The sequence below is a fragment of the Stigmatopora nigra genome, chromosome 2, assembly GCF_051989575.1.
Source record: "Stigmatopora nigra isolate UIUO_SnigA chromosome 2, RoL_Snig_1.1, whole genome shotgun sequence".
Taxonomy (NCBI): Eukaryota; Metazoa; Chordata; class Actinopteri; order Syngnathiformes; family Syngnathidae; genus Stigmatopora; species Stigmatopora nigra.
In genome coordinates this window covers 12,156,144-13,273,857 of record NC_135509.1, presented here as the reverse complement: position 1 = coordinate 13,273,857, position 1,117,714 = coordinate 12,156,144, and the positions used below count along the sequence as shown (strand labels likewise).

General features: G+C 40.4%; 106 protein-coding genes, 5 long non-coding RNA genes, 1 other non-coding gene and 1 pseudogene across 215 annotated transcripts; 56 read left to right on the top strand and 57 right to left on the bottom strand.

The window, feature by feature from the left end:
• Positions 1-1,560: 1,560 nt before the first annotated feature.
• On the bottom strand, positions 1,561-8,212 carry LOC144188921 (kinesin-like protein KIF23). Its single transcript, XM_077710718.1, has 23 exons — positions 8,068-8,212; positions 7,792-7,855; positions 7,558-7,686; positions 6,722-6,827; positions 6,408-6,544; positions 6,233-6,342; positions 5,985-6,155; positions 5,827-5,871; positions 5,495-5,607; positions 5,162-5,283; positions 4,977-5,073; positions 4,832-4,911; positions 4,633-4,752; positions 4,254-4,413; positions 3,863-4,024; positions 3,608-3,774; positions 3,348-3,521; positions 3,049-3,255; positions 2,575-2,808; positions 2,410-2,498; positions 2,274-2,343; positions 1,960-2,030; positions 1,561-1,897 (listed from the first exon to the last, which is right to left on the bottom strand). The coding sequence occupies exons 1-23, from the start codon at positions 8,079-8,081 to the stop codon at positions 1,882-1,884; spliced, it is 2,658 nt and encodes an 885-aa protein (XP_077566844.1). The 5' UTR covers positions 8,082-8,212; the 3' UTR covers positions 1,561-1,881.
• On the bottom strand, positions 5,360-5,456 carry LOC144193460 (Z30 small nucleolar RNA). Its single transcript, XR_013325771.1, has one exon. It is a non-coding gene; the product is annotated as a Z30 small nucleolar RNA (small nucleolar RNA).
• Positions 8,213-8,329: 117 nt separating the features above from the next.
• On the top strand, positions 8,330-12,113 carry LOC144188937 (DNA damage-binding protein 2-like). Of its 2 annotated transcripts, XM_077710719.1 has the most exons (11): positions 8,330-8,513; positions 8,571-8,735; positions 8,803-8,891; positions 9,117-9,308; positions 9,761-9,927; positions 10,304-10,403; positions 10,503-10,680; positions 10,977-11,122; positions 11,241-11,396; positions 11,651-11,696; positions 11,783-12,113. In XM_077710719.1, the coding sequence occupies exons 2-11, from the start codon at positions 8,591-8,593 to the stop codon at positions 11,992-11,994; spliced, it is 1,431 nt and encodes a 476-aa protein (XP_077566845.1). In that variant the 5' UTR covers positions 8,330-8,513; positions 8,571-8,590; the 3' UTR covers positions 11,995-12,113. The 2 variants fall into 2 exon arrangements, with proteins under 2 accessions (XP_077566845.1, XP_077566846.1); XM_077710720.1 differs by lacking the exon at positions 9,761-9,927 and adding an exon at positions 9,388-9,533 and having other exon boundaries at positions 8,350-8,735.
• A 407-nt stretch (positions 12,114-12,520) lies between these two features.
• Positions 12,521-16,287, top strand: LOC144188963 (zinc-binding protein A33-like). The gene is made up of 6 exons (XM_077710721.1): positions 12,521-13,226; positions 13,970-14,065; positions 14,145-14,375; positions 14,739-14,761; positions 14,883-15,001; positions 15,412-16,287. The coding sequence occupies exons 1-6, from the start codon at positions 12,834-12,836 to the stop codon at positions 15,966-15,968; spliced, it is 1,419 nt and encodes a 472-aa protein (XP_077566847.1). The 5' UTR covers positions 12,521-12,833; the 3' UTR covers positions 15,969-16,287.
• Positions 16,288-16,836: 549 nt separating this feature from the next.
• LOC144193322 (chitinase domain-containing protein 1-like) lies at positions 16,837-20,233 on the top strand. The gene is made up of 11 exons (XM_077712148.1): positions 16,837-17,215; positions 17,898-18,053; positions 18,151-18,328; positions 18,390-18,496; positions 18,769-18,830; positions 18,935-19,024; positions 19,110-19,211; positions 19,320-19,469; positions 19,533-19,613; positions 19,690-19,732; positions 19,943-20,233. The coding sequence occupies exons 1-11, from the start codon at positions 17,102-17,104 to the stop codon at positions 20,039-20,041; spliced, it is 1,182 nt and encodes a 393-aa protein (XP_077568274.1). The 5' UTR covers positions 16,837-17,101; the 3' UTR covers positions 20,042-20,233.
• A 147-nt stretch (positions 20,234-20,380) lies between these two features.
• LOC144193323 (glutamine amidotransferase-like class 1 domain-containing protein 1) lies at positions 20,381-22,078 on the bottom strand. The gene is made up of 7 exons (XM_077712149.1): positions 21,914-22,078; positions 21,732-21,808; positions 21,443-21,548; positions 21,244-21,351; positions 21,049-21,140; positions 20,877-20,970; positions 20,381-20,787 (listed from the first exon to the last, which is right to left on the bottom strand). The coding sequence occupies exons 1-7, from the start codon at positions 21,960-21,962 to the stop codon at positions 20,672-20,674; spliced, it is 642 nt and encodes a 213-aa protein (XP_077568275.1). The 5' UTR covers positions 21,963-22,078; the 3' UTR covers positions 20,381-20,671.
• A 282-nt stretch (positions 22,079-22,360) lies between these two features.
• Positions 22,361-25,676, bottom strand: LOC144184711 (CD151 antigen-like). Its single transcript, XM_077710423.1, has 8 exons — positions 25,438-25,676; positions 24,640-24,724; positions 24,292-24,483; positions 23,795-23,869; positions 23,075-23,179; positions 22,842-22,997; positions 22,676-22,762; positions 22,361-22,601 (listed from the first exon to the last, which is right to left on the bottom strand). Exons 2-8 carry the CDS (start codon positions 24,721-24,723, stop codon positions 22,542-22,544), a joined length of 759 nt encoding a protein of 252 aa, XP_077566549.1. The 5' UTR covers position 24,724; positions 25,438-25,676; the 3' UTR covers positions 22,361-22,541.
• Positions 25,677-27,763: 2,087 nt separating this feature from the next.
• cracr2b (calcium release activated channel regulator 2B) lies at positions 27,764-31,546 on the bottom strand. Of its 2 annotated transcripts, none has more exons than XM_077710532.1 (11): positions 31,463-31,546; positions 30,454-30,581; positions 30,106-30,370; positions 29,926-30,037; positions 29,708-29,855; positions 29,488-29,634; positions 29,319-29,409; positions 29,033-29,128; positions 28,775-28,962; positions 28,409-28,480; positions 27,764-28,221 (listed from the first exon to the last, which is right to left on the bottom strand). In XM_077710532.1, the coding sequence occupies exons 3-11, from the start codon at positions 30,358-30,360 to the stop codon at positions 28,071-28,073; spliced, it is 1,260 nt and encodes a 419-aa protein (XP_077566658.1). In that variant the 5' UTR covers positions 30,361-30,370; positions 30,454-30,581; positions 31,463-31,546; the 3' UTR covers positions 27,764-28,070. The 2 variants fall into 2 exon arrangements, with proteins under 2 accessions (XP_077566658.1, XP_077566659.1); XM_077710533.1 differs by having other exon boundaries at positions 31,467-31,531.
• Positions 31,547-32,501: 955 nt separating this feature from the next.
• On the top strand, positions 32,502-34,133 carry tmem138 (transmembrane protein 138). Its single transcript, XM_077710226.1, has 4 exons — positions 32,502-32,700; positions 33,015-33,186; positions 33,283-33,358; positions 33,431-34,133. The coding sequence occupies exons 1-4, from the start codon at positions 32,573-32,575 to the stop codon at positions 33,541-33,543; spliced, it is 489 nt and encodes a 162-aa protein (XP_077566352.1). The 5' UTR covers positions 32,502-32,572; the 3' UTR covers positions 33,544-34,133.
• Positions 34,134-34,411: 278 nt separating this feature from the next.
• On the bottom strand, positions 34,412-36,076 carry tmem258 (transmembrane protein 258). The gene is made up of 4 exons (XM_077710228.1): positions 35,876-36,076; positions 35,529-35,638; positions 34,627-34,755; positions 34,412-34,545 (listed from the first exon to the last, which is right to left on the bottom strand). The coding sequence occupies exons 1-3, from the start codon at positions 35,876-35,878 to the stop codon at positions 34,629-34,631; spliced, it is 240 nt and encodes a 79-aa protein (XP_077566354.1). The 5' UTR covers positions 35,879-36,076; the 3' UTR covers positions 34,412-34,545; positions 34,627-34,628.
• A 592-nt stretch (positions 36,077-36,668) lies between these two features.
• On the bottom strand, positions 36,669-87,410 carry myrf (myelin regulatory factor). Of its 6 annotated transcripts, none has more exons than XM_077710836.1 (27): positions 86,595-87,410; positions 66,304-66,425; positions 45,082-45,172; positions 44,690-44,950; positions 44,130-44,191; positions 43,569-43,791; positions 43,390-43,490; positions 43,143-43,257; positions 42,442-42,637; positions 42,275-42,360; positions 42,064-42,174; positions 41,877-41,982; positions 41,377-41,577; positions 41,118-41,226; positions 40,867-40,976; positions 40,583-40,743; positions 40,418-40,490; positions 40,260-40,342; positions 39,816-39,884; positions 39,362-39,429; positions 39,204-39,278; positions 38,886-39,116; positions 38,690-38,783; positions 38,512-38,574; positions 38,242-38,347; positions 38,070-38,144; positions 36,669-37,981 (listed from the first exon to the last, which is right to left on the bottom strand). In XM_077710836.1, the coding sequence occupies exons 2-27, from the start codon at positions 66,371-66,373 to the stop codon at positions 37,901-37,903; spliced, it is 3,021 nt and encodes a 1,006-aa protein (XP_077566962.1). In that variant the 5' UTR covers positions 66,374-66,425; positions 86,595-87,410; the 3' UTR covers positions 36,669-37,900. The 6 variants fall into 6 exon arrangements, with proteins under 6 accessions (XP_077566962.1, XP_077566957.1, XP_077566959.1 ...); XM_077710831.1 differs by lacking the exons at positions 66,304-66,425; positions 86,595-87,410 and adding exons at positions 39,614-39,700; positions 52,773-53,109; XM_077710833.1 differs by lacking the exons at positions 66,304-66,425; positions 86,595-87,410 and adding exons at positions 39,614-39,700; positions 52,773-53,109 and having other exon boundaries at positions 43,411-43,490.
• eps8l2 (EPS8 signaling adaptor L2) lies at positions 56,497-71,473 on the top strand. Of its 2 annotated transcripts, none has more exons than XM_077710837.1 (21): positions 56,497-56,717; positions 59,463-59,513; positions 59,907-59,953; positions 63,235-63,299; positions 63,911-64,072; positions 64,190-64,339; positions 64,417-64,496; positions 64,560-64,666; positions 65,025-65,095; positions 65,200-65,326; positions 66,186-66,274; positions 66,354-66,428; positions 66,667-66,815; positions 66,899-67,085; positions 67,169-67,203; positions 67,299-67,404; positions 67,724-67,843; positions 68,094-68,169; positions 68,242-68,413; positions 68,496-68,628; positions 69,323-71,473. In XM_077710837.1, the coding sequence occupies exons 2-21, from the start codon at positions 59,479-59,481 to the stop codon at positions 69,398-69,400; spliced, it is 2,064 nt and encodes a 687-aa protein (XP_077566963.1). In that variant the 5' UTR covers positions 56,497-56,717; positions 59,463-59,478; the 3' UTR covers positions 69,401-71,473. The 2 variants fall into 2 exon arrangements, with proteins under 2 accessions (XP_077566963.1, XP_077566964.1); XM_077710838.1 differs by lacking the exon at positions 56,497-56,717 and adding an exon at positions 58,763-58,787.
• On the top strand, positions 72,488-73,704 carry lrrc10b (leucine rich repeat containing 10B). Its single transcript, XM_077710844.1, has one exon. It carries the CDS (start codon positions 72,488-72,490, stop codon positions 73,637-73,639), a length of 1,152 nt encoding a protein of 383 aa, XP_077566970.1. The 3' UTR covers positions 73,640-73,704.
• Positions 87,411-87,554: 144 nt separating the features above from the next.
• syt7a (synaptotagmin VIIa) lies at positions 87,555-146,507 on the bottom strand. Of its 5 annotated transcripts, XM_077710840.1 has the most exons (14): positions 146,340-146,507; positions 146,145-146,218; positions 145,107-145,365; positions 118,216-118,319; positions 112,371-112,450; positions 111,078-111,212; positions 107,422-107,517; positions 104,107-104,517; positions 92,408-92,510; positions 91,669-91,936; positions 91,344-91,513; positions 90,993-91,107; positions 90,302-90,501; positions 87,555-89,511 (listed from the first exon to the last, which is right to left on the bottom strand). In XM_077710840.1, exons 3-14 carry the CDS (start codon positions 145,138-145,140, stop codon positions 89,407-89,409), a joined length of 1,821 nt encoding a protein of 606 aa, XP_077566966.1. In that variant the 5' UTR covers positions 145,141-145,365; positions 146,145-146,218; positions 146,340-146,507; the 3' UTR covers positions 87,555-89,406. The 5 variants fall into 5 exon arrangements, with proteins under 5 accessions (XP_077566966.1, XP_077566969.1, XP_077566967.1 ...); XM_077710843.1 differs by lacking the exon at positions 104,107-104,517; XM_077710841.1 differs by lacking the exon at positions 111,078-111,212.
• A 3,778-nt stretch (positions 146,508-150,285) lies between these two features.
• On the bottom strand, positions 150,286-163,838 carry slc25a22a (solute carrier family 25 member 22a). Of its 2 annotated transcripts, none has more exons than XM_077744742.1 (11): positions 163,604-163,838; positions 157,491-157,693; positions 157,284-157,409; positions 157,139-157,194; positions 156,167-156,257; positions 155,630-155,684; positions 155,177-155,237; positions 154,814-154,958; positions 154,581-154,735; positions 154,431-154,506; positions 150,286-154,343 (listed from the first exon to the last, which is right to left on the bottom strand). In XM_077744742.1, the coding sequence occupies exons 2-11, from the start codon at positions 157,508-157,510 to the stop codon at positions 154,190-154,192; spliced, it is 939 nt and encodes a 312-aa protein (XP_077600868.1). In that variant the 5' UTR covers positions 157,511-157,693; positions 163,604-163,838; the 3' UTR covers positions 150,286-154,189. The 2 variants fall into 2 exon arrangements, with proteins under 2 accessions (XP_077600868.1, XP_077600878.1); XM_077744752.1 differs by lacking the exon at positions 163,604-163,838 and adding an exon at positions 161,060-161,138.
• Positions 163,839-164,097: 259 nt separating this feature from the next.
• Positions 164,098-170,945, bottom strand: pidd1 (p53-induced death domain protein 1). Of its 2 annotated transcripts, none has more exons than XM_077712203.1 (16): positions 170,771-170,945; positions 169,967-170,560; positions 169,056-169,469; positions 168,830-168,982; positions 168,674-168,725; positions 168,379-168,580; positions 168,164-168,316; positions 167,893-168,066; positions 167,491-167,638; positions 166,854-166,989; positions 166,609-166,759; positions 166,351-166,474; positions 166,095-166,210; positions 165,868-165,975; positions 165,411-165,607; positions 164,098-164,656 (listed from the first exon to the last, which is right to left on the bottom strand). In XM_077712203.1, the coding sequence occupies exons 2-16, from the start codon at positions 170,484-170,486 to the stop codon at positions 164,440-164,442; spliced, it is 2,865 nt and encodes a 954-aa protein (XP_077568329.1). In that variant the 5' UTR covers positions 170,487-170,560; positions 170,771-170,945; the 3' UTR covers positions 164,098-164,439. The 2 variants fall into 2 exon arrangements, with proteins under 2 accessions (XP_077568329.1, XP_077568330.1); XM_077712204.1 differs by having other exon boundaries at positions 170,790-170,929.
• A 2,068-nt stretch (positions 170,946-173,013) lies between these two features.
• Positions 173,014-178,947, top strand: pnpla2 (patatin-like phospholipase domain containing 2). The gene is made up of 9 exons (XM_077740866.1): positions 173,014-173,531; positions 174,155-174,387; positions 174,621-174,686; positions 175,854-176,063; positions 176,148-176,208; positions 176,589-176,792; positions 176,927-177,059; positions 177,176-177,298; positions 177,751-178,947. The coding sequence occupies exons 1-9, from the start codon at positions 173,345-173,347 to the stop codon at positions 178,112-178,114; spliced, it is 1,581 nt and encodes a 526-aa protein (XP_077596992.1). The 5' UTR covers positions 173,014-173,344; the 3' UTR covers positions 178,115-178,947.
• Positions 178,948-179,769: 822 nt separating this feature from the next.
• LOC144212727 (protein phosphatase 1 regulatory subunit 12A) lies at positions 179,770-192,143 on the top strand. Its single transcript, XM_077740833.1, has 25 exons — positions 179,770-180,205; positions 183,154-183,284; positions 183,402-183,520; positions 183,971-184,127; positions 184,212-184,356; positions 184,447-184,521; positions 184,639-184,718; positions 186,901-187,109; positions 187,195-187,304; positions 187,389-187,583; positions 187,653-187,735; positions 187,807-187,896; positions 187,991-188,092; positions 188,414-188,518; positions 188,596-188,686; positions 189,152-189,289; positions 189,374-189,476; positions 189,562-189,665; positions 189,761-189,820; positions 189,907-189,929; positions 190,001-190,049; positions 190,133-190,237; positions 190,685-190,735; positions 190,911-190,961; positions 191,248-192,143. Exons 1-25 carry the CDS (start codon positions 179,930-179,932, stop codon positions 191,332-191,334), a joined length of 2,739 nt encoding a protein of 912 aa, XP_077596959.1. The 5' UTR covers positions 179,770-179,929; the 3' UTR covers positions 191,335-192,143.
• Positions 192,144-192,206: 63 nt separating this feature from the next.
• Positions 192,207-197,011, top strand: pgghg (protein-glucosylgalactosylhydroxylysine glucosidase). Of its 2 annotated transcripts, XM_077740845.1 has the most exons (15): positions 192,207-192,753; positions 193,460-193,508; positions 193,670-193,928; positions 194,134-194,344; positions 194,410-194,845; positions 194,922-195,041; positions 195,159-195,290; positions 195,365-195,476; positions 195,558-195,630; positions 195,693-195,829; positions 195,913-196,046; positions 196,142-196,237; positions 196,297-196,394; positions 196,461-196,684; positions 196,787-197,011. In XM_077740845.1, the coding sequence occupies exons 3-15, from the start codon at positions 193,691-193,693 to the stop codon at positions 196,861-196,863; spliced, it is 2,088 nt and encodes a 695-aa protein (XP_077596971.1). In that variant the 5' UTR covers positions 192,207-192,753; positions 193,460-193,508; positions 193,670-193,690; the 3' UTR covers positions 196,864-197,011. The 2 variants fall into 2 exon arrangements, with proteins under 2 accessions (XP_077596971.1, XP_077596979.1); XM_077740853.1 differs by lacking the exon at positions 192,207-192,753 and having other exon boundaries at positions 193,248-193,508.
• Positions 197,012-197,492: 481 nt separating this feature from the next.
• Positions 197,493-203,912, top strand: incenp (inner centromere protein). Of its 2 annotated transcripts, XM_077712158.1 has the most exons (21): positions 197,493-197,665; positions 198,417-198,564; positions 198,688-198,798; positions 198,895-199,592; positions 199,667-199,706; positions 199,923-199,989; positions 200,129-200,255; positions 200,321-200,354; positions 200,458-200,536; positions 200,652-200,792; positions 201,068-201,085; positions 201,431-201,540; positions 201,608-201,728; positions 201,802-201,912; positions 202,079-202,236; positions 202,477-202,579; positions 202,767-202,832; positions 203,000-203,035; positions 203,142-203,201; positions 203,308-203,461; positions 203,587-203,912. In XM_077712158.1, exons 2-21 carry the CDS (start codon positions 198,425-198,427, stop codon positions 203,757-203,759), a joined length of 2,547 nt encoding a protein of 848 aa, XP_077568284.1. In that variant the 5' UTR covers positions 197,493-197,665; positions 198,417-198,424; the 3' UTR covers positions 203,760-203,912. The 2 variants fall into 2 exon arrangements, with proteins under 2 accessions (XP_077568284.1, XP_077568285.1); XM_077712159.1 differs by lacking the exon at positions 201,068-201,085.
• Positions 203,913-204,257: 345 nt separating this feature from the next.
• Positions 204,258-206,314, top strand: fth1b (ferritin, heavy polypeptide 1b). Of its 3 annotated transcripts, none has more exons than XM_077744150.1 (5): positions 204,258-204,401; positions 205,001-205,114; positions 205,187-205,333; positions 205,534-205,659; positions 205,817-206,314. In XM_077744150.1, the coding sequence occupies exons 2-5, from the start codon at positions 205,013-205,015 to the stop codon at positions 205,973-205,975; spliced, it is 534 nt and encodes a 177-aa protein (XP_077600276.1). In that variant the 5' UTR covers positions 204,258-204,401; positions 205,001-205,012; the 3' UTR covers positions 205,976-206,314. The 3 variants fall into 3 exon arrangements, with proteins under 3 accessions (XP_077600276.1, XP_077600291.1, XP_077600283.1); XM_077744165.1 differs by lacking the exon at positions 204,258-204,401 and adding an exon at positions 204,491-204,832; XM_077744157.1 differs by lacking the exon at positions 204,258-204,401 and adding an exon at positions 204,492-204,915.
• Positions 206,315-206,393: 79 nt separating this feature from the next.
• On the bottom strand, positions 206,394-210,681 carry best1 (bestrophin 1). The gene is made up of 9 exons (XM_077744126.1): positions 210,033-210,681; positions 209,391-209,485; positions 209,048-209,281; positions 208,656-208,810; positions 208,490-208,567; positions 208,142-208,294; positions 208,001-208,081; positions 207,758-207,909; positions 206,394-207,656 (listed from the first exon to the last, which is right to left on the bottom strand). The coding sequence occupies exons 1-9, from the start codon at positions 210,182-210,184 to the stop codon at positions 206,615-206,617; spliced, it is 2,142 nt and encodes a 713-aa protein (XP_077600252.1). The 5' UTR covers positions 210,185-210,681; the 3' UTR covers positions 206,394-206,614.
• rab3il1 (RAB3A interacting protein (rabin3)-like 1) lies at positions 210,497-217,196 on the top strand. Of its 4 annotated transcripts, none has more exons than XM_077744145.1 (12): positions 210,497-210,796; positions 211,395-211,612; positions 213,133-213,316; positions 213,407-213,502; positions 213,705-213,782; positions 213,922-214,035; positions 214,473-214,601; positions 214,685-214,797; positions 215,472-215,495; positions 215,792-215,891; positions 215,976-216,042; positions 216,125-217,196. In XM_077744145.1, exons 2-12 carry the CDS (start codon positions 211,434-211,436, stop codon positions 216,208-216,210), a joined length of 1,170 nt encoding a protein of 389 aa, XP_077600271.1. In that variant the 5' UTR covers positions 210,497-210,796; positions 211,395-211,433; the 3' UTR covers positions 216,211-217,196. The 4 variants fall into 4 exon arrangements, with proteins under 4 accessions (XP_077600271.1, XP_077600264.1, XP_077600270.1 ...); XM_077744138.1 differs by having other exon boundaries at positions 210,501-210,796; positions 213,922-214,146; XM_077744144.1 differs by lacking the exon at positions 215,472-215,495 and having other exon boundaries at positions 210,504-210,796; positions 213,922-214,146.
• Positions 217,197-217,293: 97 nt separating this feature from the next.
• Positions 217,294-221,643, bottom strand: epx (eosinophil peroxidase). The gene is given in 16 exon segments (XM_077735392.1): positions 217,294-217,362; positions 217,464-217,564; positions 217,654-217,737; positions 217,842-218,006; positions 218,074-218,285; positions 218,350-218,587; positions 218,654-218,824; positions 218,918-219,176; positions 219,561-219,721; positions 219,787-220,411; positions 220,514-220,643; positions 220,761-220,893; positions 220,976-221,151; positions 221,229-221,319; positions 221,436-221,496; positions 221,558-221,643. Coding segments are annotated over 16 exon segments (2,694 nt in total). The 5' UTR covers positions 221,576-221,643.
• A 903-nt stretch (positions 221,644-222,546) lies between these two features.
• On the bottom strand, positions 222,547-231,682 carry hps5 (HPS5 biogenesis of lysosomal organelles complex 2 subunit 2). The gene is made up of 23 exons (XM_077710426.1): positions 231,624-231,682; positions 230,306-230,413; positions 229,139-229,249; positions 228,965-229,029; positions 228,677-228,869; positions 228,365-228,495; positions 228,072-228,290; positions 227,922-227,993; positions 227,672-227,760; positions 227,419-227,597; positions 227,186-227,344; positions 226,625-226,784; positions 226,352-226,469; positions 225,992-226,138; positions 225,858-225,926; positions 225,047-225,534; positions 224,854-224,974; positions 224,214-224,363; positions 224,018-224,137; positions 223,694-223,807; positions 223,305-223,411; positions 222,959-223,232; positions 222,547-222,886 (listed from the first exon to the last, which is right to left on the bottom strand). Exons 2-23 carry the CDS (start codon positions 230,411-230,413, stop codon positions 222,826-222,828), a joined length of 3,255 nt encoding a protein of 1,084 aa, XP_077566552.1. The 5' UTR covers positions 231,624-231,682; the 3' UTR covers positions 222,547-222,825.
• An 83-nt stretch (positions 231,683-231,765) lies between these two features.
• Positions 231,766-235,901, bottom strand: gtf2h1 (general transcription factor IIH, polypeptide 1). The gene is made up of 15 exons (XM_077710424.1): positions 235,668-235,901; positions 235,194-235,363; positions 234,929-235,121; positions 234,608-234,773; positions 234,426-234,519; positions 234,197-234,346; positions 234,009-234,088; positions 233,722-233,855; positions 233,557-233,638; positions 233,376-233,464; positions 233,170-233,287; positions 232,978-233,068; positions 232,773-232,888; positions 232,525-232,617; positions 231,766-232,405 (listed from the first exon to the last, which is right to left on the bottom strand). Exons 2-15 carry the CDS (start codon positions 235,345-235,347, stop codon positions 232,319-232,321), a joined length of 1,647 nt encoding a protein of 548 aa, XP_077566550.1. The 5' UTR covers positions 235,348-235,363; positions 235,668-235,901; the 3' UTR covers positions 231,766-232,318.
• Positions 235,902-236,867: 966 nt separating this feature from the next.
• Positions 236,868-254,024, bottom strand: LOC144211353 (uncharacterized). Its single transcript, XM_077738522.1, has 42 exons — positions 253,942-254,024; positions 253,586-253,624; positions 253,242-253,521; positions 253,035-253,149; positions 252,850-252,922; positions 252,528-252,625; positions 252,249-252,459; positions 252,050-252,178; positions 251,786-251,903; positions 251,566-251,704; positions 251,383-251,484; positions 251,243-251,312; positions 250,998-251,135; positions 250,761-250,925; positions 250,521-250,615; positions 250,289-250,415; positions 249,960-250,215; positions 249,696-249,745; positions 249,518-249,618; positions 249,034-249,185; positions 248,809-248,947; positions 248,445-248,552; positions 248,056-248,229; positions 247,750-247,989; positions 247,500-247,656; positions 247,145-247,273; positions 246,908-247,058; positions 246,779-246,822; positions 246,465-246,656; positions 240,451-246,345; positions 240,083-240,321; positions 239,799-239,970; positions 239,463-239,707; positions 239,159-239,342; positions 238,892-239,093; positions 238,637-238,815; positions 238,253-238,322; positions 238,021-238,160; positions 237,909-237,940; positions 237,657-237,822; positions 237,434-237,557; positions 236,868-237,358 (listed from the first exon to the last, which is right to left on the bottom strand). The coding sequence occupies exons 1-42, from the start codon at positions 254,018-254,020 to the stop codon at positions 237,175-237,177; spliced, it is 11,703 nt and encodes a 3,900-aa protein (XP_077594648.1). The 5' UTR covers positions 254,021-254,024; the 3' UTR covers positions 236,868-237,174.
• Positions 254,025-255,559: 1,535 nt separating this feature from the next.
• muc2.1 (mucin 2.1) lies at positions 255,560-274,992 on the bottom strand. Its single transcript, XM_077738535.1, has 47 exons — positions 274,905-274,992; positions 274,563-274,818; positions 274,369-274,483; positions 273,984-274,074; positions 273,790-273,920; positions 273,485-273,701; positions 273,115-273,240; positions 272,922-273,036; positions 272,696-272,846; positions 272,488-272,601; positions 272,335-272,404; positions 272,105-272,242; positions 271,790-271,954; positions 271,593-271,687; positions 271,183-271,309; positions 270,783-271,038; positions 270,640-270,692; positions 270,459-270,562; positions 270,222-270,373; positions 270,002-270,140; positions 269,706-269,816; positions 269,439-269,618; positions 269,029-269,268; positions 268,792-268,948; positions 268,273-268,401; positions 267,798-268,022; positions 265,521-265,919; positions 262,842-263,087; positions 260,013-260,150; positions 259,770-259,924; positions 259,467-259,641; positions 259,121-259,368; positions 258,733-258,916; positions 258,440-258,650; positions 258,198-258,373; positions 258,011-258,080; positions 257,597-257,697; positions 257,476-257,507; positions 257,233-257,410; positions 257,027-257,131; positions 256,891-256,931; positions 256,691-256,813; positions 256,389-256,487; positions 256,167-256,295; positions 256,053-256,092; positions 255,846-255,969; positions 255,560-255,764 (listed from the first exon to the last, which is right to left on the bottom strand). The coding sequence occupies exons 1-47, from the start codon at positions 274,990-274,992 to the stop codon at positions 255,560-255,562; spliced, it is 6,924 nt and encodes a 2,307-aa protein (XP_077594661.1).
• Positions 274,993-276,988: 1,996 nt separating this feature from the next.
• Positions 276,989-280,765, top strand: saal1 (serum amyloid A-like 1). The gene is made up of 13 exons (XM_077710306.1): positions 276,989-277,145; positions 277,498-277,694; positions 277,780-277,878; positions 278,097-278,180; positions 278,275-278,354; positions 278,428-278,487; positions 278,562-278,677; positions 278,835-278,997; positions 279,236-279,318; positions 279,435-279,620; positions 279,732-279,889; positions 279,951-280,043; positions 280,419-280,765. Exons 1-13 carry the CDS (start codon positions 277,142-277,144, stop codon positions 280,494-280,496), a joined length of 1,401 nt encoding a protein of 466 aa, XP_077566432.1. The 5' UTR covers positions 276,989-277,141; the 3' UTR covers positions 280,497-280,765.
• A 3,954-nt stretch (positions 280,766-284,719) lies between these two features.
• On the top strand, positions 284,720-289,361 carry tph1a (tryptophan hydroxylase 1 (tryptophan 5-monooxygenase) a). Of its 3 annotated transcripts, none has more exons than XM_077736179.1 (11): positions 284,720-284,931; positions 286,538-286,669; positions 286,830-287,013; positions 287,082-287,182; positions 287,245-287,312; positions 287,385-287,581; positions 287,657-287,792; positions 287,866-287,992; positions 288,069-288,164; positions 288,238-288,371; positions 288,462-289,361. In XM_077736179.1, exons 1-11 carry the CDS (start codon positions 284,842-284,844, stop codon positions 288,634-288,636), a joined length of 1,440 nt encoding a protein of 479 aa, XP_077592305.1. In that variant the 5' UTR covers positions 284,720-284,841; the 3' UTR covers positions 288,637-289,361. The 3 variants fall into 3 exon arrangements, with proteins under 3 accessions (XP_077592305.1, XP_077592313.1, XP_077592321.1); XM_077736187.1 differs by lacking the exon at positions 284,720-284,931 and adding an exon at positions 285,336-285,492; XM_077736195.1 differs by lacking the exon at positions 284,720-284,931 and adding an exon at positions 285,769-285,822.
• Positions 289,362-289,387: 26 nt separating this feature from the next.
• On the top strand, positions 289,388-299,346 carry sergef (secretion regulating guanine nucleotide exchange factor). Its single transcript, XM_077736203.1, has 11 exons — positions 289,388-289,560; positions 289,799-289,937; positions 290,443-290,595; positions 290,778-290,872; positions 291,036-291,096; positions 291,159-291,272; positions 291,359-291,421; positions 291,890-292,048; positions 292,109-292,260; positions 294,080-294,116; positions 297,025-299,346. The coding sequence occupies exons 1-11, from the start codon at positions 289,519-289,521 to the stop codon at positions 297,192-297,194; spliced, it is 1,185 nt and encodes a 394-aa protein (XP_077592329.1). The 5' UTR covers positions 289,388-289,518; the 3' UTR covers positions 297,195-299,346.
• On the bottom strand, positions 297,854-311,243 carry kcnc1b (potassium voltage-gated channel, Shaw-related subfamily, member 1b). 3 transcript variants are annotated; one of them, XM_077736157.1, is made up of 4 exons: positions 309,831-311,233; positions 304,285-305,200; positions 303,206-303,379; positions 297,854-300,102 (listed from the first exon to the last, which is right to left on the bottom strand). In XM_077736157.1, exons 1-4 carry the CDS (start codon positions 310,392-310,394, stop codon positions 299,993-299,995), a joined length of 1,764 nt encoding a protein of 587 aa, XP_077592283.1. In that variant the 5' UTR covers positions 310,395-311,233; the 3' UTR covers positions 297,854-299,992. The 3 variants fall into 3 exon arrangements, with proteins under 3 accessions (XP_077592283.1, XP_077592277.1, XP_077592292.1); XM_077736151.1 differs by lacking the exon at positions 297,854-300,102 and adding an exon at positions 300,557-302,277 and having other exon boundaries at positions 309,831-311,234; XM_077736166.1 differs by lacking the exons at positions 297,854-300,102; positions 303,206-303,379 and adding an exon at positions 300,557-302,302 and having other exon boundaries at positions 304,307-305,200; positions 309,831-311,243.
• Positions 311,244-312,427: 1,184 nt separating this feature from the next.
• On the top strand, positions 312,428-320,302 carry LOC144181739 (CD81 antigen-like). Its single transcript, XM_077710206.1, has 8 exons — positions 312,428-312,622; positions 313,846-313,960; positions 318,673-318,770; positions 318,876-318,950; positions 319,019-319,132; positions 319,369-319,467; positions 319,665-319,748; positions 319,825-320,302. Exons 1-8 carry the CDS (start codon positions 312,557-312,559, stop codon positions 319,885-319,887), a joined length of 714 nt encoding a protein of 237 aa, XP_077566332.1. The 5' UTR covers positions 312,428-312,556; the 3' UTR covers positions 319,888-320,302.
• Positions 320,303-324,088: 3,786 nt separating this feature from the next.
• On the top strand, positions 324,089-343,567 carry LOC144181111 (plakophilin-3-like). Of its 2 annotated transcripts, XM_077709425.1 has the most exons (14): positions 324,089-324,256; positions 326,080-326,257; positions 329,834-329,922; positions 330,990-331,615; positions 332,602-332,725; positions 332,811-333,015; positions 333,664-333,838; positions 334,139-334,256; positions 334,553-334,714; positions 334,863-335,045; positions 335,135-335,288; positions 335,879-336,074; positions 336,195-336,282; positions 342,705-343,567. In XM_077709425.1, exons 1-14 carry the CDS (start codon positions 324,254-324,256, stop codon positions 342,744-342,746), a joined length of 2,343 nt encoding a protein of 780 aa, XP_077565551.1. In that variant the 5' UTR covers positions 324,089-324,253; the 3' UTR covers positions 342,747-343,567. The 2 variants fall into 2 exon arrangements, with proteins under 2 accessions (XP_077565551.1, XP_077565544.1); XM_077709418.1 differs by lacking the exon at positions 324,089-324,256 and having other exon boundaries at positions 325,953-326,257.
• On the bottom strand, positions 340,594-346,845 carry sigirr (single immunoglobulin and toll-interleukin 1 receptor (TIR) domain). Of its 3 annotated transcripts, none has more exons than XR_013324624.1 (12): positions 346,626-346,845; positions 345,929-346,198; positions 345,611-345,815; positions 345,420-345,547; positions 345,208-345,348; positions 344,976-345,119; positions 344,723-344,825; positions 344,497-344,647; positions 344,254-344,431; positions 343,859-344,062; positions 341,915-342,149; positions 340,594-341,616 (listed from the first exon to the last, which is right to left on the bottom strand). XR_013324624.1 is itself a non-coding variant. In XM_077709437.1 (11 exons), exons 1-10 carry the CDS (start codon positions 346,693-346,695, stop codon positions 343,890-343,892), a joined length of 1,563 nt encoding a protein of 520 aa, XP_077565563.1. In that variant the 5' UTR covers positions 346,696-346,845; the 3' UTR covers positions 343,551-343,792; positions 343,859-343,889. The 3 variants fall into 3 exon arrangements, 1 of the variants encoding a protein (XP_077565563.1); XR_013324625.1 differs by having other exon boundaries at positions 340,594-341,867; positions 342,056-342,149; XM_077709437.1 differs by lacking the exons at positions 340,594-341,616; positions 341,915-342,149 and adding an exon at positions 343,551-343,792.
• Positions 346,846-347,448: 603 nt separating this feature from the next.
• LOC144214856 (anoctamin-9) lies at positions 347,449-357,913 on the bottom strand. Its single transcript, XM_077743566.1, has 25 exons — positions 357,771-357,913; positions 357,486-357,623; positions 355,926-356,009; positions 355,419-355,541; positions 355,205-355,341; positions 354,663-354,712; positions 354,531-354,589; positions 353,965-354,044; positions 352,940-353,074; positions 352,777-352,870; positions 352,648-352,708; positions 352,184-352,266; positions 351,976-352,080; positions 351,648-351,812; positions 351,544-351,580; positions 350,839-350,950; positions 350,700-350,757; positions 350,520-350,617; positions 350,225-350,421; positions 350,002-350,154; positions 349,150-349,297; positions 348,946-349,068; positions 348,755-348,848; positions 348,573-348,685; positions 347,449-347,938 (listed from the first exon to the last, which is right to left on the bottom strand). The coding sequence occupies exons 2-25, from the start codon at positions 357,513-357,515 to the stop codon at positions 347,917-347,919; spliced, it is 2,361 nt and encodes a 786-aa protein (XP_077599692.1). The 5' UTR covers positions 357,516-357,623; positions 357,771-357,913; the 3' UTR covers positions 347,449-347,916.
• Positions 357,914-360,014: 2,101 nt separating this feature from the next.
• On the top strand, positions 360,015-373,236 carry ano5a (anoctamin 5a). Of its 2 annotated transcripts, none has more exons than XM_077743465.1 (20): positions 360,015-360,248; positions 361,541-361,602; positions 365,047-365,148; positions 365,753-365,824; positions 365,910-366,194; positions 366,323-366,442; positions 366,523-366,638; positions 366,720-366,854; positions 366,933-367,038; positions 367,137-367,197; positions 367,973-368,124; positions 368,726-368,803; positions 368,986-369,208; positions 369,301-369,479; positions 370,110-370,207; positions 370,276-370,406; positions 370,899-371,104; positions 371,182-371,381; positions 371,469-371,574; positions 372,088-373,236. In XM_077743465.1, exons 1-20 carry the CDS (start codon positions 360,179-360,181, stop codon positions 372,280-372,282), a joined length of 2,697 nt encoding a protein of 898 aa, XP_077599591.1. In that variant the 5' UTR covers positions 360,015-360,178; the 3' UTR covers positions 372,283-373,236. The 2 variants fall into 2 exon arrangements, with proteins under 2 accessions (XP_077599591.1, XP_077599582.1); XM_077743456.1 differs by lacking the exon at positions 368,726-368,803 and adding an exon at positions 368,300-368,380.
• Positions 373,237-374,293: 1,057 nt separating this feature from the next.
• slc17a6a (solute carrier family 17 member 6a) lies at positions 374,294-383,538 on the top strand. Its single transcript, XM_077743479.1, has 12 exons — positions 374,294-374,834; positions 375,777-376,032; positions 376,113-376,231; positions 378,258-378,372; positions 379,424-379,511; positions 379,642-379,728; positions 380,289-380,431; positions 380,516-380,665; positions 380,971-381,103; positions 381,268-381,378; positions 381,581-381,708; positions 381,951-383,538. Exons 1-12 carry the CDS (start codon positions 374,746-374,748, stop codon positions 382,278-382,280), a joined length of 1,749 nt encoding a protein of 582 aa, XP_077599605.1. The 5' UTR covers positions 374,294-374,745; the 3' UTR covers positions 382,281-383,538.
• Positions 383,539-388,949: 5,411 nt separating this feature from the next.
• Positions 388,950-390,474, bottom strand: fancf (FA complementation group F). The gene has a single exon (XM_077743491.1). The coding sequence runs from the start codon at positions 390,096-390,098 to the stop codon at positions 389,064-389,066; it is 1,035 nt and encodes a 344-aa protein (XP_077599617.1). The 5' UTR covers positions 390,099-390,474; the 3' UTR covers positions 388,950-389,063.
• On the top strand, positions 389,880-404,398 carry gas2a (growth arrest-specific 2a). Of its 5 annotated transcripts, none has more exons than XM_077743520.1 (9): positions 389,880-390,252; positions 391,115-391,251; positions 394,330-394,503; positions 396,214-396,338; positions 398,951-399,092; positions 400,381-400,444; positions 400,591-400,801; positions 400,881-400,988; positions 404,041-404,398. In XM_077743520.1, exons 3-9 carry the CDS (start codon positions 394,386-394,388, stop codon positions 404,269-404,271), a joined length of 999 nt encoding a protein of 332 aa, XP_077599646.1. In that variant the 5' UTR covers positions 389,880-390,252; positions 391,115-391,251; positions 394,330-394,385; the 3' UTR covers positions 404,272-404,398. The 5 variants fall into 5 exon arrangements, with proteins under 5 accessions (XP_077599646.1, XP_077599654.1, XP_077599638.1 ...); XM_077743502.1 differs by having other exon boundaries at positions 389,888-390,252; positions 394,369-394,503; XM_077743528.1 differs by lacking the exon at positions 391,115-391,251.
• Positions 404,399-405,355: 957 nt separating this feature from the next.
• Positions 405,356-408,320, bottom strand: svip (small VCP interacting protein). 2 transcript variants are annotated; one of them, XM_077743556.1, is made up of 6 exons: positions 408,097-408,320; positions 407,751-407,814; positions 407,608-407,658; positions 406,843-406,889; positions 406,342-406,455; positions 405,356-406,160 (listed from the first exon to the last, which is right to left on the bottom strand). In XM_077743556.1, the coding sequence occupies exons 1-5, from the start codon at positions 408,117-408,119 to the stop codon at positions 406,374-406,376; spliced, it is 267 nt and encodes an 88-aa protein (XP_077599682.1). In that variant the 5' UTR covers positions 408,120-408,320; the 3' UTR covers positions 405,356-406,160; positions 406,342-406,373. The 2 variants fall into 2 exon arrangements, with proteins under 2 accessions (XP_077599682.1, XP_077599674.1); XM_077743548.1 differs by lacking the exon at positions 406,843-406,889 and having other exon boundaries at positions 408,097-408,221.
• A 2,779-nt stretch (positions 408,321-411,099) lies between these two features.
• On the top strand, positions 411,100-432,932 carry ano3 (anoctamin 3). 2 transcript variants are annotated; one of them, XM_077743433.1, is made up of 25 exons: positions 411,100-411,272; positions 420,820-421,026; positions 421,637-421,764; positions 421,876-422,031; positions 422,215-422,315; positions 422,398-422,442; positions 424,030-424,164; positions 424,259-424,365; positions 425,513-425,568; positions 425,649-425,770; positions 426,821-426,955; positions 427,153-427,249; positions 427,589-427,649; positions 428,535-428,617; positions 428,739-428,879; positions 429,277-429,441; positions 429,612-429,648; positions 429,726-429,837; positions 430,518-430,575; positions 430,787-430,884; positions 431,022-431,179; positions 431,257-431,409; positions 431,736-431,886; positions 431,954-432,143; positions 432,209-432,932. In XM_077743433.1, exons 1-25 carry the CDS (start codon positions 411,122-411,124, stop codon positions 432,389-432,391), a joined length of 3,030 nt encoding a protein of 1,009 aa, XP_077599559.1. In that variant the 5' UTR covers positions 411,100-411,121; the 3' UTR covers positions 432,392-432,932. The 2 variants fall into 2 exon arrangements, with proteins under 2 accessions (XP_077599559.1, XP_077599568.1); XM_077743442.1 differs by lacking the exon at positions 411,100-411,272 and adding an exon at positions 413,576-413,831.
• A 9,291-nt stretch (positions 432,933-442,223) lies between these two features.
• Positions 442,224-443,361, top strand: fibina (fin bud initiation factor a). Its single transcript, XM_077710332.1, has one exon. The coding sequence runs from the start codon at positions 442,275-442,277 to the stop codon at positions 442,896-442,898; it is 624 nt and encodes a 207-aa protein (XP_077566458.1). The 5' UTR covers positions 442,224-442,274; the 3' UTR covers positions 442,899-443,361.
• A 2,724-nt stretch (positions 443,362-446,085) lies between these two features.
• tmem276a (transmembrane protein 276a) lies at positions 446,086-448,913 on the bottom strand. Its single transcript, XM_077710827.1, has 4 exons — positions 448,292-448,913; positions 447,914-448,027; positions 447,667-447,804; positions 446,086-446,566 (listed from the first exon to the last, which is right to left on the bottom strand). Exons 1-4 carry the CDS (start codon positions 448,701-448,703, stop codon positions 446,319-446,321), a joined length of 912 nt encoding a protein of 303 aa, XP_077566953.1. The 5' UTR covers positions 448,704-448,913; the 3' UTR covers positions 446,086-446,318.
• On the top strand, positions 446,936-452,290 carry spi1a (Spi-1 proto-oncogene a). 2 transcript variants are annotated; one of them, XM_077710829.1, is made up of 5 exons: positions 446,936-447,230; positions 450,643-450,736; positions 450,796-450,965; positions 451,540-451,705; positions 451,780-452,290. In XM_077710829.1, exons 1-5 carry the CDS (start codon positions 447,225-447,227, stop codon positions 452,088-452,090), a joined length of 747 nt encoding a protein of 248 aa, XP_077566955.1. In that variant the 5' UTR covers positions 446,936-447,224; the 3' UTR covers positions 452,091-452,290. The 2 variants fall into 2 exon arrangements, with proteins under 2 accessions (XP_077566955.1, XP_077566954.1); XM_077710828.1 differs by lacking the exon at positions 446,936-447,230 and adding an exon at positions 450,399-450,505.
• A 549-nt stretch (positions 452,291-452,839) lies between these two features.
• LOC144181860 (protein regulator of cytokinesis 1-like) lies at positions 452,840-457,110 on the top strand. The gene is made up of 14 exons (XM_077710215.1): positions 452,840-452,993; positions 453,190-453,322; positions 453,393-453,515; positions 454,056-454,289; positions 454,358-454,528; positions 454,599-454,748; positions 454,816-454,963; positions 455,070-455,206; positions 455,289-455,384; positions 455,464-455,610; positions 455,684-455,794; positions 456,040-456,147; positions 456,508-456,669; positions 456,874-457,110. The coding sequence occupies exons 1-14, from the start codon at positions 452,983-452,985 to the stop codon at positions 456,943-456,945; spliced, it is 1,803 nt and encodes a 600-aa protein (XP_077566341.1). The 5' UTR covers positions 452,840-452,982; the 3' UTR covers positions 456,946-457,110.
• Positions 457,111-457,556: 446 nt separating this feature from the next.
• LOC144215535 (uncharacterized) lies at positions 457,557-461,035 on the bottom strand. Its single transcript, XM_077744549.1, has 6 exons — positions 460,825-461,035; positions 460,614-460,741; positions 459,465-460,064; positions 458,121-458,279; positions 457,911-458,012; positions 457,557-457,811 (listed from the first exon to the last, which is right to left on the bottom strand). Exons 2-6 carry the CDS (start codon positions 460,737-460,739, stop codon positions 457,677-457,679), a joined length of 1,122 nt encoding a protein of 373 aa, XP_077600675.1. The 5' UTR covers positions 460,740-460,741; positions 460,825-461,035; the 3' UTR covers positions 457,557-457,676.
• An 870-nt stretch (positions 461,036-461,905) lies between these two features.
• Positions 461,906-469,953, bottom strand: clpxb (caseinolytic mitochondrial matrix peptidase chaperone subunit Xb). 2 transcript variants are annotated; one of them, XM_077744528.1, is made up of 15 exons: positions 469,569-469,953; positions 469,085-469,162; positions 468,107-468,267; positions 467,921-468,035; positions 467,392-467,546; positions 467,158-467,317; positions 466,839-466,880; positions 465,787-465,963; positions 465,009-465,173; positions 464,852-464,940; positions 464,395-464,559; positions 464,014-464,313; positions 463,853-463,945; positions 463,660-463,766; positions 461,906-462,995 (listed from the first exon to the last, which is right to left on the bottom strand). In XM_077744528.1, exons 2-15 carry the CDS (start codon positions 469,137-469,139, stop codon positions 462,905-462,907), a joined length of 1,875 nt encoding a protein of 624 aa, XP_077600654.1. In that variant the 5' UTR covers positions 469,140-469,162; positions 469,569-469,953; the 3' UTR covers positions 461,906-462,904. The 2 variants fall into 2 exon arrangements, with proteins under 2 accessions (XP_077600654.1, XP_077600663.1); XM_077744537.1 differs by lacking the exon at positions 466,839-466,880 and having other exon boundaries at positions 469,569-469,952.
• A 410-nt stretch (positions 469,954-470,363) lies between these two features.
• On the bottom strand, positions 470,364-476,011 carry LOC144210664 (uncharacterized). Its single transcript, XR_013329426.1, has 7 exons — positions 474,278-476,011; positions 473,964-474,089; positions 473,706-473,853; positions 472,427-472,531; positions 472,289-472,357; positions 471,302-471,381; positions 470,364-471,232 (listed from the first exon to the last, which is right to left on the bottom strand). It is a non-coding gene; the product is annotated as an uncharacterized LOC144210664 (long non-coding RNA).
• cyp19a1b (cytochrome P450, family 19, subfamily A, polypeptide 1b) lies at positions 471,124-475,220 on the top strand. Its single transcript, XM_077737425.1, has 10 exons — positions 471,124-471,368; positions 472,241-472,389; positions 472,450-472,600; positions 472,669-472,823; positions 472,893-473,069; positions 473,142-473,256; positions 473,341-473,455; positions 473,719-473,881; positions 473,980-474,221; positions 474,317-475,220. The coding sequence occupies exons 2-10, from the start codon at positions 472,254-472,256 to the stop codon at positions 474,638-474,640; spliced, it is 1,578 nt and encodes a 525-aa protein (XP_077593551.1). The 5' UTR covers positions 471,124-471,368; positions 472,241-472,253; the 3' UTR covers positions 474,641-475,220.
• Positions 476,012-476,090: 79 nt separating the features above from the next.
• On the bottom strand, positions 476,091-483,778 carry ap4e1 (adaptor related protein complex 4 subunit epsilon 1). The gene is made up of 21 exons (XM_077712080.1): positions 483,464-483,778; positions 482,906-482,977; positions 482,694-482,817; positions 482,250-482,323; positions 482,047-482,168; positions 481,767-481,926; positions 481,523-481,689; positions 481,371-481,444; positions 481,174-481,296; positions 480,984-481,093; positions 480,771-480,910; positions 480,148-480,260; positions 479,940-480,058; positions 479,375-479,677; positions 479,193-479,304; positions 478,966-479,104; positions 478,020-478,254; positions 477,435-477,899; positions 476,705-476,898; positions 476,472-476,632; positions 476,091-476,385 (listed from the first exon to the last, which is right to left on the bottom strand). The coding sequence occupies exons 1-21, from the start codon at positions 483,602-483,604 to the stop codon at positions 476,225-476,227; spliced, it is 3,309 nt and encodes a 1,102-aa protein (XP_077568206.1). The 5' UTR covers positions 483,605-483,778; the 3' UTR covers positions 476,091-476,224.
• A 569-nt stretch (positions 483,779-484,347) lies between these two features.
• Positions 484,348-489,134, bottom strand: gnb5a (guanine nucleotide binding protein (G protein), beta 5a). Its single transcript, XM_077712143.1, has 11 exons — positions 488,842-489,134; positions 487,750-487,886; positions 487,265-487,306; positions 486,887-486,963; positions 486,168-486,300; positions 485,941-486,084; positions 485,752-485,843; positions 485,626-485,674; positions 485,429-485,525; positions 485,187-485,353; positions 484,348-485,097 (listed from the first exon to the last, which is right to left on the bottom strand). Exons 1-11 carry the CDS (start codon positions 488,975-488,977, stop codon positions 485,086-485,088), a joined length of 1,086 nt encoding a protein of 361 aa, XP_077568269.1. The 5' UTR covers positions 488,978-489,134; the 3' UTR covers positions 484,348-485,085.
• Positions 489,135-489,298: 164 nt separating this feature from the next.
• On the bottom strand, positions 489,299-502,085 carry myo5c (myosin VC). The gene is made up of 40 exons (XM_077712144.1): positions 501,756-502,085; positions 501,461-501,571; positions 501,218-501,389; positions 501,010-501,154; positions 500,777-500,933; positions 500,567-500,710; positions 500,050-500,131; positions 499,863-499,970; positions 499,681-499,787; positions 499,312-499,577; positions 499,147-499,228; positions 498,941-499,081; positions 498,740-498,862; positions 498,248-498,331; positions 498,006-498,137; positions 497,839-497,936; positions 497,681-497,767; positions 497,498-497,609; positions 497,207-497,418; positions 496,969-497,134; positions 496,742-496,888; positions 496,512-496,676; positions 495,755-495,848; positions 495,547-495,610; positions 495,207-495,481; positions 495,055-495,118; positions 494,901-494,981; positions 494,284-494,464; positions 494,123-494,216; positions 493,978-494,041; positions 493,730-493,898; positions 493,579-493,663; positions 493,399-493,494; positions 493,186-493,340; positions 492,533-492,622; positions 492,317-492,467; positions 491,302-491,587; positions 491,027-491,201; positions 490,339-490,419; positions 489,299-490,262 (listed from the first exon to the last, which is right to left on the bottom strand). The coding sequence occupies exons 1-40, from the start codon at positions 501,780-501,782 to the stop codon at positions 490,110-490,112; spliced, it is 5,226 nt and encodes a 1,741-aa protein (XP_077568270.1). The 5' UTR covers positions 501,783-502,085; the 3' UTR covers positions 489,299-490,109.
• Positions 502,086-502,829: 744 nt separating this feature from the next.
• Positions 502,830-515,822, bottom strand: LOC144193316 (unconventional myosin-Va-like). Its single transcript, XM_077712141.1, has 40 exons — positions 515,594-515,822; positions 515,154-515,264; positions 514,523-514,694; positions 514,231-514,375; positions 513,993-514,149; positions 513,726-513,869; positions 513,540-513,621; positions 513,348-513,455; positions 513,165-513,271; positions 512,822-513,087; positions 512,658-512,739; positions 512,450-512,590; positions 511,978-512,103; positions 511,590-511,673; positions 511,217-511,345; positions 510,965-511,062; positions 510,498-510,584; positions 510,311-510,419; positions 510,025-510,236; positions 509,780-509,936; positions 509,438-509,677; positions 508,539-508,787; positions 507,996-508,089; positions 507,782-507,924; positions 507,611-507,715; positions 507,257-507,388; positions 507,125-507,178; positions 506,817-507,044; positions 506,675-506,742; positions 506,533-506,607; positions 506,269-506,455; positions 506,035-506,128; positions 505,675-505,812; positions 505,454-505,608; positions 505,100-505,189; positions 504,861-505,011; positions 504,508-504,790; positions 503,786-503,960; positions 503,630-503,710; positions 502,830-503,544 (listed from the first exon to the last, which is right to left on the bottom strand). Exons 1-40 carry the CDS (start codon positions 515,618-515,620, stop codon positions 503,392-503,394), a joined length of 5,439 nt encoding a protein of 1,812 aa, XP_077568267.1. The 5' UTR covers positions 515,621-515,822; the 3' UTR covers positions 502,830-503,391.
• Positions 515,823-516,606: 784 nt separating this feature from the next.
• LOC144181091 (cAMP-regulated phosphoprotein 19-like) lies at positions 516,607-517,847 on the bottom strand. The gene is made up of 3 exons (XM_077709386.1): positions 517,681-517,847; positions 517,297-517,419; positions 516,607-517,158 (listed from the first exon to the last, which is right to left on the bottom strand). The coding sequence occupies exons 1-3, from the start codon at positions 517,726-517,728 to the stop codon at positions 516,988-516,990; spliced, it is 342 nt and encodes a 113-aa protein (XP_077565512.1). The 5' UTR covers positions 517,729-517,847; the 3' UTR covers positions 516,607-516,987.
• Positions 517,848-518,266: 419 nt separating this feature from the next.
• On the bottom strand, positions 518,267-519,916 carry rsl24d1 (ribosomal L24 domain containing 1). Its single transcript, XM_077710073.1, has 6 exons — positions 519,748-519,916; positions 519,018-519,131; positions 518,876-518,948; positions 518,736-518,799; positions 518,571-518,656; positions 518,267-518,491 (listed from the first exon to the last, which is right to left on the bottom strand). The coding sequence occupies exons 1-6, from the start codon at positions 519,826-519,828 to the stop codon at positions 518,415-518,417; spliced, it is 495 nt and encodes a 164-aa protein (XP_077566199.1). The 5' UTR covers positions 519,829-519,916; the 3' UTR covers positions 518,267-518,414.
• Positions 519,917-520,238: 322 nt separating this feature from the next.
• On the bottom strand, positions 520,239-532,463 carry LOC144211917 (protogenin B-like). Its single transcript, XM_077739486.1, has 19 exons — positions 532,264-532,463; positions 530,279-530,578; positions 528,239-528,383; positions 528,017-528,150; positions 527,641-527,937; positions 527,410-527,569; positions 527,077-527,324; positions 526,824-526,988; positions 526,213-526,518; positions 525,441-525,626; positions 524,120-524,215; positions 523,855-524,041; positions 523,593-523,720; positions 523,237-523,407; positions 522,977-523,159; positions 522,702-522,825; positions 522,499-522,625; positions 522,204-522,311; positions 520,239-522,062 (listed from the first exon to the last, which is right to left on the bottom strand). Exons 2-19 carry the CDS (start codon positions 530,418-530,420, stop codon positions 521,751-521,753), a joined length of 3,219 nt encoding a protein of 1,072 aa, XP_077595612.1. The 5' UTR covers positions 530,421-530,578; positions 532,264-532,463; the 3' UTR covers positions 520,239-521,750.
• On the top strand, positions 531,418-537,861 carry ighmbp2 (immunoglobulin mu DNA binding protein 2). The gene is made up of 16 exons (XM_077739499.1): positions 531,418-531,805; positions 532,016-532,098; positions 532,301-532,470; positions 532,543-532,738; positions 532,831-532,928; positions 533,018-533,181; positions 533,265-533,465; positions 533,815-533,962; positions 534,034-534,208; positions 534,281-534,463; positions 534,530-534,648; positions 534,983-535,077; positions 535,175-535,298; positions 535,368-536,228; positions 536,673-536,872; positions 537,629-537,861. The coding sequence occupies exons 2-16, from the start codon at positions 532,022-532,024 to the stop codon at positions 537,824-537,826; spliced, it is 3,009 nt and encodes a 1,002-aa protein (XP_077595625.1). The 5' UTR covers positions 531,418-531,805; positions 532,016-532,021; the 3' UTR covers positions 537,827-537,861.
• LOC144211951 (uncharacterized) lies at positions 534,251-535,050 on the bottom strand. 2 transcript variants are annotated; one of them, XR_013329686.1, is made up of 3 exons: positions 534,846-535,050; positions 534,527-534,687; positions 534,251-534,356 (listed from the first exon to the last, which is right to left on the bottom strand). It is a non-coding gene; the product is annotated as an uncharacterized LOC144211951 (long non-coding RNA). The 2 variants fall into 2 exon arrangements; XR_013329690.1 differs by having other exon boundaries at positions 534,257-534,439.
• A 177-nt stretch (positions 537,862-538,038) lies between the features above and the next one.
• Positions 538,039-544,516, bottom strand: rapsn (receptor-associated protein of the synapse, 43kD). Its single transcript, XM_077739523.1, has 9 exons — positions 544,198-544,516; positions 542,874-544,094; positions 542,280-542,618; positions 541,131-541,289; positions 540,465-540,563; positions 540,257-540,379; positions 539,547-539,600; positions 539,273-539,472; positions 538,039-539,205 (listed from the first exon to the last, which is right to left on the bottom strand). Exons 2-9 carry the CDS (start codon positions 543,096-543,098, stop codon positions 539,133-539,135), a joined length of 1,272 nt encoding a protein of 423 aa, XP_077595649.1. The 5' UTR covers positions 543,099-544,094; positions 544,198-544,516; the 3' UTR covers positions 538,039-539,132.
• Positions 544,517-544,791: 275 nt separating this feature from the next.
• kbtbd4 (kelch repeat and BTB (POZ) domain containing 4) lies at positions 544,792-548,478 on the bottom strand. The gene is made up of 4 exons (XM_077739511.1): positions 548,336-548,478; positions 547,170-547,773; positions 546,957-547,063; positions 544,792-546,490 (listed from the first exon to the last, which is right to left on the bottom strand). The coding sequence occupies exons 2-4, from the start codon at positions 547,762-547,764 to the stop codon at positions 545,630-545,632; spliced, it is 1,563 nt and encodes a 520-aa protein (XP_077595637.1). The 5' UTR covers positions 547,765-547,773; positions 548,336-548,478; the 3' UTR covers positions 544,792-545,629.
• A 255-nt stretch (positions 548,479-548,733) lies between these two features.
• Positions 548,734-560,793, bottom strand: rfx7b (regulatory factor X7b). 2 transcript variants are annotated; one of them, XM_077744926.1, is made up of 9 exons: positions 560,306-560,793; positions 558,181-558,214; positions 556,994-557,079; positions 556,386-556,508; positions 556,033-556,149; positions 555,728-555,812; positions 555,444-555,654; positions 554,667-554,962; positions 548,734-554,583 (listed from the first exon to the last, which is right to left on the bottom strand). In XM_077744926.1, exons 1-9 carry the CDS (start codon positions 560,431-560,433, stop codon positions 551,353-551,355), a joined length of 4,311 nt encoding a protein of 1,436 aa, XP_077601052.1. In that variant the 5' UTR covers positions 560,434-560,793; the 3' UTR covers positions 548,734-551,352. The 2 variants fall into 2 exon arrangements, with proteins under 2 accessions (XP_077601052.1, XP_077601061.1); XM_077744935.1 differs by lacking the exons at positions 556,994-557,079; positions 558,181-558,214; positions 560,306-560,793 and adding an exon at positions 556,600-556,985.
• Positions 560,794-567,319: 6,526 nt separating this feature from the next.
• Positions 567,320-575,696, top strand: LOC144191886 (transcription factor 12-like). The gene is made up of 12 exons (XM_077710932.1): positions 567,320-567,504; positions 569,625-569,721; positions 570,153-570,295; positions 570,361-570,484; positions 570,715-570,785; positions 571,158-571,254; positions 571,351-571,424; positions 572,256-572,426; positions 573,064-573,181; positions 573,266-573,416; positions 573,822-574,051; positions 574,118-575,696. The coding sequence occupies exons 1-12, from the start codon at positions 567,436-567,438 to the stop codon at positions 574,258-574,260; spliced, it is 1,488 nt and encodes a 495-aa protein (XP_077567058.1). The 5' UTR covers positions 567,320-567,435; the 3' UTR covers positions 574,261-575,696.
• Positions 575,697-576,466: 770 nt separating this feature from the next.
• Positions 576,467-584,984, top strand: LOC144210322 (cingulin-like protein 1). Of its 3 annotated transcripts, none has more exons than XM_077736956.1 (19): positions 576,467-576,569; positions 577,888-578,704; positions 578,877-578,941; positions 579,705-579,810; positions 579,885-579,980; positions 580,051-580,199; positions 580,285-580,426; positions 580,504-580,716; positions 580,959-581,165; positions 581,263-581,367; positions 581,464-581,616; positions 581,688-581,858; positions 582,009-582,161; positions 582,574-582,663; positions 583,347-583,430; positions 583,775-583,899; positions 583,967-584,075; positions 584,139-584,302; positions 584,567-584,984. In XM_077736956.1, the coding sequence occupies exons 2-19, from the start codon at positions 577,916-577,918 to the stop codon at positions 584,640-584,642; spliced, it is 2,997 nt and encodes a 998-aa protein (XP_077593082.1). In that variant the 5' UTR covers positions 576,467-576,569; positions 577,888-577,915; the 3' UTR covers positions 584,643-584,984. The 3 variants fall into 3 exon arrangements, with proteins under 3 accessions (XP_077593082.1, XP_077593066.1, XP_077593074.1); XM_077736940.1 differs by having other exon boundaries at positions 578,850-578,941; XM_077736948.1 differs by having other exon boundaries at positions 576,529-576,658; positions 578,850-578,941.
• A 513-nt stretch (positions 584,985-585,497) lies between these two features.
• On the top strand, positions 585,498-589,240 carry aqp9a (aquaporin 9a). Its single transcript, XM_077736966.1, has 6 exons — positions 585,498-585,670; positions 585,913-586,039; positions 586,701-586,838; positions 587,052-587,170; positions 587,804-588,021; positions 588,407-589,240. The coding sequence occupies exons 1-6, from the start codon at positions 585,515-585,517 to the stop codon at positions 588,621-588,623; spliced, it is 975 nt and encodes a 324-aa protein (XP_077593092.1). The 5' UTR covers positions 585,498-585,514; the 3' UTR covers positions 588,624-589,240.
• Positions 589,241-590,288: 1,048 nt separating this feature from the next.
• LOC144210319 (disintegrin and metalloproteinase domain-containing protein 10-like) lies at positions 590,289-602,973 on the bottom strand. The gene is made up of 16 exons (XM_077736930.1): positions 602,801-602,973; positions 600,349-600,499; positions 598,788-598,906; positions 597,512-597,670; positions 596,933-597,033; positions 596,312-596,461; positions 595,835-595,927; positions 595,546-595,729; positions 594,961-595,124; positions 594,651-594,834; positions 593,919-594,069; positions 593,668-593,851; positions 593,475-593,583; positions 593,171-593,391; positions 592,793-592,919; positions 590,289-592,411 (listed from the first exon to the last, which is right to left on the bottom strand). The coding sequence occupies exons 1-16, from the start codon at positions 602,865-602,867 to the stop codon at positions 592,224-592,226; spliced, it is 2,352 nt and encodes a 783-aa protein (XP_077593056.1). The 5' UTR covers positions 602,868-602,973; the 3' UTR covers positions 590,289-592,223.
• Positions 602,974-604,229: 1,256 nt separating this feature from the next.
• Positions 604,230-609,020, bottom strand: fan1 (FANCD2 and FANCI associated nuclease 1). The gene is made up of 13 exons (XM_077740888.1): positions 607,646-609,020; positions 607,433-607,573; positions 607,024-607,225; positions 606,705-606,938; positions 606,495-606,626; positions 606,071-606,179; positions 605,890-606,009; positions 605,646-605,810; positions 605,207-605,363; positions 604,989-605,092; positions 604,715-604,909; positions 604,494-604,622; positions 604,230-604,425 (listed from the first exon to the last, which is right to left on the bottom strand). Exons 1-13 carry the CDS (start codon positions 608,718-608,720, stop codon positions 604,288-604,290), a joined length of 2,901 nt encoding a protein of 966 aa, XP_077597014.1. The 5' UTR covers positions 608,721-609,020; the 3' UTR covers positions 604,230-604,287.
• Positions 609,021-609,563: 543 nt separating this feature from the next.
• apba2a (amyloid beta (A4) precursor protein-binding, family A, member 2a) lies at positions 609,564-616,744 on the top strand. Of its 4 annotated transcripts, none has more exons than XM_077740908.1 (12): positions 609,564-609,735; positions 610,869-611,997; positions 612,077-612,181; positions 612,574-612,613; positions 612,703-612,848; positions 612,975-613,061; positions 613,135-613,320; positions 613,593-613,772; positions 614,218-614,430; positions 614,685-614,804; positions 615,219-615,359; positions 616,091-616,744. In XM_077740908.1, exons 2-12 carry the CDS (start codon positions 611,044-611,046, stop codon positions 616,160-616,162), a joined length of 2,244 nt encoding a protein of 747 aa, XP_077597034.1. In that variant the 5' UTR covers positions 609,564-609,735; positions 610,869-611,043; the 3' UTR covers positions 616,163-616,744. The 4 variants fall into 4 exon arrangements, with proteins under 4 accessions (XP_077597034.1, XP_077597051.1, XP_077597026.1 ...); XM_077740925.1 differs by having other exon boundaries at positions 610,854-611,997; positions 612,709-612,848; XM_077740900.1 differs by having other exon boundaries at positions 610,854-611,997.
• Positions 616,745-617,075: 331 nt separating this feature from the next.
• Positions 617,076-619,368, bottom strand: duoxa (dual oxidase maturation factor). The gene is made up of 8 exons (XM_077735380.1): positions 619,276-619,368; positions 619,054-619,208; positions 618,916-618,973; positions 618,129-618,263; positions 617,845-618,052; positions 617,554-617,768; positions 617,173-617,360; positions 617,076-617,087 (listed from the first exon to the last, which is right to left on the bottom strand). Exons 2-8 carry the CDS (start codon positions 619,198-619,200, stop codon positions 617,076-617,078), a joined length of 963 nt encoding a protein of 320 aa, XP_077591506.1. The 5' UTR covers positions 619,201-619,208; positions 619,276-619,368.
• Positions 617,142-631,173, top strand: duox (dual oxidase). The gene is made up of 36 exons (XM_077740877.1): positions 617,142-617,226; positions 617,307-617,391; positions 619,078-619,501; positions 620,184-620,271; positions 620,350-620,433; positions 621,036-621,200; positions 621,552-621,739; positions 621,853-622,054; positions 622,259-622,425; positions 622,624-622,687; positions 623,275-623,368; positions 623,447-623,537; positions 623,957-624,059; positions 624,145-624,317; positions 624,387-624,562; positions 624,701-624,819; positions 625,056-625,193; positions 625,340-625,453; positions 625,531-625,733; positions 625,812-625,985; positions 626,658-626,883; positions 626,963-627,056; positions 627,132-627,307; positions 627,383-627,452; positions 627,563-627,601; positions 627,697-627,875; positions 627,953-628,183; positions 628,259-628,358; positions 629,022-629,071; positions 629,156-629,283; positions 629,349-629,502; positions 629,610-629,842; positions 630,004-630,162; positions 630,239-630,394; positions 630,492-630,620; positions 630,886-631,173. The coding sequence occupies exons 3-36, from the start codon at positions 619,439-619,441 to the stop codon at positions 631,006-631,008; spliced, it is 4,653 nt and encodes a 1,550-aa protein (XP_077597003.1). The 5' UTR covers positions 617,142-617,226; positions 617,307-617,391; positions 619,078-619,438; the 3' UTR covers positions 631,009-631,173.
• A 425-nt stretch (positions 631,174-631,598) lies between these two features.
• tjp1b (tight junction protein 1b) lies at positions 631,599-680,991 on the top strand. Of its 14 annotated transcripts, none has more exons than XM_077740144.1 (31): positions 631,599-632,107; positions 633,245-633,347; positions 646,720-646,861; positions 665,120-665,176; positions 665,624-665,748; positions 665,853-665,955; positions 666,104-666,419; positions 667,003-667,106; positions 667,653-667,821; positions 667,895-668,039; positions 668,333-668,344; positions 668,984-669,117; positions 669,518-669,623; positions 670,191-670,341; positions 670,833-670,941; positions 671,018-671,237; positions 671,826-672,010; positions 672,105-672,200; positions 672,384-672,466; positions 672,545-672,755; positions 672,845-672,945; positions 673,443-673,793; positions 674,587-674,799; positions 675,814-676,638; positions 676,821-676,912; positions 676,988-677,206; positions 677,304-677,440; positions 677,638-678,097; positions 678,176-678,393; positions 678,644-678,787; positions 679,436-680,991. In XM_077740144.1, exons 1-31 carry the CDS (start codon positions 631,660-631,662, stop codon positions 679,528-679,530), a joined length of 5,874 nt encoding a protein of 1,957 aa, XP_077596270.1. In that variant the 5' UTR covers positions 631,599-631,659; the 3' UTR covers positions 679,531-680,991. The 14 variants fall into 14 exon arrangements, with proteins under 14 accessions (XP_077596270.1, XP_077596307.1, XP_077596297.1 ...); XM_077740181.1 differs by having other exon boundaries at positions 667,000-667,106; positions 678,644-678,727; XM_077740171.1 differs by having other exon boundaries at positions 667,000-667,106; positions 678,644-678,748.
• A 906-nt stretch (positions 680,992-681,897) lies between these two features.
• LOC144193222 (uncharacterized) lies at positions 681,898-682,977 on the top strand. The gene is made up of 3 exons (XR_013325684.1): positions 681,898-682,430; positions 682,720-682,784; positions 682,841-682,977. It is a non-coding gene; the product is annotated as an uncharacterized LOC144193222 (long non-coding RNA).
• A 352-nt stretch (positions 682,978-683,329) lies between these two features.
• Positions 683,330-689,016, bottom strand: LOC144191143 (long-chain fatty acid transport protein 2-like). Of its 4 annotated transcripts, none has more exons than XR_013325000.1 (13): positions 688,496-689,016; positions 688,121-688,330; positions 687,797-687,955; positions 687,177-687,301; positions 686,902-687,096; positions 686,724-686,814; positions 686,353-686,551; positions 686,193-686,290; positions 685,566-685,696; positions 685,171-685,407; positions 683,697-684,601; positions 683,520-683,596; positions 683,330-683,436 (listed from the first exon to the last, which is right to left on the bottom strand). XR_013325000.1 is itself a non-coding variant. In XM_077710880.1 (10 exons), exons 1-10 carry the CDS (start codon positions 688,980-688,982, stop codon positions 685,231-685,233), a joined length of 1,872 nt encoding a protein of 623 aa, XP_077567006.1. In that variant the 5' UTR covers positions 688,983-689,016; the 3' UTR covers positions 684,905-685,230. The 4 variants fall into 4 exon arrangements, 1 of the variants encoding a protein (XP_077567006.1); XR_013324999.1 differs by having other exon boundaries at positions 684,390-684,601; XR_013325001.1 differs by having other exon boundaries at positions 684,528-684,601.
• Positions 689,017-689,549: 533 nt separating this feature from the next.
• LOC144190074 (long-chain fatty acid transport protein 2-like) lies at positions 689,550-694,351 on the bottom strand. Its single transcript, XM_077710808.1, has 10 exons — positions 693,797-694,351; positions 692,726-692,935; positions 692,479-692,634; positions 691,653-691,777; positions 691,347-691,541; positions 691,181-691,271; positions 690,779-690,977; positions 690,593-690,690; positions 689,939-690,069; positions 689,550-689,839 (listed from the first exon to the last, which is right to left on the bottom strand). The coding sequence occupies exons 1-10, from the start codon at positions 694,251-694,253 to the stop codon at positions 689,663-689,665; spliced, it is 1,839 nt and encodes a 612-aa protein (XP_077566934.1). The 5' UTR covers positions 694,254-694,351; the 3' UTR covers positions 689,550-689,662.
• Positions 694,352-694,772: 421 nt separating this feature from the next.
• cep152 (centrosomal protein 152) lies at positions 694,773-704,372 on the bottom strand. 5 transcript variants are annotated; one of them, XM_077710724.1, is made up of 28 exons: positions 703,841-704,372; positions 703,206-703,303; positions 701,833-701,945; positions 701,691-701,751; positions 701,303-701,605; positions 701,084-701,207; positions 700,839-700,979; positions 700,484-700,623; positions 700,134-700,334; positions 699,670-699,781; positions 699,500-699,591; positions 699,266-699,429; positions 698,977-699,160; positions 698,739-698,819; positions 698,552-698,658; positions 698,311-698,439; positions 698,147-698,237; positions 697,878-698,051; positions 697,551-697,802; positions 697,341-697,472; positions 696,656-697,258; positions 696,461-696,536; positions 696,146-696,307; positions 696,027-696,084; positions 695,873-695,943; positions 695,619-695,775; positions 695,399-695,502; positions 694,773-695,336 (listed from the first exon to the last, which is right to left on the bottom strand). In XM_077710724.1, the coding sequence occupies exons 1-28, from the start codon at positions 703,860-703,862 to the stop codon at positions 694,819-694,821; spliced, it is 4,470 nt and encodes a 1,489-aa protein (XP_077566850.1). In that variant the 5' UTR covers positions 703,863-704,372; the 3' UTR covers positions 694,773-694,818. The 5 variants fall into 5 exon arrangements, with proteins under 5 accessions (XP_077566850.1, XP_077566853.1, XP_077566852.1 ...); XM_077710727.1 differs by having other exon boundaries at positions 696,146-696,304; XM_077710726.1 differs by having other exon boundaries at positions 697,878-698,048.
• galk2 (galactokinase 2) lies at positions 704,178-707,461 on the top strand. Its single transcript, XM_077710730.1, has 10 exons — positions 704,178-704,730; positions 704,806-704,894; positions 705,162-705,285; positions 705,365-705,458; positions 705,546-705,692; positions 705,781-705,879; positions 705,986-706,138; positions 706,272-706,482; positions 706,550-706,751; positions 707,185-707,461. The coding sequence occupies exons 1-10, from the start codon at positions 704,681-704,683 to the stop codon at positions 707,390-707,392; spliced, it is 1,377 nt and encodes a 458-aa protein (XP_077566856.1). The 5' UTR covers positions 704,178-704,680; the 3' UTR covers positions 707,393-707,461.
• Positions 707,462-708,154: 693 nt separating this feature from the next.
• nop10 (NOP10 ribonucleoprotein homolog (yeast)) lies at positions 708,155-709,049 on the top strand. The gene is made up of 2 exons (XM_077710335.1): positions 708,155-708,337; positions 708,547-709,049. The coding sequence occupies exons 1-2, from the start codon at positions 708,284-708,286 to the stop codon at positions 708,685-708,687; spliced, it is 195 nt and encodes a 64-aa protein (XP_077566461.1). The 5' UTR covers positions 708,155-708,283; the 3' UTR covers positions 708,688-709,049.
• A 232-nt stretch (positions 709,050-709,281) lies between these two features.
• sqor (sulfide quinone oxidoreductase) lies at positions 709,282-712,599 on the top strand. The gene is made up of 10 exons (XM_077709672.1): positions 709,282-709,400; positions 709,640-709,823; positions 709,948-710,118; positions 710,263-710,316; positions 710,575-710,769; positions 710,847-711,056; positions 711,171-711,354; positions 711,611-711,678; positions 711,794-711,972; positions 712,064-712,599. The coding sequence occupies exons 2-10, from the start codon at positions 709,641-709,643 to the stop codon at positions 712,119-712,121; spliced, it is 1,302 nt and encodes a 433-aa protein (XP_077565798.1). The 5' UTR covers positions 709,282-709,400; position 709,640; the 3' UTR covers positions 712,122-712,599.
• A 265-nt stretch (positions 712,600-712,864) lies between these two features.
• Positions 712,865-717,510, top strand: LOC144186290 (CTD small phosphatase-like protein 2-A). Of its 2 annotated transcripts, none has more exons than XM_077710539.1 (13): positions 712,865-713,092; positions 714,249-714,454; positions 714,528-714,666; positions 714,735-714,881; positions 715,091-715,318; positions 715,406-715,502; positions 715,581-715,692; positions 715,783-715,869; positions 715,951-716,013; positions 716,079-716,158; positions 716,230-716,356; positions 716,437-716,532; positions 716,614-717,510. In XM_077710539.1, the coding sequence occupies exons 2-13, from the start codon at positions 714,275-714,277 to the stop codon at positions 716,677-716,679; spliced, it is 1,422 nt and encodes a 473-aa protein (XP_077566665.1). In that variant the 5' UTR covers positions 712,865-713,092; positions 714,249-714,274; the 3' UTR covers positions 716,680-717,510. The 2 variants fall into 2 exon arrangements, with proteins under 2 accessions (XP_077566665.1, XP_077566666.1); XM_077710540.1 differs by lacking the exon at positions 712,865-713,092 and adding an exon at positions 713,146-713,301.
• Positions 717,511-717,541: 31 nt separating this feature from the next.
• parp16 (poly (ADP-ribose) polymerase family, member 16) lies at positions 717,542-722,981 on the bottom strand. Its single transcript, XM_077710541.1, has 7 exons — positions 722,821-722,981; positions 721,479-721,675; positions 721,197-721,334; positions 720,922-721,128; positions 720,152-720,323; positions 719,942-720,086; positions 717,542-719,223 (listed from the first exon to the last, which is right to left on the bottom strand). The coding sequence occupies exons 2-7, from the start codon at positions 721,665-721,667 to the stop codon at positions 719,088-719,090; spliced, it is 987 nt and encodes a 328-aa protein (XP_077566667.1). The 5' UTR covers positions 721,668-721,675; positions 722,821-722,981; the 3' UTR covers positions 717,542-719,087.
• A 689-nt stretch (positions 722,982-723,670) lies between these two features.
• scamp5a (secretory carrier membrane protein 5a) lies at positions 723,671-728,259 on the top strand. Its single transcript, XM_077737882.1, has 7 exons — positions 723,671-723,840; positions 724,882-724,957; positions 725,030-725,149; positions 725,828-725,984; positions 726,063-726,164; positions 726,239-726,356; positions 726,421-728,259. The coding sequence occupies exons 2-7, from the start codon at positions 724,951-724,953 to the stop codon at positions 726,607-726,609; spliced, it is 693 nt and encodes a 230-aa protein (XP_077594008.1). The 5' UTR covers positions 723,671-723,840; positions 724,882-724,950; the 3' UTR covers positions 726,610-728,259.
• Positions 727,274-734,522, bottom strand: LOC144210906 (ubiquitin-conjugating enzyme E2 Q2-like). Of its 2 annotated transcripts, none has more exons than XM_077737871.1 (13): positions 734,028-734,522; positions 732,417-732,521; positions 732,223-732,345; positions 732,084-732,140; positions 731,844-731,993; positions 731,689-731,773; positions 731,105-731,165; positions 730,940-731,030; positions 730,795-730,853; positions 730,647-730,695; positions 730,472-730,567; positions 729,979-730,045; positions 727,274-729,908 (listed from the first exon to the last, which is right to left on the bottom strand). In XM_077737871.1, the coding sequence occupies exons 1-13, from the start codon at positions 734,184-734,186 to the stop codon at positions 729,877-729,879; spliced, it is 1,134 nt and encodes a 377-aa protein (XP_077593997.1). In that variant the 5' UTR covers positions 734,187-734,522; the 3' UTR covers positions 727,274-729,876. The 2 variants fall into 2 exon arrangements, with proteins under 2 accessions (XP_077593997.1, XP_077593989.1); XM_077737863.1 differs by having other exon boundaries at positions 731,844-731,996; positions 734,028-734,514.
• A 673-nt stretch (positions 734,523-735,195) lies between these two features.
• LOC144210897 (UDP-glucuronosyltransferase 2C1 pseudogene) lies at positions 735,196-737,126 on the bottom strand (annotated as a pseudogene). The gene is made up of 2 exons (XR_013329481.1): positions 736,971-737,126; positions 735,196-736,835 (listed from the first exon to the last, which is right to left on the bottom strand). The product of XR_013329481.1 is annotated as a UDP-glucuronosyltransferase 2C1 pseudogene (transcript).
• A 1,691-nt stretch (positions 737,127-738,817) lies between these two features.
• LOC144188458 (neuroplastin-like) lies at positions 738,818-747,529 on the top strand. Of its 4 annotated transcripts, XR_013324941.1 has the most exons (10): positions 738,818-739,141; positions 741,334-741,681; positions 742,699-742,873; positions 742,963-743,057; positions 744,088-744,221; positions 744,403-744,676; positions 745,742-745,762; positions 746,225-746,246; positions 746,411-746,490; positions 746,643-747,529. XR_013324941.1 is itself a non-coding variant. In XM_077710684.1 (9 exons), the coding sequence occupies exons 1-8, from the start codon at positions 739,051-739,053 to the stop codon at positions 746,469-746,471; spliced, it is 1,188 nt and encodes a 395-aa protein (XP_077566810.1). In that variant the 5' UTR covers positions 738,818-739,050; the 3' UTR covers positions 746,472-746,490; positions 746,643-747,529. The 4 variants fall into 4 exon arrangements, 3 of the variants coding, with proteins under 3 accessions (XP_077566810.1, XP_077566809.1, XP_077566811.1); XM_077710684.1 differs by lacking the exon at positions 745,742-745,762 and having other exon boundaries at positions 746,237-746,246; XM_077710683.1 differs by lacking the exon at positions 745,742-745,762.
• Positions 747,530-749,212: 1,683 nt separating this feature from the next.
• LOC144214117 (potassium/sodium hyperpolarization-activated cyclic nucleotide-gated channel 3-like) lies at positions 749,213-763,223 on the top strand. Of its 2 annotated transcripts, XM_077742719.1 has the most exons (10): positions 749,213-750,274; positions 753,584-753,851; positions 753,906-754,007; positions 754,170-754,331; positions 754,720-754,938; positions 756,492-756,638; positions 757,359-757,599; positions 758,881-759,045; positions 759,269-762,603; positions 762,669-763,223. In XM_077742719.1, exons 1-9 carry the CDS (start codon positions 749,610-749,612, stop codon positions 760,723-760,725), a joined length of 3,426 nt encoding a protein of 1,141 aa, XP_077598845.1. In that variant the 5' UTR covers positions 749,213-749,609; the 3' UTR covers positions 760,726-762,603; positions 762,669-763,223. The 2 variants fall into 2 exon arrangements, with proteins under 2 accessions (XP_077598845.1, XP_077598844.1); XM_077742718.1 differs by having other exon boundaries at positions 749,216-750,274; positions 753,584-754,007.
• LOC144214143 (pyruvate kinase PKM-like) lies at positions 763,021-771,406 on the bottom strand. The gene is made up of 11 exons (XM_077742720.1): positions 771,305-771,406; positions 769,433-769,605; positions 769,213-769,304; positions 767,285-767,416; positions 767,013-767,199; positions 766,663-766,933; positions 765,956-766,106; positions 765,735-765,887; positions 764,417-764,583; positions 763,449-763,630; positions 763,021-763,367 (listed from the first exon to the last, which is right to left on the bottom strand). Exons 2-11 carry the CDS (start codon positions 769,575-769,577, stop codon positions 763,261-763,263), a joined length of 1,587 nt encoding a protein of 528 aa, XP_077598846.1. The 5' UTR covers positions 769,578-769,605; positions 771,305-771,406; the 3' UTR covers positions 763,021-763,260.
• A 1,551-nt stretch (positions 771,407-772,957) lies between these two features.
• Positions 772,958-777,983, top strand: LOC144185173 (protein mono-ADP-ribosyltransferase PARP6-like). Its single transcript, XM_077710461.1, is given in 22 exon segments — positions 772,958-773,437; positions 773,512-773,560; positions 773,781-773,849; positions 773,945-774,042; positions 774,188-774,248; positions 774,329-774,419; positions 774,485-774,551; positions 774,615-774,764; positions 774,832-774,973; positions 775,066-775,398; positions 775,473-775,565; positions 775,645-775,770; positions 775,876-775,941; positions 776,013-776,080; positions 776,558-776,606; positions 776,738-776,850; positions 776,934-777,006; positions 777,147-777,216; positions 777,285-777,364; positions 777,433-777,490; positions 777,571-777,655; positions 777,738-777,983. Coding segments are annotated over 21 exon segments (2,016 nt in total). The 5' UTR covers positions 772,958-773,437; positions 773,512-773,557; the 3' UTR covers positions 777,859-777,983.
• Positions 777,984-778,240: 257 nt separating this feature from the next.
• LOC144185189 (ribonuclease P protein subunit p25-like protein) lies at positions 778,241-780,568 on the top strand. Its single transcript, XM_077710462.1, has one exon. It carries the CDS (start codon positions 779,412-779,414, stop codon positions 779,973-779,975), a length of 564 nt encoding a protein of 187 aa, XP_077566588.1. The 5' UTR covers positions 778,241-779,411; the 3' UTR covers positions 779,976-780,568.
• Positions 780,569-781,139: 571 nt separating this feature from the next.
• cox5aa (cytochrome c oxidase subunit 5Aa) lies at positions 781,140-783,273 on the top strand. Its single transcript, XM_077710463.1, has 5 exons — positions 781,140-781,304; positions 782,026-782,142; positions 782,520-782,641; positions 782,711-782,824; positions 782,903-783,273. Exons 1-4 carry the CDS (start codon positions 781,232-781,234, stop codon positions 782,822-782,824), a joined length of 426 nt encoding a protein of 141 aa, XP_077566589.1. The 5' UTR covers positions 781,140-781,231; the 3' UTR covers positions 782,903-783,273.
• Positions 783,274-783,818: 545 nt separating this feature from the next.
• On the top strand, positions 783,819-794,859 carry LOC144189803 (AT-rich interactive domain-containing protein 3B-like). Of its 5 annotated transcripts, none has more exons than XM_077710791.1 (9): positions 783,824-784,177; positions 785,023-785,574; positions 790,101-790,172; positions 790,254-790,326; positions 791,458-791,641; positions 792,308-792,558; positions 792,634-792,918; positions 793,445-793,534; positions 794,100-794,859. In XM_077710791.1, exons 1-9 carry the CDS (start codon positions 784,151-784,153, stop codon positions 794,237-794,239), a joined length of 1,674 nt encoding a protein of 557 aa, XP_077566917.1. In that variant the 5' UTR covers positions 783,824-784,150; the 3' UTR covers positions 794,240-794,859. The 5 variants fall into 5 exon arrangements, with proteins under 5 accessions (XP_077566914.1, XP_077566917.1, XP_077566916.1 ...); XM_077710790.1 differs by lacking the exon at positions 783,824-784,177 and adding an exon at positions 784,225-784,428 and having other exon boundaries at positions 785,023-785,397; positions 785,476-785,574; positions 792,308-792,918; XM_077710789.1 differs by lacking the exon at positions 783,824-784,177 and adding an exon at positions 784,232-784,428.
• A 22-nt stretch (positions 794,860-794,881) lies between these two features.
• LOC144189787 (uncharacterized) lies at positions 794,882-799,856 on the top strand. Its single transcript, XM_077710786.1, has 5 exons — positions 794,882-796,548; positions 796,621-797,522; positions 798,111-798,267; positions 798,837-798,997; positions 799,077-799,856. The coding sequence occupies exons 1-5, from the start codon at positions 796,404-796,406 to the stop codon at positions 799,251-799,253; spliced, it is 1,542 nt and encodes a 513-aa protein (XP_077566912.1). The 5' UTR covers positions 794,882-796,403; the 3' UTR covers positions 799,254-799,856.
• Positions 799,857-800,034: 178 nt separating this feature from the next.
• edc3 (enhancer of mRNA decapping 3 homolog (S. cerevisiae)) lies at positions 800,035-803,528 on the top strand. Its single transcript, XM_077712183.1, has 6 exons — positions 800,035-800,545; positions 800,613-800,830; positions 800,921-801,265; positions 801,353-801,506; positions 801,624-801,841; positions 801,913-803,528. Exons 1-6 carry the CDS (start codon positions 800,382-800,384, stop codon positions 802,245-802,247), a joined length of 1,434 nt encoding a protein of 477 aa, XP_077568309.1. The 5' UTR covers positions 800,035-800,381; the 3' UTR covers positions 802,248-803,528.
• Positions 803,529-804,104: 576 nt separating this feature from the next.
• LOC144214594 (tyrosine-protein kinase CSK-like) lies at positions 804,105-809,362 on the top strand. Of its 3 annotated transcripts, none has more exons than XM_077743139.1 (13): positions 804,105-804,114; positions 805,620-805,695; positions 805,833-805,946; positions 806,036-806,142; positions 806,598-806,817; positions 806,956-807,049; positions 807,134-807,199; positions 807,311-807,410; positions 808,124-808,214; positions 808,289-808,362; positions 808,437-808,632; positions 808,733-808,819; positions 809,156-809,362. In XM_077743139.1, exons 2-13 carry the CDS (start codon positions 805,687-805,689, stop codon positions 809,348-809,350), a joined length of 1,353 nt encoding a protein of 450 aa, XP_077599265.1. In that variant the 5' UTR covers positions 804,105-804,114; positions 805,620-805,686; the 3' UTR covers positions 809,351-809,362. The 3 variants fall into 3 exon arrangements, with proteins under 3 accessions (XP_077599265.1, XP_077599273.1, XP_077599255.1); XM_077743147.1 differs by having other exon boundaries at positions 804,105-804,125; XM_077743129.1 differs by having other exon boundaries at positions 804,105-804,396.
• A 570-nt stretch (positions 809,363-809,932) lies between these two features.
• Positions 809,933-813,519, top strand: mapda (N6-Methyl-AMP deaminase). 4 transcript variants are annotated; one of them, XM_077743175.1, is made up of 11 exons: positions 809,933-809,999; positions 810,599-810,724; positions 810,817-810,947; positions 811,315-811,375; positions 811,447-811,534; positions 811,746-811,827; positions 811,899-812,025; positions 812,168-812,248; positions 812,351-812,489; positions 812,800-812,900; positions 813,105-813,519. In XM_077743175.1, the coding sequence occupies exons 2-11, from the start codon at positions 810,680-810,682 to the stop codon at positions 813,297-813,299; spliced, it is 1,050 nt and encodes a 349-aa protein (XP_077599301.1). In that variant the 5' UTR covers positions 809,933-809,999; positions 810,599-810,679; the 3' UTR covers positions 813,300-813,519. The 4 variants fall into 4 exon arrangements, with proteins under 4 accessions (XP_077599301.1, XP_077599284.1, XP_077599309.1 ...); XM_077743158.1 differs by lacking the exon at positions 809,933-809,999 and adding an exon at positions 810,009-810,138; XM_077743183.1 differs by lacking the exon at positions 809,933-809,999 and adding an exon at positions 810,278-810,378.
• Positions 813,419-821,037, bottom strand: nat10 (N-acetyltransferase 10). Its single transcript, XM_077743117.1, has 29 exons — positions 820,900-821,037; positions 820,422-820,542; positions 820,260-820,351; positions 820,015-820,186; positions 819,807-819,929; positions 819,009-819,070; positions 818,830-818,944; positions 818,637-818,744; positions 817,997-818,130; positions 817,791-817,884; positions 817,615-817,713; positions 817,410-817,546; positions 817,019-817,143; positions 816,804-816,954; positions 816,632-816,728; positions 816,178-816,294; positions 816,000-816,101; positions 815,846-815,920; positions 815,655-815,771; positions 815,430-815,563; positions 815,305-815,353; positions 815,089-815,179; positions 814,907-815,014; positions 814,664-814,836; positions 814,364-814,483; positions 814,139-814,237; positions 813,942-814,015; positions 813,788-813,868; positions 813,419-813,693 (listed from the first exon to the last, which is right to left on the bottom strand). The coding sequence occupies exons 2-29, from the start codon at positions 820,533-820,535 to the stop codon at positions 813,549-813,551; spliced, it is 3,108 nt and encodes a 1,035-aa protein (XP_077599243.1). The 5' UTR covers positions 820,536-820,542; positions 820,900-821,037; the 3' UTR covers positions 813,419-813,548.
• A 219-nt stretch (positions 821,038-821,256) lies between these two features.
• Positions 821,257-827,533, bottom strand: caprin1b (cell cycle associated protein 1b). The gene is made up of 18 exons (XM_077709604.1): positions 827,353-827,533; positions 826,614-826,778; positions 826,000-826,062; positions 825,750-825,836; positions 825,408-825,646; positions 825,254-825,336; positions 824,464-824,664; positions 824,323-824,375; positions 824,159-824,242; positions 823,876-824,052; positions 823,682-823,790; positions 823,510-823,571; positions 823,361-823,450; positions 822,947-823,093; positions 822,695-822,848; positions 822,385-822,561; positions 821,903-822,009; positions 821,257-821,801 (listed from the first exon to the last, which is right to left on the bottom strand). The coding sequence occupies exons 2-18, from the start codon at positions 826,776-826,778 to the stop codon at positions 821,715-821,717; spliced, it is 2,085 nt and encodes a 694-aa protein (XP_077565730.1). The 5' UTR covers positions 827,353-827,533; the 3' UTR covers positions 821,257-821,714.
• A 2,387-nt stretch (positions 827,534-829,920) lies between these two features.
• Positions 829,921-833,596, top strand: lmo2 (LIM domain only 2 (rhombotin-like 1)). The gene is made up of 3 exons (XM_077709617.1): positions 829,921-830,269; positions 831,294-831,509; positions 832,197-833,596. Exons 1-3 carry the CDS (start codon positions 830,229-830,231, stop codon positions 832,420-832,422), a joined length of 483 nt encoding a protein of 160 aa, XP_077565743.1. The 5' UTR covers positions 829,921-830,228; the 3' UTR covers positions 832,423-833,596.
• A 6,575-nt stretch (positions 833,597-840,171) lies between these two features.
• LOC144181202 (uncharacterized) lies at positions 840,172-860,131 on the bottom strand. Its single transcript, XR_013324631.1, has 3 exons — positions 859,780-860,131; positions 857,295-857,366; positions 840,172-840,306 (listed from the first exon to the last, which is right to left on the bottom strand). It is a non-coding gene; the product is annotated as an uncharacterized LOC144181202 (long non-coding RNA).
• LOC144181196 (homeobox protein aristaless-like 4) lies at positions 845,925-860,966 on the top strand. The gene is made up of 4 exons (XM_077709561.1): positions 845,925-846,559; positions 853,638-853,948; positions 857,901-858,029; positions 858,506-860,966. Exons 1-4 carry the CDS (start codon positions 846,217-846,219, stop codon positions 858,824-858,826), a joined length of 1,104 nt encoding a protein of 367 aa, XP_077565687.1. The 5' UTR covers positions 845,925-846,216; the 3' UTR covers positions 858,827-860,966.
• Positions 860,967-863,011: 2,045 nt separating this feature from the next.
• Positions 863,012-871,999, bottom strand: LOC144215550 (tetraspanin-18-like). Of its 3 annotated transcripts, XM_077744583.1 has the most exons (11): positions 871,726-871,999; positions 871,568-871,620; positions 871,058-871,217; positions 868,103-868,249; positions 866,986-867,066; positions 865,705-865,899; positions 864,898-864,972; positions 864,709-864,804; positions 864,441-864,548; positions 863,950-864,033; positions 863,012-863,608 (listed from the first exon to the last, which is right to left on the bottom strand). In XM_077744583.1, the coding sequence occupies exons 4-11, from the start codon at positions 868,196-868,198 to the stop codon at positions 863,555-863,557; spliced, it is 789 nt and encodes a 262-aa protein (XP_077600709.1). In that variant the 5' UTR covers positions 868,199-868,249; positions 871,058-871,217; positions 871,568-871,620; positions 871,726-871,999; the 3' UTR covers positions 863,012-863,554. The 3 variants fall into 3 exon arrangements, with proteins under 3 accessions (XP_077600709.1, XP_077600716.1, XP_077600700.1); XM_077744590.1 differs by lacking the exons at positions 871,058-871,217; positions 871,568-871,620; positions 871,726-871,999 and adding an exon at positions 869,551-869,695; XM_077744574.1 differs by lacking the exons at positions 871,058-871,217; positions 871,568-871,620; positions 871,726-871,999 and adding an exon at positions 869,342-869,530.
• Positions 872,000-877,315: 5,316 nt separating this feature from the next.
• Positions 877,316-891,115, top strand: LOC144215577 (tetraspanin-18B-like). Its single transcript, XM_077744615.1, has 9 exons — positions 877,316-877,558; positions 886,897-886,979; positions 888,360-888,458; positions 888,568-888,762; positions 889,150-889,227; positions 889,319-889,414; positions 889,766-889,912; positions 890,179-890,262; positions 890,459-891,115. The coding sequence occupies exons 2-9, from the start codon at positions 886,977-886,979 to the stop codon at positions 890,510-890,512; spliced, it is 756 nt and encodes a 251-aa protein (XP_077600741.1). The 5' UTR covers positions 877,316-877,558; positions 886,897-886,976; the 3' UTR covers positions 890,513-891,115.
• A 706-nt stretch (positions 891,116-891,821) lies between these two features.
• LOC144215569 (CD82 antigen-like) lies at positions 891,822-901,644 on the bottom strand. The gene is made up of 9 exons (XM_077744603.1): positions 901,483-901,644; positions 898,705-898,777; positions 897,656-897,728; positions 895,891-896,015; positions 895,004-895,078; positions 893,707-893,805; positions 893,378-893,551; positions 892,959-893,042; positions 891,822-892,839 (listed from the first exon to the last, which is right to left on the bottom strand). Exons 2-9 carry the CDS (start codon positions 898,765-898,767, stop codon positions 892,762-892,764), a joined length of 771 nt encoding a protein of 256 aa, XP_077600729.1. The 5' UTR covers positions 898,768-898,777; positions 901,483-901,644; the 3' UTR covers positions 891,822-892,761.
• A 568-nt stretch (positions 901,645-902,212) lies between these two features.
• tp53i11b (tumor protein p53 inducible protein 11b) lies at positions 902,213-918,505 on the bottom strand. The gene is made up of 7 exons (XM_077710671.1): positions 918,345-918,505; positions 908,105-908,244; positions 906,364-906,422; positions 906,167-906,215; positions 905,801-905,897; positions 904,535-904,636; positions 902,213-904,261 (listed from the first exon to the last, which is right to left on the bottom strand). Exons 2-7 carry the CDS (start codon positions 908,231-908,233, stop codon positions 904,128-904,130), a joined length of 570 nt encoding a protein of 189 aa, XP_077566797.1. The 5' UTR covers positions 908,234-908,244; positions 918,345-918,505; the 3' UTR covers positions 902,213-904,127.
• A 7,910-nt stretch (positions 918,506-926,415) lies between these two features.
• Positions 926,416-931,285, bottom strand: LOC144193242 (tripartite motif-containing protein 14). Its single transcript, XM_077712001.1, has 7 exons — positions 930,557-931,285; positions 929,100-929,890; positions 928,657-928,752; positions 928,308-928,556; positions 928,206-928,228; positions 927,577-927,728; positions 926,416-927,392 (listed from the first exon to the last, which is right to left on the bottom strand). The coding sequence occupies exons 1-7, from the start codon at positions 930,855-930,857 to the stop codon at positions 926,845-926,847; spliced, it is 2,160 nt and encodes a 719-aa protein (XP_077568127.1). The 5' UTR covers positions 930,858-931,285; the 3' UTR covers positions 926,416-926,844.
• A 540-nt stretch (positions 931,286-931,825) lies between these two features.
• Positions 931,826-940,290, bottom strand: LOC144193243 (LHFPL tetraspan subfamily member 3 protein-like). The gene is made up of 4 exons (XM_077712002.1): positions 939,411-940,290; positions 933,748-933,984; positions 933,491-933,521; positions 931,826-932,691 (listed from the first exon to the last, which is right to left on the bottom strand). Exons 1-3 carry the CDS (start codon positions 939,853-939,855, stop codon positions 933,505-933,507), a joined length of 699 nt encoding a protein of 232 aa, XP_077568128.1. The 5' UTR covers positions 939,856-940,290; the 3' UTR covers positions 931,826-932,691; positions 933,491-933,504.
• A 69-nt stretch (positions 940,291-940,359) lies between these two features.
• On the top strand, positions 940,360-1,016,798 carry reln (reelin). 5 transcript variants are annotated; one of them, XM_077712000.1, is made up of 66 exons: positions 940,360-940,435; positions 943,056-943,181; positions 968,265-968,372; positions 979,272-979,410; positions 984,968-985,038; positions 989,071-989,103; positions 989,192-989,270; positions 989,346-989,442; positions 989,517-989,568; positions 990,654-990,759; positions 990,857-991,097; positions 991,194-991,339; positions 992,863-993,014; positions 993,089-993,204; positions 993,672-993,880; positions 994,057-994,185; positions 994,255-994,364; positions 994,506-994,572; positions 994,796-995,029; positions 995,714-995,875; positions 996,517-996,753; positions 996,842-997,034; positions 997,509-997,621; positions 998,433-998,570; positions 998,648-998,834; positions 999,140-999,345; positions 999,423-999,594; positions 999,674-999,880; positions 999,975-1,000,210; positions 1,000,662-1,000,819; positions 1,000,905-1,001,112; positions 1,001,199-1,001,275; positions 1,001,458-1,001,616; positions 1,001,694-1,001,888; positions 1,002,772-1,003,045; positions 1,003,120-1,003,260; positions 1,003,336-1,003,513; positions 1,003,584-1,003,668; positions 1,003,741-1,003,923; positions 1,004,044-1,004,212; positions 1,004,316-1,004,421; positions 1,004,526-1,004,752; positions 1,004,828-1,005,051; positions 1,005,397-1,005,547; positions 1,005,635-1,005,893; positions 1,005,973-1,006,222; positions 1,006,311-1,006,479; positions 1,006,663-1,006,803; positions 1,006,962-1,007,139; positions 1,007,441-1,007,634; positions 1,007,708-1,007,958; positions 1,008,055-1,008,209; positions 1,008,381-1,008,595; positions 1,008,797-1,008,974; positions 1,009,069-1,009,244; positions 1,009,325-1,009,431; positions 1,009,508-1,009,750; positions 1,009,811-1,009,986; positions 1,010,075-1,010,148; positions 1,010,225-1,010,386; positions 1,010,490-1,010,647; positions 1,010,854-1,011,079; positions 1,011,315-1,011,512; positions 1,011,856-1,011,954; positions 1,013,213-1,013,339; positions 1,015,523-1,015,533. In XM_077712000.1, exons 4-65 carry the CDS (start codon positions 979,277-979,279, stop codon positions 1,013,331-1,013,333), a joined length of 10,092 nt encoding a protein of 3,363 aa, XP_077568126.1. In that variant the 5' UTR covers positions 940,360-940,435; positions 943,056-943,181; positions 968,265-968,372; positions 979,272-979,276; the 3' UTR covers positions 1,013,334-1,013,339; positions 1,015,523-1,015,533. The 5 variants fall into 5 exon arrangements, with proteins under 5 accessions (XP_077568126.1, XP_077568122.1, XP_077568120.1 ...); XM_077711996.1 differs by lacking the exons at positions 940,360-940,435; positions 943,056-943,181 and adding an exon at positions 956,872-957,348 and having other exon boundaries at positions 1,010,854-1,011,073; XM_077711994.1 differs by lacking the exons at positions 940,360-940,435; positions 943,056-943,181 and adding an exon at positions 956,872-957,348.
• A 551-nt stretch (positions 1,016,799-1,017,349) lies between these two features.
• Positions 1,017,350-1,017,724, bottom strand: bncr (bouncer). The gene has a single exon (XM_077735366.1). It carries the CDS (start codon positions 1,017,722-1,017,724, stop codon positions 1,017,350-1,017,352), a length of 375 nt encoding a protein of 124 aa, XP_077591492.1.
• Positions 1,017,725-1,019,268: 1,544 nt separating this feature from the next.
• LOC144185259 (protein Bouncer-like) lies at positions 1,019,269-1,020,373 on the bottom strand. Its single transcript, XM_077710466.1, has 2 exons — positions 1,020,209-1,020,373; positions 1,019,269-1,019,937 (listed from the first exon to the last, which is right to left on the bottom strand). Exons 1-2 carry the CDS (start codon positions 1,020,229-1,020,231, stop codon positions 1,019,478-1,019,480), a joined length of 483 nt encoding a protein of 160 aa, XP_077566592.1. The 5' UTR covers positions 1,020,232-1,020,373; the 3' UTR covers positions 1,019,269-1,019,477.
• A 703-nt stretch (positions 1,020,374-1,021,076) lies between these two features.
• pik3c2g (phosphatidylinositol-4-phosphate 3-kinase catalytic subunit type 2 gamma) lies at positions 1,021,077-1,031,087 on the top strand. Its single transcript, XM_077711554.1, has 33 exons — positions 1,021,077-1,021,211; positions 1,021,841-1,022,275; positions 1,022,363-1,022,442; positions 1,022,972-1,023,129; positions 1,023,232-1,023,346; positions 1,023,415-1,023,526; positions 1,024,172-1,024,242; positions 1,024,370-1,024,433; positions 1,024,521-1,024,646; positions 1,024,762-1,024,792; positions 1,024,874-1,025,057; positions 1,025,129-1,025,251; positions 1,025,437-1,025,565; positions 1,025,663-1,025,777; positions 1,025,850-1,025,983; positions 1,026,064-1,026,252; positions 1,026,319-1,026,412; positions 1,026,481-1,026,575; positions 1,026,838-1,027,018; positions 1,027,086-1,027,193; positions 1,027,267-1,027,359; positions 1,027,506-1,027,635; positions 1,027,764-1,027,900; positions 1,027,974-1,028,143; positions 1,028,213-1,028,369; positions 1,028,636-1,028,745; positions 1,028,825-1,028,993; positions 1,029,189-1,029,307; positions 1,029,387-1,029,483; positions 1,029,555-1,029,618; positions 1,029,817-1,029,902; positions 1,029,975-1,030,100; positions 1,030,420-1,031,087. The coding sequence occupies exons 2-33, from the start codon at positions 1,021,883-1,021,885 to the stop codon at positions 1,030,570-1,030,572; spliced, it is 4,113 nt and encodes a 1,370-aa protein (XP_077567680.1). The 5' UTR covers positions 1,021,077-1,021,211; positions 1,021,841-1,021,882; the 3' UTR covers positions 1,030,573-1,031,087.
• Positions 1,031,088-1,031,576: 489 nt separating this feature from the next.
• Positions 1,031,577-1,048,747, bottom strand: LOC144192570 (1-phosphatidylinositol 4,5-bisphosphate phosphodiesterase zeta-1-like). Of its 5 annotated transcripts, none has more exons than XM_077711622.1 (14): positions 1,048,384-1,048,747; positions 1,048,175-1,048,278; positions 1,038,028-1,038,102; positions 1,036,944-1,037,139; positions 1,036,666-1,036,867; positions 1,035,766-1,035,910; positions 1,035,468-1,035,620; positions 1,034,239-1,034,436; positions 1,033,927-1,034,083; positions 1,033,657-1,033,773; positions 1,032,932-1,033,104; positions 1,032,601-1,032,727; positions 1,032,162-1,032,311; positions 1,031,577-1,032,084 (listed from the first exon to the last, which is right to left on the bottom strand). In XM_077711622.1, exons 3-14 carry the CDS (start codon positions 1,038,055-1,038,057, stop codon positions 1,032,002-1,032,004), a joined length of 1,731 nt encoding a protein of 576 aa, XP_077567748.1. In that variant the 5' UTR covers positions 1,038,058-1,038,102; positions 1,048,175-1,048,278; positions 1,048,384-1,048,747; the 3' UTR covers positions 1,031,577-1,032,001. The 5 variants fall into 5 exon arrangements, with proteins under 5 accessions (XP_077567748.1, XP_077567746.1, XP_077567747.1 ...); XM_077711620.1 differs by lacking the exons at positions 1,048,175-1,048,278; positions 1,048,384-1,048,747 and adding exons at positions 1,038,200-1,038,233; positions 1,039,076-1,039,426; XM_077711621.1 differs by lacking the exon at positions 1,048,384-1,048,747 and having other exon boundaries at positions 1,048,175-1,048,382.
• LOC144192643 (uncharacterized) lies at positions 1,035,344-1,042,316 on the top strand. Its single transcript, XR_013325292.1, has 2 exons — positions 1,035,344-1,035,647; positions 1,041,944-1,042,316. It is a non-coding gene; the product is annotated as an uncharacterized LOC144192643 (long non-coding RNA).
• On the top strand, positions 1,048,251-1,094,597 carry LOC144192459 (pleckstrin homology domain-containing family A member 5-like). 14 transcript variants are annotated; one of them, XM_077711568.1, is made up of 29 exons: positions 1,048,251-1,048,549; positions 1,048,623-1,048,699; positions 1,050,718-1,050,775; positions 1,073,603-1,073,686; positions 1,078,776-1,078,896; positions 1,079,000-1,079,104; positions 1,080,075-1,080,147; positions 1,081,117-1,081,217; positions 1,081,977-1,082,092; positions 1,083,118-1,083,597; positions 1,084,024-1,084,504; positions 1,084,683-1,084,766; positions 1,085,349-1,085,468; positions 1,086,061-1,086,114; positions 1,086,494-1,086,574; positions 1,087,617-1,087,673; positions 1,087,777-1,087,857; positions 1,088,252-1,088,401; positions 1,088,492-1,088,593; positions 1,088,718-1,088,870; positions 1,089,383-1,089,529; positions 1,090,028-1,090,142; positions 1,090,452-1,090,567; positions 1,091,569-1,091,775; positions 1,091,858-1,092,019; positions 1,092,164-1,092,297; positions 1,092,443-1,092,582; positions 1,093,475-1,093,556; positions 1,093,741-1,094,597. In XM_077711568.1, the coding sequence occupies exons 1-29, from the start codon at positions 1,048,455-1,048,457 to the stop codon at positions 1,093,796-1,093,798; spliced, it is 3,834 nt and encodes a 1,277-aa protein (XP_077567694.1). In that variant the 5' UTR covers positions 1,048,251-1,048,454; the 3' UTR covers positions 1,093,799-1,094,597. The 14 variants fall into 14 exon arrangements, with proteins under 14 accessions (XP_077567694.1, XP_077567712.1, XP_077567688.1 ...); XM_077711586.1 differs by having other exon boundaries at positions 1,048,252-1,048,549; positions 1,093,475-1,093,574; XM_077711562.1 differs by having other exon boundaries at positions 1,048,252-1,048,549; positions 1,083,115-1,083,597.
• A 739-nt stretch (positions 1,094,598-1,095,336) lies between these two features.
• On the top strand, positions 1,095,337-1,106,261 carry LOC144192627 (zinc finger protein aebp2-like). Its single transcript, XM_077711624.1, has 9 exons — positions 1,095,337-1,095,931; positions 1,096,119-1,096,329; positions 1,096,799-1,096,906; positions 1,097,003-1,097,189; positions 1,097,775-1,097,899; positions 1,101,524-1,101,591; positions 1,104,623-1,104,736; positions 1,105,200-1,105,229; positions 1,105,592-1,106,261. Exons 1-9 carry the CDS (start codon positions 1,095,414-1,095,416, stop codon positions 1,105,620-1,105,622), a joined length of 1,392 nt encoding a protein of 463 aa, XP_077567750.1. The 5' UTR covers positions 1,095,337-1,095,413; the 3' UTR covers positions 1,105,623-1,106,261.
• The last annotated feature ends 11,453 nt before the right edge of the window (positions 1,106,262-1,117,714 follow it).

The following is a 1,117,714-nucleotide window of genomic DNA, read 5'->3' as shown; positions in this document are numbered from 1 at the left end:
GACTGTCTGTCAGCCCACATCTCCAGCTTCCTATCTTTTGTCGAACATTTGGCTGGCAGGCAGCCACAGCATTGACATATGACAATGTAGACAGACACCACTCAACCAAAGCTTGACTCCCATGTCCTATTTGCACGCTTGCCACTAATTGACTTTCATTGTCAGGGTTTCTTATCTCCACCACAGACAGTGTCATCATGAATTTTAGTGCACTTGTGGTTCATGCCCCAGCTAGTCTTTTTAAATTACCATTCATTAGGCAGTTAAAATACTAGGAAAGCACTTACAATGACCACACAGCAAAGTTCTGCTTTTCTAGTTGATCATTAGTGGTGCCTTGAGATGTGGGTTTAATCTGTTCTTTGACCAAACTCCATCTAAACACTAATCTTAAACTGTTCTTTCCTATTGAAATTAATGGAGATACAGAAAAACAATGAACAAATAGTATGTGATATGACACTTAAGTAAGCTAAAGGGAATTAAACAGAATAACAGTCAATGCACCAATTGACGGACGCAATGCTGGCCCATCTCCAATAGCTAGGGGTAGTAGGTGATTAAAACTATTGACTTCATGTCATTGCTCCTTGCAGAGGAAAAAGAATCTAGTTTGAGTATAATTCCAAACTGAAAACATACATGGTGTACACCTCAAGTGTGCACTAACGTCAAAGCAAAAACTACATTAATATATCAGTTTAAAAAACAACAACTCAAACATCACCCAAATCTCAGGAGACCCTGCAAAAATGTTTGTCGAAATTGGACAAATTATAAAACACATTTTTTTTCAGTAGCTCGAAATATCTCGCATTTGCTCATCGCAGATATAAGTGCACAGATTGCAGTAATCCTCAAGAGTCTCTTTGAAAACTCGTAAGGTTGATTGGAGGCCCAAACATAATGGTGTCTCTATGATACTCATGCCTCTTGGCATCAAGGGTTTGCGACTATAATAGTGCGGTACAAACCTGGTCAAAAAGCAAAGCACTTGGCGTGAATTTAATGGCCAGTGGTTGCTCTGGGCTCTTGACCTTCTCTGCGAGGCTTCGTGTTAGTCACTCTTCAACGCTTTCCAGTTGAAACTCAGCCAGATGAGATTTTAACTGTTTGTCTACAACAGGGGTGGCCAAGTCCGGTCGTCGAGAGCCCCTATCCAGTCTGTTTTCCATATCTCTCTCTCATCTAACACAACTGAATCAAATGATCAACTCATCAAGCTGTCCAGAAGCTTGATGCCGATCCAGAATATTTGATTCAGGCGAGTTGGTGGAGGGAGACATGGAAAACAGACTGGATTGTGGCTCTCGAGGACCAGACTTGGCCACCCCCGATTTACAGGTTTGTCTCATGTGTTCTCCCACATTAGTGTAGAAATCATATAGAACTATTGTGTAAAATATTTAATGTTTGCAAGGTTCAAATGGGAATTTTCCCAGTGTTGCTTGCTAATCCAAGTTTTCTGAACCCTGTCCAGCTTTAACTGTGTTGTCCTGTGCTACCACTCAGTGGCAATTCAGCACACTGCATGAGATCCACACAAAAAAGACAAAGGGATTCCTAAGAAATTTTATTCCCAAGAAGTGGGAAGTGAAAGGTTGCAATAAAGAAAAGGGAACTTCTTATATTGCACAAACTAAAAAAGGGTATAAGAACACACCACAGAAATCCAAAACTATCAGAAATTCTGTTGGCTCAAAGAACACATCAAATGTTTTATAAACATCTTTGGAAGTGTAGAGTACACTTGCATATTATATAAAGTGTCATATTCGAATAGATAAACATGGAAAGAGAAAAAAAACTGTTTGGAATATTGCACAAAGGTTTATACCAAAGAAAGGGAATACATGTCCGTGGACAAACCACTTGACATTTTCAGGGTTTTCTGCGCCTGGAAATCAAACAGAATGATTAGAATAGGAACGTTAGTAAGTAGAACACAGGGCATCTTACTTGGTGACACAATGATGCTCAACACCAGGTCCCAAAGTGGAGCCAGCCCTCATCTCCATAGCAACAGCACACTGTAATGAAATCCTTCTGTGAAATCCCTAATGTACAAGCAGCATTCGACATACTGATCTCTATTTACTGGCTCTAAATACTGCCCGAAATTTCTATGCAGGGTTCATCCATTTTTAGATTCAAAAATTATCCTTATAAATGCATTTCATCTCCTACATAATATAGTATTTATATTTTTTTGGTGCCTCAATTTGAGCAAACGAAGTATCTATTCCATTTTTTTCGGATCTTAATCATCCTACCCTTTTCTCTACATCGGTCGAGGTAGCTTTTTGGTTTCCACCATCTCCCTCTGAAGATTTTCTCTTGCGACTATAGAAAAAGAAACATGGTGTTAAAAAAAATATATATAATACATTACCGTTAAAGTGTCAATACCCTTCGATCGTTGTGAGGTGCTGCTTCAATGTCTCAATGTCAGTGAATTGTACTGCCTGTCCTCCTCCTCTGGTCTTCAACACGTCACCCTTGAACATACACATATGTAAGCCAGCGACCTCCACAAGGTGATCAAAATTAAGAGAATTCTTCAAGTGTCCAAACCTTAATAAGTTGTGTCTGTACTTCACCATCGGAGGCAACTTCCTGATGAGTAAGTACGTATCGGTCGCACTTGGAAAGCACCTTCTCACTGGGGGTGGAAACTTTGATGGCGTTTGGAATGATAGCCTGCATCACCGTTCCCAAGTCCAGGTTGGTGGAGGGCTTGTGGTCCACCCACTTCTCTCCGCCAGCTGAACGGGACCGTCGGTGCAAGGGTCGAACTGGCGTGGAAGTCTAAGTTAAAGCATGAACAGAGCAAAAGTGTTAAAAGTTTCAGTTGTTTTCTTATAGGAAGACTCACCCTATTTACTGTGTTTAACACGCACCCAAATTTGGCTTCAGTTTTTTGGTACAAAATGAGGTACGTTATACTCGAATAAATAATGTAGTTCTATAAACCTACAAATACGCATAAAACAAATCAATTTAACTGATTAGCCGCCATTGAGGATAATCACAATCTTAATAGCCTACCGTTGGTGAGGGTGAGGCAGATCTCTTTGCGGGAACGGGTACAGGCTCTTCCTTGGGAGGCGGTTTGTACGGTGTCTGGCGGGGTGGCGGCTCAGGGCGACTTGGGGTCTTGCCTTCTGTCAGAATGGCTTTGAGCTGCTTCAGTTTCTCGTCTTTCACCCACAATTTGTTCTGCATCTCCTGTTGCATTGCGTTCACACGTCGCGCCTGCGTTGCACAAGGAAAGCTCCACATGAGTAACGAATTGCATGGCCCTCACAAAAAGAGGCAAAAATATTTTGAAAGGGAGTGATACGCACACATTCTTTTTCCCACTTGTGTTGCGTATCTGTGACGGCCCCTTGCATGCGCTGCTCCATTCGTCTTTTGTCAGATTGCTCCCTGTGCAACCTCTGCTCTCTGGTCTCCAACTCTTGTTGCAGACTACGTTTGTCGTCCTCGTACACTTGAGCTGTTTTTTGAAGAATGTCAATCTAAAAAGGAGCATGAGGGATGTGGTTTAGTAAAGGCCATAAGAGAAGCCAGATCTAAACGGTTGGAGCCCGGAAAATGAACTCACTTTATGTTCGAGCATCCTTGCTTTTTTGTCCAGTCGGTCAATCTCTGCTTTGTTGTCTTGGATCTTTCTGTCTTTTTCCAAGAGCTTGTTGTTCTGTTCTTGAATATAATTCACTTTGGAATTAATATTGCTGTCGAGGTTTTGTAGGAGTGATGTCATGGTGCTTGCTGAAAGACCAAGAGAAGGAAATGAACAAAGATTGTTCTGCATTAAAAAAAACTGCGTATGGATTGAGCTCAAAACATGAGCAGGCACCTGATTTGTTGTAATCCTCTAACATGGTTTGCCTGATTCTGTGTCTGTTCTGCAGCGCCTCAATCAACCTCGGCAAGGTGGTATCATCGTGAGCATCTGTTACCTCGGCAGTAGGGACAGGAGGAAGGCTGTGCATCGCAAGGTTCAAAACTGACGGGATATCTGGAAAAAACACCTTAAATGAGCATTTTCTGAGGTGCAGCACTTTTCAAACAACATGATTTAATTTGATCTAAACATTGACTATATACTATATATCTGGTAATGTCAACTAAACTGGTGTATAATCAAACAGTTTTGTAAAGCAAGACTTTAGTTTAAGGCATCTGCATAAGATACCTTTCCCCAGCGGGTTTGCTTAATCTGGTTTTAGCTCCATTTACAAAATTACCCATGTCCATTGGACCACCACGCTCCTCCAATCTGCGAGAAAGTTCATCTTTGAAAGCCTGGTTTCTCTGTCGACGGCCCGGAGTAAAACCACAGATTGGTCTGTCTATTGGCCGGGCTACTTCCACTTCCTGTGTCATCTCTGCAAAGCGCATCACCAGCTGGAGGAAAATAAATAAACAATGTCATGTTAGACTACTAATACTACAACAACACCTTGTCCCATGAGAAACTGATAATAGAATAACATTTAGGGCAAATAAAAGGTTCCTTTAATATTAAAGTGTAAATATTTAAAATAGCGATAAATAGTTATCTTATATAAGTATTTTTTTGTCAAATAATATAAGCAATAAGACAATATTCAATGTTCAGCTGACCAAAGTTTCTTCATAATCTTCAGCCTTTGGGTTGACGCAGACAATCATCTTGACTTTGCCTTCTCCATCAAAATAGTTTTTAAATAAGTGGGTGACTTTGGAGTCTCTGTATGGAACCATCTAGGAGGAAAAACAAAGTCGTTCACATTGTGGAAAATAAAAAGCTAAAGTTGAGTAATCGGAATCCACTTCAACCGACCCGGTTTGTGCCACACATCTGATTTTCTCGGAGGATCTCGATACACGTCCTCAGGGTGAGAAGAGACTGATTAATGTTTCCTGCAAAGCAACACAAGCAGCTAAGGGAAAATGAAGGAAAATCTGTAACAGCTCTGAAATCTTACCAGCTTCACGTATACGAGACCCCTCGGCTCCCGTCCTTCCAGTTCGCTCGCTCCCTGCCAAGTCCACCAAACACAGCTGACTGATGGTCATCTGGTTCTTTTCATTCAGAGACAAAGAGGGGACCAACCGTCAGTTGTATAGTGCAAATCCGCACAAGTCACAGTTTAGATTATCTTTAGCTCACAGGGAGGATGGTGTCCCCATCTGCATCAAGAGGGGCCTGTGCCAGCTTGATGGTGAAAACACTGTGGGAGCGGCTGGACTCTCGGTTTAGCCGAGTGTTTGCCACCTTCCTTTTTTTCTGACCTGGAAAGCCATCAAACAGCAGTGAGATTTTCAACACACTACATGTTATAAATCAATATTGAAACTCCCGCGTAGACTGCTCAGAGAGAAGATTAACCACAGTCACTTCTTGGTCAGAGTCGACCCGAAGACCAACAATACCAAGTCAGTATTATCTAAGCTCATCAACGCAGAAACATTCGTCCTTTCCGTTACAATTTCGACTACTCACCTTTCCAGAATACTTGAAATGCCTCCTCTGCAGATTTGACTTCGACCTCCATACATCCGGCCACATACATGTTGTGGTTTTGGTCCTCTCGGAGAATTTTGGACTGGGGCGGTCTACATTTAGGAGAGAGGGAAGGGACTTGTCACAAAAAAAGGATTACATGCTTTTGTTCTTATGGGAAAACGAGTAAGAGAGACAACAATGCTGTTTTTAGGCAGATTTGCTGTAACAGACAGCAAGCAGCAGGCAACTGGCAGAAAGGATGCCATTGCTGGATATGTATTAATTGCTTTTTTTCAATTGCACCATACATTCATTCACTAGTCACATACATGAACTCTGTGTTCTGACGAACTGGTGTGCGTCCGCCATTCCACCTAGTTGGGAGAAAATACAAAATTTCACATTCAGGTACATTTGTGTAATCTCCTTTAAGTATGGGAATATGTTGTTGCCATGCCAAACTAATAGTGATTTTTTTAGAACTCACTTGGGCTTGACTGCCTCTTCCGTGTTTTCCTCTAGAAGATCATAGATGTAATTGTTGTAGATTTCAATGTAGGATACAAAGACGGTGTAGCTGCAGTCATCATCCACGTCGTCGGCCTTGCAGGCCTCTCCGTTCTTAATCATGTCTGCAATTTCAGGGTCGAGCTTCTGTCTGAAGACGAAGTAGCAATTCCAAGTTAAAAATCAGTTACATAGAAGCCAGTTAAAGTAAATGGCAAGTACGTGTACCTGCTTGAGGGCAATTTGGGAAGCCCCGCATTATCTCGCCTTTGACGGTCCAAAAGGGCATCGACGTCATTCTGCACCATGATGCCATTTCTGTCATCTGACTTAAAAACCTGTGAGAACCGGAGGATTAATGCTATATAATCAAGTACCAAAGAAGTTTCAGTGCAGCCCTTACATATCTTTTGGCCTGGAAAGGCCCAATGCTGTTGAAGAGCATGTCAAGAGAGCGTGGCAGAAGCCCACCCAGGCCTGGGGAGCCAGTCATGGTGAAAGTCTTCCCACTTCCCGTTACTCCATATGTAAAGAGCAGGCCTGAAATAGGCAACAGAAACATAAGCCCTTTAACATTACATGGTACTGTTGCAGGATATGATGTAAGAAAGAAAATAGTGTGAACCTATTCTGTAGTATTGTAATATAGTGCCCCCCCCCCCAAAAAAAAAACACTAGAATGTGACTTATCTGAACATAGCAAGCAAGTACTCTTACCATTTCTCCCATGGATGAGGTCATCGACAAGAGGTTTGGCAACACTTTCAAAGAGCTCAATTTGAGATACTAATACTCCAAAGACTTTTTTGAAGGAGTACTGCATCTGTGAAGAAGAAAAACATATGTAAGTTAAGAAAAGGTTAAAAAAAATAATGATAAAATGATCTTAAATTTTCTTTGAAAATTTCTAATGTTTCCCTGTTTAAAAGAAACCCCTTAAAAGATCTATTGCAACAGATATTTGGCATCCCCCCAAAAATAATTAGTTTTCATTTGAACCTTTTGGTGACGTATTGCAAATTTTGGAAGACGGATAGCAAAAGTTTGAAAGAGTCAGACACAGATGATAAGAACCTTCCACATAAGGGGAAGGAAATTCCTTGTTCGAGATACTGCACGGTTGTGGCTTTGAAATCAAGATTGGGGAAATATAATACAACATAGACATTTGCTTTCACAAAGTCTAGGCAGTTCATACTAAGGGTTGAACATAGTTGAACATAGTTATAGATTCTGATCCTCTGAAAAATGTGATCAGGGCCGATTTCCGATCACAAAATCAGATCTGGGACATCTCTCATTTTAAATCTGGACTCTACTAAGTTGGCCTAAAAAAAAAAGTCAGATCTTTCAAATGAGGTTAACCTTTAAAAAAATGGAATACCCATAAGAAAAAGTAGTAATGCCCCCTCCTAAATAAAACAAACTTAAAATCTTACTACCATGATGGTAAACATTCGTGTCTTTCAAAGGACTGTGATGATGATGCTGATCTCTTGATTCAGCTTTAATGTTCCTCACTGTCAAAATGTTTGCAGAGTACTATAGTTCACCTCTTTGTATTCTCCATTTCGGGTGGTTTTGAAGCCTTCGGGTGCATGCATTTGGATGGTGCTGCTGCTTATCACTTCGATGCAACATTCCTCGTCTTCTCCACCGAGGGGTCGTACACGACAGTAAACCTGAATGGGGGGGAGGGTGTAATAGTATTCGTCAAACGCTCATCCATGCTGCGCATCTTGGCATCCTAACGTTATTTTAGCGTTTATTAAACATTTAACACTCACACCAACTGGATCTTTCTGGCTGCTTTGTTTCTTGGGAGGGGGTCGACGAGGAGCTTTGCCTTTCCTGAAGAAAAAAAGATCCACATGGAAACATACGGTATTGTTATTGAGCAGTTTGGAAACAAAGTCAAACGCCGGAGAGCCCAGCGACTAAACGTTTCAACCTAAACTAGCAAAGGTTTAAGAAGATCCTAGAAAATGAAAACACCGCGTAATAAGATCGCATTTGTCTGTGGTAATAAATAGCAAATTTCGCATAGGATCGCCTTTACTTACGCTTGTTTTGTCATTTTGCCTTGGCACCTTGAGTTTAACACTCCTGTTGCAGATTTTCTCTCCCTCGCGTGAATTCAAACCAGCCAACCAGATTCATTGCATTAGGTCACTTGTCTCTGCTTCCGGATCACATCACCAATGAATTTCTTCCAAAATAAATGACAACAGAATGTCTATTTGTCAATTTTTGCACAAACAGTTTGATTTCTTATTTAAATCAGATTTCATTTGAGCCATAATGACAATTGAAAATAAATGCGATTCATAAGAAATTTATTTGAAAGTGTCTGTCACCGGAACGTCAAACAGTGCTCTCTACCGGGCAATTACTAATGTTACATGAGTTACAAAACAGGCACGTTTTGAAGTCACGTGTGTTATGCATTACATTGTGTGGTCCATGTGTCATATTTGGAGCTGATCCCCTGCCATTTTATAAATTAAAGGTGAGCTATCAGTGTCTAGATACGTGTACGACCTTTATTTACAATCCTGTTGTCAAGCTGTACTTTGAGCGTTTGCGATGAAACCCAAACCTTCAAAGTCAGCTGGTCGCGAGCCTAAAAAGGCTCAGGTGAAGAAAAGTGATGGCAGGGAGAAGAAGCCGAGTGGTGCTACATTGAAAACTCAACTGCGGGACAAGAAAGAAGCAAAGGCACCCCAAAAAGGTGTGTCAACTGTAGATGATGACCGTGATGGTGTCTGATTTTGCATGATCTTCTCTTAAATCCACAGAAATTCAAAGAAAAGTTGTGCATGGAAGTATACTCCACTACATCTACAAGAATACTCTTGGACAAAGTGTCCATACCCAGATGAGACAGGTAAGGGTGTCCATCCATTTTCCATCTATTAGGCTAGAGTACCAAAAGTTTGAGGTCCACTCTTTCTCGTTTGGTGTTTTTGCTGCTTTTATGTCTTCATGATTTGATGATCCCATTCACTCTAGTTTGCTTTTTTACTTTGTACTCAAGTAAAAGTAGTCATCCAAAAAAAATCCTCAATTCTCTGGCCAGTTGTATTAAGACTCTGTTTTTGTTCACTTTCAGTGTCTCCAGGAGCCTTTTGTCCGCTCGCTGAATTTGTACAAACATCGCGCATCAAACGCTCCCTTCGATCGCAGAATCACTTGCCTGGAATGGCATCCCACTCATCCCACCACACTGGCGGTGGCATCCAAGGGCGGTGACATTGAGCTGTGGGACTACACACTCTGTGGCCAGAAAACCTTCATCCAAGGGGTAAGCTAGCACAGGGAGGTTTTTTTAAATTTATTTGTAACGCATTTGTTGAATAGCCAATTGCTGGTTCTCTGTTTAGATGGGTCCTGGATACTCAGTTACAGATATGATGTTTAACCCATTCAACCACACTCAGCTGTTCATATCATCTATGAGGGGTACAGTAACCCTGCGAGATTTCAGTGGAACCTCTTTGAAAGTGTTTGCCTCCACGGCAACACTAACGTAAGACTGGGGTCAGCTTTTGTCATCTTGGGTACCGATCGGAAGGTTAACAACAGGGTTGAAGATCTAAAATAAATAAATAAATAGTTCATCAGTCTTCTTCTAAAGGGGCCTTTTTAGTGTTATTATACAATTTCACCTTCATATCAAAAAGACATGCACCTGATAATTGTAGCATGTAATGTTGCGCGCCCAATGATAGGCCTGCTTTCTTGTTCTGCGCGTAGATGGGCGCCGGAGCCTTCATTGGAGGGATAAAGTTTTCTCCTACGGATCCAACCAGCGTGTTTGTAGCCTCTGGTGAAGGTACACTGACCCTGCAGAGCTTTGAGGGCCACACAGCTTCCATTCTGTCACAAACTGAAGATTGCGGCCATTATCACCACAACGTATGGTGAGAAAAGTGTGGAGAAGACTGATGAACTATGCCCAACATTTTTTGCAGCGCTTTTAAAGAGGCATTAGTCATCACTTTCTGGTTCAAACTGAAAAACAATCAAGAGCACAATTTTTTAAATGCATGCATGTGCATTTTTCTTGGCTTAGTACAAAACGATTTTTTGGGATAGTGCAAAATAGCCTAAAAAGACAAAATAAAGTAGCTTGAAAAATTACATTTTGGGCACTTTTGACACAAATTATTGTGGAAACCTGCTTAAATGGCATGGGAAATTGTTTTTAAAAATCCATGTGAATCAAATACAACTTTAGTACCACTTTAAGAACTTAGTTTAAGTGTTTGAAAACACATCTGTAGTCTTATTTTTCAGTTTCTGGTACTGCTGTGTCGACGTTTCCACTAGCAGACAGATGCTTGTGACCGGAGACAATGTTGGAATGCTCCTACTGGCTGGTTTGGACGGGCAAAAGGTGTGTGGCTGTTTTTTTTTATTGCAAATATTAACAATGATTATGCGTTGGCATACATAAATATACTTAAATCCTTTTGGTTTCCTTTTAATATAACAGATTTTTAATAGTAAGTTACACAAAGCCAAAGTGACTCACGCCGAGTTCAACCCACGTTGTGATTGGCTGCTTGCAACGGCTTCAGTGGACCACACGGTAAAGCTGTGGGATCTGAGGAACATGAAGGACAAGAACAGCTTTCTTCATGATTTGCCTCACGAAAAGGCCGTCAACGCAGGTACATGTTTTTGTAGCGCACAAGTACATTTTGGGGTTGCTAATTCCTATTTCAGCGCTTGTTTGGTACCAGATCAGAACAAAATGAAACCTCAGAATTGGGAAGCAAAAAAACAGCAAAAGTCAAAATATCAATATTACAGAAAATTTTAAAAAGTGCCATTTGAGAGGCAGGATGCTACTGCAGTACTACTTGATTGCCAGAATACATTTCAATAAGTTTAAATGACTTAAACATACTGCTTTGGTGTATTGCAGATTGATCCTCATACATTGTTTTCTGTTGTATCTTTGCAGCCTATTTTCATCCAGCGGACTGCTCCAAATTGCTAACAACTGACCAGTACGACCAAATCCGTGTATATTCATCCTCTGATTGGTCTAAACCACAGAATATCATTCGGCATCCGCACAGGCAATTTCAGCACATCACATCAATCAAGGTTGGTGACTGTTGGGGAGTGTTTAAGAAGAATTTTCACAGGTGTTGGCAAAATATGTCTGACACGAGTCAAGAACAATAATTAACAAGCCAAACGTGTTATGTCAACCTATCCACAGGCAACATGGCATCCTTTCCATGACCTCATTATTGTGGGTCGTTACCCTGACGACAAATTTCAATATGGCGATGAGAGAACGATCGACATCTACGATTCCAACACAGCAGAACTTAAGGCTCAGGTGCACAATTCTACTATCGAAGGAATCAAATCTGTGAGTACAACCAATCGCAGCATACGGAATGAATAATAAAGTTATCAAATCCAAACTTTATTGTAAACAAACAAGTAAATATGTAAATATATGTTGTTGTTTTTTTTAATTGAGATGACGACAATGATAAAGAAAATACAATTATTTTGCTATTAAAAGGCCTTTGTTTTGTCTTAGTCTTTAATTACTGATCATTATTTTTTGGTGGTCCAGAAGGCCAAATCGTAATTTTCATAAATGTGAATGTTTTTCAGATCAACAAATTTAATCCAAAGGGAGATGTGATTGCCTCTGGAATGGGTAAGATGATGATGAAGAAGGGGAAATTTCCCACTGCTTCTTCAATTTCAATGAAAAAAATAAAAACATACTGTATTTGTCCCCAGGTTATACTGTAGTCATTTGGGACCAAGATAACTCAATGCTAGATGAAGAGCATATGCCCCAAGCAGAAACATTTTCCTCGACTATTGGTCCAGTGCAGAGACCTTCCAGGAGAAGGAGAACGGATGCGGACCAAAGCAAACTCAAGAAGAAGCTGCTTTCAGGGCAACAATCAGAGACTACGACCAAGACAAAACGCACGAGAAAGAATTGACTAGAGCTTGTGAATATCTCGATATATTTTTGTTATATGTCTTACTTAAAAGGAGCTGTTAAAGCATTTTACAAATATTGTTATTTTCTACCAAAATATAATAAAGTTTATGTTTACAACTGTTTTCTTTCATTAGTTACCTGAAAATGGGAAAAATGTTAATCAGTCTAAAAACATACTCATTTGCAATGCAAGTAACACATTTTCACGACTATAACTCGCACCCTCAATGAATGACACATTAAAAAAAATCCATATATAAAGCGCACTGGATTATAAGGCGCCCTGTCTATGTTGGAGAAAATTTAAGACTTGAGTGCGCCTTATAGTCGTGATAATACGGTATATAAAAAAAGAAAACACTTAGTTGTATGAACTAAAAACAAAAGGTGAATGGTCAAGATGTTATGATTAAAACTTTTTTCCGTTAGTGTTATCTGAGTCATAGTCTTTTCATAATGAAGGGGAGAAAACACTAGGGAGTTTCCTCTCAATAATGAAATGTTGGCAGCAAACCTAATGGAACATTTCACGTGTTGGAATGTTCCATGTTTGGAAATGTTTGAGTTACTGTAACTTTTCGGTTACACTGTAATTTCCTCAAACTTCCCATTTAAAAGTTGACGGATTAAAAGGGTGTTTCTGACTAGAGCACGGTGGAGCGTTGTGGAAAACAGACAAACAAAACGTTGAATAATTGCTTTTCCTGTATATCAATGTAACCAGTTTTACATGTTTGCCTGCATTGGGCGCATGTGCAATGAAACGGAAAAGTTCAGAGTAAACGGAGAGGAGCGAGAAATTGCACTTAGCTCACATGACTGGCTTGCGTTAAGAAGATGGCAACACACACCATCATCTCCCGGGAGGACCTCATCTGTCCGCAGTGCACGGAAATCTACTGCTTCCCCGTTGTCCTCCCGTGCGGACATAACGTTTGCAAAGTTTGCCTGCAGAAATTCTGGGAATGGAAAGGAAGTCAAGAGTGTCCCGTGTGTAAGGCCGTGTCCTCCCCCAAAAGGCCTCCCATCAATTTAGCACTGAAGATCGCAGCGGACAAATACCACCAGGAGAAGGCCAAGATGAGCGCAGATCGTTGCAGTCTTCACGAGGAGAAGCTCAGTGTTTACTGTCAGAATGACGAGCAGCCAATTTGTCTTGTCTGCCAAATGTCCAAACAGCATAAAATCCACGAGTGTTGCCCATTAGGTGAGGCTGCCAGGAAAAGGAAGGTATGAATGTTAATTTTCTCTGTGGCAAACATTGTGCCATCATGATGACACAAAATTTCATCATTAATTAGAATTTGGATTCATTGTGCTGTTCACAGTATATCTTAAGATATTCAAGTAACGTCCAGACTAAGATGAATAAGTGTTTCGGTAATACATTTTGTGCATGATCAACCAATTCCCTCTTGGACATTATTTTTTACTGAGTTAAATTAGAGATGGAATTTTAGATGCTAACCAATGAAAAAATACATACCGCTCACCAATGTTCCCTCTAAGATGCGCTTGTGCATTTGTGCACTACTCGTCTTCTCTGCGCAGCAGCAATCATATGGCGCGCAGTAAATAAAATCCAAACTTTCTATTTTTAATTTTAATTGTATTTTTTTCTCCCATGATGGCACCGTTTATGCGGCAGCCACTGGCAGTAGTTCTATCCACCCTTATGTTTGTTTTGTTTTGTTTTACAGCAGGTTTTACATGAAAGATTAGAGGGAACATTGACATTGTTTATCAAATAAGACTACTGGAATTGTTTAGAATGCTGAAATTTAGGATAAACATTCAAATTCACCTGAAAAGAATCTATCTGAAAAACAATTAGAGTTTCAGACATGAGGTCATAATATAATATAAAATTGCCAAACAGTTTTTACAAACGTTACAGTAAGATTGAAGTCAAGTGAAGCTCACCAATACCTCCGACTTTGTATGATAATTCCATGTTAATCCCCACATGCCAGGAAGATATCACGGCTAGGCTGGAGTTTCTGAAGAAGAAGCTGCAGACTTTGGACAAGACGAGGGAGAGCTGGGAAAGAACCAGAACTTTTATACAGGTTCAATTACACACAATGTTTGAAGATTAGACCAACGCAGATGACAGGGGTTCCTAATTCACCTTTGATCACATTGCAGAGGCAAGCAGATGAAAACAACAGAGCCATCAGGGAGGAGTTCCAGAGGTTGCACACATTTCTTTTGGAGGAGGAAAGCTCCAGACTTAAGTTGCTGGCACAGGAGGTGGAAGTGAAGGTCAAAGTGATGAGCCTCAAGCTGCAATCCATGGAGACGCAGATAAGGAGTCTCTCCGATGTCATCAATGACACGGAGAAGAGACTGGAAGGAGACGATTTGTCCTTTTTGCTGGTATGTTCAACATGCTCAAGTTTTGTCTTTAACTCGTTGATGTACAACATATTATACTTACTATATTCATTGCTTCCAAGGCGTCACGTGGGTCAAAAATCATCCATTCATTTGTTGTTTGTACCGCTTATCCTCACAAAGTTTGGGTTGTTAATCTGCAAGTATAAAAAGGCAAAATAAGAAAAAAATTAATTAAGAATATATAATGATTTCAAACAAGTTATTGAAGAATACCCTGAATATTGAAATCATTTTTTTACAGCGCGGAGAAATTCCAAATAAAACTCTATTGACCAATGTTTTGCATCAAAGGGTTAAAAGTCTTCAGAAAAAACCTTATGTTTCCTTGCTTTTACTCCGCAGGACTACAAAGATACCCAAAAGAAGTAAGCGCATGCAATACTACAAATCAACACAGTACTACTTTTTTAAATGATTGTGCTCAACTTGTCATACTGTTTCATTTGGTTGGTTTGTTAGTTTGTTTTCCTTTGCTTACAAATTTAGGCTCAAGTGCAACGTCAAAGAACCAGAAATAATCAGAGACATCCTGATCAACTCTGCCACTCATCTGGCATCTCTTAAATTTCATGTTTGGAAGAAGATGAAGCACCTTGTCAATTATGGTTAGTAAAAAAAAACAACAACAAAGAAATACCACAATGTTACTTAACACACAAATTTACTAACTGAAAGTAGTGCATTCACCAATGAATTGCAAACAGTGACTACACAGGTTAATATTGTTATTTCCACTAACTAGTGGAAGTAGAGCATTTAAATCACTGGTTTTAGTAGAAGGCCATTTTTACAAGAACGACTGGAGGTGAATGTCCATTCTCAGTAACAAAAATGATATTGAACAAAGAAATATCCCATAGAACCCCATACAAGAAAATTCATTTGTTATATTCCATTTAAATCCTTCATTCAATTAAAACATACTTTCTACCAAGCTACTACAAAAACAACGAAATGCATGGATGCATACAGTGCAGTCCTTTTGAAAGTCACATCTCACCTCCCGTTCTTCCAGTTCCCATCACGCTAGATCCAAACACAGCCCAGGCCAACTTAGAGCTGTCTGAGGAACTGAGCTGCATGAAGTACAGCAGTCAGCGTGCACTCCCGGACAACCCCGAACGCTGCACGGGTGGCGTCTGCGTGCTGGCAGCGGGTGGATTCGTGTCTGGGAAACACAGCTGGACAGTGGACGTGAGTCGGGGTAAAGATTGGTACATCGGAGCGGTCCGGGAGTCCATCCAAAGGAAGGGTGCCATGCCCCTCAAGCCATCTGAGGGGGTCTGGATCATTGGTGGGATGATAGGCGACGTGCTGTGGGCTCAGACTTCACCTCGCACCAAACTGGAATGGAAGCAGAAGGCCAAAAAGATTAGAGTAGAGTTGGACTACGACAAGGGGAAGGTGGCGTTTGTCAACGCCGCAGATTCGAAGAGCATTTTCATATTTAAAGACAAGTTTACGGAAAGGATATTTCCCTATTTTTCGGTTGGGATTCACGAAGAGGGCAGTGGCTCCTTCCCCCTCACTTTATGTTCTAAGAATATCACGGTCAACATCTCAGACAAGTGAGGGCTAAAGCTCATCCTCGGTCCGTCCATCCATATGATATGTAGTTGAAGTGCAATAAAGAGAAACATTACAAAGTGAGATGTATAGCCTGTTTAGGTATGAAGTTATAGGATGTGTTGAAACAAATGTTAGAATGTAGGAAGTTTACATAATGTGTGAATGTGAGAATACAAGTTTCGGAAAAAAGTATCATCCTTGTCAGCAGGTCGTTAAGTTGCTTCAAGTGTCGCAATGTTGCAAATCGTGCCAGACTTGTTCCTGGAATCTTCATGTCAAAGTTTTTTTTCTTTTTTTTCTTGTCTTCTAATGTCAATATAAATGTGCCAAGAAACAATAAAATATTTTATGATTATTATCATTATGGAAGATGTAGAATGGAAACATTAAACTGTTTTGTTTTTCTTCTATAAATTGACTCTCTATTGCCATTTTGCGGTCCAATTTTCGCGGCTTCACTACATTGCAGATTTTTTTCTGAGGACATTTTATTATCAATTTAAAATATTTGTTTGAAAGTTTTGAAAGTTCATAAAAATATGAAAATCCACGCTGAAACTTGCTAGCAGTAGCAACTTAACTGTCTTCCGCTTGCTACTAGAAATCAGTACTGAAGAATTTGTAAAATTCTTCTTATTATATTTTTTTAAGTTAACATTTATTTTTAAAATCCACGCTGAAACTCGTAACCAGAAGCCACTCTTGCTATTAGGATTCAGCACTGAGTAATTTTTCTTATGTTATTTTAATATGGGTAATTCGCGGTTTTTAGATTATCACGGACATGTCTGGTCCACATTAATTGCGATATTTGAGGGATTAATAACCCCCCCCCCCCCAACGCGCAACCCCAACGCCTTTTATTTTGAAAATTCCCCAACACGGAAAGAGCAAGTTATATTGACATCGTAGAGACACGTTGTCAATCAAGCGCACGCAATAGACATCAAATCATTTAATTTATTTGTATTATAATTGCTGTTCATTGTTCGATCTCCATTAGGCTCGCTTTTTTGGCTCATCCGTCGACTGTAATTGAAATGTTTTGTTATGGTTGTTGTTTACGCGGCGACGGTGATCCGCCACAGTTGAACTAGCTCAAATTATTTCCTGGATGTAGAATTGCAATTAGTTGTATGAAAATGGAAAGGATGTTTTTGACGTTTGTTATTGTGTGGTGCTCCTGCTGCTATCCTTTGGTCATCGGGACACTCTCCAAAAAAGATCCGAAGAGGTTGCCGAAAAATGTGGTGAGCAACATTTCTTTGAATACAAAATAGTATTATTCTTTACAACGCAATTCCATTCTGTATCTACCAATTTAGATAGCCCAAATTTTCTACTATCTGATCTTGGCTAAAATACTAAAATCCAATCATACAAACATCACCTAGTACACGATGGATAAGCAAGTGTTGTAACCGTCAGTTACTGGCAACAAATTTGTTTTCACCTAAACATCTTTTTGCAGCAGTTATGTCCATTTTTTTTTTGATTAGCCATTGAATGAATCTTATTAAAAGAAATCTTATGGTTACCTTGCAAGTCTTAAGGTCGGATATACTTAGAAAAAAAATAAGTCTAGGACTTCATGTTGAACTAATTCGTATTATTGCTGATATTGTACATATATATCAATACAACCGTGAACAATTTCAATTACACTCAATATGACAAGCTATTTTTGTACTCCCACCATAATACTATGCATCTTAATTATTTGCATATTTTAATTATTAGCAAATGTATATGATTTATTTCCACCTCGTTTTGAGTATCCAAATGGATTCACACATTTCCAGTTAAGTTTCACTGTTATTTTCTAAAACTAAAATTCAGATTTGCCCTATATGCACTAAACTCGGTCTTTTTTTTATTTTTATTTTTTAACATTTTTTGTTTTTATTTTTAATCTTTTACATTTATTCACAGCTTGATGTCCAGCCACCCCCAGCATCAGAGTCTGTGTCGGAGAGAGAACTGGTGGTTACAGCAGTTCATTGGAAGGATGTGGTGATGGAGGAGAAAAGATATTGGGATGAAATCCAGAAGAATTTTAAAGGAGCAGTGCTTGGTTATGTCACACCAGTAAGGAAACTCTATCCACACTACTTCCATTCGTCATCTACCATTAAAATATCTCTTTACTTAAGCAAATAAAACCTATTATTATTTTGTTTTATAGTGGAATTCCCATGGTTACGACATTGCCAAGCTGTTTGGCCCCAAACTTAGCTCAGTGTCTCCGGTGTGGCTTCAACTTCGTCGGCGAGGGCGTGAACGCTTCGATATCACAGGCCTCCACGACCATGACGAAGGCTGGGTCAAAGCGGTGCGCACATCCAACCAAAAAGTCAGACTTGGTAAGTATGGCTGGCCTTGTTGTGTTTGTCCAGGTGAAGACTCAATTGTGGTTGTGGTCAGTCCCCAGGCTGCTGTTTGATGATTGGTCCTATCAGGACTATTTGAGCGTGCTGTCCAGTGAAGATGAGATCGAAGAGCTGGGAAGTGTGTTGGTTAAGGTTGCACAGGTAGGTAAACTAGTGCTGAGTGTTTTTCCATTTTTTTCCCAACGCACTACAAAATTGTCTGATAATGATCAATGGCTAATTGGATGGTGCGCCACCTCAATCTAATAGACTAAAAAGTGCCATTCTTTGCCACTGACTTTTTTTTTTTTAGCTTTGAACTTAGCCATGGTGCTCCTGTTTCTTTTATTGCACTTCTGGTGTGAATTGTTGACAGTTGCCCCAATAATTTTGTCATATGGTATATTTGTCCATTTGGTTGTCTGATGCTGCAGTCGGAAAAATTTGATGGTTACACCTTGGAGCTATGGAGCCAGCTGGGAGGCCAGAAAAGAAAGTGAGCCCTTTTTGGAACTTTTTGGAAGCATTTTGGAACTCTTGAAGTGCGACGAAAAATTCCCCCAATTTGCTGTCGCATAAAACGTTGTGTTTATCCCAAAGGGAGTTGGTCCACCTAATAACACACACGTGCGAAACGCTGAAGGCTAATCAATTAGACTGCATCCTCGTCATTCCTCCCCCTGTGAAAAAGTGAGTTGAAGGCAGTAAAACATGTCAAGCAGACAATTTTGTCAATGACAATCTTGACTGCATATGGAATGTCTGTTGTATTCAGCACAGGAGAGCCCGGAATGTTTGGCAGAGAGGAGTTTGAGCAACTCGCCCCAGTAGTGGATGCCTTCAGCCTCATGACGTATGACTACTCCAGTGGTTTAAAGTAAGGCCAAACATAATTTTAGCTTTTTTGAGTCAGTGAAAACCTGCGGCACAAATTAAGAGACCAAATGATGCATTTAAGAGTGTTTTTTGTGTGTGTGTTTGTCAGACCAGGCCCGAATTCTCCTATTCCCTGGCTGAATGAATGTATCCTCCAGCTGGCCCCCAGCACAAAGTGGAGGTCTAAGATACTACTTGGGGTTAATTTCTATGGAGTGGACTTTGGAAACCAGCAAACAGAGCCTGTCATTGGAAGCCAGTGAGCAACATGCAATCGCCCTACATTTGCATTTGGATTGAGTTAAGTGTTGAACTCCTGCAGGTACATTGAGATGTTACGGGAACACAAGCCAAAAATCGTCTGGGATGACTTGGCCGCTGAGCACTTTTTCACCTACAAGAAGTAAATATGCCTTTATTTACTCTTGACTTGAATTGCACCATTCTAGTTGGAACTGATTTGGCCCTCTCCATTGCAGATCCAATACAGTTAAACACGTGGTGTACTATCCATCATTGAAGGTACAATTCTATTTAAATGTACTGTTGCCTTTGACACTTGTTGGTTGCTAAATTTATGCTTTTATTTAACTCGCTTGCTGCTATTGATAGTTCCAATCTATTTTAACTTGGGTTAGACATTTATCGCTGTCAATAGCAGCGAAGTGAGTTAAGAAGGTCCAATATGCAATTTACAAATCTGATAAAATGAATGTTCTTTTGATTTTCCAGTCATTGTTTATGAGGATTGCCTTGGCTAAGAAATTTGGAATCGGCATCTCCATTTGGGAATTGGGACAAGGGCTGGACTACTTCTATGACCTTCTTTGAGCCATCAGCACATGGACGCTTAATTCCTATTTCTCATTTTGTTGCACTAAAAGCCAAGTTGCTGTATGCTTTGGAAGCACAAATGACTTGAATTCTAAAATGAGCAGCTGAAGAGATGTATTGTTCATTGTGACAAAGAAAATTTACTTTTGGTGTTTTTAAGTCATTAATAAATACACCTTGGGTAGTTCAGTCATGTGTGTTGCAGTAAAAAGAAACATGTTAAGCATAAGCAGTTAAGCGGTGTATATAGTCAGCCCAAATATATATTTTTATATCTGCACTCTCAAATACTTTTTCTCTTGGATCACATTCACACACACAATGCATAAACCAATATATTTTCTCTTTGAAGCTCTTTTATGCACAATAATTATACTTTCGAGATCAGTTTTATATATAAATATACAATGAACAAAACTTCATTACAAACTACAAAATTGTAATTTTGGTGTTCCGTTTAGCTGGAACTTATCAACTTGACTGGCTGACGTGTTTTTATGTCATGTAATTAATTTATTTGCCAAAATTTAATGACTGACTGAACTGAGTAACAAGCTTGATTCAGAGAATTAAAAAAAAATCTACCATATAGCAAAAAAAAATTGAAAAAAAGTGACATAGCTGAGCTTACTTAGCATTAGAGAGCAGAATTAGATTGTTGAGAGCGAGCCAGGTGGACTGTGCATTCTGTCCAGTTATGAGGTGTCTGTCAATGACAACATGAACGGTGTCCTTCTGGCTTGCTGTGAAACACAAAATGTCAATTGGAAAGGTTTCCAAATTATCTATACAAACTATCAACACAGTATTAGTATGACGCATTTGTACTGACCGGTGTAGGAGCCTCCGCTATCCTTCACAAAGTCCTCCACGATCAAAGGCAGGTTGGCAAAGTCCGGCCTCCGCACCAGTTCAAACACGGATGGCTTCAGAGATGGATGACATGTAAAGACTCCAACCTAGATTTGGATGTGAGGCCTGGCCCCTGTGTGTATTGAACATACCCCTGTCAGACTATATCCGTCGAAGATCCACCTGTTTCCCTCCATAGCACAACACAGCGCTGACACTCCTTCTCCGACGGCACACACAGGCTCTGCATGCAAAAACACTCAAATCATTGGCTATCAGCGATAGGATAGACGTTAGTTGGACGTCTATTGCCATCGATTGCGGTACACATTGATGAAAAGTCTCACTCTGCTTGGAGATGAAGTGTGAGAGGATTCGGTGCAATGAGCCGCTATGTGCCAGGTCGTTGGGTGCTCCTGGGCAATCGGGAATGAGCAGAGACTGGTAGCGAGCTCCTGTGTCCATGAATGAATAAAAAAAGGGCCATGACGATACAGTAGGTAAAGCAAACAGGAGGACTGATCAGTGACGTTGAGTGATTCTCACCATCGATGGATTCAAGTTTGGCAGGGCTGGCGTAAGGTTTTAGGTTGAAGTCCTGCACCCATCTGGAAGTGGTGTCATCCACCCCAGCAAAATCTACTGGCTTCCCCTTTTGGGAAATAGGGTTCAAGAGTTCTCATGTGTTGGAAAATACTTGGTCTTGTCCTCAGAAATGAAGGCAAGAACATGCAAAAGGGAATCCAATTATTTATTATTGGATGTCAGTCTCCTTGAGTCCATTTTTTTTTTTGGGAAAGTCCACAGTAAAACAAACGAAAAAAAACAATCTTACCCCCGGCGTTGCTGTTTGGAGGTTAAATAATGAGGAGCAAAGAGTAAAGCATTGCTGGAAAGACTTCGCCGAAACTCCTAGAACCAGTGAAGAAAGCACAGTTAAAAAAGCATCCATGCAAGTGCAATGAGACAAAGTGGAAAATACAAAATATTGTAACACAAATGGTTTGTAGATCACACCTTGAGGAGAGGCACTCAAAACAATCAAACACGTCGGCTTGGCAGACATGCTCTTATTTTTCCAAGATATCTTCAGATATGTATTGTTAACAAAATAGAAATTCAGATGTGTTCGCCAACCACTAAGAGGAAGCACCGCTTGAAGGAGGAACAAGTCAGCTGACAACAACATCCGCTGGGAAGCTTTTCAAAGGAAAAGCACTGACATGTGCACTATTATGTATTGCTTATTGTTTTGACTTGGGAGCATGGCCACATTTGACACATTTGATTTGGGGAAAGATGGGCAAGGTCAAATGTATTGACAGTACTACTATGAAAAAAAAATTCTATTGGCAACCATATACTTTTTATTGTTCTTTTATGCTAAGAAGTGGAAGAATTTTTCTTCAACAAAACTGTGACACACCAACAACAGCAGTGTAATACTTGTGTACATAACCACACCAAGCTCATTTTTTTCTGCATTATCCTTGTCATAAATAAGAAGACATAAGTTTGCAGAGTGAAGTGCTGCCCAGCAGCATAACAGCAGTTTGAGTATGTAAAATGTCAACGTCCAAACTTGTAAATTCACGGCACTTCAGTCTCAAAGCGCTCATCCAGTAAACACTCATAAAGTCCAACATTAGTACGGCTCATCTTTCAGATTTTGATGAAGGCAGCAAGTAAACATCATCCCAAATAGCTGAAACAACAAATCAAATAAAAGTATTAATATAAGATTGACCATTTTCACTACAATTACTTTTGAATGGTCACCTGTAAAAATGCAATCCCAATTCCGAACGCACCAACAACATACAACTGACTGAGAACGAACTCCTCCAATTTCACCACGCAACCTCCCTTGAAGCACAGCAAGAATTTTAGAATACTATTACGAATACTGCACATGAATTGGTTTCAATCGGACACCGGTACCCACCTCCACCATGTAAATGTTGGAGGGATGGTCTCTGAGGCCGCAAAGGCTGCCGGGAGTTTTACAGCAGCTGTCTGGAACAAGCTGTGAATCTTGTGTGGCCTGAATCCAAATGCTGTCTTTCCAGTCGGAGGAGCTGTTACTGCCACAGCAGTGGAACTAATAGGGAAGAATCCAACCTGATGAGTTCTATATTAACAAAACTCAAACCGTGTGAAAGTAGTGGAAATGCACACCTCCTGTTGAAGCTTGTCTACAGCATTTGTGATGCTTTCCTCCCCATCTTGTTGATATTTCTGCTGCATGGTCGTCTTCAGGTTCTCCCTCAGCCCCTCATCCAACTGTGAAGTAGAATAATTTGACACAAGCGCATAAGTATTTCCACTCTTACTTCTTTGAAGCCTATACAGTTTAAGATGGGTATTAATCTTATTGATTTTGTTAACAATTTGTTCTTGTTGATTTTAACACGAGTGGATTTTATATCAACCCAAAACTGAGCCTATTTCTGTACAGGTGCAGCTCAATTATTGCATCATTCAAAAAAAACTTTCAAAGCAACTAACACATTTCCAGAAACAAATGCATACTTTTAGTAACTTTTATGTGAGAAGGCACTTGGATTGTTTTAAATTTAATTATCCAATTTCTCAAAAATGATATTTAAGTTCATTGAGATGCACCTGTAAAGTCTAAGAAGTGGCAGCAGATTACCTGGTGGCAGAAGGGGAAACACTGACGCAAGAAAAGGGGGAAGAGAGAAGTAAGGTGTGAGAAGATAGACATAAAATGCAGGTGAAGGATGTACAGGGAATTCTTTCCAATTACAAACAACAACAAAAAACCTGAATTCGACAAGTTTTACATGTTGAGATTTGTAAGTGAAACTGAGCTCATTTGCTACAGATGTCAGTACTTGGAACAAAAACAAAGTAGGAGTGAAACAAAAAAAATACCTCTTTGTAGGTAATAAATGCCAAGACACCGGCAACGATTTCCAGCAGAAATACCGCCAGCAACAGGACCAAATACTGCAAGTGATGTACAGAATAACAAAAACAAAACATAAAACAACTGTAAATCCAAACTAAAACTAAAGTGAGCTGTTGACGGCTTGCCTTGAAAATGCAGTTTTGTAGTTATTTGAATGTCAAATCCTTTGAAGCTACAGAGCAAATTGTTTGTATGTTGGAACTGAAATAAGGTCACTGTGCTCATGACGCGAGTTTCTTTATTTACACAGCACATATCCTCCAACTGAGACGGAATGCCCGCTGCACACAGACGTTTTTGATGGTACTCATTCCTCGGACATTAACTGCACTCTAAAAGTAACTGTTGAGGACGCTGACAACGTGACCCGGACTGTCATGATGCAGTAACACAGTGTGGGCGTCCCAGTGTGTTACTGCATGCAACTAAATATGAATTTAAGATTTTTTGTTGGCCTCACCACAATCAACAGATTCTTCATCTCCAACATCGTAGCGCAACATCCGATGATGGCGGTGATGATCACGACCGCTCCGGCAGCAATCAGCACGTAAGCGGCTATGGAGTAGAAGCTGGAATTTAACAGATTGATGTAGTCACTCTTCTCCACCAGGGTCCACACGCCCACAGCTAGAACTGCACCCCCTGCGAGCTGAAAGAACATCCATTCCACTCCATTAATTGAACATGTTAGAAATATCGTGTGCACTCAATATTATATCTGCATCATCCAAATATGCTATGCCCGGTGTAAAAATAAGTGGTTTGTTATTATTGAAAATATGACGAGACAATTTTTGTATCTTACCCAAAAGAGGATGTTAAATATAAATAGAAGATACTTCAGACAAATGATTCCACAGGCATTGGTGTTTTCCCTCGGTCTTTCCATTCTGTAAAAATATATAGTATATTCAGTCCATATTAAACTCATTAATATATAAAAATACAGTATATCAAGTAGCGACTTATTTATTACCAACATAATGAAAAATTTGATATTTAATGACCTTAAACATAGCAATAACATAAAGAAGAAAGCTAAAATTAATTAATTTATTTATTTCTAATGTTCCAAAAAGGCCTATTTTGCATCTGTACTGTATTATCTGTTGTATGACATAAAGTAGCATACAATTAATTATAATATAACACTATCAGAAGCACTGTTGGCTCATCTGTGCATGATTTAGGATTGAGTATATTTGAATAAAAAGGCTTCCCAAATGTGGAAAGACTGAGCAAGAGCAGCTCACATATGAAATCAAATATGTTTTGGGCAAAGATACTTTACAGCTTGTGTCGCATGACATGAAGCAAAAAATATACTCCAGCGCATAGAGGAGCTTTAGCTCAGCCTAAAATAACTTTTTACTGGACGATATGATTTTTTTCAGGCAAAAAAAAAAATAATAATAATTATAATAATTAAATGAACCACTTCACTCATCAGAATATTTACAACTACAGAAATAAACAAATATGTATTGTTCCTGCCATACAAGCAAGTACAAATGTCTGACTGACAACCAAGTCAAAGTTATTTTTAACTATGATATCATGGAAAATGTGTGCCCCCTTTCAAAAGAGGCCAAAACTGTCCTACCTGATTTGAGATGTTAATTCCTGTGGCAATGTCTTTCAAGATTGGCGTGCCGAGATGGATGTCCTTCTTCGTGGTGGAGGTTGTCTGCAGTACTTTCCATACCGTGACCTCTCGGAGCCACTTTCCCACCCGAAAAACACTTCCCAAAGTGCATGGCTGCCCCCCACTGGCCTCCCCAACCAAGGAGGGAGAGGCTTCAGCAAATGCCAAAAATTCTATGAAAACTGGGGTCAGCGAGACCCCAATTGTATGTGTTTACAAACAAAAAAAATAGAATTCAATAGAAACCTAACTTTGAGTCAACAGAAGTCTACAACTGTGGACAGAATTATTACGTACATCTGGACTTCATGTTTGAGTTTCAGTGTTATTTTAACCTTTAACTTGACCTTAAATAAAACATCCTCATCTTTGGAACTAGAGGTCAACAAATGGTTGCAGCTAAATTTGCACCCATTTTCAAACATTGGTATTTTGCTTTGATTACAAACAGCAGCTACTCTTTTTTGCAGCATTTGTTGTCAGGGAAAGTGTGTTGTCACATTTTCGATCAAGTTGATCAATTAACTTCCTGGAATTAGAAGTATAATCAGAATTAAATAGATGTATTGAAGGTAATGAGAGCTATAGCTAGTATGTTTGCAGGTTGTTTATCATGGCATTAAATATAATACGTGTAGGTAAGTACAAATCCAATTGAAAAAAGTGTTCCATACTCAGCCATTTGAGTCATCAGCTGCTCTATGTTCTCCCCAGTTTTGGCACTGCACTCGTAAAATGAGGCCTTGTGGTGCTGTGTACAGAGTTAAAAGGTATTTCCCAAATTCTGCCTTTATTTTCAAAGGATGATTTGCATCTTACCTCTGCCAACGACTGTCCATCTTTTCTTGACACTTCCCTACAGTGAGTGTCAGCCAGGTCCAACTTGTTTCCGAGCAGCATGAGCATAACACCATCGCGCATCTTCTCCTAGGGACAGAACCTATACGTTATGCACTCTAGTGGAGTATTTCCCAATTTTTATAGCGTGTTCAGCCGTTCACATCTGCAAAAATCTTACTGAAGATCACCAAATGGAAAATGACCCCCTAAAAAATGAACGCTGAAATAACAGTGTTTTTTTTATTTCATTTATTCACATTAGTAAATGTGGACTTGTTTCTATGAGTACAAATGCTAGAGGCTTGAATTTCCTGCATGAGTGGTATCTGGCTGTCACAGTATTATCAGGACACATAGATGGTAGAACAAAGATATAATATTTTGAATAAAAACATTTTGGAGCACTTGTCTTAAGCGAAATGTGGTTTGTTGTCATTCAATGTGTGATATTTATACAAACAACAAAACACACATTTCAACAATTCTGATGACTTAACATGCACCTACTCACCTCCACCGAGTTCACCCATTCTCTCACAGTGCTAAAAGAGTACAGGCATGTAATGTCGTAAACCACCAGGATGGCATTAGCTTTGCGGTAGTATTGCTCAGCAATGCAATGAAATCTGAAATACATGACGAAGAACAAAGTTGGCGCAAAGTCGGGACAAAAGACCAAAGGACTGACCTTTCCTGACCGGCGGTGTCCCAAAGCTGCAGCGTGATGGAGGTGGAGCCCATATAGATGGTCTTCATCTGGAAGTCTACACCTAGCAGTAAACAATCTCATAAAACAAGCAATTTGTGAAAGGCTGGTTAAAGCTTACCAGTAGTGGCCCTCTTAGAGCTGCAAAAATGTCCTGTGCAGTAGTGCTGGATGAGGGAGCTTTTACCCACCCCTGAGTTGCCAAGGAAGATCACCTTAAACATACGCTGAAGATTCACAAAAGTGCAAATTGAATCTGACTTTTGTTTTGGACACGAGGAAGAAATCTGAGTTTGCTGAGCTACTCTCTGCGTTTGTGAATGAATTACAGCATCTTCCCTACCTGTCCAGAACTCTCACAACTGACTCTTTGCAAGGTCTTTGAATTTATAGCTCTTTTCACTGTGTACTGGTCCGGCTCATCGTGCGAGCTTCAGTGAAGATCACACACAGTTAGTGGTTTCTATCTCAGTGGGCCACGAGGCCAGCGTCCACATTAAAAAACAACTTGCTCACACAAACCTTTCCTCAGACTTGTGATGGGTAAAGTAGTGCTCAATCTCTTCCATATTTGGACTCTGAAAGGGGTTTGGTGGAAAGTTGTTAGTGGACAACCTCCCCATCATAACTCAATTCATTTTTAACTCTTTCAATGCCAAGCCTCCCAGATAAAACAGATATAACGTCCATTACCGCCAATGGGAGTGAATGAGTTAATAAAAAAAGTGGAATCCAGCACTCATTATGAAACATTTATTCTGCTGTGCACATACGCTTCTATAAGGAATGCTAATGCAATAATAAATGATGCATCACAAACAAGTGGCATTTTAAGGAAGCGATCAGTAGTACACAGTTGTTTTTCAGCTAAGTAGTAGCTGTTATATAATAAATAGTTTGGCAGAATAACCTTAAAAACACAGAATAAATGTCTTTGGAGCACTTGCTGTCAGTCCCTTAAGCATATTAAACAATGGCAGAGTTCAAGGGTGTAAATTGATGCCCTATGGATTGAAGGATTGATAAAGTTGTTCCCACACATGTTTTAGGGAGGATAATTGTGATGTGTCCATGAACTGTACAAGTCTTCACTGAGGTCATAGTTTAGTGGCAGAGGAGGAAGCGTGCAAGGATGACTAACCCTCTTCTTGGTCAGCTGGGCATCTTTCTCGTCTCGCAAACTTTTATTCATGTCCCTGCAGAGAATAAGGTTTTATGTGGTTTTTTTTTTTAATAATAAATGCAATGGATTGAAATGAGTTTTTTGGTGATATGAATAAATGAGATTGAGGTAGACATGGATGCATCATGACATTTGTTATAGTACAATGTTTCTAGTAAATTTGAGTTTTGTTACAATTGGCTACTTTGCAATTGACTTACCTCAACAGACTGAGTTGTCTCAAGAGACTATCCTTCTCTTTCTGTATGTTTCTTGAAACTTTAATCACATCTCTATGGTGAATTCATACAGATAAGAATGTTATATTAATAATAAAAATACAACAGTCATTTCTCAAGTGTTGGATGTCCTGCCACCTGTGATCATATTTTCTTCATTTCTTAACACTAGCAAACGGTTTGAACAAAACATATTTCAATGTTATTATGACAAAAATAATTTCTTCAAATTCAATTTGTGGCATTAACCTCTTATCATGTAAGTGACAACAGAATGCTATGTAAAAGGGCTAAGATTAGGTCCAAAATGTACCAAAGAGATACTAAATGAATGAGTGTATCACTTACTGCTGTCTGGCCATTTGTTCTTGGGCAGCACTGAGCTGCAGCTGGGCCAGCTGAACCATAGCAGCCTGCAGTTGCTCCTTGCTATTCTCTGCCTGCTCTTGCAGTTGGATATTGAGGCTACGTAGCTCCTGGTTCTGTTCCTTTATGTTTGACTGCTCACAAATCAGCTGCTGCACTCTGCTCTCCAGCTTAAATGCAAAGAAAATTTCCACCAAGTGCTACAATCTCATGGAAATCAAAAGGACCATCAGGACACACCTGTTTCTGTCTGCTCAAGGTTATCTCCAACTCTTGGTCCCGCATCTTTAACTCCTCTTCAATTTGAATGCCTCTCTGCGTGTGTCTGATACTCTCCTGTATTCCGACAAATATTCAATTGGTAAAAGTAGTGTTGCAAATTCATCGGTAAGAATTTTTAAAATGCTTTACTATAATATAATTAAATTGCTTTTGTTCTTTTTGGCTTCTTGGCACTTAACCAACTGTACATGGGCCAAAAATATGTCAATAAAGCTTCTGCTGCATCGCGCATAATAAGCTGTACCTGCGCAAGTCGTTTTTCTCGTTCTTCCCGGATTTGGTTTTCCATTTCTTCACACATAGACCGAACAACTTGATCGTGTTCACTTTCCCGCCTAAAGTGCAAACATTGAAGGGAATATAAAACCCGGCTCACTGTTGACGGCCACAAAATTCAATTGTTTGTGTGGTACCTGCGCAAAGCTTGTTCCAGGCTGTCTCTCTCTTTAATGGAGTCTTGTAGATGTGTGACGGCGTGGAGAAGAATGTTTTCCAAAAGCCTGAGCAGCTCTGGCCGCTCTCTCTGCAGCTCACACCAGAGAGACGACAGCTCCTGTTGACTGACACGCGGCAGCAAAAAAAAAAAAGTGGCACTTCACGATAGTTCTTTTCTTCTAAAAGTTGCATTGTTACCTATCAGAGAGCTTGTCAGCACCAAGATCATTTAGTATGTCATTAAGTCTCATTGTAGTAGCATTTTCTGACTGGTACATCTGGTTTGAGCTTTCATTGGCAAGTTCTTGGCTTTGTTCAGCCGTCTCATTTTCCCCCATAAGCTCACCTGCACCACAATTAGTTGACAGTTATAATAAAGGATGACTTTTTAAGTAAAGTGCGGTAAGTTTCCGTACCAAGTCCTGTGCTGAACTCAAGTGGTGTAAGAAAGCCATTGCTCTTGCGGTCCAAACTCTCAAATACGGTCTCCAGTTGTTCGGGCGATAGGGGCAATTCCATCTGTAGCCTCTGAGAAAAAGGATATGAACATTTCAGATAAGGAGTTCATTTCTATTCTGAAAAAACTATTTGCTCACCTGCATGTCCCTTTTCGTGATAAAACCTTTCCCCTCTTTGTCGCACAACACAAACAGTTGCTTGGCTTTCCCCATGGTTTCGGCCGGTGGGCTTGCTATTGCTGTCTTTCTTGGACTGGGACACCCAAGAGGACTACGGGTCCTGCCCAGTCTGGGGCTCCCCAGTGATAGACTCTTAAGCCGAGGGCTTAAGGGTACAGCCTCGCCACTGCCTTGACCTTCCAGCACCTCCCCATCATTTAGCCACTGAGACATTTTTTTTTAGCTGCGTTTAAAGAGGCAAATGAATACATAGAAACAAATGCATCTGAACATGTAGTAGTTCTGTTTATTGACATTATCACTCACCTTTTTGCTGCAGGGTTGTGGGAAGTCAGCTCACGGATCCACCCTTGTCAAACAAGAAAAAACAAACTCTGCTGCGACTGAATGTATAATCTCCAGCTGCTCTGTGAATTTTTTTTCTCAACTTAGGTCTGCACAGGAAACATGACTTTGTGTTATGTTACAGTCAAAATACTCACTGGTGTAAGTAACTCCTTCAGTATTGGGCTGGTATTGAGAGTAAATCTAACCAATTTCTATGACCTAAGGCAACATTTTTGCATGGCTAAAGTCTAGGAACAAAAAAATGACTCAAACCCCAGGATGTAGAATATAAAGCAAGGAACAGGATGCAGTCATTTGTGTACATTTGTGTGCCCAGCACTTGACAGTCAAGAGAGAGGAGATGCAAATACACTGTTTGTACACATTTGCATGGTTATGAACTTAAAGCTACCACAATTGCAGGCAAATACTTTTTTCCAAAATGATTATATTACATATTTTAAATATGTCATACTAATGCCAGGTATTCCTTTCAGTGTTTAACTCTTGCATTGATATATTCAAAACTTCAAATGCAGTATTTGGCTTAATATAACGACACAAAAAGCCTCTCCAAACTGTGGTGTTAACATATGTGTAAAGATAAACATTAAGACTACTGATAGTATTCTAGGAGATGATCTATGAAACCTTCGTAACTTCCTCCTGACAAAAGTGATAAGATGAATTCCAGCGTGGAAAACTAGCAACAGTATATGGAGAATTTGATGTTTAAAATACCTACCCAGGAAAGGCAAATAAACTTAGTCCTATGTTAAACGAACTGTGTTGTTTTGTCAGATAAAGGGAAAGCAGGAGAAAAGAACAAGAACTCTGCAGTATTTTAAATTAGTCATTAAAAAATATGTTTAAATACGCTATATTTGTGGAACAGAAAAGGACTAATAATTAGCGTAGGATCGATTTCTCAATGCATAATCACGAATAGTCGTTTAAGACATGATGTAAAAGTAAGAAATTGTCATACCTACACCGAACTAGACGCAGGTGTCCAATACTTGACTACCTTCGATCACTTTTTAAAATTCTGGAAAGTAGTACTGCCAGTAGCCAATAGATGGCAGTAGCTAATCTTTGCCACCGCTCCAACGTTTACCGTAAAACCAAAACTAAAGAGCAGCAAAAATATTTTACAACCATGAATATCTTGAATATACGTTTTTTCATTTTATTACATTTGAAAATGGATATTTTATTCCTAAATATTTAACCATATTCCTTTAAATAACACGATTGACTTATTGGCAAACTATTAGATGAACCCTTGCATTGTTAGTGACGGTAAAATGTTCGGTTGCCATGGAAGACACGGAAATGCGACGTGAAGTGCTGCTGAAAGGCGTTTTGGCGCTGTGAGAGTACGTTGTTTTAAAGTCAATCTGGATCCCGATTTTTTCCCTCCCCTTTCCGTCTTTCCAACTTTCCCTTTTCAGTCTTTTCACGTATTATGTTTCATCTTCACATCATCAAGATCGGTAAGAAATTCCTTTTGATTTCTTGCGTACATTAGCGAAGTCGGACAATAACAATACAATAGTACGAGTTTAGAATTCCATGATGATAAAACTAAATCTGAGCAACAATGCCAATTTAACGATTTGAGGCAGAGATGAAAACGAGTAGTATTTGTAGTTTGAGCCACTATACGTAACATAATCTGTTTCAAAACCCCATCACACATTTACAATGTTACATCAATCTATATGCGCTTAATATCCAAGTTCATGCAAACCCCCGCTATCTTGTGATACAGCAACACTAACCTCTTTTTATCCACTTCTTTGTGCTTCCTTGCAGACATATCAGCTTTAGATGATCTACTGTGAAATATCCAATCATGCCAAGTACTTTCAGTGTCTGCACTGATTTCTTGGACTTCAAATTTTCATCAGCTAACATCATTTATTTGAGAACACCATGTTTCTGGATAGAGACAGAGTATTTTTGGAAGTGCAGTTTTTAATACTTCCTTACGGTGTGAATGAAGTTTTACAGTATCCAGAAGTGATATGCAGTCCCAAACACCAGCATAAAAAAATTGTTCTTTATAGATGTTTGAAAACATTGCTGTATTGAGATGCTGCAGACTGCCAACTATTCGCTGGTGCTGCTGATCCAGCTCACACTTTTGGCTTTTGACCTTTTTGTCAATTCCTTCAGCGAACTACTGAGAGGAGCAGCTTTTGTCCAGCTGGTGCTCTTCATGTAAGTACTACCTGCCCTGTAGATGCAGCCAATCGCCAGTGTGCACACACACAACAAAGACATAATATTGACGTTGTAATTCATTATTGAATGTTAAATAGCTTCCTTTTCAGGACCTATTTAAAAAAAAAAAGAAACATCACATAATTACCACAAAACAATGTTCTCTTTTACTCAATACAATACTCACGTCTCTTCCTTTTTGTTTGATTGCGTAGTGTCTCATTTTCTACATTTCTGTACTTCGCAGACCTTAAAAGGTTTCGCAAGTGTTCTGTCAGTATTTTGTTAGTTATTAATGCTTGTATTTGCAGCATCCAGGACATCGCCATCTTATTCAACATGATCATCATCCTGTTGATGATGTTCAACACATACGTGTTCCAGGTGGGCTTGGTCTCCCTGCTGCTAGAACGCTTTAGAGCGCTGCTGTTTTTTTCCACTCTCTACTTGACCCTTAGCATCTGCCTGCACAGCTGGGTGATGGTAAGTAAGCATGTGAACTCTGTACCGATGCTTCAAGCATGCCACCAGTGTCTTGGAGTAGAAACTCCATTCATTAAGTTGCCTTTTGTTGTCTAGAATCTAAGATGGAAAGCACCTAATCGCTTTGTTTGGACAGATGGCCTTGTAGTACTCTTTGTTTTCCAAAGAATAGGTAATTTGTCAAAATTTTACAATTTCAAATGTGTTCTTTTTGTGCGTTCAACAAGTATTGTCTATTTTACAGTGGCAGTGTTGTATTACTACTTGTATAAGCGCACGGCAGAGTACATGGGGGACCCTCGACTCTACACAGACTCTCTTTGGCTACGTGAGGCCTTTGCCAGAGCTCGACAGTAGACCACAAAAAGCCTGAGAGCAGTGATTTGCATTTGCTATCAAGCCAATAGGATCCCGCTGTTGATGAAGATTTGGCATATGTAACAGCTTCTGTTTTACATCCAAGACTTAAAGTGGTTTTACATTTTTTTTCTTGCCTCATTGGAACTTCTAGGAATACCTTTATGTCTAGTTTAATGCTCAAAGATACAGAAGAAAAAATAGCAATTATAACACTCATCCATCCTTATAAAAGAAGGCCTAGAGGGCAGCTGGCTTTAAAGTTTCCACTGGTACGTAACACAAGTGTGGCATATTTAATTAATCAGGATTGAGTCTGGTAATCTGTTATATGTGGCCTTTGTATTGCAAGTAGGAGACTAGCTAAATCAAAATGATGTTACGATGCATTTTCTCAGTTTTAGACTGCCGCTAGGATTTATTTATCACCTATACACAATATCACTTGTCTCCATGCCTAGTGTGCATTTATGTTTACATAATGTCAGTGTTGATTTTTAGAGTGAATCCACTCATCTTTAAGGGTGGAGGATCTTTTCATTTGTGTTCCTGTTTTCCCTTTTCTTTTTTATTAAATAATCCTTCTCTAATCCCATGTGTAATCCATCACCGAGTATAACCGTGAAGACAAGGTGAAACAGACGGCTCTATTTTTAACACAAAGATTAATCAGGATTTAGGTGCCACAAGTGCAACAAACCATAAATAGGCGTCTGAATGTCACAAAAATAAACCCTGCTGTCGCAGGTCAAGTTGTTGTTTTGGACTTGTTTGGATTAGTTTTTTAACGTACTTGGATTAGTGTAGTAGACCTTGTTTTAAATAGAATAGTGGTAAAGTTGGTTAACCTCCAATTAAAGAGCAGAAGTTGTACAAAGCCCCCTTTTATTTGAAAACAGTTCAAATTGTCAGTGCAGTCAAATTTAACTAAAAAAATCCATTTGCTGTGTTTATGTTGTTGTCTGTCCCACTGGAATGCATCCTGAAATTTTAATTAGCCACCTGAAAAGACAGTACAGCCAATTTAGCAGCTACCAAAACACCAATTTCTCACAGAAAACCAGTTTCCAAATCATCCTTTACCTTCATACATATATGCCAACCCAGAGTAGCAAGAAGAGCACACCGAAGCCCATAAAAAGTGCAGCCACCAAGGAGATAAGCAGCTCTTTGTAGATGTCTCTGGTGTATTTGGTTGAAGTCACCTCATAGCTGATATGTAATGTCAAGGTGGAACTCTTTTTCTTTGACATCTGCATATATTCATTCATTTTCTGAACCACAATAGGGATGCAAGGGGTGCTGGAGCTTATCCCAGCTGACTTTGGACCACAGACCTGAATCGGTTACCAGCCAATCGCAGGGCACCAGGAGACGGACAACCATTCACGCTCACACTCATACCTAGGGGCAATTTAGAATGTCCAATCAGCCTACCGTGCATGCATTTGGTATGTGGGAGGAAACTGGAGTACCGGAGAAAACCCTCGCATGCCCAGGGTTGATCAACCTGGATTTGAACCCAGATACCCAGAGCTGTGAGGCCGGCACACTAACCACTCAAACCACCGGGGTATGGATATGTTACAAAAATTTGTTGTACAACTGTTATAGTATTTGTACAATGATGGTTACAGATTTCTGTTTTACCTCAATGTATTGAAACTAATGCAAAACATACGTAATTAAAAATTTAAAGGTCCCATAAATCCAATGGATACAATGTTGGATTTGCCAGATATAACACTTGTAACACTTGTTAACGCTTGTAATAACATAATGGACATAATTGTCAAGTTTTGGTGATTTTTTTTCCCTTTCATTGGGTGTCACACGATTCTATGGTTTTGATGTGGCAACCCCTGAGGTGATAAATCGAATGTCCAAAACCATAGACATTTCATTCAAATGTAATGATCCGGTTTTGAGGAAATACCGAGGTAATACCGAGGTAATATGTCTCCAAAGAGTAGGTAAAAGGATACACGAAGAACCAAGCGGTAAAGAACATGCCGATAGCCAGCAAGACCACTGTCAGATGGGGGAACACAGCCGGGTTGACCGGGCTGGTGTATCTGGTCATCGCCTCGAGATCCTGCAAGGAGATAACAGGCATAGAGTAAGGGTCATTCCCTTTATGCACGTTAATTCATACATTTTGTAACATTTCAGCAAAATCGTTTGCATTCACACATTGCTTAGAACTGCTTCGGAATTGGACGCGAGAGCCTTGCACTTTGTTCAAACAATGACAGATTTAGGGAATAACTACGTGCCTTGGTGTTATGATGCTCACTCATACACGTGAAAAGATTAAAAGTGAAAATCATACCATTGCGAATGAAGATATGCCACTCTATATGGTCCAGGATAATAAGGCCACGTACTGACTCGTTTTCGAATCTTTTCCGGGTTCGGGTGACGTGGTACGACACTATATCCGCACTTTAGTCTTGCAGGTTTCAGAGAAAAATAGATCTAATTGGCATTATTCTAATATGTATATTATACATGATTACAATATTTAATTCTTAAAACTGTGGTAATCACCGAAATGATAAAAATTGGATCGTCAACAGTGACCATGTCACGTGTTAACGTGTTAGTGATGTAGCAAGTGCTTTTACGGAGTTTCAAAATAAAAGTCAGGGGGGGGGGGACATCTACCAGTTTCTTGACTGCCACCTGCTGGCCAAAATAAAGAGAAACACTTCTTGCGCCACAAATCATATATATTTATTTGCTTTTACAGTATTACAGCATATTGTTGACATAAAAGCAATGGAAAGAGTGACAAAAGTGGGCTCAACAGTGATAGTATTTAAGTTTTCAAGTTAGTGATATAGTATCTTGACTTCATATGGAGTAATGTAAAGAATGGTTTCATCATCCGCACAAAAAAAAGGATTTTAAAAACAATATAATAACACAAGTGTTTTAAACACAATGCTTCCATGCGATTACATATAATGAGTACTTAAAGCAAATAGAAAGAGTAAGAGCATGTCATTATTTATATACAGTGTGTATGTATGAATATATATATATATATATATATATATATATATATATATATATATATATATATATATATATATATATATATATATATATATATATATATATATATATATATATATATACATGGTGCGAAAAGTGCTACAGTGGTTTCATTGATGCTAGTTGGTGCATTATAAATAAGCAAGACAACCACACATGCCATACGTTAAGGAAAATAGTTGCTCTGAGTATTCGTATTATTTAGTAAATAGAACATTTTCTTTTTCTCCGATGGCTGCTTCTCCTCTGAGATAATGAATTTGCCAAAAATGTGTGGACAATACATTTCAAAACACAACATTGGAAATAACACAAGAACTTTTTTTTTTTCAAATCAGAAAATATTATAACCAACATTATATCACACATCAAAATTGTTACAAGATGATACAGAATAAACATTGTAGGGTAAGAGGAAACTATTTTAAACATTTGTGGAGTTTGAAACTAAACAAAAAATTGCAGATCAAAATATGTCAATGTTTTTTAGGGAAAAGCAACTTTTTTTCGTGCATTACTTGCTTAGGCAATATTCAGTGTGAGCTTTCCAGTGTTTTTTTGAGGGTGACATTTTGTCAGTGTTCGACATATTACAATATGATTCTTTATAGAAATTCCAGTTTTTATCCATTTGTTAATCCAGTTTTATCACATGTAATTCTATACATGTCTTGGTTCCTTCAATACAGGATACAAGAATAACGAATATGTTTGTGCAGTAACGTATACTTTTTCAGTTTAATGTAGAATTGGAATATTCTAAATCTGCCATTATTTTAAAAGGTTTCTCAATTATATGTGCAGTATTCTCACAAATTGCAGTGTGGACTGTTTGAGGTAAAAAGAAGGTACATATACAAGCATACATAACCGTACCATTTAACTCCTCAGTGTACAAATCTATAAATGTTTTGAGGCAAAGATATTTTCAGTGTATAGAAAGTCAACAAAAATGTGTATAGTGTCGTCCAGAATAGTCTGGTGCGCAGTGGGATGTTTGTGATCAGTAATTTGCACTCAAACCTCAGAAGCATCATTTCACGCTGGCATTAAACGATGGTTCAACATAGTCATCAATTGATCTCAAACATTTCCTGACACAAACAACAGCAAAAATAGATGTCAACATTAGCGAGACAACACCAAATTCAGTGATATATAGTTTTCCATGACTTTTCTTTGAGAATAATGTACAATATCGAGACAAAATGCATATTAAAAAGCACAGCAACCCAACAGGTCGATGTGGCTCACTATAGGGCTCGAAGGGGCGGGTGGGCATCCTCTCTCTCACATTTTACATGCAGCTGCTCTTAATGACAAAGTGGTAGTCGGAGAATGATGACTTATCTGCCTCAGTGGTACAGCTAATTCCATTCTGAGTACAAAACAAGAGAAATAAAAACACTGAACACTTCATGTAAATATAAAAAATATCAATAAATGACTGTTTGCAGCATACTTACAGAAGAGGACACACGGAAGTGATAGCTGATGTCTTGGAAGGACAACAAAGGCAGTGACCAGAAGTGATGAGTGCCCTTAATAAAGAAAGTTAACAATCAGCCAACAACGCCCAAAGAAATTTTAACCTGAGTTTAAATGTGACAGGATTTTTTTTTTGAGAAGCGGTTTTACTTGTGTTGATGGTCTCTGTCCACTGTGCAGCACGGTTTCAGTGTGATTGGAACATAAACGTCCTTTAGTGGCCTTACATTGCTGGACCCATACGTTGTCAGTAGCCCTGCAATCACACAATAAATAGGCTTCAATATATTCCAGTGCATGGGTGTATATTATATAATCCAAATTGGTCATTATAAAATACATTAAGTATAGTTAGTTGTTAATTTTTGATCTATTTAGGCCTGCAGCATTTAAGTATGGTAGTGTCTGTTATGTACTCACATCATATGCAAAGTAAGCTGTGATAACGATGAATTTGTGCTTCCACGAAGGGATATTGTGTAGCTAGAGGAGAGAGCGAGAAAAAGGAGTAACAGTAATATAGAAACCTGTATTTATCGTGGCAAAACACAAATAGGAAGAGCTTAAGTCAACTGGAATGTAACACTACAATGTGCACCTGCAGCTCTTGAGGGTTTTACAATGCTGTGTTGAGATTTGTTGATCCGTCTCCACTATATGAAGACTAGTCAGAGATGGAATTGATCTTCCTCCTGGAAAAATGAGCAGTTTATTCCAGTACAAAGCATTGTTTGTTCACATGGTGCTACAGTGTGCTCGAATGCCAGTAAACATAGGCATATTTGTGATATTACCTTTTAAATATACACTGCGTTGCCTGCGAGGCACTGGCTGCTGTCCGCCGGGCAGACGGTTGACAACTCCCGCCCCGTCCGTGTCTGCTGACGCAGGCCTTTTGGACTTGGAAAGGTATAACGGAGCAGATGTGTGACTGAGTCGGTTTCTGTTGCGGCCATCCTTGTCCATTATCCTGGACTTGGCCTTCTTATTAATGGTGCCTGGTGTTGGAACCAAGTTGTCTGGAGCTACAGAACACATAACATGATTCATTCATCTGACCCGTGAGTGTTTTTCATATCATTGGTGCTATTTTTAGAGAAAAACTTTCGGACCTGTTGCAGAATGGTTGTTATTTAATGTCAGGGTGGTGGATGATTGGTTGTTCAAGACTGTAGTTGAACAGCAAGCTGTCAAACAGGATGGCACTCATATCTCAGTAAAAGTCATCTCAAAAACTAGATGTACTAACTACTTAAAATAAGTATTTTACCTGGTGCAGGCGTTGTGGAAAGTGGAACAAATTGGCTCTTGCGTGAGGATTCCAATGCAGCTTTTGACCTACACAAGCACATTATACAATACACTGTAACTGTCAAACACATGAAACCACACTTGTGTTCATAAAGACAACGTGTTTTGAGACAAGGTTGAAAGAACCATGTAGTCAAATATCAACGTTAAAGCAATGTTTAGAAAGTCAAAGAAGGAAGAGTGAAGAGAGGGGTGCAGGACTGCATCATACCATGAACATGCAGGCGGACAGAAAGTGACAGTGGCAGTGAAGGTGGGCATCCAAGAGATGTAGAGAGCACATGGGTAGGAAACAAAGCTACAGCGGAGTGACACAGATCACATAGAAAGAAATTTGGAAGAAAGAGGTAACCTAACAGTGTTCAAATGAAACATTTTACTGCTGACGTATGTTTCTGAAACGCATGACACACCCATCTTTATCCGGGACGTCTCCTCTATGATGAAGAGTCAATACGTACAGGATGGACATGGATAAGACACTGCAGGTGGGAGAAATTGTGATTCAGTGCATTTCATTCATTGTGTTTAGTACGTTTTCATAAGAATGCAATTCAGTCATTAACAACTATGTCCAATCTATTTGAACTGAGAGGGTTACCAGTGATCATTACCTAACTGACAATGAACCAATCATTACAAAGCGGCACTCGTTTGTTTGAACAACATTGCTTTTAATTGATTAAAAATAAACACTTATAACAATTCTTCTGTATAGCGGCCAGAAACATAAATGCTCTTTTAAAAGGCCTAAAACTGTGTTCGTTTTACCTTGGATTACTCTAGTGAGTAAATGTCCAATTTTAACCTTCTACTATACACCATAAGTGGGAAAATTCTTTTTGAATATTACTTACCTGAAGGCCATGACGATGACAAGGGCCAGGATGCTCCCCTGCAGAAACTTTTGACTTATACACCCTTGATCTGGAAGTGGGCTCTGTCAAAAATGACACAAAAGTTAAAAATCTTCCCTTAAATACAAAGCCATTGTCGCATTGGTTTCCCAACAGACCTTGCTTCCAGGCTTGACTGTCTTCTTTTTGAGGGGCCCACTTCCTGTCCTGCTAAAATAACTTCCTGACTGGCTGCAGAAAATGGCACAACGTATATGATGAGATCTTAAATCTTAATTGAAAACAATGTACTTAAGTCCTGCATTCACATTTGCATTTCCTACCTGACCGTGCCACCACTCACGGTGCTCTTCATGCTGTCGAAACGTCGCAGTTTCGCCAATTTCCGGCTCCAGCGCTCCAGTTCGTCTATTCGGGTCTCGAGGTTGTCTGTCAGCTTGCAAAGCTCCTTCACCGCTCCCACGTTCTCCATGAAGATGCGCTCCTTTTCAGGAAGGAAATGAGCGATATTACAGTTTAAGGAAGTAATACATACTACTTCTAACTTGGAGATGTGATCAACACTCCAGCACAAATACGACTATAGGCAGGTTTTTGTTGTAATTACCTTGTTGACAACTAAAAGGTTAGGAATGGTTTCGCCGTTTGCACACACAACATCTCCTCCCTCCTTGACGGCCTCTGGTAAGATTTGTTGGACCTCTTGAGCAATCACTCCTGGAGGAAAATACGTTGGAATAATATGGAAATGAAAAATAAACGTCCAATACATACTCATGTGGCAAAGACAGGATTATTAGGATTGTGGATACAATATACAGAAAGGGATGAAATGAGATGAGTCACAATGTTTGTTACCCGTATCCGCAGTGTTTTCAATGCCGACTGTGGCCGCAAACTCGGGCTTGTATTGATAATGGACCAGCCTCATCTGAGAAATCCGTTTCAAATTGTCTGTGGTGTCCACCTACATGCACATGAAAAAGAAAAAAAAACAAGCAGATGCAGATGGGATGAAAACACATGAAATGGTTCAAAGAAGGCGTGATTCATGCTGACAAGGAAGGAATGACGGATCAACACACGCACACAATACACAATACACAAACATCCTGACCTCTTGTACATTCTCTTTGGCTCGGATGTCAGACGGATGCACAAGGGAGCCCATGATCTTGACATTACCGTGGACAACAAGGGCTTCGTCAGGCCGGTCTGTATTGATGCCGACTCTCCCATGATGGTAGACCGAGTCAGGTAACTGGCCACGTTGCCACAGCACATCTGAGTCGCTTTCAAACTGTCCTGGGTTAGATGCCTGTGATCCACAATTGTGGTAGACGAACAAAGAAGCTGCCGTTGAGTTTTTTTACACAAGAAGTTAAGGTCAGTGGACAAAAGTATTGGGACACGCCTCATCATTAAATCTTGTATTTGCCATTTGCGATTTATCAAATCATCACAAGATTTAATTCCTCACTCGGACGGGATAGTAACGATATCACAGTCAAACCAAGGAGGAAAATCAAATGGAAGGAATTATTAGAAAATGGCATGCAGAAAAAAAGGAGACGTCCCATTCACAGCTGATAAGATTGCTGTAGGAGGCAGACAGACATGGCTGGACGTTACCCTGACGATGATCCTCTCAGACACATGAGCAGCCACAGTGTGGGTCTGACTGTGGGACTGAGCATGAAGCGCCACAACCAGCATGAAGTACCTGTAAACACAAAAAAAAAATGCATTTCTACCTCAATCTAGTGGAGCCCTTTAGGGAAGTGATCTGAAATGCGATGCAGACCTCTGGTCGGGATTTGGTTTGCCTTTCTTTCGCATGTTGTTCGCTGTGGTTTCACTGAAGTGGAGGCGCCCCACTGTCACTTTTGTGACCTGCTCTGGGGGCAAGGTCACCCTTTTGGGGAGGCAAAAGTCACAGAAACACAAATACGCGATGAATAAAGTTAATCTGATCTAAAAACGTCCATGATGACAGTTCTCGAGACTCAACTTACAAGACGGGCTTGAAAGGTCTCTTGCTTCGATCCGATTGTGACTGCTCCACACTGATGGACTGGTTCATGGCCTCCACCTTGCGGTCCAAAAAAAGGGAAGCAAATCACTAAATAAATACAATGAGATCTCTTTTGAACAGATGTCCGCCATCACCACAGTCCCTCACTTTTACACCGTTGAGTTTGAGATAGAAACAGTCAATGGGTTGAAGACCTTCACTTGTCTTGATATACTTGGGATCTCCCAGCATCCCAACATACACAGTCACTTGGAAGTGGTTTTTCTTCTGGCAGACAAAAGCGTCATCGGACAAGGAGAAGTTGAAGCCTTTGTCGGCATCAACTCGGTAGGTTGGCATCGGACTAAAGACAAGATTAGATCAGAGGAACGTGTGAAAAAAACTCCAGCAACGAAATTGGACATTTTCATTAACTGTAGAATCTCATGAATATATTTTACTTCACTCTCTATTCTCTCTCCCTCTTTTATTTCTTGTTTTTAATATGGCCGAATTTCTATGCAACATCTTTTCCAGGTGTTGTCCACGACTTAAATGATCATTTCTACTTATTCGTGGCCATTTTCACCATTGCAAAAGTGTCTGTCAGAGTATGTGTGCTCAAATTTCTTCCTTCACGCTCCTCCTCCCTCTTCACGATGTCTTTCTTAATCGAAACCCTGGCTTGGAGCACTCCCCCGCTCGGCTCACCTCTGAGGAATTTATAGAACTCTGCGGTTCAGCTATGCCAATTCTGTAGTTGAATTATCTTCTCAAACAATGATCCCTCCTTTCCATTTTTGGCTGCTAATGCTCTCAGTATTATTTTCCCCTTCAAATAATGATTTGGCAGCATGAATTTCACCCACAGCTCTTTGCCGTTTGCATCATAAAGTGACGTCCACTTGTTCTGCTGGTGAGGTTGCCACTTAATGCACTGATAGTTTGGGTCCATGTATCCATTTTCTGCATCCTGCATCAAACCTGTCATTAAAAAAAAATCACACAATGTCAGGATCATGGGATTAATGCATAAAACAACTTTATAATGTCCAAACTGTACTGTTTTGCTCTGTAGGTAGAAGAGGCGAGGATAAAAGAAAGATGCCTGCCTACCTGGTTCTTGTTTGATGATACCTGTGAGGATTTGGGAATTAAGAGTGCTGTTGGGTGACTCAGAATGCTTCCTCTTTTTGGCCTGGTGAACAGGAATTACGCTGTTGAAAGAAAATGGAGGAAAAATGACACGATTCCTCGCAAGAGTTTGCCAAAAAAAGAATAGCATTTTCACTTACTCCTGCCCCTGTGGATGCTGGAGCAGTTGGTGAAGCATTTGTGTCTGTTGCAGGTCTCCACCCGCGCTTGTGGCGGGACCAATGGGATACTGTGATATAATTGGCTCAGGCTTCAGGTACATGTCCCGGTGCATGCCGGGATAGTGGCCGTGTTGGGGAAGAGGTGGCGTAGGAGTCATGTGACACATGTTTTCTGGTGTCATGGTTCTGATCATGTGTGGGTCTAAAATAGACATCGGCATGTTTACCTAATCATAATAAAGAAACTAGTACTCACTTTGCTTCTATGGTAAAAAAAAAACATTCTAAGAACACGTGTTGAATTATTTGCTGATCGATATTCATCTGGTCGTCTGTAGTCTTGTTTTCAATCCCATAAAATGATGAGTGACATCATATTGATTTTAGTGTGACCCCAATGCACTTTATTATTGTCCTCACTTTTAGTGACTGGGAATGAAAAATATCGATTGTACTTTTTGATTTCATCTGCAATTTCCAGAACACCAACTGTGCACTGTATACAATATACAGTAGTGTGTTCAACAAACACATACTTACCATTCACCTGTTGAGGAGAATATGGCTCTGAGCTGGAGTCTGGCGGAGACTCGGGGAGAGTTCTAAAAAAAAGCAAAGAAAAAAAAACAGTAGATTAATTTGGAACACTGATATTTTTTTGTTTTTAAAGTGGTTCTTCAAAATAGATCCTTAACCCTACTCACGGCGATACTTCATTCATTTTCTTAACCACTTATACTCACATCTATGAGCAATTTAGAATGTTCAACCAGCCTACCCTGCATGTTTTTGGGATGTGGGAGGAAACCGGAGTACTCAGAGAAAAACACACAAGCCCAGGAGAACATGCAAACTCCACATAGTAATGACCGAGCCGGGATCAAATCCTCGACCCCAGAACTGCGAGACCGATGCTCTAGCCACTTGCCCGGCGGGCCACGACGGCAATATTTTTCCAATGGGAAAATCTGGCAGTGAACACCAGCTCGAACTGGGACATGCTGGCAGTTACATGCTGTTCAAATGGATTGGAGCTCTATCTCTCGAAAATAAAATGTACAAAAAACTTTAAACTAAACTTTAAGTTACAATACACTCACCCAGGAGCGTAATGGCCTCTGTGCTCGGGTTTGACGTGGGCCTGCTGCTGGTGCTGGCCCAGGCAGGAGTAGCTGTGGCGCAGGCTCAAAGATGGACCAGGAGCGTACGCGTTGGGGCAGTTTGAGGGTACGGGTGGAGGTGCTCCTTGGCGGAGGGGAATCGGAGGGCTCACGCCACACGCCAACCCCCCAGTGGAGGACACTCCCGCCTGTGGAGATGAGTAATTTGGTCCAGGGGTGCTGTGGACCTCTGAGAAACAGCTGGGAGACCAAAGAGGAAAAAGGGGGTATTAGGCTTATCAGAGAAAACAAATTCCTTTGTAACGACATGATCTGCATGGCTAGTTTGTGTTGTTTTGACGTTGCTGCGCAGGCGTTCAGTCCCTACTGACATGTCTGTGCTATCGTCCTCCTTGCTGATGTACTCTTCCAGGATACTGGTGTCGATGTTGGCTGTATCCAGAGAACTGGTAATATCATGGCCTAGAGAAAAGGGGAAGGGGGTCACAGACAAGAGATAGAGAGCATCTGGGAATTAGTCAAAGGAATCTTTTAGCAAATGCGCACACTATGACATGGCATCCAGTTTCAAGACAATCTTCCCGCGTGTCGTAATGAGCAGTTTGTATCTCTTATTTTTTCTCCTTATCGCAACTAACTTAATTTGATGACATTTTCCATGTACTGTATTTGAGAAAAAGGATAAACACCAACAGCAAAATGTATGATTTGCGTACTGGAAAAGAGGAGTTACTTTCTGTCAAAGTATTTTAGTGCAAGTCTCCCCTTCTCATTCACAGCAAACTGTTAATCTTGGAAAATAGTTCTAACACAATTCAATATATTTTACATCATAAAGACGCCTAGACATTCCCAATCAATGTGCTGTGGGAGATCATTGGGTGCAATGATCTATGAGTGCCTATGACAGTTAGTGACAAGTAGAGCAACAATTGAACGAATTTAGACTTGACCATGTTGTTATTTTGAGTCTATTTTTTAAAATCATGATTCCTAGTGGAGTGCGGAGATTTTTTTCAAATGTAAAATGCCTCAATAAAGGTTGGAAAGCCAATCATGCCGTGTTTCTTGAGCGTGGGGCCTTTCTTTTTCACCCTTTGTGAGCCAAAGCCTCTTAAATCCTCAGCACATGACCTCCCCAATAGCTTTGTTTGTGCATGCAAAAACGGGCACAACATCGAATGCCCACACAAAGACATGAGAAAAAAATGTGGAAGCGGCTCTACTAAGCAGGCAAACACAAGGTTGCGTCTGTACAATTTGTAAAACTGCTACTTAATCTATTTTAATTATCCTGGGATGTGTATAAGCAAATAGAGGAATTCAGCATGAGCACTGAAATGAATCAAACGTGAAACAAATACAAAAATGACATTGTGATGCCTAATGATGTGTTTGTTATTAACGGGTTTGACTGGCAGACTATGTTTGCTGATAGCATTTTCTTCCAGTAGCAAACACAAGAAAAATGAGATTTAGTGATTCAATTAACCAGCGAGCTTAATTCTGTAATGCTATCTGTACTGTATGCATATGGGCAACACTAGCTGTGCAGTTACTTGAAAGCGATGAATGCCAAATTATGCTGTATAAATATACACCATTATTCTCCGCGTTATACGTCTATGAGCTTAAGTACGCTTCCATCAGAGTTAGTTTTATTACAAGATATTGATGACATTTAATTTGTCCTTTAATTAATAGATACAGTAATAATTGTGGAAGGATAAGGTGAATTAGAGTATATATTTAGGTCAAAATGGAGTGGAAGGACCTACACGAGCAGACAATCTCAAGTGCATTTTTATTTGACTTGAGTTAGAAATTGATTGGAATTTATGAGTCATTTACAAAAAAAAAATCCAAATTTCCACCTTCCGCCCTATTCAAATGCATTTCTCCTAACTAAAAACAACAATGAAAATCAAAGTAATGATGCCACAGCAAAGTTCAAACCACCACATAAAGTATTCAAGGCAGAAACCAGGCCCCACGTTCTTAACCAGATTAGGGTCTCTCTGAATTTTATTGTGTCACATCAATCTTCACATTGCAATGTCAGGCCCTCTGGAACCTTTACCATGTTTACACTCTAGTGGCTGGATAGAAGCAGATGGTAAATGTCTCCCAATACGTGCCAGTGCAGCTGCCGAAAAGCAGGATGGTTCCCCTGAAATAAGATCCAGATGTGCACCCCACCCACAACAGCCGTAAATCTAAACTGGCAGGTCTGATAACGAAATGCTACAGGGAGAAGGGAGGCTCGATAGATGGCGGGTCGGCAGAAGGGGGGCGAGGCGCACAAAATATACAGTATGTTGGACATCCCAGTGTAGAATGAAAGAGAAATTCAACAAAACTATATAACAACGTAAGGAGTTTGTGATGTCAAAGACCTCAAGTCCAGCGTGCAAGTATAAGATTAACAAAATGGCTTTAAAGAGTGTTGTTAAACTGCAAAACACTCATCCAGTGGTGAAAAATGAGGAGGAATTGGCAAGTCATCCAAATTGATAAAGCATTGCTTGACTTGGATTCTGTTCCATGAGAATATATTGTAATATTGTAACATCATTTTTGCTCCAATTTCTCCAACTACAGCAACATTGCTGGGAAAGAACTCCAATTTATCCCCATCCTGTAATTGACCTTTTCCACACATAATAGGGAACATTTCTAGGAATATTTTTTTATGTTTTGATAAATGTACTTACTGTACCAAATAAAAAACATTTTTCTACACTGCAATACAAAAAAACATAAATAAATAAAAAGAAAATTATGAGAAAATGTGGTTCTAATTCCACTATTGATGTATAGTGACAGCCAGAAAAAGTAAGTATAACACATTTGCATTTCCACCTCTTATCAGAGAAATAAACTGAAAGAAAACTATGGCCGACTTCCAGTGAGGCAGCTGTAAAAACGATATGTCCATAAACTTAGATGAGATCATCATTAAATCCTTAAGAAGTGTACTTTCCTTGACCTTTTTGTGCGAGGTGTTGTGATTTTTCAAAAGGTAAAACATGTGGCTTGGCGAACTAAAAAAAATGGGAAATACTGATTTCCATCTCTATCACGCAGATAGTCAAGTTTAAAAGATGTCATGGTGGACACAAGTTTATCTGAGTTCAGTCCAGCTGTGTCCAGCAGAAACAGTGGAATCATTGTCAGAATCGAGCTGGTCTTTTCACAGATGGTTTGGGGGGGTTTGATTGTATATGTGGGTAAATGTGTGCATGTGTTGGGGTAGTTTTTCAAAATTAGACTATCAGCAGAACATGAATCTAGAATAAACTCAATCAAAAAGAAGCCCATGCATGACCAGCAATTAGATCACAGGTGCACATTCAATTGCCATTTTTTAGTACTATATTTTGCTTAAGCTCTAAAAGAAAATGGCCCTGACGTCATACAATTTGGACATTTAAATTGCTACCACGTATGTTAAAAGCACTCAAGAAGTCACTTCAACGAGCATAAAAGGCTAATATTTGTTGTATCTTTGACTTTCAAACTTTTTTTGTGTTGTTTGCAGGTGCTTATATCTTGACACTTCCACAATAACGTCTTTAAACATACACATTCAACTCGTATGACTACCGAATTAGTGGATACAAACCTTTACAACAGCCAACATTTTCCAGATCATGCCATTTATTAACAGAGATCTACAATAAATTCCTACCGCACCAGGTTCAATATCTACTTGTTTAAGATGTCTATTTCCCCTATGAGAGTCATACATTTGATTTTTTTTCCATCGGAAGTCTTATTATCTTTTCCACATTTTTCAATATACATTGGTCAAGGATAGAAAATTGATTCTCTATAGTCACATTGCTCTCCAATACAAAGGGAGTCTTTTATAACCACTACGATTCTACACAATGGACAAGATAAAGCCCCTCAATCAAAGTACCTGCACGTAGCCAAAGCATGTTGACGTCCTTGAGATGGAAACACCTTGAAAAAGACGAGAAAAGCAATTCCAGGCTATTTTTTTACATGTTTCATCAGTGGCACTGGGCGACCTTCTACCGCAGACCTGAGAGTCACACATCAACTCAGTGAGTGTGTATGTGTGAAGCTGTGTGTGTGCGGGCCTATGCGCAAAACATAGGTTGTGTAGGTACGTGCGTGTGAATGGCTCGGGGTGTTATAATGAGGATTATTTCCCAGTCATGAGAAAGGGCTGTACCAGGCTACCACACACAGCCCTCGTCGCTCACAAGCACTGGTCGCACTGGTGGACCGGGCTCAGGAGATTAGAGTAGTGACAGGGCTGGGAGCACGACACGCAGCCAGATTTAAAAGAAATGAGACGGCCACTTTCAGGGCTAGAGGGATTGGCTGGAGAAAGACAAAAGACACAAGAATGACGGGGAACAAATTGAAAGACGCTTGGCTGGACGACCATATAAAACTACCTTGTTCTGAATGTGTTTAACATTTGAAAAATCAACAAAAAAGTACTAGTTGGTGTTCACTGTTAAACAGAAATACAGTCACACTTACTGAATTATCATCACTTTTAGCAGGATTGGGCAGGAATTAAAGAACTTGAGGAAGCGGTCAAAGTAGAAGAATTCAGTTTAACTGCGGATTTGGATGTAACATTTCCACCTTTTACTTTCAAGTTTTCAGATAAAGCCTGGTTACATTTTCCCCAAATGCGGGGAATATATATAGTATTCATTTATGTGTGGAAGGTGGCTGTGTCAGAACAGGTTGGGACTGATTAGACAATGCAATTTCTGTCCCGCTTTAGTTCAATTTTTCCCTCTATGCTATAATACTGGTCCTTATAATATAAAACTGCAGAAATGTTCCAATTTAATTAAAAACAAAAAGAAGAAACTAAATACTAATAAAATTCCGAGACAAGGAAAACCTGAACAAGACACAAGTGTTTCAGGGAAACTAACTGAGTGAGACAAAAGGAGTGGAGCTGACATTGTACCGAGACGAAACCGTATAGTGCGCTTAATTTGAAAAACCAAGTATAAAACTAAGTGACCACAGAGAAAATATAAGGACATATGTTCATGCTAAAAGTCTAAACATTCACATACTACAATAGATGTAGTTGAGGATGATTGCTGGCTCTAATGGTGAAGGTGAGGGACGACAATGAAAAGTCATACACACACGTGAGCACGCCTGGCTGCACTCAAACAATACATTCCTCTCAAAGCAAATCACCTTCGGACCTGTAAATCAAAAAAAAGGGTGGCTGTTGTATACGGCTTTCAGAGAGCTTTTCCAAAAGGGCCTTCTGGTCGCATGATTCACTAACTTGTTGGGAGTATCGGGGGTCTTAAAAGGAATTCTGATATAGAGACATGAGTAATGAACTGTGCTTATTTTGCCACAAGGGAATATAGAATAAGACTGGGATATACCCACCACTCTAACTGTTAGTGCTGCTTTGACTCTTAGTCAATCAATTGGCCTCAAGTTAAACAGTATCTCTACCATGACAATGGTGTTGAGAGAATGTATTTTTTCTCCACCAACTGTCAAGGATTTCATTCAAAAAATTGGCACATTCCTGATTATGGGCAGAGGCATGAATGGATGGACGAGGACTTGGTAGAAGTATTAATTCTGCTCACTATTCTGAGGTTTATGTCTTATTTGCAAATCACACAAATTTCAATGTCACTCAGAAATAGATGGATATTGTATTTTCAGGTTGCCTATTTCTTTTCAAATTGATATTGAAATCCTCTATTATATAGTGAAAATTCCAGCATTGTACAGTAATCTACATTTTAAACGACTCCATATACACATACTTTTCTCAAAACAGATTCGCAACTAAACTGAATGACACATAACTTCAATGAAATTGTGTTAAATTAAAGGTGCAGTATAAGTTAGCCATCAAAAGCACTGCTTGACTTCTGTGACAACCTTACAAGAGACACAATGTTATTTTTCCAATCAATTGTTCAGTTGACTTAGGAGGGATGGTCACTTAAGATGAATCAACACAGCAGCAATAACTGTCACTAACCTTTTTATGCGCATGTGTGTGAGCAACTGTTTATTGTCTGAGTCAGAGATGAGAAGGTCAAGTTATGGTAGTGGTGCTGCGGTTGTGCGGTCGGTGTGTCTGTGTGTGTGGTGGTGGGGGGCAGTGGGAATTCGTTTGGCTTTCTTCCAACGGGCGAGTCTCTCACCACTGTGAGTCTGCTCTGTCTCACCTCCTCACCCTGTCTGCTCACTGTTACTCTAATGGAGTCTTTTGAGGAGAAACACACCGATCTCACCTCATTGTGTTTTAACAACCATCACGGCTATGCCAGGAATGTAGGCTGTGCATTAGTGTGATGTATACATATTTTGGTAATCCTATTAAAGCATAGCTTACGAGTGAGATCCATCACTGTGATGGTTGATTATGCTCCTAAATAATAATGGTGAAAACAATCAGCAGGACAGAAATCTGAAAATCGCTACATTGAAATATATCTATATATTTATATACATCTTCATTTAGTTAAAGTAGAATTACAATTTTAATTCATATAGCCAAACAACAATACTGCAAGGACCTATGTGCAAATTCCATAGGAATGCTTCAGTGCATCGTGGTTAAGCTCAATGACATAATCACCCCAGTATTGCTTTTGTTCACAAAATTTCGCCCTAATGTCCATTGAGAAGCAGGGTCATCACCTGTCATTGAAATTGACATTAGTTATAGTCGATTATTTCAGGTAAATATTGAATTCCGCAAAACTTAATCCAAGAAAAATATCAAAGGCTTGCTGTTTTACAGTTTTTATCTTAAAAATCTTTAAAGACATCTGACACAGTGCAGCTCAAAGCATCAAAAACAAGCACCTATTTACTTTTCATGGCCAAGCTGACATTTTAGCGCAAGTGAGTGTGGCTGACATAAAGCCAGAGAGAGAACATCTCTCTTACTCCCAAAGCAAGAATGTAAACACGCTAAATTCCTGCCAAAATGGCACGGAATCGCTGACAGTCCAGGATGGTTGTATACAATAACAACGTGTTTAATACAGAATTTGCACAGTTAATTGATTATCCCCAGTCTTTATGTGCACTTGAAATATGTGAGACATTTGACAATGATGTCTAATTGATAAATTGTGATTTCATCTACGCATATAAGTATATATTAATTTCCCAAACCAATCACAAGGGTCATGGGGGGTGCTGGAGCCTATCCCAGGCAATAGGCGGAGGACACGCTGAATTGCATGACAGCCAATTGCGACCATTCACATTCTCACTTAGCCTTATGGACAATTTAGAGTGTTCAACCCAGCTCCAAAGCATGTTTTTGCAATGTGGAAGGAAACTGGCGTACCTGGGGGAAAAATTATGCAGGTAAAGGAAACTGGAAACTAGAATCCTCCAAAATTCTCCGGCGGATGTACTAACTATTCGACTTATACCCGCACATACTACATAGAGTATAGTATGTGTATGTTTGCAAGTATATAAATAGGCACCACACTGCCCCCTTTAAATATCCAAACTACTCATCCATCTCCCAAATTTCTGCGCCCCATAGAGCCTTTGCAAAACAGAACATTTTTCTTCTTCACCTGACTTCCAACACCCATGCAACCCCCAGCCTCCCCAAAAAAATACTTTAACCTCATCTGCTACCCATCACTAGCACTTATGCAGCTGTACCCTTTAACCCTACATCTTGCTTGCATTTTGAGTTAAAAGGATGGATAACAATAAAGTCAGTTGCTTAAGCAGACAGGTACATTGGTCATCTTTAACAAGTAGAAAAATGGGTCACCTCCTAATAATTTTGAGGCATTTCTTTTAGACTACTTCTTCATTAACTCTACCATTGACGGCATTATACGTCCAATCCATTTTGACTAGGCTGACTTGTGACGAATCACTGCCAGCCTTGAAATGGAAAAGGATGAGCATTGAGAATCAGTCCTCTCACTTTTAATGATTTGGACGTCTGCCGAGGTCATTGGGAGAGAAAAAGTGCATGTATAACATTTATTATTTATATGTATTGCGTATTTATGGAAGAGAGACATCTTACCTTCAAAAAATCTCTGTAAGGCTTCAGTTTCATCTACCACGTCCATCCTAGCGGGTCCCACATAAAAAATCCATTAAATATCCCCCCTACTCCGAACGACAGTTATTCGGAAGGGGGAAACTTTCACGGGTGCATAACAAAACACAGTCGTTTGACTACAGAAAAAAAAAGATATATGATGTATCCAATCTTGCATGCAGAGAGCGTCTTTCTCGCGTTCGATTGCGCGAAATGACAAGTCGCAACTCAGGATTGCTTTCTCAAACAATTCCACAAGTTTTGTGGGGAAGCATTTTCGTAAATCAGGCTTGGCAAGCCATTGCCAACACGTCGCAGTGTCAAAAAAGAGCGGCGATTGTGCGTCAAATCTGTCAAAGGATGCGCGTTAAAGGTCATTCAAAGCGAGGAAAGTTGGATTCTTCCCCGCCTTGTGCCGCTCCCTCTCGGCCAGGATGTGCGCAATGGGCAAGCAAGGGGTCGGAGGAGAAGAGTGGAGCAGGTGAGGGATGGGCTGCATGCTCATCTATGGATGCAATTGGAAGCACTGGAGCCGGATAAATGCACCATTTGGCTTTTGATTCAATTTTTTGGAAGTTTCACTATACTACAGTGTCGAAAAAAAATAGTATTACATTTTCAAGGATTCAAGATTTGGATTCAAGCATTTTACATTTACAAAATAAGCGCGTTGGCCTCACGGCTCTGGGGTCCTGGGTTCAAATCCAGGTCACGTCCACCTGTTTGCATGTTCTCCCTGGGCCTGCGTGGGTTTCCTCCGGGTACTCCGGATTCCTCCCACATTTCAAAATGCATTGTAGGGTGATTGGACACTGAGTTGCCCTTGGGTATGGGTGTGAGAGTGCATGGTTGCCCATCTCCTTGTGCCCTGCGCAGGCATTGGAACAAGCTGCAAAATCCACACATCAAGATCAGAATCCATCAGGAATTGAACCGTCGATTTCATAATTGTGAGGCAGATGTGCGAACCACTGGATCACTGTGCCACCTTTTTTTTTCTTTAAGTTCCCATCTTTGTCGGTTACTCATATAGTGTTTGGGTGTAACGTAGTACCAGGTTGGTGACCCCTATTGAAGACAAACAAGTATTTAAACTTCCAAACCACCCCATTCCCAATTAGTTTTCCTTTCCAGATTTATATAGCAAACCTTTAACACACAAACAAGCAAATATGTTGTCATTCTTTGAAAAGCATTTCAATCGAAAAGTTCTTAGTTGAATAATGCATTTCATACTAATCCTATAAACCACTTGACTGTATAAATCTTTGGAACCACACATCCTTACATCATATCTGGAGGAGGAAGCGCGTGTACTAAACTTTATACTGTCACTACAAATTACGTTTCACTTGGAAAAAATGCATCAAATTTACTGCCGATAAGACAAGTTTTCTATTAAAAACCATACAACATCATTCTTTTGGTATAGTATGATGATTGAAAACACATCTGCAGAGCCTCCACATCTTACATCAACAGGAGTGTTTTCCGTTAGGAGGGGAGGACTTGAGCCAATGATCCATTTCTCTCCCTCTTATCAGCTTCACCCCCACCCCCATAACAATGCCACTGTGTGCAGCCCCCGCAGCATGGGCGCCCACCTCCCCTTTGCCACATGTGAGATGTTGTTGTGTTGTCTTGTCCCCCCACAGCTGGACCATCTCCCTCTTCACCCCCTTCACCCCCTGTGCTTTTCCTCCATTCAAGACAAACAACGCCTCCCTTCTTGCGGCCACACTACGTAGATTGTTTGAGAGGACAAGCGAGACAGAGAGCCAGATAGATGCTGAGGGGGGACAATGAAACAGCTGGCTATGTTAAGGCAGTTCATTTTACTATTCTATATACGCACCTCGCTCTTCCAATCGTGTACCGTATATCAGCGTACATGCGTACTTTTTCTGACAATTTTTTTCTGTCATACTGAAATAACAATACTACGTAGAAGAAAAATTGACCTGGAATGGTAAACACATTTGTTAAAAGCTAAAGTCAGTAAGCTAGTGAATCATGTTTTTGTGTTTTACTAGGTCAGTATACTAGTGAAATCATGTTTTCCTAGGTATACTCAGAAAATGTTATCATGGTCAAATTTCGAAACTTAAGGTTTTAATGGATTAAATAACTACAAGATAACCGGACATACAATAAAAACTGGGGAAAATTAACATTTCAAAACGAAAACGGGGAGACGCACACCGACGAAAAGGCATAAACATAACAATACACAGAAAATACTCGAATTGCCAACGCACACAAATATGGGGTCGGAATACACAGATAGGAGTTGATGATAATAACAAACACCTTGGTCACACAATGGAAGGAGAGCCAGAAAAGACACGTTAGGTGATACTCATTAACAATCACGTGGACAGGACAAAATATGACAATTTCAGGCAAAACAAGGTCAATCCATGAACATATTCTGTCCTCTCTTAAAACAAACGTGATCATTGTGACCTCAATTTAAATCCGTGTGGTTAGCGTCTCTTGGTTTGTTCTTCCCTTTTGTTTCTTTTCCAGAATAAGATTGAATTATTGATCAGAGTGTTATTCATTGAAGTGATACTGTATACCCAAGTGTAATTCTGCCGCATGCCTCCTTGGATTCCTCAGAAGATACAGAAGATTCAAGGATAATAAAAGAGGCAGACGTAAAGTATATAGGATATGTAGGTGTGCATTTATTATGTTCTATAATTCCCCATTATAGCAGCTATTTTAAGTCATAATGTCGAAGAGCAAATTAAGTATTGTGCTGAGAATTATGTAATGAAAATTACTGTAACCCCCTGAACTTTATCTGGTTTTCCCATACACATTAACTTTAGAGTAGATGAACGTTTATGATCTATGATTATGAGCAAACAATTTCCAACAGAGGGCGCAGACGTTCTGATAAAGACTAAACAGGTTGGAATTCAAGGCCTAAATACATTATGATCTTAAAGGTGACATGGTATATAAAAGACATCAAGATTTTAACCCTTCTCGAGATGACTAAATCGTTAATTAAAAAGCACTACGTATAGTTGATAACTTCTGCCTCGTAACTAAGTGGAAGATAACTTTTATGAATCACATTGTTATTTCTTGTCAATTTTTAAACCAGACATTCTTCAAACAGGCGATTCATCAGCGCTGACAACTTTGGTTAATGATCAAACCCCATCGTAAGGTTTCCGGAGTAACAGGCATCAAAACAATTCACATCGAATGGATTGAGCAACACTCAAGTGCGTGGGTCAAATTTTTGTTTGCTTTTATCACACAGATCTCCTTTAAATGGCCCCTCATAGCTTACTTTCTATGCTCTCAGTGCATGCAAAAAATAGTAATGAAATAATTATGACTCAGATTGAACATTGGTAGAAGGAATTGAAACGTGTCTTATCGAGAGCACACCCTTCGGACATATTCTTTACATTCCAACCTGCACTGATAAAATACCTCATCCTTAATTCAAGCTGCTAAAATGAATATCACAATCACAAAACTGCCTTTGTATTTTGTCTAAAGAAATTTCTGTATAAGCTAAATGTAACAGGTAAGCCAGTTGCATCACACCTCACCATCCAAACTCTATGGCCGGCTCACCTACACAGTGACCACCCCGCCCTCACTCAAGTGCTAAACGAGCTCCTCCCCTCAGGTATTGAATTACCTGGGAGGCATCTGTCACTCACCTGCTCCCACATTCCCTCCCCGGCGACTGCTCCTGGGAACTAACAACATTATGTGTGTGCGCATGTGTGTGTGGTGTTAAAGCAGCCACTGGACCATTTGCACCATCGGGATTAAAAAGCTCTACTTCGATTTACCTTGGTGATGTTTTGCGTTTGCTGATCGGTAGCAGGTTGATGCTCTCGTCCCCCTCCCCCATGGTGGTCACCTTAAGCATCCTGTGCAGAAAACTCCAGCGTAAGTTCATTTCTTTATCCCTCTATACTATATTATTATAGGTTACACTACTAGACTGTACTACTGTTAATTAACTGTTTAGATTTCTAATCAAATACCTACTTTCTGCTCTGCAACAACAACAGCTCTGATCAGATTCCAATCCATTTTTACTGGGAGGGTTGGCAGCAAATGATCATGTTTTCATGTTGTCCAATTAATTTGTACTGACATTGCCAGGTTTTCCTGTTTAAAATGAATTGGGATATTTTACTGACAACAGTAGAAATGACGCAAAGGATTCCATCTTTTTGTTTGAAACTGACTGTTTGATTAACAATATTCAGCTTCCAATTTGCATGTTTTACAACTTGTAGATGCAGGTATATCTTACATATAATCTTGCATAATCTTAAAGACCAAAGTCTAGCAAAGAGAAGAACAATTCCTGTTCAATACTATAATGTGATACACTAACACAACTAAATGATCCCAGCATAAAGCAGTACATGAGTGAAAAAGTTAAATGCTATTTTGATGACATTCAATTCCCATCATGCTCTTCTCACACTGATCCAATTGTTACATTTAACAGATTAGCCGACAGTGGCGCATTAAAATATAAAACTAGATAACTTATCTGGGGAAAATGCTTGGTCATGTAATATGGGTGAAGTCCACATTGCCCAAGTTTTTATATTTTTTTTCCAGAGACTTTATATAGCCAGTACTGCAAACACTCTATTACTTCCTGTATATTATAACGCTTCAATACATTAATTAGTCAATTGTTGTGATACCATGGTAACAACCTATACTTTTGTGTAGTCAAACTTATTGCATAAGGTCATGTCAGACTTACTAATCGGTAAACAGTACAACAGCCTGAATTATTTAAGTCATGTCATAGACTGGCCGCGGATGAGCAGTGTCGTCTTTCTGCTAATAGATCTTTATTTAATGTAATAGTTTCCTTTCAGCGTTTCCCAACGTTTAGGCAGCTACTACAAAAAGTAGGAAGGTAATACTGTTTTGTCTTGATTAACTCATCTGAATAAAAACATGTTTTACTTATTTATACAAAAAGCAAGAGGTGGTTACAGAGCATAATTGAATGATATTTAAAACAAAAATGCATGTACATTTTTTTTGTCTGTCATTATGTTGGGAGTTGGTAGTTTAATCCATGATTGATTTAAGGATTTTGAGATTAATCAAAAAAAATAGTGGCATTGTTTGATGCCGTTTTCATAAAATCACCACTCTTGTGTTAATTATATTATGGTTGCAGTGGTTATCACAGATCATAATGATAATAATAATAATAGTAAAAAAATGGATGCTTCAAAGATACTTTACACCTAGAGCACAGATTAAAACAGATGTTTATGTAGTGTCTGTAAAGCTATAAATTACCACTAAGAGAATTAACATTAGAATAACTGTCCATCAAATCAGCCTAACACATTGAAAACTACAGTTTGTACAATGCCGCGATAACAACAACAAGAGAGATACTAGCATAGACACCAAATGCAACAAGAAAGGACTCGCCTCACTGAATATTTGGCAGGACTCTAAATTTTCAACTGTCTAACCTCATTCCAGACATGAATATCATAACATTCAGTCAAGGCTAGAAACTTTGGAAAAAGGCCATAACAGGAACGCAACCTGTACCTGGGAGCAAGGAACAGTACAGTGATCCTTTTTTAAACTGAAAAAAATGCAGCTATTGTGGTACTAATCCCATATCATATTTGATTAATAAAATACCTTTAAAGTTTAAATAGACATCTGCTTTTGTTAAATTAAATTTGAGATTTAAGGGGAGTAGTGCAGTGGGCCTCTTTACAAAGGCTGACTGACGCTGAGGCTGCCCTTCTCCACCTTCACCTCCTCCCTCAAAACTGGCTCTGTGCCAAAGGAAGGAACAAAAGCGCAAAGAGCAAAAGAGCAGATAAGAACTAAAAGAGGAGGCATTGTGTTGGTCTACTTTAAAGTATTTAGGACCATTTTTCTTTTGTAAAAAAGTTTTCCCTTGACATGGATTAACTATGGAACGTTTGGAAAAATGTTGCTTTTGGCAGGGTATGTTTATCTACTATACATGTAATCTGTTGAAAGAAGCAATCATCGCAATGCACTACAAATCGTTGTGTATATACATATATACTTTTGTTTACATCAATAACTGGATCAGTTTCATGACATGACTTATCTCTTGAAATGAGAAAATTGAATTTACCAGGCAAGAATTGCAGCAATTAAACAATATCAATAATAATGTCACACACAACAATTTGTAGTGTATATATATTTATATATTTAGATAGTATGCATGATTACTGTTTACTGTTTCAATTGTTAATGTAGGTGGTTGCTGTCAAGTTAGCAGTTAACCGTCCTTCATCTGTAACGTGAGCTCAGGCAGTCTGATTGTTAAGACTATTTGTAGACATTCACCTCTATATTGTAGTGTAGTTTTTGCGAACCATCATGTGATGGTAAACCAACAAGAGAAGAGGCTCATTCACACACCCCTGACCGCCCTCCCAGTTAAAATGGATTGGAGTCGTTTTGCGGTCTGGCAGCGAAAGAGTAAAGTTAAGATGGACTAGTGACTATAGTATGTTATAGCGATTGGTTAATGATAATGGCAATTCTGGGTGAACCCATAACCAATCACCACTGCCATAGGACGGAATGCAGGCGTACCTAATTGACTTGCGATTACTTCATGTCAACTTTGCCTTTTTTTCTCAGGTTGATGTCTTAAGCCATGAATGTCTTGGGATCTCCAAGCAAGCCAGCCAAGTGAGTGAACTGCACATTCCTCCTTCTCCCTTTACTATTTACCTTTCCCTACCTTTGCTCGTTATCGCAGGTGACTGTCACAGTGGCCACAGAATTGCTTAGCCAGTATGCGGAAGGTGGTGTGGGTCATGGACCTCGGGCACAGAGGGACTCTGTTGAGAATTATTTGCTCTGCCCCAACTTTCCTACGGTTCCCCCTCCTCCTCCTCTTCCTTTTCCACTCTCTCTCCTGTTCCATATGGTCCAAATCTCAGGCTAATCTATCGGGCACTTTCTCCCAATCGCTCCTGCTTGGTTGGCTTTTGACTTATGAAGAAATAAAAGAGTGGGACTTTTAGTCGGAGACAAAATGAAAGGAATGCAGCGTAATCCCATCTCTACCTGTCATTGCAGTGGGGTGGCGCGATCGGAGAGCAGGATCAGCGCAAAGGCCCTCTTTGGTAAGTCAAGGCCACCTTTACTTACCATTTTATGCTTAGGTATGTCTGATCTATTAATACAATCTTGGACTTGAAATATTTCGGAGAGAACAGAAATGAATGAAATTGTAAAATGTCATCATTTGAATGGAAATATAGGTGAATACAGGATTATGGGTTGTCAAATAAGACCATTTGCGTTTAGGTTCATTATTAGTTGTAACTCAAATCCTTGAATTCAGATTTCCATTGCATTTTTCATGAACTTGCTAGAACAGGTTTTATTTCGCAAGCGATTTATTCATGGCAACTTTATAATGTTTGCCTTTACTTGTCTTTCAACCTGTAATCAAAGACTACTAAATCCAATAATTTTTCCAAATTCCAAACAGTTGTCTACACCCTTTCTATTCAAAGGCAAATTTGGCATCGATGTCAAACAAGTTTGGGACAATGTCTTTATCTAAAAAGTTAATCGGCATACACGTTGGTCATAAATTCTATATTTTTATCATTAATTCGAAGTAAATAACATATTATTGCTTGTGAAAAGAAGGTAAAATGAGAAGAGAGAAGATAACAAAAACATTGGGCTTCTCGGGAAAAATGTGAACACGTGACTTTATCTGCCAAACTACTGCTAGCTATGTTTTTAGTTCATTTCCAAGACAGTACACTTATCTGAAAAATTTCCCTGCTAGAAAATAATTAATGAAAAAAATCTCATTATCAAACACACAAGTCTTAGTGAGTCATTTGAACATAAGTGGATGGTCCAGGGTGTGCCCATTTATAAATTCTGCTTGGAACAGGGTGGGGATACCCAAGTTCTGCAGGTGAATAAAAGCTTCATTGAGAAGGAAGGAAAAGACCAGGCAGACTGCCTCCTTCTCATGTCTGGTGCAGCCTAGGAAGCCGCAGACTTGAGGAAATACCAACGAATGTGCTGCTCGTAATGAGGAAATCTTCTATTCTAAATTCAACAATTTTGCACAACTGTAACAAAACTGGCGTTGGATGTTTTTCCTCAACACTTCTGGCTTCACACCTTGCGATCTGACACTTTTGTCCAAAACTCCACAGCATGTGGCAGCTTGTGGTTTTTTTTTCTTGTGAAATGACTCAAGTACGTGAGGTGACTGCAGGCTGTGTTGTTCTACTTTGGGCTGGCCTCAGTCTGTGTGACAGATGGTCATCGCAGTGTTGTGGGCAGCATGAGAGCTGCTTGTGTGTCCTGGCTAATCAGGTGATGGGTTGCTGTTGCATATCATCACCAACAACAACAACAGTTGGGAACGGCATGTTGCCCCTGAATACATGCATGTTCCAATTTCTTTGCGTTGTATGCAAAACTTGACACGCTCATGCAAATGTGCCTTTATCAGCACCTTTTGGACAGAGCAGTGACACACCACACAAATACAAAATTACATGCACCACCTGGTCGAAATACAACATTATGTTACAGTAATTTTTTACTCTTCAGTACATTTCATCTCTCATAACATCTTTTATAATCGAAATAATCCTTGCACTGCTAAAAGTTGGACTATAAATTGTATGTAAGTATCACTGTATGAGTGACATGGCCAAACACGCCTAGTATGTAGAATCACTATTGAAGTGGGTCTCATACCCACTTCAAGCAAACATCACTCATTGTGAACCTATGACATGCATTTTCATCTCGTTAGACAAAAAAGGCCATTACCAAAGACACATTGACATCTTGTCATGAGTAAAAATAATGTTTGTGAACAAAATATATATATATATATATATCATTGTAAAAGTAACAAACAAACACTAAATTTTATGAGCTCAACCTAACACTAACAACCAAACTATAAGCTTTGACTTTTCGAGTTGACATAAAATCAAATCACAAGCTTATTTGACTTTAGTTAATGTCCACCAAGTGAAATTGATCCACACCCAATTCATGTTGACAGTCTGCCATCCAACCACCACTGTTTATCCCGGGCATCGATTCTCACTACTCAGTTCATCCGACTGCTAAATGGCTCTCATTGGGTACCGTGGTGGTCCGGTGAATTGTATGCCATAAACGGCATTAATAAGACATGTTGGCCGGCAGGCTCCACTTTCAAGCAGACACTTGATGCCTTTTTTTTTTGTACCACGCTGGAGCCAAGCAGGAAGCAATGAGCCGAGAGGGATTGGCAGAGAGGCAAATGCTGGCGTCATTCACACAAGCTATCCCTTTTCAAAGTAACACTTGACTTTAAAAAGCTTCCTGGCAAAGGAGGGACACATAACATATTCAGTCAACTCATAGACAAACTCAATCCATTTTGTGTTGCATTCAACACAGTGAAATGTGTCACACGTAGAGGGACAAGTGCTTTTAATTTGCGATTGGCATCTAAAGTGTTTGTTCTGCTGGGCGTGGTAAGATGACATATGGTATTGTTAGTGTGATAAAAACATGCCCCTATTTAATAACAGCATAATGGTTACCCGCGTGTAATTCATTACGTAAATACTGTGTGAGCAGGCGCGATGTTTGAAATTTATCGTAAAAAAAAACAGCAGGAATGTACAGTCCATTTGAGGCCTGTTTAATAGCTCTTTGGCTGCCACGGACAGCAATATGATGTTCAATTCATTTGAACTGGGAGTTAAAATAGATTTAGTCGAAGGGGAATTCTATCACTGTCAACACAATCAAATGTATGGGGCATAATTGTAAAAAATTAAAAAAAATCTCACATTTCAAGCTTATGATTGGACATCTATCATCATTAATGACAAATAATTAGAGTTTATAGTCTCATTTAGTGATAACGATGTGGAAGTTTGTATCTTATTGTGTTTATATTTAGCAAGCATCTGCGAACTTTGATCTTAAGGTTTGGTTGCTTTTATGGCGCATTAAACGTACGTAACCCCTGCCAACGTGATATAAAGTGACAGAAAGCACTTGAGTTTAAAAAGTAGGATTAATAATTAACTTTAGGTTGTGTTTTCACCTTTCCTTCAGATGTTAACCATGTATAAAATTATGATGAAGTAAAAAGTATTTGGCCCAACATTAAACTCTGAGTACATGAATCTATTTTGGCTTTTCTAGTTTGCTTTGACCTCAATCCTTACACACCACAGTATATATAAATATTAACAGGCTAGGTGCTCTTCCTTATTGCCCTGTTGGTGTGATCGATCGTTTCAAATTCTGTTCACTCCTGCTCCGATTAGTGTATCATGTGGGTCTCAGGCGAGTGTTTTACTACTATTACTGCGAGAGAGATGTTTTCAAAATGTGTTTCTTTTTCTTTCAGAGCAACGGAAAAAATATTCCAACTCCAACTACATCATGCATGAAACGTCACAATATCATGTTGAGGTAAGACAGCGTTTGGAAATGTTGGATTGAATTGTACTTGAACTATTTTCCCCAAATAACACGGTATCGCTTGATATTTGTTATCAATTAGTATATACTATCATCTTGCTTATACAATAGAAGTCAGTGTGCTGAAATGAACCCATGTCACTAACCTTAAAATTCAGTTTTTTTTTTCTGAGACAATTATAACATCAAGTACTACATAGGGGTAATAAATGACAAATGTCTGCCAAATTGCTATGTAAAGTGCTCCAGGCAAATGAAAAGAGTAGGGAATTCAACCTGAGTCTTGACAGTTTTATGACAAAGGGGAAAAGTCTTCGAATGTTATTACCGATGGGTATCAGTCACTTTCTAGCCTATCTATGGTTGCTGTAAAATAAAAGCAAACTCCAAGCAATAAGCTTCAAACCCAAATATTGAGTGGATTATTGTTATTTTTTCAGAGGTTGAAGTAGTCAATCGTCAATACGTTCATCGTATTTAGAATTGTTTCATCGTTTTGTCCATTAAGCCATTCATTTATTTAGCTCATGTGTGAAATCCGGAGATATTTTTCATTCTTTGGCTTGCCTTAAATGTATCGAATTGCTCTCCCAATTCCTCAGCATCTGTCAACCTTCATCATGGACAAAACCGAGTCAATCGCCACCGTGGACGATGCCATCAAGAAACTTGTCCTTCTGGATTCAAAAGACAAGATTTGGACTCAAGAAATGCTCCTGCAAGTCACTGATAAAGCACTCCGACTCCTGGACTGTGATACACAGGTATTCCCTCCCCACCGAATGACTGCAATAATACAAGTTGTTATAACAAGTCATTAATGGTTCATTTGAGATCCCTTTTATTTCTCCTTCTGATAAATGTAAATTATTTCTCTGCAGGAGGAGCTGGAAAACTTCCCCCTAACCACAATCCATCTGTCTCAAGCTGTGCTAAACCAAACACGCTACCCGTCGGTCCTTCTGCTGGTGTGTCAGGACAAGGATCAGCCCCGGCCGGACATCCACTTTTTCCACTGTGACGAAGTGGAGGTGGGTCACGGATTGCAGTAAATTGACGTGCTTGTATCTACAATACTCAAATATTTGCTTCATATCTCCACATTCAGGCGGAATTAGTTCATGCCGACATAGACAGTGCACTTGGAGATAACAAATATGGAAAGAAATCAAGGCCTCAGACACTCAAGTAAGAGACGTACATACACCCATAATGTTCAGCCAAGGCACTGATTTCCTCTTGCTTTCTTAGAATCAACCAAGAGAAAATGAAGCGCCAAAGAGAGACAATCCTACCCCATTCCTCGACCAAGCCTGCACCTTTTGCAAAGGGACGTGTTGCTGCCCCCATCCCACAAGGTGAAAATAACGTAACACGAGGATATCAAGCCTCATCTTTTTATATTTATAGCTCAATGGTTCTTAACCTTGCTGGAGCTACTGAACTTCACCAGTTTCATATGCGCATTCATGAAACCCCACCAGTTTCATATCGGCATTTTTTTTGGCTGAAACAAGCAGCACCTGACTACAATCCACTGATTCCATTCATATTTTACCTATTAAGGTCCCATAATACTGTCCTGTGGGTGGAAATTGGCCCTTGGGGCGCAAGTTTTTAGAATAATTAGTATATCATCCTAGCCATGCTTTGTCACTAATTAAAGGGATCTTAGTTTTTCTCATCTGTTTTTATTTGCTTGTTTTTTTTGTACAGAAAGGCGAGTCTCTGGACCCAGTGACCCAGAGTCGCATGAAAGGTTGGCCCAGCGCATTGAGAAGGACGTGGTAAGTGTTTTCCTTCCCCTTCAAGGTGGACATTTCATTCTGAGCCCTTTCAAAATGAAATAGTGTATGATACAGTAGCTGTATCCAAAATGTTCCTCTTGCAGCAAATCCTCAACTGTGCCCTGGACGATATTGAGATTTTTGTGGCGAGGGTTCAAAAGGCAGCTGAGGCCTTTTCCCAACTCTGCCAACGCAACAAGAGTAAGAAGAATAAGAAGAAAGGACCAGCAGGTCTGTCGCCCTTTCTTCTTCTGTGGCAGCCATCATCAAGTGACAATATGTTGAATATTGCTCACGCTGCCCTGTTTGTATCTCTTTGTGTCCTCCAGCCATGTACGTGGTGGTAAACACCAATAGTACGCCAGTATCGTCTTTCACAAGAAGTCAATACTCAGATTTTACTACAGTGGTATTATTATTATTATTAACATAATGACTTTATTTTACATTCCACTGATGGAGACAGATGCCCAATTCATTTTACCTCTCAGGCTAATTGAATTGGACATCTTGATATCACTGTCAAAGATGGAACAAAGTAATAATAATGCCATAATGTGTTGGGTGATTCTGTCATATTTTTTTCCAATCTTTAATTGTCTCATTTCCGCATGCCTGATCAGTAAAGATTTGGATTTCTAATTTTTCACTATAGCGTGAAAAGATGTGTGCTGTTACTTACTACACATGCAGATCTTCTGACAGTCATTTTTTCTCATTTCCAAAAATCTGTTTCCTCAACTCTGAAACACCGTGAATGTAGATTTTATGATTACTCTGGGTATCAAATACTGCTAACAGCATGATGTCACTCTCTAGAAGTACTAGATCATTACTACAAGTCACAAATATGATGGGTTTCATGTTGAGAAACCCATTACGAAACATCATGCGGGTTTATGCGACCAAGAACAAGAATATTCAATTTGGTGAAATCTATTCATTTATACTACAAGTCATATGGTTTAGGAGAGATGGTAACTCAGTGTTAAGTACATGCTGTGTCCTTCAAGTAGCTCGACCTCTGTCCAAAGCATGAGAAGTTGCTGGTATGAATGTAAATGAATGTGTCTTTTGTGCTCTTTCGCAGAGGGCATGCTAACCCTGCGAGCAAAGCCCCCCTCTGAAGAAGAGTTCATCGATAGCCTCCAGAAACTGAAGCTGGCTTTCAACCTCTTGGTGAGTGTATCTCAAATCATTTAGCCTACCTTCTCTCCTTTGTGCCGCCTCATTGGCTCTGTCACTGCACTCCCTGCAGGCCAAACTGAAGAAGCACATCCAGAATCCAAGCGCCTCCGAGTTGGTGCATTTCCTCTTCGGGCCTTTGGAGCTGGTAGGAAATGCAAATTGAGTTTATTCATCTGAACCTGTTTTATCTCAGCCTGTCTGGCTATATTTGGAAACTATGAATCATACCGTCGTCAAACGTGGTGGGAGAAAAAAGTTTTTATATACAATAAAAACCTCAAGAACAAAAGATACATATGATATGAAGATTGGGTACTAGGCTTTTTCCTCCCACATCCCCAAAAAAATGGCATTTCTGATCGTTGCTGTTTGTGTGTGTGTAGGTGCTGCAGAGTTTGCCCAGTCCCGAGTTGGTACGCTCTATCATCTCTCCCCACCTTTCCAAAGATGCTGTGGTCTTCCTGCGGGGTCACCTCACCCCCAAAGAAACCGCCATCTTTGAACACCTAGGAGAGGGATGGACTAAACCCAGGTTTATCAACTCTCTCTGACAATCCAACTCTCTTCTGAAAATCCAAATCGATTATATTCATTCCATTCTCTTTTGTTCTTAAGAGCTGAATGGCCAAGGGATCAGTGTGCTCCTCCTTACTACCCCAAGTTCCGCAACAGTTGGGAGCCTCCAGCAGAGCTCTTTCGAACAGCTCCATGGGAAACAGAAGGTCCCGATGGCGCTCCTGGCTCCCCCACTTCTCTGGGATCTCCTCTTAGTCCAGATTATAGGAAACACTCAGTTGACGATGTAAGAGTTTAGAAAAACGGAATGTACGTTAGCTCTGAAGCCCAAAATCGGCCCAAAGTATTGGTATGCTTTTTTTTTTTCAGTTCTATGGAACTCATTCTTCAAATTCGTCCAATGGGTAAGAAATTATGTTATATTGTGTTGATGTACCAGGATGGAGTCTCTGAGTTCATCCAAGGTAGAAAAGGTTTGACCTGCTGTCTGTTTCAACAGGTCTTACAACGGGATGTCATTCCCTCGCAAATTTGCCAAAATGCGCTACCACTTTGTAGCGCGGAATGCCAATGAGTTGTCAGTTCTGGTGGATGAAATTCTTGAGGTAAACACATTTTTATAAAGATAAAATTCAACAGAGGGAAAAACTATGACATTCTTTCATCATTACATTTCCATTTTATGACTTATATTTGCAATTCTTATAATTGATGTTCTGCTCGATGCAAATAACGCAAAAATGATCAATTATTTACAATAGACATGGCTACTGAATGCCAGCTGGCTCTGGAGATTTGTACCATCCTTTATTATGGACAGATGTCCAGATGTTGTTCATAATATACCGATCAGCAGTGGCACTTTGATTAATATTTCAAATGAAAAGTCTGTACAAATTAAGTGATCTCAGGCTCGTGTCTCAGGTGATCGAGGACGACAAGGCGTGGTGGAAACTAAGAAATCATAGCGGCCAAACAGGCTACGTCCCAAGTAACATGTTGGACGTGGTCAAGATTTCACAGCCTGATGGTATTTATGGCCAGGTAAACCATATTTTCAATAATTATTTCATCCACATAATTAGGCATACTTGCACAACATAAACACCAATGCCATTGAAGTCGGCATACATTTTAAAAGCTAAATTGAAAGCTTGAATACAGCCATCCGATGGTGCAGTGGTTCTTCCACCTGATATTGGTGCAGGCAACATGCATTTGAAGTAATCATCCATACATTTTATGTTTGAGCAAGCAATGCGATGTACACTAAGGTAATTGTGTGCGCACACAGCAAGGCTATGGTGCAATATCTCCTCGTTCCCTCAGCCCAGGAGATAACTACGGCAAAGGTCGACAGAAAGACAAAAGTAAGCACATTTTGAAAGAAGTTCAAGAAGAGAATTAGATCACGTCTTTATGAATTTGTGTTCCCATTTCAGTGATGGATGAGGTTAACAGCGAGCTACTGATGAAGATCACAGCAAATAAAAGCCAGGCACCCGCCAGAAAGTTTCGCGTTGAGCGACCAGCTGCAACTAAAGTAACACTGACTGAACAATCCACCCCAGGGCAGGTCAAATCTTGGCTTGCTGACAAAGGCTTCTCCGATGCGTGAGTAGCTTAACACACCTATGAAACTACAAATGTAGCCCGATGCAAATTACATTTGTTTTACTTTCCCATCCACAAACAGGACCGTCGAATGTTTGGGCATCCTGACCGGTGCGCAATTGTTTTCTCTGAATAAACAAGAGCTGAAGGCTGTCTGTCCAAACGAAGGCGCCCGCGTTTCATCCCTGATCACCGTGCAGAAAACACAAATAGAGGTTAGGCTACCATTCAATGAAAAACTAGTGTCATACAGCAGGTAGTCTAAGTTCTGTTTCCAACCGCCATATGTAAAACCACAAAAAACAGATAATGACTTATGCTGGCTTGTCGAGTATTGCATCAAAATACATTATCAGGTGGTACACTTTCTGACTTAACTAGTACTAACTAAAAAAAACACAAAGATTTTAGTGGATTATTATTTTTTCCCTTGTAAATGTGCTACTAAGCTACTTGATCTGACTTGTAGAGGTGAGACATAAAAAAAGCAAAAATTAGGACAATGGCTAAATCCTTTTTTCAGTATATTATTCAATACAATGGTCTCACAGCGACCCTTGAGGACCAGATTGGCGACCCCTGATTTAATGCTTACAACATAAATGCTGTTGTGTTTTACCAATCTAGATACAGCACAAAAAATGCCACTAACCGTATCGGCCAGTACTCACAAATAACATGCCATATGTGCTCTTCACAATTTTGTCTGTAAGAGCCTTAAAACAAGGGTGTCCAAAATGGACCTCAAGGGCTGCAGTGAATGCAGATTTTCATTCCTACCAAAGAAGAGGATACATTTTCATCAATCTAGTGTCTTAAAAATGTAATAGGTTGACCGGTTTCTTAAAAAAAAGGCATTCTGTAAGGAAGTTGAATAATCTAAATGTGTTTTTTTTTTTGTCCTGGCAGAAAGCGCATGGTGACAATGAGCTTCAGGAAGTCATGAGGCGTAGGCAGGAGCGAATCGACTCAGGCAGCACGGACTGAAGTCCTTCCCACTCCTCCAAATCAGTGGTGTTTATTCAGTACACTTTGTAATGAATTGTATATTTATTTTCACGCACTGTGTCTCTATGCAAACTAATTTGTGTCTGTAATGGCTCTTCAGTGTGGGTCAACAATTGTGTTAAGAAAAGGGATGTACAGTTTAGTGTGTTGTGTGTGCGCATGCGTCATTCTTGTAACAGCAATATTTTCTTGTAGAGGCAGTGTGGCACATGCTAATGCTTAATGGCAACATCAATATTGCTATTAATATCATTTAGTCAATGACTCGGTGAATAATATTTAGAATCATTTGTGCCAGGATGTTATGACACCCTTCTATTTATAGCCAATGATTTTAATATTGTCAGTTTACAGTGGGCAGCAGGTGATACAAATAACATCATCTTAAATGGGAACAAAATTGTGTATTTTACATTTTATCACCCGTAATTCTGCATGGAACCTGTTAATCGTTGTTAAATGTTATGTGTTGACAGAATGATCATTTGTTTCTTTTTTCAATTGTTCTGCTTCAGTAACTAAATTGAGATTGACTTATAAGGAAATTGCCTTTAAAAGTGAAATGAGTGCAAAATGTGTTCGAATAGCCTTGTGGTAATTGCTGACAAATTGCTTTTTATGAAAAAACGCAGTAGTAACAAAGGAGACGTGAGATCCATTGAAACTGATAAAATTTGATGTTTCGCCGTCAACTGAAGCAAACGAGTCTTTTTTTTTTTACATTGGTTCTCTGTGACATAGTATTGTGATTAAAAATATATATAAATAAACAAATGAATTACTAAACAGAGCAACCAACAATGCACTTACATCTGAAACGCAAAAAAAATTGAATAGAAATGTGTCATTTTGTTACAAACTGTGATTCATATTCAGTTAAGTTAAGCTAAATATTATGTATGAGATCACCTTATAAGTCGTTTAGTACATTTGTGAGTAGAGTGGTTGGGGTAGGAACAATTATCTCATTATATGGCGATGCAACAACTATTGATACAGGGGTCAGGAAATACAAAATGGTATTATTCTATGATACAACTGTTAAAGAGAAAAACAAGTTATTTCTCATTTTTCGACTGCCATTGAAGCTGCTGGGAAAGCAGTAAATGAATATTTGCCCCTCTCACATTAAATAATTTGGACATCAAGTATCGTCAATGGCAGCCAATTAGTTAAAATACACACCATTCAGTGACTTCCTTTTTAAAATTATATGTATAACTCATCATCATATTCTCCCACTTAATCATCATTATAATCATGTAAAAAGTGTTTTTTTTTTCAGCTCTCTGACCACAAATATAAGCGGCGGAAATATATTTGTTCATTTGCATTCTCCTCAAGAGTCACTTTGATTGACCTCTTCACCCGTCTTGTCTGTCTGCTACTTAAAATTGGCTGTGTCATATCAGTGCAGTTTCAATGTGAGGCAGGAAATGTGCAAATCAGCACATCAGACAGGATTATCCTCAAACATCAGAGCCTGGCATCCTCGCTTCAAAGACTGTGATGCTAAGCATCTGACCTTAGCAACTTTTTAAATACTTTTCTTAGCAGTTTTAAACAGGGGTCTGGTCTGGATGGGTGGTGTCATTTTTAACAATACTCTGCAATACTGCAAAAGTTAAGGTCAGTGCTCTAATTGTCTTATGGAAGCAAATCTGTCTGGCAAATGTCATTTTGACATAGTAAATTGAACTATCTAAAGGCTTTAAACAATAGCTTTATAACATGTAAGGGGTCAAAAGTCAGTGTACCCAATTTTGAATGCAGTGGAAGAAAAAAAACTAGAATTCAGTACTGCCTTTGCATACGTATACATTAACCACTGCCATCCCTCCCAGTCAAATTAGATGCAACTTTCGCTCTCAATTGAGTTAACTTGGCTGAAACGGAATGGTATTTCTAACTTTGCTTTAACAAGAAATTGGATGTTGGCCTAAGACGGTAAGATGGTCTGTATTCGTGTGCCTGTTTTGTGTTTTAGCCGACTGTTACACAGTGGTTGTCATCACAGCTTTTTAAATGGTCAATAAAAAGCAGTGTGACAAACCAGTAGCCATCTTTTACTTCTTTAAATGTACTATTATCCATAGTATCCATCCAAATATATATTTTATTTTATTTTATTTTATTTGTAACTCTGGTGCATCTATCAGTGGCAATGGTGGCCAACCAAATAAATGACTGTAACGTAAAGCATAATCTATTATTTTTTACTTTCATACAGCCACAATTTTGTGCTAGCGACAAGCAGAAGATTTCCTCGTGGATAGTGATTTCAACGTTTTGCAGATTTAAGCATCATAATCATAATGTGTTTTAGCCTGTTAGGATTGAAGGGACAAGACTTCAAGTTAATGCTGACACTTAACATTGAGCATATTGTGTTTATTGCTCTTTTCCCCTTTTTTTCCTTTTGAACTACAATAAGTTTTGGAAATGAGACAACTTTGTACACCAACACCCACACTTGACAGTGTGACTTGATGCCTGCCGTTCCGGTTACACGATGGGGGAGAGAGAAGGGAGGGGGAGGCAGCAGTTGAATGTCAAACTCCTCACAGATGGCAACCCACGGATAACATCAGAACTTGGCTAACGAATTGCTTTGCTGTCTATCTTAAATGAGCAATTAATTGCTCCCTTATGGATCAGACCTTTGGATGGACCTTGGGCTCTTTCTAAGGGTGAAAAACTGCAAATTAAGTGTTTTCCTTCCCTGCCAGTCCCACTGCACTGGAAGATGGACAGTAGGAATAAATTTAATGGGTTAAAGTGGAAATTTTGAACTCATCTGATCACGCAAACAATTGGTGCAGAATTAGCGACGAACAAAGAGAAGGGTAAGACTGGCATAGCCAACCGGGAATTGAGTTTTGTATTTTAATTGTAAACTACCTGTACTACAATTCATTACTTGTACGAGTGCGGCAGGGCAAGAGTTAATGGGCCTGAGGCGTGATACTTTTTTACATGCTGACAACAAAAGCAGCTCCAAAGTTTGCGTGTCATCACATCACATGACTCTGCTCTGACTCAAGCACAGTGTCAGGGGGCCACAGAATGGGCAACTCTTCCGGGAAGGGCGCGGGAGAAGCAGAGGAGGAGGAGGAGGAAGAGGAGGTGGAGAATGATGGCGAAGAGGTGCAAATAGTGCAGAGAAAGAAGATCAAAGAAGAACCTGAAGAAGAGCTTCCGTTGGGAGTGGACGAATTATTGGAAAGCGGAGATCCCGTGTTGGACATAAGCTACCGGAAATTTAAACGTTTACCTGCTCGTGTTTGTGGACTGACGCATTTGGAAAAGCTCTACGCTTGTGGGAACCGCCTGCGAGCCGTACCCGAGGGCCTCACCCAGCTGCGAGGTCTTCGCATTCTGGCACTGGACTTTAACAAAATGGAGGACGTTCCTCTTGCTATCTGCCAGCTGGCTCACCTCAGCCGTCTCTACCTGGGCAGCAACAGGCTGATGACGCTTCCGCCCGAGTTGCAAAACCTGCGGTGTCTCCGCTGCTTGTGGCTGGAGAGCAACTACTTCCAGTGGTTTCCCAAGGAGCTGTACGGACTACCTAACCTCAAATCTTTGCAGATAGGTGACAACCGACTTAAGACACTGCCTCCTGACCTTGGCCGCATGGAGAATCTGAGAGGACTGTGGCTCTACGGGAATCGCTTCCAATCTTTTCCTAAAATACTCCTGAGCATGGAAGGCTTGGAAATCCTGGACCTGGACCGGAACAAGATATCCGACTTCCCCAACCTGAAACGCCTAAGATCTCTTCGTCTCTTCTCCTACGACCACAATCCAGTCAAGGAGCCTCCTACGGTGGGAGATGAGGTGATGGTGGTAGGGGAAGGGGCCGCAGAGTTCTTGGAGGAACGTGAGGCGAGGAAGGACAGGGAGCGCAAGGAGGCAGAAGAGGCGGCTCTGGTGGGTGAGGAGCCCATCATCCACGGCATTTTGAAGAACAGCGGCTCCAGACGAGCTGCTAATGAGGATGACTTCAAGGAAGGAGAAGGCGAGGAGGCTGGAACTCCTGTATTTGAGTACGACGGGGGCGACTTGGAGTATGACGACGAGGCATTTGAGTATGAGACCGAGGGGCTGATCTGTGAGGGAGAGGCTTTGGAGTATGAGGGTGAGGAGTTGCAGTATGACAGGGCTTACATGGACTATGAATATGAGGAGGGAATGGAAGAGAAGGTGGAGGCATAAGAAAAGAGATTTCTATTTAAACTGAGAGGATCTGTGGACAGAAGTTTTTAACTTTAAAAATGAAAGTTTCAGTCGATTCTGCATCAGAGCAGTTATCTACTGTTTGATTAACTCCTTTGCTGCCATGGACAGCGATAAACCGCAACTCTACATTAACTGGGAGAGCCTCGATGGGGTGGTCTGTTGGGACTGACAGAGCAGTTGAAATAACAGTTATTGTTCAAACGTCATATTTGGCAATAGCAGTATCCAACAATGGAAACTAAGGATACAAATCACAAATTTCATGATCATCCGACATTTGACGATTATACAATGTCTGGCATGATTCAAGTTCTTCGATCCATTTGAAACAATATTACTCAATCACCTATGTTTTAACCATAGCAATAAAAATAATAATAATCACAAAGCCATCCCGATGTTATTGACTATTTTGTTGTTGAAAAATATAGACATTTCAAAACAAAACGTTATTTTCATCAGATCAGATTGTTGGTGCAAATAGTTGTCTATTATTATTCGTGTCCTATGACTGATTGACGACCAGTCTCGGGTTTCGTCTGCCTTTTGGTCGACATGAGCTGGGATAGGCTGACAAGAATAAGCATTGTTGAAAACGTGACAAAATATTGCCGTCATTTCCAGCATGTGCTGCTTTATAAACAAAGCCCCATTATCGTGCTTCACATCTGTTTTATGTATCTAGCAGTACACCTCAAGGTAAAAAAAATTCCATACAGGTCTTAGAGCAGTAAAATATTTATAACGCTTTATACACACACACCCTTTCCCGGTGTCAGGGTTGTGTAAGCAGTCTTGGTAGCCCTGACAAAAAAAAAGTTAGCATTTGGTGTCACCATAAAAGGCAAGTCCACACAGAGAAAGGCTTCAAACAGGAAGCAACAAGTAGATGATTGGAAATTTTCACCACTAGGCCCCTTGTAGGTCACTCACTGCCTGTAGTTTGTCACTCAATGTGTACACTTCTTTTTTCCCACACCTCTGCGCCTATGTCTAAGAAGGTGAAGATCCACACTGTCGTTATTCATGGAGAGCTTTAAGCGTAATGCAATCCCTGCATCTTTTTCTATTCTCATTGAAAGAGTAAAATATTTATTCCAGCGCTGAAATATTCATGCTGTTGCATACTCTCATGTGTCTGACTTGTCTTTGCTTCTGGTGTTGCCCATAACACTCAATCTGATGATCGCTTTACTTGAATATTTATCATCCGAGCAACACAAGGCAATTGAATTTTGTTTTTTAATGATATGACGCTCTATCTTTTTGCTTGAAGCGGCTGACTCACTGGACGGGAGAAAGTTCAGCACTACAGTTATTCTTATATTAAAGTATTTTATAGCAGTATATCGAAGTGAGAATTGTTTCAAAGTTTGCTGCAACTCAACCAGAAGATGACAGTTATGCAATATCATCTTTTTAAAGGTGAATTGCTAAATTTGAAAGGACTTTACTATCCTCTCACACAATACGTTCGTAGATATAAAAGTGATACAATTAGGGGGGTTCATTTTTGTTAAAGTTCCTTATTTTTATGGGTATTATTAAAAAAAAAAAGTAAATAAATGTTATAATTTTCAAAGCAAATTCCATTTTAACGATAAGTGACAACCAAATCCGGCCGCCAATGGGGATGGTTGTCACAAAGTGTCATGTCAAGGGTTTACTCGGTACTCCTTTTCAAAAGTAAAGATATCAGACAAGTCCATCACTCATGGTTAAAATAATTGATTTGTTTAAAAGTCTTGCAAATTTGAGTTTAAAACATTCCTTACACCGAATAATGTTCCTCACCAACTCAGTGACCTAAATTTATTGGATGAAGCTGTCATCATCGCTTTATATTGCAACATTTGATTAAACTACACCGTAAGCATTCGGCTGCCTGTTTTTTTTTATGCTCAGCACACTCATAAAGCAAAAAAGAAATACCACATATTGGTAAAAGCTCAAGGGTATGCAAACAGGCATTCTAATAATTGACACATCATTCATATAAACAAACCTCACAAGACAACACATTTTTTACAATAAAATAAGAATGTGCTATGTTTGTTTTCATGCTAAAAGCTTTGTATTTTGCATACTATAATTCCACTCATCACATAAACGCTGTGCAATCTCCCTGCAAACTCGATTGTTTCTTGTTTGGACAGAACAAGTGCCTATTTGTATTTCACAAGCACGGTGTGCACCAGGAGCACTTTTGGAGCCTCAGTATTGCACAGTGTGACGACAACACAAACTGCTTCAGCGGGTCCACACTGGGTGGCGCGACAGTCTGACATGCTGCAGACCGTGTCTGTGGGAATCTGTGTCACAGTCCCTTGTGAGATTTTTGCTTTTTGTGTGTGTGTGTGTGTGTGTGTGTGTGTGTGTGTGTGTGTGTGTGCGCGTGCATATACTCTGCCCTCTTCATATGTAGGTCAGTGAACATGGGCAAGTTGCTTCATTTTCCACTGGCTGCACGGTTCCCAATATACAACTGTGTAACTTTAACATGTTGCCATCCCTAAATGATCTACTGACAAAGGTTTTGACTACAATAAGTATATAGGTACTGCATTTTACATACCAACACTTATTTTCCTAGTATCAATTGGCCTAGGATTCCCCTGGTTCTAATAAAATAAATGATCCAAGCAAAATGCAAATTATACAAGTGTGACTCACACTACATGTTTTTATTAATTTGCCTTGTGTGACATATAATCAGATGAAAATGACCATCTGAAAAACACAGTATACTTAGTTGTTAGTTTACTAATGGCAGGATATGTGAATCTTCCAATTCAATATTAGAGTGAGTCAGGCGAGAGATCTTTTCTCCATGCTTGAACAGTTTCTATTTTTCCCCCAGTTTGTTTTGTTTTGCACTTTTATCCCTGTCTGTTCACTCTTTACCTTTGTATACACCCTAAATGTTATAACTTACTAGCACAGCCCAGCCAAAGGCCTCTTAGTGCACAGCTAACCTAAAACTACATTTTACAAGAACACATTGAAGCAATTCCAAAATGACAACATCCCAAACACATTTATGAGTGTTTTCCAGCTCACTAAATATTGTCTAAATACACCAGATTCCAGTCAGACTACATATAATTAGTGTTAAATATTGATTTGCATTTTTCCACTGCATAAAATTGCACTAGTGATCCTTTACCATAAATGTTATCTGTCGAACTATAACAACAGAGCACCTAGTCCCACTTTCATGTAATATCAATTTCCCTTTCTCACCTTGCTACTCCTCCACATCCAAAGTCTTATTCTCTGATCTTCACAAGAGGGTCGTGAAGGTTATTGGTGGCCAGTCTGAGCATCTCAGTCATCACGACTGTCCTCGCCTGCTCAGCCATGTGAGACCATATAGTAATGGAAACGTCACTGGATAAACTGATGGATGACAAATTCCTCAAGGCGCACTGGCCGGTACTGTGAGCACAAATAAAAGAGGCAAAAATGGTCTTGACGGCTTTTTGGTTAGATTTAATGGAACGCTTCTCAACTGCGAGCTGTCAAAAATGGCTTTTGTGATGCGAATCTTTTGGAATTGATTCCTTTTAATCCTTTCATTCCCCAAAGTAAGAAGTTACAATGTATGTCTCACAGAAGTTTTCCATCATAATACAACTAGTATGCATAATTATGAATGTTACTGGAATGATTTAGCAGGGTTGTGAATGTGTGGTAGCACACAAACTTTAATGACTGTGACAGGATTATAAAAAAATAACAAAGATTTAGAAGTCAAATAAGGCAATCAAACCTGATGGGGAGGATGTGGGCAAACTAGGATCACAAGACTTGGGTAAACCAAACGCAGGCAATCCGACAAGGACTGACAAGCACACAGAATTTAACTAGACAGACATGGTTTGATGAGACAATCAGAAGCATGTGGGTCACAGAAGAGGCTGCAAGCAGGTGAAGTCAATGGGCAATCACAAGGAGAGGTCACTCAGGGGGGAAAAAACATACTAAAACCAATCTCTAACAGTTACTGATGAATTATTCATGATATTTGGAATTTCATTAGGCAAAGCATCATTTTTCAAACTCACTATTATGTAATCTAGGTGCTTCATCCGGTAAAGCGAGGGAACATTTACCCCACATTAGAAGAGTGATTAGTATTTCTTCTTGTCCCTAATCTGTCCAATCAATATTTAATTAATTGAATTTTCTACATTAAGTCTACTAAAAAGAACTTAAGTAGTGTTACTTAAGTAGTAGGTCATTTTCTTTTATTCATGAAATCTTCATCTAAAATTATCTTTATGTTCGTTATATACATTTGTGTTTTGTTAAAAGATGACTGCCACTTGATGGCAGTGTGACGCTACACTGGCCAGGACTATAAAAATAAGGCTAGAAGTATGTATAAATGATGGATGGTTTGAAATGTGCATTGACAATTTAGAAAAAAAGGGAGAAAACATCTCAATCAGAAGAATAATTTGAAGAAATTGTCCACAGATGCCATCGATACATACAACAATTACACATATATCACATTATAATCTAAGGCAACCTCATTGAATACATTCATTAAAAAAGAGAGAAGCCCAAGCCTGAGCTGGATGTCTGTGTGACTCTTCCAACAATTGAATTCCCTTGTGCGTTTTCCCCTTTCAAATGAACTCAGCAAAGCAAAAACAGTCATCAAACTATTAAACTGTTCCATCTTTTTATTCCTCACACTGGGTTTTTGTGCTCGACATCCATCACCGACATCTAAAACACACCATGCTAATTGCAGTGTGCCTTCAAAAATCAGACATCATTTTCACTTTTATCTGACACCTTTCCAGCCTGTGGATAAAAGCATCAGTTAATATGACATTTTAAATCACACTGTTTGCCCATCAATATTTTAATCGTCATCCCTCTCTTCCATATCTTTTTTTGTTTCATGCTTCCACCTCACCTTGTCAAACCACTTTTTAGTCCCATTCCACCTTCCCATCTGTCCAAAGCTGCCAGTCAGCATGGCCTATCTTTACCAAGCTGTTGTCTTCACTGCATCTTTTTTTATTGTTATTATTATTGTTATTTTTATTATTATTATTTCTTTTGCTTGTCATGCTGTCATGCCAAGTCTGAAGCGCTTCATTATCTTTTCCCACAAAAATAACTTGACGGAAACGCCTCCGTCATTGAAAGTGACAGTCTCATTTCCTGCTTCTTTTCAGTTAAACACAATGTGCATATCGCTAGGCATATTTCTAATTATACATTTGCAGAGGCTCCATATGACTGGAGTGAGCCAGGCGGTGATTTTGGTTCCAGTTAGAGTCACATCAGTGCTGCGGCACCTGCTGCTGTTGTCGCTCAATGAGCGCGTGATTGTTCATCTATGAAAATATAGCAATCTGTATTTGTCATGTCTCTGGATGATTAACGCAAACAGGGCTGCACGCTTTTGATTATCTCTGACGATGCAGCCTTCTTGTTAAAGCCTGAATCCAAAAGTAGTAGTTTAAAAATGTTTTATACTACCACAATAATGTTAGTCAGATGCTGTCAATCTAACACAAATGCAAAGTAGGGATGGCTCTATCTGATCGCATTCAGTGGATTGGATCAGGTGTAAAAGATCCGGTTTAAAAAATGTGTGCAGTCGAGTTAAAATGAACTGCTGTCAATGGCAGTGAATAATGGTTGTCATACCATCAACAGTTCAGTTACTGTATCGTTCCAAACGAATATGATTTTAAACAGTTCCCAGTTGTATATATAGTTAAAAAATGTTTTTCATTAAAAATTGAATTGGAGCAAAGCAGTAAAACAACCGTGTGCATAGAGGGAAACAACCAATTCTTTCCAATTTGGAGAAAAGCAGTGCTCTGTCATCAATGTGTTTTAGAAAGTTAATGTTATTGTTTACTTCAGGACTCTGTTTAATTTGTGATGTGTACCGTTTTAATGTGTTTTAGAATGCAATTACTTTGTTTTTGCAAACTGGACAGCTATTCTTCCGTAGTATCATCTTACACCGGGTTTAATTCAATTAGAATTATATCATGTTCCTTCTGTATTATTATTTTAAAAGAAGTACATATACTGGGTACATGTTCACCATCTTTAAAGAAAATTACAAATAAATAATAAGCGACAACAAATTTCTGCATGTGACATGAAACCCAACAATGGTGGTCATATCATGTCAGGATGTCTTTGATAATAAATCACTTATTTAAAAAAAGAAAATATGTCAAAACCAACGCGAGATGTTTAGTTTTCCAGTAATCAATGAGGGAAAAAATAATCATACACAATAAAAAGAATATTATATGACTTGGTGATGGGAAGGTAGTCATGAATAAGTAAAAAAATGTTGTCAATTTTGATGCTCTGCCACATGAATTATTCCTAAATGATTTTTGATGAGGACAACAGTTACTCCTGGTGATATTTTGACTTTGTAAAGGCATCATTTGCATACAAATCCGCTTTCTGATGTTGTGAGGCACGAATATGCAGGTGCAACAGTTTACCCTTGAGATGGCATCAAAGATGGGAAAAGATGGGTGCGGCAGCTCTAAAAATAGACGGAGGTGATGCAAGCAAAGCTCTCCTGTTGAGTAGCTGAGCTGGCTCGCCGGCAGCCGTCTGTTATAGTTCAGGGAACGACCCGAGCTCGGCCCCCGGCCGATAAGCCCGCCTCGCGTCTCGGCCCCACTCTGATCTGCCTTTCCCAGGGAAGGGGATCACGGCGGTGTCGGCGCAAGCTGCAATTTGCAGCCCATAGACTTGATTATACTCAGAGAAACATAAAAAAAGACAGCTGAGAAGACCCTTCTTTCTAAGTCAGCTCTCTGAGGCACCTTCTCAATGCTTCACTGCACCAGTTTTCATTCTTATCTCCACCCTGCTTCGTTTGGACTTCTCCACTTAATTGCCCAATCTGGCACTGGCAGCTTGGAGTAAAATACACTGTCACATTTCTCCTACTCTGTACACATTAACTCATTCAATGCCACTTGAGAAATGTGTGAAGCCCCATTCCCAATTAAAACTACCTAGCGTGTCTGTGAGCATTTATGAAAATGTTGGTTAGAATTATTTCTCGCTTTTTAGAAAGTCATCAAAAGGGAGCCTGGGAACTGTTTTTTTTTACAATTATTACAAGTTCATGACTGACTTTTAGAATGGTTGAGAATAATAGATTTGCTTTAGAGAACAGATCTGGAAAAAAATGCCAATCAGAGCAGTATGTAACACTGCCATGTATTCCAAAATGATCAAAAAAAAATATTAATGATGGCAACAACTTGTTCGCGCATTGCTATACGAACTAATCGATTAATTCTAATTGCTAGTGTAGTTTTTGACTTGCCACCTGCAGCCTGTTCATTATGAGTGAGTGTCCTTTATTAAAAGGAATCATTTAAAAACCACTGCTCACCTCAAACACTACAAATAATGAGCTCCTGTTCACATTACCATTTCAGAACAGTCATTTTGACAGATTAAAACCTTTAGTAATACTGTACACCCTCAACCACGAGATGCCACGCAAGTCATAAACATGAAATATTTCACCCCCCGGAAGAAAATTACCGGTAGTGCAATTAACGTAGCTGTAATTATCGTTCCCATCCCCTTGTTGTTCTAGTTGACAAGTCGCGAGGGCACGATCCGGGACACTAAACTCTGATTTAGTTTGCATTGGAACCGCGGGTGTGTAGCTGATGGCAGATCAGCATAACAGATGGCAGCATGAGAGCTGTGAATAGCTTGACATCATCTTAGCAGGACAGCATGTAACTCATCAGCAAATTTGTCAAAATCAGACCAACCAACATCACCTTTGACTACTTTGTTGTTTCTTCTGTCCCAGTCAGGGGTATTCACAGGGAGCTTTTTTTTTTTTTTAGTATTTTTCATTACATTAACTCGTATATTGAATGAATCATTCATCATAAACAGTTGGAACGAGACATTTAGACACTATGTATAATTTTGTTGTATTTTTCTATCACAAAGAGCATTTGAATTCCAACATGGTAGTCATTGACCCAAAAAAATTAAAAACAACAGGCCGGACTTATAATAGGTTGAAATTTCTCATTATCGTTTGGTTTTATTTACCAATCAAATTTTGCAAATGTTCAATTGCCCCCTTAGTTACTGTTGCTAGTCTGTCAAGCATTATGACTCTCATGGCATGAGAAATGGGGGGGGGGGGGGGGGGCTTATTTTGGATCAATACCAGTGCAATATCTTCCAGATGGTTTACAACAATAAGTGGTGGAGTGTTGCGTTCAAAATCGAAACTCTACTTGTACAATAACCCTATTCTATTTGTTTTCTACAAGAATCATTGAGAAAGCCAATGAATTATTTAGTAAAAATGATTCTTTAATATGGAACAAAATCAGAGCTCAGCTCTATGGCTCCGACCATCACACTCTGTAACATTGATGGGAGGAGAACAACGACCGCCAATAAGATCACAGTCCGCTCGGCCAAAAAACAGGAGAGGCTGAACAAAAAAAAAAACAACAACCATGGAACGCAAAACCAACATACTACTGGGTTTGACCTTCAGATGCCCTCACGCATGTCTGCTGTCTCTGCCGCCTCACCGGGCTCTTTCGCCGCCAATTCTTAGCGGAAGACCTTGGGTGAGGTCACCGTGACGGCGGGTTTGAAGTAGCAGAGGGGCAAAAGGGTGACTTACAAAAAATTAGCATCTACATAATGGTTTGAGCAGAAATGGCATGTTTTCCGGCATAGAACATAGCAAGTGCGAAGAGGCTGAGGACGTCTGTGGAGTTAACCCAGTAATAACCCGATGCTATGCCAATGCAGAGACGTCAACGGAAGCACAACACACAATTGCATGGAGGAATGAAGCGACACATTAGCAGACTTGTTAAAAGTGTGCATGGGAGGGGAGGCAATTTTAAGGGCTGTTCTGGAATTCTCGCTGCAAACGAAGGGACAAGCCAATTGACCTTTAACAATCTGGCAGCTTTTGACTTGAACACGGCTATGCTGAGAGTCATTTCATTTTTAAATACATCAAAATACTAAATCAGGTCATGGAGAGGCAGTTGTGAATCAAAAAAAATGTTATAAATGAAAACTGTAATCACTAGTTTGTCACTAGGTAGAAGTCCAATCAAGTCAAACTGGATTGGACGTCTATTATTTTCAATGGCAGCCAAATAATGAATGCACAAGCCTTCTTTTAAATGTTCTACTCTTGTGAAATTGCAGTTTTTATAAGTCATTAGTTGGTACATCAAAACTCCACATACTGGAAATAAGACTGACCTGTCTGGGCCATTTTTTTTTTTTTTACTTCTCTTCCTCTCAGTTACTTTACCGTCTTTGCTTATGCCTGATCACTGCCTGGTCCATAGGGCTTTAAAGGGTAAAAATGAGGTGAGGAATAAAAACCGCTAATGGACACAGAATCCCAGATAGATGAGGGAGCATGGATTACTGTTAAATTAGACTCTGGAGGTGTATGCATTAACGTCTGAATGGTAGAGTAAATGAACAATCGAGTGGAGGAAGTGGAAATCTATACTTGCGAGGGGATTAAAACCAAGCTTTGTAATGAAGGAGTCAAGTAGTCATGCGGGTGGGGTGCAACTGCTACCTTTGGCCAACACTATCATCCTGCACCTGAAGAAAACACCAGGGTCACATCAGAGGGAGGTGATGGAAGGAGAAAAGCTTTGCACAGAGAACACTTGAACTAGCCTGGACAGACAGACACAGAATTATCACACACACATTAATGCACTGAGTCCCAGTCTGCGTTCCACTGCACTCTCCTGGCTGCCAGAACCTCGCTGTGTCTTATAAAGAAAATAGGGGGTAGGTAAAAAAATAATTAAAAAAAACACCAGCAACAGAAGAACCAACTAACAGACATAGTCAAAACTAAGGACACACTTTGGAGCCACTGGCGAGAATAAAATAAAATAAATAAAGCAGAAGAGGGTAGAATTTCGGATTGAAAAAGCGCCAGTGGCACCGAGTTACTGCGGCAATGTCAGTAACTAGCTTTTGAACAGCTCTACACTTGCTTTAGTCTACCAAGTATATATACTAGGAAACCTTACCAGGCAGCTAAAATCTATACAGTACTGGCTTGTTCATATATTTATAGATATTTGTACACTTTACAAAGTTGGCAAAAGTACATAAATAAATAACTCAGTAAATACATTGAATTCAATTGTACACATCACAATAGTGTGTATCTTAGTTGAAGCACTCTTTGTCGAGTAGGTGAGCCACGGTGAGTTCAGAGAGGAGGCAAAGAAGCAGGAGCGCCAGCTGCAACTTCCCAAACGAGACCCCTCTGGGTAAAATTTGCACTAATGATTGCCTCTATCTAATCCCCAGGCTGATCACACGTGATGGCAGTGGATTGGAGCTGCTCAAAGTCTAACCAAATTATTTCTACCAGAAAGCAAAAGACTCACACGGCGGAGGATCTGGCATGAGAGATTATTTTTAGCGCATCGACAAACCAGTGTTTTCTGTCGGCCCCCCCTTGGGATGCCCGCTACGGAATAACATTGCAAATAGAGATGCGAGCGTACCCTCTGTCCTTGCTGCAGGAATAAATGTAGCCATGGACCAAGTCTGATATCTGAAACTGCACGCAATGCCTCTCTACAAATTCAGATGGCAATGCAAGGACTATGGCAGTTGGAATGCATCTGGCAATTTGCAAAATCCAGACGCTTTGTCAAAAGTAAAACCCAGTGAACGCCAGTAGCTGCAACACGATTGCAAATAGCCAGAATACAAACACGAAATGAGGACAACGGAAGTAGGAGACCATCTTTGCCTTAAGCTTTTCAGAAATAGTCATCCAGTAGGGATTGTATAATGTTACCCGCTGACATTGTTATGCATTACAGATCATTTTGTAGTTATGAAGTTAAAGTTAGTGGCTGACATCATATAACAATTTCTAATGAATGACTAATCCCAACTACAGATGGTACGCAGAAAGGGCCATAAAGCGACGGAATATCTTTTGTTGTAAGTCTTCTATACTTTTGGAATCTGAAAATTGCCTGACCCATCTCTACTACGGGACTACTTTCTAATGCTTGTGTTCATGTTCATGTAGTATGAATATTTAACCATGCCTGGTTTTTTTCTCTCAGTTTCAGATAAACATCCCAAATTAACAAGCAAAAGAGGGAGTATTTCAAACTGCTTCTCATTACTTGTTCACTGACATCCAATTTATCTTGACTGGGAGGTCAAAGGATTGCTAATAGCAATATAAAAACCCACATCGAGGTGGCAGTGTTTCTATGCATCAGTTAGCACTCCTTTGCTTTTCTCTCCTCCAACGACTCAACCCACTCGACAAATATGCAGCGGACATCAAAAGCCCTTATTCAAGAAGGGCGGTTATAATCAGTATGGTCAACATCAGCACTGTTATCATGAACGTGTTTTCTTTATCATTTCAAGTGACAAAGGAAAACCCGTTGTACAACAAATGTTAACTCCCACCAACGATATTTACATAAAGTTCTCAAAAACAGAAGGAATTCCTTATCACGTTTTTAAGGAAATAAATCCGACACAACAACATCGAAATACACGCACTGACCGACAATCGAATGTGAACAAAATGGCAAAAATTAGATTGTGTCTCATTATTGTCACAATTCATATAACTTTTACTTGAACCCTGATTGGGAGAAGTCACTCTGGTTTTTGACAAATGCTTTAAACAAATCAAAAGGTGAGTTTGGGGGTGGAGGCCGAGTCTGTCTGTGCCATAAAAGTTAAAAAAAAAAGATCCTAAATTGATGAAATCTAGTCTAATTTTACCATGACGCTGTAATTTTCCCTCCGTAATTAGATCAAGACAGCCTTATTTGAATTACACACAGTGATTGCAGCCTTAATTTAATATTCCTCAACCACAGCAGAGTAGATGAGCTCGTACCTTTCCCGAAGAAATAAGACAATGTCACTGATTTAAATTGGAAAAAGCAGCTGAATATCTACTAAATGAAGCTATTGGAATCAAAATTAAGATTTTTGTTGTTGAAATTGCTGAAATATGATTTAAAGTAATAAATGTTTTGGTCCGAAAGAGTAAAACGGTTGTCAAAACAACCCTGGACACCACATCCATCTTGGGAGAACTTTCATTACACCAGGGGTGGGGGACATGTTCTGACAAAGACAAATTATAATCAGTCTCTGAGGGATAAATTGGTTATTTGCCTGTGAGGAGGCATGAACGCTTTCTTCCCTCTTCACTTGTTTGTTAGCAAGATCATGAAAAAGCTAGAAGCAGGTGTTCTTTGATGAAAATGGATTGATTTGGATTCTATTTTTTTTCTTTTTCAAATCTTTTCCAAGCAATCATGTTCACCATCTTTGTGTATCAGCACAAAAGTTGATGCACAGTTAAAGCTGGAAGCTTTGCAGATGCTCTAATTGTTGCACTAAATCATTCTTGGAGTAAATGAAAAAGTCTGGATCTCATTAGATTTTGCAAGAATTGAGGAGCCACTATGTGTTTATACAAGAAAGAAGGTGCACAAGTAGTGCTGACCTAGCGTATAGCCTTATTTTGAAGCCTGATTTTGGTTAAAAGGACATAAAGGCTCTGGTGTTACAGTGTATGGAATTGCAGGATGCCCAGTGTGATACACAGTGGTGAAAATCATGTATTGTTAGCTGCATAATGTTAAATGCTCAAGTTGTTGTAACTAGTGCCATTTAACATAACTACATTTTAATATTACTAGTTTTAGGGCTGCTGGCAAAGAGGCCTTTGTTGTTATTGAATTGTTTGGAAATTGTAGAAAGTTCATTTAAAGGTTTGCAACCTTTGCAACTCTTACTATTCATGTGATTTAGACGCATTTTTACTCTTGAAACTATCAAAACCGATCATTAACATAGACCTGACCTGGATTATCCAGTCGTCGAGGGCTGCTGTGGCTGCAGGTTTTTGTTCCAAACACTCCAGAACAGGAAGTTAAACAAACTAAGAGATTTCTGCAGAAAACAAGAAGCACCTGACTGCAATCCATTGATTGCACTTCTAAAATACCAGATTGTTGGAAAGGTTTCCTCCTATGGGTTGGAACGAAAACCTGCACCCACTGTGGCCCTTTGTGGAATGAATTGCCCAGGTCTGACATGGACTGTCCTTGCCCAAGGGATGTTTTAGTTTAAACAAAGGTTAGAGAGTAAAATCACAAATTTGCACTCAGTAATGTGCTGCACGTGTGCGGCCTAAAAACAACAAAACACTGCCCGTGTTGCTGAAAATAATTCTTGCCAGTTTACTAGTGGGACCGTCCTGATTCCTCCCTTCTTGCGCACCATGTAATCATGCTGAAAAGAAATCGCTGTAGTACTAAATCACCCGTGACAAGAAATCAAAAGAGTCTGCATGGAACGGTCGCTTCTAGTCCCTACCAATGGCCATCAACGGGTGTTTTTTCAATATCAATTTCTTTCTTTTTTTCTTTTTTTAAACTAGCACGACACTATAATCTCGAGGCGGCGCAACATTTTACATATTTACTTCAACTTAAGTCCAATTCTCTTAAATTGTTTGGTCTAAACAACTTAAACTGAAGCCCTGAAGACATTTTACGAAAATGCAATGACTTATGAGGACTTCTACTGTAAAAACACTACTAAATAACTAGCTGAAAATGACTGCAAGTAGTATTTATGCTGTCTGTTGTATTTACTGTGAGGGGATTTTGAGTCGACTGTGGCTGACAAAACAGGCAGCCACTGAAACATTGCTGGTTTGGAGCACCCGGGGAAAAGATTATCTGCTTCTCCACTGTCTCGCTGTCACAGATCAGCAGATCTTCAAAAATCACACGAACGGAGTGGAAAAACAGCGAGATACAAAATTCTATTCGGTTTTATTTTGGGTGTCCCCAACAAAGGCGGAAAGAATTCACTCCAGCCAGACCCCTTACAGTGCGCTGAACAACATACAGTCACTCGGTTGATGCTCTGAATGTATTTTACGCTTTATATCATAACAATGTTGGCCTGGCGAGCCACCAAATGACAAGCAAATGTGCCATCTCTCCTTTCTTACCCGGCAACAGGAAACCTCCACGAAAAAAAAAACAAAAGACACGCAAAAAGGAGAGGATGAGAGCCCTTCATCCATCCCTTGTGTCCTCGTCCTCAACTTGACACCCTCAAGTCACGGCGCAGAGGCGGCCTCTCCCCAATCTCCCCTTTCTCATACTCCCCCCTTCATTTTTACCAGTACTATAATCATCATCAAAACCATCTTCAACCCCAAGGTTATTACCATTATTATATTTTGAAAAAGTGCAGATAGAACTTCCCCGCAACCTCGTTCAGAAGGCAGGGCAGTAAAGGAGGATGGGGAAGCGATGGCAGTAAGAAGAGAGAAAGAGAAAAGAGAAGACTTCTGTTGCGTTGCTGAAACACATACACACAAGCTCACACACACATACACACTTGCAACAGCAGGCGTTCGCTAATAGAGATACGCCACAGAGGCAAATGGATCCGGAAGATAGAGCGATTCTCTGAGATCTTGGGCAGAATGGGGCAAAACCAGAGCACGCGGTAGCACAGAGAATTCAAAAGGCTTGATACACAAATCCAAGTGAGCGCGCACATTGGAACACATGCACACAGAACCGCACAAACGTCACGTTGGCTTTTGTTGCAAGAACATCGGAAATGAGGTCCCTCTGTGGGAAAATGACATCATCGTAGCATCTCGGGTTCGGACTTTGGGTACGTTACACCCTGGCGTCTTCCTTTTTCTCTTTCCGTTTCAAGGGATTATTGTCTGGAAAAATAAGGAGTGATCCTTCTGGTGAGTTCATCGTGTTTCCCGCTTTCCCGACTTCGGAAAGTTCATTACATACATATACATACGGTATATCTTTTAACCTCTATTTTTGTTTGTTCGGAGCTACGGCACAGCACCCACAGCACATGGACAACAAGGGGGAAGGCGGTGGTTGTCGGAGGGGGGGTGAGGGCCGCTAATATTTTTTGCCAGATAAATGAGATAAAAATGGGAACAATCAAGAGGCAATGAGAGAATAGAAGAGAAAAGAGGGACACAAGTATTAACAACACCATCTTGAGCTCAGTTGGTTCCATCACAAACCGAGTATTGATTGCTTTCTACGACTTGAATCAAACATTAAGATCTACTTACTTTAAGGAAAAGGAGGAGCCACGTTACGGAAGTACATCGAATAAATGAATGGATAGAACCACCGATATGCTATGGATAGATAGCATTTCCTATTGGTTTCTGGCTGAAGGGTTCATCAATAATATACGATATGAATGCTTATGTACATAAGGTACATAATGGATAGTAGAGTCTTCCTGGAATTATCATACACTATTATATGTATCACTTCAGATTCTCTGTGATTCCACGGGACTGGCACCTTTCAGCGGGTCAGTGGCTGCAGTGCAGTTCAGCATAGAATAAAGACATTGGGCCTCCGCAAACAAAATGCAGAAGGACGTATGGGCAGTGAAAATGAGGAGGAAAGGAAATAAAAAAAAAATAGAGGATGAAGAGCTGGAGAAAGACAAGGGAAGGAGTTTTAAAGGTTCAAGAGAGCAGATGGCTAATTGTACCCGTGTTTCGCGGCCTGGCAGCAAGTCAGTCTTGTGCATAAGGACGGGACTGGGGTGGAAGGCAGGGGGCAGGGAAAGAAGGAGGAATGTGGGCGGTGCCATCAGGCCTTGAGAGCGTGCCACTGGGCCACGTTGGTGCGCGGCCGAGCCAGCATGTCCTTCCAGTGCTTGACCTCCGCTGGTCCGCTCTTCCACGAAAGATAGATCTAAGAGAACGGAGGAGGGGGGGCATGAAAACATTTCACATTATCAAATTGATGTCCGCCAGGGCTGATTTTAAAAACCCCAAACTGATCACATTATATAGTCATTCCGAACCATCATTTCTAATCTTTCTGTATTCGAACTCCATTCCATTTTATTTGCAGTGGTCATCCGCACCAGCTTCCCCCAATCAAAACTCAAGGTCTATGGTCAGCCAATGATTTCACTGACCGCTCAAAAGGGTTAATTACAGCTAAATTTTTTACCAATTATGTTAAACTAAAAATGTGAAAGTCATAAGTGTATAATAATACATCTTTTTTTACTGCCCGCAAAGGGCATCCCCTGTAGTCTGCCACAGTTCAACTAATTAACTAACTTAAGAGCGCTGTCTCTTGCTCGATTTTTATTCAGTACAGCAGAAAACGGAAACTTTTAATAATTTACCTTTCTTTATGTAAATGTGGCGTAATGTTAAATCCCTTCGACCGACAGGTGCCCTAGCAAAGTCGGCGTTTCCGCATATAATTTTGAAGATGCATAGGGCAACGGTGTTGTGCCAAGGGGGGGAAAAATAAGCACATTTTTTTCAATCAAGTGACAGTGAAGATGACTGATGTTGTTTATCTGTATGCTGTTATGTGTATATGGTAAATATGTATGAGGGACTGTATCATTGCTCCAAACTGTGGACGGTTTTAACATTTGCGCGTAACCTGCGGTAAAAATTTGAAGGGCACGTTCTTGTCGCAATAAAGGGCAACAACAGCAAAGCCAACGTGCAGACTTTACCTTGCCGATAACATCATTGCGGCTGAGCCTGTCCTTGTCCATGACAGTGATGATGATGGTGGTCTCTCTCAGCACATGGGCGGGAATGTCGAAGGGGAAGGACTCATTGAAGACGGGGTTGAGACAGCGCTTCATCGTCACTGTCTTTTTCTTCTCGACGCGTCTGTCTTTGTGCATCAACCAAACCTTTACGTACGGATCTGTGATGGAGAAGCAACATGTGGCATGTTACTTGACAAATCAATTGTCACCGGAGCTAAAAATTAAAATTAAATTGTATCTTAAAAATAGCCAATCAGGTAAAGGTCCTATAAACTCTAATTAAAGTAAATAAATTGATCCAATAGGTGAAAGTAAAGGCTGTGGTTAATAGCTTATCAAATTTGAATGAATGGAAATAATAAGTTGATGAAAATAGGTTTTGAAATTGGCTCGTCCTGTTAGTGGTACGATTTAACACCCAGAAATGTCACCACTAAGCCACAAACATGGATGACTGTTTGTATCTCTCAATTGCTCAACTATGTTCATGTTTTTTTGGATCAAGTGGAAGGCCACAACATATCACCCTGTGGGCCTGAATTGGCCACCAGCCCACAGTTTTGACAACTCTACTCAAAATTTTCTCCCAGGGTCTGCAGAGCAAGAATTAGAAAGGTAAAAGAAATGGCATCCAATGAACAAAGTCTACCTGAGGTGCCCCCAATATCCATGGCTTTGAGATTACGGGCTTTGATGATGTTCACAGTGATGGTGTTGGCAGTGGGATTATAACAGAGAGACAGCAGCAAGTCCCCTCGCCTCCCCTATGGAAGACACACATGACTCGTCTATCAGCTAATATCTCGTTTTGCAAAGGAATATCCAAATCTACATGTTTCACTATCACCTAATATACATATAATCGTCCATATAACATAAAAGTGTTGGTTTAAAGATGCAATCAGCACTGCTTTAGGTGAGATAGCGTTGGTATATCCAGTACAAAAAAAAAAAACGATTTATTATCATGCACCGCAATGGTTGTGCCGCCATCACTTACACTGCCATCACTGCAGGGCTTGAGTTCCTTCCAGAATGTCTTTATCTGACCCAATTCCACTTTGTTAAGTGGAATTGAGACCTCTCCAATAGGGTCATTTCTGCTGAATCGGTCATAGTCCAACACCTGAAGGTAAAGTGTGCGCTCTCTGACCTTCTCATAAGGGAAACCTAAACAACAAAGGAGATGAGGTTCTTAAATGTATTGAAGAGCCTTCACTTTCCGTAATTACTGGTGGGATACTGCTAGTGAAAATAGACACTATTTTATGATCGAACATTTGAAGGAGGTCAAGACATTGGAAAATGAAAGTGAAAAAAAACACCTTCAAACAGGAATGTTTCGTTCCAGTGAGGGTTTAGGTTCTTCCTCTTGACTTTGGTCTCCAGCTTGTGCTTCTTATCAGGCAGCAGGTAGATTTTAACGAAAGGATCCGAAGTACCCGAGAAGTCCTTGGCTGGAAGTTCCTGACCCCTGAGAAGTTTGACTGTGAGGGTCGTGTTCTGGAAGCTGTAGCCTATGCTGAACTGGATCCGACCCAGTTTCTCACTGATAGGCCCCTCACCGTCGTCATCCTCTGAACCTGGAGACAGCTGTAACGGCCGCAAGTGTGTACAAACTCAAAACGTTGATATGCAGCAGTGATAAAACCAGTTCAGGTAAAGGGGCAAACACCAAGACCTCGATTTTCCTGGCTAGCGCAAGGCTGATGCACGACACTATTTGTATTTTGGAGTCATTATATGGATTGATCGAATATAAATTGAACATTATTTTTTTCAAAAGGAACCTATTGCTGCCCCGATTTCTATGAGTCTCCAACTACACTGAATTTTAAAAAATATAAATTTCTTACTTGTTTTTTACACCCAAACCCCCCTCAAAATAAGAGAAAAATCATTCAAAATATGTAAAACAAAATAAATCTGGAGCTGATGTTTTTCAATATTATTTAACTTATTGCATGCCGTTGATGGCGACAGACTATCAATTTAAAGTTCATTGAGTGCCCTTTAAAGATATTATATACCATGAAGGAAAAGGGTTTTTAGAGGCCATCTTACCATCACCATATCTCCGGTGAGGGAGTTCGCTAGATCGGTGACAGAGGAGTGTCCATCAGCATCGGGGGGTTGGCCTTTGGGACTGTTGGCTGGCTTGTTGCCCCTGGAAGCAGAAAAACACAGTGACGAGATGGACCACACAAAGTCGTCGCGAGAAAGAGAGAATGTCTGAGTCCAACCTCCACCTGTTTGGCACATAAAAACTACCTATCAGAAACAACCAATTGAATCCAAATTTGTTTGGGGATAGATGTCGCTTCAAGGGTGATTATTCATTCTCTAGCTTTCTATCATGGCTGCCAAATCAGATCTGCCAAAAAAATCCACAGAACAACAACGGATGCTAGAACTGAGGACATTTGATGTGCGGAGTTGCATTTGATGGAACTTGGAATCTCAAACGACCGTACATATGTTCACTCTGGCAAACATCCATACCTCCTACAAGAAAGTGATGTCCAAAATAACACTGTTTTGAAAGATGAAGCACTAAATTTCTATTTGTTGAAACTAATTCCTTAGCCAACCAACCATTGGTCCTGGGAGGACATAGACAAGACACCCGGATACAATATGAAAATGACATACAACATGATAGGACTACAAACACACAGGACGAACATTTATAGCGACATGGAGAAGACTGGACATTTAGACAGCGGACATTTTTCATAGTGTTATTGTTTTTTTAAATCGGTCAGGAGTTAGCTTGATCATAAACAAATGTCATTTAACAAATAAAGAAAAACAAACAGAGATTTGACATGGCAGAGCTGATTCTTGAATATGAATAGATTTCACCACCTGTTCCATCACATGAGAAAACATCGAGACGTAATTAACACTTTTGGAGTTCATACAGCATGAAAACGAGGTGTGTGTATAGAATGAAACGGTAAGAGACAATACAATTGAAAAAGTTGATATGAAATTAAAGAAAGCATGTAATATAAGAAGATACAAATATCGAAACATCCTGAACAATACAACATGACACTTTGGAGAACGGCACTCCATACAGAATTCACACCGATAGATTTTAAGAAAATAAAAAGGCACAAATAAGGAGAGAAGAACCAACTCAAACAAGACGATGCAGAAAGTTGAAGACACAAACTTGACACAAATCATAAGAGCCGTAGATAAGAATGTAAGAAAGAGAAAATCAAGCAAAGAGTCATTTTTTCTGTATAAGAAGTGGTATCAAGTATTAATACCATGAACAGTGAGGTCACAAAAACCAAAACTAAAACAGAGTGAGATTGTTACAAACACCACATTAGAGAGAGAGAAAAAAAGAGAGCTGTAAGAAAAGATAGGGAATGAAGGAAGGAAAGCCTGGAAACACAAGAGAGGCTTAGTTTGGTCAGTCTGATAAGTATCATAAATAAGATAGCAAAATAAAGAGCTTTGCACACACAATCTATCCAAGAGTAGACAAAGGAAGACACATGCTGAAGGGAGAGAACACAAAAGAAAAGAACAATAACACAATTAATAAAGAGCAGAAAGAGATATGAAAAATAAATTAGTAATGGGATAAATATGAAATGAAAGGAATTGGAGGATACTAAAAGCAATACATCACCGGATAATGTACTTTGGATAAAAAAACGAAGGAAATACACATTTTAGAGTGTTACAAAAGAGGGCCTTGCTTAGAATGATGGAATGCCAACTCGACTCGAGCTTGATTTCCCAACTATTTCGCAACACTCTAAAAGTGAAAACTGGGATTACAAGGGCCAAGCACAACCTGGCATTGGCTACATATGCATATATGACATATGCAAGTACGTAGGTATCACTCAGGTGAGTGAGGGCAATGCCTTGGACAGGCAGGGAACAAAGAGCCCATAAACACGTCTGTCTGTCTGGCCAGCATCTGTCATTTGTTTGGAATTCATATTACTTTTTGAATGTTATCTAAACACCAAATTTCATGTTGAATGAATTCATGTGTACTTTTTTTTGCAGACACAAAGACAGAACTGGAGAAAATATACCGACAAAAAGACAGACAGAAAAAGCAGCGCAACGGGACCAGCACACAATCGTAGCAATGGGATTGGAGCAAGAAAGGGGGGGGAAAGGAGGGATGTTAACCAATTGCGGAAGGGAGGGGATTGTTATCAATTGGGGTTAGTTGGATTAGTAGCCAAGAGAGGTCGTTCCATTTTATAGGGGTCCATTTTTTTATTATTATTTTTTAAGCTACAGGAAAAATACATCTCAAGCTCTAAAGCACAATCTGAGACTGAGTTCAAGGGAGCACTGAAGCAGAAGGCAATGCTTGGGATTTAGAGTAAAGCAAGGCACCTCCTTCCTCCTCCACCTCCAAGTAGTATCTGTAGGAGGGTTGGGGGGTGAACACCCTCAATTATTCATTCTCCTTCATGCTTCACTCAGGGGTTTGTAACATTCTCAGGTACATGAACTCCTGCAATGGCTTTTCCTACCACTACACTCTTCAGGTAACTCCTGGTTCTCCCCGTGGTTCTTTTAACGAAAGTGACCGGAATTGCACATTACTAGGAGGAAATACTTCTGTCCTCTCCCTTGATTTCTAATTAGGATTGCTTTTAGGTCAATGAAATCACCCCCGTCTAGGAAATGACTCATTTAGGTAGCCAATGCATTTTAGTCTCAACCCTTTAGGGCTGGACAATGATGTTCTTGATATGTTAGAGCCCGCAGTTTTCAACAGTAGCCAGTAGAAGGCACAGTTGACCCGAGTTCAGATCAGATACTGCTGCAGCTCAGAAAGTGGGCTGTTGGCATAGCAACAGATTATAGAAACATAGATCATACATATTAGGATGGAGAGGGTGGGAGGGTGGACTGGGGGTGAGGCAGTTGGAAGTGGGTAGAGGGGCAGGTCTAATTTGAGGGGTGCAGGAAACAGGCAAACACAAGGAAAACATAGAATTTAGGATATATGACAGGTACTGGTGAGAGCCTCGCGGACACACATTCACACAAACACACGTGGAGGCAGGCGGGGACACTGTGGGTTTCACCGTCCTGTGATACTATCCTGTTTAGTTACCTGACTGAGGGCCAGCAGCTCGAAGAGGGGTTTGGGGGTAGGGGGATAGACACTCTGCTTCAAGGCTGGAGAGAGATCCAGGGGAAAAAAAACAACCCAGCCCCTCTTTTTCCATCTCAAAACCACAAAACACACTCAAAAATAATGCCTGGTTGTCTATTTCTTCTATCTGGTAACTTCCCCGACTAAAATTAGGGGCCGTGTTTGACACTCCCTAGTCACAGCTAAAGCCAGTCATCCCGCAGCCCATCCCCATGAACGCTCAGCCAGTCATCCCTGATTCTCGACCACCCCTCCAGACCAAAAGACAGATGCTTTCACTATTAACTAATTGCTGCCCCGATGTCAAAGCAGTAAATGTGACTTAAATAGTGACATCTGCTGAAATCCTCTTTGGAGGAGAGAGGCAACATGGGAGGCACTAAATGTTGCTTTCTGTGTGTCTGCCTCCCATAAAATGAGCTCCTAAAGGCTGTTGCACCATTTGGAAAATACTGCTCGATTTAAATCATTTTGTGTTCAAAGCTAACAGTCCAGAAGATCAAAAACAACACAGTCCTCTTTTGCGCTGACTTGAAGGGATCTGTTTTCACACGGATACGCCTCGAACATGATGCATGTGTGTCGAGGCGGGCTAGACCGGGAGGGGGTATTTAATCATTTTGCAAAAGAGAGCTGTTTGTGTGTTTTCTGCATGAAAACCACTGTCTCCAATCAAAGTTACTCCTCCCATTCCCTTTAAATGCGGTAGAAGAGGAACACAAATAGTCCCAGAGCAGTACATCATTCAGACTTGCTGCTCGATTATTGCTTCTCATTATTTCCTCACATTTCATTGGTTTTACTGTTTTTGGAGTGCAAGAGGAAATTTAGACTACCCGGAAAAATTCCGCACAAGCCCGGAGATGGCATGCCAACTCCACGCAGGAGGACTACTGACCTAGGATCGAACCCAGGACCCCAGAACTGTGAAGTCGACAAGCGAACCACTGCAAAGGTCTTAAAAGACACACCGTTGCTATCTTCCACCTCAACCAATAAATATTTGGAATTCTGCTTCGAATACAACAGGACACGCTTAAATCAGATCTAAATCTGCTAATTCCGCAACTCTCTGTCCATTTATTTGAATTGGAAATAAGATGGCGCTTAAACGTAAGAATGCAGCCCATCGATTTGTCATGCGCTCTCAAATTTGACGTCAAGAGTCAAGTGCATTCCCCCCCGGAAATGCCACATGGCAAATTACGCATATCTTCTTTTAATGGTTGAGGTTAGAATAAAGGTCACAGCCTCCATCTGTCATGTTTGAGTGTTGCTGTTTACATCCAGTCAGTAAGTAAGAGTCACTATCAAGTCATAAAATATATAATGCATTGTATAGCACACTGGGCAATAAACAGACACTCTCACAGAGTGCATGCAATCTTTCAGGCTGGGAAATTTGCATCTCTATCTATTAATATCTCCCCGATGTATTCTAAAATAAGCAACGTCTCCGCTGGCTTACACAAAATGATGCAACATCTACAGTTGAATAATTGAAGGGCCAAAGGCAAGTGGATTGAATGTTAAGATGGCACACGTATACTTTCCCAAACCGCTATCTTCATTGGACGGCTGCCTCGCTCCTCACACAGAGATCAAGATTCCAAGCTCTTGGGGAATGTAGTTTCTCTTTATAGCAACACTGAAGGAACGTGTACTGTATAGGTTCACTGAATCGGAACGCAATTGTATGAGTAAAGACCAATGAGGCATTAAGTTGCCACTCTTACATTCTAATCAAGCCTTCTAATAAAAAAACTCACTCATATTTCAACAAGCTGGACTCAAATTATAGTATCAGTTTTTCCATTCTGAGTGAATTCCTCAACTTTTTTTTTCAGGCCCAATGTAAAAAAATTGTTTGTAAGCCCAAGCTCCGTCTCCTAAACTCAGAGGCATCTGTAACCCTTTTATCACATTTTTATCGCGTGGTCGCGCATGTACAAGGTCGCTGGTCGTGCTTAATGAATATCGCGGCCTATATTGGCTTCTTATGGCCCGTGGGGATGTTGCCATGTTTGTTTGGTTGGCTTTCAAGTTCAGCAAAGGAACAATTTAAGCATTAACATTCTACCAAAAGGCAAGTTGTAGACCTATTATGCATAAATATTTGACCCATTCATACTTGCTGTATATTTACCTTTTACTCATTATTCTACTATTCAAAGGAATATCTTTTACTAAGCAAGGTTAGAAGTGCCTTGAAAAAATCCATTACGAGTTCAAATATAGATCTAGTGTTAATTCACTATTCCAATTTAATCTAGAATATTGATGTAAAACATAATTGTGCAATAAAGCGCAGTTTAGTATTGATGACATGGGGTTGCTAAAATATGGATTAAGTGTTTTGCTCATTATTGTTCAGCATTTTAAGCAATTCTTTGTAAACTAGCATCCTAAACATTTTCTTTTAGATTTTTGTGTGTGTTTATAGCCATGATTTCAAACAATATGAAGTCTTTAAGTGTATATGGATGAATGATGGACACAAGGTGGGTACGTTTGATGGAAAAACACATGGAGAAAGTGAATGCTGCTTTGTTGTAGATTATAATAAGCAACCGGAAGCTGGACCTCTCTGAATGTCTTGACAGTGTGTCACATTTAGCATCCAAGCAAAAAAAATCCCTCATTATCGCACTTCAGTGTGTAATTTGTCTATAGGCAAACAAAAAAAATAAGGCGTTGGAGAGAAATCAATTAGCAAACACGAGGGACACCCGAGCTCGGCAAAAGGTTATGACATTTGATTTTCTTCCAATAGCGCGAAATGCTTTCTTTCCTTCTTTTAAAAATTCTATTTCCAATAAATTACATCAACCTTAGGTTAATCTACACGCGCTGAATAGCAGCTAATCAAGGTGAGCAGTTGGGGCTCTACGCTGGAGTGCAGAGCAAGCTTGCAGCGCCTGGCTTTTGTTGGTCCTATTAGTGGATTTCACAAGGCATTAAAGGAGGTTTCCAGGTGAGCACAATGGCGAGAAAAGCTAGGTGTAATATGCAGAAAATGGCAGAAAGGGGTAATTCTCTGTGACTGAATTTCATGTGGAGTCTGGGCAACACAGATAGTTTTGACATTCATAAAAGAGGCATTCTTTCAAAAAGAATATTTTCATGCTTGCTGTGCAGAATTAAACTCAAGGGAAAAAAAACCCATGGTGCGATTTGCAAGTACTTTGACTTTTTTTTAACATGGGCTTACTTTTCCTTAAAAGCAATTACAGCCACACTAGGGGTTGGGGGGTCTTTTACAATAACCAAAAGACATCAAATTGTCTTGTATGTGTAAGATTGATCCAATGTCTTGGAAGAGAACTCTAGTTTCATGTCTTGTACGTCTCATGGTGATGAAACACCTGTGGGTGAGACATAATTGGTGTGACGAATATAATGAATTCGTTCACCCTACTATGCTATTGTATCATGTATCTCCAAATTGTCTCCAATTTGTCATGGAATAGTGCAGTGAGATTTCTGGAGGGGTGGGCGGGGGTCTAATGGGCCAGCGAGAGATCTCAAACGTGCTGCTTATGCCAAGCATTTGACCGTCCTTCTGAAGCTAAAACAAAAAAAATCTGTGAAACTGCCTGGATCTGTGCACAAAACACACTATTTTTGTTTTACAAGCAGAAACCACCACTGCGATTTGTAATGCTTGAAATATTCAGCTTTCCCCAACTGAATTCCAGTACACAATGCTTAAGCAATTATTTTGGAAGATGAGAGTAATGGGTCCTCGTAGATGAGTGGAAATCTTTTTGGCTTCTAGTGTGTAAGGTGGCAAATAAGGAAAGGCTTTATTTTTAGCAGCATATTTATGTAAGCGACGAACATGTTGTGAAATAATGAGAAGGCTCTGTGGGCCCTTGGTGGAGCTACACAGGAAGGACTCTCAGAGCAGCAGAGGGTGATTGAAGGCAGCTAATGAGCATGAGGCAAAGAAAAAAAAGACAGAGAAGATGGGAGGTGAATAACAAAAGTGTGAAAATATAAAGGAAACGTGAGAAGTAAAAGGTGGCAAGAGTGAAATGATAAACAGAGAAGGGGAAATGACGATGGAGGACGATACAGTCGTGATCATCATTCCCTTGTTGTTGTTTTTTTAAACACTGCTTTGGGAAAATGTGATTTTATTTTATGAAAATTCTTTGTATTCTTTTATTATATATTAATGAAAGGACTAGAGCAATGTTTTCTTACATTTTTGGAGCTGTGGCATACTTTTTTTTGCATGAAAAAATCTAAAGGCACTCCATCAGCTGAAATTTAAAACTATATGTTGCCAATATTAACAATATAATGTTGTTTCAATCAAAGTTTTCCCAGCAGAAATCAAATAATCCCCCCAAATTATTCCAAAATCAATGGACCTAATGTCATCAAAGGTTGACGTTTTCTCCCAAATTTGCTTCAAATTCTCTTAAAATTACACAAATAAAACAGTACAATGTATGATATAATGTTTGTCACATTTTGATTTGAACGTGATAATAGTTCAATTTTAATCTCATCATATTAATCTTTATCTCTGGGAATTTTCCAATGTATCATTTACTAATTTCCCATGGCACACCTGACCATCCCTCACAGCACACCAGTGTGCAACTGATCCTTCATCTGATATGATATATGAACTGATTATTGCTTTTACAGCTAACATTCAAAGCACTTCACCATTTGACTGATTTCAAAATTACAGGCATCTTTTTCCCCACATGTATTGGCTCTGTCTTCTCCATTTATTCCTGTATCCATCTACGATGCTATTTCAACGCCAGTCTTTTATCAGAAAGCATTTATAAGTGTCCTGTTTCACTATGAGACACATCTTGATGCTTTCCTCTCCCTTGCTTGAAGAAATCCTCTCTAAGCCTTTCCTAGATATCCCCTTCTTTGATTTACCATCTTTTACACGCTCCCTAAAACAAACTCACACACACACACACATACACTCTGATACATTATCTGGTACCTCTTCTCGAGGGGGGGCTCCTGACTCGTTGCCGGGACTGTCTGCTGCGTTTCTTGTAGGTCAGGGATATTGGCAAAGTCGTCTTGCTCGGCCACACCGATGGCCAAAGACAGGACCACCAGCTTCCCTTCGCTGGCTCCCCAGAAAACAAATATCGGATAAGAAGGAGAGACGGAGGGATGGGAAGAAAAAGAGAGGAGAACAGAAGCAAAGTGTCGAGAGAACCCAGCACAGAGACTATGCGGTGCATGTGGGGGGTGGGGGGGAGAAGAAAAGTCAATTAAGGTAAGGACAGCGGCGCTGTGACCGGACATTTCAGGAGAGAGAGGACAAACCGCCATCGGAAAAAAATGGTCCTTAAGAGAAACTTAGCAACATTAGAGGATGCTATCATGTGGTCCAGGGAAGGATATTACTGTGTCAGAAATGAAAATAAAAAACAGATTAAAAACTAATATGGCAATGTGTAAATTGAACCGCCGCTGGGCTACAGAGAAAACTACCAATCAATTGTAATGTTTTGTAATATATTAGCGATGTTGAGAACTCTACTGCATTTGGATTCATTTTAGATTTACTTGAATTTTCTGTCATTTTGGGTTCACATGTCACATTTTTTGGATACTTTTTGTCATATTTTTGTTCGTCGGCAAGTTAAGACTAAATCGACAGTTGCACTAATGTGCAGCTTTGCAATGCAAGTTTAATTTGTTGCATGACCATGCTTGTAACTCACAATACTAATCTTAAACTGTCTTTCTTAATTGAAACTAAAACAGTTTCTCCCCTGCGCAAAAAAAAAAAGGATTTCATAATATGGAAATCTAGTCGAAGCAAAAACTGACCAAACTGCACCACCGGCATGTACTTAATTTACCATTTGAGTTCATGTTATATTTGCCAAATAAAACCAAGGAAAATAAAATAAATGAATTATTAAGAAACAACTTTACAAGACAGAAAATTGCTTCCTTGGGAAAAAAAGTCAAGACTTGACATCGTATATCTCCAAAACCAGATATCCCTACAGACATGATCTAATTTAGTCAAACAATGAAGAATTAAGGCTTGCTCAATGTAAATATTTAACATTTTAAAGTAAAATCTATCTTGGTCAAACCTGTGCTCCCCCCTAACATGGCTTCTGTGTTCCTTGGCCAAAGTTAGTTTTGAATTAAGCCTCATTACTAGGATCTGGACTAATTGTTTCTATTTGAGCGTCTAGAGGTGCTCGCAGTATGTCACCACTTTTCTGGGTCACTGCTCTATCGCCCGCCATGCTGCACTACTCACACTTCTCTATTCAGCCACACTTCCTAGCACAAATCCTCCACATCCATCGTCTTAACCATTCTGCCTCCTCATCGCTTCCTTGTCACATACACCCACACATTGATAGCTTAAGCCGCCGATGCCACTACCGTACCCTCGCTTAGAAAATATGGTACTGTCAGGCTGGAGAAACATATCCCCTTTTTCTTTCTTATAAGCAATTCAGAGCTTTTCTTGCCTAACGATTAAGCTTTTTAATCATTTTGAGCTGCGGGTATGTCTAAATGACTCGTTCTCTAACATTACTGTCGTCCTAGGTATGTCCCAGGTCGTAATTCCTCCCCGATTGCTCACTTAAAATGGCAATCCAGTACTGTCTAATTAACATTAAGAATAGCCTAAAACTGGGAAAAGATTATACATGGTCGGATTAGGCCCTCAGAAAAAGTTTTATAATATACCTAGCGCAAGAAAATAGTATGTGAAACCTTTAGAACGGCATTTCTGCATACGCTGATCATAAAGTGTGATCTGAACATCTAAATGAAAAGCAGAAATTGTTGGATTGAGTAGACAAAAAAAGGATTTCATTTTTAAAAATAAAAATTGAATTTCAATATTCAAAGAACAGAAAGGGGAAATTTCAGGTGGTTTCCATTCAGGCAGAATTAAAATGAATCTGGATTTCATGACAAATTGATGCCCATGTACAAGTCATTACAAAGGCGTCATTGTTTTTTGCATTTACTTGGGTTATATACAGTCAAATCACAGATGATGATTTGAAAAATCACCGAAAGAAGTCAGATAACGAAGAACAAATAGATTGTCTATTGCCTCAAAAATATTCTGTTGACAAAACAACACAAGATGAATGTGTTAGCATTGATTTTCTCTTTAACGATATTTCTTAGTGCCATTTTTCCCCTGTTTTCTCACTCCATCTAGCACAGCAGACTTTGGGCCAGCACCCAGATAACAACTCCTCACTCTGACATTCAAACCTGTAGAGAAATTACAGTCTTTACTAAACCTAACATGCAAGAAGCCACAGTACCCATAGAAAAGCCAAGAACATGTCAACTTCCCTTTACAAAGACTAACAATTTCCTTCAGGAATGACTCAGCCTTTTGTCAGGGATTGAAATGAACAAATTTGAACAATGGCTTGTGCCTATTATCACGCCGCTTCCTCATCAATCATCTGAGGTGTTGATTTTGATGCGAAAATAAAACAATGACCTCTATCTCACATTTATAATGATGAGATAACTATAACGGGCAGCACACTCAATGACCTTGGTGCTTGTATATATTACTTTGCAAAGGCTCAGTGAACTGAAGTCTTCCGTCCAGCTGCATTATTCTTGTTTCGACATTGGAGCTTAAACAACATATGAAAAGGTAGGCAGATTTTAATAGAAAAAGGCTCTTGTAGCAGAGAATCAGCCTGTAGGTTGTACCTGGCTGTGTCCTTTCTCATCCTTTCATCAAATCGCCTTCTCTGTTTGACTCCATCCTCTTATGGCCTGAAGTAGCAATACATTGTAGATGTAATGGTGCTGTTGACGTAAGATCAATGCGTTGGGCTGCTTAGCCCTTGCACTTATACTGATGCACAGTGACACATAGCCTGTGTGATGTCCTCGTGCAGACACGTGTCAGTATGCAAGTAGCACAGGTTTGCCATTAGGAATGACGGCGAGATAATAACCCGAAAGGTTGCGCCGTCAGAGGCAGTCAATAGGTCAATTGACGACATGGTATTAAAGTTGTTAAAAGAGTAGGAAGGCTGTTGATCTGTTTCCTTAGTTTTAGGGTTAGACGTGGTAATTTGCCATGTTACTAGTTCAACATAAGTCAACATAAAAACTTCATTTTGGAGCAACTCTGGTTTGTCTATCATAGTCACAAAGCAGTCAATAGGTTCGTTCATGAAATAAGATTAAAGATTTAGAACAGTAGGAAGGCTATTGAGCCGTTACCCTTATTTTCAGCGTTTTAAAGGGTATTTTGGCAAAGCTGCGACTGTTAAAAATAAAAGGAATGTATTAATAGTAGAACTGATTTGTCCACGGCAGTAACTGACTTCTAAATCAGTCAAAGTTCCATGGTGCATGCCCACATAAATGACATGTTTACGCATAACTTCATGCCCATATTTTGACAGCTTGATGTAATATCCTTCCCTGTATCTCTATATATGTAAACTGTATAAATCAGAGGACTCATAGACACATGCTATACGGTCCAGATATGGATTAGTTCACAATTAAAATTGTATGATAACTACGGATAATCACACTGGAACATATTTAAGGAAGAGGAAAATTCACAAACATGGTCAAGACTCACAGGAATGATTTGACGTCCAGGCCTCGATCCCGGATCTGGTCCATCATGTAATCCCAGCTGCCAGGATTGGCTCGCGAGCGCCCTCCCGCACCACCTCCTCTATAGCGAGAGGCACCTGCCACGGCGGGACCACCCCTCGCGGCCCGTGGAGCAGCTCTTTTGCCCCCACCCTCACCTCCGCCCCCACCTGCCTCTCCTCTCCCAGCAGCCCCGCCTCCCCCGGGTTGTCCCGGGGCCGGGTGCAACTGCCCCAAACTCTGAGACGTGGTGGGGGGATGGCCAAATCCGGCGCCCGGCGGGTTCATGGGGGGCTGCTGCAGACTCTGCTGGCGGAGCAGCGTCCGGGGGCGGGCCGGGCCGGAGGGGATGTGTTCCAGAGTGGACGTGTAAGACAAGACTGGATCCCCGAAACTGGGAGGGCAGAGCAACAGGGAGGCGAGAGAACGCGAAGAAGGCCACGGCCGGCAAAGAACGTGGCGATGGAAGGAAAAGGAGTAGTCCGAAGAGGAAGTTGGGGACGTGTCGGGGCAAGGGGGAGGGGGGAGTTCGGGGCAGGGTGACAGAGGGCAGCGAGGAGTGGCGGAAGAACCGGTCAAGTTGATGTCAGGTTGGGTCAAAAGTTCATCAGCGCAGGAAGTCGATGGCGACAAGTGTGGAGGAGGTGTGGCCCAGGAGTCCGAGGGTGGAGTTGGAGAAAGGAGGAGGAGGAGAGAAAAGGAGAGCAACGTGAGGCAGCAACAGTAACAACAGTAGCAGAAATAGCAGTAGAAGGTACAACCCGAGTGAACGCCGTGTGGTGTTTGGTGGTCGCGCGCCCCCGTCAGCGTCAGCCAGCCGTGGGCCAGCTGTGTACTCGCCCTACGCGACGATTGCGTCGCGTGCAGGTACGCCTCGCGCGCCTGAGCCTGACTCTTGCGCAAAAGTCGATTTCGAGGTGGCGGCGGTCGGATGCGGGGAGTCCGAACGGGCCCCAGGCGTCTCTGCGACGTTTGGGTTGAAGTTATGCCGCTTCTGGGCCTTCTCGGTGAGGTTTTTTTGCTGTGATGTGATATCCCCATTGTCTTCAACTCACTTGTGAAAATGATCTGACAGTGTCTCATCCTTTCTCTCCGACTCTTTTTTGGTCTTTTAAACACACGCTGCCTCTCTGGAGACATAAAGCAGCCAACCAAGGTTTGCAATCGTCTCCCTCCCTCTGACAAGTTCTAATTCCACTCCCCTTTCGAGATCACCTATATTGGCACTTTTAGTGTTCACGGTAGAGAAACTTTGTGAGATATCATCTCACTTGAAAACACGTGCCTGGTGCGTTACCTTTAAAAACATGCATTTTTTCTTGTGGTTTTTTTCTTCGCTCTGGGCTAAATATATATCCTTCGCTGTCAGCTAACAGGGAATTAGGTCAAGAGAGCTATTCACCTTAGTTTACTCCGCTTTTACATTACATAACCCAAAGTTATTTTGCCTTTTTGGACTCTGGTGCATCGGTAATCATATTTTGGACCTCGTTCACTGCCATTGGCGGCTTTAGACATCACATTCATTTGAAATTGGGATATCTGACATCTAATGTTTCATTGCTATTGACAGCAATGGATTTCCAATCCATTTTGATTAGGATTGTAGGTCTATCACCATAAATATGTTAATTAAGGAAAATAACAGTAGAGATTGTTGAATATGCCAACGTTAATGTATGGTCAATGTATTAATAATTCTCTTTAGAGCAGATCTGGTACATCTGTCACCATTAATGGCGGCCAAGGAGATAATGGGCATACAGAAAAGATCAAAAAGGGGGAAATAATGTAGTGGCAAAATGAAACACTGTTAGGAGTGGCTGCACATGGAAATAGTTTGATGCAGAGTGAGAACATCAGAGGGTGAGGATGGAGGAGTCGGAAAAAAAGGGGGTGCGAGACACAAACAGAGACTCTTATGGCGGCCCGAAAATAGAAACCAATTATAGCGAAGGGGCAAAAAAGAAAGGAGGATGTAGACTGTAGAGTGTATGAGGGATGAGCTAGTGAAGAGCATGAATGTGTTGTGTTGAGAGAAAAGAAAGGTGGCAAAGAAATGTGCAAAAATGACACCCAACTGAAAATTAACATACTGAAAATAGAATCTCAGCAATGGCATACGTCATGGGACAGCAAAATGACGTGGGACACAGTAACTTGGTACCAGGTATTGATTATTTACATCATTTTACTGGAATAAGTTTGTTGATATTATGGTATTGATTTTAGAAGCGGTCTCACTTTGGTGACATTGTGCATTCAGGATGAAAGCTGGAGTCACTGTGATGTCCTTCTGGATTTAGAACAAGACTCACCTTGACACCAATGCCTCACGTACCTCCCAGCTGAACTTGACCCGCTTAGTCAGAATACTCGGCATAGCTGCTGATGTCCGGAATAAATAAGATCTCATTCGCAGAGCCACTGACAGTGACAGAGGGTTGAGAGAGCTGAGTGTGAAAGATCCCTGCCAGCCCTCATAGTTGAAATGGAGTTGGCATATTGAACTATCACCATCAATGGCAGTGAAAGACTTGAATATAGAGTACTTTTAAGAAAGTTACTCCCATGGTAATGCTACTGGGCATTTCCATTTAAATATATGCATTTCAATTTCAATTTTGAATCTGGCACAACTTTTTGATGACACTTGGGAGCTCATGAAAGCTACACTATGAATAAGAAATGGTTGAATATACAGTAGAATACTGGCATCTGTGGTTTCCTGATTTGAAAAAAAAATAGTAAAGTAAAAATAGTCTAATTCCCAAAAAAGTACTGCAAAAATTACTTCATTTTAACTCGTATTTTACACCCCATGATTGGAAGTATGTAATCATATATATAAGCGACTGTCATTGTGGAAGTCGAGTGTGCTAACTACTGAGCTAATGGCCCAACATAGCTTCATCTGCAAGCAGACCCTTCTAAGTTCTCAAAAAGTAAGACTTTCCTAACGTTCTACGTGCAGAACTGCAGCTCGAACTTGTCTTCATTAGCTCATGACCCTCTATTGTCAAGATCAGAGCTGCAGAAGCATCACATCACATCACCACCACCACCATTAAGACTGGCTACATATGGAGTATAAAACAAATGACAATATTCCTTTTTTTGGTTTAAAAACTACAAAGAATTTGCATTAAAATCCTCATCTATCTAAATAACATTCAGTTTTAACCTGTATCGTACACTTTCTTTTTCATATGGCAAAATTTAGCCAACCAGAGCTGCCACTATTCTCTTCTGCACCTAACCAATTTTTAATTGATTATTATTTCTAAACTAAACTTACTTGTTGGGTCTGAATCCTCCAGACTGCACGTGGCCCTGGACGGTCTGCCACTTCCCGGCCTTCGCTCCCTCCATCATCACGCTCTTCATACTGTCACTGCGATAAGGCCCACCCACATCATCCCCATGCCCGGTCGCTGCCCCCTTCTGACACCGTGACACTCCTCCACTAAGGGAGACAGCCATGGTGCAGAGGTATGGCAGCAGAGAGGATACAGAGAAGAACAACGACAAGCAGAAGAGGGAGGAAAAAAAACACCAAAAAGCGTGTGAAAGAGAAAGAAGAAGACACACATACACACACACACAACATACACACAGGAAAAGAGGTTGAGCAACCACATGGCTAAATAGGTGAGACACATTAGTAGAGTGTGTGAGGAGACAGATTTCCAAGCCCAGTGAGAAGCAGGTAAATGAAAAGGGTCCGGAGTCCGGATTGTTCAAACACAGAAATGGAGAATAAAGTGCGAAGACGAGGAAAAGCAGCCTGTGGAAGGTGGAAAACCAACAAGGTCATTCCGGCAATCTCACAGCTGCCAGCATTCACCATCGGTAAAAGCAGCAGTGTGTGGATGCTGGCCATTAAATTCTCATTCCCTCCTTCGTTTTTTTGCGTTTTGGGCTTAAAACGTTTCACTACACAAGACGCTTCAATGCTGGAAACAAAAGAGCGATGGTTTGTAGTGGGGTGGAAATCATTTGTAACTATTTTGTCAAGCAATTCAAAGCAAAATTTTGCTCAATGTTCTAATGCAACATTCTATTTTCCACGTAAATAACTAATACTAATATGCCATTTAACATCAGTTGCAAGATTTGAACTATACTAAATGGACTAAAGAATAAGGAATCGAGCACAATTAACAAAATATTGTTAGCTTTTTTTTCTTTTGGAAAGTATTCGGAATTTGCAAATTGTCTGATGTGTCCTGCCACCGTACATTTTTTGGGATGGTTAATTTTTTTTGTAACAGGAAGACAGTATGTATTCCAGCACAAAATTCAAGGTAAAAAATGATATGCTAGGATGAGATTGGTAAGAAAGAAAAACACATCGCTCTCACTGCCTGCCATCAAATAACTTATGGGCAGGCCAGAATTGTACTCTTGGTCGTATTCTCCTGATGGATGGACACAAATGGCCACAAACACGCTACAAATGCTGTAGAAAGTGTTTGAGAGAGCAGGACAAAGTGCTGGAAACAGCCAGAAACTTTGTTGCAGTGCGACAGGCTGTAGATTTATTACAACCAAGAAATATAGATGTCCAAATACTTTTGTCCAAACACTGAACTGAATTTACCAATTAGGAAACAATTGGTGCTTAACCTAAGTGCTAACATAATTGCTGTTAACTCCCATGATATCTTAATACCGTTATGGGAATTTAACTTAACCATATCCAATTTGAAATAATGCTAATCCAAAATAAATCATGTTTGAGCTCACTGCTAACAGGGTTGCTTTACACATGGTCCTCCTGCAGGGGCAAAAGATGAGTAATAACAAATGTTGAGGCGAGGGAGAACTAATATTTGTCTGGCTTTCCTTTGAAGGTCACCTATCACACTTTATTGTGACCAAGTGACGATCTAAAGTTGCATGCACACAGTCATCAATCGCAGCAACAACATGGAGGACAGTCAATGCATGAGAAAGACATGGGCCTCATTTATCGGGACCGAATATAAAATCAGCAAGGTCCGTACTTGGAATAAATGCAGGAACATGTATGTAAATGGTGCCATAAATCAATGCAAGGATTTATAGGAATGTGCAGTACAGTCTGACACCAATCCCTTTACTGCCTGAAGTTGAGTGGCAGTAAAAGTGATTTACAAAAGATACTATACAGCCACATTTTTCCTTGATGGTCCCTCCCCACTGATGTATAAGATGAATACATTTTGAACGACAGTATATACCATATATTGCCATGTCTCGTGGTGTATACGTGAAAAATGTTTGCGGTCTGCAAAATGTTGAAAAATGAGTATTGCCTTTCAAATCCAGTGATCCTTAAAAATATAGACGGATTATAGAGGATAGTATTCTATTGGATAAATGAGGTCCTGTGTCATTGTAGAAAGGTGAAAGCTAATGAGCTCAAAGGCATTCGAAACAAGAAACGGCTGTCGCTTTCTGCTTTCAAAAGCACATGAAGTATAAGTTCAGACTCTAGAGGTTATACCTGTCTTTCCTTATTATAATAAATAGATGATTTCTTCAACTTATCAGAGCTAATATAGTTTCGGTCATGCCTTTGAAAAAGAAATCTATTTAGCCATTTTTTTTCTCCAAGGAAAAATGTCCATTACTAGACGTATAACGGTAGCATAAAGCATTTTGATAGACAATAACTGCCAACATTGAGGGTTGTTTGAAAATAATGATGATCTCAAAACATTGTGTAAGTCTAGTTAAATGAGACCAGCAGATGATATCTTTTACTGGAGTTTTTAAACAGGAGAACCATGTATCCAGCATCTCCACCAGCACACTGCAACCTGGTCTCTTCGGGCCATTTAACACCCATTTCTTAACAAGCTCACCCAATTAAAAATTATCATTTATTAGATATTTTATCTGAGAGATTTGTGGTAACAGGAAATCCAAGCCATGGCACTGCCTGGAGTGAGATAAGACTGACCTTGCTCTTACTGGACTCCAAATATTACTTTTATTGCCTAGCGTAAAAACGTCTTATCTTCCGTGGTGACTGCGGCTAGATGCGGCTCCACTCTAGAAGCGCTAGTGTCGTATACTTTAGCGATATAATGAGGGATCAGTGAGATGTTCACGGACAAATGTCAAACACAGGTGAACACTGGCATCGCACGGCAACCCGGTATGACTGTCAACCCACCCCGAAACGGAAAGATTTGTGGGAGATTAGGGAGGTATACGTCATTTAAAAAGGGGGGTGGCTACCAGGATTGTCCGTCTCCATGGTTACATTCCATGGGAGAAAGGTGAGAGGTTAGAGGTCAAGGGTTAGAATGACCGAAGAGCAGAAATCAGAACATGAGCCTGGGTGTTCATTAAAAGGTGACAGGGAGTGAGGAGGATCAGCAAAATGCAGCCAGAGGCCCTTTGCAGGGCTGCACTGCTTTCCACTGCAGTCATAATCGAATGGCTGTGGTTGGGAGGCTGCAATATGCGCCTATGACATTTTACCCGCTCGCGTCCCGAGAAGATTATGAATAATCATTAGTAACCATTTGTGCCCTCCGGTATAGTTATATTGGTTATATCGAACCCCCTCGCACCCCGCCTGTTCTTACTGTGGTCCATAAAATTCAAGAATAACACCTAGCTGTAAAAGCGGCAATTTGTATTCATTTTGCAATGCATTACAATATTTTAGAATAAGCCTTTTGTCAAGTTACTCATGCGGATGGAATTCTCTTGCAGGATGAGAAACAAAAGAAGATTCATAATGTCGTCTGATTGGCACATTAAATGGGTTTAGTTAGAAGAGGGGAAGGGAGGGATTGTGTGGGTAAAAGGAAGGAAGTTGGAAGGGAAGGGAAAAATGTTAGTGATGCAAAAGAGAGAGAAAAAGCAGTTGTAAAAGGAAAAGAGTGATGTCCCTGTCTCGTGAGAGCCCTACTCAAGGGAGAAGACTCTTACCAGTCTTGGACCAAGACTCACTTGAGTGTGAGGCGAGGGTCTCCATATGGGGCATAGGGAGAAATGTTAAGTACGAACTCCTTCGGCGGATAGGAGCTCCACCTCTGCTGCACTGTGCTGCTGTCATTGTTATTCCAAAAGTCTCTGTCTAGATCACTGTGGCCAAAGAGAAAGAGAGGTCAGAGCAAAACAATTGTGGAGAGCCTCGGCACCAACCAACACTTTCCAACCGCCGTTGCATCTGGAAATGAGGCGAGAGATCGCTTTGAGAAAGAGTCGGTTTTAGAGCTGCGTGAAATGGGAGCTTGTTTTTCAGCCTGAATCTCAAGTGGTTTGAAGGAGATAGGTAGCAAGAAAAGAGGAGCACAATAGCATGTGATGGTATTCTGTCCACCTAACACGGCACCACTGATGAAACACATTTAAGTCAATATTCCGGATAACTGGACGCCCAAAAACATCCTCGGCAAGAGACGAAAGAAAAAAACAAACACACGAGACGTGAAGAGGTTAATCCAAGTACGTAGTAAAGGAGGGAAAAGGTGAGCAGAATCACTGATGTCATACAAGCCACGTAGCAGTGGTCAGAATTACGGCACAGGAGACAAAAGCAAAGCACAAAAGCTGAAAGTTGGAAGCTGAAATGAACAACAGCGAGCATCGAGCCCGTCAAAGGGAAAATGGCCAGTCCCCATAAAAATCATAAGTTATCCAAATCACACAATATTTACATCACCAACCATGTTAAAACAATCCACATATGAAATAAAAGGGAAAGTATTACATTCAGAGAAAACCACAATAGCAGCACATAGAAAAGAAGTGATGATGAACAGGTTAAAAAAAAAGACATTTGTCAAATTAACAATTGCACTTAACATTACAACATTGACATTTTCCTGCATTGACCTCTGGCTTGAATTCATCAGCAAGAGTAATGCACGCCATTTCATACCTTCACGTATAAATCTGGCAATTTGTCGAGGAACGAAAAAAACTGAAGGCCAACAGCATACCTCTTGTTTAATCCCAGATAAAATAGAAAAATAGCAATCTGCCTCTACTGAGGAAGCCTTACGTGCGGTCACAGTTAAACATGGTGTAGATGTAATCTAGTAATCATGACACCACTAAGCCTCCCTTTTAACATCTGCTCACTTGTACACTTGCAGCGCTCCTGGAAATAAACAACAGGCTTCTTTTTTTTTTTTGCCCGGTTTGTGTCAGTGTTTACTATGAGAGGCTGAAAAGGTGAACTCTCTTCAGTTCACTATCATCAGATTATTCGAGCGCGACCAGTTACCAGGCACTTACTTGATGGCTTTCTTCTCCCCGCGCCCACGTGCTGAGTCTGGAGTGTCTGCCGTTTCCACTCCCGGCTTATTTCTCTTCCCCTTGATCAAAGTGCAGAAGAAAGGGCCACAGACATATGAAGAGGAAAAATAGGTTAGCATGTATTTATCCTTTTGAAGCAGTGATTTTAGTGAGTAGCGTTGCCACCCACCCCTATTATCTCTGGAACACCCCGATGCTCTCCTGATTATATTCATCTCACTCAAATCAAATGTCCTGCAGAGTACTATTCCATGATTATCAACCGCAGCCAGCCAGAAATTTACATGGCAATTGCCTCTTTAAAAGGTAATCCTCTTGGCACTAGAGAAACGTCTGGAAAGTCCTGCTTCATTCTGATTTCAAACAGCTCAAGCATGACCTGATGTTGCCGTGGAAATAATGGCCTTTGGAAAAAAAGTTTAGTATGCTGGTTGCATTCTACTCCAAAAGCTCGTTAGAATTAAAGGTGTTTGGCCTTGATCACAATGCAGAGAATCGCAATTGCCACTTGGCAACACACGAGGCCAAGAAGGCATAAGACCTAAGCTCTCCGAGCCTCATGCCAGAAAGCTTTTTGTTGGATTTTCGGACGCTTTCTATTCAGTAAAGCAAAACATTGATCACCACACGGGAGAATTTTGCTCACATATGGACTGCAATAACTGAGTTCACATTGATTAGACCTCCCTATGGAAATGTGTATATCAGTTTGCCAACCACTTCACGGCCATCGCTTAAATAGCCTCAATATGGACTAGTGCAGATCTATGTGAATGTAGTTCTTAAGAGCCGAGCACTCAGGGCTGTGCTTGTGTATGATGTTCTGATAGATGCGAGTCATTTCAGTCTCTATGTATGATTCATTCACAAAGTGCACCGGGATGTAAATAGCACTGAAGCCTACATAGGATACTAAGGAAAGTGCACCGGGTGAACCGCTTGGCCCAGATAACTTTTGGTATCATATCAAACCAGAGTCCACGACTTCAATAAACCAGTTTTGGAATCATTACATAGCCACCAACAGCACAATAGGCCGGGAAGGAACAGATATACTCCTAATATCTGGCAGGCAAGCTTGCGTAGGCTGCTCATATATCAAATCAGTGGTGTCGTAAAAAATTCAGGACGTCCGGATGGCAAAGAAACAGTCTACTGCTGGAAGGAAGGGCTAAATCCAGGAATCCGATTTTCAATACATACATATATATAAACTGTAAGACAAAGGTAGAGGGGGGTAAAATGAGAGGGAAAAGGGGATATGACAGGTGCGAAGTGAGTGAAGTCTCGAGTGAACTGGTGGTGGAAATAAGAACAGAATGAAACATGAAGCCGTGGCCACCAAGCTAGTCCCATTGCTACTGATTCCACGTGCAGGCACGTGATGCAACACTTTTGCAGCCGCCACCTTCTTCCTAATAAACACGTGTGCGTGTGTGCATGCGAAATGAATAAAGGCTGCAGGGATCCATGGCAATGAATATGATAAAGCTCTTATGACATGCACAATACAGAAAAATCATCTTGGTGCCCCAAATGAGGGTTAAAGCAAACCAAATGGAAGAGTGAGCAATTTCCCCTCTAATCCTCCAGTCAAATACCCTTGAAAATACTTAAGTCTAATTTAAACCTGCTGCTTTATTGTCACATGACAAAGAAGTTTGACGATTGCAATTTCCCTTGGCTCTGAGCCACCCGTTCAAAAAGGGCTGCCATGTGATGTAATGGTCTAGTCATGAGTCAAATTGCAGCAATCTACAACCAATGTCTTGAAATATGGGAGACCTGAAGGGAAGTAGAGGAAGACTGCCTGCAGTGATGATGAGCTGTTTTTCGTCTTATTTTTTCTTCCCTAAAGGCTCTAGACGTGGGGAAGGAAAGAAGCTCCCATTCTGTCTGCATCAGTTGGCAGTGCACTGCCCTGCAACACCCAGCTGTGTTTGTTTAAACTAGAAGACAGCAAGAGTTTGCATACTCGCTCAATAGCACAGCACACCATAATTAGGAAGGAGTGATCGCTCGTCTGTCCAAACATTGTCGTTAACCAAAATTAACTTTGAATCATATGATTCAGACATTAGCACAATCAAAGAGAGTCAGTCACTGACAACATCAGGGATTTGCTTAATCGTAATGGCTGGCTATTATCATACTAATTCATTTTACTGAAGCGCCGCAATCATCGATTTTCAACACTGTGCTGACTGGCCTTATTGTGATATTCTTCTTGTGAATCTCAACGTCTGACTTGCTTGATGCAAAATACATTTTGAAAATTCTCATCATTGATTTCGTCTCAGCTGCGCTTACAAATTTATGTCAGGGATCAAACAGCACAGCGTTTCCAGAAACCGTTAAAACCCATCTTAACCCCTGCACTGATGTGTTCCAATGACTTCTAACACCAACAACATGAGGATTCAATAAAAAGAATCTACAGTCCTACAACTTTCAATCATTTCAACTGAAACACAAATTTAAAGTTTTGCATTTCAGAAGTTTTTGGCAACTTTCACACGTTTTTTATAATTTTGATGTGATAGGATAATACCACAGATGATTTCCTCCACAAGTGAAACATTTCATCACAAATTGAACTTAAAACAGTTTGTAATGGTTGTAATCTTATCACAAATGTACTAAAAAGCAGAATCTCATGTTTAAAATAAGCCTAAAGAGGGTCATCCTCGGTTTAATGAGCGGCGAATACTTTTTCATAGTGGTAGCAGTAGTCTGATTTGGTTATTATTATGCATATTTTACAAATAAGATTAAGATCTTTGAAGGCCATATAGATGAATAAAGCAATGTGTGAGCCACAAAGAAGAAGATGCGGCAGCACAGAACATAATACAGACAGGACGATGCAATGAAATATGGCGGAAGGGAGAACAGGTGGCAGTAATATACGCATATCTCGCCTACAAAACAGGGCAAAGGAACAAAGTGTGGGAGTATTTCATCTCATCTCATTTTCTCAACCGCTTTATCTTCATATTACAGATGGTAAATTAATTCAAAATACAAAAAAAAGATGTTATTTGCTACAATCGGTGAAAAGACGTCAACCTTTTGGAGTCAAGTCGTAAAATAGTATAAGGCAATGACAGATTATTTAAGCGCTTACACATATAAGATCAATGGACACAAAGACTTTTTAGAAATCTAACCAGTTTCACTGGTAGCCAAAGCTAAAACACCGAAAGCAACACTTGGGCAAAACGTCTTGTCTATTAACCTATGAATCATACGACAAACTGGGACGGGCCTCCTTACTAGTGACACGTGAAGCTGCGGGCAAACGTTGGCTCTTATGAAAGCTGACACCGACAAAGAATACACAAGGACATTCCGAAAAAAAGAAAGATTTTGGACTGCTAGAACTATGCATAGAAATATTTAGAGTATAAGCACTACATTAAAAAAAACCTATGCATCATGCGGATGCAAATCACAGTTCGTTTACATTTTAATGACGAGTCAGGGGAATATAGGGCTCCAAAAGAAAAGAGATCAAGGGAACCCAGGTTGTGTGCCTGCAAAGCTTTTATCATCCGTGTCAGTGATAATGAATGTGTGCCACATTGGTCATGAGAAGAGAAAATGCTCCTAACAACCAAATTGTTTCACACTTACTATATAGGTTACTGACTATCATTGGAGGCGAGCACTATAAACTACATTTTCGGGTAATTTAACTCCTAAAATGGTGATGAATGAATTTTTATGCCCGCAATGCAGTGAATTACTGCCAAATCAATCCTCTAAAAATCTACAAAGTCTTTTTTTTTCTAATGGTGTCCAATGATGCCATCTGTCATGATCTGTTTTGTTTTGATTAGATTGTTTGCTTCTTGCCTAATGGTACTTGTTCTTGTTGCCTAATTAGATATTGTGACCACATCTTTGTCACCCTTTGTTCCCAAATTCTGCCAATCAGCTTCCCTGAGCCATTTTTGTCTCGTCCAGGTGTTCCTTGCCATCTCGCCACTTTCTTTGTATTTAGTTTCCCATTTGGTTTTAGATTTGACAGTTCTTGGTCAGCTCTGTGTTCTTACCATATGCTGTTTTCTCACATAATTTGGATTTTGTTTATTACTCTTCTTTTTTTATGATAACTTTGTAATAGTGTTTAAACACAGAATATTGTATATGGAATGCATACATAGTGCAGTATACAGTTGATCAAAATATATGCTAAAGAGCGCATTCATTTGACGCCAGCCAACAAATGTGCAACATGCCAATTACATCATTTTGTAATGTAAGACACAGCCAGTATGAAGTGACATCGTTACACGAAATAGAGACTACCCAAAAGACACCTACAATTTGTCATAAGTTGTTATGCATTCCTTCCATTTCTCACAGTTCTGCTTGGTCATCAAGAAGTGCTTAATGTGGCTTCACAGCAGTGGGAGGCGACAGTTTTTCAAGCAAAGTGCTCAAAAGACAAGGAGCTTAATGGACAGCCATGCAACACCCCCGTCACTGCCACCTCACAATTTGCCCAAGCAAGATACACTGACATGAACGTTACGGCATCATCCCGTGCGGGCGCATCTGCACGGCGAGGTCGGCGAGCCTGCAGATCACCACCTAATTCCGTGCAGCCGCCGCTTTGTCACTTCGCTCCTGCTCCCACTCCAACACCACTGTCACAGGCTGCAAATAAGATCCATTTACAACAGAGCTCCCAGAGAGGGCCGCAGGGACCTCCAAAGAGCTGGCGGATCGACTCTCCCTCCCTCTCTCTCTCACCACAGCAGGAATCGGGAGCTATTCCCTGCTCCATTTCCTTCCAGGTGGAATATCTCATATAACAAGTTTTACTGAAGCAAACAAGGGACAGTATGCGGCTAAGATCATTAGCCTCCTGCTTTATATACGTTTAATGGTGTAATCTCGTTATGGTGCCATTACGGGTGTGTCTTAATGCAAATGTTATGTAAAGAAGCTTGTTGCCTACACAGCTCACTGGAATGCCAAGACCTGCCATCTGTCCACCCAGAAGCTACACAGCAATTCCCTGGAAAATTATCTGAGCTTTGCACTTCTAGGTCAGGGGGGGCTCATTACATCGATTACAATCCACCAGTTGAATGCCAAGGTATGAGTACTCCTGCTCCATGTTGTATGGGTTCGACAGGTTAGTTAATACTTCAATTGATCATAATGCACCGCGGACCGTTGCATATTAAGATTAACCAGTGGGTGGTTGAGGATCTCTCGACAAGTAGTGGGGTTTCATTGACTAATTCCAACTAATGATTTGGCATTTCATTTTCCAATAGGCAAATTTGCAAAAGACGTTCAACTACATCACATTAAGCGTGTGATGCTTTGGAACACACAAAGAGAATTTTGGCATGCATCTTCAGAGTAAGTTGTCTCTTATTTGACAGAATCCCATTTTCAAGCACATAATCAAAACCACGTGCCCTTTACAGAGGTCATTTCACTCAATCTTTGTCCTCGTTTAACCGAGGCTGTGAAAACGCACTCACAAATTTTACAGCTGCTTCTGGAATTAATTCCACTTATATTTTAGCTTCACTTATAATTATTCACTCATTACTCTCTAACGAGCACAACAAGATGTAAGAATTAAAGATTTCACTTGGATTAGAGTTGCTGAAAATATTTGCACACTTTTTTAAATTCTTAACTAAATCTTGCTTTCTATTTCAATTTCACTAAAAACAGTGACATTGAAGTATCTCTGATAATTAAAGCATTTTATCCGTTTGCTACTAATGTGACTGCATGCGACAGAATGTGTGTGTGCATGTGTGTGTGTGTGTGTGCATGTGTGTAAACTCACCAGCTTGCGTTGACACCAACCGCAGACGCCACAAAGAGCCACCAGCCAAACAGCACACACTGTCACTGCTAGGGAGACCAGGAACACACTTAAGGACACTGGACCTGAAAACACATATACAAACACGTGAGTACTTGGAAATGTATTACTTTGCTGTCCAACTGAATTTAATTTAAGCATCACATGAAAGTACATCCAACAAGGGTGAGTGACCTCAAAGTAGATATTAGAAAATCTTTCACTAGCTCAAATGACAACAGTCCACCCTTGACCTTCACCTGTGGACTCTACCTGCATCTGGCTTAAAGGGGAGAAAAAGCTATTGTTTTTTTTCTGCTGCAAGTGATGGATCACATCCAAACACCAGATTTGGATCGATATAACAAGCCATCAATTTTTTCTCTCCCATTTTCTCTTGGATGAATTTTATTTCAGTTTTTAAGTCATTGACTTCCAATGACAACGATAGACAATCAATCCATTTAATCGGAAGAACTGGCTGTGAGTGCTCATGTTTTATTGCCGTTGACAGCACAGGCATTAAATCCATTTTGACAGGGAGGGCTGACTGAGATCAATCACTCTTTTTGAGGAAGTGGAAATTAAGTTTACACCATTTTACACAACATGAGTTGACTCTGACGTAGATGTATGGCTGACATGCCTCTCTAGTGCCTTCAATGGCTGCCAATGAGTTAAAATAAAGCCCAGTTAGTGGTTAATGTTGTATTACCATCATAATTATTATTGTTATTCGACTGCAACGAAGCTAATTTTTAGAGGTGAGGACCTCCAATTTAGTTTTCTACCCAGAGAACAAAAGCAAACAACTGCAAACGTGCCATCTTGTGTCTGAAAGGTAATTGGCTTCAATCTTAAGATGCCACTGTATGTCAGTCAAAGTCAAATAAGTTTTGGGCTGAGGGGTGACATTGAGCCCTTGAATTTATTTACATTCCTAGTTTTCTCCATTGTGCAAAATCATGCAGCATTGACATGGTTCCATCCAAGAGTTTTCTCATTTTTTTGCATGCAAGTATTTGTTTTCTTCATTGTGCAAGGGTGAGAAAAGCATTTCCAGGGAGTAGATTTTCTGCCACCTATCTAGCAATGCCGGGGGAGGGAGGGAGGGCTACGTTGCGCCGGCGCCTACGTTTAATTGAAAAGCGAGGGGAGGGCTGCAGCCATTTTTAACATTCCGTCATAAGCAGCCGGGAAATGCAATCCCGTGGCGATACGTCCTACGTCCCCCGTCCCCAACGCTCCTGAGCCGGAGCGTTTCAATACTTTTCCAATAGGAGGCAAATCCACTCACCACTCACCACACATCACTGTCATGTGTCACAGCTTGTTAACTGACAGGCTGCAAGCAAAGGGAGTGGCCTGGGAGGCTGACAATAACACACAGCTCATGATTAATGGGTATCAGCAAGAGAGGGAGAAAGAGAGAGAGAGAGAAAGAGAGAGAGAGAGAAAGGGAGAAAAACACAAAGCCCAGTTTTGCTGGTACGTGTGAGCAGACTCACAAATTGCACCTGACTCACGGCACGTTTTGCAATGAGCGACTCCACCACAACGGAATGGCATTTACTAAGAGTACAAGGAAACCAAAGCCTCATTGAGCTTTGATATTTGCACAGCAGGGGGAGATGCTAATGTATTCAAATATGTGAATCCCTCCAAAGATTTCTTATCCCCAAATATACAGCGATAAACAGGTGTCAGGATGCATTTCCACGCCGCTGAGTGACAACCGCCTGCTCTTTGCCTTCAATAAGTAGATTTGTTTTCTCCCCAGTTACGTTCTCCTTGCCTTTCCTTCACTTGTCACTGCTGGCCTTTTTATCCCATCATCTCTTTGTCTTCCTCTTCTTCTTCTTCCCAACCTCCAGTTGTCCTCTGGGAAGGGATGAGTTGAGAGAGAAGTAGCATGAGGTAAAAATGTTTCATATTGGAAATCGGGATGGGATTGCACAGACTTCCGTGGGTTTGAGGCCACAGCTTTGAGGTCAACGCGACACCTGAGGCCGATTGAAGTTGGAATGAGCGCACGCAAAGCGCGAGCAGGTGCACACAAAGCAATTTGGAGGCAGCAAACAACAATAACGTGCACTGCACGCTTTCAAAATTAAGTCCACACAAGATGAAAGATACGGGTGCATAAATGGAAAAATAACAGCTGGGTACAAAATGTAAGTTGATATGTAATCATTAGGGATATCTCCATCACATATTTTCTCCCCGAGTCCCAATCCGAGACCTTGCTAATGTTTTAAGGAAGGGAAAATCGGTTTAGTGCAACAGTTTCAGCCACATTAAACAAATACTATATTAAATGTTTTTGCACATTTTTGCACCACCAAAAAAAGTTGCATACAAATTATGTTTGAATATTCCAGACTATATAAACCATTACCGGAACAATATTAGCCGTGTTCCAGCAGTACACAAAAAAAGAAAATAAATGAATAAATGATTCAAAAAGGTAGTTAAGAATACTCAATGTAAAAATTACCAAAGGGAACAGAAGAACTAGATTAAAGTGTACTCACATTTTTTGTTTTTGTTACTATTAGGAAGTTTTTGGGAATTTACGGTCCCCTGATTAAAGTTGAGCACATTTGCCTCACAGGACTATGAAATTGTACTTGAACTTGTGCTCCAGCTTTTGTTTCAACTGTGGTTATTTTTAAAGCGCTCTACTAATAAAAATGACGTTGATTTTTATCACAACTTTGTTACTCTAATGGAGCTTTATTCTACTTAATATTTTTAACCCCCTTGATAATGTGTTGAATGAGTGGTCCTTGTAAACCTGAATGATTAAATCATATAAAAGAGTACGAGCACATAACGTCTTACATGTTACATTAACGAGCTACAAAGTGGATGTATTGCATTTTCAATCTATTTAATAAACATGCCTTGCTTTAAGTGGAGCATATGATTAAAAAATTGCAAGTCAAATGAAGGAGTTATCTTCTCATTATAATCCCACATCCCCACTATCTCCCTTCTCCACCAACTTTTAAAATTCTAATTCATTTTGCAAGACGTCTGTGACGCAGCCAGCTTATGGGCCGTGTCCTGAACATCTCAATCATCCCCACTAGCATCATTTTATGTCCTGACACCCGCCCCGGCCTCTGCTTGATTAATCTTGTTCCGATCGTAAAGATGTGGATTTAAACCGTGCGAGTACGTTGCCTCTCTTGCCCTCTTCATATTTATTTGCACTCAAAAAGGCCCATTAATAGCAAAAGCTAGATGGTTGTCCTCCTCAACCTGGAGAAGGTCGAAAAGGGTTCAGGCTGCCCGTCTGCTCTATCTGTCTCCATTCAAAGTAGCTTCGTCTCTACCCACAGGGTCACTAAAACTGAGTCCATTAACTGCACGACATCATCATATGAGCAAAGATTGCAACACCTTCCATGCAAAAAAGAACCTTTTTTTATATATCTAAGGAGCCTATAGGTTAATACGTCTTTGTGTAGCGAAAGGTTACGCAATTTGTTAGCAACATGGTTTCTTCAAGGTCAAAAATAGGGTGATGTGAAAGGGCGAGGTTTTATGACGTGTCAGTTCATGGTATGAATTGTAGAATTGAATCAGGAGTACCACTCACAGTCACCTGAAGTCTGTGGCCTCGTTGATAAAAAGAAAAAGAAAAAAAACAACTTAATTTTTGCAACGCGTGCAGCTATATAAAAAAAAAAGGAAATCCACCCTGTGAAGATATGCAAATCCTCGGCACTGGAGCAGCAGCATTGCCTCCATCGTCTAGGTTTGTTTGTTTGTTTGTTTGTTTGGCAGAAGGATTACGCAAATACTACCAAGCTCATTTTCATAAAAATTGGACCAAGGGAGAAGCTGTTTTGGTGGAGAAATAAAAATTACAAATAAAGAAAACAGAGATCACTGGCACGCAGGCTTGGTTTACCCCGTATTTAGAAGTCAAGTGATCATTTGCAGTTAGCCCGGAGCAAAATAACAAATTTTGCTGCTTTCAACTAACATGCAAAGTAGAAAGGAGGGACTTGTAAAGATTCGACTACTATGTAAATGTGAAAAGTGTGTTTAAAAAAAAAACATGTGCACATAAGGGAAAAACTATGACTGGATGTACAGTACAGTGCATTAAGATGAGTATGTGGTTGTTGAAAAAGAAGCTTTCCAAAGTTCACTAAGTGAAATATAAAAGTCAGGCAACAGGTTTAAAGTCGACGCCTATAGAAATCTAGAACGCGAGACGAATGGGCTTTTACAGGTGGAAGGTCTGTGAGTGAACAAGCACCTGCAGGTTATGTGGCCCACATGAAGGGAGCTAAAGCACGAATAAAAAAGGGACCACTTCTCAGGGGTGCAGTAAGAGAAACTGCTAATTGGACAGGCGAATCTGGAGCAATGTCCAGTCAGCACAGCTGTCACAATGTATAACGCAACATATTGTTATACTGTGAAAGGTTGGAAGGGCAATGTTCAGAGGCTTTGCAGTCATTATACACAAGGGAACACTTATGCTGCCAACAAGTACAGGTTTAAAAAAAACTTTTTTTGGGTGTTTTACGCTTGTCTTTCACATCTGTGGCACAGTCTGGAAAACAAGGTTTGAATGAGATTTCAATTGAAAATGAATTTTTTTTAATGGTAGGAGCAGCAACTCCTATCAAATCAATCAAGATCCGATAAATTTTGGAGGATCAGTGACTAGTCAATCATGAAAAAATGATTTATTAATATTTCCTGGCAAAAAATATTTAGAGATTTTCATTTTTTCTGGATGAATTTATTACCAGTTCTGAAATAATTATATATTTTTTACTTTTGGGCTATTTTTTAAAACTATTTATTTATAGTTAAAAAGAAAAGTATTGGCTTGTGGATAAAGTTCAATGTTTTGCAATAGTACAAGTTTTATTGGAATATTAAAGATGCAAGATGTTGTTTAAAAAAAACCTTGGTAAAACCTGAGTATGGCAGGTCAAGGTTTTCATTACTCTGTGATCAGCTAATAAAATTATGATCAGAATATCTCTGGCAAATGCACAAAAACAGCTCTCTGCTTTACCTTTGTTTTAATGAAAAACCACATGTAAGCTGTGGCAAATGAGCGTGTTGTGATAGAACCTCAGGGGAGCTATTAATGAAAATTATCCAATTTCACTTGATAAAACAAATCAATCCATTCATTTACCTTAAAATTACCATTCCCAGAATAATAAATGAATATTTGTATAATGATGCCGGTAACGTATTATACAGGGAAAACATTTACATGCCCTTTAATTACATGTAAGGTCAAAGTAGTTAAAAAAAAAAAACAACAACCCTAGATTTCACATTGACTTGGTTGTGCCCATTAACTGGAATAGATGTCCAATCTAGTCTTAAAAATCATATTTACCCAGGATTTCAGATTTCCACCGAGTTGTATAATTAAAATGTCACAATTATAAGCTTTTGTCTCAACCGTTTTCACGCAATGTAATAGAGGGTGAAGCATGTCAATGCAGTCAAGTTAAGCAATTCTCTGGTGTATGAAATGGGTTCAAAGATGTGAAATGCAGACAAAATGAATAAAAAGTGCTTCCATGGGAATAATGTCATTGTGACATCTTGAGCTGAGAGGACATTTGGCACCGTGAGCACGGAGGAAGGATTTGGGGATGTTTTTGTACTCAGATGACCATAAGAGCATTCATAAATGACGGATGATTGACTGGTGTCTATTGAATGCCTTTAGTGGATACTCGGGCTACAACTATGTCATAAAATATTTCACACCCGCTTAGATGTCATTTTTTTCCTCATTCTTAAAAGGTATACTCACTTATTCATTGTAACATTTGAAAATCATAATGACGTTGAGAGAAAAAAAGCTAATGTTCGGATTTTATAGTGGAGAGGAAGTCTTATTTTTTAGTGCCCCGACGTACTTGACAATGTCCTGCCGTATATTTTCCGGGAAAGGAGAAATTGAAATGAAACCCCAAACATATCTCAGTAGTGTTTATGTTTCATTAGTGAGTGAATGTTGAGCAACAAATTCAAATCAGTATTTTCCCCACCATTTCACACATACACTGATGACTGGAGGCCTGTGTTTTCCTTTGTCATTATGAAGCAAAGTGGTAATTAGGAGAACAAATGGGCACCTTGACGGGTTCTAGATGGGACTGGTCCTGGCCATTTATCAAGGCTTGAATAATAAAGAAAAAATGTGGAAATGGGAATACAACTGCACGTTTGTGGCAGATGCAGAAGTTAAAAAAAATCGTTTTGGAAGGTATGAAATTAGACTAAGCATATGACAACCAGGTTGGAATGGACAGCGCCTGTGGCTAAAAGAGACCCCTCCAAGTCACATATAACTTGGCCTCCTTTCTGTCCATGGCTCAGCTGCGGGAGGTAAAGGGCCACCACCCACATCTCTAAAATGACAAGCTTGGCTGGAGTTGGATGGGAAAGACACCATGTGATATGTCACCTAGCATGGTGCCATCTCCTTATTAGCACTTCTGACATTGAACGAGAGAGCAACTGCAGAAAAACGACACACGGGATAGACGAGGAACTTGTTGAAAATGAAGAATGAATAGACAGACTGTGGAGTATATCGACAATATTAAAGATTTCCGTAAACTCAACTGGTAAAAGTACGTTATACACTGACTGGTTTCGAATCCAATCATGGCAAACTTTGTGATATTGTCAAAGATTGTATTGTTGAAAGAATCAATCATGAAATTTATGAATTATATACCTAATTATAAAACTATGGGTGGGAACATTTGAGTAGCTCACAATATGATTTGGTTTACAATATGAAGATGACCGATCTATATGGTGTCACATTGTCATAAAATAGCTTTTTTACCAGACCTGCATATTACAAACTAAAAATGGATGTCCACGGAGTCAATGGCAGTGAATAAGTTAAGAGTGTGTGATTCTTTGATGCAAATACTGCAGTACGTTAAAAGACTTTTAAGATCAGCATTACATTTGGAGTGAATGGGAAATAACGCCCACATCTATTTCTCTCCCTGGCAGCTCTCATATGGGCTTCATAAAGTATGCATGGTCTTGGTCTATCACATCTATCAATGCCTCAGTCTGGGAAAGACTGAATTAAAAAGTCGGCATGAAATAAATGACTTTCATATGAAAAGCCCAACATATTATATAAACAACGCCCACCAGAGTGATTTGTTTTCCCACTGGTACGAGACCCTGCCGTCATGAAACTTGCAATAATCAAAGATTACAGTCATATATCCTGCACCACGCCTTGTTATCCATCAAGACTTTGATTTCATTCAGGATCACGATCATTGATTAAGCTTCCCACTGCTGCTGGATTTAAATCTCCGGCTCTCAGAAACTTTCCACCCCACTTTTCGTTTTGATGAAACTGAAATAGCTCCTCCAATTTAGTGGTCCCACAGCTTTGCTTTATTGTGGCATGGTTACAAACAAGCCATTAGTCAAAGGCCCCTCTCGTGCCCTTGACTTTATAAACCGGAGTCCACGAGGTGGCTCTCCATAATCGAGCCGTGGACGAGTGTCCATCACATTAATGAGTACTTTTGTTGTAAACTGATTCATCCGTGACCAACATCAAATTCCAACATAGTCTTATTTATTAGTGGTTTTGAATACAACCAATAGAATTGCATTTTTTGACGATCCCTTCTCAGCTTTGCATTGCCTCAAACCAGATATTTTCTCCTGCTCTTTTCCATATACCACAATGCACACTGTGTACTCACTTCAACAGCGCCTAAGGTTTGCCCGCCAACATCATATTCAGTGTGTTTACAAAAATAGGAATCATGCTTGTTAATCCTATTATGGTTTGCCTTAAGAATCTGACCAAAAAAAAAGTTTGACCAAATGCAAGGATTTATTAACCTCTACTACCCTATTTTGGGGAAATTTTAGCCACTGTTTTGAGTGTTCTCCAATCCTACATGTTATATTGTTACTTCAATTCCAATTGGGCATCCTACTCCTTCCATGCAACGGTAGTTGGTCTCTTTATGGCATTAGCTCATGGGAAGAAGTGTAAGCATGCGTCAATTGTCCTAAGGTGCTTTCACAACAGCGCTATCTTAATTAATTTGTTTCCTCATTGGTGTGTCTCATTTGCACAAGTTTGAACACAATCACCTCACTCTGTTGCAAATTACATCAAACCAGTTCTCTCTGTACAGTTCCAAATAAAGTTGCTGTAATCTTGGGGTGAGAAAGATTTTTTTTTCTACTACCCAATTTTTAAAAATGTTAAATATAAACTCATTAGGCATCTAATCCATTTTGACTGGGAGGAGTAGGAACAATCAAAAAATATCTCCCAGTTCTCCCAGTCAAATTGAAATGGTACACCAAGAGCAGCAAAACGTGATTACTCAATTCCAGCCTTACTAGTGAGAACAGATTTGGTGTCTATAACTGTCAAGAGCAGCGAATGAGTTAAAGGCCACTACCAACAAAATAATCTTGGGAAAAAAGCATAACGACCCATCCGAATAGAACCATAGCTATGATGTAGCCCTGGAGCTTGACACCTCCGCTGTAATCCATTTGCCACACTTTTGCACTCGTATTTGTCGTTTAGGAAAGCTTTACAAAAAATGTATTAAATGCGGCTACCACATGGACATGCAAACCTTCAAAGGCTGTATTCATTTAGTAAAGCATATTTGTTACACTTTACCCCATTTATTAAGACTCCCACAACAAAGCCCTCCCTTTATCAACTAAGTTTGCATTTGATCCCACATGCTAATAAAAAGGTTTGGAACGCTTGAGATGGTGTAATCACAGTGACACAAGAGGGTGCCACGTACGTTTAGGGACCTTCCAAAAGTGCAGAGACAACAAATCAAGTGGAAAAAAAGTGGGAGCGGGACTCGACTATAATGCTATTGAGGAGTAATTATATGCATACAGGCCTCCAGCCTCCGTATGCCCACATCATCAGCTCACAGCCAGGGACATAAACCAAGACAAAGCGGTCTCCGTTGTTCCAGATGTACTATGTGGGTGGCATTAGAAAATCAAATCCGAGTTTATTGTACTTCCCTAAGCATACAGGGGGAGGACGAAATGTCTTAGCGGTACAGTAAGTCTATTTGTAAATGTGTGTGCTTGTGCATAGTGTATGTGCAGCAGTGGGCTTTTGCGCCTTTGTCCAATTTCCATCTCTACTCTTCACACTGTGGTATCCTCTCTCCTTCAAAAGTGGCAAAACAATTATTGAGAGTGTAATTAAAGTATTGAAAGGACAAGTGCAACTGTAATTGAATGACAGCTTAAATGACAGTGAGTCAGCCACACGCGCTGTTTCTGTTATGTTTTTCTTCTAATCTCATTTACAAGGAAATCACTAATACAATACGAAGTAAAAGTCAAACAGGACGCGTTGGTCGTGAGTAAGTTTCGACATGAGCAGGAACTTTTTACCTGCACTTCCGTCGTTTAATTAAAGACTGTTTGGAAATGATTCGTTTATGACCCGTCTTTTACAAGCCAATAAAAATGAGGCATCATTACGGACTTAAATGTTGAACTAGTAAGTTGGCAGCAACCCATTCAGACTCCATTAGCGCCAATAAAATTCTGACCTGACGCCACCGGATGGTAACCCTCATGGTCTTTCTTTTCTACACGCCTACTCTTGTATAGCTCTAAAATGTTTTATGCAATCATTCACAACCCATTGAAATTAGCATTTTTATTTTTGGAATGTTTTTTTTTTTCTCTATACTAGTCATCACAAACCTGCAGCCCAGCAGCCAATTAAGCCCCACCAGACCAAATTATTGGCCCTTATTTGTTCCCGGCTGTAGTATTAATGTTGCGTGTATGTGGTTTCCAATGCGAAATAAATAAATATGAATAAATTATTTTGCGGAATGAATTTCAACTATTCCAATAGTAAAAAATATATATACATATACAAAATAACAATGCCACAAGTCAATATATATATAGAAAAATAATTACAAATCAAATAAATTGTATTTTAAAAATATTCAAAAGATAAACAGACAATATAAGAATGACAATGAGCAGAATAAAACAGTGGAAAATAAACGTATTGAAGACGAATAAATATAAGTTGTGGCCTCGGTTTATTTTGCAAAGGGGATTTGAAAAAAAAATCATAAGAAATATTCCTAAATATCTTGTGACCTCATGTATCTTAACTCTTTACCAGTCATTCATTCTTATCCAAGTAAAAATACCACATCAAACATTGTCTGGACAGTTTGGAGGAGGATGACCCTGAAATTGATCATTTTGGATCGTTAAGCTTTATGAGGGTGATGTGTCAGAGTCTTTGAGTTTAGTGCTCAGGTTGACTAGGATTATTTATGACAAATTTGTTGAGACAAAACTTTGGCTTGACTACATTCATAAATTTATCAGAGTAGCGTTGGCAGCCTTTGTGGCAGGTAAGTGAGATGGGCTGTAAGGTTAGGACTGGAGGAGGAGTATTTGTGATCCTGTCTTTTCATGAGCAATTCGTAACGATAATTTACAATGTCAATAGTGCCCGGCGTACCTTGACAACAGGTTACATTATATTTGTTCAGGGTCTCCTGCTTAAATTAGATGGAACGGAGAATCGCGCATCTCTGGTGACCGCTTCTATCCCCGAGTGAACTCTCATTTATCAGCGCCTAACCTCTACAGTGATACCTGGGATGTCGTCGTCCTCTGAAGTGGAGTGAAGGGGAAAGGCTCTGGGGAGGAAACTACATTGGTTTAGAGGCGCCTGTTTTTAGACTCCTTCTGGACAGCGGCACCAAAAATAACCCCTCATTAGCATCAGGCAATGTCAAAGCAAGGACAAATCAAAGTAATGAAATATATTTCATAACCGCTCCTGTCTTTAAGGAGGCAATCCATTTGGCAGGGAGTGATCACATACGTCCTGCCATTTCGACTTGGGTGCCATTGACTGCGATAAACGTCAAATCTGGCAGCTAATAAGTCAAGGTGTCATGTATACTTCCTTGTACAGATAATATCTTTAAGATACACTTTATTCCTCACATCCCTCTAGAGTCAACGACATCAAAATATGTAGATTGGGTTGTAAATGTATGTTTTTCATACAAAAAATATGCACTAACAGATATTAAGTTATTTGCTAATGCTGGTATTTTGGAGATGTTCATAATGGTTGTACTTGGGCAATTTCTCGAAAATAAAACTTGGGAATATTAATGTGTATCCATTGGTTTTTTGTTTTTGACTAAATCTTTGTCTTTTTAACCAACTAAAATGTTTGCTTATTGTTTGACGAAAGCTAGACGACTAACACAATTAGAAACTGTGAAAAGATGACTATGATTAGGATTTTCATCTAAAAGACTACAACTAAAATTAAAAGAACAACAAAAAGGACTTCAGAAGACAATTTTTGCCCGCAAGCGTCATCCAAACACCCTTTGCTCTCCAAAAGCAAACACGGGGGCCCTCACCATCGCTGTCTGTTGCTTGACTGCCCATTGATGTGTTTGCTTGTAGAACTGTCAACAATTTCCAGCAGCGTAACACCCAGTAGACTGAGACTCATCGCGCAGCTGCTCTCACTCATCAGGATCGAGTCAAAGGCTCATGGGAAATATAGTTTTCTTTCTTTCACTCTGCCAAGACGCAAATTGTAATTTTCCCTTTGCATTGAACTCAATTATATAGTACCTGGAGACATTTCAGCCACCTTAATTCATACTCACAAGTATATTAATCAGAACTCTTATGGAGCTACAGTGGCGTATGAGAACATTACCTGCAATACTGAGAAGGATGTCACAGTTTGTCACATCAGCTAATAATACAGCCGCCCCTTGGCAAAGAATTAATGACAGGTCTGGTTGCCGCCATTTCACGGAGTGACATGCAGTCTGAAATCTATCACCTTCAACAGACACTGTCGCCAAGCATGGAAAATAATAACGGCGTGAAGTTAAAGAGAACATTTGAAGAGAGACCTCCAAGTCTTCAGCAGCAAACGGCTAAGATCAAAACTGAATTTTCCACACCAGTAAACCCAGCATTACTTTAAACTACTACTTTAGTAAGTGACCTCACAAGATGAAGTGTCAATTCCCCAATACTATGTACTGACCATTAAATTAGTTGGCCAAACATGTAGGCTTATTCAAAATGTGGTACCAAAACACTGTTATACATAAATACTAACAAACAACAAGTAGGGTTTTGCAACTTAATTTAACCAAGAAGGAGGGGACACACATAGTATCCAATATGGCAGGATGAGGGAAGTCAGCACAGATTTGGAATTTTAAGAAAGAAAAAAAACAATTCCCAGTGTGTTCTTTTTCATTTTCCAGTTTATCTGTAATAAGAGTTCACAGCGGTCACCATGGTGCACGTGTGCTAAATGACCACAAAGTATCTCGCCGGTACCATGCGCATTATTTGTTGAAGATTAGATTGGGAAAACAAAGAGGCAGATCTAACCTGATCAAGGTTGATTTATGAACTATTTCCAGGAGACCTACCAGGAGCTCCCTTCATGTGTCACAGCCCAGATGGAGAAGGAAGGTCGGGAGTTAGGAATGGTAAGAGGCAGACTCTCAGCCTCACCTCGATGAGGTTTGTTCAATTACCAAAATGACAAACAGGGTGCTTGAGCTATTTGTGTACGACCTGACCTTTCGGACGTTTGAGGTATTCTCCAAAGCTTGCAAACAGAATTGCAACAATGCAGTTTTTTTTTTCCAAGTCGACAATTGGCCTTTGTTTACTCAAGAAGTCAGTCACTGCTCATTTACTAAATTTATATGGTCAGTAAAAGAAGTCAAAGCCAAATTGTCTTGATTTCATAATCCAAACAAATTAATGTCAGTGTCAAAACTCTTTGATAGTGCCATGAATGTCAACATCTAGTATGTAAAAGAATGCAATAGGGATATAAAATACTGTAATGACATTCAACACACTGACGGAGATATTCCAGTTAATATCATTTTTGTCTCTCACTGTGCTGAATCAGATAACGATAATGTCAACTGTTTGGCTGACTGTGAATTTCAGCAGTCTACACGGCACATCTAAGTGACCAGTGAAATTGTTTTTGAATATTTTTCTTCTTATCGTGTGTCTCGTGACAAATATTCTTACGACTACTGACCATAAACAAGTTATTTTCCAGAAGCCAGTTAACGTGACAAATTATGGTCAAAATAAGCCAAATTCAATGCAGTGGTTAACTAATTGTTTGCAATTCATGGCAATAGCTGTCTAATCCATACATTCACATATGTACTGCCAGATCTCCCAGTTCAAAAATGATTTGACATCTATATTGACGAATGAATTAAATTGACAGCTATACAAGACATATCTAGGGTCTAAACTTGTTATAGTTCACACTTCTACATTTCATTTCAAAAATTCAATTTCTCCTTCAAATGTGGATCTAATAATTCCCAAATGTGAATCATTAGTTTTCACCTTACACTCCTAGTATAGCGATCTGTTGACTGAGGCCATAAAAACATTGCGTTAAAGCTAATCTAGACCTACAATAACAAGCCTAATGATATCACCACTGAGATAAATATCAGATCCGGTATTTAATGTGCACGACAAAAACACACTATCAGCTAATGGCTCAGGTTTGCACAAAGTCCCCAGCAGTTATCTAATGGCTATGTGTGAAGCTGTTACCACTGCATCATTTCAAAAGACTAATTGATGCACAAATGAAACGGAGAGCAGGACACGCAGGCGCCTGCCTGCCTTTGTGGGAAATGTACCCCGCACAGCCTTTGCGGGCACCTCTAGAGGATTCCTCTCAGGCCTGAAGGTGTGGACCTAAGACAATGGGGGTTGGTGGTCCAGAAGAGCCCACAAGGGACCATGGCACACATGTGGAAGACTGGTGAAATGACAAGTGTCACTTCCATCGCATTTCTGGCCGATTACTGTATGGTCGAATGGTTGAGTGGTCACAAACAGATGATGTAATAGCATGTATGGGGAGGAGTCTGAAGCATTTCCTCCATCTGGTCCAGTTATATTATGCAAACCTTTTCTCCAAACACAACAACCCAAATTAGGATTGGACAGACGGAAAGGGGCTAGGTGGGTGTGTGTGTGTGCGTGTGTGTGTTTCTGTTTAACTTACAAGGGGACTGATTGCATCTCTAGAGAGCTGGATTCTACGAAGCTATTTGCTACGTCAACACAACTTTTTTTGTTTCGAGAATAGAATTATGGCAACAAAAGCGTCCACATTTCAGCCCAAAACATTGGCCCACTAAATTTTTTTGTGGATCTCTAATCATGAAGGCAAGTTTGTCTGACAATAAGTGCAAATCAATCCTCTATCAACTCTGAATGAAAAAGTAGGGCAATGCTGTCACACAAATGTAGATAAAAGAGGCATCATAGATAAAACACAGGCTCTTTACCTTTCAAAGTGGCGCCATTCCACAGATGCTGCACACTAACTCCCAAATTCGAAAAGCAATGCTGTCCTACTCTGTTATTAACACATCTATCTACATTCTCATTCAATATTTCATTAACATATGTAATTAAGGTGCCATTGCTTTATTAAATGCTGCTCTGTATTTAAAATCAAACCACATTCACATTAAGGAATGGACTTCTTCCCTGAACTAAATGGGATCAATTTCCCCGAGGCAATGATTTCCAAATCACAAGGAAACTTTACAAAGCTTATTTTGAACTCCACAGCTTACCTCAAGCAATCCTTGCATTCCATCTCTTTCCTTATCGCCCATCTTTTTCCTAAACTCTGATTCTTTAAGTACATGATCCAGCGGATAGTGTAGTGCTTGAGTAGGAGATATTTTATAGGCCGTGTCTAGTGAGGCAAATACATAGTGAGAGTACATCGCACAAAGTGCTGAAGCAAACAGTGGCCAGTAAACAGAGGGAGACATATGGGTGGTTTTTATTGTCTTTTACAGGTAGTTGAAGAACGGGAGAGGGAGTGCTAGAGCAGACCTTGGCTTTTTCCTAGCCACCTCCTCCAGCCATTTCTAGCTGGTAGTATTTTCATCCTGAGCACTGAGTTTTAACATTCTGAAGAAAGTGCTTTACCCTTTAACTCACCGGTTGCCAGGATTGCTCAAGGTCCAAACTCTTTTAAATGGAAGTAGTCAGCATCACTCATTCCCATACAAAATGGATTGGACATTAAGCACAGTCAGTGGCATTGGGAGGTGAACATTTACCGGTATAAATGAATTGTACATCATGGCAATGAGTGGAATACTATGAAAAGAAAAAAAAAATCCATTACTACCAGGGTACTTCTAGTTTTATATATACACTATATGTATGGTCCAGATCTTTCCAAGTTTTTTTTAATAAATTGTACCATATGTCTTGCTCTATATTAGGTTAAGTGCAAAATGTTTCATTCCAAAATTTAAAAAATTAAAAATATCTTTAGGTAAAAATGTCCGAATAACTCCCAAAAGTTTGTTTCCACGACAACATAGTGCTGATATTTGTGTGTCAGAATAGCATTCCGCTCAAATATGAAATCATCGATTGATATGTCAATCCAAAGCTGATTGTAAAGTTATTTAATGGTTTTTTATTGTTATTTTTATTGATTATATCATAGTCTGTTTCTTTGTTGTCATTTGTGCACTTCATGGTGACGCTTTATATCTCATCACTTAGTATAAAGACAATAAAAGCATTAAATTCCATTGAAAGCCAATCTGCTTTTAATTGCTACAGATCCACGTTTCAACTAAGCCGCCTAACCTCGAGTGATTCATGTTTAATACATGACACTTCCCCGTGTCTACGGAGCTGGGCAACTGTCTTTAAATGAGCTTTGTCAGGCGCCGCGAGACCAAGGGAAGATTGTGGGAAGAAGCCGGCAGCCACATGCCTGTCAATGCTCTGCCACGTCCAATGTGCATTGGGTCTGCCTGGCAGCGAGAGAGCAACATTGGCTGTGAGTATCATCACTTTCAAAGCAATGTTTTAAGGAAAAACCTGAATATGATTCCCCATCCTATGCATTTTTCCTCAATCCTGCCACACTCACTTTCATTCTCAAATCATCTAGAAATATTGACAAATATTTAGTTCCATGAGTCAATGAATGTGACAATCTAACCAAATCTTGGCTTTTCAAAAACACCAACATCATAATCTGGTGTTTCCATATATGAACATTGCATTTTATGTCATGTACAAACGATGTAAAAACAATTTTCCCATTTGTGTGGCCTACTTGAACCAAAACGTAATGTTTCCTTATGGGAACACATCATTTTGTCCATAATGGCTTGCAACACACCTGGATAGGATTCCAGTAACATAGTGTAAATGTAGCAAGTAATTAAGCAAGTGCATAAGAGAGGGCAGTGGACTCCAGGACTGGAAAGGACTCGATACACCCCAGGGATGGTGTGCGAAACTGACACGGTTGTCCTATGCATGTATTATTCTTCTAGGATGGGTTAATTAACAAGTGAAAATGCCCGCCGTCTCGTTACGACCGCTCCCAACGCCACTGATGGGCAAACAAAACACTTTCCCAGTGGATAATCACGTAGCAGATATTATAATTTAGCAGCATGAGTTTTATTCATTGCAACACCCAGGAAGGAATAACACCACAGGCAAGACGCACACTAGATGATCGCATGACAATTATCATATACTGGCGTTCTTGTTTTGATTACGTAATCCGCAAGCTTTTTTTGGGTGCCGAGTGAGCCGAGCTGAATCGCTGTTGCATTCTGGGAGCTCGGTTTGACCCGCGTGTTTGTTTTTGCGGACTGTGCAGCCGGATTGTGCCAGTGACCACACATTCGGGCTCATGCAACTCACTGTGGGACTGCCTGGGACAGATTTGACTGTTTGCTCTTGCAAATGCAATCGTAGGCCATTTGACTGTCTGCCAACTCTGGGGAAAATATACACTTCAACAGCTAGTGGCCCAATATTGAAATAGCCTCAAGACTTGAGGAAAAAACAGGATGAATCTTGCCATGTCTTTCTTAAGTCATTTGTAATATGCACATTTATATGACCATAGGAATATTCACCAGGAGGGGTCTTGGGCAATTATTATTAATCAGAGACTCGAATATATATGTGAAATGTGCACTGTAAACGTTAAAAATACAGTACTGATTTTTTAAATGATTTTCTGCCCCTAACCCTTACCCTATCCCTGGATTACAGGCATTATACTCAAAGTCCGTGGGCCATACGACATTTAAATATGCTTAATAAAAGTCTGCGCATTCCAGGACAGAGAATTATGTTTCTTTGTGTGTACTTAAAAATTAAAAACGGAATATTTACTTTTTAAAATTAAAAATGTAAAAAAAATTGTATTAGAAGAATCAATACTAAATTACAGAAGAATATTTACAAGTACAGTGCGATTTTAGGTGTAAAATGTAAACATCAAAAGTAAAAATGTATTTGCAAATTTTTGTTTGCAAGAGCCTCAAAAAAGAAGCAAAGGACAATTTCTATTCACAATTCATTGCAATTCATAGCTCTTATTCAATTGGTTGTCAATTATTTGGCATGGAAATTGAACGACAACCTGGTTTTCCAGCAAGTCTATCTGTGTGTATGTGGAAATGTTTCCCATTCCAGCTTTGTGCCTCAAAGCAATCTGCGATGCATTGCTTGGCCAATCTGGTGTGTCTGACCTCTTGTAGGTGCATGGTTGAGCTCATTCACCCCCTCCCATGCATGCACAATTGCTTGGCTCCAATTGACTATGCTCCTCCAGATGCACAAATTCCCTTTGCCGCCAATGCAAACATTGGATGATGCACTTACAAAAATGAGTTGACTGATGGGCAATTCAAAACAATGAAAGTGATCATTTTTTGAAGTGGGCGGAAGCGAGAACAATAACAGTGTCTTCCATCCAACGGTGATATGATTTTTGTTCTCTTTTAGGGCAGTCATAACGGGCACGATCACACTCGTTCCCACGAGTCCAGATTTGAAATTTCCCAATCAGCCCAGTAAATGTGCCTTTCAGTTCAGAGAGGCAAGTGGCGGATATGTGGCCGCAATGTCCCACTTCATCTCTCCCTCCTGGCTCGTCTCATTACCCCCCTCTGTGGTTTGCTCCACCTCCAGCTCCTCCTCGTCTCTAGGTCATTCCACATGGCAGTGTGCAAAATCCAGAAGCGCTTCAAGCCCTCAGATCTTGCATATTTGGACATGGATCAGATGACCGAGTTAATTATTCATCTTTGGCTGCCGTTGAAGGCAATGGGCGGACTAAAGCTGCCCGCCTATACCAGACCAAATGGATTGGACGTCGATTGCTGTCAATGTGTTTTGACCTCAGGCTAGCAGAAGTAAAACAGAGAACCGTAGCAATGTATATACACTTCAATAATTCAAACTGTGGCCAAATGAGTAATTACTTGGTAACGAGTGTGAGCAGAGCGATTATCCACTGGGCAGCTGGATATTTTTAAAGGTTTATCCCATCAAAAAAGAAGTCTCAACTGGATCTTTCTCAGATTGATATGAGTAGTAGATTTGTATACTAAATATATTGAAGAATCCATTTGGCGTGCCGGGTTAGCACTTACATATATTGCACTAAAATATATCTCATGCTTTACCTTGCAATTTACATTTCCCATGACGGGTTTCAAACATTATGTAGGTTGAAAACTAGACTGCAGATATTGATTTGGTGGCTCAGGGAAATGACAACATAAATCTAGAGATCACTGAGCCATGCTTACTGGCTTTTTTTTGTGGGTGTTCCCGAATTCACTGATTATTGATTCTAATCACAGAAATCTAGAGCGAAAACTTTGTTCTTAAAGCCAACTGAGCGAATTCATTCCACCTCGGGATCAGAAAATCAATATATTCTGGTATCATCCCCAAAAAAAACTTCCTCCACAAGTAAAAACTTTCTGTCCTCTTCTTTGACAAGTGCACCGAGCCAAAAAGGTGAATCTCTTGATTTCCCATCTGACTGCAGTTCCAACCCTCAGGCTACAAGTTTGGGGTTGTGGTTGAAAAGGACAACATCATGAGCAGAAATAATTCTTCCCCAGGGTGTCTGGGCTCGTGGTGAAGGACTCGGAGGGGGCCTTCTTTTCCATAATCGAGGAGAGACAAAGCGGTCAGGTTAAACGAGCAAAATCCGACATATTTGCGGGAAAGAGTCTTACTAGATAGCGTGGGCAAAATGTCCCTCTGGCCACCACTGAAGCAGGCTAATAGCAAGACGAGCTGGAGCGTGGAAGAGAGAACGAGGGCGTAACGCTAAGGCAGCCAAGCTAAGGAGATGGCACTCACACAGCCCAATCTGTCAGTCGCACTACCTTGCCAGTTAACAGAGGGTGGGGGCTCGCACAAAAAAAAAAAAACACACACACACTCCTCACTAAATGCCCGGCGACAGTGCAACTACAATCACAAACGAGATTCCAAGCATGCACTGCAAGTTTGGGAACACGCCGTACTGAAAGCAAAGCCTACATCGTCTGCCAGGTTTTTGTTCTTTTCACACTCAATGTGAATTTTACTCCGTTCAGTAAGATCCATTTGACAGAGATAAAGTTAGTTACTGGACTGAAGAAGTGTCATTTCCTTTCTGGTTTTGTTCTTTCTTTTGATGACAAACTAAACAAAGTGTGGGCCTCTCTGTTAAAAATGTATGGTGGTTTCCAGTCCATTAGAGATAAGACGACCTTTTGATCGATGAGCCGCACCATGTCAACACAACCACTGACTTCCAGTCAAGTGTTTCTCTTATGTCACTCCATTGTCTATCACCAGAAGCCATTTTCTTGTCCAAGGGTCACCTCCACAGTCTTTTAAAGATTAGTCAAATGACAGCTTTCAGCATACTACAAGAATGGTGCTTACGTCTTTATGAAATCATCCTGTGGAAAATTGTTAATTAGCTTTCCAAGTGGTAATGACGTCTGTCAACATGATCATTTGCTGGGGGTCTTTATGTGAAAGCGATTTGTGGGACCACAAGAGGTTTCACATGGATTAGTGATGGTGATTACCTTTCATAGGATAGGCTGAGCACAAAAAAAAGGAACAAGACCCTGACGAGGTGACATCAACTCAAAAAATATGAAAAAAAAGAGAGAGCAGCTGAAAAAATTATGAACTTGAACTCGTGGGTCATGTTGGCCACAATATTAACATTTGGAATAAGTTTCTGACCTACATGACCACATATATGTCTAAGCTAGTCCACATAAATTCATGAAGTGATAAATTAATAAAATGTTGAATAATTCAATTTTTTAAATTTTATTTTAATAAATGAATAGAAATAGGAAGAGCCTGGTTAGGGTTTCTGAAAAACAGATTTTTAAATTCATTCAAAAGTGATTTAAAGCAGTTTATCAGGTCTCTCAAAGATAGAACACAATTTCTATGATGCTTAACAGTGAAGAAAAAGTACATAAAATAAGTCATTTGGTCCATTTTGACTGGGAATCAAAATGAATTTGATATTTAACAACGTTATTGATAGCCAATAAGTAAAATGTGTCCTTCATGAAAGGTTAAAACCACTGAACAAGCCAATAATGGCTATCCTTTTGCTGTAAAAACAATAATAATAATAATAATACGATTGGCTCGCAATCAATTCAGGGTGTTCGTCAGCTACTTGCCAACGTTTATTGGGTTAGAATCCCATACCCCATGTGAGGTTAAGCGGAACTGAACGTGATTACATGAACATAATTTAAAGAAAAAAAAACATATTAACTTATTCAGTGCGCCCTGAAATGTTCAAGGCTATTCTACGTCTAATTCCAAAATTGTAGAACAGCTATTGGCCATCATTGACAACGATATCCGTCCAATTCATTTTGACTGGGAGCAAATAGTCGTCACCAACCTCTCCTTGACAAAATGGACAAGCTGTCCATCACCAACAATAACAACGGATGAATTAATTATGACCCCGTTGTTTATATACACAGCACTTTTCATCTTTTACTCCACTTTGTTCCACACTAGGCGAGACGAGAACACGAGGCCTACTCTTCTCCTCTCCTCTATGTGACCTTGACTGACTAGCACTCCAGGGCTTGTTCTTTCCTTCTCGCTCTCTCCCGCTCCCTCCATCTTTCCATGCTCACTCCCACTTCATCGTCTGCCTCTCATCCGCTCACTATCTGTCACTCTCGCCCATCCAGCTGATATTTGGCAACGTACTTTCCTTTTTTTTCCCCCCCAACCCTTTTTATACCCCCGTCCCCAAGACACACAGGAGGAAAGGACAGAAGATGGCAGAAAGGGAGTAAAAAGAGCGAGAGAGAGAGAGTGAGCGAATGAGCCCACCCGCCTCCTCCCCCTCTGCAATCAAGTCAGCAGCGAGAGTCAGTTGTAAAAATAACTCCCGCTCACTGAACCTGTTATTCTTTGTTTTTGTGGCACATTTCCTGCCTCCGTTTAATAAGGGCGCAAACAAGTAACCAGACATTTTCGTCACTGGCGATGTTTTGAAAAGATGATCTGAAACCACGGCCACTCTTCAAATCTATTCCAATCACGGGCACATTTACCATGAATGCAATAAGACTTCCTGTTCCATCGGCGGTTTTGAATCAGCACTTCTTTGCAGGTGTTCCGACAAAAGCTCCTAATTGCCGCCACCGCGCCATTGTAACCGGTTCCCTCCGACTCCGAAAATGTCTCTTGAGATTTTCCCGATGGTTTAGCACGCTAAACATCCATCTGTATGATAAATTGCAGCCTATTAAGCATTTTGAGTCTCCGTTCAAAGCTAAATAAACTTAAGCCGTAGCGACGGAGGGATCTATTAAATGTCAAATTGACATGCTGATTGTGCGCTCATGCAATTAGGCCATTCCTTCTGCCAATTCCTGCACCTTGCACAGTTCGGAGAGGGTCTCTGGAGGCTTCGTGTTGGCACATAGCATGGGCAAACTCAATCTAATAAATTCCCTTCAGCCTGCTGTTGTGTAATATGACATTTTCCAGTGGACATCTGATATCCACACGGCAATTGCATACAAATGGAAGAGTGTGGAGCTAAACAAAAGGGAAGGAAAGATTGCACTTGGTAATGTTCATTCCTCCTCTCAAACATTCATCAATTTTAACACCCAAAGCGGATTTCTAAAAGATAATCTTCACATCATTATTTAATACTATACAAATTTTGCTTAATGCTTGAACAGTGTATCCCGAAGTGTAAAAAAAAAAAAAGTCAGCATTGGTCGTCTGAAAATAAGCCCTACAGAAATTAGATGGATTGCTCCTTAATTTTCTTAAATCAGATTCTTCCACATAGTTAATCACAGAAAAAAATCCCATCTTACTTAACCAGCCCTGTTTTTTAATGGCAGTAGAAGTAAAAACAATAGTGTACACTCTTGACACTGTTTAACAACCATATTAATAAATCATATAATTAAAATGAGGCAAGGAAGCTTACTTCTAGTAAATCTTTGCTTATTACTTTAACAATATTTTTAGTGTTACAGGCTTACCTACCTGAAAACATTTTTATTAGCTCATTAAATGCTTTACCACTTCTTTGCAGCCATTGACAACTATAAACGTCCTATTCCATTTTAAATCTGCATTTTACACACACAATGTCCCAACTTCATTGCTACACACCATTAAAGAAGAAGAAAAAGGTATTTCTTGTCAAATCCAATCACTGCAGCTCCATTATCACCTCATGATAATAAAACATGACTGAAAATGATAAAACAAGTAATCAATAGGTCAACTAATACCTCTTGTTTGACAAACAAGAAAAAAAATAAAAATGTAATGGAATTCTAAATTCCTGAGTTGCAAGAGGATTAAACGTCAGCGCATCTATTTACTAAGAGACCCTGAAAATAATGCACTCCACCTGAGGAGCTGTTTTAATGCCAGTTGCGCGTGCCAAAAGGAAGTCATTTGGATCAGTATCCTTGGCCGGAGGCTTGGCCCTTCGCCCACAACTGTGGCAAATGTCAACTTAAATCAAGCAGAACCCTGACAGAATCAAATATAAATCATATTCAAGAGGTAGATAGTGCAGGGTGCCATAGCACTCATCTAATAAATCTCTAGCAATTTGTTCCCAATGCAACGTTCTGTCTAAGATGACAAAATGAAAGCGAAGCGGAGAAAAAAAAAAAGGCACACCAATTCTCTGGCTTCAGCTGGAAAACCAAGCGGGAATTGAAATACAGCTGACTTTTCACAAGTTGAAAAGCTCTTTTAATGTTGCTCATCGTAGCGGTGGAGGCAGCGTTGCCTGCGTGACCATTTCTCGCGCTCATTACTGAGGAGAAGTAAAAAAAAAAAACTATCAAAAGCAACTGCAAAGAGGAAATTCCGTCAACTGAGACAAGGAACCGTTTCACGACAAATACATTTAAGGTAGTTTCATCAGCATTATTTCTCATGCGGAAAACATTGTCAAAACCATCACCATTTTATATATGACTGCCAATTCATATGGAAAATGTAGCCAAAAATACAGGTGCAAAAGTAATGTATAGTGTCTGGATAATATTCTCCACAATTAAGAAATCTTGGCATAAAACATTTTATGATCAATAAGCACAGAAGTCAACCTGATTTATGCAGACAACGAAAAGGTGCCAATTGAAAAAGTGCTTTAAAAAACATGCTGTCAGACATCTGGAACGTTCCAAGAAGCTAATTGCATAAGGTTGCTTTAAGGCAAACAAACATTGGAATTGCATTTTGAACATCAGCCAACTCTCCAAATAGCTGTTGATTGTTTCCCAGTGGGCATAAATATAAAACTATTAAGCCATCAGACTGCAGTGACAATAAGAGGGCCGAATTATCCGCCCCATCACCTCCTTACAATTCTAGACAGTATTGACACAGCCCCATTACGTGTCTGCATCAGATTTGACCCCATGTGGTTTTCGGGCTCACGTATGATCAACATCTTTGACCTCGGAGCCCCCGTTAATCTTTCATAATCGATTTCTCCCTCTCAGTGCCACACCACCTTGAGATGCGCGATGAATATAAAGGAGGCGGAAGGGAAACACCCGCCACACAAGAACGCCTTTTTAACGGAGTCAATTAGCAGCATGTCAATCAAGTGTCAAGCTCCCCCCCCCCAAAACCTTTTCAAAGTCTTACTTCCTTAATTGGAACTCACAATTTGAGTCCACTGAGCTGACATGTGTGCTTTTTGATCCGAAATGTAACAAGCATAACTGTCATATTGACATTGCAATGACAGCCAAAATGCATAATTGGAAAAGCTATTACAAGACTGAAAAGGTCTGGGACTGGCCAAAAGTTCTCATCCATTTTCGGTCTTAGAAGCGCTTAAGTGGCGAAAGGCGGAGCTAAACTAAACTACATTTCACGCATATTGGTCCCACTTTTGTGGAGGGATGTCAGAGGGAGACCACCTGACAGACATTATAGTTCTAGTTTTGATCTAACTAAAAAAAAATGTTAAAAAAATCAAGAGCTTCAAGACAGTCAATAAGCAGTTACTCAAAATTGTAATGTATGCAAGTCAAATATGAAACTGTAAAAAGATGACATCATTTGATAAGCTATCTGACAAACTATCCAAACTTATCTGCTACACTTTTGCGTTGATGGAGATTTACGAGTTCAAATAAATACAGATAGACTTAATGTCATCTTTTATTGTCTGTGTTGTGGGACTTTCTGTTCACAGTAGTCAACAAAAACCCAAATAGTATCCCAAGCTTGTATATATTTTATCACCGACAATTCGCAACTGGCAAATACGTATAAGCAAAACATTGTGTTGTTCTTCTAAGACTGCAGGCTATAAAATCAAAAGGATATTTAAAATGTAGATTGACAACTACAGAGAAGAACAGTACTTTATAAACCAAAATTCTTAATCAAATAATAAAAATGAACAAGACTCTTGCTGACAAAGACACATTGGCACTTATGTTAAAAGGACTGTGGGTGAAAAAAAAAGAGAAATGATGAAATAAAATTCTGTTGTAAAGAGGTTTTTGTGGCAGCTTTTCGCACATTCTGCAACACCTCCATTTTATGGGCTCCTCTGCTTTATGACTTTGAGGCAAGCAATACTATCTCATCATTCCCTATTGATCCAAATTCAACAAGATGTGTTTTCTTGAATGATTTTGCAATATTCAACCACTTGTGCATCTCAGATTTACTGTGACTCAGAGTATCATTCATTGAATCAAGTTCAAAATCAAAAACTGCTGCAGCTTTCCTTTCAAATCATGTACTAAAATCACTCCCAATGTCCTTTGAGCAATCCCCATTAGTGTTCAAACCACCAACAACTTGGCTGACAACTTGTCATGCCTTCATTTACAATAAACAATAACAAATACAGTAAATAAAGGCTTATTCACAGATTGCTCGGGGAATTGATACAATTGCCTTGCAAGCAATTCAGGGTGTCCCCACTATTGTTGTCTGGGATAGGCTTCAGCACCCCTACGACTCTTTCGAGGATAAGAAGAATGAAAAATGACTCAATTTCCCCGAGCGAAAGGTACGTTTGCTAGTGTAAAAAATGGACAATAGCTTTATCCCCAATGAACACCTTTGAGGTAAGTATAACATTGATGACGGTAACCTCTGAACAAGGTACAGCCAATCATTTCTGACAAAACAGCCTTCATTTGTACACACTGTAGCAGTAATGGATACTCTGTCTCAATACATTTATTGAGCAATCACTCATTTTCATTAGAGGTCACATTACAAAGTACTATTTTCTATACAGACGTGTAAAAAAAGGAACATGTTGAAGCCTTCTTTCCTACAAGTCGCCAGACTAAAATAGACTTGCCCACAACACAGAGCCGATACGGTCCGCCGCCCTCACATGATTGCACGTACAGTACTGTACTCGGCTGTTCTCCAGTCAAATGAACAAGAACGGTTCCTCCTACTCTGCCTTTTTTTAAACACCCTCCCTTTTCTCCTCATCCTCTGGCTTCTTTGCAGCAGCAGGTGTCATTCTAACCTGACAATTCACTGGTTGCAAGCAGTTAATGTAACATACTTTATATTCCAAAACTCTATTGAATTATTGAATAACAGCTACCAGCCCTCCCAGTAAAGATGGAATGCAACTCTATTACCGTCAAAATATTACTGTAGTATAGATTAAAAACAGGTCTATTCCATTTTGACGGGCAGAATTAAAATGTATATGAAAAGCTCAGAGTGACAGCCATAGATGTAAAATCTATTTTGAGTGAGTGGGACAGGCTGTCAGCGACCAGTCACTGGATTGGACGTAAATTGCCGTCAATGGCAAGCATGGGGTTACACGGCAATTAGCATTACGTGCAGCGTTCCAACAGCAGGGGCCACTAGTGGTGTGTGATGCGAAGAGAAATCACGCCTCAGAAACACGTGGGAGATTACTCAAATATGCCCCCTCCCATTCCTCACCACATATACACACACACAAATACCCCATTTTTTACCCTCATGGATGCTGCCCAGTTCTCTCCCTCCTCCCCAGTCAATGCATATACATCTGGATGTTGTTGGGAATTTTTGGATCACTTTGGATATGATGGAAATGGGTAGTGGAGGTGAGGGGGAGCATTTGACCTTGCACAATGTTGTCCTTAAACATGTGCAAAACATTGCAATGACACTGGCGCCCCAACAACAGGTCAACGTACATGCATGATGCATGGGGGGAGATGGTGAGGGGGGTACGATTTCACAGTGAACAGATTATATAATGAGACCCGGACGAGCACTTTGAGAAGGACGTCGTCCCTGAGACACACACACACACACACACAAACACCTCGAAAGTGTCAGGGTCTCCCCGCCCACCCGACAAGATCGCAGCTTACCTCTGCTATTGTTCTCCTCCCTGTTGAGATACATGGCTCTTGGAGTTGGCGGCGCAGGCGACGCTGGATGGAGCTGGAGGTGAAGGTGGAGGTGGAGATGTCGAGCTCACGGCGGTGTCAATATACTCCTCAACTCCTCCTTCGGTGTAGTTGGAGCTGTTTTATTGTTGCCTCGCTCCTGCGCAGCTTCTCTCTCTTTCGCTGTCCCCCTCTCTCTCTCTCTCTCTCCCTCTCTCTCGTCGTTTGTGCGCGTGTCCTCCTAAGAGTCAGAGTGTGTAGGTACAGACTACTGGATGCTCTCCCTCCTCCTCCTCCTCTTCCTCTTCCTCCTCCTCCTCTTGCCTCCTCTCGCCTCCTTCTGACTCCCTCCTTCCCTCCCAATAAGCAACATCTTGCTTGAGTGGCTCACATGACAATCTAGAGAGGTGGTGACCCCCGTTAAACGATTGCATTTGTTTTGTCCACTGCATGGGCAGATGACCAAATTACTGTGACATTTGATTGGTTTCACCATCAAATGATGATCAAGTCTTTCTCTCATGATCTTTTGAGCTCTGCTTGGGTGTTTGTTATCATTCATTCATTCAATCATCTTCCATAAAAACGCATAAGGGTTGCTGGACCCTATCCCAGCTGACTCGGGGGCAAAACACAGACTACAAGCATAAGGCACAAAGAGAGACAGACAACCATTCACATTCACAATCATGCAAGGAATTGAGCCCGTGCGTCCCCGCACTCATATCAGGCAAGTGAACCTCTACACCAGGCATAAAGCTCCCGGCCAAAATCAATGCGGCTCTCTGCTTCTTAACATATTTTGTATAGATTGTGGCTTGATGTGTCAACTGTTGAGGTTTTACACTTACCTTGAAATTAACACATTGTTGTTTTGTAAAGGGAAAAAAAGTGTTATGGTGAATAAAATAACGTGTTTTGCATGTGTGTGTCTGTTTTGGAAAACATCAATTGCACATGGGGACGATTTTAACATCAAATATTCCTTTTCTATCAAATTAAGCATTGTGTACCACTTACTGGGGGAGTTTGGTGGTCACCTTGTGTACATTTTGGGGTTGTCCTTGTCCCTCACCTTCTTAAAACTTGTTGTGCTGTTAAAAAAAAAAAAAGATTATTGGCCATATTAGCAAAGATTGTCTCATTTGGTTAAATGTTATACAACTTTGCAACACATTACAATGAAAAGATAAGATAAGAAAGGTGGCAACCCACCTACTGCTGCAGGTCACACCACAGATGGTGGTCACACAGCCTCATAGACTATTAGAACTCGCATGAAAAGACCCCAACGTGTAATCCACCACTTTTTAGTGCAGAGGTCACCAACTCCAGTCCTCGAAGGACTTTTTCCAGTCTGTTCTTTCCTCAACCACACCTGGATCAAATGATCAACTCATCAGCAAGCTAATAAGGATCCTGATTATATGATTCAGGTGTGAGACAAAATAGATGCCCTTGTTTTTTAGATGTGACATTGTCACAAATATTTTTGCCCCAAGCAATCACACAAGGACAAGTTTGAATTCAGTAAAACCATAAAAATAAATTTAAACACAAACATTCTGTCATATTTTGTATTTGTTCTTCTTTTTTCGCAGAGTCTAAATCTGTAAAAGACCTTCTGGGAAATGACACAACAGATGGAGTGAAACTGAGAGAGAGAGAAGAAGAAAAAAAACATTCCTAAAGTATATTGGCATTTAGAGTGCTTCCAAAATAGGATGATGATGAAAATATGATAGTGGAATGTTTTTGATGGTGTCCGGTGGCTATGTGTAATCGTGTGTGTAAATATTCCATCTTCCTTCTTTGTTGTTTTCACTGATATTGCAGATTGCAACTCAATATGAGCAGTGTTGAACTGGATAGATGCAAAGGCTTTGGTGAGGGGCGATGGCACCGCTAACAGTAAGCCGACGCTCTGTCAATAGAGACGGGAAGGTCGTTTGCTCGCAGTATCCTGCGGTGATTTTTATTTGATAATACTGTGTTGTGCGTCGCTCGCTGTGTTTTAACACTGACAATCTGCGCTCATTTATTCTGGGAATCCTCTGCAAAGTCTTTTGGACATAAACCCCTTTTATTGCCTTTACACCCTCATAGCACCTGTCACTGTCGACCATCCATGTTGTCTTCATCTCAACCAGCCCTTTAAAAAATCTCGGATTCTCTTTTGCTTTATTGAGGCATCACCATGTTGCCCTGTTTCTGTCAACGCTGTGGATTTGCCTTCATTTTCTCTCTTAACACCCATGTATTTCCTTAATGGAGCCACCACCATAATTGATGCTGTGTGGCAATTAATCACTCTGTATATTGTCTGTTTAATTCTTAAAGCGACCATTTAATTAGGTTTAACATTGGCACTTATGTAATAAGTCTTTGTAAAAAAAAAAAAACTGTATGCCAGCAGTAAAATAACCCTATTAAAAGAAAAAAAAACTCAGAAGGGACATTTTTTTTGTGTTGCTTTCAGTATATTATAGGACGACTCTATTTTGGGAGACGGGTTTGCTCTGTTTTGACACATCACCCTTGGAATGAAAAGTAGGTGTTTTAGGGGTCTGATTCCTTCAAAATGAATGGAATATTTTCTATGTTTTTTTTCCCTGACAAAATTGTGCATGAACTGAGATTTTTGGAGTGGAAATTGATCCCTTTTTTTAGATCATGGGACCTATTTTTCCAAAGAAAAAAATGCTTTAATTGAAAAAAAATATGTATAGAACATGCTAAGCCAGAGCATAAATTCAAAGCTTCAACCTCAAAACCAATAAGGAAAGACTCAACTCCTCGTGCATCATGTTCCTTGATGACATTTTAATTATGCATCCACCAATCTATTTTCTAAACCACTTACTGTAATATCATTGGGGTCACGGAAAACCTGTGACCTACTCCAGCTGACGTCACTAACCAATAAGACGGCACCGACAAATATAAATAAACAATTATTCACATTTTCTAAGGGTCATTTAGTCATCATTAGGCTAAGTCGGAACTCTTACATATATTATTCATCTTCTCTGAGGAAAATCCACTTTTTTGGGCCCTTTTGGGCCTCTCTAAGTGATTCAAAGGAGTAAGACTTTTGTGTATTTTCACGACTATAAGGGGAATTTAAAAGTCTTAAATTTTCTCCAAAATAGACAGTGCGCCTTATAATACAGTGCGCCTTATATTTGGAAAACATGTCATTCATTGAGGGTGTGCCTTTTAATGGGGTGCGCCTTATAGTCGTGAAAATACGGTACATCCAACAAGTCTTAGCCCTTTCAGATTATGTAAATAAATTTAAAAAAGCGAGCCCCAACTAACCATTTTTTGCTTTTGTTTTGTATGGAACAATAACCAATCTTCTTACCTTTCTTCTTGTTGGAAATAAAGTGTTGGTACGATCCTAAATCAATGAAACAACTCAATTTTCAATGTCATTGCATCCAACTTTCAGTTTTTGGGTTAACAAGGCATTCATGAGGTGACTCTGCAGGGGAAAAAAAGACCAATAATGGTGGCAAAGATTAAACCCTTCCATACCTGGGAGCACATATACTGACTGTGTGTGGCACTTTATGTGTGTCTGTGTGTTGTTATATGAAGGTGGCAGCTTATAATTATTCGGCAGGGTGCCTCAAAATTGCACCCCTGGAAACTAATGCTCTGAAGCGTAATCTTGAATACGGTGCAAACAGTGGGAGATTAATAATGTATCACCTTCTGCCATAACATCACTTCTGCTAAAACAGACTGGACTCACGCAGGATGGAATCACTGACCCCTAAACAGCGGGTGGAAAATATCGACATGTGAAAAAAAGACATTTCATGATATTCAGACTGTTTTTGTTAAAGTAGATCCTGCTAAGATCAGAAACACAATAGCTGCTGGATGAGTATGATAGCAAGTACTAAAAACTCAGTTTTCACCTGTAGTACCAATAACAAGGATGCTTCTTGCCATTGGATTCATATAATTTTTTAGCACTCTACTGACCCCTAATGGTTTTTGGGGGCTAGGCAGTCACTTGTGGGGGATTGTGAAGGTGAGTTGCCCTTGGTTTCGTCATTGACTGACTGATTGTTTATAATGTATGTTCTGTAATGTTTTTTCAATATATTTTTTGTTTGTTTAAGATTCAGTGACAGCCTTAACTTAAGTGGACATTTTTTACAGGGCAAGTGAATATTTTGGTCATTAAAAACTAAAATATTAAGTATTACATAATAAGTATATGAACACACACTCATTAAAACCCCAAGTAAGACTCTAAAATTGAGTGTTCTATAATGGTTTTCTTAAAAATCACAATTCTAAGAACTCATCTTAAATCTCACGGCAGCCCTGTAATTCGATGATCAATTTTTCAGTATAATAATCAAATAAAGATCAACAATTTTGAGTCAGTCCTCAATACTGCATTGAAATAATTGTTTGTGGTGTATGCACTGCGTTCATAGTACTTATTAGTTCATAATTGTTACTTTGTGTCAAGGCCCGGTAAACTACCGTATAAATTATGCAAATGTTTATTGGGGCAAACTTACCATCCAAAACTTGATCCAATGCAATTGTAATTTGGATTGTCCATTGTCGCTTTAAATATTCGTGTATGATTGCTCGTGTAATACTTCAAATGTGTTCACATTTTTTTTCATCCAGTGACCAATTGCAAAACAATTTAATTATTGCCTTTTTTAAACTATTTTAATTACTAGTTAATTTTTTTTTCCAATTCCAGATTGTCATCAAAATTTTCAAGTGACACTCACTCAACTGACTTTAATGCAGACCCCCCCCCCCCCCCCCCCCCGAAATGTATGCCTTTATAATTATGCAATTGCTCATCCTTCTACATATTTTTTTCTGATTGACTGTCAACCAATCCAAGCTGTTGTCTGCCTCTTCCCCAAAGTCAGATGAGATACTCCAGCTTCCTCTTGACCCTGAACAAGCAATAGAAAATGGATGGCTTGAATTTCAAGCACCTTTGAGCTGCTTTCAAGTGGGTGTGAATTATCGGTCTGCATCAGGTACTGGTTGGTGCACCTTCACATGCTCTCTCCTTTAAACAACCAAGGCCACAATGACCGAGTAAGAACATTGTAGGACTCTGAAAACAGCTTCACAACATGAGTGTAAAAACAAACATAACCCTCACTCAAATAGGGACAGTCAGTTTATTGAACAGCAATTTGTGACAGGAAAAACAACTTTTTGACCATGGCATCGTAAACAATGCATAGGACGTGGTGTCAATCACCGCACACAAAGATACACACTCTCTTCGTCATGAAAAGTATTGTTGGGGGTGTTGTTGTGTGTTAAAGTGCTGTGTAATGCACATTTCCTCTTAGAGGAAGTGAACAGAGGTCGTGAGGAGGGCTCAGACCCCTGAAAAGATTGTGAAGGTCATGTTCCTACATTATTGTGATGCTGACATTAGTAAGTTCATTTTTGCTGCTAGTGTGTGTCGCTTCTACTTATTGCATATTTGTGAGCTGGTTTTGTGTACATCTAAGTTTTAGGTGAACGTGTAAAGCAATAAATCTTTCGATCATAAATATTTGACTATGACTAAATAATACATCTTTTTATATCTAAGTTACATTCTTATATTTGATTCATTAAGAATATGTAGGCAATATATATATTTTGTGGATAACTGTTCATAGTGCACACCATCACATGGGTCAGGGTTGTATCAACCCAACATATATAAACTCTTTTTTATGGTTTTCACTGGACTCAAATACATTTTGCATTAGAATCTGTGTGTCTGCACACTCTTTGGGACTGTTAATCAAAGGGTGAAATCATGTGCCTTATTCTTCCTTTGTGCTTTCGGTACTACTCAAAAGTCTTCTCTGCACCAGGTGATAGGGATGGCACACGAGTGTGACAGACAGACAGACAGAAAGACAGACTAAACAACAGAAGCAAAGAGAACAACTACACTTCAGCTACATCACTACACTGCCCATACGCACGCACATACGCACTCACGTAAGCCAAATCACAAGATCAGCAATAAATCATGTCATGAGTAAAGCTTCATGGTTTACACAGCATTGTCTAAACTAAAATATGATAACATAACATACGGTAGAGCATTTAAAAACAATGAACAAGATTTAAACCAAATAGGTTTGATCACAAGAACAGCATTCATGAGATAAAGATTTGGAATGTCAAAAAAAAAAAAAAAGAGCACAATAGTGGATTATGGAGATGATCGCACGTAAGCAAATTTTCCCGTGGCTCAGCTGTTACAGTTATTACAGCAGGAGGTGCCAGTCGACCTTATGGCTTTTGCTTTAAGACTGCTGACAATTGCTTGCATGAGATTTAGTCACTATCATTAGCGCTGTCCCCGTAATGGAGGGAGAACCGGTCCAAAAGGCCGATGTTTCATTTCAATAGGGCCAAGAGCTATTGGCTTGGAGCTTATTATAGTCCTATCACCATTATATGACGCTTCATTTCATCCGGCTGAACAACACCGAGAATTGTGTGATCTATGAAAAGTCACTAAGCAATTATTCAATACCCTTAACGTCCAGCTTAAGGTCCATGTACCGCTATGTCTTTTGTCCTCACTAGTAAGACAATTCAGTAGTGTATGAGGAAGGGTTATGGCTTACTACTGCTTTCCATGACTCTATGAGATTTCTGCACTCTATAACATGTTATTTATTTATAAAATATATACTGACAATTTAGCACTAATCAAGACATGGCATTCATATGTGGAGATGATAAAGTCCATATATTTGGATTCTATGTTATTTACACAAGGAAAATAGTTACATTCCTTATAAAGGTTGTGAATATACATTTTGTACATTTGATATGTATATTGTGCAGTCAATTTTTTTAGCTTCAGAATTAAAGCTTTGAAACCTGGAGCTCAAATATGATTTTAGACAACGTAACTGATGTCGATCAAGATACTAGTAGCAGTTATATGTATTTTTCCTACTTAGAGGCCAAGGTTTTTCTACTAGCGAGGAAAAAAGAGCACATAGTAAGTACTATATATCACATGGACAGAAGGATAGAATTCATGAAATGATTTGACTTTATAAGAAATGAATGCTCAGTACTGGCACCTCCCGAGCACGTGTCTTTGATTGCATACACCCATTGGCATGTGAGCGAATATTTGATAAAATTCCTTCATCATAACACAAAGTCACCTCCCAATGGATATGATGGGTATGAGAGGTAGATGTGCAAATAAGCCATCATGTACAAAACAAATAATATTTTCCAAAGCATAGACTTCCTACCATCTGCATATGTAAAATATAATCAAGGTGGACACGTCAATACTACATAGAAACATACAGTGCCATAAAACCTATAGAAAGAAACATTGATAAATACTATTTATACGCCCACATACTATAGAACACGTTAAAAAGTTGCATCTGATATCTACAGTGCAACAATACAGCAAAGTGGGGCGCTAGAGCGGAATGTGATTAGATTAAAAAGACATCAAAGTCACCTTGATCTCCGGTTAGATAAATCAATGGCAGGGATTTAAAACTGTCATGCATACATTGAAAGATAACAGGGACCACTTTCCAAGGCAGCTTAAAGCAACATCCACAAACATGTTTGATAAACAAAACAAATGATGATTTGATTTTGGATTTCACAATTAAAGTTAGTAAATAGCTCTTTGGGCCCTGCAAGGGAATTCTAGTTTTGACATATATGAATCAAGATTTCTGTAAACAATGAGTTAAAATTGCCATCAACCATAACTAGCTCTACTGTCTATAAGCATTCAATCTTTAGGTATGTGAGTGTTCTTTTACCATAGCCCACTCTGTCTCCAGGCTACACAACACAAAAGGATCTTTCAGATTAAGTGAACAGTAGAATCATTGTGTATGCGGCAGACGGAATCAAATCTTCTCTAAAAGAGAAGGGAAAGCAAACAGGGTAATAAAAGCCATTGTATATGTACTTTAAGGGATGTGGCTTCTCTGGTGTGCTGCTATCACATCAACACTTTCCCTGAACGTTCCTACTCTGAAAAGTGCTAAACACAACACACTCTTAACCCAAGTTTAACTTAAATCTGTCAAACATAATAACGATCGTGAATCCGTTCCCCCCCCCCTGCTGTAGTGAAAATGGCACATTTGCCTAGATTTGCAAGCTTTCACTGCTCTCGCCACAAGTAGAAGCGTGAGCTGTTATCAGCAGCCCAACACTAGTTTCTTAGGCAGTGCAGATTCTCCAGGATGACACATCCAAATTCATCACAGCCAGAAGGGATGGCGTATAACCAGCATTGTCAAGCGTGTGGAGGAAATACCAGGAGACAGACAAATACACCTATACAGCAATGCTAGGACACTCATATGCGTTTTGTGTGTGTTTTTTTTAGATATTATGGGAGTTGCCTACAGGCAGTTTAAGTATGATTTGAGATTCTAATAAACATCTCTTGTTATTTCTTGTCAAAGAATTAGATTATGTCATCTAAATACAGAATTTACCCTGGACTTTACATTACATTTATCCAGTGTTCCCTTTATATTTTTCCGCAATATATAATAAAACGAGAGCATTGGGAAATATCCTGAATAGCGCTATAGGTAAAAATCTCGATATGTGTGCTTGTATTAATCTATTTTTTTTTTACGTTTGTCACATTTAGTAATTCCAAGAGGATTACTGTTTTAAACAATCAGGTAAATGAAAGCAGCTTGCAAGACTGCAGCAACCAAGGGCAGGCAGTCAACCTTGAAATTTTTCGAGGATATAAAACGACGCGTGTTGTCATTAAAAATTCAGCCTCCTTCAAACCGAAGCTGACATTTTTAGCTTTGCATCAGGACTAATGTGCGCCACCATAGGCAGCTAGACGACAAACGGAGGCTGCCTCCTTCACCATTCCGACATTCAAGACAATAAATTCTCAACGAAACTAGCGCATAATCATAAAAAATACCAACAAAATGCTCTGTAAGAATGAGATGACTCTTCACTCAGGTGGTAATGTGATGCGATTTGGGCGGGAAAGGCATAAAAGGATATGCTTCCTAGTTGTCCTTTTTAGGCAAGAGGCTTAGAAGATACTCTCCCACACCCAGGAAGTAAACCACCTGGGCGATGCCAAAGAGAGGCGCGATGACCAAGGCTCGACAGTAGGCCCCCTTCAGGAAGGCTGCTGGGCCTTCATTACGCAAGATTTTCCTTGAAAGACCATGAGGACAAAGCATTACACAAGCCAGAGGCACAAACATGAGATAAGCGGCGTCAGTTAAGACACGATGAGATCACCTGATGCAGTCGGTCACTCCGCTGTACGTGTCCTCTGTGCTCCCCCGGTTCAAAGATTGAAGTCTTGTCTTTATCACTGTAGCGTGCAAAACGCAGGTTGCAATTATCAAGTCGGTGTCAATTACTTTGGTAAGCTGGCTCCCCACTTACCGTCGACTGGGTTGACCGCCACGGCAGCTGTGCTCCCAGCTAAGCAGCCTGAAAGGAACGACACGTAGAAAGGAGCGGGTCCTTCCGCACCTCGCTTTCCTAATGTATTCAGGTTAGCAAAGAGAGGGAAGTAGATGATGGAGAATGGAACATCCCTAGAAAACAGAAGACATTTTAAATTTCATTGCATTACTGAGACTCACACTGCAGGTGCAACTTTTTTTTAATTTTACCTGAGTATTGTGGCACCCAGCCCCTTGTATAATCCAGCAATTCCTTTTTCACTCAGTAATTGTCTGGTGAGCTGCATTGCAGTTGGCGATTTGGGTTCTATGGTGCCCGCTGGCACCGATTCTGGCATCAGTTTCCGCTGTGCCGCTAAGAAACATAGGAAAGTTGTGCAGTTAATCTGGTTAAAAATATTCATGAGTTTAATCAGTACCAGTTTAAACAAAATTAATTATCCTTGGTGATAGGTTTTTTTGTCTTGTTTTTTTCCATTGCAATGTACTTAGATGTCCACATAGAGCCACTATTTCTCCAGTTTACACATCTACACAAAGCCACAATACGTAACAGTTTTTAAAGTGTCTTACCAATACGTCCAGCATCTTGGAGCTGAATTTTCAACATCTCCATAGGAGTGGTGACAATAACCTGAAACAGAACATAGTATAAATGTTCAAAGTATTACTTCACAAAATATGATTGAACACATTGGTGAACCAATCAGTCTCATAACATAATATGTTATTTATTGCATGACATTGCTGGCATATTGAATGTGTGATAATGTACTTTGTCAAGTTTTGAATCCCACAGTGCACGCAATGAGAAAAAAAATGCATGTCGCATATCGGGAGGTAAGGATTTCACATTCAAAAACAAAGAATATGCTTCCAACTCATTTCCATATGCTCTTGAGTCATTTTAGCTTCAGGCATAGACAAATGAAGGTAAGAGCTGGTGTTCTGCAGGAGGCAGCAATTCGCAGCAATTCCAGATGGAGAACAGCAGGATTCTATCCAAGCACCACCTCAATTACTCACCTGGCAAGTGCCTGCACCGCACCCAGCCAGCATCTCTTTGAGCAAAGTGAGCTTTCTATAGGCAAATAAAGACAAAAAATGCAGTTTTTACACCACAAGCATAAGAATCAAGATATTTATCTAGAGTTGAAATAAGACTTTCTGCCACCTGCGACTGTTTGACAGCCATTTCAACAGTCTGGACACACGGGAGAACAAATCATTAACAAGATGCCGCTTCAGTTAAGTCAATCATTCATCAACCTGAATCCATGTCACTATAGCGATGGAGTTACAACTAGTATATCTCAAAGAATAATATGATATTTAGAAGTCCAAATAGGATTACACATTGGATTACTGGTCTTGCATACAAGTAACTCTACTGGTGTTAACTGTTACCATGCAATGTTTGGTATCTCAGTGATGAGAGAATAGTGGAGGACTAACTGAGGCCTCTGTTGGAACACAAACAACTAACGTATCACGTTACATGTTAGCAAAGTAGCTGATCACTGTGTGAAATAGGGGCAGCTGAGAAACGAATTAACCCCTCACCCATCCTTGGAGAGGTGATGCCTGAAGAAGTCATTGGCCGCCAACTTGATGGCTTTTTCTGGTGTGACCAGTGTTAAATTCACCGCTGCACCTAGGAAGGGGGAGAAGTGGCACAATAAAAGGCAGATATAATGAAGGGATTTTTTTTCTAAATTCAGCGGAACCTCTAAATTTTAAGGACCTTAATGTCGTATAGTTCAGAATTTAAATAAAATGATGTAAATAGGATTTTACCTTGTATGGGTGAATCTGAATATCTATTTCAATATCTTAAATTCTAAATTAGAGAACTATTTCAATTTATAATGTGAAACTCAGATATGCATAGATCACTGAATGTGATGCAACTATATAATATGAAATATGAATAAACTTTTGGTTGGGAGACGACCACTCAACTACCTGAGTTACGGTTCTAATATTGCACAGAATGTCAGCATATTGCGGTAAAATAGCATATTTTATGATAGACTGACTCTTACTGTTTTAGAAATCCCAAGTAGATTCATGTTTACTCTTGTATGATTGTTAAATAAGTTCAAAATGAATTCAAACCATTTTTAAACGTATTATGAAGGCAGTTTCACCGTAATTTTAAATGTCAGTTTCTCCTCCAGCTTCTTTACATTGTCAATAGGTGCCGATGTATGCAATGGTAATAGTTAGTTGTCTCTCTGTGACCTTCATTTGGTCTGGCAACTATTCCAGACTGTCCCTTGCCTCATATAAAATCAAATGGAAGTGACTCAAGCTCATCAATAAATCTTTTCAGAACAAGATTAGAAAATGAATGTGTGAAATAAATGTAACTAAAAAGCAACTCATTCCCCCATTGATCAACATTCTTGAGCCAATTGTGTTTGACCTCAGAGGTTCCACTATTATTGCCTGCAGTCATCAAAGCAATTGATGCCCTTTTGACTCTTGCTTTCCTATTTTTTAATCAAATGTTCCCTCAAATTCCAAACTTACCTCTATACATCCCAAAGTATCCCTCTGACCGGATGGTCTTGATAAGGCAGTCTGACCTGAAATAAAAGAATCAAACAACAAGGGGAGGAACGTGACATAGAAGCGCTGAGGTCAGGTCTTACTTGACATGTCGAGAAGGACTTACATGCTGGTGTAAAGGCGAGATCCATTTTGCTGATTTTGCAAGCGAGTTTTTGCCAAGTCGATGGGAAACACGCAGGTAACTCCAATTAGACCAGCGACACCCCCATTGATCAATTTGGCAGGCAAACTATAGAAAATAAGACAGAAGCGCGAAAGCGCAAGATAAAAATAAGGCCAAAGTCTTTTAGTATTTCAAGCACTATCTTACCTGATCTGCTTGTCAGCCATTTATATGAAGCCCTGTCTCCTCACTGTCGTGTCAATGTGTCTGTTAGCTTTGGACGGTGGGAACAGTCGCGTTATTCAGTGGGCTGTTTGTTGTAGAAAGGTCTTTTCAGATGATGTATTCCGAATGATGATTTTTAGCGTACTTTGTCTTATGTCGCTGCAGTCGTTTGAGGTGGAGCGTATCTGAAATGAAATGCAGGGAGATATTTTAATACAATAAATGTGTAATGAAATTTATGATATTAATCTCATACAGTGAATACTGTATGTAGACTTAATGAATCAACACAAACTTGAACAACAATATTCTGCAATATACAGGGTGTTCTGGGAAGAGTCCAAAAAGGCAACACAAGGTCAAATGACTTAAACGCATTAAATTTGGATTCATTACCAAAGATTAAAGAAAAGCAACCATCATGAAAACTGTCATACTTTGTGAGTTCAACATAAGTAATAATTGCTATACTTTTGGCTGAGTTACTCAAATTAGCAACAGAAATGACACTTAAAGCTGCCATAGTATGGTCATATATCAAAAGCAAAGCATTTTATTGTCCCTCTTTGAACAATCATTTTTGCTCAACACATTAAAAATGTTTCTAAAATGTGCCCTATTTTTGGAACAGTGTTCCAGTGTATGAAGATGCTTCCTTTTCCCACTTTCAATACCCCCTCCCCCTACTTCCACCAATCGCCGGTTGCCTCTGTCGGCGACCAAATCCCGCCTCCCCCTAGTAATGCGCCTCAGTCACGAGTCACGACTCTCAGCTTTTAGGAATCACAACCCGGCATAGTGGTGGGTTTCTTTGTATACCCCCCACATTGGCATATATCAGTGAGACGTAACACTCTGCTTGGACAGATTGCACAAGTGTGGATGTTTCCATGGTAGATAACAAGGAGGCAGCTGTGTGTTTAGCTTGTACAGCTTGACGCCTCCCCCTCTAACCTCCGCCAGAGGTGGAGAAAAGAATGTGTGTATGTGGAGTTAGGGGGTCAGATTAGGTCATGTCGTTGCCTCTCTTGCGACATCTGACACAGTTTTTACTCTGTCAATAAAAACATATATTACTGCTTTTAAACTTATAGAATATAGTGAAAATATTTCAATGGTTGTCAATGGATTTCTGCTTTTTCAGTCTCATCTCTGGGTTATTCTCAAATAAATAAAAAGGTCAAAATAAATGTTATAAGTCTGGGTTGAGTATAATTGGGTTGCTCACCAATCCACGAGTCACCCACAAAATTGCCATTGTTCATCTTTTAGTCATGCCTGCAGCTTAATGTGTCCACTGTAGTCCATCACGACCCATAGTATGCCCCCAGTATTTTTTTTTTTTTTGCCCTCCTGTGCTGTCATGACAGATGAGTCAGTATGAATGAGACAAGTGGCCTCTGTGTGGTCATCAGTTGCTGACAAAATCTCATAAGATTTACATTTTGGAAGCAAATTAATTCTAAAATTACTTTTCAACTAACGCAACAAAATGCATCTACTCTTCAGTTGAAGTTCTAGTCACAGTGGAATAACAGTGACCAACATGTTAAATGTTTTAGTCAGTTATTATGCTAGATTACATGTCAAGATTGTTATGCCCAGACCGAAATCACGCAAGACAAAATGAGCATTTGAAATAAAATATAAACACTATTTCAAATTTGGCTATTTAAAGTCAAGAACATTTAAAAGTCCAGCCTCAACTACTACAGTACAACTGGGGCTGCAATCAATAAAACAAATGAAGTGATTGCAAACCACAGCATGCTTGTTTGTTGTCCTTTTCTCAAAACTGTTTTTTTGTGTGTATAGTTTTATAGGTAAGCAAAACTTTGCCCCAGAGAATAAAGATAATTATAATCCAAATGCAACATTGGTTTCCTCCGATATGCAGTCCCTGTCAAGGTCATTAGTGAAGCTATCACATTAATGAATTTCACAATTTTCCTAAAAAAAAAAACAATTAGTTTATTTATAGTATTTTTTTTTTTTTAGTTTATACTGTAACTGTCTGGACAGGTTTGCCAAGTTTTCCAGTTTTGTTGATCATTTACACACAAAGGGTAGCCCATGGGTTCACCATACTAAAATGTTATAACTTAAATTACTTTTGTGAAAAGAGAATTAACAAGATAAATTTAGGTCATAGGCTTCGTGCAAATAATTCTATAAATAATTTGTTAGAAAATTGATGGTGAGTAAACAGCTGTAAAAATGTAAGCGACATAATAATAGGGGGAGGTAGAATTTGTTGAGTTGTATTTATTTTTAAATCCCAATAATTTTGATGGGTTAAGATTTGGGAATTGTTCAATTTAAAAGTTCAACCTCACTCAGGGCTGTTAAAAAAAATAAAGACAGAATATTATTGCTTAATGGACTAATACCTGTCTAAAATCATCAATGTTGAAGAATACCTGAATGGCCTTTGTATCTTACAATAACTTTTAGTCACACGTTGTAAAAGTAGTCTCTGCTGCAGAACCTTGAACTCGGCATTTAAAGGTGCCATTGGACACGTTCAATAAAATCGGTGAATGCGACCACTGACTGCTGCTACAGATAACAGCTCCGTTGTGACCCTTGTTCATCATTTCAACAATGAGCCCATAAATACTGCTTCTTTTACCAAGACAGCGCCAGCAAGTAACAAAAACAATGCCTGCAAAATGTCAGAATTACACAATGCAAACGATTACAAAGGCAGCACATGCTGTAAGTAATTAGGTCATTTCTGTCCGTTATTGAAAAATAAATAAATATATTTTAAAAATTGTCATCTTTTAGGGACATGATTAAGTATCACAAAAGACAGGTTATAGTAATGATGTGCACTATGAGTTTATGGTCATCATAAATGAGTTGTGGTTGGCATTACTCTGTAAAATAGTTACATTATGTGTGCATGTTTAATAATGATAACCAAAAGGAATACATATAACGTCAAATAAACCATTCCTAAAATTAACAACGTTAACTTATTTTTACTAGTTTGCTACTATTAAAACATTGTGAATTTATGTTTTATGTATGTTTGAGTTGGAAAAAAAGATAATTGACGAAAATAAGGTTTATATAAAACGTAACAAATACAATGTATTGTTTAAAGGGGAATTAAAGTATATTTACTTTACTGTAAGAATTTGTTCCTAATGAGAGATACAGTGATGAAAGAAGAACATTGCCATTTGGCAATGTTTAAAAGGCAACATATGAAGAAAAACAATTATATTTTGGTCACAAAGTTTTAGAGATATGCTAACGCATTGGGCCAACTGAAAAGAAAGTCAAAAGTATGCACTTTTTGAAGTGTCCTACAAGCCTTAAAGTGACATTGAGTTTTCATTTGCAACGCAGATAAGACCAAAAAAAAGTGTTGGCACAGCTCGATTACGCTGCTTGATTTGATCAGCTCGGAATGGTGTATATACATACTTGAGAACGCATAGAAAATGATTAAAAATGAGACATAGTTGTATATTGAAGACACAAGAAAACCACAAGCAACTTTACAAGCAAATTCCTTTAAGTCATTCAAATCAAAGTACCTCATGCGTCACGCCTCCTTGGCTGCCTCTCGGTTCTCATGTGGCAAAAAGAATGGAATCGGACCCTCACTCATTGACAGTGTGACGGGGTGAATCATTACAGGAAGTGGCCCAGAGAGGTCACATGAGAGTGCATTGACACAAAACGTCAGCAAAACAAGCCCAAAAAGATAGTTATACTCTTGCCGAGTGGGCGGTTATTATTAATGACAAATGGAGGATTTGAAGTGCTGCCTGGATAGTTGTACCATTTCTACTCTATTATTTTCTTGAGCAACAACGTTTATGAAAACAGAACAAACTCTTGACAAGTATCTTAAAAACGGATTGTTTTCAGAGTTTAGAGCCTGTAATTAATGTGATGCTATGTGTTTTTGGGGGTCATAGACGTTTGCTGAAACAGCTGGTAGTTATTACATTTGTTCTAGTGGTGATTTGCGATTTTTTATCTATTTTTGGCCAGCACGGAAGAGACAAGGGATTTTTTTTCTTTTGGTGTCACAGATAAATCGGATTCCGTCCCTCTGTCGCCTCCAACATGAGGATTATAAACCAATTCGCTGAAATCTCACTTTGCAATTTGCCTCTTGGTGCAAGTGAGAGTTATGAGCTAGCCAAAGCACTAAATTCCCTGCATAGGTGCTATGTGTTTGTTGAAGAACTACCGTCTAATGTTGAGGAAAAAAACGCATACAGTATCCTTAGCTAGCAGACCCTTTTCACTTTTCACTTGCCTGCACGGCAGTATTGGGAGTGAGCCTACCTCAAGAACACACACACACACACACACAAAAAAAAAACATATGCAGTGCTGGAGCATCTGGTTTCACTTATAGATTACAACAACAAAAGCTTGAATGACTTGAATGATTTTCACAAAGCAAGAGTCGAGCGTCAAATTGCCACAAACACATATAGTCCAAGTGACATTCAAAGTCCTTCCCTCAAGGATTTTAGCATGCTCTAAGAATGTTGTATATAGATTAAACAGAAGGGGAAAAACAAGCGGCGGGGGATACAGGATGGCAAAAATATATAGATACATAAATAAATAAATAAAATATTGCTCCAGATGTATGAGACGACACCCTACACCACGAATAGCATTGCTCATCAATAATTCCTCGGCGCCGGGAATGTTTTACAGGGGTAGCAGGTCGCATGAAGCCATACTGAGACTACATTGTTGGCCTTCCAAAACCAACAATTACTGTAAGTCTCTCACATTCGCTTGACCTTTTTAAACGACAAACGCTAACCCTCAATATAGATAAGTCTTCAATGACGTTGCGATTTACAGTAAAGTTCGCCATATCAGCAAAACTGACTCATCAAAAGGTAAGTGATTAGCCCAGACTGGTCATCGCTGTGTGGAGATTGCATGTTCTCCCCTGGGCTTGCGTGGGTTTTCTCTGGGTACTCCGGTTTCCTCCCACATCCCAAAAAACATGCAGGGTAGGCTGGTTGACCACTCTAAATTGCCACCTACGCATTAATGGTGGTCCAACTTGTCGTGCCATGCGATTGGCTGGGATAGGATCCCCCCCCCCCCCCCCCCCCCGCGATCCTTGTGAGGATAAGCAGTTCAGAAAATGAATGAGTCATCAAAATGTCATGAGACAATCGGTGAGGCAAAAAAAAAGAGGAGGTGGGCTCCAAATCCATACCTGTCAACTGGTACGTTCTCGCCGTAATTGGTACAACTGAAAGCCCATTTTTATATTGGTACGCTGTACACATGAAAATGGTACGCTAAACGGTGATTTTGAGAAAAAAAAATAAATTAAGGCTGCGGCACTTTCTAGCCATTTTTCACCATCCGCCATTGTTTCTTCCCGGAAACGCATGTCTGCCAAGTGATATATGTACCGGCGCCTCTGATTGGCTAAAAAAAAAAGATCATGATAAACATTTCGTTTTGTAACACTTTCACCATGTGATTTCCGTTTCCTGTTCCCTTGTTTATGTTTACTTTCATTTTCACTTGTTGTTCGTGATTTTTTACAAAAAAGTAAAGTGGTAAGATTTTCCATGTATTTATACATATATGTAAGGGCGAAAACAAAATTTGGTAAGATCACAAATGGTTCGAGGTTGACAGGTATGCAAATCCACAACGATCCCCTAAATGCCTAAAATGTATATTTGGGAAAATATGCATCACAAAGCTGGTTGCAACACCTGTCCTACCCCATGCGCACCACCGGGTAGTATATGCAATATATGATCATAACGCTGCAAATAGAAGTGGTCTTCCTTCTCGCGCAGCTTTTAAAATGACAAACATGATTAAAACATGATTATATAAAAGAAAGAAATAACGGCGAGGATGTCGCTCGCTCCCGAACGCGAAAAGCACGGCTGGTCGTTTCTCCCCTCGAGCATTTGAGCATTTTTCTTAAGATGACGCAGTCGCGTGATGTTATGAATACATTAAATATGCACATGTCGAATCGGAACATTGGAATGGGCATCATCTCTAAGAGCCAGACCGCCACCACATTGACGTGAAAAAAATGGAGCATTTGGAGAGAGACTACATACCGCAAATATCTGCTCCCGTTAACCCCTCTTTCTCCGGTATCGATGATCACGAGGGAATCGGAGCTTTACGCTGAAAATGTAGCGACAGAGCGGCTAACCACCGGTCTTACTAGCATCGGAGTACCGGGAAGGGAAGAAGAGGAGGTGGGAGTAAGGTGGGGATGGAGGAAGGGTGGGTACTTCGATGGTTGGGAAGGTAAGGGGAGGGGGAAGCTGATACTGGATACGTTCATAGGATGACTTGAAGTCAATGGAAAGGGCATATTAAAAAGTGCCCTCTAGTGGTGTTGCAGTGGAACTACACTCATTTTCTACGTGGGCAGGGAAAAAAGGTATAATGCTGGGGGATGGGAAGAGTGACCTTGAAACGTATTGGAGAAATCTCTTAAATACACCAGCTGTGTATATACAGGGTCAGGCAAAATGATCTGAAACACTTGGTTTGATAAAATGCAAATAAAGTAAAGAAATTGGAAAGTGTTTGTACGTATATTTAATGCTGTTCTGTTTCTTTAGGTGTTACAAATTCAATCAATCAAATGGGATTCATTATTGTCCACACAATGTCAAAGGCAAAAGTTGACTATAAATCGGCGTGGCATTTCATGTGGAATGGCAGTCATTTTTTGTTGTTGTAAAAAGTCAACAGCTGCTAACATTCAGACACTTACCATTATAATTGACAGGTCGGATTGAATCCTACGAGTTAAAAAAAGGCCCAATGAACTGCAAAAGTTTGATAACTTGGCACAACTAGCAGCTTTCATGTGCATACAAGGGTTTTGTAAAACAAGATAAAGAAACAGGAAAGGCACCTGCACCCATTGAGAACGTCTTTACTGCTGCTCTTCCACATCCAGGCCAACTCTCCTCAGTGATTGAGAATACTTTTGCCTTCCCAGACTGACAATGTCTTTGAGTTCATCTGCGAGATCCTTCCTGCCACTTTCAATCATGGCTTCCATCAATCGTGACACCGCCCCGGGACCGGCACTCTTCTGTCCTCGAGCCCAGTAGAAGAGCATCTCCAGCACCAGAGCTCCAAGATCGTCCCTGGAGGGAAGAGTCACTTAATTACAGATATATTTCACCTCTTAATGAATGCATTCCACTGATTCAAGCAATAGGTTTTAACCACAAGTGAAATGAAGTGTGTGTGATGAACACTTATTTGGCCACAGAAAAAAATACACCATTTTATGAGAATTTATGAGAACTTACTAGTATGATTGTGTAACCCTAAACCCACTAAAACAAACCCTTCTAAAAAAAATGCCGTCGAATGCATTTTTAGACCGGTCAAATATAAAAATAACATAAACCACCAAGAAAGCCATTGCATCAAAGCTGTTTCTTTTACTTGTACGCCTGCAGGATGTGTCATGCAAGCATGAGGAGAAAGCCGAGGGGGTTGAAGAGAGGGGAGGGGAGAGGAGCATCAGCCTATGTGTGTAATCTCCTGCAATGTCCCAGATGGCTTAGCAGCCTCTAACAGCTCAGATTAAAACAATCAAAATTCTCTACCATTTCTCTCCCACTGCAGTCACGTAATATCTCACTCAAATCTTGGCCTCTTTCAGCAAAAAATGCACGCCTCCATTTTGCATTTTACATGGTAATCCTGATAATCTTAAAGAACCGAAATTGTTTGACTTAATCACGATTCTATATTTGATTTTTCCATTTTAGTCATACTTATGATGTGTCTCCATGTCTATTATATATGGTCTTTTCTTTTCACTTGTATTGTGATTCAACAAAAAATGGATTCGCAACGTATAATCTTTGTTTGTTTGACAATACCAACCTGTGTTTGTATTTGATGCGGTCTAACTCATTGTAGCTTATCCCGAGATTGATGCCAATCATGCGCCAATCTTGTCCAATCTGAAGGGAGATGGATAAAAGATTGGCTTCTGTCAAGTAGCCGCTTTCAGGGTCTCCCAGGTTCAGAGGAGGAAGCTGGAACTCTTCCAATATGTACTTGTTATCAGCATCTAGCGCCTAACAAATCACCAGAAAGGAAGAAATATGAATATGCTATTTAATCAGAAGAGAAAATTCAAATCATGGACATTCAAAACAACATGATATATACACAATGTCATGTTTCAATGACATATCATACACTACACCATCCAGACTACTACGATTAAACAAAACTCCCAACCAATACAAGAGATATGTATATGAAGCTATATCCTTTGAATCACATTTGATGATGGGAGGGGGAAAGTTTTAACTAGAAAATGTGTTCAACTGACAGGAAGTCTCAGCGGTAAAGTTGCAAGCCACTGGCTTTCAAGGCCTTTCCTCTTCCTCAATACTTCCTCCGGGACATCACTGGGAATCCCCCCTCTGTAAAATGAGACCTATAGCAGATGGAATATAAATTTTTGACAGAAAACTTTCTTTACAAAGCTCATCTATAATGAAAAGTGTAAATATCCATCCACTGTGCTTTTTTTGGCTGTTATGAAAACTGTCTTACTTCTCCTCGCACTGTACCCTGAAGGCCCTTTGCAGGGGAGATGTAAACTTCCTTCAGATTCTTCAGACTGGAATAAAAGACAAAACACAGTCTTCCCTCGACACAGTCTGGTCTGTCTGTTAAGAGTATGAGAACAAGATCTTAACCACTGTTTGAAAAGCAATTACAAGTCAATTATTTCACCCAAAAAAACTGCACAAAAGGGTAGTTTAAAAATATTGATTTGTAATAAACTTGTTAAAAAAGGAATTCTGACCTGAGGAGATATGCAAGCCTCTCTCGAAGCCCGCAAAGAACTGTTCACCTTCCAGGAGGTCACATAGATCTGAAGGTTGGGGTCCATCATAACGTTCGGACAGTGACATAACTCTGCCATCCACCTAAAACACGACCGACACAACAAACAATGGAATTACCATAACTGACATTCTTTACACCCAGGAAAAAATGTGTCGACGAAAGAGAAGCCGTGTTTTATGCAATATAGGTAGCAAAAACAGACATCAAAACCTACCTCGTTAGCTGGCAAACACTGCAACAAGACTTGTGAAGGGTCAGTTTTCCGCTGCAGGGCCATGAATTGGACTTTAAACTGTTTGAGCTTTTGGTACACTTTTCTTACCATACCACTCACACAACTTTGAGTCGTGTACCAGAGCCAATACCTGTGATGAGATTAAAACACAAGGCTCTAACACTTACTATATACACCTGTATTAAATGCTCTGCATATATTGGGATTTCTTAACAGATGCTTACCAGGAAAAATGTGTAATGTAGAAAATTGCATACAAATGGGTGACGCAGAGGGACACTTGTGATGTGATGTCTGTCCAGGTTTGGGCAGTGGGGTCTCCATGCAGCAGACGCAAACACGATTTATCAACGATGTGACCTGTGTGACAGAAACAGACATAATAGTGAAAATGGATATTGCAAAATGAAAAACTTCATTTAACCCTATTTTGGTTTAAAATGGATAACAATGTACATGGGCGAAGCGTCGGCTGAGTGGTAAGTGTGATGGCCTCACAGTGGGGGACCTGGGTTCAAATCTAGGCCGGTCCACCTGTGTGGAGTTTGCATGTTCAGCGTGGGTTTTCTTCGGGTATTCCGGTTTCCTCCCACATTTCAAAGACATGCATGGTAGGCTGATTGGACTCTAAATTTCCCCTAGATACGAGTGTAGGCGTAAATGGTTGTTTGTCTCCTTGTGCCTTATAATTGGCGAGCCACCGATTCAGGGTGTCCCTCGCTGGAATGCGCTCCAGCACCCCCCGCAACCTTAGTAAGGATGAAGTGGTTCAGAAAATGAGTAAGAACAGTGTACATATTTACTGAGTGTTTATAATTCAATGATAAAATTATAAAAGCAAATAATCACAGTAAATTGTACCTGTAATGCCTAGCGGCAGTGGGACCTGAACTTTGACTGGCTGTAGGAATTGCATGCTGGGAGTTTGTGAGAGGCAGAGAAGAGGACTGACACTTGCCTTTGGATCACCGCACAGCGCCTGTACCTCTGGCACGGACACCTGTAGTACCTATAACAGTGGGCAGCACTTACATTAATGAATTCATAAATAGACACAATGCTTCAATTTGTACACGTTTTGCTCATTTGACTTTTAGCCCTCAAATAGATATAATACTTCATTGGACAGACCCTGGGCAAATCCAAATTTGGACCTAAAAAAAAAGACACTTAGAAAGAAACTCTAAATGAAAATGAAGCTAAGACCATGTCGATATATCTTGACAACATGTGTTCAGTATTAAATACACCATTTGTGGCTACCTGTAAAGTTATAGTACAGTTTTGATTGGTAGAGTCTGCAGGGAAGATAAGTTTGACTTGCGGGTCAACACTGGACACGAGATGGGCCCCCTCTGGTGAAAGTAAACAGCTGTCCCTCACTGGTCGAGCCACCACAATAAACCAAGAGAACTCGCTCACATAACAGCAGGCCAGCTAAAGATATGTAAAAAAAAATGGAAAAAATTGAAACAAATCATAGAGAAATGCTTCCTTGCAGTCGAATATGGAATTTACGTATAATATTAATTACCCTGTGTGGACGCTCCAAAGGGTGAATGCTGTCTTTCACGTTTTCTTTCCGGAGAGAAGTAGGTAAAGTGCTCCACGATATCCCATCATACTTCCGTACAATTACCTCATTGCATTTTTTCCGATGACGATGAGCCATACACACTCCTACTGGCTACAAGGAGAGTTTTTCCTTTAAATTGAGTGGAGTTGCAAATGGTAATTCAGACGCAGCACCTTAAGAAAGGTCATTCCATGAGGTCGAAGTTCCAATGGGCGGCGGAGAAGTATGTCATGCTCCTCCAGTAAAACCCACTTTTGCTTTGGTCTCCTCTCGACCCACTCGATAGTCGTCGGTGTCTGTAGGCACTCCGGGGGGAACAGCAACTGCGTCCCCCCGGGAAGAAACACATGGCAGCCAGCAGATGTAACGCTGAATCTGAATTGTCAAAGGAACGAGATTGTGTTTATTGTCACATGTACAAGAAATGTGAGAAGCAAAATCATAACATTTGTCATGAATAATGAGCACCTATGTTGATTGAATAGGAGATGCAACTCAGGAATATTTGGCTTGGCTTCATCTGTGAAGAAAAAAAAATAGGTAATGAACACATTTAAATAAAGCGTCTAATAACAACACAAGAAATAAACAGGTCCACTACTGAATCCCATTTTTCTCACTCACTAGGTGATGAGGGGAGAGGTGGAGGAGTTAGCGATTGCCCCAAAGGATTGTCACGAATATCTATTTTCAGGAGAGGCAGTTCATTCAGATTCGGTGGTATGAAGCGGAGGTCATTGCTGAAGACGAGAAGTTCCCTCAGTGAATGGAGAGAACCTAGGCAGGAGCAAGTAAAAGTGATTTATTTGTTAATCATTTTCATTTGGACGCAACAATACAGGACTCATACCCATGGTCTCTGGCAGCCTCTTCAGCTTGTTGTGGGAAAGTTCCAGTTTGACAAGGTCCAACAAAGACCCAATTTCATTTGGCAGGTCCTCGAGGAGATTATTGGAAACATCCAGTGTCTTCAGTTCTTTCAGCAGGCCTAAGCTTGCGGGGAGAGCAGCCAACTGGTTTCCAGTGAGTGAAAGATAGGTGAGACTGGACATCTGGCCAATATCGGGGGGCAGCTCTGAGAGGCAATTGTGACACAACAGCAAGATGGACAACGCAGGTAAACTGAGAAGACATGATGGAAGGACGGAGATGTGGTTGAAGGAGAGGTCCACATGCACCAGAAGAGAGTTGGAAGCAAGGGATGTGGGCAAAGTGGTGAGAAACCCAGGCAAGGAGTTTCCTTGTGTGTCGTAAAAACGGTTCCCTTAAATTGAAAAAGAAAATTATTAAAAAGGTGGAAACACAATGGAAACATGTTCATGCAAATACTACAATTAGTATAATTTACTACATGCCCATTATGTAAAATGTCCTTTATCATGAAGACGAGCTAGAGCCTAACACATCTAACCTTGGGCTGTCAGCAAATCACAGGGTAGACAAATTCAATACAAGTAAAAGCACTTACTATTTTATTTAAATAACAGGCATGTCTCTGTAGTGTAGAAAATAAAGGTGGTCAACCCTAACTCTAACCCTAACCCTAAAATTGTTTTTTTGACTTGACATTTTTGTTTAAATGATAAGTAATACAACACTAACAAAAACAGTTTGCTAAGCCTGATTATACTTAATTTTTGTTTTATTTAGTTGCATTGTACAAGGGTTCTCTATGCTAAATCAGTAGTTTTTAATTAAGTCCCTATACAGTTAAAACTAGTAAAAATGTTGTACTGTACTGTAGAGGTGTACGAGAAGTACCTCGTATGGCAAGTGAGCGTAGTTCTGTCAAATTGTGGAGGACATCTAGTGCACCATCAAGTGCATGTTTATCCTCAGAACCAAGTCTCAGGTACCGGAGCCTCTGGAGCTGTTCTGGAATGGAACTCCAAAGCAGTGCCAGTGCAGATGCTCCTCCTTGGTAGACATCCAAGGTCAGCCTGGTGTCAGTCAACACATCTGAGAGTTCCAGCGAGGGGGGTAAGGGTGGTGTGAGACACAACACTGAAGTCGACGATGATGACAAAGACTTGTTTGAGGAAGAAGGGCTCGATATGGAAGGATTGCATGTGTCCATAAAGCTGCAAGGTGATGCATCATCGTCCCTATGTGTTTTTACCTGGTTTGAAACCTCAGATTCTAGCCGCTCATTGGACTTTAGTTTGTCGTCCTTGTCTAAAATTGCTTCTCCACATCTGGATGTAGGGGTCAATGCAACAGCATCGGCAACTTTATCTCCATCTTCATCGGTGGTGGTTTCTCCTTGGAGGCTTTTCTCCATCGAAGACACTCTGCTACACTTGGCAGTGAGCAAAGTCTAGTGATATGGCGGAGTTGTCTTATCTGCTTCAAGTACTGCATGTTGACGTGGAATAAGTCCAGCCATGTTTAGAATCGGTAAAAAGCGAACGAGATAATAACGAAAGTAAAAAAAAATTCAAAACATGATAACGTTCTTAAGATTAGCCAACGATACTCAAGATTATTTCAACGATGAGTTTTGTGTACCGATGGACAACAAATCCGCCATTGATCTTAAGGTATAATTATATTGTTATACCTTACATTAGTTGCTTACACGTACATTGTCTTGGCTGGGTGTCACTCCATTTAGACTTCCGCGAGTAGCTCAAAAAAGTGACACTCTCCTACGTCACTGTAGAGTGTGTTTATTTTGCTCACCACAGAATGGCAGAGGAGACTCTTTCGGTCAAACACGACTATAACCGCCCCTCTGGCTCTTTTGGAAGATAAGTGAACGCCTCTGGCAGTCGACGCCAAATTTCAAACAAAGGCGGGACTTCGTTCCTGTGTGCAACTACAGTTGATGTATTGATGTCAACCAACAGGAGACGCTGTTTCTTGCTCTTGTTCTGTCGGTGATGGGTCACTGGTCAATGGTGGTCCTGTTCCCCCAGTTTAGAATATTTTCAAATAAAAGATATCTATTTAACTATTTAGCTTCTCACTATCTTAACATTCAAAGATAAATATGTTAGGTTTGTGTCAACCTGGTTACATTATATTCTCAATAATAATAGCTTCAACGGCATACTAAAAATAGACATGCATTTAGTAAGAATAATAATTTGGATCATTATAAAGATACAGCAATGTCATTTGTGGTATACAAAAACACTAACAATGCAAAACATTGGACATATAACGAAGACACTTCTTGAACATTCATTGAACATTGCAGTGTTCATAAATAGTCCATAATATCAAGACTTCCCTTTTTATGTCTTGCTTAGAAGCAACAACAATGTCACACAATGTCAGTGATAAGATTCACAATGGTCAATTCAATCTTAACAGATTGTCTGTTCACAGTTTGAGGTCAGTAGAAACCCTGCTTTTCGAACACTACAATTTGCAAGATGACCAAAAAAAAACCCACTCCAGGATACTTTTGATACAAGAGTTTAGTCTATAAATGTTCAAATGTAAGGATTTTATAAACGTATCTGTAAAATATGATAGAGTAAAGAGAATTGCCACAATGTGAATCACACGGTCTTGTTGTTTTGGTCAAATCTAATCTTGCTTCAGCTCACAGTAATCAATACACACTTTTTCTTCTACACACTAAAGTTTAGTTGCACAACTGAATATCCTCTCAGGGGAATCGTGTTCTCTCTAAGCTCAAGGAACATTTAAGAAGAAAAAAACAGTGTACGCATAAGTATGAGTTTCACCTACAATGCAAGGCATTCCGAATAACAACAATCCTGTGACTTTGTAATCGATTTTCTTGCCAAGCGGTTACATTTGTACATGATTCTATTCCTAAAGTATGCAATGTTTTCCAACATCTATCATTGTTGATGTGATGAAGTAAAAACCACCCCACATACAATTTATGTTCAGTAGAAGAATATTTTATTCATTCTAATGCAGATATCCGAAGATTAAAAACAACTGCGCTGCAAGAAAATATAATCATTCTGTGTCTACTGGAATATATTTTATGCCCGTTACAAGTGGAACAATTATACGCTTATACCACAAGATATTAGACATATTACATATGTGTATCCGCTGCCAATGCAAGGGTTGTTGAACTGGGTGTTGAGACCTAGATTTCACACAGAGACAGCTCAGTAATTTCTGTGTAGGCTGAGATCTGATGTGACACACTCACTACTACTTAATAAGTACAACTACTAATTTTTCAACACTCTGTAATAATTGATTAGTAATATTTAGCATATAATTTGTGTGCAGAAATTCGTGATCAATGAACCTGACCTAGATACACAATGCAGACAAACAGTTTTTTTGTTTGTTAACCAACAGAAATAATATTTTTAATAGAATATTAGTATTAAAGCATTTATAAATTTAACATCTGATATCATTTGTTGAAGAAAACTCTTAAAACTGGTGGCTTCATTTGATTATGGTTGAGAAACCCCACACGAAAAAAAATAACCTTGTAATTGAAACACTACTAAGTGAAAAGCAAATTACAAAATAACTACACCCACCAAATTCTATCCAATGTTAAAGATGTAGTAATTTTTGTGCTATTGTGAATAATGAAAATACCAATAACTCCCCAAATAGTTAGCACACAAAAACTTTATTCGCTCTCCACGTGACTTTGTTTGTATGTAGCAGAAGTATAGTCCCAATCACGAATACGTTTACTAAAGTGAGAGCACGGCGGCTTGTAATTGGCCACAAGGATAAGAGGTCAATTTTGATTGGTCACACAGTTTTGGCTTCTAAATTGTGAATGGACACAAAAGTCACTTAAGTCCCGCCTCCTCGTGCATAAAAGCATAAACAGATCCGAAATCTGAAATCAAGGGTAAACCACCGTGTCGCAGTAACTCTTAAGTAAATCTTATTTCTGTCGTACTCGTTTACGATTCATTTATTTTTCCTCAACATGTGATTTTCTCATCTTTTTGGGACAAAGGTTAACCATCGTGCTAGCGGAAGAGCTTATAAAGCCACCAAATTAAAGAATGCAAACAGGCAGTGTAGAAAATACGAGCGATATTCCGACTTGACAGCAGTGCTTTTCCAAAATTTTATTGCATTTACGTAGCTCATCAAATCGGAGAAGGAACATTTAGTTCTTGCCGGCGAGCCCGGCCGACGACCTTCGACCCGCTTGTCAACGCAGATATGTTCCCCTTAGACTCGTCATGGAACATCTCCTTCGCAGGTTGTGGCTTCTTGGGCATCTACCATGTCGGCGTTGCCAGCTGCCTGCTGGAGAGGGCTCCGTACCTGGTACACAACGCCAAACACATTTACGGAGCGTCAGCCGGAGCCCTCACTGCCACCGCCTTGGTCACCGGCGTGTGTCTAGGTACGTCTTTCGATTTATAAAGCAGGGCGAGGGTACCTATGGCTCGAGAGCCATATGTGGCTCTTGATCGGTGCTTATAGCTTCCCACTAAGAGGACTAATGTGCACCAAGAGGAGCGTCACATCGGCACTGTGGCGTTGATACTACCTCTAGTGCCATCAATTAATCATTTTTATTTTTCATTATTCTACTGCAGCCTTTTTGACAGAGAGAGAGCCATAAACAATTCATATTTTCACCACCCTAATGAGAATAAAGCGGTTCAGAAAATGAGATGAGATGATTAATGCGGTGCTAGGGGTATTGTCAATACCACAGTGCCGACGTGACGTTTCTATTGGTATGTTCGGTAACCAGCGGTTTCCATATTTTACCTCACAGATTAGCGAGAGCCATATGCACCCATCGAAAGAGCCACATATGGCTCCCGAGCAATAGGTTTTATTGATACCCAGTAAATAGCAACAGCGTAACTATGTTGTCAATAGAATTCAGAGACTTGTTGTTGGCACTCATAATGGCAAATATTGTGTTGAGTTCAGATTTCCAAATTTGACCGGGAAAGTTGTTTTGCAGTTACATCATTTTAATCTATGTCAATTCTTGTTGTGTTACATATACAGGAGAGGCTGGGGCCAGTATCATTGAGGTCTCCAAGGAAGCCCGAAAGCGCTTCCTCGGTCCCATGCATCCTTCCTTCAATCTGGTGAAGATAGTGCGCTTCATGTTACAGCGTACTCTGCCCGCTGACTCACACCAACTTGCCAACGGGAGGCTAGGAATCTCTCTGACCAGAGTGACAGATGGAGAAAATGTGCTTGTATCACACTTCAACAATAAAGAAGAGATTGTGCAGGTGTGACAGTTAATAAGACCTTTGCGCTCTTCATATTTTACTCATTCGCTGCCATTGAAATGAAAAAAAAATCCAATTTACTTGAACTAACCGCACCGTCATCGATGCATTGGAAATACTGTAAATAAATGAATGTCAATTGCTCACCTTGGCAGCCAATGAGAATGAAGGATAATTATATTGTAATATTTTTGTAGCACAGTAATAAGTTTCTTTTTCATTTCTTTTAACAGGCATGTGTTTGCAGTGCCTATATCCCAGTGTATTGCGGCATTATTCCCCCCACACTGCAAGGAGTGGTGAGTAACAATTATTTATATTTGTCAATAATGATAATACCAATAAAAATCATCACACTGATGCATCATTGTAGATTTTCATATATGAATGTCCCCTCATTCCAATAGTTCAATTAAAAGCAGAATACACTGAATAATATTTAATTAGTACATTCCCTGATTTAGTCATCCTATTTAGAAAACAATACCCAACAGTCTTCTTAACTTAATGACCTATAACATTACCATTCATTTCACATTCATTTCATTCTTTTGTTATCTTTAGCAATAAAACCTGCCATGACCAAATATGTTTTTGTGACCGGGTAAGCACGTATTGAAGCAATATTTGTGGATCTTGTTTCATAATAGTGTGTGCAAATGTGAATTTTTGCAGTTCAGTCTTCTAGGAAATGTCTTTCTGCAAAATCTACTCAAAGCACACTCCCTCAGTGGCCTATGTGATGTTTTTTGGCAAGCTCGCATGTTGTGTGAGCAACATTTTAGAACGGAATTGCCAGTTATGAGAGTTTTTTGGGCCATCTTGTCCTCTCTTACTCTCTGTGTAATGAAGACTGATATTTTCCCAGGCATCAGCTAACAAATATGGCTTGTTTAAAAAGTAAAAACACTAAATATTCAAAGAATTGGGAATAAATAAAACCAATTAGGTTCATCTATTAACTAAAGCTATGCCAGTCAGTAATGTGAAAATATATGTATTTGCATCAAGGGAGGTTAGTTACTAGATGTTATGCCAAACTGCTGACTTAAAAGGTAATATACTCCATGTCCTTTTGAACCCAACTACCTTAGCCCTTTCAGTATATCACTCAAAGTAAATAGATTGCTTGTCTTAAGTGAACAAAAAAATCCCTGAACTTTGAATGAGGCAGGCTGAAAATTAAAGAGACAACAATGTCTCTTTCCTAAGAGATGATCTATCAACATTGAGGCATTCAAGTGAGTTTAATCCTGCCTTATCTCAAAACAAAAACATGATATCGTGGACAAGAAAAAAACAGATAAAGGTGTTGAAGGCTGCAGTTCCCAAGTGGTTAGTCGGTCTATCTCTTAGTCTCTTACTCTCTTAGGAGTCTTGGCTATGCGTGTTACGCTGTGAATGTGAGTCCCCTGTTAACTGTACCCTAAAGTTAAATTTTCTTTTTGTGTTTTTCTTTCATGCAGCGATACGTAGATGGGGGAATCTCTGACAACTTGCCCCAATACGAGCTCAAAAACACCATCACTGTGTCGCCGTTCTCTGGCGAGAGTGACATTTGCCCACGTGACACCTCCACCAACATACATGAGCTCCGCTTTACCAACACCAGCATTCAGTTCACGCTCACAAACCTTTACAGAATTTCCAGGGCACTTTTCCCACCGGATCCAATGGTGAGGTCATTTCAAGTTGCCTTGCCTAATCTATTTACAAATTCTACGACCTTCAGTGAACCTAATGATTTTTGTTGTGTCTAGGTTATGAAAGCCATGTGTAAACAGGGATATAATGATGCACTGGACTTCCTCAAGAAAAATGGTAGGACTTAACATTTTTTTGTTTTTCTAACCATCTTCACTTATCTTGGAAGTCAAATGTTTATTTATATGTTATTATATAAAGACTGGCTGCTTTCACTTAAGGCGTTACACAACTGACCCAATTTACCAAGGATGGCTGGCCGCTATCATGCTTTATGTTTAAAAAATAATTGAAAACAATAAGGAAATGATCAAATTACGATCATTTTCCCCATTTTTGGAGCATATATGAGTTTTTTGAAATTTGTAAAGCACACAGAAAAAAGCATGGCAATTTCGAAGGGGGCTGCGATTCATTAAAGTATGTTACACACTATGAAAGCCTTCTTTTGACCAATAATTCGAATGAAAACACTGGCAAATTGTATTTCTACTCAGGATTGCTCAACTTCAGTGACCTGCACATAGACAGAGTCCTGCTGGCTAACAGAGAAGAGCAGGACAATCAAGTTGACCCTGTTCACACCGAAGCCAAAGCCGTTAGAGAAGAAGAAATGATGCGGATGGTCGATGGAGCATTAACTGTTCATCCCTTGAGCGAGGAGCACATCATTGCACGCCTTCCCCCGATTTTACACAAAGGTGACATGAGACTGAATCACTATGTAATCTTAGCGATTTCTGGACAGTTAAATTATATGCTGTTGAAACAGCTCTATCAACTACGGGAAGTATTGAACTGTTGGTGATGTGTGCTTCTTTGCCTCCCCCTGCAGCCCTAATTGAGGCGTGCACAGAGAGAAGGAGCCTGGTGCAGTCGCTTAGCAACCTGCTTCCTTTCAGGATGGCATCTGCCATGATGCTCCCCTACACTCTGCCTCTCGAGTCTGCTTTGTCTTTGAGTCTTAGGTACTGGCACATTTAATCACATTTGGCATTCTTGAAAAGACATTAGAGATGCTTGTGTTTTCTCCTGTTACATATTTATGTGTTGCATGATGATTGAATTCTGATGTTATGTTTAGACTTTTAGAGTGGTTGCCAGATGTGCAGGAAGATGTTGGGTGGATTCATGAGCAGTTGACCAAAGTTGTCCAGCATGTTTTGCGGCAGGCCTCGAATAGCATCACGCAACAAGTTTCTGCCCGGTAAGTGTTCTTTTCATCACATATTGCTCATGTTTATGCATTCCTATAACAAAAGTATCTTAAATCATACTTTTGTATGATTGCCAACACTCCTCCCACTCAAAATGGACTGGACATATATATTTCAAAAAAATCTTTACAGCAGTTATAACAGTAGACAAGTTGTTCAGTTTCAGTGTTCTATGTGTAAATATGACAAAGTTATTCTGTGGTTAATTACATTTTTAGGGCAGCTCAGGTTCATCTACCACCATCAATGGGAGCCAATTGGTGTACTCATTGGTTACAAGCATAAAGGAAAAAAACGAAAGCCCTTCATTACTCTCATTAGAGGGTAATGAAGGACTTCCATTTTTGCAGTTTTGCTTCATACACGAATGATTGCATTTCTTGTGTCATGTTGAATGAAAAGTTGAAAACACCTCTCCTTATACTGCTAATATGTTCATTAGATTTTCCTGTCAATTGGAGCTTCACCACTACCAATCCCTGCCGTCGCAGATCCGTTCCACCAGTCTATATGCCACTTGGGTGGGTAGCAGCACTCTTTCAGTACAAGACATCTTCACACGTCTTGACCAGTACAAGAAGCAGCTTCTGTCCGGTTCATTTAGCGTCAACATGGATCTGAAAGGATCCTTCAATACAGAGCAGGTTTCAGTGGACAAAAGTACTGCTTCATTCCATCCTGTAGAAAGTTTTCCAACAGACACAGATACCGATATTAACGACTCCAAAGGTGGCATGCTGCACTTTAATTCAGACTCCTCACTTTTAAATCCAGGTGCACAACAAAACAATTACTATCAGGTTTAAATATCTGTTCTAAAAGCGGGTAATTATTTTCCCCGCTGGATATTTAATAGGATATTTCTAAATGGTAATAATTTACCATGCATACATGTCTACATTTCAAGTAAACCCTTAGGCTACCTTGCAAGGTCCAGGGTTGTCTTTGTACAGTCATGTGCAAACTTGATTTTTAAGATTTTGTTAACACAAATGTACTCGTTTGAAGTGCTGTGGCTGGAGAAAGTTAGTGTTTATGTTTTCCTGGAATGTGGTTGGACCTGTACTTAAGCATCGGTTAGGGTTGGCGTTTTGGCCCTATGTATGAGATCTATAGGACTGGACCCTTGCTATACAGTATTATGTGCATTTTGAGACTGTATGAAGGTAACGGTGAGGCTATCGCCTTGCCTATCACTGAAAGTTTCTCCTATACTTTTCACATAACCGTCAATGTAGCAAAGTCGGTTCAATACACAGTATTCTTTATCCTTTGTTTACTAGACACATTTTCTCCACAATCCTGGTCTACTTGCAATACAACCATGTACAGCTTTTAGATTTTTTTCAAAAAAATAGTTTATTTCAGTCTATGTTATACTATGAGTTTATTTTCTGATTGTTGTTTATTTTTAACTAATTTTATGTTTACCAAAGAATCATCTTGTAATATATAAGCTACATATAATGTCTTGGAGCCCTACTTTGCAATGTGAGAAATTGCATCTTTGTGACTGAACCTCTAATGCCTTAAAGTCGCATTGTATTATTTACAAGTGCAATCAATGTGTGATTTAACCGATGGGGAAATATTTTGTGACCAATGAATAAACTGGTGTTGTTTACCATAAACAACTGCAGTGACTAAGTTCTGTGAATGCCCACATTATCTAGGGAAACTGTGTTTTGACATGAAACTTGTTTACGAATTGGAGAACAATTACATTTGGTTTGTTCCATTGATCAGCCGTTAATCAATGTCAACATGTGAGACACTTCCACAAATTGATCATTACGTAATTGTCCTCACACGCTTATCTTGTTGTGCTTTCTTGTATAAGTGGTTAAACAAAGAGTCACTGATAAGTTGAGGGGTTTGTCATTGTGAACATGCTGATGCTGCCTTAATTCTAGATGAAACAGTCCAGGGGTAGCCTTAGTTCATTTGATAAATGGGATTTTGGTTCAGAGGGAAAAACACATTTAATTCTAATTAGGTATGATTGGCTAAATAATATGATTATGTAAAAGAGATCATCTTAAATTCTCTGATATAAATTGAATTAATTGAAATTGCTTACTAGCGTGGTCTTGAATTTATTCGGGTTTTTTTTTTGCAAATACAGTGCCAAGAAACATTTGTCGATAAAGTATATAGGTCCCAAATAATGTAACTAGTTTGACTCATGGCAGTCAAATTAAATACATCAAAATTTCAGATCTTGAGAATTATACAATACTAGACAAGGTATACTTTTAACGGGATGCATTTTAATTGGTGGAACATCCTGCTCAACATGAAATTGAATATAAGTATGTAGTTTGTTAACGCGCAACTTATTAGAGAGAGAAAATATGATCTTTTGCCCCTCTTTTTCATAACTAAAAAGATGTTATTCATCATACAGTGATGCAGTGGCCAAAAGTCTAACAGTCTGATTTCCGAGGAGACGTGAATGCAGCGCTTTCTCCGCACATAAATTTGTAGTCAAGTTCAACAGTTTTATTTGAAGTTTTTCTCCACTAGGGGGCGCACCCCACGGGAGAGCCTACCGATCCAAGCCCATCCAGGCAACCTCTCCCGCACCATGAGCTGATTCGGTCCGGGACAGACGAGGGAAGATGGCGGCCACTGACCAGTCCCGGTCCGAAGCTGCCAAACAGCGACGACAGGATCAACTGCAACGCTGGCTGGGCTCGGAAACGGATCAGACGGACTCGGAAGCACGAGGCTCCGCCAACGGTGCAGGGACTCGGCGGGCGAGGGTCCGATTTGCCCAGGGAGCCGTGTTTATGGCCGCTTGCTCCGCCGGGGACCGGGAGGAGGTGGCGGGGCTTCTCCGACAGGGAGCTGACATCAACCACGCCAACGTAGACGGGCTGACAGCGCTCCATCAGGTCGGTCTAGTCCTCATCGAAACTTTTTCCGAGTAGATTTCATGAGGATTTTGATCACCCGTTTTTTCCCGGGAATTTTGTGCATACAGCTAATCGAAACATCACCGTTAGTCGTCAGTCGCCCTAAAAGTTGCGCCCCATCACTTTTGGGTTGGGTTAACAAAAAGTCTCTTCATTAACAGCGCCATAAATGCCGAGTTTGAGCACTTTGTCACACAGTGACGCCTTCAATGATACATTTATAGAAAATAAGAGGGATTCCTGCACTTTTTGGAGGAGAGAAGTTGAAGTTTTTTCTCCCCATCAACTGGGAAAAATCATTTTTTTAAGTATATTGCAGTGCGATTGAGTAGATATTTTACAATAGGGAAGTCTCATGTGTCAGCACTAAAACCTGCATGTAAGAAAAAGTATTTGATTGAGTCATCTATGAACTTTCTGCCTTTTTAATTCTTCCTCCTGTCACTGTACATCAATGAAATTATGACCGTCAAAGTTTTTTTTTGTTTTGTTGGAAGAACTTTTAAGTAAAAATGAACAACATCGTGCTCAATTTTGGAATCGGATTCTGTCTCGATTCCTTTATCCATTGATGGTGATGGGCGTCTACTCCATTTGAACTGCTAGGATTAGATGTCCATGGCTTTCAGTGGTCCTGAACAGCGATTGTTTACTTTGAGCAACGTGAGAAATTTAATTCAAAACACACATGTTACCTCGTCATTTGTTCTCTCTTGCATTCTGGAAGTGCTCACTGTCACAAAAGTCCCCAGCCTTCCTCAGTTTCCCCTTTTACGACCATGCATCATGTCATAAACACACCGTTCAACTTCTTAAGTCTCCACACCAGGATGAATTTAGCTGTAAAATTGCTATTAAAGTGCCTGCACGCTCTACCAAAAGAAAAATAGTTCTGGCCCACATTTGCTGGCCTGTTTGCTCCCAATGATGTCATGCTCAGATGCATAAGTGGTGTTCCCACCTCCTGTTTGACTTGTATGGTGGAGATGCTGTGTGCCAACAATATTCTGCAAACGTGCCCCTTTTTGGTTGAGTCACACGCCTCACCCAGTGTGGTCCCTCCGTTCTATTCCATCCCTTTCTCCGTGTTGCTCATCAGTTGCCGAGCGACCGGTATTAAATATAGTTGGCGCACTCCAAACTTTCCATCCCCTCCATCCAAAGACCTTTATGTCTTCTCCGCCATTTTTCTTGCCTCTGCCACCCCTCCTCCGCCTTCTCACCAATTCCCCATGGAGGGGACTTTAGAGAGTTCACGATGAGGAAATGGAAAACTTTTCTCCAACAGCAGGAGCTGCTGTTGTCAAAGGCGCGTTCCACAATGAGTCACTTGAAGAGCCAGGCAAGGAGTCTGCTGGGAGCCCATGCATTGCCCCCCTCGTAACATACAAGAGTTGCCACAAGTGTTCATTCATCCAGCCTGATTACTCACTCGCCGGCCTCATCTCGGGGTCTTTTATTCAATACCCCACACTGGCAGGCTTGATTGGAAATATAAATGAAGACAGAGACCTGCAACGGCTTTGTGATTTAGCTCAAAAGTAAAGCCTCTTAGGTGGCTTAAGATGGACAAGATTCAGTGTGCCTGTTGTGAGACGCTGTTAAAGAGCAACAGTGCTTATGTTGTACTATAGACCAGAGATTCTCGACCACAAGAGTGATTCAGAGGCTCAGTTTTTTTAGCCGGTTTCAGACGTAAAAAGTAGTACTATTAGTAACGAAACACAATGTTCTGTGGTTATTAAAGGAGGACAAAAAACAAACAAGAATATGTTGCCTTGCTGGATCTCTGCCATCCAGTAAAAGCCAGTTTATCGTCAGGGTTATGCTCCAAACATTAATGCAGAAGAGACAAAAGAAAATACTCAGTATAGAATTAAGGCATTTATGTACGAATAAAATATTCTTTAGGGCATTTTAATTTTTCATTTACACTAAAAAAAATTCAATAATCATGTGGTTGAGCAGCTGGTTGTATTTCATAGAGAATTACTATATTTTGTTTTCTATTTCCTGGCTTGGACCTGGAACCTAGTTTTAAGACAAATGAAAATTCTTGACGATTTCTCACAAAAGCACTTTCCTTTGTGTCAGGTTTTGTGTTCAGTTTTGAAGTTAAGTCCAGTTTTATTAGTAGGTTTGTTAGATTGGTAAATCCGTCACAGTGAGGTTTTTGGGGGCAGAAATAGATTGTGCAAGCAATAATTAAGTTAATGTTAATTCAAATATGGAAATTTGTATACTACAGCACTCCTCATTATGACAAAAACACTGGGTCATAGGGGACAATGATCTAAACACATGTTGGGTTCTTGCCTCATGCTTTGAGTTCTGACAACACATGGAGTCAACTAAAACCCTAGTCTGCCAATCGCTGAGGCCAGACTGGATGGATTGTCGCCATTGTTACATGACTCCATTTTTTAAAAAATGTTGACGGAATGTTACGTGGCATCAAGAATCGCATCAGTCATTTCACAGATGTTGGGGCAATTCATTCTAATCAAGCAAATTGAAACTTGAGGACAGTTTTATGAATCAGAATTGTTACTTTTACAAGCAACAGTTACAATTGATTGCCTCAGCTGGCTTCCCAATAACAAGTACAAATGACAATGACCACAACAGATCATTATTTCATGGTATGATGTTCTCTATACTGATGTCCTTAGGAAAAACAATGACAGTGGATATGTGCTTTCACTCAGGCGACATGCATATTTTCAAACATACTGGAGGGCTTTTAGCAGTCTACTAAGCAGGATGTAGACACAACAAATCAACAGACACTAATTGTTTGTGCTATCTATGTAAGATGTTTCTTATAGCTGTGCTTAATGAAGGTTCTTCTAAAAACAAACCAAAATGTCCCCCAAGGAATGCACTGTCTCTAACAAATGCACTGTGGGTTTGTGTTCCTCCGTCAGGCCTGCATCGATGAGAACGCAGAAATGGTTCAGTTTTTGGTGGAGAGTGGGAGCAACGTCAACACGGGCGACAATGAGGGTTGGACCCCTCTGCACGCCGCGGCGTCTTGCGGCTTCATCCAGATCGCCAAGTGAGTCATGGAGACAATAATTCTCGACGCGTCAGGCTTGATTCCTTTTATAGGCAATTAGCTTTGGCGAGTTTCACAAATAGTTGACTTGTTTGTGTCATACTTATTTTTTAAAAGGTACTTGATAGAGCACGGAGCCCTCGTTGGAGGAGTAAACAGCGAAGGGCAACTACCTCTGGACGTAGCCACAGAGGACCCCATGGAGAGACTATTAAAGGCTGAAATCAAAAAGCAAGGTGATGTCCAAATGGTATATTTAGAATGACGTGAAGCCAGACTTATGATTAGAGCAGACAATCACAAAAATTATTGACTGTGCCCAAGCCCTGATGCCAAATGTTAGCTGGAACTCCCCTGTAAAATGTGACAAATGGATCTTTTATCTCAGTGGTTTTATCTTAAAAAATCACTTGAAAACATGCATTTATAAATCTGACCATATTATCACTTGAAGAATTGGATTGGTTTTGTGTTGAGTAAGCTGGGTTAACATTAAATACAACAATGTGTAAACACAATCCTCCCTCTGGGAACCATAATAACCAGAGTTTTAAAAAAAAAACTACCTCTGCATGCACATTTGCCAAAACCAAAAACTTAAGTAAGTGAAACTATTTCATAATTGCACTACATTGTAGATTGTTTCAGTCTTTTCTTAAACGCATATGTCCATGTTCACGTTGCAGGAATTGATGTGGACCAGGCCCGAAAGGAGGAGGAGAGGATCATGATTCAGGATGCCAAAGCAATGCAAGAAGGTGGTGGCACTCTGACACCCCACCCAAACACAAAAGCAACAGCTCTGCATGTAGCAGCAGCCAAAGGATACATCGAAGTTTTAAAGTGAGAATTTGTCTGCGTGGATCAAAACCTTATTACCGGCCCCTTCGAGTTTTACATTTGGTCTTTGTCGTCATTTTTTACCAGAGTGCTGTTACAATGCGGTGTGGATTTAGACAGCCAGGACGTCGACGGTTGGTCACCCCTGCACGCGGCAGCTCACTGGGGACAGGAGGAGGTGTGCACCCTTTTGGCCGACCACATGTGCGATATGAGGGCCGTCAACAATGTGGTGAGTTGCTAACAAACAAGCATCCTCGCCATGAGCGGCGGGATGGGAATGGAAGCCATTTAATTAGCTGCACTGTGAATTTCCTTGTAGGGCCAAACACCTTCGGATGTTGCAGATGAGAACCTCGTGGACATACTAGGGGAGCTGCAGAAAAAACAGAATGCTGTAAGTGTGCCCGAACGCAGGCGACAAGTCTTATTCTGGCAGATGAACCTGATATGACTGATAACGCCAGAGCACTGAATGTCCTCTGTGTTTATGAATGTTTATATTCCACTTCAGTTACGCACCGAAAAAGAGAAACAGACTCCTGTCATCGAGACCAACCTGCAAATCTCCACAGTACCAGTGCGCACACGACGGTCAGTGCCATTGTCTTTTGGCTTCTTGTTGTGCCTTTTGTGCACAAATTATTTGAAATATTTTGCATTTACCCATAATTAACTCAATGCTACAATTGGGTTGCAGTTTTGAACATTTATAATATTCCTCTTGTTAAGTATTTAATATATCCCACAAAACCTGTCGGCGTACCCAAAACTGAAATAAACAAAGTTCCCTATTTAGATAAATGGATATTCAATATATCCAATCGTGGAGCAATGTAGTTTACCTTATTATATCTGAGCTTGTCTGTATTTTGTACAATTATAAGGATTTATTTAAACACAAGTTATGACTAAATAACATAGTTGCTGTGCAAGGTCTTTGCTTTTTTTGCATAAATGACAGTTTATATTCAACATGGGGCTCTAGCTAAAAATAACTACCACATCCCACAATGCCACATGAATTTCACGCTGCATTGTGGAATCTGTTTAGTCCTGTGAATGTAAGAAGCACTTTAAAATGCAAGAAGGGAACAGGATTTGCAGAATAAACAGAGACCATAAAGCATCAAAAACAGCCTTAATAGTAGGCACTCCCATTGTTGTTGAGGAAGGAAGTGTTTTTGGGTATTAAAAAGCACATCTTACTTTATTTGGAAACACCCTTAAAGCTAACGTTAGTGCACAAAAAATAGCTCAAACCGTGACCTCAAATGGAATTGAAATTACTCCAGGCTAACGAACAAAGAACTTATGTAATATTTTTTTTATTCTTGTATTCACCGTAAACCAAATTGTTCTGAAACCACATTTCCATTGTGATTTTGGGGTTCAAAAGTCTAGCCTGTCTTTGTGTCTGTTTGCTGTTATTAACGTAATTAAAGATGACCCACATTGGACGTTACAAAGGATTAATGCCAGGAAGGGGAAACAAAAGGTTGACCTGCATTAAATTGGTTTTAGCATATTTAATTAACAGTGAAGAATATTAAATACCAGGAGCTGATAAATGATAGATAGCTGATAAATTAAAATTTTCCTTCCTGTTATGCAAACTGTCTCATATGACAAACAATGGTTTTATGCGATTAGTAAAGCGATGTGTTTCGCTCTCTAAAGAGCTTTGATATTTTTTGTTTAGTTTAAACACGCAGTTTGTAAACTTAGCCATTTACCCACTATACAGTATTAAGTTTGTTGGTGTTTCAAATGTTTTTAGAAAAAAATTCCACAATGGGTGGGTGGGTGTAGTATGTTGCACCTGATTTTCCTGTATTTATCATCGCATATTTCATGTGAATGTTCAAACAAAGCTGTGAAGACTCTTCCCAATGTTAACCACAGCTGTTAGTGTGCTTTACACTGGTTGTGTGGTTTGGTTGAGTCAGCTGAATATCTCATGAACAGGTTCCACTCGCTTTGTTGTACAGGCCTTTTCAAGTCAATAACATTGTGTCCACCAAAATATTGTTGCCTATTTAAGTCCATTTTTATGTTGCATCAATTCAACACTTGGTTGTTTGTTGCAGTGTTTGTATAAAGTGAGAGACTGGTTTAGATTTGAGGTGTAGATTTCTCAACACTGTCTGCTGAAATTAATTTTTTTCCTTACAACTGTCTTGCTCAATCCGGTTTAGGAAAATTACCAAAACCATAGAAAATGACCAAAGAGCTAAATAAACGCCTTACTTGACCCTTTTTGCAGGAATAAAAGAAAACAAATCTAAGCACATGATCAAATGCATAATGACTACACTGAATTATGCATGGAAACTAAAATACAGTTAAAAAAAATAAAAAGCAGCATCTGCATATTGTTTGTCAGTCGGGAACTATCAACTTTATGTATCATGTTGACCCAGGTTGAAAGGCAACAGACCTTAGTTAATTAGCTGATTAGGGTGTGACATCATGAGTTTTCAATGTCAAACTTTTCACCAATGTACTCATTTTCTGAAACTCAATTTAGATTTATTTTTATCTGAAAGTCTTTTTTCCATCTGGGTGGATTCATTAATTTTAATTGAAGAAATAAGTGACAACAATTACTAAACTATTCCTCGATATTTTTAACTTTTTTTTTAAAGAACAAGCTATTAACAATGAAGTGGTCCCAGAATGTAGTCGGTGGTTAATAAATATTAACATATTATTGCCCCACTGAAATGTGATCATGGTTCTTTATGGCACCCGTGTTGTTTCTGCTCACTTTCAGGACTTCGATCTCGCGCATGAGCAGTAAGGAAAAAATCTGCCTTCATGAGCGGGAGAAGCACCCGCCACCTGCCCTGCAAAGCAGCCCCGTGGAGGACGAGGAAGAAGAAGGCCAGACTTCACGGCCTCCGCCCTCGCAAAATCAGCCCAAAGCCTCCAGCAGCTCCAGCTCGGAGGATGACAGCGAATCGGAGAGTGATGCTGAGTCTGGTGAGAGCAACAGCCTCTTACTGATAAGTGGCATTTAAAAAATGGACTTTTATAGAATGACATGCGATTCATTTAATGTCTGCAGAGAAGGCAAAAAACCGAGAGATCATCAACAATTTGAACAACAAACGCAACACCAGCAGCCTCGTTCCTACCTCCATGCCAGCTGGCACCAATGCAAATCAAGTCAAAAAGGTCAAATGAGCAAGCATTTTTGTGAACATTTCTTGGCTGCCAGACAAAAATACCCACAGAACAATCCTATCTCCTGATCAACAGGAACCAGGCAAACCCGCTGCCACCGAGGCTCCTGGTTCATGGAGAACGTCGTTGAGGAAAGCAGGAAGCTCGGTGACTCTTGGCTCCGCTGGACTCTCTGACTCCGCCCCAGACCAGAACAAGTCTCTAGAGTCTGGCCTCGGGATGACCCGCTCAGCTTCAAGTCCCCGGCTTAGCTCTGGCACAGACCCCAAGGTACAAAATGGACAATGTATTTTTTCCATGCACAGTGTTCTTATTTTGGAAACCATCTCTTCTTCGTAGGAGCCAAGACTTGCCAGAGTACCTCCTATCTCAACAAGGAGACTCGTCAGTATTCCAGACAGTAGCCCTGACAACTCCAACAGGTGGACCTCCTCCTTCACACTTTACCACTGCTGACCCCTCACCACTTTTGTTTCCTTGTTCACCTTGTCAGTTGGCTGAGCCGTAGTTCGTCCTACACTCGTCGGCTTCATAGCCAATCAGGGAATGACTTCACTATCTCCAACCCATCTTTGCCCCGCAGGTCAGTTAGAGACGCCTGGCTCTTATTTATTTGTGCCGTTTTTGTTTGTTTTTGGTCTTTTTCAGCTTCTTGCATTTTGTTGTTTTATTTAAAGCTCATCTTATGGAAGGAGACTGGATGAAGCCAGTGTGAACTCAGGTAGCACAGGAACAAGCACATCTGGACTAGGTCGCCTAAACAGTGCTTTGGCACAAAGGTTTGTATTGATTCATTCAAAACTGCCATTGGCTAGAATAAAGCTATCCCAATACATTTTAGACTATAACAATAGAACTTCATTAGGTTGAGTGTAGTGTTATAGTGTACAAAATGACCTCATGTATTTTAAAATACCAAAACTTTACAAATAGATAATATACAGATTGCAATTTTTCATTGTTTTTGGACCTGGACTCATTGGCTGCCATTGACAGTGATAGATGTCCAAACATTGGCAGCTCTCTCAGTTTAAGTGGATTGCCAGAGTTCCTCCAATTCCAACAGTGTATATATGTATATATATATATATATATTTTAGATTTCCTCAGGAACAGACAGAGAAAAAAGACCAGTCGCCATTGGACAACAACACCAATCCTCAAAGCACAACTGGCTCAGAATCTGAGACCAAGCAGCGCCGCAAGTAAGTCGACACAAAAGTCTGCGGGACAACCTCCTTGCCGCTACATTGTTGATAAAGATGACTTTTACTTTATGGAGGTCCTACTTGACACCAGTTCGTGATGAGGAGGCAGAGGCTCAGAGGAAAGCTCGCTCACGGCACGCACGTCAGTCTCGTCGATCCACTCAGGTATGTAACAGCATATGTCATAAGCAATGTGTATGACAGCGACCCCAGCTTTAAAGCACATGACAAAACCTAGATTTAGTGCATCCCCATGGAATGAATCTTGACACTGAATTTAATTTTTCCCATAATAATAACTTTAAGCTAATTTTTGATGCCAATTTTGAATGCTGGCACTATTTTACCTAATGGGAGTATCTCAGAATGTTCTGCCTACTCGTTACGCATTGCCCGCCCATTATGGTAATTGCAGTTAATGGCCTGCATCAGCGTGTGATTTAATGCGCTCGCAAATGGTGTCATTATCCTTGTTTAACTATAATTTCCTCCGTTATTATAGTTCCGAGAAATGTGTGATTTGTATATTAAATTTCTTGAAGAGCCTATTGGTAGTCCTAATAGGTCACTTACACCAGCGCTTGCCTTTTCCTTTTAAAGTATTATGCAAATGTTCCTGTGATTTTAAAGGGGGTGACGCTGACAGATCTGCAAGAAGCTGAAAAGACAATGAAGACCTTGAAGCAGGACAACAAAGGGAGAGAAAAGAAGGATGAGGATGAAAAGGAAAAAGAGAAAGAAGCAAAGTCTAAGAGGGGAGAGGAAGGGGTGAGCTGGCTTTTTGTTGTAGGCCAGCGTTAAATGCTGCTTTTAATGTCATGACCCCAAAAAGACATGGACACTGGTCTGCAGGAAGTGAGCTGGAGGTCTCGGATAGCCAGTCTACAGAAGTCTGACCTGCTGGGTCTCACGCAGCCCGCCGGCACAACACGATCTCAGACCGCCGACAGAAGAGGTGGACGTTTCCTCCCGTCTTGCCTTAACTACACGACTCGGCTAGCTGTTGAAGTACTTCTGTTAAACAGCTGGCTATTTTCCAGCAAATGAGGCCAGCGCTGGGGAGAGCGAGACTGAGCGATGGGCCCAAGAGCGCAGGGAGAAGAGACAAGCTCGAGCCAGGAGGAAGGCTCAGAGAAGCGGAGAGGTATAATTTGATTTCATTAGAATAGAAGAAAAAATGCGGCAGCTGGAAGGGCTTTTCTTTTAAAAAAAAAAAAAAACTCTGCGTGTCTTCTCAAGCTTGATGACAATGATCCCAGCGGAGAGGAAGAATTTTCAGGCAGTCGGCTGGATCCGCAGGTGCGTCTACTTTATCTCCGGTCTCCGCAGACCATTAACCGAAGAACGCTTCTCATAATTTGTCGACCTGTCTCCTCTGTTTACAGTCAGATCAGTTCTTGGCTTCCAGGTATGACTCATTCTTTAGACATGTTTCCACCTCCTGTCAGCACCACAATAGTCTCTGACTTGTCCACTCAGGTCCAGTGTGCACTGTAATGAGGGTGGTGAGAGCAAGGATTTCAAGAAGGTCAGAACTCATCTTATGTTTGTTATGGTACTATGTCTTTTATTTCTTCAATTTATGACTGTACCTTTTTCTCATAAATTCAGCTCTTTGAGGATATGACCAGAGAAAATAGCCAGCTGCAGTCTCAGCTGCAAGATACACAGAGGGTTGTCACTCAGACCAGGATGGACCTAGAAAAAGCCACACAGGTGCCAAAGCACAAAAAACATGCACGCTAGTGTGTCACAACATTCAATGGCTATATAAAGGCACTACTAACGTTAGGTATTTCAATTAAAAAAGGAACATTTTAAACTTATCACAAGGTTTAGCTATATAGATTATGATTTGACAAAACATGCAGCATTTTTTCCCCAATGAAAACTAACACAAAAGGAATTAATCCCTAACGCTCAAGGTACTGTTACTTTAATTTAATGGTTTTACTCCTTTTTTTTAATGTTTAGTATGAAAATGAATGAATGTTCAGGTTTTTTAATTCTCTCGCATGAAGCGAGTGATGTTTACCATGTAACAAAGCACAAGTAAGCATTCTACTTAAGGCCAATTTGCTTGGATAGAGGTTCTTTTGGAATTCATAATTTAGATCAGTTAGTTAAAAAAATCATTTCTATTCTGACTTTGTTGTGTTCCAGAGACAAGAGCGCTTTACTGACTGTTCAGCCCTGCTGGACCTCGAGAGAAAGGTAACGTGTCCCCATTTATGTTGTTACCTGTTGTGTTTCAGTGGCTTTCTTTCCTTCTTGCTCTCACTATTGAGTCTGAAATCTCACCAAAGCACATGCTCTCACTCGCTTACCCTCGACTTTCACAAGCTCTCATTACTTCCACGTCTCCCGTTTTCCACTGACGCGTTTATAGGAACGGCGGATGCTGGAGCGGCGGATGGCCGACCTTGAGGAGGAGCTGAAGGTGAGCACTTGTCAACACTGCATGCTGCCAGTTGATTGGCTGTGCTTTAGTGTATGGCGCTCAGCAGCATCGTGGGCATGGTTTTTGACCACTGTATTTGGGGTATTGACCACAATTGAATTTTAAATATTTTTTAACCAGAAAATGGTTAATTCTTGAGTGATGTCCCAGGTATATCTTTGTTAGAAAACAGCCATTTTTGCAGGTCAACTTAAGTCCAAAAGAAATGCATTTGAGATCCATCTTGAATATTTGGGTACTAAGTAATGTGATATTTTGCCACCAGGTTCTCGTTGACCTGAGAGCAGACAACCAGCGTCTTAAAGATGAGAATGGAGCACTCATTCGTGTAATCAGCAAACTCTCCAAGTAAGAGGATGAGAAAGAGAAAGCTGGGGCCCTTTCATCTTAGTACAGCACCCCCCCCCCCTCCTCCTCCTCCTCCAAAACCAAAGAGCAAGAGTAGGGGGCTGCCGAATGTTGACTTGGCTAGTAAGGCCTTTCGAACATCTGGAGTGGCTTTTATGTGCCTTGTTTGGCCTGTTTGTCACAGGAAATGTTTTGGCGTAAGAGACCGGTCCCTAGAAGCCAAAACGTCCACGTTGTACCACAGCTGTGCATTGCAGGAGGCACATTTCTTTTTTTCTTGCGCATACCCTGAATGCACAAAGGCCAATCGGTCTTGCGCTAAGTATTTAATTTTTGTGAACACATTTTTGCTTCACATATTCACATTTGTATTAAGTGGCCGTCCTGTTACTCATGTTATCAATCAAGCAGGTTTGATTTCTTTTCTCACCTCGTACAAGTGTTTGAACCCACCTACCTCTACACCTGTGCACCATCCCTTCCCTATTTTTTATTTTTTGTGACCACATACACACTCCAAGCCCTTAAATGAAAAGACCGCAGAACTTGGTCAATGGCACTTTACTCTCTGCCAAGCAATAACGGACGTGCAGAAGGAAATTGCTGTTCAGTTGAAGCCTATTAAGCTTTGATTAAAAACCTAAATGTCATTGTAAATTCTTCTCTTCCAAGAGAGCATGGCTATGTATATTACATATGTATAAATATTAGTATAATGTACCCTTTTTGAAGTAGAATGCCATGTAGTCTTTCTTCACATGTTGGTTTTCTAATATATTAAAATGGATGCACCTCTCGAAATGTACAAAGTAAGGTTTTAAGCATTGTGAAATTCTTTCTCCGTTCTTTAACTTGGTCTTATCATGCTGTTTGTTGCCTTGTTATTTGTGGTCACCTGCTCCACACCATTTTAGTCTGCACACTCCAGTGCATTGTTCTATTTAAGGAGGCCAGTATTTTTCACGTCGGAACCGACATTCCAAAGAGAAAATAACATGCCTTTGCGATATTTGGCTACAAGTACGAATTATTTGCAAGGGATGCGCAACATGGGAGGCTTGGGGTCTGAAGCTCAGTGAAGAGCCATCAGTTTAGATCTCATCATAGAAGAACTGAGCTGCTGTCCTGCAGGCTAGACAAGCTGAGCTCCTAATAAGGCAGGCGCTCTCTGTAAATATCCCGAAGGTCTGAGAAAGGCAGGGAAGCAGGGAGGAAGAGGGGAAGCGGATGGATCGCGGCCTTATATGGACAAAGCGCTGCTTTTCCCAGGGTTTGTGTTTCTGACCCCCACTTGGGCTTTGATGCCTGATGCTTTCCAAACAGCTCCACGGCGCCACCACGAGGTGCGGTCAATCTACAGCTTGTTGGGGACAATTGGGTTGGAGCTGGAGAGAAAATGCTGACAAAGAGATGCCTATTGGGTGTAAGTGGTGTTTTTGTCTTATAAAAGAACAATGTTTTAAGAACAAAAGATGGATTGTTAATGAATAGCGGGAATCTGCCAACAGTATTTAAGATTTTTTTTAGATGACCACAGATTATGAAATTATAGTATATATATATTTTTATATATATTTCTGGTTTGGTTCATTTTAATATGATTAATTTAGCTTTTCTGACATTGTATTCTTTTTTTTAAATTGATGTATACTTATATTTTACCAATAATACACAATATACATACAATGATGACTAACAAAAATTATTAGGATAATTGCTAATATATTCGTTTTTTAATCACCAAGATTAGGAACTTTCTCTGAGTTAAAATCTTAATTATCAAGAAAAATAATGTGCCTTTTTTTGACCAAAAATAGTCCCTTGCCCTGATTTACACCTTTGAAAATCTGTCTAAAATAGTGACCACTGTCTCTTAAAAAGTTTTTTTTAAATCCACTCCTGGTTTTGTGACTAACCTCCAGCTATTTCCAGTTTTGTTTTTTTAAACTCCCAGCAAGCCTCCATTGAATTTTTCTCCCTGATCTCAACGATTACGTGCAATAAGAACACATGAGAGCAATCCTGAACTTTACACCACGTCGTCTTACCAACAAATTCTAAGTTTTCATACCTTTTTATTGAATGCTTTACCCTTCCATAGTAACTATTCAGTTGTTAACCAAAAACAGATGATCCAGCTTCCTGATCACGTGAGAGAACAACAGTCCGTCTCCTGAAGTAAGCACAGAACTATTCTCTTTATTCATTTATGTACTTTTTCTAAGTATTTTATACCCCCCAAAAGCACAAAACTTTAACTAATTGTCTGTTCATTTGTTGTTGTTATTGTGCACTTCATTCTGACAATAAAGGCATTGAATTCCATTCATATGTGACAGGTTCACCCTCCCCCAGGCCTAATGTCCGTTGACCCTTACACCTTCATCAGTGACTCTCTCCCCGCCGACCACCGCTTCCTCCCACCGCTGGCCAATGGGCTTTTGGGATGGAAGGTGTACAACAACACCATGCACATGGGCGGTGTGTACAACGGAGGACAAGGCCAATGCCACCGTGCAGATGTTCCATGTCCTTTTGCGGTCACTGTTGAAACAGAGGAAGCTGGGAAAGATTCCTACAGCCTGGACACCAACATCGGTGGGCTTTTTAAACCTTAAACCCAGGGGTGTCCAAACTTTTTTCCCCTTCATGTTATGTCATGGCAATATATATTTACAATTCTTAAACAAATTTCATTACACTATATCTTTAGCTTTCAATGCCATGAACGGCGCTTTGACGTTCAATCCATTTTGTTTGGAGGCATTGGCAGCCGGTTGATTCTCTTTTAAATCTCAAACAGGTGTTTTCACGCACACACTGACCACATCTAGCGCAACGATCTCCCAGTCCTTCTACGTGCACCGCCACCACGCCAACCTGATGGTGATGGAGATTGTGGTGGTGCGCCATGTGACCACCGAGGTGGCGGTGACAGTCAAACTGGACTCTTCCTTTGTGCCTCAGAGTAAAGATATTGATTTTCAGAATGCTTCTGAATACAGAGGTGGGAGGTAAGTTTCTCCCCTAAAACCGATACGTGCATTTTCCTCGGTTGATTAACCTTTACCTCGTCTAGCCATATTCAAGGTCGCGCACACACGGCCGAGTTCCCAGAAGGCCCCCGTCCCACAGTGCACCTTATCTGGACTCCAATTCCCTCTACTCTGACACTGCCACCCGGAAAAAGCCAAGACTGCTGGGGTTTCCTTCTGGCAATATCTGACTCTTTAGAGGTTGTGGAGTCTAGTTTTGATGAGGGCCTGGCTCTGATGGCGACGGGTTGCCTCCGCCGCTCTCACGAGAACGCCTGGGAAGAGCTGTGGCTGTCCAGCAAGGTGGAGGTCAAAGGGTCTGAGAAGCTCTTAAAAGCTGTAATCGGGTGCATGTTCTACATCCTCAGTGCCTTCCCATCCAGAAACAGCCCAATCAGCTCATTTAGTGGCGTGAGTCCAGGTGGGCTGTCGAATGGCTGTGAGGATCAAGATTATTGGGGCCACGTCTTCTGGGACCAGGTTGGAATTATGGCTTAAATATCGGATGTGGTTTTTACTTTGGTATGTCAGCCAATGACAACCTCCAACCCTACAGGAGATCTGGATCCTTCCTACTGTGGCTTTATTTTACCCTAAACTGGCACGTGCGGCGTTGGAGTACAGGGTGCGGACTATTGATGGGGCAAAATATAATGCTCAGAAGCAGGGATATGAGGTATGGTATGGTAAAAGTCACTTGCTATTTGATATGAATCTAACTATAAATTAATTTTCTTGCATTGAAAGAAATCGGTATGTCGCAAACTTTGTTTTAGGATTTTATTGTTCACAGGGTCTGAAATTGGCATGGGAAAGTGCGGTATCAGGAAGGGAGATGTGCCCCGAAGATGTTTACGGGCAACGTGAGATTCATATCAATGGCGATGTCATCCTGGCCTTTAGGAATTACTACTACCTCACTGGGGTATGCTCCCGATTTTGCGACTCTTCATAATCTCGGTATGATTCAGCTGTTTTTTTTTTTGTTTTTTTTTGCAGGATCTTTCCATGTTCACAGAGGGACAGGGGAGTCAGCTAATATGGGGCGTGGCTGATTACTGGCTTTCCAGGGTGACGTGGAGCCCCGACGACCAGAAGTATAATCTTTTAGGTAAAGACCACTTTTTCTTTTGTGCCGAATGTTTTAGGTCAACATTTATTTGTACTTATAGGAAATTGTTATACATTTCAGGTGTCATGCCACCAGATGAATACTATGACAATGTTAACAACTCGGTATACACAAACACAGTGGCCAAATTAAGGTATTTGTGCCTGTGTATTAATTCTAGGTGTGCAAGTTAATTCTTTACGATCACATTTAAAGTCTGCAGTTTGCTGTGGAATTAGCGGATTTTCTCCAACATCCTACGCCAAAAGAATGGCAAGATGTTGCAGACAACCTTCGAATACCTTTTGACCAAGAATGTCTTTACCATCCTGAATTTGAAGGCTACACCAAAGGTGTTTTCTTTTCCCTTCTTTATGATAATCTACCATGAATTTAAAACACTATTGTTATGGTGTATGTTCTTCACTGTTGGCAGGTTGTCTGGTAAAACAAGCCGATACAGTGATGTTGGGCTATCCTCTTGGTCTCTCCATGTCTCCCGAGGTCAGAAGAAATGATCTTGAAACTTATGAAATAGTCACTGATCCTAATGGACCAGCCATGACTTGGGTAAATGTCCTTAAATGTCATTCACATTTACATAAAATGTGACATTTTTCTTTGTAAATATACACTGACACCTTCTTTATCCCTCCATTGTTCAGAGCATGTTTGCGATTGGTTGGCTGGAGCTGGGTGAGCCTGAAAAAGCTCAATGTTTACTTGAAAAGTGCTACAAAAATATTCAAGGACCTTTCCAGGTATTGCTCTACAATAGCATCCGTATTGACTGCTGAGGTAACGTGCGATGGCATTTTAGGTGTGGAGTGAATCTTCAGACGGGTCTGGCGCCGTCAACTTTCTTACGGGCATGGGTGGATTCTTGCAAGCAGTGGTGTTTGGTTACAGTGGCTTCAGGTCTGTTCCTTTCATTTTACGTGTTAAATCGGACCAATTAAATACAAACATGTATTTCATTTCTAGAGTTCAGAAGGATTGCCTAGTGTTTTCCCCGCTTCTTCCCCAAAACTTGAGTGAGCTTTGTATCCATGGTGTCAGCTATTTGGGCCATCAGCTAGACTGGCTGTTTCGGAAAGATGAGGTCTGCGTCACACTGAGGCCGCAGGAAGATGGCGGCACAAATGTTAAGGTGCGTGAGCTGCAGGTGGTACTCAAAGCATCAGGAACCAAACTCACTTTGACTCCAGGTAACTACACAGTGTAATCATAAATAGGGATTGATTGATATAGTACCACTTTTTCTTTTCATTGGTATAGGCTTGTAATGGATATTGTATCTGTATTTTTAGGAACGCCAGTAACATTTCCTCGAGAGCCTGGATTTGTTTGTAAACTTGAACTGTCGTCTTTTTGCTGGCCTTTTTGAGACCCAATATTTTCTGCAAAATGTATTATATGCAAGTCAATTTTAAGAAAACATGAAGGTAAACAATGTATGTAGTATGAAGGATTGTGTTCAACTGTAGAACTATATATTCAATGTGTGGGTTGAATAAAACTGTGACTTAACATTTTTCCTTTTATTTGCTTTATTTTCTATTATTGTATAAATAAGGATGAGTATCAATTTGAAAAGTACCAATTATACCTTTGATAAGCATGATAAGTTCCTTTTTATCATAATTTATTTATATATAACAATTTATTTCTTATATTTATTTATATGCTTTTTCTGTCGTTTCCGTTTGAGGTTCAATTAATTTTTGCTTAACTTTGGCATTTTCTCCTTATAATCGGATTTCCACAACGAGACATTGTATTTATAGAAAATGTTTAAATCACGTGATAATTTTCGGTGCAGTATTGGCGTTTGTCATCCAAACACTGTGGATTTACATGGATATGACCCACGTGTTTGGTTTGTTCAATTTATACGTATTTAGACTATTTCTTAGCACCGCACATTGCTAAGTGGAGTTTACAACCCCTTCAGAAGCAGTTGTTGATCAAACGAACGCCCTTTTTTTGTTATGACGCCACAAAGCTCCAGCCTGCAATTGGTTGATACAGTTTGAAATTTAAGCGGTTCCTGCACACAGATTTGACTGCACGTCTAAGGTCGACACGGCGAATTTTATGACATTGTATGAAATCTTTTTTATAGTATTCCCTTTATTGGAGGACGGAGGAAAAAGCGTTGGATTTCGTTGAAATTTGTTTCTTTGAGGGTAAATAATTATGACTTTACTTGCATCTTTAGCTCGGCAAACTATTAGTAGGTAGAAAACCATTGCCGCCTGCACACAAAGCAAACCAAATGTTAATTTTAGTTCTTCTCGGTGTTTTGATTTGTGTCTAGAGTAATAAACGTGACATTTTTTTTGGGAAATACTAACTTACCTGCACGACATCGTTGGCTTTATTCTTTGTTTGTTGGCAATCATCGCGCGTGAACCTAACAGAATCTAAATGTTATACTCGTCAATTGTTAGTTTAGTGATCGGTGTATTCAACGTCGGAACATCTTTTTGTTTTTATCCGATTTTTCACTAGCATTGATTATTTGTTAGCAACTGTTTTTACAAAAGGGTCAACGCAAGAGGGTTTTGTGGCCAACTGCTATACAAGCGGAAGTAACCTCTTGTGTTTACCTAAGATTTGCGCATTTTATAGTTCTGTATGGTAAAAGATTCTCATTCTTTACAATGGCATAGGTGTCAGAATGCCTGATTTCAAATCTTATTCAGAAGCATCATTGCATTCAGAATACGATTTGCGTGACAATTTTCACGACGACGGCCACCATGTTATGGCAGTACAACTGATATATTATTGATCTATGGCTGAGGAATCAATCTCTCTTCTCTTGAAGAGAAAAGCAAATGGTCAATTGAACCATTTCTAGAGGCTCTCAATGTGAATTCCATTTTGCAAACAAATTATTGTGACTGAATATTTTATCTGTTGTCTGTCCCCTAGCTCCAACCATGAGGTCTGTACAGTTATCGGTGGAGTCTCTACTCCAGATGGCTCAAAACAAAACACAAGATTTTGTCAATCATATTGATAATGTCCACATGGTTTGGCTCGAAGAGATCCGCCAAGTGGCAAGCCAAATGTTTTCAAGGTCAGTGTGAAATCAAATGTCATTTTAATTTTTAATTCATTCAAACTTTAACAAAAAATCTTACACAAAACCATCAACAATTTTGTGATACTTTTGATAGTTGCATTTTTATTTCAATTTTAGGGATGTCAATTCCGAACCAGAGCTCATGCCTAAAACACCATCACAAAAGAAGAATAGTCGCAGGAAGCGCGTGTCTGTTGGCCGACAGGAAGAAAGTCGACTCAGGCGGAGGTTTGTACGGTTTTATTTTGAAACTTTTTTTCTCAAATTATTTCAAATTATATTCCATATCAATTGTAACCTGAAATAACATCTTTGCTGATACAGATTATCCAAGCATAGGCGCAGTAATCTCCGCGGGTCCTCGGTGACGCCATTCAACTTAATTGCCGAAGATGTGTCTACAGCTGAGAGCAGCACCAGCACGCGACCAAAGCGTGCTCTTCGAAAAACCAAACAAGCCAAAACCAGCATAGCAGAGGATGAGAGTCAGCCATCCCAAAACAGCTTGGATGTCATAGATGAAATAAGACCACAGCTGGTCCAGGATCAGAAAGAGCCTGGGCTGGATGGAGCTGAGGACAAAGAAAGTGAGGTGGACAACGTGGACATCCAGTTAAGCGAGTCAAATGCCGCAAGCCGGTCTCCAGAATATATTCCCACATCAAGCGTTTTCGTCAGCATCCCTGCATCAGAGCGCTCGTCCGCCGAGCGAGCGGCAGAGCTCGAGCCAGAGCTAGAGCTTGAGCTAGAGCTTGAGCCAGAACTTGAGCCAGAGGTCGAGCCAGAGGTCGAGCCAGAGTTCGAGCTGGAGCTCGAGCCCTCTCCTGTACGCAGTGCTGCTAAAATTGCGATAGCTAACAAGCGTAGGAGTTCACGGAGGAGCTCTGTCAAGGTGTGCCACTCCCGGGCCAGTTTGCGGAGCAGCGTGACTAAGGAGTCTTTGCGTCGTACTTCTCGACGATCCATGTTGAAGAAGAACGCGGCTCGCAACAGCCGCTCAATACAAAACAGCATCAATGAAGGCGAGAAACAAAACACTAACAAATACTTTCCAAATCTGCAATCTTTATCTAATGTTACGTTTTCCGATTTGCAGCTGCTTCTTCTTGTGAGTCTTTGGATGAGATGGAAGAAATGTAAGTAATACATTAAGACACCCACTAATAACTGGAATTATTGTTTTGACTGCAAAATATCTATTTTTTTTTAATTGGCCCTGCCACACGTTTTATCTATTTATGGTATTTAAAACACTTTTAAAAGTGTCTTAGCAATTATTCCTCCTGCTAGCAGACGTAAAACAAGAAATTTCAATTTTTAAAAATAATTTAAATAATTCTTGACCACCACAGAGTGTCCGAAGCTGTGAATGAAGATCCAGAAGTTGCTGTGGTTGATGACTCGGATGATCCTTCAGAGGTACTAAGTGTTAATCTATCAATCTGAGAGGGGCATGCAATAATTTTCTCTTTTATTTGTCACCCCCCCCCCCCCCCCCCCACACACACACACACACACACACACACACACATTTTATAAACTTGCTCTACATATATAGATGGCCATTGCCAGCAGTGACCTGCCATCGTTGGTGCGTGTTACTCGTTCGGTGGCAGCACACTCCCCTAAATTGGCCCCACCATCACTGTTTACCCCCGTGAGGAGCAACTGGCAGCAGAAAATAGGTACTTGCTCAAATTTTTACATTTACTTTGCAGTTTTTGTTCATCTTTTTTTGGCTTTGTTACAGTTGGCACGCAGCAGACTCCACAGGCTAAACGGAGGTGAGTTCCAGACATTTAAATACTTTTTTTCTCATCTGTGTGGTTTAAAGAAATATGTCTCTCATGTTTGACTTTTGAAATGATTTCCCTTATATTTCTGTAGGTCCTCTAGGAACAACAAACGCAAAGCGCCCTATACTACAGCAGAGAGCCCAAAGAGATTTTCACCTCCCAAGAAGAGTGTAAGAAGCCCATACGAGTCATTCAAATATATATTAGGGCCTCCTACCTTAGATAAGATAGCCTTTAAAATGAACATTTTTTTCCTCCTAATCTATTTTCCTGTTCTTTTTGCAGGTGGTCCGACCAAACATGAAATCTTTTCTTCACACTGTGCAGAAGAATCAGTTTCTGATGATGACTCCAAATTCCTTCAATCGTACTTCTGCAATCAAGTCCTTCATTAAACACACCACTCCTCTCAAGATGGATTCAAAGGTCAGTATTATTGTTGCCCGATTGCTCCTCAAAGGAGAGAAAAACAGCCTCGTGATAATCTGCATACTCCTCTGTATCTTCTGGGGCGATTTCATCAATCTTTTATTTAAATGTTCAGGCAATGTTTGAATATATATGATCATATTTTCTTATTTAGTTTAAGTATTTATACCCAATACTAACATTGTCTGAAAAAATAATTTAGTTGGACCGTGAGTCATTGCATCATTTTTTTGTATTTATTTTTTCATTCCCCACCCCCCATTTCTCCTCAGATGAACATGACTATAGTGGTAAGTGCAAGAACACTGTGTGTTGGTGTTTTATTTGGTGATATTGTCTCATACTAAACTACCCTGCCCACATCTAACAAATGTGCAACATTCTGTTTGTCTTTAAAATTGGATTTGGTAGTGACACAAAAGTGGATGTGTTCTCAAGAATGTATTTTTATTTTTTTCAAACCCGACTCCAGTTTTATTTTATCACCAGAATGGTCACATATTACTCATCCGTGTACATGTCACATTCCATTTCAATTTTCAGTCAACCTTGTGTGTGTACTTCATACTTTTACAATTTATTTAATTTGAGCCACTTAATATACTGTTTGTTGTCTCCTGATGCAAACACCACAGGCAAAAGAGCGCCAAAAGTTGGAAGCACTTAGAAAGAAGCAGGTGCAGGAGGAGGAGAGAATGAGGAAACTGGAGGAGGAAAAGAAAAAGAAACAAGATGAATACAAAAGGTATTTTTGTTTCAATTTTCTGTGCCTTTCACTGGATGTCTCACAACTTGTTTTTCCCCCCTTTAAGGAAGAGGGATGAGAGGCTAAGGAAGGTGAATGAGGCTAAAGTGAAAGAAGAACTTCGAGAGGAAGAAAAGAAAAAGAAAATTGAGCAAAAAATGGCTGACATTGATGAAAAAAATGACAAAGTAAGCAAAATGTTTTAAGGGCACTGATCAGTTACTTGGCCTGGTCACGTAAAAATGCTCATTTTGAATTTAGCGTCAAGCGGCCGAGCTGGCCAAAAAACGACTGGCCATCAAACGTCAAGAAGATATTGAGCAGAAACGAAAGTTGGAGGAAGAAACCAAAAGGAAGAAGCTTCAACAAGAAGTGAGGATTGTTTATTCGTTTCTCTTTTGTACCTGTTTTCATGCCAATGTCAAATGGAGTTAAGCCCAAGCACAAAAAAACACCCATATTGAATTGTATTTCTACTTTGAGCTAAACTTTCATGCCTGTTTTCATTAATTTTATTTCATTTATTTTTTTACTTTAGGAAGAGGAGAAGCGCCAGCAAGAGTTGTTGGCTAAGAAGGCCAAGGAGGAGGAACTAAAAGCAAAGAAGCTGGCTGAAGCTCGAAAAGCTTTAGAGCTCAAGAGGGAGCAGGATCGTGAAAGGGAGCTTGAAAAAGAACGCTTTGCTGCTGCTGAAAGGTCAGCTTTATTTCTTTATTCAATACAAACCAGGTCTTGATACAGGTTTTAGACACTGGCCCCTTGACATGCCAGTGCCAGTGAATTTGCACATCCATTGTTAAATACTTGACATTTTGGAATGATTTTCTAAATTTACTTTGCAACGTTTAGGGAAAAAAAACTATGATGGATTACATATGGATGATAATAAATCTATATTAATCACTTGCATGCTGTTCTTTTTATGCGGCTTGATAGAGAGAAGGCTCTCGCTCTGCAGCGCGAACTGGAAAAAGCAGCGAGAGAGAAGGAGAGGCGAGAACTAGAAGAGAAAAGGAAGCTTGAGGAAAAAAGAAAATGGGTAAAGAAAGACTGCCAATCATGTGGTTAGGCATATATTTTATTTCCCTCTCATTCAGCCATTAAAAGGCAAATGACTGACTTAAAGGCATATATGGGCATCACATTTTGCCTCACGTGGGCAGCAATATTGACCTTTGCATGACCTAAAATGTGACTATAATAATGTTTGTGTGATGTACAACTAGGAGCAACAGCAAAAGAGGTTGGCGGCAGATAAAGAGGCAGTGCTTAAAGAAGCTGCTAACAAAAAGGTAAATACAATCGCAATCTAAGAGTATGCACACAGTGATGGTGCTTTATTAAAATTAAGACTTTTTTTGTGTTGGTCAACGGTTGGTCCAACCGGATTACAGTAAATGGGTGTTGGTTATGTAATTTGTGCATTAAAAAAATTCACCCCAAACCCTCTCAATTTCAGACTGCTGCTACTCTAAATGTGACGATGGACATTGAGGTAATGTGGTATTTTTTTATTGTTAATTTGGAGATGTTCTACCATTTGTTCAACAAGAGTGATGGTCACGTTTAATCTTTTGTCATGTATTTGTTTTTTTACGCAGCACTCTGTAACGAGCACACCTCCAGCAAAAGTTGGTCTCAATAAGACTGTGGTTGTTAAGGTAATTTAGAAAATGTACATTTGCTGTACTTCATTTCTTTTTGTAGTCTAGAATAAATTTTGTATTTATTGTGTACACTTAGAAAGTCTTTCTGTCTATTTGACAGAAATCACCACAGTCGTACTTGATAACGCCGAAAGATAACAACAAAACTATGAATCGCTCTAACGATATGGATGACTACGGGATGGACCAAAACAGTGACGATTCCACAGATGATGAGTCGGCGCCAAAAAAGCCAATTCCTTCTTGGGCTGAGGGTAGGAATTTCATTCATTTTATCACATAATATTGCAAGGAGGAAAAAAAAGACCAGATTAATTAACATTTGATGTTTTCTAAGTTCATGGTGTTGATCAATAATATCGGATTTTCTTCCAACTAGGTCACAATCTGCAACAACTCGTAATGAAGCAGTACTTCAACCCTCCAGACTTGGAGGCTTTCTTTGGGATAGTCGAGGCGCCCAGACTGGAGAACCTGTTTAATAAAAACAAAGCGCGCTACTTCAAACGCACCAGCTCTGCTGTGTGGCACTCGCCACCAAATGTAAAATAACTGATGCCGTGATAACATTTGCACACATGTTTATCTTTTAAAGTACATTTTCTTCATTGGTTTTGTCTGTTGAGCATTGCTTATTCTATTGTCTGTTGGATTGAGTGAGTTTTGGGATTTCAAACTATTAAACTTTCTACTTTTGACACTTTCTTTTTCCTGTGTAACATTGATTGAGGTTGTTGTTGAGTAATGAGTAGACCACCATGTGAGTTATTAATAGATTGTAGAAGATGCTTTTTTCTGTGTGTGATGCAATAAACAGACAGGCCAAGGTTTTTTTTATTTGCAAATTCTTTAATTCTCACAAGTGGACAGAAAATAAATGAGGATATAATGTTTGATTATCTGTCAGCTGCAAGTGAACATAGTAGGGTTAAAAATGGCAACAAAGTAAAAACTGTATGAAACATTTGGGCAAATTATATTGATGCAGTATTGAATGTAATTTACCTACTGTGATGACGTCATATTCTACGTCAGAAGTGACCCGAATCACATCATATAGATTTGGTACACATCATTATGTCGCCATTCAAGTCTACTTCCAGCACGTGCAGGCTTTTATACAGTTTTTAGCTTTTCTATTTCATCGTCAACAAGCTTTCTCATCTCTGACATCACACGCATAAATAACAAACGGTAATGTTGGTATTTTAATGTCATTTCCATGTTCTTTTTGTGCGCACGTAATTGCTTGCATTTGTCAGTGGTGAAGATGCACTATAATTTAAAGACTTAAATAATAATTACGTGCAGCAACGACCTAATGATTATTAATTGAATCCACTCGGATAACACTTGGCGAGAGGGCGTGGTGTCCTTGCACATAACAATCCAAATAAAAATGGCTGGAAATAAATAACATAATTTGCAGCTCTGAGACAAAAACTTCAACATCAAAACAAAAGACATACCTAATTTACATCGGGATAGATGTTTATTCTGGGATGCAATGAATTGATTGCATACTTCAAATAAGGAGGCACTTTAATTTAGTGCTTGTCTACTTTGTCAAAATTGATTTCATTTTTGTTTCTTGATTTTGTATTGATTGACACTGACACTAACAGGTGATGATGGATTTTCAGCTGTAGGTGTCAGTCTTGACATGAAGTGCTTGCATGGCCTTTGTATTTAAGAGTATACCTTAAATGTAAAAAATAATAATAATAATAATAATAATAATCCAGCAGATTAGTGTGTAAAATGAGCTCACTTTTTTGCTATCTGCTTTTAAGACAAATCAAGGAATGTCCTCCCAAATCCGGCAAAACTTTCACCAGGACTGCGAGGCTGCAATTAACAGGCAGATAAATCTTGAGCTGTATGCCTCCTATGTTTATCTCTCTATGGTAAGAAATTAAGCAAATATATTGCAACCCTTTCAGCAGTGATTGATGATTTTTTTTTAATCTGGTTTTTAGGCATATTATTTTGAGAGGGATGATATTGCTCTTCCGCATTTCGCCAAGTTTTTTAGAGGCCAGATCAGAGAAGAACGCGAGCATGCTGAGAAGCTGTTGACCTTTCAGAACAAGAGAGGGGGCAGGATTCTCTTTCAGGATATCAAGGTATCATCATCATCATCATCATCATACTCATCATTAAATGGTCTTAGAACTGTGCATCTTTTCTATTGAAAAATCGTATAATGTGCCTAAGGTCAAGAAGAAATGTGTCCTCATTTTAACATAAAAAATTCTAGACTAGATTGCAGAATCAACATGAAATATACGCTAAAGTCAATCGTTTCTGATTGTATTCTTAAAAGAAACCTGACCGAGATGAATGGGGCAGCGGCCTGGAGGCTTTAGAGTGTGCCTTGCACCTGGAAAAAAATGTCAATCAATCGCTGCTGGAATTACATCAGATGGCGACGCAGCAAAGCGACCCTCACGTACGTGAAACGTCGTATTGTTCCCAGCATTAGGCACACACCTGCATCCACATCTTAAAACCCACAGCAAATGTCAACACATATTGACACAAGACACTGATTATTTGAATCTCAGAGAGGTTTTAATGACACAATGTTTGCCCCTTGGTGCACTCAGATGTGTGACTTCATTGAGACCCACTATCTGGATGAGCAGATCAAATCCATCAAGCAACTGGCTGATTGGGTTTCCAATTTGCAGCGCATGGGAGCACCGCAGAACGGAATGGCTGAGTATCTCTTTGATAAACACACCCTGGCAGAGGAGGCCACTTAACTCACTGGTGTCATCTCCTCAATCATAGGTGATATTTAGAAAGCACAAAATACCATAAATGATGCATGTTTGCGGACATTTCAAATGTTTTTTTCTAGAATTACACAGTTTAAAAATTTGAAAACTATGAAAAGAAGTATACATTTTTTTATGTAGAGTCTACATGTAGACATTAAATAATTCTACTGTCTATAAGCAGTTTGATGTTGACATCACTGCTCTCCTTTTCTCATTTATCCGCCAGTGTGGCAGTTCATTTTTCTGGTCGTAGGCTAGCAAGAATGTACAACTAAATGTACAATACATATTGTGAAGAAAATATAGTATCAACAAAGTGAATTTGACTGAATGTGTTTATTGAAAAACAAACCGAAGGCTGTCCAAGGTGAAGCGAAAAAAGCAACCATCTGAAGGTAGGTCATTTGAAGTAATCCACATAGTTTTTATGTGTTTATTTCATGGCCTTATGTTGACACTGAAATCTTTTAAGGCGCTTTGGGCCTCACAACTAGGTTAATTGTCCTGTAAGCGCTCGACAGGAAGTGGAGATTTATTTATACGTGTTGCCACTTATGACGCCTAATGCAATTCTGTGTGTAAATGGGCACTTCAAATACGAATGGCATTTTTCTTTTGTGTTCAGTCCTTTCTGCTCACAGTGGTTTTGTTTCCGCCACTGTCTACTAACACGCCTAACAGGTCCCCTTCAGCCAACGAGATTCCAGAATCATTAGGGGAATTTGGTTGATTGGCCTCTTGTTGCAAAGGTATCGAACCTGAAGCGCCCAACGTATTGAGCCCACCGTTGCTCGCCTTCACGTTGGTGGCGAAGCTACTAAAGTTGCTAAGATTGGCGCAGTTCTGAAGACTTCCTGCCGTGGCGGCACCGTTGCCGCCTGTCACGTTAATGCTTCCGGAGCTGCTGGTGGGATTATTTGGATTTGCCGGCCCGTGACGAGAGGGAGGGGTGAACGAGAACACCCTTTCTCCCCCGGTTCCCGCAGTCCGAGCACTCGGGGGTCCCGCTTGGCTGTCGGCGGACGGCAAGGGCTCCAGCGTCAAGCACGGAGGGAGGGGTCGGCGAGACAGCAGGCCGTGCCCGCGCCTCAGTTTTGATATAGGACAGAGCTCCGGCGGTGGGTCGGGGAAGGAGAAGGCAGGGGCGTTGGGTGTCTCACCCTCCTCGCTGAGCCAGGGGAAAGCCGACGACGGCGGGGGTGGCATGTGATTGGGGGTGTCAGGGGGCAGCAACTGGGAACCCACCGTCGGAGGAGCGAGGGAGCTGCAGCTGCGATCCCATTCGTTCTGGGGCCGGCGGGTGGGCCGCGGTCGGGCCATCGCGGGGGGCACGCAGTGGATGGGTGTCTGAGGGCAACTGTAAAAGCCAGCTCTCTCGTAAAAAGGGAGGCTGGAGAAGGCGTAATCCTGATCTCGCTCTGCGTTCGGTGGATGGCGGGCTTGCTGGGACGGAACCTCCGTATGTAGGTAAAGAGGGAAGCGATTGATTGGGGCGCCGGGGCGCCGGCGTAGCAAAGAGACCCGAGAAGAGCGAGGGAAGCTGGGGGACTGGACACCCAGAAAGCGCCCCAGACCTCCCAACAGGGGGGTGGAGTAGTTGGCTTCTTCGTTTTCTTTAATCTGCTCCAAGTTGGACTGAAACTCCATCTCCTCTTTTGGGACACTACAGAGTTCAACAATGTCAGCGTAACAATGTTATCATTTTATCTGTTGTACCACCAAAAGTTGTCACTGAATAAAGTGGTGGCTTAGGTTCAAGCGTACCTGATATCCAAAGCGGAGCCCATAAATGAGGGTTTGCAGTGATCGGCACTGGCAGTTGTGTAGGGAGGTCGAGGCTCAGACTTATTCCAGTACATGTCCTTCTCAACCAGAGGGAGGCTATCGTACATTTCGTCCACAGACAACAAAGATACCTGAAGACAATAAAACACATCAATGATGGACATTTGTTTGGAATTGAGCTTTCAAGACACTGAGATTAGCTATGGTGGATAGCATCAAAACCTGCAAATTGCGATCAACAAGCCAGTTTGTCTCAAAGTCGTCGTCATCTTCACCAAAAGGATTTATGAGTTGCTCAGCCACCTGAAACCGGGACCAGATCAGAAACCGACAATTTATCCAGCAGCTCGTGTCATGTCAGACCTTCAGCCAGCCCACGTAGAAGAAAAATTGTAGCAGTGTGAAGACGGGTAGATAAAAGTCCAGGTCGTGACCGGGGTAGCCCTGGGCTGGATCTAAGAACTGACGGCCAATCAGACAAGCTAGAAAGAAGCTGTATACTGCCACAGTGGCTACCTAAGGGAGAAGGAAAGACAATTAAAGACTGGACTGTTTGGCCTAATTGCCAGCACTCTCACAGTGAAAAAAATGCAGATTCAAATCTTTGTTGGTGAGGGAAGCAGAAAAAGCAAGGGAGAGGATTTATTATTATTTTTTTACAGTAAATGGTCTATGATGTTATGTAAGAATGCAGATGTATAAAAACTGAACCTGAGTATACACAAGTGGCAGGCTAACCCAGTCGTAACCATACAGCTTCATGCACTTTGCACGTAAACTGTTTAACTCCTAAAAAAAGGAAGCAGAAAAATAAATATAATAATATATTTGCTTTGTAAGATCTTAGTGCTCACGATATGGACAAAAAAACACATACTGTGAGAATGGCAGAGAGAGCCACGTCATTGTTGATGCGACCCTCTGTACGAGCCCGCAAAGCCAGGCTGACAAACCACATGCAGGGAACCCAAAACTTGTTATGAGGGGAGGGCAAGTCCTCCAGGTGTTTCAGTTCCTCTGAGGTCATCAAACCTGTTTGGAAACCAAAAAAAATGTAGACAAGATAAAAAAAATTAAAAACCTGGAGAAAAGTTCTCAGATTCCTCATTTAATCCCATTAAAAGATCCCAAACCTGCATTTATGTAAGCATTTAAGTGGGTTTTCACTTTTTACGTTGCTCAGCAGCCTAGTCTTAATCTCAGCACTGTATTACATCATCCGAAAACCACACGTGTAGTTGTACAGAGAGGTCAAATGCCACACCGTACCTGCCTGTACCAGGTGCTCCATGGTTGGAAACCTTTTGTAGACCGCTGTGCTGACGGAGCGGTAGATGAGAACGCCTGAGAGATTGGCGTAACGCATCAAAGTGCGGCGGGTCAACCTGGCAGCCTCGTCGGCTCCGCGCACGTGGCCTCCCACTAGTGATGCCAGGCGGTCGGGCCAAGGGACGTTTTCAAACTGACCCCACCAGCGAGATACCACCAAGGTCACATAGAAACCTACACTTGAAAAAGGGTTACTTTTTTAGTTTTCAGAAGTTCACAGCTACAATCTTGGGTGCTCACGTTCAAGGTGTGTTGTAAAAAAAATAAAATCCGGTTGACTCACCGAGAACAAAGGACACCGGGATGAGCTCTGCATAGCGGTTGCAGTACATAGACAGTTTCTCAAAGAGCCTCTTCTGATCAACATTTAATACAAACCTAGTGAGGAAAATAGCTCATTAGTTGACATTTTCAGACTTCACTGTACAAATTCACAGAAGTAAGATGGAAAAGAGCCGCATGTGGCTCTGGAGCCATGGCTTGCAAGCATCTATCATTGTCATTGGCTTCAAGAGAATATACATGTTTTTTGGGGGGTAAAACAAGCATGTAAATTGCCATAGAGGTCAAATATTCAGGTTAACTGAGAATTGGGAGTGGATGAATTTAAATATATATATGTCTGGGAAATAATTTTAATAAGATAAGATGATTTGAAAAGCAAGTTATTTGAGTTCAGAGTGTAGTCACGGAACAAATTCAACTTGTATCCCAAGACACGTTTTTCTGTTGGGTGTTTTATTTCTATGTAAAGAAGAATATTAGTAGATATTATGCTTTATCCATCTACTCAAATCAGATCAAATGAATTCATGTCTTTAAAAGATCTCAATGTTCAAGAGTTGAATCGCATCAGATTGTCAAATGTTCTCTAATCATTTATAGTAGACTGATGGGCCCCGATTTGAGGCCTTTTCTCTGGTACCTATAAACAACGCTGAAGAAGTAGTATAGCAGAGTGAAGATGATGAGCTCCCTGTAGAGGAGCTTGTAGATGCTCCCCCTCCAGCGCAGTAGCAGGTGAAAAAAAGTGCCCAGGCCTGCATCTGCCACTCTGCGGGAGTAAGTCACTGTCATTGCCGCTGCTGCTCCTGCTTCGTCTTCTCAAAGGCCGACTTCCTGGTCTCACACGTGCCTAACATGAAGGACGCTTCTTTTGCCTGGTCTTGCATGGCAAATCAGCAGTCGGCCATGGCTGCCGGTGTCAACCGGAGGAGAAGAATGTTGGTGAAAGAGAAGTGGGAACAGAAAAAGGAGAAAATGGAGCTTCTACACCTCCGGTCACTTGATGTCTTAAGCTGTTTGGCGCAACAAAGCTGCATTGTTGAGCTCACGGAGGTTCTGTTAATCTCAACAAATCACACACCGACGCACAACTGGTTGCTTAGATACATATTTTACTTCATGAGTGTGAAAAACTGTTCTTATGAGTTAATGTTCAAAGGGAATTTAAAAAAACAATGCAATATTGAAAAAAAAATAGCATATGTTGAGCCCTCTGATGGAAGAAGTGTGTGTGCATAGGCGGGGTAGTCGGCCTGAAGGTGTTAGTGATTATTAACCCTCGCTGTCTAACCAGAAAGGCTGCAACAAGGGCGAAGTGCGGACAGAGTTCACCCGTCTAAATTCCATGGCTACGCCGATCTAGAACATTGGAATTATGTACATTTGAAACGGCTGGACAGTTGGTGAGTGGGTCTTAATTGATGTTGTTCAAAGTTCCTATTGCATTTTTAGATGATAGATCTGATTTAGCGAGCTAATGTGAGCTGTTGTGGTTTTTGGATTGAAATCATATAAAATGTCCCCATCACACATTTTTGTATGGGGATCAAAATCCAAGTCACTTGATTTTGATCCGATACCTTAGAAATTTATTAGGAGAGGATAAAGCATATATGATTGTCTTTTTTTCTCTCCCACAATTTGAACAATGCAATCCCAGCGTTTCGCCATTATTAGCACAGCAGTAGTTTCAAGGAAGTGAAAAGAATTGAGAAATATCTCAAATGCAGCACATAATGTTTGAATCTTAAATAATTCACTTATATAAGAAATCATGTTGGTCATTCAGTGTGATGAATTGCATAATCTTAGTTGTGATTTTTCTGATGTTTCTGCTACTGATGGACATTTCTCTTTGTTCTGCAAAGTTTTTTTTCAACAATATAAATGGATTCTGGCAGTCAAAATGGATTGGATATCTTTCGCCTATTGACAGCCACTTAAAAATAAATAGACTTGAAAACACAGGTCATTTGCACATGAATTCCCTTTGTCTTTGCAGAGTGGCCCAAATTGAAGCAATTTTGAGATTTGCAAGGACATGGATGCTTTTGAGGGTATCCACAGTGTTCAGATTTCCTCATCTCCACCACCTGTGCCATCCTCCAGTCGGGCTTATGAAGTCCTGAAAACGGGAAAGTCGGGTATTGCAGTGTATTCCTCTCCAGTGTTCTTTGGGACGCCGTCTGAGAAGACGGCAAAGAGCTGTGCGGTCGGAAGGTACGTCGTTTGAATCCTAATTCTCTTCTTTATTTGGGTCTCTGCAGTTGCACCTTCATGTTTATTTGTTGTTTTTACTAATTGGCTTCCATTGAAACTGTGAGGCTCTCAGATTGGGCGTTTTTCTCATTAATGGCAGCCAATGAGTTAACAGTGTGTTGCAACTACATCATTCATTCATTGTGAATCACTTCAACGAGGGTTACGGGGGTGCTGGAGCCTATCCCTGGTAACTCCGGGCACCAGGTGGGGGACACCCTGAACCAATGGCAATCCAATTGCAGGGCACTTGGGTCAATTTGGAGTGTTCAACCAGCCTACCCAGGATGTTTTGGGGATGTGGGTGGAAACCGGAGTACCTGGAGAAAACCCACGCAAGAAGCATGCACTTGCAAGTACAAGTATCATCATCACAGTATTAGCAATAGGAAGGGAGCACACTTTCTTTTCCAAAAGTTTGAACCTTAGATGGGTTTTGGCAGCTGACGTTTCGGTGACGTGGTTTCATACCAGAATCTTTCGGTGGGTGCGTTGTCTTGTGACTACGAAACTGGACAGAAATGAGCAAAAAACTCACCGAATGTCCAACATCTCAAGATAAATTAGAAAGGGAAATGCTGAAAGTTTGGCGTGGAAGAATTGAAAAAAATACGTAAATAATAATAATAATAAATACAATCTACGTGGAAGGAGTTGTTTGCGAGCGTCTGTTGCGCCTTCTTGGTGACGTCAGCGTCCGCATTCCTTTGCCCTGATTTGATTTGGAAACGGAGTCAAGCCAACTAGAATCCCTCGTCAAATTTGCATTTTTATTTTATTTTGCTCACAGTAAGAACAGCCAGAGGACGGACTGACGGATTCGTCTTTTGTGGATGTTGATGGGGTAAAAATGTCATTCTTTGAGTGCATGAACGATATGAACACAAAGTTGGTAACTCGTTCTGCTAACTTCAACTTTAACAGTTGACCAGCGCAACTATGCCGAGAGTTTTAAAATCGTCGTTTTGTTAATATTTAGATAGCCACAATTTCACCAGAGAGAGGAAAAAATGTGTGCATTGTTCGTTTTATTACTATCAGATGTTGTCACGTGATTTCATATCACAAGAGTATTTTACTTTAGTTAATTGAAATTATTGTATATATCGGTCAGACAAAACGGTATTTTGTTTAATACTTGCAAGATTTTATCACAACATGTTTAACTAGAAAGGTAAGAACAGTAGATGCATGCAGAATTAAGGCTGGAAAAGTAATTGTACTTTACCCACAATTGATAATGAACTTGACTGACAGCAATATTTATTTTCAAATGTCTTTTTTTTGCCTATATCACCAAACAATTTCATAACCAGTATTTTACCAAAGTGTCCGTTTGCAATGAAAGTTGTGTCTAGATTAGGGATGTCCTGATCACATGTTTAGCATGAGTTTTTAATTTTATGGTTGTGATATCCTCAATTTTTTGTGTGAGAATCTGTAAACTGTGATGAAAGATGTGTGGTTTGTCCTCCATTTAGGTTGGTAGATCTGGATCCTGAACCAGAACCCAGATTGGAGGAAAAGGGCCAAGCTCCGCCTATGTCGGAAGTCGGCAATGGCGTCCATTCCTGCTTGCGCCGCTCCTCATTGGAAAGCCGAGAGAAAGAAATTCGTGAAAAAGGCTCGGAGATCCTTAGAGAACAGTTAGATGCGGCAAAGAAGGTACTACACTTTTTATTTCTTCAATGCAAACAGTGCAGTAAAAAAGGGAAGTATAAAACTAGTGAAATGCTTTCTCCTCATCTTTTTCAGGAACTAAAACTCAAAGACAAAGAGTGTGAGCGTCTGTCGCGGGTCAGGAATCAGTTGGAACAAGAACTAGAGGAGCTCACTGCCAGTCTGTTTGAGGTCAGCAGCCCAAAATGACTTTGACTTCCGATAAATTGGATGAAATATATCAATATTAATGCCACTATTCCATTCTGGCATCCTCAAAAAAACAACAAAGTAAAAAAATGGCCTAAATACTGACTCATTTTTCGCAGCATTGACTTATACATATGAAGCTGCATTTTTAAATGACTGGGAATAATGTCCATATTCCCAATAGGAGGCTCACAGAATGGTGCGGGAAGCCAATGTCAAACAGGCAGGATCGGAGAAGCAAGTGAAGGAAGCTCAAGGGAAGGTCTGTACTGCTCAAACTGATATCTACTAACCCAACTTGCTCATATTATCAGAAAAGCAACCACCATTGAAAAAAAGAGGTGTCTACGTCAACACATTTTGTTCCTGTTTCACTCTGGATTTTCCGTGCCAACTTCCAGATCGACGTCCTCCAAGCAGAAGTGACAGCACTCAAGTCTCTGGTGTTGACCTCTACGCCATCCTCGCCCAACCGCCAATTGCATCCCCAGCTGCAAGTCCCGGTCACCAAACAGGTCGGGGCTCACAGTCGCAACAAAAGTATTAGCGCTGGTGTACCGTCCCCACCTGGCAAAGCAGAATCTCTTTCGCTCCTTGTTCGGCCTGTGGCTACAGAGAACCGAGAGGTAATGAGGGGCTTCAAATGTGTGGCGGTTTTGCCTTTTTTGCCTCTTCCTCGCTGCCCTCTTTATTTAGCTGCTTTCTATTTTTCTTGAAACTTCTTTCTGGTCTTAGCTTGCTGTTCCTGCTCTTCTCTTGCTGATTTCTTCCTTTTGCTTGGCCAATCTTTCAGTATGTTGTAAGGAGTAGAGAATTTGGCTGGTAACAAGGCCAGTAAGCCAGGTAAATTTTATCCTCAGAATTGTAGTCTTGTTGCCTTTTGAGCTAAGTCTTCACCCCCTTGTGCTTCTGTTGAGAAGATGAGTTAGGGATTGTCGTACTATCTCCACAGACAGACTCTGTTTTGTATGCGGAGTTTCTCATGTGGAAAGAGCACCCGAGTCTAGACCATTCATCCGCCCTCATGAGTCGTATCTACAGAGAAGACATCGCTCCATGCCTCTCTTTTACACGATCTGAGGTCAGAATATTCTCACCGCCGTCAGATGGGATTGTATTTTCTGATTTTTGCGATTTAATTGACGCAGTCACTTGTGTCCGCAGTTGTCCCAGTTAGTGCAGAGTGCAGTGGAAAACAACTCTCTGACAATCGAGCCAGTGGCCATCTCAAGCTTACCGGTGGTTAAGGCCTCGGCGGTAGAGTGTGGAGGACCAAAGTGAGTTGCCAATAACAGCCGCACCCTCCTGTTTTTCACCATTCACCTTTAAAAAAAAAAAGAAAAAAACAAATTTAGGTGAGCCAATAAGGTTTCAGCAGTGGTTTCTGCAACGCAGTGCATTGAAGGACAATAGATGTACAATTGTATATCGGCAGCATTTCAATCTTAAAATAACTTTTTTTTAAAAACTGCATTTTGCTCTTTAAATACTCTACAATAAGCTTTTCAAAAAAGTATACAATCCTATCTTTTCAATATTTATGAATAATATTTGAAAACATGAATGTTTCTACATAACGTAAAAAAGATTGCTGACCTGATTCCCCCAGCTTATGGGAAATATTGCTGGCATTATGTCCATATTTTTCTTCCACCATTCTCCCATTGCCTTTCAAACTGCACAAGACCCTAATTGGCCCCCAGGTTGCAAGTTGGGGACCTTTGCTTTAGCCAATCCAGAACAAGAATTGTGTCCATTTATCTTTCACCTATCAAATTTAATGCAATATTTCTCAATGATTATGCAATTTACAATACATAATCACATTAAATCAGGAAAATAATGAAACACTCTTTCCACTTGTATAACTTCTAACTTCATACAGTCGTCTCAGTCTTAGGCAGCTGGGTGAACTTAATCAGCACCTGACTTTCAAATCTTGTGTTTCCAGTGACTGTAGGGCAGCAGTGGAGACGTAAGTCCTCACAGGAAACTTGTCAGCTTTGACTAATCTGCATTTACTGTAGCACGGGGATGTCTTATGTGCTTCCACCATGGAGAAGACCAGCAATTGTCTCTCTGACCAATGTCAATAAATGCACCCGTTGCATGCATCTGACCGCTAACCATCAACATTTTGCTCTCTAAATGACTAAGCTAACCTTTAATTGTGCACTCCTTGTTATTTTTTGGCCTGGTTTGCAGCATGCCTCAACAGCATGTGTCCTTTATTGAAGCTGCAGTGAGTTGAACAGTCCTTTTTCCCGACAGAAAATGTGCGCTGAGTGGCGTGTCTCGATTGTGCAGACATCGCATTAAACTGGGCGACAAAGGAAGCTATTACTACATTTCCCCTTCCAGCCGAGCACGGGTACATTGGATCACGTCTTTTATTCAGAGCCCATGCTAACCTCCCGCCTTTGCCATAATTCCTGTGGTCTTTTTGCCTTTCCAGATCACGGCCGTGTGCAACTTCTTCACGTATATTCGCTACATTCAGCAGGGCCTGGTCAGACATGATGGTAAGTTTATGCACAAATGATTTTTCTCAAATTTATTAAGAAAAAACAAAATTTTGATTGTGGTCATTTTGCTCGTGTCCAGCGGAGCAAATGTTTTGGGAGGTGACGCGTCTCCGAAGGGAAATGTCCATGGCCAAGTTGGGTTTTTACCTCACTGAGCATGGTTAAAGGATAAGATTGACCGAAGTGAAATGAGGACTTGGAGACATCAGGCTTATCATGTGGTAACTTATCAGAGGTCAGCCAAGAAAACTATAATCGCACAATAATTCAAAGAACGGGAAAGTACATTTGAATATCCCTTTGGCAGTTTTTGATTTCACACATGAAATCTCCACAATTGTATCTATCCATTAAAATGAAAATATGCTAGGCAGTTGCATCTAAAGGCTTTATTAGGTACGTACAGTAGAATGTGATGAAACAATTTTACAAACATAATTAAAAGTGCAATTTAAGTTTAGAAGCTTTAACTTTGACCCATCAAAACTAACACATTTGTCGAGTTTTATACGTCCAAAATCAACATAAGTGTGTATTAACTATCCTGTAATGAGCCGTCACAACTATGAATGCCAGACAATTCGTATTGGCTATTTTATCTCATAGTATCTCTGTTTTATCATTGTTCTTTTTCACAATCAGTTATATTGGGAAGGTGATAATGAAGGAATGTATAGATGTGATAAGTGCAATAACCACTTCATTGCCTCTAAAGGCCTTGAGGTCCCAATGTCTGTGTACTGAGAATTGCCAACACTCCATTGTAGCCTGACTGTATGCCACATTTGTCTTTTCCTAAAATGTGATACTTCAGATTGTAACCACAGATAAAAGTTTGGAAATGAGATCTCTAATGTAGTCATCAGCATGAATGATCCATTTACAATGACATAAAGCACTTTGAGACACACCCATAGTTGTCCTACAGGTTCATAAATACGAATTGCCGGCATATTGACTCAACATAGAGCCCATGTCCCACTCAAAGGGCTTTATGGAAAGAAAATGTTTTTTTTTCTTCCCCTGCGCAGACATTCCAGTAGGCCTGTGGTTTCCGGCTTGAAATACCTTTTGTAAGCTTGCTGCTTTGCTTTACTAGCTTCACAATACAGTTCACAGGTGGCTTTAATAAATCATTTGTTTATAATTGATTACAGTGAGTGTGTTGTGTGACACAAAGGCACAAAGGACAAAAATGCTTCTGTAAATTTGCGTTACAATTAACAAGTTTCAGTCGGGCTGCAGATTTCAGTGTTTGTTTAATCTGTCTCTTGGCAACATCTGGTACAGACTAACGCCTCTTTCTTCGGCAAATACCTGAGACAAAGACATTTAAAAATTGTATGACTTTAGACTGTTGCACTGAGCTCAGATTGAATGAAAGGCTACTTTTCAACATTATTTGCATCCTAGGTTACTTGCCTTCGAAAACAGTTGAGGATCAGTAGTATTCCGGCAACACCGCCAATCACACTCATGGCTGCCGTGACAGCCAAAATTGTAGATGGTGTGGTTAATTCTGCATCAGTGCATACAAACAGGGTACAGAGTACCTTAATGTTAAACAATATGCTGGGTTTGTTTTAGGAAAATCCCTACTAAACCAACCTGAGCACGAAAAAGAACCTGGCTCGTTATGACACTCCATGTTTTGTGGGCAAACCGGAATTTGTTGTTCACATTCATTTATGTCTGTGTAGAAACAGGAGATGGAGAATTAGGGTGTGATAGGTGTTGGTAAGAAATGTGAGGCTAAAAGTATTATTTTAACATATTGTAGTCAGTAAGATTTGAACCCTGGCATGTTGGAGGTGGTGAGCTCCATTTCTGACTTGGTGCATCACAGCTGATGGAAGAAGAACCTTGCAGCTGGAAACCAACTTGACAATCAAAGATGATCACAGAATCGCATAGCAGAGAGTAGCCAGACTGAATTCTGGGTATGGGACCGCAGGTGGGATCTTGGAGAGAGGGCACCACAGCATTGTCACAACATGATGCATGCGTCTCTTTATTCACCTTCTTCACCTGAGTTTGGTTCTTTCCACGGGCTGAGGTCCAGTTTGGGGATGAGCGGATTCGAGCAAGCCAACATGGAGTCCGGATTCTCTGTGCGAGAGAAGGGGTCTTCGGGTACATGGGTAATATGGGTGTTTTCACAAATGATTCGGGACAGTGAGACGGCACGAAGGTGAGACCTCTGGGGGTCGGTGAACACGCCCTTCCTCTCCCACCAAAACCTTGAAATACATTTTTTGTTTCTGAAACATTCTTTAGGAGTGATGAAACAGAGATTCATTCTACCTGTCACTGTCTCTCAGTGCTCTAAATTGTCTTCCTAGCAGACAGGACAACAGTGGTCCAACCCGGCCTCCAGGTAGAGCCGGTTCAGAGATGGCCCCCACCCACACGTCGATATTGTGCGGTGTGCCATACAGCTGCTGAAATTTGCGAGCTACAGATGGATTACCCATAATGTCTGCCAGATCCTTGGTTGTGTTGGGAACAGTGAGACCGCAAAAACTCCGCCATGAGCTGTATCCTAGTTGGGGATCAAAAGACAAAGATGAGGGAAAAGTCTGATTGATTTTGGAGTTGATGACAGTACCTGGTAGTCCGTGGTCTCTTCCTCTCTGGAGGTTGAGGGCTCCTAGGTCAAAAGGCATCCCGCCTTGTGCCTGAAACAGATGCTCTGTCAGTTCCTCGACCATCATCTGACCAGGAGTCTGGAGCTTTGCTGGAGACAGCAAGAGGCCACGTAGCAATGGGTCTATACCACCTGATTAGTACGAGAAGCAGGAGATAAGACTTCACAGGTTGGCGGACCTAGCCCGTATTACAGCAAGAAACGACATAACTATAATTTGTCTACCTTCCTGGACTACTCTCCACGAGGAAAACAAAGAATTATGCAGGGGTAGTGAGGGACGCTGGGAGTTGGGGGCATATCCGGGCCCAAGTCTGCTCACGATTGGCTGCACGGTGACATGAGCAAAACGAAAAGCGGCGGTGGCAAAGACGTTGGCAATGCTGGGATTTGTGTTTGGGTTGTAAGCTTCGTAGGGAGGCATTTGCCTTGATGTGGCCTCCTCTCCGAGAATCCGCGGTAGGTAGTGCTCCCATGTTATAATCTGAAAGTATCAAGGTTCAAATGAGCCAGTGGGAAAAAAGTCCAATTTGATTAGAGAGCTGACCCAGGACAAGCTAGTGTGTATACATACAGTCATACCTCTACTTACGGAGTTATTTTATATGTAAATACTCTTTGTTCCACGGTCTCCACAAAACTACCAACTACATAAACTGTTAAAATTCATCAAAGTGTCCCAAGTTGTGTGAAGACGCACAAAAATTACATTTTTCGGAACTTGGACCTTTTTCGTATCTTGAGGCACTCATTTGCATCTCAAAAGATTTCGTAACCTGAACATTTCCTACCCAGAGGCATTTGTAAGTAGAGGTATGACAGTAACTATTTAAGCTCTAGAACCCCCGACACATTTGAAACATTGTACCTGGTGAATGGCGCCAATGATCTTCCTGGCCTCCTGGTAGAGGGTGTCGGGACTCCAGTGGGGATTTAGGTGGTGTAGCTCACCCACTAGGCGGTTGTGCTCTCGTAGAAAGAGTGTGTGAAGGACCACCATGCCTAGATTTTCATTGGCTCTTGAATCACCTGAAAAACATTACTCACTAGTTATTGAGGCGGGAACTCGAGTATTACTCCGAGACCAAACTCACCCGCTCGGAAGCACGACGTGGCATTTTCCTGAAGCACGGCACGCTCTCTTGGGCCACACGGGTCTAAGTTAGCCTGCTGGCGAGGCATGAAGGGCATGTAGGCCAACTCCCCGTCCGAGTGCTGTTTGTTGCATGCCATCGCACCGAGCGGCGAGGTGCGATCCCGTAGTCCGAAAGCTTGTTTAACGGAGCTACCGTACACCATGCTGGCGTCCACAAAAGCGGTGATGGCGTTGAGTTGTTCACGTCGCAGATGGGGCTCGGCCTCATCTGCGCAGCTTGGAGCCGAGCGGAAGAAGGGCATGCAATTCTGAATGCCGTACCGAGGATCAGATGGTGGGATCTGAGGATTTAGTTTTGGTTTAAATACCCATCAAAATCTGGCTGTCCGGAAAAAAAAAATAACTAGATGAAAAACCTCAATGGGGAAACAGGGTGAATCCCGGCTGCAGGTTAAAGTGCAATCCGTTCCGGTCCGGAAAGCTGCCGTGCTTGGACTCTGGGGGGTGAGCACCAGGTCGTGGTCAATCCACTGGCCCCACTCTACAAGTAAGTGGGAAAGAGTTGAGTCCAGAGAGATGTTGTCATTTGGAGTGAACAGAATCTCCTGAGACACCAGCCGGACCTGCGCGGATGGTGAAGGAGAGCCATGTGGGGGGCAAAATTGTCAAAACACTAGACTGAACCAATGGCGGAGTGTAGGGAAGAGTGCTAAAAAGGGTCATACTGGGGGAAGGCTGAAGTTGTGGTAGGTGTGATCTGGATCCCAGCCTCTGGGCATTCCCCACAAGTTTTCATACTCGGGAGACAGCCAACGAGAATAAGGAATGTTTGCAGAACCCCATTTGGGATGTTGTCTGAGTAGGGGAACAACAACAAGCAAAAAAAAATCCTTTCCAATGATGTTAAGAAGACTTAGGGGAAATGTCACAGTACTTAGAAGAAGAAATTCCACAAAAACACATTGCACTGACTTGTTGTTGCAGCGCCCTGTGATGGCCCTGTAACGCTCGGCCACGCAGCCAGTAGGACAGCCGCCCGTGTTAACTTGAGCCGAGCAGCCACTCGCTTGCAGTAGATACTCCACATCTGTTTCACTCAGCAGCTCTATGCAGATGTGAATCACTCATACCAGAGTATGAAGAGTAAATGAAGTATCCATAGTGTGTATTTGGTCCAAGACACGTACCATGACGGCCAAGCTGGGTCATTGTGTGAGTGTAAACCATTTCTCGGATCAGCTCCACCGTGTTGTCCAGCAGCTCGGCGGCTCGCATGTGCGTCTTGCTGGTGCTTTGTGTGCGCTTGAAGTGAGACAAAAGATCCATCGGTCTCAGAGCGCCTTCGGACAGGGACTTCTTCACCCTACATGCAGCAATTTAAAAAAGGCCGTTCTTTTATTAATGGGAGTGATGTTGCCAAGCTTCCAGTAAAATGGGGACCTTTCGCTAGTGCGAACGTAGGCGACATCGGTCAGCTCAATGGCCCTTTGAAGAGCTTCCTTCACAAACACAGAGCCCACCTTCATTGTGTCTGGAATTAAACAAAAAAAAAAAGAAATGTTCATCTTGTTGCTGTTATTTCAGAGCAATCAAGGAACCAAATTAAGGATGTTGAATAAATGCTCTAGAGGCTATTTGTAGTCCTACCTGAGTTGTTCTCTAATGGCATTGCACGCCTCGGGAAAGACAAGAGTAGAATGATGGTCACCTACAAGAAGATTTTAAAGGAAAGATCTCACACGAAGCAATGTCAATTTAGAGCAACTCACCCCATGTAAAGTGTTCATCTTGATATGTACGCCGTAATCATCAGGCTCCTTGTTCAGGACAGTATCTTACTGCTGTTCTGACTGAGGCTCTTGGCCAATGCCAGCAGGTGTGTGCGTGTATCAAATGGGCATTTATACATGAGCAGGTATGTGCAGAATCTCCTTATCGCTCCTGGAAGGCTACATCAAACAAAAACCAACCCGCCTTCTCCTCAACAATCTTTTTTTTCTTCATTTAATTGATGTTGAAAAGCATTCTGTCATTTTTGGGATTATGTCAAATATATGAATGTGTGAGATGGACAGCTGAACTAGAGGTAGGAAAACTCTGGTGATATTACTGATTTATGATTTATTGGCAACCTGAAAAAGTTGCGTGGAGGTCCAAAGAGATCCCCCAATGATTGAGTAATCTTTAGCTCTTTGACTTATTCACTGCAAGTCCAAGTCACACGGTATTTGGTATATTTGGTAGTTAGTAATAGAGGTAATTTGATATTCCAAATTGCAAATGACCACTGTTGATGTCCAATCAAATGGGAATCCCCAATTTTCTCCTTTGATGCAGCAGGTGTGCGATACCATCAACATGAGTCATGAATGATGCCACTATAGTTAACTTATTAATACTGATCCATAATAGGTTGGGCTGGTCTGCATTCAATCAGCACGTGCAAATTCTAGCAATCAAGTACAATAAGGGCATCAATCATTCTGAATAAGTGTAGTAATATTTTACAAGTGCTCTCTCATGTAACCCTTTGAATACACAACATGGGTCCAAAATGAGATCAGGTCAGTGTTTTTATTCAAAAAGTGAAAAATTAATGAAGGATTTCTAATGTTTAAACAAATTAACAAAGGAATGACTTGAATTTTAAACTTAGGGATAGAGGAAATAAAACTCAGACCAATGTTGTGCATAAAAGGGTTAAACCTGCAAATGTTTTATGTTTATTTTCTATAACCTCAAAGAATAGGAGAATGGCTAATATGTGATTTATTTATTTATTTAAATAATATCTGGTTAGAACACTGTTTGTATATTAGTACTCATTAAGGTCTTGGGCACATGAAAAAAACTTCACAAATCAATATTGCACCAACAGTACATTCATTTGAAAAGCAGATATAAATAGTTTCCGTGCAAAATAAGACTTTTAAGAGTTAGTACCTTCATGGATAGTCAAGCAAATAAATTAATCATCACTTTGCTGTAAAGCTAGCATCAGGTGGACTTTGTTGGGTTGGCATCATACCAGGTGCACTCAGGCGTGTTGGGACCACAGGAAGCGATCACAGCGCTCCAGCATGCTTTGAATGGCTGCCCTGCAACACATATGACGACCGGCCCGTCAAACAGCTGGACGTTTTATCATAAACAACGCCAACCGTACTCACCGCTGCCTCTTTTCAGCCATCTTAAGCAGCTCACACACTAACTGGGAGTGAGGAGAAAGACTCAGCTGCACTCCGCACTCCTCCAGGAAGGCCTCGGCGCGATCCGGGCCGACCGCACGGGCCAGGCGCAAGATTAAGTTCTCAGTGCTGACTTTCTTGCTGCAGTCCGTAGAACCGTTGGACAAGGCGTCTCCATTCAGTCCCGATAGATGGCCCCCTTCTTGACACAACTCCAACAAAAGCTTCCACTCAGACAAGTTTTGAGGCGTCACACCTTGATGGCAGAAGCAATTAGTATCTGTCTGCACTGTTCAAAGCACGTGAAAAGATGGGAAGAGCAACACACCGTCTGGTTCCTCTAGCAGGCTGATGTCATCCAAGTGGTAGATGGTTGCAAAAGCTTCATCGCGACGCTGCAGCTCGCAACACAAGTGGAGGTATCCGGTCCAGTAACTGCACACAGTAAAATTGTTTGCTCCGAGTTGTGATCTAGAAAACCTCATTTGATTATATTGCACTGGCAATCCAGCCAATGTTCCAGTTAAGGCTAATATTTTTTGTTTTTCTAAAACAAAAACACTTATCTGAGAGCTACAGATATTTTTTTTTGGCCAGAAATGTGAGGCCAAAGAATATGATTTACTTTTACATTATCAGGTGACTGGCAAAAACCCGGAATTTAAAAGGTGCAACAGCTGCATGTAAACATGGCATCTGCTAATAAAAATGAAGCACCCATGATTGCGACAGGTTTCTGCCATCTTCTGCTTGGACGACAAGTCGGCGGGAAGTCGGGTCAGCAAAGACAGGAGACATCCGTAACCCCAATGGAAGCAATGAGAATTCCACCTGCAATGTGAAACTGGCAGTGAATAATGGTATTTGTAGATGTCCAATCCATTTCATCCGAGACGGTTGAAAGCAATCATTTGCTCCCATTTCGAATGGATTGTACATCTAACGCCATAATCGGTCCCAATGAGTCAAAAAATTATGTAAATAGAGACCGGCATTAAGTCTGAAAATTTACATAACACATTTCAATATTGTTAATGAGACCTGGGCTGTCCGTCGGCTGTCAATGTATCGCATTGCTCAGGTGCATCGTGGGTAAGTGCCAGCTCAAACCACTCCTGTCGCAGCAATTCCGGATCAAGCAGAGACTGCAGGAATGGTAATCTAGAGGAAGCCATCAATATGTAGCCACATTCATGTATTGCTGTCTTCCAGGAAATGTGTAAAGCAGAAGGTGTACCTGTGTTCCTCAGGTTGGGACATGACCAGATTATCCAGGTAGGCCAGGAAGTGACTTTTTTGAGCCATCTGCATCACATCTGCAGGTTTAATGGTGGGATAGAAGGCGGGGAAGGACTGGACGGCAGCCTCGCCATGCTTCGCATACAGCCTATGATTTAGGGGGAACGGGATTGGTTGTCACATTTGGTGCAATTCCAAAACCAGAGGGAAATGTTGGGCAATATTTTGACTCCAACTTGTCACATCATTGAGAGGTAAGAAGGAATTACTCAATTTAAGGACAATTGTTTCCATTAGGGAACAATGTGGACAAAGCTACACATTTAAGTCTAACTATCTACCGACTAGCTGTTAGTTTATTTTTGCCAGAAAAAGAACTTGAGGTTTGTTTTCACAATTTGTCACACCATCATAAAAGACTTCTATTGTCAAAATGGTGAAATAATTTCCGAGACCTCAGTTGTATACATTGGAACAAAAGAATGAAAACAAATTGAAATGCCAGTAAAACGCAGTTATAGCTGATGTGCATATTATCCCATGTATACAAAGAAATGACTATTCTTAGACATGTTGATTCTAAAACATTCCTGAAAGAGTAAAAACTGTGATGACCAAATTCGGCATATTTTACTGACCTGTGTAAGTGAGCAAGGAGAACCGGAGGACTCCAGGGCTGCAGTTCTCTCAGGTAGCAAAGTGATTTCTGTAAATCTCCTTTGTGAATGACTTCCACTACTTTACTGGATTGTGTCACACCTATAAAAAAAAAAACATCCCATTTGTTACTCATTTATAGAATGCAAAGAATGTATATTTCATTTCTCTAACCAAGCATGGCCTGGATGAAGGAGCTCTGCACATCCAGATGCTTCTGGCAGCAAAGCAGACACAAGCGCCTAATCCGCTCTTGGTCCAGCAGAAAGAAGTAGCGGCGCATGAAGGTCGTGCAGCTCAATTCCTGGACAACTTCTGGCTCCCTGAAGCAGCTCAGTTCCGTGTAAAACGTTGCTAGCTGGGTGAGATCGGCCAAGAGATCGGATGGGAGCGCTTTGGGGGGTACCAATCGCACGGCTTCTTCAGACACCGTCGTCTCGGTCTCTGAGGGAAGATGATTGTCAGCGTTCTCTTGTGGAATGCTCTCTGGGGGTCCTTCTTCTGGTTTCTGCGTGTGCAAAAGCGGTTCCCACGCATCTCGATCTGGATCTGAAGGGACTGCAGCCGGTCCGAGGACTTGCTCCAGCGTCTTCAACCATATTTGGAGCGTTCCTCCCATGAAATCTGGATCCAGAAGAAGCAAGGGATCTTGCATCTGGGACCTGTCAGTAAAAGGTACATCCAAGTATAAGGTGAGAAATAACTGCTTTGATTTGTGATTATTGCTCATTTGGAGTTGTGTTGAATTTGATAAACGTCACACATCTTGATGGATTGAGGGAAATTTCAACAGTGGAATCCCTCATTAAAACTGGAGAGATCTGTCTATTCACATTTCAACATACCATGACAAAAATTTGGACTTTTGTAGTTCATCCTTTTGACTGAAAAGCGCCCTCAAATCTTTGAGTAAAGCAAAATTATGAATTCTAATTCAAAGCAAAGTTGCTTTCATTTCATCATCAGCACAATTTCTCATACTTACATGGCCTGCTCTGTGGCCGACTGAAGTTCAAGCAGGTCCGACTCTGTGTTGGGCAGGTCTGCATAAACCCTGTCATAAGAGATGAATTGTCCTTAAAATGTCACAACTTTACACTTGAATCTCGGTGTACTCACTCAGCATCTGCTTCATCTGGAAATGAAGCAAAAGTGGTGGACATGTCCAGATTCGAGCCCTCTCTGAAGTCGGGTCGCTGCCAGAGCTCGGAGTTCATCTGCAGTGTGTTGATCCTCTCAGTTGTCTTCTTGACAAAACTAGAAACACTGAAAGGAAATAAGAACAAAAAAACATGAAGTGAATCTCACATTAAACTACGAATGGTTTGGCAGGTGCTTGCATGACCTTTTACAAACAGAGGAATGATATGAAAATGAAACATGTACATCTTCACAGAAAGTGGAAGTCATTTGTTTGTTTCCCTTGACTGCTTGGATAAAAAGCATAGAAATATTCTCTTCCGTGTTTCCCCATTTCACCTGTCTTTGACGGCTTGCAGTGCAATGCGGGGGGGTTTGGGGCGGAATGAGAGGGGCAGGTGGAATTGAAGGCCTTGCTCTGATCGTTCTTCTTCAGCACGCTCACCACTCATCGGATCTGAATCGAGATGAGGGTGTGGCACGAAACCCGAAGATGGATGGAGCACTGGTGGCGCACAATGAGAGGTCGGAGACAACATGCGTGGAACAACCGGAGGAGACGTGAATGCTTTGGCTTTCAAGGCAAGCGCCAGTGTTTGCAACAACTCCTACCGTGATCCACTTGATCTTCATCATGCGCAAAGCTAAGCTCTTTGAGCCTCTCTTCCTCCGATGCGGACTGATTGATGAGGGAGCTTGTCTCTTCGTCCGATTGGCTGGCTCGCCGGCTGATAACTCGGTAGATACCGCAGTCTAAAACGTTGAAGCTTTCCTGCAGTTTCAGAGGAAGCGAAGTGTTAAAATTACAGCGGCTGGGAAATGTCAGCCAAGTTGCAAATTCCCCCCAAAATTGCCAAAGCATCAACTGTTGGTCTACTTCAGTTGTGGATGATGGGTATAAGAGAGAAGACCAAGATATGGATTTTAACATTCGTGTCAACATCCAACAGAGGTATTTTTCACGCGACCGGACGTTTGGTCGGCAGACGTTTGGTCGACAGACACTTGGTCCCCGGATGTTTCGTTGAACAGACGTTTGGTCGCTGGATTCCCTCGTTCTCAAAATTATAATCATGAGAGAGAGAACTGTCTGTTGACCAAACGTCCGTTCGACGAAACGTCCGGGTACCAAGTGTCTGTCGACCAACCACCCGGGTTTCATTTTTCACGTACATGAGATGAGATGCTGCTTCTGCGGCTACTGCAAGCCGAGTCCGGGGGTTCCAGCCTGGCAATCAACTCATCCAGTTGACCAATCAAATCTGGGTGAGTGCTTGAACTGAGCTGTGACCGAAGGTGTTCCAGGCGGTCGATGGGAACTGATTTCCTCGCCTGAGTTACACAAAATACAGTCAAAGTGACAAAAGCATCCATTGATAATATTTTTGAATTATTTGCCAACGTACCCGACCGATGCTGATGTTATGCTGGAACATACAGCACACCGTAGCCGCCAGAGTCCAAGACTCTCGTCGCAGCAGGCGTTCAACACAACGTTCTGCAGACAAAAGTGACAGGTGGGACAGACGACCCCCGGCATGGAGGCAGAAGAGATCGTTGCGGTAGACTGCCATGTCCAGCACATCTGCAACAGTAGAAAAAGGATTGGTTAACTGACTCTAAGTTGACTGTAAGTGTGTGAGTATTAATTTCAGTTACCTTTTAATTCTGTCCATAAAAGAACTTGACCATTATGAGGCGTAAAAATATAAATGGCTGAATCCGTCCAGGTGAGCAAGTTTTGGTCTCTGTTGATAAACTCACAATTAGGTTTCTGAGAAAATATGTTTGTGCCCCTTTTATGTTTGTGTGTTTGTGTTTTTTTCTTTCACAATTCTGTTCTGATGCACCTTTTAATGCTTATTCTACGACAAGACTGAAACTGTAATTCAAAGGTGTGCGTCATTACCCAAAAGATAGTAGTTTTGGAAAGGCAATTGATTGGGGGCTCTTCTGCCCTGGATTGTAATGAGGGTCTTTTCTGTAGAAAAAAAAAAGGATTTTAAAAGCTGTCACGTGTTAAGTCTTTAAGACTAAAAAACAGTGAGGTTATTTGAACCTGTATGTGATGAGAGGCAAAGGAGGGCAGTTGAGTGCCTGTTTGAACTGCTGGGTGCTTAAAACCTCGCCATTAAAACTGGCTTCCCATAACCGAGACCCCGGCCGAGCACAGTAGAGGAGCTGGGGCTGGCCCGTCAACAATCCCTTGTTTTGACGGAAAAAACAAGCGCCATACTCTCCGTCTCGCTCCTTGTTCCCAACTCGCCAAAACTTTTCTCTAGTGACGAGATTTCAGATCATGAAAACAACAATTTAAATGACAGTCTGTTACTTGTAAACACAAGAACTCACCTCTCTGTATCACAGAGATAACAGCGGCTCAGAGAAGATACCAACAATCGACCGTCCTGATACCCAAGCTGAACCACTTTGGAATCAACAGTGGTGACAGTCTGAACAGGAAACATCACAAATCCTGAACCCTGCAGCACAAAAAAACCCAACATAAAACACGTTAAAAAGTACTAATGCGCTAATACAGGCTGAAGACAAATTAAACTGAAGTTTTATTGACTTAGTTGAATTCAACACCTGATCGTAACAGTGTGAATTTTACATTACAGTATTAATCAGCTAAAGAAGGCACAATACTTGTGTGACTACCTTTCCCATCTTTGAGGATACTGCTCGGAGAAAAGACACCTTTCCCGCCGAGTCTCCCACAAAGACCTTGAGCGTGTTGGTGTCCCAGCAGAGTGCAGTGATGTTTTGACCCCTGTGCTCCCAGGACACGCTGACTCTCTCTGGACGACCACGTCGCTCCAGTTGTAACTCCCACACAACCACCAAACCCTGACTGCAACCCCCACAAATAACATAGACATCATCAAGACATGAGGAAGGGTATAATGTGCCTGACTGGGCTTTGAAGAACAATTTAGGACTTTTTACCTTGTCGCAATAGCAATAAAGTCTTCATCGTGAGGACAGCATGACACCTGAGTAATAGATCCTTCCTGAAATAGAGCCAATGTCAATTAATCAGGAATGAAGTGTATCCAAGAATGAATTTAATGTGCAGCTGCCCCCGTTGAGGTATCCTTTCAACATAGACTTGCTTATTACCTTGTGAGTAAGTATAAGTCTTTGTTTCCAACCCTCCCTCTGAATCAGGTGCAAACCTCCGGCTGATGTTCCTAAGGCGAGCCACTTCTTCGACACAGCCAAACTCATGCACTGAAGCACAACACCGAGGAAATACATGAGTAAAACAGGTAGGAAATGATGCATGGTAAGTTATAAACCTTGATTTGACCAATGACAACTTGCGGTAGATATCCATAACGTCTGGCACAAATTCGGCTCACTTGCAAATTGAATGCGGAAGATGGCCATTTATGCATCATAAATGTTACACATCATTTGTATCATCATTTTTTTAATATGTCAGTTTATCATCTCTTTTTGAATTTTCATTTAGTGTACTTTAAAAAGAAAATAAAACAATAAGGTATTGTTAATAGAATAACTCTCCATCACAAATAAGTCATGTTAGCAATTACAAATAAGTCCCAAAAATGTTTTTTTTTCAACATTTTGCTCAAGGCGATTGGTTTGGCTTCAAAGACATATGACAGTGTTCTCGTTACCTCTGCGTCCTGCGTCTGATACGCACAGCTTTTCTTCCAGACGCACAATTTCAAGTAATGTGCTTTTTTCGGACGCAAAGAAATTTTTATCAAAAAAAAAACCAAAACACATATATCCGATAGCAAACCAATTTATTCCACATAATCTTTGCGAAATAATTCTCGCGTGAACGAGACTAGCAGACACTAGTAGACGAAGGAGAGAAAGCGATAGCAAGAGTTTCGTAATAGTGTAAGAAAGATAAAAAAATGTTTCAGAAAAAGCAAAACAGTCTGGATAGTTATTTCGCAGTTAAAAAATACAACTAGTAAGAAAAGAACTGCAGAAGATTCGATCGATGATCATGAAGCAAAACGGGGGAAGCAAGGAAAAATACGCACATTTCAAAAGACTTTTGGCTGCAAAGAGAGGAGGATCTACGAGCTGAAAGACTAGTACAATGATAAATAAACCCTAACCCTAAACCATATAATAAATAAATTAAATCTGAATGTTTATATATCGTTGCTTATGTTTTATTTGCATCCGTAGTATGTTGGGACTCGTGACAAGTTTCCTGGGACGCACAGTTTTCAGACAAGCGAATCCCTGGGACTCGCAGGGTGCCAACTGTAAAATTATCACTGATATGATTGTATGTACCTTGAGCCTGCTGGAGTCTAAGCGAAGAGTCGAAAGAAGAGGGTCCAGGCAGTCAAATTCTGCCAAAACATGAGTGTGGACCTCTGGTACGACTGCTACCCGAGGCATCTTCCCTCACGGACGTCCACACGCAGAAGAAAAGCAGACAGACAGCCTTTAACCGTCACATTTTCTCTTGGTCACATATTCAAGTGTGCTTGCGATCATATGACTCTCAGCAGGATTCCTAAGTTTCTCAAATTGGCTATCCATGACTCTAGTTATCTAAGCAGCCAGTGTTAAATAACTCAACTGTAAAAAGAATTCTAGCCATTATTTCTGACCTATAAGGTTGATAATCATAAATTATAATGCCTGACACCAACACAGTAGAAAGGCTGACTTTATTGTGAAACTAAGTGATCCTGTATTAACTCAGTTTTTATATGAATGAATATTTCATATTACAGGGGCGGCATGTATTTGCCAAACTGATTATCCCCGCTTTGGCGTTTGGATAGCAACCTGTGCCTTACACGCACTGGTGGGGAAAATGCTCAGACCTTAATGAGTAAAAAAAAATAGCTTTCAAGATCCTGTTTTGCATCAGGGAGAGCAGTATACTCAAGATGGATTAGGTGTAGGCAGCTTAATTGGAAAAATGCAATCAAAACAGGAAGAAAACTCCACTTATATAATTTTATTTGCTGTTATGATGTGGTCAAAAGGTCACTGCCAAACCTCTCAGTCAAAGCGGATTGGACCCCTCTCACTGTCAATGGTATTTAATAGTTGTGACAGTTGTGGCCAAATTTCTTTTTTGGGAGGGATGTCACATGACTGCACCCGGAAGTCCTGTGCGTTCAATATTTAGAATAGCATCAAAGTGACCTCGCCAAATTAGATAAGATTAGATCATTAAATAGCCGACAGCTGTGAAATAAAGTTAGAGAAAGATCACCTCAAGTGAGGTCGTTTCGGCAGAAAGTGACTCAAAAACAGCAAAAAAAGGCGAGTCGGTCACGGGACTTGAAGTCTGCTGACTCTGGCCATAATAACACCTGTCTTTCGATTAAATTGCACTTCGCCGATCGTAGCCAACGCTATGACAATGTTATAAAGAAGGTTAAGTTAGATCGCCTTCCTAATCGAAGCCCTTGATCTGATGTTTGAAGACAATAGCAAGTATGCTAGCTGCTTTTAGTTTAGTCTTTATTAAATTCCCAAAGATCAAAAGCTAAGCGTGAGCACGAAAATACATCAAATAAACCGTAACCTCGTATACTTTCCGTCCCCCATTTATTTCTCTTATTTCATAAGAGGTAATCACTCACGTTACCGTGGAAGATGCACCCGAGCGGCCAGTCCGTCCACCCTAGCGGTGAGATGGAGAGTCTCCCACTGGGCAGACTTCCTCAAAGTGTGTTGACAACTGACCATGTTTTCAAGCCCAATGCATGGATGACACAACTGCATGAAAATTCCATCAAAACGCTGTGCCTCTTTAATTCAGAGTAACATTTTGTATATATACAGTACAGTGCAGACAGACTCAAGACAGTGGGACTGCGCTTGACACACACACCGCACTCCGGTGTGAGGTGTTATTGGAATATTGCTAAATTCACTAAATATGGAATACTTTTTCCATTCATTGTCCTTTCCCCAGAGGGGTTTCCTCTATTGGTATGTTCAAGCTCACCTCTGCTTGTCAGCCTGAGAGGTTCCAGGACTGCATGATTTTCATGACAAGTGTGATCATATTGTCCCATTAATAAAGTCCCACGACTGAAACCGATCTCTTATTCATAGGGAGAATGCAAAAAAGTAGGAAATGAAGTTTTTGTGACTAAAATGCCTTATGCCTTGCTTAAACATGAATGAATTCAGCAGCGGCAGCATTTGTTGATGTCTCCATCACAAGCCTCCTGTGAAGACTGGCTGCGATACCAAGTCTCAGCAAGCGACCAACGCTTCCAAGGGACATCCTTGTTTGTCTTGTCTTCATTCTCCTTTGTTGACAAACGTCTGGCCTCATGTTTTCCTCAGCATGCGACGTGTTTGCCAGACGTGGAACTTGCTGTATGCCGTCTGAAGCATTTGTTCCAAGTGTGATGTGAGCTGCAGCAAGGTCAATGAGACAAGACCAAATAGAGAAAGTAAGTCATTCATGTGTATTTGTAGAAGTTGGCCTTAATATGCCTATGGTGAGAGATAAAGACAGTTTTTAGGTAACTTACATTCTTATTTAAGTACTGACGCTGAATCTTCTCTTGAAAAGGACAGAGCTTGGTCGTCTGAAATCTCTCGAGGTTGGAGTTCATTTTTATCAACTGTGTAAAAAAAAAAGATATGATGTTTCAGATTATTTTATTGCCTGCCATTGATGTTTGAGATCCAATTCTTTTAAATTCAGTGTTAAGCAAGAGTCAGTCTATGCCCTCTTAAAAATAATATCTACAGATGCATTCAAAAAATTACTAGTCACCTTATCTTCCAGAAATGGTGTATTGACAGGAAAACAAGACCAAAAATGTCTCAATAACTCCCCAGCAGCTGTATAAAGATGTTTCAGTTCACCTTGTATATCAGATGGTACCATTTCTGCAAAAGAACACAAATGAGAAAAGGCACAGAACTAAAACCAATTGGTGCACAGGAAAAAAAAAACAAATTAGTGCATGGCTACGTACGATTTATGGTTTGCTGCGATCCTGTCTGCATGAGAAGGCCGCCTGGAGAAAGTGTTGCGATGGCAGAACTTGCTGCTGTGCTGGTCAAAACCTGCAGGGGGATTGTGGTAAGACATTTCATCTTCTAATAACTGATACATATTAAAAGACACATTCCCGACAAATAAAGAAGCGAATGGTGCTAGATCAAACCTGAGTTAGGTTGGGTTTGTAATTTGCCATCTCATGCCGAATATGGGTGACAGAGTTGATGATTTCTTGGGTCGTGGTGTACTTTAGCGACTGAAGAGGCACAGGACCATGAGCATACCTGGCAGGAAAACAATCAAACTGTAAGAATGCATGCAATTGTCTTGTATAAATTATTATATATTAAACAAAGGGGACAAAAGGCCAACCTGTCTGACTTCTTGAGATTTAATGCAACCACCTTTGGTCCGTTTTCCCTTTGCAAATCCTCATACTCGATGGCTTCTTGCAACTTCACCTAAGAAAAGTGTAAGAATATAAGGAAAGTGAGTCTTTCAGTAGATTTATACATTTCTACTCAATGGTTCAAAAAAAGCTGGGCCATTTTACCTTCTTGATAGGAGGCTGAAAGAGGTCCGAATCTCGTGAATTTCCATCAGTGCTGCTCGTTTCACTTCCTTGGTCATTCTCACTTAAAAACAATTCAAATTAATAACTGGGACTTGGAAATCCTTTTGGAAAAAGCTACAGCTATAATTTTTTTTATAGCCATACCCTTTGCGTGAACCTGCTGCCAGCACCATAGCACTGTGATGGTTGAAGCGCTTTATAATGGCGTAGTTGCTGCTCTCCTTCACGCTTCTGTTAGAATTTGAAGTGGAGGGCAGCGGGGTGCTGACACCATAACCCTGCAACACAGATGATTGCAAGTTATCAACTCAGCCTATGATAGGTGGATTTTATGAATGAATGAGTTTTTTTAAGTTCATTGATTAAATAAAAGAAGCAAAAATATCTGTGAAAACAAACAAATGAGAGATTATCAAGTCATTAACTCTTACCTCATCCAAGGTTTTATCTTCTAATGACTGCAGGTCAACAAGGGGGTTTTTAACTCCTTGAACCACCATCGATTTTAACCCTTCACAAGAAAAAAACTGATTTTCAACAAAAACACAACCTCCAAAAACAAAAAAATGCATTTATTCTTATTCTAACAATAGATTTGTACCACCTCACTGCTTAATACCTTTTTCATCTTGCTTGGCACACTCAGTAAAGATGTCCTGTGCGCTGGTGTTGATGCGATCTCGGTGAAAATACTGCGACTGAAAAAAGCTTGTCCAGAACTCCTTCTCCGTTAAGTTATGAGGCACATTTTCACAATACTTCTGCTTGACTGCAACGATAAGTTGACTTCATATAGTTTGTGCATGTGCATTCACAAAGAAATTGGTATAGACTGGAGTGAGATTTACCTGCAGGATAGGTTCTAAAAATGGATTCAATTATATCCGCTGTTAAATTATATCTCAAGCCATTGCAGCCATCTGTTTGAGGCCGAATGTCTGCCTGCAAATCAAAGAAAAAAATGCCAAATTGTTTCAGTGCAGCTCAATACAAGATGAAATTCTACATGACAGTTGACAAAGTCACTCACCAAAAAAGCTCCAGATATTCCAACTTCTTGTTTATTGTTACAAACTGCGGGGTCTGCGTGGTTTATGCCTCCTACTCGGTTAGCCCAGAATTCCTCAGCACCAATGACTTGACTGACCACTAAATCTTTATATAATTGAAAAAGCACTGGGTCTTCTTGAAGCATCCTACAGGTGAAAAATATATCAATATTTTAGAGCTCGCTGTCCCATGCTCCATAGCAACAAAGTTTCAAGGCGATGGATTCACAAATGACTGCAAGACTTCCTATTGAGATTCTACAAGAAGGACAATCAAATGAGGAAAAGTTCCTATAGCTCACCTGTTTTTCTCCTCTAGTTCTTTGTTGGCTTTCTTTTTGAACTTGGGCAGGAGCTGCTGCAGCAACTCTTTGGCAGCCTCCCGGTCTTTGAGTGCCGTGCTCTCATTGGAAAAGTGGAATGTTGTACTTTCGCCGGAGTGAAGGACGAGTTGGAGCTGAATCTTGGCTTTCCCATCGGGGCTGATCTTCTGACCTGAAGAAAGAAGAGTTAACAATCTTCTCCGCTCTCTCGACACGATCGTGTTTGGATGGAAATAGTTCTCACAGCGAATATCCGCATAAAGGTGGCTGACGGTAAAGCGGTCTTTGCCCTCCGGACTCCAGGCTATGCGTTCAGCCATCAAGTAAAGAGTGCCATCCTGTTTCTTCTGGCGAACCTTTTTCAGCACCAGAAGAACTTCTTCTGAGAGTGAGGCCATGGCTCGCAAGTGTTAACTGGGAGAGCAAAGAGAATGACATTGATTCATTTATAAACCATGAATATATGCTTGAGAGGAATAATAAAAACGAGTCTTCACAAAAATCTGCACATCGCTTGTCATCACTGCAAGATGATTGTAATAACTGTCGAAACACCATTTCATATATGAATCAGTAACTTATAATAAAACACTTCCTCAAGCCATATAATTACTTGATTGTGTTATACATGATTTACAATTAAGGGAGCTGTACGTTAGCTAGCTGAAACAGTGAAGAGGAAAAGCTTGAGAGAAGTCGGCAGAAAAACTTACTTTACCTCAAAAGGATGGACTCCTCAGCAGATACTGCACTTTTTATTCAGTACATTATCTCAAAATGAATATCTGATCGGGTGTGACTGGGTGTAAACAAGCCATTTGGCTCAATATTAGACTAATCTAATAGTGAACAGATAGACTTCAGCACCGACATAGCTGGCTGACACTGTGTAACATTCTTAACTGTCCGGCTATAAAAGATAGCACATCATTGGTTCCGACCAGAAACAGTGCAAACAAAGAAAGCACAGTTTAAGCTTTTCATCCATTGTTTTCATACCGCTTATTGCCCCACAATGGTCGAGGGGGTGCTGGATCCTATGCAAGCCAACTGTGCCCAGTCGACAGGGGGCGTCCTGAATTGATTGCCAGCCAATCGCAGGACTCAAGGAGACAAACGATATGTATATTAGGAATGTCCCGAAGTCAGTGGGGTACCTGGGTTCAAATCCAGGTCGGTCCACCTGTATTCGTCCTCCCGGGGCCTGTGTGGGGTACTTCGGTTTCCTCCCACATTCCAAAGACGTGCTTGGTAGGCTGATTGGACAGTCTAAATATGAGTGTGAGCGTGAATAGTTTGTTTGTCTCCTTGTGCACTGCAATTGGCTGGCCACCAATTCAGGGTGTCCCTGACCTCTGGCCTGAAGTCTGCTGGGATAGGCTCCAGCACCCCCTGCAACCCTTGTGAGGACAAAGCGGTTGGGAAAATGTGATGATATATATGCTGTCTTTGGGCAAAAGGCAGAATTCCCCCTAGACTGGTCGCCAGTCAGTCATAGGGCACACAGAGAGTCAAATGACCATCCACACTCCCAATCATACCGCCTCCTGTGGGAATCGAACCCACCCAAGCCTGCCCATTCAACGTCAGGTGAGTGAACGTCTACACCGCAAAGCGACTTTATATGTATATTTATAATTGTGATTGGGAGTATGAGTAATTGTCTATTCTATTTTATTTATTATAGATTTTCTGAACCACTTCTCTTCAAGAGGGGCGCGGGGGTGCTGCAGCCTATCCCAGCTGACTTCAGGTATGAGGCAGGGGGCACCCTGAATTGTTTGCCAGCCAATCGCAGGGCAAGATAAAATAGACAACTACTCACGCTCCCAATCTTATCGACACCAAATCGAATCCAAACTGCCCGCATAAAATGCTTGAAATATTTGTTATTGCCAGACATGAATAATACTTAAAGTAATGCAACAGGAAAATGTTTATTGGAATATAGCTTTGCAGAATCCCAAGTCAAGAAATCTGAGTGGTCTCATTTATTGCTAAGAAAAGAAATAACAGTAAGATGAATGATTCCATAAATTCATTTTGATTGAACTTTAAAATATGAAATGTTTTAAGATTTTTTTCTACAAATGTATTCCTCATGCCCAACAAAATATATTGTACAATGTAAAATGTCAGATTGCATTTTGTATCAAGTCCAACGATGTACAATACACAGTGTCAAAAAACTAAAAATAATTGGCATTCCAATATTCTAGGAAGCGTTAAAAATGGTGGGTTGTGTTTTGTGTACAATGTGTGGCTTGACAGCCACACTCTTCAATGGAGATGTAGGAGTGCTTTATCTTGCTGCCATCGGAGCAAATCATCTCCACTTCTTTCTTGCTGGTGGCGGTTTCTTGACAACATGAGCAAGAGCGCATCAGACTGTTGCTCTCAGCGGAGTACCTGGAAAGTTACATTTTCACTCATAAGCAACCTTAGCAGGAAAGGGCACCACTCAATCATAACGACGAATCTCACATCGATGTTGACGCGCCACAGGATCCCTCGCAGGTTGTCATTTCCACTGGTATGACTGACTTGCAGTCCCTCACGTGCAAGTAGGTGGTATTTGTGTTTATCGTACATTTGGATAGAATAGAAACTGGGAAGGACAATTAAGTGCACGTTCATATGCAATGGCAAATGGACAACACTACAAGAATCTGGAAGGATGGCAACCATCACAGTTACAGTTACTCACCACAGGTCAGGGTTTGGCAGCAGTCCACTGTTTGGTTCATCAATACTTCACCTTCCTTGCAAGTTATGGGTTCTTGAGTTGGACACACGCGAGGCTCACATCGCACACTCATCGTATCGGCATCACAGACACACATTTGACAGCCACTGATCCAACTGTCGCCAACCTTGTGTGGTAAAACAACAGTTAATCATCACCAATACAATCAAGTAAGCGCCGTTCGGAAAACCATGAGCCAATGGCTGCAGATACCTCTTGAGGTTCACCGTCAGGACCCGTGCAACCTTTGACAAGAAAGTAAAGGCCTTAAATTGATGTAAACACATTTAGAGTATTCAGATTGTTGTTTGTCGGTGACGCTTACAGGCAGAGACACAGATGTCAGAGCTTGGACTAAACAAAATTGTGCCAGGTGGACAGAAACATCCCTCCACAAATTCATTACAGTCAGATTTCTGGAAATGTTTTTCTCCATAGCATTGTTCTGTATATTTATCATTGTATCTACGAAGAGAAAATAGTGGGAAAATTCACAGAACTGGGAATAGAATACAACAGTGTAATTGTTGTTGTCTATTCAGGATGATAGTAGGTACCTTGCATTGCAAGTTGGTTCTACAACTGGACCACATGGTTTGTAGATTTTGTGGGTTGGACAATCAAATTCTGCAATAAGACAACATTTTTGACACAGCAAAATAAATAAAAGTAACATTGAAAATAATGCCCTCTCATGACTTTGTTAATGCAATCAAAAATATTTAATTCCATCTTTGAGGCACACAAACACAGCACATATAAAATTTGTATATACTACCTGCATATTATTTGTAGATATCACTAATTGATCATTACAATCGTTAACCTTGTTTAACCTTGTTTATAATTAAAATCAGTAACCTTTAAAAATGCTAAATATCAATATAGTATCTTTAAATGCCATTGATGGTGACTATAATGGTTTAAAGGGCTATGCTTACCGCATTGCCCCTGTGTCGAGTTTCTCCAGTCGACACAGACGGATGCTGCAACACACATCAAGGCGTACGCCTCCAAACTGGAGCATCCTATGTGGGGCTCTTCCATGTGGCAAACATCAAATTTACAGGCCTCATAGTAGTCCTCTGGTGAGATGACTTTGTGACATTCCTTAAACATACTAAGCAAAAAATACAGAATTGATGAGACTAAGTGCCATATAAATAAATAACAATTATATCTGTGTGCTTGCTTACTCGCTAATTATGATTTCACAAATTTCATGATCGCAAGGTAGTTCAGTTGGTAGTGGAGTTGGAGTTGGTGGAGGTGGTGGCTTCTCGCAGTATGGTTTGTTCTTATCTGGTACGTGCCACTCACCAGCCATATCTGGGCAAGACGGGTCAATCTGCCCACTCGGTAATCGGCAGTCATTTTTTCTATTATTGTCGCACGTACCTGACGAAAACATAATGTTTGAAATTGATGCGTAAAATGGTCAATTGTTTCATACTGTTACTCACCGCACTGTCCTTCTGTGTTGTTGTGGAAAAGGGACCACGGCACATCAACACTGAATAAAAGGCCTTTGAAAGTCACAATGGCTTTAATTGCGGGAATTCTCAAGACCATCTCAATGACCGTGCTTGTGATGATAAAGTCATTGTTGGAATATGTTGGGATGACTTTCTTGCCATTGACGTACACCTGAACATGTCAAGATTTTGTAATGAACTTAAGAGCCTGCCTAATGCTTTACTTGTCATACTAAATTTAAACATTCAAAGGCAGATAAAAGATAAATACAACAAACATGACAAAATTTACCGTGTTGACTGTATTTGTGCCCCTCTCCTGTGTGAGAATGACTTCGTAGTTTTTGTAGTAAACAATCAAGCTGTGAGCACAGGTTACTTCACCTGTGTCGTCACAGTTTTCATTGTCAATGAGGACGGTAAAATTGTGTTGAGGAATAATCTCTTTAACCAGGACATAGGTGCAGTTTTTCTGGAAGCTGTAGTATTGACCATCAAATGTGATATAGTGCGGATCGCCCCATCCGCTGCAAATACCTGGAAAACAAAAATAAATGGACATAAATCAATTAGTGACTTAAAGATCTTTTGCTGGTGGGATGCTTAAAGAGCTTTCAATTGAACTCACATGTGCACTCGTAATGGAAACAGCAACCATCTTCATCATAAACCCTCACTGGTGGATGCTTATTTTCACACACAGGCATTTTAATTGTTTCACATGGTTTGTGTTCTGTTAGAATCTTCCCATCATCACAAAGTTGAGTGGTGCAATTGTCAGAACTCCATGTTTCTCCATCCTAAAAAGCACAAACGACATGTTAGTGCACAGAAATACAGAAATAAAGAAGCTCTACCATTACCCACAAAATGATAAATATAATTGATCCAAATTACTCCAAAGTCAAGTACCTTTCTTGGTGGGATAAGAAATGTGCAGTCTTTAGGGGGTGCTTTAGTGGACACACTTATGGTACTGGCTGTTGTTGTGGCAACTATTGTCGTGATGCCAGTAGTTGTCAAGGAAGTGGTAGGTCTTGGTTGTGTGGTTGGCTGACACGGTCCAGCATACTTTTCAATATTGCAAGTCTTATTGCAATATGCAGTGAAGCACCAACCTGCTTCATCTGTTCTATTGTATATTGTAGTACCTAAGAATTAAAATAAACATAAAGCTCACAGTTTAAAAACAAGAGAAAATTGAAATTGAATAAATCTGTGTTTTTATGGACATATTTCGGGTGAAAAAATAGATGTAATAATGATGAATAAATACGTACCCGGAGAAAAAGTTTGATCAAGGTATTTGCAGAAACATTCGGTGGTTTTGCCAGCTGTTGAAGACAGTGTCGTAAAAGTTGTTGAAGGATTTTCTGTTGACACTGTGGTAGGTTTTGTGGGGACAGTGGTAATTGTTACTTCTGTAACTGTAGTGGGGTTCTCAGTGAGGGTGGTTGTTGTTGGTACTTCTGTAATTGTGGTAGGTTTTTCTAAAGTTGTGGTTTTTGTTGTTGGTAATTCTGTGACTGTGCTAGGGATTTCTGTAACTGTGGTAGATTTTGCAGTGACTTTGCCTGTTGGTACTTCTGTCACTGTGGTAGGGTTTTCAGTCACTGTGGTTGTTGTTGGTGCTTCTGTAACTGTGGAAGGTTTTGCAGTGAAAGTGGTTGTTGTCGGAATTCCTGTTACAGTGCTAGGTTTTGCTGTGTTTGTAGTTGTTGTTTGGACGGCTGTGACTGTAGAAGGTTTTTCTGTAACTGTGGTTGTTGCTGGCACTTCTGTCACTGTGGAATGATTTTCTGTAACAGTGGTTGTTGTTGGTCCTTCTGTTACTGTAGTAGATTTTGCAGTGACTGTTGTTGGTACTTTTGTCACTGTAGTAGATTTTTCAGTGACTGTTGTTGGTACTTTTGTCACTGTACTAGACCTTTCTGTAACAGTAGTTGTTGTTATTGGTACTTCTGTAACTGTGGTAGGTTTTGCAGTGAAAGTGGTTGTTGTTGGAATTCCTGTTACAGTGGTAGGTTTTGCTGTGTTTGTAGTTGTTGTTTGGACTGCTGTGACTGTAGAAGGTTTTTCTGTAACTGTGGTTGTTGCTGGCACTTCTGTCACTGTGGAATGATTTTCTGTAACAGTGGTTGTTGTTGGTCCTTCTGTTACTGTAGTAGATTTTGCAGTGACTGTTGTTGGTACTTTTGTGACTGTAGTAGATTTTTCAGTGATTGTTGTTGGTACTTTTGTCACTGTACTAGGCCTTTCTGTAACAGTAGTTGTTGCTATTGGTACTTCTGTAACTGTGGTAGGTTTTGCAGTGAAAGTGGTTGTTGTTGGAATTCCTGTTACAGTGGTAGGTTTTGCTGTGTTTGTAGTTGTTGTTTGGACTGCTGTGACTGTAGAAGGTTTTTCTGTAACTGTGGTTGTTGCTGGCACTTCTGTCACTGTGGAAGGATTTTCTGTAACAGTGGTTGTTGTTGGTCCTTCTGTTACTGTAGTAGGTTTTGCAGTGACTGTTGTTGTTGGTACTTTTGTCACTGTACTAGGCCTTTCTGTAGCAGTTGTTGTTGTTATTGGTACTTCTGTAACTGTGGTAGGTTTTGCTGTGTTTATAGTTGTTGTTTGGACTGCTGTGACTGTAGAAGGTTTTTCTGTAACTGTGGTTGTTGTTGGTACTTCTGTAACAGTGGTAGGTTTTGCTGTGACTGTGGTTGTTGTTGGAATTCCTGTTACAGTGGTAGGTTTTGCTGTGTTTGTAGTTGTTGTTTGGACTTCTGTGACTGTAGAAGGTTTTTCTGTAACTGTGGTTGTTGCTGGCACTTCTGTCACTGTGGAAGGATTTTCTGTAACAGTGGTTGTTGTTGGTCCTTCTGTTACTGTAGTAGGTTTTGCAGTGACTGTTGTTGTTGGTACTTTTGTCACTGTACTAGGCCGTTCTGTAACAGTAGTTGTTGTTAATGGTACTTCTGTAACTGTGGTAGGTTTTGCTGTGACTGTGGTTGTTGTTGGTATTCCGGTCACTGTAGTAGGTTTTTTGGGGACTGTGGTTGTTGTTAGTGCTTCTGTGGGAATAGATGGTTTCTGTGTAATTGTTGTCAGAGTTGTGGATTCTGTGGATGGACTTGTAGTTGTAGCTTCAGTTGGACTGACACATTGGTTGATGCAACATTTCACTCTAATCTTATAGTCATAACAAATTGGAGGGATACCTTGGTCTTTATTGTGACAAATCAGTCCGTCTATTGGGTTGCATGTCACTATCTGACCTAAATCTTCCACAGGTACATTTGGATATGCTTTTGCCCTGCATTCTATTTCAAGCGGTTGTTTGCAGCCAATTAGACTTGCATCAACAATATCTGCTATAGATTCATAATCTCCACCACTTATGCTAGGATCAGGGTAATGGTTGTTGATCCAGTCTGACCAGTGACAAACATAACAGGCAGATGGTGTTGATGGTGTACTTTCTGTTGTTGTGGTTGTTTGGGACCTTTCGGTTGTTACTTTTGTTGGAGTAGTTGTGGGTGGCTTCTGTGTCGTTGTTGTGATGGTGGTTGTTTTTTCTGTAATTGTCGTCGTATGTGGAGGGGTGGCTGTTGTGGTTTTTATTATGATATGCCCTGTGGATGGATGAACTGTTTCTGTAACAATTTCATGGGTTGTTGAGGGGTTTGGTTTTTCAGTTGATGTGACTTGAGATGTGGTGAAGACCTCTGTAACCTTCGTAGTTTTGCCAACTGTTGTTGGTATTCCGGTTACAGTGGTAGGTTTTGCTGTGATTGTACTTGTTGTTTGGACTGCTGTGACTGTAGAAGGTTTTTCTGTAACTCTGGTTGTGGCTGGCACTCCTGTCACTGTGGAAGGATTTTCTGTAACAATGGTTGTTGTTGGTCCTTCTGTTAGTGTAGTAGATTTTGCAGTGACTGTTGTTGTTGTTGGAACCTTTGTCACTGTGCTAGGCCTTTCTGTAACAGTAGTTGTTGTTATTGGTACTTCTGTAACTGTGGTAGGTTTTGCTGTGTTTTTAGTTGTTGTTTGGACTGCTGTGACTGTAGAAGGTTTTTCTGTAACTGTGGTTGTTGCTGGCACTTCTGTCACTGTTGAAGGGTTTTCTGTAACAGTGGTTGTTGTTGGCCCTTCCGTTACTGTAGTAGGTTTTGCAGTGACTGATGTTGATGGTACCTTTGTCACCGTACTAGGCCTTTCTGTAACAGTTGTTGTTGTTATTGGTACTTCTGTAACTGTGGTAGGTTTTGCTGTCTTTGTAGTTGTTGTTTGGACTGCTGTGACTGTAGAAGGTTTTTCTGTAACTGTGGTTGTTGCTGGCACTTCTGTCACTGTGGAAGGATTTTCTGTAACAGTGGTTGTTGTTAGTGCTTCTGTTACCGTAGTAGGTTTTGCAGTGACTGTTGTTGTTGGTACTTTTGTCACTGTACTAGGCCTTTCTGTAACAGTTGTTGTTGTTATTGGTACTTCTGTAACTGTGGTAGGTTTTGCTGTCTTTGTAGTTGTTGTTTGGACTGCTGTGACTGTAGAAGGTTTTTCTGTAACTGTGGTTGTTGCTGGCACTTCTGTCACTGTGGAAGGATTTTCTGTAACTGTGGTTGTTGTTAGTGCTTCTGTTACTGTAGTAGGTTTTGCAGTGACTGTTGTTGTTGGTACTTTTGTCACTGTACTAGGCCTTTCTGTAGCAGTTGTTGTTGTTATTGGTACTTCTGTAACTGTGGTAGGTTTTGCTGTGTTTATAGTTGTTGTTTGGACTGCTGTGACTGTAGAAGGTTTTTCTGTAACTGTGGTTGTTGTTGGTACTTCTGTAACAGAGGTAGGTTTTGCTGTGACTATGGTTGTTGTTGGAATTCCTGTTACAGTAGTAGGTTTTGCTGTGTTTGTTGTTGTTGTTTTGACTTCTGTGACTGTAGAAGGTTTTTCTGTAACTGTGGTTGTTGCTGGCACTTCTGTCACTGTGGAAGGATTTTCTGTAACAGTGGTTGTTGTTGGTCCTTCTGTTACTGTAGTAGGTTTTGCAGTGACTGTTGTTGTTGGTACTTTTGTCACTGTACTAGGCCGTTCTGTAACAGTAGTTGTTGTTAATGGTACTTCTGTAACTGTGGTAGGTTTTGCTGTGACTGTGGTTGTTGTTGGTATTCCGGTCACTGTAGTAGGTTTTTTTGGGACTGTGGTTGTTGTTAGTGCTTCTGTGGGAATAGATGGTTTCTGTGTAATTGTTGTCAGAGTTGTAGATTCTGTGGATGTACCTGTAGTTGTAGCTTCAGTTGGACTGACACATTGGTTGATGCAACATTTCACTCTAATCTTATAGTCATAACAAATTGGAGGGATACCTTGGTCTTTATTGTGACAAATCAGTCCGTCTATTGGGTTGCATGTCACTATCTGACCTAAATCTTCCACAGGTACATTTGGATATGCTTTTGCCCTGCATTCTATTTCAAGCGGTTGTTTGCAGCCAATTAGACTTGCATCAACAATATCTGCTATAGATTCATAATCTCCACCACTTATGCTAGGATCAGGGTAATGGTTGTTGATCCAGTCTGACCAGTGACAAACATAACAGGCAGATGGTGTTGATGGTGTACTTTCTGTTGTTGTGGTTGTTTGGGACCTTTCGGTTGTTACTTTTGTTGGAGTAGTTGTGGGTGGCTTCTGTGTCGTTGTTGTGATGGTGGTTGGTTTTTCTGTAATTGTCGTCGTCTGTTGAGGGGTGGCTGTAGTGGTTTTTATTATGATATGCCCTGTGGATGGATGAACTGTTTCTGTAACAATTTCATGGGTTGTTGAGGGGTTTGGTTTTTCAGTTGATGTGACTTGAGATGTGGTGAAGACCTCTGTAACCTTCGTAGTTTTACCAACTGTTGTTGGTATTCCGGTTACAGTGGTAGGTTTTGCTGTGATTGTACTTGTTGTTTGGACTGCTGTGACTGTAGAAGGTTTTTCTGTAACTGTGGTTGTTGCTGGCACTTCTGTCACTGTGGAAGGATTTTCTGTAACAGTGGTTTTTTTTGGTCCTTCTGTTACTGTAGTGGGTTTTGCAGTGACTGTTGTTGTTGGTACCTTTGTTACTGTAGTTGATTTTCCAGTGACTGTTGTTGGTATTTTTGTCACTGTACTAGGCCTTTCTGTAACAATAGTTGTTGTTATTGGTACTTCTGTAACCGTGGTAGGGTTTTCTGTGTTTGTAGTTGTTGTTTGGACTGCTGTGACTGTAGAAGGTTTTTCTGTAACTGTGGTTGTTGCTGGCACTTCTGTCACGGTGGAAGGATTTTCTGTAACAGTGGTTGTTGTTGGTCCTTCTGTTGCTGTAGTGGGTTTTGCAGTGACTGTTGTTGGTACTTTTGTCACTGTACTAGGCCTTTCTGTAACAGTAGTAGTTGTTATTGGTACTTCTGTAACTGTGGTAGGGTTTGCTGTGTTTGTTTTTGTTGTTTGGACTGCTGTGACTGTAGAAGGTATTTCTGTAACTGTGGTTGTTGTTGGTCCTTTTGTTACTGTAGTAGGTTTTACAGTCACTGTTGTTGTTGGTACCTTTGTCACTGTACTAGGCCTTTCTGTAACAGTAGTTGTTGTTATTGATACTTCTGTAACTGTGGTAGGGTTTGCTGTGACTGTGGCTGTTGTTGTTATTCCGGTCACTGTAGTAGTTTTTTTTGGAACTGTGGTTGTTGTTAGTGCTTCTGTGGGAATAGATGGCTTCTGTGTTATTGTTGTCAGAGTTGTGGATTCTGTGGATGGACTTGTAGTTGTAGCTTCAGTTGGACTGACACATTGGTTGATGCAACATTTGACTCTAATTTCATAGTCATAACAAATTGGAGGGATCCCTTGGTCTTTATTGTGACAGATCAGTCCGTCTGTTGGGTTACATGTTACCATCTGACCTAGCTCACCCAAAGCTACACTTGGATATGCTTTTGCTCTGCATTCTATTTCAAGAGGTTGTTTGCAGCCATTCAGACCTGCATCATCAATGTCTTTTATTGATTCATATTCTCCCCCACTGAAGTCATAATCAGGGTAATGCTTATTCATCCAGTGTGACCAGTGACAAACATTACAGTCATATGTCGTTGGTTCTGTGGTTGTTGTCGTTTGGGGCTTTTCAGTTGTCGGAGCACTTGTTGTTATTGTGGTGGGTTCATTTGTTGAAACTGGTCCTTCTACGATAACAAAACATAACATCATGACAAACAATCAGTGCGCAGTTCTTCAGGACAAGGCACTGTAATGCATGTTCACATGAATGCAACATTCCATTTACTTAATGTTTCATCTTTACCTCTTGTTGTAAACACAAATTCTGTCGTTGTTGGTGGCTTATGAGTTGTTGATGAACTGCATACTGTTACTTCCCTTGTAATATTTCCGTGTTCTCCGCAAAAAGCAGTTATACAGGTTCCATCTCCATCATGAGTGTCATATACTATATCCCCATAATTGTATATTTGTCCTTGATAGATGCAAGTACAATCTGCAAAACAAAATAAGAAATTGCTCCTGAATACGTTATATTTCAATAGACCATTCTTTGTTCAAACAACTTGACTTTTTCAAAAATGACCAAATAATGAAAATTTACGTCCAAATCTTTACCTTTTACGCTATTTGTACATTGCCTCTCCGATGAAGAACATTTACTGAATAACAAATGAGAAAATTATATTACAACAAAAATCCATGTCCATAAAGTCTTTTTCAATGGTTGAATAGAAAATATCTTACCATTTCTGACAGTTTTGTGTGGGAGGCATTCTGTCTCCTTCGGCGTAATGCTTTCCATCAACATCATAGCACCCACATTGTTCTGCTGCCACACATTTCATTGTAACCTCCTCCAAATATGGTTGATCAGGTGGACACCGGGGGTAGCAACCTTATAGATAACAATGTAACAACAAATGTATGATCAGGGATGCACTGGGTACTTTCTTTGTTACGAATTGATGACAACCAAAGTACCTTCTAAAGCTGGGATATGATTATAGCACTTTCCAGAAGGATTCCTGCAGGTTTTCATGCATGGTTTTCCACAAGCTTCGTAGTGCCATTCACACTCACCATCAGGGTTGTAGTAATCACAAAATAGAGCTATTTAAGAAACAAGGAATTATTCTTAGGAGAAAGAATGTATCTCAATATTTCCATAATTTAAAAAAAGATCCACATGATAACTCACTTTCCGTGTTACTTAATTAAAAGTGTATTATGTACTATTTCAATACCTTCTACATATAATTAATTATCAGCCTCAGACAACGTAGAGCCTTTGTAGGTAAATATTGAGACTGTATAAAAAAATGAAATAAGCGCTTACGACAGACAGTGGGAGTTCTCCATTTTATGCAAGCTCCTGCATTATTGCAGGCAGCTGCATAGGCTGCTACACCTGAGCAGAAGCACTCGCAATCTCCTCCAGTATTACAGGAACACGTGTCTCTTACACATGCATTATAATAGTGCTGGGGATCCACCTTGTATATTTATAAAAAAAACATTTATATGATTATATTTTTTATTAATATGCAAGTTGTTGCACACAAAACTAGTAAAATATTTTGGACTACCTTTGAATGGCATGTACTAAAGACTTCACTGTTGATGATGCTGCAGCGCTTTAGTGCCCAGGCCTGCCTATGTGAGTACAGCGTGCAGGGATTTTTTAATGCATTTGTGTTGGCACAGCTTTGTGAGACTTTCCAGCTGTTTCCAAACTCAAAGGCATCCACCACCACTTCTTTGTTTCGGGTGGTAAAGTCATTCTTTATCCTTCCGTCGTAATTCCCACACAGACCACAAACTTTTCCCTGGGGTGATATTGAACAGATTCAGTTTATAGAAACAACACCTATCACTGACGATGGTGATCTCACTTTGAATGCGGAGCTCAGTTTGATCATGAGTGTTGTCTTCTTATTCCAGATCAGAACAAGTCCATTCTTCGCCTCAATGACAAGATATAAACCAATGGTATGGACTTTAAAAGGTATGTCAAGCCCTTTGTTATGTTTGATTACAGTTCCCTCTTTAAGGATTATTTCACTGTTCTGAAAGAAAGAAAAGTTAAGATTGATTGAGTTCCTTTCATAAAATGCCCATGTAACATGAATTTTTATATTAACCACGAACCCATACAGTCATAGATGATTTAATAAATTATCACATCCCAAAACATTTATATATATGTAACCTTGACTGTTATGACCCTTGCTAAAGCTGGACCACTAAATCACATGCTATAGTTTATCACTGAATGATGTACCCCTAAGTAGAGCTTGATAGCAGTGGAGCAGATGTTATCACTTGGTCCACATGGAACGCTCTCAGTCAGGACTCTGAATGTGCCTTCCTTGTTGTCCCCACAGTAATCCTAAATGATATGAAGGTCAAAAGGCAATGTTCCAAAAATCCAAAAAAATATCAAGCATTTCCTCAAATTATTAAGGCATTATTGCCATCACATTTTGGATAATGTAGGTCACAATATTATCATTTTGGGATACAAAGGTGACCTACATGACTCAAAATGTGGTGTCCACATATGTAGACAGGTCTAAATTAAATTCTAAAAAGAAGATTAACTTTTTATTAATTATTAATGATTATTGTAGGAGAATCATTCATACCTGAGTGAAAACGTAACCACAGTCCCCATTAAATGAGAATTTCTTGTCGTCATAAGTGATGTAATGACCTTCCCCATATATTGTACAGGTTCCGTCGCATTGCTTATTGGTACAGTCCCACTGGCGGCTTTTACAGGTGCTTTTAACACATATCAGAGAGCACATGAGTCAAAAACATTTATGACAACATAAGGACAGAAAAGAAAACATAAAGAGAGTACTCACCAAGTGTTGCAGTCCACTTTAACAGTCTCTCCAGGCTTGTAAGATTGTCCGTTGTAAGTGCAAGGACAACTTGTCTCCTCAATGCAACCTCCTTTCCCGTCGGACACGAGCCCAGCAGGACACACACATCCAGAGACACAGTGTGTGCTAACCTATACAGTGTCACCACAATGATAAATGAGGTTTTCTCATCTTCCAAGATATTTGTTAAATCTGTGACATTTGAAAGTGTTCACGGCCTCCAGTCACACTCTGAAGTTGATTAACATAGTATTTGAAATCATTGCATTCCATTGATGACAATAGATGTCCAATCAATTTCACTATCAGTTCAGTTTTGATTGGAAAGGGGCGAAAATATATATTTTCTTTCGCCTCTGCCAGTCCAACTCAATTGGACTAGGGTCGATGGGTTAAAAGTAATTATAATGTGCGCTTGAAATGGTTAAATAATAGAATGAAGCGGATGTTTTTGAAAACGTACACATTCTGTGTCCAGAGTCTGACAGGTCTTTTGGCACTCTGATCCCATTTCATTTGGTTTTGCACTTGAGCAGTTGAAGAAAATCATTGGAGCGCTGCATGCTGTTCATAGAGATGAAATAGTACAATAATATAGTAAAGCATTTGTCCGAGAAAGCCATTTCATTCAATGTACTCACATTCAGTCAGATGGTTTCCTGTGCAGTTAAGTTTCCCACCTCGGCAGACGCTGAAAAGTGAGGAAAAAGATGAGTATAGTTTGTTTTTCATCAGCGTCATCATTTCCACTCAAATGGTGGACAAAAATGGCATAATTATAGTATTTATTATGTCTGAGCCATCGGTAATCCTTCATGTGTTAAATGAATTTGCGTATAGCACCATCAATAGCAGTCATTAGTTAATTACATTTAACATTTTCTTGAATAATACATGCCACTCACCAAATTTGTCCGCTGACCCTTACGACTTGCTGAGGCCTTAGCACCATGTCGCCCATATAACAGAAGCACTGGGAGGCTGGCACACACTGGCCTCTGTCGTTAAGGAAAGTGCCCTCAGCACAGCCACAACCATCTACGATGCTCACATCGACATTGCAGGTTCCGTCTGCCTGACTCAAAGAGCGGCAGGTGCGACCGCAGCTTGTCATGTGGTAGTCAAACACTAAATTTGAAGGGCAACCTGTTGTGTACTTTCCTGTTGAAAGAACAGTTCATCTATTAACCGTAATACATCCGACTAAACGTTGCATTGTAAAGGTGACTCTTACCACATACAACATCACGCCATCCTGTCAAGGAGACGCCAGCTGCTGCACAAGCGTAAACGTAGGAAGACATGGCAGCACACATAGAATCCAAACTGTTTTCAGCGCTACATGTGTCATATATGCAAGCCTGTTGATGGAGAACAAATCGAGCTTAAGGCCAAAGTGGAGGTCATGTATTTGGTTAGGTACGCCTGTGGGCATATTTACAAGATTTAATTTAAAAAATGCTTACAGCACGATAGTCTTCTGGGTTTATCTCAGAATGGCATTTGGAAAACACTCCTGTTGTGTTTATGAGCATGTCACACCAGTGGTTGGCATATTTCTCTAAAACGGAATTCATCAACAACATTATATTATCATAAGTACATATCTATTTATTATGATCCTCTCAGTATGAGCTTCTGTATTTTCAGAATTGAAAATTTGGAATGTTTTGTTTCCTGGAAATTATTTCAAAATAAGGACTTACCCTTGTCTACACTCAAGAGACAGGGGTCACCGAGTGAATTGCCCACATCTGGACAGCCACCTTTAGTTTTCCAAGAGTTGGCAAACGCGGAAGCCGTGCTTTCAATCATCCCACTTCTGGCTCTGAAGTCATTGACTTCAACGTCATTAAAATCCCCACAAAGACCTGCAAAGACAATATAATGAATAGAGAATATTTACCTGATAAAGGAGTTTTTGGTAAGAGAAAACAACTCACCCTGAAGTTTGCCTTGATGTGGAAGACTGGCTTTTATATAAACCTGCATGATGGGTACCAGCTGTATCTCAAGATGAAGCCCATAGATAGTGTGGATCACAATGTAAAACGTGGATGGGCTGAAGATTGTGACATCATCTATAGGGACAACAAACTTATTACTGACTGGATAAAATGGATACAATTCAATTGAATATTTTCACATTTCATGTTAAGAAGGAAAAAAGAAGAAAAACAACTCTCACCCATGAAGAAAGGCAGACGGGACGTGAGTTTGTTGACTAAAACCTGACCGCTTGAGTCAACAGTAATCATCTGCATGAGGAAAATTCTTTGAATATAATGAAATATTTCTTCTCTCATGGGTATGCGATATTGGTTTTACCGTGGATTGTGGCAGCAGTAGAGTGAGTGCAGTCAAACAGGTTGATTTGTCAGATTTCTCACATTTGACAAGGTCGGCCAGGACAGTAAAAGTTCCATTCATCTGTTAAAATTTGACATTAGAGCAACGATTTCAGAAATAAATGATTGATCTGACAATTTAGCTAAAGCTTGAAGGCCGTACCTTTGTAAGAACATATGAGCAATCCCCATGGAAAGTGTAGGTCTTATCATCATAGGTAGAAATGTGTGAGCCACCAAGTACAGAGCAGACGCCAGGACATTCTGTATCATGACACCTCCACTCGCCTTGATTGCACGTGCTACCAAAACAATTAGGTCTTTTTAATAATGCAGTTTCATTTTATTGTTCTCAATTTGATGACAAAAACATTCATCATCACCATGTCTCACAAGCCTTGGAATAGGATTGGCCAGGTTGATAAGGCATGCCATGGTGCATGCAGGAGCATTGGTCCAGGGGCAAACATCCACTACCACCGATGTCATCCAAAACCGTACCTTGAGAGATAAATTAGAAATTGAATGATTCACATCATCATTTTCTGTGCTACTATAAAAAGAGATGACAAAAAATAAGAAGAAAATGCAATTTCTGGAGAAAATACGAGGGGATGGGTAGATTGTATCAATTCTAGACAACCTACCAGGTGGACAAAAGCACCCATCTATGCAGTGTTTCTCACACACTTGGCTCATCTGTGGGTCACTGCATGTGTCAGTGCACGGACTCCCGCATTCGTTGTACTCCATGCTTGATGGACATGTTCTTTTTGCTAGATTGTGCATCCAAAAAATCGATAAGAGCTTCAGGTGACTGAGCCACAGAATGTTTATTTTCTTTACCGCATAAATGTCCATTCCATTCCTGTGGAGCCCCTCCGGCATGAGCACATTGACGTGAGTACTCTGCCACGGTTGAACACAAGCAGGTAGTGGAGTTATTTTCACAGGAGCACAAGTCCGTCACACAAGCTTCCATGAAAGCCACGCTGTTGACTCGGTCGTGACAGCTGAGGAAAGAATCTGCTGACAAGAAACTCTCGCAGACATTTCTCTGCAGAACAAAAGAACACAATATGCGTTCGATTCATATTCATTTCGTCCCGTCGTTCTGTGGTTTACCTGACTTAGGGGGCAATGTAGAGGCGAAGGAGTCAAAGATTCTTCGCAGTTTTCAGTCGGACCGTTGACCTTCCAGGTCTCTAAATCCTCAACGATCCCTGGAGAACATGTTTTAGTGCATTTAAATATCAGGATTGCTGTATAAATCTTAACCCTTCTTCATATGGCACATGACTATTATTGCTAATTTAATACAAAAAAGCTAACCCCATAAATACCTGGCATCCATAGAGGTGGACATGCCATTTGCATTGCATTACAAATCTGACCTACATGACTGAAAATGGGATTATCATTTATTAACCCCAGTTTATGAACTCACCCTCAACACGCTCACCATTGAAGTCACCGCACAAACCACATGTCTGATTCTTGTACTTGGCATCCAACTCAACCTGAAAAATGTGCAACATTGAGAGGGCTGATCATTCATCACTTGAGAAAATTCCACTTACTGGGAGCAGTTTGGTCGGCCAAGAAAATTTTGTAGAATGGAACGAAACCTACCCACAGTGTGTCTTCTTCATTCCACATGACAACTATGCCGCTCGTCGCCTCAAACTTCACATAGGAGAATGTTCTGACAATGGAGATGCCCGCCTGACTAAAAGGCAACGTCACACTAGAGGGAGAAGTCAAAGCAGAGATGTTAGTCTCGTGTGATCCATGATACATTCTCTGTAAAAAAGAAAAAAAACAAAACAAAAAACTCACATTTCGTCATTGATCGTGATTGAGGAGTTGGACATTTCCACCACCACTCCCTCCAGTCTCATAGTGACCCTCTTTAAATTGGCTGCCCAGCCGTTGTCCTGCCGTTGCAGCTGGATGTTAAAGTTCTCATAGCTGTCCTTGCAATTGGATGCTAGGAGATAGTTGCAGTTGGAACGAAGCTGGAAGAATTCGCCATCAAAAGTCCGGAAATGGTAGTTTCCCCATGTGCTGCAGAACTGGTCATCATGGGATGCCATCACTTCTGTGAAAGGGTCAGATACTACACAACAAAAAAAGTTGCTTAATGACAATTTCATATTTATTATGGACAATTGACATCTTACCTGTAAAATCTGGTATTGCAGTCATCATCGGAACTGGAACTGTGAAGGGAGAAAAAATATATTTTTATGCTTCTCTTTACCTATTGATTGATGCACAAAAACTGCATTCTCAACCAATATTGGGCAGAAAATTAACAGAAAATGTACATAATAAAGCCCAAAGCAAATCAACTAAGTCCGTCACGGAATTTCCTTTTATTTCAATTGGAAAGGATGAAGAAGAAACGGTTGAATTAAACTTGCATTTCAAGTCAACACTGCTATAAATTAGCACCACAGGAACACTGGAACAGCTTTGGCATTGGAGAATATTGTACCTACGCACCGAATGAAGGGTCATTTCTGACAATACATACCCATGGATGCAGCAGACAGTCCAGTGAAGAGGCTGAGCCATGGTATCACCCATCCAAGTACCATCCTTCCTGCCTCCATTGGAGTCAACTAGGTGAACTAGACCGTCATGGCCAGTTCCATGTAATATACTTATTGACTGTTTGCTGTTTAGGAGGGGTAACGTTGTGACATAGTGGGTGTTAGCACCTTTTCACACGTATGAAGAGGATGCTTGTAACAACATCGGTGCATCTCCATTGCCGTGTGAAGCATCATGGCGACCAATTGATGCAGTAGTACTATCTTTTGATATCACTATACAGCCTCCTGTTAGTAAAACAAGCATTTGTAATGGCACTGCCATAGTATTAACGCTGATGAATTGTGGAAATATAGTATTTATTTATGGTGCTATGTTGTTTGTGTACTTCTTCGATTTTGTACAAGGAAGAATACAGCATATTGAATGCGTACTTAAAGAGTGTGTACTCATCTCAGTCAACTGGAACAATTTAAGCAGTGGGTTGTGCCTCTTTAACTATTAAAATTGGCAGAGCATGCATTGACTAAATATTAGCCAGAGACATTTTGTTTTTAATCCTGTCTTGTTCAAATACGTGGTTATGGAGAGAGACAGATCTGAATATGTTGCAATGAGGCAGATATTTTTGCTGTGTCATCTGGATTTGGACATTTCTCTGTGAGTGTCTGTAATAGTGGTGTTTTTTTAATATGCAGCTATATAAAGACAGAAGAGATATGGGGATTATGGATACATTATAAAACCCCTGGCAGAAATTATGACATGGTCAGTCTCACGGGATGTTTACTTAGGTCTTCATTGTATAGAAAAAGGCAAATCATTGACAAGCCAGAAAGAAAAATTAGAATTATTATAAAAAGCAACCTGTGCCCACTTATCGACATCAAGTGTCCAATTTTCAGATCATTTGGAATGAAAAAAAAATGGCAATACTAAGTCTATAGAAAATAATTTTGTTTGTCAGAAAAGCCCCATTGTTAAAAAAAAGTCGTACATACTAGATAATCGGTCTTTAATTTATTAATAATCCACATTTATTTCGCTTTCATTTTTGCTAAATGCAAGGTATTCTTAAGCAAACATTTGCATTGGTATAAAGTCAATGAGTCACTGATAACTCCGCTTTGTGTAATGGTTCCACATCGAGAAGTCAAACATCCTTGTGTCACTATGTATTCCCAACATTTGGAACAGTCCAGCCTATTTGTCAAAACGTAATTTGGAATACAAACAATGCCCAATGGCACGCCAAGAAAAGTGCCAGTGGAGCTTCCCAATTTTGTACTGTAGGTGTGGACCACAACAATGTTTATTCTTGGAGGAGCTGCTTGACAATGACGATAAAACATAGGAATACAAAGGAACTATGGATTCCTCGCAGTTAGATTGGTTGGTAGTTAGATTTCTACAAAAATATGATTTAAAAATATTCATACCACTTGGAATTTGAATACGAGTGTGGAATTTTTTTGTACCCATTCAAAAAAAACACTGAGATGAGAAGTGAGTTGCTGTAGTTTTATTTCATTTTAAGAGAAGATGACTTTGAGTGTAACAATTATAGTCACAATTCTTGGCCTAAGGTACAGAGGAAATTACAAGTGTATAAAGCTTCGTCTCTTCCGAACGGGAGCTGTTCTGGCGCAGTCGTTGAGGATGCATTTACACTCGTCGACATGGATGTAGGAATATGGGATGGTGTCACCATTCGGGCAAAGCAAATTAACTGTGCGATTGCTAGATCGGACCCCCTTACAACAGGAGCATGTAGGCTGCAGGGTGGACGTCTCCTCTGAGTATCTGGAGGAGGAGACAAAGGCCATGTGATTAATCACGATCACAGAAGCTTAGATTTTTGTTTTTAGTTCTTCTGAGACTTACTTTGTGTATGTGTTGCAAGACCCTTCACAATATGGAATGTCTAATGCCTCGGATGATCGGCAGTTCTTGTGTGTGATTGACATTTTGTTGGGCACAGGCTTGCAAGCCTTGTCCTGGTCCACGCCTTTTTTAAAAAGAGAAGAAAAATGAGTTAGCATTCAGAGACGACTGGCAGGAGAAAAAAGCAAGGGTGACACGACTACTCACAAACTTGACAACATCCATTAGCTGAAGTTTGTATAGTGCCCTAGGGTGCAAAATTGTGCAGTTACATGATGAGACATTTTTCATTGTGAATTATTTTACAAGGGCGACACTTACGGGTTGGCAGTTGCTTTCCTCGAATGGTGGACACTCAATCCGTGTGCTAATGGATGTAAAAGTATCACCGTTGCTCATACATGTGTGACGTTCACACTGATCATTTGGTGAGGACCATGAATCGCCGTCCTGAAGGCAAAATGGTAAAAATGGTCATAGCTGTCTTAGTCATTGTTGCTCACCATATTATTACAAAATAAGATTTGAAGGCATCCCACTCACCCTCAGCATCAGCTCAGTACCACTAACGTTGAAGAGGCAATGTGTCTGTGCACATCTTCCACAACATTCATCTGTCCTTGGTCCTATATATCTAAAACCCTGAAAAATATGATTACATACTTTGACCTTTGTGTCCAAATATATAATCGTCCATTCATTAATCTTGATTTAACTCATTGCCTACCATTCACAAAAATAGATGACCAATTCATTTCAGGAGTGAATATTAATCATTCAATACAATTGAGGGCATTCGATGTTCAATCTGTTGTATACTTCTTTATGAATATAATTTTACATACCTGTTCACATATTTTTTGACATTGCTGCGGCTTACACTTTATTTGTAATAAACCAGAAGCTGGATCCACCACATTGGTACAGATACAATCCTGACATGGGATCACAGGAGCCCACTCACCAGGCTATAAAATAAAGTGGTGTGTATTCATGCAGGACATTTATTAAACTTTATACGATAAATACCCATCTAAAATCGTACCTCATACTCAGCATTTTTGTGTACACAAACTCGTTTTGGTTCTAAAAAAAAAAAGAGTGAAGGTCATGCAAAGGCATGTAATATGAATACATTAGTCAGTCATATTTTAAATATTTAAGATTAAACAAGAGCTCACCACATGTGTGTTTAGGACAACATTTCCCTTGTGGGACATTGACAACTACGGTATGACCAATTGGACACTCTATGTCGATGGGTGGGCACTGGTTGCTTTGACAACCTGTGAACATGATGAAATGACACATAGATAAGAGCAGCTTTATCTCTATGATCAAACGGCAAATGGCTAAAAAGTCACTGGGCTTGTGCCTCCCATCTTACGGCAAAATAAGCCATGGCAGCACGGGTCTGTTGGATTGGTTTGGTTGACAACAATGAAGCCTGGACCCGTGCAATTTGCCACAGGGGATTGTGGGCATGCGTGAGAATGGCATGTTATGGCCTTGGTGGACTCCTCGCAAATGCAGTTTTGGCACTTGTACTCAAACCTTTCATTGAACTGAAAGAACAACCCACGGCTTAATGAAATTGTCCTTTGATGACATGGAATCTTTCGAGACTTACCTCACGAGTATTACCCTCAGGATCAAGACATCCTGTTGGAATATGAGAAATCACATCAAACTTTTTAAATTAGCAATTTGTAAAAGTAGTTAGATTTTTGATGGGAAGAGTACATGCTCACCACACTTATCAACACATATGCCAGACTCTTTGTTGAAAAGCTTCATTCCATCAGGACAGAAGCAGCCTTCAGTAATGTACTTCAGCCTTTGTGTGAATGGACTGCAAAGTTCAAACCCGTACAATGTCATTTTAAATGTATATAATAGTGAACACAAGATAGAGAGCAGAGCAAAATTTAATCTTCTAGCCCCGGGGCGCTCACACTTTTTTCCCCTCAAGATCTACTTTTAAATCAACCAACCTCCCGTGATCTACTTTGTTGTTAGGGCCCAGGAGGCCTACCACAGGTGCAGTGTTTTTTTCCACAGACACTTTTACCAATGGGGGTTGCCAACTATTCAAAGTTTGATGCCCCTGTTTTAGAAGTTCCAAAAGGTGCTGCATTCAATGTCAATTTTTCATTGCAACAAACCTGTCTTCACAGGTTGGTTGTTCTGCAGGACCGCATGGTTTGTAGACTTTGTCAGGTGGGCAATCACTTTCTGTATGGGAAGAAAATATTAGCCTCATAGGTTGATTCATTTTGAACAATATAGCCTACATAGCTGCACATTGTGATTCTGAGTACAATAGAATAAATTAGTAAATGTTATTTTTACCACAATGAGTTGTATGATTCCTCCAGTGTATGCAAACTCCAGCCTGAGCACAGGCATCGGCATAGGTGTGCAAACTTGTGCATTCTACGGCCGGGTTAGAAATGTGGCAGCTGTCAAAAGCACACCCTTGATAATAATTGTCAGGGTTGACCAATGGGTGGCACTCTTCAAATACACTGTGGAAGAATGGCACGTTAAAACTGAATGGCAAAACACAATGCTGCCGATTACAGAGAATTTACCTGCTTATGATCAGATTACAATCAGAATCTGGTTTGCATGGAGTAATCGTGGGTGGAGGCAAAGGTTCGCCCGTCGGAATTACCGAAGGCATTGGGCAGTGTGGTTGGTAAATGTCTTTAGCGGGCCAAAAGTCAGCCATTACACTGCAACTGTGCACAATCTGTCCTCCGGGTAGCATGCAGTCATCTGCCTGGTTGTTGTTGCATTTGCCTGGTCACAATTCAAATATAGTATATTTACCTACCATATTGTGAGAATCGTGTTAATGAAGCAACTGGTATGGAAGGCTCACCACATTGGCCCTGTGTGTTGCTGTCGAAATATTTGAAGGGTAGGTTGATAGTGAAGTCACTCAATCCAAATGTAATAATGGCCTCTATGGACACGATTTCGACAACCAAGGCTATGTCAGAATTGAAGATCTTCATGTCTTGTTGTAAATAGGGGAGTTTCAAACGCTTCTCATCTTTGAAAGCCTAAGAAAAAGAAAAAAGAAACATAATTGGAGCTGTGGCAAACTGCGACAGTATTAAAATAATACTATCATGTCTCGTTAATGCACAAAGCACAACATTTGAAATCAGTAAATCACAAATACTGTGCATTGGATGCATTTTTAAATGACAATGCATTCGATTGTGTGTGACAACAAAGGAAACATTTAACATATGTTTTCATACCTCCAATTGTACTGTTCCAGCAAGATTTTGACTCTTGAGTACAATGACATCCGATTTGTACGATATAATTAGGGACCGGGGACAGGAGACATGTTGAGTTACATCACATTCAACATTGTCGACATAGATCTTTAAGTTGTGTTTTGGCGTGATCTCCTCCATTAGCACATATGTGCAGTTCCCTTGATAGTCGTAGTAGAGACCATCAAAAGTGATATAATGTGGATCTCCCCAGCCTTTACATTCACCTGAAAAAACAAAGAAAATTCAAGTGAACAAAACCTTTTTGTAATTCCGTGTAGGGACTAATTAGTCAAGAATTGGCCGTAAACGTAGAGTGGCTTACAGTCACAAGCATAATGATGACAGCAGTAGTTTGGATCATAAACAAGAACAGGTTCCCTTCCATTGGCGCATGTGATGTTCTTTAGCGGGGGGCATTCGTATGGAATAATTTCAATTGTGTTGTTCTCAATACATCTTGCCAGTGTGCAGTTGCACAACCAGAATGTCTCATTTTGCTGCAAAAAAAATTTCATCAGAATAATAAGGACATGTGTGGACAAAAAATAGAGAATTTGAATGTCCGCAACTGTGCATTTGGAAAAATAATACAGGGTAGTATGTATAATTAATTGAAATTCCTTACGACAACGTCCCACTCAGGGCACGAAGGAAGCGGCGGGGTGGGTGAGGGTGAGATCCAACAAGGTTCAGTCTTGTTTTGTATCTCACAAATATTAGAACAAATCACTGTGAGACAAATTCCTGATCCAATATGTTTTCCGTCTAAAATGACTTCACCTGAACAATTAAAATAAATAAAAGAAATGAACAAAAAGAAGCAATAAATACAGTAATTGACTGTGTTTGGCTATGTGGATTACATTACCTGGGCGGTAGTGCTGACCATTAAATACACAGATGCAAGGAGTAGTGTACCCTGGAGTAGTAGCAATAGTGCTTGATTGTTCAGTTGGCGTGGTAGGTTCTGCAGATGTAGTGGTAGATTTAGTTGTCGTAATAGGACCTTCTGTTGTAGTGGTGGGTCCTGCCGGGGTGGTTGCAGATTTAGTTGTAGTAGTTGGACCTTCAGTTGTAGTGGTGGATCCAGCAGTGGTGGGTGTGGATTTAGCTGTAGTAGTTGGACCTTCCGTTGTAGTGCCTGGTCCAACAGGAGTGGTTGTAGATTTAGTTGTAGTACTTGGACCTTCAGTTGTAGTGCTGGGTCCAGCAGTGGTGGGTGTGGATTTAGCTGTAGTAGTTGGACCTTCCGTTGTAGTGCCTGGTCCAACAGGAGTGGTTGTAGATTTAGTTGTAGTACTTGGACCTTCAGTTGTAGTGCTGGGTCCAGCAGTGTTGGGTGTGGATTTAGTTGTAGTAGTTGGACCTTCTGCTGTAGTGGTGGGTCCTGCTGGGGTGGTTTTAGATTTAATTGTAGTAGTTGGACCTTCAGTTGTAGTGGGTCCAGCAGTGGTGGGTGTGGATTTAGCTGTAGTAGTTGGACCTTCCGTTGTAGTGCCTGGTCCAACAGGAGTGGTTGTGGATTTAGTTGTAGTACTTGGACCTTCAGTTGGAGTGGTGGGTCCAGCAGTGGTGGGTGTGGATTTAGCTGTAGTAGTAGGACCTACTGTTGTCGTGCCGGGTCCAACCGGGGTGGTTGTAGATTTAGTTGTAGTACTTGGACCTTCAGTTGTAGTGCTGGGTCCAGCAGTGGTGGGTGTGGATTTAGCTGTAGTAGTTGGACCTTCCGTTGTAGTGCCTGGTCCAACAGGAGTGGTTGTAGATTTAGTTGTAGTACTTGGACCTTCAGTTGTAGTGCTGGGTCCAGCAGTGGTGGGTGTGGATTTAGTTGTAATAGTTGGACCTTCTGCTGTAGTGGTGGGTCCTGCCGGGGTGGTTTTAGATTTAGTTGTAGTAGTTGGACCTTCAGTTGTAGTGGGTCCAGCAGTGGTGGGTGTGGATTTAGCTGTAGTAGTAGGACCTTCAGCTGTAGTGGTGGGTCCAGCAGTGGATGGTGTGGATTTAGCTGTAGTAGTAGTAGGACCTTCTGTCGTCGTGTCGGGTCCAACTGGGGTTGTTGTAGATTTAGTTGTAGTAGTTGGACCTTCAGTTGTAGTGCTGGGTCCAGCAGTGGAGGGTGTGGATTTAGCTGTAGTAGTTGGACCTTCCGTTGTAGTGCCTGGTCCAACAGGAGTGGTTGTAGATTTAGTTGTAGAACTTGGACCTTCAGTTGTAGTGCTGGGTCCAGCAGTGTTGGGTGTGGATTTAGTTGTAGTAGTTGGACCTTCTGCTGTAGTGGTGGGTCCTGCCGGGGTGGTTTTAGATTTAGTTGTAGTAGTTGGACCTTTAGTTGTAGTGCTGGGTCCAGCAGTGGTGGGTGTGGATTTAGCTGTAGTCGTCGGACCTTCCGTTGTAGTAGTGGGTCCAACTGGAGTTGTAGTAGATTTTGTTGTAGTACTTGGACCTTCAGCTGTAGTGGTGGGTCCAGCAGTGGATGGTGTGGATTTAGCTGTAGTAGTAGGACCTTCTGTCGTCGTGCCGGGTCCAACCGGGGTGGTTGTAGATTTAGTTGTAGTAGTTGGACCTTCAGTTGTAGTGCTGGGTCCAGCAGTGGTGGGTGTGGATTTAGCTGTAGTCGTCGGACCTTCCGTTGTAGTGCCTGGTCCAACAGGAGTGGTTGTAGATTTAGTTGTAGTAGATGGACCTTCAGTTGTAGTTGTGGGTCCAGCAGTGGTGGGTGTGGATTTAGCTGTAGTAGTAGGACCTTCTGTTGTCGTGCCCGGTCCAACAGGGGTGGTTGTAGATTTAGTTGTAGTACTTGGACCTTCAGTTGTAGTGGGTCCAGCAGTGGTGGGTGTGGATTTAGTTGTAGTAGTTGGACCTTCTGCTGTAGTGGTGGGTCCTGCCGGGGTGGTTTTAGATTTAGTTGTAGTAGTTGGACCTTCAGTTGTAGTGCTGGGTCCAGCAGTGGTGGGTGTGGATTTAGCTGTAGTAGAAGGACCTTCTGCTGTAGTAGTGGGTCCAACTGGAGTTGTAGTAGATTTAGTTGTAGTACTTGGACCTTCAGTTGTAGTGCTGGGTCCAGCAGTGTTGGGTGTGGATTTAGTTGTAGTAGTTGGACCTTCTGCTGTAGTGGTGGGTCCTGCTGGGGTGGTTTTAGATTTAGTTGTAGTAGTTGGACCTTCAGTTGTAGTGGGTCCAGCAGTGGTGGGTGTGGATTTAGCTGTAGTAGTTGGACCTTCCGTTGTAGTGCCTGGTCCAACAGGAGTGGTTGTGGATTTAGTTGTAGTACTTGGACCTTCAGTTGGAGTGGTGGGTCCAGCAGTGGTGGGTGTGGATTTAGCTGTAGTAGTAGGACCTACTGTTGTCGTGCCGGGTCCAACCGGGGTGGTTGTAGATTTAGTTGTAGTACTTGGACCTTCAGTTGTAGTGCTGGGTCCAGCAGTGGTGGGTGTGGATTTAGCTGTAGTAGTAGGACCTTCAGCTGTAGTGGTGGGTCCAGCAGTGGATGGTGTGGATTTAGCTGTAGTAGTAGGACCTTCTGTCGTCGTGTCGGGTCCAACTGGGGTGGTTGTAGATTTAGTTGTAGTAGTTGGACCTTCAGTTGTAGTGCTGGGTCCAGCAGTGGAGGGTGTGGATTTAGCTGTAGTAGTTGGACCTTCCGTTGTAGTGCCTGGTCCAACAGGAGTGGTTGTAGATTTAGTTGTAGTACTTGGACCTTCAGTTGTAGTGCTGGGTCCAGCAGTGGTGGGTGTGGATTTAGTTGTAGTAGTTGGACCTTCTGCTGTAGTGGTGGGTCCTGCCGGGGTGGTTTTAGATTTAGTTGTAGTAGTTGGACCTTCAGTTGTAGTGCTGGGTCCAGCAGTGGTGGGTGTGGATTTAGCTGTAGTCGTCGGACCTTCCGTTGTAGTAGTGGGTCCAACTGGAGTTGTAGTAGATTTTGTTGTAGTACTTGGACCTTCAGCTGTAGTGGTGGGTCCAGCAGTGGATGGTGTGGATTTAGCTGTAGTAGTAGGACCTTCTGTCGTCGTGCCGGGTCCAACCGGGGTGGTTGTAGATTTAGTTGTAGTAGTTGGACCTTCAGTTGTAGTGCTGGGTCCAGCAGTGGTGGGTGTGGATTTAGCTGTAGTCGTCGGACCTTCCGTTGTAGTGCCTGGTCCAACAGGAGTGGTTGTAGATTTAGTTGTAGTAGATGGACCTTCAGTTGTAGTTGTGGGTCCAGCAGTGGTGGGTGTGGATTTAGCTGTAGTAGTAGGACCTTCTGTTGTCGTGCCCGGTCCAACAGGGGTGGTTGTAGATTTAGTTGTAGTACTTGGACCTTCAGTTGTAGTGGGTCCAGCAGTGGTGGGTGTGGATGTAGCTGTAGTAGTTGGACCTTCTGTTGTAGTGGTGGGTCCAGCAGTGGTGGGTGTGGATTTAGCTGTAGTAGTTGGACCTTCCGTTGTAGTAGTGGGTCCAACTGGAGTTGTAGTAGATTTAGTTGTAGTACTTGGACCTTCCGTTGTAGTGGTGGGTCCAGCAGTGGTGGGTGTGGATTTAGCTGTAGTAGTAGGACTTTCTGCTGTAGTGCCTGGTCCAACAGGAGTGGTTGTAGATTTAGTTGTAGTAGATGGACCTTCAGTTGTAGTTGTGGGTCCAGCAGTGGTGGGTGTGGATTTAGCTGTAGTAGTAGGACCTTCTGTTGTCGTGCCCGGTCCAACAGGGGTGGTTGTAGATTTAGTTGTAGTACTTGGACCTTCAGTTCTAGTGGGTCCAGCAGTGGTGGCTGTGGATTTAGCTGTAGTAGTTGGACTTTCTGCTGTAGTGGTGGGTCCAGCAGTGGTGGGTGTGGATTTAGCTGTAGTAGAAGGACCTTCTGCTGTAGTAGTGGGTCCAACTGGAGTTGTAGTAGATTTAGTTGTAGTACTTGGACCTTCCGTTGTAGTGGTGGGTCCAGCAGTGGTGGGTGTGGATTTAGCTGTAGTCGTCGGACCTTCTGCTGTTGTGGTGGGTCTTGCCGGGGTGGTTGTAGATTTAGCTGTACTACTTGGACCTTCAGTTGTAGTGGTGGGTCCAGCAGTGGTGGGTGTGGATTTAGCTGTAGTAGTAGGACCTTCTGCTGTAGTAGTGGGTCCAACTGGAGTTGTAGTAGATTTAGTTGTAGTACTTGGACCTTCCGTTGTAGCGGTGGGTCCAGCAGTGGTGGGTGTGGATTTAGCTGTAGTAGTAGGACCTTCTGCTGTAGTAGTGGGTCCAACTGGAGTTGTAGTAGATTTTGTTGTAGTACTTGGACCTTCAGCTGTAGTGGTGGGTCCAGCAGTGGATGGTGTGGATTTAGCAGTAGTAGTTGGACCTTCTGTTGTAGTGCCCGGTCCAACAGGGGTGGTTGTAGATTTAGTTGTGGTACTTGGACCTTCAGTTGTAGTGGGTCCAGCAGTGGTGGCTGTGGATTTAGCTGTAGTAGTTGGACTTTCTGCTGTAGTGGTGGGTCCAACAGGGGTGGTTGTAGATTTGGTTGTAGTACTTGGACCTTCAGTTGTAGTAGTGGGTCCAACTGGAGTTGTAGTAGATTTAGTTGTAGTAGTTGGACCTTCCGTTGTAGTGGTGGGTCCAACAGGGGTGGTTGTAGATTTAGTTGTAGTACTTGGACCTTCAGTTGTAGTGGTGGATCCAGCAGTGGTGGGTGTGGATTTAGCAGTAGTAGTTGTACCTTCTGTTGTAGTGCCCGGTCCAACAGGGGTGGTTATAGATTTAGTTGTAGTACTTGGACCTTGAGTTGTAGTGGGTCCAGCAGTGGTGGGTGTGGATTTAGCTGTAGTAGTTGGACCTTCCGTTGTAGTGCCTGGTCCAACAGGAGTGGTTGTAGATTTAGTTGTAGTACTTGGACCTTCAGTTGTAGTACTGGGTCCAGCAGTGGTGGGTGTGGATTTAGGAGTAGTAGTTGGACCTTCTGTTGTAGTGCCCGGTCCAACAGGGGTGGTTGTAGATTTAGTTGTGGTACTTGGACCTTCATTTGTAGTAGTGGGTCCAGCAGTGGTGGCTGTGGATTTAGCTGTAGTAGTTGGACCTTCTGTTGTAGTGGTGGGTCCAGCAGTGGTGGGTGTGGATTTAGCTGTAGTAGTTGGACCTTCCATTGTAGTAGTGGGTCCAACTGGAGTTGTAGTAGATTTAGTTGTAGTAGTTGGACCTTCTGTTGTAGTCCCGGGTCCAACCGGTGTGGTTGTAGATTTAGTTGTAGTACTTGGACCTTCTGTTGTAGTGCCGGGTCCAACCGGGGTTGTTATAGATTTAGTTGTGGTACTTGGACCTTCAGTTGTAGTGGGTCCAGCAGTGGTGGGTGTGGATATAGCTGTAGTAGTTGGACTTTCTGCTGTAGTGGTGGGTCCAACAGGGGTGGTTGTAGTTTTAGTTGTAGTACTTGGACCTTCTGTTGTAGTGCCGGGTCCAACCGGGGTGGTTGTAGATTTAGTTGTAGTAGTTGGACCTTCAGTTGTAGTGGTGGGTCCAGCTGTGGTGGGTGTGGATTTCGCTGTAGTAGTAGGACCTTCTGTTGTTGTGCCCGGTCCAACAGTGGTGGTTGTAGATTTAGTTGTAGTACTTGAACCTTCAGTTGTTGTGGGTCCAGCAGTGCTGGGTGTGGATTTAGCTGTAGTAGTTGGACCTTCCGTTGTAGTGCCTGGTCCAACAGGAGTGGTTGTAGATTTAGTTGTAGTACTTGGACCTTCTGTTGTAGTGGGTCCAGCAGTGGTGGGTGTGGATTTAGCTGTAGTAGTTGGACCTTCTGTTGTAGTGGTGGGTCCAGCAGTGGTGGGTGTGGATTTAGCTGAAGTAGTAGGACCTTCTGCTGTAGTAGTGGGTCCAACTGGAGTTGTAGTAGATTTAGTTGTAGTACTTGGACCTTGAGTTGTAGTGGGTCCAGCAGTGGTGTGTGTGGGTTTAGCTGTAGTAGTTGGACTTTCTGCTGTAGTGGTGGGCCCAGCAGTGGTGGGTGTGGATTTAGTTGTAGTAGTTGGACCTTCTGCTGTAGTGGTGGGTCCTGCCGGGGTGGTTGTCGATTTTGTTGTAGTACTTGGACCTTCAGCTGTAGTGGTGGGTCCAGCTGTGGTGGGTGTGGATTTAGCTGTAGTCGTCGAACCTTCTGCTGTCGTAGTGGGTCCAACTGGAGTTGTAGTAGATTTTGTTGTAGTACTTGGACATTCAGTTGTAGTGGTGGGTCCAGCAGTAGTGGGTGTGGATTTCGCTGTAGTAGTAGGGCCTTCTGTTGTAGTGCCCGGTCCAACAGGGGTGGTTATAGATTTAGTTGTTGTACTTACACCTTCAGTTGTAGTGGGTCCAGCAGTGCTGGGTGTGGATTTAGCTGTAGTAGTTGGACCTTCTGCTGTAGTGGTGGGTCCCGCCGGGGTGGTTGTAGATTTAGTTGTAGTACTTGGACCTTCTGTTGTAGTGGTGGGTCCAGCAGTGGTGGGTGTGGATTTAGCTGTAGTCGTCGAACCTTCTGCTGTCGTAGTGGGTCCAACTGGAGTTGTAGTAGATTTTGTTGTAGTACTTGGACATTCAGTTGTAGTGGTGGGTCCAGCAGTGGTGGGTGTGGATTTCGCTGTAGTAGTAGGGCCTTCTGTTGTAGTGCCCGGTCCAACAGGGGTGGTTATAGATTTAGTTGTTGTACTTACACCTTCAGTTGTAGTGGGTCCAGCACTGGTGGGTGTTGATTTAGCTGTAGTAGTTGGACCTTCTGTTGTAGTGCCGGGTCCAACCGGGGTGGTTGTAGATTTAGTTGTAGTACTTGGACCTTGAGTTGTAGTGGGTCCAGCAGTGGTGGGTGTGGGTTTAGCTGTAGTAGTTGGACTTTCTGCTGTAGTGGTGGGTCCAGCAGTGGTGGGTGTGGGTTTAGCTGTAGTAGTAGGACCTTCTGCTGTAGTAGTGGGTCCAACTGGAGTTGTAGTAGATTTTGTTGTAGTACTTGGAACTTTAGCTGTAGTGGTGGGTCCAGCTGTGGTGGGTGTGGATATCGCTGTAGTAGCAGGACCTTCTGTTGTTGTGCCCGGTCCAACAGGGGTGGTTGTAGATTTAGTTGTAGTACTTGGACCTTCAGTTGTAGTGGGTCCAGCAGTGGTGGGTGTGGATTTAGATGTTGTAGACGGACCTTCTGTTGTAGTGCCAGGTCCAACCGGGGTGGTTGTAGATTTAGTTGTAGTACTTGGACCTTCTGTTGTAGACGTGGGTCCAGCAGTGGTGGGTGTGGATTTAGCTGTGGTAGTTGGGCCTTCTGCTGTAGTGCTGGGTCTTGCCGGAGTGGTTGTAGATTTAGTTGTAGTACTTGGACCTTCATTTGTAGTGGTGGGTCCAACAGTTGTAGGTGTGGATTTAGCTGCAGTAGTTGGACCTTCTGTTGTCGTAGTTGGTCCAAAAGGTGTTGTTGTAGCTTTTGTGGTTGTAATTGAACCTTCTTTGGTCGTGCTTGGTGCTGCAGTTGTTGTTGTATATTTTGTAACAGTTGTAGATGCTCCAGTTACCACAGCAGCAGTTGCTGGGCTTTCTGTGCTCTCAGTTTGAAGTTCAATTGTTGTTGAACTTATAGTGGGCCCTGTGGTTGTTTGTTTAATAGATGTAAATTTTTCAGTTGTAGTTTGAGGTGTTGTAGGTTTTGTGAAGATTGTACTTTGTCCTTTACTTGTAGTTGATATTATAGGTGTTATTGTAGGAGGAGCTGATGTTGGTGAGCAGGTTTCATTGCCATATATTACAGTGCTATTTATACATATTGCATAGTAGCACATTCCAAGGTTGTCATTAACATTGTAAATAACTTCGTTTTCATCATATCTTGTCCCATTATAAAAGCAACCTTCACATTCCTCAACACATATCTGTTGTTCCTCATCAAATATCGGCTTATCTTCTGGGCACACGGGATAACAACCTGCAAAAAAAGAGTATAACCTCAAAATTTTGTTTTAAATCTATCTTCCTTAAGACCAATTTTCTGGTTGACATCAGTATGAAATGTAGCTTAAATTGTGTGCAGTCTTTTATAAATGAAGACAAAAAAATCTCATTGCAAATGTGTTCATATATATTTCGTTTTGAATTTGTTTGAATACGTATTAAATACTTAATTATCATTCGACTCTCATCCAACATACAAAATACGATTGATAAAATAATAATACCTTCCAGGTTGGGTAAGGGGTTGCTACAAATTCCTCCTGGATTCAAACAGGTCTTGTAGCAAGGTTGATGACATGGGTTGTAGTGCCACCGACATTCATCTGGGTTATTATAGTAATCACAGTATACCGCTAAGAGGTAAAACAGAACAAAAATAATATTTTAAAATCGTGAATTCAATTCATTCATTTTCTTTTATGAGTCACGCACAATTGATTATTATTCGTAACGACACCCTTCATTGCAGTTTCCTAGATGTCATAGTTAAGTCTGTAATTTAACTTTAAGAGGTTATTAAATGCTGTAATTATTGGACCCTCACCAAATTGTATATATGTCCACAGGTGCATTAACATGCAAAGAAATGCATCTCATTAGACTGTAAAAGTCACATGGACTATAAAGTGCAAGGTCTAAAATCTAAATGGTCAAAATAAGTATTGTGAAAATTATAGTGTTTCGTAAAAACAACAAAATAATTATACAAATGTCAATTTAACTGTAAAGTCCAAGTTACTTACGACAGATATCTGGCGTTCTCCATGCAACACATACACTGGCTTCATTGCAAGCTTGAGCATAAGCTGCAACCGCTGTGCAGAAACATTCACAGTCGCCTCCAGTGTTACAAGCACACGAGTCTTTTACACAGTTTTCATAGAATGGAAGTGGCTCCACCTGTCCAGACAAATGATATGCCATATAAAACAAACTGTACACTTCCCAATTCAAACCGTTTCAAGCCCAAGTTGCCATACCGTGTTATGACACGCTTTAAATGTGTCTCCAAGTATAATACTGCACATCATTTTGGACCAGTGGTGGCGATTGGGTGCTTCCAAACATGGGTTGACGTGTGTTTCCACATTCGGGCATGTGCTGCTGGTTTTCCAGCTGTTTGCAAATTCTAACACATTGGTCACCAGCAGCTGATCCTGAGTGGTGAAGTCATTTTGTTCATTGCCATTGAAGTCCCCACACAGGCCACACACCTCTCCCTGTAAAGCCAAACCAATACGTTAGTTACTACATTTTTTTGTCAAATTATTTTTCATTGTTAGGGCACTAAAATGTGTTGTTGTATGAATATTATTGGGCTCCTCATGGCTTTCTTTAAGGAAAAAACTTTATTAATATGCAATAAACTATACATTAAACTTGAACTTACACTGTGCTGAGGTTCCAAGAGGATGCGGACAGTTGTTTTGCGATCCCACATGACTGCTATCCCAACAACAGATTCTACAACCAGATACATGCCAACTGTCCTGATTGTGTACTTAATCTTATTGCCTTCTCCCACGTCCACTTCTTCATATTTCCCTTTAGATAGTTTAATTTCAGTTCGCTGGAAAGCAATGAAAATTAATGGTCGTTATGTTAAAAGAAGAACGACAGACAATGTATATCTGCTTAGAATTGCGAAAATTCTTACCCCCAATTGGATTCGGACAGTCTTTGAGCAGGTAGTGCCTGTCGTGCCACATGGTACATTCTCTGTGAAAACTCCAATGCTGTCCTGTGCTGTTTTATTGCCACATTTGTTCTTAAAAGAGAGAGACACACATTACAATTGCTGTTTTCAAATCTAGGGAAAATTATAGATTTTAATAGTTCCCATACCACCGGATTTGTTAGGTGGACAACAGTGGTCTCTTACGACTAAATTGTGTCAAATGTCTCAGTCTTCCAATTGACCATATATATAGTATTTTTGAAAATTCTACCAACCTTGACTGCAACATAGCTGCAGTGTCCTTGAAATCCATATGTTCGTTGATCAAATGTGTTATAATGACCACTTCCATAAATAGTACAGGTTCCTGGACATGTTTCCTCTGTGCACTTCCATTTTCCATTTCTGCAGGTACTGAATTGAAACATTAAACAAATTTGGTTAATACTGGAATCGTAGTAAGAGTGTAAAGTAGAGTAATGATGAGATATATACCACGTGTTGCATTGATTTGGAATTTCCTTCCCAGGAGCATAGAAAATGCCATCGTGTTTACATGGACATTGGGACTTTTCCACACAAAAGCCTTTGCCGTCGTCAAAAAGTCCATCTGGACACTGACAACCTGATTCACAGTCATTGGAGTCCTGCAAAGAAAGACCAAATGGCTACCTGAAAATGAACTGGATCGGTTCCCAGGTTAGGGAAAAACTGTGAATAAAAAGAGCTTACACAATCATCGCTGTCCAGATTTAGACAAGTTGGTGCGCACTGGACTCCAAGTTGTCCTGAGCCAGGGTTAGAGCAGTTGAAGTACTCTTTGTGTGGAGGACATACTGAAAGAGAGGCAGAATATTGAATCAAATGCATATGTCAATCGATCTATTGTCAACCAAAAGAAACATTAACATACTTGCTGAACGGGTTCTCCAAGAATGGCAACGTAGCACCCCATTATTACACACACTGAAGATTGACACAGATACGTAAACCATAAAATAGTTTGCAGTTGTGCAGAACCGCAATATTTGACAGCTCTGGTGGAGCTAAACTCACCAGTGTTCATCCTTGATATTGATAGACTTTCCTGGCTGAATAATGGCCTCATTGTGATAACACGGACAATTTTCTTTGAGAATACAGATGCCGTGTTCATCCAGATATTGACCCTCGGGACAAGAGCAGCCGTCCACCGGCAGGAAGTCAGAGGAGCAAGTCTGCAGTGTTGAACTCAGCGACCTGCAGGTCAGCTCGCACCGTTGATGCTTGTATGAGAAAATCTGAGACGTTGGGCAGGTCTTTGTATATTTGTCTGTCGGAGGAATGAATAGACCTTTACATGAAAATAGGTGCTCCAATATAATGCCCATTGGTTTCTTTTTGTGATGACACAACTTTGTGTATGTATATATAAATAATGAGCATTTTAATTAGACAATATCAATGAAGTCCTTACCACACAAATGTGTTCTCCAATCCTCCAGAAACACTCCCCTTGATGCACAAGCTCGAGCATAAGAAGAGAAGACAGCACACAGGCAGGCTTCACTCTTTTCACAATTACAGCTGGCGTAAGTGCACCTCTGGAATAAAACACACAATATGTACTACTAAGTGAGTATTCAAAATAACTGTAGTTCATTTCTATTCACAAAGTTATCAAAATAAGTCATTGGCTGCTATTGATAGATGTCCAATTCATTTAAACCAGGACAGGTTGCCAATGTTTTAGTCCCAGATGTCAAATCCAATTTAACCAGGAAGGCAGGCAGCAATCACTCCAAATAGATTAGAGGTTTTGCGTCGTCAGTAGAAAACAGTACTAGTAGGTTATGTATCTGAGTTTACTGTATTACATGAACCTACCGTGTAGTAATCCTCAGGGTCCACCAAGGAATGGCACTGTCCAAATGTGCTATTGGGTTGCACCAGCAAGGCACACCAATGTTTGGCAAACAAGTCTGGAAAATGTGGAAAATAGTTAGTCGCTTACAATCAAAACAAACAACAGATTATGTTACACAGAGCCGCTATCGAAAAGTTTGACAAGTGTGGTTGTGTACCATTTTCCACACTGAGTAAACAAGGGTCGTCCAGTCTCTCCCTTGTGTCTCCGCACCTGAGGCTCGATTTCCAGGCGTTGGCAAATATGGTCGCCGTCCCCTCGACCATATCCTGAGGGGTTTTCCAGTCATCAGACATGGCCAGGTTGTAGTTCCCACATAAACCTGATGAAATCAAGGAATTTAGTAATCATAACATTTGTATAAGTCATTGTTGTTCTGCTGAGGCAAAACGTCAGAAAGCTCGAAACATGACTTTGTATTTTTGCCTCATACACCGCTGCATATTTTACTTTTTTTTTTTTTAAATCTCACCCCGGGTCTTTCCTTTGTAGCTTTCATCCAAACGTATGTACACTTGCATGAGAGGCACATGCTGAATCTGAATCTGCAGCCCAAAACTGGTATGTAGCAAGATGTGAAAAGAGGAGGCATGGAATACTATGATGTCCGCTTTGAGTACATGAAAACAAAACAAAAATGACATCACTTGATGGCATTAACTGGGCAAAAAAAGGACAATATAGTTACTTTGTGTAATATACCTGTATGATATGGCAAAGTGATGCTTTGCTGATTCTGTTTCACAGTTCCATCCGAAATAAACATCAACACCTAAACAATAATACAGTAAATAAAAACATGGATCTGACAACTAAGAGACAGGCTAAATTCCCGAACAAACAAGTAGAACTCACATTGTTTCTGTCATTGTTCAGCAGGATTTTAAGTGCTTTAAGACAAGTGTCAAACTTTTGATTTGCACAAGGCGCTAACTGCACTTGGATGGTAAACCCGGGACTTAGGGCGTCCTGAAACAGACACGAACATTTACATTGTATTCTTATCATAGCAGCATATTATGGACAGTATCTCCACAACTGGTCAACCCTCAAATTCCCTCACCTTGCTTTCCACCTTGGCTAATGTGTAATAACAGTCTCCGTGGAAGTTGTAAGATTTCCCATCGAAGGTGGTTATGTGGTAACCCTCCTCCACTGCACATGTAGATGGACCCTGAAGATACTCACAAGACCATCTTCCCTGTAAACATGTACTGAGAAAACACATGGAATTTAAACACATGATTAAAAGTCATTGCTAATAATATAACACATAAAAATGACACTACCATATCTCCTTGTCTTGTTGGTAGCCCTCACTGGAGTTGTAGATTTTGCCATGCTTGCACTGACATTCTGATTGATCAATGCATCCTCTCATGGAAATGTCATCAAACACAGTACCTAAAAATGATGGCAAAAATAGGATTTTAAAAGCATAACTGCGGCACAATTCTATATTCTAATGTAAAGAGGACTGACCAGGAGGACAGAAGCAACCATCCATTCGGTGGTCTTCACACATTGAACTGGTATCCATGTGTGTGCACGTGTCCATGCATGGAGAACCGCTCTCTTCAAACACCATGTTATAAGGACACTCCTTGGCTATAGTGGGCGCAGGAGACATGCATTAACATTTTTGACATTATTGTAGCTAATTGCATGTATAATGGCTTCAAGCAGTCATAATTATTTGGATTGTAAATGTTTAATATCTACATAAATTAATGCACCCTGTTCAAAAAATACTGGAAAAAATATTTTGCTTCTCACAACTGGCTGAATTACAAAATTAAGCAACATTTACTTTTTTAAAATGCATATAAAAATATCAAAGGCGAAACCTTACCACAGAACAATGGCGTCCTCCAATTGGGAGGCATTCCACCAGCGTGGGAACACTGCCGAGAGAATTCGGACAGCGTTCTACACACACAGGTGTCATCTGTGCCGTTTTTGCAGCCACACATGTCTTGCACACAAGCCTCCACATATGGAGCGGGATCGATAAGTTGGGTGCACGGATTCCAAGCCTCTGACCGCAGAATCTGGTCGCAGTTCATTCTCTAAAAGATCCAAAAAACAACAAGACAATAACAAGGCAAGCAAAACTAATGGTATATAGAATGATTACAAAGGGAAACACAAACTCACAAAGATTTGGCATGAATCCACAGCTAAAATGTCGAGCTCTTCTCCATAATCCTCAGAAGGGTCCTCACATTCATCATTTGGGTTATGAACCTTTTGTTTGTTGCCAAACTCTATGTAGCTTATCAGTCGTTCTGCATTGGATTTGGTTTATGTGGTTAAATATTGGAAATATTGGAAAAATTATATAAACTAACCTTCCTGAAACAACTCATTATAGGTTGGAACACCGTTGTAGTCGCCACACAGTCCACAGGTCCTATTAGCGTAGTCACGATCAACTTCCACCTGAAAAAAAACCAAATAATAATATTAACAATGATAAGATGAATAAATAATCTGTAATTAAGAAAAGCTAAAGAAAACATTTATACTAATCCCGAATTTATATGCATTAGAACTGTAACTTTTCATTCATGAATTAAAATTGTTCCTTAAATTAATTTGTTTAAACGTTCCATTAGTTTTGGTGCAAATTTAGATTAAAAAATATTGCATTACCATTCCCTTTAATGTGAAATCTATTCAACGTATTTAAATGTATTGCAATGCTTTTGAATGGTTCTAAAATTGTAACTTTACCATGACTGCATCATCTCTGTTCCACATGACGACGAGGCCAACTTTAGACTGCAGTTTGATATAAATAGCATTATTTTCTACTTGAACTCCGCTCTTATAGTACGGCAAAGGGACCCTGAAAAATATTCATTCCCCCAATATAAAGTTACAATTTCCACAGAGGAGAAACATGTTTTTTTTTCATTTTGACTTACGCTTTTCCATTTACAGTGACCGCTTCCTTGGTGATATGAAAAGCAAGATCATTGATGGTGACCCCCAAATAGCTGATGGTTGGATTCCCATCATTCTGCTCCCTCCTCAAGTGCACCGCAAACTCCTGCATGGCCGTGTGGCAATCGGAGGCAAGGTTATACTCGCATGTACCAGAAAACTGGTAAATATCACCGTCAAACGTCTTAAAGTGCTCTCTTCCCCAGGTGCTGCAGATGCTGCTGACATGGTTGCTGACTGAGTGAAATGGAAAAAAGGCAGGTAAGAATATGTTATATTAGAAAATTAAAACAACAACAAAAAAGGTGTTTTATTGCGCTTACCAATTCTGGCCTTGATTTCAATGAGAAAAAAGCAAAATAGGAAATATAAGGCCGCAGATTTCCAAAGTATGGCTGCCATGGTTGGCATCACCATTGAAGGTAACTTAAACAGAGTCTTCTCAGGAACTCCTTTTATTTAGCTGCTTAATTTGATCACACCTTCTTTCAGACAAATTTTATTGCCAACACATGGAAAACGTAGTTGAATGGATGTCTTACGCCTATATAATCATACCCACATCCTCCTTGTGACATCATTGAGCAAATTTGCTTGAGATCAATTGAGATTTTGACGAACTACTCATTCAAAAACGTCATCTACTTCTGTCATTTATGTATTAATCACGAAGGCTTCCAGATTTGGGCGATGCAAAATGTTCTAGTCCTCTATAAAGGTTATATTGTGCCTTAAGAAATTTCTAACAAATACAGCAGACTCTGAAAGAACATGCTATTGTACAAGTAAATGAAGAAACAATTTAGGCCATTTTTTGACTACAACATATCTGAAATGTGGCATCATTAATGCAAAAGCATATTTCGCCAAAAAGTACATACTTTCTTGTGATTTTCATAATATAAATAATGTTTTGTCATATGTCCAGAAAATCAAGAAAATGCAGGATCGTCATCATTTTGTATCATGTAATTGAACAAAAAAATATGCATAAAGGTTTACCAGGTAGTCTGAAAAACCCCCCCTGATATAACAGTCATAAAATAGGGAATACTACAATATAATGTATTTTACAGAGAGAGGTTTCAAAATTTGACCAGCACTGAGTCACATATCAATGGCCGGTAAATCTACCAAAGTCAATGTGCCCTCTATTAAGACAAATATTGATTAAGAATTAAAGCCTTTTCATCTACGCAGTACGCCATGGACAAACCCATTCATTGTGTACGTGATACAAGGTCATAATGCTTCATCGCCTTATATCAGTGGTGCCGTTAAACCATCTCAAATATTATATTTCTGTTGTTAGTCCTTTGAACGGATCAAAACGATATTTTAGGAGTGGTGTTGCTCCATTGTTTTCCCCCTGAATCGGCATGGATCTTACTGAGTTCATGGAAAGTCCATGCAAACACAACCTGCGTCAGTTCAGTTACCTCCTGTTTGACCTGATTGACAGTGAAGTCATTTGGATGCCTAATATAGTGTGTGAGAAGAAGTTAGTGTATTATTTCGAATTTTATTTGGGAAATTTTATTCTGAATGCGAAGAATTTTTAATTCAGTGTCTGCAGTTTGAACGGTAAAGATGAACCAGAACTGCAGTTTTTACATTGAACCCACATTCATTTTGGCATATTACCATTCTCAATGCTGAAATTGAGGAAAGAGATCAATAACTTTGGTAATGTTGTAACAAGTATATTTAACAAATTAAACCATCGATGACAAAAATCTAGCCCATTTCAACACTCAGTGGAAATTGATTGGACATACATTTTCTAAATACAGCACAAACGTAGACTTAGCCTGTGGTGTTTACTTGTGTTTTTATATTTTATTACTTTTTAAAAAATATATATAGTTATTTTGCACGCTCCCAAATCATCATTTCTCGGAAGCTCCTCCAAGTGTAAACAGGGTTTCAGCCTACTCCCACCACAGGACAGCTTTATGATGAGGACATGTGTAGAGACGGACATCTTTCGTTGTGTTGACCAAGGGAGGACAGTGGACGTACAACATTTCCGAACATCAATTTTGATGAGTGTGTGGACAATTCCTGACTTTGCAATTTCTCATGTTTACATTAGGATTAGCTTCTAAGCATTGGCTTGGAGACTTTATCTTTATCACAACGCTTTAAAAATTTTGGGTATCACATTCTGCTCAAGATCCGTTGGACACTCTAAATTGCCTCTAGGTATGGGTGTGAATGGTCGCCCGTCACCTTGTGCCCTGCGGTTGGCTGGCCACCAATTCAGGGTGTCCCCCGCCTCTGGCCAAGAGTCAGCTGGGATAGGCTCCAGCACCCCCTGCGACCCCAATGAGGGTAAAGCGGTTCAGAAAATGAGATGAGACATTGTGATTCCTTTAACATCGGTAGACGGCGCTATCTAGTTACACTGTGAGCAAGACAAACGAGGAAGAAAGCAAAGCTGTTGGTCTAAAACTGCACATGCGTCCACTGTTCAACACTGAATAAGAATTCAGCAAAATGTGTCACTTTTGATCCCGATGCTGCACGTGATGATCATCAATATTTCTATTGAATAAAAATGGGTGAGTCAAAAGCATTATATCGTGGACACGCACCCGGAAAACGGCTAGATGTCTGTAGCTCAAGTTCTGGAGCGCCTTGTTATTCATTCTAAATGGAGCTTAACAGTCACATCTTACTTTACACATTTTAATAATGATCGCAAATATATTAAAGAAAAAAATCTCCCACTTTACCTCTAAATCTTTGCACCTCTAACAAAATAGGTGATCTACTAAGATTGTGCACCGTTTAGTTTGATAATGTGAATAAAATATGAACCAAAATAGTGTTTGCCACAACATAGTGTAGTCATTGTGTTACTGTTGTCTCCAAGAATACTAAACACGTACTTAATTTCTTTTGTAATTTCAGATTGCAGTAAAGAAGGCACTGAAGATATTGCAAATGAAATAAGCCCACAACATAGAGATCTCTCCCCAGATTTGGAACGTAACCCATCACCTCCTCCTGACGCATCCGATGGAGATGAGGTTGAAGATGCTGATGCTATTGGAGACACTGTATATAGCAAACACTGGCTTTTCACCACATTGACTCGTCTCATTCAGGTGTCCAGACTTTTGTTAGTTGAGTGTGAATGATGTTAGGATCTTAAGATTTACAATTTGTTTTCCTGGTGAATCTGCCCATCAGATGGTCAGCAAAACTTCCAGCGACTCAGAAGGTCAGATGGAGCTGACTGATGATGAGGAAGATGATCTGTGTCGAGTTTGGGATATGGCAATGGATAAGGTGTGTGCTTCATGTTTCATCAGCAAAGTTCATTGACCTTTATGTGGTAAAGGCTGGATTTCAAATGATTTATTTTTAATTGGATCCAATGTGAGTTCAGTACAAATGTATGTTCCCAGTTTGGACTGGATTTTGTAATTTGGAGCCTGAAAATCTGCTGCATCAATGTGGTTTTCTTTCTTTTATTATTGTAATGATTCTTTATTTACACTATGCAGGATGTGGCTGGTTTCCTGCAGGAGTTTAAAGCTCCTGATATTCTTCTTGGAGTCATCGCCAAATCTAGTAACCCACGTTTGACAGTGAGTGCTGATATATATCTCTTCAACTGAGTAGTATTTTTACTGTCATTTAGGAGCTCGCACAACGTATTAAAGCTCTGCTGGTCTTCCTTAGGAAATTTGTGTAGGAATACTTGGAAACATGGCTTGCTTTCCTTCATCTTGTTTGACTCTTAGCCAAAATGAAGACCTAGGGTAAAAAATATTATTGGAGATAACATTTGAAGTTGTCATTTTTAAAAAATAATGTAATGACGTTTCTCCACAGGGCTGTGCTGTTGCTTCTGTTTGGGGATACAGATCCGCCAACACTTCTTGAGATTAGCAGGTTGTATGTGCATTTTTGTGAGGGAGCCATGAAGGGCTCAGCTAAGTCTAAATTTTCTCTTGTGATATCTGCAGGTTGATTCTGACTTGTCTCTCCCAAAATGATGTCAGTTCTCTTTGGCTTGAGCGAATTCGACATCAGACGTCTCTCCGTTCCAATCTCCTGTTCATCATGTCCAGTTCAACCAACAGTACATTGCTTTATCTCCTTGTTCATCCATTTGAGCAAGTTTACATAATGCCGTGTCTGCTGTACACATATTTTCCAGTTTGAAGAGTGAATCTGTATTTGAAATGTGGTTACGCAAGATTCTGTCCTTCAGCAACTCTTTGTGTCTGTTTTTGTAGCCGATTTGCTGGAGAAAGTGGGCGAGCTCATTGACAAGTTGTTTGACCTTGATGAAGAGCTGATGAAAACCTGGATCACGGCTCGCACTAATGAAGAGGACAATGATGGTGACAGCTGTCTGGATTTAGCCCCATGCCTTCTTGAGGCTGCCAAGCAGCTTAGGTACGAGTCACCAACTTAGAGCCCAATTAATATTGTTGGACTCATTCTTTTCGAGAATACTATTTATTATCATATTATTGCTCTAATGCCAACTACCCACAATATTAGACATCTTCTCAATGAATTGATTCCTTAAAAATGTCACTAAATATCTTCCAGAATTTCGGATGCACATCCTACAAATGTATGGGAGTGTTTTCATTTGTAATCGTGCTTTTAAATTGATTTATATTCACAGATCAGATAATCCAAATGGATTGGAGGTTTACCTTCATGTGATGCAACTCTTAACAACAGTAAATGAGGGCATTGAAATGTTTGGTAAGTAGGCTAAGTGCTTTTATAAGTCATTTGTCTTCAGCTGATGGCCACTAGTTACCAGTTAATGTACTACATTGAGAAGCCATTATAAAATGTGTCACTTATGTTACATCCAGCTTCAAAGGAAGGTCCAGGGAAAGACGTGTGGAATTTTGTGAATAAGGTTGTTTCTGAAGACCTTTGCCAACCAAATGATCTTGAAGTTATTCTGCAGGAGCAAAAAGGCACTTTGATACAAGCCTTTTCTGTCTTACAAGCACTTTATGGACTCCAGGAACACTGGGGAAGCAAAGATGTTATAAGTAAATATCATCACATATGCGACAACTGATCAAATATACTGTATTTTTCCCCACAATAAGTTGTTATGGAGTAAAGGTTGGACTAATTGCTGTTTTTATTTTCTTTTTGAGGTCTTTCTCTTGTTGAGAGCATTTTGCAGGTGATACAGTCCCAGGATGAACATAGGGCTTTATCTTCTAAAAAGGATAATGGCCAAGATGAGCAGCTTCAGACTTTATCAGAGATCACAAGCGAATTTCTGTCAGATATATGTTGTCAGATCTCCAAGGTAATGTTGAAATATCGTCAGTGAGACTTGGAGGGATTTATTATATATTGGCTTTTTGCAGGATACTGTTGCAGCCTTAGTAAAAAGAGGCCATCTGAGTGAGAAGAATGTTCTCACAGCTTTTGGGTGTTTACTTCCCAATTATCAAACATCAGTAAGTGAATTTTTTTTTTTTTTTTTTTTGCATAAACGTCATATTTGCTTAATTAAAACACAGATATGCAGTTGAGTTATATAACTATGGGAGCGCTGTAACCTGAATTTGCACACAAGCTTTAGCCTTATTACTGGCAAACAGTTCATCCAGAGGTCAAGTCATTTACTTGAAAAGCAAATCTAAAACTATATGAAAACTAATGGCGTTAGCTGAGCATTAGTTACTCAACAACTTACAAAATATAAATAGTTTTGAATTCTAGTCCATTTTGTAACACTAAATCAATTTGGTCTTGCAACATTCTAACCGCAGGTTCTTAAAACAACATTGACAGTTTGTGTCATGTGATCAATCTTTCCTTCCATTTCTTAGTTTCAGCACCTGCTGCTCACGTTGTCTGAAACGAATCCTGAGTTGGCTGACAAAGTTAGGAAAGAGTTTCCTGTTTGATGGCCGCCGCAGGTCAGTGTTCAGCCATCGCTTGGACAATTCCCACTTTTTCCTCAAAGCCTCTGTCCCCCCTCCAGACCTGCCCTTGTCCAAATACTTAGCTTTCCACCACAGAACTCTCTCTATCCGTCTATCCATGATCGGCTTTCATTACTGACAAATGGACATAGTTATTTGTAGTATTTCCATTTTGTTTTCATTGTTGCGTAAAGGCTATTTTTGTATTTTCTGATCATTTTTATGATTAAAAGTGCTGTCTTTTTGGTATATATATTTGTCATTCATATCTTTTTCATGGTGACAATTAGCACAGCAATATTTCTGTCCCTAGATGAGCACAGCAATTAATCAGATGCATATACCTGCCTTAATGCAGTTGATTAAAAATGAAAGGAACACATACAACCGACATTGTCAGTCAACACCTGTTGCTTTTTTTAACCTTTCTCTACCCAATGAAGTCACTGATGAGTGCATTTGACAGTTGGAGGCAAGTTAAATCTGCCAGAAACTCTTTAAATAATATGTAAGAACACATGGGAGGAAAAAATATACGCTAAAAACTTTTAAACCTCTATATTTCTTTTCATACATACAAAATGGCCTCCAGGGAACCTTTACTGACTGAGTCATCTCTCCAAGCATATGAGTAATGGTGCTAATACTAATGGCAACATCAAGTGTTGATGTTGAGGGTGACAGTCACTCAGTAAGGACAATAACGTCGGATGAAAGGCTCATGCCTGGCAACAATGAGCTCATTTGCTTTCCAAATGCAAAATTTCCTCCACTTGTGTCGAAGAACAAACTGGCCTACATATTACTAGTGTGCTTACGAGGGCCCTGTGAATATAGCAGCTTTTTAATTAAAGCTTGGATTGATATGTAGAACACTCTTTCTAATGGAAATCTGGAGATGGCAAGCATGTAAGCAGGGACACAGAAACGCCCAGGCTTGCGAATTCACTTCTCTCACGGTGGTATAAGCAGAGCTTGAACTCGGCTCGTAGTGCACATCGATGAGCGGGACATCTGTTAGGTCGTCTTTGTTTGCATAAGGAAGGCATGGGCTGATTCGGATTGAAACACGGGTGGCCTTTAAAGAAGGCTACGGGCTAGTGACTCGCACTCCAGCGGGCGCAGCGCCCTCGGGTGACACTCTCGGGCGAGTCACGTCACAAAGATGAGGGTGAAGCACAGATGCTTCCTGCTGCCCCGCCAAATTTGATCGGCCGCATGCCAGTCTTGGGCGCTGCGCGATATGAGCCGACGCTGCGCTGACAACATCAAGGTGCTGATCCGTGCAAGGCTGTCGAACTGATGCTGATTTCTAATGTCAGTTATTAACTTTTCACAGCCGCCCACTCTGTTCTTTTGCATTGCTTGACATTTCAGTCCAATCTTTTATTTATATCTTGTTTTAAATTTAACTTTTAACTTAACTCTACGTACATTCCACGTGACTTTGACAGTTGGAGGGTGGTCATGCACTTGAACTCCTTGCGAGCATATTAATTAATACATAGATTCTTTTTATTCATGTCACAAACTAAAATTGACTCCCACAGTCCTACTCCGTGTTGCTAAAAGTATAAATATATATTTATATAGTAAACTGATAGTAGTGAACAATCAGTTTAAACGTTGATCTATTTTTTACTTTCACTCAACAACAACAAAAAAATGCTTATATATAGGTAGACCCATTTTTATGGAGAAACTTAACAAAAAAACTTTAAAAAGGGTCTTGTGTGAGTGCAAAAAAACTCATCTTTTGGCACTGATTGAATTAGTTTAAAAGGTTTACTTAAATGCAATGGTTTGTTAGATGTTGGATTTCTGTATAATGTCCTGAGTCGCATGTTGACCAAGTAGAAGGACAGGTAAACGTGATGCCTGCTACGCAGGAGGAATAATGAAGGGAGAAAGAACACGTCAGCAGTGTCATGTGTGCTTTGATTCCGAGGCCTTGCCTATTCACAAGCACCTGGTCAAGGCATGCTCATAATGAAGCATGATGCTTTTGGACGTAATCAAAGCCCCCTTTAGCTTGTCCGCTGCCTTCTCTGGCCTCCTCCTCGCTCTTGTGACGTGGGACTGAAATGTCTTTTTTTTTTTAGGTTTTCTTAACGAAAAAGCTGACATTTCTAGTTGGATGCGGATAAATGGGAATATGTACTTAAATCACACAGGCTTACGTTTCCCCATTTGGACATGCATCTTTCTTTGTTCGTTTTAATATCCATTGTATCACACAATATGTTTTCACATGATTTAATTTAATGCCTCCAGTAAATCTATAAAAGCGGATGAATATTAACTCATTGTGATCCTTGACATGACTAGACAATGAAGTGGATGAGTTAGTTGATCATTCTGACCCAATACATTGTGAAAATTTAAAATCAAATTATTCGAGTTTCAACATGTAGTGTTCATTCATTTTGACCCTTGACTTAAAAAAATAAAATAAAAAGGAAAATATAGTATGATACACTTACCTCATTAAAAACATTTGCATTAAACTTTTCATAATATGATGATCTTTAGTTGCTATTAATCTGGTGCCCTGAATGTGTAATTGTGTGTGTTGTTTCCGTTGTAAATGTGGCAGGTGTTTACATGTAGAGCTCTGCTGTTTTCTTTGTGTGCTCCGACGCTTGTCACCAAGTAGCATTATGTCGCTGTTTGCTGGGCAGTGAAAGAATTGGAGATAATTAAGGAGACGGAAGGACGGGCACGTAAGCAAACCATTCATTCATACATTATTTTACTCCAAATTACAAAAGCATCCAGTATTTTTTTATATGAAAATGATTTTAGATTTTGTGTGTATTTCTTATTTAACATCCAAATGTCTTCCTATTTTTATGCAAATCCATCAAATTGGCATTCACAGAAAGTAAAATCTCTGCTGAGATCTAACGGTTGAATGATAGGTGTATTACTGTGCTTTCAAATGTCCAGTCACATATAGTGAGATTTCAATTTGGAATGAATGTGTTCGACAGGATTTTAAATAAGATTAGCCATTTAAATCTCTTGCAGCTTGATGCTCAGACATTGAGTAAATCCTCCCTGATTAAAGTACAGAACTGGGACAGGCTGGTGCTCAGACACGTCTGCGACGTGACATACCACCTGAGAAAGTAGTTCTCTTCTTAATAAATCTAAAAGGTTTACCATGAACTTTTAAAATAACATCAGGATTAACCAATCTCTTGATGGAATCTTATTCTTACTATCATGGAAGTGAATTTTGGATTCTCTCCAAAACTCAGTTCATAGCTTCTCTTAAAGCAACTCTAAGATAATACAAGCAAGATCAGACCATGAAAGAACATGAAGAAGCACAATTAAATGAGATTTGCTTGACAAAACACCATTGATCCCACACAGCGATGCATTTTTTGACTGCTCTTTGCATTAAATATCATATATTACAGTAGGTGCTCACTTGGCTTCAGCTTGTGATAAGAGGAAGTTGGCTTCGCTTCCTCCTCGATTGTGTAAACTAGCTTTCCCTGTCACGGGTGACACAGGCCAGGACCACCTGAGAAAGGCAGCATGTGTATCGTCCACATGTACCACCACCACCACTACAGATACAGCCCACCACAGTAGTTATCACATGGGCTCATCCAGCTGAGAGTGGCCGTGCAGCTTTAAGTTTCTTAAGTCTTTCACTCATTGTAATTGGCCTTTTTCACTTAAGCTAATGTCTTGATCTCATTAAAACACTCAGTGTGTTGGAGAAAGCAAAACATGTAGATTATGTGGTCATGTGCACCCAAACCCGGAGCTGCTTACAAGGCAGAGTAATGGATTTTAGAAGGGAGAAGGGGGGTTGCAAACCCTGGATGATTGCACAATGAAAACAGGTGGTCCGCACTTAAAATCCTCTTAAACATTGACCTCCTTGGTTAAACAACAGGAGTAAAACACAGGTTTTAAGACAACAATAACAATCTATTCTTTAACATATTTGATCTCACTGTGATTTTTGTCCATTTGTATAATTATTCCTTTAAAATGACTTCTCAACTGTGTCAAGTGTTTTACCCCACCGCAATCATGGCTTTGTGATAGTCCTTAAATTAAAGATGATCATCCCCCTCTACCCAAATTACGCAAGTGATGTTGCTCTTTTTCATTTGCTGCTGTCCCTGAGATTATTGCTCTCCTAAGACCCCTCCTTTTTTTCTCGGTAGTTAAATAGCAATGCGGGTTGCTCCTCAGGGTTACACATTCTACTTTACATAGAAGGGGTGACATAGATAATCCACCTTCAACCACTGTATAGGTAAAGTAGAGGTGGGGGAAGAAAACCTAGCTGCTATTTGAAATGTACTCCAACAGGATCGACGGACCTCGAAGGGGGAGATCGTTTGACTCCATCAACATTGCTTATGAAGAAAAACTACTTAACAATGAGGTAATGTTTTTTTGACTAATTTTCACATATAAACAAAACTGCAGTGATATTTATTTCTCTGACTAAAAAAGATTTTTTCCCCAAAAAAAATGTTGCTTGTGGAGAGTAATTTACCCCAAATGGTATGACATTTTTTATTTAGAGATAAATTATTTAGAATATTCTTGCAAATTATATAGTGGCTTTTTTCAACATAGGTTTTACAATAAGATGAATTGGTTCATGAATAGTTGAACCTAAATCCATCTGTTGTTAGTGAAGCTTTCATCAAGTATGTAATATATAAAGGTGTTTGTAAGGAACAAACATTGGGTGGGAAAACGTACTGATGCTGAGATTTCAGTCCACTAAGGGTTAATAATAGGCTTTCCGCTACTCTAAATGCGATTGCTGTAAAGCCTTTCGAGGAAACAGAAACAAGTTCATCTTGGTTAAACCAAGTCGCAAAGAGTTGACCCTGAGCAGACTGATCCAGTGATGTTTTCAGGGGGCGCACAGATATGGATCCACCGAAAAATTCTCACTCGGGTGGTCTGTGCTACACTTGAAAGACGAAATATGGTAGGGGGCACCTTAGGGCAAACAACTTGTGGGAAAATGCGCATTATTTGAGAACAATCTTTCCAATTTACATTTCTTTGAATTTTAGTGCGATCTTAATGTTGTTTTTGATAGGTTATATTATTTTTTATTTGATACCAGTATGTCAATGGTTACTTTAGAAGGATTAAAAAGAATGTTCCCGTGCGTGAGCATACGTGCGTCAACGCGAGGTAACTGTCCAAGGTTCTGAAATGGAAGTCTCGTGACATTAATCTCAGATTGCGTGCACACTTTCTCTGTCTGGCTGAGGCATTGACATACTTAACATTGGCTGTTATTGGCATGCAGGTACGCAATTGAAGTGATTTGATAAAAAGGGTGTGATGAAGATTTATTTTGAAAGATATTGCTGGGATTTGTGGATGGTTAGATGCGAATAGGTGATGGATTGTGCTTTGGAGGTATTTAATTATTCAATAATCGCTGAGTTAGATGTAGACTATTCAGAGAATATGTTTTGTGTTAGTTATTTAAGAAAATAGATTCGAAATGTTCACAGTTCAGTTACATTGGACATTTCTGTCAAATGCTATTAATTTTTTTGTAGTTGTAGAAGTACTATGGTTAAGTTCCAAGTAATGTGCTGCTTATTCAATTGCATCTTTTTAAATGTAGTCAAACAAAGTGGAAATTGTTAATTATTTAAGAAGGTTAGGGGAACCGCATTTTATTCAAGCATCAATTACTGAAGAAAACCGGTATTTTTTACTGATATAGTATACAACTCGATAAATAATCTGAATTTATTGGGTGTTAAAAATATGTAAATACAAAATACTATACATGGCAGTGAATGAATTAGTAGTTGTAATAGTATTACATTTTATTTTACAAGGTAAAATGAGATTAAAAACGCTTCTCTTTTGCAATGGTGACCTGGGAAGAGAAAAACAAAAATAGAGTAGGAAAGTAAATAATGTATAACTCTGCTGAAATTAAAGAGTTGACTATTGAATCTTTTATGATTGCTCCTAATGTAATTACGGATGACTACTGTTTTCAGATAAACAAATCAACGTTCACAAAAATAGAAGAAAACACTGAGAAGAATACGCCAGAGAAAGGCAGAGCAACAATTATCTTTTCCCTCAAGAATGAAGTAGGAGGACTTGTAAAGGCACTGAAACTCTTCCAAGTAAGGACAATTTAATTGTTTAACTGTAACACACTGCCGTGCGTCTATATAGTTCATTTCATACTTGCGCAGTATTTTTTTGTCCCATTGACACCTCATTTTAATCCTATTTTAACTGCAAGGTGTCATGACCAAAGTTGATTCTCATGATCTGTTCCAGCAAAATCATGTCAACCTCGTGCACATCGAGTCCAGGAAATCCAAAAGACGCAACTCAGAGTTTGAAATCTATGTGGACTGTGACAGCAACCACGAACAACTCAATGAAATCATCCAGCTCCTGCGCAAGCACGTGAACGTGGTGGAAATGGAGCCACTCGATAATTCCTGTCTACAGGAGGAAGGTAAGAAAGCATCTTTCATAATGTGTGTTGTTATCCTATTTTTCTAATTCACACAACTCTATTCTCAGATATGCATAAGGTACCGTGGTTCCCAAAGAAAATATCCGACCTGGATAATTGTGCTAATCGTGTCTTGATGTATGGATCGGATTTGGATGCTGACCATCCGGTAAGACCGAGTTCTCTTGTCAAATTCTCTTCACCAGTCCTCATGGATTTTTTTTCCATCAGGGTTTCAAAGACAATGTCTACCGCAAAAGAAGAAAGTATTTTGCTGATCTCGCAATGGCCTACAGACAGTAAGCTGATTTTAGGAACATTATGGATGTTTTTTTTTTTTTATACCAAACTGGATTTCCTGCATTCTACAGCGGCGAGCCAATACCTCGCATAGAATTTACAGAGGAGGAAGTGAAGACATGGGGTGTTGTGTACAGAGAGCTCAACAAGTTGTACCCAAGCCACGCATGTAGAGAGTACTTAAAGAACTTGCCGCTGCTGTCCAAATACTGTGAATGTCGAGAAGACAACATTCCCCAGTTGGAAGATGTCTCTCGCTTTCTCAGAGGTGGGCTTCATTTAATCTGGATATGACATGTATTAAGTTTGAATTGTCTATTTCAAAAAAGTTTTTGTTCTTCAGAACGCACAGGGTTTACCATCAGGCCCGTGGCTGGTTATTTGTCGCCTCGTGACTTCCTGGCCGGATTGGCCTTCCGTGTTTTCCACTGCACCCAGTATGTGCGCCACAGCTCTGACCCTTTGTACACCCCTGAGCCGTGAGTATTAGACAGCACGCAAATGGGAAAAAGAAAGCAGTTATTCATGCAAAACTACCTTGCTGTTACCTAGAGACACGTGCCACGAGCTGCTGGGTCATGTCCCTCTGCTGGCTGAACCCAGTTTTGCACAGTTTTCTCAGGAGATCGGCTTGGCGTCACTGGGCGCCTCGGACGATTCTGTTCAGAAATTGGCCACAGTGAGTTAACTTGCTGAAGTCTGCAATTCATCCAGTGTTGAATCTATTTTAGTGACATTTCTTTGGTTGGTGTCAGTGTTATTTCTTCACGGTGGAGTTTGGCCTATGCAAACAAGAAGGACAGTTAAGGGCATATGGGGCTGGATTGCTGTCATCCATCAGTGAGCTTAAGGTAAAAACAAACTGTGCACTAAATGAATCCCAACAATCAGATACATTCTGAAAAGCCTTTTTTTCTGTTGCAGCATGCACTTTCTGGAAAATCAAAGATCATGCCATTTGACCCCAAAGTAACATCCAAACAAGAATGCATCATTACAACATTTCAGGATGTTTACTTTGTTTCGGACAGCTTTGAGGAGGCCAAAGTCAAGATGAGGTAAACATAATCTCTCTTTTCAATTCTTCATTCAAGTACATTTGAAAACAGATGCAATGATGACACCCAATGTTATCTTATTTCTTCCAGGGAGTTTGCCAAGACCATCAAGCGTCCCTTCACAGTACGTTATAATCCTTACACCCAGAGTGTGGATGTCCTTAAAGACACCCCCAGCATCAACAGCGTTGTGGAAGAACTGAGACATGAGCTCGATATCGTGGGCGATGCTCTGAACCGCCTCAACAAGCAGCTTGGAATCTGAAATTTAGAATCTCGCTTGCAGCCCATCTGTGTCACACCCACAAGTACTGCTTTAGATATGCTGCCTGTGTATCATCTTTGTCATTGCAAGGAATTTGCTCTAATTTGGGCAAAAACACCATTTTGTCACCTTCTGAGTCGTCCTAAGACAATGTATGATATTAGTAAATCTCACAAACTCACCTAATTGGCCTAATTTCATCCTGCAAACTGTTCTTTTGTGGAAAAACAAAAATCTTGTCACTCTTGTTGTCCAACCTGTTGTCGTACATGATCTCGTAATGCTTTTTTTGTATTGCTTTGTTCCATGATCCAATGAATTGTCCTCACGTCAATGATTAAATATAAAATGTACCTTTGTATTCTTATTGTGTATATATGATGTTATTTTTTTCATGCATATTATTGAGGGAAACTATACTACCAATGTTCTGAAAGTATTTCTGATATTATGATGACATTCTCACTTTTTTTCCCCCCACCCCAAATTTATTCTAACACCTAAGGATAAAATAGGTACAACTACACCACTGGTAAAATCAAACATATTTTTATACAGATCAATAAACAGGATAACTTAATACAATATATCTATGATATTTATGCAAATATTTGTTAGGAGTGTACTTTTAATCAGGTATGAGGTTGCAGTTTGGATTGTCTGTTAGATCTATAACTCCATTGTATATTTGTATTCATTTTACTGTATTAAATGAACAGTATTGGCATTTTTTAGTACTACTATTCTTTTATTCCAATTTCAGGACAAGATCGGCTGTTAAATACTAAAAATCTTAAAATACTACAATCAGTTGAAAACAGAAGCAGCAAGGCAAAAAGGTTTTGTAGTACGACAGTGTCGTGAAACAGTCATTTACGGCTCATGGCAACTACCTCGCTGCAGGAGTTTTGTTTGGTAGCGTGGGTAAGTTCCAAAACAACTCCTATATTTGCACTTTTGGACTGATCTTTGTTTTTATTACGTATTAAGAATGTTTCTATGCCAGTGTACGTCGTACCGATGCTCATCTGTTAATCTAATAGGAATAAACATGTTTAGCATCAATCACAGCGTCTTTAGGCGACCAGCAAAGAATATCCTTTAAAACAAAGTTTTATAAAAAGATCAATGGTTGGCAGGTATTAATGGACATGTCTGTCAGGGTGCGAACAGCTACGGGCAGCTTGATCAGGGACATGAAGAGGATCAGGCAGTCCCGAAGATCTCCATCAAGGCTGCTTTACAGGAAGGGACTGTCCGGCTTCTTTGCGGTGGTGGGGGACACACAGTGGTTGTCACTGGTAAGTTATTGTTCATTTTGTCTGTAATTGTATCTACGTTTAATTTTGCCCTCACTATTCAAAATATATTCAAATCAATATAAGTATTGTACATTAATTGCAATATTTTATTTGCCTTTTTGGGCTGTATATCTTGTTTGCATGTTCTCCTTGAGCTTGTATGGGTTTTCTGTGGGTATTCTGGTTGTCTCCTAAATCCCCAAAACATGCAAGGTAGGCTCATTGAAAACTTAAAATTGACCCTAGTTATGAATGGTTGGCTGGCCACCCATTTACGGTGTTTCCTCCCCGCCTGATGCCGATAGTTATCTGGGATAAGCTGCAGCACCCCCTGTGAGGATAAGCGGTTCAGGAAATGAATGAATGCATATTCGAAATTCGGATTATCTTGTATTCATTTGTTCCTTTTCTGTATCGCTTATCCTCTATGATGTATTTTATCTCACAGTGACCAGTTTGTTACTGGGTTTTGTATAAAGAGTTGCCATTGTGTGTGGTTGTCCAGATGATGGAAAGGCGTTCACGTGTGGGCAGAATAACAGGGGCCAGCTTGGACTCGGACACACTGCCAACTGCTCAACACTTCAACACATCTCAGGCCTGAATCAGAGAGTCACAAATGTCGCCTGTGGCTGGGATTTTACTCTTCTCCTTACTGGTAATTACATGAGTGATGATCATCATTTTCTTACAAAGGAACATACAGATCACTGACAGATAGAATTTAAAACTTCTGATTTGCATACAAGATTACTGGCATGCTTCACTTAAAAAAAAAAATCTAAAAAGTCCAACATGCAATCACTTATTCTAACTGCTAATTATTTTTCTTTCACACAGATTGTGGTAATTTATTAGCGTGTGGCTCCAATGTGTTTGGACAGCTTGGTACTGGCCATGTGACTTCCCACTCTGCAAAACTAATTCTCATACAGGTGAGCACATAATGAATTTGCAATTTATGTTTTGGTGTTTTACCCATTTGTACAGTGGTCAGTGATTTAAATCCTATATAAGTACCCAGAGTCATTGTTAAGTGTATATTCACTTTATGATTCAGATTGTCATTTATTCTTCTTGTTTTTGGCTTATTCTTAGGATCTAAAGGACTGTGTGATAAACATAGCAGCAGGCCTCCGACATGCTCTAGCCATCACAGGTATACAGTACAATTATAAATGAATCACTGTGTTTACGGTCATCAATGAATTCTGCTCTCAGACTCAGGATGTGTCTACCAATGGGGGACAGGTCTCTGTAGCCAAGCCAAGAGAGCACTTAGTCCAAACCCTGTTCCAGCACACCTCAACTCCAAGGTTCCTTCTTTGGTGCCAGGTAAGAAATAGGCTTGTTTACAGATATTGAACTAATGCTTAAAATAGTTTTATTTGATGACAAAAATATTTTTGACCTTGTTGCAGGTTTGACTCAAGAGAAGGCTCGTGTTGTTGCCGCGGGCTCGGCGCATTGTGTGTGCCTGACAGGTATAGCTTGGAGAATACTGCACAACACACATACTTTTTGTTCAAGAGTCAAAAAAACAAGCCCCCTCCCTCAAAAGCCAAATACACTGATTACTGAGGTGCGAGTGCCTAAAATTATCTACTCTATATTTTATTGTGGTCTCACTATTTAGAATTATTTTATATAGCAAGTACTGGTCACCAATTTCATTGAAAGATGAGAATTCACTTCCACCTAATGGGGAAATTATTCAATGAGGCTTTTAAAGTACGCATACATGTAGGACTGTCAAAAGACTATCATTTGAAAGCCATGTATACAAGTGCTGTTCAATTATTTTTCTGCCCTTGGTTTGCAAATAATGACTGTCATGCACACTATAAGCTTCTATCCTTTTGTGTGTCCTGTAATTAGTGGATCAGTGGCTCCTGATTACTGCCCCGCTTCTGCCAAATGAAGACTAATGTAGTCGCCGTTGTTGCGTGCAGGAGATGGTGATCTGTTTCTGTGGGGAAGCAACAAGCACAATCAGCTGACTGCCACTGAAGCCTTCATTGCCACTCCGGCTCCACTCGATCGCTCGCTGCTATCTGGAGAGAAAGTTGTAAATGTGTGGAGTGGTTGGACGCACGTTATAGCCCAAACAGGTGAGAGGCGGCATGTTTGTTAAGGTGCAACACTGAAATAATGCAAGTAATTCCTTGCAGAAAGAGGGAGAGTGTTCACTTGGGGTAGAGGAAATTACGGACAACTTGGTCGCCCTTTGGCAGCTGGCCCGAATTCTGAGCACCGGTCAGCAGACAATAGCAGCAAGGCCTTCCTCCCTGCCGAGGTGAAAGGTCTCTGTGGAGCCACGCAGGTAAAAATGATTATAACATAAAGCAATCTTTGTCGGGGGGAACGGGGTTGGTTGTCACATTTGCAATAAACTGACCTCCAGTGGTCGGTCTCACCGGTGTTAATATTGAATGGATCACAATTGTGGCAATAAAAAATCCACATTGCCTCTGCTGTAGAGTGTCACCTCACTTTGTGCTAAGAATAAATTAATTTTGAAAAAAGGGAAAAGGGCCCTCTAGGTTCCACAATATGTTTCAAGTAATGAAAGTTAAAAATAAAAGCTACAGTTTGGATTTAGGTTTCCTTGATGCCTATTTTTTTAGGTGTTATTTAAAAACAAGTTGGGATTGGATTGAACTCTTGATCTCAGAACTGTGAGGCAGATAAATCTCTATCTTTGCTTGATAATACGTCTTTATTAATAAAAAGGTGAACAATCATATATTGGGTTTGTCAAGGAAAGAGTGATCTTTAAGAATTTGATGACGAAATGTTCATGAAAGAGATAAAATGGTGACAACCAACCTTATTCTTTCCGAATATACAACTATGTGGCCAGTGTATAATCACTTCCAGTTTTTGCTAATTAATGGAAAGAAGTTAAATCATCGTTAATGGAATAGAATTACATATTTCTGCGTTCTCTAATCCAGACTAATGGTGAGTTAGGGATCATGTAGTGCTTAGTAAATCCAAGAGGAGGCAGCCAACACCCATAAATGAATAAAAGGAAGCTGAAAGTTGTTTGATATGGATGGGATCCATCACCAAGAGGGAGGAGACACCTTGTTGAAATACATCATTACACGTGCAAAGAAAAGCATGCACACGTTTCTATGATGATCCACAAGGGAGAAAACCATTAATGTCTTGCACAGTCAGAGTATTTTTTTAAACCCCATTGGGGCCATTGTATGGCTATAGCACTTAACCTGTGGTCAGAATTGTTGCTGTATGCCAGGAGAGGAGTGGCAATAGAACAGATGTCAAGGTCGGTCGTGGGTGAAATGCGGATCGTTCTTTTGTAACGTGCGGGGATCACCATTGCGGCAGCCGCCATGTATGTCATTGCAGCAACACCTTATGTGCGTCAAGCTAAAGGTGAAAGATAGATTTGCTGAGTGGACAATGAATCGCTTAACCCGACAGGGCTCGCCATGATGTGCGTACCACACCCACACAGTCAATGTTTAGTTAGCTGTCACATCTTTATGAGGTATATGAGCATAACAAATAAAAACCTGTCACTTGCTTACTTGCCAGTCTTTTATGATGGAGTTGAAACAAAAAGTAGGCAGCTAAAGTGAATAAATATGATAATAAATAGTGTACTATTATAGTTAAATGTGAATCCTCTGTGCTATAGAATGATAGAGTGGGAGGTTAATCTAAAAAGACTGAGAAATGAAGAGCCATACTAGATAAATATTGCTTGAGTTGATTGTGCCGTGTAATGACGTTTTTTGTTGATGAGTTTTCTTTTTTTATATGAGAATTGATCATTGTTTACTTGGTTTTATTTTATATTTTTGTTAGAAACGTAATGCAAAACTTAACATGAAAATTTGAACTCCAGCAGTTACCAATTTGTAGCTTTAGGATGTATACTGTGTATAGAGAATATCATTTTTATTTACAATTTCTTGCATTATTAATATTGTGTTTATTTTTTGATGGGAACAAATATCCTTACTTACTATGGTAAATGATTTTGAAATGTACTTTTGTCTTAGTTTGCTGTTTTCTGGTGTCTCAGCAATTTTGGGCAATGCTGTCCTTTGTAAAAGTTCAGTGTCAGCCCGCAGCATGCATATTAATGTCTTCTTCTTTCCCCGCAGATCGCTTGTGGATCTGAACATAACCTTGCCACCATAGGTGAGTACAATCCTTAAAGAACTGCCATATGGTTGCTTTTCCTTTCAGAAAGGAGGTTATATTTGTAAAAATCTGGTTCAAATACTCACCCAACTCCACTAGCTATAAGCAAAGCTCACACTATCGTGTCATATTAGCCCCTGAAACAACAATTTACATTAGAAAAAGGTTCCTTTGCCTTACCAAGAGATTCCTGAAGAAATGTCTTGTCCAATACATTAGAGATTACACTTCCCCGTGAATCTTTGATGTCGTCTTCCCAAGAAGTCTGCGGTCACCACCTCGTTCTGTGGCATTTTCCAGAAAGAAGTAATTACAGCCCGCTTAGGATGGGGATCACTGACAGATGCAATTGCGCGAACAGGCCTGTAAATGAGCTGAATTAGTCACACATGCATTCACAGGCCACTTTTTACTGTTGGAGGATTTGGAGATGGGGTGGCAGAAGAGTTAAATGTTACACATTGCACAATGACAACCCAACAAATGTTCTTGTGCCTCCTCATGAAATATTCAAAGATGATCCTTTTCGTGCCCTGCCAGAAAGTCACCAGCTCGCATGAAGAATGATTTTTAGAAGTCCAAATTTTCTCACATTAAAGTTTGAACGCTGACCTAGTTGTTACATCAGAGTGAATATAAATACATCTGAGGGAGCTGAAACACAAGAAGAATGTCTCTTCTAAGCACATGCAGATATTTTTAAAAGCGTCATTGTAAACTGTTCAGACAGGCTGTCAAAATGAAGAAATAGTGAGTGGGAACGGGACGTCATCATCACCTCCTAAGAGCTCTTGTGCAGGGCTGAGCAACTTTTCTGATCACGGCCCACGTTCGGATTTTAAAATGGGAACGTGATATGCATAATTCAGAAAAGAAGTATACAAGAAAAATATTAAAATCCAAATGCACTGGCAAGACCTCAATTGCTCTATTAAAGGACTATTAAGGAAAAACTGAGAAAGATATAATATGGAACTTAAAATGGTTAGATTGGCCTTTTTACCCAATTGTCTATTACCGAGTTGGCAAGCAAGTTAAACACGGAGCAAAAATGTAAACACCAGGGAATGACCTGCCAAAACAGACAGAAACACACACAAAAACACACAATTAAAACTATATTATTCACCATTGCACTTTCTTCCCCTTACAAAACAACAATCCAATCTGCCAAATTATTTTTTGAATATCATTTATTATTTGTTTTGAATGAGCCCTGATGAATTAAAGTGTGTTTTAAGAGAGAAGAAAAGTAAGAGAAACATGAATTGAGGCAAAAAGAGCCACAGTATATAGAAAATAGGATAAGAAGCAAAGCGCTGCATTCATGCGACTCGAGAGCCACGTGTTTGCCACCGCTGGTCTATTATTTCTTAGTTTTCAACTGGAATGAATCCGACAACTCAGGTAGAACGTGTTTCAATGCAGTTTACAGCCCTTTAACTGACATCTAAGTTGATTGTTTCTGTGGCTTCTGCGTCATCGCTTGGCCTTTTTGTTTGTATATATATTGCTTACCGTACAAGATATCCTAGATTAGGCTCTTGACACTTTTGACTTCATGTTTAAAAAAAGTGTTACCTTTGTCTAACACGGTCTGTGGCAGCCAATGAGTTAAGAGGTGACCTCATAATAATGTAAATGCCTGGCATTGGCCATCCTTAGCCCACCCCTGCTCTAGACAATAAGAAGGCAGAACAGGCAAAGGGAGCGCTGCAGTGAACTTTTCCTGCCGCGCTCTCCTCCATCCGTCTTGAGCGCGGTGGCAGTAGGGGCAATGAAATAGCAAAACAGCATTGGAAGTTGAGAACTGAGTGCTGCTATTTCTGGTGCTCAAGTAGGTCAGGCGGAAACCAAGCAAGAGCTGCATGCTGCTCATGATATTTGTTGCGGGTTATGACTCTCCAACATTTACACCTGAGGACATGCTCCTCATTTGTGGGATTTGCGGCCAGAGGTAGGAGAAGGTCCAAAGGGGGTCTTTTTGCCAGTAGATCAACATTTTTTTTTCTTTTGGTCCATGGCAGAAATTGATTATTGGTTTTGTTCCTAAAAAATCATCCAAAAAATGATCTCGCCCAACTTTACAAGTGTTAATTATTTGACTTTCGCACAGCCGTTTAAAAACAGGATGTGTTGACTGGAATATTGCTTTTGGTTTGAGCGTCTTGATTCCAAACCTTTTTTTTTTTGTTGTGCAGAAAGTGCAGCACTTAGTTGCCATGGAAACACTGATGTGCGGTATGTTCCTGTCAGTGAGGCCATGAATAAAGCACTGTGCCCAAATAAGAATCTGTCTTCCAGTCAGGGCAATGTTTTAAAAGTGGTAATTTCACTTCTAACCGATCAACATAAACATTTTTTATTTATTTATTTGTAACTACTAAATGCCCTATCTTAAGGCTGACAGGCATTTCTTTTCATAGCCCTTACTGGCCGTGTGCCACACGGACATAAGCTTGCTGGCATGATATCTTGGTCTGCTCGCTGGCATATGTTTTGGGTGCGCGCGTCCAAATCCGCCCCGCCGGTGCTCCTCTCCCGTTTGATGAGACAAAGCATGAAAGACACACGACAGCAAGAATGGGAGAGCTGGCGGATGTGTTATCCTTGAGAAAGCAAGCTCGCTTCTGTTGCCATGGTAATGGAGCCTATTAGGTAACCGTGTTGCCATGGCACGTGTCTCCTCGGCGATGGGGCCCTGACCACACCCACTGACAAGCTGTCCAGCTGTGATGAGAAGGGAGGCTTTATTATTACGTGCCCATTGCATGTCAGCCCTGTGTAGCTTGGTTTTCTGATTTCTCCTCTCTTTTCCCGCAACTCTGCCTCGCCCACCCACTTCCAATCTGCTATTATTAGCTGACGTGTTGCCACACTGACCCCTGATCCCTCTCCTTCTCAGGGGAGCGTCTCCTTTCCTGGGGCTGGAACGAACACGGAATGTGTGGAGACGGCTCGCTGGCCGACGTGTTTGAGCCACGGCTCCTTCCCGACCTCACTCCTCTTGTCATTGGCTGTGGGGCCGGACACTCTATGGCGGTGTGCGTGGAGAATACCAATCATTTCACCTGAGTTCCCTATACGGACTTCTTTTGTGAATGAACGGTCATCGGACTGATTAGCTTAAGTTTGTTACTCGCCCGTAGTGGAGCATTTATGCAGTGGCTTTCACCAGAACTTTTTATGTGGATGAAGAGAAGCACGTACAAGCTACAAATACCTCGCAGTGTGTGCACGTTTTTTATCTCAGCGGTCATCCTTTCTCAAGGCAGGTCATCAGCACAGGCGCTATCTTTGCATGACATGGTCATTTATACACCTTGTGGATCCTTTTGCTTTGTTGGTCCTGAATAAATGAAGGCTTTGAGGATGAGGGTTGGGCCTGAATATACAGCTTCATCTTTCATCCCCCGGGCCTTTTTTTTAATGCATTTGAACTTAGTTTCCACTTGTTTTATGGTAACACTCCCAATCAGAAATGTTGATCATAGTGCCACTTTAACTCGCTACACATGATGTATTTCACAAGGGGAAGTTTGCATGCTGCATTTGACCCACTTTGCATATTTATGAGTAATGCAGAGATCTGCAATGCAATACCTTGGGACTAACTACATGTCAAGGGCATTGGGAGGACCCTTGTTGAATAAGGTTTTTACTGCATTCTATTGATTGCTGCTTTTATTTAAAATATAACTATACAATCAAAATATGTATCACTCGTTGTTTTAAGATTTTTCAAACAATGAATTAACGAACACCCTCTGCAAATCTCTTGTTTGATATTTATTTATTTTTTTAGATTTTATTTAACACTATTTCTTGTACAAGTCTGAATTGCAATGTTCAGAAAAGACACCGTAAACCCTGAATCAACAAACCAATCAAAACTACCACTGAACACCCGACTAAGAGGACTAGCCACAAATTGCACGGTGTTCAAGACACAAACACTCACGCAGTCTTTAAATCGCACTCGACAGCACACATTCAACTTGGTTGTCCTTGTGTGTTTAAATGATAATGTAGCTCACCCAATGACTAACACAGAATTCCCGGTAGTTGATCGGCAGTGTAATTGTAGGTGTTTGTTAAAAAGTTGGTCCCTTTTTACTTTCATCAACCTACATACCACTAAAACTCTACTTTAAATATTTCTATTGTATTTGATCCATACTAGTTTATGGTGCTTATTGCCTTTCACTGCTGATCTACTATAGGTCCCTGTGCATATAAGTCATGACATACCTGTAAAATAACAGTTTTTAAATGGAAAAAAAAACTTGTTTATACTTTTGAAAGCATTTTTTTTATCAAACGTATACTTGTTTTCCATATTGTAGTAGTTGTTTTGTTGTCCAATCAAATAAAAGCTGGATCAGCCTTCCAATTGGTACTCTGTTTAACTTTAAGCTTTAAATTAGTGCTCAATTTTTTTGAAGCGCAAGACAAGATGTTGATCAAGTGCATCCCTGTAAAGAAAAAAAAATCTTGGTTTAAAAATAGAAAAGACAAAATTTTAGTTTTCCCCAATTTGTAATAGTGGAGGTAAACAATAGCCCATATTTCCTGACGTTTTTAAATGCGGCTACACTTTTAACTTATCAATTGTGGATATCTCAAGCTGTCACACATGATCAAACACACTGTTCTATGCGCTGTCAATGGCCTACTCAGACTTAAATGGGATGATGAAGGAGAAAAACAGACTGTATGCAGGTACAGATTTCACAAGTTCAGACTGTAAACGGTGTGTGCCTATATTGCCAGGTACTATTTACCTGATTCAAGTGATTAAACCATCTCCATTATCTTAGTTGTTAAAAAAAATGTGATTTGCATATTTAGATTCTTTCACACAAAGGTTTATTTATACTACGTCTCGGGGTTTTCGTTTAATTTCATCTAAACGACAAGATTTATTCCTTTCAAATAATGACATGGCACACTTGGTATTTTAGAAGAAGCGTTAACTTTACATATTAACTCTGTCTACTTTGTGACGTGCCATTTAGCTTATGTGAGTCCATTAATTATTATTGACTGTCTCAGTGAAATGAAATCATGTTAAAAAAGTGACTTTTGAAGAATTTACATGGCAGAGGCACTTGTCCAGTATTGTGTGTATACAGTGTTTTGGCATTTGGCAGTACAGGAGTTACTACTGTAGTTTGAACTGTGAGAAAACTATAAAGTATTTTAAGGTATTTTCCTTAATTATCAACTGAAAAAAACACTGCAAATATGTTCTTCATTAAAATGCATAACAATTTTGGCTTTGTTAAATGCAATTTAACCCTCAACAGCGAGTTCTGGACTATTTTTTCAACAGCAAATGTGATTAGTTAATGCCTCAAAAATCCCAGGTAAAGATCAAGTTCAAGTATGAGTGGAGTTTTGACTAAACATTTAAATTAATAAAAAATCCCAAGAATGATAAAAGTAGAGTAGTGCAAAAATCTAAAAAAAATTTAAAAAAAGAAAGAAAAGTGAGCATGAGTGCAAATATCACAGCGTGTTTCAACGTTTTTGAGGTGAAAAGGCAAAGGTGATTAAAAAATCCGAGTGACCACTTTTGACTCTCTAAACACAGGGATCACATAAATATTTGACGTTCACTCCAAAACATTGGTACACATGACGTCAGCACACATAAATAAAAGCATAATTACAGCACTGGCACACACACACACAGAAAATAGGCACACAGATTTACAACACAGTCACCAGTCACAGATACTTAGCTACATAAGGCTTGACAACAAAACGTCCTCAGTGCTACACGTATGCCGAGTTTGTGGTGTTCTGGTTGCCACTGTCACACCCATTTAAAAGTACTAAGTAATACACACAACATTGCTACAGCACTATCAAGTAGGTGATGGGTCATTATGGGTCATACACATAGTGGTCGGTACACCATGGTTCATAACACAAACTGACTCGGCTGGTTGTCTGCTCCGGTGCTGTCTCTGGGTCTCTAAAAACATATACAAAAAAAAAACAATAATGAAAAGAAATTACTACACCAAGAATGTTTGATGTTGGAATTAATGGTGATGGCTGATACCTCCGTGGCGTAGGGAGAGGTGAAATGACACTTGGAGGATTAAAATAAAAAGTGCTCCGTTAGTCTCTCATGGTAAAGACAGCTTTACCATGTGTATTCCCATGCGTAGCCAAGGCATCAGACAAAGATGTATTGTCTGGTCCGGACTCAGAGTCGGTTAATAAACATGCCCGATCATGCGGCCGTCGAGAGGTTGAGACATATTTTTCAGTCATTTTCATGCGTTTTTTTTATATATATTTTTTCTCGTCATGCTCTCATTGGCACCTTGTTTTGTTTCTCTTCAGTAACCATACACAATTCTAGACGGAGGGAAAGATGTGTATGCATGTGTTGTTGAAGAAAAATGGAGTCTAAACGCTCATTGAATACAAAATTTATTTCATGCAAGGACTATCTGTACATTTTTTTTATTAGAATACTTTTCTGTTGCATAAATGAAAATAGTACATGCAATTACCTTTCCCCAAGAAGACTCACACCCCATACTTTCCCTCCCCCCACCTGCATCTCTTCACAATAAATCTTCACAAGTTTTTTTTGTAATTTTTTTAACTATGTAATGTCCAATAATCACCACAAAAGACATGAATTGAAATGTAAAACTCTGCTCATCCAGACTAAATGGACTTGTGCACTTAATTTTAGGAGAAATTTGCCAAACTTTACATTGGTCAACATATAATCTGTTAAAGTGCCATGAAAGAAATGCATATAATTATAGGAACCATATCAAAGTATAGTTTTTAGGTCTTTTAATATTATGTTTCTGTACTTTTATTGAAATCTCTAGTTTATTATATACTGGATACATATAATACTATATTATGTGCTAATTGTTTTTCCTCTCCAAAAGAATATTTGCTGGATTTCTTTGAATAATAACTAAAGAGTCATTCGTATTGTAAAATAAAATCCTAAGCGGCTTATTACAGCTTTAGAGCAAGATTGATGCCAATTACCTCAAGTGACATAATTTCCAAATTTCAGTGGTCAAATCAATACAATAATGTGAACGATATATTGGGGAAAGGCAAAGAATGGCAGCTACATAAAAATCTTGCTATGACTGAGTCTCTTTGTAAAGCTGTCTCAGAAATGCATAAAAATGGCAAAGCTTTTTGATGCTTTTGAAAGACAAGGTTTTCTCGTACAGGTACTGCAATACAGTTAGCTTCTTGTAGAACATAATTTCTCATGCAGTTCATGCAAAGGTCACCAACAGTTTTTTTGTTCTGTTGACATTATTCATCACTAGTATCATAGGAATCATCTCCATAGTGCAAGGGACACCATCTTGCTGCGTTTGCTCTCTGTGCTTTTTTCTTATTTTTTTTTGTTTTGTTTTTTTTATCCGGATGTGGCCACTCAAAACAATGTCCGCTTTGCGCTTTCAAAATTGTAACTTCTCTACTTTGCAACATACAAAGCTCTTATGAGGAGTTTCCTTAACATCTGTCAATAGTACATATTAGATATGTATTAAAAGCAATGTGTGGTTAATGTCCAGCATAATGTTGCATTTTATGAAAGATTCTTTCACAGAATTGTCAGAAGCAGATGAGAATTAAAAAAAAAGAAAAAAGTAAAAGAAAACGTTGTTGGCTGAAAAGTACGTGAGATCAAAAGCAACAGAGCAACAGGCAATGGAGTCAACGAAGGGGGAGAAAAGTCGAGTTAGCCTGTTGAAGAGCGATTTGTGTGACTCCTAGCTTAAGATGGGATGATGCCCCCCACCCAAGCAAACCCTTTAGAAAGCTGGAGTATCAGAACAGTTGAGATACAGTTTTCCAGGGAAAGGAAAATAAAAATGAGGAGCAGGAACGAGGGTATATGTGAAAAAGCAAAAAAATCATATAAAGGGTTTGGGGTTATTGACAGAAAACAAAAATAGGAGACGTGTGGACTGGCCTTCCATTGGCATTGTATCTGCTACTCAACCATGCTACATAATGGATGGGATGGGAGAATGTGAGTGCTGCATTAGACAGGGTGGGCTGCAGGGCAGGGCGGACACTGAGGACACTCCAGAGGCATCCCCGCTCATGCCAGACATGCTGTTAAGGCTCCAAGGCTTTTCATAACCTTCAGTTGAAAAACAGAGAACGTTCTGAGTACACTGTAGCACTGGATCCATGACATATGTGTCGATGTCATTTTTTGTGCTCCTTGTTGATAATACTACACCTGTTGCTTTCTTGTTTTTGACTCCATAGAGAGAGGTCAACTCAGACTTGAGACACATCTGATTTCTACATGCATTGAGTGAATCCGGAGTAAAAGGACATGCACCGGGTGGTACTGGAATGGTTCGGAGTAGAACACCATAACAGGTAGGCACCTTAGGTAGGGAATGGCGGAAAGCTACTGTGGAATTTTATTTTTCGATGCGTGGTTACACGCTCGCGCAGCTTCATTGGGAATGTTTGCGTCAAAAACTTGAATTTTTAGTTCAAGAAGGTCTATTTGTGTTGTGCTCCTTCACCATTCTAATAGCACCCATCAGCAAGACACGTCATGCACCATTATGGCCAAGAGCATTGCACTCAAATCAGGATCCCACATGGTATTTTTTTGTTAAAAACACATACATACATGATACACACAAAGCACATGAATATATATTCTCAAGCACATAAGGACAGCAAATTCTAGGTCATAGAAATCTTCAAAATATTTTTTTTGTTCTTACTAGTAAATAAAGAGGGGTATTACATAATGCATGGTATCAAAAAATAGATTATGTCGATGTAGACAACTAGTATTGACATTTGTGGTGATTGTGCTTGGCCTTAACTTAGATTTTGTACAATTCCCAAGGGGAATGATTGAGGAGAAGCAGCTGCTGTGAAGGTGTGTCGCATTAAGAGGTTTGCAGTTGTGTACGTGTGTTTTCATGAGTGTGTAACACTCTGCAAAGAAGGGAAAAAAAGAGGCGTGTCCTGTCTAGGGCCTTAGAGCGTAGCGTGTCAGTATCTTACTGGGGCCCGTGATTGGCTGTTACTGTACGTACCCCTCCTTACTCTGCCCCCCGTGTGCTTGGGCCGTTCGGCCGTGGTGACCAGGAAGCAGGGACGCTCTCGTTCGCTGGGGCTGAAGTTTTCCTCTGGAGATATGGCCTGGTCGATGTGTGGGCAGTCCTCGTTGGCGAGGGCGGCGTTAGCGGCCTCGCCGTTCAGCTTGGATTCTTTATGTAGTATAACAACAAAAGAAAAGTCGAGTAACCTTCATTGATTATTGAGCGCTAACCCTCCCAGGTGTGCTGGATTGGATGTGTAGTACTTTTAATTGCATGGAATGAGTTCAATTTCTGTGAAAATTAGACTAAAATGTGCACAAGAGCTCTTTTTAAAAATGCATTATTCCCCAGGAATCACATAATTACACTAATATTCCCATATATGTTTTTATTTTCATTTTTAAATGGAGCATTTTGTTTTCCGTCACTGGAATAGAAAGCTCCATCTTACGGCACCCTGTAGATCTGTCTTGTAGTCATTTATGTATATTTAGGGTCATATCATCCCATGCGCAAAGGTTTTTAGCATTTTATCTAAGAGTTTAACAATAACCAAGTTTTCTGTTCTATTGAATACAGTATATCATTTGTTAGGTGTGCTAAGGCGAGTGATTGATGATTTTTAGTAATTTCCTAAAAACCCTAGTGTTATTTGTATTACATTCCCCACTTCATTGTATTGAAATCATTCCCAGCTATTGAAAATGATGCCAATGAACTACAACAGGGAGGAATAGCTGTGAATACTGATTTTTCAGTGGCATTGGTGGCACTTATTTTCCCCTTAAAAAACATGGAATGACTGAATGAACATCGCAAAAGGCAAGCGCATGACCACTAATAATTTGCCTGAATCACTTTTTCTGTCCATTCACACAAATCCTGTACTTTATTGATCGTGTGCTGGGAAAGTCTGCTGTTTGATCTCATGCCTGACTCATCATCTGACTGAAGTGTGGGAACAGAGAAACAGCCGAATGGCGATATGTGTTCTTCTACAGGCCAACAAACTGTTGCTCAGTCAACAAGCTATTGAAATGTATTAGTTATAAATATAAAGAGCTTCACCTTACCTTGAAACTTGATCTCAAAAACGTCATCGTGGGCAATAGGACTTTGATGTTGCGAGCTGATGCTTGATTTACAGAAGTTCGGAGAACCGGGTTGGGGCGCCCGTGGGATATGCCGATTTTTTTTCTTTGGTAGTTTCTGTTTCGCCATGGCCAAGGAGTAATACATTCCAAAGTTGTTGACAATCACAGGGACCGGCATGGCAATGGTCAGCACGCCCGCCAGGGCGCACAAGGCTCCCACCAGCATACCGGAGGTGGTCTGAGGGTACATGTCGCCGTAGCCTAGGGTCGTCATGGTCACCACCGCCCACCAGAATCCGATTGGGATGTTCTTGAACTGGGTGTGCTCGCTGGCTCGGGGGTCGTTGGGGTTTGCGCCGATACGTTCCGCGTAGTAGATCATGGTGGCAAAGATCAGGACGCCAAGGGCTAAGAAGATGATAAGGAGAAGGAACTCATTGGTGCTGGCTCTCAGGGTATGGCCCAGAACTCTCAGTCCCACAAAATGGCGAGTAAGTTTGAAGATACGCAGGATCCTAACAAAGCGGACCACTCGGAGGAAACCCAACACGTCCTTAGCTGCCTTTGACGAGAGACCGCTAAGGCCCACTTCCAGGTAGAAGGGCAGGATGGCCACAAAGTCGATGATGTTCAGAGCGTTGCGGATGAAGTCAAATTTGTTTGGACAGAAAGTTATTCGCATGAGGAATTCAAAAGTGAACCACACCACACAAACGCCCTCGATGTAGGTCAGATAGGCCGCCGTCTCTGGTTCCTGGTACGTGTGCTCCACCGTGACGTTGCCCACCAGTTCGATCTCGGTGCGGTTGACGATGGGGTTAAAAGTCTCGTGGGTCTCCAGACAGAACGTGGTGATGGACACCAGGATAAAGAACAGCGAGGCCAGAGCCACCCACTGAGCGGGAAATCGGAGAGTGGTGAAGCAATTGGAAAGGGAGGAATGGGAGGGAGAGGGGAGAAGGTGAAGAAAGGACAGAAGAGAGAGTAAGCATACAATGTAATCAAGCCCGGCCAATGCAATTTAATCTGAAACGGCATCATCTGATTCAACAGTGACAGTCATGGGGTCTGCGTCTTGATTCCGAAGTACCATTAAAATGGAAACAATCAATGTGAGCTCAACACTCCCTCGTACCCCCTCCTCGCTCTGTCCTATCTCAAGGTCACGGCAAATTTTTCAAGCCATGTCAGCAATAACACACACTGAACATTAACGACTAAATGGAAATGCGGGAATCTGGAATTCAGCGCCACACTTACAGCAGGTCTTTCCCTACTCAAGGTCACGCTGACCGGATAATCAACTCCTGGGAATCATGGTGGGCCGCAGCTAATTGGAATGAGCTCTGCCATTAAGGCCGACCAACGTCATCCCTGATGACAGTAGAGTAGAGTACTTCACCCCACATCGCCATTGATCTGCTGATCACGTTTCATCACATAGAGCTCATGATATTTCTGATACAAGCTCCATATGTAGGAGTAACTGATAGTGTGTTCTCCCTGTTATTGATCATGGCACTGTCCTTGCGCCCCCCCCCTCCCCCCCCCATCTGATCATACTGGATTACAGTCTGCAAGTTGGGTGGTTAGAAACGTCTGGAAGCATGCCACCGGCGGGCGGATCAGTCGATGCGCAGAGCAATTGTGGAGTGAGATTTTTCATCACTCGATGAAGACACCAAATTTGCATCAGTCCTGATTTACTGAGGTTAAGTGCACTCTTGAGATAATGTACAGTCTTGTTAAGAGCCAAGACGGACTAATGAATGAATCACAGAGTGACAATGGAAGCGGGCATGTCTAAGCATGAGAGAATTGTATATTCCACTGAGCAAAGGGAAAACACAGCGCCTCAGTCATTCAAGTCCATTCATGCATGCTGAGATGGAAAGCAGGCCTTCATTACACCGAGTCATCAGTGGCATTTCTTTCAATTGCATGGAGGAAATTGTTTGCTGATGAAAGTCTGCTTCCTGTCCAAGTAAGCGTTATTGTCCACAGATCTCTAATACATGGTCTTTGGTTCTATCCCATGGCCCTTCCTTTATCTAGTATCTGTTTTGGTATCCAAAACTCCATTTAAACGTGGCCACAAAATTCAGTGCAGAATGTTTAGTACTGCGTTAGACCTCCGCAAGCGTCGTGCAAACACACAAACCCCCGCAGCTACGCACCCAAAAATAAAAAGGTGAGTGCCACAGCAACAAACCACTCATTCCACGCATACTCAAAATGAGGTATATTTTGCTCATTAAGTGCCACAGCTTGCAATCAGATCTGCATCGTCATTTATAATTCTGAAGTGGTTAGTGGAAAAAGCTTTCAGTGGTAGCTTCATTTCAATTTCAATTGAAATTGAACTCATTGAAATGACATTACAGGGGGAAAAAACACCGTTGGTGCAACTAGTTGAGAAAGGACGCAAATCCTCATCGTGTTCAATTCGGTCACAAATATTGAAGCGCTCACACAGTGTGTTATTCTTGTGATGTATTGCATAACATTGTCGTGAGGTACGCCCCCTCTACGGTATGTTATGCACAAAATAACAGCCTGCCATCAAATCCCAATACAATTCCACACATATTACACCTTAAAGAAACAACGCAGGCCATGTAGGCATGTCATTATGTGATTGCATTGACTAAGAAAATGCCTATCATTTTTAGTCACAGTTTCACTCCATATTATGCTTCATTCAAAAGTCCAAAAAGCCAATCAACTTATTAATCCAATGGAGGTTGTTTGAAGACCAAGATGTAGTAATTTTGTTTAGTCCAATGTTTAACACATTAAAGCCTCTGAGCAATTACACCCTTCAAACCACACCTCCATTTGCAAGATTTGTCTCGGTGACACTTCGGAACAGTATGAGAGTGGAACACGATGGCCTGCTTATTGGTTAACTCTCACTGTTGCCGGCAAACCGTGAGCTTGCACTGATGTGCTGTGACAAGCCTTTTCCACTGATGTATCCACTGTGAATAGAGTCTGTAATTAAGTCTGTAGCTCAGTTCTAATTAATTTTCTTGCCTGTCTTACTTTCTTTGCACGTGCAGAGCATCTTTGCTGTCGAAGATGTTGCATGTGCAAATTTAAATGGATATTTTGTTATGTCAAGTCAATTAGCAGCTTCGAAAAAAAGGACAAAATCATCTAAACTTTTCTTAAAGTTAACTCTTACATTGCCATTGACAATGATAGATCCAATTGTTGCTCTTTTCATCCTTCTGATACGAATATTAAGGTAAAATTAATATGAGTAAATTGTTGAATTTGGCCATAGTAAATAAAACCTGACATTTGAATGGAGAAAAAAAATGAGTAATACATGTGATACGACTTTAACAACAACTTGCCCTGTCAGTGCTAGCATTCTGTATGCCTGTCCGTGTCAACTGTCAATCACACACCCACCGCTTGCGAGCATTGATGCCAATGCATTTTGTTCTGTCAACAAATCGTGCATGTTTGAACCTTCTGAGCAAGAATTCAGCAGGGGTATAAATAGGTCTCCATTTGTGGCTCTTTTCTTTTAAATCCTCATTTCTTTGGATCTTATAAATTATGCCACCATGTTGTTTTTGTGCATTCCAAGAAATTTGCATAATAAACACTTTGTAGTATCGGTTTTTGACTAAATGGAAACCGACCGACTTTCATGGTTTCATTCTGAACCGTCACATTCCCAGTTATGTTAGGTCCACACATAATTTTCCTTCCTTGTAGTTATTGTGACACTTTATTTGAAATCTTCTGATGACAGTCTCATAAGACTTTCATAATAATATCATAACCCCTATTTTTGACACGCCTGGATAATTATGACGTATGCCACTAAGTGTCCTAAAAGAGTTAAAACCCTCAACCTTGCAACAATGTCAACTCTGAATCAAAACTGACATCATTTACTCAATGCCACTTAATAATTGATGTCATAAGCAGTGGAAAAAAAAGTATAGCTGGGTAATATTACTGCTGTCATATTTTTTTTCTATTTCAAAAAATGCCCTGGCCTTTGAACCGAGATATATAGACCTTTTTTTTTTTTTTAAATCAATGAACAGTGATAATTTTTTAGTAGAGTTAGCTCTGACTGAATGGGGGGCCTGATAATCAGGCTGCTGCAGCTGTTTAAAGCAGCATGAAACACAGCAGGCTTTAGAGGAGGACACTTGTCAGAAAAACATCTGCGGAAATAGTCACTCTCAATGTTCAGAGGCTTGAAATGGAAAAATGGCCAAAAGCAAGGAGCAAAAATGTCACCTCTAACTGCACACTTGTTATTTTCTGGAGGCTTGCCACTGAAATGTTACTGTGCGGTGCCAAAGATCTGCTTTCCCTAATATGCTATTGACCCATTTAGCCTCTCTACCCAGGGAACCTTGTACCCTAGAAATCCCATTCCTAATTTTTCTTTTATAACTTGTTGTGAGGCTGGTTTCATTTTATTTTCATGCTATTTTTTTAGGAATAGTGATTCAATTGAAATTTGGGATGAATGCATGATTACATTTCATCACCTGAAAATGGCTGTTGGGAAAATTAGAAATCCATCAAAATATAAGGCTAATCCTCAACTCTTGACTTTATGATTCGTGAATCTTGCTCAGAATATTTCAACATTGACAATAAAGCAGCGTAGACACGTTGCCATGGAGAAGCTGCAAGTGGCTGTTATTTACCATTCCCAAGATTACTTTGTTTTTCTTAGTTAGATTAATTCACTAATTACTTGAATTGCTTCAATTCCGAACATGAAAACAAATTCATCGCAGAATTCCGTTTAAAGTTGTCTATTTTTTCACCAATAGTAGATTAAACGTGTTTGGAAAAAGCTTGTGCTGACAAGGTTTTGAATTTTCCAACATTTGACTGAAGGCACGCACATATTTACTTGAGGTATACTTTTTGACAAAGTGCAACAGGTGGATTCATAGTCTTAGCATTTTCCTTTTAATAGAAAAGTACATGACTGAATTTTTCAGGCTGAAATAGAATAACTTTTTTCTTAATGAGAAAAGTTTTTTTTTTAATGGATAATAGCTTGATGGCTTTAAGTTGCGTTGACATCCATATTTGGGATTAGTCACTTAGTGTGTGAAGGATTGATTTCCTATTCCTATTGGCTCTGTCCAGAAGCAGTGCACCCTCGGCCCCTTACTTGCCCGTCAATCAGCCTCGGGGGTACAGCCCCAAGAACCCTGCCTAGCAACAAGTGTTTATGAATATTTGTGTCTGCGTTGCAGTGTTGTTCCTTCGCAAATCGTAAATACATATCACTTTTATGCATAACAATCACACTCCCAAGTGACCTTTATTTTCCATTTTCTATTTAGGAAGAGTTACTGATGGCTAGATTTTGGCTTAAGGATTTTTTTACAGCCTTTTCACGCACTGGGACGTCAATTTCAAGGTCATGGAGCACCTTAGCAAATCACTAGGCGGCGATGAATTCATTCCCAGATTAATTTGAAAGAGGGTGGAGGGAATAAAAGGAAGTGTGCAAAGAGCTCACTCACCCTTGCATATTTCGAGGAGTAGGGGTCTTCGAAAAGAGCCCAGACGCGCCTCTGCCAGCGGCCCCACAAAGCGCCGCTCCGGGCGTCGGGAGAGTCTCCGTGCGCCAGCCTCCTTGTCATTTCATCCACGTCGTCCTCGCCGTGCTCCTGCTCGGGGTCGCCGTCCTCGTTGCCCAGGTCCAGGAGTCCCCCCCCACCGAAACTATCAAGGGCCTCCTCGGCCTCCCGGTGCTGCCGATAGGTCATCCAGCAGCAGGGCTCCACGTCCGTCTCGTCGATGCCCCAAAAGGCCAACTCTTCCTCGTAGAGTGGCCCGCAGACATCGGCGGGGCAGTGCAGCTTACCTGTCCTGTAGTAGTTGAGGATGTGCGCGAAGACGCCAGGGTGGCGGTCAAAAAAGAACTCCTCGATCTTGGCGTCATAGTCAAAGTGGTTGGGGGCGTCGGGCTCGGCCAGCCACGACAGACGGGTACCGGGTAGGGTGCGAAGGGTGCTGCGGTACGTCTGATGCCTGATCCCTCCCACGTTGATCACGATGCGATCCTTGTCGTCGCTCAGGCCCATCGCGCCCCTTCAAACATCGCTCTGTAAACTTCCCCTCGTCATGGCGGCAAAGGTGAGCGAGGCGTCGAGCCACCTGTCGTCTCCTCGCCCGGCAAGCAGGCAAATAAAAAAAAACAATCACCACTGCTCGACGGGCTTTGGAGATGTGGACCCCGCCGCCGCGGCTGCTGAGGATGACGAAGATGCTGCTGACGATGATGTACCTGTCAGGCTGGAGGCGAAATCCAAAATGAACGCGGCCAATGGCATCGCCGCACGATTCCACAGAGAGGAAACGCACAATAGAAGCGAGCTTGCGTTCAACTATTCAGAGCCACCAGTCCTCCTGGACTTTGGTCGCAAGGTGACCGTGTTGCTGGCTGGCATGGGTGCTGAACGGACAGCGCCTGTCTTGCTCCTGGTGTTCAATCCCTCCTCCAGACGCGCCTCCTTCACATCACAGCGACGCGCACAGCCTGATGGCTACAGCTCTTTGTCTCGGCAGCAACAGCGACAATTCTCCCTCTCCTCCTCCTCGTCAGAAGCTGTCTGTGTGGCTTCCGATCGATAGAAAAGAAAACATCCAAGTCAAGAATGAGGCACGCAGCGTGCCTCCCCTTCTCAGAGCAGATGGAGCATGCCCATGTGATGACTCCCTAATGGTGCAATCCTATCACGGTGCTCAAAAATCCTGGTTTCCTTGTCGCCCAGGAGGCATGAGGTGCTCCCAATAAGGGATGCAAGCTCCTTACTTTATAGGGGGATCGGCAATGAGTGAGAATTAAGAAAGGCTGTGAGGTTTCATTCGAATTCATTTCAACATGGGGACCAATCAGTGTTGCTTTGTTTGAGACAGCGAGTAGAAAGACTCTAAAAGTGTAAACATGAGTCCGTTTTGCCTGTGCGTAACCGAAGGGGCTATTGTCTGAGGGGAAGCCGCCAGCAGAGGTCGTTGTTGTCCAATAATTGCAAAAGGGAGTTTTTCTGCCCCCCTTTATGATATTTGCTGATCTCTAAAGTACACTTTATACACTCCCAGCAGATGCACACTCTCTCTGGACACTTCATTGTGTACTGACACAGAATCTAATGATGATTATAATTCCCCCTCTATTAATGTAATGATGATTGTTTTTTGACACTAGCAGCAGGTTAGAAATTCTTCCTCGGAGTTCCTGGATACGGAAGAGGAATCTTTGCTTTCACTTTCCAACGTGTCGTGTACATGTTATCCAGTTACTCTGGCTTCCTGCTACATTAAACGTATAGAAATACAAAATGAGAGTGTGTTGATGGGAATGTTTGACCAAATTAGTGAAGTCAGGTTTTGGGATATAAAAACATTTGAAACTAGGTAAATCATTCCCAAATATACTAATATCCCACCATGTTCGATCACAAATGCAGCATTTTTTTGATTTGCTCTGATTTTGGTCTGGGTGGCCCTTTCACTCTTTCCTCTTGGATATCTGTACATTTCAAAAACAATTTGAAATGTGCATTCATCAGACCACAATTTTACATTTTCTGTCAATCCATCCATTGTCCCTATTTAAGTTTTTTAAAAGATGGAGAAATGACGAAGATATTTTGTGGTGGACTTTTTATTGATACTGTTTCTCGGATCTATCATAAACTCAAAAGTGTACAATAATCAAAATATTTGGAACATGCAATGTAGTCTGCTTGTCAATTATAACCCCAAATTATTCCTAATTATTACTTGTCTGTAGAAGTCTTTACACAGCATTTTTCTTTTAGCTTTTGGTTTTAAACCTTAAAAGACTGTCATTGAGGACATTTTATATTAGTATAGTGGATGTTATCCACAAAGGCGAAGGGTTTTGGTTTTTATGAGTGATGTGTATATTTTTGTTTCCTCCAACTTTTGTTAAGCCCAAGTCAAGCGTGTTTATTTTCATTGTAATGCTTGTTCAGATTTGGAAACAAAGTGGGGCTCCCCATCCACATCCACTGGTACAGACGGGGATGTTATTCCCTTTAGCCTTCCCCCTCGTGGTGGGCAGTTCCATGTCTCAGTTTTCACTCTTCATTATAAAGGAGGAGTTTCCAGCATTGAGGCTCTTATACCTCAACTGGCAGAGTATTTGGGATTCTGGACCGTTAACTGGCCTCAGATCCGAACTGGGCTAGAGAAGAGAAACGCATTAAACGCTAGCAACATGGCGGTGACTGGATGCACGCAATGTATTAAATACATGTTATTCTTCTTTAATTTCATTTTCTGGGTAAGTTTTTCTTTTTTTTCCATTTACAACTTTGAATGTTTTTGTTTAAAATAGATTTTTTTTGCATTTTGTTTGGATTAAAATGCCTCAGATCAAAGTGTTAGGTCGTGAGCGTGGTTGGTGGATTAAAAGCATCGAGTTTCCCACGCTGTTTCTCCAATGGTGGGAGCTGTTTGGAGAGGAGGGCAGCATCCATTCAGGAGGCAAAGAGCACCAAATGTCGCTCTAAAGCAAAAGTTATTTTCCGCATGGTTGAACAGCAGTGCAGGGGGGCTCAAAGGGAGTGGGGGGGGGGGGGGGGGGGACGAGAATTTCCAACTGGGTGGGCTTTAATCTAAATATTTATTCCTCCTTCTGCACGTCTCACAATAACCCTTTGACCCCATCAGAAAAAGTAATGTGCATCAAGGAGGGACTTTTAAAAAATCCCATTTGATTGATGATTTTTAAGAGACACCCCCAGAGTAAAAACTTTAAAAAGAGAGACTGAGCAAAACTATCAGAGTTTTGGGGGGAGTGATCTTAACAAGCTCAGGAAACCACACTCAGGCAACACCTCAGCTAAATGTTCCACCCAAATAAAATAATTATACAGTATGTGTGTAACTTGCCGCCCTCTCATAAGATGTCCTGAAAACATGTTCACTTTTTAATTTGTGCTTCTCAAATGCCCAGAATTGATAGCATGTGAATTTTTCCACTGCTTATTTTTTTTTTGTTCCTCGCTACTTATCTTTTTTTAGATGGAGTGGCGTATCCTGGATACGCCACTCCAGTGTTTCCTCTGTTGGCTTGTCATTGTGAAAAACTGCCATTTTTCATGTTGAGGATTTGGCTTCCTGTCTTTTAGAGAACAATGCAAGAGAATATTCAGATGACTTTATATCAACAAGTAAAAAAAAAAAAAGAACAAATTTGTACAATATTACAACTTTTGCATGATTCCAGCACGTAGTCATGTCAGGCCGTGGTCTGCATTCCTTTAGCCGCAATACTACAAAAAAAGAAGATAAGGTTAGAAGGAGTACTTCTGGTGTTACGTTTTGAAGGCTGTGGACTGGGCTTTAGGTCATAGTCGTGTCAGGATGTCCTCTCATCACTTCCGTGAGAGGTCAGCGGACAGTTCACGGCCTCCCAATGGCCCCGCCTCCTCACCTGCGTTGTCAAAAAATACTAAGAATAACAATGACATCATATTGACAATATCCCTTCTTTTTTTGCAGCTGGCCGGAGGAGTGATCTTAGGCGTGGCTCTGTGGCTTCGTCATGACAGTCAGACAAGCAACCTCCTCATTCTTCAGTTTGAAGGCCATCAGGCACCAGGAACCTTCTACATCAGTGAGTCAAGTGGTTCTTGTAGTATAAAATATTTTTAAGATTTGAGCTGGGATAGGCTCCAGCAAGTGACCCTAGTGAGGATAAAGCGGTTCAGAAAATGAGATGAGAAATGGCTATAGGATGCAAGCAATCGACTTTAGAAATTCCAATAGAATTGATAGGAAATGGAATAGGAGGAATTTGGCAACTGGTGGAAATTTTGGGATAATGTTCCCACAGAAAGAATGACAACCTCATCAAATCTTTATTTACACAGTTACTGATGTTTCAAGTTAAATTTTAACATTTTTAACATCAACTCAATTGGAAGTTAAGCTGTCAATCAATCTTCAATGGTAAAAAAAAGTTATTTTAAAGGGCAGGACAATACCTTGTAGAAATGTATGCAAATTGGGAATTTCCCAGACCCCTAACAATAGAGTAACTTTAATCACACACAAAAATGACACCACTTGTGGACGCAGCTATTTTGGGACAGTAGTTATACCCAATTGTGGTTTCAATGATAGACTTTAACACAGGTGCATTAGATTATTACTGAATTTATGAGCAAGTTGAACGTTTTAGTTATCTTTCAGTCAGCAGCATAAGAACAAATATCCAACTTTCTGGTTTCTTAGTTGGTATATACCATGTTAGAAATACTCGTCAGCATTGTTGGTTTTGAGGGAAAAAAATGTGGTTGGTTGAATTTTGGGACGTTAAGCAAGAACGGGGGAAAAGAACGTTTTCAGACTTGCTTGAGTGACACATTAAGACATGCAAGACTGGTTCATCATTTTCAGAGGTCTGACTTGGCCCTGCTATATTTCATGGTGCATTTTTTTTTCCTTAAGACTCAGTGACAGTGCATTCTGCCACCTCCAAACAGCGGTTTTCTGGGTGTCCGCCCTCAATTTTCGGAAGCCACCACAATGATAAATATGTTTTTAATGAAGAAATTTGACAGTGCCAATCTTCACTGAGCATAATTCATGTGAGTAAAAGCAGAGTTTTAGTTGCTGGCTCTCAATAGGTCCACCCAATGAAGTGATCTTTGAGTCGGCATCCATTTCCAAAGTGAGGCTTAAATATTTAATCGTAAGAAGGGAAACATTGGCTGAACGTTAAATGGAGCTTTGGCACATAGTGTACTGTAGCCTTATTAAACTGCACTACATTTTATTTTCTAAATGTATTCAAGTGGCCCAATCATATCTCCTTCCTCTCTCTCTCTCTCTCTCTCAGTTCCTCTATGTTAAGGGGCGGGCAAACTTTTCAGCCCGGGGGCCACATTGACTTTAAAAATTTGACAGATGGGCCGGGTCAGCACAAGATACGATACATGTAAAAAACTGCATCCGTTAACAGTACATATGAAACATAAACAGAAAAAAAGGACTAAAGTATTAACATACTCATCACTCATCATTACAGTAAAAAGGAATGTATTAAGAAATATTAAAATGTAATTTTAAAAAAGATAGGGGGGCTGTAAAACACGAAAAACAAATAAGAGTGGACAAAGCTACTGCCACTATCATCTTGGGAAAAAAAAACTAAAAAAATAAAATAAAAAACATTATTTGGACAACGTCGGCAGGCCGAATTAAATGTCCCCACGGTCCGGATGTGGCCCGCGGGCCGTAGTTTGCCCATACTTCTCTATGTATAAGGAAAGTCATTTTCATAAGAGCTTTAACCAAGGCAAGTATAGAAACAGCATTTGACCTATAAACCAAGCCCAGGTAAAATAACTTGCTTAAAAATGTAGTTGGATGTTTTTTTAGAAATAAAGTAAAGTAAAGAAATAAATCACACAGCCCCAATCCTATAAAAATTAAAAAAGAAGCCTTGGATCTCACGCTCAAGAGGCCAGATGTTGTCAACAGATGTTGCGGCAGGCGTGGGCACCAAGTGGCAAGTATGTGAGCACGGCCCTAATATATCGACATCATGCATATCGTAGTGTTTGCTTCTTTGACAAAAGCTCAAGAAAAATTCCACAATGAAAAATATGCTCAGGTCGTCTCACCACTTGAACTAATGGCATCCATCTTTTCCCTTAAGGCCACGAAACATGATCCAATTCAAACATCATGTTGCCTTATGGTGGGGGTGGACTGCCGTGAAGCCATTCATTTAAATTTGGACCGGTCCCTATTCTCCCATAGCTGCTCACTAAGTATAAGGAAGCGTTGCAAACTCGGGCTTTTTATAGAGAAAAGACGCACTGGTGATTTTGTAGAGGCCCACCCAATGCAAGATCAAGGGAATGTTTCTTTCTCTTAAACATACACCCTAGCATAATTCAAATAACCTTGGACATCTGCACATTAACCCTCAAATTAGAGTTTAGCCTGGATGTTTTTAGCACGCTGGCAAACTAAAGTGGTGTTTATGTAAGGCCAAAAATACATATTGTCTAAACTGCGAGGCAAATCCTGAGTACAGTTTCTGCTGCCGTGCTGCTTGAAGAAATAGCCTGAGAGATAATCTTTTCACTACTCATAAAAATGGAAGGAATACAAAAGTAATGTTGATAGCTACTGTAATATTATTTAGTTTAATGGGAAAGGATTTGGAGAAGCCTTTTCTTAAGTGGTTTCGATAAAAATAACAGGCAGGGAGGGACCAACCCTTTGGGTAGGCTTTATATATTTTCTCTTTCTTACCACCCTATGAGTTTTTACTACTCCCAATATAGCTTTATTATTATACAAAACATGATTTATAATAAAACTTAACAACTGACAAACTTTCAGCAGGTTTTCCCAAAATACACATAGTACGTGTTAACTGATGGCGATAGATATTTAATCCATTTGAAGTAATTACATTTATATTCACAATTTTTTTCCCTCCTTTTCTTTCTATTTTTTAAAATTTAAGAATATAATTAATTTAAAAATCAAATATTTCCATTTACATTTTTCTTAAAATATGATAGGAATTAAATTGAAACAAAAATATATTGTATACTGTTAATTTATTAATTTTTAGAACCAGTTATTCTCATTAGTTGCAGGGGGTGCTGCAGCCTATCTACCAGGCGCTGAATCGGTGGTCAGCCATGTAGTATACTGTTTTTTTTCCTTTATATTTCAAATATTTTTTAATATAATTTACAATTTAACTACAAGACAAGTATTTTTTTTTTGCTTATTTTCATTTCCCTCTTGAATACATGAAAACAAAACATCAATTTTAAGGAGATAAAAAATTAGGTGACAGCCAATTTTGAGGTAAATTTTCAAACATCTATCAAAACAGTTGTCAATTCATTTAATAATGAATTGGTTGTGGTCAATTGATCATGACAACCCAAATGTTGACTAGCATTTAAGTCACTTTATAATGTCTCTGTCTTGAAGGCTTGTAGTTGACTCCTTTTCATGATTCATCTCTATCATAAATAACAGCGTCTTAAACTGCAGCCGATCCAAAAGACGACCAGGATTTGGGTTTGCCACTCTTTTTTGTATATGGTGGATGTGATAAAGAGACATCTAAATGAAGCATTTAGTGGCTGTTCAACCCCCCACCCTCTCCCTACAGAGATTACACGGGGAGACAAGAAATAAATGAACTTCGCCGCTGCCGTCTCAATGGCCTTCAAACCTCAAATGGTGTTGTCATAGTAATGGAAGGCAGTGGAAATAATGGCTGCTTTTGCCACATTGCTTGGTTACCAAGTCTGGTAGCTGGACTCGCTCGAATAACAAAAAAAAAAAACGTCAAGGCCTTGAAAGATAGGAGGAGTTGAAGCAGACATATGGACGCTTTGTGCGTACGCTGCGTGCAGAGAATCGGAAAATCTGTCAGTCTCTTTCTCGACCACCGTCGTGTGCACGTTGTTTTCCAAATCCGACTGCTTCTGCCTGAAAGTGTTTCAGTCTTTAGGTGATTCCAGTGGATAGAAAAAAACATAGAGGCCTTGGAATTGCTGAGTTGGAAAGTACTGACACAATGTTCGGTCTGAAGAACAATTTATTTTTTACCCTTCGCTTGTTTTGGTTTCAGGAAGGCTGATTGAATAAGGTTGAGTTTTTCTTTTTTGCTGAAGTTTTAATCTTCAATCCAAGGCCAATGAGCCAATAGACAATTCACAAGCACATTCTTTGCTGGATCCGAACAATTAGTACTTGTATATTTTTCACTTAGGATGGTGCATGCATTTATTGATACATGTAATGGATAGTTTTACTTTTTTCTAGCTTAATCTTTTTAGTGTTATATTGATAAATTGTTGAATTATTTAAAAAAAAGAGAAAAAAATATTTTATTAGTCCAATATCCTCTATCTCAGTCTGCCATTGAAATAACTGCTATTGTCATAATCACTAAAGAATGTCAAGAAAGATATCCCTCTCAAATGGATGAATGTTCAGATGCCTTTATGTTCTCTGTGCTCACATCTCCTGCGTGGGATGGACAAGGATGGTGGGGGTGAGATGTCAGAAGGGATTATTGTGCACAATGGACTGCATGTGTCTGGTCTGCAAGGCATTTCCCGGCCTGAGGCTCCACCTCTTCTCCCCACACGGGATCTGTTTATCGCCAGGATGTCAATAATGTCGTGTCACCCTACGGGGAACGTAGAAGACATCCAGGAAGTCCATTACCGAACATAGTGTGGATCAATGAACGATCAACCAGCAGTCATTCCGCTGTCTTTGTCGCTACCTGGCGGTCAAAGTACGTCATTGCATTATCTGTATTCCTGTTGGCAGGTGTCTACATTTTGATAGCTGTTGGAGCTGTGATGATGCTGGTGGGCTTCCTAGGCTGCTATGGTGCTATTCAGGAATCACAGTGTCTGCTGGGGACGGTGAGAAATTGTTTTTTTTTTAACTATTAACTACCTAAAGAGGGATCAAAAATATTGGGACACATTGAGATGTTGTCAAATTCATACTATCCATTTTTTCTGCAGTTCTTCTTCTTCCTGGTCATCCTTTTCGCCTGCGAAGTGGCTGCAGCCATCTGGGGTTTCATGAATCGAGACACGGTAAGGAGCCACGCACATGTTCGCAACACCCTCGGTTCTGACTGACAATGACCACAAATTCTTGGCAGATCTCCAAAGAACTGATCAACTTCTACGACTCGGCGTACATCAAGGCCGTGGACGTCTCGGGCTCTCCGAGCAAAGATGCCGCCATCAAGGTGCTGGATGTTTTTCACACCACGGTACGTACAACTCAAAAGTATAAGATGTGTTTGCCAGAATTGTACTAATTTAAATACTGTCAAATGAACAACAATATACTGTGAATATTGTTTTGTTTTTTCCACTTTTATTCAGTTACACTAAGACATACTCTATGACCTTGGCTGGCAGTGAATGAACTAAATTAATGATACATTTTGAACTGAACTGTACCTGAATAATGCCAGACAATTACTCAAGGATGTTACAATTCCAGCTTGACTGCTGTGGGAAAGGAGATGACACTGCACTCTTCAAACAAGTCACTGGCACTTTGTGTCCTAGGAAGTCCCCAGAAGATTTTCTCAAGTCACAGGTATTGGATTTCAGTTTTTTTATAAGCACTTGATACAAAAAAAATGCTCAGATAATGACTGCGAGGTAGTCATAAACATAAAAATGCATTGGCATGACACACTAATGTCAACCAGATGTTACAGTAAAGTGGCTGGACTTTGAAATGAAAGTGGGTTAAGAATATGCCCTTCTCTTTTGTATTTTTCTTCCCCACAGAGCTGTCACGACAAACTGATCGAGCTCTTCTCGGAGAAGCTCTATCTGATTGGCCTGGCGGCGCTGGTGGTGGCCGTCATTATGGTGAGTCGAACGCCAAGCTGTCTTTGTGCTCGCCAAGTGCACAAAAACATGATTTTCCTTTTATTTTTGCTTTTAGATCTTTGAGATGATCTTCACCATGGTGCTCTGCTGCGGGATCCATAACGCCCCAGCATACTAAACACAACAAAGTGATAACCACCAGGGGTATTTTATTCATTATTTTATTTTATTTTTTTAGCAGTAGCTCCTCTTCCCCACCTTCAGAACACAGCATAATTGATATTTCTGCTCTTGTTCGATTTTATACTTTAAAAATTATTGTCTTTAATTAATGAAAGATGTTGTCTATTTATCATAGACCACAACCATTACTTTCTATATCGATACAGTGTATATATATTATGCTGTGGAATAGTTCTTTGAATAAATGTTTTTTTTTATGGATGTATAAATTGTACATATGCAGTAAAGATGCAATTTCCTGGTAAGTGACTTCTCCCTGCAGTGTTAAACATTTAAAGCAGCAGGCTTTCTTTTTTAACAGTTCACTGTTTTCAGTCAACTTTTGTTTAATAAAACATCTTTGTGCTGTAGGAACTGTGGATATTTTGTCTAAAAATATATATTTTCAATCTGGATATTTATTAAGCGTTGACAAAATTAGGCTGTTGAACTGAATGCTTTTATTGTCATAATATTAGTATAATGAGATTTAAAGCTACAAAGTGCACAAATAATGACAACAAACAAATATATAAATGATAATAAATGAAAAGCAATATATAAATGAGTAGCTTTTTTTCACTTATCTAATCACCCTTTGATATCATTCATCTGTTGTGACCTGCCCTCTTCCATCCTCAGCCAATCCCTGCCTCTCCTGTCACCCACTTAGCTGTTCCTCATTGTCTCATCAACCCTTTATCGTCCTTGTATGCCCCGTGTCGGGTCATCTTCCTTAGTGTCTCCTCATGTTTCCTCTTGTAAGTTTAGTTTTCACTTTTGGTGTCACATTGTATTTTCACCTTGCTTTTGGTTAGAAAGTTTAACATAAGATAAAAATGACTGCAAGTGCAACATTCCAAACCCAGCTAAAATTATACAAAGGTTTGTATAGGGTGAAAATGTATATCTTTTATAGCATTCAGGTTGAAATTTGGGCTGTTATTATTATTTTTTGTATTTTTTCATCTGGCAAGCCTGGTTGCATTACCACTAGGAGGCGTAATGATAAAGGCCTTTCTCCAACAATTGGGCGTGCAACATTCCAAACCCAGCTAACTTGTATTTCTGCCATAGACACGCCCAGTTACTTGCTCTTTTACTTCAAACTGCTAAAACCGTTTTTATTCTCCAAGAGGTCATCTGATGGCTCTAAATCTGAATGGGCACTCAAATTATTGTCAAAGGAGACTTTCCAACTGTGTGAAATGCTGACATGGATAGATGTCCAATCCATTACAACTGGGAGGGCTGACAGCAAATCTCAAAACCCTTGGGATGTCTATTGCCATCAATTGTATTGAAGCGTGTCCCTATCGTGCTTCACTGTGAATGGGTGCAGGGTGATCCCTATCCCGATTATCCATTGTGTGCAGCCAAGCACACAGTGAGTGAGCAGTGCAAACAATGACATCACTTCCAGACTTTTTTTGTATGCACTCAACTTTAACATGTTTAATCATCATCTTCATCTTGACCAGCAGCCGTGATGGACCATTAACTTTATTGGCAGCGTTCAGCTTCATCTTAATCTGATAATTTTCCGATGATAATCGTCAAAGTCATTCATTTTCTGAACTGCCTATCCTCACAAGGATCCCGGGCAGTGCTAAATACAGGCACCAAATGGGAGATACCCTGAATTTGTGGCCAGCCAATTAGAGGGCACTAGGAGTCTACTATGCATGTTTTTGGGATGTGGGAGGAAACTGGAGTACCTGAAGAAAACCCATGCAGGCCCAGGGAGAACATGCTAACTCCCCACAGTGACTCCCGACCTAGGATCGAACCCGAAACCCTAGAACTGTGAGGCTGATGCGCTAACCACTACCTGCCGGACTGCCAATTATCAATCAAAAAAATATATAAATCACAGTGAGGCCGTGGTCTTTTTTTATTCAAGATAGAATGCATACATTTTAAAATTAAATAATTTCCTCAACAGTGGTCACTGCAGTGGGCAGCTATTTATAAGTTGGAACTCAACTTTAACCCTTCATTGAGCCATTGACTATTTGGTTGTATTTTTATCCATATATTCTTTATAAATGTTTATACATTTACACTGATGTCAATATAAAATAAGTGAGTGAATAACTCTCCCAGTCAAAATGGATTAGATGTGTAATACCATCGATGGTAGCCTGAGATAAATTAGTGGGGAAGAAAAAAAAATGTCAACAAAAAGGTTAAAAGAGAGAAAAAAAGTCAGATTTTCCTTCTAGAAATATTTTTTGTAATTTTCACATATTTCCCTTAAGTGTAGGCTTTAATAAAGCTCCACATTCAAGTGTGGTGGCAGGAAAAAAATACAAATACTATTTTGATCTACCCATCCTGTCAAATGTACAATTTTATTAGATGTCGACACTGTTGATCCTAATCGCGTTCTTCCGGAAAATGATTTGACAGAGGCTTGTGAAAGGAATACTACCACCTTGATATTTGCAAACGGAAAGCAGTTGCCTGGCGACCACTGCAGACTTTAGATTGTTAGTGATGTATGCCAAGAGAAATGCTCCCACATTACCCAAGCTCACCTCCTTAAAAAAAAGTGTGTATCAATAAAAAAAATAGAAGCTAAAAAGGCCTTTGGCAAGTTTTGTGCAGTGCAATTAATTTTTTTTTTAATACAAGGCATAGTGCAGAAAAAATAATCTCAACAATGAGGTTCCTGTGTATTTATCTATTGCAGAAGTATGTTTACCTATTTGCATGCATTTTTTTGACACGATGTCAATAAGGAAGTATGCAAACAGTTGCTGCCTACGATCCAGAATTGTTTAATTATTAGTCTTGAATGGTGACCATTATTTTCATGGAAACTGGAATTCTGTTGTCATTTAAAACTGAAAACAAAACTAACGTACTAGAAAGAATGCATTGATGATGCTAAACGGTAATCTTAGCCAGGTTTTATGAACAATAACATTGACATGAACATCTATAAAGATGTCAACATTGTTAGAAAGGAAAAGTGTAAACAGTCTACTACAAACGTCTGTTATGTAATGAAATAAGTAATTAGAATAAAGTTTAAATTGGTCTACTAAAGTGATGGAAAATTGAACTACCATTTTGGCTTTGGAGACAATTTTAAATGTCAAGTTTTAGGGTCAGGAATTCTTTCTCAATGCTTTTTCCCTCCTTAATGAGACTTCTCCGTGTTTTGGACTCTCCAATGATTAAAAAAAAAAGGCACAAACAAACTTGAACCGAGCATTCAAGTATTTGCTGCTTATCAGGAAAGTTGTTCTAGCTTAGCTATAAAGAAAGTATTTGTAGGTGTAGTTGCGCAACACAGAGGTGAAAGTGCAAAAAGACTCGTTGGCAGAAGTTGACACATACAAAGGATTTACTTGCAATGCTGGGAAAATTCTTTTTCTAAGCCACTTCCCAAAATTTCAAACAATAATCCATCTTGTTCAGTAATTCTTAAATTGAAAATTGTCAATTGAATTTGTTGTTCCTAAAATGAATTGGTGTCCCCATAAGTAGTGAATTTTTACAAGTATATTGTTTACTAACTTTTTAACCCAATTTAACAATTCTTATATTTTGTAATGTTTTCAAAACATTTGAATAAAGTCTTTTACATCAAGTTAGGAAAAGATTACAGTACAAGTTGTCCTTAAATGAGGACAGAAGGTTAAAGCATCCTTTGCATTTTGATGAATGAATGAACATTTCCAATCCTCCTACTTCTAATGTATTGGACATCCACTACCATAAATGCCAGCACATGAGTTAAAGCAGTAACGCCCTGCATCACTTTTCTCCTTAGGTCTGGGACGGTTTGCAGAACAAGAATTGGAGTGTGAGACATGACCTTGTCATGACTCGCACTCCAATCTCCGTCATCGATGAACCCAAAAGGCAGCCTGCTTTGACTAAGTAAGTACAAGTAATGAGATCACACTTGACTCATGTCTATCAGTCTTTGGGAGTTCAACAAATGTTGACATGCCAGATAACTAAAAGAATACGCGGAAGACCATAAATAAATGTACACAATTCAGCAGAAAAGACTTCCCGCATGTTGTTGAGGATTTTCGTATTAGTTTTGGCCTCACTTCCCCTTTCTGACACCCTGTACACTCCCCTGGCGGTATTCCGCTTACACACCCTGTTTTTTCCGTCTTCTCATTGACTCACCTAATGCTTGAGGCCTGTCTTGAACTGATGTGAAACAATATTAAAATTTATTTGGGGCGGTGACAGTCTAGAGACTCTAGACTGACTACTGGTAATATTTTGGATTGAAATTTAAGCCCATTTGATCGCCCGTTTGAAAGAAGGAAGGAAGGCCTACAACATCCAGAATGGTAGGTTAACCTTTTTGAGACTGGCTACTAATATTTGAGTAAATTTTTGACTTAATTACTTTGAATATTCAATGGGGAATTATATTATAAAATGTTTTCCTTCAAGAATCTAATTTAAAAACTTAACAATTTTAACACTCAATTTTTTGTCATTTAAAGAAAGCGTCATTCTATTTGAAATCTTCATGTACAGTAATACAAGTATTCTTACAATTATACTTATTGTTTTTTCTTCACTCAGTTTCAACATTTGCATTACGCAATCATCATCAACCAGCCTTACGTTAGTGTGACTGTATTTTTGTATAGTAGTGATAGTCCAAACAATTCCACATGCAACTAAGCAAAGGCAACATGCTTGACTTGCTGTTAGGAACATTGACTCATTCTAACACACCAGATAAAAAATTGGGTGTGGAGTCTTCTAACAACTGCGCCACACCTTGTACCTGATTTTTTTTTCACACGTCGGGTCAGATTCTGACTTGTTCTGAAATGTTTTCAGATACTATAGTGCAATGTTTTGTACGAAACGTGTAACAATTAATATGGTAACGGGAATCAGAATTGACTACGTAGCTTGTGTTTAATGTGGATGTATTGTATTTGGGCAACTGTTATGTGACTCAATTGATGAGCAGCCTGTCTAGCAGGAAATTGTCTGCTTTTTGACTGACAGACGCGCTCAAACGCAATCATGCAATCCACCGTCTATCTCTTAGTCATACAACTAGCTATTATGGGTATACTATGAGTGCAGAAAGAATGAAAATGGAGAAAAGGAATTTTTGTTTCAAAGTAGTTTATTGTAATGACATCATAATGTGCATCCTGTCTATCTGTAAACAATGTCAACAAACTGTAGTTATGGGATGAGTCACCCAGACAGACGGTTGTCAGTACCTAACATTGTACAGTCTAAAATGGTAAAACATGGAGAAAAATGCAAGGAAAAAAAATCCTCTAGGAAATTTTAACCCATTAGGATTTTTAATGCTATTTTTTTAATTGTTTAATGGAATAGTAACATTGTTTAAAATAAAAACAATAAATGATTAAAATAATAAGGTAGTTTAAATAATTGACTCATTCTGTTTCCCAACCATTGTCCAAAGTGCATGAAAAAAATGTGATTTGTATTACTATGACAATACATTTGTCCTAGTTTAAACTTTTTAGGGCATTCATTTGATTCATTGGCGGCCATTGATGTTGCTAGGTGTCCAATCTATTTTGGTTGGGAGGCATGGCAGCTATCTTTCTCTGCCAGCATAGTCTGTTGTTGCTTTTACGTAAAAATGACTCAAGACTAAATATGTATTTGCTGCTATCTTAATTTCCTCGAATCTGATGGAAAAGCAAGATTATATTGTTATCGTCGTGAGTAACTGCTACACAAAGATTATTGTGAATGAGTTTCTCATTTTGAGGTATTTTACTAGTACTCTACATACATTTACTTTGACAAGGAAAACCACAACTTCACTTCTTAGCAGGGTACTTTGTACTCCTACTACATTAGTACAAAAGTGCTTTCCCCCCCTGCCTTTATACTTACTACGTCAATAGAAGTTTGAGGTTACATAACCAAGTTGGAGCACACCTGTCCGAATGCGCCAGGTAAGTACTATACACGGCAGGGCGTAGCGTTTTAAGGCTCCGCCCCCTGCTCGAGCACCTCTGTGGAGTGGGGGCGCCTGAGTGCGCTTCAGTGCGCCTCTACACGCTCCTTCCGCAAGCATTGCGCCGTCGCTGGGACGCGTTACTTTTGCACCACCATGAGCAGCTTGGCCTCTGAGAATGTATTTCTTTCCGCTCTCCAGCCCAACAATTCAGTCACCACTTATGGCCTGCCGTCCGAGATCCACATCGGGAGCGGCTCGTCGGCCACGGATGACATGTCGAGGGCTCGGCGGGTCCAGCAGCAGGTTCAAATGCGGCTGGCCGAGAAATCGACACTTCCGCGTCATAATGGCTCAATTTCAACCTCCGCCATGTCAGGTAAGACAACAACTAGTCCGCCTATATTGAACTCTTCTGAAATAAACACTCAATTACAATTGTTTTACTTTACTTTTTAAAAATCAAATGTAGCTATTTATTCATTCTTTTAAAAGTAATGTGGAATTTAAAAGTTCAAAATTATTTTAACATGTGTTTTCTTGTTATGGCAAAAATTGTGCTGACTTAAGCTGAATTATGCAATGACTTACCTTTTGATGTTTAAATGCAGTTGTTAGAATTGCACTAATAATTAAATACCACCCAGGATGCCAAGTTACTGCATGTAAATAAAATGCAGTGTATTGCGTTTTAATTATCATTCAACAATAGTATCTGCAAGCCTCATAAATTTTATTAACCACACTGGTCAACAAAATTATTGTTGCATTGGTTCAAACACTTGTTTTGTATCATTTTAGGGTGCTAAATTATTTAATAAAGTATGAAGAATATGTGAATATGCATGACAAGCTAATGCTGACAGTTTCAGAAAAAAAGTACATGAGGAATGTCTGTGAAAAATGCTGACTACTTTAAACTAAAAACATGGAAAAAAAAACAATGGAAGATTTCAAATCAGTGACCAAAAATTGCCTAGGATCTATTTTTGAACTTCTGCAACAGAAAAGGAACAACAAAATGTTGGTCGGTATAAGTAAGGTTTTGCAAAAATAAGCTATCTTCCTCCAGCAAGAACGAGATTAATGAGATTAATGATTACGCATTACAAACTGCTGATGGAATTTGTCAATTCAGGTTGTCTTCAGGTTTTTGTTGTTGTTTTTTTTTTGTTTACCAACCTGAGTTTCTTGCAATCTGTACATGAGAAAGGGTTAATGTATAACAGGCTGCAACAAGTGTGGCATTCATGAACGTTCCAGTGATACCAGAGCGAGGTGAAAGTGTGCCTCTGGGCAGCAAGTGCTCTTTTAGACTTGTCATACGTTTGCCCTCAGTTTTTTGAATGTTGTGGAATTTTAATCTATTTTAAGTGCGCAACAAAATTACTCTTAAATATCTTTTTCATTCCATTTGCTCCTTGGCTACCTTTGAAAGCGATAGACGACCAATCAAATTTGAACTGGGGAAACACTCAAAATGGGTTGGCCATCCGTCATTTCTCAATGGCAGTGAATTAGATAATTGCCTCTCAAAAACCCAATCAAAAAGTTAGAATTTTACATGGCAAAAAAAAATCTTGATCAGAACTGAACTTAATCTTTGAGAAGAATACATATTTGCGACATATTTCTATTTAATACACATATTTTATCATGTATAATTGAACTATGATAGCACTTTTTCCCCCTGAGGCTATTTTTGAAGAAAACTGGGTGGATACTTGCCTCTATGAAACTGTAGTTTGTGTTTTGATAAAACTTGAGAAGAAACAGTCAAATTTTAATGTCATGGTCAGAATATTGCATAAAGTGCGGGTCTCCACAGGGAAGTGAAAGTAGTCTAATAGATCTTTGTCACATGTGCATCACTTTAAAACATGTTTTTCCATGTACTGTATGCTCAATGGTAATCTTCAAACAGGATTTAGTTTGGCTTACAGTCATATTAAATAGAGATTCTTTTTAAAAATATTATTTGAACCTGTCTGTATTCTTAGTGACCACAGTTTTGCTTATTCCAATATGGCTAATGGATCATGTTTGTGGTCCTGACAAACCCGGCGGGATTATAATCAGCGTATTAAATTCCTTACCACACCTCCAGATGAGGATAACCTATCAATTAAATATTTAAATCCAGTTCAAACCTTGCTACCTTCTAAGAGGAACCCTTACAGTTAGAAGTTGTACGTATTATCATATGATCTCTTTTGCAACCTTCTCAAGACTCACCACCATAAACAGTGGCTGAGGAGACGCCCATTACTGTGAAAATAGCAGTGAGTGTTCAAAACTAGGAATTTACCTCCTCCTGCTGCTTCTATAGTACTCCAATTCTTTTCCTGTAAGTATACACATCTGAGGGAGGTGGGGGGTGTCATCAAAGGACGTTAAAGTGGGGAAAATGAGAATTTCAGACATGGAGATAGGGAAAGTGAGAGAATACGTTGTATGTGTGGCGTCTCAGGTGTGTTTGGGTGTTGCCAACGGGCAGGCAAGACATACATCAGTCATCATTCTGTTCTGTACAAACCGGTTTGTCATGTGTTTTTTGTTCTCTATGAATCAAATGTGAAGATAGTTCAAAACTTTAGTGTTTTTTTCTCAAGAGGAGACTCAAACTTGCATGTGGTGACTTGACTGTAATAGGTAGAACTAAGTCGAATTTTGATATTATTTTACACTCTTTGCGAATGTGACTACACCTACTTGAAAATCAAAGTGCTGATTGACGTTTTTGCCAGTCAAGTGTTGCAACTTAAGTTGGCGTCTTCTAATGCAGATGTCAATGTGCATCTCTTAAGAAAAAACTGGTTGGACTCCAAGCTATTGTTCTCAAGGTGAAAAAAAAAAAAGCCAAAATGGAGATCGACCATTGTCCTCACTTATGTGTTCGTTTTTAAATTAACTTTTTATTTATTCATCATTTTAAAAATATATTTTATTAGTTTTTATTACTATACTTACATGTTTTTCTCTCTATTTTTTTCTAAATTGGCCTTTCACAGTTTGCGGACAACAGTAAGATTACAATTGGATGTCAAACAGGTGTCAGGTTGTCATTCGAAGCCAATGAGTTAATGTCAAATGAATTTCCTTAAAACCAAACATATCCAGTTTCATCGTTGTTGTGCTTACTTTGTGCAAAGTTATATAAACTGACCCTATTCATTGATCAAGAGGTGTGTTGTAAGCCCTTTTTTAAATTTACCGGACCTCCTGATTGGCACATTTTCCATATAACATAGTCAAAGTCTTCTGCTTACCCGTAAACACTCCAATACTTAGGAATTGATTTTTTTTCCAATGATTTTGTAAAGTTGTTGTGCAACTCTAAAATCGAGAAAAACTAAAAAAGTGTTATTAGTTTTCAGAGTGGCGTAATGGAAATTCATGTTTTGAAATGCCTGCTGACTGTATTACACTGTGTAGTCAGGAACGTGCATGAGTCCTATTTTTCCCTCCTGCTTTGACATTTGGAGTGGCCCGCACAAGAATAGTTAGGCCGGGTCAGCTTTTATGAAGTGCCTTGCTGCTGAGAAAAAAAAAGGAAATAGTGAAATTCAAATGAAGAGAAGCATTGATAGGAATTGAAGTGAGTGGGAGGAAGAGAGCACTTTTGGGAAAGGCTTCCAGTTGTCTTGTTTTTCTGCTTTGACTTGTTTGGAATTTCCTCTCACACTGGTGTCAAGTTTTTTTGTTTTTTTTTCATCACGGAAATGTTTGAAACAAATAAATAAAATGACATGACAAGTATCATATTGCTGATATGGAGTGACAAATGTTTTTCAAATAGAAATGCGAAATTTCTCATTGACATTTTTCTTCAGCCATGAGATGGACTTTAATGGCTTGTTGTCAGTCGGCTGCTAAGAATGAGCGTGCACTTGGATAATTGACATCACTGTGATACTGTAGTAATCATTTTGTTGTTTTATTTGTTTTACTCTAGACTACGGAGGCTCTTCTACTATGAAATATCAGACGGGCAATTCGGGTTACGGTTCCAAGGCGTCCTATGCTTTCTCAAGCAAAACAATGGTGAGTATTTTAACAATCCACTGTAGTGTTTTTATTAAATATAGTTTGGTCGTATTCAACTATAACAGAATCATGTTGGATCAAAAATATTTATGAACATTTTTTAAGAATAATGCCATTTACCAAACAGGTGCCAAACTGATCACAATGTTTTACTTGACCCACCAAAGTATATCATATGCATCAACGCCATGTTTTTTTTTAAACTAAAATACTATTTTAGTTTCTGCACTCCTGCAGAGAATGTTTCCTGTTTTATCTTAGTTTTAAAAATGAAATGAAATTTTGAAAAATTTAAGTTAAACAAATGAATACCAATTTAAGAAAGGAGAGTATTTATTTATTCATTTTTTAAAAAATTTTAAAGTGTAGACTCAATTTTTACTTAGTTCTTGAGCTCTTAATAATGTTATTATAAGGTATCCTTCATTTTTTTATTTATTATATGGTTTATTGTTAGATTTCCAATTTCAATGTGGCCCCTGACTACGATGAATTTGACTCAATCCAAAAATACTTGATAATCTTCCCTTTAAAATCTAAGCACAGTGCCAATGTTCAAACTATAGTTTATTAGAATAAATAAAACCTTGATCTTTTGGGGCTGAGAAGTGGTATTTTGGCCTGATCCAACAACAAATGGTGGTTGCCAACCCTCTCACTCAAAATGGATTTGACAACCAATGCACATTAGTGTCCAACGCATTAATGTTGGTCCTTTCTGTAAAACGTTGTAGTATCACTACTCTAAATTGTAAACTGTGAGCGATCTCTCCTCTGGCATGTGTGGTATTTCACAGACCACCGTCAAAGGATCAGCTGTAGGACTTCAGATCCACTCTCTAGATTCCAATTTGATTTTTTTGAGCAGGAGCCCATTGGGTTAGTTTTTGGGCCGTATAGTACATACTATGACAAAGAAATAACCTCGAAGTAGTGGTTATTATGACCCTTACGATATTGGGAAACCCATGACGCTTTGGGAATGACTCACGCATTCTCCCACGTGTCGTAATAAATCCAACTCCCTCCACGTTGAAGCCTAACAATCCTTCCTTGGTCTCCAGGGGCCACAAATGGTGCAGAGGTCCGGCTATAGCTCGCTTTCAACCGGGCCGGAAATGGCCCAGTACCACCGGATTAGCGTCGGAGGTGGCGGCGGAGGAGGTTATTACCACCGAGACGACGGCCCCGTGGGCCACTACCAAATGAACCGACAGCAGTCGGCCTGGATGATGGACGGCAGCGACAGCGCCAGCTTGGCCTCCGAACGAGACGCCGTCTTCAACCGCCAATACATGCCAGGCAACGGCTACGTCACGCAGATGAGGAAAGGGTCTGTCCACGTCCCGTCGTCCATGCGGCGATCGCACAGCGGCACCCTTCCACGGATGGGGGACATGGACATGGGGACCATCCAGCAATCTTCCTACAAAGGCCCGGCCTACCGTACCATCAGTAGGATTAACAACCGAAACCGAATGAGCATGGGATCCATGTCGGGGACCCTGCAGGGCCAGATGTCCGGCGGCTCCAGTATCTACGGAGGCGGGATGGACAGAGTGGATTCGGGCTTCATCCGTCAAGGCACCATTTCCCGGGCTATGTCAATCAAAAGCATGCAGAGCGTGGGGCGTGGATGCGACATCTTCAATGAACAGATGGGCATCGGAAGCATGGGGAACCTCGCTGGGTAAGAATTTTCACATTATTTAGTCATCATTATCATCAGTGGAGGGGAGGACAGACAAGTTAACAGTGTCTCAAAGTAGTATACATACAAATGTTAGTTGACAGAAATGTTAACATGATTGTCATGTGACACTGTGAGTCATTGATTAAGGGATTTAGACATAGGGTCTTTCAAAAAGCCACGGCCTTAAAATACATTTTTTCACAGACATTCATTGCAATGTCAGGGAGCCTGAACTGGTTTCTTCACATTCCGACCGTTAGATGTTGCCTTTGCGCTCTCATCAGTTTCACAAGATGTGGTTAAATGCAGTTAGAATACATCAAACTGCTTACACTTGGAGAAAAGTGTACTTTGAATGATCATGTTCCAATGCCATCGAATGATTTTGAAAATTAAGTAAAACTACATTTGTATTTTTAAGCAATATCGCCATCAAAATGGCTTGGATGTCCAACCCTCGCAGTCAGTCAATAAGTAATTAAATAACTATATTTAAAGCTGTTGGATGTAGCAAAAAAAATTGTGGATTTGTTTCCGTAGTTGTAGTTTTCTCAAGTAAAATATGTTAAAGTTAATGTTTGGTCACGGTCTCCCTCCCCCCAAAAATGTGTATAAAGTATTCTAAACCAGATTCAAATATGGGCAGATATGAGATCTTATCTTCCATGTGCAAGTGTATATTAACGCTGAGCATGTTGGATTGTGAGCCATCTTCATAGCTGCTGGACTGGTTTTGGGTGTGGCTGCTCCATTTCAGACTTGGTGCTTAACACACCCCACACAGCATGGTTAACCCACTGGATTTTCAAACATGTGTGAGATTTCATGCCATGTCATCGCACTGAATCACCAAATAAGAAAAAACAAATGGCATTCATGTTGTTTCAAAATTCATGTTTCTGCTTTTTTTCTATAAAAAAAAAAAATATTTTTTCTTTAACAACAGTTACTGTCTGATTAATCTGGATGTGTTTCTTGTCCAGGATTGAAACTTTGGATATGGCCAGAGCTGTACAGTACCTGAGAGAACCGGACGCTGCTTTGCAAGTTCTGGGCGCAGCTTACATTCAACACGAGTGTTACAATAACAGCGATGCCAAAAATGAGGTACTAAACAAACCACAAAAACGGTCATTACCAGATCTTCCATTTACTACCAATGTTAATGTAAGCCCCCTGGACTTATTTTAAGGTGCGCCAATTCAAAGGCATCAGTGACCTGGTAAAACTGTTCAACTCCGAAAGCCAGGAAGTGCAGCGTTACGCCACCGGCGCCACACGCAACCTCATCTATGAGAACATGGAGAACAAGGTGGCACTGATCGAAGAGGGCGGGATCCCGCAGCTGGTGGAGGCGTTAAGAGAGCCCGACGACGAGCTTCAAAAGAACATCACCGGTAGGAATTTGATTGTCAAAACATGACACGACTTGTAGCGGGTTAGCTTGGTTTATTTTCTCAACTTCAACTCCTACCATGTACTCGGCCGATTGTTTTTCATTCTAACTTACGAATTTTGAAGTGATTCTAGAGCATATTTTGGATCCATCCAAAAAAGTGACAGAAACGGCTTAAATATGAAATTGGATCCTAATTAATCTTCCTTTATTGGCTGCCTTGGTTTTATCTACTAAAAAAAAAATCTCCAAACACAAGAGTGTCACATCTGTAATGAGATGCAGATTTTTCCAGTCTGCTAGCATGCTATTTAAAGGCACGTTATTTGCCGTATGAGCATTTTCTCCATTCCGTTGATGTATGTTAGTTAGTCACAATCATCAATTCTGGTTGTGACATCATAACCAGAATTGATGAAAAAAAAGTGGGCGTTCCTTGTGGTCTCTCCTTGTTTCTTGTGATTTTAAAATTAAATTAGGGCAGTCATTTTCATATTTTAAATGGGCACATTTTAATAGCACCGACAGGGTTTCCTCCAGCAAAGTGGGTCGTTTGTCCCTAGTCAAAATGGATCAGATGTCTAGTTTTGTCAAAGGCAATGAAACCTGATCATTTCAAACACTGAAATGCCCATTTGTCTTTCTGCAGGGATCTTGTGGAACCTTTCATCCAAAGACACCCTGAAGGACAAACTAGCCCGAGAGGCTCTTCCGGATTTGACCGAGAAGATCCTCATCCCCCTGTCTGGCTGCGAAGGGTCGGAGGGCATTAAGCAGTCGCCTTCGGAGTCAGAAATCTTCTTCAATACCACCGGTTGCCTCAGGTACCATTTGCTTAATATTTGTCTTGGTTTGCTTTCATCATCATGTATTTGTTCAACATCTGCATACACTTCAAGTAGACCGATTGGAACATTGTGTTTGGAAAAAGCTTGCAGAACTCGAGTTTTTGAATTTTTTTTCTAACTTGTTTTTGTTGCGCAAACTACTATTCTGCATTTGGTTTTTTTTTCGCAATGAAGTATAAGAAGCTTTTTAAAACAAAATGTACTGGAATTAATCCTTGAAATGATGGGTTTTTCTTTGTTTTTTTATTCTTTTTTTCTCCTCACACATTTCTGTAGAAATCTGAGCTCGGTGAATGAAAAGACCCGTCAGAACATGAGACAAACTCACGGCCTAGTGGATTCGTTGGTGAGTTACATCAAGTCCTCGCTGGAGGAGAACAAAGCAGAGGACAAGGTGAGCATACCGTTGCATGAAAAAAAAATGTTGGTCCTCATTGTTACCCACTTGCACCCATAAATGGGTATTAATTAGACCAAAAAGAAGGGTGGGGCAATTCGGCATAATCAAAACTGATTGACTAAAATGTCTTGTGTGGCTACTTCTTGGAAATAGTGTCACCTGTTCTTCTCCACTGTTACATATCAAAAAAATGAAATTGTGTATTTTCAGTTGCTTAAACAAGGTTATGTGAATTCTATTTTTTCTAAGCCACTTGGTCCCTTCATGGTCTTATGGTTTATGTCCTCCAGGGAGTAGAAAATTCCATCTGTGTCTTGAGGAACCTCTCGTACCAGCTCTATAGCGAGATGCCGCCATCGGCTCTGCTTCGTCTGGAAGGGCCGAGTCGAGCCGAGGATTCTGGGAAAGGCGAAGCCATCGGCTGCTTCACACCTTCAAGCAAGAAGGCAAATGTGAGCGCACGGGGGACACTTCCCTTTCTTCTTACTGATTTTTGCATGATCGTGTTTCAGTGCCACTGATGGCGATTGACAGCCATTGTATTGAGATGATAGAAATGTGACTTTTTAACTTATATCCCACCTTGATTTCCCACCACAGAGTCGGAACCAAGACCTGTCCACGTTCACCGAAGTGGCCCGCGTTCCAAAAGGCATGGAGTGGCTCTGGCACCCCCAGATCGTCGGCTTGTACAACCGCGTGCTGATGCAATGCGAGATCAACTCTACCACGCGGGAGGCGGCGGCTGGAGCGCTCCAGAATATCACAGCTGGAGACAGGCGGGTCGGTGCTCCACTGCTTTGACCGCTATCCTCGTCATAATGGGGCAAGTTTAACTGACTGGACCGAACCGTCTCTGGCTTTTCCCCCAGTGGGCGGCGGTGTTGAGCCGCGTAGCCATGGACCAGGAGCGCATGGTGCCCGTCTTACTAGATCAGTTTCGTACCAACAGCGACTCGGAGTTGCGGTCCGTCACGGGCTTCCTCCGAAATTTGTCACGACATGCCAAGGATAAGAATCACATGGGTGAGATGTTTTCAGTAAACCTTCAAACTTCTTCATTAGAATTTCTAGAATGGGGTTTGTACTCTTTTATGAATATCAACAGGTCTGAGCCTAGTCCTTCATTTATCATCGGGTAACTTTATTATCTTGGGTTGGATTTGACATTCTTTTCATTTTTGCCTTATTTTAATGTAATGCTAATTAAGCACATCCTGCTCCTTTGTGTCAAGCAAACGAGGGGTTGCTAAAAGCTCAACTAACATCTTGAAAGTAACTGACTATCTCGATAATATGCAAGGAAACTGTATATTTGGCCTCAATTTCTTATACATACAATTTAATTACCAGAAGACAACTGTGCTGTGACCTAAAAAAATATTGCCTTTTTGGAGGTGTGACACGTAACAGTTAAGACAATATACATTTTGATTGGCTCTATTCAGCTCCCATACTAATATTACATAACACTGAGATGGACAACCAACCCTGTTGTCAACCAACCCTGTTCTTCCCCTACAGCATTTGACTTCAAGTGTCATGTTTGTTGACTCTATGTGCAAACCATTGATCACAACAATGTTCATTTATTCCTGTTTGTATATTTCTTCCAGCCACAAAGGTAGTGAACAACCTGGTGACCAAACTGCCCGCCGACGGCTACCAAAAGGAGCCATCCAGTGAAGCGGTGGTCAACATTTGCGGCGTCCTCAACAACCTGGTGACGGGCAGCTCAGTCGCCGCCAGAGACATTTGCTTCTTTGATGGTCTGCCCAAACTGGTCGCCATTAAGAATACCAACGACTGCAGGTAAAATTTGAGATGATAAAACTAAACGCCACAGGCAGTCTATTCAAAAGCAAGAATGTTGAGTAGTCAAGTGTGGGTACCATGTGACATTTGTCTTTTTTTTTGTTTTTGCTTTTGCAGCGCTGGCAAGATGAAAGCAGCCAAAGCTGCTGCTACTGTGCTCAGTAACATGTTCCAGTACAGAAAGCTGCACAAAGACTACAAAAAAGTACGGAAAGTCTCACTATAATTGCATAAATCCTCAATGTACTATTTTTATTTCACACGCGCCACAAGCGACACTTATATGCATTAGATCACGTGTCAAAGTGGTGGCCCAGGGGCCATATCTGAGGTTTGTTCACCTGACTCCCATGTGGGAGACTGGGGTTCAAATCCTGGTTGGGAAACATTTTCCCTTAGTTATTTCTATGTATTTGTACTCAAGACCTTCCAATGATGACAAAGGAGAGTGTTGCCAAGTTGTGGCGCAGTGGTTAACTCACCTGTCTCTTGTCTGGGTGGCCTGGGTACAAATCCTGGTTGGGACACATTTTCACTTAGTTGTTTCTGTGTACTTCTTGTCAAGACACTCAAATGATGACAAAGAAAAGTGTAGCCGCTTGGTGGCGCAGAGGTTTGTTCACCGGGCTCTCGTCGGAGAGACCTGGGTTCAAATCCCGGTTGGGACACATCATTTTCCCTTAATTGTTTCTGTGGACCTGGGTTCGCTTCCCGCTGTCGACATTTGGTTGATCACCAAACCATGTGGGTGAATAATTGGAATAAGAAGAAGAAAGAAAAAAAGGCAGTTCGGAAGACAGTTGGAGGGGTCAAAAAAACGACATAGTATAGTAAGGCTTTTTATCTCAAAAAACGACATAGTATAGTAAGGCTTTTTATCTCAAAAAACGACATAGTATAGTAAGGCTTTTTATCTCAAAAAACGACATAGTATAGTAAGGCTTTTTATCTCAAAAAACGACAGTATAGTAAGGCTTTTTATCTCAAAAAATGACATAGTATAGTAAGGCTTTTTATCTCAAAAAACGACATAGTATAGTAAGGCTTTTTATCTCAAAAAAACAACATAGTATAGTAAGGCTTTTTATCTCAAAAAACGACATAGTATAGTAAGGCTTTTTATCTCAGAAAACGACATAGTATAGTAAGGCTTTTTGTCTCAAAAAACGACATAGTATAGTAAGGCTTTTTATCTCAAAAAAAACCAACATAGTATAGTAAGGCTTTTTATCTCAAAAAACGACATAGTATAGTAGGGCTTTTTGTCTCAAAAAAAAACGACATAGTATAGTAAGGCTTTTTGTCTCAAAAAATGACATAGTACAGTAAGGCTTTTTGTCTAAAAAAACGACATAGTATAGTAAGGCTTTTTGTCTCAAAAAACGACATACTATAGTAAGGCTTTTTATCTCAAAAAACAACATAGTATAGTAAGGCTTTTGGCTTTTTATCTCAAAAAACGACATAGTATAGTAAGGCTTTTTATCTCAAAAAACGACATAGTATAGTAAGGCTTTTTGTCTCAAAAAACGACATAGTATAGTAAGGCTTTTTATCTCAAAAACCGACATAGTATAGTAAGGCTTTTTATCTCAAAAAACGACATAGTATAGTAAGGCTTTTTGTCTCAAAAAACGACATAGTATAGTAAGGCTTTTTATCTCAAAAACCGACATAGTATAGTAAGGCTTTTTATCTCAAAAAACGACATAGTATAGTAAGGCTTTTTATCTCAAAAAAACGACATAGTATAGTAAGGCTTTTTATCTCAAAAAAGGACAAAGTAAGGCTTTTTATCTCAAAAAACGACATAGTATAGTAAGGCTTTTTATCTAAAAAAAAACGACATAGTATAGTAAGGCTTTTTATCTCAAAAAACGACATAGTATAGTAAGGCTTTTTGTCTCAAAAAACGACATAGTATAGTAAGGCTTTTTATCTCAAAAAACGACATAGTATAGTAAGGCTTTTTATCTCAAAAAACGACATAGTATAGTAAGGCTTTTTGTCTCAAAAAACGACATAGTATAGTAAGGCTTTTTATCTCAAAAACCGACATAGTATAGTAAGGCTTTTTATCTAAAAAAACGACATAGTATAGTAAGGCTTTTTATCTCAAAAAAACGACATAGTATAGTAAGGCTTTTTATCTCAAAAAAGGACATAGTAAGGCTTTTTATCTCAAAAAACGACATAGTATAGTAAGGCTTTTTATCTCAAAAAAAACGACATAGTATAGTAAGGCTTTTTATCTCAAAAAACGACATAGTATAGTAAGGCTTTTTGTCTCAAAAAACGACATAGTATAGTAAGGCTTTTTATCTCAAAAAACGACATAGTATAGTAAGGCTTTTTATCTCAAAAAACGACATAGTATAGTAAGGCTTTTTGTCTCAAAAAACGACATAGTATAGTAAGGCTTTTTATCTCAAAAAACGACAGTATAGTAAGGCTATTTATCTCAAAAAACGACATAGTATAGTAAGGCTTTTTATCTCAAAAAACAACATAGTATAGTAAGGCTTTTTATCTCAAAAAACGACATAGTATAGTAAGGCTTTTTATCTCAAAAAACAACATAGTATAGTAGGGCTTTTTGTCTCAAAAAACGACATAGTATAGTAAGGCTTTTTATCTCAAAAAAATGACATAGTATAGTAAGGCTTTTTGTCTCAAAAAACGACATAGTATAGTAAGGCTATTTATCTCAAAAAACGACATAGTATAGTAAGGCTTTTTGTCTCAAAAAACGACATAGTATAGTAAGGCTTTTTGTCTCAAAAAACGACATAGTATAGTAAGGCTTTTTGTCTCAAAAAACGACATAGTATAGTAAGGCTTTTTACCTCAAAAAACGACATAGTATAGTAGGGCTTCTTATCTCAAAAAACGACATAGTAAAGTAAGGCTTTTTATCTCAAAAAAAACGACATAGTATAGTAAGGCTTTTTATCTCAAAAAACGACATAGTATAGTAAGGCTTTTTATCTCAAAAAACGACATAGTATAGTAAGGCTTTTTATCTCAAAAAAACAACATAGTATAGTAAGGCTTTTTATCTCAAAAAACGACATAGTATAGTAAGGCTTTTTATCTCAGAAAACGACATAGTATAGTAAGGCTTTTTGTCTCAAAAAACGACATAGTATAGTAAGGCTTTTTATCTCAAAAAAAACCAACATAGTATAGTAAGGCTTTTTATCTCAAAAAACGACATAGTATAGTAGGGCTTTTTGTCTCAAAAAAAAACGACATAGTATAGTAAGGCTTTTTGTCTCAAAAAATGACATAGTACAGTAAGGCTTTTTGTCTAAAAAAACGACATAGTATAGTAAGGCTTTTTGTCTCAAAAAACGACATACTATAGTAAGGCTTTTTATCTCAAAAAACAACATAGTATAGTAAGGCTTTTGGCTTTTTATCTCAAAAAACGACATAGTATAGTAAGGCTTTTTATCTCAAAAAACGACATAGTATAGTAAGGCTTTTTGTCTCAAAAAACGACATAGTATAGTAAGGCTTTTTATCTCAAAAAACGACATAGTATAGTAAGGCTTTTTATCTCAAAAAACGACATAGTATAGTAAGGCTTTTTGTCTCAAAAAACGACATAGTATAGTAAGGCTTTTTATCTCAAAAACCGACATAGTATAGTAAGGCTTTTTATCTAAAAAAACGACATAGTATAGTAAGGCTTTTTATCTCAAAAAAACGACATAGTATAGTAAGGCTTTTTATCTCAAAAAAGGACATAGTAAGGCTTTTTATCTCAAAAAACGACATAGTATAGTAAGGCTTTTTATCTCAAAAAAAACGACATAGTATAGTAAGGCTTTTTATCTCAAAAAACGACATAGTATAGTAAGGCTTTTTGTCTCAAAAAACGACATAGTATAGTAAGGCTTTTTATCTCAAAAAACGACATAGTATAGTAAGGCTTTTTATCTCAAAAAACGACATAGTATAGTAAGGCTTTTTGTCTCAAAAAACGACATAGTATAGTAAGGCTTTTTATCTCAAAAAACGACAGTATAGTAAGGCTATTTATCTCAAAAAACGACATAGTATAGTAAGGCTTTTTATCTCAAAAAACAACATAGTATAGTAAGGCTTTTTATCTCAAAAAACAACATAGTATAGTAAGGCTTTTTATCTCAAAAAAACAACATAGTATAGTAGGGCTTTTTGTCTCAAAAAACGACATAGTATAGTAAGGCTTTTTATCTCAAAAAAATGACATAGTATAGTAAGGCTTTTTGTCTCAAAAAACGACATAGTATAGTAAGGCTATTTATCTCAAAAAACGACATAGTATAGTAAGGCTTTTTGTCTCAAAAAACGACATAGTATAGTAAGGCTTTTTGTCTCAAAAAACGACATAGTATAGTAAGGCTTTTTGTCTCAAAAAACGACATAGTATAGTAAGGCTTTTTACCTCAAAAAACGACATAGTATAGTAGGGCTTCTTATCTCAAAAAACGACATAGTAAAGTAAGGCTTTTTATCTCAAAAACGACACCGTATTGTAAGGCTTTTATTCGGCCAAAAACAACATAATATAGTAAGATAGTAACATTTTCCATTAATTGTTTCAGTGGACTTGTGGTCAAGACGTTCAAATGACGACAATGGAAGGTGTAGTTCCTTGGTGGCGCAGAGGTTTGTACACTGGACTCCTGTCTGGGAGACCTGGGTTCAAATCCCTGTTCGGACATATACTTTTCCCTTCATTGTTTCTGTGGACTTGTACTTAAGAAACTCAAATGATTACTAAGGAAAGTGTAGTCACTTGGTTGGCGCAGAGGTTAGATAACTGGACTCCCGTCTGGGAGACCTGGGTTCGATTCCCGGTTGGGACACTTTTTCACTTAGTTGTTTCTGTGGACTTCTTCTAAAAATACTCAAATGATTACAAAGAAAAGTGTAGTCACTTGGTTGGCGCAGAGGTTAGATCACAGGACTCCCATGTGGGAGACCTGGGTTCGATTCCCGCTGCCGTCGTTTGGCTGAAAATACTTGGAAAGAAGAATTGGTTAATGGAATAAGAAGAAGGGGAAAAAAAAAAAAGAAAAATCTTTTTAATTTATATTAAACACTTAGTCATACTTTTCAGCAAAAGGTTATATTCCGAACTGCCTTCGGCAGTTCGGAAGACAGTTGAAGGACCTGTCTGTGCGAAAGGCGTTCTCGGGTCGGCCTTCGGCCGACCCTCGACCGCTTGCTTGGTCAGTGAACCGCCGACACCGGGAAGCGAACTCACGTTCTCTCGGTGCAAAGGCGAGTGTGCAACCCACTACACCAACTCGTGCCCCACTTATACATGGGTGTTGAAACGTTTTATCCAAGGAAATGGGGTGAAACACTTAGTCATTTTTTCAACAAAATCTTTCATCCACCACTGAATACTTATACACTTAAACACTTCGGCATTAGAACTTATTCTTTTAACTGAATATTTGGAAAATATTTGCCGGCACTGGGAATTGAACCCAGGACCACACCGGTGGCAGACTGATGACTTAGCCACTGGGCCACCAACCTGTAAGAGAAAGCAGTAGTACTTATAGTTTTATCCAAGGAAACGGGGTGAAACACTTATTCATTTTTTTGACAAAATGCTTCATCCACCACTGAAGACTTATACACTTATACACTTAGACACTTAGGCACTTAGGCATTAGAACTTATACTTTCAACTGAACAATATTGGGAAAATCTTTGTTTGCACTTGGATTTGAACCCAGGAACACAGCGGTGGAAGACTGTTGACTTATCCACTGGGCCACCACCCTGTGAGAGAAAGTAGTAGTACTTGTAAACTTATCTCATTCATTTACCTGCATAATATTGGAAAAATCTTTGCTTGCACTTGGATTTGAACTCAGGACCACAGAAGTGGAAGACTGTTGACTTATCCACTGGGCCACTATCCTGTGAGAGAAAGCAGTAGTACTTGTAAATTTATCTCATTCATTTACCTGAATAATATTGGGAAAATCTTTGCTTGCACTTGGATTTGAACCCAGGACCACAGAGGTGGAAGACTGTTGACTTATCCACTGGGCCACCACCCTGTGAGAGAAAGCAATAGTACTTGTAAATTTATCGTAATATTGGGAAAATTTTGCAGGTGCTTTTTGAAGGGGAATCCCGACTTCGCAGAAATTCACTTATCGCGGGTGGTCCCGGTGCCCATTAACCGCGATGACCGAGGGAACACTGTATACCTTATTCTAAAAAAAACTTTATCTAATTGATTTACATATAAAACATTCATTTAAAATAGTTGTAAATGTCATTCAAATTTTGTCTTTGACTCACCGCTGAAAGAAATCTTACAGTGAATACCTGCACTTGTCCAGTCCAGGAATCAGTAGGTCTACCAGAGCATCCAAGACTCCCCACGGAAGGGCACGCCCTTGAGCTTTTGTGCTAATAAATCCGTCGTGGCAGAGCACTAAAATGCTTTCGTGCAAATAAACTCTGTGCAGACATGTAGAAAATAGCAAGATTGAATTGACTAAGACTTATGCCGTCAACTATGATTCATGTTTGACGACTTATAGGCATGTCTTCACGGTGTGTGAATAACTGAATAACTTTTGCTTTCTCTGTGGAACATTCCAGAAAGGCTTTACGAGACCAGACTTTGCAGACGCAAACATCTAACACGGAAGGCAAGAAGTCTTTTAATGGCGAAGGACCATGTCAGCCTGTTCGACTATTCTGACACAAACCAGGCTCACCTTTTATCTATTTTTAAGACCACTCAGCATACATCAGAGTAAGAGAGGTATTCAACCAAAACATGTCAGTGTGTGCGCGTGTGTGGAATGAGGGGTGTGGTATGTATTCTTTTATTTTTTTTTTGTACATGCAGATGTGAAGCTAATGATTGACATTTAACTAATGCAATACTCACACAGCGTTTATGTATATATTGCTTTAATTTTAACTTTTTTTTTTTAAATCATGTTTTATACACTGTATCCAAGGACATTTTCCAATCATGTTGTGACTTTTACAAAGTTGCTCATGATTTTTTAATATGTATGGATGAGTGAAAATACAGTACATTGTTAAGACATTTGGGGGTATTGGTGTTACTCTTAAGCCGTTTTAGTTAATTTAGTCATTAACTGTTCAAATGTCTGTTTTAAACAAGGTTTTACTCATTTGCTGCCATTGATGGAGATAGACATCCAATCCATCTTGATTGAATGCCAGTCAAGATGGATTGCAGTCAATGATGTGTGATTGAGAAACCATGCATGAGTTGAAAGTATGCAGTCCTAACAAGTTTCCATGTTTTTAATTTTATTTTTGTAACTGATCCATCATATAATTCGATACATGTCAAGATTTAGCTTTTCATTTTTGTCCGGACAACTTATGTGTCTGTTTTCAAAGGGATGTCTAAAATGTTACTTGCTTAATGTGTAGTTTTGATTGAATAAACACATAGATCTGCCCTGTGAGCTGCACATGAAGTTAAGCCTTTAATATGTTGGCCACTCCTCGTTTACATTTTTCTCCTGCTCAGACAAGAACAATTCCAGCCCTTCCCTGCTGCACCCACCTTGTGCCTTCCTCTTCAAATCTAGGTGAACGATGAACCATTTTGTCGTTAAAAAAGACTAGGCTAGTCAGTCTTGCCTGAAATATGAGCACCAAATGACTATGTCCCTTCGTGGTGTAGTGGGTCAGTCACCTGCCTGCAATGTGGGTCAAACATTTTGGAACACCCTGAAGATTGCAAAAAAAAATGCATAAAGACTCACCTGGAAGAGCGTAAAACAAGCCAGATGAGTGTCAGACGTCCTCTTTAGTGACCAGGCAGTAAAAGTCTGAACGGGTTCCATACTGGCGTGATTCCAGGTCTGACACATCAAATTCTGGGTTAGGGGGTTCTCGCGAATTGCTGGATATAACCGGGAGAACCGGGGGCTTTGAGGTCATAGCCTTGTACATGGGAAACCGCACGCCTACAGGATCATAAATCAACAAAACATTTTGTAAAATGACAATTTCTGTTAGAAATCACATAAAACAATATACAGCACAAAGGTGAAAAATAAGATTGGGATTTCAAATACAGATTTATATTCCGATCTAGAGTTCCAAAGAAGGGTTTAAAAGCAGTTTTATGGTTCAATGGAATTCAATCAACTCTTACCCAGGTCTCCGGCTGGGTCAGTGTCCGAGCGACAGTCCAGATAGTCAGGATCAAGGGTCAGCATGGGGTCATTGTCATCCTGTAGTACGGTCTGGGGGTCTCCCACCGCCTTGCTGTGAAAACTCACCCTGCGAGGCATGGCTAAAGTCAACTCCTTCCAGAACGTGGAGGAGTGAGTCTGTGGACACGCAATCATGTAAAAACCCAGCACTTTGATCAATATATTTACGGAATTGGTCTTACCACAGAGTTCTGCCTCCACGTGAGAATGGTGACACAGTGTTGATGCTCACTGAGCTGCTGCTTAATTTCGGGCCTCATGCGCTTTAGCTGACCCTCCAGCACAATGAAAATGGGCTGTCGGCACAGCTCTAACAAGTGCAGAAGACCCCGTCTGGAGCACAAGATGGCAGGCAGACATTGACACGGCGCGATATACTACGAGCGAGCTTTGGCCCGGAGGTCTGACCTGAAATTGTTGGAGCACCATTCCTGCTCGAGGTAGGCGTGAGACAGCAACACGATCAAACGGCGGGAGCGGCTGATGTTCATTAAAAACTCGTCGGAAGGTTCTGAAAACACATTTTTGCATTAAAATGCAGTCGTATGCCTATTATCAATGTTGTCTGCAGAATGCAGTTAGGTATATTAAACTGTTAGCATTTGGTCGCAGACATTCATGATCATCTATAGTAGTATGATGAGGTCCAATATGATCTTACCCAAACCAGGCATGATCTCATTCTCATTGAGATGCACCTTCTGTGATTGTCTATTCTCCAGGTGAGGTTTGAGAATAAAGTTGATGAATTTCCTGTCGTAGTCATTGTTCACATAGGAGATGTAGGCGTCGTACATTTTGCCATCTGACAAAAAAAACAACAACAACACAGTGACTTTAGGTCAAACAACATCACACTCTTGGCATATTTCGTGCCTTTACGGTCCCCCTACCGTTCATCTCGTAGTCTCCGTAAGCATTGCGGTACCACAGTTTGATGTTCAGGTGGCACTTGGTGTAGATGACAGCCGCGATGGCCAGCAGGAGGAGGATTATGAACGCTGCGGTGACGGCGGCGGTGTGGCTTGGGCTGTCTAACAGTTACAAAAAAGACAATAAGGTTTACATAGAAAAGTGGCGAGTCTTAGATCGTCTTCATTTTTACTTGATTTCAGCAAGTTGTATTTAGAAGAAGAGTTCCTCAACATGCAGCTGTACATTCCAAAGTCGGTCAAATCCTTAAGATGAACTACCAGCATGCTCCTGATCATCAGCTGACCATCAGCCAGAAGCCTAACAAGGGAAAACTTTAAAGTTCTGCTTTGTCAAAGGTACCCCAAAGTTGCTAGGAATCACCATGATGAGGTGTTATGTAAAAGCAGGGAGCGGTTGCGAGGTGGATTCTCATCCTTTGTCCATCGCAGGGAAGAGACGCATCGCTCGTCGCTGGGGTCCCAGAAAAGGATGGCGGTGCAATTCAAGCTCACGGTGGATCCAACCTTTGCCCAGACCGTTCTTGGATCCTCCTTAAACTGGAATTCTGGAGCTCTGCTGCACTTATCTGATGTAGAGGAACACATTTGGTAACTTCCACCTAATTCCCCAAACAATGCAGTAGACCCCATTGTACCGCATTTAAAAAAAAGGCAAATCGCCTGGATTAGTGGAGGTTACCTTCAACGACAAGGTGCACGCTGAATGATGTTGTGTTGTTGCCGGAATTAAAACAGGTGTAGTTCCCAGCATCTTCCGGCGAGATGTTTGCAAACTCAAGGTAGGAATTTCCCTGCTGGGCGCTTAGAGGCTGACAGTTCTTCAGCCAGGTGACCTGAGGCTGTGGGTGGGGAAACGGCGTCAAAGAGCAGTTAAGGCGATATGGAGGATTCTGTTGTCCAGCGAAGACTGTACGCTGCTCAAATCGGGTCCCATCAGCACACTCTTGACCTTGAAACAAATGCAAAGTCATTCAGATTGGACGCGATCAGTGTTTGTTTCACGAGTGGCTGATTCTGGACCAGTTTGACAGGCTGTCGCGCGCATGTGCAGAACGTCTCGCGGACAATACTCGCAAGTAAACCAGCACGACAGGCGCTGGCCGATTACTCATATTGTTTGGTTTCGGTCACTTCATGCGCTCTGCGAACAGTTCACACAGTAAATATCACTCATCCGGGTCGCAAGTCCTGATTTAGTCCACTAGTTGCCAGGCAACAGCACGTGACTGCGTTTGACCCTCCGTTCCATGACTGATTAACGTCAATATAGCACGAACGGATGGGTACTTAAATAATCCATTGTATGGCCCTATGAACATATAATACTCTGGAAAAACGCATCTGTTGACAAAATGTATGATTTACGGAATGCTTACCATCAACGAGGTTAGAGATGGGCCACGATGACAAAGTCAACAAAATAAATGAGATAAAAACGGCGGCCATGTCGTTCACAGTACCGCGTATTTTACAAAAACAGAGATAAACGATTCATTTCCCGGACTTACGCTTCAATGTGTTTGTTAGCAAAAGGTTATTTCAATACAGTGTAGTTGTGCTACTCAACTGCGAAGAAACACCTGCACCCGGAAAAGCCTCTTGCTATTGGTTGCACGCTGTCACATGATCTCCGCCTGCAGGTATCACCTCCAATACCGTCCGTCCACCGAAACTTGGGCCGGGCTGATCAAGATCCTAACAAACACCCCTATAAAAAGTAAAAATGCTTTAGTTGTGAAATCAATAGTTAAGAAAATCACTTAAGTAAACGCATTATACATACAAAAACAATAATAATGCTGTTTTCACTTCAGTTTAAGTAGCTCAAATAAAAAGTACATTACAATACTAGACATAAAAAAACATTGTATCATCCAGCACATTAAATAAAAACATCCGGCATTTAAATCTATTGGCATTAATCTACAATAATTTATATATATATATATTGTTTAACAAACCATTTTTAAAAATCAGAGTACTGATATGTAATCCAGTAATCTATGCAATACATTCACTATAATAACATTTATTGCTGTTTATTTCTTGTCAATATTGGCTTTCACTTGTGAAGTGATTTTCAAAAATATACTCTGGGCTATTGCAAAGTGAAACCAATATGAATTTAATTACATCCATGGAACAAAGGCTTGAGTACATTTTAAAATGTGTACTTAGAAAAACACTCCCAAGCTGCACATATTTCTGCGACACTTTTAATTCTTATAAAACATTGGTATGCAAAACAATTTCTCTGCCGTCTGTCAGTCGCTTGGCAAAAATTAACACAACACTTTTCACCATATAAGGCAACATTGTCATACGATCAATACAGACTGTGCATCAGCAGTATAAATTATAATAAGGCAAGAGCCACAAATCAATTAGAAAACAAAACATTTAGTGCATTCTTGCAATAGAATACCAATAGTTGATGTCAACAGCAAAATGAGTGACTGTGCACTTGTCTTGTCCAATGATGTGTCTGCTCATTTTACAGGTGGGAGTCCATACAGCCATTATACTGCTAGCGAGCCGAAGTGCTCTATGGGAACACTTCAAGGTGATAAACGGCTTGCACCTTTACTCGACTCAACTGTGATCGTTGGGACACTTTCAATGCGCGAGCCAACACTGGGTGTGCTTCTCGTTTGCTCAAGCAAAACTTCAGCGCTGCGCCTCAAATGATCTGTGGAGAAGTAATATGGTCTTATCTGTAATTTCTAATATGAGGAAACAGTAAAACTCAACTAAAATGCGATGGACAAGAGACATTTCTGTAGTAAATGCCAAAATACATTTAGAGGTTTGGCTTCCAGAAGAGTGTTTAATTGCATTGTCCAACTAAGTGGGAAAAAAAATCTTGTTTAATACAATTTGAAAACAAAGACATGCATTTTTGTGATGAGAGATCGTAGGTGAAAATGCGTCTTTATTGGTGTCAATGACATTTTTTTTTAGGTTTAAACATTATTTACTTGATCATTAGAAATCAAAGAAACTAACATGTGCTTACTTAATTATTCTTATAATGTTTTGCTGATAATAACTGACACCCATTTGCTAGTATGCCCCCATCCCCAAAACTATGGTCAATATGTGGAGTTAAATGGAACTGTGGCTTTTGATTACAAATTAAACTAAATTGAATTTTATGATATACCAATGGCTGTCACAATCAGCATTACTATTGGAAGTACACTGGGAATGGCTATTCAATTCTTTGGCAGCCTTTGACAGAGCACTGACATAATGAAAGATCATTGAATTGACTTTGAAAATCACACATAACACCAACTCCAAAACTCCAGGCTCGACCTCACCTGAGTTCTTCTTTTAGTCTTTTGAGTTTATCAGAAAGACAGTGGTTCTTGACAAGCATGGGTGCTGCCGGTACAAACCAGGCCGCGATAAATTTGCAAATGACCAGTATGTGCTGCAAATAAGATGGCAAAGTTAATAAATCCATGAGAATAACTTTAGGTCCTCTTCAATGAAAGCTTACCTCAAACAGAATGACAAATGCAAAGCGCACCGCTAATATAAACCAGAATTGTGGCTTGAGCTCATAGTCCTCACTGTCCCTGTAGTCCTTATAACTGGAAAAAAAAAATATAAATGTCTTCAACTTTTCCAGATTCTTTTGAAAGTGAAATAGGGAAGTGCCATTTCCCCGTGAGTGACATGAGAACAAACCTGCAGGAAGTGACATTATCTCCATTGGGTGTTTCCAGCTGAGAAGGGGAAAACTCTCTACGGATTTCCTGCCTATCCACTGTGGCAATGGATAGCGAATTGTTGATGTAGCCAACCATGCAACTTGATAGAAGAATACAAAAATGATACAAAATAAATATTGAGAGTGAAAAATGTGTATTTTCTTTTGAAACACGTGCTCACTCAATATCAGTCACTGTGCCATTGGCGCAAGGTCCGTAGTGGTAACGGTAGACCAGTCGGGGGATGAAGTCCGACGACACTCCGATGACCAGCCCGTTTGCGATGACAGCCAGCACCCCGATCGCCTCTAACAAATTAATCCACACACCTGGGGGAAAACAAATATCGTACGTAATAACCAAAGATTTTGACTCCCGGTCAAAATGGACTACATGTCTATTTACGTCAGTGCTAGTTCATGATTTGAAAGAAAACACCTTTATTATGTGCATCCCAATGGATTTAATCTTTTTAATCAAATGAAATATAATGTGGATTTCACTGATGTGTAGTTTAAGAAAAGCATAAATGTTATGTGTGTGCACAATTACTGCAACAGTTATTGTACAGAAAATGGCAATAAAAGTCAACATTTCCCACAAAATAGCAGACATTTCTTAACGACAGTACTATTTTAGCCTATCAAAAATAACTATCCCAAATCGTCCCTTCAACTAGTCACATTCACTTTCCACTGCGCTACGTCCTGCTATTGAAATACTTTAAGGGAACTATCTTTCACGTTAAGGGTATTTATACTAGGTATTGTCAGTTGTAGTAAGCTAAAACTGAGTTGATAAGTTATAATGGAGCAAAAGAAAGGGTTACACGCAACAACAAAAAAATGACTGCCTATGAGTGGAGTCATTTTAAGACGTCAATTACTGTATACCAACACTTGATAATGGCTATTAGTAACCAGTATTACAAATGAGAAAAATAAAATGTAATTAAACATTTTTTTTCTACTTCCTGGGATGCAACTGACAAAAGGTGTCACTTTAATGTCATCGTAAAACGTCGGCCACTCACCAATGTCATTGGTTTTCTTTGGAACCAATCTGCGTTCCAAGTTGACCATCTTAATGGCATCCAGGCGAATCTCAATGACGTTATTGATAAGTGCCAGTAGCGGGGCGAGAGGAAACGCCGCCACGAATATGGTGGTGAAGCTGAACTGGATCACTGCCACCAAGAATGAAACTAGAACATGGGGCAAACGGACAACTTTTCTTGATTTTGAGACAAAACCTACCCATCTCCAGGAATTCATTGAAAAGGCTGAAGGAGTCAACATCCTTGAGGCGATAGTTGCTCATCCAATCTTGCAGCTTGCAGTTATCGCACGTTTCGGACCCATTTTTGGACTGAAGTTCTTCTTTATGGTAGCAATGGTTACATTTTCTTCGAAGCTTTTTAGTTCTTCTCCTCTTCATCCACTTCTCAAACCAACTGAACCAGGTGAGACGAACCAGGACAAAAGAAAAACAGTCATTTGAACACATTTGATTGTTTACTGTATATACTATATTCAACTGGTTGATACATACGGGCCACTGAACTCAAAGACATTGCTAATGGTTTGCTTGAGGACCATTATGATGGCCATTTGGATGAAAAGATCTGTCAAACATCCACTGGGGTGACACTGGATGGATTGAACATGGCAAAATGTCAATAAAAACAAGCTTACTAACCAAGAAAGTTGTATCTGTGCCATGGTAACTTACCTCTTCTAATCTCCATTTACTGGCAATGCGCACATAATGACCAGGATAGCCGTTGATCCTGTGTGTTTAAGTCATGGCATATACTTAATAGTCAGTAAAATGTGCACATTTAATTTTCATTCAATGTAAAGTTTCTTACCTGCCCAGAAAAAAGGCGACGTAAAAAAGTGAGGAAAAGTACGTGAAGAACTGAAAGGTGAACATCTTGACTGTGAAACTCCTCTCTGTCGCAGCAAAGGATCTGGTTTTCTCTGCAGCAGATTTTTTATCATTGGAAGGACACTGATCCCCAAGAGATGTTTTTATCTACATTGTGGTGCTCATTTATAATAAATGCAGACATACAATATGGGGGGCACTTTTTCACAAATTGGCAAAATCCCAAAATGGCAAGGGTACCACCTTGGTCTCTGTGAGTTTCCTCTTTGGAGGTCACCTGCCATTTCATGCATCTGCTGCGGGGTGACCCAGTTCCAAAGATCACTCACACTTAACTCTCAGCTCGTCCCGTAAATGTTTGTTTGTGTTCACACTTCGATAAGAAAGACACTTGGCTCGCTGCCATGATATATGAACAAGTTTTAGTGCCAAATGCATTAACTGCTAGCCCTCTACGTGCAAATAGATTGGACAACTTGGATCGATGTGCCTGACTTTGCTATTGTGCATCCTGCATTCTTTTGCTCAATGTAGAATTGTATATGATGCAAATTTGACTCTACAAACATGTTTGGGCTGTTACTTAAAGTTGAACAACTTTCCTATTCTATATGACAAATATATTTAACGGTATATAGAATCAATAAAATATGAACCCAAATCAATAGTGACTAACAAACTGTACCTATTTCACAGAGTTTCATGGCCACGATCCTGTTCACCTGCAAAACATGATCAATTTCTTAGAGAACTTTGCATATTGTTGTACGCATTTGTGACATTCTATACCCAAGTCATGACAGTGATGATCAGGTAATGAAAGACGGCACCCAGCATCATGGAAATGCTGTTGGCGTGAGTGCTCAGGAATTCCGATTTTTCTTCAGCCAATTGTACCGCTGCGATCACCCGGAACACCACCAGTGCGTGTGTTAAGCCGATGATGACCAGAATCTAGAAAAACGCATGGCTTGGATGAGACAGCGAAACAAGTCTGTAGCATAAAATATTTAGGTCCAACTTTACAATCTATAGCCAATAACTTAAATCATTTCATCATAATCATTAACTATCTGTTGCCTCTCTGTGATTTTATTGCACAAGACAAATGACCCACCATAAGTGTGGCACAGATCAAAACCAAACCGCTTTGGAAGTAGGAGTGCTGGAATTTTTTGGGTTTACAGTTATCATTGTTGACAACCTCCAAAATTAGTTCCTCCTAAAAAAAATTAAAAAGATAAAGGAAGAAAGAAAGAAAACGTGGGGAAAAACCAACAGAAAACTCCTATGTGTAATACAGTACATGCAATGGGCAATTATACCTCTTCCTCACACCAATCAGACACTTTCCATTCCGACACAAAGGAAGTTCGATGCCTTTTCCAGAACTCCAAAAACAGTGTGGCTGTAAAAGAATTAAAAAAACGTACAAAAACGGGACAAATTTGGCCCTTGGGCCACCATTTTGACACATGGTTTACACTGAGTTACAAACTTAAACACTTTCAAGTGTGTCAAAGTGCAAATTGAATCGGAGTCCCTCCTAGCTGAACTATAACATCTTTGCTCCACTTTCATAGCCTCAACAGATTGTTTATCTTTCTAGTTCACCCCACCCTTTGTTTTATGTGACTTGGTCCCTTTCAAAGACAGCACTTTCTGATAAGCAATCTGCATACATATATGTATGATGTTCAGACAATGAATGGTCGCAGTCAAAATGAAATGACAGTCTATTGTCGTCAATGGCAGTCAAAGAAAATGAAGAAAAAAAATTCCGGCTCACCCCATACTGCCATGACCATGGCAAACGCCACAGTGCCATCATTGTCAAAGAGCAGGCTGACCTGTGAACACGTGAAAGCAATAGTGAATAAAAATACATATTATAAAGACTATTTTAAAGATGACCGACCTTGGCGTAGGTGCATGTGTCGGACAGCAGCCACACTTTGCATCTCTTGTCACACAGAGGGCACATGACCAAATCTGAATCGCAGACCTCTTTTCTACAAGACAACAAGCACTCAGAAGAATGCCCTCCATCACGTAACCTCGGGACACAAACGGAACCTTACATCAGGGGCGACGTGTTGAAGAAGGCTATGCCGTAGAGGAAAACGATGACTCCGATGAGAGCGGGAATGATTAACATGTACGTGTACCAACCCAACCACAGGTAGTACAATGCCACTTTCTCTCCAAAGTAGTTCCTAATACACAAAGAGAATTTACAGCATGGGTCTCAAATACATTTTTGTCAATGGCTACATTATAATTATAATATATATAATTATTTTCTCTGGAAACATGTAAGATGGCCTTGCATTTGATACAAACACAAAATATCAGATGAAGGCCAGAACTTGAGACTAATTTTTCTAACTCTTTTTGATTGCTTCTGATTACAACATCATTAAGACTTTGACAATCATGACAAGACACCAGTCAGTAACCTGAATAAATGCCTATGAAAGATGTCATCAATTGTCCTTACCCTAAAACCTTGCCAAATTATTATATGAAACAATGTCAACTTTGCCTCAAAAAGTGACATCATTTACTGAACTCTGCACAATCTGTCATACGCCATAATCCTTATTTATGACATGTTATGTCATGATTAAGTCAGGATTGTGATACAATTCAAATGGGAGCAAAGTATAATCTGTAAAATGAAATTTTAGATTCCCAAGCAGAACATTGATAGACACAGAATATTAGCATTCACGTTTATGCCTCTTTAGCAGCATAAACAATGCCGACCGACGCGCATAATTTGCCTTAGCACGCTACAAATAATGACAGGCTGGGTTTGGCCTATAGTTCCAAGAGTTTGACACCTGTGCATTAGAGCGTGAAAAGAGGTATAAATGCTTATGCTTGTTTGCCTGCAATTTTATTGTGACCTCTGTGAACCAAATCCAACTAGAGTCCATCAAATGACTCCAAATAAGGTGTGTGGTATTTCCGTCACGTGTAGATAACAACACGTTTGTCACTTACAAATGCACACTTGAGCCTACTTAAAAAAAAACGTGAAAATGCTAAACAATAAGGCTTTCATTTGTAGATGTGGAGAAGTGCATGTTGGGATGCAAACCTGACATCAGTAATGGGTTGCCCTTGGAAACAAGCAGTCCATCGAGCCCAGCTCTTCGTCAGCTCTTTCTGTTTCTTTTTCTGCGCCAACGTGAAGAGAAAGGAAGTACACGGTGAGGAGGACATTTCGTTCTCAATTCAAAACACTGGCGTTAATTGTTTATTCAACTAGAGATGAGCGCGAATCGGCCTTCGGATTTTTTCGATTCCACTTCCCCTACGGCGCTAGTCTTGCGAAAGCGAAAATCTGCTGACACGAAAGAGGTGCTTGAAAAAGTCAAACCCTTGCATGGGAATCGTTGGATGACTCAGCGACATGAGATGTCATGACTCATAGTCAGATGCCGTTGGTGAACTTGACTATTGTTTGGACACATCATTGCCAATTGCATTTTACACTTCAGTCCAACAGGGTAACACACTTGGTCAGTGATATGCTAATATTTCACACGACTCAAAGTTGTTATATGTTGGTTCATTCACACATAACCAGTCTTGTTTTTTTTTTTTTGTTACATTGGGTTTTAACTGAGTCATTAAAGACATAACCGAATGAGGGAATTCTACCTCATGAAGACAGAACTTTGCTTCAAAAACCTTGGTCTTCATGAGTTCTCGCAGACTCTCTGGTGAAACAAAGAGAGGATTTAGAATGAGTTGAATTGGCTGTCAATAGGCAGAAAAATAAAAATCTCTAACCTCCTGAGGCGATAGGTGTGTTATTCAAGATGAAGTGAACAACTCTTATTCTGGGGGAAGAAATGATGAAATATGTCAAAGAACAGGTATTGACAGAAGAAGAATGCAGTAAAAAAAACTCGTTAAAATGTTTGGGAAAAATCAGACTTTTACTGTCAGTTTCAAAATAAATGTGGTTTGCCTTAATATTTGACTAAATGGAACTAATTTGTTTTAGGAAAGACATAACTGCTTTTAATGAAAAGGTATAATTTGTCAGTGGATTGTATTTCAACTGGAGGACACTCAAATTGCAAACTCAAAGTTTTTTTTTATTATAGCACTTTAAGTAAATGTCCTTAATGATAAATGATGTCGGCGAAATGTTTACCTGCATTCTTGTTTTGACAATAACAAGCTCTTTGCATCGTTTACATAATTGCCAAACCAACTTGGCCACAAGTTACTTACTGCATCTCAACAATAGAATGAAATAAACAGGTTCAATCAGGTCGACGTTGGATTACTAAGAATTCTACGTGTTGCCACGTATCAACGTTTACCTGGTGCTGACTGACAAATTGTTCTGTTCTGAACTCCAATTGCAGGCATCAGAAACTTTGAGCAGATATCCGTACTTCTCAAAAATCTCCAGAGGAGCTGTGACACCAAAGAAGACCAGGTCCTCGTCGATCATTTTCTATTTAAAGGAAAGAGCTCACTTCAATTTGACCTGGAATTTAAAGTGTTCAATCGATCTTTTTGATTTACACTCACTGTGATTTTAAAATTTTTCTTCTTAAGTTCCTCCATATATTCGTTTTGCTTCTTGAGCGTCTCACGTTCCAGGGGCTCTCTGAATTTTGCAACCAGCACGTAGTCACAGAAGGCGGGATTGTACTGCATCCCAAAAACAATATCGGGATGAATTACTCATCGGCATCTATATAGAAGCACTTGATATGACTTGCACCAATCAATAACTTGTGATGTGTATTGATGTACAGTAGGAGTGCTATGAAAAACAATGTAGTATTTAGCGTATCAAAACTTAAAGTAACCAAGGCCGAATTCTTTCGTTCTGAATCTGCCAAATCGAGTGACGATCTAATTGGTATGGGCAAATTCATTTAAATTATGTTTTAACCATTATCCAATCATGATTCAATGACTCATTATTCAATCATGCTCATCAATGAAAACATTGATGAGGATGATCTAATAATAATAAGTACTTTTAGTAATTCTTGGGCATTATTGAGATTAAATCTACAATTTACTTACCAAGGTAGGAGGAACTGATATTTTCTCATTTTCATTGCCATTTCCTCGAACAACTCCGATTCGCTCCAGTAACTCAATGCTGGACTATTGAACAGACCAATCACAATGAGTATTTTCAATCTAAATCATTTTCAACAAAACATCAAAATCAAGCAGTATTTTTATTGAACGTAAAAATACTCGGATTAAAAATGACACCCTTAGAAAGATCACAGAGGAACTCTCACGTGGGAACAACATATGACAAAGGTTTCACTTCTGTGTCCATTTTAACTCATTTCTGCATGCTCTCAACATGTGTTATTCACCGAAAAATCCCACACAACACTGCATTCAGCATGGCGTGACTGACAATATGACAAAATAATGCCTCGCTGTTGATACGCCTACGCAAGTGTAGCAGCAGGCCAACATATATTGGTGTACAGGTTTAAGTGCTTTAAAAAATTGGCTGCCAAGGCAACCCAATCAATTTAAACTGGGAGTGCAAGTCCTCCCAGTTTTCATAAACGAAACTGCTCCCGAGACCTTTGAATATGAACAGGGTGTGTAGACTTTAAAATCGTTTGCACGTGCAACTGTTGTCATAACATCCATCAATCTACATTTACATATTGTCAGTTTTGCTACTTTGGTTCTGAATGATGAGCAAATTGTTACTCACATTAGGGGAAATAAACTGATTTTAAATCACTACTGTATTATATAATATTGAAATAATTCAAGAACAAATATGTGAGGACATTTTCAGAGCGTTTCATCAGAATAATGGTGACCAATTTCTCTTGTCATCTCATTTAGGACTACAATTTAGAAAAGGGGTCTGGAACCTTTTTGACACAGATAGCCATGCACAATGTAGATTTTCAAATGTTATTTATTCAGAGCCACACTCTGAATTTCAAAGTAAAAATATACATGAAAATGTGTGCATTTTTTCTCTCGTCATTTGACTCCATTTAAAGTCCAAAAATCCAAGAATTATTTTGACAACATTGTTACACTGTTGCCAATCAATGAGTATCAATAAGTATCAATGAGTATCAATAAGTATCAATGAGTATCAATGAGTCTGCATGCAGAAGAGACTAATAAAAAAAAATTATATATATATAGATAATTATCAGTGCTAGAGGTGGTGTCAACACCACAGTGACAGCTCATCGTATTTTCAACTCACAATTGAGCCACATATGGCTTTCGAGCCATATGCAACCACCAAGAGAGCCACATACAGCTCTTAAGCCATAGGTTCACTGCCCCTGATCTAGAACCATTAAAGCATGGCAGTTGTAGACCTTCAAAAACAATGTATTCACAGTGTCAATCAGTCTCGAAAAAGAAGACTGTTAAATACACAACACCCAATATGACATGTAGTGGTCATATTGTTAGAAGCTGGCTCATGTTCACCACATCCACATGTTTATGCGGGTGCTTAAAAGCATGATTGGGTGTTGTTTTCTGAAGAAAACAGAAGGCATGTCACCGCGAGCAATGGGCATGACACAGTAGCGTCTGTTTTAAACGTCAAGTATGCAGCGGAGAACATTTCCTTACCTGTCTTCTGTGTCCCGAGACTTGCAACATAATTAGGAGGTAAAAAGGGTGAAAAATTGAGGATCCTTCAAGTCTCCCTGTAGGCAATTCCGAGTCCTACGGCGGGCCTGTGATCAGGCAGGTAACTTCCGTAGTCCTCTGCAAAAAGCAGATCGTCATTTGTTGAGGCGAAGGAATGTAGGAGCAACTCTACCTGTTGCTGCCGTGACACGAGCTTGCACTTTGTTTTTTTAATTTTTTTTTTTAACGTGGCTAAAGTCTAAGAGAGATCTAAACAAAACTCACCCCAAACGAGGTTTTTAGCGTGGAGTATTGCTGGCGAAGACGCTCGCTTGCTTGCTTGTGGCGAGTAAAGTCCTGTCAGGTGCGATGGAATGATTTTATTGTTGCCTCCTCCTCAAGTGTTTTGGAGTGGCTCTTGTTGACCACTAGATGGCGAAAAAAACAATAATTCAATCCGGATAGGGAAACAGGAATATATAGTCTATTTGCCACATTTCATAATGATAAGGGATGCAGTGACTAAGCACCCACAATTTATTGGCTATTCATTGAACTCTTTGGCAGGGTGAATGGAATAGTACTGTAAAAAGAATTATTTTTATGTTAAAAATCAAACCGTCTCGCTCACTGTATCTAAAATATGGTGAATTTATAAACCTGGAAAGCATTTAATCCCAGCAAAAGTTAGAAAATGGTAGGAAAACCATTGTTGCCTAGCCTTGCAAGGCATTTCTAGCTGGGGAGAGCTTTTCCCAATCACTTCTTTGTATAAAACACTTATGACACAACTGTATAGTGCTGTATGTACTAGTCAAATAACTTGACATTTTTACCAGTAACCTGACTATATTCTGTCCGTGTTCATGCTGTTTATGTGTATAAAAAGTAGTAGTTTACTTAACATTGTGTTTCCTCCTTGTACTAAACTTGACTCAAACTCATTCATACTGTATCAAACAATGATTTGAGCTCCCATGTTTACTATTTGTACATTATGAGCCAGTGTGAATGCTGAATAAGCCGAAGCTTGACCTTAAGCCACTCCTTTGGTGTCTGGCAGTACTTTGGATCATTGTACCCTTTTCAGAATAAGAGCTCCAAAACATAATGTTTCCTTATCCATAATTGACTGTGGGGATTTTCATCATTCAAACACGACGTGTTGCGTTCGATGCCAGTAACTGTGGTTTGACCGCAGCCCTTTCTCTGAATCACGTTAATGTTTCTATGCAATTTTAACTAGCTTTCCGTAGGTGCCATTTATTTTGACAGATTTATAGGATCAGACACTAATAATAACTAAAAGTCCAAAATGAACTTACATGAAGCAAGAATGAAAAGTTGCAACACACCTTTTAACATGCAACTTGAAGAATTGTGTCCTAACTTGTAATTTAACATAACATAGTATTTAAGCGATACTTTGGATTACATAGGCCTAGTTTATATTCTCATTTTAGCGTAGTGTAGTGTAAATCCAAATCAAAGGTGGTCCTGCTTGTCTTGTCATTACACGCAACTGTTTACCATTAGACATTGGCCGTGTACACCCAAGAAGTGCCACATGTTGCGGAGAACGGACAATATGAGACTGAAGAAAAAGTGGTTTGGGGAAATGAGTAGCTGTATTTCGGTGCAGCCTGCCACACCCCGCAGAGGCCATGGGTAATTATACAAGTACAGGACGGTAGAAGCCACATGAACGGCAGCAATACAGCCATGACACTAAATTTAAACTGAGAGAAAATACAAGGTTAGAGGGGGAGGATTTCCCGAACTAGAGGATTGAGAGCAGAGTGGAACTAAGGTTAAAAATGCAGAAAAGAGAGAGAGAGAAAGAGGGGGGGGGGGGGGGGTATCATTCAACAGCATCTCTATGCATTCATTAAGATTTACAAATAACATAATAAATGAAAATAGAAACTAATTGAAACTTAATGTGGGATTTCAATACTATTAATAATAGTAATAATGAATAGAAAATGGATATACAAAAAAATATATATATTACATTTTCCCTGCATTAAAAATTAATGTGACGCCAAAATTATGAGCAAAATTGAGTGTAACTGTATTATTTGTATATTTTATATTGCCAAGAATAACAAAATCAACCTGTGATTGGAGCCCATGGTTGGCTGGGATAGGCTTTAGCACCCCTGCCATCCTTGTGAGGATAAGTGGTATGGTTAAATTATTGAATGAATAAAAAGAAAGAAAAGGATATGTCCAAGGTATATACATTACAAACCAAAGAACCATAACATATTTCTATTTTTAGAAAACTGAAAAACATTTAAAATTACAGTTAGTTCATATTGAAGGTTCTGCTAATTGAAAAGAGCAATTTTGGTCAGTTTTGGTTAATGAACGGGCAGCTGGCTTAGTACTGCAGAAATTACAAGGCCAAACACTCGCTTCCCGTTGGACTCGTATTATTGGCTCGAGAGGGGGAGACACTCCCCCTGCAAACCTCCCCCTGTGCTGGTGCGGGGTGGGGAGGCGTACGTCAGTAGGCGGCGGGTGGTCACTGGGTGAACGAGAAACCGGGCACCAGGTTACTGAGTCACCCAGGAGTAGACACCCGGCCGGCATAGAAAAGGGGCCCTAGTAAAGAAATCGTCGGGTTCGGGATAGACACAGCTAGATGTGGATTCACGTGCCTACTTTGGACCGTCAAAATATTGAAGATGAACAGAGTAAGGGGCTGGAGTGGAGAGAACAACTTGATGGAGATGAGCCCGTCTGACTACTATCCCGGTGAGTCACCTCTAAGTAAGATCAAAGTTTGCATTCTTTGCAATTTGCATGGATTATAATAGAATTGAAACCCACTCAAATGACCCAAGTATTTTTTCACCTCTTATTATAAAGCAGTTAACTGTAAAAGCACCCTTACATGAATACAGTAATTGCTAAGATATTTGCAGCAGTCAGAGGTGACAAAAATTCAAGTTAGGTCACTGCTAAAATTACCCTTTACATGTTCATTACACAGTTTTTCTTCATTGAAGTTAAGTCATCAACACTGTCAACCTTCGCATGTGTACTAAATTTAGCCACCACAATGTTTTGCGTCTATGAGCATGTATTATTAGGCCTGCTGTCAAGCCAATAATGTCACAACAGTACTTTATTACTATAGAGAGCAAGGTAGAATAACTGTAGCAAAGTGGGAGTAATTGACTATATTAAAAAAATATTTACAAGCATGATCAAGTATTGAGTCCCTCCCTGTTAAAAAGAACTGCATGTCTTTCACCATGAAAGTTTAACATCTTCATTGTAATTGCTTAACATGAACACTTTCCAAAGTAAACATTTCTCCTACGTTTAGCTATCACACAAGAATGTCACAAAGTGAATGGAAAAAGGGACTTCCAAGCTTTCTAGTCCGACAGTCGGACTGGAAACAAGCAAGAATTTTGTTATAAGCTCTGTATTTAATGTAATTGTAACTTTCGATATACTGCTTGCTTCTCACATGGCGGCACCGTGCCAGGTTTGCAGAAATAGGCCAAGTTGTTCAAGAGACTTTCTCATATAACAGAAGGACAGGCAGACTATTCCATAATATTAAATGGAAATACTGCTAATGAAGCATATTCCATCGGATATCCCCAAATAAGACATTTCATTAGATTTTGTCATGGCTCTATTTAACTTGCATTATTTGAAGTACATGCTTAGTATACTAAACACAACCATGTTATGGGGATATTTAAATGTAAAGGTGTGTTTAGAATTTTTTACTTATCTTTTGTTGGCAGTATGTAAATGGTGCAAAAGTCCTCTTGTCTTTAAAGATATAAATAAATGTAGTTTACACTGAAAGCCAAGTGTAGGGATCAGAAACTGAGGATTTTTTTGTTTCTGGTGGGAGTCCTGCCTCCAAATATAGTATGAACCATAACAATAGTTGCTAAAACTATACATCTGTTTAGTATCAATTCATAACAACATACCTTTGATTTCGCTGACATGAGATGAGCAGTCAACAATATTGCTGGAATCTGCCTTTATTTTTTGTATCTCTTATTGCTGTCTTCCAGATGAAATGAATGGCTCTTACCATGACTCATCCGGGCCAGGTTTCCTATATGGAGAATCAGAGGTAAGGTAGAAATGTATTTGGGTATATTGAGTAAAATACTGAGATTGTGTAATTACACATGTCTGATTCGGTCTCCAATACAGTTTGGATATTCACGTGCTTCCAGCTTTGTGGGGGCAGTTATCTGGAAGGCTATCTTGTGTTCCAGTGTATTTTCTGCTCAACACAAAGGCATGCACAGATTGGTTTGGTGAGGGAGAACTGAATTGGCCAAGAAATGTAATGAAAGTGAACAAAAATTGCTAATAAGGCCTTCGAAATGTAGGAACAGACTCTGGAGTTTTAACACTTTTTTCCATTAGAATTGACATTGAGGGGATTTTTCTTTCACTATCTTTTGTAGAAATGCTGAACTATATTTGCATTTTTTTTCTCTTGGTTGTTTAATAATCACACTAATAGTGCTTGGGAGATCTTGTTAACCAAAAGTACTTATTGTCAAGACCAATGGAAAGAGTACAAGGCTCCAATGTATTCATTTGCATGACATTATTGCGCTACCGTGTAGACTAGTTTAATTGACTTGGAATTGGTTCGAGGCGATCCCATGCTAAATGTGTCCTCTTCTCCTTTTGGAAAAGTGCCACGGTACGAGTGTGGCGACTTGTGAGTCTCTCAACGGCAGCATGGCCACGCTGGCCTCGTCTGACAGTAGTCGCGAAGCTCAGTGCGAGGCTCACAGTTTAGAGCGCACCAGTTCTTTGACTGGGGTAAGATGCCAGTCCGGCACACAGATGCATGCCCCTGTGTTTGCATCTGGATGATTTCTGGCTTATCAGATCACATTGAAAATACTTTAAAATATTTTTAATAACGTCCTGGGTTTCCATTTGCTCTGTTAGGACTATGGTTTCAACTCGGTTCCTCCACAGTACCCGAGAAAGCGCGCACTGTTCCTGAAATATCGTTCGAGGGTATGGCATGGTAAAAACAAGCTTTTGATGTGATGCTATTCAATGCATCTCATTGGCTAAGTTTTAAATAATAAAGCGTGTCTGTCAGACTTGAATAAAATGCACATCTGTGTTGAAAAGTGTATGTAGCTTCTACAGCATGTTTTTAATTCGTGCTGGTCATGAAAACATGCTGAGGTGAGAGGTAATTAAAATTGTTTTGTTCTCACATCTGATAATTGGCTGCCTCCTAGCTGTTGTTATTGCTTGTTATTACCACGTGTGTTTGTGTTTTTTTGCACTTATCGATTGAGCAAAACTAGGTTTTTGGATTTAAGTCATAGTTCCTATTTAAAAACCTCATCTAAAAAAATCTTAATTAACACAAGTAGTTCTACACTTCCCCTTAAAAATAGACATTTACTGTTTAACACCATGTTTTACACATGCAAAAAAAAAATAGGAAGCAAGACATCACCCACTAGTTTGAGGTTGGTGGTGCCTGGACAGAACTCAAGCATCTCCATTTGGCAAGGGCAGGGGTCCAAAGTGGGAGTAGTACAGCTTTCTACTTGCAGAACTGTAATCACTGCAAATGAGAGTGTTGCAGCTGTAAAGGAAGGTCTCCGCCCTCGCATGGTCAGCATGAACTCATTCAATCTAGGAGCTAATGTGGGAATTTATTTAGACTTTATTTGGGAGAAAACAACAATTTGACTTGTAAACTTTTACAGCAAATTAGTACTAAGCTTTTACTCCCCACAATGGATTTGCATACATTGATTTACTGCTTTCAGGCTCTTGAGTAGCCAGATCATACATCACCAGCTTCATCACACTACTACATTATTAATGGTTGAATTCCTTCTCTTGTGTCCTATTGCCAACTAAAGTAACATTAAACATAGCTTCTATAGAATTAACTTGAAAGATTTTCACACAGATTTCTATGTTGTCTTTAGTAGCTCCCTATTTTTTTAAAGCCTTCCAGCTCCTTCTATTCCACCTTGTCACTTTTTTTTTTTTGAGTATGAGAGAGCTGGCAGGCAGCTGCTCTGTAGCCGAAGACTGCGGGCAGCAATGCTTTTAGTATTTGCCCACACTCTTCCGGGAAGGCTCCATCGAGAAGCGGGATTTTGCTCTGGTGCATGTCTAACTGTAAAGGAAGGCTTGGGATGGAGGTAAAGTGTACTTTTGCTCCTCCTTGCTGAGTGCAGACAGTGTTGTCTTCCTACTGAAAGTATGTTGCCACTCTGGCAGTATTAAATAGTGCGTGGTTATGTTTAGCTCCCTGAACAGCTGAAGCAGCATTAGCCACTAGCAAACACAATGTTCTGTCCTCCCTTGAAGCATTCCTGTGCAGTTTGATTCCCTTCAGCGAATGGCTGATGCACATGCTTGACATTTTAACACACTTTATTACACCCGGCTCGGCCAAACAAGTTCATGAACTGCAGAAAATAAAATGCTTAAACCTTGGAAAATGTTACCCAATTTACTGCTGTTCCTTGATCTAATTATTGTAGGGATCAATTTTAAGGGGAAAAAAAGAATTAACTGTTGAGTTATAATTTTAGATTGGTTAAATCTAAAACTCGAATGCTGATTCCACAATTGCAGCCATTTTTTAATAGTATGCCAAGTTATTTTTTTAAATTCACAACTTATGTACTCAGCTGTTTGTTACTGTTTGCACACAATTATAATTACAGTAGCCATATCCTTAGTAAAAACTACTAGTGTACACACCAGCAGTCTGAAGCATGCTCTCGAGTGGCTAACTCAGAATCTACAGGCATAATGAGTCTGCAATTAAATAATCAGACCTGATACAAAGTGGAAAAATATTGGGCATCGAGGATGTAAACCATGCAGGAAGAGATTTGGAGCCTCAAGATCAAAACTAGGAGGAAGACAAGCGAACCACTTCTCTCCCCTCTTTCAGATTTTTGTTTCAGTGATTTGGAATGGCGACATCCTTAAAAAAGCCACCTCCACCTCCATTGTTGTTTTTTTTACTCACATTTTTCATCAGGCCTGACCTAGTGGTTTACTCATAGGCAGGCAGCAAAAAACAGTTAAGAAGAAAATGTGCCGAGATACTTTTATAGGCAGTCAGCACTTGTCTGTTATCAGATAAGGAAACAAATGTCCAGTGGAGTGCTGTATTTTCCATTTACCACCTGTCCTGTTTCGAACAGCTGAAAACCGAACATTGGGAGCATAATCGCAGTGTTGTCCTTTTCTTTGTTTCGTTCTGTGTATATTTTACTGTTTAGTTTTATTTTTTGGGTTTATTTTTAACCAAGATTCCTTCTGCACTTGAAAATGCTCTTGTTTTTGCACTTTAAAGAAATGGAATTCATTTTGACAGGAATTTAGGGGCCAGGTTTAAGACCTCTGCATGCAAAGTTAACACAGTGTTACGTTGTGAAGCTTTGTACTGACAATGTGTGCCTCTGGAAGATGTTTTTGTATTGTGCTCAAAGACGTGTAGTGACAAATCATGTGTGTCTTGTACATTTTGTGACCTCTGATCATTTTGTTCTAGATTGAGAAACGGCAAATAAGTAAAAACTTGGTGTTCTTCCGTGATGGAGTGCGAAGAATTGATTTTGTCCTGTCGTACACTGACGAAGACAGTGAAAAACACGTAAGAAAAAAGTTTTCCATTTCATGGGGCTTTTTTTGAATGCTCTGCTAGGAAGCTGTTCTTTCAAGATGTCTTCCAAACCAGTGGGAATTAGCAGGACATACTCTAGATAGGGTCAAGATGTTTCCACTGTTTACTCTGACAAGCACTGTTAAACTGCTGATACTTCGAAAAGTTGATAGTGGGGTGTTAGTCTTAACATCTGTCTGTCATCATTTCGGTGTGACTTGGTTTGGTTGAATTCAACTTGGGCAACTTGTGTATTTTAAACACTTGAAGACAGACTAGGTATAACATGACCTGATTAAAGTCATTTAACTCATTCATATTCAGATTGAAATTGCAAAACATTGATTAAAAATAATGGTCTTCATTCTAATGTGTGAAATTTGTCAGCAACAAAATTGGAAAGAAATCTAAAACTGCTATGTATTTTTGATTGCTTTAGGTGATTATGTCATTGTGTTAACTGTATATATTGGAAAACAACCTATCATTAATGATCAATAATTGATTTGAATGAATTGTAGTATTTTCTAGCAGCCATTGAAATAATAACTGTAGAACTGTTGAAGCAAATTCATCTGTTTTTTTTCTCCTAAAGAGAAGAAAAAGGGAGCTTTATGAAGCCAACTTAATTAAAGTTGGCTTGGAACTGGAGACGGAAGATAAAATAGTAAGAGTTTGCAATCACTCAATGAGTAATGTCTTGCATGGAAAACAAAATATACCAGTAGAGCTCATTGTTGACCACATTATAGGAATCAGAAGATGGAAAGACCTACTTTGTGAAGATCCACGCTCCATGGGAGGTTTTGGCCACTTACGCAGATGTGCTGAAAATCAAAGCACCCTTCAAAGTCAACGACCTGCAAAGAAAATCCATGAATCCCTTGAGTTGGTTGGCTACCCCTTTGCGTCTTCCCGACCACATCATGTATCCTGACCCGGATTACTTCACCGCGCCTTTCAACAAGAGCAAAGCTGACTTCTTCCTCATTGATGACAAAGATACATTCTTTACGCCTGCCACTCGCAACAGGATAGTAAGTAGTATGTTTTGTACCTTTTCTGTACATGTCTAATAGAGCCCCATTTACATATTTCCCTTTGTTGTTGTTTTATTTAAACATACAACTTGCTATCCATTGATTAAATCTGCCTATTTTCCAAGGTGTACTACATCCTCTCCAGGTGTGCATACGGAGAGGATGAACGCCTAGATAAAGACAAGAAAGGGATCAAAAGGTTGCTGAACAATGGAACGTACACAGCGGCTTTTCCACTGCACGACGTGAGACCTCTTTTCCAAATGTATGATTGAATAATCAAATACTATTTTTCAAATAATTCTGTGTTTGTTTACACGTGCAGGGCAAATATTGGGTAAAACCAAAGGATTCTAGTTTTGAAAGGGACCGTTATAACCTCTATCAACACTGGGCTACATTTTCATGCTTCTTCAAAGAACAACCTCTCAACCTCATCAGGTCATTAAACATACCAAAAAACACTGTTTCAATGTTTGCCGGCATTTTGAAACATCTCACATGTTTTTTTTCCCCTCGAAGGAAGTACTATGGAGAGCGGATTGGCCTCTACTTTGCTTGGCTTGGCTTCTACACTGAGATGTTATTTTTTGCTGCCATTGTTGGATCAATTTGTTTCTACTATGGTTTGACTTCATACAAAGACAATGAGTGGAGGTGAATTTGAGAAAAAATACACATCTTTTTTATATAACGACCGTGTTCACTAAAACTACTGTTTTCAATTATTTTCAGTAAGGAAATCTGCAATGAGCAAATTGGAGGCAATATTGTCATGTGTCCACTGTGTGACAAGAAATGTACCTATTGGAAACTCAGTACAACATGCAATGCATCATGGGTGAGATATTTTCCTGATCCATGAAGCTTCTCAAAATTGATGATTCAGAAAGTATGTTAACTAACATTTATTGTTGTCAAATCTGCTTTTTCTTTCAGCAAGCGCATCTGTTCGACAATGCAGGAACTCTGTTTTTTGCCATATTCATGGGAATTTGGGGTGAGTATATTCTGCCCCACACACTTTTGAGCTGCAGTACCGCCTAGTGGTACTGGTTGAACTGTAGTACAGTTCATTGATATTTAAAGACCATTTATCCTTGTGTCAAAGTACCACTAGTAACACATAAGCTTCCTCTAGTTTTATGTGAAAGAATTATTGAGTTAACTACAAAAATTAGCCCATTACAAGGCAAGAAACAATATTGAATGTTTTTTTTTTTTTAAATCAACCTCATAAAGACCTGGTGACCACATATATAGACATCACATTTTAGCTCATGTGGAGGTTGGCTCATTGAAAAGTAGATTTTGGAGCAAAAAACTTTTTGTCATAGATGGTTACATGACCAAAAATGTAATGTCCACAGAGGTCAGAGATGCCCAAATCTTTTTTTCAGAAAAATCAAAGGATGGACATCATACACTTTCATTGGTCAAACAGAATCGGAATGAAAATATTGGATTCTAAAATGTATATTTTTAAGTGTTACCTCATAGGTTGGCAATCCATGTCAACTGAGATGGGTCGGCAGCAATCACCTAAACGAATAAAAAGAAAAAAGATAATTAGATTTTTGTGACAGTTTTCTTGCTGAAATATTTCTAACATATCATTATTCTCTTAAACAAAACAGAAGCTCTAAAAGAGTGCTTAGCGTGTTGGCCTCACTGTTCTGGGGTCAAGAGTCCAAGTTTTGAATGAAAAATATCCATGTTTACATTCAAGTTTAGGATGCCCAGAAGAAACTTGATGAAAGATATTTGATTTTTAGTGACTTTATTTCTGGAGCTCTGGAAGAGGCGTCAGGCCCGGCTAGCATACGAGTGGGATCTGGTGGATTTTGAAGAGGCGGAGCAGCAACTGCAGATCCGTCCCGAGTACGAGAACAAGTGCACCAGCCGCAAGCTGAATCCCATTACTCAGGTGTCCATGTACTCATGACAGAACTCTTGTCATATATCTTCTCATCTATTTTGAGTAGAACTTGGTTAAGATTTGACTCTACAATGTATTAATGAGTTCATTTGAAGTTGAACTGATTATTGAATGAAACGGGATTCTTGAAATTTGCTTTGACCACATCCTGCCACATTTGTAGGAATCAGAGTTGGTTCTTGAGAGGACTGCTACTGATATTGTGGGAAAAGTATTTCTTTGCTGGATCACCGTTTTATTATGGGTAAGGGTTGTTTGTGCTGAAAAGAAACGACAGTTTTATTTGGGATTTTTTTTTGTCATGGTGTATAGTTCTGAAAAGGATTAACAAGCACAAGTTTCCTTCTCTGTCTGAAAACAGGATCTTCCTTCAAGTGCTGCCATTGACAGCATTAGATAGCTGTCCAATCCATCTCGATTGAGGGATTGGGCATCTATCGCCATGACTGACATCGTTAATTGGTACACTTTGGTCAGCCTCAGATCTGACGTAAACGGCTATTTGGGGGAACCTCGTGTAATTGCTTTTCAGGCTTTAACAAAGTGTGACTGACCTTTTTTGTACACGCTTTGCTTGCTTATGGTATAGGAAATGGAGCCTAACTTACCCATAACAACAGTCAGGTGTGCACGTATTTGTCTGTCTGGAGCTACTGTCCTTTTGTGGGTGAGCATTCAATCGGCAATGTCACGTTTATTTCGGCATTTCTTTCCTACTCTTTGCAAACCTCACATCATTGTATATCTCAGCTTGCTTTGCTTGTATGTAGTATTTTTCTGAATGTAAGAATACCAAGTGTTTTGCAGTCGTCTTTTCATGCTGTGGCGCTACTCTCTTTTCCCCCAAAGATTTGTCTGACCATTTCCTGCATCATCGGCGTGATTGCATACCGCCTGGCGGTCTACGCGGCCTTTGCCAGCTTCATGAAGGAGCATGAAGAATTCAACAAGATGGGTTCCTCAATTACACCGCAACTGGCCACTGCTGTCACCGGCTCATGCATCAACTTTGTCATCATTATGATACTCAACCTCATGTATGACCGTGTGGCTATTTGGATAACTAACCTAGGTGAGAGAAAAGGCGGCGTAGTAGGGGTGATTAAGATGTGCCATTATTTTTTGTTTATGTGCATTTTTTTTGTTTACTTGTTGTTCCTGCAGAAATTCCAAAGACACATGTGGAATATGAAAACAAGCTGACAGTGAAGATGTTCTTATTCCAGTTTGTCAACTACTACTCCTCCATCTTCTACGTAGCTTTCTTTAAGGGGAAATTCATCGGCTATCCTGGAGGTTATTCCTACATGTTCGGTCAGACAACTAGACTCAGGAATGAAGAGGTGGGGAACTGCATCAGTACCGATTCACTTGCATTGTTCAGTTGGCTGATTGATCTGTTTTAATTTAATTCATTGGTAATTAGTCGATCGCTCAAAAAATCTCTCCTAACCCTGTCTTTTTTTACTTATTAGGAAATTGCACACTAATCAATGTCAATCCAAAGCATCAATGTATAAATATGTTGGAGCTAGCACTAGGTACTAATTCACATTTGTTGTTCTAAGGCAGGTCAGTTAGTCATTAAACCACTATCATTGGGTTGTAAACATTTGTGGTCAACATAAAACCACACTTGTGGAGTATTTCTTTTTAACCTTCAGAACACCATCACAGCTATGTCTGCCGCTACGCTTATGTGGGAAGGAGTGACATTTGTATTGCCATTGCATTTAGTCACTGTCTGCTATTCGTTTTGATGTCATTTAATGACCTTGTAATTCTTTCTTTCCTTTGTGATGGAATTGAATAAGTTAATACCTTCTAAATGAAAGCTCAAAAGATAACTTCCAATGTTTAAAGGTTATCGGAATGCACAAAGAGATACTCTGATGTAAATCAGTCATTAGCTTTTCTCTCAATCAGTGCGTCCTTGGAAGGTATTCTTCAAATTCTTTTCTGCTTGCTTTCAGTGTGACCCTGGCGGCTGTTTGATTGAATTGACCACCCAATTGGTCATTGTGATGACTGGAAAGCAGGTGTGGGGCAACATTCAGGAGTCTCTGGTCCCGTGAGTATCTCAAACTCTCATCTACAATATTTCCTGCCTGCAAGTAATAACCCACTCGTTTGCGACAGGGTGGTTATGAACTGGTGGCGCGGCAGAGGAGCTCGCAACCACCCGGACAGTCTGTATAGTCGTTGGGAGCAAGACAACGATCTGGTGGTCTTTGGACAACTACAACTCTTTGATGAGTACCTGGAAATGGGTAAAACAACCATTTAACCCTTTATTTAGCCAGTTTCTATTTTTGTTTATTTAAAAAACTTGCTTAGACCTAAATACATAATATTTTGGATGATGTAGGTGACTACATTAACATTTTGTGTCGTACTAGTTGTGCCCTACCTGACCCAAAATGTTAAGCCCATGGTCAATATATATATATTATATTTACATTTAAAATCAAATATATTTACCATTACCTGCCAGCAATTGACAAAAACAATTGACATTCAACTTATTTAACTTAGTGGTAATGGATGTGAATACTTATGTTTCAGTGCCTTTGACGGTACTAGATGTCCAGTCCATTTTGAATAGAAAGGCTGGCTGGCTTCTTTCAAATTCAAAATGCATTGTACTTCTTGTACTGTCAGTTAGAGCCAATTAGTGCCCTATGAAGGCATACGTCCACATCTGAATCCTGAAGATAGCGCTGTTCCCCCTCTAAAAATATCTTTTTCTCTTCATGATCCAGTGATCCAGTTTGGTTTCGTCTCTCTGTTTGTGGCCTCCTTCCCTTTGGCTCCCCTGCTGGCTCTCTTCAACAACATTATTGAGGTTCGAGTGGACGCCTGGAAGCTCACTACTCAGTTCAGGCGTCCCGTAGCAGCCAAAGCTCACAGCATTGGCGCCTGGGGAGAAATCCTCAGTGGCATTGCCATCTTATCTGTTGTTACTAATGTAAGACATGGACAAACATGCAAATGGTGATTCTTTTCGCATGATCTTGATGCGGAACTTCAACTCTCTTTTTACAGGCGTTCATTGTGGCCTTCACTTCTGATATGATCCCCCGACTTGTCTACATGTACGCCTACCAGCCAGATGGGGTGGTGACTATGAGAGGCTACATCAACAACAGTTTATCTCTGTTCAACATCTCAGAGTTTCTACCGGCCAATAGGCCAGATGATGATGAGTTGCCGGCCTGGTTCAACGGCTCTATCAAAACTTGCAGGTGTGTCTGTGTGTTAGCTTGTGATTGGGTATCAAATAAAGGCATGAAGTCGTGTGTTTAAAGAATGTTAATTCACCAATCATGCAGGTACCAAGACTACCGCTATCCTCCTGGCCATCAGAATCAGTACACTCACACGTTGCAGTTTTGGCATATTTTGGCTGCTAAGCTGGCCTTCATCATCATCATGGAGGTAGTACTTTTAGGGTTCATTCATTCACATATGGAAAGCAATAAAACGATTATTTTTGTTTCATCTATATCGAAAATGGGTGAATGACAGTTCAGGGTTATCATAAATGCATTTTTAACATATCATTTACTTTGAAGCACTCTGAAAGGCTGTTGTTATGAAAAATGTCACCATGACTCATTTTTGTTATATATTTAACAACTATCCAGTAAAATAGAAACATCTTTAAATTAGTAAAAAATTACATCAAGTTTTGTATTTTTTATGTTATTGCCCTAGCCTCATTTTGTAGGTTGTATCTCAAAAACTCAAAGTGGCAGGTTTTCCTTTAATGCCTCCTACTTATCTGCAATTGTGCCAGATAACTGCTAATGCCAAAAAGGTTCGTTTCAATCATGGCCAAGAAAACAGGAACACTGAAATAGATTAAAATGGTTCATTGCAAAATGAAATAAGTATTTTGAATAGCCATTGTTTGAATGTAGTTGACAGCTGTGCCTTCCTTGTTTACAGCATATTGTGTTCATGATCAAGTTCTTTTTGGCCTGGTTGATTCCCGACGTTCCGATCGACGTGAGGGATCGAGTGAGGAGAGAGCGCTACCTCGTTCAAGAGAACCTCTACAAGTTCGAAGTGGAGAAGGTCAGGAGTCAATTTGGATATGTGGACGAGGAAAACGAGGTGTTTAGCAGACATAATGCTCTGTGACTTCCCCTTAAAAACACAGCTTAACTGTAGCGCCTCCCTGTCACACAAAGATCAAGAAGTGTAGCTTTAACATTTACTTCCTTGAAACCAATTATTGCTTCCTCCTGAGAAAGTGTGACAAAAGCAAATAGGTGAGTTTTGGGTGACCCACAAATAAGGAGTGACTATTTATGTGTCATTGATTAAGGACAGAAACACTTGTATACGTACATATAGCCTTTTATGAAGGAGTTTGAGGTCCCCGCAGCTATCCTGCTTCAAGACTTGAATATAACTGCCTCCTATTTATGGCCTTCTATTCTATGCTGTAATTGTAATGCTGGTATTGATCTCAAACACAAACCTCGCTATTCAGGACTATTTATTTTATCAGATGCTATAAGTGGCTTAAGAATAGATACGTTAATATATCACACTTTGTCCTGTCTGGCAGTTGTATCAACGACAGCAGTGTCATAAGAAATTGATGAATGACTTAACTCGTGATTTTTACTAATAACTGTTTTTACCACTACATAAAATGGCTTCAGTTATGTGTATGCATTAAAGGTAATGTGCATTTCTTTTTTTTTTTATCGCACAATGCACTTGATGAAAAATGACTTGTCATAGATGTGCCAGTCTTGCGGTTGTCATGGCGACACCACATTCACAGCCTTGAGAATTTTCAAGCATTAGATGGAGAATATTTAAGTTTTATATATTGCTGCCTATTAGAGAAATTATTTCATGAAATTGTTTAAATTGTATCGTTTATTCAGATAATCTATAGAATTTTAGACTTATTTTTTTCTGTTTTCTGTCTTTGTTCTGCGAATCGATATTCTTTGGTCACTTTTTATACTTTAACCATGTGAACGTGCTTACTGTACACGGACTTAGCTTATTATTTGACTCTGTATTTTTTTTCGACATGACTGTATCCAAACCTCAAGAATAAATTATAGTCCAACGCAGGCGAGCTGCTTTACTGAGGACATTGGCAGGCATGAACATTCGCACAACAGATGGCCAGTGAGAATTCTGCTTCCTTGTTCATGTTTGCTCGCACTAGCGGGTGTGGGTAACACCCGAATACATTGGCATGCTTACAAAAACTCATGAGTGAAATGCATGTACATGGTTACATGTCACCTCCTTGTATGGGGAAGGATTCTAAAGTGAATTGCTAAATTGGCACACGAGAACGAGTGATTTAACCTTGCTCCCTGCCATTGACTGCAATTATTATCCAATCCATTTGAACTGGAAGGGACGGCAGTGATCTTTCACGGCCAAATGGTTTTGACGCCTATTAACATCAATAACATCCAATAAGTTATGATCTCATTCCACTGACAAGAAGTACAGTCACCCAAAATGAAGCCCTTCCAGAAACTATAATTATGCTAAGCGTTTCTTGCCATTGACAAATATGCTCGTCAATTGTGTTTTTTTAACAGGGGGAGTTTGGGGGAGATTGACATGTTATATATAGTACAAAAAAATCACGTTTGGAACATGGGCTGTTGAAAAATAAATCATCTACACTTATACGTTGCCAGTAGATGGCAGCGATGTGGCATTTTATTTGATTCTGGGCTGCATAACGATGAAATAAAATCAGCCATGTTCTACTTGGGAATGCAGAGGAATTTAAAAAGTTAAAATCTTAAATCAAGGTCGTTTTCTTCTATTGTTGAAACATTGAAGGATACCCAATACATATGTAGCAAATTCAACTTCAGGGAGCCAATTTAATATTTTCCTCTTGAATATCTCCTTTTCAAATTGTGGTCAATTTAAAAACCGATGTCGAAGATATTTTTGTTAACCAATCCTCTATTTGAAAATCAAATGATGTGGCTTTAATATGAAATTCAAATTTGTAGACAAGGTTAACTTATAGGCTACCATGGACAGCGACAGGCGTCTAATCAATTTGGACTGGGAGGGTTGTCAGCGATTTTCACCTATAGGGCCAAGTCGTGATAATGTTAGTGTAAGAGAGCATTCTATTTCTTGGGACCACCTTCCTCCTGCACGGGGGGCTAAGTAGACGTGAGGGGGCGGGGCCGTGTCCGCACACAGGTGGCGCACTCAGTCGCTGTCCTCGGTCCTGAAAGCTTGGCTCACTTCGGACCCTTTTTCAATAGCCACCACCAGCTTTGACCCTCTGACAACTTCACACGGCCGTCTTTTCTACATCGGTCGGAAGTGGATTTTGAAGAAAAAAATGGCCGTGTGCCGATTAAGAGAGTACAAGAGGGAAAATCGGACCGACTGGAGCGTCGCTTTGTGACTGGAGAAGCTGTCTTTTGCACAATCGCAGCTCTTTTGGATCTCGGGGACGTTTTTTTTCTTGCGGGGAAAACAACGGAAAATCGAATATTGTGGATTATAAAAGCAGAAATGCACATACATCGCTTACGTTTCTTCAATTAGAATAGTCGTGAGGTGATTTTTTTTGTGGAGGAGGCAGAAATGGAGCCTGAAAGCGACCAGGGAGCGTTACCAAAGACCAAAGAGGGTCTAAAACAAATTGCAGGAAAGGCCCTCGGAGGTCTGTACAGGTAAGGCAATTTACATGATTTGTGCACATCGTAAAGTAAGTTAAAATATATATTTTGGGGGTTATTACAAGAGAGCAAGATCTCTTCGTTTGTACTAAAAAAATCATGATAAAGCAAGGAAATGCTGATTTATAGGAAGAATATGATGATGTAGAGAGCAGAGGAATATTTAAAGCTCACATATTTCCCATGAGGATCGCCCCCCTCCACAAGACCAGCAGCTGGGTGTCTTTTTTTCCTTAAATTAATAATGAAACGCAAACAGTCGTGACACAAAGTCTGCCATGATATCTATTAGCATTCAGATATGTCTTTTCAATGCAAAAGCAATGCTTTCCATATGAATTTATGCTTACTAGTGTTAAAGCAGCAAAGGAAAAGGTACAAAAATGAGTTTTCAAGCCATTTTTGAAAAAATAAAATATTTTTGAAAGATTAACTATGATGGACATTTGAAAATCGGATTTTATAGAAAGTACTTTGATTATGCTTGCAGAAAGAAAGAAGCGTGACTCAAAGGTGTAAAAAAAAATCTGCAGCAGGCCCACGTTTCCTAAAGGCCTGCACAATGACAAATCATGGCATTTTTCAAATATTTGAGGGAATTTTGGAGCCACACAAAGACGTTATGTTTAAGAAATCTTTTTTTGAAATAGTTTCCCTGCATAGATAAGATAAATCGAAAAACTGCAGTGATGCTGTAGTTGCTGCAATGCGGTATGAAGGTCATTCATTGCCTTGCTTTGGGGTGGGAAATAAATCTAAATTTTAATCAAACGAAAAACATTGTTTTTTTCTCTCGGGTGGGCTGGGGGCACACAGCATGTTTCGAATCCCAAAATTCAACGAATATACACTTGGATAACATGTTTTGGGGATTTACCTGCAAAGTGAATGCGAATGACGAGGGGGGCTTGAAGTGCTTTCGAACCGCCCCCGCAGGAGGCTGGAGAAGCGGCAGCAGACGGGCGAGGCCATCGAGCTGACCGAGGATGGGCGACCCCGGGCCGAACAGGGCCGCGGGGGCCCCCTGTGCGACTGCACGTGCTTCGGGCTTCCTCGCAGGTATATCATCGCCATGCTGAGCGGCCTGGGCTTCTGCATCTCCTTCGGCATCCGCTGCAACCTGGGCGTGGCCATCGTCAGCATGGTCAATAACAGCACGATTCACCAGAACGGCAAGATCATTATTAAAGAGGTGCGCGAGTTAGAGACGTGATTCGCTGTTCTCTTTTTCAAGTCCTGACACACGATCGTTTTTTCTTTTGTTTTTGACAGAAAGCCAAATTTAACTGGGACCCCGAGACGGTGGGGATGATCCATGGCTCTTTTTTCTGGGGTTATATCGTCACCCAAATCCCGGGGGGATATATTTCCTCCAGGCTGGCTGCTAACAGGTCTATCATTCCATCAAGTAGACCATACTGTATATAATTAATGACAAAATATAGAATGATGCATGTATACATCATTAAATAAATAGGAAGAAAATGAATATATATGTACATAAGCCACAACAGGATGTTTGTGCATATATTTTCACTTCATTATAGATAATATAAAATATACCTTAAACTAAAATTCAAGGATTTTTACATTAGTCTTGATAAAGGAGTTTTTAAGGTTCAAGAAATTGACTGTGCACCACAGTGACACCAGTATAATACAGATATATTGAAAATAACCATTCTGATAATTAAATTCAGTTGTTATTATAAATTCATCATGTCCTCATTGGGATTATACTGAATCCAGTCTAATTGTTTTATGATAATTTAAATGCTAATTAAAATGCTGAAGTCATATAGATGAGTAATATTTAATGGTGTAAACCATCATTTTCATAACAATACGATATCCATTCTTTATCCAATAGTACTACATTTGCCTATATTACAAAGTCTGCCACAACTGCATTTAATTCTTGATTTAATACCAGGTTTTAGACAGTTGAATGAAAACATTTTTTTTAACAATACAAGAAACCTTAAATTAGTTGTTGATAGCTGTTTTGCACTTTGATCAATTTGACGGGAGTGTTTCTTGACTCAATTGATTTACAAGCCGATAAATGATATCCTATGGTAGGAAAAAGCACTTTCCAAAAAGGACTCACTGGCTGCCAATGATGCTGACATCCTATTCATTTTACTTTGGAGTGACTGGCAGTGAATGATCATGTTTCAATGCCATTAAAGATAAGACACCCAAATCTATTAAAACAGAGGGGAAAAAAGAAAAAAAAAGGGATTAGACGTCAATTGGATGTCCTATCGCTGTCATCAATAGCAAGTGAGTTATGTCATTGTTTTACTAGAATAATACATAAAATATATATTTGACAAAAATCACCATAAAAATAATTGATCTAGATTGTAACATCAATGTGTGAAAATAAGAAATATCGATAATATAAAAATCTTTTGGATGTACCATTCAGGTAAAAATGTTTTGAATGGACTACTAACATGTTTCTACAAGAAAATTGTAAAAAATTAAAAAATTAAATTAAAAAATGATTTAGTATTATATAGAACTGTCTAAATCGACTGAAGGCCCTTGAATCAAATCAAATCACAGCAGTTTGTAATATTGGCAAACATTGTATTATTGTCAGAATGGATAATGGCTCAACATGAAATTGGTTATTCACAGTTCTAACATGTATATATGTGTATATATATGTGTATATATACACATATATATACACGTATATACAAACAGGTTCTAAAATCTTCATATTTCCTTTTGAGAACAATAGCAAGGGCAGCCATGTGCACGTGAGCCCGTTGTGTCTTGAAGGAAACCCAAGCTCCCGGTTGATCAAAGGGAGGACTTTGCTGACGCCCGCCATGCAGGCGTGCCTCCACCCTCCCTCCATGTTAATGAGCTCCCACGGGATCCACCGTGCCTAATCCTTTATGTTCACATGTAGGCATGGCGACCGCACCAGCCAAGGCCTTGTGTGAAACGTGGCAACCGCTAATAATTGTGGGATAGTTCCGACATGTGCCACGTCATTTTTTTTCCAAATGCTTGAATTAATATTAGTAGCGATAAACGTCCAATTCATTTGAACTGAGAGTGAAATGGATTGAATATTTGTCAATTGTAGGCAATGAGTTTTGATGAAAAAGACAGCTATTTTTTCCATAAAGGAGGAGCAAATGTTTGAGTGGTGTCATGTTGCCAAGTCAGCTGAGCCCACAGACACCTTCTGCTGCAAACACCACATGCAGAATCCAATTAAGATTGATTTATGGCTCAGTAGCATTTTTTAAAAAAAATCTGAATGCAGGCAGAATTCAGTTCTCACAAAGTAGGGGTGTTATTTACAATCGAATTAATGGATGCGCAATGCTTCTGGCTGCCATTTCTATACTCGGTGATGTTTGTTAAAATCCAACTGATTTGTCCATGCAGAGTTTTCGGGGCTGCCATTGTGCTGACATCCATCTTGAACATGTTCATCCCATCAGCGGCCCGCACGCACTACGGATGCGTCATCTTTGTGAGGATATTACAAGGCTTGGTGGAGGTACTGTTCTGTACTGACCTTTAGCATGGCTCCAAAACAAAGACTCATTACCTAGAGCTAGCTACAGTAAGGGGGGGGGGCACTATTATTGAAAGTACACCGACATTCTCTGTTTAATCATCTTTCATGGTTCGAGCATGTGGTTGTCCGAGTGGTCAAAAAAGAGTGAAGAGTTGGGCTAATGTGCTGTTCTCCTCAAAGTATTCACACAGAACAAAAGAGTTCTGGACCAAAAAAAAACCAAAAACACTTATCGCACGTGGCTGAATGGGAAAATTCAGACGCTATTACAAGCATGAAGGTTACGTTCTTTTGTTAGGCGACATACTGTTGCTTCGTGACCGTGAGAGACGGCTGAACATCCACTTGTTACTGCCAATTAAGCATGTGCGTTTGGGTTCGTGTCCCTGAGCAAGCCCCAGCAATTTGTGTCTATCAATAGTGGATTGTATGCCACTTAGAGGGTAATGAAGATTTAATGATGTTTTTTTTTAATTCTCTCCATCAAATGGCAGTCTGTTTGAATTCACACCTCACCTATTAGTCTGCATTAGAGAGGTTAGCGATGACCACGTCGCACTCTCTGCTATCAATTCCAATTCATCAGGGGAATGATGTACCAGGTGACGGATACAGTATCTTTGCACATTCGGCAAATGCAGTGTCATTTCCTGTAAATACAAGAAAGTTGTGGTAACGTTCATGCATGACAAATTTGGAAAGTTGTTATTGTAATGCTGATGAACTCAACTATTTTAATAAATGAGAAATCTGGTGGTAAATGGGGGGAAAGGCAGCTGCTACAGTCAATGGGGGATTATACTGACTATATGTGCTTAATGGTACACACAAAACTTGCAACACACTTACTCATACTCGGAAACTATTGAAATAACTGCAACATTTTATACTTTTTATCATGTGCAATTAAAAAATATATATCACATTGATTTATCACCCAAAGTCGCACCCAGTTTAAATACATTGGATGTCAATCACCATCACAGACAACACAGTTCAAAAATTGAATATGTTGACGTTGCAATTTCAGGGAGTGACTTATCCAGCCTGTCATGGAATCTGGAGCAAATGGGCTCCTCCGTTGGAAAGAAGTCGTCTGGCCACCATCTCTTTCTGTGGTACTTGACCAAGCACACATTTGCATGTCTGTAAATGTCTTCAGCCCATAAAATAATAATTTAATTCATGCTTGTCAATAAAGCAGCCAGGGACAATATTCTGCTTGCTCATAGCTTTTGTCCTTTATAGGATCCTATGCTGGTGCGGTTATAGCCATGCCTTTGGCAGGAATCTTGGTTCAATACACTGGGTGGTCTTCCGTCTTCTACGTGTACGGTCAGTCAATTATTCCTCATTAAACACCTTGGCTAGAGTAGCACTCTCAATACCGCATTCGGTAATAATGAGTCTAGGTAGGTATAGGTAAAATTGAGTTTGAAGAGTGATTACGCTTATTCTATATCATTAGTCTAATAATTGTCCAAGCCATCTTTGAACCTTTTTGGAAAACTGAAAGAAAAACAATATACCAGCTGGTTCATGAGTAGATACAGTAAAAATGTGTACTGTAATCTAGTCTGGATACATAGACAATAATAGAGGATGATGTGACAATGTTAGCAGTTTAAATTCATATAGTTGTTACAATGTGGCTAAAATATGACTTGGGCAAAAATGTTACATGGCTAACGATATAAAATCTTTCCTAATAATATTGAACTTGCTGTTCGCACTGTCATCAGTGGGTCAATGCGTCGGATAACATTATGACTAGCATAAAGATTTTTTGTTGTCATTACTTAATGGAATAACCGAGGATAGTTGATTCTAATGTGATTTTATAGTGACAGCTTAAATATCGGAATTGATCGCACGTAATATTGCCACCCTCACAGGCTCTTTTGGGATAGTCTGGTACATGTTCTGGTTCTTGGTGTCCTACGAGAGTCCGGCCGAGCACCCGACCATCACGGAAGAGGAGCGCCGCTACATTGAGGAGAGCATCGGGGAAAGCGCCCAGCTGATGGGTGCCATGGAGGTTGCTACTTTTATCCAGTCATTTACAGATGATTCACATGCAGAATATGCCTTAATGGTGAGTTTTCTTTCAATTTTAAATCAGAAATTCAAGACTCCCTGGAGAAAGTTCTTCACTTCCATGCCCGTCTATGCAATTATCGTGGCAAACTTCTGCAGAAGCTGGACTTTTTATCTGCTGCTCATCAGCCAGCCTGCATACTTTGAAGAAGTGTTTGGCTTTGAAATAAGCAAGGTAAGACAGTCATCCCAGAACTACAAAAAAACGATCTCACTGGTACCCTAAGAGACACTCATCTTCTCTGAAACAGAAACAAATTTGCAAGTGGTAGGGAGATTTGTCGTGTTCTCATCAATGATAACAATCTTGTCTCCTTCATGCGAGGGAGGGATGATTGAAGCTTGTCTGGCAGTTGTGATTTAAACTCGGGAGGAGAGGGTGATTGCTGAGGTGATATACGACCCAGGCGCGAGACCCCTGGGTCAGTTCACACACACGCCAAAAGATTCATCTTTGTTGGTCTCAATTGTGCTTCTCAGGTTGGAATGGTATCAGCGCTACCCCACTTGGTCATGACCATTATCGTGCCATTAGGAGGCCAGTTAGCCGATTACCTGCGTACGCACAACATCATGTCCACCACGACAGTCCGCAAAATAATGAACTGTGGAGGTGAGCTAGTGTGTGTGTGTGTGTGTGTGTGTGTGTGTGTGTGTGTGTGTGTGTGTGTGTGTGTGTGTGTGTGTGTGTGTGTGTGTGTGTGTGTGTGTGTGTGTATAAAGTAAGTGATGGCAGGATGCACCAGGTTACTTTTGTTTCTGTGTGACTGTTTTCAGGATTCGGTATGGAGGCTACCCTCCTCTTGGTGGTGGGTTATTCTCACAGTAAAGGGATAGCGATCTCTTTCTTGGTGCTGGCAGTAGGTTTTAGTGGCTTTGCAATATCAGGTAAGGAATTAAATAACTCCATATTTAAGATACAGGTAGAAATGGACTTATTGTTCATGTACAAACTATCATATACAATTTTTGTTGTTGACTTGAGTATGTTTTTGTGTTATTGGGTGATTGCGGTATTTACCTAAGCATGTGTTGAAAATTACAGTTCATCTTTTTGATTTGTTTTTTTTCTCCCTCCTACTTTTTTAAGGTTTTAATGTCAACCATTTGGACATTGCTCCGCGCTATGCTAGCATTCTTATGGGAATCTCCAATGGCGTGGGCACTCTGTCGGGAATGGTCTGCCCTTTAATCGTGGGAGCCATGACAAAGAATAAGGTAAGCTACTTTCATCCTACTGTCTGAAGGAGCATTTGCATTTTGGAATTAAAACGACGTTTAAACCTTCACTTCTTCTTTGTGATAATTTAGTTTGCAGATCAGGGTTTTGCCTTTCTGCATTATTTTGTGTTGCCCACGAACGCAAATAACATCAAGCTTTTCTCTAAAATAGCTTCATTTCATATTGTCATATTGTGCCTGATATTTTGACAAGGTCTAACCCCTATTTCTGTTCCCAGACACGAGAAGAGTGGCAATATGTTTTCCTGATTGCCTCTCTGGTGCATTACGGGGGCGTGGTGTTCTATGGGATCTTTGCCTCGGGGGAAAAACAGCCTTGGGCCGACCCAGAGGAGACCAGTGACGAAAAATGCGGATTCATTGACGAGGACGAGCTGGCCGAAGAGACAGGTGACATCACGCAGGGTTACGGCGCCGTGGGAGGCCCAGCTAAAAGCTATGGCGCCACGGCGCAGCTCAATGGCGGATGGGTACAGGACTGGGATAAAACAGAGGAGTACGTTCAAGAACCAGCCGGGAAGATTTACTCCGAGCGAGGATACTCTTAAAAGCAAATTAAAATTGCACAATCAAATACTATCAATAGACAAATCCATTGTATGTGTATTCTAGTTGTATGGCTGTTCCTTTTTTTTCCTACAGCCAATATCCATGGGGAGTCCATGTAATATTCTCATACACTTCTCATCACATTTACTGGCTGCAGCCCAGTGTTGTAGAATTAGGGAGACAAAATTCATCAGTTCAGTTAAACAAAACGAGCCAGATGACATCGCAACAGACTGTCACATATGGTCTCTCTCCTATTGCACTGAAACTACTAAAAGAGTTCTAAACAAAAAAAAAATAGAATAAAAAGCAGACTATATTGTGTTTTATGTACTGTACAAACCTGTATACTGTTTCTGTGAGACTATTGTGGATTTGGGTCGTTGATCTGTGTTTAACATTGATATAAAAGGCCATATTTTTCATGGACAGCACCTTTTCAGGGAGATGTCTGCTTGCAAAAAGGTCTCCTTTAACATGGACGACACCTGTAATACTATCAAAGGCAAAAATAGCGCGTGTGAACCTTGTACTGTGTGTTTGTTTGCATGACTTTGCGCCAATCAATGTTGAGATGCATCATCGTCCCCATTCACCCGCCTTTCATGATAGATGCGAAAAACTTGGTGCAAAGAGATGGGGTTGTGTGACAAATCAAAAGCCTTTAAGAGGTCTGCTGTTCGTCGAAATTTGATGTGCACTGTAATAAATCCTGCGTGACAGCTGCTAGCTAGCCACCATCTTTTGTTTTTGTAACGTAACACTGGCTTGCTGTATCAAACTGTACTTTTTTTGCGGCCATGTGACAATTTAGCTAATGATGCGTTTGGGGCAAATTTATTCGTGTTGCCAGAATCCAGCTTTAGTGCTTGCTCATGGTGCCGATTTTTTTGACAGTGAGGAATGCAGTACTGTATGTGGATGACTCCTTTGGTGTTTCTTGCTTGCTCATTCAAGCTATTTTATGGACACACAAAGTGGACCACAATAACTCATACATGGCTCTTCCATTTGAATTTATTTACTATACTTTGTTCCACCAATTGCTGTATGAAATCTGCAAGGATGTTTAAAATATATGAATATTTAAGAATGTTTAAGGTGACCAAAAGATGTTATTAATGGCATTCTGCCTAAAGTCAATGTATACAGATAAATGTGATTTTATGGATCCAAATATTGTGTTTAACAAAGAGGTATGTTGATGTTAAAAAGCGCTATCATTTTATATAAAAACAAATCTATCTAAAAGCCATACTTTTGTCATCATCTTTCTTTAAGTGTGTATAGCAACCAAACAAGGTAAGAACTTGTTTGTAGCTCCCATTCTATTCACGTTTCTCATTTGTAAATCAATGGCGCAAGTCTCTGGGGTCCAAAGCAAAGTATTGGACTCGGTAGCTTAGTAATTGCTGGATGGAGGAGGAACATCCATTTTAATGGGACGGGTGGCGTATACATCCCTACAAGAATCATCATCCTTCGACTTGAGAAGGATGCACGTGGTGTAAAATGTGCGATGAAGGTTATACATAAAGTCAGTTGAATTATAAGAAATATTAGTCATTGTTTAGCTTTTCCAAGCATATATGAATTCCACAGCACGTTCAATGATGTTGCAGTAAACTGATTCAATGACAATAGAGGGCATTCTATTCTATAGATAGATGTAGTGGGTGTGAATCGGCATTACACTGTAGCACCTTAAACACCTCGGCGTGTCCTTCTCCACACCTCTAAGGTGTTACTTTTGGCACATATTGATCCGACATAAAAATTTAATTTAGGCAGGAGAGAGACAGATCAATACATCCACAGTGCAATATTACAGAAAATCAAGTATATCCATACATTTGAGTTAAAAATTATATCTCTTATTTTAGAGCGTCTTTCAATACATTCAAAAACACTCAAAAAATAAATAAAACAAACAAAAAGACGATAAAAATAACCACAGTATAAACAACAAAACGTAACTCAAGTTGTAAACAGTGAGGCAGAGATGGATAGGATCATTTGAACAGGCTTGTTCAGAGGTTAGATTTAAAAAGTGCGAGGGAAAATAATGAGGCCATGGGGTAAAGAGTTCAAGAGGTAGGTGGCATAGTGGCTGATGCTAAGGAAGCAATGGTAGTAAACCAGGTAGGGGGAAGTATTTTAAACCCGAAATAACAACACAAAAGAATTTGTGAACAGAGTAGACAGGTTTGTTAACGTGCGCTTAGAAAAATGAAAGGGAGGACGTCTTCTAGTCTTCAGTCAAACACTAGCTTCCATATTAGTGCCCAGCTCAGCTCAAGAGCCAACCTAAGAGAACGATTAATTGCAGCTTGCCTGCGAGCTAGTAAATAATTCATAGCAAAAATGGTGTCTATCCATTCACATAAACCACTGTTAGCCTGGCCCTGGTATCCTGCAGCGCTCAAGAAGGCATTGTCAATGGAATATCACTCAAATACAATCTTACATCCAGTAAAAGCAAAGTAAAGCAAGTGCAGTTCTCTCATTTCATTCGATGCATATATTATATATAAATATATATATATATATATATATATATATATATATATATATATATATATATATATATATATATATATATATATATATATATATATATATATATATATATATATATATATATATATATATATATATATATATATATATATATATATATATATATATATATATATATATATATATATATATATATATATATATATATATATATATATATATATATATATATATATATATATATATACATATATACATATATACTGCAATATCTTTCTCTAAGCTTGAAAGCTGTGCTCAAATCACGTTCATGTTTACTGCGCTGTCTGATCACTTGAAGTAGGTCTGTGCAAACAGTCCGCAATTATAGTAAATCTCAGTTCCTCCTCGGATAACCGTCTCCTCGACCGAGAGGGAGGGGAGGAGCCATCAACCCTCCCTGCCGCCCTCCTCTTCAACTCACATGTTAATTTGACAGAAAACCCAATTGAGTCCGCAGTGGCGTGGAACGTGTTTCTCCGCCTGCCCGATCGGAGCAGTCATGGCTGGCGCGCCGATGACAAGCTTGTTACTTATAGGTCGCACTGTAATTGGACTCAATCTGGAGTCGGGGTTTTCTCTGCCTGGATTGACATTGTAGACTTTGTGCCCCGTCATGTCCACGTGGCTGTTGCGAAATAGTCAGAGGGCGAGCGGGTGGCTTGGTATTGTTGGTCATGTGGGGCAGGTGCAGTTTGGCTCCTGGGGGACTGTAATGGGATGAGGCCCCGACCGAATGAGTGTTTGATGACAGGCTCGCATCCCTCTCCAGGGAGCCTGCCTGAATGCAATTATCATGCTGGTCTTGCTCTCCTTGCCAAATTGTACCCTGCCACCACGCCACATTGCCGTCCGCGTAGCCATTCATTTACTAATAATCCCATATCCAGTCACTGCCTGTAATTAGAAGCCCAAATTCCAAACGAAACATAGGAGTAATTGGTGTTTTATGAGCCTATCACATGTGGTGTTAAACCACCTCAGGGTAATTGAATTGCCTTCTTCCATTAATAAAACAGTAATGGCTACATGCTCGGAGCCCAAATCAATCCCTTTTACATATATTAACGTCACAGGCACAAACACAAAAGGAGCTGGTGGACAATATTTTGTATGATGCAGGCTTGAAAAGTCATACTGAAATCCTAACAGTTCTCTTGTGAGAAAAGACATTTTTGAGTGTGACTTGTAAAGCTGGCTTTGGTCAGAGCAGCATGAAGCTCATTTTAAGCCTTCTTTCATCTGTGCTCACTTTTTCGTCCTACTGAAACATTAATAGATACCAAACTGGGTACCCATGATGCAACGGGGAGTTTTTGATGTAGATCTTTATGAGGGTTACATTTTTAGAGCTGCGTGTGACTTTTTTTCTCGACGGATATTAGTACATTCAATGTGTTATTTCTTATTTCTGCGTAACTTGCTCGGATACCGTAGTTGTAGAATGAGCTGATTTATAACAAGTTTATACAGTTCCCCTCCCCCATATCACATGAGGATGACAGTTTCATAACTCTCCTTTCTGCAGTACATTGTTATCACACAGAGAGACAAAGGGATGAGAGACTGATAATTTTTTTTTTTTTTACAAGATAACCTATTTGCTGGTGAAGCACTTGTGGGCATCAAAAGTGCAGATATAACGTTCAGGTATATTTAACAAGAAACATGTCTCAAATGGGACTTTTGTCTTAGACATCCATTGAAAAAAATATTTGATGTAAAATATACTCGCTTGATTCATATATTTTGTAGCAGTCATTGAAAAGAAATTGTAAATTGAGGAAAGCTACATTTTTTGCCAACTTGTGAAATGTAAAGAATATGTTTAATACAAATACAAATAATGAAAATTCAGTATAACCCTGAGAGAACATTGACTATTAGTATTTTTGACATGATCCATTAGTTTTATTTAATAGAGACATTGTTGTTGTTTAATTTTAAATTACAATATAAAATGTTGAATTGATAAAATGTTCATGGAAATAGAAATGCAAGATCAAACAATACTTGATTTTTCAATTTCATACTATATAATTCATTGCCTGTAATTGACAACTATAGACATCCAATTCATTTAAAACAGGTGCAGTGGTGATAACTCGAAAGAAAAAGTATTACCCACCTTTATCTCCAATGTTAACCTTTCCGAAGATGCTCAAACATTTTTAGACCTGAAAAGAGTACAAAGAAACACATGAGTACAATCAAATAATTAACTCATTGACTGCCATCGGTGGCCCACAGTGCAACAATAAAACAGCTCAAATGACACTGCAGTTTAATGGGTGCACAAACTGTGATGATGCTAGCACAGCATAGGAGAATCTGACTAGGCACTTTTTGTAAATGTTCCTAAAAAAGAGCCTCATGTGCAACCTCCAATGACTCAGTACCCTCCCCTCCTTGCTTGATGAGCTTCAGCATGGGGCACAGGTGTGAAGCGCACCCCCCACCCCTTCCCTCACTCCGACCAGCCCCTCAGAGCCCACTTCTATGATGCTGGGGGCCAGACGAGGCCAGAGATGAAGGGGCTTAGGCACGTGCCAAGGGAGGCTACTAAACCTTCAACACCCCCATCTGATGGACCCCTATTCAAACCACCAGATGGGGGTTGGATCGGACCTTTAATGACTGCTATTCCTCACCACCTGCACAGATGGAGCATACCGCCTCTGAACTGCACGGCAATTGTGGGTTTCAATGTTTCCTCTGAGTAATCAAATAAGAACCAATATTTTGTTCTTTTTTTGATCATTGAAAATGTGTGATGGGGCTTTCCTCCATCCAGATTACAGTGGTCCACAAAGAGAGGGGACAAACTAGCGGGTTCAAATCCAGCCCAAAGTTCATTTTGTTCGGTCATAGAATAGAAAAATGAATGAATTAATTTGACACACCAATATTTTAACTCTGAAAAACTATATTATAATATTCAGGCATGTAAATTACCATATGTAAAATGCAAAAAGCTATGGTCATGCCCCACCCCCTTCAAAAATATATGCAATGCTACAATCTGTCACCAGGGGGTGTTTGATAAACTGTCATAGTATAATATCACATTACAAAAACGAAAATTCTATAAATAAGTCCCATTTTAGAGGAGCTAACAAGTTAAAAGCTAGTGATGAAATATAATATCACAGCTATTTTCACATTAGTCAAAGGTGTGCTGATTTTTATTTGAGTCCTACAGAATTAATCATCACCTTTGCTACATTCCCACTGTGAACCCAATCTGTGAGGTTGTGAAAAATACTTTTTTTTTTTAAAGAAAAAAAAAAGACACTCCCAAAGGCTAAATGTTAACTCGGCAATGGGGAAATTGGCAACAGCATTTCAGAAATACTAATTGGTTTTGGTGTGCTGAAAATCTAGTTGAGATCATTTGCATGTTTTTACAAGAGAGGGGCAGCCGGAATGCCTTTAATCATGGCGGCTTGGCCCTTTTGTCAGCCACATATGTTCCTCCCGCCTCGGAAATAAATTGCTTGTGTACACACGGGCCGGTACTCCGTGACCCTTGTCTGTCACGGTGAGAATTGCTTTCACGGCGTGTTAAACGAGCCGTGGCTGTGTTGGTGTTTGCATGCACGCCATGGCTGGGCCTCTAATCCCTCGGTGTGTCGTGCACTAGCTATGGTGCAGTCTTCAATTGAACACACACAGGATGTGGCTAATTGATCCCCCGCTACTGAAAGTGTTGTGGCCTATAGGTAGCCACGCCTCAATCCGAATTGAACCCACCTGGCCGGCAGAGCCAACCATGATTGTGCTTAAAAAAAATCTAATGAGACTGAAAAAGGAATTGTTGACGTGCACTACAATTTACTTTCATTTTTTTTTCTTTACCGATAAGATGACTTTATTTCAATGAAAAATGTCATTCGCAGGTTTGTGTGGTCCGTTTTGTTTTATTTAAAGACATCATAAATTACACTTTTTAAAAAATTTATGGGGCAAGTGAATATATTTTAGAAAATAGTTGCATTGACAATTTGGTTACCAGTTTTTCCTTTGTGCATGCAAGTAAATTATTGCTTTTGCCAACTATGGTGTGCATATTGGAAGCAAGACAGGACACAACTTTAAAAATTAAAAAAAAACATTTAATTGTCTTCATCGTTCATTTGATGGACATTTTGCAGAGTTGAAACAAGATTCTTAAAAAAATTGCAGGTGTTCTTTAAAATATTAAAACTCATATGTGGCAATATTTAGAAACTATCTCGACACTCATGTATTTCTGCTAAGAGATCTCCCCACACACTTATTCCTCTGACATCAAAGTTTCCGTCTGAGATCTTCAAATCAGTCAGCTCTTTTTCTATAATTCTGCCCAAAGTGGGACACGCTTCAAACAAAAGAAGAAAGTGCTCAACCACTCCCCGAAAAGACACTTTGGGACGTGTCCCGCTTTGCACCCACTTGCCATCGTCCAAGCAGTACTCCATATCAGCGGTCCATTTTTTAAGAACGCCATAGTACATGTCCCTAAAACGTGCATTTCCTTTTGCCAAGTCTTTAAGACGAGACGTAGGCAACGTGAGGCACATGTGCTGCAGCGGGCTATGTTTTTGCTGGAGCCAGTCAAGAAGAAAATCCACTGAAGCGCTTCGTGCGTGTGCCTTTTCTCCAGTCAGCACGTCAGCGAAGACCAGACACAACCGTTCTGCTTCTTTGCATCCCTCCAGCAGCGAGTCAAGAAACCGCTGCGCCCGGAGAGTTTCACCGCCTGGGCTCAGCAGAGCGTGAAGCCTCTCGGTCAACAAGGCGGCCTGGACTTTGTCACCGACAGCCGTCTGACCCGCGATGGGGCTTAAAATTTGAATAGCAGATTTGCGTTGAATTATGCTACTGCAAAGCCCGCTGACTTCCTGATACTCTCCTGCTTTAAAGCATGCTGGCTTTGTTGTGTCGAATAGTATCTTCATGATGGAGAGGGGGAGGTCAGGGTTCTTCAGGAGTCCCGAAAGCAACAGATGCTGGCACTGTGACAGGTCCAAAAAGGACAGGTCAGCATAATCTCCATAGATAGCTCTCAATTTGCCATTAGCGTGATGTACTTGCATCTCCATGAGCTCTCTTATTTTGGGGTTCTGGTGGAACTTGGAGAAAAGCTGTTCACAGTAACAAGCCCAGTGAAAAGCCCGAGTTACACACTGGAGGTCCCAGAGACGTACGTCACTGCTCCGCGCCGCCACCGCCAGGAGCTCGATCGTGCTCGCTAAATTCTTCAGCGCAGCCTCCATGCAGTGCACTCGCCGGTAAGATCGGTCGGGCCTCTTCTAACAACCACAGACGATGGCCAACTTAAGTCCAAATGTTCTCCCTACGACGATCACAACGGCGCCATCGAAACTAAACGCTCGCTGGGACTAACCGGCTTGCTACAGTGATCACATGGTGAGTTCGTCGATCGTTCGCATACACTTTAAGGCGTTCGGCTATTGAGTAAATATCATATGTGAGCGTTATAAATCGACATTTTAGAGTTAAACTTAATAAATGGTAAAACTCACGCTCCATTTTGCACTTTATCCTTCAACTTGTTTTGTATGCGCCGCTTGGATTTTGGCGCATGCGTACTGCCAACTGCGAATCAACTGATTGGGACAATCGTAGATATCTTAGATACTACTAGATATATGGTGAACTCTCAGAGCCATGAGAACCTGGCGTTATTATTTGTCGGCCTTTTTGCGTTAGAACCGTAAACGTTTGTGATCTTGTCACTATTTATTAATACGTAGGCAGTTGATTAACTGCCTACTTATAAATGGTGAATATAATAATACATATTTTTCAAAAAAGTCCCCTTGAATCATAGCCACCCTAAACGTTTTTATTAACAAAAAGTTTGTCCATGCATCAACATTTAAATAGGCGCAGACTCCACCTATAGACATCAAACTAAGAAATAAACAATATTGTCTTATTTTTTTGTGGAAAAACTGCCAATTTGATGCATTTCAATCCACTTGCATTGATGGTGCAATTTAGGAGGTTCCAATAATTATAAAACAAGTTATTGAAAATATTTGTGTGTCTCTTTTAATAATTACCTACTTATTTGCAAATTGCACCACATTGCACACAATTATAAATCAGCACAGTATGCATGCTGCACTGTATTGAGCTGCTCTATTGAATCTGCTCCAGATATGGCATAATGAGTCAATGCGCCTACATATTAGTGAGGGGAGGTGGGGGATAAAACTTCCCTCCCATCAACTGTGGGAGTGCGTGTATTCCTATGTGATGCCAGACATTCCCGGCCCATTCTTTTGCTGAGACTTCAACCTGTAGGTGGGTGCACAGCAGTGAAAATTATGAAAAGTGGGATTGAGCTGCTCAGAGGACAAGTGAGAGGAAGGTGCGCAAGCTGCAGCTGAACCCTGGAGGGTGAGCACTGATAACAAGCCTTTTTAAAATACTAAATTATGTTGCCAATCTGTTTGAAACTTGTAATTAATTGTTCTTTCAGTTTCAGTAAATTCTTACAATATGACAGTTTTAAGCCAATAATTGCTGCTTGGATTAATACAAATGATGACTAGTCTAGTCATGGGGATGGTTTTCATTTTGAATTGGATTTGTATCATTACTCATGGATTTTAAACCCATAATGTGATTGGTGGATTATCTGATGTCACTTTTGCTATTTATTGACGTCGGTTTGAATGTCATGCCTGGTGGTTTTGTAAAGCATGAAGGGGGATTAAAAAGCATATTTAAAAAACTTCTGTCACAGCAGTAAATCATGTGTGCAGCATATGAATTGACATATGACTGGATTGTTGTTTTATAACAGAATGACTAATCATAGTGTTACTTATTGATAGTGTATGTGAAGCACATGTCATAATAAAGGCCTGATGTGCTTGATGTCGCTAGCCCGTTTCAAAATGAATGAACCAATAGGAAACTAGCACATGATCCCAGATGAGATGAAACGTTGTCATCGCAGGGTCAGCAGAATCAACACGTTGACAGTCAAATAGAGCAGGTGATACAATTCACCACGCGCACGTGTATATGTAAACGTAGTGAACTTTTGCTCCCGTCAAAATGTTGTTCCAGATCTAATGCATGGCATGCCAAAAGGGTTAGAACAACAGAACCACTCTTGTTATTTTCTAATTGATGTGATTTAGCTGCTGGAATTCCCATCCGTGTGGCTTTCCCGGAGCAATCTACAGCCACAATATGTTACGGTGCTGACATGGCAGTCATGAGGTGTCCTGGTCTGAGCAATGTTAATGTATATTTTACCATCATTGTGCAGTTCGTCTGTTTAATCCCGAGTCAACATCTATATCTAGAGTGTGACGCTGGGAGTTTTAGTTGGCCAGTTTAGTGGGATGTACGCCTACAAAAAATCCAATAGGGAGGCAAAGTCGGTTATGTTTTTTGACCTGAAATTGAGGAGGTCAGGAAACAGTGTGGTGTCAAGCCAGAACAACAATTGGATGTTTCTTTTAAGGATAGTTCTTCAGAAATATGTGCTTCAAATGTCAGCAAGATTTTGAGTCAAATTTCCGGAGAAGTAAACAGTTCTAAGCAAAATGTAGACAAATCAAACAATTACCCTCATTGGACTAATGTAGTATGCCCCAGCAATATTTAAAACTTTTTGAGATTTTTTTTTTTTTTAGAAAGAGATTAAAAATTAGGGAAGAAAGTCGAATAAAACTTAACTGTATTTGATAAATATGCAGTAGAAAATGAAAAAATACCATTTGAACATTTAATTCAGGCCATCTTTCATGTATTATGAGGGGGTGCCTGTTTACCTCTGTTGGTACGCTTACCATACTTTGAAAACCTACCGTGTGTACTTCAATAGTTTGAAAAAAACTGCGAGACACGAGCACTTGTCCAACCGTCCTCTTTCTGTCTGGCGGCCTGCTCCACAGCACCGCTGGGAATGTAGCACCTGCATGCTGTAACTGGCCGACTCCTCAGTTTAGGATGTAAACATAGGTCAAGGTACGCTTTTATCAACTTTTGTCAAGATCCCAATGTCCACAAAATGGTTTGGTGTTATCCAACTACAGAGGAAATCAATGAACATGTTTTTCAAAGACCATCTTCTTATTTTCAGGCTTTCATTCCTTGTTTGAAGAAAAATCTCTTGAACTTTGCACACTGGGCCATTTGGCAGCCACGAGGGGCTCCTTGGGTTGTATTTCAGTGAATAGTGGCATTCATTCTTTGCAAATATGGTTTTAACAAGTTGAAGGACAGTAATCTATTGTTTTTTAGAGTTATTGTGAAACCTTGAAATACACAAAGCGCTATCATTGAGGTATCCCAAATTTGAATCATTCTCGGCATATCTTAATGTATATCATGCTTGCATAAACTTAAGCAAATTTAATTAAAATCAGGTGTGAAATTGACTTAAACCAAGTCCTGTTTACTCAAAATGTTGATTTAAATATACCAAACTATACAATAATTACAGTTAACTCCCTTTTGAGATAAAATAGGTTGACTAAAAGTTTAAAAATTCAGCTTTTTTTTAAGTGTAGTCATAGGGAAATTATGTGCTAAAGGACATTATGCCAAACACAAGCACCTGTGATTCTTCATAAAACATTCCTATTCCTTGCAATGTCATCATGTCTGCATTGCAGTGTAACCTCCTCCTTTCTGCCAGAAGTCCTATTGGTGGAATTCCCAATTTGAAGCCACATTGTAGAAAAGAATGCCAAAATACTTTCATGTTAAAGTGAACTTTTGGCATAGCTGAATATGGGGAAACTGTGTTGAGTCAATGAAATCACATTACAGGCGCTGAGGAGCAGTTAAGTATGGCTTTGAATATTGATGGCAAGTGCATTCCCTCGCCAGGCTGCGTTAATGAGGCCTCCTGCCTTGTTGAGTCTGCTGAAGTAACTTAAACCACACACGCTGGACTGACTGGAAGACGCAGTTTTTGCATTTGTCATTCATTAATGCCACACAATGCATTCTAAACTATGCCACTATTAAGCTTGTGGACTACATCTTTTTCTCTTGTTTTTTTCTTAACTCAGTTCTTCTCATTGTGGGAAAATAAGCTTGAATGTCAGTTATAAGAATCCATTAATCACAAATAATTTTAAAATCCATTTTGACTGGGAGGGCTGGCAGCAAAGGATTGCTTATTTTTTATTTGTTGCGAGAGTTAAAATATTCGTGATTGATATACATTTTGATATTTGTGTTTTTGTGCTAGAAGCACCTCTATTCAAATCCAAATTATGTTACTAGTCATTTTTCAAGTTGAGTCGCAAGTCTTTTAACATTTTGTCAATTCGGGTTTAAAGTCCTCATAGTCATACGATATGAATCCACGCCACTGTGAATCACGGTGTGGTTGTTGTTTACAGCCATGCCACTAACAATTCACATAATAGTTTGACATTTAAATGTGGGATTAGCACGACAAAACAGATCCACTCCATGAGGACTGTATGGATGTTTGCTTTCCAGATGCTGATTCTTCCTGCCTTATGTCTTTCATTACCTCAGGCCATCCATAGGGAACCATGAACATCTCCTCGAGCCCGAGTCGACATCCGATCAACCCGGGCCTGCCTGGTCGGCATGAAGCCAGTTTATTGCCCATGAAAGAAGACCTCGCTCTCTGGCTCAGCAATATGCTTGGTGTGTACTAAACAATTACTCAGTAAAAAAATGCCCTGATTTATAAATATCTCACCCTCAAATCCCCCCAAATCATCTCTTTAGTCGTATTGCTGTAAACCCATTGAAGCAGACCAGTTTAAATTTGTGTTTAAGTACAGATGAACCACCAGTCTTTACATAATCTCCTATAGATTTGCCTTAATTGAATAATGGGTATCATTACAGCTCCGGCGTAATACAGTGCTATTGGTAAGGAGGAGTGGAAGAGCAGAAGCAGGCTCATAATTGTCTAATAAATCACTCTGTGTGCTCTCGTTAAACAGCAATGCACTTGCATAAGAAACAAATGAATAAGAGTGCCTTTAATATGATTCAAATGAGCAATGTGCTTATAGTTAGTAATGCAAGAGAAACAATGAGTCAACTGACTTTCTTTAGTATATGAGCCATTCCCATTAAATCTGGTACAGAAATCAAACTGAAATGAAGGTGTTTAGGGGGAAAGTGTTTATAGTGGTCCACATGACCCAAAATGTGATGTCCATGTATTCTAGTTCGATGCCAGGTCTTAGGGATTAGATTTCTTGCTTTTTCTTTTGCAAAATTAATCACTTGCTCTACAAATGGTTACAGTTATTAACTAAGAAATATAATAAATTGTCAAATATTTTTGCATTTGAGGAATCTCTTTTAAAAGTGTGGTAAAGCTAGCAAAAATCTAATTTCCGCTTTTTTTTTTTACTAAGTGTCTGGTTTTGGGGGAATATTTCCTCTTACACTAGACATGAAAGAGTAAATTGCCATCACATTTATGAAACACAGCCAAGTAATTTCACATGTGGTGGCAATTTTCGGAAAATGTGGGTATTATGCTAAGAACTGTATATTCTGAAGCGGTTTTAACTTCAAATCTTCCACTCTAAAACATATTACAAATTTCATAATTACATTCTCTCAACCTTTAATTGTGCATGCGTGTGAAGTTTTATCACCACTGGGCTTTTCTGCAGGTGCATGGAAAGTAGCTGAGTTCGAAGCAGCCATTAGCGTTGCAAATTTAATAACTTATACTACGAAGCCGTCTTCTTGAAGTTGAGCCTGAAGGGGTTGTTATGCTAAGCATAGTTTAGGTGGGAGAAGCATGGAAAAAGTCTACCGTTTGAGTGGGAGGAGGACACTTGGTTCTATTGACGAGTCTCGGGCGATGAGAGGCAGAGACATTTATAGGAATGAGAAGCCAAAATGAAAATGTTTTTTCAAAGTCTCTCTGGAATAAATTGTTTTCACCCAGCAGAAGCTGTGGCAGGCATATGCCTGCAGTACTGTAAATCTGGATCTCACTGAGTATTTCTCAAGATTGCAATCTCTTTTTCTGGGCAAAATACAACATTTGGAACTCATTAAATTTTGTGAACCCGGACCCCTCTTGCTATAAGAAATAGAAAGAAAAAAAATTCTCCGGTTTCTTTCCACAGACACCCCCTCGCCACCAACTCCTATTACGCGATGATCTCACTTAGAAAGAATCAACTGCTGGAAGTCAGTCAATTTGACACCACATTTTAATTGTCAAACTCCAATATCTCATTTTGCTGTGCAGGTGCAAATATGTCCACTTGGATTTAGTTTTTGTAGGGAAGCACCTTTTGTAAGGATGTAATGGACAGAATATTTCATTTGTCCTGTGCTGAATTCTCTCTATTTTTACTTTATGTGTCCCCTGAACAGGCTTGGAAATCACCGCTGAGAGCTTCATGGAACGCTTAGACAACGGCGTCCTTCTATGCCAGCTGGCTGAGACACTGCAGCAAAAGTTCAGGCAAAATAGCCTGCCTGTTCTCGTCAACGCTAAGGTATTTAAAAAAAACAACACCTGGAGAACCCCACCATTACATTGGTTTAGTATGAGAATTAGCATCATAATAGAGAGGTAAAATGACCTGACAGAGACAGGAAACAGCAATGTGAGATTACAACCAATTTAGAACCCATCCATTTTATATATTACTAAACTGTCATGGCGGCCCGAGTGCTTGCTTGTTAACACGTCGACCTCACAGTTCTGGGGTCGAGGGTTCAATCCTAGATGGGGTACTCACTGTGTGGGATTTGCGTGGGAACCCCAGCTTCCTCCCACCTCCCAAAAACAGGAAGGATAGGCTGTTTGAACACTCTAAATTGCCCTTATATATGAAAGTCTGAACGTGAATGGTTGTCCGTCTTCATCCTTCTTCTTTGAATTTAAATTGGTTTCTTAGTAGTAAATGTCCAATCCATTTCTAAATGGAGTAACGAATAAACCCATTGTTCTTTTTTTCCCTCCATCCCTCCCATTTCAAGTGAATTGGACGTTTACCGCAGTCAATAGAACGCATTAAACGGAGTAAATTAGTCCATGCAAAAATAATGCAAAGAAATGCATTTTCATCACTTACGTCATGTTATTTTTCAACGTTTCCATCCACAAGACATGATTCTTGCCAAGCCAAATACAGTATGTTAAAAACACAAAATTAATATTTTCCTCAACCCATAATCAAAGCTTCTCTGAAGCATGATTTGAAAAGTCACTTGTGGTATTTGATCAGACGTGCTTAGAGCGATTACATGCTTCTGTCTGAAAAGGGGGAGCAAAACAAAAAAGGATCTGCTCGAGTTTCTGTTTAGAGGCTGAATGGGAAGCACAAGACACTTCTCTTAGCAAAACTGTGTGAATTGTTGACGTTTGCAGTAGGTCTCCTGATCCCAGCATAGACATGAGGAAAATGCTTGAGGTCAAGAACGTGGGATGACAGGGACGCTCCGTCTATTGAGATTCTTTTGATCGCGTCTGAGATTCAGGAGGGGACAGCAGGGGCATTCTCTCTCATCTTGGCAAAAGTCGATAAAAAAGTTTGCATTTTGTGCTTATGCAAGAAATATGCTACGTCACGGTGAATATGAGTCAATGCTAAGCATTAGGTATTGCAGCAGCTAAATCTGTTGCAAACAGTGTACCAGACACTCATTTTCAGCTCATTGCGGACCTGTACTTACTGTAATTCTTCACCACAATAAAGACTACGTCCATCTGGGTTCAAGCTGCTCTATAATCCAATGTGAAGTCAGGATAAGTGATTCCAGGAGAGACAAGTGATAAACTATTTTTTTGCGGTTGCTGACTCGCCATCTTCCCCATGTGTGTTGCTTCCATATATGAAAAAGGAGGATGATCTGTCGTTCTTGTCATATGACCACCATGGGATATGCGCTATGCAGCACACGTCATTATTTGGGGAATTTTACTGCTGTCTCAGGGGCTGCAGGTTGAGTTGAGTATGTACAGATGTGAAGGCAAGCGTGTTGGGAATGTGCAGAAGTTAGTATCTTTGGCTGGCATAAAAACAAGTTGTTGGTTGATCGCTCTTAGGTAGGGCTGCCAAAATGTATTGTTTGGATAGTTGTCGATTAATTGACTAATCAACTCTTTATTTACCATTATAGTAGAGTCATTGTGTTCTAAAAAGATTTGCAAATATCGCATTCAGGTGAATTGTAAAGATATGATTTGCTTTCAGTGTGGAATACAGAAATATGAATATACTTACTTTTTTGTCCTTTGAAACATTTTAAATTAAACCAAATCATAACTTTATAGTGATGATATTTACTGTTTTTCACATTTCTGATTTTTAATTTAAAAATATTTCAAGAAATAAAAGGATTAAAATAATATGTTTAAAATAATATTTGTTATTTTCCTTTTAATTTTTCAAAATCAAAGAGAGGACATAGCATCAACATAATATTAAGATATATTTCAACAGTGTCTCTAAACTATTACTGGTAATTCACTGTCAAATGGTTGTAAAATAGTTTGGTAGTTGCTTATTGAAAGGCTAAAAACAAAAAATCCTTGACTGCCATTGACTTTAATAGACATCCAATCCATTTTGACCAGGAGGGTTGGCAGCCGTCTCAGTTGAAATGATCTGGGCGTTTATTGCCGTCATTGGCACTAAAACATCTTTCACAGTAGGAACCCGGACACAAAAAAAAAAAACAGCCCAAGGAGAGCCAGGAAAGAAAAGAAAATACCCTCCAAGACGGCATATTTCCAGCATGAGGTCATCGCACCTTTCTCATAGTACAGACACACATATCCTGTATAAAAACCACAGTAAGGAGCATAAATCTCCCAGAAGATATTGTGTGGGGGCTGTGGGTTGTGAGCATGTCATCTGATCTCTAATCATTGTGAGCCTGGCGAAGTAGTCCCACTATTCTAACCCGCCATCTCCGTATTGATCCGTGTACAAAAAAGGTTTTGAAATATAAGCCTGTCGGCAAATGGATGATGTGGTGGTGAGGAAGGTTATAGTAGATGTATATATTGTTTCTTTGCACAATAACTCTTGCATACAATCTAGTCATGAGTATCCAAGGATATTAAAATAATCTTACAACCTGTTTATTTGTCAAACAGGTCATATCTGATCGAAAGATCCCCTGCAGACGGAGCGCACCATCCGGTTCTTTCTTTGCCCGGGATAACACAGCAAACTTCCTGTCTTGGTGTCGGGAGATAGGAGTGGGGGACACGTGCTTGTTTGAGTCTGAGAGTTTAGGTGAGTGTATAACAGAACTACTGTAGAAATGTAGTATTCCTGCAATGGAACACTTAAAAAATAATTCATTATTCTCTTTTTTTTGCTCAAGAGAATAATAAAATCTCCTTTAGAACTATACTGGAGCAATCCTTTTTTTTTAAACAGTATGTGTGAGCATTCATAACATTAGTGTGAATACTTGGCTCTCAGCATTCCCAGAACAAATGAAAGGACAGGCAGAAGAGTGTTGGGAAACTAGGCCAACACTATGCAAATGTTTTCCCTCAGCCAATAGTAGGCACAGTTCTCCTTTTTGTCATGTTATCTCACAATTCCTTGATGTGTTACAAGAACATCTCGGGTCAATGTAGAAGTGATAAAAGGAAAATGCATTTAGATTGACATGTGAGCTCTGAAGTAACATAGATACTAAGAACATTTGTAAAATGGTTACTTTTCTCATAATTAACATTTGAGCTACTGATGGATAAACGTGCTGCAAATGGTTTTTGCAGACATTTTGCATGTGCAACACTGAAAAGCTATGTCAGTCAGTGAACACTCTGGGCAGCTGACAAATGTATTTTCCTTGTTTTCCTTCTTTCTCTTAAAGGAGTTTGTCATGTCAACAACACCAGGTTTGCTTCTGTGCTTTGCATATGCAGTTTTGTGTGAAATATGTACATTGTGGTGTGAGTCAAGCACCCCCAATTCACAACCGGTAGCCCACTCAGTGGCGTAACTTGAGCCTCCATCCCACTCCGTTAATGTCAAATGCGTAGGTTTGGTGTATTTTAGGATCTGTGTTAATTTAAAAAAATCTTTTGATTAGAATTCATGTTTAACACTCATTTGCAAGAGAATTTAATTGAATCAGATTACTTTTTTCCATTTTCTATATTGGATTTTATAAACAGGCAACTTTATTTAACATTTCATATGCAAGTCAGTCGTCCAATATGCTTTATTGTTTGTTAGATTGTACATATATGTTTCCTATTAACAGTAAAAAATGTGGTAGTTGAAAGGCCAATTTATATACTTTTTTAAAAATATTTTGTATTTATTTTATTTATTTGTGTGCTTTCCTGTTAGCACACAATGACCTGGAAAACTCAATTCCTGTGAGCATGTTGGCATCCTCGTGAAAGCATTTGATATTAATTGTGATATTGTCATTGTGCAGTGCTTTTTGTTTTTGTTCATGCTCACTGTTTGTTCCTCTTCATTCACCGCTTATTATTATTACCATTTGACATGATCTGTTGTCTGATTAGTGTGAACTAACACTGTTTTTCTTCTACAGTTCTTCACAAGCAGCCTCGAGAAGTTTGCATCTGCCTGTTAGAGTTGGGCCGGATAGCTTCCAGGTGCTGTTTATCTTTTGCGCTCACCATCATATGAGCCTTCACAAATTATAGTAATGTCATTTGCACATGGAACTTTGCTCTGAATAATACATTGTCGAGCGTATGCAGTAACTGCAGAGACTAACATGCATGTCTTGGCGGCACAGGTTCAACGTGGAACCCCCGGGCCTTATAAAACTAGAGAAAGAGATTGAACAAGAAGAGAAAGCACCTCTACCTCCACCGTCACCCGTTTCCCCAGTCCAGCCCCTCCCGCCTTCCCCTTCATCGTCTCCCTCCCTTTCTCCTTCCCCATCGCCTACCCTCCCCAAAGTCACCTCCAGCAGAAAGAGCACAGGAAATTTGCTGGATGATGCAGTAAGTCAGAAAGTGTGTGCATGGTCTCGGGTGGAAAGTCTGTATAGTAAACCCTGCTTTTACTGTATGCACCTCACAGGTAAGATATATTGCGGATGACCCCCCCTGCAGATGCTCTAATAAATTCCACGTGGAGAGGCACTCACAAGGCCGATACCGTGTTGGGGAGAAAATGGTCTTCATACGAGTGAGTACATGTCACTTTATCATCAGACATAACACAATGTGTTTTAAAACAAATGGTTTTGTGCATTCAAAGCAGTACAAATAAATGTAGTCGTATATTTTTGAAAAGTAATTTGCTACACACTGAAATGAAGCCAGAAATATTTGAGGCACCCATCAAAGCTTAAAGTAAGTTTGAAAAAAAAAAATATTTTCTTCAAGGATGATTTTTTTTTGTCCACCAAGATTTACAGAACAGCGTCATTTTGTCATACTACTTTGCACTGCCCTGTTTTCTGTGAAGTTCAGGATGAAAGCATCCAAAACAGAGACTTTACTGTCACCCAGTGGCCGCAATACTTCATTTTAATGATTGGAGAGTTTGTCATTGATGACACATGTGGACAATTGTATCCTTCAGGTGTCTGCAAGGTGACTGTGTCACGTGACCTGGGGACAGGTCTTACAACACTTAAGATGAGGCATGGTTGACATAAGGGCGGTTCCGTGGCATGTGTTTTGGTTGAGGTTAAGCCGTGCAGGTGTGTGCCGACAATTAAGGTCCATTAACTATAGAAAAGGAAAAATGGTCGTCTGAGAAGCCACACCAAAACATGTCATAAAAAAAACAAAAACCTCATTTGAATAGAGCTAAAGCACGCCAGCTGGTGGAAGCTGAAATCTCACTAGACACAATCATAAATAGCATCCAAATGCATGAACTGGCGAGAGAAAAGTTACAAAATGAAGTGAATAGACTTTTAGAATACATGTTATACAAATGATAGTAATTTTATGCTGGATGTAGTTTGTATAATTAGGCCCTTTTCTGGTGGAGCTCATGTCTTAGATTTCTACAGGCTAATATTGTGGCCATTAAGTGTAGGTTGTTACTGTGTGACTCAATCTGGAATGAAAATCATCCATTGTATGCAAAGAGTCTGCTGTTGTCATTGACTGAAATGGCCATTGGGACAAATTTCCATTGGCCGACAGGCACTATGTGACTCATTCTTACTGTGATGACCGCGTTATTCTTTTCAAAATATTTGATCTAGTACCGTCACGATCGACTCCTTGTCCAGTAAATGTTACTCAACTTTCCATGAGTGTACAACAAGGTGATCAATTCTCCAGTTAGTATAAATTAGATTCAAGGAATGTCTGCCTCTCTTGGGATGGTGGTTACTTGGCAACCCATGAAACCGGTGTTACACTTTCAAGGATTTACTCTTGGCTCTCCTATACTTTCAGCATATCACATAACAACCTCCCAAATCTAATTCAGCCAAAGATGCTGTTTCCTTTCAAAAGCTTACGCTCGAAATATTATGTAAGCTCTTTTTCATCACTATCTTTTGGACGATTGAATACCTTAATCTTTAGCTCTCGGTTGCCGAGCAACCAAGGACAGGTGGTGAAAAGCTTACACTGCCTTTGTGTACATGAAAAGTCATTTTTATTCCTTTAGCCCGGAATCAATTTGCCTACAAGGGCTTAGCAAACATACCTTTGCATCATCCGTCAGAAGATGCTGTTTGGCCCAGACAGAAATGTCAACTAGAGGACACTTTTTGTCCATTTTTTATGCTATGGTCCACGAGTGTATTCCCCAGTAGAATGTGTGTCAGTCACACACGGTAAAAGCCTAATCAAAATTCTGCAGACAGTCAAACGGCCAGCAACTGCTTTCCCAAAAGAGCAGTAGTAGTGTGTATTTATATTCCGTATTTGCCTATCACTACCTACAATACTAAAAATCAGGAAAAATCAACAATCTTCCTACCGACCATGATTGCACCTTTGCTGGACTACTAAGTACTACTGCACATACTCTGTGAATACAGGCAGTTATTGAGTAGTAATGAATTTTGTGGAAAAATCAAGAGTTTCATAAGAAAACTATGCTGTATTGTTTAGGCTTTAGAAATAACTCGTTACGTTAACCCTGCTGTTGGCTGACCACCAATTCAGGTTGTCCACCTACCCATAGTTGGCTGGGATAGGCTCCAGCACCCCCCATAACCCTTGTGAAGATAAGCGGTATGGATAATGAATAAATGTTACCTTAAAAGATCCTATTGTTTATGTTATTGTTATTATACTATGATGATGATGATGTCTGTTGTCCTACAGTGCACATTTAGTCATGAAATAGGGTCCTACATTTCGATGTAGAGGCCAAGCCTCCAAGTCCCTCTCAGGTGCATGAATGAAAAATTTGTAGTAATTCCGTTAAGTCTTTAATGTTGGTGCGAAGGGCTGTCATATACACGCCCAAGGGCCCCCACCCGTCAATCTGGTGCTGGTCGAGTCCCAAAGCAGCATGATTGAAACGTCTCAGCGACACGTGGCTCCATTAAATCCACAGTCACAAAGCCTGGAGGCCCGCCACGATTGATTGGAAGTGCCGCCCTGCCGATGGCCTCTAGATTGATTCTTTTAAGAGGCTTATAAATGTTGCATGTTGCACCGCTGCAGGGCGGGAAGTCCCATCTCCGAGGGTAAGGTGACAATATTACTTTTAAGACGGCAACCAAGTTTAGTTGTATAGCGCGAGAAGAGATGTAATAGTTTTCATCATAACCTGCTTCACCCTGACTCCGTGAAGGAACTTCTGTCTTTCTGAGGTAGATGCTGAAAGCCTTCCATTATTAAGGCACGATACTTAATGTCCTTGATGCATGCCTTTGCGTAGTAGACAAGCATGAAAATATTTCTCATTATTGCAGGGAGCACAAAACGAATGTAAAAAAAAAACAGAGAACATGATTGTGGTTGAACTTGTTGAAGAAATTTTAGTAGGATTTCACACAAAAAGTCACGATTTTAGTGACCCTAAACTGCCAATCAATGATATTTCCCACTAAAAATGTGGTCTTTGGTCTATGAAACGGAGTGAAGTTATTCCCAAGAACAGGGGTGTATTCTCATATTTTGAGGTTTAACTCATTTGCTTCCAAATGAACGCCCACATCCCTCAATTTTCAAATGAATTGGATGTCAATTGCCGTCAACGACAGTCATATACGATCAATCAGTGCAAATGTCTAATCTTGCGGATATGTGCTCAGATGCTCCACAACAAGCATGTGATGGTCCGTGTTGGAGGTGGCTGGGAGACGTTCGAGAGCTACCTGCTCAAGCACGACCCATGTCGAATTCTGCAAGTGTCCCGCATGGAGGGCAAGATCTCCCCGATCGGCGGCAAAGGCCTCAGCATCAAGGACCTGACGCCCGACAACTACTTGGTGGTAGCGGCCAACTACCGTAGTAGAAAGCCGAGGCAGGAGATCGCACCGTAATGATGACATCTGTGTTACATTCAGGTAGAGATTTCAATACACTGCCTATACATATGGTGTACATGTTCTTTTATATTAGTATACCCAATATTAGTTGATATATATTTTGCACATAGTTAATCCAGAAATTGTTAAAAATGTAACATTTTGCCACGACGTTCATGGGAATGTGGCATGGAATATAAATTGATTATTTGAAATTTTTAATTCATGGGGTGTACATACATTTAGTATATTTTGTATTATATTATATTATTATTAGTATATTAGTTGTGTACGTATACCGATGGACTCAAAAGTATGTTTTATTTTGTTTTGATGATGCTTTCCATAAAATATTGACACAGTGAATATCGATTTACAAAGAACCCAAAGCCCAGTGGTTTGTTGCAGTGTTGCTCACCAACATGCTATAAGGTGTACATTCCAGTAATATTGAGGTGAAATCAAATATGTTTAGTGTTTATTATTCAGTCTTCTACTATATATATTTCCAATTTTGTGATATGAAATATTTTTGAATGTATTAAAAAGCATTTTTCATTGTGGTAATCACCTCAAAATACATTTTAATTACTGTATTTTGTAACCCTTAAATCTAGATATACACTACTATCAGAAAAAATGATCAGCCTATCTCAGGCTACTTGACCCTCTGGTGTCTAATAAGGAGTAACAGGACTAAAATTGATATTTTAAGCAAATACATACACTTGGCAGATTCATTTGTTTTACTTTACTGCCCTCTGAAGGTGGAGAATGTACATCTATGATACATTTATTGTAAAATCATGATGTAGTTATATACTTGTACATAAATGCCTATCAAAGTTTATTACTTAACATGATATTATATCAGAGGGTACGTTACCTTTTTAAATGTTGAACCGTTTCAGGGTGTTTGCTTCCTACTGCCAGTATAGGCTCCAGCACCCTCAGAATTGTAAAATGTGTGAAAACATGGAAAAGTGAACCCAAGCCCTCAGTAGCAGATCTTGCAACTGTTGTACATTGCAATTTGTTGAAATCTTTCTTTTTCTTCTTCCAAATGTTAAGTAAATGTGATCAAGCAAATGCACACATATCAGACAGAAATGTGATTTATTGTAGCATATTACATTGACTTGATTATCCTTGCGACCAAATGCCGAAAACGTTTGCAGATCAAGTCAAAGCAGTGAGAAATGCACTTAGCTCAAAGTTCAATAACTTAATTAGTCCTTCAGTTCCTGACTATATATTCCTTTCACATTATCATTTCTTTATAATTTATGTGTACACACACAAACGTGTTCAAAATAAAATTGTACATATGGCAACCCAGTTCATAGTAAACACAGCAGGCTATACAAATACAGGGTTCGCATTTGTGAAATTCACTGCAGCAAAAGTGAAATTGTGCTCAAAATAAAATAAAACAAATGAAGTGTCAATTTTAGGACCAGAAATATCCTTCGTCTTGAGTGATTTGGTGATGTTATTCACACAAGTGAAAATATGTAATGATCAACTTGAATATAGTCAACTCCAAGCTTGCACAAGCTGCCAAACATGGAAAAAAGAAAATATATATAAGTATATATGAATAAATTGTGACAACTGTCATCATTTTTGGAAATATCAAACAATCCTCAGGTTATTGTTAGATTGCTATTAAGACCCAGCTGATTTGGCAACAAGGCTGCAGCTGTGTGTTTGCTTGCCCTAATCACATTTCATTGCATTAAGCACTTGGAGCTGTTCCTCTCAACCTATTGTGAAATTTAAAACAAAAACAAAAAATATATATAAATCATGCAGATGTGGGGCAGCTGTTCAAAAATGTCTTGCAGTGATCCCACAATGGTTTTGGTGCTTTTTAAGGCTTTGCAGTTTCAGCCCACCTGCCACTAAGGAGGAAACAAACAAAACATGTTTTATTATTTTTATTTATTTCTTAAAACTTATTAAAGCCACATTAAATCTTAAAATACTTTGATAGCACACAAAAGCAGAATTACAACATAATAATTAAGTTGCACGTTCACAATTTCGTCTGTCACTTTTTTTTAATGACAGAAAATTGCTTACCCTCAATCCGCCACCACTAGAAGAAGATGGTATCATCGTCTGTTTCTCAATTTCTTCTTGCTTTTTTCTTTTCCTCTCAAGCCCTTCTGGGTTTTTGACACCCCTGTGTGCTGTCTGGTAAAATGAAAAGAACATTTAATTCCAGGTGTTCCTTAAAAGTATATATAGTACAAAGTTTGGGTAAGGTTAAAACTGCGTGCTGTTTTTTTTTTTTTACCAACAATTTATATTTGAGCAATGAGGGGGCGTCACAAACAGCAAAGCAACATACAGTGTAACTGCCTGAAAAGTGAAACATTCAGAGGCATTGACCACGCAAGATGTGCTGCAAAGTGGGAGTGTGTTAGGATCCGAAATGTAATTTTGTAAAAATTGTGGTAGTAGGAGTGAGGCTAGCAGTTTTGATTCTGCACAGTAAGCTCTTTTGTTTTAAGGAGATCAAGAAAGGTGTGGTGGATGACAAAAGGGACAATCCACAATCACCTATTTGGGTCCACTTACCTTGTGGCAGCTTTTGTGTGGCGTTTACGGGAGATCATGTGGCTTCTCTGGACAGTGAAACATTGTTCACTAAAGACCATCTTAATTGATTTATTTAAAAAAACTATATCAAATTGCTTTAAGAGCTTCCCAAACAATGCTTTTTTTCCACAATTTACATGAGAGCTGTTGACGTTAATAGAGATCCACTTGTGGCTCCTTTCACCCTTCTACTGTGATTTTAATTAGTTTTTACTACAGATGTCCAATTCATTTGAAGCTCAAATTGATTGCCATAATGCCACCCAAATAGTTAAGGTGGCCTCTGTTCTCAAGCACAATTTACTCCAAAGGGATGTCTTAGTGTATGCTGTAAAAAAATGCCATAAAACATTTTTGGGTAATTTTGGGGTCATAGAGGCCACAATATTAACATTTGGTAAACAAGTGTGCCCTAAAAATTGCATAACCCTAAATATATATATTTAATCATTTTTTTACATTTATAATGTATTTAATATATTAAAATGTTGACTTTTTTACAATATGATTATTATTTTATAACATTACAATTTTAATAGTTATACAACTGAAATACACAGGCAATGTGTTAAATGAGTGCCCTACAATGGGTTATACAAACAAATCAATGTAGTGTATACTTCTATTTTAATAAAAAGCAAAAAGGACAAAAGCACACTCATCACTTGACACCTTCACGAAAATGGGATTACTTACTACTATACTGCATTGACTTAATTTTATGAATCTTTCAGGACGTTTTACCTCTTTTTGTCTTTTTTCTGCAGCCTCGGCCAACTGTCGCCTCCTTGAATCCTGGATAGGCGACAAAACTCTTTAGTTTCGCACGCAAACAAATCAAATGTTTAATAGAGAAAGGCAAAAAAATAAAATAATATGTTACATACTGGATCTGGAGTGTCAACAGCGTCGTCGACAGCCCCACCAAGGCAAGGTAGGCACATCCCCATTCTGGACTTGCAAAGGCAACGTTGAAAATAAGTTTTTGGTGTCTGTCTTCTGGGTGAGTTTGTTTCTAAAACAGTCAACTAAGTACTATATTTTTAAGTAGGAAACTACTTCAAAAAGAAAAGTGGGAATCTCCTACTCTTAAAGGCAACGAAATGGGTCATGACATGGACGTTGGTAGCTCCGAGCAACATTAGCATTCAAGCGAAAAAGCTCCAACTACGAAACAGAACCACGACAGTGACGTACACGATTTGTGCAGTTGAATGTAAAATCTTCACGCACCCCTTGTTTAGACACCGCTGCATTTAGAAATGGACATTTTAACTCCAGATCTTGCAAGTTCTAATAACCATCGTGACAGTAAAGCCCATTGACATATATGGTTGAAGCCAACGCAACTGTAGTTGTATTGTGTTGTGTTCAAGATCAGTGGAATAAATGATTCGCCGTCTAGTGATCGTATAAATGATAACTGTAAGAAGACAATGTAATACTGTTGCTTATTAAACATTGTTTATTCGTGTTATTTTCAGTAGGAATTGTACACGTGTTTGTGTGTGTTAATTAATTGCCTACAGAACAGCTGGGTATCAGGAGTACTCATGGTTATGAACGCAACATGGTCACCTGACAAACATTTTCCTACAACCAGTGAAGTAGCGTCACCTTGTGGCAAAAGTGCATATTTGTCAGAATGGGATATATACTATAGTTATGATTAACTGTTTTAAAAACACTCGGTAGACACAATAAATCTAATGTCATATATTCAGAACACCGCCGTTTTTTTCTTTAAAAAAACGCGTGTTTGCCTGAATGACCAATTGCATAATATTTTTCTTCTGAAATACCCGAAATGGGACCTCCATCAGATAAAATTGCATTATTCTAATGAACCAAAGTTATAACCCCTTTACATACGTTGATTTATTCCATGAAATTCAGCCCAAGTCCACTTCTGAAAATATATTGTCCTCTTCTTGTAATTGGTTGAGGGACGGAAAAGTGACGTCCAAGCCTTTTGAGGAGGTGAGTGATGCTCCATAAAGCAGTTCCATCAAATCAGTATTCTCAAGCTTGACAGTTTAATGTTGGAGCCGATTTCCCCCAACAAGCACGTCAAACTCCTCCCCTCCATCCCGACTGCAGCCTTCCAGGTTACTTTACAACTCAAACCCGGTAGAACGGCAGCCCGGTGAGATGCTGTGCCTCTCACAGGTGTATTTACTTGTCATTTGTAAAGTCAGTGATGGAGGATTCCCGTTGATGACGCATGGAGGGGAGAGTATCTCGGAATGTTGATGGCTCCTTGGGTGAGTTCCTCAAATCAGGATAGTTTTAAGCGTAAGAAAGTGAGTTTTTTTATGTTCATCTTATAAGATTATTGTATGTGAGTCCATTCTCCTTTTTAGAACCGTAATAATAACTACTATCATTCTGTTTTTACTTACATTGTGGTAGTATTCTTTTTAATTCTTCTAATTCTACTATCATTATCTTCAACCCATTTCGTGCAGCGGTAGTTCCATTTATCTGAACAACTATAAGTGGTAAACGAAAACAATTTAATTTCATATAGTGAACAGAAATTTCAAAGATCAGAAGTATTTCTTAACACAGTTGGCATCAATAACCTAAATACAGGAGATGATTAATTGTTGCTGTGCCTTAAAACTGTGCTTCCTCAAGCCATAAAACGATAGATGAAATCAGATACGTTAAGTATTGATTTATTCATGAACCTGTAATGAATGTTGGAAACGGCTGGTAAAGAAAGGAAGTCAACATACAGTGGATATGCAAAGTCATCATGTGGTTTTCCATGCAAGTGCTTCTCTAAGTACATATACATAGTATATAGTAAAGTTGAAAATACCAATAATTTAAATTAAATGTTTGCAAAATAACGAGGATCTACTGTAGCGTGACAGCCACTCACTTTAATGAGCTCCTTTCAAACACATGAATACATACATACTGCAACTTCTGATAGTTGTTACTGTTCATATCATTGTAGCTTGAGGCATACATACATGGAATGTAAACACTGTAGCCAATTTCCAACCGCTAATGGAACAATATCTACATATACATATGTGGAGACAACCCTGAAGCTCAGTTTAATTGCTCATGTCAACAAAACCCGGGTTAACCCTTTACAGGGCATTATTACAATAAAAAGCATTTAGAAGATATTCACTTGTATGACTTTTAACACATCATTTAATATTTTCCGCTAAAATAACATTTTATAAGAAGTTAATAATGAATCAGATTTTTTTTTTTTTTGTAACTTGTCCATTAAAAAAAAAACAATGGAACAACATGGATATTTTCTTTGCTAAGCTCATGTAGTGACATCACACCGTTTCAATAAATAATCAGTGACATTGGAAGTTCATCCAGGAAGTACCTGCTTAAGTATTGATCTGATCTAATGTGTCCATCCCTTTTGGATTTTTTTTAATGACAATTTTTCACTCACTGAGTGCAGGCATATTAGACCAACACACTCTCAGTCTCATCTGACTACTCGTGCAAATTTCTAGTGTGTCTAATTGCACTTTGTCAATCAGTGCTGGTGCAATAATCTTCAATAATGGCAGCCAAGTCCCACAGGGAGTTGACTAAATATGCTCATTCGGGGGAAAAATGCTTCAACCTTATGGACAGCATTGACTATTCCGATACAATATGCACCGGCCTGTCTGGCCAATCGCTCTTTTGTTATGGGGGTCCGTCAACGTGACGTGATGTGGGCCACAGTCCAACATGTGCGTAGAGATTCATCACTGAGTCAGGATGTTTGGACACAAAATGCAGCCTGCGGGACTTCTTGTTGTTCCCAACAAAGCCGCCTAGTAATCAAAGCTTATTGAATGCAAATCTCACACTTGATGTACAAAATTCCCACTGGAAACTACACACAAACACAAATAATTTCCTGGTTAGGGTTGTTTTTAGAATGTGTGATAATGTTTTAGTGCCATTGATCACTGCCAGCCTTTATCACCCAAAATAGATTGGACATCTAGTGTCGTCTAAGGCACACATAATCAATGTGCATGTGCTTTGGTAGTTAATAATGAAAAATATATATTATCAATTAATTTAATCAATTAATTTATTGATACATATTTGCTCATTGTTAGTAGTTAAAAGAACATTTGTAGCAACATTTTGTTTAAAAAAAAACATCGATGACAGTGATTCTCCCTGTCAAAATTGATATGAAGCATATCGCCGTTATCGCCCAGTTATTAATGTGCTTTATCTTGCAGGAGAATCATGTCATCAACACGGCTTCATGTCTGTGCCCCTCCTGGGCAACTGGGCCTGCCACTCCTTCACAGCCCACGGCAACATTCCCATCAACCCCGCTCTCAGCCACTCCGCCTCTTGGAGTTCCTCGACTGCCAAAACACACTCTGGAGACCCTCAAAGTGAGCAGACCTCAGGTGAGTCGACATTTTCAATGTCACAAAAACAGACATTATAAAAGGGGTGTTCAGACTTTTTATAGTAATGCATAATACTTTAAGGAAGCAGTCACCACATCAAGCTCAGGGTGGCAGTGTTTAGCCGTCTTAAAGCCCTTCTCCCTCTGCAGTGTTGTCATCTGACCTACATCTAAACATACAGGGAAGGGCACAATAAAATTTGAAATGGAACTGACCCTATAAAAGCTCCTTGATTAATTATCAAGCGGCCGAAACAAGAAACGCTGTTATATTCCATCTTTTAATGAGTATTTCAATGCGTTCTCAAGTCGCTATCCCACCATCTTAACAGCCGGAAGGAGAGCAAATGGCATTTGCATATGGCACCTGTCCGCCTTTTCTCCAAAATATAAGTGCACATGTTATTACTGTGATTTATGGTCAAGAGGGACGATGCCTGCTTCTGATGACAATTTGGCTGTGGAGTGACTTTGATGGTGTGCCTTTGCAGGCTTAAGATTTAATTGAGGAGAGGTTGGACATTGAGAACATTTCTGTAATGCACATTTTAGAAATAATGGCCGTGTATTAATCATTGTCATATTCTGCATACTGCGGCACATCTATTAGCACAGAAATAAACCGCTGTCTTGTTTCTAATATGGTGCCTTTAAAAAAATAGGGTAAGATTAAAACATTAGTTTTAAAATCCAGTTAGCTACTTGACTATTGTGCATAAGTAGTTATTTTCGTGACACATGGAGAACAATTAGTCTCTGAGGCTTGCCTGTAGCGTGTCTATTGATTCTTAGAGAATTTGCCTGCCTGGAGTTTGCAATTCAATGCAAATGAATTGGGTCAGAATGGCATCAAACCACTTGGTGTTTCTTTATCACTGGAGTTCTAGTGCTGAGCCTCTCTAGGATATATGGTATATTTGACTTTGTTATGGGTGACGGCAAGTTGTTTCTTTGATCATTTTTGACATTTGTTTCATCTCCAATTTTTCGCTCAGTGTGAGCCCAATTTTTTTGGTGGCATTTTTTTGCACTTGACGGTGAGCCTTCATAAAGGGAGAATATTCCAATTTTTGTTGCCAAAACCAAGACAAACAAAAGCATGAGTGCATATTGTCAACCGTTTCAATGTGATTTGAAGCAGCCATTGTGCCAGCTATATATACATGAATATATATTATGTCTCTTTACATAATTGGGAATGTTCTTAGTAACATTCCTACTATAGCTACCTCACACATCACCTTATATTGATTGTAAGTACAACATTTGGAAAATTATGCTAAATTATGTACATTAGTATCAAAGTAGGCCAAAGGAAATGTATACATCATGAGAATCTTCTCTGAATTGCTTCTTTATGTGTGAAATAAGGTTTTACAAGACAAGGCAGCTTTGTCTTTTGGCCAGTCCTGTAAATATTGCCTTGGGAATACTGCTTTTAAAATATTATTCTCTTTTTTTTTGCTCAGAAGATTTTAGATAGATAAATATCATCAAAAATGATTTGTGAGTTGACTATATTTTATGTCTAGTGGTTGCTGATTCATTCAGCATGATAAAATTCATCTAGTTTCTTGTCATAAATTCCAATGAACTACAGCTCAATTGCTATGCATCTCATCTACCCAGAAACATGATAAACACCTTTTTAGAGGCCAATTCAGAACAACAAACAAGCACCCCACCATTGATTAATTAATCAGCCATGAGTAAACAAAAAAGTTTGGCTTTGCTGATCAATGAGTAATCATAACATTAATATACGTATCAAATTTTACTTTAATCCGTCCATGAATAGCCGAGGCGTATCCATAAAGCCAATGAGATCTTGAGCCCTCCCTTCGGGCAGTTAAAAATAAATAAATGAATAAACATTCTCTGGTAGGCTTAATTTAAATTTCATTTTATGAAAGTGAACTGACAAATCATTATTTGTCATAAACTCTTGAACCAAAATTCAAAGCGCAAGTATGATATTAATTGCTCCATCTTTAGCACACTCGTGTGTAATTATTGTCATGTTCATTCTTTTGAGGTGAGGGCCAAGCCGCCTTCCAACATGGTGGCTAAAAAGTCTGCGATCGATCGATGCGTGAATCAATACGTGGAATTGTCGCTTCATGTGACAACTGCCACTCGCGCGAGTTCCAACACTTCTTTTTTGCCGTGCGTTAATCGTGGAGCAGAGGGGGCGATGTACCAATCCCCTGACACCCCTCTGCCACCACTCTTTCACCTCTATCCTCCTCCCCCTTGCGCGTCACCATGACAACAGCCGCGGATAGTTCGCCAGTAGCCGAGTGAGGAGGGGGGGCGGGAGGGGAGGGGGGTTTTGCGGAGCTGAGACAGGTGTCGTTGCGCTTTGCGGATCGTCCGAGCTGGGGGCTCTTTATACGGAATGGAACCCGAGAGAGCACTTAACACCGCCCCATCCTAGTTGGACACGCACGCAGCCAATTTGCTGTTTGACTTGAGGAATTTCATCACGCTGGAAAACACCAGATCGCCGCAATGGTGCACCACTCAGGCTCCATTCAGTCCTTCAAACAGCAGAAAGGTGGGTCGCAAGTCTGGCCAATGCGCGTTCTTTGCTTGAGACTTTTCTCTTGCTACTTCATACTTTCTTTTAATATCAACATGGACTTCAATGTAAAGGGCGGCGCGGGGTCAGGGGTCGTGGGGGCTCTTGGGATAGGACGTTGATTGCCTTTGTAGTATGTGATTGCATGATGTATGAGAGAGTTGGAGCATGTTGTGTTCATGAAACGCATGACCTCTACGCACAATCCAATCAGTGCAAACAAAAGCCCACGGGACAGCATAATCCTGAGCTCATCATTGTAAATTATGTAGGCACAAAGATTTTTTTAAAGTGTTTCATGTCCTATACCCATCTAAATCCTTTCTATAGTATGCTGCTGTTGGTTTCTGTGTAAAAAAAAAGGTTTTCAATGGTCTGCTAGAAACTTTAGGTTGAACTTGCCCAGTATTTTCAACCTTTCCCAAAAAGATATTACTTGTCCTAGTATCGTTTGGTCTTTAAGCGATACCGCTTACCTTTGTTTAACTTTTCGTGCACAGGTTATTAACTCTTACAGCTCACTCATTTGCAGCCATTGACAGCACTAGATGTCCAATCCTAAACTTCATTTGCTTCTCACGGGCAAAATGGTTTGATTTGGGTGTCTAGTACCGTCAATGGCAAAGAAAGATGAGCATTCACAGCCAGTCTTTCCAGTTGAAATGAATTGGACGTTATTTCCCAGCAGTGGCATGCAATTGATGAAATTAAATACATTTCCCGATTACGGGATGAATAAAGTTTAATCTAATCGAAATGCTATAAACTAGAAATGTACTTTAGAGTGTTTGATGAGGCTGTAAATAGTGTATGTCTATCTGTATTATTATTTTTTTATTACATTTGGATTAATCCATAATTCATTGATGGCTAATTCAAAATGATCCAGGCTGTTAAAATCCGGCAGTCAAATCGAAAATGCTTTAACACAAAAAACCTTACTTATATTGTGTACATACTTTACCACTATAAATGCCTTATTTTTATTATTTAGAAGCAGTAATTGCTTTAGAGGAATTTGGGGAAACACTCTAAAATAATGCAATCAATTATTTAACTCCATGTTCAAATACTTGAGCATTAGCCTTTGGAAAGTCTCTTTTTTTCCATATATTATTATCCATAGTAAAAGAATTTACAGATAGGTAAGTTTTGGAAAGCATGATCTATCCCCTAGTCTGAAATGGGTTCATTATCTGCTAAAATGTCCTCTCAGTGAATGCTAAGTGCCCGATCAAAATCAATGGCAAATTTTAGCTCACATCTAAGTAGTCATCAGACAGCACCTTGTACTCACGTATAATCATAAGTAACATCTAACCAAGTCACTAAAATGCTTCTAGAAGGCAATTATTTTGCGGAAATCTGGTCTGTTAGATTCCTATCATCACTCAAAGTTCAATGATTTTGGAGTGTTAATCTTTTTAAGGCTTTCTACTTTCTTTTGAATGCCAAGAAAGCTACTCATGAGATCAACTATTACAGAAATCAGATATCAAATCAAATCTCATCTAACCACTCAGCTGCCAGTGTGCAATACATAAAATTATTTTAAATAAATAAAAAATATTGACTGTTTTCACATTTAGTTTAAAGGAACAAGTATGATCACTTTTTTGCTTAGTCCTTTTTAATTGTAAAGTTTGAACCAAGTTAATTAATACTTTCTTTTTTGTTAAAAGATTGTTGTTGTTTTTTATTAAAATGTACACTGAAATGTGATCTTTGCTGGCAGCCCCTCCTAGTTCAAATTATTCGGACGTCTATCGCTTTTAATGATACTGTGACCTAATTATTCACTGCCAGACGTTCCATTGCAAAGTCTGGAAGAGACCACCTGCAGGATTATGCAAGCAGCAGATGCTTTCATCGATGTTAGGACAGATTTTTGCATATCGGCCTGTCTGTGTTCATATTAAACGAGCTGCCCCTTCATGTTCTGACAAAGCAGTGAAACAAATAAACAAAGTACACAAATGACCGCTCTATAACACTTTGCAGCTTTAAATAGCCACAATTCACGACTGTTCCCTTGAAGCCAAAAGATATTTGAGCTAACATCACAAAAACTACAATCAACATTGGTTGTAAAACGATAATATGATATGGAAGGGATTTAGACAGAAGGAGGATATTTAAATAAGCTCTAATGACGCAATCAATAGGTTGTGTCAGGATGTTCTATAAAGTGACATCTGCTCTAAGGTGCGCCCTGCACGTGAATGGCAGACAACATCTGCTATCAGGAACACTAGCAAATTTCCGCTGCTCTCTGCGGAAGCTCTAAAATATTCACCAAATATTTCACTTGCTTGTACTAGGAAGGGTGGCAGTGAAGGATTGTTTCATGGTCATTGACAGCGGTAGAAATCTAACGCCGTCAATGGGAGCCCAACAAGTTGAGTAAAGTTGCCTTACTTGGAATCAAGTTCAGTGGTTGCATCTTTTATTTTATTTCCAGGTGTTTATAGCTGGCTGGATGTATTTACGATGGTAATAACATGATAATCACCTTGGTTGGTAGCCCGCCTTAGGAATTTCAATCTTATGGTTTAGTGGGAGTCCAGCTGCAGCTTTAGTGTTCTACCCCTGACTTTAGGGGTTGTTTCACCGAAGTTTGCTGCTCAGAGGGATTTCTTTTCTTTAAATGTTGCAGAAATTGTTATGCCTAGGCTCGGCTGCAGAGCAGAGTGGAACCCAGAAGCAGGGAAGTGCTGACGCACAACATAATATTTTAATAGAAAATATATAAGTACAAAATAACCATACAAATGATAAAAACTGGGGGAAAAATGACCAAAATCAAACTTAACTGGGGAGGACAAAATGGGGATAGGCACTCCGTCGAAAGGGCAAACATAATGAAGACAGAAAACACTTCGACGTCGACACACGCTAACACGGGGTTCAAATACACAGACAGTGGTTGATGATAGTAACAAACACGAGGGTTACACAAGGGAAGGAGAACCAGAAAAGACACAGCATATGACACTCATGAACAATCACACGGACAGGACACACAAGGAAAAAACACTCAGTCACCAAATCCCATTTGGACATTTTGAACAGAGGCATGTCGATTGTTTGAATTGACCCCACTTTAAAACATATTTTCATCACTGTGAGTATTAAATCCTAAGGATTGTACCATTCTCAAGGGTAGTCCTTTGAGTGATGTCACTCATAAAAACACTAGTCAAAATGTCATCAAAACAATTGATGCTATGATGGAAGCCTTTTTTTTTTTCTTGGGGTAATCCACATGAAGGAGTTAAGGATCTCCTTAGTGACTCTAAATTGTTCTCAGGCAGAGCTGTCTACCTAATGTTATCTGATTCTGGCTTAGTTGAAAGCCGAGACGCGAGGAGTGCTTTGAGCTCAACCCTGATGAATAATTAAAGGTATGGCCACAGAGGCATGATGGGAAAACATCCTACTGACCTGAATTCGCTGTTTCCACTTGATATATACAGATAACAGCTTGCTGCCTAATGCCGCCTCGTATTAAGACGAAGAAATTAAGACTTCTGGGCAGCTTGAGTTGTTCTTTGGTTCCTTTCTGAATGCTTGCAATTTGATTACAAAATTGAGATGGCTAAAATAGGGATTATTATTTTTGGATCTATGAAAGCAAATACAAGAAGTTTGTTCTTGGGTACTTTTGATGATGCTTCCTCACAAGAGTACAGAGCCATGCCTACTATTCACAAAGCGTATACACATTGTCATCCCCTGCCAAAATATTAATCCTTTTAATCTCACGTCACAATACTGACATGCGCAAGCTGCACAGAGAAGATCCAAATCCCGGCTCATGACCTTCGTCCAGCCCCCTCGTTCGGTTGAGTATGGGTGGATTTTTTTTCTTTATTTTTTTTAATCTTAGTCCACAAACCTGTCACTATACACTGATTGTAAGTGGTTTCTTCCCCCATCTACTCACTTCCATTAAATTTCTTAATTTATATTTTATTTTAGCAAGCCCACGTTCTTGGCTTGTCCTCCATCTGTGATGGTTCTCCATGAACACAAACACAGTCAAAGTACACATGGGATTAATTTACCCGGCCCACAGTGGGATTACACTGGATTTGACATTTCATGAACCATTTTTCTATATTTATTTTGACGTAGTTTTTTTGCCCAGCAGGACCAACAATTAGGAGGGACTTGTGGTTTGGCGTACTTGCTATCGATTGGATGAAGTTTCCTCTTGAGTTTGGAGCTTTGATACACATTTTCATGAATAATTGATGCCTGTAGTAGTGTGGCAGAGGTGTATGCAACAGAGGAGCACAAAATAATTTGTGAAGTGTCAGAATGAGTTATGATATGCTGTGGATGCGATTGTATGATTGGGCAATTTATGGATGAACTGTCACCTCTGAAACCTTCACTTTAAGACTTGAAACCTTCATGAGAATTGCAAAAAGAGCAAAGGAATACTGGATGGTTATTGGAATAACCATATACAATGTTATTTGAATACTTGATGAGAACTTATTTTTCGCATTTTGCTGTTTTACATTGAATTTTGTTGTAAAGTTGTAATTGAATATGAACTTTGTTTAATGATTCACTCACTTTACATCCTTTGGAGCATGTTGCAGATACCCTTGTTATTTCCAAATGTTCTCCAATATCAATGGAGTCTATTTCTCACAATACCAAACCGGTCCATTTTGTGCACCTATTTTCAACTTTCCTTTTGGGATTGCCGATGCTCACTTTTGCAGGCTCATTGAAACTAGCTGGGCTCTTTTGTATCATCTCAGCCATTGATAGTCTTGCAGAATATTCCACCACCTGGAGCTCATTTCACTGCAGCCTTCTGGGAATAAGTGTTTAATGTGTGGGTGTTGCTTTGGAGGAAAGTGAGCACAATCGTTTTTTGCAGACTAGCATGCCTAACATGCAAGCTTTAAATAATCAATCCAGAGCTCCTTACAATTTGGATGTTGTTTTTTTTACGTCTTCCATTCATACCCCAGGTGGCCATAAAGCAGGGTATTGCTGCATCTGTTTTTTTCCCCCCAACAAGTCATGGAATATGCACAGTAATTGCTGATATAATTGGCGCAATAGGACTTTTTGTCGAATGAAATTAACAACTGACGAGTCATTTTCAATACGGCAGATCATGGAAATTGACAACCGGTCAAAGCATGTGCTCATAAGAAGCAATGTTGAGTCAATCAGCAATTGGCAGCGTACAATTCAATTTAAATCAATTCAAATAGTAGAGAGTAAAGAAAAAACTAGAAAATTGGTTTCGGTAAGTAGAAGCTGTCTTTAGTTGTACACAACACATTGCAGTTGTAGCAAAATAAATTTGTACCTGTTAACTTTTCAATTTGAAGTTCGGCAGGTAGGTTCGAGTCACCAGTGCTGAGTAATAATTTTACAAAGACAAATGACTTTTTTGAAATATTTGCCATAACTGCAAATTCATGATGGTATTCGCTGTCTGTCGCTTGCTCCTAATGGCTTGTGCAACTGGCTTAGTTGCTATTTAAATTCTTGATTCCAGTAACAAACTGTACTTAAGAAATGAACTGTAGGAGATTATAAAAGGGTACTTTGTGCATTTAATTCAGTAATCTTTTGTGTACCACTGAAAATAGCCTGGGTACTAGTAGTGGTACTCATACCGCATTTTGAGAACCACTGCTCTAGAACTCATGTTTGAAATATTATATTTAAGATAAAATGTTCAATAGCAGAACTCTGCAGTATGCGGTCAAAAACACAACTGAGCCTTTGATAAGGAACTTCTTCTTTTACTCCTTCCACATCAGAGCGCTGCAGAGAAATAAATCAGTATGATCAGTGGACCCCTGGGTCCTTATACCCACATCCTGAACCAACGTTAGGGAATCCCACTGAGATTATCACCATGGGAATGAGTTATCACGTAGCCAGTGGCTGTGGCAACGCGCCTGGGGGTGCAGAGAGTATCAATACAAGCATCCACGCCTCCAAGGTCGTAAAGACCATTCCTTACTGGAGGTAAAAGAACTTTGTGTTCCCATTGTAAAGCAGGAGATCGCGCTCATGAATACTATATACGTCTGGGAGCCACAATGTCTTCATGGTTACACTGTCTTTTATTTCCATTGTGGTTATTAACCTTTGCACATTTACGTTATTACTCTGGTGCACTTTTGTGGGCAAACTGACCTTGAAAATAACCTCACTGGTATTACTGTTATAGCTTTTTGTTAAGCTGGTCTCACAAGCATTGGATATTAGTGTGGAGTTCGTTTTAGAAACGGTCCAACACTGTTGTTCTAACTTGCTGAGCTGAGCGATTGGATGGAAGGAGAGTGCTGACTGCCCTTTGAATGCACCTCCTCCGAGAAGGACGGAATCATCATCCTTATTATTGTAGTAACACATTAAATGGGTGGAGGTCATTTGTACATCATCCATGCTGTAGATCATGCAAACTCCCTACAGTGAGGACCAACCACTCGATCGAACCCTCGACCCCAGAGCTATGAGGCCATCGCGCAAACCACTCCAAAACCGGGCTGCTGAAAAGAATCATGTTTAATAAATAGATTAACACATTAATTCCTTTTTAAAAATGTGTAATAGTGAAGAGAAACATAGAAAAAGCTGTTACTTCCAGGAAATTGCCTATGTTAGTTAGTGCCGGCTGACATTTAATGAACGCTGGTACTATTCCAGCCAAATGCGAGTGCCCCAGGCTGCTTGCCCTTCCTTGTGATGCCGTAAATATTCATTATTGCATATAGTAGTACCTGTACTCCCCTGTGACACATTATATTTAAGAGTTTTAGCCTTTGAACACAGTCAGATTTACTGTTCTTTCTGTCTAAGCAGCCGAACGGGACAGGTTTATTTAGACAAATGAATATTTACAAAATGATATAATAATCATGAAAAATAATAATAATAATTCTCAATTATGCAATGTATTCATTTCACTGTCTAGGCATGCACACCAGCATCAGCGAGATCCTAAAGGAGAAGAGCCTGAAGCCGTCCCGCCGCAGTCTGCCCTGCCTGGCCCAGAGTCAAACCCACCCGCTCAACCTCAACCACTTTCTGTCCGTACCGCTGACCCCGGAGCCCAAAGATGGAGTGGAGGTTCTGAGTCAGAGCATCAGCACTTCCTGCAGCTTCCTGCCACCACAGACAGGTCGGTAGCATCACAAACACCAGCTAAATCCTGCCTCTGCTTATTAATATTTATGTACTATTAAAGATTGCCTTAGAGGTCATAATGTGATTTTATTTTGTGTGTATGGGTTTTATTTGTGGGTCTGATCGGTGTCAAAAATACTTTACCCAGGAAAATGAACCCGGGTTTTAGGAGTGTGTGAAGTACCATTTTACACTTGTTAACTTCTAATACTTGTAATTCAATCCATACGAAAAATTTATGGTAAATAAACGGGATCAGTTTTTAAATTCTACGTGACAGGATACAATATCCTTCCAGCTGGTCTATGTCAAACCCGGCAAATGCTTTTATGCTTAACTCTGATGTCAAGTAGGGGGGCCCTGCAGGCCACCAATTGCGCCTGGTCCGCAAGTTTAAGACCCCATCTTTACATGGTTATTGAATGTTAAACTTTCAAAAGTCATATATGAGTAAAAAATATCTTGTTTAAAAGAAAAATTATTTTTTTTAATGAAAGATTCTCATTTTAGCAGAGCTTGATTAAATAAATATTTGAATGCAAGTTGTATTGTGCCTCCATGTATTGTCTGTGTCGATTATCACACTTGGTGTGTGTGTCCTTCAGAAGATGGCAAGGACGACTACACGGAGGAGTCTGAGGCAACTCCATGTGAACCCAGAATAGATGGCTCACTTCTTCCCCGAAAACCCAGCACACGGGCACGGCTTGAGGCCCGCATCGATTCCGTCAAGGTAACGCACCCTCAGAATTCTCATTCACAGTTCTAAAGAGCACCAATGATGCATCCATTTTAGCATTCCTATCTCCAGTGTTGACTACGTCCTCTTTTTCTGTTGCTGCAGGGAAGAAACCCAACAGACCCATCTGGGCTTTTTTTCCGCGATGGTAAAAAGCGCATTGACTACATTCTGGTTTATAAAAAGTCTAGTCCGCTGGTGGAGAAGAGGTGCACGTTTGAGAAGAATTTACGGGCTCAGGGCTTAATGCTGGAAAAAGAGGTGATAACTTTTTCAAACATGACAAAAAAGAGGGAAAGTTTTTGTTTTGCTAGAGAATAATGTCAATTTATATTGGCTATATTTTTATTGGCTGTACAATTCATGGCATGTTTTACTCTTGTTGGGGATTTTGGTGCGTGGAGATGAATTGTGACAATTTTGTGTTTCCTTCAATTCTGAAAGCCTTCGTTGACAAACAATGACATCATGTTCGTCAAAGTCCACACTCCTTGGGACACACTTTGCAAATATGCCGAGCAGATGAATATCCGGATGCCTTTCAGGTAACATCGGATTCCAATGCACTGAATATTATCTTTCATTGGTTGGGAGGTTCTCTAATGTGTCTCTATTTTCCTGTGGAAGGAAAAAATCCCACTTTACAGATTGGAAAAGCAAAACCTTGGGCAGGTTAGTCTTTTTTGTTTTGTGATTATTGCCTGAATGAATGCTGGATGGTTAAATGACACTAAATAGACGCAAGGCCACGACAAGTCTCCATTGACTAAAGCCTTTGAAAATGCAATCTTGCGAAAGGCATTGTTGTTTTTTCTAAACAATGCTTTGTAATTAAACTGTCCAATTATGTCAAACATCACAGGAATGAACATGTCCAAGACTATTTCCACTGAACAATATTGTCGTTCTTCTTTATGTATTAAACAATCTATAATCTTTCACTCAAACAACCAGAGTGGCACAGGCTTGTTTGCATCCTATTTTTAGAAAGATGCAGTCATGCTTTGAAGTGATGTTCGAGTGATGTCCAAGCACTACACTCCAAAATTTCTTTCTTATTTCCATCGGCAGTCAGCAACAGCATTGCAGTAAAAAAATCAGCAATCTCTAACAAAGCATAATCGTAGTCTCTGATTTTGCCAATTATTTTCACATGAAAGTTTCCCATTAACCTTTTGGAGTGCACTCGTTTAACTGCCATTAATAGTGCTAGAGGCAGCCAGACCTCCCAGTTTAACCCTTTGAGGTCACAACTAAGGCTATCTAAACAACAATTTTGGTCACATAGGTCACGCTTGTATTACAAAAGTTAAAATTCTCACTCACGTGGATGCCACCTCTTAGTGGGGTTATGTTTTTTTGTTTTTTTAATTAACCAAAATAGTCACTTGACCTGTAAAGAGTTCATAAAAATAATCAGACATTATAGTGAGGAATTATAGAACTGAAGCATATTACATCTATATTCTGTTCCTGGCAGTGTTTCTGGAAAATTGTCCTGTTTGTTTTTTGCTGTATAGACTTTCCATCTTGAGAAAATAATGATTATTATCTTTGGCTCACAGTCTTTTCCAAAGCATATATAAAAACTCCCAGCCGTAAATATGCTTTCAGTGTTTACTAGTGGTGTGTCAACAACCCCCGTCCCCGGCTGAACAAACCATGTGCAGCTTGCTGCATCCACATCAATATTTCTACCTGCATACCTTATAAGAGACATAAACCTCACAGAGTTCCCCTTTATATTCGTCTAATCAATACTAGGGTGGCAGCATCATTAAGTCATTTCACAACGCCTCGAGTTGAATGCAAGGCGGCTCACAGGATTGCAATATGAGTCTGGACTTCAAATGAAATTTGTTTTGAGTTATGGGGAGATGAATATCACACAACGCCAAATATGGGTGATCGAAAAGCCCCAGTAGGCACATTTATGGATAAAGACTTGTCTGAGAAGTATCCGGAAAGAAAATGCCTCTACCAAATAGGATGTAATCTGTTCTTGTTTTTGGAGAAACAGGTAATTCCAGTACAATCACTCAAATAATTTGTTGCCATTGACGACGACAAGTAGACGTCTGTTGCAGAAAATGACACTGAAAGACCAGCTTTTTGAGTCATGGTGTGTCTGTCTGTAGTGTGGATTGAGTTGCAATGTGCCAGAGTGAAAGTTAATGATCCACTATCTAATGTCATAGCAGACAATCTTCATGTTAATCTGTGCCGTTAATCCTGTCCTGCTGCTGTCCATCTGTGCAGCCGCTTCCATCTGAGATGTCGTCAGATCAAGAGCTGGTTTCCCAGAAATCCCATGAAGCTGGACAAAGAAGCGCTGCCCGACCTGGAGGAGACCGACTGCTACACCGCCCCCTTCAGTCGCGCACGCATGCATCAGTAAGACAAAAATGTCACATTTGGCAGGCCGAAATGACTGATATATTCCCCCATGGTCAATATTTAATACATTCCCCAATTCATTTTCATCCAGCTTCACTATCAACAACAGAGCGACGTTTTTCTCCAACTCGACCAGAAGCAGAATAGTCCACCATGTTTTGCAGCGCACAAAATACGAGGATGGAAAGTTAAAAATGGGTATGATACAGACTACAATTTACATTCCTGTCGTAAATGTATTCTATTGCCACTTTATTATTCATGTTTCATTCTGCCGCTGGTCAACACAGTGAAACCATAAGATAACTACTGAGTGTTATTAACACTAAAATCTTTGGTTGTAATGCTCCATCGAGAACTGGGACTGTCATTTTTATTCAGCCTTAATTACAGCACCACACAAAACAGAGCTGAGTATTCCCTCTTCTAATATTTACTCAGTGTATTTCATTATCCTGTTGATATCCTCTGGTATAAGAAATTATTGTCCGTTTTATGAACCTATTGCTGACCAACCCACATCAAGTTTCTCCAGGGCCCCCTTATCACTTATTATTTGTGCACTCATTGGACACCATGCGCCAGTAACAAACCTGCCTTAATGTTAATTTTATTTAGATTATTACATAACATATTGACTGTTAATGATCCTGGTAGGAGTATAATCCATCTGAATTAGAAGGGGCTGGCAGTTCCAATCAAAATGGATAAGATGCCTAGCATTGTTCAGGGCAGCCAAATAGTTACTGAACCATGTTAATGCACCAGAATTTGTATGTACTGTGTCATTTGAAGATGTAATTGCATGGTCGTCATAGTGGCTTTTGAGATGAGGAGTAAAAGTCCTATATTTCTGAAGCAATTGGTCAAAAATGGCCCTAAAATTGATAGAAAATTTGGGTTTAAAAGTGGCTTTATATTTTAGATAAGCAATTGCTACAGAATTAAATTGCAAATGCATTTTGTAGGCGATCAGTGACCCTTCTTGCGTAAATGATGTCAGGGAACAACAGGGACCAATAACGATAGTAAATAAAACGTTGTTCTTTTATTGTGATTAATGCCTAACAGTACCATGTCTTACTGTTGGAATCATAGTGTTCATTGCTGGATTTTACAAGAAGCATAAAAAATTGCGCAGGTTCTAATAAAACCATTGTTGAGCAGGTTATTTTCAAGTGGCTATTTAAAATTCATATTGTTCCAACGCCTCTACTGTTTAAGACTCACATATGATGATGAATTTGTTACGTTAAAGTAGCTTTGTTGAAATGGGCCCTTCACTGCAGAGGCGCAGTTCTTGACTGATTTAACACTCTAACTAGCGCATTTTATTGCACTGCAGGTATCAACCGGTTACTGGGCAACAACACGTACGAGGCTGCTTTTCCTCCACATGAGGTAAGAAGTTTCCAATGTGTGCGGAAAAGTGGTAAAAACTGCAGCTAATATACTTTGCCTTCTCCGGTTTTTATCATTAGGGAGGATACAAGAGCAGACATCCCATTAAGACCCACGGTGCCCAGAACCACAGGCACCTGCTTTATGAGCGGTGGGCTCGTTGGGGGATGTGGTACAAGTACCAGCCTCTGGACCTCATCAGGTACTCTACTTCTGGAGATAGTGAATGCGTTGGCAGGAGGATAATGATGATGGAGTTGCTGGCATAAGAGCTTGAGGAAAAGATGCTTGATAGGCGACGTGAGGGGACGGGTGAGGGCAGTAAGTGGGTGCAGAGGATGACGCGCTAAAGGGTAGATTGACCTTAGGTCCAGATTTATACAGGACAGTCCTTCATTTAAATGCATCACCTGCGTCCTGCGCATCATCGAGCCAGGTGCTTTTTTTGTCTTTCCTTTTAAATAGAATTGAATGCTTTTATTCTCATTATACAAGTATAAAGACATTTAATGCTTCACCACAAAGTGCACAGATAACAACAACAAACAAACAGCCCAAAAAAGTAATGAATAAATAATAACAACAAATAAATAAGTTATACATAATAAATAAGTGGCCACATAATAAGTAGTCAAAAACATAAATAAGAAGAGAAGTGGACAAATACTAGAAACAAAAAAAAGATCATATAAATAATCAATACATAATAATAATGAATAAATAATAAAGAAATAAGTAATAAATAAATAAGTAGTCAACTTAATAAATAATTTGCATGGAGCCTATGCAGTTTTAGTGCAGTACAAGATAAGTCTTGATTATGTCCTCCTACTAGCGTTCTGATTTTCGGGTTTATGGAAATGTCCACCATTAATGAGGGCAGTAAGTCCATGTAGAAGATGGCGTACTAACAGTATCCTGCAAGAAAAGCTTGCAGACCAAAAGAAAAAGAAGATGTGCTCATGTGGCCTAATTATGAGCTACAGCTTGGCTTTGAGTACAAGAAGAAGCAAGAGACAAAGAGTAACCTAGTTTACGTTGTACAGCTTCATCACTTATGGGAAGATAGTCATTCGTCAAACACTGCCTGTTACCAAAGCACCAGATTAAACTCCTATTAAAGTCAGATGAGAGTGAAATGAGAACTCTTCTAATTATTCGCATGAAATGTCGGTCACTTGTTTACATTTGGAGAATGAGAGAGCCAAAGCTTCACTTGGAATGAATATGCTTGTTTTTCTGTCAATGCCAGGCGCTACTTTGGAGAGAAAATCGGTCTTTACTTTGCTTGGTTGGGCTGGTACACCGGCATGTTAATCCCTGCCGCTCTGGTCGGCGTTTTTGTCTTCCTCTACGGTCTCTTCACAATGGACTCCAGCCAAGTCAGGTGAGACATAACCTTTGATAGCAATAAATGTCCAGTCTATTTTGACTGAGTGGATTGGCAGTGAATAAGAAGCAGCTTCCCTATCCAAATGGATTGGAAGTCTTTTGCCATCAATGCATGCCACTGAAACATAATTGTTTTTTTTTAATGTGAGGAAAAGAATTTATTTGCTTTCTTATTTCTGCTTGTGCCTTCAGCAAAGAAATTTGTGAAGCAAACACAACCATTATGTGTCCAATGTGTGAGGAGACGTGCAAGCCGTGGACGCTGAGTGACAGCTGTGTCTATGCAAAGGTCGGCCATTTTTGTCAGAACCTGTTGTTCAGTGAAAATGCCACAATGATGCCTACTCAAATACACTTATGGTGAATTGACGGTTTATCTGAAAAATATTTACCTGCTACGGTAGGACTGGGCCATCTGCCAAGAAAATATCAATCACCATTTTTTTCATACCAGGCAATCTCAATTCTTTTTACGGTTATTATTGTTACTTGTTGTTTTTTAAACTGGTATTTGTTATATAATGACATCTACAATTGTGTAAAATAGTCATTGTTTGATTAGTGAGTGTCACAATGAAAATAGTATTACTACTTGAATTTCACATATAAATATCTTTTGTGTGTCAAGGTGACCCATCTTTTCGACAATGGTGGGACCGTGTTTTTCGCTATCTTCATGGCTATTTGGGGTAAGCCCAGGCTTTGACTTTTTGGACTTCAAATCTAATGCGGTGATCATTATACTGCAGCTCTGATAGTTATATCCTCATTTTTTTGCTGTAGCTTCTAGCTCTCATCCATCTTTCTACCAAAGTGGGAAATAATAACTTGTGCCCTAGGGGAACACTCGGCACAAAGTGTTCTATGTTTGGGCTAAATGAAGGCAGTATTAAGCTGGAGAGCCTACAGTGAGTGGTTCAGCCTTCCTGACTGTGGTCCGTAGCTCAGAGTTCCGCATTAGGCTTTTGGCAGAGTAGACCAATAACCTAGCCAGTGCTTCATCACTGAGTGCACTTGAAGTCTGATGTGTATGTGTCTACAACATTGTTTTCATAGAGGAAGTGATTCAGATTCTTAATAGTGGGGCATATGTATTAATCCAATTGACTTGCTCTTGAAGTGATTATTATTCTTTTTTTTTCATCTGATTCACAAACTCTGAAAATGACGTCTTCAGGTCCGTTCATTTGTTGTTGTATCATTTGTTCATTCTTCTTGACTGTCAAATTTTATAAAGTTAAAGACTTTTTTTCTGATCTATCTTGACTAATCCACAATACATGCACATTCCTTATAGAAAAATGTAGTTTTCAGGGAGCTCTTCAAATCAATTTGAAAGAAAAACAACAATGGCTCCAGACAGAATTGTACTCATAGAATATTTGAAGGCTGGAAATGTATTTTATACACCAAAGGATTTTACGGATGAAAGGAAAACACTGGCCACAAACAGAAAAAGTGCGAGATTGAGGGTGTTGTGAGCATCAGATGCCCCCTTTGATTCCAGCCATAATTAGAACGGATGGCATTTGTTGCTCTTTAAAACTGATCAATAATTTGTCGGTTTTACACAGCCACTGTCTTCCTGGAGTTCTGGAAAAGAAGGAGGGCCGAATTGACCTACGACTGGGATCTCATCGACTGGGAGGACGAGGAGGTCGGTTAGAGAGACTCTTCATTTGGCGCTGTGCATTGTTTAAACACGACACCACTTTTGTGTTCTGCTAAAAGAATCTGCAGTTCAATAGTTCATAACCAGAATGTGGGATTTTCTACAGGAAGAGCTGCGGCCTCAGTTTGAAGCCAAATACTCCAGAAAGGAGAGAGTCAATCCCATATCTGGCAAGCCTGAGCCTTTCCAGCCCCTCTCAGACAAACTCAGTCGGCTCATGGTGTCTGTGTCCGGAATATTCTTCATGGTAAACCATTTGATCTCTCAATAATCTTCCCAGTGGGGATTTTCCTCTAACAGCCAGAGTGTGACGGGCGTGATATAATTTACCAGTTATGGCATTACATCACCACCTGCTGGTGATAGTTCCATGTTAAAATGATAATGCTTTTGGAATGCCTTTTTTTGGGTCAAATATCCTGATTAGTTGCCATATTTTTGTCATTTCTAACTGTGTCATTCTTAGTCATAATTAAATCATAATTTGTCCATGAAAGGATTAAAAAGAGATTGCCAGCTAAATGTTTTTGTTAGTCATCATAGTTAACAAAACACTAAGTGATGAGTAAGAATAATACCAAGTCGAAGTGTAATAGTATTATCTTTTTTTTTTCACGCAGCCTAATCAAATGTTCTCTGCTTAGATTTCTCTGGTCCTGACCGCCGTGTTTGCCGTAGTAGTTTTCCGCCTCATCGCCATGGAGAAGTTTGCTTCGTTCAACTGGCATTTTGTGAAGAAGAACTGGCAATTTGCCACCTCTGGCACAGGCGTCTGCATCAACTTCATGATCATTATGTCTCTCAACGTGGTGGGTGTTTCAACACAAGCCATCATCTGCCACATTGACATAATAAGGGCCAGCCAATGTTCCGACAAATGTCTATTGTGCTGGTTTATTCCGAGAAATGTCCTTTTCAAGGCCAGAAATCTTTTGTGTGTGTGTATATATGACTGATTGTCCTTGCTGTTTCTTTTCAGGTGTATGAAAAGGTGGCGTATCTGTTAACAAATCTAGGTAAGCGAGGCATGCAATCCAACATTGTTTTAGCTTTGGTCCCAGATTGTTGACAAGCCTTTTTTCTGCCTCTGCAGAGCATCCGAGAACAGAGTCTGAGTGGGAGAACAGTTTCGCTCTCAAGATGTTCCTCTTCCAGTTTGTAAACTTGAACAGCTCCACCTTCTACATTGCATTCTTCCTTGGAAGGTAGGCCAGTTGGCTTGAATCACATTTCCAGTACTTACAGTGAAGAAATGTTGGCGGCTATAAAGTGTTTACTTTCCAAAAAATGCCTTGTCAGTAAATCTGACAAAACACCCTTCTTTTTCCTTGTCAATGTATAATTAAGTGATGAACATTTTTCAATAAATCATAGTAGTAGTGCATGATCCATCAAGTTAATACAATATCACCCGAAAAGGACATTCCAGAATTGGAGGATATTTTATGTCCCACTACTCAAATTTTAAATCCCATAGAAAATATTTTTGAGTAAATGTCTTCATCCCGAGACCGAATGTTCAAAAACTAAGAGAAAACAACATTTTTTCACCAGATAAATCTGAAATACATGCTAAACTGCATTTTTCTCTTCTCCCATGCCACTAGTTACCAAATTCAATGTTATTTTTGAGAAAATAAATGTTTTAATATTATATATATATATTCTTTAAAAAATAAACCTTGCAATAAAATGTATCAATTTATCCGTAAGTTGATCTTATCCAAACTTTCATAGTTTATCACCTATTCATATTTTTAAAGAATTTTAAAGCCAAATTGTCCTCCAATTTTTCATAGCCATATGGTATTTACAAAAGTATTTAAACCTAAGCCCAGTTTTCCTCCAAATAAATATGATAGCTCACCAGTGTCAATTTGTTTAGGTTTGCCGGCAGACCTGGAAAATACAACAAACTGTTTAATCGGTGGCGACTCGAGGAGGTAAGTACAAGCGTGCATCAGCCTAAGTGGGCGTTTATATCAGCTGTGACTCAACCCCCATGCCTTCTTGGTTATTTTTTAAAAGATATTGTTCCAATGACTTTTGTGTTGACTAATAGAACGGTTCATCTTTAGCCAAGGCCTCAATTAAATCAGTGTCTTTCTAAGAGTACATGAAATAGTGGTGTAAAAATGATCTTTTTTTTTCAAGTGTCACCCAAGTGGGTGCTTGATCGACCTGTGCCTGCAAATGGGTGTCATCATGTTTTTCAAACAAATCTGGAATAACTTCATGGAGCTCGGTTATCCGTAAGTCATATCTTATTATTCTATAATTAAATCAAATTGAGTTGCTTTTATTGTCATTAATCAAATGGCTTTTTTCAGTGTTTGCTGACTATTTCTTGTTGAGTTGAGTCAGCCAGTGTACTTGTTCATTTGTACAGGTTGCTGCAGAACTGGTGGTCTCGTAGGAAGATGAAGAAAGGGGGCGGCGCCGCGAGGCCCAACGTGGAGACGAAAAGTCAGCTACCTCAGTGGGATAAAGACTGGAATCTGCAGCCCATGAACGCACATGGGCTTGTAGACGAGTACCTTGAAATGGGTGAATCATTATTGTACTTGTACAAAAAATGGAACTGGAAGGAGTTGAAAAAAAGAACAACTCTTGTCTCTCATCAGTCCTCCAGTTTGGCTTTACCACAATCTTTGTGGCCGCGTTTCCGCTGGCTCCGCTCTTGGCTTTGCTCAACAACATCATCGAGATCCGTCTGGATGCGTACAAGTTTGTTACCCAGTGGCGAAGACCCATGCCCGCCAGAGCCACGGACATCGGTGAAACTTCTAAATCTTTCTATTTATTTATTTTTTTCCCTTTAAAAGGCCTCACGTGGCTGAGTTTCAGCCAATAACTTTATTTAAGTTGAATCCATTACAGAACAAACATCCCCCAGAGCCTTTCTGAATATTCTCAGATTTAATGGTCGTATTTGACAATGTTCCACATAGGAGCGAAATTCCAGTCAGAGTTTAATGTTTGTTAGTCTCCAGCCTGACATATTTTTATTACTAGAATTGATGGACTGAAGTATAAAATATCTGGTTTTAGTCCAGACATTGTTTTATCAAGGCATTTGAAATATTGCTGGTGTGCTTGACAGGAATCTGGCACGGGATCCTCGAAGGGATCGGGGTCCTCGCCGTCATCACTAACGCCTTCGTCATCGCCATCACCTCAGACTACATCCCTCGCTTTGTGTATGCCTTCAAATATGGACCCTGCACGGACAGAGCGTACCGTCACGATGATGAGTAAGACACCCCCACCCCAAAAAAATCAAATGTGCAGCTGTGCTAAAGGTCTTGTTTCATTCTGCAGGTGTTTGCGAGGCTACATGAACAGTAGCCTGTCTCTGTTTGATATGAGTGTACTGAAGAACAGCAGCAAAGCCATGTACTGCAGGTACCGGGACTACAGAGCCCCACCTTGGAGCATGGTCCCGTACGAGTTCACTCTGCAGTTCTGGCACGTTCTGGCTGCCAGACTGGCCTTCATTATTGTCTTTGAGGTATGTGGACTCTTCTAAATCTGACAAGCTCTCCAATGACTTCAATTGACGAGCCCTTTCCTCAGCATTTGGTGTTTGGCATCAAATCCTTCATCGCGTACCTCATTCCGGACATGCCCAAGGACCTGTGTGACCGAATGCGCAGGGAGAAGTACCTCATGCAGGAGATGATGTACGAGGCGGAACTGGAGCACCTTCAGAAGGAGCGCAAAAAGAACGGACTGCGGTATCACCACGAGTGGCCTTAAACCTTTTACCTTTCACGTTTCCGCCAAACGCCGTGCAGCCCTCCACTACCGCTTGCCTGCTTTTTCTGGGGTTTAACGTTGAGCAGATTCACCAAAGACTTCCCATATGACAGCCCCCCTCCCATCCCCCCTCCCAGCCCTCCATCCAAACACACATACATTCTAAACTTGCTTTACCGTGAGCACTCCCTCCCTCGCCATCTGTTGCAAAATTGGCGCCGCTCTTATGTTCCGATTCCCTCCGCGATCCACCGTCTTAAGCCCCGTCACCCCTCCCCCTACTCCCACCATCCCTGCTGTGTGTCAAGGCCTCACTGTAATGTTTACTATGCAGATGAAGGGCTGCAGCGGTTTTACTTGGTCAGCCATCTTGCACTCTCTCTTTCTCTCTCTCTCTCTTTCTGTGTGGCAGCTAGCACTCTCTCTGCATGTTTTCAATTTTCAGAACCATGCTAGTTCCTGCTCATAGTTGTGCTAGGGTGAGCCCAAATTGAACGGAAAACGACTACAGGCTACGTTCACATTGCAGGTTATGGTTAATTATTATTATTATTATTTTTACAATTGTTAGTCTTTTGTCCAAATATCACATATCTGCTTTTTTTTAGCCTTTTCAAGAACTATTTGTTCATGTTTTGTGTTACATCAACCCCTGTGGTCTGAACATAGCCTTGGTCGCCCTGGAAGCATGCTGAATCTATTTTGCCCCAAAATGTACTTTGCAAAACAACAGCACTCATCATGAAATTTTTGGCAAAGTCAGCCTAGAAAGCGCATGGTGTTGTCGTGGTGTCCCTTCTCGGTGCCTGGTTTGTGTGTCAGCGGGAGCTGCGTGTGTGTTTTTCGTGCTATTGCCCAGCTCGGCCGCCTCGAGTTGACGCCGTGTGAACTTTTTCGCGATATGATTGTGCCTACAGTTGTGCGCCGACTTCACGTGTGCCTGTTTGTGCTGCACGTGTGCTTTTAAGTGCAATGAGTCCTCTCTCTCTCTCTTGACTCCTTCTGTCCAAGAACTTTGTAGACGCTCCTGAGTGGGTTGGCTTTGGACGTGAGTCAGACACACTTAGGTACCCACTGTGGTCTAATGACTCTAAAACAACAGCGTCTCTTGGAACGTAACTCCCACTATGAGCCACGTTCAGCTGCTTTTCCCACTTTTTACACTCATGGCCGGTTTTTCATTTTCTGTTGGAAGGACTGAAGTATGGTTGAAAGTTGGATCATTTGGACATACCTGTGGCTTGGATGTTCATTGCGTAGAAAACGTCCAGGCACACTTGCCCACTCACCCAAAAAAAAAGCACTCATACATTCATTCCCTAGCAATGAACGTCAGCCAGCTGCGGTTTGAGTGCCGCTGTGATGTTAATAGTTTTCAAATTTTGAAATTCAAAGGAAAGCTGTCGGTCATGGACTGACACATTTGGAGGTGAAACCGCAAGTGATCATTGTAAACAAGAATATGCCATCCAATTTACAGTCAAAATATGTCAAGATGCTCATGACTCAATATACAAGAAAGTCAACAAAGAGAGAAATAACACTATGTCAGGTTTTTGAGGTTGGGGGGTGTTTTTTTTTTTTGTCTTAGATTTACTCAACTCCCAAGCCAAGTTTACAATCAACTTTGGGTGGTTCGACCTCCAGGACGAGAAAATCAGTTCCTTATTTAAAAAATATGGATGTCATCATCTTTGTCAAGACTACTTTGTCATTACAGGAAAACATTACTTAAAGGGAATGAGAGGAGTCTGTTTGATTGACCTTGACGGATATGACTTGTGAGCCCAACAGATCTCAGATCTGATGGCGTCCAATTGGAAAAACATGTTGACTACCCCCCTACAAAAATGTAAGTATGAGTGCCATCCTAAAAAAATTGTTCCAAAAATTAAAATCATAAATAGATTCTACTAAATTAAACGTTATATTCCGAGTTCCACGTAAAGCGATTAAAGCAAAACAAAAGATGTTATCACAGATGGAATCACTGTCACACGTCCAGTCCAAAAATATTTTTGCTGCTCTAAAGACTTTTCTGTCTTGTTATTTCTGGAGTTATGGGAAAAATATTTCAATTTTGACTGGCAATGAGACAAGAATACATGAGGTTTTTTTGAGTTGTACTTCAGTGTGTAATGATAGCTAGGTTGAAACACTTAACCCTTAATAGGACGTTCATTGAATTTATTGCCTGCCTGTCTAATCCATTTTGTTTAATCACTCATTTGTTTAATCTACTTCGTCCAGATTAGCACATTTAAAATAATTAATAATTATTTGACTCCCTTTGGCAGCGCTAGACGTCCAATCTGTGTTGACTGGGAGGAAGTGAATGAATGTTTGTTTGTTCATTTGTCCCTTTCAGTCAAAGGATTGGATGGCATCAATAGCACAAAAAGATCAACTTTCACAACTAGTCTTCCCAGTTTAAACTATATGGATGTCTAAGTCTTACATTGTCATTAGCAGCGTGAGTTAATACTAAATATTTTCTTATTTATTCTTTTTTTTTAATGTAAACATTGTTTCTTTTTATTTTTGTATTCAAAAAAACAAAAATCAAGGTAAAAACTAGTGTCTTATTTAAATTAGTTTGAATTTTCATAGCTTCATTCAACAAGATGATGGAATAAGAATTTTGTTCTTATAAAAAGGGATTTTTTTTAAAATGTGGTTTATTCATATGGTATTTCTCAAAGTTATAATTGATTAGAGGTTGTTTTTTTTGTTTTGTTTTATTCCAGGTTCGATTTTATTCATTTAGAATTGTATTTATTCAGACAAACAGATTATTATATAAATTGAGACCTGGTGTTTTCCAATGTGAACATCGCATTTGGGGTGATGGAGCACGCATTATCAACATTTGGTGTACTTTGTAGTACAAGTATGTCATTGAATAATATTAACATTTGGTAAGGTTAAAATGTGGCTTTGTGTGAGTCTTTCTGAGGCATTTTTTCAAAATACTAGCCCTATTTAAGAGTTAAAAGCAGATGATTCCACATATTTTGAGAAATGAACATTTTCTTATTTGCTCAAATGTCACATACAGACAATGGTAACAATGAATAGAGAGTAAATCATACATGCTTTTTCCATCCTGTTGGAAAAATGATTTGATTTGTATTGTTCCTTTTTGCTTTTAAACTAATCGCGTTGCCATTTTCATGTCTAGATAATCATAGTTCATTTACTATACTTATTTTCTTATTGAGTTTTTGCTCCTTGTGCTGACCTTCAGATGTCCCGTCTGCATTTCTCAGGTGTCTTCTGAATGTTTGCTGATAATCAACTTTTCAATCACATTTTCTATAAAATAGTCAATCGATGCGCCCATTTAAAAGCATAACTTTGTTTTTTGGGGGGTTCATGTCTACTCGGATGAAAAAAAAACTAAATGAAGCATATTTTATCAATCAATTTATTTGAAATTCATTTTAAATCAATGGAAAAAGACTTTAGCATTTGGAAGCTATCCCTACGGATTCCCTGCTATGTGAAATCTATGCATGCTGTAATTCTTGTACAGTCCAGTTTGCATGATTTTAGTGCCTCCTTTAAGCAGCGCCGACATCAGTAAGTTTGTCTTAAACACATTTTTTAAGGGGATTTCAGGAAGACCAGAAAAGATTTGGTGAAGGGACAAAGTTTCATAAAATGTCCATATACTAGTAGGTTGTAGATTTAAAAAAAAATTAAAATAAAGACAACAATAGTAGGTGAAATCAAGCAAAATAGAAAGCTTGAAAATATGTATGGCGTGGCAAGAGGGAAAGAGTTTCTCAAATCTCATCCTGCTTTTGGCAATAGCACAATGTGGGTATTGTTATCGTAAGTAATAACAGCATGAAATTGCACACGGTGAAAATATGGAGTGAAATGTAGTTGATAAGCAAGTTGATGCATTTACAAGGAAGCTTAGGTCATTCATTTGAATGGGAGACAGACAGTATGCAACATGGTTTACTTCGTTCTTTGTTTACATGTAAAAAAAAAAAAAAAAAACATTGAAAAATGAAAAATAATGTAACATAAAATTATTTGGATATCACACTTTTCTGTAATAAACCATGGATTGTACTTTCCAATTGAACGCTACCTTTGTTTATTTCTGACTTTTTTTTTTCCTCACAAGGCCGTCTTTATGTCTGAATTTTAATAACGAAGTCGATGCATTTGAAAATGGTGCGTTTCCATGGTGACGCATGGTCGATCAAAACGATTGCAATCCGGCCTTGGCTGACATGAACGCTCAATTGGGGGATATTTGGGTTAGTGCTACTTTTTGCACAAAAGTTGGGTAGATTGTGTTTATGGAGCAATCTGATTTATTTCTCTGCTCTGCAATTCCAAACCACCACCATTCCATTTTTCTCCTGATGCATGTCTATGCTGAAATAATGTTTTTCTATGGCAGAAATACTAGGGAAGAAATTTAACAACTTTCCCCACACGCAGTAACAACATGTCTGCTTTGTTTGAAAGGTTCTAAAGAGAGAATATGCTGACTTTTCTCTTCTGCTTTTTCGAGAAGTGCTAAGCTAGCAGAAAGATTGACGCCAACCCTCCCACTTCAAATGTATTAGACGTTTATTGCTGTCAATGGCAGTTAATGATCTCTTGAATATCTCTCACTTTTCCAATGCGGTAAAAATTGAGTGCCATGGGAAAACTTTAATCCTTTAAACCATTTTCCATTTGAAATGACAACTTGTATTGGAAAAAAAGCTGCAAAGTAAAGACAGATAGCAAGAATTTAAACCCACAGTTTTAGTACAAAATCCCCAATAATCTCCGACATGTCTATTGCTTCGAATAAAATTTAGAACTCAGGAAAGGATGTGTGATGTCTTTAAGTGTGTTTGATAGCTCTTTTTCCCTCAAAACTGTGAATTTGAATTATATCCAGTGTGACACAAAGACATAAAACAGAGCTCTTATTATCCAAATATGGTATTTTCTCTAAAAACAGAACTGTTCTTATATCTTAGCATTGGATTTACCTGTTGGAGTAAAAACACATTTTCCACTAACTTGGAATTTATTGGACTACTAAAAATAATAATTATAATAATAAATAAATAAGGAAATAAACGTACTGAATATGTGAAACACGTGTTTTCCTCGCCACCAGAATTGTAAATAGTCTGAATATTTGTCATTTTTCCTAGGCTGCAACCCCTGTGTCACACACTATTTTCCTTTCACGCACCGCAAAGTTATTAGGTCATGGCGACTGTAAAGCTGAGTCGACGTGATTGATGCTACTGTACGCACAAAGAACACATAAAGAGAGCAGCTTAGTGAGGAAATCATGGAGTGGAAACAGCTATAAATCCAGTTGAACACAAGTGAACAGGAAAAGATGGAAAAATCCAGTATAGGGGGCAGGGAAGGGCTGGATGGGGGGAGGATGATATTCCATTGAGTTGGCTGCCATTGAAGGGGATCAAATTCAAACAAATCTTACAACAATAAGCAAAGCTCACATAAAATGCAGGTTCTAATGCTTTCATTCACCAAATATGATTGTTCTTTCTTCAGTGCTTTTGGTCAATATTTTTTGGCTTCCATTTAACATCGTCTTGTAATATTAATGTTGACGTGTTCTGTGATAACCATTTTATTTTTAGGAAATTAATTAAGAAGTGTTTAGCACATCCGCCTCACAGTTCTGAGATCAGGGGTTAAATTTTCAATGTGGAGTTTGCATGTTCTCCACTTACCTGTGTGGTTTTTCTCCAGGTATACTAGCTGAGTGGGATTGGCTCTAGCACCCCCGCAACCCTTGCAAGGATAAGCGGAATAGAAAATGAATGATTTACCCTTAACTGATTTGTAGGATAAGCGGTATGGAAAATGAAAGATTCAAGTATCCAATTTTGGGAAAAAAAACTTAATTGGTTTAACCCCGGTGGCTTCCGACCTTCCTGTTTGGAGGTTACATGTTTTCCTCGTGTCTCTGTGGGTTTTCTCCAGTTACTCCGGTTTCCTCCCACATCCCGAAAACATGCATGGGTAGACTAGTTGAACACTAGAAATTCCCAAGCTTTGAGTGTGGGGTGATTGGTTGTTTGTCTTGTCATGCTCTGCTATTGGCTGGCAACCAGATCAGGGTTTTGTCCCAGATCAGGGTTTTTTGGTGTGTGCAGTTGGCTGGGATGGGCTCCAGCACCCCGGTGGACCTTGTGTGGATGAGCGATACGTAAAATTTATGAATGAATGTTCATTTAGAACTGGTTGGGAGTGACACAATTCTGGGGAAGAGGCACGGAGCACTTTTTAGGTCAGGGTCTCCGCAAGCCGCCTCACAGGATTGATCTTGCTCACACGGCATGAAAATAAAGTGCAGCTTAGCAAGGTAATCGTAGATCCTACTGTTGTCATAACTATAAATCCAGCCCAAGCACAGAGGACAAAAAGGCACTATATCTCTTCACTTATTTCCTGGCTGGCCTCTGTCCACTTTATTTTCAAGTCCTCTTTCCCCAAAGAGTTTCTAATCGGCCTTTGCCAGTTTAAATTGGGGAGCATTTTGTTTTCACACCGACCCGACATCTCAGACAGAGCCAGTAATTTATTCCATACTCTGTACATTTTTTGTATCATTATTTTTGCACAGCAGCTCTGTGGTTTTGTCTTAAAGGGAAAATGTTCGCGGAGTGAAAAACAAGTGAGCATTGATGGACGAGCTTGGAGGAGCAGAAAGCAGAAAAAAAGGTCAATTGGTCCATGTGAGCCAGAGATGTATTAAATATTATATTTACATCTTTAAAAATATAAGTGGAAAAGAGTATGCATTCTCGGTTCCATTTTTTATTATATATACTTTTTTGTTTTTTAATAATATACTTTTTTATTTTTAATAATATTTTTCAAAGAAGAGGTGGGAAATTATTTATTTCTATCTTTTTATCATCTTTTTCCATTTACAATAGGAAAAGCAGTAAATGCATTTTGAGAATTCTATTTTTTTTAAACTATAAATGGAAAACAAGAAATATTCTGTTGTATTTATCGATATTTCTTTCAGATTCTTAAAAATGCTTTATGAGTTCAAAATAAGGCAAAAAAATGATCATTATTGTTTATGTATTTATAATCTTTATTAAAATTTTAGCCTGAAACATGACACGTTGACACATGAATTTTTACTGTTTGCGGGCTGCACAAAGTGATGTGGCGGGCCAGATCTGGCCCGCGGTCCGACACTTTGACACCTGGGCTCTTAACTTAAGGTTATTTCAGACGAGACGGCATAGAAAGAAAACAGACTTTGTGGTGAGATATGATGTGAATTCCGTTCAAATCAAATCTTTGTTCTCATGTAACAAGCATTGTTAGGTCATCACGGTGAGTCAGCCACGTGACTCCCACGCATCCTGCCGATTCATAGGCCTTCACCTCCCGCCAATCTGCACAAGAGGAAAACCCTTGGCTGCCAACTAAAAGGTATTTATATGTTCATCCCTTCCGTAAACACTCACACACAAAATCAGACTTTAGATGGTCATCTAAAATATCCCCCTCAACTTCCATTGTTAATACTTCCATTGCCATGTTATTGTTGAGTAGGCCTACAGATTTAAAAAAACAAACCTTGCCTGGTATTCCTATTTTTTCTTGCAACTACCTGCTGTGTCTGCCATATGATAAAACCATAGCAGAACTAGTGTTGCCAACTCACTGAAAAATAAATATATAAAGAACATCTCATATTTCCAAGTCTGGAATACTCTTCCTTTAGATTTTTGTTGTTGTTTTTTTTAAGATATAAGAAGTGATTTTTTTTTATTTGACTCAAACCTAAATTAAGTATGTGCATAGTAAGTGATACTATAAGAATTTACAAAACCAATAAATATGAGCAATGCATTTTAATATTAAAAAGAAATTCTATCAGCATCAAGTCATGAAGTGAAACATTCATTCAACATTGATCAACTATCAAATATCCCACTGATTTTGAGATAAATCTGACTTTACTCAGTGAAATATGTTTTATTTCATTCACTACCTTACAGGCCTCCATAATGTCAACATATTTCTCACTGAAAAACTCCCACGTTTCATCTTTTTCCTCGAAAAAATCCACACAAATGTCACTCCCTCTTGTTTTATCTGTGCGTGACAATACCAAATAAATAGGACAGAGTTCAAAAGGAAAACCGAATTAGAAGACTTGAGAAGGGCAATGCCCTGTCGGAAAAAAATAAAGCCAGGGATCAAAGACTCAAACGGGAAGTGGATAAAAAAAGAACAGGCCGGTCAGGAGGAAACAAAGGCTAAACAGGGCATTTCTTGACATAGAGCAGCTGATGAACTTGTCGATAGCTGATTTTCACCGCATTTGAACTTGGCAGGAAGTGGAGGAAAGCGAGAGTGTTTCGTGTCAGCGTGTCAGTAGGCCGAATCCTTCTTCCACATGTGTTCAATTACGTCATGGAATAGAGCCATGTTTTTTTTTTCTTCCCTTTTACTCATTATGAGTAAAGTCAGGTTGTAAAAGCAAAGGAGTGACAACAATCCTCAGTCTTTAAGCGGATAGTTTTGTCTACTTGGCTGAAAACAGTGTTAAGACTATCAAAATTTGCCTGTGGAAAGAAATTGGCGTCCAATCTAACTGAATACAGACTAGTCTAGCAGCCATATTTAGTCAGTCTAAGACCGAGACAAGACGGAGACTTTTAGGAGTAGATCTAGTAAATCTTGCATTCTGTTGGACTTTCCCCAGTCAAACGTTGCACGCAAGACTGATAGCAGCTCAAAGCCGACAATATACAGAATATTATTTCCAGTCTTGTGTTTACAAGTGGCCATATGTTTCCAGTTTGCTGCTGACATGTATAGAGACCACCCTGTGATGATGTAATTATCCAGGCCAGGATATGCAACAGATTGTATCGCCGCCCTGGGTTGTGTCCATAATATGACCACGTGATAGTCGCCAGGGTGCGACGCTTAAAGTCCCACCCTCATCATTTTTGTATACTAACGTAATTGTGTTCAAAAACATTTAAAATGCCATTTTAAAGACACACAATGACTCCTAACTCTTGAAATAGAGTTTTATACTCAAATTATTAGTGGCTTTCTTCTGATAGTACCTGACGACCATTTTTTGGTTGAGAATTACAAGCAAGACTGGCTGATCTGTTGGTTTTATAACTACTCCAGATATTAGTTTGCATTGGAGCAATTATCTACATAAGTATTAGTGCTGCACCAATGGGACAGCACTAAAATAACATTATTGGTAGTGATAAGAAAATAATGTGCTCATGCTGTGAAATATTGAACGATATTATACATGCAAGTATGACTCAGAACCGTACAAAAATTGTCTTGGAAACAGACAAACACTCCTTTTTATACAGCTGTGTGTGTATGTGGCAGCCATTTTTGGGGAGTGGATCTTGTGGAACGCATATTAATCAAAATAGAATATTATTTCACATTAGTAGTCTGTAATACTGATGACCTCATTTAGTAACATTTCAATAATGACATTTTTGTATCATTTTTCTTTGAGTCTATTTCATTCATTTAGATTTTACAAACAATAAACATATTTATAATAATATAACAAGACTAATAATTCAAAAATCGAAAAGTGTTAATTGGTGATTCCTTCTCATTTCAACACCATTTTAACAGTTTTGCACAAGAAGTGAATGAAGGTTTTTCCTCCCATTTTGGTCAGTGAGTAGCAGCTTTGTTTGGTCAGCGCGATGACCAGAGCCCAAGAGAGGGGCCCCAGCTCCGTTTCGCCTCCGAGCAAGGGGGGGTGGCCTTGTAACATGACTCTGGATGAAAAGCAGTGCGCCCGGTCCGACTCGCAGCGCGCACACGCTGGCTCGCAGTGAGGAGGCGCACGATGGATCCTCTAGTGCTCGTGGCCCTGGCGTTTCTGCCCGTCGTCTCGGGGAAGTACAGCGGCCCCCTGCAAGCCGAGATCTCCAACGGCACCTTCCACCACTTCTACGTCCCCGACGGAGACTACGAAGAGACGGAGGACCCGGAGAAGTGCCAGATGGTCTTCCGATTCTCCGACGGCTCCCCGTGCTCGGTGGCCGAGGAGGAGAGCGACGCGCTGGTGCGGGAGGATCTGATCCTCACCCGGCTTCAGGCCGAGGACTCGGCACGACTTCTGGAGAGCATCGGGCGGGCCGTGGCCAACGACCTGGACGGGGAGGACACGTACGGCCGCTTCCTCCTGAGGGAGATATCCCAGATCGCCGAGGCTTTCTCCGGCGTGGACAAGTCTCTGGAGGAGCTGGAGGTCAAGTTCAAGCAGAGCCAGGAGACTGAGCTGAGAGAAGAGCAACAGCTCAGCGGCTTCGTGCTCAAACAAGTGGGGGACGTCAGAGACAGCCTGAGGGCCACCAAGGACATCTCGCTGGGGTTGAGAGACAAGCAGGAGCTGCTGTCTCTCATCGTTCGCAGCCACGGGAGCAGACTGAGTCGCCTAAAAACGCAGTATCTCAATCCGGGATTTTAGCCGGAAATCCGTCCACGGCCATAGACGTCCGATGCATGTGAAGCGGGATGGCCAGCAGCGACCATTCCATCGATCTATCGCAAGTAGGAGGCCGGTCCTTTTGAAGTGGGAGGCTAGTCCCACTTCAAATGGATCGGACGTCTATCACCGTCAATGGCAGCCAGTGAGTTTATATCTATACCCCGTTATTTTTCCTCTTTCGCATGAACCCTCCAAGCTATAAAAATGTTATTTCTTTGTGGAAACAAGTGGCAAACTCCAGTGTCCTTTCTTAATTGGCATCTGGGTGCTGTCACTCAACTCCCATCTGGAAGTATTTTACTTTAACTATAAAATATGTTTATGTCTCCTCTATGGACTCAATTTGTAACAATTTGGGCTTGTTTTAAAAAGCGTAATGATGATTTGTATGTATATTTGCTTCATACTCGAGTCAAAATACATAAAAGCAATTCCCTAAGCACCATTGTCTTCTTCTGTGGTGTTGCGTGTCGTCGATCCCACATATTTCCAGTGAGACAACTAACATAACAAGACATTTTCAAGTCAGTCTGAAAAATAGGAATATCTAGAAATATCCAACTCATGTGGGATTCATGCACCCGAGACGGCCTGTGAATGTTTTGAGGGGCCCACATGTGCGGCCTGGCCTACCAGTGGACTCAACTGGGTGTGATTTCCTCTGTCTGGTTTCCCTCACACTCCAGTTTCCCCTCTGGGACCCCCCTTTTCAAAACAGCAGAGCAGCAAAGTCCGAAAAGGCGGGAGCGTAGAAACCCTATACTGTGTCTCCAGGCTTCGGAAATTCAAGGGGAGCACATTTGACTGAAAGACGGCAGGGGGAGAAAAAAAAATCTGCTGTGTATGTTAAACCTATAGAGATCTCAGCACGACTGTTTTTCAGGACCCCGTCATTAATTCTTCCGACGGGAAGCATACATTTTTGTGTCGCGGTTTGGAGTGAGGTGGCCTGCTGTTCCAAGAATGTGTTGGTCTTATTTAAAGCGCAAATAAAGAGTGTCCAGGAATGTGAATTGGATTTAATCTGTAATCTGACTTGAAGCGCTCAATACTTCGACCAATCCAGAAGATTTGAAGTAGAAAGGCTGTTTTGGCAATTTTTAAATCAAAACGTCAATGACAATAATCATTATATTTCCTTCCTATTTATATAAATCTGATGACTTTCTCTGACAACAACATATAAAAATGCTTGGATGCTACTATTTTAAATGTCTTTTTACGCTTTAACCCGCTTGCCAACGGCACTTTTTTTTAATAGGAGTTGAGCCAATAAAATTAGTAGCTGCGACTAGCGAGCTATAAATGAAGTGATTAGACGCCAGACGGAACTTACGACGTGATAATGATTGGTCTGCTGAGGATTTGTAACAGAGGAGCTTTCGCATTAGGGCTTAGGTTCATATGCCAATCAAAAGTGAAATTGCTTGGATGATTTCAAAATCTTAAATGTGCCGTTTTTGATGATTATAGTTGCATCTGGCACATCTAATTCAATCAAGTGTCTGGGTAGTATCCATCGAGCATGTACCGTATTTTCATGACTATAAGGCGCACCGCATTATAAGGCGCACCCTTAATGAATGACATTTTTTCCATATATAAGGCGCACTGTATTATAAGGTGCACTGTCTATTTTGGAGAAAATGTAAGACTTTTAAGTCCGCCTTATAGTCGTGAAAATACGGTATATGTAAGGAATTTACTAAGAATCTCATTGTATTGTGTCACTTCATGTCATTGTCCAGTTTTAATGGTAAGTCCAATATTTTTCATACTTTCTAAGAAAATGTGCACCCTATAGTTCATAAATTTGACATGATAGCGAAAGACTGTTTTTGGATTACTCTTTCAAAAAATGCTTTCTCAACAAAAATAGCGTTTTCCAAATATGGTTTTATAATAACATGAATTTGTGTGACTGTACAGTTCTATGATTAGGTTGCTGGAGAACTGTTAATATATCATAAATCCCCATTGCAAGAAATATTAAAACCCCAGAGGCCCTTTAAGGCTCGGTAGGATTCAAAGTGCTGGTTGTTATGCATTGCTGCGGATTTACTGCTGCAAACAAGAAAATCTGCTGGCAACAGCTGCAATGTCAAAACATCAAAGTAAATCATTTGACCGTGCAAATTTATATTGGCATCCCGCAACATGACTGCACCATTAATATGAATATGGTTTGAAATGTTTTGTTGTTTTTTTTTTTTTTTGGTGGTCACAGCTGCAAAAGATTGGAAATCTCCAAGCCACAAAGTTGTAAACAGGAGCCGTTTGGGCTCAGAGAAAAGTTCATTTCTAACAATAATAGTAATAATAATAATAATCCTCTAATGTTTGGGCGTCATTATGTGCCAGACGCCGAATGTTTTGCATGGCTGTTTTATTTGTAGAAAATATTCCGACAGGTAAGACGATCTCAAGAACAACAAAAACACTTTGGATTTACGTTCCATATTTTTCCCTTGAATAAACACAAATGCATCTGCATACATACAGTTCAAAAGGTACATGTACATAACTTATGCTGAATGATACAGAATGGTACACAGTTGCCTTTTCAAATGTGGCAGTACACATCCATATGAGTTCATATTTAATACACTTTTAAGGTTGTGCTATTCTCTTTGTCTGTCCAGAGGTGTCAGACTCACTTTTGTAAAGGGGCCCGTTTAACGTACGATCGCTTTGTTATTTTGTTACACGGCCCAAAAATCTATCTGTGTTTTAAATCAAAAGATTACTAGAAAAAAATCTTGTTTTAATAGTGGCAATGTGTAGTTTTCAGGATTTTATGTATGGTTTTCACAGAGTATGTAACAGTAGTAGTAGTCATTGACATTACAAACTCAAGGGGCTAACAGCAATCAAAAACAGATTGGACGTTTAGCCCGTCAACTGCAGCCAAAGATTTGAAAATGTTAGCTTTGGCGATACTAATCTTGATAAAGTACTATCAAAGGCTTTGAATTTTGTCTTGTAGGTCTTAAATTAGATTAGATTAGATCACTTTATTCATCCCGTGTTCAGGAAATTGCACGACATATTTTAGTTTAAAAAAAAGTGGATTTCCAGCCTATAGGAATCCTGGTTTTGGCATTCGAGAATGAAACGTAACGTAGACGCCAATTGATTTGCTTTTACGGGCCACACAAAACGAGGCGGCGGGCGGGCGCGATCTGCCCCCGAGCCATGAGTTTGACACCTTCAGTGGAGTGAGTGCATGTTTACAAATGTGCTCAATGACAGTTCTGTTCTCTCAACACTGATCAGTTCAAACGACGGGACCATTTTCCGTCCCGTCGTCTTCTTGTGCTTTCCTCCCGCCACGCTGCAGGATTTTGTCCCACGCGTAGGCGACGACGGCGTAGTCTTTCTCGGCTCAAGGCGAGCCTTTCAAACGCATCCGTTCTCCTGACGCGGCTTGTGAGCCACGGGGGTGTGCGGCGGGTAGAGGGAGGGGGCCAGCGTGCACAGGAACCCGGCCAGCAGAGTCAGTCCAAGTCCGCCCCACGCGCAAAACATGGACCAGCCGTAGCCGTGACTGATGTCTTCCGGTATCCCGAACATGTAGCGAGGGTAACGCGACAGTTCGAAGTTGATTCCCGCCACGCACGTGCAGAGGGAGATGATGCAGCATGTTCCTGTTGAGAGTCATTGAAATGTGTGACAACCTTGAAATCGCAGTGTGACTTGGATCCGCTCAATATATATATATGAAATATTTAGTATAGTGTATGTAGGAAAAATAGTACAAACATGAAATGGGGGGAAAAGGTAAGTCATAATTGGAGATTGTTATTGTCCACCCATCATTACGGTACTGTAACAGTACAAATAAAAGACAGTATAAATAATAAATAAAAACAATTTAAAAAGAAAGTGTCATGTTTTGTCTGGGTTTTGGTTGGATGTGCGTGTGTTTTCTTTGTTTGGGTTGTCTGTGTGATTAGTTGTATGTGTTTTGTCTGTTTGTCCCTCCTGGCTTCCCTTAACTAATTTGGCCCAGGTGTTTATAGTGTTCATTAACGCTTGTATGTGTATCTAAACCCCTGTGTTCTAGCATGTTGGTTGTGGGGGTATTGTCTCGTGTTTTTTGGGCATGTCAGTTATGTTTGCCTACTCGTTACGGTGTCTATTTTCTCCTGTTTGGTTATTCTTTTGTTAAGTTTGTCCAAGTTTTTTTTTATTATTTGTATGACTATTTCTTCATTATAATCCCAAATTGAGCACCAGCATCTCCCCCTCTTTTCCTGCTCCCCACGTCCTGGATTCGACTTTGCAGCACATCTGAGGCAAATCATGACCGTAAGATTATCTAAATATATTTCACACACCCTTTTTTTAAAGGCCATAAGAAAACGTTTACATGCATAAAAATATTTTTATGTAAAAAGCACAAAGAGTTTCCACTCAGACTAAAAAGTGAAGTAGTTTATAGGATGAAAATTCAGAGTAAAAAAACACTGGACAAATGGTTACTTTGGCCACCCATGGAAAAAAATGCTATAAAGAAACAGAAGAGTTGATACAGGATTAGATTTCCCTTCAGGGCCTTATAAATGGTACCAAATAAACTTTTTTCCTGACATTTTGTTTAGTGGTGTGCAGTCAGGTAGTTCTATTGCAAAAATATATGCTTTGGGGTAAAGAAAATGGATGGATGGTGAAATATGTATTTTCAATCAATCCCTTTTGAGAACGATCTACCGCCCTCCTGTGGTGAAATGAAGCACTCGCTTACCTCCCATGAGGAATAGCAGTCCAGCAACATACTGCATGAGGTCATGTTCCTTCAAACAACCCAGGACGCCGATGGTCCAGCCAAAAAGGATGATGGAGATGGCCATGCCAATAAAACTTACCGTCATCCTTTGGAGATCTGAGCAAAGAAAACAACAAGCACAAAAAGCCAAATGAGAATATCGTGTTGTCTGTTTATTTCCCAAAACATTCCCCTGCTAAAAAAAATAGCAAAAAAATAGCCTCACGTAGTGCGTGCCACTCATCCTGCCGTATCGTCTTGGTCAGGTTGATGGGCACATTCCTGGGTAGTGCCGATGAAGAGTAGTAATATTTTATTGGGGTGCAACGTGCGATCAATCCTATGAAAGCAGACGGGACAAAGCAATTCATACAAATCCTGATCCCCCCCCCCCCCCCCCCCTCCAAAATATATAAATAAATAACGAAGATGCTGCCCCCCACCCCCACTGAAAGCATCCATCACCCACCCAGAGCATCCACGCGAAGATGGAATTGTGATTTGTTGTGATGTGGATTTGATTTTTCTGTAGAATGGCGCAATATGTTTATTATGACACACGCACACATGCACGCACGCGCACGCACGAAGGAAGATGGCCAACCTTTAAAGATTAAATCCTCCGTCTCCAAGTCAAATCCTATCCGGTGACACCTTCTCCACAGTCCGGTGATGGTCGAGTTGAAATGCCGATTGCACAGCGACTCCATGGCAGACGCTTGCGGTGCGAGGTGTCGCCGAACCCGCAGCCCGGCCAACCCGGCCAGCCCGGCCAGCCTCGCCCCCGAATCCGACCCCGCGGCCCCCTTGGGCGGCATGCGCAGCGGGAGGTTGTGGTTGGAGGTATAGATGTAACCCGGGTCGGTCCTCTTGTTCGAGTAGTTCTTGCAGCGCTCCCGGTGCCGCCTGGCGTCAGTCTCGTACCAGTTGTCCGTTCCGATGGCCACCGCGATCAGGCCGAGGGCGCACAAGGCTAGGACGAGACCTGCCGCGGTTAAAGTCCTCATCGCGGCCATGATCCTTCCATGCGAGGAGCGTGCGCGAGTAGATCAAGCCCCTCGGCGAGACCCCCACCCCCTTTCGCTCTCAGGAAGTCATCGCCGGTGGTAGAGCGAGCATCGACGGATGCGGAGAGGCCTGTGAATGGATGTTGTGTTTTGGTTGTCTCCTTCTGCCACTCAGCCCGCTGCCTTGCCCGGATGCTGAGTCGCTTCCTGTGAAGATAAACTTGGCCGCCAGAGGGAGACCAAAACAAGAAGTTCTTCTGGTCCTGTAACAAACAGGACACCAGTGTGTTTTCTTTTTTTCAGGTGGCGTATTTTTCTACAGGTTTACGATGTATAGTAGATTACTGACTGGCATTAAAACCGATATATATCCAACTCGTGTATATATCGATGAGAAAGAATTAGTTTGCCCCTCCCAATCAAAAGAGATTGGATTTTAGGACCATCAATGGCATATTATGGGTTAACCTCTGCCATTGATTGAAAACAATGGAAGGTGGCTTTTATGTAGCACATATTACGTTCTCTATATAAGGAAGGAATTTATTGTTTCATTGCCCCATAGAATTTTGGGCAGAAAAAAATGAAAATATGTAAAGTTCTGCTCTCAGGGAGTCCCAAGCACATAGTACGAGGTCTAAGATATTGAACTCCAAAAAAACTAGTGACTGGGTTGATTTCTGGCAGGAATGGTAGACTCCCAAAAAAAAGTGCACCAGTCAACCACTGACAAGTTGAACTGTTAGTTTCATCAACTGGGTCACTTCCTCTAAAAGTGTTGTGTGTACAAAAGTAGTTTTGTGGAGAAGTACAGTGTAAAACAGTTTTAATGATGGCAATGATTTGATGTCAAAGCACCTATATGACATTCATGCAGGCCCATACAACCACATTCCATCAACTGATTAAACTTTTGCGCCCTCCAGATGAAATTCATTTGGGGAATATATCCACCAAAAATTGTACATTGAAGCCATCTGGGTTATTTGACTCCACTGTCAATGTTTTTGAGTCAGAAAAATAACAACATTCCCAAGCCTCCCAATTATCGATACACTCCAACCCACAAAATTCCACTTTTGCTCCATTGAATCTGCCCCCACAGAACCACCCAAAAATCTCCATGGACTTTCATTTTCATTTAACTATTCAACCCTCAAAAACAATGTCCTTTCACCAATTTAAACCTTTAAATTTTTTAAATTATACACTCATCCCCCGTTAAAAGAACCCCAAAAGTCCCTAGTCGACATTTTTTTTAAAATGGCATTTTGTATTTGAACATGGAGATTGACATTTAACTAAAAATGAACATTGGGGAATGATTTTGTCTATAGAATAGAACAAAGATTTCGACTAAGTTTCATTCTCATGTTGAAAACTTCCTCAACTAAATGCATTATTCCAGACTAAAAGAGGAACAAGGCTTGTTCCAAACTTTGCTCTTAGTTTCAATGTCTGCCAATACAGAAATAAATACCTGCATTCTTTCTTTATGGGTATTAATGGGAGGGATTTGTTACATATTGGAGAATGAAGAGTAATTGTGAATTACAAATGAATTAGATGCCATGGAAAGAGATCTGAGATTGTCGGATTTAAACCCCCCACCCAAAAAAAAAGGAATTAGCTTTGAGGGAAGTGGACATTTGAATTCGACAATTGGCTGTTGAGACTGTGGCCATGTGAGGTCATTTTCAGTTCCTGTTTGTCACTGTGCTTTTCACATTGTCATCGAGGCAAAGAAGACGAATTTATGATCCGCTTCAATATTCAGATATTACACAATGGAAGGCTTTGTCATACCACCTGTAAGTGATTGTTCTTTTTTACATTTTTGGTTAGACTCGACTGAATCCAAGGTCATTGGAGAATTGTTCACATTACTAATCGACTCAGGTTTTGGGTTTTTTGTTGTTGTTCTAATATTTACTTCCTCTATCACAAGGCCTCTGAGGATGTTATTCAAAGTGAACCGGAGAGTTATCGTGCCTCGGCCGAGTTGTACTCTTACCTGGCCAACGTGGGCGACGTTTACGAAGGTAAAACGTGAGCGTTTGATGGGAGCCGAACTCCAAGCCAAATGTTTGCCCGCTCTCAGACTACAGATGGAGCTTCCACTCGGAGCACGTCCAGCCCGGGGATTTGGACCATTTCCCATCCGGCCATTTAACGGAGCTTCAGTGCGTGGCTCCTCAGCCAATTCATCCTTACCGCTATGGGGTTGATGGTCATCTTCACCTGGAGCCTTCTCTGTCTGTCTTACCACAAGTGAGGCCCTGATGTTTTTTTGTTTTGTTTTTTGTTTTGTTTTCATTTTGGTGGCTTGTCCAAGTAAGTCACGTGCTAACTTCAGGTTATTTCAAATGGAATTTCTGGATCCTAAATTGAAAAATGGAGGATTGCAGAACTGTGAAAATACTTACTTTTCCCCCACATTTTTTGAAAAACCAAACTTTAAAAGAAATAAATACATGTTTTTAAAATGAAAACAAATTATTAAAACATTTTTTTTCAACAGCTATTTATCACCGCCATTGCAAACCAATACGTTATGGGGCTCAATAAAAGAAAATATCAAGGATTTAGCTCAAAATGTCTGTGGAAAATGTGATTGGCTTTTGGTATTAGCAAATTATTATTACAATGTTGTGGGTGACAAAAATGGGTTTGAAACTTTGAAGCTCATTGGCTCTGAAACTTTGGATTAAATGAGCTGTTTTCTATGTCCATTTTTCATGTCAAGGACAAAATAAGAACCCTCACTTACATCCTCTTTTCGCATGACTAAACAAAGCCGATAATGAATGCACCCACGTGAACGTGTTTCCATTTTGTCTCATAGATCCCAAACTACACCTCACCCCTCTACTACCAGTACCAAAGCTCAGTCTCGCCCGCCCAGTACTTTTCAGAAGGCGAACAAAGAGGTGTCAGCCCGCCGCTTGAGGTATCAGAAGGCGAGGACGGTACCGAATACCACAACCTGCCCTCCATCAAGAAAGACACGAGTGAGTATCAGATTTTTTTCCCCACATGATAAAAAGGACCCCGTCCATCAAAGTGTCTCATTTTTCCAACTTAGACACCAGAAGGAAAATTCGCTTGTACCAGTTTCTCTTGGACTTGTTGAAAAACGGCAACATGAGCGATTCTATTTGGTGGGTGGACCAGGAAAAGGGAATTTTTCAGTTCTCCACCAAACACAAGGAAGCCCTGGCCAGTCAGTGGGGGGTCCAGAAAGGAAATCGCAAAACCATGACCTACCAAAAAATGGCTCGTGCGCTGAGGAATTATGGGAAAACGGGTGAGATTCAAAAGGTGAAAAAGAAGTTGACCTACCAATTTAGTGAAGACGTATTGAGGAGCTTCTACTCGCGGCAATACGTTCACTGATCAGGACACTTGTTTTCCCCCGTCTTTTTCATCTTATTACACTATCAATATGGCGTTTTTATGCATTTTGTCCTTGTAATTGTGTTCCTATTTATTTGCCTCCTGAGAATTATTAGTTTTTTTTACTTTCCATCGTTTGATGAATATTGTAAATACATATATTTTGTTGTTAAAAATCAATAAAGTTGATATCAATTGGGGCATGTGGTGGCTTGGTATGATTTAGTCACAATTAGGGGTGTAAAAAGTTTAATGTCCATAAAATCTCTATTATTTGGACACCAATGCCATTTTTGCTCATTCATTATCTGCCATGATTTGATTACAAATCAATTCAGGTAATGTATTATGTTTTTGTGTCAATATATGAAGTTAAATTCCTCCTAAGGTAATCAAAAAGCACAAAAGTTGTATACAGTTGATGCCAAGCCGAGTCTTAATGGATTGGACATCTTGTGCCGTCAACGACAGCTAATTAGTTAACAAGAAAGTGAGTTGAAAATGTTCCCAAAATTATTTGACAAAAAAATCTAGAATTAGCAAATCATTCATATGCAATGTTTCCATCGTTTTGTTATATACATAATATTATTGCTTAAAGCGTATACACCACCATGTTAGACAACCACAATTACTACAGTTTTTTGTTAGTTTTCCTACCCACTAGAGGGCGACAAAGCCCCCCCAAACACAGAAAACGGAAGTGCGTAAATTTCTTCATGACGACAGTTGCCTTAGCCAATCAGCGTTCGGGCGTCTTTCGAGTGCAAATTTAAACCGATCCACAAGCGAACCACAGTTGTGACATTTACAAGAATTTTGTTTGACACGGAATTACAACGTTTTATTTTATTTTTTTTATTTTCTATTTGGAAGAATCTGGGCTGGCAACATGAGAGTTAGGTAAGGTGCTTACGATTAACTGACTGAAACGACTTAAATCATTTTACAAACGGAAAACGCGAATGTGTCGGCGACCCATATAAGCAAGTTAGGCTAACAGCCGGGGCGGTAACCTGCTGATGCTTTCGCAAAAATAATTAATTCACATTTCCAGACTGTCATAAAAAATGTCCCATTTGTGCCTGCTTGTTTAAAGTGAAGTCCACGCCATGGAGTCCGTTGCTTACTTGAACAGAGCTTTGATCCAGTTGAGGGATATCTGGGAAGAAATTGGAGTTTCCGAGGATCAACGGGTCCTGAGGACGCAAGCGTTTCACGAACACGTCAAAGTGAGCTCCACATTAAATTCTCAACGTTCAATTGGCCTCCCGTCTAACGGTCATGTTGGCATATTTGTAGGGAATTTTGGATCTGATGATAGCAGAAGAAGAACAACTCAAAGTTCGAGTCTTGAAAGACACCGAATCCTATCGCCAGGAAATTGCTGATCTGTGCCTTGAACTTCAGGTGCCTCCAGTTGAGGTACATTGTTTTTTGGGTTTTTTTGCCACTGAATTGAATTGAATGGTTTTATTGTCATTATACAAGTATAATGACATTTAAAGCGTTCACCACTGTGCACAAATGTACTCTTAGAATAGACGTCCAATGCATTGGGACTAGGAGGGTTGGCAGAGATCATCCGGACTGACAGTTTAATTTGTTCTTAACTAAATTAATGATTGATTTCTGAACCCTTACAAATTGTGCAAAATCTACAGGAAGTAAGCTGTAAATGAGTCCAAATTTAAAAATGAAGTAACCCACAGGAGTTAAAGCATCTCTTCACCCCCCCCCCCCAAAAGGCTTTTTAAAAAATATTATTAAAAGAATATAAGAAAAATATATACATAAATATATATAAGCAATAGTGGATGTCCAATCAATTGACACTAATGGTACTTTTTTTAGATTGTTTTGATACCATGTTATTTTTTATTTACCAATTACCACAGCACATGGACCGATATTACTGTTCATTTATGAAATGACAATGTACACAAGTTGCGTTTTTTTCTGAAGGAGGAGGTCGGCTGCACCATCTTGCAGCTGGAGAAGTTCAACCGTACTCGTCTGGAAGAGCTGAAAGAACAGAAACAGCAGAGAATGGACAATCTCCGGGATATTGTCGCCCAAGACCGCGAGTTGTGCGACATCATGTGCACAGCCACCTTGAGCGTTAACACGCAGTCGGTTCCGTCACTGGAACAACTTGAGGAATACCGAAGCCACGTATTGGAGCTCACAAAGGAAAAGGTGGCAATCAGAGAAATGTTGGTGGGTTAAAAGAAATCATACATTAAATGTTTTTGTTTTGTTTTTAGGAGTGCCGTCACTTGGAATTTATGAGTTTAAAACAGCAGATAATCGCATGCATGAACGATTTGGAACGTTCGGCCCAGACCAGTTTTGAAAAAGATGTCATGTGCGAAGACAACGAAGCCTCTTGTCTCTCCACCGGCAACATCGACATGTTGAAAAAATTCCTTGCCCAGGTGAAGAAGGCATTTTTCTATTTGACTTTGATAAAATTGCCATTCGTTTGACACTTGTGATCCAAACCAGTTGCAAGCGCGCAAGGCGAAGAATGAGCAGCTCTGCGTGGAGCTGCGCTCCCAGCTCCGGCAACTCTGGGACAGGCTGAAGATCGCCCTAGAAGAGAGGGACAACTTCTCCCAGCACATGACGGCATCCAAGAAGTGCAACATTGAGGCTGTAAGGCATTTTGGGGGCGTTATGGAATGCAACGTTTTTATTACGACGTGTATTCTTCTGATTCCAGCTCCAGGCGGAGGTGGAGCGTCTTCGGCTGCTGCGACTCCAGAGCATTCAAAGTGTGATGGAGGCAGTCCGAGCCGAGATTGTAGTTTACTGGGACTTGTGCTTCTTCAGTCAAGAACAGCGCCAAGCTTTTCTTCATTATCGCGATGGTGACTTGATTTGTTTAAATCACATTTTGGTAGTGTTGAATGTTTTTTTTTAAATCATCAGTACAATTATATGTACGTACATATATAATATTATTTTTTAATGTAGACAACCTCACTGAAGAACTCCTAAACCTGCACGAAGCAGAAATGGAACGTCTAAAGGCCTACTTTGAAGAGCATAAAGATTTGTTTGAAAGCGTCACAAAATGGCAGGAGAATTGGGCGACGTACCTGGAGCTCGAGGTCAGTCTATCCCGTATAAATGTGTGAATCCCGTAAACATCGTTTCATGTATGTTTTAATATGATGTCATTTCTCATCTCAGAGGAAAGCTAACGACCCCATGAGGTTCAACAACAGGGGCGGGAACTTGCTGAGGGAGGAGAAACAGCGAAGTGACCTGCAGAAAAGTTTGCCCAAGGTACTTGACTTCTAGAAATAGGCAGGAATTGGGTTGGTATAATATAAATGCCGACACATGTCACATTTTCTGTCACCAGCTTGAAAAAGCGCTGAAGGTCCAAATAGATTGTTGGGAGGAAGAGCAAGACAAACAGTTCTTGGTCAATGGCCAGAAGTTTCTCGATTACGTGCAGCAGCAGTGGGATCAGCACCACGTCGAGAAGGAGAAAGAGAAATTGGAAAGAGTAAGACAAGGGGAAAGGAACAATATTCTCCACATTTTGCTCCATGGTTAATTTTTATGCTTGTTTGAATCAGCAACTTAAGAAGAGCAGGCAGACTCGGGAGGACATGCTGTTTGGAACCAAATTCAAGACGCCGTCCATGAGGAAGATTCCCCGAACGCCCACACCGAGCAAACAGAGAAAGGTCATTTGGTTATCACATTGGCTGTCTTTGATGGTGACAGACTGATGCCACCACCCTCCTGCTTCAAATGGAAGTAATGGACTGTGTCCATTGATGAACTCCTTTGAGTCATTCGGAGCAGAGGGATGAAAAGAGAAACAGGATTGCAAGTCTACCATCGTCAACGGCAGTGAAGAAGTTCAAATGTTTTCTTGTGTGTGGAACTCCAATTTCTATTGACCTTCTTGTTTTCCACCCCGCCACAGATGGGAATGTCAGCCATCTCCATGGTCAACTACGTCCTCGGTTCAGACATGGGAGGAGGAGCTTTGAGCCAATCTTCAATGCAAAAGACCCCTCTACCGCCCAGTAAGGTAAGCTAACGAATCCAGGGAATTTTGAGTTATTGCGCATTTTCAACAGAAGTGGTTTCCATTACAAAGTACCACACGTGATCTCGCTTTCACCACAGAACTGTGCTGTGCGTGTGTCATTGTTTTTATGAAATATGCCAAACTGGGGAGCAAAACAAGGCAAAGAAACCAAAGACAAGGATCAAAGGGACTTCTTTAGCTATTTGAATGTTGCTTCGGTACAAAAGATCTTGGCATTTGCCCTAAAATGTCAGCAACTGATGTGGTTCCATGAATTGTTTCTTGTTGTCATTCGCTCATATTTTTAAGAAAGGGCAATTTACACTAAAAGCTGACTATTGCCAAACATCTAACTTGTAGGGTTGTGGCCTGCGCACCCCAGGACAAGCCAAGACTCCCCACGCACTTGAACAGGCCAAGGAAAACCTTCCCAACAGGGGCTCTCCATGCGGCGTACTCGGGTTTCAAGATAATCCAGATCACACCATTAATGCTATTGCGGGCTCCTATTCGGAATTTGCGGTAAATCAAGTTTTAACCTATAAATCAAGTTTTTAACCTATAGACAGACATCCATTGGAATTGGTGGCAGTGAATGATGATGCTTGGAAGAAATGCTTCTGTGCAACGTATTTCCACCAAAATGTTCTGAACAGGATGTCAAGGTGTTGGAAACGGAAAAAATGAAAGCGCTATCTTTGAAAGAACTTTGCTCTTTTCTGGCAGAGAGACTTGTCGGAGGCCTCTAAGTCGAATACGAAGTCCAGGCTGCTCAACTCCACTGTTACGCTAAAGTGATTGAACATCGTCTTGGAGCAGCCCAAAACATGAAAATGCTTTAAAAAGGTTTTACTCAGGCTGCTTTGGTTAGCATCACAGAGGTAGTTTTCTCCGTGTCTCCATTTGTACATCAATTCTTCATTTTAGCATTATCTTTGAAACATTTATTCGGTTACCGTTTTTTTTTTTTTTTATTTGTTGAGCTTTAACAATAAATGTGATTGTATCTGTAAATAAATTTTTGACAATAACATTTTTCAATTTTGAACTTTTTTTAACTAAATAGCAGTCAAGCAGTTGTAACAAGTGTTGATTTGACAACTGAAGAATAAAAGAAGTGAAGATAGGTACGACAAGGCAAGGTAGGTGTGCACACAATGTAGGTTGGGGAACACAGAATTGATGAAATCACCTTGACATCCCACTCTTGGCTACCTGATTGGTAATGCAGGCCCCAACAAGCTTATTTGGATACCACTGATCATAGACAATTCGCCCCCCCCCCCCCCCCCTTCAGGAGAAACAAATAAAGTAGTATGGACCTTAAGCAGTAAAAAATAAAGCCGTACTATATACTTGATAACAGATGGTCATTTTTGTGAACAAAAAATATAGCCGTACAATAGATGGTCTTTTGAAGAAAAATAGCTTTATTATTCATGGTATAGCCTTATTTAATATGGTCACTTTAACAACTAAGCCTTACTATACAGGGACTCTGTGATAACAAAAACTTGACACAACTGTGCCTAGGTCATGCGAGTCATAAGTTCTTCCAGAGCTCTTTCCCGGTGGTTTTCATGAACAAGCAGCACTTCTTTGATGGCACTTTGCTGGAAACCCATCTCGTCAAACTGGGTAAGGAGACTCAAAAACTCAGCCGCCTGAAAGTAAAATTGTAAACTTGATTTTAAACATCAGCAGCAGCTAAATTTTGAACTAAAGTGGATTTTAAAAATAATACCAATTCAGGTACTACTAACCTTGCTCTCGCAGCTCTGGAACATCTCCAGCGCTTCTTCTACTTGAGCTTCATCGTAGCCCAGCTCGCACAAGTGACTGGAGGCTTCCAGGTACTTCAGGAGCTATCAAAATGTCTTAGTATGTGTTGTATTTTTTTTTATTTTATTTCTAGGCTGCAGTTTTAAAAAGGTGAAATAACACTGGTTTATCTGCTGGATTAAGGAAGGTACCTTATCTTGGCTGTTGTATCCAGTCTTCTGCATAGCCAAGATGGCAGAACGCAAAGGGTATCCTCTGTCTGTGACGGCCTCCAGCAGCTCCCTCTCTTCTTGGCTGAGAGCACACAACAGCTCCGTGGCAAAGTCCTGAAAGCCTCCGGTCCTCAAGGCCTGTGGAGCAAACGCATTCAAATTTACAGGAGGAGAATGCTTTACGTGTCATTTCTGGAGAAATTGTATGGAGATGCCTTGCTCCCCTTTTGGTCAGTAACTTTCAATCTCATTACTTTTTGCATGTACTTGATTTTAAAAGAAAATAACTTATACTACCTGCAGTACATGTACTTTTAATCTTACCACTATTCATATTCCCTACTCCTCTTAGTATTACTTAAACTTGTATTTCTAGTGTCAGTACTTGCACTTTTAGTTTTTCTATTGCTCTTACTAGTACATGTACTAGTGTTTCAAAATGTTTGACCCCATTTGGTTGGCCAATAATTTTGACCAATTTCACAGCTCGTGAGGAAACATTTCAAGTTTTTGTGTTCACGTTTGGCATTTTTATCTTTTCAGGTTAAAGAAATGCTGTGGCCTAGCTACTTGGTAAGTCAGCCTCGCAGCTTCACGGCTCTGGCATCCTTGGGTTCAAATCCCGGTCAATCCTTTGTGGGGCTTGCCTTGCGATCGGCTGGTGCCAAGATTCTTCGGCCACTGATTCCTTGTGAAAGATATTTGGTTCGATTCCTGCATCTTGCACATTGTCACTTTACAGGTGAAACAGAAATGTTGTAGGCAGTCCAGTGCAAATTGGTGTGGTGGATTTGGTCATTAGCTCAACAAGGAGAGCATCAGCTTACCACTCGAAAGATTGTTGGTTCAATTCCCGCATCTTGCACATTTTCATTTTCAGGTGAAATGAAAATGTTGTAGGCAGTCCAGTACAAGGTAGAGTGTTGGGTTGGGGTGTTAGCTCAACAAGGAGAGCACCAGCTTACCACTCAAGAGATTGTTGGTTCAATTCCCGCACCTTGCACATTGTCACATTTTAGGTGAAATGTAAAAGTAGGCTGGTGTGAAGTGAATGACATTTACTATTTACCTGAAAATATAGAAATGTTAAACATTATACACAAAAACTTGAAACGTGTCCTAACAAGCTGCACCTCTGGCCTGAAGTCGGCTGGGATAAGCTCCCCTACTGAGGATAAAGCAGTTCAGAAAACGAGATGAGATGAGAAAATACATTCCACATGAATAAAGGCAAGTCATTTCAAATTTGGGCTACCAGCTTTGCTTTACAGTTCCTAGCTACTTGTAATTTGAAGTTTCAGAAGGAGAGAAAAAGGTACTCACTTTTTGCCTGCAGTTTTTAATGGCGGGGCCCGCAGAAGAAGGTCGTTGCTGTTCAAGCCTGCCTCGGGAAGAGTCAGCTCCTGGATTATTGGGAGGATGGTATCTACCCGTGGCACTCTCCGCACGCCGTCGCTTCTTGGTGCCCTTCCGTCTCGCCCGGAGAAGACTGGAATTGGGAGACGTAGATTTTCCCCTGTGGCTCTCGGCCGTCGATTCGGGCCAGTCGTGCTGAGAGCCAAGACCCTCGTGCTCGTCTTCCACCCTGGATAGGGCGACGCTGCGGGGGCGCTCTCGACCCTTTGCGAAATCCCAAGCGGCGTCTTCGGGGGACGAGCCTTCGTTGTCCTCGCAGTAGCCGTCTTCTTCGTCCGAGTCAGATCTGGGGGAAGCCAGGCCACGCCGGTGAAGCCGGCGTGCGTCTGCCGAGTTTAGGCTGGAACTACGGCGTGGAGGGCGGGAGGCCCGAAGGTCACTGCTTCGCCGTGCGGTTCGTCGGTGCTCGTCAGGGTTGCTGAACATCTGCCAGTAGGGAGGACAGGATGGAGAAGGGCAATCTGCTTGCTGACCCGTTAGAATCAGCTTCTCTAGACTGAAGGCATACTGTGCAGAGAAAAACAATAAAAATATTTAAAAATCAAAGTTCAAACCTTTCATTCAAATAAGAGAACATGTGTTAAAGTGGCGGCCCGGGGGCCAAATCTGGCCCGCCGCATCATTTTGTGTGGCCCGGGAAAGTAAATCATTTGTGCCGACTTTCTGTTTTAGGATCAAATTAAAATGAAGAGTAAATATGTATGTTATATTTTTGGATTTTTCCTTTTAAATCAATAATTGTAAGTTTTAATCAATTTTCCCTGTGTTTTTAGTTCAAAAATCATTTTGTAAAATCTAAAAATATATTTTAAAAAAAGCTACAATAAACATTGTATATACATCTATATAAAACAGAATATTCAGGGCTAATAATCTAGTTCTTTTAATCATTCATATAAAAGAAAATATCTAAATATTATACATAAAATGGTCCGGCCCACGTGAAATCTAGTTGACGTTAGCAGCCCGTGAACCAACCCGAGTCTGACACCCTTGTTTTAGAACAGATTATTCCCAACGTTCAATTCAATGCAAGAAATAAAAAAAAACACTAACCTGAGTTTCTTGCATGATCTGGGAACAGTCTGGCACCGGAATGTCTGGCGGCGTCATCAAGTACACGTCCTCCCCCAGTAACTCAAACGTAGTCCCAAACGGGATGTCTTCAAGAGTGTTGGTCATCTCTGTAAAAAGATTTTTGAAAAAATACACCATGTGCAAGTATATTATGTCAAGGTTTTGGGTTGATATTGTTGTCAGAACTTACCAATGTCGGACGTTTGCCCTCAGGTGGGAAGGGAATGAATGAAGGGGCATGTGAGTGGAGTAAATAACAAACAAATGCGTGGCGTGGCCACGTGGTTTAAATCCAATTAAGCCGCATTAACCAAGGCTGGCTTTGCTAATAATATCACACAATTGGAACCCGAACAGGAAGTTTCAAAACAAAAATAGAGGCCTTCTATCCTTTGAAGTTTTGACTTTGTTCCAAGTTACCCCAATTTAATTACACTGAGCAATAAATGGAATTTAAAAAGTTTTAAAGTAATTTTAGTGCAGAATCTTAAATCTTTACAGCCAAATTATTACTATATCCATCATATTCTATGTGAGAACACAATAGTGTTAAATAAAAATCAAGCTTGTTCTCTAACATTAGTTTGTATGTCAATACAAAATGTTAAAAAGTCCTGCCTAAACAACGGCCCGCAATCCAGCTGCAGCCACCAACCCAGTTTTTGCTGCAAAATATAAAATGTGTATTATTGAATATAGCTCACACAAGATTCTTAAGTCCAGCATACATTATCTTGCACCTCTCAGCTTCAGCACAATATGGAACAGGTGTCAGACCTACAAGTACAAACATTGCATTTCCTAGTGTTATTGTTGTTCATAGCCATTCTAAAACAGGACTTGGAAAAGGCCAGGACATCACTTTCCAAAGATTAGCAGATTACATAAAGGTGCCGACACAAGTGTAGCACAATCTTATTATATATGCTGCACTCGTGTGTGTGTGTGTGTGTGTGTGTGTGTGTGTGTGTGTGTGTGTGTGTGTGTGTGTGTGTACCAATGGCAGAAGCGCAAGCGTCCACGTTCGATTTCTGCCTTTTCATTCATTCGTTTCAATCGACAGGAATAGACGGCAAATCCATCCATCCCCATCAATGGAAGCTAACGTGTGATGAATCAGGTCTCACCCCGAAAGATACTGTAAAATTCACTCAGCCAGCCCATCCCCTTTAAACTATGGTGGCAGCCAATGCGTTGTGATCAAACTCCCACCTCAGAAATGTTCACTTCTGCTGAAACATGTTCAATCTTCCTGAAAAAAACACAACTGATTAAAGCCTATACACGAATACATTTTATTCATAACTTGTACCATTACATTATATGTGAGGGGCATTCGGAACAGTGCTTTGTAACAGACAAGAGGCGTTTTGGAAGGAAAGAGAAAGCTTAAAATTAGGGAGATCAGTTCTAGTTTAATCATGTCAAACACATTCCAAGTACAAGCAGCGTGGCTCAGTGGAGGGCACGCAATAGTAACAGAATCTGACGTCACTAAAACAAAAGTTCCTTTTTAAGTGTCCTTTTTCTAGAGATTATGTGATGGACCATGATAGGGCGTTAAACACACAATTTAAAAGGATGAATTTCAGTGACTTAAACCCTGTGATGAACACATGTACATGTATGTATATACAGTATAATTCCTTAAAAAAAAAAAAAAACGGTCTGAAAACCAAACGTGGATAACCCTTCCGGCCTCCTATGATTTGTTGCACTGCACATGTACTATTACTCCCTGTTCTCATCCTTAAACTTGTCCAAATTTACAGGTGGACACCATTAGCACAATGGTGGTAAAGAGTAAAGCATCAAAATATTGATGCGCTCATGGAATATCATGCCCCTCCTGATATAAAGGCATTACTTGACATGCCCCCGCTCATGCTTCTTTTGGCTTCTCTTGGTCGCGGCAAGAGAGGAAAACAAAAGTCAACTTGCTCCAATTGTTCTCACGAATAAAAAAATCTATTATCTTATTATAGATAAAATGTTAACAATCACCAGAGATTGAAATAATTGTATAAAGGTCCGAGCAGCGAGTGCGCTGCGAGACACACAAATGCATACAGTCACTCACGCGCACACACACACACACACGAGCCCATGTTGTGATACTCCTTGTTGTTCTCGATGATAACATCCTCGCTCACAACTTTCTTCATTTTTTTTCCTCTATTAAAACGTTCATATATTGTTTCTGGGGGTTTCTGTCAAACAACCCCTGAAAATGTTATCAAACAGTCATTATGTGAAATGGATGACACATTTCAGTTGTTTGCAGCATCCGCCTGGCGAGGCCAGTTTTCCTCCTCCATGCCAGAATCGTAGTCGTCGTCCGTCTGTTCTTTGGACGGAGCCCTGCAACATGTGCAGAGCTCTTTTAGGTTGACATCGCCAACAACGAAAAACGATTGTAGGAATGCTTGCAGGCTTGTTAGTTTAATTCAAGCACGTAGAATCATCAGTCATAATGTTGAATGAAGTGATTTGAGGGAAATTCTGGGTCTTTTTCCATTTCAGGCCACTTTCTACTGATACTGGGGCATTTGTGGGTTATTTTCCTATTGATTTTGCTGCAATTCTGGGTCACATTCTTTGAATTCCTTGGCAAGTTTTTTTTTTTGGTCTATATTTTGGAGTAGGAAATATTGACCACGTATTTGGGTTGGAAGTGCCATTGGAAAATGACGTTGATTTTATCAGACAAGTTCAAAATGAACAACGACCGCCTGGCTTGCCCCATAAACTTAGATTTACAAACCTAGAGACATTGACTTTTCAGGGTGTGATTTGGATTTAAAACAAAATGGGTGCCAGAGGTAAAAAAAAAAAGGAAGCTGAAACATTATCAGCAAGTCCTTTTTGACTGGAGACCTTAGAGTGATCATTTGCTAATAGCCTCTCCCAGTCAAAATGGATTGGCAGTCAATGTGTTATTAATAAACTCTCACGCACATTTTTTTTAATCTCAAGTTAAAACCTGAGTACAGGAATTGAAACCGGGATTAAAAGAGACTCTGACCTGATGTATCTTGGCTGCATCTTCCCTTGGACGACCTCTTTGTTCAACTCGACGGCCATAATGTCAGAGTGAGGCACCTCAAACATTGGTTCCAAAAGCAGCTTTTCCTAATGTGGACAATGAAATTCAAGTAAGCAACTAAAAACACTAATTATAAATGATAACTGAAAATTGTGCTTGTCATGGCACACACCATGATTGATCTGAGCCCACGAGCACCAGTTTTTCTCTCCAGAGCCATGCGAGCGATGGCCTTCAAGGCATCTTGAGTCACGTTGAGGTCACACTGCAAGAGCCCGATCATGTCAAAAGTGTTCCTTTGACTGCAAAATAGAGCTGAAAACAGACACTTACTTTATCCATGCTGAACAGAGCCTGGTACTGCGGCACCACGGCGTTGCGTGGCTCCGTTAAGATGCGGACCAGCGTTTCTTCATCCAGACTGTGGAGCGGAACCACCACGGGAAGGCGGCCCACGAACTCCGGAATCATTCCGAATTCGATCAGGTCTCGTGCCTCCACATGCTTCAGCAGCCTGTCCTTCTCTTCGATCTCGGCCACAGTGTCCGTCTCGCCGCTGGTGTTGGCCAGGTCGGCCGCGGCAGCCGCACGCCGTCCTTTTCCCATATTGGACGGGGTGCCGAAGCCTAGATACTGCAGGGAAGGGCAAGAACTTAAGCGGAAGCGCAAAAAAAGGCAAGGAAATTCACGCAAATAGTGTAAGAGTTCAAGTACCTTCTCATTCTTTCTTCTGCTAATGATTCTGTCGAGTCCATTGAATGCACCCGAGGCCACAAACAGGATATTTGTGGTGTCGACTTGGACCGTCTCTCCTCTCAGCTTCCTGGAGTTTTTCTCCGGAACGTTGACGATTGTGCCCTCTAAAAGTTTGAGTAAGCCCTGACGGAAAGACGAAAACGACTGGTCAGCTTTACCTAGATGACAATAAATGGCCTTGCTTCAACGAAGTCAACATTTATGAGGTGAATTTCTTTGCGTTTGTGGTTGAGCAGCAAATGAAACTTTCTGAGGTGAGAGTTTACTCATAACTCTTTGGGTTGGCCTTGTCGGCGATAAGTGTCCAATGCATTTCTAGCAGCCATTATTTGCTGCTCTTACAGTAAAAACAGATTGGACGTCTATCGCCGTCAATGCCGGCCACAGAGTTAATGAATCATCCCAAAATTCTGACCTGCTGAACTCCCTCTCCTCCTACGTCCCTAAGTTGATGAATGCCCGGCACGCTGCCAATCTTGTCCACCTCATCCAGAAACACAATTCCTGCAATTAAAAAACACCAAATTAAGTGGACTCTAATTTCTGTCATACATTTTTTCCAGCTCAAGTACCTTGCTGTGCTTTTTCCACCGAGTAGTTGGCGTCTTGCAGCAGTTTGGCAATAACCGACTCGATGTCTTCGCCAACGTAACCGGCTTGAGTTAGTGTGGTGCAATCGCATATCGCGAAGGGAACATCCAGACACCGAGCCAGCGTCTGCGCCAACAATGTTTTTCCTGTAAGACGATACGAGTTCATCGCAGTTTTTAGTTTAATGGGTCAATCCTGGGTTGAAGGACTTTATCAGTCACAGAGTCAATTTCAAACAATCCACATACAAAATAGTGAAACATGCAGTTTCTAAGTGACCTGACTTGTTTTTAAAACAAACTTCCAAAACTTGAAGGGCGAGAATCTTTGAAGACTATGTGAATAATCTGGATTACACCATAAAATGCCTTAAAGGCAAAATTCATTTTCAAATCAGTATTTTTTTCATTGCAGTCTCTAATACCTTTGTGATTTTTTTCAATATTTCTATCAGTTCTACTCAAGAGTGTAACCCTTTTATCAAATGTTTGTATGAACAAATTTAGTTTTTTTTAACAAAACATTTTGAGAGTTCATTGAATATTTCACATAACCTTGTATAATGCTGCTATGCATTTGAGAAGGATATGACAATAGTTTATTTCCGATAATTAATAAACGTAGTAGAAAGTCAGAAAATGAAGGTTTCTTTTTTTCCCCTAACTACCAAAGCCAAAATACCCTACAATGAAACCTGTATAAAAGACCCTGGCCCGCCTGGCGGTCAACTATCTGTAAAATGCAACGAGCAAATCATACCTGATCCAGTTGGACCGAGAAGTATAATGTTGCTCTTCTCCAATTTAATTTCAGCATGTATAGAGTCCAAGACCTCGCCGCCTCGTCTTTCCTGGGGTGTCTGTTGGCTGGTCTGCTGCTGCATGGAGGCTCCCAGAGCGTTGCCATGCGGGCTGATCCCGGCAATTTGCAGCAACTCTGCCGATGCAAAACAAAACGCACTCGTTAGATCTCATGTCAAGACTAACAATCTTGGGGGCATTCCGTTCGGGCATCTCCAAAATAGTAAGCAGAATTTGGGTCATTGCTACATCCATTTGACGTGAGCGGTGACAGCTCTGGCCCAGTAGTAGCTAAAAATACACGGCCCAGAGTCCGTTCCAGCGCGGATGTGGAAAGTGAGCAGCAAAGTACAGATGTGAATGTAGGTCACTAGGATACTTTATCTTATTGTCTGCAGAGTAACTGCCACAGTTTGGAAATTTTATCGGAGGGAGATCAAGCCACAGAGTGCATAACAACTGTCGTACCATTTAACACTAAACACTTTTACTTGTAGCTACTACACAAAGAAGTTTTGTCATAGTGACAATAACTGTAATAATTTGACCCTTTTTCATATATATATATATATATTACATATTCAAGGTCGGTCCTAAAGGAGGTAAATACAATAACAATAATTCATTTAAATAATATAATATGTATAATATAATATTAACTTTTGCTCACTAAATTAAAACTCTCGCCTTCTGAAACAAAGTACCAATTACCACAAATGCTATCTGTGAATACTATACATATATCATGTCTGGCAGTGAATTGATTAAACATGAAAAAAAAAAAGACTATATAACGCAGTATGAAAGTCCCAAGAAAATCACATCTAACCCATGGTTAATTAAAAAAAGCCTTTGCTTTTTTAAAATATCAGTTCAATCCATTATTGAACAAACATGCTTACTAATAATGAGGACTGTACATTTTGGCATTTGTACAATAAAAGTCAATCAAAGCACTTTTTTTTTTTTAAAAAAAGCTAAAGATATTGAGACGGCGGCCCGATGACTTACTTGTGAATCTGTATTCATCCTCTCGTCTTCTCATCTCTAGCTCTACAGGAAGAGGATCAAATTGCTCATATCAACGTTATCATGAAAACGTTAACAACAGCCATTTCACAAGCCAGTTCATACTTTGACAATATTATTGAACAAATGCCAAATTATACATCCAGTTACAAGACCGTTGTTATAATGTATGATTTTCTGTCCTTACAACTATGCAAGCAATTCACTTCAAAAGTGAGCAATTGTATTTCAGTGCCATTGGAAGCAATAGACCTCCAACGAGGGCCGGGCGATCAAAAATGCAGTACAATGCAGTACAGACCCCGAGGTGTGAGAGTGGGTTGTTTTTCCACCTCCACCTGCTGGCGACTGCCTGCAGGGATGTTGTTGTAGATGCGCTTGTAGTGATTGTAAACGGCCACGGCCAACACCTTCTTGGCGTACGACTGGCCCACCACGTACTTGTCGAGGTAAGCGTAAATCTGTTGAATTGGTAATGGACATAACTGTATCGCACAAAAATCTGGATAGAACATTGAAGCGGTTTGTTTCTCACCTTCTTGGGTGGAGGGGGAGGCTTCTGTGCAAAAGCAAGTTTGACCGCCTCAGCAGCAGACTCGGCCTCTTTGTTCAGTCCCTTCTTGGAGTCCGTCTCAGACAACACCACGAAAAAGTGGTGGCATTTTTCACACTTGACAAATCGTGTCGATGCTTCAAAAAAAGGGACAGAAAGACAAAAGGCATATTAGACATCATACTATGAGCAAAAATATTGCAATGACATCCTAAAAAGTAAGAAGGGCCACTCGAATGGGCTTTATATTGTTGTATAACCATACATTTACAGTTACTAGTTTACTCTAAATGAAGATTTTATAGTACATTCCATGCATAAGGTCAAGGACTTTCTTGTTTACTCTCAGCTGGAAGACATTGAGGTCTGGTGTGGAAAATTCATGTGGGTTTTTTTTTTTTTACATTCTACTTCCAAGCGGTTTGGAATGCAGCAATAAACCACGGCCGAGTTTAACACACTTGCGGGAGTTACACAATCAGTCACCGACTTATTTTCAATTTTTACTCACAAACAAAGGTCTCGACATGTGTGCAAGGGTCTCCACATTTGGGGCATCGGAGCTGACTGCCACCCTTGCCGGAACTCCCGGAACCCGAGGCTCTTTTTCCCTCACCGACGCTTTTCTATGTAAACAACAGATCAAGTTACATTAGTACCAGCCATCAAGTGCAAAGCGGAGGGCCGTAAGCATTACCTTTCCACCATCGCTACCAGCGTCTTTTGTGGGGCCGTCTTTGGAGGCAAAGCAGACGGTGGTTTCGGAAAACGATCTCACCCGCACACGAGGTCGCAGGTGAGCATCCCTGGAGCCATGACGACTCAGAGAATAAAACTGCAACCGGGAGCAGGAAAATCCTACAATGGCAAAAGCAATTGACCTTTTGACTTCAACTACAAAATAAAGTCACAAACTAAACTATTCATTGCAAATCTCATTTCTCTGATAGATTACCAATAAAGGAACATGTCATGCAATTTAAAAAGAGCCTTTTTTATTCTGAAAGCAATTCAAATATGTATATATTCCAATGTATGCATCAACATAATTTTAGTTTGAGCCCCAAACTTTTTGGTTTTGTTTTATTTAGAGATCATTTATGAGCACTACCTAGTGAGTCAATTTTATTCTTTTGCTAGTGTAAACAAAAAAGTACATTTTAGGCTAATGTTTAGTAATTTATAGTTTATTTTGTGTAGAAGTAAAATCAATTAAACTAAGAGTGCCCCAGTAACATTTTCTATCTCATATTTTTCAGTCGTGCTGATTCAGAAAAAAATAGACATTGTTACGTAACGTTGACTCGGTGTGTATTTTCAACTGAATACTTACATTTACGAGGCTCCATTTTTGAATGCAATTCTCATTTATTCTAAAGCATTAGAACTCGTTTATTTATAAGCTTGGAACTGGCCGTGATGGTATAAAGAGTAACTAAATAAAAAAAGACGATGACGGTGCATAGTGTTACGTTACGTATCATCAAAAGTCATGGTGTGGAAGCAAAAAAAGTGTGAATGCTGAAAAAATCTTCTAGAACATGTCATTGCGTGACGTTTCATTTCATCGCTTGAAAACGCGTAGCCGTGTATATAAAAAAAAAACTCATTAATAAAGTTGTCAAAACAAAGTGGCAATGGGGCCAAACAACACTGACATGTAACCCTTGCTTACCTCGATGAGCTGTTTTCAGAAACAACCTTGCAGCTGAGCTACACGGACAGGACATAACTCTTCTATCTTGTCAACACCCTGAAAATAATATATGAAAACCAAAATTTACAAAAACCCACGCACAAAGTGGTTAGATGTGAAAGCCAGGGCAAGTTTAGTCCAAAACCGAAGCATTTCATAACCACAACGTCACAGTTAGCATTAGCATACCAGGTCATATTTTTTTAAAAGATTGTGGCGTTCTTCATTATTTTCACTTATGCAAGTTGGAATAAAACCAACTATATAAACCTCCACGATGTGACTCTTAGATGCCATAGCGTACTCAAACTTAATGTAAATAAGATTTAAAAATGACAGACAGGCAAGGCTGGGGATGTCAGTAGCTAATAGCTAAGTAGCATATGCTAGGCCCAGGCCAGCCTGACACAGGATTCCTCCCTAATCAAATGGCCGACTTGAAAGCAACATTTCTGCTACTTACTGCTTATGACGAAACAAGCTGCAATCTTTTTAACAGCTCCTTGTCAACACCAAAATTCTTCCGTGGATAAGCGGCGTTCAATGCGACGGGTCCATCTAAGTTGACATATCAGTAGGACACTAAACGCAAAGCGTCAGTGGTCAGAGCCACTGCTTGCCAGGTGTGATGTAATTGGGCTTCGGAAGTAGGTCGGTTGGTTACCCCGACAGCGAACTAGATTCGCCCCCTTGCACGTTGGGAGTGATTTTTTGCTATGGGGGCTTAAGTGTGTAGTCAACACCCATCCACTCTGCTGGAGATCGACGCACAAGTTGCTCAACAGAAGAGGAGGTGCCCTTCGACTAGGAACAAATACGACGACATACTGTTATGTTTGTCTGGTGGTTTGGTTGTTTCGACGCTAGAGGGAGACAATGCGCAAGTGACGCCACTGCCTTCGTGCGCCGAGTGGCCACAGCAGTCATTGGCTTAAGCGCCTGTCAATCAAGTTGCCAGTTTTCGTCCCGCCTTCTTTCACAATGATAAACGTTGGGATAACCCAATATTACTTACAACAACAAAAAATAACAATAACAAACATTCAAATACAAAAATAAACGTGCAGATCCTCACCCGTGTATACACCTGTCCTAATTATGATGATATATTTATTATCATCAACCATTATTGTATTTTATGAATTACTGAATTGAAATTATTAAATTACTAAATGAAACAAAATCAATTCAATTAAATTGAAGAAAAACAGAAATACACTCCCAAACGTGATGGCCACATGCATGGATGCCAGGTCTATATTTTTTTGTAGAAATCCTTATTGTATAATAAACAATGTATTGTGGGTTTTTTCTATTTTGTCATATTAAGCTCATTTTCTACCGTTGACAACAATAGACATCCAAGTCATTTAAACAGAGAGCAAAATCCTCAAGTTTCAGTGATTCCTGCCAAGCTTCCCTATTCAACATGTGCATTCATTAGCAGCCAGAATTCAAATCCTGAAATCTTGAGAAGGCACACCAAAACAATGAGCCACAATTTCCAGATATTGCTATTGTTGTACTAAACAGGCCAATAGAAAAATAGAAGACTTCAATTTACAGCCAACGTTTTATCGTATGCCAAAAAAACAAAACATGAAAAACACAAAATGAAACTTTTTGGATGTGCCTTAGTGAAACAAATTGTAAATTTAAAAAAATAAGAGCAATATATTGAAGGGGTGCATAGATTTGTGGCGCTGTCCTTTAACGATGTCTGTTTTCCATTTTTCTCCTTTGCAATTTCAGCTATTATTTTGCATCCTTCCCACACAGGGACAATACTACGGGCAGAATTATTATTCATTTTATTCTCCCTTTGGAACAGTTAAATTCTTGCTCCCTTTGACACAGGGCAATGTGACCCAGCTAATTAAGTTCCTCTTGAAAAGCCCCCTCACTCCAAAGATTTGGGAAGCAGGCTTTCTTTCTTTGCTCCTTTCAAACAAATCTCAATTGAAGCAAGGCCATGTGAAGACGAATTAAATACTTTCCTTTTTCATCCTTATTAATTAAAAAAAAAAAAACATGTCTTTGGAGGGGAGGGGTAGATTCTTCCTTCTTTGAGGCACTGCTCACTACTAAACCTGCAATGGTAGTCGGGACTCCAAAGTGGTGGTGTTTCTAGGCAACAAAAAGGATTTAGAAACTTTTAGAGCACAGACATTTATATAATCGTAGACAGCGACTCACCTTTTAAAAGTAGAAAAAGCCCCGCATCCTCTCAGACGGCATAACGACCCATCGGCAGAGCACCAAGGTGAGCATCACCACTATTTAAATAGAAAATAAAATAACAGTTGTTTTATAAACTAGAAAATGCCATTTCTCATGAATTGTTTGGTGGATAATTTTAGGCTATTTAGTAAACCTTTTGGTCAAAAATAGTTACTTTCAAATGTGAACATGTGAAATTTGACAATTTTTTTATACTATTATGTTGAAATGGGAATAATTATCATGGAAAATAAAGGGGAAGTTTGTGTTTTGAGATTTTTTTTCAATCAATCTATTTTTGAGGCTATTTATTCAATATATTTATTTACTGTCAGAGACCTAATAGAATTTTTTTTGTGTCATAATTCTTGAGTTCACAATTTGGTTTTATTGGTGAATGGCAAACGTAATTAATGCATGAATGTGCTATTCATAATGAATGGGGAAGGTTTTTTTAAATTAAAAAACCTAACAGAAAATTTAGATTTTTTTTTGAGGGGCAGGTCTAAAAGTCTTGATTTAGCAGCCAATGGAACAAAACAGACATTTATTGGTTTGTGTCAGAGTGCATAACACTGAGCCAATGAAAAGTGTTTTTGTGGGTTCATGAACATTAAACATGGAGTCAAATGACCACAAGTGTTCAGTACAAACTTTTTAGTTGGAACTTTCCCACAATTTTGTTCAAGAGGTTTGAATTTGGAAATGTTGAAATCAACCTCCAGAAAAAAATGCTTTTTATGGTTCTTGTTAAATGTCAAAAAACACCATCACCAATATTTTGGGTGGATCCCTAAAATGAAGTTTTTTTTTAGGTACAGCTAGAAAATCAATACTGGTGAATAAAAAAAAGTGTCTGTGTCTGTGAATACGCTTCAGTCCAACCTAAAAATAATTCTGTTTTTCAATGACAAGCCTTTAAGATACAATGACACTCTTGGACATGTTGACCAATGAACACACCTCAAATTACCCGACATCAGACAGTGTCACTTTGCTGCTTCTTCTTCTGTTACTGCTGCTTCTCACCGTCTGGGAATGGTTACACAAGTCACATATACCAGGTAATGAATAACTCACATCTCCAATAATGCCACTTACCTCATTATTCATATTTCCTACAGGTCCGTGCTTCCTGGCGGGCCTGGGTCCAGTTCTTTCCTACGCTCGCTTCATCTGGACCGGCATCGGAACAGCCTGCAACTACTACAACCAGAAATACGGTAGTATTGCGCGGGTGTGGATCGACAATGAAGAGACGCTTATCATCAGCAGGCAAGTCATTTTGAAAATTTGTAAAGAAGCAATGTCATGTAATAGTTGCAGTGGAGCTTTTCTTCCAGGTCGTCTGCGGTCTATCACGTCCTGAGAAGTCCACATTACGTTGCCCGATTTGGCAGTAAAAAAGGCCTGGAGTGCATTGGGATGGAAGGGAAAGGAATTATTTTTAACAGTAATGTGGATCTCTGGAAAAACCTGAGGAGGTATTTTTTAAAAGGTGAGGCATTGTGGCATTTTTTTGGGTGCAACATTGAACACGTTTAAGCTCTTGTTGACAAATTGACAGCCCTGTCGGGACCTGGTCTTAAGAAGACGGTCTCCGTCTGCGTGGGTTCAACAGAAGAACATTTGGATCGTCTCCATGATGTAACGGATCCGTCGGGACACGTGGACATCCTCAAGCTGCTGAGATCCATCATAGTGGATATCTCCAACAAATTATTTCTCAGGGTGCCTCTCAATGGTTAGACGTGCGGAATCGTCCCACTATTGTTGTCAAAATGCTGATAAGTGTGTGTTCTTTTCTGTATTTCAGAGAGGGACTTGCTGCTAAAAATTCACAACTATTTCGAGACGTGGCAATCCGTTTTGATTAAGCCGGATATATTCTTCAAAATTGGATGGCTCTACAATAAACATAAAAAAGCAGCGTAAGATGTTTTGCCTTAGGTCTGTTAATGAACAGAAATGGCCTAAACTTTGAGATTGTTGATTTATTTTTTTTCTACCATTAGTCAGGAATTGCAAGATGAAATGGAAAAGCTTCTGGACTTGAAAAGAAAATCCATAAAAGAAACAGAGAAACTGGATGAAGAGCTTGACTTTGCAACAGAGCTCATCTTTGCTCAGGTGGATACTAATCATGTGTATTTTCAATGTATGTAGTGAAATCATTTTGTAGTTTTTCCATCATTTGAAATAAGCAAACATAAAAGAAATACGTTGAAATTGACATGAATTCAGTAATTGTGTGTATTTTAGTTTTTCAAAATACATGAGGATTCCATAAGAGTGTTATTGACGTGTCTTGTGATTGATTAGTAACAATGTATTTGGAAAAAAAATAATGATAATAAAAATAATAATTAAAAACACTCACCCACTCTCAACAGAACCAAGGAGAACTCTCTGGTGACAACGTGAGACAGTGCGTGCTGGAGATGGTGATCGCCGCTCCAGACACGGTCTCCATCAGCCTTTTCTTCATGCTAATGTTGCTCAAACAGAATCCAGACACAGAGCGCAACCTGGTGGAGGAAATGGACTCAGTCATCGGTAGCTTGAGAATACTGATGCTCATCTTTAAAATTACTCAGTTGGGCTCATCCTCGACATTTAAAAGCCACAGCCTTCGTACCTTATAATTGTTGCAGGTGAAAGTGAAGCAGAAAATGTCGACTATTCACGTCTAAAAGTGCTGGAGGTTTTCATCAACGAGTCCTTGAGGTATCATCCGGTGGTTGATTTCACCATGCGCAAATCTCTGGAAGATGATGTTATTGAAGGCATCAGCATTAAAAAGGGAACAAATATCATTCTCAACACCGGTCTCATGCATAAAACGGAATTTTTCCCTAAACCCAAAGATTTCGACCTGCAGAATTTTGACAAAACAGTTAGTCTATCTTTATAAAAAATTTAAAAAAAGGTCCTGTCAACTTATGGTCCTACCTCAACATGGGTCTTCTTACATCTCTTTTATCTTCACAGGTCCCTAAACGCTACTTCCAGCCGTTCGGATGCGGGCCTCGTTCTTGCGTGGGCAAGCATATCGCCATGGTGATGATGAAGGCCATCCTAGTTACGCTCCTGTCTCGTTTTAGCGTGTGTCCTCGCCAAGGCTGCACCGTTCACAGCATCAAGCAGACCAACGACCTGTCCCAGCAGCCGGTGGAAGACGACCATGGCCTAGCTATGCGCTTCATCCCAAGAATGACGCAGTGTGCATACGCTCGCCAAGTAGACACAGTCAGCTCCGAAAACACACGTGGTGTGTTTTTATCACCCTCACAGCGCGTGAAGAAAATTCCCTAAATTGGCACATTAACTCGTTTAACTCACTGACTGCCATCAATGGCACCCAATGAGTTAAATCCGATGGAATTAAAAACTGGTGTAATACAGTAATACAACTGGTTTAATACTGTTTTTTTTTTTTGCCTTTTAATAATGTGAAGGGAATGATCACATTTGTAATGTAGCGTTAAAATCCCCATTTATTACGTTCAATTCGTTTTTTTTTTCATCCCTGGCTGACATTGTTACGAACCTTTGTGTTTAAGGAGAACAAAATGGAGGACATGAAAATGTAATGATTCATAATCCTGTTGGATTTGATGAATTTATTGAATTTAGTATATTGTGTGCATTAGCATTTGTACCACAGGCACAAACTAAACACGCCACCTTGGCTTTAGAAAATAAGGCAGTGGATTGAGTTTTGCTTTAGGCTGTCAATAATGCTTCAAATAGAAATAAATTCATTCCTTAATTCCAAAAAATTTTGAAACAGTGACATAATCTGTCATAGCGCAAACTAACAGCATTATTTTGAGTACACATGAACTCATAAAATACTTTCAATGTAAAAATAAAACTCATAACTGTCTCCTTATTACTGCATAATACAAAAATAGATTTGCTAACATCCATTGCGCCACCAAAATGACAATCAGAAAGGTGAGTGCATAGAATAAAGCAAGATGTCACGTGATATAAATAGACAAATACAATAGTTACCATTATTTTTTTTAGACAAATCACGTAAACTTCATTTGAATCATTTAGTCCTGCATTTACTTCAGGAACAATTCTTAATTTAAAGAATTGAACAAAGTGTTCTTCAAATACTGCCATCAATTATAATGAATGCAATTGTTATCAATAATCTGAGGGTTTGACTCCACAGAAACGCCAAGATATTGTGTAAAGAAAACTGTGTTTTCAAATAATATTAATAATTTTACAGCATGTTTCATTTGTTTCAATTACCGTATTTTCCGGACTATAAATAACATTTTTTTTCATATTTTAGCTGGGACCTGTGAATAATACACAAGTGCAAATTACATGTCTATTTTTCTTTTTTCTTTGCCCACAGATAACCTTCTTAAAAAAAATAAATGTGTATAGTTATCTGGAAAAACGTGAGTGTTAACAGATTCCTATTCAGCCTGTTGTTTTCTATTTTAAAATTGTTACATGAAAAATGGATTTAAGTTTCCGATAAAATATAAACTTGCCCTCCAAAAGATGCAGTATATTTTTTTCCCTCTTCATTGTGCATTGTTTGGCTGGTGCGACTTATAGTCCGAAAAATACGATATGAAGATCCAGATTTAATACACGGTGTCAATTTTTCACTGACTCAAAAATTCTTGGATTGCAATGGATGATGCATAGATTAAAAAAAAAAAGATTAGATTTTTTCTGGTTAATTTGACCCTGTATGAAGTGTCACATACTTTTCTCGTGTTTATGAATTAAGACTTTAAAAATGCCATTAACTGTATATAGTCCACTTAACGTGCGATAGTCATTGTAATGCAGATACAACCGCTCTCAACGTTTTTACCGTTTTCCTCTGGTGAGCTGATGCAGCTCGGCGATGTCCCTTGCTCATAGTTCCTGCAGGGCTCTTTGACAGTAGTAGAGTAGGCAATCCGGCAAGTCTGGGAGGGGAGAGCGCAACCACACGGCCAACGATCCGCCGTGCACTCGACAGTGCATCAAACACGGCAGATCGGGGAGGACCCGGCAGGCCACGATGGCCTCCGTCCCTATAGGCAACAAACCAAAAAGAAGACACTTTGAAAGGGTATCCAGATTCATCAAAAAAAGTCGCTTCAGTCCTAATTATTATTACCTATGATGGCCACCACATGAAGGTGAAGTTTTCTCTCCATAACTTCAAGTGTGGCTCTCAGAGAATCGTGGACGTCGGCAACGAGGGTCAAATTCTGCTGCGTGTCGTTAGAGAAGGCCAGCCACATTGTGCCGTACTCCCCTGAGGTCAGTTTGAAAGGCCTGAGAAGAAAACCACGCAGTCTAGTTGAAATACGAGAGTAATTCATGAGTACTTTGTAACTATTGTTTCACCTGATGAATGATGGAAGAGTCAGTTTGTATGAGAACTCGGTTGTGCGAGGAGTCCTATCATCAGGCGTGTTGAAAGAAACTTGGCCAGATACTTGAAGGTGAACTGAAGGCTTCTTGACAGTTAGCGAGTATTGAAACACTTGTACTTGGTGACATCTCAACTCCTCTACAGGGCTCTCAGAAACACAAGATAGCTGGTTGATAGGGAAAATAACACAACTTTAATATAATAATTATAGAAATTTATATTATAGAAATTATATTTTTTAAATAGCACAAGGAAAATCCAAAACCTACATTATTTACCATTTTTCATTAGATTACTGCATTGTGTGGATAAAATTGGGATGAATCGCAAAGTGGTCACATGAATACGTAGTTGAAATTCGTAATTTTTGCCCAGTCCTACTTTAAGTCTTTTTTTTTAACAATTAAGCCCCATTGTTCCTTTTCAAAGTTCTGTTCCGGAACGCTTTTTATAGCAATCTGGCAGCCAGCTGGGCCTATTTACCACCCACGTCCTATTTGACACTGTAAAAAAAAAAATCCACTTATTGTAATGACAAAACCAATCAGATCTGGCTGCCATTAAATTGAAATAGGATCACATACTGGCAGCCCCAGTTGTCTAAAATGAATTGGATGTCTATTGCGAATAATTATTGAATAGCAAGCCAATGGGTTGAACCTGAAAAAAAAAAAGAAAAAGTAGATGTCATTCTTAATTTACCTCAACATCCTCTGAGGACACTTGCAGAAGTAACTGTTGTATATCCGTCTCCGTGGAGTTAGAAATAAGAAGAACCAGCAGCAAACACTCGTCTTTGTTCACATGGCAGGCGGAGAGATGGATGCCGTCGCAGGAACACAAAGGAGTGATCTCGGAACGTGTCGACTCAATATAGTCAGCAGGGAGATGAGAAATAAGAGATGAGTCTTTTATTCTGACTTCTTCTTCCGTTTCTATTAAACTATTGTCAATAGGCTCATCCGTAGGGTCACTGCTATGTGTAGGTGAGTGTGAGGGTGGCTCTGGGTCCATGTTGGAGTCCAGCGAGTCGTTACAAAGCAGGTGATCGATGCTTTTGGGAACAGGGATTTTGGAGTCGGATGTTTGCTCGCTTACTTCTAAGGACAAAACCTTATCGTGAGCCTTTTTTCTGGAACGCTTGGATTTTTCTCCAGGTTTTCCCATCTGTTTAAAAAGAAAGAGTCTTGAATTAAAATGAAAAGGTGGTAATTAAAATGCTGTATGTTGAGTTAAATTTTGCCTTTACAAAGTAATAGTATGCAAGGTTTACGTTTGTCAGCTCACCGAGGACAAAGACGTTTGGGCACCCAGGCCAACAAACAGTGAAGACGCCAGTTGCTGTTTTTCTGGATCGGCAACCGGCGTTGGATTCTGGTTCTGCGAGATGCCAATCTGGCCAGATGAGTGGACCGGACTGGGCACTTCAACACTGGCAGGTTCTTCTGCTGTCTCCTTCTGAGCCAGGTAGCCATCCCTCCCCCACACTCGCTTTACTTTATCTAGCTTCAGAGTTGCGGTACTGGAATAGAGAAGATCAGAAAATTGGCTTTGTATTTTTTAATGAAATATTTTCCTTATATTTTACTATAGCATATTTTCTCCCCAAACATTGTGAAAAAAATTCTACTGGCACATTGAAATACCAGTGTTACATCATTACCTTTCTTTTCCCTTGTTTTTTAGTATTCCAATTTTAACATATTACAATAACCATTCACTTTTTGGGGGAAAAAAGGTAAGAATTGGTGCATTCCCACATAATTCCTCCAAAAATTGCATCATCTTGTAACTCCAAATACTACTTTTACTATAACATGTCATGTTGTTATTTAAATAGCAGTCTTTTCCCATCTACGAACAAATAGAATGGGGCCAATGAATGGTCCAAATAAATCTCGGTTCAATTCAAGAGTTTTTCTTTAGATTTTCTTAACAGCGCTCAAGTACTAATGAGTCCTAAAGTCTAATTTCCATGCAATTAAAACAAGTGGTTCCTTTCGTTCCGATGTTATTCAAAGAGAAGGACCGACATTTAAGTACACTTGAACATATTTTGTGTCACAATTGCCTGAAATTTTGGCTCAGACTTGCTGTCTTAAAACAGCCCCAAAATGATTATTTGAGATTTCCAAAGTGTATTTGAGACAAGCAAAAATAAATTAAAAAGCTAAATGTAGTTTTCCGAGTTTAAAAAGCACATTTCTGAAAGAAAGGAGGTGGATTTACAAACCATGTCTTATGTGAAGGATCAGTACTGTCACCTGACAGACCGGAGCTGACTGAGGGTATGGTGGGAGACTGTCGCTCGTCTATAGTGCACGACGACATGGTGATAGGTAGCGAGAGGCTGTAGGGATCCAGGCTTAAACCTGAGGATGAAATAAAAGCACGCTGTGTGAAAACAAGGCTCTTCAGACCCCTGTCAGATGTTTAACACACTTGTTAGTCATCCCCAACCTTTGGCCTGACTAATCTCTTCCTGTCGTTGATGGGGTGACTTGTAAGGAGCGGCGCCAGCAGCCAGCGCTTCCGACACATATTGGTCCAAAAATGATAGTGAGGAATCCACCTGGAGATACATAGAATTGTGGTTTAATCGTACACGTCACAGTAATGATTGCAAATTGCAAAGTTGTTACCTCCAGAGGTTGGACACAGGCATTTCGTGGTAGCACTTTGGCCCGCAGATCAGGATTTGAGTGGAGGCTCTGCAGTTCCTGAGCCTTTTGTCTCAGCACCGTGTCCAAGGAGCTACCGTATGTTTCAGAAATATCTCGAAGCAAAGACGTTTCCGTCTCCTTCTCGCAGAGCTTGGTCATGGCTGAGAGGACCCAGCTCTTGGTTTCACTGCTGGCCTCCTTCAAGTCCAGAATATTGGCCAAAAGTCTCACCAGGGTGGACGGTTTGAGATCTTCCTTCAAATGGGAATATTCACCGAGAACCTGAAACACAAACACCAGACTATTAGTGGGGTTTTTTGTCTTCTTGACAGTAGTGTTTAATGAAATTACAGCGTTGAAATAACTACCGTATTTTCATGACTATAAGGCGCACCGCATTATAAGGCGCACCCTCAATGAATGACATTTTTACCATATATAAGGCGCACTGGATTATAAGGCGCACTGTCTATTTTGGAGAAAATGTAAGACTTTTAGTGCGCCTTATAGTCGTGAAAATACGGTACATCAAAATTGTAATCACCCAGCTGATCACTTGGAGGAAGCGCTGAGGCAGCTTACAAGGTGCTTCTTGAAGTAGAGACACATAAGAATCGACAGCAAAAAGCCTCAACATCCTGTCTTGTTCTCCACCTTCAAATCCTGGAGATATTTGAAACAAGGAATTTGAGTAATACCATTGACGACATGACAACAAAGGAAAATAAATGATGATATCATAAGATGTTGACCTTCTGAGATGAGTTTGAGGAAGTTGTTGGGGATGTCTGGTTGCATCAAGTCTCCACTTAGTGCAAACACAGTGTTCATTGTGTCAATAAACCACTTGTTGTCAGGTGCATATGTGGAATGTTTCATAGGAAAAGCCATTTTTCATGATGCATGTCTATTTGAAACTAAGCGCCCTGCTCCATCATTTAGCGTGGCCCACTAAAGTAAATTAAATGTAATTCCTTTTTTTTGTAGATCTCAATGAAAGTTAGAGGGCTAAATACACATTTTTTATTTATGATTATGTTTTTCATGTATTAAAAATAACTGGGAAAATTTCATGAAAACATAGACTATAAGAGTTTATTTTTAATTTAAAAATTAATGATTACAATATAATGAGAATAACACATTAATTAATTAATATTAAGACACAGTAAATAGTTAAAATTTAATGATCTACCCCTTTTATATTGAAAAAAAGGGAAGGGAAAAAAACGCACACCCTATAGGAAAATATTTGGTATTAACTCATTGGCTGTCATGAATAGCAATACACGTCCGTTTCACTTGACCCTCTATGAAGAAGGATTACTGTTGTTTTGCACCCCGATCGAGACTATTTTTGGAAAAAAAAGGATATTTTTCAGCCACTTCTGCCACCTTCCCCACCAAGTCAATGGTGGTGTAGTCATCTTTGTTGCTGCGCAGGAAATCCAGCATCTTCTCCACAATGACAGTGACATTCTTGCCGTTTGTGATCCTGTAAAGCAATTCCAATGTCTACGCACCGAGAAGAAGATATTCAGTGAAATTGAGAGAGCAGACACGCAAGGAAACCACCCTCGAGGCTCACCTCCCGTTTGATGATGAGATCGGGATGATCTAAGCATTCTATGATGGTCATCTGATGCTGCAAGGCCAGTTTAGGATCCTGCTGGACCACGTAGGTGAGAGCTTTCAAACCTGCGCCACCACAGATAAATTAAATTCAAGAAGAAGAAGAAAAAAAACATCTGAAAATCATGCTGCACTTTTCTCCTCACCTATATATTTCAGGTTAATCTTTGACGATAGAATGAAGTTGCCAATACATTTTGCTGCTTTTTCCAAGAGTTCACTTTTAGGGTGAATTGTGTAAATACACTTGACGCACTCATACAAAATTGCTGGCCAAAGAGAGATGAGGAAATAATGAAAAATCCGAACAAGATGAAATCCTATTATTTCAAATACGTAATACCGTAAGTGATATTATGGTTCATCTCCGCTTTTCGTAAAGACTCGTCAAGGACATCATACATGATCCCACTTGTACTGTAACAAAAAAAAAAAAAAAAAACATAAAAATGTCATATTAGCTATCACATGAGAAGTCCAAAATAGTTGACTAACCTTTTGTCATTTTTGCCAAGTAAAGACAAAATTTTAAGAAGCTGAATTTGCAGCCAGGGAGCAGGAACACTATGATAGTTATAATCCATTGGCAATTTCCCACCCACCACTTGCTTCAAAATGGTGACAAAACTGGCCGTCAGGTCCTTGTAACCCTCTGAATTTTCCTAAAAAAAAAACAAGTGAGATGAATGAAATTCAATCAAAATGCTTCCATTTGTTTGTTCAAATTTGAATCTCCAACTTTGATCATCTGTAAGTAGATGTGCAGCGATGCTGTCATAACCCCTGGATCCTTATCGCACAAAGCTTTGCGAAACTTGTTGTGGATGTGTTGAACTTGATTTGGTGCGATGAGATAAAATTTGTAAAGCGCCAGGACTGCTTTCCGTCGAATGATTTCTCTGTTGAAAAAGGTCACCAGGAAAATTCAGACAGTCCCAAAACGCTGATCTTTATGACACACAACCATGCAAATGCACTCAAAATATTGTACTAAGAAAAATTTAAAAAACATAAATCACTTGGGGTGAGTGAGCTTTTCCTCCACAAGAGGCAGAATTGCAGGGATCATATCTCTGGGGAACAATTGGCTGACAATAGTTAGAGCCATGCACACTTCAATGAGGTTTGTGCTCTGGAGATCCTAAAGCATAAAAAAACAGTTTGAAAATGACATGATAAAACAGTCTATCGGTTAAAAGAAGAGAAGGAAAAAAACACAGACCTTTAAGACAGTATTTACAAGTAGTAGAAGGAGCTCATGACTTTCATTCAGAAACAAGGCCACAGCGAGGTAACCTGCAATGCCAAAATATAGTGGAAAGTTTCACAAGGTTGCTTGTCACACGTTCCATAACGTGACCACAGGAGGGCAGTGTAGCGCCAAATCAGTATTGAAATGGTAATCAAAATTGCACCAATAAATATATCTATTCTGTCATTACTGTAAAGTGTCATGCCACTTTGAGGAAAGGTCAATTGAAAAAAAATAACACTGTTTTTTAACACATTGGCTTTTACACAAATAGTAATAGAATAGTTACTATTAAGAAGCATAAAGCTACAGTTTGCATTCCCATTTTCTAGTTAGCCAGTTACTTACTAGCTCAATAAAAATGACGAAATAGATGAACGAGAAACATCTTTTGAGCAATAGTAAGACACATACCGACTCTCTTTTCCAATCCAGTTCCTTGTTGGGCCAACTTGATGGCATGAATATAGCAGAAGGAAGCCTCATACCCCAACATTTCACAGTAGATGGCTCGCACCATGATCTCCTTCATCTGCCGCTGAAGAGTGAAACGTGACAACAAAATTCAAGTTTGCACTTGAAGGTGCCATCACACAAGGCCAAAGAGGAGATTGAAAGAACTCAACCATGGATGTGTTGGGTGATGATGCTTGATCTTTGATGGAAGTCAGTTCTTGTTGAATGAGTTTCTCTTCATCCTAAAGAGGATCAAAGTAATAATTAAACATTTTTAACAATTAACAATTCAGGAAGGAATTAATCTAAAGTCATGATTCTCATCAGATAGTAATGATAGTGTACGAATCGGCTGCCACAAACAAATATTTTGATAGTTGATGATTACTCAGCCACTAGATGAATCATGTTTTGTTGTTATATATGTCTATGCATAATATGTAGCTTTTATTTGAAAATAATAAATATTACATTAAGAAGAAAATATGTAGATTTTTTCCCTACTTTTTGAAGAAAAGATGCATAATTACATGCCTTAAGTTCTACTTTGGGGAGCTTTAAACGGGTTCATCTTAGTTTTGTTTTTGCTTTAAAAAGATGATATTCAATTTAGGAAATGCACTCATTAAATTCATAACATCGACATTGAAATTCCTGAGTTATTTAGCTGCAATCGGCGTTAAGTTAGGAGCTGGTTTTATTAAAGATTGGACGAAAAGCAAACTCACATTTTTAGACGTCAATTCTGTAATTCCTCTGATGAGGTTTCCCAGTTTGGAGGTAGAAGACAGCTTCGTAGGACCCGGTTGAGAATCCAAAGATAGGAGGCTCGGTAGGGCTGTCAGGGTTTTCTCCACTACGTCGCTCATTTTGGCCACAAAAAGCGGGATCGCAAGCTGTCTCGCTTCCTATAAGACACTATTAATAAGTCTATCCATCTCGGTCACTTTAGTGACACGCAGGCGGATAATATCATGCGTGCAGTGCTTTAAAATAGCACAGGAAGAAAAATGCAGAATAGGCAAGCGGCCATTGTTGTGATGCTCCACGTCATATCCTTATTTGACACTAACTTTATTCATAACACCTAGTGTAACAATATTCGCTATACCAAGAGCTGGCATTTTAATTAAGTAATGCCAGTTTTAATGACATTTACATTAATTTCATTCACATATGTTTTTTTAGTTTATGTATTTATTTAAACATATGTAGTATTTGATTTATTAGTTAAATTATTTAAATTTAATTGAATTATTTCATTCCAGATATTATTGTATTCACAACTGTTCAAAACTTTAAGGTCATTTAAAAATTTGCTCTATAGCACGTTCCCTTTTATTATTATTCTTTCTTTTGCAATAAATATGTCATTAATTTATTTTGAAATCAGAATTATTGGAAAATTGTCAGGTGAATGATTTTAGTATGCAACTGGTCACCCAAAAATAAAACAATATATCAGATAAGAACTTTTACACACTTGTAATATTCAAATGCAGTTTATTGGGTTGATTTTTGATCAACAGTCAATTGTATAACTGTACACTAAACTACAATAGTAATAATTACAGTTAATATGAAATTACATCAATTGGACAACTGCATGGAAATGAGTTCATTCCATTTATTAGCATTTCGATATCTAGCAGTGACCACACACACACTGTATATATACAGGGTGTCAGAATATGCACATTGAGCATCTCTGGTTTACATGATTGGGAACAAAACTCAGAGTTAGGAAGGAAAACTATATATCATAAGTAGAGCTTCTTTCATGTGCTTTGTTTTCTATAATATTGGCAGTTTATTCTCTTTCATGAATGCAAGATGCACCAGAAGACCAGGTTATGGATATCAATTTGCTTTCTTGCACTTACATAACACTGTATATTGCACATCATCAGCAAAATCATTCAAATATGTATTTCCTCATTCTCAAATTTCATTTCCTACATCATATATTTTGTGCAAAACAGCTAGTAATAAATAAACAATGCCTTTTATGTGGCACATACAACACATCACTTTATTGTGTCACTTCTATTCTACAATGCTATTCACTACAAGTGTTGTTTATTCACCAAATAGTACATTTCACATCTTTTATCGTAATCTTAGGTCCTTCTTTGCAGTCTCTTCTTATCCAATCAAACTATGATAGGAAGGTGTCATTTGGCTTAATTGTTCTCAGTGATATGTTAATTTAACCTGGACGTGAGACTAAAGTACAAACAATTCTCTTGATATGTACAACCACAAAGTGAGAGTCCATCTCTGTGATTGTACGTTAGCAGACGGAAAGACTTTCTATTCTGTCTGACTTGGTTAATCTGGATCTGAGTCCTCAAGCCCAGATCTGAAAGCAAAAAAAAGGGTGTCAGTTAGGTTAAAAAAGAAAACAACATTGAAAATCCCAGAATGAAAAGAAAACACTCCTCATCTTACCCGAAGAGTGTGGTCCCAGGAGCCCGTGCAAAAGGCCGTCCCGTCCGGCGACACCCGCAACGTACTGACACGGTTCTCGTGCCCGAACAGAATAGACACGCGTGTTCCTTTCAGAACATCCCAGACGTTAATGGTATAGTCATTGTAGCCACCAAAAAGAAGTCGGCCTGGGAAAAAGACGTGCCAAAATGTTGATGGTGCATTTACGTCAAAAGACCCCCAAAAAATAACCCAATATTTACCACTGAGGGAGAAATCCACACTTGATACCCCGAATATGATGCTCTCTTTGGAATAGATAGCTACTTCTCTGTCTGCTCTCAAGTCATACAAGCGGCACTGGAAATAAAGCGTAAATATTCTCCACAAATTTAAATTATTGACAAATCTATTTTAGTTTTTTTTAGTAACTGCCCTTAAAATCAGCTAAAATACCTACTGTAGCATCATCGGAGCCCGAAGCAAATGCATCTCCGCTGGGATAGTAACTATTCGGAGAGCCAAGTCAATATTCCAATTTTCTTGAAAACAATAACGGTCACTTTCAAATCATTTTGTGACTCACCGCACACTATTGATGTCTGATTCGTGGGTTTCAAACGACTGGATGCACTGTCCCGAGCGCATGTCCCACACGTTTGCCTTCTTATCGCAGCCCTAAAAAGTACAACCGTGTTAGAACCAGTGTGACCATATTCAAATGGTAGTTTCCCCTCCCAAAACAAGAACTTATTGATTCAAAACAATTTCATACCCCTGATACAAAAGTGTTTCCAGTCTCGGATGGCGCCAAATCCAGACACAGCACGTCTGCTGCGTGACCGTGGAAGCTCTGCAGCAACTGGCCGCTCTCCACGTCCCATAATGCACAGGTGCCGTCCCCGCTGGAGGTCAGGATCTTTGTGCGAGAAATCAGTGAGGTCAATTGTTGGTGTGAAAACAAGTTATTTGGAGACCTATTGGACAGTTGGGCAATGTCACCTGCATGTCCGAGTTAGTGAAGCTACAAGCGGACAAGTAGTTTGTGTGCATGGCGACTGACTTCTTCTTCGCAGCCAAGTTCTCGTTCTTGTCCAAGGACAGAGGATACACGGAACACTTGTTGTCCAGGCCACTGGGAAAGAATAACAATTGAAAAGCAATTCCCCAAGGGGACAAACTTCTATGTGGACTTTTGCCAAGATCGGCCAATATATAGCCATTAATTGTTCTTTTTGCACCACCTAGAGTAGTGCAGACGCGTGCAGCTTAGAAGGAATATTGATTATGATGAAAGTTAACTATTGAGAGAACAATAATGATTTACTGAATTCAGTCTGATTTTCCAGGGGTCATCTTGTAGGATGAAACAGTAGATAAGACATACAGTTGTTATGCTTGGTGAGGGAGAGGCAAAAGATTACAAAATAAAAGCTTTGTAAGCTTCCAGCCGGCTTTTGATTCCCTGAATACTCTATAAAGTGTCCATTGGTGTGAATCTGAGCTTAAATGCTTGTTTGTCAGTACAGGCCCTGTGATTGGCTGGCATTTGCTCCAGGCTGCCTCCTTCCTAATGAGGAAGGACAAGGGCTATACAAAAGGAATGAATGGATGATGTGTCCTTTGTGCAACATTACACAAGAAAACAGTCCATCAGAAGCTCTACCCAAATGCTAGCAGTTCTTGTTTAGCGCAACAACAACAAAAAGTGGCTCACTCACCCGCAAGCTACGGCGCAGCCGGATGGGGCGTAAGCGCATGCCATCACCCAGGTGCAAGGCATTGTCACGGCGTGCTCCTGATCAACATCAAAACAAAAGCTGCTTGTGTGAGTGCATCAAAAACAATGTCTGTCGCAACCACAACATGAAACACGGCTCGATTCACTTCAAGCAATACAGATAAACAAAGCAACGGTCTCTATTTAGCCCTAAAGCACTTTCCATAAAAACATTGCGTCACAAAAGGATTTTATTTTAAGAGCTGAGAGCTAAAGAATCGTTAAGGACATCCGTAATGTCCAGCACAGCATAAAAGAGGATTCATGTTTTATTTAGTACGCTATGTTAAAAAAAAAAAAAAAACCCAATAGTAGTTACCTTATTGGTGGTGAAGGCGTCCCACACAATCACTTTGCCGTCCTGCATATTGAGAGACAAGCACAAAAGTTGGATTCATATTTTCATTCATTTGACTGTCTTCCAAACTCGGCTCAGCAAATGAAATTTTACAAATTGTTTTCTTTTTTCATACTGCTTTGCCTCACAGGGGTCATATTGGGAGGGGGTGCTGGAGCATATCCCAGCTATCTACATGTAGCAGGCAGGGGACACCCTGAATTGGTCCCCAGCCAATCACAGGACACAAAGAGAAAAAAGACAACAATTCTCACTCATACCTACAACAATTTAGAGTGTCCAATCAGTTTTTGGCATGTAGGAGGAAACCTAAGTACCCAGACAAAAGCCACATTGGCCCGGAGAATAAGCAAACTCTGTGTTTTTTTTAAAACTTTGACTAATATAATGATCTATGAGTCAAAAAAAAATGCAGAATAGTCATGTGTTGGAGGCGTGTGCGTGACCTGGGAGGAGCTGACGATCCTTCTCTTATCCTTACACCAATCCATGCACAGAACTTTGTTTCCATGTCCTTTCAGAGTTCTTCTGGTCTTCATGACAAACTGACCCAGGCCCTCCACCTTCTCGGCCACTTGATGCACTGAACGCACACACATTGCAATCAAAGCTTCACATGATTCACATCTAGCGTCGGATTAAAACTGCATTAGGCCTGCAGCTAATGGATGAATATATATATAGTATAGCTTAATTCCTGGATGCTTGAATTTACATTTATCTCATTTGCTGCCATTGACAGCACTCGACACCAAATTATTATTATTCTTTTACATTTATTAAAAAACAAGAACAAACATTATACTTTAAAGTACTAAAATAGCCTATTAGGGAAGAACAGACAAAATAGGCACCAGTGATTTTAACATTAACAGTATTTTAGATTACAATAGCCTAAAAAACACAACATAACATTGTCGGTCAGAGTGAAAAACATAAGATACATATATAAGTCGTAAGCCCTGCCAAACTATATAGCAAAAAAATAAAAAGTGCAACTCATAGTCCGGAAAATACGGTACTTCAAGTGGATTGGACGTCTACTTGTGCCAAACTCTTTTCAATTCACAGCAGTACGATTGGACGCCACATTATTAGATGCCTAGCATCCTCAATGGCATTGACAGAGTTCACTATAATTTCAGGCGTCAATGGGTTAATGTTATTTTGATGCTCTTATGGATTTCCCAATGCTTTTAAAATTATGGTTGATAATTTGACATCATTGAACGGTTAATCCGCAGTTATTTTTTTTGGTGCCTAACCCTTCCCTCATCCTCAAAAAGCATCTTACACGCAACATGATGGCATCCAAAATCCCTGTTTTTAACGTTGATGTTGCTGCAGAAGGGCATGTTTGGATGCTACACGAGTGGGTAGGAAGGGGAAAAACAACAAAAAAACAAAGCGAGGCCTAAAAAAAGAAGACATTTGGGAATAACAAACATCTGCTCAGATTTGTCATATAAACGGCGAGCGACCGAACGATCGGTCGCTCAATCGCGATCGGTCGGCCTCTCCATTTTTTCGGTACTCACGCTCGACGTCGTGCAGCTTAGCTCTTTCCTCCTCGAGCTTGGACTTGAGGGAATCCGACTCCGTTTTCAGATGCGCCAGAGTCTCGCTGAGCTGTACCTCATGCGTGGCCATTTCAGGGAGCGGAGGGGATCTCATATATGGATTTTAGACCTTTGTGCGGGGCCGCGATGGGCAGCGAAAAGGCTTAAAGCAGTGACACGCAAACGCACACAAAACACACATAGACACACACGCACACGCGCATCCAAGGCTAACAGCTGATGCTGCTGGCCTGACGTCACAGGACCAGGATGCTACAGTGCACTGGAGTCCAGGAAGAGGATGCTCGTATATTATTCTCTCTGGAATACTGGCTAGTGTACCGCAGTATATATCTACTTAGGAAAGAAGGAGAGAATAAACGTCAATCCATTACTTACTTATTATTTGTTAACCTTTTAAATAGGGAAAGTGATCATTTTTTGGGCTCCATTATGGTTCAGTTGTATTTAAGTTATCACTAATAACTAAATATCACTAAATACAAGAGTAAATACATTTGTTTGTTTTCTGAACACCTCACAGGACTGGTTGTCAATGCTTATCCTATGGTTAAAAAATGTGAGCAAAATTATCTAAGAACACTTGCTACTAATTGTAACTAAAAGAGTTAATCATTAGATTTTTTTAAATTTATTGCAGTAATCTAAAATTTACAGGAAAATATTTTTTCTCCATGACCACATTCAAAATTGAAACAACACACACCCAAGAAATGAATCGATTATGATTCTATTACCCTCCTTCAAAAACCCAAGAAAAATGTTTAGTGTTTTAAAGATAAATATACTGCTACTGTAAAAATATTGTACTTCACCCAAAAATTATTAAAGTAATTAAATCAATGATTAGTATTTGAAAGGCAGAGATGAGTTTAAAATACGAAGATTTTGAACTAGAGTAATGGAAAGATGTAGGGGAAAAAAAACTATAGAAACAAAAATATCAAGCTCAATTGATGTCCTTAAAAGCATATTAAATCTGGGATATATATGTATATTGTTCCATTTGAATTTTGTTTTATCTGTACACCTATGTTTTTCTATCTGTAAACTAATGGAGAAAAGCTAATTTTAAAACAGTAGTGGCACCTTTTTTCTTCATTTCAATGAGCCTCGTGCTACACCTTCTGAGAACAGTATAATACACACCAAGAATTGGTTCAACACTTACTTGGTAGTATTAGAAAAAGGTGATTAAAAGATTAAAAAGACAAGGTCTCCCTACGTCAGATCATTGTAAGAAATTCCAGGTGAAGGCTATTGGGAACCTGCAAGAGCTCCAAAGCCTGTGAGGAGGCACAAAAGGGAAACGTAACTGGGAAACGATAATGGGCATCGATCATCAGCTGTGGCGAGCTGTCGTGATCTTGTCGAAGCGACTGCAACGAAGAGGAAGATGAGGATGACGAGGCAGTGCTTGTTTAAGTGAGGTTACAACTGGTTCTTGAACCATACCTGAACTTTACGCACAAACGACGAAGCCACCCTCTTCTCAAAACCATCGATGGGTGTGTAGGAATTTAAAATCTTGACGATCTGTGGGACAGTCCAGAATTGGGAAACATTATGGATTGAAAATTGTTGAAAAATAAGCCCTGACTTTGATGATATTTTTACCAAGTATGGTTCAATATTTGATAAATTATCAAACATTTTGATTAGTTTTTTTTATTCCATTAATAACTTGTTGTTTACATCATTTAGCATAGTCCGAGTAATAGGGTTGCAATTAACAGATGTAAATTCATATTAATGTTAGGTTTTTTTCCAGGAGTAGAATGGAGTGGTTTAGATAGCTGTTACTGTTGGGCTAAAGTTCAAACATACTGATTTAAATTTGTCAAAAAAAAGATAGAACCCTAATCCTATGCATATCAAGGTTTATAAGAAAAATGCATAAGAAAAACAAATAGTAGCCTGGACATGCATTTGTTCAACCTATTCTTTTGGAAAACAATTGAAATGAGATCAAGTCAAGCATATCTTGTGATTCACTGCTTTTTTTCAGCAGTGTTGTTGTTATGTTTAGTAAAACATATGTTCCAATGAAAATTTAATGGATGTCTTCCAATTCTGAGGTGACCCATGTATTAGATTGTGTGTTAAGTTTAGAAAATGTTACAGAAAGAACGGGAAAGGATACCTGAACCGTGTTGAGCTCGGTGCATTTCTCGGTTATGGCTTTGGCATCCTCATCGGTGGACTTTCTGACCTGTAGTAGCCAAGCCGCCTCAGCTAACGGCTTAAGCGTGTCTTTAAGATGACAGTTTTGCAGCTCTTTCTCCTGTAGCCACTCTTCCAGGAAACTGATGTTACACCTGCAGGAGCAAAATTGGAGCCGTGCTTCAACGCATTTGTACAAATGAATTTGTCCTCGATAGCGTGAGATGAGCTCATAACAACGTCCCTCTGACAAACCTAATTTGCATTCCTTTCCAGCAGGAACACATGTCTTTCCGAAGCAGCAGGTTATTAAGGGTGGTCGCTCCGATGTGGAAGAGCAGCTGCTTGACCACCTGTTTAATGAGCTGCGGCTCTGTTCCGTGTTGCATCATATTGACGTAAAAATGAGAGAGGCGCTGAATGATGAAGGAGATGGTGTAGGTCTCCGTGTCTTCGTTATTGTTACGGGAACGTTTAATGAAGCCTCTGGCCTTCGTGCTGGATATCCCTTGCAAAGTCTCATGCTCCAACATACCAGGTACTGTGGACAAAAGTATTGTTAGCATGATAACTATAATGTGTGTAACAATGACTTTTGTCACTATACCAAAATTTTCAACTCAAGATTGATACCCCAAACAACTACCGTATTTTCTGGACTATAATTTGCACTTTTTTACAGAGTTTGTCTGGCCCTGCGACTTATGTACTTTTTTGCTCACTGACCGACAGCCTGCAATGTCTCTATAGTTATTTGGGAAACCTTTTGTTAAGAGATGCCTATTCAGCAAGTTCTTCTCCAATATACTATTGTTACGTTAATATGTTTGTTCTAGGTTTCTGATCAAATAAAAAAAATGGCCTTGCCAAAAAGACAACTTATGTGTTGTTTTTAACTCTTCATTGTGTATTGTTCAGGGGGCGCAACGTATACTCGGTGCGACATATAGTCAGAAAATTACAGTACTTGGTATACTATGTCATTTGGAATACCGGGGTGGGGGGGGGGGGGGGGCACATTGACTCTCGTTTGGTATTGACAAGGAAAATGGAAAAACATTTCAGTATCAATGCTTGGATACTTCAGACAACCCTAACAATGATAATACATGTACCACTGGAACGACACATTGATCTAAGTCCCTTGAATAAAACCTAAATGTGGCAGAACATTTAATATCAGCAAATATTGTATCATCATGAAATTGTTGTGTTTTTTTTACACCGCCACTAACTATTTAGTCTTTTTTGTTGTTACTTAGTTTCCTACCAATTGCAGGAGTGAGTGCCCTTTCCATTGCCGCGATAAACTGGTGATAGATACAAATGGCCAAATCGCTGATGACCTGCTGGTGATCTGTCAGATCAAAGTTCTGCAAGCAGTTGTTCACCTGACGGGGAGTGCTATGTTTGCTAAATTCCTTTAGTTAAGAAGCAAACAAAAGGTTAGTGAAGCAACTGTTGTCGCAAAAAAAGGGCATCTTACCTCCTCGCCGCTGTACTGCTTGAGACAGTTGAGAAGCTGGTAGATGTTAGACAGCCAAAATGACAACAAGGCCAAATCATTGGGGTAATTCTGGAATAGTGGCATTCAGTTATTCACTTGTCTCAATGGTAAAAATTATGCTGGGTACACACGAGATAATTCAAGAACCTGGGGGAAATGTGTTATAATTTCAGCATTGAATGATCAAAATCAAATGAGAAGAAATCTATTATTTACTATAGGCTTCAGGTAAGAGGCAATGTTTTTTTTTTTATCTAACCTTTGAGTTCTTCACTATATGTTTTTATATGATTTTTATTGTCATTGTTGAGGGGATGGTGAAATTATTTCCAGTAGTTTCACGCTTTGTGCAACGTATAATTCGAATTAAAAAAAAAATTGATTGTATATTTGGAGAGCGCAAACCAGTGTCTATGACAGTGAACAGCAATAAGAGAAACTATTGATTTTTAGTTCAGGACTCAATTTGAATTCCTTTCGAAAACCTGTAAATAGGTTCTTGAGCACAATAAGTGCTATTCTTTTAGCAATTTGGTAAATTAACCCAAATATGTAGTACTATATAATATGGTTAAGTATATTTTTTGAACCCGTTCTTGGCAACATGACACATTAAGACAACTTTAACTCACTGTGATGATCTTTTTGACAGCGGTAATAGTGGCGTTCATCAAAGACAGAAGTTTGTCTTCGTCGCTGAGGTAGTCGACGTGGCGTATACACATGAAGAGGATGTAAGCGGGCAGAACTGGGATCATGTTAACTGCCACACCTTTAGGCTTGAGGTCTGCAAAAGAAGGATTTTCAATCATGTGCAACGATAATGAGAAAAGTGTACCCAATACCTAAAATCAGATTTTTAATGAGTCGGGATTCATCCTTTCTGTTGTACTCCAACATTCCGAGATAATGCTTTGGAAGTGGTGACGAGGTTTTCTGAGCTGTGTGGAACACACAATAGAACTTTGAAACCAGAAGTAATATCATTCATTCTACATTGAACTTGGAAAAAAGACTTTATGAACCTTTTTGTATTGTTTCAAGGCTTATCATTTGATTCTCTAATTGTTTAATGACTCTTTCTTTGTCATCAAGGTGCTCCTGTAAGTCCTGTAAAAAAATAAGCTGAGTTTAATACCATGGCCATTGATGGAAGCCTTTTGCATTTCCACCTACTAAATTTTTAGACGATAACTGCGTGGCTTCAAGTCTAAGTCGAATTTTGGAATCTCTCTCCATCTGTAGTTGTCTACTCAGGTGATCTTTCTCCTCTTCAAGGTCTTTTATTTGACCTTGAAGGTCCAGTTTCACCTCATCCAGCTTCTCCGCTTGCTCCTCAAAGTGCCTTGGAAAATGTTCAAAGAACTGATGATAAAGACAAGAAGACCAAAAGAACCCGATTTCAATCTGGATATGTATGTTACCTGCGCTTTGAACTCTCTTCTTCGATCCTTTTTTCAAGGGTATTTTTCATCCCGTCGGCTTTTTCTTAAAATCACCCCCCCCCCCAAAAAAATCAACCAATTAATTACATATAAAGGGCCAACTTAATTAAAAATGTAAACTCACCCTGTAACTCTTTTCTCTGATTTTCTATGAGAATCTCACACTCATTTTTCTGTCTTAGAAGCTCTGAAATCTGAATTTTCAGATTCGGTATAACCTGAAAATACATATGAATAAATGTTTGCCTTTATTGCAGAATGCTTGACAAAAAGAGTGAAACGTACCAAGTTGTCACTGCTCAGCCGGCACACCTCCTGGCGTATATTCTCATTAATGTTATTATTCTCTGTAAAAAGTGTTTGCAACCTGCTGTTCTCATTTTGGAGGTAATCCATTTTCAGTTTCAAGCCTTCTACTTGAGACTCATAGGTTTCCTTCTGCTCTTTACGATGGGTCTCCAATGTTCTGTAAAGTAAACGTCAGATATGCATGTCAAGACATTTGTCTCACAGTGACAATAACCCTGGAAAAAAACATGATGGAATCACCAGTTGTGATGAATGTGCACTCAGTTCTTTTAATGTGTAGAAAACTTTGGCTTAACCCTTTTTAGCATAGGTCATTACTTTTTTTTACCCTCACGTGGCACTTTTTGAACTGAATTGTGTGACCATCATATTCTTGGTAGAAAAGATTAAACGTTGCTGACTGTAATTATTTTTCATTTTTTTTAGGGTGTTTCCTAAAACCAGAAAGTTGCCATTGAAATGAATTTAGTTTTTGCTCATTCAAATAACAGGCTTTTTTTCTTCTTCTATACAGTTAATCAACTGAGCAGACGTTTGAAACTAGTGATTCCTGAATTTTTGCCAGGGTTTGTATTAGAAAGGATAACTGTGACCTGGTCACTTTTTCTAATCCGCTGAATGCCGCCAGGAGGTCTTCAGCTTCATATGTTTTCTGGGGACAATCCTCCGTTAGCCTAGTAAAACAAAATAAAAAAAACCTCAGTAAGGCATGAACACAACCCGTGGAACAAACAATGGATCAGTTACCCCAAAAGCACGTCGTTTTCAACAACACTGCCAATAAGTAGTCTTGAGATTTCATGCAGCTTAGCTGCCAAGAAACAAGAATCACAACAATTGATAGGTTAAATAAGTTTTAAATCAATTTTAAAATCAAGAGTTTAAGAATCTCAGGGTACCTCTCGCTTCTTCTGATTGTTGCTTCATCTTTCGCTCTGTGCTATTCTTCTGACTCTGTAAGTTGGTGAGGTCCCGGCGAAGCTCAGGAATGACCTTGACATGTTTGGTGAGCTGAGACACCTGATCCTGAAGGTCAATTGTCATGTGGTCGCTGTCCTCAATCTTCATTTGAAGACCAGCTCTCTCCTCCTTTAGATTTCTCATTTCGTCTCTCAGTATACCCAGCTCCTTTTCGTGGTCCCGCCTCTCCATTTCAAGGTTGTTCTCAGCCATTCTAATGACACAAAATTTTGTGAGTTCTGGATGGCCGCTGCCAGGTTTTGCCAAAACCAATCTTACTTTCGCATCCTTGCTTGAGTTTCCTTCTCTTCCAGAAGATTAATCTTTATTCGATCAAACGTTTCTGTCAGGGAACATCAATAATTTCATTAACAAATACCACAGCAGCATTAGCAGCCAAAGAGTGACTGTTGGCCCAATTTCTCATACTAGGTTGACCTTGCTGCGATATGTCGGAGAACCACTGGGTCTAAAATAGGAAGGGTACCTTTTTGCTCTTTGTTGGACGCTTCAAACATGGTCTCTCTGGCTTGTTTCTCAGTGATTAATCCATCAATTTCACTTTGAAGCGCAGTCACTTTCTGCAGTCAAAAAAAGGATGTTTTTCTGTTTAGCTTTTTTTTCCAATCACAAAAAAAAAAAAAACGTCCTAAAAAAAGTTTCGGTCTACATTCTTGATCTTAAATTTGCCCAGCCCTACCGTCAACATTAAAATTCTAGGCATACAATAATTATATCTCAACACCCGATGCTTTCAAACGCTCCAAAATGGCATCTTGCCAACAAGCACAATAAGCTGGCCAAACCGATGTTTGCTAATATTTAATGACCTCGCTACTCCAGGTGCCATCCCTGAAGTAATATATCGTTAAAAGGCTTCCATGGATCTTGCTTGGCCTTGGACTTGGCTAGTAGTGAACTGATCAACCAGTCTTTATCAGGAAACGTGGAAAACAGTGATAAACATCGACGGCGCCTCAAGGGTGGTCATACATCTGGATCTATGCAGGGCAGTCCTTCGTTGAAATCCCTCGTATGGCTTCAAGTTGGAGATTTTTTTTGTCCTCCCCATTGGAGTTGGATTTGTTGCAACCAGTTGATGCTTGTGGATTATGGAGGTTCACACTATACTATAAAGATTTTGGAGTAACTATGTATAAGGTATTCAAAAAAAACTGATAATAGGCTAATCCTTTGTGGTCCAGTCACGTTTCTGAGAGAGACTACAATAAAACCTGACTGACCAGCAACGTATCTTGTTGAGCTTTCTTCTCTCTTGCTGCCAAGGATGCCTTTTGGTTGGCTGTTTTTTCCAGCTGTGTCTCCAGAACTTGAATCTTCTCCATAGCCTGAGAATGAGAGCTGGCCAAGCTTGTCAGTCTTTCCACCAAGCCACGGTTCTCTTTACTCTGAGATTAAGCATGGGCGATTAGTTTCATTCTTCTCTGAGGGCTTGTCTTCAGACGAGAGTTACCTGCTCCTCATTCTTCTTTCGGAGCTGCTCCACCCTGAAGGAGAGCTGAACTTGTTGCACCAGTCGGCGAATGGCCGTAAAACGACGCCGAGCGAGCCACGCTCGGGCGTACTTTTGCAGGACCAAGGCCTTGCGAGCTTCCACCAACTAAACCGCGATGCCGGACAAAGTCTCAAGTTGACTCGGGACTTTGGCTAAAACCGTCGAGTAAGCGGCATTTTACCGACCTTGACATAGGATTTACGGGCAAGCCAACCGCGGGTAAAAGCTTGCATGGTGATGATGGCCAAGCGTACCGTTTGGTATGCCTTCTTTATGCGGAAGCCTCTCCAGTACCTCTGGATAGTCACTGCCGACCAGCCTTGCTTCAGGTTTGCTGCGGTGACTGATTTTCTGCAAATTTGAAACAGTATTATAAATGTGCACCTTTGAGCGGATTTCAAAATACAATGGAAAACCACTCACCGTACAGTCCTCTTGCCACGGACGTAGTGTTGTATCAATATGGCGGCCCGTCTCAAGTTGAGGTACTTCCTCCTCTGGATGCACCCACGGACGTATTTCTGGATGACAATGCAAGCCTGTCGCAGTTGGTCCAGGCGCAACTTCTCTAGATAAGCTACCTGACCCGCTCGGAGAAAAATCTTGGTGCGACCGAACTTGTACTGGTTAGAGTCCTGGGGAAAACATAACGCAAAATATGTGTCATGGGTAAGGTTTGCAGAATCAGTTGGGAATCACGATCGACGATCCAACCTGAATCAACCTTTGGAGCAAAGATTTGCATGTCTGTAACTTGTCATTGATGTTCGACTCTTCGTTGGTCATCAAGACGCTGTATCGGTTGTAAAACTCAAAGTACGTCCATCTGAAAATGAAAAGGATGTTCATTGAAGTGACTTTAGAAAAAAAATTTCGTCTCTTGACAAAGTGGATCACCTCGATGGGTAACTTTGGGCGCTAATGCGAATGGTTTCAAGCACTCCGCAGGCTCGCAGCTGTTGCACCACCCGCCCGGAATCGTATCTAAAAGCAAACACTCAAGTTTCCAACAAATATGTACAGATATGCCCATGTAAAGCTTGAATACTGCTCACTCAAATGGCAGCTTTTCATCATTGGGCTTAATGCAGCGCACGTAGTGAGGAGTCGTGGCATTCAGAGTCTCCATCAGCAAAGAGAGGGAGCCGCAGAACTACATTGAAAATGTATCAACACGCTTACAAAAACACAACGCGAGGTGTTAAAGGGTGAATAGGACCACCTTGGCTCCGACTGAGGTCCTCAGCTGTTTATTGGCCGGCCTCACAGCAGGCCTGGCTGGCTTCACTTGGAAACCTTTTTTGTTCGGACCACTGTGGCCCTGCTCTTGGAAGAATTTGGCCAGAAAGTCAAACTGGGAACAGTAACAAGAGGAGAAACCGCATGTTACACTATGCTATGCTAATTAAAACAAGTTTACAAGGTAGTATAAATGGTAGGAAGGCATTTTATTTTTTTAGTTACCTTACTGACTTTCAGCACTTCTATCAATTCTTCATAAAGAGCATCTCGATTTTTCTCGAGAAAACCTTTGCATTGATACTCCACCTGTTTCGCAATAAGACAAACCATTTAAGGATGATAATTGGTAATTATTGATTCTGTTGCCTTTTACTCAATTCCTATTGGTTTTAGTGTAGTTCTGGACCATATCCTATTGGTTTTTGATATGTTGATTTTTCTCTTGTTGTTGGCTTCTTATTTATTTGGTGTCAATCCCTTTTTTGAGGTGTCAGAACGTTTTCACCAATCAAGAATATTTTTGTGGCTCTGAAGTGCAAAATTAAAGTCTACAGAAGCCAATGGAGATTTTATGCGGTTGTTGATTGGGAACAAGGAGAATTTAGCGACCAAGGTTGGTTCGATTTTGATGTTGAAAAAGATTAATATGTAATCTAATATAGTGCAAGTTTTTGGTGGATATTGGCAATGGACTGATGCGAACATGTTTCATACCTTGTCCGCAAAGTGCTGGATGACAAAGTTCTCATTGGATAGCTTAGGCCTCTCAAACAAAGGACTGCTGTGATGATAGTTGTGTAGTTTTTGGAGCCAGCTCTGATCAGTGCCTTTAGGAAACTGGAAAAATAAAAAAAGGATGACTGAGTATTTGGGAAAAAAAGGATTGAAGAGGTCACTTAGCAAAGTCTTTTCTACCAAGCATTCTTCATCAAGCAAGTCCAAGATTCCCATTTTGGATTCAATCAAGTCAATGACTGGCTGGTTGTCGTAGAAATCTATCAAAGTCCATGGGATGTCTTCTTTCATGTATTCCTCCTGTTCCAGTTTGAACACGTGCTAAAAGAAAAGAAAATTTGAATAATCACTCAAGTGTTAAATTGCATCGCAAAAATAATACATACCAAATTAAACTGCTGCTGAAGCTTTTCATTAGCGTAGTTGATACAAAACTGCTCAAAACTGTTAATGTCAAATGTCTCAAACCTAAAAAGGTCACAACATGAACATTTAGGTGAACAAAGGACCATTTTTACAGAATCAGAAGGTTCATTTTGTATTCTTAATACCCATAAATGTCCAAAACTCCAATGAAAGCATGTTGCTTCCCCGGGACCTGCAGCGCTTTGTTGATCCTATCAATGACGCAGTCGAACAAATGTGCGTAGATCCGCTTGGCCAGGGCGTCTCGGGAATTAACCGCACGATCTTTGGGCAGAGGTTTCACCACCGTTTCGGCCGCCAGAACCAGCCTCCGATTACACAGCCATTGGACCAAGTCGTCCGCACGGACGTCCAGTAACTCACAGAAGTTGTTCAAATATAAATCATTGTGCTGAAATAAATAAATAAAAAAACATAAAAATCATACAAAAATTTGGAGGGCTGCCAAAACTAGTGTTTTTAGTGCAAGAAGAAAATAAAGAAACCGGCCTCACAGAAATTGATGACCTATCATCACCAGTACTCTTGATATCCATATTTCCCAGATGGAGAATTGCAGCAAGAACTTTAAAGACATCATACTGAAAGTCCTCCTTCAGTCCTAAATAATAATCAAAAATATATGTTTTGATAAATAATATACAGTACTAGTGTTTCCATCTGAAGCATTGTTTACCCAGCAGTGAAAAAGTCTGTTGTGTCTCCTCCATGGCTTTCCTGTCATCCACACCTTCAATAATAATATTGCCACCCATGCCCGTGTAGTTAAATTCATCTGCACTCACTAAAGGGAAACATAGCAACAATATCACCCAAAATATATTGATGAGTGAGATTTTAGGATCAAACCTTCCCACTCTTACTTAGTTTGAGTGCCTTGAACTGTGGCAGTTGTGCACAGGCACATAATTGGTAGAATATGTGATAGTTCCCCTCAGATTCGGCCTGAAAACAACAACGTGATATAGTAGAATACAAGTGTCAAACTCAAGGCCCAGATGGTAAAAACCAACGTTTTGCTTTTTTTAAATTAAAGAATTTAAAAATAGTAAATTATTAAAGTGAAAAAACAATATTTGGAATTAAGAAACTCAAAAAAGATAAATTGGACAATTTTTATTGGTGTAGTTCCCCCCAAAAAGCAGACTGCAGGTATCTGAGCATATATAAAATCCATAAATGATTCACAAATATTGAAATAATCGCTTATTTGTATGATAATTGAGTATTTGTGAGTTAGTCGATTAATCAAGGCAACTCTAACAGGCAGACACAATGGCTTGCAGAACAGAAACTAAAATTATGATGTGGCCCACATAAAATATAATTTTTTTTAACACCTGTAGTAGAGGATTAATGAAGAATATCAAGTGGTCATACCTGGAAAACAACTCTGGATTTCTCCAACAGGTAAGTCCTCATGTTTGCGCCGATAATTCTATACCTGTTGTCAAAACTGATCTCGGTGAATTTCCCAAAACGGCTGCTATTGTCGTTCCTGATCGTCTTTGCGTTTCCGATGGCCTAGACAAAAAATCCAGCTGTGTTTTACCGGCATCATATTGTAAAGAAAAATGTGGTGTTTCTCACCTCCGTTATGGGATTGGATGCCAGCACTTTGTCTTCAATTTGGGTCTTGCTACCAGATTTGCTAACAACAGCAAAATATCTCATAGCGTATCGAGCGGACACGGTTTTACCAGCTCCCGACTCACCGCTGATGATAATAGATTGATTTTTGTGGTCTCTAGTCAAGACAGCAAAAAAATAAATTAAAAAAAAAAGGTTCTTGTTTCAAGTACAAACAAATCTGTGAGATTCACCTGGCCATTTGTTTGTAAGCCTCCTCCCCCACCGCAAATATATGAGGGTCCATGTCACCCATGTTTTGACCCGAGTACGCTTTAATAATGGCATCTCCGTAAACGTGAAGTTGCTTGTAGGGGTTTAGAGCCACCAAGATGATGCCTGCGAGAGAAGATCATCTGAGTGTTTTCACAGGTGAGACAAAGATTCTACTTTGGAACCTACCACAGTAGGTGTAGATGATTCTGGACTCTAAGAAACGTAATTTGAGGTTGTGTAGGACTGCGGGCTCGTGGAGGTAGCTGAGAGCGGTGAGGTCATTCTCCCCGACCAAGATGTCTGGGTTGCGGAGAGGAGGGAGTTCTAGTGGCGACGAGTCAATGGTGTACTTGCGTTCCTTAGATGGAAAGTTGCAGGTGGTGTGAATGTGGAGTGATTTCATTTGATGATTTTATTTTATTTACTTACTGTGCCATTTTCGAGGAGCAGGAGTAAAATATGATCTCCATCATGGAAATCTCTGACAATCTCTGCTGATTTCCAAACATGATTGTCATCTGGGATCCACACTCTGTTGTACTGTAGAGAAGTGAAATGATAAAATGTTGATGGTATTTGTCAGTTCAAATATTATGGGTTTTACAACTCAGTAAAAACTAATCCGCATGTCGCGACAATCTCGTATGCAATGTTTCCATATGTCTGTTTTAGCTGTTATTAAGAATCTAACAATGTGCACCATAGCATAGAAAGTTTTACTTACCCGTGTGTATAGTTGAATTAACGCCATGTCTAGGCGTAGTGATTTTAAACCGTAATGTTGGAAAATTGGTTCATCACTGTACTTTCTAAGTTACCGACATTTCTTGTCACTGGTCCACTTAACTATGACAGAACTAGTTAGTGGGAAAAAAGGGGAGTAAAGCTTTGGATTCCGGTTAGCACTTCGAAATAATATTTAAATTATTTTAATTAAATGTATATTTTCCGTTCGTGTGTGATGGTAAATATAACATTGTTAATCTATAAATAATAAAATTTTATTGCAACATGTTTTGGAGGAGAAATGTGCAATTTGGCAATGAATGTTTGGATAAGTGCTGTTGTTTTGAAAAGTGTATTTTATTATGTCGTGTGCTTTTCGGTAACTTGACTTTGCCGACGGGAGCTTCTCACCTGTTGCTTCTGAGAGATAGTGGGACTCCGCCCACCTGTCTTGTGACGAAGCTGCTCTTTTGTTCACGGATCCAAAAGAGGAAGAATCCGGATACAAAAACCCCAATAAATGTTACCTTGGAGATCCAAGCACAAGGAACCATTTCCATAACTCTTCGCCTCAACACGACATAAATAAAATTAAATATAACCCTCAAAAATATTTTTTGGAGTGTGTGAAGGCCCCAAAGATTTTATGTTGTCATATTGTTTCGAGGGCACTTTGGGTTTGTCAAGTAATTTGCTGCCAATTAAACGATTGAAAGATTTCTTTTTTAAAACTCAACAGCTTTTTCATACTTGCCAAGTAATGAGTTTCAGAGTGTACAAACCAGTTTGATTACATTTGTCAGGTACACATCCTTGGGAGTTGAATTGTTAAGTAATAATTGTAATGACAACATGTGAAAAAAAATCATCAGGATGCCAGACTTCCTTGTTAATATTTTTTTCATACCTGCATACTCCCAAGCCAAATTATCATATTTAATACTTCAATTATATAAATTTCATCCACGTGCAAAATTTTGAAATATAGTTAACTCCTCTCTATCACTTATCCTTTACATACATTATTGACAAGTTCCTAAAACGAGGTATGTAAAAGAACGATCTATATTTTTTAATTTTTTAATATGGAAAAAAAAGGCACATTCAAATACTGGAATTACAAGAAAAAAATTGAGAAAAACTTATGTTCCACGTCCTAGATAATAATTTTCATAACAAGCTCAGTCTGACATATTTCCTTAAATAAACCTTTCATATTTCTGCGGTATGTGAATAAATAGTTTGATACGAACTGTGATGAAAACAAAAAGGGAAAGACAAGACTTTGCTGGTGTCCATCTCAGGGGAAAAGGGATATAAAATCAAATTGAATTCAAGTCATAGTGGAGAAAAAGAACAATAAAAGTCACAATGTACAATATTACCAACCCAAATGAACCCAATTTTTCTTGAAATGTGATTTAAAGCCATTATCAGAGTGCTTTCTTGTGTTGTGTTGCAATAACTGACGTTAAAAAAATGGCTGTGCTCATAAACTTAATGGATTTAAAGATTATTTTCTCCATTATTAGAGGTTTATGTAATTTGAAGTCTGTATACTGTCTTTTATATAAATGTTCTTTATACTACACCTTGTCTTTCCCGTTAGCATATAAATACCGTGAGTTTTGGTCCTAAATGCGGTGAAGAAAGTCTAAATTTAGGCTGGCGGGAATCTGGATATCCTCCAGCGCCACAGAGGAGGGCGAGAAGGAAAGCGTTACAGAAAAGACTTTCTTGGCGTCCATCATCAGTGTTGATGACTCTTCTCTGTCTTTCAAGATGTTCTGTGAGGTAAAAAAAAAAAATGGAAGCGGTTAATCATTTGAGGAGTGTAAAAGGAGCACAAATGTTGCTGTCATAACAGCTCACTCGAATGATGGCGATGAAGTCGGTTGTCACGCGCTCTTCAAACTCAATCACGGGAGTGTAGAGTGTCAACACTTTCACAATCTAAAATGAAGGGAAAACCAACAAAACAACATTTTCGTTTGGTGTGGACACAAAAAAAACTGGCTGATGACAGACCTGTGAACTTGTGAGACCAGTGCACATGTTGCAAATGGCTTGGGCGTCCGCCTCGGTCTTTTTCTTGATTTGTAGAAGCTGCGCGGCCTGGCCGAGAGGTTCCAACATTTCTTTGGCGCCGCAATCGCTCAGCTCTCTTTCTGACAGCCACTCCTCCAACTGCCACATATTGTACCTGAACACACAGCAGAAACAGTGCACATTTTACCAGGTGAGCTCACTTCTCTCTCTTACCAATGGTCCAGAGAAACATTTGGTGTATCTATTTAGAATGAATAATAATCATGAATTTCTAGCTTCGGTTAGATTTTGATTGATAACTGTCAATCAAACTAGGGGTTCTCAATATGCAGTACGAGTTCCGCTGATGGTACGCCGGTGCCCTCCAGTGGCACACAAAAAAAATCTCTAAAATATGTTGTACTGTACTACAACAGGTTATTGCAGCTTAAAGACATTTTTATCAAACATTTTTGTGTTTATTTCATGCTACTGCAAACAATTTTAAGGAATTTACCTGGACAGCGATAGCTAGTTAGTGAACAAATAAGAACCACATCCAAATGTCAAATATTTCTGCACTCCGACAGTGTTTAAATCCTTTTAAAAGGCCTTGTTTCAGTTGATAACGTAGTCGCGGAACAAATATGAGTGAAGCCTAGAGTGAGTGTACATTCCATTCTCGCAATGTCTTTGAAAATATCGGAAAATAAGAGGATTACCTGATCTGGAGACCTTTACTCCACGAGCACATGTCCTTCCTGAGCAAGAGGTGGTTGATGGTGACAGCACAGATGATGTAAAACTGCTGCCGGACCACTTGTTTAATCAGGCCAGAGTCCATCCCATGCCTAACCATGGTGGTGTACCAAAGGCCCAGTTGCTGCAGTAAGACGTCCACCGTCACTGCGTCTTCCTCTGGTGAACTGGAGCTCTTTTTCCTCAGACCGCTGGGTTTGGAACCTAAAACCCCCTGGATGTCCTCGTGCTCCAACATGCTGGACACTGCATACGACAAACACGGTCAAAACGGTTTGCGTCAATGTGATTGCAAAGCAGGGATTGATCATGTCACCTATGAGAGGCTGCAAGGTGTCTTCCATGCTTTTTATCAGCTGGCGGTATATTTGAACGGCGAGGTCGGCAAAAACATTCTGATACTCGCTGAGTTCAAAGTTGCTCAGGCAATGGTCGTTCTGCTTCGGCGTGTTGTCAGTCTTGTACGTCTGCGAAGCAGAAGGTTAGGCCAAAAGGTCAAATGTGTGTTTGAGTGTAACTTAGCCATCTTTTGCTCATGTTTCGACTTTTACTCACTTCATCCCCGCTATACTGCTTAAGACAGTGCAGGAGTCGGGAAGTGTTGGATAACCAGAAAGACGATACGTCAAAATTCTTTCCACGCTTCTATTTGAAAGAAAACAACAAAATATGTAGTGTAAGAATACATCAATCTGGAAAAATTGTGTTGAATCAAATGAAGGCAGACTTTGTGATATTGGCAAATATCACAGAAAAAAACATTACAGGGAAAAAAAAGGATGTAAAATCTTTAGCTATCTACTTGAGTGAGAACTGTCCCTGAAATTGAGGCAACATTTTTTAACAGTAATTATTGTGCACTTTAAAGAGTTACATAAGTGGACATAGAGTGGGATGTCTATACGCAACCTTGATAACTCCTTTCACACTGGAGAGCACAGAATTGAGCAGCGTGCTGGCTCTGTGATCATCGTTAACCCTGTCAGCATATCGCAGACACATGAAGATGATGTAAGCGGGAAGGCCAGGGAGAAAGCTGACAGCGACACTGCCGGCCTTCAGGTCTGAAATGAACAACCCACAATCAGAATGATGGCTTCGATACCTTAAGATGGGTAGGTTTGTCATACCTAAAATCAGACTTTTAACGAGGCGGTTCTCTTCACCCACTTTGTACTCCAACATTCCCTGGTACTCTCTCTCCTTGCGAGGTATACTCACTGCTTTGGAAGGAAAATGTGCCCCTATGGAAGTTTTCGTATGTTGCGCTGTATGAAAACATAAAAAAATGCCCAGTAAATGATCATGTTTGGATGCTATTGAAGGTGATAAATATCCATTTTAGCTAGGATTGTCAGTGGTCAAAATGGATCGGATGTCACAATGTTAGCTTTAAGAATCACAACAAATGCCTTAAAATCAAATAAAACACAAAATATATGCAAATACAATTAGTGATCAGTAATTAGCCAGCAAGGATGAGTGATCACCTTCAAACTCTTCTATTCTTTTCATATACAGGTGAATGTCATTTTTCAAATCGGTAATAGTCTTGTCTTGTTTATCCTGTTGCTCCATAAGATCCTAAAATATGTAGACACAATAGATTAGGAAACTCAAACACACCAGACAGCAACATGGACTGTAAAATCCGAATATTTCAGGTAAAAAAAAAAGTTTGAATTGTGACAGTCACACTGTACTGACAAATAGTTCCGACCCACCAGATTTTCGAGAGTAAGCCGTGTGATTTCGAGCTCCATTCCCGCTTCGACGCGAGCGTGTTCGGGCAGGAGCAAGATCTGTCCCAACTGCTCTTTTTCTTTCTTCAAGTTGCTCACCTCCACCAAGAGTTTCTGGTACTTTTCACTGTGCTTCCTTTCCAGCTTGTGCATTTGGCTCTCCAGAATCCTAAAATAAAGATTATTGACAATAAAAAAAAAAATGTAATACTTTCATTATGAAAAAAAAGACCCAAAACAGTCCACCTGTTAGTCTCCTTCAAGCCCTCGTAAGCTAACCAAAGCTCTCCATCCTCATTTAATGTATGGATATCAGTGGACCTGCCATGTAAAGATAATAAAGAATACTTGATTTCTCCTTTAAATGATGTCAATGAGCTCTTCTTACCTGTCAACATCTTGAAACGAGGGAACATCACTAAGGTCTAAATTTACACCCTCCGCGAGCACAGAGTCCTGGAAATGCGGGAGATGTTAGGTAGTTTAATCCTAGAATGAATAAATATTCCAACTGCTACATGAAGCCTAACCTTGTATTTCATAGCCTCTTGGCGGACCAAGTGTGACTGAAGAAGAAGCACTTCTTCTTTGCGCATCTCCAGCTCTTCGTTAGAAGAGTTGAGTTGTTGCAGCAGGACGTTATATGTGGTGGAGCCCACGGCGGGGGGCATCAGCTCGCTGTTCTCGCAAGTTAGAGATTTACGCAGTTGGCTCAAATCTTGCTTCAACTTCTTATTCTCAGACTCCAGCTCTTGACTCTAAATAAAGTTGCGTCTTGGTGAAATTGCAAACATAACCTGTGCATGTCGATACTACCTTCATTCAATGTTTTTTTTACCTTAAGTGTCTGCAAATCCAGTTCTGCTCTGCCAACAGTTATTTCCTCTACGTCCTTTGTTAAGAAAGGGTCAACAATAAAATGAACAATTGGCACTAACATCAAACTATGTTAATGGTGGCAAGGACATACTTTAGGTTCTTCCCCTTGTTCTTTCTTCTCATCTAACTGTTGCTGCAATGACTGTTTGTCCTTCTCTAGTTCTGTCACTCTTCTCTGCAGTTTAAGGATGAGAGGCAGACTTACAGGGGAGGAGGTTTTATTCTATAAAAAAACAAAAAAAATGCCATTTAGCCATAGGGCAACCCAATGATGAAAAATATTTAAATAACAGAAAATGTCAGGGGCGGGGCAAAACTTTTCATAACATTGTAGTTAGACCATGTTTGAGAGAATATTTTTTATCTTAACTAAGTGTGACTAATCTAATCTCTCTATACATGATGGGTCACACAATGTGTCTTATTGTCCTGGTTAGTACATTACCGCATTGTCTCCTGAGCTGTTTTGTCTCTTATTTGAGTTCATCTTTGGACTACATTCCAGCAAGTCGTTGGATTCCGAGCTCTCGTGAAATGACTTGATTGGACTCTGTCGATCAAAAATATTTTCTTTTAAATGTGGGAAACAAAACAGAGATAAAAAAAAATGTCTCACCAGCCTGAGCTGCAATTCTTCCTTTAGATCTTCATGAAGCTCCTGTAGTTGTAGGTGTTCACTCAGTAGGTTTTGATAGCGGGAGCGCTCTTCGGCTAACTCTTCCTCTAGTTTTCCAATGTTTTCCACCTCGGCTTTAATCTCTGATAACACAAGTTTTATTCTTAAAGAGGTCAATAAGAAAGCCAACGTTTGAAACTTTCATTTTGATGACCTGTTATCTGTTGTTTTTGATCTGTAACAATTTGATGAAGGTTTTCCTTTTCATTATTCAGCAAAGTGTTCTTCATGTTCAAATCCTCTACCACCTGGGGGCATATCACAAAACAATTACTTACTTACTCTGCACTAAAAATGGAAAATCAGAGTGTCTTTAAAGGCTGAAACATTTTTAAAGAGCCACAAGGAAATTTTATCTTGTGATATTTTTTTCAGGGAATGCAGCTAAACAGTAGGAATAGTGACCCAAAAACATTTTCTAATAAATATGCTATCTAGCTATGGGTATCATTACAAGATTAAACTGTAATTTGTAACCTTGTGAATCGTAGTAATACTGAATTGCTGTTATGTATGTTGTTAAATATTTACTCAATGAATACATTTTTCTCCATCCAGAAATCTGTCATGCGGTCGTAGCAGCAGACAATGACAGCATAATATAGTTGATTCAACATTGACCTATGAGGGTTGGCGTGCCATTCAATCCTATGAAAACGTGAACAATAACATAAGTGGGAAAAGCAAAAAGGCCGACCTGTTGTGTCTGTTCCTTGTCGAAGTTTTTCTGATCTTCTAGAATTTCCTTTTCATTCCGAGTGTTCTCCAACTCTTGCTGGAGGAAGGAGAGCTGCTCCATTAGCGAGGGGATAGTTTCTACCTCGCTTCGCGCCTTTTGCTCTAATTTCTGAAGGCTTTCTATCTCTTTGCCGTGACGAGCTCTCTCCATGTCATGGGTCTTGAGCGCCGCATTCAGTTTCTCACCGAGCACTCTGACGTCTTTGTGCTGTGGGGGCATGGAAACACATGGTGGGCATGTGATGACAACGCCCGATGAGTTGGGTTTTATGGCAAGTTGTCTGTTTTGCTCATAGTAGATAAACAGCAATACCCCCTTCAGTGCAAATGACGCCAATAGGTGTCCAATACATTTTGACGGAGTCAAAATGTGTTTGTCTATCGCCATCAATAGCAGTGAATGAGTTAATTTTCCACATTGCTAGTATGTGCTTAATTGAATTATTTCTGTAAATTCCATCATGAATTGAAATGAAGTACTGTTTTTTATGCACTAAGAGTCACACTTTTTTTCAGTTTGGCTGGGCCTGCGACTTAAATTGCGTTTTTTGATTTTTAATTTCAAGAAGTGACTATTTTAAGTCTTTAGTTGTTGTTAATTATATGAATTATGTTAATTTGTAATTTAATTATTTATCAATTAAAAAGTATTTTTTCATATAAATTATTTTAAATGAATGATTAATTAATACAGACCAAATTAATGCCCTTAAAATTAATAGAGAAAATTGCAATGTGGCAATAGCCTTGAATAGCACTCTAAAGTTTGTAAACTTTTCCTATATCGTAAATTCAGTCATGTGTTGTCATATCCAGTATGAGAAAATAAGATGATACCCAGTAAGGGAATATTCTCACCTGCTCATCTATCTTGCATTGCAATTGCATAATCTTGTTCTCCATGCCAACATTGAGATTCTTGAGATGCTCCACAGAGCGCGCCTCAACTTTCAGCTTCTTCAATTCCTTTTTGGCCAGTATACGACGCACACAGCTCTGCAGCAGGACGATACCTTCCCTAGAACGTTGATAGCGCTGTCTTGCCAACCAGCCTTTCACCCACTTTTGGATGACCAAAGCCTTCTCCTCATACAACATCTGAAAGTGATCATTTACAAGCTCAATGTCTGATCTTATGCCTAACTCATTAGCTAGAGCACATTTATGTACTAAGAAATGTACATTCTATGTGGACATTACCTTATGATACAGTTTTCTGGCTGCAAATGCCCTCAAGAAGCACTGAATGACAACAGCTGCGGAGCGCAACTTTTTGTAAGCTCTCCTGGCCGCCCACATTCGAACGTTGCACTGAATGACGACGGCCGCTTTTGTTCTCCGCAGAAATGTAACATAACTGAAAGTGGGGAAGCAAAGGTAACATTTAGTGTTAAAAAATACTGTTATGTTTTCTTCTCGGATTGATTGAGAATTAATCTGTTCACCTGCGTGCCTGGTGACCCCGTACGTGTCTTTGAATGGTGATGGCAGATTGCTTCATCCTCAAGAATTTTTTACGGGCCAGCCAACAGCGGATGGTCTTTTGAATACTGACGCAAGCTTTTCGTAGCCGCTCGGAACGCAGCTTTTCCAAGAAGGCCACCTGGCCAGCTCGGAAGAATATCTTGTTTTTACCAAACTGATACAGGTTTGGGTCCTGGGAACAAATCCACATATTAGTGCCATCAATCTAGACATAGTTAAGACTGAGGGTCTGCAATTATTATACACCTGGATGAGCTTTTTTAGGACATTTTGAGAAGTCAGCTTTCCATCCGGAAGCACATCTTTTTGCTTCATAAGGACGCGGTAACGACAGAAGAATTCTTGATAGGTCCATCTAAAACATTCAGGCACATTGTTTCTACTAAATAGTTCATTAAAGGTCAATTTTCAAGCATGTGTTTGCCACTGAAACCTGGATGGAAATCCGGCAGCTGATATTCGGATGGTTTCCAGGATGCCGCATGCTCGTAGTTGCTGCACTGCCCTCACGGGATCCAAGCTTGATTAAAGTGAAAGATATTGTTTGTGTCAATGTCATGTGTAAGCTTTTCTTAACCAATCAAAAAGAGAAGGAATTTCCTTTTTCCCAATGTGTAACAGTTAAGGAAAAAAAAAAAACAATCTATCATGAAAAGAATCAGGCTGGATCGGAAGTAAAAAAAGTCAATATCGCGACTTCCCTACTATATAAAAGCATTTTTTTCTAATTTTATATTCAAATGTGATGGCTTCCAAGAAATGTTCCAGTTCCTTACCGAAGCATACTTTGAGAAACCAGCTATTAGATGAAGATCAAATTTTCTAAATGTTCGCTCTTTGAGCAAATATGCTATTCAAGATTCCTGTAAAATCTGTATTTATATATTTTTTCACATTCACCTGAATGGCACTTTGTGGTCATTTGGTTTGATGCACCGTACGTAGTGAGGAGTTGTAGCATTAAGTGTGTCCATCAGCAAATGTAGAGATTGGCGAAACTGGGGAATAGAGGACATACATTTTCAACAATAACAAAAGAGGGGGATCCGCTTTAAACATATGAAGCTTTCTCCATTCTATTGGTCAAATATAAAAGGGAGTGTAAATGATTAGAAATGGAAAATTCTAGTCATCACCTGTTTCTGACCTCACCTGCAGTCCCACAGTCTTCTTATTAGCTCTCTGTAACTGACCAGATCTTCCAGTAACGCTAGTAGCGGGTTTCTTACCGGAACTTGTTGCTTTTTCTGTCCCAACAAACAGCTTCAATAAGAACTCAAACTGCAAAACAAAATGCATAAGTCCTTTATATCATTAGCCACTAGATGGCCTAATTTGCTACCTATACAGGACAACATTAATGTGGAGTTTATTTCCTCCAATTGAGCTGGAAGAACAATTTGAATGACTTTTAAGATGAATGGGTAATGAAAACGACTTCCTTTGAATGACCGTTGGACAAAAATTAGGACTATGAAAGGAAGTTCTGCTAATCGCAAATAGTGGTGTTCACAAATGAAATCACCTCGCTTTTTTGTAACACGTGTATTTGCTCCTCGTTGACTGTGTCTTTGTTTTTCTCCAGGAAACCGTCACACTGGTACTCCACCTGGGCACAAATAATACCTTGTGTAAAATGAGCAAAGTTACTAATAATCATGTTGAAATATTGGCTCGCTAATACAGTGCAACCGAATGTCAGGGTGAATCAAGTCATTGTTAGTATTGGCATGGAAACTAAAGGTTGGTTAGAACATTTGAGTCATCCATCTTTGGCAAAAGGAAATGATGCAGTGCAAGGAAAACATTTTTTTTATGGAGTTAACTTCTATTTAGGTGGCAAGAGTAGGAGAAAGGGACAAACAATTTCCAAAATAACATCTTTTTACATATAAAAAGTTGAATGATCTTACCTTATCTGCAAAATGGGTGATAATGAAAGCGCTGTTTGATAACCTTGGTTTATCAAAGTGAGTGTTTTGCTTTAACAGGGTGTTGTACATTTTCTGGGACCATGAGCCGTCAGAGCCTTTTGGCATCTATGGAAAGAGGGAAAAAATGAGGCACTTTCCATACTATACTTGACAAGAATATGTTTGTTTGGGAGCCTGCATATTGGAGCCAATCCCAGCAAACTATTACGGCCAATCACAGGGCACAAGGAGACTGAAAACCATTCACGCTCACACTTATACCTAAGGCCAATTTAAAGTGGTCAATCAGCTTATGCTGGATGTTTTTGGAATGTGGGAGAAATCTCGAGTACCCGGGGAAAACCCACGCAAGCCCGGAGACAACATGCAAATTCCACACAGTGAGGACTCACTTAGGATTGGCTATTTGTCATCATAAAACAACTAAAAAAAAAAAAGTAGTATATTTTACTTTGCACTCTTCATCCAGAAGGTCAAGAATGCCCAACTTGGCCTCAATGAGATTGATGCACGGTTGGTTGTCATAGAAGTCAATCAACGCCCATGGAATTTGCTCTTGGATGTATTCTTCCTGCTCCAATTTGAAGACGTGCTGGAGGTACACAAAAAGTAACGGTTTATACAACGGAATGTTTTGAAGAGAAAATTCATATACGTACAAGATTGAACTGCTGCTGCAGCTTCTCATTGGCGTAGTTGATGCAAAACTGTTCAAAGCTATTTGTATCAAACGTTTCAAACCTGGAAAATGTGTTGAATGGGAATTCAAATAACAGTAGAAAATGGCAAAAGAAATAAGTCATGATGATAACATTAAACATACCCATAAATGTCCAGAACGCCAATGAAAGAGTGTCGTTTTTCAGTGGTTCGGAGCACATTATTTACGCAGCCAACAATCCAGCTGAAGACTCGAGCGTAAATATGTTTGGCCAGAGCGTCTCGGCCGTTGATCGCATCGATCTTAGAGACACCTTTGATGTATACTTCTGTGGTCGTCTGGAGTTTCCTGTGGCAGAGCCAGTGGGCCATTTCTTCACAGGGCACCCCCATCAACTCGCAGAAGACCACCAAATGGGCATCGTCTGGCTAAGTAAGATAAGTAAGGTAACAACACAAGGAACCTAAAAGAAACTCTTCCTCAACCGTCTGATGTTTGTATTTACCAGAATGGTGCTTCCCCTTATTGAATGATCTTTCACCTCCACATTGCTGAGATGAAGAATGGCTGCCAATATCTGGTAGATTTCCATCTGATGGCTTTCACTGATTCCTGAAATGAAAAATATGGGAATGTGTAAGGGACAATGCAATTGGCTGGCAACCAATTCAGGCCTTTTCAAACTCACCTAACAATGAAAAGGCTCTTCTTGTGGTACACATATCTTTGGCATCATCCACACCTTCAATTATTGGATTGTGACCCTGGTTAGCGTAGTGAAAATCATCTGCATCAGCTTGAAACGGGTGAAAATTCAGTAGTAAACAACAGTATTCTCAAACCGAATCAAGTCAGGATGTTATTTCTAAATGCCACCAACCTAATTTGAAGGTTTTAAATTCTGGTAAATGTGATGAGGCACACAATTGGTAAAATATATGATAGTTCCTTTCTCCATGGGCCTGAAAGTAAAGCAGATGCATACATTTACGCAAAAAAGAGGAATATCATGTTGCACCAATGCAACAAATGGAAAATATAAACAGAGGTGGGATGCAAACTATACCTGAAAAACAACTCTTGACTTTTCCAGTAAGTAAGTTCTCATGTAAGCTCCAATGATACGATGATTCTTATCAAAACCGATCTCGATGTACTTCCCGAAGCGACTGCTATTGTCGTTCCTGGTTGTTTTAGCATTACCGAGAGCCTGAAAGAAATACACAAAAAGGCTCGGAACGATATTGGAGACTCAAACGTGATGTCAACATTTTGGCTAAAGCTCGGATTGGCTCTCATCTTTGTCTAAGAGCATCTAACATGAGTTGATTACCTCCATGATGGGATTGGAGGCCAGGACCTTCTCCTCAATATCAGCTTCACCAGAGGAACCGCTGACTGTAGCAAAGTAACGCATGGCGTACTTAGCAGAGACGGTTTTGCCAGCTCCTGACTCACCACTTACGATTATCGACTGATTCCGTTGATCTCTGCGTAAAAATGTAAGACACATCAATGAGAATAATTCTCAGGGAGTAGAAGTCAAATGATAATACGTGGGGGGCGGAAACCTGGCCATCTGCTTGTACGCTTCTTCGGCCACCGCAAATATATGAGGATCCATGTCGGCCATATTCTGCCCATGGTAAGCGTGTATGATATCAGCCTCATAGATGGGCAGACTCTCGTAAGGATTGACAGCGACGAGAACAATGCCTATATATATAGCAAAAATAATAATATTTTAGTGTATGTTCCTTTAAGGGCAACTTGCCCCACAATAATCAAGATCATACAGTGAGCATTGACTCCAAAGTCTACAGAAACAGATAGCGTTGAGTCAGACGTGACGACGCTCATTACCGCAGTACGTGTAAATCAGCCTAGAGTCAATGAAGCGCACTTTGATGTTGTGCAAGACCGCCGGTTCATTGAGGTAGCTGAGGGCCGTTAGGTCATTCTCCCCCACCAGGATATTGGGGTTCCGTAGAGGTGGCAGATGATTTCTTAGGAGATCTACTTTGTGTTCCACTTCCTACAAAATTAAATACAACAGACACAGTTAAGACTAGGGCCAAGCAGATGATGAAATAATGATTTACAGTTACTGAGGAACGTCCTTGTACAAGATAACTCTGCCTTAAGTGCCTATACACTTGCATGCCCCAACTTGAAATTGAAGCTCTACAGTCAAATTCTTTCAAGCACTGTGTTCTTCCATGTCTGCCCTTGTCTTTCTTAATCTACTAAGGTGCAATGCTTTGTTTTGCCTCTTATTCTCACATTTGAGTGTCGATAAAAGTGAACACATCCTCAGCATAATATTTGTAGTTGAAATTTTTGGACCACAAATTAATCAGAAAACAAATACTGTTTAAGTCTTTAAATAAACCACCATGAGCTTTTTTTTAATAACATAAAATGCCATCTTTCTGAATAGGACTGTTATCAATGTGTATTCATTGTATGGTACTATTTTTCCACTGTAACTTACAGTGCCATCGTCCAACAGTAGAAATAACGTCTGGTCACCAGGATCATAATCTTTAAGGAGCTTTGCTGACTTCCATACTTCAACGGCGTCTGGGAGCCAAACACGAGCATCCTTTATACAAGAGTAGAAGACACAGGGTCAATCAAATACATTCAACATTGAAGGACTGGCAGTGTATTGGTGTCATTGACACCAATACACACGGAAAGGAAAGGATCAAATAAATAGTTAGAACATAATTATATTGGATTGGAAATATGGAGCATTCAAAGATAATATAGTACCATAAAGTACAGAGCTTTTACCTTTAAACATAGGGCACATCAGTGGTAAACAGAGGACGCAATAAAAACAAAATATGTACCCCCCATTTATGGATTTACGATGCGTAATTCAATCAGAGGAAAAGACAGTTGACTGACAAAGTGAGAAAAACTTACCTTAGTGTAAAGTTCTGCGCCAGCCATGGCGTTAAATACAGATTTATCGACGTTTTTCCACCTGTGCAGACGCTGTCAGCCTTCTTCGCCACCCAATAGCTTTAAAACTGCAGGATTGTGTGGTATGTGACCATTGATTTTCCTGAACTTGAAAAAAATATAGGAATTTAAAGCTATCTTGAAGTAGTTTAAACGAAACGCTACACAGTAGCGTCTGCTCACAAACGCAGTCAGTACTCTCTGAATAAGAACGGCGTCCAAGCGACTTCTAGTGGTCAAAAGTGGAACTGAACACCAAAATAGCCTTAGGGAAAAAAATACACACCAAGAATAATAATATTATATATACTTTTGGAGTTTTTACACAAAACACCCACTCAAACTGGCTGTGGTATGACTAAATGAACTCGACGTCTATTGTCGTTAATGGCACCTCATGGGTTAAAGGAAAACATCTTATGACAACATTCCATATAGTTTAAAGGCATTTAAATAAAAACCCTCAGCCCTTTAGTACATGGAAAGTGACTATTTTTGGTACTTAGAAAAATTATTAGTCTTATTTTGTAGCAACATGTAGGCCAAAATATTAAGATTTGGTAAACAAGTGTAAAATATGTCCACCTGTGAACATTCAATATAAATTATAATTATATTTTTCATAAATCAAGATGTATATTGAATTAAGCAATATGTAAAAAGGAAAATTAGACTCCGTGGCTCCCAATAAGACTAAAGTTATTTTTTTAAATCCATTGTTTCATTAATGAGACATCCAATTAATTTAAAATGGGATTAATGGCTTTGAAATGCCATCAATGGCAGCCAATGAGTGCACTATAAAAGGATGAAAGTTTAACTCATGGATTATACAATCCACTTTGACGAGATGGGCTGCACATTGCTATTAATATAAATGTTATTCTTTTTACACTGCCACAGAATGTGTCAATGTATCAAATTTACTACCTTAGCTCATGGGACTAGAATTTTAATAAGCACCCAGAGGCAGGTTTATGCAAAAATGTATTTTATTTACAAAACAAATGGCACATTCTGACTGCACATGCACACGCACACCCCAGACACATCACAACTGGGAGTTTTCTTCTGATAAAATCCAAAACAATTCATGCTAAACAGCAACATAATTGACAAATAAGACTTTGGGACAGCGGGTATTGCTGAAGAAACTCTTTTGCTTCAATTAAGGCAATTTGAGAAGTTGGGCGTTTCAAGTCTTTGCAATTAAACCCATTACGCAGTCAACTTTGAAATGGGTTGAAAAGAATCGATATATATGTAGAGGTGAAAATACAGCAGAAGGTAGGTAGGTAGTCAGGTTTATCTCAGTGCTGGAAACAGGAAGAGAGGTGAAAAAGAGTAAATTTCAGTCAGCCTGCCAGTTTGCTTGCCACAATGGAAGTTTTTCTTTGAGGAAGGTCTTGAGGCGTCGGAATGTGTCCGCCGGTGATCTCGGCCTTCTCCGATAGGGATGACGGCAACTGTTTATTCTTCATTTTGGCCTTGGCCATGTTGTAGTCACCGGAATCAAAATACTTGGGCTGGGTGAACGACAACAAATTCAATGTGTAAAACTCATTGATGATGAGAAGACATTCAATCAGTGTCTCAATCAGATTTTAGAGGGTAAAAAAAAAAACATTGGGAAGATCCCTTGCAATAATGACGACGATTCTCACCCCCTTCTGAAGTCTTTTTCTCAGAAAATCCGATCCGCCCGGTTTAGCTCCCAGGCCGGCGTACCTGGCTTTTAACTTGGCCTCTTCTGCTTTCTCAGGACTCACAACCGTATCGTCCATTTCCTATGGAAACAATGCCCAAATACTTTTGAGCAAATTTCCAAACGAGCGCAATGAAAGTCACACAAGACCTGACTTTTGAAACAACAATAGTATGTTGTCTCACACTGGGCAGTGTTTATTTTACTTTAGCTGGTACGCATGTCCTCTAATTGCCCCATTAGTATTATCATCCATTTGTTCGCACTAGCCTAGAGAAGCTAACGGCTAACTAGCTTAATGTTCACCAAGCAAATTTCAAGTTCCCTCCCAAAAATACTTTACCTGATGTTCATCCAACGTTGTAGTTACGACTTCAGTTTCCTCGGACATTGTTGGTTTTTGTCAACCCTGAACTATGAAGTTTTAGCTTTTAGCCTTTATGATGTCTGCTGAGATGGAATTTCAAGGCCGCATAATCGATCCCAGAGACTCCGATGGCCTGAAACGCCCTTTATGGATCTCTTTGGCTACGTCAGTTGTTTAACCCTTTGCAGGAAAACGGATTGAACTGGTTAAAAAGAAATCATTTAAAGCTCCTGCGTCCTCATGTGGGCCAAAATATGATAGATCTCATTCACTTTTGATATAACATTCAAATTGTTGTAAGTGCTTTTAGGTTGGGACACTTGAGCATGTTTTGATTAGTTATAGCATTTTCAAAGAAAAATGTTATAAAAGGGGGATAAATGACCTAACATGTTATGGACAATGAGTGCACATGAGTTCCCAATGATATTATTTTTTCAAACTGATCATTGTTTTTTAAAAATATATATTTGAATTATTTAAAAAAAAAACTGAGGATAAGGTGAGGATAGCAGGAAATATGTGGCATTTCAGGACACAAAAGAAGCAGCACCACTTTTTTTTTAAAAGAAAAGTGTTTATTGTTATTTGTTGTCTTTTGTATGTTTACTTTATATGTTATGTTTTGTATAACACCTAAAACTGAATGCACAATAAATCCACCATAAAGCATTTGTAACGTAAGTGGCATGAAAAGTCTGTCAACAGATTTAAAGATCTTCCTCTCCCATTTCCACATCTTGTTGTACTTTCTGCAACATTTTGTCTTCCATTTTCTTGGTTTTTCCTGAAGAAACAAATAATTGATTTCTGTAATTTCACTGTATGAGTAAAACTTGTTTTTAATTCTAAGCCTGAAAATGTACCTGCGTGTGGAGCTTTGATGAGGTGGATATTCTTCTTCACTTCCTTGATGTCTGCTTCCTTCTCCAACTCTTTGCCCTTCTTTAATCTGTTCAAAGGAGATAGAATTCAATGGTATATGCATATGATGAAGATGAATAGTAGTTGAAGCTGAAAGAAGTGCCCACCTGTTCATTATGAATCTTGCCTGCCGTTTCAGTTTGATTTCCTCCACCTTCTTCATTGCTTCCACTGTAAAGTGACAAAATTGTCAATTTGAGGTGAAAAAAGAAAAAAACAAACCTGCACAACTTGATGAGGTCCACACCTGTGTTATCCCACATCTTCCGGGTATATTTAACCGGTATATTTCTCCGTTTCTCGAACTCCAAAGAGTTATCCTGAAAAGAAACGCTGTCAGTAACAAACCACAAGTGTGGATAGTTTGTAAAAAAATACTTTTAACTGACCACTGTCAATTCCTTTCCAGATGCCTTTCGGAATGCTTTGGTCCATTTGATCTTTCTGGGGTTACGCTTCTTCTTGAAACTCTTGTGGCATTTAGATCTGCAGAATCTGAAAGACTGCAGGAGAAGAATCATAAATTAAAGAAAAAAGTCTCAACATTTTGAAGGAATTGACCTATTTAGAAAGTACTAACCGAATGATTACAGATTAGTCGGAGAAACCCAAATTGATAATCTTAAGAATTGAAGTCTTATTTTTTTGGATTTTCTTTATTCAAATTCCTACTTTTCATTTTGTACACCCGCATTCAAACGTTATCCTACTTAATTGTAATGTTTCAAAACAGTAAAAAAAAACTTACTGGCTTTGGTACTCTAACAGCAGTAATTTCATACGTTTTAGCGTTAGGGGGCGCTGTTTACCCGCATGAAGAACCTCCTATCCACGTACTGCCTGTGCTTGTTTAAATGCCAGGGCCTCACCACGTTGCTTCATAAAAACGCACAACAAATTGGCACATCGTCCAGCCACTAAACAATTCAACCAGTCAACTGGGCTACAAATAATTAAAATTTAGAAAAGATAGCCTGTCAAGTAAAATAATTTACCGACTTTCGTAGTAAACGCGAGCACGTTGCATTAACACACCAGCATTAGCCGATCACTTGACAAGCTAATTTCAAGCAAAACGCTTATTAACCCGACTTGTGACGGCACGCAGACGTTTCATACCTTGCAGTCGTTTCGGACAAACATCATCCCGTGGCCCGGGTATACCGGAGCCGAGCAGAAATAACACTTTTCGATGCGCATTTTCACAGCAAAAGTGCTGCGTGCTACGCGTGACAACAACAAGACCGCTTTCTACTTCTGCTCTAACTCTTCATCTAAAAAAAACGCACTGCCCCCTGCTGGACATATTTCTAAATACAAGCACGTATTACAAGGTGCTGCCAATGGTTTTTTTATTTTAAAAAAGTACTTACAGTTAATTTAATACACACTACGGCTTGATGTTTAATAGACATGTTTCTTTCAATTGGGACTGGCCATGAATAATAATGTTTCAACTAAATTTAAGTTTGCAGTACCTTTACTTTCAAATAACTCAAGTAAACACAGTGAAACCACAAAATATTTTTCCTTGAACAATTTTATTATTTATCTTGAGAGTATCAAAAAGTCAGTTGCAACATTCCATCTCATAAAATATTTTGCTTTGTTGCACTCTTTGGATTAAAACACATTGTATTTGGGAATTTCAAAGTATGGTAATCGAAGGAAAACATAATTTAAATTAACATTTCATTCTACATACTAGATCTACATTTGGCACCTGAGTCATCAACAAATGTATCTGTGGCATTCATGTCAACATTTGTAATTATAGCAGTTATAGTGACAAGCTTGTGGAATTGCCACAGTGAAAATGAGACGTATCATTACCAAATGCTTAAACAATCACCTACATTTTACATTTCGACCTAATTTCACTAAGGTAAAATGAGAGTATAGTCTCCAGAATTTTGAAAAATAATGCCCTTCCACCAATCAAAACCAAACCCAAATGATAAGACTATTTAAATGCAAACTTTGTAAATGAATCCAAAGAAAATCACTAAATCAGACTTTAAAGCTTCTTTGGTTAAGATCATTTGTATTACAAAGATATAAGAAAGTGATTATGTTGCTCTTCACACACACTGGGCTTCCATTGTGATAGTCAGAATCCTTCCTTGTCTCCCACCAGGACGGCAAATATCAACGAGGCAATGATAATATAATAATCCCCCCACGCATCACATGAGTGGGCTGAGTGTAAGACGACGTACGCCAGGACAATAAATAGCATCATCAATCACTGACAAGATGGCGGATCAATAGCGTCGACCTCATTTTGCCGAGGACCGACTTAATGGAAAGCCACACCCATTTGAGGAAGCAGACAACTCTTTGGATAATAGCACGGGCGTCACCGCTGCACATGGCAAGGGCGGAGAAGGCAACCGGAACGCAAGCCATGCAGACTTGCGCTAAAGCTTTCTTTCACCTGACTTAAAGTTTACACCGAGAAAAGCATTCAAACCTCCATTTGCAGAAAAAAATGTACATCCATTGCAGCTAACAGCATTTTTGGCCAAAAAAATCTGCTGCATTTTTGGTTGCTTGTGTTTACTAACTCTTTGGGTACATTGTTTCTTTCTTTGGATGGCCTATCTACTATTAAGGCCATGTAAAGCTTTGAGTTCAGTGCACTGAAAATGTCCAACATCTCATTCTAATGCACTTGTTTTTTTTCCCTTTCACAAAATATAAGGGCTGGAAAAAAAAGAGAGGTCATAGGAAACAAAAGCTCTTTCAACCGCCACTATAAAAACCACCAAAAGAAGGTCGTCACGGAGAAACGACAACCGAGGTAGACGTTCAAATCTGCCCACAACTCCAGTGGAAAACAAATTAAATACAAATGCGTCACAAAAAAACATTCATTAAGGGTGTGCTTTGGTTCAGGACAGAGTGACGCTACAAAAAACCAACAGGTAGAATGTTTTAAAAAAATAATAATAATGTTTTCATCAACATTCATCTAAAATCCTGAGGTAGACCTGAAGAAAATTGTGATTTCCTCCTTCACAGCAGCTGCTTTCTGTTTCTTTTTCCCACTGGAAATAACCAGAGGGCTTTAAAACCAGGAAACAAACGAGGTAGAACTGGTAAATCTTCTCCTTTGGGCGCTAGCTGCCGTCCGAGGCGCAGCGTGGCCGTGGGTCATGGTGCGCCGAGCGATGGTAGCGAAAGCATTTCTCGTGTTCCGCTTGAAAAGACGGCTTGGTCCCGTCCAAGGATCCGGGTCTCGTCTCTTCGTTGCTCTCCTCGTTGGAGTAGTGTCCCGAGTCTCCCGTCTCTTGGCTACCCTCGCTGCTTTGAGAGCTTTCGGCGTGGTAGGGTCCGAAAATGATCTCCCGTGACGACGGAGGTAGAGGAGCGCCGTCTTCGTACCGAAGAACCGTTTTGCCAGCTTCGTACAAACAGGCCATACTTTCAACCTTTAGAGAAGAATGTAACTGTTACTTCTTTAACCCTAAAAGACGGTCAACCCGTTTTGACCGGCAGAGTTTGATACAAGTGAATGAGCATCAATGGCAGGGTAGAGTTTTTAACCCTATTTTTAATTAAGCACTACTTACATCAATCTGAGTTGGAGCGCTGGCATCTCGGTTGAAGAGCAGCCACCTGTTGCTTTGGTTTTTGCTCATGGGTCTTCCACCACTATTTAGTGTCACGTTTGAGCCACCCTGAAACATGTGAAATTTCAAATAAAAGTTATTGAGTTAAAACAGTTTCTGCCTGTTCAACCCACCACGGCCCTTAAAAATGTATTTAGCATTTTGTCGATAAGAGCAACTTTCCCCAAAAGGATATTTGGGCACAGATTATTAAATGAGGTCATCTTCACTGGTTTATTTTTGTTGTTGAACTCACTTTGGTGTCGATGAAGTTGGTGCTCATCATGGGTACGAGCACCTCGGCGTTGTCTGCGAGGCGCTCCCGAGGCAAAGACAACCTTTCAGCCGCCGGCACAGCAAGAACTTTGTGGCTGGAGGATTTTCTACAAAAAGAAAATTTACAATAAATAGCAAATTCATTATGGCAAAACATCACATCTTAAAAAAAAAGGCGAGTACCTTGGTCTTCCTTTACTGATGAGGATCAAGGCACACATTACAATACAAGCCAAAGCAATGCTCACTCCAGCAATGATTCCAGTCATGGATTTTTGGTCTATGTGGTAGAGCCCATCAGAAAACACTGAAGAATAAAAGCTCATTAAACATAGTCATGAATTAGCACTGTTATTATTATTATGAATACTGATGCATTAGAACAATTATTAGACTGTAATGAGAAAGGCATTGATACAGATGTTCGATTAAATCAATGTCATCCATTTTATGCTCACCAGCAGTGTTTTGAAAGCTATCCAAGTGCCAGGCCTTTTTATTGCGCTGGACATTGCCACGTTTCATAGACAGCTCGACGACATCTGAGAAAGGTCCATCTCCCACCTGGTTGGAGGCAGAGATCTTCACCAGGTAGACGTTCCCTGGTTCCAGCTTCTCCAAAAGGGCCATCGTGTGGCTTCCTGTAGATGTCGTAGGGATTTCTATTGCTGGTCCTGTATAAACATGTTCAGGAATTGTAAAGTCCACCGTTGCTCACCTTCTCTTTGAATAATCTGCCAGCGTCCGGCCATCCAGGATGTTTGGGAAGCATAAAGTATGGTGTAGTGCGTGACCACCCCGTTGGGTTCATTGGGCTCCTTCCAGGATACTAATGCCGTGTCGTCCTCGATCAGAGTTAATCTCACTCCTGTAGGTGGTCGTCTGGGGGCTGAGGAAAAAAAATGTAAATATCCTATTAGTAAGGAATATGAACGTGGATATGTGGTTGTTACGTTTGACGTAACACAATATAAGCACATTAGTTGATTTTGCTTATGTGGGACCTTTGGGTATGTGTAAAATAAGTGGTTGGGTGTTGAGAGGTTAAAAAAAAATGGTTGATAAAGTGAGCACCTGCTGGTTGTGTGCGAAGGTAAACCACATGGCTCCAAGGGCTTGACAACTGATCCACGTGAAGACGTACCACAAACTCATAGCGAGTGTTTGGATCCAAATTTTGTACTGTCACAGTCTCTTTGGTTCTGTAGAAAAGAACCAGCATTGTTAACCCAAGACATTCTACCTTCAATGGATGCAAAACAAAATTTAGTGTGCAAAAAAACATGTTTTTATCCAGTCGTGTTAAAACAAATGTGCTGTTGGAATGCGACCTTACGTTTGGAGGTAGCGTACGGCAGAAGCGTTGTGTGTGCCGGAAATTGTGTAGCGGACAGTGTAGCTGACGGCCTTCCCGGTGGGGAAAGTGGGACGGTTCCAACGTAAGGACACTTCAGAGGAATTGCTGGCCAAGACGGTCACGTGATCAGGAGACGGAGGGGTAGCTGCCATTTGGTCCCTTGCAGCTTTAAAAGTCCAAAGACACACCCAAAGTGAGACTACTGTACAAACAAGCATATTTTTTGAAGATGAAATCTACTTACAGACGCATCCTGGAGTACTGACAGTTTGGTCTGTCTCATAGCCATCTCCAGATTGACTATAGGCCAGCATCTTGATTCGATATCTTCTCCTGGGATCTAGGAAGCATACAACACATTTTCACACTGGAAGATTATCACTCATTCGCCGTCACTGGCCATTTTAAATGTGAAAGTCAACAAATTACATTATCAAAAGAAGAGGCAAACAAATATTTCATGAAGGCAAACTTTAGCTTGACATGAAAAAAGAGAAACGGCAAAATATCGTCAAGTGCTGTTTTAGAATGAAAAGCGCAAACCTCAAAAAAGATCATAAACATTCTTATGAAATTACACCATTTGCATTTTCACCTCCACAGAGATCATTGCTTAGAGCTTCTAAATCAGGGCTTTTTAGGGAATGTTAAGATGAGTTTTATGCCTCCAGTGTGAAAGGTCAGCTTATGGGTATTGACCATGGAGGGCGGGTGTCCAAGTCAGTCGTGGGGGTTGGGTCGCCAGGCAGCCTTCAGCTGCTGGGAGCCGAGGCCCATGGGACAGGGGGGGGTTTGACTTGGGTCAGCAGGTCAGGCCAAGATAGAACAGATGGAATCCGGGTGCAGGACTCTAGGATGGGAAAGGGGCCTCTTTTGTTTCCACTTTCACACTCTTCCTCGCCTTTAACTTGGCTCAAAACAAGAGTTGTGCCCTGATATTTTAAGAGAATTTGGGATTGAGAATAACCTTTTCATCAACAAGAAAATATGACATTTCTACCCTGTCCAGACTTTTAAAAAGGGGATAAATGTTTATTTTCTTCTCTTATTTAGCCTAAGGATTGAGTAGGGACTCCAAAATGTTGTACTAAATAATAAATCAATCTATAGGACTCAGCTCTTTTACATATTGATTATTGGAGGTTGTTTACATGGACACCACAGGCAAGAGTGGGGGCAGGGCGACTAATGCAAGACTGCTGTCTCATGGCTAGAGGTCAGTGGTCCTGTCCACTTCTGACCAATCCCAAGGGTCTGTTGGCTAAAAAGGGGGAGGTGGCCAGAATCTAGTGAGGCGGGTCTGGCCCCGGAGCCCACACAATAGCCAGTGGTAATTATGCAAGTGACACGATGGGAAACGTTGGTGGGAGGGGGCATCTGGACCCTGACCTCTAACCCGGGAGCCTGATCCCAACTCAATACTGCGAGCAAACTGGAGAGGTCAGCTCACATCGATCTCGGTCGAGGGCCAAAATGCAAACGAGGTACCCGCCGAGCCACCGATGTGGAGCACACAACAGACGTATGCTAATGTCGTCACAATCGTGCTCAACGTCTGCTCTTACCGAGACCGCTGATGGTGTAAGTGAAGCTTTCAGCCTGCAGCTGGATGACGGGTTGTTCTGGTTGGCTGTCCTCATGGTAACGCAGGCGATAACCAAGGATTGCCTCCGTCTCTGGGGCGGTTTGCCAACGCGCCACAATGGAGGTGCAGTTAAGCGGCTCAAGCTGAAGAATCGGAGCTGAAGGCACTAAGGGGCAAAGAGATCAATACCCCTTCACTCTTGGAATATCACCAAAAAATCTAAAGCTAGGATCCGTACATCAAATCAGCAAAGATACTGGGACTTTCACAATGATACACGTGACTAAATGAAAATGACAAGAAAATAGCTTCAATTACTGCTGGTGATTTACTACTACTTTCAAGATTTCTGCCCGTTGGGCAGATCATCAAAACAAAAACATATCGGTGACAGCAAAAAGGAACAAGCTGGGTAGAGGACACCAGGATGTGAAAAGAAGCTATTCTATCCCCCGCATTGACGCCTGAGGGCCTCTGTTTATGACCCGTGACCGAGGGCGCGCTTACATCCCTGACAGCGGAGGGCAAAAGGTTCTCGAGTAACCAACACAAAAGCTACGGGACAATACCCCAAGAAAAAAACACCAGACATAAGATGGCCGTCAATATAGACTACCAAAAGAAGCAAACATCTTCCTAGGAAAAAAAAAACTGTATTATTTGGAGTAGTTTCTTTTAGGTGGTGAAACATTAATCTAGAAGGAATGTTCCAAGACATTCCAACTTTGTGGAAGCAGTTTTTCATAAATTACCTTTGCGAGTGGACGTCTTAGGGGTTCGGTGCGAGGTCCATGCCGATGGTTCGCACCAACCCATGCGGGTTGCCGCGGCCATGCGGAGAAGGTAGATGGTATCTGGTTGGAGGCCCTCCAGGAGATACTCAGTGCTGTTCTGTGGTAGCTCCACAGACGCCACAGTGTTGTCTGCAGCCGTGCGGTAGGACAGCCTGTACGCAGACACCCTACCGCGGCTCACTTTTGAGGGAAGCTGCTGCCACTTCACCTGGATGTCTGTCGAGTTGTGGCTTAGCAAACGCAGCTCGGGTGTACGCAGAGGCACTGAAAAAAAACACACAATCGTAAATAAATACATGGCAGTTTTATTAGCAACAGTCCCATTCACCTGGAGGAGTTTTCAAGCTATGCTGTAGAAACTAAAACTTTAGAATTGCAAAGTTGACTTGTATTCCTAACTCTTTTTTTTAGTTCTTTTAAAAAATTGTGAGGAGCAGTGGTAAAATGTCAACCCCCACTTCCTCCTATTCCCACTGGAAAGGTGCTGTGTACACACAGGATTTACATCCACTTGAACTAAACTGCCAGAGTAATTTATTGCAAGGAATGCGGGGAGTCTCAAAGCTTACCATCCTCCAGGGTGTGTTGACTGACTTGATCGGACATACGACTCGCTCCCATTGGCATGTAAGCCACAATGTAGAAGCTATAATTCCGAGCCGGCTCGAGGTCATCGATAATGTAACTGGTTGTGTCGTTGCCGATGACAATTTGGTATTCCTCGTTGTTCAGACCTGACGTGGAGACGGAGCAGAATGAAAGATGTTAACTCCTCCACCATAGTGGTCAATGGCAACCATTCATTGAAAATCCACAACTCACCTTCGGCCTTCATGTAATGGATGGAGTAGGCAATGACTCTGTCCGCATTGTACAGGGGTCTCTCCCAGGCCAGCAAAATAGCCGAGCTGGAGATGGTCTCGGCGTGGATGTTCCTCGGAGCGCTCGGCCTGTCTTCTGACATAACAACAATAAGGCGAGCCAGAGACAGCACGGAGCCCTGTTCGTTCTCCGCTATGCACTGATAAATGGCATCGTCCTCTGGGATGATCTGAGTAATCACCAGTTTACTGTGGGAAAAAAGCACAATCAATAAAAGGCATAAACTTTTTAGGTGCTCTCGTGGTATTTGTGTCACAAATCTGTTGTACATACCTGTTGTACAGCTTAATTCGTCCATTTAGGTGAACGTTTTCACCGTTCTTTAGCCAGCTAATGCGAGGTGGGGGGACTCCTTGAGCTTGGCACATAAACCGAGCAGTGCCAGCTCTCGGGCGGGTCTGGCTCTCGGGTTTCTCAACAATAGATGGTGGGACTGAAACCGTGATTGACAAGAAACGGGATAAGACGCTCAATAAAGCAAAATTGTAATTGAATCGAGTGTACCTTGGACGGTGAGGTTGGCAGAAGCGATGGTGTAATTGCGAGTTCCGGGGGTGGTGGCTCTGCAGAGATAGACTCCACTATGCCTGGAATTGACGTCCGTGATGACCAGATTCCCATTGCCCAACACTTTGGCTTTATATACGTCGATGGGTTTACTATCTACACGGCTCCATGAGATAATCGGGCTGGGGTTTCCGGTGGCTAAGCACTCCAGCACCACAGTTTGGTGGAGAGAAACTGTCATGTTCTGGGGTCCGGCTATGATTTTGGGTCTCTGCCGGGTTTTTGCAGCCATCCCTTAAATTCAAGGAAGATTTTACAACCAAATCCAGAACCGCCTTTAACATTATTTTACGAGGGAGTGTAGTATCGTCACCTTGACTGACTGTCAGCTTTGCCTCTCGACTCTTTTGGCGACTTCCAATGTTGGTGGCCACGCATCGATACTGGCCGGCATCCTTCAGTTGCGCATTGTGGATCTGAAGGACTCCGTTGGGCAAAACTGTGATTCTGGACACACAAATGAACGCTCACATGGTCTAACATTTTCCTTTTTTTGATTAGGTTTAAAATGATTCATTAAAAAAAATGCAGGTACCTGTCGGTTTGTAACGGCAGTGTGCTTTGGTTAAATTCCCAGGTGATGGTGGCAGGTGGTCTGGAGGTGACCGCACAAGAAAAGCGGGCCACTGAGACGGTAGTCACCTCCATAGGCAATGGGTGCAACAAAAATTCTGGCATACCTGAATAGAAAAAGAAAAGGAATACATGGAATGACTCTCCACACAAATGAATCCATGTGAGTTGACCTAGCTTGTTTTAAACTGCTCGGGTTTGGGACATTTTGCAATGTGCTTAATCAATAGAGCCCATGTGAGCTAATTTCAACAAACACAATACGCCGCATTTGCATTAATGTAAAGGATCCTCTTTAGATATTACCATTGACCTTCACTCATTACAGCCATAACTCATTCCCTCCCCCCGCAAACACAAGAAACAAGTCAATATCATGTTAAAGAAAATCAATAGCCCATTCTCCCCAACGAAAATCTACATTCAAAAAACCTGAGCCTTCCAAACACCAAATTAAAGAGTAAGGCCTGTAATTTACAATCCCATCTTATTTCATCCAGAGAGAGAAGCACAAAAAAAAACAACTAATAAGCTATTTTAGGTCTGAAATCTCAAAAAACAAAATGTTTTATGATGAACATACTTCTAATCTATGTGAAAAAAGTCGGTTTGCCAATAGGCCAAACAACACAAAGCTTTCTCTTAAGAGGTCATTGCTAAATTCAACCCCACATCTATTGAATTCAATCCAAGCCTCCAAAAAAGGTGAGCAATATTTATAATTTGTATAAAAAAAATGTCAACCTTTATCAGGTGGATGATTGTGTGCTTTGCATTTAAAAATTCTGACAGCCTATCAGGACTTACAAAGGCAGTTTGGGTATATCTGCATAGAAGACTGTTAGCATAAAACCCTCTCTGGATGGCTTTAGAAGGCTGTAATCACTCACTGTGGAGCAATGGACACGTTCATTCACAGGAGAAAGTATCCCACATTCGACAAAAGGCATCTGCCTGACAGGGCAAGGCAGGGGTCGAGCCAGTGAAAGGGATTGTGTTCACGGCAGGCCTGCCCAATCACAGCAGTCCCGTGACATCACAAAGCTCTGCCCTGCTGACCTCTGAACCCCGAGACCCCCGGACAGAAGGAAAGCAGTAAAGGGGGGGCCCTTCCTCCAACTGCACGCCCACCAATGACCAAAACCTTTAACCCCTTTTCTCACAAAAGCGTGGACGCTGGATGAAAAAAAAACTCCATTTTGGGGGATGAATGTGGTCAGTTTTTAGGAATTAATGTGAAAATACCCCCCTCCCCCAAAGAATCATGAGCAAATCATAGTGGCAATATCCACGTGGTAATCAAAGTTTGTTTGCTATGTTTCCATGACTTCCTCAGACCAATGAACAACACGCATGGTAGACCAGGTCTTTTGAATAGAGACAGCTGTGCCGTCCACTGATATGCGGACAAACAAATGGGCCCCAAACCGAGGCTTTTATACTGGGGTGATCAGGGGTACCCCAAACAAAGCCTAAAAGGCGAAGGCTTTTCAGAGAGTCCAGTGTGTAGCGGACCATTCAGTGATTACGCATAGCCATAGCCTGCGGGGGGAAATGCAAAACCCAAAAGTATTTTCTTCCTTGCCTTTAACTCGATGTCTGTCTTTGATATTGACAGGGCAACCAGAGTTTCTCTATGTACAACCTTATTACTGTTCTAAAAAGCTTATATTATGGTATTAAGTCAATTGCCATCTCATTTAAAATACTATGTTTGATGTCAACAGCAGTGAACAAGTTAAATGGAGACAGTTAAACTGCACCTATTTGTTACATTCAAACAGGACTTTCCCCTCTGACCTCAAACGGACCATTTTTCTGACCAACTGTTTGGCATGTAAACCTTGACTTTGGGGGGGCTATTCCTTAAGGAGGGTGGGATACATCTGCTTTCCATCTCAAGGTTAATAACCCATGATCTTGTCATCCCAATGTGCGCATGGTCACACCAGAAATGGCCTCATATTGTTCTTGGTCAAGTTCTAAAGAGGCGAAAACTTACTTGCAATAGTAAGGCGTGATCTTTGGCTAAGTATGGCTCCAAATTTGTTCTTGGAGAGGCACTGGTAGAATCCTTCATCTGACTCTTCTTTGGTATGCTTTATCTTTGGTATGTACAAGGAGCCATTTGGTAAAAGCTTCATGTGCTCACTTTCTGCCAAGACAACCCCATTTTTCAGCCACTTGATTGTGACCGGAGGTTGCCCGTGGGCCTGGCAGTCCAAGAGAGCAGGGTCCTTTGGTAGAACTGTCACATCGCTGGGCTCGGTGATGAATGACAATTCGCTAAAACATAAAACATCTGCAAGGGGGGGAAAAAAAGCCACATTAGGGACAGATTGATTTTGCTTTATTGTGGCGAGCCTGATCAAGCATTACGGTTCATTAGAGTCATTTATATTGTATATCATAACAATAAAAGATGGCTTAGTGATGTCTGTGTGATTATTTTTCATTTCATTTCCAACACTGCTTATTGTGGACAGTCTTGTGGGGTGCCGGAGCCTATCCCAGCTGATACACAGACAGATAACCACTTGCACTCACAATCATGTCTGTGTTATAGATACAGTAATAATATATTCTTGAAATCTACTGCACAAAAAAAGTCTACAATAAAGTAGTAAATATAGTATTTTTTGTTTAAATAAAAAAAGGTAAAAATGATTTAATTTTAAATGCATACTCCCACGATGACAGAACAGCACATTCTATTTAGTGTCATATTTTTTCCCCACATTGTCTTAAGCAAAAGCAAGGTCCCATTGAAAAGCACATGTATGTCAGCTCTAGTCAACAAAAATATGAACACAATACATAATTATACCTTTTGGGCAAAATAGTAGAAACAAGACACTTACTTGGTGAATGCAGAAGGAAAATCAAAAACAAGAGCACTTTCATCTTAAACTTCCCCATTGATCACCAGTGCATTCTCATTTTTTTCCACCAGAAAGTGAACCTCCGGGCCGGCTTGGAGGTCCACCAATCGCTAATGGTTGAACTGGTAGAGTTTCCAGCAGTACTGGGGTGCAGGGGGACTCGACCCCGCCCCTGCCTGTTCGCTCGCTCTTCATCACGCATGTGCACGATAATATTGTCAGCAAATATAACTCTATCCCAGGGTATTTGGGGCTGGACAGGCCATTACTGAACATAAATAAACAACAATCATAAGACTGTGCCTGGAATGCATATGCAAATAGGTATATGTATCTGTCAGTAGCGACTGACCACAAAGTCGCCACATTTTAGCGTCATGACAATATTGATTCTTTAAAAATTGGTTGTAGAATAAAAGGTGTACAAAGTAATATTTCCCCGATGTTTAGTTTAAAATTGTCTCGTTTTGAGAGTTTGCGATAGGAAGCCTAATGGATTTGAACCGGAAGCGGAGCAAGTGCGTGCGTCCAGTGGTAGTATCCAGCAAGAAAATGTATTTTTATTTAACCTAAAGTTGCGATATAGAATGCTTTTTTTGTTTTCTTTCTCTAACCCACGTCGCGGAGATTTTTCTTAATTCCAGTGGGTGAGTGAGTGTTTTGATCTCATGAAAAATGTAGCTGATGTTTCACTGTGCCCAATGCTAACCTGGTGGCAAAGCTAACCTGTCAACAGTGCGCATGATGTAAACAAACAGGCTGCGAAGTTGTATATTGATGCCTATTTAAATAAAATGGCCATCATCGCGCTAATATTTTAGCTCAATGGAGCTCATCTTGTGTATACCGTTTTTCAGGGGGAGATGGCAGTTGAAAAATATGTTTCAAAGACATTAGAGCTTCTGCAAGAAGAGAGGGAGGCTGAAATAGAGGAAACAAGGTTTGTCTAAAGTACTTCATCTATGATGAAATAGACCCCTACGTTATTTCTCATGTTTATATCTACCTCATCTACATGGAAATATTTTAGTTAAACTTTTTCCAAAATAAAACTGTCCAGAAAAGGATAGTTGATTGTTTAAGAAATGAAAAATGGTCATATTACCTGCTCATCAGTCAGATTTCTTTGTTACTTTCCTCAGGCTGTGGAAGGAGAGCATCTCACTTAAAGAACTTCAAAACAAAGGTGTATGTCTGTTAAAACTTCAAATAGGAAGTCAGTCCACAGGCTTGTATGGCCGCACAGTTGTTGTCCTTGAACCAAGAAAGTATCTGGGATTTTCATGCCTTCCTAGCAATAGCTTTGGACCTGGTAAGATGGCAAAGGAAAAACAACATCAATGTGTTTGTTACCCAATTTGAATTCATCTTGTTTTTGCCACAGGTGATATAGTTGGATTGTATGACTCGGGTGGATGCAGCGCGACGTCTCAGATCGGCACGGGTATCGTGACGCGAATCGGTCAGACGTCGATAAGTGTGGCGTTTGACGATTCAAAAGATGGACTCAGTTTTGATACAGATGCTCTGTACTGCCTCCTAAAGTTGGCAAATGATGTGACTTACAGGCGAATGAAAAGGTAGGCAGAATGAAAATCTTCATGAAATGTTACATTTTTTCAACTGTTTAACAGTGTGAAATCAAAAATGATTCTTGCATTTGTCCTGCAAGGGCTTTAAATGCCTTAAATGGATACAACAATGGACCGTCTGCCAATTTGATCAATGTTCTCTTTGGAGAAACTAAACCGTCGTCTTATTCTCAACTCAGTAAGTGGTGTCAAACTGATGTACTACATTAGCAATACAATTATTTAAACCATTCAAATCTTTTATGATTTGTGTTATTTACCTTTTAGGTGACGTTAAATTCTTTAACACCCATCTGGATGATTCCCAGAGAGAAGCAGTGACTTTTGCTCTGTCTCAGAGAGAATTAGCAGTAATTCATGGTCCTCCAGGCACTGGGAAAACCACCACGGTCGTGGAGATAATTCTGCAAGCTATCAAACAAGGCCAAAAGGTGCATAAAAAAAACTGTCAAAATGTTTGAAATTGCAGCTGTTAAAGCATCGCACTGAAGACAGAATATATATTTTTGAATAGGTATTATGCTGCGCTCCTTCCAATGTGGCAGTGGATAATTTAGTGGAGAGATTAGCCCGCTGCAAAGCCAAGGTTCTGAGGCTTGGACACCCTGCTAGACTGTTGGAGTCCATCCAAAAACATTCACTGGATGCCATCCTGGCCAAGAGCGACAATGCCAACATCATTGCTGACATACGTAGAGACATAGATAAAGCTTTCGTAAGTATGGTACTGATTGTACAGTAATCCCTCAAATCAAACAGACATGGCCGCTATAATGGAAAGATCCCTAAGTAGGGTCCTAACCCTTGTCTTTCATAATTTCTCACTTCTTAAGTCTTAACATAACTTAATGAAAAAAAATGGCAAAAAACTGTAGTTGGCTGAAATTGGAAGTTACATTTTGCCACCTAGTAGATTGCATAACAAGTTTGGTAATAAACTGATCGGTTCATTAATAATTACACTTTTGATATAATTAGTAAACACTGCAGGCAGACATCTGATTCAATTATTGACATTTAATTACATTTTTTCAATAAAGTAACCTCTGTAATTTATTCCTCAGCTAGGAATGAAGAAAAACAAGGAAAAAGGAGAGCGGGTGAACCACAAGAGGGAAATAGGCGAACTAAGAAAAGAGTTGAAAACCAGGGAAGCGACAGCCATTGCCCAGATTCTTAAAAGTGCCCATGTGGTTTTGTCCACCAACACTGGTTAGTAGTATATATGTGGTATAGATCAAAAGTCACACGTGGGATCATTTTGACCAGTGTCGCATCTGCAGGCGCATGTGACGACGGACCTCTGAAGTTCCTGCCGGCCGAGCATTTTGATTGGGTTGTGATTGACGAGTGCGCCCAGTCGCTAGAGAGCGGCTGCTGGATTGGTCTGCTCCGAGCACGCAAGTGCATTCTGTCTGGAGACTACAAGCAATTGCCGCCGACCATTAAATCTCATGTGTAAGCAACTTTTTTTTTCTACTTTCGTTTCTTGGGAAGTTCGATGACGTTGTTTGAACGTGGCTTCTTCAGGGCTGCTTCGAAAGGTTTGTCTCTCAGCCTCATGGAGCGACTCATCCAGATGTACGGCGACTCCGTTGTGCGGATGCTAACGGTCCAGTATCGAATGAACAGTGCCATCATGGAATGGGCTTCCAAAGAGATGTACCAAGGAAGATTGAGGGCACACAGCTCAGTGGAAGCACATTTGTTGAAGTGAGAATTAGTTCAGTTCAAAAACAAAAAAGTCGAAGTTTATATTTGAACTAATCTCATTACCAGAGATCTCCTTGGGGTCACGTGTGTGGAAGAAACAAGCACACCTCTTCTTCTTATTGACACAGCTGGTTGCGGTCTGACGGAAATGGAGGTGCCTGATGAGCAATCCAAAGGCAACCAAGGTTGGGAACCCTCTTTATATTGTCTTCTCAGCTGTCAGACTCATTTACAAAAGAAATGGATGAATGTTAAGACTGACCATATGTATACATGTGTATGTGTATACTTGTATGTATATTTCAGCAACACACTTATTTATTTATTAACTTATTTATTGGCTATTTATGTCTAAATTGTCTTCCTGTGTCTGTATTCTCACCCTTTTGCTTTACTGTCTGTTCATGGTCTTGCTTTTTGGAAAATGTGACTTGTCCTGGTTTTCGTCTTCATGATACTGCAATTTATACTCCAGGCTGAAAAATATGTTACTCGGAAAATTGATGTTTTGTTTCTCAGGTGAGGTTGACATTGTAGATCTGCACATTAAAGCCTTGACAGAAGCTGGAGTCAATTCCAAAGACATTGCCGTTATTGCTCCATACAATTTGCAAGTAAGTCTTTTGCGTGGGATGACTTAGCAATTTTTTGTAATACCTTTGCTGGAACTCTTATCGTGCGTCATGTTCTATGACCGTGTGATCTGTTTAGGTTGACCTCCTGCGCCAGAAACTTTCTGCCAGGCACCCGGATCTGGAAATTAAATCAGTGGATGGCTTTCAGGGCAGAGAGAAAGAGGCAGTGGTTTTGTCTTTAGTCCGCTCCAATCGAAAAGGTACATTTTTCACCATCTTCCACCGTTCAAGTCGGTCAAACGTCGAGGTAATGATCTTTCCGGATGCAGGTGAAGTGGGGTTCCTGGCAGAGGACCGACGGATAAACGTCGCCGTGACTCGCGCCAGGCGTCACGTCGCAGTGGTGTGCGACACCCAGACGGTTCAAAACCACGCTTTCCTCAAGACGCTGGTCCAGCACATCACCGACCGTGGGGAGGTCCGAACGGCATTCGAGTACCTCCAAGACATCGTGCCGCAGAATTACGTCCGTGACCGGAAAGATGCCAAATCTGACCGGAAAGATGCCAAATCTGACCGCAAAGACTCCAAATCTGACCGCAAAGACACCCATCCTGACAGCAAGGAGGCACGGAAAGTTGAGAGCAAAAAAGAGCAAAAGAAGCAACCAAAGGAAAGTACTAGTAAAAATATCCATCAACACAACAACCCCACAAAGTCACCTGCGCCGACACTAAACGATGAAGAACAGAGAAAGAACCGGGAAAGCGAGATCAGAGGAATGATGGAAAAGTTCCTTAAGAACCTCACTCAGAAGGAACTACAGTTTCCAGCATCCTTCACCTCCCACGATCGGCTGCTCGTGCACCAAATCGCGGAAGAGCTGGGTCTCACACATCAGAGTCAAGGTGAGGGGAAAGACAGATGTATTACGGTATCAAGGCCAGATCAACCAAATGCACCTGTAGAGGGGCAAAAAGTAGAAAAAGACAAAGAGGCAACCTCCCAGGAGAAAGGCGCTCCTCAACAACCCCCAAAAGAGGCGTTACGTGAAACTCCAGTAGACTTAAAAAGTTTACACTTGGAGCGGATGAAGAGGGAACAGCAGAAAAGGGAAGAAATGGCTCAACAGAAGAAGCAGCAGCAGCAGAAGATCTCCTTTTCTACAGATAAAAAAAATCTCGCAAAAGGTAGATATACTTAAAGCATTCACAGTGTGCCATTTAGAAATGTGTTCATCATTCTCTAAAAGTAATGTGCAAAACACAATAATGATGACTCATCTAAAAAAAAAAAATATTGGCATGATACAAGGTTTTTTAAATGACCAAAAATAGTCGCTTGTTTTTTAAAGGTGTAAAATTGTCAACATTTGAATATAGTATATTGTTTTTAGTATTACAGCTATTGTAATCAAATTGCTGTTTTCAGTTGCATACTGTTTTAGTAATGAACAATTTACCATTAAAGTTGTTTCATCAGAATAGAAGTCATAATGAATGGCTTGATTTAAACCTATTTATTTAAGTGGAACTAAAACAATGGGAATTATATTTATATTATACACTTTCCTACCACAACATATGCTCTGTGAATACATACTATACTTTTTTTCCCCCTCCTCCCCACTCCAGGAAAGAAACGAACCAAAGCTGGCGCCTGCGAAATTGCAGCAGCCGCTTCTCCGGGCGACGACTTTGACGCCCTCATCGATGCCGTGGTGAAGGCCGAAAGTGTGTGCGCTTTTGTCAAGTGCAAAGCTTCTGTGCTAACGCTGGGCCAGCTCTGTCTCTTCTGCAACAGGCAGTATTGTTTCAGTCATCATATACCTGAGGTAAGTCATGCCGCAACTTTAACAAGTCCACTGGAAGTGTTAAACAGTTGCTGTCAAAAAGTCATTATGTCGGTCGGCTAACTACAATTATGGACAATTCCCGCATTTTTCAGATTATGCGATCCTTTCACCCCCCCAAATTGGCAGTTGTTTATTAGACAGTACTTTTTATGTATGAATTTGGTGGTGCTTCATGATCTGGATCTTATTTTGGTAGCGCTAGTAAAGTGCTGTATACACTGTCATCATTTATCAAACATATCAATAAAACAAATAATAAACAAAGCAATCATTCCAATGTTAAGAAGTAATGCATCATGCTTGATGTCAGGATTTAGCAGGGCAGTGGGTGGGTGTGTAGTAGGACCCAAACGAGGGGAAGGTGGTGGAATGGTCTAACAAAAACTTCCATGACTGTGGCACAGTATCAAAATAAATAATAAAAATAAGAAAATCAAACCTGATGGAGAGGAGGTGGAGAAACGGAGATCAGGCGATCCGACAAGGACTGACAAACACGCAGGGGAGACAGACGTGGGTCGAAGAAACAATCACAGACAGCTGGGTCGCAGCAGGGAGGGGTGGGAAGACGACAGGTGAACTCAATGGGCAATTACAGGAGGGGAAAAAAGGTTGTTTTTTATTAAAAAGAAAAGTTAATTCCAAATATTATATCCAATTGTTTAAAAAAAAAATGGGGCAAAATAATCCAGTTCCAGTTTGACTTTACAATGACACTTGTTTGTATCATTTTAGGTTCACGGATGTGGTGACAAAGCCAAAACTCACGCTCGAATAAGAATAAGCAAGGAGGGGGTTCTTTACGCCGGTAGTGGAACCAAGGATAAATCAATGGACCCCAATAAGAAAGCCTATCTACATCGGAAATTGGATTCCAAACTTAAAGACATGGCAACTCAGAGGAAGACAAAAAACAAAGAAAAGGACGCCTAACAAAACTTGAATAAATTGTCGCTTCTGAAAGGAAACTTCACTTTTTCCTTCCTTTTTTTATTAGATAAACAAGATACAACACAAGGGACAATTGGGGAGATTCATCCACATTAAAACACAAACTATGAGAAATATTAGAGGCCGATAAGTTATGATGCAATCAGATTTTTGGATTTTTTTTTTCCGGCCGTGAACAATTTTGAACAGAAGTCTTTAGTTGAAGAGGTAGTTTATTCTTTTAATAATGGACATCCAATCCATATGAACTGGCTTGACGGTAGCTGTAAGTCAAGTCAAAATAATGTAAAATATCTCAGTAAACAGGGCAAACAATGACTGAACACGAAAGTAGACTAAATTGGGCACATTGATAAAATGGCCAAAAAAACAGATGTCCAATATTCTGCCTGCACAAATGTACAGTGAGGCATTCATTTTAAGTGTTTATTATGTATTTAGCAGTTTCCATTTTCTAATGTTATATTTTTTAAAAAAAATAACATGGTTTCCATTAAATAGTTCCAATACTAATAAAGTAAATAAAAAACTAGATTTAGATAAATGCATTCAAATTAACATGCAGTGTCTGACATGCACAGTTCTCAATTCTACTACTCTATTTTTTCCCTAAAATATGTGATTCATTTACAAAGCAATACATAGCAACAACTCGCCTATTTTTTTGTTCAAACACAGTCTGTCCTACACTGATGATGTCAGATGTGGACAAAAAAATAAAAGGAATTCCTATGAAGAAAACAATGTGCATTGATCCGGCTCCTTCTATTCAGTGAATAGGGAGAAAACAGCTTTGTAGAGACATGAGATTTCCGTTAAGTTCTTGCCAAACTCTAAATTAAAATTCTGACATTACTGTATGTACAACAACAAATCTATGTTGAAATCAGAAGTGTCATGGGGGGGTTGATATTGAATATATGCACAAATAAGTCTAAATAATAGCGAGAGCACCAAATTTTCAATGTAAATGGCTAATGCATTGAAAAGCGTGAAAAGTTATAAATGTGGTGTATAAGTCCACCTTCTTTGGGACACCCATAAAATGTGGAAACAAAGACCAAAGATACCTTCTGATAAAATGTGGCAATGTCACCTCCAATGTCCTTTTGTGTCGCGTCCAAACAAAGTGGAGATCCCACGTAGGTTCCTCGTACCTCGGCCCGGGGGGCCAAGAATTCCACCCCGGTCGGTCGGTCGGTATCTTCCCTGAGGCTTCCCGTTTCTCTCAAAACTGGTCGGCGGCTCGCCAGGAGGCATCAATGCATTTGGAGATCAACCCGTGCAATCACACGAATCCTGGCTTCATGGAGTTCTTGAAACACTTGGGACAACCTTTTGTCCCGTTAGTCTGCAGACATCTGAAAGGAGAATCCAAGTTTAAGTGGGGAAAAAAGCGCTCAGGCGTGACAGTGTTTGGAAACCCACTTGAGGTGGAAAATGTGGGAACAGGGCAAGGCCTGCAGCTTTTGGTCCCTGTCCCCGATGGACTCGCCACACATGCCGCAGTAGAGCTCCAGCTCCTCCACGCATTGAAGGAACTTGACCACTTGCTCCCGCAGTTCCTCCTGTCTGCCCTGGCTCCTGTAGATGCCCTCCCTAAGGCAATGGGCCTTCAGCGTGCACAGCTTGATGAGAAAGTACAACAAGTTTCTACAAAGCCTGACCGCTGCAAATGTTGAGTTTTGGTAGCTTCACAAACCTTATTTCCCATTGCGTCCGCCAGAGCTTGCGCCCGTTCTAAGGAATCCAGAGCCTTGAGAACAAGTAATGAAGTAAATCAAGCTCTACGGTAGGGACTGAATGTTAGAGATTGGTTTGGTCATGCTTTTTCTCCCCTATTTTCCCCTTCCTGTGATTGCCCATTGAGTTCACCTGTCATTTCCTCACCCTGGTGTGGACCAGGTGTTTGCGATTGTCTCATTAAACCATGTCTGTCCATTTAAACCCCGTGTTTTTGTACGTCCTCATCAGATTTGATTTTGTTATTTTTCGAGATGGAGTAGTGGTTAGCAGGTTGGCCTCAATCGATCAAGGGTCAGATCGCAGTTCCGGGACCTTCCTGTGTAGAGTTTGTGTGTTCTCCGTGGGCTTGTGTGGGTTTCCCCCGGGTGCTCCGGTTTCCTCCCACATCCCAAAAACATGCACTGTAAGCTGTTTGAACATTCTAAATTTCCCCCAGCTATGATTTGTTGTCAATCTTTTTGTATCCTGTGATTGGCTGGTGCCCGGAAATGGCTGGGTCAGGCTACAGCACCCCCCGCCACCCTCATAAGGTTAAGCGGGACGGAAAATGAGTGAATGAATAGTATGCTAAAAACAATCTTGATGATCAGGCAGTGAAAGTTTCTGAGGTGGAAGGTTATTTGTAAATCAGGTTGACACCATTATCAATCAATAAAGTGAGTATACCTTCAAATGTTCCTTTAACTGAAGAAAACACTTTGCCACTGCCAGGTGCACGTGGGCCTGTCCAAGTCGATTCCCAATCTCAGTCATGATACCCAGTGCCGACTCGTAACGAGGGAATGCTTTCTGGAAAGTGAGGAAAAAAAGGGACGCAACTTCAACCAAAGATTGTTTTGTCAGCTGTCATGAAATCCAGGGACGAGTTCCTTACATCAGAGTCACGTCGATAGCGGTGTATGTCGGCAAAGTTCTGCAAACACAGAGCCTGCAGAGGACGGTCGCCGTGCTGCAAGGCAATTTTCATCGATTCCTGAGAAAGGAAAACTGTCACTGAGCTCTGCTTTCATCAATAAAAGTATGCCAATCAATCAGCGGGGGGATGAGAGGAGCAATAAAGTGAAGTATGGAATAAAATCAGGCCACTAAATTCCATTTTGTAGCACTGCATATGATTCATTGCAGCAGCGCATAATTAGAAGTGATAGCGGACACTCGGGGGAGGGCTCTCTTCATTAACAGTGACTCTGTAGGCATATTTTTGGTCCAGGTCTAAGGTCTAGACAACTGGCACTGGCACCTGTTGACCACCGAGTGTCCACTGTATCTCCAAATCACACGTCACCAAGGCCATAATGTACCACATTTGAATAGACAACCAGTCAGAATTAACTGTCTTTTGTCTTTTTCAGGTCTTTCCGAGTTAAGAGCTAGTCCAAACTAACAATATTCATTTCCAAAAATACAAAAGTAAACAGGTTAAGAGAAAAAAAAAACTACTAAATGCTTTGGGTCTTAAAAGGACTGAAAGAAAGCATGGAACAATGCAAACAAACTGTGGAAGACAGGAAGGCAAAAGAATGAAAAAAAGATGTAGTACCTCACAGCATTCCATGGCGTCCGGCAAGCGTTCCAGCTTCCTGTAGGCCACGGACATATGGTACTGACTCATGGCGCGATACTTGAGGCTCCAGCCTTTGCCGTAGTCGTTGACCAGCTCGGCGGATTTGCACGGAAAGAACAAGGCTTTCTCGTAGTCCTGCGGGCGCACGAGGAGAGTCAAAATGGCTGCCGTCCAAAAAAAGCCACCTCAAAGCGTGGCCTTTTTTTGGGGACGAGCGCATTCTCCGCATGCCGCGTGGTCACAACGCCATTGAAAGCCATCCTTGACGGCAAGCCAGGGGATTACGCTTACAAATCTCTGATGTCAAGGGTACGCCAACGCCATCGCGCCACGGCGCCCCCTCCCCCGTGACTAACAATGCCCACTATCTCATGAGCTAACAGTTGGCCATGTTTGTTTGGATGCTCCACGGGGTTATGGTGCTCTGCCAATACACACGGGCCAAGCCAGCGATTGCACAATCCAATCAAACACACACACGTGCCACGCAATTTTCATTTGTGCAAGAGGCTGGATATCAAATCGGATAAAATTGTGTTGTTATCCACTCTTGATAAGGGTATGTCAATTGATCAACGGACCATCACCCTGTGGGATGATTATTAATATTGGCTAAATTGGTAATGTCCAAAGAATCCTTGTCAAATGAAGTTGTCTTCAGAATTGATCCAATCAAATTGAGCGTAATGCAATATATTCAGATACAATAAATGCCATCTCGCAACTTATTATGATTTTCATCATTCTTCTAAAACATATCCACAAGAAACCTGTCAAAATTGCTTATTTGCTGTAATTAAACTAGAACAGATTTCGATAAAAATGCACAAAATATAGTATAATGGAATCAAAATTGTGGCAGACTTTGTAACATTGGAAAATATTCAGATCCAAATAATCAATATCGTATGTTGATGTGGTTCAATACTTTGATCGAAGGACGTTGTGTTGATTTGGCAAATATTGCCATTTTCCAAGACTCAACATCATACTTTCCATCGCATGCAATGTGTTTGGATTCTGTTACATAGTAACGACAAACTATCTTGGCAAAATGTTCGGAAATTGAAATCCCGGCAGTCCTGCTAACGTCAGCAAATATCGTAAGGAGTGATTTCCACTTACCTTTAGGTGGATGTAAATATTTCCCAGACTGCAGCAGACTCGGCACTCCAGCATCTTGTCGTCATTGTTGTGCGCGTAGCGCAGGGCCTTTTCGTAGCTCTGCAAAGCTTGCTGGAAGAGGCTGAGGCCCAGGAAGGCGTTGCCCATGCTCAGGCAGACCTGACCGTTGAGTTGCAGGCTGACCGTGGTGCCCTGCATGTTCAAGCAGGTCTTACAGTACGACACCGTCTTGTGGAAATCGCACAACTTCTCGTTGCTGCGCGCCAAATTCAGGTAGCCCTCCGTCAGGTAGTCCGGGTCCTCCATTTCTCTGGCCGTGTCGATTTGATCCAAGGCGTACTGCAGAGAAGGAGGGTCGCGTCAACGAGACACCCGGCCGGCGCCCAGTCTCGGATTGCGGGACATTTATATATACATTAGCTTTCATGGCGAACCGTTTCCAAAACATCTCACGCACGATGGGAACGCGCAATTAGCCAACGGAGTCGTCTCAACCACACGCTAATGACATTCCGAGCGCTCTGGGAACGATGTCCCGCGAGCGGTCGCCGGTTGCATGAACATTAACTAGCAAGTACAAGAGGGGACTCTTACCTTGAGCATGTCTTTATATTTTCCCATTTCCGAGTGAGCGGTGATCAGGCATCCCAAAACGCGAAACTTCCCGCCGGGATCCGAGGTTTTCTCCAAGACTTTTGTCCACACTTGCAAGGCTTTGTCCGTCTGATTGGACTGATACAACTTGAGTCCTTTCTCGATCTGTTGCTTGGTTTGGTCCTGGCCCATCTCTGTGCTGAGGTGCCTCATAAAAATATTCATTTGTTCAGGCGGCGGGATTTGAGCGGGCCAGCAAGAAAGCACATCTCCGCCATGCCGAGCCACCTAGGCGCCCCCCGAAGACGATCCCTTGAGAGTTGGCTGCCAGGAGGCCTAACACGTCCAGATCTCGCCACTCCGGCTGCGCTGGGGCGGAAAAGAAACTGGATCCAACAAAGCGGAGACCATTATCGCCGACGGCTTTGGCGGTAAACCCGGAAATATCTGGGCAATAATCCCCCTCCCCTCGGCGTGAGGCGTTGAAAGTCCTCGCTCGAATTTCCACTCGCAAAACTCCAAAGAAACACGTTTCCTAGCCGAGCGTCGCTAGCAGTGACATCCCAGAATATCGACTCCCTCCGCACCCGAGCAAAAGGAATTCTTAGCAGCCCTGGGTCCCAACCCGCCCCTCCACCTTCCTCGTAGAGCTGGCGCTACAGCAGATGGTCTTGTCACTCCAGACCAGTCCCTTCAGGAATTCCGCTCTGTCCTCAGCCAACGGCCCCAAGGTCACCAGAGCTCCTCGCGATCCACCTTGGCGATAAACGCCAATCGTTTGGCACGCTTTGGCGGCGGTTGACGGCGATGGATGTCAAATCCATCGGGGCGTGGCCCTCTATCACTTTCGGGGACTGCCAATTATTGAATATTGCTAGAAAAGGCCGTTTCTAGAGAAGTTGCGTCGGAACGCTTTGCCACAGCTTGGGTGAAGGCCCACACGTTACTGTTGATTTTAGGCTATTTCCGGGTTACCACCTGTTAATTTTGAGGAATTTCTGGGTCACTGCTTGTTGATTTTGTGGCATTTCTGGGTCACTTTGCCTTGACATTGTTAGCATTCCCATGAAATCCCAGTCACTTTAGATTGATTTTGTAGCAATTCCACATCACTTGCTGTTGACTTTGAGTCATTTCTAGATCACTTTCAGGCATTTCAGGGCTACTTGATGTTTATGTTGGAGTATGCATGGCTCATTTTCTTGGTAGGTCGAGATATTTCTGAAAAAAAAAAAGATTGCTGTGTGAAACATAGCTACTATGTGGACAGTGTAGAAACATTGAGTTAACATGACTTTCACAAACTAAACAAAGCAATACTGACCGCCATGTTGGTTGATAGTGAGGTGCACTTTTGTGGCCCTTGGGTCACTCATTGGGCACCCTTGTTATGGAATCCATTGGCATACCATGTTTGGATTGTGGTTGACCAGTTTTTTCTCTTTCCTGGCACTGAAAGAGTTGAAAGGAGCCACACGTGAGGCGGTGATCCCAGTTAGAAGCTGGACTTCTTACGAGGCTGCATATGTGCTCTCAGAAGCCCCCGCCCGCCGCTGGTCTCGGCGTCAGCAACTGACGCTTAGAATAGTTCACAAAGTCTAACGTGAAACTGGCTTTGGGTTTCAGCTGTGCAGCCTCCTGCAGGACATCAATGGGATCAAAGTTGTGGCTTGGCTGGAGTAGTCACTTTTTCCTCCTTCTTCATATTCTGTCTATGTCACCAAGGACTCAAACTCCATCGCCCCCAGTCTTGCATGATAAAGTCTAGATTTACACTATAAATGAATGCAAGACAATTTTCTTAACACCTTATGACTGTATTTGAAATTGAAGTAGAAAATACGGTACGTATTGTACTGTGTCTTGGAGAAATGATACCTGGCGGAATGAAATAAGCTAAAAAGTCAAATGCCGAAACTGTAGAGGAGTATAAGCTCATGAATAATGAACCAAACCAAACTACAGGGTCACATACATTGAATCTTGATATAAGTGGACGTAACACTGAATCGTAAAAGCAAGGGTGCCCAAGTTCCAAATATCATTGAATATGGCTTTGACAAAAAGTTTCAATTCTGCCTTAATTGTGCTCTACTTTTCCACTTTAAAATAAGATGGAGCTAGTTACGTTAAAATAAACGCCTATGCGTTAGCTCAGGAATCAAAAGCTAACATGTTCCAAATAATGTATACCTATATACATTTAAATACAAAATAATCCAATGTGATGAATTGAGCTGGTTATAAAAGTTATAGACATCCAAGCCATTTCAAATGAGAAAGTTGGCATGGAGAGATCAGCTGTTTTATGGCCTTTGACGGTGATAGACATACAATCCACTTTGACTGGGGACCCGCATCAATCAGAGTCAAAATGGATTAAACGACTATCGCCATTAACAACAGCCAATGACTGTAAATTAATATTATTCTTTGTTCTATTACAACTATAACCATTTGGCAAAGATGAAGAAGAAAAAAAGCGAATGCCAAAATCAGAAAGGGACAAATACTTTTTCACGGCACTATAGTAGTAATAGTAGTACTACGTAAATTGCAGTATTATCAATAGTCCAAGTATGAGTGACTTAAGTAATGCACTACATTTACAGCGAGTACACTACCTTTAACAACAATTGTACTGTCCACAAATTGTCTTTCCGGCCCAGGCCTCATCCAACCTGTTCCGGTTCTCACTCGATTCTCGATCGGCAAAGTGATATGACAACTGTCTATGTACAAGAGAGAAGAAGTATTTATCCAAGGACAAATTGCCAGTTGGTGAGGATGATTTTGAGCCCCCTGATCACAGAGACGACAGACGTGGCCGGGTTGAACTTCAAGGTATTGGCGTCGCCTTTCTTGCATTTGTCCCGAAAAACGTAAATGCATCCGTTGCAGCTGGCCACTTTCCAAAGCGACGGCACGCAGCTCCACGTTTCGGGGAAGCGCAAGCGGGTGAAGCTCTCCAGCAAAGGATTGTAGCAAACCAGCGAGTCGCCCTCCGCCACGATGAAGATGACGTCCATGTGGACCGTGGCGTGCATGCATCCGGCGAACGGCAGCACGTAAGGTTTGACCTGACAGTTCTGGGACGCCGTGTCCAAGCACTGGATGAGCCGCGAGGGCTTGGTGAAGAAGTCCATGTCGTTTTCCTCGCCGCCCAGCAGGTAGATGGTCCCTCCCAGGTTGACGCCGGCCGCCCCCGACACCGCCGTGTCCAGCTGGCTGCTCTCCGTCCACATGTTGTCCTTGACCGTGTAGAAGATGACGGCGTTGGAGAGCGAGTCCTTCAGCGTCTTGCCGCCCAGAGAGTAAATGGCGTCCTCGCCGGGGACCGACACCATGGTGTGGTGGAGGCGGTCCCGCGGCAGAGGCGCGCACCTCTCCCAGTCCATGGTGTGCATGTTGCACTTCCACATGCGGCGAGGGATGGAGCCGCCCACCACGTAGAGGTCGCCGCCGTGCTTGCAAGCGGCGGTGATTTGGTGGCACAGGCTGTTCTGGCCGCAAACGCTGATGGCGTCGTCTTGGTCGCAGTGGAGCGACACGGCGAGCGAGTGAGTCCTCGTGTCCACTTTGCCGATCAGGTAAATGTGGACGTTTTCGCCGATCTCCTACAGGAAGACAAAAGATGTGGGAGGAGGACATTTGAACTGTTTAAATGTTGTCCAGGTTGCTGATTGGATTCGTTGGCTGACAATGTTAGGCGTCCAATACATTTTGACTGGGAAGGGCCAATGACCGGTTGAAATGGATTGGACTTCTAGTGCTTTCTATGGTTGTGAAAGATGAGCATTCAACGCCAACCTCCCAATTTAAATGATTTTCTCATTGTTAGTAGCTAGCAATGAGTAAAATTTAAATAATATATAAGACACCGAAAAAAAAAATCTGATTGTTGTTGGGGGGCATTACCTGAAGATATTTCTGTATTTATTCATTTACTCACCAAAAATTGTATAAAATTAAAAAAGTTGACATGTGATCACTCATACAGACAATTACTTAATACAAAAACATTAGCATTTTCCCACTTCTCCTAAAAAACAACATAGAATAAAAAATTAAAAAAAAACATACCTTAAGATTCTCTTGGAGGACACAAGCAAACTCTTCTCTTTCAACTTTGTTGTGGTTAATCCACGTTTTAATGGCCAGAGTTGGATTCTGGGAAGTTGGAACTCCATCTGGAGGTAAACAAACAACAACAACAAAACAAACCAATTGATGCAACCCTTTATCTGTCATTTTTTCTAGCCTGTCCATTTTTTCAATCCCAAACTATCCATTTACCTTTGATAATATCCAAGAGCAGACAAAGTGGCAGATTGTGGAATTCTTCGGTGAGATGAAGTTGTGCCAAATGAATTTTAGCGCAATGTTTGGCGGACGTGTACAACTCCTGGTCACTGTGCCTGTCGGCGAGCCACATGACCTGTAGACAATTCTTAATCTCGACGGTCCTGGAAAGGAAGCGAGAGCATTCCTCAAAGAGCGCGGTTAATTGGTACATGTCTGCCATCTCGTAAGTGTCCTGCAGGTCCTCCACCCTCAGTTTAATGGTGCCGTGGTACATGTAGTCCACCAGCAGCTGGAAGACGGCAGCGCTGACGTCCTTCAGTTCAATGCAGCGGTTGTACGACTCTTTAAGGTTGGAGGTGAACATGGAGCGGAAGAAACTGCTCTGCGCCGACAGCACCAGTCGGTGGAGGTGGAACTCTTTGCCGTCCGCCGTAACGGTGACGTCGGCAAAGAGGCCGTCTTCCAGGCACAAGTCCATGATGCTCTTCACTACCCGGCTGGAGTGGGAGCGGTCGGTGAAGGTGTAGCCCTGGAAGTAGTTCTCCTCTCCCCCCGTGCTCAGGCCCCCCTCCTCACTGGAATCCATCTTGCCTGGCTGGACCAAAGAGAGAAAAAAATCACAGTTACCAATACAATCCATTTGAATGGAGTATAAATATGTGGATATCACATTTAGGGTGATGTAAATAAAACAAAATAAAATCCCCACATATGTGGATGCCAGGTTCCAATTCATATATATTACATATACAGTGTATATTGTTCTTACTAATAACCATTATTTAAAAAATATATATTTCTAATAAATTAATGCAATAATAATTGATCAAATGTTCATGAAAACTGAATAAATGACCCAAAAATGTTATGTAAACCTATAGAGATGCCAGGTCTCAATCTATTGTACGTATACAGTACGCATCAAAATGTGTGATTTTGGATCAGGCTCATTACCAGAGAGGCATTCAACGCCACATATACTAGACATTATTATTCTTATTTGGGACAGATATGACATCAATGTTAGCTCTGAAGACCCTCGCGTTAGCGCCAGATCTTCAATCCAGCGCAGACAATTACTCTTTCCCTTACAACTCATTTTCTAGGAGAAATGAAACCAGCGCATTTAACTTGTATTATAAGCATTATAAAATTACCTTTAAGGCAGAGACAACTCCGTCAGGTTCTTAAGCACGCACAGAAGCAGGGAAACTGCTCAGCGGAAGTAAATCAATGATGCGTCGGTCAGCTGATCGTCGACTTCTTTTTTTTCTGTTCTCGTGTCTCAGGTGAACGTATTGTACACTACTCCCTCTAACGGACTAAATTATATTGCAGCGAACTGCTGAAGCTCAGCCAATATAGATGTTAAATGACGAGTAGCCCAGACGAAAAATGGCCGACGAGTTACGACGTTCTTCCCCGTTGGTCTACTGCGCGCATCATACGTCTAGTCTTACATATTCGATATCTAATTGAACAATTGCCTTAGTGCAGGTGTAAACATCACGTGATAAACATTTGGGAAAAAAACACCATTAAAAACACGAGAAGGTTCTTTAGAAAAAGTTTATTGGCTTTTAAAACCACTTTAAAAATCTCACCAGTGAGTACTTTCCATTGAAAAAAAGGAACAACGCGTTTGCAATATTAACAAGCTAACTGTACATTAAGCAGTACACCAGACAACATCACAGAGGAGTTTTTTTCTTCTTTTACTGGTAGAAATGAATTAAGGTGTCAAACAGTTGGTTGAGTCAGTCAAAGATTAAATTACTGCTCGAAGAGGTGCATTTCCTTCATTAAGAATTGAAACATCAGTGCCTTTAAGAAAACAAAACGGCAGGAAACCCTTCACATGTGAACTTTTTTGACACGTACTGAATTTTAAAAAAAAACAAGTCATCAACGTAAGACGAGAGAACAATGTTAACTTAGTAAACAGCAAACGACAGAAGTAGCGGACAAAACTGGCACCGGCTGTCTGGTTAACAGAAGCGGTGGTCACCGAGAATATACAAAGTACACCAGAAGACATCACACATGCGTGCGTACAATCATTTATCAACACGATGAGCACGTAGGTTTTTAAAGGTTACTCAATGGTGCGTTCCCCTCAATGCTTCATATTCTCGCGTATGAGAAGAATGTGTAAGAAATGTGTATCTCACTGAGATTAATGCACATTTTTGCTACAAGACAATTACTAGTCATTTTCTGACAGTTAATTTCCCTACTCCCCTGGTCGTACAAAATATCTTTTTGTTGTTGTTGTTGTGGGCATCAGTCGTTACATTTGTCCATTAAGACGTGGCAAAGGCATGTGTTGTAAAAATTTAGTGCAATAATGTGTACCTCTGAAGTTTGTTGAATTCCGTTAAGTTTTTTTTTTCTTATCCAGTGTTTGATGAAAAGGCTTTGTCGCAAAAAAAAAAAAAGTTTGCTATCCGCTAACAGTATGGCAACATTTCCCTGCCTTCTGCTTTGTCCTCCTCAAAAAGTCAACTAAAATCAGCAAGCGAAGACCAGACAGCATTACTTTTACGACACTCCAAGCCAGAAAATGTAACACACAACATACAGTATCTCGCCGACTAGACATCTGTTGAACGTTTTTTTTTTTGTTTTTTCTTCCTTGTTTGTTTTAACTTTGAATTGACACATACTTAGCAATAGTAATGGCCAGAATATAGTGTCCGGATACATCAAATCTCTATGTAATGTATCTATCCTATTTACAAATGGAACTTTTAACATGACAAATGGCGAAAACTCAAGTAAGCCTCCTATTGAATCACGTAGTTGTGATTGTTTTTCAACATGCTTTTGTAGGTCCATGGTAACTTATTAGCCACTTTCCTAATATACATACTGTACATAGAATTTATGTAACTGAATCCTTTTTCTTAGATGCAATAAAAAGGTCTCCATATAATCATTCCTGCTGATTTCAACTAGGAATGACCACACGAAATAATCTCTTTAGGTTGTTTTTTTTGTTGTCTTCAAATCTTCGAAATGAAAATAAGGCTTGGATCGAACACATTTCATTCAAGATGACATCAATGTATATTTTCTGCCTCTTGTCATTGATGTAGCTGAGCCTTCTCCAAAACCAAGGATTGTTTTCCTTTTATTCTAACATGCAGAAAAGGAAGAAAATGTAAACCTGGATGACGTCAAGCGTGCCCGCCATTGGTTTCAAGACAGTATATCAAATTCCTCTAAATGCAATGTCACACACAGTGTAATCACTAGCCTGTACAAAACAAACAAACAAACAAAAACACACCTACGCTTTAACACTGCGAAAAAAAAGAGAAAAAAAAGCAAATCGGGAATAGTGCTGATAATATCAAGCGTAACAGCTGCCTTGATATAACGAAGACGCTCTGAATGGTTCTTCTACGTTGAGATTTGTTTATGTACAGTTTCTCTGTGGATGGCATAAGGCCTTGGACGTAAGGAATAAGGCAGCCACTTGTTGATTCCTTTCCATGTTTAGTCCCACCAGTGGCCTGGAATCCCATCGTTATCCCCCTACCGTTTCATCTACTCCCTTTAGAAGATATTCAACAGTACGAGTTAGGCTTTTAAGAAAAAGAAAATCAACAATCAGTTCTCCACTGATTGGTTGGATGATGAAGTAGAAAGAATTTGTCAAAAGTTCAGCACCTGGCAGCTCCACTCCACTCCACAGCTACCCTTCTTAAGATATTTTGATATGGCAGGCAAAGGTCCAACCATCTCCGCTACCAATCTATTATCTACATTTGGTTGAACTGCGCACACTTGGAAACATTTTTTTGGTGATGTCACTTTGTGCCAAATCTTGCTATCCATCTCACTTCTGAGTATTTGTTCAATAGAAATATTGCATTAATGATTTGTTCGAACATGGAAGATGTTTTTTTGTTTTTGTTTTCCTTTCTTCTCCCAATGGCGCTTCTGACCATTTTGTTTCTGATTGGAGAATCGCCATGTGAGGGTTAACGGACCGCCGACAGAAAGAGCGAAAGGGTAGTAATAAGCCTGGCACTTTTGAAAGGAACCCGTGACCAAGTCCGGATGAATTCCGTCAAACTGCGTTTTTTTGCGAACTGGTGTACGAGACCAGAACGCACCAAAATCAACACGGGAGAAAGAGAGAAGTGGTAGCGAATCCCAGTGGAGATCAGCCCAGCATCTCTACCGTGGTGGGCTGGTCTTTGCTCTCCAGCCAGTCAAAGCCAGAGTTCACAGTATCACTGCATATTTGCTGAAACAGCGGGTCGTTCTTGAGTTCTTCCAGTGTCGAGTCTTCGTACTGCTCCTGCTGCTGATTGGGGTCAAACAGCAGATTGGTGTCCAACGTGTTCAGGTCCGTGATGCTGCTGGACAGATCCGTGTTCAGCCTGATGTCGTTGGAAAAGTCCGACGCCACCGCGTTCAGTTCCGAGGCCACCTGGCCCACCAGCTGCGAGCTGGGGTTGAGCGTGTCGTCCCCCAGCAAGTCCTTGACCGTGTTGTTGAAATCCAGCCGTTGACGCTCCTCCTCGGCATCGCAGCCCGTCGGCGGCGGCTCGCCGGCCGCTTCTCGCGAGGATGCGTCCCCGGCGGAGAAGCTCGCTCCCTCTCCGCCGTCACTGTCGGCCAAGTAGCCGTGCTGCCGGAGCTCAAAGGCGGCCGGGCCGGGCTCGGCGGGCAGCGGGCTCTGCTGCGCGGTGCCCCCCGCGGCGAAAGACGGGGCCGTCTCCAGGATCTGCGTCAGATTCATGCGGGCCGTGTAGTTAGACGGGAGGTTGTTCACCCCCAGCCCGCGCACCGACTCGTCCCCGTCCGCCTCCATCTTACTGAGAAGGACGTTGGTGATTTTGGCGGCGTCGCTGGGGCCCTGCGTGGGCAGCAGCTCGCTCTGCATCATGATGCTCAAGGGTACCGATTGGCTACGTTGGACCAAGCTGTGCACCGAAGTGGCCGCCTGCGCGTTGGACAGGATGCTGAGCACCTCGGAGGCGATGGCGGCGTTAAAGGGCGAGACCACGGCCAGGGCGGCGCCGGCGGGATTGGTCGGGGCCAGCGTCTGCGGCCCCATGCTCTCGCTGGAGTTCCTCTGGCGCACGGCGGGGCTGACGCTGCGGCAGCGGAACGTGCCGGACGCCGACGTGGCCTTGCCGTCCAACGGCGCGGGCACGGCGAAACTCTCCTGCTTGGTCGGCGTGGTCCCGCCCGTGACTTGCGGCTGCTGCACGGGGGAGATGGGGGTCAGGGGCCCAAAGTGCGTCGACTCCGGCCTGGACTGCGCTTGAAAGCCCTGGCCGGGAATGGCAAAAGCGTGCGGCTTCCGAAACTGGTCGTCCACCAGGTCCTGGTAGCTGGGCAGTAGGCCGATGCCGTGGTTGGACAGCGGGCCGGCCGAGTTGCTGTTGTAGCGGTTGTTGATCCACTCCAGTTTGGCCTTGTCGGGGTGCGTGGCCATGGGTCTCTGCATGGGTTTTAACGGGCTGCTAGTGACGATGCTGGCGTCGTGGTAACCGGTGATGCTGGAGTTGATGGGCGTGAAGGCAAAAGGGTTCCGGCACTCCACCGGGCTCGGGGGCACGCTGCTGCTGCAGTTGGACAGCGGCGTGCCGATGGGCGTGTGGCGACCCAGCGCGCCGTCCACCGGAGTGACGGGAGCCACGCGCGAGCAGGGACTCTCTCTCGTCAGTCCGTGGCCGAGCGTCATCTCCGAGGTCGGGGTGGGCGTGGGAGTCGGCGTGGGGGTCGGGGTGGGGGTCTGCACCGGGGTGGTGCTGCCGTGGGCCGACTGGTAGAACCCCGCGCCGGCCTGGTGAGCGTTGAGCGCCGAGCCGTGGTTGCCGGCCGGCTGGCCCGAGAGCGAAACGTCCACGCAGCTGCCAAAAAGTACTTTCAGCTTCATCTGTTCCTCCATCTGGACCAGCTCTTCCACGATGCTGTCCTGCGTCATGTCGTCGTCGTTGAAGGGGAAGTAGTCCATGTTGGGCTGAGAACCGGCAAAGTCCACCATCTCTTGCGTCAGGGCCAGCTGGCCGGGGGGGTCGCCGCTGGACACTGGCGCTAGAAGAGAGAGCTGATTCGTGGGGGCTTGCTTGTGTTCGGCCGCTATGTGCGCGGCAAACGAGTGCTTGCGGAGCTCGTCCAGCTGGCCCTCTTCCCATATTGTGCTCTTGAGTTCGCTCATCACGGATGCACCGTGTGCTGCCGAGTTGGTCGGGACGACCACAAGCTGCTGCAACAAGGCTCGGTCGGAGGGTCCCGCCGCTTCGCCACCTCCCAGAGAACGCTTTTCCTGTTTGGCCGCGGAAGCCTGCGGTTTGAGCACCACCGCCGAGCCCTGGGTGGGCGCCACGGGCGAATCGGAGAGTTCCAAGATCTGCACGGGGCCGACCGAGGCTGGTTTCACGGTCACCTTGCAGGGCGCGCTCTCCGGTCGGGCCGGAGTACCCGGTCGCGGCAGCCTCTTTGCCGCCACGCCGATTCCGACTTTGGGATTGTCAGCCGCGGCCAGCGGGTGCTGAGATATAAAAACTCGTTTGACGGGAATAATGTGAGACTCTGCCACGGAGCCCGAGCGCTTTCTGGGACTCTTGCCGTCTGCGCAAGGGTCTCTCGAAGCTGGAAAAGTGATAGAGGAGCCGCCGGCCGACAAGTTGCCAATGGAGTTGTGATTATCAACAGTCAAGTACAAGGTGCTGTCATGGCAGTTGCTGTTATTGCTCTCCTGAATTCCAGCTACGGCCACGGAGGCGCAAAGGGAGGCCGAGTCGCTCTTCATCCTCGACACGGGAGCCGGAGAACTCTTGATGGAAAAACTGGGCTCGCTGGCGGCCCTGAATTTTGCCGCTCTATCTTCACCAGCCACGAGGCCAATCTTGTTCACCCCGGAGTTGTAATTTCCAGCTTCGGACACCTTGGCGTCAGTGCCAAAGGTCAAAGCGGAGGCGACGGTTCGGGCCGCGGCGACCAAGTTGGCGGCCTGCGATTCGTCGGGGGCGGAGGCCAAGGCGGTCCCGGCCGAGGCGGAACGTACTACGGTGGCGGTGGTGGTGCTGCCGGTGGCTGTGCCGCTGCTGGGAGCTAACGCGATGGCCGTCATCTTGACGACATTGACCGAGCTTACGTGCGGATTGGGCATCACAGTTTTGATGGGGCTATTGGTAATGAGCAGGGTGGGAGGGGACCGAAGAGTGATGGCGCTGGTGGCGGAAGGCTTGGGTAGGATTTGAGCGTACCTGGTGCCGTGGCGGGAAAGACGCTCGCCCACGGGACTGGCTGGGATATTCTGGGGGCCTTTGGGGGACTGTTTAAGCGACTGGGTGACCACCAGGTTCATAGGCAGAACCTTTCCCTCGGTGGTCCCCACGGGGCTGGGAGAAGTCATGAGCTGCCGGCTTCTCTGTACCTGGGAGCGGAAAAGAATTCAATTGACTCATTATTTACACTCCCGAGTGGGCCAACTAGTAGAGATTTTGAAAGGTTGCGTACCGTGACTGGGCTGGGCACAGCTGCTACTACGATGCCGATGGTGGGCTGAGGGGACAGAATAGCGGGACTGCCACAGGGGATGGTTGGCCCCGGGGTGCTGACCTCTGTTCGTTTCATTTGGGTGTCGTTGGGTAGAGGAGAGTGCAGCTTTTGCTCTTGCTGCTTCTTCTGGATCTTGCGCTGCAGTTGCTGCTTTGCATCCACCGTGGGCGAGGGGAGGGTCTTCACCTGGGGTTGGTAAGAGTTGGCCTCGGCGGTGGGCACAAATGCCGAAGACGGCGTTGGTGTTTTCATGCCTGCAAAAGTGAAGGACAAAAAAATTAGGAAGGTTTCTTAGGAATTACAACCTGCACAATCTAATGTAACCGAGCTAATATTTTGTAATGAAAAAGTAACTAATTTCTATTGCAATTCTGTCACATACAAGTCAAATATGACTTCAGTGTGTTTTGAATGACAACCACAGCAATTCGTAGAAAAAAAGAGGCACATCCAAATTCTTGTAAAAACACTAATTTTAGAACATTTTATTTTAACCTCCCCAAGTGAAATTTTTCTTTACCATCATTTCAGGACCATACACAAGATTTTTGGTCAACCAAACCTTTCTGCTTAACATCTTTCTATATGAATAATCCATTTCTAAAAAGTACTCCTGTGACTTAAAGCCAGGGCACAGCTTGTATATGTATTTTTGTTTGATTTTGTGAAATGTGGGGAGGGGGCTAAAAGCCTGGTGCGTTCTATATTGTGGATATTACGGTACAGCTTCCTTACCTGTTGTGGGTGTTCCTGTCATAACAGTGAGCGCGGCCATGGACTTGGTACCAATATAGTGGCTATTGAGTAGGAAGCGCGCCAGATCCTCCACATTGTCAAACTGCCGACTCAAGACCTTTTGGGCCCACTCGCAGACCAAACCGCACGCGGCTGACCTCATTTCATCCTCTGCGCTGGGGGACTGACCGGCCGGCTCCATGAGTTCACACTAGAATGGATGGAAAGGGCGCAGACGACAGGTGAGCAAAGGATCTTTGCCGCATTGGTAGAGGCCAACGTACCCCGTCGCCTGATTTCTGCAGATCCAAGTTGGGTAGCGACGGCATGTGAACAAAAGCTTTCTTCCTTAACCCGCTATAGCAATATGTTTGAATGGGTTAAGGTTCACTAAACAGATGCCGATCACGGCTGCCTCTGGGAAAGAGACGTTTGACAAAAATGAGTTGTCAGCGCCCTCGAGAGGCAAATTTAGGTCTTAAACTTTGGTGTGGTCATTTTTGTCCCTCATCACTCCATTCAAATCATTCAAATTTCAAGTGATTCATTAAGTATGTATTATGTAATTATGTAATTATGGAAAGGATATTTGGATTTTCCTCTCATCCCTAGTCGACGTGCCTTCATGTTGGGGAAGACATTCTTCATGATCTTCCCAAAGTCTGCAGCACTCAATGGATTGTAGCCAAGATTGTCACAATAGCTTCTGCAACAAAAAAAATATAATCAAAGGCAATAACTTTAATATTAAAACATACCACAGCAGCACAATGGAATCACTTAACAACAGATTTTGTGCACCCATCTTACTTCAGCAAAATGAGACTTCACAAAAACACTCTTAAATTGCTCTAAAAGGCATCGATAAATGGGCGTACACTCGCATAGTCAGCGTGCTTTGACGTCATTTCCTAACTAATGGGTACGCCAACCCACACTCACTTGTATTCGTCGTACACTTCCTGCTTGGGGAGGGACGTCTCGGGGTGTTCTTCTAGGTGATTCCGGATCCAGTTGAAGGCGTACATCTGCTGAGTACGACTCGATGACATGGAACTCTGATCGCTGCAGTGACGCAGAGAGGAGAAAGCAGAGTGATGAAGCCGTGTCCTTACCTGGGACGCATCATTTCTTGTTAAAACAGAAATTTGAATACCATAATCCAGGAGTGGACGACCCCCTCTCATTCTCAGTCCAATTGGGCACAATTTGGGGGTCGAGGTGATGAATAGATATGGGGAAACAAATGAAACACAGACAGCGAGGTATAGCAAAAGTCTACATAGATCAATGTTTTGGTTAATAACACAGCTGGCATGAACGGGCGATCCGATTGGATCGGATCGGATCGGATCACCCCCCCAACAATCCCACAAAGCAGGCTTGAGATTTCTCTTTCGGATTTTGAGAGCACAAAATAGCCACTGGGATGTAGTGGAGGATCGTTTTAGCCGACAAATGAGACAACGGCGTCGAAAAGTGTCAAAAGGAAATGGACGCCTTGACTCGAATGTGCTCGTTGGGGTTTGAGTCTGAATTCAAAGGAGTACCTTTTATCATTGCCACTGCTGGGACCAGAAGGCAACTTAAGGTAGAGGTAGAGCTTTTCGATGTCAGTGAACTTCTCGACATCTTGCTGTTGAAGGACAAAAATAAATAAAAAAGATGATAAGAACAATTGCGAATGTTTGAAACATTAGCATCCAATGGTATCGTTAATGTGCTTCATCATCACTTATTGCACTAATGTTGTATTTATTATTCAAATGAGGTTTAAAGTGAAATAAACCTTCTAGAGCACAATTTGTCTCGCCTGTGTGCTTAATGAGGGATCATCCCGCTAACCTAAATCTGTCAAACCCTCGCCAAATTCAACAACAGCATCCTCGAGAAAAAAAAAAAAAAAAAAAGACAAAAACCTTCTTAAGAAGCTTTGATATGACGGCGTGTACGTGTGGCACTTTGCTGAATTCCCAACAAGCCAGGCTGATGGCGTTTTCACGTTGGCGGTTGTGTTTCAAAATGGTCTAAAATTGGCTATTTTATAAGCCGTAAGCGATATCATCGCATTAGCAGTTTAGCTTTTGTACCTCAATAGTCAAATACGCCCAAGTTGTACTTTCCTTAGGCCTTTTTTCTCTTTTAATGACGCTCCGTGGTGTTTTCCCATTGAGTTTCAAGCAGCTGTTGTCATATAAAGGGGAAACATATTATGTGAAATTGACTTTTTAATGGATCGTGGACAAATAGAAGGATCTCCAGGGTGCCTCCTCACCCATCAAGTGTGAAATTAAACAAACCAGTAAATCCTTGATCTTCCTTTTTTTCCTCAAGACCCCAGTAACATGAGATGGGGCAGATTGGTAAATAATAATGAAATCCAGTTTAAATGAATTGGACATCTATTGCCATCAATGAGTTAAATACCCTTTTTTAACTTTAGTGTTACTTTGGACCGTGACCAGAGTATATTTCTGTTTTTTATTCATTTTAATTTAGTTTTTATTAATATTGTATTCATTTGTGAATGTATTTATATGAATACAATAATGATGTAGAAGGAAAAAAATACATATATGTATGGAGAGACTTTTTTAACACAATGGACTGATTGTTTTTATTATTTTTTTGTCCCTTTGTTTTTAATTTTTTGCCATGGCTCATATTTAACCTTATAAGTTCTGTATGTAGTAATATGCAGATAAGAAAGAGCTAATGTGACATTGCGGATACTCACCAATATGCTGTCCACTTTTGATTGTACAGATTTGCTGCAAGAAGAAAAACCACAAAATTAATATTGGATTTACACCTGGAATTTGTTTACATATATGATACATTGTAACATTGCTTTTTGTCCAGATACTAAAATACTGTATGAACTGATAATAGCTTTGCCTGCAGAAAGAATCTCCCTGTTGAAACTGGATGGACACCTGATGCCATGAAGAACCACATTCGACATCATTCTAGTGTGCAATTTTATAAAAAAAACAGAGCCCTAAGCCCCCCCAAAACATCATTTATCTACTTTCAAACAACCGTTTTGAGTGCATCGCCATAAAGATTTGGACTCCCGGAGGGTGTTGACAGCAGATAGGCCTCTCTCGATGGCCCTCTGCTGTAGATAAAAGCAGATGGAAAAGAAGAAAAAAACAACAACAGTGTCACCCGATAACTTTTGCATGCTAACACTTTGTTTCAGGTTAAAGCAGAAAATGCCTGTAATATCAACCCTTCAAATGAAGTGCATTATCATGACAAACAATTGGATGAGCGTTATACACTACTGAATTTACTGCCCTTTGTTCTTGACCAATGTTAACACGAGCAAAGTCACTCTGCGATGGCTCACCTTAAAAAATTTCCATCATGCCACGCACACGGTGACTATTATTGTGATTTGTGTCAACTGCATTGCAGTAAAGTTAATCTCTGGCTCTGATATTTTGGCCAGAACAAAGTCTCGGTATGATGATAAAGACATTGCGTTAATGGTATATGACTCTTTTTATGAAGCTGTGTGTGTACTATGATTGAACTGAAGGTTTTTAGACATTTGAATGTATGTACAATTTTTGGCTCAAAATTCGTAAACCTAATTATGTGCAAATATTATGACAGAAAGAAATGGGAATATTTGCGATGCCACAAACCGTAAAGGGAACGTTCCATGGGAACGTAAAGAGCATGAAAACCAACTGAAAATTGAAGAAAACATGGCCGAATTGAATTTGTCACCAAAGTAGTGTATTTGTAATGTGTTTTTAGCATCTGCACGAGTTGGCAGCTATGCATACAATAAACCAAGACAGGTAAAATCACAGCAAGAACTGCAATCTAACAAATATTAAATATGAAAACCCAATGACATAATGAGGTATAAGCTAGTCATTGGAAAAGAGCATTTCACACCTGCAAAGCTTAATAAAGTGTCATTGTTAGTTGGCCTTTGTAATGAGTTATGAGTAGGTTAGCTCATAGACAAGTTATAACACAATAATATATTTATGTATAGTAACATGACTAGTAATGTTTATAAATGCATTCACTGCAATGGACTCTCAACTCAGGCTAGCATTAACTGAAGGATCTGTGCCAACCCTCCGAGTCCAAATGGATTTGACATTTGCACTGTTAATGACACTTTACTACGACCATTCAAAGCTAGTCCTCCCAGTTTATGTAAACTGGGCGTGTATCATCATCAATAGCAGCAGGCAATGGGTTAAATGGAAATGCTGGCATTGAGTTAGCTTCAAATGTTTGTTTTAATCTCGTCAAATCAAAGCTCCTAGTTCTTTCGGAAAATCATTTTATGCTTTGATGAGGTTATATATTGCAGATATAATACATTATTATCGCAGCCTCATGTTTATAGCGTACGAACATTGGAAAAAAAATAACAACATGACGGTCGCGACACCCAGTATTACCACGTACTACACTGCTACACTCGATGGTAGTAATACATTTTCAGAATGGTATAGCCTCTAAAAAATGCTAAATTGATGTTTTATTCCAGATGTTGCACTTTACAGTGACACCTGTCATCACCTCCTACGGCTTTACGTCTATCAGTAACATGGCTCGGTGCATAAAATCCGGGCTACGACGCCACACCGGGGCGATGCCGAGGGTTCGTTTCGGCGAAAAAAAGGCCCCTCTCTCGTTCTTATTTCCGCGTGAACCGTGAATCGACACGCGTTGTTGACTCCCTTCGCTTTGTGCAGCTCGTCCTCGGCTAGTAGATGCGCTAATGACGGAGCTAGCGTGGAGGGTGGGGTGGGGGGCGTTGGAGGTGTGTAAAATGTGTGTGTGCGGGGAGTGGGGTGGGGGGCTTGATTATTTGCCATCCTTACCAAATGGAATTCTTGATTTTAAACTGCAACGCGTTGGCTTCGGGTCCCTGGAGTCCTGGCACTAGTGCAGGGAGAGAGCCGAGTCCCGAAGCAGGCTTGTGGTCAGCTTGTTGTTGATCATCAGCCATCACGGACGGAGGGGTGGTCGGGTGGTGGGGGGAGCTTTAACAAGCAGGCCGCATCCCCAATAGAGCGGAGCACAGCGCCGCACCAGACCGGACCCGCCGCACCACCGCTGGCTGGGGCGGCCCTTGGGCAGCTAGGACAGGCCGCCGTCTAGCATGGTGCCTGGGAACACTGGGCGGCGGAAGAAAAAAAGCAAAGGAACGGAGGAGAAAAGGCGGAGGCCGGCCATGCACCAGGCATTTCGCAGAGGTCCCTCCGCTACCTCCGATAGCACGCCTGCCTGCAGCAGCCAGCGGCAGCCGAGGACGAGCTGCCTGCCTGCCTGCTTGCCTGCCTGCGTCAGTTGCGCACTGGTAGCAAGAGCCATACCGGAAAATCTCCTGCTGCCTGCCTTCACTATAAAAGCACCATAAAAGAAAGCCGTTGAAAAGTTTGACTAAATAGTAACAGGTAACATCGCTGTGTAGAATATCAAACCAAAAAGGCTTAAAATTGTATTGATTATATTATAATTATTATCATTTATTAAAGAGGAATCAGGAAAAAATAATAAAAAGCCAATAATGTGTGCAACATATCAGAAGCTCTTATTTTGGCAAGCCAAATCGGAATCTACTATTTTGCTGTGTGCCACCTGATATTGTATATTGACTGTAATAACGCGACCGACCAACGACAGCGCTGTTGTACATGCCACTTTGATCAGGCGGTGACAATGATTGGTAAACAGCTACGATGAAATCACCTCAACATAGCGTGATGGATGTATAGAGTATGTTCAAGAATATGTATGTATCCATTTATTAAATCAATCAAACTCAAACTTAACCATATCGAATTCGAAATTGAGTACCCCAGAGTAAAAAACAGATACACCAGATAAACATGGGGCTTAGATAAACCACAAAATAATAAGACTTACAATTTTTCTTCTTATTGGAGGTGTGTTTGTGTGATTCTTCTTCGAGCTTGCATTCCATTGAAAAATGAAGTAAAGTAAAAAAAAACATCAGACAAGACAAACTGAAATTCAATGATTCACATGTGTGAAGCAGAATTCAAGTAAATGTTGCACTTAAAATGCATATTTACGTCACAGGTTAGCAATAACGGACCATTACAATATAATCATAATCAAAAACAACTCAGCACAAACTCAGAATGTCAGTAGGTCAAGGTAGTCAAAACCTAAATACAACACATGACCTGTTTTATAGTGCCACCTGTTGATGAACATGGGTAGTGTTACTCACTTCTCATGACGTATAGTACTTAATCAATTTCTCTTTAATTTTGTTCAAAATTCCATTTGAGATTTTTTTTAAAGAATTCCCTTCTACTTTACAATTTTCCTGTTGTAGCCTTTGTTTTTAATTTTGATTAAAAAAATCTAATCTAACATTGTACTTCCTTGATAATTCCCATGCTGTGGAAATTGAAATAATATTAGGTTCGTTGGAAAAAAGAAAATCTAAATGGAATCAATAATTTAAAAAAAAAACAATTTTTGGCTAGAAATTGTGCAGCATTTAAAAAAAATAAAGTTATAGTTATTGTGAATTAAATGTGTGTACCAAAATGTGACTTCAAGTTCTATAGTAGGGAAATCTGCCTTTTTGATGGAATTTTTCGGCCTTCCCATAAGAGATTTTTAGAAGAAAGAGTCTTTTTATGACTCCTAACATTCCTCTGATCTCCAAACGTCTGCCCATTACAAAAGCGACATTGTTCACAAGTATCCAGCCGTACTCGCGTGTAGGGCTCCCAAATGTGTTGTGCATGTGTGCGATCCTTTGTCGCAGAAGCGTGCTTTTAAGGTGCGTCGTAAAGCCATCGAGTCGTGATTTAACGCTGGATTTCTGTTTTGGATTAGAAAACATCAGAAGCTCTCACTTTGGTCAACGTCAGAGGAAAAGGAAAATCTTGACGAGGGGCTCAAATAGTATCCTATAATATTTGTTAAGTGATGGGGAGGCGCTTCTAGCCTTCTTTCATGTCCAGTGAGCAGACTTTGATTAGTATGTGTCACACTGGTTGGTGCAACCTCGTTGACTTGTTAACATCAGAGGTGTGAAACCTTGACACTTCTCTGGATCTGAAGAAAATGCGTTTCTCCCCTCCTTCTTGTTCCGTCATTGTTTTCTGCCTCTATTTTTGACCTTGGCGTCGCCAGCTATTCTGGCCTGATTTATGTTACTGTCAATCTCCTGTCACTTCCCATTTTGGTCGGAAGGTCGCATCTCAGCGGTTCTTGCCCTTGCTCTTTCCTCCAAACGTAAGGATTGACTCAAGCTCACTCCCGACAAGGCCGCCGTGTTTGCAAGAGTCGCGTGGTAACGTCTCTTGGGTGCTGCTTGTTGGGGGTCTCTAACTCAAACGTTGCTGATAGAGTATAAGTGAGTGTGTGATGTTAGGATGCCCTTCTACTCAACTGAAAAACAGTTTTTTTGTCTACCAATTTTACTGAAATTCACTATTTTAGATCATGAATGTGTGACAGAATGCATTTTCCTCCCTCTTGATGGCGCTTTGAATGAAATAACTGCTCACTTTAGCTCAATTTTTGAAATATAAGGCAGAAAAGTGTTATTAGCTCGCTAGCTTATTCCATGGAATGTGTGACTTTGAGACAGCAACACATTAGAGTGTGCTCCTCGGACAACGAGCAAGCGAGGCGGCCCGAAGCCACCTTCTTACCGAAGAAAGGTGCGCCGGCCAATGTGGGCCAGCGAGGTCACTACAGGGCAGAGGTAGATGAGCATGGCTCGCACGTGCACCGCACGGCAGCTCCAATCCTCTTACAACCCCCACATCTTAAAGCACTCGGGCCAGACTGAAAGATCAGCTCACCGCATTCACGTCTTATCCCGAAGACGCCACCGTGTCACGCCAGAAGAAGGTATCAAGCATCCATGGCGGGCATCATTTTCTTGCCTAAAATCGAAAACAAAACAAAAGGGAAGTTTAGCGTCTGGCGTCTGGCTGGCAGATGTCAAGGCCATTGATAGATTCAAGTGTCATAACACAAACTACATTACCAGGTTTCACAGTACTCTGGCCAAACTATAGCCCCGTACTGCATATATGTATATATGTGTATGTATATATATGTATGTATGTGTATGTATATATATGTATATATGTGTATGTATATATATGTATATATGTGTATGTATATATGTGTATGTATATATGTATGTATATATATATATATATATATATATATATATATATATATATATATATATATATATATATATATATATATATATATATATATATATATATATATATATATATATATATATATATATATATATATATATATATATATATATATATATATATATATATATATATATATATATATATATATATATATATATATATATATATATATATATATATATATATATAAATATATATATATATATAATAGATATATAGGCTAAGAAGTATATATATGTATATGAACTACATGAAAACATTTATATATATTTATACATTAACCTTTTTTTATTTGGATGGGGTGGCCTCTAATTTCTTATTAATATTTTATTGTTTGGATTAACCTGGCATATGAATTTTGTCTTTTGAGCTCATTCATTGGCTTTTCCTTGAAATGAGGTAAAAAAATTTTATCTTTTGTAGCACTATCGCTGGAACTTTTCCAAGCTGGAATAAATGTAAGAAGGTGGGAGTCCCTTTGCTCGATGACACAAGCCCACCAGGCCGCCGCCGCCACTGATGATGATGATCGTTCCCGGTAAATTGTGATATCATCAACCTTGGCTCAGCGGGAAAGCGGATCACGCCGGCCCTCGGGGTGCCACGTTTGGTGCCTGCGTGCGTGTTTGTGCCCCGTAGATGGCGAAATAGACGGCGCGGCGCTGCCCGCCTGCGCTGCACCTGCGTCCCAGCATGCTGATTGATCAGTCTGGTCATGTGGAATGTCACCATCTGCTCCCCAGTCCCACTCACCCCTTCTTGCGCCTGTGCCAATCACGGGCAGGCAGGAAGATACTTATTTAAGCCATGTCAAATCAGGCGCATGACGACGAGCGCTGTGCCAATCGCACTTGTGCGTCGTGAAAAAGGAGCAACATAGAACAATAATCTGTGTGCTGTAATCGTGCTGGTCCAATTGGCTCTTTTTGTCCGAGTCCTTAACTCATCAGTGCCGTTGATGTGGACAGGCATCCAATTTCACTTCATTGCTAGCATTAAAGCTGATGGAAAATGACGGTGTCTTTAAAAATGAACTGTTTTGTACATTGACCGCACAGTAACTTTGGCTTATTGCCACTTGGAACACTGAAACTAAGGAAGTGGATCGATATCCTTCTTTCTGTTGAAATGGCTTTCATATGATTGAATGAATTAAAATTGGCTATCCCACCTTCTTTCTATGTTTACTAGGTGTCCCCCCTCACACATATATGGTATCCTTTGGTCAACACTATTGACGCTGGGGCTCCCATGCAAACTCCCATGTGGCGCATTACAACTCTTCAACCACACTCACATTCCCCTTCCCCATTTCCAACAGCTGAACAAGAATGGCTTTAAAATAAAAAGTAAGATTGACGGGATTAGATATCTAATCAGTCAAAATGGATGGGAACAGGACTGATTTAAATGAAAACAAGAAAAAACGCCATTGATGGCAATAGATGTTGAATCAGTCAGAACTGGATGGGCCATCTATCCGTCAATAGCAATTAATGAGTTAAATAAACGTGGAGCACCGCACTGTCTTTTATTTCTTCTGCAGTCCCCTCAGATGCTCATTTTTTTGGACTTCCTAATGGCCGGCGACATATCAGGGGGGCATCAGGAGTGACATTCTTCAATGTAGAGCGTCATAACCGATGACATTTCAGCCATGGGAGAATAAAGATATGCAAATAGGAAGTCATTAACATTTGCATTACCTGTTTGAATAATCGCGTCCCTTGACAAGGCTGCAATTAGCTAAGATTGATGCAAAGTTCAGGGTTAGGGGACCGTATATATTTGCTCTTGGGTCATTTTTCCCACAGAGGTTTGGTTTACTGTCCAAGTCAAGTAAGTGAGATTGAAGAAGAGATCTCTGTCAGTGGAAAAGGTCATTCGGCAAAGCTGCCGCTGTCCTCAGATCATCGATGGGGAAGCCAAAAGTGGAACGAGTTATGTATTATTGAACAACAAGCGCCGCCAATCCAAAACACTCCTTTGCAATTAAGCGCAGTGATAAAGATGGAGAGCTTGACCTGCTAACCCAGTTAAGAGTAGCGTGAAGAGTCAGGATTAGAATATGCGGTGGACACGGCTCACCTCCTGACGAGATTGAGATCAGCGCGGCGCCGTTTGAATCCAGTCAACGTTGCTGGCAAACAAAGTGCTCTCTCATTATTCAAGGTCAATTGGGGCAAACATTCGGAAAATGAAACTGACGTTTCTTTAGGGAGTGACAAACTCACAGATTCATGTTTTTTTATGTACTATTGAAAAACATGAGAATGTACTGTAGTTGTAAACTGTAAATATACTATTGTTATCATTTGTTATATATTGTTATGACCCCAATGTACAATAGCAATGTTTTTTAAGTAACTGGTTTCTTGTTATCTGATTAGCTGGTGTCATGACTATTTTGACATCAACCTTGATAAATACATTTAAGAAAATCAAACAAAAATAAATAAATACCACGTGAACAGAACATGTAAATAAATACGCCATACTGTTTGTTACCCAAATTTGCAGTAATCACCGAATCATGGTACTTACTATTTACTGGTTTCTCTATATTTTTGTAGCTTTTAACCTATACTCTGTTTGAATATCGAGCTAAACAACAACCCTATCCTGCCAGCAGTATTGCGTTTTATCTTTTACGAGGAAAGGAATACATTTAGAGCGAGACATCCGACTTGAGATTTAACCTCCTTGCGGAAGTCTGCATGTTAATATGCCACCTAGTTGTTACTCACCCAGACAGAGTTAAAGACTTTTAACCCAGCCAACACGCACACGTGCCTACAACACGGATTCTATTTGTAAATGTGGGTCAGACAAGCCTGTGTTATCCCCATTTACCTGTCTAAAAGGGGCTAATCTGTGTGTCGTCATTGTGCTTCTTAGGAGCTTGATTTCGCACAAAACAATGGATGACTTGCAGGGTTGCAGAGCTCAAAGTCCATTCAAATGACGATACTATTGGGAATAACATTTTGACAACAAATTATGATCATTCGATCGCTTGCAGATCCTGCCAGTTTAAATAGATTAGTTAATGGCACCCAAAAAGTTAAGTTAAATCACGTGGTGTTTATAAAATAAATAAATAATATTCCCAGCAGGGTGCTGGAGAATAAATATTTCTATATTTTGTCAAACATGTTTTTTTTAAATTTTAATTTACTAGTACTATTGATTCATTCATTTTCCGTACTCCTAATTCTAAATGGATCCTTCTACTAATTGATTATTTTCCTTTAAATTTATTCCGTATGCACGTTAGACCCATAAGTGAGAGGGTAAAAATCGTGCTGACCAAACTTAAAGTCAAACTGTTGCCTCAAAAATATTGTCATGCAGCCTGAAATTGGCCCCTCAGCCTTAAGTTTGACACCACTGTTTAATGCCCTCCGATTGGCTGACAAACAGTTCCCTGATATTGACTTGTGATGGGCTCCAGCAACCCCAGTGAGGATAATAAAATTAATGAAGGTTGTTTAGTGTGTATTCTACATGCTGACATCTCATCCATTTTAGGTAGTTACACGTGAAAGAGAGGAGTGTGTGGAGAAAAAAAGGGATTTGCATAAGCGAAATCCTCTCTTGCACCCTCTTCCTGTCCCTTTAATGGTACAGCCCTCATTTGCATGCGTCATCTGTGGGTAAACTGCACTCGCAGCAAGGCAAGATCAGAGAAGGCAAGTACACGGAGAGTCGAGAGTCACACAATCGGCATCTTGTGGACTGTACTGCCAAGCAAATCTGCAAAAATATCAGCCGACATGTATTGTGCTCACCCCATCTCAGGAGCAGGCAGCAACCCGCTGATGTACGGCTACAACATGAAGCCCGTGAGTACATTTTCTTCTGTTTGCACGGATGCTGATGCGCACTTTTGGAGATGTTGCGTTCACGTGATGTCCGTCACTAATGGGAAATACAATACATTTGTATAAAGTTGAGAGTTCCGCTGCTGTTTTTGTTTTAAATTAATTTAATTTAATTGTATTTTATTTTATTCAATTTTATTTGATTATTTTTTTTGCTGGAAAGGAATAAGTTCGGATCCAGGTGAGGAATGGAGCTCTACATAAGTCCCACTTGTGGCGTTTGCATGTTGACAAAGTTGTGTTTTGGACGCCTCTGCAAGCTTTCCTGCAGGCTGGCACGGGCCAAGCATGTTGACACGAAGCAGATCGCTATTTGGATTTGATTTAGACCAGTTGCTTTCCTCCACCGCTATCAAAGGGGGCTTTGATCTCGTGGAGACTAACCATATCCAGACATCATGGATCACAGAGGAAGAAAATTGGTTGCATGTGGCCGAGCAAGTAATATTCCTCTCATCTGACGGGATGATGTGATACCGTGGCCAAATCTTGTAGAAGGCTTTCATTTTTTTTCTGGGTTCATTTGTTCCTTTTGATTTTTTCTTGTTTTCAATTTAATTCCTTCATAGGATTATTTGGGGATTTATTCCATTTGTTTTTCCTAACTATAATAAACCTGGATGACTAAAAATTGATATAATTGATATAATCATTTTTCCCAAGCACATTATTATTATTTCTTATTGGCTTTACCGCATTCTCTGCAATTGACAGCAATAGAGGACATTAAAATATCATGTTTCAGTCAATAATATTAACTGTATATTGACGCCGATAGACTTCAAGATGGAGGACTAGAAAGATCAGGGTATGAAAGCGTGATACAATAGCTTCCCACCCCTCCCAGTCAAAACGGATTAGACGTCGATCGCTGTCAACGGCAGGCAAGGAATTAAAGCTGTTAGAAGAGTGTAACGCTTGTCGACGTGTTTACTTAATTTCAGCGCTGCAGGTGACGACGTGCCAAAGTTACTACGTAATCAACATCAAAATATTTTCAATGCAACTGTGTTTTTTCAATGACTTGACTATAAAATAACCTTGTTATGACCATTGTTATGACTATGAATCCCCAACAAGAAAAAAAACTAAACAAATTCTTGTTGAATGGAGCAAAATGTCCTAACACACTTTCATCCAAATCTTATCCAACTCAAGTGCTTTTAATTGCTGTCAAAAAACAACAACAACACCCAAGTGCCTTATCGTCGGTGACGCCAAGATTGATGTATTTCTAAATCAATGGCACGCTAAAAGAGGATGCCATGGTGACGGCCCTCCTCTCCGGCGGGGGCCAGAGGAGGCGTGCTGGGGCGGGGGTGGGACCATTATTAACGGGTCGCCTGCTATGCTGATGGTAAGGAGGACAATTGGCTTTATCCTCGGCCATATGCTGCCCACGGCGGCTCAGACGGGCCCGGGTGTCGGCGGGGGCTCCTCTCTCTGTTTGGCCTGGCCCGCAATCACCATGGGACTCGTGCCAACCGGGGTCACGGCTCCGTGCGTGCGTACGAACACGCTCAGGAGAGTCTTTAATGGCCAGCTCTACGGGACTTGTCGTCCGGGTAACTGACACCCCATTGATGCTGCGCGGGGAGTTTTCATTTTCATTTCCTGGGCCACATCAAAGCACTGGAAGGAGGTGCAGGTGCAGCCCAGACCTCTCGCTCCTCGTGTGTGGCGTCCCGTGCAATAGAGTAAACAAACATGAGTGGAATCGCGAGTGAATGACAATGTTTTTTCAATTCATTTCTTCTTGGACAACTACAATAAAAATGGGTTCAGCGAGGTCAGCCGGGTTGTTGCTCGGCTTCCTCGTCGAGGTCCGCAACTCAATTTCATTAGGGAGGGAATTGTATCCCGGCCGGCGCAAGCGATCACGATTAGGGCAGGGATTTCTCATGCCGAATGGTTCCCAAATCCGGATGAGGAGGCGCACGGATCCGCAGCTCGCGGATTAACGCAACAGCGTCGAGTGTGCATCCGCTCTTGTCTTTGTTTTGAATACGCTGTTGCTTCCCATCGCCATATTTGAGCGCTTTCAGGGCTCCCTTTTATAATTTTTTTTTTTTTTTTTTTAGATTTACGGGCAGTCTGATAACGACGACATGGACCAGAACTCATCTTTCCATCCGTCCAATAAGGCCTCCAGCAATGTGTTTGCCAGCACTTTTTTTGGTAAGCAAAAATGATGACGGCTAAAGATCTATTCAAAGCTACCATAAACCCATTCTGTTGTTTTGACTTGGCCAAATACGTTTGTTTTTTTTAAACATGAACCACCAAAATTAACAACAACAGCCTCAGGTGGCCGAATTATAGCAAGTCTAACAAAAAACTAACCATGTGACAACTAACCATGTTCTCCCCTATCAAATTCCTGTCACAACACAAACATCATTGACATACAATAAACTAAAAAATTGCACAAACAGGGATTTTAATTTTTGTTGTTGTAAAGGCTGCCATTGAATCTAAAGAGAATTAAAAGTGCGCAAGTGATAAATAACGCTTAATCAGCGTGACACCCCAACAGTCTGCTCTGGAATTTCATATCTGCTTGAGATGCCGCTCAAGTACTACGTGTAACATATTGTCATCCATTTTAGAGGGCACCGGCAATTTGCCCGACATCTGGAGTGCCGTAAACGGGCTGAACCAGCACGGCTATGAAGGTGCGCTGGGATCGTGCGGCGGCCACCAAACGCAGGCGGGCAACTACGGCGCTCTGCCGCCGACGCACAGCCACCTGGTGAGATTTACAAGCGGCATGTCACAAATGCTCTTTTATATTCAAAGGCCTGTTCTCACATTTAGGACTATTCTTCGCACTCTGCGATGGCAGCAGACTTGAACAGGGCTCTCCCTCCCATGTCCACTTTTCACCGCAACAATGCGTCATCACATCCGCCGTCCATCAACACCACGGACAACTCCATAGGTGAGCCCAGTTACTTTTCAGTGCAACTCCCAGTACAGACAGATTGGACGCCAATGTCAATTTATGAAACAAAATTCAATATGATAAGGTCATTAATGTGTTTCCTTATTATTCTTAATGTGTATTATTATTATTAATTCTGGCAGGCAGTGAATTGAAAATATGAAATTGTCAACTAGATTGCAATGTTACCACTAGCCATCATTTGAACATATTCCACTGTGTTTCAGTGTCAGGGACCCGCACAAGCATGTCTGGAGGGTCGCAGACTGGCGATACGTTGGGCAAAGCTCTGGCTTCTGTAAGTATATTTCACCACACCGATTCTCCCTCACAATCAAACATTCCAAACGAGACCGTAAAAATGAATACGGGGCTCCCAGGGGTGCCATGCGAACAGGAAACAGAAGTCTTTCCTGGCAGGAGCATCCCAAGCAAATACCGGCAAAGGGCTACTACTCTTAGACTTTTTATTAGCTGCTGACTAGTAATATAAGGACAATTGATGAGTGAGTTTGGATTATGAGGCCGCTCTAAAGGAGGCAGCTGCAGAAATGACAAGCGCTTTTAAAATGATCCATGGCCGCGACCCACCCAACCACCCACCCACCCACTCCTCCTCCTTCTCATCCTCCTTCACCTCCTCCTCTTCTCTTTCCACGTCTGTTGCCAGATTTATTCCCCCGATCACACCAGCAGCAGTTTCCCTTCCAGCTCGTCCACGCCTGTGAGGTCCCCGTCCCCTCTGGCCAATGCCAACGAACCCGCAGGTAAACTGGCGAGCGACTACAATCGGCCTCCCCCCGGTGGGACGGTGCTGCTTTTTGCTGGGCTGTGGTATTTGAAGTTTTCTTTGCTCGCTACAGGAACCAATATGTGGAACCGCAATTCAGTGCAGACACCTGCTTCGCCGCATTATGAGTCCTCACTTATATCCATGGTAAGAACACAGTGAAAAAATAGGGGGGTGCCTTGTATTTATATTTATATACAACAACATTTCAGACTAAACTGCCATTTTTTAAACCTCGCTTTGAACCCTGTGGTTTACAGTCAGTCCAGTGCAACTTATTTATGGAAAATTATTATTATTACTATGTGGTTGGTGGCATTTGGTCCAAAAGTTACGCTATATGCGTATAAAGAGAGAGAGATATTCATTTATATTCTGTACCACTTATCCGCATGAGGGTGCTGGAGCCAATCCCATCTCACTGTGGGCAGGAAGCTTCACCCGTAATGTTTGCCAGCTAATCATTGGGCACAATGACAAAAACAACCATTTGTGCTTGCAATCTAAGGACAATTTTGGATCCTTCAATACTGATACTTCTACTATTCATATTACTTGAACAATACATTAGCCTATTGTTCCATACTGTATTATTATTATTATTATTATTATTATTGTAATGTTTGCGCGAGGTCACTGATAAAATTAAACCCCTCCCCCAGAAGGCAGTGCAACATATGCAGTGTTTTTTCCCCCCATTCATTGCACATTTTCTGCATTTGTGTCGAGTATCCAATTGTGATTTAGAGTCCGCCAAATACAGTAATATAAAAACCATTTACCATTCGGCTATTTTTCTGACTTAAACAATCTATATTGCTCCTCAATGATTTTACATAGATAAAACTGGAATATTGTTATACTGTTATTGTGCTTAAGAAGATAATACAAATCTGTCAAAATGTACTTCATTATATTGCCATAGTGTATATATTGCTACACTGAGGTATCAATTGAAGCAAATGTTCTTCCTCACAGTCTCAGGTAGAGGACAGACTGGACAGATTGGACGACGTCATTCACGTTTTAAGGAACCACGCGGTGGGTCCCGTGCCCGGCCTGCCCCCCGACATACAGGGCTTGCTGAACCAGAACCACCACGGCCGACCCACCCCCGCTGGCGTGCTCAATTGCCACACCCCAACTATGGTTAGACTTTAAAGCATTTAAGCTTTGTTTTTCTACATAATCCATTTAACATTAGCGTGTAAAGTACACTCTACCCCCACTACGTTGTTATCAGAAAAATAGGAAACGGAACACAATGGGCCAGAGGGGAGACACGTCACCCTTGCATAGGAAGTGTACTAAACATGTGCTCCGACCGACAGGGTATAACTCAGATATGGCCTGTTTTTTCCCTTACGGATTTGGGAAAGCATACTCCTTCTCCGAGGAAGAGTGCTATTACACATTCAAACTTTGGATGTGATAATTAATCATAAAATATTGGCGCAATAATTGATCAACCACAAGGTATATTGACTTACAGTGAAATATGAAAGATACAGTAATGGCTGCAATGTTTCTTTAACATTAGAATATTCATACTACGCATATACTAGCTTGTTGTATACATGAGGTAATAACAGTAAATGGGTCCACTCGGGAGAAATTAAATTGAAGACTAGTTTGGGATTGTGCATAAATTATCTAAAGGATAGCAAACCTAAAACAACAGATTGTTTTTCTTTGCTGCCGGGTGTTATTATTGAAGGGATTTTCATTGTGAAGACATACTGTAAATATGGTTCTTATCACTTCCACTTCTTTGTGTGCCGCAAAGGTCGAGGCTGTCACCATGAATAACAACCACTCGGGCTTCCAGGGCCGCACGCAGAACGCACAGCCGTACTCTTCCAGACTGGGCGCCGTGCTGGAGCCCCTTCCGGGTGAATGCAGAGGTGATTTTTGGCGTCACCGCTTAATCGGGGTGTTTTGGGTTTTGGGGCCGGTGACGGGGATTGACCTTCTCTCCCCCCTCGCAGGGAATTTGGGAATTTCGGAAAATACGGAGCTCAAGACGGAAAACGGCGAGAGGGAAGAGATGATGCACACCGGTCACAGCTCCGACAGTCAGAAATCAGACGAGGAGAACGAATTTAAGATGCATGATGACAACAACAGCAACAGGGACAGGTAGAACCCCCCCCCCTAATATGCTCTTTCTGGGAACCAGTAGAGGGCAGTCAACTCGATGTCAAATTACATTGCTTAAGTCTCATCTTTTTTCTGTGAACTGTATTCCCCCTTTTTAAATGAATACATGTTTTTTTAATAAAACAAGAAAAATATTAATGGGGATAAATTTAACGAGAATATTTTAGATGAAATTAATCAAATAAAATATATGACTTTTTACTGTTTTCCCTTTTTGAAAATAAATATCAATGAAAAATATGATAGCAAAATCTTTGTAAATTCAAGGCACAAAAAATTATATTTTGGCAATTGTTAAAACAAAGTGTCTAAACAATTGATTCATTATTAACATAGTCCTGCTTTTACCCGACTAAACTTATCGCTTACCTTATGATTTGGAAGCATCCACGAGGACGAAGACTTGAGTCCGGAGCAGAAGGCGGAGCGAGAGCGGGAGAGGAGGATGGCCAACAACGCTCGGGAACGTCTCCGCGTGCGCGACATCAACGAGGCCTTCAAAGAGCTGGGCCACATGTGTCAGCTGCACCTGAAAAGCGAGAAGCCGCAGACCAAGTTACTGGTGCTGCACCAGGCCGTCTCCGTCATCCTCAGCCTGGAGCAACAAGTCAGAGGTGAGCGCACCAGGATGAGACGAGGCTCCGGTCTTGCAATCGACTGAAGCGCTGGTCCATTCTCAGAGAGGAACCTCAACCCCAAAGCGGCTTGCCTGCGGAGGAGAGAAGAGGAGAAAGTGTCAGCCATCGTGACGGATCCGCAGTCCATGCACGTGGCGTTTCATCCCGGTTTGAGCGACCACGCCAATCCCATAGCCCATCTCTGAAGCTCCAAGTGGTCAACGTCGCCCCCCTCAACCGCTGTGGACCAAAACAGGACCGTATATTTTTTAAATTACATTTGGTTGGTGAAACAGTGTTGAAGGGTGGTTGGGAGGATATACGTACAGGCACCGTTTTAAGGGGAAATCCTAAATGAAATGCACTACCGCCTTTTGAGGTAAAAGCTAATGTAAAGGAAAAGACAACATGTTTATAATGTGCAAGACAACCTAGCATAGTTGACATTCATATACTTCAGGGTTAGGGAACCTAAGGCTCGGGAGCCATATGTGGCTGTTTTGATGGCGGCAAATGGCTCTTAGCTAATCTGGGAGGTCAAATATGGAAAGAGCCGAGTCCCAAACGCACCAATAGGAGCGTCACGTCGACACTACCTCTAGCACTGCTTTAATACTACTTAATTTCCCCATTAGTCTTCTGCATGACTAAAAATAGGCTCACATTTTTACTTTAAAATTCTGTGTATGGCTCAAGGAATACCATTTTTGATTTGTATTTAAAAATCATTTTCCCTTTCACATGAAGTACATTTTACTCTAGTTGTCTTTCCCTTTAACCCAAATACGTTCCCAAAACATTCACACCGCCAGTCATTATAAGCATTATAAGCATTAATGTCATTGGCCACCATTGACGGCAAGTCGGCAGCCATTCCGTTTCAACTGTGACGATGGAAATAAATTGGATGTCTATGGCCATGGCTGGCTACTGAAAAATGCTCATTCACCCCCCGCGTCCTTCCATTGGCACTTGAACAATCACTCCTACGACTGACTTCTAACTTTGTGCCTAAAAGTATTCTTCAAACAGACAAATGCATTGTAACTTGCAGTTTTGTACGTGTTTTGGAGGCTGTATTTATTATCTTTTTTCTGGATGTTTGCAACTTACTCTTTTGTGTGCGTGCGTGGCGTGAGTTTCCGGAATTGGACCATTCTGTGAATGAGCAGTTCTCCAAGAATGTTTAAATTAGCGTCTCATCTATGGAAGCTGTTCTTTGATTTGTATTTTAGCACTGTAATACAATAACAACACTGGTGGTCAAAAAACAAAACGGAAAAAAAACGGCTTTCACCCCCTTAGCCAAATGTTGCATGTTTAGGACATTCTTTTTCTAAGTTATCTTATCTTTTATACGAAAGTCTGTAAATGCTTTTGTCGCTCTGATTTTACAAAAGGAGACATTTCTGTGCAGTTTTAGACACGATTTGTGTTGAGCTTCATGACGTTTATTGTATTTTTGAAAATGATCTCACAGTCATGAAAAGTACTGCTATAATGTCGTGTACAGTATGTGAACGGTTTAAAGTAGCCCGGTGGCTTGTTTCTTCATATAGCAATACATGTTGTTCTTGTTCTTATTTTACAGTTATTATTGGAAATTGACCATCCTAACACTAAAGTATGCATGGCAAATTGTTTTTGGACAATTTACCTCTTAATTGAAGACAATTCTTTACTCTAGAGCACAATTATTGCACACTTGACATCTAGACAGTGTTTCTACAATTGCCCTTTGAAATACTTGATACTGAAAAATGGATTGCGAAAATATACAAATGCTGGATTTTGAATGTAAGCTGTCTATAAAAACAAACAAACAAAAAGTTTTCCTCACCTGGCTTTTGGCCACTGAAAAGTTAAATGGAAATTAATTTAACATATCAGCTAAATTAGATTTTTTTAAAATACCCATATAGGAATGAATACATTAGCATACGAGTATATTTGTGAACAAAACACGATTCAAAGGGAGGGAATTTAGTTCTATTTGTTAGAGAATATTAGCTTTTCATAACTGAAAGGCTTGAGTATGAAATATAGTATTTTTGAAAATCATTTTTAAAAATCTGATATCTCTATCTCCAAATGTTGACTTTATCTTCCAGAAATATGACTCTTGCTCCTACGATTCTGATGAGATTACAACTACTCACCCTGACATATTTTTTCTTCAATAAATACAATTTCCTTCTGAAAACTTTATTCCTTTCAATTCATTTTTCTATAATAACTTTTTCTCTAATCTGATCTAATGTCATCTTTTTTTTTTTTACTGAAATCCCAATTTAACTTGACACTTTAGTCATCCGAAATATGTCAATTTTAATCATCTCTATTGGCAGGCAATCTTTCTGCTTTCGTTTTGGCATTTGTGATTTCAAACAAGAATTTCATGCGGCGGTGTTTCGTCACGTGACACTCGGATGTCGGACACTGAGGCGTCCGTGAACGCCTCGTTGGGCAAAGGCAGGCCGTCTTCTCGGTAGGATTCAACTCACTCTCACGGCGGGTACGTTCCTCTAATTTTGACTCTTTTACCTTTTAAAAAACGAGAGAACAACAACCAACCAGTCGTTTGCGTTCTGCTGCATGCTTGTGGTGAGTTTAAAGAATATCGGTGAATACGATTGTTGTTTTTTTCCTCCCCTTCACCCATCCGTTCCAAGCAGCCTGCTTTCGGGGACGGACTGCTTCTCTATCCGTTTTGAAGGCGCCCTGTCCCGGCAAGCAGAGACCCTGCCCATCCCCGTAATGATAACGATATGGAAGCAGGAGTTGTTCATGGGAAATAACGTTGAAAAAGATGACGATGGTTCATTTGAATGATAATGACTTTGTCTTGTTCCAAGAATAACTTTATTCTATTCATTTGCTGCATGAAGTATGTTTTGGGGATTTTTTTTTAAATAGAATGTTCTCAGCATGTCATTTTCCCCCCAAAAGATATCACTTAACTTTTTATATTTTTCATTTAACCAACTATAGGGATTAATTAACTTATAAAGGTAATTAACCTGACAAAAGACTTTTGAATACATTATTTTACCTTTTTATGAAAAAATGTAATTACTACATAGTATATGTGGTCAATAGATCTAAAAATATAGTATATACATGTTTTTAATCAATTATTGTGTTTTTTTTTATATGTTATTATATATAGCTGGGATAGACTCCAGCACCCCCGCAACCCTTGTGAGGCTAGCGGTATAAAAAAAGTAATACGTATGGCAGAAGTGTAGACTCATTATCAGACTGAAGGATATACGTCATTTTGGATGTATTATTTGATTTCATAAGATGATCAAACTAAATTTCAGTATGTCAAGTACGATAACAATGACAATGCTTCTCAGCGTTGACGTCTGTATTGACATATATTGCTCAGTCGGGTGACGCCACCCCGCAGACCTCGGTCAGTTGTCGTCATGCCTTTGGCACCGTGTTGCCGGTACAATACGACAGTGTCATTAACACACAGAGTGAGTTGTTTTACATTGAACAGCAAAATCAAGCTCTTGTCTACTACATCTAGTGTCCTCACGTTGGGTGCGATCTTTCACTAGCCCTATGTCACTGTGCTCCAATGTTGTGTAAACATCTGTGCCAGTTTTCCCACGCTGGATCAGCATTCATCAAAGCTAAGACACCCAGAGCCCAATATACTGAAGAAACGTGTTAAAGTTGATTCTGTAATTGTGTCTAGATTCATTTGATATGGGTCTACGTGAAAGTTTGTACTGATTTCCTCGCTATTTAGGATACAATTCAAAATGTAGCAATAGATATTTAGGTTCTTGGACTCTAATTCTTTGCTTCCCCCTTAGAACATCTGATAATACAGCAGGAGCCACAATGGCCGGCCTAGCAGGCTCCCCGAAGAGTTATGTGGACCCACACGGCCACAGAGGCGGATATGACAACGTGTTTGGAGTCCGGGTCCAGGTTCAAGGAATTAAAGGCCAGCCTTTTGTAGTTTTGAACACTTCTGCCGAAGAAAGCCACAAAGACGTGTCAGTGGTCACTCACCAGCCCGGGTACAACCCGGGTATGGTGAGGAGATCTGTGGATGAGACTAGTTCCTCTTTAGAGTTTCATTACCAGAAACATCCAGAGATTCTGAAACCGTACGACCCTAGAAACAACAACCTCAAGTATCTGGAACCGTCGCGAACCCTTCCGGGAAGAACGGCCGAGCGGCCAAAAGCCAGGATTCCGCTTCCAGCAGAAGGCCCGTCAGACGACCAGAACAACCCTCCTTCCGAGGGCCACCTTCCCCCAATGTCCCCAAACTCCGTTGACTCGGAATCCTCCGTGTCCGTGGGCAAACTCATCAACCAGTTCAACAACAGCCAACGCAGGGGAAGGGGCGGCCCTAGGAATAGGCTGGACCCGGAGGAAACGCGGAGGTCAAGGAGCGTGGATAGCGGCCGAGCTTCCGACTCGTCTTCCTCCTCGTCCAGCGGGACGTTATCTCTGAAGGGGGGTGCCGGTGGGATGTATCCTCCGGGGTCGGCCCGGGCTCGACTCTTGGGTGGGGAGACCAACAATAGACAAGAGAACAAAACACCTAAAGCAGTCCATAGATCTAAAGAATCATTGAACGGCATCCGCGTGAGTGCAACTGATGAAAGAGATGCTCAGGTAAAGCCATGTTTGAGTGCCATTGACGGTAATAGACGTCCGATCCATTTAAACTCGGAAATGCCGGCGGCCCTCCTTAAACAAAATGGATAAGACATCATTACCATCAATGGCAACGAATGAGTTTAAAATGCTTTCTAACCAGGTCACTCCTGATCTTCTGAAAGGACAGCAGGTCTCGGTCAACCCGAAGGAAGACGCAGCAAAACAAATGCTTTTCACCTATCTCAAGGAAGGGTGAGTGACTAGTGACTGGCAGAAAGAATTAGAAGCTTCTCTATGCCCTTGTGCTTAATTTGAGTGTGGAAAAAAAGAAATAAATTATGGATTGCGTCTATGCTATGGCTGGTCATACTTCATTTCTCCCTATGGGGAAATTCATCATTTTTGTTACAACCATTGACAAGAGGACAGGGTGGCGATGAGCTTGCCAGAGAAGCTTTTGCTCTAAGCGCCCGGATTCGTTAAATGGAAAAATGAAAAAAAAAAGAGGGTACATGAGGGGAAAAAAAAATGTAAGAATTCAAAAACAGGAGAGGATCGGGTGGGGCACTTCCCGGATCAGATTTTGCTATGAGCAACTTGATTCGTTAGAAAATCTACTGTCAAAATATGCTCACATATGTCGTTGTTAAGTATGAAATTAGGAAGAAAAACCTAAGCGAAACGCAAGAATAAAATACTTCCTTACGGGGTAGGGTAATGTCGAAAAAACGGAGCAATAGTGAGAAAAGTAAGAATTCCATATTTTACCGTACTATTGTGTAACTTAATGCGATAACACAATTTCTGGCACAGCTGCTCACACAAACACGGAAAGTGAGTCAGGAATGCACAGAGTGATCTTGCCTTGACTGATAAAATGACTCTTTCACTTGGAATTTCCTTAAGATCAATCACTTATTTTAACATGCCTGCTCGGTCAAAAGTCTGGCCAACATTTTCATCCCTGCGCAAACAGATCAGAATATTAATTGAGCATTTGTCTGGCTTTTTTTAGGACGACAGACGAAGTGTCGGTCACCAGAAGGAAAGTGGAGTTGCTGCTTGAAAGGATCAACAGACTCAAGTGGAAAACGGCTGAGAATGTGGAGGAGGAGATGAAAGTGAGTGGAAGACACAGTTGTCACTCTTGACAAATCTTGCTCTGATGTTTGAACGATCCCTTCTTTTTTTGTAGGATCAGATGGGAGAGGTGAAGCAGCTGCTGGAGAAAAGGGAAGCACTGGAGTCACAAGTGTGTGACTTGAAGCAAAAACTGGAAACTGAGATGAAGGTTTTTGGTGCAGTTTTGCTCCTATTGAATATACCCAAATCATTAAAACTTGTATTTCCTTGTCCTCCAGAATGAAAAGACACTAGCCAAAGCCTGTGAGAAAGCTCGAAACGACAAGAAGATGCTCCAGGAAGAGGTGACCAAGAGTCAGGCCGAGCTCTCCAAACTTAAGAAGAAACTGACAGAACTCGAGGCGCAGCTCAAGTCTGCCAGAGAAGAGTAATTGGAAGCCATTCTTCACATCTTTGTTCAACTGACTAGCAATCAAGAGTCATTAAGATTGGTGCTCTCCCGTATTTCCTAGTTTGGCTCAGATGATCTCTGAGAGGGAACGATCTAAAGCGCAGATGAAGGATCTCCAGCTGCAGCTCTCCGAGATGCACGACGAACTGGATCATTCCAAGAAAGCAGAGTTGATCAACACGGAAAAAGAAGTCCTTTTGAGGGTAAAGCCTCTCTTTGCCAATGGCGGAGGAGAAGATACAGTTGTTATCGTTTGTAATGAACTTGTTACTGGTCTCAGGAAATGGCCCAGCTGCGTACAGACTTTCAGGAGATGCTGCTGATGAAGGAGGAGCAGGAGGAGTTTCTGCAAGAGCAGGGGAAGGAGCTGACTGACTTGAAGGCGGCCATCAAAGATGAAGTGGAGACCCACGATAAATACATTGCGGCTCTCAAGCAAGAATATGAACTCGAGCTTGAACATCTTCTCAGGGATTTGGAGAAGACCAAAGAGGTGGGGATTTTTTTTTACTATTTTCATTTTATCATTCAGAATTGCAATCCAAACTTAGCAGAACTTTCATAACTCCAATCTTATAATGAAGAAGCCCATAAGAAGAGTGAAGAACTTCAAATTTAGAAATGACACTAGAGAAAATGTTGCACTATTTTGACAACCAACCGCATTTCCCCCTCCATGTCCAATCCATTCCTATTGTCCTTCTTCACAATTCTTCATTTGTTATCCTAACTAAGAGCAACAACATGCTTGGCCAAGAGAAGGTGGACGCATTGGAGGAGAGCGACGCTGCCAAGGAGAAGGTGCAGGAGCTAAACCGCCAAAGAGATCAACTCAAGGGAAAAGTGCAGGAACTGAGTAGTAAGGTGGATCAGCTGAGCTGCAGCGTTCAGGAATCCAAAGCCTCAGAGAGGTTGCAGGAGCAACGAATCAAGCAGCTTGAGGTTTTTTTTATTCATTTGCTTTGTCATTTCAGGCCCTCTCAAAGCGTTTTAAATGATGTCATGCAATCTTTGCCTTTCCTGTTTGTTTGTTCTAAAGAGGGAAAAGCAGCAGTTGGAGGAAACGTTGCAGGACGTGAGGAGGAATGAAGAGGAAATGTGTCAGTCCAACCGCTTGCTTTTGACTCGCCTAGAGGATGTGCAAGTAAAGGAGGGAAAAAAAATCTGAATAATAATGGGGCACTTTGTGACTCGTTATCTTGAACTGGCTTTGAAAATGTTGTCTTTTCACTTATTTTAGAGTAAACTGAGCAAACTCAATCACGAGCACAGGGACATGAAAGACAGGCTCAGGGGGGAGCGGAAACAAACGGAAGATTTGTGGAAGTGCAAAAGCGAGCTGGAGGATGAGAGGCGGCTGCAGGACAAGACGGTGGAACAACTTCAGAGGAAGGTACCATCCCCACCCCGACTCAACTTTATCGGGGGGTGTCTACCTCCCCGCTTGTAAATCTGTCTCCTCAGATGAATAGCATCATGGAGGACTGCGAAGCGTCTACAGATGTTCTTCAGGGCCAGGTCGACGAGGCCAAAGAGAGGAGTCAGAGGGAGTTGACCGAGCTGCGCAGACAGCTGCAGGAAAAAGGAGCCGAGCTGGAGAAATCCCGATTGGCCGCCAAAAAGCTCCAGGACGAGGTGTGGCCCTTGCAAATCATTTTGCTGACTCGTCTAAAACGTGGGATCGTATGTCCAAGTCACTTATGAGCTACACCAACGGGCGACCAAATAACTCGACTAAACAACGATAGAAAGTTGTCATTAACTGTGTGTTTGTTCTGTGCTCAGCTACTCCCTCTGGAAGAGGATTTGCGGAGGTGTCACGGGGAACAGCAGCAGGCCCAGTCTGTGGCCCGACAGCTGGAGGAGAAAGTGGAAGAGTTGGAGGAAAGAAACGCAAGCACGATAGAGGAGCGCGAGAGGCATGTCAAACTCCTCCAGGTGAACAAATTACAGAACACGTTGATTTTTTTGGGTGGCAATTATTCGCCGTGGGTAACTTTTCCTCCAGATATTCAGCTTTCAGATGACCTGACTACTTTATACGGGTGTGGGATCACATGCCGCGAGGCGTTTGTGTCCTGGCACCATTATTTGTCTTTACCTCTTCTCCGCGGGCGGGACGGCGCCACCGCGGCAGCATCTCACGGCTCGACAGTGTTTGTCTTGCTGATGACAAAACATTACATAGTGACATCAAGTGTGTTGACACTCCACGTCAAGCGAGGAAGCCTTTGTTTACTCAGAAAAGTTCTCCAACCTTTTACCGAGCGTGAATACTTGAACCATCCTTGACGCCCTGGGAGGGACATTTTCTTCATTCCTATTTTTTTTAACCTTCTTTTTTTCTTAGGGTCGCATCGGTCAGTTGGAGGAAGATATGAACGATGAACGCAATACCGCCGATCGCCTGATGGAGCGATTGGACAAAACCAAAGAGCAGGCAAGTTCACATTCTATGGTATATATTACATCGAAGCCTTTTTTGCTTCATTTGAGAAGATTCTGTCAAGGGTCAACCTGCTCATCATAAAATTGTTCAATCACGAACAGATGTGCAAGCTCCGATCTCTCCACAGCTGCACATATTGTTTTTATATACATTGCGCTCACATTGTAGCCACGCTGAGGTACAGCCTCCGCTCCTTTTGTTATCCTATTCCGGCAAGGATAGGATCTTTTTATTGGCTGAAGTAGGCCACGGTTCATGTATGCAAAGCACTGGGGACTAATTGACACAAAACACTGTTTTGGGTGCAGTGCAAAGATACAAAACGGCCAACTATTGTGTATGCTGCTGATTCACTTTCCCTTCAGTGGGCCTCTGAATGTTATTAGAGAGGAAAAGGCTGCTAGGATTAGACAGCATTTCCTCTTTTTTTTAATGAATTCCATCTCAGCTGAAAGGGACTCTTTCAATGAGGGTTTTCTTAATAAGGGAGGTTGCAAAAGAGATACTATATAAACATTTTATTGGCTTTCACTGAGACTGTCATTCATCTAAGAAATGTATACACAACTTCACTCACTTTTTTTCTATTGTAAATTGTGTTGCATGTGATTACATTAGACTGTGTTATATTATTGAAGTGCATTTGACGGTGTACTGTTCATGCCGTTTATTAGGTGGATCAAATGAGGAGTGAGTTGATGCAGGAGAGAGCAGTCAGACAAGATCTGGAGTGTGACAACACAAGCTTGGATAGACAGGTAAGATAATAAAAAAATGCAATTCACTATTATATTTTGGGTAACATTTTCCCCCCACAAGGTAACAGTCAGTAGTAACTGTTTCTAGTAGCATATTGCACAGTAACAGAAGACAGCCGCCAGTATAATAAAGTATACTACAAAAACAGCCAGTTGGCAAGATGGCGGAACGACCACAAAATCTCAAAGGAATTGCAATGTCTCTCAAAAATAGGGACACAAAAATGAGAATGATCACAGTAAGACAGAAAAGCTTCTGACGGCAGGAAAACTCGAAGGACAAGTATGACGATGATGAATTCATTCTCATTTGGGACATTTCTCCATTTCATTTCCTGTGTCAGAATAAAGACCTGAAGAGCAGACTGTCTCATTTGGAAGACTCGCAGAGGACCAACCAGGATTCTCTCATTTCCAAACTCAACAGTCGCATTCAAGAACTGGAGGAGCGCTTGCAAGGAGAAGAAAGGTAAGCGCTCCTCGGACCTATTTTGCCCAATCGTTTCAACGACGACTCCACCGATTTTTCCCCCCAGGGACAACAACGCCCTGCAGCAAGCCAACCGCAAACTGGAGCGCAAGGTGAAGGAGATGAAAATGCAGGCCGACGAGGAGCGCGCCAACCTGCAGACGCACAGGGACCAGGTATGTGATAGCGAGTCGCCACGCAAACAAGCTCGCCCGTCTGACTCTCCGCGAACTGCGCAGCTGACTCAGAGGCTGAAGACGGCCAAGCGGCAGATGGACGAGGCCGAGGAAGAGATCGAGCGCCTGGAGCACGCCAAGAAGAAGCTGCAGCGAGAGCTGGAGGAGCATCTCGAGGCCAACGAGCAGCTTCACGGACAAATCGACGCCATGAGGAAAGACGTGAGGTGAGGCCCTCGCTTCTGAACATGAAAAAGTCCTGCTCAACTCCACCAGATGTCCAATCGCCAATAAGAGAATGGAAGCAAATGAACGAATCTTCATTCGCCTCCACTTTCCATAGTGCCAACAGATTGCACATCTACTTTTATTGAACGCATTTAAATCTATAGCGGAAGGATGAAAAGAGCCAAAAATTGGACGTCTATCATCCTCAATGGCAGTGGAAGACTGAGCTCTGAGATTATTTGGACTGTTTTTTTTTTCTGCAGGCGCAAACGAAAATCAGTTCACACGTTTAAAGTGGCGGAGGACGGAGACGGCCCAGATGACACGGGTTCCGATTAACGGGACGTCACTTTTAGGCTTCATCGGACGCTCTTTTCAGTAATTCTATTAACAACTGGTAACTCTGGCATTGTGTGAAGACTGGCCTCTTGTGGCGACCTTTGTAACTTACCCAATGTGCCAAATGCAACCGAGTGGATTTAACATGTTGGACTTTTACAAAATGAATATTTTAGTCTACGGGTGTCAAACTCAAGGCCTGGGGCCAGATCCGGCCCAACACAACATTTCGAGTGGGCCGCAAAAGTAAATCATGTATATTGACTCCATGTTTATCACAACAACAACAAAATACTACTAAAGATCACATATTTCTCAATAAAAAAAGAATGAGTACCGAAATCAGAGATTGTGTTTTTTTTTCCTAATCAATCAAAATAATCAACCTCCGCAAAACAGCTGTTTGAACATAAACAAAAGTGCGGATGAACATTTTCCTGGATTTTTTGGCTTTTCAACTCCAAAAAGTTATCAAGAAAAAATATTTGGAATAAATATATCAATTCTCTTTGAAAGCTAATCATGATATATTTGGATGAGAAATGGCCACCACAATATCAGAAAATCATGCAAAAGAAGGAAATAGAACTTTTTCCCTAAATAAAAAGGCAGATTTTATCTGAATTATCTTTAACGGTTATGTTTTGATGTTACATGCTGTTACTGTACCCCCCCCCCCCCCCCCCCCCCCAGTTAGAAACTGAGAAAAAACAAAACCCAGCTTCCACATGGTGATAATCATTCAAACAGGCAGTCACGACACACTCGCAACCAACCACACGTGTCATTCTCCGTTACTGGAAATTGTGATGGTTGTGCGAGCGGATCAATTCTGCCCGCTGAATGGCTGAATTTAGGCAGAGGCCACTGGCATGCCATCCACTCCGCGGCAAGCCAATTTTAATGATAGCAGTCAGCGCGGGCAATCTTTGGAACCACACGAGAAAAGGATGAGGAAACACTGTGCAATCAAACATGGAATATTCAAGGAATTCCTGGCAGAATTCCTGGGGACCTTTGTTTTGGTTGTAAGTACTAGCTTGCTTTAATTATTCGTTTTAAAATATTATAAAGTTTCCCAATCATTTGTGTTTTAAATGATACGCTGGCTCGGTATAGTTCAATACACATTTTTTTTCACAAAATAAATACAAATATGATTAGAAAAATGTCTAATTTGTCTATGGGGCCTAGTGAGTATATGATATGCTTTATGACATAACAATAGGAAGCGGTATGTATTTTTTCCCTCATATTCTTTTTGGTTTAGTTGTTTGGCTGCGGCTCCGTTGCTCAAACGGTTCTGAGTCGAAACTCTTTGGGCGAGCCGCTCACCGTGCACATTGGCTTCTCCGTTGGACTGATGATGGCGGTTTACGTGGCCGGTGGAGTATCAGGTAAATAACCAAAAACTAGGAATTCTTTCAGTGAAACAAACATAAAATGGATGTTCACATGGGTTGTTAGTCGTATGCAAAAGCGTCAGACAGATGAATGGTGGTTCATCTCCGTGCGGCCATGAGGTCAATGAGCGTGCGCTAACCATTGATTTGGTGGTGCCAGGCCTAATTCAACCTTTCCGGGGTCGTCCGTAACCAGCGGCGCTGAATGTCCTGCGAGTATCGATCACTGTGACGCCATTAGTTTGCCATTTTTACCGCAGGGCCTAATAGTTAAATAAATAAAGATTTTACATGGTAAGCCTAAATGTATTAATCCTTAAAATATGAGATTTGTGGTATTTTAAAATCTCGTACCCCATAAAAATTGGCGTACATGTGCATTGACATCACATTTTGCATCTTGACCTTTTGTGTAAAAGCCTTCACGACTTACTCACTACACCAGACTTATAATTAGATTATGGCTTTGATTATCTTTTTTGAAATTATTATTTTCACTTTTTTTATTTTTAATAAAGAAAATTATAAATAGATAAAACGTGAATAAAAAATAAATGTGGCATTATCAATGGCAGCCAATGAGTTAAAAGAGTACCCTTTAATGTGGTTACAAAAAGCACCCCTTTCTCATTTTGGCCTGTGTTTTCCATCCAAGGGGGCCACGTGAACCCCGCCGTCTCCCTGGCAATGGTCATCCTTGGCAAACTGAAGATCTGGAAGTTTCCTTTCTACGTCATTGCTCAGTTTCTCGGCGCATTTGCGGGAGCCGCTGCAGTATTTGGATTATACTATGGTGAGCCTACATGCCTAATAAGTCAGAAAGTGTTTGGTTTAATATAAAAACTAACTAAAATAGGCAGTTTCCCCCCAAAATTGGGGTTCACATCTCAGAATATGTAATGGACAATGGTACACTGAATGATGTGGGTGGGACTGTCAAGTGTTCTATTGCAATGGCAAAGAAAGTGGAAGATTTGAAATGTAAAACCACTCCGAATATTCACAGATGCTTTCATGGACTTCACCAGTGGGATTCTGTCTGTGACGGGAATCAATGCGACAGGTCACATCTTCGCATCCTACCCGGCGAGGCACCTGTCCGTCCTCGGAGGGTTCATCGACCAGGTGAATTTACATCACCATGGCCCAATCACATGACTATTACGTCCTTAATCTCAGTCGGTCTCCAAATCCCCCCCCCCCCCCCCCAAAAAAAACGCAGAAATGTCGGTGACGCAAATTGATTGAGCCAATCATTGATTGGTCTAGGAACAACCCCCTCTTTTGTTCGGCTTAGTTTTGAGGTTGAATGGGCCATTTCCTGACATTCACCTTCCGGTCGGATCTATACAAACACTATTTTCCCATCTGTTAACTTAGTGCACTGATCCAAAGATAACACAGCAGGGTTACAAAGTGTTAAAAACCACTCACGTCAGTTTAGATACTTTGCAACTACTTTTCCTGGTTATCCAAACAATGGATGCTCACTTGGCTGATGCAAACATTTGTTTGTTTTTAAATCACTTTTCATGAATAGCCATGTGCTTACAAAAGTCTAAAAATCAAATACATTTGTGATTTTAGTCTACATTGGGATGGAAATGAACCAGTAATGACTCAAATGAAGTTTGACTTCAAAGCGTTTTTGGGCATCCGGAGCATTTTCTAGTATTTAAGACTGTCATGAAACTATCTTAATGTTCACAAAAATAAGCTTGAAGCAGTCAAATGGTTTGTATATCTTCCTCCTTGCAGGTGGTGGGCACTGGCATGCTAGTTGTGTGCATCTTGGCCATCATTGACGGCGGAAACATCGGTGCACCAAAAGGCGTCGAGCCACTGGCTATCGGACTCATCATCATGGCCATCGGTGTGTCTATGGGACTCAACTGTGGCTACCCCTTAAACCCCGCTAGGGACCTGGGACCCCGACTGTTCACCGCTCTAGCCGGATGGGGGATGGAGGTTTTCAGGTGATTGCATTTGGAATTTCATGGCAATTGTACCTTATGACTCACCCCATTTTGGACTTTTTCCAGACTTAAACTACCATTGAAGGCACATTTTTAAAAACAATTTTGAATGGCTGAAGTGGGGGACTGAAATCTATGCATACTATAAGCTGAAATGTAATATAACAACAGAGTTTTAAATGCTGTATCAATGTCCAGCATTAAGCACGTGCAAACCGGTAATGAAAAACAAATGTATCGATTGAAATAGATGATTAGGCAACGAGCATGGTTGGCTGATTATATAACGTCACATGCATTCAACAGACGCGATCGATTGTCGTGGTTGTTGTTCGATCTATGACAAACTCCGAAATGATCACCTACCGTGTGGGTCTCTACGCAGCACGGCAGACTACTGGTGGTGGATCCCGGTGGCGGGCCCCATGGTTGGGGCCGTGGTGGCGGCCGTCCTGTACTACTTGCTCATCGAGCTTCATCATCCCCGATGCGAGGCCGAGAAGCCCCAAGAGGAGGGGGCCGAGGAGGAGGAGGAAGATGAAGATGAGGAGGACGAAGACTGCAGTCTGAAGGACAAATATGAGATGATCACCATGAGTTAAAACTCAGTGGCATTTGCTGCCATGACACAAATCTGAAAGCCATTAGGTTTATGTGGGAAAAATATAGATTATATGGAGCTGATCGACATTGATCTAAACAATTTGAAACTTTGAAATACATTCTACTAAATCAAATGCCCGGATTAGAATGACGTGGCTAAGCAAGGCTTCAGCACATAAGGATTTTTCCTGGCATTATAGATTGTAGTTACACCTTCTTTGCCCAAATGTGCATAAAATGAGTCATCTACTCATCAATTTAAGTCCAAAGAATAGATGAGTGTGAATATGGTACTGTACTTCAGATGTTATAAACTGATTGGCTGCTATTGACGGCAATTGATGTCCTATCCATTTTGCCTGGCTGGGAGGCCAGAATTGGACTGGACGTCTTTTGCAGTTAATTGGAAAAAGATGATTACTCAATGCCAGCCGCCCCAGTCAAAACAAATTGACGTCTATAATTGTCAATGGCAGTCTGCTATGCGGTATGATTCTGTTCATTTGTGGTCGTTTAAGTTTTCTTTTTTTAAAACGTTTTTTGTTTTATTTTCTCAAGTGTACCTCATGCATTCCTGCCTTTCACTGTTTTGTTTGAATTAAATTTTTACAAACCAGTTGACAATATTATATATTTTTAATTTATAATATATAATAGTTAGTTTTATGAGATCCTTACCGTTCAGAAAATTGTAGTGATGAGCGTACGAGCTGGCAGCATGTTGACGCCCCCTCAAATCGTGCATTTTTAACATTAAAGCAAATTAAACAAATATTATTTCCAAACATAGCAGTATTTAAGGATTTGTTGTCACTAGTTTTGCCAACTGATTCACTTATTAAATCAACTCGGCATAGCAAACAAATGCACAGGCTTACAAATTTATTAGTTTTAATATAGTATCAGGTTCTTTTAACACAAACTTAAACTGAACTGTGGAAATGATGATCTGACTCACCAGGGAATGAATTTGCAGTGTAATAAAGTCGGATCTTTAAAAAATAACTGCTGTTATTTCACAAATGAATTTGAATGTCTGGCGGCTGTCTCTTCTCCCATTGATTTATGTTGATCCAACATGGGCCACACTGCCCCCAACAGTTTAAGAGTGGAATTGCAATTGTGTACTTACTACTATTTACAATTCTGCACAAAATATTGTGACCAAATAAATGTGTCATATTCTGTCGCACATGGGTCAAAATGAGTTAGTAAAGTAAAAAAGAAAAAAGCAAGCTTCTTCAGAGAGAGAGAAGCTAACAGTAAACAGTGGTCTAATTTATTGAATGAGTTGTTTAATGCATTTCAAGTACTCCAAAAAATTACATCTCTTTGCACAGTACAATTGAATGTTTTTGCTTTTTTTGTAAGAAATGTTCAAAGTGAACAAAAGTTTTCCAATACTGTATAAAACACAGTGAACATTAAAATCAGACAGTAGTATTACTTTTTAATCGTGTGATCTTTCGGCCTACATCACCTATACGACATTTCAAAATCAATTTGGACATTGCAGTGCACGTTTAGATAAAATATTTTCCTTTTTTTAATTTTTATTTTTTACCAAGACTATGAAATGAGAAGTCAATTTACAGGCATTATTCTTCTGCTCTTCTAGCCAAACCATGCCACAGGATATCAAAGACAAAAATGAGAATGTCACATTTAATCCATCACACTCAATTTTTATATATATATATCATTGATGACAGTGGAGAGGAAAAGTATTATAAGCAAACTCCAGTTGAACTAGCACATATAAGAACATAAATAACTTAAGAGGTTTGTCACATAAGAGAACATCTTTAAATTGGAATGAAACAGAAAAGAATCAACAGATGTATCAAAATGTAATTTTCAGTTTTCGATGAAATGCAAATTTTCAAAGAACTGTACAAGTTTACATCTTCGATTCTGGAGCCCCAAAAAAAAAAAAAGACATTTAAACAAGAGTCAAAATTTTTTTCATATTTTTTTTATCAAAAATGTTAATACAGACATAAGTCTGATTTGGTTGCGTCACACGTGACATTAACTGTGACACTTTTTCCTCTTCAGAGCAAATCCCTCAGGACAGTGTTGTAAGACATTACTTGTGAATTGAACTGCATGCACTCTATTAAACGTAATAATGCCAAGATAAACTCAATTCCAAATAACTACATAATGCTAAAAAATTATGTGCTTAATTGTTAAGTGTCAAAGTATTAGTCTGCCTGCCAAAGCATAAACAATCGTGCTGAGGCCATGGAATTATGTTATTTAGTGAAAGGAAAAAATAAAATAAAATACAAGCGGTTTAATTTAGGAAGTGAAAGACGGTGGAGCAGCAAGTCAATGTAATATGTGAAAATCTTACTTCAACAAAACTTTCTTTCATTTTCACATTAATTGTCATCAGTATATTGTTGAGATAAATCCTGGACTAATCAAGTCATATTAAATGAATGCCTGTGCATGCCCAGAAAAGTTAAGATTTTCTATTTGAAGAACAACTTTTGAAACACATACACCCCACATCATTTTGAAACATACTTCCATACGCTTCAGTAAGACTTTTAATCAAAGTGACAGTCGCCTTCAACTTCTGCCGTTTTCCTTATTTCTCATGGCGGTTCTATTTAGTGGTTATTTATTTTTCATTCAGCCCAATTAAATGGGTAAAACGCAAAAAGATGCTTTTTTTTTCTCCCAATAAGCTTCCCACACATGCCACAAGCAAGCTTGAAATAAAACAATGGAAAGATGAGCATTGGGGATATTAGAAGAAAAAAAAAAAAAGGATATGGTGACTACGCTCAAACTGAGAAGCGAGCGACCCAAAACGAACGAACTCCACCTGATTGGGCGACCGCAGAGAGGATCTGACAAGATCCAAGGAACTCCTGCCGACCGTCATTCCTTCGTTTATGTGTTAAAAGTCCTGAGAGTGCTAACCAAAACATAAAAGAAAAACCAAAACAAACAGACAAAAAAAAGAGTGAAGAATTACACATTTACAGTAGAAGAAATAGTTCGTTTTCACTTATGATACACTAAATATGTACAGTCACATGCAGGAGACTGTCCGCACGAGAGAACGGAGCATGTGTCTTTCGCCCATTTGGGCAAATCCAAAAAAAGTGGCGCCGATCCCCCGCCGAGTGTATCTCTCTCCTGTTTGTGGCGAAAACGGCGCAAGAAAAGCACGCGACAACTCACCGGCGGCCACAAGCGCGTCACTCGAGACGACATCGCAACAGAACCCAAACACAGCACAAAAGTGGACTAAAGCTACAGATGGTTCCTTAAAACTCCTTGGCACTCCTTTGAAATGAAGCGAAACGAGATGACCGTGGAAAACAGAAGCCAGATTGCGTGGCGGCGGCGGCGGTGGAGGAATTCTTGAGTCGCCGGCTTTTTCCTCTTCTGTCGCGCGTCTTGGAGATGGCGGAGACGGACGGCGGTGACCGACGAGCTTTTCTTTGGATGGAGTGACGCTTAAGTTTCCCACTGTAGGCACAAGGAGGAGCCAAGGCATTGGAGGGGGTGGCGGGCGGAGGGGGAGAGCTTTTTCTTTTCTTTTTTTTTCTTTTTTGCGGGGCAGCGCTGCAGAGGTCTCAGCGTCTCATTTGGCCCATCTGATAGTTCTCTCTGGGCTGGCGATGGTGCCGTTGGTGCTGCTGTTGCTGCTGCTGCTGGGACTGCCGCTGAGGCTGCCTCTGGCCCTGCCGCTGACCGCCGTGCTGCGACTGATGCTGCACTTGGGAGTTGGCGTGCTGTTGCGCTCGCCGTCGCTTCAAAGTGCCTGGGGACAGAGGGAGGATCTCAATGAGATGTATTAAAAAAAATAGATCGCTCTCCTCCCAAATATTGTGGTTAGGTTAAAGAAAATTGTTAGAAACATAAATACAAAATAAAAAACCTTGATGTTCGGATTCTGCCAATGAAATATGATAGAATTTTAGTTTTTTTTTTAAATATAAATACATTGAATATTATACATTTTACTTGGGCTTGCACATATTTGAGCAGAAAAATAAGAAAAATTAAATATATTTTTAAAATATTATAATAAATACATGAATTGAAAAATACTTTTCAACACTTTACGTGATACATTTTTATATATTAGCATATTAGCACAAGGAATTTTTATCACTATACTCAATCACGTGCATGGACTCACCCGGAAGTGGTTTTGGCGGCGGAAGCTTGGGGTTACTGCTGGGTGTATGTACACTACAGATCTTAATGAAGCCAGCCATGAGCATAATGAGAGCGATTCCCATCAGCAGTACTGCCCACCAGTGGGCCTGAAAGTCAAATCAAATCAAAGATTTACATGGTAAACAGACACTACCAAAAATAGTTTAAATTATCTACACCTTTTTACCATGCCTTAAGTATTTTACATTGGTTCACATTCACACACCATTGTTCTAATGCAGTATTAGGTTTCCATAATTATGTTTACATAGTTTTCCCCCCAAATGAAGAATGACATTCAAAGCCTATACTTCCCAGGATTTTTTTTCCTTCTTTCTATATAAGAGATTTTACTTACCACAATCCACTCTGCAATGTTTTCATAAAGCTCCGGGTTGAAAATGGCCTTCTTGAGGCGAGCGAGGGGGCCGTCCGCATCCACCAGACGGCACTTCATGAACACGTCGCAATAACCCTTGAAATCGTTGCACGGCGAGCCAGCCGGCAGGGTGGTCACTTTCTTGTTGAAGAAACGAGCCAGGCGCTCCGAACCCGTGCTGCTGCATGTGTTGGGATTCACTGGAGAGACAAAACACGGTGAGAAAATGACAGGAGGCAAAAAAAAAACCCTCTTGGGGCGACCGTTAAAGCACGTGACTCACTCTTCTCCATGCAGCACACGTGACAAAGCTCCGTTTCATCCTTTCCTTCTTGGCTGGCGCACGTGCAGGCTTCCAGGCCGTACTTCTCACAGATGGAGCCGGAGCAGCCCTGTGGGCACGAAACGGGGGTGCCAGAGGAATGTCAGCCACGTGACAGAGGGGCCTTGAATCTCAATGACTTCCAATCACTCACCCCGTTCAGACAGACTTGAGTTTCGCCGTGGCAGGCGGTGAAGTTGGCCTTGGGCTCCGATGACGGACACTGTGGGCTCACTCCGTTACACATGCCCTGATGAGCGCACTCCGATTCGTCCCTGCACTTTTCGTTGCGCCCCTTGTGGCCGCACTCGGGGGTGCAACAGGGACCTTGGCTGGGACTGAGGGCCAAAGTGGAAGATGTTAGCTTGGTTTGGAAATGTACAGACGGAGAGTTTGCAAATCTACCTGCAGATTTTGTTGGGCTTTAATTTGCACTTCTTGTTATCGGGCTGGTTGGCATCGTAGCAGCACTGATCCCTGCACTGGTCACTGTAGCCGCAGTCACACTCTTCTCCTGGCTCCACCAGGCCATTTCCACAGATGGGCTGACCAGACTCTGGTTGGTAAGGGAAGAAATATGAGAAAAAATGTTCCCGGCGACAAGACATCTGCTACAAGAATCTTACTTGGGTTCAGATCTGCTGTATTGTGACGGTCGGCAATCTTATTTTTTAAGACACTTTTCAAATCTGTCATAATCACCCACTGCTCCCCTTAAACTGCAATCAACCCATCCAAGCGCTGGGTGAAATTATCTATTTGGAATTAGCCTAGAATTGTTTTATTTTTATTTTTATTTTATTTTATTTTTTTTTGGGGGGGGGGGGGGGGATAGTGGATTTTTGCTGAATCCATCTCCCACTCAATGTATATCCTTAAATCATTACTCTTCAAAAATACAAAGCATTGCATGGAGCCAAAGTTATTGAAAAAAATATGAGTTTTTATGCATATATCTATTTAACCCTGCTGGAGATATCTGCTTTAAATAGAGCAATGCGGTAAAGAAGTGGGTGTAAAATAAATTTAAAAAATCCCCCATCTGATGATAAAATACTGGAATAACGCTGATATTTTCTTGACAGCCAATGCAACTTCTTACATTTTAAGTTTTTCCTCAAACAGCCTACTACTTACCAACAAAACAGTTGCTTCTCTTTTTCTCCAGCACCTGGCTGATGTTGCGCACGCTACATATGGAGAATTTGTTGTTGTTCAACTTGTCTCCTGACGTAGCTCTCGCATACATGATGTAATTGCCCTTCTCCTTTTTGTCTTGGCTTTTGGCTTCACCTGGCGTGCACTCAGACCCGGAGTCATGCTGTGTATTAGCGAGGGGAAAAAAAAAACCATAAACGTTAAATGAAAATGAGGAGACAAAAGGTAGCCATGCTCCATCTAATCCTTCTTACTGCCAGTGGAATGAATTATTATATGAACTACTCACCGGGGATCCAAAGTTGTGCCCTACTTCATGCGCAAAGGTGATATGGGAGACTTTAGGAGGCACGTGGGAGGCGTAGTTTTGGACTGTGATGATGCCTGTGTTGAGAGATTTCTTCTTTCCATCCGAGTACAACTTGCTTTTTTCACAGATCCCTCCAGAACTCCCTAACAAAGATAAGCACATTTTTTTAAACAAGCGTTCCTCCAAAGCATGCATGTAATGTTGTGAGATAAGCGAGATTTTTTTTTAAAAAGAGATTAGAAATACTAGTTTTATTATCTCCACAAAAAATACTTGACTGTGTTTGCCATTAGTCACTCAGTTAGAATGAAAGACCAAATAGTACTGGAATGTCTTCAACACAATGTTTCAACTCGTCATGGCAAAAGTGAATGGAAAAGGTTTTAAACCAACCGAAAGCAAAAACTTCAAAATTCCTATCAAGTATTTCTGCCTATAACTCAAGAGATTCAGAACTAATTTCATTTTCAGCACTTATTTTCAAAAAGATTCCATGTATTTATAAAATTATCATCAAATAGACAAATAATGATTAATCTGACTGGGACAGTAGTATTAGGGTACCTGAGGGGGCTCCCACCCAGGCCAGACCCAACACGCCATCATCAAAGTCTCGGTCGGTGAAGACATAGGCCAAACAGTAGTCGTCGTGGTTCTGCTCAGAGTTCAGCTCCAGGAACTTTTCCACGCCAATGTTTTCAAAACGAAACGGGTTGGATCTGTCCTTCTCGTCACTGGTGGTGTTTATCTATTTGGGGGGGGGGGGGGGGGGGGGTTGTTTAGAGGAGAAACGGTGAGGAGTATTTCCAACATAAACAAAAGTGAGTGCAAAGGGCTTAAATAGAAGTCTTACCCGGATTCTTTTCACCATGAAACTGATGTTGCGAATCCCTAAGAAATCTGTGCCTTGATAGATGGCATTAATGGCCTTGACATGGCTAGAAATCTGAAAACATATGACATGATTACACATGACCACAAGAATTAGAGGAACTGATTGTTTTTTTTAACCACAAAATGGTGCTTCATTTTGATGATTTTTGAATAAACTGAATGAAAAGTACATGAATTGATTGAGAAGAACTGAAATCCTTTTCACCATTACGATTGTTCTTTTGCAGTAAGTCTATTCATTTGTATTGATTCACCATTTAGCTAAAGTGTGACAAAAAGCTTGAAACAAAGGGAGCTGTCCGTGCTAATGAGCGCGCAGAAGGTTCCGAGAGCAAATGTCGTGAGTCACTATAGCGTGTCATGTTACACAATCAAGCGTGCGTTATGAGTGGCTCACTTAATCCCACGCAAGCTCATCTGTTTATTTGCATCCCACCTGAGCAATGACAGCCTCTCTTGTCTTGTAATGCCTGTAGAAGAGGTGATCTGTTTGGATGAAGAGCTGGCATGTGTTTTTCTCAGCTTGCGCCATCCTCTTCTTTCTCAACATCACAGATTCATTATCCACTGCTTCACTGTGGAGTGGCTGGTGACAAAGGAGGAAATGAATTGAACATCAATCAAACATAGTATAGAGTGCAGACATTAATAACAAAGCCCTTGCTGGATAAACCATATCTGATATCTTTTATCCTCTCCTTATATTGGTGACCTAACCATTGGTTATATACCATAGTACTATGTGGTCAATGTAAAAACAGGCTAGTGTGATTTTTCCATCACCACCAATGACGGCAAGTGATTTAAAATGTGTGTTGACGTTCTTTCACGTTGCTAGTATTTTAGCTTTTTCAGCAAGATATACAATTAGTAGCAACTTGAGAAGTTAACATTTGATGGTAGCTAACTGAAACTTCCATATTGTGCACAGGTATGAGTGTCTGTGATCATGTATGTGTGTGTAATAGAGCTTTTGTGTTGGATCTCATTCCAGACAAAACTTAAGAGTCATCATTTTAACTTCATTACAGGACAACATGTGTGGGTGAAAGTTCACCTTGAATGGTTCTTCTATAGCAGAGGATTGGTATTTTCTCATCTTCTCAAACACGGAGCTATCAGCACATCCTCCCTCTGGGCCATACTTGTGAGGATAGTCTAAGTGAAAGAGGCCGACACAACATTGTCAGGATTATGGAGACATTGTTAGCTTCTTATCCCCCTGAGTCACTCTATTTGCAATGCTATTCATGATCGGGTAATCGCTATCCACACACGCCACCTGAGCCTTTGTACGCTCATTTTCTTTACCGATTCTCATATTGAACAGATTGAAAATGTGAAAGAGGACTAAAAAAAATGAAATCTTGAGTGTTGCTCACTATCCCAACCATTGCTCAATAGACAGGTTTAATGAGCCAAAAGCCTGAGAGAAATATCATGTTCTTCAGCTAATGAGCACCCTGGGTAGCAGTGCTCTTAACGGGTGTCTCACACCACTCCGCCTCCATCAGTTCGATGGGATTGACCTTAGACATTCCGATCGTCTACCCATATGTAATCAGAAAATGACACAAAAGCGCTTTCTGCATGGCCGCTTTGAATAATTGTGAGCGTGTTGTTGTCAAGAACTCACGTATGTCGTCCTCGTGATACATGACAGAATGGAAAGGCACGTCTTTGCCCTCCAGGTATCGCTCAGTGGGTTCCACGTAGTAGTTGCCGTGGTAACTTTGTATGAAGCCCTCAAATTTGCCATCCACGATGGAGCCGTGAGCCAATGTGCCCTTCTCACCTGAAGGAGAAATTTGATAGATTTTATTTGAGAGGCAGGAGACAGCAAGAAATTGAACCACAGAAGCAAAGTGGTGACGGTGGATTATAAAAATTGCACGTCCCAAAGAAAAGCAAACAAGCATGACGGCGTGATGACGAGCTGACTCGACCAATGTGACATCAGTGGTGATTCGTCCTGGTCCTTATTGTCACTGTGCGCCAATTGTTTAACGTCTGCCCAAGGGCCCGATTACTCCTCGTCTTTCCTTTGTGAGTGAACGTGAACCAGATAATACCTGTTTAACGAGTGCGGATATTTGGCCCACGTTCAAACGGTTACAGGATTAACGGGCATTAACATTTTGGGGAAAAAAGAAGGCTTAAACAAATGTGGCATATCAATTAGTAGTTCAGAAAATGATTGTCTTTATTTTACCAACCTTGTGATTTTCTTTTTAGAAAACAGCATTTTGCTACATTTTAGTTTTAAATTCCCTTTTCTTTAGAGAACTATTGATCAGCATGAGCCTTGATGACTACTTTTAAGAACGTATTAAAAAGGTACCATTTGTTCTATGGTGTTGAGAGCAATGGATTCCTTTCTAGTCATGCAAAACAAAAACCAACAGGAAAATGTTTCCACTGATGTCGTTTTCTAATGGGAGTTTCCATACTCTCTTGCATTTTTTTCAAGTCACGTGATCAATATTTGTTCCTTTGTGTCTTTGTTTCAAAGGTTGAAATGATCTATTTGCGTAATTCCCCTTGGTTGCAAAAGCCTTTATAGATTCTGCAGTGGCATGTTTTCTTTCTTTTTTTTAACTCACTGCCAGTGTGCTGCAAAAGCAAATGACTGGCCTAACCGAGCCTCTTTTGTAAACAACCTCATTCTCCATTTGGCACCACGCATAAACAGCACTTTGTACAATGCAGTACACTTATACAGTAATGTAAAAACACAAACCATTAAAGATTGTTTCATAAGCACCCTCTGACAGTCACACACAAACTAAACATGATTGCTTTTGTTAAGATAAAATGCAGTAGTCAAACACTTGAATTGGATATTATTACATTTTGCAAGAGGTCAAACTATGAAATGTGTCTGGTCTATGCATAACACATTCATTTCTCACCATATATTTCTCCAGTGTAAATGTGAGAAGTGTCAAACGTTGATTCTTCTCCTGAAACATCCAACTTCATGTCTGGTGCAAAGAGAGTAGTATCTCTCTTCATGCGAAGATTAAAATGCCTGAAATTAAATCAAGAAGAAACATTAACAGAAGTTGGAAATTTTGGATCCATTCATGCATCCTTTGGGAAATGGGATATATAGTCAAAAAATGGTTTGACTGCAGTAGAATATATTGTTTCTAAATAGGGAAGAAATAAAAGCAAATGTCGGGTATATTTGGACATTTGCAAGCGCTATTTATCTTTTAGGTGTAGATGTTGCACAATAAATGGAATGTTCAGTGGAAAGGTTTTGCTGAACAAAATTCAAACGGGAAAAGAAGCTGACACGTAGGAAACGGGCGTCTTCCTTCCGTGTGTTCTGCAGCTCTTATCATCCTCCCGCCTATTAAGCAGAATCTGTAGCTTGCAACAGCGGGCTCAGCTCGACGCACGATGACAAACAGTCTTGCTGAGCTCCAAACCAGATGGTTGTGGAGAGTGTGGAAATGATTTACTAAAACACCCCATTTCCTCAAATTATAAATAGGATCCAAAAAAAGGTCTATTAATTGGTTTAACATGAAGGCTTTTCTTATGGTACCTCAAAGAAAAAATCCAGTCACACTTTGTAAATTAGTATTTCTTAGCATGTTGGTTTTTCATTGGCTTAAAAGTAACGAGAAGTATTCAGAAAGGGCCACAAAATAAATAATAAAAATTTAAAAAAACACCTTGATGCTACTGCAGCAAAGTAGAAACTGGAGTACAACGCCACAGAACCAGAGCAAGCTAACATTATAAAGATATTTTTGTCAGTTTGCAAATGTTCCAACTATACGTGGGTGATAAATTTGTTGGCAAATTCCTGAAGTTCTCTCTGCTGTAATGGACCATACAACTATAATAAAAAGTCTAACAGATGAAGCACAAATAGCAAATAACAGATACATAACTGTGAACAGTGTATTAATAAAAGAATGAAACTGAGGGAAAGCACACATCACAATTATAAACAATTATGCAGTTAAAGGGTATTGTTGAAAAACACACTGCTCATAGAGGAGCAAAGTTACAGTGGACTGGTTTCACTAACTGCTTTATTTCATTCTAATACAATGGCAGGCTTTGACCAAGTTATAAAGTTCACGCTTGCTAAGTTTCACTTCCACCCATTGGTAGCAAAACTCAGCATTTTCAGCAGTCCACACCCTTTTTACAAGGTGAATCAGACTCATGTCAAACACTACTTTCATTTATTACACAAGAACAAAAGTTATAATCAGACAGGAAATCAACTGTTATCCTTTTATTGTGTTATAAAGTCACCAACGACAAAAACTGAAACTGTGTCACCGAGTTGACCTTCCGCCGCTGAGTGTGTCGGTTGTTTAATTTAGATTCCCCTTCCTATTAAGATATCAGCCATGTTAATTTCTCAACATGGATTTTTATAATAGGGGATGAGAAGACATCTATGATAATATACTAATATCTAGTATAGTAATGAAATTAACTAACCTTCCATGAGCATGAAAATCTAAATGTAGAAACTGGTCTTGTTGGGAGATTGCCCGCTTGGCTCGCTGGTGGTTGCTGTGTACCAGTTGTGTGTCATAGGAAAGACCTTCATAGTGCCGGATGTACTTGTTTAGAGGATTCCTATAGTGTCCTGTTTGGAGAGGAAAGACCAAGACAAACGCTACAGTATTAGGTTTCCAGAAGTAAAAAAGACTTGTAAGAAATTTAAAGGCAGCAATCTGTTCATTGGACAAAAAATGTCCAATTTGGCAGCTTATGAGATCTCAAGATCGCTCAGATGCATGTTCATGCTAATAATATATTCATCCACATTCAAGGGGTAATATACCTAAGTAAATCTATGATAACACTGCCAAATAAAAAGACAGGTTTGAAAGCGTTACCAGGGTGTGTTTGAATTGGCAAGGTGAAAGAAAATTACAAATTAGCCAATTATGACATCAAAGCGCTCAAACCATGTAACATGTATTTACTATATTTTGTCAATGGAATAATTGCTAGGACACTTGACATTTACGGTTAAAATTACAGATGGGGAAAAAAGACCCAGTGTATTGCGTTTAAAGTGGGAATATGTATTTAAATGAAATGGAACTGCTACCGCTCTCATTTCTATGATCAACAACAGCCCCAAATGTCAAAGTAGAATTATTTCTCCACATAAAGAGTGGGTGGTGGGCATGAAAAAGAATATTGCTTGGGCACCTCCAGCCATTTCTTCGTCTGCTTCGGAGTCCAAAAGCTGCCTGAATTCCATTCGGACAAAAGAAAACAACGCAACTCTCGGAAATGTGCAGCGTATAATGACAGTGATGGAACTATCTGCCGAGTACTGCAAAGAATGTGGAGGCTCATATTATGGAAAGCGATGGAAACCAACAGGGGGTATTTTCAGTAAAAGCACTATGTGATTCCCTGTAATTATGGCCGAGAAGCAGAATTTCCATCATCCAGAATAACAATGTAAAAGCTGTTCTAAATAAACTGAGCTTTGGTTATTTCACCACTTGTGCATTATGAAAAATTTAGGTGTTAACATTAAATTTTTCATTGAGGTGAGTACCAGAGCTTAAGACTATTTAGAAATATTCCAAAAAGACATTCATGTCATTAGGTGAAAAGAAGGCCTACGTCATTTCAAATTTATTCCAAAAAGATCATAAAAATCATGAAATGAGCTTTCAATGAGAGCCCACATATAGAAAAATGACTTCTGGTATCTTTTTGATTTTGCTAAATATTGTTTATCTGATATAATCATTTCCTATATAGATTTGAACTTTGGTCAGCGTATCAATGAACAACACAGTTTTTGTTTATTTTCTTTATGTCGATATCGAGAATGAAGGAATTGAGACAACAAAATGTAGATGACGCTCCAGTGATGTACACATGTGGCAAATTCACAACTCGATCACACCCACAAAAGAACCACATACACGCGTCACCGTGAAAAATGTACTTGTTGACCTCCATTGACGGTGACAGATGTCCAAGCCAATTCAATTGTTTTGGAGATCTACCAACATCAGTGGCAGTGAATGCGTTAAGAACCAATTCACGAAGATTTATCCTATGAATATAAATATGAACTTTTAAAAAAACTATAATTTCTTTTCTATGGGAAAAACAAATATAGACTCGGTCAGGCAGGTCATGTTAATCCGCAATGGATTCTCGACAGAACTGACAGGAAATTGTTGTTGTTTTTTTCTGGACCAACAGAAAAATGGCTAAATCTATATAACTACTTGAATCAAGTGTCTTTAAACACCAAAAAAACAAGCAACGGTAGTGCATTCCAACAATTAAACATGAAAAATAATCGAAAACCAAAACCTTTATTGATAGTATACCTCCCTGGTGTTGATTTATGTACCAACATACCTCTCCCGTTAGCTAAAAAATAAGAGTCATTTACCAGTGTAGGTAGTCGCAAGACATGACAAAAACTGGATAAACACTTTAAATAAATTGTTTAAATGTAACGTGGCAAGCAAAACGTGTAGATTGACTTTTTCTCGGCCAGGTATATTCAAGAAAACAAAAACAGTGAGGCTTAGCCTCAAGCTAACGATGCGCCGAGGGCAGTCAAGTCAGCTTCTCCCATCTTCTCCCAACAATGGACGTCGGGGACACGGGCACCGAAATACAGCATAAAGTGGCGAGATGAGCGGTGACAACACGCGGAAAAAGAGCAATAACGTGCTTTTATTTCAACGCGCCGCCCGAATGGGCGCGCGACTTTCCGACGCGTCTCGCTTTTGAAGAAAGAACGCGGCGATAAGGGTGCACTCCCCTTCATAACAAGTAGGCCCCGCTCATCCCGAACATTAGCCGCGAAGCTAACCGGGCAGCCTTTCGGCAAAGCCCTTCTCCACATATTTCATCCGCGGAGGCTCCCCCTCGTCAACAAAACGTCCGCGCTCACCTTGAGTGTCATGTATGAAGTAGGCGAAGAGGAGCAGTTGTAGGAGAAGCATATCGGATACATCCATTGCTAAAGCATTGATGCCTTTTACACTTTATTGTCCTAGTTAGATAGGCGGCGCAGACGCCCTGTGTGTTTATTGCAGCTTCGCCCCCTCGATCCTCCGCGTGACGTCACACGCAGCGCAGTTGCTATCCCTTCCCCCGAATGCGCCCGGACATTTTATTAGGTACATTTGTACAAACAACATTCAAAGAAAAAAAGGTTTATGTGCTCACATTGAAGGAAAACTACACACACCCTTGATTTCAGGGTAGAAAATATCATTTTTATGGGTAATATAAAAACTCTGGTCAAAGATGACTGCATTGTACCCACAGATTATTCAATTGTGGGTACAGGTTAGTCAACTGTACCCACAGATTATTGAATTGTGGGTGCATAGTAAATTCACCCACAGATTAAATTATGGGTACATATCAGTAAATTGGAACCACAGATTATTAAATTGTGGGTACATATTAGTAAACTGTACCCACGTATTATTGAATTGTGGGTACATTTTAGTAAACTCGACCCAAAGATTATTGAACTCTGAGTACAGATTAGTAAACTGTACCCACAGATTATTTAATTGTGGGTACATGTAATAGTAAATTTACCCACAAATTAAATTGTGGGTACATATTAGTAAACTCAACCCAAAGATTATTGAATTGTGAGTACAGATTAGTAAACAGGACCCATGGATTATTTAAATGTGGGTACATGTTAGGCAATTATACCCACAGATTATTGAATTGTGGTGGATACATATTAGTCAATTTACCCAAAGATTAAATTGTGGGTACATATTAGTAAACTGTACCCACATATTATTGAATTGTGGGTACATATTAGTAAACTCGACCCAAGAAATGTTGAATTGTGGATATAGATTAGTAAACTGGACCCCCAGATTATTTAATTGTGGGTACAGATGAGTAAACTGTACCCTAAAATTACGAAACCTGTAAACACGTAATACTAAACTGTGGACAGATTCATCCTTTCATTTATTTTCCTGAGATATGAATTTAATTCCTTGACCCCGCTCATAACTCGTAACATATTTTCTTCATGGGATTTTAAATTCATCTTTCATTACCTTCTAAGAATTTCACTGACACAAGTTGTAGTATAATACACTGACATATTCTAAAATGATATAAGTGTCAGCAATTCTTGGTCATCGGTGGTAATATTTGTTTCAAGATGAAATATCTGGGTCACAATGTCAGAGAAAAGAAAAACACCAAAAATTTTGGGTGAGCTCTGATTATCTGGAGCTGAAAGCTTTTAGTGATCCTGGCTGTGTTGAATGATGATGAAAATACTCCTTTTTTTTTGGTGGAAGCGGTTGTTTCACAATCCAAGAAAAATGCCCAACTCACATAAAAAGTACTTTATTTCAGTTTTTGACCATTATAGTCTCCCATTTTGTCTTTTTATTCCACACGAGAGCCTTTAGCACCAGTTGCCACCACATGACAGACCTCCACATCAGCCCCCAGTTTTTGCAGCTCATCCAGCCAGATCTGTTGCTTCTGGGAAAGACGATCAGTGGGTCCCTTCACCTCCACCAGCTAAAAAAAACAAACATCCCCAACATAAATACACTACATCACTGCATTTACAGAAAAAAAGATCTCACCTTGTAGTTGTTATTGGATGTATTCCACACGACAAGGTCGGGCAAACCTCCACGACAGTGCCGAAAATCTTTGGCCATCCGCGCTACGATTCCTGCTAAGAAGGCTCCACCCATGCATGACACGAGAGACTGCAAACCAGAAACCGCCAGGTGTTCATTTAACAAACATTAGTCTTTAATTATGACAAAAGTAGACCTTAAGTTATTTAAAAACAAAGTACCTGAGCTTGACTAACTGAGGAGAATCGGTCCCAGTTAATGCATGAACACACTTTACCCTCCTGGGCAATCCAGACATCCTCCAACATAGAATGCAAAATTTCTACAGAGGCATCATTAATTAGCTGTACACGGTTATCGATTGCCTCTCTTCGGTTTTCGTAAAAGCTGTCAGTGTAAAAGTCTAGTGGGCATGCCTGTGACAGATGGGGAAAGTAATCATGTCAAGATAAATACAAATGAATAAAGTTCAAGTTTGTATGCAACATTTTATACCTGGTACACATTTCGGAAAACGTCCGGTATGCCATCCATAAAAATGATGTCCCACATCAGAAGAGAAAAAAGTGTCGAGAATGTTGAGCCCTCTCCATGGATTCCTATTTAATTTTAAATGAAGGCAGATTTAATTGCAATTTGAAATAAATGAGGGCTATTGAAAGCTAATTTGGTTTGAGCTTAAATATAGTCATATTGTCCTGCTTGCTGCTTACCTTGGTCAAAACCTTGCTGGCGGTAATGTGTTAAAGACAGTTCTTCTACAGAGCATATAACAGTGGCATCAGCGCAATCTTCTCCATTTGATGGTACAAGAAATCGTGATTTTCCCGTGCCCCCTTCATGGGGAAACAACTGTCCTCTAATTGTCACCTGTGTGGACAGACATCCAAAAGGTATTAACACATTTGCCCTCTTTTCTCCCATATTAGCCACGCATAACCCTTAAAAATGCCTTAAAAATCGCAAAATTTGACAATTTCTAATGATTCACAATTTTCACCTCCATATTCATTTTAATAGGGAATACAAATGCATTACTTTGAAGGGAAAATCTTGATTCAATCTTTTTTTTGTTTTTGTGAAAAATACGGCATATATGCGAGAGGATAGGGTAAATATTTATGCTGCAACCTTTATTGAAGTCATACCCACATGTCTGACATCCTGGACATCGATAGTAGGCAGATCTCGGAGCTTCGGACGATACTTCTTGAAACTGGCGGATTCTCTCATCCTAGAAGCTCTTTGGTGGAGGGAGAGCTTATGTCCCGTCCGCACAAAGGGGTCGGACAACCCATCTTTGATAGCGCAGATAGCCTGGTTACCATCAGAAGTGAAAATTCAAAACAGGTTTGGAATTTCAACAAGTCAATAAAAAACAACTCCATATACTCACTTGATCAGGTTTTTTTAAGTGCTGTTGAAGGTTCAGCGCCAGTCTGTCCCACCAGCGCCCTCGACTGTCAAGACAGTAAACGTCCTGGACCAATAAAGACCGTAACTCATCGACAGCCTCCTGGAATATTGAAACAAAAATTAGATTGTAGAAAAAAATAATAATAATTTAAGGAACAAACCTCATATCGACGTAACCTCTGTAATATCTCTACGCCTCTTGACAATATACGAGTGTAGGCCCATCCTGTGGTGAAACTACGTAGGAATATTGGGAGCTCTTTGTGGTGACTAAAGAAACAACAGCATATTAAATTAAGATAAGAGTAAGCAGATAAACATTGTCAAGTATTTCATCCAAGCTCATGATTTGTTTCATGTGCCTTTGATTGACCTAAAATCTGTTGTGCTAACAAATAAATTAGCTATCGTCTTTTCACGTAAATCACGTCACAAAATTAATCCACAGAGTCGTATGCTGTGTAACACATGCTTATTGCATACAGGTCTATATTAAATTCTAAATCTACACATAAATGCTTGTCTTATTTTGGAAATCAGACAATAGCTGACAGTAGTAGATGATTTAACCAATGCCAGTCTCACCTGAGATCACCACTCATCTTCAGGTCCTGCCAATCATTCTTGGCTGAAGTATAAAGGTCCATAGCTTCTTCCCAGTGGCCTATCTGCATGGCCGAGGTCACCTCCTGCAACACTCGCATGGAGGCTTCATATCTGAGAGGATTGCCACAGCCATGAGTGAGAAAAAAAATGACATCACCTAAACAATCCCAGAACACACATTAGGCTCACCTGATGAGGTCATTTCTTTTCCGAAAGACCTTCACAGTACGTTGCACTGTGTAATCTGGAAAGGCCAGACGCCCCGAGTTGACAAGCAGGATGGTGTAAAGCTGGTTTTGCCCTCCCGCTGCCAAATCCTCATCATCCATAGAGTCGGTCAGGGAGAAGAGCAGAAGGATGCGAGAAAAGACAGCCCGGGGAGAGCGGCGCAGACGCACACAGGAACCCGCGTGCTGCTTTGCCCTTTAATACAAATTGTTCAGTTGGGAGGTTGAGATGAGAAAATGAAAGTCTTTTGTAAATGTTAACATACATAGTGCAATGTCACCTTTTCAGGATGACAGCACCAATGTTGCTTTGAGCCTTGCTCAAAGAGAAGAGCGACTTCTGCTTGCTTAGATGGAGGAGACCATCCACCAGCTGTTGTTTTTGAGTGGCAGAATTGCCCAGGTGAAAAGTCTTTGCCAATGCTTTAAGCTCAGGCGCTGGGAGGAGGTCGAGAACTTCCTCGATGTTGCACAGTTCATTCTCTTTGAAAAAAATAAAGGCTAAGATTTTATTTTGGCAAAATAGCGGCCCATTGAGAAAATGTATGACTTGTATGAACACAGCATCAATCAAAATGATGTGTTTTCAAAAGTGGAAAAAAAACATGACCTATCCCAAAACCATAATGCTCTTAGAAAGGAATTCTCATGTGTAATATGAATCATATCATAAGCGGTAATAACCGTTACCTGCCTCCAGAAGGCCTGCTTGCACTAATTCCTGAGCAATAGGCCCCAAATTACTGGATATTTCTCCATAATCCAATTTATCCACTTGGAGCCACTTCAGCTTTCGCTGAAACAGTCTGACGTACAACTTCTGTCCCATGACTTTAAAGGAAGGAGAGGAATACAAGTTGACAGCAAGGTACATTACAGCATTTTTAAAGTATTTGGGCCTACCTGAGAGGTTCTCAAAAGCCTGAACCAGCACCATGTCATCTTGGTCGAAAAGGCCTCTGTCATCTTCGTTCTCCAAAACAGCCCGGAGGACAGTTTGAAAATTGCGTAGGTAATAGGGCAGTTTTTGTGGGGGTGACGTGTTACCAGTCTGCTCACTGATGCTCTTCTCAAACACGCTCCCCGTTTGTAAATCGTGGCAAATGTGAGAGGGCTTGTCTGAGCATGAATGCGAATCACAATCAACAGTCAAAGCGACTTGGGTTTTCATTTTTAAACTGTCCCCTCCCTGTTCAACAAATGTCATTGCTTCTGTTGACATGATTCCTTCATGTTTTGGTTTCTTGGTTAAATCAGATACATTACCAATGTCAGGTGCCTTATTCTTCTTCCGTTTGACCTTTGACCGGGTTTCTGGTTTAGGGTCTTTTTCCAGATTTGACAAACTTACTGCTGCTACTGTTGTTGGACACGTCTCAGGGTTAATTGCTGGTAATTGGATGGATGTTTCTGAGTCTGTGAATTTTTCTGAAGCCAGACTGACAAGATTTTCTTTCTGAGAATTGCTAACATCTTTCATAGAGTCTTCATGCAGATCTGGATGTGCATGTTTCACATCCGTGTGTGTTCTCTCATCTCTTCTTTGTCCTGTTTTTGATAACCTGGTAGAGATGCTTCCCAAATCCAACGTTCTGACGACAGTTTTGCTGCTCATCCCCCGAGACACATTCAAAGAGGTTCTCGTCTTGAAATAAGGACTTGTCTCAGTTCCTTCTTCTGAAAGCTCTGGATCCTTTAAAGACTCAGAAGAAATCCTGCTGGGTGACTCGACCGTATTATTTGCTGATGAGCACTGGCTGTCGGTTCTCTCAAAGTTCTTGCACTGCAAATCGATGTGTTCATTGATCCTGAATCGAGGAACCATTTGACCACAAAGCGGGCAGGAAACTTTTGGAGGCTGAGGGCTGCAGAAGAATGACGTGATGGGGGTCGTGTTGACATCAGCTCCGCATTTCTTCTTTTTCTTGGACAATGACAAACTCCGCCTGGGTTTGTTTTTGTCTCTTTTGTCAGCCATGACAGACGACAAAATAAATGTTAAAAAAAAGGGGTTTAACTATATTTTCCTGTCACTTCTCGTTAAGAATCAGCTGCTATTGCTAACGCGCATATTTAATCGCTTTTGTAGAGGCTCCAAAGTGCAAGAAAGGGTGCTCGTCTCTCAGTTAATAGAGTCAAAAGTATCATTTTTATAAATCAAACCAATACACAACCTGGACGAATGATCAAAATGTGGTACATATACATTTGATCATGAGCGTCAGTGCTACTTAACAGAGACGACAAGTAGAGCAACGATCATTTAAGACAGCAGCAATCGAATACAAACGCATCGATATGTTTACCCTTCTCCCATGCTCAATAATATTGAGTGAAAATAATTCAATATATTAATATTCCCCGGGAAAATCAAAACAACATGCTCGTTTTGTATAAACGTATGATAGTAGACTGTAATTATGACTTAATACTTTTATTATTTTATTTTATACCTAATATATATATATATATATATATATATATATATATATATATATATATATATATATATATATATATATATATATATATATATATATATATATATATATATATATATATATATATATATATATATATATATATATATATATATATATATATATATATATATATATATATATATATATATATATATATATATATATATATATATATATATATATATATATATATATATATATTAGGTATAAAATAAAATAATAAAAGTATTAAGTCATAATATATATATAATAAACTATATATTATATAACATATAATATATCGTTTATTTCCTTTTAAGGGCGTATCATTTATTCTGCATTATGTGAGCTTTGGGGAGTGGAACTGTGATCACGTGACAGCGACTTTACCTTTTATACACATGTTCCCGGGCCCGTGCTCAGCGTGTGCATCTTTAATTCAAAATTCAGCATCCCAAAGAGGCAATCTGCTCATCTTCTCTGTTGTGGACAACACGCACTTCCTCAAAAAAGGGAAGCCAGGCGACAACGGTAAGGTGCATGGATGGATGTTTACAATCTTTAGGTAGGCGAGGGAGGGCGACTCCTGATTTGATAAGAGCAGATGAAGCTGGACGTGATTATTTAGCAGCACATCAGTTGGATGTCAGCGTAGTGCAATGTTGAAATCAAGGTCGATTTCCCTCGTTTGAGATGGAAATCCGAACGAGTGTTGCTTGAGCTTTATGCGTTAAATGCATTTTTATAATATGCAACCGTGTGTCGTATAATGCGGCGTTCACTGCGCGGAGAGACCACAACAAGCCAGTCTGCATCTGCGGCAAAAGTTGGCCATAAAAACGGTTCCAAAATAGCTCTCCGAAAGCGTCAAGGACAGAGCGATCTGCTTCCACGCCTTTTTTTCCTCGGCTGTATTAAAGTATACCTTTTGCCTTTTGATGGATAGTTGCTCACCATGGAGAGATCAAGGCAATTGGATGCTCCCAATCTATAATCATTGGCATTTTATATTAGTAGTATTTGATCTGAGCACCATAACCAGCAAAGTAATTGAGCGCAACAAATGAATTTCTTTTCACTTAAATCGAGTCCTGGTTTTGAAGGTTAGTGTGATTTGTTGTGGTCTATGCCATTTTGTCAGTTCACAGCAGGTGTCAAATTGTGTGATGGGCAAAAGTCTGTAAATATTAATATTAAGATGAGTACCTAATTATCGATTGCTCATTCAGACTTTGTTAGGGCATTATTACAGTTTATACAACAAGGAAAAAATATCAGTCAATATCACTATTTGTGGTGGATAATCAAATGACAGCCTGCTCAGTATTGGTATTGGTCTGCAGGTCCCATTTTGAGGGGTCATGGTCTTGAAATGACTGGCAACGGAGAGTCAGGATTTTCTACCAAAACTAGAACTTCAACTGAATATTTAGATTTTAAGGAAAAATTCTTTCAAAAGTAGAATACAAATACATACATTTTTTTGTCCTACTAATACTCCACCACACAACGTTAAAAAACGCAGTTTCCACACTGTTTACGTTGCACTTTTTGCCAAAAATTCATGGTAGAATCTAATTTTAGGCAAAAAAATGTATAAAAATGTTCACTTACTGATGTACTCTACTCTTTCTTTCAATCCCATATAGCCTATTTTTTCACAGGGTTGAGAGTACTTGGTTTAAATAACCAATAATGGCTGGCGGAAATAGGCAAGAAACAATTTCCTGAGGGCGCACCACTGAGCAGATGATATAAATTTCCTAAGAGCGAGTCTGTCCGTCCTCTAACTTGAAGGATGATCTCTACAAGCAGCTGATCTCTGCTAAACACTCCCTTATGAGTTGTCAACCGAGGGGTGAAGACATGGAGGACGCATGCTCCGAATATGACAACGTGGGCTCTGATGTGGAGCAGGACTATGACGAGGTGCTGCATTTGAGCAGAGAGGGGGGCGCCGTGGATACCAGGTTCTACAAGCAGTACCACCCCGAGGACGGGGGTTTCGTCAAAAACGTGGCCGGTAAAAACGGTAACGAGCGGTCGACGGCCACGCCTCGGCAAAACACGCAGAGGCGCAACGGGTCGCAACCGGCCGCCAAGTCCCACGCGGCTAGCCGTCCGTTCAGATCGCGTTGCGCCCCCGTCGAGACGGCGGAGGTCGAAGAAGTGGGAAAAGGTCTGGAGAACAGGTTTTTCTTTTGCGATGGAGATGAAATAGAAGAAGTGCTGGATGGAGTGAGATTTATAGAAGATTTAGAGGAAGCTGAATATTGTGATCAAACACAGGCTGGCCTTTACCGGGACAACGAAAGGATTAGAAAGGCCGCTGATGAAAGGGAAAGAGAGGATGACGGCGGATTGACCAGAAACCGTAACGTGGCGGGAACAAATCTGAATCGAGACTGTAAGGAGGAAAGAGAGGGGAAAGCACCGGGGAAGAAAGCCGGCGCCTCGCAGGATATTGAACACGTTACCTCTGAGGTTAAAGGTTGCACAAGCAACAAAAATGATCATCGTATGAAGCCGTCCTCCAAGGAGAGCAGAAAAGCCCCCGTGCGAACCAAAGCCAAAGCCAGCAAGCAACATTCGTCCCCTCGTCACGGCCCAGAACCCATCAACAGCCAGAAGGCCCAATCTCGAAGGGAGGCCATTTCTAGTGCCAGACAGTACTGTAATAACCAAGATGGAAAACCGAAGGAGATCAAGCCGTACCCACCACTCCGTCAAGCATCCGAGCAAGAGGAAGTGACCCCCGAGAAGAGCCACGCCCAACAGCAGGAGATCCAGCAGGTTTGATTCATTTCCAATTTAGAATTTTTAAAAATCCTCAGAAAAACTTTGGAAAATTATTTTCTATTTTTGAACACAGGAGGAAAAGCCAAGCCCGGTCATGATCCAGGAGCAGATTCCTGAGCCCATGAGGAGACCTCAAAGTCCAGAGCACCTCACTGATGCTGAAAGCAGTTCCCCTAAGGTAAAACAAAGCCAAACATTTTATGTATGTGGATCTTTCTAGAACCAAAAGTGAATCCAAACTTGTGTAAAACGTTGATGTTATCATTCTGGTTTTCAAAATACTGACAAAAATCTACTGTCAAATCTATACTTAAAGCTGCACTAACTAGATGTATGTGTATTTTATGGTCATTTTCTGGGAAAATCAACTGCCAGTATTTTACCATAAATTCAACAAGGTTTCACAATGCGACAATAGATATGATCACAATTGTTGAATTTCATCCTCTTTATTTCATTCACATTGCAGTAAAATTTACTCCAAGATATTATTTTTCACTTTTATGATTTTAAACATTGACTATTGAGATGATCTGTCTCCATACTGACTAATGTTTTCCTTTTGTAAAGAAAACACAAGAAGCTGCTTCCTTCCCCAGTTTTGAAGACGGTAAGTCAATGGAAGTCTGAGCGTATTCATCAAAGCCTTGACACATTTGTAAGTCTTATCTCGGATGCTTTTTTGGCTATTTCACAAAGTCCCAGGTCCCTGTGAGCCAGAAGATCTTATTGACGGAATCATCTTTGCCGCTAACTACCTTGGCTGCACTCAGGTGCTCTCTGACAAGAATCCCAGCAAGACCGTCCGCATGTCGCAGGCTCACGAAGCAGTCAGTCGTATCAAGGTAGGCGACCTCCGCTTCAATTCTTGCATGATAAGAGACATGAATCCTTTAAGAGCTGATTGGATTTTGACCACACGATGACGCTATTGCATCTGATTTTCACAAATGGACTATTCCACATCCAAGAGCCAAGATGAAGACTCCCAAATGATGACTGAAGTCGACCTGTTTATCTCCACTAAGACAGTCAAAGTGCTCAATGCTGACACACAGGTGAACGAGACTACGTGCTGGGTGCACTTGATCATTTGCTATAGAAAATGCCCCCTTTTTCTACCCCCTATAGGACACAATGATGGACAGCGCCTTGCGTACCATCTCCTATATTGCTGACATTGGCAGCATTGTGGTCCTGATGGCCCGCAGGCGCTTGTCTCAAGGATCGTCGGAGGATTTCTCCGAAACTGTTGAGTCTGGCAGTGAAGGGAATAGTCAGTTCGGCATGATCTGCTATGTATTTGAGTCCGAGGATGTAAGTACACTATACATTTTCGTGGATATGGTAGACCATACATGGCCACGATAATAGAAAAAACGCAAAGTAGGATCACCCCTACTATTAATACCATACTATATACATTAGTCTTACACTTCTAAATCTAATAACAACAATTCAGAACCTACAACTGTATGAAAACTGGTGTATAGGGGTCTTTCCAATATGCTACTGTATACATTTATGTATTCTTGTCCACTGTTATTTTTGCTGAGTCACGTAAAAGCCTGTATTGTGGCCTCCCACAGGCCCAGCTCATCGCACAGTCCATCGGTCAGGCCTTCAGCGTGGCCTACAGGGAGTTCCTGCGAGCCAATGGCATCAACCCGACAGATTTGAGTCAGAAACAATACAGTGACATCATTAACTCGCAGGAAATGTACCACGACGACCTGATCCATTTCTCAAATTCGGACAACTGTAAAGAGGTATGATTATGTTTATATGTAAACATCCAGGGCAGCGGTCCCCAACATTTTTTTTAATCTAACCAACGAACAAATGTGATTGCCCTTTAGCTTACATATTTAAATGTTCAGATAATAAGACTGCTTTTGCATGTTTTGAATGAGGCAAAATAACATGCTTTTTTCTCTCGAGTATATTGTCATAATCATTTGTTTCTGATCTATACTCGTTATTTTGTGTATAAAAATTGAATTTGTGTTCAAAAAGTATTTTTTTAAATTGAATCTTGAAAAAGTGGGGGTCGTCTTATATTCGGGTCATAGTAATAATAGCAATAATGTATGATTATTATGCTAACTTTTTTCGCTTCATGTAGAAGGGTGAGACTGAAAACGTTAATATTTAGTTGGTGATTGGGGACGGTGGATTTACGCTGAAGGAGAAACTTCCTTTGATTTACTGTAGTTGTGCGTGGAGAAGCAAAAAGGAGAGAACCTGGGGGTGGTGATTGTGGAGTCCGGCTGGGGCTCCATACTCCCCACGGTCATCCTCGCCGGGATGCTGAATAGCGGCCCAGCGGCACGCTCTGGCAAACTCAGCGTTGGAGATCAGATCATGTCCATCAACGACACAAGCCTGGTGGGGCTTCCCCTTGCCACCTGTCAGGGTATCATCAAGGTATGCCTCCTTTGTGACGCTAACAACTCAAAGGCTATATCGGATGGTCCTTAGGAGCCATTCCCAATACCAATAGATTGGACGCCTATCCATGTTAAGATCAGCCAATGACTTAGTGTTAATTTCGGGATTTTTTTTTACTGTTATTTTAGCTATCTAGTATTTTCAGTCTTTTAGTATTATTGCACCATTTCATCAGAAAGTGTGAATTCAATGCACCCATTCATTCTTGGGGGTTGTGTGGTTTCTTCCAGGGTCTGAAGAATCAGGTGAAAGTGAAAATGAGTATTGTGAGCTGCCCCCCTGTCACCACGGTCCTCATCAAGAGACCTGATCTTAAATTCCAGCTTGGGTTCAGTGTTCAAAATGGCATAGTGAGTGGCCAACAAACAAACAAAAAAGCATTGATTGTATTTGGCTTATTTCTGGCTGACTTCATCATCCCAACTTAAGCCCTTTTGTATTTTTACAATTTTACCAGGTAAAAGAACTGGTGTGGATAGATCTAAAACAACAATTAAATGAAATGATTTGTAATAGTAAACTTAACGGCTCTTTTCGCAGCCATTTTTGGCAAATTGCTGTTTTTTAAGGCAATTAACAGGTGCCTATTTTGTTTGTTGTTCCCTATTCTACTATTACTTCAATTTATAATTTTCCAAAACCCTTCATAACGGCTTTAGATCATTAATGTGTAAACATTTACATGCCAGGGAGAGAAAAAGGTGACCTGTTGGTTTCAATGTCTGTTAAAATGGGTTTCCTTGCTTTTTTTTTTTTTTTTGAAGATCTGCAGTCTGATGCGGGGCGGGATCGCCGAGAGAGGCGGCGTACGCGTGGGCCATCGAATCATCGAGATAAACGGTCAAAGCGTGGTTGCCATGCCGCACGACAAAATTGTGCAGACGCTGTCCGTCTCAGTGGGTGAGGTAAGAGATCGTCATCTGCAGGAGGAAGCTGTGTGCGCACAATAACATTTTTCAGTCTTTATGCTCACATAAACAAACGGGTTGCTCGCAGCATTCCAACATCTGCTCAGTGCCATCTGCTCCACACAAAGCACGGTATAGTCCTATCTAAAAAAAAAAAATGCAAGATCATCAATTCACATGTAACATCAGGCAATGGCTTCTATGTTCTATTTATCTAAGATAGGGCACAAACCACTTGATATAAGGTAAACTTGTGTATTCTTTGATGGTAATTTTCATCAAAATTATCTCAGAAATACTTAAAAACTTTTTTAAGGGACAGCTACATCCAGTATTTTCTTGTTATTATTGATTAAAAAAAATAAAAACTCATGTGTATAAATATATATATATATATATATATATATATATATATATATATATATATATATACACGTATACACGTATACACATACACGTATACACGTATACACATACACATATACACATGTATATGTGTATATGTGTATATATATATGTATATATTTTTATATGTTATGGGCTACACTTTTAGTTTTACATACATTCTCAAAGGTGTATTGTGGGGCTACTGCAATAGGAAATAGATATATTTTAATTTAATTAATTTTTAGAGTAAAATCAAGTAGTAGTAGTAGTGATGACTGTGACTCCAAACAAGCTGACAGCGTCTTCTTCTTTCTTTCCGTATTCTTTCCATTATGCGCCAGATCAACATGAAGACGATGCCCGCCGTCATGTTCCGTCTCCTCACGGGGCAGGAGACTCCGTCCTACATATAAGGGCGCATGAGCAAACTTTTATTTTTCTATTATTTTAATATAATTTGGGGGTCTCGTTGCATTCTGTAAAGCAGCTGCAGTTGTCATTTCAGGTTTAATCTTGAATTACAGTCTCATAATGGCCTTATATTGTCAATTCTGTCGTGCCGTGTGTGTGTGTGTGTGTGTGTGTGTGAGTGCGGGAGAGACGTAGCAGCTCTATGGTCACCTTTATTTTCTTATGAAAAGAAGTGCAGTTATATTTTAGTTAGTCATTTTTTTATAGTCTCTATGTAATTCCAATGTAAATACTGCGGGTTACTCAAGGACTGGATTGAGAGGGTCATATTATGCATGGTAAAATGACACATTCCTGAGCGGGAATTCATGCTAATCTATTTCCAAAAGCACTACACATACATGTTCTGTCCTACACCACATAAAGCCAATAGTTTATGTCCATAATGGAGATGCTGAAGGCCAAAGACAACCCTTCAATTTCAAATGCAGTTTTAAGAGATAACCTTTACAAGAGCGTACAAGAATGTACTTTATGGAATGAATGTAATAATGTAACACAAATAATACAATCTCAATGCTTAATTCATGTTCTTGACTTTGTCTTTTATTCTGCTGCAACTTAAGTTGACAGATAAAAAAAAACACTTTATTTTTTAATATTTAAATTGGCGTTTTGAAGTAGAAATCGACAAAACACTATTTTTGTTCTTTTTACTGTCCAGTGAAAATAATAATATACACCAATACTAGACTGAGAAATAATTAAGTTATGTTTATTAACATTACAATGCATGGATTCCATAGAAAAAAATTTGTATTCACAAATACAGTGCAGTTAAATGGCCATTCACAAAATACATAGAACAACAACAATTGACATTCTTTGTAACAAATCACAGAAGGAAGGACTCAGTCAGACATCTTCCTGAAACAATGATCATATTAAGAAAAAAAAAGTTGTTAGTTCAAAAATTATTGATTTATTTTTTCATCATCAATTATTTACTCACCACAGTAACTGGAGATGGTGAGACTGTTTCATGATCAAGGAAGGCTGAATTGAAGTATGTCTCCCCATAAGACGAAGCCATGTCATTTTCACTGGTGTCCATATCCGCACTGAAAGCCTGCTTTATTTTCTCAGGTACCAAAAAGTTCATCATCAGCACCACAACTCCGATGATAGTGCATAGCACACCTGAGAAAGATTTCAGTTCATCATAATCTCAGTCAGTAAATCCTTTTTTTTTGACAGTTTAGACATTCTCCTACTAACAATGAATTGGACTTTTATTGTTGCTAAATAGTGTTGAATTTTTTTTTCTTAATGGATTTTTTCAATTGAAAGACTAAAAAGCAGGTAAATGATAGCAAGTAAAGGATTTAGTTACCGGTAGCTAGAGCCAACCAGAAAGAAAGGCTGTACTCTGCCTCAAAAGAGGCCATCCCAATGGAGAAAACACAGTGTGGCCCATCCTTGATGGCGGCGAATGCCGCCGTCGAAATGAAGATGAGGGTGGCTGTCGCCAACATCATGTAGCTGGCGTATAAAATGACCGGCATGGAGAGGAGGACATTGGCAAGCGTCCAGCAGCAAAATGCCGTCCTGGTTAGAGTGATGAGTTATTTCTCTGGCAGTCAATAATAACCATCACATCATATCTTTCTTCATATTTCCATACCAGAGAGTGGCAGATGCGTATCGCCCCGACTGTCGATAGCGAAAGATGAGGCCGCACGGGCTGTTAACTGTGAATTTCTCGGCGATGTACAGGATGGGGTTGGGGAGCCCTTTCTCCAATGCGGCCTTGTACTCCTCCTCCATGGTCTGGTGCCAAGTGAACATCTCGTTGTAGTCAATCGTCTCGTTCAATTGGGCGACGGGATTCCCTATGGAGAGCAAGAATTTAGTTTATTTGTAGGGTTTTTTAATGTTTTTTTTGATAACCGTTTTTGTCTCACTCACCTTTGAGTGTGATATTAATGCCATACAAGCCAACGTGTAAGCCGACGTCGGCGTGAATCACCGCGTTGCTGAAAGATTTGTAGGTGGCATTTGTGCTCACGTGAGCCTCGGCCCAGTTGTCGGTAAAGTTGAGTGCTAGAGAAAAAAAAATGGGATTTGATTGCTGTTGCTGCTAAAAAAAAAAAAAGAACAGTATGTATTTATACATAATCCGCAATATGGACGTTTTGAGATCTACTTTCCAACTGACAAAGACATTTGGGCGTCCAATAGTGTGGAGTCCAATCATCTGCTGCGAATTTTAATGTTTTTTTTTTTTGTTGCTAGTTGAGGTCAAATCAATTTGAAGTGGGAGATTGGCAGATAACAAACGTTTGTTCGGTCGCTGACTAAGATGCAATACAATTCATTTACATTCAAGTGAGTATACAGTGATTTAGTATTATAGAAAACTTATATTAATAAAATAGTCAGTTAACTATATTAGCACAGTAGTAATATAGTCATTCACATTTGTGGTCGTTAATATGAAAAGATACATTCTTTTGCTAGGTCATTATTCTATCTTTCCTGTGTCAGTGAATTTAGTCAAAAAATACCTGTTTAGTACACATTTGGCAAGAAAAAAGATAACTAAGAATGTTGTTACGCAGTTAATGTTCAATGCTTTACAATTTAAAAAAAAATAGATTTTAATGTTAAACATACATGCTGTTACAAAAAAAAATGGATTGGCAAAAATCGAGATTAAAGGGAAAATTGGGATCTAAGTTCTTCGAAAACTCACCGACGATGATAGCTCCGATAAATAAGCTCAAGATGATCCTCACCAGCCAGAACAGCCGCTATTTCCAAAGAAAAAGTTTTTAAAAAGTTTTAAAGTGGATTTTAAGACAGCGAACAGATTTCAGAGGTTTTCACTGACTGATTTTCCTCGAATTCCGGGCAGAATGAGCAGCAGACAGATTGCCGGGACAAGGAAACACACAATGACGGTGAGCAAGTGACCGCTGAAGATGAAGGAAGTCCTTCTCATGTGGTAGAAAGGATAAACGTCGTCGTAGAAAGTCATGGCGGCTTCTGTAGAAAGAAGCAAATATCCGCGTTACAGGTTGTTGGAAAAATGGGGAAAAAATGAAGGACAAACCTGAATCTTGGAAGTGGAGGCTTGAAGGTGGGAATGTGACTCATGAGGATGCATACACCTGTTTTATACACCAGGAAATAGATGCTTTGACTGGAAAAAAAAACAGGGGAAGGATGTGAGGAAACAGTAAATAGCCAGCCCCATTTTGGGAATTCCAGGTCACATGGTTTTTATGTTGACTGCATCTCAACGTACTGCCCTCACAATTTTTCAAACTGCACATGAGGTAAGCATGACTCTCTTTTGTCTATGATTACTACGGCGCTATTATATCACTTGATGACGTACTTTGATTTGCAGCTTGAGATCAGATCCTTATTTAGGTGGAATACTACAGACCATTTTTCTCAGATGGTCAATGGTGGGATTTTGTTCATGTAAGAAATAGGTTTATTCATTTAAAATGTTTTTATGACTATTTTTGTTAATAACAAAAATGGAATGTTATTCTTTATTAATGCTATTTTGATGTACAATGTTAGAGTGCTATTACATGTTATGTTTTTTTTAATTCATTTCTCATCTAAAATGACTCTTCTGTGGCCCCCAAAATATTAATTAATTCATATATGTGAGCAAGTTATGTGACTACATTTTGACAAAGCAGAGAAAATTATTCCCAAAATAGTGAAGAGGATAAAAAACAAACCCAGAAATGAAATGATGTAGAAAAACAAAGTTTTCACAAATATTTAATTAAAAAAACAACCCCAAAAACAAATTAATTTAAAATTACAGTGAATACAATATACTTCCGTACTTACCCCTCATAAAACAGAACAAAAAATATAGCATATTCTACTATGTCAAGAGGTCAATCCTTCCTGTAGGTATAGAGATGTGTAAATGTGAGCTTGTCTTGACTTTACCTGAACTTTTCACAAGTCTTCCACGGTTGTTGGTTGCAGACTCAGCTCAGCAGTCTCTCCGCATCAATGGAATTGCGTAAAGGCCTTTGGAGTGTTTGCTCACTCTTTGCTTGGCTCTTCATTGTCGGTGAGTGGACGGAAACAAAAAGGCCTTCTAATCCCAACAATGATGTCGCTGATAAGACAGGGCTTATCTTTTGAGCAGATTCACGCTGTGAAATTACGTGGGAAACTCCTCGCTTTGACGGCTGGTACAACAGCTTAGGTTGTCCTAAACGCGGAGCAGCGGGTGAGTCAAAAAAAATAAAGAATATGATTGTACCAATAAGGAAGTAGTTTGACTTCTGAGCATAATGTGGACAACTTTTCCCGTTGCTGATTTATTGCTGTAGGAGTGGCAATTATTTGCTAAAGTTTGTCAAATGCTATTGCCTGTCAAGGTTTATGATGAAAATAGTAGTCACATTTTGTTCGAACAGGTCAAATTTCATTCTAAAACTATTTCATTATTTCTCAGTGAATGGTTGAGAATGCAAAAATTAGAAGGAATGTTTATTAGTTTTTTTCACATTTTTTAATGAAAAAAATCCCTTCTTAATTGAATTAAATTTGTCTTAAAAAGTAAATAATTCAAAAATATGAAGACAATAGCTACAATACAGCCTGGTTTTACATTTATTTGTTAAAAAAAATTATATTTTCCTTTTTTTAAATTGTATTCAGCGATTTATTTTTTAAAATAGTAAGCGAAATAAGAGGCTAAAAACAATTATCCATTTTGAGGTCAATCATTCTCTTAAACAACTAAATAATTTATCTTAGAAAAAGGGAAAGTGTGAGACAAATTAAAGAAATGAAAATGTTTTAATTGACATTTATGTTTCTCTGCAGGCTCCAACCTGATGCGTCTCGTGCCCGCAAATTTCCGAGATGGCGTCTACCAAGTTGAGCGTGAGCCCGAACTGCCCAATCCGAGAAGCCTGAGCCGCATCCTCACCACTGGTTCTTCTGGGTTGCCTTCCACACAAAACCACACCGTGTTATCCTTGTTTTTTGGTAAATATATAGTACCTACCTTCATCGAATTCTCTCACTTTTCTCCCACAACTAAAAAAAAAGCCGCTCAATGTGCACTGTTTGCTATTCCAATGGTCAAATAAATTGTCATATATAATCATTTGGACATATGATAGAGAACTTAGGATTCTTTTATGGGCCGTTGTCAATGACGTTTTCATCATTTTCTGTGTAGGCCCTGATTGACAGTAAGTAGCACCAAATAAAGAGGAAATACTTTTTAACCCAAACTGGAGGAAATACTCTCCAAAATTAATGATTCTCTTAACAGATTATTTATTATAGAGCTTGATAATTTATGTTGAAATGGATGAATGGTTTGCGTTTCAGGTTTCCATGTGTCATTTGAAATCACAAATTCAAGGACTCCTGGATGTCCACCAGAATTTATGAACATCCATGTCCCTAAAGGGGACCCTGTTTTTGACCCGGATGGGACCGGTAGTGTTCTGCTGCCCTACATGAGAGTCTTATGGGACAAAAGCACAGGCCAGAGTCCCGGCAACCCTCGCACACAGGTGAAAGTGGAATTATTCATTGATATTTGGATATATATATATATGTATATATCCTGATCTTCTACATAAAACAGCATATTAAGAGTAGGGATGCTATTTTTGTGCACTTCCAGGTCAACACAGTCACGGCTTGGATTGATGGCAGTTCTATCTATGGCCCATCCACTTCCTGGTCAGACTCCTTAAGAAGTTTTTCGAATGGTCTCCTGGCCTCTGGCTTGGAATGGAACATGCCAAGACAAGCAAATGGACATACTCTCATGTGGAGTGCTGCTGACCCCACAACGGGTGATAACGGACCGTGGGGACTCTACGGTGAGATGGATTTGATGACTTGAACTTGGTTCAATACATCCAATTACGTTCATTGTTTTGCTTTTGATCATATTTACAACTATAGTAAATATTTTTTTTACAGATATTGGTAATGCAAACATTTAAAATTGACATCAGGGCTGCATTTATCTGACATTTTTGGTATAATGTAGTATTAGACTGAGCTCTCATCCTTGTGTCTAGAGTTGGGAAACGCTTGGGCCAACGAAAATGTGTTCACGGCGGCGGAAGGAATCATTTGGTTCCGTTACCACAACTATTTAGCCTTCAAAATGCATCATGAGCATCCGCAATGGTCAGACGAAGAGCTGTTTCAAAATGCCAAGAAAACACTTGTGGCTACTTTCCAGGTACACTTTTAATTTAATATTATTTCCTCCATTCCAAAACAGGATTTGACCCTCCTATGTTATTTCCATTATCTTTTCAATCCAAAAATCTACTGGTCACATTTGATGTAAGTGATGGGGAGGAAAAATCACTGGTTCATAAACAACCATCGTAAATAAAGGTCTTTCTCGGCAATAACAATAGTGTCTCCAAAACAGAACATTGCTCTTTATGAATGGCTGCCAGCATTCCTGGGAGGCAGAACTCTTCCTGCTTATTCAGGTAAGAACACACGTAAATGATGAGTTTGGGCCAGGTCAAATAATAAAAAGTGTTTCTCAGTTGAATGGGTGCCCACAGTTAAAGTTATTTATTGTCAAAAAATTGCCCTTTGTTTTAGTAGGTGACTTATTGTCTTTTGGTAGGAATGATGTCAGCATAGTTATCATTTGCTGCAATTGAGTGTGTGCTTTGTTTGCTTAAATAAAGGAAAAATTGTATCATTTAATGCATGGGTCGGGAACTTAGGGCTCGGGAGCCACATATGGCTCTTTTACTGGGTGCACAAGGCTGTGTAACAATGTTGTGTCAAGATATAAAACATTTTCATATATTGTTACTTTTAAATTCATAGTATGGCTCGCAAAGAACAACATTTGAAAATAGGAATTGTTGATGGGTCTCTCTGTCAAAAAGGTCATTTTTTGCCTTTGCCTGCAATGAAGCATGCTTTGCTTAGCATATTATTAAAGATGTTTAAGGTACTGGCACATATGCTTTACAATAAGAAGATTATATGCAGAATATGTCTTTGTGCTAAGAGCTAACTTATGAGATGTATCATGTCAAATTTGGAATCATGTGTGCAGGTTATCGCAAGTTTGTCGATCCCGCTGTCTCCCCCGAGTTCCAGGCCGCCATGGGATTAGTTATCACTATGGCCCCTCCTGGTGTTTACATGAGGTACTCATTTTGAAATTGCAAATGTCTTTCTTTCTAATATGAGTCGCAGATGAGTGATGTCATAAATCCTTTGTCCAGAAACCGAAGTTGCCATTTCCGAGAGATCGTGAACGCCGACGGCAGCTCGTCTCCAGCCTTGAGGCTTTGCAACAGCTTTTGGAAACGTCAGGTACCATTGACTCTCATTTTCTAAACATAACTCATCTCATTTTATGAACTGCTTTATCCTCACTAGGGTCACGAGGGGTGCTGGAGCCTATCCCAGCCAACTCCGGGCCAGAATCGGTGGCCAGTCAATCACAGGGCACAAGTATACAAACAACCATTCATGCGCACAGTCATTGTCCAATCAGCCTACAATGCATATTTTTGGAATGTGGGAGGAAACTGGAGTACCCGGAGAAAACCCACACAAGCCCGGGGAGGAACGTTCAAATTCCATACAGGTGTACCAGCCTGGATTTGAACCCAGGTCACCCCAATGCAAGGCCGACACGCTAACCACTCATCCACCTCGTCACCTTTTATGATGTGAAATATAAAATGTATATGTGTAAATGAATGTATGCCATCTTTTGTTGTGATCAGGAGATAAATGTGAACAGAAGCAGCGATGTGGATGAGCTCCTCTTGGGCATGGCCTCTCAGATTGCGGAGGAAGTGGACCACATTGTTGTGGAGGATTTAAGAGGTGATAAAGAAGGGCGTAAAATGATGCCAAGAAAATATTGCCTTTTTTTTTTGCAGTATTCTGAATCTCATCTAATCTTTGACAGACTTCATGTACGGACCACTTAAGTTCACTCGCACAGATTTGGTGGCGCTGACTGTCCAAAGGGGGAGAGACTTTGGGCTGGGGAGCTACGCAAAAGTCAGGCAGGCTCTGAATCTGCCTCCTGTAAATAGGTTTCAAGATATTAATCCTCAGTTAAACAAGGCCAAAGCAAAGGTAAAATGCTGATTTTTTTCTTTTTCTAAAAAAAAAATGATGTGAATAACTCAGGATATTGTTCAACAGTTGCTCCAAGACGTTGCACAAATTTATCACGGTGACATCTCCAAATTAGAACTCTTCCCAGGAGTTCTGCTAGAGTCAGTGGGTGGTCCAGGTCCAGTTTTCTCTGCTATAATCTTGGACCAGTTTGAACGCATAAGAAATGGTGATCGCTTTTGGTTTGAGAACAAACACAACGGGTGAGCTCCTCCCATTGTCATATCGTAGGTCTGGTTTTCTTTGTATACATATCATTTATTATTCTATTAATTTATTTCAATTTTAAAAGGGAACGTAACAGAAAATATATTCATCATGAATACTTATTCTCTTCTCAGGTTGTTCACAGATGACGACATCCAAAAAATCCGTAACGTGACTTTTCGCGACGTCCTGATTGCGGTCATGAATGCCGACGAGTCTGATGTCCAAAGCAATGTGTTCTTCTGGAAGCCCGGTAGGCTGATTTTGAATTATGGACTAAGGTCTACATCTAGGATCTAAGATCTAAGAACCTTGTGGACTTTCTGTGTGTGGCTCCAGTTTTTTACCTACGTCTACAATGTCTTCTGTGTCTTGTGTCTTGTTACTGGAACCGAGAAATTTCCCAAATACGGGATGAAATAAAGTTCTAATCTAATCTAACATAAATTGTAGGTGAGTGAATATACAAGAATGATCTTTTGCCCTTAGGTGATCCTTGTCCACAACCCACTCAGCTGAAAGCATCCATGCTCCACCCTTGCACTAATGCCACCAAACTCAATTACTTTGATGGGAGCAAAGTTGGATTTGGGATATGTATTATCTCACTCTTTCTCTTCCCTGTTGGTGAGTCTCATGCAATCACCACTGTCTATTTAGCATCTGCTTTCATATTCATGGCACCTTCATGTTGTTCAAAGTATTTACTAAGTATTACGTAAACCTCTGATAAAGGTATATTGTCTCTCCCTTTAATCGCAATGCCGCCGCAGTGAGTTATCTGGTGGCCTCTACGGTGGCATATCATCGCAAGTACTACTACAGAAAGCTCACAAAAAGAAGGAATCCCACTGGAAGAACTGACGCCACAATTTCAGGATTCGCCGGTGAGATATTTACTGAGATTCTTGTGTGTTTTGTGAAAAATCATTGTCTCATACATCACCTTTTTCTTTCTCCGAAGCCAATGAGTGGCAGAACTATAAAAAGCCTTTCCATCCGGTCCGCATAGAGGTCACGGATGAGAGGAACTTGCAGATTAGTGACAGATCTGGAACCCCTCTACGGTGTCTAAATTTGAACAGACAACGGGGCCTTGATGTTCTCATCTCCAATGACTCCTACCAGAAAGCTCTCCTTCTTCGAGTGGCCAAAGAATCTGACCTGGTTGGAATAAGCAGAAGCGCTAAAGACTTCTTTATCTCTCCAACACCCTCTCATCCCTGCTTTCCTTTTGTGCTTCAGGTCCTATTTTTTGATGACGAGGCTAAACGTAGCGCATTCCTCGAGTGCCTGATTGACAACAGAGGTGGGATTAGCGTCCGGGAGGTCCGCGAGAAGGAGTTACTGAAGGAGGCGTTAACAGGAGAGCAGAGGGCGCAAATTGTGGAAACATTCATCCGACACGCTTTCGCCAAGGTTTGGTTGATAGATACTATTTTTTATTACTATTATAAATCGCTGCAAATTAAGTGTTGAATCCTACGTAGATTTATAAGAAACGGAATCCCGTTGAGGAAAATGATCACTGTAAGGTCTACTGGTCAAAATGGATTGGACATCTATGACTGTCAATCGCAGTATAACATGAACAATGACATTTACTACAGTTGGAGGGTTTTCTATGCAAAATTTGAATGCGCCACATTTTGAGGGAGCGAGGGGAGTTGCCTTGATTAGCTGCGAATGGAATCGGTATATTCAAATCTCTGACTTTCGTTTATAAGGTCAGACAAATGATCAAATACTAAAACAAACTCAACTCTTTGAACGGACACATGATAGACTTGAAAAACAGCCCAGCGCTTAAAAAAAAATAACAAGAAATATATCACTGTATTTTAAAGTTGAAGGGAGTCTCGACCCAGAACATACATTGTAGTAGTGATAGCAATAAAATAGTGAACAACAAGCAAAATTGGTGTCCAGCTTTAATGTATTACAAATCTCTTAATCTCCTTGTTTAAGGGGGAAAATACTGTATATAAGTTGCAGGGATGTATAAATCGCAGGCTCAAGCAAAATGTGAAAAAAAGTTTGACTCGTTGTACACATGCGTACTTTAAATATGACTGTGTTTGTATTGCTTAGGTATTGGAAATAGAGCGCTGTGATGCTGGGGACATAACTAGCATTTCCAGTAAGAAAGCCAAAGAAGTTTTGCAGTGCGAGTTGACAGCTGCAGAGTTTGCTGACGCCCTGGGACTCAAACCCGATTCCATCTTTGTAAACTCCATGTTCTCCCTTGCCGATAAAGACGGGAATGGCTACCTCTCCTTCCAGGAGTTTCTTGATGTGATTGTCATTTTTATGCAGGGTAAACATATTTGACATTGGTTTGCTCAATTTTGTGTTGCACGACAAGATTCTAGTGTGAGTTGTATACGTTTGCGTAGGAACTCCCGAGGAAAAGTCCAGATTGATGTTCTCCATGAATGACGTCGGCGGAACGGGTCATTTGTCAAAAGAAGAATTTGCCAGGATGCTCAGGTTCGAGTCATACTTTTCTTTCATCAATCTACATTTGATAGGGAATTATTTATAATGTTTTCAATTCACTTCAAGGTCATTTATCGAAATCTCCAATGGCGCCTTGTCGAAGAAGCAGACCGAAGATGCCATCAGAGCCACCATGCAGGCCGCCGGCTTTAACGACAAAGAGAATATTTCGTGGGAAGACTTCCATTTTCTTCTGCGGGATCATGAAAGGGTGCTGCAGTTTGCTCAGCTCAATGTCAAAGGTTAAAGAAGGTTTTGTTTGCCATTCGCCTCAATTCTAAACTATTGTTTGATTACTCGGATTGTTTTCTACACAGGATGGGAGAATCGGAGTGAGAAAGTGCTCAATCGAGACCAGAGAGTTTCTTTTATCTGCCCAGTGAACAGGTAAAAATGTCTCACGATTGTAGGGAGAACGGGGTTGGTTGTCAAAATTTGTACTCTTTAAAAAAATATATTTTTTATTTATTTATTTATTTATTTTGGTGGTCTTACAGCAATGACAAAGCAGGACTGGACATGCGGCGACGGAAAAAGTGGGTGCACATTTCCATGTTGATGACTAGTAGCTAATAATCATTTTTTTTTAAATGGTTATAACCATTTTTTTTATCTAACCGTTTTATTCCAGGTTTGACTTAAACACATCCAATGTTTACGTTCTGGCCAGACGTGACCCCTACGTAAGAAACCCCTTCCGGCAGAAGATCCAACAGTTCAAACGATTCATCGAGAACTACCGCCGGCATATGGTTTGCGCCATGGTGGTTTACGGTTTAACGGCTGGGGTGGCGTTCGAGAGATGTTACTGTGAGGAGAAAAAACGTCTCGGTTGTCCTTTAGCAGCACAAGCAAAGCCTATAATTCATTTCCAACTCGCTCTGCAGACTATAGTTTGCAGGCCATGGCGACGGGCATGCCCGATACCTCGGCAGTGGGCGTGGTGGTATCCCGCAGCTCGGCGGCTGCCATTTCCTTCCTGTTTCCCTACATGCTCCTGACTGTGTGCCGCAACCTCATCACCATATGCAGAGAGACTTTCCTCAACCGATACATCCCTTTTGATGCCGCCATTGACCTTCATCGCCAAATGGCTGCCACGGCTCTCATCCTCGCAGGTTGCCAGACACCTCTAACTTTGTGACTAACGTATACTATCCATAGGTTGCACTTAATGTAAGTATCTTTTATAGTTGTTCACAGCTTGGGCCATGTGGTCAACATCTACATCTTCTCCATAAGTGACCTCAACATCTTGGCTTGTTTGTTCCCCACGTTTTTAAGTAACAATGGGTAATGTCCAGTTTTTTTTCTTCCTAATGTTGCCAATGAGGCTATGTGTGTATTTTTAAATGACACAGTGAATCTCCAAAGTTGTGAAAATGATAAGATGGCTATATTCCTTTTGACTTTGTGGCTGGAGCTGTCCCTCTGCAAAATGAGAATGTGACACATTTAAAGGGAGTGAGAGTAGTCACCTTGCTTGGCTGCGAATGTGAAAAAGCATGTTGAAAAATCGCCAAATTGACTTCATAGACTCTTAAAAAAATGGCTTCCTTTTTTTGTGTTTAGATTAAGTATGTCTTTTTAAAAAATATTTTCAAAGACTCAGAGCAGACCTTAGTGGACCCCCAGGCCAACAATTGGGCAAACCCACATTGGTCCCCAGGCCATACTCTGACCACCTCTGACTCACGATGACTCCTGCTTGTTTACAAAACATTTGCTGAGCCACAACAAAAATGAGAGCATAATTACTCAGCTTTATATCAAATAAACATCCATTAACAACAATAGATGCCCAATCTATTTCAACCACAGATAAATTGGACGGCTGGATCAATAGCAGCCAAAAATGCTGTATACTAGCTCAGCTTAAAAAGGCATACTGTATATAATCAGTGGGATATTTTTAATTGTATCATTGATCTGTGTTTTTACTCTGTGTGTTTTTAGGTCTGAACTTCCTTTCAAATGGTCATGGTGGTTCTTTCAAACCGTTCCAGGTACTCAATGCTTCTGAATTGAATCGTAACAGAGCGCCACCTTCTCACCCTCTTCCACACTTTATTTGTTCATGTTCATCTCAGGTCTCACCGGCGTGCTGCTTCTCCTCACTTTGTCGTTCATTTACGTTTTCGCCTCCCGCTATTTTCGCCGCATCAGTTTCCGAGGCTTCTGGATCAGTCATTACCTTTATGTCGTGGTGTATATTTTGGTAAGCCATCTACCCCACTTGAAAAATCCCAATCGTTGGTTTCTTACGTATGGTGGTTCCTTCAGACCATCCTCCATGGCAGTTTCGGTCTCCTTCAAGAACCGCGTTTCTACATCTTTCTCATCCCGCCTGCGTTAATCTTCTTATTGGACAAACTCATCAGTCTGAGCCGGAAGAAAGTGGAGATTCCTGTGATCAAAGCAGAACTGCTGCCTTCAGGTGACTTTCAGTTCCTTCTTACCAATGAAGATATTGGTCATGCCTGGGGTAACAACTCCACCAGTAATAATGATTGTCTTCACTAAGTTTGGCTGTTCTCCCCGCAGGCGTCACTCATCTGGAGTTCAAGCGACCACATGGCTTTGTGTATCGTTCGGGCCAGTGGGTCCGCATCGCGTGCCTGATGTTGGGCACGGATGAGTACCACCCATTCACACTCACATCAGCCCCTCACGAGGAGACGCTCAGCCTTCACATAAGGGCCGTGGGACCCTGGACCAACCAGCTCAGAGAACTGTACAGTGGAGAAACTGGAACTGAGATCTGCGCTTATCCAAAGGCAAGACTCATTTTGGGTCACTCAAATCTGCATTTTTGTGACTGTGTTAGACAACCACTTGATTTTAAGCAACATTGTTAGATGAGATAAAAAAAAATGTTTAAAAAAAACAATACTAGAGTGTAATAATGAGTTCTGGTATTGTGATCCTTTGACATCAGCTGTATTTGGACGGCCCGTTTGGCGAGGGTCACCAAGAATGGACTGACTTTGAAGTGTCCGTTTTGGTGGGAGGGGGCATCGGCGTCACGCCGTTTGCCTCCATCCTTAAAGATCTGGTGTTCAAATCCTCCATCAAGTCAAAGATTCAGTGTCAGAAGGTACACTAGCCGTTCATTAGTCAAGACCCAGAGGTATGGGACCGGGGTCACGTTATTATTGGGCCATCTTTCTCAGGTCTACTTCATCTGGGTGACGCGGACGCAGCATCAGTTTGAGTGGGTGTCAGACATCATCAGAGAGGTGGAGGAGATGGACACGTTGGACCTGGTGTCAGTTCACACTTACATCACGCAGGTGGCCCAGAAGTTTGATCTTCGCACCACCATGCTGGTGAGCCAAGAAACCACCTTTTATTTATCGGGAAGAAAAAAAAGAAAACAATAGAAAGGCAATTTTGGTTGTGTAATATTTCTTAATGTGCCAACAGTATGTGTGCGAACGTCACTTCCAGAAGGTTTGGAACCGCAGCCTGTTCACTGGACTGAAATCAGTCACCCATTTTGGCAGGCCACCCTTTGAGTCCTTTTTCAGCTCACTACAGGAAGTTCATCCACAGGTCAGTCAAATTTTTGGGGGCCTTCTCACTACCCCTTGCGTCCATACATTCAATACAAATGATAAAATGTATGTATCAGCCACACGCTTATTTATTTAATTATTCATATATTTATTTATTTATTAACTTATTCATCATATATTTATTTATGTCTAAAATGTATTTTCCTGTCTGTATTCTCACCCTCTTGTTGCTATTGTGACAATGAAATTTCCCAAATATGGGATCAATAAAGTTATCTAATCTAATCTAATATTTACTGCAGGTGTCCAAAATGGGTGTGTTCAGTTGTGGACCACCAGGACTGACCAAGAATGTGGAGAAAGCCTGTCAGCACATGAACAAAAGAGATCAGGCTCTGTTTATGCATCACTATGAGAACTTTTAAATTGAGAAATTAAGTTCATCATGTATTTGTGCTATGTTTTTTTTTCAAATACCCTCTGCTGGTAAAGAATGAGCTGTCTCAATCTAAAAATGCTCCTCAAGGACGTCCTGTTTTATGCAGCATTACCTTTTTTTTTGTCTATAGATTTTCAATACAATACATTAAGCTGCCCTTCAAGTGTCCTTCTTCCAGTCAGCTGATTTTTACTTCTGATTTAGTCTTGATGTGTCATTGTGGGCAAGACATGCTCTCATCACTGAATTTCACATGGATGATATGACAATTTCTATTATAGTCAATTAAGATTAAGTTTATCTCATTGTTCCCTGCAAATATTTACAAATACGGAATCCCAGTTTATTGGTATTGTGATCTAATCCAGCTCACGTTGCAGAACATTCCCGCCAATAATTTGAACGGAGAGCCAAGGGCGTATCATCGAAATGTTTAAGATGTGTACGTCTGCTCAGTGTGTTAACCGTTTGCATGGGTGTCTTTAAGAGCCTTCTAATCTTCTTAGTCTTGGTAAGTACCCAGCTAGAAATCAGCCACCGTCCAGATTGTCTCGCCCTCACTCAGACGACGACAACAACAACAACAACAACAACAAAGGGCGCTTCTACGGGCGCGGTGGCTTCTCTGGCATGAAATATGCACCTCCCTTCCTTTGGGAAGTGCGCTGACCGAGCTGTGGAAGAAGTGTTGGAGGGCCTGCTACACTTGAAAATGTTCAGCAGCCCCAGGAAGAAGTGGTTCATGAGGAAGAACAAGAAACAGTACCAAGAGCAGCAGCAGAGGTCGGCCAGAAGACCGGGCGCCAAACACCGGATGCGCTGGACCGCTCAGCTCCTCCAACAGCACAGGCAGAAACTCCTAAGCGAGCTGGACGTCAACGCCGTACTCCCCTACCTTGTCTACGACAAGGTCTTCTCGCTCGGGGAATACAAGGAAATTCTGGGGCAAGAGTCCAACAAGGGGCGCGCTGAGATTTTTCTGGACTGCTTGTCTTCTAAAGAACCTGCTGCCTTCTGCTCCTTCTGCTCAGTACTGGAGGAGGTTTGCCCACATCTGCTGACCTGCTTACTCCTGGACGGAGATGGTAATGTATTTATTGTCTTTACAAGGGTAACTCAAGTGTGTTAAAAGTGTGTTTTTCACTTTAAAGAAAGATGACTGACAGATTGGGAGAAAAAAAAATAACATGATACTTTAAAGTTGTACTACAATATAGACATGTAAAAACAGGTTATGTTTGCAAACTAGTACTGAGAACGTTTGTTTCAGTTTCATTGACGGTGAAAGACGTTCCATCTCATTTGACTGGGAGGGACGTCTATCGCCATCAATGGTGACCCAAGTTAAGTAAGTTAAGTCAGCAGTGCAGACTAAGAGCAGGCGAAAAATAGCTTCCTAAACCGGGGGATGGCTGAGGGGATTAGTGAGCCGACAGCCTTTGTAACGGGCCGCTGGAGGCATATGGCCGGCGTGTCTGCTGTCTGTGGCGCGGAAAAGGGGGCTTGATTGGATGGTAATGCTACCTCCAGTCAAGTAGCGTTTATGTTCAGTTAGCACTTGTTGGATTGTGGGCTCAAGTCTGTTCATTTTGTATGTCCCTTTAAATCATTTCATTTCTGCCGCATCATATGTAGATTATGGTAATTTTCTTTTTACAATTTATATGCCCTGATTAGACATTTTTCTAGTCATGAAAAGGATTGGCTTTTATTTGTCACCCCAGACTCAAAATGATGTTTTCGTAAAGCCTATCGACAGCCAGAATATGTAATACTGTTAAAAAGTTATCCTTGGTTCAATCATAAAATAACCATAGGCGTTTTTTTTTTTTCTTTATATGATTATGGCACTTCTGATAACTTAGCACAGGGATGGCCATGTCCGGTTCTGGAGAGCGCCAATCCAGTCTGTTTTCCATGTCTCCCTCCGCCAACACACCTGAATCAAATCATCTGGATCACTATCAAGCCTGTGGACAGCTTGCTGATGTGTTGATCGTTTGATTCAGCTGTGGTAGAGGAGGGAGATGTGGAAAACAGACTCATATAATCTTTATGGACTATGGGATGTTTTCTTAATTGTGAAGAAAATAGTTTCCTCTTCAATTATACAAAAAAAGTTCATACTACAATGATGATTCAGGTTTGATTTTTTAAGTTCAAAACGTTATAGTCCTAGCGTACATACATTTAGAGATGGATCCTTTTTTTTGCAGAAATAGATGGTGCTCCAGGAGAAGACAAAAAAGCAGGGGTTCCCATGCTTCTCCCTAACAATTCTGCAGGGGAACCCATGTGCCCACCTCCATTGTACCCTGACACAAGGTAAGATTGCTTGTCTCATTCTATTCAGTGATTTTTAGAAGAAAAATTATTTCATAAAAAATAGCCTAGTCTATCATAGAAATAAAGCCTAGTATACTATTATATATTATATTTCTACTATAGAAATAAATAATACTTTTTCACATTAATTCATTTTCTGAACCACTTATCCTTACAAGGGTCGCGGGGTACAAGCATTCGCACTCAGACTCATACCTAGCTGCAATTTAGATTGTTTAACCATCCTACCATGCATGTTTTTTGAAATGTGGGAGAAAACTGGAGTACCCGGAGAAAACCCACGCAAGCCCGAGGACACCATGCAAACTCACTAACAGCGAATAATCAAATCCCTTGGACACCAGCTCATGGAAACGGACATTTGAATATGACGGAACACTTCTTTCGGGCTGACTCATGATTGTCACATTGAAGTTAACGTGTCTACTCTTGGCGTCACAGCTGAGTGACGGCTCATCTCTGCGTGAGGGTGGACCCCCGGAGAGTACCCTCGGCACAGCTGCCACCGATGAAGGAGGGGCGAGGCCGCATGGAGGCGTTGTTTGGGCGCGTGGGGGTGCTTGAGCTTAAAGTGACGGGACAGACTAGTTGATATGCTCCCCAGACCGTTAAGGAGGCCTCTTTAATGCGCGACAGCTAAGTCAGCATTGAGACGGCGTGCCTGTCGGCGAGGCCCCGAGCGTGCACACACTGGACAAGATGACAGCAACACACACATCTCGCCACCACCAAAACAGCCCACGCAGCACAGAGTGGTCAGAGAGCCACCACACAGCACGCAGCCCACTCGCAAGGCCATGTAAGTCCTCTCGGAAATTATTTTACCAACGTATACGTTTCGCCGTGATTTTTTTCTGGACGTCTTCCAAACCTCGAAAGGTCGGACTTGTTCGCGACTTAACTTTATTTTGAGAGATAACGTGCGGACGGGTCCAAGTCAGCAGTCCGTCAAGGTCGAGTAGGCGTACATCCATGCTGAAAAATAGCGTAATCGTTTGTTTATTCAATCCGAGAGAGGAAGTAGGACACCAAGCGCCCGGAGGTTCGGCGCCGTGTGGCAGAGTGAGCCGCGCTCGTCAAGGAACAATGTCTTTTTGGGGCGGAACATTTGCACTGAGGCATTTGTTTTGTGGAGATTGGCAGTTGTATTGATTAGGCGGTGCTGGTTTAGGAGGAAGGGAATGAACCAAAGGTAGTGGTAGCGCTTTAAAAAAGTGTGGTGGGAACAGATGTGAAATTGACTGAATTTGGTTTCAGTGCTGTCAGCTGAAATATTGCTTTAGTAAACTTGTTTTTTTTTTAATTGGCTGAGTTGCTGAGAAGAGTCATCTCATCTGAACAGAAATGAATTTGCTGATTTAAGAGCATTGAGCATGAATGATTTAACAAAAGGCAATAGATGGGAATGGGATTGTAGTTTTGTGGTGGCATTTAATTCAATTTCATTTGTCTTCGAAATTTATATTCCTTTTTTAGCATATCATTTAAAGGATAAAAACAAATTAATTGATTTTGTCAGCCTTATTCAGACCTGTCATTCTTTTGGTCAGGTACACAGGAAAAAATGGTTAGCTTAACATTTTTATATTATGCAGGCATATCGCCCTCTGCATATTTGCAATGATCAAAATTTTATTTGATTGTTTGTTTGTTTTTGTTATTTGGCAATTCATTAACGCTTAATCAAGAATTAATCATTGTTCAGGCCAGGTGATGAGTTTTTTTACTCGTTTGCTCCATTATATTCATTATTATATGTATATAGTAATACACATTTTAATCACTGTGTAATGTCATGTGTTATTAATCCCCTCGTCGCACACACAATCTGATATTGAAATCAAAAGATGTATGGAGCAAACTTATATTTAGTGGATATATACATTTTAATTAGGGCTGGGCAATGATTACATAAGCATATTAATTGAGATTACTCGAATGAAATTATCAGGTCCGGTTTTTGGATCCTTATTCATATGACATGAGTGACAACGTTATTTTCAGTCTACATTTTAGGCCACTGTAAGAGCAATGTTATTGCCGTTAGATTGATGGAAACTGCAAAAAAAATGGCTACTCGTTATTCTAAATTCACAATATTTTTTAACAGTATTTTTACTATATGTTTCGTTAAAGAACGATTCCAGAAAATGTCTTCTTTGGTAACATTCAAATATCATTCGTCGATTTTGACCTCGACCCATTTAACAATTCAATGCTCCGATTTAAATGAAAATCCACATTGAGGATAAAGAAAGACAGCGCCATCTGGCGAGGTAACGAGCTTTCCGTCGCCCCGGTGCAAATTCCTTCCTGCATAAATCACTTTCTCCTCTCGAAGGATATTTGTGTGTGATTTGCTGATGCGAGTGGCGCGTTAAGACCCGAGGGGGGCGGCGATGATGTCACTCCTTCGTCCGTAAGTGGACAAAATGAGCCCCAGGCAGGACGGGGAGGCGGAGGCCCGGCAGAGCTGAACCCGAGCGGCGAGGTTGCGCGTCTACGTGCCGATGACTCACCTCGTAGCACATACAGAGAGAGGAGGCACTGCGACAGAACCGAGGTGCCACGGCGTGCACGCGTGTGTGCATTTCATTTCCCGCTTGCTGCAGTGCTTTGAATGTGAACAAGGCCTTTCGCTCGCAACTTCCTCTTTTGTTTGCTAGGAAACTAATAAATCACCAGGGTCGCCGGAGTACACGTTTTCAGGGCTCCGGGCCAGCTTGGCTTCCTGCGGGAACAAGCTGGCCACTTTCACAAACTGGCCTATTTACGACACGAGCGAAAAGAGCGCGTTAGCTCGTTGGCTGCCATCGACGGCGATGGAGATCCAAACCGCTTGAACTGGGAGATTTGCTAGCGAATGGTCAATGGCAGCCAATGAAGTGCAAGCTAGTCAGTGGTTTCTTATACGCTAAGAGGAAGGTAATGATTGGCCAGGACGCGTCGTTACTGTGTGGTCGCGGGGGGGGGGGGGGGGGGGGGGGGTGGAAGGAGCTGCTGCAGTAGGCCTCAGACTGCAGCACAAGCGCTGACCCCCAATTACACAAACACACACACACACAAATACACTTCATCATCAGACTGAGAAAATTGTCTGATAAGCCAACGTTTTTGTTGTTTTAGGGCTAATGGCTAACTCATTTCATTGGCTGTGAAATCTATAAAATAAAGTAATAATAATAAGAAAAATATATAATTTATATGATATTATATAATACACAAAATGCATGCAAATTTCAGCAACTGGAATTGAAGCAAAAAATGTGTCTTGGAAACCATAACACTGCACAGACCCGACTAAGTGAACATTTATTGTGTCAGTTGATGGAATTACAACCCAAACTGTGACCCATACCACCGACTTTGTTCCATTCATTGGCACACGTGTCCGCTAATGAGGATTTGTAGTTGCTCATTAGTCTTGAAAATCATCAGTATGGCGTCCTCATCAGCTGGAGGTGATGGAGCATTTTTACAGTGTGTGTGTGTGTGTGTGTGTGTGTGTGTGTGTGCGTTTGGGGAGGTCAAAGGTGAAAGAATGACTCTATTAGATTGAAAAGAAGCGCCTGATTCTTGAATTGGAGATGAATGATGGTGAATAGAATTTGTGCTACTAGGAATTCTATACTTTGTTTTGATTGTGTCAACAACCACAGGGCCATCGACCAACTCTCATGTTTACCACAGCAAAAGTGGACAAAGCTATTGACTGAAAAAGAACCCGTTTGTAGTCAATCGATTAAGTCGTCACGGCAAAAGGCCGCCGTGTTCAGCAGCGGTCATTTAAGATGAATTATTGAACACTTTACACTGGCAGATTTGCAACTTGACGTCTAGTCCATTTATTTTTGGAACCGATGATCCTTGTGGGGGGTGCTGAAGCCTACCTGAATCGGTGGCCAGTCAATCGGACAGCCATTCACATTCACACTCGTACTTGGGGGCAATTTAGTGTCTTCAACCAGACTACTTTGCATGTTTTGGGGATGGAAACCGGATTACCCAGAGAAACCCCGGGTTTCAAGCCCAGGGAGAAAAATCCAACTCCAGACGCTGAGGGTCGACTGTGATCGGTCGGACCACTGACACAGTATGTTCTTCAATTACGCATCCAATCAAAACAAGTGGTGGCGCCGTGGGGGAGTACTCTGGGTGCTCCGATTTTCTCCGACATCCCCCAAAAAGTTTCAGGGTAGGCTTCTTGGACACTGAGTAGAACTGTTCCCTGAGTAATAGTGTAAGCGTCCTTGTGCCCTGCGATTGACTGGCCACCAGTCCAGGATGCCCCCAACCTGGTGCCCGTAGTTAGCTGGGATAGGCTCCAGCACCCTCCACGACCCTAGGCTGTTCAGAAAATGAACGATCAAATCGAGCTGAGACCGCACCATACAACTTTGGTCTCATTTTGGCATGTTTGCACACCCCAGTTTTTAACCCTCTCCTTGCCCTAATCAACCCTGGAATGCTCATTTTCATATTGGCCGTCTGCATCATAAAAGTTACTGTAATCCTGCCCTCCCTCCCTTTGCGAAAGCGATGGTGACGCCCCTAACTACTACTACTACTACAACCTCTACTTACGAAACGAGCACCCCCTTCCCTCGCTCCTTCAGTTGGATGCTGCAGCGTTTTTGTAAAGAGCGGTTCGGCGGCAGGAGGAGGCAACAGCAGGAAGCCCACTATGTCCGAACCGTGTTAGGAGGGGGGTGTCTGAGAACGCGCGTGCCCACGCACGCACGCACGCGCACGCACGCACGGAGTCAGCCAGTAGAAAAGGAGCAAGCAAGGTAGCGCTCTTTGGGGATGGAAGGGCGGCGCGTGTCATTGCAGACATGGGTCGCCGCGGCACGACGCCTCGCCTCGAGCTCCTCGGAGCGGCTTTCCGGCGGCCGTCCTTCGGCTCTGCAAATGGCGATGCACCGCTGAGCCCCGGAGACGCAGCCGAGGCGGCGGATGCCAGGAAGTAGCGAGTGATCCAGCGAGCGATCCAGCGAGAGAGCCAGCGAGAGAGACAGCGAGAGAGACAGCGAGAGAGCCAGCGAGAGAGCCAGCCCCCCCAACCCCGCTCCTCCTTTTTATGATCACCTGCGCTTTTCTTTTCCTGGGATTTTCCGTAGCGGCGGTGGACGCTACCATGGTGAATTACCAGAAATACATTACGGTGATGCAGCTGGCTCTGGGGGTGACCGCCTCCAACAAAGAACATTGTCTTCCGCCCAGGAAGCGTATGTGGTGAGTAGGGAGAATCGACGAGGATGGGGGAGGCAGGGGACAGGGGGGAAAAAACGGTATCGGTAGGCACGTCCGATTTCCAATTGCGGCTTTTTTTTACCCATCTGTAAGCATCTGACTACAAGGCACGCTGGGAGTTGGGGTGCGTGGCCCACCCCCCAAAGTTGAATGGCGAGGACAGTGGTGGCTGACCATTAGGGAAACGGTCAACATGAAGAATAGAGAAAAAAATCACGTCAGGAAAAAGTGGACGATCACTTGGGCTACCTTCCTTCTGCCACCTAGTGGAAGCCAATTTCTGTCATTATACGTCGATAGATAGATCTAAAAAGATAGTTAGTTGGTGAATGATCAATTCAAATATTCAGTCCAATGACCACGTTTCAGTGCGATTGGTGCCTATAAATGTCTAATCCATTCTTGACTCGGATGGCAGCGATGCGTTGTCCAGCAAATCAACAAAACGCCAAACAACCTTAAACATCAAAAGATCTCAAAGGTTATCCAGGATAAACAACAGATGTTGTTAAATAAATAACACGAGTCAATATGACAACATCCCCTTAGATAAACTAAAGAAAAACAAATGGGAAAACCTAAGAATTGTCCTTTCAAATGCCTGAAATATTTCACCAACAAAATGTCAAACTTGCCTTTGTATTTGTTATTGCTTGGTTAAAAGGTGTATGTGCTATTTATTAATTTGATTAGAGGCCCTTGATTTGAATCAAAGCAAGGCGGCCTTGCCACGGAATTGGATTCCACAATATTCAATTTTACCAGAAACTCAATCATTCGTGATCTAATCATCGAAATGGATTGGACTCCTGTTCCACTCTATAGTTTAATACACAGTAGGCTTCTTATTTCCGGTCAAACAAATGCATAGGTGCATCGTTTTATTATATGGCGTACTCTAACAAATCTTGCTAAACAAAGTCCTCTGTAGCTGTTCTGGGAATTTGCTTTAAAAAATTACCTTCCACTTTATCTTCTTCGAAATTCAAGATCTGAAAAGTGAGAAAATTTCCAAAGGAGCCATAACATATTATTGACCTTTTGACCCTTATTTGGATTATTTTGGTAAAATTCCTGGGGTGTTGCTTAGAGCAAGCTCCTGGTATCTCTCATTCATTGAAATTGAAAGATGAGATGCTATAAAGCCACGATTAGCAATAATGTCCGCTCCTTTTTCATAAAGAGATTATTTTTCAGACAGAATAGTTTAGCATCGGAAAGTCTGGCCTGACATTATCAGCGCTGGAAATATTTTCATAGTAAATAAAACATGATTACAACTGTTTATGTTCAAACATTGATATATTTGGTCTACTGATCTTTCTAACATAATGTGAGGTTCCTCCCCCCTCCATCCATTATTTGAACACAAAAAAAGTCTGAACACCCCGAAATCACCTTGCTAGGCTATAGCCCTTTGCTTAATTAGAAACATATTATCATTTCGCTCAAAATCAAAGACGCCTAATGAGGACTTGGCTTCATGGAAGTAAAATAGCAGGTGGTGCGTGCAAACACTTGGCTACAGCTAGTCAGGAGCAAACACTCACAATTTATGAAATACTAGTCTTTTTATAGTGAGCTGGCAGTGAATGGTTGTCTTTCACTGCCATTAGCAGCAATACACGTCCAATCCATTTCGACTGTGAGGTTTTTTTAAGTAGTTTATTAATCACCAATTCTTTTTGTGTATGTCACGTTTTTTTTATTTTCTTTGTCCTCATACTAATGTCAAGGTGACGTCTCCATGGGAGGCAAATGCGTTTAAAGGGAGTGAGAGGAGTCATCTTGGTTGGCTGCGAATGGAAATGGTCTATTCATGGACTTGAATTGGCTTTAACAGTAACCTGGGGGTTATATTTTTGTAGTATACGTATACACACGAGCTGTTATTATCATTGGAGTCAAGGGTGCTATCAGTGGCAGCTTTTCATCTGATTGTCTAATCAGATTCATTGTCTTCTCTCAACTGCTGCCTGGGGAACAAATGAGGGTTTTCGTTTCCACGAGACCCTTCATGTCTCCCGCGTTGGTTTTTGTGATGATTCACAGATATTTTTCTATCAGGCGTCTCATTATATTTTAGGCAACCTGGGCACAAAGTGATGAATTATTCATGTAGGTGTCGCGGTGAGCTCTGATCTTTTTGGAGTGAAGATTTTTAACAGGAGATGTCCCATATTCCGAACATGGGATTGGGAAGCGGGTAAAAAGGTCAGGTTTTTAAAATGTATATATATTTTTTAAGTGGAGTTTTAAGTAGATTTTTAGTAGTCAAACTTGCTTTGTCAAGTTTTTAAATTTCTCTAGTTTTTCTCTGTTGTGAGAAATTACCCGAGTGCGACGCTGCAAATTGTTAATAGTTTGATATTTTGAACTTAATCACAGCAGCAAATAAGCTTTTTCAATTACTAGTGATAATTATGACAATAATAAGAGCTGGAATATTGTTATTTGGTTATGGTTTAAATAACAATGTGGTACATAATTATTTGTTGAGTCAGGTCTAACAGCTAATTATCTCTATTTTTGGGGTTGCACAATCCAAGCCTCATTTTAGTTCTTCCGTATCATGTTGCGTTTTTTAAAATCACAGGCTCAGTGTTTTCTTAAATTAATCATTAAAAATACTGTACTTAACATATGAGCTTGTATTAAAAATTTAAGACGGAAACAGGCATGACTCAAAGGCGTATTTCATAATGTTGTATTTTTACAAAGAATTAGACTGTAATTGCAATTATAGTAAAGTTGTAAGAGTACGTTAATGAATCGGGGGGATAAACTATGTATATGTATATTTATATATATGTATGTATATGTGTATATACATATGTATATGTATATATATATACACATAAATATACATATATATATATATATATATATATATATATATATATATATATATATATATATATATATATATATATATATATATATATACACATACATACATATATATATATATGTATGTATGTGTATATATATATATATATATATATATATATATATATATATATATATATATATATATATATACACACATACATACATATATATATATATACACATACATATATATATATATATATATATATATATATATATATATATATATATATATACACATACATACATATATATATATATATATATATATATACACATACATACATATATATATATATATATATATATATATATATATATATATATATATATATATATATATATATATATATATATATATACACATACATACATATATATATATATATATATATATACACATACATACATATATATATATATATATATATATATATATATATATATATATATATACACATACATACATATATATATATATATATACACATACATACATATATATATATATATATATATATATATATATATATATATATATATATATATATATATATATATATATATATATATATATATATATATATATATATATATATATATATATATATATATATATATATATATATATATATATATATATATATATATACATACATGAATACATAAATACACATAGATTTACTTGTATAAACCCACCTCCTGCAAAGTCAATCTTGTCAAGTTGCTCCACTTGATCTTGTTGACAAGACTGGGCTACTCTCTAAAATTCCCAAATGACCTAAAACAAAAATCATGTTCATTAAATCACTTTAAAATCCACACGCACTTCCTGCCGAAAGATACTGTGCAGGTCCATTTGTTTATTTAGTCTGTACTTTTTCTTCACTGGTGAGTGAAAGCAGGGCCCGATGCTGCCGTCTTTTGACATTTCTGTACAAAAATGGTCATCCGGGCCATGGTGGTAATAGTTTGGGGATTTTTCGTCAATGAAATTTCACATACGAAAACAACCTTGATCCACCCTTTGTGTGGGCTTCACTGTTCAGGCAATAGATGTTCAAAATATTCAATACAAAAGCCATCATGCAAGCTAGTATTGTTGTATTCCCTATGTTGGATCTCCTATGAAATGAACTCTTAATATGCTCTCTGATGTACCGCTGGGGGCAATTTCAGCTGAGGCGGCAAGTGATGACATCATAAAGCGTCAATTAATCTACTATGCAGAGGCAGAGCGAAGAGACTAACGACTAAAAGGGAACAAATGAAAAAATGAACGTCATTCCTATTTTGCTGGGTGGTCTAATAAATAGAATTGCGTATATTTACCCTACGGAAACATTAACTCGGTTGTAACTGTCGGACAAACCAAAACAGCTTTAAAAATGAATTCTTATTATGGTGATTACACAGTATCTTTTTTTTCACTTACAACACACACATTAAGAGCAGATTTATTGTCTATCACCGTCCCTGGCAGCCTTAACCAGGGGTCTTGCAATTGTGGCAAAAGAGCCGCACGCGACCTTCCACTGTGGTTTTCGTGACATTGGACTATGAATAATGAATATTTAATTCAAATTTTAATGAGCTCATTCATTTTTGAAGTGGGAGTCTAAATTTGAAGATAATGCTGCTCTTGTAACGTCGCGCAAAAAATATTACAGGTCTACAAACCTGTAGGCTGTACACTGATTTTCATCTGATTTAAATATATCTCACTATGAAAACCGTTCATTTTTAGAGCAGATCTGCTTCGTCAATGCGAGCCAATGACTTTACTCATCACTTTACAAATCAGTGATTCATTAGATCACCTGTGTCAAAGTGGCGGCCCGGGGGCCAAATCTGGCCCGCTGCATCATTTTGTGCGGCCCGAGAAAGTAAATCATGAGTGACAACTTTCTGTTTTAGGTCCAAATTAAAAAGATATATATAGATGTACATTATATTTCCTGATTTTTGCCATTTTCAATCAATAATTGCAATTTTTAATATTTTTTTGTGTTTTTACCTGAAAAATCATTTTGTAAAATCTAAAAATAAATAAAAAGCTAAAATAAACATTGTGTTAGATGTATTAAAAACTGAATATTCAGGGATTTTAATCCAGTTCGTTTAATCCATATATTAAAAAAATACAAATATTATATTTAAAATAGTCCAGCCCACGTGAAATCAAGTTTACGTTAAAGTGGCCCGCCAACCAACCCGAGTCTGACACCCCCTACATTAGATCCACACAGCATCGACTATGTGTGACTTTTCAACACATATAAAAGAACCTGAATTGGAACTCCACGTGAATGCAAATTCCAATTAGAGTGAGCAATGATGTCCTCAATGAGCAGGATATGACATCACAGATACTCCAACGAGTCTTTACATAAATTCCACATTCAAGCCGCCCTCTTCCCCTCTCAAATGTTGGCCTCCACTTCCCGCAGGCGTGCACTCACCCCTCCAATTTCCACGTCCCATCTCGGCATCGTGCGCTCTCCCGAAATTAGCGGAGGCACAACTCTGCCCGCCTTTGATAAAGACTGAATAGCCGTGGCTCGCTATATTAGGATTAGTCTTTGCAAACAGATGTTCCTCTTGCCTGCAGTCTTAAAACCAGACCCCCCGCCCCCTCTGGGTATAGCCAAAGATTAGCATTAACCTGACTAAATGAACTTTACACTCTGTTGCAGGCCTGCAGGGATAATACAACAAGTCGCACGCATTTATGTAACGTTTGTCTTTATTTTTATCATCCCCAAAGAAGGGAGTGTGAACTCGAAACGCCTCTTGTCTTAACCGCGCTTCAAATTGTTACATCAGCGGCGGCCGACACGGGAGGAACCCAGCGTGACGTCGCCTTATTGACCCGCTGATTAAGCAGAAGTCGTTATGGTCCAAGTTGATCCCGTCCGATCGACGGTCTAGCAGAGACGCTGCGGCGTCTCTCGCGGCTGATAAATGCCAAGTGCGTCTCGGCGTCATTCTTCGTAAAGGCATCGAGCACCCGCTTAACTTTATTTGCTCTCTGCGTCAACAGCCCGGCCCCCAAAGAGGTCCACGTATTGATCTGTTTTCTTTTGAAGCTCATTTTCCTTTGTTCTGGTGAGCTGAAAGGAGGGCCGAGACTTTCAGAGCTGAGAAGGTTCAGGTTGAAATTGTGTAAAGACTGTAAAGTGGGAGATTTAACAGGTCGATTTTATGCGCAGCCAACCTAGACGACTCCTCTCAACCACTTTAAATAGAAGGAGAACAACTGGTATAAATGATCTTTATGTGGAAAAACAATTGTTCATTTCAGTCTCAGTCTGCAGAAAGTCCCCACCTTGTGGCTCCAGTTTCTTACCTAGGTCTACAATGTCTTGTGTGGCTTGTGTCTGTCTTGCTACTCCAACCAAGACATTTTCCTGAACACGGGATGAAATAAAGTTCTAATCTAATCTAATTTTGATAAGGAATAATATTTGAAGTAACAGTCGATCCAATCAGGTGATTGGAAATTGGGCTCGATTGTGTCATTTTCGACGATTTGGCATTGGGCGAAAAAAAACGGCTTCTTATTTTAAGTATGAACTGATTAGCTAGTGGTGGTACAGTGGACAAGTGGGTAGAACATCTGCTTTGCAGTTTTTTTGCAAATTGCTTCTTTGAATCAGGTGCACTAATAAATTGGTTATATGGATATAATATTGAGATAGCTTTGTTTTAGATGCAAAATATATATATATATATATATATATATATATATATATATATATATATATATATATATATATATATATATATATATATATATATATATATATATATATATATATATATATACATATACATATACATATACATATACATATATATATATATATATATATATATATATATACATATACATATACATATACATATACATATACATATATATATATATATATATATATATATATATATATATATATATATATTTTTTTTTTTTATAAATGTAATACATTCCTTATACTTCTGGATTAAGAAATGAAGAAATTAATTTCTTGCGCCAAAGGGATTATAGGTAACATCTCCCTCCCTTGTTTATCTGACCGTCGGGATTAGGCCAAAACTAGCAGGCGCTTGATTTTCATAAAACCTGACAGGGCAGAGCTTTAGTAAAAGAGGAAGCCGTCATATTTTGAGCCGATCCAAATGGCAGCGCTGATCTAGGAATCATCCTGAGTGACATCAGGCATTTTATTGACGGAATGTTTGGTGCCTTTAGGTGATGGCACAAAGTCGGGCCAACAAAGTCAGCCCTTCTCAATCATTCAAATTGCTTAATGAGCATTAATGAATTATACTTTTACTGTATACTAATGCAGGAAATGATATACCCTGGTGTCTTTTAGATTAAAAAGAAAGACCTCCAGTCCTTTGACTGAAAGATGTTTTTAAATTACTTTTGGAAGAAGTAATGGCTCTATCATGTGCATGGGTAAATGGATTTAGTTGGATTTATTGAAACTGCACACATTTTTGGGTGTGTTATGGTTAGCAAATCAAAATAAAACCAGAATTTCTGGAAAGGGACAATTTATCAAGTCAGTACTATTTTAGCCAATCAACTCCGAGTATCCCAGATTGTCGTTGATGTAGTTGCATATCTAAGTGTCATTTTTTTTTGTTCATAAATAGTATTTATGCTCTAAAATGTATCCTAGGGCCACGATTTTATGCTCACTTTCATAACTCTAGCGGAAAAAATGACCTCAGAATTTTAGATATGGAAGACTTAATCAAGTGAGAATGGAGATTTGTTCTCCTGCATATTTGATCTCCGCAGACTCAGTTGTTGAACCATGAACGCCAGTGTTTTAGTTAAAAAAAATAACAACAATAATTTAAACTAAAACCTTTTTCCGAGAGGCTTGTTCTTATTCTCAACGCTAACGTCGGCAATCTTGTTTTCGGACAACAATCTGAGGTCGACTGTATTTGAGTGCACCAATGCTTTTTTTCCCATCCAATAAGCACCTTATCTGCCCTGAGGCAATATTGAATGAATGCAGGGAGAAAAGTAGAAGCAATGTTGCCTTTGTTAATTCCTCCCTTTTTTTTGTAAATTCTTATGCTGAGACTCCAAATCCTGCAAGCTCCTCTCAGTCTGGCTAATGGATATCTGTTGTTTCTTGATTGCTTTTTGCGCTATACTGACGAAGGGCTATTGTCGTAGGATACACCCCAGCCCGACCGCTGGCTCCGTCACAGCTGCCTCCTCTGCGAGCACCGTTCAGGGCAAGCCATCACTCCGCCGTATAAAGGGCCGAATTCACAGGAGCAAGAGCCTGGACAGCATTGACCTCATGGACTCCAATGTAAGTCATGTCAAAACATACCCAAACATTGCACCTCCCAAATATTGACTTCATTATATGAATTGGTCTGCCACTGTTTTGCAAAGCAACATGAGTTCAATGTATACTGTATAGAATGCAAGTGTTTATATTTTCACTGGCATGGATCACGCATTCTTCTATGTGTTATCATGCAAATCAATCAGGTATTCCCATTTTTATTGTCACTTTTGTAGGTTAACACGGCCAAATCTAGCGGTCAATTTTTCAGTTTTTGACACATTTAGTGCCTTGTAAATTTTAAGATGAACAATAGACCCCTAAGATATTCCACTTGCCTTAAACCCTAGTTTTGTAAGGCCCTGGGAGATCGTAACGCATGGTCTCAACTCCTCTAACTTAAATGAACCTAATTTTCAATTGTCCCAACAACATACCTGTCAACCTCGGCCAATTGCTCCGCTTGTTAACGATTGCAATTCCCCTCATTAAGTGATAATAAACCATACAAATGCAACTCACATAGGACCCACTTAAAGCTGCCTTTTGTCTGCACTAAATTCAAGATTCTTTAGATGACAGCTAAACAAAGAAGAATGCTGGCTCTTCCAAGTTCAGACAAATGACCATGGGAACAAAGCTTAACATCATAAATGGTATAGATATTCTGCATTCAGAAGTTAATCCGTCACGTGAAGACGGCTAGCTCATCACCAAATGCAGTTTTGCGGTCACTCAGTCCTTACAAACTTCCGGTTCACAAAAGCTAAAAATAGACACAGCAATGTAGCAAATTAGGTTGTATGTATCATATTTTGAGCATCATATGTATATATACCATTGAAAACCCTCATGTTGCATCCATCTGGCAGCAATAATGGTAAGTACAGCATCTCCTGTTTTTATCTCATGGAATTTTATGATGAATTTCCACTTTACCTGTATTTCCCAAAGTCAGATAGTTACCATTTAAAATAGCTTTCAGCTTTGAGTCATGTCATTGATCTGATTTTTTTTTTTGGTGACATAACACAGGGCAACATAAGTTAATCTGGCCCTGAATTTCAACGCAGGCTACTTGATCTGGTCACAATTGTCATTTTCAGCTCATTCCAGTTCATATCTGACAATCCCACAGTATCGCAATATGCTGATATTATTAATGACATGTAGCGATATGCATGCTTAAAGCAATTGTGTATTGGCATGGACGTGAATGATCGTGGATCAGCTGATTGTGCATATTTTCAACCTCAACCTAAATCTGCAGTAGGTCCTAACCTTGTCCTGTGTGTGCTTCCAGCTTTTTCTAGCTCTACATTGTCTTTTTCTGTGTCTTTGCTTGCTACTGCTATTAACTGAATTTCCCAAATACGGGGTGGATAAAGGTTAATCTAGTAGTAGTAGTGTTATTGTCTTCTTGTATGTCCTTGATTGTTGCTCTTTGTTTGGTCCCAGACATTTTGTCAATGAAACAAAACTAGTTTTTTTTTTAGCAGATGTCCAGGTACTTCCTTGTTACCAGATGGAAGCGTGGATGTGTGGGAGGTGTAAGCCTCAGGGGTGTAATTTAGGAATGACAACTAAGCTAACTGTGAATTCAGCTCAATGCTCCACCTCATTAAAGTACATCAAAACCAAGCAGGGGGGCTGCTTGAATTATTGATATCGGTGTTGGTCAGCAGTACTCGTGAGGCGGCTGGGAATTTGAATGACTCAAAGATAAAACAGGAAAAAACATTAGTCAGCCCAAAACTGCTGGGAAGTGGGCTTGGAGAAATTGTGCTTTGGATTTTTAATTTTTTTTACCATATTTGTCAGGTCATTTTCAAAGTTTAACTTCCCTCAGTGTAAAGCTAAAAATCTGACAATTTCATTTCAGACAGTTTTGATCGTCATTTTTAATTTGAAGAAAAAAAAGTTGCTTTAAATCAAACCAATTGGCAATTATCTATCTTTTAATTATCCTTTTTTACAAACATTGTGATTTAACATTTACACGTTACATTATATTTTGCATTATTTATGCTGGTTTAAAAAAGTCACTATTGAGACATTCCTATTATATGTTTAAATATTTTAAATATAAACAAAGAGCAAATATTTGATTCATTTTTTCACTGTAGTAACTGGAATTCACCCCCCAAGACACACACTTCTCTTATAAAATTTCGTGACTATGCCTTAAAGTTAAAAAAAGTAATAATATTCATCACTGCCTGCACTCTAAAATAAAATGAACATTTATCACAGCCAGTGATTTTGGAGGACCTGAGATTCCAAATATGATTAAAATATCCCCATCAAGCACAGCAGAAATAATAAAATGGCAAATTGTCGATTGAATAGAGCCATTAAGCAGACGCAGCCCACTCATTACATCCCGCCACTCAGCGGACCCTTCAAGCGGCTCTCTCCGGTGGGCCATCTCGACTAAAACCGAAGGCTTTTTTTTTTTTCGCCCCTCGGTGCGCCCTGCGCGTGTGCGCAAAGTTGCTGACGTAGCCAAAGGCAGAATGCAGCTGATGGGAGAAGCGGTCCGCCTCACAATGAGTGATGAGACTGCAGGATGCTGAGCATGAGGGGCAGTCTTTATCGCGTCCCGTCACCGCCAAAGCGGAACCCGAGCGGGTGACGGCCGACTGTTTTTAATTAGTCTGCTTGATGTTTCATTTGGGAAATCGATGGAGGTGCCTCGCTATCAGCAATCGCACACACACCCAAAAAAAAAAATCAATACTATTCCTGCATTGTAGTAAAAAAAAAAGATGCGATATAGGTCGAGGGTGTTTAATATCATCAATTAGAAAATTTGATTTTTTTCCCTTTCCCCTAAAAAAATGTCATCACAATTAAATGTATTGATTATAAGAATTAATTGTAGTTAAATCTAAGGACAGCAATAACTGCATTTTGCCCAAAAAATGTATCCCCAAAAATGTTTTGGTCAATGCATTCAGGAAATATGACGACTGCAAATGATGCACAATGCAATGAAAATTTTTTTTTTTATTGCTGACCACTGTAAATTTTTTTTAGCTGATTTGCCACTGTTATCAGTGCAACTGTCCCAGTTAATCAGTATTTCTTGACAATTCATTTAAAATTGTTGACCTATAGATATCCCAATTATTCTTTTATTGAGCCTGTTACTAACAAGAAATCGTCTTATTAAAAAATAAAAAAAAATACATGAAAAAATACAGAGAATAAATAATAAATGATTAAAAAAACATTTTAATTTCAGGTTTCAAAGTGTAAAACATAAGATTTCCTATGAAAACAAAGAAAAATATTTTTGGATTTTGTATATTCTTTAAAATAAAAACGGGGTTTGCAGATATGCTGTACTTCAAGATGTTTTCAGATATTTGTAATGATTCAAAATTAGATATTTGTGAACATCTGCTGTTGCTTACAATACATAGAAATGCAGTACTCAAAATCCAAGTTATTTTAAAGTGCCTACATTGGTGTCATTGTTTAATATCCAAATTTACAGCTTAAAAGATGAGCCCAGAGTAATACAACAGCAAATAACATTTGATTGGAATGCCCAGATTAATTAAATGAAGACACAATAAAATAATCAGCATTTATAGCACAGCACATATTGCAGACGCAATGACTGCAATGTCAATTTTATTCTTTTTTTTTTTAGATGTATTGTCTATGGTCTCTGAATACTTTGCTGTGTATGGATTGGTTGTTTTATTATTAGTTTTCACTCTGGATGGTCAGAGGAGGACCTTGGCAACCGGCCCACTCCGACTGTCATTTGTGTTGGCAAGCGGTCGGTCGGTCGGTGCGTGTGTGCACGGAGAGTCGGAATCAGCTTTTAATGCTAAGGTTGCAGAAAAGGCATCAGGGGGGAACACCAGTCTTTTATGGACCCCATGCCGCTTTTCATTAAGCAGGTTTAAAAGAATGCTTTAGCGACTTCGAAATGAAGAGTTTAGTTGAAGTATGCTACATTGTTTTGTTGTTATTGTGCATTTGCTCTTTTACATCCGTGATTGCAATGGAATGTTGATTTTTTTTCAACAGTTACTGGTAATTAACCACATTTCTACTGTATCTTACTGGTATTTTTTAACAACCTGGCATTGTTTCCTCTTTTTTAAATATCAAAACTAAGGCAAAAATGTTTAAAATGGAACGAAAGTGTCGAGAATGTGGAGTCAAATCATTCATCTTTCTTTTTTTCATCTTTGCAAGCCATACAGCACAAAATAGTCTCCCAAATGCAGGCAATTGATTGATACGAGATGTTATTGGACATCTATCGCAGTCAACGGTAAAGAGACATGATCGTTTTATGCCAACCCTCCAGTCAAGGCTGAAATGGTCAGATGTAGCGCCCCCCCTTTTGAATCCCCCCACCCCAAAAAGGCCTGGCGTAAGCATTTTTTGGCCTCTCAGTCAGAGTCAGAAAAGTGCTGCAGATGCATTTGCAGGGAGTGCGGCTGTGGCCCAACGAGACGATCTGCATATTCGGGTGGGGGCCGTCGGAGGGAGGGGGAGTGCTGTCCCGTGTGAACAAAGTGGTGAACCCAACCCAAAAGTGTGTGGAAAGCGGGGGTGGGCTGTGCAAGCTAATCACCATTCGACTGCGGCTTGCGTTTTGTGGTTGGAGCATTTGATTTTTCTTCATTCGTTATCCAAGGGTCTCAGGCAGAGGGGTGCTGGAGCCTATCCCAGCTAACTACACGCGGGGGCGAGGGGTACACACTGATTTAATGGTCAACCAATCGCAGGGCGTTTTCATCCTTGGGATGCGAGAGGTACCCGGAGAAAAACCACACAAGCATGGAGTCGAACCCTTGACCCCAGAACTGTGAGCCTCACGCTAACCACTCACCACCGGGCCGCCAGCATGAGATTTTCTGGAGGTGAAATAGGACTGTCGTGTAAACCCAAGAGTAGAACAAATGTGTGTGTGGTTTTTTTTTCTGAGTTGTTGGAGGGTGGCTTTTTTAGAGTTGGCCATCCGTGATATGCGCGTAGGTTGCGTGTGTGTGGCAACACGTGCCGCTCGGAGGGGACGGCAGATGTTGCGCTCCTTTCTGGAGGCGACCACTCAGGGGCCAGGCCTGTCTATTATGTGGCCGCCGTCCATGGGACATATGGAGGGTCACTCGGGGTACGTACGTGTCCGGTCATCAAATATTGAACAGATGCGAAATTGATGGGGAAAATAGCTCTATTTTTGCCATATTAAGCTTTGTTAATGTTAAAATCTGGTATTAATGGTGGAGTCAGTTTTTTGCATTCATTCATTTTCTGCGCGCGGGGGGTGCTGGAGCCTATCCCAGCTAATTATGCCAATTGCAGGGCACAAGGAGACCATTTGCTTTCTCACTCATAAGTGTTCAACCACCCTACTTTGCATGTTTTTGGAATGTGGGAGGAAAGTGGAATACCCGGACAAAAACCCAGGGAGAACATGCAAATTCCACACAGTGAGGACTGACACCCTGACCATGTACAGTAGTTGGTGTAAATAAATTTTAGCGTGCTCAAGCTGATGAGCAAAGCACAGCTGTGCTGTTTTTTGGTTGCCGTTGAGGCTTTCTATCATTTGTCCTCGTAGTGAAGGTGCCATCATTCATAAATTTGCAATTTACGTAAATAATTTGAGTCGACGTCTTTCAAACGAAGGTCATTTGTACTTGGTATTCTAGCCCTTTAAGGGATTTCTGCCTGCCCAATGTCTTACATTGTTTAATAATATGAATTGAATTGAGTTGAACGTGGAAATCATTTCCCACAGTACAAAATTCACATCCCTTGTTTATTCCTTACAGGATTGAGCCTGAAGATTAAAAGCGAAGGAGCCTTCCTTGTGTGCACGTGGGTGTGTTTACGCTAGAATACGTATATGCGTCTCAATTGTATTTCTGGTCAGGATTGTGTTGCTCACACACAACAAATCATTGGACGAGGCAAGACTAGCGATGGCATAAATCCCAACGAGTCTATTCGCTTACATGGCTGATTTATGACCAGGGGGGGCAGAGCTGGACGCTAAGCGTCCTCAGCCTCAGCCGATTGGTGAAAACATGGAACGGAATCAAGCGTAAGGTCTTCATTTTCTAGACAAACATCTACTTAGGACTTACAACAACCTCTTGTTTTGATTTGGGATTTTCCTGCAAGTGCTCATCCATGTTAATTTGCCCCCTGTTGAGTATTGGGTCAAGTGAAGGTCGAGTACCTGGATGATGTCATCTTTGGGGGAGGGGGCGGAGAACGAAGCACGAGGAAGGTTGCGTGAAGACGAGCTAATCAATTGTAGTGCTTGTTGATCACACTCATGCCTGTTTTAGATTGGCTGATTGTTATGACGGAAATATGCGGGGTGCTCTCTGCTCTAATCAAATCAGAAACATAAAAGCCAGGAACATTTTGTGGTTCCTTGACAACGGATTATTTGTATTTTTGTTTTCATGAGCATTTATTTTGTTGTTATTGTTTTTCACTGCTTGACGATGATGACTGCCTGAATGTTAGTGGCAGCTAATCAGTTCAATTAGACAAATATATTTAGAATGACTGTTATTGCTTTTATTGTCATTATACATATATAATGGCATTTAAAGCTTCACCACAAAGTGGACAAAAAACAACAAACAAATAGACAAATAAGCGATGAATAAATAAAAAGTCATAATAAGTATTCACAACATAAATAAGTAGGAAAGAGCACACATAACAACAACAAACAAACAAATAATTGATCAATAATAACAAATAATCAATGAATAACAATAAATAATAATGAATATTCAATAAATCATAATACATAATCAATAAATAACAATAAATAATCAAGAAATAATAATAAATTGTCAACATAGATAAATAGTGAACATGAATAAATAACCAACATAGATGTACTTAGTCAACATGAATAAAAAGTCACATAATGTAATTGTAGGTAAGTACAAAAGTGACTAAAGTGGTTAACAGCCTATGGAGTTTTAGTGCAAGTAGAAAATAAGTGTTGATGAGGTCTTCCTAGGTGCAGAACTTGAATTGAGTATGGTGACGGCTCTTAGGAAGAAACAGTCCTTGAGTCTGTTTGTCTTGGCTGTTATGGTCCTGTAGCACCAGCCAGAGGGCAGCAGGGTGAAGAGGCGGGTGGAAGTCGGGATGTGTATTGTCTTTTCCCTTCTTACTGGCATTTGTATTTTGGGCAAGGAGTATCTGGAGAAAACCCATGCAAAGTCCACACTGTGATGGCCTCTCAGATATGAGATTTATGGTGAATCTTTTGAAGGAAAAGTCTGTTTGTGTATATGTATCTGTGTGTGTGTGTCCGCACTGTGTATTCCCAAGCATGCCTGCTTTCTTACTAGCAGGTGCTTGCATCATCATGTAGTAGCATCATGTGTGACTGGACATGTGTGCATGTGTGTTGATGCCCTGGGAGGCGACCATATGCTGTTTGGACTCAGGAGCTTGAATCCCGGACCTCCCGCGGGCCACGGAAGCCCAACCGCTGGCTGCGTTGCGTCGTGAGCGGCACGCAGATTATAGCCTCTTTTTCTACCACTTTTACACATTTAGTACATTTAATCTTGTATTGTTTTATTGGCAAGCCTGCACCACGTTGTAGCAAAAGTCCTGCAGAGGGCAGAGTTCTTCTTGCTGAAGTGTCCCCATAACACGGGAGATTACGTTTCACATAAAAGCATGTTGGTGTCGAGCGGGATGGGATTTATTTTCAATAAAATGGCTGTAATGTGTCAAGAAAGAGGAATTCGCTCTATAGATTCTTGGCAGGAATATTGCACCAGTTGAAGTTTGGATTCATAAATTATTGTGTATGGTGTCATTTTTTTAGATTTTTTTGCAGACTCATTGTTCTTCCTTTCTGCGCTGTGATATAGTATTTGCCTTTTTTGTGTTTTACTGTTCTTATTACTCAACACTGCCTGCCACGATCTTGTGGATCCATATTTATCACCAAAATGAGCCCTTTTCTACGAGAATGAAAGCAAATATGCAAGTAAAAGCTACTTCAATGACCATTTAGTTGACAATTTACTTTTAATTTAGTTTCCTCCATCTCAATTCCAATTCCAGTTTTGCTTCCTAAACTGAAATTTCCATTTTCCAGAATTGAGCATAATGTGGCGCTCAAAACCAAAACAAATCAACACAGTTGATTGGAATTTTTAAGATTAGCTCAGCCAGGATAAACATACTTTGGGTGATTGTTTTTGTACATGAGGCAGTAGTTGGATTCCCACAGATTTGGGATGTCTGCATTTACAGTGTCACATGATCCTGTGAGGTTATGTCTAGTCACCTGATCAGTCCGAGTTCTCTGGAAGCAAAAAAAAAATGAGATTATGGCTTGGAGATTATGAGCCGGCAGTGTTGCAACAATTATTTGAATAATCCACCACTATCAAGTTGATTGACAACTATTTTGATGATAGTTCATTGTATAGACATTCTGATGACACTAAAAAATCATCTTTTTGAGACGTTAAAAAATGTACTTTACTGTTGCTTTTTTATTTTTGATTAAAAACAAGAGAATGGAGAAGACTATACATTTTAGGTTTTGTTCAAATTAATCGATATGAAAAAAGCATCATTCTCAGACATGAAATGTCCTTTTTTTCTTTTGAATTTTCGTGTATTTTATTGTTTGTCATCTTTATTTAAAACAAGAAAAAAGAAAACTACGTTTTTGTTTATGTTCAAATGAATCGACTCTATTTTGATAATAGTTAATTATATAGATATTCTGTTGACATGAAAAAATCACCATTCTCTGACATTTAATGTCCTTTTTTACTTAATAACACAATTTCTTTTTTTAAATCAACATGTTTTTCTTTTGAATTTAAATGTACTTTATTGTTTTGGGAGAAATCATTTTTAAAAAGGAGAAGACTTTATATTTTTATTTTAAGGATATTTTGGATTTAGTTTTAATTGTATTGAAGCTCTTCTCCGTGCCATTTCAAATTGGGACATTTGTCAGCAAATGATGAAACTGGTGTTGTTGTGTTGCACGGCATGTGAAGCTCCCTCTGTGCTATCGGAGCCAGTGAGGCAAACACTGTGTAGCTTTAGCAGAGGGTATTTCAAGGGCTTCGACAGAGGAAGATAAAGCAGCGTTAAGCTCACGTCAAAGCTGCGCACACTCTTAAAAGTTTGCTTTCGTGCATTTCCACAGGGCCTTTCTGCTCCAATAGTTCAGCTGTAGCGCATGAAAACAGATGATCACTCTCAGCCATTTCTTTAGAGCAGTGCTGTCAAGCATACGGCCCGGGGGCCACAAGTGGTCCGCCAGGAAGTCCGATCTGGCCCGCGGGGTGGTTCTGACTGACGGGCAATTTTTTAGCTCGTTCATACTGTACATACGAAATGAAATGCTCATTTTTTTTATGACATGGCTGCCGTGAAACCAGAATTTTTTCACATTGCCAAAACGGGGCCGTCAATGGCAACCATTGAGTTAACAAGAAACCTTCAAATGCCCAAAATTTAAGCACCTGAACTCCTTCCCTGCCATTGACAACGATAGCCGTCCAATTCCTTTAAACTGGTTACGGATGCTCATTTTTCAGTGCTATAAACGGCACTAGACGTCCAATCTGTTTGAACTCAAACCAGTAAGTGAACTTTTTTATAACCTGGTCTCGCCTACAAGAGGTCAAGTTGTCCTGAATCTGGCCCTTGACCCAAACTGAGTTGCTTTAGAGAGTAACACTATACTGCTTCGTGGCCTTCAAATTGAACCTTGAATCCTCGTGTTGATCCTCTATTGTTTCTCCACAGGATATCAATAAGACTTTGTTTCTTTAATCCTAACGACCTTGGCCGACATGCCTTCCCCCGGCCTTCGCTCCTCGTTATCCGCCGACGGAGTCTCCAACAAGTCTCCTTACGTCAGCAACATTGCGGGACCTCTGTGCTTCCCGGCATTAACAATTCAGCCCCCCGCATCCCCCAATAGTGCTCATTAGTGCCAAAGGTAGAGGTGACAGAAGCGGTCACAGGCTTCAATAGTGATAAAAAGATAAAAAGCACAAGAGTGGGAGCTGCAGGGAAAGCACTAGAATACTTTTGAAGATGCGGCTCCAGTACATGCAACACAAACTAAAGAGGGGAAGGTTTGGCGCAGTGCACAATTTACATTTCACTGTATATTGATTAAATGTGAACACGGCGTGGAAAGCTCTTTTTTTTTTTAAGCACCGCGACTGTGGGCTGGATTTGAGATCTATCCTTACTGCAGGCTTTGGGGCAGTTTGTAGTATTCTTTTGCTTTAAAACGTATGGCATCATCATAAGCATCCTCCACACTATTATTCGTAAGAACAATCCGTCCGGATTCAGAGCCTTCACAAGAAATCCAAGCCTTCAAAAGGATTGTCACTGGATTGGCTTGCAGGCTGTCAGATTTACTTTGGGCGCCTTATCGCTGCATTTGATGGAAATGTATTGTGGATTTGAATGGTTGTGAGACTTGCCTTCAATGTTGTGGTCATTTTTACGTCTGTACAATTTCTGTACAATGTGTAGCAACTGGGGTCAGGTCTTTGATATTTTTATTCAGGCTTTTTACTTACTCTTTGGTTGGTATATATCATGTCATGTGACTACGTGAGATGGGTATTGACATATTGTAGTCACTATTATTTACATAAATCTATCTCTCTGGTTGGCTTTATTTATTCGGTGACGATAACAAAGTTATCAAATTTGGTTTAAGGGTGAGGTGTGTGTTTGTGCCAATTTCTTCAGGCGATCGGTCAGCAACTTGCCTCAAAATTGGTTCAAATATATTAATACGAGGATTCTAAACACTATAGTGGAAGGTAGAAGGGGTTCCCATTATTTGTATTGTCTTTGTACAGGACAGTTAAATTGAGTTCTTGTTCAAGGGCTCTTATTTTGTATCTAAAAACAATTTTAAGCATTTTTTTCTCCTAGTTTAAAAAAAATGGTTGCAAATTAAACTGCGTGTTTGAGTATGGTTGTAGTACTTTCTGGGTAGGTGTGTACATGGCAAAAGAAACCACTATTTGTACATTTTTATCCTCAAAATTGGTATCTATTAGATATCCATCAGCCTCTCGGCTCAAAACGTGCACCACTCTTTATTTTCTCATTTACAGGCATCTAAGATATGAAAATGATTTGTATGTGGCCATATTGATGCGGCCGAGGGGGGCGCTAGAGATGAAATAAATAGCAGCTCTTTTTGGCTTGACAGCAACAATACTACATTATCACCAAAAACTCAATACGTTCTGCCTACTGCATATCAATTCAGGAGCTGTCTGTTTGATTATGGTACAGAAAATGAATGCACAAATGAAATGAGGATAATCTTTTTATAATCAGCCACACGACATATAGACATATGTTGCACACCCCCATATAAACTGTATATAGGCTACTATAGTTTGTCCGACATAAAGTCTGAAAATAATTGTTTATTTTATGATGGCATATGGATTGCTTGCAAGATGTATCATTTGTCAATTTGTTTTGACAAGTGAATATGTATTATTACATAGTCAGATCACTTCACTAATTATTGTACTGTGCTGCAGTGTTCTAGAAACATATTTTTGACCTCAAATTTCATTATCTTTGTATACATTCATATGTTAGCAACGTATAGTGACAAACTGAAGAATGAATTATTTCTCCACTAGATGGCAAAAGACACAATTAATGAACATTCTGTAATAATGTTATCCACTAATACTCTCAAGTAGATTTTTATCTTATAGCATTTAACTCATTGTCTCCCATTGACGGTGCTAGATATTCTCTACATTTTATATGCAAGAAGCTGCCAGATTTCTGTCAAAATGGATTCGACGTCTAGTGCCGTCAATGGCACTGAATGATGAGAATGAGCAGACAATGATTTAAAAAGATGAAATAAAAATCATTGCAGGCCATAGTTATCCATGTCAATTAATTTAGTTTTGTCTATGGTGTTAAAATATATAATTTATTTAAGTAATTATTGAAAAATATTTTAATAATAATATTAGATACATGATGTGCATGTATGTGGTCTTTATGGGATTAACTTTTTAAAAATTGCAATTACCTTATGAAACCTTAAATATAAAATTAAACACGTCTTCAGGAATGTTAATTCTTGCCTGAAAAGTACTGAAATGGTATTTGCATTTTAAAGGCATGTATTGGGGGTTATTTAAGGATTGCACTTATACATACAGTAAGCATGTTCGAATGCTCTTTATGTAAGGCAATTTGCGCTGGATGCAGCCGCATCCATTCCACCGCAGATGGCGGGGTTTTGCACGCGTAGAGCAGACGTCGCAAAATATGTGTTGGAAGCTCAATGCGCAGCTTTCCAGCAGCTTCGCAGCTCCAATCACGTCGTTCTCGCTACTATCAGTGCTCCTGCTACTGTACTGCAGCTGCCGTGGACAGCCTCCGCTGCATCATCCCCCCTGCGGACTAGCCTGAATGGTTTATTCCAGGCGAACCTGTCACTGTCACCGCGGCGGGCAAGCCAGCCAAAGTGTGCGCGCACAGGGGGTAGAAAGCAGGGAAGGAAGGCATCATCCACTGCCTGCCATTGCAGTGCGGCGGCTGCTGCTGCTGCAGCTTCAGCGAGGATCTTTTCTTGCCCGGTGCCTCTTTGTCGGTGAGGGTAGAAGCTCGCCGCGTGGATCGTTGTTTTTGCCAAGGTGAATATACATTTCTGGATCTGTCCGTCGTGCTGTCATCTCAGGTAACCGTTAGCCGGGACTAGCTAGCCCAGTCGCTGACACAAAATGTCGGCCGGCAAAGGGGGCTTGATTGGACCGACCGAAGGGAGAAGGGGCCATGCGTTTAAAAAAAGTGTCCCGATGCCGCGATGATAGGGCGCTGAGTCAGAGATGTGACGTTGCGCTGTCAAGTTTAGGGCGAAGGTCGGGCTTTGATCTCCTTGTTTTGGTGATCGAAGTGCTTGAGGGTCTCTTTGGGGTCCGCTACTTAGCATTGGGCTATCATTAGCCCTTTAGCTGCCGAAGGTCCGACTGACTGACTCACACGATCCCGTTACTCCGATTTCCCATCCCAGGCATCCGCCGGGCTGTGTTAACGCATCGGATGTGCCCGATGGTCGCTGTTTGGTGGAATGACTTAAGTCGACTTAGATCGGTGGGCATCACTTGATGTTCTCAACAAATGGACTGCAAACCAACCAAAGAACACCTGCCATCACCTGTTGAATATATCCAAACAACATTAAAGGTTAGCCTGGTGTAAAGCTAAGCCAACACTGTCTTCTGAAGTTCCCACCATTCATTACGAATAACTTACTATTGACCAAATCTATTTTAAATCAAGCTTTTATTTTTCTCATTATCTGCTCCCAGTAGCTGTCTTACAGTGTTAATACATACAAATAACTGTTTTTTGTGTGCCCTTAAGTCAAAATGTATATGATGTATCTCTACCATTGCTACTGGCAGCCAATGAGGTCTTGTAAGTGGTAGTTTTAAAAAGTTACTGTGAGACCAATGTGAACCTCTTCTTTTTAACTGTAGTTCATGTATTGCCGTCGATGCCAGTTAATTTTTCTCAAGTCCTTGTTTCCTTAATGCACACACAGTTTAAGGTTGGGAATGCTTGTTCAATAGTATTTTACACTCGTTCGAATTTACAGTAAAATTAATACAATACACAAAATATTGTAACCAAGACAATTGATTGTTTTGAGAGTTGACAGACTAATTACCGTATTTTCTGCACTATAAGGCTCACCTTCAATAAATGGCCTATTTTAAAACACTTTAAATGGATTGTATCCATTTCTATCACTGACTGCCAAATATGCTTCTCGGTCTTAGCAAATGAATCAAACACTAACCAGATCTTCTCAGAATCAACAGTGTGAGTATAAACAATTCCTGGTACTCTCAAATACTATTTGATGACATGTGAATGTATCTATTGAGAAGCCACATCTATACATTTCAGTGGACGAAGCAAAATGCAAATTGTCCGTTATGCTGACATGAACCCTTTCTGTTGGGAGTCTTCAAGTGAACCAAAGTATCCAAAAATAGCCAGTACAAGCCTAGGAAGAGCATGCATACCATAGCTATACATTTTAATTGTACTTACATCTATGTTGGGCATAAGTACATAATGGTTTGTGCGTGGCATACACAGAGCCGGCCGGACCCAAGACTATATTGCCCTTCAAGGGAAGCCATACATGTTGTGATTTATGGCTTCCTAGCTGTCATGGAAGCAGCCACAATCTTCTGAGTCCTGCTTTCAGAAGGACACATTCATGTCATGGTTTATATATAGGAATGGATTTATATTATTCCTTTATTAACTCATTGGCTGCCGTTGATAGCAATTAGACGTCAAAGCCTTTTCAAGTTGGAGGGCCGCCAACCTCTCACAGTTGATATGGCTTGGACCTCTGTCGCCATCGATGGGCACTGAAACGTGGTCATTCACCCCTCAACCTTTCCTGTTTGATTTAATTCCATTTCATCAAAGGAATTGCGCCAGGAAGGGATATGAGTTGTAAAACCTTCTATTCTACAGTACATTACAGTCATAGTTGCAGTAATTCCCGAAGCTTCCTTATGACTGAGATTGCTCGAAAATAGTTGCAACACATGACAATTTATCAAAGCGGAATTTGTCTGGGAAATGTAATAATTCACTTATCAGCACAAAACCTCCTTCTGGGGGATGCACAATCAAGCTTTCATCATGAATGCTTTTCCTGGCGGTGTTGTCCTCGTCCCACACACTGTGACAAAGACTAGGCAGGGTGCAGGTCAGCAGCTCTGCTTATCAGCGCATTCCTGCCCTCCTGGTCTCCATGTGGTCTGCTGATAACTTCCACTGGTCTTGATTGAGTGCTGGAGCTGATTTCCTGCTCTGTGGTTCTGCTCAGTATCAACCACTCTGGTTGTGGCTGGCTGTCCTGGTGTTTAAAAAAAGAAGAAGCACCTTCAAGGCTGCAATGGCCTGTAGTTGTCAGTGCCCATAGTTGGCTTGGACAAGCTCCAGCACCCCCACGACTAAGCGTTAAGGGGAATGAATGTACTTAGTTTTATTGCTTTTTGTTTGAGCGGCTAATTCGTTTAAGTCTGAAATGTTCGTGTTTAGTAGCTAATGTCCCCTTAACAGTTGAATGAGGATGAAACCCTGCACTAGCCATGAATTGTCCTCGTGTTGAGCTTTCGGGTCATGTTATTCACAACAGAGCATTGCTTCCACAAATGCCTGATACAGCATAGTCGTATTGTATAGTCCCGTAATGTCATTGACTGTGACACCTGTCTTCTCAATGTGACCAGGAACGCCAGCTGCATTGCAAAGAGGAAGCTAACGTCAGCCTTCAATAACCGTGGGTAGTGAGCTAAGCTATTCCAGGAAGTTGTGAGGGACAAAAACTCCACTCAGTCGTTCTCTCACGTTTCCCGTAAGCCAGTTGACGGGGAACTGCCTCTGTCGACCTTACGACGCCGAACAAGCCAAGGCTTTGTTTTGAACTGTGAATAGATTTGGCTTGGTTTTAGTCATGTGACTGTTATGTTTATTGATGTACTGTGCGTAATAGATGAGATGGGAGTAGGACTTTGCAACTGAGGCCCGAAGTGGCAATTTGAGGGTTAAAACCGGTACAGCACTTTACACTGCGGCTGGAGGTTCACTAGCACAGTGGAGTCCCAAGCTATGGCGGAACTGCAGATCCCACACCCATCGTTGCCAAGCCAGAAGGGATTTGCTTCAATCCCGTGAGCGTGTGAAGAGAGTGTCAGATGGAGGGATCCATTTTGGAAAAGGGTGTTCGGAAAGGACGTCTCCCGCCTCCGCGTGCTAGGCTGAGGAACCTCTGGGACGTAGCTCCATCTGAGATGATAATTAACGTTGTCTATGAGTAGACAGACACAAGTAAGCTGTGGGCCTCAGGCTCCTTGAAGTGGTTGACTTCGAAGCAGCTTCCCATCGCTCAGTAAACTGCATGTTATTAAAGTGGAGATGGCTATTCGTGGGGTTAGAACTGATCTTGATTTATCTGTTTTTTACACTTTTATGAATAGTTGTAAAATTTAACTGTTTTCTAAATAGTGGCAATCCATGAAGTGGCAGGATTTTGCATCGAGAAGTGCCCAAGAAGAAATAAACTGATATTTGAAAGGGTTGGTGTTTTATTTAACTTTGCATTAGGTTTGTAGATGTTAAATAATTTCAAATAGTTGCCTCAATTGCATGTATTTTGTTGTTGTTGTTGTTGTTTTTCCTACTGTCCAAAGCATTTTTAGAATCTCACCAGATATGAAAATGTTTCTTCCTCCTTTGTGGTTTGGCTCATCATGCTCACTCATTGCTTCTATTAAACTCAATTACTTGGACCACCATTGGTAGGTAACATTTATCATTGAAGATTGAAATGTTCTGTTTGTAGGGCTGTTTTCTTCTTTTTGACAATTGACATCAATTGCATACTTTTGGTATTTATTTTAAATTGAGCTTTTTTTTTTAATGTGCAAAATTGTTCATTTGACTTGAAGGCAATATTGCCCAACCCTACAGTCAGCTGTGTCTTCCATCTGTGTTGTGCCTGCTCCCAAGTTGCCAGGTCGTAATCCCCCAAGCATGGCCCGAGTGTCTCGGTCATGCTGCCAGCATTGGCTCTGCCTTGTAGCACGAGGCTTGCGTTGGCACCAGTTATTTTTTCTCAGGCGGGACAGAAACATGTCAGTCGATGCGTCGACTCAACAACTATTGAACTTTAGTATTTTCATTTTGTTGTGGTTTGTCTTTGGCATGGTTTTGGATTGCTTATTACTTGGTATTGAAAGGGAGGTTTCCTTAAAAATGATGACAATCCTGTGAAATGAATGTTAGTACTTGAATTTTCAGAATATATGTGGAACTTCTAATTGCTGTCAATGACAATGAAATAATCACTCATGCATCATAAAAATAAGATTTACTGATGATTCCTTCACTATTTACGTACTGGGAAAATGAAAAGCCAGACAAAATGAATGGACGCCAGTTCAACTGTAAAAAGTCAATTTAGTCCATGAATCCAATTCCTGACAAGCACTGCAAATGTCAGGCTGCTTTAAAAAAAAAAAAAAAAAAAAAAAAAAACACTACAGTGCTCCCTGTGGGTTACCCGAGCAACGAACACTGTAGGACAAAACACCAAAGTGTACGCCTTCAAACGAGAAAGTATCCCTCAAAATGGAGAAAGACTGAGACCAAAGCAAAAGAAAGTACTTCAGATTGGATTCCAATCAATTTTGTGAACTTTTTACTCCGCTTGGATCTTTGTGTGCCTAAATGAGATACATTAATTGGGTCAAAATGTCATTGTGAAATCAAGTATCAGGTTTGCCTCGACTTAGTACAGCTATTTGACTTCTTTGTGTTTCCACGGCGCTGAGCTGTTTGGACATGGCCGTAAATTAACCTTCCCCAAAGAGTGTTGGTTGGAATTTGCTCTTTTCTGCAGTCTTGTTAATATTCCGATGTCTTTCGCCCACCCCCCATCCCGCACAATTGCTGCAGTGCACTCACTATATATGTAGAAGGCTTGGGGACGGCGTGGGAGAAGCACTGTTCTCATTTAAACTTGCTCTCTCCCTCTTTTTGTGCCAAAAGCGGCATGAGGAGTTAACGACTATGGCTGCCAGGCCAAGAACGTGAGGGGCCCCTCGCTTGTGGCGATTTATGCCTTTGGGTATCTCACTTAGAGTCTTGTTAGCTAAAATATTGGCCGGTTGCTGTGTTGGATTTGAATAGATTCGACGTCGATGCGAACGGCAAAATAACAGTAATCCGAATATGAAATATGAAGTTTTGTAGGAGCTGTTAAAAATCAAATGGCGAGGGCAAAGATCAGTTCAAGAGTGAGTGGTGCATGCACTGAGGACAAGGTCGCCCTTCCAATTGATGGAGTTTGACCTTCATCTCAGCGTCTCAGGGGGTTAGCGTGACCGAGGCTGTGTTTAAATATCATTGGCTCTGTCAGCGTGGTCTCATTTTTGTTTAGTAATTTTTTTTAAATTACCGTGTCAGGTGACTGGCAATCAGATTTTCATTTGTAGCATGTCATTGTCACGAGAGAGAATGGCATAAAAATGGGACTGTCCTGCCATTTCTATTCGGATAATGTCCCGGATAATAATGGTAAAATGAGGTGAATTTTGCGGTGAAAATATTATTTTCCGTTATTTATGTTTGGTCTGTTGAGTTAAGTGATTTGTTGTCTTTGTCTTGTAGAGCGCAGCAATGGAGGAGACTGTCATTTGGGAACAGCACACTGTAACACTGCACAGGGTGAGTATTCCTTGCTAACTTTGACATATACAGTAATCCCTCAATTATCGCGGTTAATATAGAGCAGGCATGGCCGCGATAAAGGAAAAACCGCAAAGTAGGGTCACCCCTAATTAAAAATAATAATATAATATATATATAAATATCTTTTTACTTCAGTGTTGCGTCTTAGTAGCAAGCAAAGGACCGAATAAAATAATCAAAATTCCCCCAGAAAAAAATCTGCGATGTAGTGATACAGGGACAGTCGAAGCCGCGATATTCGAGGGATTACTGTCAAGATCTTCCTTGAAAACTTTTGAAGAAAGCATAAATGGCATAATAACCCTCCCTCAACAAGAAAAAAAATCTAATTTCAGAAATTGCCTTTAATCAGTTGTAAATAGAAACATTGTTAATATCAATACAAATAAATGAGGTGTATTCTGTATTTATTTGTGAATCCAGGCACCAGGGTTTGGCTTCGGGATAGCCATATCAGGAGGCCGAGATAATCCTCATTTTCAAAGTGGCGAGACCTCCATCGTCATCTCGGATGTGCTAAAAGGAGGCCCGGCTGAAGGCCTACTGCAGTAAGTTATTCCTTCCATGGGTTATCTATTCCTTTTTTTAGCTACACAATCTGATCCAGAAAGACTACAGAACGTCTCCTCTTCTTTTACCCACCCACCCTTAGGGAAAATGACAGAGTTGTCATGGTCAATGCTGTGTCCATGGATAATGTGGAGCATGCGTATGCAGTGCAGCAGCTTCGGAAAAGTGGGAAAATTGCCAAAATTGTGAGTTCAATTGTACCATTGTGTTTTGAAGCGTAGTATTCCACTAATTCCAAAAATAGAAAATGAAACTCCTTGGAGCTGATTGTGTGAGTTATGAAATTGGTTCTGGAACCGATCCTTTGCAATATCTTTTTTTGATTTTGAGCAGACAATCAGACGGAAGAGGAAGGTCCACGTCCCCATGGGTCGTCTCGGGGAACGGGAAACCATGTCCGAGCACGACGAGGAAGAGGATAGTTATGACGAAGAGATATACGAGACGCGGAGCGGACGCAGCGGGGCCTACAGCGGCATGGGCGGAGCCATGGGTAGACGCAGCGGTAGGAGCTGTGGCCGGAGGGAGCGCGAACGTGAACGTAGCGGCTCGCGGGAGAGGAGTCTCTCGCCGCGTTCGGATCGCCGCTCGCACAACCTCCCTCCTCGGCCCGCCAAAGTCACGCTGGTCAAATCGCGCAAAAATGAAGGTGAGGCTCACAAAGTCGGAAATGGAAGCCAAATTGACCATTTCTGTCTTTTGACTACTATAAGTCGCACTAGTCAATGAAAAGCAAAATATAAATAAATAAGTATAAATATACATTAAAGTAGCTAAAGTAAAATGGAGAAAAATGGCTAAATAGGCATTTGTTGACATTTTTCATATATATCTATAGCCTAAGATAAAACAAAGCGTAAAACAGGCTTTTGGTGATCGGATTGAGAAAAACAACATTTGACTATTATTTGTATGCAAAGCCAAATTATGAAAAAGTGTGATTTGTAGTCTGGAAAATACTGTAACTCCAGAAAAAAAATCACCTTCAACTTTATATCTTCAGAGTGAATTAAAAGCATGGAGGCTTTTGGTGAACTTCCAGGGAAGGCAAAAGCAGCCACCCACAGCAGAATCCCAAGTTAACCAAATAAATCTTAGTCAAAACAGGAATTAATCTTCTTTAATCTTTACTGTTAATCCTTGAGGAAGCAGCGGGCGAACACGGTCCGTCTCCACGGGGCTGTTTTGTCAACTGTGTACTGACCTTGTCTTTGTTGTCATTTACCAAGCAGAATATGGCCTGCGCTTGGCCAGCCACATCTTCGTCAAGGACATCTCCCCCGAGAGCCTCGCAGCCAGAGATGGAAACATCCAGGAGGGGGACGTTGTCTTGAAGGTGAGGGGGTGCTGGCGGAGAGACGTCCAATCATGTGAAAAATTTAGGAAAAGACTGAATTTGTTGCTTGTGTCTTGGGAGGGAAAGAGGGAGGGATGGTTGGTGGATGTCAAATTCAAAAGAAGCAGCCGCTTGGTGTCTTTTTTTACCAGTTTAGGGTTGTCAAATGTTGCATAACTTGTCTCCAGAATCGCCAGTGTTCTCTCACTGCAAATAAAATAGCCTTATGTGCTTAACAGGTACTTTCTGAACTGTAACTGTTCTCAATCGAGTCTGTTCTCTCTTCTAATGCATTGGCCCGCCACTTACAGCGATAGATGTCCAATTCATTTGACACTCCTCAATTGGAAATGATTGGATGTCTACCGCCATAGCTGGCAATGGAGGAGGACATTTTAATTTCACTTGAAGGGATGTGGCTGTTGATCAGCGTCCAATCATGAACATTAAAAACTCTACTAAGTGGCCATCGATGGGTGAAAAAACTGATTGACTGCGGAGGAAGCGTCACATGGTGGATAACAATCCGTCTTGTGATTCCCGTAGATCAACGGCACAGTGACAGAGAACCTCTCCTTGATTGATGCCAAGAAGCTGATAGAAAGGTCAAAGGGCAAGCTAAAAATGGTTGTTCAGAGGGACGACAGGGCCACCTTGCTGAACATCCCTGACCTGGACGACAGCATTCCTTCAGCCAACGCCTCCGACAGAGACGGTGAGAGCGCCGTCAAGCGTTAAGTGCTCACCGGCGGGCGGCAGCTTTTTTAACAGCGTGCGTATGTTATCAGACATTTCAGATATCCATTCTCTGGGGTCCGACCATTCCAATCGATCGCACGACAGAATTCGGAGCAGTCGCTCCCGTTCTCCAGACAGACGATCGGAACCCTCCGAGCACTCCAGACATTCGCCGCCTCAAATAAGCAATGGCAGGTAAAGACCAGACGCTCATAAATGGTGCTACATGCTACGTGGAAATTCATCTTGATTTATGCTGGGCAGTCTCTGATTGAAATGCCTCATCAGCCTTCAGCTGCTCTGGTCAATTATTTGTCCAGTAACCCTAGTAGTAAGCTATTAGCCTAATAAATCCTTGTACCAAATCAAATCTTTTTCAAACATTTGTTTCCATGGACCTAAATTAGTGTTTTTTATTAAATTGCTCAATATGATTTAACTCTAAAATTCATGTGATTTACTTTTTTTTTTTTGCTGTTCTTGACCAGTTGGAGAATACCGTAAGTTTCATGTAAAATTTGAAGTAGTTGTAGCTAGTAATGTTTAGTGTAATAGTGTACTATAAATTTATGAAGTACATCTATTTTTTGGGATAGTCTTAAAGATATCTTCCAAACAAACCTTTTATTTTGTAAACTGCAACATAGGATGTGAATATTTTTGGAAGAGTAACTCTAAAAGCCAAAACTGTTGACATACCTCAGCCAGATAGGGCAACATTGTATAAATTAACATGCCACCTTTGACGTAAACAAGGTGGCATGTTGATGTCTTCATTTTGAGACGTTTCCAATCTCGAGTGTTTACGTGAACTTGATGCTGGATATTTTTTTTTTCCGTCGAGGCATACATTCTTTCCACTCATTCTTAAGTGTCTGTGTGTTCACCTTGAAGAAGAAAGATAAAGATGCTCTATAAATAGAATATATTAAAGAGGGAGAAGTTGTGACCTTCAAGTCCAAGATACAGCCTCCTACTCCAGCTGTTAAATTGCTCTGTAATTATTTTTTTCTGCTGCTTATGGAGTCAGAGAGAGAATCCATCAATTTCTATTTCAGTGTAATTCAGCCCTGCTTTTCTTTCTCCCGGGTTAAAAACGGGTGAAGTGAACAAATCCATCTTGTTTTTTTTCACCTCAGTCACAGAAGTCGAGATGAGGAAAGAATATCTAAAGGGGCTTCAACACCAGCAAAGCTTCCGGAGGAAGTTCCTCTACCCAAGCCCAAAGAAGCGGCTCTTGTTCGAGATGAGAAACAACTTCCACCGCTCCCAGGTGAAGTACACTAGCCTTTTCAATCCACTTTTCTCCTCAATGTGTTTTCTATGTCATTTGCCACAGAACAGCTCTTTGTCAGAAATCTTGATTCCTACCCCTATAACCCCCCCCCCCCCCCCTTTTTTAATACATAAATTCCAAGAAAAAGTTCAGCTTCAGACGCCTGCTGAGCCAGGCTTAACTTGCCCAAAGCCAAGTGAAAATAAACCATATGATCTTATTTAGTCTGACGTCTCATTCCCGCCTGCAGCACTCTGCCTCCTTTCTGTTTGTCCTCCCTGCTCAAGACATTGTGTGCCTTCACTTTCTCTTACCATTATTGTGCTTTTTTCTTCTTCTTTTTTTTCCTATTTGTCTTATTTCTTTTGACGGGACTCCTCTTACTGTTCAATGACAGAGCCCAAGCCAGTGTACGCTCAGCCCGGTCAGCCCGACGTGGACCTGCCCGTCAGCCCGTCTGATGCCCCCGTGCCAAGTGTCGCTCACGATGACAGTATTCTTCGGTAATCTTCATCATAAACTAACAATTGGTCTGTGAAGGCAATTTTAAATAGTCTGCTAGCTGTTTATTTTGCCGCACCATCACTCTGTATTTGGTCGTGTGAGTCAATTCAGTGAAATATTAAGTATAAGTCAAGTTAACGCTCACATTTGGCTCATATTCAGATTTTTCCAGCAAGATATGACAAAGACTCAATTTAAAAGAAAATTAGTTTATCAATTGCTTTTAAAGTCTTTAACGTTGTGATTCTCTATTTGTATAGCAATGTATTGCTAGTTTTGATGTGTTCTTTCAGAGTATATGCTATTTTTTAAAAGTTAGTAGTCTCAGTTCACAAGTGATTTCTTGGGTGATCGACCAAAAAACGGACCAGTCCACCCATGTAATTAGCTATTTCCTCATGGACATCCATTGAAACTGATTTATTTCTAGCTAGCCCTCTAAAATCAAGTGAAAAGGTTGAAGAAAAAAACAAAGTAGTCTCTGTTTAACCTTTGTTTTGAGCAAAGAAAATAGCCCCTTCGTGCAATAAATTCTTGACTGTTTTATTTGTGCTCTTTTTTTCCAGGCCAAGCATGAAGCTGGTGAAGTTCAAAAAGGGGGAAAGTGTGGGGCTCCGGCTGGCAGGGGGGAATGATGTTGGCATCTTTGTTGCCGGAGTGCTGGAGGATAGCCCAGCTGCAAAGGAGGGCCTGGAGGAGGGTGATCAAATTCTCAGGGTGCTTTGATTTTTAATTTATTATTATTATTTTTTTATCCAGACCAAACCTTTTACAATTCATGCGTTATGGATAATCTGGCATGTCCATGTGTTGTCTTCCTTTCCTTAGTGCGAACACAAGGGGGTGCTAAGTGACTTAATTATTTTTTTTTATTACGCATTCAGTTAAAGCGTTCCCTTTTTTGTTCTCCTTGTACACGAACTAAACTGGTTCAGAATTCTTGTTCCTCTTGACCAGTCGCTTAGCAATGACTTGGAAAGCACAAACAACAACCAAACTTGTTTTTTCTTCTGTGTGTAGCATTTAAATTTGCTTTAAATCTTTTTGTTACACCACTTCTCTTAGGAATGGTTTGAATTCTTACACTGCAGAACTACTAGTTTCCATAGCAGGGTGGAGAACAAAGCTAGGAATGTACAGTTAAACAAAGTGGTTTTGGCTTTTGCATTTTTTACCAAAAAACTAATGTTTGTTCTTCCCAATCGCAGGTAAACAACGTTGATTTTGCAAACATAATCCGAGAGGAGGCTGTGCTGTTTCTCCTTGATCTTCCTAAAGGTGAAGAGGTCACCATTTTGGCTCAAAAGAAGAAAGATGGTAGGTAAAGAGAGTAAGGCTATATCACGAGTTCAGGTTGAATGATTGCCGTTTTCATTTGATTCTTTTTTTTAAGTTTATCGGCGGATTGTGGAGTCGGATGTGGGTGACTCCTTTTACATCCGGACCCACTTTGAGTATGAGAAGGAATCTCCATACGGCTTAAGTTTTAACAAGGGCGAGGTGTTCCGTGTGGTGGATACTCTCTACAATGGCAAGTTAGGTTCCTGGCTTGCTATCCGCATTGGCAAGAACCATCAGGAGGTGGAGAGGGGAATCATTCCCAACAAAAACAGGTGATCTTATTTGTCACAAATAGATCAAACTTCCCCGAAATGATATATTTTTGATTAGACTCAAATTGGGATTCTCATTCAACATTTGTAATCAGTTTTGCAAACAGTTATCATTAAGTAGCCATGTCCTTTTGTAAAAACATACATTTTAATTGTAGTCATGCCTGTTTTGTTCATATGTCATTGTACGTCAATATTTGGATGGCATTTTTTTTTTACCTTTTTTTTAAATGGCTAATCTGTAGAGACAAAATAAAATATATTTTGGATTCTGCACTGAAAAAATCGTTAGGAAAGGGCTGTCAGCCCAAAATTAAACAAAAAGCTTCCTTCCCAGTGTTATGCAATGGAGCCTTCAGTGGTCTAGTATCTGGTCTATTTTGACATTAGCAAGAGTTTTGGCATAAAATACTAGACATTTAAAATGAATGGACCAAGGGATGTTACGTCTTATATATATCAAATCTGTCATTTCCTTGAAATACTTATCGTAGCTGGCACTATTTGAGAATAACAATGCCAAGTAAATGACACATCCATTTTCTTTTGCGTCAAGTGCTCTCTTAACTCCCTGCAATATGTCAACAGAGCGGAGCAGCTCTCCAGCGTGCAATATACACTCCCCAAAACAGCCGGGGGCGACAGGGCAGACTTTTGGAGGTTCCGGGGTCTCCGCAGTTCAAAGAGGAACCTCAGGAAAAGCAGAGAAGATCTTTCATCGCAGCCGGTTCAGACAAAGTTCCCAGCATATGAGCGAGTCGTATTGAGAGAAGGTGACAAATGTATAACTACACTGAGCACAATATCAAATATTACATCTGTTTTTGTTTTTTTCTAAGTCTACATTGTTTACATTTTTGGTTTTAGCTGGTTTCTTACGCCCCGTGGTCATATTTGGACCAATTGCCGACGTGGCACGGGAAAAACTCGCAAGAGAAGAGCCGGATCTTTTTGAGCTCGCAAGTAAGTTCAACCTTTAAAAACTCCAATGTGGCCACTAATGCTGTAATCCCTTACTGCACTGCGATTGGTTGGCCACCATTTCAAGGCCTTCTATCCAGTCTGGTGCCCAAAATCAGCTGGAATAGGCTCCATTGACCCTGGTGAGGATAAGCAGTTGAGATTATTTTTGGATGTTTTTTTTAGAGAGCGAGCCCAGAGATGCAGGAACCGACCAGAGAAGTTCAGGAATCATACGTCTTCACACCATCAAACAAATCATAGATCGAGTGAGTGGATATCCTGTACAGGTTGTTCTTATTTCATGGCCCCAAACTCACCTATTCTTCTCTTTTCTTTTCATCAAGGACAAACACGCTGTGCTAGACATCACCCCAAATGCCGTGGACAGGTTGAACTATGCTCAGTGGTACCCAATTGTAGTCTTCCTCAATCCTGACAACAAGCAGGGTGTGAAGAACATGAGGACAAGGTTGTGTCCAGAATCCAGGAAAAGTGCCAGGAAACTGTACGAGCGAGCCATCAAACTGAGGAAGAACAATCATCACCTGTTCACCAGTGAGTAGTTACCGGGATTTTTACAAGGCGCTAACTAAAAAGCCGAGTTATTTCCTTTCCGATAATGACCCCAAATTGTTTCTTTATAGCCACCATTAACCTGAACAATATGAATGACGGTTGGTACGGCGCTCTTAAAGAGACAATCCAACAGCAACAGAACCAGCTGGTGTGGGTGTCTGAAGGAAAGGTGAGGAGGAATGGCTTTCCTACATTTTGGACATCTTTAATTAGCCTGTCAGGAAGCTGTCATGACAATCACCTATGGTTAAATGACCAATTTAAGGGCAGTATGAAACAAGATAGCATTGATTCTTTATGATAATTCCTACTAGTACAAAGTTTGTCGCCAGTTTTCATTCGATATAACGTACATTTTTAACTCATTGCACGTACAACAAAGCAATTTTGAAGTTTTTGAAAGTTTTGTTTCCAAAACATTTGATTGACAACAATACCTGTTTTGCCTTTGGATCGATAAGATTGCATTCTCGTTTCACCAATTGATGTATTGATCCAGTACCAGGCATTGGTATATCTCCAAATAGAACTTAAGGGATGAATTAGCAAAGTCATGACAAAATAATATTGAGTCCTTGGACAATTGGTCAATGTTACAATGTCTCACTACCGCTTTTATAAAAAAAAAAAAAATAGCAATCCAGAAATTGAAAGGTTTCTCCTCAGGCGGACGGCACTACCGAAGACGACCTGGACATCCACGACGACCGGCTGTCCTACCTGTCGGCGCCAGGTAGCGAGTACTCCATGTACAGCACCGACAGCCGCCACACGTCTGACTACGAGGACACGGACACGGAGGGCGGAGCTTACACTGACCAGGAGCTGGACGAGACGCTCAACGACGAGGTCGGTCTGCCGACGGAGCCCGCCATCACGCGGTCCTCCGAGCCCGTGAGGGAAGACCCGCCCGTCATTCAGGACACCCCCGGTTACCCCGGATACCAGCACCCCGTGCCGCCCGACCCGGCGAATCGCATAGACCCCACTGGCTTCAAGTTGCCGTCCCCTCAGCAGGTAATGTTGCTCGCTAACATCGTAAACAACTGAGGTGTGGCCCCCTATGGGGCGGGAGGGGAATAAATACCGCATATTATTAACATTCTATTAGGGTTTTATGTCTTATCATCTCGGTTGGCGGCTGAGGCCATGTCCACACATTGAATAAGAGTATTTTGTGGTATAGTAATATAATACCACATACAATTACGTTGCACATTTGTGCTGAAATAGCATCACACTTTGCGGTTCGCCGAACTTGTTGGTCGCGAGGACGATGATTTTTTTCCAAATGGCATATTTGTTGAAAAATATGTGATCTTTGCCTCCAAAAACCAGACACTATTTTTCTTGTATCATCATTTTTTTGTTATAATAGATATAATTTCGGGTTTTTATGGATTAACTATTAGAAGAAGAAAGACACTTGAAGGTTGGCATATTATAGTGTTTGCCAGGTTGCCGTCACAAGCATTGAAAGCCCAATTGCACAACAGTCAGCTGTTTTGGAGTGGCTTTCACAGTGTTTCCAGGTTTTAGCCTGCAAATAGTAGTCTCACATTTATGGCAGTATCGTTTAAATTAAAAAAAAATGGTGGACATAGCCTGAGCGATAAACACAATTTCGATCGTAAACCACCAAGTAACACAAGTAGTTTCCATGACTTGAAGCGATGGACTTATGGCGTGATCCCAGCAGACATTTGCAAAATGGCCTGAGCTGGCGTCAGTCACCAGAAGGAAATGTGGAGGTGTTGCCTTTTACTTTGTGTGCCCTTGGCGAGCTGTCTTTGTAAATGTCTTTTAACAGCAAGAGGAGGCCTCTCTGCCTGCTGCAGCGGCGGTAGCGCCCCCTGCTGTTGATCAGCTTGTCCCGCTAGAGGCTTTGCAGCTGGAGGGCTCCCCTCCTCAGGCTGACTCACTTAGCAGCCCCAGCCCTGCCCCCGATCTAATCCGTCCCCCACCACCACCACCGCCACCATACGAACCCCACCCGGCTGGACCGCCCGGTCCAGAAGCCAAGGTACCCGCTGTTTTGAACCGGTTGCCCACTTGGACCGGGCCTGGGTCTGCCTCAGTCTTCCGTCTTCACTGCCTGTCTTCTCGCACACGCTTTCTACTCGCTCTCTGCATGAATCGCCCACTCACGCACCCACCCACCCACCGAGCCCACCGTGGGCATCTGGCTCCCAGACAATGTGCGGCGTATTCGTCCGCATGCACACAATGGTGAGACCAGAAGGACTGGTGGTATGGGGGGGGGTCTTCGTCTCGGGTGGGGTGAAGACCGTCCGCAACCGGCCTTAACTCTTGCCTTTTGACTTCCTTTGCATGGCTCTATATGAAAGTTTGGGTTCCTTTTTTGAGCTTTTAACTCTCTTGTGTCTGTAGATGAGTCAAACGAGCACTATGGCATTATCGTTGGTGTGTGGTGTAGCAGTGGCAGTAGTTGGACGTTGCATTATAGAGCCAAAGTGAATGTGCATGATGAAAGCTAACCTGCAGACAGTACTCTTGATAACTCTCAAACTATTCTGCCTATGGAATAGAAAACTTGGGCACATGCTTTTTTTTATTGATTTTTTTTTTTAACTTTTATTCACGCACTGTTTTCTAAGCTGATGAATAAACCCAGGGAACTTTCTTCCTTAGGAAGTGCCGCAAGTCAACTTGCTGTCTACAGGCTACACATCATATGTTTGAGATGAAGCCTTTCAGAAAAGAATTGTTTGGGTTGTGAAACCTGCAAAAAGAAAGCACCTATGCAACATATGAATGAATGATCAGCATTCTTGAAAGGCATCTTGTCAAATGGCCATTCCCAACTTTTGAAAAGAACAAATGTTTGCTCGTCTAATTTGCACCTTGCCAATGTTCCTTATGCCATTTGGAAAGTGGGACTTTCAAAGTGAATTTCAAATGTTCAAAAACATTTTTTTTGCTGGGGATTCCGTCTGTCTGTCTCAGAAACCGACAACGGTTAAACGTGTAACGTCATGGCCAAGCCAATCATTCTTTCCCTATCTTTTCTCGCCAGATGTACAAGAAAAACCTGTACAATATGGATGATCCTGTGCGGGCCAACCACGGAATGAAGCAGTCCATCAGCTACAGTCACCAGCCGCCGTACCAGGACAAGCAGCCATACCGAGAATACGACCACCCGCCTTACGCTTACGACGGGGGAGGCTTCCCCGAGCCAAAGTCTCACAACGCCGACCCTCACGTACGCTACGAGACCCGTGTGCCTCCATACAACGAGCAGTGGTCCCCCTACGACCAGCAGACCTCGCCCTCCCAGCCCCCCCAGCCCGGCCACCAGCAACCCGTCGGCTACAGCCCCCGACCGTACGAGGACGGGCCCGGGAGGGATTACAGCCCGCCACGCCCCCGTTACGAAGACCCGCTACCCGTGGGATACGGGGCCCCCCGCCACGGCAAAGCCCTCCGTTACGACGAAGCGCCCCCGCCGCCGCTCCCCGCCGGCTACGACGCCCGCTACCCTTACGAGGCGGACAGCCCCAACCTTCCGGTGAACTCTCCGGAACCGCCCAAGCAGTACTACGGCGACCCCGGTCAAAAGCCTTCCTACATGCCGCATCGGGGCTTCAAGGCGGGGCCGCACGAGGCCCCCGTGAACTGTGAAGCGGCCATTGTCCCTCCCAAAACGGAGACCCTCACGTCCCCAAGTGAGTCGGCGGGCACTCCCGGATCCAAAACGTTGTCGCCACTCCAACGGGAAGAGGCGGACGAAGACCCGGCCATGAAACCGCAGTCGGTGCTCAACAGAGTGAAGATGTTTGAAAATAAACGTTCCGTTTCCATGGACCGGGCCAAGGAAGGAGAATCGTCCGTTCTCAGGGTAATGTTCAACTCTCGTTACAAAATGGGGGGAAAAATGGCTTTCTTCTTATGAATGGATTCAACACATCTTTCAGCTGGGATGCTAAGGATAAAAACGTTTTCTGTCCTTTCAAGGAAATGCATCAGCGACAGTAATCCTTAATAAATGATCCTTCTTTTTTTCTTCTTCTTGTCTTTCAGCCTGCAGATATCCCCAAGCCTTCAAGTGCACCAGGTCCTGTCCTCAAGGCAAATTCACTCAGCAACCTGGAGCAAGAAAGGCCCTCTTACAGGTATATTTGGCTCATTAGATGATAATTGACATGCATTTGGGATAGTTTAGAGTTTTTGTTTTTTTTCTTCTTTAGAGCTCCTGAGCCTCAGAGGCCTCACACAAAACCGCTGGATGACGTCACCCGTAGCAATCATTACGACCCGGAGGAGGACGAGGAGTACTACAGGAAACAGTTGTCCTACTTTGACCGTCGAAGCTTTGACAGCAAAGCCACCACGGGCCTACCCAGTGCTGGCATAAATCGCTTCCACGATCTGGTAAAACCAGCTCAACTGTCTTATCCGTACAACAGGTAGGGGGAGAAAAAAAAGCCTTTCCTTTTTGCCTTTTTATTTAACTATCCTACATGTCTTCCCTTACTCATCCTTTTCATTCCATTTCTAAATTAGAGTGGAGTCTGTTGAGAAAGTGAGTCCGGGGGAGAAGCGATTTGATGTCCTACCTCAGATTAGCCCTTCTTTTCAGTACGGACCGCCCGGTTCTGCCATCCCTCCAAATACACTGGCTAAACTCAGTCCGAGTGATGGTAAGCTCATTTTTGAGAAAAATAAATAGTCTGGTGACAGGCCAAAAGAGCAAAAAAAATGCCCAAAACATTTTTTTTTACTAGAAAAAGTTCTCTTTTTAAATGCATGTTTTGATTCTGAAAGAAAAATTCCACATGGATTGAAGCTTTATTTGGTGGATAGCTCCAAAACATGAACTTTCTCTTCCACCATCCAGGGAATCCCATCCCCGATCCGCTGAGCTCCCCCAATCCCAAAACCGACCCGGCGGGGATCCGAGCCCTGGGCCGGGACGAATCCGCCCCCGTTGGCTACCCTCTACCCAGGCCCCCGGCCGACAAGTCCCCGGTCAACGGCACGGACTCGGCGCCCCCGAAGAGCGCGGGCGCTCCCTTTCCCGCCGGCGGTTACCACCGCTACGTCCCCAAGCCGTACACCAGCTCGGCGCGGCCGTTCGAGCGCAAGTTCGAGAGCCCCAAGTTCAACCACAACCTGCTGCCCAACGACACGGCGGTGAAAACGGAGCCACCCGGACCCCCCACCAACGGCAAGCCGCAGCTGTCGCCTCAGCCGCCCGAGCACGACAGCGGCTTGGACACCTTCACCCGCACCGTAGACAACAGGCCCAAGTACCAGCACAATAACATCAACGCCATCCCCAAAGCCATTCCCGTCAGGTGAGGCGCGGGCGTCTTTTTCCGTTCGCGTTCCGACGCCCCCCGCCCCCCGACTGACCAGTTTGACCGGCCGCTCAGCCCCGGCGCGCTGGACGACGACGAGGAGGAGGAAGGACACACGGTGGTGGCTTCGGCCCGGGGCGTCTTCAACTGCAACGGCGGCGTGCTGAGCTCCATCGAGACGGGCGTCAGCATCATCATCCCGCAGGGCGCCGTCCCGGAGAACGTGGAGCAAGAGATTTACTTCAAAGTGTGCCGTGACAACAGCATTCTGCCCCCCCTCGACAAGGAGAAAGGTTAGTCTCTCCCGTGCTGTGTGGAACGTCGATTTTTTTTTTCCATCCTCTTAGCAAGTCACGATGCAGGCCATCGTGTAATATCAAAAACAAGGCATTATTTAAATATTTATTGGTATTATTGTATTTTGTGACAAGTGGTTAGCGCAGGGGTGGGCAAACACTGCCGGACCTTCTCGAACGACGGGGGTTGGAGGGTTGGATGTCCATGGCAGTGGCAGTGAAAGTTGCAATTGTGAAATGTTCTCAGGAGAAACGCTGCTAAGTCCGCTGGTGATGTGCGGCCCTCACGGCCTGAAGTTCCTGAAGCCAGTGGAGCTGCGCTTACCTCACTGTGCGTCCATGACCCCCGATGGTTGGTCTTTTGCTCTAAAATCCTCCGACTCCTCGTCGGGTACGCTGTCCTCTCTGTCTTTTCTCTCTCTCCAAGTCGCATGATCAATCACTTTCTTTTTCCCATATCGCCGCTTTTTGTGGATTTTTCTCATTCTCACGTTTTCACTAAACACTCACAAGTAGGTGGAAAACGGGGTTGGTTGTCACACTTGCCTTAACTTGACCATCAGAAGGCAGTGTTGCACGGGGATTACAGCAATTTAAAAAGAATATGCTTTGACTGTGGCATTTGCAACAATATTTTTTTTAAAAAGTGTTTTTACTGTGGCATTTGTGTCATTTTGAAGATTCTTTAACACTTAAAAAAAAGATTTAAGACATGAGCTTTGATCTAATAGATTTCTAGTTATAAAAATATTACTATTAAAATTTATGAAGATAAATCTACTTTTGGGATGCACAGCTAGCCTGTTGCATCCTGTTAGTTGCTCAATTATTCTAAAATATATAGATATTAAATATCCCAAAATTGACAGCTTTCCTATGATTGGTCTTAAGGATCAACTTTTGATGCACAGAGAAAAGAATTTCAAAAATGTAAAAACTATTGCAACCAACCCCGTTCTCCACTCCCATAGATTTTTTTTCCCTTTTTTTTTTTTTTTTTTGCACCGTCTAATGAAAGCATTGCATTCATTGTACGCAGGTGAGCCAAAAGGCTGGCAAAACAAATCCCTCCCCGGCGATCCAAACTACCTTGTGGGTGCAAACTGTGTTTCTGTGCTCATCGACCACTTCTGAAGAGAGCGACAGCTGGTCTGTATCTGAATGCCGACGAAATGGGCGGGGCTTGTTTACTGGGCCACTCCCTCCTCGCCCATCCCTTTAAAAAGAAAAACAAACAAACAAAAACACAGTGAAGAGCGTCAGCAGAGTCCAGCCGTTCCTTTTTGGGTCGTTTTTCGGTGCTTTGAAAGCTTGCAAAAAAAAAAAAACAAGAAGAAACTAAAAGTGTTTTTCGAACTGAAATGAGTGCATGACGGTGCCACAGACTGGGATTTTTAAGAGACTTTTTTTGTAAAGGGCCAGAATCCAATTTCAGGGAATATACTGATGATATTCCTATGGATTTTTTTTTTTTTTTTTTGGTTTAACAAAGTATATATCTGTCAAAGGGTAAAAGTTGGTGTTTGTTTGCCACTTAGGATCTTTGAGGTCTAAAACTATGTGTGCGGAACAATGGCGCATCAAGTTTGACTTCCTTTTTTTGTAGCAAATGTTTTGTGGTATCTAAATAATAGCGACTTGATTTGACAAACTCCTGCTGTCTCGAGATCTATGCATGTGCTACGACTCAGGTCCAGACGCCTGCTACCACTTCAACAATGAGAATCTCGTCCAACACTGCGAGCAGTGATGCCTTATCTGCATATATATAGAAATATATATATATACGTAAATATATATATACATATATATATAGAGAGAGAGCCTAGTCCTAAAAGAATGCTCTGCTTTTTTTTCTTTTTTTTGGCCCTATTTTATGAAATTTTAGCACACGTGAAAGAAAAAAGTCTGCTTTCTTTTCCTGCTATGCATACGAAGCGTGACAAAAAAGACACGGTGGCTGTAAATACTGCTAGCATATGGCCTTGGTTCTCTGTAAATCCACTTTTTTTACATCCCCGTTTGTATAAAAGGAAAATAAAAGGTTGTTTAAAAAAAAATCATACATGCAAAGAAAGCCAAGCGGTGAGTTATATTGGGTAAGTTTGTATTCCGGTTCAAAAAGTTCGAGCCTGGGAAATATGGACATACGCAGTTAGGAGTTTCACTTTTCTACATACTGCATAAATAAAATACAGGAGGCATTTTTAACCGAATGAAAAGTTTTTATTCTTATTTACAAAAAAAGACAAGTGCTTGGATTCAATGGTTTTAAAAGATGCGTTTAAGGGGGTTCAACAATAACTGGTCCCTTTTCTTTCTTTATTTGTAATACTGGATGCTTTATTGTGTGCCCTCAAATGTATTTTTGTACTAATAGACAATTTATTATGGCACATAAGTCCTGTTTTCTTTTGATATGATAATACGTCAGTGCTTCAAAGCAACTTCAGTTTATTTCCCGATGTGTCAAAAGTTCTTTTTATTTATTTGAATTTGGTTTTGTTTGTTTGAAATGTCCCTCCTCACCTCAGCAAAACCTTTTTTTTAAATGTATACCACTGTGTTAATAAATAAATTCATTTTTAACGTCAACTATTATGTGGCGTCTGATCATCTTAAATCATGCAGTATATTTTGTATACAATTGTGTCTTCTTCACTGCAATATGCGATCTAATGAGCTCACAGGAAATACGTCATCGCTTTCACAAACTATGATTGGCTCGTGATAGAGTGGCCGTATTTGCGTCTATTTTAATGGGCGTGACCGAGGTCAGGGTTCAATTGGCTGCCTAACTTTCAAAATGGCAGACGAGGTAGGACGCGCAATATTTGCTGAGCAGCTCAAAAGTGACGATTTACCGAAGTAAGTTACAGGACAATGCAGCGCATTTGGTACCTTATCATTTGAATATTTCGAATCCCCAGTTTTAATTGTAAGAGTGCTTTTTGACAAGAGCATGCCTCGTTCGCGTGTTGTAGCCCCATGTGGATGGACGCAGCAAAATGTTTGCTAACAAATTGGCTACATTGCGTTACCTATAACTCTTTATGTTTAAAAAGAAATCATTCCATTGTGTGTTTCAGGTCTTCAACGATTACAGACTTATGGGACACATCAAGAATGGGGCTAAAAACGGCCGAAAAGGAGAAGCTTGTCGACGCCGCAACAAGCTGTTTGTCTGCAAAGTGAGTCATTTTCTAGTTTCTCTATCCGTGTAATAATTACAAGTCAGTGTTCAATATTCAAGGATTTTCTCATTTGGCTTTTTTTATTAGGACATGTTCAATGTAAACACACATTAACTGGTCCAGTGTTTATTTGTAATAGCAAGAACATTTGTGGATAATTTGAACCCACACAAGTGCCATTAGTGGAGGTGAAAGGAATGAACAGTACATTTGGAGAATATATGTATATCTTTCCCCTTACCTTTCTTAAAGGAAGACCTCGGGGCTTGGACATTTTCATTTTTTTGTGCTAAATGCATTTGAGACATTCAGTCAACAATAATGCAGGGGTCATTATGATAAAATAACCATTTTCACCCTCATTATAGGTCTCCGAACTGGTCCTTGAGGGCTGCTGTGGTTGCAGGTTTTGGTTCCAACAGATCCAACATAAACAATTTAACCAATGAGGTTTCTACTGAAAAAAAAGTCACCTGAGTGCAATCCAGTGATTGTACTTCTAGGATAGCAGATTGGTAGAAAGATTTCCTCTTATAGGTTGGAATGAAAACTTGCATTCTCTGTGGCCCTTTCTGGACCACTGCTCAAAATAGTTAAATAGGCAGTTATATGATCATGATGTGTTTTGTAGAGGTTTATAGCCACAAACACGGTGGAAGAGGTGACCGCTGTCAAGCCAAAGGTTGTGGATGATGTAGGACTTGAGTGTATCAGCTAATGTGTGCCAAACCTACTCATTTTGTACTTTGCTTCTCTTCAGTGTCCACCCAAGTTTACCAAGTCAACGCTGAAGAAAGGTGACCAGACAAATGGCAGTATTTGACACCAAGATCGCCTCAGGTACTTGTCATTATAGAGCAGGGGCCTCCAACTCTGGTCCTCGGGGTCCCTATTCAGTATGCTTTCCATATCTCCTATCACATCCTGATTAATTTATTTAGGTGTGATGGGGGACATGGAAAATAAACTGGACAGGGGCCCTTAAGGGCTGCAGTTGGTGATTCCTCTTATAAAGATTTGGCTCATTTTGAATTATTCCTGTCTCTGCAGTGGACAAAAAGTACACTAAGCCATCTATTTCTTATTTTTTCCCCCTCCTGGTGTTAATATTGCATGCCTTCTTTTGCAGTGAAATGAAGGTTGGACAATGAAGAAAGGAAAGATGGCACCATGGGAAGGACCTTTCTGATCTTGGTAAAACCTAACTTAATTAGTCTATTTATTTTTTGGTGACCCTTTCTGTTTTCCAGAATTCCATCCAGTGCCAAGAAGAGATTCTTTATCCATGTGGATGAAGACATAACCTCATCTTTAAAGGCTGGATGACTTATGTGAAGCTATTTTGTTAACCTCTTTTTTGTGGAAAAATAAAAGTTCTTGAAATGTATACATTTATTTTTCTTCATTACTAGCAAAAAAAGAATGCAAGCAACAATTCATTTTAGTTTTTTTATTGAAAAACATTTGCATGATGAAGCATCATTTGTAAACAGTTATACAAAAAAATAGACCAATAAAACACTTAGTCATTTTTTTCCCCCATACATATTTAAAAAAAAAAAAAAACTTTGGGGCAAAATTGACTTAGAAAAAAATTAAACAAAACACTTATGTATATTTAAAAAAAATAGGAAAAAAATATAAAAAAAACTTGGAATATTAACACCAAAAATAAAAGGAAAAAAAAGACCATTAAGGGTCTTGGGGTCTTTTTTCTCCAAGTGTTTTAAGAAAGACAATTGACACTCAAATCTCCTTTATTGAAATTTCTGATTTAAAAGAAAACATGAGATCCTCCTTACCCTGAGGATCGGGCCAAAATGAGCCAGAAAACTCTGGACTGCACCTAAGAGGGGGGAAAGTAAATTGCAACTTTAGTCAATGAAATAAATCTGGGTGAATACTTGAAATATTGTACAATAAACTAACCTCTCAGCAGAGTTCAGAGATGCTACATCATCTGCAAGGAAAATCACTTGGAGACCCTCCAAAGTCTGGACATGAACCTGATGTGCAAAAAAAAAAAAGCAAAAGTTAGCTTATTTAAGACAGTGGAGATTCAACAGATACGTTTACATTTTTTGTTGTTGTTAAATCTAGTCTTACCTTGATGAAAAGACCAAAGATGATGCTAAACAAGGAAAACTTCATTTAACAAAGCTATTTGGGAGTTGCCCAACGATTAATACAGGAGAAATCTTACAAGAAATGTAATAAACGATCAAGATAAAGAATGTAAATAAGTTAGTGTTACGTGCTATTTCTTGTCGATTAAATATACAGACTGACGTTGACAATTAGGAGAAAGTTGGCTTAACTATTTTGTATAAATGTTTTTTAGTGTGAAAATACTCGCCTCGCTGTGAAAACTATCAGACCGGGAACTAAGTCGTGCCTCTGGGTGTCATTATGGAGTGAGTCTTTAGCCAGCAAACTGTCCATTAATGTCTCAGCTTTGTTTGATTCCAATAAAGTCTTTCGACACGATTCAATATTGGAGAGAAAACGGACAATTCAATTAAAGTCTTTCGACACGATTCAATATTGGGGAGAAAACTGACAACATACTTTTTATGTCAAATGGGACACGTCGGCGTGACGCAAATGCTAAGCTAACTAATCCATACTGCACGCAGCTGGAGGGAAAAAGGAGCCCGAAACTTAAATTGTCGACGGTCTGTTCAACCTGGCATTAACTTAACAGATTTGTTGGCGTTTTAGGCTAAATTAATTCCTAAAATAATCTTTCGGCAACGTGATATTAAGGCATTTAGGCTAGCGAATTGCTCGACGACATACCTCATCGGCGTCCTCTGGCAGTCAGGAAGGGGCGAAACAATGCGCGTGAGGATAATTTACACAGCTGCACACAATCGGCGTAACCACGCCCAGGTTGTGTCGCCATGTTGAATGTGGAAAAGATGGTGGCTTGCTTACCGTGCTTCAGGAGGTGGTTTGTGTTCCCAACTTAGATGACGTAGATCAGCCGTATTTCTTTTTTTGTCTTGATGCTATAAAACAGTACGTGTCTCATATCATTCTGAACCGCTTTGTCCTTACTCGTCTCTTTTTTCTTTCACAAAATTAATCTTATACATGGTCACTTTTCTAACGAAATAAAGCCTTACCATACATGATCTACCTTTTAAAAAAATGAAAAATAGCCTTACTAAATTACTTTTACTTAATATGGTATTTTTAAACAAATATTACCTACATATTTTTTAACGAAAGTGTTATCATAATAATACAATGTTCTTACAAAGCTGTTTTTAAAAAATCAAAATGTGGGCATTAGGAATTATTGTCAGACCAACAATTCAATGGATATTTATTGTAAAAAAAAAAAAGTACACGGCACAGTGATTTTTTTTCACAAAGCTCTCACAGTTGTGTACATAGTTTTTGGTTAGGAAAAAAACCTCAAGAAACTGAAATTAATTCAAGGCAGTAAAATACAACAGTGTAGTGTTGTTTAGTGTTTACGCCCTGAAACACTTATAAACAAAAACTGTACTATACATTCTACAAGAAAATTGCAGCAGATATTTTAGTTTCACATTTGAAATGGCAAACGTACCTGAGGCTGGAATGTTGCTCCGTTTGTTTACCCACGAATAGTTAATATTTCCCCTCGAAGTTAGACCTTGATCTGGCCGCAAATTATGGCGCGGTATGCCTCCTCCGTCATGGGGGCAAAGGTGCGTTTGGTCACGTCCAGAAAGAACAAGGGATCTCGGACCGAAACCGGGTCGAAGCCCTCTTCTACCAGCTTGCTTTTTTTCATCTTGAACGTTCCCGTCATGGCCAAGGCGGGCTGAAAAACATTGAGGGGCTTTGAGTTCTATGAAATTGAATGCTTTTCTATTGTCATGATACAAATATAATGAGATTTAAAGCTTCAAAGTACATAAACAACAAGAAACAAACAGGTAAATAATCAATCAATAATAATAAATCAACAATCTGGCTCACCTGGATTCGGATGAAGCGCGGCCGCGCGTAGGCTGGCAGGAAGTTGACCACGCGCTCATAGGCGTCTGCGCAATCCAAGTCTTGACCCTCTTTCAAAATAATGGCCGCCATGCCTGCCCGCCCCTCGTTACCTAACACCATTGTGAGAATAAGTGGCTCAGAAAATAGATGGAGGTATTGGACCATTCCACAATTGTTTCAAAACATTGAATTGTCCAAAAACATGTTTTTGAGGCTTTGAAATCAATCATTGGTTGCCATTGTCCAATCCGTTTGGACTGGGACGGCTGGCAGTGATCAGATGAGTCAATAGTACACAATTTGTCCGTTTTCACGTTTTTGCGGTACATCATTTTTCACAATGTACCGCGAAAAACTTGAAATGACAAAAAACGTGATACATGGGGGAAAAAAAACTGCAAAAAATGGAGAAATACTGTAACTATTCTCTTATTTATGTAGTAGTAGTATTAGTTAGGAGTTATACATCAGATAGATGGAAATGTGCTAAAAGGGAATTTCATACAATGATGAACCAATAGTATTGCTCCATTTTCAAGGCGCAGTATTTTTGGTGGCGCATGATGGTGTGGAAAATACGGTCATCGGAAGTCATTGACGCCATACCTTCCACCTTCACGCCGTAAACATTTGCTTCCAAAACGCAAGGCACCGTGGTGAGGATGTCCGCGACCTCTGACGTGGCCACGTTCTCGCCCTTCCATCTGCGCGAAAAGGAAAGGCCAAGTTAAGAGAGGTGTCCAAATGGAGGCCGGGCAGCAATCACCTGAAGGTGTCGCCGACTCGATCCTGGAAGTAAACAAAGTTATCCTCGTCGAAACGGAACAAATCCCCCGTGTTGAAGTAGAAGTCGTCTTTTTTCAGCACATGGCGGAGGCGTTTCTTCTCCGTCTGCTGGCGGTTTCCGGCGTAGCCCACAAAGGGCGAGCGCTGAGTCACCTTGCCAACCAAGAGTCCCGTCTCACCTATTTGGGGAGTCGACATTGGATTGAATGAACATTTTAGAAGATTGGAAGGTGACATGCCACCACTTTATACGTTGCTAAGCCCAGAATTTGTCCACGTCCCAAGGACTCAAAAAAGAAGGCAACCCATGCAAACTGAATTCTTTTTAGTCTCCAAGAGTCTCCATCGTACCTGTGGCCGCTTGGATGCAAAGACCTTGCGAGTCTCGGACTGGTTCTTCCTTTTCGATGTCAAATTTGATCAACAGGTGTGGAAAAATGAGCTGCAGGGAAAGGATGACAACATTGGATGCTTTCAACCACTTTCAACCTTTTATGATTTCATAGTTAACCAAGCCTTGTATACCAACCGTGTGTAAAAAATTGCGGCGTCCAACGGCGCCGACTTTGGAGGCGTAGTTGATGAATCCGATGTTTCCTTCGGTCGCCGCGTACAGCTCCTTGACTTTAACGTCGCCAAAGCGCCTGAGAAACTGGGACCAGATGTCGGCGCGGATGCCGTTGCCGATGGCGATCCTCACTTTGTGATCCTTCTCCTTCTCCTTCTGCAGATGTCAACGATGGGATTGATGGCGGGCGTCGGGACCAGGCGGGACGGACGGACGGACGGCGGACCGGAGCTGACTTTGGGGGAGTTGCAGAGGTAGCGCATGGTTTCGCCGATGTACTGCATGACGGTTACGTTGTGATCCCTGCAGTCGTCCCAGAACTGAGAAGCAGAGAACTTTCTCTTCAACACCACCGATATGCCTGCCGCCGACAAACAACATCATCAACCACAAGTTCAAACAAGGACCCTTGTTGAAATGGGTCGTTCTTTTCAAATGAAAATTAAGCCGCGAGTGAGTGGTTAGCGCATCGGCCTCACGGCCCTGGGGTCGAGGGTTCCATTCCAGGTCAGTGTGCCTGCCACTGTGCAGTTTGCATTTTCTACCCGTGCTTGTGTGGGTTTTCTCTGGGTACTCCGGTTTCCTCCCACATCCCAAAAGCACGCATGCTAAGCTACGTGCCCTGAGGTTTGAATGTGTGCATCTACTCGTGCACTGTGATTGGCTAAATTTAGTGTAATGTAAGATTATTTTTTTTAAGTATATGAATCTAAGTTAATTTAAGTTAAATGCAAAGTTTGTTATGTTACGAGCACATCCATCAAGTCTCTCTCCCACTCTCTTATCCTGAATAATGTCTCATTTTGGTATTAAACGGAAAAAGATCATTTAGGTTTGATTGAGAAGCGGTCCTCACCTCTCTCGATGGCGCCCGTTAAGCCGATGAGGAATCCCGAGCTGTGGTAGAGCGGCAGATTAATGTAGAATACGTCATCTCTTTTGACGCCACACAACGACTGGATGAAGGACGCCGCCCACATCCTCTCCTGGGTAATAATCGCCGCTTTGGGCAAACCTTGTGAGGACAAAGTAACATTAAATATGCTACTTACAATCACAACCCTGAATTAAAAGCATTTAATTTCACAAATACTATACGTACAGCGAGCTGAGAAGAAGCAGATCCCCTCAGGTACAAAAGTAACCCACCCCCCCAAATTCTCCAGTTAACGGATCCTACCAGTGGTTCCGGATGTGTAGATGTACAAAGCGGTGCTCCTGAAAGTGACGTTGGCTCGAAGCTCTCTGGGAAGAGGCTCTTCCGAGGCTTTGGAGATCTTGTCGGCCAAGAGGGTGACCCCCTGCGTGTTCCGGGTCTCGGAAAGGACGTACACGGTGACCCCCTCCTCTCTCAGCGCGGGTAGGACTTCTTCCACGGCGCCCTGCATTTCTGCCAAAGTATGAGGAGAAGAAATAAAAAGTGAATGATGATACTATTGAGATGGTAGTTGTCGTTTCATTTCTTACTGCTTAAAGGGCCAACCTTAGCGACGTCCCATTTCAAGGGAAAAGTTGCAAATCATCAATAGATTATCTATTAGTGTAGGTCGCCCACCTGCAGAAGTCAGAAGCACTTTGGCCCCGCAGCAGGAAAAGCAGTGCAACAGAGACTTGGCTCTGATGTTGAAATTAAGCAGGGCGACCGGACAGCCTAGTTTGGCAAGTCCCAACCACGTCCACACCAGCTGGGGTTCGTTTCCTAGAAAAAGCGCCACCACGTCGCCCTCGCGCAGGCGGGCCTCCCGCCTCAGGACCCGGCCCATCCGGTTGCTGTGCCGCTCCACCTCGCCGTAGGAGTAGCGCCGGCCTTCGAAGTTCAGGAAGGTGTCGGCTGGGCGCCCGCGAGCCGTCGCCTCGAAGCGGTCCACCACGCCGTAGAAGGGCTTGCTCCTCTTGTAGCGGATCAGGCGGACAGCCAGCGCCAGGCTCCTGAGGACGTAGGTGCAGTCGTCCGTCCAGTGGGGGAAGCGCGAGTGCAGGAGGAGGAAGAGCAGCGGAGGCAGGGAGATAAGCAGGAGCAGGCCAGCCGCCAGCACCGACATCTTGGCACGCCAATGAGGAGAGCTGCAGGTGGGAGGGCTGAACAAAGTTCACCTGGCGTGACGCCTCCTACTTGAATGCTTTGCTTTTGACAGGCCGTTGAATGACTTCCCACGCCCACTCGCAGAAAATCTGTGGGAAGCTTTTTTTTTCAAAATAGATCATTTTTGAAAATGGTTCTTCATGAATTCTGCGGGTAAATAAAATTACACATCAACTGGGAATAGAAATACATTTAAGTTATGCGCCCAAAAAGGAGGAAGCGTTTTGATTTAAGCCTTCATGCACGACTTTTGTTTGGGGTTTTTTTGTTGTTGTTTTTTTTGTATATTTATATCGAACAAGAGGTTTAAAAGTGACTGTCGTAATCTTACTTGACACTTTTAAACTCATCACCATTTGGCAACCGAAGCCGTTTGTAGATGATATCAAAAACAGAAGCCGACTGTTGAATTCTAAAATTTGTAAAACTATAACTTAGCGTGATATCAGCCATAATCAACAATGACATCTCGCTGATAGTTTTGTCATACATAATGTTAGCAATTTAATACACAGAGGAAATTAAATAGATTCCTCATTTCTACCCAGTTTTATTGCGTAGAATAACAAAACCGAATTAGAGTGACATAAGAACAAAATAGTATTTTTTTTCCCTTATAAAACCAGCATGTAACAAAAGTTAAATTTTTATATTGCCTGATGTAACCGCATGAATAATGTCCATGGTAAGTGGGACATATTTCTTCTCTTTGTCATCCATGAAATAGAGTGGCTCCGTTACAGACGAGGGGTCGAATCCCTCCTTAACCAGCCTGGACTTGACAAGCTTGAACGTTCCCGTGACGTCCAAAGAGCCCTGCGACAAATGCACCATGAACCAACGCTCCAATGGATTGTCAACTCGAGATCAACTCATTTCAATTCAAACAAATATGAAAACAACCAATCAAAGTACCTGAATCCGAAGAAAACGTGGTCTGGCGTAAGCTGGCAGGAAGCTTTCCAGGTGCTTGTAGATGCCAACACAATCAAACGCATGTCCGTCTTTTAGAGCTATGGCCGCCATTCCCACTCGGCCCTCGTTGCCTGTGAACGGGACGGAACGTGTTTTTAAGGAAATCAGAGTACCCAGAGAAAACCCGCACAAGCCCGACAAGATCATGCAAACTCCACACAGTGAGGACCCATCTGGAGCAAACCCTCGACCCCAGAACTGTGATGCCGAGGCCAACGCGCTAACCACTCACCACCGTGCCACATTTGTCAATACTTAATCAATAAATGAATATTAAGATAATAATTAAAACCGGCATGGGAGGCTCAACATTGTCCATAGAGTGAGTGTGAATGGGTGTTTGTGTTCTCATTGTGTGCTCTGATTGGATAGGTAACCAATTCAGGGTGTACCCCACTGGCTGGCCATTGTTAGCTGGGATAGGCTCCAGCACCCCAGCAACCCTGATGAGGATAATGGGAACGAATGATGAATATGGTTTCATGATCAATAAACAATGAATACTGCATTACTAGACAAACTGCAATGGAAACACTGTCATTACACAATAGGGGTGCAAAAACGCCCTCTTGTGGCCTTAAGAAAGAACGTCACCTGGCACTTCCACGCCATACACAGTGGCTTCAGTGATGCAGTCCGCTTGGGTGATGACGTCCGCCACTTCATTAGTGGACACATTCTCTCCCTTCCACCTGATGTCAAAAAATAATAATAATAACAACAATCCTGAAGAAATTTTTTTTTTTAAAAAAGCTCTGTTGAAGAAAGGCTGGAACATACCGGAAAGTATCACCAATCCGGTCTTGGAAGTAAACAAAGTCCTCTTTGTCAATGAGCATCATGTCACCCGTGTTAAAATAGACGTCGCCTTTTTTGACCACGTCGTGGAGTTTCTTCTTCTCGGTTTGCTGCAGGTTTCTGGCATAGCCCAAGAATGGAGCCCTGGCGGATATTTCAGAAACAAGAAGGCCAGGCTCGCCTAGACAAAAGGCACAACAACTTTTTAAAAATATATACTATATATCGTACTGAAATAAAGCTCAATCACACTGTGCACAGATTGGAAAAAAATATGTAATTTAAACCAAGTCCATTGAAGGACATTTTGTCCCCAGAATGGTTATTAAAAAAAACAGAAAGTAAAGTTTTGTGTGTGGCCTATTGAAAAGTGGATTGACGCACCTTTGGGAACTTGGATGCAGAGACCAGATGAATCCCTCACGGGTTCTCCCAGGTCCACGTCGTACTTGATCAAGGCAAATGGATAACGCCACTGGGAGACAGAACAAGATGAAGCTGGCGGAGGGATTGGCCAATCGGGCCGAAACAAAAAAAAGCTCAGCCTTACCTTGTACAATAAGTTGGCCCGTCCCACAGCGCCGATCTTGCCGGAGTAATTCATCAACACAAAGTTCCCTTCCGTCGCTCCGTAAAGCTCAAAGATTTGAACATTTCCGAAGCGATTCAAGAAATCCTTCCAGACGTTGGCTCGGATGCCGTTGCCGATCGCAAGTCTTACTTTGTGTTCTCGGTCGTTGGCTTTCTGGTGGGAATATGTGGGCGAGGTCTTAGATGTTTTTTCATAATTTAGGAAAGTGAAGTTGATTCATGAGATCCACAATATTTGCATTCATTGATTTGGAAAATAGCATACCTTTGGGGTGTTACATACAAAACGCATTATTTCGCCAATGTATTGGATGACAGTCACATTGTATTTCCTGCAGTCATCCCAGAATTGGGATGAGGAGAATTTACTCTTCAGGGCAACTGTGATACCTAAACACATGGGATGGAAAAAGCAAATATTAAAAGGAGTTAATTCATATTAGCATTGTCCCAATTCAGGGTCTGCAGTCCCAACAACTACTGCCCAGTCTAACTTGGTAAGCAGTGTCATATACTATGTATACATGTATGACATATATATTTGTATATAAATGGAGTCAGAACACGAAAGTCTTTGTCTTTGCTCTTGCAAATAAACGATGTAGTGAGAACTGACCTGGGATCCCATTTCTATTTTCCGTGTTTTTATCCAAAAAAAAAACCTCCAGGAGAAAAACAACAACACGTGGCGTTGTAAGTACGATGTAAAATAGTAACAAACGCCATAGCAACTAGCTAACTGCAAAAATGCTAACACAGACCACATAAACGTAGTTTTGTTTTTGTTTTTTAACACAATTTAACAATAAAAACGGACTCATCTTTGGTTATGGAGTTGACAGCAAATTATACACTAAGCTAAAAGTGTTTATAATGGCGTAAGAGCAGCTTTTAATGAAGAGTGCACTTGAAAACACACCAGATTGTGCTGCATTCCATTGCTACATCAAAAAGTAGGACAAATAAGTGTTTTGAATTTACATGATGGATGGTTTCAGATAAAAACGTATGTATAAACAACCAATGGGGGACATGACTAAGGCAGGGACTCGAGCCAGTTGAGTATCAAAAACGTGATTGACACATCGTACCTATGTCAATGGCTCCTGCAAACCCAACAAATCCTGAGGTGTGATAGAGTGGGAGGCTGATATAAAGCACGTCGTCTGAACGGACTCCACAAGAGCGAAGAATCATAGCCATGGCGCATAATTTGGTATGAGTGAGAACAGCGGCCTTGGGGAGACCTGTCCAAGACAAGAAGGTAGGGGGGTGACTAAACGGTTTACCCTCCCACTTGGGGAAAAAAACAACAACAACAACAACAAAACACCTCACCTGTAGTTCCTGATGTGTATACGTAGACGGCGGGATTCTGCATGTTTACATCTGATCTTAAATCTTTGGCCAGTGCTTCAGCAGACATGTTGCTCATTTTGTCGGTGAAGCTATGCCCGCCCGGACATGTCGTCGGGTCCCCCAGGTAGTACACGGTCACGTGCTGGTCCAAAAGTTCTGGTAGGACCTCCTCCACAGCGCTCTGTAAGTCTGGACCCATGAAAGGCCAAAGGTCAGGATGCAAGTGATTGATCAGTGGATGATTTGGTGGAGTCAGAACTTTTGGGAAGTGGGTGGGTGAGAAAAAAAAATCGAAAATACTTTCCAGAGAATTTGTCAAAAAAGGCGTTAGTCATATTTTGGTCAGAAAATCTTTTCTGGAGTTTTGTCAGATTACACAACATATATCCTGAAGTTAGTCATTCATTAATGTACTTATTGACAGCATTGGGGGCGCTTTTGGTGGGGTTTTTCCAGGTGACGACGCTGTCTGAACAAGTTCATCATGCAGCGTTTGCAACCAAAACATGTCATAACAGGTATAAATACTGAAACATTAACATGTACTAAATCATCACCCGCACGACAAAGCCTTATGCTATCAATTCTTGCACAATGACATTTATTAAATTAAAAGGCTTTGAATGGATTTAAGATGATTTGGGCACATTTTAGACTATGACTTACCTTCATTTCACTTATATATACATTTAAAAAAGAAAGAATAACTATCATGAGTGAGTAAAAACCTGGGGTATAGCTGACCCCAGCACAGTCGAGAAACTACAGAAGAACCTGTATTAATTCAAGGAGACGTTGACAAGCATGGACTTCCAATTCATCCATTTTTGCCTGCCGTCTCTCGCATTCAGAATGGATTGGTCGTCTATAGCCGTCAACACCAGAGAGCTAGTCAATCGTCAATTTTCCAAGATTTTCAGTTCATCCATCTTTGCCTCCCGAATTTTGCATTCGTATTGCAGAATTGGACGTTTATGACTGTCAATGGAAGCCAGTGGGTCTTGTCAATTGTAATTTTTTCTCCATAAATTTGACGTTGGATTTCGTTACCTTGAGAAACGAGCAGGATTTGGGCACCGCTGCATTTAAAGCAGTGCAGCAGTGACTTGGACCTGATGTTGGAGTTGAGAAGAGCAGCCGAACAGCCGAGCTTGAAGAGAGCCAACCAGAGCCACACGAAGACGGGCTCGTCGGCCACGAATAAAGCCACCGTGTCTCCTTGCTTGACACGGCCGCTTTGCAGCAGCGCCCTCGCGGCTTGGTTGCTGAGTCGGTCGACGTCCCGGTACGTGAACGTCTCATCTCGGTAGAGGACGAGTGGCTTGTGCGGCTGCCGCTCGGCTTGCTCCAAAAAGCGCTCCAAGATGGTGTAGTTGCTTTCCACGTACTTGGTGACTCTTCGAAGTATTCGCAAGTTTTTCACAATGTATCTGACGTCTTGTAAGAAGTAAGGGAAGCGGAAAAAAAGGGACACGGCAGCGAGTGTGAGGAGCAACCAAAACAACATGTTTTCTTAAAGGTGGACTAACTAAAACTGAATGTTCCCTTTTAAGACCACCATTTATCCAGATGTTATCTCTTGACAGCACATCGTAGGCAGGGTCGTTCTGCAGTTGTGGGAGGGAGGTTTACTGTGTCAGAGATCACATTACACAAGAACCCAGAGTCAATAATTACAACAAAAAAAAAAAAAAAAAATGTAACCATCAACTAAAGTTGCTAAAGATCACTCATGCAGCCAGTCATACTGAGGAAACTGTCCAAAATAGTCAAATTGGATTAAAAAATATATATGAAAATGGCAATTAGCCATTCATCATGACTTTATAAAAATAAAAAAAAAATGTTGAAATTGGGCGAATTGTAATGAATTGAAAAAAAAATGATATTTTTTTCTGTTTTGCTTGATAAATGTCATGACCTCACAGCTTCAATCTCTAAATAGTAAATACTAATATATTGAAAATCAGTCAAATTCTTGGTATGGCACTCTTTTTAGTGTAAAATTGATAATTTATTAAAAAATGGATTTAAAAAATTGCACAACAGAAATACAAAACAATCTTGGACAATCACGAACACGTTGCCTGATAGAAGGGGCTGTCAAAGCCGCTGTCTTGCTGTTTCAACTCCAACAACGCCATGCCACGGTGGTCTCCCTCTTTGTGTGGCTGCGCTTTGGGGGCCAACGTTTCCTTTGGCGTCTTAGTCTCTTGAGCCGAATCATTATAAACAGTTAACTCATACGTGTTTGGGCAGAGACCACCAAAGTCGGTGGCGGAGACGTAGAAGGGCTTCACCGATTCCACTTTCCTTCCCAAAGAGGACGCTCGGGGGAGTTGCAAGATTTCCGAGTCGCTGCTGGTCAGGCTCCAATCGGCCCATTTATCGTCTCGGACGGGAAGCTCCTCCTTCCTCGTGAGTGTGGTGGCCACTTTTTGAGGATAGATTTGCGCCTCGGCTGAAGTTTTAGTCCGCTCCAGTGTCGGTTTGCCATCTACCGTCACGACGTCAAGCGCTTGAGTCCTCAAACAATTGGTGTCGTGACTCGTCAAAGAAGGGCCGGTGGTAGAGGCAACACTCTTGGGAGCTTTTAATACAAGAGAGATGTTAAATTCTGAAGCTTTTTTTTCACTTTTTTAAAATACTCACTTGGTAAAGCGTCATTCTGTCCACTTTGATTTTTCATGGGTGTTTCCAGTACTCTAGCCATAGTTGCTAGTTTGCTGGCAGCATTCATGATTATTTTTTCCGCCCTACATAAGATAAAGAAACCAGGAGGATTCATTTTAGTGTTTTTGTGTAAAAATATAACGACAAAAAACAACACTAAAAGGAAATTCAATTCCAAAAAGATAGTTTTTTTGATTACCCCGTGGTTTTTCCACCCTCTTCTAGCAATTCCTGAAGGCACGCCAAGTAAAAGTGCCTCATTTGACGAGCCGTGTTCTGCTTCTCTCTTTGAACCTCGGTCCAGATGAATTCAGCTGCTCGGTCGATGCTTTCTTGGAGGTAACGTCGTACATTTTCTGCAAAAGGGAGGTCACACTTGTTCGTTTATTGCTTTTTTCTATTAAAGCTAAGGGCAAAAAATGTTAGAAAGACGAAAAAGTTCAGCAGTCCAACCTCTGATTTTGGAAACGGTCTTCATGTAATCCTGGTGCATCTTTTCTAGGTCCCTTTGAAGGTTTAGAGCTCTGAAAATGACAACAACAAAAAAATCAAACCACGCACTATTTGGTCAACAAATAAGATTTCGTAGAATGGTCGCTACGCAAACCTTTCTTGGATTTGCAGTAGATGTTCCTCCTTGGCCTGTAATCTGCCCTCATGCTCGTCTGGAGAAAGAAATGTATCAACGAGCAACAAATATCAAGAAATACTGCAATTGAAATGTACCTTTCAAGTTCTGCACGGTCTTCTTGTGTTCCAGGACGCTGCGTTGGAGGTGGCGGCAAGCTTTCTCTAAACGTTTCTGCAATTTCTGGTTATTCATCTGCAGTTTACTGGCGATATCCACGCACTCCTTTTTGCTGCAAGCTTGGCCTCCCACCTGAGCTACTAAATCAAAACAGGTCCCAAGATCATTAAGCATCATTTATGGATAAAGGACTGGATTACAACATGCAATCTTTGGAAAAAATACTTGTATAATAGTCCTAAAAATTCTGTAACAATTTCGATGCAGCAAAAAAGCAACAAGGGAGGTCTTACTTTGCATCTCCTGGATTTCTCTTTCATGCCGCTGTTGAGTTTCTCGTAACACGCAGCTCAATTGAGCCTGACTTATCTGTGGGGAAGGAAAAGAAAATTGTCGTTACTTCACATATTCATATATATATAAAAGTCATTTTTGGAGCAACTCAGGGTCGTCTACTGCCGTCAATGAGTTAACAGAGACAAACTTACTTTCTTCCAGTCCTTCTTGGCCTGGGACACGGCTCGGTCAGCAATGTCAACGCAGCAACTTTGAATCAAGTGCGTCACGGCTCCTTCTGACATTCGGTCCCCGTCGCCGTCGACGGTCCCGGGATTCCCGAGAAGCAGCGTCTTGACCTCGGCCAGTCCGGCCTGAAGTTCGGCCAGGAAATCTTCCCTCATCTGTCGTCTCTGGGATTGTTCCCTCTCGGCTTGCTGACGTTTCCACTCGTCCTCTCTGGCCGCCATCGTCTGCCGAAGATCGGCCTCCATTTGCTGGCGCAGATGCGTCTTCTGGACGTCAGCAGCGTCTCGGGCCGCCAGTAAATCTGCCTGGAGCTTCTCGCGCTGCTCCTGCAGTTTGCTTTGGTACAATTCCTCGCCGCGAGTTTGTAGAGCTGAGATTTCTTTCTGTTTGTCTCTCCTCCAGGCGGCTCGAGCGCCGGCGATTTCCGCTTTCAACAGAGCATCTTGCTCCCTCTTTAACTGCTCCAGTTGACTTCGGAGTGTCACCAATTTGGTTTGGAGTTCCTCCACCGTCGCGCAGTTTTGACCCCGTCCATCTTCTTCTACTCTTGTCAGAGGTTGGCGTACCTGACACATTTTCCAAAAGAAAAAAAAGCCAGGAGAGTCATTTTAAAATGGTGTAAAAGTCAAACCAAAACGTTCCCTATACCTTTCCTTCCACAGATAGTTTTTGTAGCTCCTCCCATTTCTCCCTTTCTCTTCGGAGAGAGGCTTGATATTCCGGTAATGAAGTCATATCTTCAATCCAACGATCGTAGGCCCTGGTCACTGCATCTTCAACCTGTCCAGTGCATATTTTAGTTTAGCAAGTATCATTGTAGTATTCACGAATGATAGTCCCGTGCTATAGCAATCAGACCTTATCACTCAAGTCCTCCAGATGTTTCTCCTGAGTCTCCTTCAGAACTTCTTTTCTGGCTTCTTCTACAGCTCGCTGTTGAAGTTTTGCAGCTTCCATTTGCAGCTGCATTCTCTGAGTACTGAGCCTGGCGTTCAAATCCTCAGCGGTGATAGTCATAAGGTCCAAATTTGTCTCATTGGTTTGACTGGTGCCCTCAGAGGTCTCCTGGTGTATTTCCTGCCTGGCTTCTTTTGGTTTCAGAGACCATGTCTGCATAGAATCACAATTAAGTTAAATTAATGTCTGCTAGCTCCTAATCGGGCTCTAAAAAATGTCCAGCCATACTTGATGGTGCTCCTCCTGCCAAGCAGCCTTGGCCGAGGCCACACGTCGCTGGATCTCATCTTCCTTTTCCTTAGACCAGAGATATTTGAGCTGCGTTACAGAGGCTTGATGTTGCGCCTCAAGTTCAGTCCTTAGTTTCTCCAAATCGTCATTGCTCTCTTCTCGTTTTTTCTGCTAATTAGGTATAGTAGTAGATATATTAAAAACCATTCCGTGAAGTTGAAGGGAGGAAATATTTTTGATTTTGAAAGCTATCAGATAAAATATACCTTATTCTCCAACATGTCCTTCTCCTTGCACATTAATATGTAATGCTCCTGCACGTCCGAAATCTCAGATTTGGCCTCGGACAGCTGAATACTGGGCAGAAAAAAAGAAAAGTTGTGTGATCTATACAGTTTTTAAACATTAAGTGGACACAATTGGCACCTACCTTAGCTGTTGGATGTGTTGCTCGTATCGTGCTGTCAGATGTTCAACCTGAGTGTTGTGATTCAACAGGAGTTCGCTCTTGACTTGGTTCACCACGTCGGCCATCTGCTGCTGATTCATCTGCTTCGATCTCCACGGGAAAGAAACACCATGAACTCATTCACTGACAATATGGATTCACATCCAACAAGTCCATATGAATTGGACAACTATCAACTTGAAGTTTGCCGTTTGTCTCTTACATCTTAGCCGTCTCCTGCATGTGCCTCATCTTGAAACAGATCTGATCGTAATTAGATTGCAGGTCCTCCTCTGTCTGCTGCCTCTCTTGTAGTTCCCTTTTCAGCCTCTAGGGTTGAAACAACAGCATTTGTGAATAACCTGGTAATTTTGATTGAAAAACAAAATGATCCAAAATTGGCAACTGACCTCCACTTCATCTTGCGAGAGTCGTGTTTTTTCCTGTAGTTTTGCTAATTCATTTTGGTCTGGATGTTTGTTCAGGTTGGACTGTAAAAAATGAAGGGGTAATACCATTTAATTCAATCCGTCGGGGAAATAATATTTTTAATACTAGATTGAAAATGTTTTAAAAAGTAACACCATGGTGGTGTTGCTTGGTTTGAAATCATTCATTTCAGTGCCAAAGTCTCATCCATAAACTGACCTGGGCTTGATCCAATTTGGTCTCCAGCTCCTTTACTCGAGCCTGACTCCTTTGCAGTTGCTCCTGCAGTTTATTGACTTTCTGCCGCTTGGCCGTTAAACACATCAGGCAGCGTTGCATCTCTTCTCGGAGCAGAGCATCATCCTTTGGCAAATTGGAGTTTGGCAGGTTGGCCAAAGCCTTCCTGATCATGCAGAAGAAGAAGAGAAATATTGTGTCCTCAATTCAATTTAGGCTTGAATGTGAGAGAATAAGAGCTTATGATGAAAATGGCTGTCTGGGAAAGTACCTGTGAAGAGAACCATTTTTCAAAGTGGTTTTCTTAAGGCCCAAATCCAAACAAGATTCAGTAAGTTGGTTCTCGCAGTCACCGTTTACTTCCAATGGAATACCACTGTGATTCAAAGCGGATTCGTATCGCGAAATCTCCTCTTTCAGCTGATCAAAATCCTCCTTCATGGTAGAATAAAAATCTTTGAAACTGTTGAACGGTAATTTTAAAAGAGACAAGTATATCACAAACCTTTAAGATTTTGTTCATATTTTCATGGTTTTCCTTGGCTTTTTGAACCTGACTCAGTTGTATCTGGAGTTTATGAGTTTCCTGCGCAGAATCTAGAGGAGTAACATTAAAAAAAAATGGAGTAAAGGACTTGATCTGTTCAATTGGATGACAACTGGGCTTTGGCTTACTACTCTGCAGCAGCTTGTAGTATTGCTGACTCTCTTGCAGACGCTGATATGCTTCTTCTCTTTGTCGCTCCAGCTTATTCACCTGCTCCTCGTACCTCTTATTGCAGTCCACCTGAAAATATGTTGCGACACGAGGAGCAGATACGGGTTTGATTGCTACGATTGCCATAGCTTGACCACCAGAGTGCGGTCTAAGATAATATTCCTTTGATTGATACCAAATTACAGTATTTAAAAAAGGGAAAAAGTGACATTTTACTGAAATAAATAAATGACTTTTGAAATACGTGTTAGGAAAAAATACGGTCAAATTTGTGACAACCAGCATTGTTATCTTTTACTAAACTGTATTTAAGCAATCAGGCAAGAGATTAAAATATTCACATTCATATTCACAACAGGTATTTTTTTTTAAATTGATAAAGACGGTCTGATCAGGCCAGAAAAAAAAAAAAAACCCAAACCTGCACATCCAAAGCCTGAGATTTTGCATCAAGCTGCTGCTGTAAGACCAACAAGGCGGCTTCGTGCTGCTGCCTGATGACGGTAATGTCTCTATCGTGCTGCTCGCGTGGTTTGGACAGCGTTTGAGAATGGCGTAACTCCGATATCTGTTGCCTCAAACTGTCTTCAACAGCCTTAGACACATTCAGCTCCTCTGTTTTCTAAAATCATATTAAAAAATGGATATTTGAACAGCCTAAAAAATGTCAAGACATTTAACATGAAAGAAAAACAGAGCTAGCACTGTCAATGGCGCCGAAACATGAACATTTATTGCCAGCCTTTCCAATCGAAATTGATTTGACGTTACCTGTCGGTCGCACTCTTTGAGGGTCTGAATTATTTGCTCATCCGCCTTGACTTTATTTTCCATATTGATCTCACGTGTTTTGGCTTCATCAAGGAGTCTACTCAAATCCTTAATGTTTGTGTCAGAGCTGGCTTTCTCCTCTGTGTAGAAATAAATCAAGACTTAATTGGAGGGGAGTGTCCAAGTTAGGTATTACATAGAAGACGTGAAAACAAAGTATTTTAGGCCATACAATACATTATTATATTCCAAAATGTGGTATCCACATAGGTCAGGTCAGACAGATATTGATGAGTTAAAATGATCAAAAAGAGTAACTTGTCCTATAAAATGTTTAAGAGAAAGGTAAATATACTTTTGATAATTTCAAACTGGTGCTCAAGGTATCTGATATTGCGTTTGGAATCCTCCAGTTTTTGCTCCAAGTCCACAATTTTATTTTGACGAGCCCGGTTTAATGTCCGCTGTTGGGCGAGTTCTTCCATCTCAGCGGTTTCTAAAAGACAACAGAAAGATACACCAGTCACTCAAACAAATAACCGTGCGGAAGAAGGAACCGATTAAATGGCTTGGGACTCTCGGCCTTTGCATCCCACTTACGTTGGGTTGAGTCGAGGAACTCTCTTTGCAACTGATCGTACGGATAATCTTCCTGCGCTGGCCGCGAGCTCAATTTCTTACGCGGAGAAACTGGATTGTTCCCGTGTCGCTCCACGGCTCCAGACTTCAAGTTCAACGGAATCAAACAGGTGACAGTTTAGGTCTCGATTGTGTCTGTTATTACATCACAGCGGAAACACAGTTATTTTTCATCCTTACATGAAAATGCACTCTTGGATTTTTCTGGTTTCCATTGTCGTATCCATTAGCAAGCCCTTCTTCTTCTTCATAGTTAAGGAAGTTTTGAGGGCCTGGAGCTTGATCACTGTACTCTGTATATTTTTCAGAGCCCATGCTGGTGCGTGTATAGTCTTCTTGGGTGAATAGTTTATCTGGTGACTGCTGATTGCATATTTGAGCCCAGAGTTGAGTTTGAGCATGCCGTTGATGACCATTAATCTGACCTCCTCCATTCTGCTGAGCAAAACCACGAGGTAGTTGAACGTAGTCTTCTTCATAATTCTTTGAAGAGACATTATGAGTAGTTATTTTCACTTTGAGTAAAAAAAATAAAACTATAGATAGTAAGCGACAAAGAAATACATGCCTGGTCTTTAGACGCTGGCCTGGGATGGTCTGATCCCTGCTGATTCGTTTTGGACTGGGGGCTGTGAAGACAATGACGATATAAAAAGGAAAAAATAAGCAAAAATCAAGATTGCGGGGGGGGGGGGGGGGGATGCTAGTACCTGGTTGTAACATTTTTATGGCCGAATGGTGAAGATTCCTGCTCTGTGTAAGAAGATTCTCGGCTATCCACCAGCAAGTCATCATCTGGCAGCTCGGCAATGAGTTGTCTCAGCTAAAAAAAATGAAATTTATAATTTTATTTTAAAAAAAACATGGTAAAAACGGATAACTCCACTCTATTTGAGCAAATTCATTCATTTTCCGTATCGCTTATCCTCACAAAAATTGATCAATATAAGAACTGAAAATGCAAGAAAGTATCTATCCAATCATTTAACTAGAATTAAATTAACTAAAATAAAATGTAATTGGAAAAATATGACAACAAGGGGAAGAAACTCAGGCTGCGTTAGATGACTGGAATAAAAATTAAAAAACACAGCTGGACTTACTTGGCGTAAGGACCGTTGAATGGTCTTCAAATCCTCCAACGTGCCCTCAACCAAAGGACCCATAACATTGCATTTAAAGAATTAGCAAAAGAACCTATGTTCACTCCAAGAGCTAATTCCAGTTCATATCCTCCCTACCGGTTCCACCAGGATAGATTAGTGCATGCACGTAGTCGACTCCCAACTGCACTGACGTCTTTTACTCCAAAAGAACCCAATTGTTTGAACAACACATATAGCAAGGCTAAATAGAGCAGAAACATTCCACTTACTGGCGGTAAACATTTCCCACTTGACCAGCTAGTCTATAAAACATTGCTGAAGATTGCAAATGGTAGATAATTAATAGAATTCCAAACTCCATTTAGTCTTATTGTTGCAGAACAGGGAAATATAATTAGTCACTCTCACTCTTAAGCACAAAAGCATTGTGAGAACAACAAGTAATAGTGAAAAAGTAGGTTAACCGCATGGTGTCTGCTATTCGGTGACACACCAGGAAGAAGCCAATGGGACCAATAGCAACAAAAGCTCAAGAGTGTGAGTCATAAAAACAATGCTGAATACCAGTAGAAACTGGGACTCGAGCTCTACATCAAACAGTTTGCAAACAAGAACATGTCTGATGCTCAAAATTACATTTACGGAATGATGAAATGTATGTTTGCGATGGAGCAAATATGAGGAAACATTGAAATCTTAAAATGAGACAGGCTTAAAGTGTTTTTTTTCCCATTGGGAGTCTCACAGTGGGGGTCCTGGTTTCAAATCTAGGTCGGTCTATCTGTGTGGAGTTTGCACGTTCTCTCCGGGCCTGTGTGGGTCTTCTTCGGGTACTCCGTTTTCCTCCCACATTCCAAAGACATGCATGATAGGACACTTTAAATTGCCCTTAGGTAGGAGTGTGAGCGTGAAACATTGTTTGTGGATAAAGCAGTTCAGAAAATGAGATGAGAAGAAATAGAATCATTTTGTAGTACCTCTTGCTCTCGTTCAATGTCGTTTTGGTCGTGTAGTTCGTAGTCCTCCTGAATTTGTAATGCACCAACATCAAAATCTAAAGACATGGTCGCAGACGCTGGATAGAGAGACATCCACATTATGATTATTAAACCAGTACCTTGGTATTTGTTATATTGTTTCTCAAATCAATAGCCCAGTAACAATATTGCAGTGGTCATACTTTTCCAGATTCTGATATTTGATCAAGACAAAAAAAAATGTAGACAAGGATAGAAGAAAGTTATTCCCACTGATCCAACGGTAAACAAGGTCACGTGGGTTTATCTGGACTTTATGAAATTGTGTCACTTTGCCGTTGGAAACCGCAACATATAAAATAATGAGACATATACGATAGGAGCAAATCACCATATCCCAATATTATTACTTAGGCCCCAAGTCGTTGCGTTTTTCCGTCTTCTTCAAACTAGTTGTGTGTGTATAAATAAAATACAGTCAAATGTATTTTTAAGAAAACTTTCTCATTTGATTTAGGCAATGATGCTATTGTGCTACCAAAATGAAAAAAAAAACATGAAGAAGCCTAAAGTGAAAGCAACAAGTTGTTTAAAAGTGGTAACAGTGAAGTAAAAATTAAAATTAAAATTCTTACCTTTAGACACAGCACGGGTCATGTTTGTAGGTGGATCCCTTACAAAAAAGACCTTAGAAGTCCTTAATGTTACACAGAGTGATGATTGTAGAACGGCCAAGCGAGCGAAAAAGTCACGTTTTGATTAATTTAGAATCACATAACGAGATCTACAATACGGACGAAGCGTGTTTTCCAAGTTTTGTCCTATTTTGACGTGGTTAATAACTGCATAGCAGCCCCGTTATCATTTAATCCAGTAAAATATAAAAGCTACATGTGGCTAGCATCCTTGCTTATTCGCCCATATTCAGTGTTACCGTGTCGACTGGCCCACTTTGAAAAGTCGCGCGCACAGTTTGCGCCAACGCGACCCCCTTTGAAATCTCTTTTTTATGCGCGTTACTGCACCGAACTATAATGGCGCAACATTTTTAATTAGTTGAATACCCAAGTCCCTGAAAGAATATATTTATAAAACTTCTAGCTTTTTATTTTGTTCTCTAAATTGAAACCAAACATACTTCGGAGCTGACTCCCCCACCCTATGGGAAAGTCCAATTAGCATTGTGGGTAGTGTAGTTCAGTTTTAAGTACAAAACGCTCTTTGGAGGCACGTCCCTCACTACGATTGGTTTGTAGGGTTTCCGCGTTGTCGCACTATTATGCTGTTCCAGAGTCAGTTTTTCTCAGCTAAGTTGAATGCTTATGTCTATCGACGACGTGTAAGAACTGACTCTGATTCAGATTTACTTTCATCCGGTATCCGTTGAGCGTCACCTGATCACGGCTTGAATGCCAGACAGTACTTTGAGTTCAGCTCGACTATTAATTTGTAGTAGTTTTGTCATCTAAATAAAAATGGCCATTAATCCTCCAAAATTAAAAATTCCGCTCGTTGATAATGAAAGGTGAGTACAGAGGGGCTAAACGGCGAAGGAAAGATTGAACTCTGTATGTTTACTTATCTTTATTTTATTCTGTAGGCTGCAAAACTTGAAAAATGAATTTGAAAGACATTATGGAGAATCCCCGAACTTTTATGCTTGTGCACCCGGAAGAGTCAATCTAATAGGTAACTGGATGTGACTCTATTGCATTCATTCATTTTCTGGAACACTTATCCTTACAAGGTTCGCGGGGGTGCTGGAGGCAATCTTAGCTAACTCCGTGCACCCTGATCCGGGGGCTGGCCAATCGCAGTAACTCTATTGCATAATGTAAATAATGTGTCAAGTGTAATTGGTTATGTATCAATATGCAGTATACTTTTCCCCAACACGTCTATGTTTCCTGGTTCCCATTTGGTGATGTTGTTTTTCCGTATTCTTATTTATGGCAGGAGAGCACATTGATTACTGCGGCTTCTCCGTGCTGCCAATGGCTATTGAGCAGAATATTTTCGCTGCAGTCTCAGTGAATAATTCAGGGACAATCCAACTAGCTAATATGAATCCTCGCTACAAGTAAGTCCTTAAAATCTTCAGTATGTTTAAAAAGTCTTCTATAACATGTGTAATATTACTATCTATTTTCATCCTGTAGCAAAGTCACTCTGTCCTGTTCAGAAGAAATAGTCATTGACCGAACTAACCCTAAGTGGTATTACTATTTCTTGTGTGGAGTTAAAGGCATTCAGGTAGGCCATGAATATTGATCGCAATGTCTAGTATACCAAACGTAGGGTAAATATTTCATAGCTGAGGTGGGCACTTTGTGTTAACAGGAGACATTTGGGATCACCCGTTTATCAGGAATGTCTTGCGTCATCGACGGCAACGTTCCGCCCAGCTCCGGCCTGTCCAGTTCTAGTGCCCTCGTTTGTTGCGCTGGTCTCGTAACCACAGAGGCCAATCAGAAGTCCCTCTCCAGAGTAATACGAAAAAACAGACATCCTAAAACTCTGTGATGATCAGGGTAACTGCTACACAAAATATTCCTCCTGTTATTCTGTTTTTTAGGTAGCTCTTGCAGAGATATGTGCAAAATGTGAGCAATACATTGGAACAGAGGGAGGAGGGATGGACCAGTCCATCTCATTTCTGGCAGAGAAGGGAACCGTATGTGTTGGGTTTTTTTTCCAAAACCATCATTAAATGCATAAGAATTTCACTATATCCAGTATTTGGAATGTTTTATATGTATGTGTGACGTGTCTTCTGACAGGCAAAACTGATCGAGTTTGAGCCTTTAAGGGCGATTGATGTCCAACTTCCAGCTGGTGCTGTTTTTGTGATTTCCAACTGCTGTTTGGAGATGAACAAAGCGGCATCTTCTCACTACAACGTCCGTGTGGTGGAATGTCGGATCGCCACAAAGGTGAGACAGTGTCATTATTTATGATTTACCATATTTTACCGACTATAAGTCGCACTATTTTTCATTGTTCTTAAGTGCGCCTTGTATTTTTTTTAAATGGCCTGAAAGAGCATCTTCTTAAATGTTTGCACAGATGCTGGGCCAAGCAAAAGGGTTGAACCATAAGAGCTTGCTAAAGTTGGCGCAGTTGCAGAAGGAGTTGAATACATCTTTGGAGGAAATGCTGCTTCTTGTGGATGAGGTTCTCCATCCCGAGCCGTACAGCCGAGAGGAGATCTGCAAGGCTCTCGGCATCACCTCCCAGCAATTCTCCACAGAGATTCTCAGTGAAAATACTCAGCACGGTAAGTGCGTAAGCGGCGGCGTATCTGGTGATGGGACGTAACTATCAAGACGTTTGGTCTGTCGCAGTAACTCATTTCAAGCTGCACCAGCGAGCCAAGCACGTATACGGCGAGGCTTCCCGTGTGCTGCGCTTTAAGAACGTTTGTGACTGTAAGCCTGTGGAGTCCATCCAGCAACTAGGTGACCTGATGAACCAGAGCCATGCAAGTTGCAGAGATTTGTACGAGTGCAGCTGCCCTGAACTGGACCAACTGGTGGATATTTGTCTGTAAGTATGTATCTCGTGTTAAGCCCTATCAGGCATACCCTGAAGTCTGTCAAAGACAACAATTACACTGACTAATACATTCATCAAGTAAATGATTACTGCACCTAAGCGATCGATCATGTTGCAACTCGCTTAGAGCATCATGAAGTGATGCTATAAAGGTGTCTTGAACTTAATAAGTCACTTGTCAGGCTTCTCTTGCACCTGTTTTTAGTGTTTTCATCCAGCAGTTAGGTGATAAACTTGACAATGATATACAATATAACTTCATATCGTACAGCACTATTATCTATGTACGGTATATATAGTATACTATGCTGGTTTTGTTGGGGGTGTATAGGTATGTGTGTTACATGATTGAAAATTGTGCCCGATTATACACTTTAGATTTAGTTTAAAGTGTTGTTTCTTTTTTCTTTCCTTGTGCTGACAGGAAATCAGGGGCCGTGGGTTCTCGCTTGACAGGCGCAGGCTGGGGGGGCTGTGCTGTGTCCATGGTTCCTGGTGACAAAGTTCAGTCCTTCTTGCAAGCTGTGAGGGAAGCTTACTACCTCCCTGATCCTCGTAGAGCTGCGATGGAAAAACAAAGTTTGTTTGTTACGAAGCCAGGAGGAGGAGCTGCAATTTATGTTGAAGGCTGAAAAGTATTTTTAGAGCTGTAAAATAATAATAAAAAAATAAACCGGACCAAAGAGGCATTGAAACACTAATGGCAAAAACTAAAAATTTCATATTGCAATTCCATACTCGTTTTCTTATTGGTAAATTTATCCTACTCATAATGCATGAAAATATTATCGAGTGATCATTTTACAAAACGTGTAGGCTTGATTTTGGTTTGTTTTGGGGGGAAATCAAAGTCATTTTTATGCACTTAAATTTGGAGAAAAAAATTGGATTAAGGGAATTTTTGTTGAAGTAAAATTGTGTTGGGGTTGAACATGGGGAATACTTTTACATCTTAAACTGCTTTTGTAAAATTATGATTTTCAGTGGATTAGATCGGTGAGCTCAGTTACAAAAGAAAGAAAAGTAAATCTGGAAAGAAACGTTTTTTTTAGAATAAAGCAACATTTTGCAAAAAATGTGCCTCGTTTTCATTATTTTCAGCAAGGTGCAATTTATGTTTTAGAATTTAGGCGAGATATTATATAGAAATATGTTCTCAAGGCAGAGTATATTATAATTATATGTTATTATCAAATACAAATGTGTTTCTGGTTATAAACTCGTCCAAGTCTGCGTGAAAAAAAACATAATTAGATATTTAATATCACGTTATATGTTTTTACAAGTGATACACATCATGATGTAAAGCAACTTTAAATAACGGCGAGATTTTGGGGGGCAGTACATTGTACGTATACTATTGGTTTCATGACAGAGATTCCTGCTTAAAAACTTAGTTTCCCAGAATACTTAGCGTTGACCGGATATACTCTTTTCCACTCCTGTAAAACGTGGTACAGATTGCTGAAGGGGTCCTAACATTGCATTTTTCCCGTGCATTTTTGTCTTTTCTGACTGTCAACATGTTCTTGCAATATTACGACGACGAGAATGGTAACAGAGTCTACACTATGAAGGTAACGCCGTGAAAGTCGCCACTTTTAAGCAACTTCTTTGCCGAACTATGCTAGCGCCATTGCTAACCACTCCACAGCTTCCCCACTATCGGTGTTTATTTAGCCATAGTATCCACCATTCTCCATTTATGTATTGGCTACACTAATAACTTTTTGTGAGTATTTGTTTTTTTGCTAAATCTCTTTTTTCCACTCTGTTAATTGAACAGAAATTATCACCGGACGGGCAGCCCACCAGCTCAGCCCATCCAGCTCGGTTCTCACCAGATGACCAGTTCTCGAGACACCGGGTGACCCTGAAGAAACGCTTCGGACTGCTGCCTACCCAACAGCCTAGACCTGTTCTGTAAATGGGATTCCACAAAAGAAATGGAGAGAAAGAAAATATTACATCCTATTGGAAATCGGCTACCATTGACGGCAATAGACGTCCAATCCATGTTGCCTAAGAGGGCTCATTTACAAATCCCTTCCAAGTCAAAAGTATGCGGTTGTAATTTTGTATTTCATTCTGCTTTGAAAAATGTTTTTTTATATATGTTTTGGTATAGTGAGGAAGCATTTGGTTACATAAACAACCAGTTAGCCATGTCACGACTTGTTTGCCCTTGTGTTCAAACTTGCTCCTAAATAGCTTTCATATTTCCCTTGAGGAAACAATTGTAACTCGGGCTGGGTGTCATATTGGTCTGAATAAAATGCTTCAATGTAAGTTTTGAAAGAAACATCCTTTCATTCTGTGTGCTTTCTCAATCAAATGCAAATCTAAGAGAACATGTTAAAGTTTTTTTAACACTTTCACAAATTCTCAAAATCATGCATTATATCAGCAATCTTTTTTTTATTGCAATGTTAAAATTGGTAGCAGTTGCACGTGACATGTACTGGCACCCGAATCGTCTTATCTGATTGGACAGTATATTTTGGGGGGGCGTGACCCTGCTGCTTGTCAATCAGTGTTGAAAGTTGAATTCGGGAGAGACTTCGTCTTCTGTAGCGACAAGATAGGACTTAAATACAACTTTCCTCGAACTGATCGCAGCAAAACAAGTTATCCAGTAACGTAAGTTCGAGTCAAGTATTTTAGGCTGGTCTCAACGTGTGAAAATGTAACCAAGCTACTGCTTCTCAATGTTATCTGTCAAGAACGAGGGGACTTGAACACGGCAGATTAGTTTGAGATGGCGTTGACTTTGGAGATAGTACAGCAAAAAAAGTTGTGTGTTGTGTTTGAGTACTAAAGACAATCTGTAAATAGCATTATTATTATTATTATTATTATTATTATATTTTAATCTGCAGAATGGCAGCCTTGTGTCGCAATGTGGGAATTTGCGCCTCTCATCTGAACACAAGCAGTCGTTCCTCTGCCAAACAGCATTACAAAATATTGGTGCTCGGAGGGGGAACTGGAGGAATTTCTATGAGTGCTCGCATGAAACGAATGCTGGGAGCTGAGAATGTGGCTGTAATGGAACCCAATGAGGCAAGCACATCTCTAACTGATTATTTTTTTATATACTGACGACTATAGACGTCCAAACCATTTGGGTTAGGGTTAGGGCAAATGACTGCAAAACACATCCGATCCATGCAATTCAACTTTTCAGATGCATTACTATCAGCCCTTATGGACTCTGGCCGGCGCTGGTGCTAAAACTATTGCTTCCTCGGGAAGGCCCACGTCAAGTGTTATGCCATCAGGTGTCAAACTCATTAGATCTAAAGTGCAGGAGATAAACCCGGACACAAACACCGTGCGCAGCGACGATGGGACCCAGGTATGTTATCTTAACCCCACGTGACCTAATAGTATTATTTAATCATCACACCATTTTGGGTGGAAAATGTGATCAGAGCAATAAAGTAGTCGAACAATTTGGGATATGTCGTTGTAATATTTAATGATTTGGTCCTCATTACAGATCTCCTATGAGTATCTGATTGTGGCTCTTGGATTGCAGCTGCATTTTGAGAAGGTGAGTATGTGATTTAGTATTTATTCATTTTTTCAGCAATAATGTGGTCCGATTTAATTTCCCTATAAATGTACGAGGACCTCGTATTGTGACATAAACACAACAAATTTAACCGGGGGCCGATGTGATGCTAGCCGCAACTATGCTTCAATTCGGCGCCCTTTGTTAGTGATGAGATGAATCCCAGCTGCTCACAAAAAATATTGGTCGACTCAATTATTTGCAAAATTATACGTCACCTTGACACCTGTGCTCTAGATCAAAGGTCTTCCTGAAGGATTCGAACATCCGAAGATTGGCTCCAACTATTCTGTGGAAACAGTGGATAAAACTTGGACGGCCCTACAGAATTTTAAAGAAGGCAATGCTGTGTTCTCCTTCCCAAACACGCCAATTAAATGTGCCGGGGCTCCACAAAAGATAATGTACCTCACAGATGCCTTCCTCCGAAAGGTACAGTAGTATTAGAAATTTGCACCTGATTCATACAATCCGTTTGCTTACTTATTCTTTTTTTGATGTTACAAAAGACAGGAAAGAGGGAGAAAGCTAATATTATTTACAACACATCACTTCCCGTGCTGTTCGGGGTGAAGAAATATGCCGACTCACTTTGGAAGATTGTGAAGCAACGAGATCTCAAAGTCAACTTAAGGCAGAATCTGATTGAAGTACGAGCAGACAAGCAAGAAGCCGTGTTTGAAAATCTTGACAAACCAGGCGAGACCACAGTCTTTAAGGTAACTGTGCACAAATGAAGGGCAAATCAATTGGAAGTGGGAAAGGGAGGGAAATGGCCAGGAAATTCTTATACTCCAGTGATGTGATTAATAACATTATTTCCATTTTAACAGTACGAAATGCTTCATGTAACGCCACCCATGGGACCCAACTGCGTTATTAAAAACAGTCCATTGGCTGACAATTCCGGCTGGTTGGACGTCGATAAAGGCAGCCTTCAACATAAAAGATACCCCAATGTGTTTGGGATTGGAGACTGCACAAACTTGCCAACTTCAAAAACGGCTGCGGCTGTTGGTAAGTCAAATTTGACTCTGAAGTCAACCAATGTTTATCAATCATATGAAAAGTTGCAGTGAAGCTTGAGCTTTGAATAAAGCAATAGTAATTGGGGCTATATTTGAGTGAAAAGTATGCGTTAATAGTAATGTCTTCATTAAGTGTTCTAAACTCTGGATTTATTTGTTTTGGTAAATATTTGCTCATTTTAATCTGTACAATGTTTTATTGTGAATTTCCGCACAGAAGATAACTCTAATTTGTTTCATTTTAGCCGCACAATCTGCTGTTCTGAACAGAACCATCAAAAAGATATTGAAAAATGAGAAACCAGATAAAACGGTAGTTACTTTGTTTCTTTGCATTGACAATATTTGAGTGTACCTGGACTTTGTAAAATCAAATTCCAAGTAATTATTCCATCTTTACACCCTTTATAACGGTCTATCTCCTGCAGTACGATGGCTATACGTCATGTCCATTGGTTACGAGCTACAACACGGTCGTTCTGGCAGAGTTTGACTATGATGGCCAACCATTGGAGACATTCCCCATCGACCAAGGCAAGGAACGGAGACTCATGTATCACATGAAGGCTGATCTTATGCCTCAGCTCTACTGGCATGGACTCCTTAAGTATGCATATTCTTAAGTACGACATACCGGTTGCTTTTCAAGATGCACCAATTTGATTCTTTTCCCTTTTTTATTTTTGTGTCCTATTCAGAGGCCTATGGGGTGGACCAGAACCATACAGAAAACTCATGCATTTAGGAATGAAATGATTGCTCAATATCAGTGTATATTTGGAAAAGATGCTTTTTTTGGGACAACTTTCGCCACCAATAACAGTAAATGAGTTACCAAACATGGAGTAATTTTCAGCCACGACCAGATAATTAAACAAGTTTTTACATAACACACCAACTACCGTACTTTTAGGACAATAAGTTGCATCTGAGTTCAAGTTGCAATAGCCAATGAATACACAATGAAGAGGGGAAAAAATGATATAATCGTATGTGAGTAGTAACAACAGTAAGTACGTCAGGAGTGGAGAAAAACACTGACCACTATATTGCCATATCAGCATGCTATCTTTTTTTCTTCTTTCAAAATTGTTCGACATTGTTGTCAAATGTTAAATAACTTTGAAACAGCTTTGGTATTTGCAAATACCTATGTAGTAATTTAGTTTGTATTAACAGTAAATTAATTTGTATAGTATTGATAATTATAAAAATAAATGATTATGTATTACAATTGTCAATTTCATTTTTATTAACATTATATTGATTTATAAATGTATAAATATACCTTTTACAATAATGATTCATAATTGCAATATGTATGCACACGTATTGTTATAATAGCTAAATATATAATAGGTAATTTATTCAATGATTAATCACAAATAGTCTAAAAGTGTATAATAATCATCACCGAAAAAGTATTATTCTAGTACTACTTGTTATTCCGTCCATATCACTTCCTGCATGCATTCGGCGATGTCGCGCGGGCGCGCGCGCATGTCGCATTTGTCGCGCGCGCTCCCGTATGTTTGTGATGAGGAGGAGGCGGGAAATGGCGTCCGCAGACATGGCCGACCTGTGACAACTCGCCAGCGACAGACGCGACCGGGCGAACAGCGAGCAGCGGGCCACCGCTCCGATCTCTGGCCGGCGCCGTCGCGGCTTCCACGGCTGCCAAGCCCAAAACGCTGCGGGACGTTTCTGAGACGCTTCCGCCATTTTATGTGAGTCAAAAGGACAACGGCGTCAACATGTGTTGCTTCCTCTGCGTAGCTTGGCAGCTAGCTAGCCGAAGGGGGCGTAGTCTAAATGGACGAAAATAGTCTCCCTAGTCAACAAAACCGAGCCGGACCGCCGCTCTGCGAAATGTCGCCGTTTCGACGGCCGATTTAAGCGCCGGCATGTCCATCGTGTCACCTTCTTTTACTTCAAGGTTTGTTAGCTTGTGAGCTAACCGTGGCTAAATGTTAGCGGCTGTCAGTGTTAACCGAATTGATGAATAGCCGGGACAGCAAGCCTACATCCAGTACTATACACAGACACTGCGTTTTAGAGTAAGAAAACTCGGCCAAGCTGTGTAAAAAGCACATTTAGGAGCCGATCGGCCCCTAAAGTGTAGTTTGTTGTGGAGACGGTCACGAGTGATCAACAGGAGGGATTGTTGACATCGGATGAGTCGAATTTGTGAAGGGAACCCTCACACGTTGTTTACACGACTGGTGGTGGTGCACGTGATTGTTGTTTACGTTAGAAAAAAACGAAACACCCTAGTAAACAATTGCTATTTTATTTATTATTAATGAAATATGCTCTTCTAAAAGGTGCACCATCGCACTGAAATTCCACATGCAGCAAAAAATGTTTTGCTATCCTTATTTTGATTTCGAGACGGCAATGGCATCACTTTTTTTCCTGTTTAAACTAGTAGGAAATTCTAAATGCATGTAACACTTATTTTCCTTTCAAAAGTCATGGCATTAGGTAAGGCCTGATACATAGTTTTTTTTTACTGCCATTCTAATTTTAAAATGGTTTTTAGAGCAATAAAATTCATGCAAAAGAATAATGCAGTCAGTGATTTGGCTTTAATACTTTTACCAGTTACATTATATTTTGCATTATTTTCACTGGTCAAAAAGTCTTTGCATGGGTGTCGGCAAAACATATCTTAGAAAAATTGGATTGCAAGTCTAAAAAATCAGCATCAGGAAATCTCTACTGGAAACCCCTCAGTTAACGTTCTCTTGAGTGTATTTTTTTAGCTTACTTTTAAAGCACCGTTAAATTGTTTGCATAAGCTAGTGAATGGTTTTTCATTTTATATGTCCAATTTTGTCACCGTCACTTGTTAAGTGTTACTATTTGACAAACGTCTTTCAGATTCTTCTATGTGATGCCGGAGCACAATGCGGCTGAGAGCGCGTAAAGCTCCTCGGCAGCCCGCCTTTGGCCGTCGAGGCCCCGCCCACAAGAAGAAACGCCGTGCGGTGGGGCCCCCCCGGCCGAAAGCTCAAGGCAGAATGCAGAAGACCGACAGGGGCCTCTTGTCCACCATCAAGAAGTTCATCCGGGGGGATCCCGTCAAGGTAGCCCCGCCCCCATGTTCCCACCAGCCGGCAAAGTCAAAATTCACTGTACGCCCGTTTCAATACTCGGCAGGTGGAGCCGTATCTCCCGGCCAGGAGAAGTCGCATCGTTTGCGGCACCAAAAGTGATCTCATCGCTTCGGCGCCGCCGCAAACACGAGGCCTCGCCAACAGAAGCGTATCGAGAGTTTGCAAGAAAAGCCCAGTTAAAGGCACGACATCATTCCTGCTTCCTTCGAGCGCCTGGTCACCCGATGGGCTTTTCTTTTTCTTTTTTTAGAGCCGGTGACATGCGACGGCAAGCCCACCAAAACCAACGCAAAACTGGAGGTTTCGATGGAGACGCCGAGCGGTCCACCACACAGCACGCTGCTGGGGACCATCCTCTCTCCCGTCTTCAACTTTTTCTCACCAGCAACCAAAACTGGTAATTCAACAGTGGGCTCATATCAAACTGATTTATTTATTTTCGTTTTCCACTAAAAACCCAATATACATCATTTGGATTGTTCTCTAGACCAAAAAAAGTACTTTTCAGTCTCCAGATAATGAATGGACTATCAAAATAGTGGTTTCCAATACTTTACAAGTCGCAAGCAGGTCCCTAAACGGCCTGCGGCGTTCCCTCCATTACAGCCACGCCCGGTTCTGACTCTCCCGGCCAAGCGGTGGAGGCGGAGGAGATCATGAAGCAGCTGGACATGGAGCCGGCTGAGAAAATGCCTAGCAGCGCGCTGACCTCCCCCCAGGGCATCGGCGCTTGTCGCACCGCCCCACCGTTGCCAGCCAGGCTGCACACCGGCGCCGAATCCGCCGTAGAGGGCGGCGAGATAGTGGCCGAGAGCGAGGCGCCCCCCCTAACTGGTGGGTGCACGTCGTTCAAAGTGTGGTTGAGCGTACCACGTTTTTTTTCTTCCCGGCCTGGCTCTAATCCCACTCCGCCTTCAACAGCTCCTCCCAGTTGTTTGCCAGAGGGCAGCTACCCGCACACGTTAGCCTCCGCCGCCACAGAGCCATCGTACGAGGAAGAATGGGAGGTCTTCGACCCGTGAGTATAAAATCAAGGGCATCTTAAGTTCTTCCTTCCTATTGACGGCCATAACAACTTGCTTTTGATTTTTTTCAGGTACTTCTTCATCAAGCACGTGCCACCATTGACAGAAGAGCAGCGGACGCGCAAACCGGCGCTGCCGTTAAAAACACGCAGCACGCACGAGTTTTCGCTGGTCCTCGACTTGGTGAGCGAGCAGCCGTTTTGGATTAGAAAAAAACTATGGATTTGTTGGTTTCTGTATGAACGCATCAGGTTTTTTTGGGGTTGTTTTTAGGACGAAACTTTAGTTCACTGCAGTTTGAACGAGCTGGAAGACGCGGCGCTGACGTTCCCTGTCCTTTTTCAAGATGTCATTTACCAAGTAGGAACTTCCCCTTGTCAGTTTTGGACTCCTTTTTGCTCATTCCTGTCACGGTTATCAGATGAAATTTTGTCTCGGCAGGTGTACGTGCGATTACGGCCATTTTTCCGAGAGTTCCTCGAGCGCATGTCGCAAATGTATGAGGTAAGTTTGGAGACGTCGGTTCAAGCCGCACCGAGCGTTGTTGACACCTAATGTCGGCTTTTTAGATTATCCTCTTCACGGCGTCAAAGAAAGTGTACGCTGACAAGTTGCTCAACATCCTCGATCCTAAAAAGCAACTGGTCAGGTCAGTGTTACTCACCCTATAAATGGCTAAATATCACTATAAAGTTTTTTTTTTTTTCCCCCCGTCGTTAGGCACCGTCTGTTTCGTGAGCACTGCGTGTGCGTCCAAGGAAATTATATTAAAGACCTCAACATTTTGGGACGGGATCTTTCCAAGACGATAATAATCGACAACTCACCGCAAGCTTTTGCTTATCAGGTAGTAACAAGCGCATCTTTATATGAAGCTAACACCCAAACGACATTCAAATGTCTATTTTTCACTGTTTCCTTACTAAGCTGTCCAACGGGATCCCAATCGAGAGCTGGTTTGTCGACCGAAATGACAACGAACTTCTCAAGCTAGTTCCTTTCCTGGAGAAGCTGGTGGAACTGGTAAGAGTCGACTCCCCCAAAATCCCCACTTTGTAGCTTTGGCCCTGCGTGACTTATATTTCTTTTTGCTTGGTGTCTCAGAACGACGACGTCCGACCGCACATTCGAGAGCGCTTTCGATTGCACGACCTCTTGCCTTCAGACTGAGAAGCGGGTGGAAAAAAAAAAGATGGATGTCACAGATAACTCCGCTTTGACGTCCGTTTTTCTACGGGGTAAAAAAAAATGCAAGAGAGCCACATGGATGTTTTTATGCAGAGACTAATGTGAGTGATAAGGTCACTTCATTTAAAAGTGTTTTGTCCGCCATTTTGGATGTTGACGGAACTGAATGTGTTTGTGTTGGATTCTCCTAAAACGGCCAGTTAAACGTGTATTATACCATTTTCCTGTAAATACATGTACAGATTGTTTTTTTTTTTAATGTTGAAATTTTAGGATAAATATTTTAACTTTTGTTTTTATTTTTTAAAGAAAAAAATATTAGTGTTTTGGTTGCAGTGTGCCTGGTTTACTTAAGTGATGCTTTACTCCATTACATGCAGCTGTCTTTATAAAAGGTGCAGTTTACATATATACATGGAAAAAACTGTTCTAAAACAACATTTTAAGGTTATGTAACGTAAAATATAGGCATAGATTTGAACTGAATACAAAGCCATAATGGCCAAGCCCTCATTTTTGAGATTTGTATTCGCCACCATTATCGTCCATGTTAAAAAATAATAAGCTTTTGACATCCAGCCCTTTTGTATGATTGTTTTTATTATTATTATTATTATGAATAGAGGTGTGTTGAAGCCTCAATTTGAGGGGGGGGGGGGTTAATTGACACCAGCCATTGCTTTGGATTCCTGTTTGTGGAATATTTCAAATGTTAGTGTTCTAAACAAGGCTTATTGATGCTTGAATGATCAATCATATTGTATTCAGTGTTATTCAATGGTTTTCCATGAAAATAAATATCTTTTTATATGACTTGTGCGAGTGAAGAGTAACAAAGTCATAATAAATTGAATACATTTTATTTGTATTTGGTGTAAACCCCGGATTACAGGATTTGATGACAATATGTTGCGTGCAATTTAATACACGTGGAAATGATTAGTACAAAATTAAGATCTCTTTGCAAACTTAAGCAGAAATATTTGACCACCAATTAGGCAACTATTTGTAACAACTGTACAAAATCTGCAGTGGAATTACAACCTACTGTATCTAAAAAAATATATAAGTTCACAACCACTCCCCTATTTGAATGAATTAAAACTAAATTGTCAATGGCAGAAAAACAAATCTAACCATTGTTCCATTCTTAATTATATCAACTGCATTATTTATTTAGTTACCATTTTCGTGTGTACATTTTTCCCCTAAAATATGTATAATAATGATTAGTAATATATTGAGAGCCACTATCCATGTACATGAACAAATGTGATGTTGCCATACTTTGGACGCCCGTTTTTTGTTTTTTACCCAAAAATGTTACTTGCCTTTAATTACCCTCCAAAAAGTCACTTATAAAATTATATATATTTCTTAATCAGGCAGCCCGGTGTCCGAGTGGTTAAGGCGTCACCCTCACACTTCTGAGGGTTCGATCCCAAGTCCTGACCTTCCAATGTGGATATTGCATGCGTGCATGGGTTTTCTTTGGATACTCCAGTTTCCTCCCACATCCCAAATACATGCAGAGTAGGCTGGTTAAAGACTCTAAATTGCCCTTAGGTATGAGCATCCGTGTGCCCTGCGATTGGCTGGCCACCGATTCAGGGTGTCCCCCAGCTGGGATAGGCTCCAGCACCCCCCTGCAACCCATGTGAGGATAAGCGGTACAGAAAACAAATTATTGAATGAATATATTTGAATTGACTACAGTACAGCACATGCAGTATCCAGGGTAATCCCCAATGCTTTGTAGCACTAAAAGTGTGCTACATGAATGAAATAGTACAAAACATAGTACATATTACAATTATATTTTAACCACGTCTGGTTAGGTAATCGGCTTAACTGTTTCTGCCATTGCTCTGAATTGCACCTTTGCTTGTTTAAATGGCATTTCAAGATTACTAAATAAACTGTAATAGCACAAATTTGTCATAGTTTTAAAAGGGTCAGTATAGTTGGATTTTTATGGATTTCCCTTTTTTTTACCTTAAATTAGGTAAACAACCATTTAAGGCATCAGTTCTACTTTCTAAATAAAACATGCATACTTTTGCCATCTCTTCTTCCATCAACTACAGTGAATTTGTCATTTTAAAAAAATCATGTTATTTCTTGACATATAGTTTCCCCTTTAAAAATATTTCAAAAAGATCTGCAATTGGTCCATTAGCGGGCATGTTTTAAATTGCCTTTCCACATTCTTAACCCAAATTTTTGATATTCACACTTAAACATTTTTCTTCATGAAGTTCCACTAATCTGCCATTCATTAAAACCGAAACAACTAAATGTCAGGATGTGTACTTACGTGTTTGCATAAGAACAGTCGCCGGTCACAGTCCCGACAAAAAGGCACGGCTGACCAAGAGAGGGTGAATGTGTCATCTGAAGCGCTTGTTCCAAAAGGACATGAAGGTGTTGGAGTTGAACGTGCCGATGAATATGAGCAGCAGTAGGTAGAGACTCATCATAATGGCAAAGTGGTGCCTGACAAACCATGAAGTATTGCGGGAATGTCTGCGTTGGGGGGAAGAAAAAAACGGCTACAATGAGCCATGCCATTCACAATAATGTCAACTTTGTACAAAAAAAAATACAAGAATGAAGAAAATTCAATGTATTCATCACATTTTTTTCCCTACTTGTCCAGCAATTATACATTCACGACCACCTGCGCTCATCAACCGTTTTTTTCAACCCAAGCGATGTGGTCCAGCTGTGTCTACTCGCCTCGTTAATTTGTTTGTATTTGGTCCACAGGATTGAAAATCCATTTTCAAACTCATAAATCCTGACATCAGTTCAGTGTGTATAAGCTTTGAAAAGACAATAAAATGCTTTTCAACGGAACAGCGTGTTTGTTTCTTATTTAGTTTTGTGCACTTCCCTAATTTATCGTGTTGACAACTTAATATGTCGACTCTATATTGATGTATTATTTATCTATTATGTATTATTAATTTCTCTTTTTAATTGTTGTTGTTATTTGTAGACTTTGTGGTGAAGCTTTAAATCTCATTATACTCATGACTATAAAAAGCATTTAATCAAAAGATTAATTAATTTCATTGTTTTTTTTATCGATTCAATTGTGCTAAACAAATCCATACGGATAATTTCACATGTATAGCCACGGTTACTTATATGCCGCCCTTCCCGTTTTGTCAAATCCAATAATAAAAGAAATTGAACATAACTATCGTACTCAAGGGCTAGATTGACACCCGCGGTATACCTGGACATGTGTCGGCTCTGCGAATAAACCAGCAGATACTTGACACGTAGGAGCTGATTATTTGTGACCACAAAGTACTTCTCGGGCACGTCTCCCCCCTCGCTGTTCTTGGCCCTCGAGCGCTGACGGTCGACCGTCTCAGAGTCTGTCGGGTGCGAGAAGCCGGCGCGTGAGGTCAAGACTGTTGACGCGGGCGAGGCGGCGACCTACCTTTTCTCTTGACCTGACACTTGACGTCCGGGTGATCGATGACTTGGCAGAGGGCGACGCAGCTGAGTTGCGGGCCCAGAAGGCTTTCTTGCCAACCGCTGCTGTGAGGACTGTAGAGTAGAGCCATGCTTAGGTCGCTGGTGAGGTAGGTGCCCTCTCCAAACACAGCGTTCTGTATGTTATGCACACAAAAAAAAGCAAATAAACCTCTCTTCAAAACAGCGTTTCAATTGCCATTCCTTTACTGAAAGTACTTGAGAAACTAAAAATACACATTTTCATAGCTGACGAATCCCCAATGATACTGGGCATGAGCCAATAAATTTGTATACAAATTGCTTTAGTATTTATATTACATAAATCAGGGGGTATATACTGCATTGTCCAAATAAATACGAATTTTATTTTTGTTAATTTTAATGAGAAAATTATTGACTAAAAGAATATTTAGTTTTTTAAAAATTAATCCCTACCGCTTATCAATACGGAGGCGAGGGTGCTGGAGCCGATCCCAGCCAAGTATGGGCAGTAAAAGGGGGCATGGCAAATTGTTTGCAAGCCAATTGTAGCTGTTTATATTGTTAAACTTTACTTTTAATAAGCAAACAAGAGCATATTTACTATTACCGGCAATTGGGTGTTAGACGCCCAATCTGTTTTGACTGGGAGGGTTGGCAGCAATCATTTACCGCCACCCTCTCCTAGTTAAAATGGATTGGGCGTCTATCGCTTTCGACCAATTAGACGATTAAAAGTCATCAATGGTTGACCTTGTTGAGGTGACAGTGCAGCCCGTTGTGAATGATGGAATGAAAGTTCTCCAGACGACTCCCGTGGAAGGCGTAGAAGACCTCTCGATCCTCCCTCATCCGCTCGAATCGCACGTTCAATTGGTCGCAGTACTCCAGCTCGAAAAGGAAGTCCGGCGCCGGGGCGGAAACGGCGCCATTTTGCGTCAAGTCGCAAAGTCTGCCGTACTAGGGAAGGGCGGATAAAAATCGAGTTGGTGACCACAACGCTTGCCAATTCATAAATCTGTCAGTACCTCGTCCTTCTGCAGCGTTTTGACGGCGAAGCTCTTGGATGAGAGGATCCAATGCGCGAGCGCCACGTGGTGCTCTCCCTCTCCTGGACGCAGTCGGACTAACTCTCTCACGCCAGGGAAGGAGTTCACATCTTCTAACTAGATGTGGATAAGAAAGAAGACACATTGTTACTAAGGATGGGATGATATCTAGATTGGTGCGACAAATTGGCTTTCTACATGTAAAATGTGTGCAGTCATTTTCATTTTTGCATTTGTGTCTGTTAAAGGATTGAACCTTACCAACGTGTCAAAGTCTTTATTGTCCTGGTGAAGGTATCGGGGAGGGAAGGGGCGGAGCAAAGAGTCCTTTTTGTAGGTCTGGGCAGCAGCGACAAACAGGCTGCAGCGAAGATCGGCCGCCACGGGGTCTCTGTGCAGACATGAGCGCACCAGCTCTCGGACCACCTCGGGTGGGAGCGGCGGCTGCATTCCCAGGACTGAAATCACATGAGCAAAGTTGGGTTGGACCTTCTCTCAACTTACAATGTAGCAGTTTTTGCACACATTACTTTTAAGAAACTGTCAACAATCTTGTTTTGTTTTTATTTTTCATCTGTACGCCGTACTTATGCTAAGCTCTTTGTGCACTGAGTAAAGTTGTCAATCAACAACAACAAAATTTCAAATTGAAATTGTTTGTAGGGCAAGGCAACAACACTAATTAGATAAGAGCCAATGGCAATCGTATATTTTTAGATGAGTGAGAATAATGCAAAAAGCAATACCACAAGAAAATGACAAATCAGATTTTTTTTTTTGATTAACATGAGCCCTGCTGATCCTCATGAAATGCTTTATTTACAAATATTACGTAGTCATAAACAGCGGACATGTTTTCTCAGTGGTTTGATTTTGGGCAGGCGGAAAGCAAGTTAGTGCCAAAACACATAAATAATAATACTGGATAAGTACTCGGAATTTTAAAAAAGCAAATTTATCAACACAAATACTGTTAGTACTGGATGTTGAATGCTCATGTTTTAGTGGCATTGGCAAGCTGTATTCATTTTAACTAGCAGGGTTAAATGGTATCCAACTAGTTAAATCATCCTCATATCAAGGTTAAGGGAAAGTACGTTTAAGTATAAGGCCAAATATTCCTAGTTATTTTTATGTTATACAATAACGCTATCAAACTGTTCGCTACAGACAAGCCTTGTGACCGATTTGAACATGTACTACACGACAAAGCACCCATTTTTTGTTTTAATTTAGACATTTATACCATCTTAGTTGTCCAACAGCTGTTTCCTGCATCATAACAGAGGGTAGCTTCCCATAGTTTTACAGCTTTGAGAATCCATGATTCCATAATGTCTAAGTATGGAAGTATGTTTGTTTTCATGTACGATTTTACATTTGAGAGATTTGCTGTCATTAATTTAAATGACGTTAATGTTTAGTTTTAGCCTCTGAAGCTAACCACAGATGCTACTTCTCACAAGAAGTGCCGCATACACGCGTGACGTTGCCAACAAATAAGATAAATTGCGTAATGTTGTTAAAATTGTTAGAATGCTCTTATGTATCCGTCCTTATTTTCAGCGAAAATGAAACGTTTAACGTCTTTATGTGGCCTTACCAGAAGTTGGCTCAACTCATAGCAGTCCAGACTGAGAAAAGCAAACGTCAGACAATGTTGCGTTCAAGTACCACTTTGAAAAAACACTATGAAGTGGAACGTATTGGTTCGTTGAGTGCATTTTCGTACTGGTCAATTAAGAGATACGATGTAAATGTGTTTAATTTGGGGGTTTATTGCTTAACATAAATGTATTTCCATAATTGTCCGAATTGATTTTGTTTAAGAGTTCATAAACGTAATCTACAAATGTACCCCGAATGCATCTGAATATTTTAGAGGCGTCCCCATCACTCTTCAAACAGGGACAAATTAGTACACATGCAACGAGATTACGTTAAATACAAAATGTATGTAATCGTAGATCATTTGATTTGATTACTGTTTTTACAATTTGTAGTTTTTTTAGATACATTTAAAATGGCACCATATAAAATGTCATCCTTCCCTTTGCCCCTTATAAAAGCCACACAAAAATTGCAAAATGCAATAAAACATTATGTGAAGCGACACCTTTTATCTGATGAAAAATGAATGAAACATTAACTTTCAGTCGTCGTATATAGACATAAAGTGTTAACTGTCAAACTAATGCATAAAGGTCCGTCCCCAAACCGCCAAATCTATCAAAAGAAGCCCAAATTTTAACACCCCAAAAATTGGACGGGAACTCGCCCAATCTGGCAATGGTTTCTGCCGACGTCCAATGAGGTTATCCTGCGTAATCACCCCCAACGAGCTGCTTCGTGATAGGTCAATTGGATCCAGCAGCAAATCCACTGTTTTCGCTGGACTCTCCCTCATCCCCCTCCCACCCGAAAATACATGAGAGATGTGTAAAAAAAAAAAAAAAAAAAAAACACCGTCACGTGATCGCCTCTTCCTCGCGATTCCATCATTCGAAGCCTAGCGGTTTCTCTTGTCCACTGTCCATTTTCAAAGCGTGCATTTCAGCAAAAATCCGTTCACAAGATGCATTCGAAACGAACTAACGAATTCTAGCGAGCAGCCAAACGTAAGGTGAGTCGTTTTTTGTCCTATTTTCATTCATTCACATAGTGAAAAACCGTTAAATTGCAACCGGATTGCATAGTCTCGCTATTCTGGGGGGTAGAAGCGCCGACGCACCCGTGACGTGCCGCGACGCAAAGGCTGAAGGACAGCGCGATGCATCGTTTCCCCACTGCAGCATCCACCAATTGTTATCATTATTATTATTTAGAATACATATAGTCGGGATCGCAGTGTACCACAAAACAAAAAGATTCGTCCTGGAATGGTTCGCTTCTAGAGGCAGTGTTCATATTTGGAGGCAGAAAGATGCCCTTCATAGCATCCACCATACTGTGCATCAAAATGTCCTCTAGAAGCAGCCACAAAAATAATGTAGCCTTTAAAATACATTTAAAAAAATGAGCCTTGTGAATCTGGTGGGCCTGAATGTATAATCATTGTTCCAATTTCAATATACAAGGCCACAATGCTTCAATCACATCCACAATACGTGGCTTTTACTACTTTTCATTTTTGAATTCATACATACATCTGTACCAGCAATAGAAAAAAAGAGTTTTGAATGAAGATGATATGATCAGGGAGTGCCTCCTTTCTGTCTATATTGGGGTCACAAAAAGGCCTCATTAACTCATTCCTTGCCATACCCAGGTATTTGTGTAGAGTTCACATAGTGTTTATGTTCATTCATTCATCTATTTTCTGAACTGTTTATCCTCATTAGGGTTCCAGGGGGTGCTGGAATCCATCACGGCTAATTATGGGCACCTGAATCGGTGACCAGCCAATCGCAGGGCACAAGCAGACACAGAATAATCAGGCTCCAACTCATATCGAGAGTCAATTTAGAGTGTACAACTAGCCTAGCATGCAGGTTTTTGGGATGAGCGAGGAAATGGGGTAGCCGGGGAAAACCCACGCAAGCCCAGGGAAAACATACAAACTCCACACAGTAATAAAAAATATATTAAAATCGCGGATTAAAGGCAACAGACTTGCAATCACCAACGAGGAATGAGTTAAAACAACTCTCGCTCTCTTTTTTAGCACTCCTCTTTTTGCCAGCTGATCGAAAAGCCATCCTTTGCAAGCAGAGAAAAATACTCAACTCTCATCATGGCAGGTATGTGAATGTAATGCTACTACGCAACAGACTATCTGCTTTGTCCACTCAAACGTCTTTGTGCAATCTTAGAGAACAACTTCCCTCCCCTGCCTCGATTCATCCCCCTCAAGCCATGCTTCTACCAAGATTTCAACGAGATCCCCGACCAGCATCGCACCATGTGCAAGCGCCTCTACTACTTGTGGATATGTGAGTTGTGCACTGTCATTTATGTTTAAAATGTCAAAGCCGCTCCGCCCCCTTAAGACTGTTTTACCCAAAACACTCCCTGACCACCGGGACAGATCTTTTTTGTTGTTCTATTTGTTGTTTAGGTTTATCAAATAATGATTGAGTGATAAAGACAATGAATACGCATCTACAGATATACAATTGTAGGTTGAAAGAAATGATCCAATCTAAATGCAGTATTGATCCATATCTTCATTTTTTTAGTGGTGCCTTTTTGTTAAAAAATGGTTTTCTTTCAAAGGTCTGAAATGTGCAATGACTAAATTATCATACATAACTAAATATCTTTATTATTTTTATTGGCTTATGTCAGGGGGATATAAAATTTTAGGTCTATTTCTAGTTTAGTGTTTGTACACATCATTGTTCTGGCCTTTGTTTTTTATTACCATTTATTTATAGTGCAAGATAGTGTTGTTCGGGGTAGACTGTTTTCAATCTTGTTTGTGAAGAAGCTAGCAAGCTTCATCTCAATTAGTAAGCAGTATCTCTGGCATGATTCACAAGTAAACCCTCACCTCAGAAGCTTTCACTTCAAGTTTTGCAGAAGTCTTTGTTGTGTTGACTGATTTCAACTGTAGAATCCCAATAATCCGAGTGGAAAGGTGTCAATCACTTTCATTCTTTCTTGGTCAGTGAATAGCGCCACGCTGGCGGTTAACCTGATCGGTTGTCTGGCATGGATGTGCGGCGGAGGCGGGGCCACCAATTTCGGCATGGCCTTCCTATGGCTCCTCCTCTTCACCCCTTGTTCATACGTGTGCTGGTTCCGGCCCATTTATAAGGCCTTCAAGTAAGCCGCTTTGCATGGCGTCTTAGACAAAAAACAACCAACAGGCTTTTTGATATTGACCTTTTTTCTTCCAATCAGAACTGACAGTTCGTTCAACTTTATGGCGTTCTTCTTCGTCTTCATGGCTCAGGTTGTGATCAGTATCATACAGACGGTCGGCATACCGGGATGGGGAGTATGGTAAGGTGATAACCACAAATATACGTCATTTGTATTTGGGTTGTTTTAAATAACATTTCCACTGTGTCCACTAGTGGCTGGCTGGCAACCATCACGTTCTTTAGCACCAACGTGGGCTCGGCCGTGGTGATGTTGATCCCCACCATCATGTTCACCGCCGTGGCCGTGCTCTCCTTCATTGCCCTCTCAAAGGTTAACCAAGCCCTCAAATTCCAACCTACGACCGGTTGTTTGTTTACACAATTTTCCCGTACAGGTGCACAACTTCTACCGCGGCAGCGGCGGCAGTCTGGGGAAAGCCCAGGAGGAGTGGGCCACCGGAGCCTGGAAGAACCCCCACGTCCAGCAGGCGGCCCAGCAGGCGGCCATGGGGGCCGCCCAGGGGGCCGTGCAGCAGAACCAATACTCGGCGGCGCCCACGTACAACTACGACGACCCCATGTAGGACGACAAAAAGGTGCCCGGTTCTAACAAAAGGGATGAATTAAGAAGGCAGTTCGTAATTAGGTGCCCTTCATTAGTAACCACTTCGCAAACAGAGAAGCATATTATAGGGTGTAAGGTGCAAATGTACTGTACATTTATTGAACTTAAATGTGAATAAGTTACTTTTTGTATCCCTTTATCACATTTTCACTGTCAACAATGGCATTTAATATTGTATCCAAACAAGCTAAAACATCCAGTTTCTTCACTTTTTTGGACTATTTGAATCCCAAACATGCGAGCAAGTGCCGCTCAATGGATAAAATAAGGATGATCTCACTTAGTTTAGTATTGCACGGCTAAGAGAAAAAATACCAAGGAGTTGAGGCAACAAAATATTTATGCACAAAAAAGCACTACATGTCATCATAAATGATACTAACTGCGTTGGGTTTGGACAATAATTTTATAACATTTGGATGCTCTTTCCTTAGGCTTAACTTAAGATGCCGAGATAGCTTTAATTGATTTTTTAAGGCTAGAACACTTTATTGAAATATTAAATACAACTGCAGTTATAAGTGGTAAAAATTATACAATACCTAAATGTCAAACATTAATTTGATCCATCTTACCTTATTGTTGTTTTATGCATTTTTTTTGTTAGGAATTACTGTGTAGCCTTTTTATTTTTTTATCCATGGTATCATATTCATTCAATTTTTGTGATACACTGATTGTGTGTAAAAGCACAGAATTTGAAGAGCCCTTTTTACAGCAAAATATTACATTTCATTAATATGGCTCCATTACACAAATGTGCCCAGTTTGACTGCTTTAGTGGTCATGATGTGTGCTGTAAAAAGGGCTGAAAAGGCGTAATTAACTGGATAAACATTCCAAAAACCGTGTCTTGAACTGGAAGTTGGACATAACGTGAATAGTCGATGTTGTGGGTGCTTAAAAAAGCAGTTTTCAATTCTCCCTCTTCTTGTAATCTGCTTAAAAAAAATATCCTTGTTCCATTGTCATTCTGTGGCTGTGTCTATTCTACCAGGTGTACTATGATATTAACAAAGAAGAAAACTACAATATAAATTGAAATGAGGTAATCCGAATGTCTTCAAGATTAAGATTGCCCGTGACAGTGTTAGATTTCAAACAAATGTACAAAAGTATGTAACTGACTGCTTGTTATTTCCAAAATGTGATTTGTCTTGTCTGGTCGTGATCATGTGGAGAAAAAAAATGCATATTTTGTTCAACCTTTCAGTTGTTTGAATGAATTCCAAACATACTTTTTCCCACTTTATGCTTTTTATTTTAAAATTTTTAAAACTGAAGTACATGGCTTCTAAAGAACGGTGCTCAGTGTAATTATTCCAAGATTGTCAAATTTTAAAAGGGTTGTAAATGAGTAAACCCCCATGTGAGATCTCAAAGTGAAAACCACAATTTTTCTGTTCAATGTTTACGTTACATGTACACCAGTTATCACTTGTACAGTGGGAAAGGTGGATTTTGTGCAGACCACAAATGCACTCCATTAGTGCTGTATTTAGGCTTCCAAAGGCTGTTTCCTCCCATGTGTACTTTTTGCTGTCTGATCTGTATTATCATGTACTATAAATGAATAAAAAAAATCATTTGTGAGGTGGATTTAAAGTGACAGTGTTGTATTGGGTATTCTTTGGTTTTGATTTAATTGCATGTTTGGACATTTTTAAGACTGAAATTGATCTAAAGTCACCCCAAAATGGCTAAATTAAACCCCTAAACAATAATAATCATAAAATTCTTTATTCATAAACTTGATGCAAGCTTACAAATTACTGTACATGGTCAAAATGTCTTCAAATGAAAATAAAAATAAAACCTGAAACTCAAAGCAAGCAAATTGTGCCAGAGGCCGTCATCGTCTTTCTTGTCTGTCGCTTTTTAAAGAGATTCAACTTTTCCATCACAGTTCAGTTCAGACAAGTGTGCAAGTCCATTCATCGCTATGTGACATTCCATCTTGAATCTTTAATTTTGCCCCATCAGAGCAGAGTTTTGGCGTTGGCAGCAAGGCGTTGACGTCGGCGGCCCTTTTGTGTTGATGTGACAAAATGAAAGGGGGGAAAAAGAAAAAAAAAAGTCTCCTGACCAGAACAGCTTTCTAATGCTTTGGAGGAAAACCCCCAATTTGCATTTCAAAATCCCGGTTAATGAAATCACAATGAGAATCTTGATGAGGAATGCCTTTACGTTGCTTTAGGCCAATTCAAATTGTCTCTGAAACGCGACAAAGCTTTAAAACTTGTTCATTTAAAAATTGGATTGAAGTTCAGACAAATGTTGCATTCTTACACAATAAGCAAACCTTTTTCTCCCACCAAAAGCAACACGAGTTCACCTGCATATCGGAGCAATTCATGAGAGCCAGCTTACCTTTTCTTTTTCTTTTAAATACAGATCACTCAACAACTCTCCGTCATGTAACAGCGTTGTGTCTTAGTAACTAAACCGAGAAGGTGCAAACCACTACAATCAAGGTATGTCGCGACTAACAAAGTACATACACTATTAATAATCCAACAACCTTTTGCGTCCTTAGTGGGTCTGATCTCAGGGATGAAAACGTTTCCAGCCACGGCCAGAAATCCGACTGCATCGGTAACCACATCTAGTCAAACTCTAGCAGGGATAATGTGTCAATTTCTGCTGGAGCGCATCAGGACACTTAATTTAAAAAGCCACTGTGTTTGTCAACAAGGAGCGGACTCCAAAGTTGATTAACATCAAGCCAAAAACAACTGTGTTTATCATAAAAGAAGAGTGGCAGGGCATTTGAATTTAAAGATACCCATCCACACTATGACAATTGGCTCATTTATTGTCGGGGTTACTCGTATAAAATAAACATTCGCTCGATAGCTTGGGGGAAATAAAAATAGCTGTGTACCTGTTCATTAACAACAACAATAAAATCATTAAAAACACGTGAGGTGACGAGCCACTCCAAGGGCTTCGGAACGACTTTTAAAAAGCTCATTTAAAGTCCACTTTGTTAAAAGCAGCTAAAGAAGGACCACCCCCCTCCCAACACACATTCAGACCGGAGAAGAGACAATCGAAGATATCTGAACGAGGCGGGCGATACCCCCGTTATCAAACGAGGGAATACTTGGGTGGGTCCTGCAAAAAACATGATGCACTCCCAACAAGTCAGATGGGGGAAAAATACTCCAAAGAAAATGAGACGCTTTGACCCATGTTCCTAGTGCAGAGTGATGATTGTAGCCGCTTATCCGTCCTCTTTAGGGGGTGTGTACCAGCCTGGGGATGGAAAAAAACCCTATCAAGTATGTGCAAACATCTTTTCTATCAGTGATAAAATTGTACGTACCATTCTTTTCATGAATCTGCACAAGAGATTTGTACGACTGTTGTGCTCTGGCAAGATTGTACTGGTTCTGAGGAACAGAAATTTCAAGTTAGACTAGGCCTGTCCAGATAATAAATTTTTAGTAGGCAAACTATTGTCTGATAAATGACTGCCGAAATGCAATAATACAGTCAAAAACAGATAGAAATGATCCAATGTAATCAACAATCCATTCTAGCAGACCACCTATTCAAATGCAATATTTTCTTTTCCAATACCCACAAAGTGGATTCAAATTATATTTCAAAAAAATATTCACAATTAGTTGAAAGCAAGCTTAATGTAAAATAAAGTGTCAAATATTTAAGGGTCTGTTTACTTCTAATTTTGGAAATATAAGATGCACAAGCTACAATTTATAAAAGATGAAACCTTGTAGAAAAATGGTTGACGTTATTGAACTAGTTCAAATGGATTAGAAGTATTGTGATTGATGAATGCCAGACAGTTTCACCTTATTGGCCCCAAATTGAACTCTGGCCTTTCCTTTCACCAGAGTTGCATTAATCTGCATAATAACAGATTCTATGGAATAGGCACTGCTCCAGCCCTGCAAAATACAACCAAACAATGCCGTTAACATTAAAAAAATAAAAAATATATAAAAAAGACAGTTCTTGTTGACCCACCTGCTTTGTGAGAAGTTCCATACACAAGGCTCCTCCCCCTAAAACATAACTGCAATAATAACAATAATAACAAACAATATGGAGAATGGGTTCATATTAAAAGCAATTTGTATCCAAACTGGACACAAGCAGATCAACAGCCACTCACCCTCCAGAGAGCACAGGAGCGACAACCCGCACAAAAGGTGGGTCAAAAGGAAAATTATCCTGTCAAGACAAGAAAAAGACAATCAGTTTTTGACGCGGCTGTTCAGTCTGAAAAGAGGATTCCACACACCTATGACGCGACTCACTTTATAAGAGAAATTAAGAAGAATATAGTCCACTCCTTCTTTTTCTTTTAAGACCTGCAAATCACTATGCAGCGGACTATCTGGATCTACCCTATGAACGACAAAGAAGGTGGAATGGTACAGGTGTGGCATGGAATAACAGGTAGTGGTGTCTTCTCAACTTACGTCCTTAACTTGATGTGCCAGTCATAGAGGCTGTCATTGACGAGTTCCACGGAATAAATACCTGTCAAGTGACACATAAATACACTCAGTTATGGGAAGTGTACACGTGTGTGATTATAATTGGGCCTGGGTATGAGTGTGAGCATTAATGGTTCATAAAAAAGGCCCTAAATGTTATTTATGTTAAAGTAAATGGGACTGCTGCGATTGGCTAGTCATACAATGCAGGGTAACCCCCCACCCGCCACTTGGTGCCCGTAGTTAATTGGGATGGGCTCCAGCACCCCACTCTTCAACTCTTGCGAGAATAAGGGGTATAGATCAAGAATGAATATTATACACAGAAGATAATAATACACAGTTTGTGAATACACATGTATATTTTAATATGATTGCTAATCCAGGTTTATTATTATTGCCTGATTTTGAAAAATCTGTTTAAAAACATGGTTAGCCTGAAGATACAACATTATTTTTTAAAGCATACGGCAGGCAAATGGGTAACTCAGTGGTCTTCAGTGAATGTCGCTTCGCGATAGATGATTTAAAATGGGAAAAAGTCCAAAGAAAGGGACATTGGCTACCTGTCTTGTAACTCTGTGATCTATAAATCTCCCTGAGTTCCTTCATGAGGCGGTCCGAAGCCTGCACAGAGCCAGAAACTGCACCCTAAAAAAGCCAAGTGGTTTACATCAATGCTGTGGCTCCAAATGAATAATAATAACAATAAAGGACTTACATTCAAATGGTCCTGTCTCTGGTTTTTACGGACCTTCTCCAAGATTGCCAAGTGTTCTTTTTCAATACCGTCATCTTCCGACTTTTTGCCATCCACCGGCTCCTCTTCTTTCATGTCGTAATGGTCCAGGTCTTGGTCCAAGTCAATATCCTGCTGCCAAAGTGAATCAGTGGTGTTTAGATAAACGGCTGATGAAACTCCAAGCGCTGACAATTTTCCAAAATGAAAACACATTGGCACCTCTCCCATTTCTTCCTCCTCGTCTTCCTCCGACGTCACCTCATCCGGAGGTCCGTGCTGAAGTGTAGCGAAGCGTTGTTGGTCAGCGGGCGAGATTAGTTTGTTTCAACGACGTGAAACGGCTAAAGTTAGCACTTACCTTTCGCTCTTGGATAATGGGCCCAGCGGGAAGAGGCTGGTCAAGCATTTCCACATCTGGATGCTGAGGGAGGTTGTAAAGTCGACACAGGTCACAAATGAGACGTTTCAGCTGCTGAAGAAGCTGCAGAGAGGACCGAGTCAAGTACAACCTTTTCCCTGTCGAGAACCATTCGTTATTGCGTGCAGGCTTACCAACGTGTTGCCTTTCCGCACATCTTCCAAGCGCTCCAACACTTCGGCCAGACTTGGATCATCGGAGTCGACAAACCATATGGGGGACGTTGAGGGATAGGATTCCTGCGGTTAAAGTAAAATGGTCTCTAAAAAACAGCAAGTCGAGATAAATTCTCTGTTCGTGATTACATTTTTGTTGTGCCGTCGTCAGAGGTATTTGGGAAATAAAGCTGAACAATGAATGTCATTCTTATCAGTGGCCAACATTTGCAGAAGTCATATCGGTCAGGGTCATAATAGATTTGGATTCCCCATTCTAGTCACATTTTTTCCGCTACTTATTTATATCTTTCAGATTCAGTTTGAATTGATTTTTCGGCCTATTTTTATTTAAATGCTTAATTTGAATGACTTTACATGTTACGAGCAAGACAAGAATGTGATTTAACCATTTTGTGCCTGAATTAAGATTGTTTTTTGCTTATCCTTACAAGGCTGCCATTGACAGCACTAGAAGTCCAATTCATTATCCCAAACGGATTGGAATTGTTTTGCCCATCCTCACAGTTTAAATGAATTGGACATTTTTTTGCAAAAGTAACGCTAAATAGACTTTTTTTTTTTTTTTAAATCTGATCTTGTTGTCTGAAAGGGTTAAAACAGGTATGGGCAGGGGGCTTCATTGGGCTTTTTAAACCGGTCCGCCGACGTTGTCCAAATAATGTTTTGCCCACCCCTGGGTTAAAATGTCTGAACTAACAGATGAACAACAACCCTGCAATCATCCAATCCTTTTGAACTGGAAAGGCTGTCATTGAATGATGGTCTTTTTGTGTTTTTGACGGCTACAGACGTCCAAGCTATTTTGATTATGACTGCTGCCAGCCTTTGCCATCGAATTAGCTTCCGTCTTTATTGCTGAAAATGGGAGCTAAAAAGTCAATTGCTGGAACATTTGACTAATGTGAATTAGTTGGATTTCCCTTGTTATTGTTTAACTAGTATTCCACTTTTCTACTACACTTGCTTCTACCCTTCTGTGCCATACACTATACACACTTTCTAATGTTGAACGACGGAGCCAGCACACATGCTATTTTAAATCAAAACAGTATATTTAGCAATATGAGAGCTGAAGATGAAGTACATAAAGTGTTTATAAGTAATAGGAGAAAAATATGCCATTGCCATTTGTGATATTCGAACCAATGTTGACGGTCCGGACATGTTTGCCACGATAAGTAGTATTGTGATGTATAGTCGGGGGGAAAAGCATCACTTAGATGAAAGGACGACGTTGCTTATGAACAAAAAAATAACAAGTTAACTGCGAAGCTTTACCCAAAAAGTTCTGGCAAAACAACCGCGAATATTCTGGGCTAACGAGGAAAGCTAGCCTTCTCGTTAGTTCCAGTCAGGCGAGCTTAGCAAAAGCTAGTTTTGCAGGACGCTTCTCGCAAGTTGATTCTTTCACTTGTTGTATTCGAAATGAGGGGACGGGGGTTAGGAAATCAAAATCCAAATACTGGCCCATTCGGTTCGTCAAACCCGGGGGGACAACGGACCCCCGTCTTGCGTCAAGCTAGCTGGTGCGATACGCCAAAGGTGGCCGGCCCACTCGGACCCTACCGTGATGTTGCAGTGAATGATCAGCAGCTTCTCCCCCGTTACGTTAAACTGGCAACTGAGCTCGTCGGGTTTCCAGTCGATAATTCGGAATCTCTCGTGGTTTGGGTCGAAGATGGACTCGAGGAACTTCAATTCGGCCTTCAGCCCCGACACCGACATCTTGTACTCATCTCAAAGCGAGCAGGCCGCTGGCGTAGTAGGGGAAGTCTGCTCCGGTCTGGGCGGAATGCGGTCGAGTCGCCTCTGCGGATCTCGCATGTTAGCGTGAGAACAACAACAAAAGGGGCTGCGGGTTCACGTAGAGTGGCCAACGTAGAAGATGACAACGTTCTCAACAATATATACATGCGCCATGCATCAAAGACGTGTACAAAAATATATATTGCCAGTCATCATACAGGCACGGCGACAATATTGAGCAAGAGTGACAGGAAAACTCTTATTTTCAACTCGACATTTCGAGCGCTGGATTCTTGGAGTTCATACATGAACACTGGGAGAAAGTGTGAATTTGGTTAGAAATGGGGTTGAATTGGATTTTTTAAAAATGTTTATTGCCCGAAAAATTCATTTCGATTGGTAGCACTGCTTGTGGCTCATCTTTAGGTGACGGCGATAGACGTCAAATCCACTTAGCCCCGCCCCTCCCATATACAGTGTACTACGTAGTTTATAAAAAAATACTTCAGTGTCAAATAAACGGTAAATATTCTATTGTGTGTATTTATTGTATTTAAATGTTATTTTATTCATATTTTATTTCATTGTATTTATATTATTATTTATTTTTGATAAAACGTTAAATAGAGTAGTGGTTGAGTTTCACATTATCAATCATATCAAATAATACTATACTTAACGTGAAAGAGGAAACATGAGATCAACATATGGTCTCCCCAAATTCAGATGGATTAGACGTCTATTGTCGTAAATGGCAACGAAACATGAACTTCTCGTAGCAGCCCTCCAAGTCAAAATAGATTAATAACACACACATGCACAAATTATACGGTCTTCAAACACATTCAAAGAACCGTAGTATTGAAGCTGATTATATAGTCAAAATTATAGGCAAAAATTTAAATGTACTAATCTAAAAAATTAAGTCTATTTTCAAATGAAGCACACATTTACAAAGAGTTGTCTTTCACATTTCTCTCTCCATATATATATAGCCATAATGCAAACATTTTTTATTCGTTTTTTGTTTTTTTCATATTTAAGCATACTCTACACATGAATCTAATAATAAAAAAGCAGGCGAGAGTTAAAAGCAAAACAAATGCAAGCAAAGTCATAATAACATCAAACGAACGATAAACTACGAAGGACATTTTGTTGGACTGCGCTTTTAGATGTTCGGCTCCTTTATTCCGTATAACATATTCGATCCAAAAGACAGCCTGATCCATCGGCTTCATTGGCTGATCCCTTTGCAGCCTCGACAGTCTTTGCATGTTTTCCCTGTACGACGAGTTGTGAAGAACATCAAGAAGAGCATCGAGAAAGATCTGGCTGTCCAACGTGACGATATCCACGTTTACTGCTGCTCCCTTTGCATGAATTCTATTGAGATTATCATGCTGATCAAAGAACAACGGGATTCCTACGATCGGAACTCCGTAAAAAATGGCTTCCTGGACCCCGTTGATGCCTCCATGAGTAACAAACGCTCTTGTTTTAGGATGAGCCAAGAGGTCGTTCTGAGGTAGCCAGTTGACCAGTAATGTGTTGTTGCCCAGTTTGGCAGGTTTCGGCCCTAAGTACCTCCATATAACCTTCTGGGGTATCTGGGCGAAGGCTGCGGCAATTTCCTCAGCGAGATCTCCAGGAAGCGTCCCGACGAGAGTTCCTAAAGTCATTATCACCACTCCGTGATCTCCAGAATTCTGGACCAACTCCTTCACGTCAGCAGGGAGTTCCTTTGGAGGCTTGCACTGAAATCCGCCCATGTAGACGACATTTGGCATTGTGGGTCGAGGAAATTCAAAGACAAAATCGTTTCTCATCAGCCAGATCTCGGCATCCAAGAAGAACGTGGCGTAATCGACCTCGGAACCAAAATAACGCGCCACGATTGGCTTATAGTGAGGTTCTGCGATGACTTTTGTTGACCAACAACCAAAAGTGTAGGCTATAACATTTAAGACTCTTTGAGGGAATGTCATCTTATCAGTTAATCGTGCTGCAAGGAAAGGAGTGTAGGCCAGAGGGGACGGGGCAATGAGGTCATGAGATTCACCTTGCAAGGTCCATCTAACGTTGTAAATGAGAGGAACTTTGAGGAGCTTTGCTAGCAGCGCTCCTCCACCGATGCCAAGGTCGGTCAAAGCCACGTCATATTTAGCGTTTCGAAAGTACTGCATCTGAGTTTCATTCTCAAACATCTGAACGACTGTCTTACAATGAGCCTCGTGGAATTGGGAAAAATGATTCATAATCACAAATTGGTTCTGCATCTTACTCCAAATGCGAGGCAAAGGAGATAGAGACCTCTGCTGAAGCATTGTTTCCAGTTGCAGAGACACAAAAGATTGAAAGCCCTCCTTGAATCCACCCCGGCTAGGAAGGTTGACGGACAGGTAGTGAGGAGACTTTTCGTCGATGTACCAGCTATCGGACGGCCTGACCACCGTGACTTCGTGGCCTTTGGCGTGCAGTACTTTGATGATTCCTTTCATGTTTATCCAGTGGCTTCCATCTAAAGGAAACACTAGAATTTTGCCTCCAAATCCACACGTTAGTTGCATGAACAGGAGAGCAAAGGGGATCACGTTCGACTTTGTCATTGTGACGCCCTCGAGCGACCTTGAAAAAATAGAAAACAAATAAATAGACGAAGGTTAATCCTGTTGCCGCTTGACATTGAAAATCATGCAATATATACAATACTTTGCCGATAATCATCAGATACTTTGAACTCTTAGATATATTGTCACTTACCTAAGGTTACAGGACAATACTTGAAACGAGACAAAAATAACAGAAATTGGTGTTATTTTTAGAAGACTAATAAGCGTTTACAAAAGTATAAGCGTCAAGGGACACCATTTAGTTCTGTGCTTGACCTATGGACCACTATACACTATGAGAAGGCGGGCACTCACAAAAACAAGATTCTATAATATTTGATTTAGATAACAGTTAGTCAACAAGCACACGGTCTCTGTTAATCTCTTGCGCTATCTAGAGGTGTACTTACCAGTACTACTAAATCAGTCTGAAGTTGTTCCTAGTGTTTACTATTTAGCCCTTAATATGATGTAATTATCCATTGGTGCAGAAGCTTATTGCATTCACCTTTAAAATAAAAATAAAAATGTATTTATTTTTGTTGTTTTTTTGTTTATTTATTTTTCTTCTCTCAGACTGATTATACAGTCTTTTTGTATCCAGTAAATGCTGTGTACACCTCGAGATGGCGCAAGAGATTAACAGAGATGGAGTGTCTGTTGATTACACTACTAACTGTTATCTAAATCAAATATTCCACTCCAGATATAATTTTGTCTTTGTGAGTGCCCACCTTTCATGTAAAATAGTGGTCCACAGAACTAAACCGTGTCCCTTGACGCTTATACATTTGTAAACTCTTATTAAACTCTTATCAAAGTGTCTTTAATGTTATGGCCTACGCTTTTGGTACTTGGTCAACAAAAGCCGCCTCAGAACCTTACTATAATCCAATCGTGAATAAATAATAAAATAAAATGAAAATGAATGAGCCCTATATTTGAAAATAGGCTTAATTTCTAAGATTATTACATCTATTCTACCCTAATTTTCTCAATGCACTTAAAAATGTTTATTTTTTTATCCTGGAATAGTTTATTTATATAACTATTAATGGATAAAATACTCTTACAGGGCATCTCAAAAAGGATTAGGTACTCAACTTTGAAAAGAAAGTAAATTCCAAATACAACTTCATGTTTTAAACTATGATCTTAAATTGAAGTTGTTTGTACGTATAGTGTTTGTTTTGCTCACTGCTATCTTTTAAAAACATTGAAAGAATAATCACCAATGACTTAATTTTCCTAAGAAGCAGCTACTGCATATCTATCTACTTATAGAGTGCAAGCGTGCTTGATATTTGCTGTGACTGAAATACAGTCGGATTAAACTACTTAAGATACTGGCTTAGTTAGCTCCAGTACAGTAATTAAACTTGACATCTAACCAATAGCAGAAGTATTTGTTGAGCTATTTCTTGTACAAATCAATGTAACTTTCACAGCAGCATTCGGTAGAATAAGCCCTTTATGAGGCAATAGCATTATTACTTTTAAATTAATAGATAACTGTTCTACTTAATTGCATTATTGTGGGTCGTGCACAGTTTATTCATTTAAATCATTTTATTTTAAATTAACATTTCAGTCATTTATAATGGCCGGATGAGTGGTTGGTGTGTCGACCTCACAGCTCAGGGGTCCTGGGTTCCAATCCAGGTTGGTCGGTCCACCTGTGTGGAGTTTTCATGTTCATCTGCGTGGGTTTTCTCCGGGTACTCCAGTTTCCTCCCACATTCCAAAGACATGCATGGTAGGCTGATTGGAGAAAAATAAATTGCCCCTAGGTATGCATGTGAATGTGGATGCTTGTTTGTGCCCTGCGATTGGCTGGCCACAGATTCAGGGTGGCCCGGAGTCAGCTGGGATAGGCTCAAGCACCCCCTGCGACCCTAATGAGGATAGAAGCGGTTCAGAAAATGAGATGGGATGAGACATGCCCCTACTTGCAAATTGAATCCCGTCTCTTTAGGATCTCGCGAGGTTTGACAGAAGACGCTTGACTGTTGCTACCACCGCGGTTCCTTGATGCAGATTGCAGAAGGCAAGGCAGAAGGAGGGAGGCGAGCACGTCGCCTGTGCGTTATTGGAGCCCCCTGCTGCTCGAGTCTGCGTCTATTCCCCCTTTTTCCCTCTGCAGCGTGTGCTTCCTTGGCGATTCCTCCCCTTTAAATCACCTTTTTATCGCATCAACCTCACGCACGCACCGGCATTTTCTCTGGCCGAAGATGACACCTGGCAAACGCCGAGCTGCAGCCATGTATCTCCCAGTAGCGATAGTTGGAGCCCTACTGCTTCACACCGTCTCTTCGCAAAACGGTAAGAAATGACCTACCATAATCTAATATTAATATTCATTAAGTATAAACACAGGAAAAAATGATCGATGTCGTCGTCCTGACAAACATTTCATCAATTAATTGACAACACTTGTGAAAAAATTCCTCCCACCTGCAAAGTATAGTCCTTTTGGCCTTCACCAATTTAAACGATATTTCTATTTTTGCAAATAAAGAGTGGAGCTGGTGGTATTTTCTTCAAACGACGTGTGAATTGAAATGGAATCAGATCCCAATCTGTGGAGGTTGAAGTGGGCCACTCAATGGCCTTGTGTGATGTCCCCCAAAATGTCCTTTAAAAGTGTGGAGCTGAATACTACAGGGTTATGCTGAGTAGCTGTGGGGGAAGGTGGTACATGTCCTTCTATCCATTTGAAGTTTACACACAGACGGACATTAGACACGCATTGGTAAATGTGTGGATGTTGAAGCGTACAAGTCAATCTCTGGAAATAGCATCATCGGTCCATTTTTCTGCATGCTTCTATTTTTAGAGCCGGGATGCTGCACTGGGATTCATGTCTTTAATGTCCTCTCACTACATTGAATCTGTTAACTCTTGGCCGAGATGCACTGCACTCCACCGCGCTGCACAATTACATCGATTTCCCCACTTCGGACCTGCTCGCGTAGCGGACGAGCTGCTCATAAATCGGGTGGACGTGGAATGGAATTTAACCTCTTGAAGGCCCTCTTTCATTACATTAATCCCTCGAATATCGCAGATAAAGCAAAAACCTCGAAGTAGGATGACCCCCATTATTACTACCATACTTACCATACCATGCTATTTTCAGAACTAGACAAAAATACAAAACAATACAATTATCAAGAAGTGTATTTATCAGATACTACAGTTATGGGCATATGAAAAGTCTAGGTCTGAATAATTGAAGATGAATTTGGCTGTCAGTTAGTCGGACTCATTGCTGATTCATAGCTATTGTGTGTCCAGATTTTTCTGCTGTAATTGTAAAAAAATGCAACATTAGAAACATTACACAACTGAGAGAGTCAATTCACTTCAAGTACAAACTATGATTCATAAAGGATCAGAATATTCATTAGGCTTCTTTCAAATCTTAATGTTCACTGAAATAGAAGCTCAGAGTTCCGGACTGGTCATTTATTTATACGTTCAATGGAAACATGGCTGTTGTTTGAGTAATCACATTCCAATTGTGTGCAATGTTAGAAAATGACTCTGGCGGCACATTCTGTCTCAGCAATTTTCTTGTCAGGTGCTGAGAAGCTGAAAAGAGGTGCATGATTGTATCTACCTTTAGAATGGAAATAATGCCAGAAATATGTGAGGATGAGGAAATTGGAGTCGTATGCTGCTGTAAAATGTACAGTTCTCTCTCTCTCTCTCTGACGATTTCCACAGAATGGCTGACTCTGTATTTGTACTTTTTTTTACTGTAAAGTGCTTCTATGGAAACAAGGGGGCTTACGTATCAGCACACTCCCACACAGTCCCCAGAGACCAAGAGAAGCGGCTTCTATAAATCTCTGTTCAATCTCATGTGTGCTCCATGGTGCTTATTGACCATTCTTGTGAATGCAGCAGCAGCACCCCCCCCCCCCCCCCCCCGTTCTGTGCGCACCCCATCACCACTTGGTTCAATGATATTGCAGTTAGTGCTGAGATCTTTCAGTGATGGCATACTTTGCTCATTGTTTGCTGACCTTTGCAAAGATAATCATTTCACAACGGCTCTTTCGATATTTTCAGCACGTGATGCACAGTATATAAATAACAAGGTCATTCAGAAGACATTAGCATATGAGTTCTGCAGGCTACAAGTAAATAATCGGAAATCTTTTGGTTTTTATTGTGGATTGAATCAGATTCTTGTTTTTGAGGGACTTTTAGGGGACACATTTGAAGTAAAACAATGTGTCTAAAGTGTGCGTCTATTATGAATGTCATGTTGTTAATGAGCCTCCCAACACAATTAGATTAAAGCTCCCCAGAAAGAACGCTTATAATGGCTTCGGTAATTGTGAATTTGACTTTTTTTCTATGCCAAATTGTGAACATTATGGTGGCAATTTCATCATGTTTCACATTTGTGTTTCATTTCTTTTTTTGTTTTTCTTCCCTATCCCCATTTTGACGTCACACACCGGAAATTCTTTTTCTCGCATCTGTAAACTGGCTTTTGCCAGCCGGCTTTGTGAAATCGCCTCTGTCTGAAACCAAGCTCACCGGCGACACATTTGAGCTTTTCTGTGACGTGGTGGGAAACCCCACCCCCGAGATCCAGTGGTGGTACTCGGAGATCAACCGAGCCGATTCCTTCAGGCAGCTGTGGGACGGCGCTCGAAAGCGGCGGGTGTCCATCGGCACCGTCTATGGCATCAATGCGGTTAGCGTGCTGGGAGTATCCTATCTGACGCTGGACGATATCGGGACATATGAGTGCAGAGCCAGTAACGACCCGCGACGGAACGACCTACACATAAATCCCACCACCACCTGGGTCAGAGCGCAAGCTACCATAACAGTATTGCAGAGTGAGTGGTCAGTGTATTGGAAACAACCCTCCCTTGGTGATAGAACCCACAGTAGACAGTGTACTGTGTGATCCAGCCTCCCTTCAAACATCTTCAGAAGACCATTAACTCCCAATGTAGATCTTGTCATTCCCGCAGTTGCTGAAAAAAGCACTAGCATTTGTGTTGATGTTTTCTTTCAAGCAGTTATGTCCAGAGACCTCCGTAGAGCCTTGTCATCCTTGTTGATATTCCCCTTCTGCCCTCCACTTTGTTCACTTTTTCAATCCTCCCATTTGCCGTATTATTGCACCCTCAACACAACAAACAAATGTAGGGTTTTGACAATATGTTGAAATGGCGATATATTTCCGATACTTTATTTCTTGAAAGGTTATCTATATGCTTTTGTCATTCTAAAAAGATATACTTCATAATTTTGATTCACAAAACATTTACCATTTGATGCGTCTTTTGGTGAGTATATACACGTTAAGAGGTTCACCAGTGTCTACATGTCCAAACAAGATAATCAGGCTTAATCTGAATACAAATGCTCAAATCAGGATTTGACACGGTTTTGAGCTCTAAGCATCCTAATCCGCATCTTTGAGTCCCTCTGTCAAGCTAACGGATCACTGATCACAATTAAAAATTGAGGTTGATTAGTCTTATATACTGCATCTGTTCATCCTTTTCAGGAGTACTGTATTTTTTACAGATTATTAATCGCATTGGAGTATCGCTTGCACCATCCAATTCACAGTGAAGAGAAAAAAACGGTCTTACTGGACTGTAAATGGTATTTTTAGGGGAAAATCATTTCATGTTAAATGCAGAACAAACATTCTCCCTCATAGCAAGAGCAATAAAATGGCGATAACCAGGCGTACTTACTTAACCACAGGTTTTACTCTTACACTCGAGTGCTACGTTAAAGTTGTGATCACGAATTTGAGGTGACCTTAATATCTCAAATTTAGAGTCAACATCACCTCTGCCCGTGCTAATCGACTGCCCGGATTGTCTTTCTTCCAGAGCCGTCAATCGCTGCCTCTGAGCACACTTCCCTTCCCGTGGAAGGCCATAGTCCCCCTTTCACTCTCCAATGCAACCTGACCAACAGCGACAATGCCCTCCAAGAGAGCTACTGGATGAAAAATGGGGAAGAGATCCCAGAAACACGCAGTCCTAATAGAAACACAGAGTACAGGTAATGACCTCGCGCAATTTTTGCATCAACGCGTGCTGCAGAAATTGACCTGACGTGGCTTCCACTCGACGTGTGCTTTCGCTCCCAAGGCTTAATAAACCGAGAGGGGACGACGCTGGCCTGTACATGTGCGTCTTCACCTTCGGGATGTCCCCTGCTGCCAACACCACCATTGAAGTTAAAGGTCGGGTTCATTTGCAAACTGTCATCTCGTTGCTTATATTGCTAATAACGGTAGCGCAGAGTAAGGTGGAAAATGAGCTGAGCTGCCTTGACATCTGACGGGGAGGACCTGTGATTGCTCCAGGGTTGTCACCGCCCTTGGCGCCTTCGTCGAACTAGTAGCCAGCTCAGTGGCAGCAGATGGTGTCTTGTGTGATACATGGGGATTAGCTCTCAACGGCAGAATCTAGTTGCAGTCTTTCTTCTGTCACACGCATTCCTGTCCTTGGAAATTAGGGTCAGAGGAGAGGCTTATTTGACTACAATGGCATATACACTAGAAATGTCATTCAAATTGCAATACATGGGTAGAAATATTAAGATTTACACATTTTCAACAATGCACATTTGAAAAACGCCTAAAACAAAAACGGGCAAAAATCTAAACAAAAGAGTTTTTGCTTTTAACTCAGAGGTTCAGAAGTCAGTTATTTTCAAACTGATTTCATCTATTTGGAAGAAAATCATCAAAATGACCTTTGATTTCTATTGAAAAAAAGGCAGGAAATTTCCAAAAGGATTTGCTTTGATTGAGTTAGCTTGTATAACTGTCTTACAAAATGGGTTAACATCTCGATTGTTTTACAACATTAATCAGTTATTTTAATTAAACACAAAGATAATTAGTCACCATTCATTCAAATTTGAAAATTTGTACTGACATAAAAATTGGAAGCATTCAAAGTAAATCAATCCAATTAAATGACTGATTCTGACTGAAACCTTTGTAAGCTAAAAGACAAATTAAATGTTTTTTTTTTTCTGGACTGGATGCTCCCCTGAGGTGTTGTTGAACTGGATTTAAAACAAAATAGGCTTGTTAAATAAATCCTTCTCTATAGTGATCTGTGAATAAATTAATCTCCTTGGGAGAGATCACTGTGACTACATTTATCATCATTGTAGATTTTGGCAAATAATCATAGTTTTCAACATTTTACAAGAGCATTATTTTATTTATATTCATATTGCTTCATCTTTTCTTCCTGTAGCTGCTCCTGAGATTATTGGCCACAAGCGTAGCGAGAATAAGAACGAAGGCCAGCGTGCGTTGCTTTACTGCAAGAGTGTGGGCTACCCTCATCCCGTGTGGACCTGGCGCAAACTTGAAAATGGCATTTATCGGGTATGGCGAGTGTGTGTGTGTGTGTGTGTGTGTGTGTGTGTGTGTGTGGTTGTGTGTGTGTGTGTGTGTGTGGTTGTTTGTCATTTTCATGACAACACCAATCAGCTTTATGTTAAATGCCTGACATTACAAGAGTAATCATGTCATTGAATAAAAAAACCCAATTATTGTAATCCGATAGGAAATTGACAACTCCTCTGGACGCTTCTCCGTCAGCACCAAAGACAATTACACTGAGCTCAGCATCACCAATCTGGACATCAATCTGGATCCGGGCGAGTACCAGTGTAACGCCACCAATTTGATGGGTAGCAGTGACGAGAGCTCTGTGCTGAGAGTGCGCAGCCATTTGGCCCCCTTATGGCCTCTTTTGGGGGTTTTGGCTGAAATCATCATCTTGATTGTCATCATCGTTGTTTATGAAAAGCGGAAGAAGCCTGAGGATTCGCAGGATGGTGAGTCACCATCACTTTAATGCTTTGTTTGCTATTTTAAAAAAAAATCTTTATCTGACTACAAACCAGGAGTCATGGATTTCCATGGGACATAATTGGGATATTCAATTTTTTTTTAAGTATACTAATCCTTTTTTTAAGAATTGACCACCGTATAGGTTGGATTCTTTTGGTTTTGTTTCACAAATTGTCGAATAATCAGTTTGATGTTGTGCCTTTTCTCCTGACCTCCCAATTGGCTCCACTTCTCTATTTCTTATGACGGTAATAATGTATGGCGCTGCAGTGCGTGCCGATGCTGCAGAACAGTTTGCGTGCCGCACAGCCATGCAGGAAATTGGGATTCTTTCCGCCGCATGCGCTCACACTTGTCGAAGGACAGCCAGGCAAAGAGACCATGTTTTCTTTGCTTGTTTTTCCTCGCTCGCATAGTCACCTGAAACGAATGCTGCGTCAGCATTCAATAATTCATTCCAGTGAGTCGGAGCCAAAAGACGAGACACTGTTGCCGCAGGTCGCACCTTATCAGGACAATTTCAGCCATTTTAATATTCATGAGAAATGGGATACTGCAGTGCCGTGGAGGTGACCATTCTCAATGATTAATAGTACTTATACGTGCCTTCAGTGTAGAATACGGAAGGACTAACATGGCCTTTTTGAGGTGTTCTGTCAAGTTTTGACTTCCTAAGTGAAATTTTGATATTGCAGCATAATGAGTACGGTTTGGTGATCTAATGTTACAGTAGGTGTCCAATCCATTTGGAACGGGATAGGATGGTAGCAAGTGATGGCTGCAATCCTCCCCCCTTCAAATGCTTTGGACGTCTTGAATTAAGACTTGCTAACTGAAATGAGATGAAGTACAGGTTCAAACAATTTCCTTTTCTGTTTTCTTTCTTCTATCCAAATCCAATTCTGGTGGATTGTGTCGTGAGCCAGAAATTGTGCACGAATTGTTAATAATTAATACTCGATGTAATTGCTTTGCCTTAAATTAGGTCAACTCTGGCTGCTGAATATTTTATTGTTATGATATCTTGCTTTTCCCCTTTTATCCAATTGCTTAACCTAACGCTGTATGTGGTAAGTGTGAGACTGCATGCAACCTTGTCCCCAGTTGCTTTTCTTGGAAAATATTTATTCCAGTGTGAAAAGCATTTTTTGGTTCTTGTTGTTGTTGTTGTTGTTGTTGCTCATCTCACCATCATTGTTCCACGCGAGCTTATCAAATGATTTGGAATGCAATTCCTCATCCACGCATGAGGATTTTTTAAACTTAACATGCAATTTACTACTATGTGGAAAACTTGTTCTGCCTTTAAGTGTGTTCTGCTTGTAAGGCTGCATTTTTATTCCATATTCCATTCCGGATCAATGTGATTTAAACGTTAAAATGAACCTTATTATAATATTAGGCCAAGCCGAAATACATTTATTGATTAAAAGAAAAACGAAAGAAAGAAGAATCAATATTTTCTCGTCCGTTCCTCGCTAATTTGCTCATTTTTGGTCTTCATTTCTCTATATTTCCCTCCACTGCTTCAGATGATGACCCAGCTGGACCAGTGTAAGTGTCAAACTTTTTTCATACCACGAATTGAGTTATTTTGTGCTTTGAATAGACTACTCGGTAATTTGAAGTTGTAACTGCGCATCAAATACAAACAATTTTCATTTGTAATACAGCATATTGTATCCTATGCAATCTGATTGTGTCATTTACTACCAAAGGAAAACCAATTCTACCAACAACCACAAAGACAAGAACATACGCCAGCGGAATACAAATTGAGACCCTGCTTGTCTGCAGAGTGAGTAATGAATTATTGAAACCAAAGCAAAATGTCCAAGTAATGATAAATATGTATCACAAACTCATAGGAGCAAATTTTCTTTTTTTTTGCGTCAAAATATGATGCCTGGCTGACTGCTCAAATGACACGTGCTGTCTTTTGACTTGCAGGTCACATTTCTCTTGTACTGACCACATGAAGGTAAACAGCAATGGAATCAATGCCAGTTCTTATTCGAATTTGTCTGCCAAGTAAGGTTGTGGGGGAGTTGAATGAGGCATGCCTTATAATTTTACAGTGTAAGATGCTCTTATTCATTCATATCACGCCAAGATTGTTAACATAAGCCTTGTTACCGCATGCAAACCGTGACGTGTGATTTAGTTGCTTCTCCCCCTTTTATTCGCCACTTGAACACTTTTACTAATTCCGATAAATTGCATGCAAGAGTTGAGCCTCTCTTTGAGACAGGAATTTGTCCTGCATTTTTTTCTCCTCCGAGTGGCTTTGCGTAGATAATCCTCACTGTACTACTATTTTTAAAGCGAAAAGCAGAAAAAAATGACGCCGTTATCATTTATGGCAGTTTTTGTACGGTTTCCTCATACAGTTGCATTGCATTAACCTAAGAGCCATCATAATATTCAATTTTCCATTCCAAGGGCTTTGCAACGTCCCTCTAAAAGCTCAAAATATGTATGTATTGTATGTATCAAATCACTATAGCTATGTATCGATATGAATAGTATGCACTTCAATGTTGTCAATAACAGAACACTTTATGAACTCTGTAACAATCATTCTAACATTGGTTTGTCATTGTACAGCATGGCTTTATTCCTATGCAAGAAATATCCAGATCAATCTATTGAAGAACTATTGGAGCTTTTGAATTTCGTTTTTTTTTTGTGACAAAGCTTTGAAATATAGGATCCCCCATAGAGCATAGACTTTCTAGTAGACCACTGCATGGTTTTTGTAGTGCAGATGGGATTGAAGAGCCCGCCACACAAACTATCCGGTCATTATTTTCCAGAATAAACATCTACAAACAACACACCATGTCTGTTGACCTGTTTTCTCTGAAATGCTGAACAGAGTTGAGCCAATGGCAACACTGGAGAGGAAGCTTTTGTATGACAGCGCTCTCTAGTGGCTTCCATGGCACAAAGGAAGAGAAAAATGGTGCTTGAAGTACAAAAATGACCTCATTAGGTCATTAAAAAAAGTTTTGAATGCCTGATTTACCAACCCTTGACGACTATAGACGTCCAATCAAATTCGACTAGGAGGTCGATAAACCAAAGTCACCCTCGTGGTGTCTCAAAAATGAACGATTATATAGGGGTTTGGGGGCTACTGTTTACAACAATTTCTTGCTTCTTTGCTTTTGTCTTTGATTTTAAAGGTATACATTAGATGGGGACAGATTGAAGAGGTGACAAGGAAAGTCCCCTGGATGAAAGTCTGGGGATCAAAGTGTATTATCCTTTTGAGATTATGGATATAGTTGGAGGTGAAAAGTCAAACATCCATTATCAGAGTGGTAAGCATGCATGCAGGTCATCAGCACGTGTGTACTTGTAGAGTGGACATCAGTGGATTGCACTGTCCAACTAAGTGTAACTCTCCTGAATGTGTTTATGTATGTACTTTACATTTGCAAAGATCATATTTTTAAAAAACAACTTGCGCTTAACACTTTCTTTGCCTTGAATATTAATTCCCCCTGCAGTAAGCATAGCTAAATCACAACTAATTTAGACTTGGAAAAGCGGACAATGCAACACTCATAATGTCAATGAAATGACTTGTTTGACTGCATGATGACTTTTTCTGAATTTCCAGTTCGGCTTTTTTCCTCACTTTCTCAGCTGCACTCTGACAAACATCTGTCCATGCGGCGCACATGGCACAGAATTAGATGATTAAAGATCTAGTGATCTGCTTAAATATGGAGGATTTGTTGGCAGTTTGTAAGAGACTATCCATTAAGTGGCACATGTATGCCTAAAGCTGCACTCTGGCCAAATTAAGCTTGCCCATTACAGTATTTTGAAATCAAAATAAAGTAATAGCCTGTACTTCTCTCCATCAGACCACACAGATTTATTGAACGGACAATTAGTTATTTTATCAACTGTTGTATGCGTTCTGATTGCATTAGATTTAAGGAACTTCAATATTTGTGTGTTATAAGTACGAGTGCATAGTGTGATTATGGTAGGATTTTCTGTGTAAGTAGTACTTCTGAATTTCGTAAAGACAATGAATTTCAATTACTTTTACCTACCATTGTTTCGACTATGCGGAGTATCCTTCTTGTGGCACCAAGGCCAGAGCTCGAACGTCCCACAAAAAAGAATTATGAGTCAGTCCTAAGATACAAGGTTGAATTTTCATAACAAAGGCGCAGTGTGTTGAACAGTAACTATAAACATTAGGCTTTATAGGATAAGTGTGAATACAAACATGATTTGAGTTATAATACAAACAGGATACACATTCTGTGTGAGGACAGTCAAAAGCTCGAGAGCTGTGTGTTTGCCACTCCTAAACGAGTGAAAGTATGAATTTGTATACGTAACAGTAATGTTCTGCAATTTCGATGCTGTAATCGTGAATTTGTCAGCGCAATAAATGACTTGACATTTGCTAACACTTCATAACTGCACTTGTATGGCAAGAGTGCTGTAGGGAAGTACAGGTGAGTATGGATGTGATGGATCACGACGTCAAGAAGCATGCAGGTGTCATTTCTGATTCGTGTACGCCTGTCACTACCTTGTGCTGACTCAACGCATTTTCTCATGCAGGGAGGTGGAGAGTGGAGACCATGCTTTGTCATTGAGGAGCTCGGTAGGCGTCCCATTCTTTGACTCGTCCCGCACATACCATCCGACGCTTCATCCCGATGTCGTCTCATCTCCACGCTGCGCATCTCCACGCGTTCCCCTCCCATCGCCTCCTCCTACTCCTCCTCCCCCTCCTCATCATCCTCGTCCTCCTCCTCCACACACGACGGACTTTGATTGTTGACGCATCATCTCCAATGTTTGGATCCGAAGTGGCGCGGAGAAAGGCACGTCCCAAGTGTCCCCCAAACCCACCTGTCCTGTCGGGGAGCACCCTGTAAAATGCGCGATGTGATTCGAACGACCCGGCGGTCCTCTCCTCCTCCAGTGGACGACGACATGGATAGGTTCCAGTCTTCCATGCGCAAGCGGCTCTACAGCCTGCCGCAAAACATCGGGCAAAGAGCAGTCGTGATGGAGCAAGGAGACGGCGGGGACAAGGACGCTAAAAGGAAAAGTATTCTGTTGAAACATTTGTCCTCGCTGTCCCCCACCGGCAGTTGCCGGAGCGTCGAAAGGACCAGCGAGCTCACCAAGAGCAACTTGAACGGGGACTGTGGCCGTTTCCGAGGCAGCGTCTCCCCGGTCGGCGACCGCCAACCGCCGGAGCAGCGCCGGCTCATCCCCGAGGCTGACGCCGGTGGAGGTGAGAGCTCCCCCGGCCAGCGTGGGGGCTCGGCTCCTGGGGGTCCGCTGGGCACCGCCGGCCAGGCGTCGCTCTTCGATCAGGGGACTTTCATCAAGTTGGAAGGGAGCGAGCAAATCATCCCCGAAGACGAGAGACTCTACCAAGCCGGATTTATGCACCGGCAGTTCGGGGCGATGCTTCAACCTGGAGTCAACAAGTTCTCGCTGCGGATGTTGGGCAGTGAGAGGGCTGTGGAACACGAAAGGGAACGCGTCAAATCGGCCGGCTTCTGGATTATACACCCTTATAGTGATTTCAGGTAACTCGCCGTGAAAAAAATATGCTATACTACACATTTGTTGGGGGGTCCGGGGATCCCAAATGGATCTTAAATTAGGGCAAAGTCCAAAAAAAGTATAGAACAATTCACATAAAGACCAAAGGAGTGTGAGAAAGTGAACATATCTTTAATTCATGGGACATCACTGCACTAAATCCAAGTGTATGTGTAAATTTAGAATTTTGGTTGAAATCATCTATTCCATTTTGTTCTGAATCACATTAACAGACTGTTTTAAAATGCATATACCCAAGGGCTTAATTCCGAAAACTAATTGTGCCTGCGCCACATTAATGCAATTGACTAAACAAATGGCCTAATATGTGTAAATGACCCTCAACTGAAGACTTAATCTCACGGAAAATCGTTTCATGCCTCCTAAATGAGCTGATTAAGGTACAAAGCAACACATAATCACAATCACATTAGATTCATGCTGTTGCAAATCACTACTTTTCGAAAGTATTTATTAGCATTTGTGTCAAACACATTGGAATGATTATACTGCATTCTGCCCAACATGTTTTTGCAACAATCCTACTTTTTTGCTGCTGCTGTGTTTTCCACTTGTCTGAATGACACTTTTGAAAAAAATAATATATCATTTAGTGAGACCGGTGGATTAGATTAGAGCCAATGCAGCGGGATCTTGGAAATAGGGTAATCAAAATAGGGTAACATGACCATTCATGATATTAGAAGAACACATCAGGCAGGATTATTACAACACAATTAGTTTAATGGAGTGGAGATGTTGCGGATGGGGCGGCTGCCACCTGCAGCACGCTGACATGGACGGATGGAAAGAGCAACTGGAATGGGATCAAGACATCCAGCTGTTTGCTCGATGATGTGCATAATAGTATACGTGTTTACCCGTTACAAAAGATAATATCGGGGGAAACAAATCTTCAATTTTAAATGAAATCAAACACTTTACGGTTTACTTCCATCTTTGTCACCAACTAAACATTGTGTTGACTTGCGAAATCCGAGTTTGAGATTTCAAAACAAAGATGGACGCCATCCTTTTTTTAGATAGAATGAGGGTTTCATTCAAGTTTCTGAAATGTATTGGCAAAATTGTTTAAAATTTGAAAACTAGGGATAAGATTGTATTAGATTTAAAGAAGTGGAGCGGAATCGAATCGAGGCAAATTTGCATCTTTTTCCTAAAAATCTACTTTGTATTGTATAGTCAGGAAATTTGCTGATTTATCCCTTTTAGTAACTAGTCTTGACAAAAGTGATAGGGCAGTTTAAATGGATATTGAGTGCGTGTATTCCCGTCAATGGCAGCCAATGAGTTAACATGATGGCAAAGACATAAAACGACAATGAAATACTATCATGGATGTGTCACTTTGACAAAAAGTTATTGTGGTGAAACTTCCTAAATGCTCCCACATCCATCACAGCCTTGCTCTTTTGCAAGCACATTGCGGCTGCCCTTTTTATTGCGACTGCAGTGGCTTCAGCGGCGGATTCGTTGCCACGTTAATATAATGGTGGGCCTGAGCCTCAGTACAGGTGTGTGTTAAGCCACTGAGCTGCATGCAGGCTGTTGTGCTTCAGCTGGGGTCTGGCAACAAGAGATAAGTATCTCCAGTACAAATGTCATCCTTTTTTTCAGCTGTCCCCATTGATCTAAGCTCCTTTCACTTTTTTTTTTAAAGCCTTTTTGTGTTCACTTTGCCTATAACTCCTCTGGCTTTTGGCGCTCTTTAACCGAGTTGCACCCTGACCCCGATCGTGCCAGATTCCTCTTCGCAGAGGTGCGATCTGTATTTGGATGCGTGGCAGATTGCACCAGAGAGTTGCTTGATCTTTATGGCTCGTGTTCTGCGTGCGCTGTCAGCTGATGAGCCAACAGGAGGCTCTGCAAAGGGTGACGGTAATGCACTGTCCCCTCCACACTTTTTTTTTTATGTGTTTGTGTGTGTGAGTGAGGGTCCAGCTGTTCTGACATTCTGCAGCACAGTGACGTGTGCAGAGCGGTAATGCTAACTACTCAACATCTGGCTGATGGGAGCTGACTTCTGGAGATGACATGGATTCCCAGGAGATCACGGTGGATTTAGCCAGAGAAAGCATGAGCAATTAGGACCACTGTGTGACCGCAAATACAACAGGGAGATGAAGAGAGCAAGTCATATTAGAGCCGCCACCATTAATCGCCTTATCAGCAATTATTTTGCTAGTCGATAGATTGTTTCGGGACATTGTTTACCTTTTAGATTTGACCAGATACTGTTTTTTTGAACACATTGGCTGCAATCATTCGATGGATGTTGGCCGTTCCCATTCAAAATGGATGTCTGTCGCTATTAATGAGTTCATAGTAAATATTGTGCTTTTTAATTCTTTATCATTTTTATTTTTTTGTTTTTGAATCAAAAGAATATAAAGGGCAAACCGTACATCCTTACAAAGGTGGAATTCTTTTCATTTTTATTACTAAAAAGAAAAAAAATCAAACTTTTCTGCCATTGACCAAAAATGTTAGTTACTTTTTAAATTAAAAAAAAAACTGAAATATATTTTTCCACAGTCATTTATCTTAATTTCTTTAGTTTTAGCTCAACACTCAAGAGGGGCCGCCATTGAATCAATGGAAAGCAAACATAATGATTGCCTGCCAGCCATGAGACAGAACCATTGGAAGTGAATCCCCCACTAATAAAAGTTGTCCCCCTCAGGACACAAGTCAGAATTGAGGATGAAATGTGTTACTGCACTCTCACTGACCACCAGTGCCTCTAGGTGGGCCTCTTTAGAGGTTGTTGATTTGACTGCTGATGTGCAAGTGTCTCAGGCTGCCGCTTGATCGATTTAAGGTTAATTAGTTCCCCAAAATGGATTCTGCCCGATCTCACACCCAAGATAGCATTCAGTGGGAATTTGGCTCCACCGAGACACGCCGGGCGATCATTGCTGTGCTTTGTATCATTCTCTAGTCGATTTTTTTGGAGAAAAAAAGTCCTTCATACATCACTGACTTGAAGGAGGAATTTAATGAAGCATGTGAAAAAAACAAAAGCCATGTAGATATAATGTACAAAATCAATTCGGCATGCTTTTGCAGATGTAAGAGACCGCCTTACATTTTGGCTGCCATTGAAGGCAATAGTTGGCCAAACCATTTTAAATGCAAGTAGCCGGAAGCGACCATTTAATAGAAATGGTTTGGATGTTTAATTATTTTTTTGTCACCAATAGGTGTTTTCATGATAAATTTCTCCTATCCAATTTTATGCAAATGTTGTTGTTTTTTTTCTCTCTTTTTAGATTCTACTGGGATCTGACCATGCTGCTACTCATGGTGGGAAACCTCATCATCATCCCCGTGGGCATCACCTTCTTCAAAGATGAGCACACGCCACCTTGGATCGTCTTCAACGTGGTCTCGGACACCTTCTTCCTCATGGACTTGGTCCTCAACTTCCGCACGGGCATCGTCAAAGAGGACAACACCGAGATCGTCTTGGACCCTCAGAAGATCAAGACCAAGTACCTGAAGGGCTGGTTCGTGGTGGATTTCATCTCCTCCATACCGGTGGACTACATCTTTCTCATAGTGGAGACTCGCATTGACTCGGATTTTTACAAGACGGCCAGAGCCCTGAGGATCGTGCGCTTCACCAAAATTCTCAGTCTCTTGCGCCTGCTGCGACTCTCCAGACTCATCCGCTACATCCACCAATGGGAAGAGGTACATCGGATACTAATGCTTCACGCCATACTTAAAAATCTTAATTTCACATTCACATGTTCAAACATGGCATCTCTTAAAGTGGTGTTAAAAGTTGACTAAGAGATATTCATCACATTGTGTCAGATCCATTGATGCTGATAATGTGTGTGCGTATGTCAGGTTTTCCACATGACCTACGACCTGGCCAGCGCCATGGTTCGCATCATGAATCTGATTGGGATGATGCTGCTGCTGTGTCACTGGGACGGCTGCCTGCAGTTTCTGGTTCCCATGCTGCAGGATTTTCCGCCCGACTGCTGGGTCACTCGAAACAAGATGGTGGTATGTTGTCACATATAGAAGTTTCTGATTAATCACGCTGACTCTTTTAAGCGGACGACTCAGCTCTAATGGTCTCCTGTTATTCAGAATGTTGTCTACTCATTTATCAAGTTCATATTTTGCGTGCCATCTTATCCCTGGTTGGAGCAATATATCGATTAGCGTATTTTCCGCACTATAAGCTAAACACATTTTTCAGTTTGCCTGGGCTTGCCACTAATACTCGAGTATGACTTACAGTAGATGTATTTTCTTCTCACTGACTGACCACCAATCTGTTTCTTTTTTTTGCCTATAGCGACCTTGAAAAAGTGCTTTATTAACAGATGCCTATTTATCTCTACTGTCTTTATCAATAAGGATTCTTTCCACTCGTTTTCCCCTCCAGAACGACACATGGGGCCAACAGTATTCTTACGCCCTCTTCAAGGCCATGAGCCACATGCTGTGCATCGGTTACGGGCTGTACCCGCCAATAGGAATGGCCGACGTGTGGCTGACCATACTCAGCATGATTGTGGGCGCGACCTGCTTTGCCATGTTTGTGGGACACGCCACGGCCCTCATTCAGTCTTTGGATTCCTCCAGGAGGCAGTACCAAGAAAAGGTAGGAGGCCACCACTCCAATGTTTTCCAACCGTTTTTGAAACAGTAAATCGCAAGGCACTCCAACAGCTGAAAATCTTCCCATTTAAAACTCTGACACCTATATAAAGTAATTCCCATCAAAGAAAATGTTTTATAATATTTTATATTCTAAAATATTGCACAATCTGAGATATTGCACAGTTTTGTGGTCACGCAAACTTAACGTGACCAAAAGTTGTTGACCGTAAAAACACACAAGTTCACTGCTTCATGCTACATTACAAGTAAGCACCAAAACGACTTGAAACTTGAGACATGAACAATTTGAAACTTGAACTATTAGAATATGGATTTACTGGTCGTGATATTTCAAATTGAAACTGGTAGAATGTATGAGTGCTCGGCAGGTAATTTCCCTGCACTATTCATCAATGCGCCGCACTGATTTTTCAGTTATTGAGCGATAAGAAAGAAACCACTCAGTATGAAACGGTCTAAATCTTCACATAGTGTCATATAATCTCCGGGCATAAAATTATGCAATCATCTGTCGCGGAGAATGTCTATTCAGCTATTTAATGATGCAGAATAAAAGCAGATCATTCGCATTAAGCGTGAAAAGAAATATAGAGGAAGAAAAAAAATCTTTTTGAGACTTAGCAAAGGGAAGATGACTTGAAATGACTTAATTCTAAGGGAAGAAATGTTGGTAGAACTCTGTCAAATTTCATTCCCAAAAGTAAGATCTCCATTAGATTCGCTTAGCTTGTTAGTCGGCAGTTAAAATGGAGCCGTTAGACCTTGGAGAGCTGTTTCACCACATAAACTGACGTGAATGATGGCATGAGAGATGTCAGTGTAAACAAAGGAGAGGATAATCACATGTCTTTAGAAGAAAAGGTACTGTCATTAATGGTCAGGAAAAATGTCATTGAACATTGTCAATAGCAACAACTTGTACTTGGGAAGGTTATTGCAGGCAAACGTCAAAGGAATTTATACTTCAACGATAAATGGCTAAGCTGCATTGTGCAAGTTGGTGATACTGTCATTTTTATGAAGAAACCTCAAGACAACAAAGATGTCCCCATTAACCACCGTCATTGATGAGATGGACTGCAAGGAAGGCTCTTGTTTCATGCCTATTGTGTAAATGCACATGTTTATGTTGACATTTATGATCCATCTGCTGTTTTGGGATGATTAAATCATTTTGATTCAAAATGATGATGCATCTTAGCATCAAGCAAGGGGTTAAAAATCACGACGTGCAAACACTGCAGTCTGGATTTCAGTCGGAAGTTAAAGAAACTGGTCTTTGACAAGGCTCCAACTTTTGTCCAATGATTCCATGCCTTCCAGTTTTCAGATGGTTAGAAAATGAACGACAACAAACATACTGAAGGTCATAATTACTGTCGGTCAGTGTTGCGTTGCTGTGAGTTGACTGCTAAAGGGCTAACAAATCTATAACATGACTTTCAGATTTGCGTCAGTGACCTAAAAGACACAGTGCTGATTTTCTTCTAGAGTAAAATTGCTGACCGTTGCCTCCCGAAATTGTGGTTGCAGTACAAACAGGTGGAGCAGTACATGTCCTTCCACAAACTCCCCGCCGACACGCGACAGAGAATCCACGATTACTACGAACATCGCTACCAAGGCAAGATGTTTGACGAGGAGAGCATTTTGGAGGAGCTCAACGAACCACTGCGAGAGGTCAGTTGTAATCTGCTTTGGGGATTTTCACCTCCTGTCATACACTATCTGTAACCGGCTCATAAATATGATGATTGCATTGGATATGTAATTAAATCCAATGCAAAGCCCCGCCCGGTATTTACATTTGACATTCACTTTGCCGTTTCATATTTCCCGTTGAATAAATAAAATTTGGTGACAATTAAGGTCTAAAAGCTAAAATGAGAACAATTTCTTTTTTTCATGGTTAAAACTCAAATTGAAATGCTAATTTCAAAATTGCAGTCAGTTTTTCTTGCTTACTTCATTTGTTGTTTACCATTATAATACTAAAAAGCACATTTGTTAAGTGGGATAGTTTTTGTATTTTTAAAGAAAATAATTTCTAAAAAACACAATGTGTAACTGCAATATGATAAGTGTATGGGTTAATATGGACTGGTTTAAGCACATTTAAATAGGAATCAATCAAATTCAAGCATTTGCTCAATGTGTTCACCATTAAGTTATGCTGTTTTATTTTTAAAATGTTTTTCATTGGCATGATTATTGCGATTTGGGGGGAAAAGTGCCAATCATTCAAATTGTTTGGTATGTTTAATGCTCTTGGGGAAACATTACATATCATATGTTGTATTAAATTGGTCAAAGGTCCTTGAATTTGAATTATCATCCTCAAATGTTTATATATGTATTAAAAGAAATGAAAAATCCAATGAAACATGATCACCCTTGCAGGAAATTATCAACTTTAATTGCCGCAAGCTGGTGGCGTCCATGCCTTTGTTCGCAAACGCTGATCCAAACTTTGTCACCTCCATGCTGACCAAACTTCGCTTCGAGGTCTTCCAGCCGGGCGACTATATTATCCGAGAAGGAACCATTGGCAAGAAAATGTATTTCATCCAGCACGGGGTCGTCAGCGTCTTGACCAAAAACAGCCAAGACACCAAGTTGTCAGACGGCTCTTATTTTGGAGGTAACGTACCCAAGCCACGGCCTTTTTTTTTTTCCTTTTTCTTTTTTTTTAATGCATACTAAAATAGCTTATCGCTAGCGGCGGTTCACTGATGTGAAGAAGTGGTAATAGTCTGCCTTGTTTTGATTTATTTTGCTCAGGCACTCAGCAGATTAACTTCCCGCGCTATTGCGGCTGGGAAAAATAGTCCACATCATCTCTTTAAAAGGGGCTCGGGACTAAAAGCGCTAGTGATGTTTTCATCTTTACAAACATCTGTGGGGTTTCCCCCCTTTTTTCACTCAATTGTGAAGGCTTTTCATCAATTTATCCACACAGCTTCTTGAAAATACATCAAATGTGACAATGTATAGATTTGAGTTGACTTGCAGAGTGATCAAATTGCAAATGAAATGAAAATGTGATGGACAATACATTAGTCCGCAGTCCCATGTGCTCTTGTGATTGAAATAGATTCAATCAAGAAACAGGATAGCAAACTGTGTGTTTGCGTCTATATCCTTAATATGTCTGGCCTAAAAAAATATGTCTATTTTTTTTCCAATGCTGCTTTATTTAATTTTTCTGATCTGGCACGACAGATTAGGCCAGGACAAAAACTGTAAGCTGCAGAAATTGCATTAAGTGCTCCATCTGTGGAGTTCAGAGGCAACGCTCTTCATGTTTCACCAACCCACCCAACTAAAACCATTTGGACTGTTTTATTTGCACTTAGGAAATCAGCCCAAAATAGGGTTGCCATTTTTGTGTCCTTTTACTTCTTGTATAATCTCCTCAAAATGTTGATATACTTTTTTGAAAAGCTTCCTAACTCATTTAATTTGACATTTGAAACTCTGCAATCTTTGTCATTATATCTGGTTTCCCCATTGATAATGTCTACAATTTTTTTCTGGTTCCAATTTGAGATAGAGGGTTTCCTCCAATGGGTTAAAGGTAGCAAAATTTGACAAAGTAGCAACGAACGATAGTCGCCTCAATCAGAAAACATGGCTGTTGGCGAGTGATTGTGTGAAAGCACAAAAAGGGGTGACCACTTGGATAATACAGCGCCGTGGTGACATCACACTGTCACTGATTTGAAACCTGCTTGTTTATAGAGCGGTTTGACTTTCAAAAGGGATGGCAATCAAATCAAAAGCCAGAGAGATGACACATTCATTTTGACCTATCGTATGCCTCAGAGATGGCAGGGGATTGGGGGTCAGTGCAAGGTCATCTTTAAACATTTTGCATGCATGAAGTTGCATGGCTGAGATTTCTTTCCCCCCCTTACTGCAGAGATTTGCCTTCTCACCCGAGGAAGAAGGACCGCTAGCGTGCGAGCAGAGAACTACTGCCGCCTGTATTCCTTATCGGTGGACAACTTCAACGAAGTCCTGGAGGAGTTTCCAATGATGAGGAGAGCCTTTGAGACGGTGGCCCTCGACCGGCTAGACCGCATCGGTGAGGCATTCGGGGATAAGACTTACCATTTTTACCTGTCACTTGACCCTTTCAGAGCTATATTGGATGTTTTATATAGAGGCTTATTGTCGGGGACCATGCAGTTTGTTGTGAAAATAAATGGGTTTTTCATCATTTGTGTTAATGATGGCCACAGTTACGTCTTGGTAATACGCTCTTCAACGATTGGCTTACGTATAGTTCTTCCTCTCGTTAACAACAGGGAAGAGGAACTCAGTTCTTCAGCACAAAGTCCAACATCACCAAAGTTCAGGGACGTTAAACCTCCAAGAGAATGAAATCATCCAAAGAATAGTGCAGCATGACCGCGACATGGCCCAGTGCACCCGCTTGATCCAGACCAGCAACACGCAGATCTTGAGCATCCCCCCTGTTCCTTCGCCCCCGACCCCTGTGATTTGGGCCCCTCTGGTTCAGGCGCCTCTTCAGGCCGCAGCAGCCACGACGCCCTTGGCACTGGCTTTAGCTCACCACTCCCAACTGCCCCCCATCCTGTTTCATCATCCTCTGGTCACCGGCTCCCTAAAAGACCCCATCGGTTACCCAAAAAATACCCTTGGCGGAGCGCCGGCACCTAGTGTTTGCGAGTCAGTCCCCAGTTCTCCTGGAGGTTCAACTAAATTCCGCACAGACTTCGAAAGTCCCACTGTGGCCTCCATCATCACCCCGCATCTCTCTTCCGGGCCCTCGTCCACGGTGACGTCCCAGCCCATCTTCACCGGCAGTCTCCAACCTTCGGTTCCCTCGGCTCAACCGGCCCACCACCCTCCCCACTGCGCCTCGGTCTTCCCCGTCAGCCGGACCGCCGTCTCCTACGCCTGCGCCGCCCAGCTCCACCCGCAGCCCTTCCAAGAGATTCGGAGATTCCCGGCCACCTCTACCTGCGCCCTAAACCCTCTGATCTCCAGCTCTGTTGGCCCGATTCTAAGCCATCTGCAGCAGACATCTCACGCCGTGGCGCAGCAGATGGCGTCCAGTCACGGCATCGTGGGCGGGATCCCCAGGACTCTGAACTTCCCATCATTCCCCATCGCCACCAGTGCAAGGCCCCCCAGCAGATCCTCGGGAAACGGTGACGGGGTGGCGGCTTCTTTGGCGCAGTACAGCCTGGCCGGCCTCAATTCAGTGTTTCTGCCGCAGGTCCTTCCCGAGCCGTCCGCACTGACCTCCCTGATGCAGTATGGCTCGGCGGAAGCTTCGCCTTGCTACACGCCACCTCTTCTCCACAGTCCCAGCTTACAGAGTCCCGGGAGAGGCAGGACAGTTCAGCAAAGCGAGCCCCGAGGGGCCCGAGACTCTGACAGCCCCCTTACTGTTCAGACATCATTCCCTGTCAAGTCGGGGTCCATCGTCAGGGAGAGTGATGTGTCACCAGCTGAGTTCTTTACCCAGGAAATAAAGACCATCTCAGGCTCTTACAGCTCTTTACATCACGCGCAAGACAGACTTTTGGCCATCACCCCGAGGGGGGCGGAAGGGGCACACAGTCCCATCTATTCCCCACTCACAGCTAGTAAACCCCAAGCAATGATCCCGGGTCACACCACTGCTGTAACCTGGACATATTCGGGACTTGAACCTCAGAACCAGTTTCTAGACGTGAACTCTAAAACTCTAGAGAGTCAACGCAACCAGTCTACACTTCCCTCCAGTTTGTGAGGCTCAGAAACCCCTTCTTTTGATAATTGCAAATCAATACCCTCCTTTGACACCCCTTTTTAATCCCGCTTCAAACATGGGAGGGTCTGTGATTTGTTTTCTGATTGCAGATTTCCAACACAGAATGTATGGATTACAGCAGGGTTGACCAAGTGTGGTCCTCCAGAGCCCCTATCCAGTCTGTTTTCCATGTCTCCCTCCACCAAGACAGTGGATTATTTCTGTAGCATGTTTACCTTTTCTAATTTAGGATTGAAACCACCATTGGTGGGTTCATAGCACCTCATGACAGTAGGAATTTTTCAAGTTCGGTCTACTAGATACAAAAAAATGTGATTATTTTCACGGTTGAACCATGTTTTTTTCGCATCCTTTTGTCTTGATTTATTTACAGCTCTCCCAAGTACGTATATGATAGACTACCAACAAAATACCCTTTTCCCTCTTCTCACTTATGACTGCAGTGTTACACAAAGAGAACTTCAGGGGCTCTGGTTCACGTTAATTATTTTTTTTTGTTTTATATAATGTTTGCAAACGCCAGCAGTAGGTCAAATTTATCCTTGTCAGATGTTGGACGAAGACAGAGGCAATAGGTGTGACGATGTAGGAACTTCAGGCAATAACAACAGATGGGAGGCTTTAGTTTTCATTTGAAAAGGATGGATTGCGCACAGTTTGGAGTGTAGACCTCAGATTTAAGCAGTCAAAGTCTTGTTCAGGAAACGGGGACAGATGGATTTTAGATTGAGAAGAAGACTGATTCAGGTGGGGGTTTTCGGATCCTTCCTTGAGCAAACTATGGTTGTATCCAATCATGACGGGTATTATCACAAAGAAAACCCTCAGATACACTGGAGGGACTTTAGAGACTATTCTTCTAAGTCAACGCCAACCTTGCTGTTTGATCTGGTTTTGGACTCGGTCTTTGTTTCCGTCTTGGTCTCGCTTTGGTTTTTGTCTTAACTTCCATAAGTCTCGATTACAATTTGGCTTATGGAATTATGGCTTTTAGTCTTGCTCTGGTCCTGGTCTTGAGCACAACCATTTCTTTTAAATTGACCCAATTTTGCATGAGCACCATGTCACCAAAACACCATGTGACCGGCCCACGCACTGACTGCAAGAAATCCTTAAATTGGAGACCGGAGTCCAAATGGATCCGACGGCTATCGCTGTCAATGACGGCCTATGAGGTTTTTTGTTTATTTTTGTAAATGGCTAAATGAGTATTCAAGTTTGAAATCTGTCTTCCAAGTCGTTTGAACAATATTGCACAGCCAAACGGGCACATAAATCCGATCATATTTGTACAACTAGTGAATGTAGTGTTTGTCTATGTGGGTGGACCATGTAGGTCATCAGGAAGATAATCCTGTGCGAAAGAGGCAGCGTGGCTCTCACTTCACTGTTCTATTACAACCTTTTCTGAGGACAGTTAGGACACCTAAGCCATGCTTTTTGTAAATCCACGCTGTTGTTTATGGCTACAAGCGAGTACTGTGAATCCAAGCACCAGATGATGAACTCAAGGCAAAAAAAATCGTCGGCACATTTAGCCAAACGTGAATGTTTATCGTACCAATGAAAAGGGCTAAAAGCAACGTACTTGGACGTGGCTGCACATTGATTTCTTCTGTATCTCATTGGGATCTCAACTCGAACCCTGCTACGTGTTGTTAAGTTGCACCTGGCAGTTAAGGATTCATCGGCCCGCCACGTCTCCGCATCCTCGGCCTGGTTTAGCGTTCTCGAGGATGAGTTCCGCCACAGCCGAGTGACACCGAGGAGCCTTCTCTGGTGGGCTCGATCAATTCCTCATTACTATTCTTCTCCAAGCCAACTACACCAGAGGCATGAATGCAGTTTGACGAGAAGGTATGCGTATTCCTGTCTGTCTTCTGTTTTTTTATACATTCATTGTTTGTTTTTTGTTTTTTTAGATGCCTTTGAAATCCGAGGATTCCGTCTCCTATGTTCAGTATGTTAGCTATATTTTACTATATTAGGTATGGAATTCGATGCAATAAATTATTATCTGCTCACTAATCCTCTTTGTTGCCTACTCTTAAAAAAAAAAATCACAAAGCATATTGTGATTTTTTTTTTTTGTAAAGGGCCAGTCATCGTCATCATTACAGCAGAGAGAATTTTGTTGAATATTTTAAAAGAGCTGAATTTAAATTTTTCAGGGAATGTAATAGTACAGAAACCTTAAACAAAAGCCAATCTTTCTATGAATGGGGGGCTGATATGGGGGCCAACTGTATGTCTTCATAAAAAAAAAGGATAATATTTAGTTCAAGAGTCCTTTTTAATGGATATCGTTATAATACTCGGTGACTGTATTAGTTTCTCATGATTATTAGCATATACTCCTCTTGACTTTTACTTTTGCCTTGCACTGGAGATGGATGGAGCTAGAGTTGTTCACCATTAAATGGCACATGACATGAGGGTGTCTGGTAAAAGACTCTATGAGGAGGGGGGTTACACAGTGCAAAGGGGCGGGTTAGTAACGTCCTGGCATGGCGCTCAAGGCACCAGAACCACCCTCATGGTGTTGGTGTAACCAGAACCCGGACGCCAGCCGGTCACGACCAGCGCCACGTCACCGCTCTTGAAGAAGTTCTTGTGTTTGCCTGCGCAGGTAAAAATAATGCAAGGTTGTTGCTAACAAATCCTCTGAAATTAATTTTCTTCATTTTTCTCTAGTTACTCACCGACTTCCAGGGCAAAGTTGACGCGCTGGTCGACGTCCTCGGCCCAGACGTCGTTGGCGGGTTTGGTGTAGAGCACGGGGTAGATGCCACGGTACAGGTGAGCCTGGCGGGCCGCTTGTCCGCAGCGGGTCACGGCGATGATGGGGGCGCGGGGTCGATACCTGGACAGCATGTGAGCAGACCTGCCCAGGAAGAAGCAAAGCAAATGTTGTAGGTTTTCTAATTATTGCCTCTGATTTATTGATTACCAACAATATATATCAAGTCTTATTAAATTTTGATTTGACTTTTATTTTTACCCAAAAGGGTGCATGGTTAGGTCTCACAGTTCTGATATCGAGAGTTCAATCCCCCATGGGTTTCGACCTTGCTCATCCCACTCCCTTCCACATTGAAATCAGGTGAGTGCACCACAATGCTATAAGGCGGCTTTTTAATTTTTCAATGTTCGAAAAATGAATTAAGAAAAAGGATGCGGTCATTCACTTTTTAAATGCTTTTTTTAAAATGTTTTTTCTAAATCTCAAAAAGAAAACAAAATATTCTCATTAATTTCTGTCTTAATAATTAAAAATGAACAACGAAGGGAAAAAACTAATTGTTTAAAATTAGTTTAAAAATCTGTTACCATTCCCTGTGAACTACAGTAAAAATCCTCTTATTTATGCAACGTAAACAATAACATCATTTATATATGAACTGATTTAACCGAAAATTAGAATTATTTTCGTGCCAACTCCTTTTAAAGGATTTTCTGTGCCAGCGCTAAACGCCCCTAAAGGCACGGCGCAATTTGTCGTTCAGCATTTCATTGCCGGCCAGGAAGTGGACAGCAGGCATTTGTACGGGGAGTTAAAATTATCGCGGGAAATGTCAGGGTTCACCTCCCAAAAGGTCAGAAGTGGCTCACTCCAGCAGAGCCCACGGGCCTTTTTGGAGGAGAGACCACCTTCAGGAGGGATTCTGACCTTCCCGTTTTGGTGAGAACGATGATGGCACTGGCGCAGCACTTGAAGGACGCCTCCACCGTTCCGATGGCGACGGTTTCCGTGGGGTCGCGGGTCAGGTGTGAGGTGCGACGAAGCTCTTCGAACATCTGCCTGTGGAACATGGCCGCCTCGGCTTCACGGGCGATCTAAAAGTGCAGGTGAAAAAAAACAAAAAAAACTGTTGAATGAATGACTTCCCATTGTCAGCTGTTAACCAACATTGCGGAAAAAAATCGGTTTTCCATCTCAAATTGCTATCGAACATTATGCCCAAATCCATAGAAAAAAGTACACACCCTGTCCAAATGCCAGGCTTTGACGAGGCAGCAAAAATAGATCCAGTATTTTGAATGACCGCTAATTAATGTGGGCAGCGAAACAAGATACTCTTCATTTTGTTGTTGGTTAAATATGCGACAGGTCACACCGACCCGTTCCCATTTGCAATGTGCCCAAGAAACAAACAGCAGGTGAGTTGGTGTCATTACATAACAATTGGCCTAATACTTCTTTACATCACAACCATGTGAAAGCGGTATTTTTCAATAGTCGCTAAAGATCCTAGAAAATTAGCATCCAGGTTGTTTTTCGCAGAGTCCCATCATGGGAGTCGCCAGAAGTTTTTGTTGTGTAATTTGTGTGCAAATCGTGTTGAAAGCAACCGTGATTTGCTGTATAAAATTAATAGCGCTGCAAGGATCTCGAAGGGCTTCAAGCAAGAAATCCCTAGTGTCCCTAGACTGCCCACAAACACGGCAAAAATATGTTTTCGCCCACTTGAATACACAATAGATAAGCAAATGATGTTATCAAGCCACCTCAAAAGAAAAAGTTGCAAGACACTATGTCAAAATCATTCTAACTCTACACTGTTTATTATATAAATAGATGATATAAAAAAAATGACAGTGACATGACCAACACTTTAACTTATTACAAAATTTCTAGTGTCTATATATAAAATACAAATTATTATTTTTATTTTTGTATTAACTAATTTGATTTAACTCATTGCGATGCCACGGTGGAATAGTGGTTTGCACAGGTGTGGGCAAATTATTCCACAGAGGCCCCTTAGGAGAGGTAGTTGATTGCATTCAGGTGCTTCTCGTTTTCTGTCTGTGCTGGCTTGCTTGGAAGAAAAACTTCCATTCACAGTGGCCCTTGAGAACCGGCTAGCAACAAAGCCATCCAGCACTAGGATAGGCGTCACGGATGACCAAAGAGTGCTCATTTTAACGGGTTAACTAACCTGCAGAGTCCAGCACATATAGTTTCTGGGTGGGAAGGACTTTACCTCATGCTGCGTGCGCACGGCCTCCAGCGGATAGTCGCCCTTGGCCGTCTCGCCACTCAGCATGATGCAGTCGTTGCCGTCCAACACGGCGTTGGCCACGTCGCTGGCCTCGGCGCGGGTGGGACGGGGCTTCTTGGTCATGCTCTCCAGCATCTGAAGGCCGACGACCAGTCGCTAGCGTAAATGACCGGCGCCATCCGTTTCCCCGGGTTTCCACAGACCTGAGTGGCGCAGACGATGGGCTTGCCCAGCCTGTTGCACCTGCCGGTCATCATCTTTTGAGCGATGAACACCTTCTCCGTGGGGATTTCGATTCCCAGATCTCCGCGGGCCACCATGATGCCGTCGCTAGCCTCGAGGATCTCATCGAATCTAAGATGATCAGAAAGACCATTTACAAGAGCCATTTTCGGTCTGTATTCCTGAGTTACACTACTACAAAACTACTATACTACCATAGTACTACTTATAGGCATGAAGCTTGAAGATGCACTATCGCTAGCCGGTATAATGTGGAAATTATGTTGGCATATTTTATAGAATATAGCTTCATATTCATTTCTATCTATTTTCTTTCATATGAAATATAACACAGGGTCATAAAAGAAAAATTGCGACCAGTTTTCGATTCACACACAAAAATACAGTTCAAATTAGTGGTGATATCTCATTAATCATCACTGAAACATAAAAACACATCGCTATAATACATGTACCATATTTCATTCTAATCTGTCCCCAAAAAACAGGAGTAGACATTTTGGATAGTATCCTCACCAAGAAAAAAGTAAGATTAGTAACTAAGGAGTTTCTGTCCATTCCGTTTTGGAATCACATGGAAGCTTAAACTCTTGGTGAGGATTTTTCAGGAGTCCGCTGAGAGGATTCACAGAATTTTGAAGAACCCAGGTTCTGGTCTTTGACTTACTTGCGCACTCCCTCGTGGTTCTCCAGTTTGCTGATGATCTTGATGTCCTTTCCCTTCTCCCCCAGAGCTTTCCTGACGGCGTGAACATCAGCGGCCTTGCGGATGAAGGAGGCGAACACCATGTCGACTCCCTGCTCCACGCCAAACTTCAGGTCCAGGAGATCCTTCTCCGATAGGGCGGGCAGGTCCACGGCGGCGCCGGGTAGGTTGACTCCCTTCTTGCTGCCCAACATGCCGCCGTTTTCAATCTCGCACATCAGGTAATCGTGACCTTTCCCGGGATAAGAATTTGCGTGGTAAAGTGGGTGACCAGAAGAGGGCCCCCAAAAATAGTCTATTATTGTTCTTACCGATATCTTTGACCTTGAGCGAAATCAGACCGTCGTCGATGTAAATGTGGCTTCCGCTCTGAACGACCTTAGGGATGTTTTTGTAGTCCAGCCACAGTGTCTTCTCGTCACAGTTCTCCATGTAACTGTCATCCAGCGTCAGCTTGATGGTTTCACCTTTCTTCAACTCCACCTCGGCAGTGCCGCTCTGTGCAACGAGAACCCATCGATAAAGTATTAACTCTCGAACCCCCCTTCGAGCCCGTGGTGGTTATCTTGCGGGAATATCTCACCCCTTTGATGAGCCCCGTTCGGATTTCTGGACCCTTGGTGTCCAAAGCAATGGCCACGGGCCTGTAGCTGGGGGAGCCGGCTCCGAAGCTTTCCGCTGCGTCGCGGACGTTCTTGATGGTCTCAGCGTGGTACTAAAACACAAACAACAAAACCAGGGCAAACGATTCATATACAGGATAATAATTTTTATAAATCACCAATTTCATGACCAAAAAAATGGAGGGGAAAACAAATGTTTAATTAATTGCATGTATAATTTGGACACTATAATCAAATATTCAAATTGTGTGTGTGTGAGTAGCTAAGTATGTGTATGTATATATATATATATATATGTGTGTATATATATGTGTGTATATATATATATATATATATATATATATATATATATATATATATATATATATATATACACACACATATTATATGTGTGTGTATATATATATTGAAGCCATTGTCAGATAAATCAACTTGTACCACGTGTAAGAGTGTATTCTTGACTTGTAAACAGACCAGAAACAGCTGATCAAATGAAAGTAAACATAAACAAGGGAACAGGAAACGGAAATCACATGGTGAAAGTGTTACAAAACGAAATGTTTATCATGATCTTTTTTTTTTAGCCAATCAGAGGCGCCGGTACATATTATATGTACCGGCGCCTCTGATTGGCTAAAAAAAAGAGATCATGATAAACATTTCGTTTTGGAAACGCATGTCTGCCAAGTGATATATGATATATCACTTGGCAGACATGCGTTTCCGGGAAGAAACAATGGCGGATGGTGAAAAATGGCTAGAAAGTGCCTTAATTTATTTTTTTTTCTCAAAATCACCGTTTAGCGTACCATTTTCATGTGTACAGCGTACCAATATAAAAATGGGCTTTCAGTTGTACCAATTACGGCGAGAACGTACCAGTTGACAGGTATGCATATATATACACATATATATATACATATACATGCATATACACATATATACATATACATGCATATACACATATATACATATATATACTTGTATATGTATAATTTCTAAGTGTGTCACTTTGTCAACACACGCCAAGACGGGTATATCCTGACCAACAACTGCATCACCATTTTTAGCAGGTGGCGCAGCTCAGCTGACCGTCCCAAAACAACTGCTCGAGGTGTGAGAAGAATATTTCCACCTAAATTTGCATTTACGTACAGGCCAAGTGTGTGCGTGTAGAGTTGGATGCTCGGCAGGCATCAGTGTTCTCGAATGCAAGTTGAAAATGTTCAGAAGATGAGGATACTCCAAAGACATTGAACTGAGAGCATTGCTTCCAGCGAGCGTGGCCACGTGCCTGCGAATCAACTCTGAGAGTCTCAAACTATTAATAGCCGTACCGACAAGTCACCAGGCAGAGGTCAATTTTGTTTTGTCCTCACCGCGACAATTTGCGCGTCCACTTGGCGTTCATGTGACTGTAACTCAAACCGCATACTGTAAGCCTAAAAGCCATCATCAGGAAGACTTGCGTGACTTTGCACTTCTCAAAGTCACCTTTTCTGGAAAGTTTCAAAGAGTAGCAAGTGGAGCTTGTTACTAGTCCACTCAGGTGACAGCAAAGTAAAAGAAGTATGACCTTTAATAAAGGTGACAGTTCAACCGGACATCTCTCCGACAGGCCAAATCGCAAGCGGACAGAGTACAAGATCTCGTTACAGGCATTGCGCTAAAGGGTACATTTACTCCCAAAGGGTCAACTGTACTGTTTTCATTTCATTAATGTGAGTGAATTGAGTTAAAATAGCCATTTTTGGATACAATAATTGAATTTCTTGGAGGAAAAAATCAACAACTAAGAAAACACTGGCCGCCACAGTGTAAGGAAACTTCAGTATGTACTTGAAGGAACATTTTTCATTCACGTGGGCACAAACTCAAATGAACTCACTTCATGGGTGCCATGAGAGAAGTTCATTCTTGCAATGTTCATCCCGGCCATGATCATCTCCTTGGCCATGGCGACGGACCGAGAGGCCGGTCCTGCAAGAAGACATTTTACAAGAGACATTAATGGATAGAAAAAAATATATATCAAGCAACCCTAAGTATGAATTATAGTCCAGCAAATACAGCAAGTGCCATAAATGGTTTGGGAGCGTATTTCGGACCTATGGTGCAGATGATGCCAGTGTTGCGGGACACGGCGGGCTCCGAGTCGATGTCCAGCAGGCACATGTGCTCGATGAAGGTGTCGGCCATGGCGGCGTGCAGCTGCTGGCTGTGCATGATGGAGGACTCCTTTGACTTGGACATGATTGGACACGTGCCTTCGGGACTACGCCTGAGGGAAGAGAACGGACACTGTGAACGATTTGTCGTTGGTGATCAGGACGTCCATTCCAGTCTACTTGGAACAATCTCATCTTTTCAGTGGCAAAAACAGTGAGGAAATGAGCGAATACTTTTGGGATCATTTCCGATGTCTTGCTAGAGCGCCATTTACAAAATAGCATTTTGAACCAATTCAAATTAGTTTAGATCAAATTAGATGACATGGTCATAGAACTTTGATTGATTTTTTAAGCCGTTAAAGGAATAAGGACCTGTCAATTTAGATTTGTTTTTACATAATGAAGTCATCAATTCAAATAAGTGTGGCCAGTGTGTATTTTGCTCTGGAAATTTTATATATTTGCCTTTTTAATACATCTTTTGCAATGGCTGCAGTTGACGGTAACGGATGTCCAATCTATTTAACCTGAGAAGAGCTAGAAAAGTAGTTTTCTATATCAATGTCCCTCTTTTACGAAGAGTACTAATACATGTCCGATCTCGCGTGAAGGGTTCACGGTTTGAGTGGGCAGAAGTGCAGCGAGACGGTAGTTTTGGTGCCAACTGATCAAACAGCCCGCCTGCATAAAGCAACAAGGATAGAAAAATTGCATTCTCAGCATTCCACTGGGAGTAGTCGTTCATCCAGGTCACTTGGACTTGGACGTTGAAGCACAGCCACAAAGAGTCAATAAGCGAGACTTATGCGAGACACACCAGGGACAACTGTTGTTGAGTCAGAGAGCGTGCTGGCCCGCCATTCGCTGACCCTAAAATAACCATCTGAGAGTGTTGTTGGACAGTGGACAAATGCTCTATGACTGTTTCCCTTTTCATAGCGTGAAATGAACTCATCACAGAAAAGTCACTGCGCAAAAGGCTTACGCTCGTATTAGATTGGGTGGTCAAGTCTAGTCAAATCTGGGCTGGTAAACGTTAGAGGCTAAAGTGCTGAGTGTTTAACCCTTTCCGGCAGTGGAAAGACCTTTAAGGAAGGGAAGATATTTGGCTATCAAAAAACTTTATTACTATTTGCATTTTTTTTCATCATTATTAGTCCTTATGGTATTTTTATATTATTTTATGCAATTGTAAATTGATTTATTCACTAATTCCATGTTACTATAAAGTTAATCAATGTAATCAGAATAAATAGAAACTCAAAAACTCTATTTGCATCAGTCAAAGAACCAATGAAGAAATAAATATAAGTCACACTGATGGGTAAATTGCATTTGGAGGTGGCATTTATTAAATATGATTAGAACGCAAGAAATATTATTGTAACTTCCTAATACAAGATTATAATGTATTGCAATACACCTGTTTGCAGTAAAATGTACTAAAGAGTAAAGTATTTTAAAGTTAAGTACTCTGTGAGCATCTAAAAATACACACGATAAAAACATGACCAAGGTTTGCCATTTAAAACTTACAAGGAAAAGTATCCTAGTCCAGCATTTCTGGATAAAAATCAAAATGCACATTGAATTTTGAGTTTATCATCAGCAATTAATATAGCATGAGTAAGGAATTTCAAAAATTGGAAGCAACAAAGCGTAAAGTACATTCTTGTGATTACAGGCTTCTTATTAGCCATAGTGGGTGAGTGAATTAAAAATACATGTACTATAGATACAGAATAATTTTTAATAACCTTTGACAAAATGTTGACCTGTTTTCACACACACACTTGTATGTACACTCACCTTCGGGATGAACTTTGCAGGGAACCAAAGCGCCACTTGACTGCCCGTGGCAGCTGCTATTTATGTTCCTTGGCTGACTGGAACTACTTTCCCCTGCTGGGTAGCAAATTGTTGCGCATGGCTGTCCTTTTTAACTCATTCACTGCCATTGACAGTCAAAGCCATCCAATCCATTTCAACTGGCATTGAGTCATTGTGTTTCACTACCGTTGGTGCCGATGAATGTCCAATCAAAATTTGACAGGAGTGCTGGCACCGATGGAATGAACGACCTAAAGTCAACATAGATTGGACGTCTGTTGCTGTCAATGGCAGCCAATGAGTTCAAGATTCTCTTTAAAATAAAAAAGCGCCTGTTCATCCGAGTTAGCGTACTAAGCGTCAGAAAGCTTTAAAAGTATATATTTTGACATATTTTTTTGTTTTTAGGTGAAACTTTATCAATCTTTATCAGGGAACCTTGAAGAAGAATAATAACATTTTTTTTTATAAAAGAAAAGGTAGTCCTGGGCCACTGTATAGTACAGTATAATAGTATACATTACAATAATCTGCAGTACACGTGTAAAATTATTCCTCAACTACTAATCCAAATGAGTTTGTCAATGTAGAATTTGTCAATATTTTTGATGGCTAAATATTGTTCACTTGAATACTGATATTATCTGACTACATTCTGGGCAATTAAAGAAAAGAACCATGAACTAAATGTGCTAAATTTCCATCTTAAACAAGACAATGCATATGCTAAAGATAACCAGTGACATTGATGCTTTATACATTTTGTGCATAACATATTATAGCCAATATACAGTAGTTGACCAACATGCTAGAGAAGTGTCATGTGATGAAGCCACTTCAAAAATAGTCATCCTCCACTATGTCATGTCACCAAGAAAATCTTTGACATTCCATTCCGACAATAGCATGTATGCTTTAGTTTATCTTTGATGAAAGTTAATTGCCTCTCTAATGTTTCAGTCATAAATGGTAAGGGTTAAGACAAAATCATAAAGTGGTCACGTGGTAAATGCACACACATTTGAAAGAGGAATGAGTGTGTTGGATGTTCCCTTTAAAAAAAAATGCAGCATGATTATGCTTGAAGTTTACATGTGATGAAACTGCTGAATTAATTTGACTAAATACTTTTATCAACAGTGCCCCCTTGCGGGTGATTATTGGAAGTGGAGAAATACTGTCCCAGACTTGAATTGATGTCCTTCAAATGCATAAGAAAAGATAAAAGAGCTAAGATAACAACGAAAGTAGTGGCCTCAGTTTACTATATAGATGTATATATCCACAGAGTAGGACCAACCTAAGTTCGAACCCTCGTCCCCAGAACTGTGAGGCTGATGCGCAAAACCCCTCAATCGCCAGGCTGCCATTACATATCTATATTTTTCATTTTTTTTGTTGAATTCTCTGTCTGCCATTAAGAACTAGTTGAAATTGTGTTTGCAATGTCATCTTTAGCCAATTTTCCTGCTTTTATAAACTAAAATTAGCCATACTCTGTGACCCGAGTTGGCAGTCAAAGGGTTAAACTAATGAAAACTTTTGAAAAGATACCTGAGGTAGCCAACACTGTCCCGAAAGGAGCTAACGAGCAGGGGGGGGGGGGGGTTTGTGCAGAAGACTGTTACCAAACACGCTTTTAATTGGATTATCGTATGCTGAGAAAAGCACTTAATGAGAAAGCACACATGTAGGGAGGCCTCACAAGTGTGTAATCTGAGCAGACTGTGGAGCAGCAGGCGGCTAACTGAAGATTAAGGTCAGACTGAGGATGCTCACATTCAGACGGGGCGTGGAACAAGGTCTGCCAATTTGTCTTAAAAGTTTTCAACGAAGGACGTTTGGAGCCTGATTCATGCAAATAAGGTGCCAAATCAGGAGGCAAAACCACATGGTGCATCTGTGGCTCTTTCCTTCTGGAGGTCGCGCAAGGCCGGCCGGCGCCTACCTGCAACCAATCGTGCGACCGATTGTGTGACCTTCTGCTCTTCACATCGCACTAGAGTCACATTGCTAACCCGGTCATCCAACAAGGAGCAGTCCTGGTCTCTGTGGATGGAATCACTGATTTATTGGGAATTGTGGAAGTTAAGGAGTTTTCTGTGAAAGGAGGTGAGCCGTAAGTAACTTGGATAGTACATAGATGTATAACATTGTAATTCTTGTGTTTGTTTCCTTACTCACAGAATATTGATAGGTGTTTGCTGTTAATCAAGTGTAAAATTGCTGCACATGGTGAGTCCAGAACATCTTTGTACTGTACTTTATATTACTAATTCACGTTAACATAAAAAACAAGATATTCACACGGATGATGGATTTTCAATGTAAACATCCAATTCAGGCTGCAAATGGTCACATTTCAGTGTGCCTTTCATGACGATAGACTTCCAATCTATTTGGACTGGGAGTGGCAAATGAGTGAAAACACTGGATTTCCCCTTTACTTTTTCAGGAATCTGACTGGAATCACCAGAGTGAAAGAGAGGAAGACTTGGATTCAGAGGAGGAGGAAATCACAGATGTAAACACACATTTTGAAAATGCTAAAAAAAAAAAAAACAACTTTTTTCTTCTTCTTTGTGATAACTTGGAATAACATGTTTGTACTTATCCTAGCAGGAAAACTGTGTCATCGAGCCGGCCTGCCATCCTCAATTGGACCGAGACGTTGAGACAATCAGGAACCTGTATTCGTATCACTCCGTCACCATTCGGTACATGCCTAAACAATCACTCTTATGACACAATCATATAATCATTATTATTATCTTGATTGTTCTGGTCACATATTTTTATTAGTGAGTCCCAATGAGCTGAATTTGAAAACCTGCCAAATGTATTTCTTTGTAACTTTCACAGGGAGTACCGATCAATCGATCAAGTGGATGTTGATCTGAACATTAACACCAATATTTTGCAAGTAAGTTGAAAATGACATCGACTACAGTGAATTTCAGCGATATAGTGAATTAATTATGCACATTGTTTGTTTGTTCCCAGGAGGAAGTGGCAAAGGCATGGAGTGTAAACCCAGAGGAGCCCATTGTTGTCCGCCTGCACTTCTCTTTGTCGCAGTATCTGGGTGGACCTGGTGAGACTCTTCACCACGCAGACCGACCCAAGAGCATCAGATTTAATGTATATTTCTCACCGTAGAACCCACCGTTGAAGTGTTTCAGCCGTCCGATAGAGAACATTTCAGTTTAGGAAAACAACTGCAAAAGTAAGTTTTATTTGATGCTCATATTCAACCAGAAAGGCTAACCTTTGTACTACTGTTCCTCAGTCTTTTGGCTATTTTCATATCACAAGAGTGGAACCATCTGACAAATGACAACATCATTGTGAGACAAAAAAGAAGGCACAGCTGGTTCAGGCCTGGTGGAAGCATTAAAAAATTCCGTGCAAGACTTTGCGTATGGCTGCCAATGCCAAAGTACATATACCACTACATATTATCTAATGTTATAAAGGCTTTTCTGAACATCTCCTCTGCTCTATAGAACTAACGCACTTCAAGAACGCAGCCGGAGAGGAAGGATTGTTTTGCCCGCCATTAAACTGAATCATTTCTCCAGTCACACCACATCTTACAACATCAAGAACCCGTCTGGAGAACTGTTCACTTACACGCCTAGTGGAAAGGTCAGTGCTTGTGATAGACACACAACACGACAAACTTCAGTTGTCTAATGTTCTATGACTTGAGGTTTGCTTTTGTACATTTTACTCCACAGAGGGTGATGGTGTCAGGAGTCAAGTCCTCATCTCAGCTCAGCACCAAGCAGCTGATAGAGTTACTGTTCTTCTCTCAGGCCATTGGGCACTGTAAGACCACCCCAACTCTGCAACATGGCTTCTTAGCGCAGGTAAAGCCAATTCAAATATTAGAGGAAAACTCTAAATCATGATTGATTTATTACCCGCACACATTTATTTACTATCCACACACTTGCACTTTGATTTTCCCGCAGGTTATGAGATACGCAGAGCAGAGAATACCCACCTTGAACGAGTATTGCGTGATTTGTGACGAGCGCCACGTTTTCCAGCACGGCCCCCTGTTAAAGGTAAACAAAACCACATGTGAGATTTCCGACAAAGGAATCAACACGTTCCTTCTTTTTTTTTTTGGTATCGCCAGCCTGCCGTCTGCTCCCGTGAACTCTGTGTCTTTTCCTTTCACGCCATGGGGAGCGTGTGGGGGGCCACGGAGGAGGCGGCAACCGGCGCGGAGGTCAACGTCCGTTTCCATTGATTGCTGAATATGTTTGGTGGATCGTATTTTTTCAAATAACTTGAATCCGTTTGGACAGGTGGTGGACTTGTTGGTGACGATGTGCAGGGCAGCTCTGCAGTCGTCACGCAAAAACATCATTTTCGAGCCCTATCCGTCTGTGGTCGATCCCCTGAACCCAAAAATGCTGGCCTTTAGTCCCAAGGTATCCTGTCAGATTTTGCTACCCATCCAAATTTGCTACTTTGAGGTTCTTCTTCTTTTCACTGGTGGATATTGTTGACATTATTTTTTTAAACCTTTGATGTAGAGAAAGAGCTATGAGAGGCTAGAAAAAGCTTTGGATGCTGTCCTGATGATTAGAAAGATGCCACAGGTCAATCTTACATCTTTGCTATGATTTTTGTCTCGGCTTGACTTGATTGTCATCGTTCAATCTGCCTGCAGGGTTCGTATTCTGAAATAAAGAAGCAGATGGATGCCATTGACCCTCTTGCTATTCCTTTGCTACAATGGTAAGTAAGACAGGCAATAGGCAAATAACACGCATAGGCTAATTGAGCAATCCAAATCGCCCCTATGGATCATCATGTGTGTCAATGGTCGTTTGTCTATAGGTGCCCTGCGACTGTCCTTTTTATGAATTCATAAATGTATTCATTTTTCAAAACAAAATAACATTTAGATGAATCAAAATAGAAATGCACTATGATAAAACACTGTAACATTGATTTTAATGGTATGTATTCACCTCAATGACTACCATTCACAACAATTGACATCCAATTCAATTAAACTGGGCGTGGCTATGAATTTTTTTTTTTTTTTTAAATATGTTGTGAGGTGTCCATTCCATTTTGATCGTGGGAAGCCGACAGTTATCATTCAGCGTTCCAGCATTTGCAAATTCAGTCATTGCCTTTATTATTTTTTATTTTTGGGACGTGGCCACCACTCAGAATAATTCTCAGCTCATTTGTTCATATGTTCAGGATTTTATCCAGCAACAGATCTCATATTGTCAAGCTTCCAGCAAACAGGGTACGACAGTTCAGTCTTTGATTAATGTTAGCAGTACATACTGTAAAAGTAGCGTAGATTTTAGAGAGTATACATACTCTCTAAGACCGTACTTAGGACACATACCTCTTTCTGTCCTCGCTGCCCAATAGCATCTGCCATTTATGAACACGCCTCACCAGTTCCTGCTCATCAGCAGCCCTCCATCCAAAGAGGCTCGTTTTCAAACGGCACGCAAACTCTACGGAAGCACCTTTGCGTTCCAGTGAGAAAATTTGCTTCCATCTCCTATGTTTCAGGAACATAGTTCATAGATTCCTTGTGATAATCATTTTTTTTCCTTCCCAGTGGTTCCCACATTGAAAACTGGCATTCAATTTTAAGAAACGGACTTGTGAATGCCTCCAACACAAAGTTCCAGGTAAGATCCGATTGGTTGTTTCGTTTATAAAAGAGAAGATCATTAATCCAATTTTTTTGTGATTAGGCAAAAAAGTAAGATTTTATTTTCAGGGCTTTTTGCTCAGCCTTAACAGCCATTTTTTATTCTCTTTTTAAAAGATCCATGGAGCTGCATATGGCAAAGGGATTTATTTAAGCCCCATTTCAAGCATATCATTTGGATATTCTGGTATGAATACACTTCAATTTTATTTTACAAAAAGGTATTCTTTGGATACCAACCTTTTTTTGGTCCAGACATGGGCAAAGGACAACATCAGATACTCAACAAAGAAGAACTCCTTAAGAAACACAATCGCATGAACATCATCCAAAAGGTCAACCACGTAAATATATACTAATATTCTATTGTTCAACTTTACTTTTTGTTTTGTCCTGATTGTAGGATCTTCCTGGCAGGTTTCTCCAAAGCAGAAATCTAAACTGTGTTGCACTTTGCGAGGGTATATATAAGAAATATGAACCTTTGAAAATTCACTTATGAGCGCTAGTGAAATGTCTTTGACATGAGCTATTTTCACAGTCATAACATCGAAGGACCTTAAAAAACACGGCAACATCTGGGTGTGCCCCGTGTCCGACCACGTTTGCACACGTTTCCTCTTTGTGTAAGAATTACCTTACGCCACAAAATCCAATTTTCCGTTCCATCATTCCGTTCAACACAAAACACTTTTTTTTTTATCATAGGTACGAAAACGGTAGCGTGGGAGATGTGCACATCAACACCCAAGAGGACGAAATCCTGAACCAAATTTTGGATGTCCTTGCAACTAAGGACGGAAGAATGAATACCCCAAATGGTGGATAACAGATAAGAATATTTACTCTGAATTTATCTGTAGAGTGGACTCTCCAAATATGTTTTATTTTTGTATCTGAAATTAGTATACAGTGGTGCCTTGACAAACAGTAAACACACACGAACTGCAAAAACTCTAGTACTACTTCTTCATGTAGTACTGTTTTGTTGATTCAAAAGTATAAAAACAATTGTCGTTTGAAATTTTAGGTCCTACAGGAAGGCAGTTTTCATCAGCTTCTTCTGACAAGATGTGTAAAAACTAATACCATGTTGATTTTATATTTTTTTAATATATTATATTCCCAATTAGGCGGTTTGGTGAAGAATTGGTTAACGTGGCCCGGTGACCCCGGCAACCTTTGCGAGGAAACTCGGTACGGTACATATTTTATCCTTATTTTTTTTCAATCAAGGTAGTGAATGCCAGTAAAACTGCCCTGCTTTGTGAAAAGACGTTAAAAAAAACATCTATAAACTTTTATGAGTAAAGCATAGTCCAAATTGTTGTATATTCATAACTTCAAATGAGCAAAATGCCACATTTAATAGCCCAGAAAAGGCACATTTAAAACCCACGTTGGATGAGAAAATGACAAGAGCGTGCTCATTGCTCATATCAGCAAATAACAGGAGATGCATCCCACCCCATGAGGCAGAAAGGCAACATCATAACACCATTGTGCTTCCACATGAGCCCCGCAGCTGCCTCCCCACAATGTTCCTCCGCCAGCATTGTTGGCATCTGCGGACAAACCTGTTTTGTTGCTTTCACAAACAGGAAAAAAAAAAAAAAAAGATGATAGCCGCTTCAAGGTTTAAATGTTCACAATGATTTACAAGAAGCCCAAAGTGGCTGCCTTTTTCTGGGTCAGCCCAACGGGTGACTGAATGACTGACTGACTGACTAAAAAGAGGACAAATGTCTGACTTAGCCTAAAGGATGACATTTCCTAAATACCATATGGCTATCTCTGTAAACATTGCAAAATATATTTTTTGAAAAAAAGCATGGAGGTTGAGGCAGGCTCTAATTGAATAGAACGGAAACATGATTAAAATGTGTAAAATGATCAATGGTTGGACTTTCAAATATTTGCAAGTGTACGCCTCATTGCATGTGCTTCAATCGTGTGTATTCAAGCGCTTCATTTCAGCAACCGCACTGAGGCTTCGGGGTCTCGCAGAAGTTTCCTGGCAAATCCGGTGAACGACGTTAATGAGGGAAATCAGCCGGGCAAAAATGTGGCATGTGCCTTTAAGAGCTCATGGTAGCGCTCTACTCCGAGAGCCTCGTGCCTCGTTTGTGGGCATCAGCTGTCCTCCACGCCTAACAGCGCAAAGACCCCTTTTCCTTCACATCAGAGGGATCAGACGGAGAAACCTCCCTTTTCTTTGTCATTTGCACTCCTCTAACAATGGAGGAATTCTAGATGGATGGGAGACAAAGTTTGGAAGACAAAACGGATCACTTTTGAGGAACTCTCCATCAAAATACACCAACTATTCAAAGCTGAAGGCCGGGAAAAAGACCTGTTTTTTTTTGCATGACTTTTTGAACTATGACAGAATCTGCGTTTCAAACGGTGAGTCTGAGTACTTCACGTGACGTCAAGAAAGTGAGACGGACAGATGACGGCGGTCCATTTCCCATTCCGGGACTTGTCGCAGACTTCCTCCACATGAGGGTGAAAGAAGGAAGCAAGATCGGCAATTTACTGCGCTTCGCCACCGCTCGCATGCAAGCAGAAGGGAAAGACAAGCACGGGCGGACACCGAAGCAAGTGGTCTTCACGGGCTCGGACAGGGGTCTCACCAAGACCATCACGTGCGTGGAGATTCTCAAACGGAAAGTGGAAGGACTCCACCAGGTGTCAAAGCTCTACTACAAGACTGTGAATGAGGTTTTAGATGGATCACAAGATAGTGCGCCAGGAAGGACCGTTCAAAGGACAGTCCCTGCCATCTGTATTCTCCTCTCCAAAGACCCCCTCAATCCTCAGGAGCCTGGATACCAGCCCCCCCAATCAATCAGCGTTCCCACACCCAGCACATGGATATGCAAAACCTCGCTCAGACCACCTCAGTGCCCGATGCTCCCCAAGAAACTCTGCACGGAAAAGTAAAGAAAAATGTGCGCTATGGTCTCATAAAATAATCTGAATATAGATTTGTGGCTAATTTGTTTGGCTGCCCACCGGTCCAGGTGCCCGTAATTACCCGGGATAGGTTCCAGCACCCCCTGCAATCCTAGTGAGGATAAAGTGGTTCAGAAAATGAATGAATAAGATGGTTTTAATGGGTTTAATTGCCCTCGTCTCCACAAACATTGTAAAGTCAGGCCAATACCATCAGTGATAACGCCAGGCACAACGCAGCGGGCGAATAGACGAGTCCGTGACAACCTTGAGTTACGCACAGCTCGATAATTATTGGGGCATGAGCTCAATTCTTAGGTGAAACGAATTGTAATGACAGCCGTTTTTATGCTCTGTATCTCTCCCACTTTTCAAGGGATTAAAAGTAACGGGCCGATATGACTCGATCTCATGACCTGGATGGTGTTTGCATTTCACTTGCAGGAACGGGTCTTATGTTTGGAAAACCACAAGCAGGGATGAAATCCAGCCTTCACCATTATTTATCATGTGTTCTAAAATTCAGTCATTGTCTGATAAGAAATTGCATCCAATATATGTTTTTTGGTAGTTATCACTAGTGCTAGACTTATCTTAAAGTGTATTACGAAATGGAAAATACATTTTGTAATGCATATTGAAATTTAATGGGCAAGTTTGTTGAACTTATTTGATGTTTACAGATGAATTTAAAAAAGCAGGGCACTAATGAACTAATTGGTTTGTTTATTACGATCTACTGAAAACAATTTTCAGGAATTATAGCTATCTGGTTTACATTGAAACCATATAGCCAGGCCTCATTATTAGACATTTACCTTAACAGTTTGAAAATCTTATATATATTTTTTTGTTTTATTTTTATTATTATACTTATTATGTCAAATGCTGAGAATATGAGGAAGCTCAGAGGCGGCCATCTTGCATCAGAGACCTTCTTGAGCTGGCTATATGTATTATTGCAGATATGATTGGTTAATTGTTTCTATATTTAAGGTCAGTTTTATAATTGTTATTCAGTGTCCACTATATTCACTGCATCTCTGACGTTTATAATAAGCGCACACCCAAATATCTGGCTTCAAGTATGTGATATAATAGCTATTTCTAGGTCAATTTTGCTGGGGGAAACTGCACATGCGCACCAGGGACTGGAGACGTCACCGCACGGGTGGGCGGCAGCTTTGCTTGAGTTTCCTGCCCCTGCAACTGACCGGTCGGTCGCCGCCTGGCTGTCAAGCATCATGTTCAGAGCAGCCCTGCGTCTGTCTTTTTCCGGCGTTCGGAGTTTGACCCGCACGAAACCGGCTTGCCAAGGTATTTATGCCTATCATTTGCCATGTTTCGTTCATCTTCGAGCTGAAATAACTATAGTAGAACTAACTGTAACCCTAACGACTCCTGTGCTAGTTCAAGTTAGCGAGTGGAACTTGCCGACTCTTAAAAAACGCCGGTATCTCTTTCACGTTAAAGACTGTGAATTCAAGCTATCAAGTCCCGTTCAAAATGTGGCATTGTAGGGGGTTTCTGGATTGTTAACGCCTGGTTGCTTCCCTCCGTTCTATCCGTGTCCTTGTCGTGACCCAGTTGAAAGGCTAATGTGTGCGGCCTAGTGGTAGTGCGGCTAATGCTAACACCTTCAATCAAGTGAGCTCAAGCCTCCTTTAGTCCCCTCACCTAGATCTCACAAAATGTTTTAATGTCATTTAGGTGTGATGCCCTCACGTATATTTTTTTAATGGTACACATTTTATATTTTAAATTGTGGGTAGTACTTGTAAACGGGACGCCCTTCACAGCAATATTCATTCATGTTCAGGAATATGTATTAGTTGAGCTAAATCTTTTAGTTTAGGGTATGTAAGCCACTATAGGAAGACCTAGTATCAGTTCATTTAATCATGGAGCATTGGCTTTGACTGGCCATGTTTCAATGCAATTGATAGGTGCCATCCCTCCCAGTACAAATATATTTGGACTTCTAGCTGCCAGTCACTCACATGTATATTAATTGATATTTATGTGTCTCATCTCACAGGTTTGTTGGCCTCAAGGTGCTATTCACACGGGAAACAGGAGACGGATGAGGAGTTCGACGCACGTTGGGTCACGTACTTCAACAAGCAGGATATCGACGCCTGGGAACTGAGAAAAGGTAAATTAACTGTGAAAAATACTTTTTTTAAATTGTTTTTTTTTGGTGCAGAATCCAAATATAAACCTTAGTTTTTCACACTGAATGTACATATCACAGGTTCAAGTTTTAACAGTAAATGTTGAACTCCAGTGAAATGGGAATTACGTTTATGACAGTCGTGTTTATTTGCCACTTTTCTTTAGTACAGTAGTAGTACAACAAAGAAGGTAAGCTGTGGATAAAAAAAAACTGAACGTCTTCAGAAAAAATGATTAAAATTTTGAAATACGCTCTCTACAGGACAGAAAATACATTATTCATTACTATGCGTCATGTTGAATATTGCGCATTTCATCTGCCACTGCAAGTGTTTTTAATATGACGTGTGTTTCCAGGAATGAACACATTGATTGGTTACGATCTGGTACCTGAGCCAAAGATTCTCGAGGCGGCACTACGTGCTTGTCGTAGGTTAAACGACTTGGCCAGCGCAGTCCGAATTCTGGAAGCCGTCAAGGTGAGAAGACACTGCTTGTCCTCATTTGATTAATTGCTAAACTGTTCCCACCAATGATGGCTTCTACAGGACAAAGCCGGCCCGCACAAAGAGATCTATCCATACCTTCTTCAAGAACTTCAGCCGACATTAGACGAGCTCGGTATCTCGACACCGGAAGAGCTCGGCATTGATAAAGTATAAGTAAGTTATTGGAGCTGGCATTTTCATCGCTCTGCCACTCAATATCAGTTTACTGGATTTTATTTTGTTGTTTTCCAGATAAAGCGGTCACTGCGGATGTCCTCAGAACGCGGAGTCTGTTTACCTACATGTTTGCTTAATCCGTCTATTTAATTTTGCCTTTATGAAGTTCTTTTGCTTGTAAAATATTGATGAACCCAATAAAGGACAGTTTATCTGTAATGCAGCTCACCATTTCAGAATACTGGATTTAAAAGTGAAAATGATGCACTTCTGGATAGAACCGGTTGATTTCAATTTCATTAGTGTGAGACAATGCTTATTTAGATGTGCTTTCGTGTGGTTTGCTTGTTGCCACTAGAGGCCAGCATTTTCACGTTGTTAAGCTATTCGAGTTGCATCTGTTCATGAGTTTTATTCACTGATCAAATAAAAGTGTTCAAATGGAACATTGGCACATTATTTCTACTTGTAGACGACCATAAGTGTTCAAATCCAGTTTGACTGGGAAGTATGGCAGGGATAGTTTTGTTGCTGCCCTCCCTCCATGGAATTGGAATGGACATCTATTGCTGTCAATGGCAGTAAACCATGATTATTCTGTCAGTCCTCCCTTGAAATGTATTTGATGTTTATAATAATGGTCATTGAGAGTGAATGATTTAAGGTGTTTGTGTATGCAAAACAATTTATTTTCACCACTGAAACAAAATGTAGAGAACAAATAGAAAAGGAGCTAGAAAATTGTGGTCTTAGTTCAATTTTCTCACATTTGATTATTATTTGGGTCTTTATGTCAAACATAATACTTTGATTCTACAGGTTCATTCTTTGATTTCTAATAATTTATGTGACTGACCCCTACTGTCAAAACTGAGAAGTGCAATAGAATGTCAGCTGAATTGCAGCTTCTTGTGCGGGCCCTATTCAATAAAATGTCCATAACTTGCTGCGGGTTGTAGTAGTTTGGACACCGCTGTTTTAGCCTCAACACATATCGCTTGCTGTTGTGTGTCTGCAAGGAAATCCACATTTACGACCAGTGGGTGGACCTCATTCATTCATTTACCCAAGTTGGGAGGGGTTGTTTAAAAAGAAAAAAAAGGACGTTTTGTAGTTTCCATGCACTGTGACCGCGCAGCTTGTCGTGCGTGACCCCACCTTCTGCTCTTCAGCCTCCTCCCCTCCTCCGCCTCCTCTCCTCCACACGGTTTATTCTCCCTAAAGAAGAAACCGAGCAAGCAAGTCGCTTTGGTACCGATCCAGCTCTCCCGTCCGAAAGGCTCGTGCGATGTCCAAAAGGAAGGTCGGAATAGTCGATCGGAGATGATGGATTACTCCAAGGGGCAAATGGTGAGTGTCGACGACCGCTCGGTTCGAGCTCCCCCCCCCCTCCGACAAAAAGCCCCGCAGGCCACATATCTGCTGGCTCACCTCAACCTCACACAGTTGCTTTTGTAGTATTTGCTCGAACGCTTAATCTCTCTTAAAAGTCTACTATTTCTATCAAATTGAACATTAGAAAGCGAAAGCACGTTCAAAGTTTCCTGGTCGACCACCCTGAACAAATGTTTACTATCCCACAATTAGAAGCCTTTCTCTGGGTAAGATTCCTCTTAAAAAATAAAATTAAATTGTATTATATTAATTAGCTCGTTCTTCGGAACAAACTGGATCAATTTCTTTTTTTTTAATGTTTGGTAGGATGAAATGATCCATTTTTATAAGGCTGTTGGAAGAAAAAAAATCAGTAAACGGTTCAAAATTAGCAATGAGCTTTCGCTTGTGTTGTTTCTTAGCTATCTTTAGATATTTTTGTTGTTACAGTGGCAAAACATTTAATAGAGCGATGGGATGATAAAAAGGTTCATGAGATATTCATAGTAGAAGTGGGGGTGGTATGAGCCGGGTAGCTAATATGCTAATGTTTAGATAGCGATCATATACATTGCAAAAATGCAAGATAACACTAAGTGAATTTATCTTGTATTTAGTAGGAGGGGAAAAAAGCCTTACTGTACAAAAACATGATTTATTTATCTAAAAACCTGAAAATGTAATTGCTATAATTTCTCAAATGAGCTATTGTTGTGATTAGTCTTTTTAGCTATTGATCAAGAATACTTTTATTTGCCTTCCATTAAAAAAAAAGTGCATTTATCTATCACCTGAAAGCAATGGTGTTGTGTATGTCTTAGTCCGGTTTATCCGAGGAGAGCAGCACCACAAGGTGCGCCCAGCCCATTCCTGCCGGCTTGAAGCTGGAAGCGTTGATGGAGCAACTCCAGAGACAGCAAGAAGCCAAACAAGACTTGAACCTCCAGGATAAACACCTCCTTCAAGCTCAGCTCCTCTTCGCTCAACACGCCGCCGTGGCGGCGGCGGCCCGGGCCCAGTCCGGCGGTCGGCCTGATCCATTCGCCAAGCAAGCTGGCAAAGATCACCTGGGCGGCGTTAACGTTGGGGAAGAGGAGGAGGACGATGAGGGTGATATTGGGGACGATGACGACTCTGAAGATGAGATGGCGGTGAATGTGGACAATGAGCAGGCCCAAAATCCCCGACTGCAGCAGGTCCCGAGCCTCCCTTTCATTCCGTATTCTGACCCAGTGGCCGGCAAGTCCTCACTCCCGGCTGTAACCGTGAAACAGGAAGAGGAGGAGAAGGAATTGGCGTCTCCCGTCGGCCCTCCTGCCTACACGTCAGCCAACGGCTTCACTGACTGGGCCTACGACGAACCCCTGAAACAAGTAAGCCAATAAACACGTTTCGGTGCCTTTGACAGGGGGGGAAGGAAGGGTGTTCAATTCATATCCACTGCTAGCAGCTAGCAGCAATAACTTGCTGTCAGCCTCTCCCAATCCAAAAAGGTTGCACGTGTATTTATGTCAATGGTAGCAAATTACTAGTTGAAAAGGGTGGTTGTTTGATTCAGTAGTGTGGTCAAACATCTGTATCCCCCTTCATCCGTAGGCTCAAAGAAGGAATGTGACCTCTTTGGCAAAGTGCCCATAGTGTGATAGTTCTCAATTACCGTCCGCACCATCGAGCTTCTACTTCAATTATATGGTGTACTCTTGATAAAATGCCACCAGCTCGACTAATTCCTCTTGGCGTTCGTCCAAGCCAGCTGGCACAGTTGAGCCGGACAAAGTGCAATCTAAAAAGATGTGTTTTCACTGACAAGGACTCAGCAACAGTTGCTGAATCTTGTCAAATTATATATTGTAATGTAGTGTTTTTCAAACTTTTATTGAGCCAACAACACATTTTATATTAGAAATATCACAAAACCAAATGATTGATAATAATCTGGTAACCTTGGCTATGGGAATTGATGCTATTTGAATTTTCCAATATTTTGTGGATAAACCTGAATTCTACTTTTTTAAGAGCAATCAAAGGGTTCCCTACGCCAGTGTGAATTGGTTAAAACGTGGCTTGTCCCTTTCAAGTTGTAGCATATCAATTTTATATGTTTAATGTCAAAGGATTAGTGATTTATTTACTCTGAGTTAGAAGGGTTTTTGGTACAAAGCTATTATGCTGTTGTTTGAATGGCAACAGGTGCATATACATTTCCATTCTGCTAAAGAGTGGAAAAGCATTTGTTTGTTCTGCTCCACTGTATGCTGCTGCCATAGTTACTGATCTCCCTTCTCCAATTTGAATGGGGTTTTATTTGGTTCTTTTTTTTTAAACTAAAACCAATCTCCCCTGTACCCTCCCAAAGTAATACGTTCAAATTAATAAAACCTTCAGCTAGATGGAATGTTACTAACTGTAAAGTTGACATAATAAAATAAATTTAACTACACATTTATAAAATGTACACTTTCAGTGTGCATCGTAAGCTTAGTTTTTTTTAGTAATGTCCCCTTAATTATTGAGATTTAAAACTAAAAATACAAAAAAGTTCAAAATGAACTACGACCACCCGGCCCCTTCTGCTAGCAACAATAAGTCTGTAACATCTAATGTAATCAATTAGCCCCAAGACAACAAAGTAAGAAATAGGCCTCCATGTATCAATGTGTACACGTACCTACAATATAACTAACAGATTAAATTGTGAGACGTCCACAAATGACACAGTATCAGTTTTAATTGTGTAATGTATTGATTTCATTAATGCATTCTGGGTCGGATGATCGATCGGTATGCATTCCTAGAATACGCCTACTGCATTTCATTCTGATCCGTCCAAAAGTAAAGAAGCAGTATCAAAGAACAAATTAAGCATTTTTTTTTAATCTTCCTTCAGGCGGTCTATTACAAAAAATCTTTTCCCAGTCTGACATCCCCAAACAAGTCGTGGCAGTTCAGTGGACAGCTCTGCATAATTTTGTTGTCTCCTAGCAACACTAAATGGCACTGTAATTCACATGCAAGTAATCAATACATAATGGCCACCACAATGAGAATACTAGTCCTTTCTTCAGCATGGCACTTGAGGCTGTGTTAAAACCAGCACTCCCTGTTAATCGCGTGCTGTTAAAAATGCAGTGTGGGATTGTTAAATGTTTTTTGGCCCAATTGAATTCTCCATTGCGTTTGAAGCGCCAGAAGCCATTCAGATTCGTGTCGAACTGTGATTTTTCACAAGGCCTTTATATGTGAGGTGCGGGCTATCACCTGCAAGTGAAAATCCTCAGATGTAGATTCACTTTTGCATCGTTCCCCTCCACTATCAAACCTTGGATAAACCATGTTTAACTCACTGAGCTTTATTAATGACAACTGACGAACCAGATGAACTGTTTTTGTAGTTGACTACACAGTAACTTTACTACACTTTACTATTTTAATGTTATTTCTTACATTTCCAGAAATGCTGTGGCAGTACATGATGACATAACTGTCAAATTATATTTTTTTTATCATTTAAAATTGTGTATGCCTCATAACAACTTTTTAAAGTACGTTTTTTTTGTAAAAGCGATCTCGTTTTACCCATTTTGGCTCTAATCCGGATCATCTCTGTCACTGATAGGAGACGAAAACGCCATCATCAACTGCTAATATTGTCATGCTTTAAGTTTACGCCATCCGCCTTTTCACTATATAACTGTAGCGCATCAGGAAGCAATGTACCTTGACAGCCAAGCTACAGAATCTTGAATATAGTGCATACTGATTGGAGACCCCGTTGACTTTAGAGAATTTTTTTTGACTTTTAAGTGCGCCCGATGTGAGTAAAAATGTACCGCGTTGCATTTGTGCATTTTTTTTTAATCACATTATAAGGGGAATTGCAATATTTAATAAGGGGAGCAATTGGCCGAGGTTGCCAGGTATGTGATCATGGCTGTACACTTTCCCTTCATTTTTTTTTTTTTTTTTTTTGGCCCTTATTGAGCCGTCTTTGTCGATACAATAGAAGATTCCCCACGCTGGACACCCTTTACACACCGGACACAGGCTTTAAGCCGGGTTAAAGAGCCCCCCGTTTGCACAGCATGGGGCCGGATAAATGATGTAGATTTGTATGGGAGAATAAAGGCAGAATAATTTGATTTGGCTTCAGATTTTAGCCCCCGCTGCTTCAACTTTTCACTTTTGTTCTCCTAAATGGTTTTATAATGAATCCTTTGGTAATCGATTAAAGACAAGGGAAGGGGGTCTAAAATGAAACCACACATATGACACACACATGGATGTCAAGGAACGGAAATGATTTTGCGAGTAGTAAAAAGTGGAATTTGTAGGGTAACAAAAGCAACCTTTTGCTGACCTACATACTGAATACTATCAGCATTCCCAGAGTTGGATGTGTGAAAGCTCTGTGAGCAATTAACTGCCAGCTCTTTTGTTAATAGAGCCACAGTAGGTCTCACTTGCTCATCAATAAGGGGGGGAAGGGTTTTATTTCCATTTGATGGTGAAAGGACTGGGATGTTTATCTACCTTTGTGTCAATAGGCTTTCTGCACGGGGGAGTAGAAGGCCTTTTATTAGAAATTCTAAGCCCAGCTATTACATGTATCAAAAGCTAGCCTAGGGTGAGGTTTGCGTGAGAAGAGGTTGCAGACAATCATTTATATTCAAGCTGCGTGGCAAGACAAATAATACCAAGTAGAGACTGAGGGCCAACATTTACATTGCATGGGGGCCTTTTGAGGTAAAAACCAATCAAACTGTTCTTTTCGCTCACCCGAACCAAGGAAATACTAGTCACGCAAAAGCAGGGTTGATAATACCGAGGCAATCAGGGATAACATTGTGTAAGTTCCTGTTCAATGATTGTCTGTGTAGAGTTTCATAATTATAGTTTTACCTCTATTTGAACTGGGCGTGTAGGCAGAAAATGGACACGTTTCAGTGGCGGTGACAGTGATAGAGGTCCTACAAGATCCCTGCTAACCCTCCCAGTCAAAATTGATTAAACGTCTTTCAGGCTCTGGAAAAAATCTAATAACTGATTCTTTGGTTCAGACTAAATAATCTAAAGTGGGTTTGTTTGTACTGTAAATATAAGGAGAATTGCAGTTGTTTTGTTTTGTTTTGGTTCCCATGTGTGTAATAGCTGAGCGGGTGAAATGTTGTTATGGAATCATTCGTTCAACAATGGTTTTGGTTGTCCAGCAAAAACAACAGAGATGTTACTATCGCAATCCGAGCAAGAACCACAACAATCCATTATTTTGATAAAACACAGGTGTGATGAATGGACGAGGCGAAGCTGCCGGGTACAAGCATGTCGTGTTGTCTAAAACACACCCTTGTTTTAGTCCCAAACATCAAATTGTATTGAATTGTGAACTGCGTGGGACCGAGGGCCGACCACGAACGGTTGTGGTGTCAACAAAGATGTCAAACGGTGACTTTTGGATGGAAGAACTTGATACGCTAATGCAACAACGTCCTCTTGGCCCGATATTTACGTATTCATATCATCGCTCTGTGGGACAATGATATCTCCACACAGATTGACCTTTTTATCCTTTTAACGGTCACACGGAGCAGCTACTCTTGAAGCAATAACATGTCACATCCAATTACCTCATGACAATGGAGGCATCCCCTTTCGAATGGTCACAGCTTTGAGTTAACGCTCCCCCTTTAAATGATGTATTATGTGTACACAGTCGAGAAATACAGGTACCCTTTTACGTGGGGGCGCTAGGTTCCCTTTTGAATGCAATAGGTGAAATACAAGTATTTTGAAGAATGGGGAAATTGTATGGATGAATGGGCAATGTGCATCAAAAATTTATTGAATTGGCCTAAGAACGCTCTTTAAAGTGTCAAGTGCTCTCTTCTCCTTGTAACCACAGAGAGCTCCCATCTGGGCCGAGGAGAACGAAGCAGGACGCGGAAGAGCGGAACCGTCCAGGGACTTTGCAAAGGTCAGTCTACTCAGCCAAGACCGTCATTCTCATTTTACAAGCAATGAAGCTCATAAGCTTTTCCCTTTTGTTCCTTCCCAGCTTTATGAACTGGACAACGACCCCCAGCGCAAGGAATTTCTTGATGATCTGTTTGTCTTCATGCAAAAACGAGGTGAATCCTTGTTAGCATTCAAAGTTGAACTTTTACAGCCAAATCAAACACTTTAGTCAGGGATATTTTCCTTGGCTGTGGCTTAATGCGTAACTCATTTCTTCAATGTTCTTAGTAGTGAAAATGTAACAAACAATACAGGGGAAAGTTGTTCTTCTAACAATTGATCATTCCTGAATTGGAAATAAAAAACACGGGCCAAACTATGAAAAACAAAGTGGGACTTTTAGTCCAGAAAATATGGTAATCAGAATAAGACAATTATTATGATTTTTGTTTTTTCCCCAAATTCTACTCCCAGGAAAAAAAGCTAACATTAGTTTGCATCCCCTCGATTATGCCAACTATTATAAACACCAAAACATGAAATGGAAACTTTACTATTGATCTGTAAGATGAGCTAATTAAACCTTTATTATCAATAGTATTATTAATAAATCTGAAAAAGGCTTATTCAAGAATTTTGATGCCAAATGTCCTCTAATTCTGGAATAACCAATGTTTAATGTTCGGAGTTACAACTCAACTTGTTTTTATTTAACCTTCGTGATCAAAAAGTAACACAGTCAGTAACCCTACAGGTCAGGTTAAGGCCAACGGCGCATGTGTCCGTGCTTAGCCCAAACTAATCTTATTTCTACAACTTTACTTAGCCATCTTCATTAAATGGCTTTCCTACAGAGGCTCAGGCTGTGGCCGTGATTGGCAGCCACTGCTGCTCTCCATCCCGCTTTCCCATCCCACCCCCCACACTTTGCTCAAATCAATTCTCAAACAAAGCTGTTGCTGCAGAATTACACCCATCCCCCAAGCTCATCAGATATAAGCTTGACTCACCATACATGTTGAACCATTTTACCTGACATTAATTCCTGGTGGCTCCCTCCCTGTCAATGCAACTATCTAAAAACATGATCATTCACTTCCAGCCTTCCCATTTCAAATGGATTTGCCGTTTATGAAATACTCTGCATACAGTGTATTAGAGGTCTATTTTAAAGGCTAGATTACACCACTTGCAGTTACGACAAGATTGGCTGCATTCACGACGTCATGGCTATTCGCAAGCATACTAATAAATCTGACAAATTCCGTAAATACCGTAATTATTGTGTGTGCGTCTTCCCGCAGGTACACCTGTCAACCGTATCCCCATTATGGCCAAACAGGTGTTGGACCTGTTTAAGCTGTATAAGCTGGTGACTGAGAAGGGAGGCTTGGTAGAGGTCATCAACAAGAAGATCTGGAGGGAGATCACCAGAGGTCTCAACCTCCCCACGTCCATTACTAGTGCTGCTTTCACACTCCGTACGCAGTACGTGTCTTTTCACTACGGGGAATTGGGGAAATATTCCAAAAAACAAAACACTGCAACTGGCATATAGTCATTTCAGATTTGCTCAGTTTGTCTCCACTGCTTTTCTACTTAAAATTGTGTTGCTGCAAATACATGCAAAAACATAATAGTGTTACATAAAAATTGCAATTGCCTGTCAATATTAGATTTTTTTTCCATTAAAAGAAATAAACTAAAATATAAATTAAAGCTAATTGCTATAAATTTAAAAAATCAGTTTGAAATGAGTATTGCCTTTTTTGGATTTTAATGTTAAAAAGTGAGGCCTGTGTGTATTTTGATCTGGGAATTTTTTTGGTTTTGGTCTTTTAAATCTTGTGATCTCACAAATCTAGCCACTTTAGCAACTTTATGGCCATGGACATTTAACTGGCAAGCAAATGAAGTGGCCACCAATTTAGTATACTAAGTATTTTTTCCCCCCCGTATAAGAACAAGTGTCAGACTCAAATCACCACCAATTTCGTTCCCCAGTGTTATATCTCGGTTTATTATTACCCTGCGAAAAGGCACACAGAGTTCATTCCGTGCATCAGCAGTCCCACTTTATCTATTGATAATGTCAATCATTAAACATGCCTTTTTTTCACAGCACATTTGTGCACCTTTCCCATCTCTGTTTAGGTACATGAAGTACCTGTACCCCTTTGAGTGCGAAAAGAAGGGTCTGAGTTCTCCAGGAGAGCTGCAGGCGGCCATCGACAGTAACCGCCGAGAAGGTCGTCGTCCCAGCTACACCAACAGCTTGTACCGCTACTCGCCATCTCCCACTTCTGCTGCGCACAATCTCCTCTCCTCGCCCACCGTGCAGACCCCCACGTCTGGACATAACACATCCAGTCAGTCAATTAGCCCAAATGTCAAGAAGAATCCAGGTATTAAAAGTGCCTCATTTATCCTCGTGTTTAATTTTCTCTCTTGGTTTAAACTGACTCCACTTGATCTTCAAGATGATGCCTCGGCTCCGGTGATCCCCAGCCGGGTTCCCATGGCGCTGGCACTTGGGCAGCAACATCATCATCATAATCAACAACAACAACAGCAGCAGCAGCAGCAATTGGCCCAGGCTGCCACTCTGGAGCATCTTCGAGAAAGGCTGGAGCGCGCTGATGGCCCAGAGAGGAAAATGATGCGTCTGGCGGAAGAACAGCAGAGGCTCATGCAACAGGCCTTCCAACAGAACCTTCTGGCCATGGCCTCCCATTTCAACCCTCTGAAGCTCAACAATGGCCACGGTTAGTCTTCCTCCTCCTCCTCGTCAACTCACTGTGAACCATGTTTCCCAATTTAAAAAGCCATATACAGGGTGAGTGCAGCAGAGGTTCAAACCAAGGGGGAAAAACATTTCCCTGTCAATGACGAGTTTAGGAGGATGCTTCACATCCTCCATGGCAAAGATCCACCGTTTTAGTTAACTCGTGATACTGCACAGCTGCCAGATGATGGCAGCGATTGGCCATTTCAGATTCAAATTCCACTCATTGAGCCGGCACCCCCTTTTCCCTTTTTGTAACTGACTGCTTACAAGAGTTATAAGACTGTAAGACAAGGGGACAAAATAATAATAACTATTTGCATAATGCATTGTGATACCATGAATTTTTGTTGTTGTAAATCAAAGTCATTGTTCATCATTCTCCTTCATGTATTGTGCTAATTGCAGAAAAACACAAAGTGGTTTGCGAGCAACATGAGGTTGGCCAAGCTGACAACAACTCACAGGAAGCGGCCATTTAATGTTTTCTGTTCTTTTCCCCCCAGAGAGCAAACAGGATCTGTCTCTGAGTATTTCGACTAATGGAGCGGCCAGTATCAGTGTGTCTGTGGAAGTCAACGGTACCGTGTACTCAGGCAAGTCCCACTTGATTGACAACCCTTTATAGGGTGCTTATTTCATTCATTGGCAGCCTTAGATGTTAAATCAATGTTTCTTGGGAGGATTGGCAGTGGAGCATTTCTCCCAACCCTCCTATTCAAAATGGATTGGCGGCCTATTGACATCAATTACCCTAAAATATGTGCTTTCACACCCAGTCGCACTCAGTTTAGATGAGTTGGATGAATACTATTGTCAATGGCCAGCAATTAAATGAAATAAAATTCAAAAAATACATCCAATTTGGAGTGTTGCTTATCTAGAATGTATCTCTCTATTTACTCATTTTAATGGCACTGATGTTGTTTTAATAACCTTTCATTAATTTACCAATGTATTTATTCCATTATATTCCATTTTTATGTATATGCAATATTAATATTGTGGTCTCCCTCACCTGAAATGTGATGTCAACATGGTATGTTTTTTTTTATTTCTTTTTACTAAAAATCACTTGTTTTGTAAAGATTTCAAAGTTGAATTTCCTTGTATCTCAAAACACATATTCAATGAAATCATGTGATCCTTTTTTTTTAACAGGAACGCTGTTTGCCCAAAAGTCTGGCGCTCCGGTGGTCTCTCAGGCTGTAAACCAAGCAGGGACAAGTGGTTTCAGTGCCTTTTCCTCCTCTCATAGCCCCTCGTCTTCTTCCTCCACTTCTTCAAAGGGGCCAAATTAAAAAGATTCTTTTAAACCATCTGTACCATTATCACACATCGGTCGGTATAGACTATAGTTGCTGCCTTGTCAGGCAAGGGCCATTTAAAATGTTTCATTTCTTTTAGTCAGGCCGTTCGGTCTGTCGGGCTCGACGCGCTCAATGTTTTTCCACGATATATTTGCCGTTAGTTTGCATTCATACTGTATTGTTAAGCCTGTAGTCTCGGAAAGCTATGAAATGTAACTCGTGAAGCTTAGTTCCCGATGTGAGCTTTATTTGGAGTTGTAGTGATGTTCACGTAAAAGTGTCTTTTCAGTGCTGAGAGAGAATCAATGCTGTTTTTTTTGCGACATCCCTAACTCGTTTATCATCTTGTTCTGATGCCAATAGAACAGCGATGTTGCCAAAGTGAATGAAGACCAAAAAAGCCTTAGCTCAGTGTCCTAGTTCTGTTTTGTGTTCAGCATAGACGCTATATATGATTTAACTTGAGTGAGTGTAAAGAGTAAAGTTCATGGCGACCTTCAGGGAAATGTGTACACTTCAGGTACCGCAGGACTTTTTTGGAATTACTGGGGTTTTTAGCAACGTTTGCTGGTTGTAGTTTGTATTTTCTTTTCTTTATTTAATGATCATAGTTCTGCCTTGAACATATCTGCTGTTAGTCGTTTGTGTAGAAGAAATGCCATGCTTACCTCATTAGAAAGATTGTTTTTTGGGGGGGTGGGGGGATTTCTGTACTCAGGAATGTCCGCTGGACCCGTAACTGTGCTGTGATGTATTTTTGTATAGGCGACGAATGTATCATTACTGACCTCACGTTGGACTGAACCAGTGCTACCTCAATCCTCGAGAGAAATATGCAATTGTTAAAGCAGCAAGAGCTGATGTAGCCATCTGCTGACATGTACTGTAGGCGGACAATCAAGTTAAATTTCACACTAAATGTTACTGACAACTTGACAAGTGTAAACGGCAAAACCTTGTGTTTGCTCTTTGAAAACATTTGGTGGATATATGGTCATGTGGAATAAATCATGTGTGTGCTGTCCAATGGTTCTCAAATTCAGCCAAGGGCAATTTTACCTATTAATTAGTCCATGAACAAATGCAGTTATTTGACGTCAGGAAAAGTTTCTAGCTTTTGAAAGACTGTGTCAAAAACTGTGACAACACTACAGGATTCTTGACATTATAAAGAATGTCTGACTCCACAATGATGTGTTTTCAGTGCACAATTTTTAACCAACCACTCACACAGCTTTGTTTAATTTTGCTTGGTTCTAGGATAACAGAGCTCAAAGTTTTATTTGTCTTTGCACTGCCAGCCCTCACAGTGGAAATTAGTTTTGGACATTTATCACTGTTTATGACATTGAAACATGAACATTCCAATAATTGGATTGTCTTTCTGTCGCTGTCTATGGGCAGCCATGGAGATTTATTTTCAATTTTTTTAAATACTCAAATAGTGGTACAAAATGTGTAGAACGACTTGAAATATTCACTCACATTTATTATGTGTAGAAAGATTAATATTGATATAGTTTGGATTTGTTTTTCTGCATCATACTGTTCCTTTGCGACAGAAGATGCTCAAGGATTGCACGCAAATGCTGTCTTTTGTGTGTGTGTGTGGCCATTTGAATGTTGTTAACAATTGGAGAAACAAGTCGTTTGGATTATGACGGTCACAAAAACACGAACTCTGTAGCTAAGATTTTATGGGCGGTGGGGGTGGATTGGGGGATTTATCGTCGGGATAGGTTATTACGCGTTGATTCTGCTGGATCGACAGCTGGTTCAGTGTGGGCTAGGAAAGAAGCATGCACAGACCGCGAGAGGCATTACCAGACTAGGATCACTCCAAATAAAGCCAACCCTCCAGAAAGCAATAATGCTTGCATAGAAGTGGAACTCGCTGCCCTACTTTTAGAAGGAGCGACTACCAAAATCGTGTTTTTTTTTCTCCATAGTGGAATTTCCAGCCTCCCCTCCGAATTCTGGAATATCCTCATTTTTTGTTCTTCAGCTACATTATCATTCAATTCTGTTATGTCGCATAGATAATCCAGATGCTCCGACAGCACATGGGGAAACTGAAAGTGAGAATGGTGCGGTAAATTGCCTAAACTAGGAACAAATCTTGTATTGGTCGCTTGGTTGGGACTAAACCGGATCCATGCCTTATCACGACGAAGAGTATCCGGGCCAGCCTCTTTGGCAATCTGTGATGCTCTTTTGCTCCAAGGGGATGATTGAGATCATCATGGTTGTGCTCTTCTTCTGGCTCCTTGTGCAGGTGCTCTTCACCAAACAATTAGAAGGTAAAAGCGCTTTCCGTCGTTATCACAACAAATCATTTGTAATTCCGTCATTTTTTTCCCCACTCTCTTCAGTTCACCTTCAGGTTCTCCTTCTGGTTGGACTCATTACCTTCTGTCTGTGCTTGCTGGCGGGATGTGTTCTCTGCTGGTGGCAAAGCGGCATTTGTTGTGGAGAAGACGAAGAACACGTGGCATCACTGGACTCCCCTACCCCAGATGCCGCTTCTGTGGCACCCCCGCCGACGCTTGGCCTTCAATACGACGAGCTCGACGGAGACACTCTGGACTACCCGTCTACGTTCGCCAGCCCGGCCGCTTTTGAGGGCCAATTGACATCCTGGTCCTTCTCCAGTCAAAGCCATTCTTCATCGGAGCTAAAGGAGCTGCCCAAAACATTTTTCTCCCTGCGCCGCTTCAGCAACCCCCTTTATAAGCCCATAGACAGCAGCCATACGTCCCTTCCTTCTTTCCCCAAACTCTTTTCCAAGGCCTTGCAGAGACGCTGCACTGTGACCGGTGGTCCCTCCGCGAGCCCACACGACCAACCCCTCCCCTTGGTTTCATTAGGTTACGGCTCCAGCGCCAGCTGCACGCCGTCCACACCCCACCTCCATTTTACGATGCTCTTTTCCCCCGACAGACAATCTGCGACAATTTCAATCCTCAGCCTGACGGGGTCATCTCTCACGCTGGATGACGTGTCAGTGAGGGCCTCCCTTCAGCCTCTCCAGCCGTGTTATGTACAAGCGTCCGTCCAAAACGGTTTCCCTCAGGTCACGCTTTTAAATGTAAGCTCCGCAGAGGAGCTCCAAAGGTGCACCCTTAGACTAGCCGTGTACGCGGGGTTGACGCACGGCGCGACTGGCGACGTTTTGGGTGAGCTGCAGGCTAAATGTTGGGAAAGAGACTGGGACACAGGACGCGAGATTCACTTCAACAAGGAGATCAAGTCAAGCAAATGGGTGGCTAAAAAGGTTGGGGTACAAAGAAAAATGTCGTTTCTCACAGAGGAAAAACTTTATTTGTACGCTCGTTGGTTAACATTGACGGCAATACAATGTCTGAGCAAAGATCATTCTAGAATGTTCTTGTCATTTTTTTTCTTGGTGGGGAACTAAAATTGCTATTCCTCCATAATTTGTAAATAGATCGAAGCAAAATTTGGTTTTGGGATGATTAGGTAATTAGACTTATTTATTTTGGATTTATTGTTGCCTATAGGTTCCAAGTTAGCCAGTAAAGGGTATGGTTGATCTTTAAGTGCACCTAACACATCTGGGTTGATAAGATGTTTAGGGTGGTCGTAGTTCATTTACCTTACGCCACATCCTGCAACTATGTTATACAGGTATAAGTTAAAAGCTCAGATAATGCTGCCTTTAATAGTTTATCTAATACTGATGAATGTGTAGCGTTAAATGAGAAAATTCCAGACTCCTTTTTTCAAAAATGTCATAAAATTCTTTAATGACGCAAACATAGCATAACAATATAACAATGCACAATATTCAATGGTCAGCTTCCTTCTCCTTTGTTTGAACTTACACCCTCTTTTGCTGCAGAGTGCGACCTACCATGACGTACTGATGTGTAAGGGGCTCAGCTGTCCTCCACAGATCTTCATCCTTCTGCATTTTAACCCTCACACACATCGGATAAAAGTGGCCGTCCTAAGGGCAGACAACCTGGACAACCTTGCTCACACTTCGACCGCACCAGGTAGAACTGCCGGTCGGTCACTCAAACTTTTCACTCCGTGTTCCTCCACACCACATATTCAAACTGCGAGGGTCGATATAACCCTTCAAGAGGGGAAAGGTAAAATATTTCCCTTTAGCTTTTAATGGTAAAAGGATTATGGGATGTCTTACAGGACCTGAACGAAGTGGGAGATCATCCCGTTTTAAATGACATTGTGGATTAATCCTTTACTATTCACAATCCTCATAGGGAAGTGTTTCAATCTCCACGGTAGCGCTAATCTTTATTTGCATTAGCATGTCTAGGCATTGTGTTCATGGCATTGTGGGCGTTAGCATCCCTATTTCATCATTCGGACCAGAAAAGGTCAGTGTAGATTGGAATCCAATGGATATTTACACAACAAGACAAAATGCTGTGTGGTATCTAATTGCTCGAATTACACATCGTCATCATGTCTTGTACAAAATCGCATACCAATTGCTGCCAGCATGATCAGTCAAAATGGATTTGGGCGTCTCCCACCGTCAATGGCACCGACCGATGGTCGTTCACTGCTAGCTACTGCAATCAGTGTTTGTGTACAGACTACCAAGTAGTGGTCAAGCTGCATCACAACGGCCTTGTGATCAGCAGTACAGAAACGAAAGGAGCCTCATTTGCTGTTTGGAACTCCTACTTCCTCTTCGACCTCCCACCAGGAGACATCCACCAATTACCGCTCATGTTGGAGTTTCTAATCGTGCAGGTACGACTCATTCTTGACACGAGTGTTTGTATTTAATCAGCTTTTTGCATTCATCTTCCCCCCTTTTGCTGCATATCAGAGTTACGCCAGGTCACATTGCAAAGTCCTCGGTCGAGTCGTCATCGGGGCCGAGGCCGCCCATGCGGGACGTGCTCACTGGAGGGACACGTGCAACCAGCGAGGGGAGCCGTCACGCTGGCACACGGTCCAGACCGAAACCACTGAGGAACGTAACACCCACATAACTACGGACTGAGTCTGTGACCAGCCAATTGCAGGGCACAAACAAGATAGACAACCAAACATACCTAGGGGCAATTTAGAGAACCAGCCTAGCATGCATCTTTTTGGAATGTGGGAGCAAACTGGAGTACCCGTAGAAACCCCACGCACACCCGGGGAGAACATGCAAACTCCATACCGTGAAGACCCACCTGGAATCGAACCCTCGGGACTGTCAGGCTGACATGCTAACCACTTTTTCAGCGGGCCAGCACATAGAAAATTGCAAAAAAATGACATCAATTTACACCCACTGAAAGACAAGACAAATAAAAAAACGATGACCTGTGTGTGTTTACGCAGACACCCGAGAATATGTTGATTAAATACAGGAACAAGGATTAGATAGGTCACATATGTGTGAGCGTAATGGATGACCGGCTGTTGTGTCTCATCATCTGTCTGCCGCGATTATGCCGTTTATGATATTAATTTGCATCTGTTACAGATGCTAATACAGAATGTTTTACATACGAATACATTTCCTATGGTCTATTCATAGCGTTGGTTTATTAAACTAGTCTGCCTTTTACATTGAAAGAAAAATGTAAAATTAAATTAAATGAAAATACGAGATTTAAATAAAAATCAATCAACAATAAAGCAATCATAAGAGAACGTTGATTGATGTGGTGAAAACATTCAGACTTTATTGCCTTGATTTAGCAACGTGCGTATGGGAAATGGGGGCGTTTTATTTTGGAATTGTACCAGAAACCGGAACTCGTCACCCAGATGCGAGCAGAGAGTGTTAGCAAACCATTCATCAACACTTAAGGTAATAGTTTCAAACTCCCTCAATTGACGCTCTTAAATTAACAGTTTCTTTGCATTTTTGACGACTATTCCGTGTGTTTACTTTCAAAATGGGCACGCTACATATTTAATTATTCTTTTATCTTCACTGCGCTCATTCACGAGAAAGACTATCTTAAGCTAACGTTAGCATTTTAGCTCTGCTTGATCGTGATTGTCAACTCACTGGGATTAGCGTTTTTCAACCAACGTAATCCCATTTGGTTAGTCACTACGGTTCGACTGTGGAATGTTTTCGTCGTTTATTGTGTCATTTGATGAAGTTCACGTGTGGAATTAGACAAGCATGGCTGCGGATTGGCTGGGAAGTTTGGTGTCAATCAATTGTGGGTCATCACTTGGAGTCTATCAGGGAGAGGTCTCATCAGTGGACCAGTCTTGCCAAACCATCTCACTTAGACTACCTTTCCACAATGGTGTCAAGTGCCCAGTTCCAGAGGTCACATTCAGGTAATGTGTGGGATTACTGTATTTTGAATGAATTCAGATCTACAAGGATGTCAACTCTTTTTTGCAGTGCCATAGACATAAAGGACCTCAAGATCTTAGAAATAAGAAATGGAACTGCTCAGATCAGCGCTTCATTTTCGACTAAAACCAGCAGTGCCCCGGTCGCGGTACCAAAAGGTGATTCTCGGACTGTGGAGATTGTCAACTCGCCGCAACACTGCTCCAAAAGTTTTGGAGACCGCCATCTAGATGTCCCGAAGGGCTTCAGGCGGCGACACAACTCTTGTAAATTTTAAATGCGACCGAAACACAACTTTTTATCCAAAAAAAAAAAAAAAAAAAACTAATTGATTTTATTTGCCAATTTTGCGGCAGGGTCATCAAGCAGTCGAGGTGCAAACCAAGCCACCCCCAAAAAGAACGGCCTGAAAAACGGTAACAACCAGATGAGGCAAAGGGACGACGAGTGCTTCGGAGACTGCATGGACGACGGCCTGGACACAGATTTTGATTTCGAAGGAAACTTGGCTCTGTTCGACAAAGCGGCCGTGTTTTCAGAGATTGACACGACAGAGCGACGAAATGGGGCCAGGTCACGGGGTACGCCTTATGAACAGACGCCCTCGCGATACCGCCACGACGAAAACATCATCGAGGGCAAACCTGTTGTGTACAGGCAGATAACCGTACCCCAACCTGGAACCAAAGAATACTGCACTGGTACGTTTTTTTTCGTAATGCCACAGAACGAATGTGGCCATTACATAAGTATTAGTTGATTAATTATTTTTGTGTGCTTCTTAACAGACTCTGGATTGGTTGTACCGAGTATAACTTATGAACTGCACCGACGTCTACTGTCAGTCGCTGAGCGATACGGTCTCACGTTGGAGCGACGGCTTGAAATGACCGGTGTGTGCGCGAGTCAAATGGCTCTCACGCTGCTCGGTGGGCCCAACAGGTGAGCTTTGAAGTCCTGCTGTCGTGGATTTCATACCTGTCCCCTCATACGTTTTCCCTTTTTTATTTCGAGATTTAGTCCTTCAAATGTGAAAAGACTTGTTTTGTGTTCTTCTAGATTCACGCCAAAGAATCTCCACCAGCGTCCCACAGTGGCGTTACTGTGCGGTCCGCACGTACAGGGGGCTCAGGGGATCAGCTGCGGTCGTCACCTGTCCAATCACGAAGTGGAGGTGGTCCTGTTCCTTCCCAACGTGGGCAAAATGCTCGATTCGGTCACCAACGAGTTCACGCTTTTTGTCAAAACAGGCGGGAAGCTTGTGTCCAATGTCAAAGGTGAGCAGGTTTTTTTCCCCCCTGAAAACTTATTAGGGATGCCTTCATGTTCTTGTTTTCTGGTTGCTCAGACTTGCCAGACACACCCGTAGATCTCATCATCAACTGCCTGGACTGCCACGGGAACACCTCGCTGGTGGATCAGCACTGGTACCGCACGGCCGCAGACTGGGCCAACCAAAACCGGGCGCCCGTGCTTAGTTTAGATCCCCCAGTTTGTGGACAGGGACAGGCAGTGGAAGCCAAGTGGTCCCTCTCCCTTTGCCTCCCACTTCCCCTCGGGGAGGGGGCCGGAAGGGTTTACCTTTGCGACATTGGCGTCCCCCGCCAGGTCTTCCAGGAGGTGGGCATCAAGTACCTTTCGCCTTTCGGGTGCAAATTTGTGATCCCGCTGCACTCGGCTTAAAAGGGACGGACCACCCAGACAGCGCAAGATTATTGTATTCCTCACTTTCTAATCTTGGGCAGTTTCTTCAGTAGTTTACAAGTTACAGAATTTATTTTTAAGATGTGAATGTGGTCTCTCCTACATTCCTCACGACAACCATCGTTTAATGCGTTAGTCGTCCAAGCCAATTGGAGGGAAAGACTTTTGTTTCAACAATTTGAGATTATTCAGATAATATAGTAAAACTTTAAGAGGCTACAGTAATGATGTAGATATATTCAACCTTATATTGCATCTTTAATATTGGGAAGAGGAGCCTATGTAGAAAAAAAGTTGATATATTATGTTAAATCTTGTTGGACAATCTTGAACATTTTGATGTAAATCCCATTGGGATTGAACAATATTTACACCTTAACATCGTCACTGATATAAATTCATTGAACATGGCAGCTCCTTAAAAAAAAGGATATTAGTCTCCAAATGGCCAGATTCTTTTCCATGCTGACGTTGATTGTGTTGCTAAGGGTTTTGGTTTAATGACAAAGCATGTCTTTATTTGATCCCTTGTTGTAGTATTGTCTGAGGTCAAGTTTGGATACATTTCAATGTTTTCCTGCATTTTATGTACGTCGTACCCTTAAATTTATGACAGAGTAAGGCAAGATATCCCAGTCAAAATGCATGCCAAACATTCTTGACTAATAACTAGAATGACCTTTTAAAATTAATTATTTTTGCTAATTGGGACTTTTTTCTCGTTACTACTAACCATTTTCTTGAAGGTCGAGCTAAGCCGATACTGTGAAGGAAAAAAAAAAATCAGGTTTGAAGAGTACTGGTTTGCGTTGCACTACAGTCAGAAAACAGAAATAAGCGCATTCTTCATTTTGGGACCAGATTCATTAGTGCAGGATGCAATTTGTTAACAAAAACATTGACAATTTTGTTGTTTTAATTTTCAGTTCATTTTTATTTACACTGTGTTGTATTCCAGAATGAGTGTGTTACATATGATGAGCCCAGTCTGATGGTTCATCCAGCATTAATGAATGTTGACATTGTGAATCGCGCTTCTGCTGTAATTGGGACTTTTTTATTTGTTTCTCAGAGATTCCATGAAGCTGTTTGGAAACATTTGTAGTATACTTGTTTTATCACGTTTGTGGGGATTGTTTGAGAAGCAATTGTTTGCATTTCAACACTCAACCCAAGTACCTATTTTTGGTCATTGTTTTCGAATGTTTGAAATGTCTGCGGTCTGAAATAATTAAAAAGGTTGGCCTTTTTTGTTTAACATTTTTGCTTGAGTTTCTTGTTCAAATTAGTGGGCTGAGTTCATTCACTGCCCTTTATGGTCATAGTTGTGCAGTCCATTTTAACTGAAGTGTTCAATGCAGTTTACACATATGAGAGGTTTATTAAGGCAGGTTTTTAAAAGTGGAGTGAATACTTTCCAGATTCTTAATTTAGAGAAAGAAGCACAACCCAAGGGCCTTTTATATCTATCAATGTAGGCTGATCATAACTAGTCCAGTTTGGCAAGTTTTGCCCTGAACAACCCATCACAATGTGAGAAATTCACATTACTACATCCAGTTACTGCTTGGGTAATATTTGAAACTTGGTTTATGCAGAATGAATGAGCCTAATGCTAACATAGTTTGATTTGACCAGAATTGGCGGTGCAACATATAGGCAGGCTACTCATTTCCCGGCATTTGCAGTGCAACATATAGGCAGGCTACTCATTTCCCGGCATTTGCCCAATCCAATATGGCGGCCGCTTTAACGTGTTCTTTCACGTATGTGCTTCAAGAAGGTGCGCATGCGTAATGCAAAATCAAGGTGCGGCAGTAAGAACTTATCAGAAGCTGTTGGAGTTGTGCGTGACACGTAAAATAATTCCTTTTCATTTCTAGTGTAATTTAGCATGATCGTAGTCATTTTAGTTTCACTTGACCTTGTTTCTGAAGACGTCTGTGGTGGGGTTAGGGGACCCCTGTAATCTGTTTTCCTGGTTACTTTCCTTATTTCTGGGCTTCGATTTGTTTTGTTTGGTTTTCGTTTGCCCGTGTGAGGAAGCCCGTTCATGCCGGGATGAAAACCAATTGTAGGCAGTATAAAAATCTATAGACTAGCTGCAGCCACTTTGACCTGCATTCAGGTACAGTAAACATCTATTTTATTGCCTTGGTGGGGATTTTAGTTTTTTATTTTAACAATTGTGGCCTTTTTCCGCCTGCTTAAATCATAGCTCTCGTGAAATTAATTGTAATACCCAAGCACACTATTATTACGATAACATTATACTACTCCCACTCTTTTCCAAATATATGCAACACCCAAGATTTGAAAAACATTCTGTTCCTTTCTCATGTGTTTGAAACAACATCTTCAATCAAATTGGGGATGTATTAAGCAGGTGGAAAATTGGAATGGAAAACTCTTCCTAAAGTACAGTGAAAAAGTAACATGGTCATACCAAGCATACAATACTTCTAATTATAATATTGTTGCACACAATGCAAGTAAACATTACCCGTGTGCCCTAAATGATAGTTTGATGTTGAAAAACCAGTTTAACTGCAACAACAGAAGACCACTGCTTACTGGAGAGAATGTGAAGCATTCTGGATTTAAAGCACCCCTGCTCATTTTGTAATAAATAAGCTTAAATGATTCATTAATTTGATCAAGCAGTGACCAATGATTTGTTCATTAAATGGGAGTAACAGTGCAATGTAACAAACAAACAAAAAAGGAGAGAAACCTTGTCACAGGAATGCAGAGATACTTGAGGGAAAGCTTGGTAAGAACTGGAAAGTTCACTTGTTCTAATAAGTAAGTGAATCTCTATCTCTTTGTCAACGGAAGGCGTTAGCGCGTACGTATTCCATGCACAACAACTTGTTGACAAAATGATTATATATGTATAGATGGCTGCTTTCTTGACAAAAAATCTAAGATTGCATTTCCAGTTAGGCCACTGTTTTACAAAATAAAATACGTAGTTGATCTGTCTGTAGCCTCAAAACTGTTGCCCCTTTTCCCCCCTGAAAAACTGCTCCAAACCATTTTTTATTCATCGCTACTATTTGGCTGGATGTATTTTTTTTCATTTTTATCAACTGGGTAGAAGGGTGTGTTCATTCTTGGTGTCCGCCATATCTTTCCCACGGAAACTTAGCGTGTCATAATTCTTAATTCCTAGTTTATTGTGTGTGTGTGTGTCACGGAAACTCGTCACATTCCAGAATGGCTATTTTGACGCGTGTTTGTACTGTCATCTGCTTCAAAAACTCTCTCTCAATCTTCCAAAACACTTCGACTGACTGCGAGGGCTGGCATTTATTGTAAAATTGACCGTTGTCCCTATTTTTTCTTCAGATGTGTCCTCCGGGTGAGATGTTTCCAGTCAGAAGATGTCACCTGTGAAGGGATTTGGACTGTCAACATGGCAAAGGTGCAATTGAGTTTTACCTTAGTCAGATCCACAAAGAATCTGGAAAAGCTGTATAAGTTTTTTTTCTGGTTACATGAAAAAATGTTCAACTGTGAGTTGAGTTGGGCTTCACCCCACTTTTTGAATATTCTTTCTAGACTCCATGGCCCAAAGGCTCCAAGTGTGTGGGACGATTGCAGTTTAAAGGTTCATTAGAATGTCACCTTCCCTTTAAGGAAGGAGAAATGTTGACCATCATTAATACCACAGAGGTAGAAAATATTATTTATATTTTTGCTTTGATAACACAGCTGCTTCTTTTCATCTCTGACACATTTTTCATTGAATTTTTGTTTTACAGGATCCGCAGTGGTGCATAGCTCAAAATAACAATGGTCGTCAAGGAGCTGTTCCCACCAACCGCATTAAAAAAATAGTGAAAAGTGAAAGCCAGCTGAATCTTATGCCGTGAGTTCTCAATTATGTTTTTTTTTTTCACAATTGCAGCTTGGTTAAGCTCAACGCGATTACTTAGACTGTAACTCCTTCCTCTAAAATAATGTACAATATGATAATCTGCATTGCCAGAACAACAAAAAAGGTCTATGGACATCTTTTATGTACATAGTGTCATATTCCTCCAAAAATAGACCTGTTCCTGCATTGCAGATATTGGACAGTAGATAGCACCGATTTGCGTTGACTTGCTACTTTGATTTTGTATACTGTTGTTGTAGTTATGTAGTACCACCAATCGGCCTGAAAAGTCAAGATTCTGACAAAAAGTTTGTTCAAAAATAAAGTGAGGGGGATGAAAACGGTCATAATTGCGGTATCATTATTATTTTTAAATATCTTTGCGTATGAATAAAGGATAGGAGAATTTTCTTTCTCCTTTTAGACCTTCCCGGTTCTCATTGCAGGTGGTTTCATGGCAAAATAACACGAGTTGAGGCCGAGAGTTTGCTGTCTCCACCGGAGAAGGGCTTTTTCTTAGTGAGAGAGAGCAACAACTATCCAGGAGACTACACGCTTTGTTTGAGCACCGACAACTTGGTGGAACACTACCACATCATATACCGCAACGGCAAACTCACGATAGATGAGGAGCAATATTTTGACAACCTCATCCAACTGGTCGAGGTACCGTATTGACTTTTTCAATCTATTATTTCTAAGTTTGTTATATGGCATACACAATAGTAAATGATTTAAAAAAAAGGATAAGTGGACAGGGAGGACCCATTCATTGCCTGTCAAAATGTTTTGTTTCTTCCAAAGCACTACAAAACCAATGCCGACGGGCTGTGCACTAGTCTCGTCAAGCCAAAGTTGGAGCAGAAGACTGTGGATGTCCAAGATGAGTTTTTAAGAGGTACGCTTGACTCGACTGCTCCGTCTTCGCGGCTTTCGTGACGACACGTTTGCGACATCCCTCTTGTCTTTGGCTTCCAAACAGGTGGTTGGGTGAAGAACAGGGAAGACCTTCTGTTGAAGAAGACCATCGGACAGGGAGAGTTTGGAGGCAAGTAGTTGCACGACTGTTTCCATCCCAGCAACAGGCAGGAAGACAACATGGGGTGTTTTTACTTGTTTAATTTAACATTTTTTACGAACTAATTTATCATGTTTGCAGAGGTCATGTTGGCTTCCTACCAAGGCAATGAAGTTGCTGTGAAGTGTCTTAAAAATAATACCACTGCCCAGGCCTTTACTGCAGAGGCATCTGTTATGATGTGAGTAAGACAAAATACCTCACCTAACCATTATTCTACCATGCGTCTAATCTGTCTTTTGGTTTATTTTTGCGGTTAAACTAAAGAAAACATCAAATTGTAGGGGTGTTTCTTTTGAAGAGGTCATTAGGTGTGCCTTCATATTTGTTTTTATTTGAATGTATTACAATGTTTTTTGGGTACAAAATGCACTTCACAGACGCCTAGTGGAGAAATCAGGGATCTTTGATAGATGTTTCACTTCCTTTTAGGGGGATTTAATATTTTGTCACTGCACTGCAACTTTTGTTGTTGTTGCAATAGGAAGAAGTAAAAATGATTGTGATGCATGTAGTATTTAGTTAAATCCACATATAATCAATAAGCATCATAGAATCAGAATTCCGTATATATATATATATATATATATATATATATATATATATATATATATATATATATATATATATATATATATATATATATATATACATATATATATATATATATATATATATATATATATATATATATATATATATATATATATATATATATATATATTCATGTACATAGTCGAACTTTGCCTCAGTTTTTTGGTACAACATTTTGCGCATTATACTCCAATAAATACGGCAGATACAATTTCTATTGCCCTCACTGAGTATTGGTCATATGAAATGATTTTCAATACAAAAAAGGACTAAACTCTGATTCACTGCTACCTGCTAAAGGAAATTAAGACACGAGAACTTGGTGCAACTGCTCGGAGTGATTGCAGAAGAGGACGGCACTTTGTACATCATCACTGAATACATGAGAAACGTGAGTGTCCTTGTCATTGGCAGTCAACATCATGAATACTTGCCTTGATGGGCTTGCTTTCCCCCTCCCGTCAGGGTACCTTGGTGGACTACCTCCGTTCCAGAGGACGGACAGTCCTGACGAGTGTGGCGCTTACTGATTTCACCCTGTGTGTCCTTTGTACATCTGCTTTAATGAACTGCAAGGCGACGAGTCAACCTGAACTATTGTTCTTTGGCGCAGGCACGTCTGCGAGGCCATGGTGTATTTGGAATCCAATAACTTTGTCCACCGGGACCTGGCGGCCCGGAACATTCTGTTGTCGGAAGACCTCGTGGCCAAAGTCAGCGACTTTGGTTTGACCAAGGAAGTCTCCTCCCTTCAGGATACTCATAAACTCCCCGTCAAGTGGACATCACCAGAAGCTCTCAGAGAAAAGGTAGACTTTTTTTTCTTTTTACAACGGTAAGAAGAACTTTGTTTTACTCAGAAAATAGTACTTGCAATCATTTTCAGCACCCCGCTCTTTCCCACTACAGATATTTTCCACCAAATCAGATGTTTGGAGCTATGGTGTTTTGCTTTGGGAGATTTTCTCATTTGGTCGAATGCCTTACCCCAAAACTGTAAGTATCCAAGTCACGACAAGAGAAAACATTGACTCAATCAATTATCAAGTATCCGAGTAGACCTCCAATACTACTTGTATCGTTATGGTGATATATCGCGATATTTAGTATCCCAACAAGTGATTGTGTGCTCCCGCTAAGACGTTTTAAGAACATGTCAGTGTTCAACAAATAATAACAGGTAGCTTTTCCGCTAGAACACTGCAATTGACAAAGTCCAATTAGTTTTGACTTGAAGGGGGCAAATGACTTGTTCATTTGCCCCTAACTTTAATATTTAATTTTCATATGTTGAAAACTAGCTTTAGCCTTAACAATTTCTCTGCTGTGTAGAAGTTAAAGGATGTGGGCACTCTTGTGGAGCGGGGTTACCAGATGCCTGCGCCAGACGGGTGCCCTACACAAGTCTATGAAGTCATGAAAAACTGCTGGCACTTGGACCCGGATGCTCGACCAACTTTTCAATCTTTGAAACAATCGCTACTGCAAATCAAGCACAAGCTCCGAAAACAAGGCACACCACTCTGACAAAACTTTTTCTCCTTCCGGCGGTTTGTGGAAACCTTACTTCACTATCATTGGACATCACAACATTATTCAATGTTGCTTAAGCCCCATGACCCCTAATTGTGGTCATGTTTGCCAAATATTATCTGTTTATTGTGCCTCCATTTTTTTCAATCTAAAGGTCTAAGTCTGTTAATTATTTTTTTCTTTAGCAATATAATGTAAATAAACCTCAAGTATGTTTTATTAAGTGCTCATACATGAAGCAGCCTGGGATTTGTCATGTATCCAATAAGTGTTAAATATTGGATAAGTCATTTGTTACCTGATGCTGAAGAGCATTACGAGCACAAATGCAACCAGTTACCGACACAAGGCAGTATAATTTTAAGCCTGATCATCTGACATTTGCAACTTCCATTTTGTGCATTTTTTTTATTTGTATATTTTAATGCCGAGTCCAAAATTAATGACACCCATGCCCATGTATGCTTGTGAAAATCATTCTGTAATGTCTTTCTGGTTTTAGTATGACTATTATTATTTTTATAAAACATTCCGGTAGTGTAAAATGAAATTGTGTGTGCATTTTTAAGTTGACATTGTCAGGAGTGGGTTGATTGCCCCTCCTGGCATGATGTCATGATTCTTATCAGCCGTGGCTAATTAGGTGATTAGGTTTTTTTTATGCTATTCAAGCATTATGGTTTTTGTTGAACGCTGTCGGATCGTCTGGTTTCATTCCCTGTGTTTCCACGTAGTCATGCCGTTCACATTGACGCTACGCTGCATGTTTCTTTTCTGTAGTAGTAAGTGATCAAGCTAAGTTGTTTATGTTATGTTACCCCGTTTATTAAACCAAGCAACAAGAGCAACATATCTGCCTCCCCTTTTCGATTTGCTTCGGCGACTCCGCACCTGGGTTCACCCCCCCCCCCCCTCCCCCCACCCCCCCCCCCCTCCCCCGATCGCGTCGCACTAAGCTCTTGCTAGGGGGGGGCCTAACAGAAAATAATTGAGAAGCACTGGGTTAAACCAAGTTTTATCTAGTATGTTTATGACCTTTAATCATTGACAATGTATATTGAATGAGAAATGTAGGACGTTGGACCGGATGTGTTGTTGGAGATAAATTATAAAATAAGCCTTTGGAGTATGTATGATGTTACTCGAAATGGAATTCACACCCTCTTCAATATGAATATTTTTACTCGGAAATTATTTTCTTGTTTGGGGGACTGATTTATGCACTGCACGCGTGTGTCACAGACAAATGTGTCCGGAGAACACAACAGGGACCCATTTGTCCGCCACACAAGACAGCACCCAAACACTAACACTGTTTTGACTATGGATGAGGACGACAGCGTCTTTTATCGGGACCTCCCGAAAGTGGTGAGCAGCCCTGATTCTTGTGGATAATTTGCAAATGAAGAACTTTCTTAAAAATAAAAAAAAACTAGTAATGTTTTTTATTTTGTTTCCAGGAGCTGCACGCTCATCTCAACGGCTCGGCGAGCTTCCAAACTATTGGGAAACTCATAAAGGCAAAACATCATCTCAATATCGAGCAGCACATGACGGCTATTGACAAAAATCAACGGAGAACGTTGGACGAGTGAGTGTGGTGCACTACGCATTTCTTTATTGCAACAAACAATAATTCCAAAGTCATCAATTTCATTGTTTTTTGAGGGGTTGGACTCCACAAGGATCACACAAATGGCCTTTTTAAATTTAATTTTAAAAAATCAAAATAGAAATGAAGTTGGAGGAAAAAAAGGGAATTATTTGACCATTTGATATAATTGGGAAAGCTTAATTTTAAGACACTTGATTATTTTAATAATTAAATCATATGAAAATCACGTGATTTAACCTTTGACACAATTTGGCACTTGGACAAAAATGGCTTATTTAAATAATGATTAAGTCTAATTTTTACCATTCAAATTAGGATCATGACTCGACATTTCGTGCAAAAGGTGTTTTCAGGTTTTCAAGGTCATTCACCAGCTGGTGGATACGGAGGAGGACCTCTTCATGGTGAGGATAGGATAGGGTGATTTCAAAACTATCTTTTCATTGTTAAATCAAATACCTTTCTTTCACGTCAGGTGGCCACAGATGTCATCAAGGAGTTTGCTGCTGATGGGGTCAAATATTTAGAGTTGAGGAGTACACCAAGAGAGGAGAAGAAAACAGGTATGGGATGTTAAAGACAACAAAGACACTTATTCACATGGATCAAAGTAAAAAAAAAAAAATCATATTTATATATACAATTGGTGTCTTTTTTAACCTAGCAACAAATATGACTTTACATATAAAGTACTGCTCTCCTTACAATTAAGTTTGCCAGATTTCAATTATAATTCTTTTCAAGAGTATCAATCATTATTATTATTTCTTTCAGGTTTAACGAAAAAGAGTTATGTGGACACTATTCTAAAAGCCATCCGGCAGTGTAAGGAGGACGAGGTGGATATTGACGTAAGGTAGGTGTGTTATGAATCTATTGCAATGAAGGGGAAAAATGCTTTTAGTAAAGAGCACATTTCTTCTGGAGGTTCCTTGTTGCCATCGATCGCAGAAACGGTGCAGAGGTTGCCATGGAAACGGTGAAGCTGGCAGAGGAGTTTATGCTATCATCTGATGGATTGGTGGTTGGACTTGACCTCAGCGGGGATCCCAATGTATGTAAAATATTCAAAGATTATATTGCCTTCTTTTTAATTGTTGATGCATGCCGCCAAATGAGCTTGACACCCAAATGACGGCGTACACAGAGCATGATAGAAACCCATCTGAAGCCATGTGCTTTTTTTTCCTTCCCAGGTTGGGCATGCTAAAGACTTGCTTCCTGCCTTGCAGAGAGCCAGGAACAGCGGTCTCAAGTTGGCCCTGCACCTGTTCGAAGTAAGACATTTAAACAAGAGCTCTTGGGCTGCAAAAATCGGAACATTAAAAGCATTCGATCCCAAGCACCTGTTTTAAAAAAAAAAAAACCCGTTTTTTTAGGTTCCCTCTCAACTGAAGGAGTCGGAGCTGCTCCTCAATTTACCTCCAGACCGCATCGGTCACGGCACCTTTCTGTGCCCCGATGTTGGCGGCTCACAAAGCCTTGTCGACAAAGTGCTGAAGCATAAGATCCCTTTGGGTAAGTTCACCTTATTTTTTCCTCCCCTCTCTTGACTACTAAAACTCTCATATGAAATCACACTATAGTTAGTTGTTTAACTCTTTAGAAAGCCATTTAGCTTGTGACTGGTGCAAAAGATCCAATGCATTTTGACTGCCATCGATCCCAGTCAAAATACCTTGGACACCTTGCACCGTCAAAGGTAGACAATGGAGTAAATTAGAGAAAAAAAAATAAACCTGATAATTTTATATATTCATAAAACTATGAATCAACCAAATCCAAGTGACATTTGTGTGTTGATTCTACATCTGTTTACCTTCACCAGAGCTTTGCTTGACATCAAATGTGAAAGGACAAAGTGTCCCAAGCTATGCTCAACATCACTTTAAGCACTGGTACCAGTTGGGCCACCCGTGTATCATCTGTGTAAGTTTTACCTCATTTGTATGTGACCTTCCGTCAATGCGTTTTTTTTGGTAAAACTATTGGACTTTTCCATTTTGACATTAATGCCACATTTTCAATCAACCAAGAAATATATGTTTGTGTATATATGTATATGTACATACATATATGTATGTATTTGTATGTGTATGTGGATATAATGAGTTGCCATTGGTCCTCCTGCAGACAGACGACAAGGGCGTGTTTAGTACAGACTTATCTCGGGAATACCAACTGGCGGCGTCCACTTTTGGCCTGGATCGCCAGGCCGTGTGGAGCCTGTCTCGCCGGGCTATCGACAGCATCTTCGCCACAGACGACGTCAAACGGGCGCTTGAGCAAAGATGGGCCCAATTGGAGCCTGGCATGCTCCAATTATAGTTTTGCACTGCGCCCAGGAGGGGCCAACTGCTTACTCACTTTATGGAAAATTGCCTAAACGACTAATCTTTGTAGCAATCATAACATTACTAAAAGTGAAAACACTCGATTGACTAATGTTCCACACTAATGCACAACTTTAATATTTGTACTTGATTTTAAAAAAAAAAAGCTGACAGCTTGTCCATTTCATGCATCCAATTAAAAAAAAATTGGAATCGCATTGTCCATTTTCCTTTCTCACAATATTTAGATTTTTTTTCTTCCAAATTTACCAGGTTTGTTATTCTTCCTAAACTTTCCTTGCTTCTTATCCATCCTCTTTTGTTTCCCATATCCAGGATCAGCATTGTCCGCCACTGCGGTTCCTGCATCTAGTTTCCTCTTTTGGTCACTGACAAGAAAGCAAACAGAAAACAAACTTACAGATTCCTGGAGAAGTTCTGCACAAAAAGAAAAAAAAAACATTCCATTCCTGCCATCCTCACCTTTTAATGCTGACGATCGCCGTGCTCCCACCTTTCTTCAGCACGTCATCCCATTGGTCGTCCTGTCCGCGGATCTTGTACCTGCAAACGCAAAGGATTGCACGCCGCTCACATCAGGTCACATTTCGTGTGTGCTGAGATGTTCCAAACTTACTCTTCCATATCAAGGTCTTTCACTTTCTCTATTTCCCGCTTGTGTTTCTCCTCAAACTCTTTTGCTGCCTCATTCTGACGAGAGAAAACTATGTTTACTTGGGAACGTCAAGGAGAAATATCATGTTTTTTCCCTTAAAAGCTACCAAATAATCACAAGTCATTTTGAATTAATGGCAATTGAAGGAGAGACTGTACCAAATCATCTTTAAGGCTCTGGACAGTTGGCTCCATGTCGACGTCTTTGGCTGTAGCCATGTCTGCTTCGATGGCTTGTTCTTGGATGCTGGTAAAAACCTACAGCACAAGTTACATATAACTATAAACAAATTGTCAATTTCACATCCACCCCATCGAAAGGTGACATATTTTTAAAAAATCCAAGCAAGTGATGAGTTTGTTTTGGGCGAGCGGTAAACTCACTTGCACAAATTTACGCACAAGACGGTTAAAAAGCCCCATGAGCTGCGTGCTCGGGAGGTCCACCTCCTTTTCCAGCTGCCCCACAGTTTTGTGTTGCAGTCCGACGCCCAACAGCATTGCCTGGAAAACAAGAACCACCTTAGACAAGTTCAAGTGTAGGAGAAAACTGGGTTGATGGACAAACGTATGGATTCATTTTCAGACATGGCGTGACTCCAACTCCGTCTCGACTTCGGACAAATTTCTGTCTGAACGTGGCCCCGGCCGGGCTGCTGGATTTCAGAAAAGCGAAGGACTTACACACTGCGCTGCCGACAGAGACACGTTCCCCAGCTGCTTGAGGAAGAACAAGCGCGCCAAGGTCGGCACCAGGTCCATGATGAGATGGTAGTCCACCATGCTGCGAGAGTATAACTCCAGGCGCTTGAGGTCGTACGGGCTGAAGTAGACTGCCAGCTCCGAAGCGCTCAAAGCTGAGAAAAAAGGGATGACTTTTGAGCTCCTCCCAAGTGTGGCGAAAAAGTGACGGCGAATCCGCCCTACTGCTGTGGGTCTCCTTGGCGCCCCTGTTCTGGAGGATGCTGAGGGCGAGGCTCGGCGAAAAGCTGCTGAACTTGTAGGACAGCAACGAGAGGAAGCGCTTACGGAAATCTGAAGCAGACAAGAGGGGCTCAGCGGGGAAAAGTAATGAGGACCAAGTGGGAGGAAGCGGCAGGAAGCTTCACCTTTCCAGAATGAGGGCAACCAGGTGCTCTGGTCCTCCTCGCTAATCAGCTCTTTCACCATCACGCACGAGTGCTCTCCCGTCAGGTCATTCTGCCGATGCGCAAATGGTCAGAAAAAAACACCAGTCAAAATCTCTGACAATTGAGAGTCTGCTATTGCAAAATTATGCCTCTTAAAAGAGGCAAGCTTGAGTTATTTTAGGCAAGAATACTCACGGTTGTTTGTCTCAAGTAGACTGGAGTAAAACCTGCTTTCTTCCAAAATCTGGCAGATAAAAAAAAACAAGTCATCTTTCACATATGACCATTCCAACCCACCGTCCGCCCAAGAACATCCTCACTTGAGCAGCTGAGCCGTGAGACCGTAGGAGACCCCCAAATAGTCAAGTCGCTCGGCTCTCCTTTCGCTCAGCTTCAACAGCAACGGCGGGAGCTCCTTGCGAGGCGTCACCACCTCCTCCAAGAGCGTGACGGCCTGAGACCACAACACTTTGTTTGTCATAATGCATTGTCCACCCACCCAGTCCAAAAACTGTGCTAGACCAGAACCCGTTTGAATGGGATACCTCACTGTTGACGCTGGTGATTTCGTTGCGCTGGGAGGATGTGCTCTCGTCCAAGGTGGGGAACTTGCCCTCGTAGTACATCTGCAACAGCTGGAGGACTCGCGAGCCGTACCCCATCTGTAAGACGGATAAGATCAATGGGCTGAACGGAAGCGTGACGCTTCACCATTGCACAAAGACCCTTTTTGTACCCCTTGATAATCCGGATTGACGGCAATCCGCACCACTCTGCCTCCGGACAGGCCGGCAAACTCCGGGTCTTGAAACTGAACGCAAAAGGATCGCCAATCTCACTTTGTGTGAAAGAGCAAAGACAAATGGAGGCTCCGCTCGGTTTCCTCGCACCTGTTCCGACACCGTCCATGGAATGAGGTCACCCGAGGCTTTCTTCCCCCTGGAGAGGCTGTTGAGGATGGACTGCCGGGAAATTTCGCCCTCCAGACAAACCTGCCATGTTTCCGGAGGATAAGTAAAAGGGCGACAAAATTCTGGAGCGTATTCTGCTGGAAGACCAACGACCGACCTGCACCACAGCGAGGACTTCGGGTAGAGAGTTCTGCGTGGGGGGGACTGGCGGGAGAAGACAGAAGAGGTGATGGGCCGGCGCGTCGGACAACATCTGTAAGTCGTTGGGGGAATTCTACAGAGGAACAAGAAGGGGGGGGAGTGGAATAAATGGGAGGAAATCACCAATCTTACGAAAACATGCCACGATATTGATTCTTCAGACAATGATAGAATTTGCGGATACACTATTACCTTGACGTACGAGTGAGAAATTTGATATACAAGTAGAATTCCAAACAAATAAAAAAAGTCGGCAGTAGAAAAGTAAAAAAAAAAAAAAAAGGGAAATCATTTAGTGTAAGGTACGATTACTAACTCATTTTTAAATGACCAGAAATAGTCACTTGCCATTTATAGAGTGAATAAAGCTTTACAAAAGATTTAAAAAGAAGCAGTTCGATCTCACTCACCTTATAGTGGGACGCCACATAGAGGGCCATCAGACGCTGTAGGAAGGCCTCAGACGCTTTGTGGTAGCAAAACAGCGTGTCTCTGTTTACATAATATCTTCACGCACTTGGTTAAGCTTAGTAGACCGCTCAATGGAGGTGTTTGATGGTTTGACTTTTAAATTCAGGATACAGGTCACAGGTTTGTGGAAGAGGACAACCAGAGAGGAGTCTCGGGATGTTGAGGCAGTCCAAACACAGCAGCTCGTTGAGCCACTTCTCCACCGCGTCATTGGCCGCGTACCTAATGGACTCGTGCAGGCTGACTTCGTGCAGCGTGCGAGCTGTGTGGGATACGGAGGAGAAGTCACACACCCAGGTTGCCAGTCCAAAGTGTCTGCTGCATACCTGCCGCCAATCTGGCCGTGCTGGTGCTCCTGTTCTGGGCCGACATCTTCTGTTGGCTCTCTGCGCTCTGCTGCCTCAACTGCTGAATCAGTTTTAGGGAGAGGGAGCGACCGGTGCCTTCGTAGCTGCACACAGTCAAATGGAATCACCTCAAAATCAGACAAATCATTCGTTTAACACGGCCAAATTTCCGACTGCTTCATATTTAAAACCTCTTTTGTACAAAACAAAGCCTAGTGTTCCGTGTAGAGGTAAGATCGGGCTGAAAAAAATCCAACCCGACCCGACTGGGCCTGTGGGTATTCATTTTCTGTGTTTTGTTTTGATATTACTTCCCATGAGCTAATATATTGCATCCCCGATTCCACACATTTAGTGGGATTGCACTGACCCGTTGATGGTGGAGGCCATGAAGACCAGATAAGGTCCTAGCAGGTTCTTGACAATGGGTAAGGGGATAGCTGCCGCCTCGTCAATCACCAGAAGCTCAGCCTGGCCAAGTCTGACGGCATCGCCAGGATGGATATACTGCAAGCAACAAGATCTTGGAGATTTAGGATCAACGCACACGTTCCTTTCTTGCAAATAAATTCTACCTGAATAGTCTGCCTGTGCTCTTTAAATATATTGACCCTGACGACCGCTTTGTCGAACTCTGGATTCATCGACTGGATGATCTCGTAATCCATATGTTCCTGCACCCGAAAAAAAGCGGAATGAAGGCGGCATGTGGTTTACAACGAGCAACACCACACTGGTGTATCTTCATTACCTGATACTGAAGCGCATCGAACCCTTTAAAAATGAACTCAAACATGGTCTTGAGATTATCTGGGCTTGGGGATGTGACAAAGATGTTGGAATAGCTGGAAACAAGACAACACTGTAAGAGGTTACATTTGCGCTACTGCGTTGTCGCCGCAGCTTTGAATTGGATTATATCCATCCACTATTCACGGTCTAGGGATTAATTCATACCCAAAGGCCACGGCACCCGCGACCGCCAGCCCCATGGCGGCCGATTTTCCTCGACCACGGGCGGCCGTCACAGCCACGGTGCTTCTAAGGGTCTTCTCAGAGATGGCTTCGATGAACTTCAGCATGCCTTTGGCCTAGACAAGAACACATATCGTTAGATTCTAGGAAGATACAAATTTGGGCTACAAGAAATTATTAATTGGATAGCTTGCTAATTGTCAGTTATTTTGTAGCTTTGTGGACATGTGGTGTTTCATAAAAATAGGACTGATGTTAAACTTCTGAGGAAAATGCAAATATTGTGGGAAAAAAACTCATTTTTTTATGATAATATACTTTTTTTCCAAACAATCTTTCCGCCTGTTAAAAAAAATACAATTCTGCAATTGATGAGCCCTGATATAAAATAAATAAATAAATCAGGCCCCGAGCACTGATGCCACGACATCCCAAGAATTTACCGACCAAATTTCATTATGATCTGTTCACAAATAACAGAGAAATAGCTCAAAATGAAAGAGTATAAACCACCCACAATAACGTCAAAAAAGTCATGAGTGACGATTTGACAGGCCTCGTCATAAAAATACACAGAATGTTACATGAATTTAAGTGGATTTATTTTGGAAAAGCCTGTCACCTGGTCCATGGTCTTGCATTTATCCACCAACACTCCCACTGGTTGAGTGTCCTGAAGAGACTCCTTGAGGTCTTTCAGCTCTTGTTCTTTAGGAGACAAACCCTCCTCCTATAGTAGAATTAGGAATAAAAATTACATTTGGGGCGTTTGCTTAATGAGCAAGCGACTGATTGGTTGTTGAGAGTGCAGCCACCTGCGTCTTGGGTGGAACTGGCTGAATGTTGGCCATGTGGCTGGAGATGGGCAGTATGTGGAGTTGGTCGTCAATGACCACGCAGTTTTTACAAGAGGAGAGGGACAGGATGAACCTATAGGACGAGGAGTGCGCCGTTTAGTTGGAGTTAAAAATGTTAAAGGCGGAGTGGCGTTTACCTCTCGTTGAACCTTCCCACTACGTCCTGATGAGCCTCCGTTCTGTAACGAGCGTGCACGTCCTGGAAGAAATCCATAGCAACAATTGCATCATGTCACTAAGAAAATGCTTAGGTCAAATCGATGTCATGTGGACCAATTTTAGATATAATATTTAGGTTTTTTGTTTTATTATTTCAAAAAAAAAAATCAGATCCAATGAACTGGATCAAAATAAATATTCCGTTTTTTTTAATAGTTCTAAAACACTATTTGAGGTTTTTTTTCTTAGTAAGTAATCATTACTTTTTAATTTCAAAAGGAAACTAAAGATATATTTTTTGAATCCTGTTTAGTATTAAGAAAAAACAGAAAGTATTTTATAAATTTATTTTTAGATTTTATATAATACTTTTTGAAGTAAAAAACACAAAAGAAAAAAAATGGATTACAAAAATAGCAATTATTGATTTAAAAAGGGAAAAATCAGGAAATATAATATACATCTATAATCTTCATTTGAATTTGATCCTAAAACAGAAAGCCGACAGTCACAATTTACTTTTTCGGGCCGGAAAAAATGATCTGCCGGGCCAGATTTGGGCCCCAGGGCCGCCACTTTAACACCTGTGCAGTAACAGGAATAGTTGCAGTATTTTTCATTTAAGAAATGTCAAATAGGTGAAAGACTAAAAGATGGAGAACTGAAAGAGACTTGTTTTTTAGTACTGATTTTGGTAGTCAGTGGTCAAACCTAAGAATTGGGTGCTCATACTTGCAGTGCAATTGTGGCATGTGTGGAAGAGCTCAAAGATTTACCATCGTCATTGTGTACAGCTGCTTGAGAGAATTGATTGACCGTAACAGTATGACAACAATCCCACCACCTTCCACTGTCTCAACGGTCCTGGCTAAGAGGTTAGGAGTGAGGGCTTCAAAATCCTGTGCAATAAAGGTAGTAAATAAAAGCAAGTAGAAACACACACACACACAGAGAAAATCAGTCATCTCAGAAAGGCTTACTTACCTGTAAGACGCACATTCCAAAAGTGTTTCCCAATATCTTGTGGGTCTCCTTGTAGTAACAGTAGCGGATGTTCGTGCCGGCGACAAAGAGCTCAAAAGGGTCGTCCTGATTGAGATTCAATGTGCCCGTCTTGATTTTCTTTTGGAGCTGCTTCATGCGTTTCTTTCGATTGCTGCATGGGCAAATGGGGCTCAATTGTTGGAAAGAAGTTGGACATTATAAGACCAATAGTTCAGCGTAGTTACCTGCTAAAGCCAAGCTCTTTTTTGTAGCACCACAAGACTGATGGTCGTGCTCGGACACTTGCTTTGGATAGCATGTGATGGAGGATCACCACCTAGAACGTCAACCCAAATCCATTGTTATTTTTCAAAATGCCAACAAGCTTAAAATAATGAGAACTTGACCTGATCTTTTCCACGATTTCCGACCACCACAAACATGGAGCGATGGTGGAGGGCAACTCCATTCTCGATCTGGACCCGAATGCGGTTGTCGACTTTCTTGCGGACAGTTGCCATTCTTTTACTGCAAAACAATCCAGAGGACTTAGACATCTATTATGTCGTACAATGAAATGGCACAGCAAGGAAAACAGCACAAATAGAACATACTTAATTTGAAGAAAAAACATTTAAAGGGAATAGACACGATGGTTAGTTAAACTATGAAAACTGCCGAATTTTTAAAATCGCTGATAATGGAGAAAATGTTACGAAAAAAATACACTAGTTTCGTAAATACAAAATGATAGATTCAACACGGATGTGAAACATGTATCTCCACTACATCGCAAGCGCTAACATTATTGCTGCTCAGTAGATTCTAGCACGCATGTCTGGAATACAATACGATGATAAAAAATAACCACATTATCCACATTACCTTGTATTTTTCACACTGTATCAAAATGTTAGGTGTTTAAATGTGTCCTGCCGTCATGCTGTTGAGAAAACTCACATGGAGCGAGACACAGTTCAAGAAGGACCCCTTGTTGTTACGTCATATTGTTGCGACGTCGATCCTGGTACAACATGGTATATGTACCTCCCTTTCTTTTCAATATTTTTCCCAAGTTAACGTTTTTCAAGTGTCTGTCATGAAATCATATATTGACTCGGCCTTCTATTTAATATGGAGTTCATCTAAAATTAAAAGATGACATTCTCCTAATCTAAATTGAATCACAAAACATACTTTAATGTGCATAATTTAACAAAGTCACCAACACAAAGCTGAATCTTGGGTATGCAACACAACTTTATTGAAACCAGTTGAGCAACATCAGTTTACAAACAAGGAAGGGGAGCTTTGTTGAAAATAAAAACCTTTTTTTTCCTCCAAAACCAAAATGACAAGAACTGAGAGGGGAATCAACTCTCATGGTTGGACCAGCAATGGCAGGTGCATTTTAATAAAAAAAAAATAACTTATGAAATCTTTCAAGTTTCCAGGAATATTGTTAACACATGGCCTCTGTAAAACACTGATTGCATTTACAGCTTTGCTCTTTTCCAGACTAAATGATTCTGTTCTATCCCATAGCAAAGCAATTGTTGCTTTGATGGGAGAAGATAGGAACAATACTACCGATGAACATAGATAGTAACGAGAGCAAAAGAGTGAACATGGGGAAATGAATTTTTGAATTTGGAATTTTCAGTGTGGTGCACTTATATTCAGTTATTCTGAGAGGCCTTTCAGGATCTCATTGGCTGAGTGTTGCCTCTTGGAGCGCCTCTGGGTCCTTGGCCAGTCCCACGCTTGTAGTTCTGTTGGTAACCATCCTTGAACAGGCATTGACGAGACAAAAGAAGAGATTTGAGGAGAGGAAGACTTGGGGTGGGGGAGAGAATTAACATAAACTTTTAAAAGAAGTGTCTCATACCCGCTGGTAATTTCCATTTGAGTAATCTCGGGGTGTGTTGAATTGGGTCTGTCCATAACCAGAGTTGGGAGTGTTGGCAAAAGGAGGTCGATAACCGTCATAACCACCTAGTATGATAATAAAAAAAAGGTCTTTTAATTTTAAATATGCATTCCAGTCAAAAATGTGACAAACAACTTGCATACTTAAGTTAGTTCCCAAACATTCCAAATAAAATTGACTTCTGCTTCATTAGAGACTGGCAGTAGGCAAACATTGAACTTGGTGATCAGTAGTAGAGTAGTCATTACCCAACCCAGAGGTTGTGGGTTAGATTCCCCAGGCCTAGTGACCTCATCTACGTATCCCTGAGCAAGACCCCATGTTGCTCCTTTGCCTACTGTCATCACTAGGTAAATCCTGATATGGCATCAAAGCACTTACTATTTACCAAACAAAGATGACTCTAAAGTCAATCATGTCTAAAAACTTGGTCAGCGCACCTCTGAAGCCATTGGAAGAGCCTCTGTAACCGTTGATCATGCCCCTGGCATTACGGGGTCCGCCACGTGACATCCCTCTGCTGTTGTAGAAGGACTGAGGCTGCCTGTTGTAGCCCGGGCCTTGCTGAGAAGGCTGCTGATGGCCTGCAGACTGGTCTTGTGAATGAAAGGCACCAACTATATGAAGACACACCATACAGTGGGAAGGGAACAACAGTTGAAGAAGGCTTTTGATTTGATTTGATTTTGGTGAAAATGCTGGAATTTGGCGCCTGAAAGCAGCACATGTGTACGTGGAAGAGGCGCCCACCAGTTTGCAGTTGTTCCGGCTGCATCTCTGCTGGTTCAACAGGATGCTGAGGCTGACTGCTGAAGGCCTGGTTGAAGCTGTTTTGGTACTGGCCGGGCTGGCCCAAGGCCTCCGTCTCGCTCGCAGGTGGCACTGGCGCATTGAGGTTGAACACCTGCCGATAACAGTTTGTGCCAAGGCAACGTTGCATTAGCTGGACACCATGCGTTTGTCTCTAGTCGTGTAGTGTGGGGACAAAAGGAGAGAGCCTACCGTCTGCATCGACTGGAATGGTGCTGCGTTGACGTTGATGCCGCCACTGTGAGGTACTTTGGGAACAGGTTGATAGACAGGGGTCTGCGGGGCAGGGGCGAGAGGCGCCGAAGATGGAGGCTGCTCTGACGCCAAAGATATGGACGCCTGGCACACAGTCATAAATCATGTTATAGTGTCAGCAATAAACGGCAAATCGATTTTGACCAAGGCTGGTTACAAATGTAATAATGAATATTTACTTTTCCCTTAAATTGATTTATTTTTAATTAAAAAATGTATAAGATCATATTAAAAATAGTATTTCAAAACATCTTGCAGTACATACATTTTTTTCTCTCTTTATAAAACAATGTTAAAATCAATAGGATAAAAAAAAAAGTCTATAAATTATTGACACCCTCAAACGCTTACCTGGATGGGATCGACTGTTTCTGTTGGTCGGGAATCTGGCGTGTGAGAGTTTTGATACAAGGGTGCCGGGGCTGGGGGGATGATGTGTACCTGGCAACACAACTTTCTTGTTCACAACGGATGGGTATAAAAGCAACATGCACACTTACATGCGCAGGCTCAGCTTGGACAGGAACATTGTTAGGTTGCGAAAGCCGTGAGTCAGGTTGAACTATAAATAAAAATAAGATACATTTAAAAAGAAAAAACACCCCAAAAAACATGGAAGGCTTAGCCAAAAAGACCCCTGTCGAGAAGCATGATTCTATTCTCCTGCATTACCTGGAGGGCACATGTACTGTGCCAGGTCGATGCTCTGACCAGGCTTCATAGGCTGGGCAGATACAATAGCGGGGTCGATTGGCTGTCCGTCAAACTCCAGCATGGAGTCCTGACGCCGGACCAAATTTGCCATCCGTCAATTTATTTCCCATAAGAATCCTATAGTGTTTTTTTGTGAGTGGGGCCAGCCCTACCTGCATGAAATTGTAAGTTCCCTGCATCTGAGCCATGAGGTCCTGCACTACCTGCCTTCTGGCCATGGGGTCGGTAGATGGCTGCGGCGGAGGGGCCACCATGGTCATTGGGTGATTCTCCATGACAATGGGGGCAGGGGCCGACTGCACAGGAGGCTGCTGCATGGCGGCCATCACCTAAGAGTTACAAAGAGAAGATGAATAGCCAGATTCAATCAATCTAGAATTGATTGGGTTCAAAATAGAAGAAAATGACGGGGAGTCACAAGGTAGCGTATCGCACCTCGGTTTCTGTGGTCCACTCGCCCGCTTGCTCCTGCTCACTGCTGCTGTACGCGCTATCAGGAATGAACTGTCTGTTTACAAACTGAAAGCAAGCAAGAAAAAAAGATCTGTGTTGTAGTTATTTCTTTAAAGCTTCATTGGCAAGATTGACCGACTACAAACCTCTTTTGTTTCGACAGCTATGGGTTCCACAAACTCTTCAATAATTTCGGTTTCTACGAAAGGTGAAGAATGATCAGTGCACAGCCACCACTTTAAACTTGAAGTCTTTTCCACACCTACTGGCACGGCTTTAGAACTGACCTGCGTCAACAGGCTGCTCTTCAGCTTCTGACGATTCAGCCACCGTTTCTGTGACTGAAGTCGCCGCCGGCACTTCAACTTCTGCTTCCTCACCAGCCCGCTCCTCATGCTCTTCCTCACACACACCATTTTGGTGAGTTGGCACCTGGTCGAAGTAGCCGCTCAGCAAAAGCTGATCCAACTTCTCCTTCAGCGCCTTGTCTAAACAGAAAAAAAAAACAGCAGGCTTCCAAGGTGAGCCAAAGGATATTTTGAGTGACAGCTGATGAATCCAAAGTGTTCCTCAGATAGCCAAGAGATGATCATGCGTAGATTATTTGAATATCCAATTACAAGCAGCAGCTGGCCTGATTCGACCGCACCGGTACATTTCAACCCGGTTCAGCAAGCCAATAAGACTACATAAGCTGCAATACAATGGGGCATTGTTGCAGGCCCCAGAAAAAAAAAAAACAATGCCTCTTGTTCCCGTTTTTAACATTCTTACGTTCACGTATGTTAGTTTCAGTAAAAAAAAGCCCCCCAAAAAACACAATTTATGTTCCAGTGCAATTTAGTCTTTTTACCCCCCTTCAATGTGCATTCTTTGGCTTATAGTCCAAAACATTTAGCAAATAACATAAATGTACACTTTTCAGGAAAGAAATTCTTTTTTTTTTTTTTTTTTAGCGTGTGTGTTAGCAAAAATAAATATATAAATCACGGACATTTTGGACTCTGATATTAATGATGAGACGTTTAGTTTATTTTAACTAATAGTGATGGAAGACGCTTTCTTGTAAAGACTTACATGTTGTTCCAACCACAGCCTTGTCTTTTCCTTCCAGCAGGTCCCAAAGATGCACTGATGCTTCTTCATACTGGTCAACCAATCTGAAAAGTGAAGAGTAAGTTATTTTCAAGAGGAAAAAGTCAAAAAATAAATAAAATTGCTCTTTAGCAACCTGATTTTTTGGTCACGATCTGGGCCCACCAACTTGTAAAACTCCTCGAAGGTTGTCAGATCCACATCTGTGAGTGGCACTGAGCCTCCGAGTCCCTGCTTTAGGTCCTGACGCACGGTCTCGTCTCCCAGTCGGTCCAAGAGGAACTGCAGCTCCAAAACTGTCTTGAGCCTCCTCTGCTCAGCCTCCTCCCGTTGAAGCTGCTCTCGGCGGTTAGACTTTTTAACGGCCTTCTGAATCTGTTAATCATCAATTCAAAAGAACCTTTCAGAGGAACTCATTGGTTGTAATGGTGGAATAAGAATGAGATTACACCCCTCAAATCAAACATCCCGTTCTTACGTCTTGACCAAGCGCAACAAAAGTCTTCTGCAACTCTCGGGCAAACTCCAGGTTGTTAACAATTTCCTGGTATTTGGAAAGGGCCTCCTGAAGCGACATGGTAGAAAAATGAGTCAGTTTTGCAGTTACCAGCAGTGACAACATTTCAGAACAAAAGATACTAGGTCTACGCTACCAGGTCACACAAATGAAATTGTGAATCATTTTTGTTCAAATGCATGCAGTACATATGGGGCTCTTGTGTCCTTACCAGCTGATCCTGGTTAAGGGGCTCGCCTTTATCCTTTCGTACTTGATAATCATCCAGTTTGCTCTGTGAGAGAGAGAATGAGTTACATTTTATTTTACAGTTACTCCGAGGCAATCCTGAATGATCTGGTTTGTAATGGGAGGTACGTTTTGCTTGATGTTTTTCAACACATTCCAAAACTTTGTGGAATGACAGCGACCTTCTCTTCAACTAGCCAATGGGCTGGCAGAAAGATGTGAGGCGATAGCCAATAGCAGAGCAGCTACAGGTGTATATACATTCAGTCAACTCTGGGAGCGGCGACTGTATTCTTGCCTTTGAAATTTCTCTCGCAACAAAACACAATATTTTCCCATTGACGAGTGACGTAAATTGTGGGAATATGATGTGATGTTGAATTATCATAAACTGGTGTCGGGATTGGAAGAGGGCAGAATGAAAAGAAGAAAGTCTTGAGGTTTGAATTTTAACAACGGAAGAAAAGATGCAAGGTGCAGATGAAGAGTAAAAAATCAAGGTGTTGCTGAAGCTATGCCAATGATAGTAAATGTAATAACATGAATACCTACTTGATAACACTACCTCTAGTATTAGAATACATGTCAGCTCTTTACCTTTTTCTTCTCCATGTTGCGTGCTTTCTTATCAATGACTTGGAGCACTTGCTTCAGGACTTCAGACGGCCCACTGAGAGTGTTTCCGATCACTACGCCTGGAGCGGATCCCACATCTGGGCTGGCGGACTGCGCCATCCCGTTGGCATTCATCGCAGAGGGCATCTGAAAAATCCAGATTAGGTGTCTTAAATTAGGGAATACAACTTTTGAGTCACCCTATGCAGAAAGGTCCAAATTGAATGACGAATGATTGAATTTATGTCTAATAAATAGTCATCTGTAAAGTAAAAGTAACAAATTTGGGATTGTCACAACATACAAAATACTAATAGTGTTATTGAAAACGTGGTATATTGATGATGAGTGGATGTCATGAAAGGCTTTGTGTTCATCTGTTGCCTTAGAATTAGATTATACAATTCCGGACAATCGCTGTGATCAATTTAACCCAGTAGTATATGAACTCAAGCCACCGTTAGTTACCCTTTTTAATTCTGAAATGCGTCATGTAGCGATGAAGATGCATTCAATCCTGCAGATCAGGTTTATCCTCGCTTTTAATACGAGACACCGATAAATGGGTTCAATTGGATCTCTGATCCACCGTGGCGAGTTGCCCGGTGATCTGTGAGGTTTGCTAAAATGTCCGCACTCCCGTTAGCATAGCTAACGCCTCGCGGTGCGGGTTAGCTTAGCAGCCGGTCAAAAGCCTCCCACACTTAGCCATTTTACCCACCTTGATTATTTATTATATATGTCCACCGGGGAACTTTGTGGCGAAATGTACAGTAGGGTCAAGTTGTTACAGTTCTTTGATGCTTTAGTTTCTTTTTCGACTGCTTGTGGGATCCGCCCCGCCGGCCTCACCGACAACTGAGACGGCTAGAAAGAGGGAGAAACGCTTTATCCAGTCGAATGCCACTTTTGTGCTGTCCAATGTTTGCCTGTTCAAATAAAATAAAAAAATATTTTATATTCGCCCCACTGATCATGTTTAAAGTATAATTACCATTATTTACTATCAAAACGGTTACAAAATTTAAGAATATTTTCACTAACACCCATTATTCTTATTGTCGATTTAATCAGGCATACCCCCTTCTGCTTTCAGGAGGAAAAATGCACACTCATTAGCTTTGATGGGCTGTATGTGGTTGACCAGACATATACCAGTTTATGAACTGAGCAACATTGAACATGGTTCCCCAAGTTTACGTTGTTCCACATTATGAATTGGAAGAGGAAGTTTTTTCTGGCGTGACTCCAAAAATCCCAAATTCAAACGTGAAGCTGTTGGCCAGATATTCTCATTCCATTTTCTAAACCGCTTAATCCTCATTAGGGTTACGGGGGTGCTGGAGCATATCCTAGCTGACTTCAGGCCATAGGCGGGGGACACCCTGATTCGGTGGCCAGCCAATCGCAGGGAACAATGAGACAAACAAACATTCACGCTCACACATACCCAAGTCTTTGGAATGTAGGAGGAAACCGGGGTACCCGGAGAAAACCCACACAGGCCCGAGGAAAAAATGCTGACTGCACACAGGTGGACCGACCTGGATTTGAATCCAGGTCCCTCACTGTGAGGCCAACGCACTAACCACTCCGCTGTCAGGCCACCCTGGCCAGATATTGTGCAGACAAAATATGAAGGATAGCCTCTCAGTATTTTAGAGAAACAAAGTATATTTCATTTTCAGTATTGAAATATCTCAGTGAAAAAGATTGTATAACGACATCTTACAAGAATCCACCTTTGCAAACAAACCCAAATATTTGAGCTCTCCAAAGTAGGTATGTTGCAAGAGTCCTTTCCTTCTGTTTTGCCCAAATACAGGAAACGGTTACATGGCCTGCACAGCATTTTGATTGCAACGTTCCACCCGGTGTTTTCCTTGCAGGGGTAACGCTGACTGTGAGTGCAAGTCAAGATTCTGTTTCATTTCTGCAGGCACCTCAGACCTTGACATGAGGGTTTTATAACTCTTTTCGCAGCAATTGTTCTGGCCCTTGTTGAAGCAGGAAGTGTCAGTTCTCATTGAATAAACCCGAACAACAACTTAGCGCTCTTGAATGAACATGAACAACATGACTTCCTAAAAGTTGGTCACCTATTGTACTTATTTTTATCAACCAGTGCACTTTTATCTCTGTTTACGTAGCTATACTTGTGTAACCTTGCCACTGGGCGTTCCACGCTAGATCTAAATGTCTATCAAGTGAGTGCATGTAGTCCAACAACTGTCAAGCCTAAGGATATGAATTCTGCCAACATTGCAGCTGACTCTGGCTGACTGCCGTTTCGAGGTGCTTTATCTGCTGGACCAGTCAAACTGCAGTGTGTGTCCCTCCCTCCTGGAGGAACCCCTAGTAGTGTGTTGGCAGCAGATAGGAGCAACTAGCAGCTTGGACAACAACAGTGAAGATACGGCTGTCACTGTGTTGTTTTAACAGAGGCCACAACATTGCAAAATTGAGATGCCAATTTTGAGCCACTTGATGAGACATGTTTTGTCTTATGAAACAAAACATGATAAAGTAATACAAAAACATAAACAATGGTGTTTAGAGCAGATGGACAAAGTATAGAATGCCTGTACAAAAATTGAAATGACTGTTTGATGAAGTGGTGCATGTGACTTAACACTCTTAAATGTGGTAAAATACTGCAAACTACTGAAATACTCAGTAATCTAAACACAAATCAATATTGGCGTCGCTAGTTTCTCTTGGGGCAAATTTAAGTTGACAGTTTATCTAAAATGGAATGTGCATCGACATAAATGGCAGCCAATACGTTGTAATATAATAGTTTTCCATATAATTATAACTAATATTTAATAAATACACTTCCCGATAATTGTACTTGAGTACTTGTATTTCTGGTGCGAAACGTCGTATGATATTAATAATAAGGGTGATCCTACTTTGTGTTTTTTTTTCATTTATCTGGTCAACATTATCCGCGAAATTCGAGGGATTACTGTACTAGACATTCAAGTCGGTATGCAGTAAATCCATATGAAAAGGGGAAACATATACTTATATAAAAAATGGTGGTATATCGGCTAACAATGCATAGGCGGGTGATGGAATGAGTATCAGGGGCCAAAAAAATGATATGGGTGCAAGACTCATTTTCACGTGTCATTGCCCAAAGTTCGCAGGGAAATGTAATTAGCGAAAGCACGCACGCACGCACGCACGCACGCACGCACGCACGCACGCACGCACACACACGCACACTTTGGCACAGATAGGGGGGCTCATTAGTGTCAGTCACGACTCACGTCGCAGATCTGCCTCGAACCGCCGCTTTAAGGCTCATTTCCTGCCATTGTCACACGGTCGTGAGCAGGAAGCGGCAGAATCGAGGCGAGGCGGGGGTGCTTCGAACGTTAATCCACCCAGCTCCCCCGTCCACTATATAAACACGATGGACGCTCCATCCAAGTTGCGACTGGAGCGGGACAGAGACGCGCAAGAAAAATGATGCTAGTCACCCCCTAAAACTCCAGCGTGAGGAGACCCTTGTGAGACTGCGGGGGAGCAGGTGCCACCGCCCCCTAACACACACGCAGGAGGATATATATCGTCATTTCTAGAGGAATGTCGTCTACCATCGAGAGGAAAACGCTGGAAGCCAACGAGTGAGTGGAATATAGTTCAAGATGAGCGCTGTTTAAAGGGAAATATTACCGAGCGGTGCTTTGGATTGCTGTTTAAGGGGTGCAGAAATACAATCTGTAATAAACACAGGGAAATATTAAGACGAATCTACTTTACTTGGGTTCTCCCATAACAATAACATTCTCCACAATCCAAAAAAAGTGGATTGATTGTTTTCTGTGAGTGGCCCAGATATTTTTTTCCCATGACATTTTCTGAAACTGTTGTGGAAAATGTCAAGTGTTAAATTAAACATAGATGTGGAAAATGTCAAGTGTTAAATTAAACCTAAATCTAAGAGGGTACTTTATCATGGCCTGCACATTTTTGGTTGTTTTAGGTCTTATATATAAAATATTCAAACCTATTATCTGGGGGAGAAGGTAAAACTGATCGTAATTTTCCCTTCAATCACCTTAAATTGGTATACATAGTACTACTATAAATCTATGTCCTCTTTAAAAACATGGAAAGCAGTATTCTTTATATATTTGATGTTCATGTATAATATAGTAAATTGAAATTTTCGGATACAACTGCGTTTTCCAAAACAACTTAGTATATATGCAGTACTAATATCCACATACGTAGGATATTTTTCAATCTTGCCCTCCTACTTCAAAAACTAAAAGTTTTATAATAATAATAAATAATTTCTATTATGCTTGGGACTTATTTTTGCCGGTCCACGAGAAAATAGGAAGAGCTCTTCTGGAGTAAGAAAGAGGTTGGCAAAGGACTTCAAAATTAAGGATACTCCTGTCATCAGGTTCACTACTTTGTGAACAACAATGAAAGCATAAAAAAGTGAAACTTAAAGGCGTGTTTGGCAACCCAAGGAAAATGGCAATTATTTTGTCAGTGGGTTTTATGGAAGGTTCTTAGAAATGCAAGACGGATAGATACAAGTGATGAACAATCTACAGTACTGTATTGTGTTATGTTTGATGTATGATGGATCACAAGCATTGCATGACTTGAGCGCGTTACCTTTGCTTTGCGCAGGGAGCCAGTGGATGAAGTGCTGCAGATGCCTCCGTCTCTGCTCACATGCGGCGGCTGCCAGCAGAGCATCGGCGACCGCTTTTTCCTGAAGGCCATCGAGCAGTACTGGCACGAGGATTGCCTCAGCTGCGACTTGTGCGGCTGTCGCCTCGGGGAAGTCGGTCGCAGGCTTTATTACAAGCTGGGAAGGAAACTGTGTCGAAGAGACTACTTAAGGTCAGTCTGCTTTAAAGGAGGTCATTTTCCTCAGTCATCATTGTTTGCTTGAACATTTCATTAAAAGTTAGTGAAATGATTTTAAGACACACCACGCCTAAAGATTGGAATGTTTTTTTTAAAAAATCACCCCATTAATTATGCCAACGTTTTTAGGTCATTAAAATGCATTCCTAAAGCATAATGATACAGCAGAAGAGTGGTTAGTGTGTCGGCCTAACAATTCTAGGGTTCTGGGTTCGAATCCAGGTCAGTCGACTTGTGTGGAATTTGTATGTTTTACCCGGTTTCCTCCCATATTCTAAAATCATGCATGGTAGGCTGACTGGACACTTTAAATTGCCCATAGGTCTGAATTTAAGCAGGAATGGTTGTCTGTATCCTCGTGCCCTGCGATTGGCTGGCCACCAATTCAGGGTGTCCCATACCCCGTGCAGCAAGTCAGCCGGGATAGGCTCCAACACCCCCGCGGCCCTTGTGCGGTTCAGTTTTATTTAATGATACAATGATCTGTTTCAATTCATCGATTGCTAAAGCAACAATCCAATCAATTCAATGAAAATGAAATTTTTAGTTTAATAGGACTATTTCGGGAAGCCATATTTCACAAACGTAAATTATCTTCATTTTAATAGGAAAAGATCCAATGGCTATAATGAGTTTGACAACTGTCTTTCCTCCCCAAAGGCTTTTCGGTCAGGATGGCCTGTGCGCATCCTGTGAGAAGAGGATCCGAGCGTTCGAGATGACCATGCGCGTGCGGGACAAAGTGTATCACTTGGAATGCTTCAAGTGCGCTGCCTGCCAGAAGCACTTTTGCGTGGGCGACCGCTACTTGCTCATCAACTCGGATATTGTTTGCGAGCAGGACATTTTTGAGTGGACCAAACTTAACAATAGCAGTATGGTTTAGAGGCTGCTGCTCTCGCAAATGGACAATCAGTCATTTCTCAGCAACTCAGACACTTTTTGATATACACTTTTTGGAAGATCGTCATCTGGATCATCATCTCTGCACAAGGACCGGCTGCTCTTTAACTCAGGACTCACACATGCAGGACTATTAGAATGGATAAGGCAAATAGAACTTTGGAGTGCACTAGTTGTGCAAGCATTTGATTGGTCTTGGGTCATTTTGATCGGTACAATGCCAAAATTGCTGCGTTGTAAATGTAAGAATCCATGATGATATGATTCGTCTATCATTGTGAATCGTTGCCAATGAGTTAACAACAATGAGTTTCCCCACGTTAGTTGTCTCACTTTTACCCAAAATCACAAATCGTAGCGATTTTGAGCTGTAGCTTTTTACAAGATGATGAAAATAAGGCTCCTAAATAGTATTTGGGGTAACCAAAGCTATGCTAACAGGGTATATAATATGACAATTGTATTTTTTAGGCTTAGAAGAGGCGTAGTCATTTTGTCTTTTGGAATGAAATAGACTCAAAAAAATGCATTGACAACGTTTTGAATAACATAGTATTTTGGTGATAGCAGTGTAATGATCAGTTTGGCCACAAGTGGTCACTAATGGACTTAGTTGACCTGCTATCTAGTTCAGTGAGACATTTGTACTAAATGCATTGGGTAGTTTTAACCATTGGAGAGGCCCAACCTGATCCAATTGAACAGGGAGGGTTGGCAGACAATTATTCATTTTCAGTGCCACCGATGAGGACATCCAATCCAAAGGCACCAGAGGGCTGCTAGTCAATGCTTGGATTGGACATTTTCTAATGTGTAATTAATTGGGCACCAATGTACAGTAGTACTATGCGGTGTGTACAAATTCATGGGTTGCATTTTAAGTCCACAATAGTGAAGCAAAGTAAAATTTGTATTGTCAGCCAGCAGATGGCGTGGGAGGTGCAGCAGCACATTATGCTTCCAAATCTTTTATTGGCACATGATTTCCATTAGAAAAAAATATCTCATGGGACACCATGAAAATAAATGCCAACAAAAATGGATGTAGAAGTCGAGTTTGCATTCACCGCATTCTTAGCAATCATCTTCACACATGTAGAATATATTTAAAAACTAAATTTGTAACTCTTATAATAAATGAAATTAATAGACTGCAAGCCCATCCCATTTTTTAGATGGGAATTTAAACAAGTATTTATAATGAGGTTTATTGCTGTCAAAGACGGCCAATGAGGTAATTTATGAAATATGATTAAAGCAGTTTGAGTTTATTATAGATTCAAGGTTATAAATGGTTAGTATATGGCAGGGGTGTCCAATTTTGTATTTTTATTTGAGAAAAATCAGATTGAAAGGGCCATATTAAAATACTTTGACTTTCTTTGTAAGCATAGAATTCAAACCAGTTAAAAAAAAAAAGGTCGGGTTTAACTCAATGACACAGTGATAGACGTCAGATATATTTTGGCTGTGAGGTCTAATAACGTTTACTGATCAACACCAGCAGTCAAATTGGATTGGATGTCTAATGCTGTCTAAGTCAGATAAATATGATTTTTTTAATGCTAACCCTCCATGTTAAAATGAACTTCATGTCCATCCATAACTATCAATGCCAGCCAACTTATTTAATCTTATAACATGTGATTATTTATAAAGACTAAAATCTACACATCCACACATTTTCCTACATTGATTTAAAAATGTTTTCAGGTTTTTGATGTTTTCTAGTGTTGAAACTGAAAAGTTCAATAATGTAGGTTAAAAGCAAGCTTCTAATGCATGCCATATTTCATAATTTGCCGGAAAAATCCTCATTTGGAAAGTAGCACTGATTCATCAATTGCAGCCAAAGAGCTAAATTCAATTCACAAGCTCTGCAACTCTACGTTTACTTGACGTACACAGTAAGGTGAAGACATTTAGCGCTACCTTATTTGCACAAATATTGGTGTGTTGATTGACGTGGACAACACGGGAACTCCCCCTCCCCCACGTGGCTTTCCCGCAGAGTTGCCGACACGTGTTTAAAAACCAAAGCAAACAACTTTGAATGGCTGAGCAACCGTCACCATCAAAGCATCCACAAAACCTATGAGGTCTATGTGGTGGCCATATTGGAAGGGGCGTTGAGTTGTGAATCACTGCACCGTAGCGTGAAATATGAGCAAAGAAGTGCTTGGTTCATAACTGTCATCTGAAGAAAAGGATTGATTAAAAAGGAAAAAGGAGACTTCAGCGACACCTAGCAAGGAAGATGCGGTCAGATAATGATCTACAGCGCCGCGACCATTCATCACGCGGCGGCCTGTCAGTGTCAAGCGCGGAGGAGCAAATGAGTCAAGAACTATTGATCACGCCCGCCTTGGGTTTCACTTGCACTCACGCTTTATCAGATGTAGCTAATTGGGAACATATTCAGGCGGCGGTCCTGAGAGATGCGTCTGTCAAGAGTCACATTCCTGCTCTGATTTTCCGATAGCACGTAGCGCCTGCCGTCTGGATGGAGGGGGGCAGCTGTGGGAGTTGACTTTGGGCGTTTTGGGGGGCAGGGGGGGTTTTGGGCCTGGGGGTTTTGGCCCTCCAGCAGCACATCCAGAAATGGATAGGTGAGTAATAAGTGTACATCCTTTAACTCTCAGTGGGTTTGTCCTCAGACGGGATTAAATATGTGCTCAGGATTTATGAGTTAGAAAACCCCCCCGGGACCTCCGTACGAGTCCGCCTGCACTTTCTCCTTTGTTTTTCTCTCTCACCCTAATTGTTTTTTATCCTGGCTAAATCACGAGAACATTGCTTTGTTTTCCTTTTTCCTTCTACAGAATAAAATCGTATCGATCCAAAATAAAATTGGTTATTAAGATTAAAATTCACAGCGACCTGACCTTAATGGCTAACTAATTAAATGTTGTTAAACTTTTTGTTTTGTTTAAAACTAAAATATCTGCTTTCTGATTTGTTCAGACATGGCAACATCACTTTTGGTCAATATGAGGGAATGGCGGTCATGAAGTTGTCTTAATTTAAAAATGACCACCCAAAGAAAGCTCAACTATATTATCTTTTACACGCACTGTAAGTACTATGTCAAAAATAATTTATTGATCAACTTCCAAGGTTGTTTTTCTCCCAGGCAACATATTTCTTCCTCCCTCATAGTGTAGCACCATTGTGGATGTAATACATAGTTCCTGTGGGACTGAGTGAGGTCATACATGCTTCATGTGTTGCACGCCACATTTGAGGACCCTCATAAGTTTCCAGTCCTACTAAAGTGCTTTTCTGCTTGTGTACAGGATGTAAATTTGACTCTTACCTCTCACGTTTTTGTTGATCGACCAGGCATTGATGTGGAATGACTTTCTCCTCTTCCACTTTCAGTCAGGCAAAAGCTCGTCTGTGAAAAAAAAAACGACAAAAGACGTTAAGTCGATCTATTCCAAATGAGATTTGCTCTCATTGGCACTGAAACTTATCAATTCATCGACTCGTCTTTCTGTTCAAAACCATCGGATGTCTGTCCGAGGTTGCCTCACCTGGAACTAATCTGTAACACAATCACAGTCCTTACATAAAAGCTCAGTTCTTGTCGTCGACTGTATATTTCTTTCTACACTTGTTCCTGTCCGCTTTCTCGGAAAATCCTGTTTTGAATCGAGTCTTAGCAGCTAACTTTCAAATAATTTCCTATGATTAATTAATCATCCCTCGAGAAGGCATGGGTTTCCTTGTTTCAATCACCTTGAGAAATGATGCCCAATTCCACCGTAAACCACCAGATCTGCCGAGCTGAACGTGAACATTTGAGTGGGTTCTTTTGAACCGATTCTGAGCCAAGATGTTAATAAAATTGAATGTTCTTTGTGACAAGGCTTTGAATTCAGTACCTGGATCAATATCATAATGTTAAAGATCATCACAGTTTACCATTGGTCATTTTTTGAAGAAATTGCAATGGAATGACTTATTGGGGCTCAATGAAATGCTGATGATATTGGACACAATCCCTTCTGTGATTTGGGGTCACTTTCAGTTGATTTTGGGGCAATTTCAAGTCACTTAGGTCACTTTCTATGAATTTTTAAGCAATTGTGTATCAGTTTCCTTTGATTTTTGATCACTTCCAAGGGTATTTTGAGCCAATTCTGAGGTCACTTCTATTGATTTCTGATGATTCCTATTGATTTGGGGCCAACTTTGTTTTGGGCCACATTCTCGTGTTTTGAAGGGATTTTGGGGTCAACAATGAACTTTTGGGCTAATAAAAATACAACCCTGTTAGGTATATTGGACTATTTTTCTAGAATGCTGAAAATCAGGTATGAGATTTGGGCCAAGTGTGGTGCTTAAGCATTTAAAAGTATTCCCACCTGCAGTACTACTGTGATTCTTGATGAAATTGCCTTGAAAAGGAATGCCACACAGAAACCTTATTTTCTGGGCTTCATCAGGTTGCTTGGCCTTTCTCCAAGAATGGATTGCATCTTCTGCAGGAGTTAATGCTTCCAATTTTATGCATTTTATGTATCCATCAGTCATTCGTCCCAGTCAGTGTCCAGTATTGTGGGCCGATCCCAATCTAATAGAAGCGTTTTTTCAAGTCCAGAGGGATTTACTCGTTAGTCAACATGCCAGACCCCATTTCCTCTTCACACGCAGCTGCCTCTCAACACCCGATTGACCGCAGCCATTGCAGTTCTCCACATGGAACTTGTATAGATTAAGGAAACCTTGGAGGTGACCCTTCAAAGGGCCTTACACACACACACACACTAAGACCGCCAGCAAGAAATGTTAATTTTCTGCTCTGAAATAATTTGTCTACACAAATGATTAAGGAGGTTGACCTTCATATTAGGAGCACGGGCAAAGTGCCGAGTACTCCTGCAACACTTGGTCCGGACCCTTCTGTGACCTCGACCCAACAAGAACCAGGATTTTACACTACTGAAAAGTTCACTATTTGACTGTTATGTTTCATATTGGAAGTTTTTAAGAAGTAAACTTAGAGGAAAGTGGGGAATGCCGTTACATACACATTTACATGACTTTTTTAGGTGATCAGAAACCAATGACAAAATACTTAAATGGAGAACAACAGGGTGAAAAGTTATATGGAGAACAACAGGCTAAAAAAGTGCCTCTTCATGTAAAATGTATATCTTTTTAGGATTACTATAACCTAAAAAGAAAAACAGGCTTTTGGTGGTCAGAGAGAAGAAAAAAACAATATTACATGGTAGGTATTTTGACGTTGTGACAATGCACCAGCAATCTGGAATACTTGCATTTGATTGGCTAAAACTGGACCACGTTGGAAAATGTCATGTGGCCACTTCCTGCAATTTGTGGTTTTTGTTAACGTTTTTTTCCTAAAAAATGACAATTGAGGGTTTTTCCATTTAAGAATTAACATTCTTTCCAATAATATATAAAGGTGTTGTTTTTCCTTTTCTCAGTACGATCTGGTTTATCCCCAAAAAGCTGTCCTATTATTGGAATATACAATTACAGAAAAGCCATCCGACTAAGCTTAATAAGAGGAATTTTCCGACTGTCATGAAACAAAACCGACTCCCCGCCGCAACTGAGATGCCCGCCGCATTTTGGGCAAATCTTGTTTTGATGCTTCCCACGAGTGACAACAGTGCAAGCGTTATCCGGCGTCCAGTAGCGGGCTCGGGACAACAGATGATGCTCCTCCATGTGACATTAATTGAGTGATTAGACCTAACTCAATAAGCCATCGAGGGCCAGTGCGCGTGAGTCGTAGGCGTAAAGCAAAAGAGGACTTGGTGAGTGGATCCTTTGTCCGTGACTCTAAGTCGTCCGTCGCTGCTACCTTTCAGCGGTGGTCACGCGCTACGATGGGCCTCGGGCCGTCACCCCGACCGGACCTCGACGTTCCAAAGGTCTAAATCTAACTAGCCTATGGAACTCTACATGCGTTATGAAGGTTTAATGCTTCGCATTTTCCTTGTGAGTGACCGGACTATTTCAGGTGGCATCAAGCGTACATCGACGAGGACAGAGCTTGGAGAATGTGGGTCTGCAAAGTTATTAGCTAACGTACATATGACTTTTGTGATCATCGAAACGTGATTTGTAATGGCAATTTAAAAGCCACACTTCAAAAAACGCCAGGGAATTAAAGATGTCTTGGGCCATTCATATCTAACATGTGTCTTTAATGTTACAGCGGTCCACATGCCAAGCATCATATTGTTGGACTGTAGCCTTTATGCCTGTGCCAAAACGATCCATAGATTTACAGTAATAGCTTGAAGCATAAGAGCGAGAGCAGAAGCTTGCAGGGCACCCACAGGCCTTTTTCCAAGTTGTTTGCTATTAAACGTCGCACTACTATAATTGGTTCCGACTCCTGGAAGTCATGACGTCCAGCCTGAAGAAATTTCACCAGTTCTTACTGTCAATGGTCCTTGAATAAGACGCTATTAAAAACAAACAGAAAAAAAAACCAACTAAACAAACAAAAATAAAACAAATGATGGTCCATGATGTGAAAAGCAAGTCAACTGTAATAACTTTTTCTTTGCAGCTGTACAGTCTTTGGAATCCTCTGATGACTTATTTGAGGACATTTGTAACTTTTTAAAAGAGATCAAATCAAACGGTGAAAATAATGGAAAACAAGTGTCACGGGGACAATGACGAGGTAGCGAAGCGTCATTCCCCGGTGGTGGTTTGGCAGCGGCGCGAGAAGTCTCGGCAACCATTTGAAGGAGGACAAGGCAGTTGTTCAACAAGTGTCCTCCCAAATTTAAGTGCAGACTGTACGGCTCTGATTAGCGAGACCATGTGAAAAGACGTCTTTCTTGTCTCATTCAGAACATTCCTAACAATTAAGACCATGAGTACGGTACTGTTGCTCTGTCCGAAGGAACCTTGTCTCTCTGCTTGGTGAGTACCTGGAAGGCCGGGATGCGCCTGGGCCATGTGACCAATCCAAATGCAGCCCTGCCAAAGTTCCAAGTTGAACAAAAAGCAGGGAAATATAGCTTCATTCTAGAAAAGGGTTTACGTTGATGGCCGTTATTTTCCATTTTAAGTAGCTTTGGGATTGGGGAGCAAACAAGAACTCATTTTGTGTCGTTATGTTGAGTATGTCCCAGTGGATAGCGGGTCAGCCTCGTAAAGCTGGGGTCCTGGGTTCAAATCCAGGTCACATCCACCCGGGAGGAGTTTGCATGTTCTCCCCGGGCCTGTGTGGGTTTCGTCTGGGTACCCTGGTTTAATCTCTCATTCCAAAAATATGCATGGCAGGCTGATTGGACACTCTAAATTGCCCCTAGTAGTAAAATTGGGAAATTGGGACATTTGAAAACAGCTATGGACAAAAATAGCCATCCAATCCATTGTAATTGGGCATTGAAAACGATCGTTGGATCCCAGTTAAAATGGGTTGGAGATCCGGTAATCGAAGCTAAAGATAAACAAATAGCAAAATAAATACATCCCAGCTCCAAAAAAGCTGTTTTTGAAGAAAATCCCTCTTTTTTTAATAGTATAATATAATAGATGAACAAATGCCTTGAAGATAAAGTATGTTGCTCAAATCTGTCTAAACCAGTCAATTGAGGTCCTCATATATTTGATTAAATGTGACAGTGGTGATAAACAAGAGCTCTTAGATTTTTTTTTTCCGATTTTGATCTTAAAATAGCTGTAAATTCATGTTCCTATGTAGTTCTACAACATACCTCACATGATGATGGCGAGGATGCTTCTGTTTCTTGGGGGTTCGGGTTAGTCAGCAGTCAACCCCAGTGTCTTCCTGTTCAACCTCCTTTAAAGGGACACTCTATTGGATTAACTCTGGCCCGAGGGTCTAGTAGGTAGGGGTAACCTGAACAGAGGGGAAAACGGGGTCAGCCCACTGTTTCAAGTGAAAGTGGAATTCGGGGCATGTGTGTTTGTTTGTCATTGGCCGCATGTTTGGGACTGATGCTGACATCCTGTGAAGCCCGAGGGTTAGGGCAGAGGTTAGCGCCCAAGTGCATTTTGATCCAATCGAAAAATGTTACCAGTTCACGCTAAGGAATTCGCGATCCTACACGGAAAGAAGGTGATATGGCCTGATTCTAGGCCCAAAGACACTGTTGGACATCAACAATGTCAACGGGCCAAAGTCTAAAAGCGGCCAACAGGTTCCCGATTACGTCTTCTCTTAACTGGACCCTCCAGTTCACTCACAAGTACAAGTGGAGGCCCAAAACATGGGTGGTTTGCCAGAGATCCTTGTGATTTGCCGTCAATATTAAAACCTCAAACTGTGTTTTGGATGAAAAACACTTCCATCAGATTACAAAGTGGGTCACGGGATAGCTCAGTGTTCAGACGCCCCAGCCCTCCCGTGGGGCCACCTCTGAATCTCTCGGGGTGAGAGTTAATGCTGTGACAGTGAGGGTCTCTCTTTGCGACCAAAGCAAAACACCAGAGGGCAGAACGGCAGGCTCATCTCACCACCCAACCCGAGTCCTCAGGTTCCTGGCAGGCAGGCACAGAGCCCCGGATCATGGCCCCCGCCCCCCCTTGCACAAATACAGACAGGGTCGTGGGTCATCCGAGGAGCTCACACAAGGCTTTCATCCCAGAGAAGCTCATTTCAAGGGAATGTGGCTCTTTCCCCATCTAGATAGGAGTCCTCCTTGAGCCCTACGTGGCTGATCCGAACCTCGGATCGACAGACACGTTCCCTCGGACGCGTCTGTTTTGCTTTGTCCCCGCATCTATGTGCGCAATGCCGGGCCCGGTCCAGACACTGTGGTGGGAAGATCAAGTTAGGTCAACATACACATGGTTCTCTGTTACAATAAAAACATTGGCTAAAACTGTATCAAACAGGCTGATCAAAGAAACTTGCAAACAAAAAATAAAGAGGCTACGTCTTTACCTTGAAAGACCTTGAGGCTGCCATTGGCTGATATTTGTTTAGATGTTGTATTTGAGGAAATCATCAGAAAAGGTTAAGACTTGTCACATTTAACATAGATTAGGTTCACGTTCTAAGATGTTGAAAGTCATTAAATATAAAAGGCAGATTTTTTTTTAAATTCATATTTCATCAAAATGCAAAAATCTATTAACACCCTGGTTAGAGTATGTCTGTTTTCGTTACAGATTTTGTGACATTGAAAAGATTTTTCAGCAAGTCAAAGTTTATTGTCACGGTCGAGCATGCTCCATTAGTTTTGGTTTTGTGTTTTTTTAGCGGCGAGGGTTGGGGAGGCTGTGATACTGCGTCATTATAAACTGCGAGAGTGGCCATAACAACGGCAGTAGCTTGAAGCCATGCACAATTTTACACGTAACATCTGTCTAAAGAAAATTTCATAAGCGGGCGCAAAGCACTGAAGTGAAAATATAGAAAATTGGAGCATCATGGGAATACAAATGATGCATCATGGGAGTAAAATCAATTCTAACTGGTTTATGCAATGACCTACAATGAGCACATCTGGATTATGGACCATCAGAGTTAAGCTTAAATCTAAAATTGCAGGACTTGAGCGTGATACTTTTAGAATGTTTAGTGCAAGGCGTCATTTTGCCCTGCAATTACTTTACACAGAATTGACCCCTAAAAAAAGAAGATTCATTATTGTAATTATCCTTTGTTCATTTTGGAGAGGCCTTGCTGTGATCTGATAGTCCTCAATATCACAACACTGAACATGTTCCTACTTTAGTGGATGGCATTATTGCTGTGTGTGTGTGTGTGTGTGTGTGTGTGTGTGTGTGTGTGTGTGTTTGTGTAATATTTGCAGCATGTGTCCACAACTTGCTCGTCCTCTGAAGTCGTCCATATGTCCTGCATTAAAATAATCATGAGTGCTGTTTCAGTTTTGACATTATTAGTACGGGACGCCTCCATGAATATGTTAACATGGCCCAGTGATAAAATATATTCCACATTTTAGCCACCGAATGTCAATCGTTTGATCTATTGTTAGTGGTCCGTTTTATTGTAGTGGGTCTTTGTGAGATTTTTTTTTATGATTTCATTTGCCCTGATACATGCCTCTTAATAGCTACCAATTGTATTGTATTCTTAAATCTAATAAATAAGTTTACATTTATGTTAGTACAGGGACACAGAGTTCATTATTTACAGAGATAAGAATAAAAAATAAATACATGTTTGACAAAACTAGCCAATTTTTAGTGAAAGTGAATAATAACAAAAGAAAGACAGAAGTCGATGTAAGAAATTATCCTTCAAAACTCAAAAATTGCAAATATTTCTGAACTTTATTTCATTATGCCTCAAAGTACTACTTTATCAATGAGTCATTTAAATGTAACCATAATTGCTCACTTTCTGTATATTTATATTATTAAAAAAATGACAAATATCCTTTATATAAATGGATGTAATAACATATTCAAAGCTAACAGCAGTTTTAATATGAATACATAAAGTTAGGCTGGTTAAGCACTATAAATTGCCCCTAGGTATGAATAGCTGTGCCCTGTGATTGGCTAGCCAACAATTCAGCGTGTCCACCACCTGGTGTCCATAGTTGGATGGAATAGCCTACAGCACCCCCAGCGACCCTTTTGAGGATAAGTCGTATGGAAAATGAAAAAAAAACATTCATTAACAAATCGACTATAAAATCGATGACTTTGGCAAGCCGAAATAAAGCGATATTTTGTCAACATTGTGTTACTCATGAGGGTTCATTTCCTAGCCCGGAAGACCCTGGGATGCAGTGACTAATTGATTCGGCCCCTTCCAAGATACAAATGGCTATCCCATTTTGACATTATGATGATGGATTGATCTCGAGTTAAAAAAGCCTACTCGTTAAACTTAGAAGTACATGAAGGCAACACAGCATCTCTTCTGTCTATCTTTTTGGTTTGCTGTTATTGAATTATACATCAGTACAACCACTGCCTCTTTTTCCCCCTCTTTTTTCATCTCTGCTTAATTTGATCAGAGAATCTGCTGATGCGGTGAGCATTTGTCTCATGTGAAACCAATTTGAAGCTATACGTACAACGCCGTACACATTTGGGGTGTGGCGTTGGGGACACATCCGGTTATTGATGAACTCACAAATCAGATGCATAGGGTGTTTGTAATGTAAAAAAAGGGTAAATGATGAAGGAATTTTGATCATGATATAGACAGGCTAAGCAAGAATCTATGGAAATGCAAAACATTGATCAAAATTGTCAGAGATGTGTTTATTTAATTATATATTGGAGACCTATTACTATCAATGCCATGCAATGAGTCTAATATTAGAAGAAGAAGAAGAAAATGGGTGTTACTTGGGATAGTAACCAGCATATATTCTGTTTCTATTCATTTTGATTTCATTAATAATTTTTTTCTCAAAGTCGTATTAAATTATGAATTTAAAAGTATTTAAAAGAAATAATTAAAAAGTATTTAAAAGAAATAATTAAAAAGTATTTAAAAGAAATAATTAAAAAGTATTTAAAAGAAATAATTAAAAAGTATTTAAAAGAAATAATTAAAAAGTATTTAAAAGAAATAATTAAAAAGTACAATCAAATGAATAGTAACAATAGAACAATATAATAATTGCTCAATTGTACTTCTCTTTTTTTCTCAAATGACAAATAGTTTCATGCAGTTGTTACAGTACTAAGAAATGGTGTCAATGTCAAAAGAAATGACAACAAATCAACAGCGCCTCTACAAATTCATGGAAGTCCAAATGAAGAATTCCAATCATCGGTGACTGATTCGCAAATCCTATTTTAAGATGATTGCTACAAATTTTAACCTCGAGGTACATGAATAGATTTGAGCGCAGCTCCAGTTTTGTGTCACTTTTCTGCAAGTTTCAAACCTTTTTTTTTTTTTTTTTTAACCCAGCTGCCTCATCGTGTTACTACTTCTATGGGGAGTTTATGTTGGGAGGGGTTCAAACTGGACTTGGTTCCTGCTAGAGGTTAAAGAGCCAAGGGACCATCTAGCGAAAACCTTTTAGAGAAAATGCTAGGAAAGGGGCGGCGATGCCTATCTATGACAGCAAGCAGGCAGCCCCAAGCACACGACTGTTTACGGTTAAGACCACTGGATTGCAGGCCAGTAGAGACCCAGCTGTCACTCCTACAAGAATTTGGTTACCTGTGAAAACCTCTGATGTCATAGCACTTCTACCTATTTTACACACATACTAAAAAGAAAAGAGAAAAATGCAATACACACTTATTCAGTATTTTTAAAACTATTTTTCAAACATTATTTTCTTGGGAAGTGGTTGTTGTTTTTTAAGACTGGGTTTCAGGACAGGTATTTACTCAAAAACTGCACATTTTAGTATTTTGGCATGTGAATTATTCTAAATCCAAAGCGTGGAATCTAAAATGTCCTCCTATTCAAAATGAAATAACGCACTATTAATGCACACCAAAGACAATATAGAAAAAAATGTTTTGAAGATAATAGAAAAAGGAAAAAAACTGCAAAGTTAACTGCCAAAATAATCATCCAAATGTCTCTTAAATAGGCATATTCAAACTGAAATGATTATTAAAGGACAACTTCTGACGATGACTATTTAGTCTTTTAAACTGACCGTAGGATTCATAAAATTTCATTTTATGATGAGCCCTATCTGCAAAAGATAAAGGGGGGGGGGGGGTGTCCAACCTCAACTTTCTTGGAAAGTGTTCTGAAAAAAAATAGGTCTGAATTATTTTAATGTTTGTTGACACAAGTCATCACTTTGTCTGACTTTCAGAAAAAAATAGGAAATTGTTCAATTTGGCAAAGGCTGGATGGAGCCTACTTGCTTTTGACGAGCTAAACATTTCAACGAGCAATATAATTTAATATTTAGACTATCACTCATCCCCAAAATACACCGAGGGGTGGGATGTGTACAAAATGGATTGCATTGGCTGTAAAAGATTAACATTCACAGCTAGTGCTCCTAGTTTAAATGAATGAAAAAATAACGAATGCTTAAAACAATATCTGATAATAATTGAGATGTGGCATCATTTTGAGTCATTTATACACAAAATCTGATTATCGTGACCCAAAAAGTGACATCCATGTAAGCCAGAGCGTTATTCACTTATTTACTCAAATATGGAAAAAGTCACTTGCCTTAAAAAGGTTCATAAAAAAATGGTCAAACAAAAGGCATCGAAGCCATTGTTGACTTTAGAGTGAAAATAAACGCTCTCCATCCTGTAATTGAATCTGTTCCGAGTCCGAACGTAAAGCCCAAAAACAGCAGCGATCAACAAGAAGTCTGATTCGGCGCACACAATTAAAGTCGCTCCATTCATCTCCTAATGGCATTAATGTCATGTGATTGGTTTCTTACGTGTTTACCAGCAATAAAAAAAAAAGAGAGTGAAGAAGAAGAAAATGTTGCCCCCGTGCAGCCCCCTCCACCCCTTTCCTTGCTTTTGACCTCCCATCTGTGCATAATAAGCCTGAGCCGAGCGGCCCTACTACGAGTGCGTGCTTGAGGCTTGAAGGTCAGCGCAGTTCTGCGCGGTGGTCTTGCTATAACGAGGCATCTCCTTCACACAGAGGGGCTTTCAGCATTTCTTCTATTTTCCCCTCCTTCTTCTCTAAAACAGTCCCAGATGCGACACTTGGAGCGAGCCAGAGCGCGTCAGTGTGGAAGTTTGGGGAGAGCCGTTTAGAAGGGTGGGCGAGAAGGGCAGCGGCGTGGACTTTGCCTGTGTTTTTTTTTCTTTTTCGCTCTCCTGTTATTTATTTCTTTTCCAATACATTTTTTTGGGGCTAGGTATGAACGCCGATACGTGCGTCTCATACTGCGACATGACCTCCATGGATTCGTATTACAATTCGTCCGCCTCTCAAGGCAGGGAGCACCAGGCCAACCCATTCAGGACTTTCGGCCCCGGCGAAGTCAAATTCAACCCGACGACGTTCGGGGCCAGCAAAGCCCCGGCCTACGGGGAGAAGTCTCGGAGTCCTTTCCACAACGAGTGTCCCTCGTTACAGGACGGCACGGAGGGAGAGGGCCACTTCCACAAGTACCAGCTCTTCATGCACAGGCCCACCTGCAAGACCCCCCCTGAGGGCGGCAAGTTGCACTCGGACGGGGGGCATAACGGCATTCTCTACGGTGAGTGGCATCTCCAAAGGGTCTATGCCATCATCAGACAATATATATATATATTGATATTTATAGACCATGTAGGGAAACTATTTTCAAAAAGCAAAACAAAAACAAAAAAAATAGGGGTACTATGTCCTCATTTTATATGTTTACAAAGCCAAAAAAAAGTGACATGCATGCACTGGAGATATTTATGGGGTGATTTATTGAGTGAATAAAGAAAATGAATAAATAAAGCGAAATATTTGAGTTAAATCAAATTGAAAATGAATCAAATCGGAATAAAACGAAATCAAAATGAACAAAAACTGAAACTCATTCTGGTTTAAGCCGCTTTGAACACTAAAATTGAGACCCTAATTTAAAGCAATAGTAACAAATAACCTTTTTAAAAATGTTCATTTTTAAAATATACCTTTGAATAAATGTGAAACATTTGTTTTCTCTTTTTGGTCATTAATACAGAATAAGTTTTTTTCCCTTCTAAATAAAAGGATATTGTCTGTCGTTGGCAAGGATAAATGTACAATTCATTTAAACTGTTAATGTTTAAGTGTTTTTTTTTTTACAGTGCTAGATGTCCAATTGTCCATTTTGACTGTGAGGTCTCATTTTCTGTCGGTAAATATTTATTAGACGTCTAGCACTGTCAATGGCAACCAATGAGTTGATTGAGTGCCCTATAAAGGGTTAAATTATGAATACCATAGGCCCAATTGGAAGTGAAAGCTAAAAAACAAAACTGACAAAGAGAAACATACATATAAAGACTACAGAGAGTCCCTAAATGGTTGAACATTTGAATAATTTGTCATATTTTTGATATACATTACATTACTTTGCATTATGCTGAACTTTAGAATTTTTTTAGGCAAAAAAGTGACCTTTTCAAGTATTTATATAATGAAATTGATGTTGGAAATATTTACATGGAGTCTGTTCACTATTTAAAAATTGTAATTTTTTAGGAGTAGCAACTGTGTTCCAAGTAAAAAAAAAGATAGATAACAATCGTGTATATTTTTATCTATATTCTGCGAGAATATTTAAAGCCTCCAAAAGGATTAACACCCCCCCCCCCAAAAAAAAAGATATCGGTGCACATGTCAATCCAGCTCTATATACAGACTGCTATTTTTTTTTGTTTACAAAAAGTATATCACATTACAGGAAACCTGTTATCATGGCTCACAATGCAGGCATTTGAACCAAACAGAAACTTTCTTAACATGCTTATTTGCTAAAATTAATTTGCAGAAAATGTAGAAGGGATCTATACAGCATAGTTTGTAGCTGGCTATATAAATAAAAGTCAAGTGGCTCACTTGGGTGGGGAGAAAAAAAAATGCTAAAGTGCAAAGTCATCTATATTTTTTTTTTAGTGTGGGGAGTGTGTCGCCAAGCTTGTGTTGTACTTTAGTGATCTGATCTGGCAAGCGCAAAGACAGAACGATTGAACGCGATCATTAAATCCAACGAGCGTCCAAAAAGAAGAGGCTCCGAAAATGTTGCAGCCAGATGAAGGCACTGTGGCTGCGGGAAGGAGGAGGAGGAGGAGGAGGACACTTTTGGGGTCTAGTCAAAGCCTCAGGCGTCAGCGGGTTCTTATGTGTGGCCCAACACCAAAGATATATTGCTCAAGTTGATAGTGAATCCACTTCAACGTGTCAAAAAAAAATTATGTGATATACAGGCAGCGTCGTGTATGCCAACTTTGGCGCTTAACTGCAAAGTTGTTTACATGGCAACCAGGCTGTTGTGGGCTATTCGCTTTTCACAGTCATTCTGGAAATATGACTGCATGTGGAGATTGGAAATTGGCACTTGCTTCCAGTTCATGCCTGAACTAACGAGGTTTTGACAATATCAATAAAACACTCCTAAATCATGATATTATACGGGTAAAGATTGGCAAAACTACAGAAATATTGGATATTTCTGGATGTGTCAGTAGAGCGTTGACTAAGTAGGACGGATTTACGTTACTCTTTCTACACAATATCTTAAAAAACAAGCCAAGTGTCACAAATGGACAAAGAGAAATTAGAGAAAATATTCTATGCATTTATAGGCAAACTAATCAGCTGTGCCTGCATGGATAGTTTAATCCAGAAAAGCAGGGAAGTAAGTATTCAATCGTATGTGGGTTAAAGCTTGAATTTCTTTTTTTCCTAGTATGAAAGGCAACACAATATAAAGTAGAACAGCTATAAATAATTGTAAACTTTGACAGTGTCAATAATGAATCAGTTCAGGCATTAGAGTTGGGGTTCATTAAAGATTTTACCCGCCAGGACAACTCTTAATAGGCCCAAGACTGTGATCTAAGGAGTCAATTATTTTTGTATGATCTGTTAGTATAATTATAAAGTAACGATTTCAGTGCGACTGATGTATATATTTGTCAGTGCCATTTTCTTTTGACAATAACGGTGAAGCCTAGAAACAAAAAAATACTTGTTGTGGTAGTTGAACTATAAGGAGGTCCCTAAAAAATACTTCAACTTAAAAGGTTGTAATCTTGAATTAGTGTACTGTGGTAAACATTATCCTATGAAAATAAGGGATGTCTATATCATAAAATGTGTGCACAACAAAATGCCAGTTAAAAAAAAGAGTACAAGATAGTCCATATGAAAAAAGTACCCTAATCTGTATCAATAGTAATAGATTTGAGCTTGGACCAATCAGATGCCCTTCGGATGTGTGCTTATGCAGTTTAAATGTGATTGTTTATTTATGAACACAAGTTTATCACCAAAGACAAAAAGGGTTTTAAAATATGAGTCACCACATATACGCCCTTTCTTTTTTTTTAACAGTCCCAATTAAAGGACAAGATTTCCATCAATTGAATTGTACTAGTTAAATATTTCTTTTTTTCCCCCATCACAAAAGCTGTAGACGCTCTATGGGTTATTTTCGAATTGGTGGATATTTTCAAATCTTGAACAACCCACAAAAAAATACTAATACATGCAGAATGAAATTACAAAGACTTATTTTTCAAGATTTTTGGCACCCAAATATCGTCCAACTGTGGAATGATGTAGTATTTAAATTTTGCGTAGTCATTTTAGCTGAACGGCAACAACAGGAGGGATTGTAGTTCTAAGTAGATATTTTTTGGAGAGGGGGTGAGGGGGTAGATGGAGCCCTAAAATATGTAGACGAAGACATCCGGGAAAACAACAACATATATACATAGTGATTGCAGCAATTCTCCTTTTGCCTTTTCCTCAGTAATATCATGTTCACATCATTCAGTTCAAACAGGCGCTCTGACCTCAGTGTGAAATTAGAGCATCCTGTGATATGTAAAACATGTTTCTCAATGCATGAGAGCAAAACAAGACCACAAGGAGGTTCTGGCAGCGCTTTAAAAGCATCCTGTCAAAATATAGTCTTCAACGTGGATGGTGAGAGGGAAATTGGAGGGAAATGATGTCAGGGGATATGTATGGATATTCGCTGTGATGACTACCACATTTTGGCCATGTTAGTGGCTCAACGATGACCCGTGATCCTGCCCTGAAATGGTTTCCCAATACTACAAATCCCCCCCCAAAAAAAGTCAGTCTTTATCATTTTTCTAAAATCCCTACGTGAAAAGAGGGAGGATTTCGGTGATTACACCCTTTTATAAATACACGTCTTGTCATGAGAATTTCCAAACAGCGACAGCCCATTTTTTTTTTTGTACTGAAATATTTAAATCAGCGTTTGTACTGAAGACGTGTAACTTTATTCTTAACCACATTTCAACGATAATCCGAAACTATTTCTCTGTACCCTTTGATACGAGACAGTGACAGCTGAAGCCTAAAGTCTTCGGATACTGGTGAGGTAATGACTGCGTCGAGTCTATCGGTCGCTGATACAAAACAGAAAGATTTCAGGTTTCCCATGGAATAGAAGCATTCCTTTGTGTGCTGCTGCCATAGATCTCTCTTTTCGGGAACATCTGGGAGCCTTTCTTTAAGAAAGAAACAATAGGCAAAATATTGTCGGGGCTCCCTTGCAGGGCATTTCGTGTTTCTGGTCCAAGTTTGGGGACCGGAGCAGTATTTTTCGTCGTGTACTCTACCGTAGATGCGGTTTGGCTTGTGAAAGAGTCGGAGTCAACGTGATTTTTGATGCTCAGACCTGATCTGAGCAAATGAGGCCTTTTTGACGAGCTTGCTTTTGTGCAAGCATTCATCGGGGAGAACAAATGATGATTACATTTGTCAAATTCAATTTCAATGTATTGCAATGACACGGTCAAATCAAACCATCAGAAGTTATAAGAATCGGAATGACGTGTTTTTGAGTGGGGAGAAGAAAAAAAAACGTTTGGCTGTCATTTGAGTGAAAATTCTATGGAGAGAGTCCTAAGAAAGGGACTCATAGGCACTAAAAGCAACAAATACTTTTTTATATTTGACTCATAAAGTTTGACGAGAGGATGGGAAGCAACATTTTAGGAGCATTCTCCTTCCTCGTTAGTACAAGGTCATTAACCCTTCCCCAGGTTACTAATTTATAGTGTTTCTTTTATTTAGTTTCACTTGACCCTCCCCATCCCCTCCATAAAAACTGAGAGGGTGCCTTGCTACTTTACAGCCAGTTCAATTACACTTTGATGTTTTCAGCAGCGATTAAAAGCCTGACCCTAGTAAACACGTGACCTCGGCCGACCAAACGGGTCTGCGCATTGTCAACTTTGTCCAATGTGTGTACATTGATGCGTGATACGGGGCGAGTAAAAAGATTCCGCCGAGTTCCAGGAAAATGCCGCCATGACAGTGGCGCCTCGTCAAATGTTTCATAGGGGTAGCCAGATGTTGACACTTAAAATCCAAGTAATGTCATTTCTTTTTGTGTTCCCAGATGATTTTGTCCATGATCAAAAATGTGCCATTTGCCTCCTGGTGGTTTTCAATAAAAGATTATTTGTGATCTAATAGGTTGTAATGACACTACGGTTCTATCATACACTAAACAGTGGGCAGCCAAAATGAAAGTTTGTGATCTTCTAGAATAATAAAAAAAAAATGGCCGGTTAAATTCGTGCTTGCTCACAAATCGTATGCTACAAAATAGATTGATGAGTACAAACTACATGTTGAAGGTGCACTTGATGTATGTAGGGATGAGCATAAAACTTAACCATGGCCATCTGTAGCACCAGCTGTGCCTCACATTTTAACGCATGTGCCTGGCCCAACGGCACAATTGCACCATCATCCCTTTCCAGTGGATTAAACCCACTTCTGAATGGTGTAGTCAGGCCCAGTGGTTGAATGAAAACATTTGACAGGGCCACAGGAGACAACAGTAACATCAGAACATCTGCCTGCGTCCTTGGAGACAGTAAAAGGCTCCGACAGGTGGGTCACACCGATGCCAGTTCAGAAACCCCAGTTGGGCAAGTCACGTTATTCCATTAGTCTCAGACGGAGTCGGAGTGAGTACACCGCAGTGGATTGGCGCGACCGCTATTGACTTCACATTGCCAGAGAGTATTAATTCATGAAAACAAACATGCATGTTGTAGACGGCCCACACCCAACTTCATCACCACCAAACTATTCCCTCAAGTTACTCAACATTGAAAATATGGCGTACAGAGTCATCAGAACCACAAAATATTAACAGTCCTCACGATGCGCTTTTGTTGCGAAGGCGAAAAAGTGCGCAAAACACAAAACTGCAAAAAAATGTCTGCTGATCATTATTTGAAATGGAATCAAGCAGTGGCTCAAAGTTACTGCAAAACCAAGATTGACATCTATTTATAGGGAAGCATATTTTGATGGTGCCTCTGCAAAAATGCTCCTAGAACACAATGATATTCACTTAAATACTTCTGAGACAATCACAGATACCGCCGAAGATGCCTTTTCAATCGATACGTATTTGCGTTGTTCACCCTTGTTGACATTGTGCAAAAATACTACTTTTATCGATAACAGGATTTAGAAAATAAAACGGTAAAGTTACACACAATCACACATTCGAATTTTCCTTCGGGTCTCTAACTAGATTCCCAAAATAGTCAGTCTCAGTCTTGTTGGTATCGGCCACGTATTGACTCTCAAAATTCAGAAGATATTTTCTTTGTCGCAGTGCTTCTAACGTTTTGACTTATTTAATGTATCTTCCAAATTGATGACCACTTATTTCCGATTCATTCAAGAACGCAAAACCTTTCCTAATGCAAAGCAGTGGCAGAGAGAGAGAGAGAGAGAAACTGACAGAGCGGCATTTTGACTGGCCCTCCACCAAAGTCATACGTACGCGCTTATTTATCCACACTTTTGTTTGTTTATGTGAGGAAGAAAGGAGAGCCTTCTTCGTCTCCAAAACGGAAACAACAACAAAAAAAGCTGGCATGTGTTGACAGAAACAGAGGCGGGTCTGCCATAAAAAGGGGGCTGTCCAAATTGAAAGTGACAAACACAATGTTGTTTACATGTGAGGGCCAAAGTATGTCGGGCGACATCAGGCAAATGGAGGGAGGCCACGAGCACACAAAAAGCTCAAAGCGAGACCTTTTTTTTCTCCGGCTCGGATTTCGTAGCGCGTTGATTGAGAGACGTGAGCGCGGCCTCCTGGAAGCTCGTGTCACAGGTCGTCCCAATACGTCGTGACAACCCTTTCAAACACGTACAAGACAAGTGTAGATTCAGCATACACAGACAAGGCCTTTGAACCCCAAAATAAAACATTACCGAGGTGATGTAAGCATTAAGTAGCCGCAACTGTGCGTGTATGCTAAGATGTGATGGTGTGCAGATGCACTTGCCGACTTGTTAGTCACGGGATTGTTGTTTTTTTTCTTCTCTCTCGGCTACATTCACCAAAAGCAACAGACATTTAAAAGAGCATATTGCTCTTTGACTGTCGCTGGTTCTCTTCAGCGCTAATTGGTCAGCGACTTGCGTGGCTGCAAGCCACAATGAAATGTTTTGCTAAAGAAATAGTTACGCTACTCTTCCATTTTCAACAAGGCAACCGGTCATTGCAAGCCATTTGATTCCCTAAATAATCTTCTCAGCACAGACTAAAACTGATCTCAACTTTCCATTTCTTCATGCAGGAAAGGACAACGAGCTGGCAGAATCCGAGTTGCCTTCCAGTGTGGACCCCCCCGGAATGGAAAGCAGCTACCTAAATCTAAAGGACACTGGCATGAAGGGCTCGAGCGAGCGTCCGGGCTCAGATCTTTCAAGTCCCCTGGATAAAAACGAGCCAGAGAGCAATAAAGGCAAGAAAAGGCGCAATCGAACTACGTTCACCAGCTACCAGCTAGAGGAGTTGGAAAAGGTTTTCCAGAAGACGCACTACCCAGACGTGTATGCCCGCGAGCAGCTGGCACTCAGAACAGATCTGACAGAAGCTCGTGTCCAGGTGAGAGCAGATCACATGCAAAAAAAGAACTGCCTTTAATTGACTCATTGGTTGTCATTTACAGCAAAAGACAGTCAATCCTTCTGAATTGGGAGGACTGGCACCAAATAGCCATTTTTTCAGTGACATATTTAAGCCATTTCATGCTCTATCTACACTAGGGTGGGTAATGTTACACAGGCTATTTCATTGATTCGTTTCTACTTATCCTCACAAGGGTTGCGGGAGTGCCTGAGTCTATCCATGCAAACTGTGGGCAGCTCACACATGCGTTTAGAAAAGTTCAATACAAACTGGAAGAGGTGTGCATTTCTTGTAAAACATTTAAAACCTTTCCATGCTCATCACTTTTAAATTAATTGTAGAAGATGGAGGCAGATGCTTTTTTTTATATTCTAACGGCTCTTTTCTGTAGTCTGACATGCTATTCACCAGCTCTTCTTTACAGGTCCCATTTCCTGATTTCATTTTACATATCTGCCCTCACTTATAGTGTGACAACAGAAAAGTCAATTCTTGTCCACATCCATCTCCATTTCCTTCCAGCCAACTGGAGATGGGATTGAGATGGAGAGGAAGAAGAGAATATTCTCTGCATTTATTCGCTGCAGCAGACGAAGGTCAAGGGGCCAAGGGTTTATCCCTTGTGTAACCATGTTTCTACTACTTCCCTACCAAACTATGCAGGCAGGAGGTGAGGGACACGGGGAGGGACCAAGACTTGGGACTATTCGGGAAGGATATAAAAAGCAATTGAAATGCCACTTTCAATTTCCACGTGCAGTCTGAGACAAAGTCAGGGACGGTCTGGTCCATGCGGTGGTACAGTAAAAAAAAAAACAAAAAACAAAAAGGACGTCATGTTGGTTCGCACAGATCCATCTTTTCCCCAGATGAATATAATTAACTTTCCCAACTGAGAGGCACACAGCCTACTCTTTTGAGTCACAGTGAGGTTTGACCCGGAGTCCTACAAAACAGACCTTAAACATGCACGCAATCAAGTCTAAATCCCACAATTGCGAGAGAAAGTCTGTTAGGACAAAGTCCAGGGATATGCAACTTTAGAATACTGAAGGGCATGGCTAGCTTGCCAAGCCATTTAATAATCTTTTTCAGCTGCAATACGACACACGTTTTCTCCATAATATGCCTCACGGAATCTTCCTCTGTTCAAGCGATGTTCTTTGTTCAGTTTGGCGCTTTTTTCTGCTATTCGAGGCTTTCCCGCAGCGTGAGCGAAAAATGCGACCATCTTGGCCTTTGGGGGGGGACGCTGAGCTGCCCTATCAATCGCACTGGTTCTGGATGACAGAGATGAGGTGGGAAGGCTACAACTTCAAAGAAGCTTTTGGAGTTTGTGCACTCGGGCCCCGACCCCCGTTCTCTTTGCCTGCTGGCTGTGCAGCATAAATAAAGCTCTTTAATGGTTCTGTAAGCTGCCTTTTGCTGTCAACGTCTTCAGCTATTACTGTAACGCCGCCAAAGCACTTTGAGTCACCTCCCTTGCAGATGTGTCGGCGACAACAAAACTAACTTTTGGGATTAACTCATAGGCTGCCATTGGTGCAATCCACATTCATTTCAAAGATCATCCGAAAAACGTAAAATAATCAAAAGGGCAGTCTTGGAAATATGGGCTTAGTTAAACAGTTCTCGGATGACAATTTTCTGCCCAAATTTGAAATGTCCAATCTGTGTGAGCGGTCTTCGAACAGAGCTTTTACCGTCGTTTCTTTTTTTTTTTTTTTTGGTTCTTCTTTCTGCAATCAAACTTCTCAAACAGTTGTACATTTGATCATCATAAAGCTGATCGCATTAAGGAAATTTTGTAATGTAAATGTAGCCATTGTTGGTAGTGCATTTTATAAAATTTGTAAACAAGGCATTTCTCGAGGATACTTTAATGGAGAAATAGAATTCATCATTGACAAGAATGGAGAAGTTAACACAATTATTTTATTTGCGTTGTTAGGGTTAATCTTTTGACTTTTAGAAATAATCATTCCGTAAAACGGAGTTATACGACTTGATTTTCAAATATTTGGGATTTACATATTTTATTTTTTGGTTCTTAAAAAATCAATAGTGGCATAATATAACATGAAAAAATTGGATTGAAAGACAAAAAAATGTGCATTGGGACATCCCTAAAGACTTCACAGTTCTAATGGATTGGACATTGAACAAGTAAGCTAACTCATTGGCTGCCATTGACAGTGATTGATGAACCACAGTCTAGATAGTATAGTATATATATAAATATATATTAACTGGGATTATTACCACTTACAACACTGAAACTAAGAAAACACAGCAAGTTCTTGTCGACAAGTATGGCTTTTAAAGGTGCGGCATGGGACAGGCACATCTGACTTCATAACAATTGCGCCACGGATGATCTCTCTGCCAAACTATTTGGCCCACATCCTCTTTTTTTCCGCCTTTCAAAGACAAAGCAGCTTATGACTCAGAACACAGAAACCAAGACTGGGTTGGGGGGTGCAATTTTTTCCCCAAGTTGACAACATTCAAACTTTTCCAGTGATAGTGACTTTAAAAAAAAAAAAAAAATGACACGGTATGCAAATGCACGTGTGTTTGTGAGGGGCCGCCTTGGTCCACACGCCTCTTAGAGGTCAGAGGGGTTGGCCGCGGAAAGCCACGGGCTTTGGCGTCAGGAAATTAAACATGAAATGAAAACAAGCTCTAGTTGGAACATTCTCCCATCTCACTTTCCAATATCCCTGCTCCACTTCTTGGACATAAAAGAGAGGTGGTGGGAGGAGAAGGACGCACTTTGTAGAGGGCGGAAATGGTGGTGACACACGAGGTGGGATTAGGACAAAAATCACACGACCCATTAGATTTGTATTTTGGGAGGAATAGAAAAAACAGACCCGTCAGAAACACGGTTGCTCGTCACGTTTGGGATAACTCCACCAACAAGAGGGTGATCTTATGTAATAGCAAACGTAAAATGATCGGAATCCCTCCAATAAATATTGTCTTTGTAGAATGTCACTTTGGGCTAAGACCATTTTTTTTTTAATGATCAAATGTCTTATGTCACTTTTATGGTCTTTCACATGTTTCTGTTTTGTTAGCATTAATCCAACAGTATTTTAAGACGCGTCTGAAGCCTGTGTATTGAAAAATCTATTTAGAAATACAAATGCAATGTTTTGAGAAAACAGAGAACAAACCAAAAGGAAAAAAAAAATGTGGTAAACATCAAACAATGACAGACCCCCACCTCCGAGCCCTACCAAACCTCAAGGGATGAAACGGACCCCAAGCCCTCCTGCAAACATATGATTTAATTCAAAGGGCAACAACCTCTCACCTTGACATTGGGGGGTTGTCACAACCTTCCATATCGCTTTACAACTTTGGAAGGCTTTTCTTGCCAGCTGACCTGTGGAATGTGGATGTGAGATTGGTTAGCGTTCTTTATGGAGAAAAAAAAAAGAATAAAATTACAAGTCATTGATACAGTATGCGCCACATGGACCTAAAGATTAAATCTATAAAGCATGAGTTTCCCTATTTATATCTTAGACATCTCAACTTTTGCAAACCTGATACACAATAATTATCAAGAATAATTTAAAGGAATTTTGTGCTCATTTTTATTTGTAGATAACAAGGCAAACTGTCTTCAAACATGACGATAGGGTACATGGGGGCCAATGTAAGAATGAGTGTCAAGAAATTGCCTCAAAATTGGTCAATTAAGATATGAATATCACACAAATGGTTGATTTGGGAACACCAAGATCAAGTCTTTGAAGGCTCCGTCAAGTTTGTGCTTTTCAATGTTGGCAACGCAAAAAACTAAAGGAATGCTGCTACTTTCAACCTACCAAAAATGGTCTAATTCGTCATTGTATTCAAACTGTACCCAGTACACATTAAATTACAACAAAAAATATTGCTGTTTTTTTTGCAGGTGTGGTTCCAGAACCGCAGAGCCAAGTGGAGGAAGAGGGAGCGCTTTGGTCAAATGCAACAGGTTCGAACGCATTTCTCCACGGCCTATGAGCTTCCCCTTCTAACGCGGCCTGAAAACTACGCCCAGGTAATTGGAGGAGGGGGTGTACTCTACATAAATATCTATTTTTTTTTAAAAGTCAGTTCAACTTGAAATTTCAAGATAACCAATTTGACCTGCTGTTTCAAGTCAATAAAACAACTCATTATTATGAATAGGACTTTGGTTTAAATTCAACATTTTAAGTAAACTGGACATCACTATTAAAAAGTCATTACATCCAATCCAAAACCACTGGGAGAGGCCATAATTTCAAGATTGGTGCCATGCCTCCCAGTCCAAATTGATTCGATGTCCATGGCATTAAATCAGTTTTGGTGAATTGAATGTCTATCATTGTCAGTGGCAGGAAATGTGTTAATAAAAAAAAACTGTCAAGTAATATCAGGAATGGATTGGACAGCGTCTGACTTTTATATTCATGGCTTCCAAAGCGGCTGCAGGGAAGCTCTATCTTTTTACACTGTGCATTCATCTCATCGGTTACTCCTCTTCGATTTCAGATTCAAAATCCACCGTGGATCAGCGGCGGCAGTGGCGCCTCTCCGGTGCCAGGTTGCGTTGTGCCTTGTGATAGCGTCCCACCCTGTATGCCCCCTCACTCTCATAGTCACGGAGGGGTCCCCGACTTCCTAGGTGTGCCCAGTCCGGGAAGTAGCCACATGGGACAGGCACAGATGGGCGGTCTCTTCGGTGGAGCCGGAATGGTCGGAGGGTTAAACGGCTATGACCTCAATGTCGATCCGGATCGCAAATCTTCCAGCATAGCGGCGCTGCGAATGAAGGCCAAGGAGCATAGCGCCGCCATTTCTTGGGCCACATGAAGTTCCTGACGTAGTCTGACCCCGACTGTGGTGAGGGTTTTTTTTTTGAGAGCGTTGGTGCTAACACAGGTCAAATAAACAAGAAGAAACTGAACATAGATAGAAGACACTACTACGGGCAGCACAAAGGAAATAAGTGTGACTGCGATTGTCAGCAGAATTAACCCTATTTAAACCACTGACTGCCAATGGCGGTGATAGACGTCCAATCCAATTCATTGGATCCAACATTGGATTCATTGGATGAACACGCGTTCAGTGGAAGGATTCTGTAACGTTATGACATTAGTCCTGGAGCGCAGAAACGTGGAGAGTATCCATTAAAGCAGTGTTTCTGAAGGTTGAAACTAATCAAATGAATCCATGAAACATTTGACTTTTTAAAAGAACGAAAGTGAACTTTCAGTTCTTAAATGTCAACAAAATGGGTGTGACTGACTGCAGCTATTTCCATGACAGTACTACTGAAATGTCGTTTTGAGCAAATGTGAACAAAATATATTATGTTGCTTGTATGTTTATTATGAAGGAAAAAAACACTGGGGGACCTAATTTTGTTGAGTTTGCTAAAACAGCCGTTTTCAACTCATTTTTGGATGCAAAATTGAATACTGATCTTGTATTTTTTTTCTCTCACGTCAATTTTTTCAACTACAGGTTCCTCATCCGTATACAATATGATCAATACTGTACTTAACATTGGAGATCAACCAATAATTTAACAAGCAAGATCTTCTTAAATGTGATCCAAAACAATTTCATCACTAAAATGAAGGTTTCCTATCATTGCTTTGGCACAAGCAAAAAGTAGCTATTAGTTTGCACATACAGTGGAGGAGCATCCATGACATTCATCTGCAACCTTTTTTGCTATCAATCTCCAACTTTATCGTTTACTGTTATTTAACACAATATCGTCTGCCTGTAGAATAAAAAGCTACATTTATACTCACAGTTTAATGAAGTGAATCATCTGTCCACAAAACCGAAGATTGCAGATGTATAGTAAGGCAAACAGGTGACCCGTAATTATTTTCGTTGTCTCCTTGACCAATGAGGCACTTCCAATAAAGCCCGCCCACCTGTGACGTTACGTCAAAAACCGTAAAGGCAAATGTGGGAGCGCAAGAAAAAAGCCAAATGAAACCTACAGAATACCAAAATATATAATACAAATAGGCACATTAAATTAGAAAGAGGGCGCTTGTAAATCAATCGCACATTATTATTAAACATGCCTTTTTTTAACTATGGCGGGTTTATTTATGTTTGTGTGTTTTTTCATGTCAGTACCAAATAAAAAAAATGTTATTCTAAGTGTTAGGAATATATTCATGTTAAAAAGTGTGAATAATTGTCTCAATGATAGTTTTCTTTACATAAATATACTTTTAAAAAGATTGTTAATCATAATAATCTGTTTTCTAAAAATGTTAATTTTGGTGCATCCCTCTGAAGCACATTTGCTTGTGACGGCAATGTTTATTTTACAATATTATTTCCAAAACATCATTCAGTAATTGAAGCCACCTTCAATGTGCCTTCTGGCTGATTGGTGACCAGTCTTGGCTGTAGTTTGTCTTTTGCTCCAAGTCAGATAGGCTGCAAGAATACATAGTATAGAAGATGAATGTACTATATAGTAAAAACAACAAAAACAAAAAATGACGTGATAGAAAAAAATACCTGCAATTTTGGATTAGCGTGCCAATTTAAGTTTTAATCAGCATAAAATTGAACTCAACAGAATGGTGTTTTTTTTTCCCACAAAATGTTCCTCGGTGTAATGGACGTCCAACAGCCAAACCATTCTAGTGTTAAATATTGTCAAAAATACATAGCGTGTTCGAAATGTTTTCAAAAGGAATTGTGCTTTGGGCTTTTAAACTGCTTTCTAATTTACTAATGGCTTTAAGCTGCTTTTTGTATAACAACCAAGTATTTTTACTTATGGTAGTGACCTTATATAAATGTGCCATCGCAATAACTTATTGCACTTCCAATTTGGAGAATTGTATGTTTATACTTCCACTGCGACATAAGTTGAATAATGTTGCAGAGTTTAATAAGCCACCCATCCATATTATCACCATGACAACCATGGACCTTTGTACAGAACTTGTTTTTCATATGATGGAGTGAAGTGACAATGTAATAAAATTTCAAACAGCCTGATGTTATTCCTCCCTTAAAATGCAAAGGAGCTACTATCTTCTAAAAATTATTATTATTTTTTCTGGGCACAACTTAAACTTTGGGTAACGCTGCTATCTTGTGGTGGATTAATAGCAAGAATGACAACCAACCACGAGACAGCAAACCCTGCTCTCCCCTAATACTTTCAAACTATGCAATGAGTTATTTTTCTTCTTCGCCATTACAATGAGGCTGCTTTGACATGACCTAGCGGTCCATAACGTAAAAGACAAAGTACTCAAGCTGGTAAGTAATATAAACAGTAACAGCGGGGTGCACGTGCCCTGGGTAGCTCTCATTAAAGCAAACGGGTCACACTGCCCTAGCCAAACTCCATTGACATCCTTAATAGAGAAAAGGCCCCCATGGTTAAAAGGACCATGTACACCATTAGGGCACTTCAAAGCTCAGTCCACTGTGATCGGTCGAAGATGGGAAACCTCTAATTCCTCATTGGCCAATTAACTTGCCAGTCAGCACGCTCTTTAAACAAACGGTAAAGTTTACTGCTCATTAAAAGCCTTCGTTTGCAAAGTCGGGTCGCTCAAGTTCATCTGAACCAGGGGTCGGGAACCTTTTCGACGAAGAGACACACAAAAAAAAAACATATTTTCCAATGTTATTCCTTCTGAGCCATACAACAAATTTAAAAGTCAAAATACATACATGTAAAGGAGTGCCTTTTCTATTTTTTTGGAATTTCACCACTTTTAAAGTGGAAAAATAATGATTATTTTTAAAAATATTCTTATACTATTGCTAATCAATCAGGATGCATTCCAGAAGAGTCTACTACAAAAAAAATGTTCTAGATGTAATATCTTAGTTCTGTCACCAGCGATTTCAATATTTTAGCTGACAGGTTAGCAAAGAGCCAGATGCACTCATTAAAAGAGCCACATGTGGCTCCCGAGCCATAGGTTCCCTACCCCTGATCTAAACCAATGGAAGGCCACTCTAGAAGTGCACGATCTTGGAAGTGAGATTCAAAATTCAAGGATTTTTTTCCCTTGAATTTTCACTTGCAAGATCGTGCACTTCTAAAAAAAAAAAAAAAAAAATCAGTGTGTCTTATGATGCATTATCCCAGGGCTGCAAGAAAACTTTTCTAGTAAAAAATCTCACACGGTCACTTTCAACATTACTACTTTGTAACCGTGCAACTTTTCTAGGGGCTTGGCACATGGGGTCATTTATTTGTCGTCAGTTGAATACAAAAAAAAATGCTGGGCCTGAGAAACGTCTCGTCCCTACAGACTCATTTCCTGGCCTTCTCGGCCCACTTCCTGTTTTATGTCGACTCGTAGGCACCACATCGTGTGTGAGGAATGACAGCTACCCTGAGGAAGCACGGCCATGGCTGCATGGAACAATTTTTACCCAATTCAGGAAGTAGCTAGAGCAGTTGGGTAAACATTAGCGCTTGAGGGAGAAGCACTTATGACCAACTATAATGCTTGCAGCGACATCTTTTGCAGTCTATGGCATTGAAACGCATTGGCAGTTCAAATAGATTGGTCAACAAGTTAAACACAAGATTGAAAAAGCGCTGCGCAAGGAAAGCTGAGAGTTTAAATGGTCAGGAAACAGGATTTGTTCTATTCCTCGTGGGAGTTCATTCAGTCATAAATCTTCAAGCAATGAAGCTTGGTCTACAAACACAAAGCAAACGCTCCGCATCTGCTTTTTTCCCCCTGCTTGGAATTTTTATGAGGGAAGAAGAGATGCAGTTGCTACATGACTCCATTGGAGGAACGATGTAAATGAGTTGATCAATCTATAATGTCTTTTCCATGCATTCCCATTCAAAATGTGCAATGGAGACTGCCTTTCTTCCACTAGCCCATACAAATAAAATGTTTTTTTTCTGTAATAAAATGTTTTAGAACACTTGTAACAATTGTGTTAATTGCAAATTTACTGTTGTGCTGTCGTTAATAGCATTTTTTTCAACCAAAATTGAGAACTCAAAACAACACTGCCCCTTACTGACTTACCACTTTAGTATTTTGTTTTATTTAGCAAAACTTTGAACATTACACAATAATTGCAAGAATTGCTATTAGTGTACATTAAACACAGCACAACATTTCCTAAATGGGTTTCAGTGACAACTTCCAAGAGAATGCCTTGAAGTACAAGTGCAAATAACAAATAACTCTTTATCATAAACCCAAGCAGTACACAAACTCAATATTAGTCTTAATAATAAAATAGCACTTATGCCCTCAGAGGAATTTACAATGACAATTTTGAGCATACATTGAAAAATATTATGTCAAAAATAAAATAATTGTTAAAAAGTTATTTTAGAACTTATTTATAATTTATACTATGTGTAATGCATGAGAATAAAAGCATGATTTTAGTTTACAGGTATTTTTATATATTAAAAAAGTACAATTTGCTAGAGTACATGTATATTACGAATACATGACTGAAAATGTGAATATATTTGAAATACAATCAAGTACTTTTTTCCCCCCGCAGTCCCCTGCAGCACATAGATGGACATGGGAAAATACATCCAGCCTAGACATGTTGGAGTCCCCTGAAGAGGCATATCGCGACAGACATGACAACAATCTGAGGAGAACAGAGGAACATTTTATACATCAGACAATGAAATGGCAAATGAACATAATCAAATCTGCACATCACCGCTAGAGGGCGATCTGACCACACAGAAAGCTCTACAAGAGCTGCGTGTGATTATTTTTAAAAGATACTGCAACGTCAAATGGAGGATTTTTCACCCCTCAATACATGAAATCAGTTTGAATGAAAATATTAAGAGCTCAATCTCTGGTCCGTTTTTTAAAATTCTTTACTTTTGCCCAATCCAGCAATGTATACCTTTTTTTATTTGAGGTTACAGAACCTTTAAGCTTTTTGGGAAAATATCAGGACAAAAAAAATCTCTTTACCTGAAAGATCAGTACGAGGATAAAGAATGCAACCCCTAAATACATCACAGGTTCAGCAGCTGAATAGATCTTGTCATAGCAACCCTGCAAGTACACAAAAGAACAGTGAGGGGAAATAAGCCCAAATAAGCTTTAAGCATAAACCTCACCTGGGTAGCAGGTGTTTGTGAAATTAAATCAGTGTCAGTTGCTACCAACTCTGTTTCAAATCACCATTTTAGGCTGAATGTGAATGGGCCACAGTGTAGTATTCTCATTGGCACTAAATATACCGCCCAGAAATGTCTAAAACTACCATTCATTTAATTTGCCATCATCATTTGCAACCGAAACATTTCATAGAAAAAAAGATATTTTTGACATAGTAACGAGAATGATTAAAAAAAAAAAAAAAGTCTGAAAAAGGACCCCAACCAGGCAGTGATGACTCAGCAATAATCAACTGGCTATCATCTGATCCGACCGACAAAGTGAGTGACAAAAGAAAGTACCACGTCATAGCAGTTTGCAGCGTCTGTGGGATCGCATCCTTCTTCCTTGCAACAGCTGTGTGGCGCTGCGTCAAAATCCGCATAACCCCTTATGCCACAGCATTCTTTCTGAAGACAAAAGCATTTGTTACCTTAAAGCGTAACGCATCACTGAAAAATCATGCAACAGCGGCCTTCCCAATAAAAATGAATGTGACATGTATTTCTGTGAATGGCAACAAGTTCATGTTAACTCATTTGCCATTATTGTATACAACAATGGACATACCTTCCTCATAATAGCATTCCAAGCTTTTATGTATTTCTTATCAGTGGCTGCCGTATACTTTAACTTCATGGAGTCAGCTAACGAATCCTCATATAACTAAAACAGGCAGAGGAGAGATACAATTAACCAAAAGCCACACTGGATGATGAATATTTTTCTGTGAAAACATCAGCAGATACTGGAGTTTACCTCTGCGCGACCCGAAACGACCACACCCAAACCAGTCATCTCGACTATTAAGACCACGCACATTAATATGAAGAACTGGAACGAAAGGGAAAGGACACAGCGAGTAAAGACAGTGGTAACCTTAAGCCAATAAAAACACCCTTTTGACATTAAACTCCGGAGGAAGATGTGTTTGAAGAGCTTTTGGGTTTAGGAACAAGTTCTCAATGGCAACATTTTTTTTTTCAGCGTAGATTGATCGGGTTTAACGTTTCTTCTCTTCATTGAACCATGACGGAATATGATGTTGAGTACTTACAGGCAGGGGTCAGCATGGTGCTATGCACGTGTTTAGACTGCCACCATTTTTTTTAGAAGCCAGTACTGAGAGCAGATCCACTCAATAGCGTTTAATGAATTAATTTTATCCTGTCTGTAAAAAACTGATCTGCAGCAGGTGGCATGCAGAGAAGTCGCCAGTTTTTTGTTGTTGTTTTTTTTGGTCATAGAATAACTTCATCTGCTTTTGTGCAACAGATTTGAGGTTTATTTTACCCTAGGTGTGCCATTTTTACATGATCCTAATACTACTTATGTGCAAAGACCTCCTCTGGTAAAGATCGCCACTGTTATGAGCAGGTGAATCTCCGTTATAAACATTTTGTAGCCAAATCCAATAGGAGTATTCTCTCTGGTTTTCTCATTAAAGTCAAATAGGCCAATCAAACACCCCAACCCCATATTTGACGTTGTTTTGCGCATCAGGTTTAGCAAGCATCAAGTATTCTAGGCAAAGCAGAAGACCACAACTACCATACATGTACTTACAATGATGAGGAAGACCCTATTGTTGCGATGGGTTCCGCAGCAGCCCACAAAACCCAGGAAGAAGAGTGCGACTCCAGTTGCCAGTACAAAGTAAATGGTTTGAGTTAGCAATTCCGTCAGATGCAAAATTGTAGCTAAAGCTGAATCGCCGACAATGAACATCAATCCCGCGCCGACGAACAAAACTCCTGCCACCTGAAAAGGGATATGAGGTAAAGATTGGGAAAGTTGAAATTAGCGTATTAGGCAATTCACTGAAGTATTAGGTCAGGGGTGTCAAACATACGGCCCGCGGGCCGGATCCGGCCCGTCTGGTGGTTTGGTACGGCCCGGGGAAGAAAGCTGCATTGTATTAAAAAAATGTGTAGTTCTTGTATTATCCGCTAGGGGCCGCAGTGTTTTAGTACGTGCAGACAACATGAATTGACATTTATTTATGTTCTTATGTTATTCTCTTGTTCATAATGTAAAAGGAAAATTCTTTTAATAAACCTTGATAATTTACTCAATTATTTGCACTAATTATTAGGATTAGTGACTAATACAAAGGAAAAAAAGTGGGCTTATCGTTAGTTCAATGTAATTTTGCAATGAGTTTACTGGTCTGGCCCGCTTGATCTCAAATTAAGCTGTATTCGGCCCGCAGACCAAAGGGAGTTTGACACCCCTGTATTAGGTCAAATGGACACAAGGGCAATTTAATGTGGGGAGTAGATTAAAAAAAAAAAACACAATGAACTTTGAGGTATCTCAGCAGCACAAAAACATTGGCACTCATTTTGCAGGACTTGACTTGCCCCTTGTACAATTTCATCCTAAGAAGTATTTTGGAATGCTGAGAGGCTCATTAGGCAGACAAGATAAATGCTAAGGGTTCCAGCCAATAAGAAGGCGGCAGCTGGTGGACAAAAGTAAATGCTTAACTGTGCATTCTACAGTCTTTTTGTAAAAGGTTCAAATTAATCTTCTGTAACTGTTCATTCAGCAGAATTTGTGGTCAGATTGAATGAGGCCTCCGTACCAAATATTTATTCTAATGAGAAGTTTGATGTGGATTTATCTCGGAATCCTCTCAGCTCATCAATTTTTTCTTGCAGAATAATCAGTCATATTAATCACATAAATGAAATGAGAAAATAAGTGGCTTTTACCAAGCAAAAATGAAACAGCAAAATAGTTCAGTCTGAATTGTATGCAATTCTTCACTCACTTTCTCAAACAACAACACTCATTTTCATGGTAAGCATTAAATTGTAAGGAGACAAAAAGAGAAATACTTACTATAAAGAAGACGTTCAAGAGTAACATGACGTACTTGATGCATGATAGACAGTCACCTGAGGTTTGCGTTCGTATCTTGGCCTGTGAAACAAACATATCACTTAAAGGGACTGAAATTTAACATCGAATAATTTAGCAGCAAAGAGTTTAACAAGCACGCAAAATTTCAATTGATAAAGATTTCTTAGGAAATGTAATAGGCGAAATCTAATGGAGAAAAATAGTAGTAGACTCGTAGGATTATTTGCTAATAATTGGACAGGCCCTTGGCAGTACTGTAGCAGCCTTTCAGCATCTACTGCTGCAAGAAGCAACACATTCCTATGAGGCTTCCCACAATTCCGCCCTTAGCAAATAATCGGCAAAGCATACATTATGGATGTTGAGAGACTGCGCTTTACCCAGACTGAAAACTACTTGGAGATTTGCATACTAGTACTTTATCCCCTCCAAGGAAATTGATTTAAATCCAGTTAAAAACCTACGCTAAATCATAATGAAGCTGGGCTATTGATTACTCCTCTGGTCCTTTTGAGCTCAGCTGCCAAACTCATTGCTTGAGATGGGTTTTAATTACGGTCCCTCGGTTCTAAAGCCTGACGAAGTCTAGCGGGAGTTGAAAAAGAGCTACATAAGTGCTCTTTACTCTCCAAAAAATGTATCCCTGCAGTCTTCATTTTATCGGGAGACGAGAGAATGAAAGAAAAAAAATCTGGTGTACCCCACCTATTGCTTAGAATTCGATGGAATAGGCTACAGCACAAAAAAAAGACCCAATTTCTAGTCAAGAGTATACAGAGATCACAAAAGGAATGTACCGATCCAAAGGAGTACACCAGACAGTTTAAATATGATTGGCTATTCAAATTAGAAAAGCTTTAAGCTAAAAGTTTGTAATAGCATGTAAATGTAGCCATGCATGATAATTTATTGGGCGTAAGGATGTGTGACTCACACAGTCAAAGCACAAGCGATAGATAAGCCATCTGTTTGATTAAGAGTATTCCGCAGCTTATTATGACAGTGTGGTTTAAGCAAGCAAGATAGACAATTGTAATAATAAAAATAATAATGGCAATTGTTGCTTTCCCATTAAAAAACAAATGATTTCACTTACCTTTTTGTAGTACCTGGTAGTAGGCTGGTAGTGCTCTGGACATTCGACATGAGATCCGTGGTGTGTGCAAACGGCAGGCTCTACGCGAGTACGCATCGTTTATTGTTGAATGGAAAGAGCCTCTTCTTCAGCAAACTTCTACTTTTCCTGTTGTGAAGGGAGATATGGTGAATTTTCATTGTATTTGAGATGTTTTGACAACAGTACTTTTGTTACAACTCCAACATTTCTGAAAGCACTATATAAAGTTCACTTTCTCTACAACTACGGTATGATTGCAGCCTGCAAGATAATACGACTGAATTGACTCCATTTTTGTCTTAACCCCAATCAAATTTTGGATAAATTTAAGCCATTGTATCTGTTGGAAGAATGCAAAAAACGAAAAAAAACATCAAACTGTACCCACAGACAAGCATAAGAGAAACCACTACCGGTTGGGATTTGCTCTCATGTAAGCAAGCACATGGGGGCCAAACCTGGGGAGTAATGTACAAAAGTAGGATAAAGACATCCACGGCTAAAATAAGCCTTTTAGCATTTTCAATGAAAGAGTTGCTATTGCAATATAACTCAAAGTCAATTTAAAATAATGTGGAACGCTTCCGTTTCTAGGAGTAATCATTCTTTATCAACATCGCCATTAGCCTATCCCACCTGGCTTGGGGGAAAGGTGGACTATACACCATAAAGAATCACTGCACTATTGGGTGGGGCAATATGGGTCATTTAACATTATAATAATATTGCCTCTTTATAAGCATCTTTTCAAACCTTTCAAATAAACTGTCTTGCCTCTATTATTCTGTGATTCATTCAATCATTATCTTCACAAAGGTTGCAGGGGTGCTAGAGCCTATCTCATCCAGATTTAGGCACTAAAAGCAAGACACTGACTTGAGTGGCCCTGCGATTGTCCGGCCACCGATTCAGGGTTTTGTCCCACTCCTGGTACCTGAAGTCAGCTGGGATAAGCTCCGGCACCCCCTCCAACCCTTGTGAGGATAATTGGTTCAAAAATGAATGATATAGAGCAGCCAAATATTTGTCAAGAGTTGGAAATCAACACGAAAATAGCCTTGTTAACACTTTATAAGTGCTCTGCAGTGCGAATTGCTTTTGTGCAAATCATATTTACAGATTCTATTCATTATCCTGTTTTTGTGCAATACCTTCCCATACAAGAAAACGACTGGTCCAATATTAGTGAATATTTGCGTACAATACGGTCATACTCACGAATGATCCAAACATCCAAACTCTCGCCACTTCAGTCTTGCCGTGATTTATGAGGGGGAACCCCAAAATTTTGACAACAGGCGACTCAAGACAAAGAATCTCGGAGCAACCTATAAAACTACGTACCATACGGCCTTTCAAAATGTCTTGCAGTACATAGGCCGAAGCATGTGAGAGACGTGTTACAAAGCGTAACCTTTTATACCTACTTTTGTCGTCTTGGTGACACCCCAAAAACGTTCAATGTGCGCGACAACATCGTCCATTCATTCGTATGACGTTTACACTTCATCTGCTCTTTTTCTAGGTTTAATGACGGAGAAAAGGGACAATGGGCTACACGTGTGTTTGTTGTGCACACGATCGCGTCGGCCACGTTGCCTTTTAGTCATTTTTAGACTGGAAAAAACGAGTGCGTGTGAATGGAGGTTATTGCCATGTTCCACCAGGGCCGTACCTAACCAATTTGGTGCCCTCGCAACGTATACACAACTGGACCCCTCGCCCCCCCCCCCCCCCCAACACAGACACGCCCACGCAAGCCTGCAACGACAGCTAATTTAAAAACAAATATTCAAACACTCACGTATGACATTATTTGTTTGAAATTGATGATTAAAAACTAGTAAAATTAGGGCAGGAGTGGCGAACACGAGGCTCTCAAGCCGCAAGCGGGTTCAGGCCAAGAAGAATGTGACTCTTTGCTTCTTATTATATTTTGTGTATACTGTTACCTCATTTCATGTTTTTATTTTTATACTCTTAAAACACTCAAATGTATCAGGGCACAGAAATAATAAATGATATGTATTTTTAATAATTTGGGAGGTTGGATTTTTTATGCTGGTTTTGATGTAAGGTGTGGCTCTTTGACCCTCACAGTTTGAAATTTTGGGTCTTTGTTCGGCACCCCCGGTCTAGGGTGTGGTTTGCCTTCTCCACAGTCTGCTGGGATAGGCTCCAGCACCCCCTAACCCCCTGCCAGCATGCACGATGATGAATGAATGAATTCATATTTGAGTTCTGGATGCAAAAATCTGTCAAAAAGATGTGCGCATAACTAGCAACTCATTTGTATGATCCTATCCATACTTTTGTGTAAGAAATTAAGTGACACTCTTTGACCTTATATCAGATTACTTCCTTTGAGGACAGTCAAATCCAATATATTTATAGCTATATATCTAAAACGTCAGATTCATAAAAAAAAAACAGCTCTTTAGTTACGAAACATGGTGCTCATTTATACACCAGCATAATCAAAATGAGACATGGCCTTCTGTGGAGTATTCTCACATGCTGATTAAAGGCATCCTGTTAATGAGATTCCCTAAGAAGCCTATTACTGGGAACAGCAGGCTGCCCCCCCGGCCCACTGGGCCTGCCGCTCTCGCCATTTTTTTTTTTGTACATTTATCAGCTTTGCTTCAAACATTCAACATCCCAATCATGCAATAGTCTCATTAAAATGTTAGTTTACCACTCTTGTCAGCTATTATTAAAAGTTATAGAGAGATAATGAATACAACTATGTTTTTTTTTTAAATATGAGGAGTAAACATTGCATATTCTACAACAAAAAAAAACTCAATCATACATATGCAAACATTCCTGACTATGAGGGTTGGAAAACTTGGGTTATATAACATTAGAGCCATTAATGAAAGCTCTTTCCCATTCTGTAAAAGCAGCAACCTTTCAGCTGCTGTCACTCACCAGACAACTCCATTATGTGCTTGGCAAATCTGCATGGCCAATTCCTCAAGAACCATCTCAAGGCTCAGTGCGGAGAGAAAGTATGTAGCGTGGGCCCAGATGTTTTAGCTCAATAAGCTTAAGGATGAGTTCATGGCAAGAACATCTGAGGCTTTCAACTCTGTTGACCCAAGAAGGAAAGTCTTATTGCAGCCTCATTCAACAGTGTGTGTGAGTGTGTATGTGTGTGTGTGTGTGATGTGTGATGTATACGCCAGTCGGGAAAGCCATTAATAGATCAAATGTGACCTATTTTACACTGGGAAGGTGCAAAGAGTTAACAAGAACAAACAGGAAGAAGGAAATGCTGCATGTAAATGAGTTGGTGAAATTGTGTATGAGAAATTTGAGCAAAAAATGTGAATCTCAATTCACAGCTGTGGAATTGTGCTTTAAGTGTAAAAATGTCCACTGAAGAAAAATTATGTGGCTCATTAGTATTCATTCATTTTCTGTACCGCTTATACTCACAGAGGGTGCTGGAGCATATCCCAGGCAACTGTAGGCAGCAGATGGAAGACACCCTGAATTGGCGTCCAGTGAATGGAAAACCAGCGACAATTTTAGGTGTCCGAACATCTTACGGTGCATTAGGTTTTTTTTTTTAGATGTGAGAGGAAACCGGACGCCTGGAGAAAACCCACGAGAACATGCAAACTCCAAACAGGAAGGTCAGAATCCACCGGGGATTGAACCCTTGGTCTCAGAACTGTGAGGCAGACGTGCTAATGTGCTATGTTTGCTCCTCTAAGGTCTCACTCGTCCTTGACAGCATTAAACCCCCAATTTCCAGCACCTGCACAATTGAGCCACAAGTGGACTCAAGGGAAAGGGAGACTTGTTAAGTTTTTACGAGAGCAGACAGACATAATTACCTAAGTAAAACAGAGGAACACTGACTTTTATTGACTTTAGGGTTGTTTGACAAAGAATGGACCGACCCCATGCAGCTGGGTTTAACTCACTGGTCGCAATCGATGATGTCCAATCCATTTGAACTGGAAGAGGCAGAAGAAATTCTTCATTTTCTTTTTGGGTAAAATGAGATTGATTGGGCTTTCTAGCTGAAATAATTGAGAGTGAAAGCGATTGAATGAGTATCACCAGAATGTTCCAAAATCCTTTGACTGTCTGCTTTTCTCCTCACTCTCGTTTCATACACCAGGACCAATCTTCTCAACAAATACACACACACAGGAACATAATGATGGGCTTCTTGGTAAAAGGCGAGAGCAATCTTTCTGCATCATCTGGCTTGGATTAGAGTTTGCCTGTCGTCTGCGTTTCACTGTCACAGTTTGGCCACGGTACGGATAAAGGCAGGCGGTAGGGACGCTCTGAGGACCAGAAAGTGGGAGGGCATGGTTGTGGAACAATAAAAGCAGCTATGACTTGGGCAAATGGAGAAAAATAGCAGACCGTATGACGGTAGATTACTCGATGAACCACTGTTAAAGCAACTGTACAACTGTAAAATTTGATGGGAAAGGATTTGGTAGGAAATTGTCAAGGACAAATATCCAAAGTGCTGGATTTCTTGGTGCTCTTTGAGAGGTCTATTTGTTATTTTTCCTCTGTGTTGATTCTCTCATACAGTTCTGAACAATGTGATTGACTTAATCCAAGCTTTTAGATTCTGATCTGAATGGTGGGATTTTGGTTGTTGGAATTCATGTTTTTTTTAATTTTTTTAGGTCACTTATACTTGATGACCGGCGTTGATAACCATAAGTCGCATGTGTGTGTATTTATCTGGATGTCCTGGATTTTAGCACTATATTGTCCCGAGGCATGGATAAGTGACACCCCCGCCATTTGCCACCAAGCCAAAACACCCTTTCTGTGTTCCACCCACCTTTCTCTTGGGTTTCTACTATTTTCAGCGATACTGTAGAAGTACACCCTCTGGGTTTCTGTGCGTGTGTGTGTGACAGTGTTGTCGGATAAGTGTGGGGGTGGTTGGTGCCTTCAGAGTGTTAATGCAATGTCAAATTGTAGGCAAGGTCAGCAAGGAGAGAGGCGATAAAGGTAATGCATCACTGAATCCTGTGGAAGGACCATCCATCCTATCTGCAGGATCTATTTTTTGATGCACTTCCCCAGTTTTTTCTGCAAATGAATGGTACCTTTACCATTGAGTTGTTAAAGGTTTAAAGACTTAAGTGTTACTAAAAAATGAATCAAGAGTGATTTCCCAATTTGATCTCTTTATATTATGAGCAATTTTAAAAGACAATTGTTCACTTAACAAACAGTTCCCTTAAATCAAAACTAGAAATGCTATTGTTTACTAAAGGGTATCCCTAACTGCTGAATGTTCAAATATGTAATGTATGACTTGGCTGTTACGTGGATTATTATTATTTTAGTTTTAAAACTATATCATTGATTTGAATATTGGTTTGGGTTTTTATTTCTAATTTGTACCGGATTGTTTTTGTTTTCATTGTCTATTGCTGTTTTTATTAGTATATGAAGTACAATGAATGAGTTTGTCCAATCTATTTTATGTTTTTTTTTTCATAAAGGTTTGTGTAAATCAAAATACTGAACTTCTACGCATTTTCCTACATTGATTTCCACATGTGGTCAGGTTTTGATCACAATGCAAATGGAGAAGCTGTTTAAGTAAAGACATTACCAGTATCGAGTGTTTAAGATGAGAAGTGCACGACCAGTTTAAGCTTTTTGTGCGGGCCATATTCAATGATATTTGCATAATTTGCTGTGTGCCAATGAAAACTGGTTTGGATACCATAGTGGAACTCCAACACGTTTCCACAAGCACAGAGGTCTTGACATGCAAACGCTGACATGACACAAGGAAGGGAATACCTCAAAATACTAATGTGAGACAAAACACAGCAGGATGTTGTTCTCCCGCATGTTAAACTACAGGAACACCTTGACACATTTCTTGAAATTGGCAACCATGACATAAACGCTCCAGATGAGAGAATCAACTTGTTAAGAGGCTGGCTCTTTGTTGGGCTTGGCAGGTATTCGTGTCAAGCCAAGTTTGGGCAATTTCAATGATGTGAGCAGACAGCTACATTTGAAAAAGCCGCTGGAGGCATAAACACCACATATATCTTTTGCTCCACTGAGCGAGCAATCTTTTTCACATACCCTTTTAAAAATGGACTGCTTATCCTAGACATGACAGAACTAACTGGTTAACTCTCATGTGGTGAGATACAAGCAGACCTGATGGGTAAACTGATGAAAAATACCTTCAAAAATCTGTCTTCATCTTGCGATCTTGAGTCCGTCTGTGAGTGACCCCGTCTGCTGCTTTTTAAAATCTGTAGTCATGGCCAAGCGTCTGAAAAAAAAGAACAAAATATGAAAATCTATGTCAAAAAGAGAAGATTTGGATTGGAGTAGTGTCAGGGGAAGCGGCAGTTGGTCCATTGGCCTACTTTCTATTATGGATTTGCCCACTCTTCAGTTTATCCTTGTGGGAACACTGGGAATACATGCAGGCGTGCAATTCAGTCACACTTGGCCCGTCAACTCCAGACAGAAGAGGGGTGGGGGGGACGGGGACATTCTCCAAGCTTATGCATAATGATGAAGCAATGATAACATATTTATATTTCAGTATTCACCCAGGATTATTGCCAAAATGTCAGTACATCTAAACAAGAAGAAGCAAATAACTTATTAATGTTTTTTGGTGGTGAACATACAATTGATACATTTTCCTTTTAAAACCAAAAACATAAAAATTGTCATAAATATAAATTCTAAAAATAATAATAATATAAAGTGTGCAATGAAGGCAAGTCCTTTCTACAAGATGATGTATCAAAATATTTGTGTGCCAATGTTAGGGAAATTCCTTACTGCCGTGTGTGTAATTGCACAAAGCTTCTTTTGTGAGAGCTTGGAAAGCAGTGCCATGGACTGTTTAGTGAGATAGCACATGGTAAGATGGTATGTATGGAAGATTGTGGTAGCGTAAATGGAATAAAATGGGTTGAAGGGATATACAATGTGCTTGTGTGTTTTCGCGCATAAAAGTCTTCATACAGAGTTTTAAATATTTGTTAGAGTACAAAATTGTGAGGAAGATCACAAATCAGGGTGGATAATCTTAACCCTTTAGAGGGGATGGGACTATTTTTGGTATTTAAAAAAATTTAAAACCTTATTAAGACATGTGGCATTGAGATATGTGAGGATCACATTGTTGGTCAGGTGGGCCACAATCTTAACATTTCCTATAGTGCTGCCTACTTAGCTGCCAAAGTTATATCCTCCTATGTGGGCGCCAGGTCTAAATTATAATAATATTTTTTTCTGAAAAAAAATGACAGTTTTTTTCCCTCTAACAAAGCAATTAAAGAATAACAAATTAAAAAATACAAAATGATTAGTTGGAGAGCTTCCTTGTCTCCATTTAATGAGGAAGCCTTTTTCTTTGCTCTCGGCTCCTTTTGAAAATACCAGAGCAGCCAAAAAGAAAATACCTCAGCTGTTCTTTGTGCAGCCAAACTGTTCATGTGATACTTGTAGTGTGAAGTCGCCACCGGAATTTTTTCAGTGTTAGCTTTCAATAAACTTGATGCTTATTCTCCTTCGCGACGTTATTTGTTATTTCGTCTTTGCTCGTGCTCGATAGGGAATAAGCAGAAGGGTGGAGACTGGTAAGAAACTATTTGTTGGCTCTATCGCGTGTGCCACCGGGAATGTCAGAGTCGCGACCTTTTAGGGGAGAGGGCAAAAGGATTGGTCTGTGGAACGCTTATCTTGCACTCCATCTGTAGTAGATTTGATGACATGAGGAGCTCAGAGGGAGGAACCCCGTCCCCACACCCAAAAAGAAAACAGTCAAAACAAAAGCAAATTTCTTGTTTGGTGCCAAGTGAAAGCCTTCATAACGAACACGAGACAAAACGTATCTGTTGTTAGTATCACAAACAAACCTCAAGTCATTTGAGGAAGCCAAAGTCTACTTTGAACGTCAGCTAAACATACAAACGCAAAGTTTGTTGTCCTGGGCTGCTGTTCTTCCTTTAAACACATTAAAACCTCAAATGTGAGTTTGAAACGTGATCCGCACATACCAATTATCTAACCCAATACTCCCCTTACGGTCAAGGTCGGTAAAGGTCCGATTTTTCGGATTCTGTGAAGAAGATGGAAAATTAAACAATCATAAACTGTTATCATGGGAAAATGCAGGAGCAACTAGTCATGTTACATGTTTGTATGTTTTGTATTTTATTTTAAAGGAATAAATATATATAACAAATGGGATACATTGAGCTATCTTGGTTTTGATTTTCATGTGTGGTTTTTCTGTTGCTGAAAGTTTGTTTCAGTAGTGTAAACTTAAATACTGTATACAGGTTTGGGATTCATTCTGTTGTTTGTAGCCATTGGCAGTTCTAGACATCAAATTTGTTTCAACTGGGAAGGATTAGAAGTATATCACTGTCAATAGAGGGGAAATACCACAACATTTTCATATATTTTTGGTAATGCGTATCCTCACAAGGGTCGCGGGGGTGCGGGAGCCTATTCCTGCCAAAGACGGGCACGAGGGTGGGGCCAGCCAATCGCAGGGCACAAGGAGACAGGCACAAAACCAATCACACCCACACTCATGCCTAGGGGAAATTTAGACTATCCAAACAGTTTTTGGGAGTTGTAAAGAAACCAGAGTACCGAGAGAAAACCCACACAAACCTGCAGAGAATATGTAAACATCACACAGGAAGGTCCTAACCTGGGCTTGAACTCTCAATTTAAGAACTGTAAGGCCAACACATGAAACATAATAAAAAAAAAAATTAAAAAAAATTCTAAAACCTCTATCTCGTTTAAATTTGTTTTACCCGATTCCAATCCTCTGTTTAACAAATAATAGAAGGACACTCCTGATCTAATGAAAAGTATAAGATAACCCAAGCACCGAAGAAATCCCCCACTTTCCCAGGTTAATAATTCACTATACCAAAACAATTTGCTCAGTATAAATCTGATAACGCACCCAGTCAAAATAGGTTGGACATCCATAGCCGCCAATTGCAGCAAACGCTTTAATTCTCAAATAATGCAAAGTAAAAAAAAAAAAAACATGATGGCGAAGTTTGAAAAAAAAAAAAAACGATTTTCTTTCCCCGGGAAGATTTCCAGATGGAGCAAAAATTGGGATTTTTACTGCGGGTCTTCCCCTCCCACTCTTAGCCGAGGAGGGTAACCCGGGGGGCGGTGGAAACTGTGTCGGGGAGGCTCCAGCATTCCTGGTTGCTCCTCTACTCTCCTCTCCTCTCCTCTTGCCGTGACTTAGTAACTCCACACTTGGCATGCCCACTCAGTGCTTCTCCACTCTACCGTGCGTGGATCTTTAAAAATCCAAACACGACGTTTGGACGTTTTTACTAGATTTGTGCCGCGATCTTGTGATATTTCCAGAGAAAGGAGATCTCAGCTCAACGCTACGACACCAAGGTAAAATCGCGTTTTGGACCGTAAAATTGACCCTTACTTTATTTTCATCAAAATGCCTCCCTTTAAGCTTGTTTTTATTGTTCGGGTGAATTTACACACTGTTGATCCCCTCCTCCATCTTTTCACACATTTTTACGGAAGAAAGCATTGTTTCTTTGTGAGAAAATATTTGGAGTAAATAAAAGGGGATCTTTTTGTTTTTAGTCGGACATTTTCCCGTTAAAAGCCTTGTTTATATTCGGTCTGTATATAAATATATTTATATATCTATATTTTTTTGCAGAATTGATGGACCACCCAATCACCTGAGCAAATTGAAAGACCCCTAATTGATGTTATTGTGGTTGTAGTTAACCCTTTATAGCACAGGTTAAATTGTTTTTCAGATTTTTATATGCACCTGTTATATAATGTTATTTCCTAACATAAAAGTTCGATTAACTTTTTATATGGCATTGGTTTATTTCATTGTCTGCCATTGACGGTGCCAGATGTCCAATCTATTCTGACTGGGAGAGGCAGAGAGCCATCACTTGCTGCCAGCCTCTCCCAGTCAATATAAAGTCAACATCCAAAGGCGTCAATGTCACTGAAACATGAACATTCACACCCAGTTATCCTAGTTAAAATCAAATAGATGCCTTTTGTGACTTCCAATGAAAGAGAATTAGTTAAATAACATGCAAAAAATATCAGTCTTATTGGGGCCATAACTAGGGTGTGTTCTTAAATAGAATTAGATTTGAATAATTTATGCATATTCCTGAGGATATATGAATTGAGAACACAGTATGTAAACATCACATTTTGGGCCATGTGGGCAACCATATTACCAAAAAATGTTTTTTTTTTTAAATCAAATAAGCAAAATTAGTCTCTTTCCCTACACATGTTTAACAGAGGTGTACTTTGAACATTGAGTGCCTCAATTAGTTTAATCATTGTCAAAATATTTGAAATACCAATGGGAACAATTCTACCCCAACTAAAATAATGACCTGCTGAAGATATTTTTCAGACAAAACTGTGTTATATTTGTTAAGGTGTAATATTGCTTGCTATTGTGTGCCAGTCTGACATATAATCACCTCCCAGGCAAAGTCAACGGGGATAAGCTCCAGCACCTTAATGAGGAAAAGTGGTATATAGAAAATGGATGTGGGCATGTGGGGGTCCCCCACCCTACCTCACCCAATCTGGTATTTTTCCCACGGGATCTGGCCAGACTGAAGCAGTCTACTGACATCTTCCTGTTCATCACTTGCATGATACTTACCCTTCTCTGAAAGGCATTGGTACAAGTGTCACTTTGGATCCATCACAAAGGCTTATACACCCCACCCTATCTATACCTACTCTCTCGTTAATGATTCGTGTTGCACCGATACTGTTTATGGCTCCAGATAGTGATTTTGCGACCCAACATGGTCTATAATGAGGAAAATACAGTAAGCAGTAAGACTAAGTAGCAGTACCAGCTGGAAAAGCAGGATTGCATTTCATCTAAAGGCCATTCTCAACATGGGGACCATTATCACAAAGCCGTATGTATGTTTGTGTGCTTTTGCCTGAATCTGAATCATAATAGTTAATGCATTGAGCTGCTTACCGATGTAGCGCCGATTCCTTCTTGCTTGGTGACAGGGAGACAATGGCCACGTCAAAGTAGTGTAAAGAAGCTCCTAGACAAGAGCAGATACAGAAGCGTGCTTGTTCATAAAAAAAAAAAAAAACCATTTGTGCTGTTATGAAGACTATATGTGGAAAAAGCAGCCCTATTGATGCTGTAAAAAAACATCTGCCTACAGAGATGAATACAGTGCGCATGGAGCTTTTTCTAACAGGTGTTTGATGGACATGAGTTATACTTCTCAAAAACAAACATCAGAGGGTGCTTGTAACTATTATTATTCATATGAAGAACCACAGCAAGCAGCTTCAATTCATTTTGTTCCTTAAAAAACCTGTAGCCTAAATTCCTGTGATACAGTGCACATTTCATTTTTCTTATGGTCTGATTTGCTTGCTACTGAGCCTCCAGACTTGGCAAGTCATCTGACCACTGGCACAGATTTCACATTCATCAGCCTTACCACATGCATTAAGTCATCTATTATTCTTTCCTCCTATTCATTCAGTTCATGAGTGCGTGGACATAAATGGAGCATCCATGGACTCTTCACTTAATGTGGGTAATACGTAGGAATTGGCTGCTAATGGCTTCAGCATACACTTAGACGACAAATTGATTTGGAATGTTTGAATATTGTTGTGACAAAGGGCACCATATTTCAGTGATGCTCAAAATATTCATTCATTCATTTTCTGAACCGCTCTATCCTCACTAGGGTCGTGGGGGTGTTGGAGCCTATCCAGGCTGACTTCAGGCCAGAGGTGGAGGACACCCTGAATTGGTGGCCAGCCCATCGCAGGGCACAAGGAGACAGACAACCATTCACTTTCATACTCTTACCTAGGGGCAATTTAGAGTGTCAAATCAGCCTACTATGCATGTTTTGGGAATGTGGGAGGAAACCGGAGTACTCGGAGAAAACCCACACAGGCCCGGGGAGAACATTCAAACTCCACACAGGTGGACTGACCTGGATTTGAACCCAGTAGCCCAGAGCTGTGATGGCGACTTGCTAAGCATTCAAGCCGTCCAGCCGCCATCTGCTCAAATATTGCTGTGTGATTCTCTTCTTGTGTGGAAGCATAGACAAGGAAGAATTGACCTCAGTGGAGGTCATCCGGCAGACCCGCATGAACATAAAGCAGGAAGTTGAGCGGCCTCTCTGTTGCCACTTCCTCTTTATCAGGAGGAAACAGGTTGCATGTTTGCACTCCACCTCCAAATTCTTTGGGTTTATCTTGCCAGCTCCCTACATCCCCCAAATGCCTAGTATTTAAATTAAAAAAAAAAAAAGCCTGGACCCTGTGGATTAGCAGCCTCACTGGGAGGATTTAGTAAAAGGTGGATATTACCTCACCTTAGCATTTGGGAAGCACTTCTATATTTCCAGAAAAAAAAGTACCCACACTGCAGTTTTGGCATGGAGCTCCACTATCCTTCTGATGTGGTCATAGCTGAGATGGAGGCTTTTGTATGGCTTTTTGGATTTGACGATGATGCAAAGCTAATTAGTTCCCCAACAGTGGAAGAGAAGTAATGATCATTCAAGTCAAGTTGAAGAAGAAAAATACACTTGCTGCCTCATGTTTCAAACCCTTCATGGTTGCTTGTTGTTGTTGTGGTGGTGGGAATTTGAACAACACACCACAAGAACCACATTCACATAACGCCAAAAGTGGGTGCTAATCAAGTCACACCAGCCAGGAAGCACACAATAAAATGAGATTGTTAGGAAGGACATTCCATCCAGAAATGTTTGGTTTGACTGAGAGGAACATAAGGATTTTTTTTGGTCTTCTTTCTTCAAGGTTGATTTACTGAACAAGTTGTGTGGCTGCCTTTTACGTCTATTTGACAGTTTTGGCTACCAAAGCAAACACAATAAATCCATATGTCTCTGTACCAAATGTTTCTTCACCAAAAATGTAAATGTTTGCAAGCTTATCTTTGGCGTCATGCATCACATGACATAAACAACTATTCTCTATTTTCAAAAGGCTCAAGTGCGTTTCACAATAATGATCGGCTCATGGTGTTACTTCCTTTGACTCCAACGGATTCTGGCAGTGTTCCAATGCCTGAGTAGGATGAGACTCAACCGCAGATGAAAAGCGGGGTCATTGTCAGCAGCATCCAGGGACACAATCAGTGTTTGATATTGGCAGTTTTCCACAGTGTGATCCATATCGTGTCTGCGGTAACTTAGTGGAGCGGTTGTCTAATGAGCTGACTCCTGCAAGGATCACAAACTTGGAAGCGAGCAGCTTGTTCTTCTCGTTAAAGAAAAAGAAACAACAAATAAGAGCTAACGAAACAAAGATCAACAATCGTTCTATAAAAATTGTTCTGCTCTGTAACACTATTCAACTCATTACATTTTTTTCGCCATCGGAAATGCTGGCTTTATTAACCTAATCTAGTCTTTTTCAGGGTTAAAGTATCTAAATATTTATTATTTGGACAGATATTTTTCTCAACTGTACACATTAGAGTAGTTTACTATTTAACACTATGGATAATGTGAGACTTTCTGCAGTTGGCTATAAATATCTTAACTAATGCTTTGCCCTTGAACAACCACATCATTAGGCCAAATATGCTTTTAATATTTTAAGCCAAGGTTGCTATAGCCAATCGTAAATTTGAAGCAGCCTACTCTACTTAATGATACAGCACAATTTTGCCGTTTTTTTTTTAACGTGGTCCAGCACAGCCTGTTGCCAGCAGATGAAATCGTGTGTATATTGTTGTACTCTTGTTCAGTAGAGGAAAAAAATTAGTTGGGAAAACCCAAGCCCCTTACTGTCTCATCATTTTTTCATATAGCTTTATAAAAGATTTAACCTAGTATGCTGCCTTAAAAGCTCAGCAGTCATGACAAGCTTCATGGATGACCATGTTTGAACAATGTCTGTCTTCAAGAGGAAAACAAACCATTGCTAGGAATTAAGATAACATGGTTTAGGATACGGACATCCATTGTTATCACCAATGTCAGTGTACAGTCATACCTCTACATACGAATACCTCTAGGAACGAAATTTTTCAGGTTACGAAATGTGTACATGCAAACAAGTGACTCGAGATACAAAAAAAGATCCAAGTTACAAAGTCCCCCAAAAAGTAAATGCATGGAAGGATCAAAGAAGTCTCACTGTTGTGATCCGGTACCAAAAGCTTATTTGCCTATTTGCCTAAACAGTTTGAATTGACTTTTTAATTCAACAAGGACCAGATGTTGCTCTTCAAATATTCCTTTGATTCACCACATCAATTTATATTGAAAGTTTACAGAAAATCTCTCCGAATGATTTGCTCTTTCTTGGGGGTACATATTTGTTCTATTGCCTTCGATCGCCTGTCAATTTAACAGATTGCAGACATGAAGATTTCTTAAGCCAAGAACACAAATAAAACAAAAGTAGTTGAGAGCTAATCTTACCCTACATCTTGCCATTGGATTGAAGCTCAGTCTTCTTGGTGAGGTGTGTGCAGGTTTTTTGTTTGGACAATGCAGCCTTCTAGAATACGGTCTGTGAAGTCACTGTGGCAGCGCAATAGCCTGAAGAAAAAAAACAGTTAAAATTGTTTAGTTGGCAGATCCCTTATCCAAGTCTCCTCAAATCCTGCTGCTTTTGGAGGAGTACAAGAGTTAGTTGCTATTTCTCAATACTCCAGAAATAAATGTTGAGTTTTCGAACGTTTTCAGTATTGGTCAGCAAACATTCCACATACTAGTCAAAAGGATTTTAAAAGACCTTTAACTTGAACCTCAGAAGGATTCTCGGACCACATCCATCATGACACAATTGTCAGCAGTCCATCTTGTTTTGTGGTAACAACTTCTATTGACTTGCGTTTCATGAAGAAAAGAACCTGGACTGCTTCCAAGCAGTTCATTTTCCATTCTCCCCATCACGCATAAATCAAAGTGACGTAACTGCCTGAAGTCCCTTTCCCACAGCTCTGGCTCGGAGGCAGCGGATCTCAAGCGTCTCTATGTGGCCAGTTAACCTTAACCCCCGATTCCCAAGACCAAACTCCCATTCCGAGGATTTTATTTAGCTGCCTTAACATCTCACGTAAAAAAAAACAGTCTGATTTCCTAGTGTTTGATGTATTTTGTCCAATCCAAGAGGCAGCAGAATTTCTCACAGATGCAGCACCCTGTTTACTTCTGACTCACACACTTAAAAGATTAGCAGATGAGATCTAATTTTTTAATTTTTTTTTTCAGTGCTTTTTTGTAGAGCCAAGCATGAGTTCTCCTGACGTCTCCCGTCCCCACCACTAACGGCCTTCCACGCCTGTCTTATTCAGTAGTGCATTTTTGCAAATTTCAACGATGGAAAATTTCCAACCACATTTCTTTCCATCTTGGTTTCCTCTTAGAACTCTCTTACAGCATGCCCCTTATAATATCTTGCCAGAAAATATCTCACCACGCACGTCATTAAAAAAAAAAAAAAACTTTCTGGCAGGTAACAGTGTTTAGATAAATTTTCAAGGTTTAGTTGTATATTTCGTGTCAATTAAAATTTCTGGTTTGCTTTGCCTTTATGGGGAGGTGGCAGTCTGCTGTGTTTTCTGGGTTGAGGAAATGATCCAGATGCAAAGCTTCTCACTCTCATAACCCAGTGGGACACCTGCGTTGGGTTCCTGTGTAGCCCCTGTAACCCCCCTTTCCCTCCACGCCGCATTTCTCAGCACTCAAGAGATTCATCTTGTCTGTGCTGTTTCCTCCTCATGTGAATAGCTACATTTCTACACATCACATATTTTATTGGTCTTGCTATTTCTTGACTTTTGACCAGAAAATGTTAAGAGATGACTGGCTTGAGCTCGACTTTTAGAACTGTGAGGCAAAGGTGCGAATCCACAATAAAAATTGAAATGTCCTCAACCAGAGTAAAAAAAAAAAAAACATCCCAAACTATTATAAGCTTGATTATGTGTTGTATTTTTCTAATACCAAGTTGAATAGTTTATTTAAGAGCTGCATGTACAGAACTCGTGATCCATTCCACAGCCTTCAAGAAAAAAAAATGTTGTGTATTAGAATGGTTAGTTATCTGCTTAGAGTCAGTGTTAGGAAGAAACAAATACACAGAATTCCTACACAACTGCTGCTATTTATTATCTCTACACTAGCAGTGCAAAGCACCGTGAGGAAAGGTAGTCTGCTAACATCATTATACACTGAAACATGCCTTGCTTCAGATTTACGAATGGAAGGCATGTGGAGTGCTCAGGTGGCAGGACCACGAGCAGGGGAGTCCGTCAAACAAACCCATCCGAGTGGAGCCCCTGTCCCCCGAGTATACCAAAATGAACTCCTACCCTGGTCCGCGAGGCTGACCTGCTAGTAGCCTAGTGGTGTTTTTGCAACTCTCACTTCTTAATTGTGTCCCACGGGCCCACAGCTTGCAGGATTCACCATTTTTCCTGTTACAGCCTTATCCTCATCCTCCCCAGACAGTCGGGGTCTTTCCTCTTCAATTACTAAGCTTCAATCTACAGCCTAAAAGAAATGTCAAATTTAAAGACCCCTTTTATGTTACTCTCAACAGTTGGCCCACTCCAGGGAAAGGGACACATTTTGCATCATAACCAGTCCCATTAAAGATATATGACTACCCTCTTTATTCTATCATGAGAGACAAATGTGTACATAAAAAGTGTCAGGAGTTTGTGCCATCTTTTTTCTTTATTCTGTTACTTAAAATTATACTTAGGCTTTATGAACATTTACTATTGCGTTTTTTTTAAAGGTGGTGGTGTGGTTGTGTGTGAGGCATTCTTTGGGAAAATGAGCTTCCTCTTCACACCCCCATGTTTAGCCCACTTCTCTTCCTGTTTCATGCCATGTGACATCATGTTCAAGGTTGACAAGATTGACAGGATGTGATATATAAAAAAGGAAAAGTATGGGGAATTTGGAGCAACTACCAGTGGACAAAAACAACATTGGTAGTAACTCGCATATCGGTCATGCAGTTATTATAGTTACTTTTTTAGACCCAAGACGTAGCATTCTTCTCTTAACAAATTGATTCAGCAATTGTCAAAATACTTCATTTTTATGTTCTTAACTCATTGGTTGTGGTTCAGAAATGAGATATTTTAAAGACATTAACATCATTGTCTAAATGATATTAAAAAAATACATATTCTCCTTATATACATATAGTAGCTTGAATTGATTTTAAAAAGTGATGTTTAAAAAAGCGGAAAATAATGTCAATATTCTCTGTGTATTAGATGATTAATGTTATGGCAAATAGAGATGAGAATTTTGTAAAACATCGGAAAACTGAACTTCATATTGAGCTGTTTAGTCTACTAATTACAAAAATATAATTGGTTGATAGACTAATATCAAAATAATCATTTGTGCAGGCTCTAATAGTAACGTTTGAGCTTGAAATAACAAAATCAAAATGAATTAGCCAATGCCTTGATTAAATTCTCCATCTGGCTTGAGATATGAGGCCACGTCTCGGAGAGAATAACTCATTATAAAAAGGAAGTCTTCTAAGTGCGCCTCTTTATCAGACCTTCCTGCGTTTGGCCTTAGCGTCTCCCTGCAGGAGCTTGTCCTATTGTTGCGCTCTCTCAGCCGCGTGTGCTGATCTCTTTTTGGCCCCCCATAACTGATTTAATGAGGTGTTGCCTTCTGATTGGCGCTCCACTTTCCTCTGAAAATGGTTTCCATGGCACCCACCAAATAATGCAGACCCGCTCCAGTGTTGCTCTTCTACCTAATAGCCCTCGAATCTGACGCGTGGGGGTGCAAGCGCTCCTACGGGCTTCAGAGTGCCATTTGAGCAGCCCCATGTTTAATTCTAGACTGTACTGTAAACATGATCGACATTTTCGTACTACCTTTTTTTCATGAACCAATAGGGATGGTCTGATTACATTCTTTTGATTTCTTTTCTGATTATTTCTTATTATTTGCACCGATTTCGAAACATTCTGTTTAGGCACACCTGCCGATTTTCTCTCGTAACGATAGACATAACCAGCGTATCCATCTTTTATTACATTTAAATGTAGTTTTTATTTAGCATTTGTATGAACTCATGATTGTTTTTGTATTTGCAATTAAAAAAAAAACATTTAATCTAATAAGGTTTTTTTTTACTCGTTGTGCCCCACTTCCCGCAACCCATGTGAGGATGAGCAATATGCAAAATGAATGAATAAATCTAATTATGACTGCCAGTATTTCCTATTCTTTTAAATGTTCAAAAATAGTTCCTTTTCCTAAAAAAGGTAACCCTTAAGTTGCAAGTGGTTTTTTTTATGCTACATTTTTTATATGACTTTTAACATCAAATGATTTACTGCCCTCAAATAACTGTATTTATCCAATAAATACTTGAGTGTACTATTTTGAATCAAATGCATTTCCTGGTATTACGTCTCTGTTAAATTTGCCTTCCAGTCGAGGAATGAATTATTTTGCAAGATAAAAGAGAATAGCACGTTAGCTATCCGCTGAGAGAGAGGTCCTTCATTTATTATAAATGCAGCTGCGGTCATTTTAAGTGTCCTAGAATTGTCTCCTGTTTTCTCATGCACTGCTTCCAATGAATTAAAGTGTGTCGGATTTTGTCCCTCGCTTGTCTCTCTTTTTTTCCTTGGTTTCACCTCATTAACTTGGTGCTGACCTGTTCTTTTTCCACTGTGCTTTCAACAGTGCATAAAAAAGGAGCGCCAGCGAGTGCTAGAAAAGACGTCCACTTGACTTAAACAAGGACAAGGCACCAGGAAACAGACATGGTAAGCTGGTGCCTTATATATCCGCACCGCTTTGTTCAAAATGTTTTCTCTAAGCATAAAAGGAGAGGCATTTTCCATTACTCCAACACATTTGCACTGGCTGCAAAGTCTATTGGAGTCCTACAATGTAAAAAACACTTCCTTGATTCACCTTCAGGAAGGTGTAAGGCACAATACTGATTTTATGGTTCTTTTGGGGTTTTTCCAATCCTTACCCATAGAATTGATTAGGATGCTCCAATTTATAAGTACATGTTTACTTATATACAGATCATTCTGAACATTAAATCTGTATAGCCTACAATGAGATTGATGACTATTGAAGCTTAGAATCACCCATTATACATCAATTTCATCTTAGGTTATTCAATCATTATTTTTCTTTTTAAATAGAACAAGCTAATATAGATCAAGCCAAGATAAACATCTGATTTTAATGATGCCAAAGAAATATCAAGTAGAAGGAAAATATAGCATCTCATCTTATCATGTTTTGTTATTCATATACATTGAGAAGATTGCATTATTTGGACGTTTTTTTTTGTATAATACTTGATATGGACTCACCCAAACTCCAGTGATTGCTGGCTAAATCTGATTTGAGATCCTTTTCTTTGAGTGAATACACAGTGCAAAAGGTTTTAAAATACGAAATAAGTAATAAAAGCACAGCATAGCAAAAAAATTGTACTGGTTGCTTGAGGTGTGTACCTTTTTAAAAACTAGAGTTTTCTTAAAATATTACATCCTTGTGTGGCATTTTTTTTGCTGTACCATTTATTTAAAACAATGAACTTTGTTATCTGTTCGACTTCACATGCGATAACAGGAGGGTCACGGGAGGCCAAGAAGAACAACAAATATTGAAGAAGCCTCAGAAAAAGGGTCCAAAAGTGTTCTCCTTGTTGCATTGACACATTACAACAGCATTTCTTTTCAATTGAGTTATAACTAATTTATCTGGAAAGCCCCGGGAGTTGCGCTTCCTTGCACTAACTAGCCTGTGGGAAAAACTGTGACTGACCAGACTCAGACTGGCTTTTAGTGTGTGTGTGTGTGTGTGTGTGTGTGTCTTACTGTATTTGTTGATCCTGTGATTCAACCACATGGCTTTCCTCAGTGGAGCATTCTTCTTTGTCCTAAAACGTAAACAGCTCATTAGACATCCTTATTAATGACATATAATCATGGTTTTGTATCATTTTAACATGATATTTTGTGGCAGAAATTTACTCTGGCCACAAAAAGAGTCTCAAAATGTGGCCATGGTAGATGAGACTTATGCCAGATTCATTTTTGTGAAGTTTTTTTCTCTTCTGAAATGATTCAAATCAATTGATTAATCATTGCAGTTTTGATTCATTGCTGTTTGTTTGGCAGGGGCACGGAGAGGCTTCAGCACGGAGAACAACAACAATCACGGGTGACTGTCTATCATGTATCAAATACTTGATGTTGATCTTCAACACTTCCTTTGTTGTGAGTATTTTTTTTGTCTCTGAATACACCAATTAAAAGAGCTCTTCAGGTTGAATTTGGAAATGCAACAATTTCATCTGTCCTTAATCACCCTGTATTCATTTTTCAGGTGGCGGGCTGTTTGCTGGTTGGTTTGGGATTGTTGGGAATGTTGGGTACTTCGACGTTGGGTGCAGTGGTTAATCTGCACCAAGGGCTAAAATTAGCCATTTACTTTGTCCTGGGAGTTGGAGCTTCGCTCTTTCTTCTGGGCTTCTTGGGCTGCTGCGGAACTCTCCGTGAAAATAGGTGTCTGCTCTTGTTTGTAAGTAAATGACATTGATATTAGCAATTCTTGCCATTCTTGTTAAGCTTTTGTACGGCCTCAAATTTTGGGCTGAAATCAAGCAGAGATGAGCATGAAAAAACATTTCTGACGGAGGTTTTAAGTGTCTCATATCAATTTGGATAAAAAGAACAGTGAAGGGTGCTCACTGTCCTTTGTCGTGACAGAGAAAATCACCTGTCATGTCCAATCAGATTCGCTGGGAAAATGTCAAGTCTAACAACTTGTGGGCACCTGCAGAAATGCTTTTCGTTTCGACCATGTGAAAGATGTTGTCTGAAGAATGCTATTTTAATACTAGACTGAAGTTTAATATTCAATGTTTTGCCCACTGATTTGACATGTTGTTTTCTCCACTTGTTGCAGTTCCTTCTGCTCATCTTCTTCGTCTTTTTAGCAGAGCTAGGTGCTGCAGGTTGGACCCTGAGCACACAGCGGGAATCGGTAAACTTCCCCATTTACTGATGTTAAAGGGAAAATAACATTATTCTATAAATTTGCTGAATAATGCATTTTTTTTCTTTGTCTGTTTTAGTTGACTGTGGATGAGTTAGCCAAGCAAATGAAGCACAAGTTTAAAAACGATGAAAAAGACCCATATTCAAAAGCATGGACTACTTTGATGTTTAAAGTAAGTACATTGTGTTGCATACAGTAATGTGTTGAAAAGATAGCCTGACCAAATTTTGCCAGATAGAAAACACAGAACTCGAAAACATAAAGAAAACAGCATATAACAAATACACATACTGTGGAATCAAATACAAAACCATTTTTATTCCCCAAACATGAAAATTTCTTGCAGTGGTCACAAGTTAATTTCTCACAAAGCCCCACACTGCCACCTAGTGGTTTAAGAGCTCAAATGCCAACGCAGTTTGTATGAATTATATTTCATTGTTGAATGTATTTCAATATTTTTTGATGTGACAACTAATTCTCATGTGTTGCATCATGTTGTACTCTTCTCGTTTAAAATCAGTACGACTGCTGTGGCATAAAGGGTATGCAAGATTTTCAAGGCAATAGTCACGTAGCACCGCACAAAGTTCCGCTGAGCTGTTGCATAAATATGGAGACAGAAGCTACAGAATGTCGTCAAGGTCAAAGTTCAAAGATACACCAAGAGGTACTTTCTATTGTCTTTCAGCATCAACTACCCATTAGAAACCAAACAGCAACTACTACTTGTACTATTCTACATTATATAGTCCAACAAGTACAATAAGATGTCTTCTATAACTCTTGTGTGATCTCATAGAGTAGCTCATGGGATGACATATGCATATTGCACTTAGGGGAGGAAAAAAAATTAACTGTATATGCAGTATATAGTAAGGTTTTAAAAATAATTGAAAAACCAACTGATCTTTTTCTGTAATATTGTTTTCACAGGGCTGCTATCAAAAAATCTACGAAACTGTCGAACCTTACATGTACATAGGGTTAGCGTTCTGCATCCTGATACTGACATTTGAGGTATGAAAATGTTTTTTCATTTGTCATTTAGTCTTTTTTCCTCTGATGTTTTCCAACCGATGATTTAAAATGTTCAAACGTGTGGTAAGCTTACCGTCTGGTGGCGGTCATATAAGATAAACAGATTTGAAGTCAACTTGTCATTTCATTTATTCCACCTGCCTATGATAAAATGCATGTTATTTTTTTTTTCCAGCTTTTGGCCATGTCTGTCGCTATGTGTCTCTTCAGAGGACTTCAGTTTGTGTAGCCTGTCTGGACTGATCACTTCTCCAAGGAAAATATACGAGGAAAGAAGTTTTAACAAACTTTGTAAATGTATTGAACTGTTTTTTGTTGATGTTATGTTGGGATTTGAAAGAAAAAATCCCTTTATTAAAATGGTTGTACTTCACAGCTGGACTCTTGAAGTACTGGGTTAGAAAAAAAAGTGGTAAAAATCATTTCTAGACCAGGTCTTACATAGACTACATGTAAACTGTAAAATAAACTGGGCATGAGTACCAGATGAACATTTAAGAAGGCACTGCACTGACTTTTGGATGAAGAATATTTATGTTTGAAATTCTTGTCTTAACTGTTTAGGATGGCTGTTAAAACCATTTCTCTTGATTACTGTGTATAGTCTAGTAACAATTCCTCCCCATGCCCTTTTCACAGGCACATTTCTAAGAAATCAGTTTTATGAACTGTGTGCGTGGGAACACTGAATGCAAATTTTCAGATGTGCGATTGTACAGGACCTTTCGAGACTTGAAAGTCTATGTGATTTAAATGTATGCGTTTACACTTTTGTTTGTGCTTTATGACAATGAGATATGAATTTGGTCTTTAATAAATGGCATTCAACATGCATGAATGGTCTTCTTGTGCCCTGTACTTGTCTAACCATCAATTTGGGACACCCCCCATCTCGTATACATAGTTAACTGGGATAGGCTCCGGCACCCCCCGCGAACATTGTGAGGATAAGTTTGATGGAAAATGAATGAATGGAATTTTAGTATGATCACTGCCAATTGAGGCCGAAAATAATCAGCCTGTGCTTTTTTCATATCCTTTCCTATCTTTGATTTTGTCGTCTTGTAGGTCCACAGCAAACATTTCCAAGAATTTTTATCATCCATCTGCAGTAACGATCAACGTCCAACGATTTATGTTAGGCGGCTGATCCACAAAAATAACAAGTTACACTTAATTCACACATTGGAGTATTTTTCGTATGGCAAGAATATATTCTATATATGTACGATAATTTCAATTGAACCAGTGGCACGCTGGAAAGGACGCACAGGTGGGCTCAATTGAAAAACGAGTTCGCGTTCATAAAATACAACAACTTTGCATTTTCTTGAACTTTCAAGTGAATTATATGCATGTTATGGTGTTCGTTAGAATTCCTACCTTGACATTTGGGTTGACACACCATCGAAAATAAAAGTGGATCGTTCACGCAACTTAATATACTCCTTTTCTAATCATCACAAAAACCATCTATTTACTTGTCTTGTGTATACTGCCCTCTACCGTTGTAAACGACACAATCCCACGCAAACAAATAGTATGTACCAACACTAATTGGTGAAGTCTATTTAATTCGAGTTTTCTGGAGTAACAAAAATACAAAAGTTTTTCTAACATGCCTGAAAATCCACATGCATTTTTTTTGGAACAACTATTACTTTTTTCCCCAAATCGCAAAAACCAAAGAATAACAGTAAAAAAAAGCCTTCATCATATGAGATAAATTAATGTTACATCTGAACATATGGAACAAGAACATATTTGAAATAGGTCCAACACAAAGAAGAGCAATATTTAGAAGCAATACTTGTTTGTTTGAAATGAACAGGACAAGGGATTACCAAGAATCCATGTACAATGTGCTTAATGCAAGATAAATGGGACTTTTCTACCTCTGAAATGTACCTCTGGTTAACTACAAGAGGATGGCTTATTGTGTGATGCCAACAAACAAGAAACAAGGTTGGAGGAGACCAGTGGGAGAGAACAAAATGGTGAAGGAAGCCAATGTTTTTTCCTCCTCCACTTGGCAAAAGCAGAAACAAAAGCTGCGAATAATGAGATCAATTTCACATACGCGTCCACTCATACCTTCTTCATCTCCCCTCACTTACGGTGTCTCAACACTATCCAATTTTTGTAAAGAGCTCCTTGGTCTTTTCTCATTCTGCTATAAAAGGAAAATAAAGAATAGCATTCAGAATGGCACGAGTGCATTCTTTAAAACAGGTAACTACTGAACCCCCAAAAAGGTCAGACAAAGTCTCCTTTAAACATACATATAATAACAGCAATAAGACAACAATGGTGACTTGTAATCTATGGCCAACGACTATTAATTTGCCCGTGTTTTAAGTGGAAAGCAGAAAAAGCTCAAACGTGGGTATCAGCTGCCTTCATTTGTTTGTGTGTGTCGGTCTCATTTTAGGGACTAAGGGAGAGTCAGTCCATGTACGTAGCCACTGTACGTGTTGATCAGTACTTGGACACTTTTGTATAATCTTGCTGAACAATACTCTTGCACAGACACATGGAGAGGATCATGCCAAGAAGCTGAAAGAGAAAGCAATGACCATTAATCCTTTATAGGACAGTCGCAGAAGAGATAAAAGAGATTGTGGAATCCACCACTTTTCTTGAGCAAAACTGTTAAATAAGGAAAAAATGGATACCTCCACAACTGCCACTCCAACGCAAATTCCCAAAATAACTCCACAATTCTCCAGAAGCCATTTTTCCACATTGCTCATGCAACCCTGGAAGAGAAGCAGAGGATAAAAATCACTCAAGGAGCAAAGACAGGGAAGATTTATGTGATCCCACTCAGACATGAGTGTAGTTTTTTCAAAATACAACTATATATATATATATATATATATTCCTTGAACCTGGTTGTAAATTGCTAGAATATGACTTAACTATGCCAAGTTACGAGGGCAAGCGAGTTTTACAACATGCAACAGTAAAATAAGGCTTTTTTACTTCAAGTAAAAAAGGTATTTGCGTTCCATCTCAAAGTTTCCCCAAACTCACTTTTTAATTTTTCAAAATTTATTTTTAACTAAGAGACTATAAACAAACAAGGTTGTACCGTTGGGTAAACTGGAAGTTCTGAGGAAAGGTGCTCGCACAGGCCCACCACCTTGATGTCGCTACCAGGCAATGACTCATTGCGACACGAACAAGAATAGAGGTTTTGGGAGTTGTTCTTGATCAGCATGTTGTCAGACCAATTGCTAGGACTCATCCATCCACAGCACTTCATCTGCGAGAACAAAAGGGATGTATGAGCTGAGTGGGCATTTTCCTGCTTCATGTGAGGAACAGTATAGAAAGTAAAGGAATGAATAAAATAGCCCTATACATAAAAAGGTGTATATATATAATAAAAACAACTCTGAAACAAGTGCGACCAGTCACCGTTCTCTGGATATAGTCCCAAGTGTGCTCTGTAGTTTTGTTGTGGCCAGTATAGTGGACGATCATGTCCTGAATGATGTTTGACATTTCACTTTTCAACTGGAAAACAAAGAACATTCATTAACAGTCCTATTAAGATCATGGGTGACTTAAAATTTTCTAAAAGTACAAGGTATTATCTACCCTGCATTGCTAAAACCTAGCATACTTTGATATTCATTCAGATTTACTCTATTGACCTTTATTATGAAGACTTTGCTACACAGAAGAGTTGCATGAACATAAGCCAGGCGTGTGGGGGTGTGCATGCATGCAAGATCACAGAGTTGTGGAAGAGTTTTGGCCATAAGAGCTCTTTTGGAGATACAACCTCGCCCTATTCTGGGAAAAGGGCACCGCCCTGCCCTGTGGTAAGCTTTAAATACTAAGAACACATAGGGCTCACGGGGGATGCAGACACATGCAGCACGGTGAAGAGAAGCGGCAGAGATGGCAGCTGTGTGCACAGACTCAAATCTTACAATTGGCATGGGAAGGGGTATTAAACAACGTGACCTCCACATAAAGTCTCGATATGATTAAGGGTAGGTCATTACAATGAATGCTAAATTTGAAGGGAATTCATTTTGAATTTGATCATTTTTAGATTGTGTTTCTAATGGTTTTAAATGTATAAATCAAATTTTCCCCTATTTATTAAGACTTCTTTCCGGTAAACTTATCTCGAACATACTGAAATATACTTTTGGTGAATTTGTTGTTGTTCTTATTGAAATATTTCCCCACAGAAGAGGAAGACACCTCAGATGGTATCACTAGACTTTTACTGACTGAAGGTTCTCCATTCTACATCTCAGATTATTATTATTATTTTTAACCTTTCTTCCCTTAATCATTCCTTTATTTTATGCATAATCTATATGATTTTAGCATTTCTCGTCAAGGAAGAAAAATATTAAATAATTGCGGTATACATTTGAAGCATTTTGAATTGTGATTCTTTCAAATATATTTTGAAAAAATATACGTAATAATTTGCGATGTATGTAAAAGTATTTCTGCCGCTATTGCAAAAAAAAAAAAAAAAAATCCCAGAGGAAACAGTTACAGTCTAAAAACAACACCCGCTGACCAGCCACTTGTTGAGCTATGAAACAGTGTTTCACCACAGGAAAAAGGAGGCTTACACTCACAGCTGTGACATGAGGAAGTACAAACACACAGCGGGCTACAGCTGCACCAATAATAGACAGAATTCTAAGTCAACTGTAAAAGAAAATACGACAAAGTATCTCACCCGGTCTCTTTGGAAGTAGATGAGAACTCCAGCAGTGACTTGGGCGATAAGGATTAGCAGGAGACATGAGAAGTACTATTGGGGAGGAACAGAAAAAGAATGATATTCACCTGACAACTCTTCAGTGGCATTCAAGCAAAAAAAATAAAACTTGGAGGCAATATTTATTGCGCTGTTTGACTTTGCATTTGTAGTTGTGTAGACATGGTTTCACACATGTTTTATCTAGATGTGTGAAGAATGTTTGGAGGCCCCGTGGCAGCTGGGGACTGACTGTCTTTTGGGAAAAGAAGTAGGTCTCAGCAGGCCACAATTAACAGCCAACAGAACAGACCATCATGTACATATACTCCTCATACTTGACCAACTAAGCAGCTTTTATGCCTGCCTTGCCACTCTCCACCTCTGTCAGTCAGCAAATGTTGCAAACCCCCACTCCACCCACACATAAGTAAGTAGAGGTGCTGTTGGCTTGAGTGTCAGCAGGAATTTATAGTTCTTAAAGAGGCATGCTGACTTGAAGCAGGTGCAATTACAAGCATGTTTCTACTCTTACAATAGTTTGAAATAACACAGTAGACAACCCCAATGTGAGGATGATTAACTACTGTGGTCATTATTTGGGATAAGGAGCATGGTTTTCGTCTATTTCAGGCTATTTTAAGTGTGGTGAAATGTGAGGGAAATACGGGAAATTTAGATGACTAACATGACTTGCTAGGATTGACCACATATGCTTGTGGAGGGCGTTTTCACTGTGTGACCAGGCCATACAGTAAAACAATTACTTTTTGTGTGTGTGGTCATGACAAGGCTGTGATCACTCGCGAGTCAAACATGTCCTGTTGTTGATTTGAACAGTGAGAAATTACATTACAATTGCTCACCAGACCAAGCAAGCAACGAATTTCATAGATGGCACCGATGCAGCCGAAGAAGCCCATGGTCATTGACAAGGAACCCACTCCTATGAGGATGTAGGAAGCCACTTTCACAGAGTCTGATGATTCCTCTGTTTAAAAAGAAAGGGGAAAAACAGTTGTAAGAAAAAAAAACAATAAAAATCGTGCTAACTTATGATTTTAAGTAGACTCAAATGCTTAAGTTCTCTTAAATAACGTGCTGTTCAGAGTTTTACTTAATCATTTTCTCAAGTTAATATATTGCAAATTACATGAGCTGTACTAATTTGGATGATTAAGTTTGTAAGCCCTACGTAAATTTCTGGGCAAAATGAAGCTAAAACGACAAGTTTGATTAAGCCTTCGTCTTACTTTCGGAAGTAAGAGTGCTGGCAACCACCTTACAGGCAGCCAGCCAGTCAGTGTGTTGAGCCCAGTGCTATCACAGTAACAGATCCCCACTTGAAGCAAAATATTATCTATTTACTTAAACTGAAGTTCAACTTACTTGTAATGTTCAGTTCAATTTCCATGACAGATGTCCAGTTTATTTGAAATGATGAGTTCAAAGTGTTAACTTGTGTACCATGCTCTTAAAATGGTGAGTTTATAGGCTTAATGTGTTAGTTTTCTGTTTCATCTAAACTTGTAAATGTATGTGAAATTGTCTTACATGCAATTTGAAGTGAAACCATTTGAAAAAAAAAAGTGTATTTTTTTGGCATTCTGCCAGTACCCTCATTGTACTGGGACTAATTGAGACAGGCTGACACACTCCAATGATTTTAGTTCTTTTTCTGCTGAAACCACAGAAAGATCGTGCAAATTTTCCATTCAAGACAGTCTTTTTTTTAAATGAATAACCATCTGATCTAGCTAGTCGCAACGAACAACTACACAAAAACGCTTGTTAGACATAACAGAGTTAAATACTGACACCCCCCCCAAAAAAAAAAAAAAAAACATCCGGCAGAGTGAAAAATTCAAGGCAAAGCAAAAAAAGTAAAACATGACAGATATATTGATTGCACTCTTTGGAATGCTGAGATAGAATGCTTGCAAACAATCACAAGAAGAAGCTGGATTCATAAATTTACATGGTTCAGGATATCGGAAAATGTCTTTTGCTTACACTGTGAGAAATTAAGCCTTCTACACTATGAGAAGCTGTGTGCTTGTGTGTCTGTGTGGAAAGACAAATGTTTCCAATGTCTTTTTTTCTAGTGAAAACCTCCTACACATGCCTCTGTTTATTTAGCCTACACTGAATGGAAACCCAGGACAAAGGAATCCCGTTTAAGGATGAGCCATGGTGCAACTTCAAAAACACTATGAATCAATAAACACAACCTTACAATGTTTAGTTTGTTCTTCAATGTACAATAGAGGGATACTTTTAGTGAGGTCAGAACTAAGAACGAGAGGACCAATGGGTTAGAACATGTATGTAGAACAGACCTCCTAAGGAACAGAATGCCGTCATTACTGTCAAATTTGGTGTGTTACTCAAGATTGTAACTTTTTGAGGAAGTGATCATGATTCACATCATTTTTTTTGTTGTTGTGAAAGTTTCTACATGGTTACACTGCAAAAACAGTTTTGGTAGATGAGCCAAATATGCTGCACAGAGCAGCCAGTATCCAGTCAGCAAAACTTTGATGAGTCCAATATGCTGAATGTTTATGGAATATTAAGACAGCCGTACGTGGCAGTCCGAAAGAAAACGTGTGTGTTTGTTAAAGCACTTACGTAGAACAGCAATGAAGCTCTGTTTATCGAAAAGAACCCACAGTCCAAAGCCCATGATCAATGCTCCACAGACCTGTGAAAGCAAATACACAAGAGTCAGCTACTGAAAGAAGTGTTGCGCCTTCACTAGAGAGAATTCTTGTTTAGGTCTCCACATGCATCTGGTTTTAATCCAATTCTCTTTCTCAAAGTGCAAAAAGTCTGGGCAGAGGACTAAAAGATTCACAAACTATTCGAGATTCATCGCCTTCTAATTTCAAGTAATGACCAAATTAATGACAAAGCAATCACAAGTATGATATTCTTTTTTTTGGCTGCCATTATCATCCCTAAGAAATGGAATAAATGGGATTTAATAATTGGGAACTAATAAAGTTCTGTGTTTTGTGCCCTTGACATAATTATTATGGTCCTTGTGTACCAGTTAAGTGTTTGGGTGCCAGGCGGGGTAAATAAGTGTTGCTTGTGGAAGCCCTGCCCAGCACGGGAACCCCAATAATTAGAGGTCTGGTTAAGAAGTGTTCATTTAGTGCCACTACTAACCCCCCAGCAGTCATCATTAGCCCACCGGTTTCTGACGTGTGCACACGGGAAAACATCAACACACTCTTTAATAGGCACATCAAACACATCCTTTCAAGAACACAGTCATTGGAAAAGTCCAGACATCCTCCGACTTGATTTTAAGAGTTTTGTTTATCCAGCCTCGAGTTCATTGTGCCTTGTGAGGAGAGCGAGATGGCAATTCATGTTATTAAACAGTCTGCTCCACTTCAGTCTCCACCACGAAAGAACAACTACCACATTTGGGGTTCCCAAAGCATATCACATAGTAGCTTTTGTTAAAAGTATATTTATTTAGTATTAATAGTTTACAAGGGTTAAAAAAACAAACTCAAAAGGCATTTATTATTCAAATACATACACATAAACTGAGAGGACTGGGTGTAAATAAGTGCCAATAAGGCAGCCATAATGAATAAACTGTTTTATTTATAGTGAACATTTTATGAAACATGATGTAATATATAAATGTGAAAGCTACTTACAAAGAAGATGAGGTTGAAGAGGAAGAGAAAGTACTTGGTGACGGTTGTGCATCCTTGCGTCATGTTTATGATTCTGAGAGAAATAAACACAGCTCCATGGTTAAGTTCAATTTTAGAGCCAGTCCAAGCATGAAACAAAAAACAAATGGAGAACTCATTATACAAAGGCAGTTACCTTGGAGAAGGTCACACCACATAATAAAAAGGAACATTTTTGCAAATTCAATACTCTAAAAGGCATCTTTTTAATGCCAAGTTTTAGGTCATGACAAGATCAGCAGGAACACAATGCGTTGAAGACGCAAGCTAATTCCATACTTGCTGTAACCAGTTTACAAAACAACAAACTGTGTGACTAAATGACGTACACCATTGTAAAGTTGAAACAAAAAGTTGTCTGACAGCACAATGTTCGGACACGTGACGGTAAGATCAACTTCCAAACACGTTTTCTACTTTGCGTCATAGCCGGAAAAGCATGACTACACCGCAGTAGCTTCTTTATGTGGAATATTTTCCTTCGGCAAAACAGCTGTAGGGCAGACCAGCACCACTACAAGGAACAATCTTTAAAGGAGCTGCCTGGTGGCTGGACGAGAAAGCAGTGCTCCAAAAGCATAAAGTAAATATTTAGCCCAGACAGGCCTTTTAAATTCAATCCAGAACTAGTTGTCATAGCAAAGTGATAATACTGACTAGCATTTTACAAAATTAAGGGACAAAGGGATGATGATTTAGTATTACAAAAATTTATAACAAGTTATGCAAGTAATTATTAATATAGTCCTGATATCAGTACATTTATCAAACGTGTCTTGTGTCCCAACAATATTTCAATAATGCTTACACAAATGTGCCTTTAGTTCAACCAGATATATTTCCAAATTCTGAATAAAATGGTGTTTAGGGTAGCAATCCAGATAAACACCTTTGGTTTTCAACATTGTTTTCAAGCTTCTGGTTTTGCTTTGTTGTGGTAATTCACAAATAGGTTACACGTTTCAGCAGTTTTGAACAAGTCTGAAAAACAAAGCTAGAAAACGGGTGATATGTTCCTGTAACACATGTAACATGTGAAAAGAGCATCTGCTAAGCGGATGGAGCAAATGACCCAGATAGCAACAACTTTGCTTTGAGCCTTGGTGTACAAAGGCAACGCCACCCAAACATCACCATGCAATAATATAATCCTTAAAGAAGATTTTAATTGTGGATTGATGGAAGCCGTTTTCTGATGGCGCAATTTGGACCATCACAAATAAATTATGTTGAGGGCTCAAGTCATGGATGTTTGAGATTTTATTAAGAAAGGGAACCAATTTTGATTGGCCTAACATAAAGGACATGAGCGCAAGTGTGCAAAACCACACAGTTGCAATTTCTGTTGGACAGCAAAATTTGACAAAACACCGGCATAGCTGCTTCCCACAATGACTAGCGTTTAGAACTTGGTTGTTTCTCGGCCACATTTCAGTAAAAGTTCTCTTCAATAATGAAAGGACCACATTCCTCTCCATCTCCAATAAAAAAAGAAACCCAGAAGGTCACCAGACAAATGGAAAATATGATACAGCAATCCAATATTTGTTTTTTCTTTCTTTGTTATTGGAATTGTTTAAGCTTCTCACCCCTACTTGAGGCAATGTGAGTGGCAGATGGCGCTATGTCTAAGGGATCAAACCGTGGATCAAACACAACCCTGAAAGGGAACAAGCCTGGACCTACCTACCTTTAGCGACTGCTATTACATCAATAGCTGACCCATTTAAACATCTGTGAAGCCTGTGCTCTGGCATCAACCTCCTGGTAATAAAGCCTTTTAATACCGTCACGGAATCCTGTTTCAACCACTGCATCCAAACACAGGATGTAGTCATTATCTTTCCTGACATGATTGTGGTGGCATTTTGGGGCTTCAAATTATAGGGAACCAATTCAGGGGTGCTAAAAAGTGGACACGTTCCAGCTTCAAAGTAACCCTGAAACAGGTAATTGCAAGTAAAAGAGATGCTTCGGCAGCATCCGAGAAGAGGCTGATGTATACATATCATCTGAATTTTAAGTGTGTGATGTCATGGGGTATTAGTGTACTCTAGACAGTGTTTCATCAGTGATGACAAAGAGGGTTCTTCCAGATGGCACCTCTATGTGACTCATGCAGTTTTGCCATTACAATCTCTCACTGTTTGTTCCTCACAAGAAACAACTGAAGGTTGATTGGCACTATAGTGTTGATTTACAATAGTGATTAGTTTCAAGACAACTGATAACAGTACAGCACTTATAGTACAAATCTGTGTGTAGCGCTAGTAGAGTAGACACAATTTAAACTTATTTAAAAGTGTAGATGGCACAGTTTACTGGGGTTTGAGTTATAACCATATAAAACTATTGTGCCCAGTGAAGGTAATCATGCGGTTAACATATTTCAAGGATGACACAACTTAAATGTTTGGTTGGATGAAGGGCAATTTACAGACATAACAATACAAAAAAAATATTTTATTTAGCACCTTATCAAAGGCATCAAAGGTTAACGTGACTAACGAAATCCTAACGAAAGTCGTTTCACGAGACACATCTTTGGTTTCCTAACAAGAGTGAAGAAATACGACTAAACATTGGCAAGATTTTTAACAGCCTCAGACATTAAACAAAGTGACATACAACTAACGAAGACTAAAAAAGTTTCATTCACGATCAAAGTCCGTCGAAAACAACGTTGGCAACAGAAAACATGGTTTATCAAGGGAAATTCAAGAATAATGAGAAACTTACTTGTTTTCTTTTGGCAGGTGCAGCAATTCAGCGAGTTTTGTCGACAATATTGGCACAGACGTGAAACTTCAACGGATTTCTTTTGCTTAGTGGGAAGAGCGTGTGGTTCTCAGAAGACACGCCCACTTTTCCCTCGGTGAACACCTGCTCCTCCCCTCGTGGGGCTGATTTATTAACCCTTTACAAGGTCATTGAACATTTTGTTGAATAAAAACAATAACAAAAATTAATCCCATGCCCACAAACTTGGACATCACAATATTAACATTTCACAAGCGTGGCCTCCATATTCCAAATTGTAATGTGCACATGCTTGGGGATAATTAATATATTCTTTACTAAATTGATTGATTATTTTTAAATAGCTCTGACTGCCATTGACAAGAATAGATGTCCAATTCATCTGAATAATCTTTCAAAGCCACACTTCGCAGTGAAAAAACGGTCCTCAACACACATTCAGGATGAATCTTGCGCACACACACAACCTTACTTCAAACAAGTATCATAAATTGAGAACCCCGAAAATGACTTGGACCTTTAGTGCTGTCAATGGCAGACAATGCGTTAAACATGTCCTCTAAAAGGGTTAACCCACTGTTGTCCATTGCCAAGCAAAAATGAGGCCACAAATAATACCCATAGTATCATATCAACCCACGCACACCCATCCCATGTATGTGAGGTCAATGTGAGATTTTGACTTAGGTGTACAAAGAAACAATAACCCTTAAACAAAGATACTTTATTTCAAACCAACAATTCGATTTGAGGTACAAGATGCACAAACGGTCTATACAGAAACAAAATGCTACAAGTTGAAACATATTGGCCCCAGTATGCTATTCAAAACACAAGTCTAGTTTTCAAAATTTATCATATTGAAAAAAAAACTACTCTTGATCTTGAACCCAACACAAATAAACAAGCCAATTTTTCTCTTCCTCTTTGTGACTTAATGACTGTGAACTATGAGGACAGAACAGCCTCTTTGTTAGCTGCTTTCTCTTTGCGCGTAAAGGCCCATCGGCTCTAAGATCATACACATTGCAAACCTTTGAAAATGCAAAGTCTGACGATTGGAGGTGGAAATTAACTGACTTTATTCCCTTTTGAACCCCTTAATCAGCATGCTAGTAAAGAGAGAGTAACACTGTCACCGACCGGAGAGAGCAGTATTTAATTAAACCTTGGTAAAAGATAATTACTACTTTACGAATTCAAGAGACCTCACCCACGTGCAGGATTTCCTAGTTGGGAGTTAAGACTCACCCAAGTCAAAGCACATGTGTGCTCAATACTGGACTTGCAAATGCAAACCCGCAATCACTCTGACCTCAGGACTACTCCCATCTGGGGTGGGACTGCTGGACCACCTGGAGGCTTCTCTGTATGTGTATGAATCGATTTAAGTTTTGTTTTCACTTGGCTTTATTTTAGAATTTCCCTACGCTCAAGCTGAAGATGGTGAACGGTAAAAGCTCTAAATAAAAAGCTTGACTGAATTCGAATGATGGGAGGTAGAAGAAGAACTGTAGGAAAGGTTTTGGAGGAAGAGTAAGATTGCCAAGCAACTGTGACGTTACACAAAAGCTTTCCGTCACCCCCAAGCATACCAAGTCCTATATAGACGTACATATCCACCAATGTGACCACGTCTTCATTTGGTTGCCTGGTTGCTACACTACCAGCTATTTCTGCACGGCTGAATTATTACATGCATGACATCCACATACAAGAGTTGCCTAAAACTGGTACAAAATGAAATTTGAGAGAAATCTTAGCATTAGCTAATACTGAAAGAGTTCCACGTCCGCTTGACACCACCAGCACATGTTCTTCTATTTACATATATACCCGGTAAGGACCTAGATAGAGTGTTGCTGATTGTTTTAAATAGTTGTTAAGGCTGGGCTATGGGTATGCCGTTATATAAAAGTCGTGCTCCTACAACCCTCACGAGAAACCATTGTGGTTTTGTGGACCACTTAGATGCCAGCTCAACACTAACGGCCAACTGTTCCATGCTTATCCTGCTTTACATGTTGACAATGATTATCACTTTTGTAAAGACACTGTACACATTTTACTTTGGCAAAATTGCGTTAATAACAAAGTTGAGCTTTCAATTAAAATGCAATTCATTACTGTTAATTTCCAGTGAACAGTCTTAATGCAGAAGTGCTTTAGCACATACAAACAGTGTGAAAAAGCAGAACAACAAAATCTGCATAACTTAATCTTCACGTGCGGTGATGAGGAACTATCCAAATCCACCTTCTCATAAAAATAATAGTAGCCATACACATTCTCACGATGGCTGCTCTGTACAACTCTGTAAAACTGATTCTAAACAAGGCAACTACATTACAATGCAACGCAATAGTGCTTCTCTTTTTAAACTAACAAGCAATCGGGGGCAATTCCTGTTGACCTTATTCGCTTCTATGTGTTTATTTGTCCGTACTAAGTCTATAATGTGCTCATTTGTTGAATATTTGGGGGTAACACTTAAGATAGGTCCCTGCAAAGGATGGAGTAGTGGCAAAGGACAACACTCCTCTCAATTCCATTTCAAATCATCATCCAAACCTTGTAAGCATCTTTTTGTGATCTGTGCCACCCCCTGGAGTTTGTGTGTCAGCTTAGATCTTCTTTGGCTTGCGACCCAGGTGGTAGTAGTATGCCATGGTGACCACCAGAAAGAGCACTCTGCTGAGAAGCAGCAGTATGGCAGTATTGGGTAGGATGCCAATCTCAATTAAGGTGATGGAAGTCACTGAAACCACAAAAGAATCACATGATCATCTGAAAAAAAGAATGGAGACCTGAAATTAAAATTGGTTTCGGCTATAACAGCCATAACTGAGTGAGTGTGAGAGAAAGTTTGTGTAACTTGATGTAGTGAACACTAGGAGGCAGGCTCTGCACGTGAAGGTGATTGGTACTAAGAACTGCACTGAGATTTTAAAAAAAAAACGCTTCTACTAATTATTGAATGAAAACAACTGGAATTGTAAAATGAATACTATATATAGCGAGTTTTAAATACCGAGAAACTGCACTGCAAAATAGCAAGCTTCACTCAGCAGAGTCCACTGGATGACAATCTTCTCTGCGGTGTAGAGGCCATTCCAAATGATGAGGGCCAAGCCTACAAACAGAGGTTATCGGAATAATAAGGAGTAATAGAATAAACATACAAAACACAATGAATTGAATGACAATGAATGCAAAGGCATGAATTTCTGCAGTTACAACCTTTTGTAAAGGGTGACATAGGGATATAAATGGCTGCTTGATTCAGTTAAAAATGTTTTTACTTATTGATTTTGATAAAAGCTAGTGTTCCATTTCATGTTCCCTACCATTCTTCCAATCAATTTCCCTGCATGTCATTCCCACAGACACGGCAGTATGGCTGTTGAAGCGGGTTTGCCATAAGGCGGGAAGGGGCTAATGTACCGTATTGTATCCCTGCCAGATTGTGACTGCTTAGATGATGAGACCCTGTCCATCAACCAAGTTCTTTGTTGCTTCTTGTCACAAAGAAATCATTCTTCCCTGCCCTTTGATAAAGCCCCAAAGCCCTTTTGACATTCAACACAGGAAAAGAAAAGAAAGCCTTTTTTTGCCCATGTTAGCTGATTCAGTCATATGTTCTACACTGTCATCTTTAACGTTAGGGAGCATGGGCTCTATTCTTGAAGGTTTTTTTTGTGGGATGGTGGGTGCAGTTAAATGGAACTGTACTCTTAAGGAGTCACGTTTTAAGAAAACAGATCTTAAATGATAGGCGGTAGAAGCCTGTTACTGTAGAAACAAGCTATCTATTGTCAATTAATTTATGTTTAAGTTACTTTACACCCACATGTATTACACACCACTGGAAAACAACATAGCTTGGAGGAATTACTTCTATTTCTATTCATTTCAATCAAAATTGTAACTTCAACTACTAATTGTTTTAGTTTTCAAGTCTTGGCACAATAAAAGAACTGAAGTTCTACCCTAAAACATAAGTCATTGTGATGCATAAAGATGCAGAAGTCATATTTGAAAACTACCTTGCAGATTTTGATCCCCTAATAAACTCAAGACGCAATGGGTGAAATTAGAGGGAAAATATTTAAATCCCAGCCTATTAGCCTCTCAAGGATTTTGCAGTCAACTGAACTGGAATGCTTGAATGAAGCTGTCTATGACACATGTAAACCATTAAGCAATAAAATCTATATATTTTCTCCATGTTATTCATATGGCTGCTGAGAGGTAAAATGAGCCTTAATGTTCTATGCATGTTACAACCAATACCCACTGAGTAGTGCTCCTCCGTAAAGACGAACAGAGAGGCTGGGTGTTGATAACTCCTCCTCAAAAACAACCTCATACAGATGGTTGGGAAACACCAAGGCCTGTGTGGGGAAAAGAACATCACAAATGCCACTATTACAACACAGCTACATTGTACCCCATTTCCCCCTCCCACAATATTCCTAAAATGAGCCTTCAAAATACAGCCACTGTGTCCCATTTGTGAGTTATACACACTGGGAACTCCTTAACACCCAATACATTGAACGAGGAGGCAAGAAGGCAGACAAATACGGCCATTTCATTCATACTGTAAATATAAATGACAATGATTGAAGGACATTAGGTTGATAATATCTGCAACACCTACCAATATGGCAATGACTGTAAAACCCACTGCTGATGTTAGCAACCACATCCTAAAAAGAGACAGAACTTTATACATGGCTTTACAAAGACCCGGATTTGTTTTTTAAGAGATTTGACACATCTTGAACTTCACTGGGTGTGAAGCAGTGAGCGCTGTGTTAACAGTTGCGCTGAGTAACTGAGGAGCTAAAATCTCACCTCAATCCGATTGGCTCACGAACGGCAAACTTCATCTCGTTTCCCAGCATCTGACTGATCTAGAAGTCAACACGGGAAGGAAGCAAGTTATGACAATATATAAACTGAGTAAGATAAAGTGATTAGTGATGTTTTTTTTACAGATTTTCAAACTGGATGATATTGCAGGGCTGACAAATTAAAAGGCAATTATGAAACATTTAAAAACAAACAAAAATATTTGCAGAGAGCGAAAGAACACGATTATTTTGTCAAGTCGTGTCTCTTAAAGTAGATATTTTATATTGCTTCTGGCACAAATAAACATGTTTGACAACAAATGTGTGGTCAATAATTTAGATTAAGTTTGCTTGGCAAGATAAAACTTTGCAAGGTTTAGATGCTTTTCTTCATCATTGCTGTTGTAATTACTGCTCTGCCGATCAGAAAAAAAAGTGGTTAAACTTACCATAAAGTTGCAATAAGAAAAAAACAACATGCATACTGTGCTTGAATCAACTCCTCTGGCACAAACAGTGAGCATTGAGCTTGATTGGCTGTGAGGCCAAAGTATTTTGCCCAAAGTGTTGAAACTCAACAGCCATTTCTTATCGCTCTAAATGGGTATTGTGGTTTGGTCAGATGAGCAACATTGGGGGAAATAAAAAAAATAAAAAATAACGAAAAATACTGGCGCGTGAAATGAAGCAAAGCAAAAAAAGATAAATCACTTTCTAGATAGCAGTGCCCACGAGAAAATTACTATCAGTCACAAAGTCGTTTTCTGCTCGACGAAGCCATTTACCAAAAGCGATATGACTGGCCTAAATTTCAAGGGAAAAAAATGATATAAATCGAACCACCAGGCTCTGCTTTTGCATATTAGGCTGCTCTGGATTTTGACGATTCATAAAGCATTTTCAAGTGCCTCACTTTGTATCGTCAGACAAATTGAAGGAGTGACTATTGTATTTATTCAGAGGCTTCCAACTAAACCTTTACGAATTATATTCAATAACTCCACAGGTGTATTAATAATGAAAATAGCATTTCCATCTCCACAGGAAGACACACCGAGTGAGACACTACAGAAGCATGTCCCTCCTTTGTTTACAATGCCAAAAGGTTTCAGTTGTTTCCTTATCTCAAGCAAGCCATGGCAAGGAAATAACTTCAACATTTCTCTTTGCTACCACACGATTAAAATTCCAAACCAGGCTGAGTATCTGATTTAAACAGGGAATTAACAGACTATGCACATGAACCCGAAAAGGCTTATTGACTCGAGCTGGATTACTAAATACGCAATCAAGTCCCTTTGTAACATTGACCGTCAGACTAGGTAAATTACAACAGATTGTCAAATATTAACAACTCCTCGTGCTGTTTTCATCATTCCACAAAATTTTACGACTGGCTTCCTGAATCACTGTAGAAAACAACATGGTCATTGTGTACGAATGAATGTTTTTTATATGCATCATGGTCCTTGTGCGCATGTGCTGTAATATGTGAAAGCTTTAACAGAATGCAAAGTATTCCAATCACCTATCTTCCAAAGAAGTCTGGCATTTGAACAAAAGAACACTTTAAATACATGTAATAAACAAAGTATATTTTTGGAAGAATTGGCTCAGGCTGTGTGTTGTATAAGGATTGCTTAAAAAAGATCAATTCAGATGACAACTAATTGTGTTTTACAATTCTAATCACCAGCTACGGTTTTCCTTTACTGAAACCAAGGACCGTAAATAAACCTGACCTTTGATCGGTGAACTTCCCCATCATCATCTTCACCTCCAACTCCGAGAATTTTTCGGCTTTTCAGGCGGCTTATCAAATCTGTCTGACTGTGCTTCTTCATCAGAGGGGCGTGGGGTTTTGAAGCCATGATCCAAATGCCTGGGGAGGAAAAATAGAATCGTGCATGAAACCATTTTAGGGAGACATTTATTTGTAGTCTACCCAAAGGGAAAAGATGCAAAAAAACATTTGCCTAAGCGCAGCGAGAAATTATAAATGTTGCAATGCAAGATATATAATATCAGCTATTTTTGATAACACATACATATAAAAAAAAACTATACCTATTTTTGTTATCAAAAAAAGTCTGCAATTCCATTAATGTGTACCTAATACTAAAAACTAGGTGGCATAATCTCAACTTTCAAAATGTTTTGTATATCTATAAACAAAAAAAGCTTATTTCCTTTACATGTTCATTCTGACAAACATTACACACGCAGTGGTTGAGTGTATGTGCGTGATCTACTGAGATTGTGATCATCCAATATCCCAAACAGCAACACCAAATTGTGTGTTTACACAAACAGATCATGCACAATCTGTTGACATGACGGCGCTTTGACAGATGAAATCCTAATTATGCAGAATAATTAAATAAATTTGCCTCATCTGTTTCCCTGAGCAGTCAAGTTTGCATCTTTCTTTGCACAGGCAAATCTCTAGTCAGCACCAAAGGTTTCAGATGCTTACATTTTCATAGATTTGTCACTGTATACAAGTAGAACCTGTTACAAGCACACTCCAGAAAGCCAACTAATTAGCACTAATGACAAATAACTGGGGACACAACTTGGACAAATAGTCAAAACAAGTGACTTGATCAATGCCTCAATCTTTACCTCCACTAGGCATGCATGCTCAATAGAACAGCATGACAAGAATTCAATGGTTGCTCCACAGGGACAAATCTCGGAGGGAGATTAAGAGTCACAATTACTGAACAACCCTTCTATGGATAAGCAATCCATGCTAAACATGACAAACTGAGACCTTTGCTCGTGGTGAGCAAAACCAAATGTCAATTTCTTTTGCTTACAGAAACTACTGAGGTTTTACAAGCATATCCCACTGGAAGACTGTCCTGCAGAACACCCAGGACACACTGGAAAGAGACAAGCAAACAACCAAAATATTTGCGAAGAGATAGTTTGAGTGTACCCTTTAAAAAGATACTGCTTCTGCGACCCAAACCCAGTTAAGCACCTAGGTGGATCGATTATCCACGCCAGTGATATCTATATGTAGTAACATACATGCACATAAAATACTAGGTGAATAAACGCTCATTTAATTGTGTCAATACATAAAATACAAGTTTGACACCTTTTGCCTCTTGCTGAAAAACATAAGGATAAGATGAGTAAAATCAAACTACACATTCTTCTATATGCTCAAATACCCCTGCATGAATTTCCTTAATACTGCTTCTTGACTTGCACTGATGCAGTTGCCTAGCAACTGCCGAAGGACCAATCAACTTCTCATAGGAAACACAGGTCATGATTACAACTAGCATTGTTGATGAGGTCTATACTGAAAGCCATTGATGATTTCATAGCGTTAATCTTGATATCATTGAGGACATTTCAAAATATACTATGAACAAAAGATTAGGCACTCATAAAGGTCAGTCAACATAAATGGAGGCAATAAAATTAGGGAACCAAGTCACTTTTCAGCCTGTACAGTAATACTTTGCCATTTCATTTTTATTTTTTGATTATTTTGTTTAAGTTCATAAAAGCCACTCTTGCTACTAGGACTCACCACTGAAATTTGTTTTTACTTTTCATTCATTTATTTATTTTAAATAGGGGCGACCCTACTTGGCAGTTTTTTGATTATCACCACCATGTCCAGTCCACATCAACTGCGATAATCGAGGTATTACTGTACTCTTAATGTCCTCTTTAGAAGTAGTTTTAAATATAGAAGGTTACACATTCTTGTCAAAGAGGTTGCAGACACTGCGACAGAAAGCAAACTGTTGGCATGGGCTGATGAAATAGAAATAGGATGGCTTTGTAAGAGGATAATTGCATTCTCATAGGAGGAGTGAGTGTGAATGACTGCAAGTTTCTGATTAAGAGGCGATTAGGTTATTGTGTATGCCAGCCTTTCACTTTCCCAGTCAGCATGGATCAACACTGGCAACATTGAATCCTCTTTCTGTGCACAGGGAGGCATTGAGAATGTTTGCCTGCAATTCAAAGCAACAACCACAATAGATACAATTTCACAGCCAATACACTATTGGGCCAAGATGTGTACAAGAGACATCAAGGTCTTCATTCTTTTGCTTGATTTGACAGCAGAGCATCTGTTGGTGAGATGACAAAATGGCTAAAATAGGAAGAAGTGTGGGAAATGTGTGAACTCGCCAGGAATCCATTGGAAGTGACATGATATATGGTGAAAAAAAGAACACCAGGCAGTGTGTAGGTGTGAACAACAAGAAATGTGTTTCTTAAAATAAGAAGACAAACTACCCTGTTGTCTCCCCATTTCCAAAAATAAGACACATTTATGGACGTACCGACTGCGAAGAATACAAGACTTGAGGAGTAATAAAATGGACAAACCTTATTGTTCAAAACAGTAGTCTATAAAACACAATGGGTCTATGCAAAAACTAATCCCCTAATCAACCATCAACAAGGAGGAAGAAAAAAAAATTAAAGCCGTTAACTCTTCTGAGAGCAGTCAGCTCTTCCTATCCCCGCAGCTACTCAACCTCATCAGTTAATAATACAAGGAGCTCTGACTTAGTAATTTGGAATTTTGGAAAGGTAATGACAATGGAATGTCTTATAATAGTGATTCATACATACATACATACATACATACATACATACATACATGTGATATGGCAGCCCATTTCAAGTCCAGGTTGGTCCACCTATGTGGAGTTTGCATGTTCTCCTCAGGCCTGTGTGGGTTTTTGCCGGGTACTCCGGTTGCTTCCCATATTCCAATGGCATGCACGTTAGGCTGATTGGACACTCTAAATTGCCCCTAGGTACGAGTGTGAACCTGAATGGTTGTTCGAATCCTTGTGCCCTGCGATTGGCTGGCCACCGATTCAGCATGTCCCCTGCCTCTGGCCTGGAGTCAGCTGGGATAGGCTCCAGCACCCCGGTGACCCTGATTTCTGGACTTTGAAGAAAATATTCACATTGCTCCATTCACAAAACTATATTATAACCAAGAAGGTAGTCTTACTTGATTAGGCAACCTGGTTGCTAAGGAGCCTCGCTGAATGACGTGGCAAATTCATTTCATGGCCCAATCTGCGTCAGAAATAATGTCCCTACACGAATTTTATGGCTTGGCAAAGGTCAAAGACGGGATCTTTTCAAATCCAATCCATTTCCTCCCAAATGTTGTCACATTTTTCAGAAAATTGAAGGGTTTTATAGTAGCCAGGGGTGGGTATGCGCCATTTAATCCTGACAAGAATTCACACAAAAATCTTTGTAAACAGTGTTTAAAATTAACCTCCAACAGGATTTTGAGTCGAGTCAGTAGTACTTAAAGCTACCTAATTTAGGATTAGGAAAAACAGCAATTGCACCTATTGCAGTTTTTACACTGTGTTTATTGACAAGCAATCAGCAGTCTTTGAGATGCTTGAAATGAAAAGGATGCTTAATTGTGAATTAGCATATGAAGATGCACAAATGCAAAAGTAATGTCTAACCAGCCAGTAATTATTCCAGCAATTGCTCAACTGTCACCAAAATCAATTGCCACTTATCAGTGAGAAGACAACACACCTTTCTCACTGCTTGCATTTGTCTGGCTGCAGCCACAAACATAGCCAAATTTACACATCTGGTGGTTGCTATTCTATTTGAGACCCTTCGATCATTATTCCCTTCCATGACACGACTACAAACGGGTTCCTGTGTCAGGAAAAACAAATCCATACCAATATTTGCGTTTGAACTAATTTGCTGCCTATGACATTGATGGACACCCAAAGCATTTGAACTGGCATTGAAGTGCATAACTTTAGAAAAAAATCATCCAAAAACTCTACATTGGTCTTTTTGAAATGGCTGCATAAACAGATAAACATACTAATGAGAAATGTTTCATACTTGTGCCGAATCATTTGGTGCCATGGAAAAGAATTCAATTCACTCTGGTCAAGGAGATCTAACAAATTGTCTTTGAAATGTCCTCATCTTGCTTGGGAAAAGCAAATGGCCCAAAAACAATCAAGATAAGAATGTAAACAATCAGCTAAACTCGGTTTTTCAAGATACTTACAAGAGATTTGGTTTCTCCTGCAACCCAATCAGGTAATCTAAGCATCATTCTTCAAATTTCCATTCAAACTTAAAATGTGCAATTATTTCAAAAATTATTTTCCAATTTTAGATATATAGAATAGATCATAAAGATTCTGCTACTGGGTTTCAAATGAAAACAATTCAGTTTGTCGAATCACTGCATTCGTCAAACTGCTTGTGAAATTTCTAAATTTCTCATTACTTAACGATCTGCCATCTATATGGCTGGCTGGTGCCCACCGTCTCAAAGGAGAGGCAAAAATCACGAAAATATACTGTATAATGTATGTAAATATATGTTTTCAATGAGCAAGCATGTTTCTTTCTTTTATATGAAACAAGACATAATGAAGGCGCCAGCTTTTTATTCAAATGAACATTGAGCTACTTTCATTATAATGTGCATAATTTTCTTTGCGCTGGAGACTGCTTAAATACAGTATTAAAAGCGGGCTTTGAAATACAAGCTGTTTTTTCAGACTCTTGACCCTTTTGATAAGGATAAAAAAACTGTTTGGGGCTGAAATGACTCAAACAGTGGGTATCTAAGGGTTCCCTACCTAATTGTATTATCAGGGTATACACTATTACTGATAAGGCCTTATATAGTCCATCATAAAATCTAGTAAATCTTAAACTTCTTCAGAATAAAGGGCTCTAAATAAATTTCCCATGTGCCTTTGATTTTTGCCATGATATGCATTATTCACACACCTGCACATGCTGAGATAATGTCAAAGCTCCAAGGCTGCCACTTGGTAAATGTGCGCCATAGAGCTTGCTAATCAGGTTTTTACCAAGTTCCCAAAATGCCATGAGGGTTCAGTAGAGTTTACACAGCAACAAATGAGGGACAAAACCTTAGCTAGCGGCAAATCATTTCCTACAGAGTATCTCTAATATTCATGCATGAGGAACTTGGTCTCTAATCACGGGAAAGGTTGCATTTGTCTCCTAGACCAATTTGTTGAATGAATTACCTCAGCTAGAAAGTGCCTGAGATTTTGATCCATTTAATAATCAATTAAACTTCAGTGGCCGACTGCTCAATCTCATATATTTTGGGGATTTTCAGGCAGGATGTATTAGTCGGTTCTATTCCTGGGGACTTGCTGAGTGTTTTAATTAAGATGTATAGATGTGCAAACTATAAATATATCACAATGTCTAACAGTAACTGAATAATTGTGGGGTTCAAGTGTGGCTTCAAATCCAGGTCGGTCCACCCATGTGGAATTTGTATGTACTCCCCAGGCCTGTGTGGGTTTTCTCCGGGTACCCCGGTTTCCTCCCACATTCCAAAGACATGCAAGTTAGGCTGATTGGACACTCTAAATTGCCCCTAGGTACGAGTGTGAGCGTGAATGCTTGTTTGTCTCCTTGTGCGCTGCGATTGGCTGGCCACCAATTCAGGGTGTCCCCTGCATCTGGCCCGAAGTCAGCTGGAATAGGCTCCAGCATCCCCCGCGACCCTAGGGAGGATAAAGTGGTTCAGAAAATGAGATGACATGAGACTGCTGACTGATGAAAAAAAATGTTAGCATTCAATCAGGCAACACTTCTTTAGCTTGTCAGTTGTTTTTTGGTTACTTAAACCTTACTGGACAGTACAGAATTAATTTAATTCTAATCATATAGGCACAATTAATCAGATAACCTAATTTAAACATTAGAGCACATGATTCAGCTACCTTGTTTACAAAAAACTTCCACTAACTGCTTGGAAGAAATAAGCTGTTATCAAAATGTTACAATATTACAGCAACTAGTCTTGTGATATTCAGTATGTGTACCCATAGAAAACAACAGCATTACCATATAATTTGCCTATGTTAGTTCCTGAAAATGGACTAATCTAGAAAACAACTTTAACATTTCAATTGACAGAAAAAGTAATTAATGTATTTAATGTGTACAAAGCATACTGCATGTGACTGACGTTTGCACTACAAACACATTTCACACTGAAAATAATAAGAACGTCAAGCCCATATTGTTACACAGCAAACCATTTTCAACGTTCAGCCTGCAACCCATTAGACAGTAGTTCAAGGGACTTGTTTTTTTTGCCGAGATTTTTCAAAATGATTTTCTCTTTGTATCACAAAAGAGCAACGCAATGGACGCAGTGCAAAAACACAAGAGACAAAGAAACATGGATTCTCAAAGCAATCTACCAGAGAAGAAACTAACAAACTAATTTCCACTGCCTGACCATCCTTGAGGGAACTTTATTTAATTTAGCTATTGTACATGAGGAATATGAAGTGGCGAGATAATGCAGATATCAAAATATTAATAATGTCTGTCGTGTCCACAGTTTCAACTGCCAATCAAGACAAGAGCAATACTGTTTGGGTGGCGACATTTTGGATCTGATTGCCAAACAGGAAACAACTGGATGAGAAGATAGGAAATTCCAACAGCACTCTCTGCTCAAGCATAATATCAAATATGATGGAATAAACTTGTTGAATCAATTTTCGGTCAGTTCATTTGAAATGAACCAGCAGCTGGGGAAATCAGGACCACAAATCTTGATGTGAATTACATTCTTATTAAAACTATTTTAGGCAAGATTATACAATAAATGTGAAATGAGATTTTTCCGACAGCTGCTTGAAAAATGAAATGTTCAATTATATATGTACAATATTGTCCACGGTTCTTTGTCAATGTGTAAAATGATTTTATGTCTTCCCCATGCTTCAAATTAATGACTTTGGCAGCCTACAGTTGTAATAAAACTGCCAGTGTCATGGAAAGCAGCAGGTTTTAAGCTTTGCTAATCTTGTTCACGGGAAGTAAACATGCACATCTGCTAAGGGGGGCATTATGTAAGCCATCGTTAACAAACTTTTATTGCCTGTCGGTAGGGAATTGAGTGGCAAGATGCTGTGATGAAAATAAACCACATGGTATCATTCAAGGTATCCCCACAGGCAAAACGCAAGTAAGCCAACAGACATGATTATAAATACAGTGGATCACAATGCCCTCCAACTACACAATTTGTGTCAATTCTAACAATTACTCTGATGGGATCCAAAGCAATGTTGCTTTGTACTGGAAGCCCCCGAAAAAGACAACTGGTGCTTGTATCTAAAAAAGAAAAAAAAAGATTCCTTCCTGAGTTTTTTCTCTTTTGATTGTTCCATACAAGAAAGACTAATTCAAGCACTTCACACATCAATTGATGAGCTTTTACCACTTACAGGCAATCTTTTACAGGTTGTTTGTCTTGGAAGCAACAGAGCTTTTGATTTTTTTCTAAATTCAGAAACAAGGAGGGTTGAAACAATCCTTGTGAGGATAAGTGGCTCAGAAGATGAATAATGGAAGGAATGCAAAATGCAGTCACCTGCATTAAAAGAAAATCTAGCTCAAATAAATTATTCTTGATTTTAATTTAACAGCATATTTAGAATGAGGGCATTGAGAAATGTATTAGTTTTTAAACAAGAAAATAAATGAAATTTTCCTTCCTGTTAAATGTCCCCAGTCCTTCATAACATATTTGTAATGATTGATATCTTTATTTCAGCAGACCTATCTATATATGTGCTCAGTATTATTTAGATGGAATGCCCTTATCTACACGGGGCTTGTGCTGGCTTGACAGTGGACCTTTAAGAAAGGTTCAGATCAACTTTTAAAGCTGCTTCAATTTAACCGATAAACCAACAAAACCAGACAAGGCCTCAACCATTTAAGTCCATTTAAATGTGGTTCAACAGTGAGGGGTTTTAAGCACTTTTCAGAGATTGTAAGCAAACATTGATTTGATCTTTTTTTCCCTCTACCAATTGGAAGATTACCACATCATTAGTATCTGCCTGGCTCTTAATGTTCTCTTCATTAGTATACAAACATAATAACCATAAACCTATGATTAATTGCACAGGCTTTATTATATTGACCTCCATTTTCAATTTAAGTTGTTATTCACTGAGGAAATTAAGCAAAGTGTAACCATCTGTATCGGCTACCAATGAAAAAATATCTAAAGAACCTGGGGCAAATGCCTCGAGCCATAGTTAAATATGCATAGACACATAACACATCATCTACAATACATAGTTTGGTAGTGCTTAATTCTTTGCTGAATTGCTTCTGGAATTCTCAAGCTGAATACCATTTCACATAAAAATGTGAATGCCTGTTCAAATTTTATATGATAATTAAATTAACACAAAAATATAAGCAGTCTTAATGAACCAATATGAAGGAAAACACTAGTTGTGGTTTCAAAGACAACTTCAGGATGAACTTCTACACACAACAGCAAAGATTTTTTGACACAAAAGAGAGAATTAACTAGTTCCCAGTATAGTCATAGTAATAGTAAGTAGTGAGATAGCCGTACTCCTGCTTAAAACTATAAAACAAATGCATCAAATATTGCATGTTTTTAGGGAAACATCAGCCATACAGGGTATTCTTATGTTACATTGACAAATGAACAGAGGTAAATTCCAGATGAAAAGCACCCCTTTGGAACTTGAGGCAATTAGAGTCTGCCGACCTGCAAAGCATGGATGAATTATTGATTCCCAATCACATACAGTAGTGATTAGAGCCAAAACGTTCACAGGCTTTCACTGGGGGGAAAAGAATATGACTTGTGACAAATGCTGTACAAACCAAGCAACAGTATGTTTCACTCCCCCGTATTCCATCCACACCGACGCAGTTGCAGTCCTACGATATATAAAAAAGCCAGCATGATTCTTCCCACATGTAATGATTGGCGTCCGTTTTGCCCAAGCCACAATTGGGACTTGAGGATGTGTTATTTGTGGCTTCATTGCACAAAGCACCTGAAGACAATATCGTGAAAAAAATCACCAAGAGCCAAGTTTTTCAGATCGACACCAAAAGGTGATGAAGATGTTATGCAAATGCATTGCTGCATTGCTTCACGGCTTTGAGGACAAGTCATGACACACCTGAATTGCACCATAACCTCTCACTATGCATCGTGCATGACTGCTGCTCATACCGCACCGCCTCTCCTCTACTCTCCTTTTCAAATATCTGCTAAAAAAAAACAATCCCAATAAAAACAATTTTGAATGAAGTTTGAAGTGACGTCAAGACTATTGCTCAAACTGTATGCCACGTAAACTCAGCTGTCGAGCATGGACATCCTAACACTGCACAATTTTTAAATCTTTGAGATTTTATCAATGACAGAAAATACTGTTTTTTTTTCAAATTCTATGCCACCAAATTTAAAAGAAAAAACGGTTAAATTTGCTTGAACAGCAGCCTTTGCTTTAAAATGAGATGTTTTTATATTGACCACACAAACAAGTCAGCCACCTACTGTTCTAACTTTTGTAACCTTTTTTTCTCAGGATATGCCATTGACGTCGATAGACGTCCAATCCATTTGGACTGGGAGGGGCGGCACACCCCTCCCATTCCAAGTGGAGTAGACGTCTCGCGATGTCAACAAAGCTAAAATATCACCGATTTAAGATCTGTCGGGATCAAACGCGTTAAAACAGCAATTTAGTGGGACAAAGTTCACAAGAATGTAAACATAACTCGTGTTTGACATGTTTTGTTTTCTGAGTTAAAGCTACAATTGGATTTAAGAAAGGCTGCCCACATCTTACTTTGTCTACACTTGAATATAAACTTCAACGGGGCATCAACTACAACCTGGAAAACAAATAAACATCAATAAAAACATTTTCAAAATTTTTGAAAAAGTAGTTAAGCAATCTTGCGAGTGAATTGACCTTTTTTTCTTCTTTTAGCTAACGGTCACAACAAGGCGATCACGCACACACACGCGCGCATAAAAACATCCCTCAAATCACCGTAAATGCATTCACATTTGATGGGAAATGAACATTTTGCAGAGCGAAGTGATGTACGGTTACTTACAGATGGAGCAGAGAAGAGTCCTGAGTTTGCTTGAGAGAAGACTCCAGTGGTTTAGTGCAAGAAGTGAGCCCCGCACACATTGAAGAGGATCATCGCCGCGTTCTGAGCTTTCACCCAACAAACACAAAACGCCAGCCACGAGCTCCTGCTTACCGTAATAACCAAAACACCCCCTATCACGCACGTCCAAACTTACCGTAATGGACAAAAAGCACCGCCTTGATCCTTTTCTCCGCGTATACCCCAGTAATAAATTGTGTTGCAAATGCGGCATTGGCGAAGTATTTCATGATTTAAATTCACTGAAATAGGTATTACGATGAAATATTTCATTTTGATCAAAACAAATGCATTATTTTCACAATTATAAATGAGAACATGTTGAACTTTATGCTGACATTGTTATGTTTCTTTTTTTATTATCATATTGTGGGTTAGATCATGTTCATTCATTCATTTTCTGAACCACATATCCTCTCAAGGGTCGCGGGGGGTGCTGATGCTTATCACAGGTCACTATGGGCCCCAGGTGAGGGGGTGGGGGGGGGGGGGGGTCACCCTGCCAATTGCAGGGCACAAGGAGACAAAGGATAAGCATTCACACTCAAATCTGGGGCAATTTAGAGTATTGAACCAGCCTACCCTCCATGATTTGGGGGATGTGGGAGGAAAGCAGAATACCTGGAGAAAGCCTACGCAAGCCCGGGGAAATCATGCAAATTCCATACAGTAAAGACCGACCTGGAATTGAGCCTTCAACCCCAGAACGTTGAGGCAGACGTGCTAACCACTCGACGACTATTAGAATAAGATATCAAGCTTAATAAATCCACTAACGTAGTGGAACGTCATAAAATTATATTTGTTTATAGAGGAACAGTGAGCTTTCTAATTGCAACGCGTTGCTAAGTGAAGATCTACTCATTTCATTAAACTGCACCACAACCTGTTTGTTGCCTTAATTTTCTGGTTTATATTTTACTAATATGCATGTTTTACAGTTTATCTAATACAAATAATATAACATTCAAGAAGATAGCTAAACAATGTATACAACCATGGAATCATTTTCCACACGCAAAGAACATGAAACAATGAAAAAAAAGATGAGAAGAAATCACAAAGTAAGGCTTAAGTAAAGGTTTATCGATGAGTAGTTGATAGAATTCATGATTACCAGTCTTAAAAAAAACTATGTTTCCAGTCTGCAATTTGCTTTAAAAAGAAAACAGTTCACTGTACGGAAAACCTCCTGTTTTTCCATTCTATAGATGTATATTGATGACCAAAAAAGTGTTTTTCATCCAAATATTTACTATAAATATGACATTTGGAGATTATAAAGAGTGTAAGGACCCACCGTCACACAGGCAAACCTTTTTATATCTATCACAGTTATAAGCAAAAACATTTCAAGAAATAAAATACACAAATGCAAAAATAACAATGAAAGTACACAGTCCCAAGTGCGTGAACTTCTCCTTGTTGTCCCATTATCGTTTGGTGGGGAAAATAACTGTCATTCTTCTTTAATCTCCTTTTAAAACAGCATGGGAGTTACTCAAAAGGGTGTTAATAAAACGAGTTCCTCGACTTTGAGCCAAGGTGTTGAATTAGTGTTGGTAGAAAGAGGCTCAGAGGATTGGTGGGTGGAGGCAGGATTACAGTCAATTTGGAAGGGCAAAAGGTGCATAAAGGTTAAGGGCAGTATTGAAAAGCAGTCTGGACTGGTTAGCAGCAAATTGCAGACTTTAAAAAAAGAAAACCTTTAACCTCAATCCCAAATGAACTGAGTGCAATATCACCTCCACCAAACACTGGACTGAGATCTCAATCTCTTTGTGTGGGCTGCACCATAAAAGTTGTTCACACTATATAAACACTGACATGTAAAACCAGCTCCTCTTATTAATCCGGATGAGAGTTCCGTGTACAACTCATGAAGTGGAACCAGTATGAAATATCGAGTCAAAGCAGTTGTTTTATCAATGTTTTCCCATGTATTCTACATATATACCTAATCCTTTTGGAATAATACTTCAATTTTTGTGAAGTTTTTGAAAAATAGGTTATTCCATGTATGTATGGGTTTCAGCAATCCAAAAATGGATTGAAAAAAAATCACCTCCAAATCCTCTAATGCCCACAGGAAAGCATGATGTTGCAGTTTTTAGGCATACTATAAGGGAAAAAGCAGTATCTTCATGTCATGAAAATGTTTTTTTAGGGGTATCGCCTGAGGGGAGCCACTCATCACGACAGGAAGATTGAAGAAAATCAATGGATACAGATACTTACTGAAAGGAAGAAAGAACAAGCTAATAATGGCTCATGAAAATGTTTGTGCCAATACACTACAAAGTAAGAAGGGGCGATGACTTGTGGGAATAATTATTGCAGATGTAGGCATAATTGAACCTTAAAAGTTCCATTACGTCTTGTATTTCGATGCATCATGGCATTTTGGAGGTAAGCATATCTGAATATTGGATGGAAGGGGCTGAAGTGCAGTAATATATAATTTGAAAGAAGTATTTTGCACCAAAACATGCTTCTAAACTCATACAAACTATACATACCTATTGGAAATCATTGGCAGAGCAGAAAAATGAAATTGAGCAAAGAAATGTCAAGCTTTTCTGCATGCTTCCTCACTGTAATGTCAACCTATGCTCAAAAGTTTGTCCCATTTAAACTGAATTTCCAAAAGGAATTTGAATTCGCCTGTTTGGTTGATTGGAGTTGTTACATAGAAAAACTGCATCTGAAAATTTAGGCTATTTAGGCCATTGAATGGATTTGAAGTGTTTAAAAAAACAACAACAAAGCAGTTCCATATAATAGAAAACCACATTACATTGGTATTTCTACCCACACCTTACAATAGGTGTCATTGATCCTTTTTTTTTTTCAATTAGTACTCTCCACCAGAACACATAACCTCCATTCATTGAGGTTACTTCTCTTCTCTGGCAATCTACTGTTTGAACGAGTACTCTTAAGTATGAAAACCATCAAACTTTTGGAGAATAAATCCCAAATTACCAGTTTCACAGCATGCAATTCAGATGGAACATGCATAACAGTGCAGGATGAATATCTATGACTTCTTGCACTTGACTCCAGGTGCATCAACACAATATTTCATCACATTAATCCAATCGTGCCACCTAATTAATGGCATTATCATTATGTCAAGTACATCAAACAATATTAACCAGCGGGAATCAAAAGTATTTCATATTAATCAAAGTAATTATGAAAAGCTCTTTCTAGTAGGGGTGTCAATGAATCTTCACATTACAGTGCCATTGAAAGCAGTAGATGTCTAAAAAAAATTACCTGGAAAGGTTGGCAAATGATCACTACCAGTTCTCCATTCAACATGAGCCAGGGGTCGGCAACCTTTGACCAAAAGAGAGCCATTTCGATCCTGTTTCATTGGAAAACACAACACTGGAGGTACGTGGTGAAGTTGTTAGGACAAAGTTCAGGAAGCTTTTAAAGCAAGAGTGACATAAAAATCCACATATTAAAAAAAATATAATTTAACAAGACCACTTGACGTGTAGTGTTTCACTCGCCTGAGCTGAATAAATGAATGAATGAATGATTCCCCAAAAGATCTACATTGTGTGTAGATGTGTGCATGCAAATATAGTATGTGTATATATATAAATCAGGGCATTTAATTTGAAATGTGTGAAGAAAATAAATTATGCACACTGTAAAAGGACTGCTTTTACTAAAATTAACACAAAGAGCAAAGGCTTTTAAGGTGAGGATTTGATGAAAGCAGACTTTAAGCCTTAAAAGCAGCAGTTGTCATTGCAAATGAGAGTCCATTAAATCTCATCCAAAAATAAAATGTTAGCTAATTCATGCTTAAATAAATTGCTGTAGGGCGATGCACCAATGCTCTGTCAAAGACACATTAAAAATTCCATTATTGGGTAAACATTTTTCATTCTCGGAGTTCAAGAAACCAATTTAACAGGTTATTGGATATTTAGTAACATCTGAAGCATAGCCACATTAAAACCCCTTTGAGTCCTTATTAAACAAAAAGGTAAGTTTGGCGGTGTTAGCCGCAGCCTTGTTTGATAAATCTCATATAACATACTTGTGTTGTTCACCTTGGCAATTGGAGATTGTGTGAGACGCGCTGACACTTGTGAAATGTTAGCGGTTCATGAAAATATGGCGACTCTCTGGGGATCCATAATGAGAGCTGACTTCTATTACACTTGCCCTCAATGCTTTATCGATGTGACACCAACACATAATATGCATTTTCTCTGCACAGTGCTTAAAAACTCAAAGGTCAACTTTTCATCTGGTGCAATTCAGCTATATTTGGAATGGTATATTAATGAAATGTGGTATTTATGGTACACTTGAAATAACAATAGGCTATGCATAGAGGCTCAATGAAATGCCACCAAATATCACGAATAATAAAAACATGAACATTTTGTGGTCCTTGTGGAGGTTGGGGTCCATCCACCTTTATATCAAACAACTGCTTTGAAATATCAGTATTGTCACCAAAGTTTCAAAAAGTATCTCTGTTGTGTGCCTCTATCTGATTTAATGTAAATTTTGTGCAACAAAATATTAAAAGCACAATCATTTTTATCAGGGTCAACCAGCAACTCCTGCCTTTAAAGGTAAATAATTCCAAATGTGTTGAATTAAAATGCTCCTGTCACCTGAGTTGCCTTCAATATAAATAAAAAAAAATCTGGTTACTGGAATAAAATTGTTGAAAATACTGGTTGTAACCAACCAACATGCCTTCATATTCATACAATATGTGTACTTTTGTTACTTGATTTGTTGTGCTACTAATGTGGTAGTGGGCGTGGAGAAGGCTACAACTGGTAGTGATTATCTGTCAGTCAAATGTGATTGTGCATAAAAAGGCAGGTGTGTTAGCTGCTACTCTTCCAACTCAAATGAAGTCTCTATCTCATGAGTTCTCTCTTTTGCATTGATAATGAAATTAATGGACCTGCACTTAATGTGAAGTGTATTATTTTATAACATCATCGCCATGCCTAATGTATTTCTTCAGTACCTTGGTGGATAATACACCACCTACACACTTCAAAAGTGGGCTTCTAACTTGAAACTTTTTTCTGTGTGAGGATGTTAAATTAATTAAGAGGTCTACTTAAGCCTTCAAAGTGATACTTTAGTGGTTTATGTAAAAGATTGTTTGCTTGGAAGAGAACTTGGCTGTAACTACTGAGCTATAAAGAAACAGAAAAACTCAAGTTAGTCACACAGGAAAATCTCCAAGGAGACAAAGAACAAAAATACAACTCAATGTTCCTTTCAGCAAATGTAATTAAATAATTGGCTGCCAATGATGGTTATAGAAGTCCAAGTCATTTTAAATGGGACATTTGACAGTGAAAGACTATTTTAGTGGCAGTGATGGTGATAAGCGCCCAATCCATTTTAACTGGAAGGGACAGCAGTAATCGATCACTTATACAAATGGATTGGTAGCCTATCTGTGCCCAGGGCAGCAGTGAGTTAAAATGATAATCCAATTCCACAACAGACTATCAAACAGTTCTAACCAGCATCTATTCTGTCATTTTAAATCAAAGAAAGTAATATTGACAACACGGCTGCCTTAGGGACACACAAGAGGTTGGACATCTGAGCTCTTGCAGTGAGTCATATGCTGATGTGTGCCTTTAGGATAGAGCAGTTATCAGAGAAGTAGCAGCCGGGAAGAAAGGGGGAGTGGGGGGTATACATTCCCTCTCATCTTGCCCAAGCGTGAAAGAATTCCCTCAATGAACATGTCCTTGACAAAGATGCAGACTCTGAGTCGCCTCTTGACTGTCAGTGAGCCCCTCTCCCAAATGCTCTGCGAAGAACCACTCTATCATGATAGGAAGTGTCAATCAGAGCAGATTTTGGAGATTGTGTTTGAAAATGACACAAATTGCAGCCAAAAATGTAACTGATGGATCTGAATGAGGAGTTAAGTGTATGAGTATGCTTGCGAGTATGTAGCAGGCGGCTCATAATAGTGTTGAAATAAGTAAGTGCTACTTTGTCCTCTGTCTTAATATGCCGACATGTCAAGACCGGAGTGTTCGGAGAGAACAATTGTAGGCTGCTACACATTGGAATTGGCTCACAGCATGTATTTTAGAAAAAAAAGGGCATGTCCGTAAATTTAAACGATTGTAGTATTATTTCAAGAAGTTAAAGTGTATGTGAACAAAACAAAGCCAAACCGAAGACTGAAAAATGACTGAAATTTGATAAATGAATGGGAATTGCATAAAAAAGACATGCAATGAAAAATATTAGGGGTCGAATCAAGACTTTGCTCTAAACTGATAAAGGTCCATCACTAGCCCCATCTCACATTTCCAGCGGCAATGCCAAGCCTGCCAGGTGACTCATTTGCGATGCTCCCCGCTCACCTGAGCTCACCAGCTGTTGCCATGCCGACGAAAGACGTAGCCATCAGGCATGACGGCTCCGTGGGCCGAGATCATGCCCGCCCCTGCCCTTGCCTTTTCTTCAAGCTCTCTCTCTCTGTTTCTCTCGACAACTAACAGACCTCCCCAATCATGACCACATAGATACCATGAAACAAACATGAGCTTCCTTCCCACTGAAATTGACATTTTCATTTATTGGGTGCCATTGACAGTGATACATGTTCAGACAGCCTGTCTTTTAACTACTGCAATACCGAGAAGTACAACATGAGAGCGGGTGTCTGATCAAGTAAAGTTCAGCAAATAATAACTTCCACACAGAATGACTTTACCTCCCATTTCCATACTTTTTTACAATACTATGGCATTAACTATTAAAGGGAGTCCATCCAAAGAAATCTGATGTGGAGAAAAACTCACATTAGGAGCTTTAAAATTTGGTAATTTTGGTCTCAAAACCAATACAATACAACTACTACCCAACAAAGATAAGCCTGTTTCAAGTATATCCTGTCGTCCCAAACCTCAACCTCCATAAACAGATACCAATTACCAAAAATTAATGTACAAGTTTAGTAGTTATTCCATCTGTCCTATATACATTGATGGCATATATGAATAAACCATCAAGTGAAACCAAGATTGTGTCAGGTCCAGCAAATGATTATGATGTGATTGGGAGAAAACGTGACTGATGTGTGCACATTCTCACTGGAGGTGGTTTTTCTCCTGTTGCTAATGACGATACAGCCTCTAATGACCACACAGCAAGATCAGTGTGTATCCAGTTACTTCGTACCTTGCATTTCATGCTACATTCGTCATTCACTTGGTTGTCGGGTCAACTAAAACCAATTAAAAGGAAGCAGGTGCTTAAATGCCAAAATGCATGTTGGGGGAAAAAATACAGGGTATTTTCTGTGTACTTTTTTAGACAGGCAGAAGAAGATGCTCATTATCTCTACCATGAAGAGAGACTGGGTTATAATTTCTGTCGAGTAGGAATTTTGGTGATTCAAGGGCTTTAATGTGTATTTGGCTGATGTGAGTGGAAAAAAAGAAGGGGATGGGACAGATTTTTCCAGAAGAATGCAAATTGAATTGGCAACAGGCACTCAGCCCAGGAGCAACCGCAAGCTGTGCCTCTAAGCCCCCAGGATGTGAGAGAATGCTAAATACACGAGAATAAATTCTACTAAACAGCTAGGAAATGACATTTTTCTTCGTGGGGTGGACTGTCAGTACTGTCACAATGATTTCCAATATTCCGAGTTTACACAACACTTTACCAGGAAACTGTAGGCTACTTGCGGCTTCCTTTGCACTTTCATGCTTATAGATGTGCTGACTTGATGCACCAGCTGCTGATTAGATAACCCTCAAGTTAAAGCAAACTCAATGGAGGGCAAACTTTTGCATCACATTTGATTTTTCAAACAGAAGCATTGATCCTAGAATTAGGTTTTATATATATTATTGTTGCAACTAACCAGTTTTTGAGCCAGTTTTGAAAAATGGATCCAAAAAAGAGCCAATTTAATATTAAAACTGACAAAAAAAATCCACCTAGGTTCTCATACAAAATCAACAACTCATTTTGACTTCAAAAAGAAAAAAAAACTAGTTTTTTTTTCGCTTGTTTATTTCTGTATGAATACAAGATTGATATACTTAAAAGCAAATCAACAAAATGATCAAAAAATCACGGTAGTTCAATGATTGCCTGCTTGCACGCACCTAATGCTGACCTATCACCATAATGCAATTTCTCTATGAATATATAACTACTGAAGAGCTGACATTAAAATTGGAGCAACATGGCAGGAAGCTAAAAAAAATCTCCGAAATAGGGATTTTAAATGTGCAATTTGAGAAAAAAGAAATTACTGGAATGTAGAAAAGAGTTCCCAAGATCTCTTGAAGAAGTTAAAATCGTTATTTTAAATCTACATATTTTGTAAAATAAGCCCTGAAGCAAGAAACTAGGTTATTCCCAGTATAGGTGAAATTAGGGAAAATGCCAGTTAGGACTCAAATAGATCAGTGCATATGTCCAGCTGGGTTTTGGACACAGCTAAAGCAGGATACAGAAGTCCTCTAAAAGTGTGCTTGTAGTAATGTAAAGGCACAAGAGTGCCCCCTGGCGTCGCGTTATAGAAGGTTAAGAGCCCTTCTTCATATTGGAGGTACACTCCTAGCCGACACAGGCCTTCTGCAATCACAGGCGTCGATACCTTGTTGTGCAGCGCCGACAGCTTCTTCCTATCAGAGGCCAAGCACCAGGACAATGCATTGTGGCCCAGGTGGGAGTTGTCCCTTTGGCTTTTCCTCTCCATCCGCGCATCGCAGATTCCCACCTTCCAGCGGCCTGCGTCCATGGGGACGTCAACCTCCCAGTACCAGTGTCCTCTGCTAAAGCCGTGTTTGCCAAGCACCTGCGGGAAGGAGCTGAAGCGTGCTTCGTGGTCGGTGAAAGTCTGCTGGGCCTCAGTGTGAGTCACTCTCCTGTTGTTATTTGACAATTGCAGCTTGGGATGGGCCGTATTCTCATCCAAGACAGGAACAGTGCCATCTGTGAAGAAAAGGAGTAAGACGAGGGCTTCAATTATATGATTTCATTGGCATCACTTCAAGATAAGGACTTCCATATCATTTTACAATTCTATTTGGTTTAGACGTGAATAGAAATGACAAGTCTAAAGTCTTTACTTTTGTCGTTAATGGCAGCTAATAAGTAAAAAATGAACAATCCTCACAGAGCACCACATAGAGTTCTCTGTTCTTCTTGGACTCGGAGATGACCACCTCGTCCAGACGTTTCTCCGTCCACCGTTGAAGACATTTCAGCCGAGCTTCATTGGTTTCTTCTTCTGGGGCGTCGAGCGGATGAACGTTAGTTTCCCTGGCACTGAACAAACACTGTGTTGACATTTTTCTGTATGTGTCTTGTCTCAACATGACAAAATCAGTTACAATGTCTAAGGGTGCCACGCACTGGACAATTGTTTAAAATCTAAACCTTCAATTGGTAGTTAATTGTTGGATGAATTCAAATTAACTTTGAGATATTTTGTCGGGTTGCCTTCCGTTCCCAAGCTGCATTATTTTATTATTAAATATTTGCTTTTCACCACTTTTTCTTGTTTTATGAAACTAAAGGTATACAATTCTCTTGTAGCAATATGAATCCAGTACTGCTTTAGAATTCACTTTCTGAGTTATTAGTTTCAATTATTCAGGTTAACAGTAAAAACAAGTCAAAATTTAACACTAGAGATTGACATAGACAAATTAAAATAGTGGATTCCTGTTTTGGGCCATGACGGTGTTCCACGTACATATTAATTTTCTTCAAAAGAGTTTGTACTAAAAGTGAGTGACTTACATTTTGGCGACTTTGCTGTATTCCTAAACAAAGATCAGGAAAATATAGTCATGCTTTAACTACACACAAGTACCATAATTACAAATATACACACACACTCACCACAATGAAGGCTTGGTCCCTAATGGGATTATCACCCTTAGCATCAACCAATGCCTCCAATGTGTGAAGGCCCTTCTGGACGGAGATCAAGGATTTGTTAAGGTGGCCCAACTTCTGTTCCAGGCTTCCCACAACTCTGCTCTCCTCCTCTTCCACGCATCGGAGAGCTGATTGTTCCTCTTGCTGAAAAGCCTCCCGGATTGTCACGTACTGCTGACGCACACTTTCCCGGGCCTCATTCAAAACTATCTGCAGGTGCAGAACAGGACAAATACATACAATTACATAGCGTTTTATTAAATTAAATATACTATGTATCATTCATGAAAAAATGCTTTTATTTTCTTACTTTGATGGCCTCTTCTTTCTGACTGAATTCAGTCACTCTCTCTTTCACTTGTTGTTCCATTTTCTGCAGTCGTTTGACCTCAGATTTCAGATTACCCTGCACAAACAAACACACACCACAAGGTTAAACTTCATTGGTCCTTCAATGGCAGATTAGATTAGATTAAACTTTATACATCCCATACTTGGGAAATTGCCTTTGTCGCAGTAGCAAGGTGAAAACACAAACACAGGAAAAGACATTGTAGACCTAAATAAAATAGATAGAGTAAATAAATAAATAAGCATGTAACACGATATATGCATATACATACACAGCAAGCATAGGAAGTCAACTGAAGCTTGCACAGTTCCAACCCCCTTGCCAAGTTAACAACGGGAAGAAATATGAAAATATCATAAACCCGCTGCTCACGGGGCTTGGATACACGTGCACGCACTTACTCTAAGCTCTTGCTCTGCCTCCCTGATGCTGATGCAGACGTGGGCACGGTGTGAGCCGATGAGCGTGCACACCGTGCAAACGCAGATGGCGCACTGACGGCAGTAGATGCGGTTGACCTCCTGGTGCTCCTGGCACCGCCAAATGGAAATGTCATCCGTGGGCGGAACCAGTGTGTGACTTTGGAAGACGGGAGACTCCAAGTGGGGACGCAGATGCTCGGCACACATGGAGGCCCCGCACACCAGGCAGGTCCTCACCGCCACCTGATGCACTGTTTTTGGGCAATAGTGGCACGGAACGGGGTCGGAATTTCTTCTCTCAGCCTGGCTCAATATGCTGCCAATGCTGTTTGGGGATTCTGAGGCATCAGCGGCGTGATTCGATATCATGGGTGACTGCCCGCCATTGCGTCCAGGAGACACTGATAGTTCCGACGTGGAGGCTGCAGTAAACGAAGGAAGGTCGGCAGGGGAGGCACTTGGCACTTGGCTGTCTTGTCGGGGCGTCACGAAAAGAGGGATGCCAAATATATCTACTTCAGTGGAAGAGTCGGAGTCATTTTCCAGCTCTGAGCCTCTTTGAAGCCCATCAATATCGTCTGGGGAGTATGTAGCATCATCACTATTGGAACAAAGCCCTTTGCCGGTTGTATCAACCCCGAGAAGCCCTGATGTCCCTGGCTGGGAATTTATAGGTGTTTCGGGGACAGCTGACCCCTGATTGGTCAATGGGCGTTTTGTGACAGGCTGCTCTGGAGGAGGAACACCAGCCTTTCTCTTACCGAGGAGTCCTGCGAAAAACAACAGAAAAAAAAAAGAGCATCCAGATTTTAGACTAAGTGATTTGAGTAGTGACAGCATTTTGTTTGGATCTCTAATCATTATCCGTTATTAAGCAATGTAATATTTATATTTGTATTTTTCTTAACCGTAATTGATTTTTGAATAGGCGTATGTGAGGGCTGTGCCACGGTCCTTTGAGGAGCAAATCAAAGAACGGTCCAACTGTTGTGCTTTTTTTTGGTATTTTTGCAAGTCCTAGGCGAGTTTTTAGTTTGAAGTATGCTGAGATTCTTGTGGAGAAAAAAACCCTTGTGAATATACTGTCATTATTCATTTTGGTAACTTTTGTAAAAAAAAAAAATGAACCAAACTGTGTGCCATGCACTAACCAATATTTCTTATTGAACATTCAATTATTTTTTTTATCATTGAATTAGATTTAATTAAAAAAACTGAAAAAATACCCAAGTTAAGGACCCAATGATATATTGTATTTTTCATCAAAAAAATACTTTCTCTTTGACTTCACATTAAACTAGAATGCCACAAATGTTAAACGCATCAAGTAGTGCTCCAACTATTACTGCAGAAACCGAAACAGCAACGTAACATATATACTTTGATGTAGCATCAAAACATCCTTTTGAAATTGATTTGAATTCTTGATAACATACCGGATCTGCCGAGTCGGCTGCTGTTTAACGGCCATGACTTGGTGCTGTCAAACGGGAGTGTCTGGTAGCTCGTGTTACACTTCCACATCGGGCAACAGAACGGCCCGTCGGGGTGAATACTCCACAGGTCGCCGATGCATCGTTGGCAGAAGCGATGGTTACATTTTAGGATGACGGGTTGGCGTGTTAGGTCGTTGCACAGAGGACACTTGGATGGTGTGTCTAGTGTAGCACCCATGTTGTTTCGTCTACTTTCTTCCATTGTATTGTTCGGCGATCGGAAAATGTGGCAAACCAACATCGTGGCAAATTACCGCCACTTAGGGGACAGGAGTGGAAAAGCGAGGACTGCAAAAGGAGGAACTACAAAATATTGATGTCATTTCTCGCAAATGTAGTCATTATTGCACACTTTCTATGAAATTCATTTCACTTTGTTTGTCTGTTATATGATATATGGAACTGAAGTTGCTTATGCACACCAATGGTTTATAAAGGAACATTTTCAAAATGATCAAGGGTCTCCAAAGGTTTTCATATTGTATTGTATATTCAGTCTTGGTCAGTGGCACATCTATTGAAACAGAGTTTAATCTGACAGCACATTCTTTTTCAAGATTTGCAATCAATCTTTTTCCCTGCGAATATTGTTAGGTAATCATCAGTCATTGTCTTAAAGCTGTTACGTTTCCAACCCACCCAAATGGAAATGCAGCTTTTGCAATTTTCCCAAACGTCCTAAAAAAATATCCTTGCCAGATGGCATTTATTCTGTGCTTGTAGAGGTGTCCAATATTTCTACATTGTTCCCACTCTCTGTGCATCCTCAGTGATTGCTGTCCTATTTCTCTCTCCTTAAAAGGCTGCTGAGAAAGATGAGCAAAAAGCAAAACTGTATATTTTCACTGACTTCACCTTAAGGTTTCTTGGGTGCTTTAGGCATAATTTTTTACCCTATAAGTAAATTACGTCTGTCTTTCCTTCAAAAATATACAATAAAAAAGTGTTTATCAGCCGAGTAAAGCAGTGGCTTTGAAATTCCATTACAATTCAATAATGTAATTCAATCGATTATAAACATAAATCAAACTTTTTTTTGACAAATGGTACTCAGGATGAGAGGTCAGGAATGGCCCATTGCATTCCTTGCATTCCTTTTTAATCTGCACTAAATTCTTAGTGGTGTGGTCATTACTAGTGAAATGTTAATCTTTCTTCATCTCACAGTTAAATAGAATCACCAGAATACCAATGAAAGCACAAGAGTGATCAGGTGAAAATCTTTATTTAGTGTTGCTATATTCTTAAAGGAATCTCTTAAATGACTGTTAGATAACCCTTTTTGGGTTTCGCCTACATCTATTTACACGAGACAGGTGACGTTAAATCCATTTGCGCTTGACTATTCATAAGCCACATGACTTTGCAACCTGTTACCCTGTATGGACACACTAGTAAGCTTATGAAGGGGCCAAAGAATAACACAAAACAGCTTGAGACACATTAGAGACAGCAAAAAAAACAAACCTCAACCTGCCCCATTCACAGTCTAGATACAGGGTTAAATACTAGAAAGCAAGAAAAGTGCAAAGATAACTAACTATAGATGGGCACGGAAAGGATCAAGGTATAGCATTTTAATATAGTTTCTGTACATACTTAAATCTACATATATTATTTATTTCATGTGAACAAAGAGAGACCAACAAATGTTTCAAATCATTTTCTATCTCACTGTTGAGCCTTTACATTTACTGTACATTGATTTTGCTCATAGTGACGCAAATGTTGACAGTGGAACACATAGTACAGTAGATCATTCTTAACATAGAGTATAGTAAATGGGTTGTACAGTGCGGTATGCAGTTGTATTGAATGATGTGTGTCGTGCATAAGGATAATGTAATGCTTAACAGTCTGCGCCCTTCCCACGGTCTTTCTGTATTTTTTTCCTTCCGCAGGCTCACTGGGTCGAACGTGGGTTACTTGGGTTTGGTTTAAGTGCTGGGAGGGGGCGTCAGGGGCTGCAAGCAAAAAGGAGAGAACAAAAATGGTAGAGGGCATTTGGCAGGTCGATGGGAAGAGGCTAGCTCAACTCCTCGTGTGATGTTGAAAAGGATCGAACTCAGTGGAGCCTGGAAATAGAAGGGCAAAAAAATGGAACATTTTGAAATCACACAGTCAATACATGGTAATAATATCTCAAAAAAAAAACAAGTTGATTGTGTCAGGTTTAAGGAAATAACTGTAAGACTTGCATTCTAGCCACTTCATTCAGCGTATTGCTAAGTTCAATCATTCATTTAGTGAACTGGTTATCATTAAAAAGGTTGTGGGGGGTGCTGGAGCTTATCCCAACCAAATATGGGCATCAGACAGGGCACACCCTGAATTAGTGGCCAGCCAATCGCAGGGCACAAGGAAATGGACAACCATTCACACCAATGCTCATACGTAGGGGCAATTTAGAGTTTTTCCCAATCAGCCTACCTTGCATGATTTTGGGATGTAGAAACCAGAATAACTGGAGAAAACACGACAGAGAACATCCAAAGTCCAAACAGTGAGGGCTGGGATCGAACCCACGGTCCCAGATCTGTGAGGCTGGTGCACTAGGCCCTCACACGCCAGGCCACATATTGATAAGTTGCAATTTTTTAATTTAAAAAGATTGTTTTCCCCATGTAATATTTTTAAACTGGTACCTGGTTCAAACAACATCCCAACAAAGTGTTAATCATTAAATGATAATTATTGTGCAAGATGAAAGCTCACGTTGAATATTTGAGAAGCTTGATCAAATGTTTTTTTAAATGCATATCTCATTGAATATTTGGGGATTGTACATTAGTTACCTTGAAAGGGTTACAGTATAAATGACAATTTTGAATAATGACATTGTGAGGTGATATTTTCATGTCAAATATTTCTTACCCGTTAAAATATTGCTAAGCATTGCCTCCCTCTGAAAAACAAAGACAAAAGGGAGACCATATTAAAATGTGTGTTCACGCTTTCAAGGTCATGCTATTAATAGAACACACAGCAGCCGAAAGCATCTTTCGTGTTGACTGCATGCAATGCTCGCACGCACCAGCAGAGAACACTAGATAGTCTTATTAACTGCTCGGGGTTGCAAATTTAATATGATAACGATGAAATATAACATCAGGCTATGACGTCACACCCACCTTTGCTTTCTGCTAACAGTTCCTCCGTCATGAGGCCGTCCTGTCGGTTCCCGAGGACGAAAGCCAGGAAGGAAAGGATGAGTGCATCCAGGATGCCCATGATGGCCAAGATGTAGGCCCAGCGCATGGAGCAAGCTCCCAGACTGTATTTGTCCGTCTGCTCGCCGCACATCCGACGCACTTCGTCGCTGTCCCAGCCGTCGGGGTAGATCATACAGCCCAGTACCAGACACACTCCTGTGGACATGTCACCAAACGTCATTATAAGTCACTGGATCTGTTGCCATTCACAAAAATGACCGATCCATTTGAACTGGGCGAGGCTCGCAGTGAATGATCAGTCTAAGCTTTCCCTTCTAAATGGATCGGATGTATTTTGCCTTCACACGCAGGCATTGAGTTAAAGAATTAGGAACACTTTTTTTTGCTGTTAAAATGAGTTTAAAGGCCAATGAGTTCATTCCAGATGTTTCATATATTTTAGAAAAATGCTCACATCTCAATGTACATATGATTTACATGTACAACTGTTCTTCCGTAATAAATCAAACATTTTCATTTAGTGAGTAGCATCCACTCTCATATTGGTGAGTGTTAAGGTAAGAAAGAATAACCAATGCATGTGCTTTTCAAAATGATCATTGATTTTTACAAAGAAATTGCTTCTTTGGTGCCAGTTTACCTCCTATTATGACCACACCTTTAAAATGTAAATGTGATTTATGATTATATTCAATTTTTATCACAGTGGCTCCTCTCTAGCTTTTGCTATTTGAAATAAATTGCTCTTTACATATAGTAGCTGCTCACACATTTGCATATAAAGCACAAACACTGTTCAATGAAACTGAAATTGTTTTTCATTGAAGAAAGTAAACCTTATTTACCATAGCCTCTTCCAGCAGACGAGAATGCCAAGTCATTAAACCACTTTCAACAAACAACTTCAAAGTCTAACCATTTTAAATGAAATGCAAGTTTGATTGAGCCGATGACCTTTTGCCATTTTTACCTGCCATTTATTGAGGCCAGTGTCACCCTAATTTAGTCAGAAAGAAATGTGGACCAGTTTAACTGAGCACCAAAGTGATGCAGTAGTCTTACTCTGTTCTAAGAACTGTAAATTGACAGGTTTATTGTAGTACTACTTTCCATTGGAGAGGTATTCGACTCATTTTAGAGCAATCAAAATCCTTTCCATTTGAAATGGGAGTGCTGACAATTAACTGCCTAGGAACGTGTCAGCATAGCAAAAAAACAATAATAACAACCTAAACAAAGGTGCCATTTAGGAATAAAAAGTCCATATATAAATAAGCAGTAGCGAGACAAGATGATCATGACCTTTGGAATTTTACTCAAATATCCATGGTTTATTTAATCCCAATAAAAAATGAAGCGAAACATTGTTGCGTTCTTTCAGATTCATGTTATTTTTAATCGGGTAGTAGCAAGCGCTGCAGCAGATTCTTTCGGGTGTCTACTGCATGCCTTCAGCGCCATCATGAATTTTACATGACCCAAAAGGATAGAGCGGAGGCAGAGGAAGAAGAATAGTAACCTGTCATGCAGTGATAGCATCGAAGGAAGAAGTGAAAAGCAGTGCAGGAAAAATGTAGTGTATTGGTTTCTGAGTAATTACAAAATCTGCACCCCAAAAATGCAACTTATACATACTACAGTAAGAATAAGATTGTTTTCCCCCTTTCATTGTGCATTTTTTGGCTAGTGCGGCTTATACTCAGGTACCACTTATAGTCGTAAACTTGAAAATCTTGAAAATCTGTCCAACTGCTCTTAGCTGGCTGACAATCGGAGTTTATGTGCACTATAGAAAGTTTGTATGCATTAAAAGAATTAAGAAAAGATTTGACAAAGCGAAAAGCAGCAAAGGTATTGCCGCGATTTGAACCCTAAACTTCAGCAGCCAAGAGAGTATTTTTCCCACGAATGTTCCATTAAGCATCCTTCTCTAGCTTCCTCATCCCCAGTGGCAAGAGTAGCTGAGGGAGTAAAAAACATAATCAGTCAGAGCAAAGAGAAGATGACGACCTCATGGTACCCTTCTGGCTTCTCTCATGTTGAACACAAGCACAGAAAGGAGGAGAGACAGATTAGCGAGGGAGTGAGGCGGTCTAGATGGCGAGAGATGGCGCTCATATCCACTGAGTGACACGCATCTCCCCCTTATTCCATTCGCTGTATGTCCGCATACATAGACCACAGAACACCAAATGTCCAAGACCCTTTCAGCAGGGCTATTTTAAGCTTTTATACATTACTATGGATGCACACACCTCCCATATTTTGCCACTGTCCTGCAAACACTGGGATCAGACAAGTGGAAAACGGGCTCGAGAAATCGTAGTAAAGCTAAGAGCCGCTTATGTAAGAAGCTGTAGGTAGGGCAAATGACGCCGCACGAGAGTCTGAACGCGGGAAGACAGATTGCATGGCTCATTTGCACAAAGGGAATAGCAAATCCAATCGATAACATGAAAAAATCCTGTTGACTTCTGAACTCGGAACATAATTTCTAAGCAAAGTGGTTCAGTTTCACGATTGGATTTGGTGAAAATCTGGCAAGCTGTTTTTGAAACTGACAAATGCTCATTTGACATTTTACAATGCCATATTTTCCAGACTTCTTTCCATAGTTTAATCGTTTTTCAGAGTTTTCACATTGACTAATGTTTTAAATATGTTTTTCTCTCTGATCACTGATAACCTGTCAATAGATGCATGCATATTTAGCCTGTTTTCTTCATTTTATTATTACTGTTCATGGTATCTGATCAGTTAAACATTGCCCACCGAAAAATGCGACTTATACTCCAGTGAAACCCCGAGCTGACCTGCGTTTGTTTAGAATTTTTTTTTCAAATGATGAGGATAGGAAAAATAAATGCTTCGACTGAATGATTGAGTGATTGAGTCATCGTCACCGACACACAAACAATTGTTAAATAAGCAAGTTATTTAATCAATGAATGAGTCATGTTGTGTATCATACATTGCCTACATGCCGCCCTCCAGAAAACAGCAATTGATTTGGCAATTAATTTTCTACCCAGATGACCTTACTGAATTTGTCTAAAATGAGCACTCGTAGGCTCCAGGGGTGACGGAGGGAGAGCAAGGGGTGAGGCACAAGTACACATCTAGCTCAGAGATGAAGAGAGCCAAAGCTTACATAACAGGTCCAGAAGGAGATTGCCGACCTCCACTGTGTGTTAGCAATAGCAAGGGTGATGGAGATCAAAAACATGGTTAAAATGATCTATAAATACTAATATTTCTAGCAATTCACCAATAGATGCAAAACAAACACAGAATTTAAAAGGACCCAGTAATGAAATGATACCTTGTTTATAGCAACTAGCTCTAGCAAACAATTTATAATACTATATACAAATATTTCATCAGTTTTTAACCAAAATGATGTAGAGATGAAAAGCACAGACCACAACTCATGCACGTTAATTACACTTGAGTCAGTGAGTAAATAAACTTGCTCTTTGCTATTAATAAATTACTGCGGCTATCATTCAGATTCGTAAAAGTATACATTGGGGAAGGCTAGAAATTATTCAGATTCACAAAGAATGTTCTTGTCAAGAAAACCCATTTTAGGACGAGCAATCAACTTTGCAGGGAATTTATTTTCCTCTTGCCCCAAAATCTCCCTTACACTTGTTTTTCTATTTAATCCTGCTGAACTGGCTGCAGTCCACAGATACTACGTGTTTTTTTTTAAACGCATCTTCTACATGCTGATGACTTGCACTGCAGCAGTATTTCCCTCTAAACCATATGATTGTGTAACATTTGAAGAAAAGTAAAAGGCCTAAATATGCAAAAATATTTAAGTTGGTGCTAGTTTTACCTCCAAGTGGTTTAAGGGTTCATTCTCTCAATTCCTTATGGCAGATTCAACTAGCAGCATGTGAAGAGTGAAGTGCTCCATTGCATCACAGTATAATGGTAACAGACAGTTTGTGTATTACATAAATCTGCCCCAGTAGATTAAAAAAAAAACAACAAACAACGTCATCTTCTTTCGTGTGAAAGTGCAGCAGTACCACTGATTGTAAACCAATCGCTCTACAACATGTATTCTTCTGCCTCTTCCAGTTCAAATGGACAATTTGCAATCAATAGCACTGTACCACGATGATCCAATATCATCAATTCAAAATCAACTAGTTCCTTGAAATAGTCATCCTCAGAATGGGAAGGTTAATTGCAAGCTCAGAATCATGCTGCTCGATAGTGCAAAGCCGTCAGGCTTGCTCATTAGAGATCAGCAGCTTGTCATGGTCAGACTCTGGTCTCTGCTTTCTCTTTCATCTCTTCGTTGCAGCAGTAGCCTGCTCATTAAAACGGCTTTAATGCATTAATTCACATCACATGGTGCTCAACCTGCTCCACATAATATGATTGCACAAGTATAGGCTGTTCTTTTTTTAAATGTTTAAATTAATCTACATTTTTGCTAGTTGTGAAAATTTAAACTCCAAAAATAATGACAAAAGTAGAAATAATGATCAGTATGCTTAAATTCTACACTTACTGTACGTTAACACTAAAACAAGTTCTACTACTAAAATATTGCACGTTAAGTTTAAGTTTAAAAAAAAATGTTAGAAAAACTGTTTGGTTTTTCTTATATTCATTTTCTGCATTGATTTTTCCACTTTGTTCACTGGTGAGCCATCCCAGGAAATTTTGTGCTGGTTGCCAGGCAACCATTCACATTTTCAGAACCATGGAAAATCTAGTTTCCAATGAACTCGGTTCATGTTTTTGGAATATTGGAGGATGACCAGATGAAACCAGTGTCCATTTTAAATACAATAACTACAAATAAAATGGATGTTCACGCGTATTGAGTGATTTTGATGACAGTTTGAAATGATATTACAATATTAATTTGTAAATAATACTTTTTTTCACCTCTTGTGAGGGAAATGAAATTGCCACAGCGTAAACATTAATTTAGAAATGCTCTATCATTCATTGCCATTGACATCAAGAGATGTCCAAATCATTTGAAGTGGGATAGTTGGCTACGGCCATTCACACCTAGTGGCACTCCCAGGAGACCCTCTGACTTCAGATAATATGCTAAACAAATGTTATTTCTGCATTCTTGAATTATAAAGTGTAAAACTAATCTTTACTAATACATATGAAAGTGTGTGTATATAAACTTCCACCTCAGAGACTTTTACTGATGTCCAAACGTGTCCTTTTGCAAGCAGACCCATTCTAGACATTGACTATTGTTAAAAAAAATGGTTATTGCTAAAAACAATGATAAAAAATGATTATTGTTAAAAAACAAACAAACAAAAAACCCAAAGATTGCTCAGTTTCATACACCCACATGTTGAGACACTGACCAGAAAAAAGTTACTGTTATTATACAAAAATAGGAACATTTGCAATTACTTTGCTAATTCTAAATACATTTGGAATATCAGGAAAAGCTTGGAAACAGCACAGGAAGGGCACCAACAAAGCTATTTTGCCCCCATTTTTGCATTTGGTTTTGAAGATGAAATATGAAATAATACATTGTTGGATTGACACTCAAGAATGATCCATTTGGTACCATGTCAGAGGTGCAGAGGAGTTAGAAATGATGTGCATGGCCTTACCTGCGGCAGCCTGCATCCAGCCACAGATCTTGTACACGGTGGAGGTGCTGAGCAGGAAGAAGAGCGAGAAGCAACCGATGCAGGAGACCACCAGCATCATGGACATGCCGATGAAGAAGGAGGCGGCCTTGAAAGCCCTGGACGGGATGGCGGCAAACTCAGTGAAGGTCCCCTGGCAGGCCAGCTCTCTGGAGATCCCGTCCCCGATGCAGTAGTGGAAGAGGCCGAAGTAGCCGGCCTGCGGCGTGTCCATACCATCGCCGATCCAATAGGGTTGGGAGAAGATGGTCACGTTGACGATGCCAAACAGAATGGTGAAGATGGCCCACAGCAGTCCGATGACGCGGGAGTTTCGGACATAATTGGTCTGGTACAGTTTGGCAGCTTCTGCAGACGGTAACATGGATGCGGCGCTGGCAGGTATCATGGTATGCACCAAAAACATGGAAGAGGCGCTGACGCTGCTTGTCTCCTGAAGAGGAGTGAGGGGAAGAAAAGCGCCCAATCTATGGCCGTGCAAGAGAAGCACGGCAGCATCTGTCTGGAGCGTTCGTCTCGTGACGTGGCATCGCCGAAACGGCCGCTTGGTCCCTGTCGAGCCGCGATCACACTAAGGTGGGCTTGGCGTGTGCATTCGCTCCTTCTCGGGGCGCATCTCCTGTTGTCCTTGGAGCTCGAGCGATGACCTACCCGTTGCAGTGCAGACGGATAGGCGAACGAATTTCTGTCTTAAAGCCTGGTAAACAGTCAATGATGACGATTTGCAGTCAGAGATGCAATGACGATGCTTGCGAGGTCCGGTCCGGTCCGCTCTTCCAGCAGATTTTCTTCTCCGCTTTGATGACAGCTTCACTGCTCAGATGGAGAGGGCGGGGCTTGAACGGGTGGGCGGGCTCAGTTGGCTTTCTGTGCACGAGCGTGCGCGCACACAGGTTTCATCGATTGACGATCGTCCGCCATGTCTTTTCGAGAGACACTCAAGAATAGAATCCAAAAGAGGAACGGGTTGAAATCGACGTTGATTGGTTTGTATTTGATCATATTATCTTATTGTTATTAGAGCAGTTTCTCCATCTCAGTGATGTGGATCAACCACTGATTCCCTTTCTTAGTATTACACAACATGTCTTCATTTAGGTTTGGAATTTTAATGTTTGCAATGCCTGTTCTTTAACGCTGGATGTCATCAGAGATCAACCAAAGATCCTACAATACTATCATTTCTACACAAGGGAATTAGACGTCTACTGATGTCAATGGCTCGGACACATGAATGTCCAGTTGACCCTCTCCCCTACACTTCTAACTTTTCTCAATCTTATTTTTCTAAGCATTCTACCATGCATCACTGCATCTCAACATGCAATCACAAACGCTCGGATATGACAGTTAGGTTAAAAAATAACATTTGTCATCATTTTACACAATGGAACAGAAGCTTACAGCTTTCATGCAATGAGTACTAACGTGTACCAAAGGCCCCGAGTCAGATGCATTGTCCCAATTTTGCCCCTTCATGGGCTGTCTGCTTAATGCTTGCCTCTCACAGATTAACTTTCGGATTTACAGAGAGAGTTCAAGCACAGATAAATTGGGAGACTTTTCTTGTGAAACTTCCCACGTTTATTTCAAAGAATCTTATTAAAGGGAATGAATAGCTATCTGCTCTAAAAGAATGATCCCGACAATTGAATAAGCATGAATGCACCACTGCACATTAACAATCAAACTAATGAATATAGTGATGGGCAACTATAATCCAGACCATTTTCATATCTATACTTTCCATTTAGGTCACTATGTGTGGAGGTTAGTTCATGATTTTATGCAAAAACACAGCCAAAACTCACATAACCTAGTTATCAGCATGTAAAAGATAAGCCACATTTCATTCAATAAATCGGACCATTTATAATTTTTGACAAACCAAACAAGTATCTTTTCTGAATGTTCGAAGAAATTCAAACCCAGAATCTTTAGACCTGTGGAAAACTGGAACAGTCCTTCAGTACGTGTACTGAATTCTGAAAACAATAACAATGCACAAAACACCCATGCAAGATTTATGGATTCTTTGATCAATCATCTATTCAGTTCTGGGGTCGAGGGTTAAATCCCAGATGGGACCTCACTGTGTTGAGGTCAAAGTTCTCCCTGGGCTTATATGGGTTTTCTCCAGGTACTCTAGTTTCCTCCTACAGCTGGTTGAAGCCTCCAAATTGCCCCAAGTTATGAGTGTGAATGTTTTTTAGTCTCCACCTAGTCCACAAAGGCAACTCTATTGTCCTGGTTTTTGTTCCAACCGACCCAGCGCAAACAATTTACTAATTAACCAGCTTTTGTCTGATACAAGCAGCACCCAATTGCAACTGATTACATTCTCCAGACACCAGATTGGTGAAAAGGCACTGTTTTGTTTGATTGGAATTCAATTCTGCACCCACTGGGGCGTTGCCATTGATTTAGAGCATTAGTGCAGCATGTTTTGAGTTTGGGGGAAGAAGCAAGAGTACCTGGGAAAAAAACATTGCAGGTAACAAGCAATTCCATATAGGAAGTCCAAAGATCTTAAAATGATGAAGCAGATGAGCTAAACATACAACTACTACACTGTTAATGTACCTGGTATTTCCATTAAACCTGAATCAGCAGTTGTAGCACACTTAAAAACAGTTTTCACATGGTGTTACTAATTCCATTAATTTGTGTTGTAGAAAAGCCTTCATTAATGTGATTAACACCACATTTTATGCCCCTTTCATGTCTAAATGATGGAAAAGATACATGTTTTACCTTGCAAATGAAAAGCCTCCAAGCAAATGTTTAAGCCTGTTTTCTGCTTCCTGTTTTGTTTATTTGGAGCCAGTCAGTTTGGTCTGCCAATTCTCAGAGAGTGCCCTTTTCTGTTTAATCAGCTAATAAGAGATAATGAGTGTTTCTCAATTTATTTTTAGATTGCCCACAGGGTGGGCTCTAAATCTCACTCGCATTGTTGTTGTTATTCCTATTTGTCTTGTTCGTCATGTTTTTTGATATTCTTGTTGTTGTTGTTGTGTCTCCCTGGCCACGAACTGAAATGGCTACTCTTATTTGTGTGTCTGGAGAATTAAACTGCATGGGTATTGTGCTTAATTTTAAATGTTCTCATTTTTTATTTAATTAAATTGAAAACCACAAAGAACCTAAGCCAGTAAAGAAACCCCCATGGACCACCTAAATCTAAATACTCTCTGACATGGCTGTTATGACAAAATGTGATTTATTACATATCATCTCGTGGACCACTAAATGGTTGCCTGCTACTGACAACTCTTTAAGAAGGCTGGTCCATATCATACATATTTAAAATGACAAAATGTGCTCCAAAATAGTATGCTGACAGCTGTGGTAGTACTGTAGCTGATCAGCAGGGGTCAGTGTAAGATAGTAATTAGAAAAATGTCTACTATTTGTTAAACAAAAAAAATCCAGGATTGGGATGGTTAACAACAGTAAAAGATTGTGATTATTATTTGATTGATTAATGTGTCTTTTTGGGCTTTGACATCCACTCATGAACTGAGCCAATGTTTTGGGTATATATACATGTCATGCATGAGTCAATGAAGCAATATAGTAATGTTCTGAACTGATCATCTTCACTAGAGTTGCTGGAGAGATTCATCAGCGCTGGTTTGGGGCAAGAGGCGTGTGATGCCCTGGATTGGTCGCCAGCCAACTGTGAGTGAAAGAAGCAATCACCATGTCAAACAAAGACTCAGCACATAAGAGGTTTGTGGCATTACCAGTCATCTACATGTGCATCTACTAAGTTGTCAATGATATAATGTGAACCACTGAATAGTAACGGATACATATGTATCAAATGACTTTTTATTGCATCTGATATTATTATTTTATTTTTAGAAATGCTAACTTGAAAACTCTGCAAAGCACAACAGTTGAGTGTTTGTCAGAAGGGAGATTTTAGATACTCTGGGTCTGAGCAGGGAACAGTGGCTAAGAGTTAAAGAGGAAAGAATAGTTGGTAGTGGATGAAAGAGATTTGCCTTCAGGAATTTGGGAATGAAAGAGAGACAGATGAAGACATTTGTGTGTGTGTGTGTGTGTGTGTGTGTATGAGTAAATGCCAATGAGAGAAAAGCTGCATGTGTTGAGATAAGCATGGTTTGCTGTTGTTTGTTTATTTACTTATAATAATTTTCATTCTGTAGCACACCAACTTGTTTAAGTTTGCCACGATATATACTATACTTGATAAATATGACTGACAATGGTTTCAAACAAAAAGGATTATTTCAGAATAGTTGCTGTTTTACCTCATTTGTGTGGCCACGTGATGTTTTTCTTCTCATGGCTTTTGGGTCAAAACCCATGACATGTTGACACCGGCCTGGCAAGTTGTGAGTCTGTTTGATCAAATTACTTTTCAAACACTAAGTAAACTACTACAAGTGCCCCCCGTGTAAGTAAGCTGGCATTTTTCTCAAGCAGTCCATTACCAACATTTTAACAATCAAGAATTAATGCTAAGTTGCAGCCCTGATGTGTTATTCATGCTTTTCAATGGAAATGAATGGAAAACGGTTGCAACAGTAATTTTGCTGAACAAAGAAGCCTTTCTCTGTGTATAATGACCCCTTTCCCCTTTTCCATCTGCATCAAAAATTGTATTTTGTTGAGAGAAAATGTACCCGCTGAGCGTCCCCTCACATCCGGAGTGTCTGAAAGGGTGTATTTAGATTACGAGGAAGTTTCCAGACTTTTTGTTCTCCATTTGGCATTCCGTTTTGTTTGTTTCACCGCTGACTCCAACTGTGCCCTTGCAGGCACCATCACCATTCTGACACATACTTTTCATCTCATTGTTAGGCAAGTTTTGTAATTGTGTTGTGTTTGCTTACTGATGCTGTGATGAGTATCACAACAGAGTCTTACGATACATTTGGATTCCTTTTGAATTATCCTTGACCTTATTTGGACTTCTACAAACCTGGAATTTATGGATTTGTGTGACTAATTTCACCCATTTGTGACAAGGTTACTCGTTTATTCTACTAGACATAAAATACTTGCTAAATATTTCATTTAATATAAGGGAAATTTCTGGGTGAATGGTCTACTGTCAAGAATTTAGAGTTATTGGCAACAAAGCTATGGTTTGAGGTCGTTTTATCGTGTCTCTTGATCATCCACTAGGTGGAACCAAAACAGAAGGCTTTTTTCCTTCACTTTTCATGAGATTGATCTGAAATGAAACTAATTCAGCAAGCATTTACCTATGTAAACCCCCATTAATACGTTTTCAGTAACCACAAGTGTTTGTAAACAATGTTAATGTAAGAGCTTGAAGGTAAATCTGATGGAACCATTGAACCGTAGGGAAAGTGGAAAAAGCAGAACTTAAGCAGGTTTAGTATTTTTCATCTGATCTGAAATTAGGATTCAAGTATTGTGTGTTTATTCAATGTTTGGCTTTGTGATGTTATGTTTGTTAATTGAGCAGCCTGCTGAGTGCACAGGCAATTCGTGGAAACGCTTCACACCTTGTTGACCACAATTATGCTCTTAAAAATGCCACTATACTTGCAGTGAGTGACTAATCACTAACTTTGTCTTTCATACATGTCACCTTTTTTTCATTCGTTGCTCTGGGACTGTCTTTTCCGAGCAAATCTCTCATTCATTATTGATACTTGTTTTTTTCTTTTTTTCTAGTTTCAGAATATAGAAGGGGGGAACAAATCTTTTGAATTTTTAATAGCACCCATGAAAAATGTACCATGAGTCATTTTCAACAATCTGAAATAGTGAACATTTCGTAAAAGGGAAAGAAATGGGCCTGTTGGGAAGGAGCAATGGGATGTTCAAAAGACAGTCCAAGGTCACATTGGGCCATAATTTAGGAAATTGTAAATGTTACAGGTGAGACACCATATAGTGAATATAGTAGTATTACAGCTTAAAAATTCTCATGGAATGAGTAAAGCCCACAAAAAAAGGCACCCTCAAGTAATCTTAGCTTTAAAGACTGCTGCATATTCCCCTTGAGTGACCCACCCCCACTACTTAGATTTTCCAAAGAGCATGCACTTCAAAACACTGGCTAGGCCAGGGGTAGGGAACCTATGGCTCGGGAGCCACATGTGGCTCTTTTGATGAGTGCATCTGGCTCTTTGCTAACCTGTGAGCTAAAATATGGAAACTGCTGGTGACAGAAGTGAGATATTACATCTAGAACTGCTTTAATCGTCATTTTTTTTTGCTGTAGACTTCTGGAATGCATCCTCATTGATTGGCAACAGCATAAGACTCTTTTAAAAAAATATTATTTTTTCCACTTTAAAAGTGGTGAAATTACAAAAAAAAGGAAAAGACTCGTTTACATGTATGTATTTTGACTTTTTAATTCGTAGTGTGGCTCACAAGGAATACAATTGGAAAATATGAATTGTTTGTAGCTCTCTTTGTCAAAAAGGTTCCCGACCTCTGGGCTAGACCAAGATATTGTTCACAAATACTAATATCATTTTTAATGAACTACTTAAGATCGGACTGCACTGTGAAACATTTAATGACATAATATCAATGACTAACATTACCTATGATTTATAAGTACAAGAATGAAGTAAATGTACAGTGACCGTTTGAAATGTAGGCAGAAAAGAGAAAATTACAAAAAAATATATAATTCTCATGACTGCATAGCAATATATGAAAAAAATTGGAATGTAAACCGCTTCAGCTATCAACACCCTCTGTGTTTGAGCCATACATATATTTGAGCTGCAGGCGGGGGAAGAAACAGAAATGGATCAATATTCAGAGGAGGTCACGCTATATATTCACGCCACGGGCCTGCAGCATACCATTTATATTTTTGCACTCATTTACTTGTTTTTGTCTGGAAATAAGCAATGGTTTGTCTCAGCTCGGGACCACAACCATATTAATGTCAGTAGAATATTCTAAATAATTCTTGCGTGATGTCGTATGTCCTGTTTGTAAATCAACGTATGGTCAAAATAAATGACCTGATTGATAAAATGGCATTACTAGCTTTGATAGGAAATGGTTTTAATAATGATGAATAAGGTTTAACGTTTTTCCTCTAATCTGAAATGATTCCAGTATCCCAGCAAAGCAATGTTAGTGTCACACTGACTTTGGTTAGTTGTAAAAGCACTAGTCTTCATGTAATACAGTCACTTCTCTGTGATTTAGCCCTAGGCGATGTTCTTGTAATTGGCTGAAACATTTGAAGGATATTGATGAAATTTCCAGTTACGGTTGGTCTAATATCACTTACTATATTTCCTAATAGTAATTTTTGAGAACAACAGCTTGGATTCAAGTCACTCGTAAATTTTATTCCAAGGCATTTTTAAGCACAAATTCTTTACAAAGTAAAAAAAAAACCTTCAACATCGATAAAGCCTTGAAATGATGAAGGTAGGGTTTGTGTATAAAAAAAAATCCTATTTTACAGTGCACGTGTAAAGCAAGCAGGTGCTGCAAATGTGGGTTTCGTGTACAATATGCAGAATGGATAGCCCCAGGCAAAAGACAGAAATAGAAGCAACAGCCTGTCAATGAAGTGTCAAGAGAACACGGAGCAAGAGGTTCAAATGAGGAGGAGGAGGAGGAGGAGGAACAGTGCATGAGCATCTAATGAGAGAAAGATCAACCATCCATAAAAACAGGAGGGGAATAAACCACAATTCATAATGCTATCTGACAAAGGTGAAGGTCTTCCATCTTAAAACAATCCTCCAATGAATTTTGCACAAGGAATCGATTTTATCCCCAAAGCACAACCTCCTGACCTCATTCCTCATTGGATGCGTAGTGGAAGATGGTCCTCCTCTTTTGAGAATCGATGCGGAAGACCTTTTAGAAGCCCCTTATCCCCCGGCTGGTTTCACAGGCCCAAACGTGTCATTAATGTGTCATTGAGTACATGTCTTCGCCGGGAGCGGGAGGATGTTCCTCACCCGGCCTTCATCGGAGGGGAGGCCCTAGCGAGAGGCACCCCCCACCCTCCAATTCTGTGAAATGGTGCAGAAAACAAGAGAAGGGACACGCCTCGCAGTGTCTATCAATCCTGACCTCCTGTGAAACTTGATCTCGCTGTTCTCATCTGTCAGTGAATGGCAATGGAGGTAAAAAAAGAAGGAGTAGGGGATACATAATTCAGTGTTACTCTCACAACAGCCTGAGCTTGGAAGGGCTCAGCTCCCCCAGCCATGAGCTTGGCAAGTCTGTTCTTATGAAAGAAGCTCACAAGCCACTCTGTTGTTCCTTCAGGCATTCTGGCTCCACACACTCCCAGTCATACTGGCATGATTTATTCTGCCTCTTCATCCATGGCGTGTGGCTCGGACCCCAAGGGACGACTTGGAAAACATTTGTGTCCTTGTCAGGATCCACTTGCAAAAATTTGGCATCAGTAATCTGCCAGCATTACTGTGGGCAGTTAGACCGCGGGAGGCCGGAGCTCGGCCAGCAAACAGCAGCCCAGCTTTGGCCCCAATAAGCCACAGAGACACAACTGGGAAGGGCGCACATAGGGGGGGGGGACCTACATTCGGAGGCACAGAAAAGTATGTTGTGTTCAAAACTAGTTACACATCATTTGAAGGGAACAAGCGCTACTCTATGACTGTCTGTGGTTCTTTCCTTTGTGTGTGCTTTCTGTTTTTCCCCTCGCGTAAGATGTAAGCAAATTTCACTTTCTAGTCAGGCTAGACGGAAAATGGAGGAGAATAAGATCCCCCCCCTTCAATTAACCCTAAAATGGACGATTTTAAATCAACCATTTGGTAAACGACGACCAAAATGTGTCTTAGTGTGAATGCCGGAATATAAAAGTTAAAAAAAAAAAGGGAAACACTATAATACACGAGAAAGTGGTTCAGTAGGCAGAAATGTCATGCTATCTATAGTAGATTTTTTAAATCAAGGCAATTTTTTTTAATCAAAATGACTTTGTACTGCAATCTATTTGTAACTGGAATGTCAAATGTCCTGTTTTTTTCTTTTCGTGATAGTTTTTTGTTGATTTGGTATTTTACTGCAAATTTAATGTTTTATCATAAAAAAAATACATGTTTATTTTTTTATTCTCCCTTTGCCTGTGTAGGTTTTCTCTGGGTACTCAGGCTTCCTCCTACATGCCAAAAACATATAGGGTTGGGCTGATTAAACATTATAAATTCTCCATAGGCGTGATGGTGAATGTGAAAGGTTATTTATCTTAATGTGTTCTGCGACTGGCTGGCAGCCAAGTCAGCTTGTCCTACCCATAGTTAACCGGAATGGTTTACAGCACCCTCGCGACCCTTGTGAGGATAAGCGTTTGTAGCGGTGTATCATGATCTTTCATGTAATGAGACAGCATGAAAGCTTGTTAAATAGCTTGGCGGAAAATGGTGGTGAGCAGAAGGGAGGTGGGGGTGAAAATGCAGGCCTGCTGGTGAATGTGTGTGCGGGACCATAATGTGTCATCTGCTGATCAGGAGATAGATACCCAATTGACATTCATGTTTAAAATTGATACATTATAACATGGGAGGTTTCCCCATTGAAAGAAATCTAATCTCATTCGAAAGAAGTTCTCTATATGTGTGGTTCGCGCCTCGGTCCTCATTGTGTGGAGTTTGCATGTTTTCATTGGGCTTGCGTGGGTTTTCTCCAGGTAATCAGTTTTCCTCCCACTTACCAAAAACATGGAGGGTAGGCTGAACACTTCCAATTGCCTGTAGGTATGAGTGTGAGCGTGAATGGTTGTCCGTCTTCTTGCGCCCTGCGATTGGCTCACCCTTGAGAATAAGCGGCGTGGAAAATGAATGCATATATATGGATATACATAATAAACAGACATGCGTGTTCTCTTAAGCTTAAACCGGGGCCTAACAAGCCCAAGATTAATGGAGTAGCAACAGTATCAAAGTGGGTTTGAGCTTTTACTTTTTGTGTCAATTATATTTTGGTTAATCATGTCCAATCTCAAAAAAAAAAAAAAAACAGAATAAGGTTTGAAGCTGAAATTTGGCAAAAATGTATGTTAAGAGTGAGAATGAACACTTTTTCCAAGGCACTGTACTGTAGCTGCCATTTGGTGTCTTTACACATTTTATCATCAGATATCAGAACACCAACTGTGCTGCAGACAAACTAAAAATTAATACTCATAGACATCCATTATTTATCCTCTGCAAAGATTCATTGGGAGGTTAGAATTTTCAATGAGTTCATTGAAAAAAAAAATTTGAAATATGTATTCTGAGTGGAATCCTGGATGAAAGAACTAATTAAACTTAAACAGAAATTCACTGTATGTACAGATTTTGTTTTCATCAAAATGGCTAAAACACGGACTGAAATCGATGTTTGAGCGCTGTAGGCTATACAAAGGTTTTGTTTTGCATACGCCATCACTGAGCGGCAATTGTAAGTCCCGCTCGTTAGCTGGCAGCCATTAACATCTTGGCTAATTGAACATCATTTACACAATGTGATGATCCGCTGAGGTGACCTTGATCCCACATCTGTGTGAAGCTTCTGCCAATTCAACAGAGTGTACTTCTCTTGCTTATGCCGTCACAAACACAAATTGCACTCAGGCCCATGTTTGGCTATAAAAAATCTCCATTCCACTACTCATAATTATAATATTGTTGCCAAGAGCGTTGATGAGTTTCTTTGCTATTTGTCGAATGATGCCAGGAGAGCTAAAGTCATCAGAAAGTTCTCATCCTTGTCATTTCTCTTCTTAATGCTTCCTGTATATGAAGGTCTCCTCTAATCAGATGGTGAGTAGGGCATCTGTAAATGCGAGGCACTCGAGTGAAACAAGTAGCAAATGCATTTTAGAGGAGGAGCGAAGAGGGGGTGATGCTTGTTGCCTTGATGGATTAATGAGGCATGGTTTTGCTATGTGGGCTTTGTGGTTTCTGAATTCAGGATACGTTCCTGTGACTGATCCAAGCTATGTGACTTTTAGTATTTATTGCATTTCTTAAAAAAACTATGCTCATAATTTGCCTGATGTAGATTGCGCTATACTTCATCACCGTGGTTATTCAGATAGATGGTCATTATGTCAACAGAATATTTGACTTATTTTCTGCTTTCTCTTTATGGCGCCAGACACGATTGATTGACTAATTAACAATGAATTGAGTACCAAACCAATCGTCAAATATTTTGGTTGTTGTTAACCAGATGGTTGATTTCTAAATTGTCCAAATCCTCTTTTTTTTTAGGCTTTTGTTTTGTCGCAAAGAGCTCTCAACCGTTAAGCCGATGCCAACGCAGATGTAAATGCTTTAAAAGGGTCATGTCGTGAACTGGCGCAAGTTAACCAGTATCAAAGAGTTCCCATTTGGGCTTTGTAGCTCAAAATGAAATTTATGACATGCAGTTTTGGAAGCAAATAGAATTGGGAGTGAGAGCTCTTCCTGTGGAGCCACATTTATTTGTATGAGAGTCTAGGGGGTAATAGAGAAGAAAAAACTGTATGTATGAGCTCCCCTGCCTTTAAATAGCCACGATTAGAGGACATAAGATGGCCACTTGCAAAAGAGGAGTCTTTCTTTAAAAATAAAAAACCTCGTTCATACAGACAAGAATTTTCTTGCTCATTTGCTCTGAGCTTGGGAACGTAGTAGAAGAGCATGTGATTGGCGGACACATTGGTGATGGAGATGGACAATGCGCTCAAGCTGGAGGAGCCTAGTCAATGGCTATTTAGAGATGATGAATTGAAAAATGACGGCCGAGGAAGAGGGTGTGAATGAAGGGATGGCAAAGACTGAAAGAGAAAAAGGATGGGAGCATGAGGGCAACTGAATGGCAGGCCTCATTTAAAACTGCTTGTATTGCTCTGTATTGTGCTCTTTGACCTCAAGTTGAAGTCAGGTTTTACTATTATGCAGTGAGTGATCACTACTATAATCCCAGGCTAAATGGATTGGACATCAATTACCGTCAATGGCAGAAAATGGGCTAAAAGAGGCACTTGAACGTCTGCTTTCAGTATTCATCCTTTGCGCCATGTTGGCTAACAAGCTGAGTTTGAAATTAAACAAGCAGATTTGGTAATTCCCCTAATATTTGCACTTTCATTTTTCACAAATTCAGCCAGGCTTCTTTGTCCATTGATCCATTATTCAAACCAAAGCGCTTGCTCTGTGTGTGTCGGTGCATTTGTTTGAGGGGTTGCCATATACCAGGTCAGAACACAAGTCAGTGCCTTGTGTGCTGACCCATATGATTAAGGGTAAAGTCTAACCTCCATCTTTTTGCTGCCCCTAAAAAGAATGGACATTATCATTTGTAACATCTATTTGTCATCTGTTACTGTTGCCATTCCCTACTTGGGTGCATTTCACTTTCTGTTGCGTTTATGGAACATCTGACAAAAAACGTAATGCGCATCCGTCAGTGTGGCTTTTCATGCCAAAAATTTCAATGTTCTTCTTGTCTACCCCATGACACCCCTTAATGTTCAATGAATTGTGCATCATAAATGAATCAAAATAAAAAAATGGAGTTTGTGGATGGGTTGGTAGTAAATAAAATATAGTATTAGCACACTTTACCGTAATCTAGGGGTGTCAAAAACCTTATTGTGGGCTCCATTATACAGTTATAGATTTTCTTGGGAAATTCATCCCAACATTTACGTGCTGGTCGTACCAAATTATGCAATGGGCTGGATCAAGTGTGACACCTGCAGACTGTTCCTTGGAAATTATGGACTCTGTATGAATCCATGTTCCTACTGGATGCTTATTGTCATGTGCCAGGTTGAAGTAGGGTGCCTTTGGGAATACTATAAATCCCAATCTCTGGAGAAATAGGTTCAGTAGGAAGGAAGAAGATGAAGAGATGGCAAGCATTCTTTGTGCTTCTCCAAAATGAAACATGGATCCATCAGAGTGAAGGGGGTTGGGGGTTTTAGCCACAGGTTCAAAATGAGATTTTCATTTATTTATACATTTAGTCGGGCTTCCAGCTTGAGGGCGTGGGCTTGCTTTTTGTTTTGTTTTGTATGTTCTCTGGACTGAACTCCCCCTTTTTCCCCTTCACTATGTTTAGATTCAATTGTTAATGTGTTTGTGCAAATATGTCCTCATTTGCATTTCTTCTTTTATATCTTGAGATGATTTTGTTTGGATTTTGGTTCTCTTGTATGTGCATTGTAGCAGTGTGTCATTTTACCATTGCATTCTGTCACTGTGCATATTTTTGTACTGTGGAGAGCGAAAAAGCCTAAAAGCAGACAAAAATAGTAGTCGTGACAGATATTCATGGATGCATTGACCACAATATAAATCAATATTGCATTTATGAGGTTATAAGTGTATGAACCTCTTTGCTATTATTTCTTATAGATGCATATGAAGAGAACCCTTCCATTGATTATTATTTTTTTTTTTTTTGCAGAATTATAAACAAAAAATATGTAACAAATTGGATTTAATTTCACCAATGAGTTTCACACTTGGTGGCTCTTACATTCTTTGTGGTCCCTAATTGTCTCTATGTGAATACTCAACTAGGTAAAACCATATGGCTCTTGGTTTGCCTGTGTGACAATGCGGCCTTGTGTAGGTCGTTTTCCTTTCATTTTTCTCAGCCGATACTTCCTCGCCTCTCGTTACCATGACTGCGAAGTGAAAAGGGGCGCTGTGGTGGCAGGGAAGTGAAAATATGCATTTCTGTGTCTAACAAATGCAAAAACGCAGGCCCGAGAAGCGCACTTTGCTATGCGCAGCGCCTGCAATGGTGACTCACAGCTGATGAAAAATGAATCGCGCTTAAATAGTGCCGGGCCATGTTTCTTCGCTATTTACTGCCAGCCTGTAGATAAAAAAAAAGCCCTGCGACTTGACTTATATTAGAAAGCATGTTTTCTGAGGTAATCCTTTAACAGACCAGGTCAAATATTTTTATGTATACTGTCTTGTGTATTTATTTCTGACAGTTTATTGCAGAAGAAGAATGACTGAATGTGTGCATATTTCAGGGAAATTTCTGGTGTCGACATTGAATGTTCAGCATTTTAATTTTCAACAAATTGTCATTTTCTAAGCTGGCCAAACCACAATAATAATTCTTATCTTCAAATCAAGTTAAAAACCACAGTTTGAGAGACAAGAATTGATAAAATGTTGACTTCAACTGTTAGTCTGGCAACCAGACCTCGACTTAAAGACGTCCACATCAACCTGCTACCAAACTCACCTAATTTGCCGTCTCTTTTAATTGAAGTGTGCAAACCAGTGCAGCTGAAAATCTCCCCCTAGGCTCTATCTTTTCTTGTGGCTACCCTCCTCCAACACCAGCTTTTATTAACATTTGCCATATCTAGTAAACAACCTGTTAGTGGAAATTAAGGTCCAGAGAGTGATGAAGCGACACATCATACCCCTCCTGCCTCCTCTGCCTTTCTCTCACTGTCATACTCTGTGCATCCCTTTCAGCTCTTTCCACTTTTGTGCCCCCGCCCTGTGTTCTGCCTTGTTTGGCACGCAGCCTGTATTAGCAGTTGTGCTGTGTGTGTGTGTTTGTGTGTATGTGGATGCAGGCGGGAGGTCTCAAATAAAGATTGAAGTGAACAAAAAAGCCCTGGCGGAACCTGGAGGTGGAAATTAATAATGATAAAAATAATTACTGCCCCATTCCTCCCTGACCTAGTTTTCATAATGGAGAACGATCGCCCCTAGTCGCACACTATGTATGTGTGTTTAAGTGTTAATGTGTCTGTGTGTGAGCACATGTCCAAGAGTGGCTACGGTGTACATAATCGTAGGAGAGGACCTATTGTGCAGGGAAACGTTTATCATCAACACATGGCAAGACAATAATTGCCCAGTTTTTTAGGTAATTAGTAATATATGTTTAATCTTATTAGACTAGCAGTCGGTGTTGTGTTGGCACAGGTAAAACATGCAAACAAACAAAAAGAGAAGACTGGAAATCAAGGTGTCAGTGTTGGTGGCACCTAATTTGTTCCTCAGGCTTTTGCAAAAAGTCCATTGTAGCAAATATGCCACTTTCTGTGAATGACATTGCCTCCCAACACAATATTTACAATGCTATTATTTTGTTGGCTTTGGTATCAAAATCCACACATTTCCCTTGAACCCAATGTAATCTTTTTCAGCCAACCAAGGTATTCTTTTGACATTGTAAATTCTAAACTGAAACAACATAAAACTCATGGCCGATCCATTCTATACACCTGTAATAGTTGAGAAATACTGATTTAGACAAAAAGAAAAATAGAAAATACAAACTTACAGCATTGGCTCTATGAGAAGTCTGCCAGCAAGTTAATTAAAAGTCCTTAATGAGGAAGGGCCTCAGGGCTGGTTGCGAGAGAGAGATAACCATTCACCCCTCTTCTTAATCTTAACACAATGGTCCTTTTTGTGCAACCTATTGGGAAAACTCATTCTTGGAAAAAGTTAGCTCGTCTTTGCACTTATTAGCTATTTGTCACTTAATCATCACATCAGTACTGTACACATACTTAATATGGGTTAACAACATATTAAAAAAATCTTGTAATTGCTCAGGTAGACTTAAAGTCTACTTTATTTAATCTGCTAATACCATGGCATTGAAGCCTAAATTAAGCTTCAACTTAATGTACAAATGACATTTTAAATGATCTCCCCAAAGTCGACTGCTTTCACCTGTTCACTAAATGTGGCGTCTGCTTTCAATCTTGCCTGCGCACATGCTGGCTTGTCTTGGCAAAGTGGTTGTCTGGCAGGTGATTTGCTTCACTCAAACCAAAATAACAAACAAAAAAGCCATTTCTATTTTGTCAAGGAAAAAAGAAACAGACAAGGTTACAGTGTGTGGTTTGTTTGAGATTACATATGCATTTAGCCCGTGTTTGTCTGCATGTGGTGTGCTGGGTGGGGGGGTTTAGCCATGTCAAAGCATCTGGGCTGAATGCACTCCTGCTGTGGGTCCCTCTGTTTGGACAAGAAACAGCAAGCCAAAGTGTGTGTCCAGCTTGATGCTTTGTGGGTTTGTATTTAACCATGTTGGACGGAGTAGGCAGTACCCAACCTGATGTGATTTGTGAGTAAACAAACTCATTCTTTTCCATCTTGAAAACTTTCAGCCATTAAGCATGACCTACCATATTTTTTGGACTATAAATCGCACCTGAGTATCTAGTATAAGTCACACAAGCCAAAAAATATGTTCCACTGGAGTATAAATTGCATTTTAGGGGCAGTTTTATTTTTTTTGAATTGATAGGGAACCAAGAACAAATAGTATACATTAAAGTAATAGTACAATTAGGAACAGCAGACAAAATAAGCAAAAGTAACAAAAAAATAAATCCAAACTACATTTTACTGTGTTTTAACAGCTAGTGACTATAAACATTACTGGGCTCTCTTCCTACACTGTGGCAATCAACCGTGCTGACAACTGAGCTAACAGTCCAGTTTAGTTTTAGCCCCAGTATACTAGCTATTTAATCCGCTTTGTGCTATTGATGGTGAAAAACGACCAGTTAATATGAACGGGGAGGCCTGGCAGTAATCAGTAACTATAACCGTCAAACATATGCTGAGGTTGACAAAATGAGAATAATAGCAACATTTGTAAGTCCTATATCAACGTAATACTGGCTTGGGTTGAGTTGTAAAAAAAAAAAAATAATAAATTTAAAAAAAACAACCCCCCCCTGACCCAACATATCTAAAAATTGCAACCATTCAATCAATGGTTTAAGAGTTGACATTTTTTTTTATTCAAGACTTGGCAGAGGCTGATCGAGGGCTCTTATTTCTGTACGTGGCCTTGAACTCTGCAGATCATAGTGTCCTCATTTGGGAGGATTAACAAGGAATGAAGATGTGGCGGATATATACACTGTCCATGTGAAATGCTCATCCATCAGGCACACTCACTGGGGACTACGAAGCAGGATTAAGGTGGGCAACTATGCTCGTGGGGCTTCATCTGAAGGAAGGGGAAAATGTTAGAGAATATTGTGGAAACAGAGCTTCTAATGGAAAACCAATGAAAGACACAACAGAGAGGGAGAGGAAAAACAAACTAGTCTTGTCTAAGAAGGGAGGAGCGATGGATATGTTGCAAAAAAGGAGATTGAAAGTGTGCGGGTGATCTGCATGGAGATCTCCAGTCTCGAGCGAGTGTTCCAAAGGTGCCAAAATGCTGCTATTGTGAGGTTTAAAGAAACTCTTGGAAAGGACAAGACCAGGAAGGGCGTAAGGAAAAGATAGAGTGATGATAGAGCAGAGGGAGGGTGGAGAGGGGAGGCCGTCTCATGGAACTCTACGCGAGAAACTGGTGTTGGAGTGAGGCGAGCGCAGAGAGGGAGGAGAGGGAGCCACGGGGAGGGGTGTTGAGGTATTTAAACGCTGGAGTAGGACAGCACAGCCTGAGCGCTCAACTCCCTGAGCAAAGGTAGGACAGGGAGAGGGAGCACCAGAACAAACGGAGCTTCTGCCACACTTTTTCCACACTTTGAGACAATACACATACACTCCAGCACACACTTTTGGACTTTTGACCCATCAGTGGACTCCAGACGCTTTCCCCTGCAATCCATCTATCCAATTCCTTCTTGCTCCCATTCATTTCTCACCCACCCTCACCCTCGCTCTTTGAGGGCAAATGGTGGCGGCGTGGGCTCCTCTTGGGGGTGCCTTGGGCTTCACCCTGCTGGCCCTAATTCTGGGTAGCAGCAGCAGCGTGGACTTTGGGGTTCCTCCGGCAAGCTTTTACCCCCGCTTCAACCCCTTTTTCTTCCTGTGCACCCATCATGCAGAGCTGGATGGAGTTGGGGTTGCTGAAGGTGGGGGTGAGGTCCTGCTTACCCTTCAGATTCTGGGCAACCCTACTGCTTACACCCCAGGACAGGAATACCAAGGTGTGTCCATTTATCATCATTTAAAAAAAAATTAAAATAAAACTTCCTGTTTCTGTAGTAGTTTGTGTGCATTGTGTTATTCTGATTGTGAATGTTAATTTTATTTTTATATTCAGTAAATTAAATTTCCTAAAAATCCTAGATGATTAAAACTGCTGTTATCAGAATAGCAAACCTCTATGTAGACTTGTGTAATTTGTCAGTGACCAAAAAGAGAGATATCAACAACTTATTGGAGGGACAAAGGATCGACATCAACGCACCTCCCAGCAAGATCTCACATCTGACACACATTTCTGTTTCTAGTCCAAAATAAACATTATCACTCGCTGTAGTTTTTCATGCTTGTTGCGTGGAAGCATTGGTTTATGTAACTGCAAAACACAGAATAGTCATATCGATTGTTAGACTTCAGTGTTGAGCATCTTTGGTGTTTGACTAAGCTGTGGTCCGTATACTCCGCGCGTAGGCAGCTTCTTGTCAAGATCAGAGAACTGAACGAGAGGGAGTGCTTATGCAAAAATGGTGAGAGACTAGGAACAAAAGAAGCATAAAATGCTTAAGATTTGGATTTTGTTCTAGTGTGTTTGGGCTGTGAGAGGGCGCACATCAATTCAGTTTTTTCCCCCACTTGTACACTGGCACCTGTTTGTGGAAAAGTGATGATCACTCCAACTGTTTTGCTGTTCCTCTTCACAGACTCTGTTAACTTACTTAACACTGAGGACAGTGACCCTCATGGCCCAGCAGTTTTGCAGGGGAAATGTTCCCATGCTATTGTTATTATGAAATGTGGTTTAATATTGCTGATTGAATTCACCTTCAAAGTGAAATAATACACACATTTTGTGTGTGTTCCCATCTTTGGTTTCATTCCGTTCCTCGTGGCTGACCTATAACGCTCAACCTCGCTTGATGAGCTGCAGTGTTATTTGAACAAATAAACTTCTTGAATTCGAATAGGATCAGTCCAACATAGTTTGTTGGGAAAGAGCAGATGAAAGCTGAGAAGAGAATCGTTCCGGAAAAGCCACTAAACTGTGAAAGAGTCAGTTTTATCCTTTTCTGGAAATTACTCATGGATCAAGCTTTGTGTCAAGGACCTTTTTAGCTGAGAGATTTGAATAACTGGCTGTTGGATGGGAGGGATGCTGCACACAGAGCGGTTTAAATAATTAGCATTTGAAACGTGGTGGACCGGGAGGGGAGAGGGTTTTTAAATACGGAGTGAGGGGGAGATTTGAATGACGATGAGAGGCTTGAGCAGATAAGAGGAGCAGCGTGGCTTCCACGGAAAAATTACAGGCTTCCAAGCTGCTCACTTTTCTTTTCCGTCCCGTGCTTTGGCCCATGACGCTGGCTCATTGTTAAATATCTGCGGTTTTCACTTGGGAGGGTGGAAGGCTGAATGGCAAGTGAACAAGTGAAACATGGCTGCCCGTGTACTAAGTTCAACGATAATAACCGGTCATAATTGCATGCTCTCGCTTCCAAATGTCAGAGTAGATGGAGTATTGTGGTTTGATGGCTTCATCCAGGTGATAAATTCATTGTTAGACAATGCAGGAAACAATTCTTTCCTACTGACAAAACCATTGAGCGCTCCAAAAATGAACTGTTTTGATATTGACCACACACAACTTATTTTATTTCACAAATTAACTCATTAGGTGCTATTGACGGCGATAGATGTCCAACTCCATTTGAATGGGAAGCCTAGCAGCGATCATTTGCTGTTAGCCCCTCCCACTGAAAATGAATTAAAATTCCAACACCATCAAATGCCCTGAAAGATGATTATTTAATCCTAACTATCCCTGTTGAAACAGATATGGTATCAATTGTTTTTTTTTAAACATTAATATTATGAGAACCCCAATTGTTATTATTTTACTTGAAATTTCCTTTTTAAAATTAAAGTATCCAGTATATTGCTTTAACTAATTATTTTCGCAATATCGGTGGCCCTGGTTTAATTTCCTTAAAGCAACGAATGATGTAACCAATGAGCAAACTACATGAGGAAATGGTGGGTGGCAGGCATCGGAGAAGCTGGCCATGTGTTTGGCAAAGGCTTTTAAAGCAGAATGTTGAAGGAATGCTATGTTTACAGAGCAACTGGGATGACACAACCGAATTGGTGAACCTTTTCATGGAGGAGAAAAGAGGTGAAAGTCTCACGAAAACATTTAAGCTTTCAGAGCCAAGCAGAAGTAAGATTCTGTGTGGCCTATTTGCTTTACTCTAATTGAGTTTCTGACCTGACCTCACTTCCTCCTCCTGAGTTACTTTGCAGTGATAAGACTGGCTTGTGTGGGCCGTGTTCTGTAGATTACTGTATTAAGTTTTCAGAATGCAATGGGCAGGAAAGGTTACTGCTTGTGCTGCAACTGTTGCCAGGATTGTGATGGAGAAGAAACCTAATACTTAAATGCCGTTCTTGGAAACTGAAGAGTAGGTGCGATGAAAAGATTATGTGCACTTTAGGTTCGTGTCTGACAGAAGCGTGTGTCACTCGTATGTACAATCACATACCCTGGTATGTCTGTTCTTATCTTCAGCGTGGTAAAGTCACTCTGAGATCTGAACTGTCCTCAAAATAACCAACAGGTCCATTGGAGATGCACTTGCTGTACTTGAAAATACTTTTTGCTCCGTATGTCCTCTCGATTAGACTTAAAGGCCGCAACTGAAGAATAGTCCCCGTTTTGGAGATCTGGGTAGAATGTCCCATTGAATAAATTATTATTAGACATTTATATAACTATTTACCAATGATACAATATGTAATAGAATCCAAGAAAACAAAATGTGTGATAAATACTCGTGCTATTAACTTATCCAATATTGGTGAAGTAAGATTTTTTTCCATGTTGATTGAATGACATTAAAAAGAAATGTATATACTTGCGCTGACCTTATTATTGGAAACTGGTTCTATTTCATAACTTGTACAGCCCATTTGCTCTACGGTAAACAGTATGAGAATGTCTGGCAGTTTACATTTTTTACATTGTACATTTTTCCACAACCACACATTAAATATTAGCCAGCAACGCGTCTCAAGTACGGCAGCTCTTCGGTCACGAGTAATCTGTTGCTTCTTTCAAACTAACATTGAAAAAGAAAAACTGGAAGAACTGCATGTTTCAAGAAATGTTGGGAACTGCATATGCCCTATTGTTTTTGTCCAAATCATGAACAGACTGGTTGACCACAAAATAAATCCGTGCTTACACTGGCGACGCCTTCAAAATACAACAAAAATACAATTTCTGCAGTGTAAGAAAATATCTGGCATGGACATTCTTCTGACTTGTGCAAAATGTCTGCAAAGACAACAAACAGACCCGATTTCAAAGTCTCATGTGAAATAACTCCCGACTGGTGGTTTTTGTAAGGGTCCAAGTCCTTTCAAAATACTAAGGCACCCATTATTAGACTATAAGAGAGATTAGATTAGATGCTTGGAATGTATTGAATCCTACTTTGCCAACGGTATTTTTCCCCGATATTACATTTTTTAATGGTGAAGACGAATCCATCTTTCTAAACAATTAAAAAAATGTTTGCACTCATTTCCCTTCTGTTAAGTGCTTTAAGTCTTTTAGGCTGTTCTCCAAGCAACCACCACCATTGTGTGTCATGCGCCATTTTTTATCCTGCAAACATTCTGTTGAACAACATGCCAACCACGTTAAAGTAAAGGTCAGCAGCGCAAGGCCTTGTTTGGAAAGGCAGATGTTATCAGACCAGGCACTTGCTCTTATCGAGAAAGCAACACAGAGATGTCATGGAAGCACAGTTCCCATCTTTAAGTTGTTACATGCCAAAATGGTTTTACCTTAGTCTGTTGTGACTTCAGTATCCTGTGAGATGTCATGGTCGCCCATCATAGCACCATGAAAATGAAAATTCTAAAGCTTTTTATTTGTTTTTTTATTTTTTATTTTATAACTACCAGGGCTACATTGTCCAGTTGCCCTTTTTATGTATTAAGTTTTGTTTTTTTTGCTCAGTTATGCCAATCATTTTTCTCTCTCCAGCTTTTCCAATGCACCTACGTACCAAAATAGAGCGGTTCCTTGAATTGGTTTGTGAACCAACAAAAACCTGGCCTAGTTTGGAGAACTGTTGAAACTTAAAGGGGGGCAAGTGGATGGGCGCTGATGGTTTAATGGCACTCTGCTGTGAGTAAAGGAAAACCAACAAGCAGTGCATCGTCGCACTTTAAAGTGTGGCCAACGCTTTGAATTCATTAAATTTCCAGCTTTTCAGTCACTCGGGCTCCCGCTGCTTTGTCTGAATAGGTCACTTCACTGAGTAGCGGGAAGTGTGTCAAGTGCAGTACTTTTGTCATTGGCGTTCTGCATGTTTGGGTGTTCCGTCTGTGTGTGGACAAAGAATGATGAACCATTTAAAGAGCATTGTGTTTGCTGAGATATGTTGGTTTCTTTTGTATGGAAGAGCAGATGGGCAAGAAATGAGAATGGATATGCATTTGGAATCTCCCCTTTTGTCACACATCCATGCTTGACTGTGCACGCAGGTCTCCGCTCATTGTGGGTGATCCATCATTACAAAAGAGACAGGTCAGATGTTCCACTAGCTCAAAAACACGTCCCGATTAGTAGGCTCTTACAATTTACGAGTTCAGCGTTAACATAAAATATGACATGGGAATACAAGTGGGAATTGGCACCCGTGTTGAATTTGATTGAAAATAATGCAAAGATTCAGTCAGTCGGCTCTGGTCTGGAAAAGTTGATGTTGCATCACCGGAATCCAGAGCACGAAGAATGCTTGTGTGTTGAAAGTTTGCTTGAAAAGCAAGAAGCCATTTAGAGCATCTGTGTGATGAGGTGTGTTCATCCTCCAGTCTTATTTTGGCACACAGCACTGAACTCTTACATTTTTTATTGACCATTTCCTCAATGGATTCGCCCCCCCTCTAAGATAAAGCATGCAAGCTCTTATCAAGCGAACGCAAATTGTGTTTTCAGTAACTTTTATGAGTGGGGAGATGAGTGGGCGCAAGTAGTTTGAAGACGTTGAAAAGCATGCGTGTCTGTTGATTTATAACTAGGCAGCACAGATGTGGTGGATATGAACCTGTACTGCTCCAAGCCAATTGCTTCTCCTTTTATTTTTGTGGTTGCAAAAGAGGCCATTAAAATAAACAAACAAACAAATAAATAAAAGATCCAATGCAATATTTTACACTGTTTCAAGCACATTATGGTTTGAATGCTGAAAAGCATTGGCGTTGGTCATAAACTCCCAATTCCAACCATTTTTAATTAAAAAAAAAAATAAAAAAATCGCATCAAACTTTTGCCATGGGAGCCAATTACCTCATTAATATTGCATAGTTTCCTTGGAACCATTGATTGGCCTATCTACCGTAGCCATGGCCTCTTTCTGGCAGAGAACAGCTCCTTTTGCCACTTCTTTTGCCCGGTCTGGAATCTTTGCCTAGTGCCCCGTTTGGCAGCTCAGTAATCCCCCTGTGGGGGGGAAGGGTGTGGCAAAGTATCGTCTGTGCTGATAGCATTCAATGGGCCCTGTGGCTCTTCAAGAGACCCTCCAATGCGTAGGCGGCGTGGTGCAACTAGCAGAGTGCTGGTGACTCGGCGCGTGCCTCAGGGGGATTAGCCTCAGCCCCGCGCCCCTCTTTTTCCGGCACTGGCCCGCTCCGGCTCAGCTTGGCAGGCAGGCTGGCAGCGGCAGATTACACAGCCTCTCACATGAAGAGCTCAAGCATCTTCCTGTCCAAAGTGACAGCATGGGTGAGGGTGTTGCTGTTTTGTAGACCCTTGAACATACCCAATTCTCCTAATACACTGTTATGGAATGCCCACATAAAAAAATATCAGATTAATGATAATAAAACAAAATAGTTTGTAGCTTCTTCATTTAGTAACGTAAAACATGATTAAGACTATTACTTTTTGCTTTGTGTGTCTTTTGGTTGTGAATTGGAGTGTGGCATAGCTAGGATTTTGTGTTATCAATGTATGTTTCCTATTTATTATTATTACAGTAAAGTGTAGTATTTGTATACTTTGCCTTATAAAAAACCCCAAAATGAATGCAGTGCTTCCTTGAGTGCAAATCTATTACATCAATTGGTCGTCCAGCATTGTCAATTGCACAGAAACATGATCACGATGACATAATGCAAATTCCAGAAAATTGTCTTTCAGTGAATTTGTACAATTTAATGCTGGTCCAATGTCCCATGAGTGTCAATCTAGCCAGAATGTACTAGAATTTCTTTGTAAATTTAATTTATGATATTATCGCATATGGTTTTATGCCTCAAGCCAATTTCAAAATTCAATTCGTTTGTGTTTATGCCTCTGCTTTGTTTCAAATTTTTCTTTTGCCACTAGTAATTTAAGCATTTCTATGCACATTCTGATTGATTATGTTAATGTTGGGATGTGAATATATTCAACAAGTTTGCTTTTATAATGGAAGGGTGGTTGTGAACGCTAAATATGTGAGGCAAATGTCTTGGTCTGAAGAACACATGGTGTTGATCATAAGGACCGCTCACTCTCCAGGCCTGGCAGTCACCAGACAACAGAAGGAATAAAAATCAAGGGTTTCCTGAACCCTAATCCAATATAACTGTTTGAAATAACCGATAATACTATATCTTATGCTGAGTAAGATACAGATTTTTCTGTTTGATGTACCGGATTATTGCTTCCAACCCTTGATATTTCGGTTGCTTTTTTGGTATAACAGTTTCTCAGGCCCTAATTCTCACGTTATTCTATCATCTTTTAAATGGGACATACTCATTGGTTCTTAACCTTGTTGGAGCTGCAGAACCCCACCAGTTTCATATGCACTGAACCCTACTTGAGTGTAAAATAAAATAGGATTTTTTTTCAAATTTAAGATACATAAATTCCTCGTAGCACGGATTGGCCAAGCAATGCCACATGATCATCTGCAGTCTGTGTCATGAACTCCACCAAATCCCTAGGGTTCGATCGAACCCAGGCTAAGAACCACTGGTCTAGCTGGTCTTTTGTTAAACGCTTGTGCTTACTCACGTTAGAAAATTGGGTGCATAGCCTTACATGAATGCAGACGGATGCATGCATTTGCATTGTAGCACAAGGAAGTGTTATTCTGACGCGGATTATGTGTGAAGAACAGGATGCTTGAGACTGAAGCGAAGCGCACGCCTCTTGCTTTTCACGGCTGTTGCAAGGGGGAAGCCAAACTAAGTGAGACAGCAACCCCCATAGAGCTATGGAACTATGAGGCTACAACTCCACCTTGGCAGCATTCGTTAAAGCTATACACACTGGACTCCTGCGACGAGTTGTTGGGAGCATTTGCATAAGGTGTTGGATATGTTAGGATTAAGCAGACCTGTAGATGCTTTAGTGAACAATTTTTGATGGAGTGTCTTACAGCAGATGGCAGTGCCAGCAGGCCAATATGGTGCCAGAAGGTTACGCAATAGACTGATGTCTCCCAAACCTCACTGGAACAGCGAATGACACACTTCCCACACAATCCCATGATAATGTAGCAGGTAGATAGAAACTTAATGATAAGTATGTTTAAATGGCTTTTATGGAAGTTGCAGAAAGGAATAGTTGGATGCTTTTTCAATGCCTTTGGGGGACTCACAGGTTCAAGCCATTCAGGAAGATGACATTTAAGTGGCACGGGCAAACAGATGGAATTGTAGCATCCCCACGGCCTGGTCTTCATTTCCGTGTCCTCCACAGGCACGTGTGTCTGCCTGTGGGATATGGGTCAGATGGCCAGCTATCTTTATCAAAAGCCTTGCCAAGAAAAGCAGCATTCATTTGGAAATGAAAACGGTGTCCTCCGGCCCCCCCTCCTCCCTTTTTTGCGGGTTTTCCGTCTGAGAAAAATTTGTGTTACTTTGCGGCTCGCTCCACATCGCGCTTGTAGAACCCCGAACGCGCCGTCTGCGGTGAAGCTTATGAAAGTGGGCGTGTTTGTACACAAGAGTATTAAAAAGGGAACCATTCAGGCCCCGCCAGCCACGCTGAAAGGACTTCAATGAAAGCAGGCAAGGTTGAAACGTAAATCAGTTCTTCTTACTTTCCAGCATTGCTTTAATCCTCTGCCAGGCTGATTCCTAAGAATTAGACCGTGCCAGCTTGCCTTGCCAACCACAGTAGTGAGCAAGCTTCTCAACACCATCAGGACACATGATTGTTCTAATTTGCCTTTAGGCACTATTTACTGGGAGCTCAAAAATGATTGCTTACCCAGCATTCAGTGATCCAATCAAATTAGTAAAGCCTTCTTTGGATATGTCTACAGAGTTGTTTATTTACAGTTTGTATAGTTCATGTTTGAATGCAGTTGTGTGCATTCATTCTGCAATGAAAATACACCTCCGCTTTAGGGGTAATCCAAATAATATTATTTTATAGAATGCACTCATGAAAGTGTCTTCTCACAAATCTTTATCATTTTCACATGTGCTTTTGGAGGTAGTGTTGTAATATCAGGACACGTCTTGGTCTTTTCTTCAGTCTTGACTCCTCAATGTCTTTGTTACTGTGATTTTAAGGAAAAACAAAACGAACAAACAAATGAGCATAATGAAGTTTTATGGGTCATGTCTTAGTCTCTGTGATTTCTGGTCCAAGACAAGTCTTGGATAGCTTTGTCTTGAGCACAATACTACCAGACTTGAGCATTCAACTCTGACATTTGATTGTGTTATGTGTCCAAATAATCTCAGAAGTTGTTTGGATGAAGGGTTGGGATCAAAGGTTGTTACATGCATTAGCAAGCTGGCTGGTATTTTATGCCGTAGTATTACTCCTTGTGGTATTAAAAAAAATAAATGAATAAATCACACGGCCCGTCAATACTCAAACTGCGGTACGGTTGTGTTTCTGTAATGAGGCACACTACATCACATCATCAATATTACATACTGGCTTGGGGCCACTGGTTTTCCTCTGTGTTGTGTTCAAATATAAAACAGTCCTTTTCCAGTTGTTTCCATCCTTTGCTACCTACCTATGATTGATAATTGTGCTGATTTTAGATTAAATAAGAAACACATTTTTTTTTAAATCACACTTCAAGTCTACTCTCTTTTGTGATAGTAAAAGGTCACAAGAAAAAACATTTTACTTTACTCTATAAAGCGTTTTTTTGTCTTCATTCTGTTCACCCACCCCCAGTTTCCTAGGTCAATAGGCCATTGTTACCATGACGACGAGTTGAAACAAGCATTGAGACTACGCTACCTGTTTTCACAGACTTCAAAATCTATTTCTACTATTTCTACTATGAATATAGTCTGCTCTGAATGGAGCATCACTTCAATTCTCGGCCTGGTTGGGCCATATTCCAAATAAAGGCTCACCTCTAGTCCAGGCTTTTGCCTGCTATGATAACTTTCTGACGAAATCACGGACCTTCTCTATGTTGAATAGGAGTGTTGGTTGATATTCCTTCAATACGTCTGCTTGGTCCCTCGGGCCAATAGTAGTAAAAAAAATATATATAGGTATGAATACCAATGTTAAAAGCAACCATCTAAAGTGGCCAGCCTGTTCCTGAAGATTTACATAAGCATACATGTGTGGATGTATGTGAGAGAATGACCCCTTCAAAACCTGGATTTGATCATATTTTACTCATTTGATCGACTCTAAGTGTGATATGGGAGTTGATGAGCATGTGAATAATTTAGTTCCAGCATTTGTATTGATCAGGTAGCCCTCAGCTGAAGGTACCATCATCTTTTTATACCTTTTACCACTGCTTTCATCCCCTTCTGATCGTAGCGTGCTCCCAACCACCCTTCAACCTCTACATCAAACAGGGAGAGAGAGGCAAGTGCAGAGGAGAGTATTTTTCACTAGCTTCTTAAATGAGTGCTAGACTGATAGAGAAAAATATAAAAAACACAAATAAAATTATTTTTTAGGTATATTTGGAAGGCATCATACATTTGAACTCTTGAATTAACAGAACAAGAGGAGAGGTTGATCCATTTGCATTGAACAGAATGAGTTGTGAGCTGAATTATTGAGGCTTTGATATAAAGGAACAAGGGTGCTGCACTCTTAAGAGAGGGCACAGCACATCAGAAATTCAAACAAAACACAGGACGCACGCATCCGAAGCCACTGGTGCCCATACACAAACATCAGGCTTGCGTGTTTAAGTCTTAATGGAGTCCCCCCAGACAGGCAAGCAGAGTGGGAGGCTGGGCCACACAGTCTGCTCTGCCTCGAATCCCACACGCAAACACAGCATGTCCCGAAAGAAGAAAAGCCCCGACACCAAACTTGTTGCCATTCCATAATAAAAACACATTGTGGGTGTCACTGTGTTTTCCCATTCCTCGAAATGCAGAGGGGGATTCCGGGGTCACTGCTGACTCCAGGTTATTTGCTTTTACTCCTCCCTTTGTGAAAAGTATATTTTGTAGGAGTGGGTTCTTCAACAGCCTAGACTTCTCCCCCGTGTTCAGCTATGTCTTGTCTGGCTGGAAGCTGTCCAGCGGCAAATCTACTGGCTCTGTGGTCCCATCACTCAGGCTTTTGTTTACAGGGAGGATCAATAGCTAACTTGCTGTGGGTTACACTAAGCTGTAGATCTCAACCACAGAAAAATAAACTTGTGGTAGATTTCAGCCCAGATGCTGACCCAAAAAGGCTACAGGCCTCAATGTAAGGATTACTGTTAATTGGCTCATCAGCTTTGCTCCTGTCAGGATGTGATCAAAGTATAGTGATGTTCTTTTATTTATTCATAATGTTGTTCTTTTCTACTGAAAAGAGGTTGTAGCAGGCATTATCCGTTCCTGTAACAAAGCCTAGTTAAATAAAAACATTGGTTAGTCTTCCACTCCTTAACCTGAACTGTTCTTCTCCCCACAGTGAGCATATCTACCAGCGTGTCTTTTGACGGACTACTGGTGACTGGCCTGTACACTTCCACGCCTGTCCAGTCTGCTCCCATCCCTGCGCCGGCTGCTTTTGGCTTCGGTAAGTCTCGGATGTAAAATGCTTAGCCAACGTGACCTCTTCATTGCATGCTCAACTGCAGACGGAAATGATGAAGTCTCACAGAGTGCGCGACCCAGCTCAGTAGTTCACTTCCGTTCCCAGATTGTATAAGACCATATTCCTGGTCCTGTTTTGGCCGGGTATAATAAATGAAAAGTGGAGACTGCCAGATGAGTTTTATGTCATCTCAGGGATTAGAGAGACTTGATCGATTTGGATGACTGGACACACCATGTACCATAAAATTTTCTGCATCAACCTGGGGGATTTATTCAGGATGGATGTATTGATGCAGCCAGAAGCATTTGAGTCAAACTCCTTCACTATTTCTGAACAATCAAAGAGAATGCTTAAAGTCCAAATGGAATAGATGAAGCTCTCAAGTGCAGTGGAGATTTCTCCAGGCAATGGACCAAAAACCAAGAAGGAGGAGAGTCCTACTCGTCCAGAGTCAATACCCTCTGCACTATTACAAAAAAAAAAAAACCAAAAATATTTCTGGTTGCCAGAATATGAACACTGCTATTAATATTATGAAACACCACCCAGGGAACACAGAGTGGTCATAGTTATAGGATTTGGTTAAATAATAGTTAACTGGTATTCAGAAAATATATAGTATAGTTCAACAGCCTAAAAATGAGCAATTCCTCTGATGTTATATTTTTCCTCAAATATTACATGGAGGGAAGATTCAACTGTGTATATACACTAACTTGAATGGGTCTATCATTTGTTCTGAAATAAAATAGTTACCTCATTGACAATATATCTTCGGTGTTCTCAAAGAAAATTGATGACATAGCTATTAATGAGAAAGCCAGAGCTGAAAAGACTTTGAAGAACAAGCTGTGGAACAGCACTATCATGATTTGCATTGTTGTTGTGACAAGTATTAAAGGATCTAAGCGGCCCCGGGAAGGTCACGCAACTCAACGAGGGAATTTAACAATCCTGGTGTTTCATGTCTAGCGCCTCGGAAGGGGTGTGCCTCTAATCCCTCTCTCCCTAATGGTAGCGTGCAAGAGACAAACGGTACACATATGTATGTACGAACAGAAAAAAACTTGACAGAGAAATGCACATCCACACTCCAGTTGTGTACCACTGGCCGGGGAGCATGTGGCTGACAGATGGAATTAAAGTGAACCTTTGGACAGAAAGGCTAAAACATCTTTTCTTTGCTCTGGCTTCACTTGAAATTCTTTGAGCTAAACACTCTCTGCCAACCCAGGTATCTTTTATGTATTCACACTGTGTGATGGTAGTTAGTTAAATTTATATTAAAACAGTAATGGTAATAGACTGGGAGAGGCTGGCATCGATCCATTTGCTGCCATTTTACTCGAGCCAAATGGATTGGCTGTCTATTATTATCAATGGGACTCAACAAGTACTACATTTAAATAACTTTGTAGCAGTTCAAAAACTATGGAAGCTGTTGCACTCTTGCCTTATTTTCAGTGTTTTAAGTGGAAAAATGCCAAGGTTAATGTGCTTTCCAAAAAACAGTAATTTCAGAACATATCTGGTCGGTCTATCGCCATAAATTGTAGCCAATGGGTTAATAAACTCAATTCAATGCCACTGACGAGGAGAAAATGCCAATCAATTGAAACTGAGAGGGCTGACCCTGACATGGTCATTCACTATCCGTTCAAATGGATTGGATACAGTGCCAGAACATTTGTGAGTAGGGCCCGGATGTAATGAGTATAAACGGGCCCCTCGAGTCAACTGATTGATGATGACAGTGGATGGGCATTTGCTGACCTCCTGAGGGACAGGGATTTGCTGGTGGAGTGGCCGAGATGTGGTGGTGACACGACACCCAATGACAGACAAAGTGTTAATGTAGTCCCATTTCAGCATGATTCAGTACAGTTTTAGAAAGCAACAACCACATTGATACATAAACTGTTTTATACTGGTCAATGGCTTGGATGCAATTTCTTACTCTATTGAAGGAGAAACATTGTCCAACGTTTGACTTGTGGTGTCGACGTGCCTAATTTTGTATTCAGTGATTGTTGGTTGCATGGTAAACAAGGCAAGCTAGATAGATATTTAAACAGTTGAGAAGCTTATGTGTGTGTGTGTGTGTGGAGGTTTGTGTCAGACAGTTTTTTAGTGGTTGGTGTGGTCAGAAGGGCCTGTGAGATCACGCTTACCCAAACTCATAAAACCAGTGCTGCATACCACACTGTTCTTCTTCTATGGGCCTTTAATGTGTTTTATTGGTGGATGGCGGTGGGTTCTGTCTTGTTGATTGTGAGTGCACACACACACACATACATTCAGACACCAAAGCATGGCGACAGTGATGGGACCATTTTATTGGTTTTCTTTCACTCAGAATATCAGGGAATTTCACACCGAATTTGTCATAAAAGTAAGTGGGAAGCTGTTGAAATGCCGACTTTTTACTGCGTCATCAGAACTAGACACCCACTCATAGTCAAATTAGCCCAACGGTGCAGTTGGAGTTTTAGTCAGGGTAATTTGAACAAAGACAGACTGTTATTACTAAGTAAGTTGTGGCAAGTGTGTAAACTGTCAAACTGGAGAAACATTGTTTGTGGTAGCCAGTCATGCTTAAGACTGGGTGTCGAATGACTTTGTTTTCGAATGAAATTGCCTGACACAGCAGTGAGAGTGAATCACTGTGTCAGGGAGTGTAATAATTTAGGAGTCTAACATTCAATATACGCACTTGCTATGTGGGTTAGTGTGTAAAGAGGTTCTTTTGGTCTATTACATCAAAAAGTGGAGTCTTTTTCTGAAAAGCAATTTAATTGTGGCCTGTCTGACTCAATTGCTGGAAACATCCATCGACATTGTGTTTGTCCGCATTTGACAACAGTTAGTCCATTCTGAGTACTTTTTCTTTTCCAGCCCTTTGGCATTTTAAAGCATGATCCTCATAAGAATTCTGTCAAGGAAAAGTAAAAGTTGACAGCATTTAAAGATAGTGCCACCCGTTAATTGTGCGGTCAGACAGAAATCTTGTTGGAAATATGTTAACCTTTCCATTTGCTGCATTAATGGGTAAATATTTTCTATCAAAATGTTAAAACAGAAAAGCGGAATGGGTATCCGTTGTGAAAATTATACAGGACGGATAAAAAATGTATTTAAAAAAATAAAAACTGGAATTGAAGAGAGCCTAGAAAAGTGGTGCGAATAAAGCAAAAGCAATGACTGGCGAGCAAGAGAGAGATTTTGTACATATGCATGAAAAGAGGTAAAATCACGCAATGAAAGGCTAAAACGAGGAGGGGGTTGAGAGTCGGTGGATGCGAGCACGATGGGATGGGGTTCCATTGCACCCGGTGTCCAAGAGGCTGATTGGTGTTGCCGTGCCGATGCTAAGCCTCTGAAAACACAGTCATTGATGGATGGTTTATGCACAGGCTGATGGTTATTTTGTCGATCATTTGCATATTTGTATGCATTTGCGACACAGCTCCCTTTGCCAGCGAACGCCGGTCCTCATCTCTGTATGATAGAACTGGCTAGCTGACAAAGAGACAGTTTAGTGACAGGGACATCCAGCCCCCAGTCTGTCCTCATGACGGATGGCCTCCTGCTAACACACGAGCTATTAGAGATGAAATTTGACTGCACCTTGACCCGGGGAGGAGGGTGACAGCGTGGGTGTATATGGTCAAAATGGCAATCCTTTTGCATAAAAAGTGCACACAGAGACATTCATTTCTTACCTCTATTTTCAATGATTTCCTTTGATAAACCACACTTAAAAACTTTTTAATGTGGGTATTTGTTAATTGCCCGTTTTGTTGCCAGAAAGCTAAGCAATTGTGGATAACATTGTTACGGAAACAAGGAAGATATATACTAAAAATAGACAGAAAGCTGCAGTATAGTAGAAAAGCAAAAGATAATCCAAATATGTAGGTTTCACTGTATAGTGTCCAAATTATAATTATTTTGCCTAATCATCTTTGTAATCATTGTTGTTACGTGTAGCAGTTCAAATTGAATGGCATGTAATTTAAACGTGGTTATTTATCTCTGCTTTTAGTGAGCTATTTTTTGACAACCATGCCTACAATTTTCCATGTGAGATGAGACTTTTAAAATAAATGGGTAATAATTTATTATTAATAAAAAAAAACATTTTCTAAATACTTGTTGAGAAGGTGTTTGATTAATTTGCTTCGGGCTTACATTTTAAACGTAAAAATCCATCACCATTTAAATTAAATCAAAATAATGATCTAGTTTAAAATGAAATTACTAATTGTGCAGTATAGTCGTATATTCAGTCACCTTTTTTTGTTTTAGCAATGGCTGTCTTTGCCTTCTCAGCACTGATCCAATTGAATGTCCAATGATAAGAGATGGCAGATCTTCATGTCAATGTTTATGCAAACACACAAGCAGTGCTGAGGGCGGCCTTGTTTTCCAGCCTCTACCTATTCCCAAACACATCTCTGAGATTCCCCAGAGAGTGCCCATGTGCTTCCTCATACCCAACATAGCAGCCCTAGTATTAAACCTCTCATCATTTACCTCCCCTCTGAGTGTGTAGAAGGGGAAAGACGAATGCTGTAGTGAAAGGGTGGTGCAGGGCGAGGGAAGGCATTCCCATCGGATTGAGAAGCTGTCAGTTCCTGGGAGACTTCAAACAAGTTGCCTTCCTGTGATCAACCTGCTTCCTGGTTCTCTGCTGACAGCTCCCTGACTGTGCCACTTACACTTCTTCATACATGCACACATACAATGTAGTAGATGCGCACACACATACACTCGCTGCCACAAGAGCACCTACAGTCACTGACTTATTTATTCACGCCCAAAGACAATTATCGTATTCAGGATGCACACATCCGCTCTGACGTTCTTCATTACAATAACCTTGGACATCGGGACCTTTGCGAATTTTTAAAGCAGCGCTGTCAAAGAAATCTTTATTGGAGGTCACGTTGGCTGCCATTGAGGGACTGGACCAGTCGTGTCGAAACTTCCACAAAGTGAGTGAGGGACAGTCAACTGATTTCACTTTAAAGACACCAGATTGGTGAAAATGTATCCTCTTTGGTTGATCTGGAAATCTACGGTACTTCGGAATGGAGATTGAGTGGGCTGGTTCGTTGTAATACTAGCTGCTTTTCTGGCCTCAATGGTGAAAGGCTCATGTCAAGTCAAGTCAAGTCCGTCCGTGTTCTAAGCGACCCTATCTGCAAGTTAAAAGCAAAACCACCTTCAAAGAATTCAAAGAAAACCAGCCCCATTATTAATTCAAGTGATATCAGGAGCGGAGTCCAGACTAGTGCATTAGAGATGGATTTAACCCCTAGCAGAATAAGTCTTGCCTCAGAGTTGAGTTGAAGTTGAGTATTTCGCTCTCCTTGCTTATTTTATACACTTGAACTCCCTGGCTGCCACTGAAGACATTAGATGTCCAATCCATTTTAAGTGGAATGTATGGCAGCGACCATTCTCCTAGTTGCAGCATTGCTGGTTTTCCTGCATGCATTCAAAGCATGATTTTAAACCCTTGTGTGTGTGTACACATATATATATATACAAATATGTATAAATATTTATTGAGCACGGCTTTTTCTGCACATGGTGAGAGATTGTTTCAGTGCCAAAGAGGAGGAGAGGCAGAAATTTCAATGGCATTTGACTCACCCGCTTTGGCGTATTTCTGTGCGCCATTACGAGTTTGCATCAGTTTCAGCACAAAGGGCAGGTTGACTTTGAAGTGTGTCTTGTGTGTCTTCATCTTCCGTACCTACACTCACACCTTGCAAAACGAGTGGGCAGTGGTGAGCTCGGTGTGCGGGAAACAGTGATTTTACAAAGGCTCCTTGGCCTCTGAGCTCTATTCATGTTTCGACTTCCCATATAGGGAGTGTTAAAAAGAGCAGAAGCGCATTCTGATTCTGACATTTGGGGACGATGTGTTCGACTCCTCTCTTCTCTCCAAAAGGACTTTGAGTTTAGAGTGACCAGCTCTCCCACATTTAACTTGACCCATATTTGGACAGTAAAAATAGTTGTTAACCTTCTGTGTTTTTCGCCTTCCTTCATAAGCAGGCTCTGGTGAGTCCATTGCCTTTCAGCTCCAAACCTCCTTTATATTCACCATTTATCACTCATGTTGAACTCAAGTACCATGTCAAATACATGCTGCGGTACAAGGACGACATGCTTTGCATCCCCTCCTCGGCTTTACATCTGTCGCCGTGGGTGTCGTTCTTTCGCAACATGTGTGTCAGGACACAGCCCGAGAGAGCTCGGCCTTACCAATTTGTTTATATGCTGTCTCTCAGCGTTTGGACCTGGCTGCTAGAAATTAGCACATGTCAAATCAGATTAATTAATCCTTGGCTCAAAATATTAGTTGAAGAGTCACGTCGTATTAAAAATCAAATTAGCCTTGGCGCCTGCCGGTAAAGCTGCCCTGATGTGTGCCTGCCAAGCCACGCTGACACACATCTACGGAAAGCTCGTAGCTGTCACTGATGGATGGACATGTAGTGGGATGAGAGATTAAGGAGTGGAGGAAAAGTGGGTGCTGAAGGACTAAAAGGACGACGGGCATAGCAACTTGGTGACTTTGCCACCCTGTGTGGAAAGTTTCTCCTCGGATCCCTGTTGGCTGACGGTCTGTGGTTGCTCATCCACAGGCTCTAGTCTGTCCACCATCGCCAAGTCATGTCATAACAAAGCCTTTCAGTCACACTTCACACTAATGGAGTCTTTAAGACACTCGTCTTGGGTTTGCACTCTTCTGATTTTCGAAAATAAATTCCTATTCAATAGCAAACACAGAACAAATGACTGGATATTATGAATCAAGTACACAATTTTCTCGAATTTGGTGTGGTCTGTTTTGTGTTCAGGGTATATTGGTTTAATTCATTGACGTTTATTGTTACTTGTCCTTACATTTTCATGTCAACTGTTCCTGCCTGCTGGTCCTTGTGTCTATCAATCAGCTGCCTTTTGTATCACCCACATTTTCTCTTAACACTTGTGCATATAAGCTGTCTTTGCCATTGCCATTTCCCTTTTGTGGTTGCGTTAAATAACTGCAATGCTCTAGTCTTGCCAAATTGCCTGGGGTCTTTTGTGACCTCAACGAGGTGCCTTGGAAAAGTATTTCCTCCCTAAATACTTGGCACAGGTATTGATTTTCTTTCACAAAGCTGTAGAGGCGGTAGACTGTTACATTTACTCATAAAGTATGCAGTATTGTTTGAATTGTACTTTTATATTTTTGGGGGGGGAAATGTATATGTGCAGGGCCTTGTTTTGAGACATAGGCAATTAACTAGAGAATGGCCTTTTAGTCTGGTCTGTAAATACTGATTAAACGACATTTGTAGCATGTTTTTTTTATCCATTGATAGGAAATTAATTTAAAACCACAAAACATTACACATTGCTTACCCCCAGGTGTCGTTTTCTCGTGCCCCTGGATTCACATTTTCCCACAATGTGTCTTTTCCCCTTTTTTCACTGATCACTGGCATCTTTCACCACCCACATGAATGCACAGCTTCTTCCTGGCAACAACGTGCTCAACCCCTGCCGTGGCCATACCAACAGTGAGCCATCTCTACGGGACAAACAGAGATGGATGTCGGTCCCAGCCAATGGCAGGGCAGACTCAAATTCACGGCCATGAGGAGTAAAGAATAGCTGACTTCAACACAATTCACAAAGCCATACATGTTTCACATAAGCTCATTCAGTCGCACCAAAGAGTATGGGAAGCCTTTGTCAAGCTGTCAGAATTTTTGTGATGAATCATTTATATCAACATTTTGTGGCGCTCCCATCAACATGTCGACAGGTTCCTTCTGCTGCCCTGTTGGCGTATTCCCATACAGCCACAGGCCTTTTAATAATCACAATGCCCCAATAGGTCTGTAATTTTACGAGTTGATTATGTTGGGGGGTCTGTGCTGCCAATTATCTAACACATAAAGTGAGCCCGAGGCATTTGACAGACAAATAATTTGCATTAACCTTCGACTTCAAAATTAAGCCCACATTTATTCAATGAGTAATTTTTGCATACAAGCGCATTCATTATAAAAGCTTTGGCTCTGTCTGCTTCTTCTATAAATATTATTGTAAGCACTTTTTCTCCAGTCTTTCCAAACTAGTAGGTCGGTTAACACAAGCCAGGTTTTCTTGAAATGTATACATAAAATCAATGTTGCATCAATAACCTTTTGTAGTAGTAAACACTTGTAGTTGGATGAACTGTACCAATATGAGAACAAGTGTTTCAGGCTACTGCTCCGTAAATGTTCAGTACTTGGGTATTTTACAGTGTTACCCCTTCCAGACCACGTTGTTCAATGATTGAGCGATTTTTGCACATGTAGGTTTGTTGTTAAATTCCCGTTCACTTGTAAAAACCGCAATGGGGAAAGGAACTTTCGTGGGGTGAAAATGCCCATACTTGAATGGCAAATGGAATTATTGTGATGTGAAATGATTCACTTTTGCTGGTCTTTACTGTTTGCCTTTGACACCATAAATGCGTGGTTGTAGAGCGTTTGACCTTGATCAGTACTATTTGCCAGATGTAGAATGGTGTTTGCTGTATAATTTGCGTTTGCGCACATGGACTTGAATGTTACCTCTCACTAACGATGATTTCTAGCACCAGTGCGCTGCCTCCTGCTGCTCTTGCAATGTGAAGCCGGTGCCAAGCTGAGCCACCAGTCGCCCATCTGCTCAATGGGGAGATACTTACTCCATTTAGTTGGCTTGATCTGTGCCTGGCTGTGGAACACTCATTAACTGTGCAAAGTGAGTGAGGGGAAAACAAGTCGGATGGAAATACAGTGTCACACAAGACAGATGTGCAGTAGTGGAAAGTGTTGCCATATTTAAATAAGTCTTCCCACTAATTAATATGCCGACACCCAAAGGTGAACTGGGAAAGATGACATTGATTCTTTGCATTTCTCTAAAAATAAACTGCTTTCTCTGTCTTTGGGGTGGATTAAGGCATGCTGTTGTGCAGTATACTTCTATGAAACCATCCTCATTGGTCAGACGAACTGTGACAGTCATATGTTTGAAGAGAAGGAAAATAGCCTTAAAGAAAAATTCCATTTAGATCCGGTTTTCCAAAACTTTTCAAAACTTGCAAAACATTTTCCCGTTTCCCTAAGGCTAGTGAAAAGTCTTCAGTGATGAGCAACTCTTGCATATGAGGGATCAAGTTGTGCATTATTGAATAAGAAAGGAAGGAACATCAACTTTGTGATAACAAAACATTTAAAAAAAACTATCCTGGATCCAGAATTTGGAATACTAAATATCTTCAGGAAAAAAAGGCAAAAAAAATAAGCATCAGTTGTTGAAATAGTTATCCTACTAGTGAATAGAAGAGTGAATGAAAAGCGGATGGTCACAGGGGCTTAACACTTTGTTACATATTTGCATTTCTTAGAGATAAATTTACCTTTCTCCTTCCTTCTTTATTCATCTGCCTGTTCAGAGTTGATTGTTGAAGTAAAACATTTGCTGTTTGGATTTCTTTGAATAATAGCGATCTTTTCTCCCACTCACTCCTCAACATGAAAGAAGACGAGTTTGGTTATTTGCATTTTATGCCGGAGTGTATTTTTCTAATGGGAATTGAATTTTTGTGAGCTGTCCTGAAGTGCATCAGCCAACCTTTTCATCTTTACCTCGCCTCTCTGCAGCCACTTAATTCCTATTTTTTTTCCCAGCATCACTTTCCCAAGTGTTTCCTCACCCCTGGTGTCTACTTACAGTATATTTGATCTATTTAAAAACATAGTTTGTTTGTGTGAGGCTATCTTACCATTCCGTATGTCACATATACTCACTTGGGTTGGAATTGTGCTGGAACTTAACCCCCTGAACTCATATTTATCATTCAGATTTTTTTTTTAAAATGATGCACGTATTGATTATGCCAGAAAATATAAAGTTTAAGTTGGTGAATTTCTGTATCTGTGCTTACACAAAGCTAGATGAGTTACGCATATTAGAACATTTATAATGTTGTCAACATAGCGTTATTACATTTGTAAACTGCAGTTTTAACATTTATTACAGGCAGCAACGGCCAGAATGATTTTCTGCAAAGTCATTTGTTTTAGGTCTAACACATTTTTGCATAATTAATTCAGGGGAACATTGCAGCTTCAACATAATAAATCTTTTCTTGACAATGATTATGATCTGAGTTATGGTACAACGCAATGGGCCTTCTTGCGTGTGCAGCTGTGACAGCACAAGTACATCTTTACATAATTGTAACACTTTTTATTTTTAGGTGTGCACATTTTAAGTGTGCTTTAGTGTGTACACTGGTCTGCAAAAGACGATTTAGTGTTGAATTTACAGGATTATCCCACAATTACCTCTGCCTATGAATTATTCACTTGTGCAGTGTATTTACAGCATGGACCAGATGCCTCTATGCTGACACTAGAAAGCCATTTAGATTCAGTAAAATATTAAAGTACTTTGAATGTCTTCGTTGATGAATCATCCAGTGTCACGCTTATGTCTTCTGTGATTTGAAGATTATGTACGTGATGTAATTTCTCTGGTGCGAACATGGGCCTCATGAATAACAGCATGGTCATGTCAGGTATTGCAGAGGGGGAAACTTTTGTGACTCAATGGATGCAGAAAAGAGAAAGAAAAGTACAGATGAAATATTTATGATTTGCAAGACTGAATAAAAAGGGATTCAAATTTAGTATATAAAAATGACACTAATGAATACTTGTCTCAAGACACATTGATAGATAAAGGCAGCCAACTTTTAAGGTTTTTTATATCTGATCCATCAAATCTCAGATTTGTACGTCATTTTGTTTTATCTGTTTCTTGCAGGTGTGATGCCAGATCGTCAGTTCAGTGGCACCCAGTTTGTCTGCAGCGTGGTTGCCTCCCATGTGAGCCACCAGCCCTCGACCAGTTTCAGCTTTGTCTGGATCGCTCCACCTCCTGGCACTGGCTGCGTCAACTTCTTGTAAGTCATTTTATGTACCAAAGTCTGCATGGTTTTTTTTTCAATGGAGGAAAGAGTTGTGTCAAATGAATGGTTAGGTTTGTTCAGACATGCGTATACTCATCAGACAGAAGTGACTGTACTATTCATCACTTTGTGTGGCCTTGTTTTGACCTACTGGCTGCGAGAATACTTTATGAGCTCAAATGGAGCAAAGACTGGATGCTAAGGAGGCTATACAGTCACTTGGAGGGCAATGAACTAAAAATCAGTCTGTGTGTGGTAGTGTAGTGGTATCTCTACAGACAAATGTCTCTACTTGTGAAATTTTCAGGTTACGGAAAGCCTTAAGGGGACATTTTTGTTCCAAGACATAAAACAAAAAAGTCCACAAAATCAAACAACCTTAAATATGGTAAATGCAGTTCCTGTACATATTCTGTATTTTATTTCAAAATTGTCTTGATAGAGTTGCTCTCCCATTGGTTATCTCCAAAAACCTCATAGATCTCTCATTGGCTATCTCCCAACTCACATTGGCCTCAAAATCTTTATTCTAGCTTGCTCTCAATTAAATCCACATGCCGTTTATTGGTTACATGTGATAAAAACCATGTGCTGGAGAAACTTGGTTATAAAAAAGGACACCGGTCAAGTGGTAAGTGCAAAGAACATAATATCAAGTAGCAAAGAAGAGAGCTACTCAATTACCTATGAACATTGGCATGATCCATGTGTAAATGTTTTTACGTCACAATAGCTTAAAGCTATTTTTCTTTTTCCTAAGTAATTGTCCTCTTGGGGGAAAAAAAAGAAAAATGTGCCAATTGCAAATCAGTGTGTGACAAAAATGTCAACAAGATGAAGCATTTTGGCAGTAATGGCAAAAAACCCCAATGAATGCCAACTGACAGACCGAGACTTTTATGGTCCGACCAACATAAAAGGATTCAGCAGGGGAATTTGGTGAAGCGAAGCTGCTATTTAGACAATACTGACAAAGCCAAGCAGATTTACAGGATTTTGGTGTCTGCCAGCAACCTCATTTACTGTTGAACGTGTGTCAGTTTACAAACATGGTCCATTTTTGTGTTTGTGTGTATTGAGCAACACGCACTGGACCGTGTGACAACAGGAAACCCCCCTTACTGAACTCATCCACGTCCACCAGTCACACACAGTCATTACCAATAGCCACAAAAAATCCACTTTATGGTGACCGGCTTCACCACTAAATGGTCCCCCACAATGATATGTCCAGTATGTCCACTGATGCGACTCTTGGCGGGGTAAAATCAGCATCTGACCTTAGCGAAAATGTATCTAAAAAAATTTCATCCGCAATGTGACACCCTTTTCAAAATTTATGACAACTTGAATTTAATATTAATTTAACTTTTCAATGGCAACAGAAAGATGCACCGCTTCCTGTGCTTGAAATATCTATAAAAATAGAGCCTAAAGTAAGAAAAAAAGCAAACTGGGGTGAGAATGAATTAAAAAAAAAAAGGGCGGGGGGTCCGCTGGGTATTACACAAATAACACTTGATCATGCCCCTGCCCTTGCCTGTAGCGCTCAGGCTCTGATTGAGTGTCCATGGAGCGTCCGTGAGTGTTTGAATTAGAGCCACAGACACACGGTGTCCTTCAAAAGGCCAGAGCCGAGCATTAAAATGTGGCAGCAGAGCAGTTTTATGGCTGATATTGTGAGAAGGCTGGTGGCTGCACATCACCGAGTGGTGCATGATGGAGTGCACTGACGTGGACACCCAGAAGAACTCATTTTCTTTGTGGCTGTAAATTACTGAGGTGAGGTAAGGGGAGGCCTTGGAGTAGAGGTAGATGATGAACAGTGGAATCCACATATATATACAGATCAATACACAACTTCAATAAGTCAAATGGAACTTCCTACTTTTTAAAGACGAATGCCAGCATTTTTGCTTTTCTTGTGTTGAGGACAAGAACAATAAGAAATCCACTTACGTTGGCTGAATTGTGTTCACCTCTTTTATACAGTCATTGAAATAGAAGCATGCACCCATTAAAACACAGCACTAACCTATATTTTATTCTTTGTCCTCTGGCGTGAGCGAATGTTTAGCTGAACACCACAAAGGTGAAAATGGTTCAAGGTTTCTTTTGACACACTCCGCTGTCTCCTCCTTTCTTTCCAGCTTGATTCCGCTTCACTTGCAGAGCCTGCAGGCAATTTCTATCGGGTCTCTATTTGTTCATACATGTCATTGACATACAATGCATGAAATGAGAATCAAATGATCAATTCATGTCTGTATTCCTTTGACCTTTCAATTTTTCTAATCAATTCTATATGATGACCCCACCGCTACCAGCCTGACAGGAGTAATGATAGACAGCTTCCAATTCCGGTCTGAGGTCAGAGTTCAGGCGGCAAACTGGCAGATGACCTATCGCACACCTAATTGCTCCATTTGTCATTGATTTCCCATGTATTCCAATCAATAACTAAGACTATATTGAAATTAAATCAGTGGTTAATGAGCTCCCCTCTTTATTAGAACTCTACTGAAATGAATAAAACCAAGATTGTGGTATAGGATAAATACATAGTATTTTTTTTGTGATTAAAATTGTATTGTACATTTTATCGAACATAGACAAATTACTTAAAAAACAAAAGAGTTTTCAAAGATTCTTTTAATGCTTTACTCTTACCTGGCTGTAATATTGTGGCCTTTTACCCACCGGGATGAATTCAAATGAGAATTTAGGTCTGTGGTATATGATACGGATGTCTTTATGTTTTGTGCATCAATTTAGGGAAATTTTGTATTGAATTATGACTTGAGGGAATTTCCTAAGGGATCTATCCACAAGCCCACTAATGGCACCTCTACACACATTGATCCAAACATATTTTTATTGCCGTTTTATTCTGTGATCAATATCGGAGCCAAACGCTGTTGTCTTATTCACTCCAACATCGCACTATCTCACCAGGGTGTCACATACCCACCTGCTGGGAACTATGAATTCCAAATGAAATGGACCGTGGAAATAGGGAATAAGATCACCACATCATTTTAGATGCAACAAAGTAATATACTATTCCACATGGGAAACAACTCATCTCTTCCTGAGATTTGTGTAAAATGACACATTCTGAGATGTGTTTGAGTTCATGTATAATGTTGCCTTGTCCGCGAAGAAAAGATCAATAGCAGATGTGATGCTCTGCTGTGGTTGACTCTTTGACAAATCTTATTTCTTTTCCCTATTGGTCCTAATTTGACCTTCATGTTTGTAATATTTTACTCCCATATTTCCCCAACCCAGACCATTATTACTCAAGCAATTACTCTATATGACCCATAACAAGTAAGTAATGCGCTAAATTGCTCCCATAGCTCTTCTCAGTTGAACTACATTCCATTTACATGAGCTACAGGAGCCCTTCTCAATTAATTTTGTGGTAGTAGAAAAAGGGGGATGAAGAAGGGGCTCCACTTTTTCAGTTGAACCATCTCAAGAATGCCTCACCATAGCGATGGTGATGCAATTATATGTAACACATCACACTTTAGTGACTGATGTGGTACCTTTTGAATATAAAAAATGACCTCTGTTGCAAAGACATTGGTGTCATTCCATCAAAAAAATGTGGGTTCTTCAGAAAATATTAAAAATGATGCAAGTTTTTTTTCTTTTAACCAAGAATGGAGCTTATTGTTTAAATGATTAAATATTGGAAGCTGGATAGATGGACAACTAATGAATCAAGGTTTTCTTTGCTCAGTTTTTTAAGAGAAAAGGTTCATTTTTATTTTAATGCAGCACATGTATGTTTTTCTTTTTTTTTTAATCCATATATATATATAGATATATATACTACATGTGAGGCTTGAGTGTAATTTGTCTGTAGTAGGCAAAGCTCCTGGCTAGTATGTGTGTTGGGTGTGTAGGGGGCGGGTGGCTGACAAAGTGGCTCCTGGGGGATGCTTATGGCCGACAGCAACATGTAATCTAACATGGACGACATGCTTCGTAATTACCCACTCCAAGCCCTTTTGGGAGATCTGTGAGTGACAGGCTGTCCATCTGTATCCATGTTAAAGCGCATACATGCCTGGGAGTCTGTGTGTATGCATGTCTGTTAATACCCAGCTTTTATGTGCGATAAAAATATTTGCGATAAAGAGCCATCTAAACCTTAATCTGCTTCTCTTTATGTACATATTCCACATTTCGTCACCATTTTATCTTCATTTTTTTTCCTCTGAGAATGTCCTTTAGTCTAATGAGAAAGGAGAAAATGACACTTATTTTCACAAGATGAATGAGTCCCTGGTTAAGGATGAAGAGGAAACATTTAGGCCCCTAATTGCTTTTTTCTTCATAGCAAAAGTCCAATTAACATTTAAATGTTCAACAAATGTTTTGTGCATGTGTGTGGGGGGTGAGTGTGTGTGTAATGAGGACCCCTCACACCCACCACACACACCCCGACGCATTGGAGTGTGACAGCAGGGCAGACGGTAGTGTCACACTACAACAATCAGGCACACACACTTGACGACTAATGCGCTCTCTTTAAGTATCACTTTAATGAAACACATACTGTTAATTCAGGACTACATTCTAATTAATATTAATTGAACAAATATGGCTGGTTGAGGTAAAATTCATTTTTTTCACTCGATGAATGAAAGGCGAGAGACACAAAAGGCTATTGGGAAAATGAATGATTATTTTCTATAGACTGAAGGGCACTATTTCTACCAAGGTTATAAGTCATTTATTTTTGTTCAAATGATCCTACAGCTAACTCGTACTTTCATTTTGTTAGTGAACCTGTGTTGAGTAAATATTTAAGAGGCTTGTTCCTACATTGCAACCCACTGTTGGAAAGGCATCATCTTTTATTTATAGATACCAAACTCAAATTAGTTCTCAACCAATTCTGAAATATGACTATAATTAAACATGTTTTTCTCCCCTAAGCTCTGCACCCGCAGAGGAGCCATTACTAAATAATGAGGGTTGTTTTCATTATTCATGAGTAGAGACGACCATAGCTTACAAAAGGTCTGCATGATGGGGCAGGTGCACATGTTGCAAAATTCCATACAGAATCATAAGAGGACTGTGAAATATGAGCAGTTGCTACTTTTAGCCCGAGATAGAAAAATAGTAGAGATGCACTGAATATTTTGTGGAACTGTGTAACACAAATAGATCAAATATAGTGGCAAATCATTACCAGATTGTAATATTGACATATTAAACGGACTGTTTACTCTTTAATAGGTCATATTAAACACTTAATTTTATGTTACAAATTGATAAAATGTCATTTTCAAATAAAGGTGCTCAGATAATACTGGTTTGTAATTGAAAACATTAAGATACTTATTTTTCTGATTTCTAAATTCATCGTTCAACAATTTATTAATGGAATACCTCAAATTAAGCACCACCAAAATATTGAAACAATCTCATCTTTAAGAATTAATGACAAGTCATTTTTTGCTAGTCACACGAACAAATATATATTTGTCATTTAATCACTACATGTGCGTTTTACCATTTTTTTCAGAGCCACAGCCACATACCGAGGACAGATCCTTTTCAAAGATGCTCTGGCCCAGCAATTATGTGAACAGGGGGGTAAGTACAAGCACACACACATGCATACACACACAAATGAAGACACAGTTGCGTAAGTGCAAAGACTTTTGGGGGTTGAGACCAAGAGCAATCTTGAAAGTTGCAACCCTTATTGTTTGAGTAATATAGAAACTTTTTCTTCAATCCACCGGCATTGCAATTACGTCTGAAGTCGTAAATGCTTAGAGTCCTTATATTGCCAGCTTAATTTCATCTTACGCTCCAGTCAGCTTTTTAACCCTCTCCTTTGCTCCTTCTCGCTGTCAAAGATTTCTACTTTATGGCACACGGCGCTTAAATCCACTCTCTGTGACAGCCTTAAGTAGCTTTTTTCCAGACAGCGCAGTTCGACGCCGCATGCCGAATCAGTCTAATCGCTTGTTTACAGCAAAGAAGCCCCTTGTTTACTTGTGAACTCCTCCCCACACTTGGAATTTTACTTATAAATGAAGATAAGCGAGCAGTTCTTTTTCTCTTTGTTCCCTTTGATGGCAGTCAACAAGTGATTATATTCTCCGAATGGTGTCTGTTGATGCACTTAATTTTTTGTTATTCCTTCCGTCTTCTTGCCTGAAAAAATGTATCTCCTCAGCACCATCAAAACATGATGTATGATGCGGCCCATTTAAATAAAGGTACTATTTCTTTCAAGGCGGCCAATCAGAGCGCTTTCTCCCATTCCCTTTAAATGTGTTGCGCTTTGGGACATTTTCACCCATCACAACTGGTGTGAAGAGGGTAAAGCGGTCGCGCCTGTGGTGCCAGCAGGCCGTCCATCAGTTCAGCCTCCTGACAGCATTCTGCTGGCATTCTCGGGTACTCATTTCCAGCAGAAAAATAAATCTGCTCTTTATGAGCCCGGACCAGTACACTGCAAGCCAGATGGATGATTACAGGGACTTATAACTCAGAGAGGCCACTGCTCCCCTAGGGACGATTGATCACGGTGCAAAAGAGGAGTGATTGAGGACCTCGTCGTCTCTCTCGCCGCTTCACTCATGCACACACACCTGGCTGTTAGAGCTGTTCATCTTCAATAAAGCTGGAATGAACATTGTTCACGATTTTGGTTTGGAATCCAGAAAAATGAAAGATCAATAACCAAATTGTAAACTTGCTTCCTCCTGAGATTGCTTGAGGTCAACAACCTCGACCTAAAAGATGGTGATATTACAAAGTCGAAATGAATGCTATAAAATATATTATTTTGAAACTTGTGCTTAAAAGAACTTTTCACACTTATATGTAAAGATGTTTAATTTTTACACAGTAAAGAATACTTGATACTAGAGTTGTGATTGTGTGTGCGTGTGGTTGGTTGAGGTAAGTTCCTTCTATACAAAGGGAAAATGAAGGAATGCATTTTAAAATTTCTATTGCTATTGAACATAAGTGCATTACTGTGTGCTTTTTGGGGTCTACCTGATGCCTGTAGGCACCATGTTGATATATATGTTATACAGAGAAAAAGAAAAAGAAAAATGGAAAGAAAAGCATCCACATATCTCCAGTTAAGAACTCTACTGCAGCTCTGGTTGTTTTCCTTTAAAGGCATCAGCACAATGATTTCTAAGTGTGGTCAAGAAAGTACTAGTGGCTTCTTCACTCACCTGCAGTCTATGCTTACTTACTATAACGAGTCCAAACTGCAAAGAAAGGCCACTTAACCCAATGCCGCTTTGAGTGGCTGCAAGCCGACCCAGTAAGTCATTAAAGCTAACACAACAGCATCCTGAGTCCTGGCAAGAGTGTAATTGTGAGCGCCAGTCAGCGCGACTTCAAACGCGGCTCGCCTCGTCGAGAATGTGAATCAGACGGAGTTAAAAAGGAGGGTGAGGAGGACGGATGGCATTTACTGAGTGGGGAAAAAAACCCAAGAGAGCGGAGATTAGAGAGTGGAGAGGAGGAGATTTAACATGACTTTTGAACATGTGTGTCTAAGTCTTCCCAAGTTTACATTTCTTACATTCACTCAACCAGAAGAAGGCCCATAGACACTGTTCTGCTTTTATTTGCTCCACAACTTTACTCATCCATTTTTTTTCCTGTTTGTGTGATTGTGAATTGGTGGCAGGGATTGTGTGCACACATGTTCCATTATAAGCCCGGCTCAGAAGATACAGGCATTAGCCAAGATGAGCTGCTAATAGAAGAGACTGTAATTGAAGTCTTTAAGGAAGTGAGAGGGGATTAATCCCAGTGAAATGAGCACCAATGTCTGGTCTGGAAGCCATGGGGTTGAAGTGGCTCTGTGTGATAGGACGGCGAGAGAGAGAGAGAGCGGGAGCTTGATGAAGCATGGAAAGGAAAGCTGTAAATGAGTCCGTTTTGCCAAAGAAAGGAAGGATTACTCGCTCCCCTCAAAAACAAGGAAAGACAAATATCTGAGCTTTACTTCTGTAATTTAGAAGACAGCAGAATGTCAACTAAAATGCTGCCTTACAGGATTTTCGAGCAGTTGGATTGTTAGGAATGTCTCTTTGAATGTAAACTGCCGACACAACTATTTATCCCCTCTCCTAACACTTGAGGAAGGATGTAAATAAGATGCTCAAGGAATGCACAGTTTGGGAGTCCCACTAGCCTATTTGAGGGTGTTTGGAATTTGCAGGATTAAAAGCGGGCAGGCCTTTGATCTGCTTTTAATGGGCTTGGTCGTGGAGAGTTCACTGCCACCGTCAAGTGGAAAGAACAGCAAGGAACCCCAGATCAGAACCCACTCAACGTCTCTGTACCGCATCTTAGCGCCACTGCGCAATTTGTGAACTATGATGTGTATACTATGATTTGCATTAGGGAAATTATATGCGCTGACTTAATAGTAAAGGAAAGCGTACTATTTGAGAAAGTTGTCTCCCCTACTTAATTCCATTATGAACAGTTTGAACTTAGAGAGGTACTTAACTTTAGTTCCTTTGGTTCTAATAGTTTATCAGATGGCTGGAGTCATCCTGGATTGAAAAAAAATGGAAGAAGATTATAAATGGCTTTATAGTCGAGCAAAGCCACTCTAAGGGATTTGAACGTGCCTTTGTTTTATCGAGCCCAAAGGCATCATCAAATTACACTATTTCAGATATCTTTCTTTACTGGGCGGTCAAGTGCAGTCATTGGCAGACAATTATATCAATGAGAGCCCCAACTAGGGTTAAACCACAATGCACATATTGAACCCTCTAACAACAGACTCCATGTTTCCAAACTTTTAAAAAATAAACTAATTTGATTCATTAAGCCCTAACTCTAACTTTTCCGCTTATCCCTGAGGAGAGGGACACCTTCGAGTTTGGCCCGGGCCACAGATTTCAGCATCAGAGCACAATGTTGCCTCTGGAGAGGACAATGGTTAATTGGCAGTGAACTTTTAATCACTGCTGCCCGGTCCGTCGTGACTGAAAGGAATTAGCATCTTCAGCCAGAAGGCTACAGCTGCGGCCGGCCGGGACAACGCCAAAGTTTGTTCGACAACTGCGTGATTTAATACCGGTCCTACAAATGTGTGCAATTGGCGTCTGCTTGTATACACAGAGCATGGTTTTCTGTCCGCCGGATTGAGCAACATCAAGTACTTTGAGGGTTATCGTAGAGTCTGTTTTTAGCAATATACAGTACATTTATTATATCTTGCTGCATAAAACTTTGGTTTGGTGCATATCTGTTATCTGTTTGTATTTTTGCCAACATGGAAGATCAGCCAGAGTTCAAATTGGATTGGTTAAAATTTAGTTGAGCTACTCAAGTGATGAATTTTTCTTCAATTTTGATAAAGTTGGGCAATTTTCCCCTTACAATATGTCACTTTGGATAAAATACTTTATAATTGACATTGATCAACTTTCTATCCCCTTGTTGGGAAACAACTAAACATTTCCTTGCTTTATTGAATTGTTAATTTTATAAATTTCAAAACTTAATTTCCCAAGTATAAAGTTTCAAGAGAAACTTAACACACACCAGTCATAAATTACTTTACATCAGGGACTACTTGATCTATTTTTTAATTCTGATAGTGACTGTTTCTTTCTGCTTCAGCTCCAACGGAGTCCCCACTGAGACCAAGTCTATGTGAGTCTCTCCTTCACTTTTCCTGTCTTTAAAGAAATTGTGAAATGCAAATAATGTCTAACATGGAGTCAATGGTATGCATGTGTAGTGGAGGTCCACGCGAACCATGCTGTACTGCGTGACGACTTTGATTCCAATTTGGAAGGGGAGCTGGATCCAACAATCTGGTATATCTTAGATCCTTTTCCCATGGTGTGAGTCACTCTCTTCCTCACATTTATGTTGTTACGATTCCTGCTTAGGTCTGAGTGCACAAACTGTGAGCTAGGTGAGCAGTGTGGGGTTCTCATGCATGGCAGAGCAATCACATTCTGTGAGTCCCGTGGAGAACGAGAGCTGGTAAGATCTTAATGCGTCTTATATGACAGTAACACATTAATGTCCTGAAATCCCCTGTTTTCTCTGTTCTACAGACAACTGTCCCTCTCAATACCAGCACAGCTTCTGTCCTTCAGTTTGCCCTTGGTAAGTCTTGCATTGGGTCTGATCAAAATCACTTTTCTACTGCTGATGGCCGTATATTTTGTAATGAACAAGCTTGTGCATAAGGTACATAAACTTTGTTCAAACACCAAAGAGACTGCTTGCGTCAATCTGCAGTCTGGACAATGAGTACTCGTGTAGCTCTGGGAAACGGACATCTTTTATGGTCACGCCATTCCGCCTTTGTGTACACAAAACAGTTCACGTCTGCGGCTCTTATCAATCTTTTACTCGAAGCACCCAGAAGGCCAAGGCAGAGTTTTTAGAGATGTTCTATTTTTCATGGCCATTATATGCATCCAGAGGTTCTCATGGGAAGATACAACTGAACACATCATTCCCTTTTTTCCTTTCCTCTTTCACTATTGTTTTAAGCACGACTGTTTTGTCGTACATTTGTGTTTATACAGTCGAAGCTGTGTGGTTAAGTGAAGGCTGCTTCATGTAGGGACCAGTGGAGTACTTACGATCATTGCAAAAACATAGATGTTGCACACCATCAGTGGGAGTAAACAGTTGGGGATGCAGTTGCTGGCATCCTCCATTAGTGACCTTTGAACCCGCCATATCCCACAGCACACACAAACACGTCACAAATGCGCAGTCGTCTCATGTTGCGGTTTTCAAGAACAATGGTGGCATATTTGTGTTTTGAAGAATTTCTGTTTTGCCAACATTGAAAAATAGTTAACAGAATCTCATTTTACCCATTCACCAATATACATAATTTACAATTCAACATATTATGACAACGATTGACACACTTTGATCATTAAATTACTCTGACATTTACCTACAACCAATACATAGTGACCCGGAAATTGCCCCATACATATAGCAAGCGTACTAAAATTCACAGGAGTACACCTTCTCAAATGAGTTCATTCCCATGCCATTTTGCCCCAAATTAAATATTCTAGTTGTTGGACTATTTCTTTTCTACATTCCCTAAATCTTGTACAATGACACATTTAACGTTAAATTACAATGAAATACAGAAGTTCTAAAAAAAATCATTTTCTATATTCAGTTTCCATTGACGTCTTTTCATGATTTGTATTGCTCAGGTTCAGGCTCCTGTCGCTTCAGTTACTCAGACCCCAGAATTATAGTTTCATACAGCCTCAATGGAAACACCAATGCCTCTGACTGGATCACATTGGAGAAGATCAGGTTCCTTCCCTTTTTTTCAATACCTTTTAGTGTAGTGGATTTGCAAATATTTCTGCCAAGCTGAAATAATTAAATTGTATAAACTATGTATTTTTAGAGCTCCTACCAACAGCAGCACCTTCGTCCACCTTCTTCCAATGCCACAGAGGTCCAGGGCCGAGAATGTCCACCTACGGTGGTCTCAGGAAGCTCCTCAAGACCCAGAAGGCTACGAGTCCTGCTGGGGGCTGGATAATGTGCTACTTGTCAATGCTGCTCATCAAGTTCCCCTCATGGAAGACAATCTGGACCCTCCAGACACTGCCAATTGGCTCTTTTTCCCTGGTGCTACTGTTAAAGTATGCTTACATAAATGAAGTGCCCATACCTCACAAATCATAGGTTTGAATTGCATGAAGGCTATGATCATCTTATGCAACTAACTGTTTTTACAGCACGCTTGCCAGTCAGAAGGGAATTCTCTGTATTTCCATGGTGGTGAGGCAGTGGGGCACAGTTTTGCTTCCAGCAGAGATATCGACCTACATCGAGAAGAGGGAAGAAGCTACTGGGAAGAGGATTTTGAGAGCCCACCCTTAAAGTAAGTCAAGACGATGGTAATTCATACACAACCACCACTTTCAATTGACTGATATTTTAAAAGAATCAACTTGCTTGCTTTCTAAAACAAGTTTGTCCTCACTCCGATTGTCTGAAATTTCAAGGAGTAAAGACTGCGCTGAAAAAAAAGTAGACATACTGCATTTTTCCTCTTCAAAATAGAAAAAAAATGTGTCAGAAGATCATTTACATAAACCCAGATTCCTCATATAACAATTTGGCTTATAGTAAAGGAAAGTGTGCAAATAACACCCAACCAGCTCAAGCAGGATGAATTTGGAACGGAAAAGAAATGCCCTGCCATCGTTTTAAGCGATGAGGCCAAAATCCATACTAATGTTTAAGAAAGGGGTACCCAAGTCCTTTCCTCGAGAACCCCTATCCAGTCTGTTTTCCATAACTCTCTCCTCTACAACACCAGAATCAAATGATCAACTCCTCAGCAAGCTGTCCAGAAGCTTCATACTGATTATTTGATAGCTGATATTTATACTGATTATTTAATAGCTGATAGTTATATATCTTTTTTTTTCTTTAAAAGTGTCCCATCTATTAACTGGCTTCAATGACTTTAAACAAGTGAATTATGAGCTCATTCCTGTGACACTTATAATGATCAGAGCTATTTTTGCCAGATAAACCTCCAGGAAGCTTTAAAAGTAATCCTGAGGACTTTAGATCCCTGCAAGAGCATCATTCGTGCCCTCCAGGTTTTATCCCAACTTAGATTTTTTTTTTGTGATAAAAGAACAAGGCCCACAAAGCTGTACTTAACTTCTGGCAGCAATGTGTTTGATTAACCAATCTGCTTGAAGTGAGATGAGTCTTAAATCAGAACCACTTACACAAAGTCCAATCAGCACTAATGATAAGTAAGCAAAGATGCCTTTTGCACATGCACCTGTCATGTGATTTGACGTGCAGGTATTTGTCGTGCCTCTGACTGTTTCACAGACAGCAATCCATCTGTTCACAGTGAGAAACACGTAACAGCATACAGCCAAAGTATTGGCGGTGGCCCACGCCTAATAGCCGAGAGTAAAAAATAGCCATGTGTGTTACTCCCACACACCAATCAACTACCTGTGCATGTTTTCCATCAGAATCAGGCAAGCATGACACTGGTGTGGCTTTCACCACCGTGATTTGCAGCGAGCCTGTCATAGTTGTCTGCTATCATGGGCTCACACAGTCAGAATTGTGGTAATGATACCCACCACTGCCATTTTTTACACCAACAGGACGGCCCTGAGTAACACAAACAAGCACCAAACTGCTTGGGATTATTTTACATTCCCATAACGGAAACGGAAGGGATAAGGAGACTCAGGAGATGGTTGACACACTGAGTTAACTTCTGTCAATGATAATGAGCATCATCTCTTGAATGCTGCACAAACATGTCTGCGTGTACCGTATGCCATCCAGGACAAACAAAGCTTCCGAGGCTTTCCTGGTCTCTAACTTAACTGACAAAACTAACCATTTGTTTGCTTTCCTCAGCTGGGAAATTCAAGGAGCTGTCTATGGTAACCAGTGTGGTGAGATCGAGGCGGGCTCGGCGCTGGTGTTTGAGATGGACGGACGAAGGAGAGTTTGTACGCCGTATATCGACACCACTACATATGGGAACTTACGCTTCCACTTTTCTATGGGTACACAGCAAACGGCTATCTATCATTTGATCTTAGCTTTAACTCCATTGCTTAAGAGTGTGTTCCTTCTGCAGGTGGTGGTGAATGTGATCCTGGAGAGTCACATGATCACGATGTGATTCTGTTCGGAAGATCGGAAGGCAAAAGGGAACGGCTCATCCTGGATACCCTTCCATATTCTTCCTATAGAGTGAGATACAGTCACAATTTAGATCCACCTCTCCTATTCCCTCTACGTAGGAGAGGATTTTACAACAGTTTGCATTTGTTCCCCTAAGCCTTGAGTTTCACACAGTTTGGATCTGGCAAAAAGTATCAATACATTCCTAAATCCTTGGGGACTAAATATGCAAACAGAATCCCCAAGGCCACCATTTTTATTATTATTTATACATTCATTAACTCTTTGATCATCCATATAAGAATGTTTTTTTAAAAACATAAAAACTTTTAACTTAAACATGTTTCTCTTGGAATCCAAAAAAAAAATTCTCCATCCACATAACATAAACAAATGTGGTACCACTGATGTACAAAAAAAATGACTTATCGGAATAGACTTGTGCAATGGCTGGTTATTCTATTAAAAGTATCTCTTGAATGAGCCAATTGAGAGAGAGTGGGTGACCATCCTCTACTGTCAATCTTCCTGCATAGACACCTGCAGTGGTTTCAGTGGCACTGCCTTCTGAGCTCCAAACACCAGCTTCTCAGATCTGCTTGGAACAGATCTCACACGGTGGCGCCAACCGCCACGTGTGGGCTATGGACTTCATGCAGCTGCTGCCTGTGCTTCCTGGCACGCACACTCATGTTGTGCAGTTCTCCATCAACCTCGGCTGTGGCTCTTATCAGCCTGCCAACAGGTGGGTTACATTAAAAAATAGGGTAGACCAGTGGTATGTTAAACATTTTTGCTCTTGAGCAATTGAAAAAGTATCAACGCGATAACGGTTCTTGTAAAATTGTGCTGTAAACAGCTCCTGTGGAGTATATTAGTATGAGGTACCTTTTTTTTAAGCTAATGTTTATTTTTCCCCAGCGTGAGTCTGGAGTTTTCCACCAATCACGGTCGTTCCTGGTCTCTTCTCCACACTGAGTGTCTGCCAGAGCTTTGCGCGGGGCCTCATCTTCCTCACAGTACCATTTATTCTTCTGACAACTACAGCGGGTAGGATACACAGGGCTGACGACATGTACACGATGTCGATGTGTGATGCATTGTGTTGCATTTCTATAGATGGACAAGGATTTCTATTCCTTTGCCCAATTCCGCCCTGACTGAGACCACACGCTTTCGCTGGAAACAGTCTGGCACCGGATTGGGCAACATGTGGGCCATTGACAATGGTCAGTATCATTGAATTTACTGTTCCACCTTCTTTAGCTTTTAAAAAATGCCATATAACAAGCTTGTCTGTACAGACTCATTCATGTAGTCAAACCCAAATGATTGTAGTACAACATGATTTAATTTTCATTTGTGCTCAGTGTATATTGGTCCAGCCTGTCTCCGCTTCTGCTCTGGAAGAGGACATTGTTCCCGCACAGGCTGCAAGTAAGTTCTTCTTGTTTACATACCATAAATGACGCAAAAGTATCATCCTCTCTCATTCTTTTAACATATCCTTGTTAAGGTGACACTGATAATGGGAATCACAGTGTCTTTACAAAATGAACAGTTATAATGTGCCACATGGGAGTTTGATGTAATCCCAGTGTGGGTGTTCAAGGGATTGTCATTGACTAGTCTTCATAGTTTTGTACTCGTTTATTCTCAGATGTGACCCTGGCTTCAGTGGTCCAGCCTGTGAGCTGGCCTCCCAGACATTCCCTGCCTTCCTGTCCGAGGGTTTCTCCAGCCCGCGACTTTCCTCCTACCACAGCTTCTCCTCTCTTCGTGGAGCGGAAGTGAGTTTTGGCTGTGGGGTTCTAGCAAGTGGAAAGGCGCTGGTCTTCAACAGGGACAGCAGGAGGCACTTGGTCACAGCACCGCTGGACAGTTCTCAGGCCAGGTAATTGAAGTGGTCATAATGTTATCCCATTTAATTTTTCAGGTCTCTTCACCTGTGATTGATCCTAGAGATCTTTCAGTTGTTCAGAATCCATTCTGTGGTGGGGAGAAAAATTGTGCCTACAGTTGAAAAAGCTGTAGCAGGAGAGGAATGCAGAAAACATTTGAAGTTAGAGTTACTATGTTAGATTAATCATTGTTGCTGGTCTCTGTGTGCCAGCTAACGAGTGTCTATAATGACATTTTGGTGAATTATCTAGTCTGAAACTTCCTAAAAAGTATAAATGGTTCTGCTAATGAAAGTCCAGATCAAGGACAAAGTGTTGGCTTCAGACAGAAGATTGGGTGTTATCATAAATATTGGCAACAGGAATGGCTAGATGATTATCTCTACTCAAATAGGAATCTGAGCCTCACATAAATATACACACAAAACATACACACTTTGATCACTTCATACACTTGCCTTTGCCCTCTCTCTTTTAATTTAGTCCTCATTTATTTAATTATCTCATCCATCATGTCAATGCTCCGCAATGCCTCTAACTTTGTTTATGCAAGCCTCCTCCTTCTTGCGCAAACTTGATGGCCTTTTTCTCCTTCCTTTAATCAACTTGACTTTCGCTCTAGCTGTGTGATATTTTAGACTGCAGTGCAGAGCTTATATTTTCTTTCTTACGTCCAGATACCTCCAGTTTACCCTCCGACTGGGCAGCCGAAGTACCCTCAGCTCCTGCCCTGCTCCGGACGAGGCAGGAGAGGGTGTCCTGTTGCACTATTCCACAGACAATGGCATAACCTGGACTCTCTTGCAGCATTATGCATACCAGGGATTCCATGAGCCAAGGTTTGTGTGTGTTTAAAATTCCAGGGGGATGCCAAAACTTTATTAGCATTCATATCAGTGGAAATTTGTAGCTTGTGCTGAATGGGTGGGCTACTGGGACCCATTCAGACAATAATGGCATCTTTGTTTACAATGAAGACTAAGTGGGGCCCAAAAAAGAGCCAGTCGGGGATGTGTGAAGATGTTTGACTTTAGTAGGTAGTTAAAGTAAATGGAACAAACCAGGCTCTTTCAATCACTCATTAGTATGTATCCTGCAATTTGGCTGGTTTTTAATGACTTTTCTAAGGTGTTGGTTGACCTGTCTTGTCTTCTTTGGCCATTTTTCTAGATATGATGATTTTTGAAGGACTAAAAAAATCGCTTTGAGTTTTGGAAGCCTTCCAAGTCATAATGATGGCTAAACACCTACTTTTCCAATTTCCCCCTAGCGTCTTGTTTTAGTGGAATGGCTCATACGTCACAATAAAAAGTAGCAGGGGGGATGGTCTGTTGTAAAACACCACAGTTATACCATATTTCTGCCATTATTGTTACCATTGCTGTTACCATTGTTGATTGGGTTGTGACTCAAAAATGATCTTGAGATCACGTATCAGAAAAACATTTTGAATGACAATATTTTTCACTCTCCTGACTAGAATCGTGTCTGTGGAACTCCCGACTGGTGCACGAAAGTTCGGTGCACAATTCCGCTGGTGGCAGCCATACCATTCAGGACGTGGTCATGACGTTTGGGCCCTGGATGAAATCAGCATGACCTCTGTGCTTTTCAACACCATAAGTCTTGACTTCAGCAATGTATTGGATGTCACGCAGAGTCTCGGTTTTTACCTTGGTCATGTCCAGCCCTACTGCCGACATGACTGGACCCTCAGGTTGGCAAAGAAGCTTTATAAGCAGTCAGCCAATAAATACCATTATTCTCATCGCATGTTTTTATTTTTTAATCATCTTGGCTTCTAGTTTCTCCGGTGAGCCCAGCCCCGGTTCCAGTATTAGATACGTGGAGACTCAATCAATGCAGATTGGAGCTTCCTACAGTCTCCAGTTCTCACTAGTCATGGGCTGTGGTCGTGAATCGTCCGCTCACATTGACACTCAAGTCCGTCTGGAGTTCTCCACCAATCATGGCCTGACTTGGCATCTGGTCAAAGAGGTAAGATAAAAGATTGCTCTCCCAAAAATGCGACTGATATTCTGGTGCAACTTGTATATAATTTTTTCTTTATTGTATACTTTGGGCTGGGGAAAACTTATAGTCCAAAAATTTGGTGGATGGATTTAGCTTAGTAGATATCTTAGAGGAGCATGGAATGATGTTATGGATTTACATTTATCAGTCTAAGATTCTGTATGAAGGCCCCTCAATATTAAGCAATAAGATGCTTAAAATGCAGCCCTTTGCTTAAAAGAAATGATCACAGTGATTTTTAATCCGTCTCCTCTAGGCAAATGCAAAGACTGTAATCTTTAATGAGAGTTATCTTCTCACTTATGCGCAGTGGTTTTTCTTTCGATTTTTGTGATTGCCATTTGTTTCCTGATGTGCACGAATTCACCAAATATTTGATTCTGCCAGTGAAAGAAAAGGCATGGCAACTTTTCACAACTTTGTCCTTCTTCCATTTAGGCTTGCCTGCCTGGCATGCCAAGCTGCTCGGAGTTTACCTCTCCCAGTGTATACCACCCATCGGAGTTTACAAACTGGAGACGCATCACTCTGTCTCTCCCTCAAAAGACATGGTAACACATCATTTGAATTAGTAGAATTGCTCAAATGTTATCATATATATTTTGGAAAAAACATTTAGACGTCTAATTAACTTTCTCTTTAACGTATTCTACAATAAAATAGTTTACCTGTGATAAAGTACCAAAACTTAACTATGTATATCAGTGTGTATCTCCCAATGGAGAAGTCATTCACTTTTAAGCTTTAGAACAAATTCGATGGTCATTCTTGGATCCTCAAGGTCATTATATTAATAAATGTATAAAGTAGTATATACAGTCTATGTCATTATTCTAATTTATTATTTGTTTGAAGAATTATCAACATGACACAAGACCTTTTGACCCTGTATGCGACTTGTCGTCCACAATTGCCAAAGTGCCATTACTCTCATGGCTGACATGGCCAAACCCTTTGGTATTATGAACCTTTCATGTCCCCAGAGATATGATGATTGCATGTGCCATCATCCATAAGTTGAACATACACCAGTGCACATAAAACACATCAATTATTTTGACCTTCAATTCTTTATTACTTTAGATAAGCATGCACTTATCTTCTGCCTTGTGGTGAAAGGTCACGGGGTCAAGGCTGTAATTGGAAATATAGCAGTGGTGGTCAGAAGGGGGTCTGAGGTGATTTTATTACTGCTTGTCACAGCTATGCAGCTGCAAATACAAGCACAAACACTAAGTATATGCTTTACTATCAACTCGTGCTCTGTTTTAAATATATTTAATTCAATGATAAGCTGTAGATTTGACAATATGATGTACTTGCCTGTCTATCAGGTGATAAGTAAAACTGTCTGTGTTTCAGGTCTAGTGCAACACGCTTCCGTTGGATCCAGAACTACTACGGCGAGCAAGATGAATGGGCCCTGGATGACATTTATATTGGCCAGCAATGTCCCAACATGTGCCACGGACACGGTTGGTGTGACCATGGACACTGCAGGTCAGCCTTTAAGGTCACAACAATCGGAAAAATTAGATTTTTGAAATGTGAGAACCCTGAATTCTCTTCTGTGGCAGGTGTGATGATGGCTTCTCTGGTACAGACTGCTTGCCCTCATCGCCGCTGTCATCCAGTGTCCTCTCAGACTTTGAATCCCAAGATGCACTGCAAGCCACTTGGCAAGAAGCCATCGGTGGCGAGGTGGTCAACCCTGATGTTGGTTGCGGGGTGGTGTCATCCGGTTCATCCCTGTACTTCAGCAAGGTAGAAGAATTAGTTCCAAGCAAGATGTGAAGATTGGAATAATTTTGTTTTAATGTTTAGTATCGTATATCTAAAGATACATATATATACCTATTACATGTTTATCCTAAAATAACAAATGAATATAAATTTAATTTAGTATAATTATAGAAATATTGGTTGAAGCTTAAAGGGAAAGCATGGTACTATTTTTTTCAGCACTAGGCACTTTACAAACAACACGCCATGGACACTCATACCTGAACCCAAACAGTTGTGGTATCACAAAGAATATTACTCTCAGCTAAATTCACGTATCTTGCCAGGCTGGCCTGCGGCAGCTTGTAAGTTTGGACCTGGACACGGAATGGGCTGAGTTTGTCCAATTCTACCTGCGTGTCGGTGGAGACTGGGTAGATTGTAACCAGGCGGACAGCAGAGAGGAGGGAGTGCTGCTGCAGTATAGCAACGACGGAGGCATCACCTGGGGCCTCATCGCCGAGATGTACTTCACTGACTTCACCAAACCCCGGTGAGTCGGATCGCGCAAATGGCAACAATGACTGACTCCTCCATTCAGATTGAACATTTCAATAATTTCTACACCAGTTTTGTCCACTATGAGCTTCCTTTGGCCTCAAAGACACCCTGCACCCGATTTCGCTGGTGGCAACCTCTTCACTCTGGAGAAGGCTATGACCAATGGGCAATCGATGATGTCATCATTCTATCTGAGCGGGAGAAGCACATCATCCCCATGGCGAGCCCTACTCTTCCACAGGTTTGCCTTTTCAAAATGTAAAACACATTCAAGTGCTGTCAATTCACAATGACGCCAATAGCTAAAAACCATCCATCAGAACTTCTATGAGAAGCCAGCTTTCGACTACCCACTAAACCAGATGAGCGTGTGGCTGATGCTTGGTAACGAAGGCATGGAGAGGGACAGCAACGACAGCTTCTGTGCTCCCACCGCATCTTCTATGGTATTTGGGCGCTCTGATGGGGACAGGGTGGCGGTCACCAGGGACCTCGCCCTTCGCCCAGGCTACACTCTCCAGTTTAAGGTGAAAATTATGGAAAGTCAACACTTCCACAGTCCTACAGCATGTGCATTTTCTTTGAAATCTATTGAAATCATTTGTTTTTCTTCTCTGCTAGTTGAACATAGGCTGTGAGTCAGAGTTTAGTGCATCTGCACCAGTAATGCTGCAGTACTCCCACGATGCTGGCCGCACATGGGCCTTGGTGAAAGAGGGCTGCTACCCCGGGTCTCCAGGAGCTGGGAACTGTGAAGGCAGTAATCGGGAGCTCAGGGAGCCCACCGTTTACAACACTGGAGATTATGAAGAGTGGACCAGGGTCACTGTGCTAATTCCACGCAATGTTGCAGCCAGGTATCGGAGAATATATTAATTGATTGATATAACTGATTTATTTTATTCACCGAAAAACTGAAAATAAGGCAATTTTTCAAGAAAAATATACACATCAAAGAATAGTAATTATTTACCATAGTTCAGTTTATTAAGAAGGGAGAAAGGAACAAGTTAGATACTTGTCTAGTCCTCTACACGCGTAATTATGTTTCATATCATATAAAAGTAGAGTCAACAATGTAATATAACCATGGAGAGAAAACAAACCTCTTGTATACTTGTTTTATTCTTCTTCAAGCCTTTCCCAGTAAGAAAAGATTGTATGTCTGGCCCTGTCAATGGCAGACAAAGAGTTAAAGTTGGCCTACCAAATATCCAGGGGATCAAAATACTGTTTAAAATGTATATGTACTACTAAACAAAAGGTTCCTGTCTTTGATCTCATTTCCTATTTGATCCATTTCCCCAGTAAAACCCGCTTCCGCTGGTTCCAGGAGAGCAGCATTTACCGAGATGCTCCAGCTATTGCCCTGGATGGAGTTTACATCTCTGAGCCATGTCCCAATCATTGTGGCGGCCATGGTGATTGTATTTCTGGAGTCTGCTTCTGTGATATGGGGTACACAGGTGAAATAGCTGATAACAATTTGAAAAGATGTTTTAAATGGTAAATAATAAACCTCATTGGATTCTTCTTTTTTCTCTCTCTCAGTTGAGCAGGATAGTTGTGTACCATCTGTAGCCACTCCTACTGAGCTGACTGAGGGCTTTGAGGGCAAGTTAAGTCCACTTTGGCAGAGCATAAGTGGAGGCCAAATAGGAGGTGGTTGCGGAATAATAAGTGAGGGAAAGGCGCTTTATTTCAGTAGCCCCGGAAGAAGGGAGGCTCGTACGGTTCCCCTCGACACTACCAACACTCGGTGAGTGAATTACACTTTTTTAATTGGGTATTTGCCAGTCAACACAATTTAATACCACCTTCAAATCTTCTCTCATTAATGCACAGGTTGGTGCAATTCTACATTCGGATAGGTAGTAAAAGTTTGGGACCAACTTGCACCAGACCTCGCTCACGCAATGAAGGTAAGATTGGTATACATTTTAGTACTCTACTCTAGAAGCCTCTAATTTATTGATTATTTATTTGTCTGTTTGTTTGTTATTGTATTTTTGAACTTTGTGACAATGACAATAAAAGCATACAATTCAATAACTTTTCCGTTATTGATCAAATGAAATAAAAATGGACCCATGTTTGTCTTCAGGTGTCCTTATACAGTTTTCCACCAACAATGGTGTGGAGTGGCAATTCTTGCGAGAACTGGACTTCAGTGCCTTTTTGGAGCCCCAAGTGGTGACTGTTGAATTGCCTCCTCATGCCAAATCACCATACACAGTGTTTCGGTGGTGGCAGCCCCAACAAGGTTGGTGCACAGATTGTGGTAATAGGCCCATCAAATGATTCCTTCTGATTTATTGTGTTGTTGTTGTTGTTTTCCAGGGAAGCACTCAGCTCAGTGGGCTCTGGATGATGTCCTAATTGGTATGAACGACAGCTCCAGGACTGGTTTCCATGACAAGTTTGACGGCACTACACCTCTGAGACACAACTGGTACCGCATTCAGGGAGGGGAGGTGACTGTGGACTGTTTGTCCCTTGACACAGCTCTGACCTTCAACTCTGAAGCCATCGATAGTGAGTCAAACACACCCAATTTTCACACTGGCATAAAAAAAGACATTGCAATTACATTTTCTATTCATACAACAGAGAGAGAGAGAGAGAGAGAATATCAGTAAAATGGCTTCAGAGCAACATAACTCACAACAGACTGAAACTAAATCACCCATTTACTCTGGCACCATAAATGGCCCATTATGAATGAGGGCAAACTTGATTGAAAATCCTGCCAGTTTTTTTTTCCATTTTTTATGAGAGCAGCAAGCTGTGAGCGCATTTATGTTCTGTAAATAAGGCTTTTAGGCAGGCTTATTCTTTGAGAGTGCACAGCAGGAGTTTTGGAAAACAAAGCTATAGATACAAAGAGCATACAAACTCGCCAGATGCGATTAAACTCGTTAACTCCTTCACTTCCATTGACAGCGATATATGTACAATTAGTGTTGGGAGATATGGGAAAATCTATAGCGCGATTTGGGCCATTTTATACCCGAATAAGAGGATACCACGATTTTCTAATTTGTGATTTATGGGGCAAACCGGCGGATGTGTGGTTAGCGTGTTGGCCTCATAGCTCTGGGGTCTTGGGTTCAAATCTAGGTTGGTCTACCTGTGGAGTTTGCATATTCTCGCGTGTGGGTTTGCTCCGAGTACTCCGGTTTCCTCCAACATTCCAAAAAAACATGCAAGGTAGTCTGATTGGACAATCTAAATTGCCCCTAGGTATGGGTGTTAGTGTTCATGGTTATTCATTTTTTTGCGCTTTTTGGTGATTTATATAACACCAAAACTTTTCTTAACTTTTGTTAATTCATATTACCTAACCTTTGTATCCCTCAGTTCCATCCATTGTCTGCAAGAAAAATATTTGCAAAATAACATTTTTATTACATTGTAGAGAAGCCAAGGTATGCCGAGAGCTGGGACTTTGAGGTGTCGGGTTCATCCTTCCTGCAGTTTGAGTTGAGTATGGGCTGCAGCAAGTCGACTTCCTTTTCCCACGGCGTGCGTCTGGAATACTCCACGGATTGTGGACGCCACTGGTCCCTCATCACCCCGGAGTGTGTCCCCCCTGCTATCGGTTGCGCCGCTTATACGCAGAGCTCCGTCTATACATCCACGCAGTATAAACGCTGGCGGAGGATCACCGTGTACTTGCCAAGTGCTGCAAAGTATGCACTACACCCAATTCTTAAGCCTATTTACATATGTATTAACACTTACATTTCCCTCCTGATTGCCACAGTTCTCCAAGAACTCGATTCCGTTGGATCCAGACCCATTTCACCCCCGGTGCCGAGGGTTGGGCTCTGGATAATGTGTTACTCGCACCCGGGTGTCCATGGATGTGCTCAGGTCACGGTCTGTGTGACAATGGACGCTGCGTGTATGTCAAACACAAATGTTTTTTTATGTTTGTTTTGCTTTTGTAAAATTCACGTGCTTATTGTTTCTGTCCAAGGTGTGACGAAGGTTATGAGGGTGCACACTGTGTACCAGCAACGCCCCTCCCATCTGTGCTGAGGGAAGATTTCAATGAGCACCTGCAGCAGGAGACCTGGCCTGAGGTTTATGGAGCTGAGAGGGGAACTCTTAGCGGAGAGCCTCTAAAATCTGGAACTGCTCTCATCTTTAAAGGGGTACCTCTATTGAAATTTAATTTTGCGATTAAAAAAAATATTGTCATCACAGTAATCTTCCTCTTTGCAGGATGGCCTGCGTATGATGGTTTCAAGAGATCTGGATTGTACCAATACGCTTTACATTCAATTCTCCTACAAGTTCATCACAAAAGGTATATGATAATCCAAATTAAGGGAGAGTACTGTGATATATAGTTGTAATGTTTTTTGTTGTTGTTTTTTAGGAGTGCCTGAGCGCTCCCACTCAGTCCTTCTGCAGTTCTCAGTTAATGGTGGAATTAGCTGGGTGTTGCTAGATGAGTTTTACTTCCCAGCTTCTACGGACACACTTTTCCTCCACCTGCCCTTGCCTACTACTGCCCAAACAAACGCCACTCGCTTCAGACTCTGGCAACCTTACAATAGTGGTGAGAAAATAGCAGTAGCAAGATTTCATTTAAAATAGTTGCAAATCTCAAATAACAATAAATACTAACTGAGCAGAGCTAGTCAGTTCATTTCTTATCAGATTATTTTGTGTCCATCAGGTAAGAAGGAGGAGGTGTGGGTGATAGACAATCTCATCATCGATGGTAGCTCCTTACACAACCGCCAAGTAGTTATAGACAGCTTTGAAGAAGGCCCGAAGGAGTCTAACTGGCTGTTCTACCCGGGGGGCAACACTGGCCTCTACTGTCCCTACCAGAAGACCGGCCTGTAAGAAAAGTTGAAAACTTAAACTGTAACAAAGACTTGGCTGATTGGAACCTTGATTTATCTATTCCTTTATCTGCTATTCTTTCACCTGCTTGCCTCGCAGAGAAGAGGATGAGTCAGCCATGGTGTTTGTCTCTAGCGAGCTGGGGGAGCACTCCATCACCACCAGGGACATTGACGTGAATGAGAACACAATTATCCAGTTCGAGGTATTCGAACAGTCTTAATGTCTTCTTTTCCCACAGTAACAATAAACGCTCTCGGTCGGGATATGAATCACTCGTGCGACGTCTTGTTTATCCCCCGCCCCCAGATAAATGTTGGCTGCACGGCTGAAAGCTCCTCCGTCCACCCGGTCCGTCTTGAGTTTTCTCGGGACTTTGGTGCCACTTGGCACTTGTTGGTGCCGCTGTGTGCTGGCGGCCCACGGCCATCTTCCCTGTGCTCCACCGAGCTCCATCCGGCCAGTGTCTATTTTCCTGGCGCCACGCAAGGTTGGAGAAGAGAAGTGATACACTTTGGCAAACTGCACCTCTGCGGGTGAGTGTCCTCTCTTGCTGTATGTAGCTCTATGTTTTGTTTTCATCTATTTGCTCCTGTATTTTATCACTGCAGTTCTGTGAGGTTCCGTTGGTATCAGGGCTTCTTTTCAGCTGGATCTGCTCCTCCAACGTGGGCTCTGGACAACGTGTACATTGGCCCTCAATGCCAGGACATGTGCAGTGGACATGGAGCATGCATTGGGGGCACTCATTGTACATGTGACCCAGGCTACTCTGGAAGTGACTGCTCTGTGCCCGACATTCCCAATACGGACTTCCTCAAAGAGGATTTTGAAGGTATGGTATGAGGACATATCAATTAATTTGTCACCTAGAATAGCGGTGGGTCATTCTAGAATTGAAGGACATTTTATGTCCAACCCTTCATATTTTATATAAGCCACATACAAAATAGTACAACTTGCAGTTTTTGGGTAACCTGTCCGGTGTGCCCCCTGAAATGTCATTTTCCTTTTGCCCCACCGTCACTATTTTACACTTGATTTGTTTTATCACAACATTTCATAGTTTATTACTTATTATAGATGGATATGTATCTTATTTCTCATGAATTTGGTACCCAAAACAGTTGATCATGAGTTGTGTTGTCACGATGTGATGGAAGCTATTATTTGCATTTAGGTGGAGCAGTGGACATTGACCTTTTTAAACAGCTGAGTGGTGGAAAACCCTCCAGAAAATGTGGTATCATGTCCAGTGGGAACCATCTGTTCTTCAGTGAGGATGGTCTACGCATGTTGGTCACCAGTGAATTGGATTTATCCAATGCCAGGTATCCTTGGTTTGACAATATATAATTTCACTATGTCCTGATGGTAACAAATATTCTAAAATAGTTCATGACTGTCAATGGTGCCAGGTTTGTTCAGTTCTTCTTACGTCTCGGCTGCGGTAAAGCAGCCCCGGACCCTCGCTCCCAGCCAGTTCTGCTGCAGTATTCTCTGAATGGAGGTCTGACCTGGGGTCTCCTCCAGGAATTTCTCTTCAGCAACAGCAGTAATCAAGCTCGCCTGGTGGCTCTGGAGATCCCCTTGCGCGCACGCACTTTGTCCACTCGCCTGCGTTGGTGGCAACCTTCTGAGAATGGACAGTTTTACAGTCCATGGGTGATTGACCAGGTACGGTGTGGAAAAAGTCTTTGTCTGCCCCATTTGGCATATTTGCCAAGAACAACTTGCCACTTTCTTCAAACATCAGGTGGTGGTTGGTGGTAGTGCCAGCGGATGGGGCCCTCTCGAGGATGATTTCTCATCTATCGATGGACGTTCATGGCTCCTCCACCCAGGAGGAACCAGAATGCCAGTCTGTGGTTCGGACGGACCTGCTTTTGCTTTCATAGAGAAGTCTAACACTCGCTATGCAGTCACTACCGATATCAGTTTGGGCCAAGACGCCTTCATCCAGTTTGACTTTTCGGCATCCTGCTCTGTTACCAACTCATGCTACTGTAAGCAAGGGAAAATGTGGAGATAAGGATATTAGTTGTACAGATGAACATAGTGTTCAATGTCGCTTTGTCTGTCATCTCTTGATAGCGGTGGAGCTTGAGTACTCGTTGGATTTAGGTCTGACGTGGCAACCTGTCGTTCGAGACTGTTTACCGACAAGCCCTGACTGTTCTTCCTACACCCTGCAGAGATTGCTCATTTCTGATACATACAATAAGTGGGGTCGGGTGACTCTACATATCCCATCGTATGCGAGGTCAGTATTTTTCCTTTTCTATAACTAAAACCATTGTAAACAGGCTTAAACCATAATTATATCATAAACTTGTTTGATAATTGAATAGTTGTCAATTAAGCTCTGTATTCAACCTCATCTTTCACTATCCTTAAAATGAATAGCATTCAGATGATCTGAAAATGGAGTGTCTTTTGTTTGTAGATCTCCAGCGACAAGATTCCGCTGGTTCCAACAGGCTCCGTTTGACAAGCAGCAGACCTGGGCTCTTGATAATCTTTATATCGGAGATGGATGTCCAGATATGTGTTCTGGACATGGAAGGTGCCAACAGAGCACTTGTGTGTGAGTAACAAAAACTCATGGTTAAAATTAAACAATTCACATGACATTTTAAAGAGAAAAAGTGGATAACTTCAAATCATTGTACTAGAATGAAATCGGTGAACAACTACAATCGTAGCTTTATTATGCTGATAAGGTATGTACTGTGTCTTCATCAGGTGTGATCCAGAGTGGGGTGGGGAGTACTGCGATGAGGCGGTGGTTCCTCTCCCATCTCAGCTGAAGGACAGCTTCAGTCGGACTCCCTCACTAAGTCACTGGCACACGCTCACTGGAGGAAAACTCAGCACCGTGTGTGGCGCCGTGGCTTCTGGTTCCGCTCTGCACTTTAGCGGTGTAAGTACTTCCTAATGCCCTTCTTGTTTTGGAATCAGTGAATTACAGCTACAGCAAATGTTTATTTCAATCACTTTTTATTTTGAGATGATTCAATTAAATAGTTCTATATACAAAGAACATTATTTTCTTTACTGAGGTACCAGGCTCCTCCCAAAAAAAGAAATTCTGAGTTCAACAATGTCTCCAAATGAATTGATGGCCAAATAGTTTTCAACAAGTTTGCTTAGTAGTCGATTTTTTACTTACATTTTACACATTTGTGAGCATGTCCTTTATGTCACCTCTTTACCTCACACAGAGTTGCAGCCGTCAGTTGGTGACGGTGGACCTCAACCTGACCAACGCCGAATTCATTCAGTTCTACTTCATGTACGGCTGCATGATTCCGCCTAGTAATCGTAATCAGGGCGTGCTCCTGGAGTACAGCTTGAACGGAGGAATTCACTGGCATCTGCTGACAGAGATCTTCTATGATTTATACACAAAGCCCGGGTGAGCACCACTCATTTCTGGCACCAGATCTGTCGGAAAGCATCCTTCTCGCAATTACTTTGTCTTTATTCAGGTTTGTGAATGTTCTGCTGCCTCCGGCTGCCCGTCAAGAAGGGGTGCGTGTTCGTTGGTGGCAGCCACAGCACGACGGAGTAGATCAGAGTGACTGGGCTCTAGACAACGTCCTTATCGCTGGCTCAGACACCAGGGCGCAAATTTCTGACACTTTTGGCGGCCTGGCGCTCCCAAACCACGAGAGAGCTCCGGCCGATGAAACTGTGGGCCCTAACACTGACGCGGCCGAGCTGGAGGAAACACCTATTGGTATGGAGTCGTTGGATTGGTTGTCTGAATTGAAGCGTCATTCTAAATAAGTGGAAAATGAGAGCATGTTGCATTTTTTTTTTTGTTTTTTATCAGTGAGCGAGCATTGGTTGTTCTCGGAAGATTGCGCAGTACAGCGTTTCTGCGGCTCCCCTGATGGAGTGATGGCATGCGGCAACGCCGATGGAAGAGAAGTCTATGCTGTCACGCACGACATCATCCCTGAAAAGGGTTGGGTCATGCAGTTTAAGGTGAATCATGAAATCGTTTTTAGGTCTGCAATATCTCTAAATGATTCATCACCTATCAAAATATTCTTCACTTCATTTGTTAGTAGATAATCCTCGATGACTTAATGAATTGTGCCACCCCCAAAAAATACACATTCCAATCATTATAAACATTTTATGTCTGTTTTCCAGATTGCAGTGGGTTGCGTCGTGCCAGATCGCACCGCAGAAAGACAAGTCCACATCCAGTATTCGGCAGACTACGGTGTGACCTGGAAATACTTGGTTCCTCAGTGTCTGCCTGCCGATCCCCGCTGCGGAGGTCACGTCTCGCCGCCCTCTGTCTTCTTCCCTGCGCAGGGTTGGAAGCGGGCCGTCTATCCCTTGCCCGATAGCCTGGCTGGCGCGTAGGTCAAGATGTTGCTAAATATGCAGCACGCTTTATATTTCATGCACCTGCTACATTATTCATAGATATGTCTATTGTTAAAGCATCCCTTTTTGAAAAACTTTTGTCATCTAAATCTTAAAAAAGAAAGATGCGTGTTGTTCAACTAAATAGTTACACGGCCCAAAGGATTTAGCCTCTTTGTTTTTTTTTCCCTCAGTTCAGTACGCTTCAGGTTCTACCAGCAGCACTCAGACCTGCAATGGGGTGTGGAGAACTTTTACATTGGCCCAGCGTGTGACAGCCACTGCGGTGGGCATGGAGACTGCTTGGATCAACGCTGTCTTTGTGACCCGGGCTTCACTGGGCCAAATTGCTACGCCAGTACATCTCTGAAGGTAGTGTTTTCCTTTGAAACATTTTCGCTGAGTCCGTTGCGTGGTAAATAATGCATTTGAATAACTACAAGCCTTCTTTTTGTGTCAATGTCAGGCATCTTTAAAGGAACGTTTTGACTGGGAAGGAGCAGCCGGGCCTCAGTGGCAGGTTCTGGAAGGAGGCCGACCCTGTACAGACTGCGGTGTTTTGGTCGAGGGTACGGCCTTATATTTTGGAGGATCTGACGCCAGACAAGCTGTTACTGCCGACTTGGACCTTCGCGGTGCAAAGTCAGTATCAAAGTCTGAAAAAGTTGCATGGTTTGTAAATGTTAGCTTGATCATTTTATTTTTTATTTTTATTTTTTTAGGTTTGTGGAGTACTGGGCCAGGATCGGAAGTGAAAATAACATGTCCATGTGCCACCGTCCAACATGTCGGAAAGAGGGAGTGCTGCTGGACTATTCTACTGATGGAGGTGTGCGTTGCAGCATATCACGGCATTGTCTCCATTTTGGTATTCCACATAGTAAATGGGCCTCTATGCTCCTCAGGTGTTTCATGGGTTCTCCTGCACGAAATGGACTATCTCAAATATGTATCTGTGAGGAGGGATTACATTGTCTTGCCAGAAGGAGCCTTGACCAATGCCACTCGCCTACGTTGGTGGCAGCCTTTTACCATTTCCTCTGGCTTGGCCTCTCCTAGCATGGAAAGAGCCCAGTGGGCCATAGACAACATCTTGGTTGGAGGGTCAGATATTAACCCGTCAACCCTGCTTGACACGTTTGATGACGGTAAGGTTATGATGAAAGCCTTATAAGTCAAAAAGTAAGCAAGTTTTCCCGGTTTTGTAGAAGGTGTTTCTCATGAGGAAAGTTGGAGCTTCTACCCCAATGCTGTGCGAACCGCCGGTTTCTGCGGAAACCCCTCTTTCCACCTTTACTGGCCCAATAAGAGTCAAGACAAGACCCATAACATCCTTGCCACTCGGGAACTCATAGTGCAGCCCGGATATGTCTTACAGTTCAAGGTTTTCCTGCAATTCCAAATCTGTATTTGCAATTGAGGTCTGTGTTTTACTTTGGCCTGATCGATGTGGATCTCTCTCACTGTTGTAGATAGTAGTGGGCTGTGAGACGGATACCTGTCAGGACCATCATTCTATCCTCCTGCAGTACAGGAAAGATGCAAGGTAGACACTGACAAATAATTGTGTGTGTTGCGTTAGTTTTATATGGACTTGACTATTTGACATGTTCACGTTCTAGGTCTGATTCGTGGCAGTTGGTCCAGTCGGAGTGTCTTCCCTCAACAGTCAACAACGTCGGCTGCTCTCCCTTCCAGTTCCACGAGTCCACCATCTTCAGTCCTGTTAACAGCTCCACGTGGACCAGGGTCACCATTCAACTACCTGACCATGTGTCTTCAGGGTGATTATGTTTTGTTAATACTTTAAGGAGAGATTAAGTTCAGTGACTATATCATTCACTGCCTGTTTTTTGTCTACTTATGGTGATGTGTTGTTCATTTCAGGGCGACTCAGTTCCGGTGGATTCAAAAAGAGGGCACGGGAGAGCGTCAAAGCTGGGGAGTTGACCGTGTTTATATCGGAGAGGCTTGTCCAGGACTATGTAGCGGACATGGCTTCTGCACAAGTGGAGTAGTCTGCATCTGTGATGAAGGATTCCACGGTGGGCCACAAACCGAGTGCTCTGTTTTTCTACATTGTGACGTTTCTTTATGCTTTTAAAGATAAATTGGACTATAACTTGAGTTAAATCTGATTTTCTTTATTAAAAAAAGTGCATCAGTGGCTTGAAAAGGATGAAACCTTTCATTTGATTTAGGATTCCAGCAGATGTTCATCATTGTCCCCCCTCTGCGTCTACATTAACAGGTGACGACTGCTCCCTCTCTAGCAATGACTTGCCCAGCTCAATCAAAGACAACTTTGAGTCAGGCAGCGTGTCTGCGGAGAGTTGGCAGCTTATCCAAGGTGGAGGAGTGGGAAGTGGATGTGGCCAGCTGTCGCCACATGCCCACGGAGATTCACTTTATTTCAATGGCTGTAAGATGAGGCAAGCTGTTACTAAACCGCTGGACCTCACTCGAGCCAGGTACAGGTACAACCAAAACACTAATCATATTGGCTGAAAGTAACTTGATGAAAAAGAATGTTACCCCTTCATAATTTCAATATTTTTTTCCCCCTCATAATTGGCACTCTGAAATATTTCAGATAATGTCAATTTTAACATATCTAATCGGGTTTCATAAAATAAATGTAGTAAAAACCCTGAAATGGAGGTCTCCCTTTAACACTATCACTCTGCCATTCCCTCTTTGTCTCCCTTACAGCAAGATCATGTTTGTGCTACAGATTGGCAGCGTAGCACAAACCGATAGTTGTAATATTGCTCTGGACCGCGCCGATACGGTTGACCGAGCAGTGCTTCTGCAGTACAGCGTCAACAATGGGGTCACCTGGCATGTCATCGCTCAGCACCAACCCAAAGACTTTATCAAGGCCCAGAGGGTTTCCTACAACATTCCACTGTGAGTGACTTACTATGACTCCCAGAACTTTTATGCAATTTAAATGAATGCCAAAAATTGACTGTGTTATGTCATGTCAAATGTCCTTTTTTACAGTAGTTGTTTTTCATTTGAAAACTTTTCAACAATAGGAAAACTGTTTTTATTTTGTATTAGGAATGTATTGTATTTTATAATTATATTATATTAATTGTGTTACGTATTAGGTATTGTGTATTCGTTATTAGATTGTATGTACTTTAATTTTACCTCAAATGTCATGTTTAGTTTTGTTTTTTTGTTTGCTTCTTAACAATAAGTATTATATGATCACTGATTTAGGATCTTTCTATACTTTGTTCAGAGAGGCAAGGGTTAAGGGGGTGATGCTGCGATGGTGGCAGCCACGCCATGGCGGCGCAGGACATGACCAGTGGGCGCTGGACCACGTGGAAGTTGTTCTGTGAGTACACAAGCCCTTCTTAATCCGAGCCCACATTTTACCTTGTCTGATCCCACAACAAATGTTGATAACCCTCCCTCCATGCATGGGAATAATGTACATACAAATACACCAACAGTGAAGTTCATCACCGCTTCTAAGGTCAGGCAACCAGAAAATGAGTGTGCTTTCCATTTACATGTCCTGTTTGTGGATGGAAAAGATGGTATGATGTGTTTAGCGTCTATTTGTGGGATAATCCCTTGAAAAACAAACTATTAAATCCACTTTGGATGACTTCATTTTTGTCAAAAGTTTACCCACAATTGCATAAAGTACCGTAAGTATGGTAGAATATTATCCAGTAACAAATTATCGTTTGGTACTCTAAATCAGGTTGAGTTCATTTCCTGCACGATGTTTCGGTTAATATGGAGACTCATTGCTAATTCAGTCGGTTAATAGTCAGTCAGTCAGTCAGTTTTTTCCTCTAAACAGAGCAGTCCAGTTCAGCTGAATATAATTGAGAAAATGACGATCTTGTCACAATGTACCCACAAACATTCAATACTATGTAGACGCCTCACGAATTGCAGTACTTGAGCCTTCTGCCCTCTGGTGTTTCACCATGTCGATGAACATTGATATTTTTTTAAAGTGCCAAAAACACTGATCTTTAACCACTAGAATATATCCAACCATCCCACGTTCTGGTGCACACTTTGACTGGATTCCAAATTCAGTGGCTTTTTCCTGCATAAGCATGCTTTATGTTGCGTTCTGATTTGTCATAGAACGCTGCTATTTTGTCCCACTATGAACTTGCGCAAGCTGGGTCAGGTGTTTGAACTGAACTGTGTCGTATTGTTGCAATACTGCTCTTAGTGTTTAAACCTGAGCTGCCCCCTGGCCTCTGTGGCCATTCACCTCCCATAACTCTCCCCACTTCTCTGCATGGCATTGAACAGCCTCTGCTTACAAGTGTAACCGTGATCCTCACTCTGGTCTATTTCTCTATTTCTCTCTACACTCCAATTCTCTCCTCCACACACCTTTTTGCCTACCTGTGTCGCTTCGTTTCCATCCTTTCCGACCTTCCTCTTCATCTTCCACGCCCACGCCTTTGCACTCTACTCCACGACGGATGGACAAACCTCGCTTTCTTTCTCTCTTTCACTTTTCAAACCGTTCACTCTTGTGTGCCCCCGTGGTCCCATGTCTCATCTTCTTTTCTCTCTCTCTCCTTACTTCCGGGGGCCCCCGCCCCATCCCTCCTCAGGCCACGGCTCCCAACCCCCTTCACCTTTCTGCTAGACAGCAGTACACTTCACCCGCCCCTCCCCTCTCGCGCTCTAACCTCTGCTCTCTTCTGTATTCTGCTCCCTCTGGCATGGCTGTAGCATCAGGTGAGTTCACCGCCACTTCCCGAATGAAGCCCACCCATTGCCTCCATCCCTCACAACACCTATCCCGTCACGCGCCCCACACAGACACACAAACACACTCTCCCTCGGTTTCACACGACACCGGAAACCCCGCTCATCATCACCGCAGTCATCTCCATGGCTGGCTTTTATCTCAAATCCCACGCAGTCCAGGCGGAAGCTCCGTAATTTCAGGAAACAAAAACGAATCAAATTGAGTGATTGACAGGCAGAAACTAAAGGATAACCGCTCGAGGCTTTGTCCTTTGTTCCAACACAAAGTGACACAAATGTCAATGTGGTCTTGTTTTGGTGTGTACTGTATGTATGGATAAAGTAGTTCATCATGACATCTTTATCTGTTTTGTTTGACTTGGCTGCTCAATTTAGTAGTGGTTGAGGTTTAAGCGTCGGACTCGGAGTGTTTGCGACGCTCTTTTTAGTCCATGTAACAACTTCAGCTTCTACTTACAGCATCGAACATTCAGCTAAAGAACTTCATCTGCTGTATTGTGCTCCATGCATGGCTCAATGCATTGGGGCAATGTCCTTTGCTTATTTGCAAACCCCAGCCCACCATCATCGATCCTCAGTTTGCTCTTAATGATCATGGTTTCAGTTTAATTTAATAAATTACCTTAATAATTAATAGGGGTTTGGCAACACGTTGATCTGGATTGATATAATTATTCTTTAGGGTTGGTGGAATAGATTAAAATGCAAAACATTGATCAACCATGTCTTCTTGCAGAAAAGTTGTTTTGTTAAAGAAAAAAAAAGATTTTGATTTAAAAATATCAAATGTTTCAGCCGCAAAATTGTAAAAACTATATATTTAGGCTAAATGGAAACTTTTGAGTTAAATGTACATATTATTTTATTAACTGGATCAAAGACCATCCAATGAAAAAAATATATTGTAAGAATAGTAAAAGTGTTGATATATTCAACAAATTCAACATATTAATTGTGAACACTCATTAGAATTAATTTATTACTAAATATCTATTATTCATAAACATTATGAATATATTTTAATGATCTTGGACTTGGAGCTCGGAAAATCTTAAAATCTCACCAATTATTTGTTATCTTATGGATGCTTCAAATGTCCAACTTCAAGCATAATAATTTGGTGGCTTAACAGCTCTCTGCGGACGAGATGGAGGTCAAAGGGGAAAATTTGACAAATGAGAATAACCCATACATATACTGTTGTGATGAGGGACATCACCTCCCATTTTCCTGAGGCTTTTGGCTGACTGTCGGCATGCGTGCATCCCGCCATCGTCACAACATCAAGCATGCAACCTTCCACCCACCCCAGGCTGCCCCCTCGCTATGCAGAGTCTCCCACTCCCTTTAGTGGCTGCACAGCTGGCTGACTGGCACCGACCTGCTGCAAGGAAGAGGCAATGAACAGGCTAAGCGAGCGCCACGCGCCAACATTTAGTTTCTACCACCTGTCTGCTGTGGTTTTTTTTTCTTCCACTCTTTACTCTGACTGCCAAAACAGAGTAGGTGTGTGTCTGTGTGTCATGTCCTGGTCCTTTGGAATCAGTGTATCATTCAGGCTCATCATTTTCAATACGAAATCAAGATGAGAAAAAAATTACTAATTTGTTTGTATTGTTTCTTCATCAAACAGATTAATCAAAAATAAAAATGATATAATAATATGAATAAGTAGCTACTGGCAGCATCCCTGAGGTTTCATGTATAATGGCAGTGGGTAGAATGCAAACATTGTAGAAAATAACATAACCCAAACCTCTTTTTAGGCCCGTCCAAAAAATCCAGAAAGATTTCTTCCTAAAACTCCAATTTTCCCCATCTGTGCACATTTTCAGCACTTTTCCTCAAACACATTTCATCTCTTTAGAAAAGAATTATCAAAATGACTAGATTATCCCTCACCTGGTGTCCATAGATAGCCAGAATAGGCTTCAGCACCCCCCATTACCCTTGTAAGGATAAGCGGATCAAAAAAATCCCTAAAATTGATAAAAAGATATCATACCTGTATATTCATTCACATGCTGGAGCTCTCTCTTTTTCTTAGTGGTACCACACCGTTGATTTAGAGTTTTTATTGAGGCATATATGTATTTCTCTCATAGTAATTTTCTTCCATCCCTCTTTCACTGTGCTTGTGTTCCCCACAGCACACGTAAACAAAACTACATGATGAACTTTGCCAGACAAAGCGGCTTGCGTCACTACTACAGCCGTAAGCGGAGGGCGCTGTCGCAGCGCGCCTGAGCCTCCGGGAGACGGACCCCTGCCCTTTGACCCCGGACCCTATAACCTGCCAACCACACACTGACCCATCTGCACTCGTCCCTTTGTCTCCCGCCGATGTAAACACCAAATCAAGTTCGTGCTTTAGCCCAAATCTGACCCATCTCGCGCTCGCAAAAGCTTGGGTGTCAACGCAAGTCAGAAGACGGGAGTGTCGCCATTTTGGCGACTTTATACTGTGGACGGTTAGGATTTTAAATTGTTTTGTTTTTCGTGGTTCCTCTTCCCTACTGGCTTCTTCTTCTGCCAATCCCTCCTGTTTCCAATCCCCCCCTTTTCCAACCACACTGTGAAATTGAGAGATAATATATCAGTACTGAATTGACCAGCCAATTTGGAGACTGGCCCTCCCGCCAATTCCACTGAGCCACAGAGACGGTGGGGGGATGTATCCAATCAGCCAGCTTTGTACCCCACAAGAAAGACCACGACTATGATACGGATCACCAAGAAGAACAAACGGTTTTGAAACGATGGGATGTCTAAAAAAAAAAAAAAAAAAAAAAAAGATTATATAATACTGTGTTTTTGCTGTACTTTTGTGTCTGTAGGTTCTTTTGTGCTGAATTGACTGTGGTGTTTGTTCATTTGTTTTCTACTAATTCTTATGCTTTCAAGAAGGGGGTGCTGGGTTCTGTTTTCATTTCCCCCCCAATTTTTGAATGGAGTGGAATAACTATAAATATAAGATGGATAGGGAGAAAAAAATGCTTTTGGTTCTTTTTTTAAAAATCATTTTATATATGTTGACTCACCAAAATACAGATATTTATGGTATATGGCTCTTCACGTGACCTATTTAAGATGCACTGTACGTGAAATGTATGTTATTTTACAATTGTTAAGTTATTAGGAAGTCCAGTCAAGTTGTTATCCTGCATCATCTCCCCTCTTCTCTTGTGCTGTCCCCCCCCCCCCCCCCCCTCCCTTTCCTCTGTTCCCTCCTTCTCTGCTGATTACTGATACCTGAAGGTGAGGCTCTGTTCGTGTTGTTTTTGAAGTCTGTGTAATATGGACCCTCCGCCTTCAGTGTAACTTAAGTCTGGCAAGCTCCTGTACATACATGTATATCCACCATGGGGAGACCCAGCAGCCTTATAAAAGGGAAATAAAAAACTGCCCAAACCTCATTGTACACAATTTGAAGCAACTTTTCATTAGGGTTTTATTCAAAACTTTTGTGTCGCTTCATTTTTAAGTGGAATTTTGAAGAAAATGGTAATCTAATATTCATGTATAAAAACTGAAATTCCATTTTCTTAGGTAATTAGTTTTACTTATTTCTGATTACAGCTATTCAATATCAAAATTGATATATTTTTGGAACATTTATGTCTGTTAGATAAATTCTGGTGGCACCCCACAAACTAAAAATGCTCTTTATATTTGCTTCAATTGGATTATACCTATATTGCAATAACAAAAATGGGCTATAGAGGACAGCATAGCACACTACATTAGTCAACAGAGGTTTAGAGGGTTTATAAAAAAATTGGAAGGATTTTACTGGCAAATAGGTTACAACTGAGAACCTACTTTAGTTCAAAGGTCAAAGTTATACATAAAAAATAACTAATACACCATGTTAAAAGAGAAAGAGTAGTTCATGGTTTATTAAAATCTTGGATTTTCTTAAAATTCTAAAAACAGCGTTGTCAAAAAAGGCCTTTAAAATGCACAGGTAAAAGTCTTCAGTTTCCAACCATCACAGCAACAGTCACAAGTGTTGCAGTGATGATAGCATTGGCAACGAGGCCTATACAGTTGTTGCAATATGGCCCTTGGCAGCAAGTGTAGCTCAAGGTGTAGGCAGCTCCTTTGTAGGAGAGCGGGCGCTCCTGGCCGCAGACAGTCTTGGGCAAGCAGCCGCTTCCAGACAGGGCGCTGTAGTTGCCGTAGCGAGCCTCCACTTTGAAGCACACCTCGCCTGGGGGACACTCAGTCACGATGGGCTCAAATTTATAGTCATTTTCCAGGAGGGGCCGGAAAAGGCAGTGAAGCTTCCCACACACTGTGACTGGCATGAGGCAGAAGATGAACATGACGGCGTGCAGGAGCTGCCACATTGTCGCCCTAATGTAAGATGAGTAAAGTTTTTCACAATGGAGCGTCATGTTTTAACTGTCGTATTCATTATTTGAAGCTTGTTGCAGATTCTGCAGCCAAAATGTCAACCCCAGACCTTACAATTATTAAGTGAGAATACTATGGTGTGCAATGGTGTAATGGAAACATCCCATGTGTGTTCACCTCAAGTGCACGTGAAAGAATAGTTTTAAATTTGATCAAAACTTACAAGGACTTGGATGTGGAAGTTGAGTGAAGTGAGGTTTGCCGAGCTCGTTCAGGTGAGGCTCAACTGATCTGAAAGTCTGTCTGTAGGCCACGCCTTCATCTTGACACACCAGATTGAATTCAAGGCAGCTGTAGTCTCTTTGCAATTTAAAACAGGAATTAGGGTTAGACTACATCTGGCTTGCTGTGTCTTATCCTTAATTTTGTTTTCTTACAAATAATGTTTGTGACTGGTTTTATAATGAAACAATTATTCTGGTTGATTTATTTTATTGGACGGCTGTCCTTCATTGTTTATCTTTTTTATTTTATTTTTGGAATATGGCTATTTGTGCATCTGCAAGTTCATGTAGATACAGGTAATGTTTTGGTGGGGAGATTTGCACAAAATATTGATGTTTGATGGATTGCACTAGTGCATTGAACTTTTAAAGGCAGCTGCTTTACATTCCTAATTTAACAAAGTTACCTTGGTAGCTTGTAGAAAATGACTTAAGTATAGGGATGTCCTGTTTGCTTATTTTCGCATTGCAAATCAAGCCTAACCTTGGCAATACCCTGGAAATGTATTGAGGGGAAAATAGCACACCCAAATGTATTTTTAAAACCTTGGGTTTCTTTGCAATAACTTTTTTTTGCACAACTATGTGGAATGCAAAATATGGAAGCAAAAAACTTTCAATTGTAATATTCGCTTGTCATAAATACTAAATATAGTCCAATATCACAGACCTGTTTGGATTGTAGGTTTCTGGACTTATACATATTGTCACTGGACATTTTATTTGTTCTTCCAAAGTTTTTTTTCCACTACTAAAACTATGTATTTTTTCAACATACTTCAGGATTACTTTTGTAGCCCTAAATACATTCAATAACTTTTTACACAATCCAAATCCTGAAAAATTACATGATTAGAGGCTTCTCTAATGAGTGTAATGGGTTAAAGCGGAGCCCAAATAGTGGGACAGGGACTTATTTGACCTAGAATTATTTTCTCCTCCTTCATGCTGGAGCTAAAGCTTGTTGCATCTCCCTCTGCAGACAGAATTATCTACTTTTTTGTTTAAATACAGAAACAGACAGGGCTGAACAAAAAGTACAAAAAATGAAAAAGGTGATGCTGAAAGAAAGTGCCTTTAAAAAAAAAAAAAAAAAAAAAGGCTCTCAAAAGCCATCGATTCAACACTAACGATGGTGGATTACAAAAGACCAGCCTCTAAAAATGTTGTCAGCATAGAGCATGTCCCCAAGTAAAACTTTGAGTCAAAGTAATGGAGAACCACTGTTAGAAAATAAGAAAAATAAAACAGCATTTCCAATGTGCAACATTTATTATTTTATTCCATGTATCATCCAGGAGGAGGGTTGACAAATCCACCTCTTTTCTCTCTGAAATAAATCACATCAAGATAGTGATTCCTGCTAAAACAAACACAGAATGATGGGACATTACTTAGGTGAGCGCTTTTGGCTACCAGCTCTCTCCTTTAGTCTACATACACACACACACAGGGAATACTCTCATGGCATAGAAACTGATGGCGAAGGAATAGTAGGGTCATCTTCACAAGACCCCAAGAGACGCTTCCTCAGCAGTCTAGTGGCCTCAGCATACTCGTCCTTTTCTGCCATAATGTCCAGCAGCATCTTCAGGACTCCCTCAGAACCAGGCGCCATGTTGCATTCATCCCTACAGCAGCATTCCCGCTTCACTTTGTACTCAACCCCCATGTAGTAAACCGCTCGGGGGGCTCCATCACAGAGCTGGCGCTCAACGCAGCCCTGGTGGGAGAGTGCGTGAAAAGCTCCGTAGTAGCCCCTGGAAGTGGCGCAGCGGTAGTTTGGGGGACACTCAGTAGTTATGTTAAAGCACGGGTCCTCTTTAGGCTGCAGGGGGCAGAAGTGGCATCGGAAGGGGCCCGGTTGGGAACAGGCTGGGAGGAGAAGAACCACAGCCATCAGGATGAAAGACACTTCCAGGCTAGGGTAAGAAAGTGACATAGGTGGTCAGAATGACTGCTTAGTTGCAGGTGAGAGGATTTTATTCTTATACTCTTTAAACTCTTCATCCCATTTTGTGGTGCTTTCTGTGAATTTTATAAATCCTTTTTAAATTTGCAAATACCTCTCCAGGTGGTGTCATATAAATTGCAATATTTAGACAGGGAGCTCATGTGCAGCATGAAACTTTAATATTTATGCCTATTAGTTAGATAGTCTACAATTTTAAAAAAAAAAAATCATTTTTTTACCTGTGCGTTCCTTGCGCTGCCATTTTGATGCGAGGCCCCTGATAACAAAAATGAATGCTTCAACTCCCAACCTCTAAGGAATATATACTACCATTGATTGCCAAACAGCAGCAGGTGTGATTTAGAGTTGTTGTTTTCAATTCTCTTTTTGCTCTTCAATGCCTCCTTGGCCAAACAAGGCCTGATTTATAATTGGCTGCATGAGACTCAGGGCTGTGTTGACAAAAATTGACACACAGGCCAGTAGCATCCTCTATTGGTTGATTGGTGCAAATGCCTCTTATTCTCAGACTAGTAATTCCTTGACAATATATTGTTGGATTAAAATCGCTCATTGTACCCTTTTCAAAAGGTGACATAATGATTTCTCCTAATATTGTGATTCCATTAACTAGCTTTCTTGCAAAAGGAGGCGTGGATGTCTGGTGCACCCAAGCTTTAGTTATATACAAATTATGAAGTTGTTCATTTTCTTTGTCAACAGAGCAAATAATTTGGCTTTTTTTTTTCCAATTTGCACACAGTAAAATTCCATTTTAGGTAGCATGAGTTCCCAGAATAAACTCAAGTGAATCAACCACCTTAAAACTGGTAGATCTGCAAATAATTGTCAATATGCCGTGCTTGAAAAGACATAGAAAGTCAACAAATTAATTGGCTTGAAGCAGCTATATTGGAATAATTCATTGGTGATTTCCATTTCATCAATCAAATGTGTTTTTGTTGTTTTGCTTTTCAAAAGGATTGGATGTCTATTACCTTCAATTGCAGTAAATTGGTTAAATGAGGTCATTCCAGGACAGGTGTACACAGGTATATCCTCCTGTAATAACAGCTTTACTCCAGTAGAGAGCGTGTCATCGGTGTGCTTCATGTAAGTGGGCGGTGCTTCCAGTGGGAGGAGTTTACGAGTGTCACCTGTAAATGTTCAGGTCTAACTTGCTGGACATGAAAGACGTCCTCAGTTTACAAGAAACAAGGGGCCACAAGGAAAGATCTAATGGTACGTCAAAAAATACACTATTTTGAAAGAATAATATGCATCAAATTGATATCTTGAGCAATTATTTTTCTACAGGTTTATTATCATCATAAATGTGTAATTATACATTACATTTTGGAGTTGAAGCACACTTTTTTACTTTAATTTTTTTGCCATAAGACCCAGTGTTTGATTGTTGTATTTTTCGTTAATATTGTCATCTTATTGTTTGTGTACGGAAAAGTCGGCGAGACATAATGGCGCGTTGGCAGTATTTCCTGCTAAAATTTGAAAGGCTGTTAATGATTAGACTCAACCTTAGGTTTCAATTCACAACAACCCAATTCTGGGATATTTGGCTTTTGGTTTGACATTTTGAGAGGTAAACTTTGTTTAACCTTGGATAAGCCTTGGATATTTTAACTTGGAACCTGGAATTGACTTCACCGTGTTCAATCTGTCAGTCGTGCTTGCACTCTCCCAGCAGGAAGAAAGCAAAATTCAGATAATGTTTGATCCATGAATCATGCAATGCATATCTTGGTTAAAAAAACAATTGGTACTGTAACATTCTTCTTCTGTCAAATGAGGTTCCCCTGCAATCAATGAATATATTTTTTACCCCTAATTTTCACTGTCATTTCTTGCAGTGACATACTCGGTGTCAAGAACCTCCTTGTAGCGACAATGCGATGGAGCGCAACAGGTCACTGCCACCAGTACCCCCTGCACGTACAGTGATTCAAAGACAAAACGCAAAAGATGTGCTTGTATCGCCTACCACAGAAAATGTTTACGAGTACATCGATATCAATGTTTATGATAGACAAATGCCCAAACCAAACAAGTCTCTAAGTTTGAAAACACAAGCTGAAAGTCAAGGACAACTCAATGGAACACACGAGCCTCTCCGACCGCGTCGTAGCGCCCCTCCGGTTCCGAACACGAAAGGGCCAAATGGACGGGATCTCATTTCCCCACCAGTACCCCCCAGAAGGCACGTACCCCTCGGCCATAGGTTCTCTTGTGACCTGAGAGACCCCAGTTACAAGTTGACCCGCTCCAACACGCAATCAGATGACCCGGTGAGTAGGTTGCATTGTTTTTCTATCTGCGTGATGAGGGAGAATTGACCTCATGAAGACCTGTCTTTGACCTATCTTTGATTTCAGGACAAATACTTCATCAAACTGAAAGACATGCCTGAAGGAAGTACTTCAGTCATGGCTGCGTTCTGTCAGGCCACATCCAAGTAAGATGACGCATTCTAGTATACTGTACGAAGCATCAAAAGCTGACCAAAAGTCTTAAGCCACCACTTTGTTGTTTGAATGCATGGGTATTTTATGCTTCAAAAATAGAGAAAAAAACAACAACAAAACAAAACCAATTTCCAAAAATCGAACCAGAGAATTACCATAGTACAATACAATTTTAGTTGCTATGCTGTTGCTATGCCTCACCACTACCTTTGTGTTGGACTAGGCCACTAAATATTTCTATTTCCTAAATTGAGACCTTTTTTTGGGACAATTGTATACCTAGGTGGGACCACAAGGGCTTATGTAACATTGGGAGTCTAAAATATAGTTGAGGTTATTTAGAGCTCTTCTGGATGAAAATATTCACGCCCTTTTGTAGGAGTAACTTTTGTGTCTCCTTTGTTTATTAAATGACATTTAAGCATGCTTTTCGGTTTTAATTGTTGCAATTAAACCGGTATGTTGAACAGAATACTTGCCTTATATGTTTTGATTTGTTTTTGCGCTTTCCGTTTGCAGTCTGATCTTACGTCACAAGGCCGCACAAAGCGCTCACGGTTGTGGCGTGACGCAAGCTCGAATGTCACGTATCCATCCAGCGCTTTTGCAGCAGGTTGAGATGACCATCACCGTGGCAACCGAAAATCAATGTCACCCACTTTCGATCCCGACCACAGGTATCACATCTGTCTGATCGCCATATAAGAAATTCCGTCCATTTCTCACAAAAAGTTAGGGATATTAAGTTTTCAGGTAATGTTTCTTTTTTTTTCTTCCAGTGAACAGAACAGTGCTAAGTTTTATCAATGAGATTTGCCAGTTGCTGGAGATGACTCACAAACCAACAGGCTGTTATGTCCTCAAATTGTGCAATTCTGAGGAGTACCTCCACAAGTAAGTAGTTTGAATAAGTAAGGCCGTAATTGTTCATCTCACTTATTTGACGCATTACGTCTCAACAGTGACGAGCTGCTGGGTATGCACGAGGTTGTTCAAACACACTGCAAGCTCAACATGAATCTTCCCCTTCGATTACTGCACTCCAACAACTTGAGACACAGCCTGGCGAGGGTTGTGAGTCACTTTGTCAAACGTTAATCATTGGTCAATGGCCTACGATGCAGCGTATTTATTATGGCTGCTTTTGGGAACACCACCTGCAGATTTTAAACTTTGTTCTGTATACAAATCACATAGTGGCTGCTGACATTCAGGAGAGAATTGGAGTCATGTTTGCCCGGGCTGCCTCAGTAGAGTCATCTGCCCTGAATACTAAGTTCAGATTGCTGGAGGCCATGTTTCTTACTGATATTTTCAAGAAATTCTCAAATACACTGGCAATTTGAAACTGGGCACTTACTATAAATTACAAAGGATCAGTTTTTTTTTCTTAAAAGCTACCAGTTAAATGGCAGAGAAGAGTGATGAATAATAATGTTTAATTAGTTGTCACTAGTGTTGTCATGGTTCATTTGGCTGACTGACTGCTGCCCATAGTTGGCTGGGATAAGCTCCAGTACCCCCCTGTGAACCTTGTGAAGATAAGTTGAACGTAAAATGAAAGAATAAATGAATGAGTTCAAGTGCAAGTTAGTTGTACATAGAGAAAGCTCTTATTTGTTCCAATTGCTAAAAGAAAGATTTGTAAAGTCTTGTGGAATGATTATGATGTAAAAAAAATGTGCCATCATTAATCCTAATTGTCCTCTTTTTCTCAAGGAGGGGGATGACAAACCCTCAATTCCTCTCTACGAGCTTGTGCGTCCTGTCTGCGTCTTAAATGCATGCAAGTAAGATATCCTGCAGGCACACCTTGTTGATGATGGCATCTTAATAGGCCACAAACTTTGCAGGAAATGTTGACTTAAGGAGGTGTGTGCATTTGTTTGTTTAACCGCGAAATTGTTTCTCCCTCAGGTTGAGTCTGCAGAATGTGCTCTTGAGCTATACCAGGGAAGCGGCCATGTTGATGAGAAGTAAAGTCAGTAAAGACTGAATCAGATATCCAGGTGGATGTGTAAAATATGTTGTATAAGAGAGGATTTTCAAAGTGACTATTTGTGTTCAGTCGGGGATGAATATCAACGTTTTGGTGGCCCATGTTCGCACCATTACTGATCTTCTGTGTGGCTTCTCGAGTGCAGAGTTGGAGGACGCCATTGGTCGGCTAAACAGAGTCAATCCCATTCCACTGGTAGGTGCGCACATCTGTGTTGCACCCATTGACTTGATCCCGATAACTCTACATGTCATCTCTTTCAAATTCAAATCTGATGCATGAATTGTGTTTGCCATCCCCTTTCTTGCAGAGTTGTGAGGAAATGTCAGAATGTGAGAGTGGTGAGTCCATCCCGTTTTTTTTAAATAAATGTTCAACTATAAATCGACAAGATTAGAACAATGACTTGCTTTGTCTTGCAGCTATGGAGGTGCTTCACGTCTCCCTGCTGAAAGTCTTGCAGAGTTTCTTTGACAACTTCCTCTCCAACTTCAGAACAGAGGATGTTGCCATCCAGCCCGAGACCCAAGACGTGGAGAGCAACAGTGAACTCTTACAGTTCAACGCGGCCGCTCTCTATAAACTACAACCGTACTGGGTGACCACGTACGATATGAGAAGTCAATTATGAAAGCAGTGTGCTAAAAACCTGATCTTTACATTCTCCTTTTCTCCAGATATGATTGCTTCTCCATTTCCTGTGAGCTGACGTATGGAGAGAAGCAGATTTGCCCTACTGTGGTTTCGGAAAACATCAGCACGGCTTTATCCTTTGAGAAAAGACTACGTTGTAACCGCATGTCAGTTTGGTTTCATTTTTATTTTTACATTAAAGCAGCCCTATTGCGTTTAACTATTATACCTACATATTCTTCACATTAGTGAGTTTTTGTCATGAGTGGCCCACTCGTAGTATTTTAAATGGGCCCAAAAACATGGTGTAAGTGCCACTACACATGGTCATGTTTCTGCTTTGAAATGTCAGGATGGCATTTCCTGTGCCAGTCAAGCAGTTGCCGTACGAATGTATGCTGACCTTCCAGCTAATGGGATCAAAACGAGGGAAGACCCCCAATTTGTTGGCCTGGGCTGTCCTGCCTCTTTATAGCAACAGGTATGAGTTAAGCATTGCATACACAAACTGAATGACATTTGCAAGGGTCTTTCCCATTACACTGTAATAATGCTAACTAAGGTCTGTTTGTCTGTAGAACTCTGGTAAGAGGGACAGTCTTGCTCAGTATGTCCATGTTGCCCATCTTATCTTCAGTCCCCTCCCCAGCACTGTTTGACAGTCATAGACAAACAGTGGGGGTCATCTTACAGGTCAGTCATGTCTGGAGTAGAAAATCTAAACACACTAAGCCAAAAGTGTGAGTCATCCGCTTTCTTGTGTAGCTTGAGTTCCCAGATGAGGTAGAGTGGACGTACCAAAGGCCCGTGGCGCTCCCTGGGTCGTTCATATTCTCGTCACCTTGCGAAGCTTTGGAAAAGAAAATGACAAGTGTGTCACAGAAGCTGTGTCTTTGCCTGTGAGTCACGGAAAATCAATTCCATGGTGAGAATATTCAACCCAAAGAATAAAAGATGACAGTTCAAATTGCATCTCCAGTCTGACAGAGAACGACAAGAACTTCCTGTGGAGTAAACGGCACAGCAGTGACAAAGCAACCACCTTCCTCCACCTCGTGTTGGGTGGAGCCCCTAAGTGGGAAACTGAGGACCTCACAGAAATCTACACAGTTCTGGACCACTGGGCCATTCACCTGCCAGAAGAAGCTCTCTTCCTACTTACTGATAGGTACAAATCCCTGCCACGATTGCCAACTTACTCCAGTAAACAAAAAAATATATATATTTATTCCAGTTTTCCGGACCAGACAGTGCGTCAAAGTGCTGTACAGTATTTCGAACAAATACCTGATGACGAGTACGAGTTATTTTTACCTCAGCTGGTCCAGGTGAGCTGGTCCTCCTTTATCTCTGGTTCTTCATCATCAGCATCATCATTTTGTTGCTGTACGTGTAGGCTTTGAAGAATGAGTGGGAGCTAGATGGGCCTCTGGTCATGTTGCTGTTGGAGAGATCGCTAAAGAACATTCGGATTGCCCATCAACTCTATTGGTATGTATGAACTCAACCATGGATTTATGTATTACGAAGTTAAGTGCATTTACTAATTGGCAGAGGATTTAAAAAGCATATGTTTGATTAGCGATCATGGTAATCTAAGCAATGGCAGCAACTAGTTAATTGTTGCATTGTTAAAACTGATGATACAGCATTTACTTTAGTTTGGGAGATATTCTGTACCCATCACTAACAATACAGGTTGTATACTTTACCTACTGGTACCTATTCTCTGTTCATAATGTACCGTTGGCAGGCTGCTTGAGGATGCTTGCAGTGAGCCGCACTACCAGAGCTGGTTCAGTAAAGTGCACGCGGCCCTGCGTTTCTGCTGCGGTCAAGCGCTAAGGGAGGAACTAGAACGAGAGAGCCGCTTGCTGTCAGTGCTCGTAAAATTGGCCGAGAAGATTCGCATGTCCGAGAAGACGCGACGGAAGGTCCTTTGCCATTTGGGACTTGGTAGCCGAATTTAATATTTGAAGAACCGTGTTGGTTTTCTTTTAGAATGTTCTGAACAAAGAAAAGGAGAAGATTGAGAAGTTCTTTAGTGACGGGGGAAGCTGCAGTCTGCCTCTAGACATTGCGTTTCGTGTCGAGGGAGTCGACTTGGAGGTAAATGTTTCGTATCATAATGATAACAATCCAAGCATGTATTTTTGTTCATAGTGTGAACTTTCATTTTCAGGCCTGTAAATTTTACAACTCCAATACCTCTCCTCTGGGGGTGTCCTTCACTTGCGCTGACCCTCGTGCTAAGAACATTGCTGTGATCTGCAAGGTTGGTTATCAAGCAGAACTTTATTATTTTTGTTTTGGGTCCCGTCAAGGAGAACCTTGATTTTTGATACAAACATGGCACTTTGAGTACAAATTAAGCTTTCCCGAGAATGTTTTTCATCACTCATGTGGACATGCTGTCTCTAGACAGGAGATACCCTGCGCCAAGATATGCTGGTACTACAGATCGTCCGTATCATGGATAGAGTGTGGCTCCAGGAAGGGTTGGACTTGAGAATGGTTACCTACAGATGTCTTTCCACTGGCAGCAGTCAGGGTGATTTCATTTGATTTGAACATTGAAACATTTCTTTGAATAGCAACATCTAAATAGTTTTCTTGTTGTGGCGAATTATGTAAAAAATCTTAGCTTTTGTTTCTCTGTTTGTCTTTTTGAATGGACAGGCCTCATAGAAGTGGTTCCCGAAGCGGTGACTCTAGCGAAGATTCAGCAGGAGTGGGGTCTGGGGGGGACCCTTCGACATGACACCCTGGAGAAGTGGTTTCACATGTGGAACAAAACAAAAGAGGATTACGAAAAGGTTGGCAAAGTTTCTGATATAAGTGAACCTGCAGAGTTCCTTATGAACGTCTGCTTCTGTTTGTTGTTTTCAGGCTGTGAAGAACTTCATTCACTCATGTGCAGGTTGGTGCGTGGCCACCTTCATCCTGGGGATCTGTGACCGCCACAACGATAACATCATGTTAAAGCACACCGGACACATGTTCCACATCGACTTTGGGAAGATCATGGGCAACTCACAGAAGATCGCAAATGTTAAAAGGTACGTCAATGTGGCGATGAAATCTAAGCGAAGCAATCACTTCTTTTTATATATTTTTTAAAAATATAGGGACCGCTCACCATTCGTTTTCACGTCAGAGATGCAGCACTTCATCACAGGCGGTGGTCAGAAACCTCAACGCTTACATCGCTTTGTAGAAGTCTGCTGTGAAGCTTACAACATCATCAGACACCGATCAGGGCTCATCCTCAGCTTGCTGGAGCTGGTAAGGACAGGCAAATTCATTCAGCTGAGGGTGGAGTTGGGTGTAGGGCCGCACCCGAGCACGGAACTCCAGTAGGTGTTCAAATATTTCTGCCACCCCCTCTGCTCGGCTGGCCGTGTGAAAGGGGCCCGCGAGTGATTACTCTTGAGCATCCGTTACCCCCATCCAAGCCCTGTTCACATTTGTTCTGCCCCTGACTCAAACCCATGTTTTTGTACCTAATTAGTTTTACATTAGTTCAATTATGCTGTTTGCATTGACCCCAGATGATCAATGCGGAAATGCCAGAACTGAGGGACGGTAATGACCTGCAGTACGTCCAGAGAAATCTCCGACCGCACAACACTGACCTGGAAGCCACGTCTTACTTTACAGAGTAAAGCCATTGTCAACATTTTGGGGAATACCGTCTCTATTTCCATCCAGTGCTTTGCAGTATTTTGTATATTATTTAGGAAGATTAAGGAGAGCATGGGTTCCGTGGCAGCCAAGTTAAACTTCCTGACGCACAGCATGGCCCAAAGGAAGAAGCAGGCAGCATCGATCCGCGATGGCGTTCCTGCTCCCAGTACCAACATTCAAGATGCCGTGATCCAGGACTTCACCATGAAGGACAAAGTTGCGGTGGGGATGAGTTTTTAGACTTAATATTGTTGTGTACACCGTCACTGCTGCCCTAGAAACAGATGTCCAATCCATTTGGAATGAGAAGTCTGGCAGTTCCCAGTTCAAATAGATTCTATCTCAAGTCAACCCAGGCAGTAATTGAGTTAGAGCTGTTATACACTTGACAAACTCATTTGTTTGTGCCTTTTTCAGATCTATAACTTGAAGGTGACCATTGACGATGGCTTTTGGTATAACACAATGACATATGAGGACTTTGAGGCGATCCACAAGCAGTTGCAGAAACACTTCATTGAGTCCGCTTTGCCTCAGTGGGTGAAGGGCCGACAAGCATTCTAGCACAGCAGCAGTACACCTTATCTACGTTTTTATTTGTATTTTTTTTTTCAGATTCCCGTCTTGGTATATGCTCTCATTCACCACCAACAGAAAGATGACTTTGCTGAACAAATACCTCAAACAACTTTTTGAGGGTCCTTGCAAAGCGGTATGTATGCTTTAGCTTTTCAGTTAGTATATCGGTAAGACTAATGGCAAAATCTACTTTTCTGTTTTCAGAATGAATTTGTGTGCAGCTTGTTCTTAGATGGACCTGAAATGGTTCATGATAGTGTGGTAAAAGGTATATGATCTCATCTGTCCATTGTACTGCATCAATTTGAAAATTGTTGTTAGTATTTGTTGCCCTAAAAAGAACAAAGTGCCAGAAACCACAAATGAATATGATCAGGGCCAGATTTCATAAATCGCTTGCACTTGTCCTTGCATACTTCATATAAAATAAACTTTGGATTAAAAAGTGTAAACTTGTTATTTCCAGTAACAGAAGCACCTCCGCAGATCCAGCTCAACATATCTTACAAGGACCGCAAGCTTTCCGTCTTGGTAAAACACCTCAAGAACATTGTGAGCCCCCACACTGGAAAAAAAAATCCTGCATAGCAATTCTGAGTCTAATTATTCATATTATTATTGCAGAAGACTGCTAACGGCTCCAATCCGGATGCCTACGTTGTGACCTATCTGAGACCGGACCCCCAGCACAAGTCTAAAAGAAAGACAAAAGTGGTTCGGAATAATGACAGCCCCACTTTCAATGAACTGGTACAGTACTTTTATAGTTTATATGGGTTATGGCGGTTGTAAGAATGTACAGCCATTTACACAAGTACAAAATAACATCTGGTTGCCAACTAGACTTGATCAGCTCTGGTTATACACATCAACAATAAGTTTTATATGCTATACAAATGCTAAACATTAAAAATAAATAACTAAAAAAAACCTTGATAACTTGAGACTGTGCAAAAAATCTTGGAATAAAAACTAGAAGCATTGCTGGAAGATGACTTAAAAGTGTATAGAAAACTATATTTAAAATACAAATCTGCTTAGTCTAACAAAATGTTGGTGTCATTGACAGCTGGAGTACGTCAATGTCCCCCTTCTTTATGGGATGGTTCTTGAGGTGAGCGTAAAGAGCAAGAAGACTTTCCTAGCTGCCACAAACATCAAATTGGACGAAGAACTGCTTAACAAGAAAACTTGGTTCATTCTCGGAAATGCAGCACTTTGAGCAGAGTTGCTGTACGGAAATCCTGTGGCCAAAAGGAGGCAAACACAATCTGTGTCGTTTCAACTATGATGGATGTTGTTACAACTGAATAATCCTGAGTAGACCTCATGAGGGTAATCAGTATGGTAAATGAATGAATGGATGAATGAATAATTTAACATGTTTATGCCAGTTGACGGGTGATTGGCTGGAGCTGATACGACGGGTCAAACTTTTTCTATAGTGATCACAATGTTGTTGACTTTGATGTTGTGGACATACAAAGAAAAAAATACATATATGCACATATAAATATACACATATCGCTGCTCAATAGCAGCTCAGAAGCTTAGTAAAAATATTTATAGATGTTTAATTTTAAAAATTACAATTTTAAAATGTATTTCCTACAACTTTTGCTTTTTATATGGTTCAGCATTACCAGATAAAATGACATTAACAATAGAACAACAGCACAAATACATTTGTGAACAGCCTCATTTGTTATTTACTTTAAAAGCTATTCAATACTGCAAGTGCATTTTCCATCCTTTTTTTCAAGTAAGTGCCAAAAGTACAACAATAACCACAAAGGACAGCTGCACTGAAAACAGACTTGTGTTCAACTAGAACATGAGACCCACGAGGAAAAAGCATAGTATCATGGAGTCAATATGGTACCAGTGGGACTTTAGCTGGCCTAACAATAATTACTGTTACTATTATTTTTTTAATTACGTTCCCCTTGAGTGGGGCCTACCCACGCAACTACCACAGTGCTTTAAGTGGAAGGTTTGTCAGGCAGGTCCTCAAGTTATCTTGACGCTATCCTCCTGCTGACAGGCTCACTCGGCTCTCCTCTCAAAGTCTCATTTATTGAATTTGGTGATGAAGCCGGACAGAAATAGACGTTTCTTCGCTGGATTTACTTCAATAATATACACCCATGTGGATGCTATTTATATGATTCCCTGCTGGATTCCTCACATGGGAGAGAAAGCGATGCTTAGGAGGGTGAAAAAAAAAGATCCGTTCTCTCATAGTAGAGCTCATAGCTTGTTAGTGTAACCTGGCGTTACTTGTTAGGCCTTTAACCACAACAAAATAAAAGGATTTATCGTTTTGAGGGGGGGAAACAATATTGCTCATATTAACTGAACTGGCTTCAAATAATAATTTTGTCATAAGAAATAAACTACAATCACACTCATGGGATTTTGACCTTCGTGTCAATTTATACAAGCTGTAAAACAGACTGGTTTTGCTGGAGTGTTCTGGTCTTTTCCCCTTGCATAAATAGTGCACATCTATTTGTAAACAATAAAACCGATATTTTTAACTGAGGAAATGCAACGTTCTGAATTATTTGCATCTTTTTGTTGTGTTCCTGTTCTGTACTCGGCGCTTGTTTTTCAACAACTATACGAGTGTCGACTTGAGTTCTTTTTTTTTAGGAATGCCAGACATAGACAAAAAGAGACGCTGGATCTAAGCTGCATCCGTCTCGGGACCGAAGTGGGACCCAGCGAAAGCCTGGAGGTGGGGAGAATCTTTTAAGATAGGTCAAAATGTCGTCAACAGGAGTCTTGACAAAACAAGTATTTGCTGACCTTTCTTTAGGCTGCTGAAGGGAAGCGTGTACTGACCCACAAAGTCACTGGACAGAAAGCCGATCTGGTCTCGGACACAAAAGCGGATCAGGCACAGGTCCGGAACGCTGATGCGAAAGTTCATGTCGGTATCCCAAAAAGGATTCAGCGCTGTAATCAATCAATGGCAGTTCGGAATGAGATAATTCCAAATTCAGTAACAGTCATATTTTTAAGTATTGATGAAAATGGCCCCAACTTTTCACATTTTGTCCATTACATTTTAATCATTAAGGAACATTCCAACTGAAGAAATCATGTTGGTATTTTCATTTGCTCAAACGTCAACAGTTTATGACTTTTCTGGGAAAACTAAATTCATTCAAAAAATAAGACTGATGTCCTTTGGATGACTACTGCATTATGAGTTGTCATTAATGCTGACTTCTTATCTACTTACAGTTATTTTTGACTGTGTTTGTGTTTTTTCTGTTGCAGTCCGATCCAATCCCGTGGATCTCAACTCTGACAAAAGGGTCCAGAGTCTTGCCACTCTTGGGTAATGGTAGATTGGACCCACTGATCACCTGGCGACGTGCATACACAATATACAGTAAGTTGCACCCTACTTTTGAAGGTGTAAAACGGATTAAACTTTGGAATTTCCTTCTGTAGTTTTCAAGGTGCAAATACTACGACTGCTCAGCTGTTATTGACACTCATGGACGCTTGTTTGAAACTCTTTTGCGCCGCTGCCTAACACACATTTGTTCCCTGTAGCCAAACAATACCTTGAGTAGCAAGTGTGTTGGTGGAACACCACGCCGGCTGCTGTTGGGATCGAAGCTCCTTTCACTGGTCATGAGCACGGGGGGCTTCAAGACGTAACCACAGCCTCCATTGTCTTGGAAACGGCCATCATTAAGGTCCATTGGCAATCCTGGGGATTGGAAATTGAGTGCCACTGCAAAGTACAACAGGGCAGAGGTAAGAGAATTAAAGTAAAACAAAAAAAAAGTCTAGTTTTTTTGCATGTATTACATTTTTTTTATGATAGTTGATTCCCAACACTGTACTTTATATTACATCTTTGGGTGCATTTGATGGATAACGTCTTAAGTAAAAATATCTACCAAGTAAAAGACCCTTTGGGGGAATGTTCTATTTTGGCGTAACTATAATCGTCAATTGTAACTGCCCGTCTGCATCACTTTAGAAAATGTTCTGCTGATTTAGCCGGGATTGATCCATTCACGCCTGCCTGGCACTGCAACGTCGTTCCGCATAGCAAAATGTCACCATATGCGCAACGTGCACTGAGAGTCAGTAGGGTTTCCCGTCAGATTGAGGCAGATGCCAAACAATCAAAACATTGGAAGCACCAAATGCAGATGTGGTATCAGACTCACGGAGTTATATAAGACTATTTGACCATTGTTGAGTATGTGGGTTGTAAACCAGACTCATCAGGACAATTTTTGCACACAGCTCATACCAGCTGCCTTATTTGACCCACCGAGCTGTGAGCCAACATTCCAAAACTCTTGTGGGTTGTAGTTAGATGACGAAGTCCTGGATCCCGCTGGATAAATCCTGCTTAGGAACCTCTGGTTGTGAAGAATAAAGTCTTTACCTGTGGACAAAGCGCAACCTATTCAATAAAGTGACACAAATATTTACATACAGTCATTAAGGGACTTCAACATTTCATTGTCCTTGTCTATTTAACTCCTCAAATGACATTTCAGAAATCAAGCGTGCCTTCCATTTTAAAGCATGACCTTACCGGACACTTTGGCCAGCTTGCGAGCTTTTTTCTCAGCCATGGATGTGTTCTCACAGGAGTTCTGACTATCTTTGGAGTGGCCAAAGCTGATGAACTTGACAGACACGGTGTATATGACCAGGTCGGAAAGTTTCTCAGCCACCACTACTCTCTTTTTCTGCTCATTGCGTTCAGGAGGACAGAAATAACAGCAGTTACTTGCAGCCAATGTGACTTTAAAGCATTGTTGCACCACGTTTTTTTTATTTATTTTTTTATATTGTCCTAGCTTTCTAGTATTGGCTTCAACCTGATTCAATGGCCCTAACTCACTTTCTTCTTTGAGCCTGCCTTTCTTGGGGACCAGAACTTTGATCTGCTCTGTTGATCCTCCTCCTCATCTTCTTCCTCCTCTTCCTCCTCCTCCTCACCCTCATCTGCACTGTATTCTGCCTCTGTTCCCGATACTCCTTCTATCCTAGCACGAGGCTTAAGCTTTTTATTCTTGATCAGGATCTTATACTTTAGGTCCTGCATATCCATTTATACACACACACAAAAACACACAAGCGAACAATTGCTTATGTGTGACCTGGCACAGCAAAATGAGGTGGAAGACTGATACATTCAGACATAAAAAAGGTATGATGATAAATCACTGATTATATTTCTGAGCCACTTATTTAGTGTTCAACCAGACTTGGCCTACTATACATGTTTTTGGAATGTGGGAGACCAGAACACCCAGAGAAAACCCACTGGAAGAAATTGTAAACGCTACACACTGAGGACACACCTGGAATCGAACCCACAACTCCACAACCCCACAACTGTAAGTCCAATACACCAACAACTCATCCACCAGGCCACCCATTAATGATAATTTTTCTCAAAATTAACCCTTGGTAAATGCTTCATGAACACCTCTTTCATTGACTCAAAGTTGCATTATCATGACCTAAGTATTGTAAAGTTATCAAAAATGTGATTTTGTATAAATCTGGTAACCAATTTAGGGCTCTGGTGCCCCTCCCTCAACGCTTGTAAGGATAAGCAGATTGGAAAATGAATACATTTCGATAACCCATATTTGCACATTTTACAATTTAAACCAGGAGTGCACTAAAGCTTTTATTCTTTTTACTTTATTGCATAAAAATGCAATTACCTGAAAAAGCTTTTGAGACTCCTGACTCAAGCACTCAGGCCATCAAAACACTTTTTGCGTAAAATTTCGAAAAAGAAAAGACCTAGGCCCACAAAAGCCTGCACTCTAAAAGAAAAGCCCTTCATTCAGCTCATCAAATTGACAATAGGCTAAAGTGAGAGACACACACCTGTCAATCATCTGTTCAGCAATTGGCAGAATCAATGCCTTTACTGGACTAAAGTAGACGAACACTAAAAACTCGCCCCCAACTGAAATGGATTTAATCCATTGTTAGGAAACAAACTTTAAAAGCTGTCTAAATATCTTAAATTAGTCTTAATTGGTTCAACCCAGTGCCTCGCCCACAAATCGACAACATTGGCTAGCAAGGCATGTTTCCATATCATCTTACATTCGGGCTCGGGAGGTCTCCTGTGGTTTGGTGGTCCAAACGCACATCCAGCAGCTTGTTTCCCAATATGGAGGTGAGGTAGATGGCCATGACTTCCTGCTGCTCCTTGGAACAATGGTTCTCCAGAGAAAGGATAACCGGGTAAACAGACACCTGCGCCAAGACAATCAGCACATCAAGGTAATCCACAAATTATAAATAATGACAATAATGGGCATGGGCTACGCTTATGAATTCATATTGTATTATTAGAGGGGGGAACACTTGTATGGCAGCAGAAGTTCAAATAAAGTGTTACCTCAAAGGCATGCTGCTCTACTGTTGTTATGACATCTTTAAAGAGGATCTTTGTAGTCAGGGTGTAACCATGGTAAACAATGGGTTCCATACTTGGCCCATCCCAGCAGTCTATCTCCAGACAGCGGCAACCTCTCCTAAGAGCACTGCAAACAAACACTTACTAACTCATTGGCTGCCATTGATGGTTATTGGCAAACAAATAGTTGCTGTAAAAAACTGTTTTTACTTGACCGCACAATTCAACCTTGTGACAACCCATACCGATTTAACTTTTCAGTTTGCATAGTTACATGCATTGTTCTGAATTGTTGCCAATGTTAGCTTGTTATATTTGATGGATTTTGACATATTAGAGCACTTTATCAGCAGCAGTGTTGCCTGTGCCAAATATTGTGTCAACTACTCCCGGTTGAAGAGCAGTTACCATGTCCACTTCACAGTTGTGAGATTGAAGATGGAATTGCCAGGTGTTTATGGACCTCACAGTGTGGAATTTGCATTTTCCTCCCATATCCCAAAAACATGCATGATAGGTTGGTTGAACACTCTAAATGTGTGTGAGTGTGAATTGTTGTCTGTTTGCGGCCCGTAGTGAGGTGGGATAGGCTCCAGCACCCCCGACATCTTTGTGCGGATAAACAGTATGGAGAATGAATGTTACTATTTTTAATTGCCAGCTATACTTTGGTAAAAATAACATTTTGCAATAGTTCAGTTTTGGATTATTTAAGAACAAGTGTTTACATCACAGCAATTTTTGTTGGGTTGTCCAATGTATTTATTCACTGTCAACCTTTTCGGTCAAAAAATATTAGAGTTCTATTTCCATTAAAATTGTGACACCCAATCTATGTTGCGAAAATTCCAAGAAGTAAATAAAATGACCACAATGGCTTACCTGACATAGGCATCCAGGTGGCTTTTGCCTACCAGTTGATCACCTGTTAGGTACGTGTTGTGTGACGACGAAATGAAGTAGCTGGTTAGCGGCTGGTTCATATCTTGGTAGACAGATGTGTGGGTCTGCTTAAAGATACAGCAGTCTTTGGACTCCATATAGCGGAGGAAGCCTTCAAATGTCATACACTGCCTTTCAACGGCTGATAGAGCACCAGAAAGCAGGGTCATAATTAGACCTCAAGTTATCAGACACCTCACACAGTTCTCCGGACTCACCACCCTCCTCAATTTCATATTTCTCGATTAGACTCTCGGCTGCAGCTACATCAGCTTCGAGCTCCATCTGCTCCTTGTGGAGGAAACCCAGTAGGGAGGAGGCAGGCAATGTGGTCTGGCCCGAGGCATAATTGTTAAAGAGATTCTGGATCTCTCCTCTTCTGGTCGATTGGGCCTTGCTCTTTCTCATTTTGATCTGCAAAAAAATAACTGTACTATTAGAATCCCCATCTTTTCTTTTTTTACCGGTATTACATAATCACGTGCATTGCTCAAAATAAGTATTTTGAACTCTTTGACTGCCATTGATGGCAATAGACATCCAATCCAGATGAAATGGAAAGGCGAGCATTAGGCACTTCTGTTGTAATTCTTTACCTAAATTATCATTTGGATTCTTTTGTCACTGATATTGATAACTCCAAATTTAAACAAAAGAGTCAAAACAAAAGGCTAAGGTGAGGAAACCTATATGCAATTATACCCAGCTTGCTTTCCTATTGTTTTTAAAACAGAAATACTCCAATTTCATTATGATTTATCAATTGGGATAGCCGGACCTTGTACCAGGCGCAGAGTTCTGATGCTGTCTTACTTGCACCAAAACAAATGGAACTGTCCTTTCCATCAAATGCTAAAGTCAATGTCAGTGACGCGAAGCGATGCTTATCAATCCTAACCATTTATTAAACCATGTTTCATCCCATATCTTCAGCACTTTCACTTTTGACACCGATTCGAACTCAAAACTTTTAATATGTACTTGGCAGCCAATGGACCTTTCACTGCATTTGTGCCCAGTGCACTGCACACAACGGAACAGGCTCTGCTATCGTCTTCATCTGCGCCTGCAGTGCACATGAAAGAACAGGATGTGCTGTACTTATTATTAACAAACCGCTGACTGAAAAGCTCTGTGGGTATCAGTTGCTAAAGTGGGTTTTAAAGGTCGATGGAAGTACTTTAATTAATTAAAACTTTACTTTACATGCCCTCCCAGTGCAGATGGATTGGTGTGTATGGCTGTCAATGGCACCCAAAATTCTAAAAAGAAAGTAAAGGCTAGAATGATTGACAGCTTTACCTGTAGCAGTCCCTCGACTCGAATGGTCATGGATGGATGTTATTGACATCTTTGTGCCTTCAGATGCTGTGAAAACTACAGATGAAACTGAATATGTATCATTTTTTTACCTGACATTATATTACATATGACACAGCACAGCACAACATTTTCCTTTGGCATGGTTACATACCTCTTCAACATAGCAAGGGTCTTGATTTTAAGACCTGCAATTAAAATTGGACTTGTTTAAACTACAAAAATACATCCAGGACACAGAGCCCTATACTATGTGACATCACCTCTTAAGTTGGGTAGAAAACCTCTTGTTGACATCATCCTAAAGTTCTTTACATCATTATATCCAGATTCCCATCAAATCATCCAAACCATTGATTGACGGACTTCATTTCTTAAGGCCTGTTATTATTGAACCCTTTAACTGTTAGTTCTGCCCTCATTGACACATTTGAACATGTTTCATACAAAGTGGACTTTTCCTATTTTTGTGGTAGTTACATACATTATTATGCTGAACGCACACTGGAGGAATTAGTTGATTAATGGAAAATTATAAAATATGACATTTTCCTTTTTGTTGAGGGCACCAGTTTTAACATAACACACCTACGGGTGTCATCAGGGCCAAACTTTATTTCATGTAAAAGTTAAAACAGCACAAGGTCACTATGTGATTTCCTGTGATCATTTTTAAGGCTCCTTAGTAGTACTTTTGCTCATAAAAGCAAAATCTTGCAGATATTTTTTTTTTAATTGACTGCAATATTTTCTAAATGAGCACCGATTTGAAATAAATAAATGGAAAGAAAAAATAAAATCACTGAATTAAGTCCCTTTTTATAAAAATTGGTCTACTTGAGGTCTACTTGAGGAAAATAGAAGATTATTATGTCTTTGGGTTTGAAATAAAATGCCATCTTTGGCATGTACACTACTCTTAAATGTTAAATATTATGTGTACAGGCAGTTTTTTATAAAACAGGGAATGCCTACTTCCACCTGCTTGGCAGATACAGCCAATTTAAAAAATGCTACTGTATGACATCACCTTTCAAGTTGTCCAAGTCTTTTCCTTCACATCTTCAAACTGCGTAAAACATAGAAGCCTTTCCCAAAGCAACTCATTTCCAAGGCCATCAAAGTGTTGCTACGTTGCATCATTTCAGTGATATAGTGACATTCAGAGAATTTCTGTTGTAGCTTTTTATACACAATGAATCGTGGTATATATCACCATGAATTCATTAGATAAACTATGCAAAACAGTTGGATTGTATGCATTAGAGTATACATAATACAAACTTAGTGGCCGGTCTTTTCCCCAACAGCCTCGTGGGAAACACTATTAAGTAGTTACCATGGTGACAACCATTCCTCTGCTGAAGCTGTTTGAAGTAGATGTTCAGGTTAAATTTTAAACAACCACATTGATGACAACCTTACATCTAAATCCAAATGCCTTTGACTTTTTTTTTTTTTTTAGAAAGATTATTCAAAATCTGAATATGCAGTCAGGCATCACTTCCTTTTTACCCAGAAAACATCATCAAAAATCCACATTCATCTCCTAGGCAACACTGATTAAAATCCAAACAAATCCCATACACTAGTGTGCAAATGTCAGCAGAGTCTAAACAACATATGATCGCTGTGTCACTGTCGTTTGTTGATTCAGCGCACTCGGCAAAAAACTTTCTTCCGTGGTTTGTCTATCAAGCCAAATGTTATTGGTGTGGTGGGAAGTCACTGGTGCACAACGCTGGTCACAGAGCTTGCTTTGCACTAGGCTGAAACGGCTCAGCGCCAAGCCTGTCGCAACCATTGGCCGTACATGGTTGATGTGATCATTCCCGGCCAGTGAACACGAAGCCGGCCCTGGTCCGGCTTCCGTCTCTGCATGGGCGCACCTACCCGCATGGTGTGTATGTTATCCGCTTCTGTGTGCATTTGTGCAGATATGTGCACATCAGCACTCCAGATGTGTTTTTGTAGAAACACCGTTCGCATGTGGTACTTGAACGCGCCTCAATGCGTTGCTATTCAGTCACTTGAATTTCACTGCTCAAATTCGACAGTGTGAGTCAAGACACTTTTGGGCTACTGGTTGGCCAAGGTTATGTTTGTGAATTATAATAAGCTCATCTACAATATGAGTCAGACAGGAAGCCAAATATTTCTAGATGTCAGTGTGTTTGACAAGTGTATGACTGTTTTAGTTATGAAAATCTGTGGATAAATACTGTTGAAACCTTTCGAATTATGCCATTAGAAAAGGTAGAACAACAATCCTAAACAAAACTTTGGGGAAAATTTAGTTCATTCATTCACCTTCCATGCTGCATATCCTCAAAGGATAACAAGGGTGCAGGAGCCTATCCTAGCTAACATTTGGCAGAAGGTAGAGTACACTCTGAATTGGTTGCCAGCCAATTGCAGGGCACATGGACATATGTAATTATCCACGCTTTTGTTTTCGGGATGTGGGAGGAATCTGGAGTACCCAGAGGCAATTTGCACAGGCAGGGGGAGAACATGTAGACTCTACACAAGAAGGCCAGAGCCTGGGATTAAACCCTTGATTTGAGAACTGCGAGGTGAATTTGCTGACTGCTCACCACTGTGCCACCCCGTTGAGTTAATGAGCAATATAATTCGATCATCTATTTTCACTGCCATTTGTTCCAAGCTATCATGGGAAGGCGGATAAAGCAAACCTGAAATGCATTGCGTTCTTACCACATGATTTCTGTCAAGGGTCTTTTGAAATATAACAACACATGCTGAGTTTAATGCCAGCTATTCCTAGAAAAGGTTTAATCCAATGAACATTGGATTGTTTTTTTATGTTGAAATAGAACCTAAGGTAATGACAGGCTGTTTGCTGTCAAACTGACTTGCTGTTTGGCATATTTATTTGGCCACATAGTCATTGCCACAGCTTTGAGCAAATGTTCATCCATAAAAGAAAAAAAAACTAATCCAGCATTACATGAGCGTTTGAAGCACTGCAGTCATCATTTTCTGCCATAATGTTGCTGACCAGTAAGGAAGGCAGCTAGAGTTATTGCCGAATTGGCCAGCTAAGGGAATAGACTGAGTTCAAATGGCAGTAGGAGATATTGTTTTATTTTCCAATTCAAAGTGGAGAGAGAAGCCACACAATCACGTACAATCAAAGGAATAAATGCAAACCGTCCTCCTTATGTGTCAGATTCCTTCACTTCATCTCACTTGCCTCTAGACATATTTGCCAGTTACTCAGGCAGAAAGAACAGAACTCTTATGAGCAGAACTGAAAGAGATAAGATGGCGTCTGAGCGACAGTTTAATAATGATCGCTTTTGCCATTATTTTTGCTGAAAAATGCATACTGACTTTCTAATCAGCCCATGTATTAAAATATTTCCCCCATTATCTTAAGCAAGAGTTGTGAAAAATACACTATACTGCACTGTACTTGTGTTTAACTTTTAATAATGAATAGACCAGAAGAATTTATGCAAAATGTGTCTGGCTATGATTACAATACAAGATCACTTGTGCATGTTACAGCATAATCAACACAATTTCATTGATAATCTGTGTATTGTGAGGATCCGACATGCATGTTCAAATTGGGAAAGTATGCAGTGAAAAATGACTGCCCATTGGCTGTCCTCTTCTGATTTCATTATGCTATTCATTTCATCCAATATTTTGTCACTATCAGCCCTCCCAGTTAAAATGGCTTGGATGTATTTTAGCACGAATGACAGTCCAGAAGTTAAATCTTACAATCATTTAGTATTTTCAGACTGTCAGATAGTTCTATCTAAGTTTGGAGTTGTGAGTGCTACTTGTGTTTTTCTCTCTTTTCTGCCCACTCATGTCTCAAGCTGTCACAGCTCTGAAACCCCCTTTCCCTCTTCCCCTTTAGAAATCACATCAATTCTACTGCAGCTCTGCAATGTGAGCTGTACTCCACCGTGTTGAAACACATGCAGAATGGCCCTATCTGACAAGCGTGATGCACTGAAAGAAAACTACTATACACTTGTCATGCCAATACCGTTAAGGAAAGATGGATGGAAGTCAAGTTGAAGTCATTGTAGAGCCATCAGACCTGTTGTAAATATCTGGCAGCAACAATGAGCATGACAAGCACATTTGCATATTCAAGCAGTCTCAGCACTACAATATTTCAACTGGAGTCTTCTTTATGTTTCCTGCTTCAGTCTGTTAATCATATTCGATTTTGTGGTGGGAGCAAAATGCTCACTGCACATTAATATTAAATAGAGTGTGACTTAGTCACTTTGTAATTGTTTCCTCTTTCAATCACGCTTCAGAAAGCCGTTAATATTGAAGGGTTCTCTAGTTATTTGCTATCAAGCTCCCAGAATGATGTGGTCTGCATGCAAAAAGAAAGAAGTCTGTGTCCTTTTCGCAATGCACTCGACCTTTCTGTGTGTTTTGCTCAGCTTTAGTATTTTAATGAATATACTGCTGATGACAGTGCTAGACGTCCAATCCAGTTTAAGTGAATGATCACTGTCCCACTCAAGATGGATTTAAACACTTTTTTGAGCTGTGGCACACTTTTTGCATTGAAAGGCACATCAACGGCTGAAAATCTTCTAATTTAAAACCATATATTATTATTATATTAATAATATAAAGTCGTTCTCATCAAGGTTTTATCAACAGGAATCAAATAAACTCCAAAAATGATTTCAACATCATTTTTTTTGGGGACCCCTAACAACTTTAGGTTTGAGTGATGTAACATGTTTTAATTTAACAATTTTACGATAATCTCTCCCAGTAATACTTAAATTTCCTTAAGTTACATTGACTCAATGTAGTGTTCATGATAGTACAGTCTACAAATGCAATTAGATGTTTTTAGTCTTTTAACGTCTGTGTGCTTTTGACATGATTTGAGTCTTTTTAATTGCACTTTCAGCGAATGCAAAATGACATTTTATGATCCACCTTGAAGTGACATGCCCATATATTACATTTCAGTAATTTTATTAATTACTAGGGAAAAGGTGGTGAACATTTCATTGGCCATTCACTGAAGTGGTAGCCTCTAATCATTTGAAGTGAAACAGATCAATAGATTGTTGAAGAGGTGGGTTAACGACAGCATCAAATAAGGTCAGAAATTAAGGCAGTTCTTAAAAACAATTGATTCTACGATATATTTTTCTCTCATTTTTGTTAATTGTTTGGTTTTGGTGGAGGTAATTGGAGTGAAATTCCCATTGTATGCGGCTTTTATAGCAATGCTTACACAACAAAACTAATGGTAGCATAAGACGTTTATGCTGTACTGTATAAGCATCCTTCTCTCCGTTTATGCATCCATCTATCAATCCATAGCCGCCACCCACAAAGCTGTCACTTTTAAGCGTTTAGTCCCCCTCTATCTCGTTGGTTTCTGTAAAGCTCAGCAAATTCAGTGAATGAGTGGAAGCCACTGATTAATTATCTATCTGGAATGAAGAGGGAGAAAGCTTGGTGCTCACGGTTGCCGAAAAGTCTGCAAAAGATCATGTTTCAATGCTAATGACGACGATCGATGTCCAATCTATTTTGACTGAGAGGGCTAACAGTGAGCAATCACTGTCAGCCTTACCAATCCAAAGGAATTGGACTTCTAATGGCGGCAAATGGTTTATAAATGTTTAACCTTGGTTTTCACATCCTTGGGCCTCTCCCCCACTGACACCCATGCCTGGGTTTTCCTTGACTGTAAAGGAGCACGTGTCTAACATCTCATCAGCCAAGCAGCCTTTGGGATAAGTGACTAATCAATATGTATTGATTTCATGGAGTTGCCAGAAGAAGGTTTTCTCTCGCTCTCTTTCTCTCTCAGCCACTTTTACCTTTGCATCCCTGCCCAGGCGGCAGATGGCCTGGTGTACTCATGGGTGTGCAGCACATGGATGCGTTTAGTGGCCCACGGTCAACTTGTCCTCATGGCTCAGCTGTCTTTTCCAACAAACCCATTGATTCTCATCCAAAAGCACACCTATTATTTCATTGTACGTCTCACTAGGTTGTTTCCAGAACTATGCGGTAACTCTGGCAGGTGTTTTTTATAAAAGAATTTGCCAACTCTTTAACTATAACATTTAGTAAACGTTATGTTTTCAGAAGATTTAGAATTCTGATTATTTTTCTTCTAGTTTTGTAAGGATGTACAGTGCAGGAATATCCCGTTGTTTTGGATAAATTTGTTTTTTGATGATGAGATCTCAAAGGATTTGTTTTTTTATTTTTAGATTTGATGCATTAATATCACATTGTATAAAATCTCCTAAACACAGTTTCCGAATGAATGACTTTTACGCAAGCCGAATAAAAAAAACAGTTATTTACCAGTCTTAAAAATAATCACAGAAACGAAACAGAACCCATTCAGTATAAAATCCCTTTTCACAATAGCTTTTTAAGTAGGTAATTTAATCAAGGGCACAAGTGTAGCAACAATGCTTCTCAGATTGCCCGCATGTGTCTGTTTGTGACCTTGAATTTTAATGCCAATGTCCAAAATATTCAAAACAACAGATGTTCATACATAAATATGTGTACAAAAATGTCAAAGAGCAAGTTGTCTCTTTTTTATTTTCAAAAAAAGAGAGACACGAAAGGCTAGTAACTAAAAAGGAAGACAGCTCAATTCCTATCCATTTTTTTAATTAAAAAAGTGTATGATTTCTTATGGCTTAGAATTACAAACTTGTTTATTTGCTAAAACCTCACAGAAAAAAAGTGGTTGGATTTCATTACATTTGAAGATGGAGAAAAGTCTAGACTGGAATATACCTGCTCCAGTCTATTTACCTAAATCAAAATCCTATTTCGAATCTACCACATGTCCATGTGGACTTCTTGTATTTATGATTGGAGAACATGAATACCAGACACCATCGTTCTTACAGACTTCAAATGCTGACTATAACGCAGATTTGCAGAGTGCATTTGGCACAGAGTTGAGTAATGCAACTCCAAAGATGCCTTTGAAGTTTTATGTCTCACAGGTAAATATTGTTTAGAAAATTATCCATCATAACTCGTACAAGTACCTTTTATGCATTGGGGAATGAGATCGTTAGTATCGAATATGAAATCACATATTTAAAATATGTTTAACAGGCTCCATTCAACAGCACCCCTTAAAAATTATAAATGATCAAAATTCACTAAGTAGAGTCTTGATAATATCTCAATCCTGAGCTTCACAGACACCAAGTTAACATCCAGATTCAAGTAGTAAATGCCTCTGACAGAGCGCAGACATTCACACCAGTTGTTTCCGAATGAGGACCACAACAAAGCTATTGCTTGATGATATGCAACCATTAATTAATTAGTTGCTCTTCCTAAAGGCTCAAGTGTGCACTGTTCATCTGAAATGAGTCTAACTGAACATGAAGATTATTATGTAAGAATGCAAAATAAACCAGGTAAAGACTTGGTCACATTTCTACTCCCCCCGCCCCAATACCCGTTTGACGAAGGTAAAATGGCTGAGATCAAATTAGAGCGTATAAGGGGTAAATGAGAAGTTAACTCAAAATGTCCTTGATGTTCCATTGTATTTTTTAAATGGACATCCAAGACCAAATTTGCAAGTCCAACTTGCTAGTGCTTTGGCCCACTCTCATTTGCACTCCCATTTAAAACCAAATGGTAATGGGTTGCTTCAATGATTATGGAAAAAAATCTCAAGTACATCATGTATCATTCTTATTGGAAAGTGAAAAATGTTTTCCTAAATTTCAAAGGTGACCTCAACAAACTTAATGTTGATATTTGGCTATAATAAGATGCATGTTAGTATCAGTCTCTTATGGATTGTACTCTGGTTTCTTCTCACAACCTATGCTTTTTCAGTAAATTGAAAATACATTGGAATTCTTGCTTATGTACAGTATTTGAATCAGGACTCCAAAGTCTGATGACATAGGCTGCAGTTAATGTATAAATAATGGAAGCTTGACCAGTATGTTCAGAATCATGATTTTTATTTGCATATACTAGACTTGTCTATTACCGCTTGACGTATACGTTTTGGCTTTATCGATTGAATGTTAATTAACAGGTTGAATACTGATTCCAACGTGCGTGTTAAAAATTGTAATTATAATGACAAAAGCTACCAGACGTGACCTCCTTCCAAATCGCCGAGGGATACACACTCACACACAGGTATCGAGGTCTAATCCAATAATTTCAATGCTTAGGGACTTTCCTTAGTTAATATTTTGACAAGGAAAGAAAAAAACAAGTAATTAAAAGCAAGGTTTTTAACAAACAAAAGTTTGGTAATTCAGTATGCAACACAGCTTCTGCAACTCTGATCAATATAAGGCTAATAAAAGGTTAATTATAGGGACACAAAGCTTGGATTGATGAAAATTGTGATATCATACACTATTGCTTTACTGACCTCGGGCAAAACATTTTTTTTCACGATCACTTTGTTTGCTGCTTTTTCTCTTGTTACTAGACAGACATCATGGTTCGTTCCCCTTTTGCTCAGAATGATTGCCCAAAGCAGGTGACCATGCATTTGGTCGCTTTATGCCTTTCCCATCACCAAACCCCCCCCTCTTCTTTACAGCAGTGAGGTGCCATGTGTCCAGCACACAATAGAAAACAATGAGAACAAACAAGCGAGGGACAAGGGTGTTGGATGACTTGTTTTTGTTTGGTGTGAAAGGCTGATGTTGCACTTTCACAGCTCAATGACAGAAGACAAATGCCAGTAACCTAAAGGTAATTAGTGTAAAGAGTATAGTATATGCAGTGTGTGTATGTCAAGACTGTAAGTATTAAGTAATAGTACCAGTTCACTCAACGCATCTTATACCTCATCTCCTCTCATTTTCCGACCTGGATTTGAACCCAAGTCCGTGGTGAAATACAACACAGACTATAACTTTAATGGCTTCCAAATCATAGGCCACAATTGAGAATATCAATGCATTTCTTTTCTTCCTTTGATTTCAGACTTATTCAAAATATTTTAGCCACAATATTTAATAATTTCTGCTCTTGCAAGAGTAGTGGGTCGTCACCTATGTTGGCATAGAAAGGGACCAGGTATCCGAATCTTAAATTGGATCTACTGACAAAGGAGGGCTGTTTCTAAGTCTGTTCAAGAAATGTGAGAAAATGGTCAAAATCTCATTTTCACTTTTGACAAAGATCTGGAGGGACAAAGAGAAGATTTCATTTGAGTTCTCATTTCCTGTGGGTTTGAAGAAAAGAAAAAAACTATACCCTGCCAGGCAGTTTTAAAAAGGGAGCAATGATAGGTGAAGGGATTTGATTGATGGAAAATAGATATAACATGATAAGTTGACACCATCTTGAAATATTTGAAAAACACAAAGCCATTACATGTATTTAATAATTTGCTTGTTTTATCTATCTTTTAAACAGAGATCAATGTGGTAAAATGGAAAGCATTGATGCATGCCCAATTTTAGATTTCCCCAGAGATGGTCAATTGGGTTCAACTCTCGGTTCTCACCGGGCCACGAAAGGACATTTTCTGAGCTTTCCAGACACCAATCCTCTAATGAAACTATAGTAAATGATCAAAATCGCAATGCCATTTTTGACAAAAAGACTCTTCTTAGCAGATTTCATTTCTGCAGTTTACTGCTAATAAGTTTTACCAGGAATATCAAAGCATGGAAAGGTAGACAATCATGAACTAGTAACAATCACTCCCAGTGGACTGGATGTCATTCCTCCCTGCAACCCTTTTGGGGAATGGAGATGGAGAAATATTTCTCAATTGGATTTGACCAAGAAACATGTGTAACTTTGGCGGACTGCACAAAATTATGCAGTTAGCCAGATTTGCCCGCAGATTCGCGGATTTGACACGTGGTACTTGAAGTGATGTGGGCAGGCAGACAGAATGGTAGTATCGACGGCGAATCCATTTTGACTGGCAATCAAAATGGATTTCCAGTCAAAATGGATTGCATGTCCACTGGCAATGAATTACAACTGGGAAATGAGTTAAAATGTAAAACATCCATGTGTCCTCTGCTAAATTTGCCCAATGTTTGTGAAAATAATGAGCATAGCTCTTGAAAAGGGACAACACAGGTGACACCAGTGAACTTGTATTTACCGTTTGACAGGTTTTAATTTCACTTCACGTCCATCAAATCCTTCCCTGGGCGTCACAGTTGGCTCGCCCCGCCTGCCGGTTTGGGAGATCACGAAGTGGGCTCGCTAGTTGAATGTGGCAACAAAAAAAATGAAAATGAGAATGGTTGATTTGACATGAATCGACAGCGAAGGGCCAACTTTTGAACGTGGCTAACTCGTATAGCGGACCTGGCCGATGCATTCTCCCGTTGCCAAGGTTACCGTGTACGCGCCGCGCGCACTTCACTCCGTTGGCAGTCATGGCGGCGGCGGACTTCCAGCCCGAGTGGATTTGCAGTCTGCCTTCTTCCTGGAGTTACGGGATCACTCGTGACGGACGTGTTTTCTTCATCAAGTAAGAATTAAAAGGCGCCGTTTTGCATCAATTGAGAAAAATGAAGTCGTGATGCGTCTCGCTGTTTTCACAGTGAAGAAGCCAAGAGTACAACCTGGCTGCATCCCCTCCGTGGCGAGGCGATCATTACCGGACACCGGAAAACTCCAGGTGAACCTGCACTTTGTTCTTCTCTAACGCATGTCATCATGGCTTATTTATGCCCAAACCTCAGAATCTAATATTACTTGCATTTTACTCTCAAGCAAGGCGGTGACATCCGCACTGTCTTTTTTTTTTTTTTGATGGGCAAAAATGACGGAGTGGGCGCTCCTATAAACGCACCTTTAACCAGGTCGTGCGTGACACTTTCACTCTTGGTGGCCAATAACACACATTTCACAATTAGTTTCACAAATCATCTCTATTTAATAATCTTCAAAATTTCGAAGTTAACACGTTGATGTTCTCCTCAGATCTGTGTGGGTTTTCCCCGGGTACTCTGGTTTCCTCCCACATTCCAAAAACATGCATGGTAGGCTTATACGAGAGAGAATGGTTGACCATCTCTTCGTCCTCTGCGATTGGCTGGCCACCGATTCAGGGTGTCCCTCACCTCTGGCCCAAAGTCTGCTGGGATAGGCTCCAGCACACTCTGCTACCCGTGTCAGGATAAACGAATAGACATATGTTTTATAGTATACTATTCCATTACTGTTAGCTGATAAGTATTTTTGACTACACAACTGCTTGCCTGGTATTTAGTTTATTATTCGCCAGTCAGCCATAGGGCACACAGATGGACAGACGACCATTCACTTTCACAAGCATACTGCCACAAGCAGGAATCAAGTCCACACTTGCTCGCACTGAAATCAGACAAGTGAACCACGACACCATCAGGGGGCCCCCTAAAACATTCATGGCAATAAAGAGTTAAATATTAACTTATTCACGGCCATTGATGGTAATCGGTGTCCAATCTATTTGAACTGGAAGTGAATGACCATTGCCTATATGTCGTTCCCTTTTGTTTACGGATGGCAAATATTGCCTAAAAAGAAAATCTCTCATCTCATTTCATTTTCTGAACCGCTTTATCCTCATTAGGGTCTCAGGGGGTGCTGGAGTCTATCCCAGCTGACTCCGGGCCAGAGGTGGAGACACCCTGAATTGGTGGACAGCCAATTGCAGGGCACGAGGAGATGGTCAACCATGCACTCACACCCATACCTAGGGGCAATTAAGAGTGTCCAATCAGCCTACCGTGCATGTTTTTGGAATGTGGGAGGAATCTGGTGTATTCTGAGGAAACCCACGCAGGCATGCAAAAAATGCAAACTCCACATAGGTGGACCGACCAGATTTGAACCCATGACCCCACTCACGTCACAGGCCTTCCTAAATTTTTTTCAAATTTAAATAAGTTTTATTTCTATCTATTTTTGTTTTTAGTCACCCTAACTGTAGCCTTATTGTTACGCTTGTTGGCAGCAATAGTGATGTTCGTGAATGACAACCAACGCATAATACGTATACTGTACACAAAAATATATAAGGGAGGTCAATCAATATTTTTAGATCCCACAACATAGAAAATATAAAATTTAAGTCATTTAATTTATCAATGTTATATATTATATGTAAAAAAGAAGTACTGTTAATTTAAAAAAGACTAATCCAAGAACATATTAGACATACTAATTGATTAATGATCACACATAGCTAATAAAAAATTGTTGTTGCCCAATGGTGCTATATTGATTGTTTTGGTATATATAAATATATATATTGGGGGTAGGCAAACCGGTCTGGGTGCAGGTTTTTGTTCCAACCAATCCAGCTCAGACAGTTTAACCAGTGGGTGTTTCTGCTGAAACAAGAAACACCTGACTGCAATCCCCTGATTGCAGTTCTAAGATGTGTGGAAAAAAATATTCCTCTTTAGAGGTTGGAACAAATATCCACACCCATTGTGGCCCTTTGTGGAATAGTTTGCCCACCCCTGGTATATAAACTTCGTGTGGCCTCCAACTGACTGTTTAATAGTTCCATCCCATGTAAGACATAATGCACCTTAACACCACTCTATTGAAATGGATGGATCAGTTTTTACTGTTGTTCCTCAACAATGACCTATTTAAAGGCAATTGTTGATCAGTTTGTAAAAACTCTTCTCACTTCCACAGATCTACCCACCGGATGGGAAGAAGGATATACGTTTGAGGGTGCACGATGTTTCATCAAGTGAGTTGTCAAACCAAATTTTCACTCCAATGAATATCACAATGACATATTATCCAAACCATCTGTGTATCGTTATATGTATTTCCTTGTTGTGCATTTGTAACCTCTACTCTCTATGTGTTCATGAGTGGCCTTTTTTTAGAGTTAATGATTACACACGGAAGCATTGCACAACAGTACATGGCAGATATGGGCAAAGTGTGGTTGTTGTCTTTATGAGCAGACTTATTTGCCCTTAGCCTACTTTAAGAGTTTGAGCTACGTGATCAGGACTGTTAAACTTCTCATTTAGTGTATGTTCACACTTTAAAGTGCCTCTTGTCTTAAATAGATGAAAAAAACATTCCTCAGGTTGTCTGCCAGCCTGCAGCATTACAGCAAATTGAAGAGCTGTTGAGGTGTTCATTTCGCAAGGCTCAAAGACTTGGATATACATAAATTATTTCAGTTGCTTGCTGCACTCAGGTTTTCCATCCAAATGGTTTGCTAATCTTAAATCCATTTTTAGAAAATACGTCTTTTGGTTATTTCATTAATCCCTGCACCTTGAGCTTGGGCTTCTTCAAAACGTCAATGGTAATTACAGCATAATTTGGTGTTGTCATTCGCATTAAATATTTTCATGCCACATATGACAAGTCAAGCGTATATCCCTGATCAAGTAATAATGAATTTTCCCATATACCAGGAAACATGCCAAATGTTGATCCCTGGTTTGTACTATCGAGGAAGTAACTCTACCACTAATCCACAGTGTAAAATCATGAAGACGAGAAACTTTTTTTTGTTACTCGAATTAGAACATACAGGGGAAACTTGGTTGTATTAGTTGTCTCCCCAAGGCAAGGAACTCGAATTTGCATTGCAGAGGATAGCATGAATTCAGTCTCGCGCTTTAACTTTCATGATTTTGAGCAGTTCCGTTTGACTGTCTGGCAGTTAAAATGAAAGAAATTCAGTCATTCACTTGGAATCTCCTGTACACCACATCGATATATCATTTGAAAACAAATACCCTGCCATAAAAGCATTGCAGTGTGCAGTGTCCATTTCTTGAAACCTAAATATCAATAGTTGAAAGGTTTGAAAGCTTGCCTGGATTTAATTAGTGATTGATTGTAAAATGGATTGGCTCATATGTTACTCTAAGAGGATGTATATTGATTGTTCTATTTAGTTTTTGACAAGTGAGAAGCACAATTTAGATGTACTGATTAGTGACGCTGTATCGCTGTATATACGTGTGAATGTGTAAATCGCATGCAATTGAATTAGTTTTAAAACTCAGTCACCGCTAATTCAGTTGACACATTTTCTGACCTACAGACGACATTCAGTTATTTATTGGTGATGCCTGCTTTGCTCGCTGTGGCCCAGAGTGTCTTTTAAATGTGAAAACAGAGCATTTCTTTAGCGCAGAAAGACGCTTGACTTCCTCTTCATTTTCTGCCAGTGCACACTTCTGCAGTCTGTTGACGGTGTTGACACTTCTGTCCATGATAACACTTCAGATGTTATGGGTTAGTGTGGATTTTGCATGGGAGCAGACAAATGTATGTCAGTATTACCAGCCTTCTAGCTGACTTGGCAATCTATAATCCTGTGAGAGGTTGTCTAGAAACAGCACCTCCAAATGTGACAAATTTAATAACCAAAATATTTGTTTGTGGACTATAACCCAATAGTACTCAGTGTATTTTTTCCAATCTCAACTCATTTTAACGGAGTAACATCAAGAATCCCAGAATAGTTAATGACAAAAATCATCACAGTACCCCCATGTTGTAGAACTTTAATGCATAGTTTATCCAAACAACATTTGAATACATATAATGCGATAAATGTAAAACTTGAATGATAATTCTATTGGTGTTTAGAATTAATAAAATAGTACATAGACACCATGCCCAACAATTTTGCTAATTTCACCATGACTTGTTCAGTATTTGTTGACATCTTAATGTGATGAGAATCTTGGAAAGTGTACAATTTTTAGACTGTAGTGGATGCCAAGTTGCTTGTAAAAGCCTCATAAAAATGCCTGGAACCATGAAAACAGGGATTGGGAATACCCTGCATGATTTATCATTCTATTCAGTCAGTTTCACATTTGAATGATTTCAGTGGTTTCAGATGAAACATCTATTTTGTTTTCAGACTTTGATTTTTTAATGCTGTAAAAGGATCTGACCCATTCTGATGCGGGGCGCGTGTCTTGGCTGTCATCATCGGGTTACACAGTGTGAACTTCGTGCAGCAGATTGTGCTGACGTCATCTCTCCTCTGAAGGGGAGGATGAGTGCAGGGCATAGAATTAATATCTGATTGGATTATTTTATATATATTTGACACTCGGGTGTGAATTGTCTTTTGCACTGAAAAGTGAGGTGCATTTTAATCTTTATGTAAATGTACTCATTTCCCCAACAACGTGAAACTTGCCAGCACTTGCAATATTAAATAATTGCCCCCAATTCTAGATTTTGCTTTATTTATAACTGTAAAGTTTGTTTAAAATAGCGGCAAATCTCTCACAAAACATCTCCATTTCAGAACATAGCAAAACTTAATTATAGCTCATAGCTAGTGGCTTTTACCTACTCGTTTTTATCCAAACTTAATGATTGTTGAAATGGTATACCAAATGCATGTCAATTTAGGAAGTCACAATGTCAAATGTGCTTTATTTTTCACTTTGTTATGGCTCATTGAGTAGAGGGGAATGGGTCAATAGTAGGCAACCCATTAGCACTAATGTATTCATTTTTTTAAAGTCCTGTGGCTTCTGGATCTGCCCTCACTGTGATAAATTAGAAAACAGAAATCCATCCAGGTATTGTGTGGTTTTGGCTCGTATTCGCTAGGAAAGATTGTTTAGCATATTTTCCAAACAAAACATGGCTCGAACAAAGTTCCTTCTTGGTATTTGATAACTATTATTTTTCTTTGCTATGACCTTTTCAAGGATTATTCCTCATGGAATTTGAAATAATATATAGAAGGGAGCAAGATTTTCTTTTTAAATGACATCAATAAGTTACAGAAAATTGGTTTCGCTGGAATGATAATATTCATAAGTGTCCATCAATTGCTTTGTTGCCTGCACTTCAATGACACTTGAAGTCAAGGGCACAGAGGATAGATTATTTTTCACTGACTTTAAACACAAGAAACTATTTCATTGTTAACTGATCCAGTAAAATTGAATACATAATTTTACCATTAGTGGAATACATTTTGTACATTAATAGTGAGAAGAGAAGGAAATCCTCCTATCTTACATTTCTCTTCAAGAAACTTGACTGTAGTTCGATATTGACTACAGTAGTCTAATGAAACTTTGAATTAATGCTGTGAAAGATCCAGTCTAGTCGTACTTATCATTTTGTCACTTTATTCATAGCAAATTGGTTTTACTATTTAGTAAGCACGAATGAAATATGGCCCTTGCCTTTTTAAGGCTTTAATTCATCAGTCGGAGTGCTTCTCACTGCAAGTTAAGTATGTGACCACTCACAAATGTTTATTGAAAATTCACTGTGATTGCATCCTCTGTCTTCCCAAAACATGATTGCAGCTGCAGTGTCCAATATTTACACAGTTAACCTTCAGTGTAATAGAGGGAGCAATTACAATTTTATACTGGGGAGTTTTCAACTTGCCTTATTCTAAAATGTAGTTCCAATAAAGAATTAGAAATGCACAGTGTAGCCTTTCTTTTTTTTATTTAAATGCAAGTCTATTTTCAAAAGGAATATGTACAATGAATGATCAAATATTCAAAAGTGGTTCATAGTGAATGAGTGTCTCATCTTTTCTGGTAAAAGTTCATAGAAAAAGACAAGGTTCTTCTTTGCAGTAACTGCCATCTGGCCTACAAGGAGAAAAAAAACTAATTGTTTGGCTGTTGTGTGTGTGTGTGTGTGTGTGAACATATGTCTCAGAGATTATTTGATGCCAGTGGTTCCCTCCAGCGATGATTAAGGCCATTTAGTCTGTAAAAATCATCCACTTCTTTCTTGTATATGTTGTAAACTAAAGTATTAATCTCTCACATTACTTATAGATACTGAAGATTGATCCTGGTGATATTTCTATGTACATCACATTAATTTACATCTATTTCATGAAATGGGATTCAGTAAATGATCCAAACTGCAATTTTTATGTATCATGCCTTGCATTGGAGTTGTAAATTGATAAGAATTTAGACATATATTTTAAGTCTTAGTGGTGTATTCAAATGAATATACTCTAATACATACTTGTACTGCATTTTAATAGACTTTAACGTCTCCATTTAACTTGAATTGGGTTTGTTTCTAGACCAGTTTCACAGTGTCTCCATTTAAACTACATTTTTAAAGGTTTACAGTTATTATATACATAGTTTTAATTGGATTATATGTGACTATGGACTCAACTAGAATATATAAGTGTATGTCCGTAGATTTTCTGCTTTTGGTCCAATAAAATAAATCAAGTAAACGGCTATATAGTCAGTCAAGTGCATAACATATTTTCCAATTTCTTTTTTAATAAGTACTCGCTATAAATACTACCGGTGAATCTCTTAAATTTACATGGTGTAATTCTAATAATGCCATCAAACTAGCAAAGTTCCTATATGTTGTCGCATGCCTCATTTTGTCAAATATTCTGTAAAAACATGAACACGTTAGCCACACTAAAGTCCCTCTAAGATTTACATTTCGCATACAGTAATTCGTGGTTCGAAAGCCTCTTAGGTTTGTGCTATCTTGTATTAAATGCTGCGAGAGCATTGAATAATCCGTATAATAATCAGCAGTGAGCTGCCCTTTGCTGATGTGGTGCCAGGTTGAACTAAAGGACAGTTGGTGTCATGTGGTTTGACTGTCACTCTCCAGAATTTCATTTATTTGATTTTTTTAAAAGAATTTGGTTGACTTGGCACCATTGATGTCACTCCTCAATATAGTATGTTTTGCTGCTTTGGGCCTGAAGAGGGTGTGCTGTATCTTCTTTGTAGGACTTCATTTCTAGAATATGAGGTTGGTGCTCAGCAGAGCATTATATTTGAAAGCATCAATGTGCAGCATTTAATCATAAACTGTGTTTGTTTGACAAATCTGGGATTAGTTTGTCTTCTCTTCTGTCGCGTTTATAACACCCACAGGCTTGGCTGGCTTTAAAGTGCATTTGTAGAAAGCACCTTTCCATGGATGTTCATGTGATTGTGTAGCCCCCTCCCCCTCGGCCCCCCAAGTTTCAAGCATCTGCTCTGTCACGATCTTGGAAACAAATGTGTCTCCAACTTAAGACAGCTGTACTAGTTGGCCTTGACAACCTACCATGTTTACACTTGCTCTTTTATTTTCTTCATTGTTTCTCATCCATGTTTCCCGTGGTCCAATGGACAGTACATAGCCTATTTGTTTTCCAGATGGTCTGTGTTGATTAGGGAGCTTTTGGAAGCCGTTACTTTGCAAAAACACTCCACAGCTGTGAGCTTCTGGAACTCTGTCTTGAAATGTCCACCAAGCCATTTGGTGCAGTCAACTGTTTCCTCTAACAAATTGTTACAAATGCAGCTCTTTTTGTTATATTTTTGCATCTATTCATCCATTTACTTCTATAGGCTTTATACATGTATTTTTTATATTATGATACATTTGGCTGCTGGTCATTTATGAATAAGTCCATATAAATCTTCACTGATGCAAATAAAACATTTATCAGTGATATACATTATTTAGAATTGTATAGTTGAAATTTGCAACGACTTGGATATCGTAGTATACAGGAACTATTTCCAATCTTGGTGAGGGATTAATTGTGACAAAAGGCTTGCTGGGTAATATTTTATTGCATTTATTGCCCAGCTGAGGGCTATGTCCCTGCTGTGTGAGTCTTTCACGCTCTGTCGCCAGATCTGGATGTCCCTGGTCGAACAAATATTTGAGCTCTGTGCACTAGTGTTCTTGATTGATATTGTACCTTTTGTTTCTCACCACGGCATCACCAACAGTTACTGAAAGAATGCCTTAAGATAGTATTAAATTCTCGAAGAATCAACAACATGAGTACATGAACTGATGTAAAGCAAAAATGCACATAGAGCTGACTTCAATTACTTTCTCTTTATCCAGTTTCTATTCCGTACAGATGGAATACTGAGCTTTTTAACCTGACATGACCAAATGTTTCACATTTGATACATGAATTTTTGAGAGACTCACCGATGGTACAGTGGTTCATTCAGTGTGTGCACCCTATAACTGACTGGGTATTAATTTAGGGTGTAGTCCACCTTTCGCTCAAGGTCAGCTGAAATAGGCTCCAGCGCCCCGTGACTCTGACAAGAGGTGTGGAAAATGAAGGGATGAAATTTAAGAAATGTGATATATATTTTTCTCTGAATAAAACTAATGAGTAATAAATATGATACAAATTATATTTGTAATTTTGAATTCTTTGTTCTGAGGGACCATCAAAGGCTCAGAGTTGAACTAATTTTAATTTACTGAGTGGGTTTTAATATGTTTGCCATTTATTTTTTGTATTTGATTGTTTTTTCTTGTCTGAACTGAATGCACCTGAAGTAATGGCATGAATCAATAATCCATTTTAGTTCATTTATTTTTTGAATCAAGCAAGGAAATAAATTGTCCATTATCTCGTAACTTTTTGATAAACTAACCTTTTTAAATTGCTCATTTATTATTCAGTGCCTATTATTTAGTTTTCGAGGCTATTCACACTTTGAAAATTCTTTTTAAAAACTATCTTCTATTGGTAAGAAAGTTAGCAAAGGGAGAGTACTGCCTTTAGTTTAACATCTGCAGCCACCAGTCAAGTGATCAAACTTGTTACTGTGGTCTTTTATAATCATAACAGTGTTTATTGTAAAACCATGAACTGAAATGAGTATTATGTGTTTGTGTGTGCACATTTCTGTGAAGTGAGCTAACAAGGTGCTTCATTAGTGCAGATGTAGCTCTGAGCAATCAGCTTGCAGTGAGACAACCTTGCAAGATATCAAGTATAGTTGATTATTAAGAATGCATGAAAAAAAAGAGGCCTCCTCACCACTTTGCTTCACAAATCAGTGTGAAGAGGCAGGCTACCTCTTCAGATTTGTGGAAACCCAATCACTCTCAAACTCCTGCTGGTGCACCAGCTTTGAATGGGATATAATGATTGCTATATTTTTTTAAACTGGGAAAGATATAGGAATGTCTAAAGATGCCGTTCTGTGAATTTCAAGTTTTAGATAAGGTTAACACATTGGCTTCCTACTGATGATTTTAGATGTTAAGTTTATCTGAACTGAGATCATTTACTGTTGACCCTCCTAGTTGAAGGCCATTTGACACTATTGCCAATGAAGAATTTAAAATTCTATTTTCAACAATTTATGTCATACATGGATGCTCAATAACAGCTGCATTGGAACTGAAGAAATTATCACCTTTACACATTATAGATAAGAAATTGCTGGAACTTGATGTGCTTTCACGTAGTGCTGTGGCTTCTTTAATTAGACATGCATGACAAAACCACCGACTACTGTGAAAAATTGTGTCAGACAACAACCTTACTTTTAACACAACTGTGTAAAAGAAACAGGTTTCACTGTCCAGTTATTACAGCTCTGGTCCAACTTCCCATGGTGATATTTTGGTACATGACTTTTGTGTAAATTTACCCAGAAAACAATAGTGAAGAAGGCTATGGAATCTCAGCTCTAGCAGTAAAGGAAACTCTGCTTGCCTCTGTGCCTGTGAGTTTTTTTTTTTTTTGTTTATTTATGGAGAAGAGTGGCTCATTAGTCATTCACCGTGCCAATGCTAATATGTGCACAAGATGTTTGCACTTTGCCAAGAAGAAGGTCACACATTAACAAGCTTTTAAAGGGTGGGATGTTATCTCCCACTTACCCAAACAGTTAAGTCTCAGATCTCTTCTTGCCAGGCCAAAATATTACATAGAAATTACCCGGACTGCCATCAAGTCTGTGAATTCTTTGCCATAGTAAATGGTAGGTGAATTGTTGAAATAAAGATTTTTTTTCAATGTTATACAGCAGATCCATACCAAAAAAATAATCTAGAAATTACATCTCAAAGTATTTTATCCCCAGAAGGTAATTGACATTTTTTTTTCATTTGAAAAGCTTCCTATTTGGCCATAATTTGTTCCAATAAGAACTGAGGCTCATCGGCCCTGCGTTTGAGGCGGATTAAACACGTGCTGACTTGCACTTGTTGTAAGGTCATTAGTCTTCCTAAATTGGCAGCATATTTCCTCCATAATTGGTAATGCTTTATAAACTGACAATAAATCTTCTTGGGTGCCTTGACACATGAATTTTCCATTATTTTGAGTTATTTTGATTTTTATTTAATGCTGCATTTCAGGAAAATGCACAATATTATCTTTTTTATTTTAGTAAAATCATTTCTATGATGCTTTTAGAGGGTAAAGTCAAGGGGGTGGGGGTCATTTATTTATATTTTGCAGTCGGCATGTGTACAGGGCCTTTGTGCGTGTTTGGTTGCTTTAGAGCACAACAGATTTAGCTGTTATATGGTGAAAAATATTTCAACTTAATTCTGATGCATTCAATATAGATCTGTCATAATTTTTGGTGGTGAATCAGTTTTCACAACGTGTCAAAGTGATAGACATCATTTTTCTAATGTAGAATGGTATTGTAATCGTCCATAAAAACCACAAGAGGACAGTATTGTGTCACTTCAAATAAATCCAATCGTATGGAAGATGATGTCAATTAAAAAGAAATTAATTGAATTTGTGAACCATCACATTATCCTCTCCATGCCTCACCTTCTTTTTATCATGTTCTGTTATTGCACAACATATATACCTTTGTGCATTTTAAATTTAGAATGACCACAAAAGCCTTCTTTGTTGAAGTGGGAGGATGGACAAGCAGATTTTTACCTTGATGTACTTATTCATGTGTCTGCAGTGCTGCAGGTGTACAAAAATGTGGCCATCTTCTTCAAACTTTCTTCCTTGTGACTCTTATACTTAGTGCAAACTTATTGTTGTTGTTGTTTTTTGGGATGATTGATTTCTCAGTTCTATAACAGTTGAGTGCTCAGTTTAAGACGCATTAGAGTTGGAAGTCTTTCCATCACCTAAGGAAAAAGTAAAGTTGTTTTGATATTTGATCTCTTATGGGCAGGGGAGTGGATATCCATTATAGAGTGGTAAGCACGTTTTCACATTCCTGACTCCCACATTCCAAAAACATGCATGCTAGGTCAATGGCCGACTCGAAATGCCACAGAACTGTGAATGTTAGTGTTAATTGTACTTTGCATTCATACATAGATACAATAGTTTGTCAAAGGGCAGTAACCTTTATGTTCTTAACAGAATTTGTCGCTTGTTTAAATGTGGAATGGCAAGTCTCCTAATCAATAAAAATGTCAAATAGACTGCTGTGATTTGGGGTGCCAAACTGCAAAGGAACATGATTTAATCAAAATGAAAAGCTTGTTTCTCTATTTCTCAGCGGACTTGAGAAATGCAGCTCCACCTACAAAAACAGCAGTGGGCGACTTAAGAGCAGACACTCCCTTGGAAACTGCCCAAATGTTTTTTTGTTTTTACTCCAATAAAGTATTTAAAATAGAAATACACATTTTGTCCAACAAAGCAAGGAGTATCAGCATCAGTATCTGATTGATGCTCTTAAGAACTCCTCAATGTTTTAATGCATTACATCTAGTGTAAATGTGGGGGAAATATAGGCAAGCCTCACAACAAAAGCTAGAATGTTCTGTGCTCCCTCTTTGGTTCTCTCACTGGATTGAGTTACTCACTGGCCAGCCCTGAAAGCTGTCCTCAATTTGTCATCTGTGCATTTCTCTTTGACCGCCTAGTGCTTGTTGTAGCGTGCCATTGATTGCCCCCGTTTTAAATATGGATTATCTGCAATCTGCTAATCCCATCACATCAAATGTGCAAAACTATTTCAACTGCATTCCAGTTTCAATGTAAACTTTCATAACTCATTGCCTTATAATCTCATGTTCTCAAACTTGACATTTTTGATGTTCATGCACTGCCATTGACAGCAATAGACATCTAATTATTTTGAACTGAGATGGCAGAACCAAGCACATCCAAAATGTAAACCAATGTGCTTAAAACAATAAACACGCAGTTGGTAAATCTGTGTTAAAACAGTTTGTTTTGACGTTTGCTGTCAGCTGACACATGACAATATTTGACATTAAAATGTTAACGTGATGATTGACTATACCTGTGGCAGGATGAAAATATTCTGCTTTAATGGCTTAAGTCCTCTTCTGTAATATAGAAGCTGACAATGGTCTTAAAACTCTTCATTTTTCACTTTATTGAGTTGAATGTATGAGTACTGATAATGGTCTCTTGTGGAAGTGGAAAAGATGTACATGAACTATTCGGTGTAAAGCAGTGGAGGCCCACATTGCTTTTGTGCTTCTCAAGATAATGACACTTAGCAAATTTCACTGCACTCCTACAGCACTTAGAAATCCTGCTTTCCAGCTGTAAGTGGGGCTTTACCCATCTGCATCAATAGGACATGTGCGAAATGTGTAATATAGTGTGTGACATCAGCGTTCTCGCTTTTCTTTTTTTAATACCATGTATCATTTGCTAATCATTCTTCAATCCCGCTTTACATTTTTTATGGGTGTGTATTTAACTCTTATTTTTACATTCTTTTATGGCCACTCTGCAGTGCGTCTCACTCATGGTTGACCCGTTTCTGTTGGTCGTCGTTTTATCAGTTGAGTCAATGTGTGCAGCAGTGGGTTGTCCCCATGCTCACTAACAAGGCCTGGGGTCTTGAGGAAGTAGAGCTTAACAGACCCTTCATTGCTCTTATTAGTGAAATGTTTTCTTTTTTTTACCCCCCTCCAGTAGTGTTTGTTTGGGTAATTCAGTAACCACAGTGTGCTTGTATATAGTTAGAAGATGGATCAATGGCAGCATTTATAAGAGTGAAATATGTATTTGCTTAAAGCTGTGGTTGATGGAATGGTGGCGTGCTCCCTGATTGAGGCCAGGCAAGCATATCGCAGCGTCACTAGTGCACACACGCATTCACTTTAAAGACAGTTTCCATGACATTATGTGCCTCGGACAAGTAGGCCAAAGCAGGACTTTGGTCCTCTGGCTGTCCGACTGAGCATGATCATAACTGCCAAAGGCGAGTTGTGGATCAAAATGTCACTCCTCATCCTCCATAATGGAGTTAGTAAATGTGTATGTTTCCCTTTTTTTTATATAGTGTCTTTTCCTGGAGGAAAAAATGCTTCGTTCATAAAATATGCTGGAAGTAAGTTACTAGTGTACTGCTGCGGTCACATTTTTTTGGACCATTTGTTTAACATAAGCCAATTTTTCATAGATCCGAGGGACTACCACCAGTCATGGGTTTGTTTTCCATCTGGCAAAGCAGTTTTAAGGCATTTTTCTTTATACCACATAATGACCAACGAGCGTTCAAATCACAAGTTGTGATGAAGCTGGAGGGTTGAATCGTTTGAGATGTTTTCAATTTCCTTTTGGGGGTAAATACATTACAATATCCTTCAAAAATGTCAATGAGAAATTGACTTTTTATCTGACTCAAGTGTTGGAGAGATGTAGTATTTTTAAATAAATAGTCAATCCCAAGAAGATTATTTTGAATCCATTTTTTTGTTTGTTTGTTTTTTTCTTGGTAGTATTGTGCTGTTCTGCTATTTCTTCGCACATGGTCACATTTCAAATATTGTGTCAACTGCAACATAAGACAAGAAAAGGCTTTAATCTGCAAGTAAATTTGCATTTCACTGTGTTGTTTGTAAAATGATCATCTTCACAGCTTGAAATTCGGGATAAACTGAACAGATTGAGGAAATTTAGTCATCGAAGATTTGAAGAATACTTTGTCTTCCAGTGGTGTGGGAGTTATTGGATAGAAATCTCTTTTTGGATTTCATTGAAAGATCAATATTAGTAAATTTGACTTCTGTTCTGTGGGAGACATAAGCAGCCACTGACTGCTTTTTATAGCTTTATCAATAATATTATAACTGATGTTTCATCCGCTAAAATTATATTTCCATTTCGCTGGAATCATAAACACATTTTTTATATCTGTCTTGATGGGTTCATGACAGGGTTTGCCCTTTTCAGATCAATCACATAGCCCACAACAGGCTAATTACAGCCAAAAGCAAGAGTTGATGAGTCATTAAACGCAGGGAAATATAGAACACGCGTCATCTGAAGAGTCGGAAAATGAATATGAGCACTGGCTTGATTGCTTTAGTGAGAAAATGTTATTTCTAGCTGGGTGTGAAAGCTGGGGGATGTCATGAATATTTCCAAAAATTCTGCAATAACCACAAGTGATTCTACATACTTGTCACAGTTTCAACTCCAAAATAACCAGGGCGTACATTTTCACACACTGTCCCTGTAGTTTTTTTTTTTACGCTGGGTTCCAGGAAAGCAAGGAGTCTGACATTTCTGACCACACGCAAAAAAAAGTGCATTGGAAGCTTTGTTAGATTTCGCAACTACACAATTACTGTGCTTTCATTCTTTTTTTGGGGCCTGCATTGTTTGTCAGTGTGTTTTAAATCCTGGTAACAGGCCATTGATTTTCCATGAGTGATTAGCACTGGGATTTTTTTGCCAGTGCATGTAATTATTGTCAGGAGGGTAACAACTGACTAAATTATCTTTCTCCTGTATTTGTTCATGTATTGTGAAAAATTAGCAGCGTTCCTCTTCAACGTTTTATTAACTTGTCAGTGGAAGTATTTTTCTATACATTGAGTACATAGTACATACATAGATGAATACTACTGCAATGTTGTTTGTGTACTGCATGGGCTTTCCACATTAGTGGCACCAAAACAAAAATGAAGAGCACAGTTCCTCATGCTTACTTGACATCTTAATAGACTAGCAGCTGTTTGAAGTTGAAACTGGACACTAATTTCCTGTATTTTTAGGGGGAGTGTAACAATATTTATTAACAATATATGAAAGAAATGATATCTGTTTTGTACTAATTCTACGTCACATTAATACATGTGCATTGCTACTTTTAATACCAATATTCCTTCTTTTGGTGCATTAGGTGTTCTAGGGTAATGTCATTTGAGAATGGCCAATGTTGTAATTTAATTGAAGAACTGTGCACCAACTTTCATGGATTTAATTAAATATTTGCTTAGATTTTTGTATGACCCTAAACATGATTTGTGCAGTACTCTTTGAAATTGTTAAAAATACAAGTCCTAAGAATATGAATTACATTTACGTACACTGTGGGATGTTACATTTTCACGTGACCTCAGTTTAATGTTTGGCATAAGTTTAAAAATACATGTTTTTGTTGATGGGTCTGACCTCTACAATAAAGTTAAGTTTTCTCCCGTTTATACTGGACAAAGGACACCACAAACCTAGAATTATAGGAGTCCTTTTATTTTCCTAGCAACACAACCAGAGGATGATTACATCATTTCACTTTGTCACTTGCTTCCTGAGGATGAGCTTATACTGGAAAAATATATGCATTTTTTATTCTTGAGTCATTGCTTACTAAGAACAGATGCCCCCACAATGTGCTAGCCAGTTCTTTTTTTTCTGTTAAATTAATTTTGTCTTTCACCATGACGTTACTTCTGCAGCTTAGCTGTCTGCCACTGTTTTTTTTTTTACCTTCAACACGAGTAGGTAACAACCTGTTCTTGACTTAGAAAAAAGAGCACGTGAATGTGTAGGTGGGTGAGGTAAGAGCCAGCGTCCAGCGCAAATGAGTAGGTAGAAAAAAACCTCTCTGAGGATAGATAAACATGAGAACACTTAGCTAGTCCCTTTCTTCTTCTGTGTGGGAAGTTGATGAGTCTGAAAGCTTCTTGGGTACATCAGTCACTGAGAACCAGAGGTAGCCTCTAATGGATTTGGATAGCAACAGACTATTTCTCATTGATAATTGTCCTGATGGAGAGTTGACCCACTCTTGTGCTGAATACATTCATGTTGTTGAATACCGCCCACTGACAAAGATTTTGAGGTTTTAAAATACAAGAATATCTTTGTTTTCCCAACCCTTGTAGCAAAATACTGTCAACTGAAGAAGCATAAAGAAGAACTTATAAGTGAAATGGATGGAAAAACATGACTTAAAATACCCTGTAAAACATCTCATTCTGATTCTGGGAGAAAAAAAGGAAGTAAGACAAAAATACAATGTGAGTAAATCCCAGACAGTAAAATTATTACTTACACAGTTGTTTTTTTTGTTTTGTTTTTATGCATGTATTTCTGTCTATGCTCATGTGCAATACACACTGATCGTGTGGAGCTTGAAAGATTGTAGTCCAAGAAAGGAGCAATTCAAGTATGTTATGATTGTGACACGTTTCAATATTGACAAATTCGGAAAATTGTTGTCTTCTTGCAATTGACTTTATAGTCATTTATAGGGAAGCCAAATGACTGAGTACTGCATAATGAATGGTTCCTTGATGATTTCACAGCTTACACTGTTGCTCTTCTGGTATTTCACAATTTATGTAACTGATGCCGCTCATCTCCCTGCATGCCCTGTGGTCAAAACACAAGACAGATCATGGTTTAACATTCCATTTGTACAGTACCTATTTCTACAGGCAAAAAAATGGCCTCACCACTTCCATTGTTTATCAGTGAAATATAAACGCCTTTATTGCTTCTATACCTGCACTGTGTTCCCCTTAACATAATATTGTCAGAGTACTATATGGAGCTGAACCACTTTGGATTGACTGAATCAACTGATGTTACTATTGGGGAAAAAAAGTTTCAAAGTTATCTAAACCGAGTGTTGTTTCAGAAAAACATGTGTAGTAACTTTTTGGTTGGAAATGAAAGCGCAGATTATTGAAACTAATTCAAGTAAGGTATCGCTCGTGTAACGTATGTCCTAGTGAGATTTGAGCGCGACTCTAAGGGCTCGTCAAAACAAAAACATTGTAGACTCGTGATTAAGTTGGAAAACAATGGATTACTCTTTAATTCATAGACATATTTTTTTTTCTGTTGATGCAATGGCAGCACATAAACAGATGGCTTAACAGCTTGGTTTGACATTCACCTCTGACACCTTTTCTTAGCGGATTTGAACAAAAAAAGTGCTTTGGCCACAAATTCTTCTTTCTACAAAAAAATCAGTCTAAGTATTGTATTAGATTTGAGGGTTTTGTTTTGGTTAAAAAATCATTTTGCATTCCTCCCTCGTATGTCACTTAAGTGGATGCTGCTACACACGGTTCCTTGAACTGTGCAACACATTCACAACCACTTTATCAGAAGGGAGTCAAATAGTTTCAGGATGAGCCATTAACAGCAGAGTGTAGCAATATTTATTTTCTCAACAGTCCTTCTTTGTCAGGGCTTGCTGAAGAATGAGCCATTGGATGCTTGCTGCTTTGCTCCAGTCGGTAAATGCTAGTAACACTTCCTATCACAAAATGTAAAAAAAAGTCCTACTTAATGTGTATGTACTTTACTATATTTACGGAATTTATAGAAACTTGATGTGAATAGCTTATAAATTTATTCAGTTCTTAAAATGGTTGAACAAAGTATTTTTCTTTTGAGGAAAAATGCAACACCTTCAATATCTTGTGTTAACACCCCAAATTCCACATAATTATATAATATGACCTGTCCTACAATTTCATTCATTTTCTGAACCGCTTATCCTCTCAAGGGTTGTGGGTGGTGCTGGAACTTTTGCCAGCCGACTTGAAGCACCAGGTAAGGAACATTCGGAACTGGTTGGCTCACCAATCTCGGATCGTCTCCGTCATTGGTAGAGGACGAAAAGGTGATTGTCGATGGCTAATTCTGTCATACTTTGAACATATGCACGCGCATATCAGTCACTTCCGCCTTTTCACTATATAAATATATAGCGCGTCAGCAAGCAATGTACGCTGACATACAGCAATATCTACAGAATCTTGAATTTTGTCCAATTTGGGGAACATTTCAGACTTAAGTGTACCCTATGTGAGTAAATATATGCCGTGTTGTATTTGTACGGTTTCTTATTGCTCAATAAGGAGAATTGCAATCATTTATAAGGAGAGCAATTGGCTGAGGTTGACGGGTATGTCAGATGTGTCATTTATTAGTAGTTTTTATGAAAAGTGTGACATGTTCTTGTTACGCCATTGTAGTCTCCGTCAATGTTTACTATTAGAAGATTATTGCAGTATATGTCTAGGCATACTGTGAATTGTTGTGTAATGGTAGTGCACCTTGCCACACAGCCGTGCTGTGATGTCAGCGCTTCTCGGGTTTCACTACGACGTGCGTGCACACGCTCTAAAGTGCGTGCGCGCATGTGTGCGCGCTTGAGTGTTGGCGAGCGTTGGTCGGCAGTTGCAACGAGGAGACCGTGTCCAACGCACAGCTGCAGCACAAACGGGCATCAGAACGTCGATTTCAACAAGAAATCAACCATTTGGCTTGTCTTTTTTCCTCCGGATAATCGAGGATTTTTGGTGCCTCCTAAAAGAGCCTGGACATTACGGAGCCTTTGTAATGTGAGTAAAAAAACAACCGAAGAACCATAAAAAGAAAAAAAGAAGCGGTTTGTATTAGGAATTGACTACATATTTTCAGTTTTTGTCCTTTATTTGAATTTTGGACAGTTTTTTTCCTTTTAAAAATAACACTTAGTTGGAAGTTAGCGATCGTTATGTTGCGAAGTATATACGTTAACGTCAAAATAGACTAAATGTATATTCAATTGAAGTGTTAGTGAGGATACGTTTGTTTTGTCATTGTTAAACTATTGTTTTATTAGTCTATATAAACAATTACTGCGATTATCTGGCAATCGGGTCAGGGTGACTTACTTGGGTGTACCCCATCCTATTTTGATGCTGATAGGCTCTTCAGTTAAATTCAGATTAGTAAATATGCACAAGATGTAGAGTAAAAATGAATTGGTCTTTTAAATCTTTGACCCTAAACTTTGTTGTTATTTTATGTCTTGTATAAATCATGTTCACTGTATGATCTTTATTTTGATTCCAGGCAGTCAGTTGAAACCATAGATTCCATGCAGGAAGTTCTTATTTCTGGCTGTGGTTTATCCCAAACTATAATTAATTCACTTCTTCTCTACAAACCAGCAGATCTACTCGGCATCAGAATTTGCGAGACATTGCACAGGGTTTGCTTATATGGATCATGTTTGTTTCTGCAAAAAAATAATTCATACAAATCAAATGTCATTTGGGTTCATGTACTCTTCAATGTTGGATACATTGTTGGTGGTCTGTCAAGCTGGGGGGCAGGGCACTTTGTCATTAAAGCCTGGGCCAGAACATCAGCCAATGAGGAAATTTAGCTGCTTACATGGAGAACTCAAGTGAATTAAATTTGTAGCTGCAGCCTCATTAACCAGCGGATTAGCTGCCATGCAGATGTACAGGCGACTTGCACAGCTAATTGCTTGGCCAGCTCTCCCGAATGAACGCCTCAATTTCAGTGAGGTACCATTGGGGGAATAAACAACAACATCATGTCACTTAGTCATCTTTTTCTCAAGACCAAATTGTCCTATGGCCTGTTCCAGTTTGGATCAAGCATTAGGTCTCACGTGTCAGTATTGCACTACTCAATAGTTTTAATGAGACTGTGGTACCCAAGCTTAATCTTTTTCATTAAGGAGTTGACCTTGATTCACAGTTCCGAATACTATTTTGGGTGGCTCGTCAAGTGTTATACTTTGTCTCACAATAGCCCTACACTCCCATAGAGTACAGTATGAGTGGCCTGAGTGATGGTTGTATTTTACTGTACTTTTCTCTGATGTGTATTTTAAGAAGTCAAAAAGCAATCTGTTTTTTTCTCTACATTTCAGAAGGCAGCTTGGCAGCATGTTGCTCAAATCCCTTGTTTGGCTGTCACCTTGACAGTTTTAAAGCAGTCGCTTCAGCCTTTGGGAGAATTTAATTGAATTATTTGCATCAAAAATCTGATTCGCAGCCTGAAAAACCATCTGGTTTTAATAGTTAAGGGGGAAAAAAGTTAAAAGGTGAAAGTTAAAGCTTAAATTTCCCATGTTTTTTATTTTGTTTTTGCGGACATTAATATAGAATTACAGTGTTTGTACATGGCTTTGCAGTTTTGTGACAGCACTTGCTGCATTTTAGGTGGCCTCTCTCAGGGGGGGCTGCAAAGTTGTTTTGTCTTTTAGCCCTTTTTTTCTGCTGCCCCCCGCATGCCCTCAACCATACTGCCTATTCTGCCTATTCAGCCCAGCTTTTGTGAGGAGGGCTATTCATACTCCTTGTCAATGTCCATGTCGTATTGAAGAGTTCCTTTGCAGTTCAACTTTTTAGGCATAGTTGAGGGCCCTCACCTGATCAGAAGGTATTATCTCATGTTCCTTCAAGTTGAATTGGGTCCGATTTATGGACTTTTATAAAGAATCATGGACAACTAAGACTATGAACAAGCTGAATCCTTTCACCTGTTGGCTTTTCATGTCATTGATGTATACAGCACCAAATCTGAATGCTAATGCCATTATTTCCGGCAATCTTAGAGCAATGCATGCTGGGGTCATGCATGCATAAAATTAGGAGATATCAGAATATTGTGAAGCATTTGAGAATAGCTTGCATTTAAAGGATGACTGGTGACAGCTCAGTTGATTGACAGTTTGACTGATGACTGTCCCAACTTAAGAGCTGGTGAGCTGTTGTTGCATGGTCCCTTTTTTACTTTGGGTTACTTGCAACTCCAACATTGACTTGACAATACTGAGAAATGTTATAAAACAGTGGCCTTAGGCTCCATGGGGCATTATTCTCCAACTTCTGAAGAACTGCAAATTCATGCTCACTATTGCCAAAAATGTATATGAGGACCTCATATGATGCATATTATACTTGTTTAAATAATACATGGACAACATGGTGATGCATATCCCAAAAAATCTTATATTTACAACATACATATTTCAATTTTAGGTGGAACAGTGGATGAGTAGTTAGCAAGTACGCATCACAGTTGTGAGAATGAGGGCTCAATCCCCGGTTCACCTCTTGTGTCCTGTCTTGACAACAAAATGTGCATTCACTAATGTGCATAATTAGTGAAAATTAGGAATATTATCTAAATAAATGAATGTGATTCAATACAGAATCTTACTATATATACACAGACTGCCTCTCTGTGAAGATATTACTAAAAAGTATAATATCGCTTAAAAGGGTTAATGATATCAACAGCTGGGTTCTAGAACTGAATTATACTCAATGTATTGTGTTGAACCATTGAGGTATTATTATAGGTGAACTCTTTCATTTAGTTGATGTCCACAAGAATTCTGATTCGGTCATAAATGTCTTTGGATGTATGATTGAAGAGTGCAGTGTGACTTGTTCAGATAGGAAACAAGGTTATTTGTGTAAGGAGCTGTATATCGCATTGACTTTTTTAATAGGGTCATAACATTTGACCATTACCAGAGGATGGAGGCTACCTGACTGTTGAAGCAACCAATGATATGTTGGGACATGCTGAGGGAAGCAGGCTGGATGGCCTATTTTGCACTTACTTTATGTATTGATGTGCAATTTATCTTTGAACTTTAAATGAGATGAGATAATCAGTTAACAACTTTGCCCCACTTAGACTCTAATATCAACATTCTGGTTTTAGTTTGATTTTAAAAAAAAGAAGAAGAAAGAAACCAGTTGGGCTCCCAATTTTGCTTGTTAAAATAACATGATTTGCTGTTATGGCACTCCTGATGGAGAGAACTTCTTGGGGCTTGACCTCGAAGAAAAAGAGAAGTAAAAGATCAAAGACCCATCCAGGACAATAAAAACTAAGCCTTTGAGGTGTTAACCCCATGACCCAAGCTCTCCACTCACTATAGGAGTTCCCTGCTCATTACGTGGACAAGACAGTCCAGAACCCCACCCTCCCCACTGTGAGGCAGTCATCTTATCATGCTATGACTAGTCTTTCATTAATTCTCCAGAAATCTAATTCTACAATATTGCCAAGAGGTATCCTTAGGCAATAACCACCTCATAAACTAATATCTTCCTTTTGGAAAAAAAAATATATATGAATTGATGACTGTAATTTTTTTTGGGAGGGAAGTGCAAAAATATTACCATATGTTGCCTTTAGTGGACACCCATATGAGGTAACTAAAATCTAACTGAATGGTGATTTTGAGGACTGCAGACCACATCCTTCATAACATGCATGAATTTGATTTCATTTGAAATTGTGTTTTTGCTAAGTTTGATCACACATATGGTTTTGAAAAAGAGATTCATTAAAGAACAATCCACAATAAGTTGCAAATTCACATCATCCTCTTGTTTGCAATAATTGCTTCTGTTACGCATAGTCTAAAATTAGGAAAGATGTTGCTTGTATAAGTAAACATGTTTCTGGTTTGATAGATTTAGATAGTGTTGAATGTTTGAGCTGGTACACATGTAAGGGGATGGTTGTACATGTTGTACTGGGGTACCAGAGTTAAAATGTAAGACTTTTTCCAATGTCATTTCCTGGTCAATGTCAATATAGGTTTCTTCTGTGCTATGTTTTTACTTCTGTGAAATGCTTACTACAGTGATATATTTCAAGGTTGTTGATCCAAAACTTAAAAGGCGTACTGTTCTATAGATTTCATCCTCCCGGGGCTTTTTTTTTAATATATATATATAATTTTGAGGTACTGCTCTGTGTGAATTTGGCAAGATGTTTTTATTTTATGTTGGTTGTTTACTTGAGCCTCCCGGGCTCTTAAGAAAGGCAACTGAAGTAATCTCATTGCTGATCATTGACAGAATAGTGAATAACATTGGAGTGCTGCTGCAATGCGGAGTCAGAGTGCAGCGTGAAATTCAAACTTATTTACTGAAATATCTCACTCTGCTTTTCTGGCCCACACACGATATCATGTTACTTTTATCTAGTAAGCTCTGTTTTTGCTTTTGAGGTTCAGCAACCATCCATATTACTACATGTCAGGAATGTTGAGAGCTCCCTCAAATAGTTTTGATCATCATAAGTATTGACTCTGTGATGGTATCTAAAGTAAGAATCCTTGAAATATACAATCACAATTTTTATTTAGAAATGTATTCCTGAATTCAGAAGCCGCTTCTCTGTGTCTGAAACTTCAAAGCTTACACATAAAAAGGCATTGTAATAATTTATCCAAGCATCTTTCCAGCATATGTATTTTCTTTATCGACACATTTTAGGCAAGAATGTACATATTTATTCATTGGAATTTAATGTTATTCTGAGAGGGAGTGTCATCAAATAACACTAAAAGAGTGTGTTCTGGTGATCAAAAAGTCACAGACTTGGCAAACGTATGATGGTCATTGTAATTTTCCTTCAATACCACATTGCTATATCAAGTTCAAGAATGTGTTGTCACTATAGAAACCGAGCAATGTGGTCATCCAGTTAAAGCCCAAGCCATATGAGAGCATGCACTTAATTAAGTTAATTTTAACCCTTTCCAATTTGATTTTAATGTCTTTTGCATGCATCAATCCATGTTGTTTGCATGGTGTATTAAGCCAACCTGTGACGCATACAATGTGCAGGGGTAGTACTGAATAATGGTGCCATTTGTCTGTCCCTAGACCGCATATAGAACTCTGCAGCCAACAGTGCCTTCTGTAATTATGGAGCAGAACTGTGGAGACTATTACTCTCCATGCTAAACTGAAACCAAACCCCCCATTTCACTCTTGGTATTTGCTCTTTTCAGCTCACGAGAAGCTTGTGTTTAAAGGCTGTGTTATTTTTGGGCGGCCGTTTGACTCCCTTCTGTTGGTGGTGCAGCCTGACTTAGTTGAAATGTAAAAGCACATGGAGGAGACCACAGCCCCAAAGACTTATGTTGATATTGCTCCACATTTCTTAAGTCACTTGAGTTCTCATTTAATTGTTCCTAGCCTCACTCATTTTGAGCTTTAATTTATGTCAACAACCCCACCAGTTATTGAATTGCAACACCAAAAAATACAATGCACTGACAATGTAATGATTATATGTTCAGAATGACGCTTGGTATTGGATAAATTATGCACTGTTGTCATGGGGTCCAGATCCACTGTTAATTTATGGTAATTCCTACCCAGACATCGGCATGACACACAACTCTGAACATTTACTGTAAAGCTGTAACCAACTAGTGAAAATATGTGGCTGTTGGAATTCTAATCATGTTGTGTTAGAAATAACTTGGCTGGTGTTATTGCACTATAATCTCGATGAAGGCATGCTATGCAGGATAGCATAACGGCAAGCCTCAGTTAATACTCTAGATCAGGGTGATTTGTGTTATTGCAGGAATGGAATAGATTAGCTCATTCTTAGAAATTGTACTTCATACCAATGTGTTGAGGAGAGACCGAGTATATCTTTGATTGATTGAACATTTATTTTCCTTGTATACACTTCCAATGGCTGTGAATATTGGCATTATTCCAGGTCATTTTGTTCATTTGGATCAATGCCAGGGGGACTTTAGTGGTTGGCTTGGAAAAAACTTTACCTCTCTTCCAGGCATCAGTTCATGCCAGTAATCTTCTACGGCAACCTGTAATGACAAGTTGTAATCGATTCAGTGCCCAGAGAATACAGTTGCAATTTAGTACTACATTTAGGTATTTGAGAAACTTGCAACTTGCTTGATGAATCTAATAATAAATGCAGATATTGTGCTAAAACACCTTTCCACTCTCTCTTCCATAGCCATAATGAGCGAAAGGTGACTTGCAAGCATCCCGTCTCTGGTTTGCCATCCCAAGACAACTGCATCTTTGTAATCAACGAACAGTAAGTCTTTTGTATGTGTTTTTCTCCCTTGAATATGACTGGGTCGCATTTCCAGCACCACAACTGCTGTTGAAACTTCCGATCCCTTTCCAACTCAGCTTCTAATTGCAGCTCCTCCCTTATCATTCAAAGACTGCTCTTCCTGGGCCTCCTACGCACTGGCCAATTCTTTGGAAAATAGAAGTTCAAAATAAAACAGCCTTTTGTATCACTTATACATCACTCACTCAGAAATCACATAGTTGTTAGTTGCTCACAACATGGGCTGGTTTGTCATACAGTAAGTATCTTAGATCACAATCAGTGGAGTTCAACCCAACAGCTCGCATTTGAACGCTGCTCTTTCTATATGGCTGGCTGATTTCAAATAAATAATATATATACACGTGTATATATATGTATACGTATGTGTGTGCCTATGTGTATGGGTATATGTATATACGTATATATGTATATGTATGTATATACATAGATATAGCTGTGCAGATTAATGACTCAGATCTGCAATATAAATCTAAAATAGCTTATTCAATGAATTTATTCATTCATCCATCCCTTTCATACTGCTTATCCTCACAAGGGTCATGGGGGTTGCTGGACTACCCCAGCCAACCATGGGCAATAGGCATGGAATACCCTGAATTGGTCCAACCAATTGAATTGGGCCAACCAATCGCAGGGCACAATGAAACAGACAACCACTCCCCTCACAGACACACCTCTACCGAGTGGGAATTGAACCCAGACTTCCTACACCAAAGTCAGACAGAAGAACCACTTCTTTATCAGGTAGCTGAATTCATTTAATATCATTCAATACTGGTAACTCCTTTTAATTTATCAGAAATTAACACATTGCTCATTTTTGAGGTTTGTCATGCAAGAACTGTTGCTGTCGTGCTGCACTCTATCGACACATTCCTCTACTCGCTGTGTACTCTCACCTCTGCTACTTGTCATATAAATAGGCACAACATGCTGGTACAATATGCCGTCTAAATTAGAAACAAGAAAAACAAAACTGTAAACATTGTATTTGACTCATTGTAAAAATTATAAAGATATACAAACATGCACACATTGCAGCAAGAATCAAGACAGAATAAAGAGGCCATCTGGAAATATACTATGATAATACCCATTAAAAAAACGACACTTGATGCATACAACTGAAAATTAAATCCAATTCTTCTTGGGTTTCCTCAAATTTCCAAGGCAGTCTCTTCTGATTAAAGATTTTTGTTGCCTCAGTGCCTGGCTGAAACATGTGACTTGCATTTCAGCTTTTGTCTTTAGACACCACTTTCTGTTCCTAACGTTCCCACCAAGTGTTCACGTAGCTTTATGCCGCAGACATCTTTCACTTCTTATTTGAGTTTCCTGCTCAGCTGGACGTGTTGAGGTGTCGACTATGTTCCCAACCCACTGTGTCAGCTTTCTGTCATTACTATACATGTGTCAAGCTATTCTGGTCCATTCCCATGATCATGCCTATGTTGAAAGTGAATGTTGAGAGAGCTCGCATGCATGCATGACCAAACTCGATCGGAAATACACTCTGATTTTTAAAAAGTTTAATTTCCCCGGCCCCGTTGTGAGGATAAACTGTCCAGAAAATCAATGAATGGATGAAAAATAATATTCAATTACAGCGGAACCTTGAAAGTCAGAAAAAAGCAGGGTTGAATGACAATACATTAAATACAGGCCCTAAACTCTCTCAAAACCTCAAAGTTTGAATCCAAGTCTTTGAAGTTATACTCTAGTCTAGGAGACCATCAAAGGATTGTCTCATCTTTAGGATTTTGACATTCATCAGTGAAAACTTGAAACAATAGCACCAACACATTATTCAAGTGTTCAAATACTTGATGCCAATATAACATTTTGAGTAGAAAAGGACAGTAGTGTCCATTTCCCCACACGTTCCAGCAAAACTATCGCTATAACTTACAATATAAAGTACAGAATCAACACAGCTTTCTTTCCTCTGTTTTGTAGTGTTTATTGTGGAAACATGTTTCATCCAGCATGTCACAGGTAAAACAATGTGAGCTACAACATACTGTGTCTGTATGTAAAGCACTTGAACGTTTCAGTGTGTTATGATAATCCTTGATGATGCACACTAACAACAGAATGTGGGTCATTTGAATGCTGTCTTGCCTGATAACTTGTTATGCTTTTATATCCCAAAGCCAAGTTCATAGTGTTCTTCCTAGTCTTTGCAAACAACTAACCTCACACAGTCAACAGATACAAACATATCTGAATTGAGGATTAAGTGGTACCACTATTATTTTTTTTACTAAGGTACTGGATAAATCTTTCATATCACTGCCATTCAGGCTACAATGTTGAATGTGTACTGATATCCATGGAAACACTAAATCTCTGACCCTGCTTGATAACATGCCAGTTGGATTAGACATTGTGCTCCTGTGCTGAAGAAACATGTTGCCGTAAGCATATTCTCACCTGGTTGCTTACTTGGACAGAAGAGAGACGCATTCATGTGATAAGGCAGGTTGAGCTTTATAAATATCTGTGATTTGTGCTTCACTGCTGAGCTCTTCAGTGTATCCTGCCTGATCCAAGTCTTTTGTCCACCAAAAGAGGGAAAAAAAGGGTCTGGTCCAATACCAAACAAAGGTGTTAGTTCTTTCTTTAGAAATGCTGTGTGGTCAATTAAAAATGCACCCTCAGCCAGTCTCTTGTCAGTTAGCCCTAACAACCCGCCATCACTGAAATAACGGTGCCAAGTCTCGTTGGACGTTTAGCTTTTCTGCCCCCGTTAAACACATGCTGACCATTAGCTGTTAAAGAGCAATCCTCCTGTGTGGAAGTTATACAGTTTCAATACAGTAATCTGTTTTTCATCAATGTATTATGGCTGTGTCACCTTGCAGTCTGGTAGGCTTTTTATTATTTCAGTTCCTCCAACTCGATTTATTTTGGACATATGATGATGATGACCAGTTATTATTTTATAATTTGGAACAGTAAGAAAGGTTTAGATGTTTTCTGGATCCGGAAGAGGAAATGCTAGAATATAAAAGGAAAAGTTTAATCGGCTAGCTCGTTCCATCATGTCATGCAGGTTCCTAATATTTTCTTGTAATTAGTACGTCATAAGAAGACTTGAATTGGATAAGCTCATGACATCTTTGACTCTTTGATGAGCATGTGTGCATGTGTTATTCTGACCGAAACCAGTAATCATTGAAAATAGAAAAGGCTTCAGTTTGAGATGGAACAAATCACATTGTGGTTCACGAACATGACAGTCATGTAGGTCTGTTATTTTTACACTGTTTATTACAATCCGCGTACGCCCTAATGATAGCCATTACGGTATTGAATTGAAGGGTGTGGATCTCCAAGTAGAATCCCCAAAACAACTCGGTATATATGGATATAGGCTTGAGCATGGTGCAAATCCAAACTGAAACAATTTGTACACAAATCATGTCTAATTATTTTTGGTCAGGCTCAATTTGAGGTAAACCGATATGTTAAAAGAAAAAAAAGACATGAATTTGGCCTTTGTTTTACAGCGCAAGTGCAAGGTTAAAAAAAGAAACCTCTGTGATGCTAATATACAGTCCTAACCTCATTGACATAGAAATTAAGACATTGACTGCTGTCACTATAAATACATTAAAATTAAATGCAACTAACACTTTATTATTGTTGAACTTTTAAATCACCTTGTACTTTGTTCATTTTTTTGCCAATGTGATAACCCATTTTTTTCCACATATATAACCGTAAGAAAGATTTTAAGCTATATCAAGTAAATGGGAAACATCCCAACCTCTTAATCATATTTCAAATATAGTTTTACATTTACATTTTCCTTTTTGTTAAATCGTTTATGACAATCCCCTTGAAGGTTGCTCGCACTGTATTTTGATGTCTAGTCGACACATCATTGATTACAGATCCCATAAGAGTCCTCTTTTCATTGCAAGTGCGGCAAATCTTCCTCGCTCGTTAATAAGAAGAGCCAATTCTCAGTGGACACTCGTCACTTTTCAAGAAAAACTATTTTAGGGTTGGAAATTGTGGCTACTCGGATTCAAAGGAGTACTATAATCAGCTCCTTGTCGATCAGATGATTTTAATGCTGACTTCATCTGAGTTATTCAGTCCCCTGACACAGCAGTCTTTAATGAAAGAACAATCCCAACTTATAATTATTAGGCATTATATAATATTAAGGAAAAAATGTTGCTGCCTCTTGTGACTAACAAAGCTTAATGTATCCTCAGAACACAGGTAAAATACTTTCACTTGATTGTTTTGAAGTAATGAGTGTCCATTTTATGAGACATGTTGTGGTCCTGCATGAGATGAAGCATTGTATCAGTTATGCCTGCATTTCCGAACAGTGCCAATGTTTTTCCTTGATAAAATCTCACTCTGTTTGTGCATTTTGACAATGTCAGCATGTAATCCAAGTGTTTTTGCTTCAATATTGGTCTCGGGCTCATATGTAACATATTGACAGCCATAATGATCTGATAAGTAGTACTCCTATTCATGCATGCAGCTATGTTGTTCGAGTAATTGAATTTACTTGCCTCAAATAAGTGAGTTATTATTGAAAGGAATTGAGTTTACAGCAAGTCAGTGACCCAAAAACATTGTATAATGCTGTGAGTGGTGCAGTGTTTCTGCTTCACTGTGGTGTCATGTTTCCACTAGATTACAATGTTATTCCCCTCCTAAAGAATGTGAGACATCCCCATGGGCCAGACACAACTTGATTTACATGGTGCTAAACTCGATGACAGGTTTCGTCAATGTGCTCTGAGATTCATATAACAGGCATCATGGCATGAACTGTGACTGTATTTTAATACACCAGTATACTCAAACAACTGGAAATATTTTGTGAACTGACTTTGTGGGTGTGACCATCTTGATTTTTAACTCCAAGTTAAATAATCTCATGACAAAAATCTGGTCTAAAGGGAAATCACTGTTTCACCTTACAATAGGCTACTTGCATGTATTATCTGGTTTAACTGGTGTTAGAAAGTTGGAGTTCATTTGCTCTCGTTTGGCCTGTGTGCATGTTTAGATCTGCCTCCAAAGTACCATTGAATGAAAAGAAGGAACAGTTAAGAAGCACAATGAGCGAGACCTCCAACAATGCCGGTGGATCCGACAGTGCTGCAAACCAATCCAGTGCAGCGGCAAGAGTGAGTAACTCAACTAATTAGTAGCGTTTAGTTATTAGTGTCTTAAAAGAACAAAAAAGAACATTATGTATATTTATGTTTTTCATTTATATCGTATCTGTAGGCATCGAGACCCCCTAACAAACTTCATAATTTTGGGAAGAGATCCAATTCTATTAGAAGGAATCCCAGTGCTCCAGTAATAAAGAGGAACTGGCTTTATAAGCAAGTAAGCAAAGCTCTTTTCATCATTGTCTGTATTTTCTGTGCATACGCATCCCAAAGGTGCTCATCTAAAAGTAATGTTTATTATAAATCGCAAATGTATGACATGATAGCATTGTATAAGACAATTTGGATACAGAGGCAAGGCAAAAAAACTTAGGGGAAAAGTTTGATATGTCAACTTTTTATATCCAATATACATTAATAAGCAATAAGGATGCATATTTTATCCCTGAGTTCTTTATCCAGTCTTGCAACTTTGGCAGGACAAGCTACTCATTGAATAGCAATTCTCAATGAAGGCTTGTCTCGCAGCAGCAGGGTGAAAAGGGGACACTTGAGGCGGTCGTTTGCCAGTCAGGTCTCGCAGACGTCCTGAGTGTCGGACTCATTTAGTCTGGATTGCAGCCTCCCGGCACCGTCCTTTTAATGCGTGAAGGCTTCCTTTGGTTCAGCTGCCAGCTGCTATTTCTTTAGGAACTTCATCAGGATGATGGGCACAAACCATGGACTCCCAATTCGGCTACCCTTAATAAAAGCTGGATTGGGGGGGGGGGGGGGGGGGGGAATTAACTGTCATTGCCTTTTTGGAAGTTAGATACTGTTAATGCCCTTATTTAAAGAAGTAAAACCCATCTGCTGATACATTATGGGCATATGAATGTCCCTCTGACATGCAGCGAAATACTCCTTTATGAATTCAATTTAGTAATTAAAGATATGAGGACATATGTCTCAAACTCATGCTTAAACATTCTAAGAGCAGCTAGAGCAGGAAATATCTTAACTTTGAAAAAAGAATGAAGTTTCGACCATTTAGCAAGCAATTCATGATATAGAATAATGGAAAAAAAATTAACATTCAGTTTCCACATTAAAAATCAATCATTTATGGTCAAATGCCATTCTATTCAATAAAGCAAGCTAAATAGTCTATTTTATTCCTATTCTTTTTTTCATTTTCCACTTTAAAGGACAGCACAGGGATGAAGCTGTGGAAAAAGAGATGGTTTGTGCTGTCAGACTTGTGTCTCTTCTATTACAGAGGTGAGTCATGAAAGCATATTTCATTTGCAACAGAGGTGCTCTCAGGAAGGCTCTCAATAATGATGTCTTGCCTTAAATGCCCATGCCCTTGGAGACTGCTGTCTAGCCTGACTCAATCCTATGGTTGTACCAGGCACTTAAAAGTAACTATATAAGGTCTTGGATTATGCCTTCCATGCATGATTTGGACAACTAAAGCTTAACTGGAAAATTGATTTCAAACTGATTTGGAGTTTCCAGCAATTAAACACTTCTGTCGAAGTGATTTAGAAATAAATGGCAAATTATTTAACAGTAAGTTGACCAGGATTTACAAAACGTGCCAAGTAAACAGGCACTAGAGATATGCTGATGTTATTTGTTTTTCTACAAACTTTGTGCTGAGCTATTCTAAGATTCAAAATGGGTTCTTGGGATTCTTGCTTAAACTGCAAAGTATATAATCTCATCCCCCCCCCGTTGAGAGTGCTCTATTGTAATTATATTTGGTCTCGTAAAAATCATTCAAAATGTGTATACCTCCCAAAGGAATGCTCTATTTGCAAATATTACTTGCTCTATTATTATCATTAATTTCTAAAGAAATATGGTCCCACTCAGCGGATATGTTTGCCTCATTGTTTGATTTACAGCAGTCGAAAATCAGCTTGGTTGGTACTTAACAAACACCCGAAGAGTAGATCGAATGTGATTTTGTCACCAAATTCATTATTATCCTATATATAAGGCGACTTTTTGAAGCATTTTAGTAACTTTACTGTGGCATATCAAATTGCAGGAATACAGAAAATCAATCCAAATTGTGCATTGCAGAAACTGATGTATTTATGGCAAAAATGATACAAATGTAAAATAGTGATAGAACTTTTTATAGAATTTCATAATGTACAGCACCATACAACATAAAGTTTTTCCTGAGTTTGTGGACTCAAAATTTGATAAAACCATTCCACCACCTTTACATTGTAGATGAAAAAGAAGAAGGGATACTTGGCAGTATTCTTCTACCAAGTTTTCATGTATCCATGTTGTCTGTTGATGACCATATCACCAGAAAGTATGCCTTCAAGGTCAGTACCTTTTTACCATCTATCAATTCATGAACAAAGCAATACTTCTGTAGTGTTTGGGGGTAAATCTTCTCAAATGTAGCTTGTTGTGATTCCAGGCAAACAGAAAGTAAGCAAAAAGTCTGTCTTTAATAATTGAAGTTTGATATGCAGTAATACCAAACTCATAATTTGAAATCTGAAACATTAAGATATGTAGGAAAGTCCCTTATTACAAAGTAGTGGTCACATTTTATGGGTTCACTGTGCACAATTATTATTTGGGGTTCTTCCTGAACCCTGAAAGAAAACAAGTTCTCCTGCCAAGTCCAACCAAACACAGACACCAAGGAGTCTGTGAAGGGCTCCTACCACACAGCTCACTTCTTTTCCAAACTCGCCACATGCATTAAGAGAGATGAAGGAGAGAGTAGAGAAATTAAAGTGCAGGATGTAAATCTGCTACAATATTTTATTGACTTTCTATTTTAAGAAACATTTTTGGTAATTGGTGCTTTTATTGTATTCTTCAATGAGGAAAACAGGCTATTAAGGTTGCAAATAACAATTATTTTTCTCTGTCACACTTGAACGTGTTGCTTTGTTGCCTGGGAGGCCTCGGTTGAACCAACATGTCTGCTCTAAGAATCATGACCCGGTAAATATATATATATATTTTTAACAAATCTTGTGAAATGGGTGTTGTGTATAGAGTGTTTTCAAATTCTCAACTCATCTCACACTTTGTCCATTGTAGATATCTCTGAAATGTCACTACAGGCAACACACCCCAACATGCGAACGTACTACTTTTGCACTGACACAACCAAAGAAATGGATTCCTGGATGAAAGTGATGACAGATGCCGCCCTTGTTCATTCCGAGCCTGTCAAAAGGTTAGTAAAAGATCAACAAAAGTCAGAAACCATTATGTGATGTGGTAAACTGAACCCCCTCCCCCTAGTTTTTATTGCATTTCTTTTATTATTTCAAAACAATTATACTAAAAATATTGTATCTTGGTTAACTTGATTGGCAGCAGTCCAAGACAGGCTTTTGTATTTTTAGTTTTCCTGTGTTTGTTCAAGAGGAGTTGACCTTAAAGGTCACTCAACTTTTATGCCATTTCACTTGGGGTGTCGTGTACAAACATGCACACAAATGGGTGCTTTAGGCACATTGACACAATGCGCTGTACATGCTGTACTCGGCTTTCCTAACTCATCAGCAGAGATGTTAGTCTCTTCACATTTTGTACCCAATCTTATTTATCAGCCTGCTTCTGTAATGCCCTTTAAGCACGGGTGAGCAGAGGCGTAATGATAAAGTGCTTTGTAGCAAAGAAGTGCTGCCGAGCCTAAAATCCTCTGAATGGCACTTGGAAAATATGTGATTCTGCTAAAGGTGGTTGAGTAGAGCATCACTACTCTGTGTAGTAAGTGCAGAGTTTCATTTTGTGGACTTGGTATAGTTTCAGTTAGGCTGGAATAGACTGTACAAGACATACAACTGTGCAAGCTATTATAAAAGGGTTAAAAGCACAATCTCTAAAGGAAGGAACACCTGATAAGAGGATTTTGCTCATCCTTGAAACGATGACCTTGAGTCAATCTTAGCTCAAGCAGTGGCGGTGTCAATTGCTTTCAGAGACCACCCCTAGATTTTTTATATAGGATTTCAAACAGCTGAACCACCTTTTATGATTTTTTTTAAACTGATATTTTGCTTCATTTTATACACCTGGTTCAGACAATGCCATCCCCTTTCCTTTTAAAAGGTTAATTTTGAGCTAATTGGATTGAATCATTATTTCCCTATTCATACTTCTGATTTTTCCGTAACGTTTTCTAATGTGAAAAGGGGCTTATTAGTCAATTTCAATTGTGCTCTTATACTATATCTCCGTTTACTTTCTTAGCAGACTGGACAAGCTAAAAGTGGAACAGTGTGGACCCCAGGAGATTAATCACATTGCCAATCACAAGGCATCATTGACACAGCCTGAAATTGACAACAACGAGCGCAACCGGGACGAAGACCATCAGCATTCGTCAGAAGGACACAAGAAGCAGCGAGATGCTGAGCGCTACGGCTTCCAAAGGGATGGCGGAGACCACGATCGCCCCCTGACCAAGATTAACAGTTTGAAAATGCAGCCAACCCAAACGACAGCGGTCACAGTCAAACTGCCAACGCCACAGAACCAGACAGAGATTGATGGGTCACACCATAGTCCTCAAATCAATGGATCTGGTGAACCAACAAATAACAATGGCATTCCCACTCAGATAAGTCCAAACTATGAGCCGGAAAAGACTTTGAGTAGGACGAGCTCAATGCAGCAACTGGAACAGTGGGTTCGCACTCAAAGAGGACGAACACAGGATGATGACACAAGGAGGTTTGTTTCTTTTAGTTGCATTACTAAAGTTCAAACGATATATTTTTTGCTTTAGAATCAACTAATTGTTATTTTCTCCACAATACATCTTCTCATGTCTTCTGGAGCATTGAAAAGTTTATAAACAACCCATGCCTCCAAAGCAAAAAAGGCCAGTATGGTCCAATGTCATGATCTGACAGCAAGTGTCAATGGAAACTTTTTAACACATTTTATTATATTACGCTAAAAGAAAGATTTATCATGGTGATAGTGTTCGGTTTCGGATCACCTTCAACAGGATATGTAATGAAACAACACTATTTTAAAATAAAAAACATTTTTCTTTATGAATCAATACTTTTTGCCTATTGCTCAGAAAGTCATTTTATGTTTGAAAATAGACCTCAGTCATATTTTGTGTAACTGCTTACTTTTCCTCTACAGCATCACCATGTATCAGACACTTCCTAGAAACATGCCAAACCATCGAATGCCCCATGTGCCTCATTATGGCGACAATTACCGCAGTATGCCCAGAAACAGCATGGCACAGAGGGACAGCATCTGCAGCATGTCACCATCTTTGTACGACCAAGCATTGGGCCCTTTGCCGGCTGACAAGCGCCGCGTCGTACGCTCTGACACAATGTGGCAGTTATACGAGTGGCAGCAACGGCAAGCGGTTGGAAGACCGCCAGGGGTCTACGGCCACATGGCCACCCCCAAAACTATGATCAACCTTTCAGAACATGCTGGGCCAACCTACTCCATCCCACCATCGCCTTCCCACGGTTCGCTCTCAATGTATGGCGGCTACCCTCGGCCACGATCGTGCAACATGAGCAGTGCCCGCTCTGAGATCGCTTCTCCCGTTTACCAAAGAGACGTGAATTTTGACAGGCGGCCAAGGCAACAAATCCCAAAGGTTAGTCATGTATTGAGTTAAAAATGTGAACATATGACGACTATTAAAATCACTGTGATCAACATGGGCTGTTCTTATAGAAAGAATCAATTCTACACCTTTTTGTTTCCTTTATTCAAATATAGTATAAGTAAACAGACTATAAAAATCATTCATTTTCCTTCTTTGTCCTTTTTAGTATGCCTACCCACCTGATGGAAGGTCAATGGCTACTGGAATTCCGGTCCAGTCTATCACAGCACAATCTTTCCAAGGCAAAAGTGTAAGTTTTACAAGAGTCTTAATTGCTTTATTTGCTGTGTTAACAAAATGCATTTACCACGTTAAAAGTGTTTAGTGTAGGCCTGTAGGGTATGTTTTTACATTTTATCTTAAAAATTTCATGCTCTCTGACTCTGACCGATCTCTAGCTAAGTTGACCTAGTGGCAAAACCTTAAGATGGAATCTGAATGAGGCAAAGTTGACTTTTCTGCAAGTGCTAAATTTAAGTCTGTCTTGATCCAAGTCCCTCATCAGAGATGCCTTGTGCCAGCAGAGATTTAGAAACGCTGTCTTTCACAACACTCTAAGCCAACTCAAGAATATATACGTCAAAGTCAACGTTCATACTATATGAACACCTATTATAAATGCTTAACTGCATTTCTATCTTGGATGTGTGTGCATTATGCATGTTGCCAACACCTGGGGTAATCACATGATCTGCATGCAAACTCACTACCTGGGAGCATTGATGCATCTCCTCTCCTGGTGTGTTTTCTCTTTTCTTCTCCTCCTCCTACTACAATGTCCCTGCTTGATAATGGCTATATGCGCCCCACCACAACCTCGCCTCCTTTGCAGCCTGAAGAACTGACTTTGCTTCTGATAAAGCTGCGCCGGCAGCAGACAGAGCTAAACGGTATCCGGGAGCACACTCTATCACATCTTACGCAACTTAACATGGATGGCGATAACCCAAAGGTCAGCCGCCATCCTGCTAGACATTCTTCCAGAGCCATGTTTGTTACTGTGTGGTGTGTATGCAGACTGATTTTCTGTATAACAAGGCCTGTTTGGTTAATGGAGAACATATCAGCTACTGTGGTTAACACTCTTAAAACAGTAGGGTTGTTTTAGTTGAGCAAACAGTAGCTGATTACTTTAACTTTTTACAAAGAGACCAGACATATGCTTTTTAGGACAATACTGTCTGTCTCTATGCCTCGAGCTCATCTCTCATCTCATCTCCAAATTAAAAAAAGAAAAAAAGAGAATTTTGGGTCAGCAGGATGTGGGATAAATGGTTTGCCATCACTTCAAAATAATTGTTCCAGCCTCTTCAAAATTGCCATGACACAAGCTAAGTAAGCCCAGCTGTCATGTCATAATGACAGAAGTTGTTTTTTTTTTTTCAGTAGAGTGCAAGTATACCCTGTCCTCAGCTGTCTCTTTCCTCCTACTTTCCTACCATTTACACAAAGACTTTCATGAACGTGTAAGAGAAAAAAAAGGGAAAAATGGGCTTCATTTAGTATCTTTCTTCTCCTTCTTTTCTTTTTGCCGCGGACACTAGAATGATGCTCTGTCACATCATCTTCAAAGGACTCTAATGTATTTGGACAATCAGGTGGGGTAATGCATGGTTGCATGGCCCTTGCTTTTTATGTCACCTGTTGTCCTTCTGCTTCCTGATAGCAGTGTCTGCCCTTAATTATGTTTACATGTCTGTCAAGTGGTCAAGTATATACTAGAGATATATAGAGGTTTGGACAGCAAAACATAAGTGGTGCTTATTGCAAGGTTAGATATTGTAAGTCATTCTTAACTTTTAAAAATGCAATGATAAGGGAAAAAAACTGAGAAATCAACTCGTGTACAAGAAGTGGTGTGGCTGTGTTTTTATTCAAAACATATACTTGGTGCAATGCAAGCAACAGCTTTGTATATTGTTTGAAGTGCAGCATTGTTTTAAACTGACTTTACTACTCCTCTTCACGCTGGACTAGCTGAAGGAAAATGATCCTTTAATCATCATGACTCACACTTTGATTGAGAACTCGGCCCCAAGGCCTCAACTTTACCAGCAAGTAAGGCCAACAACCTAAGGCTTTGCGCCTCCTCATTCTCACGTTGGCTCTTTTTAAATGTTTTTTTTTTCCCCATTCTTTTCAAACATTTTGCAACAATGTCCAAGTTCTCATGACATGAAGACTGGTCTCGCTGTATTTTGTTGTATTGCCATTCATTGCTTTGACTGTTGTCATGTTGCAAAGTCATGGCAACAAAAGCATGACTTGGAAAAGAGAAGTATAAGTTCGCACTTCACTATTCTGTCAGTGCTCTTCCTCATATTAAGTGTCTTTTGTGAGCTGGGGGCTGGTTACAGTCAAATCTAGATGCCGCAGATTTAAAACAGAAAAAAGTCATAAAGTTGTGATTTCTAGCTGCATTGTTACATGTTCAGTTGTTTAACAGTTTGTCACTCTAGCCACACTGCTCGCTCACTCCATATGACAGTCTGCATGTTTTTGTGGCAAAGAATCTCGCATCTTAATCATATGCAATGAGAACCAACCAAGTAGAAATGTTGACTACCAATGCTATAGTAGAATTATCCTAAAATGTTATCAAATTCACACTGATTATTTACCATTTGGCTTCACTCAGCCAGCACCCATGTCATAACTTCTTAAGATAAGAAGTGATAGAAATATTAAAGTGTACTGTATTTTTCAGTTTATGAATACAAGAGTAAAATTGAAAACAACAAGCTGAATAGGCATCTGCTAACATATTTTTATTTCAGATACTTATGGCCTAAAAAACAACATAACAGGCTGTCGGTGGTCAAAGAAGAACAAAAAACACAATGTAGTGTGTCTTATAGTCTGGAAAATTTGATATATTCAGTTTAGTAAAACACATTATGACCATGTCTTACCCGTTGTTCAACGACAATTTATTTTTGCCTATATACACAATTGGTATTATATATAAAATACTATAGTACCTTTCTCAAGAAGACTGCAAATGATGCTGCTGCTGCTTCTGCTTCTGCTATGGAGTGGAAGGCAATAATGCTTAGTGCATGATAAAATATTGTGACTGATGTTTTGTTTTCCTTCACAGCTAAATCCAGGAGAGCCCAGAGAACACACCTATGTCCCGGAAGAGGGAGACATTGACGTATGCTCTATTTGACTTCCTATTGGGATGCCCTGCTAAGCTACACATCCAAGTTTACAACCTTTGCTGACCCGTGTTGTTCTTTTTTGTTTTTTACCCGCAGACTAAGCTTAGCCGATTGTGTGAGCAGGACAAAGTGGTGAGGGCACACGAGGACAAACTTCAGCAGCTTTACAGAGAAAAGGTGACTCACCACAGAATAACTCAATATTGCTTTTCTTTTCAGTTGAAAGAGATGAAAAGGTTTTGACTGTCCAATAATAAAGGTGTAGCATCACGGCAAATAGAGAGCTGTGCCACTACAGTAGTGGGGCATTTTTATATGCTATATACCAAACATGGGGAAATGAAAGCATTCCAAAGAGCAATTTAAATTGGGCCTTCAGCATTTTTGTATGTTCTATTTCATACTTGTGGTATTTCTGTGTTGGCATACTGTTTGGATGTGTAAAATAGAAGAAAAAAATATATATATATCAGTCTTGGCCGATGTTTGTCATTGCTCCTAAATTACTTTTTCAAAATGCAGCTCATCAGCAAAACAGATTATGCAATTGATGAATTGCTTCTTCCTGCAGCACACTCTTGAGACTGCTTTACTGTCAGCCAGCCAGGAGATCGAATTGGGCTCAGACAACCCTGCTGCCATGCAAAGTGTCATCCAGCAGAGAGACTTACTGCAGAGCGGCTTGCTCAGCACCTGCAGAGAGATCTCTCGGGTCACAGCAGTAAGATCAGCCCCGGCATACGTAATCAACGAAATTCTTGTTTTCTCCAAAAGAGAGGAAAAACATTCTTTTATCTTTTTTTCAAACCAGGATTTGGAACGCTCATGGCGTGAGTATAATCAACTAGAAGGAACTGTCATCCAGGCTAAAAGCAACTTGCTGGAGAAGCTCGACTCATTGGGAAGTCCACAGGTAGGACTCTTCAATGACAGATTTATACAACTACTTATTACTTATTTTTTAATTAATCAGCATGTTTACTTTTCACTTCTCTGCTGATCCCAGTAAAAGATTAATAATGGTCACTTTTTCACAGACTGAACCGCCAGGCCAACACCATGTACACATTCAAAAAGAGCTGTGGCAGATCCAAGATGTGATGGAGGTCCTCAATAAACATAAAGACCAGAGAAACGCTGATGCCTCAATGGGCTTGTATGGACCTAACTTCAGCATGCATAAAACAGAGGTAAACCAAAAACAAATGTTCATGAGTTCATATTGATGGTATTGCCAAATTACTTGAATTGACAAAGCGATGTTTGAATATGTGATAATGCATCACAAGAAGGAATATTCGGTTACTACTGTACTGAGTGTTTTTAAAAATTTTAAGGGGACCAAAGCCAAAAATATTTTTTGAGAATCTCTAATGAGCAGACACCAATGCATCCCCATTTTGTTCAACACTGGAAATAATAACGAAATGGCTTTGACACTATGGCGTGGCCAAACCCAGAAACAAGTATAATTTCCCTGACGGTACGTATTCCTGTAAAGACCAAATAAAGGCACGCATTTCATTTTAAAATCGTTATCTCTCATGCACACCTATGTTTGTATGATGTTATTACACACAAGATTTAAAGTGGACATCTCTTCAGTTGATAAAAGGAGCCAGATGGAGGTTGCCCAGACCATTCTTGATGTCTGGTTTCCTCTGTTCACCTTGCTTCCTGTCATACCTTATATAATCCCTAGGAAGAGGAATCAGTACCCCCACGACCACCTTTGCCCCATTCATATGAACCCAACCCCCTCAGCATGTCACCCAATGCTGGAGTTCGCTCCGCATCCCTCCACAGAACAGAAGACAGGAAGACCAATCAGAAGAATGGCACACATGGCGTAAGCTTGTTGACCCAGTGACTTTGCCTGAAGTTGTGTCATTGCCTGCTTTTTGATAGTTGTTTTTCTTTAAGTATAAATTTACTTTTCCCTTTTCAATTTTGAAACCTATATTTTTACATTTTCTGTTAGAACACATCTTAATTCCATCTTTTTTGTTGGATTATGTCCAAGTAAACACACCCTGCAGTGTGTTGCTACATTTTTGTTTTCATAACTGGCAGCTTGTGTTTTCATCCTGGGCTCAATGTGTCTGCACAACATTGTGTCCATCTGATTCAACATGGAATTGTTTCTTCTAAATTCTATATAAACATATTCAAAAATGACAAGTCTATACAAAGAACATCATCACAGATGTTAGTTGGCCACTGTTTGTGAAGCCATTCCATGGGAGGAAAAAGCCATTTTGCTCTTGCTTTGAAAATTTCTAGTTGCTCAATAAGCCCGTTAGCCTCTCAATATGTGATGATGAAGCTTTTTATTATTCATTGGCAGGCGCCAGACTACCGACTGTATAAGAGCGAACCAGAGTTGACCACTGTCGCTGAAGTGGATGAGAACAATGGAGAAGACAGGACAGAACACATAGCAGAGCATCCTCTAAACAAAGGTACATGACAATGACATGCAAAAAGCCAATGTGATTGTTAATTACATAACATTTGGCCTAAATGTCCACTAGGGTAATCATTCCTTCTACTCTGTTTATATATTTTGTTTATATCTTTTTAATATATATAAAATATTAAAGGCTTTTACTATCAATATATTATGAACATATATAGCACAATTAGTTACATTTTACCTCATGAAATCCTTTGTTTTAGCAGGATTTGCAGGGGTTATTCATTTTTAATAATGAAACATGAATGCTTCCAGTGCCTCACATTTACCCATTTCCCTTTTATTCCCCTTTTAGGGATATCCTACCCAGTTGGCATTGTTCCACCTAGAACCAAATCCCCTGTGTCTGAATCATCTTTAGTTGCTTCATATGTTACTCTAAGGAAGAGTAAGAAGCCTGACTCCAGAACGGTAAATCAGCCTCTCTTGAAGTATTTACACTGAATCGACTCCCCAAAACATAGGTGCTGCACAAATGGCTATTTTCAGTGCACATGTTATAACCACAAAATCAAGCAATAGAAAATATTATTGAATAGTTCAGCTTTTATCCTGTGGGCCTTTGCGCCACTTGCTGATTTGATTAAAGGGCTCTTAACTGCTGGTTGCGTTCATCAAGCTGACAGTTTACAGCTTGTGCATGGCAAATAGGCCACTCACCACATGGCCCGGGTGTGTCCAGCCTATTCTGAAACAGCTTCTTGTAAAATGAATGAGAAACTCAGCTAATACAATTTCTGCCCACGCTCACTATCAAACTGTGTTATTAGTGTGCCATATGGCAGGGTTTGTCTATTTTTTTTAATCGTGTTTGTTTCTTCGTATCTGTTTTGCAAAAAAAAAAACACATCATGCATTCACTCATACATTCAATGCCTTTTGTTCTAGTTTACTTGAAGATAGCCTGCAGTGGTAGGAGAGTAGCTCACGGAGTTCATCTCAGACCCTTGGGTAAAAGCTCATTGGACATTCATTGAAGTGTCCTGAAGCACTGGATGTAATCCAGATTTAGGAACTCCTAGCGTGGAGTGGAGCGCATGGTGGACAAGTTCACATTGGCCCCTAACAAAGACTCATTAACCACTATTATTGTGGCTGTTTTGTTGTTGTTGCCTGAATTAGATGCTCCTTAGAAAATGAATCATGCGTACAAAGGTATTGAGACACAACTTCATTATAGGGATGGAATTGCCAAGATCTACTTGAATATTTCAATAGATTGGCAGTGACACATATCTAATCCACTTAAGATGTAAGAATCCAATGCCACCTTCTCTTAGTTCAAATGCATTGGTAATCTATTATCATCAGTGGCACTAAAACATGATCATTCCTTGCTAGTCTTAATAATTTTAATGAACTGGATGTCTGTCATCACTAACAGCCAATAAATTACACTCAATAATGTGCAGGAGCGTCCGCACAGTGCCATGGAGCATCTGTTGGAGAGCGGTCGGCCCCGGATGAGTGTGGAGGAGCAGCTGGAAAGGATTCGCCGCCACCAGCAGGGAGCCCTGAAGGAGAAGAAAAAGGGCATCCGCATTAGGGGAGGCAGCGAAGAGAATGCACTATCCCGTAACAATTCATTTACAAAGGACAACCATTCTCGCAATGTACAGGTGCAGAGACAGATGCTATTCCAACACCCAAAGGATGCTGGACTTGATCACATAATCTGCTTTTTTTCTGGAAATGTTGCAGCCTCAATTGAGACGTAGGGAAGAGGTGATGAGCACAGACATTCTGGAACTTGAAGCCTCACTCAGGCAGCAGGAGGTGGTGAGGGAGCAGGAGACGCCCGCCGAGGAAATTGCACGTCTGAAAGAAGCCTCAAACTCGGAGCGCTTTAATGTGGTTCGAGAAGTAAGGCTGAATCAATCTTGAACTAGACATTATCATCACAAACCATTCTTGAAAATTATTGACAGACAAATTCAATGCGCCCCGCGATCAGTGAAAATAAGCGGTACGGAAAATGAATGAAATTGAATGCCTTTTGTGTTTCAGCTGTCTGTGCCTGACAAAGTGCTGATACCTGAACGCTACGTGGAGTCTGATCCTGAGGAGACTCTGAGCCCGGAACAGGAAGCTGACAAGCAGAGGAAAGTGGACCGCATCAAAGCTCTCATAGCCAAAAACAGGTAAAAATACATTTAAAAAAATAGGATCAATATTTATCATTACTGATACTTTTGCTTGTACTTTTTGCTGCCTTTTTTCAATGTGAACACAATTTCTTCAAGTAAAAGGATTCTGTTTTACATGTAACATGAATGTGTCTCCAAGCATGCAGAATACAATGCCTGCTGTAGCTTTGAGTCCAGTGGAGACTGAAGAGGAGATTACTATCCAAGAAAAAGAGAAAATGATTAATATCTCTTACGAACTGGCGGCAGAGGCATCCAAACGGAGTAAGCTGGTTGCAGGTAGGCTGCAAACCGAAAAAGGTTATTGACTGAAGTGTGCTTTTTCATACTTTAATATTTGTTGCATTGCCATCCACATATTTTAGTTATCAAATATTTGATTGTGTTTCTGATTTCATGAATGTGGCACTCAAATCACTATTGTTAGAAAAGTGAAAGATTTTCCAAGAACTTCTAGGGATTACTTTTCCATCTGGCTTGACATGAATGAGCACTTCAGCTCGCCACGTCTGTGGCATCTTTCTCTATTAGATCACAGCTGCCCACTTGAAAGCATCTACGCATCAATGACTAGGACTTGCATTGCGTCACTTATGTTCTCCGAGCCGTGGTCTGAGCCACGTCTATGATTAGTGGTGGAAGCAGTAGATTTCTAACTAAAAGGGACACTCGAAATGGAACAGATGTGAAGCAAATGTGCTTTGGCTCTGCATTTGCCAGCCCACATTGTTGTGTGGAACAAAAAAACAAACAAACAAAAAAACAAGACAATCCACGTTGCTGAAGTGCTCAAAGAAAAGTAGCCCCTGGATTGGCTCCCTTCATTAACTTCAATATATGGACAAAAGTATTGGGACTGCATCCAAAACTTGAGGATCTACATTCCGCACACAAGATGGGCAAGACCCATTCCCATGTTTTAACAAAAGAAAAACATACTCTGCAACTAAAACTATTGAATTCAAGTTAAAATCATTTCTACAGCAGTTAATGAATTCATGCGTACCTCCAATACTTTTGTCTTTTTTGTTTGTGAGGAATATTTCATTCCGTGCACATTCTAAGGGTAAATAGTTTGGCTATTTTCATTAGACATTAAACTGTTTTGACTATTCATGCTTTTTTTTGTGGTGTGGTGTGGTGTTGAATGTATTGCTGTGTTTTGTTGCAGTGAAAAGTCCGTTGCCATCTTCCTCACCCCTCCCACCATCTCCTAATACCCCGCCTCAGCTCACTGACGGCTCTCACTTCATGTGTGTGTAGTAGCACCAGTAAGGGTCTTAATCACCTGTTGTCCTTTTTGTCCATCTTATTTCATTGTTATCAGTGTTGTTTTAGGTTTAGTCTTTTCTTGATTAACTTAGAAGTATTCACAATAGATATTCTACTACCTTGACATCAAGGTTGACTGAACCTTTGTTCTTTTTGTTTTCTCAGCACAAGCTCTCGCTTCAGTCAAAACGTACACATGAAGGAAACATCCCCACAGATGTGAGAATCTATAAGGTGTCAGTCAACCTGACTTGTTTGTGTGCTTGGTTGTTGTGAGTTGCTTGTGCTCACTACGTCATCTGAAGGTCCTTTCCCATCACCAATAACATTTCATATCTTTTGGGATGCCTAAACTGCTTTTCTTTGTTCTTAACCCTGGAAAAGTTATAACTTGTCTTTCTAATTATTTATAGACTTTAACAGGTATTTTTTCCAAGCTTTTGGTTGAATTGTTTTTATTTAAACAGATATTTTTTAACACGGGAACATTTGTTGCTTGGAATTTTGAGTGTTTCAAAATATAATGAAGAAAAGCCCCACTTTAGTACTCCAGACTAATTTGGTTCCTGTTTCTGAATGTAATTATTTAATTTAAGACCAGGCAGTATGTTTAAAAAAAATACTGACAAACGTTTCATGGATATTCTGTTTCTTAAATATCTTTTATTTCTTTGTAAATGAGCGTTATATTTAAAGAAGTAAGGAGAGAGGGGAAATTTTACTACGTTTGGTTCTATTTTGTGAAATGTTTTTTTTTTTATAGGCCTAGAACTAAAAGAATTTATTGGAATATTTTCAAAAAGCAATAATAAATGCAAGAGAGTGGATGCATTTTGAATATTTCGCAGTTGTACAAAATGTAATTAAGAGGCTTACTATCTATATAAAGTCGTTGCTACGGCAGGATGGGAGCATGTATCCAACAAATGGTCACAGAATAGATTCAATTTACAAATGTACCCCATATCCCATCTGTTTTTATACCATATAAAATAAATGTTCCTATTCTTAAAAAAAAAAGAAAACAATCATCTTATTTTTCTTGTTCCAGTCTTGTTAATTGATTGAACTCCAAGTGCTGACAGATGAGTTGAGTCCATGTCCGGAAATGATCAATTTTGTGGAACTGTCATTCCCATTAGCGCCATGGTTGAATTCAAATCTGTTTCCACTGACATTTAGTAAACCGTGAACTGACAATCAGTCAGTTGTTTGTTCATCAGACAGAAATTCTTTCACCGTTGAAATCTAACATGTTCAAAAATGTGAGGATGATATGATAGAAACTGCAAGGAGAAAATCAATCAAGGTTTTACCAGTGTGTGTGAATGTGTGTAGAGTATGTGCTGAAAATATTAAGCAATTCATTGATTCCAGTTATAGTAACCCTCAACCCAAGTTTAAATAGCACAATAGCGCCCTCTAACGTAACTACCATTAAATCTACACACTTGTGTGAATGATCCATTGATGCCAGAAAAATTACATGCTCTTTTCTCCAAGGAATCCAATATTCTATGATTTATGTTTCTAGCAAAACCAGTGTTACCTACCAAAACATAACAAATATAGAATAGAGCTTTATATATATTTTTAGTGTTTGGTACTAGCTTTTTTAAGGAATTTCTTGCAAATGTTGTAATTTCTTTTGCAAAAGTAAGTGCGTGCCTCTGATCACAAGGAGGCATCCTATGGTTTTTAAAAAATGAGAGTAATGAAACGTTTAAATGCCATTGAAAACGTGTCCAAACTGTCCAATCAGCGAGCATTGTATTTGATGCCCCGCCCCTTGTACTGACGGTTCCAATTTTGACACCGCAAGCGCTTCGCCCGCTGCAATGGCGGCTCCAAGCTCCGAAATAACGCCTTCGGTGAGTGCTGGGGGCTGTGGATCCGTTGCAGATCAAGCTGATGCCGAATCCGATGCAAACAATGCAAAAATGGCCGAAGCAGACAGTTGTGATGAGCCAAAAATGGTGCAGGTCGGTGAGCTGGCGGAGCAGGCCGCGAGCGAGACGCCGCCGACTGACGCTTCACCGGCAGCCGATCCGGTGGAGACATCGGCTCTCGGAGACACTGAGTTACCATCCGATGAAGTGCCGTCTGATCCCCGGCAGAACTTGGCGGACGACAACATCGAACGTGTTGTGGGCGACGCGGCAAAATGTGCTAAAGACGAGCCCGAAGAAGAGATCCAGTGTTCGGGTATAGAGGAATGCGACAGGAGTAAAGCGACTTGCGAGGACGGTGACAAACTGAGCGGTGGAGACGCGGCTCCGGAGGACAAGAGGCGGCCGAGCGTGGAGATCTCCTCCTCCGATGGAGAACCACTCAGCCGTATGGACTCTGAAGACAGGTACGGAACTTGATCTCACCTGAATGTGGAGAGAGCAATCGAAAACATGGTACAAAAAAAAAATTAAAGAAAGAATGGAAGAGAGGTAGAATGACTTCCATCATCTCTGAAGTGCATCATCAGGATCCATGCTGCATCCTTTTGTGCATGTTATCATGTTAACCTCATCCACATCTGTTCTTTTTAGCATAAGCAGCACCCTGATGGAGATGGAGAGCACAGTGTCGAGTGGGCGATCCACCCCAGCTATGATGAACGGGCAGAGCAGTGCAAACTCGTCCACTGTGAAGACCGTGGCTTACCCCTGTTGCTGGGACCTATGTCTTCAGTACTTCAATTCCAGCCCTGACCTCGCTGAACATATCAGAGGCATCCATGTGGATGGACAGAGAGGAGGGGTTCGTAGTAGTACATTTGAGTGGATGTGTTGTTCCACTGTTTATTTATTCATTTTTTAAACTTTTCAAAGCTGTTTGGGGGCGGCTCAAAGGCTGAGTGGTTAGCCTCACCGTGGGAATCCTGAGTTAAAATCCAGGTCTCTACACCTGTGTAGAGTTTGCATGTTCTCCCTAGGCCTGTGTGGGTTTTCTCTGGGTACTATGGTTTCCTCCCACATTCCAAAGACATGCATGGTGGGCTGATTGAACATTCTAAATTGCCCTAGGTATGAGTGTGAGAGTGAATGGTTGTTTGTCTCCTTGTGCCCTGCAATTGGCTGGCCACAAATTCAGGGTGTCCCCCACCTCTGGCCTGAAGTCAGCTGGGATAGGCTCCAGCACCCTGTGATTCTAGTGAGGATAAAGTGGTTCAAAAGATGAGAAATGTTTGTCTTTCTCACACCTGGCCTTTTTCCATTTTGCTCTCCAGGTGTTTGTGTGCTTATGGAAGGGTTGCAAGGTGTACAACACTCCGTCTACCAGTCAAAGTTGGCTTCAGAGACACATGCTAACCCACAGTGGAGATAAGCCCTTCAAGGTATAAAAACACTTGTCATCCAAATAAAATGACTGGATCCAGTATGTTTTGTTTACACAGTGCAGTGAAACACTTGTCTTGTTTTCTGTGGTTTAGTGTGTTGTTGGTGGCTGCACAGCAAGTTTCGCTTCGCAGGGGGGCTTGGCTCGTCATGTCCCCAGCCACTTTAGCCAGCAAAGCTCTTCCAAAATGTCCAGCCAAGCCAAACTCAAGGAGGAGTCACCCTCCAAGGCTGGTCTCAACAAGAGGAAAAAGCTCAAAAACAAACGCCGGTTCACCCTACGTACGTATAAATGAAAAGACACACTAGCACCACACTAGTACTGCTGAATTTCCTAAATATGTCTTAACTTTATACCCATAGACAACAAGGCCATGCATCTTTCATGTGCATATATATGTACATTATGGTTCAAAATTATTGAAAGAGTGAGGCCATTTCTACATCATATTGAGAAAAAAAGTGAAAACATGATGTTGGGGATTTTTTCCCCCTTCAATTCCCTTTAAAATGTAAAGTTGTCACTCTTGGTTCTGATATTATATATTTTGGATACATCACACAACTACATAGAAAATTAAGAAATTGGCTCCACTGTATTTATACTATAATCAGAATGATATTTTGACTTCAAGTCTCTTAAAATAATTTCAATTGTATATTCTATTTTATAAATAAACATCAGGTATTGTATATTAGGGCCACCCACAAAAGTGCCAGCAGAGGTTTTTTTTTGTTGAATAAATTGTATTTAGAAACAAATATTGAAGATGGCTTTACAAAACATTTAATGAAACACAATGATTGACATTGCATATTAATTTGGTATTGCTTATTTCTCTTTCACCTGGCCTTTGACTCAACCAGCTAGACCTCATGACTTTTTTGATGCGCAAACCATGGATGCTATCCGTCATCGAGCCATCTGTCTCAACCTCGCTACTCACATCGAAAGCGTGGGCAACGGCCACAGTGTGGTCTTTAACAGCACAGTGAGTCCATCTCTTTTCCTTCATTAATTATACTTGTCTTTCTCTTTAATGATGAAATGTACTAGCCAGTTGATTTTGATGTTTTTTTTTTAATTTTTGTATATGGTTTATTAAATTGTTCATGAGAAAAGAAGATATTTCTCTCAACTACGTTGCCTGCTAAATTACAACTAACACTACAAATACCATAAGTACATGTAGGGATCAGCTGAAAGTCTACCACCGCCACTACATTTAAATGAAATAACTTTTTTAATGTTTTATATTTGTGATCGACAGGGGACGCTGTAGATTTACTTTTGTGGATAATACAGCTGATTCAAGCTGTTAATTTTTTTCTTTCTTTGCACTTTAAGTGAACCTTCATTTGCCGCAGGGCTTTGCGTTGTTTTTCTCTAAATCAAACATCACAGGAAAGAAAATTGATTTTTAATATGATGCTTCTGCCCAGCGTCATGCCATTTAGCAGTATGAAAATGCAGATGTTTTAGCAGTATTTAGTTCAAATGCTTTTTTCAAACATGCAACATTTATGATGTTTTGGTAATGAGATTAGAATAAGTGCTTTTTCTATGCATTTCCGCAGCATAGAATTCCTGCCCTGCTGCATAGAGTACAATAAATCTGTACTGTACCTATTTTCCTTGAAAAATATTGTAATTACATTACTGAAGGTAGATGTTAATGTAGTGCTGAATAAATCATGTATACTAAGTTAACATATCTCATATATACATTTACATATACATATCTATATCTGAGTTGTTCTGTGCTGCTATTACATCTCACTAGAAATGACATTTCCGGACTACGGAATGAATAAAGTTATCTGATCTAATCTAGTAGCTAACCTAGCAGAAACTGTCAGTGTTCATAAAATCTGCAAAGCATATTTAAGCCCTAAAGAAAAGTGACATCGGCCTCCCGAAGTGCTTTTGATCTTAAATGCGCATACAGAAAAACTGCATCAACGATAAGGTATTTTTTCTTTTTATATATATATATTATACAATATTCCACATACATAAAGCACATGTTTTTACCATAGTAGCAGCATGCTGTCACATTAAATGGACTGTGCAATCCAAGTCGACATTCATACCATAATTTTCAAACCATTTGAACCCTGCGGCATTCATACTGAAGCAGCCTTTTTATGCATTCTTTGGGGACAGACAAATTTAATTATTTTGCTTGCCATTAAAAACCTTTATTTTTATTTTATATCGCTCTATGGACCATGACGTGTCATAATGACCTGCGTCACTATATTCATATTCTCAAACAACCAGTGTGACCTGACTACACGGAGTTCTTCTGTGCTCCAACACAACTGCATCCCTAACTCCGTGTTAGCATTGGGTTTGTGGGAAGGTGGTCTTTTTTCATTTAAAATGTCAACCGAAGATCTTTAGTGCCACTACAAAAGAACTAGTAATTAAATTGAACTACGGATTGTTGAACATCTTGTGTGCAGGTTTGCCAGTCGCTTCAAAACATTGTTTTTTTTAATAAATAAATAAATAAGGCTTATTTTGTTGGGATGTACCGGTACAAAACAGCCATTTTATAAGGATGAGCATCCAATGATTTGCTAGGATGAGAAGATGGTATGCGATCAGTGATTGGCTGATTTCAACAAGCCTTCAGAGGACTTTACTGATAACAAAGGCTACGTCCGATGCTTTATGCCATTACAGAAGAATAGTTTAAGACTAACCGGGGGTGTTTTGAGATATTTATAGTGGGCAGACAGCTATTGTACTGACTGCAAGCTGAGAAACTCTTTGGTTCTTAAGTTGTGTGGTCCGAGAGACCTAGGTCATGGAATCGCAAGGCAATGGGATTATTGGGCCTGTTGAGTCTGCATTCTCCTTCCCACCAGCCCTGAACATTTGTGGGCCAAAAAGACTGTTGTATGGACCACAGGCCGCAGTAGACTATGTGAGCACGGGATGGAGCAAAACTGTGGGGGTTCTGTGGCGTTTGGCCAGTGAGCCTGCTGACACACCAGAGCAAGTCAGCCATGTTTATGATGGGATATTTTTGTTATTGCACCCGTCTGCGTCATCCAGCGCACGACCTGCTGACACGACGCAGGCACCCTTTTGAACGGGCCGGGCCTGCCCTCCCCCGCCTTTGGTTGGGTGTTTTTTTTCACTGGAACAACTCATGATGCTCATCCTCCCTTCTTCTCGACAAATTAGACTGATGTGGTAAAATTAAAGCAAATCACTTTGTACAGCTTCAACACAAGCCAAAATTTGTCTTCTGCTTTTTCACTTACTTATACATTACATTCCCTCATTGCCAGTAATTAGTCTGTGACCAATTTTGGCTTTTCTCACAGTAAAGCAGCTGACATCTCTTGTTTTGTTTGGATTTCATTTCTTCATGTAGACAAAGTAATGTTTAATGTAAAATGCACAGAAACCTTATTGATTTCAAAAAAACAACTCAAAACTAAACAATTGTTTTAGGAATGAAAAGTAAGAAAATCAGTTCTCCATCCTTTTTCCTCAAACTAGTTTCCATCTGTGTTATAGACAGTCTCAGGGGTAACAAAAATAATTTCAGCTATTCGTGTGCGTAAGAGAACTTCTTCAACGTGAGCTCATTTGCCGTCCTAAAAATAGAGATTCCTAACATAAAAGAGTGGATTGACGCAAGAGGTTAGATCTGCGGCTATTTTTGCTGCCGGTTATTTTTCCAGCTCTCTCTTCCTACTGACAATATCTGTGAATTCCACACCAGTTTCACTATAAACTGTCGCAACGTGAGAGGTGGAATGTTATGTAAAATAAAGGCCACTTTATTGTCTCAGCTGTATTTTCACAAGTTTAAAACTGGAAATTGTTGACAATCACGCTTGGATTGGTTTGAGAGCAAGTTTCATCTCAGTTCCTCTAGTATAAACAGATTGCCCGAAACCTGGGGGACAACAAAATGTATTCTCATTTTTACTATGGTGCTGATAAATACTTAACTACATTTGTTCAATATCACCAAGCGTGTTTTAGAATTTTATAAGCAATCAAAACATATGAAACAATAATAAAAATGATTTAATACACCAGTCTCACAACCCAAAGTCGATTAACAAATGGGCATTTTGAAGCCTTGAGTATTGGACCATATTAACTACATCAATATTTGCTTATTCATCTTTACTGATCAATGGAAAATTCAATGGAACCTTCCTTCCCTTGGCCATTGAAGTAGTGGTAGGAGGAATGTTCCATTGAAGCTACAATTCCATCTTTACTCTGAAATGCATTATTAAGAGCCCTTACATTGCTCTTGCAGTTAATGATCAGCCTCTGTAGAACTCGGTGAGATGTTTAAATTATAAAGCTTCATTATTCCTCGGAGGGGGGGTGCATGTCTTTGAAGCTACTTCTCTTCACACCAGGGAGACAAGTTCCAAAGTCTTTGCTTGATCACAACTTGCTTTGAAATTTTATCCAACTTCTTGAATCTGTAGGTTAAATTAAGTGTGCTATGTTTGTTTTTTTTTTTTTTTTTTTTAACTAATTACATTTTTCCTTCACAAATATATTTTACAAAACAAATAGCTTTACAGGCAGGAGCTTATTTTTTGCTTCTTGATTTGTCTCTGTGTAGGTGCTTGCCAAAAGGAAAGAAGGCTCAGGAAAAGTGAAGGTTCTCTTACACTGGACACCTGAAGATATGTGAGTACATTTGCATAGTTATCCAATATTTCATAACTTATTATCAGAATTCTACGTTACTCACGAGTGAAGAGAAATCAAAAGCAGCACAGCTGTGTTGACCTATTTGGGAGTACAACTGCCTCACTTTTAGTTCTCCCTATATATGTTCTTCTCGTGCTTTAACAGTTTCTCTTTGAGTACATTCCAAGAACGTAGTTTATCTAAAATTAAACTTTTACATTTTACATGTAATGTGGCTGTGAATGGTTGGTATTCATCTGAAAGTGGCATTACCACTTTGTTCTAATGGTGAATCAAAACGAAACAAACATGATTTTAACTTGTGAAAAGTCAATTTGGATGTGAAAGTTGCCAGTTCATAAGTAAACTGGCTTTCATCCCTTAAAATATAATGTAACAATTAAATGGCAATACTTTTAGTATTAAAGTAAATCCTGCTGGTATAACCTCAAGAAATGCTCTGTTTACACAACGTTATTTACCATCCTCCCGCAACCCTTGTGAGAATAATCTGTAAAAAAAAAAAAAAGAATGAATATCAAATCATATGCTTCTTTGTTGTAATGCCAATTAATCAAATTGAATCATCTACCTGAAATGCCTTTGCCATTATTAATTGTGATTAAAAAGTGATTATCGGGCTCCAACTCATGTTTACTTGAGTAATTGATTACTTTGCCAGTTATTGCAATTGTTAATAAAACATATTTGGAGAAACAACAATAGACGAGTGATCATGATCAGACCCGCCAGTTAAATGGAACAGACTTGTATACCTTTCAATGGCAGTGAATGAGTTAAAGGGTTCACACAACAATGCCATCATTTTGGTGCAAGCTCATTGACCAATTAAAGATGCAATGCATTGTCGGTCGGCACCATACTTATGAACAAAGCAGTGGTTCATTGTTGGTGAGCTTCAGAAGAAACTGTTCTGTCTATTTGTGTTGTTGCTTGAGGGTGCCCACTGTCACTCCCATTAAAGGCTTTGACTGCACAGCATCTGAGGATGATCAGAGCAAAGGAGCATGGGCGAGAGGAAAGTGCCAAACCAAGTAGAAAAGTTGCAAAGTGAGAGGATGAATGAGAGGCCAGACAATAATGGAGATAGTAGAGGCAGAAAAAATAGTGTATGAAGAATAAAGGTGGCAGTGAGACAATAAGATTGGATGATGCGTTATGAAGTTGACTGCAAGATAGATTCTGAAGACAAACCCGTTTTCTGATATGGTATTCCTTCCTTAGTTTTCTCGTGTCCCTTGGTAGTTTTACACATTCTGGCCCTGCACGATGTGACAGACATCGTAAATAGGAACAATGTGATGTTTGGTTATTCAGGAAAGTCTCAATTGCATCTTATTTGAGGAAATGACAACGTGTTAAGGTTTCGCCTGTGATGGTTTTAACAGCGATGCAACTTCCCTTTTTTATTTTAAAGGGAGTGGGCCCACTCCACACACACTCTATTGTCATTTTCGTATGGTTTTGTTCAAGCCACCGTTTTGAAAGTTTAAATGTAACCTTAAAAGTAAGGGAAGCTAGAGAACCTCCAAGCAATAATAGTCACTTTTAAAAAAATCTTTCATCAACTATTGTGTTTTAATGGGCTTTTTTGTATTCCCTTGGATCTGAAGTTCAGTGCAGTCAATTCTTGCCTGACCCTGAAATGTTTTGCCAAGATTTTAGTGCAAGCCAGTGAAGAATATCCAATTTCTTTACATTCAGCAGCAGCACATTGTTTACTTTGGCTGCATTACTTGGCTCAGGAAAATATCCATCCATCTATAATACACACAAGTCACCTTTTAACCTGTTTTGCAACATTTATATGTAAATTGTAAGCACATTTTAAAATACATCAATCATTAATTTCTCTCTGTTTTTAAATTATCAGTCATGTATAAAGATGTTTTAGCCAATTTTGCAAACTTGACACTGCTTATACCACAAAACACCTCAATCAGATCACGTCCATTGTCAACATATACTGTATATACCGTATCTCTATTTGGCAGTAGCCATCAATTTATGTTCCAAGTTTGGGCATCCTCTTGTTTTGCAGTACAATAGAGTTATTTAAAAAAAAAAAAAATATATATATATATATATAAATACATGAGGTAAATTTGTCCTCCACAAAATCCATTGTTACAAAAACCTAAGAGTTCAAATGGAGAGAAAAAAGGAAAAGCTTGTAGTTCAAAAATCCCATTAATTAAAGTATCAACCCATAAGCTCAACTGTTCAAAAAGGGTGTTCTTACTTGCTTGACCTGCCAGCTTCTTTTTACGTTAAGTCATTTGCTAATGCATGAAATTTACCGAAGCACATGGAGTACATCTCGTATGTCCCTTTCTTGACCTTTTTGAATTCTTTCATACACTTTTCAATTAGAAGCTCTCCCTACAGTGGCCCAAATGCACTGTACTTGAACTACCTTCACACCATCTCTCAAAACAGACTGATTAAGCATGTGAATAAGCGATCTGGCAAGGTGGTTGCCTGCTTAGCTTTGTGTGCTTGCTTGTCCGTCCGTCTGTCTCAGGGGGCTCCAGTGATGACGCACATAGTGACGATGGGAATGCTAGGGGCGGAGACAGATGTGAGTGTTGAAGCAGGAGGGGGGCACAGTAGTCGACTAAGCTCTTTTTTTCCAACTTCTGCAACCTGACATGCCACGCCAAAGGCTGGCACAGGGAACTAGGCTGACCTTAGTCCACAAAGTGCAGTTTAGTACTGCAGCATATTGTACAGCATCTTGTTGCCTGAGCTTAGTGTCCTACCCTTGCCACTGTACGCACAGGCCAGATATAGATTTAAATGATTGGATATTGGACCTTTCTATTTCTTGGCACTGAGAATTAGTCAAAAAAAGGTGGTAACCTGCCTTTGACTCCAAGGGACACTTTGTCATGCTCACTCATGCCGGCCCATTCATCTTTTTCATCTTGATTATCACTCCGTTCCTTAGTTTCTTCTCATTACATCTTACGGCTTGACCACATTTCTCAGTCCCGTTTCCTTCCAGCCTGCCTGACGTGTGGGTGAATGAAACTGAGAGATCTCAGATGAAGACCAAAGTGGTGCACTTATCCCAGTTGCCGCAGGAAACCGCCATGCTGCTGGACCCAAACATATACAGGTTAGAGTCTTTTTGATGTCCTTTATTTCATTTATGTGTGCAGTTATTAACTCTATGTAATCAAAGGAGGTTTTTGTTTTGTTTGTTTAACTAAGTTAGGTTATCCTAACCACCAGAGGGCACATGTTCCTGACGTCAGTAACACACTTTTGTGAACTGGAGTCCTCAGCTTAACCTTGTTAAGGCTTTTATTAAAACTTTATGCTATTAAATGATGTAAACACTTGGTGATTTTAGGTAAATCTCAGAAACACTATGCAAACAGTTCTAAAATGATATACTTTGTAAATGACTACGCAGCCGAATGTAGTTAATCAAAGAACCACTATGACCTTGGGTGATTTTTAGTTAAGTAGAACAATTATACCTAATACAATACAAACAGGATATTAAGTGCTTATTACATGATCTCATTAATTTTCATCGCTTCATTCTTAAAGACAATCCTTTAATGTCCTTTCAGAGCACTTCCCCAGAAACGAGTTAAACAGTGGTAAGTTGCACCAGCTCTGCAGTATGTCATTCATCGAATGTTTCAAAAATGTTAAGCATTACATATTAAACTTCCTCGTCTACACTACTTATTACTAAAAATTGTCATATTATAGTAAGATGTTTGTCATGCTTTACAGCCAAGATATTGTATCTGAAATTTTGGTATATTACTTAATGTTCCGATGTTTAACCGGATCAAACCAAGTTGTTGAAAAGCTAAATTAAAAATATCTCACTTTTATGAAAACACTTCAACATACAGTAAATACTTGAATATCAATCAATCAACAAAGATCATGTCTTTAAGTGTAACAATTATTATTCTCACTAAATGCATCTCTCACTTTCTCTCACATTCAGCTCAGCCTGTAAGGAGTCGCCTTTGCTTTGAATTTATATTCCTTGCAGTTAGCAGTAATTTCTAATCTGGATGAAGCGATTTTCATCGCCACAATGGGACTTGGAACAATGTTTTTTTGTGATGAAGTCAAGGGAATATCCTGCACCCCCTCCACGAAAAGGAAATCTGACAATATTGCTTTTTTTTGTAACAACTGTTTTGTGGAACAGACATTTTCCATGTGTTGTGTAAATTGTATGTGCACATTTTTAACTTATTTTTATAACAAAAAACAAAATGGACATGGTTGTCAATTTTTGTGGGCAATTTCAGTAAAACATTTTTTTTCCTGTGATAAGCTATTATTATCCTCGCTAGCAGGAATACTTGGTGTGTCCTATAAGTATTCTGTTGTTTTAATGCAGTAATTCTGACTAACTATATTAACCTGTGGAAAGTATGTATGTGTAGCAGAAAAAAATAACTGCTGATGATATTCTGGATGAGCAACCATCAAAGATTCTTAACGGATGTCACCTTTTTTTTCCCCAATCTTTCCCTTTTCACTTTCTTATTGTGTGTATCAAAATTCTTACAAACCGGCCATTTAAATTAGCTGTGTTTTCTACTGTATATTGATCCAATTCAATTGGCTATCATGTTTATAATAAAACAGGTTCTTTGACAGGAGTTGATAAATTGGTTGTATAATGTGTGAAGAATTTCTGGGGGGGGGGGGGGTGCTTTTTCTGTGTTTTTGGTGAGTTTCTTGTTTTTTTAATAGGAAAGAATGGCAGCCTTATTTGGCATCGTCTTGCCAAAAAAGCTTTGTAAGCATGCTGCGGAGACACTAATTACTCGGCCAGCAGGCAAAACCCTCCTTGGCCTCTGCTGAAAACAGTTCAGGCTAAGGTTTTTACTTTTTTATTATCTTATCCACTCGCCTGTAGCTCCATGTAATTGGGATTTTTTTTAATTGCTTGTAGTTTTTTTTCTTCCTATTTTAAAGTCAATTGTTTGTTCTGTTGTGTGTGGGGTGAATAATGCAGTATATTTTTTAGATATATTCTGATGCAAATTTAGAGACTTTTTTTTTTCTTTTTTTGCAATAGGTGAGATGACGCTTCATACTATTTCCAGGTACAGTTGCAGAGGAAGAGAACTGTGTGCTGTGCTTTAAAGTAATGGCAGTTTTCACAAGTCAGTCTGATGAACTAGCATCTGATAGCAGGTAAGTGGAATTCTCATTTGGATTAAGGTTCGTTACACACTCATGCTCATACATATTGTCAATGTTATAAATCTCCTTTTTTAGTACTTTTGCCCCCACCACTGTGAAAGATTGTTAGTTCAGCATAAGAAGAGTGAAACTCCTTTTTTTCTTCTTTTCTGGAGCACTTAAAGTTAAATGTGTGTGCGTGTATATATATATATAGAGTTGATATGAAATGGAGTTAAACAAATTATTCCTAGAGTTGCAGTTACTCGGACTTGCTATGAACTCGGAAAATAATTTGTTAGTTAAAGTATTATTCAAAGAATCTCCATACTTGGGCACTGTACATTTCTAACGTACTGAAATAAGTTCCAACAACTTTTTTTTTTTTTTTTTAGCAAACATACACATAAATTAATTAGTTATTGCCAGGACCTCTTTAGCCATTGCTTGCTTTGTCACCTGCTTGTTAATTTTTACAGTACTTTTTTAAAAAAAGGAAAACAGTATTTTTGTGCAATCTTCATTGTTTCATGACTGCTGTATTCTTGAAGAAAAATCCATGTGGACATTGGCCAAAAATACTTCCATTTATCATACGTCATTTATTTTGTGGTTCATGTAGTCATAAGAGATTGTCGATTTGAATTACATTCTACAGGCAGCTGATTTATCAATTGTCAAATCTAAACATGAATCCCACTGCCTCGTAAGTAATTGAGATCCTTGTTGTTCACTGAATCGACTAAATTGGCATGACTCGTGGCAGGTTAAATCCAAACATTAATCCTACTTTGCTGTATGTAAATTGGATTGTTGTTGTTCATTGTATCGACTAAATTGGCACAAATCGTGGCTGTAGAATATTTTCAATCAGAATCACTGATTTCATCAATCTTTGCTATCTTGCTCATAATATCCGGCCAACCTTTTTGACTATATTTGCTTTAAATCTTGTAGCTTGACAGAAGGAATCGCCAGGGTCAAGGGGCATAGAATGGGTCTTTTGCAACGATCTGTGTGGTGACGACAGAAGCAGAAATACTTAGCCCGAGTTCATTTATTTTTCCTTTTTTTTCCCCCTCTGTGTACGTTTTGAACACAGAGCCTCCGGGAGCACCAATTAGTGAAGGCGTATTAGCATCATCTTTTTTTCTACTTTCTGTGAAACAGTGCCAATGGATTATGCCCTAACATGTTTCTATGGGCACCATATGGGAATAAGGTTTTGCGGCTTCTGTATAAGCACTTCTGAAACCTCAGGCTAAATGAAATGTGCTTTAATATGTTCCCTTTGTAGCTTGCAACACATAGTAGCGTGAAGTCCACTACATACCAAGAGACATGAACTGACCCAACACATCATATAAAAAAAAAAGATTTTTCATCATATGCCAAAGTAAATAGGACGCTGGGGAAATGAGTAGCTCCAACTTTTAAAAGAGGCTGTTGTATGACAGCTGGATACATCCAATCTATTCAGAATGGATCGAACGATCTCGAGAAGCCTCTCCCTTTGCGAGTTATGTCAGTTTCAGCTGGTGAGTTAAAAGAGCCTCATGGTTGTCTTATTGGATGTTATAGCTCTGACGTTACTATGTTGTGTCACCTTTTGTGTCGTGAGACTAAGAAGGTGAAGCACCACTGAGCATGTGATTGATCTGTATTAAGACCCTCACTGTGAGATATCAGTGGATTGAGAGGCTGTCTAGTTGCTATCTAAAGTGAACTCCCTGGCCTCCTCTTTCAGATGATTAAAACATTTGCCCTTGAAATGTGATTGGCCGGCCATACTGTGTTTATGGCCTTCCCTTATTCTTTTTTTTAACACTTCAGCAATTTCTAAGAATTGCTGCATGTTCTTTCTTCACTGTGACGTTGGTTCCTCTATTCTCGTGAGCGTGCCACTGCGTTCCACCGAGTGACCCCAATCGTTCCTATCCGACCATCCAGTTTCTTCTGCTTTTTTTTCATCTCACTGCTAAATAAATCAAATCAAATGTTGAGTACTGCCTAAAAATGACAATGACCTCAAGTACTACTATATCAAAGACATTCAGGCCTGATCTTGTGTTATACAGTTGAGTCACTGGGTTTTTTGGCTGCCTGCTTTGGTCAGATTACCCAAGGTGGTGCATGTTGTCTTTCCAACTCTGAACACATGGAGATATGTCACACACCTAGGCATGTCACATGCCCATTGGCATTCTTGCATTCCAGCTACATTTGTCAATATGGAAAAAGACTTGTAGTCCAAATCAGTCTCTGAATAGATGCTGCTTTGCCAGTAGAAGTTAATGTCTTAATATATCATGTCATTTGTCTTTATCAGTGGCAGTTGTGTGCTTTACAAGCATCATTGCGCTTCAGGTCACTACCTACACGTGATTCATGTTGGCAATGTTTCTACGTACAATAAATGACAGCTTCCATTTCCATAGAACAAGACACATCTTGACAGCGACCTATTCCCTGATGGACTCTGTTCTAACATTGTCTCATTGCTGGCCAGGTTATGTAACCCTCACCTCGGCATGAAATGATTTGCACATATCAGAAGTGGCTAAAGGCAGGATGTCAAGCTGCCTTCCACTCTTAGAGGGAGCAGAGGAGAGCACGGTTGATGAGGAAGTGGCATGGAGCACGGTAATGCAACTCTTTGGGGGGGTTGGGCACAAGCAGAGGGGCCTTTTGTAGCCTTCTGCCTCTCAGGGCTCCTTTGGCCTGTGTATAATTGATGAGTAGAGTGAATAAGAGATGCGTTTGTGACTGTCAGTCGGCTTGATGGGGACAGACGCAGCTCAAGTTTGGCTCTCCTCATCTGGCTGATGATGAGGATGAGGTTCATGTTTCTTCCCCATACTCTATCAATGCTGTATTTGCAAAAATGGGTTTTTGTTTCAAATGAATAAGCATTGATGAGAGGCTTGTAATTAGAAATATGTCATTGGTGAAAAAGTATAATAGAAAAAAACTAATTAAACACACTTTGCTCAGGGAGACTCAGATTTGTTAAAAAACAAAAAAATAGTGAAAATAATAGCTTCCACATTCAGACTTGAGCCACCATGTAACCTGAAGGAAATATACGGGATCGCTTTGTGTGACTTTACGGGCACATTTTCCTTAGTTTTGGCTTGATTGTTAACTCGCTGCCATTGACGAGTGATCATTTACTGTCAATTCTCCCAGTTCAAAAGTTTAGATATTCATCACCATCAATTGAAGCAGAATATAATAATAATAAAAATCTACTCTATGTATAGATAGACAGAGTCATGTTGAAACCAGCCGGAGGCAACAATACAGCTTAGTTACCACAAGAGTGGTCTCCAATGCATTGTAGAAGGAGCACGAATATGGGCTATAGCTACATAATTTATCTGAATGCGCAAGTGGAGTGTTGAAAATGTGACAACACAGTCTCAGTACATCTGTGACAATTCCAGACTTAAGTAGCTCTTCATATGTTGACTTACAATCCCACAAAGCTTACAATTCACAACTGAATAGTCATTCAAGTAGACAAGGCAGGGTCAATTTATTTCCACTGCATCTAATGATCTGAAATCTGAAAATAAAATCAGACATAATCTTATATGCAGTTTAAAAATATATATAATTGATTGCTGGCAAGCTTTAAAAAGAAAATTACATTTAATATCGCGTGATTTATTCAAACTATCAGCCAACCATCTACATTAATATTTTACCGCCTTCCTCTTAAACTCATTTTCTGGGTTTTGCCTTTTAATATCCATTTTGCCACCAAGAGACAATAATTTGCATACCAATGTGTTTTCTCACGGAGGGATTACTAACAAAAATTGTGCTTGTTACAGATTTAATCGAAAGTAGCATTCTACAAATGACCCGTGAATAAATAACATTTTGTGCCCCTGACATGAATACTTATGTCAGGGTGACTGTAAATGTCTAACATAGATAAATCATTTCAACTTGGAGGTAAATTATCCGATTTGATACTGTACATCATTGTGTTTCATTCTATTTTCCTACTATCCCTAAGCCTTTAGAACTTTTCTTCCCTTTACAAAAGGGAGGCCTTTATGAGTAAACACCACTGAGCCATTTTAAATCATGCTTCAAAGATGATTCTCAGGTCCAAACACATAAAGTTCACCCACATGTGTCCATCTGCTCATTTTACAATGCAATGGAGAGAAGTTATGGGAACTCACTGGCTGTGGATAGCGGTTAGCACTCCCATTGAGAAAAAAACTGTGGCCTTTACACAACCACTGGGACTCAGAGATTGACATTTCCGCTAATGCCATCTCATGAGGCGTGCCATTTTGGCCAAGACATGGACGACTGCCACCATGTGCTACCACCACTGCGACCACACAGGAAAATGCACGTCTGCTTGTTTTCCACCGAAAGCCTGCAGAGGTGAAACTCTGAATGACCATGTATGGCGGTGTACATCCCCCTAAAACTGTTCTTCTTGTGTGCCCCTTGTTGCTGGTGGCACAGCATTCTGGGACATTGCTTTTAGAGCTTCAAACTGAGACCTCAAATACACTGAAAGTGGAAAGCCAAAGTTATGGTATTTAATTTTTTTCATCTTTAATCAACAGGATTGTTCTCTATCTCTATTTTAAACACTGTTAATGAATTCCTTTTCTAAATCGCTTATCCTCACAAGTATCCTGGGGGGGGGGGGGGGGGTATCCCAGCTAAGAACTGAATACAGTGACTTAAATTGTGAATTTAATACTTTTTGTGAAATCAGTTTAGTTGAGCACCGAACCTTTATTTGCTCGTGGGCCATCTTTTGTCAGAAAAATAATAATTCTGCTTTTAACTGTGATGGCTATACAAAGCTTCATTGTCGTTGAAATAGTTGTCAATGCAATAAAGTGAAATGGAATGTTTTCCTATCGCACATTATTGTGCCACAGTACAATAATGGGCCATAAGATTTCGGAACTGTTCAAAGTACTATATAGTAACTAATTAAACCAAAGTCCTGGGTGTGCCCACCATTATCTTGCCTTACTTGTTTACATTATATTCTACACTCTCCCATGCATGTGCACGTTTATAGCAGTGGTTACTGTAATTGGTACAAAGCAGAGGTGTGACGTGCGCATAAAAGAAGCTGCAAGCCCTACCCCCCACCCTTCTTTATGTCTTTGGAGGGAAGGTGAGTGTGAGCTGGACATGCGGCATGCAACTAACTGTACAACCCGGATTGCTGTTGCTTTCAGCTGAGTCCAGCGTTTTTTTTCTGATGGTTCCCAGATGTTTTTAAAAGCAGGCCCACCAAACTTGACTCTTTTTTCCCCTTTTTCTGGCCGTGTTTCCTCCTTTTCCCTCCCCTCACCGAGTCCACTACACCTTGTCTGGTTGTTATCACCCGTCCAGTAATAAACGGCCATTTTTCACACGTGCTCCTCATTGGTTTATCATTCTCCCCTACTTTCTTTCTCCTCTGCTGAATCTCTTTTTGTCCATTGGTTTGCTTCATGATCTGTGTTTGATCACACAACTCATAGTCCGTATCTGTAGGAACAAATAAACTGCCCATGCAATATTGATGTCCTTCTATTGCGCTCCACTGCATCGTGGTTACACAGTATCCAGTAGTTTTACCCATTGTGCAGAAGTGCTAAAACACACTTCAGGTGTAAAAATAGCCACTGCTAGTCCTCATGCATGAATTAGTTTGTAAGAATATGCAAAGAAAGAGATAGGGAGATGAATATTTCATAGGAGTGGGCAAATAACAACCCCCCTCGAAATCTCTGAATGAAAACGGCCTTAATGGAGCATCAGGATCCATTCAACATGCTCTACTGTACAGTGTCTTAAAGGCGTACGACACATTAAATCATTAACAGGTAGTGACTGTGATAGGCATCCAATTTGACTAGTTGGCCTCTAGTTCAAATGGATTGAATTGTCATTTATCGACTTCTATGTATATAGTATGCAAAGAATGTGTTTTGGTCAGAGGTAAAAGAAGACAAACAGTTCTGTTTCAGGCAGCCAAAGAGTTTTTCATCCTCCCATTTGGATGGCATTGCATAGTACTGTTTATTTTTAATATCATGGCTAATCTCTTTTCATATTATTTTTCTCATGCACCCGAATCACCAACATGAGTTTTGGTGCCAGCTTGTTGCATTAGTTTGCTTTTTATTGCACCTTTAGTGTATTTAGATTTTATGCGTTCTTTGGTTTGGAGCACCTTAATGTGCATCAATTTCAAGGTGTGCCTCAGATGAAGCACTAAAATAGCACTTAGTAATTTCTTCAAGCTAAAAGGTGGCCACACTCGAGCGTGCATGCTATTAAGTTAATGATGCGTCCCTCACCTCACAATTACTGACATCCCCTAGGGGACTAACCGTCACCTTTTTAAATTGTTGATATATCACCCTCAACATGTCTGAAAACTGATTTTCTTAAGTGCTACAGCAGCATATTTCGTAGACAGTTAAGTCGATGACTTGAGGTTTTCTTTCAGTGCAGCATTCACATGCATATCCTCTGTTTCGCAAGTTGTCTGTAAACACGCTCAGGTGTTGTGATGACGCACAGCCCGGTGTGTTAGCTCGCTGACTCAAAAAAGGAACAAATGGTAACATTTGCCTCACCAGCAAACTTGTCCTTCTATCTTTTGATGTGAGGAGCTGCAGACTTGCTTGAATAAATGATGTTATAACCCAGCAGTTCAGAAACATGCACATTATTTCATCATATTCCATCATATTCATCCAAGGCAGCAATTACTCAACCGACTCTGCTTTTCTTTTTCAAACTACAACAATTTGGGCGCATTTCCAAGTCCTTGTAAAATGAAAATATCTTTTAATTTTGACATACCATACCAATAATAACACCCAGCAGGTAACATTAGAGCAGCAAGACAGAGCTACATTCTGGTAAATTACTGTCTGTCCATCACAGAGGCCGATATATCACGTACTATATAATAATAATAATTATAATAATATATTATAGGATTGCTGCAACATCTAATAATAATTGCAGTGTTGACTTGGCTACTCATGCTCAAAAGCTCCCGACTAGTTGATTTTGACTTGACGCATTTGGAAATCCAGAGCATTTACGATTCACACATGTTATCTATCTGCATTATATTTCGCAAAAATGCATGTTTCATGCTTATCAAGTACATCTAATCTCAATTTTCTGGGTCAAATTTGTACTGTGGTTTCACCCTGATCCCTTAATGACATCACACATATTTGTGCTATACAAACATTAAAGATTTTGGCGGAAATAAGTCACTGATATAATGAGGAATTGGCATTTTTATTTTTATGTTTCTTCCAAATGACTTCTATTTCACATATTTGCTCATATTTGACTCCGCCGCAATCTCACGGCCTCCTTTCCCTCGTATAATGAAAAGCATGTTTGTGGTTGTGTGCTGATTTGGAGCAACTATGAGGGGAACAAGTCCTTTGGGATAAGATGTGTTCTTCAAAAGGGAAGCTCCTGAATGTAATTATCACACAACACCTCTAATGAGTGGAGATGCACTAGAAGCGAAGTCTGCCCCATTTTTTTCTTAATTGTCTTGCGCCATTATACAGCCAACTGCAAATTTACCTAGGACTGTACACATCTGTTTATTTGTAATCCTATCCAATATGTTTCCATTTTCAGTATACTTGAAATTTCACTTGGTCTGAATATTATTGTCCTCCACACCTTGCCCTTCCTCATCTTATGCAAAAACACTCCCACATTGGAGTCACCCTGGCAAAGGTCCCATTCACCTCCACTGAATAATTTGTGGAATACTGCCGGGGCTTCAGCCCTGTACTGTTTCTTGCCCCCCCTCCCCTCAGTCTCCCTACTCTGTACCCCGGCTGGCAGCGGGACAGTAGTGACGCACAGCCCTGCTGTCGGAAAGAGATAGTAGACCTGACTCAATCTGTGACGTTGCCAGGTTATCTTCAAGCAGTTCCATCTGCAAAGTGTGGTCTGAGCTGGCACACGTGCTCGCTGGCACGCACACCACCGCCACCTTTTACAGCACAAGGCCAAAACTTAACAATAATTAATAGGTTTTAACCAAAAGATTGTAAGTGATAAATTGCTTGGTCAAGCACAACTGAATTGCGAACAATTAAAATTGCCATCATTTTGTCATTTTCATATAAAGAATGGTGTTAGTTAAAATGTCCATGTTTCAGTAACAAGATTGTCAACACCTTAAAATGTACATCCAAGTGGAAAGATTTTTATTTAAAAAAAAGGACAGAATGGTATTTTTTACACGTGCAGTAGAGAGAAAAAATATAAAAGCCAGTTTTACATTTTAAGTAAATATTTTGAGCAACTGATTTTCACTGTAAATTGTTGATTTATACTTCCACTAATAATGAAATCCGATAGACATATAGGCTTCAACGTGTCAAAGTTGGCCAAACTGTTCCACAGCTGAATTTTCACATTATATTTGTTCTCTGTAAATTGGCAGAACATTGGTAGTTTAAATTTGACATGCAGCCCCATCTGTTTAGTCCAGTTTGAACCCTGTCCAAAATGTCTCGTTTAAAAACAAGGACAGCACTCATGTTAGTGGTCAATATGATAGCTCCTCTCCCTAAGGCTCTGTCAAAAGTACACCAACTCCAGAGAGAACTCTGAAGCACGGTGACCGGGACATAAACGTCTCTTATCCCAAACTGATGGTGATTGCAACACGATCCAAAATTAAATAAACAGATAAAAGTCAGAAAGGACAGATAGAGAACATCAGTAATTCTTTGCCATGGAAAACCTGACATTAAAGTAAAGTGACTTTGGTTGGGATGTCCTGCTTTTTCCATTCCACTGAACAGACAGAGATTGGGACACTGCGCCAACTCTTAGATGTATCCCAGAAACTGGCATGACTGATGTTGGCAGCAAAAAACCTCTGTAGCCAACAGCTCCTCCAGAGCTAAAGTACACCACCACCCACCACGTTCCTGGATTTTCACTCCCCCTTTACTTGTTTTCTGTCTTGATGCGCAACATAGCCTCCATAATACATTACAACGGTCGAGCAAAACACTCTCTGCGAGGTATGATGTGACATTTACAGGGACATCAGGAACACCCTATTCTCTTTCTGTAGGGACGCTGAGCTATGCTTGAGTCAATGGAACTGAAAAAATGCCATATGTTTACATAAGTTACCCCGCGTGTTTGATTACTTGTACATTTATGAAGGCGAGGTAGTGAATACTTTAGGAAGTCGTATTCTAAATGAGATGGATGGAGCAAAGTGAAGAAAAATATACAATTCTTCCTGCACTCATCTGTGTGTGATGCTGCAGCAGCGACTCAAATAGAACTCTTACAGCCACTAATTTTGTGCCACTTTTCCAGGTCACGGGGGAAATTATCTAAGATAGGATACATAAACCTATCTAGTCCTACCATGACCGTTGCAAGAGCTGCTGATTTGTTTTTCACAATCCTCAGCCTATTTTTACGTGACTTTGGATGTGCAAGGGTGGGTTAAGTCTCTTCTGGCTTATCCTCGTCTGCCATTGCAACAATGCTAAGGCGACCAATAGACCGGCGACCAAACGTCTGTTCACGCTAATACATGGCAGGATGGATTCATACATTTCATGCATTCGTATTGTTGAGCATCTCAGACCAGGCAACTTTTTTCCAATCTTCTATTGTCCAATGGAGGTGAAAAAAAAGTAGTCTCACCGGCAGTTTCATAATTACTCAGACCAGCGCATCTGGCACCACGTTTCAAGTCACTCACACATCACATTTCTTACCCATTCTGATGCTGGATTTGAACAGCAGCAGATTACCCGGAGCCTTGGGACAGTTCTGCCTAATAATGTGATCGGTGGCAGGCAATTCGTTAATAATAACCTGTCGGTGCAGGGTTATGTGCATTTATCAGGGCTAACATATCAACATTTCAAAACACACTGCTTTTGCATATACACTGTTTTACATGTTGGGATCAAGTAACTTGGTTAAATATTTTCTTTTCATTGGCCAGTTAGCCCAACCGCATATAACATATACAGAGATGGACCACTTTAACTTGAGATAGCAGATGGCTTCTTTCACAAGAAAATGTTTGGAAAATTGCCAGACCGCTAAAAGGAAAAGGGTATTGTTTGTAATTAGGCAAACATTGTCAAGGCAGTCAAATCATTGAGAAGAATGGTAAAGGTAGCTAGTATCCACTGTATTTTGTAAGGCAGTCACATTTTTTCTTCTGTCATTTACTTGGAGCGGTAAGGCTCAGTGCTAGATTAATTTCACAATCATAAGTTTGTGGGTTCAATTCCTGGATCTGCTGATCATGCCAAAGTTTCCTTGTGCATTATAGTGCGCCTCAGGTTGCTCTTGGTGGTGCATCACCAGTAAGTGAATGAGTGTGAAAAGCCTTTAGTACCTAGAAGGTAGTAAAGCACTTATCAAGCCCAATTTTTTCTCTCCATTTTTTTCAATTCCAAATAATAGGCAACAAAATCTTGCGAATTGCGCAAAATATCTCTTGTTGTTTTAAATTATTTATTATATTTTATATTTGCTCACTTTTATATTTCCTCTCTTGCAAAGGCAAGCTTTTTTCTTCCAATTGGGTTTAAGAGGTTGTATCAATACAGTAATGTGACACCATTCACCTTGGTATAAAAGGCACTTACGGAACTGTTCTGTCTGGTTGGATTCAAAAATTTTCACAGGATTGGATGCCAACCGCAATAATCATTTTAATTGAAATTTCCCGCTCTAATCTGTGGAGCTAAATGGTAATTTTGTGATTTATTTATTTATTTTTTGTATCCAATTGCTCTGTCACTTTGGATTAGGTGTAACGTAGCCGGCTTTTATTGAAAAATGATGTGGCTGAGAGGCATGACTTACATTTCAACCGTTGTCATGCATTCACACA

Coding starts and splice junctions, on each gene's coding strand:
- LOC144188921 (XM_077710718.1), bottom strand. Junction 6,156..6,232: donor CCCAAATTGCCCTCAAGCAG/GTACACGTACTT, acceptor CTTCGTCTTCAG/ACAGAAGCTCGACCCTGAAA. Junction 3,775..3,862: donor AGAGGATTACAACAAATCAG/GTGCCTGCTCAT, acceptor TTGGTCTTTCAG/CAAGCACCATGACATCACTC.
- LOC144188937 (XM_077710719.1), top strand. CDS start 8,591: ATGAAACCCAAACCTTCAAAGTCAGCTGGTCGCGAGCCTAAAAAGGCT. Junction 10,681..10,976: donor CGAAAAGGCCGTCAACGCAG/GTACATGTTTTT, acceptor GTATCTTTGCAG/CCTATTTTCATCCAGCGGAC. Junction 11,123..11,240: donor AGCACATCACATCAATCAAG/GTTGGTGACTGT, acceptor ACCTATCCACAG/GCAACATGGCATCCTTTCCA.
- LOC144188963 (XM_077710721.1), top strand. CDS start 12,834: ATGGCAACACACACCATCATCTCCCGGGAGGACCTCATCTGTCCGCAG. Junction 13,227..13,969: donor AGGCTGCCAGGAAAAGGAAG/GTATGAATGTTA, acceptor CCCACATGCCAG/GAAGATATCACGGCTAGGCT. Junction 15,002..15,411: donor GAAGCACCTTGTCAATTATG/GTTAGTAAAAAA, acceptor CCGTTCTTCCAG/TTCCCATCACGCTAGATCCA.
- LOC144193322 (XM_077712148.1), top strand. CDS start 17,102: ATGAAAATGGAAAGGATGTTTTTGACGTTTGTTATTGTGTGGTGCTCC. Junction 18,329..18,389: donor CAACCAAAAAGTCAGACTTG/GTAAGTATGGCT, acceptor GGTTGTGGTCAG/TCCCCAGGCTGCTGTTTGAT. Junction 18,497..18,768: donor TGTTGGTTAAGGTTGCACAG/GTAGGTAAACTA, acceptor CTGATGCTGCAG/TCGGAAAAATTTGATGGTTA.
- LOC144193323 (XM_077712149.1), bottom strand. CDS start 21,962: ATGTCTGCCAAGCCGACGTGTTTGATTGTTTTGAGTGCCTCTCCTCAA. Junction 21,809..21,913: donor TTTGAGTGCCTCTCCTCAAG/GTGTGATCTACA, acceptor CACTGGTTCTAG/GAGTTTCGGCGAAGTCTTTC. Junction 21,352..21,442: donor CAAACTTGAATCCATCGATG/GTGAGAATCACT, acceptor TCATGGACACAG/GAGCTCGCTACCAGTCTCTG.
- LOC144184711 (XM_077710423.1), bottom strand. CDS start 24,723: ATGGAAAGACCGAGGGAAAACACCAATGCCTGTGGAATCATTTGTCTG. Junction 24,484..24,639: donor TATTTAACATCCTCTTTTGG/GTAAGATACAAA, acceptor ATGTTCTTTCAG/CTCGCAGGGGGTGCAGTTCT. Junction 23,180..23,794: donor CATTTATTACCTACAAAGAG/GTATTTTTTTTG, acceptor TCTACTTCACAG/TTGGATGAGGGGCTGAGGGA.
- cracr2b (XM_077710532.1), bottom strand. CDS start 30,360: ATGTCTCAGTGGCTAAATGATGGGGAGGTGCTGGAAGGTCAAGGCAGT. Junction 28,481..28,774: donor GAACAAATGGCCAGACAGCA/GTAAGTGATACA, acceptor AATTCACCATAG/AGATGTGATTAAAGTTTCAA. Junction 28,222..28,408: donor AGACAACTCAGTCTGTTGAG/GTAAGTCAATTG, acceptor TATTCTCTGCAG/GGACATGAATAAAAGTTTGC.
- tmem138 (XM_077710226.1), top strand. CDS start 32,573: ATGCTGCAGACTGCCAACTATTCGCTGGTGCTGCTGATCCAGCTCACA. Junction 33,187..33,282: donor GCCTGCACAGCTGGGTGATG/GTAAGTAAGCAT, acceptor TTTGTTGTCTAG/AATCTAAGATGGAAAGCACC. Junction 33,359..33,430: donor CTTTGTTTTCCAAAGAATAG/GTAATTTGTCAA, acceptor TCTATTTTACAG/TGGCAGTGTTGTATTACTAC.
- tmem258 (XM_077710228.1), bottom strand. Junction 34,756..35,528: donor TTTACCGCTTGGTTCTTCGT/GTATCCTTTTAC, acceptor ATTACATATCAG/CTATGAGGTGACTTCAACCA.
- myrf (XM_077710831.1), bottom strand. CDS start 52,818: ATGGACGTGGTAGATGAAACTGAAGCCTTACAGAGATTTTTTGAAG. Junction 41,578..41,876: donor TCAGGGTAACGTCCAGCCAT/GTCTGTCTGCCT, acceptor TGTGGATCACAG/GCATCTAACCCAGGACAGTT. Junction 37,982..38,069: donor ACTTCCGTGTGTCCTCTTCT/GTAAGTATGCTG, acceptor TTTTGTACTCAG/AATGGAATTAGCTGTACCAC.
- eps8l2 (XM_077710837.1), top strand. CDS start 59,479: ATGAATGTCTTGGGATCTCCAAGCAAGCCAGCCAA. Junction 66,816..66,898: donor GAGGGATGGACTAAACCCAG/GTTTATCAACTC, acceptor TTTGTTCTTAAG/AGCTGAATGGCCAAGGGATC. Junction 67,204..67,298: donor TCTTCAAATTCGTCCAATGG/GTAAGAAATTAT, acceptor CTGTTTCAACAG/GTCTTACAACGGGATGTCAT.
- lrrc10b (XM_077710844.1), top strand. CDS start 72,488: ATGGGCAACTCTTCCGGGAAGGGCGCGGGAGAAGCAGAGGAGGAGGAG.
- syt7a (XM_077710839.1), bottom strand. CDS start 105,206: ATGAGACACTGTCAGATCATTTTCACAAGTGAGTTGAAGACAATGGGG. Junction 92,511..104,106: donor CTGGACGTCAAATCATTCCT/GTGAGTCTTGAC, acceptor TTCTGCTTCCAG/GGGCAACAAGCCAGCCAACA. Junction 89,512..90,301: donor GCAATGATGTTATCGGCAAG/GTAAAGTCTGCA, acceptor CCGTTCTCTTAG/ATCTATCTTTCGTGGAAGAG.
- slc25a22a (XM_077744742.1), bottom strand. CDS start 157,510: ATGGCTGACAAGCAGATCAG. Junction 157,410..157,490: donor ATGGCTGACAAGCAGATCAG/GTAAGATAGTGC, acceptor TATTTTCTATAG/TTTGCCTGCCAAATTGATCA. Junction 154,736..154,813: donor CTGGGTGCCACAATACTCAG/GTAAAATTAAAA, acceptor TCTGTTTTCTAG/GGATGTTCCATTCTCCATCA.
- pidd1 (XM_077712203.1), bottom strand. CDS start 170,486: ATGGAGAAAAGCCTCCAAGGAGAAACCACCACCGATGAAGATGGAGAT. Junction 168,067..168,163: donor CTTTGGAGCGTCCACACAGG/GTAATTAATATT, acceptor ACATATCTTTAG/CTGGCCTGCTGTTATGTGAG. Junction 165,976..166,094: donor AGGGTACAGTGCGAGGAGAA/GTAAGACAGTTT, acceptor CATCTGCTATAG/GTCTCATTTTACAGAGGGGG.
- pnpla2 (XM_077740866.1), top strand. CDS start 173,345: ATGTTCCCCTTAGACTCGTCATGGAACATCTCCTTCGCAGGTTGTGGC. Junction 173,532..174,154: donor GGTCACCGGCGTGTGTCTAG/GTACGTCTTTCG, acceptor TTACATATACAG/GAGAGGCTGGGGCCAGTATC. Junction 177,060..177,175: donor GCTTTGTCTTTGAGTCTTAG/GTACTGGCACAT, acceptor TGTTATGTTTAG/ACTTTTAGAGTGGTTGCCAG.
- LOC144212727 (XM_077740833.1), top strand. CDS start 179,930: ATGGCGGCCACTGACCAGTCCCGGTCCGAAGCTGCCAAACAGCGACGA. Junction 190,736..190,910: donor TGCTGGACCTCGAGAGAAAG/GTAACGTGTCCC, acceptor ACGCGTTTATAG/GAACGGCGGATGCTGGAGCG. Junction 190,962..191,247: donor ACCTTGAGGAGGAGCTGAAG/GTGAGCACTTGT, acceptor TTTTGCCACCAG/GTTCTCGTTGACCTGAGAGC.
- pgghg (XM_077740845.1), top strand. CDS start 193,691: ATGTCCGTTGACCCTTACACCTTCATCAGTGACTCTCTCCCCGCCGAC. Junction 193,929..194,133: donor CAGCCTGGACACCAACATCG/GTGGGCTTTTTA, acceptor AATCTCAAACAG/GTGTTTTCACGCACACACTG. Junction 196,047..196,141: donor ATGGACCAGCCATGACTTGG/GTAAATGTCCTT, acceptor TCCATTGTTCAG/AGCATGTTTGCGATTGGTTG.
- incenp (XM_077712158.1), top strand. CDS start 198,425: ATGAGGTCTGTACAGTTATCGGTGGAGTCTCTACTCCAGATGGCTCAA. Junction 202,237..202,476: donor CGCTTTGCTGCTGCTGAAAG/GTCAGCTTTATT, acceptor GCGGCTTGATAG/AGAGAAGGCTCTCGCTCTGC. Junction 202,833..202,999: donor AAGAAGCTGCTAACAAAAAG/GTAAATACAATC, acceptor TCTCAATTTCAG/ACTGCTGCTACTCTAAATGT.
- fth1b (XM_077744150.1), top strand. CDS start 205,013: ATGTCCTCCCAAATCCGGCAAAACTTTCACCAGGACTGCGAGGCTGCA. Junction 205,115..205,186: donor CCTATGTTTATCTCTCTATG/GTAAGAAATTAA, acceptor TCTGGTTTTTAG/GCATATTATTTTGAGAGGGA. Junction 205,660..205,816: donor CGCAGCAAAGCGACCCTCAC/GTACGTGAAACG, acceptor TGGTGCACTCAG/ATGTGTGACTTCATTGAGAC.
- best1 (XM_077744126.1), bottom strand. CDS start 210,184: ATGACAGTGACTTACTCCCGCAGAGTGGCAGATGCAGGCCTGGGCACT. Junction 208,811..209,047: donor GGAGCACCTGGTACAGGCAG/GTACGGTGTGGC, acceptor GTTTCCAAACAG/GTTTGATGACCTCAGAGGAA. Junction 208,295..208,489: donor TGCCACTTGTGTATACTCAG/GTTCAGTTTTTA, acceptor CTTCTCCCTTAG/GTAGCCACTGTGGCAGTATA.
- rab3il1 (XM_077744138.1), top strand. CDS start 211,434: ATGGATGCTTTTGAGGGTATCCACAGTGTTCAGATTTCCTCATCTCCA. Junction 213,317..213,406: donor AGTTAGATGCGGCAAAGAAG/GTACTACACTTT, acceptor CATCTTTTTCAG/GAACTAAAACTCAAAGACAA. Junction 214,798..215,471: donor GTAGAGTGTGGAGGACCAAA/GTGAGTTGCCAA, acceptor TTGTGTTTCCAG/TGACTGTAGGGCAGCAGTGG.
- hps5 (XM_077710426.1), bottom strand. CDS start 230,413: ATGCCTCGGGTAGCAGTCGTACCAGAGGTCCACACTCATGTTTTGGCA. Junction 229,030..229,138: donor GACTTATACTTACTCACAAG/GTAATAAGCAAG, acceptor GCTCTATTTCAG/GAAGGATCTATTACTCAGGT. Junction 224,364..224,853: donor CTCCTTGCTCACTTACACAG/GTCAGTAAAATA, acceptor CCTAAATCATAG/GCTGTATGCGAAGCATGGCG.
- gtf2h1 (XM_077710424.1), bottom strand. CDS start 235,347: ATGGCCTCACTCTCAGAAGAAGTTCTTCTGGTGCTGAAAAAGGTTCGC. Junction 234,520..234,607: donor GAATATCTGGAGCTTTTTTG/GTGAGTGACTTT, acceptor TTTGATTTGCAG/GCAGACATTCGGCCTCAAAC. Junction 232,889..232,977: donor ATCGCAGCAAACCATAAATC/GTACGTAGCCAT, acceptor GTTCTTTTGCAG/AAATGGTACCATCTGATATA.
- LOC144211353 (XM_077738522.1), bottom strand. CDS start 254,020: ATGGAGGCAGGAAGGATGGTACTTGGATGGGTGATACCATGGCTCAGC. Junction 250,416..250,520: donor ACCCAGAAGACTATCGTGCT/GTAAGCATTTTT, acceptor CTCCATCAACAG/GCTTGCATATATGACACATG. Junction 246,823..246,907: donor ACACAAAACTGTCAGAAATG/GTAAGATATTTT, acceptor TTTGTTATTCAG/TAAATGTTCTTCATCGGAGA.
- muc2.1 (XM_077738535.1), bottom strand. CDS start 274,992: ATGCCAACCATGGCAGCCATACTTTGGAAATCTGCGGCCTTATATTTC. Junction 271,688..271,789: donor TTTACTCAGTGTGGAAAATG/GTACACAACCAC, acceptor CACATTTTCCAG/ACTTGTTTGCCAAACATTGG. Junction 258,651..258,732: donor CAACACACAGGGCCAATGTG/GTGAGCCTTCCA, acceptor AATTGTGACCAG/GCAAATGCAACAACAACCAG.
- saal1 (XM_077710306.1), top strand. Junction 277,695..277,779: donor CATTGACTCGTCTCATTCAG/GTGTCCAGACTT, acceptor TCTGCCCATCAG/ATGGTCAGCAAAACTTCCAG. Junction 278,998..279,235: donor GAGGCTGCCAAGCAGCTTAG/GTACGAGTCACC, acceptor TTATATTCACAG/ATCAGATAATCCAAATGGAT.
- tph1a (XM_077736179.1), top strand. CDS start 284,842: ATGTACTCCAACAGGATCGACGGACCTCGAAGGGGGAGATCGTTTGAC. Junction 287,313..287,384: donor CTCGCAATGGCCTACAGACA/GTAAGCTGATTT, acceptor TGCATTCTACAG/CGGCGAGCCAATACCTCGCA. Junction 287,793..287,865: donor CCTTTGTACACCCCTGAGCC/GTGAGTATTAGA, acceptor GCTGTTACCTAG/AGACACGTGCCACGAGCTGC.
- sergef (XM_077736203.1), top strand. CDS start 289,519: ATGGCAACTACCTCGCTGCAGGAGTTTTGTTTGGTAGCGTGG. Junction 289,938..290,442: donor ACACACAGTGGTTGTCACTG/GTAAGTTATTGT, acceptor GTGGTTGTCCAG/ATGATGGAAAGGCGTTCACG. Junction 294,117..297,024: donor ACATAACCTTGCCACCATAG/GTGAGTACAATC, acceptor TCTCCTTCTCAG/GGGAGCGTCTCCTTTCCTGG.
- kcnc1b (XM_077736151.1), bottom strand. CDS start 310,394: ATGGGCCTGAGCGACGACAAGGATCGCATCGTGATCAACGTGGGAGGG. Junction 303,380..304,284: donor TTTTGAGATCAAGTTTCAAG/GTAAGGTGAAGC, acceptor TACTACATAAAG/AATCCAAGCTGAACGGCGAG. Junction 302,278..303,205: donor GGGGGGCAGAGTAAGGAGGG/GTACGTACAGTA, acceptor TTTCAACTGAAG/GTTATGAAAAGCCTTGGAGC.
- LOC144181739 (XM_077710206.1), top strand. CDS start 312,557: ATGGCGGTGACTGGATGCACGCAATGTATTAAATACATGTTATTCTTC. Junction 318,951..319,018: donor GTTTCATGAATCGAGACACG/GTAAGGAGCCAC, acceptor AATTCTTGGCAG/ATCTCCAAAGAACTGATCAA. Junction 319,749..319,824: donor TGGTGGTGGCCGTCATTATG/GTGAGTCGAACG, acceptor TTTTGCTTTTAG/ATCTTTGAGATGATCTTCAC.
- LOC144181111 (XM_077709418.1), top strand. CDS start 326,035: ATGAGCAGCTTGGCCTCTGAGAATGTATTTCTTTCCGCTCTCCAGCCC. Junction 329,923..330,989: donor CTTTCTCAAGCAAAACAATG/GTGAGTATTTTA, acceptor CTTGGTCTCCAG/GGGCCACAAATGGTGCAGAG. Junction 332,726..332,810: donor ACAGCGATGCCAAAAATGAG/GTACTAAACAAA, acceptor ACTTATTTTAAG/GTGCGCCAATTCAAAGGCAT.
- sigirr (XM_077709437.1), bottom strand. CDS start 346,695: ATGGCCGCCGTTTTTATCTCATTTATTTTGTTGACTTTGTCATCGTGG. Junction 345,349..345,419: donor ATACAACTTGCTGAAATCAA/GTAAAAATGAAG, acceptor TGTAACTGTTAG/ACAGCCCAAGCCACACCGCC. Junction 344,063..344,253: donor TGACCCAGCCGGAGACCTGG/GTAAGAGTTGAT, acceptor ATGATCCTGTAG/GCGTGCGGTTTCCCATGTAC.
- LOC144214856 (XM_077743566.1), bottom strand. CDS start 357,515: ATGTTGCAAGTCTCGGGACACAGAAGACAG. Junction 355,342..355,418: donor AGAAAAATTTTAAAATCACA/GTGAGTGTAAAT, acceptor TCCTTTAAATAG/AAAATGATCGACGAGGACCT. Junction 354,590..354,662: donor CACACCTATCGCCTCAGGAG/GTTAGAGATTTT, acceptor TTGTTTCACCAG/AGAGTCTGCGAGAACTCATG.
- ano5a (XM_077743456.1), top strand. CDS start 360,179: ATGAACAGAGTAAGGGGCTGGAGTGGAGAGAACAACTTGATGGAGATG. Junction 365,149..365,752: donor ACGAAGACAGTGAAAAACAC/GTAAGAAAAAAG, acceptor TTTCTCCTAAAG/AGAAGAAAAAGGGAGCTTTA. Junction 366,195..366,322: donor CTGCCACTCGCAACAGGATA/GTAAGTAGTATG, acceptor CTATTTTCCAAG/GTGTACTACATCCTCTCCAG.
- slc17a6a (XM_077743479.1), top strand. CDS start 374,746: ATGGAGCCTGAAAGCGACCAGGGAGCGTTACCAAAGACCAAAGAGGGT. Junction 381,104..381,267: donor CAAAATAATGAACTGTGGAG/GTGAGCTAGTGT, acceptor GACTGTTTTCAG/GATTCGGTATGGAGGCTACC. Junction 381,379..381,580: donor TAGTGGCTTTGCAATATCAG/GTAAGGAATTAA, acceptor TACTTTTTTAAG/GTTTTAATGTCAACCATTTG.
- fancf (XM_077743491.1), bottom strand. CDS start 390,098: ATGGAGGCTGCGCTGAAGAATTTAGCGAGCACGATCGAGCTCCTGGCG.
- gas2a (XM_077743528.1), top strand. CDS start 394,386: ATGAACATCTCCTCGAGCCCGAGTCGACATCCGATCAACCCGGGCCTG. Junction 394,504..396,213: donor CTGGCTCAGCAATATGCTTG/GTGTGTACTAAA, acceptor TCCCCTGAACAG/GCTTGGAAATCACCGCTGAG. Junction 396,339..398,950: donor CTGTTCTCGTCAACGCTAAG/GTATTTAAAAAA, acceptor TTTGTCAAACAG/GTCATATCTGATCGAAAGAT.
- svip (XM_077743556.1), bottom strand. CDS start 408,119: ATGCAGCGGTGTCTAAACAAGGG. Junction 407,815..408,096: donor CAGCGGTGTCTAAACAAGGG/GTGCGTGAAGAT, acceptor TTGCAAGTCCAG/AATGGGGATGTGCCTACCTT. Junction 407,659..407,750: donor CTGTTGACACTCCAGATCCA/GTATGTAACATA, acceptor TCGCCTATCCAG/GATTCAAGGAGGCGACAGTT.
- ano3 (XM_077743433.1), top strand. CDS start 411,122: ATGTCTGTGCCCCTCCTGGGCAACTGGGCCTGCCACTCCTTCACAGCC. Junction 424,165..424,258: donor AGTCGCGCACGCATGCATCA/GTAAGACAAAAA, acceptor ATTTTCATCCAG/CTTCACTATCAACAACAGAG. Junction 428,618..428,738: donor TCGACTGGGAGGACGAGGAG/GTCGGTTAGAGA, acceptor GATTTTCTACAG/GAAGAGCTGCGGCCTCAGTT.
- fibina (XM_077710332.1), top strand. CDS start 442,275: ATGGATCCTCTAGTGCTCGTGGCCCTGGCGTTTCTGCCCGTCGTCTCG.
- tmem276a (XM_077710827.1), bottom strand. CDS start 448,703: ATGGCCGCGATGAGGACTTTAACCGCGGCAGGTCTCGTCCTAGCCTTG. Junction 447,805..447,913: donor GGATGAGTGGCACGCACTAC/GTGAGGCTATTT, acceptor TTCTTTGCTCAG/ATCTCCAAAGGATGACGGTA. Junction 446,567..447,666: donor ACTGCTATTCCTCATGGGAG/GTAAGCGAGTGC, acceptor GACTCTCAACAG/GAACATGCTGCATCATCTCC.
- spi1a (XM_077710828.1), top strand. CDS start 450,482: ATGGAAGGCTTTGTCATACCACCT. Junction 450,506..450,642: donor AAGGCTTTGTCATACCACCT/GTAAGTGATTGT, acceptor CTCTATCACAAG/GCCTCTGAGGATGTTATTCA. Junction 450,966..451,539: donor CTCTGTCTGTCTTACCACAA/GTGAGGCCCTGA, acceptor TTTGTCTCATAG/ATCCCAAACTACACCTCACC.
- LOC144181860 (XM_077710215.1), top strand. Junction 453,323..453,392: donor CGTTTCACGAACACGTCAAA/GTGAGCTCCACA, acceptor GCATATTTGTAG/GGAATTTTGGATCTGATGAT. Junction 455,795..456,039: donor CACCGAGCAAACAGAGAAAG/GTCATTTGGTTA, acceptor ACCCCGCCACAG/ATGGGAATGTCAGCCATCTC.
- LOC144215535 (XM_077744549.1), bottom strand. CDS start 460,739: ATGACCAACACTCTTGAAGACATCCCGTTTGGGACTACGTTTGAGTTA. Junction 460,065..460,613: donor AGATCATGCAAGAAACTCAG/GTTAGTGTTTTT, acceptor TTCTCTGCACAG/TATGCCTTCAGTCTAGAGAA. Junction 457,812..457,910: donor TCCAGAGCTGCGAGAGCAAG/GTTAGTAGTACC, acceptor TTTTACTTTCAG/GCGGCTGAGTTTTTGAGTCT.
- clpxb (XM_077744528.1), bottom strand. CDS start 469,139: ATGTCCTGTCCGTGTAGCTCAGCTGCAAGGTTGTTTCTGAAAACAGCT. Junction 468,268..469,084: donor TCTGAAAACAGCTCATCGAG/GTAAGCAAGGGT, acceptor TTGCCATTGTAG/GATTTTCCTGCTCCCGGTTG. Junction 467,318..467,391: donor CTCCCCCTCCACCCAAGAAG/GTGAGAAACAAA, acceptor CCAATTCAACAG/ATTTACGCTTACCTCGACAA.
- cyp19a1b (XM_077737425.1), top strand. CDS start 472,254: ATGACACTCTTGGACATGTTGACCAATGAACACACCTCAAATTACCCG. Junction 472,601..472,668: donor GAGACGCTTATCATCAGCAG/GCAAGTCATTTT, acceptor CTTTTCTTCCAG/GTCGTCTGCGGTCTATCACG. Junction 473,070..473,141: donor TCTCAGGGTGCCTCTCAATG/GTTAGACGTGCG, acceptor TCTGTATTTCAG/AGAGGGACTTGCTGCTAAAA.
- ap4e1 (XM_077712080.1), bottom strand. CDS start 483,604: ATGAGCGACGTAGTGGAGAAAACCCTGACAGCCCTACCGAGCCTCCTA. Junction 480,911..480,983: donor ATCTCATCATCAAACGGGAG/GTGAGCCTCGAG, acceptor CTCGGTGCGTAG/ACATTGGAATTGCTTTACAG. Junction 476,899..477,434: donor TGTCCTCAGAGGATGTTGAG/GTAAATTAAGAA, acceptor CCTATCAACCAG/CTATCTTGTGTTTCTGAGAG.
- gnb5a (XM_077712143.1), bottom strand. CDS start 488,977: ATGAGATCCCCTCCGCTCCCTGAAATGGCCACGCATGAGGTACAGCTC. Junction 485,675..485,751: donor TCAGACATCAATAGTGTGCG/GTGAGTCACAAA, acceptor CTCTCCGAATAG/TTACTATCCCAGCGGAGATG. Junction 485,354..485,428: donor TGTGGATTTCTCCCTCAGTG/GTAAATATTGGG, acceptor TCTTTTTCCCAG/GCCGACTTCTTTTTGGTGGC.
- myo5c (XM_077712144.1), bottom strand. CDS start 501,782: ATGGCGTTAATTCAACTATACACACGG. Junction 497,768..497,838: donor GATGAAAAGCTGCCATTTGA/GTGAGCAGTATT, acceptor GTTTGCTTTTAG/ATACGATTCCGGGCGGGTGG. Junction 491,202..491,301: donor TGGAAAGGAATGCAAATTAG/GTTTGTCAGAGG, acceptor TTGCTCCTGCAG/GTGTAACATCAGTTTCCTGG.
- LOC144193316 (XM_077712141.1), bottom strand. CDS start 515,620: ATGGCTGGCGCAGAACTTTACACTAAG. Junction 514,695..515,153: donor TACTGTTGGACGATGGCACT/GTAAGTTACAGT, acceptor TTAATTTTGTAG/GAAGTGGAACACAAAGTAGA. Junction 513,456..513,539: donor ATTTAAAACCTTCAAATTAG/GTTGGTGGCATT, acceptor ACCCGTTTCAAG/CTGATGCAGATGATTTTCAC.
- LOC144181091 (XM_077709386.1), bottom strand. CDS start 517,728: ATGTCCGAGGAAACTGAAGTCGTAACTACAACGTTGGATGAACATCAG. Junction 517,420..517,680: donor CAACGTTGGATGAACATCAG/GTAAAGTATTTT, acceptor TTGTTTCCATAG/GAAATGGACGATACGGTTGT. Junction 517,159..517,296: donor GAAAAAGACTTCAGAAGGGG/GTGAGAATCGTC, acceptor TCGTTCACCCAG/CCCAAGTATTTTGATTCCGG.
- rsl24d1 (XM_077710073.1), bottom strand. CDS start 519,828: ATGCGCATCGAAAAGTGTTATTTCTGCTCGGCTCCGGTATACCCGGGC. Junction 518,800..518,875: donor GAAGATGTGGGATAACACAG/GTGTGGACCTCA, acceptor GTCACTTTACAG/TGGAAGCAATGAAGAAGGTG. Junction 518,492..518,570: donor CATCAAAGCTCCACACGCAG/GTACATTTTCAG, acceptor TTGTTTCTTCAG/GAAAAACCAAGAAAATGGAA.
- LOC144211917 (XM_077739486.1), bottom strand. CDS start 530,420: ATGAAGCTTTTACCAAATGGCTCCTTGTACATACCAAAGATAAAGCAT. Junction 528,151..528,238: donor CTGCCGTTACAAACCGACAG/GTACCTGCATTT, acceptor TTGTGTGTCCAG/AATCACAGTTTTGCCCAACG. Junction 524,042..524,119: donor CAGTACTCCAGGATGCGTCT/GTAAGTAGATTT, acceptor GGACTTTTAAAG/CTGCAAGGGACCAAATGGCA.
- ighmbp2 (XM_077739499.1), top strand. CDS start 532,022: ATGGCAGTTGAAAAATATGTTTCAAAGACATTAGAGCTTCTGCAAGAA. Junction 534,649..534,982: donor GCAATCCAAAGGCAACCAAG/GTTGGGAACCCT, acceptor TTTGTTTCTCAG/GTGAGGTTGACATTGTAGAT. Junction 535,078..535,174: donor TTGCTCCATACAATTTGCAA/GTAAGTCTTTTG, acceptor TGATCTGTTTAG/GTTGACCTCCTGCGCCAGAA.
- rapsn (XM_077739523.1), bottom strand. CDS start 543,098: ATGAATATTTTTATGAGGCACCTCAGCACAGAGATGGGCCAGGACCAA. Junction 541,290..542,279: donor ATATTTACATCCACCTAAAG/GTAAGTGGAAAT, acceptor GTGCGCCCGCAG/GACTACGAGAAAGCCTTGTT. Junction 539,473..539,546: donor CGGACGCAATGGGAAATAAG/GTTTGTGAAGCT, acceptor TTTCTCATCAAG/CTGTGCACGCTGAAGGCCCA.
- kbtbd4 (XM_077739511.1), bottom strand. CDS start 547,764: ATGGATTCCAGTGAGGAGGGGGGCCTGAGCACGGGGGGAGAGGAGAAC. Junction 547,064..547,169: donor GCTCTTGGATATTATCAAAG/GTAAATGGATAG, acceptor GTTTACCTCCAG/ATGGAGTTCCAACTTCCCAG. Junction 546,491..546,956: donor TCCTCCAAGAGAATCTTAAG/GTATGTTTTTTT, acceptor GTCTTCCTGTAG/GAGATCGGCGAAAACGTCCA.
- rfx7b (XM_077744926.1), bottom strand. CDS start 560,433: ATGGCTGATGATCAACAACAAGCTGACCACAAGCCTGCTTCGGGACTC. Junction 558,215..560,305: donor AAAATCAAGAATTCCATTTG/GTAAGGATGGCA, acceptor TTCTTCTTGCAG/CAAATCTGTACAATCAAAAG. Junction 556,150..556,385: donor GAAGTGTACGACGAATACAA/GTGAGTGTGGGT, acceptor TTTTTGTTGCAG/AAGCTATTGTGACAATCTTG.
- LOC144191886 (XM_077710932.1), top strand. CDS start 567,436: ATGTATTGTGCTCACCCCATCTCAGGAGCAGGCAGCAACCCGCTGATG. Junction 569,722..570,152: donor GTTTGCCAGCACTTTTTTTG/GTAAGCAAAAAT, acceptor CATCCATTTTAG/AGGGCACCGGCAATTTGCCC. Junction 572,427..573,063: donor ATTGCCACACCCCAACTATG/GTTAGACTTTAA, acceptor TGTGCCGCAAAG/GTCGAGGCTGTCACCATGAA.
- LOC144210322 (XM_077736940.1), top strand. CDS start 577,916: ATGGCCGGCCTAGCAGGCTCCCCGAAGAGTTATGTGGACCCACACGGC. Junction 578,705..578,849: donor CTGATGAAAGAGATGCTCAG/GTAAAGCCATGT, acceptor CTTTCTAACCAG/GTCACTCCTGATCTTCTGAA. Junction 581,166..581,262: donor AACGAATCAAGCAGCTTGAG/GTTTTTTTTATT, acceptor TTTGTTCTAAAG/AGGGAAAAGCAGCAGTTGGA.
- aqp9a (XM_077736966.1), top strand. CDS start 585,515: ATGCCATCCACTCCGCGGCAAGCCAATTTTAATGATAGCAGTCAGCGC. Junction 586,839..587,051: donor AGTATTTGGATTATACTATG/GTGAGCCTACAT, acceptor GAATATTCACAG/ATGCTTTCATGGACTTCACC. Junction 587,171..587,803: donor TCGGAGGGTTCATCGACCAG/GTGAATTTACAT, acceptor TCCTCCTTGCAG/GTGGTGGGCACTGGCATGCT.
- LOC144210319 (XM_077736930.1), bottom strand. CDS start 602,867: ATGGATGTATCCGATATGCTTCTCCTACAACTGCTCCTCTTCGCCTAC. Junction 594,835..594,960: donor GGCACAACTTTGGATCCCCG/GTGAGTAGTTCA, acceptor GCTAATACACAG/CATGACTCCGGGTCTGAGTG. Junction 593,392..593,474: donor CGTGTGCTGCATGGAGAAGA/GTGAGTCACGTG, acceptor TTGTCTCTCCAG/TGAATCCCAACACATGCAGC.
- fan1 (XM_077740888.1), bottom strand. CDS start 608,720: ATGGCTGACAAAAGAGACAAAAACAAACCCAGGCGGAGTTTGTCATTG. Junction 606,010..606,070: donor AGAGGTTACGTCGATATGAG/GTTTGTTCCTTA, acceptor TCAATATTCCAG/GAGGCTGTCGATGAGTTACG. Junction 604,623..604,714: donor CCTCAGTTAGTCAAGCTCAG/GTACTTTGTTTT, acceptor TCTGGTTTGCAG/TCTCTCGTGTCATGCATGGG.
- apba2a (XM_077740908.1), top strand. CDS start 611,044: ATGAGTTGTCAACCGAGGGGTGAAGACATGGAGGACGCATGCTCCGAA. Junction 613,773..614,217: donor ATTCGGACAACTGTAAAGAG/GTATGATTATGT, acceptor GATTTACTGTAG/TTGTGCGTGGAGAAGCAAAA. Junction 615,360..616,090: donor TGTCCGTCTCAGTGGGTGAG/GTAAGAGATCGT, acceptor ATTATGCGCCAG/ATCAACATGAAGACGATGCC.
- duoxa (XM_077735380.1), bottom strand. CDS start 619,200: ATGACTTTCTACGACGACGTTTATCCTTTCTACCACATGAGAAGGACT. Junction 618,264..618,915: donor TATCGGAGCTATCATCGTCG/GTGAGTTTTCGA, acceptor TTTTTTCTCTAG/CACTCAACTTTACCGACAAC. Junction 617,361..617,553: donor CTGGTTGGCTCTAGCTACCG/GTAACTAAATCC, acceptor AATCTTTCTCAG/GTGTGCTATGCACTATCATC.
- duox (XM_077740877.1), top strand. CDS start 619,439: ATGGTTTTTATGTTGACTGCATCTCAACGTACTGCCCTCACAATTTTT. Junction 620,434..621,035: donor TCCTAAACGCGGAGCAGCGG/GTGAGTCAAAAA, acceptor GTTTCTCTGCAG/GCTCCAACCTGATGCGTCTC. Junction 625,734..625,811: donor TGGCCAAAGAATCTGACCTG/GTTGGAATAAGC, acceptor TTTGTGCTTCAG/GTCCTATTTTTTGATGACGA.
- tjp1b (XM_077740136.1), top strand. CDS start 631,660: ATGCACCTCCCTTCCTTTGGGAAGTGCGCTGACCGAGCTGTGGAAGAA. Junction 667,107..667,652: donor AGGGGGACGTTGTCTTGAAG/GTGAGGGGGTGC, acceptor TGATTCCCGTAG/ATCAACGGCACAGTGACAGA. Junction 672,467..672,544: donor TCAAACAAATCATAGATCGA/GTGAGTGGATAT, acceptor CTTTTCATCAAG/GACAAACACGCTGTGCTAGA.
- LOC144191143 (XM_077710880.1), bottom strand. CDS start 688,982: ATGTCGGTGCTGGCGGCTGGCCTGCTCCTGCTTATCTCCCTGCCTCCG. Junction 687,097..687,176: donor ACCTCTGCAACTCCCCCAAA/GTCAGCTCCGGT, acceptor TGACATCTGCAG/AAGGAGAAGGAGAAGGATCA. Junction 685,408..685,565: donor CGCGCTTCATCCGAATCCAG/GTGAGCCAGATT, acceptor AATGTTTTTCAG/CCCGCCTTGGCCATGACGGG.
- LOC144190074 (XM_077710808.1), bottom strand. CDS start 694,253: ATGTTGTTTTGGTTGCTCCTCACACTCGCTGCCGTGTCCCTTTTTTTC. Junction 691,272..691,346: donor GGGCCAACTTATTGTACAAG/GTAAGGCTGAGC, acceptor TCTGTCTCCCAG/TGGCGTTATCCATTTGCCTT. Junction 689,840..689,938: donor CACGTTTTCTTCGGATTCAG/GTACTTTGATTG, acceptor CATTTGTCGCAG/GGCTCTTTGGACGTCACGGG.
- cep152 (XM_077710724.1), bottom strand. CDS start 703,862: ATGACCCGTGCTGTGTCTAAAG. Junction 700,624..700,838: donor CCAGTTTGAAATTATCAAAA/GTATATTTACCT, acceptor ATTTCTACACAG/AGGAGAAAGCCAGCTCTGAC. Junction 695,944..696,026: donor CTACTGCAAATCCAAGAAAG/GTTTGCGTAGCG, acceptor TGTCATTTTCAG/AGCTCTAAACCTTCAAAGGG.
- galk2 (XM_077710730.1), top strand. CDS start 704,681: ATGGCCATTAATCCTCCAAAATTAAAAATTCCGCTCGTTGATAATGAA. Junction 705,286..705,364: donor AATATGAATCCTCGCTACAA/GTAAGTCCTTAA, acceptor TTCATCCTGTAG/CAAAGTCACTCTGTCCTGTT. Junction 706,483..706,549: donor CAGTGAAAATACTCAGCACG/GTAAGTGCGTAA, acceptor GGTCTGTCGCAG/TAACTCATTTCAAGCTGCAC.
- nop10 (XM_077710335.1), top strand. CDS start 708,284: ATGTTCTTGCAATATTACGACGACGAGAATGGTAACAGAGTCTACACT. Junction 708,338..708,546: donor ACAGAGTCTACACTATGAAG/GTAACGCCGTGA, acceptor TTAATTGAACAG/AAATTATCACCGGACGGGCA.
- sqor (XM_077709672.1), top strand. CDS start 709,641: ATGGCAGCCTTGTGTCGCAATGTGGGAATTTGCGCCTCTCATCTGAAC. Junction 710,119..710,262: donor GCAGCGACGATGGGACCCAG/GTATGTTATCTT, acceptor TCCTCATTACAG/ATCTCCTATGAGTATCTGAT. Junction 710,770..710,846: donor CAGATGCCTTCCTCCGAAAG/GTACAGTAGTAT, acceptor ATGTTACAAAAG/ACAGGAAAGAGGGAGAAAGC.
- LOC144186290 (XM_077710539.1), top strand. CDS start 714,275: ATGCGGCTGAGAGCGCGTAAAGCTCCTCGGCAGCCCGCCTTTGGCCGT. Junction 714,667..714,734: donor CAAGAAAAGCCCAGTTAAAG/GCACGACATCAT, acceptor TTCTTTTTTTAG/AGCCGGTGACATGCGACGGC. Junction 715,693..715,782: donor TTTCGCTGGTCCTCGACTTG/GTGAGCGAGCAG, acceptor GGTTGTTTTTAG/GACGAAACTTTAGTTCACTG.
- parp16 (XM_077710541.1), bottom strand. CDS start 721,667: ATGCAGCCGCCGCTCCCACCCGAGGTGGTCCGAGAGCTGGTGCGCTCA. Junction 721,129..721,196: donor AAACGCTGCAGAAGGACGAG/GTACTGACAGAT, acceptor GCCCTTCCCTAG/TACGGCAGACTTTGCGACTT. Junction 719,224..719,941: donor CAGAGCCGACACATGTCCAG/GTATACCGCGGG, acceptor CCCCCAACGCAG/ACATTCCCGCAATACTTCAT.
- scamp5a (XM_077737882.1), top strand. Junction 725,150..725,827: donor CCTCTACTACTTGTGGATAT/GTGAGTTGTGCA, acceptor TTTCTTGGTCAG/TGAATAGCGCCACGCTGGCG. Junction 725,985..726,062: donor CCCATTTATAAGGCCTTCAA/GTAAGCCGCTTT, acceptor TCTTCCAATCAG/AACTGACAGTTCGTTCAACT.
- LOC144210906 (XM_077737863.1), bottom strand. CDS start 734,186: ATGTCGGTGTCGGGGCTGAAGGCCGAATTGAAGTTCCTCGAGTCCATC. Junction 732,346..732,416: donor TGCGGAAAGGCAACACGTTG/GTAAGCCTGCAC, acceptor TCCTCTCTGCAG/CTTCTTCAGCAGCTGAAACG. Junction 731,774..731,843: donor AGAGACAGGACCATTTGAAT/GTAAGTCCTTTA, acceptor TGGCTTTTTTAG/GGTGCAGTTTCTGGCTCTGT.
- LOC144188458 (XM_077710683.1), top strand. CDS start 739,051: ATGACACCTGGCAAACGCCGAGCTGCAGCCATGTATCTCCCAGTAGCG. Junction 741,682..742,698: donor TACCATAACAGTATTGCAGA/GTGAGTGGTCAG, acceptor TCTTTCTTCCAG/AGCCGTCAATCGCTGCCTCT. Junction 743,058..744,087: donor CACCACCATTGAAGTTAAAG/GTCGGGTTCATT, acceptor TTCTTCCTGTAG/CTGCTCCTGAGATTATTGGC.
- LOC144214117 (XM_077742718.1), top strand. CDS start 749,610: ATGCGCGATGTGATTCGAACGACCCGGCGGTCCTCTCCTCCTCCAGTG. Junction 750,275..753,583: donor CACCCTTATAGTGATTTCAG/GTAACTCGCCGT, acceptor CTCTCTTTTTAG/ATTCTACTGGGATCTGACCA. Junction 754,332..754,719: donor TCACTCGAAACAAGATGGTG/GTATGTTGTCAC, acceptor TTTCCCCTCCAG/AACGACACATGGGGCCAACA.
- LOC144214143 (XM_077742720.1), bottom strand. CDS start 769,577: ATGTCCAAGTCAAAGGAGTCCTCCATCATGCACAGCCAGCAGCTGCAC. Junction 767,417..769,212: donor TCTCTCATGGCACCCATGAA/GTGAGTTCATTT, acceptor TTTGTGTTTTAG/TACCACGCTGAGACCATCAA. Junction 767,200..767,284: donor GAACGGGGCTCATCAAAGGG/GTGAGATATTCC, acceptor CTCGTTGCACAG/AGCGGCACTGCCGAGGTGGA.
- LOC144185189 (XM_077710462.1), top strand. CDS start 779,412: ATGACAGAATCTGCGTTTCAAACGGTGAGTCTGAGTACTTCACGTGAC.
- cox5aa (XM_077710463.1), top strand. CDS start 781,232: ATGTTCAGAGCAGCCCTGCGTCTGTCTTTTTCCGGCGTTCGGAGTTTG. Junction 781,305..782,025: donor CACGAAACCGGCTTGCCAAG/GTATTTATGCCT, acceptor CTCATCTCACAG/GTTTGTTGGCCTCAAGGTGC. Junction 782,642..782,710: donor GAATTCTGGAAGCCGTCAAG/GTGAGAAGACAC, acceptor TGGCTTCTACAG/GACAAAGCCGGCCCGCACAA.
- LOC144189803 (XM_077710787.1), top strand. CDS start 784,393: ATGTTTACTATCCCACAATTAGAAGCCTTTCTCTGG. Junction 784,429..785,022: donor AATTAGAAGCCTTTCTCTGG/GTAAGATTCCTC, acceptor TGTATGTCTTAG/TCCGGTTTATCCGAGGAGAG. Junction 785,575..790,100: donor ACGACGAACCCCTGAAACAA/GTAAGCCAATAA, acceptor TTGTAACCACAG/AGAGCTCCCATCTGGGCCGA.
- LOC144189787 (XM_077710786.1), top strand. CDS start 796,404: ATGCCTTATCACGACGAAGAGTATCCGGGCCAGCCTCTTTGGCAATCT. Junction 797,523..798,110: donor GCAAATGGGTGGCTAAAAAG/GTTGGGGTACAA, acceptor CTTTTGCTGCAG/AGTGCGACCTACCATGACGT. Junction 798,998..799,076: donor TGGAGTTTCTAATCGTGCAG/GTACGACTCATT, acceptor GCTGCATATCAG/AGTTACGCCAGGTCACATTG.
- edc3 (XM_077712183.1), top strand. CDS start 800,382: ATGGCTGCGGATTGGCTGGGAAGTTTGGTGTCAATCAATTGTGGGTCA. Junction 800,546..800,612: donor GTTCCAGAGGTCACATTCAG/GTAATGTGTGGG, acceptor TCTTTTTTGCAG/TGCCATAGACATAAAGGACC. Junction 801,507..801,623: donor CTGCTCGGTGGGCCCAACAG/GTGAGCTTTGAA, acceptor GTGTTCTTCTAG/ATTCACGCCAAAGAATCTCC.
- LOC144214594 (XM_077743139.1), top strand. Junction 808,215..808,288: donor TCACTGAATACATGAGAAAC/GTGAGTGTCCTT, acceptor CCCTCCCGTCAG/GGTACCTTGGTGGACTACCT. Junction 808,363..808,436: donor GCGCTTACTGATTTCACCCT/GTGTGTCCTTTG, acceptor TCTTTGGCGCAG/GCACGTCTGCGAGGCCATGG.
- mapda (XM_077743175.1), top strand. CDS start 810,680: ATGGATGAGGACGACAGCGTCTTTTATCGGGACCTCCCGAAAGTG. Junction 811,535..811,745: donor AAGAGAGGAGAAGAAAACAG/GTATGGGATGTT, acceptor TATTTCTTTCAG/GTTTAACGAAAAAGAGTTAT. Junction 812,249..812,350: donor TGGCCCTGCACCTGTTCGAA/GTAAGACATTTA, acceptor CCGTTTTTTTAG/GTTCCCTCTCAACTGAAGGA.
- nat10 (XM_077743117.1), bottom strand. CDS start 820,535: ATGGCAACTGTCCGCAAGAAAGTCGACAACCGCATTCGGGTCCAGATC. Junction 817,885..817,996: donor GCGGGTGCCGTGGCCTTTGG/GTATGAATTAAT, acceptor TCTTGTTTCCAG/CTATTCCAACATCTTTGTCA. Junction 817,547..817,614: donor AGCACAGGCAGACTATTCAG/GTAGAATTTATT, acceptor TGTTGCTTGCAG/TATATCCATCCTGGCGATGC.
- caprin1b (XM_077709604.1), bottom strand. CDS start 826,778: ATGCCCTCTGCGATGAATGCCAACGGGATGGCGCAGTCCGCCAGCCCA. Junction 826,063..826,613: donor GCAACATGGAGAAGAAAAAG/GTAAAGAGCTGA, acceptor TCTCTCTCACAG/AGCAAACTGGATGATTATCA. Junction 822,562..822,694: donor GCCGGAACAACTGCAAACTG/GTGGGCGCCTCT, acceptor GTCTTCATATAG/TTGGTGCCTTTCATTCACAA.
- lmo2 (XM_077709617.1), top strand. CDS start 830,229: ATGTCGTCTACCATCGAGAGGAAAACGCTGGAAGCCAACGA. Junction 830,270..831,293: donor AAAACGCTGGAAGCCAACGA/GTGAGTGGAATA, acceptor TGCTTTGCGCAG/GGAGCCAGTGGATGAAGTGC. Junction 831,510..832,196: donor TGTCGAAGAGACTACTTAAG/GTCAGTCTGCTT, acceptor TCCTCCCCAAAG/GCTTTTCGGTCAGGATGGCC.
- LOC144181196 (XM_077709561.1), top strand. CDS start 846,217: ATGAACGCCGATACGTGCGTCTCATACTGCGACATGACCTCCATGGAT. Junction 846,560..853,637: donor GCATAACGGCATTCTCTACG/GTGAGTGGCATC, acceptor TTCTTCATGCAG/GAAAGGACAACGAGCTGGCA. Junction 858,030..858,505: donor GGCCTGAAAACTACGCCCAG/GTAATTGGAGGA, acceptor CTTCGATTTCAG/ATTCAAAATCCACCGTGGAT.
- LOC144215550 (XM_077744583.1), bottom strand. CDS start 868,198: ATGCGTACTCGCGTAGAGCCTGCCGTTTGCACACACCACGGATCTCAT. Junction 864,805..864,897: donor TCGTTTCGGGTCGCGCAGAG/GTAAACTCCAGT, acceptor TGCCTGTTTTAG/TTATATGAGGATTCGTTAGC. Junction 864,034..864,440: donor CTGCAAACTGCTATGACGTG/GTACTTTCTTTT, acceptor GTGTACTTGCAG/GGTTGCTATGACAAGATCTA.
- LOC144215577 (XM_077744615.1), top strand. Junction 889,415..889,765: donor GGACTACTTTGATGTTTAAA/GTAAGTACATTG, acceptor GTTTAAAATCAG/TACGACTGCTGTGGCATAAA. Junction 890,263..890,458: donor TCCTGATACTGACATTTGAG/GTATGAAAATGT, acceptor TTTTTTTTCCAG/CTTTTGGCCATGTCTGTCGC.
- LOC144215569 (XM_077744603.1), bottom strand. CDS start 898,767: ATGACGCAAGGATGCACAACCGTCACCAAGTACTTTCTCTTCCTCTTC. Junction 893,806..895,003: donor TCTACTTCCAAAGAGACCGG/GTGAGATACTTT, acceptor TTTGTTTTCCAG/TTGAAAAGTGAAATGTCAAA. Junction 892,840..892,958: donor TTGGAGTGGCAGTTGTGGAG/GTATCCATTTTT, acceptor TTTCTCTTTCAG/CTTCTTGGCATGATCCTCTC.
- tp53i11b (XM_077710671.1), bottom strand. CDS start 908,233: ATGGCTTCAAAACCCCACGCCCCTCTGATGAAGAAGCACAGTCAGACA. Junction 904,637..905,800: donor TTACGGAGGAGCACTACTCA/GTGGGTATTGGT, acceptor CTCTGTTTGTAG/GCTTGGCCCTCATCATTTGG. Junction 904,262..904,534: donor TTTTGCAGTGCAGTTTCTCG/GTATTTAAAACT, acceptor TTGTGGTTTCAG/TGACTTCCATCACCTTAATT.
- LOC144193242 (XM_077712001.1), bottom strand. CDS start 930,857: ATGTTGGTTTGCCACATTTTCCGATCGCCGAACAATACAATGGAAGAA. Junction 929,891..930,556: donor CAGCCGACTCGGCAGATCCG/GTATGTTATCAA, acceptor TGTTTTTCGCAG/GACTCCTCGGTAAGAGAAAG. Junction 928,753..929,099: donor AGGCAGAGCAAGAGCTTAGA/GTAAGTGCGTGC, acceptor TTGTTTGTGCAG/GGTAATCTGAAATCTGAGGT.
- LOC144193243 (XM_077712002.1), bottom strand. CDS start 939,855: ATGTTTTTGGTGCATACCATGATACCTGCCAGCGCCGCATCCATGTTA. Junction 933,985..939,410: donor CTGGATGCAGGCTGCCGCAG/GTAAGGCCATGC, acceptor ACATGTCCACAG/GAGTGTGTCTGGTACTGGGC.
- reln (XM_077711994.1), top strand. CDS start 957,093: ATGGTGGCGGCGTGGGCTCCTCTTGGGGGTGCCTTGGGCTTCACCCTG. Junction 1,001,113..1,001,198: donor CTCGACACTACCAACACTCG/GTGAGTGAATTA, acceptor ATTAATGCACAG/GTTGGTGCAATTCTACATTC. Junction 1,010,149..1,010,224: donor CAGTACAGGAAAGATGCAAG/GTAGACACTGAC, acceptor TTCACGTTCTAG/GTCTGATTCGTGGCAGTTGG.
- bncr (XM_077735366.1), bottom strand. CDS start 1,017,724: ATGTGGCAGCTCCTGCACGCCGTCATGTTCATCTTCTGCCTCATGCCA.
- LOC144185259 (XM_077710466.1), bottom strand. CDS start 1,020,231: ATGGCAGCGCAAGGAACGCACAG. Junction 1,019,938..1,020,208: donor GCAGCGCAAGGAACGCACAG/GTAAAAAAATGA, acceptor TTCTTACCCTAG/CCTGGAAGTGTCTTTCATCC.
- pik3c2g (XM_077711554.1), top strand. CDS start 1,021,883: ATGGAGCGCAACAGGTCACTGCCACCAGTACCCCCTGCACGTACAGTG. Junction 1,026,253..1,026,318: donor CTCTTCCTACTTACTGATAG/GTACAAATCCCT, acceptor TATTTATTCCAG/TTTTCCGGACCAGACAGTGC. Junction 1,028,370..1,028,635: donor TCCTCAGCTTGCTGGAGCTG/GTAAGGACAGGC, acceptor CATTGACCCCAG/ATGATCAATGCGGAAATGCC.
- LOC144192570 (XM_077711622.1), bottom strand. CDS start 1,038,057: ATGACCATTCGAGTCGAGGGACTGCTACAG. Junction 1,034,084..1,034,238: donor AGGCAGGCTCAAAGAAGAAA/GTGAGTTAGGGC, acceptor CGCAATGAGCAG/AAAAAGAGAGTAGTGGTGGC. Junction 1,032,728..1,032,931: donor CAACACACTTGCTACTCAAG/GTATTGTTTGGC, acceptor GCACGTCGCCAG/GTGATCAGTGGGTCCAATCT.
- LOC144192459 (XM_077711562.1), top strand. CDS start 1,048,455: ATGGCGGCGGCGGACTTCCAGCCCGAGTGGATTTGCAGTCTGCCTTCT. Junction 1,082,093..1,083,114: donor CATTCCGAGCCTGTCAAAAG/GTTAGTAAAAGA, acceptor TTACTTTCTTAG/CAGACTGGACAAGCTAAAAG. Junction 1,091,776..1,091,857: donor ACCATTCTCGCAATGTACAG/GTGCAGAGACAG, acceptor GAAATGTTGCAG/CCTCAATTGAGACGTAGGGA.
- LOC144192627 (XM_077711624.1), top strand. CDS start 1,095,414: ATGGCGGCTCCAAGCTCCGAAATAACGCCTTCGGTGAGTGCTGGGGGC. Junction 1,096,907..1,097,002: donor GTGGAGATAAGCCCTTCAAG/GTATAAAAACAC, acceptor TCTGTGGTTTAG/TGTGTTGTTGGTGGCTGCAC. Junction 1,104,737..1,105,199: donor CTGGACCCAAACATATACAG/GTTAGAGTCTTT, acceptor ATGTCCTTTCAG/AGCACTTCCCCAGAAACGAG.